Below are 1,153,433 nucleotides of genomic sequence, written 5' to 3' on the forward strand. Positions count from 1 at the left end.
TTTGTTTCTCTTTATACAAATGTTTTGGACACTGGCCAACTACGTACCAAACGTTAAAATAATTTAACCTCTCGACCATGGCACTAGTTTCATTTTAGCTACAGAGATGATACAATGCCGCTGACGACTTATTTTATAGTTTAAATGTTTAACTGTGTTGCTCTTGGTTTTTTTCTTGGGGGGGGGGGGGGAAGGGGGGCACTGGTTGTCAACATGAATGTACTGTGGTACCATCTAGTGACCATGTCGTTGTACCTCTCTGTGCCAACAATCTGAATTCTGTCAGTCTGCTCTTGTTCGTTACCTGTCAACCACGTTGCTATGTAATGCTCTGGCTTTTATTTAAATAAGGATAGGTTTTGTTTTGCAAAATTATGAATATTTATATTCTTCACGTATAATACGGTTCCATTTTGCTACATGTGTCTTATCTGTAATTATTTGACGTACCTTGTGTCTGTTATATGCTAGCCCTAAGTGCCTCCATACATTTGTACTACATATGGATCCATTTTTATATACAAATTTTGATGATTTCTAACGCCGAAACCGTAAAAATGGCTTAATAAATGAAGGAAAGCTAGTTTCTAGTTTTTTCTGCATGACAATTCCTTCACCTGTGACCAATTCAGCAAATTGCAGACTACGCAAATCATTCAGCTCTGTTTTGATTTGTGCGGAAGTTCAGACCTTCAAATTAAAATCTTTAATAACGGCACTAAACTCAGTTTTCTCCATTTGCAATCGCAACACTGAACTTTTTGGACGGCTGTCAACAATAAAATGTACGCTGCACATAGTTGAAATTCTTTATGCGATCCTTTGAATAATCGAGCTTACCAACCGTGAAGGTACAACAAAAATGTTCCATTCTTTTATGGAAATTTACCAGACTTATCAAACCATCCTCGTACATGCATTTATCGCGATTGTTCCGATATCGTGTTTTCATACGTTTCGGATAGAGGCTAGTCAAAATGCATTTTGGCCGAAACATGTTTGGTGTGAGACAGTGAAGTGACAGAAGTCATGGTATAGCGCGTGCACAAGGTATAAAAGGACAGTGCACTGGCGGAACCGTCATTTGTACTCACGTGATTCATGTGAAAGGGTTTCCGACGTGATCATGGCCGCTCGACCGGAATTAACAGATTTTGAACGCAGAATGGTAGCTGGAGCAAGACGCATGGGGCATTCCCTACCGGGAATAGTTAGGGAATAAAATATTCCGAAATTGGCAGTGTTAACAATGTGCCGAGAATACCAAATTTCAGGCATTACCTCTCACCATGGGCAACGCAGTGGCCGACGACCTTCACTTAACGATTGAGAGGAGCAGCGTTTGCCTAGAGTTCTCAGAGCTAACAGACAAACAACAGACAAGCAACACTGTGTGAAATAACCGCAGAAATCAACGTAGGGCTTTCGACGAACGTATCTGTTAGAACAGTGCGGCGAAATTTGGCTCTAATGGGCTATGGCAGCACCCGACCGATGCGAGTGCGTTTCCTAACAAGCACGACATCGCCTCCAGCGCCTGTCCTTGGCCCATGACCATATTGGTTGGACTCTAGACGACTGGAAAACCGTGGCCTGGTCAGCTGAGTCCCGATTTCAGTTGGTAATAGATGATCGTCGGGTTCGAGCGTGGCGCACAGCCCACGAAGCCATGGACACAAGTTGTCAACAACGTATTGTGGAAGCTGATGGTGACTCCATGACGGTGTGGGCTGCGTTTACGTGGCATGGACTGTGTCCTCTGGTCCACCTTAACCGATCATTGACTGGGAATGTTCGGCTACTGGGAAACCATTTGTAGCTATTCATGGAGTCCATGCTCCTAAACAACAACGGAATTTTTTATGGATGACAATGCGCCATGTCACTGGCCACATTTGCGCGCGACGTTCTGAAGAATATGGTTCAAATGGCTCTGAGCACTATGGGACTTAACATCTGAGGTCATGAGTCCCCTAGAACTTAGAACTACGTAAACCTAACTAACCTAAGGACATCACACACATCCATGCCCGAGGCAGGATTCGAACCTACGACTGTAGCAGTCGCGCGCTTCCCGACTGAAGCGCCTAGAACCGCTCGGTCACAACGGCCGGCTTTGAAGAATATTCTGGACAATTCAAGCTAATGATTTGGTCACCCAGATCGGCTGACATGAATCCCATCGAACATTAGTATGACGTAAACGAGAGGTACGTTGGTGCACAAAAATCTGCACCGGCAACAGCTTCGCAATTATGGACGGTTACAGAAAACCACGGCTCAGTATTTCTGTAGGGGACTTCCGTGGACTTTGTTGAGTCCGTGGCACGTGGAGCTGCTTCATTACGGCGGGCAGAAGAAGGTCCAACGCGATGCTAGGAGGTATCCCATGACTCATTTCACCTCAGTGTATTGCGCAGTCACAGGTGTCTGAAGAAAGTGTTATGAAAATAAAACCGAGATGTTTTTACGGAGCCAGGCCGCTGTGAAAGACTTGGCTCACGCAAAGAAGGCAGCTGTGAGCACGGTGAACGTTATAGAGAAGACTGTAATAGACTACTGGCCATTATAATTGCTACACCACGAAGACGACGTGCTACAGACGCGAAATTTAACCGACAGGAAGATGATGTGATGTGCAAATGATTTGCTTTTCAGAACATTCACACAAGGTTGGCGCCGGTGGCGACACCTACAACGTGTCGACATGAGGAAAGTTCCAACCGATTTCTCATACACAAACAGCAGTTGACCGGCGTTGCCTGGTGAAACGTTGTTGTGATGCCTCGTGTAAGGAGGAGAAATGCGTACCATCACGTTTCCGACTTTGACAAAGGTCGTATTGTAGCCTATCGCCATTGCGGTTTATCGTATCGCGACATTGCTGCTCGCGTTGGTCGAGATCCAATGACTGTTAGCAGAATATGGAATCGGTGGGTTCAGGAGGGTAATACGGAACGCCGTGTTGGATCCCAACGGCCTCGTATCACTAGCAATCGAGATGACAGGCATCTTATCCGCATGGCTGTAACAGATCGTGCAGCCACGTCTCGATCCCCGAGTCAACAGATGGGGACGTTTGCAAGACAACAAACATCTGCACGAACAGTTCGACGACGTTTATAGCAGCATGGACTATCAGCTCGGAGACCATGGCTGCGGTTACCCTTGACGCTGCATCACAGACAGGAACGCCTGCGATGGTGTACTCAACGACGAACGTGGGTGCACGAACGGCAAAACCTCATTTTTTCGGATGAATCCAGGTTCTGTTTACTGCATCATGATGGTCGTACCCGTGTTTGGCGACATCGCTGGAAACGCGGATTGGACGCTTGTATTCGTCATCGCCATACTGGCGTATCACCCGGCATGATGGTATGGGGTGCCATTGGTTACACGTCTCGGTCACCTCTTATTCGCATTGACACTTTGAACAGTGGACGCTACATTTCAGATGTGTTACGACCCGTGGCTCTAACCTTCATTCGATCACTGCGAAACCCTACATTTCAGCAGGATAATGCACAACCGTATGTTGCAGGTCCTGTACGGTCCTTTCTGGATACAGAAAATGTTCGACTGCTGCCCAGGCAAGCACATTCTCCAGATCTCTCACCAACTGAAAACGTGTGGTCAATGGTGGCCGAGCAACTGGCTCGTCACAATACGCCAGTCACTACTCTTGATGAACTGTGGTATCGTGTTGAAGCTGCATGGGCAGCTGTACCTGTACACGCCATTCAAGCTCTGTTTGACTCAATGCCCATGCGTATCAAGGCCGTAATTACGGCCAGAGGTGGTTGTTCTGGGTACTGATTTCTCAGGATCTATGCACCCAAATGGCTTGAAAATGTAATCACATGTCAGTTCTAGTATGACATATTTGTCCAATGAATACCCGTTTATCATCTGAATGTCTTCTTTCTTGGTGTAGCAATTTTAATGGCCAGTAGTGTACGTCTGTGAGTTGAGTTGCGTAAGTTCTTGTTTTCCGAGGAAGCGGGCCGGCCGGTAGCGGCAGTGGTCTGTAGGCGGGAGAGGGGCAGAGAGGGAATGCGGCGCCGTGGTGTCACGGCCTCCGGCTAGTCGGGTCGGCAGGCCGGCAGTAGGCGAGCGACCGCGCCATGTTGGCCAGCGGCGAGAGCGCCGAGCTGCCCGAGCGGCGGCCGCGGCCAGACGCTACTGACGACGACGTCGAGGACGCGGACAGCGTGAGCGAGGGGGAGGAGGAAGGGGAGTGCGCGGCGGCCGCGGCCGCGGAGGCGGTGCTGGCCGCCTGCGGGGGCGGCTTCGGCGGCGTGACTGTGAGCCGGTCGCGGGAGGTGCGCGTGGGGCCGGCCACCTTCTACAACGCGCCCATCCACATCGAGCACCTGGTGCTGGGGGACCAGCCGCAGCCACCGGCCGCGGACGTCCTGGCGCTCGGCTTGCCAGCGCAGCAGCCGCAGCTCAGCAACCTGAGTAATGTCAAGCCGCACAGTGAGTACTGACGATGCTCACGCCGCACGCTCACCCCTAACCCTCTCCCTGTTTTCCCTACCAATTCCTCGTCCGCTCCCGGTTGCTGCTGGGTCGGAGATTTTCTCCGCTCAGGGACAGGCTGTTGTGTTGTCCTTACCCACACCATTTGATACAATTGAAGTTCCACCCACCTCTCCTTCTGAAATTAGGAAGATAATAAACTCTCTTAAGAATAAAAGCTCACATGGTATTGATGGCATTTCCAGCAGGATAATAAAAGCTTGTTCCCAAGAAATAAGTGGGATTCTTAGCCACATATGTAATAGCTCTCTGAAGCAGGGCATTTTCCCAGATAGACTGAAGTATGCCATTGTTAAACCACTGCATAAAAAAGGGGATACGTCTGATGTGAACAACTACCACCCAATCTCTCTTCTGACTGCCTTATCCAAAATTCTTAAAAGAGTAATGTATTGTAGAGTAGCTTCACACCATTGGAAAAATAAAGTTTTAAGAAAATGTCAGTTTGGTTTCCAGAAGGGTTTCTCAACGGAAAATGCTATATATACTTTCACTAATGAAATATTAAATGCTCTGACTAACCGGAAGTCACCCGTTGTGATTTTTGTGATCTATCAAAGGCTTTTGATTGTGTAAATCATGGAATACTTCTAGATAAGCTCAAGTACTGTAGTATGAATAGGACAGTGCTCAAATGGTTTAAATCATACCAAACTGGAAGAGTGCAGAAACTTGAAATAAACAGTTCACATAATATGCAAAAAACTGGTGGTTTCTCAAACTGGGGAACAATCAAGAATGGGGTGCCTCAAGGTCGGTCTTGGGTCCTCTGCTGTTCTTAATATATATTAATGACTTGCCATTCTATATTCACGAAGATGAAAAGCTGGTACTTTTTGCCGATGATACAAGTATAGCTATCACACCCAACAGACAAGAATTAACTGGTGAAATTATAAACGATGTTTTACACAAATTCTTTAAGTGGTTCTCTGAAAATGGGCTCTCATTAAACTTTAACAAAACATAGTATATACAGTTCCACACAGTAAATGGAATGACACCATTAATAAATATATACTTCGATCAGAAATCGGTAGCTAAGGTAGAATATTCAAAATTTCTAGGTGTATGCATTGATGAGGGGTTGAATTGGAAAAAAACACACTGAGGATCTGCTGAAACGTTTGACTTCAGCTACTTATCCTATTAGGGTTATTGCAAATTATGGCGATATACGTCTGAGTAAATTAGCTTACCACGCCCATTTTCATTCTCTGCTTTCGTTTGGCATCATATTCTGGGGTAACTCATCATTGAGTAAGAGTGCTCATTGTACAAAAGCGTGTAATCAGATAATTGCTGGAGCTCATCCAAGATCATCCTGCAGACACTTATTTAAAGAGCTAGAAATCTTCACTGTAGACTTATGAAATTTGTTATTAACAATCCGAATGAATTCAAAAGTATTAGCAGTGTACATGGCTACAACAGTAGGAGAAAAGATGATCTTCACTACTCAAGGTTAAATCTAACTTTGGCTCAGAAGGGGGTAAATTATGCTGCCACAAAAGTCTTTGATCACTTACCTAATAGCATCAAAAGTCTGACAGATAGCCATATAGCATTTAAAAGGAAATTAAAAGAATTTCTTAATGGCAACTCCTTCTACTCATTAGATGAATTTTTGGATATCGTAAGTCGGTAATTTCCCAAACCCACAAAAAAAAGAAAAAAATTAAAAATATTGAGTGTCATGTAATATTTTGTCTACTGTAATATCTTGTATAGACATCTTTTATTAGCCTGACACTTTCCACATCATTATGAAGTGTCGTATTCATGATCTATGGAACAAGTACTAATCTAATCTAATCTAATCTAATCATTATTTCATCTCGATCGACGCGCAAGTCGCCGAAGTGGCGTCAAATCGAAAGACTTGCACCCGTCGACCGGTCTACCCCACGGGAGGCCAAAGTCACACCACTTCCTTTGCCACTGTCGGCCAAATTCTAGCAATCGATTGTTTCTCCCATAACCAGCGTTTAAATTCACTCCAGTGGCGGCTAGTGTTCATTTTCGTTGGTAGGGCCCAGGAAAAAGTCCTTAAACTTAATAATAGAATTCCTCCAAACTTTTTGTTATACACTGTCGGAAAAAAAATCGCAACAGCAAGAAGGGGATACGTGTCACAAAAGTAAGTTGGTAGGCGTGTTTCTACATCTGAAAAACGACGTCTGCTCAAATTTCGCGCCAGTCGCATAAGAGTGAAGCTAGTAGCGCCATTATGAGAATACAAACCAGGTTTGCTGTAAATACACGCTGTAACGGTCGTGAGCGGTGGTTACCCTTGAGATTGGAAGTGGTGAGTCGATGTCAGCCAAGAATGTGTTTAACGCCACAAGGCCGCCATTATCCGCACCTCTCTGTGTTTGACCGGGGTTACGAGAAGCTGGATGTTGCAGAGAACTTGGCGGGAATGTAGCCACTGTACGAGGTGCATTCAAGTTCTAAGGCCTCCGATTTTTTTTCTCCGGACTGGAAAGAGATAGAAACATGCACATTGTTTTAAAATGAGGCCGCATTCATTGTCAATATGTCCCAGAGATGGCAGCACCGTACGGCAGATGGGATTTTACCGCCAGCGGCGAGAATGAGAACTGTTTTAAATACTTAAAATGGCGACGTTTTCCTTACTTGAACAGCATGCAATCATTCGTTTTCTGAATTTGCGTGGTTGAAGGAGACATGTCGTGACACCAAACCGAAACAACCTCGGGCTCGCGCAAGCCGGTCTGACGACATGATCGAGAAAGTGGAGAGAATTGTTTTGGGGGATTGCCAAATGATTGTTGAACAGATCGGCTCCAGAGTTGGCATTTCTGTGGGTTCTGTGCACACAGTCCTGCATGACGACCTGAAAATGCGAAAAGTGTCATTTAGGTGGGTGCCACGAATGCTGACGGACGACCACATGGCTGCCCGTGTGGCATGTTGCCAAGCAATGTTGACGTGCAACGACAGCATGAATGGGACATTCTTTTCGTCAGTTGTGACAATGGATGAGACGTGGATGCCATTTTTCAATCCAGAAACAAAGCGCCAGTCAGCTCAATAGAAGCACACAGATTCACCGCCACCAAAAAAATTTGGGGTAACTGCCAGTGCTGAAAAAATGATGGTGTCCATGTTCTGGGACAGCGAGGGCGTAATCCTTACCCATTGCGTTCCAAAGGGCACTACGGTAACAGGTGCATCCTACGAAAATGTTTTGAAGAACAAATTCCTTCCTGCACTGCAACAAAAACGTCCGGGAAGGGCTGCGTGTGTGCTGTTTCACCAAGACAACGCACCCACACATCGAGCAAACGTTACGCAACAGTTTCTTCGTGATAACAACTTTGAAGTGATTCCTCATGCTCCCTACTCACCTGACCTGGCTCCTAGTGACTTTTGGCTTTTTCCAACAATGAAAGACACTTTCCGTGGCCGCACATTCACCAGCCGTGCTGCTATTGCCTCAGCGATTTTCCAGTGGTCAAAACAGACTCCTAATGAAGCCTTCGCTGCTGCCATGGAATCATGCTGTCAGTGTTGTGAAAAATGTATACATCCGCAGGGCGATTACGTCGAGAAGTAACGCCAGTTTCATCGATTTCGGGTGAGTAGTTAATTAGAAAAAAAATTGGAGGCCTCAGAACTTGAATGCACCTCGTACATCCCTGCTGGCAGGGTGGTCACGAGACTGTCTGCACAAGAAGACTGGGCTCCAGATGGCCGCGTGGCACTACGGAGAGGGAAGAACATCGTGTTTGGCGTGTGCATCTACAGCAGAATTCGAGCAGCATTTGGCACCTCAGTCACATAACGAACTGTTGCAAACCGGTTATTTCAAAAATTGAGGATCTGCAACCAACCTGTCTGTGTACCAGACACATTGTACCTACACGTGGACTTATCGTGTGGAGTGCGATTTGGTATGAGAGCAGGAGTACTGTCGTGGTTATTTCGCGCACTCTGACTGCAAATTTTCACTTCAAACTGGATATTCGACTTGTTGTGCTGCTATTTATGAAAAGCATTCCAGAGGGGATTTTCCAACAGGATAATATTTATAAGTTGTCAGATGGTGCAGGAATGGTGTCATGTATATCTGGTGTCGTAGCTGACATGTATCTACATTATTTAGAACAAAAATTGTTTAACAGTCAAGATCATTGCCTAGAGAAAATTCTACACTATTGCCCATTAAAATTGCTACATCAACAAGAAATGCAGATGATAAACGGGTATTCATTGAACAAATATATTATACTAGAACTGACATGTGATTACATTTTCACGCAATTTGGGTGCATAGATCCTGAGAAATCAGTACCCAGAACAACCACCTCTGGCCGTAATAACGGCTTTGATACGCCTTGGCATTGAGTCAAACAGAGCTTGGATGGCGTGTACAGGTACAGCTGCCCACGCAGCTTCAACACGATACCACAGTTCATCAAGAGTAGTGACTGGCGTATTGTGACGAGCCAGTTGCTCGGCCACCATTGACCAGACGTTTTCAATTGTGATAGATCTGGAGAATGGCTGGCCAGGGCAGCAGTCGAACATTTTCTGTATCCAGAAGGGCCTGAACAGGACCTTCAACATGCGGTCGTGCATTATCCTGCTGAAATGTAGGGTTTCGCAGGGATCGAATGAAGGGTAGAGCCACGGGTCGTAACACATCTGAAATGTAACGTCTACTGTTCAAAGTGCCGTCAATGCGAACAAGAGGTGACCGAGACGTGTAACCAACGGCACCCCATACCATCACGCCGGGTGATACGCCATTATGGCGATGACGAATACAAGCTTCCAATGTGCGTTCACCGCGATGTCCCCAAACACGGATGCGACCATCATGATGCTGTAAACAGAACCTGGATTCATCCGAAAAATTGACGTTTTGCCGTTCGTGCACCCAGGTTCGTCGTTGAATACACCATGGCAGGCGCTCCTGTCTGTGATGCAGCGTCAAGGGTAACCGCAGCCATGGTCTCCGAGCTGATAGTCCATGCTGCTGCAAACGTCGCCGAACTGTTCGTGCAGATGGTTGTTGTCTTGAAAACGTGCCAATCAGTTGACTCAGGGATCGAGATGTGGCTGCACAATCCCTTATAGCCATGCGGATAGGATGCCTATCATCTCGACTGCTAGTGATACGAGGCCGTTGGGATCCAGCACGGCGTTCAGTATTACCCTCCTGAACCTGCCGATTCCATATTCTGCTAACAGTCATTGGATCTCGGCCAACGTGAGCAGCAATGTCGCGATACGATAAACTGCAATCGCGATAGGCTACAATCCGACCTTCATCAAAGTCGGAAACGTGATGGTACGCATTCCTCCTCCTTACACGAGGCATCGCAACAACGTTTCACCAGGCAACGCCGGTCAACTGCTGTTTGTGTATGAGAAATCGGTTGGAATCTTTCGTCATGTGAGCACGTTGTAGGTGTCGCTACCGGCGTCAACCTTGTGTGAATGCTCTGAAAAGCTAATCACTTGCATATCGCAGCATCTTTTTCCTGTAGGTTAAATTTCGCGTCTGTAGCACGTCATCTTCGTGGTGTTGCAATTTTAATGGCCAGTAGTGTATTTTATAGGAGACATCTAGATAACACTCTGCTGCTGGTAAACGAGATGCTAAAGACATTCTAAACTGCTTCAGTTGGCTACACCAGAAAATTACATTTAGAGTGGAACATGAATAAGACGATGGCATCAATTATCAGGACCTAAAGACACAACAACACAAGCAGATTCAAAATCCTATAATAAAAACGCAATGACTAACACCACAATTCCTGAAACTTCATGTCACCTAAACATTTGTAAGCCAACGACCTTTCCGCAGTGGTAACACCAGTTCCCGTCAGATCACCGACGTTAAGCGCTGTCGAGATGGCTAGCATTTGGATGTGTGACCATTCAGTTTGCCGACTGCTGTTGGCAAGCGGTGTGCACTCAGCCCTTGTGAGGCAAACTGAGAAGCTACTTCATTGAGAAGTAGCGGCTCCGGTCTCGTAAACTGGCTTACGGCCGGAAGAGCGGTGTGATGATGACATGCCCCTCCATATCTGCATCCATTGATGCCTGTCGGCTGAGGATGACACGGTGGCCGGTCGGACGGAGTTTAGTTTAGTTTTTTTAAAAAACATTCATAGACAAGTGGCATATATGTCAATGTTGCACAGGGCCAGTACAATACTGTTGGATAAATAAAACATTCAACAAGAAATAAACTAGCGCAAGAGATTGCAGCTGCCAATGACTACGCTGCTTCCATGGTTGACTCAGTACTGGGCAAAGTAAAAAAAGACACTGGCACAAACCGCACAATAGAAGGCAAAAACAAATGTACAGCTAGTATCCCACAGATCGGCACATAAATTGCAAACATGTGCAAAAACCAGAAGGTAAAAATTGGTTTTCTACATCTAATAGACTACAAAAGAAACTAATACATAATGTAATGTGTGATCATCAGCCACATTCAGACTCTGAAATGTTCAAAATAACACGCCAGGAATGCCCCTTGTGTTGCACAGGACAAACAGGTCGATACTCCAAAAATGGTTCAAATGGCTCTGAGCACTATGGGACTTAACATCTGAGGTCATCAGTCCCTTAGAACTTAGAACTACTTAAACCTAACTAACCTAAGGACATCACACACATCCATGCCCGAGGCAGGATTCGAACCTGCGACCGTAGCGGTCGCGCGATTCCAGACTGAATCGCCTAGAACCGCTCGGCCACACCGGCCGACCGATACTCCCATACGAAGTGTACAGACTACATTAAAGTCCACATACACGCAACAGACACACAGTGTTAGCTATAGCCACCTACGTACTCACTAGAGGACACCCATTTGGAAAAATAGGGAAAAAATATCAGCGTACTCCACCAAGCAAAAAAAAAGGTCATAAAATGGATCTGTTGGAAGAAGTGGAGATATATTCACATAACAAAAAAATATGAAGACAAAATAATAACTGAAAAACTGGAAGTGAATCAGGTGAATATCTCAAGATGCTTCGATAATACACTTAAAGAAATTAGTAATATATAGAAATAAGTACCTCTGTAAGTATCTGTAGGCGGCAGGAGTGGCCGAGCGGTTCTAGGCGCTTCAGTCTGGAACCGCGCGACCGCTACGGTGGCAGATTCGAATCCTGCCTCGGGCATGGATGTGTGTGATGTCCTTAGGTTAGTTAGGTTTAAGTAGTTCTAAGTTCTAGGGGACTGATGACCTAAGATGTCAAGTCCCATAGTGCTCAGAGCCATTTGAACCATTTGAACCAAGTATCTGTAAGCAAATAAGGCAACAGATTATTTTGATAAATACTCTTTATACGAAAGAATAGTATATCATACTCTGTGGGCGACGTACTGGGTCACCTCTGTTGACTATATGTAAAAATACTTTTGTAGCTGTTTTGTTTTTGTACGTTCTTTTTCATTGTGTACTGTGCCCAGAAAATGGTGTGCGATGTTTAATGTGCATGAGTTTCTGCACAAGCGGACCACAAGAAAACTATAAGGAGGAGTTCTTTCCAAATTTGCCATTAACTCTTTTTAAAGGTCGATCATTAATTAAGAACTACTTGCGTTTTTATATTCTAGAATAAAAACAACAGAACAATGCAGACCTTAATCGTCGAAAACGTCACAAATAAATGGCGTAGCATAAGAAAAATACACTTGGAAATGGGAATCATTTCTCGAAACCCGTCGTGCAAAATATAAGTAAGGAGAAAATTGTGTCTGGTAGCACAACAAGTTATTTCATGAACAAAATCATTAACAACAATTTATTGGTGTGACAGCGAGTACGTTTCCTTGAGACCATTTTTCCTCCGATTGCTTACAGCGTCAAAAGAGACGCAGCCAACGTTTGGGGTTCATGATAAACGGTGGCTACAGCGGGTCAAGGTCTCCAGGGCCATAAACAAAATACAACGAGCGGGAAACTCGGGAACTCCAGCCAACCAGTTGCGGTGCCAGGGAATTCGTTACTTGACGTCACAGCAATTACCGCTATGCTGGCTGTCAGTTAGGATATTCATGTTCTGACGAAAGAGAAGCGTGACTTGATATAAATCACGAGCTGTTTGTACTGGCGTTTTAGCGCGACTTTTATGCCCTGTGCTGAGACAAATTTAATAAAAATCAATTAACTTAGTGACAGTGGATAATCACTGTACTATAGACGTAGGCTTGGCCGAAAAAAGATCGAAGGAAGCAAGCAGCGACAAGAAATATACTCGCGTTCGACAAGAACGCAATGAGGAAATTGCTTAGTGCACTGTTGGTAAGACTGACATTTCTTAAATTCTACGTATTTTGTACTATATTATTATTATTATTAGAATTACGCGCCGAAATAAAGATCAGAGCTATCATCAAGGAAACTTTATCAGAAACCGCCTCAAATGTTAAATTCATGGGAGAAACTCACGCCGGAGTCCGACAAGGAGACGAGTTATCGCTACTCTTGTTCAACACCGAACTGGGAAAAAAAATCATAGAATGGGAATAGCGTGTCAAAGATAGCCAAATTAGAAAAGAGAAATGAAATAGATTCACTGTGAAATGCCTGGCCTTTGCTGGTGACCTGGTTATTTTAACAAACAACAGAGATGAAGCCAAAATAGCGCAAGATAAATTATATGAAAACTCCTGTAAACCCGGACTCCAAATATCCTACGAAAAAAGTTTATGGACACCAAATCAATTGGAAAACTGCCAGTGAAAACACAGCATGGAAACATCTCACAGGTCACACACTTCTAGTACTTAATAGAAACCATCCAACCCACAGGACTGAACAGAATCTTCAACACAAAAAGAATATTCCAACTGCAAAAAGCGCACAAACATACATAGAATCATATAAAGGACAAACCATCCAACCACAGGGCTGAACACAATCTCCACCACAGAAAATATATTCAAACTGCAAAAAACGTACAAACTTACATGGAATCATATAATAAAAGAGCAGTATCTTGCAATGCAAAACAACGGCCCTACAAACGGTTGTTTTACCAGAGGCCTTGTGTGGGACAGAAACCACAATTATTGCAGGGATTACAAAAATTCATGACAGAGAGAAACAAGAACAAAAAAGTCTTAGAAAACACTACGGCGCTGTACTCCAAGACGAAACTTGGGCCATGCAACTTATAAAGGAACTCTACGAACACACATCATCACAAGCATATTTAGGAAAAGATGCCTTCAGTTCTATGGACACCCATGTAGTACGGATGAAAACAACCTCATTAAGAAAATCTTTAACATCATTGTTGCAAGCAAATTAAAGACCAATTGGATGAAAGGAACATAAGAAGACCTGCAACAATTGAAAATTTCAGAAGAAGAAACTGAGAACAGTTTACAAGTAAAATCAAAAACAAGAAACTTGGACAAGGTTCAGCTAAAGAAACAACAGGAAAAAACGGACAGAGGAAAGGAAGAAAAAATACAATGAATTAATGAAAATGTTTTGGGAAGAAAAGAAAAGAAGAAAATGAAGTGAAGTGATTGATTGACTCAAGTTCACACGCTTTCCTAAAGGGGAATAATCGAGAGTAATAATACTAATAATAATAATAATAACAACAATAATAATTTATTATTATTATTATTATTACATATCACTCATGTACGCTACAAATTGGTATGTTGACTCATTAAGAATGTTAAAAGAAAAGGCCTGAAGGCCCTAAATTTGCCATGTGAATCAAATGTATAAAGGCACTTTCCTATGCGTACCCTCTCAAATTAGGAAGAATAGTACGTTAGGTTTTTGGGCCCATTTTGTAATAGCGATTAGTCACTAGATAAACGAGCGTGCGTGACATCAAAAGTCTGCATACATGTCCTCTCCACTGCACATTAGTGTAAACGTAATGTGCAGTGGAGAGGAGTAGTATGCAGTGTAGGTTAAGTCGTGTCTTTTGACGGGTAGAAGAGTCTGCATACTGCTTCGTGATGTGTGTCCTCTCCACTGCACATTACATTTACACTAACGCGCGGCGGAGAGGATATGTATGCAGACTTTTTGCGAGTCTTCAATCCCTCAAAAGACACAACGTAACTTACACTGCCCTTGGTCTGCTACTGTGATCAGACGACTGTACTCTTCAGCAGCACCAGCTACGTAAATATGCAATTCTCTGCCTGAAAACTATGGTGTGAACCATCGAAATGCCTAGTGGGAAAATAAGCAAGTGACTGATGCAGGAACTGTTTTATTTGTATGGGTCACAGAGATCAGAAAATGACACAAATCGTTTCAGTTGTCAAGACAGATCCGGGGAAAGATGCTAATAATTATAGGCCTCTATCGCTGACGTCAGTCTGTTTTAGAATTCCGGAAAATATTTTCCGCTCACGTACTACGAAGCTTGTGGAGAACGAACGTTTCCTCTATAAGAATCGACAAGGATTCCGAGAACAGTGAACTTCAAAATTCAACACGGTCTGTTCGTCTATGATAGAGCCGCAGACAGATGCTGTGTTTCTCGACGTAAATCTTCATCTGTAAAAGTCGATCGAATATGGCGTGACTCGCATCGCGCGTCGCTCACTCGTGAGAGTAATCGATACATTTAATCTTCCGGCAGCGCGTAAGCTCGATAAGTCTAGTAAATTTCCTTCAAGAGACGGAAAATTTTTGTTGCGTCTTTATCGTTGGTAAGCTTGATTATTCCAAGGGTCGCATAAATAATTTTAACAATGTATAGTCTACAGTTCATTGCTGACAGCCGTCTAAATTGGCCAGTGTGTCGACGGCGATTGAAAATGCAGAAAACCGTGTTTCGTGCAGTTATTAAACACTTTTATTTGAAAGGTTGGACTGCCGCACAAATCCAAACCGAATTGGATGAAGTTCACGCGAACTCTGCCCCGGACTGATGACCGTTTTCTTTTGGATTAATGAATTTGAACGTGGTCAGGCAAGCATCGAAGACGAAGCGCACTGCCGTCGTCCACTTGAGGTCTCCTCAAAGGAAACCATTGACAAAATCCTTGATGTGGTAATACAAAACCTGTGAATAAATACTTGTGACATTCCTGTGATTGTATGCATCTCAACTTAGGGTGTACACAGTATCCTGCATGGAGAATTGGATATGAAAAAGCTGTGTGCGAGGTGGGCGCCACGACTGCTCACAGTCGAATTAACGTCTGGCGATGTTTATTTGCAATCCGCAAGACATTTTGCACCGATTTGTGACTGTTGATTAAAGCTGTATCCATCATAATGCACCAGAGTTAAAACGGCAGTGAAAACAATGGACAGAGGCTGGAGAAAGCGCACCGAAGAAGGCAGCTAACGCTTTGTCGGCTGGTAAGGCGATATCAACTGATTTTTGGAATTCCCAAGGAATAATCGTCATAGATTATTTGGGAAAAGGCAGAACCATAACAGGACCCTATTATGCTTTATGATTGCTTCGTTTGAAACTTGCTTTGGCCTAAAAAACACCAAGGTTGCCACTCAAAAAATTGCTCTTTCACAACGACAATGCACACCATCAGCGATAACAATGGCCAAAGTACACGAACTGGGTTTCGAATTTGTTCCTCATCCCAGAATTGCGCAGTAAATATTGAACATCTGAGGGCTACATCGTAAAGTACGTACATAACAGCGATTATCCTTAGCTAACACTATTGGGCCGTTACTCGTTACGATTTATACAAATGATATGATGGATATCGCCAGGATCTTCGTGTGGTTGTTCATGAATGTTGATGATACTGTCTAAAGGACAGATGCAATGCCAGGCAATTAAAGCGAAATACAGAAAGAGAACCACAGGAAAAACGCTTCGTGCAGGGACTAGCAGTTAACTGTCGCTGTAAATAAACGTAGCGTTCTGTGAATAATTAGTCAGGGGATCCATTAATGTTCAGTTACGCTATTTGTGATAAATCATTGGAAGCAGTAGTAAGACTACATTTACGATTCCGGAGTGTTCTAAGAGGAACGATTACACAAAACCAGTTATACAAAAAGAAAATGTCAGGTCGAGATACGTTCTGAGAAAGTAATTCACCAACGAAATAAGTGACTTAAGAGCACTCGTTCGACCGAATCTGGAGCATTGCTTGTTAGTCTACGGCCCTCATCAGGTAGAGCTGACAGAGGAGCTACAGAAGATCTAAAGCGCCTCCATTCCATCCATCTCACCGACGACCCTTTGTGTACGCACAGTGCCGTCGTCGATTCGGATGCACATCGCCTGACATGTGCTGTGACAGGCAGATGCTGGAATCTGGTACAACGTATGCTAGCGCTCCTGTTGCGACGACAGCCAGAGTCTGTCACGCCGAACCAACTTCAACACCCACATGTCATTTACTTTCCCACTACAAGAACGAACGCAATCAACTGGCTGGAGGGCATGGTGCTTTATTACATTTTGCAAGCCGCTCCCGAAAACGCTCTGCACTTGTGGGTCGACTCATGAGGCGTTCCGCGACCATGCATTGTATCGCACACGACTATCGAACTATTTAGGTGCAGTATTCGAGGATCCTCCTGCCCGTTGGAGCGTTCCGAGTACTATAAGGCACACTTAAAAATGACTCACGGCACACGATTGGCTGTAAGACACTAAAAAAGAGTGCCGTTGTGCATCACGGAGAGGTCTGTTGGAATGCCTAGATCGTACGTTCCAAGAGGAGACAGGCAACGTATCACTTTCCCCCGCATACGTCTGACAAAATAACGATTGCTGATAAATAAGAGTAATTAAAAGCTCGTGCGGAATCTGACCGACAGTCGTTCTACGCACAATGGGGAGGTCCCACAAGTACACTACGAAGCTGGCCTGCCGGCTGTACAGAGTCTAAACGATAATACTGCTTACAGCATGGGTCGGCAAGTAATTTTAGATGGGGTCCGGATACTTTTGAAAACTTTTATCAAGTTCCAGAAGAAAAGCCTCATATTCCTTACTAATTTTTTGTTTTAATTTTCACTCACAAAGTAACAGGCATATTTGTATTAAAAACCAGAAAAACGTATATACAGTGTTATGTTTTATTTTAAGTTTCACTCACAATATATGAGATACAATAGATAGGCATTTTTGTATCAAAAAATCAATGGGAGAAATTACATTTTCGACCTTGAGCCAGTTTCTTAAACTTAGGTTTACGTGGACATCAGTTGTTGTGCATAGTGTCTTCAAAGTGGGCGGTCGTTAAGCTTGAGGAATACTTGTTCTTCAACAAATTCACTTTTTAAACTGAAATTTTAGAAATATATGTGGAGCCGAATATAGTGGCCAGGTATATGATCAATTTTTTTGTAATTTTCATATTTTTCTGGGACATGTTTACTCCAAAATTCTTCAGCAGATGCAGTTTTATACGTTTACAAGACAATGTCTTCCTACATGTCTGTTATCTCCATTTGGAGTAAACACTTCGAAAGCAGAACAGCTTCGCAGCCACATCCGTCCATTCTGCAGTTGGAGAAACTTCAAAAGGCGATTTTAAGAATCGCGACAGCTTCTCCATCTCTGAAAAGTCTTGGAATCTTGCTGCAAATTCGTTCTTAAGATCTGACATAAAATTTGAGAATACTGAAATATCTGTTTCAGAATTATTTTTTTATTCGAAAACTGTTAGAAAGTGAAAAACATCCAGCTCGTGACGGAAAGAAGACACACTTTGTATCAGATCATGTTTTAACGCTTTTAAACCGGGCAACTTCAGCTTTGGTAGACGGAGTACGGCAAAACGTGATACCGTATAGCATTATACAAAGTAAGTAAGTGAAATATGCCACCTTTTTATTTTTAGGTAACCTGTGTCCGACGACATCCCCATTTTAAACAAAGGTTTATGTAGGCGTTTCAGAAGTTCTGTTATATACTTCTCGCAACTGTATCTATTAATGAGACGAATTCTCAAAAATATAAATACTGCCAGCCTCTTCTGTCTCCTCGTCCACATATTTTGCAAATACAAAGGAAACTCCAGGTAGGAATATCAACAATGTTGGAAAAGACAGATTGCTACTTACCGTAAAGAAGACACGTTCAGTTGCAGATGTGGGTGTCTTTTAATTGTGACTGTCTGCAACTTGATGTATCAACTAGCAATCTGTCTTTTCCTACATTGTTCATATTTTAGAAATACGTCGGACAGAAAATTTTTGCTTGTTCTTTACAGCACATTTAGTTTCGAAGTTTTATGACAGCGAATAAGTAGAAACCGTTTATTTAATGTCCATGAATATTTCATTATCATCTCTTTATAAAAGCTGATTAACTTCCTATTTATTGCTTTGTTTTTATCCTCTACAAATTTAACATCTCGTAATGTCGTCCTTTAACAGTCTTTTATATATAAAAGTGGAATGCACATGTGTAGTGCGCTTAATTCATAACGTCCTTATTGATCCTAACCGTATTGGTTCAGGCTGTAGAAAATGTTGGTGCTGGATATCAAAATAAGAGGAGTCATCTTGAACTCAAGTGTATCACATGAAGAAGTCGAGTGCAGAGCTGAAACTGTAGTACGCATCACACAGCACTGTAATCGCTTGGTTTGTCCAAGGTTAACTGCTTTACCCTCAGCGGCCGTGCAGCCACGTCGTCTTCCAGGATTTCTTAGCAAGAGTCTCGTAGAGTCAGTTCTACAGAATCAAGCCGAACATTCCTCTTGCCTGTCGGTTTTTCCTTGCATTTCCCCTTGTATGCCTGGAGAGTTTGGTGGCCAGCGGAAATGTTTAAACTCAGAAGAGTGTTCCTGGAGCCACTCCGTAGTAATTCTGGGCATGTGGGGTGTCGCATTGTCCTGCTGGAATTGTCCCAGCCCGTCGGAATGCGCAATTGACATGAACGCAAGTGATCAGACAGGATGCTTACATACGTGTCACCTGTCAGAGTCGCACCTAGACGTAACTGGGGCCCCATATCACTCCAGTTGCACACGCCCCACACCATTACAGAGACTCCACCAGTTTGAACAATCCCCTGGTGACATGCAGCGTCCATGGATTCATGAGGTTGTCTCCATCCCCGTACATGTCCATCCGCTCGATACAGTCTGAAACCAGACTCGTCCGACCAGGCAACGTGTTTCCAGACATCAACAGTCCAATGTCGGTGTTGACGGGCTCAGGCGAGGCGTAAAGCTTTGTGTCGTGCGGTCATCAAGGGTACACGACTGGGCCTTCGGCTCCGAAAGCCCATATCAGTGAGGTTTCGTTGAATGGTTCGCGCGCTGACACGTGTTGATGGTCCAGCATTGAAATCTGCAGAAATTTGCGGAAGGGTTGCACTTCTGTGACGTTGAACGATTCCCTTCAGTCGTCGTTGGTCACATTCTTGCGGGATCTTTTTCCGGCCGCAGCGATGTCGGAGATTTGATGTTTTACCGGATTCCTGATATTCACGGTACACTGTTGAAATGATAGTACTTGAAAATCCCCACTCCATCGCTACGTTGGAGATTCTGTGTCCCATCGCTCGTGCGCCAACTATAACACCACGTCACACTCACTTAAATCTTGATAATCTGCCATTGTAGCAGCAGTAACCGATCTAACAACTGAGTCAAACACTTGTTGCCTTATATAGGCGTTGCCGATCGCAGCGCCGTATTCTGCCTGTTTTTATATCTCTGTATTTCAATACGCATGCCTATACCAGTTTCTTTGGCGCTTCAGTGTATTATGAGAAGATTATCACTGGATGTACTCTGAGGGGACACAACAAAACAAGAAACTTCTGCGGTTCAGCTCCGACAGTAAAGGCGCCCTTACACGCAGATGGCACAGCAATTTTATCAAATTGCAAGGTGATCAAAATTTCTGACAGAACGATTCCAAAAGTTCCATGCTAAAAACTGAGATAACAATATTTCGATGGAAAAATTCCATTCGATAAAAATTAATAATAGCGTGACATTAGAACTGATCACTCCAGACATCTTGATAGTAGTGTCGTACACAAGTATGACCTAGACATTGACGATAACATTGCCAATTTTCTGAAATGTCTAGAACAAGACGTGGTACACCACATAGGAAATGAGGACATCAGAAAATAACTAGATATGTACATATGTAGGAGCCAAAATTCATGAATATAGAAATAAATGGATTAAACATGCTCTGAGAACGGATGAAATTCGTATACTAGAATCAGTTCTGAGTTACACCTCCACAAGAAAACAAAGTTTAGAACCTTCTAGGAGGACGTGTACTGTTAAACTGGGACTGTCCACATGACCGGAGATGAAGATGATGGTGGTAATATCTCACCAACGATTATTGTTTAATTTAAAATTTTGCGAGCCTCCATGCGATCGATAAACCTTTGACTTTCGTGTATATGCTAAATTTTTTCAGCTCCCTGTCTCTTCTAGGGGTGCAGCTTCCTCTTCAGGTTTTGAGGTCAATGTGGCCATCGAATAAATAAAAGGGAAGCTTTGTCAAATATGTCTCTTTGTCCATTACCGCAAAAAAACGCACAATGTCACTGGAATAGTACTCTACGCACCTTGTACTTGGCACTTTGCGCATTGGTTGCTGGATGGTGAGGATCAGATAGAATGCCTTGGATATTCGCACAACAATCGTGGGATCCAGACCAGCGCGAGCTCCGATCTCTTCTTCTTCTTTAACGTTCAACCCTGCGGTTGATTTACAACAGTGCACCATTCCCCTCATCTGTCTGCCTTCCTCTTCATTTCCACACATGTAGCGCATCCTACATCAGTCATAATCTGGTGCATGTATGCCATCGTCGATCGTATCCGGCGACTGCTTATCTCAAAAGCTCCTTCTGCTATTTTTGCCAATTATTTTATTTTGTCTTAACATGTCCTACGAGTTTGTCTCTTCGTGTTTGTACGTGCCACCACACAGAGATCTGGTTTCCTGTACTCTTCTGAGCACCTGTTCATTGGTAACTGTTGCCCCAGCTGATTTTCGTAATACTCCTTATGCACCAAACCTCCAGGGCTCCTAGACGTCTTCTTTTTTGCTTTCCTGTTGTACATGTTTCACATCTAATTAGGGCTACACTCCAATCAAATATTTTCATAATCCGTATCCATATTGACAGACTGATGTTCTTGCTAGTGAGCAAGTTCTATTTCAAATTAAATACAATTTTCGCCTTCTGTATTCTGCTCATAATTTCTTTCAGGCTTCCACTGTCTCTTGTCATCCTGCTTCCTAAGTAGGTAAATTCCGCTGTCACTTCTAGCTCATCTCTTCCAACTCTTATTCTTAAAGGATCAGATTCTTCTTCAGTACTGCATACCATCACCTTAGTATTCCGCTTGTTTATTCTCGTACCGTACTGATTACAGAAAAATCCTTTCCGTGGTGCTGAGAATCATCCCTAGCTCTTTTTTCGTCTCCGTGACCATACCACATTCATACGCTTAATTCACCACGCCTATCTTCTGCAGCCCGCATCTCGTGGTCGTGCGGTAGCGTTCTCGCTTCCCACGCCCGGGTTCCCGGGTTCGATTCCCGGCGGGGTCAGGGATTTTCTCTGCCTCGTGGTGGCTGGGTGTTGTGTGATGTCCTTAGGTTAGTTAGGTTTAAGTAGTTCTAAGTTCTAGGGGACTGATGACCATAGATGTTAAGTCCCATAGTGCTCAGAGCCATTTATCTTCTGCAAATTAATTTCGATACCCACCTCAGTAGTTTCGCGAACTTGCTTTAAAACTTCTAGGATGTAAGCACTGTGCATAAGAGGAGAGAGAGAGCACATTCATCTACATCTACACCTACATGATTACTCTGCAGCTCACAATAAAGTGCCTGGCAGAGGTTCATCGACCCATCTTCAAGCTATTTCTCGACCGTTCCACTCTCGAACAGCGGGCGGGAAAAACAAACACTGAAATCTTTTCTTGTCAGCTTTGATTTCTCTTATTTCATTATGATGAACATTTCTCCCTACTTTGGTGTGCGCCAACATAATATTTTCACACATCGGGTAGAAAATTGGTGACTGAAATGGCATGAGAAGATCCTGCCGCAATGAAAAACGCCTTTGGTTAAATGATTGCCACCCAAATTCGTGTACCATATCTATGGCACTCTCGCTCCACTATTTCTGGATTATACAAAACGAGCTGCCCTTCTTTGAACTTTTTCAGTGTCCTCCGTCAATGCTATCTGATGCGCATCCCACATCGCACTGTAATACTCCAGAGGAGGGCGGACAAGCGTAGGCAGTCTCTTTAGCAGACCTGCTGCATTTTCAGTATTCTGCCAATAAATAGCAGTATTCGGTCTGCTTTTCCCACAACATTACCCGCTAGTCTATTTGACATCTCTTGTCGATAACACTGATTACTTCGTGAGGAGATGGAATTAGTTTTGTTTCCGAAGAACGATGTTTTCTGAATCCGTATTGGCTATTTCTCAAATAAATTGTTTTCTTCCAGATAATTCATAATGTTCGAACACAGTTTATGTTTCAAAAGCCTACCGCAAATCGACGTCAGTGAATTTAGCAAATTACTGTTATTTCCATACCTGGGTGATGATGTGACTTGTGCGAGTTTCCAGTCTTTAGGCAAGGATCTTTCGACGAGCAAGTGGTTGTATATGATTGCTAAGAATGAAACTATTGTATCAGCATACACTGAAAGGAACGTAACTGCTATAGAATCTGGACCGAAGGCCTTGCCTTTATTAAGTGGTTTAAGCTGCTTCGCTACACCGAGGATATCTACTTCTAAGTTACTCTTGTTGGTCGTTGGAAATTGGAAATTTGTGGTAGCGTCTTACAGGACCAAACTGCTGAGGTCATCGGTCCCTAGGCTTACACACTACTTAGTCTAACTTAAACTAACTTATGCTAAGGACAACACATACACCCATAACCCACGGAGGATCGAACCTCTGACAGGGGTAGCTGCCCGAACCGTGACAAGACGCCCAAGACCGCACGGCTACCACGCGCGGCGTTGGCAGTTGTTCTTGAATCGAGTTTTGAGGTATTTACTTTGCCACATTCTCGTCTCATGCCTTTTCTAATTTTTGCTTCCATTTCCCGATGAAAATTCCTTTATTACAGCCAATTCTTTCTTACAAAATCGAAGTATCATCTGCATATCTTCGCATTCTAGACCAGCTTTCTTTAGCGTTCTGAACCTTTCTTCCAGATAATATTTTTTCCAATGTCCTTTTCATGCCTATGAGGCAATATAAATTGGTTCATTTTTCAGTTTTATCGTCCCTGTCTTGTTCCTAATCCACTCCTGCATCCAAACTGATCTTCAGTCAGCACATCGTCCTCTTTCTGTTCAGTTCTCCTCGTAATTATGATTCTAATAATTCTGAGGCTGCAGTATCCTAGAGTAATAAGATCTCAAAAGCCCACTATCCTGCCGCTCTCGAATTCTGACACGTGCAGATGCACAACATCTCCTCACGAACTACCTACATTCATATGTGATTTCTGAACGATAAAACCGCTGCGTGATGTTTCCATATACACACAGAAGATAGATGGCGTTAGTACTCCCTGCGTTGTGCGGATGCGCTTAAAAGCTAATCATTTGCATTTACGAACATGTAGTACGCTCCATGATAATTTGATGTTTGTTGCATACCGGCTTTATAGTGTTGCAACTTTAATGGCCAGTAGTGCAATTTGCGGGCAACGATCCGCGAGCCTCGTAGAAAAGCCAGAGTCTGGAGGAACTGCGATTTTTCGCCGTGTTACGTGTCTCATTTCACTTCCGGAAGGCATCTTCCAGGGGAAGCGAGATGACCTCTACGTGGAAAGCTGCGAAGCTATGCCATAGCATGGAAACTCGAAACGTCTTTTAAGACCGAGTCAAATCGGGCATTCTTTTGTGTTCGAGTTAAAAGGTTAGTAAATGGTGGCAGGAAGTTTTGGGTGTAGGTCACAACAACGAAATGCCCAAACAGTAGGTGGTATTGTGTCAACCACCGCAAGAAAAGTCCGCATAGAACCACTTCGTAACGCCGGCACAACCCGTTCTTTGTAATGAGGTGACCAGCTGCATTCAAATACTAACATGATAAACAAAATAAAATAAAAGAAGGCCCAGTAAACCATAATTATCAACAATCTTCAGTTAGTTCCTCCAACATTGCTTTTCCACTGAGATTCACAGTTTTAAAGGTAAACTTTCGTTTTCATCTGTCTCATATGTGCAAAGCACAGTTTTCTGTAGGACGTTATTATGCTATTCACTGCAGCTATATGGAGTTTTCTTCTGTTATGTTCATTTCTGTGTCGGTCAACTTTTGTTATATTTCTAATTATGCTCAGGAACCTCATTTCCGATGCTTGCATACGATGCTTTTTTCGTTTCGTGATTGTCAAGGACTCATCTCCCTACGTTATTGTCTGTGTCTTGTTTTGTATAATGACACGATTGTTTCAATACCTACCTTATTTGTATCTATCTTAGTTACAAAATCTCTAATGACTGTGCTACATATTTGTTGACATCTTTCTTCGTTTTCCTCTAAGCTAACATCACAACCCACGTAGGTAAATTATATGACTAATTCCAAAGATTTATCCTGCAGCACGATTTTTTACCGAATTGTTTCGTCCTCATGGAATGCCGTTACTTTTGTTTAGACAGGAGAGGTCTCGCGGTCACATTCTTTAGCAAAAACAAAAAACATGTACAATTACTATCGAGGCTAGATGAACTAACAAGTTGTCGGCATGGAGGACAGCGTTAAAAAAGTCCAGATGCGCACAAAAACGTATTCCTTAACACTTAACTTATTCTACATAACTCATTATATTAATTACAGATCTTGCGTACAAACATGGTCATATGTATAGAAATAACGTTATTCACTTACTTTATCAAGATTAGAAAGAGTAGAAAAGCCAGAAAGTTCCAGACCAGGCAAGTCTGGGCTTATGCTTCGCACTAAAGACATGTTGTCTCTTGTGTGGCTCTGTTGCATTTTTATAGTTTTGATGCAGCAAATGGATAACTTTGATTTGAATGCAAATGATAAGGTCAGGAAGCATGACCTGTATTTAATGTCGTTCTTAATACTTCAGGACAGTCTGCTGTTTGACCGAAACTGGAAGTCTATTGTGCCAGATCATCATTATTGATAAGTATTTAAAAGCTGCACTTCATTATCACCTCAAAACAACTTCACTAATATTTTGTACATCTAGGTGGTCGTTACCATCGGCTTCCAGCTGCTCATTTTTTACAATTAAAGATGCTATTATTTACAACTAGCTAAGTCCCCGACATTGCCCGGGTATGTAAGTATTCAAATCTTCTATTGCTCCATCTCGTCCTTCATCCCCTCTCTGTCCACCTCCTACTTCACCCCTCTCTGTCGATTTCCTCCTTCACGCTCTCTCTGTCCATTTCTTCCTGTATCCTCTCTCTGTCCATTTCCCCCTCCACTATCTCTGTCCATCTCCTCCACCTCCTCCTTCTTTCCCCTCGCTGTCTGGCCATCACTACCTCCTTCCTTCTCTCTTCACGTTATCACGCTCACCCCATTAGCTTTCTGGTTCTTACACCCACAGTATTTCTTTCCATATTGTAAATGATACGTGTACCAAATTTGGTTGAAATCTTTCCAGAAGTTTAGGATCTGCTTTTTACTGACGGCTTTTCCAACCTACGCACATGTCAAAACTGTTTCACAAACATTCAACGTGTTTCACTCTTGTTTGTACACATATTTTAATGTATCTCTATCGAATTTCACTCTGCAGTTTCATTTTCACGCAGCTAAATGTCTAAGACGTCATATCTCCTGAACTATCTATTGTACAATGGTATAATTTTGCAGTTACATCCAGTGCTGTATGCAGCTACTGTCTGCAGAATGTGTTGGGAATACCGTAGTAAACAAATAATTAATTAAAACGTCTTGCATGACGCGGCAGTTTCTCACGGATGTCATATCTCCTGAACTATGTGCCGTACAATGAAATATTTTTGTAGGTACATTCACTGTCTGTAAAAAGTGTCGCGAATACTGTTAGTAGCAAAAAAGTAATAAATTTAAAAGTCTTGCTCGATACGGCGCTTTTTCATGCATCTCAATGTTTATGACATCATGTGTCCTGAACTGTATGTCGTATAACGATTTAATTCTTCTGGTACGTTCAGTGCTATACGTAAATAGTGAGTGCAAAATTTGCCACGAATACAGTTAGCAGTAAACAAGTAATAAAGTAATACGTAATGCTTCATGCCGTACTTTTGCAGCACTTACAGAGAAACAGTAAGGAGCGATAAACTTCTTCCTTTCATCATTTAGTGGAGATCATTAGCGAGAAAAAGTTTCGTAAATGTTTGAAATTATGTGTAAAGTTTCTTTCAAGTGCTCTCATTCTCAAATACTGTATGATTAAGGCATGAATACTCGAGCGCCGTGGGCTACACTACTTTTTCACCCACCCCCCCCCCCCCCAGCCCCAACCATTTCATAGGTATGTATTTCTTTCCCCCACAGCGATAATTTCCAGACAGTAAGTGATATGTGAACCACACCTGGCTGAAATCGGTCGAGTGGTTTAGGAGGAGATGTGGCACATACATACATATACATGTACAATGTGGTGACAGAGGTCATGGTATACCTCCTAATATCGCGTCGGACGTCCTTTTTCTCGACGTAGTGCAACAAATCGACGTGGCGCGGACCCAGCAATTCGTTGGAAGTGTGCTGAAGAAATATTCAGCGATGCTGACTCGACGGACGTCCATAGTTGCGAAAGTGTTGTCGGTGCAGGATCTTGTGCACGAACTCGCATCTCGATTATTTCCGATAAATGTTCGGTGGATGGCCAAATCATTCGCTCGAATTGTCCAGAATTTTCTTCACACCAATTGCGAAAAATTGTGCCCCGGTGACATGATGAGTTGTTATCCATAAAAATTCCAACTTTGTTTGGGAACTTGAAGTCCATGAATGGCTGCAAATGTCCTCCAAGTAGCCGAAGAGCCAACGTCAGTTTCCAGTGAATGATCGGGTTAGATGGGCCAGAGGACCCGGTCCATTCCACGTAAACATAGCCCGCAGCATTACGAAACCACCACCAGCCTGCGCAGTGCCTTGTAGACAACTGGGGTTCATGGCTTCGTAGGACCTACGCCACACTCGAGCCATCACATCAGTTCTCACCAGTTTTTACCAACTGAAATCGGCATCAACTGACCAGGCCGCGGTTTCCCAATCGAAAGTCCAAATGATATGATCACGAGTCCAGGAAAGGTGGTGCAGACGACTTCGTGCTGTTAGCAAAGGCCCTCGCATCAATCGTCTGCTGCCATACCCCATTAACTCCAAATTTCGCCACACTGTCCTAATAGATACATTCGTCATACGTCTCACATTGATTCCTGCAGTTATTCCACGCAGTGCTGCCTGTCTGTTAGCGCTGACAACTCTACGCTAACGCTGTTGCTCTCGGTCGTTAAGTGAAGGCCGTCGGTCCCTGCGACGCCCTTGGTGAGAGGTAATGCCTGAATTTTGGTATTTTCGGCACGCTCTTGGCACTATGGATCTCGGAATACGGAATTCCCCAACGATTTCCAAAATGGAGTCTCCCAAGCGTCTATCTCCAACTACCATCCCACGTTCAAAGTCTGTTAATTCCCGTCGTGCGGCCGTAATCACGTTGGACACTTTCTCACATGAATCGCCTGAGTACAAATGAGAGCTCCGCTAATGCACTGCCCTTTCATTCAATGACTTTTGTCACCTCACTGTGTACGTAGATCTACACTCCTGGAAATGGAAAAAAGAACACATTGACACCGGTGTGTCAGACCCACCATACTTGCTCCGGACACTGCGAGAGGGCTGTACAAGCAATGATCACACGCACGGCACAGCGGACACACCAGGAACCGCGGTGTTGGCCGTCGAATGGCGCTAGCTGCGCAGCATTTGTGCACCGCCGCCGTCAGTGTCAGCTAGTTTGCCGTGGCATACGGAGCTCCATCGCAGTCTTTAACACTGGTAGCATGCCGCGACAGCGTGGACGTGAACCGTATGTGCAGTTGACGGACTTTGAGCGAGGGCGTATAGTGGGCATGCGGGAGGCCGGGTGGACGTACCGCCGAATTGCTCAACACGTGGGGCGTGAGGTCTCCACAGTACATCGATGTTGTCGCCAGTGGTCGGCGGAAGGTGCACGTGCCCGTCGACCTGGGACCGGACCGCAGCGACGCACGGATGCACGCCAAGACCGTAGGATAATACGCAGTGCCGTAGGGGACCGCACCGCCACTTCCCAGCAAATTAGGGACACTGTTTCTCCTGGGGTATCGGCGAGGACCATTCGCAACCGTCTCCATGAAGCTGGGCTACGGTCCCGCACACCGTTAGGCCGTCTTCCGCTCACACCCCAACATCGTGCAGCCCGCCTCCATTGGTGTCGCGACAGGCGTGAATGGAGGGACGAATGGAGACGTGTCGTCTTCAGCGATGAGAGTCGCTTCTGCCTTGGTGCCAATGATGGTCGTATGCGTGTTTGGCGCCGTGCAGGTGAGCGCCACAATCAGGACTGCATACGACCGAGGCACACAGGGCCAACACCCGGCATCATGGTGTGGGGAGCGATCTCCTACACTGGCCGTATACCACTGGTGATCGTCGAGGGGACACTGAATAGTGCACGGTACATCCAAACCGTCATCGAACCCATCGTTCTACCATTCCTAGACCGGCAAGGGAACTTGCTGTTCCAACAGGACAATGCACGTCCGCATGTATCCCGTGCCACCCAATGTGCTCTAGAAGGTGTAAGTCAACTACCCTGGCCAGCAAGATCTCCGGATCTGTCCCCCATTGAGCATGTTTGGGACTGGATGAAGCGTCGTCTCACGCGGTCTGCACGTCCAGCACGAACGCTGGTCCAACTGAGGCGCCAGGTGGAAATGGCATGGCAAGCCGTTCCACAGGACTACATCCAGCATCTCTACGATCGTCTCCATGGGAGAATAGCAGCCTGCATTGCTGCGAAAGGTGGATATACACTGTACTAGTGCCGACATTGTGCATACTCTGTTGCCTGTGTCTATGTGCCTGTGGTTCTGTCAGTGTGATCATGTGATGCATCTGACCCCAGGAATGTGTCAATAAAGTTTCCCCTTCCTGGGACAATGAATTCACGGTGTTCTTATTTCAATTTCCAGGAGTGTATTTTTATAATATACAGGGTCGTCCATTGATCGTGACCGGGCCAAATATCTCATGAAATAAACGTCAAACGAAAAAACTACAAAGAACGAAACTCGTCTAGCTTGAAGAGGGAAACCAGATGGCGCTATGGTTCGCCCGCTAGATGGCGCTGCCACAGGTCGAACGGATATCAACTGCGTTTTAAAAAATAGGAACCCCCATTTCTATTACATATTCGTGTAGTACGTAAAGAAATATGAATGTTTTAGTTCTACCACTTTTTTCGCTTTGTGATAGATGACGCTGTAATAGTCACAAACGGATAAGTACGTGGTATCACGTAACATTCCGCCAGTGCGGGCGGTATTTGCTTCGTGATACATTACCCGTGTTAAAATAGACGTTTTACCAATTGCGGAAAAGGTCGATATCGTGTTGATGTATGGCTATTGTGATCAAAATGCCCAACGGGCGTGTGATATGTATGCTGCTCGGTATCCTGGACGATATCATCCAAGTGCCCGGACCGTTCGCCGGATAGTTACGTTATTTAAGGAAACAGGAAGTATTCAGCCTCATGTGAAACGTCAACTACGACCTGCAACAAATGATGATGCCCAAGCAGGTGTTTTACTGCTGTCACGGCTAATCCGCACATCAGTAGCAGACAATTTGCGCGAGAATCGGGGATCTCAAAAACGTCGGTGTTGAGACTGCTACATCAACATCGATTGTACCCATATCATATTTTTATGCACCAGGAATTGCATGGCGACGACTTTGAACGTCGTGTACAGTTCTGCCACTGGACACAAGAGAAATTACTGAACGATGACAGATTTTTTGCACGCGTTCTGTTTAGCTACGAACCGTCATTCACCAACAGCGGTAACGTAAACCGGCGTAATGTGCACTATTGGGCAACGGAAAATCCACGATGGCTGCGACAAGTGGAACATCAGCGACCTTGGCGGGTTAATGTATGGTGCGGCATTATGGGAGGAAGGATAATTGGCCCCCATTTTATCGATGGCAATCTAAATGGTGCAATGTATGCTGATTTCCTACGTAATGTTCTACCGATGTTACTACAAGATGTTTCACTGCATGAGAGAATGGCGATGTACTTCCAACATGATAGATGTCCAGCACATAGCTTGCGTGAGGTTGAAGCGGTATTGAATAGCTTATTTCATGACAGGTGGATTGGTCGTCGAAGCACCATACTTTGGGCCACACGTTCACCGGAGTTGACGTCCCCGGATTTCTTTCTGTGGGGAAAGTTGAAGGATATTTGCTATCGTGATCCACCGACAACACCTGAGAACATGCGTCAGCGCATTGTCAATGCATGTGCGAACATTACGGAAGGCGAACTACTCGCTTTTGAGAGGAATGTCGTTACACGTATTGGCAAATGCATTGAGGTTGACGGACATCACGTTGAGCATTTATTGCATTAATGTGGTATTTATAGGTAATCACGCTGTAACAGCATGCGTTCTCAGAAATGATAAGTTCACAAAGGTACATGTATCACATTGGAACAACTGAAATAAAATGTTCAAACGTACCTACGTTCTGTATTTTAATTTAAAAATCCTACCTGTTACCTGTGGCAGCGTCATCTAGCGGGCCAACCATAGCGCCATCTGGTTTCCGTCTTCAAGCTAGACGAGTTTCGTTCTTTGTAGTTTTTTCGTTTGACGTTTATTTCGTGAGATATTTAGCCCGGTCACTATCAATGGACCACCCTGTATTTGCGTGTATAAATATTACTTTGCTGCAAACCGACTTTGTAATTGGCAAAATATTTCCATTTCCTGTTTATTGGTGAAGTCCTTTTCGTAAGCGTATGTATTGGAATTTTCCGCTTGGTAGATTATACTAAAAGCGAGTTCAGTTATTACGTATGTAAAGTTTAATGCATTAATGATATTATTCTTGAAAACAGGATGGTGGGTGTTCCGTGGACCAGGCGAGCTGGGTAAGACACAGGGATTTGCTTCCGTTCCCGGGGACAGGAAGCTGCGAAAGCCTGCCTGTGGCCTCACGTGCAAGGCGCAGCTGTGTGGCCCTCGCTTCATTCAGCCGGAGACCTGTTTCGTAATCCGTGGCTAACCACAAGAGCCCCGCTGGAAACCACACGATGGTGGCCAATTCCGGGATGAGCAGCAGAGTAACTCCGGGGCAGTTGCTTCGCTAGCGGTCTACCGTTGACGCAGCAGTCCAGTGCAGCAGTCCAGTTATCTACGTATAATTCTAAGAACCTCCTGCGCGTCTGTTTCCACTATGTGGTTAACAGTGCAGAGTGCAGGGCTCGATACACAGCTAACTCTTAGGCGTCGTGGAAATCGAACAGGAAGCCCCTATGGATTGATCCTATGTCCATACAAAGAACAGAATAGGAAGAGAGGCTGCATCCACATCTACACCCTGCGAAACACCGTGAACTGCTTGTTGGAGAGCGCTTTTATTTGCAACAAAACTTCACCCAATGCAGTTTACGGATGAAGCATAGGAGGAATGATTGTTTGTAGCCCGTGACCGAGATATTACTTACTTAAGTTTATGCGAACCATATGTGCGAGTTAGACACATAAGACGCTGAAGAACAATTCTAGATCCTATTCTGAAGGACGGTTCTAGGTGTTTTTAAGCAGATTCTCGCGAGATCTGCGCCATGTTTCCTCGAGTGCCTGCTAGTAAATGTTTCTCAACACTTCTGTTTCACTCTCTCGAAAGTGAAACACGCATGTGACTTGGCACCATCCTTCTTTGTACCCTCTCGATTTTTCATGTTTGTCCGACCACATATGAGTCCCATTCTAAAAACTGAACTAAACTCCGTCCGAACAGGCTTAGGAAGGCCCAACGGTACTGACCGACCGCAGTGTCATTCTCAGCCGACAGGTATCACTGTATGCGGATATGGAGGGGCATGTGTTTAGCACACTGCGCTGCCGACGCTGCTACTTCTCATTGAAGTAGTTCTCCAATTGGTTTCACAAGGCCTGAGTGCACTGCACTTGCTCAGCAGACGCGGACGGTCACCCATACAGATGCTATTCGCCGCGTCGAGTAGCCGTGAGCCGTGCGGTCTCAGGTTCCTTGCCACGGTTCGCGCGGCTCCTCCATCGGAGGTTCGAGTCCTCCTTCGGGCCTGGATGTGTGTGTGTTGTACTTAGCGTAAGTTAGTTTAAGTTCAGTAGTGTTTAAGCCTAGGGACCGATGACAGCAGTTTGGTCCCATGGAAACTTAACGCAAATTTCCAAATTTTTCCAGATGCTATTCAAGCCCGACAGCGCTTAACTTCGGTGATCCGATCGGAAGTAGTTCTACCACTGAGGTAAGACCCAGTCCCATACACTTCAGCAGCATTCTCCGCGTTAAGAGGTGGTCGCCAGTCCTTGCACCTGACTGACACGAGTGGCTTTCAGTTAGTAATTCAATATATATATTTTTTATCTTGGCCATTGTCGGCTGGAAAAAATACAGAATTGTTGTTGGGCATCGTAGAATATTCCTACTTCAGCCCCTATAGTTTCGTGATGTTCCGGTGTCACTGGGTTTCTTTTGGCGGAAATCTAAAACGTCGCAGATATTCATAGGCGTTTGCGGAATATCTACGGATACCTGGCACTGAACAAAAGCACGGTGAGTCGTTGGGCGTGGCATCTGTCATCATCGCAACAAGGTCGGGCAAACCTGTCCTATCCACCGCTCCCTGGCCGGTCACACATAGCTGTGATTCCTGCAACACTGGAACGTGCTGACACCCTCATTCGGGGTGATCGACGGTTCACAATCAAACACGTCCCTCCACAACTGAACGTCTGTGTTCGTAATGCTGACACACTCGTCTATTAGTTGGGGGGACTCAAAGGTGAGTGCCCACTAGGTTCCTAGTTGCCTAGCAGAACTCCATAAAGAGCAACGAACTTTGGAATTGCATGAGCGTTACGAGGATGATCGTAACACTTTTTTGTCGAACATTATCACAGATGAGGAAACAGTTTCATCACTTCGAACCGAAAACAAAACGGCAACCCATGGAATGACAGCACGCCACCTCTTCTACGAAGAAAAGGTTCGAAGTCGCACCCTCAGCTGTAATGTCACGCAAGGCTCTTCTGGGATTCAGAGTGGGTTATTATGTTTGATGTCCTCCCTGCGGTGCAGCTATCACCTCTGAAGTGCGCTACCCCCAGCACACTGAGGAAACTACTTCAGCGTGTTCGTCGCGAGTAGGACTCGCGCTCGAGGACTCCGTACAAACTTAACTACACTACTGGCCATTAAAATTGCTACACCACGAAGATGGCGTGCTACAGACGCGAAAATTAACCGACATGAAGAAGATGCTGTGATATGCAAATGATTAGCTTTTCCGAGCATTCACACAAGGTTGGCGCCGGTGGTGACACCTACAACGTGCTGAAATGAGGAAAGTTTCCAACCGATTTCTCATACACAAAAAGCAGTTGACCGGCGTTGCCTGGAGAAACGTTGTAGTGATGCCTCGTGTAAGGGGGAGAAATGCGTACCATCACGTTTCCGACTTTGATAAAGGTCGGATTGTAGCCTATCGCGATTGCGGTTTATCGTATCGCGACAATGCTATTCGCGTTGGTCGAGATCCAATGGCTGTTAGCAGAATATGGAATCGGTGGGTTCAGAAGGGTAATACGGAACGCCGTGCTGGATCCCAACGGCATCGTATCACTAGCAGTCGAGATGACAGGCATCTTATCCGCATGGCTGTAACGGATCGTGCAACCACGTCTCGATCCCTGAGTCAACAGATGGGGACTTTGCAAGGCTACAACCGTCTCCATGAACAGTTCGACGACGTTTGCAGCAGCATGGACTATCAGCTCGGAGACCATGGCTGCAGTTACCCTTGACGCTGCATCATAGACAGGAGCGCCTGCGATGTTGTACTCAACGACGAACCTGGGTGCATGAATGGCAAAACGTCATTTTTTCGGATGAATCCAGGTTCTGTTTACAGCATCGTGACGGTCGCATCCGTGTTTGGCGACATCGCGGTGAACGTACATTGGAAGCGTGTATTCGTCATCGCCATACTGGCGTATAACCCGGCGTGATGGTATGGGGTGCCATTGGTTACACGTCTCGGTCACCACTTGTTCTCATTGACGGTACTCTGAACAGTGGACGTTACATTTAAGATGTGTTACGACCCGTGGCTCTACCCTTCATTCGATCCCTGCGAAACCCTACATTCCAGATAATGCACGACCGCATGTTGCAGGTCCTGTTCGGGCCTTTCTGGATACAGAAAATGTTCGAGTGCTGCCCTGGCCAGCACATTCTCCAGATCTCTCACCAATTGAAAACGTCTGGTCAATGGTGGCCGAGCAACTGGCTCGTCACAATACGCCAGTCAGTACTCTTGATGAACTGTGGTATCGTGTTGAAGCTGCATGGGCAGCTGTACCTGTACACGCCATCCAAGCTCTGTTTGACTCAATGCCCGGGCATATCAAGGCCGTTATTACGGCCAGAGGTTTTGCACCCAAATAGCGTGAAAATGTAATCACATGTCAGTTCTACTATAATATATTTGTCCAATGAATACCCGGTTATTGTCTGCAATTCTTCTTGGTTGTGCAATTTTAATGGTCATTAGTGTATGTATGCAGATAATAATAACAATAATTCCATTTGTCTCAATGGACATGTGAAAGTTTTCTAATGGACGCCACATTGCCGACTTGCGTGTCCCTAACCTACCCCAATTTTCCAACTCAGGAAAGGAGACCCACAGTTTAAAGTGGAATCCGAACCACGTGCTGTTTCTGACAGCTCCTCACGCAGTTGAGAGAGTAAGGCTGGGTAAAAACGAAGATAAAAATCCATGAGCCGATCGACATTCAATCTTGCAACGTCTCGGTTTCCAGCACGCGCTTCGTCGCTGGACAGCTAGACCCGATGTGTATTTTTCATCTACAGATTCTGAAGAGAGAGTTTGCGAGTGTAAAAATGTGACTTACATGGCCGTGTCTTTTGATTGCAAATATATAAGAAACTATCAGCCTCGAGTGCGGTAATGAAACCAACCTTTACCTAGGTTTCAGCCCAAATAATTGAGCCTTCTTCAGAAGATGTACCTGAATCTATAATTTGTCTAAGAGGGCATGGTCTTGAAGTGAAACTTAACAGCGTATTTCTAGACCATGCTCTCTTAGACAAACTATGCATTCAGGTATATTTTCTGAAGAAGGCTCAATTATTTGGGCTGAAACCTAGGTAAAGGTTGGTTTCATTACCGTAATCGAAGCTGATAGTTTCTTATATATTAGATTATCACGATTGCTGACTGTGCTGCAGTGTTGAAAGTACAAAAATCTGTTGATTGCACTGACTTAGAACCTGAAATTTATTGCATTGCCTAGGGACCGGAGACCTCAGTATGTAACATAAATTTCAACTCGATACGCCGACCGCTTCCTGAGAAAAAGGGGAATTAACCGACAGACAAAGGGACAGCGAAGTGATACTATAAGGGTTTCGTCATCACCGACTGAGGTATGAAACCCAAAAATATCCATGAAACATGGGCCCAAAAATGCGTACTTTAAAAGTTATGAGCACCTGTTCATCTTCCCTCCTGTTAAAACCTTCCCTTCGGCTGCATGCACTTTGCCTTTAAGAGCGATCTAAATAATGCAGTAATTAAGTGAGTAAGCAGATTAGAACACATTATTGTGTTACTGTGGAACAGCAGAGCTTCTAAAGTAATCTGCTTGCTATTATAGAACAACGTGCGCCTGCCACCTGTCGCTAAAGGAGGTACTCAATATGGTGTCCATTCATAATAAGGCTTACGTCTTGGGGAATCACACACTCTCCGAAAAACTCCAGGTTGATCCCGGATGCGCTGGCATGCATTGATAACGCGTTTCTGCAGTCTTTGTGCATCATTAATGGGTCTTGCACATGCCAAAGATTTCAAATGTCCCCACAACCAAAAATCCAAGGGATCAACATCGAGGGAGCGAACTGAACGGCGTACATCCCCATTCAATGTCTGTGTGAGGTGTTCTCTAACATTTCGGAGAAAATGGGCTGGCGCTCCGTGATGCGTGGACTATATTTCCAACCGTTGTTGGACTGATACCATCATCCAGTAAGTGCGAAGATAAAACTAAAATGTAATAGCATCTAATACACTTTTCAAAAGATAAACTGGTTCTACTAGAACTAATGTATGCGCTGGAATACCCAGAAATGTGGATACAGTTTACACTAACAACACAAGTTGATGTTTACCGCCTGCTGTATCCATGGGCACTAATAGAAAAATGGGCCCTCATTAGCTTACTGCATTCTATAGGTCGTTCGTAATACCAAAGAACTTGCAGTAGAAGAGATGTGCTTCACAGTTGGCGAAGATGGATATGTACTCATAGCTCTTCCAGTACGTACTTGAGGGCTCATGTTTTCTGTTGTTTTTTCTTGTTTTAGTCCATAATACCACCGCTAGAATATGGAATACTATTTTCTTAACACTCTGTACACTTTTATTGCTACGTCACGCACCTGCATCGCCGTCATTTGGCATTCGGTGTGGCCAGCGGTCGTAATGTTTTGGGTCATCGATAGATGTCGCGAAGTTTGCGCCGTTTCAAAACGTGGAGATGTCGACGCGCCGACAGGACGTGTCATGGAGTTCCCAGAAAATGATGAGCACCTGAAAATAACAAACTTCGTTAGTGAATTAGGATAATGATGGCAAGAGTCCGAACGGAAGTGATAAATTTAGCACTCTCAAATTTGATACTCTTGAATTTTCAATACTATATTTTCAGACAAAATACATGCCGACTGATGATGACAAAGCTGTGGTGAACAATGTTTGAGTCAAAACTGACATGAAACTGTGCCCTTCTGAGAAGATGGGTCTTGCTAAACATCATAGTGTTACATTATTTTGAGGAGGCGATGATTTACAACATCTAGAAATTTTTAGAAAATCGTGGTTTGCACACAGCTGTTCTGTCACTTTACTAAACAGCTATTATTATTTTGTCTTTGATATAGACTGCTGCTCTCTACAATCATCAGCCTCTAGAAATTCGACAGAGAGGCAACCGTTATCATACGGCATCCGGCTTCCGTTACACGTCAGGGCTCGGTGTAAAGCCTGAAAGTTGAGGCCCTGGTAGAGTCAGGGACGTCATCCGGTGTTTAGTGAGACACCAAATCACAAAGATTCTCTAACTTTCACAGATGTACCTTCCTCTGGGAATCTTAAGTGAGTAAATTAATCAAAAGCCAGGTACAAGGAACAGAATGAGATACTCTCGAAGTACAGAAAACATGAGTAGGTGGAACAATATCCGAAATGTCTGAAACATTTAATTGCGTACTCGCTGGTGAAGACTAGAATACCCCTTGAAGTACAGATAACATGAATAGGTGGGATAGGATCCGAAATATAACTATTTACAAACATTTAATCGCGTACTCGCTACTGAAGACTATGCAGGAGCAACAGCTGAAGTAGTGTGCACATGGACAGCGAATATGGTATTACTGACTGTTAAGGTTGATGAAGGAGGTAACATGGAAGGCAGGAGAGTAGGAGAACAGCAGAGTAAAACGTGGGAGAGGAAACAGAAGATAAGGGGCACCGCAGGGTAGGTGGACCAACAGCGAGAGAGCCGTAAAGGAAGACACCGCAGCATGGGTGATGGCCAGATGAAGTAAGTTAACACAGAATACTCTCCACCCTGAATTAATTCCAACCTTCCTAAATTGACTATACACTGCCCTGTAAACGTCTACGTGTCTCGAAAGCAATAATGTCAATGGAAAAGCTAACAGCACCAATGAGAGCTCACTACGTTTTTACATCGGAGTCGATTTGTGATCATCCGGCCTTTGAGTCATGCCGGCACAGCTTATGGCGATTCAGTATCACCGTTGTTGTTGTTGTGGTCTTCAGTCCTGAGACTGGTTTGATGCAGCTGTCCAAGCTATTCTATCCTGTGCAAGCTTCTTCATCTCCCAGTACCTACTGCAACCTACATCCTTCTGAATCTGCTTAGTGTATTCATCTCTTGGGCTCCCTCTATGATTTTTACCCTCTACGCTTCCTTCCAATGCTAAATTGGTTATCTCTTGATGCCTCAGAACATGTCCTACCAACCGATCCCTTCTTCTAGTTAAGTTGTGCCACAAACTCCTCTTCTCCCCAATCCTATGCAATACCTCCTCATTAGTTATATGATCTACCCATCTAATCTTCAGCATTCTTCTGTAGCACCACATTTCGAAAGCTTCTATTCTCTTCTGGTCCAAACTATTTATTGTCCATGTTTCACTTCCATACATGGCTACACTCCATACAAATACCTTCAGAAACGACTTCCTGACACTTAAATCTATACCCGATGTTAACAAATTTCTCTTCTTCAGAAACGCTTTCCTTGCCATTGCCAGTATACGTTTTATATCCTCTCTACTTCGACCATCATCAGTTATTTTCCTCCCCAAATAGCAAAACTCCTCTACTACTTTAAGTGTCTCATTTCCTAATATAATTCCCTGAGCATCACCCGACTTAATTCGGCTACATTCCATTATCCTTGTTTTGCTTTTGTTGATGTTCATCTCATATCCTCCTTTCAAGACACTGTCCATTCTGTTCAACCGCTCTTCCAAGTCCTTTGCTGTCTCTGACAGAATTACAATGTCATCGGCGAACCTCACCTCAAAGTTTCTATTTCTTCTCCATGGATTTTAATACCTACTCCGAATTTTTCTTTCGTTTCCTTTACTGCTTGCTCAATATAGAGATTGAATTACATTGGGGAGAGGCTACAACCCTGTCTCACTCCCTCCCCAATCACTGGTTCCCTTTCATATCCCTCGACTCTTATAACTGCCATCTGGTTTCTGTACAAATTGTAAATAGCCTTTCGCTCCCTGTATTTTACCTCTGCCACCTTCAGAATTTGAAAGAGAGTATTCCAGTCAACATTGTCAAAAGCTTTCTTTAAGTCTATAAATGCTAGAAACGTAGGTTTGCCTTTCCTTAATCTAGCTTCTAAGATAAGTCGTAGGGTCAGTATTGCCTCACGTGTTCCAATATTTCTACGGAATCCGAACTGATCTTCCCCGAGGTCGGGTTCCACGAGTTTTTCCATTCGTCTGTAAAGAATTCGCGTTAGTATTTTGCATCCGTGAAGGCTGTCAGTAGTTCTAATGGCATGTTGTCTACTCCCGGGGCCTTGTTTCGACTCAGGTGTTTCAGTGCTCTGTCAAACTCTTCACGCAGTATCGTATCTCCCATTTCCTCTTCATCTACATCCTCTTCCATTTCCATAATATTGTCCTCAAGTACGTCGCCCTTGTATAGACCCTCTATACACTCCTTCCACCTTTCTGCTTTCCCTTCTTTGCTTAGAACTGGGTTTCCATCTGAGCTCTTGATGTTCATACAAGTTGTTCTCTTTTCTCCAAAGGTCTCTTTAATTTTCCTGTAGGCAGTATCTATCTTACCCCTAGTGAGATAAGCCTCTACATCCTTACATTTGTCCTCTAGCCATCCCTGCTTAGCCATTTTGCACTTCCTGTCGATCTCATTTTTTAGACTTTTGTATTCCTTTTTGCTTGCTTCATTTACTGCATTTTTATATTTTCTCCTTTCATCAATTAAATTCAGTATTTCTTCTGTTACCCAAGGATTTCTACTAGCCCTCGGTTTTTTACCTACTTGATCCTCTGCCGCCTTCACTACTTCATCTCTCAAAGCTACCCATTCTTCTTCTACTGTATATCTTTCCCCCATGCCTGTCAATTGTTCCCTTATGCTCTCCCTGAAACTCTGTACAACCCCTGGTCTAGTCAGTTTATCCAGGTCCCATCTCCTTAAATTGCCACCTTTTTGCAGTTTCTTCAGTTTTAATCTACAATTCATAACCAATAGATTGTGGTCAGAGTCCACATCTGCCCCTGGAAATGTCTTACAATTTAAAACCTGGTTCCTAAATCTCTGTCTTACCATTATATAATCTATCTGAAACCTGTCTGTATCTCCAGGCTTCTTCCATGTATACAACCTTCTTTTATGATTCTTGAACCAAGTGTTAGCTATGATTAAGTTGTGCTCTGTGCAAAATTCTACCAGGCGGCTTCCTCTTTTATTTCTTAGCCCCAATCCATATTCACCTACTACGTTTCCTTCCCCCCCCCCCCCCCCCCCCCATGAACCATGGACCTTGCCGTTGGTGGGGAGGCTTGCGTGCCTCAGCGATACAGATAGCCGTACCGTAGGTGCAACCACAACGGAGGGGTATCTGTTGAGAGGCCAGACAAACGTGTGGTTCCTGAAGAGGGGCAGTAGCCTTTTCAGTAGTTGCAGGGGCAGCAGTCTGGATGATTGACTGATCTGGCCTTGTAACAATAACCAAAACGGCCTTGCTGTGCTGGTACTGCGAACGGCTGAAAGCAAGGGGAAACTACAGCCGTAATTTTTCCCGAGGGCATGCAGCTTTACTGTATGATTACATGATGATGGCGTCCTCTTGGGTAAAATATTCCGGAGGTAAAATAGTCCCCCATTCGGATCTCCGGGCGGGGACTACTCAAGAGGATGTCGTTATCAGGAGAAAGAAAACTGGCGTTCTACGGATCGGAGCGTGGAATGTCAGATCCCTTAATCGGGCAGGTAGGTTAGAAAATTTAAAAAGGGAAATGGATAGGTTGAAGTTAGATATAGTGGGAATTAGTGAAGTTCGGTGGCAGGAGGAACAAGACTTCTGGTCAGGTGACTACAGGGTTATAAACACAAAATCAAATAGGGGTCATGCAGGAGTAGGTTTAATAATGAGTAGGAAAATAGGAATGCGGGTAAGCTACTACAAACAGCATAGTGAACGCATTATTGTGGCCAAGATAGATACGAAGCCCACACCTACTACAGTAGTACAAGTTTATATGCCAACTAGCTCTGCAGATGACGAAGAAATTGAAGAAGTGTATGATGAAATAAAAGAAATTATTCAGATTGTGAAGGGAGACGAAAATTTAATAGTCATGGGTGACTGGAATTCGAGTGTAGGAAAAGGGAGAGAAGGAAACATAGTAGGTGAATATGGATTGGGGGACAGAAATGAAAGAGGAAGCCGCCTGGTAGAATTTTGCACAGAGCACAACATAATCATAACTATCACTTGGTTTAAGAATCATGAAAGAAGGTTGTATACATGGAAGAACCCTGGAGATACTAAAAGGTATCAGATAGATTATATAATGGTAAGACAGAGATTTAGGAACCAGGTTTTAAATTGTAAGACATTTCCAGGGGCAGGTGTGGACTCTGACCACAATCTATTGGTTATGGCCTGTAGATTAAAACTGAAGAAACTGCAAAAAGGTGGGAATTTAAGGAGATGGGACCTGGATAAACTAAAAGAACCAGAGGTTGTACAGAGATTCAGGGAGAGCATAAGGGAGCAATTGACAGGAATGGGGGAAATAAATACAGTAGAAGAAGAATGGGTAGCTTTGAGGGATGAAGTAGTGAAGGCAGCAGAGGATCTAGTAGGTAAAAAGACGAGGGCTAGTAGAAATCCTTGGGCAACATCAGAAATACTGAATTTAATTGATGAAAGGAGAAAATATAAAAATGCAGTAAGTGAAACAGGCAAAAAGGAATACAAACGTCTCAAAAATGAGATCGACAGGAATTGCAAAATGGCTAAGCAGGGATGGCTAGAGGACAAATGTAAGGATGTAGAGGCCTATCTCACTAGGGGTAAGATAGATACCGCCTACAGGAAAATTAAAGAGACCTTTGGAGATAAGAGAACGACTTGTATGAATATCAAGAGCTCAGATGGAAACCCAGTTCTAAGCAAAGAAGGGAAAGCAGAAAGGTGGAAGGAGTATATAGAGGGTCTATACAAGGGCGATGTACTTGAGGATAATATTATGGAAATGGAAGAGGATGTAGATGAAGATGAAATGGGAGATACGATACTGCGTGACGAGTTTGACAGAGCACTGAAAGACCTTAGTCGAAACAAGGCCCCCGGAGTAGACAATATTCCATTGGAACTACTGACGGCCGTGGGAGAGCCAGTCCTGACAAAACTCTACCATCTGGTGAGCAAAATGTATGAAACAGGCGAAATACCCTCAGACTTCAAGAAGAATATAATAATTACAATCCCAAAGAAAGCAGGTGTTGACAGATGTGAAAATTACCGAACTATCAGCTTAATAAGTCACAGCTGCAAAATACTAACACGAATTCTTTACAGACGAATGGAAAAACTAGTAGAAGCCAACCTCGGGGAAGATCAGTTTGGATTCCGTAGAAACACTGGAACACGTGAGGCAATACTGACCTTACGACTTATCTTAGAAGAAAGATTAAGGAAAGGCAAACCTACGTTTCTAGCATTTGTAGACTTAGAGAAAGCTTTTGACAATGTTGACTGGAATACTCTCTTTCAAATTCTAAAGGTGGCAGGGGTAAAATAGAGGGAGCGAAAGGCTATTTACAATTTGTACAGAAAGCAGATGGCAGTTATAAGAGTCGAGGGGCATGAAAGGGAAGCAGTGGTTGGGAAGGGAGTAAGACAGGGTTGTAGCCTCTCCCCGATGTTGTTCAATCTGTATATTGAGCAAGCAGTAAAGGAAACAAAAGAAAAATTCGGAGTAGGTATTAAAATTCATGGAGAAGAAATAAAAACTTTGAGGTTCGCCGATGACATTGTAATTCTGTCAGAGACAGCAAAGGACGTGGAAGAGCAGTTGAATGGAATGGACAGTGTCTTGAAAGGAGGATATAAGATGAACATCAACAAAAGCAAAACAAGGATAATGGAATGTAGTCTAATTAAGTCGGGTGATGCTGAGGGAATTAGATTAGGAAATGAGGTACTTAAAGTAGTAAAGGAGTTTTGCTATTTGGGGAGCAAAATAACTGATGATGGTCGAAGTAGAGAGGATATAAAATGTAGGCTGGCAATGGCAAGGAAAGCGTTTCTGAAGAAGAGAAATTTGTTAACATCCAGTATTGATTTAAGTGTCAGGAAGTCATTTCTGAAAGTATTCGTATGGAGTGTAGCCATGTATGGAAGTGAAACATGGACGATAAATAGTTTGGACAAGAAGAGAATAGAAGCTTTCGAAATGTGGTGCTACAGAAGAATGCTGAAGATTAGATGGGTAGATCACATAACTAATGAGGAAGTATTGAATAGGATTGGGGAGAAGAGAAGTTTGTGGCACAACTTGACCAGAAGAAGGGATCGGTTGGTAGGACATGTTCTGAGGCATCAAGGGATCACCAATTTAGTATTGGAGGGCAGCGTGGAGGGTAAAAATCGTAGAGGGAGACCAAGAGATGAATACACTAATCAGATTCAGAAGGATGTGGGTTGCAGTAGGTACTGGGAGATGAAAAAGCTTGCACAGGATAGAGTAGCATAGAGAGCTGCATCAAACCAGTCTCAGGACTGAAGACCACAACAACAACAACACGTTTCCTTCTTTCCCTTTTCCTACTACCGAATTCCAGTCACCCATGACTATTAAATTTTCGTCTCCCTTCACTATCTGAATAATTTCTTTTATTTCATCATACATTTCTTCAATTTCATCGTCATCTGCAGAGCTAGTTGGCATATAAACTTGTACTATTGTAGTAGGTGTGGGCTTCGTATCTATCTTGGCCACAATAATGCGTTCACTATGCTGTTTGTAGTAGCTTACCCGCGTTCCTATTTTCCTATTCATTATTAATCCTACACCTGCGTTACCCCTATTTGACTTTGTGTTTATAACCCTGTAGTCACCTGACCAGAAGTCTTGCTCCTCCTGCCACCGAACTTCGCTGATTCCCACTATATCTAACTTTAACCTATCCATTTCTCTTTTCAAATTTTCTAACCTACCTGCCCGATTAAGGGATCTGACATTCCACGCTCCGATCCGTAGAATGCCAGTTTCCTTTCTCCTGATAACAACGTCCTCCTTAGTAGTCCCCGCCCAGAGATCCGAATGGGGGACTATTTTACCTCCGGAATATTTTACCCAAGAGGACGCCATCATCATTTAACCATACAGTAAAGCTGCATGCCCTCGGGAAAAATTACGGCTGTAGTTTCCCCTTGCTTTCAGCCGTTCGCAGTACCAGCACAGCAAGGCCGTTTTGGTTAGTGTTACAAGGGCAGATCAGTCAATCATCCAGACTGTTACCCCTGCAACTACTGAAAAGGCTACTGCCCCTCTTCAGGAACCACACGTTTGTCTGGCCTCTCAACAGATACCCTTCCGTTGTGGTTGTACCTACGGTACGGCTATCTGTATCGCTGAGGCACGCAAGCCTCCCCACCAACGGCAAGGTCCATGGTTCTTGGTGGGGAGTATTACCGTATTGAGGTAGAAAGCTTTGCAATTGAATGTGACGTAGCCTGTCTACAGTGCAAAATGCGCTCTACCTATTATTTCTTCTGTGTTACCATAGATAGCTTGTAACTGTCCCCATTTGTTCTTGGAATGCACGACGCGGGAGGAACGTATTTGCACTCTGTAGCATCAAGACAGAACACACTGATTCTAAAATAGTCCACCTGCCCGATATCTTCTAAAGATGTCCCTGCTCAGGAGTAGCGCTCAATTTGCAAATCCGTTATTCTTGCGGGTGAGACTGTAAGAAAGTCACTAAGAAGATGGCTAATGCTCACTATGCCATTAAATGATTATTCAATATTGGCTGGGATGCAAACAGCTTTGTTTTATTTATAATTAACATAGCAGTACAAGCAACACTGAAGAACCAAAGAAACTGGTACACCTGCCTAATATCGTGTAGGGCCGCAACGAACACGTAGAAGAGCCGTAACACGACGTGCAAGGGCTCGACTAATGTCTGAAGTAGTGCTAGAGGGAATTGACACCATGAATCCTGCAGAGCTGTCCATAAATCCGTACGACGGGGTGGAGATCTCTTCTGAATAGCACGTTGCAAGGCATCCCAGATATGCCCAATAATGTTCATGTCTGGGGAGTTTGGTGGCCATCGGAAGTGTTTAAACCCAGAAGAGTGTTCCTGGAGCCACTCTGTAGCAATTCTGGACGTGTGGGGTGTCGCATTGTCCTGTTAGTATTGTCCAAGTCCGTCGTAATTCACAATGGACATGAATGGATGCAGGCGATCAGACAGGATGCTTACGTACGTGTCACCTGCCAGAGTAGCATCTAGGCATATCAGAGGTCCCATATCACTCCAACTGCAGACGCCCCACGCCATTAGAGAGCCTCCACCAGCTTGAACAGTCCCCTGCTGACATGGAGGGTCCTGAATTCATGAGGTTGTCTCCACACCGTACACATCCATCCGCTGGATAGTTTGAAACGAGACTCGTCCGATCAGGCAACATGTTTCCAGTCATCAACAGTCCAGTGTCGGTGTTGACAGCCCCAGGCAAGCCGTAAAGCTTTGTATAGTGCAGTCATCAAGGGTACACGAGTGGGCCTTCGGCTCCGAAGCCCATATCGCCGATGTTTCGTTGAATGGTTCGCACGCAGATACTTGTTGACAGCCCAGCACCGAAATCTGCAGCAATTTGCGGAAGCATTGCATTCCTGTCACATTGAACGATTCTCCTCAGTAGTTGTTGTCCCGTTCCGGCAAGATCTTTTTCCGGATGCAGCGATGTCGGAGATTTGATGTTTTACCGGATTCCCGTTATTCACTGTACACTCGTGAAATGGTCGCAGGGGAAAATCCCCTCTTCATCACTACCTCGAAGGTGCTGTGTCCCATCGCTCGTGCGCCGACTATAACAGCGCTTTCAAACTCACTTAAATCTTGATAACCTGCCATTGTAGCAACAGTAGCCGATCTAACAACTGCGGCAGACACTTGTCCTTTATAGGCATTGCCGACCGCAGCGCCGTATTCTGCCTGTTTACTTACATATCTCTGTATTTGAATACGCATGCCGATAGCAGTTTCTTTGGCGCTTAAGTGTATAAAATTGCTAATATCTACCTGGATGTCACACATAATCCAGTTAAATTGTGTAACACTGATAATGCTCGTACAGTAAATAAATTATATAAATTTCAGTCACACATCAAATCATACATCTCACACTCTGTTTCTCTCTGCATTGCTTGCAGAGTCACCATTTCTTCAGATCATTAGATGGGCTGTGCCCAAAAGAGAGCTTAATGGTGTGGTCGTTCGCTTAGAACCGTACGCCGTAACGCAGCCCAGGATTTCTCGAACTGTTTATTTATTTATTGTTACGTGGGACCAAATTAAGGAGAAGTCTCCATGGTCATGGAACCAGTCAATACATGAAATTATAACACGATAGTAGAAACAGATAAAATGAAATACAAGAAACGTAGTCAGGCGACAATTCGTAAGTTTAAATAAAGAAAATCAACAATGTAACACTGGAATTTGCTTAATTTTTCCGCTCTTCCAGGAGCTCCTCGACAGAATAGGAGTGAGCCATGAGGAAACTCTTCAGTTTAGACTTAAAAGCGTTTGAGCTACTGCTCAGATTTTTGAGTTCTTGTGGTAGCTTATTGAAAATGGATGCAGCAGAATAGTGCACTCCTTTCTGCACAAGAGTCAAGGAGGTGCATTCCACATACAGATTTGATTTCTGCCTAGTATTAACTGAGTGAAAACTGATAACTCTTGGCAATAAGCTAATACTGCTAACAACAAACGACATTAAAGGAAATATGTACTGTGAGGGCAATGTCAGAATTCCTAGACTATTGAATAGGGGTCGACAAGAGGTTCACGAACTTACACCAGATATAACTCGAACAGCCCGCTTTTGAGCCAAAAATACCCTTTTTGAATCAGAAGAATTACCCCCCAAAAAATAATACCATATGACACAAGCGTATTAAAATATGTGAAGTAGACTACTTTTCGTGTTGAACTGTCACTTATTTCAGATACTGTTCTAATGGTAAATAAAGCAGCATTTAGTTTCTGAACAAGATCCTGAACATGGGCTTTCCACAACAGCTTACTATCTATCCGAACGTCTAGGAACTTGAACTGTTCCGTCTCGCTTATAATATGCCCATTCTGTCTGATCAAAATATCAGTTCTTGTTGAATTGTGAGTCAGAAACTGTAAAAACTGAGTCTCACTGTGATTTAGCATCAAATTATTTTCCACAAGCCACGACCTTATTTCATGAACTACATTATTTGATAATGTTTCAATATTACACACAAGATCCTTCACTACCAAGCTGGTGTCATCAGCAAACAGAAATATTTTTGAATCACTAGAAGGCATATCATTTATATAAATAAGAAACGGCAGTGGCCCCAGCATCGAACCTTGGGGAACGCCCCTCTTAACAGTGCCCCATTGGGACTGAACATCACTACCACTCTCAATATTGCGGAGAATTACTTTCTGCTTTCTGTTCTTAAAGTAAGAGGCGAACCAATTGTAAGCTACTCCCCTTACTCCATAATGGTCCAACTTCTACAGTAATATTTTGTGGTCAACACAGTCAAAAAGCCTTCGTTAAATCAAAGAAAGCACCTAGCGTTCGCAACCTTTTATTTAATCCGTCCAAAACCTCACAGAGAAAAGAGAATATAGCATTTTCAGTTGTTAAACCATTTCTAAAACCAAACTGTACATTTGACAGCAAATTATGTGAATTGAAATGCTGCAGTAACCTTGTATATACAACCTTCTCGATAACTTTAGCAAACACCGATGGCATAGAAATAGGTCTATAATTGTCAACAATATCCCATTCTCCATTTTTATAAAGTGGCTTCACTACCGAGTACTTTAATCGGTCAGGAAACCGACCACTCCTAAAGGAAAAGTTACAGATATGGCTAAGTACTGGGCTAACATATGTAGAACAATTCTTCAGTATTCTGCTAGATACCCCGTCATATCCATGAGAGTTCTTGGTCTTTAGTGATTTAATTATTAACTCAATCTCCCTCTTGTCAGTGTCATGAGGAGCATTTCAGGTAACAGTCTCGGAACACTTTTTTCTACGAACGCTATATGATTCCCTGTTGGGACTAGGTTTCTATTTAGTTCACCTGCTATATTCAGAAAGTGATTATTAAATACTGTACATATATGCGACTTATCAGTAACACGGACATTCCTTCTACGCACTGATTCTATATTCTCGACCTGTCTCTGCAGACCAGCCACTTCCTTTATGACTGACCATATGGCTTTAATTTTATCCTGAGATTTAGCTATTCTATCTGCATACCGCATACTTTTTTTGCCTTCCTAATAACTTTTTAAGCACCTTACAATATTGTTTGTAATGGGCTGCTGCAATTAGATTTTGACTGTTTCTAACGTTTTGATATAATTGCCACTTTGTTCTACAGGATATTCTTATCCCTCTAGTCAGCCACCCAGGCTGTCTATTTGTGCTAGTACCCTGTTTTGAACGTTCTAATGGAAAGCAACTTTCAAAGAGCACGAGAAAAGTCTTGAGGAAAGCATTATATTTATCATATCCTGCATCAGCACTATAAACATCTTGCCACTCTTGTTCCTTGATAAGGTTTACAAAGGTCTCCACAGCAACTGGATCAGCTTTCCTAAAAAGTTGGTAACTATATTTAACATGTGTTGCAGCACAAAAATCTTTTAGAGTTAAAACTTGTGCATCATGATCTGAAAGGCCATTCACTTTTTTGCTAACAGAACGCCCTTCTAGTAATGAGGAATGAACAAAAATGTTGTCTATGGTTGTTCTACTGTTCCCTTGCACTCTCGTTGGAAAGAATACGGTTTGCATAAGATTATATGAATTAAGGAGGTCTACCAGCATCCTTTTCCTTGCACAATCACTTATACAATTAATATTGAAGTCACCATATATAACTAACTTTTTGTAATTCCTATAAAGTGAACCAAGAACCTCCTCTAGCTTTAGCAAAAATGTTGTGAAATCAGAGTCTGGGGATCTATAAATAACAACAGTTAGAAGTATAACTCCACTAAATTTAACCACACCTGCACAAAATTGAAACACCTTTTCAGTGTAGTACTTTGAAACATCAATTGACTCAAATGGGATACCGTTTTTCACATACATGGCTACTCCCCCACACCGCAAAGAGCTCCTAGGAAAGCTGCCAGTCAACCTGTATCCTGGTAAAGGAAGCCTCTGAATTATCTCCTTATTTAAGAAGCGTTCGGATATACCAATAATTTCAGAGTCAACATCTATAAGCAGTTTACTAACTTTGTCTCTAATACTTTGTATATTTTGATGAAATATACTAATTCCCTCATTACTCGGATACCTAAGCTTTGTCGAAAGTGGTTTCTTTATTAGAGAGACTTCCCTTAAGCAGGAATACCTATCAGCTGACTTCAATGTAAAAAAGGTGCAGCTCTAACACCCACTAGTACAGGAATTTTGCCATGAGTGATCCCACCACCCCCACCTCTGCTGTCACCTATAAGCTTTGCCAACCTCCCCTTCCCATACCTGTTGAGGTGCAGGCCATGCCTAGTGAAACCCGTCCTGCTGATAGACTCCACCGACACCACTGAAATGTGACTCATGCCTTCTGTCATCAGCGCACCCCCAAGTCTCATGTTATTACGCTTGACGGTTGTATTAAGATGAGGCCGATCGTGACGCTGAAACAGTTCCACGAAATGCTCATTCGTGTTGCCAGTCTGAGTGGCTATCTTTTCCAGGTGACCATCTATGTCATACTCCCCATCTCTATCAATACTATTACCAGCCCCACCCACAATCACTACCTGATTCTCTTTAGTAAAATCCCTACATAACCCCCCTATGTTAACAGTCACCTGAGCCAATCCTGCATTAGGCTTCACAATGCTGGTGACCTGGTACTCACTCCCCAACACTTCCTGCAACTGCTGGCCTACACCTCTACCATGAGAACTACCTAACAGCAGAACCTTCTTCTTTCTCTTAGACTTTGCAACTGTCCTAGCCACCGTAACTGCTGAGGTCTGCTGCATACTTCCTACATCTACAGCTACTAGAGATTCCTCTCCACTAGACTCTGACAGTTGGTCATATCTATTGCAAACACCAATAGTAAAACTATCTGAAAATGTTCTTCTCCTAGCAGATCTCTTGCCAACAGCCAGCTCCCATTCCCCAACCTCCTTCTCCCTCCTCATCCTATCTAGCTCCTACTGTGCGCTTTTCAACTGCACCTGAAGGGCACAGATCTTACGCTCCTGCTTGATCAACTTACTCTTGCTGCATAGCCTGCATGTCCAGGAGAGGATCTCACCAGAATGCCCACTGGCTTCCCCACTGCATTCCCCCCAGTGAAAATACTTCGAACAAGTCTCACACCGCAATCCACTACTCACGAACCTACGGCAAAGCCCACACTTCTCACTCATGGTAAAGTTTTACAGTTATTGAAACAAGAAAACTACTTTATCTAAGTTCCGCTAATACAATAAGATGTTAAAAAACTGACTACAATAATCACAAAATTACTCTACAAGGGAAGTAACTACTATTATTAACAGTTTTAATCAACAGCAAATGAGAATATAACAAAAGACTAACACAGAAAGAAAATCAAACGTCTAATGACACAGTAACGAAGCTGAAAACAGTTCCCAAAAATTTCTTCTGAAATTATTTCACCAGAAAACACCAAGAACACCGGTTGAAGACTTCAAAAGTTCCTAAATAAACCACTACACACAAACAATTAATTAGTACTTAGCTTTCGATGCGCCGCTACAGCTGCAACTGGTCATCGCGGAATGTAAACACAGGTAAGAGGTTAAGTTGCTCGATACGAAACACTCACAAATATCAGGTCACAACACAAGAAAGGCGGAGGTAAATGAAGAAACCACTAATAAGACACTTATATAGTAAATATTATCACAAAAACCATTAAAATATGTACCTGAAACCTAAAAATATATGAAAACATAGAGAGCGATCTCACGCGCCGTCACGCGCTGTTTTCCGCGGGACACTAATGTTCCGCGAGAAATGAATAAATAGCCGGCCGGTGTGGCCGAGCGGTTCTAGGCGCTTCAGTCTGGAACCGCACGACCGCTACGGTCGAAGGTTCGAATCCTACCTCGGGCATGGATGTGTGTGATCTTCTTAGGTTCGTTAGGTTTAAGTAGTTCTAAGTTCTAGGGGACTGATGACCTCAGATGTTAAGTCCCATAGTGCTCAGAGCCATCTGAACCATTTTTGAAATGAATAAATGCTCCATGAAATAGTATTAATGATATGGCGTATTTTTCGACATATTGACGATACTAATTATTATTTTAAATTTCATTATGATTCCTGTGTTAATCCGTATGATTTTAAATTGGAGTAATCACTGAACAAAACAAATTTTCTCGTTTTTTTACAAAATTTTATTAACGTTGGAAATAAAGGTGTTCCATCAAAGTACCATACCACTATCTGTTAGTGTTCTGTGAGAGTAGTAGTTAGGGAATCTCTGGTGCAGCCCCTCCTTAGCAACTGAACCGGTCAACCCGATGACACACGAAATGCTTCGTCTACTTGTCGTAATTTCAAATGTTGCTAAAAGTGGTTACAATATGAAATCTCAATCGAATGTAGGATATTGAGAGGATAGCGACTATTATTGTCAGCTAAATGTGAATTATACGGGGTGTATCAAAAAGAATCATCGGATTCGGCACGTCTATATTTCTGAAACTAATAAACAATATAATGAATTTTGTTTTTTGATGAATGGGAAACTCAAAATGTTCTTTTTCATACCTTTTCATAGGTGTCCAATGTGCCCCCCTTGGGATGCATGGCATATGTCAACGCGGTATTCAAATTGTTCCCACACTACAGCGAGCAAGTCTTTAGTTACAGCTTCCATAGCTGCTGTTATGCGATGTCTCAGTTCGGTCACTGTTGTTGGTAACGGAGGCACATAAACAGGGTCTTTTATATATCCCCACAAGAAATAATCACATACAGTCATGTCCGTTGACCTTGGAGGCCAGTACGTAAGACTGAATCATTTGGTCCGGTGCGACCGATCCATTGTTCCTTAATCCTTTGATTTAAAAATTCCCGCACTTCCAGTTGGTAAATGAAGCCATTCGAAACAGTTTCCAACTGTGGGAAAAGAAAGTTCTCAAACATATCGAGATACGTGCTTCCTGAAACAGAGTTCTCGCCGAAGAAAAATGGACCATACACCTTTTCCAGTGAAACTGCACAAAACACATTAAATTTTGGAGAGTCCCTCTCATGTTTTACGACTTCATCTGGTTGTGCTGTACCCCACATTCTCACATTGTGACGGTTCACCTTTCCATTTAAATAGAAGCCGGCCGAAGTGGCCGTGCGGTTCTAGGCGCTGCAGTCTGGAACCGCGAGACCGCTACGGTCGCAGGTTCGAATTCTGCCTCGGGCATGGATGTGTGTGATGTCCTTAGGATAGTTAAGTTTAACTAGTTCTAAGTTCTAGGGGACTAACGACCTCAGAAGTTGAGTCCCATAGTGCTCAGAGCCATTTGAACCATTTAAACAGAATGTTGGTTCGTCACTAAATAGTAAGCGACGAAGAGAATTGTCATCCTCCATCTTGTCAAGAACGAAATTACAGAGCTCCACACGTTGTTGTTTGTCACCTTCATGAAGAGCTTGCAGTAGCTGAATTTTGTGTAAAAGTCGACGCAACACACACCAGGAGGATATCGGGCGCATGGTGAGCTGCCGAGCGGCACGGCGAACGGATTTCTGCGGACTCCTTGTGAAACTATGGCGGATGCGTTCGATGTGTGTGTCAGACACTCGGGGACGTCCCGGCGATTTGTCTTTCCATAAACAACAGAATTGTTCATGCCACCGTCCAATGCTGTAGGAGGGTCCACACCATTCTTAGTATGAAAGTCATGCTGAACAGTTATTACTGACTCGCACTGCGCCAAACATAGAACACACGACGCTTTCTATTGTCCCGACACTGTTTTTACTAGAACTGAAGTGGGCGCACACTGCGGCTACCCAGCGGGAGCCATGTAAAATTCGAGATTTTGCTCTTTCCATCAGTACATTGTTGACAAACATGTCTCAAAGAACATAAAGGCTACGATTTTTTTTAATCGGATGATTTTTTTTTTTTTTGCTACACCCTGTATTTCGCTAAGCCAAGCTAGCTCAGAACTGTTGTAACTGGTCCTTTATATCCTGGGTATTGCCACTGGGATAAAGTGTCCGCCCCGGTAGCTGAGTGGTCAGCGTGATAGACTGTCAATCCTAAGGGCCCGGGTTCGATTCCCGGCTGGGTCGGAGATTTTCTCCGCTCAGGGACTGGGTGTTGTGTTGTCCTAATCATCATCATTTCATCCCCATCGACGCGCAGGTCGCCGAAGTGGCGTCAAATCGAAAGACCTGCACCAGGCGAACGGTCTACCCGACGGGAGGCCCTAGCCACACGACATTTCCATTTTTACTGGGATAAAGTTGGCGTCCGAACCATCCCCATATGCGTTCTCTAGCGGACAGATCTGGTGTCTCGCTGGCGACGGGAGTACCTCTGCATCACACAGACAATTCACAAACACGCGTTCCATGTCAACGACCATTGTCCTGTTGGAAAATGGTACCATGAGACTGTCACATGAGAGACGAACGAAATATGTCAGTGACGTACAGTTCCCTCCACAACTACCAGCCGTGAGTTGAGTCACACTGGATAGCCCCCCGTACCATGGCACCAGGAGTAACACCGCTGTGTCTCCGAAACAATGAAGAATGGACCCTGTCGCCATGTCGTTGCCATGGTCATAGACGATGGTCGTCCGGGGTAGTCCAGGGCCGCGACTCACCGCTGAACACAGTGCATCACTATTCAAGACCAGACCATGCCTCCCAGCCACGGCACTACTCAAGACGCAGCCGTTTGTGTTCTGGTGTTGGCGGCACCCTACACAAGGGACTTTAACTCCCTTGTCCGGCTGCAGCTAGTCTTAGACCAATGGTATGGGATGACAATGTTACAGGGAGTCCAATACTTGTTCTCGAATGGCAGCCACAGATGCGAAGGACTAACAGTGTGCTTGGTGGACAGTCCCATGATCGTCCCCTGTGGTCAGGCCTGGTCAACTGGAACCTGACGACGAGTATGCCCAGCTCACATTCCCACGCAGTCCAATTGCGGACCACTGTCATATCCGATATCTGAACATTGCATGATTCGACAAGCCGGCCCCATATACACTCCTGGAAATGGAAAAAAGAACACATTGACACCGGTGTGTCAGACCCACCATACTTGCTCCGGACACTGCGAGAGGGCTGTACAAGCAATGATCACACGCACGGCACAGCGGACACACCAGGAACCGCGGTGTTGGCCGTCGAATGGCGCTAGCTGCGCAGCATTTGTGCACCGCCGCCGTCAGTGTCAGCCAGTTTGCCGTGGCATACGGAGCTCCATCGCAGTCTTTAACACTGGTAGCATGCCGCGACAGCGTGGACGTGAACCGTATGTGCAGTTGACGGACTTTGAGCGAGGGCGTATACTGGGCATGCGGGAGGCCGGGTGGACGTACCGCCGAATTGCTCAACACGTGGGGCGTGAGGTCTCCACAGTACATCGATGTTGTCGCCAGTGGTCGGCGGAAGGTGCACGTGCCCGTCGACCTGGGACCGGACCGCAGCGACGCACGGATGCACGCCAAGACCGTAGGATCCTACGCAGTGCCGTAGGGGACCGCACCGCCACTTCCCAGCAAATTAGGGACACTGTTGCTCCTGGGGTATCGGCGAGGACCATTCGCAACCGTCTCCATGAAGCTGGGCTACGGTCCCGCACACCGTTAGGCCGTCTTCCGCTCACGCCCCAACATCGTGCAGCCCGCCTCCAGTGGTGTCGCGACAGGCGTGAATGGAGGGACGAATGGAGACGTGTCGTCTTCAGCGATGAGAGTCGCTTCTGCCTTGGTGCCAATGATGGTCGTATGCGTGTTTGGCGCCGTGCAGGTGAGCGCCACAATCAGGACTGCATACGACCGAGGCACACAGGGCCAACACCCGGCATCATGGTGTGGGGAGCGATCTCCTACACTGGCCGTACACCACTGGTGATCGTCGAGGGGACACTGAATAGTGCACGGTACATCCAAACCGTCATCGAACCCATCGTTCTACCATTCCTAGACCGGCAAGGGAACTTGCTGTTCCAACAGGACAATGCACGTCCGCATGTATCCCGTGCCACCCAACGTGCTCTAGAAGGTGTAAGTCAACTACCCTGGCCAGCAAGATCTCCGGATCTGTCCCCCATTGAGCATGTATGGGACTGGATGAAGCGTCGTCTCACGCGGTCTGCACGTCCAGCACGAACGCTGGTCCAACTGAGGCGCCAGGTGGAAATGGCATGGCAAGCCGTTCCACAGGACTACATCCAGCATCTCTACGATCGTCTCCATGGGAGAATAGCAGCCTGCATTGCTGCGAAAGGTGGATATACACTGTACTAGTGCCGACATTGTGCATGCTCTGTTGCCTGTGTCTATGTGCCTGTGGTTCTGTCAGTGTGATCATGTGATGTATCTGACCCCAGGAATGTGTCAATAAAGTTTCCCCTTCCTGGGACAATGAATTCACGGTGTTCTTATTTCAATTTCCAGGAGTGTATATCTACATGTACACCTACATAGATACTCCGCTAGCCACCGCACGGTGCGTCGTGGAAGGTACCCTGTACCATTCCTAGTCACTTCATTTCCTGTTCCACTCGCAAATAGAGCGAGGGAAAAACGAATGCCCTTGTGCATCGAGTCCTAATTTCTCGTATCTTATCTTCGTGGTCCTTACGCGCAATGCATGTTGGCGGCAGTAGAATCGTGTGGCAGTCAGCTTCAAATGCCGCTTCTCAAAATGTTTTCAGTAGAAACATACAATGTAGGCTTTGACAGCCGCCGGTGTTGTCTTCAGTTGAAACTTCCGGGCTGAGAGGCCGTGGTCGATGTATAAAATTTCCGCCTAACGTTTCGTCTCCATCTGCGGTAGACATCTTCTGAGGTCGTCAGGCTACTGCCACTGAAGCTCCAGGTACTAACGCATTTATAGAGCGCATAGAGGGCACCACCGTTCGTCACGTGATGCCGACGGTATGCCTATCTTTGGAGGGCGTCATCATTCTCGATTAAGAGTAATCGATTGTCATTCTGCTGGCGCAACATCGATATCCCTATTTTATCAAACTTTAAAACTTCCTCTTTTCTATTATCTTCAGAGCCACCAAGAAGATTATGGAATATTTAAGAACTGCAAAAGACGCCCGACACCCCCCCCCCCCCCAGCAACACCTGGGGTACACAAAATTCCATGCAGTTGTGGATGAATATATATTGGAACAACGAAAAGAAGTGTAAACACCCGCTTAGCCGAACATAAAAGAATCTGTCGCTTAGGACACATCGAAAAATCGGCCGTAGCTGAGCATATTTTTGGAGATGGAAACCACGAAATTAAATTTAATGAGATAAGTGTTCTAGCACGAACATCCCATTATCACGCGCGCATGTATAGAGAAGCAATAGAGATTCACAAACACCATAATAATTTTAATAGAAAAGAGGAAGTTTTAAAGCTGGACAAAATATGGATGTCGACGTTGCGATGGCAGAATGACAATCGATTACTCTTAATCGATAATGATGACGCCTTCCAAAGATAGGCTTACCGTCGGCATCACGTGATGCCCTCTACGCGCTCTATAAATGCGAGAGTACCTGGAGCCTCAGTGGCAGTAGCCGGACGACATCAGAAGATGTCTCCCGCAGATGGAGACGAAACGTCAGGTGGAAATTTTGTACATCGACCACGGCCTCTCAGCCCAGAAGTTTTAACTAGTTTCTCAGTAGAGTTTCTCGAAAAGAACGTTTCCATCCCTCCAGGGATTCCCATTTCAATTCCCGAAGCATTTCCGTAACACTTAACGTGTTGTTCAAACCTACCAGTAACAAATCTAGCAGCCCGCTTCTGAACTGCCTCGATGACCTCCCTCAGTCCGACCTGGTAGGGATCTCAAACACTCTAGCAGTATTCAAGAATAGGTCGCGCCGGCGTCCTATATGCAGTCTCCTTCACAGGCGAACCTCTCTTTCCTAAAATTCGCCCAATAAACCGAAATCACCATTCTCCTTTCCTACCACGTTTCCCACATGCTCATTCCATTTCGTATCGCTTTGCAACGTTACGTCCAGGTATTTAAACGACTTGACTGTGTCAAGTAGGATACTAGTAGTACTGTACCCATACTTTACAGGTTTGAGCTTCCTACTCGTCCGGATTAACTTGCTTTTTTCCACATTTAGGGCTAGCTGCTATTCATCACACCTATCAGAAATTTTCTCTAAGTCGTCATGTATCCTCCTACAGTCACCCAACTTCGACACCTTACCGTACACCATGGCATTATCAGCAAACAATCGCAGATTGCTGCCCACGCTGTCCGACAAATCATTTATATACACTGCTGGCCACCGTAAATGCAACACCAAGAAAGACAAGGGGTAGCACAACAAAATTTATTTTGTAGATAACATGTTGACCAAGTATCAAATGATTACGTTTACAGACGTGTGACATGTGGTTCCTGCCAGAATCAGTAGCCAGAGTAGCCGCCATTGTTGGAGATCACCGCTGCCACACGTCTCAGCATTGAGTCAAAGAGACGTTGGATGTGTTCCTGGGGTACAGCAACCCAAGCAGCTTCCACACGTTGCCAAAGATCATCCGGTGTGGCAGCTGGGGATGTAATCTGGGTCACTCGTTGAGCAGCCATGGACCACATGTTTTCTATCGGCGAAAGATCCGGAGAGCGAGCCGGCCAGGGAAGCAATTCAATCTGGTTATTGACGAAGAACCTTTGGACAATGCGTGCCACGTGTGGTCGCGCATTATCCTGTTGAAATATGGCTGTGGCCGAGCCCTGAAGGTAAGGAAGGACAACTGGCTCCAGCACCTTGGATATGTAGCGCCGGCTATTTAAAGAACCGGCAATGCGTACTAGAGGCGTGCGAGAGTAATATCCAATACCGCCCCATACCATAATACCCAGTGCAAGACCAGTGTGGCGGTGCATAATGCAGCTGTCCAGCATCCTCTCTCCACGGTGTCTCCACACTCGAATCCGACCATCGTGGTGCTGCAGACAGAAGCGTGCCTCGTCAGTAAAGACAACGTCATTCCATTCTGCTGTCCACATCCGTCTGTCACCACACCATTGGCGACGGAGACGTCTGTGGTTCTGCGTCAATGGTAGACGAAGCAATGGACGTCTTGCGGACAGACCACTCTGCTGTAAACGGCGTCGAATGGTACGCGCAGACACTGGATGATGCGTTACAGACGCAATGTGCTGTGCTATGGTTCGGGATGTCACTGAGCGATCCGTCACTGCCATGCGCACAATTTGCCTATCAGCACGTGCAGTGGTGCACCGAGGTGAATGCGATCGACCACGTCGGTCCGTCGTACCCTCCTGCATCCAACGGTCACATATCCGCATTACAGTTGTTTGGTTTCGTCCAACACGACTAGCGATTTCTCTGTGTGATAATCCACAATGTCGGTGTGCCACTATCCTTCCTCTGTCGAACTCGGATACTTGATCAAAAGATGTTCGCTGTTGTCTACGAGGCATAACTGATCGTCTTGTGAAACAACCACAAGGTAAACACACGTGCCGAACGTACACTCGTCGAAATCGCCAAGCCTTAAATGGCGCTATGAGGTGGCGCCACAGGCGTGCGTGATGTGCGTCTGCGCTGAAATTCTAATCAGTTGCATATCTCATCGCTGCAAACTCATGGTGTAAATTTCACTTGATTCGGATGCTTCCTTCAGGGTGTTGCATTTACGGTGGCCAGCAGTGTATATAGGGAGCAACGGCGGTCCTATCACATTTCCCTGGGGCTCTCCTGACGATAACCTTATGTCTGACGAACACTCACCGTCGAGGACAACATACTGGGTTCTATTACTTAAGTAGTATTCAAGCCACTTACATATCTGTGATCTTACGCCATATGCTCGTACTTTCGCTAACAGCCTGCAGTCGGGCACCGTGTCAAATGGTTTCCGTAAATCTAAAAATATGGATTCAGCCTGTTGCCCTTCAATGATTGAGTGATTCATTCTTTTTGTATGGCGGTTTGTATCTGTATTGTCTCTGTCCAGAATAGCTTGTGGGGTAAAAAAGCGTCTAAGTTTTTCCATGTGGTCTCTTATTTCATCGGGATGGTTATTCCTCCCTATGTAATGTTCTCCCCCGTTCAGAGGAGAAAGTTGCTGTTCAAAATTTCCTGAAAATATTTCGCCACAGTGAATTACGCCCTTGTTTTGATGACTGACAACATATCCATGACGCTCTGTTATTTCGTGACATGTACGTCTATGTATTTACAGCATTGTACACTGCGGCATGCAATAAAACAGATTTTTTCCTATTCCACTCTCGTACAGAGCGGGGGGAAAATGTCTCTCTAATTTGCCTCTGCCTAATCTCTCACATGTTGGTCTCGCGATTCCTACCGAGTGGGGTAGCGCAGTGGTTGGCACACTGCACTCGCATTCGGGAGGACTACGGTTCAGACCCGCGTCCGGCCATTGTGCTTTAGGTTTTCCGTGATTTCCCTAAAATCGCTTAAGGCAGATGTCGGGATGGCTCCTTCGAAAAAGCACGGCCGCTTTCCTTTTCCGTTCTTACCTATTCCGAGCTTGTGCACTGTCTCTAATGACTTCGATGTCGACGGGGCGTTGTGATTCCCACTCGAGATTACGATGGAAGAAGTATCGTGGTCGCTTAGTCTTCTTCGAGTACAAGTTTTCTAAATTTTCCCAACACTGTTTCTACGATAATTACGTCGTCTTTCGTCCAAGTATTTCCATTTAAGGTCTCCGAGCATCTCTGTTACACTTTCGTATGGGCTATACCGATATGTTACGATCAAAGCAGCGTTTCTCTGAATTCGTTCGATGTTTGCTGTCGTGCTTAGTTGATAAGGACTCCAAACGCTTCAACAGTATTCTAGAATTTACCGCAACAGCGCCTGGTACCCGATCTCCTTTAAGATGCACTGCACTTTTCCCAGAATCTTTCAAACAAATTTAAGTCTTCCATTCGACTTCCCAAGTGGTCATCATATTACATGATTATCGCATTTATTATTACCCCTCAATACTTACACGATGTGACGTGCTCAAGACTTTCGCCACTAATCTTGTAATCGGATACTATTACGGTTTCTTTCTATTTGCTAAGGACGTAATCTTAGATTTCTCCCCCTTTAAAGAGATCTGTCATTCGATACACAAAACAAGCCACCCTGCTAAGTACTTTCTGGAAGCTATCTATCAACACTATATGGTAAGGCCTCATAGTGCGCAGCAATATCCCAGAAGAGGAAGGGCAAACCTAGTATAATCTGTTTCCTTAGTGGAATTGTTGCATCTGCGAAGTGTTGTACCAATAAAACGAGGTGCTTTCTGTACGCCTGCCATGCAGATATCGTTCCAGTTTAATTTTTTCTTAGCTTTAAGATCTAAATTTTCAGTTGAAATGAAGGCCTCAAAACTTGTTTCATTTTTCATGTTAACAAAAAATTCAACTGATTTCGCTCAGTTCTGATGCGGAAGATAAAGCTTATTTTTATTTTTCAGGGTTACTTGCTACATTTCGGACCATTCAGGTATCTAGTGTAAGTCATTTAAGAAATCGTTGTAATCTCTTGTCAGCTTGACTGATCGGTAAACGACGGCATCATCTGCAATCAAGAGGGCTGATGGTATAATCTCCCAAATCATTTATATATGTGAAAAATACCAAATGGCCTAGTAAACTCCTTGGGGAACTACAGATATAACTTCGGTGTCAGTGAATTAGGTCCCGTCTGTTACTACGTACTGTGACCATTCTAACATGAAGTCACGAATCTACTCGCATAGCTGAGTCGATTTCGTGTAAGTAAAGTTCTGCACGAATAAGAGAAATGGTATCTGCAATACACCACATTGGCTAGTCCCATATCTGCATCGCATCGGGATATCTTAACTGACGCTATGCTTTGTCTTTTAACCAAAAAATAATCATTACTGCGTATATCCGCAGATATAATCGCGAATATATACGTCGGTATGGACTTTTATCTGAAAATTAATTATCATTGCGGATATCAGCGTATACCTGTATCCGAGCAAACAAACCTCAATCCGTAAGCATAGACGCCATTGACACTCGCACACTCAACACGCGTTTGCTTTAAATGAGCGTATTTTTAAGGATCCGTATGCTACGCCGCTTAGTGTAGCTCAAAGCGGCTATGCAGGCTGCAGAGAATCAGAGTTGCCAGCATGGCTGTGACGTAAGACTCGACGTGAGTGTATTTGATGTCAGGGTCTTCTGTGAAGCGACGGCGTCCGTATTTACTGTTCTCGCAGCTGCGTCTGTGCGGGGCGGAGAGCAGAGGATCACGCTAGCCAGCCAAGGTCAGCTCGTGGCCCCTCCAATGAAGGTTCGTGCTGGCGCGTGCCACCAGACGGAAAGCCATTCTGCGAGAGGCGGCAGTCGTCCTCGCGCTGGACAGGTTATGTGACGCCATTGTGTGGAGTTCACGTCCCCGCATTCCAATTACACACTGACATGAGAAGACTGCTCCCTCTTCATACTGTTCATGTGCGCCGTTTCCTTGGTGACCTGTCTTCCTTCCTTTTGGATTGTAGTTCACCATTTCCTTGGTTCGTTGTCGCTTGCTGCCTGTAGATTCCTCCATCTACAGTTCCTGGCCAAGTCAATGACAATTCCACAACGAATCGGATAGTGAAGGTTCTAATGGAATAATACACTACTGGCCATTAAAATTGCTACACCAAGAAGAAATGCAGATGATAAACAGGTATTCATTGGACACATATATTATAGTAGAACTGACATGTGATTACATTTTCACGCAATTTGGGTGCATAGATTCTGAGAAATCAGTACCCAGAACAACCACCTCTGGCCGTAATAATGGCCTTGATACGCCTGGGCATTGAGTCAAACACAGCTTGAATGGTGTGTACGGGTACAGCTGCCCATGCAGCTTCAACACGATACCACAGTTCATCAAGAGTACTGACTGGCGTATTGTGACGAGCCAGTTGCTCGGCCACCATTGACCAGACGTTTTCAGTTGGTCAGAGACCTAGAGAATGTGCTGGCCAGGGCAGCAGTCGAACGTTTTCTGTATCCAGAAGGCCCGTACAGAACCTGCAATATACGGTCATGCATAGTCCTGCTGAAATGTAGGGTTTCGCAGGGATCGAATGAAGGGTAGAGCCACGGGTCGTAACACATCTTAAATGTAACGTCCACTGTTCAGAGTACCGTCAATGAGAACAAGTGGTGACCGAGACGTGTAACCAATGGCACCCCATACCATCACGCCGGGTGATACGCCAGTATGGCGATGACGAATACATACTTTCAATGTGCGTTCACCGCCATGTCGCCAAACACGGAAGTGACCATCACGATGCTGTAAACAGAACCTGGATTCATCCGAAAAAATGACGTTTTGCCATTCGTGCACCCAGGTTCGTCGTTGACTACACCATCGCAGGCACTCCTGTCTGTGATGCAGCGTCAAGGGTAATCGCAGCCATGGTCTCCGAGCTGATAGTCCATGCTGCTGCAAACGTCGTCGAACTGTTCATGCAGACGGTTGTTGTCTTGCAAAGTCCCCATCTGTTGACTCAGGGATCGAGACGTGGTTGCACGATCCGTTACAGCCATGCGGATAAGATGCCTGTCATCTCGACTGCTAGTGATACGATGCCGTTGGGATCCAGCACGGCGTTCCGTATTACCCTCCTGAACCCACCGATTCCATATTCTGCTAACAGTCATTGGATCTCGACCAACGCGAGCAGCAATGTCCCGATACGATAAACTGCAATCGAGATGGGCTACAATCCGATCTTTATCAAAGTTGGAAACGTGATGGTACGCATTTCTCCTCCTTAGAAGAGGCATCACAACAACGTTTCACCAGGCAACGCCGGTCAACTGCTGTTTATGTATGAGAAATCGGTTGGAAACTTTCCTCATGTCAGCTCGTTATAGGTGTCGCCACTGGCGCCAACCTTGTGTGAATGCTCGGAAAAGCTAATCATTTGCATATCACAGCATCTTCTTCCTGTCGGTTAAATTTAGCGTCTGTAGCACGTCATCTTCGTGGTGTAGCAATTTTAATGGCCATTAGTGTACTAACATTTCGGACCTCATGAACGTTATGTGATCGCATGTACTGCCAAGATCTTTCACGTTGAAAATCTAAATTGACTCTCCATACATTTTCCTATCCGAATCTCTCATATTCTATTCAGATACTAATGGATTCTTCAGATCTGCGTGACAGAAAAACGTTTTCCCAAGATTAAATAGCTTCGCGGCTCGAAAAGAAGTGCAGTAAAAGCAAATCAGCTCTAAACTGCGTCCCTATAGTCCACCGTTAGCGGTCAGCGATGGAACTCAGCTGAACATTATTTGACCTGCTGTCTTCTACCTACCATCAAGAGACAGCCACACTTCACGTGAACGAATAAGAAATAAAAAAAATGTAGAATCACATAGAAAGTATATTGTTACTATTTATAACCACTGTTCTTCGGTTGCCACAGCAGTAACTTTTATAATATAGTTAGTGAACAATGGAAAAACTCTGGTGAAATTATTCCATGTTTCACAAAATCATTAACGAAATTTGCATAGCAAACGCCTCACAATCACAACGGATCTCGGCATTAATACATCCACTGCATAAAAAAAGGAAAGAAAACAGATCCTCACAGTTACAATAGCTTTCAAGATCATATCCAATACGCTTTGGAAGACAGCTGAAAGAAGAAACCAGCAACTAGGAGAATATGAAGCAGAGTTTAGGAAGGGAAGGTCTTGTACAGAGAAAATATTAAGTTTAGATAGCATGATAGGAGTATGGAAGACCAGACACTTGAAATATGTGACAATTTTTTGTATATTTGAATTATGTTTAGGAAGGTAAGGTCTTATACAGAGAAAATATTAAGTATAAATAGCATGATACAAGTATGAAAAACCAGACACTTGAAATATGTGACAACTTTTTGTATATTTTAAAACGGCTTATGAGTCAGTCGAAAGAAATTCACTTACTAAAATTGTAAAGGAATTCGGACAGACAGTAAAACAGAAAAAGGAACTTTAAGAAATTAAATTCCAAAGCAAAATTTACGATGGGACTGTCAAAAACTTTTGAAATAAAGCCAAATGTAAGACAAGCAGATGGTTTGTCACCTGTACTTTTGAACTTTGCGTTAGAGGAAGTAATGACAGAATGCAGGAAATCTGTCAATAATATGGGTGTTCAACTTGGAAGAAATGCAAATAAAATCACCGTAAGTTGTCTAACTTCTGCAAGTGGCATGTCGTTAACTACTGACACACTGGTTAGTGGCAAAGAATAAATCAAAAAACTACAGAAACAAACTACGAAAATAGGACTAAATATATCATTTGAAAAAAAAAAAAAAAAAACGCTGTTCATGACAAATACTAGTGATGCCTCCCAGAGTAAGTTCATAAAAACATAACATCTAAAACAAATTATTTTAAATGCATAGGATAATGGATAAGGAACAATATGAAAGAAAAGATAGCAATAGGAAATGGAATACATAAAATGTAGGTTAATTCTCTATAAGAAAAACATATATACCAAAAAATCTTTGTCAAAGAACATGAAACTAAGAGACTATGAAACAATGGTACCGGAGCGGTACCATTGCGAAAAATATGAAAGAATAATTTTTAAGAAAACACTGGGACTTGTAAGTACTAGTGATGCTGAAAGCACATTAAAATGAAATAGAGCGTTCCATTTTAAATGAAAAAGCTGCCTGATGTAATAAGGAAAAGGAGACTACAGTGATATGGCTACATAAAGTGCTACCATACCGCAGCGGTCGCGCGGTTCCAGACTGTAGTGCCTAGAACCGCTCGGACACTCTTGCCGGCTTTCAAGGAATTCCTCGACAGAATAGAAGGAGTGACCCATGAGGAAACTCTTCAGTTTCGATTTGAAAGCGAGTGGATTACTGCTAAGATTTTTGAATTCGAGTGGCAGCTTATTGAAAATGGATGCAGCAGTCTACAGCACACCTTTTTGCACAAGAGTTAAAGAAGTTCGATCCAAAGGCAGGTTTGATTTCTGCCGGGTATTAACCGAGTGAAAGTTACTTATTCTTGGGAATAAACTAATATTTGTAACAAGAAACGACAATAAGGAATATACATATTGAGAGGCAAATGTTAAAATACCCAGACTCGTGAACAGAGGTCGACAAGAGGTTCGTGAACTAACACCACTTATTGCCCGAACCGCCTGTTTCTGAGCCAAAAATTTCCTTTTAGAATGGGGAGAGTTACCCCAAAATATAATACCATAAGATAATAGCGAATGAAAATAAGCAAAGTGGACTAATTTTCGTGTCGAACGATCACTCACTTCTGATACCATTCGAATAGTAAAAATGGCAGTATTAAGTCTTTGAACAAGATCCTGAACGTGGGCTTTCCACGTCAGTTTACTATCTATCTGAACATCTAGAAATTTGAACTGTTCAGTTTCACTAATCATATGCCCGTTCTGTGAGATTAAAACGTCAGGGTCCGCAGCTCGTGGTCGTGCGGTAGCGTTCTCGCTTCCCACGCCCGGGTTCCCGGGTTCGATTCCCGGCGGGGTCAGGGATTTTCTCTGCCTCGTGATGACTGGGTGTTGTGTGCTGTCCTTAGGTTAGTTAGGTTTAAGTAGTTCTAAGTTCTAGGGGACTGATGACCATAGGTGTTAAGTCCCATAGTGCTCAGAGCCATTTGAACCATTTTTTTTTTAAACGTCAAGTTTTGTTGAATTGTGTGTTAGAAACTGTAAAAACTGAGTCTTACTGTGATTTAGCGTTAGTTTATTTTCTACAAGCCATGAATTGTAGTCATGTATTGCACTATTAGAAACCGAGCCAATGATGCACACAACATCCTTTACTACCAAGCTAGTTTCATCAGCGAACAGAAATATTTTAGAGTTACCCGTAATACTAAAGGGCATGTCATTTATATAAATAAGGAACTGTCTTCCATGATGGGTGACAATAGCCGCGTTCACAGGACTGCACGCACCTGTTATTGGTTTGACGAACCCTCTAACACTCCATCGCTAAATTGCCTGATCTTACTAGAAAACGTCCGTGATTATTTGGACCAGCGTGTGACACATATCAGCTGACATCCTCGCTGTTTAGTAGCTCTATAGTATACGATCATCAATCATTGGCTTTGGCTGTATGTTGCATACCTCAAACAACTCTCTTTCTCGGTGAACGGAGGCCATTCTCAGGCCTAGAAGTGCTGTTACACGCTGTTAGCGCGATGTCTTCTAGGGCTTACTAACATTTTGTCCGATGTGCTTGTTAAGCGCCTTCGAATCCACTGACACACCCACAATGTTGCTTATGATTTTCTCCGTGCGTAGCTGAGACACACTAACTTCGTCTTCGCAGATATTAAACGCTTGGACATTTTTGGACTGAAATCTGTGTGCGTGGCGAGCCGGACGTAGCTGACAACTACCGTTGGAGATCTCGTAGATCACTTTGGAGAGCACGTCCCGTACGAGAGACGACCAAGCCCGCTGGAAAACACGTCTTCGTTAAGTTTACATCCATGTTAGTTTCGCACTTTGCGTGTCATGACGGTTTGACCGTTGTCTCTATGAAATGAAACGTCAGTTTAGCAGTGATGGTTGGGAGTGCCAACCTGGTAAAGTTCGTCCGCCGAGTCGGAAGTCTATCTAGCTGACGCCACGTTGGGCGAATTGCTTGTCAGTGACGATGACACCCAGTATTCGAGCGGAAAACATCTCCGACAGGACCGGGAATCGAACCCGGGCCCGCTGCATGAGAGACTCACTGACCACTCAGCTAACGGGGCGTACTATTGTCATTTCCATTCAAGTGCAACCGTCGTGAAGCAACAGTTTTGTTCGATCATCGTGGTGCTATAAGTAGAGATGGCACCACTGGACTTCTTCCGTCAGTGGAGTGGAGTCCTTCAGCTTAAACTGAACCCAAAATACAAATAATTTCAAAGAAGGTGTTTTTAGATAGCATTCATCGTTGTGAGATTACACGGTTAGCAATAAATCACTGGAAACAGCCACAACTGTAAAATCTGCACTGTACTCCGCAAGCCACCATACCGCGTGTGGCACCAGGGTTCGCTGTATTCCAGTCTCAGTCCCCCTTTCTTCTTCGTGTTCAGTTTGCTGATGCTACTCTGGTAAAACGACTGTTGGTAGCCCAATATATTGAGCTGAACATCTATGATTTTAGGAAACTTGTCATTAGATGAAATATATGTTGGAATAATTAGTACGTGGCCGTTTGACTTGGACTGAATACAGTTCTTCACGATGGAGAACTTATCGAAACGTCTTCCACTATATATTGTTGAGCATTTCTGTAAGTCTCTTACACTCAAGAAATCCATGAGGAATCGTGCAACTGCTCTTTCAGTGTCTTCTATCTATTCCGTTAATCGAATTCGATTGAAAGAGCCATTATTGTCTGATTACACAGTTGCAGAACAATCGCTGGAAACAGTCACATCCATAAAATGTCTAGGACTAAGACTATGTGTGCGGATCAATTTCAAGTAGAACTCCCACCGAAAAAATAATCGTAGGTAAGATAGACGCCAGACTGAGATTCATTGGAACCATCCTCAGGAAATGCAGTTCACTCACAAAGGAGGAGGTTTGCAGAACCCTCGTTCGACCGGTACCTGAATATTGCTCGTGAGTCTGGGATCCGCATCAGATATGATTGATAGAGGAATTAGAGTTGATCCAAAGAAGAGCAGTGTGCTTTGTTACAGCTTCATTTAGCAAGTGCAAAAGCGTAAAGGAGATGCTTAGCCAACTCCAATGGCAGTGGCTGTGAGAGAGGCGTTCTGCATCACCATGTTCCGAGAGCGTACGTTCCCACAAGAGGCACCCAATATATTGCTTCCACCTGCGTACATCTCGTGAAAAGACCATTGAAACCTTCTCGTCTCCTCTATACCTCTTTTGTTTATTTATTTATTGTTCCGTGGGACCACATTAAGGAGAAGTCTCCATGGTCATGGAACGAGTCAATACATGAAATTATAACACGATTGTAGAAACAGATAAAATGAAATATAAGAAACATATTCAGGTGACACGTCGTTAGTTCAAATAAAGAAAATCAAGAATGTAACACTGGAATTTGCTTAATTTTTTAGCTCTTCCAGGAGCTCCTCGACAGAATAGAAGGAGTGAGCCATGAGGAAACTCTTCAGTTTAGACTTAAAAGCGTTTGGGCTACTGCTAAGATTTTTGAGTTCTTGTGGTAGCTTATTGAAAATGGATGCAGCAGAATACTTCAATCCTTTCTGCACAAGAGTCAAGGAAGTGCATTCCACATGCAGATTTGATTTCTGCCTAGTATTAACTGAGTGAAAGCTGCTAACTCTTGGGAATAAGCTAATATTGCTACCAGCAAACGACATTAAAGAAAATATATACTGTGAGGGCAATGTCAGAATTCCCAGACTATTGAATAGGGGTCGACAAGAGGTTCTCGAACTTACACCACACATAGCTCGAACAGCCCGTTTTTGAGCCAAAAATACCCTTTTTGAATCAGAAGAATTACGCCAAAAAATAATACCATATGAAATAAGCGTATGAAAACATGCGAAGTAGACTACTTTTCGTGTTGAAATGTCACTTATTTCAGATACTGTTCTAATGGTAAATAAAGAGGCATTTAGTTTCTGAACAAGATCCTGAACATGGGCTTTCCACAACAGCTTACTATCTATCCGTACGCCTAGGAACTTGAACTGTTCCGTCTCGCTTATAACATGCCCATTCTGTCTGATTAAAATATCAGTTCTTGTTGAATTGTGAGTTAGAAACTGTAAAAACTGAGTCTTACTGTGATTTAGCATCAAATTATTTTCCACAAGCCATGAACTTATTTCATGAACTACATTATTTGATAATGTTTCAATATTACACACAAGATCCTTCACTACCAAGTTGGTGTCATCAGCAAACAGAAATATTTTTGAATCACCTGTAATACTAGAAGGCATATCATTTATATAAATAAGAAACAGCAGTGGCCCCAGCACCGATCCTTGGGGAACGCCCCATTTAACAGTGCCCCATTGGGACTGAAAATCATTACCACTCTCAATATTGCGGAGAATTACCTTCTGCTTTCTGTTCTTAAAGTAAGAGGCAAACCAATTGTAAGCTACTCCCCTTACTCCATAATGTTCCAACTTCTGCAGTAATATTTTGTGGTCAACAGAGTCAAAAGCCTTCGTTAAATCAAAGAAAACACCTAACGTTCGCAATCTTTTATTTCATCCGTCCAAACCCTCACAGAGAAAAGAGACTATAGCATTTTCAGTTGTTAAGCCATTTCTAAAACCAAACTGTACATTTGACAGCAAATTATGTGAATTTAAATGCTGCAGTAACCTTGTATATACAACCTTCTCGATAACTTTAGCAAACACCGATGGCATAGAAATAGGTCTATAATTATCAAAATTATCCCTGTCTCCCTTTTTATAAAGTGGCTTCACTACCGAGTACTTTAATCGGTCAGGAAACCGATCACTCCTAAAGGAAAAGTTACAGATATGGCTAAGTACTGGGCTAACATATGTAGAACAATACTTCAGTATTCTGCTAGATACCCCGTCATATCCATGAGAGTTCTTGGTCTTTAGTGATTTAATTATTAACTCAATCTCCCTCTTGTCAGTATCATGAGGAGCATTTCAGGTAACAGTCTCGGAACACTTTAATGATAACCTTCCATTTTACAATAAACTATGAAACCTTTCCTTAGGATTTCTATCTCTTGCTTAATAATAACAAATGAAATCTTCCCTTTGAAATTTATTCTCTTTCTCTATCTTCGCATACAAATTTAATTGCTGCTTATTAAAAGTAATTTTCTGATTATTTCGACGAAACATAGAATGTGTCGTCGTCGTGGCCCTCAGTCGTTATCTGCAATAACCCAAAACTGTTCCTTACCTTTTTTACTGTTACTGGATCGCCATCTGACTGCTACATCGAACTGCGACGTGAATATACGAGGTGCATTCAAGTTCTAAGGCCTCCGATTTTTTTTCTAATTAACTACTCACCCGAAATCGATGAAACTGGCGTTACTTCTCGGCGTAATCGCCCTGCAGACGTACACATTTTTCACAACGCTGACGCCATGATTCCATGGCAGCGGCGAAGGCTTCTTGAGGAGTCTGTTTTGACCACTGGAAAATCGCTGAGGCAATAGCAGCACGGCTGGTGAATGTGCGGCCACGGAGAGTGTCTTTCATTGTTGGAATAAGCCAAAAGTCACTAGGAGCCAGGTCAGGTGAGTAGGGAGCATGAAGAATCACTTCAAAGTTGTTATCACGAAGAAACTGTTGCGTAATGTTAGCTCGATGTGCGGGTGCGTTGTCTTGGTGAAACAGCACACACGAAGCCCTTCCCGGACGTTTTTGTCGCAGTGCAGGAAGGAATTTGTTCTTCAAAACATTTTCGTAGGATGCACCTGTTACCGTAATGCTCTTTGGAACGCAATGGGTAAGGATTACGCCCTCGCTGTCCCAGAACATGGACACCATCATTTTTTCAGCACTGGCGGTTACCCGAAATTTTTTTGGTGGCAGTGAATCTGTGTGCTTCCATTGAGCTGACTGGCGCTTTGTTTCTGGATTGAAAAATGGCATCCACATCTCATCCATTGTCACAACCGACAAAAAGAAAGTCCCATTCCTGCTGTCGTTGCGCATCAACATTGCTTGGCAACATGCCACACGGGCAGCCATGTGGTCATCTGTCAGCATTCGTGGCACCCCCCTGGATGACACTTTTCGCATTTTCAGGTCGTCATGCAGGATTGTGTGCACAGAACCCACAGAAATGCCAACTATGTAGGCAATCTGTTCAACAGTCATTTCGGCGATCCCCCAAAATAATTCTCACCACTTTCTCGATCATGTCGTCAGACCGGCTTGTGTGAGCCCGAGGTTGTTTCGGTTTGTTGTCACACGATGTTCTGCCTTCATTAAACTGTCGCACCCATGAATGCACTTTCGACACATCCATAACTCCATTACCACAAGTCTTCTTCAACTGCCGATGAATTTCAATTGGTTTCACACCACGCAAATTCAGAAAACGAATGATTGCACGCTGTTCAAGTAAGGAAAACGTCGCCATTTTAAGTATTTAAAACAGTTCTCATTCTCGCCGCTGGCGGTAAAATTCCATCTGCCGTACGGTGCTGCCATCTCTGGGACGTATTGACAATGAACGCGGCCTCATTTTAAAATAATGCGCCTGTTTCTATCTCTTTCCAGTCTGGAGAAAAAAATCGGAGGCCTTAGAACTTGAATGCACCTCGTACTTACTCTGTTTTACAATACTCTATTAGCTGCTAGTGGGCTTTCATAATAAGTGGTTGTATTTATTACCAAAGCTGACATTATTCTTTAATAGCAAAGCTGACATTATTCTTTAATTAATTTGACTGAAGTTATGTAATTCATAGTTAAACTTTTTCTTGACAACAATAAAATTTTGCAAAGTTTTCCGTTGATGGTTTTTGGGATGGATTATAATTAGAAATGCAATATTGCTGGTAAAAGCTAATTATATTCTGAATAAAATGATTTTACAAACGTTCAAATGGGACTTACTTTTTACAATAGTCTTACAACTAGCAATGCGCAAACATACCTTCAGTAGTCTTGAGTTTCTCAAAAAATTAATTCAATAATATTAGTTCCTCTTATTATAATAGTTAGCTGATGTCTCTGTACATCCGTTTACAATCTCTTGTAAATCATAGCTAGTGGCTGGCAGGCACACCGCTCCTCTCAACCTCTCGCTTCAGACCTGCTACAGACTCGCTTCACTTCTCGCTTACTACTGACTTCCTACGAACGCTAAAGTGCGGTCTCTCCTGCCAACAATGCTTTCTGGTGCAAACAATCCCTGCTACCATTACAAAATACATCAATGCGCGGTCTTTCCCGCTCTTTTCTTAAAATGTATCCATACGCGGTTTCTCCCGCCCTTTTTAAAGTTATATCAACAATACTTTGGTGTAGATATCCCTGCTACCTCAATTATTTCCAACATGACAAATATTAATTATTCCTACTTAATCCTATTAATAAAATATAAACATCTTTCATAAATTGTGGTTTGACAATAGACAATAGAAATATACACGTCTTACACCATGAAGTTAAAATTAGAGAGATGTGAGCTCAGTAATCTTTCTTCCCGCGAACTATTCGCGACTGGAACATGAAAAAAGGGAAATAACAGTGGTACACAAAGTGCCCTCCACTAAGCACCGTAAGGTGGCTTGCGGAGTGCAAAGAATCGGTCAGGATTTTATAAGCGATCTGTTTCGTTAGCGAACCACACTTCCTTACAATTCCCTCAATAAATATTTCTACCTCGATGCTAGACATACAGGACGATTCCGTTAGAGCGTGCAAAAATTTAACAGGACGTAGAGGATGCTCCACTGAAGAATTTGAATTGGGGAAACTGGGGTTGGAGGAGCCGGCTTAAGGAGGTAATAGGAATAAAATCGCATCACAGTATACTTTTTTATTTACATTAGTTGTAGTTAATTGCAAATACCATCACTGACAAAGTGAACATACCATCTGTACTGTGTCTTACAAAATATGATAAAACTGACGGCCATTAACCTTAATGCATGCATGACATCGCCGAACAAGATTATGACGCACCCTGACAAATATCCCTGGTGTGTTTCGAATCACATCACAGGCAGCTACAATTCTGGCAATTGCTTGTTTCCTTGCAGGAAATTAGGAATGTAAATATAAGAAGACATCTCAACACGTATAAACTTGTGCACATGTTAGACGTAAATAAGCAGGAAAACAGTAATGCTAGATAAAGCGATAGACAAGTTTACTTCCGTGTCTCCTTAAGCTGGCCTGTCCGACACCAGGTTCCCTACCTCAAATTGTTCAGCGGAGCATTCTCTATCTCCTGTTACATTTTTGTACGCTTTTACGGAAATACCCTATATGTGCACAAATTGTCGACTCCATGATCACGGAAGAGTGCGCGCTCGCAATATTGACTAACTTACACGCTCTGACATTGTGGTGTGCTTCGCTAAGGGGAACGGCTAAACACAGCATCATTGTGTCGTTCTTGCATTGCGTCCGGCGAACACATATGCGAGGTGAATATCGCCCAGTTCTACATGTACATCTACATGACTACTCTGCAATTCACAACTAAGTGCCTGGCAGAGGGTTCTTCGAACCACCTTCAAGCTACTTCTCTACCGTTCCACTCCCGAACAGAGCGCGAGAAAAAGGAAACTTAAATCTGTAAGAGCGATCTCTGATTTCTCTTATTTTATTATGATAATCATTTCGCCCTGTGTAAGTGGGCAACAACAAAATGTTTTCACACTCTGAGGAGAAAGATGGTGACTGAAATTTCATGAGAATCTCCTACCGCAGCGAAAAACGCCTTTGTTTTAAAGACTGCCACACCAATTAGTGTATTATGTCCTTGGCGCTCTCTCCCCTATCTCGCGATAATACAAAACGAGCTGCCCTTCTCTGAACTTTTTCGGTCCTCCGTCAGTCCTGTCTGATGCGGATCCCACACCACACATCAGTTCTCCAGAAGAGGTCGGACGAGCTTAGTGTAAGCAGTCTCTGTAATAGACCTATCCAGTAAACCTATCGATACTTCTGTGTATCACTTGAAAGGATTATGATTACTACTTTCCTAACTTTTCCTAACAAGAGCAAATATTTATTTTTGCATTTCCACTCATACAGAAAATTCTGGCATTGTGCAATCATTAATGGACTTTAGTTTTATCTACTTTCCACAACGTAGCTCTGTGGAAATATTCATATCCTCTGTGGGAATATTGATATCCTGTCATAATTTGATCTTTGAGCTTGGGAATACGCTTAAAGTTGACAATGAAGGAGCTTCAATATTGTGCCTTTACCTTTTTATCCGCTATAAATCAGATCTGAAATGACAAATAATAATAAGACTTGCGTTTTCTTCTGCTGTAACCTTTCAATACGACATTTCTGTTTAGGTATTAAGAGTTTTATCCAGACTATAACAAGTGAGTGTAAATCCTTAGTTAGTGGAATGTCACTGTCCCTAACACTTATAAATATTCTAATGCTGAAATAAATTTGTAATTCCATGCCACAAGTTAAAATTTGTCAAACGGAATATTTTTGATACAAATATGGAGACTTTACGGATGTTTATGGCATCTACTTTCGTCATATGGACGTGACTGATTAATTACTCTGTAGTATTACGTGTAGAGTAAATATTATAAATCTTCGTAATTGAATACTTCCTTAATAAAGGTACAGTGTACAAATAATGAAAGTGGCAAGAGTGAAGTGGATGTTACTGTTGTTAACTGCATGTACCGTGAATGGATAGTTCAATTTTGTTTTCAGACAAGACACATAGCGCATATCGTTGACACTTGTGTGCAGACATTTTCAGTGTAACGCATATATAAAGATAAATCTGGGTAAGAAATCAAACGAAGTACAACTGCTTTGTAGCAAGCATCGAAGGCCGCCGGTCCCTTATACTAAAATGCAGGAAAATATTACCCTGAACAACCTCTGAAATTATGTTGGTGCAGATTGGGTCCCCACTGAAAGCGATGAACGCTGACTGCTCTGTAACGCTGCTCTGAAGCACACCCCAAGTTACTTCTTTTATGTCTCTCGATATTCGTGCGTCCGCTTACATCTAGACTTTCACCGTAGCTGAATGCCCGCTGCTCTGACTTTGACTCTCTCTCTCTCTCTCTCTCTCTCTCTCTCTTGCTGGCGTGGTGCTCCATTCGCAGGGCGTTGACCTGCCTGTGATTGGCTGCGTGCCCCTTGCACGGCCGTTGAGTAGCACTGCCAGTTCAGGCTACCGAAACTCGCTCCGTGGTGCCACGGATAGAGTCGACAGTGGCTCAGTCTACTATTAAAACCTTAGATTTCCGACGGAAAGCTGAAATGATAAATTCCGCATTTAAAAGAACACTTACATACCAGTGGTTGAGGGCGACAGACACTCACAAATGATACTGAAATAAACAATTCCAGTACTGAAAAACAATTAACACTACTCAAAGCGAACAAGGTACCATGCCCTGACGAATTTCCGATTACATTTTGCTGCGGAGTTGCCACTTTCCTAGCCCATGTTTATCGAGAATGTATCGCGCAACGAATAACCAGACGCGACTCCAAAGGAGAGCAGGTCAGTCCTGTTTTTCTAGCAAAGGGAAAGATATCAGGTGCACAGAACAACAGATCAGTATCGCTGACGTTCGTCTGCTGCAGGATCCTAGAACACATTTTAAGCTAAGACATTGTTACGTTCCGTGAGATAAGAGTGATCTCTCGAAGAGTCAGCATGAGTTTGGGAAATCACTTGTGTGGAACAGAGCTTGTTTTATTCATACAGGATATTTTTCAAACAATAGACATATATCAACAGTTACACTGCCTGACTGAAACAGCGAAAGACAATGCAACTTCGCACACGTACATACCATCGGCGGATATGTGAATGATTAGAGCTGCAATTCTTTGTGACAGGTAGATCGGCCACAAGAGTGCTGGAGTGTTATTCGTGATAAGTGATGTTACCAGGGGCGTGAAAAGCGTCACTGTTGAGTGGTCACTGTGAAAGGCACGGAGATGCAAAGTAATCGTGTGAGACAGCTTTATCAGCACCTGACAGAGTTCGAAGGGGCCCTCGTTGTGGGTCTCCATTTGGCCGGCTGGTCGAATCGCGCATTAACCAGGTATGTGGGGCATTCGGATCGGTCCGACGACGGAGTGCTTGGGAACGTGAGGGCAACTAGATTCGTCTTCAAGGCTCCAGTCCACAACCTCCGACCACCACAAGTGAGAATCACCGCCGGCCGGGGTGGCCGAGCGGTTCTAGGCGCTACAGTCTGAAATCGCGCGTCCGCTACGGTCGCAGGTTCGAATCCTGCCTCGGGCATGGATGTGTGTGATGTCCTTAGGTTAGTTAGGCTTAAGCAGTTCTAAGTTCTAGGGGACCTCAGAAGTTAAGTCCCATAGCGCTCAGAGCCATTTGAGGATCACCGTTTCGTGCACCAAGCACATCGTAAATCTTTCACACCTGCACCTGTCATCCAGAATAAGTAATGCACTTCTGCAACATTCTGTGTCATCCCACACCACTGGTCGGAGACTAGCAACAGTCAAACCGGGGGATTACTGTCCCATGTGTAGGCTGCTGTTAACACCAGCGTTTGGAGTAGTACCGTACCTGGGAAACATGGACTGCTAATGAATGGAGTCGTACTGCAGTTGTGCACTCCCCCGGATGTCCGTCATCGACGGGTATTGCGACAACGTGGGAAGAGCCCCCATTCTTCCAATATTTTGGAAACCGGGGGTTTACTGTCCCATGTGTAGGCTGCTGTTAACACCAGCGTTTGGAGTAGTACCGTACCTGGGAAACATGGACTGCTAATGAATGGAGTCGTACTGCAGTTGTGCATTCCCCCGGATGTCCGTCATTGACGGGTATTGCGACAACGTGGGAAGAGGCCCCGTTCTTCCAATATTTTGGAGAGGCCCAATGACATAACTCCTAGTATCATGGTGTGGGGAATCATCAGGTATGGCTTCACGTCAGGGCTGATAGTGATTGAGGTAACTCTCACAGCACAACGATGTATCACGGACATTCTGCGTCCTCATGTGTTACCCGTAATGAGAAAGTCTTGGGTGCCTCCTTTTCAACAGGACAATGCTCGTCCACACTCAGCACATTTTTCTGTGACCTGTCTACGTGATTTTGAGGTATTGCCGTGACTATTTCTCCCCGACAGAACGTGTGGGAACAGCTCGGGCGTCAACTCTTTCCCAGGGCCAGTGCGCAAGACATCTAGTACCAGTTAAAACAGTTGTCGGCAGGCTTGGCCTGGAGGAGAGGACACAACAACTTTATTACACCATGTCCAATCGAATAAATCCATGCATCCAGATAAGAGGAGGATGCAACATCGTATTGATAAGTGCGCTCACACTGCCAAGTTCTTTGTAAATTTGACTCGATTTTTCAGTCGCTGAAACAACGTCATATACCGTCTCGGCCTGCGAAGTATCAGTTCGTTTCCTCTTTCCTTTCTGGGTGTTTCACTTTTTCTTGCCAGCGATTGTATTTTAGTCTTGATGTCATAAAATTCCCCAAATATATGAAAATATGATGAGAATAACCGCGAGGGAAACCCACAACCAGCCAGAATTATTCCGTCTGAGCCCCAAGAATCAGCCTGGCTCACAGAAACTAATACATACCCTGTGCACCCACAGATAAATCACACTTGCTCTACGAGACGAACATGTATTATCATCATCATCATCATTTAAGACTGATTATGCCTTTCAGCGTTCAGTCTGGAGCATAGTCCCCCTTACAGAATTCCTTCATGACCCCCTATTCAGTGCTAACATTGGTGCCTCTTCTGATGTTAAGCCTATTACTTCAAAATCATTCTTAACCGAATCCAGGTACCTTCTCCTTGGTCTGCCCCGACTCCTCCTACCCTCTACTGCTGAACCTATGAGTTTCTTGGGTAACCTTGCTTCTCCCATGCGTGTAACATGACCCCACCATCTAAGCCTGTTCGCCCTGACTGCTACATCTATAGAGTTCATCCCCAGTTTTTCTTTCACTACCTCACTGTGGACACCCTCCTGCCATTGTTCCCTTCTACTAGTACCTGCAATCATACTAGCTACTTTCATATCCATAACCTCAACCTTTTTGATAAGGTAACCTGAATCCACCCAGCTTTCGCTCCCATACAACAAAGTTGGTCGAAAGATTGAACGGTGCGCAGATAACTTAGTCTTGGTACTGACTTCCTTCTTGCAGAAGAAAGTAGATCGTAGCTGAGCGCTCACTGCATTAGCTTTTCTACACCTCGCTTCCAGTTCTTTCACTATGTTGCCATCCTGTGAGAATATGCATCCTAAGTACTTGAAACCGTCCACCTGTTCTAACTTTGTTCCTCCTATTTGGCACTCAATTCATTTATATCTCTTTCCCACTGACATTACTTTCGTTCTGGAGATGCTAATCTTCATACCATAGTCGTTACATTTCTGATCTAGCTCTGAAATATTACTTTGCAAACTTTCAATCGAATCTGCCATCACAACTAAGTCATCCGCATATGCAAGACTGCTTATTTTGTGTTCACATATATTAATCTCACCCAGCCAGTCTATTGTTTTCAACATATGATCCATAAATAATATGAACAACAGTGGAGACAGGTTGCAGCCTTGTCTTACCCCTGAAACTACTCTGAACTATGAACTCAATTTACTGTCAACTCTAACTGCTGCCTGACTATCCATGCAAAGACCTTTAATTGCTTGCAAAAGTTTGACTCCTATTCCATAATCTCGTAGAACAGACAATAACTTCCTCCTAGGAACACGGCCATATGCCTTTTCTAGATCTATAAAGCATAGATACAATTCCCTGTTCCACTCATAACACTTCTCCATTATTTGCTATAAGCTAAAGATCTGGTCCTGACAACCTCTAAGAGTCCTAAACCCACACTGATTTTCATCCAATTGGTTCTCAACTAATACTCGCACTTTCCTTTCAACAATACCTGAGAAGATTTTACCCACAACGCTGATTAAAGAGATACCTCTGTAGTTGTTACAATCTTTTCTGTTTCCATGTTTGAAGATTGGTGTGATTACTGCTTTTGTCCAGTCTGATGGAACCTGTCCCGACTCCCAGGCCATTTCAATTATCCTGTGTAGCCATTTAAGACCTGGCATTCCACTGTATTTGATGAGTTCCGACTTAATTTCATCTACCCCAGATGCTTTATTGCACTGCAATCTATTGACCATTTTCTCCACTTCCTCAAATGCGATCCTATTTCCATCATCATTCCTATCCCATTCTACCTCGAAATCTGAAACATTACTGATCGCATTTTCACCTACATTGAGCAACTCTTCAAAATATTCCCTCCATCTGCCCAAGTAATCCACAGGATTCACCAGCAGTTTTCCTGGCCTGTCCAAAATACTTGTCATTTCCTTCTTACCTCCCTTTCGAACACTGCTAATTACACTCCAGAATGGTTTTCCTGCAGCTTGACCCAAAGTTTCCAACCTGTTTCCAAAGTCTTCCCAAGATTTCTTCTTGGATGCTGCAATTATCTGTTTGGCTTTGTTTCTTTCTTCAACATAACTTTCTCTGTCTACCTGAGTTCTAGTATGTAGCCATTTTTGATACGCCTTCTTTTTCCTTATACAGGCTGCCTTGACTGTGTCATTCCACCAAGCTGTTTGCTTCATCCTACCTTTACACACTACTGTTCCAAGACATTCTTTAGCCACTTCTAGTACTGTGTCCCTGTACCTTGTCCATTCCTTTTCCAATGACTGTAATTGACTACGTTCAACTAACTGGTACCTTTCTGAGATCACTGATATGTACTTGTGCCTGATTTCCTTATCCTGAAGGTTCTCCACTCTTATCCTCTTACATATGGACCTGACCTCCTGCACTTTCGGCCTCACAATCCTAATTTCACTGCAGATTAAATAATGATCAGTGTAATCAAAGAATCCCATGAATACACGTGTGTCCCTCACAGCCTTCCTGAATTCCGGATCTGTTATTATATAGTCAATGACAGATCTGGTTCCCCTGCCTTCCCAAGTATACCGGCGAATGTTCTTATGTTTAAAAAAGGAGTTTGTGATTACTAAACCCATACTGGCACAGAAATCCAAGTGTTGTTTCCCGTTCCTGTTGGCCTCCATATCCTCTCCAAATTTACCCATAACCTTTTTATACCCTTCTGTTCGATTTCCAATCCTGGCATTACAATCATCCGTGAGCAGAACACTGTCCTTGTCCTTTACTCCAACAACTACATCACCGAGTGCCTCATAAAAACTATCCATCTTATCTTGACCTATCCCTTCACAATGCGAATATACTGACACAATCCTAATTTTCTTGCTAGACACTGTCAAATCTATCCACATCAGTCGTTCGTTTACATACCTTATTGCAACTACGCTGGGTTCCATTTCCTTCCTGATGTAAGGCCCTACACCCCATTGTGCTATTCCTGCTTTGACTCCTGATAGGTAATTTTTTAAAAATATTCCTGTAAGCTCAAGCTCACTTGTTTTTTGGAGGCCCTTTAGGGACACATCGCCGCCAGAGACAGCTGTGTCTAGAGACTCAAATCGACGACTGCTGATGCCACCTCTCCTTTGGAGAACAGGAAGTAATTGCATGTTGCTGTAGTTGTGTGCAAGTAAGAAGGCGGGGGCGTATGCGTTATGCGCGGTGCAATATGCAGAAAACTTTGCAGTGTTGCCAGTATGCTAACTGTTGCTTGCCATACAGACACGCCGTCGCCTGCCATTGTAACTGAGTCGATGCGATAAACACCGGTTTCGGCTCCTGTTTCTACTTCTGACTCTCCCTAGAAAAATTGATATACTCAAAAAACTTGATGTGGCTTCTGAATGTAATACTTGCAGTGGATGATTACTTTCATCATACCTAACCTACCATGAAAATCAACTCTGAATGTTCAACGCACATACTGAAGCGCATGCTACATGTAGAAGTTCCCAAATGACGCCATTGCTGAAGCGTCACGTAGCACACTACGTTTGCCTCTGCGAACTGCCCCAACAACAGTTAGGGCCACGGACGAGAAATTGCCCGCACTGATCTTCTCAAGCAGAAACGGTGTGCCATCCTGATAGAGCAGGAACCCACTCATACCCGATTCTGGATGCTTCTTTTGTGTCTTCATAGGCAAACTCCAAGAAATCAGTTTGAAGTTTGCTGTTACCACAAAATTCTTAGCGATGTGGCTACTTGCTGCAGAAAACATGAAGAGATTGGTGCGAGTTGGGAACACTGTCAATGGACGCTGGAAGATTGGAACATGTTCGTCTCAACCGATGACTCAAGAAATTTTGGGAATTTGTGGTAAGGTCTTATGGGACCAAACTGCTGAGGTCATCGGCCCCTAAGCTTACGCACTACTTAATCTAACTAAACTAACTTGCGCTAAGGACAATACATACACCCGTGCCTGAGGGAGGACTCGAACCGCGCGGCGATGACTCGAGATACACGGTTTATATACGAATGTCAGGGAAAGAGAATTTTGGAACCACATGGGAAATCTATACTGCCTGCCAGGAGGACATCGTTCAGGCAAATGGCGAAGCTTTTCTCCTTTTGAGGACGTTTAAATGGGATCAAATGGGGCTTCTGATACGACTGCCATCTTCTCTTAGCAGCGAATGATTCACGAAGCTGTTTTCAGATCACATGCGTCCATTTTGAAGATAACACCCCGCAGATGAACTGTACCTAGAAAGACAATGCGCCATCCCCTAATTTCGAAATATATCAAAATTGAAGAACGGGAAAGTACTTCTGTGCCCAAGTCATCTGACGTCAATCCTATGGAACGCATCTGAGTTGCAATCGATGAGGAAATGCAATACTTGGAAACAGTTTTAATCAACCTATGTGTTTATGGGCGGTGGTGAAATGGATCAGGACTGAAATAGTCCACTTTTCTACAAACTCGGCGTCATCAATAAATCATAATATGAAAATTTCGGAAATCATCTCGTAAACTTTCATTAGTTTCGATATAGGTGAAACCATTGTAGGCAACGTTGTCATTGCTGGCAGACATGCCCGATGTAGCTCATACACTCCTGGAAATTGAAATAAGAACACCGTGAATTCATTGTCCCAGGAAGGGGAAACTTTATTGACACATTCCTGGGGTCAGATACATCACATGATCACACTGACAGAACCACAGGCACATAGACACAGGCAACAGAGCATGCACAATGTCGGCACTAGTACAGTGTATATCCACCTTTCGCAGCAATGCAGGCTGCTATTCTCCCATGGAGACGATCGTAGAGATGCTGGATGTAGTCCTGTGGAACGGCTTGCCATGCCATTTCCACCTGGCGCCTCAGTTGGACCAGCGTTCGTGCTGGACGTGCAGACCGCGTGAGACGACGCTTCATCCAGTCCCAAACATGCTCAATGGGGGACAGATCCGGAGATCTTGCTGGCCAGGGTAGTTGACTTACACCTTCTAGAGCACGTTGGGTGGCACGGGATACATGCGGACGTGCATTGTCCTGTTGGAACAGCAAGTTCCCTTACCGGTCTAGGAATGGTAGAACGATGGGTTCGATGACGGTTTGGATGTACCGTGCTCTATTCAGTGTCCCCTCGACGATCACCAGTGGTGTACGGCCAGTGTAGGAGATCGCTCCCCACACCATGATGCCGGGTGTTGGCCCTGTGTGCCTCGGTCGTATGCAGTCCTGATTGTGGCGCTCACCTGCACGGCGCCAAACACGCATACGACCATCATTGGCACCAAGGCAGAAGCGACTCTCATCGCTGAAGACGACACGTCTCCATTCGTCCCTCCATTCACACCTGTCGCGACACCACTGGAGGCGGGCTGCACGATGTTGGGGCGTGAGCGGAAGACGGCCTAACGGTGTGCGGGACCGTAGCCCAGCTTCATGGAGACGGTTGCGAATGGTCCTCGCCGATACCCCAGGAGCAACAGTGTCCCTAATTTGCTGGGAAGTGGCGGTGCGGTCCCCTACGGCACTGCGTAGGATCCTACGGTCTTGGCGTGCATCCGTGCGTCGCTGGGGTCCGGTCCCAGGTCGACGGGCACGTGCACCTTCCGCCGACCACTGGCGACAACATCGATGTACTGTGGAGACCTCACGCCCCACGTGTTGAGCAATTCGGCGGTACGTCCACCCGGCCTCCCGCATGCCCACTATACGCCCTCGCTCAAAGTCCGTCAACTGCACATACGGTTCACGTCCACGCTGTCGCGGCATGCTACCAGTGTTAAAGACTGCGATGGAGCTCCGTATGCCACGGTAAACTGACTGACACTGACGGCGGCGGTGCACAAATGCTGCGCAGCTAGCGCCATTCGACGGCCAACACCGCGGTTCCTGGTGTGTCCGCTGTGCCGTGCGTGTGATCATTGCTTGTACAGCCCTCTCGCTGTGTCCGGAGCAATTATGGTAGGTCTGACACACCGGTGTCAATGTGTTCTTTTTTCCATTTCCAGGAGTGTATGTCACATCGTACAGAGGGTGACTCAAATGTTTCTTTTACAACAATTAAGAATTAACAGAGATATTAAACGGATGCATTTTTACCATCTTGCAAGCATGCAGTTTCAGACGTGAGTACCGGAAATAGGTAATATCATGAAATGTTGTTTATGGCAAATTTTATTCTGTAGAACTCACGTTGTTGAAACTATTTTTGTAGACGCAAAGGTCCAAATGACATCCAGTATTTAGAATCGTCTGCAGTGCCCTAAATGGCAAGGAATTTCAGTGTCACTGTACGTAGACAAGTGGAAACCAAGAGATATGGTGACCGTCAGTAAAACTAGATGGACTCAAATGGGGAGCGGAGGGGGATCTGTGAAATAAAGGTTGATCTGATACAGTTATCTACTCCCGCCATTTGGCAGGTATCCTCTTCATTTCAACACTGGCAATCTACGTTACAGTTTCAAGTCTACACCTTGAATCTGTGATTCCTCCTGCCAGGTTTTTCACTACAGCTTTCAGCAACTACTGATGTGGTAATATGCGCCCAACGACGCTACTTGTTTGATTTCGATTCATTATGTTTTTAATACATATTTCTTTCGTTGACTCGTTGCAGGATGTTTGCATTCCTTACTCTACCAAGCCACCTGACACTCAACAACCTCCGGTAACATCACATTTCAAAGGTTTCTAACCGTTTCTCTGCAGTCTTGCTCGTAAACCGCGTTTCGCACAATGTGTGATACAGTTACTCCTTGATTAAATAATCCTGTTTTCCACGTTCTTCTGGGGAGCTGAGGTCCATTGTCGTATACCATTGTCTTCGGTATACCTTGTTCTCAAAATAGTCATTTTGTAGTTTTCCAAGTACGATGATTTCTCAGGTTTTCTCGGTGTGCTTGATTAATGGTGTGCTTATGAGTATACAGCCAAATTGCTTCCAAAAATTATTTTCACGTTTTTTTAAAAATAATGCAGTCTAATGAATTAGAGAAAATCTCAAAACAGGTGTGGTATCATAAATACACATTTGTTTTGGTTGCTGAAGCAGACGAAGGCGAAGGAAAAAACTGTACTGATCTACTACTCTTCTTTTACGACTATGCTTGGAATATAGTGCTCGCGACAAATGCCTGTGGCATAGAAGAATGTAGTATCTGTTCACGCCCTATATAAGTTCAGAGAGATGAGAAAAATTTTTCTCTTTGACGTTCTGGCTTAGAAATTTTATGTAGTTCAAATCATAACTTTATTTACATTTAATGGCAGCAAAGGGCGTCATTAGGAAAGAATCCTGTACCAAACTATCAGTCTTGATCCAAATACGATCTAATTACATGTAGCGTTCCACAGTGTTCCATTTTAGCACTCTTAATTTTTCTTGTGTGTATTAATCATCTTTCAAAAGTAAAATTAGCAGATACTAATTTCGTTTTGTTTTCATACGACATAAATAATAGCAAATCAAATGTAATTTTAAAAAAAGATCCGAGAAAACTGTTTTTGTTAACAGATGGTTTGCAGCTAATTCGCCGTCAAGGAACTTCGGAAAAACTCACTGTACAATTCAAAACCTTCAAGGAGTTTCTACCAACATATACATGAATGTGATAACAAGCAGACTGAAGCTTTTGACAGTGTTAAAGTTTGGGGGTTAAAATTTGATTATAAGTTCAATGGGAAGGAGCATACGACAAAACTACTGAAACACTTAATTCTATCTTTGCAATGAAAATATTGTAAGACACAGGTGAGGTGAAAGTAAAATATCTGTCACATTTTGCTTCTTTCAATTCCATTGTGTCATACGGTATGGTTTTTTGGGGTAACTCATCAAACCAAAATAAATATTTCCTGGTCGAAAAGCGTCTAATTCGAATTTTTTGTCGTGTTGCTTCATGATCTTGTAGAAATCTCTTCAAATAACTGGGTGTATCAATGCTTCACAGAATATTTATTGTTTAATGAAATTTATCATCAGCAACACACTTCTCTTTCCTAGCACCAGATAAGTCTAGGGAATCAGTACCAGAATTACGAACGGTAGTCATTCACTTTGGTCTGGAAAGGTGCCCATTATTCAAGATCTCACAGGTCCAATAACTCGTTATGAAATGTAAAAGAGTTAAGCTGTTAACAATGTAGACCAGAAGAGCAGCATAAATGATTTATTGACTGCCGATTCCTATTCTACTGATGAATTCCTAACCACAACTAATTCGTGTATATATGACATAATATGAATCCTATGTAACACCTGAACTCGGGGTACAGTAATGCGAGCAGTGTCGGTAAACCGAGAAAACTGTTTCTGTTTTTGACGATACTTATCTGCAGTCACCCTGGTATTATTGGCATTATCTTACGCATCTTCATATGCATACATTTAAACGTTTGTGATAATCTTTTAAGTGATATGTGAATGGAAAAACTTTTTTTCACTTTCTCCACTTTCTTGAGGAGTATCTCACTTAGGATCCGTGGAACGTTCAAATGGTTCAAATGGCTCTGGGCACTATGGGACTTAACATCTGTGGTCATCAGTCCCCTAGAACTTGTAACTACTTAAACCTAACTAACCTAAGGACTAACCGAGGCAGGATTCGAACCTGCGGCCGTAGCAGTCCCGCGGTTCCGGACTGAGCGCCTAGAACCGCTAGACCACTGCGGCCGGCGATCCGTGGAAGAATCATTAGCATATCACTTACTTGTTTTTGAATGATGTATTTTTGATTTCCTGACGTGTTCCATATCTTAGATCGTCTACGGAACGAACAGTGTATTAATGTTATCTAACTGATCTTGGTGACAATGACTCGCTCTGTCTTGAGGAACTAAGAAACAAGATCCTATGGCGAAACGTGTGGTGGATTTCGTGTCGAGATCGTTACAGTAGATACTATTCTGGCAGAGTTTGGTACATGGAGGGACTGCGTCGACGCTTTGTTCCAGTTAAGCAGTCGGGAGGCGTGCGGGTTAATGACCCTGTGTCGTTCTCACACGTTGGAGCGCTGGCCTACAGGAATTCTCCCACCTGAGCAGACAATGGTGCGCATTTGGAGCTGCACACTGCAATGTCATCCGACTCTTCTGTAGCGCCGTGCTGTGTGCGCGATTCACGTTTCCGTTGCAACTGCGGACACAGCTCTCGCCAGCTGCTACGTAATTAGGTCACACGTCTTCTCGTTCGTCCTCCCGTTTTTATTTCTGTTACTGCTTCTTCGGTGCACAATCATCATCAGTGTTCTGCCTAAAGGTAGGTTTTCACATGGTAGTTCTCCAGGCAGTCCGGCCTTCTGCCAGCCTCTTCAGGTCTGCATAATTTCCTCTTTCCTTTATGTCGTCTATCACATTGTATCTCCTTCTTCCTCTCAGTCTTCTCCCACAAACCAATCCTTCCAAAGTATCTACTAGCAAGCACTCCCTTCTCAATGAATGTCCCGATGCACAAATTGAACGATAAAGGCGAAGACTGCATCCCCGTGTTACATTCTTCTTAATCCGAGCACTTCGCTCTTGGTCTCCTGGTCTGATTGTTCGCTCCTGAGTCTGTACACATTGCACTCTGATGTGACAAAAGTCATCGTATACCTCCCAATATCGTGTCGGATCTTCTTTTGCCCGGCGTAATGCAGCAGCTCGACGTGCCTTGGATTGAAAAAATGGTTCAAATGGTTCTGAGCACTATGGGACTTAACTTCTGAGGTCATCAGTCCCCTAGAACTTAGAACTACTTAAACCTAACTATCCTAAGGACATCACACACATCCATGCTCGAGGCAGGATTCGAACCTGCGACCGTAGCGGTCGCGCGGCTCCAGACTGTAGCGCCTAGAACCGCTCGGCCACTCCGGCCGGCCCTTGGATTGAACACGTGACTGGAAGTGCCCTGCAGAAGTACTGAGCCCCGCTGCCTCTACAGCCGTCCTTAATCGAGAAAGTGTTGCCGGTGCAGGATTTTGCGTAAGATCTGATCACTCGACTATTCCCCACGGGATTCATGTCGGACGATTTCCGTGGCCAAATGAATAACTCGAAATGTCCAGAATGTTCTTCAACCCAATCGAAAATAACTGTGGCCCGATGTCATGGGGCATTGTAATCGAGAAAAATGCCATCGTTATTTGGGAACATGAAGTCCATGAACGGCTGTAAATGGTCAATGATCGGTACATTTGGACCAGAGCACCCAGTCTATTCCATGTAAACACAACCCACACCATTATGGAGCCACCACGAGCAGTACCTTGTTCACAACCTTGGTCGATGGCTTTGTGGAGTCTGCGCCACACTCGAACCCTACCATCGGCTCTTCCCAATTGAAATCGGGTCTCATCTGACCAGGCCACGGTTTTCCATTCATCTAATGTCCAATGATACGGTCATGAGGTCAGGAGAAGCGCTGCAGGAGATGTCGTGCTTTTAGCAAAGGTACTCTTTCGGTCGTCTGCTGCCATAACCCGTTAAAGTCAAATTTTTACACACTGTCCTAACGATACATTCGTCGTACGTCCCAAACTGATTCCTGCGGTTATTTCACCTACTGTTCCGGTGCCTGTTGCCACTGGCAACTATATGCAAACACCCGCTGCTCGTGGCCGTTGAGTCAAGACGTTGTCCGAGGTGAGAGGGAATGTCTCAAATGTTGAAACGTCCCCTTTGGAAAATTATAAATGACTGTGCTGATACTGCCTCGGGCATGGATGTGTGTGATGTCCTTAGGTTAGGTTAGGTTTAATTAGTTCTAAGTTCTAGGTGACTGATGACCTCAGAAGTTAAGTCACATAGTGCTCAGAGCCATTTGAACCATTTTGAACTGTGCTGATAAACCTCTTACGTTATTTGATTTTCAAACAGCTGAACAAAACTAAACGTACTCAGACATTTTTCTCTTTACTTATTCTGATCATCACTAAACTGACACACAATATTTTTAGCGCAACGCAATTTGACTTTCAATAATCCCTGCAAAAGAATGGCCCTGACTAACAATAATCTATACCTTTCATGAATCACTTACCTCACAAAAATCTTCGTTACTCGAACTACTGCAATACAGCGAGCGCCAATACTGCCAGCTAAAAAGAAGATTCTAACTACTGAAGGCACTAACTACTGATAGGCACAATTAGCAAATGAAAAACTTTTATAGTGAACAAACAATGTATTTACCTCAATAGTGTTCAAAAGGCAATAAAAAGCAGTTCATGATATCCAGTCTTACAAATTTCCTTTTTCTGACGGACACACGTCCAGATCGTCCGCTCTCAAAACTCTCTTCCTACACACACCACTGCTGGCGGCTCACCTCCAACTGCGCAACGCTACGCGCTGTTCACATCCAACTGCCCAACACTACAATAGCGAATATTCCAACAATGCAAACCAGTCACAGATTGCACACAGCACAGCCAGTGATTTTCATACAGAGCGCTACGTGGCGCTACCAACATAAAAACCTAAACAGCCTGCTTACAATGTGGTATTCTCGAACCTGTGGATTTCGAAATACGGTATTTCCTAATGATTTCGAAAATCGAATGTCCCATGCGTCTAGCTCCAATTATCATTCCGCGTTCAAAATTTGTCAATTCCAGCTGTGCGGCCACAATCACTTTTCACGTGAATGATCTGAGTACAAATGACAGCTCCGCCAATACGCTGTCCTTTGTACCTTGAGTTCGCGATACTACCAGTATCTGTAAATGTGCATATCGCTATCTCATGACTGTTACCACCTCAGTGTATATCAGCCCTCTTTCCCTGTAATTCAATTTTCCTCAAAATTTCTGACATCTCGCACAATTTTAAGTTGTAAAACGCTTTTTCTAGGTCGACAAATTCTATGAGCTTGTGTTGATTTTATGGTACTTCAGTCTTGTTTCCATCATCAAGCACAAAGTCAGACCTACCTCTCTGGTGACTTTATCTTTCCTAAAGCCAAACTAATCGTCATCTAAATGAAATGGCTCCAAGCACTATGGGACGAGGCCGGCTAGTCGTCATCTAACACATTCTCAATTTCCTTTCCATTCTCCTGTATATTATTCTTCTATAACGTTGTAACAACCTTGAAATTGTTCTTAAAGTGATAGTGACGAGTCACAGAACTGCTTACGGTCACGTTCCTTAGTAAAAATACTCCGTCTTCTACCAAAAAATGCTGGAAGAAAAAGCGCCCTTCGGGAAGTCATTGAACTACCGACTCTATCTTCCTTTTGGTAGTCCTATTGTCTCGTCTTCCTTTGGTTTCATAACGGCACCAACACAACGGCAAAGCAGCCAAAGTTGCAAATTTCATTTTTATTTATTTGATGACTAGTTTCGGTTCACGACCCATTTTCAAATCATCTGTGTGCTCTGTAACTGTTCATTTGAACTTCGTTATGTATCTGTTTCTTATCTTGACAAGATTCTTATATTTTGAGAAATACCATTTTGGCTAACTGGATGCTCTGAATACGGGTCCCAACCAGAAACTAGTCATCAAGTAAATAAAAGTGAAATTTGTGGCTTTCACCGTTTTTCCGTTGTACTGGGTAACACAAGTTCCTGCTCTGTAATTACTCCATCATGCTCGAAGGTCGTTGTAAGGCTGTGTTTGACGCGGGAGACAGCATCGCGTCATTCGCGATCAATGTGACAGCCATTCCCTTTTCTGGTTGTGCACTTCGTTGATCATTTTATCAGTACCAAGTTCCCTACTGATCTCATGATTTCTAACTACATCGCCAGTTGTAGAAAAGAATTCGGTCTTGCCCCAGGGAAATTTTTTAGTCGACAGTCTTCTGATTGCTTTGACGCGGCCTGCCATGAATTCCTCTCCTGTGTCAACCTCTTCCTCTCAGAGTGGCACTTGCAACCTACATCCTCAATTCCTTGATGTACGTACTCCAATTTCCGTCTTTCCCTACAGTTTTTAACCTTTACAGGTCCCCCTAGCAGCAACGAAGTTATTCCCTGATGTCTTAACACATGTCCTATCATCATGTCCCTTCTTCTTGTCAATGTTTTCCATGTATTCCTTTCTTCAATGATTCTGCGGAGAACCTCCTCATTCCTTATCTTATAGTTCAGAATGGTTCAAATGGCTCTGAGCACTATGGGACTTAACATCTGAGGTCATCAGTCCCCTAGAACTTAGAACTACTTAAACCTAACTAACCTAAACACATCACAACGACGAACCTGGGTACACAAATGGCAAAACGTCATTTTTTCGGATGAATCCATTTTCTGTTTACAGCATCATGATGGTCACATCCATTTTGGCGACATCGCAGATGATGCTGTAATTTACCGCCTAGTAAGGTCATCCGAAGACCAGTATCAGTTGCAAAGCGATTTAGAAAAGATTGCTGTATGGTGTGGCAGGTGGCAGTTGACGCTAAATAACGAGAAGTGTGAGGTGATCCACATGAGTTCCAAAAGAAATCCGTTGGAATTCGATTACTCGATAAATAGTACAATTCTCAAGGCTGTCAATTCAACTAAGTACCTGGGTGTTAAAATTACGAACAACTTCAGTTGGAAAGACCACCTAGATAATATTGTGGGGAAGGTGAGCCAAAGGTTGCGTTTCATTGGCAGGACACTTAGAAGATGCAACAAGTCCACTAAAGAGACAGCTTACACTACACTCGTTCGTCCTGTGTTAGAATATTGCTGCGTGGTGTGGGATCCTTACCAGGTGGGATTGACGGAGGACATCGAAAGGGTGCAAAAAAGGGCAGCTCGTTTTGTATTATCACGTAATAGGGGAGAGAGTGCGGCAGATATGATACGCGAGTTGGGATGGAAGTCATTAAAGCAAAGACGTTTTTCGTCGCGGCGAGATATATTTACGAAATTTCAGTCACCAACTTTCTCTTCCGAATGCGAAAATATTTTGTTGAGCCCAACCTACATAGGTAGGAATGATCATCAAAATAAAGTAAGAGAAATCAGAGCTCGAACAGAAAAGTTTAGGTATCGTTTTTCCCGCGCGCTGTTCGGGAGTGGAATGGTAGAGAGATAGTATGATTGTGGTTCGATGAACCCTCTGCCAAGCACTTAAATGTGAGTTGCAAAGTAATCATGCAGATGTAGATGTAGATGTAGATGCGGTGAACGCACACTGGAAGCGTATTCGTCATCGCCATACTGGCGTATGACCCGGCGTGATGGTATGGGGTGCCATTGGTTACACGCCTCGGTCATCTCTTGTTAACACTGACGGCACTTTGAAAAGTGGACGTTACATTTCAGATGTGTTACGACCCGTGGCTCTACCCTTCATTCGATCCCTGCGAAACCCTACATTTCAGCAGGATAATGCACGACCGCATGTTGCAGGTCCTGTACGGGCCTTTCTGGATACAGAAAATGTTCGACTGCTGCCCTGGCCAGCACATTCTACAGATCTCTCACCAATTGAAAACGTCTGGTCAATGGTGGCCGAGCAACTGGCTCGTCACAATACGCCAGTCACTACTCTGCAGGGGCAGCTGTACCTGTACACGCCATCCAACCTCTGTTTGATTCCAGGCGTATCAAGGCCGTTATTACGGCCAGAGGTGGTTGTTCTGGGTACTGATTTCTCTGGATCTATGCACCCAAAATATAATCACATGTCAGTTCTTCAAATGGATCAAATGGCTCTGAGCTATGCTACTTAACTTCGGAGGTCATCAGTCGCCTAGAACTTAGAACTAATTAAACCTAACTAACCTAAGGACATGACACACATCCATGACCGAGGCAGGATTCGAACCTGCGAGCGTAGCGGTCGCGCGGTGGTCCATGTTGTTGAGAAGAAATTTAATTAGTGAGTAAACGTGCTGTGAGGCTGTTGTAAGAATTCCAAATCTTTTAAAAAGATGCCTACAAGATGTGCGACTATGAACCCCACACACTATTCTAACCGCTTTCTTTTGAGCAGGGAATACTTTTTGTTTAAATGTTGAGCTACCCCAAAATATTATTCCGTATGACATCAGAGAGTGAAAGTATGCAAAGTATGTTTGCTTACTAATTTCTATATCCTCAAAATTGACAATTATTCTGATTGTAAAAGCTAGTCACTTTAGAAGATCCAAAATATGAATTTTACAAAAAAATGGCTCTGAGCACTATGGGACTCAACTGCTGAGGTCATTAGTCCCCTAGAACTTAGAACTAGTTAAACCTAACTAACCTAAGGACATCACAAACATCCATGCCCGAGGCAGGATTCGAACCTGCGGCCGTAGCGGTCCTGCGGTTCCAGACTGCAGCGCCTTTAACCGCACGGCCACTTCGGCCGGCTGAATTTTACAATTAAGATTCTCATCTATAGGTACTCCCAAAAACTTAGTATGCTCTATCCTGTCTACTGACTTCTGTTGATGTGTTACATTTATTGAAGGATTCTCCTCTGTTCCGGTCTTCCCACATTCCACGTCTCACTACCATCTAATGTTGTGCTGCAAAAGTACGTTCTCAGACATTTCTTCCTCAAGTTGAGGCCTGTCTTTGATGCTAGCAGATTTCTTAGCCATGAATGCATTCTTTGCCTGTGCTTGTCTGGTTTTTATGTCCTCCTTGCTCCATCCGTCATGGGTTATTTTGCTGCCTAGGTAGCAGAATTTCTTAACTCTATTTACTTCGTGATCACCTATCCTGACGTTAAGTTTATCTCTGTTCTCATTTCTGCTACTTCTCATTACTTTCGGCTTTCTTCGATTTTCTCTCAGTCCATTCTCTGTACTCATTAAACTGTTTATTCCATTCAGCAGATCCTATAATTCCTCTTCACTTTCACTGAGGATAACAATGTCATCAGTGAATCTTACCATTGTTATCTTTTCACCTTGAATTTTAATTCCACTCTTGGACCTTCCTTGTATTTCCGTCATTGCTTCGTCGATTTATAGACTGAACAGTGGGGGAGTAAGACTATACCCGTCTTACATCCATATCTTCTCAGAATTTCGAACATTTGCATCATTTGATATTGTCGAACGCTTTTCCAGGTCGACAAATGTATCAAAGGTCTTGCTTTTTCTTTAGTCTTGTTTCCATTATCAGGTCCCGAGTTCGTGTCTCGGTCGGGCACACAGTTTTACTCTGCCAGGTAGCTTGACATGGACCCCTCCCTACCTTTCTGCTGTACTGGATATCGGTCACTGCGGAAATCCCAGATTTAGTTGAGACAGTGTGGCGTACGACAGCTTGCTGGAAGTGAATACGACATCTTTCGCCATACCCATCGTTCTACGGAATTACAAAGTTTTCCTTCACGTTAAGATCCACTACGCCGTTGTTTTTTCTGTCTTGAATGTGAAAGGGCCGTTAACCTCGCTGTTCCTCAAAGCTCGAAATCTGTCGTGTTTTGAATGTGTCGCGGGTTTATTCTGATCAAATCCGACGTTGTGTGTTTTGTTGTGATATTCGCTTAGAAAGCTTACTCATCACCGAACGTTATATTTTTCTTTACCACATATCTTCATCCAACTAATTTAATAATGGGACGCAAAACTCTTTGCAATAAATTTTATGCGTGTCTCTTAGGTTTTGAAACGCTGGCATAGGTTTTGAGACGCAAACGGTTCCTCATTTCGCGCGCGACGGGCGCTGATAACCTCGCTGTTGTGCGCCCTAAAACACTAATCATCATCATCATCATTTCGCGCCGTACTGTCGCATGCCCAATGTAGCGAACAAAATGAAGACAGCGCCGAAGACATAGAACTTCGGTCATTGCGATTGGAGACTCATCTACAAACACTGAAGCAGTGCCTGGTGTGCCCTGGGATAGCCTAATAGCACCATTGCTGTTCAAGTTACTTTAATGGCTTAGCGGGCAACACTATTTGCTGCCTCCAGCTTTTTGGAGATGTGTAGTTATCTTTGATCAAATTAGGCCTATATTCGGTAAAAATTTCATTAAGATGCGATTGCATTTCGACAAAATACACTCCTGGAAATGGAAAAAAGAACACATTGACACCGGTGTGTCAGACCCACCATACTTGCTCCGGACACTGCGAGAGGGCTGTACAAGCAATGATCACACGCACGGCACAGCGGACACACCAGGAACCGCGGTGTTGGCCGTCGAATGGCGCTAGCTGCGCAGCATTTGTGCACCGCCGCCGTCAGTGTCAGCCAGTTTGCCGTGGCATACGGAGCTCCATCGCAGTCTTTAACACTGGTAGCATGCCGCGACAGCGTGGACGTGAACCGTATGTGCAGTTGACGGACTTAGAGCGAGGGCGTATAGTGGGCATGCGGGAGGCCGGGTGGACGTACCGCCGAATTGCTCAACACGTGGGGCGTGAGGTCTCCACAGTACATCGATGTTGTCGCCAGTGGTCGGCGGAAGGTGCACGTGCCCGTCGACCTGGGACCGGACCGCAGCGACGCACGGATGCACGCCAAGACCGTAGGATCCTACGCAGTGCCGTAGGGGACCGCACCGCCACTTCCCAGCAAATTAGGGACACTGTTGCTCCTGGGGTATCGGCGAGGACCATTCGCAACCGTCTCCATGAAGCTGGGCTACGGTCCCGCACACCGTTAGGCCGTCTTCCGCTCACGCCCCAACATCGTGCAGCCCGCCTCCAGTGGTGTCGCGACAGGCGTGAATGGAGGGACGAATGGAGACGTGTCGTCTTCAGCGATGAGAGTCGCTTCTGCCTTGGTGCCAATGGTGGTCGTATGCGTGTTTGGCGCCGTGCAGGTGAGCGCCACAATCAGGACTGCATACGACCGAGGCACACAGGGCCAACACCCGGCATCATGGTGTGGGGAGCGATCTCCTACACTGGTCGTACACAGCTGGTGATCGTCGAGGGGACACTGAATAGTGCACGGTACATCCAAACCGTCATCGAACCCATCGTTCTACCATTCCTAGACCGGCAAGGGAACTTGCTGTTCCAACAGGACAATGCACGTCCGCATGTATCCCGTGCCACCCAACGTGCTCTAGAAGGTGTAAGTCAACTACCCTGGCCAGCAAGATCTCCGGATCTGTCCCCCATTGAGCATGTTTGGGACTGGATGAAGCGTCGTCTCACGCGGTCTGCACGTCCAGCACGAACGCTGGTCCAACTGAGGCGCCAGGTGGAAATGGCATGGCAAGCCGTTCCACAGGACTACATCCAGCACCTCTACGATCGTCTCCATGGGAGAATAGCAGCCTGCATTGCTGCGAAAGGTGGATATACACTGTACTAGTGCCGACATTGTGCGTGCTCTGTTGCCTGTGTCTATGTGCCTGTGGTTCTGTCAGTGTGATCATGTGATGTATGTGACCCCAGGAATGTGTCAATAAAGTTTCCCCTTCCTGGGACAATGAATTCACGGTGTTCTTATTTCAATTTCCAGGAGTGTATGTGTCTAATGCAAAGACGACTAGGGTGTCATGTTATGCATATATTTAGAAGTACAGTTTGTAGCGATATTAAGTAGAGCGACTGCATCGGGTCAGTTATAGGTAAAGCAAATGGCAGGCTGCGATTTATTGATTGCGTACAACGAGGAAAAGACAGGAAAAGATAAATGCCACACCTGCCGCTCTGGAGATGTGTATTACGCGGTAGCTGTGACTTGACAGACTTCCTTAATAAACGAATGGATACTTGTCTCCAGAACAAAACAAACCACAAGAAAGGACCGCCGTATTGATGCACCAAACACTCTGTTACCCCCCCCCCCCCTCCATCTGCGCTCACCACGTGAGAGCAAGTAATGGACTCCCTCCAACATTCTGTGTCACCCCGCACGATTGGTCGGAGGCTATCAGCGGCAACACTACCAGTTACCGTCCTATGAGTAGACTGCCATAACGTAAATGACTGCGTCTGGAATGGTGCCGTGAGCGGAAAGCACGGGCTGCTGCTGATCTGAGTCCCATTGTCTTCAGCGATGAATGCAGTGTGTTCGCAAAACAGACTGAACACAAAACACTTGTACAGTGCATACTTTATCACTGCTGTGGTTTGTGGGACCCATATTAGATCACTCTAATAGGAGGCACTGAGTATATACGAGAAAGAGCGCTGCAAACAGTCACAGGCTTTTTCGACAAGCCAAAGACCCTGTGCGAGATGTTGGAATATTTAAACTGGAAGACAATCGGAGCGAGGCGCTGTACATCTCGCAAGTATGTCGATTGAAAACTTCAAGAACCGTCTCTAAGGGCAGAAACCAGACACATTCTTCAGCCCCCTACCCGTATCCATCCCGCAGAGACTGCGCAGGAAAAATTAGACAAAAAACAGTTCGCACAGAGACGTACAATCAATAAAATTGCCACGATCCATCCGTTAACAGAACGGGGAAAATGTTAATATATGGCAAGATCAAAAGTATCCTCTGCCACACACTTTGGAGTGGTTCGCAGAGTGATGATGTTGATATGGGTTATATCATTCAACAGTCACGGATGTGCTTAATGGCTGTTCCAAACAAAACACTTATGCCACTATTAGAGGGCTATTGAGGGAGTCAATGGTAGATGGGACGAAATTGCCTTGTTTGGTTGTTGCAGACATCGATTCTTTTATTATTATTATTATTATTATTATTACATTGCCCGACAGAAAAAGTGAAACACTCAGAAGACATGGTCAGATGTCACCATACCTCCGTATATTCACACATCGTCAGTGAGTATGTAAATGATTAGAGTTGCAGTTTTCTGTGACAAGTAGAACGGTCACCGGAGTGCGATAGTGTTGTTCTTCAGCGCCTCACAGAGTTTGGGAAGTTCCTCAATGTGGGTTTGCTATTGGCTAGCTGGTCGAATCTCTCAATATCTAGATTAGTGAGACATTCCGATTGGAGAGTGGCCCAGTGTTGGAGGGCATGGGCAAGTGAGGATAGCCGTACTTGTCATCAAGGTCCTGGTCGACGTCTGACCATTACAAGAGAGGATCGCCGTATTGATGCACAAAGCACATCGTAACCCCTTCACATCGGCGCCTGCCATCCGATAACAAGTAATGGTCTCACTGTAACATTGTGTGTCATCCATCACCATTGTTAGAAGACTAGCAGCAGCCGGAGTTCGGAATTAACGCCACATGTGTAGACTGGTATTAACATCGCAACGTAAACGGTGCGTTTGGAATGGTGCATTGACCAGAAAGAATGGACTGTTGCCTAACGGCGTGCTATTGTCTTCAGTGATGAATTGCGATTCCCCACTTTTCCACATGACCATCGCCATCGAACACGGTGGAGACCTGGGGAATTGTCCCATTCTTCCTATACTTTGGAGAGGCAGAGTGCTGTTTCCTCCTGGCATCATGGTGTGTGGAGCAATCGGATATTACTTAAGATCACGATTAGTAGTGTTTGAGAGAAATCTACAACAGTAAGTCATGGACATCGTGCGTCCGAATATACTACCTCTCATGAGACAGTATCGTGGTACCATTTTTCAACAGGACAATACTCGTCCACACATGGCGCGTGTCACTATGAACTGTGTGTTGAACGTTGAAGTACTCTGGTGGCCAGGAAGGCCCTCCAATCTGTCCCCAATAGAACATATTTGGAGTGTGGAACCAGCTAGGTCGTCAACTCCATCCAAGAACCATTATTGAAGATATCAAGGACCAACTGCAGCAGTTTTGGGCCAGCTTAACTCGGACAGAATATAGTGGCTGTATGATACCCTTCGCAATCAAATCGGTGCACTGATACAGGCTAAAGGTGGTGAAAAGTCATATTGACAAGTGGGCTTATACTGTCAAGTTTGTAAGGTGGCTATAATTCCGCACCTTACAAGCACTCATCCACATACTTTGCCGTGATCAACAACCACAATTAGGTATCATGTGTTAGGTTGTACATCGGGTATATGAATATATACAGGAGACTGACTTTGTCACGCTTGCTTTGTAAATAATTGTTAACGCTTATTGCATGAAAGGTCATGGGGTGACTTTATTATCAGAACAGCGTAATGAATGATTGCCTATACTAGTAGAGGTTGGAACGTCAGTGGAGATGGCAGGCAGAAATCAAGCTCTGGGTGGAAGGCCCGCAAAGGTGTTAATCTTGCTTAAAAACAGGAAGTAGCTAGACGGAGGTCGTGGCACGTGAGCTCTAGAGCACAATAGGGTGACGGCCGGCCGCTATTGTAGCAGGACCGGAGGGATAACTGGGAACTCTGCAAATCTTGGGCACAGGTGAGAGGAACAAAGAAGCGGCACCTCAGAAACTACGTCGGCTGGGTTATTTCCAAAGATTTTTACTCAGAAGCGTACCATTGTAAGCGCTGGACGACAAAAGACTAAAATATGGTTGGTCGGCGTTCGGAAGAATCAGTAGAGAGGGAGAATATACCGTGGTTTCGGGAATATGATTCGTTTTCGCAATTACGAAGGTGGGGAGCCGAGCCTTGCTGGGAAGCGAGCACTGGAGAGACGAGGTCTTCCGATGTGAGCGCCCATGTGTGACGATCGCTCGGTATCAGCTTTGTTGGTACAGACAAGACTTGCTGTCTTTGCTCTCAAGAGAGTTTATAGTTAGAACGGTTAGGCACTGTAATGTTGCGAACCTATACGATTCTGGACTTCACCTCCAGATTGGAAGTCGTTGTTGAGTTCGCAGCGTTCAGTAATTGAGAGCTCTTCTTCTGCCTATACTTGCGTTGAGAAGAGAACTCCGTCCTTGTGGCTGGGAGTTCTCATTTCTAGTCTGTAGAACACAGAGAGGAGAAGACAAAAATGGTTCAAATGGCTCTGAGCACTATGGAACTTAACATCTGAGGTCATTAGTCCCCTAGAACTTAGAACTACTTAAACCTAACTAACCTAAGGACATCACACACATCCATGGCCGAGGCAGGATTCGAACCTGCGACCGTAGCGGTCGCGCGGTTGCAACTGTAGCGCCTAGAACCGCTCGGCCACGGCGGCCGGTTGAGGAGAAGACAGTTTTATAGTATATTAGTCATAGGACCGCCTTCTGCCGTCCTAGTCTTTGAAAGACTTTATTTGTGGCTGGAGTTTTTCCATGGTCACAGACGAGTACGAGAACCACCACTTCGACACACCGGACGCAGTACATACGGTGATATCGCAAATTGCTTCGGCTTATTAGGGCTATAAAGCTAAACAGCTGTGATCACGTTAGTTTATCTCCACTGAGGTTCCACACCACCATAGATCATCTTTGAAAGTAGCGTCTTCTAGTGTTTGGTACGTAGATGATGTCAGTCATTTCGCGTTAGTGATATTAGACCGTGCAGTCATAATAAGGGGCAGAGTTGGGCAGTTGATTAATAATTTAAGTTAGGAAATATTCACAATTGTACTTAAAGGGTTGATTTTAATCTGTGATAAATATTTATTGAACAACAATGTTTATCATTTAGTAGTATTAGTTGCCTTCATCATTCATTTATGTTTAGATTGTAATTTATATGTAAAAAAGAGCATTAAGAGATCCTGAGAGCTGCTTCAGGGGGTTGTCAGACAGGGCCAAATCATCATTTTAGCACCCGCCTGGAGTAGCATCTTGGAAGTTGTTTATCAATTTGTTTCGATCCATTAATCACTGAAATAACAACCCCTCTCAGCCCCTGAGATTTCATTTAGTTCCGTCTTCCCCTTGTGGGTGCCTTACTTTTTGTGTCAGGCAGTGTAAATACCTAGGGATTACAACTTCAAACATCTTAAATAGGATCCATCACATAGAAAATGTTGTGTGGAAGGCGAACCAAAGACCGCATTTTATCGTCACAACACTAGAAGATACAAGAAATCTACTAAAGAAATGACCTATACGCTACGAATTTTCTTCCTCTTCTGGAGTTTTGTTGCGCAGTATGTGATCCTTACCATACAGACTTGAGGGACGACATCAAAGAGTTCAAAGACACGCAGTTCATTTCCTATTATCGTGAAATGGGGAGGAGGATGTCACGGATATGGCATGCTAGTTTAGGTGGCGGTCATTAAAGGCGTATTTCGTTGCGACCAGATTTTTCTCGAAGTTTCATTCATCAAGACTCTCCTCCGAATGTGAGAATATTGCGTTGACTCCACCTACATAGAAATGACCGCCGTAATAAAATAAATCAGAGCTCGCAGGAAAGGTTCAGGTGTTAATTTTTGCCACATGCTACTCGAGACTGGAACGGTCAAGAAATAGTCCGTCACTGGTTCTATGAACCATTTACCAAGCACTTTAGTGTGATTCGCAGAGTAATCGTGAAGATGTAGAAGTATACAACGAAGTAGGTGAGAATGGCAACAAGGTTTTTTTGTCCGTTGATGCTGGTGCTACTGCCAGCAACTTGTTAGATCTCGGCACCAGCAGCGACCTCCAGGCTACAGTAGCGCACGAAAGCGTTATAGTCCGCTGCTGGCGTGCGCACTCGAGTAGAGCAGAAACGCTACACAGCGGCAGGTACATTGTGCAACGCGGATGCGGCAGCTTAGGCAGTTGCTACGCTCTGAATGCATCTGAGCTGGACGTGTCTTACAGACTACCAGCTATGTACAGAGAAGACTTTTCACAACTAAACGTACATCTGTAACCAGAAAGACACCGAAAAGTGTGTGACAAAGGATACAGAGCGTACTGCCCTCACTTCCCGTTTCCTGTCGCAGTCGTGAATATTTCGCCGGAAGACCGATCGTTTGTGAGCATCATGTGCAACACCTACAACCATCCGTACGTACCTCTTTACACTCCAAAATTTCTATAACTTCAATCTACATCTACATTTATACTCCGCAAGCCACCCAACGGTGTGTGGCGGAAGGCACTTTACGTGCCACTGTCTTTACCTCCCCTTCCTGTTCCAGTCGCGTATGGTTCGCGGGAAGAACGACTGCCGGAAAGCCTCCGTGCGCGCTCGAATCTCTCTGATTTTACATTCGTGATCTCCTCGGGAGGTGTAAGTAGGGGGAAGCAATATATTCGATACCTCATCCAGAAACGCACCCTATCGAAACATGGACAGCAAGCTACACCGCGATGCAGAGCGCCTCTCTTGCAGAGTCTGCCACTTGAGTTTGCTAAACATCTCCGTAATGCTATCACGCTTATCAAATAACCCTGTAACGAAACGCGCCGCTCTTCTTTGGATCTCCTCTATCTCCCCTGTCAACCCGATCTGGTACGGTTCCCACACTGTTGAGCAATACTCAAGTATAGGTCGAACGAGTGTTTTGTAAGCCACCTCCTTTGTTGATGGACTACATTTTCTAAGGACTCTCCCAGTTAGTCTCAACCTGGCACCCGCCTTACCAACAATTAATTTTATATGATCATTCCAGTTCAAATCGTTCCGTACGCATACTCCCAGATATTTTACAGAAGTAACTCCTACCAGTGTTTGTTCCGCTATCATATAATCATACAATAAAGGCTCCTTCTTTCTATGTACTCGCAATACATTACATTTGTCTATGTTAGGGTCAGTTGCCACTCCTTGCACCAAGGGCCTATCCGCTGTAGATCTTCCTGCATTTCGCTGCAATTTTCTAATGCTGCAACTTCTCTGTATACTACAGCATCATCCGCGAAAAGTCGCATGGAACTTCCGACACTATCTACTAGGTCATTTATATATATTGTGAAATGTTGGTCGTTTCACTGTGCGTATCATTATTATTACTTGCAATTACCAACATATCGCATTAGAGAACATGCACCTATGTGGGATGTTTGTTTTAACTTGAGACAACTAAATATCTCGACAACAACGTATCATATGAAAAAAACGTTCTAGGTGAAAAGTTAACAGGTATTAGCAAAGCGGATATCTCTCTGTGCTACAAGTGGTCACCTCTCAACAACCCGTCCTGCGTGGTAGGGTTCAACTTTGTATTTTCAAATTGGAAATACCCTCCCCCATTTGTATTGCATATTTGCAATTGTACGCCAAAAATGCGTACAGTTTAATCAAACTATTGTTTCTTATTCATGGGAGATGGCGCTGTAATCAACAAAAATCAAGTGTGGCTGTTATTGCTGCCGGCCGCTGTGCCCGAGTGGTTCTAGGCGCTACAGTCCGGAACCGCGCTGCTGCTACGGTCGGAGGTCCGTATCCTGCCTCGGGCATGGATGTGTGTGATGTCCTTAGTTTAGTTGGGTTTAAGTAGTTCTAAGTCTAGGGGACTGATGACCTCAGATGTTAAGTCCCAAAGTCCTTAGAGCCATTTCTACCATTTGAAGCTGTTTTTGCAACAAGTAACCGACACATTTGAATCTACGCTTTACTTGCGGCGTAAATCTAAACTTTTGTGTTCGAACGTTTGTACTTATGTTCACACGGTACTTCAGTATTGCAAATGTGAATGTACAGTACAAATAATATGGCTAGAGATTGACATTTCTGGAAATAAGCTCTTTGTATGGTACCGTAGTTTTCTGTTCCCTACGGGGTTGATTGTGGTGAGTAGCCAAATAATAGTGGTGTTTGATTTCGGTAGCTGCCCTCGAAGTCCGCTATCAGGAGTGGTGTGTGTTTCCATCCTACCGCCGTAACCCTCGCTCGGGCCACTGTGCGGCTACCGGCAGAATATAAACCACAACCATAGTAATAAGGCAACATGTCATAGTGACAAGTGCACCTGCCATGGATACTCACCGAAATCAAGTGCCCCAAAGGTGAGAGCTCAGGGACTCGCCGGAATCAAGCTTCCTGATGGGAACAGGAAACATCGTTGTTCCTGATCACGCTAAACGTAGTTTCTAACCAGACATTGAAACGGCGAACCGTATTGTACTGTACAATCGTATTTGCAACGTTACAGAAATTTCGAACATAAATACCAACCGTTAGAGCACAAAGGTTTGCGTTTACATCGTAAATGAAATGAAGAATCAAATGTGCCGGTCCATAACAGGTAAAACAGGCACAGTTGACATTTGTCGATTACAGCGTTGTCTACTACGACTGAAAGACAATAGTTTCAGTTAACCGTACGTATTTTGTAGCGTAGAATCCGACTATGCAATAAAACTAGTAATGTGGTGGTCAGTTGTAGTGCTGTTCTAATATTACAGGGTGTTTCAAAAATGACCGGTTTATTTGAAACGGCAATAAAAACTAAACGAGCAGCGATAGAAATACACCGTTTGTTGCAATATGCTTGGGACAACAGTACATTTTCAGGCAGACAAACTTTCGAAATTACAGTAGTTACAATTTTCAACAACAGATGGCGCTGCGGTCTGGGAAACTCTATAGTACGATATTTTCCACATATCCACCATGCGTAGCAATAATATGGCGTAGTCTCTGAATGAAATTACCCGAAACCTTTGACAACGTGTCTGGCGGAACGGCTTCACATGCAGATGAGATGTACTGCTTCAGCTGTTCAATTGTTTCTGGATTCTGGCGGTACACCTGGTCTTTCAAGTGTCCCCACAGAAAGAAGTCACAGGGGTTCATGTCTGGCGAATAGGGAGGCCAATCCACGCCGCCTCCTGTATGTTTCGGATAGCCCAAAGCAATCACACGATCATTGTAATATTCATTCAGGAAATTAAAGACGTCGGCCGTGCGATGTGGCCGGGCACCATCATGCATAAACCACGAGGTGTTCGCAGTGTCGTCTAAGGCAGTTTGTACCGCCACAAATTCACGAAGAATGTCCAGATAGCGTGATGCAGTAATCGTTTCGGATCTGATCAATGGGCCAATGATTCCTTTGGAAGAAATGGCGGCCCAGTCCAGTACTTTTTGAGGATGCAGGGACGATGGGACTGCAACATGGGGCTTTTCGGTTCCCCATATGCGCCAGTTCTGTTTATTGACGAAGCCATCCAGGTAAAAATATGCTTCGTCAGTAAACCAAATGCTGCCCACATGCATATCGCCGTCATCAATCCTGTGCACTATATCGTTAGCGAATGTATCTCGTGCAGCAATGGTAGCGGCGCTGAGGGGTTGCCGCGTTTGAATTTTGTATGGATAGAGGTGTAAACTCTGGCGCATGAGACGATACGTGGACGTTGGTGTCATTTGGACCGCAGCTGCAACACGGCGAACGGAAACCCGAGGCCGCTGTTGGACCACCTGCTGCACTAGCTGCGTGTTGCCCTCTGTGGTTGCCGTACGCGGTCGCCCTACCTTTCCAGCACGTTCATCCGTCACGTTCCCAGTCCGTTGAAATTTTTCAAACAGATCCTTTATTGTATCGCTTTTCGGTCCTTTGGTTACATTAAACCTCCGTTGAAAACTTCGTCTTGTTGCAACAACACTGTGTTCTAGGCGGTGGAATTCCAGCACCAGAAAAATCCTCTGTTCTAAGGAATAAACCATGTTGTCTACAGCACACTTGCACGTTGTGAACAGCACACGCTTACGGCAGAAAGACGACGTACAGAATGGCGCACCCACAGACTGCGTTGTCTTCTATATCTTTCACATCAATTGCAGCGCCATCTGTTGTTGAAAATTGTAACTACTGTAATTTCGAAAGTTTGTCCGCCTGAAAATGTACTGTGGTCCCAAGCATATTGCAACAAACGGTGTATTTCTAACGCTGCTCGTTTAGTTTTTATTGCCGTTTCAAATATACCGGTCATTTTTGAAACACCCTGTAACTTATTACCTAGAACTTTGTTTTGTCCAAAATATTAGTTAATTCCAATTAAAACCCACACCCTGCATATAATAATGAATTTGACGATTAATGTTTAAATTTAACCTCTATATCGTAGTGATTGGTGTCACTTATGCAGGTCTTTCAGACCGCCTACAAAAGCTTGAAGTAGGCAGCTCTCCACAGTACACCACATGTCTCTTCCTCCACACCACAGTAACGTGCAGCACTGTCACAATAACCCAACTTCTTCAAGATGTGGCTGTCCAATGGAAATGGAAATGAGTGTTTGGCGTCATTGGCCGGCAGGCCCCTTACGGGGCAGGTCCGGCCGCCTTGGTGCAGGTCTTATTACATTCGACGCCTCATTGGGCGACCTGCGCGCCGGATGGGGATGAAATGATGATGAAGTCAACACAACACCCAGTCCCTGAGCGGAGAAAATCCCCCACCCAGCCGGGAATCGAACCTGGGCCCCTTAGGACGGCAACCCGTCGCGCTGACCAGTCAGTTATCGAGGCGGACAGCTATCCAATGCATAATGCTAACACGTTATCCGTTTTCTGAACTCCACATCTCTCATTATGGAGGGTCGCTGACTCAATTTTTCAGGATAGCAAATGGGAAGTTGCGGTGTACAGAATGGGAAAGAAACATCGTCGCTGTCGTCCTGATGTCAGCCGATAGTGGGTGTAGCGTTACATTATGAAGTAACGTGTGTTTAGTGAGTTCAGTGATTGGTAGTAAGAAATGCATGAATAGCGTAGCACTACTTTTTTATATTATTAAATAACATCTTTGCAAAACACTATTGCACGCTAGGGAAAAACCGAGTGATCTAACACTGTTTTAAACGAAGTGGCTGTGTATTTGGGATGGTGCAGGTTTAGATTTTCATCTGCCCATCATGATTTAGGTTTTCCGTGAGTTCACTAAATTACTCCAGGCAAATGGCAGGATAGTTTGTATTGTAAGATCTCGGCCGACTACGTGTTCCATACCTGTCCAACTGGACCTGTAAGTATGTAAATGTCTGTATGTATGAGTTATGTTAGTATTGTTGGTCTCAAATTGTAGTACTACTACATGTTCAATATCCTTCGAGAAGTGTTCTAGAGATGAGTAAAACTGCTACTACCACTACTACCACATAACAGTTCAGATGCGCTTGAGCCTCTACCACTCTTGACGGAGGTGATCAGATCTTGCAACCTTCGTCGCGGAATTTAGGATTAGGCGAGCGTAGTATCTTTACTTGAATACCCAAAGCAGTATCAAGAAGGTTAGAGAAATGTCATTCTCTGACATTAAATATAGTTGCCACAAATATATAGTACCAGTGTTGCTAAATAGTAAGCACAGGGTTACATCCACCAAGAAATACGATCAGTTACTCGAAGTACATCGTCACACTCAACCCATGCATCTCGTATAATATTGTTAACAAACAAGCCCCAAACACGTATAAACAAAAGCAGACGTGACAGGCGGAGTTCGAAATCAGAGAGTTGTCATATGAATTTAAATATGAAATGGTTTAAATTTGATCACAGGTTCAATTAAGCTTCTCTTGGCTACAAAATACGTAGCATTTAGTGCCTAAATTCGCCAAGATGAGTGTTAATAAATTTTACGTTTTTCTTTAGGCTCGCAACGCCTTTTCCCGTGCAGGCAGCAGCTTTGTAGACTGAAGAAGGGACTGAAGCAGTTAGTTTTGCTGTTTATCAATGACGCAGCATTGTCAACATTTTTCATCATTTTGCGAGTTCGGCTCCGAATTACAGCTCTCTTTCCACGAACGGACGTGGAAGGATCTGAAGGTGTCACCCTCGCTGGAGCAGCATCAGACTCGTCACTCATTTTCAAAATAATGCAAATCGCTTCACAAGTCACACTCGGCATGGCGAAGTTAATCCGAAAAAAATATGGCTACGACAATATCAACATACTAGCACGCTTCCATGGAAGCTAAGGCTGGTAACGATCGGAAATGAGCGGATTTCGCTCCGAAGTAATGTTTAGCCTTCGGCCTTTATCGAAACAGCGACTCCTGTCAGTTACCGCCCCGTTCCTGTTTAGAAGGTGAACATGTAGAACATCAGACACGGGTTGCGGTTCACGGCCAATCAGAACAACTCACATTTATGGTAGTTCAGCGCGTGTTCCGTATAGCGGCGGCTTGCAAATTTCCTCACTTCAGAAAAATATTCATTTACTTTGTGAGAAATAAGAATCTGCACTGAATGAATGGGAACAAGTGTGAGTAGTATTTTACAAATAATTAGGAAAACTTTGTCGGGGTATGTGGAGCAAATACTATACTCTGTCCATCACAAGGGTAAACCTGATGTAAACAAATACAAATGCGACGGTTGGTCAGAAGCCGTAGCACACGTACACTGGTGTTGTTACGCTCTTGGAAGTAGGTCCTACTTACGTATTAGATTTGTTTTTACTTGGATACGTTAAATAAAACTTTAAGATATTCTAATGTATTAACGGCCACCAACGTTTTTCTTAATCACGCCTCAGTTATGTAGTTTTCATTTCAAAAATCGTGTACATTCACAGTCCCTGCACTGTTGTGCTCTGATTGTCGCGCTGTTAATACGCAATATGAAAATGGCTCAGGCTGCCTGCTGCCCACTAGTGAAAGACGCGTGTGGAACACGACTAAAAAGTTCAGAGAAATAGGTAGTTGCTAGCCCGGCTAGCCGTGCGGTCTAACGCACTGCTTTCCGGGCGGGAAGGCATGCCGGTCCCCGGCACCAATCCGCCCGGCGGATTAGTGTCGAGGTCCGGTGTGCCGGCCAGTCTGTGGATGGTTTTTAAGGCGGTTTTCCATCTGCCTCGGCGAATGCGGGCTGGGTCCCCTTATTCCGTCTCAGTTACACTATTCGGCGATTGCTGCGCAAACACTTTCTCCACGTACGCGTGCACCATAATTACTCTACCACACAAACATTTGGGTTATACTCGTCTGGTGTGAAACATTACCGGGGAGGTCCACTGAGGGCCGAACCGCACTATAACCCTGGGTTCGGGGTGTGACGGCGGTGGGGTGAGTGGACTGATGTAGCCTGTTGTGAACCACTGAGGGGTACGGCGGGGACGAGGACTCTCTGTCGTTTCTAGGTCCCCAGTTCCATACAATACAACAAATAAGTTCCTAATATTTTTCATAAATTTACAGAAACTAATCGGCTTTGAAGTTTTCCAACCGACTGTATTTGATACAAAAAAATGGTTCAAATGGCTCTGAGCACTATGGGACTCAACTGCTGAGGTCATTAGTCCCCTAGAACTTAGAACTAGTTAAACCTAACTAACCTAAGGACATCACAAACATCCATGCCCGAGGCAGGATTCGAACCTGCGACCGTAGCGGTCTTGCGGTTCCAGACTGCAGCGCCTTTAACCGCACGGCCACTTCGGCCGGCTGTATTTGATACAGGTGAGATACAAGTCCACGCTGGATGTATAGCAGAATCGGTAGGGTAGAATCTGGTTCATAGATCGTGGTTCAAGTCTCGTCTTGGTTTTCTTTTTTTCCGTTCGGTTTGAAATACCTGCATCCTGTAACTGTAAAATTCATCATTTTTATGAATAATGCACGTCTTCTTGTTTCTAATTACATACTGCAAACGAAACTCACGTTTTCATTTCAAATATAAATTCTTAATGATCGATATTTTATAAAAGATTGTTAATAAAAGTTACTTAAATTAAGGAAACTTAACAATGTAATTTTTTTGGGACAAAAATGAAAAACCATATACTGTTCATTTGGAGAGTGATAAGTTTTGTCCTAGAAACATGAAAAGCAATCAGTTTCACAGCTTCGAGCACACCAAAAACATGCTGCATTTTTACATTTGCCACTGTACCATTACAATATGAACCGAACGGAACTGATCTGGAGCCAAGTTATGGTATTTGTGGCGAGAAATAAGAAGACAGTTACGCTGTCAGAGGTACTGGAACTGACGCACGCAGTTTATTACATGCCACTGCCGAACGTTGGCGGCATAAAACGGCACGTCATAAAAGGAGAGGAGAAAATGTGGCCTCTGGGTGACTTCGTGGATTCTGTTATTGATCGACTCGTTATCAATGTAGCAGATGACAGTTCCAGAAGTGAAATGTATTTCTCGGATTCGGATAAGGAAAGAGCTAAGAGATTACCAGACGACTAACTGTACTTAATACCTTCGATGATTTCAGTATTCAACAATACTATGAAATCCCTGCGGTATGCTTTTGAATCACACAGAGCTCGCTCAGAAAAATTATCCTGTGTTTAAGTTAGGATTTTCATCACTATTATGTATAAGTGAGAACGCAAGCATTTTATGCTTTCCGTTAGGTCACCTAAGAAATACACGGTAGTGCTGGAGTTTTGCCGAATGTTATTTCATTCTCTTCAAAAATAACATGACATTCGAAACTGTATTGTTTCTGTGCTCGTCTGTTTTTTACATCTGAACTGCAACTGCTCAGATCATTGTAGGTTAGTTGGACAATCCGGCTGGCCAGTGCTGTCCAAGTTAAATGCGCCGGTAAGGCTGTTGTCCAGCATTATCGCTCTGTCTATGTGCGTGTAACACAGCCTAAAGTGTACCCTTATGATCGTACTTGACTGTTGTGGACACAGTTTGGCTTCCGCTCCAAGTGAAAGTGAAAAGAAATCGAATGAGATTCAAGCAAACGCGGAAGAATACCTGGTGTAATGTTTACATCAGGTTTCTTCTTACCGTGAACAGAGTATGCATTTATATGCTGGTACTGTTTCAGTGACAATGATGTCATAGTTCGACCAATTACAGTATAATTAATCGGGCAAGACTTTATTTTACAGAGAAAACAGGTATTACATTACTGTTGGAATTGACATTTATGAAGCAGCCTGTTTGAAATTCTCCGCATTTCTGCGCTTCTCACCGACGCAGGATTCCGAAATAGTGAAGCTGGTATTTGACGATTCTACGTTGAAAAAAGGTCTGCAGATCCGTTATACATCTACTGGAAGTAATAATAAGACTCATGTTCTGTCGAAAATATCGTCGTGAGCTTCACTTCATGGGAATGAAATTCTTTAATATGCACAATTTGAAACGCATGGTGCTGAGCTGTCTACGTATGTTCTTTAATACCATGTCTTACTTTGTGGTATCAACAAAGCGTGTTTAGTTCAATAATTGATACGAGACAGTCCATAACTCACATCAAAGCACAATCTTCGAAATGTCCAAACATGATATGGAGCACACGCATGATTCCAAGAGTTACCTACCGATTTGCGTCCATTTCACAGGCAAAAACTGTCATAATAAAAGGGCAATACACAACCCAGGATTCATTCAATGTTGATCACTGTCTTTCTATAGTTAACATCGATACCGCGCCCATATTAACTTAAATGTTTTAGCCGTCTATTTACGAACGAAAACAAACACACATGCCTTCTCGTTAACAATCAACGTCACTTCGTTACCACCCTATCACTTGATTGCTGAGCTTCGATGGTCGAAAACAGACCGTCTTACTGGGAAGATACATACAGTATTAAAACATTTATTTTCTTGTAATATTCGAATGTATTGACATTCATTGCTAAACAGATCGAATAAAACAAGGCAATAAATTAAAAAATTTCTATAAGGGCCCCTTAGAGCTAGCTATACCTTTACAGCTCCTCGAGCAACTGTGTAATACCGGCAGATTACACAGTAACAGAGAATTTGTGATACATATGTGGCATGAATAAGGGCATGTTCTCCCCCAACGCAACCCCACTCCGCGTTTCGAAAAAGCTGCACCTGGGTATCTGAAGAAGACTGTTTCCCACACCTGCATGCATACTCTGCAAATCAACTTAACGGTGTGTGGAAGGGGGAGCTTCTGATACCGCTATGATTCAGCCCGTTTCCTGTTCCGTCCTCAAGTAGAGCGTCGATCGGGAGAACGACTGTCGCTAAGTCATGCGTATGAGCTCCAGTTTCTCCGATTTCCCCTTCGTGGTATGTGTGTGGGAGAAAATAATATTTTGCGCCACTCTTACTGGAACGTACCACACCATACTGCACAGTGCCTCGCCTGTCTTGCAGCAGACTATTTAAAAAGTTTTGTATCCTCGGCTCCGTTGACCCGTGATTCCTTTCGCACATGTCATCCGACTAGAAGTGTGGCACAAAGAAACTTCAGTTTCGAAAAAAAAAATGAATGAGAGTAGTTATTTTCTTATTAACTTTTGACATAACGTATTTTATTCGACTTTTAATGTTATTACACCTTATTCTTGTCACTAAATAGTTATCGTTCTCAAATCTCGCCACAAGTCTCAAAATTGCAACTCGATCTCCTTCTTCACATTCATTCGCGAGCTTCAACAAACTTCAAACCCTACCAGTTATGAGAGAATGAACTTCAGTTTCGATGTGGAGTCTGAGAAGTTCTGTACTGAAAGGATCTTTGACCTAGTTGTGTTCATCACCATCTTGTAGAAAGTACTTCAGAAAGTAATAACTGAGTTAAGTTAAATGCTCCACATACACAGATTCAATTCTTCACAAAACTGAAAGTCATGTCTTCTGAAACTGTGTCAAGAGCAGGGTAAACTGATTGTGTAAGGTATGGCCAAACGAATAGGAGATTATACTTATATGTAAATAAATTTTAACAACAGTTTTATAATTCCAGTTCGTGTGCAAACATACCTAAGTCCCACTGACATCAATATAACGATCGCGGCACGTAGGAAGGGAGTGGAAGGCTTGAGCGTAGAAACTTCTGGGTAGCTGACGGATCCATTTTTCCACCGTGTCCTACACTTCCCTGTCACAGGTGAATCTCAGACGTTTCAGAGATTGTTTTAAGGACCCGAAGGTATGTGAGTCATATGAGGAGATATCGGTGCTGGAAGGTGGATATTTCAGGACCTCCCTTTAAAATTTCTGAAGTAGCTCGAGGGTCTTCTTGGCTACACGTAGCCTAGCGTTATCCTGCATTCGGGAGCTTGCCCCTGCGCCTGTACTTGATGGCCTGTTTTAGCCTCAGCAACATATTGAAATACTACTCAGCGTTAACTGTTGCAGCCTGTGGTAGCCGGTCGATAAGTGGAGGTCTTTTTTCGTCGAAAAATAAACTGAGTGTCTCTATTCCAGCCTTTGAGGCAGAGCGGGCCATTTCATGCTCATCCATTTGGAGGCAGGGTAGAAGTGGTGGCACCACGTTTCATCACATGGCACAATCTAACCAATGAAATCCGTTCTTTGCTCCGCGTATCTCAACACGTAGGTCTACATCAACGTCTACACAGATACTCTGAAATTCACCGTGTCGGAAGGTACCCTGTACCTTTCCTGTTCCACTCGCAAAAAGAGCGAAGGAAAAACAACTGTCCACATGCCTCCGTGTGAACCCTAATTTCTCGTATTTATGTTCGTGGTCGTAACACGCAACGTATGTTGGAGGCAGTAGAATCGTTCTTCAGTCAGCTTTAAATGCCCGGTTTCTAAATTTTCTTAGTAGTGTTCACCTTGCCATTTTTGTTCCTGAAGCATGTTCGTAACACTCGCGTGATATTCCAACCTACCAGTAAGAAATCTAGCAGCCCGCCTCTGTTCTGCTTCGGTGTCTTCCTTTAAGGCGACCTGTTGTGGGTCCCAAACACTCGAACAGTACTCAAGAATAGGTCGCACTGGCGACCTATTTGCGAACTCGTTTACAGATGAACCACACTTTCCTAGAATTCTTTCAATAAATCGAAGTCGACCATTTGTCTTCCAAAATCCTCACATGCTTGTCATTTCATATCGCTTTGCAACGTTACGGCCAGATATTTAAAAGATATGACTGTGTTAAGCAGGACACTACTAATGCCGCACCCGAACATCAGGGTTTTTTTTTCCTATTCATCTGTATTAATTGACATTTTTTCTACATTTAGAACTAGCTGCCATTCATCACACCAACTAGAAATTTTGTCTAATTCCTCTTGCATCCTCCTACAGTCACTCAACTTTTTCACCTACCGTACACCACAGCATCATCAGCAAACAAACGAAGATTGCTGCCATGTATTTATGTACGTAGAGGATAATAGCGGTCCTATGACACTTTCCCGGGGCACTTCTGACGATACCATTGTGTCTGATGAACACTTACCGTCGAGGACAACAAAAAATGGTTCAAATGGCTCTGAGCGCTATGCGACTTAACTTCTGAGGTCATCAGTCGCCTAGAACGTAGAACTACTTAAACCTAACTAACCTAAGGATAACACACACATTCATGCCCGAGGCAGGATCTGAACCTACGACCGTAGCGGACGCTCGGTTCCAGACTGTAGCGTCTAGAACCGCACTGCCACTCCGGCCGGCTCGAGGACAACAGACAGGGTTCTATAACTTAAGAAGTCTTCGAACTATTCACATATTTGTGAACCTATTCCACATGCTCGCACCGTCTTTAACAGCCTGCAATGGGGCACCGTTTCAAACGCTTTCCTAAAATCTAGAAATATGGAATCTGCCTGTTGATCTTCGTCCATAATCTGCAGTATATCATATGAGAAAAGGGCAAGCTGAGATTCGCAAGAACGATGCTTTCTAAAACTATGCTGATTCGTGGACATAAGAATCTCGCTCTCAAGGAAATTTATTATATTCGAACGGAGAATGTGTTCAAGGATTCTGTAGCAAGCCGATGTTAGGGGTATTGGCCTACAATTTTGTGCGTCAGTTCTTTTGCCCTTCTTATATACAGGAGCCATCTGCGATTTTTTGCAGTCGCTTGAGACTTTGTGCTGAGCGAACACACATTCACGCCGTCTTCTCATCCTCTTGAAGATGATTGGACGCTCTCTGTGCACAAATTTTGCCATAATGAAGCATTTCGTGGCTTATGTGATGCACAGCTCATTTGCTCATAGACAGTTGAACAGCAATGTCACCTGAGGTGATCCAACGATTGTTCCATAAGAACTTCTCCACAGCCGAAAGCCCGTAACATGGTCATAGCTCTCAAAGGTATACCAATTCCTAATAAATGCGAGCCGTGATTATCGCAGCACAATTGGAAAATCGTGTAGAAAAATTGAACAATGAAAATAATACCAAAGGGCGCCAGCTCGATTTGGTACACACCGGACAATAGCGACCAATTCCAAGTCTTACTCCATCCAGTTAAAATTATCGGACGCATGTGGAAATTGTAGTTCGGAGGAGACTATGGAATATCGTTTTGAGAGTGCAAAATTAGTTGCGATGTGGCTCACAGCAAGAGACATGATTCGACTAGTCAATAGAACAGATATACGGAAAGTGCAGGGTTCCAATGCCATGATACCCGAATGGAACCAACCTCCAAAAACAAAGCAACACGCAACAACGTGGATCATGGCACACACAATTCACATAATTTTTGGATTAAATTAACGGACAGTACAGTATTTGGCATACTTATTGGATGAACATGAGAAAATAGCTCGTCATTCTAAATACAGAGTTACGTACGTGATTTTCTCAAGATTACAATATGTAACGCTGATGGTAATGGGCAATTTCTTTTTAAAATGAGTTTTTTTCTGTTATATGTCTATATGAAACTTCAAAACGCTAAATACACATTTACTTGTATTTAGCTTTTAACAGTTTCACATAGAAACATCACATAACAGAAAAAAAACCATTTCACAAAAAAGAGGGTGTGTTATGTCCTTGATGATTGCACGTCCTGCCTCAAAACGCTGCCACCTCCGGGATATTGACACCGTGCGAGACACTGTTTTCCGTACACCTCCTTCATTCTGTGACAAATTTATGGAGTTTGATCCTCTTCTGCGCGAAGAAATTGGATAACCGCTCTTTGTATCGAACGGGAGGCAACCGTCGCGCAACGAACTGTGGAAACAACAATCCAGAAATGAAATTGTTGCGAATCCGTTAACTCCGCTTGTGCAACTGGGAATACCAAGCACCCTCAATCGGAAAACACATTCATCCACTGGGATTCCATAAAAGGTTGCCTTCTTAATTGGGCATACCTTACATACTCTGTTCATCACAAGAATACACCTGATGTAAATAAACAGAAGCGCGATGATTGGTCAGAAGCCATAGCACACGTACACTGTTGTCACGCTCTTGGAAGTAGGTCCTATTTATGTATTACATATCGAATCACTAAGTTACGTTAACTGGAACTGTAAGATATTCTAATATATTAACAGCCATCAACGTTTTCTTAATCACACTGTAGCCACGTAGTTTATTTCAAAAATCGTGTACAGCCACAGTCTCTGTATTGCTGTGCTCTGCTTGTCGCACTGTTAATACGCAGTATGAAAATGTCCGAGGCTACTTCTAGCTCCGTAGTGAAACGAGTATTCAACACAGTTAAAAAGTGCCGAGAAATGATTTTTCTTAATGTTTTTCATTAATTTACAGAAAAAATCGACATTGAAGTTTTCTGAGGGACTGTAATTGATATTGGCGTAGTAGACATAATCTGGTGTAGTTCATGAATCGCTGGTTCAAGTCTCGCCATGGTCATCTCTCTTTTCGTTCAATTTGACATTCATACATCTCTTAATTGTAAAATTCATCATCATTTTCATGAATAATGCATGTCTTCTTTTTTTTCTTATTACATACTGCACCCGAAATTTCTGTTTTCATTTCAAATATAAATTCCTAATTATCGATATTTTATGAAAGATTGTTAAGAAAGGTTGCTTAAATTAAGAAAAAATAATTTAATTTTTTTAGGAGAAAAAAGAAAAACCAGACGCTCTTTATTTAGACTATGCCCATTATTTTATACCACAAATTTAGTCTCACACGAAGCAGACTGATAAGTGTCGTAGAAACACGAAGAACAACCATTTTCACAGCATCGAGCACACCATATAAATGTGAATTTTTACATTTCCACTGTGCCATTACAATATGAACCGAACAGAACTGATCAGGAGCCAAGTTAAGGGATGTGTCGCGAGAAATAACAAGACCATTCAGCTGCCACGTGTACTGGAACTAACGCACGCGGCTTTTTGACATGTCACTGTCGAACGCTGGCGGTATGTGGAACGGCACGTCATGAAAGAGAAAAGGCGGCGCCTGGGTGGTTCCGTGAATTTTGTTGTTGATCGACTCGTTATCAACGTAGCAGATGACAATTCCAGAACTGAAATGTATTTCCCGGATTCGGTAAGGAAGGAGCTAAGGGATTACCAGACGTCTGACTGTAATTATTACCGTCAATAGCTTCAGTATTTAACAATACGGTGAAATCCTTGCAGTATGCTTTTGCATCACACATAGCTCGCTAATAAAAATTACCCTGTGTTTAAATTAGGAATTTTCATCACTCTTGTTTGTAATTAGAATACTATGCTAGGTAAGAACATAGTATTTAACGCCTTCCGTCTGGTCACCTAAGAAGCAAGCGGTAGTGCTGGAGTTTTGCCGAATATCATTTCGCTATCTTTAAAAAGTAAGTGACGCTCGAAGCTATATTCTTTCTCTCCTCATCTCTTTGTAAGTCTAAACTGCGGCTGCTCATCTCATTGCAGGTTCGTTGGACCAGCTGGCTGGACAGTGCTGTATAAACGTGCCGGTAGATCTGTTGACCCGCATTATCTCTCAGCCTATGTTCGTATAACACAGCGTAAAAAGTATCCTTATGATACTTGCCTGTACTGAACACAGCTCGGCTTTCGCTCCACCTGAAACGAAATAGGAATGAGATTCAAGCAAACGCGGAAGAATACCTGGTGTGATGTTTACATCAGGTTTATTCTGTCCAACTTTTTCTTCCACAATACTAACTACCACCCACCACGCTGCCTTAGTAACGACACTTACTTGCCGGTCCGCTAGATACCACTAAGCCCTCTTCCAGTGAATCTCTGGTTGGGATCTGCTTCTTCTACAACTCATTTCACGTGCTCGTCCCACATCAAATCATTTCCGACGAATGATCTTATATAATTTACGGTTTTACTGCTTCCAGTGATTTGCCATTATCAATTATAAAAAAATGTCTTTCTTGTTCACGTTTCCCACTGTTGTTTCTGTAGCGTGCTGTGGTATTCTTGCACTCGCTAAATGAGCCTCCAATTACATTATTACCTTGCAGTTCACACTTACGTATTTGGCAGAGGCAACAAGCTATTGCTGTTAATCTATTTCTGCAGCTTTCCATACTCTGGTAGTGCGTAGGAAAAATGAAGTCCAAATAGTTCTATGTGGAGTATGATTTTACTTATTTTATCGTAATGGGCACTTATCCGTATGTAAGTGGCGGGAAACAAAATATTCTGACATGTTTGTTGTTGTGGTCTTCAGTCCTGAGACTGGTTTGATGCAGCTCTCCATGCTACTCTATCCTGTGCAAGCCCCTTCATCTCCCAGTACCTACTGCAACCTACATCCTTCTGAATCTGCTTAGTGTATTCATCTCTTGGTCTCCCTCTACGATTTTTACCCTCCACGCTGCCCTCCAATGCTAAATTTGTGATCCCTTGATGCCTCAAAACATGTCGTACCAACCGATCCCTTCTTCTAGTCAAGTTGTGCCACAAACTTCTCTTCTCCCCAATCCTATTCAATACCTCCTCATTAGTTACGTGATCTACCCACCTTATCTTCAGCATTCTTCCGTAGCACCACATTTCGAAAGCTTCTATTCTCTTCTTGTCCATACTAGTTATCGTCCATGTTTCACTTCCATACATGGCTACACTCCATACAAATACTTTCATAAACGACTTCCTGACACTTGAATCTATACTCGATGTTAACAAATTTCTCTTCTTCAGAAACGATTTCCTTGCCATTGCCAATCTACATTTTATATACTCTCTACTTCGACCATCATCAGTTATTTTACTCCCTAAATAGCAAAACTCCTTTACTACTTTAAGTGTCTCATTTCCTAATCTAATTCCCTCAGCATCACCCGATTTAATTTGACTACATTCCATTATCCTCGTTTTGCTTTTGTTGATGCTCATCTTATATCCTCCTTTCAAGACACTGTCCATTCCATTCAACTGCTCTTCCAAGTCCTTTGCTGTCTCTGACAGAATTACAATGTCATCGGCGAACCTCAAAGTTTTTATTTCTTCTCCATGGGTTTTAATACCTACTCCGAATTTTTCTTTTGTTTCCTTTACTGCTTGCTCAATATACAGATTGAATAACATCGGGGAGAGGCTACAACCCTGTCTCACTCCTTTCCCAACCACTGCTTCCCTTTCATGCCCCTCGACTCTTATAACTGCCATCTGGTTTCTGTACAAATTGTAAATAGCCTTTCGCTCCCTGTATTTTACCCCTGCCACCTTTAGAATGTGAAAGTGAGTATTCCAGTCAACATTGTCAACAGCTTTCTGTAAGTCTACAAATGCTAGAAACGTAGGTTTGCCTTTTCTTAATCTTTCTTCTAAGATAAGTCGTAAGGTTAGTATTGCCTCACGTGTTCCAACATTTCTACGGAATCCAAACTGATCTTCCCCGACGTCCGCTTCTACCAGTTTTCCCATTCGTCTGTAAAGAATTCGCGTTAGTATTTTGCAGCTGTGACTTATTAAACTGATAGTTCGGTAATTTTCACATCTGTCAACACCTGCTTTCTTTGGGATTGGAATTATTATATTCTTCTTGAAGTCTGAGGTTCTGACATACAGAGGGAAAAATTATTGATCGAAGTTTCGTGCAAATGATTTTGCGGCAGTAAAGAAGCCTTTATTTTTAGAGATTTTCTGTCCATTTCGCTTGTCACAAACATGATCCTCGGTCTCTTAATTCGTCATAAAGCAAACCAACTTGCCCATGTTTGAACATTTTCGATGTTTTTTGTCAGTCCCGCCTGGTAAGGATCCTTCAAAGCAGAGTAATACTCTAGGAGGGTACTGATAAGCGTAGTGTTGGTAGTTTCATTACAGTACCAGTGCATTCTACGCGTTTCGTTCTATCTGCAGAACATGGGAATATGTCTTTGACAACTATGTTTGGGTAGGATGGGTCCCAAGAGTGTTTAATAGGCGACTTTTCTCTTAGATGAATCATACAACCTCGTGTCAGTCTCAGGTAGCTTTTATATATTCATTTGCTCCGGAAAATACCTCCTAAATACTTGACTGTTTATGGTTGACTTCTGACACACTGCTGGTGTGGTCTCAGTGCTACAGGATGCCTTCGAATGATACAGCGCGTCACGAGGGAAACTCCCTCAGATTTAGAGGTAAGATGCACCGGTGGATAGCCTGTCAAAAACTGAACACAGATCGAGCATGAAAACAGGAAGGGCTGGCCGCGGTGGCCGTGCGGTTCTAGGCGCTGCAGTCCGGAACCGCGGGACTGCTACGGTCGCAGGTTCGAATCCTGCCTCGGGCATGGATGTGTGTGCTGTCCTTAGGTTAGTTAGGTTTAAGTAGTTCTAAGTTGTAGGGGACTGATGACCTGAGATGTTAAGTCCGATAGTGCTCAGAGCCATTTGAACCAAAACAGGAAGGAGGTGTACTGAGCTGCGAAAAAAGAAGCAAAATTAGGGACAGGAACGTCTAAACTCAGAAAGTAGAATATCAAGCGAAATTGAACATCAACGGCGTCGTGGTTGTGTGGTCACGGCGTGGGACTGTAAAGTCTGAGATCCGTGTTCAAATCCCTCTCGTGTCCCGTCTTTTTTTTTTCACAAAATTACGAACTGTCCGCCTGGTCACTGACATTTCTGCTCCCCTTCTGTAGCTGTGGTAATTGTCATATTATACATTGGTTACAGAATATGAGTCATGTGATGAGAATATACAATATTACCATCGCAAGTAAATGCGATGACTAGTGAGAGCAGGCGAGATGCTAGATCTCGCACAGAAATGAAAACAACAAATTAACGGGTGTGAACTATGTTACAACAAAGTAATCCAAGAGTCAAAACATCCAAAACGGAGCGCAAGAGTCATAATATATGGTACTTGGGTGGAACAAATAGGAAGTCCCTTTCTTAGACCTCCTGTTGGAAACGGTCGTTACACCACGACACAGACACAAATTTGAATTCACCAAACAAACACATCAATAGCCAGACGCACAGTTCAGGATTTTGTGCGAGAAAAAAAAAGTGCACCAAGGAGATCTGAATACAGATCTGGTCCTTTACAGTCCAACACCGTGACCATACAACCACGACGGCGTTGCTCTGGAAATTCGCTCGATTTTACATGCCTTTAGCTGGGAGTGAGTAATGAAAGAGTATTGGAAAGGGTTGGTGAGAGACAATGTCTGCTGAAGGTTATAAGAGAAATGAAAAAGAACTGGTTGGGACATTCATTGAGAAGGGAGTGCTTGCTAAGAGATGCTTTGGAACGATTGGTTTGTGGGAGAAGACTGAGAGGAAGAAGGAGATACAAGATGATAGACGACATAAAGGGAAGAGGAAATTATGCAGACCTGAAGAGGTTGGCGGAAGACCGGACACCCTGGAGAACTGCCATGTGGAAACCTGCCTTTTGGCAGAGCACTGATGATGATGAGCTGGGACCGTTCATTGTTTCTCTTTTACTAGTACAGCTTCTTCCTGTTTTCACGCTTGAATTTTTTTTCAATTTTTGGCGGGCTATCCGATGGGCCTTCTTACCACTAAATCTGAAGGGTGTGCGATGGGGAGTTTCCCTTGTGAGGGTCTCCAAGCGTCTAATGGCTGCTTCCGGACACTCAGACCTACGTTTGTAGCTGATTTCTTTCGCTTTGCTGTTCAGGAAGTATAAAAATTAATCGTTAATCAGTCTTAAATTTTGATTCTCTAGACTTCGTTAGCAAAGCTGTTTATTGGGCAATAAGTTGTGTTTAAAACTCTGGCTATGAAAAACAAGTCGGCATTGCAGCATTGTCAGGCTGTCAGATGCTTATCTCGGAGGAAGCCAGGTAACAGCGGAACACGAGTCGCGGCTGTGTGGGCGAGACTTTCCACTTTGTGACTCCTTTCTCCCGGATCGACGGCAGGTGCGCTCTCTTGCTGACGATCGGCGGCTAGCGAGGGTTGGGTTACGCACAGCTTTCATCGCTTCTTCAAGGAAGTTTCCTCGCTCACCAGCCGCAGTTGCGGGGTTGCATTTCCCTCAACCATGTACGAACGAAAAGAAAAGCTCCATCTATAGGGCTGTATAAAATATATGTAAAAGAAACCTACTTGAAGACAAGGGCACAGGAAGTAGAGAAAGGTGAAATGGGAGATATGATACTGCAAAAAGAATTTGGCAGACACCTAATTTAATATGAAAAAAGACCCCTGGAGTAGCCAATATACGCACAAAATTTGCTGAGATCCTTCGGAGAGCCAGCCACGAGATAAGTAAACCACTTTGTATGCAAGGTAAACTGAGGTGACCAAAGTAATGAGATACCTCCTAAAATCGTGTCGGGCCTCATTTTACGCGGCGAAGAGCAACAACTAGACGTTCATGGGCTAAACAAGTCGTTGGAAGTCCCCTGCGGAAATATTGAGCCATGCTGCGTCTATAGCCGTTCATAACCGCGAGAGTGCTGTCAGTGCCCGATTTTGTGCATGAACTGTGTAAGTAGGCTGTTTAGGTTTTTATGTTGGTGACGCCACGTAGCGCTCTGTATGAAAATCACTGACTGTGCTGTGTGCAATCTGTGGCTGGTGGGTATTGTTGGAATATTCGCTATTGTAGTGTTGGACAGCTGGATGTGAACAGCGCGTGGCGTTGGGCAGTTGGAGGTGAGCCGCCAGAAGTGGTGATGTGGACTGGATGTCGTGAACTAATATATATATATATGATGACTTTTGAACACTATTAAGGTAAATACATTGTTTGTTCTCCATTAAAATCTTTCATTTGCTAACTATGCCTATCAGTAGTTAGTGCCTTCAGTAGTTAGAATCTTTTATTTAGCTGGCAGTATTGGCGCTCGCTGTATTGCAGTAGTTCGAGTAATGAAGATTTTTGTAAGTGATTCATGAAAGGTATAGGTTATTGTTAGTCAGGGCCATTCTTTTATAGGGATTATTGAAAGTCAAATTGCGTTGCGCTAAAAATATTGGGTGTCAGTTTAGTGATGATCAGAATAAGTAAAGAGAAAAGTGTCTGAGTACGTTGAGTTTCGCTCAGCTGTTTGAAAAACTAATAACGTAAGAGGTTTTCCAGCACAGTCATTTATAAATTTTTCCAAGGGGCGTTTCAACTGAATTCTCGATTATGTTCGATGGGATACAAATCGTGCAATCTGGGCAACCAAACAATTATCTCGAATTGTCCTGAATGTTCTTTAAATCAATCGCGAACTATTGGGCCCAGTAACTTGGCGCGTTTCCATCCATAAAAATTCCACCGTTGTTTGGGAACATGAAGTTCATGAATGACTGCAGATGGTCTCCAAGTAGCCGAACATAACCATTTCCAGTCAATGATTGGTTCAGTTGGACCATAGACCCAGTCCCTTCCGTGTAAACATTGCCAACACCATTGTGAAGGCACCACCAGCTTCCACAGTGCCTTGTCGACAACTTGGATCCCGGCTTCGTGGGATCTTCGCCACACTCGAACCCTACCGTTAACTCTTACCAACTGAAATCGAGACTCTTGTGACCAGACTACGGGTTTACAGTCATCCAGGGTCCAACTGATATGATCACGAGCCCAGAAGAGGCACTGCAGGCGATGTCGTGCTGTTAACAAAGGAACTCGCGCCGGTCGTTTGCTGCTATAACCTAGTAATGCCAAATTTCGCCGCACTGTGCTAACTGGTACGTTCGTCGTACGTCCCAGATTAATTTCTGCGGTTGTTTCAAGCACTATTAGTGGTCTGTTAGCACTGACAACTCTACGCAAACGCCTCTGCTCTCGGCCGTTAAGTGAAGACCGTCGGCCATTGCATTGTCCTTGGTGAGAGGCAGGTAATGCCTGGAATTCTCGGCACATTCATGACTCTGTGGATCTCGGAACATTGAATTCCCCAATGATTTCCGAAATGGAATGTCCAATGTGTCTAGCTCCAACTACCATTCGGCGTTCAAAGTCTTTTAATTCTCGTCGTGCGGCCATGATCACATCGAAAATCGTCTCACACGAATCACCTGTGTCAAATGACAGCTCCGCTAACGTACTGCCCTTTCATACCTAGTTACGCGATACCGCCGCCACCTGTATATGTGCATATCGCTATCCCATGACTTTTGTCACCAAAGTGTGTATGAGATATGCGGAATGCGCTCACACCACAAGGAGAATACAGTAATTCCAGTTCCAAAAGAGGTAGTTGCTAACAGGTGTGTACGTTACCTAACTATCCGTTGAATAAGTCATAATTGCAAAGTACTGAAACGAATTATTTGCCGATGAATGGAAAGGAAGAGTGGTAGAAGCCAACCTCGGGAGGGACGGAGTTGGGTTCCAGAGAAGTGTAGGAACACACGAGGCAATACTGACCAATCGGCATATCTTGGAAGACAGACTGACGAAAGGAAAACCTACGTTTTAGATAAAACTCACACCCATTGGCACACACACACACACACACACACACACACACACACACACACACACACACACACACACTTTTTCTGCCGATTTTTTCGTAGGAAGAGAGATAAACCTGTAACTTAAATTTAAATTTTATTGTGATAAGTTTACAGAGCAGTTACACAGATCACATTTATACGTTATCCAATAGAATTATATTACCTGTAGTTTTTCTTTACGAGCCTCACTGCCAAGAGGAAAGTTTTTGTGGAACTGGTGATGAGTTGTTTCATAGTGTCGCTTTAAATTGCCACTTTTAATAACAGCGACAGTTTTATTACATATTAAGCAAACTGGAACCGCTTGAGGCCTATCAGGCAGCGTAAAACAATATTGTTCAGTCCATTCAGTCAAAAATCTCGTATTTTCAGTATCCACTTTTCGCTTTTTAGGACCCATTATTAATGTAGGTATATACGAAAAGGTTTTTCACACGACAAATTGTAAAACAAATGAATAATTGCTCCGCGGCCTGCGTGCGATTGACGAAACGAAGTAAAGACCGATCGCCCACTGTGCTTTCTTTGACTAGAACGACAGGTTCGGACTTGTTTAACAAATGAACGAGTGAGCAGTGTCGCGTGACTGGATGCGCTACTCGCCAAGAAAAATAGAATGAAATGGATCCACTCGACTAAATGATTTGCTAATCTACTCGACTAAATTTTTGTTTTTCAGACACGTTTAGTTACTAAATTACTCAGTACTCGACTAAATTAGTAGCCTAGTGCGAACGAGGCGCCGGGATACTTAGTTGGACGTCGGACCGTATTTAAGAATATTTGGCTATTCGAGGTATTCTATGATAGAGATTTAATGTGCCAGGAAATGTGTTTGAAGTCAACAGTGACTAATAAACCGGTGAACAAATCAGAGTGCATGAAAAATTATGTGTCCTATCCGGTCATACGCACAGGAAATTTGGAAATTTGTGGTAAGTTCCTATGGGACCAAACTGCTGAGGTCATCGGTCCCTAGGCTTACGCACTACTTAAACCAACTTACGCTAAAGACGACACACACGCCCATGCCTGAAGGGAGGACTCGAACCCCCGATGGGTGAATCCACGCAAACCGTGGCAAGGCACCCTAGACCACGCGGTTATCCCCGGCGACTACGCGCAGGAACGACTGACGTTATCGATCAGCCGAATGTTGCATAGATATCTTATCCAAGCATTCACAGCTAGCTCTTCTGGAATCTTCACTATTTGTCTCCCTGCTGAACTACAGCACAGGAATGTAGATTTCGCGGGGCTAGTTTTTGTTTCTATTGTGTTAGTGACCTTCAATTTTCCTTTCTCACCTGACAACCTGTAATTGTACATTGGCTTTCTGCTTATTTTGATCTGGATTATTCCATTTTAATGCAACCTTGTTAAACGGATACAAAGATTTTGCCATGTCTGGGTATCATGGATCAGTTCATGGATTCTATGCATGTTTGTAGATGCACTACGTTAATTTTTCGAGACTTTTTTAGTTTGGAGGTATGGTGACCTTAAGGGAGATTATTGTTTTAATTAAATGGTGACCTTAAGGGAGATTATTGTTTTAATTAACTTTATTTTATGGTGATAGAGTTTGTTGTTATACACGCGTACATATTGTGCTACTGGCCATTAAAATTGCTACACCACGAAGATGAGGTGCTACAGACGCGAAATTTAACCAACAGGAAGAAGATGCTGTGATATGCAAATGATTAGCTTTTCAGAGCATTCACACAAGGTTGGCGCCAGTGGCGACAACTACAACGTGCTGACATGAGGAAAGTTTCCAACCGATTTCTCATACACAAACAGCAGTTGACCGGCGTTGCCTGGTCAAACGTTGTTGTGATGCGTCGTGTGAGGAGGAGAAATGCGTACCATCACGTTTCCGACTTTGATAAAGGTCGGACTGTAGCCTATCGCGATTGCGATTTATCGTATCGCGACATTGCTGCTCGCGTTGGTCGAGATCCAATGACTGTTAGCAGAATATGGAATCGGTGGGTTCAAGAGGGTAATACGGAACGCCGTGCTGGATCCCAACGGCCTCGTATCACTAGCAGTCGAGATGACAGGCATCTTATCGCGCATGGCTGTAACGGATCGTGCAGCCACGTCTCGATCCTTGAGTCAACAGATGGGGACGTCTACTAGACGACAACCATCTGCACGAACAGTTCGACGACGTTTGCAGCAGCATGGACTATCAGCTCGGAGGCCATGGCTGCGGTTACCCTTGACTCTGCATCACAGACAGGAGCGCCTGCGATGGTGTACTCAATTACGAACCTGTGTGCACGAATGGCAAAACGTCATTTTTTCGGTTGAATCCAGGTTCCGTTTACAGCATCATGATGGTCGCATCCGTGTTTGGCGACATCGCAATGAACGAACATTGGAAAGGTGTATTCGTCAACGCCATACTGGCGTATCACCCGGCGTGATGGTATGGGGTGCCATTGGTTACACGTCTCGTCACCTCTGGTTCGCATTGACAGCACTTCGAACAGTGGACGTTACATTTAAGATGTGTTACGAGCCGTGGCTCTACCCCTCATTCGATCCTTGCTAAACCCTACATTTCAGCAGGATAATGCGCGAGCGCATGTTGCAGGTCCTGTACGGGCCTTTCCGGGTACAGAAAATGTTCGACTGCTGCCCTGGCCAGCACATTCTCCAGATCTCTCACCGATTTAAAACGTCTGGTCAATGGTGGCCGAGCAACTAGCTCGTCACAATACGCCAGTCACTACTCATGACGAACTGTGGTATCGTGATGAAGCTGCATGGACAGCTGTACCTGTAAATGCCTGCCGTCCAAGCTCTGTTTGACTCAATACCCAGGCATATGAAGGCCGTTATTACGGCCACAGGTGGTTGTTCTGGGTACTGATTTCACAGGTTCTATGCACCCAAATTGCGTGAAAATGTAATCACATGTCAGTTGTAGTACAATATATTCGTCCAATGAATACCCGTTTATCATCTGCATTTCTTCTTGGTGTAGCAATTTTAATGGGCAGTAGTGTATATATAGGACATTACACACCTGACATTTAGGGTCAAAAACACGAATAATGAATTGTGTATTTCATGTGCTGTCGTATGGAAAGGAGGGTGCTGTATTGTATTTAACACTTGACGTGTCACCAACCTGAGATAAGCAGATTATGTCAGGAGCGACTCACAAGGCCTGTGGTAGTCACCATCTTCCTCACGGCGTCGGCCGATATCAGCGTTAGTCTCGGTCGTAATCTCCGCGATCTCACACGAGCCGCTGGAATGATAGCGAGTATGTACTCGTCTTTGAAGTAGGAAAATGACAGAATTTGAGTCCATAGAGCCGAAACTTCTTCGGCGCCTATGGGACCTGATTGTGATTGGTTTTCTATGTGGATCAATTTCAGTCAAACTAGATATGCGTCATAATGACTTTGTACCAGGAGACAATCGCGGGACTTCTATCGTCTTAATGTGTCGTCCACGATTGCCAGTCCCCGTGAGCTGCAATATTTGTACGAGAGAATTTCAAAAAGTAAGTTGAACATTATTGTGACTGACTAAGTGACATTTACTGAATTCTGAGCTACGCTTCGAAGTGTCATAGATACGTGACACTGTTTCTCAACGGTGTCATCAACTGTAAACAAAGGTTGGAAAATTCTACCAATCTTTTGATTTCTCGACGATAGCAATCCGCTCCTTGGTCAGAGGGCCATTCGACAACCTCTGGATGAACGTCATCAGCGATGTTCAAATGGTTCAAATGGCTCTGAGCACTATGGGACTTACCATCTCAGGTCATCAGTCCCCTAGAACTTAGAACTACTTAAACCTAGCCTACCTAAGGACATCACACACATCCATGCCTGAGGCAGGATTCGAACCTGCGACTGTAGCGGCCGCGCGGTTCCAGACCGAAGCGCCTAGAACCGCACGGCCACCAGCAGCCGGCATCAACGATGTAAAATCTCTTTCGCCCACAGGCATTCTTTCTGCCGACTGAAAAGATGGAAATCGCATGGTGCAAGATCTGGGCTGTATTTCGGATGCCTCCAATCCTCCCTTAGAAAACACCGAGGCAACGTTTGTGTCGTGCGCGTCGTATGAGATGTTGCATTGCAGGAGAACAATGGCTTTGCTTAATTTTTTAGGCTTCTTGTTCTTTACGGTCTTTGTGGGCAGGTGACAGTGACCGCCCTAGCGTGACCACAATATCCGATACCTCGAACAATGGAATGAACACTGCCTTTTGAAATGCGCCATCCCCTGAGCAATGTCTGCGATAGTCACTCTGCGACTGCTGCAGGTAAGTTCCTCGATTGCCTGGACTTGGTCATCTGTGGTCGATGTCGACGACGGCCTTCCTTCCCGATCAGCATCACCCACTTCTATGCTGCGCTGCGTCGGTCATATTACCACTGGTAACATTTCACTACAGCTTGACGCGACATTGCATTTGGTCCCTATATCGGCAGAATTTCACGGTGAATTTTTGTACAATTTAGACGCGTTGCCCACAAGAATTATACTATCCCACGTACTTGAAGTGTGGAGTACGTTTTCAATTGTCGCATCATTTCACACCCACTTGTTACCCATACCGAAGTAGAACTGCGTCTGCAGGAAACCCTGAACATGCACTTCCATTTTGAACTTTCCTCGAACCAGCACATCCCGCAACACTACAGCAACACACTCTCCACATTCTATCGCAACGAAACTTAAATCTCCTCCCCCTACAAGATCGTGAAATCGGCCCAGAGATCTGCCCATCCTCCCGGCCTTATCACAATACTCCTCTTTCTCTACATTTCGGGGCTCTCTCCCTTCCCCCCTTCCCTCCCCCACACACTCTCCTTCTCCTCTCCTTTTCCCCCCAATGGCTTAGTTTGGATTATTCCTCTCCAACTCCTTCACTCTACATCCATTCTAATGCACTCTTCCTCCACATACAACCCACACTCAATGCTCACCCAGTGCTAACCCAGTGAACACATTTTCAAAGCGGGCTGCTGTTGTCCCATTCCGGGCAATCCATGTCAGCCACTTCAATGATCTGCATTCCCACACTGACATTTGGCCGGGCCACAAACGGCGCCCAAATTGAGCACCTGTAATGTGACTTAAATACTTCGACAGATGCTCTATACAATGATGTGTGCAATTTTTCTGTGAGTCTCGTAACATTCGCACTGTCGTCTTCTGAAACGCCAGAAGTACTTATGAATAACCATATGTCTTCCTTAACAGGTCACTTGTCCGCAACGCCACCAAGTGGCATTCAGTGTTGCGGTGTTTTAACTGATCAATCTTAGTTAGATACTTAGTTGTATCTTCCATAGATAATTTTTTCCTCTACGCCATACATCACTATTTTTCTCAAATTTTGATCGGTTGTTTACGACGAATTTCATTAGCGGATGTGTATGTAATGTGGTGGCACAGTTAAAATGCCTACCCCCTTGAAGAGGTATCTAATGATGGCCGTGGATAAACACCACATACACTACTGGCCATTAAAATTGCTACACCACGAAGATGACGTGCTACAGATGCGAAATTTAACCGACAGGAAGAAGATGCTGTGATACGCAAATGATTAGCTTTTCAGAGCATTCACACAAGGTTGGCGCCAGTGGCGACACCTACAACGTGCTGACATGATGAAAGTTTCCAACCGATTTCTCATACATAAACAGCAGCAGTTGACCGGCGTTACCTGGTGAAACGTTGTTGTGATACCTCGTGTAAGGAGGAGAAATGCGTACCATCACGTTTCCGACTTCGATAAAGGTCGGATTGTAGCCTATCGCGATTGCGGTTTATCGTATCGCGACATTGCTGCTCGCGTTGGTCGAGATCCAATAACTGTTAGCAGAACATGGAATCGGTGGGTTCAGGAGGGTAACACGGAACGCCGTGCTGGATCACAACCGCCTCGTATCACTAGCAGTCGAGATGACAGGCATCTTATCCGCACGGCTGTATCGGATCGTGCAGCCACGTCTCGATCCCTGAGTCAACAGACGGGGACGTTTGCAAGACAACACCCATCTGCACAAACAGTTCGAAGACGTTTGCAGCAGCATGGACTATCAGCTCGGAGACCATGGTTGCGGTTACCCTTGACGCTGCATCACAGACAGGAGCGCCTGGGTGCACGAATGGCAAAATGTCATTTTTTCGGATGAATCCAGGTTCTGTTTACAGCATCATGATGGTTGCATCCGTGTTTGGCGACATCGCGGTGAACGCACAATGAATGCGTGTATTCGTCATCGCCATACTGTCGTATCACCCGGCGTGATGGTATGAAGTGCCATTGGTTACATGTCTCGGTCACCTCTTGTTCGCATTGACGGCACTTTGAACAGTGGACGTTACATTTCAGATGTGTTACGACCCGTAGCTCTAACCTTCATTCGATCCCTGCGAAACCCTACTTTTCAGCAGGATAATGCACGACCGCATGTTGCAGGTCCTGCACGGGCCTTTCTGGATACAAAAAATGTTCGACTGCTACCCTGGTCAGCACGTTCTCTAGATCTCTCACCAACTGAAAACGTCTGGTCAATGGTGACCGAGCAACTGGTTCGTCACAATACGCCCGCCACTACTCTTGATGAACCGTGGTATCGTGTTGAAGCTGCATGGACAGCTGTACCTGTACACGCCATCCAAGCTCTCCCGTTTACCATCTGCATTTCTTCTTGGTGTAGCAATTTTAATGGCCAGTAGTGTATTAGTCTTATTGCTCGGTTCTGTGTAGTCAATACTTTCTTTTTAACTGGTGAGTCACTCCAGAAAATTACTCCATAAGACCTTACTGACGAGGAGAACACGCCAGATGCCATTAGCCGATTTCCCAGAAACTTCGCTCAGTGCAAAAGATTCCAAAATAAGCGAACACGTGTCTCGGGTTATCTGTAGATACTCGACCGTTTCTGATAAACCGACCGTCAAAGCTTTCGAGGTACTTTTGATGCCTTTTAGCGGGCGATCAGCTCCTGTTACGTGCTGGCATAATCAGTAATATCGCGACAGCTCACTTTCGCGTCCCGTGTTCGAAACTCCATTGTTGTTTTTTATTTACTTGATTTTATTTTTTTCATTTATCTACCGATGTCCTTAGAAGGTTGCTATACGAATGTTCCTTACCAAGTTAGGAGTATAAGGGCGTTATATCACTTGTAAAATCGCAACTGTGTTTGACAATAAATGTCATAAATTTGTATATAATATATATGTATAATTAAGAAAGTAATAAAACAGGGACAACCATCCATAAAAAGGAAACCCTGCTGATGGAACAAGACTTGTGATAGAGCCATGGAAGGCAGAATACAAGCTTGGGAAAAAATTTAACAGTCATTGAACAGCGTAGAAATTGGAAAAATTCAAAGGAATACATAAAACCACTGCGAAAATAATCCGTAGGGACAAAAGAGGGTACGAAAACAATAGATTCAAAGACATAGAACTTCAACAAAAGCGACACACGAAATTTTTGCAGAACGTTTAGAGAAAATATGACAGGATGTTTCAAAAGACAGGACGGAATACTGGAGACAAACCCAAAAAAGAACTTTGAAGTATTAGCGCAATACTTTGAGACACTACTGAATTGTAATAAACCGAAGCAGATCCTACAATTCGAGAAGCCAGAACCCAACCTCGCTTTCAAACCGCCAACTCACGAGGAGATCGAGAAAATAATAAAGTCATTGAAAAATAACAGAGCACCTGTAGAACGTGGACTGATTGCGGAAATCTGGAAATTAGGCCACGAACACAGCACACCCAAAATACACAGAATCATCAAAAATATCTGGGAACCAGAGATTGTAGGTACCAGTAGAATGAAAGTCAGCGATATTACACCCCCTCCACAAGAAAGGAGACAAAACAGTCCCTAATAACTGCAGAGAAATTTCACTACTTCCTGTGACAAAATTCTATCGAAAGTCCTATTTAATCGGCTAGAGCCGCATATAGATCCACGGATAGGAGAACACCAAGGAGGTTTCAGAAAGGGAAGATTATGCAGTGAACGGTTCTGGTGCCTGAGAACAATATTAACAACAAGAAAGTCCAGAAACACCACAATAACATTTGTCGACTTCAAGATGGCCTACAACTCCATACACACTGAAACAATCTACAACACGTGGGAAGAAATGAAGGTGGACAACAAAACCAGAAAGCTAATCCCTGAAACATTAACAAATACAACATCCAAACTGAAGTTTACGGGAGAGACCTCTGAACTATTCGAAATCAGGACAGAACTGAGACAGGGAGATGGCCTGTCACTCATTCTATTTAACTCGGTTTGGGAGGAAATAATCAGGCCATGGAACAAAGGCGTCAATGAGGTAAAGATGGGAAGACACAAGGACAGAACCGTCATCATAAACTGTCTGGCCTTTGCGGATGATACAGCCATCATAACAAACAACAGAATAGAAGCCAAGGAAGCTCTAAACAATTAACGAAATCTCAACGAAAACAGGACTACAAATCTTATATGAAAAAACGTAATACATGGACACAAAATCTACAGACAGACACCCACTGGAAACGAAGTATGGAAAGATAACACAAGTAGAAAGTTTGGAATGCCTGGGAGAGACTGAACGCGACATCCAATGAAGAAATGACCATAAAACTACGAAAAGCATATAAATTTGCATGGAACCATTACAAAAAAGAAGTATTTCCAACAATGCCAAACAGTAGCCTTGTGTGCCTCAGAAACAACACAAATCAATAGAAGAACGATAATCAAGGAGCTGGAAAAACAAGAGAGGAAAATATTGAGTAAGATCTACAGGCCAGAATGGGCATCTGGATAAAGAGACCGACAAAAGAACTGTAGGAACACACAGAGACGATTACAGACAAAATCAGGAAAAATAGGGCAAAGTTCTACGGACAGGTACATAGGATGAACGAAAATAGAGTAGCCAAGAAAATCTTTAACATAGTGACAACCAATACAGTGAAAACCAGCTGTGTAAAGGAAACCATGGAAGACTTCAAGAAACTGAACATCTCCACACAATAGATGACAGACGGAAAAATACAGAGCAAAAAATCTCAGAACAGAAATTTCAGCAAACGCCCAAAAAACAGGAAACAGGGAAGAAGTGTAGAGAAGACAGGAAGAAGAAACACAGTGAATATATGAGAAATTTTTGGAAAGAAAGAAAGAAAGAGACGGAAAAAAATGCCATGAAACTTGACTGTGCTTTAGTGTTCTCCATAACTGGGAATTAACGTTGATAATAATACTAATAATGATAATACGCATATATAATATTTCCAATGGTTAAAATCTTTTTAAATTATCATATTCTTGTATTTTATTCTTATACCAATTGTTAAGTCTTATGTTTTATTCTTATGTTTAGTCATCAGGAAGATTTGATGCACTCTCTTGGATGATACAGGTAGTAGAAACTTTCTAAAGACAGAAATTCCGAATACCATTAGCATCGCGCGAAGGCAGATTTGCACAGCGACGTTTTGGTATGAATCCCACTCGGAAAAGAAACGTCGCTAACATTGCTGAAGATTTCACGTGTTAGCAATAATTCCAGGCAAACCTTGCATAACGCATCACTTTTCCGAAAACTGGGGCTTGCAGTTGACTATGAATCAAGATCCGTTATAGGAATTTCATCCAAAAGATTTGAAATATTTTTTCCTTTCGTTTATTGTTTTTTTTAAATTAATTAACCAGACATAAAACTAGCAGACGAATAAGGATAACGTTATTTCAATATACATTGGAAAACATTCGTGTAGTAATCTTGTGCGGACATGGGTAGATAAATGAAAAACAAAAATTAATATAATAATCAATGTCGAACACTGGCCACAGAAGTGGGAAGCCGCGAAGTTAGCCGTTGCGCTACAGCGTCGGTTGGACTGTTTATTCTCTGAAAACTTTGACAGTCCTTTTCTCAGAAACGGAGAATATCTACTGATAAGCCGATATATGAAGGGCTTATTTCAATAGTGATACAAGTCCGTTACCTCCACTTCTCTGCCTATAATGGTTCTGAAATTAATGATCCAAACAAAGAGAAAGAAAGGTTCATCTCTAACAAGAAGCCATATGCTTGAATATTTCTGGTATCTCAACTGCAGATTTTTCAGCGCTTATTTAGCTTTAGGACCCTGTATCTCAAAATGAACAAAAATGGACTTGTACCACTATTGAAATAAGCCCTTCGTATCTATTCGCTTATTTTGACCTCTCTCCACTGAGCGACGTTTCTGGGAAATTGGATTATGGCACTTGGCGTGTTCACCTCAAGAGTGGAAATATGCAAAAGACGTCGGAATGTTGATAAGTTTACTTTCAAAATTAGCATTTACACGAGGAGCAAAAGTAGGTGAACTTAACTGTTTGAGAAGCTAAGTAATGTGCTTCTTCCAGTTAAATTTTCATCAATACGTACACTCAAAAATTTGGAACGTTGTACCCTATATACTGGTTCCTCCTCATGTGCTACATCGCTGATGGTATGACACTGTTTATTGTACAGCACTGAATATAGTGTGTTTCTTAAAACTTTATGCATAGTCAATTTTCTGAGAGCCAAAGTAATCCTTTAGAGAATTTCATTTACCAAATCTTCTGTTGCTTTCTCTCTACCGGGATGCATCATAATACTGGTACTGTCTGCAAAAAGCACCTATTTTGTTTGTTAAATGTTAAGTGGAAGGTCATTCACATATGTATGGAATAGGGGTGGATCTAAAATTGAATCCTGTGGGACTCCCTTTGTGATTTCTTTCCCACATTCACAAAAATTTTCTTTCTTTCTGACATTGTCTGAATTTTTCAAGCAGAACCTTTTGCATTCTGTTTGTTAGCTGTGTGTAAAGCCATCTGTTCCATAAAACTTGAGTTTTGCTAAGAGTGTAACATGATTTGTACAATCAAATGCCTGGGAAGGATCACAAAAAATATCAACTGGCGATTTATTATTATTTAAGGTTTGTACTATTTGATGGGCGAATATCTAAATAGCATTCTCAGTCGAGCAACCCTTCTGGAATCCGAACTGTGATATGATGAGTTAATGGTTTCCACTTAGGCGTACGACTACTCTTGAACATTACTTTTTCGAATATTTTGGAGAAAAATGTCGGTAATGTACTTCGAAGATAATTGTTTAACTCTGTCTTGTCACCTTTCTTAGGAAGTGGTTTAATCATTGTATATTTTAAACTGTTGTTGTTGTTGTGGTCTTCAGTCCTGAGACTGGTTTGATGCAGCTCTCCATGCTACTCTATCCTGTGCAAGCTTCTTCATCTCCCAGTACCTACCGCAACCTACATCCTTCTGAATCTGCTTAGTGTATTCATCTCTTGGTCTCCCTCTACGATTTTTACCCTCCACGCTGCCCTCCAATGCTAAATTTGTCATCCCTTGATGCCTCAAAACATGTCCTACCAACCGATCCCTTCTTCTAGTCAAGTTGTGCCACAAACTTCTCTTCTCCCCAATCCTATTCAATACCTCCTCATTAGTTACGTGATCTACCCACCTTATCTTCAGCATTCTTCTGTAGCACCACATTTCGAAAGCTTCTATTCTCTTCTTGTCCAAACTATTTATCGTCCATGTTTCACTTCCGTACATGGCTACACTCCATACAAATACTTTCAGAAATGACTTCCTGACACTTAAATCTATACTCGATGTTAACAAATTTCTCTTCTTCAGAAACGCTTTCCTTGCCATTGCCAGTCTACATTTTATATCCTCTCTACTTCGACCATCATCAGTTATTTTACTCCCTAAATAGCAAAACTCCTTTACTACTTTAAGTGTCTCATTTCCTAATCTAATCCCCTCAGCATCACCCGATTTAATTTGACTACATTCCATTATCCTCGTTTTGCTTTTGTTGATGTTCATCTTATATCCTTCTTTCAAGACACTGTTCATTCCGTTCAACTGCTCTTCCAAGTCCTTTGCTGTCTCCGACAGAATTACAATGTCATCGGCGAACCTCAAAGTTTTTACTTCTTCTCCATGAATTTTAATACCTACTCCGAATTTTTCTTTTGTTTCCTTTACTGCTTGCTCAATATACAGATTGAATAACATCGGGGAGAGGCTACAACCCTGTCTCACTCCTTTCCCAACCACTGCTTCCCTTTCATGCCCCTCGACTCTTATAACTGCCATCTGGTTTCTGTACAAATTGTAAATAGCCCTTCGCTCCCTGTATTTTACCCCTGCCACCTTCAGAATTTGGAAGAGAATATTCCAGTTAACGTTGTCAAAAGCTTTCTCTAAGTCTACAAATGCTAGAAACGTAGGTTTGCCTTTTCTTAATCTTTCTTCTAAGATACGTCGTACGGTTAGTATTGCCTCACGTGTTCCAACATTTCTACGGAATCCAAACTGATCTTCCCCAAGGTCGGCTTCTACTAGTTTTTCCATTCGTCTGTAAAGAATTCGCGTTAGTATTTTGCAGCTGTGACTTATTAAACTGATAGTTCGGTAATTTTCACATCTGTCAACACCTGCTTTCTTTGGGATTGGAATTATTATATTCTTCTTGAAGTCCGTGTGTATTTCGCCTGTCTCATACATCTTGCTCACCAGATGGTAGAGTTTTGTCATGACTGGCTCTCCCAAGGCCATCAGTAGTTCTAATGGAATGTTGTCTACTCCCGGGGCCTTGTTTCGACTCAGGTCTTTCAGTGCTGTGTCAAACTCTTCACGCAGTATCTTACCTCCCATTTCATCTTCATATACATCCTCTTCCATTTCCATAATATTGTCCTCAAGTACATCGCCCTTGTATAAACCCTCTATATACTCCTTCCACCTTTCTGCCTCCCCTTCTTTGCTTAGAACTGGGTTGCCATCTGAGCTCTTGATATTCATACAAGTGGTTCTCTTCTCTCCAAAGGTGTCTCTAATTTTCCTGTAGGCAGTATCTATCTTACCCCTAGTGAGACAAGCCTCTACATCCTTACATTTGTCCTCTAGCCACCCCTGCTTAGCCATTTTGCACTTCCTGTCGATCTCATTTTTGAGACGTTTGTATTCCTTGTTGCCTGCTTCATTTACTGCATTTTTATATTTTCTCCTTTCATCAATTAAATTCAATATTTCTTCTGTTACCCAAGGATTTCTATTAGCCCTCGTCTTTTTACCTAATTGATCCTCTGCTGCCTTCACTACTTCATCCCTCAGAGCTACCCATTCTTCTTCTACTGTATTTCTTTCCCCCATTCCTGTCAATTGTTCCCTTATGCTCTCCCTGAAACTCTCTACAACCTCTGGTTCTTTCAGTTTATCCAGGTCCCATCTCCTTAAATTCCCCCCTTTTTGCAGTTTCTTTAGTTTCAATCTGCAGTTCATAACCAATAGATTGTGGTCAGAATCCACATCTGCCTCTGGAAATGTCTTACAATTTAAAACCTGGTTCCTAAATCTCTGTCATACCATTATATAATCTATGTGATACCTTTTAGTATCTCCAGGATTCTTCCAGGTATACAACCTTCTTTTATGATTCTTGAACCAAGTGTTTTGTTTAAACTATATGGAAAAATTCCTGTGTCAGTCATGCATTGCATATAGCACTGAGGATATTACTTACTAAGTTGGAACAACTTTTCAGGGTTCTGTTTGAAGTTTCATCAACTCCAAAAGAGCTTTTTTTATAGAATTTTTATAATCGTATTAATTTCAATGAAGGATGTTGATGCTATTCTAGCTGCTTAAAGTTTTGTGGAATGACATTCTTAATACAGTCTCTTCGCAGATCCTCCCAAAGTGGCTCGATAACCACAGATGGTTATGCAAAAGCTGTAGCATTTACCTACAGTTTCTACACCCAGGATTGCCTGGATTATATATTCCCGAAAATCTGATGGTATTTCTCCAGTCTCACAGATTCTGCACACTAATATAAACAGTCGTTTCTACGCCATTTCCCCAAATGACTTTGGATATTCCATAGATGTGTTTTCTATTTCTCCTGCCCTATTTGATAGCAAGTCTTCCAAAGCTCTGCGAGAAGATAATATTGGATCCACTGTGTGTTCCAAGACGACACACATTTCTTCTTCTAACATGTCGTCAGACAGCTCCTCCACTCATAGAGTGTTCAGCACAACCTGTTTATCTGCCCGCACTGTATTCTTTGTTTAACGGCGGAATTTCTCTTGCACTCTTAATGTTGACGCCTTTGATATTAATTTCGTTGCAGGTTGACATGAATGTCTATATACTAAATCTCTCTTTCTGCAGACAGTTCCTCTTTTTATTTCTTCACGTTTTCCCTGCAGCAGTATCACTTTAGCTTCCCTGTACTTTCTGTTTATTTCGTTCGTAAGTGATTTATATTGCTTTATTTCTGTTTTTTCCTTATTATTTTTAGACTTCCTTCTTTCGTCGATCAGATCATTTTCTTCTTCCTTCTTTCGTCGATCAGACCAAGTATTGTTTCTCTTACTCAAGGTTTGTCGGCAGTTACCTTCCTTATACCTATATTTATCTATCCAACATCTATGATAGTCATTTTCGGAGATGTCACTCCTTTTCAGTGTACTACCTACTGTAACATTTATTGTGACAATATCAAGAGCCATTGAGAACTTCAGACATTCCTCGACATTTCAGTATGCTTTTCCATACCGATTCTTTCTGATGCTTCTCTTGAATTTCATCTTACTCTTCAGCATTACTTACATTGTGATCAGAGTCTATATCTGCTCTTGGGTCCACCTTACAATCTGATATCTGATTTCAAAATCTATGTCTGCCCACGCTGTAAACCAACAGGTATCTTCCCGTATCTTCAGCAACTATACCTCATCCTTTTATGATTTTTTTCTGTGTGACTAGCTGATATTTGTGGCTTAGCTGAATTAGTCTTTCTTGTCTCTTATTCCTATTAATGAACTCTGTGGTCTATTCTTTCTTCTACAACAGCGTTCCTGTACCTCGTGATTGCCCCTCTGGACGAAGGTTCAAGTCCTCCCTCGGGCATGGGTGCGTGTGTTGTTCTTAGCATAAGTTAGTTTAAGTAATGTGTAAGTCTAGGGACCGATGACCTAAGCAGTTTGGTCCCTTAGGAATTCGCACACATTTGAACATTTTTGTACTTCGTGATTGTTAGATTTACATCTCCCTTTACGTACTGAATTGCCCGTTGAATATCCTCATATGCTTTCTCTTGCTGCTTTTTCCACCTTCACGTGTAGTTTTCCGCTCAAAGGGCAAGAGGGCGCCGTGAACCTCTTTCAACTACTTCGCTCTTCTTTGACACGGTGTTGGTAGAACAAGGGTGACTCCTTATACCGAAAGTCTTCTACTTTCGTTACTGTTGATTTATATTCAAATTTATAACAGTGGCTGGAGCTGAACGCAGGACCCAGGACGTTTTGATTAGTGGTCAAACACGTAGTCCAACCACGGTCCCGCCTATTATACCATGAAGTGACAATGATTCCAAGGATAGATTAGAGGCAGTAAAACGTGAACAGTTGCTTTTTAATTGAATACTCACGCTTTTACCCCATAGGAGTTGTGGTCATCATCAGCATTTTTTCTTTGAAAGTACATAAAGTGTCGTCACGAAAAATTGTGTATTGCACAATGAAAAAGAAAGTTTACGGAAAGCGCAAAGACGAAATCACGAAGCTTAGAGAGGTATTTAAAGTCTGCAATTAAGAACGAGTATCTCAAAACATCAGAACGAAAAATTTAAGTCACTGTCGAAGCAAAACTCGGCAAGTTTTCTTCAAGTTAGTTCAAACAACTGCGAAAAGTGGATAAAAAGACCGTACGAAAACAGCAGACATAAGGTGAAAACCACTGAAGGCTGTATAATATCGGGAAATTTAGTGAATGACAACCGATCTCAAATACTTTCTAACATGGACTATGCAAAAGCTGTGAACAATATGATACCACGTGACAAGATAGAAGAAAGTGCAAACAAGACGAGACAGGAGCATATTCCGAGACGGCAAAACAACCAACATAACGGGAATGTGAACAAGATATACCTAACGACTATCAGATATTCTCGTAAGCTATTAAAATTTTTTGCTGGCACAAAAACCACATGGAAAATGTAACTCAAGACGACACGGGTACCTGTAGCTATAGACTAAATAACAGTAATCTTCCCGCAGAAAGTAGGCCTACATATAAAACTGACATCTACACTGATAGCCAAGGGCGAGGAACAGCCTCTGAATCGCAAAGTATATGTAAACATGAGATCAACAGTATGGTAAAACTAGAGAGGAAAATCTCAAGGCAGCAACTACAATCGGTCACGAAAAAATCTCAGGGCTAAATAGAAATTATTTTTCTGTTTATTTCTTTCTTTCTTTTCTATGCAATTGGTCCTGTGTGAATAAGGAAGTGGAACAAACGAATAAATCAATTCGAAATCTATGCAGGGACTTTAAAAAATGCAAAATACGTCGACATAAGCACACTGGGGAAACGATTCCATACAACAGATGGTTTTCACTTGAACAGACTGGGAAAGGCATTTGTTAGCAGTATGATTGTGGAATAGTTCATATGAAAACAAATACACGGCGATTCACTAATCAAATTGTACCACTAAAAAACAAAAGTGATATTGGTTCATCACGGACTTCTATCAAGAGCGATTAAGGAAATGCTTATTTACCAGAGGTAAACATTCCTGTAGGTCCAACACAGACAGTTACAGTGCTTATAATTCAGGTTTATCATGTGACTCTACGACAGAGAAAGAAAACAGTGATCAAATATTTACGTTGCTGCAGGTCAATGTCTGTTGTATAAGAAATAAATTATTAGAATGGAACGTTTTTATACCATTAAGAATGTAGATGTGATATGTGTGGCAGAACATTGGCTAACAAAATGAAATTGACAGTTTCATCTCTCAAGGATATGTAGTAACTGACATAACTTTTAGGAAAAAGAGAAAAAATGGTGGTGCAGGTATTTACATCAAGTATGAGCTAAAATTTTCAAAACTACATGTGACAATCGTATTGTAGAGAAATAAATGCTGAATTTAGTTGCATGACACTTAACTGAAGAAAATGTAATAATTGTTAGACTGTATAGGTCTCCAAATGGAGATTTTTTGAACTGTTTGAGTTACCGGTTGCGAAACTCCTTAAACTTAAAACAAAGGTGCAAATTTTAATACTGAAAAGGAAGACTCAAAGCAACAAGACTCTAGAACAATATTAAATATTTTAAGACCCTTAAACCTGCATTTCACAAACACGCCTCCTATTTGTAATGATGCATGTTTAGACAATATTATTGTTAACTTACAAAGAGAGAAATGTGTGACTAAACTGGCTGATGTGGTTTTTGCAGATCATAATCCTTTGTTTTTAACAGTTTACCACAAGCATCCAAATTATTACAATACCGAGCGAGGTGGCGCAGTGGTTAGCACACTGGACTCGCATTCGGAAGGACGACGGTTCAATCCCGCGTCCGGCCATCCTGATTTAGGTTTTCCGTGATTTCCCTAAATCTCTCCAGGCAAATGCCGGGATGGTTCCTTTGAAAGGGCACAGCCGACTTCCTTCCCCATCCTTCCCTAATCCGATGAGACCGATGACCTCGCTGTTTGGTCTCTTCCCCCAAACAACCAACCAACTATTACAATAAATCCAATGGGGCATGGGTGAGAGATCATTGAGAGGAGCACATTATGTTTTTTACTGACAAGTTAAAGAAGTTTTGATGACCTCTTTTTAAAAAATACAGAGACTTATTGTAATCATGTCCCCCATTAACAATAGTTAGTTCCCCAGCTAGGCCTAAATGTAAAAACACAAAAATCAACTGGTATACAAAATAATTTGCAGAAATTAGATAAAATTTGCTTTTACTTTATCTAATGCTCAAAAATGAGGATAATCGAGGGAAGGAGGAGAAGAATAGGATCTACAATGAATACCTTAGGAGTAAAAAGCGGTATAAAGCCAAGCTCAGACAGGCCAAGAAAGCAACATGTGAAAAGTACACAGAAGGTGCTCGAAATAAGTGCTGGGCAGGATGGGAACTCATTAGACAAGATTATTCTTCCAGCCAGATATGCCAGACTCTGATTGATCCACGAGATCTGAATGACTATTTTGTCACGTCAGTCAGAGAACTAGGAAATAAAATTAAGACCTCAGATACTTCTGCAAGGGATCTACTCGGTCCCCAGCTGCCTGAAGGACCTTTATTTCACTGGTACAAAATCGCACCTGATGAGATCTGTAAAACTGTTTCCAAATTGTCCAATTCCAAAAGTATGGACTGGTACTGGATGTTCAGTTACGTTGTCAAAAAGACAGTTCACTTGATAAGTGAGCCACTTTTATTTTTAATAAATGTTAAGAGTATGGAGTTTTTCCAGATTCGCTCAGAATCTCAAAAGTTACCCCCATATACAAAAGACATGATAAAATACTCCCCCAGAACTATCGACCGGTTTCTATTGTGCCAGTACTCTCGAAAGTATTTGAATCACTCATGTACATTCAGTTAAATAAAACTAACAAAATTGGAGTATTATGGTCTACAGAAATCTACACTGGCAGGTAATCTCTTCCTACCTGACCAATACAAGACAGTTTGTCTCAATTAGAAATAGACATTCCCCCTTAGTAGAAATTGGCACAGACATACCACAGGGCTCCGTCCTTGGTCCCTTCTTTTTCATTGTGGCTATTAATGACCTGTCCCATTGTGTATCACAGTCTGCAATCTGCTATGCTGATGATACAACTTTACTTTTTTCGCATCATGACATCCCAAGCCTTAATAAGATCTCACAAGAAACTATTGACTCTCCATTGATCTGGTTTGCAGCCAATAAAAGTTTCTTTAATCCGGACAAAACTCAAAAGCTTATGGTAGGGTTAGCTAAGGAGATAGAAAATAAATGTGTCAAACTTTTAGGAATACATATTGATGCCAAACTCAATTGGGAAGAACATATTAATCAGGTCTGTAAAAAGAACTGACGATTGTCCTACCTCATACGGAAACTGAGAGATACAAGCAGTAGTAATCATCTCTGTATGGCGTATTGTGGGCTCTTTCAGTCATGCATCTCACTTGGCCTTCTCATGTGGGGACCTTCTACTCATATCAGCAACATCTTAAAAGTCCAAAACAGAGATGTCCGCATACATGCGAAGCTGATCCTAAAGAGCTCTGTCGCCATCTTTTTATCAGGCTTAAGCTACTAACAGTAGTGAACCAATACATATACGACTCTGCAATTTTTGTCAAGAACAGCACTAAGGAATGCATTTTAAGAGAAAGAATACACAAATACACAAACATGACACCAGAAATAAGACAAACATTAACATTCCAAGGCACAGCCTAGCTATAACAGGAAACTCCCTTAAAGTAAATGCCTTCAAATTTTTTAATGAGCTGCCTCTCACTGCTCGATAGCTGCCATTCAAAAAATTCAAAACACTATTGTATACTGGCTGACAAAAAACTCATTATACAATATGAAAGAGCTCTATGATATGGACAATAATGACGTTAATATTTAAAATTATAGCTGTATATAAGATAGTTAAACAGTACATGAATTGTAAAGGTTTATTGTAATAATTTGAGTGCAACTGTAACTTGATGTTATTAAGATAGCATATTCTACTGTATGTGGTAAACGGCAATGAAAGAATCTGATTCTGATTCTGACCCATGCAGAAGATAAAGGTAATAATAAAGGTCTTAGTATTATGTATATACACGCACATTTAGATAGTGATTCTATCTGGACGGTTGTATTCCGGAAGTCCAACTTATTTTAACTATAACAATTGAAAATGTCACCTGAAGGCAAGAGAAAAGAAATTTGCACCTCAGTCACATTTCTTCTTTCATTGACGGTTTTTCGTCGTCTAGCGTGAATCGGATCGTCCACATATTCTACAGCTACATGGATACACTGTCGGGCACTAGGTTCATCAAACCACCTTCACAATCCAGAATGAGATTTTCACTCTGCAGTGGAGTGTGTGCTCACATGAAACTTCCTGACAGATTAAAACTGTGTGCCGGACCGAGACTCGAACTCGGGACCTTTGCCTTTCGCAGGCAAGTGCTCTACAATCTGAGCTACCCAGGCACGCACGACTCACGCCCCGTCCTCACAGCTTTACTTCCGCCAGTACCTCGTCTCCTACTTTCCAAACTTTACAGAAGCTCTTCTGCGAACCAAGCAGAACCAGCACTCCTGGAAGAAAGGATATTGCGGAGACATGGCTTAGCCACAGCCTAGGGGATGTTTCCAGAATGAGATTTTCACTCTGTAGCGGAGTGTTCGCAGGAGAGCTTCTGTGAAGTTTGGAAAGTAGGAGACGAGGTACTGGCAGAAGTAAAGCTGTGAGGACGGGCCGTGAGTCGTGCTTGGGTAGCTCAGATGGTAGAGAACTTGCCCGCGAAAGGTAAAGGTTTCGAGTTCGAGTCTCGGTCCAGCACACAGTTTTAATCTGCCAGGAAGGTTCACCTGCACAATAATTCTCTGTTATTTCACTCTCGAACAATGCGCGGAAAAAACGAAGCCGTGCGAGCTCTAATTTCCCTTATTTTATTACGATGATCGTTTCTTCCTATGTCGGTCGGGGTCAACAAAATATTTTCACATTCGGAGAAGGAAGTTGATGACTGAAATTTCGTGAGAAGATCCCACCTTTGTATCAATGATGTCCACCTCAAATAATGTATCATGCACGTGACACTCTCTCTTCTATTTCCCGATAATAAAAAACGTGCTGCCCTTCTTTGAACTTTCTCGATGTGCTCGGCTAATCCTGTCTGGTAAGGATCCCACACCGTGCAACAGTACAGCAAAAGAGAACGGACAAGTGTAGGGTAGACAGTCTCTTTAGTAGATCTGTTGCATCTGCTAAGTATTCTGCCTATAAAACGTAGTCTCTCTGCCACACCCTGGGTGATGAATTGTGTTCAGACAAGAGAAAATGTTAGCGGGAGAAATCTGTTGCCGTTTTTTCCTGTGCGCTTTGCGGTACTAATAATGCTGGAACATCAGCTTCTCTGACGTCGCATGCGGTGACGAAAGCCGTGAGAGAGAGAGAGAGAGACGGGAGATGATGGAATGTGACGTCAGGGCCTGGCGGCGGCGGGTGGGGGAAGACTGCGGCCGGTGCTCCGTGACGCCAGTCAGTAGCAGAAGCACAGTAACCTACCTGCACAGAGTCCTAATGTAAACACGTTCCCCGTCGGGTTGTTGGCACTTTCACCTGCTCCAAATTGTACCGACACCGATGTGTAGTGTGGTCTTAGGCATCTATACGGAAACACAGCGCCACAGGGGAGACACAGGAAACAGATTGTCTCTTAGCTACAACAAAACACAGCACGCAGAGTTTCTCAGAGGGGTATCCTGCACAAGTAAAATTTTATAGTCACGAGTTCATAAAATAATCAGTGAAGCAAACAAAACTATTAAATTCTGAGGACTAAGCACGGATGAAAAGTTCTCATGGACGTACCACTTACAAAATATTGCACGGAAACTGAATGCTGCTACCTTTACTACAGGAGTAATCTCCAGTATTTCTGACCGCGAAACGCGAAAGCTAATTTACTTTGTAGGGAGGATTGTTCAAGGACAGTGTGGGAGGAGTCTGTCAATCTCCGACTTTATCTTACGAATGCGAGAATACTCTGTGAATACTCTGTGACGCCCATCCACACAGGGTAAAAATGGTTCAAATGGCTCTGAGCACTATGCGACGCAACTTCTGTGGTCATCAGTCGCCTAGAACTTAGAACTAATTAAACCTAACTGACCTAAGGACACCACACACATCCATGCCCGAGGCATGACTCGAACCTGCGACCGTAGCGATCGCTCTGCTCCAGATTGTAGCGCCACACAGGGTAAGATGGCCAGTCGTAACCATAAATTCTGCACTATTATCGATCCATTGGAAATATGTAAATAACCTAACTGCACCAGTATAGAACGCTGTCTGGTATATTTTGATGTATGTGGTCGAATGGGCATATTGCACAGTCATCTAGCTGCACTCGCAGCTGCAAATTAGGCGTGAGGTGATTTAGCGATGATACATAAATTGGCGTTACTGGTTGGCGTTGAAATTATGGAACAGCTTGTATATTTTGATGTACCGGGTGATCAAAAAGTCAGTATAAATTTGAAAACTTAATAAACCATGGAATAATGTAGATAGAGAGGTAAAAATTGACACACATGCCTGGAATGACATGGGGTTTTATTAGAACCAAATAAAAAAAAAACGAAGTTCACAAAATGTCCGACAGATGGCGCTGGACAGCAAAACGTCAGTGACTGCGCATGATAATCGTGTATAAAATGAGCTGTAATGAGAGAGAGAGAATCAGGTGCCCCAGCAGTCGCAGCATGTTGGCGTTACCTGAAAAGGCGCTTTTAGTGAAGCTGTATTATGAGAATGGGGAATGTGCTAGTTCAGCGTTACGATCCTATCGCCATAGGAAGGGGATTCGAACGGATAAAGGTCTGTTGACAAATGCAGCTGTGGCGAGAAAGATTTCGGAGTTCGAAGCCACGAGTTGTTTAGACGATAGACTTCATAGTGGCCGACCGAGCACAAGGCGTAATGCTGCTGAGACAGTTCAGGAAGAAACGGAGACTGTAGCGGGTTCGTCTATGCGCGGGGAAGTCAGCGCTCGTGCAGTCGCACGTCGCACCGTCATTCCATACACTACCGTTTGGTTGGCACTTAGGCCTACCCTCCGATGCTATCCATACCAAATCCATCGGCATCATGAACTGTTACCTGGCGATTTAGTGAAGCGGAGGGCATTTGCAGTGTGGGCGTTTCAAAAGATGGTGGAAGACGACGATTGGTTGAGTAACGTGCTGTGTACCGACGAAACTCATTTCACACTCCGAGGGTCTGTCAACGCCCACAACTGCAGAATTTGGGCTACCGAAAATCCTAGAACTGTAGTGGAAACTCCATTGCACGACGAGAAAGTCACGGTATGGGTTGGATTTACCACATCTACCGTTGTCGGGCCTTTTTTCTATGAGGAAATGCGTGATTCTGGTTTTGTAAATGCTACCGTGACGGGTGAGAGGTACGCCGATATGTTACAGAATCACATCATCCCCAGCCTGGCTGATAAACACCTGCTGGAATGTACGATGTTTATGCAGGATGGCGCTCCACTCCATATTGCTAGACGCGTGAAAGATCTCTTGTGCGCATCGTTTGGTGATGATCGTGTGCTCAGCCGCCACTTTCGTCAAGCTTGGCCTCCCAGGTCCCCAGACCTTAGTCGGTGCGATTATTGGCTTTGGGGTTACCTGAAGTCGCAAGTGTATCGTGATCGACCGACATCTCTAGGGATGCTGAAAGACAACATCCGACGCCAATGCCTCACCATAACTCTGGACATGTTTTACAGTGCTGTTCACAACATTATTCCTCGACTACAGTTATTGTTGAGGAATGATGGTGGACATATTGAGCATTTCCTGTAAAGAACATCATCTTTGCTTTGTCTTACTTTGTTATGCTAATTATTGCTTTTCTGATCAGATGAAGCGCCATCTGTCGGACATTTTGTAAACTTTTGTATTTTTTTTTTTGGTTCTAATAAAACCCCATGTCATTCCAAGCATGTGTGTCAATTTGTACCTCTATATCTACATTATTCCGTGATTTATTCAGTTTTCAAATTTATACTGACTTTTTGATCACCCGGTATATGACTGAATGGATATACTGCAGTCATCTATCTGCTTTCGCAGTCTAATATATGGTACTTGCAAAGTAGTGGAGAGGTGATTTAGCGGTGGTGAACAAACTGTGAAGCATTCTATCGTATCATTGGCTGGCGTTGAAATAACATATCAACTGTTAAAATTACTAAAATTGATCGCGCTATCAACAATGGTCCAAATTGCAGTACATCATCTCATGTCAACAGTGTCTTTCCCATCCCGTCTGTCCACTGGTATGCTGTTGATTACTGTGTGACAATGGACTGACTCGACTTGGTTGAGATGGAGGGGCCTTACCGGACCATTGGATATCTGTTACTTGGCGCTGTGGAGCATGTTAAATGTAGAGGTCAGCAGCTTCTGACAGTTGTTTGGAAGCGGTCCACAACGTCGCAGACTCGTCCTATTTCCATATGCCCGCTTCAGGTTTTTAATTTTTTTTTCACCAGTAAGACTACCTCGCTCGTGTTGTGAATGGCACCTTCCGGCGATGGCCAACACTAGAACAGCAATCATGTACATGACTAAAATGAGGAAACATTGCTCTTCGTAACGGAACACCGAGACATCGGCTACCCTGACACAGTGAAAGAAGAGATTAACTGCATAGGTCATCACATATACATCTATAAGCACACTCTGCAACTCACATTTAAGTGCTTGGCAGAGGGTTCATCGAACCACCTTCACAATTCTCTATTATTCCAATCTCGTATAGCGCGCGGAAAGAACGAACACCTATATCTTTCCGTACGAGCTCTGCTTTCCATTATTTTATCGTGGTGATCGTTTCTCCCTGTGTAGGTCGGTGTCAGCAAAATATTTTCGCATTCGAAGGAGAAAGGTGGTAATTGGAATTTCGTGAGAAGATTCGATCGCAATGAAAAACGCCTTTCTTTTAATGATGTCCAACCCAAATCCTGTATCATTTCTGTGACTCTCTCTCCCATATTTCGAGATAATACAAAACCTGCTTCCTTTCTTTGAACTTTTTCGATGTACTCTGTCATTCCTATCTGGTAAGGATCCCACACCGCGCAGCAGTATTCTAAAAGAGGACGAACAAGCGTATGTAGGCAGTCTCCTTAGTAGATCTGTTACATTTTCTAAGTGTCCTGCCAATAAAACGCAGTCTTCGGTAAGCCTTCCCCACAACATTTTCTCTGTGTTCCTTCAAATTTAAGTTGTTCGTAATTGTAATACCCAGGTATTTAGTTAAATTTACGGATTTTAGATTAGTCTGATTTATCGTGTAACCGAAGTTTAACGAGTTCCATTTAACATTCATGTGGATGACCTCACACTTTTCGTTATTTAGGGTCAACTGTCAATTCTCGCACCATTCAGATATCTTTTCTAAATCATTTTGCAATTTGTTTTGATCTTCTGATGACTTTATTAGTCGATAAACGACAGTGTCATCTGCAAACAACCTAAGACGGCTGCTCAGATTGCCTCTCAAATCGTTTATATAGATAAGGAAGAGCAAAGGGCGTATAACACTACCTTGCGGAACGCCAGAAATCACTTCTGTTTTACTCGATGACTTTCAGTCAATTACTACGAACCTCTCTGACAGGAAATCACAAATCCAGTCACAAAACTGAAACGATATTCCATAAGCACGCAATTTCACTACAAGCCGCTTGTGTGGTACAGAGTCAAAAATCTTTCGGAAATCCAGAAATACGGAATCGATCTGAAATCCCTTGTCAATAGCACTCAACACTTCATGTGAAAAAAGAGCTAGTTGTGTATCACAGGAGCGATGTTTTCTAAACCCATGTTGACTGTGTGCCAATAGACAGTTTTCTTCGAGGTAATTCATAATGTTCGAACACAATATATGTTCCAAAATCCTGCTGCATATCGACGTTAACGATATGGGCCAGTAATTTAGTGGATTACTCCAGTTACCTTTCTTGAATTTTGGTGTGACCTGTGCAACTTTCCAGTCTTTGGGTACAGATTTTTCGTCGAGCGAACGGTTGTATATAATTGTTAAGTATGGAGCTAATGCGTCAGCGTACTCCGAAAGGAATCTAACTGGTATACCGTCTGGATCAGAATACTTGCTTTTATTAAGTGATTTAAGTTACTTCACTACTCCGAGGATATTTGCTTCTACGTTACTCATGTTGGCAGCTGCTCTCGATTCGAATTCTGGAATATTTTCTTCGTCTTCCTTTGTGAAGGCATTTCGGAAGGCTGTGTTTAGCAAATCTGCTTTGGCAGCACTGTCTTCGATAGTATCTCCATTGCTATCGCGCAGAGAAGGCATTGATTGTTTCTTGCCGCTAACATTCTTCACATACGACCAGAATCTCTTTGGATTTTCTGCCAGGTTTCGAGACAAAGTTTCATTGTGGAAACTGTTATAAGCATCTCGCACTGAAGTCCGCGCTAAATTTCGAGCTTCTGTAAAAGATCGCCAATCTTGGGGAGTTTGCGTCTGTTTAAATTTGGCATGTTTGTTTCGTTGTTTCTGGAACAGTTTTCTGACCCGTTTTGTGTACCAAGGAGGATTAGCTCAGTCGTTTGTTAATTTATTTGGTATAAATCTGTCAACTGCTGCCGATACTATTTCTTTGAATTCAAGCCACATCTGGTCTACACTTATATTATTAATTTGGAATTGATTTGGAAACGATCTACAATGCCACAAACTCTTCCAGTTTCCATATGTTACGATGTCCACCACATTTTTGTCAACGAGAAACATCGCCTCTGTGTTTTATTTCTACAAACCTGTGTATTGTGGGAGCTGCATAGTTTCTGCCATGTGATGTTCAGCTTTCTGTGAGAGCCAAAGGATCGTAACGCGTTAATGTCGGTTCAGCAGCTGACACATACCTCGAAATCTTGGTAGAAAAAGAAAGTGTAGGCCGTGTATATTGCTTGGATGTGTTACAGCTGAAAAACAATGTATTAAACGGTTTATGAAGGACCAATACACTAGCCACATACTGTGTTGGGTACGGTCTTCCTCCCATACAGTCGACAATACTTTACGCGGATCTGTACAAGCAACTTCAAGCCCTGGCCACGTGCTCCAATGGGGTGATACTTGTATATGTAATACGTTTGACGTCAACACGCAGACGGTATTTGTTTTTTCGATATATCGGAGGGGAGAGGCGGTAAAATAACTACACTGATATTGCTCATGAAACTAATAAATATCGGCTGTATCTATTCTCATGGAATCCTGACTGTCTTTTTATTATTATCGACGCGATTGCGTGTTTTAAAAACAGGTGGTACCGTAAGTCCTGTGTTATTTCATACTTCATAACCTCTAATCATAAAGTAGACAACACTTGAATTATAGCCTGCTGTGGAACCTAGAAATGATAATTTTTTTCTGACATGTGAGTAGATTGCGTGAAACAGGCTGTGATGTTCAAATTGCTTACAAAACTAGAACGCGAGAATCTGCTGTATGATAGAAAATTTACAGACATGTCGCTAGAGGGAAGTTATGGAGCAAAAGTGTCAAATGTAAGCACGCACGTGGTAATTGGTTTCGATGTAAATGAAGAGAGAAAATGGCTCTGAGCACTATTGGACTTAACATCTATGGTCATCAGTCCCCTGGAACTTAGAACTACTTAAACCAAACTAACCTAAGGACAGCATACAACACCCAGCCATCACGAGGCAGAGAAAATCCCTGACCCCGCCGGGAATGAAGAGAGAGAGAGAGAGAGAGAGAGAGAGAGAGAGAGAGAAAGAGAGAGAGAGACGCGGTAAAGTCTTATAGGGTGTTCTATTACAAGACAGGTTCTCATTATTTGTTTCATGTAAGTAGGTGTGATATAGCTTCGTAGTGGTAGAACAGCACTTGCCATGGTGCACAAAACAGCAGCGTTCTCTTGAATTATAGCTTGTTGTTGTCGAATGTTAAATGATTGTGTTCTTTACGATATGTGAGCCAATGGTGTGAAAGATTGGATTCTCTAATGTTATTTCGCTTGTATGAAATGTCTGTAATACACACGTGCGTGACAGTTTATTTATAGACACTGATTTGACGAAGAGACACCCTCCGGTCGTGTAATTTGTCCATCAAGCTGAAAGGAAATGTTTCACATAAAGCTTTTTTCTTCAGAGTTTTATTTCTCGCTTTTCCTTTACTTGTTGTTGTTGTTGTGGTCTTCAGTCCTGAGACTGGTTTGATGCAGCTCTCCATGCTAATCTATCCTGTGCAATCTTCTTCATCTCCCAGTACCTACTGCAACCTACATCCTTCTGAATCTGCTTAGTGTATTCATCTCTTGGTCTCCCTCTACGATTTTTACCCTCCACGCTGCCCTCCAATACTAAATTGGTGATCCCTCGGTGTCTCAGAACATGTCATACCAACCGATCCCTTCTTATAGTCAAGTTGTGCCACAAGCTCCTCTTCTCCCCAATTCTATTCAATACCTCCTCATTAGTTATGTGATCTACCCATCTAATCTTCAGCATTTTTCTGTAGCACCACATTTCGAAAGCTTCTATTCTCTTCTCCTCCAAACTATTTATCGTCCACGTTTCACTTCCATACATGGCTACACTCCATACAAATACTTTCAGAAACGACTTCCTGACATTTAAATCTATACTCGACGTTAACAAATTTTTCTTCTTCAGAAACGCTTTCCTTACCATTGCCAGTCTACGTTTTATATCCTCTCTACTTCGACCATCATCAGTTATTTTGCTCCCCAAATAGCAAAACTCCTTTACTACTTTAAGTGTCTCATTTCCTAATCTAATTCCCTCAGCGTCACCCGACTTAATTCGACTACATTCCATTATCTTCGTTTTGTTTTTGTTGATGTTCATCTTATACCCTCCTTTCAAGACACTGTCCATTCCGTTCAACTGCTCTTCCAAGTCCTTTGCTGTCTCTGACAGAATTACAATGTTATCGGCGAACCTCAAAGTTTTTATTTCTTCTCCATGGATTTTAATACCTACTCCGAACTTTTCTTTTGTTTCCTTCACTGCTTGCTCAATATACAGATTGAATAACATCGGGGAGAGGCTACAACCCTGTCTCACTCCCTTCCCAACCACTGCTTCCCTTTCATACCCCTCGACTCTTATAACTGCTTTACTTAGATGACGGTGTCGAAGTAATGAGGACATTCTGTGGCAATGGGCAGTTTTCACAGCAAAATAGTGGAGGTTTCTTTTCCCAACATTACGCGGGGTGGACGGGTATAGGCCGCATTTGTAATCGTCGGTGGTGCACTTCATGGGATGTCGCAAGATACTGAGTTGCGAATTGTATCCTGCGGTCGAACGTAACAACTATACCGACTTTGCTCATTAAACTAAAAGAAAATGGACTACTCCTATTTTCGTGGGAAGAGGACGTTTTGTGTTTTCCTTTTTCATAGATGCTTGATTATAAGAGATGCATTCACATTAAGTAAAACTGTTCTTCATCACAGAACGACATGTCTATTCGAGGCGCTGTGGGCGTGCCTAGTCTGTGTATGAGGTCGCCGACGCAACTGCGCCCTGACCAGGGCACAATGTGCGGGACACTGCTGTGTTGCTATATTTTAAACGAACAAACAAGTTGCACTTGAGGCGATCTGCCATTTATCTCCTATTGCTCAGATGACGTTACATTATTTTGTGTTGGCAAGGCCTGATGCTGGACCGTCACCTTAAGGCAGATGGGTGCCGCTCATCTCCCAGCTGGAAGGCAGTATGCCACAGATAAACTGCGAGACACGTGGCTGTAGGAGTTGACGATTTCAAAAAGTTCCCCCCCCCCCCCATAGATGGAGGGAGAGAGGGAGGGAGGGAGGGATGGAGGGAGGATATGGATGAGGGAAGGTAAGAGGGTCTCTAATTTTTAGCAGTTTGTGATCGTCCATCGAAGAGAACGCATGTTTAACTACCATCCCCTCTGCAGCCTTTAAGAACGACAATTTTCCCCAGTACATGTGTTGCACTATGACCCGTTCACTAGCAGTGCTGGTTTTGTTCACGACAATTTCGATGTACAATTAGGACTGTGATGCATTTTTTCCGTCAGTTGTGGTAGCGTGTAGTGGGTTCGACTACCTGGGCTGCAGGGTGATTGTCGAGCAGGCGTCTGTAGCGAACTCTGACGTCAAATAGCGACAGATAAAGTCCTCAGCTGTATGCTTACAGGTAATAAGCTTATTAAACTACTCTCTGTCCAACACCAGCATCTCGCCAGTTAAATACACTCCTGGAAATTGAAATAAGAACACCGTGAATTCATTGTCCCAGGAAGGGGAAACTTTATTGACACATTCCTGGGGTCAGATACATCACATGATCACACTGTCAGAACCACAGGCACATAGACACAGGCAACAGAGTATGCACAATGTCGGCACTAGTACAGTGTATATCCACCTTTCGCAGCAATGCAGGCTGCTATTCTCCCATGGAGACGATCGTAGAGATGCTGGATGTAGTCCTGTGGAACGGCTTGCCATGCCATTTCCACCTGGCGCCTCAGTTGGACCAGCGTTCGTGCTGGACGTGCAGACCGCGTGAGACGACGCTTCATCCAGTCCCAAACATGCTCAATGGGGGACAGATCCGGAGATCTTGCTGGCCAGGGTAGTTGACTTACACCTTCTAGAGCACGTTGGGTGGCACGGGATACATGCGGACGTGCATTATCCTGTTGGAACAGCAAGTTCCCTTGCCGGTCTAGGAATAGTAGAACGATGGGTTCGATGACGGTTTGGATGTACCGTGCACTATTCAGTGTCCCCTCGACGATCACCAGTGGTGTACGGCCAGTGTAGGAGATCGCTCCCCACACCATGATGCCGGGTGTTGGCCCTGTGTGCCTCGGTCGTATGCAGTCCTGATTGTGGCGCTCACCTGCACGGCGCCAAACACGCATACGACCATCATTGGCACCAAGGCAGAAGCGACTCTCATCGCTGAAGACGACACGTCTCCATTCGTCCCTCCATTCACGCCTGTCGCGACACCACTGGAGGCGGGCTGCACAATGTTGGGGCGTGAGCGGCAGACGGCCTAACAGTGTGCGGGACCGTAGCCCAGCTTCATGGAGACGGTTGCGAATGGTCCTCGCCGATACCCCAGGAGCAACAGTGTCCCTAATTTGCTGGGAAGTGGCGGTGCGGTTCCCTACGGCACTGCGTAGGATCCTACGGTCTTGGCGTGCATCCGTGCGTCGCTGCGGTCCGGTCCCAGGTCGACGGGCACGTGCACCTTCCGCCGACCACTGGCGACAACATCGATGTACTGTGGAGACCTCACGCCCCACGTGTTGAGCAAGTTGGCGGTACGTCCACCCGGCCTCCCGCATGCCCACTATACGCCCTCGCTCAAAGTCCGTCAACTGCACATACGGTTCACGTCCACGCTGTCGCGGCATGCTACCAGTGTTAAAGACTGCGATGGAGCTCCGTATGCCACGGCAAACTAGCTGACACTGACGGCGGCGGTGCACAAATGCTGCGCAGCTAGCGCCATTCGACGGCCAACACCGCGGTTCCTGGTGTGTCCGCTGTGCCGTGCGTGTGATCATTGCTTGTACAGCCCTCTCGCAGTGTCCGGAGCAAGTATGGTGGGTCTGACACACCGGTGTCAATGTGTTCTTTTTTCCATTTCCAGGAGTGTATATTCCTGCCAAAAAAGAAGATAGTACCTTACAACCCAGCCTTTTCCCCGCCAGCTTTTAGGTGAAGGGTAGAGTTTCAGTGCATCTGCCACTAGTTTTGAGTGGGATTGTGAAATTTTTTCCCATCAGGATAACACCAGTTGTGTGGTGTCATAAATTTTTGAGCTGTATTGTGATTTTATGCACTCCTTGTGTAGCGCTATACGTATAGTTGGTAATTAGAAACGTTCTGTATGATTAATTACCTAATTAGGACCGATCGTCACTTCAGTTTCCTAACCAAAATAAATACAATAACCTAACCTTCCTCTCCTGCATCTGGATAGTTTCCATTGTTGAGGGGTGCACTAGGGCTTCCCATCCAGAAATACCAGGTTTCGAGTCCTGGAAAGGGCATCGTCATTTTTAATTTCCTGCCAGTTCCTGGGTGTGGAAGTCAGCACAGTCCTGGGACAAAGAAGTTCCCACCAAAATTCGAAATTCCTTCCAAAATTCGAAATTTCTCGCCAATAGGGTAGGTGGGAGAGGGGCTGGGGAAGGGGAGAGGGGAATGAGACCCAGGTGCAGGGTGACGGAAACACATTACGGGATGGGGGTTGGCATTGTTGGGGATGTGGGATAATTAATTGATTAATTTTATTAATTTGCATATCAATTTGATATCAAAATTGCGCTTGTGCCCTCCTCTCCCTACTACTAGGGATTTCCCTAAGTTGACTCGACTGCAGGAGTGCCTTAGTAGCAAAGAATAAATGTATTCAAGTTGTACAGGTTAATTAGTCTTTTGCAACTGTAATGAAAGTCTTATTAAGGTCAGACGCGTTTCGCCTTATTCTAAAGCATCTTCAGTGGTCACTGTAACAATATGGTTTTTTCTCTTCTTTTACAATTTTGTTTGATAGGATCCTGAACAGTTCACATGATTTGCTTACTACTATACACAGTTTTAATTCCTGTCGTCACTCACGGTTTTTTGTTGTTTACTTCATTCTTGTTGCTCTTCTACGTGTACTGGTGTGTGAAGAACTACGTCCTTCTTCTCAACACAGAAACGTAAATAAATATTTAGTGTAGTGAAAGTGGTGTGTTTTGAATACCTAAAACGTACACGTGGAAGAACAACAAGAATGAAGTAGACAACAACAGACCGTGAGTGACGATAGAAATTAAAACTGTTTATAGTAGAAAGCAGAACATGTGAACAGTTCAGGATCCTATCTAACAAAATTGTAAGAGAAAAAAACCATTTTGTTACAGAGAGCACAGAATAAAGCGAAACGCGACTGGTCTCAATAAGGCTTTCATTACGTTTGAAAAAAACGGTATTTATCCCGTACAGCCTGTTTATCTCGAAAATTGTATTTAGTTTGTCTCTTATTACCGAAAAAATTAAAACATAAAACAAAATTGCGAGTAAAATTAGATGTTAACAGAACTATATCTTGTGTGCAATGAAATTCTAACTGGTATATTAAGTAAATTTATGATGTGAACCAATGACATTACAGCCCACAAGACTCAATCACTTACCGACCTTGTACTAGCAATCGATGTATTATCCGTTAGAGTCAGAAGGTAATTCGAATTTTATCTCAACGGGAAGAGCAGTGTTCATATCTCCGTATCGCCATACTTTCCGATAGGCCTCCCAAAATAACTTCTTTTGGACACTAGACTGGCTCCATCAACACGTTTATAGCCCGTTACCTCCTCGCCCTTGTACAATTCGGCTAGCGCCTGCCGCTAATGACCCCGCAACCGACAGTACTTTGGCCTCTTTATATTTCATTTTCTTCTTTTCTTGACTATCGACGGAGTACTGAACACGGTTATGGCAACCTTATCCTAGATTTTCAAATTTGAACTGCTTTGCTATATTCCAGCAAATGACACAAATTAACAGTTACCAGCCAATACGTTAAAATTAGGCCTACATAAACATGACGACAATTTTTTGTTTACAGGACAGTCGTAAATATTTAGCGAGCAACGTAGGTCCTTTTTATTGCCAAAATGAATGAAATTGGCACGTTTAACAGCGCACTATAAGATGTCGATGCTTGTAAGCTTAAGCTTGGGAGCTAGATAATTGAAAAGGTGGATAAGTTTTGCTACCTTGGAAGCATTATGATTACACCAGATGGCGGTGCAACAGAATACATTAACAGCCGCATCAACAAAGCAAAAGGAGCTTTTACAACTCTACGCTCTATCTGGAGATCGAAGGAAATATCACTGAGGACCAAATTGCGGATATTTGAAAGTAATGTAAAATCTGTGCTCCTTTATGGATGTGAAACATGGAAAGTGACAAAACAGTTAATCCACAAGCTGCAGAAATTCAACAATAGATGCCTGAGGAACATCCTGGAGATACGGTGGCCAAATGTCATCTCTAAGAAAACTCTTTGGGAAAGAACAAACCAGGCGCCAATTGAGCTGCAAATCAGAAGCAAGAAGTGGAGATGGTTCGGACATACTCTTACATCTACATCTACATGGATACAGTGCAAATCACATTTAAGTGCCTGGCAGAGGGTTCATTGAACCAACTTCACAATTCTCTGTTATTCCAATCTCGTATAGCGCGCGGAAAGAACGAACACCTATATCTTTCCGCACGAGCTCTGCTTTCCATTATTTTATCGTGGTGATCGTTCCTCCCTATCTAGGTCGGTGTCAATAAAATGTTTTCGCATTCAGAGGAGAAAATTGGTGATTGGAATTTTGTGAGAAGATTCCGTCGCAACGAAAAACGCCTTTCTTTTAACGATTTCCAGCCCAAATCCTGTATCATTTCTGTGACTCTCTCCGATATTTCGCGATGATACAAAACGTGCTGCCTTTCTTTGAACTTTTTCGATATACTCCGTCAGTCCTATCTGGTAAGGATCCCACACCGCGCAGCAGTATTCTAAAAGAGGATAGACAAGCGCACTGTAGACAGTCTCCTTAGTAGGTCTGTTATATTTTCTAAGTGTCCTGCCAATAAAACGCAGTCTTTGGTTAGCCTTCCCCACAATATTTTCTATGTGTTTCTTCCAATTTAAGTTGTTCATAATTGTAATACCTGGTTATTTAGCTGAATTTACGGCTTTTAGATTAGACTGATTTATCGTGTAACCGAAGTTTAATGAGTTCCTTTTAGCACTCATGTGGATGACCTCACACTTTTCGTTCTTCAGGGTCAACTGCCACTTTTCTCACCATTCAGATATTTTTTTCTAGATGGTTTTGCAGTTTGTTTTGATCTTCTGATGACTTTATTAGCCGATAAACGACAGCGTCATCTGCAAATAACCGAAGACGGCTGCTCAGATTGTCTCCCAAATCGTTTATGTAGATAAGGAAAGGCAAAGGGTCTATAACACTACCTTGTGGAACGCCAGAAATCACTTCTGTTTTACACGATGACTTTCCGTCAGTTACTACGAACTGTGATCTCTCTGACAGGAAATCGCAAATCCAATCACATAACTGATACGATATTCCATAAACACGCAATTTCAATACGGGCCGCTTGTGTGGTACAGCGTCAAAAGCCTTCCGGAAATCCAGAAATACGGAATCAATCTGAAATCCCTTGTCAATAGCACTAAACATTTCACGTGAAAAAAGAGCTAGTTGTGTTTCACAGGAACGATGTTTTCTAAGCCCATGTTGACTGTGTGTCAATAGACAGTTTTCTTCTAGGTAATTCATAATGTTCGAACACAATATATGTTCCAAAATCCTGCTACATATTGACGTTAATCATATGGGCCTGTAATTTAGTGGATTACTTATACTGCCTTTCTTGAATATTGGTGTGACCTGTGCAACTTTCCAGTCTTTGGGTATGGCTCTTTCGTCGAGCAAACGGTTGTATATGATTGTTGAGTATGGAGCTAATGCATCAGCATACTCCGAAAGGAACCTAACTGGTATACAGTCTGGACCAGAAGACTTGCTTTTATTAAGTGATTTAAGTCGCTTCACTACTCCGAGGATATTTATTTCTACGTTACTCATGTTGGCAGCTGTTCTTGATTCCAATTCTGGAATATTTACTTCGTCTTCTTTTGTGAAGGCATTTCGGAAGACTGTGTTCAGTTACTCTGCTTTGGGAGCATTGTCTTCGATAGTATCTCCATTGCTATCGCGCAGAGAAGGCATTGATTGTTTCTTGCCGCTAACATACTTCACACACGACCAGAATCTCTTTGGATTTTCTGCCAGGTTTCGAGACAATGTTTCATTGTGGAAACTGTTATAGACATCTCGCATTGAAGTCCGCGTTAAATTTCGAGCTTCTGTAAAAGATCGCCAATCTTGGGGATTTTGCTTCTGTTTAAATTTGGCATGCTTATTTCGTTGTTTCTGCAACAGTGTTCTAACCCGTTTTGTGTACCAAGGAGGATCAGCTCCGTCGTTTGTTAATTTATTTGGTATAAATCTACTATTGCTGCTGATACTATTTCTTTGAATTCAAGCCACATCTGGTCTACACTTATATTATTAATTTGGAATGAGTGGAAATTGTCTCTCAGGAAGGCGTCAAGTGAATTTTTATCTGCGTTTTTGAACAGGTATATTTTTCGCTTATTTTTCGAAGATTTGGCTATTACAATATTCAGTATCGCTACGACAACCCTGTGTTCACTAATCCCTGAATCGGTTTTGAAGCTCGTTATTAACTCAGGATTATTTGTTGCTAAGAGGTCAAGTGTGTTTTCACAACCGTTTACTATTCGCGTGGGCTCATAAACTAACTGCTCGAAATAATTTTCAGAGAATGCGCTTAGCACAATTTCGGATCATATTTTATGCGTACCTCCGGAGTTAAACATGTATTTCCGCCAACATATCGAGGGTAAATTAAAGTCACCACCAACTATTATCGTATGGGTCGGGTACGTGTTTGAAATCAAACTCAAGTTTTCTTTGAACCTTTCAGCAACTGTATCATCTGAATTTAGAGGTCGGAAAAAGGATCCAATTATTATTTTATTCCAGTTGCCAACTGTTGTGGCGCAACAAGACAGCCATGCCACACTGAAGTAGCCGAAAGGCACGCGTTAATCTCACGTAGGCTAGATAGGGGTCTGAAACAGGATACGTAATGAATGGTAGCAAGAAAAGTACGTAGCTGCTATAATACTTAACTTTTAATCCATCATTGGTATACAGCATTCATTGATGATACAAGTGACACTCTATCTTAAAATGGTTAATGGCGCCTTGCTAGGTCGTAGCCATTGACTTAGCTGAAGGCTATTCTAACTGTCTCTCGGCAAATGAGAGAAAGGCTTCGTCAGTGTATCAGTGTAGTCGCTAGCAATGTCGTCCGTACAACTGGGGCGAGTGCTCATCCGTATCTCGGGACCTGCCTTGTGGTGGCGCTCGGTCTGCGATCACACAGTGGCGACACGCGGGTCCGACATGTACTAATGGACCGCGGCCGATTTAAAGCTACCACCTAGCAAGTGTGGTGTCTGGCGGTGACACCACATTCCTCCCCCGCAAATCGGCGAACGGTCGTGTTATAAGGCATCCGCCCGCCGTGGGGAGGACCCCATGTTGACGTATGCGATGAGGTGGGGAGCCTAACAGGCGAGGCTGTGCCTCCCGCACCCGGCCATTCGATCCGAGGGGAGCTAGGAAACGCCTGAAAACCTAGTCCAGGGTGCACGTCAACATGCGGTGTATACGCCCGTAAAGAGACAGGAGGGGCCGAAGGGTCGACCTCCATTGCGTCGGGGTATCCGACGCGCGAAGACGCCATGTGGTCCGGAGCGGGCAAGAGTTCCATGGCGGAGGACAGCTGGTCACGGGAAGCGGTCGGCGGCGCGTGACCCAGGGAGGCGCTTGGCGGCTGCAGCGAAGCGTCGAATGCGGGCGGCGCCGGCGGGAGAACAGGCGGCGGCGGCGGCGGCTGCGGCGGCGCGTCGCCGTGGGGCAAAATGGAAGGCATCGTCGGTAACACCTGGGGATGAGGCGAGCCAGTAGATGGGTCCCCAGGGCGCTGACCGGACGGCACCGTCGCTGAAAGCAGACGGGGAGCGGCAGAACCCGTGCGACGACAGAGGCGCAGCTGATTGAGATGCCGACGCACCTCACCAGAGGCCCCCAAAACCAAATACATCGCGCGGCCGAGGCAGCGAAGAATGCGCCCTGCGAGCCAACGCCGTGAACCTCGGTAGTTGCGATAGAATACAACGTCGCCTGGAGCAAAAGCAGGAGTCTGCCGCTGCACAGGAACCTGATGCGGCGGGTGCAGCAAAGACATTAAGGTTCGATGAGGACGACCGTGGAGCAACTCAGCCGGCGAGCGACCATCTCGGGGCTGAGAGCGATACGATGACAAAAAGAGCAACAACGCGTCCTCCCGAGAATGCGACTCTTTCAACTTCAACATCTGCGACTTGAAAGTCCGGACCAAACGTTCAGCGGCACCGTTTGACTGAGGCGAAAACGGCGCGGATGTCAGATGTTGAATACCATTGGCCTGGCAGAATGACTGAAATTCTGCGGACATGAATTGTGGGCCATTGTCGGAAACAATAGTGTGTGGAAGACCTTCAATGCAAAAGATAGCAGACAACGCTTGGATGGCGGCGGAGGACGTCGTGGAAGACATTCGGACAACAAAAGGAAAATTACTGAAGGCATCTACCAGAACCAACCATCGAGCATTCCAGAATGGCCCAGCAAAATCGATGTGCAAGCGTTGCCAAGGGGAAGTGGCTGTTGGCCACACAAAGACTTTCCGCGGCGGCGCGGATTGTTGTTCGGCACACGCCATGCAAGAAGAACACATATTCGTAATCGCAGCATCGATTCCGAACCAAGGACAGTGCTGACGAGCAAGTTGTTTCGTTCGCACTATACCCCAATGTCCTTGGTGAAGAAGCCGTAAGACAGAGGACTGTAACGAACGTGGGACCACGACTCTGGATTGATCATTATCAGAACGCAACAACAAAACACCACGTCGAACAAAAAGTCTCTCCTTGTGAGCAAAAAATCGGCGAACCAACGGATCCTCGATCCGTGACTTTGACAAGGGCCATTGCGTAGCAACAAAACGCAAAACGGTAGCAAGGACCGGGTCAGCAGCTGTGGCTGTAGCTACACGACGAAAATCAATCGGAAACGATTCGACCACTTCATCGGTTTCCGCATCAATGAACATGCAAGCAAGTTCAGAAGAATCGAATGCTCTATCCTCAGCAACAGGCGAACGGGACAAGGCATCGGCGTTTCCGTGCTTAGCAGTGGACCGATACAAGATATCGTAGCGGTACTGCGAGAGGAAAATAGACCAGCGAATGAATTTCTGCGCTGTACGCGGAGGTACAGGCTTGTTCGGATGAAAAAGCGATGTCAAAGGTTTGTCGTCTGTGATGATGGTAAAGTGACGACCATACAAGAAATCATGAAACTTAGTAACACCAAATATGAGAGCCAAAGCTTCTTTCTCTATCTGGGAATAATTTATTTGCGCAGATGAGAGCAATTTGGACGCAAAGGCAATAGGGCGATTATGCGACCCATCTTTGTGCGCTAGCACAGCACCGATCCCGAAATCCGATGCATCTACCATCAACAAAAGGGGTTTCTGGGGATCGAATGGCGTAAGGCAAGTATTTGAAAGCAACGCCGATTTCAACTGGCGAAAGGCGCGTTCGCATTCCGTCGTCCAGACGAACGGAACACCTGTACGGCGTAAGCGATGAAGCGGAGCTGAAATGGAAGAGGCATTGCGCACATTCAGTCACACCTTGTGATTCTAAATCGTGTAATGTTCCTGCGGCCTCATCACGCAATGCGTGGGGAACATTGCGCGCTCTGAAAAATTTCGGTTGCGCGTTTACTTTCAGTTCCAAATGTGCTTCATAGTTCTTAACGCAACCAAGGCCCGGTGCAAAAATGTCTGCAAAGTCTTCACATAGCCGAGACACACTGTCTGAAGGCACAGTCTGATTCACTGATAGGACCTGATTTACAATAGACATGTTAAACAATTGAAATAAATCTAAACCAAACAAGTTCACTGCAGTAGAAGAACGAAGAACGTAAAATGACACAAGTTTTGTTTGTCCCTTGTATGTTGCAAGAAGAGTGCACGGTCCTAACACAGGGATCTGCTGTCCTGAATATGTAGTGGGCGAACAGTTGCGGCACGCAACGGAGGTTTGCCCAGCTGTTCGTACGTGTCGTGATTGAGCAATGAAACGGCAGCTCCGGTATCGAGCTGGAATGGTATGACCTTGCCATTAAAGTCCAAATCTACAAAAAGTTTATTGTCCTGCTGACGACAAGAGCGACTGTCTCGTGCAATTTGAACTGATACAGGTACAGCATCACTTGCTAATTGACGTGATTTCCGGCGACGTCGACGCACACTTTTTGTGGGACGAACACAGTCACTGTTAGAGACAGTGGCACTGGACGAAGTGGAATTAACTACATGAATGTCCATGGGCGAAGGTTCACGAGCCTGAGTATTCTTGGTTCGATTCCGGCGCGAAGCAAAAGGCCTGGAATGGTTGTGATTGTCTGATCTGAGCTTTTTCTGGCAAACACTTTGAACATGACCTTTCTTATTACAGAAAAAGCAAATAGCTTGGCGTGACGGGCAATTTTCACGCGAACGTCTAGTAGCACACCGCGGGCATGATTTCACTGCATTTGTATGCTGTCGCGGCACACCTGGTTTAGAGCGTGGCGGCAGCTGCGCGGACGTGTGCGAGGGCAGTTTACCGGGCCGTGCAGCGCGCCCGGCGGGCCGGTTAATGTTACACATGGCTGGCGGAGTTGCAAATGATTCCTGAGCAAAGTCAAGCGTGTCTTGTCTATCCAATATGTCTATCACTTGTTGAAGGGAGGGATTAACTAGTTTCAAAATCTGCTCCCGTATGCGAACATCAGAAACGTTCTGTGCTATTGCATTACGTACCATAGTATCTGAATAAGGGAGTCCACATTCACACTCAAAAGCACAATCCCTTGTAAGGCCTTGCAAAGTTGCAACCCACTCCCTATTAGTTTGACCGGCCGTACGTTTTGTACGAAAGAAAGTATACCTTTTTGCAACGACATTGACTGTTTCTTTGAAATAGGCGTCCAATGCCAACAAAATTTCTTCGTAGGACAGAGTTGCTACGTCGCGTCGGGGAAACAATTTCACTATCACACGGTATGTTTGCACCCCTACACACGCCAATAAATGAGGCTGCCGCTCGTTACCTTGAATTCTGTAGGCGGCGAGATGAAATCCAAACTGGCGTGACCACTCAGTCCATGTCTCTTGGGTTGGGTCAAACTTGCGAAACGGCGGTGCAACTGCATGTTGTGGCGGCGGTAGCGATGAAGCGGCAGCGGCCGCATCGTGTTGCAGTGCACGTTGACCCTGGACTAGCTGTCCAAGGGCATCCAATAACGCCTGCGTCTGCTGATTCTGCAAGCGATAAAATTCGGACAGTACATCTGGCGAAGCCATGACACAAGTAAATGTAAGCAATTAGAAAGACCAAGACCCTTTCCGTTGACTCGTCGCCAACTTTTGTGGCGTAACAAGACAGCTACGCCACACTGAAGTAGCCGAAAGGCACGCGTTAATCTCACGTAGGCTAGATAGGGGTCTGAAACAGGATACGTAATGAATGGTAGCAAGAAAAGTACGTAGCTGCTATAATACTTAACTTTTAATCCATCATTGGTATACAGCATTCCTTGATGATACAAGTGAGACTCTATCTTAAAATGGTTAATGGCGCCTTGCTAGGTCGTAGCCATTGACTTAGCTGAAGGCTATTCTAACTGTCTCTCGGCAAATGAGAGAAAGGCTTCGTCAGTGTATCAGTGTAGTCGCTAGCAATGTCGTCCGTACAACTGGGGCGAGTGTTCGTCCGTATCTCGAGACCTGCCTTGTGGTGGCGCTCGGTCTGCGATCACACAGTGGCGACATGCGGGTCCGACATGTACTAATGGACCGCGGCCGATTTAAAGCTACCACCTAGCAAGTGTGGTGTCTGGCGGTGACACCACACCAACAATGACCTCTGCCCATACTAACTCACAGTAAGTACCTACTTCAATTTCGTGACAAGTTAAACTACTTCTGACAGCAACAAACACGCCACTGCCAACCATGTTTAGCCTATCCTTTCGGAACACCGTTAGGTCCTTCGCAAAAATTTCGGCTGAGCTTGTGTCCGGCTTTAGCCAGCTTTCAGTGCCTATAACGATTTGAGCATCAGTGCTTTCTATTAGCGCTTGGAGCTCTGGTACTTTCCCAACACAGCTACGACAATTTACAACTGTTATACCAATAATTCCTTTATCTACGTTCTTCCTGTGCTCAGCCTGCTCCCTTTGTGACTGAAGCCCTCTTAGAAGACCAAATGGACATATTGCGAGAGAAGCACTTGACTGGATCCCACAAGGACGACGGAGACGAGGCAGGCCCAAAATGACATGGAGACGGTCAGTTGAAGCACAAGGCCATCAGTAAGGAATAGGATGGGAAGAAATGAAGATACTAGCAGACGACAGAACAAGATGGCGATCCTTTGTTGCACCCCTATGCTCCACATAAGGAGTTAAAGGAGTTAATAAATAATAATAGTAATAATAAGTGACTCAAACAATGTGTTAACACACTTCACTGGGAATGAAAGCACCACTGAAAAGCACCCTTGAGAAACACAGGGAGTCCCTGCGTAATGACTGGGAACGAGCAATGTAGTACGTTGGTTAAGATCCTGGACCTGTATTCGGGAGGATGGCGCTTCATATCGCCTAAAACTCTAACTAGCCATCCAGATTAGGGTTTTCATGTTGTCCAGGAAGATTAAGACAGATGTCAGGCTCATTCATTTGCAGAAAGACGTGCCCCATTTTCTTTCCAGTATTCTCCAGTGCTGGCCGGGGTGGCAGAGCGGTTCTAGGCGCTACAGTCTGGAACCGCGCGACCGCTGCGGTCGCAGGTTCGAATCCTGCCTCGCGCATGGATGTATGTGATGTCCTGAGGTTAGTTAGGTTTAAGTAGTTCTATGATCTAGGGGACTGATGACCTCAGCATTTAAGTCGCATAGTGCTTAGAGCCATTTGAACCATTCCCCAGTCCGAGACTGTTTTCCGCATGTTGCCGTCGGACTAGGGTGTCGTACGACACCCCTGAAACAAAACAGCAATCAATGGAATGGAGGCACACTTCACCCGCAACGAAGGTTAAGCCTAAGCAAATCTTGACACCTCGAAAAGTCACGTGCACTATTTTTTGGAACAGAAAAGGCATTTTGCTGATTGATTTCTTACCACGAGGCCAAACAATCAACGCACATGGTTACTGCGAGACCATTAAGAAATTCCGTCGCGCAATACGGAACAAGCGCCGAGGATGACTGTCAAAAGGTGGTGTTTTTTTTCCAAGATAATGCCCGACCTCACACGGCGAATGTGACCAAACAACTCTTACGGGAATTTCACTGGGACGCGTTTGGTCATCCTCCGTACAGCCCGGACCTCGTTCCTAGCGACTTTCAACTCTTCTTACACCTAAAATCCGTCCTTGGTGGTCAACACTTCAACGATGATGACGAGCTGAAAGAACATGTTACCACATGGTTGAATACACAGGCGTCAACCTTCTGTGAAGAAGGCATACAAAAACTTGTGCCACGCTATGACAAGTGTCTACAAAATTTCAGAAGCTTTGTAGAAAAGTAGTTTAACGGTTGTAGATTTTTGCACAGTAAATATTTTTTCTGTATCAGTACACGTTTGTTTTATATAACCAAACGGAATTTACTTTGTGGACATACCTCGTATATTTGACCTGAGCATTTAAATTGAGACGTCTTAACATTAGTGTAGATTGCGTATTTCACTACGGGAAACACAGATGCTGCCTACATGAAAATTAAAGAGGATTTAGGGAAAAGGGAAGCAGCTTTATGAATATCAAGGGCTCAGATGGAAAACCAGTCCAAACCAAAGAAGGTCATGCCGAAAGGTATATATACTCCTTAGTATATATACGGTCTACACAAGTGAGATGAACTTGCAAGCAATATTATAGAAAGGGAAGTGAGCGTAGGTGTAGATGAGATGGGAGATATGAAACTACGAGAAAAATTTGACAGAGCTCTAAAGGATCTAAGTCGAAACAAGCCCCCTGGAGTAGACGTCATTTCGTCAGAACCACTGAGAGCCAGCTATGACAAAGCTCTTCCATCTGGTGTATAGGATATACGTTGCAGGCGAACTCCCCTCAGACATAAGGAAGAATGTAATAATTCCTATGCCAAAGAAAGCAGCTACTGACAGAAGCGAAAATTACCGAAGTGTGTCAGTAAAATATTTACACGAATTATTTGCAGAAGAATGGAAAAACTGGTAGAAGATGACGTCGGGGAAGATCAGTTTGGATTCCAGAGCAATGCAGGAACACGTGAGGCAATACTGACCCTATGACTTATGTTAAAAGATGGGTTAACGAAAGGTAAACCTATGTTTGTAGCATTTGTTGACTCAGAGAAAGCTTTGGACAATGCTCTCATTGTAACGCTCAAGGTATCAGGGGTGAAGTACAGAGAGCGGAAGGATATTTACAACTTGTACAGGAACCAGACGGCAATTATAAGAGACGAGGCGCATTTGGATGAGAAGGGAGTGAGACAGGGTTGTAGCCTGTCGCCAATGTTATTCAATCTGTATAATGAACAAACAGTAAAGGAAATAAAAGAAAAAAATGGTAAAGGAATTAAAGTTAAGGGAGAACAAATAAAAACTTTGAGGTTTGCTGATGACATTGTAATTCTGTCAGAGACAGCAAAGGACTTGGAAGAGCAGTTCAGCGGAATGGACAATGTCTTGAAACAATAAAAGGAAAAGGAGGATAACCGAAAGTAGTCGAATTAAACCAGGTAATACTAAGGGAATTAGATTAGGAAACAAGACACTTAAAGCAGCAGATGAGTTTTGCTATTTGGGCAGCAAAGTAACTGATGATTGCCGAAACTGAGACGATATAAAATGTAGACTGGGAAAGGTAAGAAATGCAATAACGAAGAATAGAAATTTGTTAACATCGAATACAGATTTAAATGTTAGGAAGCCCTTTCTGAAAGTATTTGTCTGGAGTGTATCCATGCATTGAAGCGAAACAAGGACGATAAACAGTTTAGACAAGAAGAGATACAAGCTTCCGAAATGTGGTGTTACACAAGAATGTTGAAGTTTAGATGGGTAGATCACATAAGTAATGAGGAAGTACTGAACAGATTTGGAGAGACAAGAAATTTGTGGCACAACTTGACCAAAAGAAGGGATCGGTTGGTAGGACATGTTCTGAGACACCAAGGTATCACCAATTTAGCACTGGAGGAAAATTAGGGGGTAAAATTGGTAGTGTGTGACCAAGGATGTAGTTTGCAGTAGTTATTCGCAGATGAAGAGGCCCGCACAGGTGAGAATAGCATGGAGAACCGCATCAAATTAGTCTCCAGACTGAAGACGACAACAACAAAAATAACAACGTGTGTCATTCGTATATTGTATTACTCCGGCTTCCACTTCACTTGTCAGAGTAGTTTTGGTCCCAAGATAAATTCTGACATAAATTTCTTACTTAACGTGGTAAAGCGAAACAAAGCGGAACTGCACAACCACGCTTAATAAATAGATAAAGGAGTCGCTGCCGTATTGCCACAGACCACTGCCAAACAGCCAGAAAGCCATGCTGCACGCACAAATCGCATGATATCCATCAGATTGCCTGGGGTTTCCAAGCGACCAGCGATTTGCTCACACTCGTGCTAGCGATCGGTTGCCCACGCGGCGGATCGCTGCGATCCATCATTCGTATGACACCTTCCGGACCACCTGACGCTGGCCCAACGGCGTTGGTTGGAGAACAGCCCTTTTACACGATCGACGCCCTTCTCCCAACTAACTAATCGGCACAAGTGAGTCTACTGCAGCGCTCCTGGTGTATTATTCCTAGACTAAGTCTCTTCTGTTTCGAGTGGTCATTTTCGTTTACACGTCAGTGCCAAAATAATTGATTGTGTTGTGAGAGCTGTCTGATGTGCACTACATGCAGTTTGTATCTGTACAGCCAAAGTGACGTTATGAGGGACTACCCTTCTTACGAAAAAATCGAAATGTGGTAGCAAAATGTCGGAACAAGCAATGATAACAAAATTTATTAATGACCAAAGCAGATTTCATAGCGGACGTTGTTGTCAGAGGGCGTGTGGTACATTCTGTAAACTCCTGAGGAACAGGAAAAAATGTCATCCAAACATTTTGAACATATATAAGTATTTGCTCGAAAAAATATATACTTGTAAACACGTGAAACAATATCTAGAACGCAGTAAATAGCGCCTTTTTCTTTATCCTTTGTACATTTTGTTTTCTTGCAAAGTGCCAAATAACACTGTAAATTATTTTTCTCGTCAAATAACTCCGACATTTTAACTGTTGAATTAATTTTCATTAAACGCGTTTATCTCTTTACGTTTTGATTTATGATCAGTGTAGAATTTTCTCTGTAAAACGTAAATATGTTTTTGCTTTCAGATATTTTGTATTTGTTGTAGGTGAACACAAATAGGAAAAAATACCAGGACATTGTGTAGCTTTTCAATGTGTCACGAAAACAAGCAAACAGCACACTAAAGATTAAGAAGACAGGACAACATAAAATCCACAATAGGAATGACCTTGGCCAAAATAGGTCGACTTTCGATATGAGAGGTGTGCCACCATAGCCCCCCGCCCCCCCCTCCCCCCCTAGTTTCTGAGTATGCGCAGTGTGCAGCGTACTCGGAAATTTAGAACTCCATTCTCGGCACAATTTATAGGTCATTGGGGTCATAGACACCTTCGTATCGTGGTCGGCTGCTAATTTACTCGCAGGCACAAAGGCGAACGTGCTTAGAGTAGTCGATTTTGACCAAGTCGCTCGTGCAAAACGGGCGGAAAGGAAAACAGGTTCGTCGATGCGAACTATACGCTGAGGGAAAGGGCGAGGGATAGCTGGCGGCAGCGCTCTGCAACGCAGCAACGGAAACTGCGTCTGATTGCCTATGGTCCCTGTCACTCGTGCTACGCTAAAATCATGTCATACTCAAACTGTTCGATATAATACTGAAAAAATACACCGAATAACATTATGTTACAAAATTTCAGGTGGAGTTGGACCCCTCTCGTCTTTAAGAACGAACCACCCCTTGTCTCTTTAAATTAATGAGCTGTCAATCGACAATTGAGAAATTTTCAGACAACCTGAGGACACACTATCCTGGAATTCACAACCGAGCACAAAGATTAATATTCCTGCTACTGTGGAGTTGGACATTCTTTCACTTGTGTTTCGATATACACTACTGGCCATTAAAATTGATACACCACGAAGATGGCGTGCTACAGACGAGAAATTGAACCGACAGGAACTAGATGCTGTGATATGCGTGCTGACACGCGGAAAGTTTCCAACCGATTTCTCATACACAAACAGCAGTTGACCGGCGTTGCCTGGTGAAACGCCGGCCGCGGTGGTCTCGCGGTTCTAAGCGCTCAGACAGGAACCGCGCGACTGCTACGGTCACAGGTTCGAATCCTGCCTCGGGCATGGATGTGTGTGATGTCCTTAGGTTAGTTAGGTTTAAGTGGTTCTAAGTTCTAGGGGACTGATGACCTAAGATGTTAAGTCCCATAGTGCTCAGAGCCAATTGAACCTGGTGAAACGTTGTTGTGATGCCTCGTGTAAGGAGGAGAAATGCGTACCATCACGTTTCCGACTTTCATAAAGATCGGATTGTAGCGTACCGCGATTGCGGTTTATCGTATCGCGACATTGCTGCTCGTGTTGGTCGAGATCCAATGACTGTTAGCAGAATATGGAATCGGTGGGTTCAGGGGGGTAATACGGAACGCCGTGCTGGATCCCAACAGCCTCGTATCACTAGCAGTCGAGATGACAGGCATCTTATCCGCATGGCTGTAACGGATCGAGCAGCCACGTCTCTATCCCTGAGACAACAGATGGGGACGTTTGCAAGACACCAACCATCTGCACGAACAGTTCGACGACGTTTGTAGCAGCATGGACTATCAGCACGGAGACCATGGCTGCGGTTACCCTTGACGCTGCACCACAGACAGGAGCGCCTGCGATGGTGTACTCATCGACGAACCTGGGTGCACGAATGGCAAAACGTCATTTTTTCGGATGAATCCAGGTTCTGTTTACAGCAGCTTGATGGTCGCATCCGTGTTTGGCGACATCGCGGTGAACACACATTGGAAGCGTGTATTCGTCATCGCCATACTGGCGTATCACTAGGCGTGATGGTATGGGGCGCCATTGGTTACTCGTCTCGGTCACCTCTTGTTCGCATTGACGGCACTTTGAAGAGTGGACGTTACATTTCAGATGTGTTACGACACGTGGCTCTATCCTTCATTCGATCCCTGCGAAAACCTGCATTTCAGCAGGATAATGCACGGCCGTATGTTGCAAGTCATGTACGGGCCTTTCCGGATACAAAAAATGTTTGACTGCTGCCCTGGCCAGCACATTCTCCAGATGTCTCACCGATTGAAAACGTCTCGTCAATGGTGGCCGAGCAACTGGCTCGTCACAATAGGCCAGTCACTACTCTTGATGAACTGTGGTATCGTGTTGAAGCTGCATGGGCAGCTGTACCTGTACACGCCATCCAAGCTCTGTTTGACTCAATGCCCAGGCGTATGAAGGCCGTTATTACGGCCAGAGGTGGTTGTTCTGGGTACTGATTTCTCAGGATCTATGCACCCAAATTGCGTGAAAATGTACTCACATGTCAGTTCTAGTATAATATATTTGTCCAGTGAATACCCGTTTATCATCTGCGTTTCTTCTTGGTGTAGCAATTTTAATGGCCAGTAGTGTATGACTTAAAATTTTTCTTAACCAGGGAAGGGAGTCGTGACGTAAATGCGTGTCTTTAACAGCAGAACGCGTCGCTCGATAAACACGTTACATACGATCTGTTTATCGGCAGAGTTCACACATTTTAACGCACCTAAGCGTGAGTAATTACTAATAGTATCAGATAGGCGCATACTTACTAGTCAGACTTGGACGACAGCGTTCTGTTACTGGGAAAAGTTATTAGGGTCATTAAATGTTTTACGAGTGGGTCTCGGCACATCGATAAAGCGATGGAAATGTAAGATACGCTCCAATATTTCGACGCTCGCAAAGAATTTCTTTTAATAATGATAAAACCTCTAATAGCCTTTCGACTGCGCCACTTGAGATACGCTGTACAAATATAGAACAGATAGCGAACTCAGTGAGAACACTTCAGTACGAGACTTATTTCTCAGTCAGTTCAACAGCTCTGCCAGGATGGCCAATACGGAGCTAGATCAGCTGCTTCGGGCGGCTACTTTGTCAGGCATAGGTTTAGTTCTTGTTCATGGAGGCTAAGATTAGTGTTCAGTGATTCCAAATTGAATGAAGTTAAGCTTAATGAGAAGCTCAGACAGGTAGTTACTGCAGATGTTACAATATCACAAGATTCTGAGAAAAGTACTGTGAAAAATAATATTAGGATGTCACAAGATTCACATATAAGCACAGTGAAAAATAATGTTACTATATTGCATGAGAGTATCGGGGAATTAAAAAACAAAGTAGATGAGCGTCTTGTTTAGCTAGAAGGTTTAGAAACTGAATGTTGAATATATGTACTATGCCCGTCTGAACTTCGTATAGTCACAAATATGGAAAAGGTAAATATAGGTGGATATAAGCTTTCAGCACATGTCAGTAGGGACACTACGGAGAGAGGAGGAATTACCATATATGTTTAAATGGATCATGGTGTGAAAAATTTAGAACCTAAAAAATTTTGTGTAGAGCAACGTATAGTAGCATGTGCATGTGAGTTTAACCCAAATAATGGTACTGTTAGGTCTTCGTAGGGAAAGTTTCAGCTATTTTTGGAAAACTTGGATTCTTAGTTGTGCTATCTGTCAGACAGAGGGAAGAAAATTATTGTTTATGGGGATTTCAATGTAAATTTTCTGAAGGAGCCCGATAGAAAGCTTGACCCTGAAGTATTGCTTTATTCTTTCAATTTGACGTCAGTTATTGATTTTCCTGCTCGAGTGGTACAGGGAAGCAGCACACTGATAGAATAATTTTTTATGGACCAAGATAAATTTAATCAGATAAAAACTTTTACTGTTAAGAATGGTCTGTCTGATCATGATGCAGAGCCAGTGACAGTATATGACATAGTTCCATACAGCAGTGCAAAACAGTCCTTCAGAATAGTGCATTCAATCAACAATTTAACAATTGCAAATTTTAGGGAAAAATTGCAACAGTTAGAATGTATTGAGGTGTACAGGGAACCTGATGCTAATTTAAAATTCAAACTAATTCATGATAGCCTTGTGAGTGTACTTGAAAACAGTTTCCCTAAACAGTGAAATACTACTGTAAGAAACCACCTAAAAAAGCATGGCTTACTAAAGGGATAAAAATATCTTGTAAAAAGAAAAGGGAAATGTATCTTATAACTAGAAGGAGTAATGATCCAGAAACAGTGAAACATTGTAAAAACTACTGCACTATATTATGAAAAGTTATTAAAAATTCCAGAAGTACGAGGGCAGTTCAATAAGTAATGCAACACATTTTTTTTCTGAAACAGGGGTTGTTTTATGCAGCATTGAAATACACCAGGTTATTCCCCAATCTTTTAGCTACACAACACTATTTTTCAACGTAATCTCCATTCAATGCTACGGCCTTACGCCACCTTGAAATGAGGGCCTGTATGCCTGCACGGTACCATTCCACTGGTCGATGTCGGAGCCAATGTCGTACTGCATCAATAACTTCTTTATCATCCGCGTAGTGCCTCCCACGGATTGCGTCCTTCATTGGGCCAAACATATGGAAATCCGACGGTGCGAGATTGGGGCTGTAGGGTGCATGAGGAAGAACAGTCCACCGAAGTTTTGTGAGCTCCTCTCGGGTGCGAAGACTTGTGTGAGGTCTTGCGTTGTCATGAAGAAGGAGAAGTTCGTTCAGATTTTTGTGCCTACGAACACGCTGAAGTCGTTTCTTCAATTTCTGAAGAGTAGCACAATACACTTCAGAGTTGATCGTTTGACCATGGGGAAGGACATCGAACAGAATAACCCCTTCAGCGTCCCAGAAGACTGTAACCATGACTTTACTGGCTGAGGGTATGTCTTTAAACTTTTTCTTGGTAGGGGAGTGGGTGTGGCGCCACTCCATTGATTGCCGTTTTGTTTCAGGTTCGAAATGATGAACCCATGTTTCATCGCCTGTAACAATCTTTGACAAGAAATTGTCACCCTCAGCCACATGACGAGCAAGCAATTCCGCACAGATGGTTCTCCTTTGCTCTTTATGGTGTTCGGTTAGACAACGAGGGACCCAGCGGGAACAAACCTTTGAATATCCCAACTGGTGAACAATTGTGACAGCACTACCAACAGAGATGCCAAGTTGAGGACTGAGTTGTTTGATGGTGATCCGTCGATCATCTCGAACGAGTGTGTTCGCACGCTCCGCCATTGCAGGAGTCACAGCTGTGCACGGCCGGCCCGCACGCGGGAGATCAGACAGTCTTGCTTGACTTTGCGGCGATGATGACACACGCTTTGCCCAACGACTCACCGTGCTTTTGTCCACTGCCAGATCACCGTAGACGTTCTGCAAGCGCCTATGAATATCTGAGATGCGCTGGTTTTCCGCCAAAAGAAACTCGATCACTGCCCGTTGTTTGCAACGCACATCCGTTACAGACGCCATTTTAACAGCTCCATACAGCACTGCCACCTGTCGGAAGTCAATGAAACTATACGAGACGAAGCGGGAATGTTTGAAAATATTCCACAAGAAATTTCCGGCTTTTTCAACCAAAATTGGCCAAAGAAAAAAATGTGTTGCATTACTTATTGAACTGCCCTCGTATATGCATTATGTCTGAGATTAGCACCTCTGATAATAAAATTAAAACAATTTGGAATATCGTTGAAAATGAAATACGGCAACCGAGAGCACAGGAAGACTGTATGTCTATCAAACTCAATGAAAAATTTGTTAATAAAAAGGCGGAAGTAGAAAACATTTTAATAATCATTTTGTAAGTGTCATATAGAAAATAGGATCCAGCTATTCATTAGAAAATGCAAGCCAGTATATCAGCGAGGCAATACCTAGGCAATTTGATAAAATTGAAATTCAACCAACCTTTCCTATTGAAATTAGGAAATAATAAACTCACTCTAAAGTGAAAGCTCGCATGGAATTGATGGCATTTCCAACAGAGTACTAAAAGCTTGTTCCCAACAGATAAGTAGGATCCTCAGCCACATATGTAGTAGCTCACTTATACAGGGCATTTTTCCATATAGATTGAAATACACTTTCGTTAAACCACTGCATAAAAACGGGGATAGGTCTGATGTTAACAACTACTGACAATCTCACTTATGATAGCTTTATCCAAAATTCTTAAGAAAGTAATGTATTCAAGAGTAGCATCATATATTTATAAAAAAGATGTACTAACAAAACGTCAATTTGGTTTCAGAAAGGGTTTTCAACAGAAAACGCTATATATGCTTTCACTGATCAAATATTAAATGGTCTGAATAACTGAACAGCACTGAACGTTTTGTGATCTCTTAAAAGCTTTTGGCTGTATGAATCATGAAACTCTTCTAGGTGAGTTTAAGTATTGTGGTATCAGTGAGACAGAGCATTCATATTTAACTGGAAGAATGCAGAAGGTTGAAATTAACAGTACAGATAGTCTGCAAAAATCAGCAGAGTCCTCTAACTGGTGAGGTATCAAGAAATGTCCCACAGGGTTCAGTCTTGGATCCCTTATTGTTGTTAATATGCATTAAAGACTTGCCACTCTATGAAGATGCAAAGCTAGTTCTTTTTGTTAACAAACAAGAATCAGCTGACAGTATCTTTCAGAAAATTATTAAGTGGTTCTCTGCAAATTGACTCTCACTAAATTTTAAGAAAACACAGTAGGCCTATGTACAATTCTGTACAGTAAATGGAATAACACCATTACAAATATATACTTAGAACGGAAGTCTATTGCTAGGGCAGAATATTCAAAATGTCTGGTTGTGTGCATTGGTGAGAAATTGCATAGGAATAAACACATTGATGATCTGCTGAAACGATTAGGTTCATCTACTCACGCTATTAGGGTTATTGCAAATTTTGGTGATAAACATATCAGCCTACTATGCCTATTTTAATTCACTGCTTTCATATGGCATCATATTTTAGGCTAAATGGAAATGAGCTTGGGGCATCGTTGCTGGGAGGCCCCAACTGGGGAAGTTGTGCCGCCAGGTGCAAGTCTTATTTCAGATGACCCCACACTGAGCGACTTGCGCGCCGGTGAGGAATATGAAATGATGATGAGGACAACACAACACCCAGTCTCCAAACGGAGAAAATCTCCAACCCAGCAGGGAATCGAGCCCAGGCCCGCTTGCATGGGAGGCGAGCACATTACCATCCAGCTAAGCAGGCGGACATATACTTTAGGGTAATTCATCATTAAGAGAAAAAGCATTCATTGCACAAAAGCGTGTAGTCAGAATAATAACTGCAGCCCACCCAAGATCACCTTGCAGACATTTATTCAAGGATCTAGGGATATTCACATAATCTTCGCAATACATACATTCACTTATGACATTTGTTGTTAATGACCCACTGTATTCGTAGTGCCCCTCCCCATTACACTCATTACTCGCGGCTTTACCGATTCCCGTTAGAGTTAGGGCAATGTTTGTGCATCCGCACAGAAGATGATCAAATGGCCGGTGAACCTTAACTATATATGTGAAGATGGTATCTGTTCTTTCAGACATGTCTTCATACATATAGTTGAGGCTCACCGGCTATTTGACCATCTTCTGTGGGGATGCACAAACATTGCTCGAACTCTAACGGGAATCGGTAAAACCGCGAGTAATGAGTGTAATGGGGAGGGGCACTACGAATATAGTGGGAGACAATAATTTGGGAATGTGGGTCTCACGGGAGGCGTGCCAGAGATAAGTCTCTGCAGTCGCACTATCCTCTGTGTCTTCGGTGGCTCAGATGGATAGAGTGTCTGCCAACTAAACAGGAGAACCTGGGTTCGAGTCCTGGTCAGGGCGCACATTTTCAACTGTCCCCGTTGACGCATATCACCGCCCGCATGCAGCTAAGGGTTTTCATTTCATTGTATTGATTTAATTGTAATTTCATTTTAACGAACTGTACATCTTCAAATATATAGTTTTACGGAAGTTTAAAAATCGGTTCTCCTCAAGTGGTGTAAGGCATAACAGGAAACGAAATTTGAATACGAGGTGTGACTATAAAATAACGGGACTGTTGCTGTCACAGCTAAGAACTCATACGGCAAGACGAACGACCTCGAACTGTGAAGTCTTCTCATACGAATTTGGCATCTCTTGTGTCTATAGACAAATTAGTGTAGCCGTGGCGTTCGATTGTGTAAGAGCTGTTATTTTGTTTCACATGAAAAATGCTAAGTGTAACAACAGAGTAACGAACTGTCGTGAAGTTTCGCATGAAACTTCGAAAAACTGCGAATGAAACGTTTCTTTTACTAAAAGAAGTATATGGTGAAGTTTGTTTATCATGTACTCGAGTTTCGGAGTGGCTCAAGCGTTTCAAGATTGCCGAGAACACGTTGAAGATGATTCACGCCTGGGACGTCCTTCAACATCAAAAACGGATGAAAACATCGTAAAAGTAAGTAAACTGATTCGATCGACCGTCGGTTGAGTATTCTATCGATTGCTGAAACTGTAGGAATTGACGAAGAATGCGTAAGGCAAATTTTATATAACCAATTTAACATGAGAAAAGTGTGTACGAAACTGTTTCCAAAAATTCTCACGATCGAAAAAAAAAGAAGATCTCAAAATGTTTGCACTCACACTTTGAATGTCTTTGAAAATGATCTTAATTTTTTGGGAGAAATGATAATTTGTGACGAATCTTGGTTTTTCACTTATGATACATAAACTAAACCGAGCGAGGTGGCGCAGTGGTTAGCACGCTGGACTCGCATTCGAGAGGACGACGGTTCAAATTCGCGTCCGGCCATCCAGATTTAGGTTTTCGGTGTTAAATCCCGTCTTCCTTTCTTCCAGAAATTAAGCGCCAATCCATGCACTGAACAGTCCCGACTTCAACAAAATCGAAAAAAGCTCTAATGAGCAAATTTGGATTCAAAGCGATGATGAGTGTTTTTTTTTTTCGATATTTATAGAACTGTGTATCTTCATTGGGATTATGAAGGTCAGACTATCAGTCAGCATTAGTACCTTGAGGTTCTTGCTGAACTCCGTGAGAAAATAAGGAAAAGAAGGACCCGAATTGTGGAAGAACTAGTCATGGGTTCTGCATCCAGACAACACACCGGCTCATAAGGCTTTGTCTATTAAGTGGTTTCTAGCGAAGTACAGCATCTCATTGTTAGGCTACCCTCCTTATTCGACTGACTTAACACCTTGCGACTTATCGACTCCCCAAGGTCACACCTGTATTAGAAGGAATAAGATTGCAGTCCGTTAAAGCAGTGAAAGAAAAAGCAGTACGCATCATCAACGAGCTCACAGAGCAAGACTTCCAGCACTGTTTTCCATCAATGGAAAACTCACATAGAGCGTTATTGTGAGGTCCTGCCCACTCGTCTCTTATAGGGTGCCTAAAAGCAAGCTGCTTTCTAGGATAGCTATACAATAATTCAAGCAAATCACATTAATAGTTTTTATTACAATAAAGAAGACCGACAATATTTAACTTTGGATTTACAACGAGTTGTCGAAAGCGATGGGCGACATGCAAACAGTCAGTGTCCTTCACTATATACAATGTTCATGCAAGTTTGTCACACATTTTGTGAATCACTAATAACGGCTATAGTAGTGCTCTCTTCTAAGGCGTGGTTTCTACTAGTGCCTGTCTTCTACTGTCCTGACGAGGCCGGCATGTGCGGAGCTTGTATTCGAATAGAGACCGCTCCTGTCGTGGTGAGGTATATATATTTATAAGATGTGGCTGTAAAATAAAGCGACTATTGCTGTAAGACATTTTATTTCAGAAACATACATACTAAGTTATCGTTACCCTCAATAAACTACCCTCCTGTATCCCTATAACTGTTCCCGTGTATTGACAAACGACGGCTCTCGCGTTCTTCATCTTCGAATCCTGCCTCGGGCATGGATGTGTGTTATGTCCTTAGGTTAGTTAGCTTTAAGTAGTTCTAAGTTCTAGGGGACTGATGACCTCAGAAGTTAAGTCCCATAGTGTTCAGAGCCATTTGAGCATTTGATCGAGTAAACAGCTTGTTCTTACGATTGTTTCCCCTAAATGGGAACAGTGGCATTAAAATGCTTCGTACTACAAAATGGTCGTGCGGTTCCAGTCTGAAGCGCCTAGAACCGATCGGCCACACCGGCCGGCCGCTTCGTATTACATACTTGCAAAATTTAGACCTCTGGATAGAAATTTTTTTGTTGTTGCGAGATACAATAGTAAAAAGTCACGATTCACCGATTAGAAAAGGCTTTTAGTTGTGCTCAATACTGAAAAGTGGAAACCTAACACTGCGAATTTCGGCGGGAGAGGACGAACTTATTGTGTATCTAAATTCATTAATCATGATATCTTACATAAATGCGTTGAAATGCGGCGGGCAAACATACTGTAAAGGCACACTATGTGTGAACCCATATGTGAGTTACGTTATCGTTAACATTAATTAAAATGAATAGCTGCCAGATTTTGAGAGTAATCATATTCTGCTAGTCCGATTCCTTCGTTGCGTGGCCTACGTAACTTGGTGCGAGGATATATTAACACCGGTTTTAGGCGAAATTTGTTTCCACTACATTCTCACTTATTTACCAAGTTGTTCGTCCGAACCGACAGCAAATCATTGCCTCATTCTTTAACTTCCTTCGTTGGCCTGTGTCGCTGGACATGCTCTCGTGGCGTTCCAGGGTCTCCAGGGTCTCCTCCACCTCAGTTTTTATGTACCAGGTGGTCTCGTCTGTTGTGGCTTCCCTTCTAGCACATCTTTCAGCGTCCTTTTTTCTCACCTCAGTAGATGTCCCGGACATTTAATTCTTCCGCTCTTTATTTCAGCTATCACGACTAGTTCACTAAACAGCGCGTGGATCTCTGTGTTTTTCTTTCTTCTAAAAATTCCGTTTTCTATCACAGGTCCAAAGATTTTTCTTAATAGCTTGTTTGCCAAGGTCATAATTTTCTCTACATCTTCTAGCTCAGTGACATGTTTCAGCCCCATACATCAGTACCAGTCGGACAACTGTCTTATCTCATAATGCAATTGCTTTAACAAAGTATAGTAAAGAAAATAGTCTTTGTCGAAAATATTGTAGCACAGTTTCGTAATAATTTACAGAAGACAATACTGCGATAAAACATGTAAATTAAACGACTGTGACAGTTTGTAATATATAAAATATTATTTAATAAAGCACAATTTCTAATGCATTCTTTTGTTTTATTTACATTTCTAGATACTGAGACTCGAACTCGGGACCTTTAGCTTTCGCTGGAGTGTGCTCTACCAACTTCATTTTTTTTCACGACGCTACCCCATTTTTATTTTATTTTAGGTAATGGGTCGGGAGACTGAGTGGGCAAGGGTCGTGCTCAGTGACCTAACCACGGTGTCCCCGTCTCCTCACAGGATAAGGGAGAGGGAGAGGGAGGAAACATTGTATCTTTATTTAAGCTGTTTTTATCAATGGGAAGGAAAACAACAGTTCTTTCTTGTAGAATAACAACTGAAACAACTCATCGTCCGCTTTAGAAACGAATCAGTACGCGAGCCCTGGAAAAAGCCCCCAGCCACATCCTAAAAAGAAAAGAAAGTCACTCCGGTAGGGGGGGGGGGGGAGGAATATCCTAGTCAGTGAAACTGCGCAGACGTGGTACTCCCCACTCTCCCGGGGCTCCGGGGCTCATGAAACATGCTGCCCAGAAAGTTCGCAAGGTAAGTTTTGTATTTCGAGTGATGTCGGATGATCTCATGTTGTTCTAGTACATAGGGCCAATAACTCACGCCCGATATCACAGTCCGCGAGAGCACTTAGTGCGACGCGTGTACTGCAGTCCAGCCGATTGCCGACATTTTCTGTTAGGGGTAGAAGAGCGCGTCCGGGAAGAATAAAGCATTCGTCATCGACGCGGAGTCGTCGGTGCGTTGGAGGAGTGCCATGATGCGTTGCGTCAGCCGCCAAATGTCCTTCGTCTCACAGCACCGCAGACAATGTTCGTAGGTTTCCAGCATTCCACGTATAAGACGGAGTGGAGAATCGAGCGTGGCGTACAACCATCGGCGTATGACTGTCTTGCCGTTGAAAGAAGTATACCAAGATGTCTCGCCGCCATGGTGAGCAGAAGCGTAAGCACAGATCGCCAAATCAGTCTCCAATCGCACGTTGGGTATTTAAGTTCGACAACAGTATTAGCTTGATGATGCCTCAAGTAGCGATGTGTCTTATGGATGGTGGGGATCCTTGTGGAAGGTATTTGTAACGGAATATAACTAAAATCAACAAAGAATCGCGCGAATTGGGACAAGGAAGGCGATATAATGCCCACCGCCACTGGCAGTTCTAAGGACGGGGGAAGAAGAACGTCCAGGATCGCCGACGCCATGGCGTGTTGCCGTAGGTTCCAGATCCGTACCATCGCTCGGAGGAATAGAGCGAGAGCTTTGTTCCCCACATTCGTGAAATAGGGTCCTCCAGAATGGTGTGGAAAAGTTAAAGTCTCGTATTTGACCTTAAACGGAAACCCTTAGTTGACACAATGTCCAAAGGCCGCCATTAAGCTATCAGCTATACCATTTGGTACTGGCATTACCTGTGACAGTTGTGGCAGTCCTGAGGCAAAATGAACATTAGTATATTCCATTGTTTGGAGCTAGACGTGGGTTCGGAGCGAATTGTTGCGATGTGCAGTCGGACGTGCTGGAGCAGTCGCCGGTAACTCGCCGCCGCTGATTGCCGTAGCGATCGGGTGACGAAAAGCCCTAAGCATCGCGTCGTGTCCACCATCGTAAACGGACTTCGCAGAGCGTCCACGCACGCTCCGATGTGCATAATCGTGGGCATATTCGTGTTGACCCTGCTACTATGTAGTAAGAAGGGCAACCACCTGACGTATTTCGTTCTCCGTTCAGACGAGTATAACCAGGTCATCTGCATATGCTCAACGAAGGAACTCGCACGGAGCAAGACGCCTGTAAGACTCCGTCTACACCAGTGTTTCGAGCGCTATTGCAAACAGCACCACCGACAATGGACATTCTTGCCTAACTGAGCTGTAAACAGGAATCATGCCTTCCTGCCTCCCATTGACTCGCACCGTCGAAGGGGAGCTGCGAAAGGAGGCGCATAAGGACGGTAATGAAATCTTGAGGTACCGCCAGGTGTCGCCCGGTGTGAAGGAAATCACGGTTGATCCTGTCAAAGGCGCGATCAAAGTCCAATAATATGAATGCCACGCGCATGCGGCATGTTTCCACCAAGGCTATGATGTCACGATATTCACCTAGGATAGAGTGGATGTTCCTCCTGACCTCTAGATATGCCTGGTCTGGGGGAAGTGTCTTGGATATTACAGTCTTATACCTTGCCGCCAACATTCGCACAAAGATTTTGTAGTCAGTACTGAGCATCGTGAGCGGTCGAAATTGATGGGTGCTGACACTCCCTTCTGATTTCGGTATTGGTATAAACATTCCCGCCATGAATTGTGACGGTACGTCCCTGTCAGGGCGCAGTAACTTATTGTACACAAACGCACATTGGGACATAATTAGTTCCGCGAATTCGCCATAAAATTCGAATGTCAGCATTTCGAACTTACACACAATTTTATGTCATCGATCTAGGCCGGGTTTAGTTGGCATAGATTTTGATTTTTTATTTTCTTCTATTTTTTGTGCAATACTTGCGGCGAACAGCTTAACTTTATGTCGACAAAACCAAGAGGATCCCTTAACTAAATACGTATTTAGGTAACCTCAAAACGCTTTCCCTAAAAGCTTGTAGCCCTGGTTGCATGGTTAGTGGACATATCCCTCGGAGTGAATTGGCATAACATGATACGGATAGGGATAGGTGGGCAGAACACAGCAATTTTCGAAGTTCATAATTGTATTTTATCAAAACTTAGGAAAATCTCCTTTTCGAAGAATATATTCGTCAAAACAGAAAATTCGCGTTAAGAAACAGTAAGTGAGCAGATATAAATATTACTAAAATTTATGAACAACAGGATGAACCGAAATGTTTGAACAAACGACGATCTCTTCAGGAAAAATAGCTTGTTCTTGTTGTTGTAGTTATCTGTAGTTATTCAAATAGAATTAGTTCCATTTTTAGATGGAACAACGAATGCAGAAGTTGGGCGTCCGTTTATTTGAATTATTGGGCTCAATTTTAGCACATTTTTACATTGGCCGTACCATACTGAATCATCTTCATCTGGTCATCTCTGTTATTTTTTTTTTTTTTTACCTTTTTATTATGGCGGACAATCGAGTCTCTTTGCCATCAGTTTCGTCGCTAGAGCACTAACAGGCGTGGTACTTCACCAAAACAAAGTCATTTAAATGTATTCAGAATGATTATGAGGCCGTGGAGAGTGTGAGGCATTCCTTGTTGACCTTGTTTGATGTGAACTGTTGGTGTAGCTGTGCCAACTGATCCCAGACGTACTCACCAACCTCGATATTACTATAGTTGGCCTCCTGCAGCTGTTATCGGAAACACATGGTGATATTACGGTAATCAAAAGTTTTCTTACACACTGATAGTCTGAATAGCTTCACGAGCAAGCTGTCTGGTCATTAGAACACCAGAGCACATTCTGATGGGCATCCATTGCACAGCTAAAGACATAAGCAGACCGAAGCTCCCTTACACCCAGATGCAGTAGTATTTTGCTCGACTAGTAACTATATGAATTAGTCCCATGGAATGTTAAAAACAAAATGGATCCACTCAATCCCATACACCAAAAGCTAAAGATTATTATACCTGCATGCAATCACAGTTAATCAGTATTTCGAAAACCGTCACAGCAGTGCCTCAATTCGGTCTACAGGTTCACCACAACATATATATACGATCAAAAAATTTACTCGCATGTCGGAAAAAAACGATAAAATAGGGGTCCTTCCTGGACGGTGGCCGGCCGAAGTGGCCGTGCGGTTAAAGGCGCTGCAGTCTGGAACCGCAAGACCGCTACGGTCGCAGGTTCGAATCCTGCCTCGAGCATGGATGTTTGTGATGTCCTTAGGTTAGTTAGGTTTAACTAGTTCTAAGTTCTAGGGGACTAATGACCTCAGCAGTTGAGTCCCATAGTGCTCAGAGCCATTTGAACCATTTGAACCTGGACGGTGTACCTTTACAAACACTCCACACTAGCTGAAGCCCTTATTCAGGGCTTTAACACTAGCACTATGACAGTGCTCTAGCTCCATGGGGGCAGGAAATAGAAGCTGTCTGCCAACGAGCCCTTTGTGCCAACTAACCCCGGTCTCCTCTACTTTAAAAATACTGCGTTTTGATGGTCACATAATCCTAAACAGTGCTATTATTTTCACTTGAAAACTGCCAACGATTAATTTTTCCTGAAATAAAAACGTATGGTGTGGCTGCGGGCCTCCTGCTAGTGCATGTGCTACGCCTCTGACTGGTGTACACCGTTGTGTTATCGCTGTCCAGGGCAGACGGCTGCAGCAGCTGTTTTTTCGTGTTGCAGGCGCGCTGTGTCCGTGGCTGGGCAGCCCCGGAGAGTCCCACTGGAGGCTGCTGCTGTGTGTGGCGAGCGCCGTCGCCGCGGCCGCCACGATCGCCATCCTGGTCGTCATCCTCCGGCGCAGCGACGGCAATGCCGTGGACACCCGCCCTGCTAGACGTCCGCAAAGTCAGTACCTACACTGATATTATCTAAGGACACCGATACCGGCCCCATTTTACTTTCCGGTCGAATCGTACTTTTTGCATCATCTTTAAATAGAGATGGGGCCCCTCCATGCCCGCACCAACGTGGTGACCACACCAAAAGTTCTACTGTCACCTCCGTAAACATGTTAGTTATCTAGTAAGTGGATCACAGGATGCTGGGCTGTGATGTTATCCGTGCGTCTTGGTAAGACCACGCATTAACACGGTCCATCAGGTGATAGACAGTGGACGAAACGCGAGTGAAGGTAGCGATTTGAAGAGCAGAGGTAAAAAGTGCCAAGGCTCGTGCCATGGGAAAAATTCCTCTGCGACAGTGGGATGGGTAGTAAGAGCAGTAGTGGCTTACTAGCTGCGATAGTTCATGCAAGGTTGGATTTGTTAGTATGGGTATCATGCATCATTACCGTGGCAAGCGATGGCAATGTATCCCAGTTGCTGCAGCCGCTACATCCCTGGAACAGTCAAGATCGTTATACAGTAGTGGGAGATCGGCCATAGATCATCTCACTGTGTGGGGGATGTGTGGAGCTTGTCTGCATGCAGTGCACGGTACGGCTTCCCTGCGTGGTGCCAGTTATTCGGCAGTGTATTCCAGCTGGATATCCAGTAATGGCGTCTGATTAACAGGGGCTCACCTGTACCGTTGTGTTTACGTGTGCTTGGCCATAGATGTTAGGTCCTTGCAAGTATGTCTTTTGGTCTTTTATGTTTCCATCTATGGTTGTGGTCGTAGTTCCCCAGATTCAGAATAAACGGGTTCTGCGAATGTCTGGAGTTTCTGTGTAGTCTTGTGGTGAGTTTGTGGATTACCTCCGTGAGAGTCTCAAGTCGGTATTCCCGGTGAAGGTCCGCGATGCGTGTGTATCGTGGAGCATTGCTTATAATTATGAGTACTTTGTTTTGTATGATCAGCAGACGGCGCAGGCGTGTGGGCGCAACGTATCCCAGACAGGGGTCGATTAAGTGTCATGTACATGGACCTCGACACCCTTCTGTTCAGTGTGCTACGCCTGTTGAGAATAGGGTAGAGCTGTTTGAGCCTCGCGCTAGCTCGGTTGGTCATGTGTTGTATGTGGTCCCCCCAGAGTAATTGCCGGTCCAGCCAGACACCGAGGTATTTGACTTTCTCGCGGAAACGTATTGGACGTGCATGTAGAGTTATTGGTCTGCAGTATCGGTGTTTGCGCAGTTGCTTCGGTCTTCTAGTGAACAGAACGGTTTCACACTTGTCGACGTTTACTCTAACACGCCATTTCTCCAACCAAGGCTCAGCCACTCTGAGTGCAGTCTTTAACCGTGACGTAATGTTTGATGGTTTCCAATCTTGCGCGAGGATGGCTGTGTCATCCGCGTAGATTGCCATCGTTGTGTTGTGTGTGGTTGGGAGATCGTTTATGTAGAAGTTAAACAGTAGGGGCCCTAGGATGCTTCCCTGGGGTACTCCCGCGTGTATACCGTGTCGTGTTGATTGTTTTCCCTGCACGTCAATGTTGAAACTCCTGTCTGTGAGGTATGAATGTATTAGACGCACCAGCCCGTCGGGGAATCCCGCGTCGCTGAGTTTGCGAATGAGGCCGTTGTGCCATAGACTGTCGAAAGCCTTTTCGATGTCCAGGAACACCTCCCCTGTAGCTTTGTTTATGTTGAAGCCATGTGTTATATGTTCAACGACCCGTAAGAGTTGTTGTGTTGTGGAGTGGTGATTCCTGAAGCCGAATTGCTCCGGTCTCAGGATGTCATTTGTTATGCAGTGCCTAGTGATGCGTTTGAGAATCACCTTCTCAACAATCTTACTGAGCGAGCTCAGAAGGCTGATGGGTCGGTAATTTTGTGGGAGGCTGTGGTCTTTCCCCGGCTTCCTGAACATAAGGACCTTGGCCTTCTTCCAAAAGGCGGGGAAGTGTTGGTGTTTTAGTATGGCATTCGTTATGTGTGTTAGGTACTCAGTTGCTTTAGCCGTGAACTCCTGGAGGACACGGTTTTGAATGCCATCATGACCAGGGGCTTTTCTAGCAGCGGAATGCATTATAGCCCAGGAGACTTCGGCTGTGCTAGCATGTCGAATGTCGTCGCGCGATGGTTGGGCTAGAATGCGTGTAACCTCTTGGTCAGTAGCAAGTGTGAACACTGGATCTGATAGTACCAGGTTCGGTGTGAATGACGCTGCGAGTGTGCGGGCCATTAGTTCTGCTTTCTCTTCCGCTGAGTATGCAGGTCCGTCAGGCCCTTGAAGCGTTGGGGTGTATATTTTCTCCCTGGTGATGTGTCGGGCCAGTTGCCACACGCCAGGTCGTGCAGTGTCCAGCCCTTCGAGTTTTTGGTTCCACTGTTGTGTTCTATGTGTTTGTATTTTATCGTGTATGATGCCCTGTAGCCTGTTAATGTGTCGTTTGAAGTACTGACGCCTGGTGCGCTGCCATTGTCTCCTGAGGCGATTCCTCATTGAGATTAGGCCCAAGATTTCCTGGGGCAGGGCCGCACTGTGTTGTTGTAAGGTGCGATCAGGTATGGTGCCTGCCATTGCGTCCTGGACGGCGTTAGTGAGGGTTTCTACTGCCTCGTCAATTTGTGCTGTTTCATTAATTTCGTGTATGGGTGGGATGTGGCTATCGAGCGTTTGCTTGAACAATGTCCAATTCGCACGCCCGTAGTCCAACATCTTGCGTTGTTCCGTGTGCCGCAGTGTTTCCTCAATGTATAGTATTACAGGTTGGTGGTTTGAGGGCAGATCGTTTTCAACGGCAACGTTAAGTGTCGATGTAATGCCCTTGATGAGGGCCATGTCTATCACGTCTGGCCTGTGTCGCCTCTGGTAGGGAATGTGCGTCGGTTCAGTAGGCGCTAGTATAGTGTAGTTTCTGTCTAGTGAATGTTCGTACAGTTTTTTGCCGTTGGGATTTCGTATGCGTGAATTCCATTCTGGGTGTTTTGCGTTCAGATCTCCAGCGACTATTACTCGCGGTGAAATGTTGAGTAGTGTGCTGATATCGTGTGTTGAAATGCGTACAGGGTTGTTGTATACCGATATCAGTGTGGTGTAGGCTCCGTTGAACTTGACTCTGACGGCCGTAGCCTCGATTTTTTCCAATTCAGGGAGCTCTATGTTTGTGTGCTTAATGTCCTTGTGTATGACGATTGCAGTTCCACCTGCCACGGCGTCGTCCGGTCGGTCGGTACGATAGACGCAGTAGCCAGGAAAGTTTAATTGTGTGTGCGGTTTAAGCTTAGTCTCGCTCAGTAGCGCGACGAGGATTCCCTTGCGCTGCGCTCCATGAACGCGGCAAATTCTGCCCTTTTGTTGTGGATCGAGTCTGCATTCCAGAACAGGATCTGTGATAGTGTGTGCGGGTTTGCGTTATGGGCCGGGTGTGGTATATTATTCATGTAAGTGTGTAAGAGTGTTGTTATGGCAGTGTGAATGACAGCCCAGTATTGCCCGGGTTCGGCGCTCATGAACTGGGTGATGAGTGTAGTGACGGCCGTCAGTACCTTGGTAAGGATTTGAACGGTCGTGTGTCGAGGGAGTAGTGTTTCCGGTATTCCCCCAGGTGATGTGTTGGTGTTGGGTGTGGCAACCTGAGGTGCTGTTGTGGAGTTAGTGACCGCTTGTGCGGGTATTGGTGTGTTGTTAGGAGTGGCATTTGTGTGTATGTTTTGTGACAGAGGTTGTGGCGCCTGTGTTACTTCTGTGGTGCAGGGGATGGTAGTGTGGGTTACAGTCTCGATGTCTTGTTGACTGTTTTCCTGTGTGTTATTGGTCTGTTGTTGCTGGGTGGCCTGTTGTGGTGATTTCGTGTTCCCCGCCCTGTGTTTACGTGTACGTCTATTCCTCCTCTGGGCTTGGGGTTCTGGGGGTTCTTGTGTGGGTGTGTTTTCATGTATAGCGTGCGTTTCTTCGCAGCACATGACTTCCGGGAGTGGGGTCGTGTTGTTTGGGGGGATAGGTGTTGGTACCGATGCTTGTTGGTTTTCAGGTGTTGTCTGTGGCTGTTGTGTAGCTGTTGCAGCGGTTGTTTCGCGTGTGTGTGAAGGGCGCTGAGGTTCCGGGGCCTGTGCCGTTTCGCCAGGGCGTGCAACCGTGGCAAACGTTACGCCGTTCCTTACTGGGTTCGGCGCTGGCCTTGGGCGTGGGATGTCGTACTGTACCCTGTTCTTGTCTTGCTTACGCTTCAGCGCCTGTTTGTATGCACTGCACTGCCTGAAGTTGGCCGCATGGGGCCCACCGCAGTTGGCACAGCGTCGCTGGTTTGACTGTGTTTGTGTGCAGGTGTTGGATCTGTGACTGCGACGAGTTGCCAGGCCGCAGCGGAGGGCCGAGTGGCCGAACCGCTGGTAGTTGTTAACATTGTTGGGGGACGTTGGGTGGTTCGTAATGTTCTACACGTACGTCTATCCGCAGAAACATATGCTAGTAATGATTGAAGCTTTTCATTACGTTAACCATCATTTCTCAGACTCGGCAACAATACGTAATTGTGTAGAGTAGAGAGGCTGCTACTGGAGAGTTAGAACGTGGTGGGATGCGTTGAGTGAAAGCCTCTCCCTGTTGTTTGCTGCCGCTGTCGCAAGATTCTGTAAACAGATGGGTACTTCGGGAATAAAAGTTGGACACGTTAGTAATGGGTGAAGAGGTGGTATGAAACATTTCACTTGCTCTTAAAAATTAATATTACATTCATGACTATTATTTACAAACATCGTTTCACTAGCAAATATGCTGGCCGGAGTGGCCGTGCGGTTCTAGGCGCTACATGCCGGAAACGCGTGACCGTTATGGTCACAGGTTCGAATCCTGCCTCGCACATGGATGTGTGTGATGTCCTTAGGTTGGTTAGGTTTAAGTAGTTCTAAGATCTATGGGACTGATGACCTTAGAAGTTAAGTCCCATAGTGCTCAGAGCAATTTTTTGAACTGCTCCCTTTGTGTAGTGCAACCCTGACTTATCAAGGGGAGTCCTACAGTTACTATACCATAACGCAGATCTAGAAATCTGCAGCCAAGACTGTCAAAGAGTGGACGAAGACATTGGTTGAGACCCTCCACTCTGCTCCATACCAAAGGATCCTGATGAACTCTGTAACAATGCTGCAAATTGGGAGCTCCGCGTGCACCCTGTGCCCCGAGGCCAGCAGCCTCCGCCACTTCCACCAGCAGCCTGCAAGAACTGAGAATGCCATCAGAGCCCGTGCGACAGACGTCGTTGATGTCGACGTGAACCACAACTTACAGACGACTGCATCCTGCAGGCTCGACAGCCGCGGGCAAGGCTGCCTCCACATCTCGAATGGGGCTCCCGGACAGACATAAAGTGTGCACATTGCCTTTCATTCCAGCCCTGAGCGCTATCTTCCGAAAGGACTCCATAATGCACCTAAAGTTGGAGCTCCAGATGATTAGTAAACCCATCCCCCCCCCCCCCCCCCCCCCCTGTGTACCAGCTCGGATCCTGCTGAAGAAAGGGCCACGTGTCCACTCAGTGGGCGACCAGGCAAGGCCAGACTGTGAGAGCGGATCCACCGCGTCGGGTACACTAGGAGGTGCCTCAGCAGCAGAGCCTGTGGGCGAAAAAAGCGACACCTGAGGTGTCCCATGCGGTGCGCCATATTCTCCATCACTGCTACACCCCAAGACAGCAGCCTGAAGACTGCTGACCGTAGCCAAAACCACATTTATCTGTTCGTGAACTACAGCCAGTTCCCGCGTCCACACACGGCACACAAACATCCTGCCCATCCTAGAAAGACTAATTGAAAAAGTAAACTATAAAAGCTGACAGACACCCCGATATGCAAGATGTTACCTTCGTGACGTGTCATCAATGGCCACTGATATCTTAATGAACTGCCTGGTTGGCTGTTCAGGAGAAATGACAACTGAGCTGCAGACTAGTCCTTGACAATCATTCCTTATATTTTCTCAGCAGCGAATCATACGATTCGTCGTTGGTTGTTAACACTTTTGTTTTTGTACTCATCTGCCCCAACATACCGCAATGCTGGCAGTGATTTGTATATTTCGATGCTCTCTAATAATAATGGAATTTCGTCTTGTTTTGAACACATTTTCCGTACAGCAGCAGACCTAACCTCCTTGGTCTGCGTAACACGTGAGAGACTGTCAAGGATATTGTCAATACTGCGCACAGGCGGTACAATATTTTCGGGCAGCGCAATATATTTGAAAAGTTTTTGACGTTCCCAAAATCGCTGCACAGCCTGTCAGTCTCACCCTTATAAGTTCAGTACATCTACATCTACATCTACATTTATACTCCGCAAGCCACCCAACGGTGTGTGGCGGAGGGCACTTTACGTGCCACTGTCATTACCTCCCTTTCCTGTTCCAGTCGCGTATGGTTCGCGGGAAGAACGACTGTCTGAAAGCCTCCGTGCGCGCTCTAATCTCTCTAATTTTACATTCGTGATCTCCTCGGGAGGTATAAGTAGGGGGAAGCAATATATTCGATACCTCATCCAGAAACGCACCCTCTCGAAACCTGGCGAGCAATCTACACCGCGATGCAGAGCGCCTCTCTTGCAGAGTCTGCCACTTGAGTTTATTAAACATCTCCGTAACGCTATCACGGTTACCAAATAACCCTGTGACGAAACGCGCCGCTCTTCTTTGGATCTTCTCTATCTCCTCCGTCAAACCGATCTGGTACGGATCCCACACTGATGAGCAATTTCTCAAGTATAGGTCGAACGAGTGTTTTGTAAGCCACCTTCTTTGTTGATGGACTACATTTTCTAAGCACTCTCCCAATGAATCTCAACCTGGTACCCGCCTTACCAACAATTAATTTTATATGATCATTCCACTTCAAATCGTTCCGCACGCATACTCTCAGATATTTTACAGAAGTAACTGCTACCAGTGTTTGTTCCGCTATCATATAATCATACAATAAAGGATCCTTCTTTCTATGTATTCGCAATACATTACATTTGACTATGTTAAGGGACAGTTGCCACTCCCTGCACCAAGTGCCTATCCGCTGCAGATCTTCCTGCATTTCGCTACAATTTTCTAATGCTGCAACTTCTCTGTATACTACAGCATCATCCGCGAAAAGCCGCATGGAACTTCCGACACTATCTACTAGGTCATTTATATATATTGTGAAAAGCAATGGTCCCATAACACTCCCCTGTGGCACGCCAGAGGTTACTTTAACTTCTGTAGACGTCTCTCCATTGATAGCATTTCGACCTCACTGAGCGTAAATGTCATGTTTTTGCCACATTACTTTTCACCTAGCCCAATATGCTCTCAGTCGGATTTAAATGAGCATGATACGGATGAAGCCTGATTAAATTATGTGCTTTAGCGTTAGGCAGTTCGTCGACATGACAGCGTGGAGTTTTTGGCTTGTAAGGTACTATAAGTTCCCATAACTCCGCCTTACAAAAGCTAGATTCAACGTTATCCAATACAACATTTATTAGGACCCGAAGCAAAATATCCGATTCCTCCAGCATTGTTGGAGCTTTATCCGTCACAATGGAAGGGTATGGCGTGTTCTCCATTACCACTGTCGAACTCGGAGGAATATTTTGCAGCGGAACATTATCCTTGCAGCCGGTGAACGTGTTCTTGGACGACCACTTTTATTGCGAATCTCGCGTTCAGACGTGCTGCACTGTTATTATTAATGCAAAGCCAACACAAAACATTTGTTCACAATACCTGACTACTGCAAAAAACGTCAACGCCAGAAAATACCACTTTACAATGAGAGCTAAGGAACGAAGGTGTATCTAATGCGTGACATCACTTGGTACTGTTTATCCACAGCATGGCAACAGGGCGCTTTACCAACCGAACTGCTGGCGGGATGGTAGGGAAAGCCGGCTCGCCATTGGTGCTACCTGGGCAATGGCGTCACGTCCCCTCCGGTGATCAGAACGTCAAAAGTCGCAATTAATTTTAAACACACTATAGTAACGTGTGGAACTTCACTGATCAACCAAAACATTACGACCACCGACCCAATAGCTGGTAGGTCTACTTTTGGCGTGGATAACAGCAGTGACACATTGTGGCGCGGAACCAATGAGGCCTTGTTAGGTCGCTGGAGGGAGTTAGCACCACAGCTGCACATACAAGTCCCCTAATCACCGTAAATTCCGCATAGTGGGCGATGAACTGTCACTCCACGTTCAATCACATCCCAGATGTGTTCGATCAGGTTCAGATCTGGCGAGTTGGGGGGACCAGCACATCAACCGGAACTTGCCACTGTGTTCCTCGAAACACTCTACCACACTCCTGCCCTTGTGACATGGCGCATTATCTTGCTGGAAAATGCCACTACCGTCATGAAGGGGTTACGTGGTCTGCAGCCAGCAAATAATACTCCTTGGCCGTCATGGTGCCTCGAACGACCTCCACTGGACCCATGTATGCCCACGTGAACTTTCCCCAAAGTATAATGGAGCCGCCGCCAGCTTGTCTCCGTACCACAGTACAGGTTTCAAGGATTCACGCCCTCCCACGGCGTCAACGTCCACTGCCGATGGTCACGTGCCCATTTTAGTCGTAGTTGCCGATGTCGTGGTGTTAACAAACATCGTTTGGAGTGTTTGATGCACTGTTTGTTCAGGTACATTTGTACTCTGCCCAACACTAAAGTGTGATGTCAGTTCCACTTCTTTTGTCAGCATTTCTACCTCACAGAGAGTAAATTTCTTGTTGTTTTTTGACACATTACTTCTCTCGTAGGCCTATGTAATCTTTGTCAGATTTTAATAGTTTGTCCAGTCTACGACGTCCTATATCTGCAATGATGTGTAGCCGCCCAACCCCATGACGGTTGGACGTGGTTTCACCTTGGTTTCGCCACATTTTGAACACACTCACCACAGCACTCCTCGAACACCCGACAAGTCGTGCAGTTTCCGAAATGCTCTTGCCGAGCCTCCGGGCCATCACAATCTGTCCTCGGTCAAACTCGGATTGATCGCGCGTCTTCCCCCATTCTACACACGGACAGCACGCTCACTGATACTACATGTACCGTGCGTGTGTCTGACTAGCAGACATTCCTCGCCAGGTTCAAATGGCTCTGAGCAGTATGGGACTTAACATCTCAGGTCATCAGTCCCCTAGAACGTAGAACTACTTAAACCTAACTAACCTAAGGACATCACACACATCCATGCCCGAGGCAGGATTCGAGCCTGCGACCGTAGCGGTCGCGCGGTTCCAGACTGAAGCGCCTAGAACCGCTCGGCCTCCTCGCCAGGTGACGCTGCTATCGAATGGACGGGCATAAATCGATCGTAGATCGGTGGTCATGATGTTCTGGCTGATCATGTACGTTTAGGTGCTCTACCAAAAAACGTTGAAATTTACTTTCCTTAAAAAGCAGAGAGTTCCGGAAAAGATTGAAATTTGACGTAAACAACATTTCTGGAAGTTTCGAGGATTTTTGAGAATTTTGTGACTTTCGTCCAATGAGCTAAAAAGTTCCGCATGGCATGTTGTGCTGTCATAACTCCGACAGCTGAATGTTGGTGAACTGGGTAGTATTGAGAATTATTACTATTTATTGGCTATTAAAAGTTGCAGTTCCTTAGATACTAGGTCACGAGTTTTATACTTTGGCTGCCTACTGCTGAAAAAATCAGGTATATGCATGTATTCCAATTATGAACAAAATGTGTTTTTCTGTTAGCTGTGTTATGGCGGACTTGGCAGCAGCGTGTATATTATTAAAAGAATAGTAGAGGACAGACAGCTTATACGAATTTATTTAAAAGCCTCAGACAGACCTATTATAAGGAACCTGCTTTGTAGCACGGTAGAGACGGAACACTTTATGAACATTGTGTGGTGTCACCGCCAGACACCACACTTGCTAGGTGGTAGCCTTTAAATCGGCCGCGGTCCATTAGTATACGCCGGACCCGCGTGTCGCCACTGTCAGTGATTGCAGACCGAGCGCCACCACACGGCAGGTCTAGAGAGACGTACTAGCACTCGCCCCAGTTGTACAGCCAGAGACGTACTAGCACTCGCCCCAGTTGTACAGCCGACTTTGCTAGCGACGCTACACTGACAAATACGCTCTCATTTGCCGAGACGATAGTTAGCTTAGCCTTCAGCTACGTCATTTGCTACGACCTAGCAAGGCGCCATAGCATTTGATATTGAGATTATAACATGCACCGTCAAGAGCGATGTACACCAATTGTGGATTAAAGTTAAGTATTATATCAACTACGTACTTTATTTGCTACTATTAATTCCCTTAACTGTTCCAGACCTCACGCCAGTCACCGTGTAATTAAACGCGTGCATTTCGGCCTCCTCTAGCACACAATGTTGGCTCTTATGCCAACACATCATATTGCTGACACCTATATTGCAGCCTGTCTTTTAAAACCGCTTTTTCAGGTTGAACCACATAGCGCAATATTACTAACGTTCTCCCTAGACTGCTCAATAACATTGTGCAATACTTTTGTGGTTCGGAACGTTGGACGAAAAAGACGCCGTTGTTGTGATAATTGATGTACTTCGTTGCAGGCAGAAAAAAAAGGATAGACGAAAAATTAGTCCAAGGAACGTCAAAGATCACACACGAAAACTGTTGAGGCAATTCTTGACTTACATTACTGCAAAACTCATTGGAATTCTCGTTTCATCAACTACTGACGATCCTTAAATATTACATTTAAGAAAACTGTAGTTGCTCGAATGTCACGGTAGATATGGAAGTTTCGCATATTACTCAGTGGCAAAATACTCTCCTCTTTGCGTGCTATCATTTCCAAACTCTTGTTTTGTTAACGCAGACCGCTTATGAGATGTTAAGTGGAGATATCAATATTTCAATTTGGTTTAATCACTGCGCATGCGTTTGTTAAGGAGCCCTTTAAATACCTTCCATTTTCTCGACACTGGAGACAGATAGCGAAATCCTTCCACATTTAAAGAATAATTCAATATGTTATCAAAATTTCGTGTGCAGCAACGTATGACCTAACACGCACCAAACGCAAACTCGTAGCGACCCCTATTTTTCATTACAAACTTGTACAATTTCTTTCAGTAGTTTACTAACATCGAAATCTCCCTTACCGAAATGACAAGCAATTCATCATGAAGCTGATGAATAAAGCTATAAAAGTGGGCGAGAATCAAATTCCGTTCCTTCAAAATCCGTTGAGAATGATTGCAGATCGACTGGATTGCTATTCATGCAGTCATGTGAGCTTGATAAATTCTGTAACTTGGCTTTATTGTCACTTCCTAATACGTTCAGCACACGATGGCGACTATGCTTCTCTCCACTTGCTCCGTACTGAACTGTCAACAGTCACAACTAATTTGAAACTCACTATAGAACTGAATTATGGCTCCTCAAGACAAGGGCATGCAACTCTCTCTCCCCTCCATAATGATTGAATGTTGTCTGTTCTGATTGATGGGAACATACTCTGGCCAACAAGCTTTTCACAGATATTTAGGTAATTTCCATACTTGATCAATCTCCAATTCCGAATTTACTTTAAACAGTTTCTAAACTCTGTATTTCCCAAAAAGCAAATTAACTCTAAATAATCTCATTTTTACATGCCTTAAGTGCAGAAGTAAAGATCTTACTCCTAGGATCCTTAAATTAGCTACATTCGTTTACGCATAACAGCCATGAATCTGACTTACTGCTCAGTTACACTACATGATTCACATGCTCATTCATCATTAATTATTAACAGATTTCAAGGTTAATAGATCACATACACGTTTCATTCACTCCCACATTCAATCTGACAGCATAACAAACGAAAATAATAATGTAAAGTTACTGAAAAGAATAATTACTCTTTGAAAACTGATACATTAGGTAATTTTTATTTTTATAAACAGGACACTGTCTAATAAACTATTTAGTGATGAAGTGTTTAATTTAAACTCTACTCTGATACACTTACAAAAATATATTAAAGCTCACTGTCGGCTGCTGCAGGCAACGAATTCCCGCACTTACTCCACATTATCAGTGAGCTGTGCCATTTTGTGTTGGCTCCTCTAGCAGCTTGCTATAATACTGTGCTACAGGGATTTCAATGCGTACCATGACTGCAGGGATGTACCTAAAATTAATTAAGTCACTATATTTTTTCGAAGTGATAATTGTTGTTGTTGTTGTGGTCTTCAGTCCAGAGACTGGTTTGATGCAGCTCTCCATGCTGCTCTGTCCTGTGCAAGCTGCTTCATCTCCAAGTACCAACTGCAACCTACATCCTCCTGAATATGCTTAGTATATTCATCTCTTGGTCGCCCTCTACGATTTTTACCCTCCAAGTTGCCCTCCAATACTAAATTGGTGATCCCTTGATGCCTCAGAACATGTCCTATCAACCGATCCCTTCTTGAGGTCACGTTGTGCCACAAATTTCTCTTCTGCCCAATTCTATTCAGCACCTCCTCATTAGTTACGTGATCTACCCAACTAATCTTCAGCATTCTCCTGTAACACCACATTTCGAAAGTTTCTATTCTCTTCTAACTATTTATCGTCCATGTTTCACATCCATACATGGCTACACTCCATACAAATACCTCCAGAAAACACTTCCTGACACTTAAATCTACACTCTATGTTAACAAATTTCTCTTCTTCAGAAACGCTTTCCTTGCCATTGCCAGTCTACATTTTATATCCTCTCTACTTCGACCATCATCAGTTATTTTGCTTCCCAAATAGCAAAACTCATTTACTACCTAAAGCGTCTCATTTCCTAATCTAATTCCCATAGCATCAACTTATTTAATTCGACTACATTCCAAATCCTCGTTTTGCTTTTGTTGATGTTCATCTTATATTCTCCTTTCAAGACACTGTCCATTCCGTTTAACTGCCCTTACCGGTCCTTTGTTGTCTCTGACAGAATTACAATGTCATCGAGAAACCTCACAGTTTTTATTTTCTCTCCATGGATTTTAATTCCTATTCCAAATTTTTCTTTTGTTTCCTTTACTGCTGCTTCAATATACAGATTGAATAACATTGGGGATAGGCTACAACCCTGTCTCACTCCCTTCCCAACCACTGCTTCTCTTTCATGCCCCTCATTTCGTATAACTGTCATCTGGTTTCTGTACAAGTTGTAAATAGCCTTTCGCTCCCTGTCTTTCGCCACTGCCACCTTCAGAATTTCAAAGAGAGTATTCCGGTCAACATTGTCAAAAGCTTTCTCTAAGTCTACAAATGCTAGGAACGTAGGTTTGCCTTTCCTTAATCTATCTTCTAAGATAAGTCATAGGGTCAATATTGCCTCACGTGTTCCAGCATTTCTGCGGAATCCAAACTGATCTTCCCTGAGGTCGGCTTCTACTAGTTTTTTCATTCGTCTGTAAAGAATTCGTATTAGTATTTTGCAGACGTGACTTATGAAACTGATAGTTCGGTAATTTTCACACCTGTCAGCACCTGATTTCTTTGGGATTGGAATTATTATATTCTTCTTGAAGTCTGTATCCAGACTGTTGCACCTGCAACTACTGAAAAAGCTGCTGCCCCTCTTTAGGAACTACACGTTTGTCTGGCTTCTCAACAGATACTCCTCCATTGTGGTTGCACCTGCAGTACGGCTATCTGTATCGCTGAGGCATACAAGCCTCTCCACCAACGGCAGCGTCCATGGTTCATGGGGGGGGGAGGGAGTGATAATTAAAACTTTAAAATCACCCATTGTATTTTATCCACCAAAACGTTTCAATGTTTTGGGTGTGAATGTCAATAAAATTCCATTAATAATATTCATAACTGTATCGAAATGGACCCTAGTATCAGAGCATAAATACTATGACAGTCATTACAACCATGTTTAGTTCAGCATTATTGTAGTCATTCAATTAATTTTTCTTTATCTCACTTATAAGAGCACAAGAATTTAACTACAAACAAATTCTATATCTTTGCATGAGTCAGTCCCATAATGTGCGGGTACAAAAGCATAAGAAATAAAATTATCCCCATGACTTATACGTTATTGTTATCATAGTTATTTATCTCATTTCATGTTATTGTATTAATTAATGTATTAGTAAATGAGAGTATTAGTGACTTTTTAAAATTCTTTTCTTCATTTTCTTTTTATTGGTTTTTAAATATATGTCTAAGAATAATTATTTGTTGTCATGTATGTTAGAAAAATATCTAGTGGCAGGAAGTGTGGTTTCTGTCAGTTAAATTTCCTGTCTGGAGTTTTGTAATTTGTTTTCTTTGTGCAAACAAAATATCACATTTTTAATTTTTTATATTTCATGTGTGATACATAACATGGTCACTATGTGAAGCAAAATTGTAACTCGAAATTATAGTATGATTGACTGCATGATGGTTGAGTATCTTGTTAAATACAATTTGGGGTACATGAAGATTGATTCCAGATTGAGGGAGCAGAATGGAATATAACAGCAAAACATTTCACGATGCGTTTCAAATGGCAGCCCACACAGGCTATCAACTTAACTGAACATGAAATAACAGTTTCTTGGGAATTTAGTTTTGCCATTTGCATTGTTGAGGTGATAGTGACGTCATTTTCTTACATGGGAATCAGTCATGTTCTAGTAGCGAATTTTATGCTTTTGTTTCTTTTCAGGCTTTATTTTAATGTTTATTTCGTTTTCATGGTGCATTGCAAAGGCTTCATGACGACGTGTGTATTTTTCTTATGAGTGTCCTTCCACAAAATGTCCATATGTGTGAAAGTTTTAAATGATTTAGCTTTTACAGTACTTGGTCGTAGAAATTCTTGCACTATGCTTAAATAGGAACATAAATTGATGAATCCATCTTCATTAAATAATTTTTTTAATATATTGTCAACTGGTCATTCTCAGAACGAATATTTCCTGATCAGCTTCAATTAATTAAAGTATACCTACACACAAAGAGGGAAAGGATGATGATCCTAACAATTACAGACCATTATCCATAGCATCAGGCTTCTCCAAAATATACGAAATGCTCATGCTCAAAAATCTAACTGCTTACCAGGAAAAGTACAGGGTGGGGGCAAATTAAAGTGCCCCAGAGAACAGAGTTCCAGGGTACAAAGAAATGTAGGAGAATAAAGGAAGTACAGTACTAACATGGTCATAGTAGATGTTGAAAGTGACTATCATTCATCTCTTGGCACTTTTGGGTCATGGTCAGCAAATTGCTGAAGTCGGATTGAAGCTAGACTGCGGGCATTGCTGCAGTCTCATCCAAAATGTTCTGCTGCAGTTCTTGAAGACTATGAGGGTTGTTAGACTTGAGGGCTCCCCCAACAAGGTAACTGCACACAGACAGATCAGGCGTCATGGGTGGCCAGGGAGGCCGCAAGCAGACTGACCTCTGCTAACAACTGTGTCAGTCGTGAAGATGCTGTTCAAAGGTTTGGCCTGCTGTATGGGCAGTTGTCTCATCCTATTGATAGTAACTGTAGGACTTTTCCTCCTCCGTTAATGCTGCCACAAATGGTTTCCAAATGTTGGCAGTGCAATGTGCCGATGTCATCATCTTATGAACGAAGATGGGACCAGTAATGCAACGTGCAGACACTGCACACCAAACCCCAACCCTCTAATCATGCAGTGGTGTTTTGTGGGAGTTAAGCGGATTCTCTGCTGCCCAGAAGCTGTGATTCTGTGAGTTGACATAACTACTCAGGTGAAACCAGGCTCCATCAGACATAAAGAACAGATGGAGGAGCATCTGCTGGTTTTAATGCATGGACAACAGACACTCGGTAGGGATGCAATACAAGTACAGGTGAAATGTTTGTGTGATATGCCAGTCCCTTGTGACAGGCGTCGGATTGATTTGATAGGACTCTAAAGTATTTTCTTGTGAACTGCAGCCACATTTTGTGGTGTGCAGGCATGTTTCGGAATGTTCTTTGATTTGTTCAAAACAGATCCTGTCTGATCCCTTTTTTAGACTAAGCATTGCATAGCACTCTTTGCTGGCACTTTGACACCAATAAACTTATCAGCAAACAACGGACCAAACCGTTTCCAAGACTTTGTTCTCAAGTAACTTCCCACAATTAACACCCACCGCTCCACTGTGAGTACGATCCACATGGCACTGCTCCACTCACACTGACGCAGCTTGCACTATGATCTAAATCAGTGTGGTTCAAGTGACAGACATACCTGTGGTGTGCACATTACAGGGTGTGCTTAATGCATACGTTCACATCCAATCGTATCCACTCCTCCGGGCCACTTTTATTTTCCCCACCCTGTATATTATAGTAATTCCAACACAGCATGGATACCAGAAAGGGAAATAATTGGGAATTCAATTGAATCATTAACGGAATTTATTGCACAGGCCTTGGAGAACAGGATGGTACTGTCCGGAATTTTTCTTGGCTTAGCCAAGGCGTTTGACGCAATTAATCACGCAGTCCAAGGAAAGAATCCAGAGAATTCTGGTATTTGTGGACAAGCAGCCAACTGGATAACATCTTATCTCAGTAACAAGAGATAATATGTAACCATTAACAGAGTATACAGATAGGAAGTTAGGAGTATTAAGTACGGTGTTCTTCAAGGATTTGTAATGTTACCTATGCTCTTCAGTTTATTTGTAAATCATGTCCAAGCATACGAAAATAAAAATGATACTGTATGCAGTTCATGTAACTACACTAAATCTTTCCAATGATTTTGAAGCGCTTGAGAAAAATCCTTTCATACCAGTCAATAATAAAGCACAATGGCTCATGGAAAATTAATTATTAATCAGTAAAAACTACGTACATAGTTTTCAAAGCGCGACAAAAAGAACACTACACACAAGGTTTTCTGGGTGAAAAAGAACTGGAAGAGGTAATATCAGTTAAGTTTTGCGATATAATGATAGCCAGTGAGCTAAATTGGTAGAGGTAGATAAATACTGTTTCCAATTAGCTAAACTCAGTGATATTTGTAATGAAACAACTTGCTCATTGTGCACATCAAGACGTGTCATGGACTTTTTGAACCATCCATGGAATATGAAATTACAGTTAGGGGGAACATAACCATCACAGGAATGGACAGAATATTCGAACTACAGGAAAGACAACCATTTGAATTATGTTGAAATAGAAGCAAAAAGAATCTTATAGAAACTGTTTCAAAGATCTTAATATTCTGACATTCCCATCACTATATGTATTCAAGACCAATGTGAGAACATTACAAGATCCTAGAAACTGGAGACTAATGAGGCTGTTCATCCCCATACAAAGAATGGAGAACAATTTCGGTGCATTTCACATAGACTTCAAATTTTCGAAAAAGGACCTAAATGTTCCGGTAGAAAGTAAATCCAAACACTGCCAAGATACTTACGAAATCTCAAAACGTATGTTCCCAGAAATCCTAAAGAAGATTTTAACAGAAGAAGAGTTCTGTAGTGTGGCTGAATACTTGAACAGACTGTGTAGAAAAGTTCGTGACGTCAGTGATAAATTTTATATACCACAGTAAGAGAAAACAGAATTAGAAATTATATTAGAAAGTAAACTACATTTAAAACGACTCATTTACAATAAAAGATTTATGTCACAAAATCGTATTTTTAAACTCGTGTATGTATTGTAAATGACTGAGCATGATGTAGCATTATGTAAATACTATGCAAGCTATTATATGTATTTACTGTGTAGTCTAGATTATAAGCATAATGACGTTTCCTGTGTTACAAGCACGTAGCTGTACAAAAGGTAGTTTACGGGACCAATAAAAACCACAAACACAAGCACTACGATGTGACAGTGCCGTCGCCTTCCATTCTGTTGCCCTTCAGTGTTCGACATCTAACGCTCACAGTGGAAACCAGTGTAACGGAACGGAATTGAAGGCGACTGCACCATCGTATCGCGGTACTTTCACACTAGACAAAACGTCAGCACAATTTAATTTCATATATCCCAGAGCGAAACGGTAAAAGTGAGGTTATGAAATATCATTTGCTATGCAACTAGTTGGAATGTTGTATCAGAATTAAGTAACTAGCAAAGATGAAATATATCAAAACAAAATTCACAATGGGTGTTCTTTACAAAGTTTATGTGGTTAACTGCTGGGAACTGAAAGAGTAGGAAAAGTGTTGCGCAAAAAATTCAAAAATATGCGCAACACAATATTGAGAAGACAACAAACAAAACATTTTTGCTCTATCTTTAATGTTTTTTTAATAGTTCAAATTAATGTCAAAACCAACTGCATTTAATTTTAGTCATCATAATCAATGTTTTTAGAAAGCCTGCAAATGTGTTACTCTACTGATTATTTAAATAATAAAACTCTGTGCCAGTTGCGTTTCCTCATGTATAGTCCGATGTGTTTCAGGTATTTATTCTCTTGGAAATATTTACACTGATACTTTTTTATGATGTTTGCATGTGAGTTGTTCTGGCTCTCTTCCCTTGCAGTCGTCAAAATGCTTTAACTGAAAATATAAAATTTTTAAAAACTAGTGTTAGAAAATAAAAGATAAAGCATAATTGATAATTTAAGTAGTCACTAGTGTTAGTAATAGAAGTTATAAGTGGCAACTTGATGTAAATAATGTATTTCACGAAGAATGGAACTCCTCTGCCTACATCTACGTCTGTATCTGCTTACATACTCCGCAAATCACAGTGTGTTATTATGGCGGCGGGTGCCTTGTAGCACGACTACTCATTTGCTTTCCTATTCCACTAGCAATCTGAGCAAGGGAAAGATGACTGTCTATATGCCTCTGTGCGTGTCCCAATTTCCTATCCTCATGGTCTAACGCGAAATTTGCGTTGGAAGATTACCAGTTTTCTAACTTTTCTCAGAAGCATTTCGTGAGAAGAACCCCGACTCCACTCCAAGAATTCACATTTGGGTTCATGAATCATCCCCGTAATATTTGCGTGTTAATCCAGTAACTGTTCGAGCACCTCGCTTCAGAAGTGCTTCTATGCCTTTAATCCTACGTGGAGGGGATCCCAAGGATTTGAGGAATGCTCAAACTCTTCGTATCATACACTCCTGGAAATTGAAATAAGAACACCGTGAATTCATTGTCCCAGGAAGCGGAAACTTTATTGACACATTCCTGGGGTCAGATACATCACATGATCACACCGACAGAACCACAGGCACATAGACACAGGCAACAGAGCATGCACAATGTCGAAACTAGTACAGTGTATATCCACCTTTCGCAGCAATGCAGGCTGCTATTCTCCCATGGAGACGATCGTAGAGATGCTGGATGTAGTACTGTGGAACGGCTTGCCATGCCATTTCCACCTGGCGCTTCAGTTGGACCAGCGTTCGTGCTGGACGTGCAGACCGCGTGAGACGACGCTTCATCCAGTCCAAAACATGCTCAATGGGGGACAGATCCGGAGATCTTGCTGGCCAGGGTAGTTGACTTACACCTTCTAGAGCACGTTGGGTGGCACGGGATACATGCGGACGTGCATTGTCCTGTTGGAACAGCAAGTTCCCTTGCCGGTCTAGGAATGGTAGAACGATGGGTTCGATGACGGTTTGGATGTACCGTGCACTATTCAGTGTCCCCTCGACGATCACCAGTGGTGTACGGCCAGTGTAGGAGATCGCTCCCCACACCATGATGCCGGGTGTTGGCCCTGTGTGCCTCGGTCGTATGCAGTCCTGATTGTGGCGCTCACCTGCACGGCGCCAAACACGCATACGACCATCATTGGCAGCAAGGCAGAAGCGACTCTCATCGCTGAAGACGACACGTCTCCATTCGTCCCTCCATTCACGCCTGTCGCGACACCACTGGAGGCGGGCTGCACGATGTTGGGGCGTGAGCGGAAGACGGCCTAACGGTGTGCGGGACCGTAGCCCAACTTCATGGAGACGGTTGCGAATGGTCCTCGCCGATACCCCAGGAGCAACAGTGTCCCTAATTTGCTGGGAAGTGGCGGTGCAGTCCCCTACGGCACTGCGTAGGATCCTACGGTCTTGGCGTGCATCCGTGCGTCGCTGCGGTCCGGTCCCAGGTCGACGGGCACGTGCACCTTCCGCCGACCACTGGCGACAACATCGATGTACTGTGGAGACCTCACGCCCCACGTGTTGAGCAATTCGGCGGTACGTCCACCCGGCCTCCCGCATGCCCACTATACGCCCTCGCTCAAAGTCCGTCAACTGCACATACGGTTCACGTCCACGCTGTCGCGGCATGCTACCAGTGTTAAAGACTGCGATGGAGCTCCGTATGCCACGGCAAACTGGCTGACACTGACGGCGGCGGTGCACAAATGCTGCGCAGCTAGCGCCATTCGACGGCCAACACCGCGGTTCCTGGTGTGTCCGCTGTGCCGCGCGTGTGATCATTGCTTGTACAGCCCTCTCGCAGTGTCCGGAGCAAGTATGGTGGGTCTGATACACCGGTGTCAATGTGTTCTTTTTTCCATTTCCAGGAGTGTATTTTGATTTCACATAAACAACCAGTGTGAGCGATGATTTTCGTGTGTATGAATTTCTGCATAACGAAGGAGTTACAGTAGCTGTAAGTAGATGGACAAAAATACTATCTTCTAACATTAGTGTTCAAAAATTACAAGATTTACGCAGGTATCTTCCGACTGCAATAAAACCTTAAGAAGACGACTACAGGGCAAGGGAGGCAGAACAACACACACACAAAGATCACAAAAAATACCAATGCAATTGCACTTATTAATGGGAATAAATTATTGAATGCTATGCACGAAAAAAACGTAACTGGTGCAGTGTTTTATTATTTAAATAATTAAAAACCAACTGTATTTTCCTCTTTCAACAACGCTGATTTTTTCACCCTTAACAAGATCAATTTAAAATCTTATTTCATCTAACGGTAGGCCATTTCTCTGTTCCAAGTATTATAAATCGTAAAACATTCTTCTCATTACAAATGCATGGCCAATTTTGTGCAAAACATCTCGTAAGAATAATAACGAAGAGTCATGGAAGCATTGCAGTGTGTCATGAAAATGAAGCCAGCAGTGAGAAGAAGACTAACTTAAAATCCACCACAGTAAGATGAGCGAGACTACGTTAACTCCCCATGTTAGAAGACGATGCCATTGGCCGGCCCCTAGCGTCAACTACGGAATCTTCTCCCCGAGGAAATTGCAAACTTGACGTTGACGTCCATTCTATTCTGTATTTCATTCCGTAGGCGAGCTGTGTGAACGACCTTATCTGAAATGCATTGTGGAGTAGTAGATGTCAAGTTTGAATCGATCTACACAATTCCCACCTAAATGGTGTCTTAAGCCGGGTTCACACATGCAACTAACATGACGCCACATCTTGTGGCTTTCTGTGGTTGCACCGTGAGTTACCGTTCACACAGGACGCCGCAAATTCTACAGCTTTCAGCATGGCATTAACTGCAATCGTATGAGTGAGTATTAATATTATAGTGCAGGTTATGGTACTGTAACTGTGACAAGAGTTAAATACAAGGAAGATGAGACCCAAATGTTACATCTGAAAATAGATTTTGCGCAAGAATAACTCAGGTGTCACAAAACACACTTTACAAAAGAAATAACACTCACGGATGAAAATGCTATCGCAAAGTAACCAACAGCTGGCGTTTAAATACCATCTGCAGACGCGCCATTCTTCAGAGATTTTAGAATCTTATGGTATTCATTGATGTAGGCATTTCGAATAATTAATTTTTAGTTTAACAGCTGTCACATCACACTCGAGGACTATTTTCCCGCGAGTAATCCACAACTTACACAGTGCTTGGTCTCACAATAAAGGTTACACAACTCTTTTTCTGGCTACATGTTAACTTTACTTACGAGGGTGAGTCAAATGAAAACCTTAAATATTTTTTAAAATATTGTTTATTGTGCAGAAGTGGTACAAAGCTGTATCACTTTTTAACATAATCTCCCCCACGCTCAATGCAAGTCCTCCAGTGTTTACAAAGTGCTTAAATTCCTTTGGAAAAAAATTCTTTTGGTAGTCCGCGCAACCACTCATGCACTGCGTGGCGTACCTCTCCATCAGAACGGAACCTCTTTCCTCACATTGCGTCTTTGAGTGGTCCCAACATATGGAAATCACTTGGGGCAAGGCCTGGGTTGCTCGCTCTCTTTGTTTCGTGTTGGTGGAAGTGAATCCAGGTTTCGTCCCCCGTAACGATTCTTGCGAGCAAGCCATCACCTTCTCGTTCAAAGCGCCGAAGAAGTTCTTCAAAGCATCAGCACGTCGTTCTCTCATTTCAGGAGTCCGCTGCTGTGGCACCCATCTTGCAGACACTTTGTGGAAGTGGAGCACATCATGCACAATGTGGTGTGCTGACCCATGACTAATCTGTAAACATGCTGCAATGTCATTCAGTGTCACTCGGCGGTTTTCCTTCACTATGGCTTCAACTGCTGCAATGTTATGTGGTCACAACTCGTTGTGCCTGACCTGGATGAGGAGCATCTTCCACTGAAGTCACACAATTTGCGAAGTTCCTACTCCATTCGTAGAGTTGCTGCTGTGACAAACGTGCATCACGATCCTCAACCTTCATTCGTTAATGAATTTCAATGGGTTTCCCACCTTCACTACGCAAAAACCGAATAACAGAACGCTGTTCTTCCCTGGAGCAAGTAGCAAGTGGGATGGCCATCTTTATACTGATACTGCAACGGTATGTGTGCTTCTGCACTATGCTGCCACCTACAGGCATTCTGCATGCTGTTTGTAGCACGCTTACCAACTTACAGGATAACGGCGCAAAATTTCGATTTCTTATTACAAATTTAAGGTTTTCATTTGACTCACTCTCGTATTTATTCATCAAAAAAAACTTTCAAGATTATGGGATAGGTCAACATCATTGGTTTGCAAATATTGCACACACACACACACACACACACACACACACACACACACACACACACTACTACAGAAAATTAAACATAGGCTGTTGTTCTTGTAGTTTCACAAGCTGCGAAAGTGTACCAGGAGACCAGATTTTTGATTTTTTTTCAGTAATAAAATGAAAACACACTGAAATCGAATGGAGTACAGCAGTAATTATACCTGTGTTAACTGCGACAGAATACTCGTGTTTCGAAATACAGCCACCAGGGGTCATTGGTAGAAAGATGGTGGCAAAGTACAACTAGGTTGAACTTTTTGTGGCATGAGAAAGTTGCGTCTCTTAATTTGCGCCACAGAAGTGGGTTCACACAGGCAGCTGCATAATGCCACTAGCTGTGGCGAGACTTTCGTTGTGTGTGTGAACTCAGCTTTATTTGTGTGACGGGTGAGTGGCTGATGATGACGTCACGTTTGCAGACACGAGCGGCAACCTGACGGTGGTCGCCGAGAGCGAGTGGTCGTCGCAGGACATCCGAGACCGGCGCGTCGGCCTGTCGCTGCCCGTGCGGTACGTGATCGTGAGCCACACGTTCTCGGAGGAGTGCGCCGTCTACGACGAGTGCGTGCAGCTGTTGCGCGACCTGCAGCGGCTGCACGTGTCGGCGCGCGGCTACTACGACATCGCGTACAACTTCGTGGTGGGCGGCGACGGCTACGTGTACGAGGGCCGCGGCTGGAACTACACGGCCGAGCGGCGGCCGCCCTTCACCGACAACAGCGTCACGCTGAGCCTGGCCGGCCGCTTCACGCAGGGCCTGCGGCCGCCCTCTGACCTGCAGATGGCGGCGCTGCGCGCGCTGATCCAGGAGGGCGTGCGCCGGGGCGCCGTCAGCGAAGAGTACCGCCTGTTCGCGCTCTGCCAGGTCGAGTACAACCAGAGCCCCGGCAGCCTCGCCTACCGGCTGGTCAAGAAGCTGCCGCACTGGTCGCTCTACAGCGGCGCCGCCCACGCCGGCAACTGCACCAGCTAGAAACCGCACACATAGCACTAGCGTCAGAAATATACCAGCCGGAAGTGCCATTGGTTATAACATGGGCAATATCTGTCTCTTCGTAATCTTTGTGTATGCTAGGAAATAAACAAGCGATTATTTATGCCAAGCATGAATACGATCGCAGAAATTTAAGCTGTCCTCTTAGGTTCCTGCCTAACCACACACTCGAAAATCACCAAATATTAGGAAATAAAAAGACAAATATTTTTGAAAAGAAACAGTCTGAATTTTATTGCTTATCATTTTACTCGCAGTAATTTCAGTTGACCGTTTAGATTCCTGCCCAACCACTCACAGGGAAACAGCCATATATTCGGAAATAAACAGACAAATATTCCAGAAGGAAATTTTCACTCTGCAGCGAAGTGTGCGCTGATATCAAACTTCCTGGCAGATTAACACTGTGTGCCGAACCGAGACTCAAACTTGGGACCTTTCCCTTTCTCGAGCAAGTGCTCTACTAACTGAGCTACCCAAGCACGACTCACACTCCCTCCTCACAGCTTTACTTCCGGCAGTACCTCGTCTCCTACCTTCCAAACTTAACAGAAGCTCACCTGCGAACCATGGAGGACTGGTACTCCTGAAAGTTTGGAAGGTAGGAGACGAGGTACTGGCGGAAGTAAAGCTGTGAGGACTGGGCGTGAGTCGTGCTTGGGTAGCTCAGTTGGACAGGAGCGGCCGGCCGGAGTGGCCGTGCGGTTCTAGGCGCTTCAGCCTGGAACCGCGCGACCGCTGCGGTCGCAGGTTCGAATCCTGCCTCGGACATGGATGTGTGTGATGTCCTTAGGTTAGTTAGGTTTAATTAGTTCTAAGTTCTAGGCGACTGATGACCTCAGAAGTTGTCGCATAGTGCTCAGAGCCACTTGAACCATTTGAACAGGAGCGCCGTGGTCCCGTGGTTAGCGTGTGCAGCTGCGGAACGAGAGGTCTTTGGTTCAAGTCTTCCCTCGAGTGAAAAGTTTCGCCGGCACGGTAGCTCAGCGTGTTCGGTCAGAGGGTTACGTGCCCTTTGCAAAAAAAAAAAAAAAAAAAAAAAAAAAAAAAGAAGGTTGGTAGAGCACTTGCCCGCGAAAGGCAAAGGTCCCGAGTTCGAGTCTCGGTCCTCCGGCACACAGTTTCAATCTGCCAGGAAGTTTCAGCCAAATATTTATTTTATCCCTCAGTTTATAATCAGACGAAAATGCAATAACATCGAATATTACAGAATATTACTACATACACCTGTGGTCACACCACTAAAATGGAAGAAGAAAACCTCAGCATATAGCAGCACGCAAACCTACTTCCTTCTATGCCGTAATCTATTATTTTATCCATTACGCTATGCCAAAGTCACGTCCATCTTCGTCTTTTGTATCGGTTATCATAGAGACTTTTGATGGTTTATATTGCTGATTCATTATCGACTGACATTTAATATAAGGGTGACATGGTGATAATTTTTAAATGCACCATTAGCTTGAAATGGTGTATTGCAAGTTGTAATACGAAACAATAAAATACGCCAATATTAATATGATGTCTACCACATCGGGTCAAACGTAGTAGCAGTATGGTGTAATAGTCACTAGCGTTAACGAGTACTGTGGCCTCACACTTGACAACACTCAATATACATGCTGTCTCAAACCTTCTACACGATTGAATACAGACGCAGCTCATAGTTTTCATACTGCGAGAGGCTGCAAATCTTTTACCAGAGTGGTCAAATTCTCGAGTGCCGGAGGGAGACTTGTATTGATTTTTTGTGCCTTTCAATTACATCTTAAAACACTTGCGTTTCACACTTCTGTCTAATGCAGAAGTGGCGAAAACCGTTAAACTACACGTCAAAATTCTGACAAATAACACATTTTATCAAGAAAACATCATTATCTAACGAGGAATTTGTTTGCATCTGAGAGTAGCGTAAAACACCTAAATGTTTGGTAAATTCTTGTCAGATGGAGACAAACAGTGCGGAAAGCGTTTTTACCGGCTAGTTAAAATTAAACTTTCCCTATTTAACACGTTATAACACAGGAACTAATTACCGTACGAGGACCAAACTTGGTGGCATTAATGTCAAGGACATTGGGAAGAGAAATAATGTGTAATAAATTCAGCTGAAATACTTTTAACGTGCTGCTACGGTACATATACCATTACGTACCGGTAACATTACTGCCACAAAAATGACTCAATATGGCGCCCATCAGTGTCCAAACCAGTCTGAAAGCGCAGGATTGCAATCTGCACAGCAGAACTAAGCACAACCAGAAATCACAGGGAGTGTGATCAAGTGATCGTACCGGCCAAGCACCTGGAAATGATCGGATGATAATTCGACTGTTTCCTAATGTGTTTCGGAAAAGCAGGTGAACTTTATGAGCGATGTGTGGTGGGGCCCCATCTTTCTTGAAAACTGTTGACAGATATGATATGCTGGCGAAGCATATCGCAGTAACGTTGTCCAGTCACACTGCTCGTCTTTGGTCTACTTGTTCAAAAAAGAATGGGCCAATGATTAACGTAGCTGTGAATCCACACCATACTGTGACACATTCAACATATAGAGGAACTTCATGCACAGTGAATCGAGGTGAAGATACCCACACTCAGCAATTGTGTGTGTTCACCTCACCCGTTAGGGAAAAACGAGCTTCGTCTGTCCATAGGATGGTCCAGGGCCAACTTCAGTCCTTGCGAGAAAGTGTAGAACAAAGTCAACATGTCGCTGTGCATCCTGTGGTGCAAGTTGCTGTACAATATGGATCTTGTACGGGTATCATCTGAGAATGGTTCAAAGCACCTTCCGTACAGAGGACGACGGGATGTTCAACTGTTGTGACACAGCACACGTACTGCCTGACGATCAGGAATTGCATGCAGTTTTGTCTGCCATACCAACAGTGATTTCATCAACAGCGATTTCATCAACCACCTGTGGTGCAACCAGTCATCAGCCTCTTCCCAGAATGATGCCCAGTTCTCCAGTTGATTCAGACTTCTTCATCATGCTCCACACAGCATGTGGAGAGAGAGGACCCTTCTGTAATCCTTTCAGCCAGTGATATTCTTGAAGTGCAGCTGCAGCATTACTATTGTTTGGATAACAGAACTTCACCAATAATGCCCTGCTCCTTTTGTCCAAGCTTATGTTGATAAATCAACAAGTGCACTGTGAATGATCAGGTGTGTGTGACTATGAATCACGGTGACTGATCACAGCACCTGGTGGCAATAGTTGGAACTGGACTGTGGCAATGTGACACTTGGAAATCATGCACCCCATTCTCTGGACATTAATGCTACCAACTTTGGTACTCATATGATAATTAGTTTCTGTGTTATACATGTTAAAGGGGGAAAGTTTAATTATAACCACCTGGTGCTTTTGATCACCTTTCAGATTTTCACGCCAACGGCCTTGCCGCAGTGGTAAAACCGGTTTCCGTCAGATCACCGAAGTTAAGCGCTGCCGGGCTGGGTTAGCACTTGGATGGGTGATCACCCGGTCTGCCGAGCGCTGTTGGCATGTGGCATGCACTCAGTGCTTGTGAGGCAAACTGAGGAGCTAGTTGATTGAGAGGTAGCAGCACCAGTTGCGGACACTGAAATACAGCCGGGAGAGCGGTGTGCTGATCACGTGCCTCTCCATATCCGCGTCCAGTGATGTCTATGGGCTGAGGATGACACGGTGGCTGGTCAGTGCTGTTGGGCCTTCATGACCTGTTTAGGAGGAGAGGAGTCACATTTTCACCTCTAGCCAGTCCTGTAATAGAAATTTAATATTATACAGATGCATGGTGTCTATTCTTTCACACATTTCTGAAAGAAAAGACAGCACACTTTCATATAAATGATTCACATCAATGGACAATGAATCCACAACCTCCAGCGTGGATGCACGTTTATGTTTGACCTCTAGCACAACTCTAAAATTAGCGAACATGGAGGACATGGATGAGGACTGTGGATCAGTGGTGGTAGGTGGGAATGTGAGTCGGATGCCGACGTAGTTCGTACCTTTGTGATAAACTCTTTGTCCAGGTAGCACTGCTCAGAAGATCCTGAGTTCAAGTCCTGGTCCAGCACACATTTTCACTCAATGCTGCTGATGCCACACAAAATCCCAATGCAGCTGATATCGTTAGTTACTTCCTTTTCCTTTCCTTCCTCCCACCTTAAATTTACATAAAAGAAGTTTAATATATTTTCTTATTCAGTTTTGAAATGATAGCATTCACTTTATGTCTGCTACAGTCTTTTTCTAAAATTACAAAAATTATGCCACAAAAATAATGTTTTCCCAAATCTAATGACTTGTTTTAAGGTATAACATGTTCAAATTTAAAAGTGTTCCAAATGAGAAAATGTTGTCAATACTGTATTTGATGGTCTATGTTTTATGTTATTATACTAATATGCACCAATAATTAGGATGTGAAATCGAATGATGTAGTAGTGTTATGAAAAACCAGTTACAAGTCAAAAATATTTTGAAATAGGAGTTATTGGCAACTAACACAGATTTCCATTTTCAAGACAGGGTAAACTGTTGAGACATTAAAGACGCTCAGCTCATTAGCATGCATCTTCTTCTGTTCCAAGCGATGAGCAACAAAGTACCGGTATGCTTAACCTTCCACACTTTATGTAACTAGGTTCAAAAATGTACAGAATATTACTCACCATACAACTTTTAAACTGAAGAATTAACAGTACCCTCCAAACAGCTTTAATATTTTATAAAGCACTTAAATATGTAGAACTCTTATTATTAACAAATGCTGGCAAAACACAACCTCACACCACACAAAAAAAGGTTAGAAAATGCCAGAAACCACTTATGGGAGTTTCTAATGTGCATTCCTTTATGTAAATCTGAAGTCAATCACTAGATTGAAATACTAACTAGAAAACCATGTATTCTTAGGTACACTATCCTCCAGGTACAGCTGTCTCCCCTATTGTAGTGCACTCTAGCAACAATTAATTTTTACAACAGCTGTATGAATACTTTATTCATATTTGTACATTTTTATAAACAGTGAGTATCACTGAACGTAATAATTAGGTCAATGTTAATAAGTACAAAAAATAATATAGGATAGATAAAAAGCATAATTAAGTAAATGACAATAACAATAAATTATTACACAATAGATCACTTATAAGATATATGCACTATGTAGTTAGGTCAATGATAAGGCCAATAAATAATTAAATACTTAGATAAATGACAATGTGTATAAAATCATAATAAAATAGGTACACAAGATCGGTTATGCTTATATATTACAATCTATTGCTAATTTATAGTTGATTCACAGAAATACAACTCCCATAGACACAACCAGTTGAGCCTTCAAGAAGTTCACAATTTTCACACTGTTCTACGTTTTCTGTAAATTCCACCTTTTAGTTTACGTTGTTTACTTTATGATGATGATCACTGTACTTTGCAGCTAACTGGAAATGATTTTCACCTGTTTGTTAAACAAGTAGGATATGATGAAAAGAAATTGTTTTAACTTCCCGACACAAAGAGAAATATGACAACTTTGGAAAGAAAAATGTAATTTAAAACTGAAATTCATAGAGGCTACTAGATTTATGGATTCTTCTTTAGACAGTTTATTTTTAAGTTATCAATAAATGACATGGAAAATATAAAAGATTTTTTTCTTAAGGATAAAGTAGATTTACTTATAAGAAAATACATTTACCCCTGTGGCTGTACAGACAATTGGAAAGTATTTAAAAAACACAATTACCAGCAAAAGACAAGTTTTATAGCAGACTTAATGAATGTGGCATAACTGATGAAGATTATAATGATGAGGAATTAGTACACAAAAATGTTATATATAGAGTCTTGGAGAAAATTTTAATTTGTACATAAAGATGATTTTTATTATTATCTGATGCATTTGGAAACTTCAGAGAAGCGAGCATAAAACCAGATAGTTTAGATCCTGCAGATTATTGTAGAGCACTAGGACATTGTGTGCTACAATTTTGAAAATGAGTAATTTTGAAAATGAATAAACAGCTATTGACAGTACTATGAAAAGGATAGATTGCTACTCAAACAATGGAAAACCAGGATGGAATAATAAAACACACACACACACACACACACACACACACATTCATGCAAATGCAAATCACATGCGCACATGACCACTGTCTCTGACTGCCGAGACTAGGCTCAGACATGACAGTGGTCATGTGTGTGTGAGTTGTGTTTGCGTGAATGTGTATGTTGTCTGATTCAGAAGGCCTTTCAGCCAGAAGTTTACTTGTTTAGTAGTCTTTTTTTGTGCCTGGCTGGGACTCAACACCTCCACTTTATGGCAAGTTGTAATCTATTCTTTTCATAATACTGTCATAGATTGCTACTCACGCAAATAAGATACTTTGAGTTGCACTTATTTTGAGGTGTCTATTTAGTAATAAAGAATTTAGCAAAAATGAATTTGATGAGAGGTGAAAAACATGAAATATGTATGATAGAGATGTGTAATTTTGGTGTAATTTTTGTTCCATAGATCCACACAAAATACCCAATGGTGCAGAAAGCAATAGTGAAACAATTGCTTTAGAAAATAAATTAGATATATTACCATATGACTATTACAATAAGACAGTTAAGAAGAATGAAAAAATCCAGTCTCCCTACATTCATTTTCATAATTGATATATAAATCTATTGTATGAACTCTGCTGTAGAAGTGAATCTCCATCTGTCAAAATCTTCAGATGAGGTAACTGAGTCTCTGAAATAGCAAAATTTATTTTCATCATAGCTGAAAATACAGATTATGTAAGTAAAAACTGCTGTCGTGTTGGATGTAGCGTACCAGAGCAGTTTGTTTATAATATTTATCAATCATAATTGTTATATTAACAATACCAGAGAAGGAAAGTTGCTACTCACCATATAGCGAAGATGCTGAGTCATGATAGGCACAACAAAAAGATTCACACAATTGTGGTTTCAGTACTCTGAGACCGCAGACGTGTGTGCAAGTTGCGTTTGTGAATGTGTGTGTGTGTGTGTGTGTGTGTGTGTGTGTGTGTGTGTGTGTGTGCGTGTGTGTGTGTGTGTGTGTGTCTTCTGCTGACAAAAGTCTTAATGGACAAAAGCTATAATTGTGTGAATCTTTTTGTTGTGCCTTTCACGACTCAGCATCTCCGCTATATGGTGAGTAGCAACTTTCCTTCTCTGGTACTGTTACATTCCATCCTGGAGTTTCCATTGTTTGATATTTGCTATATTATTATTTCTGATTATTCCCTTTTAAGAGAGTGACTGAACTTGAGTACTCATGATTTCTTCTTCTTCCTTTATTCTTCCCAAATTCTCTTCATACACTTGCTGTGCTCTTTCTTGCACTCTTCTGACCATTTATTTCCTGTTCTTTTCTCATTGTGTTTTTGTTTAAGTGTATGTTTCTTTATGATGTTCCTGAACTGTTCTTGGTTGTTTATGTTGTCTTGTGTGACTCCCAGTTCCTTAATGTCTACCTCTATTTCGGTAATCCACTTTGTCTTGTTCTTGCTAGTGTTTGCTATGTCAAAGATTTACCTTGTGAACCTGTTCTTGTTCATCCTGCTGATACATTCATAAAATTTCATCCTTCTCTTTCTAGAGGTGTCCATTATTGTTTCTATCTCTTTGTCTCTCTTGTTGGCCTCTTTATCCAGATTCCTTCATGAAACACTGGTCCATATATTTTCTTCAGAATTTTTCTTTCTTGCTTTTCAATCTCTCTGATTTTGGTATGAATATGAACCACCATAATTTTTGCAGTGTAGAGTGCTTCTGATAGAACCACTGTGTTGTAATGCCATAGTTTTGCATTGACAGAAATAGATTTTTTTATTGTAGTGATTCTAAGTGAGCTTATATACTTTATGTAATATGGAGATTTTTTTTCTTGATTGGCTATTGAGTTCAGTCCTGATGGTTGGATTATCTTTCCTAGATATTTGAAGTGCACAACTTGTGCCTCTCTCCTGTACTGAGATGAAAGGGAGAGATTATCTGTAGGCTTTCTTTCCATCTATTGAGTCTTCTCGTAGGAGAATTGTAGGCCAGTTTTCTGTGAGATTTTGTGAAGCTTCTCCAATGGAAGTTTGGCTTCTGCTCTATAGAATGGCAAGATCATCTGTGAAAGCGAGACACTTCACATTGGTTCTCTGCTCTTTTTTAATCCTGAGTTGAATTTCCTTTATTTTCTTTTCACATGTCCTCACAATTTTTTCCAGAACCATGTTAAATAGAAAGGGAAGGGGAGAGGCTATCTCCTTGGCAAACACCAGTATCAATATGAAATACTTCTGACATTTGTCCCTTGAATTTAAGTTTGGAGGTTGTACCTATTAATGTCTGTTGGATAACTGATCTTGTTTTCCCATCAATCTTGAATTCGTCTAAAGTGTGGAACAATGTTTGCCTATCCATTGAATCATAAGACTTTTTAAAGTTGACAGAGGTTACCACAATATTACTGCACCTCCTCATTTGCAAGATTGTCTTTAGGTTCCATATCTGTTCCGTGCAAGATCAATCTTTGTGAAACCCTGACTGAAACTCTCCTATTAATTGGACCGCCTGTTCTTCTACTGGACTTAACAGTGTTTTTGAAAGAATTTTGTATACAGCAGGGAGCAGTGTAATTCCCCTGTAATTATTTGGATAGTTTTTCGTTTCCTTTTTGTGGAGAGGATGAATTAATGCACATTTCCACTCTGCAGGAATTTGTTCACTTTCTCAAATGTTTGATATAATTCTGTGAGTTCTTAAGTGAGATGAAACAAAAAGTTGTTTACTTTTGAAGTTTTCCAAGGGATTAACTGTTTCTTCCAAATTGTTGGCAATATCAGCAAACTTTTAAGTAGATTTTGAACATTATGGTATATTAATAATTTTTACTTATGGACCGTCTGACAGCAACTGAATAAAACACAATTTTAGTGCCATACGTGTTTCGCCTTTATTTTCTGCAAGGCATCATCAGTGGCAGGTTGCGTGGCCAATTTCCTACATATTACGCTCCTGTTGCATTTTTGGTGTTGTTCTTCTTCTTATGAACGCAAATTTGCGGTTTTTTTCCCCATTCCACAACACTATGCACTGAACGCTTGTTTTAAAGCAAAAATGCAACAGGAGTGTAATATGTAGGAAATTGGCCACGCAACCTGTAAGTACAGTTTTTTTTATAAAAAGGAGCATAATATGTAGGAAATTGGCCACACAACCTGCCACTGATGATGCCTTGCAGAAAATAAAGGCGAAACGCGTATGGCACTAAAATTGTGTTTTATTCAGTTGCTGTCAGACGGTCCATAAGTAAAAGTTATTAATATACCATAATATTACACGCAACTGAGGAAGACAAGACTATAAAAGTTAAAGATTTTGAACAAGCTATTCCAAACAATGAAACATAAAATTTCCCCACTCTAGCAACAGAATTTCATAATTCACTATACAAGGAACTCAAGTCAACCATTCAGACTATTCTCCCTGCAAAATGCTGATGCCACACTTCATATCCATACCTTAGTCTGGCCTCATGATAGATATGCCTACAATGTGGTTGCACATGCCATACAGTTATCTGTATCACTGAGGCACTCAAGACACCCCACTTCCGTGAGGTTCATGTATCATGGGGAGGTTTCCTTCAGTAAGAGAAATATTGAGGTTATGTAATAAAATATATGACAGTGGTGAATGGCCTGAGGACTTTTTGACAACAGTAATGATTCCATTACCGAAAAAACAAGGAACCAAGAAATGCAACGAGCACAGGACAATCAGCCTCATTTCACATGCAGCCAAAGTGATGTTAAGAATAATTAATAAAAGACTTGAAAAAGTAATAGAGGAGAATCTCGGCGAGGAGCAGTTTGGCTTTAGACGGAATACGGGCACCAGAGATGCAATAGGGCTCCTACGAATCTTGGGAGAAAGGTTTATTGAAAAAGGAAGAGACCTATATATGTGCTTCATCGATTTAGAAAAGGCATTTGACAATGTGGTTTGGGACAAGCTGGCGACTATTATGAGGGAAAAGAGAGTGGACTGGAAAACCAGAAGACTTATAAACTCATTATACCTTAATCAAAAAGTTTCAGTTAAAGTGAGAGGAAAAAGTACAAACTGGATCAGACTAGGGAAAGGAGTAAGACAAGGATGCTGTTTATCACCTACTCTTTTAACCTGTACTTGGAAAATATGATTGACCAATGCTCATTAGATGACAAAGGAGTAGAAATTGGAGGAAGAAGAGTAGGGTGCTTGAGGTTTGCTGATGACATGGTCCTTCTTGCCACAGGGGAAAAGAATTACAGGATTTGGTGGACACCATTGCAACTAATGGAAAAAAATATGGAATGAAAATTAACACAAATAAAACAAAAGCATTGGCAATAGGAGGAAATAAGGAAATAAAAATTGTGCTGAATGGAGAAACAGTAGAACAGGTGCAAAATTTTAAGTATCTTGGAAGCAGGATAGACACCGACTGGAAGTGCACCACAGAAATTAAAACAAGGATAGCAATGGAAAAAGAGGTGTTTTATAAGAAAAGGAGAATCTTCTGCAGCGGTCTGGACAGAGAACTCAGAAAGAGACTCATAAAATGTCTTGTATGGAGTGTTCTTCTATATGGCGCTGAAACATGGACTATGAGGAAAAAAGACAGAGAAATGCTGGAGGCTTTTGAGATCTGGACATGGCGGAAGATGGAAAGAATAAGTTGGATGGATAGAGCAAAAAATGAAGAGGTACTGAGAAGAGTGGGAGAGAAAAGACAGTTACTAGACGTAATAAAGAGAAGAAAAAGAAATTGGACTGGGCATATATTAAGAAAGAATGACGGACTGATAAAAACAGTTTTAGAAGGTTATGTAGAAGGGAAAAGGAAGCGAGGAAGGAAGAGATTCCAGATACTGGATGACATGATGGACGGTACAACATACAGCAACCTTAAGAAGGAAGCAATGGATCGCAGAAAATGGAGAGGCAAAGGACCTGCTAATATAGCAGATAACTGATGATGATGATGTAACAGTTTTCATTAAAAATTATATTTATTTGTCTCCTTAGTAGGCTATTTGTCTTTATTTAGATATTGTAAAAATAAATAATTTTTTTCTTTCAGATATTTGGTTTCTCTCACAAGAGAACATTCGCCAGAAAATTTCAAGTTCTTGTAGAAACCTTGGAATGTGCCATGAAAACTAAGCAAACAATGAAGTACAGATTTAGAAGGAACTTTATTTATAACTATTACATGAGTGAGAAATGCAAGGCTTTCTTACCTTCCAATATCAGCAGACAACATAATCATCCCCCACTTGTGCGCTCTGCAGCACACTTGGCATTTTAAGACTCTACGTTTGTTTAGAACTCTACATTTGGCTAACTGACATCACTGAACCACTTTTCAATGGTTGGTGGCTGATTTACATGATGTCATGCAAAAAACACACACACCCACACACACACATACACAAGCAGATGATTCAGACATGAAAGCCACTCATGTAACACAGGATTTAGGCTGCATTTACAGTTGCAGTTTAACTGTAGCCGTTCAGTTACAAAGATATCTAATGAAATTTACTTTTATTTATTTTGTTGGGCTGTCTGAAACTTGGCTGTTCAGCCACTTAGAGTATTAAACTGAACAGGTAATTGGTATTTGTATTAAATAAAAATGATTATTGCAAACAAGAAAGGAACATTAAGTGTAGCAACTACCATAAATAAACATTATATCATAGTCCCATATTCAGGGAAAGAGTGTAAGGGAGCAGGTGTGAAATCCTGCACTTTTGTTTTAGGTGAGGACCTAGCAGAGATCATGGCATTTATATCCCACGTCAACCCACATTTCATTAGATTTTATAGTACAGTGTAGAAAGCCTTATGCTGCTATGCTCCTGTGAGCAGTTAGGACCGGTAGCAGCCCCATCCCATAAAATGATAGATAGTCACAGTGCATGAGAAAGGAGACATGAGCAGGAGCCTTGTAATACTAGAGTGTATAGAGAGTATGGCGAATCACTTTGTAACTCTTAGTGGCAATCATATAATTTTGTTTATTAATGTTAGCTGTTGAAATATTTATATATGACTCCAACTATGCTGTCAGCATTATCCCCATTGACAGATTCCTAAATTTGACAACTCCAAAGTCAAGCTCATATTTTAATTAGAATTTGATTTAATGTTTTCTATCATTGGCTGATTAATCTGACCTATCAGAAATTCTCCCTGTGTAGGCAGGCATAAAAAACCAATGATAATTTACTAATATGTAATAAGGAAATGTGGTTCTGCCTTATTACATATTAGGAAGTAGATGCGGTCAAGGAAAAAGTTTTGAACACAAAATGATTACACCTTGCTAAGCAGCCTTCAACCATTATTCAGGCTGACAATATCTACTCACTGCAAGTGAATATTTTATATTGTTCAGACTAAGTTGAAGTATTAATCAGCTTCAGGAAATGTTTACTACACACTCTCAGACTAGTTTTTGGAGTTGCACTGCACACGCACACACACACACACACACACACACACACACACACACACACACACACAGTGAACCAAAAATGTTTTGGCATAAAAGTGATTATTTGGTTTACAAACAAATGCCTTGGAGGATGTTTATGTACAAAATCGCAAGTATGTGACTTTGAACTGTGATTAATTCATGTGGTGACAAGTTTATAAACTTCAGATGGTACCTGATAAGTGAAGTTTAGAATTTGCAGACTTTCATTCCAGTATCACCACTAGCCTGGCTCTAAAAACTGTTTTTTTCTCCTTGTTTTTTCATTAAAACGACATGGCATTTCACTATTTGACACTTTTCATTTAACATAGTGTTGAGGATTTCCTGCTTGCCAAATCTAATTCACAGTCAATTAAAGGCTTGTGCAGAGCCACAACTTTTGTAGTGGAAGGAGACTAGTTGACACATCAAGACAACTTTACAAGACACAAGGTAAGCAAACACCTTAATGGTGAAACAGGCAACTTGCAGGTGTGCTGGATCTCCTCTTTATGAACTGGTCAATGTAGCCCTTCACACACATTTATTCACAAGGAACAACTATTGCTATCAGCATGTCCAATGCAGTAATGTGTCATGGCAGGAATAATCCATATATAACCTTAATTATGAGGGGGAGTCAAATGAAAACCTTAAACACTTTTTAAATTTGTTTTTGAATGAAGGTAGAACACAAGTGTATCATTTTTTGGCAGTCTCCCTGTCATTCAACACAATTCCTCCGGAGTATAGGAACTGCATGGATTCTTCTAAAGAAATTCTTTTGGTTGTATGTGCAGTCACTCATGCACTGCCTGCTGGATCTCTTCATCAGAATGAAATTGCTTTCCTCCCATCATCTCTTTGAGTGGTCCAAACATCTTGCAGACACTTCGCAAAACTTAAGCACTTCTTGAACGATGTGATGTGCTGAGCCACAACTAATTTTCAGATCTGCAGCTATTTCATTTACCATCACACAGCAATTTTCCATCACAATGGCTTCAAGTGCAGCAGTTGACTCTGGTGTCACAACATGGTGTGCCTAAACCAGGCACTTCCTACTCCATTCATACATTTGTTGCAGTGATAGATATCGACATGCATCACTGTAAAAATGGCTCTCAGCACTGTGGGACTTAACATCTGAGGTCATCAGTCCTCTAGAACTTAGAACTACTTAAACCTAACTAACCTAAGGACATCACACACATCCAAGCCCGAGGCAGGATTCGAACCTGCGACTGTAGCGGTCGCGCGGTTCCAGACTGTAGCACCTAGAACTGCTCGGCCACTCCGTCCAGTGCATCACTGTACTGGTCCTTCATTCAACGATGGATTTCAATAGCTTTCATACCAACACTGCTAAGAAAATGTGTGACATAATGCTGTTCTTTCTTGGCACATGTGGCAAGTGTGGCAACCATTTCAGAGTGGTATTACGGCCATGTTTCACTTGTCTGTAGCATGCTGCCATCTGTAGGGCATTTCTTACAGAATTGGTAACAGTACCACCAACTTACAGAACAATGGCATGAAATGTTGACTTTTAATTACACATTTAAGGTTTTCATTTGATTACACCTTTTAATTAATTAGGTAGGAAGGGGTAGGGACTGCTACAAGGTGGTTTGCTGTTGCCTTCCTCTGACTTGTTATGAAGTGTCAAGTGTGTAGTGTTGTGTTGTAGCCAGCCGGAGTGGCCGAGCAGTTCTAGGTGCTACAGTCTGGAGCCGCACGACCGCTATGGTCACAGGTTCGAATCCTGCCTTGGGCATGGATGTGTGTGATGTCCTTAGGTTAGTTAGGTTTAAGTAGTTCTAAGTTCTAGGGGACTGATGACCTCAGAAGTTAAGTCACATAGTGCTCAGAACCATTTGTTGTGTCGCGTTGTGTTTCTGTTGTTAGGATGAGGGGAAGGGTGATGGTGAAACCCAGGTCTGACACATAGCCTATTCCCACTGAATAGTAACGAGGTGATCAACAAGTTTAACATCCCCATCTGATGGATGGTTCACAATCAAAAATGTCACATGCTCACACTGCAGAGGGGTTTGGCATGTAATCCAGGACATTGGCACAAGGACTGGTGATCAGGATCTTTATGCCACCTCTCTTCTTTCCCTGCTGGCCAGATGCTGGTAGTGGACATTTTCCGCCATCAGAATTTGGACCTACTTATCTGCAAGTTGAGCACCACCACAAAGGCATGTGTTTGTGACCTTGGCTATGGACTAGGGTGAATAAACATTAGTGATCATATCTATATAGTCATCTCCAGCATATACAACTTTCACATGAATCATATTTAAAAATATAGATTCAAAATTTAGTTCACAACAATAATATGATGGTAAATCATGAGGACTAATGTATTTTCCTGGTCAAATGAAAGTTTTATAAAAGAAAATAGTCCAAGTATCAGTCATTTTGACTGATGAGTATGTTCCCTTCTGGTCAGAAAACTGGAATTTGCTAGAATACACTTTGCATCAGGTACACGCAGCTGAATCTGCGTGGAAAGAGCAGTTGTGAAATGGATTTGAAGGCAGAATTGGGCTTTTTGCCATGATACTGTAAAGGAAACACAAACACCTGATGTCAACAAAAGTGCTGAATTAATTCAGAGCCAACATGAAAAATATAGATTTCTTTCACAATTTTTAACAGGTTAAGGCAAAGCCCATCAAAATTTGTCACTAACTTAAAAATGTCTAATGTCATCATTTGAAAAGTTATTTGCTGTACTGAGGCCATATGTAACAAAGGAAAATACACAACCCATAAGTAGTGTAGTACCAGAGGAAAGACTAATAACTTGTTGAAGGTAAGCAAACTACATCTTTTGTATATACTTTTATTTGTACAGAATTATCTGAATCCAAAATTGCAGTACAACTTTCTGTTTCTGTTATGAAAAGTCATTTTGCAGCACAGAAGAGTAAAACTCATAAACAACATAGGCAACATAGTTGATCAAAAGTCAAACACACAGCAGGAACAAACACAGAGCAACATAGTGCAGCAACAGCTTTGTGTAGCTGCATGGCTTAAAATGCTGGTTAAACCTAGGTCAGTAATTTAATCAAACAAGTCAATGACTGATGTAGCTCTACCGAATGAGAAAAATGTGAATGAGTAAATATGCATGCCCGGCCAATGGTCTCGAAGGCAGAATAGGAATGTCGCTTCCCAATGGCAGAGAGAGCGGAAGAGCCACTAAAACATATCAGGTAGCAGCTGTACTCCATATTAGGGGTGGCTACCAAAGGCATCTGTGTCCCCATGTCAGGGGCTAGCAACTTCAGTCGTATAACTGGACGGACACGAGCCGTCCCACCAAAAAATTTTTTTAGCTGATGGAATGGATCGCACTATGGAATCGAGATTACCCCAGGGGGATGATCCACCGGTGAACAAGGTCGACGCAAGCAGGCATTCAGATTCTGGGGAACCTGCCAAAATGTACATAAGGGAAGAGTTGGAGCTCCCAAGAACCTCAAAGAAGATTAAAACTAAAAAGTCTTTCAGAATTGGAACCATAAATGCACAGACAATGATTAAGACTGGTATACATAAATAGGTAGTAGATGAGATGAAAGAGAGAAGCATTGGAATATTAGCGATGCAAGAAACAAGATACACTGACGAAGTTACAGTGGAGTCAGAAGGCTTCATAATACTGAAGGGGAAACCAGGATTTAGAGTGGGAAAGGAAAGAGATGCACCTAGATGCTTTGGTGCAGGGTTCATAATAGACATGAGATACAAGGATGGCATAACTGAAATGAAGAGCAGGTCAGAAAGGATATCAACACTGACATTTCAAGTAGGGAACAAAAGGTATACAATAATTAATGGACACGCACCTACAAATGACAAGAACAGGAAAGACAAGAAAGTTGCAGATAGTTTCTGGGAAGAGCTAGATGATACACTGAAAAACATACCATATAGACATGTAAAGATACTTGTAGGAGATTATAACGCACAGACTGGAAGAGAGAAGCAACATAAAGGAGTAGTGGGAGAGTACCCTGCACACCAGCGGACAAACAAAAATGGAGAAAGACTAATTGAAATATGTTGAGAACACAAAATGAGATTGATGACAACACACTTCAGGGCCATACTGTGTAAGAAAAAGACATGGGCAAACCCACGCACCCGCCTTGGGGAATTACAAATCGACCACATAGCGATCAGCTGGACAAGCGCTAAAGAGATCATGAACACAAAGGTCAGGAAGAACACAAGAATAGATTCGGATCACTATCTTACACACTATCTTACAGAAGTTAGGTGCCTTTGGATTCCAAACAGGGACAGACTGCCACAGATGAATAGAAGAACAGAAAACATAAAGGTAGACAGAGACAAATTAAGACACAATCGATCCAGATATGAGGAAGGAATTGAATCATTCAATGAATGGGACGACATGAAGTGAAATATGGTGAAACAGGCTGAACTATGGGGAAAGGAAGAAAAGAAATGGAAGCACTTATGGTGGAACAAGGAATGTAAGGAAGCGGTAGAGACTCACAGGAAAGCCTGGAGAGACTGGAGCAGCAAGAAGGACCCGGAAAAATGGGAAGTTTTCTTAGGAGCAGGAAAGGAAGCAGCCCGGACAATAAGATGGACCAGAAGACAGAAGATGAAGCAGGAAATGGAAGAGATTGAGACCAACTTCAGGAAAAGCAACAGCAATCACTTTTTTGGGAAATTCAAAAAGAGTCTGATTGGATACAAGGGTAGAGAACTGTTTATAAGAGATAAGAAAGGGGAGTGGGCTGTTAGTGCAAAGGAGAACTGTCACATTTTTGCAGAGCACTTTCATGACCTGCTGAACTGTGAACCACCTGAAAAAGAGCTGGAACTGAGGACTGACACAGAAGACAGAGAGCCATGCCTTCCAACCAGGGAGGAAGTTGCACATGCCATAAGCGATCTAAAGAATAATAAGGCAACTGGAAAAGGTGGTATAGCAACCGAGATGATAAAGTGGGGAGGCAACAAAGCAATAGACAACATGACCAACATAATTCACCAGATCTGGAGAACAAAGAAGTTGCCAGAAGGTTGAAAGAATGCAATTGTAGTACCAATACATAAGAAGGGGGACAAGAGAGATGCAAACAACTACAGAGGAATATTGCTACTAGAGGCCAGATACAAGGTGCTGTCAAAACTATTGCTCAAGAGAGTAGAACAGGCAGAAAGTACAGTTGGCGACTACCAAGCGGGATTCAGGAAGGGAAGAGGTTGTATAGAACATATATTTATCCTGAAGCAACTGATAGAACATAGGGCCATAAAAAACAAAAAGACAGTAATAACCTTTGTGGACTTCACAAAGGCATACGGCTCCATCGACAGACAGACTCTTGTTAGGATCCTGAAGGACAGAGGACTTGATGGGACTACACAAGAACTCATAAAAGAAATTCTCGCAGACACAAAAGCAAGGGTGAGATTCAGAGGAGCACTGTCAGAAGAATTTGAGATCAAGACTGGTGTTAAACAGGGAGATGGATTGTCACTATTGTTGTTCAATATAGCACTGGACAAAGTGATCAGGCAGTGGAGAGCAATAAATGAGGAAATGGGAATACCAAAGACCCATGTAGGGGACAAAAAGGACAACAGGGGTCAAGTGGACTTCCTAGCCTTTGCATACGACATAGCAATAGTAAGTGAGACGGAAGAAGATGCAAAGACACAACTCGACAACTTAAGTAAGGTAGCCAGACAGGTGGGCCTGAGGATAGCCTATAACAAGACAAAGTCATTAAATACCACTGCACTCTGGGAAACACTGGAAGGCACTGTGGAAATGGTGGACAAATTTAAATACCTGGGAGAATTTATAACAGGAAGGAACAGCAGCAAGGAGGGAATAACAGAGAGGATAAAGAAGATGAGGTCAGCCTTCTGTATGATGAGAGAGATATACAATAAAAAGAATATATCCACAGAGGCAAAGATAAGCCACTACAACACAAGGAATGCAGAATTATATGTTGGTGAGACGATGACACTAGGAAGAAATGGGGCAGAAGAACTAGAGAAAGAAGAGAGAAAAATAATGAGAAAAATACTAGGTCCCAAAAGAGGCGGAGAGAGGTGGAAGCAAAGACCTAGGGAAGAACTGTACTGGAACATGAGAACAATATCCGAGGAAATCAGACTCAAAAGGGCAAGGTTTGCTGGACGTGTAGTTAGGATGAGTATGGACAGAATGACGAAGAGAGTGTGGGAAACAACAGGGAGGACAAGGGGAAAGACAGGAACCAAGTAGGTTGTTGAACTTTGGAAGGACTGGTTGGAATTGGGGATCAAGGTTGAAGGAAAGGAAAATTGCAGGAACAAAAATACACCGACCAATATGCCTGAGATCAATGACAGAGAAGAATACGGAAAAAGATTAGAGTATCACCAGTGGAGCCAACAGGAGAAACGGACACTGAGGATCTCAGAAGAAGAGCGGGAGAGAAGAAGAGAAAGAATGAATAGGTTCTGGGAGAAGAAGAGGAGAATACAGTCCACTAAAGGGTTACCCGTGGTCCTACAGAGGCTATAACGCAAGAAGAGAGAGAGAAGAGTAAATATGCATCTGCACACAGTTTGGTTGGCACTCAAATGTCAACTGTTGTAGAGTGATTTTATTTTATTTTGTATTTCATAGGTCTCACTGCCAACAAGCTTTTTATTTTTTTAAATTTTTTATTTTATTTTATTTTATTTATTTATTTTTTTTTTTTTTTTTGTGGGCACAATTATTTTCATTATTGCATTATATTTACAGTACATCTGGATTCATAATTACATTAAATTTATATTTTTAAAGACACTTCAAAACTATACAGTGGAACAGATACAGAGTGTCAGGTAAATAACATTATTGGTGACCAGACTATTGCAAATAATTTTAAAATCCTGTATTATTGGATAAAATTGAAATCACAATAATTATAGTATTAAATGTCATTAGATTAGTTAATTACCTAACAATTTATTTTAACTACAAAAACATTTTTAGTCAGTTCTTCAACTTCAGTTTGATGCTAATTTGTATTTTTGTTTGCAGAACAATAATAATGAAAACCTTTGTTCCAGGACAGTTTTTATTATTTTAAAGTAATGAGTGTAGCTATGTTATAGTACCAGGAGCCTCAAAAGATTTTCATCTCAAAAATGATCATACGTGAGTTTACTACATGTAATAAAAATAAAAGGCAATGTTAAGAGGTACCCTTAGACAAGGGTAACACTGAACACACAATAGCCGGCCGAAGTGGCCGTGCGGTTAAAGGTGCTGCAGTCTGGAACCGCAAGACCGCTACGGTCGCATGTTCGAATCCTGCCTCGGGCATGGATGTGTGTGATGTCCTTAGGTTAGTTAGGTTTAAGTAGTTCTAAGTTCTAGGGGACTGATGACCACAGCAGTTAAGTCCCATAGTGCTCAGAGCCATTTGAACCATTTTTGAACACACAATACTTTTGTATTGCTGTCCAGAGTCTGTGAGGACAACTCTGTAGAACACTAATTGCTTTTAAATGAAATTAGTGATTTAATAATACTTTATTAAGATGAAATTAATGGCGATTTAACTGAATTTAGCTAAAATTTGAAAATAAAGTTTGTAAAAAATGTGGAATCATTGCCGACTGACAGTCTCTATTCATTGTCACTGAGTTCCAGAAGTTCTCTCTCATGTTCATCAGCAATCGTAGTGTTAGACATGTCTCCTTGCATAGAGTCTTGTTTTCATGGGTAATTTTGTTAGTAACACATATTCACCACTGATACTTCTCCCAGCAGTACCATTCATTCTTCTCTTTCTCTGCATCTTCATTGGTTCATCAACACCTCGATTTCTTCAGCATGTCAACTACTACTTGCGACACAGGCTTCCATGTTGAATTTATTTCCCCATTTTGAGAAGTGCTGGAGGAATGGCTGTGAATTCTATTTGGTAGGTGCATCAGCACCTTGCTGGCATAGAGAGGATGTATTCCAAATGTCTCAAAACCAGAAACTAGATTTTCACTTGTTCCATGTTGTGTTGGATATAAATTCATGTAAAGTTGATTGAACCATTGCAGAAATTGATCGTTGCTGACTGATTGAGATTTCTTTTGTCCAGGTGATTTCCAAGTTTCTACTACGTTTCGCCAGTGACATTTTAATGGTCCATAAACAGTAATGTCCAGTGGTTGCAGCAAATGACATCCATTTGCTGGTAGACATATGAATGTAATATTACTTTCTTGTCGTTGTTTCAGAACATCTTTGTTGAAATGACTGCTGAGGCTGTCACATAGCAGTACCTTTCTTCCTGGAATATTTCTGACAGGAGGAACGAAAACTGTTTTGAGCCAGTCACTGAACATAACTATATCAAACTAGCCACTCTTACTCCAATTATACTGTGTATTTGGTGGACCGCCTGCTCTCCATGTAGACCATATGTGCTCTGCCTTAAATATGATGTAAGCTGGTAACATAATACTACCTGGGTATTTCACTTCCCTCTTACATATGCAGTGTCTCTGGCCAGCATCATACGACAAATTGGTCTCATCATAATTAAATATATTATCAGGTGGGGCGTCAGAGTCATCATCATTTTTCAGAGTGAAACTCAACTTGATAAAGTAATCTGTAATAGTTCCTGTAGATAAGGAAGCTCTCTTTGTTATAATGTTACAACTCATGCACCATGAAATTATGTCCCTGTGTCTTTTCAGGAACCCAAGATCTTAATCTGTACCTGACACATTATTTTTAAATGCAGGTAATGTACGTCCCTGTGCTGTCATTTAGGTGTTTACCATCATTTCAAAGTCTAGCAGGTCAAATGGAAATCCTCAGTCAGATACAGTTCAGAGATGATCAAAAAAGTTATTTTCCTCCCTGTCAGGAAATGCCAATGGACACCCAATTTGTTGATGTGTTTGTTTCTCAATTTATTGCTAAGAGTTTTCATGGGAATGTAAAAACATCTCCTAACTGTTCTCATAGTCATTCTACCATTTGTTACTGCATTCACAGTGTGCTCCACGATCTGCATATAGTTCCTGTTCTAAGGATGGGAATCAGCTTTATGGATGCATATCTTTGGCATTTTAATACTGAAATATACAAAACCCACCATGTAACAACTACAAATACTAATTTCAGTGTAAAGTAAGAATTAACTTCATACAAAATTAGAGGAATTATAAGTGGTAGATAATTTAAATTGTGGGGTAACATTGAAAAGTGTTCAGTGTTATCCATTTTAGGTTATAAATTTCCCCAATAAATATTTTCTGACATAACATTAAAATACACAAATTCAATGCATAACTCATGCATGCCACATTTACAGAACTTATTAAAGCCTATTATACACATATTTTCAGAAGGTTGAAGCCGATGCTAGCCTGAATGCATATAAAAGTGGTCACACGTGAAAATATTAGGCAAGTATTTGCACCATTGCAAATTTCAGCCACAGAATATACAAATGTACACAACATGTTCGACATAAATATCCGAATATCCAAAACAGAAATTTACCTTCCAATATTGTTTCAACAGTATTTATAACAGTATATATAACTTTCTAGAAAACTGTTCAATGTTACACCACTGTTCAAAGTAACACCATTTATGGTAAAGCAAAAGTAGCAGATCTCAGTTCCTTACAGAGAGCCAAAATATGAGTAGACAAGTTTTCCATTTTCATTTTGACCACCTGGGATCAAGTAACAATTTCAATTCTGCTTCTTTCTTTGTTGTCGTTTCTTATTTTTCCATTACCTGTTCATATTCTACCCTTGTTGTCTTTTCCTTTTTTCTGTCTATGTTGTTCCTGATTTCATATTTCTTCTGCATTGAAAGCCTTCTAAATTTAATGTTTTATTCATAAAATGGTATCTGTCTGCTATTTCCAATTATATTGTGTTGTTTCTTTATAGTTATTTCCTTGTTTCTGTAATCCATGCTAGTGTCAATTTCTTCTTCCAGAAATTCAGGAATATCTGTTTTGTTAACCTATTCTCATTCATTCAGTAGAGGTGTCCAAAAAAGATTTATCTTCCTTTAGCCATTACTTCTGATATTTTCTCTATGTTTTTGTAGATTTTTCATTTCTTCTCATTTTTCCAGCTAGCTCTCGTTAGTATTGCACCCATTATTTTTCTAATAATCTGTCTTTCAAGTACATCTATTCTGTCCAGCTTATAGTTCATTGTTAGGTACTCACATCCATATAAACATTCTGATCGTACCATTGCAGTATACAAGGTGTAGAAGTATGAAACCAGAATTTGGTTGCAATAATTAATTACACATCTGTTGTTTGAAGCTGATGAAAAATATTTTATTAAAAATAATCTTCGTTGCTATTTATACATTTCTCCTGCCTCTCCAGCAGGCTGTGAAAGCCATGCCAAAAAAATGGTTCTCCTTTTGAAGCAAACCAGTAAGCAAGCCATTTTCATACATTTTCATACAACTGAAGAGTTGTTCAGTGAGAGAGTGTACCAGTGATGCAAACAGTGATAATCAAAAGGAGTCAAGTCTGGAGAATAAGTTGCATGTCCTATTATTTGCCAACTGAATGCCTCGATCTTTTCCCTGACCTGTTTTTCCATGTGTGATGGGGTGTTATCATGGAGCAATATGACTTTGTGTTGCCATTTTCCATATTCCAGTTGTTTTTCATGTAATGCTCGATTTAAATCAATCATTTGCTGTTGGTAGCGATCAGTGCTAAAAGTTTCACCAGCTTTTAGCAGCTCATAATAGATGATACTCTTCTGATCCCACTAAACACAGGGCATTGTCTTCTTTCCAAAATGATTTGATCTTGCAGTGGATGTTGATGGTTTGCCTGGATTCACCCATGATTTATGACGCTTAGGATTCTCAAAATATATCCATTTTTCATCAACTGCCACTATTCGATGGAGAAACAACTTTCTTTTGTGTCTGGAAAACGGCATTTCACAAGTGGTTTTTCGAATTGCTTCCTGTCTTTCATTCAGTTCGTGCAGAATCCATTTTCCCACTTTCCCATACCTTTCAACTGAAGAGAAACAGCTTTATGCATCGCATTAAATTGTTCTGTGAGTTCCTGTTGAGTCTGAGCATCATCTTCACCCACTCAGGCCTGCAATTCGTTGTCTTTGAACTTTTTTGGTGGTTTCAAGCACTTGGTGTTTCTCACATCAAAATCACCACTTTTGAATTTTTTGAACCACTCGAAAAACTATTTTTCCCAAGAGCATGTTTGCTGAAAGCTTTGACAAGCATTTGATGTGATGCTGCAGCAGTTTTCTTCAAATGATAACAGGAAACCAATGCCGTCGACAAATCATAGTTCATAGGTACAAAACTTGACATGTTTACAGGTTTGAAACAGATACTGATGTATAAAACTAGGGTAACTGTGTGTTGACATTCATCGTCACTCATTACAGGAAGCAGATGGCACTGCAGATGCGGTCTCATGGGCCCTATACTGATGGCTGACACCATCTATGGGGAAATTCCGGTTTCATAATTCTGCACCTGGTAGTGTTTTAGCAGCATTTTTTCTCTCTACATAAGTATTTCTTCTAGTAAATATTCTTCTTCAAACTGTATGCTCTCTCCATTTTGTTAACTCTGACATCTACTGCAAATGTTTCTAGTACATTCTGTTGTATAGTTTTTCCAAGATATTTAAAAGTACTTACTTGCCCTATTTTACCTCTTTGTGCTTCTGTGAATTTTGGTGCATTTTTTATGTTTGTCACGAATTTTGTTTTTCAGCTGATAGTTTGAGAACAGTTTGATTTGCTATTTCTTCCAGAAGATTTATTTTAATAACTGGATCTGTCAAATTTTCTGAAAGAATCACAATAGCCACACAATTAACATTAATTCCATTTGTTTTTCTTCCTAGAATTATTGCTCAGTTCTGTGATTTTTTCCAGATACTTACTATTTTTTCTAGAATGCAGGTAAACAGTAAAGGTGATGAACAAAACCCTTGTCTAACAATACTTTTTACTTCAAATGGCTAAGACACTTCTCTCTGAAAACTTCTCATCAGACACTTTTCTATTGCAAATAGTTTGCTACAGTCTCAGTCATGCCTCACATGATGGTTGTTCCAAATTCTAGAACTGGCCACATTAAGATTTTTTAGGTGTGCGGTGTTGGTCTGTATTTTCACCATCATGAAGAATCTTGGACTTTCCTTATCAGTGCTTACTGTTTTGTGTTTTTTTTTATTAGGAATTTAAGTGTGTTTTACAGTTTAGGTTTTTGTCCAGACAGATCCTAGATATCATGCTACGTTGTTGAGTCTCAGTGGGCTGTTCCAGAGTGAGAGTTGGATATTTGTATCTTCCTGGTGCTTCTTATGAATCATGCAGAAGTATCAGAATGAGACCATTTGTGTTTTATTTGGTTTTGTTTTGACTCTCCAGTTGCCCATTCACCATTCTAGCTTTGCTAAGCATCACTTGGATTTGTCTGTAGTTGCTGTGGTGCAATATACACTCCTGGAAATGGAAAAAAGAACACATTGACACCGGTGTGTCAGACCCACCATACTTGCTCCGGACACTGCGAGAGGGCTGTACAAGCAATGATCACACGCACGGCACAGCGGACACACCAGGAACCGCGGTGTTGGCCGTCGAATGGCGCTAGCTGCGCAGCATTTGTGCACCGCCGCCGTCAGTGTCAGCCAGTTTGCCGTGGCATACGGAGCTCCATCGCAGTCTTTAACACTGGTAGCATGCCGCGACAGCGTGGACGTGAACCGTATGTGCAGTTGACAGACTTTGAGCGAGGGCGTATAGTGGGCATGCGGGAGGCCGGGTGGTCGGGTGGACGTACCGCCGAATTGCTCAACACGTGGGGCGTGAGGTCTCCACAGTACATCGATGTTGTCGCCAGTGGTCGGCGGAAGGTGCACGTGCCCGTCGACCTGGGACCGGACCGCAGCAACGCACGGATGCACGCCAAGACCGTAGGATCCTACGCAGTGCCGTAGGGGACCGCACCGCCACTTCCCAGCAAATTAGGGACACTGTTGCTCCTGGGGTATCGGCGAGGACCATTCGCAACCGTCTCCATGAAGCTGGGCTACGGTCCCGCACACCGTTAGGCCGTCTTCCGCTCACGCCCCAACATTGTGCAGCCCGCCTCCAGTGGTGTCGCGACAGGCGTGAATGGAGGGACAAATGGAGACGTGTCGTCTTCAGCGATGAGAGTCGCTTCTGCCTTGGTGCCAATGATGGTCGTATGCGTGTTTGGGGCTGTGCAGGTGCATACGACCGAGGCACACAGGGCCAACACCCGGCATCATGGTGTGGGGAGCGATCTCCTACACTGGCCGTAAACCACTGGTGATCGTCGAGGGGACACTGAATAGTGCACGGTACATCCAAACCGTCGTCGAACCCATCGTTCTACCATTCCTAGACCGGCAAGGGAACTTGCTGTTCCAACAGGACAATGCACGTCCGCATGTATCCCGTGCCACCCAACGTGCTCTAGAAGGTGTAAGTCAGCTACCCTGGCCAGCAAGATCTCCGGATCTGTCCCCCATTGAGCATGTTTGGGACTGGATGAAGCGTCGTCTCACGCGGTCTGCACGTCCAGCACGAACGCTGGTCCAACTGAGGCGCCAGGTGGAAATGGCATGGCAAGCCGTTCCACAGGACTACATCCAGCATCTCTACGATCGTCTCCATGGGAGAATAGCAGCCTGCATTGCTGCGAAAGGTGGATATACACTGTACTAGTGCCGACATTGTGCATGCTCTGTTGCCTGTGTCTATGTGCCTGTGGTTCTGTCAGTGTGATCATGTGATGTATCTGACCCCAGGAATGTGTCAATAAAGTTTCCCCTTCCTGGGACAATGAATTCACGGTGTTCTTATTTCAATTTCCAGGAGTGTATATTGGATTATGTAATCAAAAGAAATGTCAAAATCAACTATTGCAAAAAAGCAGTAAAAGTTTGTGTAATTAGAATATAACATTTCATTGCACCAGAATGCAAATTGGTGAAATATTGATTTCAAGAAAAAAATTTAAACTGAAAATACAAAAAACCATAAAAATAAATGTAAAACCTATGGCTGTAAAGAGCTTGAAGAGCTCTCAAACAGCCCACTCTCTTCCTTTAGAGAAGCCAATCAGTATTCAAAGTGGTTGGTAATAGAAACTTGTGGATGTGAAACATTCACAATACTAAGAGAATGACACTTATCTACAAGCAAGAATGCTTCAATAAATTACTACACACATTAACTATCCCTGCAGAATTCTTAATTTTAGTGACTTGATTGATTTTTTAATTTCCTCTACAATGACAGGATTAAGTAGCATTCCTGGGATTATGTTGGTGTGTGCGTGGTGATTTAGAGAGCACAGGTGACTCGAGAAAGATTTCTTGCAGCAAAGCATATCCTGAAAGAGGGGAAGAAGAGATAAGAATCTAAAGAAGAGAAAATGGCCTTAAATTAATTAGTAGAATGGATTTGATGGAGCATGGAGCATCCAGTGTGCTTCTTAGGTGTGTTAAGATTACAACAGATTTGTCTCCCAAACAGTTGGTTGCAAAAAACAGGCATGAAATGTGTGAACTGTTAGAGTGAGACAAACACAGCGACATGATCTATCATATCTTTGGCTACAGCACCAGCGATCATCCTCATGGCGATGAAAAAGGAAAAGAAAATGAAATCGGGACACCACTTACAGAGCCATGGAAAAAACAGATGTTGGTTAAAGCACGTACTTACTTTGCTTCCAGCTGTTTCTAAGATTGGATTTGCGTTATCTGTGTTCTTTAGAAACTCAAAGTACTTTTGGCAAAGCCTTTTTGGTTCATATCCGTTCTCACTCCCTATTAACAAGTTTTGTTTTTGTTAATAAACGGGAATAAAACTCATAAATATATTGTGATGGGCTTTTTCTTTGGGACCCCAAAAAAGGTAATTGCCTTTGTACAGTTCCTGGGGATAGCTACTTTTCTCCTGGTTCACAATCTCATATAGACCAAGTTCATAATCTCACAGAACAAGTGACAGTGTTTACAAGAGAAGAGAGGCTCTTTGATGCATGCCTTTCCAATAGTGACCACTTTCACACTGCATGAGAAATGCCCTGTAAAATTGTTGCATGAGGTTTTTTTTTCTTTTTTTGCATAGTGCAAATGCACATTCAGAGAGCTCACAGTTGAAGATCCAGCAGAGTAATTTTCTGCACTGAGTTTATCAGAAAGTTGCTTCAATTTTCTATTAGGAAATGTACCAATACTCATCTAAGATAAAAAAGACCTACAGCAACAAAAGTGCAGGCAGTGTGGTGCCTTCCTGCTACTGTTTTCAGTTTAAGGAACATGGCATATATCTTTTATCTTTATAAATCAACTGTTTCTGTATTCATAAACTGATACTTTTTACTTACTGTTTTACTCCTGCCCTCAAAGCCCTGGTATTGTCACTGCCTTTCCCAACTCTGTGGCTGATGTTGCCTTGGTTTATCTTTGTACAGGGGATGTTTTACATTCTAAAAGCACTTCTGTGCTTTGTAAGTAGTAACAAACTTGACTGTTCTATAATCAATCCAATGAGCCATGATACCAGTCTACAAAAACCAATGACCCCAAAGACAGAGCAGTATGAAGACAGTCTGCATTCTGTTAAAAAGATGGTTTTCAAACAGTTGCGAGTGAGTTGGGGGGGGGGGGGGGGGGTACTTGCTTGATTGATGACTATCCACCTTTCTGGATCTCGTCCACTAGACCATTTTACTAAACTGCTTGCCTACAGAATGTTGTCCATACATGCTTAGTCACTCAGTCACTCAAACATGTTCACAGCATGTTGGAGTAGCAGTTCCAATCTTCACAGAAGACCTCCTGCCAACCTTACAGAACCAGCACTCATGGAAGAAAGAATATTGCAGAGACCTGGCTTTGCCAAAGCCTGGGGGATGTTTCCAGAATGAAATTTTCACTCTGCAGTGGAGTGTGCACTGATATGAAACTTCCTGGCAGATTAAAACTGTGTGCTGGACCAAGACTCAAACTTGGAACCTTTGCCTTTCATGGGCAAGTGCTCTACCATCTGAGCTACCCAAGCATGACTCAAAGCCCCGAGTTCAAGTCTCGGTCCGACACACAGTTTTAATCTGCCAGGAAGTTTCGTATCAGTGCACACTCCACTGCAGAGTGAAAATTTCATTCTGGAAATATCCCCCAGGCTGTGGAGAAGCCATGTATCTACAATATCCTTTCTTCCAGCAGTGTTAGTTCTGTAAGGTTGGCAGCAGAGCTTCTGTGAAGCTTGGAAGGTAGGAGAGGAGATACTGGTGGAAATAAGGCTTTGAGGATGGGTCATGAGTTGAGCTTGGGTAGCTCAGATGGCAGTGCACTTGTCTGCGAAAGGCAAAGGTCCCAAAGTCGAGTCTCGATCCAGCACACAGTTTTAATCTGCCACGAAATTTCAAAAGCTGGTGTGGATTCTGTTTTTTAGTCAGCCCATCATAATTCATTGGGTAATTGTTCCAGGATTAGAGGAATAAGCAAATGAATAATTCAGTAGTTTCAAAAGTAAAATTTAATGTTTTAATTTTTAATATGGTTAAGGGGAAAAAAATATAAAAAGAAGCGAGATAAATTGTAGTTTCTTGAGGAGCATGACAAGGGATTATTTTTTAGGTAAGTTGGGACATAAATTGGCAACTTTTTTAAAAACAGTTTTTGGGAAGATTGTTATTTCTTTATTTAATGTAAACATCCTTTTGAAAATGGCACAATAAATCATTTTAATTGATCTATTCAGCCCCTTGAACACATCAGTCCCCATATCTTTCATGTGTATAGTATCCTTGTGTTTCTCTATAGGTTTGCCCCATAAAACACGTCATTCTTTCACTACCAATAAAGGAATTAACATATACTGTCTATTTATCAAATGACATCTATGACAATGACAAGAAATTAAAGAAACAAAATGAAAGGAAAAGAAAATGGAATGAATTATACACTGTGGAAGCCTTGAAAATTGCCATTTCAAGTCTCAAAGATTTAAAGGCACTTTTGCATGGATGATTTTGTTGTTTCAATTGACTGCTCATGGTAGTGTGGCTACTGCAGCACCTCTGGTGTATTATTCCTGTACAAAGACTTCATTCATGACTTATGAGGAGGTCATTTTTGTTTCAATGTCGGCGCCTAAATTGCGTGCATTGATAAAATCCTCATGTATCCTTTGAAATGCCCCATAAAAACAACGCTAGCAATAAAATGAAAGTTAAGGACATACAAAAGCACAGAGTGTGGTACTATAACATGTTTTCTGATGAAAACAGAGAATTCCACAGACCCTGTCTTTGTGCAAGTTCAGTGTTCAGGAAACTCAGAATGTGAAAACTTTACACAAGGAACAATTAATTGGTCATTGCGCTCACTGCCACTGTCATGATGTCATTGGCAGCGAATTTACATGCTAGCACATGATGTGCACCTACCACAGTTAAGCAATTTTGACCAGAACGCTACCCATATTTAACAAGCTAATACTGACAGTGTTTACTGAGTGACATAAGGTCCCTTTGTAAAAAGTACCCCACACAACGCATCCACTGCAGTAGGAGCACCTAACAGCTCCACATCTGCTGTATTCCATTTGGATGGCATGGCTCACACTAGAAAGATGTGGAAAATTGGGACTGGCATTTACACAGAAATAATGACACACTGTTTTACACCTTTTACAAATGATACATTTAGTAACATATTTTTTTACAGCAGCAGTCATCTGAATATGCTAATTCAGTTCTGCTCAGCAGATCATGAGGTAACATGGCTGCCACACATGTGATTTCAAATATCCGTTTTCTTCCTTCCGTACTCCTTTCTTTGGTTAGCTTTGCCACTACGCATAACAGTAAATGCTTGAAAAGTTTTTGATGATGCTGAACACAGACTTGTAGTATTTTTTGAAAGAATAAACCGCCAGCTTTGCGCTGACTTTACCAGATATGACATGTTAATGGTCTAAGAACCTGTAGCATTGTGCCTGATAATGGTGTAAAAGCTGAAATCTAGATAGTACAGAAGGAAAATACAGCAATACACAGTCAAAGGGTGGTATATTCTTTTTTTAAGAAAGTAAATGGTTGGAATGATTAGTTTCTTACAATTGGCACATTTTTCAATAATATTTTCAGTTATATTAACAGAACTACAGGGTGGCGCACGATAAGTCACCTGACTTGTTTCATTTGTTGTTGACAAGGTTTGTAATTTATTGATGTAGAAGTAAAGAGTACAGCCTGGAAATACACGTTCAATATGATTACAGTTTTGGTTTACAACTTCTTCAAGTCGCACATGGGCATTTGTGATGACTCTCCGACACAGATCTGAAATGGTGCAGCCTAACTCCACAATGATGGCCCTAAGTTGCACTGCATTTTCAGGTTTTCTGTGGTACACCTTCTCTTTAAGGAACCTCAAAGGAAGAAGTCAGACTGATGACCATAGCTGTTAAGTCCCATAGTGCTCAGAGCCATTTTGAAGAAGTCACATGGGTTAATGTCTGGGCTGTGGGGCAGCCACATTCCTCCTCCTGCATAACATTCTGGAAATCTTTTTGACAATATCCTTATGCCAAGTCTTTCGTGTAGGAAATAAAGTACAATGTTGGCAGTATGGGAGCGTGCTCCAGCCTGCATGACCCATTGTGTCTGCAATGGAAGACATGAGGCCATGAGTTGAGGAAAGAACTGGTTTTGCAGCATGTGTAAATAGCATTCACCGGTTACTGTAGCATTAAAGAAGAATGGACTGATGATTCCATGGCTTGACATCGCAACCCACACCAACACTTTCTCTCCGAAGGTGTCTTTCATGTGGATTATTCAGATGGTTTTCAAACAGTTGCGAGTGAGTTGGGGGGGGGGCCGGGGTACTTGCTTGATTGATGACTATCCACCTTTCTGGATCTCGTCCACTAGACCATTTTACTAAACTGCTTGCCTACAGAATGTTGTCCATACATGCTTAGTCACTCAGTCACTCAAACATGTTCACAGCATGTTGGAGTAGCAGTTCCAATCTTCACAGAAGACCTCCTGCCAACGTTACAGAACCAGCACTCATGGAAGAAAGAATATTGCAGAGACCTGGCTTTGCCAAAGCCTGGGGGATGTTTCCAGAATGAAATTTTCACTCTGCAGTGGAGTGTGCACTGATATGAAACTTCCTGGCAGATTAAAACTGTGTGCTGGACCAAGACTCAAACTTGGAACCTTTGCCTTTCATGGGCAAGTGCTCTACCATCTGAGCTACCCAAGCATGACTCAAAGCCCCGAGTTCAAGTCTCGGTCCGACACACAGTTTTAATCTGCCAGGAAGTTTCGTATCAGTGCACCCTCCACTGCAGAGTGAAAATTTCATTCTGGAAATATCCCCCAGGCTGTGGATAAGCCATGTATCTACAATATCCTTTCTTCCAGCAGTGTTAGTTCTGTAAGGTTGGCAGCAGAGCTTCTGTGAAGCTTGGAAGGTAGGAGAGGAGATACTGGTGGAAATAAGGCTTTGAGGATGGGTCATGAGTTGAGCTTGGGTAGCTCAGATGGCAGTGCACTTGTCTGCGAAAGGCAAAGGTCCCAAAGTCGAGTCTCGATCCAGCACACAGTTTTAATCTGCCACGAAATTTCAAAAGCTGGTGTGGATTCTGTTTTTTAGTCAGCCCATCATAATTCATTGGGTAATTGTTCCAGGATTAGAGGAATAAGCAAATGAATAATTCAGTAGTTTCAAAAGTAAAATTTAATGTTTTAATTTTTAATATGGTTAAGGGAAAAAAATATAAAAAGAAGCGAGATAAATTGTAGTTTCTTGAGGAGCATGACAAGGGATTATTTTTTAGGTAAGTTGGGACATAAATTGGCAACTTTTTTAAAAACAGTTTTTGGGAAGATTGTTATTTCTTTATTTAATGTAAACATCCTTTTGAAAATGGCACAATAAATCATTTTAATTGATCTATTCAGCCCCTTGAACACATCAGTCCCCATATCTTTCATGTGTATAGTATCCTTGTGTTTCTCTATAGGTTTGCCCCATAAAACAGGTCATTCTTTCACTACCAATAAAGGAATTAACATATACTGTCTATTTATCAAATGACATCTATGACAATGACAAGAAATTAAAGAAACAAAATGAAAGGAAAAGAAAATGGAATGAATTATACACTGTGGAAGCCTTGAAAATTGCCATTTCAAGTCTCAAAGATTTAAAGGCACTTTTGCATGGACGATTTTGTTGTTTCAATTGACTGCTCATGGTAGTGTGGCTACTGCAGCACCTCTGGTGTATTATTCCTGTACAAAGACTTCATTCACGACTTATGAGGAGGTCATTTTTGTTTCAATGTCGGCGCCTAAATTGCGTGCATTGATAAAATCCTCATGTATCCTTTGAAATGCCCCATAAAAACAACGCTAGCAATAAAATGAAAGTTAAGGACATACAAAAGCACAGAGTGTGGTACTATAACATGTTTTCTGATGAAAACAGAGAATTCCACAGACCCTGTCTTTGTGCAAGTTCAGTGTTCAGGAAACTCAGAATGTGAAAACTTTACACAAGGAACAATTAATTGGTCATTGCGCTCACTGCCACTGTCATGATGTCATTGGCAGCGAATTTACATGCTAGCACATGATGTGCACCTACCACAGTTAAGCAATTTTGACCAGAACGCTACCCATATTTAACAATCTAATACTGACAGTGTTTACTGAGTGACATAAGGTCCCTTTGTAAAAAGTACCCCACACAACGCATCCACTGCAGTAGGAGCACCTAACAGCTCCACATCTGCTGTATTCCATTTGGATGGCATGGCTCACACTAGAAAGATGTGGAAAATTGGGACTGGCATTTACACAGAAATAATGACACACTGTTTTACACATTTTACAAATGATACATTTAGTAACACATTTTTTTACAGCAGCAGTCATCTGAATATGCTAATTCAGTTCTGCTCAGCAGATCATGAGGTAACATGGCTGCCACACATGTGATTTCAAATATCCGTTTTCTTCCTTCCGTACTCCTTTCTTTGGTTAGTTTTGCCACTACGCATAACAGTAAATGCTTGAAAAGCTTTTGATGATGCTGAACACAGACTTGTAGTATTTTTTGAAAGAATAAACCGCCAGCTTTGCGCTGACTTTACCAGATATGACATGTTAATGGTCTAAGAACCTGTAGCATTGTGCCTGATAATGGTGTAAAAGCTGAAATCTAGATAGTACAGAAGGAAAATACAGCAATACACAGTCAAAGGGTGGTATATTCTTTTTTTAAGAAAGTAAATGGTTGGAATGATTAGTTTCTTACAATTGGCACATTTTTCATTAATATTTTCAGTTATATTAACAGAACTAAGGGGGGCGCACGATAAGTCACCTGACTTGTTTCATTTGTTGTTGACAAGGTTTGTAATTTATTGATGTAGAAGTAAAGAGTACAGCCTGGAAATACACGTTCAATATGATTACAGTTTTGGTTTACAACTTCTTCAAGTCGCACATGGGCATTTGTGATGACTCTCCGACACAGATCTGAAATGGTGCAGCCTAACTCCACAATGATGGCCCTAAGTTGCACTGCATTTTCAGGTTTTCTGTGGTACACCTTCTCTTTAAGGAACCTCAAAGGAAGAAGTCAGACTGATGACCATAGCTGTTAAGTCCCATAGTGCTCAGAGCCATTTTGAAGAAGTCACATGGGTTAATGTCTGGGCTGTGGGGCAGCCACATTCCTCCTCCTGCATAACATTCTGGAAATCTTTTTGACAATATCCTTATGCCAAGTCTTTCGTGTAGGAAATAAAGTACAATGTTGGCAGTATGGGAGCGTGCTCCAGCCTGCATGACCCATTGTGTCTGCAATGGAAGACATGAGGCCATGAGTTGAGGAAAGAACTGGTTTTGCAGCATGTGTAAATAGCATTCACCGGTTACTGTAGCATTAAAGAAGAATGGACTGATGATTCCATGGCTTGACATCGCAACCCACACCAACACCTTCTCTCCGAAGGTGTCTTTCATGTGGATTATTCAGATGGTTTTCAAACAGTTGCGAGTGACTTGGGTGGGGGGGGGGGGGGGTACTTGCTTGATTGATGACTATCCACCTTTCTGGATCTCATCCACTAGACCATTTTACTAAACTGCTTGCATACAGAATGTTGTCCATACATGCATAGTCACTCAGTCACTCAAACATGTTCACAGCATGTTGGAGTAGCAGTTCCAATCTTCACAGAAGACCTCCTGCCAACGTTACAGAACCAGCACTCATGGAAGAAAGAATATTGCAGAGACCTGGCTTTGCCAAAGCCTGGGGGATGTTTCCAGAATGAAATTTTCACTCTGCAGTGGAGTGTGCACTGATATGAAACTTCCTGGCAGATTAAAACTGTGTGCTGGACCAAGACTCAAACTTGGAACCTTTGCCTTTCATGGGCAAGTGCTCTACCATCTGAGCTACCCAAGCATGACTCAAAGCCCCGAGTTCAAGTCTCGGTCCGACACACAGTTTTAATCTGCCAGGAAGTTTCGTATCAGTGCACACTCCACTGCAGAGTGAAAATTTCATTCTGGAAATATCCCCCAGGCTGTGGATAAGCCATGTATCTACAATATCCTTTCTTCCAGCAGTGTTAGTTCTGTAAGGTTGGCAGCAGAGCTTCTGTGAAGCTTGGAAGGTAGGAGAGGAGATACTGGTGGAAATAAGGCTTTGAGGATGGGTCATGAGTTGAGCTTGGGTAGCTCAGATGGCAGTGCACTTGTCTGCGAAAGGCAAAGGTCCCAAAGTCGAGTCTCGATCCAGCACACAGTTTTAATCTGCCAGGAAATTTCAAAAGCTGGTGTGGATTCTGTTTTTTAGTCAGCCCATCATAATTCATTGGGTAATTGTTCCAGGATTAGAGGAATAAGCAAATGAATAATTCAGTAGTTTCAAAAGTAAAATTTAATGTTTTAATTTTTAATATGGTTAAGGGGAAAAAAATATAAAAAGAAGCGAGATAAATTGTAGTTTCTTGAGGAGCATGACAAGGGATTATTTTTTAGGTAAGTTGGGACATAAATTGGCAACTTTTTTAAAAACAGTTTTTGGGAAGATTGTTATTTCTTTATTTAATGTAAACATCCTTTTGAAAATGGCACAATAAATCATTTTAATTGATCTATTCAGCCCCTTGAACACATCAGTCCCCATATCTTTCATGTGTATAGTATCCTTGTGTTTCTCTATAGGTTTGCCCCATAAAACAGGTCATTCTTTCACTACCAATAAAGGAATTAACATATACTGTCTATTTATCAAATGACATCTATGACAATGACAAGAAATTAAAGAAACAAAATGAAAGGAAAAGAAAATGGAATGAATTATACACTGTGGAAGCCTTGAAAATTGCCATTTCAAGTCTCAAAGATTTAAAGGCACTTTTGCATGGATGATTTTGTTGTTTCAATTGACTGCTCATGGTAGTGTGGCTACTGCAGCACCTCTGGTGTATTATTCCTGTACAAAGACTTCATTCATGACTTATGAGGAGGTCATTTTTGTTTCAATGTCGGCGCCTAAATTGCGTGCATTGATAAAATCCTCATGTATCCTTTGAAATGCCCCATAAAAACAACGCTAGCAATAAAATGAAAGTTAAGGACATACAAAAGCACAGAGTGTGGTACTATAACATGTTTTCTGATGAAAACAGAGAATTCCACAGACCCTGTCTTTGTGCAAGTTCAGTGTTCAGGAAACTCAGAATGTGAAAACTTTACACAAGGAACAATTAATTGGTCATTGCGCTCACTGCCACTGTCATGATGTCATTGGCAGCGAATTTACATGCTAGCACATGATGTGCACCTACCACAGTTAAGCAATTTTGACCAGAACGCTACCCATATTTAACAAGCTAATACTGACAGTGTTTACTGAGTGACATAAGGTCCCTTTGTAAAAAGTACCCCACACAACGCATCCACTGCAGTAGGAGCACCTAACAGCTCCACATCTGCTGTATTCCATTTGGATGGCATGGCTCACACTAGAAAGATGTGGAAAATTGGGACTGGCATTTACACAGAAATAATGACACACTGTTTTACACTTTTTACAAATGATACATTTAGTAACATATTTTTTTACAGCAGCAGTCATCTGAATATGCTAATTCAGTTCTGCTCAGCAGATCATGAGGTAACATGGCTGCCACACATGTGATTTCAAATATCCGTTTTCTTCCTTCCGTACTCCTTTCTTTGGTTAGTTTTGCCACTACGCATAACAGTAAATGCTTGAAAAGTTTTTGATGATGCTGAACACAGACTTGTAGTATTTTTTGAAAGAATAAACCGCCAGCTTTGCGCTGACTTTACCAGATATGACATGTTAATGGTCTAAGAACCTGTAGCATTGTGCCTGATAATGGTGTAAAAGCTGAAATCTAGATAGTACAGAAGGAAAATACAGCAATACACAGTCAAAGGGTGGTATATTCTTTTTTTAAGAAAGTAAATGGTTGGAATGATTAGTTTCTTACAATTGGCACATTTTTCAATAATATTTTCAGTTATATTAACAGAACTACAGGGTGGCGCACGATAAGTCACCTGACTTGTTTCATTTGTTGTTGACAAGGTTTGTAATTTATTGATGTAGAAGTAAAGAGTACAGCCTGGAAATACACGTTCAATATGATTACAGTTTTGGTTTACAACTTCTTCAAGTCGCACATGGGCATTTGTGATGACTCTCCGACACAGATCTGAAATGGTGCAGCCTAACTCCACAATGATGGCCCTAAGTTGCACTGCATTTTCAGGTTTTCTGTGGTACACCTTCTCTTTAAGGAACCTCAAAGGAAGAAGTCAGACTGATGACCATAGCTGTTAAGTCCCATAGTGCTCAGAGCCATTTTGAAGAAGTCACATGGGTTAATGTCTGGGCTGTGGGGCAGCCACATTCCTCCTCCTGCATAACATTCTGGAAATCTTTTTGACAATATCCTTATGCCAAGTCTTTCGTGTAGGAAATAAAGTACAATGTTGGCAGTATGGGAGCGTGCTACAGCCTGCATGACCCATTGTGTCTGCAATGGAAGACATGAGGCCATGAGTTGAGGAAAGAACTGGTTTTGCAGCATGTGTAAATAGCATTCACCGGTTACTGTAGCATTAAAGAAGAATGGACTGATGATTCCATGGCTTGACATCGCAACCCACACCAACACTTTCTCTCCGAAGGTGTCTTTCATGTGGATTATTCACGGAGGTTGACGTGCCCAGAATCAAACTTTCTGTTTGTTCAAAACATTGTTCACATATAAAAAAGCTTCATCAGAAAACCATGTCTTGCTCCACTGCCCACCTTACAAACTGCAGTCTCTGCTGCTTATCTCTTGCAGTAAGCTTATGCACCACAGTCATCTTGTATGGACACAAGTGAAGGTCGGATTGAATAAGTATTTGTACAAATCGGTGTGAAATTCCCAACTCGGCACTGGCTTTTCTTGTTGATTTACTCACACTGCGAATCAAAGCCACTTTAACTGCTTCAATATTTTGCGGCAAATGTACGATATGTGCATGTGGCTGCTGACGCTCCAAAACAGATCCAGTACCTTCAAATTTTTTAGGTAATCTGCATATTGTCTGAGGGCTGGGAGCCCAGCGTGTGCCAAAATGAGCACGAAACCTTCTCTGTGTCAATGTAATGCTGTTCGTCGCCATGAACACTAGCACAATCTTCGTCTTTTGTGCGACGGTCAACAGTCCTTTGTCCACCATCACAGCAAACTGAAATGGCGGTCTCCAGTGGAAGCGATGAACTTGCAACAACATCTGGCATAATTTCCATGAACTGCATGAAGCTGAGCACACTATTTGAAACCTATTGTCCCAATAGTATACTTGTAGGATCAAAATTCAATCAGGTGACTTATCGTGCAACACCCTGTACTATACTTGATATTTACATTTAGTGTATGACTTTCAACAGTATGGTTGTGTATACAGTGCCAAGCAAGAATGAAATTGACCTTACAATAAAATAATACAGATGCTACAGTAACCCAATCTGAGTGCTTTGCGGTAACGGACAAATGGTTGGAAATGAATACTTAGTTTCTCATTGACATAAATGTCTTACATCCTGCAACAACAACTTAACCACACAGCCTGTGCTTCAAATGATGTTCACCAGTCTTAATGCATCCCTTCAATATAATACACTGTCAGAACTGAAAGCTTGGTTGAAAATCACTTGGCCCCATTACCTGCTCACACTGATTATGAAAGCCATATGACTGCTACTCCACCAGTATTCCCTTCTTTGTAATCACTTTCTGGCATTTCATTTCAATACCAAAAATACTTTTTACCTCTTCTTATGATTTGGTACATCTCGATTTTCAGGAGGCAGACATACTAAATGAATCACTTCTAACACAGTCAGTGGAGGGGTAACATGACACTATTGACACTGTGTTCTCTAAAGTGTGCAGTTCAAGGATAAGGTGACAGGTACTTATTGATTAATCTTCTCTGTTACTATCTCAATATAGCTCCCTAAGTTATAATGTGAGGAAAAACGTTTGTCTACATGTATGGCTAGCTTTCTCTGGCTTGAACGACATAGTTTCTCGTAGTTCCCTACCCACTGTAATAAATTTTTTCTAATTAGTATGATCACTGTTGTGGGAACATTTTGTCTGTACTTTCATCCCACTTTCCATGCACTACATCCTGCCCCACTGTATACTTAATTCATGTCTGCAAGTTCCTGTAGCAGGTATTGCTCCATCTTTGATAACCAGTCTTTAACTATAAACAGTGGTAAACTCCACCATCGAGAATTCACAGTTGATTGTCTGTTTTTTTTGTTTTTTTTATGAAAGTACCATTACAGTCAGTGGGGTAGGCAGCTGTTTGCTATGATATATGAGCAGTTTACAAACACACAGTAGGTGTCTGTGGCAACCATCAATTGACAATGACTCTAGAACAAAGAGTGCTCTACCTTCGGGTTCAGTGAGCTTTGGATGTTGTTTTGGACTAGGTTTGTTTTCGTTCGATTTATCTGATTTTCTGGTTATTAGGTATGAATAAAGAGTGTTTGATCATGACTGTGGGGAATCTTGTCAAGATCAACAGAAAATCCACATATCTAGTATCAAGTGGTAGCTGTAATATGTTTGGTGATCCATTAAACAGAGTTTTTTGGTAGGTTTGAGTTTTACCCTGTAAGAAATTGTTGTTTGTTTCCTCCACACCATTTATCCAAAGACATATGAATTCCCCCATCGTCAGCATCAGCTCAGATTCTGGACACACTCTTCATTATAATTCTTAATTATTACTGTGCCCCTAAATGTACACAGTCATTGGAATCACAAAATGACACATGAAATTGCTGCAAGCCAAACAGGGTGCTGCTATCTGCCCTTGCTGGGTGCAGTGTGGTTATGAGCCATACCACAATCTTCCAACTTAACCTAGAACATAGGCTGCACTACATATCAGTCTGTCATCAGTCTTCACTCCAATAACATAGAAAAAATGGAAAGTGTGATGGTGGAAATTCAAGGCAACCACTCACAACACAGCAAAACCACAAATAGCCTGCAAATAATATAAAATGACTGCTATTTTCTGGAAATAGTATCAAATGATTTATTTTTCTACATTCAAACGTATCACCTTTTTATTGGTTACCTCTACATATTCTCCCATTGGCTACACAAAACTCTTTGAGTTTGGCTTCAACCCTTGGCAGTGATTAGATTCTGAAATACAGAAATACAGTTTGCTGAACAAACAGTGTAAATCTTACAGTTGAATGTATGCCCTGCTGTGTAAAAATGTTTATCATTTTGGATAATGAAGTGTACAATGATCTTAGACACTGAATTGGAACGTGGTACTGATAAATAAGAGTAATAAATTACTTAGGTTAACCAGTGGTCTTGCAGTACATCAACACTAATAGTAAAACTGTAAAGCCATCATGCCTGTCTGTTTGAGCATGCAAATCTACAAAACTCAGTCAATGGAAAATCCAGGATGGAATGTAACAATATTATGAGAAGGAAAGTTGCTATTCACCATATAGCAGAGATGCTGAGTCACAGATAGACACAACAAAAAGATTTTCACACTTATAGCTTTCGGCCAATGGCATTTGTCAACAATAGACACACACATGTGCACACACACACACACACTCACGCAAATGCAACTCACACACATGACTGCAGTCTCAGGCAACTGAAACCACACTGTGTCATAGAGAACTAAATCATGTCACAGAGAACTAAAACATTAATAACTCAATAACCACCAAATGGGCCCTTTTCACTCACACACACACACACACACACACACACACACACACACACACACACACACCACTGCACATACTCTGCATCACACCAATTATTGAAAGTACTTTGGTTTTTTAACTGAGTGGAAATTAAAAACAAGAAAAATATGCTTTGTTTCTGGAGTTAATCCCTCAGCTTCCTGGTATGTTAAATCTGTGCTAATAGGGGACTCAAACACGAAATCTTGACTTAGCAACTGAGCTATTCATGCACAGCTCACGACTCACCCCCACATATACACTTCTCCTAGTACCTCACCTCAGAAAGTATCTTCCATACCTTGCCGAACTGTCATTCCTGGAAGAAAGGATTTACTTCATTTGTTCATCTACGCTGCCTGATACAAGAGGTTAAGCATCCACAAGACAATGCCAGATGTCAATGCAACTCTGTATATGTACATGCCATCGGCAGGTATGTAAATGATTAAAGTTGTAATTCTCTATAACAGGTACAATAGCCACCAGAGTGCATTAGTTTTTTCATTCTTAGCGTTGTTAATGAGCCTGATAGCATAGTGTAGGTGCGAATAGCATCAAATGTTGACTGATTGTTGTGAAGGACACAGAACTGCTGCGTACTAAAATTAGACAGTGTTACTAGTGCCTGACATGAGTTTGAAAGTAGCCTTATTGTGGGTCTCCATTTTGTCAGCTGCACAAATCATGCAATATCCAGCTTTTTAGGGCATTCAGATGTGACAATGGCCTGAAGTTGGATTGCCTCAAACAGGAGAGCAGGCATACTCATTGTCAAGGCTCTGCTCCACCAAGTGTGACCATAATATGGGATGATTCCTGTATTGTGCACAACCCTTTACATCTGTGTCTGCCATCCAGGAACAAGTAATGGACTCTGTGTAACATTCTGTTGTGCCCCACCCCCTGGTCAGAGATTAGTAGGAGCTGGACTAGGGAACTACCATCCCATGCATAGGCTGCCATTAACACAACAACACAAATGGCTGCCTCTGAAATGGTGTCATGACTGGAAAGCATGGACAACTTTTGAATGGAATCACATAGTGTTCAGCAATGAATATCAGTTCTGCACTGTCCCAGATGACCATTGTCAGTGAGTATGGTGATGACCTGGGAGAGGTCCCATTCTTCCAATGTTTTGGAAAGGTGCAGCAGTGTTCCTCCTGGCATCATGGTGTAGGTAGCCACGAGGTATGACTTCAGCTGACAGCTGGTACTGATTGATGGAACTCTGATGGCGCAATGGTATGTCACCAACATCCTGTGTCCTCATATGTTTACTCTCATCTGAAAGCATCATGGTGCCAATTTTCAACAGGACAATGCTCATCCACATGTGAAACATGTCTTTATGAACTGTCTGTGTGGTGTTAAGAAACTCTCATGGTTACCAAGATCCCAAGATTTAATCCTGATAGAATGTATGGGACCAGCTTGGATGTAAGCTGCATCTCTGTGCAGTATATGTGATATTATGGACAGTTACAACAGTTGGGGGCCAGCTTGCCTCAGAAGAAGATACAACAGCACTATGACACCCTTCCCAAACAAATCGGTGAACGCATTCAGGCCAAAGGTGTGCAGTATCATACTGATAAATGGACTCTTACGGCCAAGTACTTTGAAAATTTCACTCAGTTTTATAACTACTGAAACAACTGCACGTACCCTCTCGACGCATGAAGTTTCATTTTGTTTCCTCTTCTCCTTTGCGTTACTTCACATTTTTGTTGAGACAGTACATTTATCTCATTAATCGTATGCAGTAGTCTATTGTATGAGTTTGGATCTGAGATAAATATAGTGCAGTGGATTAGTCACACTGTAGAGGGTTGTTTCTAGGAAAAATATCACAAGACAAACATCTTGGTTTGAGTCCTAGACTGATGCACTGTTTTAATATCCCAGGGCATTTAAGTACAGTGTTATTAAGCCAAACACAGGTGCAAGTGAGCTTCAGAAAACATCTAGATGACCAGTTAGTGAATGTGAGGAGACAAACTCAAAAGAAAGTGAGATAATGGGGCCATCAGAGAATGTCATTGTGAGCACTATCTAATATTCAGAAAATGTATGGTGCTTCCACTTTAACATGGCTGATGTCATAGTGAGCTATGGTGAGAGTAGGAAGGCACAAACTGATGCAAGAAAAAGCAAATCCCACTTCCTTTATGCAGAGCAGCATAATGACATTGCGTTGTGGTTTGTAGCAAGTTTCTACATAATTATAGAAGTGACTCGCAGAATTAGTAAATGTTTAAATATTTTGTTTAAGTGAAGCTGAAATTGAAATCTCCTAATGTAAGATCCAGAAACAACATGCCAACAGTCTGAAATATTATGACTTCTACCAATTCAGAACTGGGAGGATGCCAAGGTAATCTATCATTAGCAGTATTGCTACCTCTGGGAGAATGATCAAGATGCTGTTATGGTACTGATTGATCGATTGATTGATTCATTCATTCATCCATCCATCCAGGTTTTTTTCTGTTGATCGCATAAAGAATGAGAACTCTCAGGAATGAGGGACAAATGAAGGTATACATTAACAAAAGGCAAGGAACTCAGAAACTTAAACTATATGCTGTGTTAACTATAACCGTTACTATAATGCTTAATGTAATTCACACTTAAAGCTTCTAAATGTAATTGACTAAATTAAAAAGAAAGCTGTTACTTTGAAAAAACTGATCCCTCCTCAGCTATACTATGGGGCTGCTGTTTATCTGCTATCTATTAATATTTACTTAATAAAATGTTATCTTTCAAAGAAAATATATACTACATCTGTGAATACTGAGTTCTGTTTACAGTACATTTACTGGCAGCTTTACAATGAACTCTGATACTTACCATGAAGCTAACAGAATTTTTCAGTTCCTGAATCTATATATTCAAATAATTAGTGGAAACAGTGGTTAAGAAGATATGTTTTTAATATCCATTTGAACTGACAGATATTCCCAATTTTTTGCTTTATCTTGGATTGGAGATTGCTGAATATCTTCCTACCAGAGCACATGACTCCGTTCTGAATCCTAGGTAGGGAGGCAAAGTCTACATGAAAATTATTTCTGGGTCTTGTATTGTGACTGTGTAAATCACAGTTTGTCAGAAATTTATTTTATTTTATTATCAGCAGAAAAAAAATGTTAAGAAGTTAATTTATTGAGAGCTGAGTGTAAGAATTACAAGATTCTTAAAAAGGCTTTTGCAAGAGTAATGGTTATCTGCTCTTCACAAAAATTTTACTGTTAGCTTCTATTTAATATACACATTATTTACTTTATATGTAATGTCCCAGGATATAAGATACATAAATAGTTAGAATGTCTTCATATCAGCACTCATTAAAATAGACTTCGTTAGTTTTACAATTAAAATTTTTAATAATCAGTACAGGTTGTTAAAAACACAGGTGAGTTTACAGAGTAGCCTACATATTAACGTTTAATGGATACCACATCATACTGTAAGACACATTCAACACCGGGGGCACATTGAACTAAAGTTTATTCTTCTTCCAGGTACAAGAGAACAACAGTTGAGAACATAAGCACAAACACAGAAACAATCTAGGTATGGATAAAAGCAGTTCCTGAAAAGAAGTATGGACACAATATGAGGGCGAGTGCCTATTGCATTGCACTTATAAAAAGGAAAGCTCTGGTAGATGGCATGATGGATGCCATGTGATGTGCACACGTCATGTGGCCCACTGCAGACAGCCTCTGGTGGTTGGCCCACACAGATGCTATTGGTGGAGTATTCAAAGTGTAATACACCAGCAGCCTGATGTTACAGTGCATATCCAAGTATTACGTACAGTGCTATAGCAGATACACTCTTAGAAAACTGAAGTATGGCCACCTGACAGTCACTGCTATGTCTACTAAAATTCTCGTACTTCATGCACACTTTTATCAATTTTTTTAAGGGTGGGAAGGGTGAGTTATGCTCCTGTCAAATATTGATAATAGTCCAGTTTCCAAAAATAGCAAAGCCAAATACTGTGTTGCTGTCGTTAAAAATAGTCAATATTTTACAAATAGCTATTTATACAGAGGAGTTCCAAGCTTTTCATTCATGTAGAGCATAAAATTAACAAACCTTAGACTGGACTGTCACAAGAATACAGACAGCAGTCTATGACAAATGGAGTGATTTTAAAAAGTGAGAAGACAGAGAAGGAAGTAACAAGGGAAGATGTGAAGGAAGCTCTACAGAGTGCAAAAAGTAACAAAGCTCCTAATCTAGGAAATGTCAGAATGGAACTCTTGAAATATGCAGGCAAAAAGATAGTAGAATACTTGTGTGTCATTTTTTACAAAGTAGAACAGGGGGAGGATATATTTAGAAAGTGCAATGTGTCTTGTAACATCTATAAAAAAGGGAGACAAAAAGTCTTGATCAAATTACAGGGGAATTAGTGTAATACCTCAGTAGCAAAACTTTTTTCTAGTATCCTTAAGAAAAAGGCTGAAGAGAATATGACAAATTTCTTAGAGGAATAAGGTGGTTTAAGATAGGTAGGTCATGTTGGGTAACATCCACTGTCTTAAATTAGCAGCAGGAAAGAACAAACTAGTAACTGGGAAATGTAAACAATTTTTTTGGTATCAGAAAAAGCATTCAACATGTATCAAGATCTGAGACTGCACATGCCAGGAAGAGATGAACAGACAAAAAGTACAGGACAGATGGATTAATATAGTTATGAGAATATACAAAGAGACAGAAGCAAGAGCAACTGCTTTTTGCAGATGATCAAACAATTTTTAGAAACAGCAGGTAAGACATGGAACATATACTGGATAAACTGTTGAAAGAGTACACAAGATGGGGTCAACAAATTAATTTCAAAAAGACAGATTGATGGGTATTGGTAAAAAAGTAATGGACTTTATTCTCGAAGATGATTTTGTGCCATTTTTAAATATTTAGGTTCTGTTATATCCAGTGATCCAGTGACAGCAACTGTGACAAAATTACTGAGAGCACAGTAGTGATGGGTAAACAAGCAAAGAAGTTCCTCCATGGACTCATCTGGAATGACAGTAGTAGTCAACAGACCAAAGAAAGGGCATTCTATAGTATTACTGAAGATATAATTACTTGTTGTTGTTGTTGTGGTCTTCAGTCCAGAGACTGGTTTGATGCAGCTCTCCATGCTACTCTATCCTGTGCAAGCTTCTTCATCGCCCCGTACCTACTGCAACCAACATCCTTCTGAATCTGCTTAGTGTATTCATCTCTTTGTCTCCTTCTAAAATTTTTACCCTCCACGCTGCCCTCCAATACTAAACTGGTGATCCCTTGATGTCTCAGAACATGTCCTACCAACCGATCCCTTCTTCTAGTCAAGTTGCGCCACAAATTTCTCTTCTCTCCAGTTCTATTCAATACCTCCTCATTAGTTATGTGATCTTGATAATTACTTATGGTGCAGAAATGGGACACTTACAAATAAAAGAAAGGCAATATCAGAACAATGGAACTGTTTTTATGAGAAGATACTCCCAGGTCATCTGTGATCAAAACAAGTTAGAAAAATAGAAGTGAAACAGTCCATAAGGAATACAATTCTTCAGTGGCTTGTTCACATTAAAATAATGAGTAATGGTAGGTGACCTAAGATGGTGTTAATTTGGGTTCTGAGAAGAACTAAAAAGGCATGGCCATCTTGGCATGGGGATTATATATTGATCAAGAAATGGATGAGAAGGGGTCAACAGCTTTCAACTGGAGTAACAAAGACACTAGAAGGAAAAAAACAGCTAACCTCTAGTGGAAAACATCAAATGAGAAGAAAATAAATAAACTGTGCTACTTTCTAATATATTTGTTTGCTCTTATTTGTGTAGCAAATGCAGTTCAATATAATTTCAATCTGTCATATGTTGTTGAAAAACGTTTTTACTACCTACATTTAACTAATCAGTGGCACATATTCATCACATACATGTTTCTTCCATAAAACAAACATCAATAATCAGTATTATTGAATAAATAAGCAGCAAAAATCACACAATCCCCGTTCTTCATTAAAGAACTATCACTAAATAAGATGTCTGGATTAAAAAATATTCTCACATTGGACACATTCTGGAAACTGCCTCAGAATAGTCATAAATGGTCAAAAGTGTGAAGACTTTCTGTCAGTAGCTACATTTTCCCAAGGAGTCAATTATCCATTGTTCTGGTTTCCTGAGGATTTGTGAGTTCAGTTTCTCTGACTTCAGGAGTGACACCCACAGAAACATTCTGCACTGACATCTGCGTAGGTCCAGAGCTCAATGAAATCACTGCAGATGTTTCTAATCTCACAAAATTGCCAAATCTGTAGCTGGTCTACAAATCTCTCCCACGCAATGACTTCCCATTTCATTTAGTGTGAAGACTGTGTACACTTTCTTCATGTTGCATGCTACAAGGCAGCCAGGGTGAATGGAGCTGTGGCTAACTATTGGTGCTTTAGTAATTATGCTTGTCATCCACAGTTCTGGAGAAGTAAAAGCTGATCTTAAGGCACAAAGTGGACATGGCAGAATCACAGCAATTATGAGCTATAGTTGGCAGCAGTAAGTAGATACAGTAGGGTAGTGTGCATGGACTGTGGTTAAACCTGTAAAATCTGGTATGAAGTTTAAGAGAAGCTACAACTAAACCAACTTTAATCTAGATGTTTCCAGCAGCTTCACTGCTTTGGAGAGCCACATGAGCCACAACAACACAGATAGTGTAGGTGCTCTCATGATGAAGTGGTATCTATGGAGAGGTCAGACTAACCTACAGCACCTGAAGGGGGTGGTAGTTTATTTGGTAGTTGCAGGGGTAACAGTCTGGATGAATGACTGGTCTGGTCTTGTAACATTAGGCAACATGGCCTTCCAATGCTGGTACTATGAATGGCTTAAAGCAAGGGGAAACTACAGCTGTTATTTTCCCCTGGAGCATGTAGCTCTACTGTATGATTAAATGATGATGGCATCTGCTTGAATAAAATATTTCAGAGATAAATACTTTCGCATTTGGATCTCCAGGTAGGAATGTTAGCACTGCTTGGAATGTTACACCTATTAATGGGGCAGGAAAGTTAGAAAATTTAAAAAGGGAAATGGATAGGTTGAAGTTAGAATTAGTGAAGTCAGTGGCAGGAAGTTAAGGACTTTTGAGCAGGTTAGTTTGCGTGTGTTTGGGGTTTAGCAGCACTCACTGCAGAAGTTATCAGCACCACTGGTACAGAATTATCACCACTAAATCAAATAGGGCCCTCATAGACCACCTGTCCTAGCATAATAAAGCATATAATGTATTCTGTGTGTCGTATATTTTGAGCCATTGATTTGCATTGTATTACCTTGACAAATTCCATATCATTGTGAGATGATCTATGGATGAATAAAAATAAATAAATAACAAAACTGGTTTACAAGATATATGAGACAGGCAAAACACCCTCAAACACCAAGAATAATTGTGTACGGACACGAATTATTTAGAGAAGATTGGAATGTCTGGTAGAAGGAATCACAGGGAAGATCAGTTTGGATTCTGAAGAAATTTAGGAACACACGCATCAATAGTGACTGGCTTATCTTAAAGATAGGTTAAAAAACTGCCATTTATAACATTTATATATTTGAAGAACGCTTCTGATAATGTTGTTTGGAAATGAGTCTTTGAAATTCTGAAGGTTAAGAGGAATAAAACACAGGGAGTAAAGGTTATTTACTACTTACACAGAAACCAGACTGCAGTTGTAAAAGTTAAAGGGCATGAAAGGGACACAACAGTTGAGAAGAGTATGAGACTGGGCTGTAGTCTATCCCCAGTTTTATTCAGTCTGTACATTGAGGAAACAATAAGTAAAACCTAGGAGAAATTTGGAGGGTGAAGTAATGTTCAGGAAGAAGAAATAAAAACATTGATGTTTGCTGATGATATTGTATTCTGTCAGAGACAGTGCAGTACCTGGAAGAGCAGGTGAATAGAATGAATAGTGACTTGAAAAGAGGTTATATAACAATAGTAAAACAAGTGTAATGAAATGTAGTTGAATTACATCAAGTAATGCTGAAGGAATTAGATTGGGAAATGAGTTTTGCTATTTGAGCAGCAACATAACTGATATGGCTGAACAAGAAAGCATATAAAATGCAGACTGGCTATAGCACAAAAAGTGTCTCCGAAAAAGAGGCGTGGAACCTAACATCAATTGAAGTATTAGGAAGTATTTTCTGATGTTATTTGTCTGGAGTGTAGTCTTTTACAGATGTGAAGTGTAGACATAAACCATTCAGAAAAGAAGAGAATAGAAGTTCTTGAAACTTGGTGCTACAGAAGAATGCTGAAGATTATATGGGGACTAGTAACTAATGACAAGATACTGTATCACTGAATTGGGGAAAAGATACTTAGGGCACATCCTGACTAAAAGAAGAGATCAATTCACATGACACATCCTAAGGCATGAAGTGTGTGTGTGTGTGTGTGTGTGTTTTGGGTGGAGGGGAATTGTAGTGGCGGCAAACAATATAGTAAACAAGTACAAATGGATGTAGGGTGCAGTAGTTACTCAGAAACATAGAGCCTAGTGCAGGATAGAGTAGTATGGAGAGCCTTATCAAACCAGTCTGCAAAATGAAGACAAAAAGCAACAATGACAACAACAACAACAACAACAACAACATGACTGTACAGATAACAGTTCAGTTGAAATTGAGTTTTATCATCACCAGAAATACTCATTAAGGAGTAAATGTATTTGGAAATGAGTATAAGGATTCCATGATTCTTAAAGATGTGCGGTTATTGACTTTATAAAATATTCTTACTGCTTGCTTCTGTTAACTAAATATTTTATTTACTTTAGGTGTATGGCCCAAGAAGTTACTTCTATATGACAACAAGGAGTGAAAATATACAAAATAGGCTAAGAACTTTGTCTTTAGATGAACACAGTGTGAGTTACTTCTAAGAGAAGAATGTGGAGATATGATTTTCTCAGTTAGTTTACAGATGTGTTGACTGCAGGAGAGCTTCTGTAAAGTTTGGAAGGTAGGAGATGAGGTACTGGCAGAAGTAAAGCTGTGAGTACCGGGCGTGAGTCGTGCTTCAGTAGCTCAGTTGGTAGAGCACTTGCCCGCGAAACGCAAAGGTCCCGAGTTCGAGTCTCGGTCAGGCACACAGTTTTAATCTGCCAGGAAGTTTCATTCCAGCGCACACTGCGCTGCAGAGTGAATATCTCATTCTAAGAGTAGGTGGTCGCATATGGGCTATGTGTGAGTGTACATACTCAAGAAAGGTAGGCAGCTCAGACAAAGAAGGAGGAGCATCATCCTCAACAAGCTCAGTTGGCAGAACAAGAGGTTGTCTGCACAAGATTTTGGCCAAACATCATCTTTGAAAGCTGTGTGGATCCCTAAGAGGACCCATGATATGGCCTCCAACCAGGAGGCATTGTGGCACATAAGAGCAGTTTTTAGTCCTGTGTCAATGCTCCACCAAACCATTATTCTGAGGATGATAGGCCATTGTGTGGAATTTGTTACAGCCACACAAATTGTACAATTTAGTGAAAAGTAACAGCTCGGATTACCACCCATGGTCGGTGGTGATGGAGAAGGGGCAGCCAAAGCATGCAAGCCAGTTACTGATGAAAGCTACTGAGTTGGCCATAATATCAGGTAAAGGGACCACTTCGAGCCTCTGGTGGTGCAATTGATAATGAATAGTATGTACCGACAACTGCCTGAAGGGGGTAAGGGTCCAATGAAATCAAGATTAACATGGTGAAATCTGCCCTTATGGATGACGAACTGGCGTAGTGGTGTCTGGGCACGCTGACCAATTTTGCTATGTTGGCAAGGGAGAAAGGCCCAGGTCCAAGTGTGGCAGTTAACACCCCACCACACAAAGTGTTCTGTGACCAATGTAATAGTAGCCTTAATGCCAGGGTGGGCCAGGTAATATAAGGCTGAAAAGACTTGAAAGTGAAGAGATGTGGGAACGAGAGGTCTGGGAGTACCCAGGGAAACATCACATAAAATCGGAGATGTCGAGTCAGGGAGATGATGAGATTGTATGACTAGGGACAAAGAAGGGTCATTGGTCAAGTCCTGCACATCTACATCCAGAGGCTGTTGCCTCACAAGTTTTTTTCAGGTTGATGGCAGAAGATATAGCCTACACACATGACATGTAATCTGCCATGACATTGTTGACCCCTTTAATGTAATGGATATTGGTCGTGTATTAACACATGAGGTCCATATGGCAGAAGCAGTGAGGGGTATGTGAGGTGAGGGTTTGTGAAGGATGTCAGCCTGTGGTTGGTGGTCTGTGAACACAGTGACTTCTCGTCCCTCGATGTCATCTTGGAAGTAACATATAGCCTTGTAAATGGCCAGAAACTCCCTGTCTAAGGCAGACCATTTATACTGGAAGGCTGAAAGTTTTTTTGGAGAAGAAATGCAGAGGTTGAGAGAGATCATCAACATGCTGCTGTAAGACAACTCCAATGGAGGTTTCACTCAGATCAGTAGTGATGGACAGGTGAGCATCAGCAATAGGATGTGCCAGCATGACTGCATTTGCAAGGCCAGCTTGAGGTCTTGGAAAGAGCTCTTCTTGGCTTCAAACCACAGAACCTTATGAGACCTGCAAGTGTTTTTTCAGCCATGGGCCTGAAGAGATGCTGCATGGGGAATATGACATCAAAAAAAGTTCACCATCCCAAGAAATTATCTCAACTCTTGTTAGATTTCAGGGACAGGGAGGTTACTGATAAAATCAATGCACTCAGACATCAGGCTGATACTCTCAGGTGAGACAGAACGTCCAAGAAACAAGACACAGGAGCATCAGAGTTGTGATTTTTCATTATTGATTTCCACACCATGGTCAGAAAGGGCTTGTAGGACCTGTTAAAGATTCGTTCATATTCCTCGAAGCATTTTTTGGAATGTCATCCTTAAACATCAGAATATTATGGTATGCTCTGCATCAGTCAATCACACTGAAAACTTGCACACTGTAAAGTTTCTGGGGAAAGTCCTGAATGTGGGGAATAGGGTAACTGCCTAAAGATGTGTGAGGTTCAGTTTCTAGTAGTTCCCACAGAGGGGGGAAAAGAACACACACTGTCTTTTTTCAGCACCAGATGAATAGCGGATGACCAGGTGCTATTGGAGGGCGCGTAATACCCACGTCGAACAGTTTCTGTACCACAACCTTAGCATGACATAATTTGGTAGTGTTAAGACGATGAGGTCTGTGGTGGACTGGGGGTCCATCTGTGACATGCATTCTAGAGTATGTACTGTTAGTAATTGCGACAATCTGATGCACTGAGTCACTAGTCAAATGAGCAGGAGATGTTGTGAGAGAAGTCTGAGGCAATGCACATGAAACACAAGAAGTGTTAAAGTCACTAACCTGAGAAACCAGTGATGAGGGTGTCAAAGGCAAATGTGCAGAATCCTCGATGGAGGGTACCTTGAAAAGAAGGAACTCTTCAGTCACCCAGTGAGCTAGCTGCAATTTATCCATCATGCTGACGATCTGTCAACACAGAGTGTCATTGCTGGAGCAAAGAGCGGAGGTATCATGGCACTGTGACACAACACTGGCAAGAACAGTTGTGAGGGATGCAGCCAGGTATAAACATTCAGTAGACATGCGAACAAGCGGCTCAGATGAATAGTACGGAAAGGCTTTAACGGGGCAGGAGAAACAGTGGATAGTCTTGCACGATGAATAGTGCAGTAACATTGCCATATGATGGTCAAGGGAGAGGCTGTGGAAGTGAAATAAATCTATGCCAAGAACTGGAACATCCACATCAGCTACTGTGATATGCAATCTAGGGAACGTACTGTTAGTAATCGTGACAATCTGATGCACAGAGTCACTAGTCAAATCAGCAGGAGATGTTGTGAGAGAAGTCTGAGGCATGGCACATGAAACACAAAAAGTGTTAAAGTCACTAACCTGAGAAACCAGTAGTGAGGGTAGCCCAGGTAAGAAACAATTTGGGGTCATCACTGTGGTGTCTGCCCCGATAGCTGAGTGGTCAGTGTGACAGATTGCTGTCCTACGGGCCCGGGTTCAATTCCCGGCTGGGACGGGGATTTTCTCTGCCCAGGGACTGGATGTTGTGTTGGCTTCATCATCATTTCATCCCCATCTGGTGCGCAGGTCGCCCAATGTGGTGTCAAATATAATAAGACCTGCACCGAGGTGGCCGGACCTGCCCCGTAAGGGGCCTCCCGGCCAATGATGCCAAATGCTCATTTCCATTTACCACTGTGGCAACTACATATGAAGCTTTAAAAGTAATCACTATACAAGTAGTAGCAAACAACACTTTATTTTTGCACTTACAGCACAGTATTACATGATCGCATACATGTTAACAAAGCAAAACATCCCAATGCTGGCATCAAAACAGATTCATTCTGAAGAGGCAACTATCATGTATCGACAGTTGCCACAGTTTTATTTAGTATAAGACCATTAATTACTATTTCTTCTGACTTCACTATGTACAATACGTAAATATTTTTTGTATATTTGACTTTCTTATCATACATCCAATACATTCATTCATTTAACTTTTCCTATGCAGTAGAGACAGCTGACAGATCTCTCTGAAACAATTAAAGTCATATAAATGCTTTTTATGAATTAGCAGATAAAAATAGGAGCTAAGAGTAGCATTTTTGAAAGTAGCAACTTTTGTCACAAATCTTGTAACTATCAATCTGAGAAGATTACTAATAAATGTAAATTGCTGTCTCAGCCTCATAGTGTATAACATTAGTCCTTTAACAGCCCTGTAGGATCACCTTCTTGTTTGAACAAGTCACATCTCTATATCCCATCCAGTATCACAGAAAACTGTTATCAAGTTGAGCTCATATGACCTCCTGCCAGAAGCAAACTTCTACATTTACAGAATCGGATAAATACGTGTAAGGTATTCAATGACACTGAATTTAATAAAAAGAAAATTTTCATCAAGTTTCATGCCTAGATTATAGTCTATATTAGATACCAATTTCTTGTGAAATAAATTTGTTTTCTACAGAAATATGTGGGGTCTCACCATGCTTGTTTAGTGTTCCTATTATATGTACTCTATGTCTAGTTGAATGGAACCTTCTCTCCCAATATTACACTATTTTTGTTTGGATCTGGACGCAGAGTTAGTCCTTTTTTGCAGGTTATATCAGCATTATCTACCTTGAAATAAATCCTTGATGCTGAACTGCTTCAGGAGAAAGAGTTTATACCTTGCCTGCTCTAATTTCTCATGATTGTTGTGGTCAGCCACTAGCCCAGTTGTTGATGGTTTTCTCCTAAATGGGTATGTCAACTTTGCTAAAACTAAACAGTGATCAGGATTTATTTCAATGTCGATTAGTAAATTAACTAAAAGAGAGTCCAGAAGAGACAATGTTGAAGTAGAATATGAAAACATTAAAAAAAGGCACTTACAAAAATATCTCTAGAGGTACTAGGGACTGAGAGTAAGAGTCTACGTAAATGGGATCCTCCATGGATGTCTAATGACCTGAAGAGGTTCATTAGGGAAAAGAAAAATCTCTACAAAAAATGGTTATTAACTAAATCACTACAGGACAGGCAAAACTACCATACAACAAATTATGAATTGAGAAACAGAATTTAATTAAAAAAGAACAAGATATCTGAAAAAACGAATAACCTGCCTGATGAACAACTGTTGTAAAATGATTGAAATTCCCTCAGATTGGAAAAAGTCATACATGGTTTCTATTTTCAAGAAAGGGAATAGAAAAGATAGAAACTGATATTGAGGCATTAGTGTCAATTGTACAATTAGCCACTTATTTGGCAAGATAATGTCTTAAAAATTAGACAAAATGTTGGCCACCATATTGGGGAAAATCAGAGCAGATTTAAGCAGAAAAGATCATGTACAGATAACCTATTTAATTTACAACATTTAATGGAGAAATTTATAGCTGTAGGGAAGGAGCTACACATTGCCTTTGTAGATTTAGCAAAAGCTTGCATTACAGTCCCTAGATCTAAGCCATGGGAAACTATGAAAGATTTTACAAATTATTATTGAAATGTACAGAGATAATGCAGTACAGATTAAATGAGGTTCAAAGTTATCAGAACCTATTAATGTCACAAAAAGTTTGTAACAAGGTTGCAGTACATCACCCATCTTGTTCAAGTTATACGTAGAAGTGGCTCTCCAAAATTGGAAGAACAGCTGTAGAGGAATGGGAATCACTGTCAATGATGTACAGATATTCTCATTAAGTTCTGCTATTATAGCACAAGATGATTATGTCTTTGAGTTCATGATACGATGATTATATCAGCAGTACAACAGATGGGGACTACAAATGAGTCTAACAAAAACAGAGCATCTGATGGTGAACAGTGAAGCTAAATTCGAAATACACATCAATGACAAAGCATTTATGAGCCAGTTAGAGAAATTTAAATATCTCGGGGCACATATTGATAAATATGGATTGTAAAATATAGAATACAGCAAAGCAGAAAAGTGTTAGGGTGTATGAATTCTTTTTGGTGGGTTAAGAACATTTCCAACAGCAATAAGAAATGAGTAGGTAAGATAATCTTAAGTGCAGATCTCAAAAGAAGACTAATAGCTGTGGAAATGGATTATTTGTGTAGGAGTGCCAGAATATCAAGAATTGAAAGGAAAACTAATGATGAAGTAAGAGCTAGAATGAAGGCAAATGATATAGTGATAGATTGAGAGAAAATCATTAAAATGGTACAGACATATGATGAGAATGCCAGGTCATTAGTGGCCAAAGAAGGTTTATGAATGGAAACCACCCAGCAGACATAAGCATGGAAGACCACGACATTCTTGGACAGACTACATAAATGGAGTAATGGAACACTACAGTCTTGAAAAAGGAAGATGTACTGGATAAAAAGGCTTGGTGGAGGATAACAGGAAAACAACAAGATATTGTTATTAATTAATCTTTGTATTGATTAATCCTGTAATAATAATAATAATAATAATAATAATAATAATAATAATAATATAAGCATTATTGTCATGCTGAGCAAAGAAGCATCAATTTAGAAAATAGTAAATGATACATTATTAGCTGGTTTGGGACATATGGGCCACTTTTAATCTTTGAAAGAAACACAGCACACCTTTCTTGCACTGTAAAAAAGACCCACCCTGCAGTTAATGTTGTGCATTTACAAAAAAAAAGTTTCAAAATTCAAAAGAAACTTAAAAACATGCATCATTAACCACTCTTTCTACAAATAATATGAACATCTAGATGCAGAGATTGAACAATATCTATTAGCTACAAGGCAGGTAGCTGCATTTACTATAAAGCTGTATGGCAAATAATAATGTGCTATAAATATGATTCAACACTAACAGAAGAAAAAGTATTTTCTTTGAAAAATACCATTGTAATCATGTAAATATTAAGATACTAATAGCAGATAAACTGCACTTACATAATAAATCTAAGGAGGTAGCAGCTTTTTTTGAAGCAGCAGCTGAATTACTAATTCACTTTTTGTTAAATTTAGCTGATATATGTGTGAACTGCATTAAGCAGTAGTCCTATAGAGATACTTTGTTGTTAATATAGTATACCGACCGAGTTCCTTTGGTGCCATTGTTAATGTTAGTGTAGCCTTTATCTTGACTTGTTCCACATCCCTGAAGGTTCTCCTTCTTGATGGCATCTATGGAAGATCATGTATGATTAAATGAATTAATTAATAAAATGGTGCGAGTCCTATTGTGCATATAATGATGGAAACAAACTGAAAAAATCATGTAGTTGACCTGCTAAAATGCTTAGGTTTATTTAATTTTGCCAAAAGAATAATTACCTACTATGAGGACTTAAAAATCAGTAAACTGACATATTTTGGATATTTTAATTCACTGACATCCTCTTTGGTAACTGCTCACATCATTTTCAGGTAGAGTTAACATGGAAGGAGAAAGAGTTGCAACATATGTAAATGTTGGACACAAGTTGAAAATAATTAAACAAGCAGTCTTTGTGTTGATCAGAACCTAGAAGAATATGCTTGTGAATTGCTACTGCAGAATATGTGTCTCATAACAATCTACATATCACTTCTATAAAACTTTCAGTTACTTATGTGAACTTTACATGCATTACTGAGCAACCCATTGGACAAGAAGAAATAGTTAGTAGTTTGTGGAGACTGAACTGTAGATTTCTAGACATTCTGACAGGAAAACTGCTACAAAGTCTTTCACAATGGAGTCCCTGGTAAAAAGTTCTTTGTTGTCTTGTGGCATCAAATTTGGTAAAATTCTAAAATTCCAAGCTTTCAGTGATTGCCTCCATCTTTGTCATCTGACTTTTGTGAAACTTGTGAGGCTCCCACATTTATATCCAGAGGACAGCATCTGATTGGCTGCATTATGTCATGATGAAGTTTCAATCTGATTTCAGTAGTGAATTTTCAAACTCATGTGCAGCAAGATACCAGTACTGTGATTGACAACATTTTTATAGTCAGTGTTCAGGATGAAAGAATTAACATGCACTGTCTGATCCCAATACACAATTAATGTAAACTAATGTAGTACCTTATGGTTCATACAAAGCAGTAAGGTTCATTAATGAGATCAGGATACAATGTTTTAAGAATAAGTTAAAAGTAGTGGTATGAGTAACCTGACAGCTTTACTGGTCACTTTTGGTGTGAACAATGCATGGCCTAATTTGTTGGCTTTATTTGTTATAATATCATAGGAGTATATTAATGATTTATTTTAGGGAAACACAGAAATCGAACAGGGATCATACCCCTGTCAAAGACCCAGTTCCAAGACATACCTGATACCCCACCCTCTTGTCCCATAAAGAGCCTATCTGCCCTATCAGACAGTACCACCTGAAAAAAGCAGTAATGTCATAAGATGTAACTTCAGCACAGCCTTTTATGTGGGTTGGGCCACAAATAAGCCATCCAGCTAAATGAACTGTCATCATCAAACTGTGTCAGACAGAAAGTTGATGACCCAGTGACAGAAAACACTGCTGAGCGCAGCTAGTTCCACTGCAAAGCTGCTTCACAAGCTGTGCTATTTGGATCCTCCCTCCTCCATCCCCCTCCAGTACCATCTACTCTGAACTAAGTACACAACTTCCCCTGCCTGCAGACAGAATGAACACTACAGAGCCACATTCCAACCATGTGCCCCTGCTATGTCTCCCTCCTGTGCCTCAGACAACTGTCCCCTGTCCTTGCTTCCACTTTCCACCTTCTTTCCCCACTCACCTTTTCCAACTTGCACAGCCCCTCACCCCTTTTAAACTGCAGTATTGGCATGATGTACTCATTCAGAAAAGGGTTACTGTTAAGAAAATGTGATGTGTATTGTGTGTGTATGTGTATTACATAGATCTCAAGAGGATTCACCAAAACCTGGCAAAGTTCTCACTCTTGTTTATGTGCCATCAATGACTCAGTGGCCCAACTATTCAGTCAGTTGCTACCTTTAACCCTTAAAATAAAGCACATATTTTAAATTTCTGAGATTTACTCTCTCTTGCTCCCAAACTTTGACCTGATATCACCCCTATATGAACTCCTTGGCAGGATCTGCAAAATATAAGGGGTAATGAATGATTGTATGAAGGAAAGAAGCCCTTAGAAGATCGTTTATGTAGATAAGGAGGAGGAATAGGTCAAGTACCATATTTTGTAGATCTCCAGTATGCTGCACGTACACACAACCCCTAGCCACTTGGATTACTCACGCGTGCAAGGCTCAGATATTAGATTTGTCTGATGCACTGATCCAGCACACCCTGAAAGGCACAGCATATTTGACTTTACTGGCTGCTTCACAACCTCCCTCCTCTCTCAGTAACAGCTTCTATGAATGAAGTAGATGGGAATTGTCCTTAAAACACATCCTTTGATTCTGCAATCCTCCTGGCCTCAATCTTTCCTACACTCTGTCTAACACCCATCTCCAATTCTTTTCTCATGCCCAACTCCCACCACTTCACTCATCCTGGACTCACTCACTTCTCTCCACAATTTCCTTCTTTCTCCATTCTATGTCCCTCTCTCTATCTATTCCTCCACTCCACTGTATGCTGCGCACAACTTCACCAGCTTGAGCCAGACCAAGCTCACCAGTGCAATATTCCTATTCTATGCATTTGCTCCCTCTGCCTCCAACCCTCCTTCCTGCTTTTCTCCCCTCACCCACTCCACCCAGTACTACTCCTCACCCTTGTCAGGCTCCAGTGTCAGTACGATAAAGTTGCCCATGACAATGTAATCATAAGTATATATGCGTGTTTATTATTTTAGCTCTGAAGGAGAACTTGTCCGAAGGCTTAGCTATGTTTTAGACTTGTTTATGATCCTGTCAACAACCTAACACCACAATTAAACAGAGAGTTGTCACCTTTACTCTTTCCATTATTTATATTCCATCAAGGACTTTCCATTGCTGTAAAGTCACAGACAACAGTCTGCCCCATAATTTTATTTCTTCCTTCAAACAGCTACTTCCTAGTATTTTTGTTTTATTTATTTTAACTTGATGCTGAAGGATTACATTGTGTATGATTGTACAGCCAGTGTCAGTCATGACATGCAAAAAATAGAAACATTCAGTATTTCCTAAAGAGCAACATTGTTTGTTAAGCTTCTAATGCTAATGATTGCAAAGACTAATATTTCAATAGTTAATTTATTACATAATCTTTAACACTGTAATATTCCTTTTGCAATAACTAATCTTTGAGTTTCTGTCATGTAAACTATACTGGACATTTTTAGACAGACTTAGTTCTAACATGATTTGTTCAGTTTTGGACCACAGTTGCTGTGTACTGTGAAAATTATAAAATCATTATTCATCATTATTGCTGTAACTGTTGGCTACTCACAATTTTTCCCATATCTGCTGTGGTACAACGCCATAATGATATGATCCTGCACCCCTTGGAGAACTGCCCAAGCTATCCCCCCCCCCTCCCCTTTTCACATAAAACTACCATTCTCCTACTTTTTCCTATCCAAATTTAGAAGACTTTCTAATGTTATAAGTAGGTTTAACAAAAGTGAAGGACAGCAGAATTGAGTGTACAGTTAAATTTCATTCCCAATTTGCAAGAGCTAAACATTTACCACTATGATTAAGAAAGACACTTAAGAAATTCAATGCTTTAGAACATTTCAGAGTTTCATTCACACTGCAACAACAACAAAATAACTAATATGTAAGTAAACGCCCACATACAGTAGTCTTATGGCATGAGATGCTCGAAGGCTGCAGTCGATGATCAATAGGAGATCACATGTTTATTTACACAAGAGTTTAGCTTAAATGAATGTAATATAGCTGTCTATAATACAATGATTAACAACTCCCATAAAATAATTAAATATCTACAGAAAGTTTATTCTTCAATTCCTTGTTTACACAACAGATTGTAGCAACCAAAACTTGGGAGCAGCAAAAGTGCTCTGGCTTTGGAGGCAAATAAATTTCATGTCTCCTGCATATTTTTGTGTGCTTTCTTCACTGTTGCATCTTGCTCATGCCCTCAAATTGGCAGCTATCTGCAAAAATCAGGTGTCTCTGGTGAAAAATATTATTTGTTTCAGCACTCACTCACTGACCTTCAAGGTCCTACAGTAGCATAGCAAAGAGAGAGGTGTGTGACTCAACCCACTGTTGTCCTGTAAAACATTTGAGTGACTGATGTCTGTTTGGCAGTAGTCATTTCTTTATGATGCTACATAGATGAACTGTCACTTTGGAAATGACTCTTTTTATAGCAGTGCACATTTACAGTACAGGCCGAGGGGAAGCTCCGTTCTCACAGACACTAGATATGAACACAAGAAGTAGAAGAAATTGTTCATTTTATCTGTCTCTGCACTCTTGGCAGGAACCTAACTTGCAGCTCCCTCGGTATGGCTCTGCTATGGCAACTTCAGTGGGTAAACTACTTTGTCCTGAAATTATTATTAGTTAGAGCTACTGTACTAATTATTTTTCCTTCCTTCATTTTTCTTACCTATTGTATTATTTGACAGTATGGTATACACATTACAAGTTGTAATTTACAATTATATTGTTACAGCATACAATCTCCAACAAAAATGCATGCTTCATCGAAGGTATTAAAAATTCCAGTTCTTTTCATATAGACTCATAGCCTAAGAGTCATGTACCTGAGATGATTTGACAACAGAGGGTGAGAATGAAATAATATTGAATTTTTATAAAAGACAGACCTGATACTAAATAAATGAAACAGAAAACACAAAAAATAAACAAATGTAATAAAATCTATGGTTGCACTGGAACTGTATTATTCCCTAACTTATTTTTCTGTCACTAATTTTGTATTTAGGACATTCTCAAATGATACATGAAAATTAGCGCACAGTATAAAATATTATCAACTTGATAATCAATTAATATCCATAAATCATATTGTATATTTATTGGTCCTGTGAATCATACACCGTACAGGGGTACATAATGATACAGGACAAGTTAAATAATTGCAATAAAGTTTAACATAAAACCATTGTATGGTTTCCAGTATATAGAAATATAAGTCCAACACACACTACTGGCCATTAAAATTGCTACACCACAAAGATGACGTGCTATAGACACGAAATTTAGCCAACAGGAGGAAGATGCTGTGATATGCAAATGATTAGCTTTTCAGAGCATTCACACAAGGTTGGCGCCGGTGGTGACACCTACAGTGTACTGACACGAGGAAAGTTTCCAACTGATTTCTCATACACAAACAGTAGTTGACCAGTGTTGCCTTGTGAAACGTCATTGTGATGCCTCGTGTAAGGAGGAGAAATGTGTACCATCACGTTTCTGACTTTGATAAAGGTCGAATTGTTGCCTATCGCGATTGCGGTTTATCATCTCGTGACATTTCTGCTCGTGCTGGTTGAGATCCAATGACTGTTAGCAGAATATGGAATCGGTGGGTTCAGGAGGGTAATACGGAACGCTGTGCTGGATCTCAATGGCCTCATATCACTAGCAGTCGAGATGACAGGCATCTTATCCGCATGGCTGTAACGGATCGTGCAGCCACGTCTCGATCCCTGAGTCAACAGATGGGGACGTTTGCAAGACAACAACCATCTGCACAAACAGTTCAACGATGTTTGCAGCAGCATGGACTATCAGCTCAGAAACCATGACTGTGGTTACCCTTGATGCTGCATCACAGACAGGAGTGCCTGGGATGGTCTACTCAACGACGAACCTGGGTGCACGAATGGCAAAATGTCATTTTTTCAGATGAATCCAGGTTCTGTTTACAGCGTCGAGATGGTCGCATCTGTGTTTGGTGACATTGCGGTGAAGGCATATTGGAAGCGTGTATTCGTCATCGCCATGCTGGCATATCATGCGGCATGATGGTATGGGGTGCCACTGGTTACACGTCTCGGTCACCTCTTGTTTGCATTGACAGCACTTTGAACAGTGGTTGTTACATTTCAGATGTGTTATGACCTGTGGCTCTACCCTTCATTCGATCCCTGTGAAACCCTAAATTTCAGCAGGATAATGCACGACCGCATGTTGCAGGTCCTGTACGGGCCTTTCTGGATACAGAAAATGTTCGACTGCTGCCCTGGTCAGCACATTCTCCAGATCTCTCACCAATTGAAAACGTCTGGTCAATGGTGGCTGAGCACCTGGCTCGTCACAATACGCCAGTCACTACTCTTGATGAAGTGTGGTATCTTGTTGAAGCTGCATGGGCAGCTGTACCTGTACATGCCATCCATGCCTTGTTTGACTCAATGCCCAGGCGTATCAAGGCCGTTATTACGGCCAGAGGTGGTTGTTCTGGGTACTGATTTTTCAGGGTCTATGCACCCAAATTGCGTGTAAATGTAATCACATGTCACTTCTAGTATAATATATTTGTCCAATGAATACCCGTTTATCATCTGCATTTCTTCTTGGTGTTGCAATTTTAATGGCCAGTAGTGTATGTGAATAACATTTCACAAATACACAAATAAATCTTACATATACACATTTCTTACTTTCGGCCTTATCAGATACACACACACATGTATGTAATAGACCACATACAATAAACAGATTAATCTACATATATACATTTCTTTTTTTTGACTTAATTGTATAAACTATTTAAATTTTTCATATATTTACATTGTGGATAAAAATTCATCAACACTACAGTAGCAATTCTGTAGCAAGTAATCACTCCCTGCAGTTTTGAATTTATGCACACCAGTTATTGCTTTAATTTTTTTAGGTACTTCATTCAACAGTTTTTTTCCTGCCTGCCAGGGTCCTTTTTGTTTTAGTGTTGTATGTGAAGACTGCATAAGTAAATCTTGATTATTCCTTGTGTTGTATAAATGGATATTTTGGTTTTTTGGAGCAACCTTGCTATTTTAACCTACAATTTTCCTTATAAGCATTATTGTTTCTAGGATATATAAGCTTGGTAATGGAAGAATATGAAGCTTTTTAAATGAGGGTTTGCATGAAGATCAAGGTGCTGTGGCTTCCATGGCTTTTATAATTCTTTTTGTGCATATTGCACATGCTTCTGCAGATCTATCTCAGTCAAAGACTAAAGAGCAGTTGATGAGACAGAGAACCATCTGAACTTTAATTGTATATAAAAATAATAATTTTATTGTCGTTCAGCCATTACAGCAAAAGACATTACACATATAATATAATACAATTGATAAATTAAAAGAAACAACAGGCTTGTTATTTGTGACAAAATATTATATTACAATTGACATATCCATTTATGTTGTAGAATGGGTGGATAACAAATCAGTCATACAGTACTTGTTTGAAGGCTTGTTCAGGTAATTCATGTGTAAATTGTGGAATCTTATTAAATAATTTGTGCCCCATGATTTCATAGCTGTGCACTGATTTTGACAGTCTGTGATATGGAGCACAAATGCAACTGCTCCCTCTTGTATTACAACGATGTACATTTTCTGCAGTAACCATGACAGGAATAGTTGGGGGGGGTGGTCATTAACGAAAACATGGGGGGACCGAATGGGAGCGGTCTGCGAACAAACAAGACAGACGAACCGGAATGGAAGGTCAAGCACGACCACAGACAACCAAGCATGACACCAAGATCAACAACAAAATGTTAAGCAATGGGGTCACAAGAGATAACTTCATGAAATCAAAACAACATCCACACTTAAATGGGAAGTAAGCATACGCAATATCAATTGACTTAATGTGAATACCAGACTGACTCGCTGAGTGAGAGGCAGCTGCCTAAATACATGAAGGGTATGTCGCTATTGACCACTGAGACAACGTCCTCCACAGTGGTGCCCTCACCTTAGACTAGGGGCCAGGAGAGCCCGCAGCCACGGCTTACGGCGTGACTGCTGCAGAGACATCTAGTGGTCATCTAGTTCCATGCTGTTTGGCACGGATTCGAAACCTGTGCCACTTGGTACCAGACCCCTCCCACCTGAAACTTGCGTGTAGGGGTGAAAATGCCCCGGACGGTGTGGTAGCGGTTGGCAGATGGGAGAAGACCCAGGCTTGGCAACTACTGCTGTTGTCAGGGAGAAAGGGACATCCAAGATGACCACGACGACTGACCCAGAGGCCAGGGTGTCGAAGGGAACCTCCAATCCTCCTGAGGGCGGGGAGGGCTGGCGGCAGGCTCGCGGGGAGGCAGCAACTGGGGGCAGTTGTGGTGACTCAAGGACTATGTCTGTACCCGAAGGAGGTAGTACAGGATGAGGCAGCGGCGGGAGTCCCCCGGGGTATGTGGGTGGAGTTGGTTATCATGGAGGCGCTCCAACCCTTTCAACATGTGCACTAACGTCACACACTGCCCATGGGCCATGACGACTATGGCTTGCGTCCAAACCCGCCTTGCTCCCGTACACGCTGGCCCACATGGACGCGCCAGGGGTGTAATGCTGAGAGAGCCGGGAGTGGGGGTGGGAGAGTGACGGCATCAGCAAGTGAAGCAGGGTCTGCAGTTGTCGCCCATGGAGGAGCTCCGCTGGACTATGTCCGTCAATAGGCATGGTTCGATATGTGCTCAACAACAGTGTGAGGACCGACATGGTTGGAGATGTTTCGACCACTTTTGTCAACTGTTGTTTAAATGTGTGGTCAAGCCTCTCTGCTGCGCCATTGGAGGAAGGGTGGAAAGGAAGGCTATGGATATGTTTGATACCATTGGTTTGACAGAAGTCGTGGCAGGAGGATGCTGTGAATTTGGGGCCATTATCAGAGACCAATGTGTGAGGCAGGCCCTCAATGGCGAGAACCTGGGCCAGGGCCGTGAGTGTGGCCTCTGTGGTGGTGGATACCATGCGGATGACATATGGGTATTTGGAGTGAGCATCAACGATTAGTAACCACATGGACCCCAAAAATGGGCCCACAAAATCGTGATGAATGCGACCCCAGGGGAGACGAGGCATAGGCCATGGTGTAAATGAATGATTGGGGTGACACGCACACACAGTACACCTGCAGACCAGGCGGTCAGTATCGCCATTGATGCCGGGCCAATACACTTGCCGGCGAGCCAAAACTTTCATGGGGGACATTCCCTAGAGCCTGCAGTGTAACAAACTGAGCATGTGATGTTGAAAATCTGGAGGGATGACCACCCGATGGGCATCCGACTCCGTGGCCAACAGAAGGAGGCCATTGACCACAGAGAGCCTGTGGGGCAGAGGCGCCAGGGACTGAAGTCGGTCTGAATCCGACGAGTAATATATGAGGGCCAACCGTGGACCATGTATCAGGAGAACCTGCCGCAAGATAGGGTCTTGGCATGTAGCCGTGGCAATGTGAGCAGCCATAAGAGGCAGACCGTCCAGCGCATCCCGGCACGTGGAATCAATGTGAAAGCAGAGGACGTCCTGTTGGTCAAATGCAGGATCGAGGCCTGCAGGGAGACGTGACAAAGCATCTACATTAGCATGGTGAGCGGTGGTAAGTGTAATTCCGTAAAAATAACGCCCAGCGCTGGAGACGTTGAACCGTCAGCTCCAGATGGTGAAAGTGCGGTCCGAAATCATAACCATGGTTTATGGTCCGTCAGGCGGGTGAACTTGGCCCCAAAAAGATAGATGCGAAATTTTTGGATGGCGAACACTACCACCAAGCCCTCCTTTTCAATCTGGGAGTAGTTCCGTTGTGTTGGGGTTAACGTTTTAGATGCATAAACAATGGGCTTTTCTGAGACATCGGTATTCTGATGTGCGAGGACTACCCCAATGCCATATGCCGACGCACCAGCCGCCACAACCAGGGGGCGGTCCGGAGAGAAGGGAATAAGGCAAGGGGCAGACTTCAGCATCGTCTTTAAATGGAGAAAAGCCTGGTCAAGGCAGGAGGCCAGTCAAAAGTCATCCCTTTGCGATGCAAGTGATTGAGGGGTTGAGCAACAGAGGCAGCTTGGCGTAAGTACTTTAAGTAATAAGTAATCTTGCCCAAAAACACTTGGAGTTCAGATAAGTCCCTGGGACAAGGAAGGGCCTCAATGGTCGAGACAATACGATCCGAACAGCGAATGCCATATTTGCTAAGCTAGTGGCCTAAGTATTCCACTTCTGGTTGAAAAAAACAACACTTGTCCAGCCGACAGCGTAAACCTGCAGATTACAGAGCATGAAATAAGGCGCTGAGGTTGTGCAAATGTTCCTGGCGGGAATGCTCAGTGACCAAGATGTCATCCAGATAATTCACGCAGGCTGGGATAGGCTACGTAAACTGCTCCAGGAACCACTGGAAAATCGCCGGCACCGAAGAGACACCAAATGGAAGGCGTTTGTACTTATATAATACAAAGGGCGTGTTGATAAGCATGATGTGGGAATCAGCATCCAAGGGTAACTGGTGGTATGCCTCAGCCAGGTCGATCTTAGATAAGTACTCGCCCCCCGCAAGCTTGGTGAGAAGGTCTTCCTGTCAGGGAATGGGGTAAGTGTCTACTAAGGACTGAGCATTTAGTTCGAATCCTGCCTCGGGCATGGATGTGTGTGATGTCCTTAGGTTAGTTAGGTTTAATTAGTTCTAAGTTCTAGGCGACTGATGACCTCAGAAGTTAAGTCGCATAGTGCTCAGAGCCATTTGAACCATTTGACTGAGCATTTACAGTAGCGCCGAAGTTCCCACACAGCCGAAGGGATCCACTGGTTTCCATACGACCACCAATGGTGTCGCCCAAGCACTGTACGTCACAGGCTCTAGGACGCCAGTAGCTTGGAGCCAATCAAGTTCCTGCTTGACAGCTGGTCGTAAGCCCATGGGAATGGGTCTGGCCCAGAAAAAGCGAGGCTACGCATCCGGCTGAAGTGTGATGTGTACCTCAAAACGTAAAGCACACCTGAGATCCGTTGCAAACAACGATGCAAAAGCTGAGCACAGATCGCCCAAGTTCTGAAAAGGAACAGTCGTGAAAATGACCTTAACTTCATCGGAAATTGAAACGTCAAACAGTTGAAACACATCCAGACCAAAAATATTCGAAGGTGACGGATGGTCGACAACAAATAGAGTAAGGAGCCGGGGAACATGTTTGTATGTTGCCTAGACAACGAACTGCCCACGAAGGGGAATGGAACCGTCGCTGTACGCGACCAAACACCAAGAGGAAGGTGACAATGCAGTGGAGCCCAAGTGGGTATAAGTCGCAACATTAATCAGGGAGACGGCAGCCCCAGTGTCAATTTGAAAACTGACATCCTCAGTACAAAGGCAGAGCATGAGGAATAGCTTCCGTGCTGATGGGTCCTCCAGCAGGACGACCGATTGCAGAGCATGTACTGTATCCCGAGGCCCTGTAGGGGCAGGACAGGAGCGAGTCTAGTGACTATGACAAACAGATCGGATGTTGCCTTCCTTCTCACACAGCTTGCACGTTTTCCAGCAGTGGGGGCAATAAGAACGAGAGAGTGTGGTAAAGCACTGTGGCCAAGATGGAAGCGGGCCATACGACTAGCGACGAGGGGTGACTGGAGGCTCTGAAGCCATCAAGACGTTGGATAAAGAGGAGTCCCAATGGCTCTGGCCTCTGTTGGCTGGGCCACGTCTACGTCGCGAGGCCGGAACCCACAGAGACGCATCAGTACCACTTACGGCCACGCCATGAGATGCTCGTTAGCCGCCTGAGCAATTTCAAATGAGTGGGCAATGTGGAGAATCTCTTCTAACAAGGGATTATCGCGTTTCAACGCTGTAGTGCGGACCTCAGGATCGGAAGCCAGCTGAACCACCACATCCCAGATCAGGGAGTCCACATGTGAAGCCTTACACTGCTGATTGGTGTATGTAAACTTGCATCCACGGCTGAGATCCTGCAAGTCCATGACCCAGGAATGATATGACTGACCAGGCTGTTTGTGGCACTGGTGGAACTCTGGCCGAGAGCCGACGACATGGAAGCGTTGTGAATAATAGTTTGCCAGCAAAAGGCATATCTCCTGGAAAGAGAGAGCCACGGGATCAGACAAGGGTGCCAACTTGCAGACAAGAAAGAATGTATCTGGGGAGCCCCAATACAAAGCTGAGTTCTTGAAAAGCAGTGAAATGTTGTTTCAGCTGATGTAAGTATGTTTCTCAGTCTTCTTTAGGGTCATTAAATGGTGGGAACGACGGTGGACGTGGGAAAGCCTGAGACACCCAAGGAGTTGGAAGTTGTTCTGGTAAGGCATCCTGGGCATCGACTTTGCCTGTTAGCAACCACATCGACATTTGTAAGATGTCTAACTGGAGCTGCTGCTGCTGCATGAGCTACTGCTGTTGTTCCAGAAGACAGACCAACTTAGCCTCCATGCTAACAACTACTGCCATTTACCTCATCACCAAAAATGTTGTAACTGCGACAGGAATGGTCATGGGTGGCCGCTAACAAAAATGTGGCGGGACCGAACGGGAGTGGCCCACGACCAACCAAGATGGACGAACAGGAATGGAAGGACAGGCATGACGACAGACAACCGAGCAAGACACCAACATTAACAACAAAGTATTAAGCAACGGGGTCACAAGAGATAACCTTACGAAATCAAAACAATGTCCACTTGTAAATGGGAAGTAAGCACACACTATGTAAACACGATGTCTGTAAGTGAGATATCAACCGACTCAACACGAACACCAGACTGACTCGCTGAGTGAGAGGCAGCCGCCTAAATACACAACAGGGTATGTCACTATTGGCCGCTGGGACCACGTGCACCACAGTGGCGCCCTCACATTAAGTCTCGGGCCAGGAGCGCTCGCAGCTATGGCTTATGGCACGACTGCTGCAGAGACCTCTAGTGGCCATTCAGTTCCATGCTGTGTGGCGTGGATTCGAAACCCATGGCACTCGGTACCAGATTTTTTCTCCATTTTGTTTCTGGTAACTTCTTTTTTTGTGTAAATTAAAACATAGTATATGTATAAGTTTATTACAGTCATGATCTTTTGTTCACAAAACAATGGTTCGCAGTGTGCCTTATAAGAAGAACCAGTAATTCTCCTGATAGCTTTGTTCTGCAAAGTTAAGATGTTGTGCACATAACTAGATACCCCCCACAAAATGATACCACATGTTAGTATGCTTTAGATGAAACATGCTTTCGGGATACACAATCCATAAGTTGTCTTAAAAATAGATTATTCTTGACAGCTGACCACTAATGTATTGTACATGATGACCTCCAAGATAATTTATCGTCTAAATATACCCCAAAAAACTTAACACAATTAGGATCATCTCACAAAAGCTTGCCTTTCGGGTTAAAAACCATGTGATGTGGGTTTTGTTATCCTTCACTAGGAAGCCATTTGTTTTAAACCAACTGGATGCTTATATTCACTTTCCCCATTGCGTTCAGTGTGCACACAGCATCTAAGAACCAGTTGAAGGACTTTCCATGCCTTGTTTCATCTGTGTCCTCTGGCTCTGTGTTTGGTCGTATGGTTTGAATACAAGTGCTGTCAGCAAACATAACAGATTTTGGATAAACTGTTAAAGCCCTTGAAATGTCATTTATGTAGATTAGGAGCAGGAGAAAGGCATGGGTTTCCACATTTCAGTTCCCTCATCCTGAGTTTAGTTTTATTCACATTGTGAAACTGGATAACATGACACACTGTTCTCTGGTTGAAGGTACAATGCTATCATACGAAAAGACTTCATCTCAACAACAGTATATAAATTTTCCAGTTCGAAATTTATGGTCTGAATGAGAAGAGACACTCACAGTTTTTCTTTATAGTGGATAAGGGACAATTTCAGCGGAAGATTACATATTTTGTGCCAGGACAAAACAACTTCATTTTTAAAGAGGATTAGTTACAACCAAGAGCTAGAAAGTTTATTACCAGCAGTACTGCAAACTTCTTCACCATGTATCGAAAAAAGGACATAATTATGCACAAAAAATATAAAGTGAGCACAAAACACAGCAGCCAGAAAAATGTGCCATTTAAAGTCAGTCCATTACGTTCACTTAACCCTGATGTTGTCTTTGGATCACTATGACTGTGCTTCAGACAGTAAGGTTAGTAGTGACAATTTGCAAACTGTAGAAGTAGTTCAGTCAAAAGATGTGAATAGCAGTTGGAGTAGTGCAAACATAATGAAAGAAACACCGATCCAACCAGATATGCTACATCGAAAGTAAATTATATCAGATTTACTTTTAAGCAATTATGAACAAAACTCTCTGCAGTATTAAGTTGCAAATGACTAATATTGATGGCCAAAGAGTGTATGATGGCAAATGTGAAAATTTAATGCAATTACATTACAAGGTTGTGTTGGTGTATCATTGCTTACTGTGTTTATAATTCACATGACAAATGAACAAGCATTTTATGGGATCTGGAATCAGATACAGCAATTTTTCCTGCTACAATGTCACTAAGGATGCTCTCTTGTGTCTCTCTTGCGCTGTCTTGTGATTTTGAGGAAGAGGAGGTGGGTCCCGCTGTGACGGAGTAGGACTAGGATCATTTTTCTTCGTGGCAAAGGGACAGTATTTGTTGGTAATGAGGATCACACTGTGGCTAAACATGCCTTGGTTCATGGCCAGCACATTTTGGTACAGTGTTACACTGTCCGGGTTATCTGGATACTTCGCACTAACACCAACCTGTCAGAACTCCGGGGATGGGAAGTTGCCCTTCAGTATATCCCCTCTTCTCGTTATCCGCCAGGCCTCAACCTCCACTAATTTCAAGTTGCCGCCACCCATACCTCACATGTCGTTCAACAACATCTTTGCCTCTTTACTTCCGCCTCGACTGACATCTCTGCCCAAAATCTTTGCCTTTACAAATGTCTGCTTGTATCTGTCTATGTGCAGATGGATATGTGTGTGTGTGCGAGTGTATACCTGGCCTTTTCCCCCCCTCAGGTAAGTCTTTCCGCTCCCGGGATTGGAATGACTCCTTACCCTCTCCCTTAAAACCCACATCCTTTCGTCTTTCCCTCTCCTTCCCTCTTTCCTGATGAAGCAACCGTTGGTTGCAAAAGCTTGAATTTTGTGTGTATGTTTGTGTGTCTATCGACCTGCCAGCGCTTTTGTTTGGTAAGTCTCATCATCTTTGTTTTTAGATATATTTTCTTCCCACGTGGAATGTTTCCCTCTATTATATTCATATCATTAATTTGAACCCAACAATTACGTTTGGTATTGTCACTGTTGCATTACGAAATCTTTTCTGTCGTCTTATTTTCTCTTTCTATTTTTGCCTGTAGTTTCAATTTGTATTCACCTTCTCCTTTTTACCGTATTCTACTATACAATTTTATCCCGCCGATATATACTCAATAATACGTAATACGTAATAAAACGTAACCCACTTCCAAACCATAACCATAAAAAGTTTTTTACCGCTTTCAACACTACCGCTACTATAAAATCCACCGTTTCTAGTTCACAAACAGTTCCTTCCACCTATTAAACAACCATTTCGGCTAGTTCTAATAACTTATGCTTTATTTCCATTTCCGTTTTTCTCACACCACTGATCATTTTTAGCCGCTTCCCACAGGTTTTAACGTCATTATTTCTTCGTCAGACAATTGTTAGCCTCATTTTCATAATCTGCCACCACAAAACCACTCCTTTTAATACATTTACACGTAGTTTTTTCGAAATTTTCCCGAATTTCTCCACCCTTTAACGTGTTTTGGCGGCAACACAACCACCTAACCTTTATGCACATCGTTGTCTACCGATACAAGTTCACCACAGGATCAACATAGCCCAGCTCTAACCAACACTTTTTCGCCTTTTTTCACACCAGATCTCCAGTTGCTTTCTAGTTCACCTTTATCTCTCCCCATATATTTTTATTTTCATTTTTATTTCACCCTCATGTTACACTTTCCACCTTCTAATACCATGTCACCCTCACAACACCCCCACAACGACCCCATTAAGTTTTATTTACATTCCCTCTGCAAACATGCCTTCGCCCTAGCCAGATTACACTCCCATATTTGATTTTCTCAGGCTTGTCTGACATTTGGCATTACCCCCAAAGGCCTCACACTTAAAGTTCCCATCTCTGGCTGCAACCCTTCTTTCCATCAGTCCCTATACCAGTTCCAAACTGAACAATCCATTGCCCTCACCCACCTAATCCTTCACCTACACACCAACTCAGCCAATGAACACACCCGTCAACTCCTATCCTTAATAAAAGTCCTCAATCTTTCCTCTCCCACATCCACACCGGCTGTTCAGAGCATCCTCTACAGGTCAACCGCAAATTAGAACAGCATGCCACCCTCCACCTTAAAAAACTATCCAATCTCCTGGTTTCCCACCTCCGGAAAGGCAACTCACTCACCCTTCACAACCTTTCCAGCAAACCTCAACCTCCTCTCATTGCACACAAACCCAGTGTCTTCCATCTACTCATCTCCCACTTCCAGCTCCACTCCCTCCAAAACCTCAAAATTCCAGTCAACACAATCTGGAACCACAACACCCTAATACAGTAGTTAACCTTTCCTCCAAACCTCTCTCCCAATCCGAAACCTATGTCCTATGCAAAGGCCTCACCTTCAGCCCCACTCCCAGATTCAACCAAACAGCCCTCGTCAAAGATTTACTGTCCTACACTCGTACTCTCTGCTGGAAATATCACTTTGCCACGAAGAAAAATGATCCTAATCCTACTCCTAATGATCCAACTCCCCAAGACACTATCCAAATTGAACCCTGCCTGGAACAGTTCCGTCCTCCGTCACAGCGAGACCCACCTCCTCTTCTTCAAAATCACCCCCTCCAAACCTTCCAGGAATTTCTGACTTCCAGCCTTGCCTCTCAATCCTTCATAAAAAACCTTAATCCTACTCCCAACATCACCACTGCTGAAGCCCAAGTTATTCGTGATCTGAAGGCTGACCATTCCATCGTCATTCTTCCGGCGGACAAGGGTTCCACGACAGTGGTTCTTGATCGTCAGGAGTATGTGGCTGAGGGACTGCGTCAGCTTTCAGACAACACCACGTACAAAGTTTGCCAAGGTAATCCCATTCCTGATGTCCAGGCGGAGCTTCAAGGAATCCTCAGAACCTTAGGCCCCCTACAAAACCTTTCACCTGACTCCATCAACCTCCTGACCCCACCGACACCCCGCACCCCTACCTTCTACCTTCTTCCTAAAATTCACAAACCTAATCATCCCAGCCGCCCCATTGTAGCTGGTTACCAAGCCCCACAGAACATATCTCTGCCTACGTAGATCAACACCTTCAACCCATTACATGCAGTCTCCCATCCTTCATCAAAGACACCAACCACTTTCTCGAACGCCTGGAATCCTTACCCAGTCTGTTACCCCCGTAAACCATCCTTGTAACCATTGATGCCACTTCCTTATACACAAATATTCTGCACGTCCAGGGCCTCGCTGTGATGGAGCACTTCCTTTCACGCCGATCACCTGCCACCCTACCTAAAACCTCCATCTGCCCAGTTTCACACGTCCGTCCACATCAAACCCACCAACAAGCAACAGTACCTCCATTATGACAGCTGCCACCCATTCCACATCAAACGGTCCCTTCCCTACAGCCTAGGTCTTCGTGGCAAACGAATCTGCTCCAGTCCGGAATCCCTGAACCATTACACCAACAACCTGAAAACAGCTTTCGCATTCTGCAACTACCCTCCCGACCTGGTACAGAAGCAAATAGCCAGATCCACTTCCTCATCCCTTCAAACCCAGAACCTCCCACAGAAGAACCCCAAAAGTGCTCCACTTGCGACAGGATACTTTCCGGGACTGGATCAGAATCTGAATGTGGCTCACCAGCTGCCCTGAAATGAGATCCATCCTTCATTAAATCCTCCCCACTCCACCAAGAGTGTCTTTCCGCTGTCCACCTAACCTTCGTAACCTCTTAGTTCATCCCTATGAAATCCCTAAACCACCATCCCTACCCTCTGGCTCCTACCCTTGTAACTGCCCCAGGTGTAAAACCTGTCCCATGCACCCTCCCACCAGCACCTACTCCAGTCCTGTAACCCGGAAGGTGTACACGATCAAAGACATAGCCACGTGTGAAAGCACCCACGTGATTTACCAACTGACCTGTCTACACTGTGAAGCTTTCTATGTGGGAACGACCAGCAACAAACTGTCCATTCGCATGAATGGACACGGGCAGACAGTGTTTGTTGGTAATGAGGATCACCCTGTGGCTAAACATGCCTTGGTGCACGGCCAGCACAACCTGGCACAGTGTTACACCGTCCGTGTTATCTGGATACTTCCCACTAACACCAACCTGTCAGAACTCCGGAGATGGGAACTTGCCCTTCAGTACATCCTCTCTTCTCGTTATCCACCAGGCCTCAACCTCCGCTAATTTCAAGTTGCCACCACTCATACCTCACATGTCTTTCAACAACATCTTTGCCTCTTTACTTCCGCCTCGACTGACATCTCTGCCCAAACTCTTTGTCTTTACAAATGTCTGCTTGTGTCTGTGTATGTGCGGATGGATATGTGTGTGTGTGTGCGAGTGTATACTTGTCCTTTTTCCCCCCTAAGGTAAGTCTTTCCGCTCCCGGGATTGGAATGACTCCTTACCCTCTCCCTTAAAACCCACATCTTTTCGTCTTTCCCTCTTTCCTGATGAAGCAACCGTTTGTTGCGAAAGCTTGAATTTTGTGAGTATGTTTGTGTGTCTATCGACCAGCCAGCCTTTTTGTTTGGTAAGTCTCATCATCTTTTTTTTAGATATATTTTTTTCCCAGGTGGAATGTTTCCATCTATTATATATATATATATATATATATATATATATATATATATATATATATATATATATATATATATATATATTTCCACAGATGATACTCCTGGTAAGATAATTAAACATATGGCATTTGAAGATAACTCTGTGTCAGAGGTAACACACACTGCAGTTAGTTGCTGGATCAATTACTCAAACAGATGATATTCCTGATACGATAATTAAACATAAGTCAGGCAAAAAGAATACCCAACTAACTGAGAATATTACCCGTACGAATGCTATAGTCCAATGTAAATTTAACGCCTACATCTACATCTATATTCCGGAAGCTACCTTGCGGTGTGCATTTGTGAATGGGTTACGGGAAGAACGATTGCTGGTAAGCCTCAAATCTCTCAATTTATGCTCGTCGTCTTTTTGTGAGATATACATTGGAGGACGTAATATATTTGTTGACTCTTCTAGGAATGTACTTTCCCAGAACTTTAACAATAAATTACACTATGACGTAGAACTCGCCTCTTGCAGCGTCTGCCACTGGAGTTGTTTGATAATCTCTGTGACACTTTCGTGTTTAGTAAATGAACCTGTAGCGAAACGAATCACTCTTCTTTGGAGCTTGTCTACTTCCTCTATCAGTCCTATCAGTCCCATCTGGTATGGATACCATTCTGACGAACAAAACTCAAGTACTGGTCGAATGAGTGTTTTGTAGGCTACTTCCTTTGTTGATGGACAACATTTCCTGAGGATTCTTCCAATGAATCTCAGTTTAGCATCTGCGTTACTGACGATTAGTTTGGGTGGTTGTTACACTTCAAATCGCTCCGCTACCTTACTCCTAGGATTTTATGGAAGTAATCGCTTCCAGCGACTGTTCTGCAATTGTGTAATCATTCAATAAAGGGTCTTCTTGGCTGCAAGGCGAATATTAATGGATATTTCATCGCCATGCTAGGGGGCACACGGTGCCATGCATGAGGTGCGAAGCTCGGCTGTGGCCGCCACAGGCCCCATCGCTGCCATCATGTTAAACAATCAACAATAAAATGACGTTATAAGAAAGACTGCAGATTTAACATCCACGATAACTGAATGATATCACAGCTGTCAAGCTTTTCTAAGCAACTGAAAGAATGACTAGATGTAAAATACTCAACAGCGTGTAGACTGGTTTCAGAAAGAACATATCAACAGAAACAGCTGCGTATCGCTTCTCTGAACACGAACTTGAAACGTACCAATATATGATCGTTAGGATAAGTATGAAATGAAGTGTAGACATTAGGAGTCAGGCTGCCAAATTTACAGTCCTACATAAATTCTGTAAGCTTCTTTTTTCACTTCTCTGGTCATTTCAAAACTCAGTTTGTTATACTAATTCGCATTTTGTAGTTAACTTCATGTCAGTTCTATCGAGTGCAAAAACATCTCTATTCTGGTTCGATTGTTGCTAATCGATACTTAAACAAAGTCATCAACAATTCTCATTTTGTAACTCTAGAATACTTTTCACAAGAAAGGAAACTAGTTTCTCGTTTGTATTTGTGCAGAGGACATATGCACACGATAGAAATATTTTCCAGTCAATAAATTTCATATGAGTGAGTTTGTAAAACGTATTGTTTGCGAACGTGTTCCGTAAATTTCGGTACTAGAAAAATAAGAAACAAGCAATACATACTACTTCAACATTAAAAGAAAAAAATTACTGTTTAATACTCTGCTATTAGTTCGTGAATGCCAACATGATTTTGATTGTAATCCTTAAATTTTCTGTCATAATGGATGACGTCACCCGTAAGTATTGAAACGATATGTAAGCTGTAGCGAATCAGCCGTGGGAGACCCGACACACGCACTGCGTTGCTCGACTCGTTTCGGGTCACTTCGTCGTTCGCTCGCCTACGTCACTCACACTTCGCCAGCCGAAATGTCCGGATGCGGAAAGGGAGGCAAGCTTGTTGCCAAGGTTGAGTTTCTGATGAAGGCCGTCGGGAACGATCGCGGCCGCAATCGGAAGACGGAGAAGAGCACTGTGCAGCAATGCTGTAAGTGCCAACGCATGGGACATGTCGCAAAGGCATTCAAGGGCACGGTTGCGCGTTTGAAGTGCGCGCAGGCGCACGAGGCACGTGCCTGGCCCAAGCTGCGAGGTGGGGCTGTCACTGCGTGAGTTGCGGCGGTGACCACGCCGCCAACTCACGCAGCTGCAGCGACATCGAAAACCTTCAGAAATCAGGAGGCGGTCCCAAGCCCTGCGGCGCTCTCTGGCGACAAGACAGTCGCACCGCCCCCTGCTCTGGAGGGTAAGCGGGCCGCGCGGCTGTGAAGCCGTCACCGATGATTCACTGGCCGACTTCCAAGTTGCTTTTGCGGCCAGTCTAACATAACAGTCGCGACACTTCGCCTCGATTTTGTTGCCTATCGCGCCAGCAGCGCCCCAAGCGGCCAGTAACTTAAACTGTGAGTTCGGCGCGATCGTGATAGCGAATAGTGGTTGTTTATTTTGATTTCTGCAATGGTTTTTACGAGCGGGAGCGTTTCTAGTGCGATAAATTGCAGTAATAACAAGAAGAAGACACCACAGATGTCTTTTTTTAGGTTTCCTAAGGATCCTGAGATGTATATACCATCATGTTACTAAACTGTATCCTCAGGATTCACTTGCAAACTACATATGTATTAATGATTAGTGATTCGTTTTAGGAGCAGATAATGGCTAGTCAATAGCAGACGAGAAGACCTTATGAAAAAATACCCAGTTAACCTGCATAATTATATTAGGTTTTGTTCGCTACATTTCGAACAGAACCAGTTCATGAACGCAGACAATAATAAACTCGTGTGGAATGCAGTACCAACACTGTTTGACTTCCCAAATAAGCCACCTCAACTGACTATGAAGAGGAAACTGCCACAAAGATTCGACATCTATCTAAAACAGTCCTATGACACAGAAGCAACCAGTTCATCTCTCCATGTCTCAGTGCCAGATTCGTGTGAATCGTCAACACTGACTTGCTTTGACGGTGAAGTGGTTAGATTAAGTGCAGTTATTCGTGTCTTACGAAAGCTTAATGTTTGGTATGTGTTTCATTCACTTTTGTTGTTAGGCACTTAATTTTCCTTGCTTCCTTCGTGTGATGACATTATTTTGTTGGCACCTTGTTCACTGACAGATTATTTGAAAATTATTGAAATATTTGGTTTTGCGTGAAATGTAATGTAATCAGCTCATTATAATGTTTTCAACATATTTCTCCCACTATTTGGCAGTTGCTTGACCCGCTTAGAATAATATAAAGATGAAGGTCGTACTTGTGGCAACAGGCGACAATGACAAACACAGTAGGCCTACAGAACGATAAATGAGCTGTCGATCGCTTTTGCATGTAGAGGTACATGTCTGTGCTTCTTACTTGTGAATCTGTGGGTTTATATTCTTTTGATATCAACGTGATAAGCTGCAATTCTATCCAGCGTCACAAGTTTTTCTTCGCGAATGTGTTGTAGCTTTCCACTCGATTTGTGCAATTAAAATCTTAGAATACGGTTAATGGCTATTGTGGCTTTAGCGATGTACCAGGTAAGAAGCGAACACTACGTTCTAACGTGCACATTTTGCATTTATTTACTTCTTTGTACATTATATTCGTATTTCTCATTAAACGTCTTCTCGACAAAAGGTTAATGTAGATATTACGGTCGAATGTTAGAAATTACAAGCAATAATGCATGTAAATGTATATACATGGCTGTAGCGTAAATCCATGATTATTATTTCACGTCGTTCGGTACATTTTTAAAGATGTTTTCTCTTCATTCCCACAACTACCCCTATCCAAACGACTATATTTTACTCATTCCAGCACTTTGAAATACTTGAATTACTCGTCTGTGTTCTGATATCAACATTCACGTCATCAGCAGGCAACAGATTCCAAGGTGCACGCTTTTGTAGTGAGACAGACAGATGTTGTTGTTGAGGCCTTCAGTCCAGCGACTGGTTTGATGGAGCTCTCCATGCTACTCTATACTGTGCAAGCATCTTCATCTCCCAGTACCTACTGCAACCTACATCCTTCTGAATGTGCTTAGTGTATTCATCTCTTGGTCTCCCTCTACGACCGAGCGACAGCCGGCACGGTAGCTCAGCGTGTTCGGTCAGGGGGCTGCGTGCTCTCTGTAATAAAAAAAACTGAGTCAAGGCGTCAACGATCAACTTGAACGGATGTCTTGTGTCGTCCGCCCAGACCAAACGCAACGAACTATATCGAACAACAATAAAAAAAAAGCGAGGTGGCGCAGTGGTTAGACACTGGTTTCGCATTCGGGAGGACGACGGTTCAATCCCGCGTCCGGCCATCCTGATTTAGGTTTTCCGTGATTTCCCTAAATCGCTCCAGGCAAATGCCGGGATGGTTCCTTTTCAAAGGACGTCGGCACGGTAGCCCAGCGTGTTCGGTCAGAGGGTTAACAGCCCTCTGTAATAAAAAAAAAAAAAAAAAAACCGAGTTAATGGATAAACGACGAACTGAAACGGATGTATTGCGACGTCCGCCCCGAACAGATGGAACAAACTAAAACGAACAAAATGAGATTAAAAAAAAAAAAAAGGGCACGGCCGACTTCCTTACCCATCCTTCCCTAATCCGATGAGACTAATTACCTCGCTGTCAGCTCTCCTTCCCCAAAACAACCAACCAACCCTCTAAGATTTTTACCCTCCACGCTGCCCTCCAGTACTAAATTGGTGATCCCCTGATGCCTCAGAACATGTCCTACCAATCGATCCCTTCTTCTAGTCACATTGTGCCACAAATCTCTCTTCTCCCCAATCCTATTCAGTACCTCCTCATTAGTTCGTGATCTACCCATCTAATCTTCAGCATTCTTCTGCAGCACCACATTTCGAAAGCTTCTATTCTCTTCTTGTCCAAACTATTAATCGTCCACGTTTCACTTCCATACATGGCAACAGTCCATACAAATACTTTCAAAAACGACTTTCTGACACTTAAATCTATACTCGATTCGTTTTTGTCCATACTTGCGCTTATTTTAGAATCACTTTTAGAAATATATATGCCTTGTGATACTACATAAGCCCTTGGAGGCAAGAAAATAATTTAAAAATCTCGTAAATTACGCAGTAAATGGATGCAAAACAAACATTATGCTTACGACGCGTCTGACGTTCACCTTACTCGCCGCTTGGAGCGCTAGTGTCGCTCCACCTGTCAAACGGCAACAACTTTTACAGCAGTGAGTGTAGCCAGGCCCCCACAACCGCACGAGTGGTCGACTGTGAAGAGCGGACAAATTGAATAGCTGGGCGGCGGCCTTTAGAGTGGTAAACTGACGCGCGGAGTTCGAATGTTTATACATCGCTTTTGGTTATAAAATGCCTTCCCTTGAGTTAGGTCACAAACATAACGCCTCATTTAAATACGTTACTAGAATATACTTTTTACTTTATGAACAAACAGCAACTAGTCACTGTTTATGAATTTATCTTACGTACTACATGGAATCTGCCGTAGGTAAAAGTTACGTACTGGACCCCTAGCATTTTTCGTAGTTCACTTACGATAGATGTACGCAAAATGCATCAAAATACTCGAAGATTTGCCCACTATATTAATAGATATTTTCTGACTCTACCTTGCTTTAGATTTTATGACGAGAAGTGCGTTATAAATGGCATAGGGCTTTGGCAACTCACGACCAAATTATCAAGTTTCAACCTAACCTAGACCACGAAAACACTCCAGATCAGCCAACTTTCTTCAAAATGATCAGAACATATAAAATGGTATTCTGTCGGTCGGAAATGTTGCCTCCTGACAGCGTGAAACCATTTTTGTAACAGCTATGGTTTTGAGAAACGAAACCTGCAAATAGATGCACAGACATTATACCAATACCGTGTTACAAAAACATTTATTAAGCAAGTGCATTGACATACAAAACAACTTAAAATATTCACTTACCTGTGAAATGTAATATTCGTTCCTTTCTCGAATTTATTTGTACAATTAATCGCTGCACGACTCTTCACCATTGTACTTCTTTTGGTATAGACAGTAGAATTACGAGTAACAAATACTGTATGTACGTCCCAACAAATATACAACGTTGAATCAGGGTCTTCATAAACAACAGTACTACACAACACATCAGATTACAACCACTATAATGGCGTCCAGCCGAAGGTTCAAATTATCCCGCGACTGCAGCGCCATCAGTGAGTCTAGTTATTTTTTACAAGGTCTTTGGAGTGTAGCGACTGCTATGTTAGACTGTATTTGCGGCCGAGAAGCCTCACTGTTGTCCACCGCCAGCTGCATGAAGAGCTGCGAGCCCTCAACATGTGTACCCCTGCCACCGTCTCCCCTGCGAGGCGGCCGATGGGAGTAGACACCGCCACCCAGACGGAATCAGCCCCCTCCTGCCCCACTGAGAACGTGCGGGAGGCCATGTTGCTGCCGATGGATGTGAAGCCGTCTGCTCTGACCGGCGGACGCATGTTGAAGTGACGCACACCGCGACACCCTCTCTCGACGAGAAGGCGTCGGGGGCCTCCCCGCACGCATGCCTGCCGCTCCCACATGTGCGCAGCGTGCAGCCTGTGCTATAGAAAGTTGCCGCGTCGCTTCATGACAGGTCATAGTATAACACTTCTGTCCGCTACTGCTACACCACAACCTTAAAGTTGGAGGCAGGTCGTGGAATAAAACTATCTTGTTAAAGCAATTATGGCATAAAGCAACGGTGCAGTGTTACCCTCTGAGAGGAACTTCGTTATGTTGACCTAACGGAGGTGGCTTATCGGAAGTGAAAGTTAGAATTGCGTAAAGGTTCAAACAGTAACAAACAATAATTTACTTATCCACACTGTTCAAAGAATAAAGAAAACGGTCGCCAGCCTAATTAGGCATGAGAATCTTTAACATTCTTGTTTAAGAAAGTAGGTATGAGTAACTTTAACGGACAGACACAACCTATATTTTGCCACACCCGAGTGCAATGAACTCTGACACGTGCATATGTTAACGTTAAGTCTGGAGTAGACAGCTAGAGCAGAACAAACTATGTGCATAAATATAACAGATAACGATACCCACTACTATCTTCAGGGCTTAGTCAAACTGAGTGGTTTCAATAATATTACTATTACAGTGCACTTTAGAATCAAAAATTGGACGTAGGTTCAATATAACTTTTCAAACATATTCGTATCTGACATGAAATATAGATATGGTGTACAGCAAAATTAGTTATTGTGCAGAGATTAAGCCTCTCGCTACTAAATTCCTTCTTATTTAGAATGAAAATTAAATGGAATTCACTAACAGATTACTTCTCACTGTCTTTCGAATAGAGAAGTTACTAGAATGAGATTTTCACTCTGCAGCGGAGTGTGCGCTGATATGAAACTTCCTGGCACATTAAAACAGTTTTAATCTGCCAGGAAGTTTCATATCAGCGCACTCTCCGCTGCAGAGTGAAAATCTCATTCTGGAAACATCCCCCAGGCTGTGGCTAAGCCATGTCTCCGCAATATCCTTTCTTTCAGGAGTGCTAGTTCTGCAAGGTTCGCAGGCGAGCTTCTGTAAAGTTTGGAAGGTAGGAGACGAGGTACCGGCAGAAGTAAAGCTGTGAGTACCGAGCGTGAGTCGTGCTTCGGTAGCTCAGTTGGTAGAGCACTTGCCCGCGAAAGGCAAAGGTCCCGAGTTCGAGTCTCGGTCGGGCACACAGTTTTAATCTGCCAGGAAGTTTCAGAGAAGTTACTGTTTTCATGGATAGTTGTCCTTCTATTAATCGTTATGTAGCATGAGCAAAATAGACAAACTATGGATCCTGTTACAACATTAATATGCACTTTTAATACACAAGGGGAACCCAATATTGTACAGAATTTGACTTGAATAGCAAGAGTAATTGAAACTTTCTATAATTAAGTAACTTTGTGGCTTTGAACTACTTTCAATGGAGGGAGGCCCTTAATCTTGACCACTGTAGCAGAGCAAAGTAAACATACTTTCATTACATCCGTGAAACACTTAGCAAGCATGAACATAGAACCCTCAACAGTTGCAGTTCTGAACTTCTACTGCAATGAAACACAACATTGAGATACTTGTAAGATCCTTTCAACAAGCAATATTAATTTTAGCACACTCTATTGCCATATTAGTTTTAATATGCATTCAATAAAGGACACTCGGTAAACACTTTAGCGTGGGAGGGATCCTAAGTGGGTATGTGACTGAGGATAAATCACGATAGGTACAAGAGTTCAGTCAAATTTTACCTTATATTTGGGTACACTATAACATCCAATGAGCTGATCCTTCACTGTACATTTCTATAGTGTTCCATTACAGTGATTGTGCAATGTGGTGGCGACTGCATGTTGGCAGGTGGATTTGTAGGTAGAATTGCTGGACTCTGTCATTTCTTGGTGGTGATGACAGACACCAATTCCAGAATAGTCCCAGCTCTTTACCCATCCATCCGAGGCATTGGAAAGCGTCAGGAATAGCCTCTCTCGGAATCAGCACAATACACAACTTTTACATGAGCAGTTGATAGTTTGGTAGCTCGTCCCCAACTGACTCTTGGTTCCACCTTTTCCTCCTAGGCCAACCACAATTTGCGCGCGCTACACAGTTCCGTTCCCGGGGGGAACCACAACACCTTTTACATATGGAATAACTAAGAACCCTAAGTGAAAGTCAGCAGTTTACATAACAGCAACCAAACATATTAAATAAAACAGAACATTTGCACATATTGACATTTCTACAAAAAATAATTTAAACAAAATTATTCAACCTGAAAGATAACCAAAGAGATTATATGCGGAAGACAAAATATCATTTGCTCATATTGTGCATGTTACAGAGATTACACTTCATTACAGTATCGAATTAATAATACAATAATTACAAAAGTCCAACGATGGGATGTTGAACAAAACAGAAAGCTGAATGAATCAACAAAAGGTATGTAGTGTCTAAGCTATGGTGTAACAATAGCCGCACGTGGACAACCCCTACCCTTTCACTCCTTCAGACAGGCCCAAACCCTCCCCTCCTCATGAGCCCTACGATCCTATCCGGCATCATAGGATTCTGCGCTCTCTTATATCGAGGAAGGGCCTTAACCTTATCAACAGCCACCCTGTCTTCACGCTCTCTGACTGAGAATACAATTTTGTGGTCTCAGCCAGGTGCGTATGGAAGGGAAGTCCCTTCGAGTCAGCGGCGGACTCCGCAGCCCTGCTGCGCTCCCCTGTACCTGAAGAGATATCCTTATTTATTCGGGCTCACCGTCAGCCAATGGACGCATTGCATCCGCCAGACCCGTCCACACCGTGAGTACTCTCTAACTCGTACACCCGAGGGACTGCAGGAACAGCGACTTACGCTTACCCTGCATAAGGACGAGCTCTGGTTGTGCTCGTCCTCATCGTAACCAGTGACTAGTGACAACTGACCGTGGGAGAGCCAGTTTTGTAACAGTTTTTGTGCGTGAAACCTGTATACCAGCCGAAGCAATAAATATACAGGATGGTCCATTGATAGTGACCGGGCCAAATATCTCACGAAATAATCATCAAACGAAAAAACTACAAAGCCGAAACTCGTCTAGCTTGAAGGGGGAAACCAGATGGCGCTATGGTTGGCCCGCTAGATGGCGCTGCCATAGGTAAAACGAATATCAACTGTTTTTTTTTTTTTTTTTTTTTTTTTAGATAGGAACCCCCATTTTTATTACATATTCGTGTAGTACGTAAAGAAATACGAATGTTTTAGTTCTACCACTTTTTTCGCTTTGTGATAGATGGCGCTGTAATAGTCACAAACGTATAAGTACGTGGTATCACATAACATTCCGCCATTGCGGACGGTATTTGCTTCGTGATACACTACCCGTGTTAAAATGGACCGTTCACCAATTGCGGAAAAGGTCGATATCGTGTTGATGCATGGCTGTTGTGATCAAAATGCCCAACGGACGTGTGCTATGTATGCTGCTCTGTATCCTGGACGACATCATCCAAGTGTCCGGACCGTTCGCTGGATAGTTACGTTATTTAAGGTAACAGGAAGTGTTCAGCTACATGTGAAACATCAACCACAACCTGCAACAATGATGATGCCCAAGTAGGTGTTTTAGCTGCTGTCGCGGGTAATCGGCACATCAGTAGCAGACAAATTGTGCGAGAATCGGGAATCTGAAAAACGTCGGTGTTGAGAATGCTACATCAACATCGACATCGACTGCACCCGTACCATATTTCTATGCACCAGGAATTGCATGGCGACGACTTTTGAACGTCGTGTACAGTTCTGCCACTTGGCACAAGAGAAATTACGGGACGATGACAAATTTTTTGCACGCGTTCTATTTAACGACGAAGCGTCATTCACCAACAGCGGTAACGTAAACCGGCATAATATGCACTATTGGGCAACGGAAAATCCACGATGGCTGCGACAAGTGGAACATCAGAGACCTTGGCGGTTTAATGCATGGTACGGCATTATGGGAGGAAGGATAATTGGTCCCCATTTTATCGATGGCAATCTAAATGGTGCAATGTATGATGATCTCCTACGTAATGTTCTACCGATGTTACTACAAGATGTTTCACTGCACGACAGAATGGCGATGTACTTCCAACATTATGGATGTCCGGCACATAGCTCGGGTGCGGTCGAAGCGGTATTGAATACTATATTTCATGACAGGATCTGACGTCCCCGAATTTCTTTCTGTGGGGAAAGTTGAAGGATATTTGCTATCGTGATCCACCAATAACGCCTGACAACATGCGTCAGCGCATTGTCAATGCATGTGCGAACATTACGGAAGGCGAATTACTCGCTGTTGAGAGGAATGTCGTTACACGTATTGCCAAATGCATTGAGGTTGACGGACATAATTTTGAGCATTTATTGCATTAATGTGGTATTTACAGGTAATCACGCTGTAACAGCATGCGTTCTCAGAAATGATAAGTTCACAAAGGTACATGTATCACATTGGAACAACTGAAATAAAATATTCAAATGTACCTACGTTCTGTATTTTAATTTAAAAAGCCTAACTGTTACCAGCTGTTCATCTAACATTGTGAGCCATATGTTTTTGACTATTACAGCGCCATCTATCACAAAGCGAAAAAAGTGGTAAAACTAAAACATTCATATTTCTTTACGAACTACACGAATATATAATAAAAAAGGGGGGTACTATTTAAAAAAAACGCAGTTGATATCCGTTTGAGCCTATGGCAGCGCCATCTAGCAGGCCAACCATAGCGCCATCTGCTTTCCCCCTTCAAGCTGGACAAGTTTCGTTCTTTGTAGTTTTTTCGTTTGACTCATATTTCGTCAGATATTTGGTCCGGTCACGATCAATGGACCACCCTGTATAATTATAAAAGCGAAACTTCGTATTCACCTGATTACTTAAAATATCTCTTGGCGTATACAATCGCTAGCTACGCTGTGGAGAGCTCGGGAAGGCGCAGCGACTCTCAATTGTTTTACAGCCACCCGACTGTTACACAAAAACCAGTGTATTAACTTGAGACAAATTGGGATTGCACCTTCTTGGCCCGGTTTATTTCAAATTGTAGAAAATAATAATCTCCAAACGCTGAACTCGCATGCTGCACCACAGCTCACATACCAACATCAAAAACTCGACTTCATATTTTCAGGAGAAAAAAGGACACTTGCAAAGTATGAGCCCCAGAAATCAACCCGCGCGAAAATTTGAGTTATAATTCTAACCGTACACAGTTACGACCTTCTGAATGTACAGCTTTTAAGCATGCGTGTGCACCGGTTGTCACTCGCTCTGCCCCAATGCAGCCACTTAATGCCAGCGCGAAATACTCTACAGTGAAGTGAATAAGAGGTTTGTGGCACACTGTTTTGACATTGGTTACATGCTTTGTTCACCGTGTCAAAGTGCGAAGTTTCTAACCTTTAGCTGGTGCCATATATCTTTTTGGTTTGAATATGTCTATGTTGCTATTCAGAAATGCAGCGTAAATGAATGACACGAATTAATGTTTCAGTAAAGAGGTAGCGTAGCGCTGTTTAGTTATTAACACTGCTGATGTGAGTTATCTTTTTTGGATTTGAAAGCTGGAACTGTTAAAGTGAAGCACATTTGCCAGAGATGCTCTATTCTTCAATGTTATTGGTATGATTAAATGGTAAATCGAAAATTACTAACTACATTTGGCAGTAACTCTTCAGCTGCTGAAGTTTGTTCATGTAGACTTTGAGGTGTATATACAGCTGTAGAATATCAATCCGATAATAATGTTCAAATAATATTCAATGTATATAGGTGTGAGGCTGACATATTACGTGCTGATAATACTTAATACACTACTGGCCATTAAAATTGCTACACCACGAAGATCACGTGCTACAGACACGAAATTTAACCGACAGGAAGAAGATGCTGTGGTATGCAAATGACTAGCTTTTCAGAGCATTCACACAAGGTTGACGCCAGTAGCGACATCTACAACGTGCTGACATGAGGAAAGTTTCCAACCGATTTCTCATACACAAACACACAAACAGCAGTTGACCGGCGTTGCCTGGAGAAACGTTGTTGTGACGCCTCGTGTAAGGAGGACAAATGTGTACCATCACGTTTCCGACTTTGATAAAGGTCGGATTGTAGCCTGTCGCGATTGCGGTTTATCGTATCGCGGCATTACTGCTCGCGTTGGTCGAGATCCAATGAGTGTTAGCAGAAATGGAATCGGTGACTTCAGGAGGGTAATACGGAACGCCGTGCTGGATCCCAACGGCCTCGTATCACTAGCAGTCGAGATGACAGGCATCTTATCCGCATGGCTGTAACGGGTCGTGCAGCCACGTCTCGATCCCTGAGTCAACAAATGGGGACGTTTGCAAGAGAACAACCATTTGCACTAACAGTTCGACGACGTTTGCAGCAGCATTTACTATCAGCTTGAGATCGTCGCTGCGGTTACCCTTGACGCTGCATCACAGACAGGAGCGCTTGCGATGGTGTACTCAACGACGAACCTGGGTGCACGAATGGCAAAACGTCATTTTTTTCGGATGAATCAAGGTTCTGTTTATAGCATCATGATGGTCGCATCCGTGTTTGGCGACATCGCGGTGAACGCACACTGGAAGCGTGTATTCGTCATCGCCATACTGGCGTATCACCCGGCGTGATGGTATGGAGTGCCATTGGTTACACGTCTCGGTCACCTCTTGTTCGCATTGACGGCACTTTGAACAGATGTGTTACGACCTGTGGCTCTACCCGTCATTCGATCCCTGCGAAACCCTACATTTCAGCAGGATGATGGACGACCGCATGTTGCAGGTCCTGTACGGCCTTTCTGGATACAGAAGTTCGAGGATAGGCAGAACATACAACGGATGATGGCTAGTAGTAATTTTGAGCACAGATCCATTTGTCGTGAAATCTCTGAATTATATCACAGTTCACCGCGAAACTAATATGAATCCCCCCCAATCCTTCCAGACTAGATACTGTGCTTTTGTTTGCGGTAAGTATAGATGAAATGCAACGTACAGAACTGTCTATCCAGAATAGCTATATAGCGTGTACCAATGCTAAACTCAACATTTTGAGCACTTGACCTGATAGTAATTAGTACTAAACATAACTGATCGTACATGAGTTATGTGTTCGTTTGCATTTGGGACACTAGGGCAGACGTGTGTGGCACCTTTACTCCTGATGAGGGGACTGTGGTTTACGGCACTGTTATCTAGACATGTACGAGGGACATTCAATAGTTAAAGAGACAAGTTGATGTAGAAATGAAACTGTTTGCGGGAGGAATTTTGTGTTTTCACGACTTACTTGAATCACTGGATGAGTTCAGAACAGCTGACGGATAAAAATTGTTTTGTTTACAACCCCAATATTGCATTTAGCGATGTGATGTCCGATTGAAGTTTTACTTAAGTTGAACAACGTTCAGTGATCCGTTGTTTCGTTTATGAGGATGGAAAACCGGCTAAAATCTTTTCTCGAATGATTTTACAATATGATGAATGTTGTATGAATCAAATGGCTCTGAGCACTATGGGACTTAACATTTGAGGTCATCAGTCCCCTAAAACTTAGAACTACTTAAACCTAACTAACCTAAGGACATCACACACATCCATGGCCGAGGTAGAATTCGAACCTGCGACCGTAGCAGTCGCGCGGTTCTGGACTGAAACGCCTAGAACCGTTCGGCTACCGCGGCCGGCAAAGTTGTACGAATCGCTGAAAATTTTATAAGCAGAATCAAGGGATCGCCGCTTTAGTACCGGAGGGAAGCGTGGGGGAGGGGGGGGGGCGAGTTAAAAATCGTAGAGGGAGATCAAGGGATGTAAAATGTAAATGTCGTGTGACTAGGGCCTCCCGTCAGGTAGACCGTTCACCGGGTGTAAGTCTTTCGGTTTGATTCCACTTCGGCGACTGGCGCGTCGATGGGGATGAAACGATGATGATTAGGACAACACAACACCCAGTCTCTGTGCGGAGAAAATTTCCGACCCAGTCGGGAATCGAACCCCGGCCCTTTTTTTGTGTAATCTCATTTTGTTCGTTTTCGTTCGTTGCATCTGCTCGGAGCAGATGTCGCGAGACACCCGTTTCAGTTCGTCGTTGATCCACTTCGTTCAGTTCGTCGTTGCAAGAGCTACCCCTATGACCGAACACGCTGAGCTACCGTACCGGCGGCCCTTAGAATTGACATTCTGTCGCGCTGACCATTCAGCTACCGGGGGCGGACGATCAAGGGATGAATACAGTAAGCAGATTCAGAGGGATGTAGGTTGCAGTAGATACTCGGAGGTGAAGAGGCTTGCACAGGATAGGCAGTATGTAGAGCTGCATCAAACCAGTCTTTGTGCTGAAGACCACAACAACAATAACAACAGGTAGAACAGTTCAAAAACGATCGAACCTTAGGCGACTGACTAACAACATCCTGGACGACAAGCTGAAGGGTCCGTTCCTTCGTTTAAAACCCACATTTACGACATTATTCGTGAAGACCGACGTGTTACAGTTGGATTTATCAGCAAAAACAGTTACAGTAGGTGTTGTCGTAGTTCATAACATTATGAGTAACAAGCTCAAGTATAGCAAGACAAGTGCAAGGTGCGTACCGAAAGAGCTAATACAACAACAGAAGGAAAGGAGACTCATAGTGTGCACAGACTTGAAAGAACACCATGAAAGGGAAAGTGATCCTTTTCTAAACAAGATTTTAATGTACGATGAAACTTGGGTTCACTATTTTCTACCAGAGTCCAAAAGACAAAGCATGGCATGGATGTACACCAGTTTACGTGGGAAGTAGCAGAAGTCTCGTTTTGTAAAAATACACAGTTTTTTCTACAACAAACTGTCTCTTTAACTGTTAAATGTCCCTTGTACATAATTTAAAGTTCCCAGCCACGTTTTCCTACTTCTGTAGTGATTTTGATGCGATTTTCACTAATACGTAGACTGGTTTACGAGAAATGTTTCTGTATCATAATATATTATTTCTCAAGTCAACATCCCATTTTCTCAACACATACTAATCTTGCAGGGCTGAATGAGGTATCGTTAGAAAGGTTTCTTAGGCGGCTTGTGACATTCCATACCGATTTTGCATTAGAACTTAGCTATTGTTTCTGAAAATTTTAACATAAAAGAAACTTTCAACTATCATAGGCAAAAGAGCATCATGGATGCCCAGCTCCATACATGCATTTCACGAAGCTAACTTATTAATCACGAATAAGAGACTGCTTTTTCATATTATCTTATTAAAAATATCATTTTACCTATTTTAAAGTACTTACTCACTGGATAATTTGTATACAGCGTTGTCATAGATAATATCCGTGAATACAGTGGTAGTCCATTATCTCTGCCCGTCATGCAAGTTGACTTTTCTAAACGGATATACTTAATGAAACGACAAACGTATTTGTCATCATCGCCTTGACTTGTGATTCACCTACTGCTACTACGGCCTAAAGTCCTTACATAAAGTACGAAGTGCAATTGAAATCTTAAAATACGGTTAACGGTTATTGTGGCTTTAGCGATGTACCAGGCAGGAAGCGAACACTACGTTCTAACGTATACATTTTGCATTTATTTACTTCTTTGTACATTATATTCGTATTTCTCATTAAACTTCTTCTCGACAAAAGGTTCATGTAAATATTACGGTCGAATGTTAGAAATTACAAGCAATAATGCATGTAAATGCATACACATGGTTGTAGCATAAATTCATGATTATTAATTTCACGTCGTTCGGTACATTTTTAAAGATGTTTTCTTTTCATTCCCACTTCTACCCATATCCAAACGACTATATTTTACTCATTCCAGCACTTTGTAATACTCATCGTCACAGCCCCTAGCTCTCTTCAATTTCTCGTCTGTTTTCTGATATCAACATCACGGCATCTGGCAACAGATTCCAAGGTGCACGCTTTTGTAGTGAGACAGACAGATACAAAAAATGAAATAGTTTACATGCATTTTTACTTGGAAGTCCATAAGTGCAACACCTGCTTACTTCTATATGACATTAAATGTTACTGCCGGCATGCAGTGTCTCTATCAGGAGCTTCGCGCTGTTTCATCAGATTGATTCAGGGATTGCGAAATGCCGGTACAGTTAGTTTTCACCAGAAACTCCGTTAAGTCGTAGAAGTAGTCGAATTCTTCACCGAGACGTCATGTTCATCACTGTCACCTAATCCAGTCTCGCTTTGAATTCCGCAGTCTCTGCTGTTGAGAAATTACTGTTTGTCGCCAGCGTTTTCATTCTGATAACTTCTCGAGTAATGCGTTTCCTTCGCGCATACAGTGTCATGCACTAGCCCTGGCTCAAGTTCCTTCCAAGTTTCTCAAGTAGAATTGGCATTTAGTAAGTGACTGCTCAGCAGTTTTACGAGACGTCTCTCCAGTCAGCAAACAGGCTCGTTGCAAATCTTGGCGGGCCACTTGGTGGCTCGACTTGCTACGGAACTAATCTACTGACATAGCAAAAATAGGCTTGAAACTTTTCCTGTAAAAGTGCTCTACAACAAAATTAGGCAAATGAAAAGCACGAATAAATAAAAAGCAAAAATAGGCTTGAAACTTTTCCTGTAAAAGTGCTCTACGACAAAATTAGGCAAATGAAAAGCACGAATAAATAAAAATCGCTAGTTTGCCTTTGTTCTACAGTGTTTTATTGTGTTAACCGGTTTTCGGTTTACAAAGCCACCTTCAGACATTACTGCCTATTGTCGCCAAAGAGGTTACAATGCTTGTAAACAACGTTGGAAGAGAAGTTACATATCTAGATTGAAGCAGAAACGTACAATAAATAACGTTTTTGACAGTGTGGTGGTAATGTAATGTAAAACGTTGAACAGAAAATAAATAAAAATAGAGTAAAGAGGAACTTCAACTCAAAACTGGAACAGTAAGCCTATATAAAAGTCTATTTTAACAAACAAAACCAATAAAATAAAATAAAATTAGTACTTGACAAGGCTATTTGAGGAGGTGTAAAACATGGAGAGTGATACACAAACCAATTAAAAGAAGAAAGAATTATCAGTATAACTACAGAATATACAAGGAACTTCAGCAATGCCAATGGGATTAACAGAACCGAATAAATGCAGGAATTTGGTGAAGTGTGAGGAAAAAAAGAGTAAATACCCTCTTTTGAGAGTATGGTGGTAGTGCATTTTAAAAAGTAAACAGCTGAACAATACACAAATACAAAAGGAGCAAACAGGAAAAACATTAACACTATACTCAAAACTGTGCCTATGTAACAGTTTGCATTAGATAAATTAACCAAGTAAAATGAAAACAGTACTTGAAGAGACAAATAAAAAAGGTATTAAAAATTGAAAGTAAACAGGTAGCAGTTAAAAGAAAGCCTTAACAATTGAAACTGCAGTCTATGTGGATTATGTAAACAAGTTCGACAAAATAAAAGAACTCAATGAATACAGGAAAATTGGTGAATATGTAAGAACAGGCAGTGTGGGAAAGATGAAAAACAGAGGATGATGTGTAGTTTAGAAGAGGGGGAGTGTTAAACTGTGTCTGGTCATTTAAGATTAGATCTGGACTGTGAGCTAGATGTTTGTTAATTTCCAGGGCTTCCAGCAGATTGAGTTTATGGCCTTTGCTTGTTAAGTGAAGGACGTGGGACTGTGGCCGATAGTTGTGACCCACACTCAGTACATGCTCAGCAAATTTGGAGACACAGTTCTGCAACCTCCAGCTGTATTCATGTTCAGCCAGCCTAACTGCTATGTCTTTTCCTGACTGACCGATGTAAAACTTGTCACAATCAGAACATGTAATTTTGAATACCCCACTGTTGGCTAATAACTATATCTTATTTTTGCAGCGCAGTGTATTTTCAGTAGTCAGTAAATGACTGAAGATGGCTATGTAAACCGAAAACCGGTTAACACAATAAAGATAATAATGTAGGACAAAAGCAAACGAGCGCTTCTCATTTGTTATAATGTTGTTCTACTAAGAACCGACGGAAGATTCAGCTAATTTGTAAAGCACGAAGTTAGGAATTACAGGAACGGTGGTAACCACTTAACCTGCACAACCAAGAGACAGTAAGGAACGTCCTTTCAGGTTAGAGGGTCGTCATCGGCCACCATCTGTCGCTACCTACAAACATTCGCTTCTGACTCAGCAAATGTTCCAAGCGCCGTATTGTATGTGGTCTGTGTTTCATTGATGAACATTAACGGAACATCAGAGACTTCTGAACTGCGTAAAGCAGTTGTGACCCGCTGATTCGTACGTTCGCGAATCTCAACAAAGTCATATCACGGCAAACTGAATCCGTGATTACTTTTAAAAATCGTTAACATAACAGTGATGGAAAACGGAAGTAGATTTAACCCTTTCACGGCCAGTGAGTCACGTGGTCCTGTAGTTCCACTACCCACAGAGACGGAACTGTGCCATTCATGAGTGGTGTTACGATGTGCGCTGTGTTGTGTATTGGACTGCCAGCTATTTAAGACCAGCAAACTTATCTTGTGGCGTCTGAAGTGCGGGTTTCGCTTGGTTGTCACGGAGGCATTGTCGAGTGGGTTGTGTCGAGATATTGTTCACCAGTTTACTGTGATTTGCTGAGAGAGAAGAAAAAATTTCTTACGTTATTTATTACGCTAAGTGTACACTGTTCCCCACCTATGTTTGGGACTTGTGAATTGGTCATGTTGTTTTATGCTGCAGCCAGCGCGTGTGGAGAAATTAACTTTTTAGCCACTGTTTCTATTTGGAACGAAGTACGGTATTTACACTTCTGTCTCAAGTTTTAGCTTCTCTCAGAAGAATAAGCAATGAACAGTTCCATCAGGTGGAAGCGTAATAATGGTACTAGGTCTACAACTTTGCTTCCGCCCTTTTTTCTTGAAGTTCGAGACTTTATTGTGAAAAACTAACAAAAAATTTACGATACAAAGTATTGGCCATTGTTGGTCTTTGCTTTCTCCTAGCTTTAGGGCACCATCCGAATCCCGCAGTGTATAAACTGAGCATCTTTTGAGAGGCGCCATGAACCTATCCAATTTGCACTTGTTCATATGACCGCAAGTGGTAGTCAGCTGGGTCGTGTGTCATAGATCGAGAAAGGTGGCAGTCAGAGGGTGGGGTAGAACTTCCCATTTCAATGTTTCCAAGTACGTTTCGACGGGATTTTCGACATGGGGTCGTGCACTGTCATGCTGCAAAATCATTTTTTCATGTCTGTCGCTGTACTGTGGCTGTCTGTCTTTCAGTGCTCGGCGCAAACACATCAATTGCTTTCGATAACGATCTCCTGTGATTGTTCCCGTCGGTTTCAGCAGCATCGAAAGCTTTCTCTCTTTCACAACCATGCCGGTTTTCAACATCAAAATCACCATTCTTGAAGCATGGAAACCATTTCATGCGAAGTTCTGTCACTATCAGGCATCTCGTCATAGGTCTTACCCAGCTTTTTACGAGCCTCAGCCGCAGACTTCTTCATATCAAAGCAGAAAATTAAAACCTACCACAGATGACGAGAACTGGGCTCATAAGTTGACGTATTCAGTGGAGAATAACTTCATTATGCAATCAAAAATCGACTGATATTTTGATGGCGTTATGTTCTCAAATGCCTAAGCTTACTGTATGACACTGACGACGATTGACTTTATAACGGATCTTTTACGTTGGGATAAATTTATTTTATTTTTTGTTAGATGTTTCGTTAAATAGCTGAATAAATTGTAATTAGGAATAATTTAATTAAGCAGAGTAGAAAAGATAAAGTCAAAGAGATGTTCATTGGGCGGACATTGTCGTAATGTAACGTCATTGCGTTGTTCGGTTGTTAAAACAAGTCGTTTGTGTTCCGTTCTGCCGTTCGGTCGTGCGCGTATCTGAAAGGAATTCATTCGGGGACTAAAATAAACTTTCACATAATAGTTACGATTCGATGTTCCGACAAAAGGGGTTAACGTCAGTGTTAATTTGAATTGTGGGCGACAGGATTAGTTTTGTCAGATAAGCGAAAACGGACGTAACGAAAGTTGTTCGCATATCATCCTTGAACGTGACTTTTTATTTAATTAACGATTGCGGGCTCATTAAAAGCTATTATCTCATGATTAGGATCAATCCCTCTTCCCTCCTAGTTAGTGATCAGTCATTAACATTTACGACATAAGAAAAAGGATTATTAATAAAAGTGATGATGTTAAATGACAATTACGTGTTATTCCGTTAGTGTGGAACCGACGTAATGTCTCTGAAATGACATTGATATACAATTTGTGTTAAATACTAAACTGAGATAGGAAGTAAATTGAAATTAGCGAACATTTGATACTGAGACTACAGAAGCAGAGGCGCTTAAGGTTTCTCTTCTCTAAAATGGCAAAATAGGTACGAACTTTAACTCAATGGTCGACATTATGTATTGCAAAGACATTAGCATTTCATACTTATTATGACGGCGCGCTGTTAAACAAAGGAACGTTGAATCTCTGTACGAGTAATAAAATTAAATCTAAAAACATAATTAATAACGGCGAACTCCGCTTTAACAAACTGTATTGCGTGTCGTCATCGGGCAATAACTGCTCAACCCTGGAGACTTGTGTGATGAAATTAGAAGTCGGGCATATAAAACAAACTTAAAAATCCATTCAAGCTACGGTGGAGTCGGCACAACACGACGTAAGCAGTTATAACTTGCACCACTAGTTTCCACTACTGCCGCCTCTTGCAAAACGGCGGAAGCAAAGTTGTAGACCTAATAGTAAGGTTGAGCAGTATATTTTCTCCTTGCTCTTGTAAGGCAACTTTCAGTTAGACCAGGAATCCGGCCGGTGACGTCATTTCACTCGGGCCGCCGGCGGTACTTGTATTTCCTTGATGAAACGCATGGAACTCGATACGATATTGCAGTGCGTGTTTATTTTGAATTACGATGCAAAGTTCCTTTGGATATGCGTGCATATCGAAGGAACGTGAATCGTAATTCAGAATAACACAGACAACACAATATTGCACTTATCCGCCGACAACGGGCAAGCGACTTTCAAGTAAAATGTCTCACCTGTACGGGAATGTGCATAATGGATGTACGGGTACAGATTGTAGACGCATGGTTGGCGACATATGGAGGTTTGGGTCTGGCAGTGAGTCGGCAGGGATAGCAAAAACCCCTCTGCCTGAGATGTATTGTGCACGACACAGACGAACACCGTCTCCTCTGCGGCCCGGCGTCGAAATTATGTTTTTTTCTCCAGCAGATACTGGTCCTTCATCTCCGGGTGCCAACACACATGGTCATCCCCAATATGCTCTTGTGTCTGGACGAGACGTATTTTCCACCATTGAGGATCGTGCTGTACCCAGATAAACGGTATGGCGTTCCTTTATCTTTTCAGAAATGGATCCAAGAACGTGATCGATTTTTGGACGTTTTTGCTAACACAACACTACATAACGAGACGACACGTTAAATACCAGTCGACCTTCGCTAACTACTTAGGGAGCACCCTGCAGTTGGAACCTCTCCGATGAGCTGGGTTGTGTAGTGGTTAATAAAAAAAAAATAAATGGAGAAGAGAAGGTTGAAAATGTGGAAGAAATCGTGAATAAAAATGGTTTTTTCAAAATCATTAATGACCGTGAAAAAAGGGAAAGAAAGAAAGAAATGCAGATCGGACTTCGTTATTCGGAAAAGCTATTGTTGGGGTGGTCCTTGTGGCGTTTTTGAGCAAAAGTTAAACCAATTTCCACTACAAAAATTACTGAAAAGAAACAGAGAATAACTGGATGTAACTGACAGGGGGAAGTGGCGTAGATGAGAGATCATCCTTTACCAGGTTAACTTATCTTCTTTCCGGCGGCGTCCAGGTCTTCAAAAATCTCCTTCATTTCTGCGTGAAAAATCTGCTCCGAAATCTTGAAATAGTCCAGGAATCACTAATTTATACCAATTAAAATCATCTTGATACTGTATGCAATTTAATTCACTTTGCTACTTCCATCCTCCGAATTTCTTAACAACTTCCACAATGTCTACACATTACAATCAGATCAAGATTAGCCATTAAGTTTTTACGTCAGCATCAGATCACGCCTGCCTTAAGCTTCGGCTAACAAGAGACAAACAAAAAACGGATAGAAAAGAAAAAAAGTGTTACCATTTTAGTATTTTCTCTGCCGTCGAGCGCTCATACTCCTGCGACGGTATATTTTTTATCTGAGGGAACGAGTGTAGCGCGGCGAAATTCAAAGCCCCGCTACATCGCCCCCTCGACTGTCACGCTAATACATTTAGCGTGGCAGGCTAGCAAACAATAGAATAGATATACCTAAATGTCTATTATACATATTTTCCCAGGAAACGCCACGTGCATACTTAGAGGATTATCTTTGTCAATACTTGGTTTCTAAATCTGTATTCTACATACACTTGTTACAGTTTTGACCCTTTTTAGACAATTAATATATATATGTTTACATAGTGTGTGTTTGAGCAAGCTGCTCACCAGCGCAGTTAATGTTGTGCGCTCCCAGCGTTGGTTTCCCAATGCATCTCTGGCAGCACCTAGTCTTTGCGCATGCGCAATTGCATCACTGAATTTCGCGTGCGGTAGTTTCAAAATGGCTGTGTTATGACAATCTTGCACAGTATTCACTTTCACATAGTGTTCATTACAAGTTGTTATTCCAGCATAAATGGCGTGTTAAGTTCGGTGACACCATAAGATTGAGCGTGTGCGTGATCTGAAGCAATGTCCATGTCTTCTGTTAGGACACAACACTCCAGGTCCTTGTGCGTTTTCATGACTATTGTTCCCGGGGCATATATGGTCGATGTAGTTTTTAGCCTCCACATCGCCTACGACAGGTGCTGAGTTTATTGTCTCCAAAGCATCTGAAGGCCGGCCAGGAACAACGGCGTCGATGTTCGCAAAGGTAGGCGTTTCACCACATTGTTTACACCTGCCAACAAACGTTCATTTGCAGTGTGAAAATCCTCATTATCGTCGAAGAAAATTGCAGTTTATATCGGTTTACAAACAGTTATTTGGTTTATGCACCATAAGTTTCACAAATAACACACAATTCGTCGTTTATAACGTTCACAGTTTAACACAGTTTGCAACACTTTTTTGCCATATTTACATTTTAACAGTTCACTTTGTCCAAGCATGTTTACATCGTTAATTATGAAAGGTTACATTTCGTGGTCACGTTTCAAAATATGTTGACAATATGCAAAGTTTTAACACATATACAAATACATATAAATTTACAAGAAGATGCATGTGAAATATTTACACTAAAAAAAATTATACTAAGTCCCATTGGCTTTCTTTTATTGGGGTATTAATTTTTTTTTATTCAGGTTTGGGCGTGCCAAGGGACATCAGACTTAATACTTAAAGCACGAGCTTTCCTTCATTTATTATTTCTTTCTTTCTTTTGATTCCATATCTTGGCTAGTGGTTGACCAGGCTTGTAATGCCATCAATATTCAGTTTTCTTCATGTCTTTTTATTCATACCTGAAAGTTTACTGTCACACAATATATTCTTACATTCCATAAACAAACAATACCCAGCTGCAGTAGGTGGTAGGATAATGGAGAAAGATAGATAGACTGGAAGAAACTATTCACTACCTAAAAACTGCCAAATCCTAAGCTACTACATACAAAGAGAACATAATACATTATAACATTTGCATCACCTTCAAGGGGTGTGTGAAAGGAGGTGCTTACCATTTACCAAATCATAGGTAAATGTAAGTGTCCTTACGTCAAGTCTGCGTAGTGTAACATCATGACAGATTCTCTGTTTGTGTTCTGACTGTTCATATGACTAAGTGTATTACACATTAACAAATCTTTGCATGAGTAAATCACTGCTCAGCACTTCCTCGATATCTCCACTTCTTGTGGATACCGTCTATACAAATGGAAAATATATCTCAGAGATTGTCTCTCTCATAATGTGTATTATATGATAACATCAAATTTCCTCTCAAGAGTTCAACCATGAACTTTCTTCTACTTTAGTGAAGGTTAAACATCATGTATGTGGTATATATATATATCATTTCTATCTATAAATCATAAATAAAGAACATATTATTATAATTGACAGTAAAATGTCTCTTTCTCACTGTCCGTTGCTCGACGTCGGCTGCACGGATGGTCACTGCTCCTTTGCACTTACCTTGCATAGCCTGAAAAGTCAAATGTCTTCAACGTAGATGTAATTTTGTCATCTGTTCGCTTAAGTGGAGGTGTTGTACGAGTCGCAAAACAGCCTTAATAACTCTCCTATCCTTTGCTTCCTCAGAGTTTTCTGTCATATGTAAGTATAATAAAGGCTAACATGGCACTAAATTTCACTTTCATATACACAAATGTATTCACATGAGGGCTGTGTGAAAACTATATTTCAACTTAAGTTCCTTAAAATATCATTCTCCTGTCTGAACACGAACTATAAATGTTTTCTTAACAAAACTTAACGAAAGGTTACCAAGTTACACTTCTGAAATAAATTAAAGCTAATGTGTTTCCAAGCTACATTCTTATTACACTTATTTCAACAGCTGTAATCATCATTATGTTCACTCTGTTTTTCTTGCATTCGTTCATTTTCAAGGGCACAGAAAATAGATTCAAATTTAGTGTCTTGTACTCACGTGTTCTAACTCATCACAAATGTTTTCTTTCAAACTGAAATTCTTATATAATCTTAAAGATGTAGACTGTTTACTCACTTCTCTATGTAGCACAATATTACCAAAACATTCTCACTCATTCCTTACTCACATATTCATCATAATATATAGATCCTTATACATTAAACATATTCCTCATCAAACATTAATATATCACGTACATGGGGCCATTTGGCACTTCCATTCTCATAAAACTCCATTAATATTTTCCTCAAATAATCTGTCTCCATCAACTACTTCACAGTAACTTACCTTCTTATATTAACTTAAATATTAACTCATTCATACTGATCATTCATTCTTACATCCTCATTCATTCTGCTACATACCTATGTCATTACTGATTTCAACAGCTATTATTTCCTCTCATTGTAGTGCCTTGAAATAACTAACTAGTTGTTCATTCACCTTATAATTTACAATTAACAACCAATGTAACCTGCATAGACCTCATTCCTATATGAATATCTTTTCTCATTCAGTAAGTGTACTCACCTGGGTTTACATTCTCTTCATAATTATGTGTGCAAGTGTAACTGCAGTATATGATTTCCATAAATTAATGTTTATGTTCTTAGGCTATATAACTTAATGTTCGTGTATTCAATACAAATATTTATGATCTCATTTTCATAGCAACTTGCTCATGTTCAAATTAGTTGTCATTATATTATGTTGTTTTAGTGCACAAAGGATTTCAAATGTCTGTGGGGATGCAGCCCTCTCGGCGTGTGAGATAACGGGTATTCTAGGGAGTAACAACCTGGGCGAGGTATGCTTGCTATTCTGAAAGGACCTGAATATAATATCTGCCATTTTCTGTTCAGTTGTTTTAATTCTGTCGACTTGGGATATGAACGCAAAAGAATAAGGTCGTCAACCCGATAGGTTTGTTAATTCCTGTTCTGCTGTCATTTTGTCGTCGTACCTGAGGAAACAAACCGTCTCAGCCGTTGCGCTCTTACAACACCTCACGACCGAAGCACGAGCGCTTAGCTCGGTCGTCGACTGTTTTCCGTCGTCTGCTGTGTTTGGCCGGGTTCATTGACCAGCTCCACTATGTTTACATTCCGGCCGGTTGGCGCCCACGCGTCAGCTGATGGCGCGCCGCAATTGTTATTGCTACTTCGTGGCGGGGAGTGCATAACTGTACCGGGGAACGGCGGCGGATTCCGTGGGGGGTTATGATTTGTCATGCGTGAATTTTGTGTGTTCCACATATTCTGTCGGTGATTGTTGGGATTGTTATTGTTTTGGTGGTAATTATGTCTGTTATATGTCATGTTCCTGTCAAAGTAGCCCGGGTTGAACCTGTTATTCTCACGTCTCCTATTGCTGTTGTTGATGTACTGTCTGTGATTTTCATTTTGCCTGTAGTTACCATTTTGATATGGGTCATAATTATTGTTCTTATCATTATTATTCCACGAATTTCTGCGGTTGTTCCTACTGTCATACACGTTTCCATTTGAATATGTTTCGCGCGCAGGCATCGTATTGTGTCGCGGCGCGGACGGATGGTTCCACCAACCACCGTCACTACGGTTCCTTTGGGGTGGATGCTGATTTTGGTTACTAATATCAGTAAAATTTGCATGGCGAGAATCGCCTCTGTAAACTACGTCCATTTGATCTAAGAAGTTTAATAAAGTCTTAACGTCATTCTCCGGTACTCCTATTAATCTGTCTCGGAATGGAAAGGGTAAGTGGCTCTTTAAAGTGTCAATTATCGCTGGCAAGTCGGCTGGTTTGGACCAGTACAGTGTCTTGTCTAGGTATCTCTCAAAGTATTGTCTTAATGTCTCTTTTTTAGGGTCATAGGTCTCGGGGTTGCACACTTCTCTCCTTAGACTCTGTTGCTCATTCTCGGACGAGAATTCATCCAAGAAGGCTTGTTCGAACTGTTCAAACGTAAGGCACCGCCGTTTCATAACGGCACCCCACTTAGCTGCTCGTCCTCTCATGAGACTGGTGACGTATCTGATTTTATCGACTTCTGACCAACTACGTGGAAAAACACCGTCAAATGATCTAATAAACACAATAGGGTGGACTTTGTGCTTGTCCTCAATGGAAAATGTCTGGAAATGCCCATGTCTTACAAACGTGTCATCGGCCATTACGGTTGGCATAACTGTATTGACGTAGTTTGTGTCACTTGCTACTCTAGGTGTCGTACCGTAGTATTGCTCGTTTGGTGGAAAAGAAAGCTCCACATTGTAATTTTGATTGGAAATAGGTGATTTCACAATAGGTGTTCTGTCTGTGTCATTAGCCATGGTTTTAGCTGTTTTGTCGTATCCTAGCGATGCGTTTGCACCAATCGCCAAACACGGCACAACATTGTCTCGTAATTTTGTCACTTCGTCTTCTATTTGTTTTGTCTCGTCTTTAACATGTGTCTTTGTTTTTGAAAGTATGTCCTGTGTAATTGTTTCAAGTTTTTTTGTCCAGATAGTCGTCACACAATTTACATTCATGTACGATTCTTTCGGCCATGTTGGTGTCGTTGTTTAGTGACGCGAGGTCCGCTCGATCTTCTAATTTTTCTATCTTTTCTTTGAGGTGGGTTTGTTCAAGAACTACCATTGTGAGCTGTTGGGTAATATTTCCCACTTCTTCAGTCAGCTTTTCTTGGGTGGAGCTAGCTGAAGTGTGGGCCTGAGCTAACTCTTCCACACGAGTGTTCACTTCCTGCTGCACATTAACTATTTGAGTTAACTGATTCTCACATCGGGTGATATTGTTTTTTGTTTCATGTGTGAATGTAACCAAAGTTTCTTCCTGTTTAGTGACTCGGTCGGACAATGTCTCAAATCGCTGGCTGAGCTGTTGAGTGGTGTTATTTAATTCTGTCATCTGTTTTGTCGTTCGTTCAAAATTTTCGGTCATAGTACGGTTTAATACGTCAAATTTTTCGTCGCTTTTATCTAGCCTTTGTTTAAAGTCCTGACCAAGTGCGTCCAGTTTTGCGTCAATTTTCTGACTAACGTCTCGCTTCATGTCTGCAAATAACTCTAATAGTCGGTCCAGTTTGTCAGTCTCTTGTGTCCGATTTGTGCCATATTGCTGAATTTATCTCATATTCGGTTCTGACATTGATGTTAACAATGGCGCTGACGGTCTAGTCTCGCGTCCATTCCACATTTCGTCATTTAAAGTCGCCATCTGTGTATTATCACAAATGTTGCGAGTTTGAGGCAAAATCATTGCATTGATCTGTGAACTGGTCCATGGAGGGAAACGCGGACTTTCTTGTTGGTTGAAAGATGAATCTAATTCACTTAACTCATCTGCCGAAACTATCTCTACCTTACCGCGTTCCATTGTAATGGGATGTATAATCGTAAGTCAAAAAGGGAATAATATAAGTCTGATTAATAAAGATTTGACTCAAATTTAGGTTGAAATATTTTCTCGTCAATGTAAATGATTGCTCTATTGCAAACAATGGTTGAGAAAGATGCAGCAGGACGGACAAAATGTTTCGTAACAAATGACTGTTTGGCGGTCAAATTCACGATCTTCATATGCAGCTACAACAATACTATAATTACCACAAACTACAGTAGAGATAGATAATTTTGGAAAAATCTAGAAGAAAACTACATGGTGTGTGGAAAGGGAAAAATGGATTCTGCAGTTGGCTATTGAATGTTTGAATGAAACATAATTGTGTGACTCACCATTAAATTTTCTGTCCTGCAGTGGCTGGTCAATCGCTTCTGCGTAAATCGTATTCGTCAAAATATGGGTTTCCTTAATACATCTCCATCGGATAATCACCAAAAGGTCTCAAAATAACAGTTTTGCATCAATATATGCCATGAAAAGAAAATAGATTGAATTAGTTACAAAAATTCTTTACAATATTGTTGTATAATCATTTGCTGAGGTACAATTGAGTTGGTGTTTTCGATACCCTTTAAACTTCAGGATTTTTGGTTATTCTCTGTTGGGAAAAAATACAAATTAAAGTTTCAAATTTGCTCAAAACCGACACATCCGAAAATTGCGTCCTGACGCGGGAGCCAGTTGTAGTGGTTAATAAAAAAAAAAAAAAAAAATGGAGAAGAGAAGGTTGAAAATGTGGAAGAAATCGTGAATAAAAATGGTTTTTTCAAAATCGTTAATGACCGTGAAAAAAGAGAAAGAAAGAAAGAAATGCAGATCGGACTTCGTTATTCGGAAAAGCTATTGTTGGGGTGGTCCTTGTGGCGTTTTTGAGCAAAAGTTAAACCAATTTCCACTACAAAAATTACTGAAAAGAAACAGAGAATAACAGAATATAACTGACAGGGGGAAGTGGCGTAGATGAGAGATCATCCTTTACCAGGTTAACTTATCTTCTTTCGGGCGGCGTCCAGGTCTTCAAAAATCTCCTTCATTTCTGCGTGAAAAATCTGCTCCGAAATCTTGAAATAGTCCAGGAATCACTAATTTATACCAATTAAAATCATCTTGATACTGTATGCAATTTAATTCACTTTGCTACTTCCATCCTCCGAATTTCTTAACAACTTCCACAATGTCTACACATTACAATCAGATCAAGATTAGCCATTAAGTTTTTACGTCAGCATCAGATCACGCCTGCCTTAAGCCTCGGCTAACAAGAGACAAACAAAAAACGGATAGAAAACAAAAAAAGTGTTACCATTTTAGTATTTTCTCTGCCGTCGAGCGCTCATACTCCTGCGACGGTATATTTTTTTATCTGAGGGAACGAGTGTAGCGCGGCGAAATTCAAAGCCCCGCTACAGTTGACACGTGGAGCTATATTCCCATGTCCATCAAAGGCTCGGCGTTCGGTTCCAAAGGCATGTCTCCAACTGGCGTCTTAAAAACGAGCTATCGCCCACACAAGGAGCATCTATAAATTACTTTCTTGCTGCTCACTATGTTAAGGAAAGGAGTTTTCTGTTATTCTACTACATTGTATAACTAAAAAGGACCCACACATAACTGAACCTGAGTTACCTCTATTCTGTAATTTCTCCTCAATAGATACACGTTAATTTTAGAGTAAATACTGTTTCACGTAAGAACTATGGTTATTACGTCCATACATATAAATTTGTTTTGTTATCGGCACTCCTAACTGAGGTATTGCACTTTGTAATGCTGGAAAACAGTTCATGTAAAATTTAATTGCAAAAAACAAGGTGACCGCTAAAAAAATGGGGAGGTGACCACTCACCATAAGCGGGGAATCCGGTTCTGAGTCCCGGTCCGGCACAAATTTTCATAGTCGTCAATCCGTTCTACAGCTGATGGTTGTCCATATTCGCGAGTGTGAGTACACTTAACCGCTGGTGTTTTGTACATCTGTTAAACCTGAGACAGCAGTTTCATACATGGTGAACCACTCAAACTCCCTTCGAAATTTTAAGAGCAACAACATGGCCATCCGGCACGAAAGCCTCCGTTTCTATTGCAGCAAGTCAAGAGTTCATCACTACATCCCGCCCGTCGCCGGCATTCCAACTTAACGGACCCAGTTATCTTTGTACACTAGAATCTACGGACGTGTTCTCATGTCATGTTGCGTACAGACTCTGTCAAATCACCGTTACAAATACCGTACACGGGTCCTTATCTCATGCTACTACGGAATGAACACAGAGAATGTGGAGTGACATTCTTCTGTTCCATAATCCGTTTGATTGTAATCTGGATAATGTGCCAGTTAACTTACAGTTGGAGCTCAAGCTGGAGCTCACTGATTAACAAGCAAATGACTTGTTGAAAGAGAAGCTCAGAGGAAGAAAACTTCTTCAGTTTTACCGCTGCTTATCTGAAGTTGAGTTTCCGGTACTGAAGAAATTTGCCGCTGCTAAGATACGAGTGTTTGAAACAGCTTTTGTCTGTCAGCAAACATTTTCAAAAATGAAGTATGTGAATTGAGCACACCGAAAGAAATTGGCTGTTGAACATTTGAAAGCAATTCGTTTGATTGGATGCAGCAATACCAAATCAAGCATTGATAATACCTTGAAGAGGAAACGCCAGCTTCAGAAATCTCCCTAACGATTTTTGCTGATTTGTTTGTGAGTTTCGGATATGTACAAACCACAACTGATGTAACTACCTTTCCGCTAACGTCTCATTTATGATAGCTTTTTTAGTAAATAAATATGTTGGTTGCCCTCGTTTTCTAATGATTGCATGCCGCCCGCCCATGACTAACACGAGATGCTGAACTTAGTTTTTCGTCTCTTTTCCCAGAGCTTTCGTTCTGGCTTGCAAGTACTGTACAGAAAGATAACGCTGCCCGCGCTCGTCACTTTGTCAGTTATCCGGCCCGTTGGGAACAAACTTTAGTGATCTCTGAATAAGGCGAAAGATAAAACGGAGTGGATTTCCTGACGATGTGCGTCTACAAGCGATAGGGCAGCATCATCCAGTAAAGAACACGAGGAAGCGATGCGCACAATACTCATACAGCGCACGAAAACACGACATAGGAATTAACATCACATGTAGTACTTCCATTATAGGTCTATCCTTCCTTTGACAAATTTCATACCTCTTACTTTCTGATAATTTAATATTGCTGACACAAACTGCAGGTTGTTCTATTCTTTTTACAAATGACACTTATTTACCCACATAAAAATTTACGGATAACAAGGTAAAATAACAAACATTAACTCCCTAAGTATTCAAGAAACAGTCCAACAATTATTACAATAAAATGCGATATAGAAATTAATTCGATACTGAAATTGTTAAAATCAAAAGAAAACTCTGCTATATTTAGGATTGGATATAAACTATTGCACGACGTACGTCAGCTACCAGACGAGACCGTGTTTTTCGAATGACGAATTTGGAAAAATAGTCTCGTCTTTTAGTAGGGAAATACGCAAACACCCTTACGACAGCAGCGCACAGTATCCTTTGGTACACTAAGTCACTTTAAATTGCCCTCACGCCACAGTATCTAAGCCATCCGCTGGATGGCTAATACAAACCTACCGCACAAAATGTTTACCAAACAGCAATCGTAAAATTACGCAACGACTGTTCAAAGTTTAGATGCGTAAAGGCGCATGGTTCACGTACCCGAACAATCTGAATCAGGCATCTAAAGAAATGAAAAAACGAAGATTCAAATTGTCGCGATACTACTTCATTCAGAAACCATAGGCTGAACTGAACACGCACCGACTGGCTTGGAAACTTTAATTCATGCGCAAAAGAAAATTTGGAAGGATAAAGATGGACCCTTTCGAAAATATCTTGACAAGGTAATCTTTCAATTCCCACTGCACAGAAAACGGGCGTTGCGGTTTTGTTGCACTTTTCTGCAGGCAATGGAGAGCAGCTTTAGTTCAACAGGTAGCTTCTTCATTTGAATAAAGCGAACAGCATTTTTGTCAAGGAATACAATAAGGTATCTTATACCTCCATGATCTTTGTACACAAACTATTGTCATTGGTTTGCTGGTGTGAAATAATACTGCATGGATCCTTAAGACTTGTGATTTTATTACGTCTTATTGTGCCCTATTCTGTGTTTATACACCTATTTTTCTTCGCCACACGGATAAGAAATGCCTTTGTTTATGCCAGTGGCCTATCTACTTTATCAACGGGAAGTGCCATTTCATTTTGGCTCTCCAGTGGCGTATTATGATACATCTACATCTACATCTACATTGATACTCCGCAAGCCACCCAACGGTGTGTGGCGGAGGGCACTTTACGTGCCACTGTCATTACCTCCCTTTCCTGTTCCAGTCGCGTATGGTTCGCGGGAAGAACGACTGTCTGAAAGCCTCCGTGCGCGCTCTAATCTCTCTAATTTTACATTCGTGATCTCCTCGGGAAGTATAAGTAGGGGGAAGCAATATATTCGATACCTCATCCAGAAACGCACCCTCTCGAAACCTGGCGAGCAAGCTACACCGCGATGCAGAGCGCCTCTCTTGCAGAGTCTGCCACTTGAGTTTATTAAACATCTCCGTAACGCTATCACGGTTACCAAATAACCCAGTGACGAAACGCGCCGCTCTTCTTTGGATCTTCTCTATCTCCTCCGTCAACCCGACCTGGTACGGATCCCACACTGATGAGCAATACTCAAGTATAGGTCGAACGAGTGTTTTGTAAGCCACCTCCTTTGTTGATGGACTACATTTTCTAAGCACTCTCCCAATGAATCTCAACCTGGTACCCGCCTTATCAACAATTAGTTTTATATGATCATTCCACTTCAAATCGTTCAGTACGCATACTCCCAGATATTTTACAGAAGTAACTGCTACCAGTGTTTGTTCCGCTATCATATAATCATACAATAAAGGATCCTTCTTTCTATGTATTCGCAATACATTACATTTGTCTATGTTAAGGGTCAGTTGCCACTCCCTGCACCAAGTGCCTATCCGCTGCAGATCTTCCTGTATTTCGCTACAATTTTCTAATGCAGCAACTTCTCTGTATACTACAGCATCATCCGCGAAAAGCCGCATGGAACTTCCGACACTATCTACTAAGTCATTTATATATATTGTGAAAAGCAATGGTCCCATAACACTCCCCTGTGGCACGCCAGAGGTTACTTTAACGTCTGTAGACGTCTCTCCATTGATAACAACATGCTGTGTTCTGTTTGCTAAAAACTCTTCAATCCAGCCACACAGCTGGTCTGATATTCCGTAGGCTCTTACTTTGTTTATCAGGCGACAGTGCGGAACTGTATCGAACGCCTTCCGGAAGTCAAGAAAAATAGCATCTACCTGGGAGCCTGTATCTAATATTTTCTGGGTCTCATGAACAAATAAGGCGAGTTGGGTCTCACACGATCGCTGTTTCCGGAATCCATGTTGATTCCTACATAGTAGATTCTGGGTTTCCAGAAATGACATGATACGCGAGCAAAAAACATGTTCTAAAATTCTACAAGAGATCGACGTAAGAGATATAGGTCTATAGTTTTGCGCATCTGCTCGACGACCCTTCTTGAAGACTGGGACTATCTGTGCTCTTTTCCAATCATTTGGAACCCTCCGTTCCTCTAGAGACTTGCGGTACACGGCTGTTAGAAGGGGGGCAAGTTCTTTCGCGTACTCTGTGTAGAATCGAATTGGTATCCCGTCAGGTCCAGTGGACTTTCCTCTATTGAGTGATTCCAGTTGCTTTTCTATTCCTTGGACACTTATTTCGATGTCAGCCATTTTTTCGTTTGTGCGAGGATTAGAGAAGGAACTGCAGTGCGGTCTTCCTCTGTGAAACAGCTTTGGAAAAAGGTGTTTAGTATTTCAGCTTTACGCGTGTCATCCTCTGTTTCAATGCCATCATCATCCCGTAGTGTCTGGATATGCTGTTTCGAGCCACTTACTGATTTAACGTAAGACCAGAACTTCCTAGGATTTTCTGTCAAGTCGGTACATAGAATTTTACTTTCGAATTCAATGAACGCTTCACGCATAGCCCTCCTTACGCTAACTTTGACATCGTTTAGCTTCTGTTTGTCTGAGAGGTTTTGGCTGCGTTTAAACTTGGAGCTCTCTTTGCTTTCGCAGTAGTTTCCTAACTTTGTTGTTGTACCACGGTGGGTTTTTCCCGTCCCTCACAGTTTTACTCGGCACGTACCTGTCTAAAACGCATTTTACGATTGCCTTGAACTTTTTCCATAAACACTCAACATTGTCAGTGTCGGAACAGAAATTTTCGTTTTGATCTGTTAGGTAGTCTGAAATCTGCCTTCTATTACTCTTGCTAAACAGATAAACCTTCCTCCCTTTTTTTATATTCCTATTAACTTCCATATTCAGGGATGCTGCAACGGCCTTATGATCACTGATTCCCTGTTCTGTACATACAGATTCGAAAAGTTCGGGTCTGTTTGTTATCAGTAGGTCCAATATGTTATCTCCACGAGTCGGTTCTCTGTTTAATTGCTCGAGGTAATTTTCGGATAGTGCACTCAGTATAATGTCACTCGATGCTCTGTCCCTACCACCCGTCCTACACATCTGAGTGTCCCAGTCTATATCTGGTAAATTGAAATCTCCACCTAAGACTATAACATGCTGAGAAAATTTATGTGAAATGTATTCCAAATTTTCTCTCAGTTGTTCTGCCACTAATGCTGCTGAGTCGGGAGGTCGGTAAAAGGAGCCAATTATTAACCTAGTTCGGTTGTTTAGTGTAACCTCCACCCATAATAATTCACAGGAACTATCCACTTCTACTTCACTAGAGGATAACGCGACGCAAGGATTTCAGTGGTTACCATACCATAGGCATGCACATGCAAACAAACGAGAACACTTATTACGTAACTTTAGTTTTTCGAGGTGATCAATAAACTCGAGGTGATCATTAAAACTCCTCGTATCACACGCCGCATTTAAAATGATTCAGTAGAATTGTCAGTGTTTTTTGCACTAGATCGGAAATACTTCCCCTTATTCTCCTTAAAATCTGAAACATCCGATGAAACTGATTAATGCGGGTTCAGGGTAAGAAAACACTCTCTTTTCGTTTCTTTAATTTATTTACATTTTTGCATGTAGTCATCAGATAATGACTTTAGTAAACTTGGTATTACTGCAAGGTTAATACATACCGTATTAGTGTAAGGAGGTTTAATATTATCATATTTCCCCCCAAGGGTTAATACATACTGTTATTTAAATAAATAAGTGTTTGGAAGCAAAATAACTGATGATGGTCGAAGTAGAGAGGATATAAAATGTAGACTGGCAAAGGCAAGGAAAGCGTTTCTGAAGAAGAGAAATTTGTTAACATCGAGTATAGATTTAAGTGTCAGGAAGTCGTTTCTGAAAGTATTTGTATGGAGTGTAGCCATGTATGGAAGTGAAACATGGACGATAAATAGTTTGAACAAGAAGAGAATAGAAGCTTTCGAAATGTGGTGCTACAGAAGAATGCTGAAAAATGGCTCTGAGCACTATGCGACTTAACTTCTGAGGTCATCAGTCGCCTAGAACTTAGAACTAATTAAACCTAACTAACCTAAAGACATCACACACATCCATGCCCTAGGCAGGATTCGAACCTGCGACCGTAGCGGTCACTCGCCTCCAGACTGTAGCGCCTAGAACCGCACGGCCACTCCGGCCGGCGAAGAATGCTGAAGATTAGGTGGGTAGACCACATAACTAATGAGGAGGTACTGAATAGGATTGGTGAGAAGAGGAGTTTGTGGCACAACTTGACTAGAAGAAGGGATCGTTTGGTAGGACATGTTCTGAGGCATCAAGGGATCACCAGTTTAGTATTGGAGTGCAGCGTGGAGGGTAAAAATCGTAGAGGGAGACCAAGAGATGAATACACTAAGCAGATTCAGAAGGATGTAGGCTGCAGTACGTACTGGGAGATGAAGAAGCTTGCACAGGATAGAGTAGCATGGAGAGCTGCACCAAACCAGTCTCAGGACTGAAGACCACAACAACAACAACAACAAGTGTTTTGGTCAAATACGAAATGCATAGTAAAAAAAAAAAAAATGTTCAAATGTGTGTGAAATCTTGTGGGACTTCACTGCTAAGGTCATCAGTCCCTAAGCTTACACACTACTTAACCTAAATTATCCTAAGGACAAACACACACACCCATGCCCGAGGGAGGACTTGAACCTCCGCCGGGACCAGCCGCACAGTCCACGACTGTGGCGCCCTAGACCGCTCGGCTAATTCCGCGCGGCGAAATGCATAGTAAGGTATGATAATGGTTTGTACGCTTATTTGCAAATGTTTGTACACTGCCTGATCAAAAATATCCGGACAGCTATTAGTGTCCACCCTTCGCCTTTATCAAGTGTTGAACACTGCTGGAGACACTTTTAGTGAGGTGTCTGAATCTCTAAGGAGGAATGGCAGTCCATTCTTCCTCAAGAGCCGAGAAGGTAATGATGTTGGAAACTGGGATCTGGAGCGATGAAGATGCCTTAATTAATCCTACTGGTGTTCCTTTGGTTTCGAGTTGTGTCTCTAGAGAAGCCAGTCCGTTTCAGGAATGTTATTGTCAAAAAAACATGCCGCTTTATGACATGATGCATTTTCATGCTGATACAAACAATCATCTTCTCCATATTATCCCCTTACTATACGCAGTACACAATGCTGTAATATTTGTTCATATAATTAAGCATTTAACATCTTCTTAAACGCAATAAGCGTAACCACGAAAAACGCTCCCATACCGCAACACCACTTCTTCCGCATTTCACTGTTGGCACCACACGTGATGACAGGTTACGTACACCAGGCATTTACCCAACTCAGACACTTCCATCGGATTGCCACAGGGTATAGTGTGATTCATACCTCGTTTCGAATAATCCGTTGTCCAATGGTTTCGTTCGTTACACCACTTGAGGCGGCGATTAGCACTGACTACAGAAATACGAGGGTCACTCCAAATGAAATACACTCTGTTTTTGTAAAAATACAGTTTTCATTCTGTATGTGTGAAAGTTTTACAGTGTGTAGATACATCCTTCCCGCTTATTTTCAAACTTAGTTCAACCTGTTCCCGTGAGTGGCACCGTCACAGCATGTCTTCAAGATGGCTGCTACACTTGACGTTCGTCAGAAGCAACGTGCTGTCATAGAATTCCTGTGTTGTGAAAACGAGACAATGGGAAACATCCACAAGAGGTTGAAAAGGGTGTATGGAGATGCTGTTGTCGATTGCAGTACAGTTAGTCGGTGGGTAAGCAGGTTACGTGATGAAAACGGGCACGGCAATATTGAGGATTGTTCTCGCAGCGGCAGGCCTCGTACTGCACACACTCCAGACAATGCGCAGAGAGTTAACGAATTGGTGACTGCTGACAGACACATCACAGTGAACGAATTTTCACGTTACGTTGGGATAGGGCAAGGAAGTGTTTGCAGAATACTGAAAGTGTTGGCGTTAACAAAGGTTTGTGCCAGGTGGGTTCCCAGGATGCTGACAGTGGCTCACAAAGAAACAAGAAAAACGGTATGCAGCGAACTTTTGGTACAGTACGAGAATGGTGGAGATGTATTTCTTGGAAGAATTGTGACAGGTGATGAAACACGGCTCCATTATTTTTCACCAGAGACGAAAAGGGAATCAATGGAGTGGCATCATGCAAATTCACCCAAGAAAAAAAATTCAAAACCACACCTTCTGCTGGAAAGATTATGGCTATGGTGTTTTTCGATTCCGAAGGACTCTTGCTCGTGGACATCATGCCAAGTGGAACCACCATAAATTCTGATGCATGTGTGACGACACTGAAGAAACTTCAAGCTCGACTGAGTCGTGTTCGACCACATCGTCAAAAACAGGATGTTTTGCCGTTGCACGACAATGCACGGCCACATGTCAGTCAAAAAACCATGGAAGCGATCACAAAACTCGGATGGACAACACTGGAACACCCGCCTTACACTCCTGACCTGGCTCCGTGTGACTATCATCTCTTTGGGAAACTGAAAGACTCTCTTCGTGGAACAAGGTTTGAAGATGATGACTCCCGTGTGCATGCTGCCGTGCGGATATACAGGCGCTGGTTCCAAGATGGCGTAAGGCAGTTGAGAGAGATGGAAATTATGCGGAGAAATGAAAATATTGTTCCTAAAGTATGTATCTACACACTGTAAAACTTTCAAATATGTGGAATAAAAGATGGATTTAATAAAAATAGTGTGCATATCTTTTGGAGTGACCCTCGTATGTGATGGTTACGAGGAGCAGCTCGACGATTTACTGCATTCTTATTGACTTCCGATGCACAGTCCTTGTGTCAAATAGCAGTTTGGTACTCGCGAGTGATTTCCTCCGCTAATTTCACGCTATTTTTTACAGCCACCCTGGCACTACTTGGTGATCCCCCGTCCGTCTGTACATGAGGTCTACCTGGCCTTGATTTAGCTGTGGTTGTTCCTTTGCGTTTCCGCTTCACAATCATATCCTGATGTATTTGTTACTCAGTTGGCATGCAGTGACTAGTCCAAGACCTAAGTCACTGAGCTTTCCTGACCGACCTATTTTGCTATTACTGCTGCTCCACCGATAATAATTCCAGCCTCCTTTTGTGCTGGCGGGTCAGTCTGTCGTGACATCTAGAGGTCAATTCCCCATTACGTAGGGGCGTGCGGATACCTCCAGCTAATTTTCTTGCTTCTTTAATTGTCTACAAAAGAATCTAAATCTTTCAACAGCTTTTCCTGTCAAGTAAAGGTTATAATTTTGATCTAAATGTATCCGCAGTGCGTGCTCTTATGGGTCCTTGGAAGTCTATCACATTCAAATACTGATACATACACTGTTGTCATTTTTTAAAAATTGTTCTCTACATGTTTTTATTTATCGTATGGGGGAGACAAATGCTGCTATACAACATCTGAATGTCCATTATCGTTCCTTCATACGCTGGAAGAGGACGGTCAGCAACGATATGGTGGATTGACTGTAAGGAGACACCACAGTCGCAGTTTGCAGAAAGATCCCATTCACGCTCGTGCATTAGGTAACTAGATCTGCCTTGTGCGATTCGAATCTGGTTCATGATCCTGCACTGATATCTGGGAAGATTTAATCATCAGTTAAAACAGGCAAGAGTTGTACCTTTGCAGAAGGAAGGTAATGCAGAAGACATAGAAAATTACCGGCCCATTTCCCTGCTGTCAGCATTCTCAAAAATAATGCAAGCAATTATGAAACACAGATTAATGAATTACCTGAATAAATACAATCTTCTAAGCGAATCACAGTTTTTTTCCGAAGTGGCAAAAATACGGAGTCAGCCATAGTAGAATTCACAAAAGTTGTACTTGATGCTCTTGATAAAAATGGCTGTGTCACGGGCATATTTTTGGATCTTTCTAAGGCGTTTGATACAGTCGACCACAAGATTCTATTAAATAAATTAGAAGCATTAGGAATAAGAGGGCTAGCTATCGACTGGTTTCGATCATACCTAACAGATAGGGCACAAAGAGTAGAGATAACACATACTTCAAATAGATCTAAATATTTAGTAAAACACTTATCAGAGCCAAAACACATTAATATAGGCATTCTGCAAGGTAGCATATTAGGACCAATACTGTTCCTGATATACATCAATGACTTTCCCAGTAGTGTTACTCATTGTGAAAAGATCCTCTTCACTGATGACAGCAACATTAGTCACTGAGAAAACAACAGAACTCCTTGGGAGGAAGCAAATGAAACTCTCAAGGAAGTTTATGATTGGTCAATAAGTAATAAATTGACATTGAACATAAAGAAAACTAAGCCATGAATTTCACTTTGAAGAGGAAAAATGACAATGTTAAACTAAATGTAGATGGCACCTCTATAGACTGTGTAACAAATGCAAAATTTCTAGGAATGAATATGATTCTCAGTTGAAGTGGTGTGAACACACAAAGGTACTTGCAAACAGAATGTCATCCGCCTGTTATGCCCTTACAATCCTATCATCAGTATGTAACATGGAGTGTCTTTTAGTTACGTATTATTCATATGTACACTCAATTCTTAGCTATGGAATTATTTTTTGGGGAACACATGCAAAATACACTCCTGGAAATTGAAATAAGAACACCGTGAATTCATTGTCCCAGGAAGGGGAAACTTTATTGACACATTCCTGGGGTCAGATACATCACATGATCACACTGACAGAACCACAGGCACATAGACACAGGCAACAGAGCATGCACAATGTCGGCACTAGTACAGTGTATATCCACCTTTCGCAGCAATGCAGGCTGCTATTCTCCCATGGAGACGATCGTAGAGATGCTGGATGTAGTCCTGTGGAACGGCTTGCCATGCCATTTCCACCTGGCGCCTCAGTTGGACCAGCGTTCGTGCTGGACGTGCAGACCGCGTGAGACGACGCTTCATCCAGTCCCAAACATGCTCAATGGGGGACAGATCCGGAGATCTTGCTGGCCAGGGTAGTTGACTTACACCTTCTAGAGCACGTTGGGTGGCACGGGATACATGCGGACGTGCATTGTCCTGTTGGAACAGCAAGTTCCCTTGCCGGTCTAGGAATGGTAGAACGATGGGTTCGATGACGGTTTGGATGTACCGTGCACTATTCAGTGTCCCCTCGACGATCACCAGTGGTGTACGGCCAGTGTAGGAGATCGCTCCCCACACCATGATGCCGGGTGTTGGCCCTGTGTGCCTCGGCCGTATGCAGTCCTGATTGTGGCGCTCACCTGCACGGCGCCAAACACGCATACGACCATCATTAGCACCAAGGCAGAAGCGACTCTCATCGCTGAAGACGACACGTCTCCATTCGTCCCTCCATTCACGCCTGTCGCGACACCACTGGAGGCGGGCTGCACGATGTTGGGGCGTGAGCGGAAGACGGCCTAACGGTGTGCGGGACCGTAGCCCAGCTTCATGGAGACGGTTGCGAATGGTCCTCGCCGATACCCCAGGAGCAACAGTGTCCCTAATTTGCTGGGAAGTGGCGGTGCGGTCCCCTACGGCACTGCGTAGGATCCTACGGTCTTGGCGTGCATCCGTGCGTTGCTGCGGTCCGGTCCCAGGTCGACGGGCACGTGCACCTTCCGCCGACCACTGGCGACAACATCGATGTACTGTGGAGACCTCACGCCCCACGTGTTGAGCAATTCGGTGGTACGTCCACCCGGCCTCCCGCATGCCCACTATACGCCCTCGCTCAAAGTCCGTCAACTGCACATACGGTTCACGTCCACGCTGTCGCGGCATGCTACCAGTGTTAAAGACTGCGATGGAGCTCCGTATGCCACGGCAAACTGGCTGACACTGACGGCGGCGGTGCACAAATGCTGCGCAGCTAGCGCCATTCGACGGCCAACACCGCGGCTCCTGGTGTGTCCGCTGTGCCGTGCGTGTGGTCATTGCTTGTACAGCCCTCTCGCAGTGTCCGGAGCAAGTATGGTGGGTCTGACACACCGGTGTCAATGTGTTCTTTTTCCATTTCCAGGAGTGTATATTGACACAATTTTCAAACTCCAGAAAAGTGCCATAAGAATAATAACCAAAAATACTAGTCGAGCTCACTGTAAAGATTTGTTCAGAACACTGGGGGTTTTAACTGCTCCTTGTGAATACATTTACCAGTCAGCTGTACACATCAAAAATAAGATTGGTAATTACTGCACAAACAACTCTGTCCATGACCATGCAACAAGAGATAGACCCAACTTATATTTACCAAGAAAAAATAAACATACAACTCAAAACAACATTTTATACCAAGTAATAAAACTGTAAATAAATTACTAAAAGACATTAAAAAATTTGCCAAAATACACTTATTTAAAAAGGCAGCTAAAAAGTACCTGTTATGCAATACATTTTATACATTGAAGGATTACTTAGCTAAAACAGAGTAGGGGGTTTGATAAAAAATGTTATACAAATAAATAATAATAATAATGATTATAAAATATCCAGCATTCCACATAACACCTTCACTTTATGTTTTTTCCTTCTTTTTTTCCTTTCTAGAAATAATTAGCCCCAAGCTATGCATAGCACAATACTAACACCCCTTCCTCTTTCTGAGCTCAACATCTCACTCATTATGGAGGGATGCTGACTCAGTTTTTTTGGATAGCAAATGGTAAATTGCGATACAGAAAATGGCCCAGAGATCACCAGTGTGCGTGTGTGTGTGTGTAGTGAGTGAAGTGATATGAAACACTGTGTGTATAGTGTGTGCAGGAAATGATAGTGAGATATGAGTGAACAATGTGGCATTACATTATTTAGTAAGTTATTTGTAAAAAGAGTATTGTATACAAGGAGTAAATCTATTGATTGTAGCAAACTAGAAGTCTGTAAATATATGTGTATACGAATTAGTTTATTTTAAATTGAACTAAATTTGTAAATACTTTGACACGTCTTATGTCCTTGTATAGAAAAAAATGGCTCTGAGCACTATGGGACTCAACTGCTGGGGTCATAAGTCCCCTAGAACTTAGAACTACTTAAACCTAACTAACCTAAGGACATCACACACATCCATGCCCGAGGCAGGATTCGAACCTGCGACCGTAGCGGTCGTGCGGTTCCAGACTGTAGCGCCTTTAACCGCTCGGCCACTCCGGCCGGCCTTGTATAGAAGGTTGTATACATGGAAGAAGCCCGGAGATACTGACAGATTTCACAGAGATTATGTAATGGTAAGACAGAGATTTAGGAACCAGGTTTTAAATTGTAAAACATTTCCAGGGGCGGATGTGGACTCTGAACACAATCTATTGGTTATGAACTGTAGATTAAAACTGAAAAAACTGCAAAAAGGTGGGAATTTAAGGAGATGGGACCTGGATAAACTGACTAAACGAGAGGTTGTACAGAGTTTCAGGGAGAGCATAAGGGAACAATTGACAGGAATGGGGGAAAGAAATACAGTAGAAGAAGAATGGGGAGGTTTGAGAGATGAAGTAGTGAAGGCAGCAGAGGATCTAGTAGGTAAAAAGACGAGGGCTAGTAGAAATCCTTGGGCAACATCAGAAATACTGAATTTAATTGATGAAAGGAGAAAATATAAAAATGCTGTATATGAAGCAGGCAAAAAGGGAATGCAAACGTCTCAAAAATGAGATCGACAGGAAGTGCAAAATGGCTAAGCAGGGATGGCTAGAGGACAAATGTAAGGATGTAGAGGCTTATCTCACTAGGGGTAAGATAGGTACTGCCTACAGGAAAATTAAAGAGACCTTTGGAGAAAAGAGAACCACTTGAATGAGTATTAAGAGCACAGATGGAAACCCTGTTCTAAGCAAAGAAGGGAAAGTAGAAAGGTGGGAGGAGTATATAGAGGGTCTATACAAGGGCGATGTACTTGAGGATAGTATTATGGAAATGGAAGAGGATGTAGATGAAGATGAAATGCGAGATACGATACTGCGTGAAGAGTTTGGCAGAGCACTGAAAGACCTGAGAAGAAACAAGGCCCCCGGAGTAGACAACATTCCATTAGAACTACTAACGACCTTGGGAGAGCCAGCCCTGACAAAACTCTACCATCTGGTGAGTAAGGTGTATGAGACAGGCGAAATACCCTCAGACTTCAAGAAGAATATAATAATTCCAATCCCAAAGAAAGCAGGTGCTGATAGATGTGAAAAATACCGAACAATCAGTTTAATAAGTCACAGCTGCAAAATACTAACGCGAATTCTTTACGGACGAATGGAAAACTGGTAGAAGCCGACCTCGGGGAAGATCAGTTTGGATTCCGTAGAAGTATTGGAACACGTGAGGCAATACTGACCCTACGACTTATCTTAGAATCTAGATTAAGGAAAGGCAAACCTACGTTTCTAGCATTTGTAGACTTAGAGAAAGCTTTTGACAATGTTGACTGCAATACTCTCTTTCAAATTCTGAAGTTGGCAGGGGTAAAATACAGGGAGCGGAAGGCTATTTACAATTTGTACAGAAACCAGATGGCAGTTATAAGAGTCGAGGGGCATGAAAGGGAAGCAGTGGTTGGGAAGGGAGTGAGACAGGGTTGTTGCCTGTCCCTGATGTTATTCAATCTGTATATTGAGCAAGCGGTGAAGGAAACAAAAGACAAATTTGGAGTAGGTATTAAAATCCATGGAGAAGAAATAAAAACTTTGAGGTTCGCCGATGACATTGTAATTCTGTCAGAGACAGCAAAGGACTTGGAAGAGCAGTTGAACGGAATGGACAGTGTCTTGAAGGAAATTTTTAAGATGAACATCAACAAAAGCAAAACTAGGATAATGGAATGTAGTCGAATTAAGTCGGGTGATGCTGAGGGAATTAGATTAGGAAATGAGACAGTTAAAGTAGTAAAGGAGTTTTGCTATTTGGGGAGCAAAATAACTGATGATGGTCGAAGTAGAGAGGATATAAAATGTAGGTTGCCAATGGCAAGAAAAGCGTTTCTGAAGAAGAGAAATTTGTTAACATCGAGTATAGATTTAAGTGTCAGGCAGTATTCTGAAAGTATTTTTATGGAGCGTAGCCATGTATGGAAGTGAAACATGGACGGTAACTAGTTTGGACAAGAAGAGAATAGAAGCATTCGAAATGTGGTGCTACAGAAGAATGCTGAAGATTTGATGGGTAGATCACATAACTAATGAGGAGATATTGAATAGGATTGGGGAGAAGAGAAGTTTGTGGCACAACTTGACTAAAAGAAGGGATCGGTTGGTAGGACATGTTCTGAGGCATCAAGGGATCACCAGTTTAGTATTGGAGGGCACCGTGGAGGGTAAAAATCGTAGAGGGAGACCAAGAGATGAATACACTTAACAGATTCAGAAGGATGTAGGTTGCAGTAGGTACTGGGAGATGAAGAAGCTTGCACAGGATAGAGCAGCATGGAGAGCTGCATCACACCAGTCTGAGGACTGAAGACCACAATAACAACATTTCCTTGTAAAAAGAGATCTACGTATGAATAAAGCTACTACTACTACTACTACTACTACTACTACCACTACTACTGTATCCGCATGGAAGCGTTCTTGACTAGATGTTTATTGACTACAGCTGACTGCTCCTGCTGGATTTTCCATGAAAGGGTGACACTGAACGAGGACCCAACAACAAGGATTTTTGCTGTGCGCCAAGACCTTTCCTTGATTTCAAGCCTGGTGTTCTGCTTGTGCAATATCTCGATGAATGGGTAACTAAGGATTCTTTTGAATGTTGTTCCATATCATCAGAAGAGGTTCTGATGCCTCACAGCTGAAGGTGGGATATTGCTGAGAACAGGAAGCCGCAAGGACTTTGTACTCCGAATACATCCCATAATTACTCGCATTGCCTGACTGAGTTGCACGTCCATCATCTTAGTGTGAGCAATATCGTTTCACGTCAAACAGCAGTTTTCAGCAACAGATATGGTAGGGCTAAGGCTGTGAATCTTAAAAAATGAGCATTAACTCCCCCTGAGGTACCACCAAATTTTTGAGGAATGTTGTTCTCGTTTTGCCTTTAGTAACTACATTTGAAAGATGCTGATTTGAAGTTAGAATTCCGTCTAGTGCTATTCCTAGTCATTTTGATGCACTGCAGTGTGACAAGATTTGGCTTCTGAATTTGACTTCCGATTTGTAATTTGCCTGACTATTGCGTAGGTGAAATGCAGATGTAACTGTTTTCTGTGGATTTAGGTGGAGGAACCATTTCTTGAAGTATACATCCAAGACTTCCACATCAATACCTAGTGGGGTAGCCGAGCGGTCTGGGGCGCCTTGCACTGTTCGCACGGTTCTCCTCGTCGGAGGTTCGAGTCCTCCCTCGGGCATGGGCGTGTATGTTGTCCTTAGCGTAAGTTAGTTTAAGTTAGATTAAGTAGTGTGTAAGCCTAGGGACCGATGACCTCAGCAGTTTGGTCCCATGGAAATTACCACAAATTTCCAATGCCACATCAATGGATAAAGAGGTTTCAGCATAAGAAAAGTTGTAACTCTAGGTACACCAGACACTGATGCTAGGAAAGCAACAGTGATAAGATAGGACCGAACTGTCTGAAAAGACCTCTAGGTCAAATGACGTACAAGAAGTTGGAAGGTCCTTTCCAGGACGCACAAGTTGGTAGAATTGTACCATCTTTGCGCATTTGTCAACTTATTGTCTAAAATCGAGTGAAATATGAATATCTTTCCAGGCTCTCAGAGAAATATGCAGTCAACGTCATCGTGTTCCAAGAAACTGATACAAAAATGGTTCACATGGCTCTGAGCACTATGGGACTTAACATCTGTGGTCATCAGTCCCCTAGAACTTAGAACTACCTAAACCTAACTAACCTAAGGACATCACACACATCCATGCCCGAGGCAGGATTCGAACCTGCGACCGTAGCAGTCTAGCGGTTCCGGACTGAGCGCCTAGAACCGCTAGACTACCGCGGCCGGCCGGGCTTCATACATCAGATAAAAAAAAACCGTATATCTTCTTGGTAACCGTGTTCCTAATTTATGTTTGCATTTTCAGCTGTTTAGAATGTTTGGCTTATTGTTGATAGTCGAAAAGTTTATACGTCTTTTCGAACAATCGGTGAATTTTGACTCTCGCAAAGCATTTGCATTAAATTTTGCTTGAAAAATGGAGTAAAGTGTAGCACCGTATTCGAAATACTAACTGCGGCTTTTGACGAATTTATTATGAGTAAGACAAGAGTTTACGGGTGGTGTAAACGTTTCAAAGAGGGTAAAGCAGACGTTGAAGACGATGGCCGCCCTTGACGCCCTATCACATCAACCACAATGTCAAAGAAGTAAAGAAAATGGTTCTGAAAAATCGCCAAATCACCGTCAGAGAAGTTGCTGACTTATCCACTGGCTCATGCCATGCAATTTTTTCGGATGTTTTGGTCATGAAATGTGTAGCAGCAAAGTTTGTTCCGAAACTGTCGAATTTCGACCAAAAAAGACGATGCGTAGACATCGCTGAGGAATTGCTGAATGAAGTCTACAACGATCCCAATCGTCCCAATGGGACCGAAAAAAAAATCGACGAGTTCGATTATATGTGAAGGTTCTACTCACAGTTTCCTTCGATTACTATGGGATAGTGCATCACGAGTTGCTGTCTTATGGTCATGCGATCAATAAGGAATACTACTTCGGAATTATGCGCCGTTTGCGTGAAGCAGTACGAAGGAAATGAAAGTAACTGTGGCAAGACCACTCCACGGAAATAGCTTCACCATAATACTCCCGCTCATACCTCAATGCTTGTTCGTGATTTTTTTTGTGAAAAAACAAAACCGTTATGTTGCCTCAGCCACGTCGCCGAAGCGGCGTCAACTTAAAAGACTAGCACCAGGCTACCCGACGGTAGGCCCTAGCCACATGATATTTCATTTCAGCAACTGTGTTAGCCGAAAATGGCCCCCTGCGACATCTTTCTAATCCAGAGGCTGAAGAGAATCACGAAAAGACGTCGTTTTGCCACAATTGATGACATAAAAATAGAACTGCTGAAGGAGCTGAACGCCATAACGAAAAGTGAGTTCCAGAAATGTTTCCAAGATTGGAAAAAGAGTTGGTACAAGTGTATTTTATCTGAGGGGAATTATTTTGAAGGGACAAATTTGATGTTGATAGTAGATAAAGATTCATTATGAAAAACAAAAATCCGCCTCAATTTTTGATCGCACCTCGTACTCCAAGAATCGTATAACAATTTGCTAGCTACTCTCGATAATTGTGTAATATTAAGCGAAGCGGAATGTAGTGTGAGGAGGGCTATGCGAGAGGCGTCCAATGAATTCGAAAGTAGAGTTCTATGTACTGACTTGGCAGAAAATCGTAAGAAATTTTGGTCTTATGTCAAAGCGGTAGGTGGATCAAAACAAAATGTCCAGACACTCTGTGACCAAAATGGTACTGAAACAGAGGATGACAGATTAAAGGCCGAAATACGAAATGTCTTTTACCAAAGCTGTTTCACAGAGGAAGACTGCACTGTAGTTCCTTCTCTAGATTGTCGCACAGATGACAAAATGGCAGATATAGAAATAGACGACAGAGGAATAGAGAAACAATTAATATCGCTCAGAAGAGGAAAGGCCGCTGGACTTGATGGGATACCAGTTCGATTTTACACAGAGTACGCGAAGGAACTTGCCTCCCTTCTTGCAGCGGTGTACCGTAGGTCTCTAGCAGAGCGTAGCGTTCCAAAGGATTGGAAAAGGGCACAGGTCATCCCCGTTTTCAAGAAGGGACGTTGAACAGATGTGCAGAACTATAGACCTATATCTCTAACGTCGATCAGTTGTAGAATTTTGGAACACGTATTATGTTCGAGTATAATGACTTTTCTGGAGACTAGAAATCTACTCTGTAGGAATCAGCATGGGTTTCGAAAAAGACGATCGTGTGAAACCCAGCTCGCGCTAGTCGTCCACGAGACTCAGAGGGCCATAGACACGGGTTCCCAGGTAGATGCCGTGTTTCTTGACTTCCGCAAGGCGTTCGATACAGTTCCCCACAGTCAAAAATGGTTCAAATGGCTCTGAGCACTATGGGACTTACCAGCTATGGTCATCAGTCCCCTAGAACTTAGAACTACTTACACCTAACTAACCTAAGGACATCACACAACACCCAGTCATCACGAGGCAGAGAAAATCCCTGACCCCGCCGGGAATCGAACCCGGGAACCCGGGCGTGGGAAGCGAGAACGCTACCGCACGACCACGAGCTGCGGACTCCCCACAGTCGTTTAATGGACAAAGTGAGAGCATATGGACTATCACAACAACTGTGTGATTGGATTGAAGAGTTCCTAGATAACAGAACGCAGCTTGTCATTCTCAATGGAGAGAAGTCTTCCGAAGTAAGTGATTTCAGGTGTGCCGCAGGGGAGTGTCGTAGGACCGTTGCTATTCACAATATACATAAATGACCTTGTGGATAACATCGGAAGTTCACTGAGGCTTTTTGCGGATGATGCTGTGGTATATCGACAGGTTGTAACAATGGAAAATTCTACTGAAATGCAGGGTGATCTGCAGCGAATTGACGCATGGTGCAGGGAATGGCAATTGAATCTCAATGTAGACAAGTGTAATGTGCTGCGAATACATTAAATTCTTTATTAGCAAAGCATTATAATTATACAAAGTTAACCCACTTCCTTATTTCATTAGTGGGTCATAATACTTATACATTTATACTTAGTTCGCAGATAGTTTCAGTTTTTAAGTGAGCTGCAGTTGATTTTAACAAACAATGGGCATTTAATTTCTAATATCTACAGCTTATATCTAATTCTTATAACTAATTCCTATATTCTGCAGCGTCCCATGTGTGCCAGTGAAAGATATAAACCTACTTTTAAATTGCCTTGCTCTTCGAGCTAATCCCAAAGAGCGTGCCCCTGGCACTGGGCAGGCCTCGATGTTAATTCGCTGCAGTTCCTAACGTAGTTTCCTAAAACTAAGCCCTACAAACTAACTTATCCTACGTCATTTCGGGTGTGTGTCACAATCGGTGGTGTTGATCCCTACGCCTCCTAAGAATGCGCGTGGCGGATTCCAACTAAGATGAAAAGTCGGCCAGTCCACGCACAGGCGGCATGGGAATAGGGCTTTTGGACGCAATCAGTGGTTGTTGTCTTGGTTATTTAGTGTATCCCTCTTAAGTATTCAGTTAAAACTTTTCGCGATACCACGTTAGCCAATGTGTTTAAGGTCTGAAAAGTTTCCTCTTGTCTAAGTAGATGATATGTGTCATAGTTTGCTAGTCTGTCTCGTGTTCGCAACATCATTGAAGAGGGGGCATTCGTAAACTACATGTTCGGGTGTACCCTCCGGATCGCCACAGTCACACGCTGGTGTAGCCCTCTTCCCAAATCGAATACATAGAAAGAAATATCCCTTATCATTTAGCTACAATATAGCAGGTCAGCAACTGGAAGCAGTTACGCCATACACCGTCAGGTGGCTTGCGGAGTATGGGTGTAGATGTAGAATAACTGTGCTTATTTCTTGCGTTCTCTTTAGGGAAAGAACGAAGTAGGAGAATGTCCGGCACAGCCACGGAGCAGCTTTTACGACTTCGGAGGTGGTAGAGTTGTGCCGCACGGTGCAGAAGAAGCGGGCACTCCCAGCTGCCGGAGCCGCCGCCGGCGCCCCTGGCGGCCGAGGCCGCAACAGCGAGCGCGCCTCGCCGGCACAGTAGGCAGTAAGCTATCGGCAGTGTACGCGCGGCGTGGCTCATCAGCGCGCTCCGACGTGACGCGACGTGACGGCTATGCGCGGGAATGCTGGACGGCGACCACCGCGCAGCTGACGGCGGCGGCAGACGCGAAACTGAAGGCGATGGCGGAGACGTGGCTTCGGCCGCCAGCTCGGAGGCCGCAGGGACGGCGGCTGCCGCTCGGACAGAGGCAGCCGTCGAAGATGTCAGCGACAGCGACAGTGACAGCTTCAGCTGGACCAGCTCCGTGGCCGGCGAGAGCCTGGCGGACGATGCGGTGCCAGCGAACGCGCTCGCGGCGGTGGGGGTGGACCAGGGGGGCGTGGTCCCGTTCGGGCTGGCAGACCCGCGCCGCCACCTGAGTCCCGGCCCCACCTTCGGCAACGTTGCCGTCGCCAACTCTACCGACGTCCAGTTCGGTAACAAGACGTTCTTCAACGGGCCCGTCACTATCAAACAGGTGGTATACGCCAAGGATGTGGAGGGCGCCGCTGCCACGGCCGTGCCCGCCGCCGGCACGGGCGCTAGCGTCGCGCACGTCGACCCCGCCGCCCCCGACAAGACCGCCGTCGTCGCCGAGGGAGTCCGCCTCAAGGTGCTGCAGCCCATCGTCGCCAACGGCAAGGCGGCGCGCGCCAACGGTGAGTTCCGAGCCACTCTACTGCACACTACAGCGCGGTGGCTGATGGGTCGTGCTGAACCGTTAGAAACCCGGGCCGGCCGAAGTGGCCGTGCGGTTAAAGGCGCTGCAGTCTGGAACCGCAAGACCGCTACGGTCGCAGGTTCGAATCCTGCTTCGGGCATGGTTGTTTGTGATGTCCTTAGGTTAGTTAGGTTTAACTAGTTCTAAGTTCTAGGGGACTAATGACCTCAGCAGTTGAGTCCCATAGTGCTCAGAGCCATTTGAACCGTTAGAAACCCAATACCACCGACCGGGACTCACTCTTTCCTGGTCCAGTCAACCTCGAAAACTGACATTCTGAGCCTGTGGCTGTGTACAAAATACAGGCTGATTTTTGCAGAGAAGATAATAGTAACCACCACAGTTTATACCGCTACTTATTTTTATAAATAACGTCGTCACCGGTTTCGAACCTACCGGTTCATCATCAGACAACTTGTTCACATTAAGATACATTCTTGTCACTTTGCATCAGACTTTTTATCGCCCCATATGATGAAATTTCCTTGGGGTGGTGGTGCCCTACAACAAAAACATGATGTGAGACAATGTCTATTTAACTGTGACTGTGCCTCATAACGGTTTTAAACGATGTAAACAAATCGTTGTGAGCACACTCATAGTCAAACAGACATTGCCTCACATCATGTTTGGTTGTAGGGCACGACCATCGCAAGGAATTTTGATCATATGGTTTAATAAAAAGTGAAAACTAATTTAAAGTAACAAGAATGTATTTTAACGTGAACAAGCCGTCTGATGATGAACCGGTAGGTTCGAAACCGGTAACGACGCTAGCCATATAAGTAAACAGTGTTATAAAAGGTGTCTGGTCGCTGGTATCTTCATTTCAAGAATCAACCTGTATATTAACTAAACGTTGTACACAGTGTCCCAGTACGAATGGCTAACATTTAGGGTCATGACAGGAATGATCATTCCAAGCAAATACGTGTAGTAAACACTGTCTCAAAATGTATATCCTTAGAATTGCGACCACCTTCTTCTTCTTCTTCGATACTGTCAAACAAATCTCTTCTGCTCTAGCTTTCCTTATTTTAGGATGGGAGGAGGGACTATGGACCCAAACAAGAAAAAAATGCCCAGTAAACATGGGATCTAAAATGCAAGCCTCAAAAGTTACGAGCATGTTCAGTAGAAGAGATGTGTATCATAGTAGCGAAGATGAATAAGTGCTGTGCCTCTTAGGACTCAAGGTTACCGGACATTTTTTCCTTGTTTTCGTCCATACTACCCCCTCCAAAAACGTGGAACGCAAAGAGCTTGTAGCAGAAGGGATTTATTGCACAGTATCGAAGATGAAGAAGTGCTCATAGCTCTGAAGTTATGCGTTGTAGAGCCCATGTGTACTAGACTTCTTTTGCTTCGAATGATCGTAACTGACCATTCTTCCTGGGACACTCAGTATAAAGTGTCTGTTAGAGGTAATAACAATTTCGGGTGACTCAGTGCCCAGGTGCAAGTCCTTCTATTGGACGCCATTGCCGAACCACGTGCTGTTTCTGGCGACTCCTCACATCGTTGAGAGGGGAAGGCTAGGTAAAAACTTAGGTCACACGCAGAGTTAACGACCGTTCAAATGTTATGATTAATTGACTTCGAAATCACTTCATCTATTGACACCTCACTGCATCGTCTGCTAGCTAAACCCGTTAGCGACTGGAAACTATTTATTAGCAGTCAACATTACGATTAGTATTCATTCAGTTACTCCCATCAGCCACCTACCCGAGACGCTTCTTAAGCCAGTTTTACACTATCGACTTTCTCGTCTGAATCGACTGCTCGTAGCAAGTGTGTCTACTGCAGCGCCTCTGACGTAATATTCCTGTACTGAGTGTCTGCTATCACGAGTGATCTTTGCATACACGTCGGCGCCAAAATCGCGTGTCTTGAGAGTGAAGTTTGCTGCGCAGTTCGCGTCTGAATGGTGAAAAGTGAAGTTATGGGAGACTGTCCTTCTTACAAAAAGACGTATTAAGGAACAAACAATAATAATAGACTTTATTAATGGTGGCAGCAAAATTCATAGTGGATGCTCCTGACAAACATTGTATGGCCAATTCTCTGCGATTCGGAGACCTGAAAGAATAGGGAAAGTGTTGTCGAAGCATTTCAAAGCATCGTCATTTATGTTCCCAAGAAAATAAACACATACAAAGGCAATTAAACAAAGTTAAAAAGACAATATATATCTCGATTTTACTTTATCCTTTGTGTCTTGCTTTCTTTCTAAGTGCAAATTAAGCTCCAGAACTATTTTTTTCCTTCGATAGAGCTGACCATTTCCCTGCTGACACAATTTTCATTAAAATGTTTTTGTACGTTTGCTTCTGATTTATCCACACTGTAGACATTTTCCTTGCTCAAGTAATGTAAAAAGTAAGTAACTATTCGCTTTAACATATTTGGTCTCTTGTGGGAGAACACTCGTAGAACAAATAATCAATCGTCATGCAACTTTTTGATACGCACCACGAATGCAAAGTAACAATAAAATAATAAAAGATGACACAAAACCCAATAACATCACGCGGGTGGGCACGGCGGGAACTGATTATAGCTTCCGATGTTAGCAGACGCAGTAACGCTCGTTCAACTTGGTCCTCGGTCACAGTACAGTTACTCCGACAGTTGCAACGTCACTAGAAACATGGCTTATTTTTACATATGAGATATTTTGTTTTACTCTAGCGCGTATAATATGCCGAGGCACGCTAAAATATTGTGAGTCTTCGTGCTTTTGCTAATGACTTTTATCACGTGTTCATGGTTTGATTCTTATGGGCAGTCGCTTTCTCCTCCCGTTAATCGTGTTCACTGCGTCCGCGTCTTGCTGGGTTAGATTTTGATGGTGTTGCCTCTCGAAATCTAGGTTGTGGTGACAGACCGATCATTAGCGGAGCTAGAGGTCTAGGATAGGTTGGAAGGTGACTGATTGTGATTTGGCGAAGCCAGTGATTGTAAACCAGAATTGGCGATCGTCAATATGCTTTTCCAACAGATTAATTTCTAGCGTAGCACGAGGCCTGCTTTCGCCACTGGTAAGATTTACTCCACGTTTAACCATCGTCGTTATGAAAAGCTACTTTGCGAGTGGTTTAGCAGCTTCATATGTAACGCACGTTTCTTTATAAATAGTTGAAACTACTAGATGAAATCAGAAGCGCTATATAACATAATAACTCAGTCAATCGTACATCAACTACAAAAAACACAACCATATGGGGAGTAGTACTTCAGTATTAGCACTAATTCGTGGGAAGAACGAACAATAGTCGGTAAGCCTCCGTCTGAGGTTACTGTTCCAATATGGCCTTCATTTCGAGTAATGTATAGTCCAGTGTGGTGTGGTTATTTTGTCGCACAAGAGCAAGTCGAGTGTATTTAACTGTTGTAAAGTAGCGGTCGCAGTTTCGGACATAACTGTTTTCGACTAGATGTAACATATCGAGACTGTAGCAGGGATCGATCACGGGAGCTTACGTTGAAGCGTCGGCTCAACGGTTACAGTTCGTACGTGAGAAGACTGTATTACGACCAAGGCACGAAGAGTATTTGTCATCCATCGCTATGAAGCTGATCGTCTGCCTGTTATTCTCTCATTGGCTACTGAAAGCGAGATGTGGAGTCACTTTGCATTCCCATGATGACAAGTGCTGTCAACATTTCTGCACAAAACAAATACACTATGTGATCAAAAGAATCCGGACACCTGGCTGAAAATGACTTACAAATTCGTGGCGCCCTCCACTGGTAATGCTGGAATTCAGTATGGAGTTGGCCCACCCTTAGCCTTGATGACAACTTCCACTCTAGCAGGCATACGTTCAATCACGTGCTGGAAGGTTTCTTGGGGAATGACAGCCCATTCTTCACGGAGTGCTGCACTGAGGAGAGGTATCGATGTTGGTCGGTGAGGTCTGGCACGAAGTCAGCGTTCCAAAACATTCCAAAGATGTTCTATAGGATTCAGGTGAGGACCGTGCGCAGGCCAGTCCAGTACAGGAATGTTATTGTGGTGTAACCAATGCGCCACAGGCCGTGCATTATGAACAGGTGCTCGATCGTGTTGAAAGATGTAATCGCCATCCCCAAATTGCTCTTCAACAGTGGAAAGCAAGAAGGTGCTTAAGACATCAGTGTAGGCCTGTGCTGTGATACTGTCACGCAAAACAACAAGGGATGCAAGACCCCCAATAAAAACACCACCACACCATAACACCACCGCCTTCGAATTTTACTGTTGGCACTACACACGCTGGGTGACGACGTTCACCGGGCATTCGTCATACCCACACCATACCATCAAATCGCCACATTGTGTACCGTGATTCGCCACTCCACACGACGTTTTTCCACTGTTCAATCGTCCAGTGCTTACGCTTCTTACACAAAGCGAGGCGTCGTGTGGCATTTACTGGCGTGATGTGTGGCTTATGAGCAGTCGCGCGATCATGAAATCCAAGTGTTCTCACCTCCCACCTAGCTGTCATAGTACTTGCAGTGGACCCTGATGCAGTTTGGAATTCCTGTGTGATGGTCTGGACAGATGTCTGCTTCTTACACATTACGATCGTCTTCAATGTCGGCGGTCTCTGTCAGTCAATAGACGAAGTCGGCCTGTACGCTTCTGTCTTGTACGTGTCCCTTCACGTTTCCACTTCACTGTCACATCGGAAACAGTGGACCTAGGGATGTTTAGGAGTGTGGAAATCTCGCGCACATACGTATGACACAAGTAACACACCAATCACCTGACCATGTTCGATGTCCGTGAGTTCCGCGGAGCCCCCCATTCTGCTCTCTCACGATGTCTAATGACTATTGAGGTCGCATATGGAGTACGTGGCAGAAGGTGGCAACACAATGCCCCTAATATGAAAAACGTATATTTTTGGGCGTGTCCGGGTACTTTTGATCACTTAGTGTACACCCACATGATTACTCTGCGATCGGCGCGACTCGAATGCAAGACTAAGGGCACTGCCCCCCTCCGCCTCCCCCCACCCTCCACGACAGAATAACTTATTTGTAAACCAAGTTTGCATTCTGCCCCACCAGACAGGCAGACGTATGAATTCAGTGTCAGTTTGAAAAAGCCAGATCAAGTAATGGATATTGACTAGTAGCAAGTGCACACAAGAGCCATTTATTTATCGCGAAATCTCTATTTCACATTCACAGCGAAAATAACTGTCCCCCCCCCTCCCCCGAAATCAAGGGTACCCTAATTTGTAAGACACTACTATGAATCTACTTGTATGTCTGAACCGTTCTACTCTCGGAGAGCGCTTGAGGAATTTTAACACTTAAATCATAGCCGTACCGCTGTATGTTGTAATCATTAACCTCTCACCCTCAACTCCTTCAAGAGTCAAATTTCCATGCACGAAATAACGTCTGATTATTCTGCAAATGAGTTAATGTGTTAAATATTTGACGTTAAACATGGTTGTAGACACTCCATTTTCAGAAAAGCTAATTTTTATCTTATCTGAATGTTTATGGCGTCATACCATCTGAATTATGTGTCGTACAATGATATAAGTTTGCAAGTACGTTCAGTGGTACATGTGGATGCCTGCCAATGTATATACATAGCATGTGTAGTATACGTATAGTAAAGAAGTAATGAAGGAAAACGTCATGCCTGATGTTAAAGTTTGGCCGTATGTACAGTGAGCAGCGAAAACGTAGTAAGCGATAATGTTTTTCCTTTCGGTAATTTGTGTGTGTGTGTGTGTGTGTGTGTGTGTGTGTGTGTGTGTGTGTGTGGACGGGCAGGGGAGTGTCAACGAGAAAAAGCGTCTAGAAGGTTTGCAATTATATGTAGAGTTTGGTGGAAGTCGTTAAGTGCTCTCATTTTCAAATGCCCTGAGTTACGCTGCCGCAAGGTATATACGAGGTCTGTTCAAAAAAATTCGGGAACTTCGTCCACAAAATTTTTTACGCTTACCTTTTACTTGTTGTGCATGGTCTGTTTCGAAATACTCTACTCGACAATTGATAGACTGCTCCCAACGCCGTTTCCACTTGCAGGAGCAGTCTTGGTACCCCTCTTGCTGGATCGCACGAAGCGCCATTGCGAATTTTCTTTAATCTCGCCTATCGTTGCAAATCTTCGTCCTTTCAACAGGATTTTCAACTCTGGAACTAAAAAAAAAAAAAGATTTCGTTTTTCCTGCAATAGTCACGCACCAGCAGGGATGAATGTGCGGGTGCGTTATTGATGCAAGAACCATGAATTGTCTCGCCACATTCCAGGGCGTATCCTTCTCACAGTTTCTCGCAGGCGTCGCAACACGTCCGATAGTACCATCGATTAACAGTTTGTCCCTGTGGCACGAATTCATGATGGCACTAATCCTTCAAATTCAAAGAAAGCTATCAGCATGGTTTTGACATTTGATCTGACCTGATAAGCTTTTTTTGGTCTTTGAGAACGATTCGTGACCCATTATGAAGACTGAACCTTGGTCTCAGCGTCATAACCGTAGATACTCGTCTCATCACCTGTCATGATTCTGTTAAGGAACTTCTCGTTCTCATTTGCGGGATCCAAAAGCTCTTCACAGATTAAGAGGCGGAGGCCTTTCTAGTCTTAACTCATAAGCCGTGGGACGGACTTGGCGGCAATGTGATGCGTTCCAAGAGGCAATGTCAGGATTTAGTGATGATCCAACTGAAATGTTACACTCTTCTGCAATCTCTCGGACAGTCAGTCTTCGGGTGGCACGCACTATTTCATTGACGTTCCTGACAAGAGCGTCGTGGGTAGACTTCGAAGGGCGTCCTGAACAAGGGTCACCTTTAACTTCCGTCCGGCCATTTTTAAACCGTGGGAGCCATTCGTAATATCGAGTACGGCTTAATCAGTCATCGCTGTAGGCTTCCTACATCATTCGCTGTGTCTCTGTAAAGGTATTCTTGAGTTTCGCGCAAAATTTAATGCACGCGCGTTGCTCCTCTAACTCTTCTATCTCGAAATTCGCAAACTGTGCTACATAACGCTCTACTCAATACAACAATAACAATAAATAACAGACATACAACAATAAAACATCCGGCAGTTACGCATTACATACAGGTGTGTGCAGGGATGCCAACCGCATTGACGCGAAATTAAGAATGTTCGGGGATTTTTTCAACAGACCTCGTACGCAGTTTCTAACTTTAATATTTAACTTATTGTGTTAAACTTTTGACGTTAGATTACATATTTTAATGAATAGATCACGACAACATTTAAAATTTTTAAATTAGTTCAACAAATTCGAGGGCTAGAAGGCATTTTTAAATGTATGCCGCAATTGAAAATACCACGTGTTTTGAAGTGCTGTCAGTAATAAGGTTTTTGTTGCAAAAACCCATAAACCGATTGAAATTTATCAGCAGCTGTGTAAAGTGTACAGAAACAACGTAATCACCGAAGGCGAAGTACGCCAGTGGTGCATTACACTCGAAAGTGGCCGAACTAATATCCACGAGCGAGATGGACGATCGAGCACTGTGACTGGCGAACTGGTCGCTAAAGTCGCTGAGAAGATCCAAGAAAACTGCCGACCGACAGTGACGGAGCTCTCGTTTTACACAAATTTCACAAAGTTTGTTGCATCAGATCGTTGCACAGAAGCTAGGGAGTGACTAACTGGTTGCAGTCTCAGACGGCAGAATTTTGTAACACTGGAAAATTATTGTTCGCCACTATGATACGTGCTTCAATTTGTGTGGAGACTATGTTGAAAAGTAATATTTAAGTATCGCTTTCAAGTAAATAAAACACAGTTTTTTCAAATAAAACGTAATCCACTTACTAGATACCCCTCGCATATGGAATACAGAAAATCACATTTTTGTTGCTCCTGGGCTCCGTTATATAGGCAGCCTGCAACTGGTATCTGCTTCTAGTCGTCTGGCAGCACAAATATCTAATTTATATAAAAAAAAACTAAATCTTTCTGTTTCTGAGTTCTCCCTTTGTAAGTGAGAGGCAATAATATATTTTGGCATTCGCAGGAAAAAAGTTGTTCACTGACATTTCGTTACAAGATTTTGGGGTAATTAGAAGAAGTTTTGCTTTAATTATCCCATCCCTCCTCACTTATCTTATTCGTTCTCTCCCTCCCTCCTCCCCCTCCCCCTCTTTCTGTTTCGTATGACACACAACGAACCACGCTTCTTTGGACTTACTGTTAGGATCCCATATCGTGGATCAGTACTTTAGAAGAGGACGGTAAAGTGTATTGTAAGCAGTTTGTTTAGTGGATTTGTTGCATGTACTAAAGCTTCAGCCAATGAAACGCAGTCTTTGGGTTGCCATCCCGCTTCACGGATGCAACACATGTAAATGGGTGTTCTCGTACGCTTCCGCTCTTCTGTGTTAGTTGTTACTTGCCTAATCTTATTTGCAGTATCTCCACGAGATGGTTGAAGGGCATTTGGTCTTTCTACCTTGTAAGATTTGTTTTTGAAGTTTCTTAAGCAGATACTCGACAGAAATAGGGCGTTATTCTTCGAATGTCAACATGCAGCATTTCTATTACACTCCCTCGCCAACCCGGAGGCCTGGGTTATTCGCACCGCCTTTCTTTGTATACGCTTCGTATTCGCTGCTAGCCTCTTACTAATCTATTTCACTTGAGAACCGTTCAAATAAAAATATCCACTTTATTTTGTAGACGAACTGTAGTTCCCAAGTATCCAAGAATAAGCGTAGTCTCCCATTTCATGACATACTGTTGTCGTGGGTTATTAAATGCTATGATCAATGGAAACCAAACTCTTACGTTTTGTGAAGTGTACCACTTCGGATTACTCTGCGTTAAGAGATAGTTGATAGCCTTTTCACCAGTCTTTTCCGATAACCCTTTCACCTCCCCATGCCTGCTACACCCAAAATCCTCAATAATGTGTTTTCCTTTAATTACTCCTATAATTTTTCTTCCTCTCATTAACATGCACTTTCATGTTGCAAACGTTTCCAGTAGACTCTTTCCCTATCCTACCCTTTTTTATGTTTCTTCGCTTTGGTAAACTAGATTTTACGAACATTAATTTTAGTCATTATGTCAAGGAACATTGTGACCGACAGTTTAAATGGTTTTAGAAGAATCCAAATCATGATTTATTTTATTTGGTAGCTGATTTCGGTTGTGCAACAGTGTTCAGAGCAGTTAAATATCGTCGCTGAGGCGGAAGCTCAAACGCACTCTGCTAGTAAATATCAGTCAGCTGTGGAGAGTAATAACGTGTTCTTGGTCTGACGACTTATACGTACCAGAGCCGCAAACAGGACATTAAATTCGTCTACAGATGGTTGCATAACGGAAACAGTTAACTGAGTAAAACTAACGGTATTTGCATTGTTTTCGAGTGATTTACAAGAGGGAAGCAACAAAATAGTGGGGCTACCTACTACTGCAGATAGTCTGTCCTCAGCTTCGAGAAAGCTTTAACCTAGCGAAAGAAAGAAACAGATTGGTTTGCCAGAAGTTGAACAGCCGCAGACGGGGTGGAAGTTGAGGAAGCGAATCGCCGAATGTTTACAAACAGTGAGGGAGGAAGTATCATATACAGCGAGAGGCGTGTGTCTCCTGGCTCGGCTCGCTAGCCAGCGCAGCGCGCTGCAGATGCAGAGAAAGCTGCCCGGCCACCTGATTGGCTAGCGGTCCGGACACGTCACCTCGCCGTCGTGTGTGTGTGTGTGTGTGTGTGTGTGTGTGTGTGTGTGTGTTTTTACTGTCACCGCCAAGGCCTGGCCGCACAACCAGCTCTCTGCCATATGACGATGAACGTGATGAACGAAACGCCTAAACAACATTCCGCACTAGCGCCTGTCCTGGGTTTGCCTCACACTGCATCCATATCATAGAGCTAAAACACAACGCCCAACCATCGCACGGATGCTTTAATGACACAGTTACACAGAAATACAGGGACTGGTCGAAAATATGTAAACACCGAGAGAAATGCACGCTTGAATATAAATGCAAATGCCAGCCAAGCCTGCATGTTGTGCTGTTGTATCTGACCACGAACACCACCTCTGCAATGTCTTCAGTACGCTGCAAGTGGTAGTCGTGGTCAGAATAGTGTATTGTGTGTTTGTGAGTGCAGTATGTTGGAACTATGTGAATTCGAACGTGAGCGGATTCTTGCCGCTCGCAAGGTGTGTGCTTCCGTAACTAAGGCAAACGAAGTGATTGGTGTTTCAAGTGGCACGGTATCGCATACAGGGAACGCCTAAAAAATCATCCGCTACGTCACAACGCGGACGAAAGTGTGTGCTGAGTGATCTTGGAGAGAGGGTCATTGGATTGTGACGAAAAATAAGGGGACCATAGCTGCTAAAGTCACTGCAGAAGTAAATGTCCCTCTCGCGAACCCAGTCAGTACCCAAACAGCGCAAAGGGAGCTCCACAGGGAGTGAGCTGTACGGCGAGCTGGAATTCGAAAACCACTCATCTGTGATGCAAATGCCCATAACAGGAAAACGTGGTGCCGAAGCCACGGACTTTGGAGCAATTCAAGAAAGTAATTTGGGCGGTGAGTTGTTTCACACTGTTTCCAAATTCTGGCCGAATTCTCGTCCCAAGAAGCATGCCGGCCGAAGTGGCCGAGCGGTTGTAGGCGCTACTGTCTGGAACCACGCGACCGCTACGGTATCAGGTTCGAATCCTGCCTCGGGCATGGATGTGTGTGATGTCCTTAGGTTAGTTAGGTTTAAGTAGTTCTAAGTTCTAGGGGACTGATGACCACAGAAGTTGAGTCCCATAGTGCTCAGAGCCATTTTTGAACCAAGAAGCATGATGAAGGCTCGGTGCTGGTTTGGGAAGCTATATTGTGATATTCTACGAGCCCCGTGGTAACTCAGGTCGCATTATTGCCAAGGATTATGTGACCATCTTGTCTAACCAGGTCCCTGCCATGGTACAATATTTGTTCCCCAAAGGTGATGCTGCGTTCCAAGACGACCGGGCCCCTTCTGACACAACTCTGGTCTGGTCTTGTGAGGATGAGGAGGATTTGTCGTATCTCCCTTGACCATCACAGTCTCCAGATCTCAGTATTACTGAGCCTTTGTGGTCCACCTTGGAGTGAACGGTACGTAATTGCTGTCCACCTCCATCACCGTCTGGCAGGAAGAATGGCATAAGAATCCCTCGAAAACCATACAGGACCTATATTTATCGATTCCAAGATGAACGGTAGCCGTTTTGGATAACAACCGTCTTCCTACAACATATTAGGCATGTTAATATGTTGTGTTTTGTTTTTGATGTTTTTATATTTTTGTCCACACCCTGTGAATGAGGGTTGAATTGAGTAACAAGTGAAATCCTCCTACAGAGGGAAGGGCACAAGACCTGAGGGTGTGCCCGGCAGAATCTTCACTGACTGTGCAGAGGACATGACTTCTGCTGACCGTAGGTCGCTGGAACAGTGCAGCGTCGCACCCGACGGGATAATGGGTTAAGGTGTCCTAGACTACAAGAAGGGTCGCAACCCAGATGCTCTAAGCTATAGACTTATCATACAGACGTCAGTTTCCCGTAAAATTATGGAGCCCACTTTCTCCCTTCATTCATGAGCTCCCGAAGGCATTACATAGTGCAGTTCCGGCTGAGGCCGTGGTTCACGACTTCCGGAAAGTCTTCGCTACAGTTCCGCGTCTCCGAGCAAACAAAATACGTGCGTGCGGAATAGTAGTCAGTACGTTCATCTTAATGGGGGGACCAGTCAATGACGTGAAGGATAACATCTGCAGCCTCACAAGGCTGTTCATACACAAAGAGTTGCACGGGTTAAGAGTCTGAGTGAACCTTCATTAGGTGCCACTCTAGTAAAATAATTCCAAGTACTGTTTCGTCAATTTTAAGGGCTAAATGAGTAACCGAGCCCATCGAGATAACCGTTCGACCGAGCAACGTGTAGCCTTGTAGAACCGTTGGTTTCCTATGTCTGCAGTTGACTCCGTCCTATTCTTCGTGTCTACGCTGAATGTGGAAAACAGGTACGTAGGGATGACAAAAGGAGCTCACAACTCACATTAGCAAGAGATAAAGTACTACACCAAACCTGACACAAGATTCTTTGTTTTCGCAGTCCGTTATAGGATAACTTTGTTGTCCGTCTGGCTGGCTATCCGACTGTCTATCCTTTTTCTCAGAAGTATAAAGTTGAAATGTGTGTCATATACGCCTAGGGTTCCTTGGTGGTGTAAAAAATTGAAGCTTCTTCGTCGATGTAGCCAAAAGATGAGACTTCCATCAAAACCTGTAGGGTAGTTGCCGTTGTCCCAGAATCATGAAATTTGGCATGAAGCCGGTTTTAACAGAACAAGTAAATATTTTTGTTGCCATTTGGTATCCGGCTTCAGATTTAAAATTAAACCGTACTCGAAAGTCTTGGGATTACTAGGATCGCCAGTATCAGTGTCAATAACGGGCAAAGATCGTCAATATTCCCGATTCCCGGGCTGCATGTATTATCTACAGGGCAACAATTATTGAACTGTATGAAATAAAATCGTCATAGCTTCTGAACGGTTTGCGTTAGGATGTTCAAACTGTACAGTTGGCCGCGGGGCACGATGGGAATTAGTATGCGCATATGTGGTTTGGTTTAGCGACGAAGCCCACTTTCATTTGGATGGGTTCATCAATAAATCAATAAGCAAAACTGACGCATTTGGGGAACTGAGAATCCGCATTTCACCATCGAGAAGTCTCTTCACCTTCAGCGGGTGGTATGTGATTCCCAGTCACGGAATGATCGGTGCGATATTCCTTGATGGCACAGCGACTACCGAACGGTAAGTGAAGGTTTCGGAAGATTTGATTCCCATTATCCAAAGTGACCATGATTTCAACAAGATGTGGTTCGTCCAAGACGGAGCTCTATCTCATCAAAGCAAGAGTATTTGATGTCCTGGAGGAGCACTTTGGGGATCGCATTCTGGCTCTGGGGTACCCAGAGGCCACTGGCATGGGCCTCGACTGGCCGCCGTGTTCTCCTGATCTGAACACATGCGACTCCTTTTTTGTGGGGCTATATGGAAGACGAAGTGTGCAGTAATAACCCTAAAACCATTGCTGAGCTGAAAACAGCCATTCGGGAGGTCATCCACAGCTTCGATGTTCCGACACTTCAGCGTGTCATGCAGAATTTCGCTATTCGTCTGCGCCACATCATCGCCTGTGATGGCAGGCATATCGAACATATCATGACCTAGATCCGAATATCTGTAGTGTCGTTTACATGTTCAATAAAGTGCGTACACACCGTAGTTTACAGCTAATTTAACTTTTTTTTCGTATAGTTCAGTAACTGTCACCTTAAATATATGTATAATTGTGTACGGAACCATCATAGCTGAGTCCTACTCGGCCCTAACATTTTTTAAATATTTTTTAAAAGAAAGCAGCAGAAGTCGTAGTTGGGGACGAGTGAGGTTATTTTTAGTCTTTTCCTTAGTCTTATTGTCGATATGCATCGTGCTTCCAAAGGCTAATCACGTCAGTCGATAAGAGTTTTAAAGTCTTTTATGGAATGGGCTACATTCTGTCGTTCAACACTAGCAATGCTGAACCGGCAATGACGACTTTTCTGGAAAGGTTGGGCTAAATGCTTGGAGACGATCCGTGAGCACAGAGTAAATACCCAGCTCGCGGCTGCATCGCTCGTTATCACGACTATGCTACAGGCGGGCACAAGCTGCTCACGAAGTAACTCCTGTTTACCTTCGTTGTTAACACTTCGGCTGCTTGGTGCGCCGTGAGCTGCACACACTGCCAATCTGAGGACTAGCTGCTGTATGTCGTGCACCGTCTGACGATCCACCGAGTTCTTACCGTAATAAAGAACACTCCAGATGTTCTTCATGCTGACATTTCTCAAAACGGATAACTTTAGAAAGCAGCTTAATTTAGGGAGATTTTTTTTTTAGTGGACCATAATTTAAAAACAGAGACAACACACAGTGCAACAAAATAACGCATTCATCTTGCCTTTTGTTCTTGCTGCATACGATGTGTCCTCTTATATTCAACAGTGCCGGGAAATGGATTTTCAACGACTGGTCGATGATCTCTTCATGATTCCGTTTCTTCCTCGTATTTCTTCAAAATCACATTGATGAGACAGAGATGAAATTCGGCGATTGAATTGCTCTTTTGGGCATGAGCCTTGTAAGTAACGTGGGAATCTAGTACGTACATAATGACATCTACATCTCCTGCGAAGGAGAGCTTCTGTAAAGTTTGGAAGGTAGGAGACGAGGTACTGGCGGAAGTAAAGCTGTGAGGACCGGGCGTGAGTCGTGCTTCGGTAGCTCAGATGGTAGAGCACTTGCCCGCGAAAGGCAAAGGTCCCGAGTTCGAGTCTCGGTCGGGCACACAGTTTTAATCTGCCAGGAAAGTTTTATTTGTAATTGTAATCCCTAAGTGTTTATTTGAATTTGCAGCGCTCAGATTTGTGTGACTTATCGCGTAATCGAAATTTAGCTGATTTCTTTTAGTACTCATGTGAATAACTTCGCACTTTTCTTTATTATGTATCAACTGCCACTTTTCGCACCATACAGGTATCTTATCTAAATCATTTTGCCACTTGTTTTGATTATCTGATGACTTTATAAGACGGTAAGTGACAGCATCATCTGCAAACAATCTAAGACGGCTACTCAGATTGCCTCCGATGTCGTTAATATAGATCAGGAACAATAGAGGGCCTATAACACTTACTTGGGGAACGCCGGATGTGAAAGAAGAGTTTTTTTCCTACAGTTCCATCCTGTTGCGAATGCGTCCAGGTGAGTTAAATTAACCTCTCCAAAGAAATACCACCAGAAAAGACTTTCTAACACTAAAATCTATATTAGATATAATCGTATTTTTCTTTGTCATAAAATATTTTCTTGCTTTTACCAGTCGGGGCTATTCAAAATGAAGAGACAGATTTCAAACATTTATTGCTTCCAAACGACAAAAGATGAAAACACAATTCCATCGTTCCTGCAAAGAGAAAAGTTCACATTTTTATTCATTCATTGTGAGCACCATGTGTTCAAACATCAAAACGGTGGCTCATTTTCTTCCACACACGAAGCAGCTGGTCTCTCGTTATCGAATTCACAGCTTCAGCAAGAGTGCCTGGCATAGGGGGGGGGGGGGATAAAAACGCGACATTTTACGTAACCCGACAGATGAAAGCCATCAGGTGTGAGTTCTGGAGACCCGAAAGGCCACCGGCGATGATGTCCGTCTTCTGCTCCTCCTCTTCCAATCCTACGTCCTGAAAAGGGTCATTAAGGTAACGTTGGACGTGCTTAGAGAAATTCTGTATGACACTATTCAAGGACATTGGATTTGAAGAGGAGAATCAGAAGATGAACTTCATCGCCAGTGGCCTTTCAGGTCTCCAGACCTCACACCCTGTGGTCTTTATCAGTGGGGGTATATGAAAGACCGCGTTTTTATCCCCTCTGTGCCTGACACTCTTGAAACTTTGTGACATCGCATTACTGAAGCTGTGAAATCTATAACGAGAGACCAGCAGCCTCGTGTGTTGCAGGGTATGAGCAACCCGTTTGATATTTCTCGTGGCGCTGACACTGAATGCATAAAAATTTGAACTTTTCTCTTTCATGGAACGTTGGAATCATTTGTAGCTTGGAAGCAATAAATGTTTGAAATCTGTTCCTTTTTTGGTGAGCCCTGTATATTCCGTATTTTATCAGCCTCTAGTTATTTTGCTGCCCAAAGGGCCAAAGTTATCTACTACTTTTAGCGTCTCATTTCTTAATGTATTCCATCTACATCGCGTGATTAAATTCAACTGCACTCCACCATCCCTCGTTGACGTTCAACTTACAATCTCTTTTCACTACATTATCTATTCCATTTTCTTTTTCTTCTGCTTAGGCCTCACAGTCTCAAAAAATTTAAAAAAAAATTATACACAGTCTTTTGGAAAAATGTCGTTCTGCAAAATTATCGATTTAAGTCAATTGACCTTACAAGCCCTTTACCATCTCTTATTCCGGGTGCGTATAATTGAAGTGCGGCTAGTCACGGAGGCCCATTGTCGGCTGTAATTATCGTAAAGCAGCGAAACTGGTTAGATATGCTTACACGTTAATGTGGAACCGATTAACGCCGAGAAAAAAATTAGTTCCAATTTTCGCCACTAGCTGCAAATTTGGCTCTGTACACTGTTTTTATGGTGGTACAATACCTTCACTGTCATTTGAGAAGCCGTATCGTGACTGAACACTATGGCTGTCGAGGAGAAAGACCGTGCGCTGTTAGTGAAACTGTTTTATACGAACGGCAGCAATTACAGTGCTGCATTCGATAGTACGGGCGACGGAAAGGTCTGGGGAGAGGCCCGATGCCATTAAATGGTTTAAGGAAGATGACAATATTCCGGCAGAAGTTATTGATGAGGTTGTTGTTGCTGTAACTTACCATGCAACACCTGTCCCGGGTAGTGCTAGTCCTCCTGCAGTGTCATGAGAATTGTCCATCCCATGATCAACGGTACGGAATCTTTTACTGTCTATATTACACTGGTACCTGTACAAGACCCAGCAACTGAAACCTCATGACCCGCAGCGACGTTCTGAATTTGTTCTTCGGTTTCTGGCACAGATCGACGTTGATGTGTGGCCTGGCAGAATTCTGTGGAGTGATGTCGCACATTTGACACTACAGGGAGCAGTGAATACACAGAACTGCCGAATTAAGCGTACTGTTAAAACCCCTGTTGTGCACGAAGAGCCATTGCAGTCGCCGTATGTGACTGTGTGGTGTGGATTGGCGAGCAGCTTTATTCTTGGTCTGTTCTTCTCAGAAGAGAATACAAGCAAGGATATACCATGACGTCTGCACGTTACCGAGACCTGCTTGTACATCATGTTATTCCTGCTTTGGAAGAGCGCAACTATGTGGAAACCACTGTTTCCATGCAAGATGGCGCAACACCTCATGTCATTCGCCCAGTGAAAGATCTGCTTAAAGCAACCTACCACAAATGTGTTGTCTCCAGAGGTTTTCTAGATACATGGCCTGCAAGATCACCTTATCTGAATCCATCTGACTTTGTCTCTGGGGGTACCTAAAAGAATGCGTTTACCAGGGACACTATCGGTCACTACATGATGTGAAGGCCAATATACAGGAACACGTTGCTCGGATTTCACCGGCCCTGCTGCGAGCAGCTGTTGATCACGTCGTCTTACGGGTGCAACATGTCGTCGTCTCCGGTGTTCATATCGAACAAATTGTGTTAGCTGCGGTAACAATAAAATCAACAGTATGCCTCTCTCTTTGGTCTTTTCTGCCCACGTCCTTTTCCAATCCATTACATATGGAAACATTTCGATACGTCTTTCTTGCACTCAAAGAGTCAGATTTGCACGTGGTGGCCAAAATGAAAATTAATATTTTTCCAGCGTAAATAGGTTCCGCATTAACGCATTAGAATATCTGACAAGCTTCGCTGCCATATCTTAACTACAGCACACATTGGACCGCTGAGAGTAGCTACACTTCAATTACAAACACCCGGTAGTCTTACAATATCTTCAGCAAACCATAACCTTTTTACTTGTTTTCCCTGGATTTTAATTATTTTTGCAAATTTCTCCTTGCTTTTCTTTACTGCCTTCTTAGTGCACAAACTAAGTAACTTCAAATGATTCAAATGGCACTATGGGACTTAACATCTGAGGTCGTAAGTCCCCTAGACTTAGAACTACTTAAACCTGAGTAACCTAAGGACATCACACACATCCACGCCCGTGGCAGGATTCGAACCTGCGACCGTAGCAGCAGCATGGTTTCGGACTGAAGCGCCTAGAACCGCTCGGCCACAGCGGCCGGCTTAAATAATTTCGTAAATCCGCTTCAACAGTGTCTCATTCTCTTCTCAGTCACTGCTTCCGTTTCGTATACTTCGACTCTTATTACTACAGTCTCGATCCTTGTCTTTCAACCTTGAGAACTTCAGAACTCTATGGAGTCTATCCAGTCAGCAATGTCAGTCTTCACTCTGTCTTCTAAGGTGAGTCGTGCGATCTGTATTCCACTGTGTGTTGCTACATTTCTCCGGAACGCAAATTACTCCTTTCCCATGTCGTCCCCCATCGGTCTTCCCATTCCTCTGTAAATAATTCCTGTTCGTATATTGCAACCACGGAGTATGAAACTGGTGATTCGGTAATACGTGTACCTATGGATGTGATAAAGATGCAAATACACCAAGGGGCAAGAGGATAGAACTGGGTTATAGACGAATGTTGAATAGATTAATCAGAATACAACGAAAAAGTAAGCAGTTAACCACACGTGTCATAGCGAAAGATCCAGAAAAAAACAATGCCCGAAAGCTCCTCATTTAATACGAAGGGGAATAAAAGGCTGGAAGAGTATTTGGAACAGTTGCAAATATAAATCGGAGTCATATTGTTTCCCACCATTAACAATATGACAAAATAGAAAAAGTGACAGCTGAAATCTGCGTCGTACATAAAGGTACGATATAGAGTAAACAGCATATTTTCGTCTTGACTACATGAAAAAACCTGAACTGACCAGTAAGCCTCCTATTCGTTACAGAATCTCACTCGCATGTATAAAGCCGCTCCAAGCGTCTGATTACTTTACAAATGAGTTAATGTGTTAAATATTTGACGTTAAGCATGTAAGCGAGAAAAAATTTCGTTAAGGTTTGAAATTATGCTTAAAGTTTATTGGAAGTCGCTAGGTGCTCTCATTCTCAAATATTGGATGAATTGGATCCGGGTATTCTAACGCCGTCAGTCACGCTGGCTCATGACAAAAACACAGTTTCTAACTGTAATACGCCGTCGCAAAAAAAAAAAAAAAAAAAAAAAAAAAAAAAAAAAAAAAAAATCACGACACCAAGGAGTTGTGCGACATAAACGATCGTTGGTTATTCCTATACCTGAAAGATGATGTCTATTAGAAATCGCACCAGTTTCATAAGAGTGGCGCTAATAGCACCACTATGTTGATGCAAATTATGTTTGCTTTGAATACACGCTGTACCGCTCGTGAGTGTTAGTTAACTTTGTGATTGGACGTTGTGGGTTGGTGCTAACCAAGAATGCCTTTAAGGCGACGAAGACGCCATTATCGATACTTCACTGAGTTTGAACGAGGTGGTGTAATAGGGCTACGGGAAGCTGGATGTAACATCTGCGATACTGCAGAGAAACTTGGCAGGAATGTAGTCACGGTACGTGAATGCTGGCAGCGGTGTCATCAGAATGTACCAGCAGCTATGTCATCCGGTCGTGAAAGATTTCATTCTATAATCAGAATGTACAGTGATAAGAAGACCGAACTCCGGAAGGCCACATGGTACTACCGAGAGGGAATACCATTGGGTTCGGCGTGCGGCTCTGGCGCATCGCACTGCATCTGCAGCAGCAATTTGAGCAGCTGTTGGCACCACAGTGACGTAACGACCTGTTACAATTAAGTTACTTCAAGGACAGTTCCGATCCAGACGCGTTGTAGCGTGCATTCAACTGACCCCAAACCATCGCCATTTGCGACTTCAATGGTGTCAAGCGAGAGTTCAGAGGAGGACAGGGTGGAGGTCTGTTATGTTTTCTGATGAAACATGGTTCTGCCTCGCTGCCAGGGATAGCTGTGTGTTGGTTAGGAGGAGGCCAGCTGAGTGCCTGCAACCAACCTGTCTGCGAGCTAGAAACGCTGGACCTGCATCTGGAGTCATGGTGTAGGGTGCGATTCCGCATAGCGATTTCTCTTGGTTATCTCGTTAAATATGTTACCTAAACAAATCTAATCCCGAAATTTCATTACACAATTTTTTTAGCGTTACGATTTTTTCCGACGATATACTTGTCTTATTATGTTAAACTTTTAACATAAGAATGTACCTCTTAAGGATTAGGTTATGATAGTACTGTAAATTTTTAAATTTGGCCAATAGTTACACGAAATGCTGAAAATCAAATTTTTGTTGCCTCTAGAGGTCTTTTGATAGGCAACCTGCAGTTGAAACCGTGTTCTGGTTTACGCGATAGTCGCTTAATAAACTAGACTGACATATATTACAGAGTAAACCTCTTGGATAGTTGCTAGATTACCTTTATTGTTAGTTTTATTTAAGGTTTATGATTATGCTAATACTTTGTATTTTCCTTTGTTGTTTGATTTTGTTCTTATTATTTTATGTTTTATGTATTTATAATTTTGGCTTTTTTAATTAAGAAGCCTATATTTTTAGTTCATTTATGGCTCCCTAAGGCTCATGTAGAGGCCCCTATTTCTGGTAGAATAATCCTTGCTGGTGTTTTGTTGAAGTGGGGTGGTTATGGTATTTTTCGTCTTATTTGGGTTTGAAATTTAATTATTTCTGGTTGTCTCTAGGTCTGTCTGGTGGAGTTATTGTTAGATTTATCTGTTTTTGTCCAGTTGATTTAAAATCTTTAATTGCTTATTCTTCTGTTGCTCATATAAGAATCTACATCTACATCTACATGGTTACAATGAAATTCACACTTCAGTGCCTGGCAGAGGGTTCGTCGAACCATTTTCATACTACTTCTCCACCATTCTACACTCGAACGGCGCGTGGGAAAAAGGAACGCCTAAATCTTTCCGTTCTAGCTCTGATTTCTCTTATTTTATTATGATGATCATTTCTCCCTACGTAGGTGGGTGTCAACAAAATATTGTCGCATTCTGAAGAGAAAGTTGGTGATTGAAATTTCGTAAATAGATCTCGCCGCAAAGAAAACCGCCTTTGTTTCAGTGACTGCCACCCCAACTCGCGTATCATATCAGTGACATTCTCACCCCTATTGCTCGATAACACGAAACGGGCTGTCCTTCTTTGCATTTTTTCGATGTCCTCCGTCAATCCTTCCTGGTAAAGATCTCACACCGCGCAGCAATATTCCAGCAGAGGACGGACAAGTGTAATGTAGGCTGTCTGTTTATTGGGTTTGTCGCATCTTCTAAGTGTTCTGCCAACAAAGCGCAGTCTTTGTTTCGCCTTCCCCACAATATTATCTATGTGGTTATTGGTGGATTAATTACCATAAATTGATAGGTTTGTATGGGTTCACTTTCTTTAATGGTTGGTCATGGCTTATGCTCTTCTGGTTTATTTTATTTACCTAATATTATTTATGAGCGTTTAGGTAGAGGAAAATTATTAATTAATAAGGGTATAATTAATTTGATGCGTAGAATGGCTTTGTGGTGATTTCTTTTGAGATCATTAAATATGGCTGCTCCTCCTTCATTGAATTTGGTAGGTGAGTTGAGATTATTAAATAGAATTATGTCTTGATCTTCTTTTAGATGTTTGCCTCCAATTTTTTTTTATCTATTTTTAGAGGTATTTATACTTATATTTTCTTATTCTCAGCATGGAAACTATTACTCTGGGGTTTATGCTTGCTCATAGTCGCTTAATAAACTAGACTGGCATTTATTACAGAGCAAAGCTCTTCATGCAGATGTACATCTACATCTGTATTGCACAAGGCACCATTTGGTGTGTTGCAAAGGATACTTTGCGCATCACTGCAACTTCTCGATTTCTCTGTTCCAGTCGCAAATCGTGCGCCAGAAGAACAAACCTCCATGTGAGCTCGAATCTTCTCTAATTTTACCTTCATTGTCTTTTCGCGAAATACCAGTAGGAGGAAGCAATATGCTGGATGAGTCTTCGTGGAACGTACGGTGTCTAGATTTCAATAGTAAACCACACAGTGTTGCACAACGGCTTCTAGTAGCGTTTGCCACTGTAAACAGATGAGCACATCCATGACGCTTTTGCACTTATGAAACGATAACGTGTCGAAACACACTACTAATTTTTTGGATCTTCTCTATTTCCTGTATCAGTCCTGCGGTGAGAGGAACGTGAACGCAACTGCCAGAGTCTCGTAACACAGCCTCGGTAACAAATGGAGAACAGTTCGACTGTGGGATGATATACTATTGTGATCCCCGCAAACACGTCCTTTTCCCGGTCCGCGGCGTGTTGTGTTTGGCCAGCTCTGATGTAAGGTCTGCTGTGTGCGGAAGTATATCCCAAGCGTCATTAGGGAGGAGTCTCTCTGGCCAGGTGTGGGGCCTGTTGACGAGCGGACAACGGGACCTCAGCCGGGGTAACCCATCACCGTTAAGAGTTTCAGACGAAATGCAAATATTCGGTAGTGGGTGAGCTGCTGTTGCATTCAAGTCATATGGCAGTCCAAAGTCCGGACTTTCACAACTCGGTTAGGGGCTCTGCTTAATGTACTCGCTTCTCGTCCAACAAGTTTGTGTAAGTTCTGTGCGTAGAGAAGTCCGACAGCCATTATTAAATAGTCGGTGGAGTGTTCTCCTGTACTGAGTTGTGTACGAAATTATAGAACGGAATAAATAATATGAGTTAGCACTTTTTCTGGATTAAATATATTTTGGGAAAGCTTTTGACCCGGTTTTAACGAAATCTGTTCTAACAGCCGTTGAGAAACCAGGCATTGATTTAATATACAGTACGTTAGTATAATGAATAATGTTTACGTCGATGCTGCAGTTTCCATTACTCTTAATCAGGACAGTGAGAACTTAAGAACTAGAAGAGGGATCAGGCGAGGAGGTTACAAGTCACCAAAATGTGCTCGCAACTGTCCTACGGGAAGTTTTCATATGTTTGGCTGGGAAAAAGAAGAAACCATACTGTTACTGGGACGTGCCTGAACCACTTTAGTTGTGCTGCTGATATTGAATTTTTGCCTGTGCTACAGATATACTTCGACAATGAATGGAGTGACTTTATAGAGAGTTTGAAACTGGGCTTGAAAATCGATTACAATATGAGTAAAACCATCTATAACTAACACGCAGAAAACAAAAAAAAATTACAAATGGACAATGAAACGGTAGAACCAGTTGATGAGTTTGTGTATTTAGAGCAGTTGAAGACAACGGTTGGTTGGACGGCAAAAGAAGTAAACAGAAAAGTCAAAGAAGCCTGCAGTCCTTTTTGTAAACTGTAGAAGGTTTTCCAAATTAATTTTCTGGTGTCTAGAAACGAAAGTGTACCATCACTTTTGAGATACGACAGCCTGACATGGACGTTTAGATCGAAAGGCACTGAATAGCTGAGGGCTTTCCAACGAGCAGTAAAGATGCATGTAAGAAGTTCCAGAAGAGACAAGAAATGCACGAGGGAACTGACTGGAGTGAAATGCGTAATTATGACGGTAATGAAAATGTGATGAATGTGGGTGGGACATGTAGCCAGGACAATGGGTGGTACATGGACCAAGGAAGTCCATTGCTCAATTGCAAGAGAACGACCTGGCAACTTTACGTTAAAAAATTCGAACTTACAGAGTATCGGACTCATATTTGTGACTGGATTCAGGACTTCTCTGCAGATAGAACTGGTCTCCATTAACGAAATAAAATGTACAGACGTAAACGTAATTTAGAGGGTACCGCAAAGAAATGTAATAGGACCGTTACTGTTTACTATATGTATCAATGATCAAGTAGAAAGCGTCGGAAACTCATTAAAGCTGTTCGCAGATGATGTGGTTGTCTATAAGAAGGTAGCAACGCCAGAAGACAATAACGATTTGTAAAAGGATCTACAGAGGAATAACGGATTGTGAAGGAACTGGTAGTTGACCGTGAACGTAAATAAATGTAACACATTGCCCAAGCATAGGAAAATAAATCCACTACTGCAAATAAATCCACTACTGCACAACTTCACTATTGATGGCAAATCGCTGGAGACAATAACTGCCATAAAAATCTAGGAGTACCCGTCCCAAGCGACCTTAAGTGATATCACCACATAAAACAAATAGCTGGAAATGCAGATGCCAAACTGAGATTCATAGTTAGAGTCTTATGAAAATGTAATTAATCCAACAAAAGAGTGTTTTACAGGGCACTTGTCCGACATATTCTTACATTGTTTCAATCTGGACCCTGATACAAGAGATAGAGAAGATCCAACGCTTAGTCACGGTATCGTTTAGATGGCGCGATAGCGTTACGGAAATGCTCAACGAACTCCAGTGGTAGAAGCTTCAAAAGAGGTATTGTGCATCACAGAGAGGTTTACTATTGAAATTTCGAAAGAGTACTTTCCGGAAAGCACCAGACAACATGTTACATCCTTTCACTTACGTCCCGAGAAAAGACCGCATCGAGAAAATTCGAGAAATTATAGCTAATACAGAGGCTTACCGGCAATTATTCGTCGCACGCGCCATTCGAGAGTGGAACGGGGAAGCCGGCATCAGTTAGTGGTGCCAGAAGTACTCTCCGCCACACACCGTAAGGTGGCTTGCTGAGTATCGATGCAGATGTAGATGTCAAGGAAGATGTGTAGATGACATTAGAAAACATGCAGTAGCGACACAGATGTGCATAGATAGGGAGCACAATGCGTGGAAAAGTCTGGAGGATGTGTTCAGGCCGGCCGCGGTGGCCGAGAGGTTCCAGATGCTTCAGTCCGGAACCGCGTGACTGCTACGTCGCAGTTTCGAATCCTGCCTCGGGCGTGGATGTGTGTGCTGTCCTTAGGTTAGTTAGGTTTCATAGTTCGAAGTTCTAGGGGGGATAGTTCGAAGTTCTAGGGGGCTGATGACCTCAGATGTTAAGTCCCATAGTGCTCCGAGTAATTTGAACCATTTTTGTTAGAATTATTTGCTTGTTAATTGTCTTCTCCTCTGTCCTTTCTTTTGTGCCTAAAATGGTCAAACATCCTGTATACCAGACCTGATCCTGGTGATACGACTGAGAAAATCCAGATGCATGTGTAAATGTAATATGCAAACAACGAAGTGATAATAGGCTCCATGCGTAAACTCATCGGGAAGAACGAGAAAATACGCTGTTATAGTCCCGCTGAAACAACTGTATGGCAGGTTACTTATGGTCAGGAAACTGACACCGCGTCATGGCCTAATTCTGAGAAATGCTAATCAACTTCGCTCTTTTATATCAATCTTCCTTTAACATTTGCTCCCATATTTGGCAATGTTAATTGAAAGAGTTACGCAAATTGTAACACAAACATCTAGAAAGAGTTTGTTGGCCAGATACGTATGTGCAACATCAGTGTGTTGCAGAATCATCGGAGACTTTTGCGATCTTGATTGAAGACTCCGTCTGGAGACAAGAAATGGTCCCGCGCCACTTTGCTTAATTTCTCAAAGGCCTTTGGCACAGTTACGCGTCACTTAGTAAGACAAATAGGTGATTAAGGAATATCTCAGCAGATAGGCGTCTGGAGAAGAGAGATTCCTACAGGACAGGTCTCATTATGTCGTTCTCAATGGGCAGCCGTTATCAGAAGTTAACGTAGCTTCTGCATTAGCTGAGGGGGCTGACAGATGTGGAATGTAACGTCAATTATTCAGCAAGAAGGTTACCGGCAAACACCAGGAAAAGTGGCTTACAGAAAACATGTTGTAGCTTAAGGGCACCAAACCACAGTACATACAGTTTATAATTCGGAACATATGTACAAGCGAAATTCTACCGCCACGACGCGATCAAATAATCAGCGGAGTTGAAAAATTAAATTCTTAGACGCAAATCTCTTTAGAATCTATCTCTTTAGGAACTATTCGTTGTTATCTTTACTACAAAAATAATCGTCACTTTGTCTGACACTGGCGACATTTTCTCGTGTTCCGTGAGTGTCGCTATACAGAAGTTGCAGCGAAACCGTGACTTGCGACAACATTGCGCGACTTATTGTAGTCAGTAGGATTTCTGAGTGAGTTTCTGCTTGCCTGACGTGGCAAAAACAATTTTTTTTCTTTGAGATGTGAATCCCAAAACTACAAACAGAAACAAAACGAAGGCTGCTTATAGAGCATTTGGCCAAACAATACGCAATGTCACAACACGATTTAGAAACAACACATTTTAAAATCACAATTCATGAGAGAACACAGGAAAGTGTTCAACTAATAAAAAATGGTTCTTCTCTGAAAACAGCCAGTCTGGTTTGGTCGCCACCAAATCCATGGAATCCAAAAGAAACAGACATACAGATCGCGATAAAGACGATGAAGATAACACACAGTCTCAATTATGTAAGTGCATTTTATTTTATTTCACAATTTATACTGTAGGGTACACTGACTATTATATTAACATATTGGGCATTATGTGCTGACCTTTCTCGATATAGAACGTTTTCGATTATTTTCATGACAATCATGCTCTCCCGGCCCGGTGATAGATCACCAAGAGGCAGGCACGCCATATTGTCATACGGTTGATGCAGCACAGAATGACTTACATCCATCCTTACTCAGTGTGTTTCGTTTCCCAGCAACGTTATTATTGCCGGAGGTAGCAACTCTGTATAGCACTCTTAAGTTTCGTTCCCCGTGTACCCACTAATCAGCGGCAACGTACGAGGGCAGTTCAATAAGAAATGCAACACATTTTTTTTCTGAAACAGGGGTTGTTTTATTCAGAATTGAAATACACCAGGTTATTCCCCAATCTTTTAGCTACACAACACTATTTTTCAGCGTAATCTCCATTCAATGCTACGGCCTTACGCCACCTTGAAATGAGGGCCTGTATGCCTGCACGGTACCATTCCACTGGTCGATGTCGGAGCCAACGTCGTACTGCATCAATAACTCCATCATCCGCATAGTGCCTCCCACGGATTGCGTCCTTCATTGGGCCAAACATATGGAAATCCGACGGTGCGAGATCGGGGCTGTAGGGTGCATGAGGAAGAACAGTCCACTGAAGTTTTGTGAGCTCCTCTTGGGTGCGAAGACTTGTGTGAGGTCTTGCGTTGTCATGAAGAAGGAGAAGTTCGTTCAGATTTTTGTGCCTACGAACACGCTGAAGTCGTTTCTTCAATTTCTGAAGAGTAGCACAATACACTTCAGAATTGATCGTTTGACCATGGGGAAGGACATCGAACAGAATAACCCCTTCAGCGTCCCAGAAGACTGTAACCATGACTTTACCGGCTGAGGGTATGGCTTTAAACTTTTTCTTGGTAGGGGAGTGGGTGTGGCGCCACTCCATTGATTGCCGTTTTGTTTCAGGTTCGAAGTGATGAACCCATGTTTCATCGCCTGTAACAATCTTTGACAAGAAATTGTCACCCTCAGCCACATGACGAGCAAGCAATTCCGCACAGATGGTTCTCCTTTGCTCTTTATGGTGTTTGGTTAGACAACGAGGGACCCAGCGGGAACAAAACTTTGAATATCCCAACTGGTGAACAATTGTGACAGCACTACCAACAGAGATGTCAAGTTGAGCACTGAGTTGTTTGATGGTGATCCGTCGATCATCTCGAACGAGTGTGTTCGCACGCTCCGCCATTGCAGGAGTCACAGCTGTGCACGGCCGGCCCGCACGCGGGAGATCAGACAGTCTTGCTTGACCTTGCGGCGATGATGACACACGGTTTGCCCAACGACTCACCGTGCTTTTGTCCACTGCCAGATCACCGTAGACATTCTGCAAGCGCCTATGAATATCTGAGATGCCCTGGTTTTCCGCCAAAAGAAACTCGATCACTGCCCGTTGTTTGCAACGCACATCCGTTACAGACGCCATTTTAACAGCTCCGTACAGCGCTGCCACCTGTCGGAAGTCAATGAAACTATACGAGACGAAGCGGGAATGTTTGAAAATATTCCACAAGAAATTTCCGGTTTTTTCAACCAAAATTGGCCGAGAAAAAAAATGTGTTGCATTACTTATTGAACTGCCCTCGTAGCTCAACAACAAACTGCATTCTCGACTGGCCCCGCTGGGGCAGTTGTTGAATTCCATCTTCTGGAATGGTTGCCCTAAATACAATGGGAACCTTTCGAAATCGTTTCTCCAACCATCTGCAGCAGGGTTTTGAAGTCTTCAGGGGACATTCATAAAAAAAGTCTGAGACCCAAATTTCTCTAATTTTAATTTTTTCCAGAACATTCATAGCAATAGTAATGCCTCCAGAAAATAAGAGTTCTTCTCAAGAAACGTAAAGGTTTTCAATTTTAATTTAATAATACTAATGTAGGGAGAAATTAAACACACAGAGAACAATTTCTTGGTACACCGCGTTCTAATTCCTGTAGTGGAAATGACCGCGATTGTGTGGACCCACTGAGGTGACAAAAGTCGTAGGGTACCTCTTGATATCGTGTCGAACCTCCTTTTGCTAGGCTAAGTGCAGCAACTCGACGTGGCATGGACTCAACAAGTCGTTGTATATCCCCTTCAGAAATACTGAGCCATGCTGCCTCTATAGCCATCCATGATTGCGAAAGTATTGCCAATGCAGGATTTTGTGCCCGAACTGACCTCTGGATTATGTCCCATAAATTTTCGTGGTATTTAAGTCGGGCGATCTGGATAGCCGGATCATTCACTCGAACTGTCCACAATTTTCTTCAAACCAGTTGCGAACTGTTGTGGCCCTGTGACAGGGGCCATCTATAAAAAAATTCCGTTGTTGTTTGGGAACATGAAGCCCATGATGGCAACAAACACACTCTAAGTAGCCGAATATAAACATTTCCAGTCCATGATCAGTTCACACCACATCACACCGTTTATGGAGCCACAACCACTAGGACAGTACCTTGTGACAACTTGGGTGCATGGCTTTGTGGGGTCTGCAGCACACTCGAACCCTACCGTCACATCTTACCAACTGAAACTGGGACTCAGTTGATCGGTTTTCCAGTCTCCAGCGTCCAACCGATATGGTCACGAGCCCAGGAGAGGCGCTGCAGGCAACGTCGTGCTGTTAGCAAAGACACTCCGCGTTGTCGTCTGCTGCCATAGCCCATTGATGCCAGATGTCGCCTCACTGTCCTAACGTGTAAGTTCGTCGTACGACCCATATTGTTTATGCGGTTATTTCACGTAGTGTTGCTTGTCTGTTAACACTGACAACTCTACGCAAACGTCGCTGTTCTTGGTCGTCAAGTGAAGACCATCTGCTACTGCGTTGTCCATGGTGAGAGATAATGCCTGAAATTTGGTATTGTTGTCACACTCTTGACACTGTGGATTTCGGAATACTGAATTTCCTAACTAATGGAATGTCCCACGCGTCTAGCTTCAACTACCGTATGGCGTTCGAAGTCCGTTAATTCCAGTGTGCGGCCAAAAGCGCGTCGGGAATCTTTCCACATGATTCACCTGAATACAAATGACAGCGGCGCCAACGCACTGCCCTTTTATACCTTGTGTGCAGCCGGCCGGTGTGGCCGTGCGGTTCTAGGCGCTTCAGTCTGGAACCACTTGACCGCTACGGTCGCAGGTTCGTATCCTGCCTTGGGCATGGATGTGTGTGATGTCCTTAGGTTAGTTAGGTTTAAGTAGTTCTACATTCTAGGGGACTGATGACCTCAGATGTTAAATTCTAAGTCCTACGGGACTGATGACCTCAGATGTTAAGTCCCATAGTGCTCAGAGCCATTTGAAGCCTTGTGTGCAGGATACTACAGGGCAGCACCATATGTATATTCGCAGAATTTTTGCAACCCGGGATTGTAATTCAGAGTTTGCCATCCATGTACTGTCCAAAGCTAACAAGAATGCGTGCGGCAGGAAAGCGGCTGCGAGTTTGATGACGTGGTCTAACCAGAATGGTACGCGTTGTTCTAACATTTCCATGAATACAGTTACGTCAACATTGACTTCAATATATTCGAGAGGCATAAAGTTATCGTACTGATACTTCAGAAATATAATCGGTGAAATTCACCAGTTTTGTGTATATGGTGTCAGTACTAGCCCTCTGCATGGAACAAGTGAAATGTGTTATCTCTTCACGAAACACGTTTGGTTTTATTCCATTAAAACATCGCCAATGATAGGATGTATTCGTACCTTTATTGCTTTTTATGTGGATTTGATATCTGCATGCGCGTTTATGTAAAGTTTTCACTACGAAGAAAAGATAAAAGAAAAAGCGAGAGCACAAACGGCGTACAACGTGCAGTGTTACGTGGCTTTATGCTTAATTACAGACTTACTATTTTATCAGTTGATTTGTTTTCACCACGTAACGCCCGCTGTTTACGTCCTTCTTCGTTGCTGAGCGATGTATCACTTTTCGTTCTGACGCCGCAACTCTTCCTTTCCTATATCTTTACTACTTTTTATCTATATAAATGATGAACTATTGGTTTTTCCGTTTAACAACTTTTTAATAACTGTGGAAGTATTACAGGCATCGGGTCCCACCTAATGTGTCACCCGCCTATACGTTTTACATGAACCTTTCAAGACTCGATCGACCTGTTTACAAAGAGAAAGCAGAATATCTCTTCGTTTGACGTCGTCCAACAACGACCTAGGAAGCTCGACGCCCACGCGGCCCAGGCTCTTCCATTGCTCGCGGTAGTTTGCAGCATTCGTTTTATTCCTTGCCCACTTTGCGCTACGTCGAACTTTCGTGGTGATCGTTGGGCAACGTCTTCCTCGTTATGTGAAACATACATAAACTTTCTTCCCACAGTATTTCTGAAAACCCAAAACCAAACTTAAAGAACATAATAATAATAACTGTTCTTACAATTATTCGTATAAGTCTTGGTCGCTTTAATGATGGGTGGGACAGGCCTAAGCCTTGTGACACCACAGACGAAACACTACAAGGGTGGCAGTGTAGTCTATATGAGCAAAGCTATATTTTTGGAGGGCAAATATCACAGGCCGTGGGCAACCGTGTGACCGAAGGGGACATGGACAAGGTCAGATCCCTCGTTCTCCTACTAATGACGGGACAACCGACTGGTTTTAACAATCGATTGCCTAGTCGATTATTTTTTCGTTAAATCGAATGAAATAACCGTTTAGCCTTTTCGATTATACCATCTGCCGCGAATAGGGTTGCCAGTTTTGTAAAGACAAAAAAAAAAAAATGGTTCAAATGGCTCTGAGCACTATGGGACTCAACTGCTGTGGTCATAAGTCCCCTAGAACTTAGAACTACTTAAACCTAACTAACCTAAGGACATCACACACATCCATGCCCGAGGCAGGATTCGAACCTGCGACCGTAGCGGTCGTGCGGTTCCAGACTGTAGCGCCTTTAACCGCTCGGCCACTCCGGTCGGCTTGTAAAGACAAATGAAACATATATTTTTAAAGGGGCTCAAGTCAATCGTCACAAATTTGCGGGATATTGAGAAAAAATTGTTTACTTTGTATAATAACTACATGAGGGCAACTTCATTGCTATTGTTATGTTATATGGTTCAGATGTAACTGTCAGAGAAGGGAGTGAATTTTTAATGTTATGCTTTCATAACGTAATTAATCATTGACAGCTGGAAACTGAAGCGTAAAAAAAAAAGTAAAAGATACTGAAATCGCACACTCCTTTTTATTCGCATTAACATTATCGTGATCGCATACAATATCGTATATAGAGTTATACATTTCATAATACTAATGTGTCACTCTACAACAATATTTAGTGTTTGACAGTCGATTCACTCATCGTCTTGGCTGTCGTTCTTTACAAGCTACTTAAGTTGTTGATTGTATTGGACTTACTTGAAACCTTTCCAAAATGGTTCAAATGGCTCTGAGCACTATGGGACTTAACTTCTGAGGTCATCAGTCCCCTAGAACTACTTAAACCTAACTAACCTAAGGACATCATACACATCCATGTCCGAGGCAGGATTCGAACCTGCGACCGTAGCGGTCGCGCGGTTCCAGACTGTAGCGCCTAGAACCGCTCGGCCACTCCGGCCGGCTGGAACCTTTCCAGATAGGTGAGCTAGTTTTTCTGGAGCATTTAGCGGATGACGTTGTGGACCCAGAAACAACGTGTGACTAATCAGTCCATTTATCATTGTACAAGCTGCAAAGCAACCCTTTCTTTTGTTACGAAAAACAAAATGTGAGAAAGTGCTAATACAAAATGTCTCCTTCCATTATCGTCCAATACGTTGAGTTTCTTCAGAAATTCTTGTCTTCCCGTAATACACCCGCAACCATGACTTGAAATCTAGTATTTCAGTAGAAGCAATCTAACAAGAAATTTACCTGGTTTTGGACTTGGACTATGGAACGTCATGCTCAGTAAACAATTTGTTCAGTTTACTTATTTTCCTTTTTGAAATGCCAGAATTCCTGTCGAAGTGCAAAAAGCTGCGTGCTCTGACTGGAAAGTAATGTTGAATTTTGTGTAATCTCCCAGAATTGGTTACCTGACAGTGTGGTTCTTATTCTGAGCTGAGCAGTTTTATGAGAACAGACAAAATTTTGTGTATTCTTGATGTATATATTTTATATAATCATTTATAAATGAGCACACTTTTTTTGAACTCTTCTTGCCTTCATCCTCTTGCCTTCACCCCCGGTTTGTAGCAGACTTGATATTGCGCATACAAAATATATTGACAGCGGGGTGCGAATAGAAAGTATTATATGCTGTGCAGCGTCGTCAGTGTTGCCGACTAAGCTTTATTTTCAAGGGGTCACGAGTTACGACTGATGCCTCTTTACTTTTAAAATTACATGAGTTATTAACTGATGCCGCTATAAAAATAACACTGTTTTTACAATCCTATAGAAAGTATACTAACTGACGGACGAGTACCCTTTTAAAGTTAGTTTGCGCAGTTACATATGTAGTTTCCGAAGTTATGGCAAACTCAAATTCGTCAAGTTACGGACTGATTCTCTTCTACAAATGTGGGATTCAAATAATGTATCTTATTCCAAAGAGAGGTAAATAAAAACCTATTTCTGAAAATGAAGTATTTTCAAAGTTTATGTCTTTACTTACGTGGGAATTTTTCGTACTTCTGGCATTAAATATCAAGTATTGGTTGGTTTTAAAAATTTAACAACTGGTGCTGTATTGTATAAAAATGGTTCAAATGGCTCTGAGCTCTATGCGACTTAACGTCTGAGGTCATCAGTCGCCTAGAACTTAGAACTAATTAAACCTAACTAACCTAAGGACATCACACACATCCATGCCCGAGGCAGGATTCGAACCTGCGGCCGTAGCGGTCGCTCGGCTCCAGACTGTAGCGCCTAGAACCGCACGGCCACTCCGGCCGGCTGTATTGTATATTTATGTGTAAATAAATGTACAATTACTTGTATAATTTAAATTTATTGAGTCTCTATCTCCCATTAGCGCTAAAGACCGACAATATTCTTTCGGTAAATACTGATGTGGCGTGAACAGTATATACGATACCATTTTTCTTTAATGTCCGTTGACTGAATCACTTGCTTTTTAAGCATGTACTGGCACTTGTCGCCGGTATTTTTCCGTGAAATGTATTTGTCACCATTTGTTAATATTCTATCTACAGTTAACCAACGCAGCATCCGCCTAGATTAGTGTGGGGATATCGCCTAAAAACCACACTGAGAATAGTCGGCAGAAAGACTACATACTGGTTTCATTCCATTCAGTCAATATACAAAAATATAATGGGTTGTATCGACTGTTTTTATTCGGTTTCTCCCAGGCTGGTTTAACTCGAAGGAAAGGAACGACCGGTACACCAGCTGATACGTCAAACCACAACCTACAGAATCGACTGTTTTCATTCCTCTCTTCTCGCAAGACTGATTTCGCTCGGAAGAATGAAGGAAAAATTCGTTGGATACATAAAACTGCTCTGTGATTCGGTGACACAGTGGGTGTGCAGTGCAGGCCTCTACTGCACTCGACCACAGATGGACTGCTATCGGCGCCCCGGATCGCGGATGACAACTTCCTCTGTGACGCAAGGCTACACTAGCGCGCCATTTCCACCTTTGTTTACAAAGCAGAAGGCGAGCGAGCGAGCAGTGCGGCGACGATAACGCCTGCCCTCCTGCCGAGAGCTGCACTAGTCTGGAGCGATAAAAGTCGTCATTCGAGCACTTTCGCTTTTGTTGTAGGGGACCACTTACCTGTGGTGCGGGTATACACACACCGCAGTTGTTCACTGTGCAGTCCGGAAAATAAAAATGTTGCGTGCACTACAACAAGCGACTGATTCCTTCAAATAAGACCGTCTTGGTTGCAAATTCTTTTTACCTGTTTATTGGCAATGGCGCGTTTCGGCCTTGTGGGGCATCTTCAGGTTAAACTAGAGGTGTAGAACAACATTCTGAGGCATAGGTACATTATAAACGTGGGGACGGGAATAGTATGAGGCAAAGTTGCAGGCTGTGTAGCCTTCTCTACAACTAACAATAATTGCGAGCTCACGTAAGTAGTAAAGTGGTGAGCCAACATCCGTCGTTCAATGCCAGCCTATGGCATTACGATAAAAATTATAAGATAACATCGTCCTATCGTCATAAGGCAAATAAAATCATAAGGGACCTGAAACGGGGAATAAAATGCCAAAATATAACTACAATACCTACTGGAAAGAAAAACTATGGCAACCCAACAAAAATACTTAAGAGCTTACATAATACGGAGTCAAGTGCGTTCCGGCGTACATAGCATGGAGCGTTGTGTATAGCGGACGAGATGTAAATACAACGCGGCCGAGAACACAAGATACGTCAAATCTCGCAGCCGGCCCACAGAGCCATACAGGAAAGATTATACAACCTTTAGTGTCTGTTACTGCGGTTGCATAATCTTGCTCTGCAGCTCTATGTTTGTGTGGCCGGCTCCGAGATCTCACGTATCTTGTGTTCTCGACCGCGTTATATTTACATTTCGTCCACTATACGCAACGCTCCATGTTATGTACGCCGGAACGAGGTTGGCTCCGTATTATATTATGCTCTTTCAAATGGTTCAAATGGCTCTGAGCACTATGGAACTTATTATCTGAGGTCATCAGTCCCCTAGAACTACTTAAACCTAACTAACCTAAGGACATCACACACATGCATGCCCAAAGTAGGATTCGAACCTGCGACCGTAGCGGTCGCACGGTTCCAGACTGTAGCACATAGAACCGCTCGGCCACTTCGGCCGGCTATGCTCTTTTAGATATGTTTCTTGTTTTGCCATAGATTTTCTTCCCAGTAGATACTGTAGTAATACTTTGCCTTTTATACCCTGTTTCAGGCCCGTTATGCTTTTATTTGCTTTGTGTTACTGCGATAGGAGGCTGTTATTGTCAGTTGCAGAGACGGCTAGTCAGCCTGGAACTTTGCCTCATACTATCCCCATCCCCATGTTTTTAATGTACCTATGCCTCCCACTGTAATTTTACAACTCTAGTTTAATCTGAAGGTGCCCCACAAACGTGTGCTTGCCAATAAATAGATAAAAACAATTTGCAACCAAGACCGTCTTCTTTCAAGAAATTCATAAGCGGTTGCTGTATCAGCCGCCCAGCATGGAAGGGAACCAGTTCTAGGCCCTTGATTAGTGTAAAGCTGATTTCGTTCTCCAAAAATATCGTTGTGAATGACCATAAAACATACTGTATTTCACAATTCTACAACAGACTGACGTCTGCGATATCTGAGCCTATACGTGTTACTTAAAGTACCCACCGCGTTTTTCTGTCTGTTTGACGACTAATCTCAGCAAGTACTGGAGGGATTTTGCTACAGTTTTCACTAACAGACTGATCCGCGACGAACTTTTGTATATGTACATTGTAATTATAGTAATGGTGAGTGCGAAATATACGTATTGTTACCTGTTCCACATTTAATTGGCTTTCGGAGTAACATCTCGTGGCAGTGATGGAAACTACGAGATGGTCAACTAGAGGGGAGGCGGCATCTGTCAGGAAAAGCAGTAAGGCAAATAGACGCTGCAACTTCAGAGAGCGCCGAAGCTTGACCAGAATCCCTACACACCTTCTTCTATACGTACTGTAAATCAAAGTCCACCACCGTGTCTTTCTGTCTGTATGTGAAGGCTAACTCAGGAATCCCGAATAATAACCGCTTGGCTGCTCTTGTAAACAATTCGTTTGACAACAGCTTTCGTAGCCTAAAAAGCCACATTATAGGGTTAAATCCTGTTAAATTACAAAAAGCGTTCGCTACAGTTCTCTTCGAATTATAGTTATCATCAAGAGTGAGACATAGAGAAAATTACTTACATGGTGAATCAAGACAATGAAGTAGCATCACGTACCAGGCATTCATGGTCTATGAATAAATGACGCTATTAGCGGATCGTCAGGAAAGCAGAAAGTATGGGTCCACGGCTCATCAAGCAAGCCTAATTTTTTTTAAAAAAAGTTATAAGAACCGTCAAGAAACATCCTCCCAATCTAATGCGATAAAAAAAAACAACAATGGGCGAGAACCATGATCCCCAACTTGGGGGTAGTGACCCCCCTGAGGAGTAAAATGAAATTTCCTGAGAGGTAAAAAGTAAACGATCCGATTATGTTTCAACCAGGAAACTAAATCATTTTCAAAAGATTGTTACTATTATCATAGTTTTGTAAGGCTCTAATTTTGATTATACAGGGTATCAATAATTACTTTTTCCCAATTAGTAGCATTAATGCAGTGGAGGTTACAGGTTCCTCTCATAGTCCACCCACTACACACATATGGTGTGCTTTGTCCAGTACAGCGCTCATGATGAAAGTATAACATATCCATAACAAATGCTAAATGTCTCAGTAAATGTCTTCTCCAAATTGTAGACAGTACCAGCAGTAGTCCATATTACTCGCTTCGAAACAGATAAATAAATTAATTGACGGCACAACACAGCAGTAACTACATAAGGGCCACTATAGCGCTGTACACAGTATTATTATTATTATGTCCGCCCCCGGTAGCTGAGGTCGGCGTGACAGAATGTCAATCCTAAGGGTTCGGGTTCGATTCCTGGCTGGGTCGGAGATTTTCTTCGGTCAGGGACTTGGTGTTGTGTTGTCCTAATCAGCATCATTTCACACCATCGACGCGCAAGTCGCGGATGTGGCGTCAAATAGAAAGACTTGCACCCGGCGAACGGTCTACCTGACGGGAGGCCCTAGTCACACGACATTTACAAAAAATTGGTTCAAATGGCTCTGAGCACTATGGGACTTAACTGCTGTGGTCATCAGTCCCCTAGAACTTAGAACTACTTAAACCTAACTAACCTAAGGACATCACACACATGCATGCCCGAGGCAGGATTCGAACCTGCGACCGTAGCGGTCACACGGCTCCCAACTGAAGCGCCTAGAACCGCACGGCCACACCGGCCGACACGACATTTACATTTATTATTATTAGTACTTCTACTATTTGTGGCTGTGGCCAGAGACGAAGCATTAACAGCCTGAAGTCTTTCAGTTCCTCCCAGTTCCTCCCAGTTCAGAAGTAAGGAGTGCAGCAATCAAGTGATTTACGAACAGTAAGAACAGTGCACACATTTTAACATGGTTGATTTTAAATGGGGTTGCAGTGTGCAGGTCGAACAAGTGCCGGAATGGAGAAATGCAAGGGAAGTACATTTCATACCAAGTGTCTACCCTCTCTGTGGATAGTTAGCTTTCTTATCTGAGGAGCAGTTGTGGGTAGCACTTGCGATGCACCTCGAATTCCTTCGTCATTCAGACAGACAGACACACACACACACACACACACACACACACACACACACTCAAAGTAAATATCATTCATCTTCCATCATTTTCAAAATAAAAGTGTTCCAAGAAAAGTCTTTCATTCTACAGTTTAGTTAGGTGCTAAAGTTGGTGATAATGTGGGGGCCGGGAGCAACAGACGGTGGCGTGGGGGAAGGGGGGGGGGGTACAGCGAGGGTTCTACCTAATGTCTAATTTCACTCAGTGGTAATGATCTAAGAAAGGTTGGGAACCACTGGGCTAGAACAACAAGCAAAAAATTAAAAATTAAAAGCACCTGCCATGAATGCAAACGGAAGACGGTAGGCCGAACGGAATGGGTCGACCGTTAGATACAGGGCACACTTGATGAACCGTGGACCCATTGCACCGACGATCCGCAGACTGTGTCATTTACTCATAGACAAGGAACTTTCGGTCCTGTCCATGTTGCAACTTTAATGTCGTGATTCACCAGGTAAGTAACTTGCTCTGTTTCTCATAGTTGATTGTAACTACAAATTGACGACAACTGGAGCGAATGATTTTTGTTATTTAAGACATTTACCCTGATGATGTCACCTCTACGCTACGAAATTGGTCGTTAAGTAAATTATTTACAAGAGCAGCCAAGCTATTATTGTTAAAGACGTCTGGTTATGGCTGCGGTTGTCCCTCACACAATGTAGTGTTTAAAATTAGGAACTGCTGCAGGGATTTGTTGTATGAACGAGGGCGTGCTGAAAAGTAATGCCTCCTAATTTTTTATGTGGAAACTCTAAGGCTTGTTAAATTAAAAAAACTTTATTAACATTCTACATGTTTAGTCTTTATGCCTTTATATTATTTTCTCAATATAGTCACGTTGGCGACGAATTCATTTCTCCCACCGAGAAACTAGAGTATTGGTACCGTCACTGTAGAATGTTTCACTGTGTTGACGGGGCCACAACCTCACCTCTGCTTGCTTGCAGCGCTTCATTACCATCAAAGTAAAATCCTCTAAGGTGTTCTTTAAGTTTAGAAAACAGGTGAAAATCGGTTCGGGCCAAGTCGGGTCTGTACGAAGGATGCTCGATGACAGAGGGAGGACCCAAGGCGTCGAGTTGTTGCAGGTGCCACAGCGCTTGTGTGTGGTCTGGCCTTGTCTTCCTGAAGGAAACTGTGCTTCATGTGTGGACTATTATAAACTCGATTACAGCACGCTGTTCCTAACGCACCGACATAATTACGTTACATGCTACAGTTTGGGGCCCTGTAGCGGCAGAGGGGTTTGCAACTTGCGTCATCGAAGCAGGAATATAATACCGCAACCGATATTGAGAGCATAATAATAAAAAATTCGGAGTAGTTACTTTTCAGCACGCCCTCCTATCTAATCATACACTACTGGCCATTAAAATTGCTATACCACGAAGATGACGTGCCACAGACGCGAAATTTAACCGACAGGAAGAAGATGCTGTGATATGCAAATGATTAGCTTTTCAGAGCATTCACACAAGGTTGGCGCCGGTGGTGACACCTACAACGTGCTGTCATGAGGAAAGTTTCCAACCGATTTCTCATACACAAACAGCAGTTGACCGGCGTTGCCTGGTGAAACGTTGTTGTGATGCCTCGTGTAAGGAGGACAAATGCGTACGATCGGTTTCCGGCTTTGATAAAGGTCGGAATGTAGCCTATCGCGATTGCGGTTTATCGTATCGCGTCATTGCTGCTCGCGTTGGTCGAGATCCAATGACTGTTAGCAGAATAAGGAATCGGTGGGTTCAGGAGGGTAATGCGGAACGCCGTGCTGGATCCTAACGGCCTCGTATCGCTAGCAGTCGAGATGACAGGCATCTTATCGCGCATGGCTGTAACGGATCGTGCAGCCACGTCTCGATCCCTGAGTCAACAGACGAGGACGTTCGCAAGACAACAACCATCTGCACGAACAGTTCGACGACGTTTGCAGCAGCATGGACTATCAGCTCGGAGACCATGGCTGCGGTTACCCTTGACGCTGCATCACAGACAGGAGCACCTGCAATGGTGTACTCAACGACGAACCTGGGTGCACGAATGGCAAAACGTCATTTTTTCGGATGAATCCAGGTTCTGTTTACAGCATCATGATGGTCGCATCCGTGTTTGGCGACATCGCGGTGAACACACATTGGAAGCGTGTATTCGTCATCGCCATACTGGCGTATCACCCGGCGTGATGGTATGGGGTTCCATTGGTTACACGTCTCGGTCACCTCTTCTTCGCATTGACGGCACTTCGAACAGTGGACGTTACATTTCAGATGTGTTACGACCCGTGGCTCTACCCTTCATTCGATCCCTGCGAAACCCTAGATTTTAGCAGGATAATGCACGACCGCATGTTGCAGGTCCTGTACGGGGCCTTTCTGGATACCGAAAATGTTCGACTGCTACCCTGGCCAGCACATTCTCCAGATCTCTCACCAACTGAAAACGTCTGGTCAATGGTGGCCGAGCAACTGGCTCGTCACAATACGCCAGTCACTACTCTTGATGAACTTTGGTATCGTGTTGAAGCTGCATGGGCAACTGTACCCGTACACGCCATCCAAGCTGTGTTTGACTCAGTGCCCAGGCGTATCAAGGCCGTTATTACGGCCAGAGGTGGTTGTTCTGGGTACTGATTTCTCAGGATCTATGCACCCAAATTGCGTGAAAATGTAATCACATGTCAGTTCTAGTATAATATATTTGTCCAATGAATACCGGTTTATCATCTGCATTTCTTCTTGGTGTAGCAATTTTAATGGCCAGTAGTGTATTATAACCAAGTCTTCCGGCCGTTTGACGCTAGGGCGAGTCGCTAGTAGGCAATAATGTGCATCTGTCCAACAATCTATCTCGGAAACGGGAATGATACCCGCTTTTTCCCCATCGCTTTGTATCCTTCGTTGCTCCAGCAACCTACGATAAACTACTGCCAGAAATGGGGCAAGTTCTTTCGCATAATCTCTGTGGAATGTCGCAGGCATCTTATCCGGTCCAGATCCCTTTCCACTGCTGAACGAATTCGATTGACGTATTCCACGATCATCTATCAATATCTGCTTCCTGCAAAGACTGAAAGGAGGAACTGTATTACCATCTTCCGGGATGAAATAGTTTCAGAATAATGAATTTTGTATTGTAGTCTCTCTCTGTCGCACTTTGTTTCTGTGCCAGCATGGTCATTAAGCAACTGAACAAATGATTTGAGTCAGCTTACTCATTTTACACAATATCAAGACATCTCAGGAGTGGCCGCGCGGGATTAGTCGAGCGGTCTGGGGCGCTGCAGTCATGGATCGTGTGGCTGGTCCTGGCGGAGATTCGAATACTCCCTCGGGCATGGGTGTGTGTGTTTGTCCTTAGGATAATTTAGCTTAAGCAGTGTGTAAGCTTAGGGACTGATGACGTTAGCAGTTAAGTCTCATAAGGTTTCACACACATTTGAACTTCTCAGGAGTGGTACTGAGATTAGATGGCAAACTTTTACTTTCGAATTCAGTTAACGCTGCTGCCATTGCTCTTCTTAGTCTCATTTTATCTTCATTCAACTTCTAAATGTCTACAATGCTTTAACGTCGTTTATATCTGAGATGCAGCTCCGTTTCCTGTCGTTGTCACTCCCTAACATTGCTGTGGAACCGCGGTAGGTCTCTTCCTTCCTCATCTTTGTTCAGAGCATAATTATCTGTGCTGTATAGAACAATGTTTTCGAATGTTATCTATTTAAGCTCCTCATCTTCGTCCCCAGATCTGAACATTTTAAGTTGGCTGTTCAGATACTTTGCAATTTGTTTCGTGTAACTGCTCCTAAGCAAAAATTTTTGCTTACCTCTTTTAACATCCCATTTAATATCCATAGTCTTTGATGCATTAGCTGTCTTGTGAACACTTATGCCCTTATCTGTGCCAACTGATTCCAAAAGCGGGTCTGTTAGTTGCCAAGCGGCCTAAGACGTTGCCTTCAAGAGTCGGTTCTCTGAGTATGGAGCGAGGTGTCGCAATTGTTAGTACAAGGCACCCGCGTTCGGGAAGACGACGATTCAAATCCCTTTTTGGCCTTTCAAATCTACGTTTTCTGTGATTTCCACATATCGTTTAATGTAAATGCCCGGGATGGTCCCTTTGAAAATACCATGGTCGATTTCCTTCCCCATTCTTTCGTACCCCGATCTCTCGTCCCTCCCTCCCTCCCTCCCTCCCTCCCTCCCTGCCTCACTCACTCACTCTAATAAACAAATATGAGGTCGCTAGAGGCGGTATCGATTTTTTAAATGATCTATACGTTGATGTTGGTTAGGGTCCCAGGTATCACACAAGGCAGCCATTCATCCTGGTGGGCCCTCATTTGCAAGTAATCGACGAAAAAATTTTGTGATTCCACGTGATACTCTAGAGATATAAATATGGGAGCCTTGCACAGACTGGTGGTCTAGCGTATGGTTATTGTGAACATTGTAGGTTCGAATCTCCTCAGATGCACTGAAATTTTGTAATAAATCTTTATCGAAATAATGTTGATAATTATTTTCATTTAATTAATTATTTTAAATGTGATTTTTATTTAAAATCCTCTGGCATGTCATTTTAATCATCGTTTTAATTTAAAGACTTGCTCTCATTTCTCTTCCTGTCATCGTTTTTCCATTTGGAAATTATACGCATGTGAATTTAATTAGTTTTACTTGTCTATCATAATATTTAAAAAATTGAAACTGCTGATCTATCAGATAAAAACGAAGTACGAAATAATCAACTTTTATTAACTGTGCAATGGTGTCAAAAAGTATTTTTCGTTACAGATGTATATATTTTTTTGAATGATGTCAAACATTTAAAACATGAATTCTTGTTGCACTACGGACAAAATAACACAGATGGAGATTTGAACGAAAGAAGTGAAGTAAAACGAAATCGAAGGAAAATGACGAAAAAATAAATGAATGCAAATAACATGAACGAAAATATAAGATGATGAGACGAAATAAATTGAGGCGAAGTTAATACATAATTAAAATCACATAAAAAAATTACAGATGAAGGAAGAATGAAAGGAAGAAAAATAAGAGCAAATAAAAAAGTTAAAACAATGATTAAAATGACATAAATGAAGATTAGAAACAAAAAAATTACATTTAAACCAACTGAATGAAAATAAGGATCAGAATCATTTCGATTAAGGTTAAAAAGTAAAAAACTTCAAAGCATCTGATGAGATTCGAACCCACAACATCCTGCATGTAGGGAACATGACTTAATCATTACGCTACACTGTCAACCTGTGTACCACTGCTATTTCTGAAACTCTGGAGCATTACGCAAAATTACGAAATTTTTTTTCGTCTGTTACTCGCAAACAAGAGCCCACCAGGGTGAATGGCTGCATGGTATATGGGACCCTGCCCACACAACCATACACATGGATTCAAAAAGTCAGTTCCACACCACCACGCGGGGTGGCCACGTGGTTTGAGACGCCATGTCATGGATTGCGCCGCCCCTCCCGCTGGAGGTTCGAGTCCTTCCTCGGGCATGTGTATGTGTGTGTGTGTTTGTTGTTCGTAGCATATGTTAGTTTAAGTTAGTTTAAAGTAATGAGTAAGTCTGGGGAGTCCATTAGGAATTGACACACATTTGAACATTTAGTTCCACACCTGGGGACATTTCCCTGGAAGTCATTTTCAGGCAGGACACTCAGAACATAAGTGTATCCCTGTCTCTGGCGCTGTTTCCGATTCTACAGCTGACAAAATTAACCCTTCCTTTATTACAGGAGCGTGGTCAGGGAACTTACGCGTGACAGTCCTCCAAGTTGTCTAAATCGCTGTGTCATTACAGCTTCCGACGCAGAAGGTCTAGAAGAGCATCCGATTACTATTTTTGACCCTGCTTTGACACTTCACCCAGATTAATTTACGTTCGGAATTCGTAGTAACTTCAGTAGATATTTTTGCTTTCTTTGTGGCACCAAATACGCCGCTGCCACTGGCTTCCAGGCAATCTTTGCAGTAGATATTCTAGTCTATAGTTAGGATTTTACTCCTCTTCACTTCTGGTTTCAGCCAGTTTTCTGTTCCTAATACTTAATGTGGACATTATTACCTTTAAAAGGTGAGACTACTTCTGAGACTTTGTGAAGTGTTTAGTCTTCAAGAACCTGTTTTACTAGTGCAAAGTAAAACTATCTTTCCCTGATAAGAAGAAACTATGCCTTATAGCGAAGCCCTTAATGACCCTTTTCAGTGTAAGAAACGCAATCTGACTAACGTAACATAGGTTACCTGAGTAAAACACACTTACAAACGATGCCTTGTAACCAAGATCGTAATGACCCTTTTCAGTGTAACAAACGGAATATGACTAATGTAAAACATAAGTTCCTAGAGAACACACTTATATTAGGCCGCCTAAGTTGGTAAGACTCTGCCGAAGTTGAACATATGATGTTTCAAGGTGTGCAAGCAGACATTGCGAAAATCACTCTGAACGTAACTGGTTGTGCAGCAATGGCTAGCTATGTTACTACATAAAAGATGGAATAGCGTCTCTGGAAGCAACAACACCGAAGAACTGACCTTTACCATTGTAATTTCATGGACAGAACGGCAGAAAATAATGTATAAAAGCAAAAATATAGTCGTGTGGCACCACGGCCTGCTAAGAGTCTTTCAATTGCAAGCCACTCCGGCATCTTGAGTGTCCTTAAAACCAACGGAACCCGGTTTTCCCCAAACGTTCACCCATCCAAATACTTGCTGGGCCTAGTGTTGCCTTACTTCGTTATCGGTCGGGAAGCGGTGTTACCAATGTGACAAGGTCGTGGACATAAAGCAACGAAAGCTTTATGAGATGTGTCAAATTAGGCAAAGATCAACTTCAGTCTGCGTTACTGGGAACAAGATTGCGTCTCACAACACTTGGTCTCAGAAATATTAAATCGGTGGTCAAGGTAGTTCAAAAGAAACAAGGCATGTGAACTCCAATTCGTATAATTCATTCAAAAGCATACAGAAAAAAAATGGTTCAAATGGCTCTGAGCAGTATGCGACTTAACTTCTGAGGTCATCAGTCGCCTAGAACTTAGAACTGATTTAACCGAACTAACCTAAGGACATCACACACATCCATGCCCGAGGCAGGATTCGAACCTGCGACCGTAGCGGTCGCTCGGCTCCAGACTGTAGCGCCTAGAACCGCACGGCCACTCCGGCCGGCAAACGCACAGACAAAGGTAGTGTGGTAGTGCACGATTACATGTCTAGTAATCCAGAAATGAGAAAAGTAATTTGACCAAGCCTGTACGAAATAGAAAACATTTGAGAAATTGAAAAGTATGGCAAAATGATTTAGGTATCTGTTCGGATTGAATAACTAACGACGTATTCTGTACGACAGGCCATTAAACAAAGAACTAATAGTGGCCGAGACAAGCATGTATCCGCCGGCCGGGGTGGCCGAGAGGTTCTAGGCGCTACAGTCTGGAACCGCACGACCGCTGCGGTCGCAGGTTCGAATCCTTCCTCGGGCATGGATGTGTGTGATGTCGTTAGGTTAGTTAGGTTTAAGTAGTTCTAAGTTCTAGGGGACTTATTACCTCAGAAGTTAAGTCCCATAGTGCTCAGAGCCATTTGAGCCAAGCATGTTTCCGCTCATCCAGCACGGAAATTTACGCACTTAAGTCAGTGAAAAGTTGACTTATGTTACTGACACCATAAGTACGCTTCATCGAAAAGCTTTATCAGTCGGCAATGCCTACAGATAGTCCCGATAATCTGAACCCGCGCCGACGGATTCAATGCACGCAGCTGTGACCAAAACGAGCCGTCCAGCTTTCGCTAGGCCAGGAACCAGAACACAAGTCGAAGAGAAGTTCAAATGGTTCAGATGGCTCTGAGCACTATGAGACTTAACATCTGAGGTTATCAGTCCCCTATAACGTAGAACTGCTTAAACCTAACTAATCTAAGGACATCACACACATCCATGCCCGAGGCAGGATTCGAACCTGCGACCGTAGCGGTGTCGCGGTTCCAGACTGAAGCGCCTAGAACCGATTGGCCTCCGAGGCCGGCTCGAAGAGAAGTCAAAGTGCCTTACAGCAGGGTGGACGAGAGGGCGGGTTGCGCCCTCATTGCTGCCTTTTACAGGCATCTGCGGCCACGTGACTTCAGGCGCACTACAAAGATCCTACCACCTAACAAAAGCATTTGGAATCGATTCATGGCACAGAATACTATCTTTGCACAACTTTAGCGATAGTTGATTCGCGATATAAAAGTGAAAACTTAATTGAAAAATGAAAGTGGCTAATTAACACACAATTTTCAAACTTAACCATGGACGCTCCTCTCTATTAATATCATACTACCATTTTCTCTTTACGATCTGTTAGCACGTAAATCCTCCTCCGAGGGTAGCGCGGATGGTGTTTCTTTGATTGCGGCAGGCAGTTCCAAATTGACGTTATGGAGAGATTCTAATATGAAATCTCCCATGTCCACACATACACAGCTCCTTTCTTTTAGGCCACAACCCCTGAGTGGAATCAGACATTGACTAGTGCCACCCCCCCCCCCCCCCCCCCCCCCCACGCCCCACACCGTCGTCACTGATCCGCCCACCTTCACCAATTTTAGCGAATAACTAAATTTTAGAATGAAAAAGAATTTTCTTTGAACATTTTTTTTATTTAGGTGAATGATATTTCGTTTTTGTGGGTATTTTATTAAGCTAAGAATTGATAGTAGAGGAGACAATTAATACTGTTTATGTCTAACAACGTTTTTTTCTATATTTGAGTTATTATGAGTCAGTACACATAATAAATCATCCTCTAAATCCATAGAGCTCCTTGTGCTTATTTAATTGCTATCGTGGTCAAAAATCTACTGTGACATCAAGAAGCAATTCCCGGTGCATCGCGAATGCTACCTACAATATCTATTCAGATAAGAAACATTACTATTCACAGCCACGGAAGACACTTGACACAAAATCTTCCCCTGCACTACTCCTCTACATAGCGGCACTTGCTTCACCTGCACCCTGCACCCCTATTTAAAATCAACTGTTTGCAAATCATTTGTTTGGTGGTGTCCTTACTTCTGTCATGGCAGAGATTGGAAGACTTCAGGCTGACAGTGGTTTGTATTATTATTATTATTATTATTATTATTATTATAGTATGTACACCTCTATAATAGCCCTTATGTAGTTACTGTATGTCGTGCTGTCAATTAGATCATTTATCAGTTTGGAAGTCAGTAATGAAGTAATTTCTGGTGTGCTACAGCAACTATTTACAACTTGGACAAAAATTTTTCATGAGATATTTAGCGATTATTGCGTCTCACTGTTACCAACATCGTTGCATGATACAAAGCACAAAGTATGTGTCTAGTGGGTGGACTTGGTGATGACCCTGTAACTTACACTTCATAGTGTCATACATTAATGCTGTTAGTTGATAAAAAGTAAATACCGATAATTTGCAGGGGGTGGACAAACATATGGAAACACAAAGAAGGCAACAAATTACCTTGCCTAAAATAGCATAGGAATGGCATTGGCATTCAAATCAGCTTACAGTCGTCTCATGTACATCTACATCGACGTGATTACTCTGCTATTCACAATAAAGTGCCTGGCAGAGGGTTCAATGAACCACCTTCAAGCTGTCTCTCTACCATTCCACTCTCGAACGGCACGCGGAAAAACGAACACTTAAATTTTTCTGTGCGAGCCCTGTTTTCTCTTATTTTATCGTTATGATCATTTCTCACTATGTAGATGGGTGCCAACAGAATGTTTTCGCAATCGGAGGAGAAAACTGGTGATTGAAATTTCACGAGAAGATCCCGTCGCAACGAAAAACGCCTTTGGTTTTAATGATTGCCACTCCAATTCACGTATCATGTCTGTGACACTATCTCCCCTATTTCGCGATAATACAAAACGAGCTGCCCTTCTTTGTACTTTTTCGATGTCATCCGTCAGTCCCAACTGATGCGGATCCCACACCGCACAGCAATACTCCAGAATAGCGCGGACAAGCGTGGTGTAAGCTGTCTCTTTAGTGGACCTGTTGCACCCTCTAAGTGTTCTGCCAATGAAACGCAGTCTTTGGTTTGCTCTACCCACAATATTATCTATGTGATCGTTCCAATTTAGGTTATTTGTAAGTATTTAGTTGGATTTACAGCACTCAGATTTGTGTGACTTATCGCGTAATCGTAATTTAACTGATTTCTTTTAGTACTCACGTGAATAACTTCACACTTTTCGTTATTCAGGGTCAATTGCAATTTTTCGCACCATACAGATATCTTATCTAAATCATTTTGCACGTCGTTTTGATCATATGATGACTTTACAAGACGGTAAATGACAGCATCATTTGCAAACAATCTAAGACTGCTACTCAGATTGTCTCCTACGTCGTTAAGATAGATCAAGAACAACAGAGGGCCTATAACACTTCCTTGGGGAACGCCGGATATTAGTTCTGTTTTACTCGATGACTTTCCGTCTATTACTACAAACTGTGACCTTTCTGACAGGAAATCACGAATCCACTCGCATAAATGAGGCGATACTCCGTAGGCACGCAGTTTGATTAGAGGACGCTTGTGAGGAACGGTGTCGAAAGCCTTCTGGAGATCTAAAAATATGGAAGCAATTTGACATCCCCTGTCGATAGCATTTATTACTTCATGAGTATAAAGAGCTAGTTGTGTTTCACAAGAACGATATTTTCTGAATCCGTGTTGACTGTATGTCAATAAATCGTTTTCTTCGAGGTACTTCATAAAGTTCGAATACAGTATCGAAACGGATGAATGCAAGTTCTGTATGGTCCTGGAGTGTATCTGACACCACATTCCCGCACTATAGTGGAAAATTCAGGTAACGATGATGAAGGTGGATAGCGATCACGTACCATTCTCTCCAAAGCAAACCACAGAGGCTCAACAACACTGAGATCTGGTGACTGTGGTGGCTAGGGAAGATGCGACAACTCATCCTGCTGCTCGCAAAACACGTCCTGGATGAAGCGAGCCATATGAACAGGAGCCATGTCTTCTTGGAACTGAACACCATCATTGGAGAAGAAATATTGCACCATGGGATGGACATCAGCGAAAATGATCACATAATCTGTGGTAGTAATGAGACTTGGCATGGAATACTACGATATGGCTATCCAAATCATCACTTAACTCCCGCTATGTTTCATTCTTGGGACGTAAACTCGGCCAGTAGTTGGGAACAATACGAAACAAGATTTATCTGACATAATTACCTTCTTCCATTGCTCCACAATCGATGTTCGGCACCACATACATTACAGGCATTCGTATCACTGACTATTGGTTTTGTAATTCCATCTCACCTTGGAATGCCCTCCATCTGGAGCTGCCTTTGTGCTGTCTTGGTGCTGACAGGGTTTGCGAATGCGACGTTCAGTTCTGCAGTGACTTTCGCAGATGTCGTCCTAGTCTTTTTCGTCACAACCCTCTTCAATGACCGTCCCCCACTATTATTCAACATACGCTTTCGTCCATATTGTGACTTAGAGAATGTTTTTCCGCTTTCCCTGTATGCAATATAAATCTTGGATATGTTGCCTCTTGAAACATCAAACACTTCGGTTCCTTTGGTTACGGAAGCACCTGTCATATAAGCACCAACAATTTGTCCACGTTCAACGGCTCCGACATAATACACTCTCAGCTGCACAGAACACCGGTCGGATCACGACTGAAAGTTGCAACGTATTGAGGACATTGCCCAGGTGCAGTTCTTGGTAATTACAGCAATGCAACCTGCAGGCTTGGCAAGCGTTTATGTTAAAGCATACATTTCTCACGGTTTTTCCACATTTTGTCCACCCCTGCATATAATCAATATTAAGTGTCCCACAAAATGTTGATAATAGTAATGGTATTTAAAAATAATTAAGTTTCATAACTGAAACACAGTCAAACCTTTTTTGGTTTTTACCCTCAGAAAATTTGAGCTCTCAATGGGTAATCCTCCCCCAGGTTGGGAACTACTGCGTAGTGGATAGTCCAGCAGTGTTCCCTTCATTCCCACCTAAAGGCCTGTTGAAACCGTCAGAATACGTTTGATTTTGTGTACCTTTGTAAGACGCGCACATGGATAAGTCAAAGGAAACGTTTTTGTGGTATCATGCAACTTAACTGAAATCTGACTTCCCAGTCGCGAATTAACGATGATGTTTACTCTGGTCGCTCAGGTGGGGACATATCATAAATTGGGAACAAAAGATCTTCGTCTTAGGTCTTCGACCATTAGGCTGATTAGCAGATTTCGCCATGCATTTCTGTCTTCGGCCTTCCTCTTGAAAGCGGCATGGGTGTTGGATCCGGTATCCTAAGTGCTCTAGCTGATGTATTTTAGTCTGTGTCTGCCTCCTGTATTTTTCCCTCCTACTGTTCCTTCAGAGATTCTTTTAATGATACCCTCGTGTCTCAGCAGATGGTCGACCCATGTGTCCTTCTGTGTTCGATATCTTCAGCAGACGAGGCTTCCCTTCCTCTGCCCTGTGGAGCACCTCTTCGTTTGATGTCCTGTCTACCCAGGAAATCTTGAGCATTCTGCGGTAGCATCACATCTCTAAGGCTGTTATACTACGTTTTTCTGCTTCCTCGAATGTCCATGTTTCACTTCCGAACGGCATCACACTCCAAAGAACCATCTTTATGAGGTTTTGTCTGAGATGTTTGTCTATGCTGCTGGACGTGAAAAGGTTTCTTCTCTTGTTAAAAGCAGCTTTTGCCTGGTGAATTCGGCTTGCAGGTACTTCCTTGAACTTCCGTCTGACGTGATTTTACTCCCTAGGTAAGCAAAGAAATCGAAGGTCGCCAGTCGCTCACTGTTAAGTGATCTTAGGGCAGCGGTGTTTTGTCTGCTCACCACTAAGATTTTTGTTTTGCCTTTATTAATTTTCATGTTATTGGAAAAACTAATGATGGTTTCCATCTGTGTTATCATCGTTTTTAATTGTTCTGCATCTTCACTTAAACTAGAATATCACCAGCAAAAGTTCTAGATGATGTAAATTAAATACTTAATTGAAAATAGGCATTTCAATTAATTTAAGATCAGTTTGCTCTAGGTTTTGAATGGAAAATATTTCTAAATCAGGCTGAAATGTGGTTTCACAGCCTGATGCAGATTTTTCATGTTTCCGTGGATCATTCCAGACGAATCATTGAACAACGTGATGCCCGGATTCCTCCCCCACCCTACTCCCTCATGACCTCGATATGCAGATGACGCTGTCGTTTATCGACTAATAAAGTCATCAGAAGATCAAAACAAACTGCAAAACGATTTAGAAAAAATATCTGAATGGTGCGAAAAGTGGCAGTTGACCCTGAATAACGAAAGTGTGAGGTCATCCACATGAGTGCTAAAAGGAACTCATTAAACTTCGGTTACACGATAAATCAGTCTAGTCTAAAAGCCGTAAATTCAACTAAATACCTAGGTATTACGATTACGAACAACTTAAACTGGAAAGAACACATAGAAAATGTAGTGGGGAAGGCCAACCAAAGACTGCATTTTATTGGCAGGACACGTAGAAAATGCAACAAACCTATTAAGGAGACTGCCTAAACTACGCTTGTCCGTCCTCTATTAGAATACTGCTGCGCGGTGTGGGATCCTTACCAGATAGGACTGACGGAGTACATCGAAAAAGTTCAAAGAAAGGCAGCACGTGTTGTATTATCGCGAAATATGGGAGAGAGTGTCGCAGAAATGATACAGGATTTTGGACTGGAAATCGTAAAAAGAAAGGCGTTTCTCGTTGCGGCGGAATCTTCTCACGAAATTCCAATCACCAACTTTCTCCTCCGAATGCGAAAATATTTTGTTGACACCGACCTACATAGGGAGGAACGATCACCAAGATAAAATAAGGTAAATCAGAGCTCATACGGAAAGATATAGGTGTTCTTTCCGCGCGCTATGCTAGATTGGAATACTAGAGAATTATGAAGGTGGTTCGATGAATCCTCTGCCAGGCAATTAAATGTGATTTGCAGAGTATCCATGTAGATCTAGGTGGGAGGCCAGCCAGCGTGCGTGTCAGGACTCCCGCTGACAAACAACTAGGAAATGAGTGCCGGCCTTCCTAGAGGCCGCAGCCAAGGGTTTACTCCGACGGTGAGGTCAATGCTGCCAGCACCGTAGAAGATGCGACCTTGCATCTCAGCGGCAGCCAATCAGCGCACGTTATCTCCTCCTCTGTGAGGCCTCCAACAGCGTCGTTTTAATTCGAGCCGCCAGGGAAATCGGCATAGCCTCCTAATGACAGGAGCTGCGTCAAGCTGTTCGCGGGTGATGCTGTTGCATATGGGATGGAGCAGTCAACACACGCCAGCCCAAATGAGCGAGAACGAGAACTATAGGACTTTCCGCAGGGAAAATTTTAACATTTATACCTGACGAATTATTTTTTTGTAATTCAACTACACTGCCTGAAAAGAAAAGTGAAGCACCCGGAAGCCATGCTCGGATGTTTGTAACTCCGTACACATTCACACCACCGGCGGATATGTAAATGAGCAGCGTTGCAATTCTCTGTGACAGGTGGATTGGTTCAAATGGCACTGAGCACTACGAGACTTAACTTCTGAGGTCATCAGTCCCCTACAACTTAGAACTACTTAAACCTAACTAACCTAAGGACATCACACACATCCATGCCCGAGGCAGGATTCGAACCTGCGACCGTAGCGGTCACGCGGTTCCAGACTGTAGCGCCTAGAACCGCTCGGCCACCTCGGCCGGCGTGACACGTGGAACGGCCACCAGAGAGCATTAGTGTTTTGTTCGTGTTAGTTTTGTTGACAGTACTGGTAGAGTATGTAAGGCATGTGAACAGTGTCAGATGTCAAATGATCACCGTGAAGGATATGGAGATGCCACTTACTCGCGTGAGGCAGCGTTATCGGCACCTGGGGATTGGAAACTGTACTCATTGTGGGTCTCCATTTGGCCGGATGGTCGAATCGTGCAATCAGATTTGTCGGGCATTCCGATGTGTCAGTGGCCTGATGTTGGACGGCATGAGAACACGGAGGTAGGCATAGTCGCCGTCATGGTTGCAATCGACCTCGTACGACCACTATAAGGGAGTATCAGTGTATTATGCATGAACCACGTCATAACCCCTTCACATCTGCGCCTGTCGTCCGAGATCAAGTAATGGACTCCCCGCGACGTTCTCTTGTTACTCAGCACCATTGGTCGGAAACAACTAGTAGCCGAACTAGCAAATTAACTGTCCCATGCCTAGGCTGTCGTTAACATCACAACAGACGGTTGCGTTTGGAGCGGTACCGTGAACGGGAAGCACGGACTGCTGATGACGCGTCGAATTGTGTCCAGCGATGAATCGGATCAGCAATGTCAGCGAGTAGGTGGCGATCTGAGGAGAGGTCCATTGTCCCAATGTTTTGAGGAGCCACAGAGGTGTTACTCATAGCGTCACGATGAGGAGAGTCATCGGGTGTGACTCCAGGTCACACTGGTAGTAATGGATGGCACTCGGACGGCACAACGCTAAGTTACGGAAATCACGCATTCTCACATGTCACCTCGCATACGACAGTATCGTGGTGGCATCCTTCGACAGGGCAATGCCTGTCCCTACCTACCATTTTATGACACTATTCTGGACCGAATCAGTGCATACATCCATGTCAGAGGGGCTGCAACATCGTACTGATAAGTGCGCTCACACCGTCAAGTTCTTTGTACATTTGACTCGCTTTTGTAATCACTGGAATAACATCACACACCCTTTCAAACTTTACGTTTTCTCCTCATGTTCTCGGTGTTCTTTTTTTCTTTTTTCTTTGTTTTTGTCTCACAGTGTATGTCATGCAAAAAGGAAGGTGACATCACTAGGAACTTGTTCGAAATGCAGGGAGCCGACGCATGGTACAAGCGATGCTAAAGAAAAGAGGACGATCATTCCTTGTGAAATCAAACATTTAAAAAAGAAATTTGAACCTTGATGATTAACAGTTTTGTAAGTTTTTGTCATTTCATTCTACCTCTCAAAAAAAAAAAAATCCAAAATTAATTTTTGTACTATTTCATTTTTAAGTTATTAACTTTTAAATTTCCCTAAACTGCGTGATTTTTTACCATGTTTTGAAACCTTAAAATGACTATATCTTGAAAAGTGTTTGATATACAGATCCGAAATGTATACCATTTTATTTAATTTATTATAATCTTAAAAAATATGTGCCACTAGACAAAATTCATTAAAATGCTAAATTTTCCCAAACCAAAGCATTCTTAAATTTTGAAAATCGGATTTTTTTAGTTTGAAAAAATGTATGTTAGTCCTACACAATTTGGACATGTGTGTGCCAAATTTCATGATGGTATTCCGAAGGGAACATATGGGAATAAATTTTATTTTACTGCTATTCGTATTGCCGACTGTATCTCAACTGCACTTCGATTGCAAACTGGCTGATTAAACTATGGTTAAAATAAAGTTACTGAGTCGTAATCACGCATAACTCACATTATCATTTCAAAATTGTACTAAACTATGCCATATAACAATTTACAAAAATAATGAAAGGGATACTATGTATTTTCCATTTTATATAACTTTTTATTTACAGTAGTTGTAGTACATATTTGTAGAACAACAGTGTGTGTGGGAGTGTCTGTATGTGTGTGTGTGTGTGTGTGTGTGTGTGTGTGTGTGTGTGTGTGTGTACACACATTAGCCGGCCGGAGTGGCCGAGCGGTTCAAGGCGCTACAGTCTGGAACCGCGCGACCGCTACGGTCGCAGGTTCGAATCCTGCCTCGGGCATGGATGTGTGTGATGTCCTTAGGTTAGTTAGGTTTAAGTAGTTCTAAGTTCTAGGGGACTGATGACCTCAGAAGTTAAGTCCCATAGTGCTCAGAGCCATTTGAACCATTTTTTTGTACACACATTGACAGTAATTCACTTCAGTAGAGATGAAGCTTTGAGATAAAATTAGTAAAACACTGGTGAGGGAAAGGGGACTAGTATGCTTTGTGCATATGTAACTCCAAAGCACGTGAGCTCAGGGGATAACTTGGTAAAAAATTGACATTATTTAATGGCTCAATAAAATGTTGAAAGGCACGTGTTGGAATACGACAAGCACCAAGTGCAGCCCACGAAGTCGAATCTGCTTGTCGTATTCCGACATGAGTGTTTCAAGGTTTTATTGGGAAATTAATCATTTTAAATCATAACACTGGCTCATTTGTGCCACTTTGTCACCTGAGAATGTTTATATAGTATGAAACCAACGGCTTAATAAATGCACGTAAAATAATAGTCGAAGTGGTTTTCTTAACAATCATCTTAATCAGTTGTGGAAGCACAACGTGATAAAATATTAACTTCATTTGAATTTTTTGAGTGCTTGTATAAATGCCTTCAGTCACTTCTTTGCGACAATGATGAGCATTCAGCATAATAAAGGAACTAGGTAAAAAGTTTTTATAAAGCAAGCACAGAACTTGGTTGCGCCAGTGACAACAAACGGTGGATGGCATCCGTGCTTTCCAGAGATGAAAAAGGAGAAGTAAGCCTTTCATTTACTCATCATTGTGGACCAGTTCTTTCTTTTTCGCAAAAGATAAATTGATTGTAATAAAAATTCCTACTTTGTGAATTAAATCCCGCAGCTGCCACTGGAAGAACATATAGACTATCAGACGAAGACCTGTGATAAGCCTCGGATTATACTGGAAAAGAACTTTTTGTTACCTCAGTTATGACATTATTACTTGGGAGAACTAAGGTATGTCATTTTAAAGGGAAGTGCAATACATAATTTTGTGTAGATTGCTAGTGGATCACCATCTTCCTTGTTGAAGGCGAGTAAAAAATTTCTCTTCGCATGGCACTCAAACAGCTTACTGTTTAACATAAAGTAACATAACTGTTTAATTAATGATATTGATTAATATTAATGTATCTTTAAAATAAAGGTACAATTAAGAAAATTCTATGTGGTCGTTTTTGAGCATGTGTTGCTATGGTGTATATTAAAATATTTCCACACTTAAAAAGCAAAATTAGAATTCAGTTATTTTAATAAAGTAATAAATTGATCGTTACTAAATAAAAATAATGATTTAACAGTCTTATTTGGTTTTTGACATGTTACATCTTTGTAACAAGTCGGAAGCCCTACGGACTACGCACAACGTTCTGTGCTTACCAGTAAAATGAAATTTATTTTAATACGTTTCCACTGGAACAACATCATGAAATTTCGCATGCACATTGAAAATTAGTATACGAGTAACGTACATTTTACCGAAACAAAAAAGTTCCGGTTCTGAAATTTACGAAATTAAAAAGTGACTTCATCTGTGAAAATTCAGTATTGTTATGAATATCGCTAAGTAGTACATACTTTTAAAGCTTATAAGAAACTGAATAAAATGATACAAATTTTAGGTGTGTAAATCAAATAGTTTTTCAGCTATGGTGATTTTAAGGTTTCAAAACGTAACAAAAATCGCATAATTTTGGAAACTTTTAAAAATTGATAACTCAAAAATGAATGGTCGAAAAAATTATAATTTGGGATTTTTCATGCAAACAAATATTACTTTAAGTGTACAAAAAAATTATCAAAATCTGAGATGTCAAGAACTAGACCATTGGTTGATTTCACATGGATTGACCCAGAAGCTATCGGGTTAAAAAGGGTATAAGGTAAGGATGCAGTCGTTCCTCTTCTTCTGGTCATTCGCCTCAGGCGAAGACTACAGTATAAAAGCATGTTTCGATGAATCTTTGGAAACAGTCTGTGTGGCACATTGAGGGAAAGGCCAATGTCGGCCACGAGTAGCAGGCTCTTGCGCGACTGGGAAGAAATTTTGTGAAGATGGGATATCTGCAGAGTAACATGAGGAAGCCGCATGGAACATTTGTAGAAAGAAACTTGATGTCCTGTCATTTTCAGTGCTGAGAACAAATTATTTGAAGTAAGTTAATGTGCTTCTGTGCAATGAAGCAAATAAAAGAAAGAAACCAGATTTATGACTGGCATAAATATTTACCCTGAGTGGGTTGTATATACAAAGGGAAGAGTACTAGTCGGTCACGCTCGTCTGATGAAAATGTCGAGCGTATCCGAGACGCGTTCACGCCCTTGAAGTCGCAAAGACGGACAGACCGGGAACTCCAGCTTCCTCAGACATCAGTGTGGCGTATTCTGAAACGTCGCTTGCATGTGTAGCATTTCAAGTTGCAGTTACTGCAGCAATTGCGTCCCGTGAACGTAACAGAAGGTACGAATTTTGCATTTCATTTCTCCACGATATGTCGTACCTGGACATGCTGCAAAACTGGTTGTTTCCTCAACTACACGAAGATTCCAATGATTCCTTTTTTATTCATTACTGCGCCCTGCCTCACTTTCACCTTGATCTGCGGCATTATCTTAACACCATCCCACAACGATAGACTGGAAGATGTGGAAACAAGATGTTCACTGCTTTTGTCCTTCCAGGTCAGCATACCTCACAATTTACGTTTTTTTTCTGTTCACCCACCTATGATAGCTACTCTTCAACAGCTGGGAATTTTAATTGTTGAATCTGTCGATTCCATAAACAGGGGCCTGTTGATTGGTGTGTGGAATGAAATGGATGTTTCTTCAGCAATGCACGGTGCTCATGTTGACTGCGTGGTATAGCGTCTGTACGAACATAAAACTTTGAACCTTCCTGTATCCAGTGACTTGCGCTATGTGTTTCTATCTTTCACAGTTTGTCTATAATAAACGAGCTGAAATCTGTTCTTTCTTTTTGAATCGCCATTTAGCTGTGCGGAACATGCTAAGTATTGCTTGTGACGCCACGAAATACAATCACCAATTGTTGTAGGAAGACGCTCCAGAACAGAACATGACGAAGTTCCGCCTCAGACGAAGACTACAGTATAAAAGCATGGTTCGATGAATCTTTGGAAACAGGCTGTGTGGCACATTGAGGAAAAGGCCAAGGTCGGCCACGAGTAGCAGGCTCTTGCGCAACTGGGAAGAAATTTTGTGCAGATGGGATACCTGCAGAGTAACAAGAGGAAGCCGCACGGAACATTTATAGAAAGAAACTTGATGTCCTGTCATTTTCAGTGCTGAGAACAAATTATTTGAAGTAAGTTAATATGATTCGTTATTTAATGTTATTTTTAGGAAACTAATTTACCATCACCATGTATAAAGCGGAAACATTGTTACCAAAAATCTGAAAAAGTACGCGACCGATTTACTTCAAATTTTTACACGTTACTGTAATAAATGTTTGGATGCATATAGGCTTCATGTTTTAATATACACATAAAATACGTAATGCATTATCATACGTTATTAACGAACAGGAAAGTTGTATTTGTGGCTTATTTGCTTATGATAAGAATAGTAGTACATAGTCTGAGTTTGCTACAACGAGGTACAAGGCCCATGGACAGAGAGAGAAATCAAATGTGTGTGAAATATTGTGGGACTTAACTGCTAAGGTCATCAGTCCCTAAGCTTACACACTACTTAACCTAAATTATCTTAAGGACAAACACACACACCCATGCCCGAGGGAGGACTTGAACCTCCGCCGGGACCAGCCAGACAGAGAGAGGGGGAAGAGGAAATGGACAGAGAGATAAGAGGAAATGGTCATTCGAGTAGAATGCGGAAAGGAGGAGATGGAAAGAGAGAGAAGGCAGGAGGAGATAGAGAGAGGCAGGGAGCAGAAGATAGAAGTGGAAATGGAGGAGGATGATGGGCACAGAGAGTGGGAGACAGAGGGGGCAGGATGAGACGGAGAGAGAGGTGGAAGGAGAAGATGAACAGAGAAAGGGGAGGTAGGAAATGGATAGAGGGAGGGGAGGGGAAGACGGACAGAGAGAGGGGAAGGAGGATTCATAGAGAGGCAGAGGAGGAAGTGGACAGAGACGGGGAGGGGGGGGGGGAGAAGGAGATAAGGACGTGTTACTGTTTGTCGTCCATGTTGGGCTGTTGTAAGGAACTGCGACTGTTCATAACAATAAAAGTTCAAATAAAGCAATTATCTGCGTCACTCACTCAGTGATTGACGCAGATAATTGTTTTATTTGAACTTTTATTCTATTTCCCACTCCTGCGCACATTAGAAACGTTTGCCACTCACAGTGACTGACCCAGAGAATAGATTCATTTGAACTTTTATTGTATATCCCAGTCCTGTAGACGTTATAACCGTCTGCTTTCGCTTTTCTTTCTTTTCCATTTAAGCAAATTGAGCCACAGCAACACGTGTGCAGGTACAGCAGGTAATATATCGTCCGCCACACACTGTACGGCGACTTGCAGAGTTCCTAAGTAACTACGCATGGAGAAAGACGGATGTTTTCACTCTACCAGCACAACCCCTGCCTGTACCTGGTATGGGCAATGAAATAACGCTAGAGGGTACCGCAGTCAGCTGATTCGTTTGGCACCTGTGGAGTGGCGAAATCTTCCGACGCGTCGGGCTGGTGAGAACAATGGCCCAACCTATACGTATTCAGCTCGCACGGGACGCTGGCTTCTTGGCCGCTAAGCCTGCAAGGGGAACCCCGCCACTGACCGCCAAGGTCTGCCACGCGGCGCTAACAGACTCCCTGTCCCGTCGCATCGCCGACTCTGAATGAAGGAGGCCATAAATAAAAGAAAATGTGGGGACAATTGCCATGTTTTTCCGCGACGACATTATAAATCCAAACATTTCCTACATGATAACACTGAAGAAATCGCCCCTCTTGCGCAGCTGGTTCTCTAGAACCATCGATTTCGATCAAACTTTGGGGTACACCATGAGTTATAAGAAACAACGTGTGTCTGATGTCATTCTCTATATTCTTTGCTTATTCCGAGGTGCGTATACTGCTTTTACATTTAATGAAATGTGTGGAGAGATAATTATGTTTAATGATTTCGTTTGCCATCTTCGCATTTTCATGCGCACTTGTACCTTTGAGAATATCTGGTGCATACAACGTACCTTCTGAATGTGGCGTATATTTCATGGCGAATACAAGTCGCCTTGCTTACGAGAACTATTCCGATCATATGCAGCAATGCCATATCTGTTACTATAGTCAAATTAAAATTACTTACCTGATAGTTGTCGTTCCTCACTTGACGCTATAGTGTTGCCACATTCACTACCGCTCGGTTAAAGGCGACGCACGAACACGACCGGTAATTTCACTATACTCTGTTCATCGTAAGAATAAAGTTAATTGAAACAAACACAAACGCGATGATTGGTCAGAAGCCGTAGCACATTACACTGGTGTTGTCACGATGTTGGAAGTAGGTCCTACTTCTGTATTAGATATCAAACATGGCTCTGAGTACTATGGGACTTTACATCTGAGGTCGTCAGTTCCCTAGAACTTAGAAGTAGTTAAACCAAACTCACCTCAGGACACCACACACATCCATGCCGGAGGCAGGATTCGAACCTGCGACCGTAGCAGTCGCTATTAGATATCTTATTAATAAGTCGGGTGATGCTGAGGGAATTAGATTAGGAAATGAGACAAAGTAGTAAAGGAGTTTTGCTATTTGGGGAGCAAAATAACTGATGATGGTCGAAGTAGAGAGGATATAAAATGTAGAATGGCAATGGCAAGGAAAGCGTTTCTGAAGAAGAGAAATTTGTTAACATCGAGTATTGATTTAAGTGTTGGGAAGTCGTTTCTGAAAGTATTTGTATGGAGCGTAGCCATGTATGGAAGTGAAACGTGGACGATAAATAGTTTATACAAGAAGAGAATAGAAGCTTTCGAAATGTGGTGCTACAGAAGAATGCTGTAGATTAGATGGGTAGATCACATAACTAATGAGGAGGTATTAAATAGAATTGGGGAGAAGAGGAGTTTGTGGCACAACTTGACTAGAAGAAGGGATCGGTTGGTAGGACATGTTCTGAGGCATCAAGGGATCACCAATTTAGTGCTGGAGGGCAGCGTGGAGGGTAAAAATCGTAGAGGGAGACCAAGAGATGAGTACATTAAGCAAATTCAGAAGGATGTAGGTTGCAGTAGGTACTGGGAGATGAAGAAGCTTGCACAGGATAGAGTAGCATGGAGAGCTGGATCAAACCAGTCTCAGGACTGAAGACCACAACAACAACAACAACAACAGCATTAATAAGTTATGTTAAATGAAACTTTAATCTATTCTGATGTATTAACAGCCATCAACGTTTTTCGTAATCATGCTTCAATTAAGTAGTTTGTATTTAAAAAATCGGGTACAGTCACAGTGTCTGTACTGTGTGGTCTGATGGTCGCGCTGTTAACACGCTGTATGAAAATGGCGGAGGCTGCTTCCTGCTCCGTAGTGAAACACGTGTGTGGAACACGATTAGAAAGAGCCAAGAAATAGGTTTTTCATAAATTTACAGAAAAAACGGCTTTGAAGTTTTCCGAGGGACTGTATTTGATACAATTGAGATACAGTTCTTGGATCACTGGTTCAAGTCTCGCCTTAGTCATCCTTTTCTTTCGTTCAATTAGAAATACCTACATCTCGTAATTGTAAAAATTAATTCATCATTTTTATGAGTAATGCACATTTTCTTGTTTCTTATTACATATTACACGCGAAACTCCTGTTTCCATTTTAAATATAAATTTTTAACTATCGACATTTTATGAAAGGTTATTAATTAACATAGCTTAAATTAAGAAAACGTAACAATTTAATTTTTAGGAGAAAACGAATAATCAAATTCTCTTTATTTGTACTATGTCCATTCTTTTATACCACAGATGTACTTTCACACGAACCAGAGCGATAAGTGTCGTAGAAACACGAGAAACAATAATTTTCAAAGCATCGAGCACATCATACAAATGCTACGTTTTTACATTTGCTACTGCACCATTACAGCATGAACCCAACAGGACTGATATGATGGCAAATCAAGAAACCTGAATTAACAAGACTGTTAAGCTGCCAGACGTCCTGGAACTGACGCACGCAGCTTTTTCACGCGTCACTGCCGAACGCTGGCGGGATATAGAACGGCACGTCATAAAAGGAGAAAATGCAGCACCTGGGTGGCTTCGTGGATTCTGTTGCTGATCGACTCGTTATCAACGTAGCAGATGACACTTCCAGAACAGAAATTTATTTCTCGTATTTGGATAAGGCAGGAGCTAAGAGATTACCAGACGACTGACTGTAATTAACACCTTCAGTGGCTTCAGTATTCAACAATATGCTGGAATCCCTGCAGTTTGCTTTTGCATCACACATAGCAAGCTCAGGAAAATTAACCTGTGCTTATATAAGGAATTTTAATTACTCTTTTTTGTAATTAGAAAACTGTATTAGGTGAGAACGAGTGCCTTTTATGCTTTCCGTCTGGTCACCTAAGAAGCATGTGTGCTGTAGTTTTGCCGAATATTATTTTAATCTCTTTAAATATTAAACGAAATTCGAAGCTATGTTGTTTCTCTGCTAGTCTGTTTTTACGTCTGAACTGCAGCTTCTCAGATCATTGCAGGTTAGTAGGGCCAGCTGCCTGGCCGGCGCTGTCCAAGCTAAATGTGCCGGCAAAGATGTTGTCCTGCATTATCGCTCAGTCTGTGTGCGTGAAACACAGCATAAAACGTATCTTAATGTTCGTACTAGACTGTACTGGACACAGCTTGGCTTCCGCTCCACGTGAAACGAAATCCAAAGAGATTCAAGCAAACCCGGAGAATATACAGGGTGTACACAAAGTCCGAGAACACTTTCAATTATTTACGCTAGCTTTGTTCACAGCGATTACAGTTGACCTGTACGAGAAAATACAAGACAGAAAAAAATTCAATTTCAGCGCTGAAAGCGAACTGTAACTTTCTTCGCTTTTGCTACGAGAGCTGACGCGATACCGCCCGAAGAGCAGACCTGGTTGGAACTCATTTACAGGTTACAGGCGACAGAGACAGATACCAAACGAAAAAAGGGTGATAGGAAAAAAATAGGAGCAAATAGAAAAGTCAGTAGAACGATGAAAATGATGTGACAAAAGATTTAATCGGTTAATAGAAAGTAATAATAATCAGATTCATATTGACAAAGATTTAAAAATAAAGAAATGTTATGCAACCCGATGAGTTGGGAAGCGACGGCCTTCTGGCGCCTGACACCTTGTGTTTTCGTCGCCTTCCAGGTTTCGAACCGGCTACCTCAGAGTCGAACGCCACCACACTATAACTGCCCACGTCGTGTTGTGCCGACTCCACTGTAGCTTGAATGCATTTTTAAGTTTGTTTTATATGCCCGACTTCTAATTTCACCACACAAGATTCCAGGGTTGAGCAGTTATTGCCCGATGACGACACGCAATACAGTCTGTTAAAGCGGAGTTCGCCGTTATTAATTATGTTTTTAGATTTAATTTTATTACTCGTACAGAGACTCAACGTTCCTTAGTTTAACAGCGCGTCGTCAAAATAAGTATGAAATGCTAATGTCTTTGCGACACATAATGTCGACTATTGAGTTAAAGTTTGTACCTATTTTGCCATTTTAGAGAAGAGAAACCTTAAGCGCTTCTGCTTCTATAGTCTCAGTATCAAATGTTCACTAATTTCAATTTACTTCCTATCTCAGTTCAGTATTTAACACAAATTGTATATCAATGTCATTTCTGAGATATTACGTTGGTTCCACTCTAACTGAATAACACGTAATTGCCATTTAACATCATTACTTTTATTAATAATCCTTTTTCTTATTACGTACATGTTAATGAATGATCACTATCTAGGAGGGAAGAGGGATTGATCCTAATCATGAGATAATAGCTTTTAATGAGTCCGCAATCGTTAATTAAATAAAAAGTCACGTTCAAAGATGATATGCGAACAGCTTTCGTTACGTCCGTTTTCACGTATCTGTCAAAACTAATCCTGTCGTCCACAATTCAAATTAACACTGACGTTAACCCCTTTTGTCGGAACATCGAATTGTAACTATTATGTGAAAGTTTCTTCTAGTTCCCGAACTCCTTTCAGATACGCGCACGACCGAACAGGAGAACGGAACACAAACGACTTGTTTTTAACAACCGAACAACGCAATGACGTTACATTACGAAAATGTCCGCCCAATGAAAATCTCTTTGACTTTATCTTCTCTACTCTGCTTAATTAAATTATTCCTAATTACAATTTATTCAGCTATTTAGCGAAAACATCTAACAAAAAGTAAAATAAAATCATCCCAACGTAAAATATCCGTTATAGCACGTACGTGCGTTAGTGGGCTTTTTTTTATTATTGTTTCATGCTCTGACCACTTTTTTTAATTTGAGAAGGTAATATAAACTTTATTTGTAAACAAGCCATACATCAAATCAGCATAGCGTTAGAAAATACGGTGGGGAAAACTGACTGTTCCTTTTAAGCAGACGGGAGGTAAGGATGGTGGGGTATGAATATGAGTACGTCGCCTCCGGCTCTATGGCTGGCTGGGAGGGGGAGTGGGCAGGGGTCGAACAAATGATGCCTGCTCACTGCGTCCCTTGCATCACAAACCAACCGGAAGACGACAAGAAGGGACAGTCAAGGAAGGCGATACTTAAGCGTAAACACGAAATTTCATTCTGTTTCGCATTAGTGATAGGTAGGGGAGACGGGAATGGAAAACAAGGACAATGTGGTATCAAGCGCTGCGCCCGCTGGTGCTTGGAATAACGTGAGAGAAGTGTTAGTAGCGCACCTCGATAGCAGTCGAGCCAACCATGCTAGGCACATTCCAACCCCACGGAGGTAGCTGGCGTAACATGCGTGGTAACGTGGACGTCGTTCAACTATCGCATGTTCCTTCTGTAGGTGGGTCCCAAGACCGAGTCGCGATTCGTCCCCGACTCTATGAAGGTAGGCGACTTCCATCCTTTGACCCAGACTATCGCATGAGTCTTGAATGCAGGGAAACACACGTCCTCCAGGCGAATGAAAGTGTACAGTTCGACCATGGATGAAGGGGCGCGGAGGAAAAGGGCGACCATATGCCGCGCCAGTGTCCACACTTCACGAACACCGGCGCAGGGCAGGCGATGGGCACCATCGTGCACCGAGTGACAGATGGGGCATAAAGGAGTCTCCATTAAATCAGTCGCATGTGAACGCCGGTTACTGACGAATTTTCCACTGGAGACGTGACAACTTGTCGCTCGGACTGATGCTGGGAGTTACAGCTGATGAAGGTTGTGCCACACCGCCGTCCACCTCATTAATGGATACTTGATCTCTAAGTACTTTAGAGGGTGTTCAAAAGAAACTTGTGTATTAATTTTTCTCATTTTGAGAAACGAGAAGAAGCGATCTGTTGTTCTTGATAGAACAACTTTCTAAATTCAAGATCGCTTACATATTTCTTTATTTTCAACAATCAACTATTGTCTTTAGGCCATCAAAATTTTTGTTACAAAATTTGTTGATTGTGAGTTGTAACATCACTCCAAGTTATCATGTTAGTGGATAGAATGTAGCAATTTATGCAAAGGTTTGTCAGTAATAAAGCGTTTAGCACATTGTGTTCATGGCCATGTTCGCATACACTGACCAGCCAGAACATCATGGCCACCTACCTAGTATCCTGTACGTCCACCTTTGGCACGAATAACAGCGGCGACGCGTCCTGGCATGGAAGTAGTGAGCCTTTGATAAGTCGCTGGAGGGAACTGGCACCACATCCACACACACAAGTCACCCAATTGCCGTAAATTACGGAAGGGGGACGATGAACTCTGCACGTCGTTCAATCACATCCCAAACGCTTTCGATTGGGTTCAGATCTAGCAAGCTGGGTGGTCAGCACATCAATTGGAAGTCGCCACTGTGTTTCCCGAACCACTCCATCACACTCCTGGCCTTGTGACATTGCTCAGTATCTTGCTGAAAAATGCCAGTGCCGTCAGAAAACATGATCGTAATGAAGGGGTGTACGTGATCTGCAATCAGTGCACGATACTCCTTGGCCGTCGTGGCGCCTTGCACGAGCTTCACTGGACCCGCAGATGTCCACGTGAATTTTCTCCACTGCATTATGGAGCCACCGCCAGCTTGTCTCCGTCCCGCAGTATAGATGACAAGGAGATATTCCCCTGGATGACGACAGATTCGCGCCCTCCCAACGACATGATTAAGAAGTTATCGGGATTTATTAGACCATGCAACCCTCTAGCACAGCGCCAACATCCAGTGCAGATGGTTACCTGCCCACATTTCAGTCGCAAATTGGAAATTTGTGGTAAGGTCTTATGGGATCAAACTGCGGAGGTCATCGGTCCCTAAGCTTACACACTTCTTAAACTAACTTACGCTAAGGACAACACACACACCCATGCCCGAGGGAGGACTCGAAACTCCGACAGCCAGCCGGTGTGGCCGAGCGGATCTAGGTGCTTCAGTCTGGAACCGTGTGACCGCTACGGTCGCAGGTTCGAATCCTGCCTCGGGCATGGATGTTTGTGATGTCCTTAGGTTAGTTAGGTTTAAGTAGTTCTAAGTTCTAGGGGAGTGATGACCTCAGGTGTTAAGTCCCATAGTGCTCAGAGCCATTTGAACCCCCAATGGGGGGAACCGCGCGGACCGTGACAAGACACCTTAAACCGCGTGGCTACCCCGCGCGGCATTTCAGTCACAGTTGGCGATGTTGTGGTGTTAACATTGGCACATGCATGGATCGTCGGCTGTCGGCTGCGGTGGCCCATAGTTATGTGTTCGGTGCACTGCGTGTTCAGACATGCTTGTACTCTGCACAACATTTAAGTCTGATGCTAGTTCCGCTACAGTTCGTCGTCTGTCCTGTTTTACGAGTCTGCCCAGCTTGCGACGTCAGACATCTATAATGGGTGGTGTCCGACCAATCACACGACGTCTGGACGTGGTTTCACCTTGTGTTGAATACGTTCACCCTCCGGTCGCAGGTTCGAATCCTGCTTCGGGCATGGATGTGTGTGATGTCGTTAGGTTAGTTAGGTTTAGGTAGTTCAAAGTCTAGAGGACTGATGACGTCAGATGTTAAGTCTCATAGTGCTTAGATCCATTTGAAACATTTGAATACGTTCACCACAGCACTCCTCGAACACCTGGCAAATCGTGCCGTTTCCGAAATACTCGTACCGATCCTCCGGGCCATCACAATCTGCCCTCGGACAAACTCCGATAGATCGCGCGTCTTCCCCATTCTACTCATGGCAGCACATTCATTGATAATGTATGCACTGAGCATGTGCCTGACTAACAGTCATTCCTCGCCAGGCTACGCTGCTATCGCCTCGAAGGGTAGGTCGGTAGTCATAATGTTCTGGTTCGCCATTGTATCTAGCATCTACATCTACATCTACATTTATACTCCGCAAGCCACCCATCGGTGTGTGGCGGAGGGCACTTTACGTGCCACTGTCATTACCTCCCTTTCCTGTTCCAGTCGCGTATGGTTCGCGGGAAGAACGACTGTCTGAAATCCTCCGTGCGCGCTCTATTCTCTCTAATTTTACATTCGTGATCTCCTCGGGAGGTATAAGTAGGGGGAAGCAATATATTCGATACCTCATCCAGAAACGCACCCTCTCGAAACCTGGCGAGCAATCTACACCGCGATGCAGAGCGCCTCTCTTGCAGAGTCTGCCACTTGAGTTTATTAAACATCTCCGTAACGCTATCACGGTTACCAAATAACCCTGTGACGAAACGCGCCGCTCTTCTTTGGATCTTCTCTATCTCCTCCGTCAAACCGATCTGGTACGGGTCCCACACTGATGAGCAATGCTCAAGTATAGGTCGAACGAGTGTTTTGTAAGCCACCTCCTTTGTTGATGGACTACATTTTCTAAGCACTCTCCCAATGAATCTCAACCTGGTACCCGCCGTACGAACAATTAATATTATATGATCATTCCACTTCAAATCGTTCCGCACGCATACTCCCAGATATTTTACAGAAGTAACTGCTACCAGTGTTTGTTCCGCTATCATATAATCATACAATAAAGGATCCTTCTTTCTATGTATTCGCAATACATTACATTTGTCTATGTTAAGGGACAGTTGCCACTCCCTGCACCAAGTGCCTATTCGCTGCAGATCTTCCTGCATTTCGCTACAATTTTCTAATGCTGCAACTTCTCTGTATACTACAGCATCATCCGCGAAAAGCCGCATGGAACTTCCGACACTATCTACTAGGTCATTTATATATATTGTGAAAAGCAATGGTCCCATAACACTCCCCTGTGGCACGCCAGAGGTTACTTTCTGTAGACGTCTCTCCATTGATAACAACATGCTGTGTTCTGTTTGCTAAAAACTCTTCAATCCAGCCACACAGCTGGTCTGATATTCCGTAGGCTCTTACTTTGTTTATCAGGTGACAGTGCGGAACTGTATCGAACGCCTTCCGGAAGTCAAGAAAAATAGCATCTACCTGGGAGCCTGTATCTAATATTTTCTGGGTCTCATGAACAAATAAAGCGAGTTGGGTCTCACATGATCGCTGTTTCCGGAATCCATGTTGATTCCTACATAGTAGATTCTGGGTTTCCAAAAACGACATGATACTCGAGCAAAAAACATGTTCTAAAATTCTACAACAGATCGACGTCAGAGATATAGGTCTATAGTTTTGCACATCTGCTCGATGACCCTTCTTGAAGACTGGGACTACCTGTGCCCTTTTCCAATCATTTGGAACCCTCCGTTCCTCTAGAGACTTGCGGTACACGGCTGTTAGAAGGGGAGCAAGTTCTTTCGCGTACTCTGTGTAGAATCGAATTGGTATCCCGTCAGGTCCAGTGGACTTTCCTCTATTGAGTGATTCCAGTTGCTTTTCTATTCCTTGGACACTTATTTCGATGTCAGCCATTTTTTCGTTTGTGCGAGGATTTAGAGAAGGAACTGCAGTGCGGTCTTCCTCTGTGAAACAGCTTTGGAAAAAGGTGGTTAGTATTTCAGCTTTACGCGTGTCATCCTCTGTTTCAATGCCATCATCATCCCGGAGTGTCTGGATATGCTGTTTCGAGCCACTTACTGATTTAACGTAAGACCAGAACTTCCTAGGATTTTCTGTCAAGTCGGTACATAGAATTTTACTTTCGAATTCACTGAACGCTTCACGCATAGCCCTCCTTACGCTAACTTTGACATCGTTTAGCTTCTGTTTGTCTGAGAGGTTTTGGCTGCGTTTAAACTTGGAGTGAAGCTCTCTCTGCTTTCGCAGTAGTTTCCTAACTTTGTTGTTGTACCACGGTGGGTTTTTCCCGTCCCTCACAGTTTTACTCGGCACGTACCTGTCTAAAACGCTTTTTACGATTGCCTTGAACTTTTTCCAGAAACACTCAACATTGTCAGTGTCGGAACAGAAATTTTCGTTTTGATATGTTAGGTAGTCTGAAATCTGCCTTCTATTACTCTTGCTAAACAGATAAACCTTCCTCCCTTCTTTTATATTCCTATTAACTTCCATATTCAGGGATGCTGCAACGGCCTTATGATCACTGAGTCCCAGTTCTGTACATACAGAGTCGAAAAGTTCGGGTCTGTTTGTTATAAGTAGGTCCAAGATGTTATCTCCACGAATCGGTTCTCTGTTTAATTGCTGGAGGTAATTTTCGAATAGTGCACTCAGTATAGTGTCACTCGATGCTCTGTCCCTACCACCCGTCCTAAACATCTGAGTGTCCCAGTCTATATCTGGTAAATTGAAATCTCCACCTAAGACTATAACATGCTGAGAAAATTTATGTGAAATGTATTCCAAATTTTCTCTCAGTTGTTCTGCCACTAATGCTGCTGAGTCGGGAGGTCGGTAAAAGGAGCCAATTATTAACCTAGCTCGGTTGTTGAGTGTAACCTCCACCTATAATAATTCACAGGAACTATCCACTTCTACTTCACTACAGGATAAACTACTACTAACAGCGACGAACACTCCACCACCGGTTGCATGCAATCTATCCTCTCTAAACACCGTCTGTACCTTTGTAAAAATTTCGGCAGAATTTATCTCTGGTTTAAGCCAGCTTTCTGTACCTATAACGATTTCAGCTTCGGTGCTTTCTATCAGCGCTTGAAGTTCTGGTACTTTAGCAACGCAGCTTCGACAGTTGACAATTAAAATACCGATTGCTGCTTGGTCCCCGCATGTCCTGACTTTGCCCCGCACCCGTTGAGGCTGTTGCCCTTTCTGTACTTGCCCAAGGCCATCTAACCTAAAAAACCGCCCAGCCCACGCCACACAACCCCTGCTACCCGTGTAGCCGCTTGTTGCGTGTAGTGGACTCCTGACCTAACCAGCGGAACCCGAAACCCCACCACCCTATGGCGCAAGTCGAGGAATCTGCAGCCCACACGGTCGCAGAACCGTCTCAGCCTCTGATTCAGACCCTCCACTCGGCTCTGTACCAAAGGTCCGCAGTCAGTCCTGTCGACGATGCTGCAGATGGTGAGCTCTGCTTTCATCCCGCTAGCGAGACTGCCAGTCTTCACCAAATCAGATAGCCGCCGGAAGCCAGAGAGGATTTCCTCCGATCCATAGCGACACACATCATTGGTGCCGACATGAGCGACCACCTGCAGATGGGTGCACCCTGTACCCTTCATGGTATCCGGAAGGACCCTTTCCACATCTGGAATGACTCCCCCCGGTATGCACACGGAGTGCACATTGGTTTTCTTCCCCTCTCTTGCTGCCATTTCCCTAAGGGGCCCCATTACGCGCCTGACGTTGGAGCTTCCAACTACCGGTAAGCCCACCCTCTGCGACCGCCCGGATCTTGCAGACTGAGGGGCAACCTCTGGAACAGGACAAGCAGCCACGTCAGGCCGAAGATCGGTATCAGCCTGAGACAGAGCCTGAAACCGGTTCGTCGGACAAACTGGAGAGGCCTTCCGTTCAGCCCTCCGGAATGTCTTTCGCCCCCTGCCACACCTTGAGACGACCTCCCACTCTACCACAGGTGAGGGATCAGCCTCAATGCGGGCAGTATCCCGGGCAACCACAGTCGTAGTCCGATCGGGGGATGCGTGGGACGAGCTGGCCGTCCCCGACAAACCCCCATCCGGACCCCCACAGTGATGCCCATTGGTAACAGCCTCAAGCTGTGTGACCGAAGCCAACACTGCCTGAAGCTGGGAGCGAAGGGATGCCAACTCAGCCTGCATCCGAACACAGCAGTTGCAGTCCCTATCCATGCTAAAAACTGTTTTGCAGAGAACGTCTGAACTAATCTACAGAGAGCGCAAACAAATCGACAAAATTTAAACGGTTATTAAAATACAAGATTGCCTAGTAAATGCAGTAATGCTGCTACTTGCGCACTGCTGACATTGCTCGGCGGCGGAAGGAGACTACGCGAATTTACACTATTCAGGTACTAAAACGCGATGCTACAACTCTCAAATACTATAATACGCCAGAAATTTATGAATTAAACAATGCAAGTACCAAAAACACGCAAAGAAATTAAGAATTAAACTATGTAACAAATGAATGAGCTAGGAGTATACGACTTGCTGCTGCAGCTGCTTATCCAACGGCGGCAGGGAGATTATTGTTACGCCACAGAAGTCACAATATGGAATAAAATGCACAGTAGCACATTTGTTTACGTTAGCTTGACATGTTCCATTAACTGCTGATCTACCTTAGACAGCATTCATGGTACAATTGTTTTATAATACACGCAGTCTAAGGTGGATCAGCAATCTAATCTTCAGTATTTTTATGTTGCATCATATTTCAAAAGCTTCTATTCTCTTTTAGTCTTAATTGTTTACTGTCACGTTTCACGTCCTAAAAGACAACAATCTAGACAAATACTTTCAAGAAAGACGTCTCTTGCTATAACCAGTTTGCATTTTATATCCTCTCTACTTCGGCTATGATCATTTATTTCACTGCCCAAACAGCAAAACTACTCAACCACGTACAGTATCTCATTTCCTAATCCAATTTCCGCAGCACTTCCCGATTTAATTCGATTACATTCAATTACCCTTGTTTTACTTTTGGTGACAATCATCTTGTAACTTCCTTTGAAGACACTGTCTGTTACGTGCAACTCATCCTCAAAATCCTTTGTTATCTCTGTCAGAATTACAATGCCATAGGCGACTTCAAAGTTTTTATTCTTTCTCCCTCTAGTTTAATTCCCTTTTCAAAATTATCCTTGGTTTTGTTCACAGTCTGCTCAATTTACGGGTTGAATAATATCAAGGATAGGCTGCAGAACTGCCCCACCCACTTCTAAGTAATGTCCTCCGACTCCTGTAACTGCAGTCTGGTTTCTTTACAAACTGTAGATAACATGTGGCATCATGTATTGTGCAAGGGTCGTTCAATAAGTAAAGCAGCACATTTTCTTCTGGAAGCAGATTGGTTTTATTCAGGACTCCAGTATACCATATTATTAACGACGTTTTTGGCTACAACATCTTATTTTTCATCATAATCTCCGTTGAGTGCGACGACCTTACGCCACCTTACTGTATGCCCGCATGGTACCAGGTCGACGTCGGAACAGTCCAATGAAGTTTCGTGAATTCCTCTCGGCTGCGCAGATTTGCGTGACGCCTTGCGTTGTCATGGAGGAGAAGATAGTTCGCATTTTTGTTCAAATGTTTCAAATGGCTCTAAGCAATATGGGAGGTCGTCAGTCCCATAGACTTAGAACTACTTAAACCTAACTAACCTAAGGACATCACACACATCCATGCCCGAGGCAGGATTCGAACCTGCGACCGTAGCAGCAGCGCGGTTCCGGACTGAAGCGCCTAGAAGCGCTCGGCCACAGCGGCCGGCTGCATTTTTGTGGCGACAAACATGCTAAGGTCGTTACTTCAAATTCCTGAGGTTAGCGCAATACACTACAGAGTTGAACGTTGCACCATGAGGGTGGTCGTCAAACAGAATAACCCCTTCGAGCCCCAGAAGACCGTCGCCATGGTTTTACTGGCGCCACTGCATGGATTGCCGATTTGTTTCCGGTTCGAACTGATGAACCCATGTTTCATCACCTGTGACGATCTTCGACAAGAAACTGTCATGATTAGCCTCGCAACGCGCAAGCAGTTCCGCACAGACAGTCCTTCGTTGTTATTTAAGGTCTTCTGCCAGGTGGCGAGGAAACTTTGAGTACCCCAACTGGTGGACAATTGTGCTATTACTACCAACAGAGACGTCCAGCTGAGCAGCGAAATGTGTGATACTGATTAGTCGATCATCTCAAGTGAGAGTGTCCGCACGTTCCAACAGCTGTGCGTGCGGCCGGCCGGCACGCGGGAGCTCGGACAGGTTTGCGCGACCTTGTTGCGTTGACGACAGAAGCCTCGCCCAACGACTCATCGTGCTTTTATTCACTGCCGGGTCTCCTGTCTGCGATTCTCTGGTTTTCCGCCAAAAGAAACTCAATGACAGCTCTCTGCTTTGAACGCACCTCCACTACAGACTCCATTTTTAAGGCAACGTATATCGCCGCCGCCAGCTATCGGAATTTCATAAAACTAAAGCGGGATTATTCCACGATGTCCTACAACAAATTCCGGATTTTTCCGACCTCAATAAATGTGTTGCGTTACTTATTGAAACAGTGCGTTCCAGATGAGATAGTGAAATACTTTTTCTTGATATAAAGATTAGATAAATGTGTATTTGTCTTTCTTCAACATGTCTTCTGAGTCCGGTAGCTACATTTTACGGAAAGTAAATCTGACGTTTCCTCTGGCCGGCATCTGCTAGCCGTTCCCTTCTTCTGTGGACAACTCGTGTCACTGTTTTGCTACCAAAACTAGCTAAACTGATGGTTGTGTATGAATGCATGGTTTCGCGGCGATATGAATTAATAAAATTTTCTCGGGCTTCCAGCCGCGTCAGGTGGTTAAAAATCCCACGAGCTTTCGACCGAGCTCTCCTCAGTCGTTGTCAAATGGTAAGACTGACTGAGTCTTACTACTTGACAATGACTGAGGAGAGCTCGGTCGAAAACTCGTGGGATTTTAACCACCTGACGCTGCTGGAAGCCCGAGAAAATTTTATTAAACTGATGGTTGCATAATACTGTCAGCAGCTTCCTTCATCAGACGATATTAAAACGAAAAGCACGATTTACCATCGCCACATCGCTTCAACGAAGCTAGTAATGCAAGCTATTCGCATTCCGACCGACAATATTTGCATAAGTGATAAAAACTAAACTCGGAAACTCGTTGGGCGATACCGCTGGAAAAATTCCAGCAGCAATGTCACAACTCGCCTACTGTGTCAGCTGCAGACAATCCCCACAGCTTTATGTTTATGTCGACTGCGAGCTTTGTTCTTAGTCTTCCTTTACTAAAGACGATGCTGTATAGAAAATAGTATCTGCATTAGGAAGAAATAAAATTTAGTTACTAGAAACCCTGTTACGAGTACAGTGTTAATACAATATACGACATTAAGCATATGTTTGATACTGTGGGTAGTATGAGACGGTACAAGAAAGTGTTTGTAAAAGAAATATGAAACAAATGAGTGTGGAAATAATAGCTCCACACTGCAGAGGCCACGTGTCGTGCAACAAAAACCAAACTTTGTGGACGACACAAAACACTTATTATATCTTAAGGAACTGATGCTTATCGACACAATATCTGTTATAGAAAAATTGCTTTGATATTTAAAAGGTACACATAATTTCATGGCTCTCTTCAGAGTAAAATTTTTGTGTTATTAACATTGTCATGAACGTGACACGGTTTTGAAGTTGAGGATGAGAAATTATATCACTTATACATAAAACACTGTTGAACTGAAGGAAATGGCATAATTTTCCATTTACATTTAAGTGCCTGGAAGAGGGTTCAATGAACCACCTACATGCTGTCGCTCTATCGTTCCACTCTCGAACGGCACGCGGGAAAAACGAGCACTTAAATTTTTCTGTGCGAGCCCTGATTTCTCTTATTTTATCGCGATAATCATTTCTCCTTTTCGCAATCGGAGGAGAAAACTGGTGACTGAAATTTCATGAGAAGATCCCGTCGCAAAGAAAGCCATTGTTTTAATGATTGCCACTCCAATTCACGTATCATGTCTGTGACACTATCTCCCCTATTTCGCGATAGTACAAAACGAGCTGCCCTTCTTTGTACTTTCTCGATGTCATCCGTCAGTCCCACCTGATGCGGATCCCACACCGCGCAGCAATACTCCAGAATAGGGGGGACAAGCGTGGTGTAAGCAGTCTCTTTAGTAGACCTGTTGCACCGTCTAAGTGTTCTGCCAATGAATCGCAATCTTTGGTTTACTCTACCCACGATATTATCTATGTGATCGTTCCATTTCTGGTTATTTGTAATTCTAATCTCTAAGTATTTAGTTGAATTTCCAGCCTTCAGATTTGTGTGACTTATCGCGTAAGACGTGGTGGTCTTCGCCCGTAGTCTTACTTCCTATCCAGTAGAGATTCTGAAACAAGGTGGCCGACTGAGAATTGAAGCACGCTCCCATAACTACACTCCTGGAAATGGAAAAAAGAACCCATTGACACCGGTGTGTCAGACCCACCATACTTGCTCCGGACACTGCGAGAGGGCTGTACAAGCAATGATCACACGCACGGCACAGCGGACACACCAGGAACCGCGGTGTTGGCCGTCGAATGGCGCTAGCTGCGCAGCATTTGTGCACCGCCGCCGTCAGTGTCAGCCAGTTTGCCGTGGCATACGGAGCTCCATCGCAGTCTTTAACACTGGTAGCATGCCGCGACAGCGTGGACGTGAACCGTATGTGCAGTTGACGGACTTTGAGCGAGGGCGTATAGTGGGCATGCGGGAGGCCGGGTGGACGTACCGCCGAATTGCTCAACACGTGGGGCGTGAGGTCTCCACAGTACATCGATGTTGTCGCCAGTGGTCGGCGGAAGGTGCACGTGCCCGTCGACCTGGGACCGGACCGCAGCGACGCACGGATGCACGCCAAGACCGTAGGATCCTACGCAGTGCCGTAGGGGACCGCACCGCCACTTCCCAGCAAATTAGGGACACTGTTGCTCCTGGGGTATCGGCGAGGACCATTCGCAACCGTCTCCATGAAGCTGGGCTACGGTCCCGCACACCGTTAGGCCGTCTTCCGCTCACGCCCCAACATCGTGCAGCCCGCCTCCAGTGGTGTCGCGACAGGCGTGAATGGAGGGACGAATGGAGACGTGTCGTCTTCAGCGATGAGAGTCGCTTCTGCCTTGGTGCCAATGATGGTCGTATGCGTGTTTGGCGCCGTGCAGGTGAGCGCCACAATCAGGACTGCATACGACCGAGGCACACAGGGCCAACACCCGGCATCATGGTGTGGGGAGCGATCTCCTACACTGGCCGTACACCACTGGTGATCGTCGAGGGGACACTGAATAGTGCACGGTACATCCAAACCGTCATCGAACCCATCGTTCTACCATTCCTAGACCGGCAAGGGAACTTGCTGTTCCAACAGGACAGTGCACGTCCGCATGTATCCCGTGCCACCCAACGTGCTCTAGAAGGTGTAAGTCAACCACCCTGGCCAGCAAGATCTCCGGATCTGTCCCCCATTGAGCATGTTTGGGACTGGATGAAGCGTCGTCTCACGCGGTCTGCACGTCCAGCACGAACGCTGGTCCAACTGAGGCGCCAGGTGGAAATGGCATGGCAAGCCGTTCCATAGGACTACATCCAGCATCTCTACGATCGTCTCCATGGGAGAATAGCAGCCTGCATTGCTGCGAAAGGTGGATATACACTGTACTAGTGCCGACATTGTGCATGCTCTGTTGCCTGTGTCTATGTGCCTGTGGTTCTGTCAGTGTGATCATGTGATGTATCTGACCCCAGGAATGTGTCAATAAAGTTTCCCCTTCCTGGGACAATGAATTCACGGTGTTCGTATTTCAATTTCCGGGAGTGTACTACCGCAGCACACGACACTATCATAGCACTCTAGATAGTAGACTACTGGATACAGTGGATTATGTACGTCAAACCACTCACCACTTCCTCATCATCATTTAACGATTCATGAAGGCTTTCGGTACCCTGTATAAGCAATAATATCTGCAAAAATTTTCGTAGATATAGTCTTAGCAGTATTTTATGAACGCCAAGCAGCCCAATAGGTTACGTTATTTCTGACGAAAAGATAGGAGAGGTCAAATACAGGAAAGGTACAGCGCAGAGTTACATTATATGATCAAATGTACCCGGACACCTGTTAATGGACATTAATGTGGGGTGTGTCCATCAGTCATCTTTTTGATAGCTTGAACTCTGCTGGAGACACTTTCAATGAGGCGTCTTTATGCCTGTGGACGAATGGCAGCCACTTGTTGCTAAAGGGCGGAAACAAGAGACGTTAGCGATGTCTGACACTGAGGTCTGGCGCGAAGTCGATGTTCTTACTCTTCCCACAGGTGATCCATTGCATTCATGTCGGGACTCTGCCCAGACCCGTCCATTTCAAGAATGTTATTATCGACAGGGAATTAGATTAGGAAATGAGGCACTTAAAGTAGTAAAGAAGTTTTGCTGTTTGGGGAGCAAAATAACTGATGATGGTCGAAGTAGAGAGGATATAAAATGTAGACTGGCAATGGCAAGGAAAGCGTTTCTGAAGAAGAGAAATTTGTTAACATCGAGTAATGATTTAAGTGTCAGGAAGTCGTTTCTGAAAGTATTTGTATGGAGTGTAGCCATGTATGGAAGTGAAACATGGACGATGAATAGTTTAGACAAGAAGAGAATAGAAGCTTTTGAAATGTGGTGCTACAGAAGAATGCTGTAGATTAAATGGGAAGATCACATAACTAATTAGGAGGTATTGAGTAGAATTGGGGAAAAGAGGAGTTTGTGGCACAACTTGACTAGAAGAAGGGACCGGTTGGTAGGACATGTTCTGAGGCATCAAGGGATCATCAATTTAGTACTGGAGGGCAGCGTTGAGGGTAAAGATCGTAGAGGGAGACCAAGAGATGAATACAGCAAGCAGATTCAGAAGGATGTAGGTTGCAGTAAGTACTGGGAGATGAAGAAGCTTGCACATGATGGGGTAGCATGGAGAGCTGCATCAAACCAGTCTCAGGACTGAAGACCACAGCAACAACAACATTATCGACAGACCATTGCCTCACAGATGCTGCTTTATGACAGGGTCCATTGTCATGCTGATACAAGCAATCATTGTCTCCGAGCTGTCCTCTACTGTATGCGGTACGCAATGTTGTAAAGTGGCATATATCCATACACATTTAGAGTTTTCTTAAGTGCAGCTAGGGGCTCACACCCTAATCACAAAAAACACTCCCTTACGCTAAAACAACTTCCTCCATAAAACACTGAGGGCACTAAACGTGATAACAGGTATGACACAGAGTCATGCAACAGCTATGCTACCAGTGTATGAATTACGAGTATATGGCACAGACTCACGCAATAACCATGCGGCCAGTTTATGAATTAAAATGGAGGAACAGTGCTGTTACGGACGCTGAATTGTTTTGTTTTTGTAAGTCAATGAATGCTTCGAATACAATTATAATCAGAAAATCAGTGCAGAGAGAAGAACTCCAGACAATATGTATTCATGTGAATGTGACCCATTCCAAAACGTTACTCGCCCCATGCTGTATGTACGAAGCTCTTCTCCCTGCTTCGATTTTCTGATGATAATGGCTGTAATCGGAACGTGCCAATAAGGCAGTTGCCTCACAATCGGTGACTCACAAAAACAAACAAACAAAAATTGTCCAGCCTCTCATATCATCACTGTTTCTCCATTTTACTACACGCGATGGCAGCTAAAATTCTCCACGCATTCGCCAAACGCAAACTTTTGCTTCGGATTGTCATAGGGTATAGCGTGGTTCATCGTACCAGATCAATCGTTTCCAGCCGTCCACTATCCAGTGCCGTCTCTCTGTACACCACCTGAAGCGTCGCGTAGCACTGATCACGGCAGCGTGTGGCTTATGCGGAGCTGCTATTCTTTTTAACTTCCTCTACGTTGGAATTGTGTTAGCTGGACTGCTGATAGCACTTAGCAACTCGCAAGTGACTCCTTCCCCCGATTTCGTGCCATTTTTTACCGCCACTCTCCGGAATACTCGACGGTCCCTGTCCGTCAGCACATGAGGTCTGTCTGGTGTTGCCTTAGCACTGGTTGTTCCCTCGCGTTTCCACTTTACAGTCATCTCAACAGTAGTCGACTTGGACAACTTTAGAAAGGTTAAAATGTTCCTGATGTATTTGTTACTCAGGTGACACATTCCACATTCGAAGTCAATGAGCTCTCTCACCGACCCATTTTGCTGTTACTACTTCTCCACTGACAGCGCAATACTCCCCGTCTTCTCTTATATCGGCGGAGCCACCTCTCGTGACACGTAGTGGTCAAATCCCCTTTATGTAGGAGTGTCCGGATGCTTCTGCTCAGTTGGTGTATCTGCTTCTGGCTTAACAAGTTTTGTTGTTCAACGCACACTACACTACTGGCCATTGAAATTGCTACACCAAGAAGAAACGCAGATGATAAACGGGTATTCATTGGACAAATATATTATACTAGAACTGACATGTGATTACATTTTCACGCAATTTGGGTGCATAGATCCTGAGAAATCAGTACCCAGAAGAACCATCTCTGGCCGTAATAACGGCCTTGATACGCCTGGGCACTGAGTCAAACAGAGCTTGGATGGTGTGTACAGGTACAGCTGCCCATGCAGCTTCAACACGATACCACAGATCATCAAGAGTAGTGACTGGCGTATTGTGACGAGCCAGTTGCTCGGTCACCATTGACCAAACGTTTTCGATTGGTGAGAGATCTGGAGAATGTGATTGCCAGGGCAGCAGTCGAACATTTTCTGTATCCAGAAAGGGCCGTACAGTGCCTGCAACATGCGGTCCTGCATTATCCTGCTGAAATGTAGGGTTTCGCAGGGATCGAATAAAGGGTACAGCTGCGAGTCGTAACACATCTGAAATGTAACGTCCACCGTTCAAAGTCCCGTCAATGCGAACAAGAGGTGACCGAGACGTGTAACCAATGGCACCCCATTCAATCACGCCGGGTGATACGCCGGTATGGCGATGACGAATACACGCTTCCATTGTGCGTTCACCGCGATGTCGCCAAACACGGGTGAGACCATCATGATGCTGTAAACAGAACCTGGATTCATCTGAAAAAATGACGTTTTGCCATTCGTGCACCCAGGTTCGTCGTTGAGTACACCATCACAAGCGCTCCTGTCTGTGATGCAGCGTCAAGGGTAACCGCAGCCACGGTCTCCAAGCTGATAGTCCATGCTGCAGCGAGCGTCGTCGAACTTTTCGTGCAGACGGTTGTTGTCTTGCAAACGTCTTCATCTGTTGACTCGTGGATCGAGACGTGACTGCACGATTCGTTACAGCCGTACGGATAATATGCCTGTCATCTCGACTGCTAGTGATACGAGGCCGTTGGGATTCAGCACGGCGTTCCGTATTACCCTCCTGAACCCACCGATTCCATATACTGCTAGCAGTCATTGGATCTCGACCGAAGACAGCAGCAATGTCGCGATACGATAAACCGCAATGGCGATAGGCTACAATCCGACCTTTATCAAAGTCGGAAACGTGACGGTACGCATTTCTCCTCCTTACACGAGGCATCACAACAACGTTTCAGCAGGCAACGCCGGTCAACTGCTGTTTGTGTATGAGAAATCGGTTGGAAACTTGCCACATGTCAGCAGGTTGTAGGTGTCGCCACCGGCGCCAACCTTGTGTGAATGCTCTGAAAAGCTAATCATTTGCATATCACATCATCTTCTTCCTGTCGGTTAAATTTCGCGTCTGTAGTACGTCATCTTCGTGGTGTAGCAATTTTAATGGCCAGTAGTGTATTTCATGTTCTACAACAAATTTTCTTGGCTTTTTACTATTTAAAAAATGTACATGTAACAACAACTGGGTCAATTCCGCATTATGTGGAGGCGTGTCCGGATACCTTTGATCCGACAGCGTACACGGAGTCTCTCGCAAGCCCCCACAAAAAGGAAAGAATCACATACCGTGGGATCAGGCGGCGTTGGAGGCAAATGGAGGATTGCGAGAACTCTGCGCCCCTACAGCTGACCCATCGTTGTGTCAGCTCGCTGATAAGAAATTCCCTCACATAGTGGTACCAGTGCGGTAGAGCCACTTTCTGTTGAAATCTGAAAATCTCCATATGTTCTAGCGTTTGTGTAACGAACGAGCGAAAGAGCTAGCATCGCCTGGGTGACTTCTACCGGCAATCACATGGGCAGGCAGCTTATAACCGGTGTCATGCCTAAACTTCTAGTCTTGAAGCGAAAGTTAAATTTTGCCCGAAATTTCTGTCCTCATTCATGTAGAACAGTGGTTCCTAACCCTTTCTGAGACGATTACCCTTGAGTGCAATCAGATATCAGTTATTACCCCCCCTCCCCTTCCAAAAAGAAAGCTCAACGACATTCGCCCCTAACTAAATACTTCTTTGAATACTTTCTTTTTTAAAATGAAGAATGATAAATGACATTCAGCGTTTGTAGGTGTTTTATAAAGCCACGGACTATTATGTAAAACTCCCCGCCTGGCAGTGTCCTCGAATAGGATCACGCGAGGGAGTAAACTGCGCCGCACACGCGGATGCGCCGACGCACATGGGACGCACGACACGGAGCCGCGGCGCGAACGCAACCCTAACACGCTTGGCTCGAGAACACCGTGACGCCGGGTTCTTATACCACGACGCACGCGCTCCGCCTAACCGAGTAAGTAAAGAAACAATGTAGAACCGTGGTTCCCAACCCTTTCTGAGACGATTACCCTTGAGTGCAATCAGATATTAGTTATTACCCCCCCTCCCCTTCCAAAAAGAAAGCTCAACCACATTCGCCCCTAACTAAATACTTCTTTGAATACTTTCTTTTTTGAAATGAAGAATGATAAATGACATTCAGCGTTTGTAGGTGTTTTATAAAGCCACGGACTATTATGTCAGTATGACAATTTGTGCTGCTTATTTATAACACTTTTTTTTTTTTTTTTGTTAACGACGAAACGATTTGCAGTGCATAACGAGCACTATCTACAATTCCTTCACAGGAAAGAAGGTTAACTATCCACATTGGGACATTGGGCAGACGCTCGTTACAAAACATCCTCCCTTTGCACCACTCCTCTATCTAGTGGCACTTGCTTCACCCAGACCTTGCACGCCCATTTAAAAAGACTCGTATTAAAATGTGCGCACTATACTTAGGACTACTGTTTCTAAGTCACCTGACTGTTGGGCTTCGTACTTCTGAATTGGCAGAAATTGGAAGATTTCTGTCTGTTAATGCTCTGTGTCTCACGACTACCAATAATAATAATTACAATAACACAGTGTAGGCTTTAGAACAGCGTAGTAGCAATTGCATAATTACTGTTGCATTGTTCTTTCAATTAGATCATTTGCTGTTACGAGGTGAATACTGAAGCAATTTCTAGTCTGTTGTGGGAGCTATCTACTACTCTGAGAAGGCATTTTAATCAGATATTTAGGCTTATATGATGTATATGTGTTAATTTTACTGTCATAGATGCACGGTACAAAGTGTAAGGTATCTGTGTAGTGGGTTGATTATATGAGGTGAGGTACTACTTATACATTCGTTTCACTAGCTGTAATCTCCACCACATTGATGTTAGGATGTGGAAGAAATGTAATTATTAGTAATGTATGTAATCAGTATTACAGTCTTAAGAAATAATGATAATAGTAATGATCTTTTAAAAAAATTTAGCTTCACGACTGGGACACAGTTGTCCCCTTTTGTATTTAGCCCTCAGAAAATCTCATTTTACTCTCAGCGGGTAATTACATCCACGCAGCAGAAAGTATGTATGAGAAGGCTGCATTTTTAGAAATTATGTCACATGGTTTCTCAAGAATAAATGTTCTAGAATCATTTTGGAATGTCGAATCTGGATATTACTGCGATTTCATTCTATCATGTCAAGATTTTTTATAAATTATGACCTCATAATGGTAGAAATATTGGAACACGTGAGGCAATACTGACCTTACGACTCACTTTAGAAGAAAGATTAAGGATAGGCAAATCTACGTTTCTAGCATTTGTACACTTTGAGAAAGCTTTAGACAATGTTGACTGAAATACTCTCTTTCAAATTCTAAAGATGGCGGGGGTAAAATACAGGCAGCGAAAGACTATTTACAATTTGTGCAGAAACCAGATGGCAGTTATAAGAATCGAGGGACATTAAAGGGAAGCAGTGGTTAGGGAGGGAATGAGACAGGGTTGTAGCCTCTCGCCGGTGTTATTCAAATGGCTCAAATGGCCCTGAGCACTATGGGACTCAACTGCTGAGGTCATTAGTCCCCTAGAACTTAGAACTAGTTAAACCTAACTAACCTAAGGACATCACAAACATCCATGCCCGAGGCAGGATTCGAACCTGCGACCGTAGCGGTCTTGCGGTTCCAGACTACAGCGCCTTTAAGCCGGTGTTATTCAATCTGTATATTGAGCAAGCAGTAAAGGAAACAAAAAAAAATTCGGAGTAGGTATTAAAATTCATTGGAGAAGACATAAAAACTTTGAGGTTCGCCGATGACATTGTAATTCTGTCAGAGACAGCAAAGGACCTGGAAGAGCAGCTGAACGGAATGGACAGTGTCTTGAAAGGAGGATATAAGATGAACATCAAGAAAAGCAAAACGAGGATAGTGGAATGTAGTCGAATTAAGTCTGGTGACGCTGCCGGAATTAGATTAGGAAATGAGACACTTAAAGTAGTAAAGGATTTTGCTATTTGGGGAGCAAAATAACTGATGGTGGTCGAAGTAGAGAGGATATAAAACGTAGACTGGCAATGGCAAGGAAAGCGTTTCTGAAGAAGAGAAATTTGTTAACATCGAGTATAGATTTAAGTGTCAGGAAGTCGTTTCTGAAAGTATTTGTATGGAGCGTAGCCATGTATGGAGGTGAAACGTGAACGATAAATAGTTTGGACAAGAAGAGAATAGAAGCTTTGAAATTGTGGTGCTACAGAAGAATGCTGAAGATTAGATGGGTAGATCACATAACTAATGAGGAGGTATTGAATAGGATTGGGGAGAAGAGGAGTTTGTGGCACAACTTGACTAGAATACGGGATCGGTTGGTAGGACATGTTCTGAGGCATCAAGGGATCACCAATTTAGTGCTGGAGGGCAGCGTGGAGGGTAAAAATCTTAGAGGGAGACCAAGAGATGAATACACTAAGCAGATTCAGAAGGATGTAGGTTGCAGTAGGTACTGGGAGATGAAGAAGCTTGCACAGGATAGAATAGCATGGAAGGCTGCATCAAACCAGTCTCAGGAGTGAAGACAACAACCTCAACATCAATGGAAATATTGAAATGACGCCTGTTTTTAACTTTGTTGAAATATTCTGCAGCTGCTGAACTATACCCACGAAAAAATCCATAAAAATGTGAAATTTCCCCGGCTTTGCTGGCTGGGACATCCCACAGATTGGGTCAAGCTGCCTGTCGGAAACGGTGCTCCTCCTCCGCGCATATTTGTCCCTGTCCTTGGGGTATGTGAGGGCTGTGTCGTATGTGTATTTGTACAGTGTATGTAAGCGTAATCGATGCGTGTAAAGGAAGGTTTAAGTAGTCGACGCTCAAATGTTAAAACTAAGTTTCAATCAATGTCAATACATTTATAATTATCGCCTTGTTTTTAGTCATATAGTAAAACCAAATAAAACCTAAATTCTTTAAAGAATCGAACTCTAATGTACATAACAGATTCAAAGGTCTGGTTATTGTAGTGTAATAAAATAAAATATGAGCCGTGACTTATATAAAATGAAACACACATTAATGAAATGGCTCAGCATAAAAGAGAAATAACTAATGTAGGAATATTATTAACAGTGTAATATGTTGTTTAATTTAGCCCGACGTGTATAAGCACTCAGTAAACTAGCTCAGTTCTCAGGGTAGTTACGTAATCGTCGATACTTACTTGTCCTTCTCTTATTTATTCAACACTAGAGAATATTTACCAAGTCTGTTCGATGTACACTACTGTAATACGTAACTTAATGTCGTGGTTTCTTCTCGATTCCCCAATATAAGATAACAAGAGTAGCATCTACAAATGTAATGTAATGTAACTGGAATCCTGTGATCAGATCTTTTCTGCCTGGGATGCTATCTCGTTATGTAAAGAAAATCTGTAAGTAAAATTGTTAAATTATTAGTAGCTGCCTCCGGTCTCGTGGGATCTGAAATAAAGTTAATTGTCCTAACCGACGGCACGTCTCGTAGATGAACTAAAAAAAAATGTTAAAGATTTTCTAAGATGGCGCCTAACAATGAAAATTCTTTGTTTACGGCCCATATCTACTTAAGACAATAAAGGTATCAGATTTACAATAGATTGACCACATACACAAATTCTTTTGACAAAACAACCATTATATTTTTCGGGTTGTAAATACAACTTACATTATCAGCTGGTACAGCAAGATGAGCTTTACACAAGAACGTCCTCTTAGGTCCGAATTCAAGCAGATAAGATAAGCGAATAACAAAGGAAAGATATTTCATGCATAGAAGCGCAAGAGTCCTTAGAATAACATGTCAATTGTAGTTCTATCTGTTCTTCTTTGGCGTACTTGTCGATTGTTTATAAAATTTGTCGTAATATTTAGTTTACATTTTTTTAAACCCAAGTCCACCCAGGAGAAACAGTACATTACCTTACAACGCAGTTAAAGTGCAAATAATTGACGTTAAGCATTTAACCTAGACAATTTCAGAAAAGGTTTGAAATTACGTTTAAAGTTTGTCACTAGTCTGTAAATGCTCCCATTATCGACCACTGGATGACGCGAGTCTGGGTAATTTGCGCTCCATTTTTAGCAAAGGCGAGTTTTTCACACAGCTCAATTTTTATGACGTCATATCTTCTGAACTGTTTGTCGTATAATGATACAATTTTGCAGGTACATCCTTTGATATATATGTAGATACTGTCTGGTAAGTGTGTTGCGAATAGAGTTGTTAATAAAGAATTAATAAATTAAAACGTCTTGCCTGATGTTAAAGTTTTACTGTGCGCCATTTTAAGCAGAAGTCAGTTTTTCAGGCTTCTAAATGTCTACGGCGATAGAATTCCTTAACTATACGTCGTACAGTGATATGATTTGGCAGATACATTAAATGGTATATGTGAATACGTCTGAGACATTGAGTACATTAAATGGTATATGTGAATACGTCTGAGGCATTGAGTACACAATCGGTAGCAAAAGAAGTGATAAATTAAAACGTCATGTCTGACGCTGAAGTCTTATTGCATGAACAGTGTAAATGTAGTAAAGCGAGAAAGTTTTTTCTTTTCATCATTTTGTTTGTGTGGGAAGGGGAGGGGGTTTCAGCGAGAAAAAAGTTTCGTGAGGGCTGAAATTTTGTGTAAAATTACTTTGAAGTCGCTAAGTGCTCTTATTGTCAATTACTGGGTAAGTATAGTCCGTGTACTTGCGCGCCGTCAGTTGCGTTCCCTCAAGGCAAGCGCTCAGTTTCCAACTGTAATGCGTTTCTTATTGTGTTAAACTATTAATATAAGATCATACTTCTTAAGAAAGAGATTATGACAGCGCTTTACGTTATTAAATTCGATCAATAATGATGCGAAAGCCTGAAAATCAGCCCTCAGATAGGCAACCTGCAATTGCAACTGCATTCAGGGATAGTCGCTTGCAAGGAGACCGCGCCTACCTGCCATCGCGGATTTCGTCCACATTTTTTGTATTGCAGGGCTTGCCGACAAATCAAACTGACAGAAGCGGGAGCTCCACGTGGCCAAGCGTTTAGAAACAAATAGCACATCTCGCACCGGTAGGGTTAAGCATGTGCCATTTGCGTTAGCGCAATTAACAGGCAGCGGCTGGCGCTGTGGAAAGTGTATAGAACTGTAATCTAACAGTCGTGGGGTCGAGTCCCTGTGCATCAACTTTTTTTGATAAGTTATTTACACTGCAAATATACCGAAATAATGCCCAATATATTCCGTTTATTAATATTTTCATAAAAAGCATGAAAAGGAAAGACAAAGGGAAATTTTGGATTGCAAATAAATTTCCAGGAAACAAATGTAAGGCGTACATGAGAACGTCGTGTTTGAGATTACATACTTCAATTATTTTATAATTGATTATTGTGTCGGCAGCTTGCACACGTTATAAACGCCGCACTTTACAAATACATGTTTGTTATAAAGTTTCTGCAGAAACACACACTTATTTTACATTCATGAAAAATTCTGTCTCATTGCACTGTCTGGCAGGAAACCACGCGTAACACATCGTGTCGCCAAATATTGGCGCGGATACCTGGTGATGTACAGTGGAATATATTTTGATGCAGTCTCGGAATACTATGTGGTGTATGCTTCTGTCATAATCCCTACCTGAAAACTTATTTGCAGAGTGATCGTGGATGCTGTAAGTGCAATCCTTTCGTGGAAATATATTTGCAACGCTAAATTTTCGTTTGCCTTTCCTTTCCATGCCTTTTATAAAAGTTTTAATAAATATAACAATATTATGAAAAGGGTAGTTGCCAGTCACCATATAGCGGAGATGCTGAATCTCAGATAGGCAGAACAAAAGGACTGTCACACAATAAGCTTTCGGTCGGCAAGGACTTTGTCAAAAATAGACACACACACACACACACACACACACACACACACACACACACACACACACACGCACACACACACACACACACACACAAACAAACATTGACGCAAACGCAACTCCTGTTTTTGACTATATGATAAGTAGCAACTATCCCTGGAATGTTTTATTAATGAATACAATATGTTGAATATTATTTCGGTTCATTTGCAGTGTAAGTAAAGTAAAAACAGAAAATATAAAAAGACACACTTAGGGAGTCGATACCACGAGATTATCTTCCTGGACGCTGCCTGGTAACTGTGCTAACATATATGGACCATGCCTCGCTGGACCCGTGCCAAATTTGCTATGTTTTTTCGAAACGCTTGGCCACTGGAACTCTCACTTCTGTCACTTTTATTTCTGGTCAAGCCCTGCATATACCATAAATTTGGAGGAAATCGGTCATGACAAGTAGTCGTTGCCTCCTTGTTAGAAAGACAGGCACTACAAACAATTGTCTTAACAAGATTTGAGTACTCTGTTACATTTAATGTTCAAACGTTTCCATTCTTGGTTTCCTGTTAGAATGCTCAACTTTACTGTGTCCCTTCAAAATCCAACAATAGTCGGCCGTCATACTTTCATTCCATTCTCCCTGGTACCTTTCTCATCTCCCCAATGTCTTGGTAAAATGATTCTTCTTACTTCTCACGGTAATGCTCCATATTTTATTGGGACTAATCAGTACGTGAGTGTAGGAAGTAGACTTCCTTATCCAACCTATACCCCAACTTCTTGGAACTTTTGCAACATGGTTTCGGCAACGTTCTTGTGACTTATGCGTTTGTATTCCTTTTATCAATTTCAGTAGCACACGTGCAGGCTGCCGTTCCACCCTTTTCTCTAACATTCATTGTATTCTCAAATTCGCGATCGTTCATCAATTTGTGCAGAGTGGTCAAAAACGGTTTGAAAAGCTTGTAAGGGAGTTGTGATGGAGGTTGTGCCGGGAAATAATTCTTAAGGAAAAAAATTTATATGTTGCATCGTTTCGGAGTTATTTAGAATTAAAGTTAGGCAATCAGGCCGTCACGTGGCCAAATTCAAGCAGCCTGCGAGAGACATTGTCGCCAAATTTGCTCGTTTCCTCAAAACGAACAAACGTAGCCTTCGCTTGCCTAGCTTAAATTTGTCACTTCCGAAAACGGTATATTTTAACTGTTAATGAGTATTTGAACAAATAGTAACTCACGGATCGACAGATGTCTGTGCATTACCGTATTTTAACACGTGCAAGTTCAAATGGCTCTGAGCACTATGGGTTAACATCTATGGTCATCAGTCCCCTAGAACTTAGAACTACTTAAACCTAACTAAACTAAGGACCTCACAAACATCCACGCCCGAGGCAGGATTCGAACCTGCGACCGTAGCAGTCGCGCTGCTCCGGACTGAGCGCCTAGAACCGCTAGACCACCGCGGCCGGCCACGTGCAAGTACTTGAATTTTCGCGTGCAAGGATTTGATAGGCTAACTTCAACGCTAAATAACTCGGAAACGGCGTAACGTACGGAATTTTCTTCTTAACATTTATTTCTCAGCTCAACCCCCCCGCCCCCCGGAACACGCTTACAAGCTTTTAGGAGTGGTTGTGCCCACCTTGTACGTTTTAAGGACAGCAAAACATCCAAGTTTCAGTTTTCCTTGATGGATGAAAAATTTCATAGAAAGTTATTTAATCCAGGGCCCATCTTGTTTAGAAGTTCTTACAAACTGTTTCATCCATTCCGGTTTCATATATAGTGGTGGACACAATATTATTTTTGGTCTACAAGCAGTTCACTAAAATGTTTGTAGTCCCAGGCACAAATTGTCTGCGATGTAGCCAAACCGTTGCAATGTAACGCTTTTGCCTTGGGCAGATACACCACCCACACAAAAAAGCAGGGCATCTTCGTGTACACAGCTTGCTTTTTAATTAAATTCCTGTAACTACAAATAAAAATAAACCTTATTGCATTATGAAAAAAAACCTGTGCGAGATAGAACCGAGAAAAGATCTTAAATTAGCATAGAAAGTTTTGCTTTCACTCAAATGATAACGTGCAGCCCGGTGTAATAATTAAAGGCCACAAGGGTGAAACTACTTTCTACTCATTGTGTGTACGCCGAAGCCGATAGCATGCGGAGCGAGGATGAAAGAGAAGTGTGTGTGAGGTGTGGAAGATAAGCGATCTGCCGGAGGCTCGCCCGTAGTCCGTGACGCAATCACAAAAGGACGAGCAGCTCGTAAAGCCGTGTGGCTGCCGCTATTAGGCGAGTCGGGCACTTGCCGATCGCAAGGCCAGCGCGCTCAAAACAGCCGCTGTCTCTAGTGTGGTGGTGTACGCAGCGCGGCTACGTTCTGCTCCCACCTGTTTGCTCTGCGAATCTCTGTGCGAGCATGACTCTCTGTACTGCGTATTAAGACCCGTTCCGTCGACGGGTGGAATATGAGAATTACTTCTTACAGCCGAGCGGGAGGGGGAATGGTTAGCACAGTGGACTCGCATTCGGGAGGACGGCGGTTCAAACCCGTGTCTGCCCTTCCTGATTCAAGTTTTCCGTGATTTCCGTAAATCGCTTCAGGCAAACGCCGGGATGGCTCCTTCGAAAGGACACAACCACTTTCGTTTTCCATCGTTCCCTAATCCGAGCTTGGGCTCCGTCTCTAGCGACCTCGTTGTCAACGGGACGTTAAATACTAATCTCCTCCTCCTCCTCCACTACTTACACTATCTGATCAAAAGTATCCCGAAACCCCTATGTAAAGCTGAACTGAGCACTAGATGTGGGTACAGGCAGACCCTCTAGTATAAACTAAGGCGGGGTCTAGTGTGTGACGTAGAGAAGACTTAACAGCAGAATGGGTCGGTTAGCAGAGCTCAGTGACCGGTTAGGGAGATTCTTAATCCATAGCCGGCCGGTGTAGCCGAGCGGTTGTAAGCGCTGCAGTCTGGAACCGCACGACCGCTACGGTCACAGGTTCGAATCCTGCCTCGGACATGGATGTGTGTGATGTCCTTAGGTTAGTTAGGGTTAAGTAGTTGTAAGTCTAGGGGACTGATGGCCTCAGATGTTGAGTCCCATAGTGCTCAGAGCCATTTGAATCATTTTGATAACGTTGTACTGAATGATTCTTTTCAAATGAGGGACAAGGAACACAAAGAGGACATGCTTTCAGTTACGAAAGGATAAAGAACAGGAAGAGGCACGAGAAACATTCGTAATTTTGCGAGCAAGAGGAAAGACTACTTGTCTGTGGATTCAGAGCCGACACATGACTGGGTCTACCCAACAGCTGTATACATTCGGTAGTCTGAAACTTCCTGGCAGATTGAAACTGTGTGCTGGACCGAGACTCGAACTCGGGACCTTTGTCTTCCACTGGCAAGGTGGTAGAGCAGTTGCCCACGAAAGGCAATGTCCCCAAGTTCGAGTCTCGGTCCGGCACACAGTTTTAACGTTCCAGGAAGTTTCTTATCAGCGCACACTCCGCTGCAGAGTGAAAATAACATTCTGGAAACATCCCCCATTGTGTGGCTAAGCCGTGTCTCCGCAATATCCTTTCTTCGAGGAGTGCTAGTTCTGCAAGGTTCGCAGGAGAGCTTCTGTGAAGTTTGGAAGGTAGGAGGCGAGGTACTGGCAGAAGTAAAGCTGTGAGGACCGGGCGTGAGTCGCGCTTGGGTAGCTCAGATAGTAGAGCACTTGCCCGCGAAAGGCAAAGGTCCCGAGTTCGAGTCTCGGTCCGGCACAGAGTTGTAATCTGCCAGGAAGTTTCGTATCAGTCCACACTCCGCTGCAGAGTGAAAATATCATACTCGGTAGTCTGTCTTCACCGCAGACAGCTAAGGTAAGATGCGACGAGCTCCATAGGATCCACTTGGACTTATCTTCACGTTACAACTTGTTATCCAAAGTGACACATTTAACTTGTAAACACTGACACATCTTCTTCCGTTCTCTACAGCCGTTCGGTGACACGCTATTGAGTGTACATCTTTTGGTGATACAGACATCAATTCTCATTCAAGGAACACCATCTTGAAGCTACCTTGGATGCACTGTAAATTTTTATTTCTCCTATCTAACACATTTCGAGCCAAAGCCATTCAACAATTAGGGTTCAAAGTGACGCTCACTTAAATAACTTCTATTAGAAGAGCGGCATGAAATAAACACGCATTTTTAATTCCACAGATCGACACAGAGGAAATTACAAAGGATGCAGAACATGTCCGAAAAACAAAAACACGTATTAATTATTTGCATGTGAACAGATTTGTTATTTCCACGAATCGTAAATGAAATAGGCCTCAAGAGTATTGAGTAAGTAAAACATCTGAAACGTACATTGATTTAAAAACTTGTCTCAAACATATAAATGTATGTAGAATGAAGTGCGTATGATAATCTTTAGCCATTATTGCAACGCGTCATAAAACAGAAACATTCTACAACACATACTTAAATAGATTGCATTACCGTTACGTAGTCAGATTTTACGCAACACTCACGTTATTTGATAGGGTTAATAACATATAAATCAACTGATTCTACTAAGAAATTCATCAACAGAAGGAGTTGGTCACCAAAGAATCCTTTAGGCTTTTCTTAAACAGTAGTCTACTTATTAGTAGCTTCATTTCTTATCTATGCTCGCAAGCTTTCGAAAATATGTGTGTCTCCATATTGGATACCTTCCTGGACAAACACTTTCATAATACTAGCTTACTTTTCTGAAACTGTATTACTTGAAGACACATATAACATTCGCACGCAGATTTAAAGTTTATACTACGTTCGATTGGAAATGGTGCTGCCATAATTTTTGTTCGTTTCGAAAGAATAGATTCCACTTGATTTCAGCACTTGATTTTTTTATAATTTTTGTGTGATAACTGTTAACAGGTACAACCGAATGAGACACTTTGTTGTTATTGCTATTGTGATTTTCAGTCCGAAGCCCATCCCTTCTTTTTGTCGAACTGTCATTAGCTATTCGATCTACCCATCTCATGTTCAGGATTCCACCCATACAATGTTCAGGATTCCTCTACAGCACCACATTTCAAAAGGTCCCATTATCTTCTTCTCTGCACAGTTTATCGTTCAGGTTTAAATTCCGTACAGGGCTAGACTCCAATCCAATACCTTCAGACAATATTTCCCACCGTTTACATTGGCCGGCCGAAGTGGCCGAGCGGTTCTAGGCGCTACAGTCTGGAACCGCGCGACCGCTACGGTCGCAGGTTCGAATCCTGCCGTGGGCATGGATGTGTGTGATGTCCTTAGGTTAGTTAGGTTTAAGTAGTTCTAAGTTCTAGGGGACTGATGACCTCAGATGTTAAGTCCCATAGTGCTCAGAGCCATTCGAACCATTTTTTGAACCATTTACATTATATTGGATGTTAAACAAATTTCTCTTTTTCAGAAACGCTTGCTACTGCCAGTCAACATTTTATATGCTCCCTACTTCGGCTATCCTCAAGTTATTTTACTGCCCAAATAACAAAACTTATCTACTATCTTTCGCGTCTCATTTCCTAATCTAATTCGGCTAAATCTCTTTCCCTTGTTTTACTTCTGTTTGTATTCATCGTGCAACCTCGTTTCAAGGCACTAAAAATCCCATTCAATTGATCTTTCACGTCCTCTGCCATCTTTGACAGAATTACAAAGCATCATCAAACCTGGAAGTTTTTATTTCTTCACCATGACCTTTCATTCCATTTCTTTAAAATTTTTGTACTTGGTTTCCTTTATTGCTAGAGAGCTACTAAATAAAATAACAATACGGTTGTTATTAAGATTGTTAATATTTTGAAAGGTCTGTAGATATAGCGGAACGGCTCCCAAACAGTATATAAACTACTATAAAATTCTGAAATTTTTATTTAAAATTTCCGTAACCCGAAGTTAGGATAACAGAGTAAAGATCATATTAAGGTAACACCTAACTAAAGGGGCTGGACAAAAATATGGAAACTCCCGAGAAACGCATGCCTGAATATACCGGGTGATCAAAGAGTCAGTATAAACTTGAAAACTGAATAAATCACGGAATAATGTAGATAGAGAGGTAAAAATTGACACACATGCTTGGAATGACATGGGGTTTTATTAGAACAAAAAAAGTCCCGTATTGCGAGACGCGTGAAAGATCTCTAGCGCGCGTCGTTTGGTGATGATCGTGTGCTCAGCCGCCACTTTCGTCATGCTTGGCCTCAAAGATCCCCAGACCTCAGTCCGTGCGATTATTGGCTTTGGGGTTACCTGAAGTCGCAAGTGTATCGTGATCGACCGACATCTCTAGGGATGCTGAAAGACAACATCCGACGCCAATACCTCACCATAACTCCGGACATGCTTTACAGTGCTGTTCACAACACTATTCCTCGACTACAGCTATTGTTGAGGAATGATGGTGGACATATTGAGCATTTCCTGTAAAGAACATCATCTTTGCTTTGTCTTACTTTGTTATGCTAATTATTGCTATTCTGATCAGATGAAGCGCCATCAGCCGGACATTTTTTGAACGTTTGTATTTTTCTTGGTTCTAGTAAAACCCCATGTCATTCCAAGTATGTAAGTCAATTTGTACCTCTCTATCTACATTATTCCGTGATTTATTCAGTTTTCAAGTTTATACTGACTTTTTGATCACCCGGTAAATACCAGTGCTAGCCAAGGATTCAGGTTGCGCTCTTGTGTGTCATCACGAACGGCACCTTTGCAATGTGTTCAATACGTTACAAATGTCAGTCGTGATTAGAACAGTATTCTGTCTAGTTGTAAGTTCATTATGTCGGAGCTAAGTGAATTCGAACGCGGGCAGATTGTTGGTGTTAGTAAGGTGGGTGATCCCATAACCTATGTTGTCGAAGTTTTTAGTGTTTCAAGAGGCTCCGTGTCAAAGATTTATGCTGCATACAGGAAAAGCGGAGAAACATGATAGACGGTCATTGAATAGGGTTGTGACGAGAAACAAGAGGACGGCAGCTGTTAAGGTCACAGGAGCACTAAATGTCGCACTCGCGAACGCTGTCAGCATTAAAACAACACGAAGGAAGCTATAGAAGCAGGGGATTTCAAAGAGAGCTGGAATTCCAAAACCGCTCATCAGTGACGCAAATGCCGTGATGAGTGGGCCAGCCATATCGTAATATTCCATGAGACAATTACTCTACGAGGTCGCATTACTGCCAAATATTGTTTGGATTCTGTAGAAATGTTGGAACACGTGAAGCAATACTGAACCTACAACTTATCTTAGAAAATAGATTAAGGAAATGCAAACCTACGTTTCTAGCATTTGTAGACTTAGAGAAAGCGTTTGACAATGTTGACTGGAATACTCTTTTTCAAATTCTGAAGGTGGCAGGGGTAAAATACAGGGAGCGAAAGGCTATTTACAATTTGTACAGAAACCAGATAGCAGTTATAAGAGTCGAGGGACATGACTGGGAAGCAGTGATTGGGAAGGGAGTGAGAGTGGGTTGTAGCCTCTCCCCGATGTTATTCAATCTGTATATTGAGCAAGCAGCAAAGGAAACAAAAGAAAAATTCGGAGTAGGTATTAAAATCCATGGAGAAGAAATAAAAACTTTGAAGTTCGCCGATGACATTGTAATCCTGTCAGCGACAGCAAAGGACCTGTAAGAGCAGCTGATCGGAATGGACAGTGTCTTGAAAGGAGGGTATAAGATGAACATCAACAAAAGCAAAACGAGGATAATGGAATGTAGTCGAATTACGTCGGGTGATGCTGAGGGAATTAGATTAGGTAATGAGACACTTAAAGTAGTAAAGGAGTTTTGCTATTTGGGGAGCAAAATAACTGATGATGGTCGAAGTAGAGAAGATATAAAATGTAGACTGGCAATGGCAAGGAAAGCGTTTCTGTTAAAGAGAAATTTGTTAACATCGAGTATAGATTTAAGGGTGAGGAAGTCGTTTCTGAAAGTATTTGTATGGAGTGTAGCCTTATATGGAAGTGAAACGTGGACGATAAATAGTTTAGACAAGAAGAGAATAGAAGCTTTCGAAATGTGGTGTTACAGAAGAATGCTGAAGATTAGATGGGTAGATCACATTACTAATGGGGAGATACTGAATAGAATTGGGGAGAAGAGGAGTTTGTGGCTCAACTTGACTAGAAGAAGGGATCGGTTGGTAGGGCATATTCTGAGGCATCAAGGGATCACCAATTTAGTATTGGAGGGCAGCGTGGAGGGTAAAAATCGTAGAGGGAGACCAAGAGATGAATACACTAAACAGATTCAGAAGGATGTAGGTTTCAATAGGTATTGGGAGATGAAGAATCTTGCTCAGGATAGAGTAGCATGGGGAACTGCATCAAACCAGTCTCTGGACTGAAGACCACAATAACAACGTTGTGTGACCATCCCATGTTACAATGTTTACTTCCAATGGTGACTCTGTTATCGTTCAAGACTGGAACTACGAGCACGACGATGAACTGTCGCATCTCCCGTGGCCATCGCAGTTACTAGATCTCAATATTATTGATCCTTTGTGGTCCACTTTTGATAAAAGAGTGTGTGATCACTATCCACATCCATCATCGTTACCTAAGTTTACCACTATTTTGCAGGAAGAATGGCATAAGATTCCCTTCAAAACCATACAGGACGTGTATTTATCCCTTCAGAGAAGATAGGGTGTTGTTTTGGTTGCCAACGGATTTCCTACACCGTATTAGCCACGGTAATGTGCTGTGTTTTTGGTATTTACATATTTTTGTGTCCAACCTCTGTATGCTCACCGCTGACAGTTCAATACACCGCCTCCAAATGGCTAGTAGCAGCCCACGCAGATAGTCACCACAACAAAACAGGAATACAGTTCGAAGTCAACAGGGAAAGGCTCATACAAAAACATGAACCTTAAATTTCTACGGAAACATATATAATTTATTGGTTGCTACTAATGCTCGCAAAGGCTATCTCGTTCACTAAATAAACACTACCGTCCATCTAGCTTTTGGCTCCGCTATCTGATGTAAGGGCTCTACCTACCGGGCACTTGTACATTCACGTATAAGAACACTGGCGAAAATATCAGAGAGAGTTGCTCTCAGAATCCACGCTCGGACACGGGAACGCAGTTCTCGAATCTGAATTTCCAGCACTGCTCGAAATAATTCGGTTGATGAGGCAGGAAGACTATCTCCCGACTTTTTAAATGTACTCCGAAAACACCAGTTCCTCCCTATATGACACACCACTCCTACATCCTACGAGGGTTTCCGGTGGACTCCACCATTTCGTGAGCTTCAAACCGCTCCGCGAAATTGTGTAATCTTTAGCCCATCCATCCGGTCCGAATCAGGAGCAACATATAGGTATTCTCATTGGTCATTTCCCGCTCCCACTTACACTATGTGATTAAAAGCATCCGGACACCTGGATGAAAATTACTTATAAGTTCGTGGCGCCCTCCGTCGGTAATACTGGAATTCAATGTGGTGTTGGCCCACCCTTAGCCTTGATGACAGCTTCCACTCTCGCAGGCATACGTTCAATCAGGTGCTGGAAGGTTTCTTGGGGAATGGCAGCCCATTCTTCACGGAGTGCTGCACTGAGGAGTGGTACCGATGTCGGTCGGTGAGGCCTGGCACGAAGTCGGCGTTCTAAAACATCCCAAAGGTGTCCTATAGGATTCAGGTCAGGTCTCTGTGCTGGCCAGTCCATTTCAGGGATATTACTGTCGTGTAACCACCCCGCCAGAGACCCTGCATTATGAACAGGGGCTCGATCTTGTTGAACGATGCGATCGCCATCCTCGAATAGCTTTTCAACAGTGGGAAGCAAGAAGCTGCTTAAAACATCAATGTTGGCCTGTGCTGTGATAGTGCCATGCAAAACAACGAGTGCAAGCTCCCTCCATGAAAAACACGACCATACCATTACACCACCGCCTCCGAATTTTGCTGTTGACACTACACACGCGGGCAGATGACGTTCACCTGGCATTCGCCAAACCCACACCCTGCCATCGGATCGCCACATTGTTTACCATGATTCATCACTCCACACAACGTTTTTTCACTGTTGAATCGTTCAATGTTTAAGCTCCTTACACCAAGCGACGCATAGTTTGGCATTTACCGGCGTGATGTGTGGCTTATGAACAGCCGTGAGGTAGCCGCGCGGTCTAGGGCGCCTTGTCACGGTCCGCACGGCTGTCTCCGTCGGAAGTTCGAGTCCTCCCCCGGGCTTGGGTGTGTGCTTAGCGTAAGTTAGCTTAAGTTACATTAACTAATGTATAAGCCTAGGGACCCATGACCTCAGCAGTTTGGTCCCGTAGGAACTTACCATCACCACCAGCCGCTCGACCATGAAATCCAAGTTTTCTCAACTCCCACCTAACTGTCATAGTACTTGCAGTGGATCCTGATGCAGTTTGGAATGCCTGTGTGATGGTCTGGATAGACTTCTGCCTATTAAACATTACGACCCTCTTCAAATGTCGGCGGTCGCTGTCAGTCAACAGACGAGGTCGGCCTGTACGTGTCCTTTCACGTTTCCGCTTGACTATCACATCGGAAACAGTGGACCTAGGGATGTTTAGGAGTGTAGATATCTTGCGTACAGACGTATGACACAAGTGACACCCAATCATCTGACCATGTTCGAAGTCCGTGAGTTCCGAGGAGCGCCCCATTCTGTTCTGCCACGATGTCTAATGACTACTGAGATCGCTGATATGGAGTACCTGGCAGTAGGTGGCAGCACAATTCACCTAATAAGAAAAACGGACGTTTTTGAGGGTGTCCGGATACTTTTGATCACCTAGAGTGTATCTCTTCTGTAGGGTGCCTCTTCCTAGCAAGAGTTTCGGGAGTTTCTTTGCCACATATGCTGGAAAATTCGATCATCTTCAGGTCTAGCGAAATCGTCCCCTGCAAACCAGACACCGGTCGAGGCTGTTACAGTAGTGGAGCTAGCACACAGGGGCTGCCTGGAATGATGTGTTACAACATTTAACGTGTGACTGCAAGCTTCTGTAATAAGTAGGGCTCCAACTTTGCCAAGCAGTCATGAGCAAGTTTTAAAATAATAAAAAAAGTTTCCATTTTCCTATGGATGTTGATGACGAAGATTTTGGTTTGTGTGGCGCTCAACGTCGTGGTTATCAGAGCCCGTACAAATGCCCAATGTTACAATTTCCAGTCTCGCCAGTTCCTGAATGATGATGAAATGATGCGGAGAACGCAAACACCCAGTCCCCAGGCGGAGAGAATCCCCGACCCGGCCGGGAATCGACCCGGGACCCCATGATACCGTTTCCATATGGATCACCTCACTTAGGATCAGTAAAATGACATATATGTATTATGTATTTTTTTATCGCTATTGGCATACGGAAGATACACTTTGTCTTCTTCGAGGTAACCTGACTTTAACAGTGGTAAACTGCGGATTGGATACGTAACAGGTGATCTGAATATGTAACAAGATAGCGCCACCAACGTGCACATGACAGATATTTAGATGTTGTGAAGTATGAGAATTTTATAAACACGTGCCGCTCATGCATTGTATCGGACCTTCAAGATGTCGTACCGCTCGAAATATTCATTTCGAACGACTAGCTCCACGCCTCAAAATATTTGGTTTGGGATCCTTTTCAGTTTGTCTAGTTTTGACACATGGGCACGCTGTGTGTGACAAACTATAAAGGGGCACTGGGCCAGGACGGATGATACAGCGACAGGTGCCGATACATATTGTGTAACACAGTGAATGAGATTGATTTGTGACCGAAGCATTGTCAATTATACTTCCCTTATACAGAATGCGGCGACGTATGCAACTCAGAATTTTGCATAAAACTAAAATAGGTCAAGGGATATGTTTGCAATTTCACAATGCTCTAACTAGACGATGGAAACATCCGAATATCATACTATGATGACCTTATCCAAGTTATTTTGTGTTCATATTGAATAACTGGAGGAACAGCAGTTTTTAGACATACTGTAACCTCCCCCTCACTTAGCGACTTTAATGACAATGAAAAATTAAACCACGTGTACCTAATGGAAATTAGGGAAAAGCAATCGTCACCGAAGTTAATCTGTCGGTAAAGAGGGAGGAAGGGTTACATCTAAATGAAAGGAGAAATGCAAATGAAATTGGTGGAAATTAATTTTGAAAAGGGGTAAAGTTAATAAAGAAAGTAAATGTGCGGTCGTTACGTTAACAATTAACTGGTGTTAGTTAGATATTTGAGATTTGGAGAAAATTACGGTCGCCAGTCCTATGGATAACTACTATAACTGAAAAAGTAAGGTTAATGCACATATAATTAGCAATACAATCGTGGCAACTGAAGGTTGACACGTGTTGTATGAAAACTGAATGTTTGTCAGAAGTAATAAATTTCGCTACACTCTGACTTAATTTAGCAAAAGAATTAATAAAACCGGAAAATTTAAAGTTAATTTAGTGACTGAAATTAATAGTGAACTTTGTTTCTGAAGCACTACGAAATTAAATAAAATAAGGTTAATCTTGGGTTACTTCAACAATCATCTTAAAAGCAACTTGAATCTACGCAATTTAGAAATAAGAGGTTTAACTCTGAACGTGAATTAAATGGTTTTGAACAATTAACAATAGTAAAATTTAGTACGTACCAAGCTGAGCTGCAGTCACAGGTAAGCTAAAATATGGTAACAATACTCGCACTCTTAATTTGTGCTTGTGTAATCTAAATATTGTAACCAGCTATGAATACTTTAACTGAACTTTGAAATTAAGGCAGTGAAATGGAATGATATTCCCAGAATGAGATTTTCACTCTGCAGCGGAGGTGCGCTGATATGAAACTTCCTGGCAGATTAAAACTGTGTGCCCGACCGAGACTCGAACTTTAATGCTGGCGTTTGAATTTCAACGACACTCGGGTTCATTCCGAAAAAGGAAGGGACCCTGCTTGGTAATGCAATTGGGACAATAAGCAACAAAAGTTCATGCTAAGTTGCTGTATTTTAGTGATACAAATGGAACAGTTTGAAAAGCTGAGGTCTGCCATACAGTTCTAAGACTTTACGTGCTTTCAGTCTTCCTTGTTGGTTGATTGAAGGTTTGAAGTCGTCGATCGAGGAGGTGGCGACAATCACTTATTGTCGGCCGTCGCTGTTGCAGAAGCTGGATGCTGGCGCGCCCTCTTCTCGACACAGTCACCAGGCGAAACGGGCTCTTGATGTGTGCCAGCTAATGTTTCCCGTCCGCGACACCGTGTCAGAAACTACCATAGCAAGTCGAGCGCAATTACATGCTGCCAAACCCCGAAAGCGCGGCAACTCGCGGGAGCGTCACTCAACACACCTGCTCCACCGCCCGACTCCAGCCAGACTCTGCTCTGCCCGCGCTCCACGCGGCAGAGTTAACAGTACCAAAGATCCTAAACACTTTGGTTCTCCACACGACCTATCGATGTAATCGTTCGATAGCATAGTTTTCCCTAGGCCAGACTCAGCTTAAAAATTCAAATAGTATTTACAAAACAAACCAATCATACATCGACATAAATGCATATATATATATATATATATATATATATATATATATATATATATATATATATATATACAAATAGTAAAACAATTACAATATATAAAGACACAGAAATGTCATATCTTCAGGTAACAAAATAAGGAAAAAGTTTATAGTTCATTGATGGAAATAGGAGGATATGCATTTCCGGCGTTACAATACTCTGTGTTAGATCTTCACTTCTGGTTTTTCAACGAAAAACACCGCATTTTCATCTGGCGGAGGAACATGCTGGCTTTAGGAGTGGATATAGCACAATGGGCTTTTTATACCTGGAAAAAGAAAATACATAACAGGGCAGTGAGTATGGTGTCTGGAATTCACTGATTTCGAGGAAGCTCTTGTCTCGGTTTCAAGGAAACCTCTGCTAACAGCATTTGACAAGGCGTTGATTCAACATACTTTAGTGTCTTGCAGAATAGACACATCAGTGCTACAGCTTTCATTCTGGATAGCGTAAGTTCAGAGTGTTCATCGACCATCACGAGCATCCGGAAACCCCTAGGTCATAAACGATCGAGGTGGCTGAGTGGTAAGCACAATGGACTCGCATTCGGGAGGACGATGGTTCAAACCCGTGTTCGGTCATCCTGATTTAGGTTTTCCGTCATTTCCCTAAATCGCTTCAGGAAAATGCCGGGATGGTTTCTTTGAAAGGGCACGGCCGACTTCATTCCCCATCCTTCTCCAACCCAATGGGACCAATGACGTCGCTATTTGGTCCCCTCCCCCAAATCAACCAACCAACCAATCTCTGTCACACGGAATTGTCCACCAGGTGTCACCAGAGGCGGACCCGCGTATAAAAGGAGGCGGGGAATATTGTGCTGCCAGTAAAGAGGCTGATAACAACAGAATGGGTCGATAAGGAGAGCCCAGTGACTTCGAACGTGAACTAGTCACCGTATGTCATCTGAGTGACAAATCCATCAGGGACATTACTTTCCTTCTGAAGCTGACCAAGTCGACTTCTGGTGAAGTAACTGTGAAGTGAAAACGCGAAGGAACAACCACAGCTGAACCAAGACCAATGCTGATCTCGTGTACTAACGGTCAGGGACCGTCGAGCATAGCGCCTGTACGTACTCTTTTGGAGTACAGCTGCTCGGTGTGGGATCCTTACCAGGCAGGATTAACGGAGTGCATCGAGAAAGTTCAAAGAAGAGTAGATCGTTTTGTATTATCGAGAAGTAGGGGAGAGAGTGTCACTGACATGATACAGGTTTTGGGGTGGACATCATTAAAACAAAGGAATTTCTCGTTGCGCCGGGGTCTTCTCTCGAAATTACAATCATCAACTTTCTCTTCCGAATGGGAAAATATTTTGTTGACGCCGACCTACTTGGGAAGAAAAGATTATCGCAATATAATAAGGGAAATCAGAGCTCGCACAGGAAGATATAGGTGTTCATTTTTTCCGCGCGCTGTTCGAGATTGGAATAATAGAGACTTATTGTAAAGGTGGTTCGATCAACCTTCTGCCAGGCACTTAAGTGTGATTTACGGAGTATCCATGTTCAGGGTGATAATCATTGAACTATAATAAAAAAACCGTAAATTAGTTACAAACTACGGTGTGCACACACTTTAATCAGTTTGTAAATATCACTACAGATATTAGGATTTAGCTTATGACGTATTCCAAATGCCTTCCATCGTTGGCGATGATGTGGCGCAGACGAATAGCGAAATTCTGCTTGACGCGCTGAAGTGTCTTAACATCGATGCTGTCGATGACCTCCTAAATGTTTGTTTTCAGCTCAGCAATGATTTTGGGGTTATTGCTCAACACCATGTCCTTAATACAGCCCCACAAAAAGGAGTCGCATGTGTTCAGATCCTGGGAACATGGCGGCCAATAGAGGCCCGTGCCAGTGGCCTCTGAGTACCCCATAGGCAGAATCTGTCCCCAAAGTGCTCCTCAAGGACATCAAACAATCCTGTTTCGTGGGAGTGGAGATCCGTCTTGCATGAATCACTTGTTGTCGAAATCAGGGTCATTTTGGATAGTAGGGATGAAATCATCTTCCAAAACCTTCACGTACCGTTCAGTAGTCACCGTGCCATCAAGGAATATTGCACCGATTATTCCGTTATTGGATGGTGCACACCACACAGTCACCCGTTGAGGGTGAAGATACTTCTCGATCGCGACATGGGGATTCTCAGTTCCCCAAATGCGGCAGTTTTGCTTCTTGACGGCCCATCCAAATTAAAGTGCGCTTCGTCGCCAAACCAAACCATACATGCGCATACTAATCCCCCTCATGCCCCGCTGCCAACCGTGCAGTTTGAACGTCCTAACGCAAATCGTTCAGAAGTTACGACGATTTTATTTCATATACAGGGTGATTATAATTAAAGTTAAACTTTGAAACCGTTGTAGAAATAACGGCACTGGTCAGAATGACATCAAATTGCAACAGAATATTGTCGGAGAAGGGGGAAAATGTATGGCAGAAGAAAAAAAATGGTTACAAAATATAGCAATAGATAGCGCTGTAAGCATCATAAATTAATAGTGGTCGACTACAAATGACAAGTGAATCATACAACAATACCTAAGGTGTACGTTTGACGTTAAACAGACTGTACTACTCAGTGTACATGGGTGTACAGGTGCGATACCGTTAGTTGGGTTGGGGGTTGTTTTGGGGAAGGAGACCAGACAGCGTGGTCATCGGTCTCATCGAATTAGGGAAGGACGGGGAAGGAAGTCGGCCGTGCCCTTTGAAAGGAACCATCCCGGCATTTGCCTGGAGCGATTTAGGGAAATCACGGAAAACCTAAATCAGGATGGCCGGACACGGGATTGAAACGTCGTCCTCCCGAATGCGAGTCCAGTGTCTTAACCACCGCGCCATCTCGCTCGGATACCGTTAGTTACGTAAGCCCATCCACCATGGCAAGGTCTTATCACATCAGATGGGAAAAATCAGTTTTTAATTGTCCGCATAAAAAGCATCAATCACATCGGTTTTTAATTGTCCTGAGGCCAAAAACCGCATAAAAAGCATCACTCACATCGCTTTTTAACTGTCCTGAGGCCAACAACCGCATATAGCGCATCAATCACATTGGTTTTTAATTGTCCTGAGGCCAAAAGCATCAATCAAAATCCAATCGGATTATTAGTTTCCTTGTGACTGGCATGAAACATGTTCAATATGCTGTCCACCGTTTTCTGCAACAAGTTGAAATCGAGAAACAGCATATTCCACAACTGATCGAAGTGTTTCTGGGATCACGTTCAGAATGTGCTGCGCAATGCGTGCCTTCAGTGCATATAAATTTTGCAATCGAAACACTGAACACATCATCTTTCAGATAGTCCCACAGCCAGAAGTCACACGGATTAAGATCAGGTGATCGGGACGGCCAGGCTGTGGGGAAATGGCGGCTGATAATTCTAGCATTTCTGAAATCGCGCTTCAGCAGCTGCTTAACTGGATCTGCAATGTGCTGAGGTGCACCATCTTGCATAAAAATGATCCCATCTACACATCCACGCTGTTGGAGAGCTGGAATGACATGGTTGCGCAAAAGAGGCGCATAATGCTTGACAGTGACGGTACAGGTAACGGGACCGGAAGCACCAGTCACTTCGAAAAAATATGGCCCTATGATAAATGATGATGTAAACCCGCACCACACTGTGACCTTTTCAGGATGAAGTGGTACTGGTTGATTCGAATATGGATTTCCCGTTGCCCATATTCGACAATTTTGTGTATTGACATATCCTGGCAGACGGAAGTGGGCTTTTTCTGTCCACAAAATCTCCCATCGCCAATCATTGTCCACTTCCATGCGAGCAGGAAATTCCAAAGCAAAGGTCTCTCTTGCTGACACGTCAACAGGAAGCAACTCGTGCACATGGGTAATTTTGAATGAACAGCAAAGAAGGCTGTTTCGTAGGACTTTACTCACCGTGCTTACGGGTATGTCCAATGTTCGGGCAATTCTCCGAGCACTACACCTTTGCACACCACCACTCGTCTCCTCCTGCATTGCTGTGGCCACTGCTTCCACTGACGTTGAATCAATTCGTTTCCTCCCTCTACCAGGTTGCACACCAAAAGAACCCGTCTTTTCGAATTTCCGAATCATTTTCTCCAGACCCGCGGTAGTCGTCGGACCAGCGCCTTTTTTCAAACCCTTCAGTGTCCGGAACTTCAGCAGAGCGACGTGTGCACAGTCACCATTCTTGTATTACAGCTATACAAGCAGAGCGCGATCCTGCATTGAGACAGTCATGGCGAACGCCGCGGACGCGAAAGGACGAAAAGCCGTGTACTCGGCGTGTTTATACCAACTTCAATGGGTCGTGCGCATGACAGGTGTTTTCATTTACATATTTTGACACATACAGCTCCGTCTGTTGATCAATTTTCACACAATTTTTTTCTTCTGTCATCCGTTTTCCGCCTTCCCCGATAATATTTCGTTGCAATTTGGATTCATTCTGACCAGTGGTGTTATTTCTACAGCGTTTTGAAAGTTTAACTTTAATTATAACCACGCTGTAGTTGAGTAACTGTAGCTCTGTAGATGTAGATGTACATGAACGTCGTCTTCGATCCCGGTCCCAGCGTCCAAACTCACTACCTTCTCCTGTTTCGGCTCTTGCGGAAGAATGGGCTTCCAATCCTCCACAGACATTCAGGCAGCTCCCTTGAAAGTGCCCTGAGCAGAATTCAAGACGTCTTAAAGGTGAGGGATGGACAAACCGCACATCAGTGTCCAGTGATGGGAGCCAGAATACTTCTGATCAGTTAGTGTAGATGTGGGTAGAGTCAGCGTCCACAGGCAGACACTGATAGCTGCTTCCGAGTGCTGTTATTTTCCGCGGTGTCCCTGAAAATTCTCCTTCACCTAGGAAAATACAGAGCGCGACGCGTCAGCGAGCCGACGCGTGACTCAGAAACGCCGCAACGACAGCAGAACTCGGCGCAGAGCGGCGGACACGTGTTGCCGGGCGCAGCGCGCAGTGACACACTGAGATTTCTCCCAGTGAGTCACGGCCTTCCTGCCGCCTTCTCTGCGATGGAGAACCGTTTCACGTCACTTCGTAGTATTTCGTCCGCGTTATCGGGTTCTAAATATAGCTCTGTGTCCCAACAGTACGTAGCGACAACCGCACTTCACCTACGTCCCGCACAATGCCTTCTTCATCACGCACTAATTGTCACAGCAACGGGCAAAATACTTTTGACGAAATTAATAGATATTCTTGAAAAAAAAAAAAAAACATACTGACTTTCTATGGAATACTTGACGGACGAAGGGTACCTAGCGATCAAAACAGCTGTGATCCGTCCGATATGTTCAAATGTGTGTGAAATCTTATGGGACTTAACTGCTAAGGTCATCAGTCCTTAAGCTTACACACTACTTAACCTAAATTATCCTAGGGACAAACACACACACCCATGCCCGAGGGAGGACTCTAACCTCCGCCGGACTAGCCGCACAGTCCACGACTGCAGCGCCTCAGACCGCACGGCCGTCCGATATAAGATTAGATTAGATGCATTATTCGTTTCAGTAGATCCATAGTGATGAGATGTTGAAAGATGTAGCACATGTCATAAAACAAGAATTCACAATACATATTTACAAAGAAAAAATATATGATCATATGCCTTCCACAGATCACAAGTGGTTGTCGAAAAAGGCAAAAAATCTTAAACTTATTTCCGCTTAAAGGGTAATAACCAACATGTTGGAAAATAAGTATATTTACAACGCACTGAAGTGTATATCATAATTCTTAGACTGTTATAACCTCTTATCATCAAAGAGAAAAATTACTTTACAATACTTATTTACTTTTATCACCTTAGAGCAGTAAAGATGTACAGAAGTCAGTTCTCATGTAATGCTCATATTATTTGATATTATTAATAATATATACACTGTTTTCGTCAATGGAGTAGGAGCAGGTGGTCAACAATAAAACCTTTAGGCTCCTCTTAAACTGAACTTTATTAGTACTGAAGGTAATGAAGAATGTGTTCCTGGATTATGGACACCTTCCTAGACCAAAGTAAGAGACTTTAAATCTTTGTGAAGATTATTCCTATTTCTAATACTGATTCCATGAACTTAGCTGTTGGTTTGAAAAAGAGATATATTATCCATGACAAATTTCTTTAGGGAATAAATACGTTGGGAATATGTTGAGAAACAGTAAATAGTATCCCCAGTTACCTGAACAAGCCTCCAAATGGCCTTCTTGAGTTCACTCACACCTCAAATAATTTGTGATATACGTTTCTAGACTCGGAAAACTTTTACTTGATGATGAGTTACCCATAAAACTGATCCCGTTTGGCAATAAGAAATGAAACCAAGCGAATAACACTATCTTTTTACTTTTATGTCACCTTTGTCTGACAACAACCGCATTGCAATTAGCGATTTGTTTAGGCGCTTCAGCAGTTCTGTGATATGCTCACGTTAGTAGAATTCATTATCAAGCTATAATCCCAACAATTTAAAATTGTCAACTTCTTTCATCTGCCTGTCGTCATGTTTTAGGAATATTTTGGGAGAAAACTCTTACAAGTTCTGAACACCATATAGTGTGTTTCTTCGAAATTCAGTGACAAATGTCTGGGAACCATAATTAAAATCCAAGAAAATTTCGTTAAGCCATCTTTCTAAAACTGTACTTGATTCGCTGTGTATTGCAATGTTTGTATTATCTGAAAAATAAAAACAAATTGGGAGTATGATAATGTTGCTGATGAAAGGTCTTTGGTACACACGGTGAAAAGTGAGCACTGTAAGATGGAACTTTGTGGTTGATTATATATTTTCGGGTCTTATCACAAAACGATGTGAAATGGAACGAACAATTGAAATCACAAGTAGAAAACGTAAAAGGAGACTGGAAGGGCTAGGTCTTTTTATCATTCATCTTTCACTGCAGCTCTGAATGAAATGGGAGGCCGCAATAAGGCGGAGCCCTTTTGAGCGACTTGTAGTTAACACTGTTGTGGCGCTGTTCATTTTTAATCTTGGGTTCTTATTTGACGTGAATAAATGTAGTGCTAGTGTGTCGGAGGAAGACTTATTACTTAATCCCGGCATTCGACGTACAGCCGAGAATAAAACCTCCCTGCGGGAAAACTCCATCTGGAATTGTTTGTCTTGCGTCAAAGCAGTTTCTTCTGTATTCCTTTTTATAGTCTAAGTGACATATCAATAACAGCCGTTGTCACGGATACATACTTTTAAATTCTAGCTTGATGGATCGTGGGCAAGTGCAGAGCAATTATCACAGAAAGCAAAAACAATACACTACTGCCAGAAAATTGCCGAGAATAGTCCCGCATCACGGGAAACGAACGGCACATTACGGCGGCGCGATTCTTTCCGTCCCTTTACGACGGACCTGCACCTACTGTGAACATTGTCTCAGCAGACCATCAGTAGGAAAGCCGAATGAAACCTAGTGTACTTCGACGTGAACGAGGCTGCAAGTTAAATCACTAATCTACGTTTGGGGAGAAAGTTTTCACACAAATGAAAGGTTGGAAATTTTGTCCTCAATTAATATATTTTGAAACTTAGGTGAACAAGTATCACTGCCAAGCCCGCGATAGTCTTAACACAGTCACTCACAATCCCTTTCACTCACGTTAGTAAGTTTATGGTGTTGCATTTCCCGGAAACGTAACAGCTACAAAAATACTGATTGTTTTTGATTGAAGATGCTCGCCAAATATTAAGTCTGTCGGTACAAAATGCAGTCACAGTTTTTAGCCACCGACCTGCTCAATACGCCACGCGGCATTTATGTCTTTTCTCATCACAAAATTCATTTAAAAATTCCGGATTTTCTACACACTCATCGGAATAATTATGCCGTCACTTTACCACACTTTGATGTATGAAACACTGCTAGATCCGGCAACTTATCATTTCCATCGGAACTACTACTACACACGTCCGAACTGTTTCATGGCTAGGCTTCGACTCTTCTCTAGAATACTCTAAGTCTTCTCTACCAGCAGAGAAAGGCGCGCGAAGAATATTGCTTTACCATTGGTCAGTTTACTCAACAGCCAATAGCTAAACAACATTCTCCCGCGTCAGTCCGCGCTTTTCGTGAATAACCAATCGCAAAATAGTAAACCTAACGACTGCGCTTTTTACCGACGTAATTATTTAATATGCTGAAGTTTTGTTTATGCATAAAGTTATTTACTATTGTTATTTATACCTGAAGTAACTTTCCCTTTACCATAACTTACTTTACAAATCTATTCTACAAAAATCCGCTTTTTCCACATCCATACTTCTTTGAAATGTTCCCACACTAAACCCCACTACATAATTCGTTAAATAATTATCTTCATATTAACCTTAAACCACACTCACGCATCATTCATACTGCCAAAACATTTTACATACACAAAAAGACATAATAACACTTTATAAAAATACTAGAATAGTTTATGAAAAACATTCTATTACTTTAGTGCACTCTAGTGGGCACAATCGAAACTAAAACCACAGTCCCCCTATCCAATATTGTCATCTATCGGCTGAAACATAAACTACGTGCGCGTCCAGTCTCGCGTCACCATCTGTCACTATCCAGCTCTGAGACACATCTCCCACTTAACTGCCTCCAAGACAGGATCCTTATACGGTGCTACGCCTCAACATCACTCGTGCTTAGTAAAAGGTAAAAGCACGTCTTGATTACAGAACAGCTTCGCCGACGTCCATGGGTAGGATCGTAAAGTATATTCTAAGAGCGAACATTATGGCATTTCTGGAGTAACATAAGCTTCTCATAAATAGTTAATTCGGGTTCAGGAAAAACCACTCCATTAATTGACTCACAGGTTGTTTTATTCATAGTCGACACCTTGGAGACAGTAAAGGCAAATGAACACGTAAGTTCCATCTTCCTAGTAGTCTGAAAGGTCTTCAGCACTGCGCCACGTGTCGAATAATAGCAAGATACGATAATGTGGACTATCTTCACAGACAATATATGATCAAAAGTATCTAGAAATCTATTAGTGGACATTGTACCACATGTTGAATAATAACCAAGATACGATAATGCGGAGTACTTCACAGACAATACATGATCCAAACTACCCAGATACCTGTTAGTAGACATTAATAGGGGGCGTGTCCACCCTTCGCCTTTACAATGGCTTGATCGCTGCTGGGGACACTTTCAATCATATGCTTGAATGTCTGTGGAGGAATGGCAGCCGTTTCTTCCTCAACAGTCGAAACCGACGAAGGAAATGATGTTTCACGTTGGGGTCTGGAGCGAGGTCGACGTTCCAACTCATTCCAGAGATGTTCCATTGGATTCGGGTCCATACTCTGGACGGACCAGTCGTTTCGGGAATACTATTGTCCATAGACCATGACCTCACAGATGCTGCTTTGTGACAGAGTGCATTGTCACGCTGATACAATCATAGTCTTCGAAATGTGCCTCTTCTTTACCCAGTACACAATTCTATAAAATGGGTTCATATCTATCCGAATTTAGCGTTTACTTGAGCGCAATAAGGAGACTACGCCCTAATCTAGAAAACGCTACCATAACGTAAAAACAGCTCCTCACTGTTAGCTCCACATACGATTGCAGGCATTCGTCAAACTCTGACCTTCTCATTGGATTACCACAGCACGTTACACCATTCCAAATCACTTGTTTTCAGCCATTCACTGTCCGCTGGCGTCGCTCTGTACACCACCTCAAGCATAGCATTGCTTAGCATAACTACAGAAAAGGAGGCTCGAGCATTGTTCCCCATGCTTTTTAATCTCCCTATGCATGGTCACTGTGTTAGCTGGATTTGCTGGTAGCACTTTAGAACTGACGAGTGATTCATTCTGCAGATTAATGCGATATTTACAATCGGCCACCGCAATGCTCTGCTTACTGTTCATGAGTACGTGAAGTCTGTTTAGTCACGGTCTGTTGTGATTGTTCCTTACGTTTGCTCTTTACAGTCACATCACTAGGATTCGAATTGGGTAGCCGTAGAAGGATTGAGATTTTCGTGATGGCTTTGTTATTAATGTGATATGCAGTGACTAGTCCACGTGAAGTTACCGAGCTCCCCTGAAGGACCCATTGTGCTGTGACTGCTTCTCAGCTGGGAGCACAGCTTTCCCTGTCTCCTTTTATACTGCTCAGGTGTCCACCTCTCGTGGCGTCTGGTGGTCAGTTCCTCTTTGCTTAGGAGTGTCTGGATACTTCTTATCAGATAGTGTAGATGATGCAGATGTTTAGAATTGCCAGCTACTTCAAAGAATACCTCATAAGCATACGACATCGCTATGGCCGATTGTCAGCAAGTCGTTACACTCTGTACGGCATATGTATGTAAATAATCTAATGGATAATATCAAAAGCCTCTTGAGGCTGTCCGCGCATGATACTGTTGAGGATATTCTGAACGCCAGAGAACTACAGCAAAATTCAGGTAGACCTTCAGAGAGTCGACGATTTGTGCAGGGAGTGGCATTGAGGAACAACTTGTACAAATGTGAACCACTGTGCATAAACAAGCAGAAGCTTGTGCTAGTATGTATGGTATCATATATCGATACCACCCTCAGAGGCGTCTCACAGTTGGCAACAGAAACGCACGTTTCCAATAGACGTCGATAGCGATCGCTCGGGGACCCGGCGGAGCCAATGATGCGCGCCCACTGAGCCACGCATTCAGTGACTCTGACTCTATGAGCGTCCTCTGCCACAGCGATATAGGATGACCGGCAGCAGCTACTCAGTTATGAGTTAAGTAATACTTCAGTTTACTGCATTTACGTGTTTGCTAATCATCTCCGCACCTGTCCAGCTTCCCTACGACGAGGCAGTTGCTGCACCACTCTGAAGTCCACCTCTCCTTACCGTTACTACACAATTGGCCACCAGTCGCTGGAAACAATCACAAACATTCAATAAGCAGGAGTATGCGATAGGAACGGTTTAGATGGATCGAGAAAGCTACATAAAAGTAAGTACAGTGGAGGCCGATGCCATACTGAGATTTATGCCAAGAATTTGAAAATGTTTGTCCCGACCGGGACTCGAACCTGGGATCTCTTGCTTACATGGCAGACGCTCTATCCATCTTTTTTGTTGTTGTTCGATATAGTTAGTTGCGTTTTGTCTGGGCGGACGTCACAAGAAAGCCGTTCAAGTTGATCGTTGATTCCTTGACTCAGTTTTTTTTTATTACAGAGAGCACGCAGCCCTCTGACCGAACACGCTGAGCTACCGTGCCGGCATCCATCTGAGCCACCGCGAGCACAGAGGATAGTGCGCCTGCAGGGACTTATCCCTTGGTGTGGACATGTTGGGAATGTGGGTCTCACGGGGAGCGAGCAAGGGATAAGTCCCTGCAGGCGCACTATCCTCTGTGCCCTTGGTGGCTCAAATGGATAGAGCGTCTACCATAAAAGAAGGAGATCCCGGGTTCGAGTGCCGGTCGGGGCACACGTTTTCAACATGTGCCCAATGGTGTATATCAACGCCTGTTTGCAGCTAGGGTGTCGATTTAATTATCATTTCATTCTCGAGAAGCTGCACGGTCATCAATGGTATCTGTTCTTTTGGGAACAGATACTACCTTCATATATACCTCTTACGTAGCTATACGGTTATTTGTTTCACGTGATACTGCTCATGTAGACGTTAACATTAATCTAATTCTTGTTCCTCTAATATATATATGTTACTGTAACAGAATATTTCAAACAATACTTCAAAACAGAAATATTAATTTTGACGCATAAACAATACTTTAGTAGAAATTATAATCTTTGTGGAAGCCTTCAGGTGTGAGTTCTTCAGAAGGAATGTAAATAATATGACATTTAACGAGGAATTGCCAACAAAAAATGTAATTACAAGAAGACATACTCCCCTTGAACAAATTTCTAATATGCAACTATCTACAACTCCAAACTATAGTAGTCCTGCATTATGGTAGATATAAAAGCACTTTACACACCGTGCATTCCCGAGTCGTTTCGCTGCATATTTTGTGTTTTAAGCAAACTTTGCACATCCTTCTTTTTTTGCGTCGGATGGATATGTTTTGGCAAATGGGCTCGATATTGCGCTTGGAGTCGAAGAGGTGTTTCACGTATTGATGGTTTTCCACGCGTTTCGTAGTCCGGCAGCTAGACATTTTTTTAAAAATTACCTGTGCTTAATTTATTCAGTAACCAACAGACAAGGGGCGCTCAATAAGTAATGTAACACATTTTTTCCTCGGGCAATTTCGTTTGCAAAAACGCGGAATTTGTTGTGGGCGTCTGTAACCGCTCTTTAGAGAGTGGTTATACAGAAACGAATATTGGATTAAATTCTGTAATACAAAATGACCTAAGAGCCAAAAAACATTGAAAGACTTCGAGCCCATAATTAATATCGTGTCGTGAGAATTGAGAAGCTTAGACATTGTGACGCGCAGAGACATATTTATAATGTGTCGGACATTAATGGCAAAGGACAGTTTCATGGGAAGCATATCTTTGGTGACAGGTACACGGAGAACTGTAGTACTTACTGACTGTTATCATACCGAAACAATACACACTAGGATCAACTCTCCTTTCATTGATCCCCCAGTGCTATCTCTCATTAATTTAAGAACTTAATTGTATCAATAACACAGAAATATACGAGACATTCCCAGTGTTTACTAAATTCCATAATCAGTTAGTATATAGACAATAATATCTGTGAATGTTCAAGGGTTATTGAAGGAAGCTGATAAACCTTTTACAAACATATTTAATAGGATCCAACGAATGCATACAGACTGCTAAAGTATCTAAGTCAAAGTTCTCAAGGGTCAAATTAGTAAAAATAACCTGAAACTCAATTGATACCTTAATCCAGAGTAATGAAAAACAAAACTGTCTTTCGATCCGTTGTGGTTGAAAGTGTATGAATTATCTCTAGAAAAACGCGATCAATTTTCAACTGCTAGTTCACACGACTAGATTCAGAATGTGATTCAGAGATGTTTTATGCCCGACACACACGGCAGGGAATGGTTCTTAACTAGCCGGGACAATATACACTACTGGCCGTTAAAATTGCTACACCACGAAGATGACGTGCCACAGAGGCTAAATTTAACCGACAGGAAGAAGATGCTATGATATGCAAATGATTAGCTTTTCAGACCATTCACACAAGGTTGGCGCCGGTGGCGACACCTACAATGTGCTGACATGAGGACAGTTTCCAACCGATTTCTCATACACAAACAGCAGTTGATGGGCGTTGCCTGGTGAAACGTTGTTGTGATGCCTCGTGTAAGGAGGAGAAATGCGTACCATCACGTTTCCGACTTTGATAAAGGTCGGATTGCAGCCTATCGCGATTGCGGTTTATCGTATCGCGACATTGCTGCTCGCGTTGGTCGAGATCCAATGACTGTTAGCAGAATATGGGATCGATGGGTTCAGGAGCGTAATACGGAACGCCGTGCTGGATCCCAACGGCCTCGTATCACTAGCAGTCGAGATGACAGGCATCTTATCCGCATGGCTGTAACGGATCGTGCAGCCACGTCTCGATCCCTGAGTCAACAGATGGGGACGTTTGCAAGACAACAACCATCTGTACGAACAGTTCGACGACGTTTGCAGCAGCAGCATGCGTGGACTATCAGCTCGGAGACCATGGTTGCGGTTACCCTTGACGCCGCATCACAGACAGGAGCGCCTGCGATGGTGTTCTCAACGACGAACCAGGGTGCACGAATGGCAAAACATCATTTTTTCGGATGAATCCAGGTTCTTTTTACAGCATCATGATGGTCTCATCCGTGTTTGGCAACATCGCGGAGAATGCACACTGGAAGCCTGTATTCGTCATCGCCATACTGGCGTATCACCCGGCGTGATGGAATGGGGTGCCATTGGTTACACATCTCGGTCACCTCTTGGTCGCATTGACGGTACTTTGAACAATGTACGTTACATTTCAGATGTGTTACGATGTGTTACGATTCCTGCGAAACCCTACATTTCAGCAGGATAATGCAAGACTGCATGTTGCAGGTCCTGTACAGGCCTTTCTGGGTCCAGAAAATGTTCGACTGCTGCCCTGGCAATCACATTCTCCAGATCTCTCGCCAATTGAGAACGTTTGGTCAATGGTGGTCGAGCAACTGGCTCGTCACAATACGCCAGTCACTACTCTTGATGAACTGTGGTATCGTGTTGAAGCTGCATGGGCAGCTGTACCTGTAAACGCCATCCAAGCTCTGTTTGACTCAATGCCCAAGGGTATCAAGGCCGTTATTACAGCCAGAGGTGGTTGTTCTGGGTACTGATTTCTCAGGATCTATGCACCCAAATTGCGTCAAAATGTAATCACATATCAGTTCTAGTATAATATATTTGTCCAATGAATAACCGTTTATCATCTGCATTCCTTCTTGGTCTAGCAATTTTATTGGCCAGTAGTGTATACACAAACTTTTGAGATCAGCTCCGCTGCCGGAGGGGTGGTGGGGGAGGGGGGGGACGGCGAAACGATATCTGCGTAGTCACGACGACTATAGGCGTGCGGGCATACGTCGCAGATTATTCCCGCTTCAGACCCAATAGTTTCATGAATTCCCGACAGGTGATGGCGCGGCGCTATTCGTAGCCTTCAAAATGGCGTCTGTAACGGGTGTGCGTTCCAAGCACACCCCGGAGGGGTGGTGGGGGAGGGGGGGGACGGCGAAACGATATCTGCGTAGTCACGACGACTATAGGCGTGCGGGCATACGTCGCAGATTATTCCCGCTTCAGACCCAATAGTTTCATGAATTCCCGACAGGTGATGGCGCGGCGCTATTCGTAGCCTTCAAAATGGCGTCTGTAACGGGTGTGCGTTCCAAGCACACCCCGGAGGGGTGGTGGGGGAGGGGGGGGACGGCGAAACGATATCTGCGTAGTCACGACGACTATAGGCGTGCGGGCATACGTCACAGATTATTCCCGCTTCAGACCCAATAGTTTCATGAATTCCCGACAGGTGATGGCGCGGCGCTATTCGTAGCCTTCAAAATGGCGTCTGTAACGGGTGTGCGTTCCAAGCAGAGAACTTTCGTTGAGTTTCTTTTGGTGGAAACCAGAGCACCACAAATTTTCATAGGCGCTTACAGGATATCTACGGAGAGTGAGGAAAAGCTCGGTGAGTCGTTGGGCGAGGAGTCAGTCATCATCACAAGGTTGAGTAAACCCGTCCCATCTCCCGCGCACGCAGCTGTAACTGCTGTTGTGTTGGAACGTGCGGACACTCTCATTCGAGGTGATAGACTGATCAGAGTCAAATCCCTTGCTGCACAACTGGACGTCCTCATTGGTCGTGCTGACACACTCGTCTACTAGTTGGGGTACTCGGAAGTGTGTACCGGCTGGGCTTCTCGCCGCCTGGTAACAGAAGACCGTAAAGAGTGAAGGATGCACTCCATGGGAGGCAGTAGCTGTATGATGGGGAGGCTATTGATGCAGCATGACGTGAACCCCGAAGTCGACCAGTAGAGATGTACCATGCGGGCATACAGGCCCTCACAGTAATGTGGCGTAAGTCCGTCGCAATGAACTGGGATTATGTTGAAAAATAGGGTTTAAAACCAAAAGAGTGGGGAATAATATGGTGTATTAGTTTCCAGAATAGAACCAACCTGCTTTCAGAAAAAAAATGTGCTGCAGTACTTACTGAACGCGTCTAAGATGTTTCCTTTTTTTACTGTGTATTGTGTTTTGGTTAATGCACGCACTGAATAGAGCCCTACCCGACACTTAAAAAAAAGTTTGGTCAATCTTCCTTTCCCATGAGTGAGACTCGTTATATTTACGTTTGGTGCGCATTTGTTTCCACGAGTCGGATTCGTCAAAGTATGGCAAGGGGTTAAGAGTGTGTGATCAGTCCACGAAAGAAGTGACTTGTACAACATTTGTTCGACTGACTGTGGAGTCATTCTCCTCAGACTGAGGCGCCTACAAGATAAGATTAATAGACGATTTGGTTTCGGGTGTGCTGCAACACATTCCGGCTGTTTTCGGTGTGAGTGGAATTTGCATGGCTGCGTGTCACAAACGTAAAGATTAATCATTAATCATTACGCTGCAGGAAGCTGAAGATGCACAGTATTGGTGGAAATACTGATCGAAAGAGGAGCAGCATGCGTTTTATTAGTGGCTCGCCGGTTAGTAAATACGAGAAGGTGTCGAAAATACTCTGCTGAGTCCAATGACAGGTGCTAGGCGAGAGCTGCTGACCCTCATGGAGAGGATTACTATAAAAATTGGAGAGCTTACTTCGCAAGAATAGCCTGGCAACGTCCCATGGACATCTCGCGTGATGACTATGATGTGGAAATCACAGTAACCAGAGTTTGTGGGTGGCTTACCGGCAATTGTTCCCACGCACCGCAGGATGGATCGCGGAATATATACACAGCCTGACATAAAATGTGAAGCACCCAGAAGACATGGTGGACGACAACGTTACTTCGTACACGTACGCGCCATCGACGGGTATGTAAACGATTAGAGCTGCAATTTGTGAGAAAGGTAGAACGGCCAACATGGGGCGTTAAGGGGACACTGTACGTGAAATTTGACATTTTCTGTTTTCTACTGCATATTGTACTTTGGACTTTCCCGAACATTTTGGTATACAATACATTAAAATCCGACAATTGTGAGACCTTCAAATAATATTTTGAATGTTGACGTGTGACTGTCAAATATGTCGAAGAAGGGAATAGGAGAAGTCGGCAAAGGCACAAAAGACCTGCTTTTTCCCTGCCTTCCTTTATTGCGCGCAACACCAGTGAGTTCAACAACATGAAAAGCAGATCGAGTCACGAACGAAATAAACTCGTGCTTCATGATCGAGGAGTGCCTTGTTTTACCCTTTTTCACTATTTTATGTTTCCCACAAAATTTAGTTCTTGTGGCTGGCACACATCCAAGCTAGTAACTCTGTTATCGTTATTCAAACATGTGTACGTAAACTTTGGGGACGGGTGCCATACACGAAAATAAACTCCTTCGTTTTAGAGTTCTTAATTAAAGTTTACGTTGAACGGCTTTCCAGGTACAACGCAACATCTTCAGTGCACTGATTCAAAGAAGATTGGTTTGCATTTGTCGTTAGTCCGTCTTCGACGTTTCAGTTATGTAATTGTGCAGTTGGTCCTGCAGTGAGTTGACTGGAAGTGTCCCGGTTAACCATGGCAGGATATTCATTTCAGACTCGACGTTTATGTTAAGGCCGCACGGACGGTAGTGGACGCGAGCCTGCACGAAGTATTAGACGGCGTTTCCAGACCGAAGACAGAGAGCTCGTCCAAGGCCTGCCGCTGTTAATGTGGGGAAGCACCTTAAACAAGTGGTTTATGCAGCAGACAAGCCGGATGCAGAAACCTTTCATCGACGTCTCATGAAGGCCCGAGAAACCATTTGAAAGGGTGCGACAGTCCATGATTCGACGAATATTTTGCATGCGTGGAAGGAAGAGGAAGACATCCTCAAATACAATCGCAAAAGTCCAAAGAAGGGCAGCACTTTTTGTATTATCACGGAACGGGGGAGAAAAATGTCAGAGATTGGTACGCACGTTGGGGTGGCAATCATTAAAACAAAGGCGTTCATCGTTGCGGCGAAACCTTTTCACAACATAGCGATCACCAGCTTTCTCCTCCGAATGGGAAAACATTTTGTTTACTGCCACCCACATACGAAAAAATAATACCTACATCTACATGTACATAATAACTCTGCAATTCATAATTAAGTGCCCGGCAGCGGATTCATCGAACCACCTTCAAGCTATATCTCTACCGTTCCACTTTCGAACTGCGCGCATGAAAAACGATGACTTACATCTTTCCGTTCGAACTCTGATTTCTCTTACCTTATTGTGATGATCATTTCTCCCTAGGTAGCTGGATGCCAAAAAAATACTTTCACACTCTGAAGAGAAAGCTGGTGATTGAAGTTTCTTGAGAAGGTCCTGCCGCAACGAAAAACGTCTTTGCTTTAATGATTGACACTCAGTTCCTGTATCGCATCCGTGGTACAGTCTCCCCTATTTCATGATAACACAAAACGAGCTTCCCATTTCTGAACTTTTTCGATTTCGATATCCTCCGTCTGTCCTATCTGATGCGGATCCCATACCGCACAGCAATACTCCAGAAGAGGGCGGACAAGCGTGTAAGCAATCTCTTTAATAGACTTGTTGTATTTTCTAAGTGCTCTGCCAATAAATAGCAGTCTTTGATTTGTTTTTCTTACAAAATTACCTACGTGATCATCACAGGTTAAGTTATTTGTAACTGTAATCGCCAACTATTTATTTGAAATTCTACACTTTAGATCTATATGACTTATTGCGTAACCGAAATTTGGCGGTTTCCTTTTACTACTGACGTGGATGACTTCACAGTTTTCATTATTTAGAGTCAATTGCCAGTTTTCGCACCATACAGATATCTTGACTAAATCTTTTTGCAATTTGTTTTGATCAACTGATGAAAATGGTAAATGGCAGCATCATCTGCAAATAATTTAAGAGGGTGACACAGACTGTCTCCTAAATGGCTTATTTAGATAAGGAACAGCAGATGGCCTGTAACACTTTCTTACCAAACGTCAGATGTAGCTTCTGTTTTACTCGATACCTTTCCGTCAGTTATCACGAACTGTGACCAAAATGTGACCAAAACTTGAATCCAGTAACACACACTTGTGACGATACTACAGGCAAGTAATCTCATTAGAAGTGTGTGTGAGGCACAGTGTCTAAAGCTTTCTGGAAATCTAAAAATATGGAATCAATTTGACATCCCATGTCGATAGCATTCATCATTTCGTGAGAATAAAGAGGCAGTTCCGTTTCACGAGAGCGATGTTTTCAGAACACGTGCCGGCTGTTTGTCAATAAACCGTTTGGTTCAAATGGCTCTGAGCACTATGGGACTCAACTGCTGTGGTCATAAGTCCCCTAGAACTTAGAACTACTTAAACCTAACTAACCTAAGGACAGCACACAACACCCAGCCATCACGAGGCAGAGAAAATCCCTAACCCCGCCGGGAATCGAACCCGGGAACCCGGGCGTGGGAAGCGAGAACGCTACCGCACGACCACGAGATGCGGGCCCAATAAACCGTTTCCTTTCCTTTGAGGTAATTCATAATGTTGGAACGCAATATATGTTCCAAAATCCTACTGCAAATCGACGTTAGTGATACGGATCTGTAATTCAGCAGATTACTCCTATTTCCTCTCTTGGATATTGGTGCGACTTGTGCAACTTTCCAGTCTTTGGGAACTGATCATTCTACGAGCGAACGGTTGTATATGATTGCTAAGTATGAAGCTATTGTATCAGCATTCTCTGAAAGGAACTTTACTAGTGTGCAATATGGACTGGTGGCCTTGTCTTAATTAAATGATTTAAGCTGGTTTGCTACACCGAGGAGATCTACTTCTAAGTTACTCATATTGACAGTTGTTCTTGATTCGAGTTCTGGAATATTTACTTCGTCTTCTTTTGTGAAGACATTTCGGGAAACCGTGTTTAGTAACTCTGCTTTAGTGGCGTCGTCATCTGTATCATCACGATTGTTATCGCGCAGTGAAGTTATTGATTGCGTCTAGCCGCTGGTGTACTTTACGAACGACCAGAATCTCTTTGATTTTTCTACCAGATTTTGGGACACAGTTTCGTTGCGGAAACTACTGAAAGCGCTAAATTCTTTACTATTTCCTTGAATCTAAACCATATCTGGTCTACGCTTACATTGTCAGATTGAAAGGAGGGGAGATTGTATCTTAGGAAGACATCAAGTGAATTTTTATCTGCTTTTTTAAATAGATGTATTTTGTGTTTACTTGTGCTGGGTTTGGATGTTACGGTATTCAGTCTTGCTACAACAACCTTGTGGGCACTAGCAAAAATGTAGATGTTCATTTTTCCTACGTACTATACGAGAGTGGGACGATCGGGAAGTAGTCTGAATCTGGTCCTGAGTAAGGGATGGGAAAATTCGACCGATTAAAGCCGATACCGGAATTTTATTTCTAAATAACCGTTAATTTTGATATTTGTTTGGTCTCGGCTGTAACAGGTGTTCCTTATTTTTCACTTATAACTGAGTAAAAAAAACCTAAATATCAATTAGCTATAGCAGCAGGGTTAAAACTTTTCGTTTTTGAATAAAACTTTTTTAAGAAGGAGTAATTTTTATTCGTAAAATTTCCATTGGTTTGAAATATCGCGTTGCTACAGGAAATGGGAAAAGCGATCAGTGCTATTTTAAAAATAATGCCGACAGAAACGCACAACAAACCACTGCATAAGAACTGGTACAGCGTAACTCAGACAATAATGTCCCTATTGCCGTGCGTCATGGTTTAAGGTCCGCGTGTACGTGCGATGTACAAGACATGCGCCCGCCTGTTCACACGGTAGTTTCTCGCCGTGGTCACCAGACATACGTTGTACTGCAGAATCGCACCAGCCTAAGTCTGGAAGTATTTTTACCAAGTGACTTAGCAATGAAGTGCAATGTTTCATATGGTTTAAAAGATTAAATATCTGTTTGCCATTTATTGTTGTTTTAGTGGGCTTCCGTCCTGAGACTGGTTTGATGCAGCTCTCCATGCTACTCTATCTTGTGCAAGCTTCTACATCTCCCAGTACCTACTGCAACCAACATCCTTAGTGTATTTATCTCTTGGTCTCCCTCTACGATTTTTACCCTCCACGCTGCCCTCCAATACTAAACTGGTGACCCCTCGATGTCTCAGAACGTGTCCTACCAACCGATCCCTTCTTCTAGTCAAGTTGTGCCACAAGCTCCTCTTCTCCCCAATTCTATTCAATACCTCCTCATTAGTTATGTGATCTCCCCATCTAATCTTCAGCATTCTTCTGTAGCACCACATTTCGAAAGCTTCTATTCTCTTCTTGTCTAAACTATTTATCGTCCATGTTTCACATCAAAAAAATAGTTCAAATGGCTCTGAGCACTATGGGACTTAACAGCTGTGGTCATCAGTCCCCTAGAACTTAGAACTACTTAAGCCTAACTAACCTAAGGACATCACACACATCCATGCCCGAGGGAGGATTAGAACCTGCGACCGTAGCAGTCGCGCGGTTCCGGACTGCGCGCCTAGAACCGCGAGACCACCGCGGCCGGCATGTTTCACTTCCATACATGGCTACACCCCATACAAATACTTTAAGAAACGACTTCCTGACACTTAAATCTATGCTCAATGTTAAAAATTTCTCTTTAACAGAAACGCTTTCCTTGCCATTGCCAGTCTACAGTTTATATCTTCTCTACTTCGACCATAATCAGTTATTTTGCTCCCAAAATAGCAAAACTCCTTTACTACTTTAAGTGTCTCATTACCTAATCTAATTCCCTCAGCATCATCCTATTTAATTCGACTACATTCCATTATCCTAGTTTTGCTTTTGTTGATGTTCATCTTATATCCTCCTTTCAAGCCACTGTCCATTCCGTTCAACTGCTCTTCCAAGTCCTTTGCTGTCTCTGACAGGATTACAATGTCATCGGCGAACCTCAAAGTTTTTATTTCTTCTCCATGGATTTTAATACCCATTCCGAATTTTTCTTTTGTTTCCTTTACTGCTTGCTCAATATACAGATTGAATAACATCTGGGAGAGGCTACAACCCTGTCTCACTCCCTTCCCAACCACTGCTTCCCTTTCATGTCCCTCGACTCTTATAACTCCCATCTGGCTTCTGTACAAATTGTAAATAGCCTTTCGCTCCCTGTATTTTACTCCTACCACCTTCAGAATTTGAAACAGAGTATTACAATCAACATAGTCAGAAGCTTTCTTCTAAGATATGTCGTAGGGTCAGTGTTGCCTCACGTGTTCCAATATTTCTACGGAATCCAAACTGATCTTCCCCGAGGTCGGCTTCTACCAGTTTTTCCACTCGTCTGTAACGAATTTGCGTTAGTATTTTGCAGCTGTGATTTATTAAACTGACATTTCGGCAATTTTCACATCTGTCAACACCTGCTTTCTTTGGGATTGGAATTATTATATTCTTCTTGAAGTCTGATGGTATTTCGCCTGTCTCATCCATCTTGCTCACCAGATAGTAGAGTTTTGTTAGGATTGGCTCTCCCAAGGCTGCCAGTAGTTCTAATGGAATGTTGTCTACTCCCGGGGCCTTGTTTCGACTCAGGTTTTTCAGTGCTCTGTCAAACTCTTCACGCAGTATCGTATCTCCCATTTCATCTTCATCTACATCCTCTTCCATTTCCATACTATTGTCCTCAAGTACATCGCCCTTGTATAGACCCTCTATATACTCCTTCCACCTTTCTGCTTTCCCTTCTGCCATTTATATCAAATAAAAAAAGAGGAAGGAGATTATGGTAACAGTTCATTTACAGTACACAACAAGAATAGAAAGCAGCTGATCTTCTGTCTGTGTCTACATAATATGTTTCCCTGCTTAACACGGAAAAAACAATCCTTCAAACTCTATTTTTAGTCTTTGGCACTGAGCATTCGTCTTGCGCAAATAGTGTAATGATCTCCGATTACGGGGAGAATCAAAATGTTTCAGTGTTGTCCGATTTCTACTTTTATTACAGGAAAAAAAGAAATAAATAGCGAAAGTTCGTTATTTTAGAAACGGGTCATTTTGAGTGGATAGGTTAGCGTGGAGCAACACGATATAATTGAAAAGCGGTCGTTTTAGCGATAACTGCCGTTCCTATTCTGAGTACCCTCTGCCAGTCACTTGGATGTGAATTGCAGGGTAGAGTTGTGTATGTAGATACAACTTTTTTTCCTTTTAGTATAAGGAATCTGTCCCCTGAATTTGTAAAATTATTTTTGAATCACACTGTATACTAAACAAAGCAGTTTTTACAGTTCTGCATTGCCCCTCGTCTCTTTGGGTAAAGCTGTTGCTGACAACCATGAGTGTGATCTCTCGTAAGTATTTGGTCCTGGACGAGATTTGAGGGTTCTGGCTCAACGAAAGTTATGGAGTTTGAGAGAGAGACAGAAGGTCTGCCTCTGTTCCGCACGCTGGTTATTCCCCTTGGGAAGTGACGGATCGCAGTTTCGCCACGACACGGCGGCCGGCGATTACCGGGACTTTTTATCGCGGGCCACTGTAGGGTGGCACGGCGTACGTATATCGCGGCGGATATTGCAGCGGAAGCTCTTGTTTGCCTGCAGACCCGCGACATTGCTTCATAGCTGCAGGATGCAGCAGCGCTGCCTCCAAGCTGATGTAACTGGACAGATCACGGTGGTGCCGCCGTATATTAATACTACTGGCGACTAATATTTGCTGACCGTCTTTAAAATTACGTTTTGCCGTCATTTATAGAACGTTTAAAAAATATACTCTAAGGTGTCAAAAGTCATGGGATACCTAATATCGTGTCGGGCCTTCTCTTGCCAGGCGCGCCACGGATTCAACAAGCCATTGGAAGTTGGTTGGTTGGTTGTTTTGGGGAAGACCAGACAGCGAGGTCATCGGTCTCATCGGATTAGGTAAGGACAGGGAAGGAAGTCGGCCGTGCCCTTTGAAAGGAACCATCCCGGCATTTGCCTGGAGCGATTTAGAGAAATCACGGAAAACCTAAATCAGGATGGCCGGACGCGGGATTGAACCGTCGTCCTCCCGAAGCCATTGGAAGTCCCTTGCACAAATACTGAGCCATGCCATGCCTCTATAGCGGTCCGTTATTGCGAAAGTGTTGCCGGTGCAGGATTTTGTGCACGAACTGAACTCTCGATTATGTCCCATAAATGTTCGATGGGATTCGTGTCGGGCGATCTGGCTGGAAAAGTCATCCCCCCTTGAGTTGTCCACCATGTTCTTCAAAACCAATCGCGAACAGCTATGGCCCGGTGACTTGGCATCGTTGTTTGGGAACCTGAAGTCCATGAATGGGTGTAAATGGTCTTCACGTAGACGAACATAACCATTTACAGTCAATGATCAATTTAATTGGACCGGAGGCGTCAGTCCATTCCATGTAAACACAGCCCCCACCATTATGGAGCCACTGCCAATTTGCAGAGTGCTTTGTTGGCAGCTTGGGTCCATGGCTTCGTGTGGTCTACGCCGTACTGAACCCTTCCATCTGCTCTTACTAACTGAAATAGGGACTAATCCGACCGCGCCACTGTTTTCCAGTCGTCTAGGATCCACCCGATACAGTTATGAGCCCAGGACAGGCGCTGCAGCAAAAGCACTCGCGTCGGTCGTCTGCTGCCATAGGCCATTAACGCCACATTTCGCCGGGCTGTTTTAACGGATACGTTCATCGTACGTTCCACATTGATTTTGTGGTGATTTCGCACGGCGCAACTTGTCTGCTAGCACTGACAACTCGACGCAAACGCAGCTGTTGTCGGTCGTTAAGTGAACGCCGTCGGCCACTGCGTTGCCGCTGATCAGAGATAATGCCTGAAGACTGGTATTCTCAGCACACTCTTGACACTGTCGATCTCGGAATATTGAATTCCCTAATAATTCCGAAATGGAATGTCCCACGCGTGCCGGCCGTGGTGGCTGAGCGGTTCTAGGTGCTTCAGTCTGGAATCGCACGACCGCTACGGTCGCATGTTCGAACCTTGCCTCGGGCATTGATGTGTGTCATGTCCTTTGGTTAGTTAGGTTTAAGTAGTTCTAAGTTCTAGGGGACTGATGACCTCAAAAGTCAAGTCCCATAGCGCTCAGTGCCATTTGAACCATTTTTGCCATGCGTCTAGCACCAACTAACACGCCGCGTTTAAAATCTCTTGATTCCCGTCGTGTGGCCATAATCACGTCGGAACCTTTTAACATGAATCTCCTGACAGCTACGCCGAACACTGCCCTTTTATACCTTGTATAAGCAATATACCGTCTTCTGTATACGTTACCTCAGTGTACTGTGTTGTTACAGGAGAGTAAGAAGCACATGTAACTTGTGTCGTTAATAGTAATGTCTAACCTTCAAGTCTAATTACGGATGTCACAATGTTCACCACTACACGATCTCACACCAACTCACTTTCTAAGCACGGGAGCGTGTACTCCAGACATGTGTATAAAAAATAACAAAACCGTAGTACTGATTGTTCAAAAGATAAGAAGAGACTCTATCAGTAACATCACTGTCCGGGTGTGGTTATGTAGTTACGTAAGTACTTCACAGGTAATCTGTACATCTCACTCTTCGACATTTCTGATATCTAAGTACAGTTGAGAACTGTTTAGTCAGGTAGATACGTGTCTCACCAATTTCTAGAAAGTGTCCCCTTCCTAGCGGCCGGGGTGGCCGAGCGGCTCTAGGCGCTACAGTCCGTAACCGCGCAACCGCTACGGTCGCAGGTTCGATTCCTGCCTCGGGCATGCGTGTGTGTGATGTCCTTAGGTTAGTTAGGTTTAAGTAGTTCTAAGTTCTAGGGGACTCATGACCTGAGAAGTCAAGTCCCATAGTGCTCAGAGCCATTTGAACCATCTACATCTACATCCATACTCCGCAAGCCACCTGACGGTGTGTGGCGGAGGGTACCCTGATTACCTCTCTCGGTTCTCCCTTCTATTCCAGTCTCGTATTGTTCGTGGAAAGAAGGATTGTCGGTATGCTTCTGTGTGGGCTCAAATCTCTCTGATTTTATCCTCAAGATCTCTTCGCGAGATATACGTAGGAGGGAGCAATATACTGCTGGACTCTTCGGTGGAGATACGTTCTCGAAACTTTAACAAAAGCCCGTACCGAGCTACTGAGCGTCTCTCCTGCAGAGTCTTCCACTGGAGTTTATCTACCATCACCGTAACGCTTTCGCGATTACTAAATGATTCTGTAACGAAGCGCGGTGCTCTCCGTTGGATCTTCTCTATCTCTTCTATCAAACCTATCAGGTACAGATCCCACACTGCTGAGCAGTATTCAAGCAGTGGGCGAACAAGCGTACTGTAACCTACTTCCTTTGTTTTCGGATTGCATTTCCTTAGGATTCTTCCAATAAATCTCAGTCTGGCATCTGCTTTACCGACGGTCAACTTCATATGATCATTCCATTTTAAATCACTTCTAATGCGTACTCCCAGATAATTTATGGAATTAACTGCCCCCAGTTGCTGACCTGCTATTTTGTAGCTAAATGATAAGGGATCTATCGTTCTATGTATTCGCAGCACATTACACTTGTCTACATTGAGATTCAATTGTCATTCCCTACACCACGCGTTATTCGCCGTAGATCCTCCTGCATTTCAGTACAATTTTCCATTGTTACAACCTCTCGATGTACCACAGCATCATCTGCAAAAAGCCTCAGTGAACTTCCGATGTCATCCACAAGGTCATTTATGTATATTGTGAATAGCAACGGTCCTATGACACTCCCCTGCGGCACACCTGAAATCACTCTTATTTCGGAAGACTTCTCTCCACTGAGATTGACATACTGTGTTCTGTTATCTAGGAACTCTTCAATCCAATCACACAATTGGTCTGATAGTCCATATGCTCTTACTTTGTTCATTAAACGACTGTGGGGAACTGTATCGAACGCCTTGCGGAAGTCAAGAAACACGGCATCTACCTGGGAACCCGTGTTCCAAAATTCTACAACTGATCGACGTTAGAGATATAGGTCTATAGTTCTGCACATCTGTTCGACGTCTCTTCTTGAAAACGGGGATGACCTGTGCCCTTTTCCAATCCTTTGGAACGCTACGTTCTGCTAGAGACCTACGGTACACCGCTGCAAGAAAGGAGGCAAGTTCCTTCGCGTACTCTGTGTAAAATCGAACTGGTATCCCATCCAGCGGCCTTTCTTCTTCTGAGCGATATTAATTGTTTCTCTATTCCTCTGTCGTCTATTTCTATATCTACCATTTTGTCATCTGTGCGACAATCTAGAGAAGGAACTACAGTGCAGTCTTCCTCTGTGAAACAGCTTTGGGAAAAGACATTTAGTATTTCGGCCTTTAGTCTGTCATCTTCTGTTTCAGTACCATTTTGGTCACAGAGTGTCATGACATTTTGTTTTGATTCACCTACCGCTTTGACATAAGACCAAAAATTCTTAGGATTTTCTGCGAAGTCAGCACATAGAACTTTACTTTCGAATTCATTGAACGCCTCTCGCATAGCCCTCCTTACATTACATTTCGCTTCGCGTAATTTTTGTTTATCTGCAAGGCTTTGGCTATGTTTATGTTTGCTTCCGCAGCAGTTTTCTAACACGGTTGTTGTACCACGGTGGCTCTTTTCCATCTCTTACGATCTTGCTTGGCACATACTCATCTAACGCATATTGCACGATGGTTTTGAGCTTTGTCCACTTATCCTCAACACTATCTGTACTTGAGACAAAACTTTTGTGTTGAGCCGTCAGGTACTCTGTAATCTGCTTTTTGTCACTTTTGCTAAACAGAAAAATCTTCCTACCTTTTTTAATATTTCTATTTACGGCTGAAATCATCGATGCAGTAACCGCTTTATGATCGCTGATTCCCTGTTCTGCGTTAACTGTTTCAAATAGTTCGGGTCTGTGTGTCACCAGAAGGTCTAATATGTTATCGCCACAAGTCGGTTCTCTGTTTAACTGCTCAAGGTAGTTTTCAGATAAAGCACTTAAAAAATTTCGTTGGATTCTTTGTCCCTGCCACCCGTTATGAACGTTTGAGTCTCCCAGTCTATATCCGGGAAATTAAAATCTCCACCCAGAACTATAACATGGTGAGGAAATCTACTCGAAATATTTTCCAGATTATCCTTGAGGTGCTCAGCCACAACAGCTGCTGAGCCAGGGGGCCTATGAGACACCAAATTACCATGTCTGAGCCTGCTTTAACCGTGACCTTCACCCAAATTATTTCACATTTCGGATCTCCGTCAATTTCCTTCGATACTAGTGCACTTCTTATCGCTATAAACACGCCTCCCCCTTCACTGTCCAGCCTGTCTCTGCGGTATACATTCCAATCTGAGTTTAGGATTTCATTACTGTTTACGTCTGGTTTCAGCCAACTTTCTGTCCCTATTACTATATGGGCGTTGTGACCGTTTATTAATGAGAGCAGTTCTGGGACCTTTCTATAGACGCTCCTGCAGCTTACTATTAGCACATTAATATTGTTACTCCCTGTTGCATTTTGCCTACACCTACCTTGCCGCGTCTCAGGAGGCGTCTTGTCGGGCCTAGGGAGGGAATTCTCTAACCTAAAAAACCCCCATGTGCACTCCACACGTACTCCGCTACCCTTGTAGCCGCTTCCGGCGTGTAGTGCACGCCTGACCTATTCAGGGGAACCCTACATTTCTCCACCCGATGGCGGAGGTCGATAAATTTGCACCCCAGATCTCTGAGCCTCTGGTTTAAGCCTTCCACTCGGCTCCAAACCAGAGGACCGCGACCGGTTCTGGGAACGATACTACAAATAGTTAGCTCTGATTCCACCCCGCGAGCGAGGCTTTCCGCCTTCACCAATTCCGCCAACCGCCTATACGAACTGAGGATGACCTCTGAACCCAGACGGCAAGAGTCATTGGTGCTGACATGAGCAACAATTTGCAGTCGGGTGCACCCAGTGCTCTCTATCGCCGCCGGCAGGGCCTCCTCCACATCTTGGATGAGACCCCCCGGCAAGCAGACAGAGTGAACACTGGCCTTCTTCCCCGACCTTTCGGCTATTTCCCTAAGGGGCTCCATCACCCGCCTAACGTTGGAGCTCCCAGTAACTAATAATCCCCTCCCTCCGTGTGCCTGCTCGGACCTTGCTGAAGGAGCGGCCACATGTCCACTCACAGGCGATGCCACACGGCCAGCCTCCACATTTACCCTCCGCCTCGTGCGCCGCGAACGCCGCTGAACCCGCCACTCCCCTTGGGGAGAGGGTGGCCCAGCCGCGCCCGGTACCCGCGAAGATGTCTCGACAGCAGGGACAGTGGGTGAAGCATGTAACACCTGGGGTGTACCATGCGGCGCACCAGACTCCCCACTACCGCTACACTCCGAGGCAGCAGCCTGAAGACGGCTGACCGCGGCCATCAACACCTTCAGCTGTTCAGCAGGGACAGTGGGTGAAGCATGTAACACCTGGGGTGTACCATGCGGTGCACCAGACTCCCCACTACCGCTACACTCCGAGGCAGCAGCCTGAAGACGACTGACCGCGGCCATCAACACGTTCAGCTGTTCGCGAACAGTGGCCAGCTCCTCCTGCGTCCGTACACAGCAGTCACACATTTGTCCACTTCCTGCGTTTTCGAGACTTAACTGCATTTACAGGTGGTGGCTTTTCAAATTAAGCTCTTAAATGACATCAGCTAAATACGTTCAACGTGGACGTCTGTTCATGCCCAACATTCCTAAAAAAGGCTAGAAGCATGATAGACCTTCCATTTTTTGAACTTGGTGCAGAACGGTCATTATCGAAATCGTGGCACTAATTGTTCTCAGCGTCCTGAACAAGGACCTTCTGGTTCTCGATCAGCGCAAGTCGATCGACTTCGGCTCGCTCGTGTTTTATGTCCGACTGCTGCCTACATAGGGCGCCACTCCTGGCTTACGTGGAAATGAAGTCAAAATGACGTGTCTTCCATATAACTCGACGCTATCACGAAACTAAATAGCAGTCGACAAATGAAGAACTCTGGATACGCCATATTGGTTGTCATTATATTTCTTTACTTTTGTATTATAACTTTCATATTATGACGGTGTACCGTTTCAAGGCAACAGTGTACCGGAGATTTATCATAAACACGTCAGTCTCGGTACGATTTGTTATGAGTAAATTTCACTTAATGATACATAGCGGTAAAAGCCTTCAGGAGATCCTAAGATGAACCATATCGTTGTTGAAACTTGTGTGTTCACCATGCTGTGGTGGTTAGAGATGCGGCGTTACGAAGTCGAAAGAAGTAGGTTGGTGTTCTGTTAGTTTCTAATTTTTTTTGCCTCTCGTGTTTTAAGAATTTTGGGACTTTCTTGTTAATGTAATAGAGATAAATCAGACTAAGAACAGCCGACCAGTTGCAAAGGATAAAGTAATCTTTACCTAGGTTTCAATAGATATAAATCTATCTTCTTCAGAAGACGCAGTATTATAACAACATGAAGTGATATCACTTCATGTTGTTATAATACTGCGTCTTCTGAAGAAGATAGATTTATATCTATTGAAACCTAGGTAAAGATTACTTTATCCTTTGCAACTGGTCGGCTGTTCTTAGTCTGATTTACGTGGAACCATTGCTGTAGCGCAGCTATGTTTAAAGTACTGTAATAGAGATATTTTGTGCAGTATTCGATGTTATTTACATATAAGAGCGGTCTCTCTTGGGAGCGAGTTTAGTCTATTCTGTGACATCAGTCTGATTAAAAAACGAAAGATTGAATTGTTGTGAATGAAACGAGCAATAATGACAATTGTACTCTTGCTTCTCACAAAAAATTGGCTGTTTTTTTTCGAATGTATGGTGATATCCGAGAGTGTGTTTAGACAGGGACCTAAAAATAATAAAGCTTAAACTTTTGCAGGTCAAATGGACAGCAATTACATTTGTATTCTTGCTTGTTACAAATATCTGGCTCCTTATTTCGGAGTATGTCGCCATTCCCGAGGGTCCTTACCTCCGGAAAACTCGGTGGAGGACAGATACACGTTATTTCGACGTCACTTGCGGGTAAACTGGGCTTCCTCCGCTCCATGCACCACCCTGAGAATTTGTTCAGGAATTTGTGAACAAATTGCAATACGTGATCAATACATAAAACCGCCGAGCTGAGGTTTGTAACTTGAGAACGATCTTGTCGATCGAAAACGATAACAGAATAAAATGATTCACTTCCTAGCTGTTGATATGATTCCCAACTTGGCTTTCGTAACAGTACTTAATTTGTGGCAAGAGAGACATAGCAGTGTTAAATATGGCGGACCTAAGATCGGCCATAAATTCTGTAGTAATGCAGGGAATGAAGCCACAGAAATTTTAATCTGCCATCCTCCATAAATTTTCATGTTGATCCCAATAAAACTTGAATATTGATCATATCTTTAATAGTTTAGGATTTACTGTCAAAGTGAAATCAACTACTTTTGTAACAAAGACCTGAATGCTAACATCTGAATGGTTTGGCCGATCTTAACGATCGATGGACGGTTTCAAGAAAGGGAACTGCCCTAGTCAGTTGAGCGAGGATGGTCGGCGCGCGGGAAACGCAGCCGAGAACGGGCAGAGAGACAGTGTTGGTGCAGACGCGAAAGCGGACAGTGCAGTTTCCCTATGATGTAAGTTCTCGTCTGTCTCACTTGGACACTACAGCGCTTAGGCCTCATTCAACGACAATAGACGCCTGTGAATTTCCCCATCTCGTGGCGAATCTGCGCTCTTTGTGGCACACGGACCTGGACGATAGGGTTCGTTTCACAATTCCTGAAATATGACTCTTTCGGCCATATACTTAAATGAGAGTGCAATGATCGTTAACTCACAAGGCGCTGGCATTAAATCCTTGTTGTTGTTGTGGTCTTCAGTCCTGAGACTGGTTTGATGCAACTCTCCATGCTACTCTATCCTGTGCAAGCTTCTTCATCTCCCAGTACGTACTGCAACCTACATCCTTCTGAATCTGCTTAGTGTATTCATCTCTTGGTCTCCCTCTACGATTTTTACCCTCCACACTGCTCTCCAATACTAAATTTGTGATCCCATGATGCCTCAGAACATGTCCTACCAACCGATCCCTTCTTCTAGTCGAGTTGTGCCACAAACTCCTCTTCTCCCCAATTCTATTCAATACCTCCTCATTAGTTATGTGATCTACCCATCTAACCTTCAGCATCCTTCTGCAGCACCACATTTCGAAAGCTTCTATTCTCTTCTTGTCTAAACTATTTATCGTCCATGTTTCACTTCCATACATGGCTACACTCCATACAAATACTTTCAGAAACGACTTCCTGACATTTAAATCTATACTCGATGTTAACAAATTTCTCTTCTTCAGGAACGCTTTCCTTGCCATTGCCAGTCTACATTTTATATCCTCTCTACTTGGACCATCATCAGTTATTTTGCTCCCCAAATAGCAAAACTCCTTTACTACTTTAAGTGTCTCATTTCCTAATCTAATTCCCTCAGCATCACCAGACTTAATTTAACTACATTCCATTATCCTCGTTTTGCTTTTGTTGATGTTCATCTTATATCCTCCTTTCAAGACACTTTCCATTCCGTTCAACTGCTCTTCCAAGTCCTTTGCTGTCTCTGACAGAATGACAATGTCATCGGCGAACCTCAAAGTTTTTATTTCTTCTCCATGGATTTTAATACCTACTCCGAATTTTTCTTTTGTTTCCTTTACTGCTTGCTCAATATACAGATTGAATAACATCGGGGAGAGGCTACAACCCTGTCTCACTCCCTTCTCATCACTGCTTCCGTTTCGTGCCCCTCGACTCTTATAACTGCCATCTTGTTTCAGTACAAATTGTAATGAGCCTTTCGCTCCCTATATTTTACCCCTGCCACCTTCAGAATATGAAAGAGAGTATTCCAATCAACATTGTCATACGCTTTCTCTAAGTCTACAAATGTTAGAAATGTAGGCTTGCCTTTCCTTAATCTATTCTCTAAGAAAGGTCGTAGGGTCAGTATTACCTCACGTGTTCCAACATTTCAACGGAATCCAAACTGATCTTCCCCGAGGTGAGATCTACCAGATTTTCCATTCGTCTGTAAAGAATACGCGTTTGTATTTTGCAGCCGTGGTTTATTAAACTGATTGACAGTTCGGTAATTTTCACATCTGTCAACACCTGTTTTCTTTGGGATTGGAATCATTATATTCTTCTTGAAGTCTGAGGGTATTTCGCCTGTCCTTAAAGTCTTTAAAGTAAATAAATCTAACGGAGTGCTCATAAACAAGCAGGAAAACCCCTTTCAAATCGATTACGTTCTTGACAAGACCTGGAAAGAGTAAGACCTGTACGAGTAGCAGTCCGAGGGAAACTGACGTGGAAAGAGCACACAAAAGTATTTGGAACAGAAGCAGATGTCAGGCAGAGATTCATTCGAAGAACCCAGGAACGGGGAGATTTGGCAGAGGCTGAAATGGCTCTGAGCACTATGGGACTTAACATCTGAGGTCATCAGTCCCCAAGACCTAACTAACCTAAGGACATCACACGCATCCATACCCGTAGCAGTAGCGCGTTTCCAGACTGAAGCGCCTAGAACCGCTCGGTCACAAGGGGCCGGCTTTGGCAGAGGTACCAGAAGTACAATTCTTCAGAGTAGAGACGTAGACGCAGTTGCAGGTATCTCGCAGTGAAGGCGAAGCAGGCTGGGGCGGAGCCGTGTTTGGCTGAGTGCCACGGGTTAACTGCAGGCACCCGCGAGGTCACGGCGAATGGGCTCAGCTGCGGCGACGGGGAGAGGCAGGAACTCGGCCATCCGCTGACGTCGCCCCAAGCGAACTGATAACCGTAGCTGACAGCAGCCGTCCGTATAACTCTGCGCTCTGGAGCTCATCTCTTCTCATCCGTAGGAAACGTCCACCATATCTATACACGTATTTTAAATAGCGTATCAGTATTTTGTGAACACTTTGTTTTGAGCAATTTACACTCTCTAGCAGCTGAATTAAAGGCATCTGACAGTATTCTCATTCAAACATCATTGAACTACAGGGAGGTTACTATTAAACTTCCGCTACTTGAGCCAGTGTAGACGGAGAACTACGCTACTGGCCATTAAAATTGCTACACCAAGAAGAAATCCAGGTGATAAACGGGTATTCATTGGACAAATATATTATACTAGAACTGACATATGATTACATTTTCACGCAGTTTGGGTGCATAGATCCTGAGAAATCAGTACCCAGAACAACCACCTCTGGGCGTAATAACGGCCTTGATACGCCTGGGCACTAACAGAGCTTGGATGGCGTGTACAGGTACAGCTGCCCATGCAGCTTGAACACGATACCACAGTTCACCAAGAGTAATGACTGGTGTATTGTGACGAACCAGTTGCTCGCCCACCATTGACCAGACGTTTTCAAGTGGTGAGAGATCTGGAGAATGTGCTGGCCAAGGCAGCAGTCGAACATTTTCTGTATCCAGAAAGGCCCGTACAGGACCTGCAACATGCGGTCGTGCATTATACTATTGAAATGTAGGGTTTCGCAGGGATCGAATAAAGGGTACAGCTACGGGTCGTAACACATCGGAAATGTAACGTCCACTGTTCAAAGTGCAGTCAGTGCGAACAAGAGGTGACCGAGACGTGTAACCAATGGCACCCCATACCATTACGCCGGGTGATACGCCAGTATGGCGATGACGAATTCACGCTTCCAATGTGCGTTCACCGCGATGTCGCCAAACACGGGTGCGACCATCATGATGCTGTAAACAGAACCTTGATTCATTAGAAAAAATGACGTTTTGCCACTCGTGCACCCAGGTTCGTCGTTGAGTACACCATCGCAGGGGCTCCTGTCTGTGCTGTGATGCAGCGTTGAGGGTAACCGGAGCCATGGTCTCCGAGCTGATAGTCCATGCTGCTGCAAACTCGCCGAACTGTTCGTACAGATGGTTGTTGTATTGCAAACGTCCCCATCTGTTGACTTAGGATCGAGACGTGGCTGCACGATCCGTTACAGCCATGCGGATAAGATGCCTGTCATCTCGACTGCTAGTGATACGAGGCCGTTGGGATCCAGCACGACGTTCCGTATTACCCTCCTGAACCCACCGATTCCATATTATGCTAACAGTCGTTGGATCTCGACCAACGCGAGCAGCAGTGTTGCGATACGATAAACCGCAATCGCGATAGGCTACAATCCGACCTTTATCAAAGTCGGAAACGTGATGGTACGCATTTCTCCTCCTTACATGAGGCATCACAACAACGTTTCACCAGGCAACGCCGGTCAACTGCTGTTTGTGTATGAGAAGTCTGTTGGAAACTTTCCTCATGTCAGCACGCTGTAGTGTCGCCACCGGCGCCAACCTTGTGTGAATGCTCTGAAAAGCTAATCATTTGGATATCACAGCATCTTCTTCCTGTCGGTTAAATTTCGCGTCTGTAGCACGTCATCTTCGTGGTGTAGCAATGTTAATGGCCAGTAGTGTATTTACCGTATGGGCGCCCAACTTTATAGGAAAGATTTCGAGCCTGTGCGCTGCAGGATTTACGTTTTTAGTAGTGTTAGTGTCATGACTTGCCATTAGGTGATGTACGGTTGAAACACAAGCATCAGTGTGCAGTGCTGTTGCAGACAGTCAACACGGGTGTGAACAAGTTGAGCAGAGCTTTACTCGAAAAGCTGTTTTATCAAAACAACAGCAATATTGCTGCTACTTTTTGCGAGTATCGACGCATTAAGGGAATGCGGAGAGGTCCTCTTTCCGCACTGTGGTTAAAGCTCATAACTCGGAAGTTCGAGTTAACTCGCGATTTGGGAATTTGTCCTCGGAGAGACCGATGCCCGGTTGCGTCACAAATTGTTGAAGTTATTGTTGCCATGGCTGAGAATACTGGACGAGCGATGTTCAATTACTACAAGAGCTATGTCACGACAGCTGAACGTTCCATGGTCCATCGTTCGAAAATTGTTGCGCAACATTGTGAAGTGGTATCTCTAGTGCGGTTCCAGATTGTCGTGGATGCAGATGGCCGCCACATTGAGCAACGTTTGTAACCTGCTACGTAAATATGATGCACAATTAACAAATGTTACTCTCTCTTGTGGAAATTAAGATATGTTTCTCTCAATGGTGTATTTCTTCTGCATGTTCTTACAAGTGTTTCCATAAAGTTTAACCGGCCTGTGATCGCTTGTTTTTCATGGGTGCGCTCTCAAATATCAAAAGGTTGATTGTAACCACCCTCTACTTGGAACAAAATAAGCATCTCCGTGGAAAAGAGCATGCATTCTAAAACCGGAATCATGCAAAACTCGGCTTACCCCCTTCACACATTCCAGGTGACATAGATACAGAGAAAACAAGTGCATTTGTTTCAGTACCACTCTGTCGCCTTCTACAGAAAATGTCTTTCTGTAGAATATCTAACCACGTTTTCGACCGGACCGAAGATTTCGTGACGAGGAGAACGCAGGACATTGTCGGGAATGCAGTTGCTTCCACAGGCTCTGAACTAAAATCTTGTGTGCCCGAGCAGGTCCGGTTTAAGGCTCTAGTGACATAAGCTGCCGCTTGGGGTGACAGAGGCGCCTCTAGTGCAAATTTGTACACGTGGCGTGTCATAACTAGTAGCGAAAACAACCCATGTTACAACTCACTAGATTTAGATTTATTTTAAAAGGTCTTACGTAGAGCCTAAAGAACGACAAGTAGTGTATGAGGGAGGGAGGGAGGGAGAAAGGGGGCAGGGCAAATGATATTTGACTTTCTTCGGAAAATTTTCTCGAACCTGTGCTGGCCTCAGGAGAATGATAGGAGTGGTGATCTTCATGCTGCATATGAATGAATTAGCGGATAACATTACCTCCTATATCAGGTTTTTATCATATGATATAGTCAGCTTCGAATAATTTCTTTGGTGTAAAATTACAATAATATGTAGGTTGATAAAATATCAGCCTGATGTGAAGATTCGCAGCTAGCTCCTAATGAAAAGCCTTGCAAAATTCTTCACCTCACGAAGCGTTAAACCGTGGCATGCCTTGGCTATAGGGCTACTGTTTCACAACTTGAACCGGTCGTGTCATACAAACAGTTGGAAGTAACAGTGTGCACAGATATAAAGAGCAACCACCACGCAGGCTCTGTTGTAGGTGAAGCGAATGGCAGGCTACAATTTATTGGTAGGGTAATGGGTAACACAGTTTGGCCGCAGAAGAGATTGCACACAAAGACTTCTACGGTCCATACTTGAATATTACTCAAATATATGGCAGCCATAGACGAGACACCACGCGTACAATAGCTGACCAAAAGTATACATATATCTATTGGTGGACATTAACACTCTGCCGTCCGGCGACACCACAGTGGTGTCGAGCGCGAAATACGAGTAGCAGTCAATGGCCGGCGACACCACGGTGGTGTCGTGAGCATAGTATCGCGCAGTGTCCGGCGAAAGCACTTCAGTATCTTTTGCATTCTGTTGGTGTTTTGTTTAGGTAACAATAAGTTGCACGCGTCAACAATTTTTTGTTTTGTTTTTAGAAGTACTTGTGCCCTTTCATCATGGCAGACGAAAGAGACGATATGATTATGTACGATGAATGCGCGGACGACTTTGACGTTCCGGACGACTGGCCGATTGGGAAGAAGACATTGGATATCGAAAAAAATGAAAGCTAAGCAGAATCTTCGGAAGATAGTGAAATACGTCCAAGAAGAATTCGGCGAACGCTACTCTTGTCAACTGATTCAGTGAATGAGGCGAAGAAGACAGTGCACAGTGGGCAGACTTCGATTTACCGAGGACCAATAATAAATCTGAAGGATTTCCAGGTCCAAACATATTTCTCACAGATACACAGAGCGCCGAGGATATCGTCGAATTATATAGTGGGAACGTTCTATTTGAATATATTAGCTACGAAACGAACAAGTACTACAGTCAAAATTGCAATAGAAGAAAACTGGGTATATATATATTGCCAGATTTGTCGGTGTTACGGGTCCCGAACTTAGAAAACGGTTTGGGCTTGCTATCATTATGGGCATTGTAAAAAAAGCAAGGATCGACGATTATTGGTCAACGAATCCGTTGATAAACACACTGATGTTTCGCAAAACGATGTCCCGCAACCGACTCAGACAAATATTATTATTTTTACATTTTTTCGACAACAACAATAAACCGGATAATTCCGACTGGCTTTTGAAAGTGCAATTTGTAACTGATTATTTTTCCAAAAAGTTTAAATAAACAAATATTTGAAACAAACAAATTTTCTGTTTATTTACGTATGTATATCATCGAAATTTCATGAAAGTAGGGGAACAGGGTTGAGAACTTAAGAGAACTAACGATGAGATTAGTAACACTAAACAATTTATAATCTCCCGATAATGTCAAGAACAGCCGGCGACAAGCCAAGTAATGCGAATTAGCGCTGCGGGCGCCAAGCGAATCTATTTGTACGAGAGGTGTGGACGGCAAAGTATTAATACTGGGTGTGTTCAACCTTCCCCTTTATGATGGCTTGAGATCTGCTTAGAACACTCTAGCTCATCCCAATGGTGTCCTATTGGGTTCAGGTCGGGACTCGCTATATTTATCTGACAAACACATACGCAACGCGTTCCGAACAAAGCGAATTCAGTGTAGGGACGTAAATGAAGATGGTGAGGCACCAACTGCTACGGTTTTCTTGCCGTATTTTAAGAATAGGAAGAATCCCCGAGAGACACAACATCAAGTGCGATTTTCGAACAGCAGAAAAATTGAGGAATTTGTTGTGCTCAGTCAGAGACGATCTTGGCCTTACAAAACGTGACGTTTTTAAGACCCCATTCTAGTGTGAGAAATCTTATATTGGACAGACAAGTCGCACCGTGCAAGAACATTGTGTGGAACACTATCGCCTTATCCGCCTGGGTCAACATAATACTCAGAGGTAGCGAAGCATTGCCTGAATACAAGGCATCGCATGTTTTACGTGCTACGGTCGCAGGTTCGATGTCCTTAGGTTAGTTAGGTTTAAGTAGTTCTAAGTTCTAGGGGACTGATGACCATAGCAGCCATGTTTTACGAGAAGACTGAAGTTTTATCTTCAGCATTATCATTCTGGAATTATGTATTCAAGGAGGCCAAACGAATCTGTGCAGCGGACAATCTTATCAACAGAGATACGGGATGTCAACTAGGTACTGCCTGGAATCCAGCACTGGCTATCATTAAATTTAAACGGGAGAAGCAGAATCCTTCGATGTTTGACTCGACGCAGCGCACTGCAGACATTTAATTTAGCTTTTAACCTCAGGAGCGCTCTGCAGCACAGTCAGCGCATGTGCGGAAGACCACCCTCTAGGCTTCTGGTAACAGAGGGGAGGGGGGGAGGGGGAGGGGGGAAGGGTGAACTATAAGCGCGCCGTAATTCCTGCTCCTGGCCTGATAAATTTCATCGCCGCATCACGATTATCACCAGTGGCGTGAATTTTAAAATTTTCCCGGCGAATTGACGCAGACTGCGACGGCTCACCTGAAGATGACTGGCAGGTGCCCAGTTGAAATATCGTGCGAACTATTGAACGACGACCGGCTGCAAGCCCGAAATTTGTTTGAACAGTCACCAGTGGTGTCATCCAGCAGTGTTTACAGGAAGTACCACCACCTGAAGACGTCGCAACAGTTTGTGCCGATGAAATGTTGTGGGGCTTGCACACCGTTATCCGGCGACAAATCCGAGAAGAATATTGCGACAGATCTGTAGGGAAAGCCTGAAAAGTCGAGATCGGATGTGTTTGTCGCCAACGAGTTTAGTACATTTCCACACGAAGACGGGTTGCCAAAAGAGTCGTTGGGCCACTGAGTGAATGAGACACAGTGAGCCTTCAGCACTTGGCGCTAGTGATTGGACAACCGACGGATTTTAACAAGCGAGTGGCTGGTCGATGGTCCCTTAGTTCGGCAGGTCTCTATAGCCAACTGAAATACGGAATGACTAGCCACTCGGCCCACGAATGTTTTCACTCACTCTCCGGGTTTGATTGGTTTTGCTTGATGTGACATTTACGGCAATTATATGAATGTTTTCACTCAGTCTCCCGGTTTGAGTAATTTCATTTACCTACTTTTCCAGCCTTTTCGGTCATTCATGAACCATGACTAAGGCTGCCAACTTTTTTAGAGACAAATAACGTATTTTTTTTAAAGAGAGGTGAGTAAAATATATTAATTAAACAAGAATTTTCTAACTTCTGTTATTAAATATGTTTTTGGGTTGTTTTAAATGGTTAATAACTGTTGCTACATTATAAATTTATGTTGCAATAAATGACGAAATACTTTTTATTTAATTTTATTGAATCCTGTCTCTCTCTTCCCGCTGGCCTGCACCCATGACTGGAAATTCTATTTCGGTAAATGGTGTAGGGGAGGGGGAGGGGGAGGGGGAGGGGACGGTGACCCGTCACTTTTCGCCACCGAGGGACACAGGAAATCCTACTTTTAAAAAAGGAAGCCTCAAGTATTTAGTGGATGTTCCTTAACCGTTTCTAGTCAACTATCGGTTTACTTGGACCAGAGGACCAGTCCATTCCATGCACACACAGCCCACACCATTATAGAGCCACCACCAGCTTACACAACGCCTTATTGACAAACTTGGGTGTGGTGGAGTCTGCGCCACACTCGAATCCTACCATCAGCTATTACCAGCTGAAATCGGGACTCGCCTGACCAGACCACGGTTTCCCAGTCATGTAGAGCGCAACCGATGTGATCACGAGCTCAGCAGAGGCAGAGGCACTCGCGTCGGTCGTCTGCTGCCACAGCCCATTAACGCCAAATTTCGCCGCACTATTCAAACGGATACATTCGTTATACGTCCCAAATTGATTTATGTGTTTATTTCATAAAACGTTGCTTGTCTGTTTGCACAGGCAACTGTGCGCAAATTCCGCTGCACTCGGACGTTAAGTGAATGCTGTGGGTCACAGCGCTGTCCGTGGTGAAAAGTAATGCCTGAAATGAATCCTCGGCACACTCTTGACACTGTGGATCTCGGAATATGGAATTCCCTAATGATTTCCGAAATGTCCCATGAGTCGTCGGCCGGAGTGGCCGAGCGGCTCCAGGCGCTTCAGTTCGGAGCGGCGCTGCTGCTACGGTCGCAGGTTCGAATCATGCCTCGGGTATGGATGTGTGTGATATCCTTAGGTTTAAGTAGTTCTAAGTCCAGGGGACTGATGACCTCAGATGTTAACTCCCATAGTGCTTAGAGCCATTTGAACCATTTTGTCCCATGAGTCTAGCTCCAAGTGGCATGCTGCGTTCAAAGCCTGTTAGTTCCCGTCGTGCGGCCATATTCACGTCGGGAATCTTTTCACATGAATCACCTGGATACAAATGACAGATCTGCCAATGCACCGCGCTTCTATACCTTGTGTACGCTATACTACAGCCATCTGCATATGTGCATATCGCTATCCCACGACTTTTGTTGCCTTAGCGTAATCTCTTTTGAAGATGCTATCAATTCCGTTCAAATGCTCTACCATGTCCTGTGGCGTGCCTGACAGAATTACAAATTACATTTCTTATACTGTTGTTGGCTGTGATATATACTGAAGAGTCAAAAAAATCTGGAACATCTGCCTAATATCGTGTATGGCCCCCGCGAGCACGCAGAAATGCCGCAACACTAGGTGGGAAGGATTCGACTAATATTTGAAGTAGGGCTGGAGGGAAATGACACCACGAATCTTGCAGATCTGTCCATAAATCCGTAAGAGTACGAGGGGGTGGAGATTTCTTCTGAATAGCACGTTGCAAGGCGTGTCCCGGATATGCTCAACAATGTTCATGCCTGGAGAGTTTGGTGGCCAGCGGAAGTGCTTAAACTCAGAAGAGTGTTCCTGGACCCACTCTGTAGCAATTTTGGATGTATGGGGTGTCGCATTGTCCTGCTTTAATTGCCCAAGTCCGTCGGAATGCACAATGGCTCTGAGCACTATGGGACTTAACTTCTAAGGTCATCAGTCCCCTAGAACTACTTAAACCTAACTAACCTAAGGACAGCACACACATCCATGCCCGAGGCAGGATTCGAACCTGCGACCGTTGCAGTCGCGCGGTTCCAGACTGTAGCGCCTAGAACCGCTCGGCCACCCCGGCCGGCGGAATGCACAATGGACCTCAATGGATGCAGGTGATCAGACAGGATGCTTACGTACGTGTCACCTTGCAGAGTCGTATCTAGACATATCAGGGGTCCCATGTCACTCCAACTGCACACGCCCCAAACCATTACAGAGCCTCCACCAGCTTGAGCAGCCCCCTACTGACATGCAGGGTCCATGGATTCATGAGGTTGTCTCCATACTTGCGCACGTCCATCCGCTCGATACAATTTGAAACGAGACTCCTCTGACCAGGCAACATGTTTCCAGTCATCAACAATCCAATGTCGTTGCTGAATGGTCCAGGCGAGGCGTCGTGCAGCCATCAAGGGTACAAGAATAGGCATTCCGAAAGCCCATATCGATGATGTTTCGTTTAATGATTCGCACGCTGACTCTTGTTGATGGCCCAGCATTGAAATCTGCAGCAATTTGCGGAAGAGTTGCACTTCTGTCACGTTGAACGATTCTCTTCAGTCGTCGTTGGTCCCGTTCTTGCAGGATCTTTTTTCCGGCTGCAGTGATGTCGGAGCCAACGGCCTTGCCGCAGTGGTAACACCGGTTCCTGTCAGATCACCGAAGTTAAGCGCTGTCGGGCTGGGCTAGTACTTGGATGGGTGACCATCCGGTGTGCCCAGCGCTGTTGGCAAGCAGGGTGCACTCAGCCCTTGTGAAGCAAACTGAGGAGCTAATTTATCGAGAAGTGGCAGCTCCGGTCTCGGAAACTGACATACGGCCGGAGAGCGGTGTGCTGACCACATGCGGATGTGGAGGGCCACATCCGCATCCAGTGACGCCTGTAGGCTGAGGATGACACGGTGGTCGGTCGGTCCGGTTAGCCTTCGTGACCTGTTCGGGTGGAGAGCGATGTCCGAGATCTGAAGTTTTACCGGATTCCTGATGTTCACGGTACACTCGTGAAATGGTCGTACGGGAAAATCCGCACTCCATCGCTACCTCGGAGATGCTGTGTCCCATCGCTCGTGCGCCAACTATAACAGCACGTTCAAACTCACTTGTATCGTGATAACCTGCCATTCTAGCAGCAGCAACCGATTTACGCCAAACACTTTTTGTCTTATATAGGCGTTGCTGAGCGCTGCGCCATATTCTGCCTATTTACATATCTCTGTATTTGAATACGCACTTCACTGTACAGTGGGGTGAGTTCAGCCATCTCCTTCGGCCATGTATGTCTCCTTCCTTGCGGATATGAGAATTCTGTAGTATGTGTGTCTTTAGAGTGTAGGTGAGTATAACGCATGCTTGTAGTGCGTAGTGTTATGTTTCGTAGCTTTTCTAATGTTTAATCTTTTGAACTGAAACTGAACTGAATCGAACCGGGCTGCTGTTCTTTATAACTCGTATATTTGTGTTGCAATCCTGGACAACACAAGTAGGGTAGTTATGGAAACGCTGCTTAATAAATGAGTCGCCAAAACTAAAATTGTATAACTATATTTTAATGAACTCCAACCAAATCATCTAGAAAGCCAAAACCGTAAACTAAATAAGCTGTACTACGAAACTGTATTGTGCGGTGGTGAACAGTGCTACAATCCATGACGTCACAATACGTGAGAAGGCATCAGAATAACAATGCTATATAAAATTACCAATCGAATTTTAAAAGAATAAATAGCCACAACGTTTGTACAAAAATGATCTGATAATTTACGTACACCATCCGATTGAATAAAATTCCAAACCCTGAATAATATATTCTTAAATGTAACAGTGCAGTCTAAATATGAAATGGATCTGAAATAAACTTTACCTAAACTGACTATAAATTCTGAAAAGCAAAGCTAACTGTAAATGATCTTATCGCACTGACGGTAATGTAATTGGCCCTTACGAATTTTTGTGGCTTACCTGTGATAACGGAAACATAAAATATGCAGCGCAGTACCAAGCAAGCTAAATAAAAGAAAATCCTAGTGGATGTGCGATGCTAGAATGTGCAACTACTGTAAAGAGACCATGTCTCAGTTTTGGCCACTGTGTTCTGCAGAGTAAAATGCGGTGACATACATAATGAGATAATATGCAATTCTTTCGTGAGGAGATGTTGGTGAAATCTGAACTTGCTAAATGACTAAAAAAAAACTGTATTGCAAAAATTGAAACTCATTATCTGACTATCACAATCATCATTACAAAAATTATCTTTTATAAGAAATTTTTCTCTGCCATGCAATTATAAAAATGGTAAAGCAGTGGTAAATATAGAGCCTCTGAAAGCAATCCATGTGAACTGATAACTTTCCCTGCTCTCTTCTGAACAATGAACAAACTAACCGAAACCAAAAAAGAAAAAATTCCACTAAAACTTGCCGGTTTTCAAACACATCACACTTACGCACAAGCGAGCAATGCAGCAAACTTTACCTTAAAAAAACCTTAACTTGTCCAATTGATCTTCACAAAATCACAATTCACAATTCATACTTCTCTGTATCTTTCTCTATCAGTGCTCTGCAAACCATATCCATCCGCTCAGTGGCCTATCCAGCACCCACCGTGAGCTTCTCTTAGAACGCTTACTGCAACGACAGCGCTACTGACAACCAGTGACCACAGTGTCTGTACTCAGAATCTCTGTGGCGTAACATATCGACTATCGAGAACTTCGCTTTCCTTGAAAACCAAAAATAAACAAGAAACATTACATTATCCCGCAACCTTTCACCGATTCGAATTTTGCAGGGTGTTACGTACAAATAGAAAGGACCAGACAACAAATTCTGATGTAAGAAATCATAAAAAGGGGACAAAAGAAAAATTTACGTTGGAATCTTGAGCAAAAGTATGAGTAGAATGACTTCGGCAAATAAGGAAAGCTATTCATTACATTTCCTATGCATAATACAGTAGTAATGATATTAAACTGTTCATTACATAAGTTAATTTTACGTAGGCTACAATCTAACCAAAAAATATTTAAGTAGCAAAAGACAAAGAAGAATTCTGAAACCGATTAAACAAAGGAAATGAAGGACCCTAATCTCCTCGGAGGGAAAGTAAAAATGCATCACACTATAGTCATACACACTCACACCAGAACACACCAAGATTCTCCAAAGTTGAATTTCAAGAATGAAATCAGTAGACAATGTAGATACGAACACATGTGGGAACCAGAGGGCAGGCCGAGGATGGCTACTATGCGATAAATGTAAATGTAAATGTCGGGTGACTAGTGCCTAGACCATTCGCCGGGTGCAAGTCTTTCTATTTGACTTGCGCGTCGATGGGGATGAAATGATGATGATTAGGATATCACAACACCCAGTCCCTGAGCGGAAAAATCTCCGACCTAGCCGGGAATCGAACCCAGGCCCTTAGGACTGACATTCTGCCGCGCTGACCACTCAGCTACCGGGGGCGGAATTATGCGATATGTCCTCTGCTGATAACTATTTTCAAGTGGAGCTTAACGACCCCATCCGATGAACGGATCACCATAAACAGCGCAACTTGGCCTCAATTCATGACACACCGCGAAAGGTTTGGAATTTAATCCAGACCATCGGCGCAAGTACCGCTGATCGCCAACTTACACCACCACCTCTCCTCCGCTTTCCGGCCAAATACCGGCAGACAAACTTTCATCCATCACCAGAGTTCGAACCAGCTTATTTCCGAGTCAAGTGTCACCACACAGACCTGCATTAACGACCTCGACTGTGGATGTGGACTTACAATGTTATCAACAGAATTCTTTAAATACTTTTCGACGCAACGTTTATACAGATCAGTAGAGTGCAAGACGGTACAGTAACTACAATAACACGCACTCTGAGTGTTGTGACGTTGCACGCTGCAACTATATCCGTCAGTTCTGAGACCCGTGGCTGGCTGGCGTGGTTTCTGCAGCTGGCGGCATCGGCAGGCAGGCGTTGGGAGACGCTGCGGCCTCGCCCGCCTGTGACAATGGCCGCCTCCGTGCCGAGGACACGCCGCCCACTACGCCGCAGTGGCTGGCTCTGACGCACTTCACTCCCAACCGCACGCTCCTGGCTCTCTCAACTAACAATCCGCACTTCAGCAGTGGGCACCGTCATCTGTGTGCAGCCCTTTTGAGCTGTTCACTCTCTGATCTGTTCTTACCATCTGGGACAACAGTTTTCGTCCGTTTTGTGCCACTGGTCATAAATACACTGAGGTGTCAAATGTCGTGTGATACCTCCTACCACTGTGTCGGACCGACTTTTGGCCGGCTTAGTGCAGCAACTCGACGTGGCTTGGACTCAGCAAGTCGTTGGAAACCCCCTGCAGAAATATTGGGCCATGCTCCCTCGATAACTCTCCATAATTATATAATTGCCAAAATGTTGCCGACGTAGAATTTTGTGTACGGACTGACCTTTCAACTATGTCCCATAGATGTTCGATGGTCTTCATGTCGGGCGATCTGTGTGGCCAAATCATTCGCTCGAACTGTCCAGATCGTCCTTCAAACCAGTCGCAAACGATTGTAAACCAGCGACATCGTTGTTTGGGAACATGAAGTCCATGAATGGAGATGGTCTCCAAGTAGCCGAACATAGCCATTTCTAGTCAGTGATCGGTTCAGTTGGACCCGAGGACCCACTCCATTGCAAGTACACACAGCTCACATTATTGTGGAGCCAACACCAGCTTTCACAGTGCCTTGTAGACAGCTTGGGTCCATGGCTTCGTGGGGCCCGCGCCACACTCGAACCGTACCATCAGCTCTTATCAAATGAAATCTGGAATCATCTGATCAGGCAACAGTTTCCTGTAGTTTAGGGTCCAAACGATATGGTTACGAGCTTACGAGAGGCGCTGCCGGCGATGTCATGCTGTTAGCAAATGCATTTACTTCGGTCGTCTGCTGCCATAGCCCATTAACGTCACATTTCGCCGCACTGTCCTAACGAAACCGTCCGTCGTACTTGCCACATTGATTTCTGCGGTTATTTCACGTAGTGTTGGTTGTCGGTGAGACCTAATGTCTGAAGACTGATATTCCCGGCACACCCCTAACACTGTGGATCTCGGAGTATTGAATTCCCTGACGATTTCCGAGGTGCATTGTCCCATGCGTCTAACTCGAACTACCATTCCACGTCCAAAGTTTTTTAATTCCCGTCTTGCGGCCATAATCACATTGGAAACATTGTCGCAAGGATCACCTCACTACGCCGGCCGTGGTGGCCGTGCGGTTCTAGGCGCTCAGTACGGAACCGCGTGACTGCTACGGTCGCAGGTTCGAATCCTGCCTCGGGCATGGATGTGTGTGATGTCCTTAGGTTAGTTAGGTTTAAGTAGTTCTAAGTTCTAGGGGACTGATGACCACAGCTGTTGAGTCCCATAGTGCTCAGAGCCATCACCTCACTACAAACGAGAGCTTCGCCAATCCACTGCCATTTTATGCCTTGTGTATGCGATACTACCGCCATCTATATGTATACATATCGATATCTCAAGACTTTTACCTCAGTGTAGTATGTTACCCGGAAATGGTAGAAACTGTTACTGCTTGTTGAAACCTCTTCCTTGTACTCAATTCATCTTCATACACAATACAGCTCGTTTGATTTCACTTGGATGTCCAAAATACAACATGCCAGATGATTTCCATTGGCTGTCTGGCATCATACTCTGAAGAGCCAAATCATTACCACCGTCTCCTTAATAGCCTTTGGTCCAACGTTGGAACGCAAGATAGCAGTGTTTCTTCGTTGTATGAATTCAATAACTCCTTGGTGGATTTCCGGACGTTTGTAGCACCGAATGTCTACGCAGTTAGCCTAAATTACTGACCGGTGGATTGGGGGCATGGATCTGGCCCCTGGTAGCGTCACAGCGCTCCGATCAGGCGACACATCAGTGTGAGTTCATTGTCACGTTCGTCGCACCACTGTAGCAAGTTTCTGGTTTTGTGACACAGTTATCCTATTGTAAGGTGCCTTCGCTGTTGGGGATGACAAGCTCGAGGTCTGCAAAAATGTTCACATAATCCATCATTGCCATAGTGCTTTTGATTACAATCACATCTCCTGTGGAAGCCTAGGTGAATGTCCCCCTCAACATAATATTATTAGGAAAGGCCCGAGTCCGTGGCGTAGTGCATATTACAAGCAGAAATTCGCTGGGATGATAGCATACAGTATGGTATCAAAAGTATCCGGACACCTGGCTGAAAATGACTTACAAATTCCTGCCGCCCTCCATCGGTAATGCTGGAATTCAAGGTACGCAGGCATACGTTCAATCAGGTGCTGGAAGGTTTCTTGAGGAATGGCAGCCCATTCTTCACGGAGTGCTGCACTGAGGAGAGGTATCGATGTCGATTGGTGAGGCCTGGCACGAAGACTGCGTTCCAAAACATCCCAGAGGTGTTCTATAGGATTCACATCAGGACTCTGTGCAGGCCAGTCCATTGCAGGGACGTTATTGTCGTGTAACCACTCCGCCACAGGCCATGCATTATGAACAGGTGCTCGCTCGAATTACTCTTCAACAGTGGGAAGCAAGAAGCTGCTTAAAACATCAATGTAGGCCTCTGCTGTGATAGTGCCACGCAAAACAACAAGGGGTGCAAGCCCCATCCATGAAAAAACACGACTACACCGTAACACCACCGCCTCCGAATTTTACTGTTGGCACTACGCACGCTGGCAGAGGACACATCAGTGTCACACCCTGCCATCGGATCGCCACATTGTGTACCGTGATTCGTCACTCCACACAACGTTTTTCCACTGTTCAATTATCCAATGTATACGCTCCTTACATCAAGCGAGGCATCGTTTGGCATTTCCCGCCGTGATGTGTAGCTTATGAGCAGCCGCTCGACCATAAAATGCAAGTTTTATCACCTCCCGTATAACTGTCACAGTACTTGCAGTGGATCCTGATGCAGTTTGGAATTCCTGTGTGGTGGTCTGGATAGATGTCTGCCTATTACACATTAGGATCCTCTTCAACTGTCGGCGGCCTCTGTCACTCAACAAACGAGGTCGGCCTGTACGCTTTTGTGATGTACGTGCCCCTTCACGTTTCCACTTGACTATCACATCGGAAACAGTGGACCTAGGGAAGTTTAGAAGTGGGGAAATGTCGCGTGCAGACGTACGACACAACTGACACCCTGTCACCTGACCACGTTCGAAGTCCTTGAGTTCCGCGGAGCGCCCCATTCTGCTTTCTCACGATGTCTAACGACTACTGAAGTCGCTGATATGGTGTACCTGGCAGTAGGTGGCAGCACAATGCACCTGATATGAAAAAACGTACGTTTTTGGGGGTGTCCGGATACTTTTGATCACACAGTGTATCTGGACGCTGTCATCGACCTGGTGTAACAGAAACGTGATTCATAGAAACGTGATTCATCCGAGCAAGCAACAGGTTTCCATTGACCCACGTTTCAATCTTGACGTTCTTGTGCCCATTGCATTCGTAACTGACGATGTGGTTGTTTCAACGTCGGAACACAAAGGGTCGTGGTCTGCTGCGAAGCCCCATGTTCAGCAATGTGAGCTGAGCGATGCGCTCCGAAACACTTGTGCCTGCACCAGCATTGCACTCAGTCGTCAGATCTGCCACACATCAGCGCCTATTCTACTTTACGCAGTGGGCAGCCCCCGACCTCCTCGTTCTGTGATGAGAGGCGGACATCACCTAGTTTCACCGTCCTCCATCTATTTTCCATATATGCTCACGGCAGTAGCACGTGAACAGTCGACCAACTTCGCCGTTCTCATGAAGTTCGTTTCCGGGCGGTGGGCTGTAAAAATCTGCACTATGTCAAAGTCGCTTCTTTGGATGAATTTCTCCATTTGAGGCTCTTATCATCGCTAGAATGGTCTCCCATACGTCTCTCATTTGCTTATGTTCTTTCCGTTCCGCGTCATTTTCCCGCAACATAAACAGGCATTAACTCTCTCCAGTGACAGTCGTCATAATTATTTCGGCTCATGAGTGCACGGTGAAAATTGGTTGCGTCTTGTGAATTTTCGCGGAATACTATATTGCACGAGCTATAATGGGTGTAAAATCCGTGCCCGAAAACTTCGTCCATCTGTTCTACAGAGCGGCAAATTGTCGGTGAAACCGTCTGCAACTAGGTCACCACCTCGTGTAGCAAACGTGATTTAGTATACACTATGTCTACAGTCTACAGCGGAGCCGACCACGGCGTGCCAGACTTCACGATGGCCAGGTGCGCCGGTCGCTTGTCTCGGCTTTGCTTCACGGAAGCTTTTTGGTGGGAAGTACGTGGTATAATGCGACATTTCATTTGGTATTGCGGTGTGGCCTTTAATCGGTCGGCACAATTCCATTTCGGCAGAACTATTGTGTCAGAGCTGTTTACCCTTCGCTATCTGTTCTTGTGTGAAGGGTTCACAGGTCCAGAGGATGTCTGTATTAAAAGATGCAGTCTATCGATATATCGTCACAAGTATTCATTAATTAATTAGAATCACGGTAGAGAGGTATGAGAATCATCAGTATATATTATGCAGTTGCATAAGGAACAGGTACTGCTAATATGTTATGAAACGATATTACAATGACAAGCCAAAAGAATTTAAAGATTTACTTGACGAGAAACAGCAAAAAAACACAACGATCGACAGACAGGATTCATTGTTCAATACCTCAGGAAGCACTTTGTGCTAAAATTGCTGGAATGCAGCACATGGAGGTATCGGTGGTATGAATGGTAGAATTTCTTAAGTCACGTGCATTATTCGCATTATTCCAATGCTGTTGCAACAATTGGAACTAAACGAAGAGTATATGGAGACAATTGGAACAATTGCAACGACTGAAGCAGAACGAAGAGTATGGATACTTTACATAATACTGTAAACGATGCTGGTTAAGTCAAGGGATACGTCTCCAACGATTTTTCGACTTACAACTCGCTATTCTTGAATTTACGGAGCAAAAAGGAGTGCAGGAATGGCAATTAGAACATCCGGAATGGATTGCAGACTTCGTATTTTGAGTGGACTTGACTGCACACTGACCACAGTAAGACACAGCAAGGTAAGAAATAACTTCTTTCTGATTTGATGGAGACGTATTTAAAAAGAAAATCGCGTTATAGAAGAGAGATATTTCGACAAACAAAGTATATTTCCCTCACTGCCACTAAAGAAAATGCTAAGTTTGAAGCATTTATTCTGGTACTGAAAGAATTATAAGGTTAGTTTCCTAAACGTTTTGGCACTGTCAGTCCTACATCCATTTTCTAACTGTTTTCGAGACAGTTTGTTGTTTCAATTGAAAGCGCCCCTGTGCCGGTGCAGATGTAACTGACTGACCTACAAGGCTAATTCCCGTTTTAATAACAAATCCTTTTACGCCGAATCAGTCCAGGATGACTTCATTGCTTTTTCTTCAGGTAGAGTTTCGACGTCTCCTTAATGAAGTTGCGAAAGTGCTACAATATTTCGAGCGACATATTTGTGTGAAACACCTTTTTTCTAATATGAAACTAAGTCACAGTTACATGGGAACTTGAGTGTGAATATCTGTGAAATTGTCTGCATCTGTCTTTATGCTGACAGTTTGTCGTTCAGCAATGTGAAATATAAAACCAAATCTTTTGTAAATGCAGCGCGTTCACATTTTCCTCTCCCCCCCCTTCTACCCCTCAGACATCGATGTGCCGGTGGGGGAAATGTGCAGCGAGGCTGAGCGCTATGGCGCTCGTGCCAGGGCACTGCCCGCGAGCTGAGATCTTGGCCACTCTTCGTCTACAGCGCGTTGAGAGATGCGAACGCGTTCAGTGCCACCTAAGGCAATAAATGCTATCGTGTTGCAATGGTGTGGTGCTTCTGGTGTGGGACACTAGCGTAATAACTATGGCCTGTTGTTGTTGTTGTTGTGGTCTTCAGTCCTGAGACTGGTTTGATGCAGCTCTCCATGCTACTCTATCCTGTGCAAGCTTCTTCATCTCCCAGTACCTACTGCAACCTACATCCTTCTGAATCTGCTTAGTGTATTCATCTCTTGGTCTCCCTCTACGATTTTTACCCTCCACGCTGCCCTCCAATACTAAATTGGTGATCCCTTGATGCCTCAGAACATGCCCTATCAACCGATCCCTTCTTCTAGTCAAGTTGTGCCACAAACTTCTCTTCTCCCCAATCCTATTCAATACTTCCTCATTAGTTATGTGATCTACCCACCTAATCTTCAGCATTCTTTTGTAGCACCACATTTCGAAAGCTTCTATTCTCTTCTTGTCCAAACTATTTATCGTCCATGTTTCACTTCCATACATGGCTACACTCCATACGAATACTTTCAGAAATGACTTCCTGACACTTAAATCTATACTGGATGTTAACAAATTTCTCTTCTTCAGAAACGCTTTCCTTGCCATTGCCAGCCTACATTTTATATCCTCTCTACTTCGACCATCATCAGTTATTTTGCTCCCCAAATAGCAAAACTCCTTTACTACTTTAAGTGCCTCATTTCCTAATCTAATTCCCTCAGCATCACCCGACTTAATTAGACTACATTCCATTATCCTTGTTTTGCTTTTGTTGATGTTCTTCTTATATCCTCCTTTCAAAACACTGTCCATTCCATTCAACTGCTCTTCCAAGTCCTTTGCTGTCTCTGACAGAATTACAATGTCATCGGCGAACCTCAAAGTTTTTATTTCTTCTCCATGAATTTTAATACCTACTCCGAATTTTTCTTTTGTTTCCTTTACTGCTTGCTCAATATACAGATTGAACAACATCGGGGAGAGGCTACAACCCTGTCTTACTCCCTTCCCAACGACTGCTTCCCTTTCATGTCCCTCGACTCTTATAACTGCCATCTGGTTTCTGTACAAATTGTAAATAGCCTTTCGCTCCCTGTATTTTACCCCTGCCACCTTTAGAATTTGAAAGAGAGTATTCCAGTCAACATTGTCAAAAGCTTTCTCTAAGTCTACAAATGCTAGAAACGTAGGTTTGCCTTTCCTTAATCTTTCTTCTAAGATAAGTCGTAAGGTCAGTATTGCCTCACGTGTTCCAGTGTTTCTACGGAATCCAAACTGATCTTCCCCGAGGTTGGCTTCTACTAGTTTTTCCATTCGTCTGTAAAGAATTCGTGTTAGTATTTTGCAGCTGTGACTTATTAAGCTGGTAGTTCGGTAATTTTCACATCTGTCAACACCTGCTTTCTTTGGGATTGGAATTATTATATTCTTCTTGAAGTCTGAGGGTATTTCGCCTGTTTCATACATCTTGCTCACCAGATGGTAGAGTTTTGTCAGGACTGGCTCTCCCACGGCCGTCAGTAGTTCCAATGGAATATTGTCTACTCCGGGGGCCTTGTTTCGACTCAGGTCTTTCAGTGCTCTGTCAAACTCTTCACGCAGTATCATATCTCCCATTTCATCTTCATCTACATCCTCTTCCATTTCCATAATATTGTCCTCAAGTACATCGCCCTTGTATAGACCCTCTATATACTCCTTCCACCTTTCTGCTTTCCCTTCTTTGCTTAGAACTGGGTTTCCATCTGAGCTCTTGATATTCATACAAGTCGTTCTCTTATCTCCAAAGGTCTCTTTAATTTTCCTGTAGGCGGTATCTATCTTACCCCTAGTGAGATAGGCATCTACATCCTTACATTTGTCCTCTAGCCATCCCTGCTTAGCCATTTTGCACTTCCTGTCGATCTCATTTTTGAGACGTTTGTATTCCTTTTTGCCTGTTTCACTTACTGCATTTTTATATTTTCTCCTTTCATCAATTAAATTCAATATTTCTTCTGTTACCCAAGGATTTCTACTAGCCCTCGTCTTTTTACCTACTTGATCCTCTGCTGCCTTCACTACTTCATCCCTCAAAGCTACCCATTCTTCTTCTACTGTATTTATTTCCCCCATTCCTGTCAATTGCTCCCTTATGCTCTCCCTGAATCTCTGTACAACCTCTGGTTCTTTTAGTTTATCCAGGTCCCATCTCCTTAAATTCCCACCTTTTTGCAGTTTCTTCAGTTTTAATCTACAGGTCATAACCAATAGATTGTGGTCAGAGTCCACATCTGCCCCTGGAAATGTCTTACAATTTAAAACCTGGTTCCTAAATCTCTGTCTTACCATTATATAATCTATCTGATACCTTTTAGTATCTCCAGGGTTCTTCCATGTATACAACCTTCTTTCCTGATTCTTAAACCAAGTGTTAGTTATGATTATGTTGTGCTCTGTGCAAAATTCGACCAGGCGGCTTCCTCTTTCATTTCTGTCCCCCAATCCATATTCACCTACTATGTTTCCTTCTCTCCCTTTTCCTACACTCGAATTCCAGTCACCCATGACTATTAAATTTTCGTCTCCCTTCACAATCTGAATAATTTCTTTTATTTCATCATACATTTCTTCAATTTCTTCGTCATCTGCAGAGCTAGTTGGCATATAAACTTGTACTACTGTAGTAGGCGTGGGCTTCGTATCTATCTTGGCCACAATAATGCGTTCACTATGCTGTTTGTAGTAGCTTACCCGCATTCCTATTTTCCTATTCATTATTAAACCTACTCCTGCATTACCCCTATTTGATTTTGTGTTTATAACCCTGTATTCACCTGACCAGAAGTCTTGTTCCTCCTGCCACCGAACTTCACTAATTCCCACTATATCTAACTTCAACCTATCCATTTCCCTTTTTAAATTTTCTAACCTACCTGCCCGATTAAGGGATCTGACATTCCACGCTCCGATCCGTAGAACGCCAGTTTTCTTTCTCCTGATAACGACGTCCTCTTGAGTAGTCCCCGCCCGGAGATCCGAATGGGGGACTATTTTACCTCCGGAATATTTTACCCAAGAGGACGCCATCATCATGTAATCATACAGTAAAGCTGCATGCCCTCGGGAAAAATTACGGCTGTAGTTTCCCCTTGCTTTCAGCCGTTCGCAGTACCAGCACAGCAAGGCCGTTTTGGTTATTGTTACAAGGCCAGATCAGTCAATCATCCAGACTGTTGCCCTTGCAACTACTGAAAAGGCTGCTGCCCCTCTTCAGGAACCACACGTTTGTCTGGCCTCTCAACAGATACCCCTCCGTTGTGGTTGCACCTACGGTACGGCTATCTGTATCGCTGAGGCACGCAAGCCTCCCCACCAACGGCAAGGTCCATGGTTCATGGGGGGGGAACTATGGCCTATTGGATGTAATGTCCATATCGTCGCTTTACGATTGAAATTGCTGCTCGCCTTAGCATCACACTTCACTATAATCTGGAGAGTTTACTTATATCTCTGCAGATTCTTTATCGCACTTGCAATTGAACTATCAGCACAAGATATTTTTTCTTTTTAAGGCAATAAATTTCAAAATTGTCAGACATGCTCATTTGATGCGAATGATATAGGCTCTGGCATACCAGGAAGATCTCTGAGCGTGTTACAGATTCCAGGCTCCGCGCAATTGTTTCTATCACCCCAAATCAATGCAGGTTTACCAAAGGAAGTACAACCACAGATGCCATTCGTGCCTCTTGGTAACTTATTGAGAAACAAGATATTCATATGTCATTCCTAGAAATAGAAAAGGCCTTTGACCGTGTCCCACATCAGCTTATTTGGTATGCATTACGATCTCACAATGTCCTTGGAGCCTACGTCCGATAGGTCCAACTGCTGTATAGAAATGTCTCCAGCAATGTCCGATGTGAAGTGGGAACATCACTCCCGTTTGCTATCAATATCAATTGTTTATCCTCTGTATGGACACTGTGACATACGACTTAGTCACTTCTGTATGCTGAAAATGTTTTACTGCCAAACCAACACCGTGAAGATCTCCAGGAACCGACGCTGTAATGGAATCAGCGGCTTGGCAAATTTGACCTCTGACTGACATCGAAGAAGACAGAATGCATGGTGTGTGGTATTCAAAACCGATGGGACCATCAAAGTCGGTGAAGTCCTGAAGAAAGTGGAGTAATTCAAATATCTTGGCTCACTGATATGCAGTGATGGTGAAAGTCTGCTGGATACCCATGCCCGTATTAACACACACTGGGTGAAATGGCGCCAGTTGCCCGCCGTATGCCTTTACACCTTAAGCCAAAGGTTTATAGGAATGTGAATGCGAATGCTCCAATGGTCCCTTGAGCTTACCCCACTTGACCACGTGACAAGGTCGACGTTCGACGGCGACTTGGAATCGCACCCATCTCAGACAAACTACGGGAAAATAGGTTAATATAGTACGGAAACGTCATGCGCAGTAAAGCAGACTGGGCGGCAAGAACAGCTATGCACCTGGAAATAAACGGCCGACGACCTCGTGGCAGACCCAAGACACTATGGATGGACCGTATCAACAAGGATTTGGAATTCATCAATGGCACCTATGAAGATGCCCTGACAGACTCAAACGGAGGCAGATGTGTCAAAAGCGGACCCTGATAGTGTGGGATAAACGCTAAGAAGAAGAAGAAGAAGAAATCTCAAAAATCTCAATTAGAATGATGTATATTAAGCAAATGATATTCTTACCGTAGCAACCAAAGATTCTACAACTCAGTTTTACCAGAATTTAGAGCTACTCTCTGTATTCAGGCTATCTGATTTCAAATGTGTTTATACTGATATTAAAATATCTTGTTGTCACTTTAATCGCTGTTAGTAATTATCTCTTCCCTTCAATGTGAAAAATATCCATTAATCGGCGATAATTCAATTTCATCGTAATTTCTGATATCTAAAGATATTATTAATCTTGCACTTCTGGTAATATCCGCTATCACGACTTTCCTTTTCTGATTAAGTAATTATTACTCGATTGCTGATAAATGCTCAAAGGAATTAAATACTGTTGTGTTGTTGTGGTCTTCAGTCCTGAGACTGGTTTGATGCAGCTCTCCATGCTACTCTATCCAGTGCAAGCTTCTTCATCTCCCAGTACGTACTGCAGCCTATATCCTTCTGAAACTGCTTAGTGTATTCATCTCTTGGTCTCCCTCTACGATTTTTACCCTCCACGCTGCCCTTCAATACTAAATTGGTGATCCCTTGATGCCTCAGGACATGTCCTACCAACCGATCCCTTCTTCTAGTCAAGTTGTGCCACAAACTCCTCTTCTCCCCAATCCTATTCAATACCTCCTCATTAGTTATGTGATCTACCCATCTAATCTTCAGCATTCTTCTGTAGCACCACATACCGAAAGCTTCTATTCACTTCTTTTCCAGACTATTTATGGTCCATGTTTCACTTCCATTCATGGCTACACTCCATACAAATACTTTCAGAAACGACTTGCTGACACTTAAATCTATACTCGATGTTAACAAATTTCTCTTCTTCAGAAACGCTTTCCTTGCCATTGCCAGTCTACATTTTATATCCTCTCTACTTCGACCATCATCAGTTATTTTGCTCCCCAAATAGCAAAACTCCTTTACTACTTCCTAATCTAATTCCCTCAGCATCACCCGACTTAATTCGACTACACTCCATTATCTTCGTTTTGCTTTTCTTGATGTTCATCTTATATCCTCCTTTCAAGACACTGTCCATTCCGTTCAACTGCTCTTCCAAGTCCTTTGCTATCTCTGACAGGTGCTATTTACTTTCATAAAAAAACATACGTATGGTAAAACATTTCTTCACAAACGAATTCACACTCGTTTGTTGACCACAGATTCCATAGTCTGCCACGGATTACAAAACACGAAACCAACTTGTGCATGGCTTGTATAATATAGCAATACAGACTCTCCGTACAGACTAAACTTATTTCATCACTTACAATATTTTCTTTGACTTTTACATTGTTACAACAGTTAACGCGGCAGTTAAATACAGGCTCAAGCGTCTTCTTCCAGTGTACGACCGTTGACGCCGGGAAAACTGCGTCTGGTAATGCAGACTCTTTGTGCACCGTGGAAAGCTGCAGATGGCTTGCATTTATCTGCTGCGTTGCTCATATAAGAAAAGAAACAAACATGTACAAACATATTGTAACTTTTTTTGATTTAAATTTCTACTAATATACACTGCCCTCCATAAGTTTGGAAACACCATGCTGCTTATTACAACGGTGTTAGATGGAAGTGATCTATGTGAGTTATTGGTTAGAATACGGAATAGCAAGCTCAAATAACGGTTAATAATGACACGTACAGTATTGTGCACTTAATTGTTGAACATATACATACATATTGGAACATACTAGAATTGCTCCGTGTTATGTAAACCGACATTACCTGTCCAAGGAGTTCTACTAAGCACTCCAGGTGGCGCGAGTAGACCGCATGGTTATGTAGAGGTACGAGGTTTACTTTCCGTTCACTTGGCTGGTTCAAATGGCTCTGAGCACTATGGGACTTAACTACTGTGGTCATCAGTCCCCTAGAACTTAAACTACTTAAACCTAACTAACCTAAGGACATCACACACATCCATGCCCGAGGCAGGATTCGAACCTGCGACCGTAGCAGTCGCGCGGTTCCGGACTGCGCGCCTAGAACCGCTAGACCACCGCGGCCGGGCCGTTCACTTGTAGTTGCTATTGCATAAAGGTATAACACGCCGCGAAAGTAATTTAAAATGGCCCCAAAGTGCCAGATTCCTTATGAATCACGGGTAATGATAATCACTTTGCACCAAGACGGCGATAGTGTCCGACAGATAGCAAAGAAACTGATGATTTCCATCAGCGGAGTTGTCAAAGCACCGAGAAACAGGCTCCTATGGAGACCGTCCTCGCACAGGAGCGCCCAGGAAAATATCAGAACGCCAGGAAAAGTATTTGGTAGTTACCAGTAAACGTAACAGATTAAAAACTGTCCGTGAATTGACTGGTGAACTGAAGGCAACAAGGGATACACTGGTGAGTGGGTCAACAATGAGACGACGCCTGGTAGACAACTTCCGGGGTTATGTAGCAACAAAGAAACCACTGTTGCGCCTTGTTAACAAGAACAAAAGGCTTCAGTGGGTTAAGACGCACCAACTCACCAACATTGGACAGCGGGGTATTGGGAAAGAGTCTTATTCACTGATGAATCCAAGTTCGAAATATTTGGAAGTAAACGCCGTCAATTTGTACGCCGTTTACCCCATGAACGCTTGAATCCTCAGTGCGTAATTACAACTGTAAAGTGTGGAGGGGATTCTATGATGGTATAGGCTTCCTCTAGAGGGAATAAAGGCAGAGATTTGGTGAACATAGATGGAAAATTGAACCAAAAGGATTATCATGCCATTCTATTGCGACATGCTAAGACATCCGGTTTGCGTCTGATTGGGAAAGGGTTTGTTTTGCAGCAAGACAACGACCCGAAACATACGTCTAGCTTGTGTCAGAACTATGTGAAGTCTCTAGAGGTTCGTAAAATATTGAAACACATGTAATGGCTGCCCATATCCGCTGATTGTAACCCAATCGAGCTGCTATGGGGTGAATTGGACAGGAGGATCCGAAAACGGGAAATGATGAATGGTCACAATTGTGGGTGGTCCTGCAGCAAGAATGGAGATTAATTCCAACTGCAACCTGGACAAAACTGACGCAGCGCATGCCGAGAGTGTGCAAGGCAGTGATGAAAGCTAAGGGTGGCTATCTTGTGGAATCGAAAATTTAATTATTGCATCTTCCTGTGTGTTATTTGAGCTTAATAAACATTTGGAAAACAACAAAATGCATTTTTATACTGTATTTTCTTTCCATTGTCTATAATTACTAGGTGTTTCCAAAATTAGGGAGGGTAGTGTACATTCATTAACCACTATATATCGTTGTGCCTCACCATGCATCACTGAGGCGACACGACTACGGAATGAAACACAGAAGTACGTTGTATCATTACAAAACCCGTTGCCAGGATATAATTGCGTGGGTTTCCGAGGCCAGAGTCAGTTGACATAAAAATATTCTTTGAATGGTACCGCGTCATACGGTATGAAACTACTGCTGGAGAAAACCAACATTTCGGCCATGGTTGCAGCGGCCTTCTTCTGGTCTAGGTCCAGACTAGTGCTGGAGAAAACCAACGTTTCGGCCACTGTTGCAACTGCTTTCTTCTGAGTCTGCAACAGTGGCCGAAACGTTGGTTTTCTCCAGCAGTAGTTTTATACAATATGACGCGGTACCATACCCAGAAAACTTTTATGTCGACCGTTGCCAGGAGTTCGATCAGTGTACAAGGTCACGTTGCTGCTGAAGGAGTGGTCTAGTGGAAGTCGTTAATTCCCATAGCTTCGACATTTTGTAGCGTCGTCGGAACACAATTCCAGATAAGCGTTCCTATCCGCGAGACACCCTCTGCAGCCAGTTGAAGTTTGTTGGTATCGTTTTGTTGCTCCATGTACAGCGGTCTGTGGTTTAGTTGTATCCTACACTGTTTGCTGACCTAACATCTACTCGCACAGCTCTAAAAGGACGGGGAACTGGAGAAATTATATTGAATGTCCGTGCTTCCAGAAGGTCGTGGAATTCGGCAGATACTGAGGAAGGAACGCCGTAGGACGATGATTTAATGGCTGCCTGCTCGAAAGATTTGTGGGGAGGCATTTATGGCCGTATAACTAAAAAGCTAGCCTCACACAACAAGACAGGCATTACGATACACCGCGATAAAATAATTTAAGAAGATTAAAATGAAAAAGTTCACAGAAAGGATAATTTCTGGAAAGAGAAAGAAGAAGATGACTGAGCTGATTATACACTCCTGGAAATGGAAAAAAGAACACATTGACACCGGTGTGTCAGACCCACCATACTTGCTCCGGACACTGCGAGAGGGCTGTACAAGCAATGATCACACGCACGGCACAGCAGACACACCAGGAACCGCGGTGTTGGCCGTCGAATGGCGCTAGCTGCGCAGCATTTGTGCACCGCCGCCGTCAGTGTCAGCCAGTTTGCCGTGGCATACGGAGCTCCATCGCAGTCTTTAACACTGGTAGCATGCCGCGACAGCGTGGACGTGAACCATATGTGCAGTTGACGGACTCTGAGCGAGGGCGTATAGTGGGCATGCGGGAGGCCGGGTGGACGTACCGCCGAATTGCTCAACACGTGGGGCGTGAGGTCTCCACAGTACATCGATGTTGTCGCCAGTGGTCGGCGGAAGTTGCACGTGCCCGTCGACCTGGGACCGGACCGCAGCGACGCACGGATGCACGCCAAGACCGTAGGATCCTACGCAGTGCCGTAGGGGACCGCACCGCCACTTCCCAGCAAATTAGGGACACTGTTGCTCCTGGGGTATCGGCGAGGACCATTCGCAACCGTCTCCATGAAGCTGGGCTACGGTCCCGCACACCGTTAGGCCGTCTTCCGCTCACGCCCCAACATCGTGCAGCCCGCCTCCAGTGGTGTCGCGACAGGCGTGAATGGAGGGACGAATGGAGACGTGTTGTCTTCAGCGATGAGAGTCGCTTCTGCCTTGGTGTCAATGATGGTCGTATGCGTGTTTGGCGCCGTGCAGGTGAGCGCCACAATCAGGACTGCATACGACCGAGGCACACAGGGCCAACACCCGGCATCATGGTGTGGGGAGCCATCTCCTACACTGGCCGTACACCACTGGTGATCGTCGAGGGGACACTGAATAGTGCACGGTACATCCAAACCGTCATCGAACCCATCGTTCTACCATTCCTAGACCGGCAAGGGAACTTGCTGTTCCAACAGGACAATGCACGTCCGCATGTATCCCGTGCCACCCAACGTGCTCTAGAAGGTGTAAGTCAACTACCCTGGCCAGCAAGATCTCCGGATCTGTCCCCCATTGAGCATGTTTGGGACTGGATGAAGCGTCGTCTCACGCGGTCTGCACGTCCAGCACGAACGCTGGTCCAACTGAGGCGCCAGGTGGAAATGGCATGGCAAGCCGTTCCACAGGACTACATCCAGCATCTCTACGATCGTCTCCATGGGAGAATAGCAGCCTGCATTGCTGCGAAAGGTGGATATACACTGTACTAGTGCCGACATTGTGCATGCTCTGTTGCCTGTGTCTATGTGCCTGTGGTTCTGTCAGTGTGATGTATCTGACCCCAGGAATGTGTCAATAAAGTTTCCCCTTTCTGGGACAATGAATTCACGGTGTTCTTATTTCAATTTCCAGGAGTGTAGCTGCGTACACAGCACGATGGAGGTCGCAGTTCTATCCATTTTCTATCGGAACCGGCTGCAAACCCTGCCTTGTACAGCCAGTTGAAAGGGCTTCTCACCAAATAGTGAAGTGTTGTGTGTGTGCTGTGTAGTGAGTGTGAAGTCCATCGTGTCAAAAAGTGAAATTCGGACAAATTCATTGACTTTTGGAGATTCATTTAAACGAGTAATTTCTGTTAGGCCCCCACTTACAATTACTCATGTAAAATTTGATGTAAAGTGTATGTTACAACTCGTGGTATGAGTCTTGGGCTGACTGAAGGCCTGGCCAGACAGAATACGGCCTGCCGCTGCGGCAGACGGCGCAGCGGCAGGCCGGGTGCGTCAGCGGCCCGGGACGCCACACAGGCAACGGCCGGCCGCAGCAGTGACTCTTGATGCGTTAGCTGTTACAGGGTGGAAGGGGCCGAACCCCATTATTCAGCTTGCATGCGTAGCGCGTTTGTCTTGGCGTTAGACGATTTGGAAGCTTCACGCGGGACGCGTTATCTTTGTGCGAGTTCATTTTTTTTTTTTAAGTGCAGAAATGAGTAGCTCGGACGAGGAAGAACTCGCACTAGCGATACGAAACGGCACCAAGAACAGGAGATGTTGGATGCACGATATTAATAGCAAGACAGAAAGTTTAGGAGAATACCATCGTCTGTGTATTGAACTAGATAGGTTCGCCGGCCGGGGTGGGCGAGCAGTTCTAGGCGCTTCAGTCCGGAACCGCGCGACTGCTACGGTCGCAGGTTCGAATCCTGCCTTGGGCATGGATGTGTGTGATGTCCGTAGGTTAGTTAGGTTTAAGTAGTTCTAAGTTGTAGGGGACTGATGACCTCAGATGTTAAGTCCCATAGTGCTCAGAGCCATTTGATTTTTTTGAAAATTGGTTCTTCAAATATTTTCGTATGTCGCGAGAATGTTTCGATGAACTGCATCGCCTGATAAAAAGGTAGCACAACGAACTGGAGAAAGCCATTTGATACAAGGCACAGACTAACCATTTGTTTGAGGTACATTTTACCATTTGTAGCCTCTTTGTGCTTCCCGAAGTCATATAAATTATTCCATTTCAGTTTTGCTGTATCATATGAAAGGTTCGGCAGAAGTAAGTGCTTTCCCACAATGTAGTTACGAGTGATGTGATAAATTTATCTGCAGTGTTTACGAAAACAGCAAACGGTAGTAACATCTAGTTCAGTATGTCCCGCTAGAGAGAACTTTCTACTAAAAGAGATTGTTTTGTTTCATTGTATTCATAACATTGTCATTGAATTTAAACAAACATATCTTTGGTCGTTAACTTATCTATTCGTTCTATCGGCATAATTTATTTTAATCTTTTCCAGATACTTGACTACAGGTGACAGTCACCAGACCATAGCTTTTTCTTTTCGGTTGGGACGTTCAACAGTCTCAGAAATTGTGAAACAAGTGTGCCAGGCAATATGGACTGTTCTACAACCCAAGTATTTACCTACTCCTACAACAGAGATGTGGAAGAAATCTGAAGAAGCATTTCTAGAACTCTGGGTGTTTCCGAACTGCCTTGGAAGCATAGACGGAAAAGATGGTTAAAATGCCCGAAGGATAGTCGATCCCAGTTCTTCTGTTACAAACAATTCTTTTCGCTGCTTCTCCTGGCGATCGTTGATCCATACTACGAGCTTACAATAGTTGATATTGCAAAATATGGACGTCACAGTGACAACACTATTTCTGAGAGTTCGGCTTTCTATCAAGAGTATATCGAGGGCAAAAGTATTCCACCTCCAAATCAGGATCGCGTGAATCATACAAAAAGTTGTATTGTCTCACATCCTCTATAAGTCTTTCTGTGTCCATGATGCATGCACTACGAGCTGCAAGACAAAAACCGCCTCACGCCGCTGCTTCCAGTGACCACAGAGCAGTTTAGTGCGCCAACAGAGGCAAGCAGCCGCTCCGGCTTGCGGCGAATCTGTAATCTGTGACAACCCGGCGGCGGCCGGTGCGGCAGGCTGGTTGCCGGTGCGTCAGAGCCGCAATCTGTGTGACCGCCACCATACAATAACGAGCGATTCAACAGTGCGGCCTGCCCGCTGCGGTTCAAGGCCACAGGCCGGACGGCCAGGCCGCATTCTGTCTGGCCAGGCCTTAAGGTACAACAGCACAGTACACAACCCTAGCACGCTCCAGTGAATCCTGCAACGTCTTCGATCGTATTGCGACATTACAGGTTAACGGGGGGGGGGGGGGGGGGGGGGCAGTGTAGCGATGCAAGGGGTACCAAATTTGTCATAAAAGTCCGTGAATTACTCAACTGATAGTATTTTTCAGTACAGGTATTTCGTTCATTCCAAGCAAGTATCAATTCGTGACGTCATCGTCCAGACACGAGTTGACAGTAATCTGAATCCGTTTTAGCAGACTAATAGTTTCTTTCACGGGATAAAATTTTATTGATTATGAAATACAAGTTCTTGAAGTTTATTTAGAATAGAAAATGTTTAATTAGTAATTGCATCCCATAATTTATCTGTTTAATGTAAAGGTGTTTTGACTTCTGTATGCATGTAAAAAGTGTGAATTTATGTGCGGCTTTTACTCTTAGACGAGTTACCACTTAAGAGTGCTGAAAGTGCGCCTGTACAATTCGCTGGCCTGTGCGGTGAATTTTATTTTTACGATTTGAGTCGGATGGAGACAAATCCAGTTTCATTTAGACTTTACGTGAGACAAACACATCACGTTATTACAAAAAGTCGTTTAGCCCATCAGGGAAAATTGAAACCTGCGCGCTCGATTTGAGACATGTTACACGCTAGCGCGTGATTGAGCTTTCGATTAAATCGCGTATAATAATTGCAAACGTGTTTGGCCTTAATGCACGAAGTTTGAAATTACTATTCGAGACAAATACTGATTTTTGATAAAATCGAACCGAAAATTTATTCTAAATGTCAAGGTTCTGTTTTAACTAGGACACGTATCACTTTGTTGATCTCGTTGCTTAACAACACTGTAATCCAAACAATTAATTCATTAGAACGATTTGCGACGTAATAAGCCCCATTACACATACAAAGTGTTACACGGAATTTGCTGATCGAATGAGAGTATAAGAGTGGTTTTTTTTTTTCAGAAATGCCAATAAACCAGCGGTTTCAAAAGTTAAATTACCAACTGTTGTGTAACTTCATCAATATTGCATTTCACTGACGAACACTATTCTTATTGATAAATGAAGTTTAACTGCAAGTAGATTTTGAGTTCTCACCAACACTCCCAAGCAATAGTTCACAGACCGAGCAGTTCTAGGCGCTTCAGTTTGGAACCGCGCGACCGCTACGGCCGCAGGTTCGAATCCTGCCTCGGGCATGGATGTGTGTGATGTCCTTAGGTTAGTTAGGTTTAAGTAGTTCTAAGTTCTTGGGGACTGATGACCTAAGATGTTAAGTCCCATAGTGCTCAGAGCCATTTGAACCAATAGTTCACATCACAACCAGTAATAAATGCCAATATAACTTAACGGGCATTATTTCATTAAAACAGAGCAATCAGCTTCCAATTCTAGGATAAACTGTACAGGTGGAATTATTAAAATCTTGTCGAAGTGTAATAAGGTTTATCTGAACAGTTCTATCATACATTATTTCACATTAACTGGACAGATTATTAGTCGGAAACGAATTCACCCACAATAGATTGTCCCACGCCACTACTAAACTTCTATCGTGACCATTCACAAGAGATCTCAAGAAGTCGGGATCAAGAAACAAGAAAAGAAGAGACATCTGGGTTTTGGAAAGAGTTTCCGCTTTTTAATATATAAATTCCTAGTTCTACATCCTTGGTCAAGACGTTCTCCCTTTCACCTGGTTTGGCAGTTTAAAGGCTGATGTTAGGTCATCCACATTCGACACTATCAGCGTTTGGCAGGTCAGCATCACTGGACGAGGATCTGAACCCCGTTACTCCTGAACACGTGTCCATTACCTTAAGTACCTCGCTTTCTAAAAACTTGACAGCGTTGGTCGAAAATAAACCCAAGGAAGCCAAGAAAAATTAAAATTAATATTAAAACTTCAAAACAGTAAATTGTGATGTTGTTTTCTTCTCTTTAATTGCTACAGCGTCCACAGACGAAATTTCTAGGAGGTGTGATGAATCGCAGCTTGCCGTAAATGCAGAAAAATGTAAGTTAACGCGGATGAGCAGGAAAAACAATCCTGTAACGTTCGAATGCAGCATTAGCGCGGTACTGCTTGAGACAGCTACATCGCTTAAATACCTAGACTAACGTTGCAAAGCGATATGATTTGGAATGAGCATCTCAGGTTGGTGGTAGGGAAGGCGAATGCTCGACTTCATTTTATTGGGAGAATTTTGGGAAAGCGTAGCATTTCCAAAAGGAGTCGGAGTATAGAACGCAAGTGCGCCCCATTCTTGAGTACAGTTCGAGTGTTTGGGATCTCCACAAGGTCAGGTTAAAAGCGTGCTGACAGGTTTGTTACCGGTAGTTTCGATCAGCAGGCAAGTATTACGGAGATGCTTTATGAACCCAAATGGTAATCCCCGGACGCAAGATGACGCTCTTTTCTGGACGCTTAGTGCGAATATTTAGAGAATATGCACTTGAATCCCACTGCAGAACGATTCTACTGCCGCCGCGCGGGATTAGCCGAGCGGTCTGGGGCGCTGCAGTCATGGGTTGTGCGGCTGTTCCCAGCGGAGGTTCGCCGCGCAGGATTAGCCGAGCGGTCTAGGCGCTGCAGTCATGGACTGTGCGGCTAGTCCCGGCGGAGGTTCGAGTCCTCCCTCGGGCATGGGTGTGTGTGTTCGTCCTTAGGATAATTTAGGTTAAGTAGTGTGTAAGCTTAGGGACTGATGACCTTAGCAGTTAAGTCCCATAAGATTTCACACACACACCAGCGGAGGTTCGAGTCCTCCCTCGGGCATGGGTGTGTGTGTTTGTCCTTAGGATAATGTAGGTTAAGTAGTGTGTAAGCTTAGGGACTGATGACCTAAGCAGTTAAGTCCCATAAGATTTCACACACATTTGAACACAATCTGATTCTACTGCCGCCAACGTACATTTCACGTAAGGAGCACGAAGATAAAATGAGAGAAATTAGGGCTCGTATGGAGGCTTTTAGACAAGGCTTTTAGACAAGTCTGTTTTTGCTTCGCTCTATTTGCGAGGTGAACAGGAACGTAAATGACTTAGTACCCTCTGCCATGCAGCATACGGCGCCTTGCGGAGTATGAATGTCGAGGTAGAAACTCTTTGAAAGAAATTAGTTTCCTGCATTGGCTGTCTTGTTGATACAGATCATTTTTATTTTGGGTTTGTAGCTATTTTCAAGAAACAGAATACATATCAGAAAAAGTAAATAAAATGTTGTTGTTACATCCTGCTCGTCCGATAAGGACGGCGAGTGGATCGTCAACTATACGAATATTCCTCGCCTAAATGGTTCAAATGGCTCTGATCACTATGGGACTTAACATCTGAGGTTATCGGTCCCCTAGAAGTTAGAACTTCTTAAACCAAACTAATCTAAGGACAGCCGGCCGGTGTGGCCGAGCGGCTCTGGGCGCTTCAGTCCGGAGCCCCGCGTCCGCAACGGCCGCAGGTTCGAATCCTGCCTCGTGCATGGATGTGTGTGATGTCCTTAGGTAAGTTAGGTTTAAGTAGTTCTATGTTCTAGAGGACTGATGACCTCAGATGTTAAGTCCCATAGTGCTCAGAGCCATTTGAACCATTTTTAACCTAAGGACCTCACACACATTCATGCTCGAGGCAGGATTCGAACCTGCGACCGTAGCAGTCACGCGGTTCCGGACTGAATCCGCGCCTCAGTCTAATGGTTTTCAAGTTCATAAATCGGTAGAATATAAGAATAAACGGTGAAACCTTTACACGTCTTTTAAGAAATTAAAAAGTTGACACTTACTGGCGATATTAAAATATGTTGACGTTTTTCGTTTGTAATAAAAAATGACGCAGAAATGGATGAGTTGTTGAAATGAAGCACTCAACGTTCTCTAAAACTGGACCTGCGCCAGGAGAGAGTATAGTGAGGTGAAAGAAGATTACAGAGTCTTTAGGGAAGTAGGGTATGAATGTAAACGAAGGGGCAGCTGGGTTGAAATTTGGAGGAAAGGTTAGGTAGTGGCGTGTGTGGTAGGAAGCAGAAAGTGTGTAGCGGACTGGTGTGTGAGCTGAGTCATAGTAGGAAGAGGCATGCTGGAGAAGGGGGGGAGGTGGGTGGAAGGAATCCTGAGGTAGGTAAGATAGGGAGGTAGCTGTTAAAGCTGCCGGGATGAATATATATCAAGCAGGATTTCGTTGTCCAGGATAGGGAGTGGCTTGGAGTTGGGAAAATATGCACACGTAGGAGTTGTTGGATGTGTTAACATACATTCGGCAGTACATCAGCATTGAAAATTGATGGGTAAACAGGGGTTGCTGGAGCAGAGTTTGTGTACTGCGTAGAATATATGTAGCTGTTGAATGTGGAAGTGGAGGAGACGGTAAGGTATCGACGTGGGGAAAGGTAAATGGATGCCGAAGGTTAGGCGAGTAAAAGGGTCTGATGCAGTAGATACCCAGGCAGCACTGACATACAAGACGATAGACCGGATAAAGGTTTTGTAGGCTGGAGAATAGTGGAGGTGTACTGCTCCCACGCTCAACAGATTAGTAATTCTAGTTGTTTTAGTGTATTGTGGGATGATTAGTAGTTGAGGTTTCCATCTCAGTGTCTGTCGGAACGTTAGCCCTAGTTACTATAGTGGCTCACTTAGTTGGGTAGTACGAAAGTGAATTATTAGGGAAAGGTTGTGGATGCGGTAGCTACGGGTAGTTGGAGCTGTAATTATTGCCTGTGTTTTTGAGGGACTTGTCTTGAACAGCCACTGGTGCAAGAAGATGGGCTGATTGTGGTAGAGGAGGAGGTTAGAGTACAGGGTTAGGAAAGTGATGTCATCAAGATACTGGAGGAGGAGTTACTGTTTCTAAAATGGCTGTTTCTCAGGAACACGGAAAACAACCACACACACACACACACACACACACACACACACACACACACACACACACACACTCCACGTCTTTACTGTCAAACGTCGCTTTGTATTTAGCCGACACAAACGCTGAAGTAAGTAGAAGTATGACGCATACTCCATACTGATTTCGCGGAAAACGTCTCCCAGTATCGTAGTCCTTCTGTCAGATGTCGTCCGCGCGTACGGCCACTCGCGATAGCCTCTCGACCTCCATTCGTGGGCTGACCAGGCTCGCGTTCGGAACTTCAGTTGCCAATTTGCAAGCTGAGTGGCCGCGTTGTTCGGACGACAGTGTCGGCCGCACGCTGTATCGAGGATGGCGATGGATCTCCACTCTTCTGCGGGCGCACCGGAGAACATACAGCTGTCGTCCAGTGTAGGTGAGCCGCAGTCTCCAACATCCCGCATGAGGTTACTGCTTATCAGCACAACCAGCGCAATTTGAGCGCTCTTTATAATACTCGATGTCTGATGCCGGGAATCTCCACGACGAGATATGATGGCTTGTATTATAGCAGGCTTGTCATGATGCACACCAGAAACACGAAGGCCCCGACGATCAGTAATCGCACACGCTAGCGGATCGAGGTTTTTGGCCATTTTGCGGCTGGCTTAAACGTTGTACAGACGATGACATCTGGGACGGCTTGACCTCGGCCTCTAGTAGCTGCTCTAGGTCATCCCGCTTGGTGGCGAGCACGAAGGCCATCTACGCCCTCCTCTTGATACTATCTTACGAAAATTTTGGGCGCTACCTCCCAGATGGCAACAATTGGTTCTGAAGTACGCGCGATTGAGCGACGGAATTCCCACAAGTCGACAACGCGGACCCTCGATTCTACAAAAAAAAAAAAAAAAAAGGCTCGTTCTAAAATAACTCCTTACGGTTATTCGCTCCCTGTTCTTTGTAGCCGGCCGGTGTGGCCGAGCGGTTCTAGGCGCTTCAGTCTGGAACCGCGCGACCGCTACGGTCGCAGGTTCGAATCCTGCCTTGGGCATGGATGTGTGTGATGTCCTTTGGTTAGTTAGGTTTAAGTAGTTCTAAGTTCTAGGGGACTGATGACCTCAGATGTTAAGTCCCATAGTGCTCAGAGCCATTTGAACCATTCTGTTCTTTGTACAGATATTGACAAAATGTCACGCCACATTGCTGGAAGTAATGATGGCGTGGAGCTCGCGTTTTGACGCATCTGAATAGGAAGGAGGACTTGCACCGCTGCGATTTCAATCAATGTGCGCCGAAAAGTAGTTGTAATCGTGACTGTAGAATGGCCAAACTTCCCAATTATAAGGCATCAGTTTTTTAACATTGGTACATTTGAAATAAATATTACACTTTAACGAAAGCATAATGAATACACGTGGCACACAGGAACAGCGAAAGTTATAAATTTTGTGAATAAAACCCTGTCGACTGTCTGTCTTTCTATTTTTTTAGGTTTTTGTTTCCTGTACATACGCTGGCGTCCAAAATTAAAGCAACAAACAGAAATTTTGGCAAGTTGCGTTTATTTTGCGACAAAACAGTATAAACAACGTAAAGACAACGGAACGTAAACAACTGGAACTTCCATAAAGGTAGACAAAAATATCCTTTGTTTTTTTTCCTAGCTTATCGGATTTAGACACTTATTCCGACAAGTAGTTAAAGTGCTCAATATGGGGTGTGACCACCTCTGACAGCAGCACAGTCCTGACAACAATGGTGCATGCTGTAAACGATGTAATCAGTCTCATGTTGTAAAGTGTATTCTTCCTGCAGAGCTTGGCTCTGAGCACTATGGGACTTAACTTCTGAGGTCATCAGTCCCCTAGAACGTAGAACTACTTAAACCTAACTAACCTAAGGATATCACACACATCCATGCCCGAGGCAGGATTCGAACCTGCGACCGTAGCGGTCGCGCGGCTCCAGACTGAAGCGCCTAGAACCGCTCGGCCAAACTGGCCGGCTTCCTGCAGAGCTGCTCACAAGTCTTGGAGAGTGGTTGGTGGATTCTGACGTGATGCAAAGCGTGTCCCTAGTGCATCCCAGACTTGCTCTATGGGGTTCAAACCGGGAGAACGAGCAGGTCACGCCATGTGTGCAAATTCTTCCGTTTTCAAGAAAATATCAACCACATGTGCTCTATGAGGTGGAGCATTATCGTCCATCTAATCGAAGTCTGGACCCACAGCACCTCACAAGTATCTCCACGTGAGGTCCCAATATCGCGTCACAATACCTGATTACAGTTAAACCTTGCCGATTCAACTGTACTAGTTCATGAAGAGGTCTTTGAGTGGTCATCGTAATCTCTGCTCTCACCATTAGAGACTCTCCTCAACAACTGCCTGTTTCCACAATGTTTGGGTCCGGAAATGGTGTTCCACGTTCTCTCCAGATGCGAATCTGTCGAGAATTGCTCTCCAGACCAAATCTGTGAAAAGAACATTGGCCCACGGTTCGATCGTCCAGGTGGTATGTTGACGGTTCCACTGTAGACGTTCCCTTCTGTGAAGACGCGTCAGTGGTACAGATACACCAGGTCTCCAGCAAAAAAAGACACACTACAGAAGCCTTCTGTACATCGTTTGCCTCTATACAACGCATCCAGTGGATGCTGCGAGGTCAGATGCCAGTTGCTGTGTAGTAGTAAGGCGGTACCGTCGTCCCCTTACAGCCAAATAACGGTCTTCTCATTCTGATGGACACGTGGTTGGCCCTGCTCTGATCTTCTGGATACTCTATGAATTGTCGTCACATATGAAAAACAACAGAATTATTCACGTTAAGCCATCGTCCCACACGAGTTTGCGACTGTCCTGCTTCCATTCTTCCTATGTCCCTCCACCGCAGAGAATCTGGTATGCGTCTCGACTGTGCCATACAGCCCCGTCTGTGAATCTGTACACAGCGATAGTGGATTTGGATTAGCCGAAAAACACTACCCCGTTTGATAGGTGTCCTGATACCATCATTGGCGTGGTTGTTCATTGACCAGAAAGCTATCTTCTGTGCAGAACACGGTCGTACGGACATCTTTTAACAGTTTGTATGATTATGTAGTGAATTAGACACAGGACGGAGAAATAGAGGTTTGTTGCTTTAATTTTGGACACCAGTGTATTTTTGAGCGGAAGTTCCATCGTCAGGGTTTCACGATTCGTCTGAGACCTGTCGCCATGACCTGCTGAGGCATATTGCGGGAATCTGCTGCACTGGTGCTCCATGGTGAAAGTACTTTTTTAAAATTTATTTTTATTGCACGTAATCGTCAACAAACAACAGTATGAAAACATTGGAAGTAAACGTGTTAATAATTGGTTGTGCTATGTTTGGCTCATAACAAGAGTTATGAGCACTCGATATAACTTTTCTTGCAGTTTCAGCCAGTATTACGAAAGACACTTTGTCTTGAAATTTTTCTGCGGAGAGTCCACAGTCACGTAAAGGGGCAGTGGCAGTTGATTAGCGTGTGTTAACTAATACTCCTAAAAGAAACTAAAAAAAACGAAAGTCGATACTTAATAATTTTAGTTTGTAACGCTTTTATTGAGGACTGCTACGGTCTAATACAGAAGAGTTACATTTTCCCTCAACATCCGATATGTGTTTCGTAAATAAGCTTTAAAGTACTCAATTTCTTTTTCATTTATTAGTCTTGGTGATTAACTACAAGTATTCTCACCATGAGTTTGCCATCTCGACGTGTCCATATATAATGGTTATCAATCGTAGCGCTGCTGGTTCCCACGCCTCTCTTTGTAAATTTTATGACGGAGAGCTAGATTGTATAAAATGGCAAGAGCACTAAGTGTCTCTCTAGAATAGGTATGCAGGTATGCGCTAAACATTTAAATTAAAAACTCTTCTTAACATTACCGTATTTTGTTCATACGTTAAAAAGTTTACTGAAGAACAAAGATGGTTCATGATATCTGAATATTACCTGTTGTATCTCTGTATATTGTGATTATTGCTATTAACATTCTATGAATTTCTATTTCTATGACACACCCTTCAAAATGCTGATCAGTGCAAATTACGAGTAGAAAGTATCAGTGTTTTTGTAGTTGTATTGCTTTTTAATGTGATAATTCCCGGTTAGACTTTACTTTCCACAATGTTTCGCGGTCCGTGAATAATTGTATAAATTCCAGCTCCTTATTCCACGAGATCATAGCGAAACGAAATAAAACTGCGCGATCACGCTCAGTAGATTAACACAGGGATCGCAGCCAACTAGTGATATAGCCACACGCGGGCGACTCCTCGTATTGCTCGAGAATTATGATCGATCAGCGATCCGTCGTTGCGTTATGTGATTTGCGCACACACGTGCGATCTACGAACAAACCGGGTGACATGACGGCGATTTGCAGAGATCTCTCGCTTGTATGTTGCGCGTTTAATTGTCTGCGCAAATGAAACTCGCGTTCGAACGGGCCCAAGATTTTCTGATAAGCTCAAAGACCGATACGGCATCGAGTGCTGCTCGAACGGTAACGTGACATTTAACTGGCGAGGCGTGAGTGCAAGTGATACGCGAGGAACTACGAACTCGTCACAAGAACCTAGAGCGCAACTTAAATTTGACATTTTGCTGAAATGCGGGAGGAAACAGCATCAAATATTACCAACGCATAAGGTGTTATTGTATAAAAGTAAATTGCCATAAGAGTTCCTATACTATGGTGATTATTAAGAAAAACTGTTATGGCTGCCTGCTAGCTGGTGCACTTCTTTTTTCATTTGTGACCTCACGTGACTTGTGTCATTGACCCTGAGATGAGATCATAGACCTTTCGATGGCACCATAAGCCACGTCTCTTTATGGATGATGTCATCATTGTTACTCTGGTATCCCGCTCCGACAATTTTGACGGCCCGCCAGAAAGCATGGACGTAGACGGCAGCCGCTAGGCGGCGCCCGGTAACGTGCGAGCGCTGCTCTCGCCGCCACAGCGGGAGTCCTGTAGAGGAGGCAGCACAGGGGCTCAGAAGTCAGTTCTGTTCCGACTGCGCTCTTGCATCATATCCACCCCAAGAACTCGCTCCACCCTCCCCCTAATGCAGAGGACATCATCCGTTTCATCACCATTGTGCTCCAAAACATCCACCCCTTCCAGCGGTCCCACACCCTTTCCCAAATCGCCCTCGCTGCCTGTTCCATCTTCCATCTTACCACCCATGCCACCTACTCCTACAACCAGGCCCACTTCACCTTCACCCCCTTCACCACCCTCATCTAACTCTCCACTCCCACGGCGCGACAACACTACAGTATCCTGTACAACAATATATGCTCCCTGCCCACCCACAAATTCCTCTTCCGCCACACCACGCGTGGATGCCTTCATACTAAATGAAATCTTCCTTCAGTCCCGGATCTCCATCTCCACAGCTCCTTACACCTTTCACCACACCAATAACCCATACCCTCTGGCGCGTGGCGGAATTGCTATAGGCCACCTCAAGCACCTCCCTATTCGGCCCCAACTTCCTCTTAACAATCCTGCCGAGCATCTCACCCTCAGCCACTTCTTCCTCACCCTTACCGTCACCTGTGCCACCATTTATGTCTGCCCTCGCACCCCCATCCCATACGATTTCCGGGCCCACATTGACCGCACCTTCTCCACCTACGTGATTGCCATCAACCTCAATATCCACAGCCATGCTCCTGCCGACCTCTAGTGGTTTATCACTACCTTCCAGGGATACCTGGTTCCCCTCCCCCAGCACACCCGACCCAAATTCAGCACCACTCCCAATGTGATCCTTGCCTCTCCCAACCTCTTTCGGCGCATCACTGCAGATGTCCTTGACCTCATTGGTAATGACCATGCTCCCATTCGTCTCACTATCTCTAATGGTTGCCATCCCTGCCCTGCCCCTCGCCCTGACATCCCTCCTAAACTTGTCCATGATTACTCCCGTTCCAACTGGGATGCCTGCTGGGACTCCATTCACACCCAGGTCGAAGGCCACGGCCTTAGCCTCCAATCTCCTGATGACATCTCCTGCACTGCTACCTTCCTGCACCAGACCTTTGACGCCATCGCCACTCATATCCCCACCAAAGCCAACCACCCTCACTGCCTAGCCCTGCTCCCACAGGCCGTCCTCCTTCATGAATCCCACCGCCTCTACCGCTCTTTTCTCTGCACTCGTGACCAGGACACACTCACCCAACACCTGCAATTACAACACATCCGCAACCTGCTTACTGCGAAGAAACGCCATGCATGGCGACAGACTTGTACACAACCCAACACCACACTCCCAATAAACTCTTTCAAGTATTGGTCTGCTTTCCACTGCCTTACTGGGAACTGCTCCACCCCCCAGTACCCTCTCCTCCTTGATGACCGTCCATTTCCTGACAACCTCAGTAAGGTCAACGACTTTGCCTCTCACCTATCTGATTTTTTTCCATCCCAGATGATCCCCAATTTGATTATTCCCTCTTCCCTGACGTCATCGACCATACAAATACCTCTGTTCCTCCCTTGCTCCTAGCTTCCAGTACTTGGGCCACACACCACCATCTGAACTTAACACTTCCATCACTACAAAGGACATCAGCCTCACACTCCGCCCTAAACGCAACACTTCTCTTGCCCACAGCTGTGTTACCTACCGCCACCTCAAACATTGCCCTCCCTTCTTCCTTGCAATCCTTGCTACCCTCTACAACACCATCCTTGCCACCAGCTTCTACCCCAACCTGTTGAAAAGCTCCCATATTCTGATGTTCTCCAAACCCAACAAGCCTCCATCTGATGCCTCTTCCTATCGTCCTATATGTCTCACCTTGGTGTTCAGCAAACTCTTGGAATCCATCATTACCCGGCACATCCATCACCACCTCCACCGAAACCACCTCCTCCCCAATACCCAGTGTGGCCTCTGACCTTCCTTTTCTGCTGATGACCAACTCCTACGCCTCACTCATCTCCTCTCCCTCCAGCTTAACTCCCATCGCTCCACCATTTTTGTCTCCCTCGACCTCGAAAAGGTGTATGACCTTCTCTGGCATCCTGGTCTCCTGTTTAAACTCCAGACCTACACCCTTCCTGTCAACTATGTCTGTCTGATTGCCTCCTTCCTCTCCTGCCGCGCATCCTTTGTTACCACCCATAACGCCAATTTCCACACCTTCTACACCTCTGCAGGTGTTCCTCAGTGCTCTGTCCTCTCCCCTCCCCTCTACCTCCTATACGCGGCAGATATGCCCCAACCCCCTCCCCCCCCCCCCCCCCTCCCTCCAGTACACCTCCTGCAGTATGCCGATGACACCGCATTCCTTGCCCTTGCTCCGACGCTGTGGTGTGTCATTTTCGTGCCGACTTTTAGTGCAGTGTTTTCAGTGATTGTTAAGTGTGGTGTGTCTTTTTTCTGAAGTGTTGCGAACGGAGATCATACTGCCGCTGGGTGTGGTTTTTATATCTCTTGCGAACAGAAACGAGACTGTCGCCGTGTTTTTAATTGTCTGTCTGCTATTTTACCTGTCTGCTTTCTGTGTATATTACCAGCATCGCCCACCCTTTGTTTTTGTTTTACCTTTCCACAATTTTCCGCCTTTTTACAATTTAAGTCGAAATTTAATAAAGGAAAAAAATGGCATCATACGTCGTGCTCATCGTTCTTCGGTTTCTAATCTTACTACGTCTAGGCTCTCGATTTGGTTCACCCTTCAGACTTGCCGTTTTGTCGTCTCCGTCCATAGCTGTTGTCGTCTTCGTAGTTGTCCATAGCTGTTGTTTTTCTGTGGTTTTGGCGACTCACCATCGACGCCCTCGGCCGGTCGTCTGGATCGAGTCAAATTCCGGTTACAAGGGTTGCATCACAAGCTACGCCCCTTTGTCGACGACATCCTTAAGGGGATGGGAAATTTAAAATAGAAAGAAATTTGAAAATTATTGCGAAATTTAAAAGCTTAAGATGGTGATGAGGCAGTAAATTAAAAAAAATTACACACACACACATACACACAGACCCACCCACACACAGACCCACCCACACACACACACACACAAACATGTTTTTTGTCAAATATTGTATTATTCCGGCAGTAAATTTCATCCCATTGCTTAATTTTCTCTCTCTTTTCGTACATAACGTTTATGTCAAATTCTTTACTCTCTTACCAGAAATTTATCTCACATCTGACTCATCAGTAAATTTCATACTCCACAAGGCTTGTGCCAAAATACTGTACTACCTCATCATCAGTTAACACAGAGGAAATGAGGAAGGAAAGAAAGTCAAACAGAAAACCCTCTTAACATAAAATATATTACGTGCCAAAGAGAGTTAGATGCGCCCGTGGATGACTGTGCAGATTTACATACAAGGAATGTTCAGAGTTTAAACAGTACGACGTTTTTCATACAATTAATGTTTCTTTTACATTTTTTTTAACGCTGCAAAAAGAGGCTAGTATCCTTTGTTTTACTGGAACAGATTCGCGTTTTACGCTATCATACACAGTGGAAACGTATGGATTTAATACACATACTTAGCCCGTTTTAGAATATCGTCTATTGTATACGGTAGATTGTTACAATCTGAGTAAATATTTGAAATATTTGACGAGCTAACCAAGCCTAGAGACCTGTATATTCCTCAATAAAATCGAAATGACACTGAATTATATTTTGTGAGCAAAATGTATACAATATGAATAATGTATCCTTAGTGTATTAATGAACCAGTTTGTTATGTTGAAACCAAATCACTTCAGCATATTAAATACATTTACACTCTAGGTCACGTGACGTCACAAGCCTAAATACACTGCAGCAGGTAGTTCGGTTAGGTAGCCATACCAACTCTCAAATACAATTTTTTTTAATGTAATTGACTGTGAATTCAGAAGTAGAAGAAATAAAACTGTTGGTTATTAGAAACTATAATGAATTATTAGATGAGTCGCAAATGAGCATTTAGACGTCTATCGTATATTAGAGTAATTTGTAAAAATCTACGTGCCAGCTTTTAATCAGGTTAGAAACAAGGTGGTAACATTCAGATGATGCAAAGTACAAATTAGCCGCCTAATAAACGAAATAAATCGGAATATAATACTGAGTGTAACTGGGATCGCGGCAATAAATTACAGCGGCAAGACCCGTCGCGGAAATAGTACCAAAATACGTCGCTAGATCGCGGGACGAGCGACAGCTCGAGAGTTACGCCCTCCGCCCACGGAGCGACTCAAAACGTGTTGCCGACGCGAGTTATTAACTGGTCGATTGAATAAGGCATCGTAATCGGCGTGAATGCGTAGTGACTCACCAGTAAATCGCCTGCAACGCGTTGCCAAGCAGTTGCCAGCTACTCATCTTCCGCGTTGTCAAGCAATCTGAGCCGTGTCATCGAACACAGCTATGTTAGGATTAATTTGAAAATTAACATGCAGCTTGTGAATACTAGTTTCGTGGAAAATTATTCCACATTATTCAACTGCCAGCTTCCTGGCTATCGCAGGAGGGATTTGACGGAGAAATTGGTGTGTGAAGTGGATAAAATTTCATGTGTCATGTGGGTAGATCTATTATTTAAAATAAAATTTCCTGTACGTCATTGGGAACAAATGTGCAAAAAATGTAAATCATGCCCGGAGTATTTTCTTTTGTTCTGCCTGTATCGTTCCGTAAAATTACATTGTCAAGTGGAAACGAACGGTGAAAACGGCGGGAAATGAGAAAAAGCCACAATCTCCGATACATGAAAAGAAAGTAATGTTTACATACAAGTGATTGAAAGAGCACAAACCACCATCACCACATTTCTATTTATAAATCTCAAGACATTTGGGTTTCCAGAATTAAAGTAACGCTGTGTTATGGTGGTAGATGTCAACTGTGCCAAATCACTGTAGCACGCTTCAGCCGTTCTTCAGAACGGCATTAAGTTTCTAATATGTCTGTTGCAGATCCGTAGCTGCTTTTTTTGGATGTTCAGAGGTATCCAGAATTTTCTTCGTTTTCTCATTCGGATGTAATAAAAATAGAGAACCATTTCTTCCATAAACTTAAATCTGTAGCTGACATCTTGAGTGTAACTAAAAGATGCTCGGATGCGAAAACAAGGTTCCCACCCTCTCATCCCCGTTCGCACACGGCAACTGAAATTTATCATTTCACAGTTGCGTCGTGTGCGGAACTGCGTTTCCAGGTAGTCGGCAACCAGCCGCCGATTTGCTTCCCTTTTCAATCGCTCCGTGTGTGAAAAGTCCTACACTGAACCGTGATTGCAATCTTTTATTTATTTTTAAGTTAAAGTCTCTACATTTGATCTGCAACTTGAAAGCAATTGTAGTCAATGTTTCACAGTTATTATTGTTGTTATTATTGTTGTTATTATTATTAATATCTGTAGCATGCTAATATAACTACAACGCTAAAGATACGTCGTGGCGATAGTACTAACAAACCGAATTTGGCATTTCCACAGCTGTGACGTCAAGAGCTCAAACCGTTCGAGTCATGCTCAAACAAAGCACTACTTTTAAGGGAGTATATCAGGATAGAAATTTTTTTGAGCATAGTTTTTTTATTGGCTGAGAACGTAAACTGGAGAGTGTTTTTAAAATTCATTCATATAAAGTGCGTCATAAATGTTAAAATATGTTACAACCGCTATTTACTGAATGGGTCCTGGCGCATCCGAGCGCTCGACTGCAACCGATGTAACACCATAACAGTTACCGACGTAATAGCGGTCCTGTTAGTTTCGGACAGTATCACAGAGGGCATTAGTATCAACTAAAATACTATTCTCAACAAGATTTCTCTCCGTAACACGATTCGTTTACAGATTCGATTCGTTTATGGTAAACACGTGCTTGTCTCGCGTCTGCTGAACCTGTCATTTCGCTTGTTTCTTGAAAATGACAAACAAACATATTTATACGAATAGAAAAGGTTCTAAAATAATCCTAATCTTGCAAAAAACTCACGATTAGAAAGAGAAGCCAATTAATCGAAACAATTTCATTAAAATGAAGGTGTTTATCGACATCGGCGAAAGAAAGGTCAACTGTACGGTGCTGGGACTACCGATTATAAGTTTGTTCAATTTTATCGTTAAAAAGCACAAGTAGAAACTTTAAACGCTTGTTTTTTTTTTCAAAAGCCGGCCGCTGGTGGCCGAGCGGTTCTAGGCGCTTCAGTCTGGGACCGCGCGACCGCTACGGTCGCAGATTCGAATCCTGCCTCGGGCATGGATGTGTGTGATGTCCTTAGGTTAGTTAGGCTTAAGTAGTTCTAGGTTCTAAGTTCGAGAGGCCTGATGACCTCAGATGTTAAGTCCCATAGCGCTCAGAGCCATTTGAACTTTTTTTTTTCTTCCAAAACAACATTTTTCAAGTTGGCGGGATCTGTTGTTGTTGTGGTCTTCAGTCCCGAGACTGGTTTGATGCAGCTCTCCATGCTAGCCTATCCTGTGCAAGTTTCTTTATCTCCCAGTACCTACTGCAACCTACATCCTTCTGAATCTGCTTAGTGTATTCATCTCTTGGTCTCCCTCTGCGATTTTTACCCTCCACGCTGTCCTCCAGTGCTAAATTTGTGATCCCTTGATGCCTCAGAACATGTCCTACCAACCGGTCCCTTCTTCTCGTCAAGTTGTGCCACAAACTCCTCTTCTCCCCAATTCTATTCAATATCTCCTCGTTAGATATGTGATCTACCCATCTAATCTTCAGCATTCTTCTGAAGCACCACATTTCGAAAGCTTCTATTCTCTTCCTGTCCTGGCGGGATCTATAACTCATTAAATATACATGCAGTTACATTATACCGTTTTGTAACTTATGAGTAGGCATTTTTTCTACTGTAGTACATAGACTTTATGCGATATATTTTAATTTTTATTTTTGGTGCACGTTCTTTGTAAAACTTATTTCAGAATGCCAATATGTTATTAAAAGCCATTTTTCTAATATCCCTGCGTAATGCGTTAGATAGTATCAGCTTCAAAGCAGTTTTTGAAATTTTGTTCTGAGCTTAAAATTGTGACGTTCAGAGCTCCCACCAACCGCCCTCGCACTCCGACGTCGATGTCGTTTAGTGTTCTCTGGGTGCAAGTTTTTTATTTAAAAGTACATAACGCACTCTTAATCGTATTAAGTCCGTTCCCTTGGTCTACCGCCTTAGTGTGATAGCTATAGAGTCCGTTGCCTTTAGTTTTGTTGAGGTTTGGTTTCTTGCACCTTAGTGTGTTGGATAACACTAGCCAATTGTTACCTGGCGCTGGCCCCAATAAGCTTGAAATTGTTACTAATAAGCGCATATAAGTCTAACAAAACGCATTATCTTGTATTAAAAGTTCTGTTAAACTCGACATGTTTTCTATTCACTGTGTAATTAAATGTTAACATGTAAAATTATTGTTACCGTGTATTAAAAGTAGTCAGTTACGATAGTATTAAATGCATGCATCTTTATTTTCAGGTAAGATGATGATACAACAACTCAATACGGCTGCGCGCTGTTCTTCTGTGGTTACTACAGACTATAAGGGTCCATACATACCATCCTGGCAGCATATTTAAGCGACAGTAGGTAGGTGCACGGAGGTTGCATCGCAAATATTGAAATTTTAAAATTCTATACATCTATGTATGACTGCAAGAGAATGTTGGATACCACACTGATGACATAATATAAGTAATATAAATATTACGATTTGTTACAAAAAAATGAAAAAAAGGTATTAACCCTTTGTTTTTATGTGATTTTTGATGTGACCCAGATTTTTGCAGAATTAAATAGAAAATCTACATATAAATGTTGTCCCTGTATTGATGGTTTTATTTGTAGGTATGAGATGTTTTGTTCTGCAATTCTTGTGGTGTACAGCACACGGCCTCCGAATTTGACGCCCGCATCTCGTGGTCGTGCGGTAGCGTTCTCGCTTCCCACGCCCGGGTTCCCGGGTTCGATTCCCGGCGGGGTCAGGGATTTTCTCTGCCTCGTGATGGCTGGGTGTTGTGTGCTGTCCTTAGGTTAGTTAGGTTTAAGTAGTTCTAAGTTCTAGGGGACTTATGACCACAGCAGTTGAGTCCCATAGTGCTCAGAGCCATTTGAACCATTTTTTTGAACCGAATTTGACATTCTTTGGATGTTAAATAAATAAAACTATGCGCATAGGTCTCGCTCTCTGAGGATTCCGTACAAACTTCATACATCCCACGAATAGAGAATATTAATGCCTTTTATCGAAAACATCGGGCCCGGGAATTCCGAGACTTTCGAGAAAATTTTAATTTTAATGTTTTGAGTAATTACGCGTTTGTTAGTGTAATTCATAGGAAACGGGTCTTGACCGGCGGACAGACAGTCGAATAACAAATGCCCAAAAGAAATAATTGCTTCGTGTGATATGATTATATATTAACAATTTTCAGATTCTTTTCCTTAGTTGTCCTGTGAGACCTTGCTTCTTGCCAGATTTCATGCTTCTAGGTCAATGGGGAGTACCGTAACGTTTTGTTGATAGTGTTTGCGAATATAAAAATATATAAATTACATCTTTTGATTTCATTGATTTAGCAGCTTAAATTTTTTACGGCGCCGACGACTGCAGATCCCAGCATGTGGCATAAATTTGACCTCATACTTCTACCCGTTACTGAGAAAAAGTGGTCTTAACACACAGACAAGACCGACAGACAGATAACAAACGACAATTGGAATTTATTTTTAAAATGTTAAAAAGAATAGTTTTATACTATCATTGACGGAATTTCCAAACTTCGAAGGACCATAAAGGGGAAGCAGGGAGAAAATGGTAAAATTTTGGTAAGGTGACTTAACTCGACAGGGAGACCAAATAAGCCCAGTTTCATCCAAATCTGAGGCGGTGGATGAAATAAGCCCCTAATGGTGTTGGACAGCGTATATTAAGTCTGTAGCGCTGCTCCCTAGTGGTCGGTGGTCATCGGGCTTGTCCATCACGGTTGCGAACTGTTGTTTCATAACCGTCAGCGCAGCCGAACGCTACGCACTGCTGCCCCGCGTAACGACTTCCGGAAGCTCTCTTCCACAGACTATGTGCAGCTTCTCACAGCAGGTAGCAGCCTGTCATACATGTAAATGATACTGCTTATCTCACATACCGGATTGTACACTTTGATTCCGCTGCCCCTACCGCTTTAGTTTTATGTACCCCGCAATGTTGTATCTGCCGTTCAAAAACCACACGCGAGATTTTCATATTCTCTCGATGGCTAATCGCAAAATATTACTCCTACAGAAAAAATGAAGAAGCCATTTTTTGTAGGAAATTTAACGTAATTAAATTTTTTGCTGGGATACGTTTTCGCCAACGGCTGTAGTTTTCGAGTACAAAAGTTACCTTCAGAAGCGCCCCCTACTCCCACACTCAGCCCCCTCAGTGAGGATTTGTAGCATGCTGTTTCTGGCACCCCCTCCTACCACTGAACAAATGCTTGCGACTGCACGAATTATTTCCAATATCGACCTATTTGGTCTTTGTTGACTGGCCTAATTACGAGACTGACTTTTGTGTAAAATTTACCTAACAATTTTGTGAGTTTTAACAGCATAAAATAAACAATTACACTGTTATATTCGTCAGGCCTTCTGACTGCGAAACTACTGTGCTTGTGAGGGTTAAGTTTGAATCAATGTAATTAGGTTTACCCTAACGTTTACAAAAGTCGTTTTTCTTTCATTACCCTCACGGGCACGTTTAAACTGACAATGTTAACGAAAAAACGACTATGCTGGTGGCGTAACAGCGGATCAATAAAGACAAAGAAAGGTCGAATATCGGGAATACGCCGTGCGGGATTAGCCGAGCGGTCTAAGGCGCTGCAGTCATGGTCTGCGCTGCTGGTCCCGGCGGAGGTTCGAGTCCTCCCTCGGGCTTGGGTGTGTGTGTTGGTCCTTAGGATAATTTAGGTTAAGTAGTGTGTAAGCTTAGGGACTGATGACCTTAGCAGTTAAGTCCCACAAGATTTCACACACACATCGGGAATACTTTGTATAGTAAGAAATTTTTGTATCGTGGTAGCAGGAAATGCCATGAACAACATATAAGAAACCTTGTGTGGTGAGGGATGGGTGTGGGGGTTGAGGTGCCTTTGGAAATCACTCTTGTATATTTTCCTGAACGACTCGAAAACCATGGCCTCCAGCGAAAACGTATCTCATACAAAATTTAAGTACATTAAATTCCCTACAAAGAGATGCCGTCCATTTTTTCCTGTAGGACTAATAATTTGTTGGCGAGCAAGATAATATGAAAATCTCCATGCGTGATTATCGAAGGCCAGATACGACATTGCAGGTTAAATCAAATGACAGCGGTTGGGGCAGGTGAATTAACCTGTATAATGAAGTGACTGTCATCTTGTCGGATATCACTGTCCTAAGCTCAGCATTTCGTAACGAGATCACCGGACTGCAGATACTGGATATCCCTTTTCTTGAGAACTAGCTGACTGTTGCAATATGTTTGAAAAAAAAATCTTTTATGTTAGCTTTTCATACATTGAAGTTTGCTCCTTTTGTTTCTTCCACGCTTCCCTTACCATATTTTTTTCTGTATCACAGCAGTTCAAATTCTTCAGTGTATGGAGCGAACTTGACTACCGCTTGGACGTATTTCGCGTGTCCAAAGGGGTGCTCATACAACATTTGTACAGTGCAAAATGCAAACTTGATGAGTTTATGGTTCTATTCACACATCAGTCATATTTTGTACACGTACTGCTTTGTAAAATATGGAGCTTTGAAAATGAATGAATCGTTAGCAGTAGCTCCGCATTTTACAGACACTTGCAGCGGCTGCTTATGCTTGTCAGTGTGTAACTTGACTCGATCCGTATCCCTGAAGGCTGTCTTGGGTGATGGGATTTTCGCAACGTGATATGTGAGTTTGACCGAATGAGTGACCACTCTGACCCATAGCGTCAACTGCGTCGTTTAGATACGCTGAACAAACAGATTGTGCTGATGTCTGGATAATCCTTTTGAGAGAGGAGGTGCGTAAGACAGGAAACGTGCAGTTTCGTACGCCAACAGCTCGCACGTGCCTTGGTGAGAGAAAAACAAGAGGTTGCGCAAGCGTGCACAGTCGGAGGCTGCGAGGTGACGAAATGCGGCGAGCGATGCGGGAGGCACCCACTAGTGCTCTGCTGGACGAAACGACTGTAGAGTCCGCAACATTAGTGCAGATTCACTTTCTGCAATATTTATAAATCTAACAATCTGACAAATCTGCCTTTGCCCCGGTATTCATTCTGCTATTTTTCTACGTATTCGAAACGAAAACAAAAACTGAGCTGTGTTTGTAGTAAAGTATCGGAAAAAATCGAAAATCTAACAATAACAAAGGACAAAGAGACAGAATAGAAAAGGGGCCATAGGAGAGTCCAAGTCCTTCTGAAGGTGCTAATGAGGATCGTCAAATACCTACCCTTCCTCACAACATTAAAACAATTAGAAACCGCCAAAGGTTTGGGCACAATACATGACAAAAAAAAAGTGCATTCACTGGCGTTTCGATTGTCTTAGTCCTCGTAAAGACGTAAACAATTGGGGCCTTTCGTAAGGAATGTGATATATTGTGTGCCAGAAGTAATGCCACTTGCGAGAACTGGCGGCTACGTTACCGTGTCGCCAGGATTCGCCCACAAAATTTACTTTCGGGACAACCTGTAAATTAATCTGCGTTACAAATATTGTCATGGTGTCCTGCGGAGAGTAGAAGTGTAAAGAGGCAAGCGTTCTGACGTATTCGGTGAAAGTGAGAGTTTTTCAGTCGTTCCCAGAAAGACCACCAACCGAAATGCACGGAAGGAAAACTGATTGGAGCGAAATCTGTGCTCTTCCTCGACAATTTCATGGCACATGTTGCTCAAGGTAACACATTTTAAAGCTCTGTAGCGAAAGTGGCTTATTTTAGTTCATTTCTAACTTTTGTCCCTTACTGGCTCCTCAACTGGGCAAGTCAACATTTCCCGACTTGCACCATCTACTGCGAACTCATTAGAGCCAAAAGATTGCTTCTTGTATTCGATTACTCCTGTGGAAGACTCTTGGTGTAGCCTTCTTGAGGAAAATTTCTCCGTCCTCAAATGAATTCCCAGAAACCTCTGAAACGCACATCAACATGAGATATGCGAGCATGAACATGTGATATTGCGGATGTTTGTTCAGAACGTGACATTTTAAGGAATACAATACAATACTAGAAGGAATGAATCAGATCTACATAGGAAGAACAATGTTGCTGCACGATATGTAGACATTTATGAACATTGCATTTAACGCTGTTACAAAGGCATTAACAACGTAGAATTAGGGAAGAATACGTCAAATATGAAATATGCTACCTGTTTATAGTACATGGGACTGCATCTGGCGTGATTAGGCAACCATTTCACATTTTTAGTTTTGTACTAGATTTTTTGTTCACATCCACAAAAAACACTACAGACCTTACGCGTTACTAGAGACATCTGTCACACATAAGCTGCACCATCTCCAACGGAAAGATTAGATGAGATAAATAACAAATTATTTGGAAACCAATAACAATATGAGCTAACTTGTGGAGTAAACGTTAATTTTCCTTTATTCTAGTGTTTTCAGTAAAGCTTATTTAATTATAGTGACAAAGTCTGGTACATCGTTTGAATGTGGCGAAATATATGTGAAAAGGAGCAATATTTCGTTCCACAGGTAAAATTGTTTCAAAAATACCAAAATAATACTAAAATAGTTTCCGAGATAGTCATACGCTGAGGATTACGAATACTCCCTTTAATGATCAGAAGCACGTGGTCTTCTGTTTAAAAGAGTATTTATTTGTGTATAAAGGTTACGGGAGGAAATTTGCTACATGTTAATTAAATTGTCTTTAAATTCTTCTGTCCATGATTCGAATTTCGTAATTCCCTTTCACGTAATCGTAAATACTGATACATTTTTCAAGTGATGAAGTGCGAAGAAATGTTCTTAGATCCTACCCTTGAAAAGGTAAAAATTACCAAACAAACCTATGCAGTAAACATTTCTGCGTAATTTTTCTATAACGCTAAAGAGAAAACAGAAACGAGCAATTTAAGAGAAAAATGCAAAAATGTTTTCTGCACAAGACAGTGAAATGTAAGATGCATTTTATCGGTGTTGTTATCGCCATGACTGCGGAGAAAATTGGCAGAGATTTTCATGTCACAAAATATTAGTATTATCTGACTAACTGCAACATTTTTCTTAGAAATCAACATGTTTAATCTGTTCTGGTTCTTATGTTAATGGTGTTTCATTATCTGTACTGGATTCGACAAAAATGGTAAAGCGTAAACCATATTTTGTGTAAAAACTGGACGTTACGGATGAAATGGGATATTTATGTTGTTTTTATTACATTTCAGACATATTTATGGGGAATAGTGTGAAAATGTATGACTTTCTGACAGACTAATGCGTCGTCTTGTAGTCTTGTGTGGGCGATGAACCAGGCAATGCACAGTGTAAAAATAAAGGAGAATCCACTAAAGAAAATGTATGTGAAGACCTTACTCAAAGTATGTCAATAAGAACAGTAAACACACTGTTACGAAGTTTGTTACGCTTTTACTTGGTGAAATGGTAAGACGATTGACATCACATTAATATTGGGACACTTGCAGAAATTAAGTAAGTTGTAGTGCTACAAACTAGTAAGTGGTACTAATGTAGTAGGTCGCCCAGTTGTTAAAATAGTTTATAAATTTTGATGTCGTACAGGAACCAGCCAAAAATGGGTTTTAGGTTACTTTATTAAAAAAAAAAAAGGTTACTGGTTTCGAACTTATACAATCATCATTATACGGCTTTCATGCTTTCGTCAGAAGACAGAATGCAAGCCGTCTGTTGATGAATTGCGTAAACTCAAAACGTTTTGAATAATTAACCTAAAACCAATTTTTGACTGCTTACTGTACACCATAAATAAATTATTTCCTGTAACAGCCACGATCCCTACCCATGTCTTTACTTGACAAAATTGCAAATCGTTTACATATGAGAAAAATGATGACTGTCAGTTCCGCTTATAGCCCGCATCTCTGTCTTGTTCCACCTGTCACGTCACTTTCGTATTGGTTTCACAGCAGAAATCTGAGCTTGTGGGGCCCTTATGTGTCTATGGTCCATAAAGCACACTTACGGTAGCCTCTGGGGCAGACGCTACTTCTGTAAACAAAGAAACGCATGCTGTCAACTTCAATCTGACAAATATTTGAATGAACGGACAGTAATGTCGCTATGGTATGAATTAATAGTGTTACATAATATGAACGACGACGGGAAATATAATATCGATAGTGGGAGCTAACATCCCAAAGATACTCGGGCTCACATGCGGTTCCTCTTCTTCGAAATATCTAGGCTCAAACTCGTCTAGGGGTTGAACCGCACGTGTCGCATTACGCGCCCTAAATTAGACACTTGTGACCCTTTGGTTAAATTGTCTGACTGATGGCAAGTACGCGAAATACAAAGTTAATGTAACATATAATAACAGTAATAATAATATCGAGAACTAAATTAACGACCCATAAATGATGTATGCTACATAGTTGCGCTTTTATTAGAATAATGTTTACTCAGAAAGCAAACTAATAGGGAAAGTGGTCGTATTTAGAGTTACTGTTACACTGGAGCGCATATCCATTTGACGCAGTTCGATCATATCATCGTGAATTATAAGTTCAATATTCCGCCTCATCAACTATGCGGAAAGTTAGAGTTCACACCAGGCGCGCGATACCACAAAACGCGAAATTTTCTAAGTCGTTTCACTTCCTAAAGACCGATTGTCCGCTTTCGCGTCTCAGTCCGAACTGTCCTCTGGTCGTCCCCGGCCGCGTTTCCCGCGCGCCAAATATCCTCGCTCAACTGACCAGAGCAGTTCCCTTTCTTGAAGCCGTCTACCTGGTTGACTACAGCTTATTCTACTTTATTTTACGTTTTAACGTATTTAAATAATCAAAGCTTGACGACTTTCACGTTCTAAATAAAGTAACAATAATATCAGTTACGTAATAAACGTTAAATTCTTTTACATACAATCAATACAATTTCCTTCTTAGCTTTGAATGTCACGGCCAGTAGCCTTGCACCAGCGTGCCTTCTGATAAATAAATAAAGAACAAAAGTAACTATTATACACTAAACTGTACAACAAATATTCTGTTACCTATCGATTCAATAAGGTGTCATGCTTTCATCGTTCAGTGCGTTCTGTGTGGAGGAAATGATGATCTGATGCTTAACTGAAAATACTGATAATTTAAATTTACTATATCTTTTAAACAAATAAAGTTACAGAGTTGATATTTACAACGTTTGTCATTTTAATGATGCGCTTATATATGCAATGTAGATCGTTAAGACCGACGAAAGCGTTCAGATAGTAGTATTCAGGTCTTTGTTACAAAACTTGTTAATTTCACTTTAACAGTAAATCCTAAACTATTATAGATATGACCAATATTCAAGTTTTATTGGGGTCACCATAAAAATTTATGGAGGATGCCAGATTAAAATTACTGTGGGTTCATTCTCTGCATTTATACAGAATTAAATAGTTTTCATAAATGTTTCCCTTTATGGCCGATTTTAGGTTCGGCATATTTAACACTGCTATGCTTCCCGGGGTTCCCTATGAAGTAGGTTCTCGTCTGTCTCACTCACATACTACAGCACTTAGGCCTCAATAGACAATAGACGTCTGTGAGTTTCCCCATCTCGTGGTGAACCTGCGCCCTTTGTGGCACCCGTTTCTGGACGACAGGGTTCATTTCACAATTCCTGTAGGCGGACTCTTTCGGCCATATATTTAAATGAGAGTGCAATGCTCGTTAACTCACAATAGTAACGCGTAATGTTTCTCTAACAAACGCAAAGGCTGCTCCTTGCGAAGGAGTAAGCAAAAAGCAACGAAGTATCAGTGAATTAAACTTACGATGATAGACTGATGCGACACATTGCCACATTGATATATGGCCCAAAAAGAACCGTTATATTGAGAAGGGCGTGAGTTGGGAAAAAGCACGAAATATTCCCTCAGACCTATCAAGATCTTTTGAAAATCATACATGAAGGAACCACCTAGTATGCGGGTTATATGAGACAGATTTCAAGGAGAATATGATAAGAAGGCAGGTGCCGACAGGTATATTGTCTTACCATCGGTTTAATGAGTCATGGTTGCAGAGTAGTAACGTGAATCATCTATAGAGGAATGGTACGTCTGGAGGAAGATCAGTTGGATTTCATAGAAACAGAAAGGCATGCGAGGTAGTACCGAGTTTCCAAATTGTGGTAGAAAGAAGTAAGACGGAAATACTCAAATTTAAAGCACCTGTATATACACTCTGTGGAATTCTGAAGTTGTTAAGAATAAAATACAAGGGGTTGTAAGGTTGTCTACAACTTATACAGAAACGGACTGCAGTTTTAAAAGTCGAAACACCTGGTTGGACGCTTTAGTTGTAAAGGGAGAGAGACGAAGTTATACATTGGTTTGGCCCCCATGTTATTCCATCTCTACATTGAACAAGCAGTGACAGTAACTAAGCATACACTTGGAAAAAGAACTGAAGTTCAAGAACAATAAACAAAAACTTTACGGTCTGTCGACGACATTGTAACTGTGTCAAAGACAGCGCAGGATTGGAAAAAAGTTATAAGATGAATTACAACAAAATTAAAACAAGGTTAATGGAGCGTAGTCAGACTAAATCAGAGATGCTGAAGGAATTAGTGACACCAGAAATAATAAAGGAGTTTATCTGCAGGACTAGAAATGAAGAGAAGAGAAAATGCGGACTGGCAATACCAAGAAAATCTTTTCTAAAGAAGAAAAACATGTTAACATCCTATACAAATTTAAGAAAGTCTTTTCTGAATCTATTTGATTGGAGTGTAACTCTATACGTAAATGAAACGTGGCCTCCAAACAAAAAAAATGGTTCAAATGGCTCTGAGCACTATGGGACTCAACTGCTGTGGTCATAAGTCCCCTAGAACTTAGAACTACTTAAACCTAACTAACCTAAGGACATCACACACATCCATGCCCGAGGCAGGATTCGAACCTGCGACCGTAGCAGTCGCGCGGTTCCAGACTGAAGCGCCTTTAACCGCTCGGCCACTCCGGCCGGCGGCCTCCAAACAATTTGAATAAGAAGACAGCATACATTCTGTAATATGGCACAACAGCAAAGTGCCAAAATTATTTGGGTCGGTCGGATATGTAATAGAGATGTATTTAATCAAATTGGGTAGAAAATTAATTTGCGGTACAAATTAATCGAAAGAAGAAATTGGCTGATAGGACAATTCCTGTGGAAGGAATTTCATAGTGGAAGGAAGTGTGGAGGGATAAAACCGTAGAGGGAGACCAAGGTTTGTATTCAGTAAGCGGGCTGAAATGGATGTAACTGCAGTAGGACACAGAGATGAAGAGGCTTGCGTTAGACAGACTAGCGTGTAGAATTGCATCAAACCAGTCTTCGGACAATAACAGCAATAAAACAACGGCCACAGAGCTCGGATACGCCGTCCACCTATATGTGACCTAAGGATTTCTACGAATTTCCAACGGTCGACTTGCATTTGTCTTTAGATAAAATGAATAGTTAACGAGATTAGGCATAGATTTTAATTTATTTTCAGCTAGTCTATTTCACTCGAAAATTCCTAATTCCCCGTGTCTAAGTAGATCTTTTTTCTTTTCATTTGTTGCCCCAAAGTGAGAAGTGCGTTTTAACTTACGCGGTCTTCCTCTTCTACTTACACTACTTCTCCTTTCACCCAGCGTAATGCAGCAGCCCGACACGGCATTGACTCAACAAATCGTTAGGAGTCCCTGTAGAAATATTGAGCGAAAGTGCCACTATAGCCGTCCACAATTGAGAAAGTGTTGTAGGTGCAGGAGTTAGCGCAGGATTATGTCCCATAAATGTTTCGATGGGATTCATGCCGGGCGATCTGAGTGGCCACATCATTCGCTCGAATGTTCTTCAAACCAATCGGAAACTATTGTGGCTCCATGACATGGTGCATAATCATCCTTAACAGTTTCATCGTCGTTTGGGAACATGAAGTCCATGAATGGCTGCAAATGGCCTTCAAGTTGCCGAACATTATCATTTCCAGTCAATAATCGGTTCATTTGGATCAGAGTACGCACTAAATTCCATGTCAACAGAGCCCACACCATTATGTAACCACCACCAGCTTGCTCAGTACCTTGGTGACAACTTGGGTCCCTGGCTTCGTGGGATCTCTGCCATACTCGAACCGTACCATCAACTCTTACCAACTGAAATTGGAGCTCATCTGACCAGACCACGGTTTTCCAGTCGTATAGGGTCCAGCCGATATGGTCACAAGCCCAGGAGAGGAGCTGCAAGCGATGTCGTGCCCTCAGCAAAGGCACTCGCGTCGGTCGTCTGCTGCCATAGCCCATGAACGCCAAATTTAGCCGCACTGTCCTAGCGGACGCGTTCGTCGTAGCCGGCCGCGGTGGTCTCGCGGTTCTATGCGCGCAGTCCGGAACCGTGCGACTGCTACGATCGCAGGTTCGAATCCTGCCTCAGGCATGGATGTGTGTGATGTCCTTAGGTTAGTTAGGTTTAAGTAGTTCTAAGTTCTAGGGGACTGATAACCACAGCAGTTGTGTCCCATAGTGCTCAGAGCCATTTGAACCATTTTGAACCACGTTCGTCGTACGTCCCATATTACTTCACGCAGTGACGCTTGTCTGTCAGCACAAACAATTCTACGCAAACGCCGCTGCTTTCGGTCATTAAGTGAAGGGCGTCGGCCACTACGGTCTCCGTGGTGAGAGGTAATACCTTAAATTTGGCAATCTTGGCACACTGTTGACACTGTGATATCGGAATGTTGAAATTCCTAACGATTTCCGAATTGGAATACCCCATGCGTCTAGCTCCAACTACCATTCCGCGTTCAAAGTCCGTGCGGCCATAATGACGTCGGAAACCTTTTCACATGAATCTCCTCAGTACAAACGCCAGTTCCGCCATTGCACTACTCTTTTATACCTCGTGTACGCGGTACTACCGCCATCTGTATATGTGCATATCGATATACCATGACTTCTGCCACCTCACTGTAAAGTCTCCACATCCGTCCGCTGTCTTTCTTCTTCTTGTAGCTTCTCAATTACTAATTTTGGTTGTCAGTTTTGTTATTTCTTGAAAGATTTCTTCGTGCATGGCAATTTCCTATGGGTCTTCGTGAGTTTCTGGTAGCCAATTGGTTCTTTGCAGACGGAGCTTACGTAGAATATTGCTCGTGAGCTTGTTATTGATTCTATGTAAGTAACCGTTTCATGAATGTGAGTTTATCCGTAACGTGATGGATTTCATTTTACTTCTTGTTCATCTAAATCAAATTTTTTGGTCATAGGAGCTACCTCAGAAGTTTCCCTCTTGTTTTCAGATATTTTCCTTCTTGTTTTGTGATATTTTTTATTTGATGTCTCTAATCATTTACGATAGTAACATATGTGTAAAGTGCCTCTGTTTTAACAACTATGCAGTACACTGTTAGTTTGCTTTCCGTGGATGAGATTTTTTTTATTTGTTCCAAGTGAGTTTATATTTTCTTTGTAGTGTTTCGATTCTTTCTTTGTTAAATCCCCAATGTAGCCCTGTCTGTACAGAAGTTCGCATACGAGTTCGAATTTGATTACTTAGGACTTTTTCCAAAAGCTCCTGATTAATGACTGATTGTTCAACTCCGAACTGCCTGCTTCCATATAATCTCATGTGAAATCTGGAGTCCTGTTTTCCCACTATTTAGTGAAGTTTCTTCACAGTCTTAATTGCTTCTTGGCTACATATTGATTCTACAGTATCAGACAGTGAATTGTTGAACATTAGCACAACTATGCGGTTGGGCGGCTAAGTGGCGCAATGACATAGTTACTCCGAATTCTGAAAGTTGTGTAGCAACAGTCGACTGCGCTACTGAAATTTTCGGGTAACAATATTTGGGAGGAGAAATTGCCAATTGCTCATGTAGTATGTCAAAGACAAGCGAATATACGGCTAAATCAATCCATTAATTTACTACTGATGTCCGATACTGTTCTCATAACAGTAATTAGCCTCCCGGTGCATGCTTGTTTTGTGCCCCGGGACAGTTTGCAGTAATTACGCAAACAGCGAGGCAGCCATTAAAAGCGGATAACAGCTGCTGGCCTGTTTGATTAGTGGACATCTGTAATACATTAATTAGGTAATTTACTTGCTTGTGTCTAAATATGTTTTCTTTTTCCTTCAGTGTTCGATTACTGTCATGAGTAAATCGTTTATGATTGTTGATTCATTCCTGTAACTGCAAAATAGACGTATTCGCGATTCTCCTCAGCGAAACATACGCACTGTACGAAAAAAATTTAAATCTGCCTCGACAGTGACAGCACACCAACACCGAATACCATGGGGTACTCTGTAACGCCGGTCTTTTTCGATTATTTTTACGTCTGTTACTTACAACATAAAAATTGTTTTGGCTATACTTGCACTCAGTACCTCTAATCCAACTGTGTGTTGGTGAAAACAGAAGTCATGATCTGGGAAATATCTCAAGGGGGCAGAAAGTTTACATTTTCTTTGTAGTTTTTAAAGTCTTTCTTTGTTAATTCCCCGATGCAGCCCTGTTTGTTCACAAGTTCGCATACGAGTTTGAATTTGCTCTTTTAGGAGATTTTCTAAAATCTGGTGATAAATGGTTGATTGTTCAACTTCGAACCGTTGCCGTGTTTGCGTTAAAAGCCTCGGAATGATGCAAGATAATAAAGAACATGATAAACCAATATGAAATTTAGTGCTGAGACGACTTCGGCCTAGCATTATAAAACATCAGTACTTTGAGTTAACTGAGAAACAATATCCAACCATCGCCTTCTTCACAGACATTGTGAATTAAACATTCAACACGTCGTAATGCTACGATATATGAGACTGATAACGTTGCTTCATTTATTGGTTTACAACATTGTCGTCCGGAAAAGCTTTCTATATGTTAAATAAATATGTTTGATCTTGTGTTTTCAAATGATACACACAATAAAAATAACAAATTATCTCTCTTAAGTTAACGTTAAAATTAACGATTAATACATTTTAAGATACTTAAAATATTCTGCACTTTGCACATGATTAAATACCCTACTGGCCATTAAAATTGCTACACCACGAAGATGACCTGCTACAGACGCGAAATTTAATCGACAAGAAGAAGATGCTGTGATATGCAAATGATTAGCTTTTCAGAGCATTCACACAAGGTTGGCGCCAATGGCGACACCTACAACGTGCTGACATGATGAAAGTTTCCAACCGATATCTCGTACACAAACAGCAGTTGACCGGCGTTGCCTGGTGAAACGTTGCTGTGATGCCTCGTGTAAGGAGGAGAAATGCGTACCATCACGTTTCCGACTTTGATAAAGGTCGGATTGTAGCCTATCGCGATTGCGGTTTATCGTATCGCGTCATTGCAGCTCGCCTTGGTCGAGATCCAATGACTTCTAGCAGAATATGGAATCGGTAGGTTCAGGAGGGTAATATGGAACGCCGTGCTGGATCCCAACGGCATCGTATCACTAGCAGTCGAGATGACAGGCATCTTATCCGCATGGCAGTAACGGATCTTGCAGCCACTTCTCGATCCCTGAGTCAACAGATGGGGACGTTTGCAAGACAACAACCATCTGCACGAACAGTTCGATGACGTTTGCAGCAGCACGGACTATCAGCTCGGAGACCATGGCTGCGGTTACCCCTGACGCTGCATCACAGACAGGAGCGCCTGCGATGGTGTACTCAACGACGAACCTGGGTGCACGAATGGCAGAACGTCACTTTTTGCGGATGAATCCAGGTTCTGTTTACAGCATCGTGATGGTCGCATCCGTGTTTGACGCGGTGAACGCACATTGGAAGCGTGTATTCGTCATCGCCATACTGGCGTATCGCCCGGCTTGATGGTACGGGGTGGCATTGGTTACACGTCTCGGTCACCTCTTGTTCGCATTGACGGCACTTTGAACAGTGGACGTTACATTTCAGATGTGTTACGACCCGTGGCTCTACCCTTCATTCGATCCCTACGAAACCCTACATTTCAACAGGATAATGCACGACCGCATGTTGCAGGTCCTGTACGGGCCTTTCTGGATACAGAAAATGTTCGACTGCTGCCCTGGCCAGCACATTCTCCAGATCTCTCACCAATTGAAAACGTCTGGTCAATGGTGGCCGAGCAACTGGCTCGTCACAATACGCCAGTCACTACCCTTTATGAACTGTGGTATAGTGTTGAAGCTGCATGGGCAGCTGTACCTGTACACGCCATCCAAGCTCTGTTTGATTCAATGCCCAGTCGAGTCAAGGCCGTTATTACGGCCAGAGGTGGTTGTTCTGGGTACTGATTTCTCAGGATCTATGCACCCGAATTGCGTGAAAATGTGATCATATTCAGTTCTAGTATAATATATTTGTCCAATGAGTACCCGTTTATCATCTTCATTTCTTCTTGGTGTTGCAATTTTAATGGCCAGTAGTGTATTTAAACGGGCATATCTCAAACAGCCGTTGAAACACTACAAATTTTACGTTGTTCATATTGTAGCTGAAGACTCTTTGAGTTCTCATGTACAGGAAATCACAAGACTCCTGCAAACTATTCAATAAAACTGTAGTCCACAGGGCGTCGTTCAGGAAGTTGGACCCTTTGGTACTGCACTGAGACACCCATGTGAGTGATACATGTGGAACATAGCTACAAGAGTCGTGACTGTTAAGGGACTCTTGACAACCAAACGGGACAGCTGCTTCATAGGGGCTGTCTGTCTTCGTTTTCTTCAGTGGGCACCCAGGCACAACATCTTTCATGTTCTTCACATCTCTAGATTCATAATTGTGGGTGTCTGCTCTGCCTGTTCTGTTCAAGTATTTTTCGAAGCTTCAGGCAGGTTCAAAAATGGCTCTGAGCACTATGGGACTCAACTGCTGTGGTTATCAGTCCCCTAGAACTTAGAACTACTTAAACCTAACTAACCTAAGGACATCACACACATCCATGCCCGAGGCAGGATTCGAACCTGCGACCGTAGCAGTCGCACGGTTCCGGACTGCGCGCCTAGAACCGCGAGACCACCGCGGCCGGCGCTTCAGGCAGGATGGAAGGGCCCTGCCTATACGCTCCAAACGTTTTCAGATGGGGAGAGTTCCGGCAACCTTGCTGGTGGAGGCAGGATATGGCAAGCAGTAGAAAACCTCAACGCGTGTGACCGGGCATTATCTTGCTGAAATGGAAACTCAGGATGGCTTGCCTTCAAGTGCAACAAAACGGGGCATAGAATATTGCCGACGTATCGCTGTGCTGTAAGGGTGCTGCGGATGACGACAAAGGGCACCGGCTGTGAAAAGAAATAGCAACCCACACCATATCTCCTCGTTATCGGGTCATGTGGGGAGCGATATTCAGGTTGGTATCCCACCCCTGGACGGCGCGTCTCCAGACGCGTCTTCGCTGGTAACAGCGTCTCAGTTCGAATTGGGACTCATCAGTGGAGATCAATTCCACTCCAGTCAATGAGATACCAGGCGGAAGACGTTTCTGGAGACGCACGGACAGCTGTGGGATACCAACTTGACTGTCGCCCGTCAAAGCTCCCGATAACCAAGAGTAATGGTCTGGGGTGCGATTTCTTTTCATAGAAAAATTCTTTGGTTCTCACGCGCGGCACACTTACAGCACAGAGATACGTCGACAGTATTCTACGCCCCGTTTTGTTGCCCTTAATGGCAAGCTATCCTGTGTTTCCGTTTCAGCAAGATAGTGTTCACGTGCACGCGGTGAGAATCTGAATTTCTACTGATTGTCTTCGTGCTTGTCAACCCCTATCTTGGGCAGGAAGGTCGCCCGATCTCACCCCAAATGAGAATGTTTGGAGCACTATGGACAGGGGCCTCCAACTAACTCGAATTTTGATGATCTAATCAGCCTATTGGACAGAATGTGGTACGATATCCCTCAGGACATCCAACGACTCTGTCAATTAATTCCAAGTCGTATAACTCCTTGTATAAGGGCCAGAGGTCGACCAACACATTATTGTTTTGCTCAATTTGTGAAGCTCTTTCTCTTTAATGAATCATCCAGTTTTTCTGAAACACCTGTACATGTACATCACATCTTCCAGTTTCTGTCCCGTTCGGATAATTCCTTCGTGCGTCTCTTAGTTGTTTTTGAACTTATAATTCTCATGCATCATTGCTGTTTGTGACCTGGTATTCTGCAGGTGGTTTCGGATGTATTTGTCTATATTGTCTGCCTCTATTAACGATGGTGCTCCCATTCTTCGTTCTATCACGTCCTCTTATTACAGAAAATTAGTCTTTCTCCTCTCTCATTCCTAGCACCAAGCCCATACTCCCCGGAACCCTTTTTTGTACTCCCTCCCCTCCAACCGCATTCAACTCCCCCATGACTATTAAATTTTCATCTCCCTTGACGTGCCGATTTGCCCGTTCAATATCCTCAAAAGCTTTATCGCTTCGTCCTCTGCTTGCGGCGTCAAAATATATACCTGAACTATTGTTGTCGTTGTAGGTTTGCTGTCGATTCTGAAGAGAACAACCCTATTACTGAACTGTTCACAGTAACTCACTCTCTGGCCTACCTTCTTATTACGAATCCTATTCTCGTTACACCACTGTCTGCTGCTGTTGATATTACCATATACAGTACTCAGCTGACCAGAAATCCTTACCACTTCACTTCACTGAACCCCACAATATCTAGATTGAACCTTTTCATTTCCCTTTTCTGATTTTATACCCTCCTTACCACTTTCAAACTTCTGACTTTCCATGCTGCGACTTGTAGAACGTTATCCTTTCGTTAGTTATTCAATCTTTTTCTCATGTTGACCTCCCTCTTGGGAGTCCCCTCCCGGAGATGCGAATCGGGGACTAACCCGGATCTCTTGCCAATGAAGTGATCATCATGACGCTTTTGTTCTTCAATTACCGACTACTTGCCGCAGTAATAACACCGGTTCTCGTCAGATTACCGAAGTTAAGCGCCGTCGGGCTTGGCTAGCACTTGCACGGGTGACCGTCCGGTCTGTCGAGTGTTGTTGGCAAGCGGGGTGCACTCAGCCCTTGTGAGGCAAATTGAGGAGCTACTTGACTGAGAAGTAGCGATTCCAGTCACGAAAAATTACAACGGCTGGGAGAGTGGTGTGCTGACCACATGCCCCTCCATATCCGCATCCAGTGATGCCTATGGGCTGGGGATGACACGGCGATCGGTCGGTACTTTGGACCTTCACGGCCTGTTCGGACGGAATATGGTATAATGAGTCCTGCGGACAGACATTATGTGTCTTTGATGCGGTGTTTTCCATTTCCTCTAGGCGCTACAGTCTGGAACCCCGCGACCGCTACAGTCGCAGGTTCGAATCCTGCCTCGGACATGGATGTGTGTGTTGTCCTTAGGTTAGTTAGGTTTAAGTAGTTCTAAGTTCCAGGGGACTGATTACCTCAGATGTTAAGTCCCATAGTGCTCTGAACCATTTGAGTCACATCAGCGTACATCAGCTACAATTCCCACGTGACGGTATCGTGCAGAGTTTCATGTCTCGCCGATTCGCCTCTTTGGCTATTTGCTAACAGGGCGCTCTGCAGACATTTTCCCAAAGGAGATCACCATACGATCTCTGAAGCCGAAAGTCTGTCTCCTTGAGTGATTTTTTTTCTCAAGCGGAAGAAAAGCAACTCGCGTAAAAAGCTAGCGTGATTCTGACAGAATGGGTCTGAAGGCTCGCGGAGTGGAAGGACGGGCTGTCGGCTGAGGGTCGGGAAGCCCAAGAATTTAATCTCCGGAAAGACGGAGAGGGTGTGTGGCATACATCTCAGGGGCAGCCTGGGATCTCCGCGTCGCGTTTTACGATGAAATGAAAACAGGCGGACACGTGTAATACAGGGAGCGACACAGTCGTTAGCAGGCGTGCCTTTGTAACACTGCTCTTATCTCTTGTTTTAACTACGTTTTCAGTATCGGAAGATTACAGCGAACACGGACCACGTAGTGATTGTTTCTGACCATGTTGCACTAACAGTGTGTTTAATGGTTTAAGTGTAGTCGTTAACATTTGAATGATCGGGAATGACCCAGTGCACTCCCAATATTTTAAGCATTCACATTCCTTATGTAATATTTCTCGCGGAGGGTTAGCATGATGGTACGCGTGGATCTGAAGAAAGCGAGTGTTCTAACACTTAGCATTTTCACACAACACATTTACTAATAGGGATGGGAGATGTTGGCAAATCGTCGATACTGATTACGATTTCAAATATGGCTCTGAGCACTATGGGACTTAGCTACTGTGGTCATCAGTCCCCTAGAACTTAGAACTACTTAAACCTAACTAACCTAAGGACATCACACACATCCATGCCCGAGGCAGGATTCGAACCTGCGACCGTAGCGGTCACGCGGTTCCAGACTGTAGCGCCTATAACCGCACGGCCACTCCGGCCGGCATTACGACTTCAATATTGGCGTGAGAACACCAGTGGCTCATAATAATTGAGTCCAAAATAATCATGATGGCAAAGATCAATACGTTATTGCAATGCCTGTGTTATTCCAGATTGCGATGTGAAGCACAAGCACCGCGACGACTACAGCCGTTATGAAAGGCGTGAAACGTATTCGCAATTGCGAATAAGGACAGCCATCAGCTGTACAATTGAATGGCAACAATGAAAATTTATGCCGAACTGGGACCCGGACACGGACTTCTCGCATATCACGAACGGTCGTCCTACCATTTGGCTGTCCGAGCACGACCAAAAACTTCCTTACGTCGTAAACCATGTGTCCACAACCTGCACTCGTACATCCACTGTGCATATTCTCGTACAGGGGAATGCCTGTCCGAAGGAACAGGCGCTTCGGCGTCTACAGCAATTGCGAATACATTTCATGGCTTAGGATCAAAGTTAACTCATGCATTTGTAGACTGGCGTAAAAAGAAAGACAGAAGTATATCATATGTATAGCATTTTTTAATCAATAGTTATAGTCAGCACTCTTCATTTGCTGACTGTAAAAATAATGCTTTTGAAAGTAATCATCCTTTGAAGCACAGTATGTTGTGCTTTTCGAGAAAATTCTTTTAGAAACTATGTGGCTACATAGATCTTGCTTAAAGGGCATTTTCCGTACCGCGGAATAGCGAACGCCAACTATGCTTTTATAATCGACCTTTGTTAAAGAATTAGAAGACGATATCTTATTTATGGATTCTTCCGTCGCTTCTTGATACATCATCTCCATATTGAGGGTTGAAAAACACTTACACGGTTTTTTGTTCCACTGATTTTTATTTATATGAACTAGTTTTCGGCTTATTAGGCCATCTTCAGATAACTACTGCCCATTGTTTACAATGAGCTTGTGTTGTTATGAACCAAACATTCTGAACTAAGATACAACGCACTTACATACGATCTTTAGTTGTGGTATTGTCTTTGGAATTGTCAAACGGGTCTTTTGACTTTTTGTTCTTTAAAACTGTTCTTTAACCACGTATGACAACAATTAGAATTATTTAGAGTACACATTATTACAAAATTACAATTTTTCGGTATCTGTTGTGGACAGTTGCACTGGACACTAATTGTTTGTTGTACAATAGCGATGTTTTCTTTGGGGGTTACATTTTGTTATTAGAAAATTGCGCATTAATCAATACCAAATATTACATTGTTACAGATGAGTCACAGTTAGGAATGTAAACACGTAAGGGATATTACATATGAGCACATTACCACTCTTAAGCTTTATACAATACAGTAAAGCTGCTACTAATCATAAAGTGCCCCAATAATAAACAAATTCACACCTCAATATAATGTAATACCCCTTATGTGTTTACATTCCTAACTGTAACTCAACTATAACAGTGTAATATTTGGTATTTATTAATGCACAATTTTCTAATAACAAAATGTAACTCCCAAAGAAAACTTCGCTGTTGTACAATCAACAATTAGTGTCCAGTGCAACTGTTCACAACAAATACCAAAAAATTGTAATTTTGTTACAATGTGTATTGTAAATAATTCTAATTGTTGTCATACATGGTACTGACAAACCATAAAATGTGATTTATTACCCTAAAGAACAGTTTTACAGAACAAAATGTCAAAAGACCCGTTTGACAATTCCAAATACAATACCACAATTAAAGATCGTATGTAAGTGCGTTGTATCTTAGTCCAGAATGTTTGGTTCGTAAGAACGCAAGCTCCTTATAATAATGTGCAGTAGTTATCTGAAGATGGCCTAATAAGCCGAAAACTAGTTCATATAAATAAAAATCAGTGGAACAAAAAACCGTGTAAGTGTTTTTCAACCCTCAATATAGAGATGATGTATCAAGAAGCGACGGAAGAATCCATAAATAAGATATCGTCTTTTAATTCTTTAACAAAGGTCGATTATAAAAGCATAGTTGGCGTTCGCTATTCCGCGGTACGGAAAATGCCCTTTAAGCAAGATGGTTCAAATGGCTCTAAGCACTATGGGACTTAACAGCTATGGTCATCAGTCCCCTAGAACTTAGAACTACTTAAACCTAACTAACCTCAGGACAGCACACAACACCCAGTCATCACGAGGCAGAGAAAATCCCTGACCCCGCAGGGAATCGAACCCGGGAACCCGGGCACGGGAAGCGAGAACGCTACCGCACGACCACGAGCTGCGGACTAGCCGAAAACTAGTTCATACAAACAAAAATGATTAGAACAAAAAACCACCTAAGTATTATTCAACCCTCAAAAGACGATATTTCAGAAAACTTTGAGACGGACTAGAAACGGTATTGGTTTCTCGACGAATGACGAAATGTTATTGAGATACCGTGACAAATGTTTCCGGGTGCACTTTCTGCTAGTCAGTATCAACTATGTGTTGCGCCTCTCTCCAAACTGAAACAGAACTGATGTGTCTGTCAGCTTGGTGTGGTAGAACGTGAGTTTTTTTTTCTGAAGGCAGAGGGGCGTTAGGTGGCCCTTGCTGGCTATTCTCTTGCCAGTTTTTGTTGCAGACTGTAAATTATTTTTCCTTGTACTATTTTATATTGTTCGTTCCGCGATTCAAATACACTTTAACAACAGCGATGATTGCAGTTACGATTTTAACATCGACATTGCGGTGTTTCAAAGACTTCAGCATCGATACTGCGACGTCAGACAGCCCAACACACAAGCGATGGATCGCAGGGAATCGCCGCTTGGGCGATCGATCACTCCGTAGACAGAACGTGTGTTGGCAAATCACAGAGATCGGACGCTGATCGCATGAAAATCCCAGGCGACCTAACGTATAGCACATGCGATTTGCGCATGCAATATGAGCACCTGGCTAGTTTGTAGCGATGTATGGCAATACTGCTGCAACTCGCTTACTTACACTACTGGCCATTAAAATTGCTACGCCAAGAGGAAATGCAGATGATAAATGGGTATTCATTGGACAAATATATTATACTAGAACTGACATGTGCTTACATTTTCACGCTATTTGGGTACATAGATCCTGAGAAATCAGTACCCAGAACAACCACCTCTGGCCGTAATAACGGCCTTGATACGCCTGGGCATTGATGGCGTGTACAGGTACAGCTAGCTGCCCATGCAGCTTCAACATGATACCACAGTTCTTCAAGAGTAGTGACGCGTATTGTGACGAGCCAGTTGCTCGACCACCATTGACCAGACATTTTCAATTGGTGAGAGATCTGGAGAATGTGTTGGCCAGGGCAGCAGTCGAACATTTTCTGTATTCAGAAAGGCCCGTACAGGACCTGCAACATGCGGTCATGCATTATTTTGCTGAAATGTAGGGTTTTGCAGGGATCGAATGAAGGGCAGAGCCACGGGTCGTAACACATCTCAAATGTAGCGTCCACTGCTCAAAGTGCCGTCAATGCGAACAAGAGGTGACCGAGACGTGTAACCAATGGCACCCCATACCATCACGCCGGTTGATGCGGCAGTATGGCGATGACGAATACACGCTCCAAACGTGCGTTCACCGCGATGTCGCCAAACACGGATGCGACCATCAAGCTGCTGTTAACAGAAACGGGACTCATCCGAAAAAATGACGTTTTGCCATTCGTGCACCCAGGTTCGTCGTCGAGTACACCATCGCAGGCGCTCTTGCCTGTGATGCAGCGTCAAGGGTAACGCCAGCCATGGTCTCCGAGCTGATAGTCCATGCTGCTGCAAACGTCGTCGAACTGTTCGAGCAGATGGTTGTTGTCTTGCAAACGTCCCCATATGTTGACTCAGGGATCGAGACGTGGCTGCACGATCCGTTACAGCCATGCGGATAATATGCCTATCATCTCGGCTGCTAGTGATACGAGGCCGTTGGGATCCAGCACGGCGTTCCGTATTACTTACACTCCTGAGCCCACCTATTCCATACTCGGCTTACAGTCGTTGGATCTCGACCAACGCGAGGAGCAATGTCGCGATACGATAAACCGCAATCGCGATAGGCTACAATCCGACCTTTATCAAAGTCGGAAACGTGATGGTACGCATTTCTCCTCTTTACACGAAGCATCACAACAACGTTTCACCAGGCAACGGCGGTCTACTGCTGTTTGTATATGAGAAATCGGTTGGAAACTTTTCTCATGCCAGCACGTTGTAGATATCGCCACCGGCGCCAACCTTGTGTGAATGCTCTGAAAAGCTAATCATTTGCATATCACAGCATCTTCTTCCTGTCGGTTAAATTTCGCGTCTGTAGCACGCCATCTTCGTGGTGTAGCAATTTTAATGGCCAGTAGTGTAGTTATTAAATGTACTTGGGCGATTTTGCTTCATGCGCTATGCCCTCGTTGAGTAAAAACTGTACTTTAGAATTTATCGTTATTTAGGGACCACGAATCACTCTGAGAAGTGATTGTGGGTCAATGTTGCCATTTACGAGGGTGTGCTGAAAAATAATGCCTCCGAAGTTTTATGTGAAAACTCTTAAAGCTTTTTAAATAAAACACAATTATCGTTCTATATCTTTATTCTTCATGTCTACATATTTCCCAACGTAGTTACACCGGCGACGAACAGATTTCTCCCAGCTAGAGACCAGTTTGTTGACACGGTCACTGTAGCGTGTTAGATTTTGTTGGCGCAGCCACATCACCTGTGCTTGCACTGCTTCATTGCTATCGAAGTGAAGTCCTCGAAGGGGTTCATGTCACTGTTATGCTGAAGGAGAAGTTGCTCCATGTGCGGACGAATTGTTTAATTCGAAACTCGACTCACCACGCTATTTCTGATGCACCGACTTCGTTGTATTACTCACCGCCATACCGAGCGAGGTGGTGCAGTGGTTAGCACACTGGACTCGCGTTCGGGAGGACGATGGTTTCACCCCGCGTCCGGCAATCCTGATTTAGGTTTTCCGTGATTTCCCTAAATCTCTTCAGGCAAATGTCGGGTTGGTGCCTTTGAAAGGGCACGGCCGACTTCCTTCCCCATTCTTCCCTAGTCTAATGAGACCGATGACCTCGCAGTTTGGTCTCTTCCCCCCTAATCAACCCTCACCGCCATGTTATACTCTACAATTCGGAGCCCTCTAGCGGCACAGGACTGCATGTACAGGGTGAGTCAGGAGGAAAAGTACGTGGTATCAGGGGTGAAAGTATTAGGGATTCTGAACAAAAAGCTTCATATTGACTTATGCACTATTCCGAATGGTTTCGTGGATAGAACACGTTTAATGTACACTGTTGTTTTCGATCTTACTACAACATCGTCATTCTTTAGAGCTTACCAAAGTAGCGTAGAGGAGGTTGGGATGAACAAATTAATATAGGGCACTTGTGTCATCAAGTCGTGAAACAACCTTAACTAGGCCTACATAAACTACCTACGCTACTTCGCTTGCCCGCGCGTCACGCGAGATTGTCAACCTTCTCACGCTCTCTTCGCGCAATCTGTTACCCCTAGAGAAAAAATGAACAGCACATTTTTGTTGGAAACTTGATGTAGTTTAATTTTGTAGTGCGGCCCGTTTTCGCTATAGGATGCGCTTTTCTAGTTATTCGAAGAAAACACAGAAAAGTGATATTAAATGTGTTGTATCTCAGAAACTATTCGGAATAGCGCATTTGTCCATGTGAAGTCTTTCGTGCAGAATTACTAATACTATCACCTCTTAAAGCGTGTATCTTTCCTCCTGACTCGCCCAGTATGTAGAGATGAAGAATGAAGTTGTAGAGTGTTAATAACGACCGTTTTATTTGTAAAATAAAAAATTCGGAGGCATTACTTTTCGACACGCCTTAGTGTATTAAAAAGTAATTCAAAATATATCCTCCGATTTTGCAGTGATTAGCATTTTGAATGTTGTGTCTAAGTAGAATTGATTGGACGCTCATAGTGATAGTCATTATACACTGGGCCCCATTTGCTGGTTCAGTCATTTCGGAAACAATTACACTCATTATTAAACTTTTTAACTTCTGAACAGCGTGACGTACCGTAATGATATGAGGACATTTTATTCAAATGTTTAGGGTAAATCTATTTCACAGCTGCACTCAAGTCCCTCATATTACGTATAACCTAACTCTCCCTCATACAATTTGTAACAAGACTTATTGTAATCAACCGTGTTGCTATTGACAACATTTATACAGATATATCGAGATTCCAAAACAAAGCAGGTAGGTACTTACAGTTAAACTATAAGACTAATGAATGAAAAAGTAATTGAGGACTAATTAACGATAAAAGAATTGTAACAGCACGCTGGAAAGATGTACAGAAACCAATTGCCGTCAGTAAAAAAGTAACATATTCTGCAAAATATCCTAAATTTCAAACATAACGTTTCAGAACAAATGTTATAGATTACGGTTTCTGTTTTTTCATTTAATTTTTGCAAGTACTCATGGGGACAAGGAGTAGCTACTGCTAAATATAGTAATTCATTTCCCACAGCAGAACTTCGCAACACAGTAACGTTCGTGGTACTGGCTGAAATTGCTTGGCAGATCGTTCTTCAGTGGCAGAGTCGAGGCGAGTGACTGATTGCAGCGATGTCGCACACGAGGATCGCTGGGATCCGTCGCTCGTGTGTGGGCTCCTTAATATTTAACATCGAAAGTTAGCGAATATCGATTATTATCATTCACCCCTCACTGCGTTCCATTCCCACGATTGGTCTGCTACAGCTCTACAGCCACACGCAATCGGAAGTGAATATCGATCTCTTAGCGGCCGAATGTACCTGAATAACCCATGAGGCCCTCGTCTCCTTGAAGTGACTGAACAAATCTGTTGTCACATCCACTGTAGATAGTTGTTCAATTCTGCGTTCTGTTGCTGTGTGACCAATCACAATATGACGAGACGGTACGTCGTATGAACTTTAGTGGCCAACGGAAAATAAATAACGAGGTAAATAATTTTCCCTTGACAATGTTCATACGTTATGAAATTAACTAGATTACAGATATCAGTTTGGAGGAATATTAATTAAGTTCAGGATGTGTGCCGGCCGGAATCCTGCCTCGGGCATGGATGTGTCTGATGTCCTTAGATTAGTTAGGTTTAAATAGTTCTAAGTTCTAGGGGACTTACGACCTCAGATGTTAAGTCCCATAGTGCTCAGAGCCATTTGAACCATTTTTGAACCAGTAATGTGTCTTTACGGAATTACTAAAAAAAAACCTTAGGAGAAAAAGAGATATCTTAGAACCTGACTATTCAACTGCAAACTTGAGACACAAAACGTTGAACTGCAATAATACTCACATAGTACCAGGGACATAAAGTGGTATTACACTGGATGTTAACAGGTTTGAAATCCTAAATTGCGATTGGATTACCTACCGCAAAGCTTACTACAACATCGGTACTGGTGGGATGTTTCTAGCCGTAAGTAGTACGATAGTATCTAGTGAGGTTAGTACACGTGCTGACTGCGAAATAATATTGGTGAAGAAATGTGTTAAAGGAGGACCAAACGTGGCCAAAGGATGCTTAAATCGACCCCCTGCCTCAGCAGTGGTGGAATATTTGATGGAAAAATTGGGGAAGGTCGCACGTAAATTTCCTCATGATCGCATAGTATTAGGAAAAAATTGCAGCTTACCAGCTGTGGACTGCAAGATGGGTAAAGGGACAGGTTGAAACGTCCCCTTTGAACAATTCTACACGAGACTGTGCTTAACCTGACACACAATATTTTGTTAGCGCAACGCAATCTGACTTTCAGAATTCCCTACAAAAGAATGGCCCTGACTAACATTAAGCTATACCTTTCACAAAACACTTACCTCACAAAAATCTTCGCTGCTCAAGCTACTGCAATACAGCGAGCGCCACTACTGCCAGCTAAATAAAAGATTCAAACTATGGAAGGCACTAACTACTGATAGGGATAGTTAGCAAATGAAAGATATTAATAGAGAACAAACAATGTATTTACCTTGATATCATCATATATAAATATAGCAGTTCATGACAAATTTCAAAACTCCGCCATCTCTCTCCCCACATCCACCACTGCTGGCGGCTCACCTCCAACTGCGCAACGCTACGCGCTGTTCACAGCCAGCTGCCTAACACTACAATGGCGAGTATTACAACAATGCAAAGCAGCCACAGACTGCACACAGCACAGCCAGTGATTTTCATACAGAGGTGGCGTTACCATAAAAAAACCTAAACAGCCTACTTACATAGAGAAAACATAAACAGCCTACTTACATAGAGAAAACATAAACAGCCTACTTACAAGGTTAGGGACAGGTTATCATGTGAAACTGTTCAAAATGCGTTATCCGAAAAATTACTTTGAACAGTTAATTAGAGAACCAACTCACAAAGATGACATCTTAATCAATTACTTACAAACAGGTTCGAACTATTTAGCTCAGTTAAGGTATAACAAGAAATCAGTGATCGTAAGGCCGCTATAGCGTATTCGTTTCCCACAGCAGAACTTCACAACACAGTAGTCTTCGTGGTTCTGGCTGAAATTGCTTGGCAGATCCTTCATGTGTGGCAGGGTCGAGGAGAGGATGTAACTAGAAACGTAAAGAAAGGTAGCAAGACGTTTCTGCTTATTAAGTGCGGCAAAAAACATTCTGAGATTACCTGAGCGGTCAACATGAAACATTCATCTGTCAATATATTGGTATAATTGAACGAAGTTGAAGACCGTTGTGCAATTAAACAAGTAGATGCGGAGCAAAATTGTGCGGAATAATTCATCTGCGGGCACAAATACAGAAAAAATACAAATAGCTGTGGTCGACGAGAGAAAAAAATGATGAAATATGATGACCGAAAAGTGTTTGGACCTTCTTCAACTATGTACATGGTGCGTAAAGTACATGAGGCGCAAAGTGCGATCTCCAGCCGTGAGTTATTAGTTCTGTAGGCCATTTACCACAGCTGCACATCAGCGTGCCAAAAGGCAGACGAAGGACAACTTGGTTGAGACCTAGGTTGTTAAGAGTTGTTTCTACCGACCAATTTGATGGTTGTTTTCGAACTATATCCATATTCGTGTTAACAACATAAACTTAAACTTTGGAATACTAATGAAAAACGCTTACTTTCACGTATACCTTCAGGGTATAACAGTAATTGACGAAGACGTGCTGAAAAATAATGCTTCCGAATTTTTTATGTGAAAACTCTTAAAGCCTTTTAAATAAAAAAAGCTTTATTAACATTCTACTTCTCTGTTGTTAATGTCTACATATTTGCAGGCCTCTGCTGCTAGAGGGCTCCGAATTGTAGTGTAACATGGCGGTGTGTATCATAATTACGTCGTTGCGTGACAAACAGCGTGCTGTAACCGAGTTTCGAGTTTGAAAAGCTGTTCTACACATGGAGCACCCTCTCCTTCATCATGAAAGTGTCAGAACACTCACGGGTGCCGCGACATCTGCAACAGTCCTGCGCCTCCGGTTCACTATCATCGATCATCCTCCATACAGTTCCGACTTGGCCCCATCCGATAGTGGTGAAGCGGCGGAAGCAGCGGTGGCGTTGCGCCTCCGCCAACGAAGTCAAACATTCTACATGGACGGTATCAACAAAGTGGTCTGTCGTTGGGAGAAATGTGTTCGTCGCCAGAGCGACCATGTTGAGTAATAAATATGTTGACGTGAAGAAAAAAGATTTTAATAATGTTTGTTTTACTTAAAAAGCTGTAAGAGTTTCCAATAAAGAAAACTGAGTGGATAACTATCAGACGTTTCTATACTTACTGTCAAATTTATTTCTTCGGCCATAACATTTTCTCAGACTCAACTCATCATTAATATGAAAAATGACACTTTCGGAATCTTTCCCCCTCTTGCATAAATTTCTACGGACACCCGCGGGAATGACTAAGACAAAAGTGTGAACAAATTTAGATGACAATTTCGCTAATACGACCTCAATTCTCTCACCGAAATTGTAAAAATTTGCAAAATAATCGTAGAAAATTGAATTCTACACATGTAGTTTTAGCTATTTTGTTTTCAGCATTTACTGATATAAATTTATTATAGTCAGCAGATCTACGGCTAATGTGCGATGCATGGTATGCACACCAAACACCAGTAGATTAAATAAAAAATGTCTTCATTCTCCTTTCTGAGGCCCTTCATCTCCTCCGTCTTTTCTATTTTTACCTATAAGCCATATAAGTGCAGGTATTTGCACTGCTTTGTTTGTACATACAGTGTGTGCATAGACAATTCGTCACGTGTGAATGGATCGCAGACTAAAATAATTGCCTGTTTTACTGTCCTTTCGACCTGTGCGAAGTCTGACGGCACTTGAATTGAAGCAGACAAGACGTGATGACTACATGAAGTGCTTTAGTACTTAAAATATTGCACGACATGTTTCCGGAATGATGTGGCACGACGATGAAAGTGATATGATATAAGAAAATTTCAGACCAGCGTAGCTTCTGCCCGTTGCCAAGTATCTCAATGTTGCTATAAGGTTTCCGTAAGCATTTATCGATTTGTTCATTACTGTCTGTATTACATTACATTACATTTATCGTTTTCCTTGGATCCCTTTAAGAGGAGTCTCTGGGATGTAGAAAGACTCAAAGGTGTTTTTTTTAATTTTTGTTTTTTTACTCAGATAGATGGATATTGTACAATTCTAATGCAGACAGAGTTATGAGCTATAATCCTTGCGAAGATATTCATAGATGGAGTAGAAGGAGTTTGCGAACATAAAGTTCTTTAATAGACTCTGAAACCGATCCTTATCACTTACGAGACCTTTGATATGCTATGGTATGTTATTGAATATGTGAGTACCCATGAATGTGACTCCTTTCTGTACTAATGTTAAGCTTTTATACTTCTTATACAGATTGTTTTTGGTTCTGGTATTATAATCATGTTTTGCACTATTTTGTGTAAAAAGAGACATGTTGGAAATGTGGTGTCACCGCCAGACACCACACCTGCTAGGTGGTAGCCTTTAAATCGGCCGCGGTCCGGTAGTATACTTCGGACCCGCGTGTCGCCACTGTCAGTGATTGCAGACCGAGCGCCGCCACACGGCAGGTCTAGAGAGACGGCCTAGCACTCGCCCCAGTTGTACAGCCGACTTTGCTAGCGATGCTACACTGAAATATACGCTCTCATTTGCCGAGACGATAGTTAGCTTAGCCTTCAGCTACGTCATTTGCTACGACCTAGCAAGGCGCCATTACCAGTTAATATTGAGATTGTAAAACATGTACCGTCAAGAGCGATGTTCTCCAATTATGGATTAAAGTTAAGTTCTTTTCTTGATAGGATAATTACTTTACCTTGTTCCAGACCTCACGCCAGTCTCCGTGAGAGTAAACGCGTGCATTTCGGCCTCCTCTAGCAACACGGTGTTGGCTCTTCTGCCAACACATCAGGAAATAACAAAGGACATCAATGAGTATATGTACTGAGAAGTAGTAGTTAGAATACAAAGTTTCTTAAAGAAGTCTGCATGATGATCTAGGACTGGCACCAGATATAATTCTAATGACTGGTTTCTGAATTTTGAAAATGTTCTCTTTGTGAGAGGAGTTTCCCCAAAAGATGATTTCAGAACTCATTAGTGAATGGAAGTAGGCCGAATAGCCGCGAGGGATTAGCCGCGCAGTCTAAGGCGCTGCTGCCGTGGACTGTGCGGCTGATCCCGGCGGAGGTTCGAGTCCTCCCTCGGGCAGGGGTGTGTGTTTGTCCTTAGGATAATTTAGGTTAAGTAGTGAGTAAGCTTAGGGACTGATGACCTTAGCAGTTAAGTCCTATAAGATTTCACACACATTTGAACATTTTTAGGCCGAAAAAACTAACTTCTTCATTTTTAAATCACTTATTTTTGCTATCATGCGCATTGCAAATGTAGCTGAATTAAGTCTAGAGTGTGAGTTTCCAATTTAGGTTGTGGTCAATTTGTAGCCTAAAAATTTGACACTGTCTACAGCTTTAATTTCATTGTTTGAATACATTATACTTACAGGGGCAGGTATTTAGGTATTTAGGGGAGTGGTCTCTGTAATGACATCTCACTAGTATTACGGCATAATATACTGCAACAACACAAAGAATGTCTTTTCGTCCTAGGAAGTTAAGCCATTCCTCTTTTCGAATAATTCTCTCAGTCAAAGGGAGCGAAGACGTAACTCTCTTTAGAATACACTCTTTGGTGTATCTTCTCCGTACAGATCGTTTTCTTTTTGTAAATTCCGAAACAATAGCCCGCATCTCGTGGTCGTGCGGTAGCGTTCTCGCTTCCCACGCCCGGGTTCCCGGGTTCGATTCCCGGCGGGGTCAGGGATTTTCTCTGCCTCGTGATGGCTGGGTGTTGTGTGCTGTCCTTAGGTTAGTTAGGTTTAAGTAGTTTTAAGTTCTAGGGGACTGATGACCTAAGATGCTAAGTCCCATAGTGCTCAGAGCCATTTGAACCATTTTGAACCGAAACAATAGCACTAGACACAATAATTATCTGATAAGCAAATATAATTAGTTTGGCTATGTCCAGGAAGTACTCTGCACTCTCGAACTACTGGTTCAGGACTGTGCGAATTCTGCATTATGGTTCGAAGGTGTAAATGCGAATTGAATACTGCATACCGGGTGCGCAGACTGTGGTTGCGAACACGGTCTGCTCAGACAAACCTGAGAGCGTAAAGGGCACTTGATTCAGCCAGTTTGTATGTAGGGGAGTGGTCTCAGTAATGAGATCTCACTAGTGAGCATATCCCCCTATAGCGAGACGGAGCCTGGGCCGCCCCTGGTATCGATCCCCTGGGTGAACAGCGGAATCCGCAGCACAGTATGAACGCCCCAGGCGGCCACAGTATGCGCCGCCCGCTACCACCGCCGGCCAGCATACCGCCGCCCGCTGCCGGCTCGCTGCGCACGGGTCTCCTGTGGCGCTCTGAAACGAACACCCCTGCACCTCCACTCTGCTACTCACACAGGGCGCTCCACATGTTAGGCTTCCTTCCCGTTCCATTCACGGTTTAGTCGTGGGGAGAATGGCTACTTGTACGCGCCTGTCAGAGCTGTTAGTTACATGTTCCGAAGATCATACTAGCAATTCTTTTATCGACATTGAAAGGTGGCTACACTGAGCCACGGCGCCAGAGATTGCGCCAAAGAGTGTTATTCAGCCGCCTCCACAGTGCCTGTCGAGGACTCGTAGTAGTCAGTGCTTGTTAAGAACTCGTAGCAGTCAGTGCTTGTTAAGATGTGCTAGCAGAGAGTGCTTGCTGAGATGTGATATTGGAGAGTTCTGGTTGAGATGTGGTAGTAACGAGTCGGTGTGGAGAGATTGTAATGTTTAGAGTGCGTTTCATCAATATAAACGAAGGTAAAAAAATTTTTTTTTTTCTTTTCTCTCTCATTATTTCAGTGTCCTAAATAATGCGTCATTACAGGTTCAGTCAACAAAGCGTCTGGCGTGTGTTCTTGTATTAGAGTGTAATTCTGGTTTTCTTGCGCAATTATAGTATTTCTATTTTTTTTAATTACTTCAGTATAAATGATATTTAAAATTTCTTGTCTTGTTGAAGAAGAACCGTGCCAGATGTGTACGTTGAGTCACACTCCCACACACAGAACAATTACACTTGTGCTTTGGTTTCGTAGGTTTTATAGTTGCTGGGGACTTAATTAATTAATTGTGTTAACAGAAAATTTTCATTTCATTCTTTGTTGTTGTTCTATGCAGTCAGATTGCGTAATAATACTAGTCAGGGCCAACCGTTTACGAGACACAGCGTAATCGGACGTACAGCTACTAAAAATATTTGCATTATATTTAATTAAGCCCCCATGCAACATGATATGGAATGAATCAGTTTACAGGATATGTATACATGATTAGTGTTAACATTTACGAACACATTACTATTTTAGTCATACCGTAAGCTTTCTACGTACACTGAAGCGCCAAAGAAACTGGTATAGCCATGCGTATTCAAATACAGAGAGATGTAAGCAGGCATAATATGGCGCTGAGGTCGGCCACGCCTGTATAAGACAACAAATGACTGGCGCAGTTGTTAGATAGGTTACTGCTGCTACAATGGGAGGTTATCAAGATTGGAGTGAGTTTGGACGTGGTGTTATAGTCGGCGCACGAGCGATGGGACACAGCATCTCCGAGAGAGCGACGAAGTGGGGATTTTCGCTTTCGATCATTTCACGAGTGTACCGTGAATATCAAGAATCCGGTAAAACATCGAATCTCCAACATCGATGCGGCCGGAAAAAGATCTTGCAAGAACGGGACCAATGCAATCCTTCCGCCGGGCCATCAAGTCTCAACGTGCCAATCATTCAGCGAAACATCATCGACATGGGCTTTCGGAGCAGAAGGCCCACTCGTGTACCCTTGATGACTGCACGACACAAAGCGTGTCGTCAACACCGACATTGGACTGTTGATGACTGGAAACATGTTGCCTGGTCGATTAGTCTCGGTTAAAATTGTGTCAAGCGGATGGATCTGTACGGGTATGGAGACAACCTCGTGAATCCATGGATCCTGCATGTCAGTAGCGGACTGTCGAAGCTGGTGGAGGCCCTGTAATGGTGAGGGACGTGTGCAGTAGGAGCGATATGGGACCCCTGATACGTCTAGATACGACTCTGACAGGTGGCACGTACGTAAGCATCCTGTCTGATCACCTGCATCCATTCATGTCCATTGTGCATTCCGACAAACCTTGGAAATTCCAGCAGGACAATGCGACACTCCATACGTCCAGTATTGCTACAGAGTGCTCCAGAACACTCTTCTGAGCTTAAACACTTCCGCTGCCACCAAATCCCCTCCGTTATTGAGCAAATCTGGGATGCCTCGCAACGTGCTGTTCAGAAGACATCTCCACCTCCTCGTGTTTATGGACAGCCATGCAGGACTCATCGTGAAGATTCCCTCCATCACTACTTCAGACATTAGTTCAGTCCATTTCAGGTCGTGTTACGGCATTTCTGCGTGCTCGCTGGGGCCCTACACGATATTAGGCAGGTGTACCAGTTTTGGCTCTTCAGTGTAATTTATCTATGCGTGAAATACTGAATAATGTTTTTTCAAAACCTTACTACTGAGCATATCTGACTGTTGGTTGTCCCTGTGTTGCGCATGTGAAGAGTGTCGTGAAACAACACTTAAATCTTAATGTGATGCTGAATTTGAAATAATGAAAATCAATCTAATTACATCACAAAAGGAACTAATTGTATACTCAGTGAAAACTATTTAACTGAAACTAAATACTGAAGTACGTTATGAAAGTTACGTAATATGAAGTGCAATGTCTGACCCGTAATATCCACAAAATACAGTACTGCTCAATATGGTAGAAAATAACTGTTTAAGATAACCAACACTGTTCACTGTAAATTAATCTGCTTGCTTAACACAACACCTGGAAATTTGCACTATAATGTATTGCAACTTTATAAGGGAAATAAGTTAGCAGAGCATTTAAATTCATATGTAAATGATAACCATTGTGCAAGGGACAGACTTCAGAAAAAAGATGTCTGCTGTTTGCGCTGTTCGAGTCCGCGCCATAGATGTTTCGTGAAAACGTCAGGATAAAATGATAGAAAGTGTTTCATATGAATATGCAGCTTAGTTATCAACCGCTTTAATACAATAGTTACAAAGGGTAGTATAAAGAGTCTACGGACTCGTGAAGTCAGAGAAATGTATCGAGGGACATTTAACGGTGTGCTTAGTAAAATCATCTATGAGATCAGCATGATCGACAGTGGAATTTTTCACAAAATAGAGAACCGCCTCAAACAGATCACAGGCATAGATGACGTGAGCTTCGGTGCGCTCGATATAATACCGTGATGGGACCGAGGGACAAGCTTTGCACCTATTTTTCATTTCCTTTTTAACAGTGCTGTAGCTCTCGCGTTCGCTTGCCGCTGGACTTTTGAGGCTTTTTGGATTCCTTTTGACTCTAGTTTTCTTCTGAATTGCGTCTTCTATAACTCCGAGCAAATTTACGAGTTATATCAGAAAACATCTTTCATTTGTTTGTAGTTTTCTATTCATTACCGATTTTCACTTATATTCCGGCGAATTTCTTATTGTCGCGCTTTGGGTCCTAATAGCGCAACGCAAGCTCCTGGCTGTTACCCGAAGCAACGTCCTGGCTAAGCAGGTTTCGAAGCTACACCAGTTCATAACTTCACACAAAGCTAATTCGTAACAATTAATTAGACTGTTGCGATGCCGTCATAGGCAAAAAACAACACTACTGCACGAATACGTACAGACACGTTGGGGGCTCAGTCATTATTAACACATTAGTGGTCTCGTAGTTATTAGCAAGCCAAATCTGACAGAGTTCACTGACGAATGAAAAAAAACATAGTTCTTAATTTCTAATACTGCGTACAGGCTGATATTAAAGAATTATCTATGGTGGTATCGCGCCGGTTCTCAAATTAGCAAGTCATAACTAAGAGGAGAGATCTGCGTTCGTGCTCAGGCATGAAGACAGTCCAGTGTCCTCCGCCCCGTATACGAATGTAATAAGCCGGGCGTGGTGGCTGAGCGGTTCTAGGCGCTTCAGTCCGGTACCGCGCTGCTGCTACGGTCGCAGGTTCGAATCCTGCCTCGGGCATGGACGTGTGTGATGTCCTTAGGTTAGTTAGGTTTAAGTAGTTCTAAGTCTAGGGGACTGATGACCTCAGATAAGTCCCATAGTGCTTAGAGCCATTTGAACCATTTTGAACGAATACATTTGGAGAGACGACATTGGTAGAAAGTACCTTCTGCCATGTAGCATGTAGTGGTTTGCGGAGCTTACATGTAGATCCGAAAGTCAGTTGTCTCTGCTAGCTTTACGGCAAAATTACTTTTTATTCTCGAGAGGAACGGAAAACTAGCACCAAATTGCACTATAGTGGTAGATAGAGTTACCGGAGTCGCCTGCCGAAGTGGCCGTGCGGTTAAAGGCGCTGCAGTCTGGAACCGCAAGACAGCTACGGTCGCAGGTTCGAATCCTGCCTCGGGCATGGATGTTTGTGATGTCCTTAGGTTAGTTAGGTTTAACTAGTTCTAAGTTCTAGGGGACTAATGACCTCAGCAGTTGAGTCCCATAGTGCTCAGAGCCATTTGAACCATTTTAGTTACGGGAGCGAAACTCGAGCGTCTGATGTTCTACAGACGAACTGGTCTGCGACAGAAGAGGCAATGGCGTCATGGCGCAGCTGGGCCGTGTCGTGCTGCTGCCGCAGGGCTTATCAGCGCAAACGGAACAAGCGTGTCACGAGAAACTGCACCAGCGCAGAGAACCTGCCAGCTTTAAGTACCTTATGCTTTGGGTCCAGAGCAAAGGTGAATGCTGTGGGGAATGTTATTTTTCCTTTAACTCAAATTTGACGGGAAGGTTATGGGGAATTGTTTGCTCCTATAGCATGGGAACGTACGACAAACATTTCGTATTAGAACAACATAAAGGCGCACAAGGATTCTTTCAAATCCTCGTTTAGTCACCTCAAGCCTCATTTCTTAGACGAATCAGCTAAAGCCCGAGTGCTAGAGGACATGTGCTTTGGCGAGGACTGGCGGATTAAGGTCTGGTAGCAGCTTTATTTATGTGAAGGCTTTTGCGGTAGCTATTGATCTTACGTTGGCCGAAGGCATTTCACTGTTTGCGTTTGGTGAAGTGCACGGTTATGGACTGTAGAGTAGAGACATGGGGGAGGAAAAGCTCGGGTGGTTTTTCCATTTGCCGGGAACTGTAGCGACTAGTCAGAGGCTATCCCAGCTCGCTAAAGCAGCCCCGGCGCCCTGAGGAAAGGGGGTGGGGGAGCTGTGACGTCATCGCAGTGGAAGTTGAGATGCAGAGCCCACGCCAGAGAAACGCGTCCCAGAACCCCCAATGCACGGGAAGCCGCGGACCCCATGTGTTAGTGCCCGGCGTAGCTGGCCTGGTTTCGAGATTCCATTGATGTGTTTTCAACGAAGTCGTTTCTCTGTGGCCAATGGTATCTTAGCGCTGCCAACAGTGGTTTCCAAACGTTGGTCATTATAAATTCTGTGAATCTGATGATTAATGCGTTTGAGTGATGTGTTCCGGGCGTATCTCTTAAGACAGTGTCCTATTAGTTCGAGGCGGGTGAGAGAATTTCGTTCTCTGCGTAGTTCATGCTGTGTCTCGTGTCACAACAATGATCAGCAACAGAGACGTCTATGTTCATCGCATTTCTCTGCATCAGTGCAATATATCTGTCCGATGAATGATTGCTAACACTGGGACTGCATCTTGAAAACTCGTTGTCTTCTCAGCTAAGAGGTCGCTGTTTACATAACGCAGCATTCGCATCAGAGAGCGAAGACACATTTAATTCGATGTTCTTCGAAAAGCCTACCGACACTGTATGACGCACGGAGTGACGCTCCGCCAATATAAATCAGGGAAATCATCTTCTAGCTGCTGTATGTTTAATAAGTGCTATTCAAAATGCACGGCGAATCTGCTTCTCGAATAGCAGTGCTGAACAAATACAGACCGGCGATTACCAAGCTATGGTGACAAATCTGAGAAATTTGAATTTGTGGTAAGTTCTTATGGGACCAAACTGCTGAGGTCATCGGTCCGAAGATTTACACACTGCTTATTCTAAGTTAAACTAACGTATGCTAAGGACAACACACACACATCCATGCCCGGAAGGGGGGAGGGGGGGAGGGGACTCGAACTTCCGACGGGGGGAACCGCGCGAACCGTGGCAAGACGCCTGCGACCGCGCGGCTACCCCGCGCGCCAAATCTGGGGATCTGATATAATACGTGTTGTATGAAGAAATGAACGTTCTACATCGCTGCGTTGAGAAGAATAATGACAGCGAGTAGCTCGTAAGTGCAGGTCAGTATGTGTTGGGTTGCGATACACACGGCGACCCTACGAGCCAATTACTTGTTGGCCTGTCAGCCGTACTTCTTTACGTACAGTAACTACACTGTCCAGTTGATTTTTGTGACCACCTGCCAAAAACCTAAGCAACCACCTTGTCCAGCGCAGACCGCTGCGAAACGTCCAGGAAGAGAGTCAACGATGTTCTGGAATGTACCGACAAGGAGGTGGAGCCATGCTGACTCCACTGCCGTGGACAGCTGCTGTATGTTTAGTAAGTTTGGTGGCCAGGGGAGTACGGCAAACTCATCGTGGTGCTCTTCGAACTACGCACGTACACTGCGAGATGGGCCGCGCGGGTCCCCCCGTCGGAGTTTCGAGTCCTCCCTTGGGCATGGGTGTGTGTGTTCTCCTTAGAGTAAGGTAGTTTAAGTTAGATTAAGAAGTGTGTAAGCTTAGGGACCGATGACCTAAGCAGTTTGATCTCATAAGATCTTACCACAAATTTACAGTTTTTACTGCGAGCTGTGTGAGACGCTGCACTTTCATGCTACTAGATGCGACCGTACCGAAGAAAAATGAACTCCACCTAGGAGTGGACATGATCCCCAAGGACAGATACATACTTGCGTTGATCCGTTAGCACACTGGACTCGCATTCGGGAGGATAACGGTTCAATCCCGCGTCCGGCCATCCTGATTTAGGTTTTCCATGATTTCTCTAAATTGCTCCAGGCAAATGGCGGGATGGCTCCTTTGAAAGCGCACGGCCGACTTCCTTCCTCGTCCTTCCATAATCCGATGAGACCGATGACCTCGCTGTTTTGTCTCTTCCCCCACCCCTGCAGCGGAGGCCCATACGCAGCAACGTTCGCTGAACAGTCATTGACGAGACATTGCTGCCAGCCCCTTGGTTCATCTAGCCGGTCAGTTTCTCAACAGCTGCACATCTATTCGCCCGAACATATCTCCATAGCTGTCGTTCACCCCTGTCATCTATGGCTCGTGGTGCATCACAATTCCCTCAGCGCCGGTTTTGAATAGCGCCGTTTTTCCATGCACGAAGTATTTTAATCATGGTGGAAAGCGAAAGTTTACAGGCGTAGCTGTTTCGGGAATGCTTCCACCCCTGGCCCGGAAGACAACGATCAGGCTCCTTTGGACGTCAGATAAACAGTTCCATTTCCGCAATAGAACGGCTGCACTGTTTTCTGCGTCCCGCCGACGCGCTTCATGTACCCTCACCGGCCGAGGTGGTCGAGCGGTTCTAGGCGCTTCAGTCCAGAACCGCGCTGCTTCTACGGTCGCTGGTTCTAATCTTGCCTCGGGCATGGATGCGTGTGATGTCCCTAGGTTTAAGTAGTTCTAAGTCCAGGGGACTGATGACCTCAGATGTTAAGTCCCATAGTGCTCGGAACCATTTGAAACACGTAACCTCGACACCTAGTGCTACCACCTGCCATCTGTAAATCGTTATTGCACGTCGACCTCTAACAAAATTTGTGGTCACATTAATGTGACTGGACCGTGTGGTTTTGGTGCAATATCTTCTTAGTTGAATGTATTCGACGAAGATTGCAAATGAGGCTGTGTTGGTTTCGTGGTCAATACCCTCAACAGTAGTGGCCACGCCATCACACCATAGCAATTTGGTTCGGTGCCTGTAACTTGCCCATTACTCTTGAAGGAGCGCCGCGCGGTATTAGCCGAGCGGACTAACGCGCTGCAGTCATAAACTGTGCGGCTGGTCCCGGCAGAGGTTCGAGTCCTCCCTCGGGCATGGGTGTGTGTGTTTGTCCTTAGGATAATTTAGGTTAAGTAGTGTGTAAGCTTAGGGACTGATGACCTTAGCAGTTGAAAGTCCCCTAAGATTTCACACACTTTTTTTTTTTTTTTTTGAAGCAGCGGCATTTTGGGTTTTCAGTACAAATACGAGTTGTTGAAAAATTTATCACAGTGTACAGTGTAGTTGTGAGTGCAATTCAGGAATATGTACGTGGCTCAATCATTGAAATCCATGTGGAAGTTAGATCAGCTGCCTGCAAAGTGTGTAATCGAAAGACTTTAAAATGCTATAAATGAATGGTTTTTTGCATGAACACTCTGCCATATACATATCTGCTAGATGCATTTTGGTTGGTTGGTTGGTTTGGGGAAGGAGACCAGACAGCGTGGTCATCGGTCTCATCGGATTAGGGAAGGATGGGGAAGGAAGTCGGCCGTGCCCTTTCAGAGGAACCATCCCGGCATTTCCCTGGAGTGATTTAGGGAAATCACGGAAAACCTAAATCAGGATGGCCGGACGCGGGATTGAACCGTCGTTCTCTCGAATGCGAGTCCATTGTCTAACCACTGCGCCACCTCGCTCGGTATCTGCTAGAAATCCCTCAAGGTTCAAGGGTGGGATTAAAATTCGTGGTGAGAGGATATCAGTGATAGGATTCGCCGATGACACTGCTATCCTCGGTGAAAATGAACAATAATTACAGTTTACGGAATCCAACAAACAGTCTAAAGAGCACAGATTATGGATTGAGAGTAAATCGAAGAAAGAGGGAAGTAATGAGAAGTAGCAGAAATGAAAACAGCGAGAAAGTTAACATCAGAATTGGGGGCCACGAAGCAGACGAAGTTAAGGAATTCAGCTACCAAGGCAGCAAAATAACCCGTGATGGACGGAGCAAGGAGGACGTAAATAGCAGACTAGCGCTAGCAAGGAGGGCATTCACGGCCAAGAGAAATCTAGGCCTTAATTTGGCAAGGAAATTTCTGAGAATGTACGTTTGGAGCACAGCTTTGTAGGGTAGTGAGACATGGACTATGGGAAAACCGGAACAGAAGAGAATCGAAGTGTTTGAGATGTGGTACAACAGAAGAATGTTGAAAATTAGGTTGATTGATAAAGCAGGAAAAGTGGAGGTTCTCCGCAGAATCGCCGAGGAAAGGGATCTATAGAAAACAGTAAGAAGAGACAAGATGATAGGTCATCTTTTAGGCATTAGGGAATTATTTCCTTACCAGTAGAGGGAGCTATAAAGGGTAAAAACTGTAGAGGAAGAGAAAGATTGGAAAACATCCAGTAAATAATTGAGGACATAGGATTCAAGTCCTGCTCTGACATGAAAATATTGGCACAGGAGAGGAATTCGTGGCCAAGAAGACGGTTTACTGCAGAACAAAGCATCAGCACACAATTTTGCATTTCTCTGCGATATTTCTGCATTACCATCGTCTTTTTTAAAATTTTGTTTCCTTAATAGCCATTGATTTGGCCCTCGATGACGAAGCTAAGGTGAAATATGATTTCCCATTTTTATATGGTTTTCTGTTTCTGTTAATATCATAATGTGCAGTGAATTATCTTATGTCTTTACTGATATGAATTACTTTCTAAACTGACGAAGCTTAACTTCACGTGTAAGTTTACAATGCTTTTTGTTTCTGTAAATTCCGAATACAGTTACTCTAGGACAAGGGTAATAATTTTTGGGGCGAAACTAGATTCTAAAAATAATTGTTCAAGGATAGGTGACAGAAAATAGTGTAAGTGAAGTGATGGTCTGTCATAGCAGTTTGAGAGTACTGCCTCGGAATTGCATCGAACCTTGCGCCTCATCGACTGGTCTGTAACTGTACTATTCATAACACTACCGTTATTTCCAACCCACACGTCTGGTGCAACGTCTGTTGTCCTAGAGTCTTTGCTTGCCTATTAGATCGATCTCTACAATAGTGCGGATTTCAGCTAATGTTATTCCGCCCTCACAGCGGATGTGTCCACGTGAAACGCGACATGGTAGTGCTTTACACCATGTACCTTGCACCAAACACCGCGAGATGTGTTACGTAGTATGTCAAAAACGGTTTGGAAAAGCCTCGGTACAGAGAGAAGCTAGAAATCCGACACGGGATCAGATAAGTTTCGTATTAATACCGAACACTCACAGTGTTAGTTATCTGCAATGTTATCCCCCTTCTGTAGACTTATTCTGTGGACTAAAAGGTTTCTACTAGAAAAGAGCTCTGCACTTTTTGTTTTGTCTCTGCAGGAATTTTTCTCCGCGCTCTCTCATCCGGATTAATCACAGGTTCCGCATAATACTGCCTCGTCCTCCCTTTGTACTTCCCCCTTTACAGCCGTCGTCTCGGCTTTCGTATTAATAAAAGAAGGAAAAAAGTCCTTTCTTTTTTCGTACTTGTCTGTTACTGCTTTACCTACTGGCCACCGTGGGCCATTATAACAAAGCAGCCTGCTTCAGCTTTTATTTTCGTACTAGCTGCTTACCCAGCCTTGACAGGTGACTTTTATTATGCTTTACGTGTCACCACCAGACACGCGTCCATCTCTGTGGATTCTTTGCCATCAAGACGTTACCAGTCACTCTAGAAAGCCCGAGTACTATGGATTGCCCGTTAATATTTCTTGTTTTCGAAAATTTTACCGTCGCCCCTTCCACCCTCACCACTACCATACATCTAGGAATAAATTTTCATTGAAATTATCAACAGTTAGTCTATTGACACCTAAAATTGTGGCTCGGTTACTAATATCTTTTGTTTCCGATCATTTTTACAACTCACTTTCTTCACAAACCCACCATTAGTTCTAGCAGTGCTGCTTCTACGGACTGTAATGAGTAGAAGTGCAATATTTCTGTTGGTAACAGAGGACTGTATGTTGAACAACATTATATCAGTATTTACATTTACAGACCAAGAATTTTAGCCATTACAAGTCGTATGTTTTTAGGTTCGGTAGTACCTCCAAGAACATGCTGCAAAAACAAGCCATTTATGCACATTTTTTCCCTGGCCAGCAGGTAAGGTGTTGAAATGTGGACACAGGGACGCAAAACGGTTACTCTATACTGACAGCCGTGGTCAACTTGGTGGTGGAGTTACAGCCATGCAGAAAACACTTGGTCGTAAAGTTCGTGATGCAGAGAAAAAACAATTAACACATTGATATGTGTACATGTTAAGGTACCACATATAATAATATCTGCTCACACACACACACACACACACACACACACACACACACACACACAAAACCCTCCCTCCCCCCCCCCAACCACACACACACACACACACACACACACACACACACACACACACACACACACACACACACGTGTCTTCATGCCCCTATAGATTTCTCCAAACAAATACATTCGCTGCTTTAGCCAGCTGCATTACTACAAGTTACTGAAAGTAAACGCAAGTATCCATATTTGTTCTACTGTGAGCTTCAAATTACCGACGCTATCTGCACCTGCCACCAATGAAGACGATTGGCCAGAGCCGTTAGAGGATGCTGCAGCTTGCACGTAATTGGTAAATAACATAAGTTTCACTGGCAAACATTATCGATACACTTGTTGTGGCGTAACAAGCTTGCTACGCCACACTGGGAAGGGAGCCGAAAGAAAGGCACGCGTACACACACACCGACTGGCGTCAAGTCTGGAACAGGATAACTATTGAATGGTAGCAAGAAAAGTACGTAGCTGCTTTATACTTAACTTTTAATCTTTGTTGGTTTACACGTTCTTCTAGAGACATTTATACGATAACTCTCAAACTAGGTAAGGCTACTGGCGCCTTGCTAGGTCGTAGCCATGGACTTAGCAGAAGGCTATTCTAACTGTCTCTCGGCAAATGAGAGGAAGGCTTCGTCCGTATTGTCGCTAGCAATGTCGTCCGTACAACTGGGCGAGTGCTCGTCCGTATCTCGAGACCTGCCTTGTGGTGGCGCTAGGTCTGCGATCACACAGTGGCGACACGCGGGTCCGACATGTACTAAATGGACCGCGGCCGATTTAAGCTACCACCTAGCAAGTGTGGTGTCTGGCGGTGACACCACAACACTCACATGTAAGAGAACAGCCTACAAAAGATGCAAGAAAATACGTACACACAACAAGGGCAAATCAGAAATTCTGTTTATCTACTAATAACACCAAAATGTGTGAGATTCCTTCATCCACATCAGAACAAAAATTCAAACAGTGAAACATATCATTGTAGTGGTAAAATAAAGACCATTTTTAAAGTAATATATTCTGAAACAAAATACGAATATGACTAAAATGGGAATTTTAAGATTATGTAATAATACTAGTACAGTCAAGGAGTAGCTAACATTCAGTTCAGTAACTGTAAAAGCACATTTATTTGTACATCCTTTAAAACAGAAGCATATTCGAAATTTTCCAGAGGGAGAAATTTCTGACACTTTGAAGGTCGCTAAACTATGCCTCTTGAGCAGTCTTTCAACGACATCAGCTGCTAGATGGTGGTGGCAATGACATAGTACGTCCATAAATATCGAAGTACAACCATCCCTGCAGAGCATTATATAGAAGGTACCAGTCTTTTTTTTCCTTTCGCAGTTGTCAGACCAGTGAGTTAAATTTAGCAACAGTCAACTATTTATCCACACACTCAATGTTACAATGTCAATGCCGGCTACTGATATATTTCCATGTCCTCTTTTTCTGTTAGCACTTTTGCAGATATATTTTATCATATACTGTGATTATTATTAAGAGAATAAAAATCTTAACAATAACGCATGTCTTGTGTAGCATAAAGAAAACTAGTCCATAGTCTTTTCCTGTCAAGGCGAACTGTTTACGCGGTTGCAGATAGAGTTATTACGTCATGTGACTAAGTAAACTCACATTCCATTTGCAAGCATCGTCCTTTGTTATCTTGGAGTTGTTGTTGTTGCGGTCTTTAGTCCAGAGACTGGTTGATGCAGTTCTCCGTGCCACTCTATCCTGTGCAAGCTTCTTCATCTCCCAGTACCAACTGCAACCTACATCCTTCTGAATCTGTTTATTGTATTCATCTCTTGGTCTCTCTCTACGATTTTTACCCTCCACGCTGCCCTCCAATACTAAATTGGTGATCCCTTGATGCCTCAGAATATGCTCTACCAACCGATCCCTTCTTCTTGTCAAGTTGTGCCACAGATTTCCCTTCTCTCCAATTCTATTCAATACGTCCTCATTAGTTACGTGATCTACCCATCTAATTTTCAGCATTCTTCTGTGGCACCACATTTCGAAAGCTTCTATTCTCTTCTTGTCTCAACTATTTATCGTCCATGTTTCACTTCCATACATGGCTACACTCCATACAAATACTTTCAGAAACGACTTCCTGACACTTAAATCTATACTCGATGTTAACAAATTTCTCTAAAGCTGCATGCCGTCGGGAAAAATGACGGCTGTAGTTTCCCCTTGCTTTCAGCTGTTCGCAGTATCTCGGAGTAAGAGTGCGAAAAGTGATGGAGGAAAATATCCTCTCGGGAAGCCTTAACTTATTTGTATCGCAATTAATTTTACTGATAATGAAAACGGGAAGGGTTGATAGTGCAGCATTCAACACGATACCCCATTGCAAACTGTTACCGAAGGTGCTTGTATGCGGAACAGGCTCCCAGGTACGTGACTGGCTCGAACATTTCCTAAGTAAAAGGACCTAGTACGTTGTCCTCGACGACGAGATTTCATCGAACACAGACATAACATCATGAGTGACTCTAGGTTGGCACAAGATGATTTAGATAAAATTTCTTGTCCGTGTGATGAATGGCAGCTGGCTCTTACTGTAGAAAGATGTAAATACGAATGAATAGGAAAAACAAACCCATATGGTTCGGATACAGCGTTAGCAGTGTCCTGCTTGACACTATCGCGTCGTTTAAATATCTGGGCGTAAGTTTGCACAGCGCTATGAAATGGAACGAGAATGTGAGGATTGTGGGAAGGAAGGCGAATGGCCGACTGTGGTTTATTGGGAGAATTTTACGAGAGTGTGGTGCATTTGTAGGAGAGATCGCATATAGGACGCTAATGCGACCTATTTTCGAGTACTGTTCGAGTGTTTGGGATCCACACCAGGTCGGACTGAAAGAAGACATCGAAGCGATTCAAAGGCGAGCTGCTAGATTTGTTACCGATAGGTTCGATCAGTATGCAAGTAACTATTATGGAGATGTTTCGGGAGCTTAAATGGGAATCCCTGGAGGCAAGAATATATTCATTTTGAAGAACACTACTGAGAAAGTTTAGAGAACCGGCATTTGAAGCTGACTGCCGAACAATTCTACTGCCGCCCACATACATTTCGCGTAGGGACCACGAAGGTAAGATACGAGAAATTAGGGCTGATATGAACCCATATAGGCAGTCGTTTATACCTCGTTCTATCTGCGAGTGGAACAAGAAAGGAAACGACTGGCTGTGGTACAGGCCACCCTCCGCCACGACCCATACAGTAGCTTGCGGATTATGTATGTAGATATACTGTAGCTGTAGATGTAGATGTAGAGAGTGTAATGGAAGGTGCAAGCAAAAGTTGACAATCGAAGACAAAATTGTTCCATCTATGGGCTTTGACTGTAAAAGGTGTTAGAAAGAACGAATCACTGTGTGCGGACGAGAGAACATACTTGCAAAAAGAGCACAGTACTTTAGAGCTTTTAGGAAAAAGTGAAACATCGGAATTAAAGCAGCCAGTGGTTTATTTAGATGAAACGTGGGTCCGTACACACTACGCTGTGAATAAATCTTCCGAAGAGTCAGTGTGCATTAGAGCTGTGTCACGTAAGGATTCAGTTTTGTGAATGCAAGGTTTCGTTTCATGTCCACGTCTTCTCTATGACTACAGTAAACATTGCAGCATAATATCTGCGTTAGTAAAGGTAAGAGCTGACCCGAAGCTTGCCATTGATGGACAAGAGGCGGCTACCATGTACTTCTTGGACTTCAGCAAAGCTTTTGATACTGTCGACTTCGACATTTTGCTTGCCAAACCTAGCAGCCTAAATTTCTGGCCAAGTGCAATTGCAATGGTTTCGTTCATACCTGACATCTCGCCAGCAATGAGTCCCGTCCGGCACAACAAAGTCATAATGGAGGCAGGTAGTGTCAAGCGTCCCCCAGGGCTCAGAGTTAGGTCCTATACTCTTTTCATTGTATATCAGTCATGTGTGATCAGTTTTTACCTATTGCGAATACCACAAATATGAATGCCGACCTCGCCGTCGACTGATTGTTAAACTCAAATTTGCTTACCTGTCTTAAGAAGAAAACGTAATACCAACAGTAGATGCAATGCTCATCCAAATGGATGGATTATCAGACCGAGGAACACTAGAGTTTGGTTGGCGCCTTGTTCGCAGCCATGCCAGCGCCTCGTATTTGCAGACGCTCAGCCGAGACACGTAAAGGGATTACATCACGCGCGTGCAAGACGCAGGCCACGGTGACAAACAAGTCTATAAGCTTTGGCAGCTGGCGCAGGCAGCCAGGATCACAGGGAAAGGCATCCCGAGTATAGTGGATGAGCTCATGTACAGCTTATGCCGTTTCTCGGAAGGCGTTACCTCAGTTTATGGCTGTCTGAGCCGACTACTGCTGAATTGCTTGTCATTAGACTGATTGGATAATTTGGGGGAGAGGTCCAAACAGCGAGGTCATCTGTCCCATCGGAATAGGGAAGGATGGGGAAGAAAATCGGCCATGCCCTAACAGAGGAACCATCCTGGCATTTATCTAAAGCGATTTAGGGAAATTACGGAAAACCTAAATCAGGATGACTGGAAGCGGGTTTGAACTGTCGTCCTCCCGAATGGAAGTCCAGTGTGCTAACCACTGCGCCACCTCACTCCGTGTCATTTGGTCGCCCCGGTTACAATAATTTATTTTAATTCGTCAGGGTTCCGTGTCATCTTGTCAGCCGCAGCTGTTGCCTCAGGACACGAGTCACTACATAGTTCACAGAAAGCTGCTAAGAAAGTGTAAAAACCGGGAAGAAAACTATAAAAATTATAACATACCAAGTCAGTTACAAAAATATCAGGTTGTCCCAGAAACGTTGCGACCCAAAAATGGGCCTGAGCGCTATGGGACTTAACTTCTAAGGTCATCAGTCCCCTAGAACCTAGATCTACTTAAACCTAACTAACCTAAGGACATCACACACATCCATGCCCGAGGCAGGATTCGAACCTGCGACAGTAGCGGTCCCGCGGTTCCAGAATGTAGCGCCTAGAACCGCTCGGCCATTCCGGCCGGCGTTGCGACCATCTTCGAATGGTTGCAGAGGGCGTCTTGAGGAACAAATGGGGGACAGGAACTCACGTCTGCAAACGTCATCCAGTGACACTATAGAGCGTTGAAGACGTAGGCACTGGCGTCTGCCGCTAGGCCTCAACTCCGGCAGCAAAAAAATGGTTCAAATGGCTCTGAGCACTATGGGACTCAACTGCTGAGGTCATTAGTCCCCTAGAACTTAGAACTAGTTAAACCTAACTAACCTAAGGACATCACAAACATCCATGCCCGAGGCAGGATTCGAACCTGCGACCGTAGCGGTCTTGCGGTTCCAGACTGCAGCGCCTTTAACCGCACGGCCACTTCGGCCGGCTCCGGCAGCAAACCTGACTGTGAACGATAGGGAGAAACTCTCACAATGTTGTTTGTTATGCAGTGATCACGACTGATTGGCACGATCGCCAGTGGAGATGAACAGCCTAGCTGCTGCGTGAAAAGTCATGTCTCCTATGAATGCGATGCTCTGTTGCCTCGGTGGATGACATGGGTTTCCACCCACATTTTATTTTTCTCTTGCAACACTCTACTATCTCCATTGTTTCTCGGTATTCAGGAAAAAACATCAAGGCAACAGAGAATCGCATTCATAGGAGATAAGGCCCGTCTGCGCACCAGCTACCTCCATCGGCGATCGTGGCAATCACTCGCGGTCACTTTATAACAAACAACGTTACGAGACGTTCCGCATACAGACTGTAGCGTCATTGGATGATGTTTCCGGACAAGAGTTCCTATCCTCGACTTGCTCCTCAGACACCCCTAAAACCCCTCGAAATACGTCTGGGACACCCTCCATACCTATTTACTTATTCGACATTTGTCGACCATGAAGATCGTGTGCCGACGACACAGTCTCGCTCTCAACCCGTTTGCGTCCAGTTCGAGTTAAGCTCTTGTTGCTGTAAGTCATAGCATTTCGTCCCTCCGTCTCTTTATGTGTCTCTCAGACGGTCATGCTGCAGCGTGTCCTCCCCCCGTCATAGCTTCGGCTAGGAAGTGTTCGCGCATGCCAACCATATGTCCTGCCCGTCCAAGCCGTCATGCCTTTATTTTCTTGATATTTTTTGCTGTTGCGTCTGTTCGTACGGTTTCCCATTGTCTTTTCTCCAGCCATACGCGCCTCGCATTGCGACAAATACCTTACTCGAGATTTTTCGGTGCCAATACTAACAGTTAATCATTGTCCGCCTCTGAAGTGCTCAAGGCCCCCGTTCCACTCAAAGACCCTGGAACTGTTATTAAGCTCCGCACTCGAGTTTTGTTTTGCTGGAAAGCATGTGTGATATCGTGCAGACATACGTTCTGGATATAAAGCGTGAGAATTATTGAACTATATGAAATAAAATCGTCATAACTTCGGAACGGTTTGCGTTAGGATGATCAAACTGCACTGTTGGCCGCGGGCCATCATGCCATCATGAGAATTAGTATGTGGATATATGGTTTGGTTTAGCGACGAAGTCCACTTTCATTTGGGTTCGTCAATAAGCAAAATTGAAACATTTGCGGGACTGAGAATCCGCATTTCGCGAACGAGAATGCTCTTCACCCTCAACAGGTGACTGTGTTGTGTGCTATGTCCAGTAGCGGAATAATCGATGCGATATTCCTTGAAGACACAGTGACTACCGAACGGTACATGAAGGTTTTGGAAGATAATTTCATCCCCATTATCCAAAGTGACCCTGATTTCGACAAGATGTGGTTCATGCATGACGGAGCTTGACCCCATCGTAGTAGGAGAGTGTTTGATGTCCTGGAGGAGCACTTTGGGGACCGCATTCTGTCTCTGGGATACCCAGACGCCATTGGTACGGGACTCAATTGGCCGCGTATTCTCCAGATCTGAAAACATGCGACTCCTTTTTGTAGGGCTATGTTAAAGACGAGATGTACAGCAATAACCCCAAAACCATTGCTGAGCTGAAAACAGCCATTCAGGAGGTCATCGACAGCATCAATGTTCCGACACTTCAACGGGTCATGCAGAATTCCGCTATTCGTCTGCGGCACATCGAACATGTCATAACCTAAATCCTAGTATCTGTAGTAACGTTTACGTGTTGAATAAAGTGTGCGCACACAGCAGTTCGTAACTAATTTACGTTTTTTACATATAGTTCAATAATTATCACCCTATATTAATCATCTGCTGCTTAATCTCCAGCTTCAGGTTGCTGCGTTTCTTAAACTAGTATGCAGAGTGATTTTACAAAATGGGGGACACCGAGAAGGAGCAAACAAGGTCACGTGGACGTACGGTCGTAAATGCTTACAGTGGAGCTACACCCACTTGAAGGTGGAGGTAAAAGATGTCTGACAGTGACCCCCGCTGTCAGCACCAGGCCCATCAGCATGGAGTAAGCCAGACGTCGGTGTGGAACGTTTTCCACAGCTGCCACTCTCTACACCACAAAGCGTGCAGGCTTTGTTATGCACGGACTGGCCTCCATGGCGACGGTTTCATCGCTGGTTCATTGCACAGGCCAAAACGGAGCTGGCAATTCTAACACCCATCCTACTCACATATAAGGTTATCTATACGTATCGTCAACTTTCACAACACCCACCTTAGGCTATGGAGAATCGACATGGTGTAGTAGCAGCGAACCAAGAGCAGCGATTCGGTCTTACTCTGTGAGCGGGTAGTATTGGCGATCACTTCGTGGGACCGAGCATCCTTCCACAGCGCCTCACACCCTCGATTGACCCTGCCTCCCCAGCTGAAAGACGTGTTTTTGGTGGTATGAAACGTAATGTCGTCACTGCACTAGTACAGACGGAATTTTGCCACAAGCCTAGTGTGTTCTCATGTGTGCTTTCAATCGTTGAAACCTACGTTTTATCTCCACCTTCAAGTGGGGGCACCTCCCCGTGGCAGGCGTTTCCCACCATATGTCCATTTGACCTCCTTTGCTCTCGATATTCTCAGGGAATGTTCCCTTCAGATTTTACCCCTTTTGCAAAATCACCTATATACACTCATGGCAATTAAAATTGGTACACCAAGAAGAAATGAAGATGATAAACGGGTATTCATTGGACAAATATATTATACTAGAACTGAATATGATCACATTTTCATGCAATTTGGGTGCATACATTCTGAGAAATCAGTACCCAGAACAACCACCTCTGGCCGTAGTAATGGCCTTGGTACGCCTGGGCATTGAGTCAAACAGAGCTTGGATGGCATGTACAGGTACAGCTGCCCATGCAGCTTCAACACGATACCACAGTTCATCAAGAGTAGTGACTGGCGTATTGTGACGAGCCAATTGCTCGGCCACCATTGACCGGACATTTTCAATTGGTGAGAGATCTGGAGAATGTGCTGGCCAGGGCAGCAGTCGGACATTTTCTGTATCCAGAAAGGCCCGTACAGGACCGGCAACATGCGGTCGTGCATTATCCTGCTGAAATGTAGGGTTTCAAAGGGATCGGATGAAGGGTGGAACCACGGGTCGTAACACATCTGAAATGTAACGTCCACTGTTCAAAGTGCCGTGAATGGGAACAAGAGGTGACCGAGACGTGTAACCAATGGCACCCCATACCATCACGCCAGGTGATACGCCAGCATGGCGATGACGAATACACGCTTCCAATGTACGTTCACCGCGATGTCGCCAAACACGGATGCGACCATCATGATGCAGTAAACAGAACCTGGATTCATCTGAAAAAATGACGTTTTGCCATTCGTGCACCCATGCTTGTCGTAGAGTACACCATCGTAGGCACTCCTGTCTGTGATGCAGCATCAAGGGTAACCGCAGCCATGGTCTCCGAGCTGATAGTCCATGTTGCTGCAAGCGTCGTCGAACTGTTCGTGTAGATGGTTGTTGTCTTGCAAACGTCCCCATCTGTTGACTCAGGGACCGAGACGTGGCTGCATGATCCATTACATGCATGCGGATAAGATACCTGTCATCTCGACTGCTAGTGGTACGAGGCCGTTGGGATCCAGCACAGCGTTCCGTATTACCCTCCTGAACCCACCGATTCCATATTCTGCTAACAGTCATTGAATCTCGACCAACGCGAGCAGCAACGTCGCGATACGATAAGCCGCAATCGCGATAGGCTACAATCCGACCTTTATCAAAGTCGGAAACGTGATGGTACGCATTTCTCCTCCTTACACGAAGCATCACAACAACGTTTCACTGGTCAACGCTGGTCAACTGCTGTTTGTGTATGAGAAATCGGTTGGAAACTTTCCTCATGTCAACACGTTGACGGCGTCGCCACCGGCGCCAGCCTTGTGTGAATGCTCTGAAAAGCTAATCATTTGCGTATCACAGCGTCTTCTTCCTGTCTGTTAAATTTCGCGTCTGTAGCACGTCATCTTCGTGAGTAGCAATTTTAATGGCCAGTAGTGTACAATAAATTATAGTCCCGTGAGAATAGATTACAGTGCAATACTCTAAACGGCTACGAGGAATTTGTTTATAGAATGAAAATGGTGTGCCACAAGGGAACCGCTCAAGTTGGCTTTGAAAATCAGGCCTCTTTCATTCATTTTTTTCAGTTTAGTGATAGCCTTCTGGAAGTTCAACCTACAGAATAGGGCACACCTTTCCGTACAATGATTGAAGATCTTTAATCCAAGGCCAAATCATCTATCTGTCTAGTGTCCGACGAGTGAGTATGGCAGTTCCTTCTGAGTCTGCATTATTAGCCACGTTTCCCAGAGGTGAGTGCACGTACAGCAGCGACACAGTCAGAATTACAACAACAGCATGTGCGAAGCCAGCTGACTACCCTTTCCTCAGATGAGAATATTTTTTTGTGAATAGGCCTCGGAAGGCCCAGCGGTTGGACGCAGGTATGAAGGGGCATGTGATCAGCACACCGCTCTTCTAGCCGTTGCCAAATGTTCAAATATCTGCGACCAAACTGCAGAGGTCATCCGTCCCTAGACTTACACACTACTTAAACTAGCTTAAACTAACTTATGCTAAGAACAACACACACACCCATGCCCGAGGAAGGACCCCAACCTCCGGCGGGAGAGGCCGCGCAGTCAGTGACTTGGCGCCTCTAACCGCGCAGCCACTCTGCGCGCCAGACGTTGCCAGATTTCGGGACCAGAGTCGCTACTTGCAAGGCAAGAAGCTCCTCATGTAGCCTCACAAGGGCTGAGTGCACCCGCTTGCCAACACTGCTCGAAAGATCCGGGTGGTAGCCCATCCATCTGCTACCCAAGCCCGAAAACACTTAACTCTGGTGATCCGCGGACGGGAATCGATGTTACCACTGCGGCAAGGCGGTTGGCTGTGAATGCATACTGCTATCCCAAAATAAGACATCTTAGGGTGTAATAGAGTACGTAAAGTAAACACGATTTCGCGTTTCAGCGTCAGAGGCGGGGAAGATTATTGTTATAGTGCATCTTGTAGCATTTAGTTCATGCACAAGGTCCTGCACGTGTTACTTTCTCGAGCGGTTCCATCCTTCTTCAGTACTAATAACATAAAATGTCCAACATCAGTGACTATCTGATCACAGAGTGACCACAAATTTCGCCTCCGTAAGAATACCGTGTCTCAGAAACCAGATGCACTGCTTTTACCTGTTGCCTTCTCTTCATATGACTGCAGGGAAAACACACTTTGTATCACTGTTTCACTGATTGTTATTTTTGTGACCTAGGTTTAGGGCAATCACACCATCGCGTGCCGTCAATGGAGAGGTACTAGCTTTTTTCATCGTTAATAATTGTGCTCGAACAATTATTTTATAATTATTCAATAATTTTGTGCGTATCTGTGCTTGTACAAACTGGATCTCATTGTGTCTTGGCATGTAGTATTGCGGAGGTAAATACGCATTCTATGTGAAATAGTGTTTCATGTGTTATCGGAAAAAAAATTTATTTCAATCGTTTTGGTCAGGTTAGGCGCAGAGCAAACCTGTACAGGTAGGTAGTTAGGTGCCGCGGCGAGTTTGCACTGATGATGTTTCGTGTTATCCTAGATCACGTTATTACATGTCTTCGGTGTTATTTGAATCAATGATTATAATATAAATTACAATATTTGCCTGTTTTCCAGAGTCTGACAAAATAAATATTTCTTAACGTCCAAGTAAATTATTTTGAGTTGAAAAGGGAAATTTTCGCGTTATACACGTGACGCATTTGGGTCATCGTAAGCGCACGTATATTTCTAAATTACGAGAACAACTGTTGGGATAAATAATTAGTTAAGCAGTGGAATTGTCCGTAGCAGACTGCGACTGCATTGTTTCGCAGAAATTATTCTTGTTTCCTCCACTTTTGGCAAACTGTGAGCACTGCTACAGGCACTCATTTTTTAGCAATGGCTGTTCATTGTTCCATCTCATTTCGTCCATAACTGGGAACAACTGCTTTATTTACGGAATGTTGGGCTTCCGATCATTTAACCAAATAGGGTGTGTGGGTGTAACTCTATACAATGGGGTAAAAATCCTAAAACCCTGGTTGCAATCAATGCATAACCAGCGAAACCAAGGGGTCAAGGCCGTATGGGGGGATTGTTCCCCCCAATATTATTTGAAAAGCGATTTCAGTTTTTTGAGTCATGAATCAGGTCGCATCACTCTGACCATCCGCCGAGAAGATCAACATCTCATCCAAATGGCATTGTAGGTCAGATCTAGGTCCTCCTTGGCTCTGGCGCAACTGTGGAACAGTGTAACACATCGTATACTATCAGAGGTGACAATCCGTCGCTGTTTATTACGGTATGGATTACATGCGCGCCGTCCACTTCAAAAAAAAATGTTCAAATGTGTGTGAAATCTTATGGGACTTAACTGCTAAGGTCATCAGTCCCTAAGCTTACACACTACTTAACCTAAATTATCCTAAGGACAAACACACACACCCATGCTCGAGGGAGGACTCGAACCTCCGCCGGGACGGTGTCGTGTGGTTTCCTACCGGGGGGTTTCCTACCAACAGTGGCGCACTAAACCTGCCAGAGGGCCGGGCCAGCAAAACAAATTGAGGCTCCCCTTGCTGCCCCCTCCCACACTTCTCACCACACAGGAGTTCTCCGAGGGTTTCAAACGCAAACGGAAGGAAGTCCCACATTGCTTATTATCTTCATTTTGTGTCGTGATAATTTTCAAGGTATAACGTTATTTTACGTAACACTGAAAGTGACTGCTCTCATAATCTCGTTGCTATTATTTAATAGCTATGTTGCCCCTTATACAAAAGAAATCATTGCATGATTACTGTTGTTCGAATCCATTATTTATGTTTCGCAACTAAGTCGGCGTAGAGCGAGCAAGGTGTATAAAAATGAATCCCTATTTCCCAAACCAAGAGGAAGGTCACTGTCTACATAAAACTTCGTTCAGTGCATGGTGGACGGTACTTCACTTACGGATTTCAACAAAAGCCACAATGCTGCTCCGATCTTGATGAAAATTTGAAAATTTGATCTTCAAAACAAGGGGAACCTCACCATCTACGTGAAATTTCTTACGGTGTGTGGCGGAGGGTACCCCAAAACAGAATTACACACCGTTTGACTGATCAGCTTGGGAGTTGGCTCATGTATGTATGTTTTCGTGGTGAAGGCATTTATACAAGCCAACGTATGCTGGATGGCGGAGGGTTGTCCTACCTTTAAATAAATTCAACATCCTTTCGTCAATGAGCATGAAAGTTGGCAGATATACGTATTTTTTTCATAGAGGGGGAAAGATGAGATGGCATAACGGAAGAGGAGGAGGAAATATACGGAGAGAGGAAAACGTGATGGGGGCGGGGAGGGGGGAGGAGGTGATCCAGAGAAGTGAGAGAAGCAGATTAAAAGAAAGAGGGAGCAGCAGGTAAACAGAGAGAGGCGGAAGGTGGTGAATGACTAATGGAACACTGTAAGAAATACATAAATTAGTTGTGTTATTGTGAATTTGATGTACTATTAGAAAAAGCGGAGGTGGAGGTGGACAGAGACGTGAAGATGAGTGGAGAGGGAGAGGAGGATGGAGAGGAGGAGGAAGTGTTACGAGAGAGGGGGGCAGATGGAGGAGATGGAAAGAGAGACGGATGGGCGGAAGGAGGAGGTGGATGGGGAGACGAGATAGGACTAAATGGACAGGAGAGATGAGGGAAGAGGGGATGAACTGACATAGAACTGGGATGAATAAATGCAACGCCGGGTTTACCATTAGTAATTAGATAAAGATTTACGCGACAATGGGCGTGTTCACCTGAAAGAAATTACGGAATATTTTCCTATGGTTAGATGCGGCGTATAAAGTCTCGATAACTAGAGTGTTGTTCTTGATGTCTACAGATGATACAATTCACTGCTGAATACAGATGACTCCACCGAAGTTCATCTAGTAGGAATTTCATCTTTATAAAACGAACTACATAATAATCAGTTGAAAAATGCTCCTGTTGGAACACAATAAAGGAAATATGATCGTGTTTAAAAGACTCTAACAGAAAAGTGGGCAACCAGCTGTCTGAGTCCTCGTTCCGCCTTCCTCACCAAAAATTCTGGAAGCTTCATAGGACGAGTGACCATGTTATGTAAGAAATTTACCAAGTAAAATTTCAGTTTTGTTGAGTTAAAAATTCAGTAAATAGCAGATTTTGTATTAGAACCTTAGAAATACCTTTAAAAGCGTACTTTTGTGAATGAGAGCCGCCAAATACAAATAATTAGTTTCATGTGACGTATATGACGGAACTCCAGAATCGGCAAGTTAATTTTGCGAAATTATTGTTTCTGGTAAAATGTGTGCTGTATTTACACATACCGTTTTGAAACAATAATATTTTTAAGGCCCACAGCAAATCCCAGAACTTTCACACAGAACGTCACGGTAAATTTTTTATCATCCAGCTTCTCGAATCTCTAGACCCCCTACGTGGTGACGCTCGTGTTTCAGACTACAAATAAAAATCGTAACCGTGAACTTTCCGACTGACATGAAAATAAGAACACCCCTTCACATTTTATCCAAGCTTAGGACTTGCCATGCACATAGTACATAGGCATGTTTAAATTTTTTTTCATTTTTTCATTGTGTTTATTTTTATTTTGTTGTTGTTTTTGTTATTATTGTTGTTTATTTTTTGTTGTTTTTGTTGTTGTTCAACATTACAGTAGCAAATTGATAACCTTTTTTTTCTTATCAATTGTAATTTCTTATTCAACTTTTTGTAAAAAGACTAGAGATTTTAAACAGCTTTATAAATCTCCAGAGTCTTCATATGTTTTCATAATATCTTTTAATCTTTTGTCGAGATCTATGTACCTTTTCTGTCTTTTTTGAAGAGGTACGCCAATGGAATCTTTTTTAATTTCAATAATAGCATTCACTGCCTCCACCTTCAGCTTTTGAATCAGAAAGTACACATTTGGATGTTTCTGATGTATTGAGGATATCAGTTTTCTATGTCAACCTTCGACAGCATTTGTCGTTCTGTGTCGTTGGTTAAAAACATTCCACGTTTCAATAGGTATATCAGGATTTTCCATCCACTGATCAACGATATAGTCTGCAAAAGCTGTGATCTTCTATCCACTGGGCATTTGTTCCATTATTAAAATCCACGCTTCATCGACAGTGCTAAGTGGAAGACGTGCCACTGCAGAACACATGCGACAAAACAGTCGGACTTCCTCCCTATCCCTGTAGTCTTCCGTTAATCCCAGTTCCTGTGTCTTCCTCCACAGACACTGGTTAAAGTGAAAATTACAACCGGAAAGTAGTGTTTCAAGGAACACTGAATTCATTGCTTTAATTGTAGCCATTTCCATCTTAGATTTCAATCCAGAAAAAAGTCTTTCGTATGAATTTTGACTTATGTCTGACAGCAAATTATATAAAACAGGAAATATCTTAGTTGCCTCTTCTGTAGTTCCGATGTCGACATGGATTGTGTACAATTGTTTGAACTGTTTCGAACAGCTGTCAAATGTCCCATCCATAAGCACAGTTCCATTATCACAAATGATTTCCTCTGCTTCTTCACAAGTAAATACTAGATGTCTCTTGCCAGGAACAGAGCCATCATCAATCTTCAAAAAACTATTACCTTCCGTTAATTTCAAAAGTTCTTCGCTAAGGTGAATTTCCGAACTAGAGCCAGGGTTCTGGGTTGTCCCAATAGCTCCTCTTCTCGCTTTATACAATTGAGTCTTGGAGCTGTCATAATTCGGAATATATGACACAAATTCTACTCCTTTATCTTTCAAATCTTGAAATTCCTGCTTAAAAATTTGGGCTGTAGGCACTGTCTTTTCTTCACGAACTCTTTTTCTGCAATTATGTAGTCTTTTCTTTATCTCCACATTTGTTTTGTCAGGTGGACAAGAATGTTGCTGTTGAGCAACGAATTCACCATTTGCAATTTTTAAACGGCCTTTACATCTACTCCATTCATAATTGACGCACATCCAGTTCGTATATTCTTCATTTTTCTTATAAATACGGTAGCTGTGACCATCCTTCATAAGACACGGCCTCCCTTTCGTTGTTGTTATCACTTCCATCGTGTACACTGCATAGAACAGAAGTCGTAGAGGAAAAAGCACGGAACGAAAGCTATCGACGACGACACTGTCTCAGAAACGGTGACAACACCTGCACTGAGGGTGACCGACTGGGGTAGACAAGCAGTGGGGGAAAAAATGGCTCTGAGCACTATGGGACTTAACTTCTGAGGTCATCAGTCCGCTAGAACTTAGAACTACTTAAACCTAACTAACCTAAGGACATCACACACATCCATGCCCGAGGCAGGATTCGAACCTGCAACCGTAGCGGACGCGCGGCTCCAGACTGTAGCGTCTAGAACTGCTCGCCCACTTCGGCCGGCAAGCACTGGTGGAGGCTCAGTTCGCAAACACCTCGTTAGGGAACCGGTTGCTCGGGACAGCTTCGCTACCTGCTGCACCCTTGTAGGAAACCCCACGGTAGGAAACACCACGTAGCCGCCGGGACCAGCCGCACAGTCCATGACTGCAGCGCCCTAAACCGCTCGGCTAATCCCGCGCGAGCGTCCACTTCTCCGCCTACCTTTGACGAATGTGCAGAAACATGCTAGACGGCAAAAGCTTATGGAACGACGTCACTGGGGACAGGAAAGGCATCAGATAACGGTTTCGGACGAATCCCGGTTCTGTTTGAAAATGACGGCCGCATTTTTGTTCGCCGTAGGCAAGGGGAGCGGCATCACAGTGCCCACATTGAGGCAAGACATACAGCACCAGTTCAAGGCCTCATGGTGCGTGGTGCTGTTGGGTACAACCACAAATCGTAGTTGGTGCGTGTTCAGGGCGCTGCGACCAGTCAGACCTACGTCAATGACATCCTACGACCTGTAGCCGCAGCCTTTCTGCACAACATCCCAGATAATATTTTTGAGCAAGACAATGCACGACCACGTGTTGCTGCTTGATCACGTGCCTTCTTGGTGTCACAGGATGTCAGCCTTTTGTCCAAGCCCGCCACATCACCAGACTTGTCGCTAATCGAAAATGGGTGCAACGCTGTCACCCAGATGAACTTTGGAACCAGGTGAATGCAATATGGATGGCTACACCATAGGGCGCCATGCTCGCCTTATACGTATCGATGCCATCACTTACGGAACAAATTATCAGGGCCCATGGCGGACCCTGTACCTGCTAGGCAACAGGACACACCCTGAACCGAGGTGACTGAAATCATTTCTGCAGAACATATTAATATTCATTCCCTGTGCCTATTAACATCCTCTCTTCAGTCGGTCAATGTGTGTGCTTTTTCAAACATGAGTGTGCATTAGAATCTTTTTACACTCGGTAATCGCAAAATACGTTTTAGTGCAGACTTAAATCGACGCTTTAGAAGTTTTTAGTGACATTGAGATAAACGGTTATGGTCTGAGGAATTCAGAATGCTCAAAAGTTGGTTATAGGTCCTAATTTTTTCAACTTTTTTCAAGGGGCCTCCCATTTAGACCATCTTGCGGTCGATACCCTAACTGTCGTCTCACCCAATAATTTAGCGCTAGTGACGCCTGTGAGCGAAACAAGTGTGTTTATCCTTGTATCTCCTTTTTTCCAGCTAAGTATCTATTTCTTTCCTGTTTTTAATGTTTCAGTTTGTTAAACGTTGACTGACACAGATGATTGCTTGGAACTGCGCGACACGGAACGCAACACTCGCTGCACACTATCCAAAAGGAAGGAAGGTAGGTTAGGGCTTAATGTCCCGTCGATGACTAGGTCATTAGAGACGGAATAGAAGCTCGTATTGTGGAAGGAGGTGGGAAGGAAATCGGTCGTATCCATTAAACTTGAAAGGAACCGTCCCGGTACGTTACTTATGCGACTTAGGTAAACTGAGGAAAAACCTAAAACTGAATAAACGGTCGGGGATTTGAAGTGCCGCCCTCCAGCGTCCTACCCACTGCGTCACGTCGAGGAAGAGAGCGTTTTCCCCTCTGGGGCAGGGCCAACGGTTTTCCTGGTACGGCGGTCGGTCCCGCATATGTGGCTGCTGCGTCGAATCTTCGATGAGCGCCATGCAGCTGCTGCTGTCATCTTATCCTTTCTATGGAGCAAGAAACTGTTTGCGGTGACAAGCGTGCGTAACACAAGACGCGTCCTTACGTCATGACCCTGGCCACATCTCATTTCATTCGCCTACACTTGACTGACGCCATTCGAGTACAGCTTCATTCCGCCTCTAGGACGTCGATACCGCACGCGCGCATGTGTGTGTGTGGGGGGGGGGGGGGGGGGGGGAGGGGGTGCGTACAAACGCTATGCAGATAGCACTGCATGCTATCTACAAACACTGTGGAAAGAGTAAATGTGTTTGCTTTGGCATAAGCGGCTGAGACACAAATTAGATTCCTTTTTACGATCAATTGTGATCCAGATAGCGTATCGAGAGAACAAATGACTCCGCCAATGTACTGCCGTATTATACCTCGTGTACGCTATACTACCACCATTTGTTAATGTACACATCGCTATCCCATGACTTTTGTCAAACCAGGGTAAGTACTTTCAGAAAAGACTGTCTCACTCCTAAATATGTATTCCGTGTCAACGCATTGATTTTTTTACGGAAAACTTTTCTTGGTATCGCCAGACTTCATTTTAAATCGTCTTTGCTTTGCCATAGTCAGTTTATAAGGAAACCACTGTTTCTAATATTTCATTTTCTGATCGAATTCCCTCAGCATCACCGACGCTTAATGCCACTACAATACATTACCATTGTATTATTTTTATTGATATTCCTCTTAAAAACTCCTTTCGGACCACTAGCCATTCCACTAAACTGTCGTTTGCGCAGGCCTACGCCTTTCGAGCGTACAGGGCTATTACAAATGATTGAAGCGACTTCATAAATTCACTGTAGCTCCATTCATTGACATATGGTCACGACACACTGCAGATACGTAGAAAAACTCATGAAGTTGTGTTCGGCTGAAGCCGCACTTCAGGTTTCTGCCGCCAGAGCGCTCGAGAGCGCAGTGAGACAAAATGGCGACAGGAGCCGAGAAAGCGTATGTCGTGCTTGAAATGCACTCACATCAGTCAATCATAACAGTGCAACGACACTTCAGGGCGAAGTTCAACAAAGATCCACCAACTGCTAACTCCATTCGGCGATCGTATGCACAGTTTAAAGCTTCTGGATGCCTCTGTAAGGGGAAATCAACGGGTCGGCCTGCAGTGAGCGAAGAAACGGTTGAACGCGTGCGGGCAAGTTTCATGCGTAGCCCGCGGAAGTCGACGAATAAAGCAAGCAGGGAGCTAAACGTACCACAGCCGACGGTTTGGAAAATCTTACGGAAAAGGCTAAAGCAGAAGCATTTCTTAAACAGGAGATTGGAAAACCGATGGATCGGTCGTGGTGGAGATCATGATCAACAATTCATGTCATGGCCTCCACGCTCTCCCGACTTAACCCCATGCAATTTCTTTCTGTGGGGTTATGTGAAAGATTCAGTGTTTAAACCTCCTCTACCAAGAAACGTGCCAGAACTGCGAGCTCGAATCAACGATGCTTTCGAACTCATTGATGGGGACATGCTGCGCCGAGTGTGGGAGGAACTTGATTATCGGCTTGATGTCTGCCGAATCTCTAAAGGGGCACATATCGAACATTTGCGAATGCCTAAAAAACTTTTTGAGTTTTTGTATGTGTGTGCAAAGCATTGTGAAAATATCTCAAATAATAAAGTTATTGTAGAGCTGTGAAATCGCTTCAATCATTTGTAATAACCCTGTATATTATACGGAAGAAAACATTATCGTATGCTGTAGCTAATACAGCAATAATTTTTTGGGGAGGGGGGACAGAGGATATGAATTCCATGTCTGCTGACGACTGTATCCAGGCCTCTTCGATCTTTTCTTCCGCAGTCCTAACTTGGTCGTTGGCCCTGTCTTTTATCACTGTGTTATTGCAGCACCCAAGATGACAGACATTTTTTTTTCACCAAAGTCACACCGGTAATGATGCTTAAGTTTATTTAACGTATTTCGCAAAAACACCCTCGTTCCTGTTGTTGTCAAATCTTCTTTAGCCTCAGCACTAACGAGATCTGAAGCGTTCTGATTCGACCCCACACAGCAGTAATGATAGCTCGCAGCGTTTTACAATTCCCCATCGGATGTCAGTTATGTGTGACACGTGGAATATTTTGAAACATACGTGCTTTAACTCTTCCGAATGCAAATTTGGAAATTTGTGATAAGTTCCTATGGGACCAAACTGCTAAGGTCATCGGTCCCTAGGCTTACATACTGCTCAGTCTAACTTAAACTAACTTACGCTAAGAACAGCAGACGCTCCCATGCCCGAGGTATGACTCGAACCTCCGACGGGGATAGCCGCGCGAACCGTGGCAATACCGCACGGCTTCCCCGCTTGTTTTCTCCTCAATATGGTCTGCCTGCTTAGCTGAGCAGACAAGCGCAACATTCCATTGAATATTAAAAGAAGAAACCTACTGTATGAATGCGATACCCTCCCCATATTCTGATGCACCCAAGCTGGGAGAAAGGATCTTTCAGAGCGTAACACGGAGAGCTCAGAGAAGACAAACGGAGAAACCCAAACTCCGGAAACCAGAGTGTGGATGCAAACCTGACACGAAACGGAAAACCAAGAAACTACCCTTCGTGAACAATAGTTTCAAGTAGTCACTGAGATGGGATTTCTCATGCAGCGAAGGCGAGAGTAGACGGCTGCGGCTACACTTCACGCGGATACAACACCCACCTGATCGACGACTGTCCTTCGTAAGAAAACGCCTGAAGCTCTACCTCTCCTGCAGCGATTACAATCTTACAATGAAATAATGGAATGAATAATGAATGTCAGGTACGCCTTTAAAAGTGTAGTTCAGTCTGCTGTTCGCCACTCTCGAACAACTTTCACTGTAATGGTGCGAGTTGTAACATTTTTAACGTGGTCAAGCTCTGTAATATCGTTGGTATGAATACGCCAACTTAAAAAAAAGTGGTAACGTATTTGCATACCATGGAGCGGGCCCGGGTTCGATTCCCGGTGGGGGTGCAGATTTCCTCCGCTCGTGCACTGGGTGTTGTGTTGTCCTCACCTTCATCACGTCATCAAAGATGCTCAAGTCACCCAGCCTGGCGTCACCTGAAATAAGACTCGCAAGACGGCAGCCGGACGGATGGAGCCTCCCGGCCATCAGCGGCACACGATCATTTCGTTTTTTTCCCCTCAACACGGTCACTTTATTCCCTTTATCCGTCATCTTAGGTTCTAGTCCCATTACTCTCTCAACAGCTTCTTTCACCGGTGCCAGCGATTTACACTACTGGCCATTACAATTGCTACACCAAGAAGAAATGCAGATGATAAACGGGTATTCATTGGACAAATATATTATACTAGAACTGGCATGTGATTACATTTTCACGCAATTTGGGTGCATAGATACTGAGAACTTAACACCCAGAACAACCACCTCTGGCCGTAATAACGGACTTGATACCCCTGGGCATTGAGTCAAACAGGGCCTGGATGGCGCTTACAGGTACAACTGCCCATGCAGCTTCAACACGATACCACAGTTCATCAAGAGTAGTGACTGGCGTATTGTGACGAGCCAATTGCTCGGCCACCATTGACCAGACGTTTTCAATTGGTGAGAGATCTGGAGAATGTGCTGGCCAGGGCAGCAGTCGAACATTTTCTGTATCCAGAAAGGTCCGTACAGGACCTGCAACATGCGGTCGTGCATATCCTGCTGAATTGTAGGGTTTCGCAGGGATCGAATGAAGGGGGTAGAGCCACGGGTCTTAACACGTCTGAAATGTTCAAAGTGCCGTCAGTGCGAACAAGAGGTGACCGAGACTTGTAACCAATGGCACCCCGTACCATCACGCCAGGTGATATGCCAGTTTGGCGATGACGAATACACGCTTCCAAGGTGCGTTCACCGCGATGTCGCCAAACACGGATGCGACCATCATGATGCTATAAACAGAACCTGGATTCACCCGAAAAAATGACGTTTTGCCATTCGTGCACCCAGGTTCGTCGTTGAGTACACCACCGCAGGGGCTCCTGTCTGCGCTGTGATGCAGCGTCAAGGGTAACCGCAGCCATGGTCTCCGAGCTGATGGTCCATGCTGCTCCAAACGTCGTCGAGCTGTTCGTGCAAGTGGTTCTTGTCTTGCAATCGAGACGTGGCTTCACGATCCGTTACAGCCATGCGGATAAGATGCATGTCATCTCGACTGCTAGTGGTACGAGGCCTACAGTCTGGAGCTGGGCGACCGCTACGATCGCAGGTTCGAATCCTGCCTCGGGCATGAATGTGTGTGATGTCCTTAGGTTAGCTAGGTTTAAATAGTTCTACGTTCTAGGGGACTGATGACCTCGGAAGTTAAGTCCCATAGTGCTCAGAGCCATTTGTACCATTTTGGTACGAGGCCATTGGGATCCAGCATGGCGTTCCGTATTACCCTCCTGAACGCACCGATTCCATATTCTGCTAACAGTCATTGGATCTTGACTAACGCGAGGAGCAATGTCGCGATACGATAAACCGCAAACGCGATAGGCTACAATCCGACCTTTCTCACAGTCGGAAACGTGATGGTACGCATTTCTCCTCCTTACCTGAGGCATCACAACAACGTTTCACCAGGCAACGCCGGTCAATTGCTGTCTGTGTATGAGAAATCAGTTTGAAACTTTCCTCATGTCAGCACGTTGTAAGTGTCGCTACCGGCGCCAACCTTGTGTGATTGCTCTGAGAAGCTAATCATTTGCATATCACAGCATCTTCTTCGTGTCGGTTAAATGTCGCGTCTGTAGCACGTCATCTTCGTGTTGTAGCAATTTTAATGGCCAGTAGTGTATTATTGTCAAAAATGCCAACTTGCAGGGTGGTTCGAAGTGTATTCAGAACTGACAGGGTAAAGCAGCTCAGTGGTCGGAGGAAGGTAATGGGACATTACCTTAAACAGGAACTTGCTTAGTAAAGGCCAGCGATGCTCAAACTAAGCTTCGGATTTATGACAGCTTCAATTACCTTAGTCACACTGATTTCGGAGGAAGGGGACCAAACAGCGAGGTCATCGGTCCCATCGGATTGGGGAAGGAAGTCCTTTCAAAGGAACCATCCCGGTATTTGCCTGAAGCGATTTAGGGAAATCACGGAAAACCTAAATGAGGATGACCGGACGCGGGTTTGAACCAACGTCTCCCCGAATGCGAGTCCAGTGCACTAAGCACTGCGCCACCTCGCTCGGTTACGATTCTGTCATCATCATCGTGCCAATTTTTAGGGTACCGGGTCTCAATCTGTAAAAGTGGGACCCTTATAGGATCGCATTGCTGTCCGTCCGTCCGTCCGTCCGTCTATCTGTCTCTCCTACTTTTGAGAACCCTTATTCTCAGGAACGGGTAGACGTATGAAGTTCAAATTTGTCTCACATATAGTAATCTATAGTCCCTCGTCATGCAAAAATTTTAAGCTTGTAAGTCAATTCATTCAAAAGATGTGACCATTTATGTCATATTTTGAAACTCGCAGACCCACTCAACAAACGTGTAGGGCACTTCCCATTGACTTGCAATCATGACATTCGACCAGAAGCAAGGTTTCACAGCACAGGTAAGGGAAAAATCTGAGGATTGCGCCACCCGCTTACAGAATTTATGGAACGCTACCCGGCCGACTCGTAATTCCGCCTAGCGCCACCTAACTGCAGTCCCTGTCCGTGTCCAGCACGCTTGCTAATTTTGGATTCCCACTGAAGGCCGAACGTAACTGTGCATCCGCAATGAAGGTTGTGTGTGGATTCATTGCTCATCGAGACCGTTCTTTCGGACATATACATATTTATACAAAATATCTTTTCATTTGCTTACTAAAACATGACTACAACTTACACTTTAGGATTGCATACAGTAATGTTCGTCTATTATGTTTTTGACAGTCGATGAATGCAATGTATGTTTTAATGGCAGAAAGAAATTCTTGCTTGGCGTAACTGGAATTTAACACTTTTCAGATTTTTTGCTTTGTATGTGCAATGAAACCTTGCTTTTTGGCAAATTTCATTATTCTAGGTCAACGGGAAGTACTCAATAAATTTTAATGAATGACTTTGCGAGTATCAAAATATGTGACATAAATGGCCGAATCTTTTGTTGCATTAACTTAGAAGCTAAAATTTCTTACAGTGCCAAGGGACCATAGAGCTTAGTCAGAGACATGTATTTGAATTTGATGCGCCAACCTGTTCACGAGAAAAATTGGTCTTAACATACGGATGGACCATCAGACAGTTGGATCAAAGATGACAAATTTAACGTCCGAATATGAGACCTCATAGTATGCGAAGTGAAAGTATGCCTTGGAAGAAGTGACACACGAAGCAGCAGTCTAGCACAGACAAAGGATACCTCACTAGATGCAGCATCTTAGTATCAAACAAACGCCTCAGGTTCAAAGTGAAATATGCAGTAATGTATTATTATTTTCAAAAGTATCCAAACGACCTGAATTGGGTTCTGCCTTATTTGAATGCAGCCCACGTAACGTAACTTTCGTGGAGGTCTTCAAATCTGACAAACTGCCTATTGGCTTCTGTCTCGGGTTCTTCGGCCGACGTTCATCTAATGATTTTTCTGACGTTTGCCGGCAATGGAGGGTAAAGCTTGGACAATGCCAGCCACTCGTGCTGGCGAAACGTCAGAAAAATCATTAGCTGAACGTCGGCCGAAGAACCCAAGACAGAAGCCAATAGGCAGTTTGTCAACAAGTGGCCACGAAAGCCTTAACAATCTTCAAATCTCTTTTCGTTGCAGTTGTTTGACTATAGAAAATGGTTACGACAAGAAACCCCTGGAGAACACTTTTCTTTGTGGCAGTCAGTCCAGATGTAAAATAATACCACAAAATTACAAATATTAGGAAACGCGTTTTAGAGATGAGACAGCCCTTAAAGCTTGTGAACTCAAATTTATTATAATAATTGACATTTCAAAAAGTTACCACTCTCACTAGCATCTTAGACAAGTATCACCCGTAACTCTGCCATATAAATTATTCAGTAATCCTAATTCAAACCTCGGTTTTTTTTTGTGAATGCGATTATTTTCAACAATATCTGGACATGCAGAGTTCTTGATACTTCGAAGTATTCTTGCTCTCCAAAAGGTTTTCCAATCACGTATTATCTGCCTTCCTCTTGACAAGTCATTTTGCGTAAACTGGTTGAACAACGAACCAGCTAGAAAACACAATTAACAGCGTCAAGCGCTCTATGGAAAACTCAATATCAACAGCGTGTCACTGTGCTCGTAATGCTAAGCAGATCTATGAGATTTTCGAAAAGTCACATATCGCTCTTATAATCTAGTACAAGGCAACATTAAGTGTCTAAGTAATTCATGAGTACTTGTTGTGCAAATGTTTCAGCTTTAAAAGACATGGCGAACTGTTTTGTTCTGGCTATGGGTTCACACCCAGCCAATGCTAACCAAGCAAAAATTTCGTGTCAGCCCGATATTGGAACACAGCACTGATCGTCATTAATGACTGGGAATAAAGAGACATGAAGTATCTGATTTCTGGTCAATAGCAGAGTAGGTCTCAAGTTGAAATTACCTGATGATTTTTCTGTGCTGGAGTGGGGTTCTGTCCAACAACTACCGTCCGTGTTAAATCCATGAATGACGTTAAATATGGTTTCATTCATAAGTAGATAAGTGTGAACATGTATAAACGTGATGTGACGTGAGGTAAAGTTTTGTGTTACAAGGGGAATCGAACCCTCGCCTTACCAGATTGTTAACTAAGCACATACAAATGTTAGATAACGAATTTTTTCATCGATAGCGAGATATTTGCACTTAAAATTATGAGACAATTTTTTTTATTTTTTTTATTTTTTTATTTTTTGCCGTATCGGGAATTCATCCTGACTCCTTTCACCGTTATTTTGCAGCCACAAATAAATGTTAAATATCAGCTTCCTTCACAAGCAGCGAGATGTGCGCATATTTGAACTAGAAACAACGTGACGAAAATTTCAGTGCCGACTGGCAGTCAAACCCCCACACATAACGTCGTTCTTGATCGTAAACAAAGAGACGTTAATTTAGAATTCTTTTTCGCGAATAGGTAAGAATGACTGTTTGAACTTTACACGATGTGATGAAATGTTCTGTGTCTGACTGAAACTCGATACCGGCTACCAAAAGACCACCGAACTCGACATTAGCTGGGACTTGGTTTCATCGTAACGGATGTTGCGCGACACTGGATGTGAATTTTGACTCCCATGATGCGGTGTGTTACAATCTATTCAGTACATTCATTTCTTTGTTCGACCGCATCCCCATTCACCAGTGGCATCAGCTACCTAATGCGTACTTGCGACTTGATTTCACAATCAATGAAATAAAATCACGTAACAACTGTCTGCACGAACTGGCAGCACTGCAGGCTGCGGAAGTTACAACTGGAAGCGTTTTATCCACTTTGAGATATTCGGGTGGCCTTCTGACAGACGTCGCAAAATGAAAGCGCGAAGCCGAGATATCGAGGGCGCTCCCTTGTGTACTTTGTAAAGCACTTTTCGTCTGATATAAATGCGCTAACGACAGCGATGTGACCGCTGCTCACACAGCGTGTGACGCGAGTGCCAGCCTAGCGCCGGCTGCTTCGCTCACGCAGACTGTACAGTCTGCAAAGATTTTTTTCCTTTAATCAAATATTTATATTGTTCAAAAATTGCAGCAGGTTCCAAACTTATCCACTATTTCAGCCCCTAGCGGTATAAATTCGAAAAATCCTTTCTTAAACGATGCCTACAGTATAAGATCAATACCCTCTGCAGATTTAATGTTGCTATCTTTAGCGGCTTGGGCTGGGCGATGACGAGCCAGTCAGGACATTTCCTTTTATACTGATACACTTCTTTCAATAAGTAGATAAAACTTATTAGTGCTGCCATCTGAGTTCTTGCAGTGATATTTCGATGAAAACTTTCATTCCCTAGCACTTATATCTTTAGAAGTCAAATATCAATTTTCATGGATTTAGTTTTAAATATTTTTTAATGTAACGAAATATTTTCAAAAATGTCCTTCCCCTGCTTCACCCCCTTAAGGGTTGAATTTCCAAAAAACACGGAAGCATGAATTTTTTTCTTTCTAACCAAATAAAAACATTTCGGAGACTTAGTTTCAAAAAAGTTTTCGTTATGAAATGTTTTCATATAAATTTTCATCCCTTATTTTACCCCCTTAGGGTGTGAATTTCCAAAAAGACTGAAATAAGCTTTTTTTTATTTCTAACCAAGAAGTCAATACCAGTTTCCATAGATGTAGCTTTAAAAATGCTTTAGTACTTCTTTAATAGTGATTTACATTAAAAAAAAGACTTTCTCCTATTTCCCACATAGGGTTTAAATTTCCAAAAATGCTGAAACAAGTTTTTGTTTATTTCTGACAGAGAAACCAAATAGCAGTTTTCATAGTTCTAACTTCAAAATTGCCTTAATATCGCCATATTTTCTAAAAACAGTTCATCCGCTATCTCAGCCCCTAGCGGTAGAAATTCGAAAAATCCTTTCTTAAATGATTCGTACAGTATAAGATCAATACCCTCTCCAGATTTAATGTTGCTGTCTTTAGCGGTTTGGGCTGGGCGATGACGAGCCAGCCAGGACATTTCCTTTTATACTGATACACTTTTTTCAGTAAACTTCCAAAAATACGCAATAAATTATGTCCCATGCAGATATCAATGCAGTACAACCTATCACGGCAGCCTTACGACGAACGACATCGTAATTAAACATAAAGTTACCATAACATATGTGTGTTCAAATCATCAAGAATTAGTGAGATATTACACACTTTTGACCTCCTAACGGTCCGTGGAGTCCTGTGCCTTATTCAAGTAACACGACAGAACCAGTAAGTTTGGAAATATGGCAGTGAGTGCAGACAGGTAAACAGAATTAACCAGTTTATGCAAAATCACACGCGAGTCGAACGTCTGGTAATATGTGGTTGGACAACCTTTTAGAGAGCAAAAATACGTTTGGTATTCACAAAAATTTTAATTGTGACTAAGGATTACTAAATGACTTATGTGGCAGAATCACGAGTATAAGTTGCCTCAGATGCTAATTACTAATGAGTGTGGAAATTTTGTAATGTCACTTATTGTAACAAATTCCAGTTTGCAATCGTTAAGGACTGTCTCTTCTCTAGTAACATGTTTCCTGATGTCTGCAATACCGTGGCATTGGTTTAATCTGAACTGATTGCCTTAGAGAGCAGTGCTCTCTAGGGATCACTTGTGGTAACGATTTTATGTAGCCAAATTACTGTACCGAAAATTGATTAGAGGACCTGCAAGAAAGTTACGTTATGTGCGGCCCATGCAACTCAGGCGGAACACAGTTCAGCTGCTGCGGATACTTTTTAGCATGGTACTAGATATGGAGCACAGCATTGTATGAAAGTGAATCGTGCGTAGTGCGTAAACCAGAAAAGTCAGCATCGCCTTGGTCCAGCCTCTGGCCCTTATGCAAGCAATTATTCCATTTGGTACTGATTGACATAGTTGTTGGATGTCCTCTTCAGGGATATTGTGCCAAATGCTGTCCGATCAGCGCGTTATGTTAAAATCCCGAGCTGGTTGGACAGTCGTGCCCGCGATGTTCCAAACGAACTCATTTGAAGAGAGATCCGACGACCTTGTTGGCCAAGGTAAGGTTTGGCAAGCATGAGGAGAAACAGTAGAAACTCTCGCCCTGTGCACGCGGGCATTATCTTGCTGAAGCGTAAGCCGAGGATGGCGTGCCATGGAGGGCAACAAAACGGGGCGTAAAATATCGACGATGTACCGGTGTGCTGTAAGGGTGCCACTGATGACAGCACAGCTCAACGGTTCGTCGACGAAATTCCACGCCCCATTTTGTTTCCCTTCATGGCAAGCCATCCTGGGCTTACATTTCAGCAAGATAATACCTGCTCGCGCATGACGAGAGTTTCTACTGCTCGTCCCCATGCTTACCAAACCTGACCTTGGCCAGCAGCCCGCATCTCGTGGTCGTGCGGTAGCGTTCTCGCTTCCCACGCCCGGGTTCCCGGGTTCGATTCCCGGCGGGGTCAGGGATTTTCTCTGCCTCGTGATGGCTGGGTGTTGTGTGCTGTCCTTAGGTTACTTAGGCTTAAGTAGTTCTAAGTTCTAGGGGACTGATGACCATAGATGTTAAGTCCCATAGTGCTCAGAGCCATTTGAACCTTGGCCAGCAAGGTCGCCGGATCCCCCCCCCCCCCCCCCCCCCCCCCCAAATGAGAAAGTATGGAGCATTATGAGCAGAATTCTCAACCAGCTTGGGATTTTCACGATCTAATGTGCCAGTTGCACAGAATGTGGCACGATATCAGTCAGGAGGGCACCCAACAACTGCATGAATCAATGCCAAGCTGAATAACTGCTTGCATAAGGGCCAGAGTTGCTTGCTCAATTTGTGAAGGTCTTTTTCTTGAATAATCCACCTATTTTTTTCTGAAATTGTAATCATTTGTTCATCTGTACATTTACAGCACATCTACCGATTTCCGTTCCTTTCGGATAATTCCTTCGTGGCGCGTCGTGTTCTTTTTTTTTTGTCTTAAGAATTTTTTACTCACCCCCTAAATGGTGGACATGGTTGCTATGGAACGCTGTAGACGGTGTGGAAATTGGCATCCGGCGGTCATGTTCGCATCCACGCTGCCTTTGGCCGAGGCAGTGAAGCGGCACAAGGGATGGTGTACCACTCGCACTTATGTAACTCTGTGTGAGAACAGCGGTCGCACGAATATCTTATTAAACAGGGGCGAGTGTCATAAAACTGTCAATGATAATCATGTCATCTCGTAGAATCGGGTGTAATGCCGGTGTTCTCTGAGAACACCTGATGAAGACGTCGAGTTACGACGTCGAAATATCGTGTTGGGAAGACGCGGACCACCGGCAGTACACCGATTCTACGAGATGACAATTACAATGATAATCATATTTAAAACTGACAGGGATTGCTACTGTCAGTTCATATAGGTCCAGCTCAACCAGTTTTTGAAACAACACTGAGAAGAAAACTACATGCAGTAGACATTTGGAGTCGCGTACGTCGCAAAAAAAGTCATCGTTCAAAGCGGCACATTAAGCTGCACGTCTTCAATGGACCAAACAACACAGAAACTGGACAGTAGCTGACAGAAAACGTGTAGTGTGTTCCGCAGTAGCGCCATTTTGCTTCTTTTCAAATGGTGCGCCAACAGCGCGTCAACGACTCAATGAGATGTTTAGCCTGGAGCGAGTGAAGGTGTAATTCACGTCGGAGGTGGTTCGACGATGATGTTTTTCGTATTATGATTCGGACGTAGTCTTTCAGGAAGGAACAAAGGAAGATTAGAGTTTAGCTTCCCATCAACATCGAGGTCAACAGAGACGGAGCATAAACTCGGAATGTTGCGAGGATGGAGAAGGAAATACGCCGTGCCCTTTCAAATGAATCGTTCCAACATTAGCCTGGAGCGATTCATGCAAATCATGGGCAACCTAAATGTAGTTGGCCGGACACGGATTTGAACCGTCGTCCTCCCGAATGCGAGTCCATTGTTAATCATTCAGTTTACCATGAACGTGAACCAGGATATTTGTTTCAACATTCTCAAGGACCAAGTATTGCTCTTCCGACAACATTTTCGTGTTTAGTTTATCATGGACGTTTCCATCTTCCACCACAACAACTACCATGCTCACAGGCTTACACACGTCCGTTCCTGGTCTGACGATATCTCAGGCGCCCATCGCATTTCGACAGGGCCGGCTCCAGGGATTTTGCCACTCGTGCGAAAATTTCAAGCACCCACCCTCCACCCCTCCCCCTTCATACAGTTTCAGACATACTCAACCTATTAAACAACGTTATTCATCCATGACGTCTTATTTTCACATCGCACTTACTCATACGTCTTTCTGACGCGAATACGTCTTTAAGACCAGAACCAGGTATGGGGTATCAGACAGTGAAACACTTGAAAAGTTTACAGTGTAATACATTTTGAGTTATAACTGCAAAATTTATAAAGTCAGTCAAAATAAATTTACGTCACACGCAGGGTATGTAACTGAAATCTGTTCACTTTTTCTCATTCCCTGAGGAGAGGGGAGCACAATGACCGCCGCGGGGGGAGTAACAACCGGTGAGTAGAAACGTGTAGAATTCTCGCAGTACTTTAGCAAGGGCGAGACATGTTTCGTAAAAGCACGCATTTACACACACGTTTATCTTCAAGCGCGCTACTTATTCGTAGCACACCACAAATAAAAAGAAACAAATGCACGTCTGTTCACTGCGCACTGAGCGACCGTTCACAGTGATAGATCGCTTACGTTATCAGGAGTTGCAAAGGACACGAAACGTCGCAAATACTATCTCAACGAGTTCCGAGAAGAACTATATGTCGGAGGGAACACGAAAAAGTAAACAGACAAGCAGAAGTAAAGCTGGCAGAAGTAAAGCTGTGAGTACCGGGCGTGAGTCGTGCTTCGGTAGCTCAGTTGGTAGAGCACTTGCCCGCGAAAGGCAAAGGTCCCGAGTTCGAGTCTCGGTCGGGCACACAGTTTTAATCTGCCAGGAAGTTTCAGACAATATATAGTACTCATATGTGAAATAGCATCTTCAGCACTAGATTTACACAGGCGGGTAACATTTGGCAATCTATTTTACCGTTAGGCAAAACAAATATAGGACTACCTTACGACGAATCCGTATTAAGTAAATGAATAAAAATGCGCGACATACAGAAATTAAAGAAAACTAAAATTAATAACAAACAAATGTTTACACACTTATATTACAGATATTTTTATTGCGTTGACATCAGTGAAATCTCGTATGACTTCATTGAAAACCAAAGATTCAGCAAGCTCATGCTCAGTCGACAGCGTTGTCTGTCCACGCAGTTGTACCTGGCCAATTGTTAACCTTAGGTATGTTTTAATCTACCTAAGCTTCGAAACAATTATTTCTCCACTTGCCACTGTCACCGATTTTGTTCGCAAAATTCGTAAGGATGCCCTTACGTTGTGTTTTGCATGAGTTTTGTATGAATTTCATAGTTTCAATTGGTGTGCTACAAGGCCTTACCAAAGTTGAGGCCAGCTTAAGTTCATCTTTAAAATTGACCAGACTGACGGCATTAGCTTGTCCATTACTAAAACTGTTTCATAGTTGTAACACTTGTCACTTAGGACACCAGGTGACGTGTCTTTAATTTTGCTTAAGTCGCGCAAAAATTTAAAAAGCCGACTCTGACTTTTAAGCTGTTGAAATCTTTCACTAAGAGCACAAATTATAGCATCTCGTACTTTAAAATAAATTCTGCTTTTTACTGAATTCCTGGATCTTCAATTTTCTCTTCTTCTCCCTCATACTGGAAATGTTTCTTCTTCCGCCTTTTTCGTGTGTGTGTTGTGCGCCTACGGTCAGGTTTTCTGTGTCGAGATGTGTTTCCAGTTCCTTAGAGTGTAGTGTAGTGGGTAATCTTGCAATTTGAGGTCCTCTTGGTTGTTTCTGAAATATACTGTCGTCTTTTAGAGTAAGTCAATAGGTTCGATATATCTTTGGTAATGGTTTGTGTGTTTTTGTTGTCAACATTAATGTAGAGTACTATATCACACCATATTACCACTGAACAAAGAAACGTAAATTCACGCCTAAGGTTGACAAACTACCAGCCTGATGTGCAGTCATTCTGTTCGTATTTTCGTCTTCACTTATTACTGCCAGTGCACCATAGACCTCTCTTACGTTATACTTAAGATAGGCGACTGCATCACTCCTATTTTCTCATCTTTATTCAATTGTTTCAGTGTCAGGACTATCATGACTGCCCAGCGTCGCGTAGATGCAGAAAAGAAATCATTCATTTTTCTCACAAAAGAAAAGAATGAAACTGCGTATTTTAATACCTTTGGAGCCACATTCTCTTGATTATCGATTCAACAGGAGAAATAAGAGGGAATGAGCGAAACGTTTGAAAGAAGATACAGACAAAGCGCAAAAATTTAATTTACAGGAGCTTGCAGCAAGAAGAGTAATGCAAATATTATTAATGACAGATCCAAATGAGCGGGAGTGATGGAGGAAGTATGGCATGCAGCTTAATTATAGTGTGTGGATTCAAAAGACTATGGCATGCAATATGCATTACATATTTTACTTATTCTTTATTTATTACAAAATGTTTTTTCGGTGATTCTACTATAGGTATGTAAGATTGCTGTATGAAACTGTTAGGCCATCATATGCTGACATTTAATATTCTCAATTACAGTAAACGCTGACATTTATGTTTATTTGTTTATCATAAAGTTTTTTTTCTTCTATAGAAGCTTTCAAGCTACCATAGGTACATTTCGAGTGTTGTGTAGTCGCTTGACAGAAAAAGAGGTGACAACAGACCAGTAGCAAGCTTTGCTATTTTAGAAGATGCGTCCAAGGCGACCAACTCAGTGCTTCATTTGTCATCTGCTTCATACTGTCGTAGCCAGCTTCCAGTAATCATTAGATTTTACGAATGATTTCTACTTACAACTTATTCTCACACTTGTTGATTTATGAAAATCTTTCACTGTCTTGTTTAGCTCATCCCTTTGGAAATATTTTACAATTTGAGATTTTGGCGCCCCCAAAAACATGCCGCCCTGGGCGGTGGCATGGTTCGAATCCCGCATCCCAACCCCTTCCCCACCAGAGCCAACCCTACGCTTCGACTAGTTCGTTTAGCCGCATAGTAATCCCATGAAAAAGGATGGGAATTTCGGATCTATGGGTGAAACATAGCAGTCAGAATTCTTGCAATTTGTAGCCTGTGGGATCTAATCTTCAAAGAGTGGCTCCAGATGGATATGGCATACCTGAAGGAACTTGTGGACTCAATTCCTCACTGAATTGATACCAGTATCAAGACTACAGGCGATATTGCACGGTTTTAGCTTGATGTCTCTAGGGGCGATTAAGTTTTTGGCAAACATATACAATAAATAATTAAATTAAGGACGTTGGTTGTTGGCACTATACCAGGATGAAGGGTTGAGACAGGAGAGAAAATCGTGTCGGATCGCATTAAACCTGTCAGACGACTAATGGATCAAAACAAAGCACAGACGCTTTACCAGCTACGTTAATTGAATTTAGGTTTACTTGGGATCTTATACGTTGGCAGGAGTATAATACGTCGTCTGTTCAGTAGATGGGTCAACGTTTAGGATTTGAATTCTTAAGCCAAAATCCAACTCCCGTTGTAATTTTATCCGGAAGATTGTATCTCCCATATTAAAAAGAAATGAGACTGATTAAAAGTTAGACTTGTCGAATATTTTTCAAATTTCGTTTCTGGCTGATCGTTACTACAACGATTAATGGATATGCGGAGTAACATCGATGCAATGAAGACATCAATAAGTAGTGAATGCAAAACAATGTTTAGTACGGCGTCGCGTCTCGAGTCACGCTGCCATTTTCTTGTTGTTTCTTGTTAGAATGCTGCCGTATGTTTTCGTGCCACCTAATCGGAGTCACGCAACATGGATAAACATAAAACTCCACCTAAAAAGAGGTGGTTGGTTTGGTTGGTTGATTCGAGGGAGGGGACCAAACAGCGAGGTCATCGGACCCATCGGATTAGTGAAGGATGGGGAGGGAATCGGCCGTGACCTTTCACAGGAACCATCTCGACATTTTCCTGAAGCGACGTAGGGAAATAAGAAAAACTAAATCAGTATGGCCGGACGCGAGTTTGAACCGTCGTCCTCCCGGAAGCGAATCCAGTGTGCTACCTAAAATGAGAGGTAAATGCTTATGTACATATCGGAATAAGTGGTAAGAAACTCATTTATGGGTTAATCCGGTAAAAGGTAACAATTATAAAACGTATTGTTTCCTTCGCAAGCGTGAGTTTAGGAAAGCACGTGATGGTAATACAGATTGTCAGCAGCATGCCAAAACCGAAGGACACAAAAACAGATTTAAGGAAATTAATAATTTTTTAGCGCCAAGAAATATAAGTGATTTCCTAGATACGCTTAATGATCCAGAGAAGTGTAGCAACTTTTTTCCTTCGACTTCAGATGCATCGAATTACAAGAACAGGAAAAGGTTTCCTGTAATAATCAGGTACGTTGAACCTTGTGTAGGCATGATAAATAAACTGATAGATTTTGTCGAACAAGCAGATTAAATTTCTAGTGGTATTCATGTTTTGATAAAAAAAGTCTAGACTCTCCTGCATTAAATGTAAATAAGATATTCTCTTATAGTGCAAATAATGCTGGTGTCAATTACAGTCAAAATACAACCGTGATGAGACTGTTAGGTGAGGATAATTAAAAAATATATTCGAAGCAAACTGCATAAATCACATAGTCCATAATGTCACTGAATATGTTTCTGATGTTTTACAAGTAGATATAGAAATGATAATTGTTAAGGTTTATGGACACTTTTCAGTGTCAGCAAAACGCAGCGAAAACTTAAGACCTTTTTAAAAAATTTGTTGGTATTAAATGGTGTGAAATTTTAAGGCATGTGCCTACTAGCTGGGTGTCCCTCACACCAGCTGTTGATATGCTAATAAGGAACTGGGTACCAGAAGTAAGTTGTTTTCAAACGTCAAATTAAGTACATAAAGCTTTAAAATTGTATTTTAGTGATGAGAATCGGGGAAAAATGTTAATTCTTGAAGCATATCTTCAATTTTTTCTTATGTTGGAAACATCAAGGTATCCAGAGATTTCAGTTTTTATTATAATAAAGTCCTGTGATGCTGTTGAAGCTTTGTAGAAGAAATTTTGCAAAGGAAAGATAACTCTTTCTTTGGAAGCAATATACGCAAAGTTTTAATATACGCAAAGTTTAAGATCCTGTCAGTCAGAAGACAATTCAAAATAATCTTGTTGAGTACTACGATACCTTCTAAAATATCTTTCTAAAATGTAAATATTTCTGACAATGCTACTGTTCAGACCTTGTTTCCACGGCCCTTGAAGAATTCTGTTAATTCTAATAATTTTAGACATACACGGGAATAACTTACAAGATGAATTTTGTTCTTTGAAAGATATAGTAAGTACAAAAATTTCCATTGACACTAGCGACCGTAGCGCGGTGGATGATTCAGGAAGGAGCCAAAGATATTAAAGCCCAGGAGATAATTAAGATTCTTGGCTTTGTTCTCAGTATACCGGCATCTTCATGGTCACAAAGAAAGAATTGTTTTCTTTGTTGAACAGTAAATGGTCTGATGATAGAGCCGTTATAATCTACATCTACATGGATACTCTGCAAATTACATTTAAGTGCCTGGCAGAGGGTTCATCGAACCACCTTCACAATTCTCTATTATTCCAATCTCGTATAGAGCATAGAAAGAATGAACACCTATATCTTTCCGTACCAGCTCTGATTTCCCTTATTTTATCGTGGTGATCGTTCCTGCCTATGTAGGTCGGGGCCAAAAGGAGAAAATTGCTGATGGGAATTTCGTGAGAAGATTCCGTCGCAACGACAAACGCCTTTCTTTTAATGATGTCCATCCCAAATCCTGTAACATTTCTGTGACACTCTCTCACATTTCGCGATAATACAAGAGTGCTGCCTTTCTTTGAACTTTTTCGATGTGCTCCGTCAGTCCTATCTGGTAAGGATCCCACACCGCGCAGCAGTATTCTAAAAGAGGACGGACAAGCATAGTGTAGGCAGTCTCCATAGTAGGTAAGTTATGTTCTGCCAATAAAACGCAGTCTTTGGTTACCCTTCCCTACGGCATTTTCTGTGTTCGTTCCAATTTGAATTGTTCGTAATTGTAATACCTAGTTATTTAGCTGAATGTACGGCTTTTAGATTAGACTGATTTATCGTGTAACCGAAGCTTAACGAATTCCTTTTAGCACTCACGTGGATGACCTCACACTTTTCGTTATTTAGGGTCAACTGCCAATTTTCTCACCGTACAGATATCTTTTCTAAATCGTTTTGCAGTTTGTTTTGATCTTCTGATGGCTTTATTACTCGATAAACGACAGTGTCATTTGCAAACAACCTAGGACGGCTGCACAGATCCTCTCGTAAATCGTTTATATAGATAAGGAACAGCAAAGGGCCTATAACACTACCTTGGGGAACGCCAGAAATCATTTCTGTTTTACTCGATGACTTTCCGTCAATTACTACGGACTGTGACCTCTCTGACAGGAAATCACAAATCCAGTCACATAACTGAGACGATATTCCATAAGCACGCAATTTCACTACGAGCCGCTTATGTGGTACAGTGTCGAAAGCCTTCCGGAAATCCAGAAATACGGAATCGATCTGAAATCCCTCGTCAATAGCACTCAACACTTCATGTGAATAAAGAGCTACTTGTGTTTCACAGGAACGATGTTTTCTAAACCCATGTTGACTGTGTGTCAATAGACCGTTTTCTTCGAGGTGATTCTTCATGTTCGAACACAATATATGTTCCAAAATCCTACTGCATATCGACGTTAACGATATGGGCCTGTAATTTAGTGGATTACTCCTACTACCTTTCTTGAATATTGGTGTGACCTGCGCAATGTAAATTTAATAAAATATGAATTACGAATAAGTGTTAGTTTTGGTTACACATGTGAAGAATTAAAAACTTTGCGTTCTGCCTTACGGCAGCTATTGTCATGGGGCAAGCCTCGTCAGAGAGCGTCTAGGGAAGTGCTTCCAGTGGTGGTTTCCCGTTGCCTTCCATTGATGATGATGAAATGATAATGAGGACAACACAACACCCAGTCCCTGAGCGGAGAAAATCTCCGATCCATCTGGGAATCGAACCCGGGCCACTTGGCGTGGCAGAACGCCGCGCTGACCACTCAGCTATTGGGGCGGACAAATTTGTAAAGAATGATCGCAAATTACAGGCTGCCAAAAATGTTAGCAAATATAGTTTTAAGTAAAAATTCTGTATATATTCAGTTTGTAATTGGTACGAAGAAGTTTTTTGGTTGGTTGATGCAATAGACATATTTTGAGATTATAAAAAATGCGCTATGACCTATTCATTCTGTCAGTTCAAAGTCTCCCTTATTTTAACAAAATATTTTAGCAACTCTGTTTGGAAATGACATTGATTCCTTTGTACGTGCAGCAGATAAACGGTTCTGTTTTGCACGTTATGACAATCGACGTGACTGCTGGGTGAGAATACGACGTGCCGTACTCTCCTTTAGCGGGAGTAATCAGGGTACGCCTTCAGAGCGCAGGCATCGCGCCGTCATTACGCCCAGGCAGGCGCCTTCTTTCCCACCCCACACCATTCCCTCCCCCCCACCCCGCCACCCCCTTTCCCCCCACCACTCTACTCGATCGCCTTCCGGCGGGAGCGTTCCTTCGCTGCTTCCTCGGCGCCCAGCCGTTATCGTGCGTCCCCGAGTTAGAGATAACAGCGCACTGCAGCGGCTTCCGCGCCGTCCGAAACAAAGAACTGTCGTTGGGGCTAAAGGCCGTTCCCAGAAAGTTGCACCGCTGATAACTCGCGTTCCTACGTTCTCAACAACACGCAGTGCAACTCCGCATGTAGAAAGCAGTTTTTCCTCCGAATTGGGTGCAAACGCGCGCGTATTTTGCTCACAACCGTTTATACTGGGTGAAATGCAAATAACTGAGGCTTTTGTATACTATCTTTCTTTCCCGTTTCCAGTCCTTCACTCATAATGAGTATGCATATTTAAAATTATCCCGGTTTCTTCATGAGATATACAGGGTGACAATTATTGAACTATATGAAATAAAATCGTCATAACTTCTGAACGGTTTGCGTTAGTACATTCAAAGTGCACGGTTGCCCGCGGGGCATGATGGGAATTAGTAGCCGCATGTGCACGCCCTTGTTGTTGTCGGCCACTTTCATTTGGAAGGGTTCGTCAATAAGCAAAATTGGCGCATTTGATGGACCGAGAATCCGTATTTCGCGATCGAGAAGACTCTTCACCCTCAACGGATGAGTGTGTGGTGTGCAGTGTCCAGTCGGGGAATAATCGATGCGATATTCCTTGAAGACACGGTGACTACCGAACGGTATGTGAAGATTTTGGAAAGTGATTTCATCCCCATTATCCATAGTGACTTGATTTCGATAAGATGTGGTTCACGCAAGACAAAGCTCGACCCCATCGAAGCACGAGAGTGTTTGATGTCCTGGAAGAGCACTATGGGGACCGCATTCTGGCTCTGGGGTATTCAGAGGCCACTGGCAAGGACCTCGATTGGCTGCCGTATTCTCCGGCTCTGAATACATGTGACTCCTTTTTTGTGGGGCTACATTAAAGACAAGGTGTACAGCAATAACCTCAAAACCATTGCTGAGCTGGAAACAGCCATTCAGGAGGTCATCGACGTTCCGAGACTTCAACGGGTCATGCAAAATTTCGCTATTCGTCTGCGCCACATCATCGCCAATGATGGCAGGCATATCGAACATGTCATGACCTAAATACGAATATCTATAGTGACATTTACATATTGAATAAAGTGTGTATACGATGTAGTTTGTAACTAATTTACGGTTTTTCATACAGTTCAATAATAGTCACCCTGTGTGTAGGAGAATGCGATATGTAGCGGCCAGGCTTCAGTTTCTCTCGCATTGTAGTGCATTGCAGAATCGAGTTGTGCCGTGCGCGCGCAAATGTATGAGTACCGTAACGGCGCAGCTGTCAATCAGCTGTACGTGTCAGCTGCCAGGGTCGCTGGTATCAATGGTGAACTACTCCGAGCCGTCAGAGAGTTTTATGATTTTTACGTGTTTTCTTGTGCTTATCTTAGGGACAAGAAATAGTTTTTAGTTCAGATATATTTTATCTGTACGAAGATTGTGTATCTTCAAACCACAACTGCTATTTCTTTGCAGAGAATTCAGCTCCTTAGCCGAACACAATAGACAGTTCGAATATGCAATAATAAGTCATTTCACGCACCTACACGCTAAACGACGAATCTAGCAGTACGACCACAGTGGAGACTCCGACGTCATCTATCCGGCAACAACAGAAGGTGCGACTATGATGGATCTGGTATGATGGATTCATTGAAGGCGACGACTCCGTCAGTTGCTACCTCCGATTGCCAAGCGTCGACCTAGCGCCATTTTATGAGTGATCGGAAGTTGGGGTGCAAATATCTATTATTTGATAACGAGTCAGACCTGTATATCTTTTCGTGTACTCTCCTACGTTGTCATAGAGCAGTAACCTTATTCCGTATGTCTACTGAGAACAGCTCTTGAATACCGACCTACAGCATCCAGCATATGGAATTAGACCTGGGCTGCGCCGAGCATTCATGTGTGATTTTACAATCGCGGATATTACAGAGCTCATCATCGGTGCTGATCTGTTGAGGTATTACCAACTGCTATCGGAGATGGCGTACACACAATTGGCGTATGATGTAACTGGCCTGGTGACTTCGGACTTCCATCTCTGCACAGTAGTGCAGGCGGATGCTGGGGAGTACATGTTCCTACTACATCAGTTCCCGACCTTGAGCCGCCCCCAGCAGCACCGAAAGATACAGTACATCATATCAGGACCATGGATGGCCCATCAGTTGCCTGTCGACCACGACATCTGGCCCCAGATAGGTTAGCGATCGCAAAGGTAGAAGTTAACGCCATTCAGAGAGAGGGGATTATGCGGCCATCCAGTAGTGGATGGTTCTTTCCCTTACATCTGGTGTCAAAGAAAGACAGTGCATGACTTCCGGGGAGGAATGACAGTGCCCTCAATCCCTCGACAGTGCTAGATAGGTATCCTGTTGCTCTACTGCAGGATTGCAACTATGCATTACGTGGCACGACAATTTTTAGCGCACTAGACTGTGCTAAGGTGTATGTGCAGATACCCATAGTGGAAGAAGACATTCCGAAAACCACAGTCATCTCACCGTTTGAATTGTTCGAGAATCTGTAACTAACATTCTGGTTGCAAAACACCGCACAAAAATGTCAGCGGTTTATCCATGCGGTAGTAAAAGGACTATACTACTTAGACGAGATTCACACCTTATCGTCAATTGCGGAACAGCACATTCAACACGTGATACAAATCTTGGAATGGCTAAATGAATATGGCGAGATACTGAACACAGCCAAGGGTGTTTCTGGACAGACACGGGTCGATGTTTTAGGGCACCAAATTTCTTCGAAGGGCTCAATTCCTCTGCCTGAAATGGTAGAAACCATTTTGCAGATCGCGCTCACACACTGTTCGAGAGTTACAACGATCTGTCACACTCAGTGACGTCAGAAGAACCTCTTACTACAGCATTCGCCAGCCGGAAACTCAAGTGGGCTTCGCCAGTCCAGTGAACTGACGCCAGGAATTCAGCCTTTGAAGCGGTGAAGTGTAGCATAGCGCTCCTCGCTCATCCAGGATCAGAAGCACCCGTCGCACTGGCTGTTGACATGAGTGAAGTAGGGACTGGGACCACTCTACAACAGTTCCACGAGGACGCGTGACAACCTTTGTCCTTCCACTCCCGTAAGCTGTCATCATCTCAGCAGAAATGGAGCGCTACGGTGGGCAACTCTTCACAGTATTTGAGGCAATAAAATACTTCTGCCCACAACTGGAAGCGAGGAGTACACGATTTTTACATACCACGAGCCACTGACATACGCAGCCCGCATCTCGTGGTCGTGCGGTAGCGTTCTCGCTTCCCACGCACGGGTTCCCGGGTTCGATTCCCGGCGGGGTCAGGGATTTTCTCTGCCTCGTGATGGCTGGGTGTTGTGTGCTGTCCTTAGGTTAGTTAGGTTTAAGTAGTTCTAAGTTCTAGGGGACTGATGACCATAGATGTTAAGTCCCATAGTGCTCAGAGCCACTGACATACGCATTCCGATAGAACAAAAACAACTGCTCACCTGGCCATCACGCCCAACTCGTTTTCATAGCGCAATTCAGCAAAGAAATCAGGAACATTTCGGGTACTGACAACGTGGAGACCGATAGCTCGTCTCGTTTCTATGACATTTCGAACAGCTCAAGCACTATGGATTTCGCCAGACTCGCCGAGGCACAGAAATCTAACCAAAGAGCTTCAGAACTGCCTTAACGATCCGGCGACAGCGCTGGAACTGAGATTAGTCGACATGCCTGGCGCCCACCCTAAAATATACCGTGACATCTCGACAAGAAAACCAAGATCATTCTTGCCGGTAGCGATTCGCAAGCCCGCCATCGACAGCCTATACAACTTAAGTCAACCAGGCGTCACGTCAACAGTTCACGTAGTCTCCCACCGTATTGTGTGGCCGAGAATACAAAAAAACACTGCAGTGATCGGTAATGTCTGGCAGGTACGTATGCCCCCGCAATTTTGACAGTTGACCACTTCATGATACACAACGCCTCTCTTGTAACCTCTGGCACTAGAGGTGTATGGGCATTTCCGTGACGATTTCGCGCTTACTAAATGAGACAATGACGAAGTGTATTGCTTTTCTTTAGATGTTCTATATTTCCGCTATCAATATTAAATAGTAAGGGCCCCAGACTGAGGAGTGCTACTCAAAAATCGGTCGCACGAAGGGTTTGTAAGCTTCCTTCTTCATTACTTACTCAGGGGTCGTCCAACGAATCTGCCTTTCCTATGATTAGTTTTATGTGGCTGTTATACTCTAAATCGCTCCGTATGTATAATCCCAAATGTTTAATCCATAGCACTTATTCAAATGTTTGCCCGTCAGTTGTACAAATATCGAGTCCTTCCACCTGTTTCAGCACGGTACCTTGCACTTGTTTATGCTGAGGGTCAACCGCCAGTCCTTGCACCAAGCATTCATCCGCTGCAGGCCTTCCTACATCCCGCTACAGTTTTCTCGCAATGCTACTTCTCTGTATAAAACAGCGTCATCCGCGAGAAACGTCATGCAGCTTCCGACGCCATCCATTACGCCATTATACATCTTGTGAACGGCAATGGTTCTGTAATACTCCCTGCGGATGCGCCAGAAGCTTACATCTGAATTACCATAACGAATTTTCATACTGCAGCGGAGTTGTTCTGATTTTCATCCTTCCAGGAGTTCTAGTCCCGTAAGGTTTGCAAGAGAACTGCTAAAGGTTTGGAAAGTAGTAGAGACGTAGTGGCGGAACTGATTGTATGTGGGCGGATTAAGAGTCGTATTTTGATAGCTCAGTCATTAGACGGTTTGTCGGCGAATAGCAACGTCCCGGTTTCGAATACCAGTCCGGCACATAGTTTTAATCTGTCAGGAAGTTTCGGCCCGAGATTCCTCTCCGTTAAGAATGACATGCTTAGTTCTATTTTCAAGGGTTTCATCATAACATTCACAAAGTTGGTTTGATTTTCCGCACGCTCTTATTGTGCTCCTTAACGTAACAGTACGGACCTCCATGAAAAATTAGTTCTGCGTCGAACAAAGAAATCTGCTCTTACGACTACTTTGCAGATAGTATGCTGTGAAGCCACGAAACGCATAAAAGCAGGCCAACCTCATCTTTAATATCAATCCCGTTTCAGATGAGGCGGCACAGCAAAATAAAAGCGGACGTGTTATAGTTTTTAGGCCAAACACAGAAAAGCAACTAAAAATCTGTATTATATTTTACAGAAATGAAATGACAGCGAGTGAAAATGAAGATGGGTGTCGAAACATGTTTTGGAAAAAGATAACGTTTGCAGAAGACGGAATTTAAAAAACCTAAATTCAATTGTGAAACTCAGAAAAGCGGCAACAGAAGCTTCTAAATCCAACAAAGTGCTTAAGGACGAACAAACAAAATCGTTATAGAGAACGGCATAATCGAATATCTGTAGGGAGGAACCATGTAGATTGCTTCCTTCCAGAAAATTGGTTTTATATGTTGATAGTCTAGTACAGTTCAGAAAAGAAACTTTTTAATACACTCGTTTTTTTTTTTTTTTTTACAGAGAATTTAGTTTTAAGAAAGCGCTTACAAATATACCTTTGCATATGTGCTTGTTTATACTTGTGTGGCTCAGTGAGTCAGTGGTAAAGTGCCAGACTTAGAGCCAAAGGCCTCGGGTTCGATTCCCGGTCAGTCCTAGGGTTTTTATGTGCCCTTTACCACTTGTTTCCCCTCTGATAACATTTACTGATGTGGTAAATGTCGTTGCACCGTGGTTCTGCCTCCAAATTAAACGGCAGGTTCCAGTGTAACTGGCTGGATAAATCAGTTTAAAGATCAGAGTCGGGTAATGGCTTAGCACCTCCAATAGGACTGCAGGAATATAAAAGATGACTACAAAATTTTTAGATAGTGTTTGGTATCACCACCACGTCTGATTAAAGGAAGACATCGAAGTAATCCAGAGGCAGACTGCTACAGTTGTTACTGGTAGGTTCGAACAACACGCAAGGGTTCGAAGATGCTTCGGAAACTCAAACAGGAGTCCCTAGAGGGAAGACGATGTTCTTTCGTACGGCATTATTCCGCAAGTTCAGAGAACCAGCATTTGAGGCTGACTGGAGAACGATTCTACTGCCGCCAACGTACATTTCGTGCAAGGACTATGAAGACTGGATGCGAGAAATTAGGGCTCATACGGAGGCTTTTAGACAGTCACTTTCCCTCGCTCCATTTGCTAGTGGAACACGAAGGGTAATGACTAAAGGTGGTATACGGTATCCCCTGCAATACCCGGACGATGGTTTGCGGAGTATGTATGTAGATGTAAAAGAATAGGGCAATGCCTAGTAAAGTAATTTGATATTCCAAACAGCCTTCGAGTCAATGAAAGCTTTATCCATGACCATACAGATTATTTATTAACAATAGCTGAGTTTAGTAGAGCAAAGATTAATCCGCAGTTGCGTAAAACTGCTAATTCGACATTTACCGCAAATGAGAAGGCAAATAGTTCTCCAGCTTCCCCAGTCAATCTTTTACAGGTGAGTTTTGAGAGACTGATGCAAAGAAGCGATAACTTTGACCATCAAGTGTTATCTTCTGTGAAAAACTGCCACATGTGTGCAGTAACGTAAAAGCGGTACCTGCACCAAAGCTCCAAGACTTGCAGCCTGCTACGAATTTAATAACTTAACTGGTGAAGCCAGAGAATTTTATGGTATTGGGAGATTTCCGTGTGCAGGATTACTGTTGAAAATTTTGATGTTTGCAAGATCTTTAAAATACGTGAAATACATATATCAAATATAAAGCAACAAAGCAATAAAACTGTTACAAGGAAAGTAAATGGTTCTGGCATGGAAGAAGTGTCCAGTTCTGATTAACTCATCAATAGATTTCAACCATTTAGCAAAAAGAAATCAAATCACAAAAATATGGGGTGTATTAAAAGATAATTATAAGTTGTCACCGTTATCAACCTGAAGGTTGGTTTGATCGCCGCAGTGGATTACTTACTAGACATTGTAGTGTTGAAGATGGTAAGCACTTGCCTTCCTCCGAAGATGAAATGACTGATTCAGCCAGTTGTTGGGAAGCCCGTGGACTACGAACCACGGTGCAACTGAGCGTTCTTCGCATTAGTAAGCAATTGCCAGAGGCGTAACGAGTGATGTTGTTGTGGTCTTCAGTCCAGAGACTGGTTTGATGCAGCTCTCCATGCTACTCTATCCTGTGCAAGCTTCTTCATCTCCCAGTCCCTACTCCACCCTACATCCTTCTGAATCTGTTTAGTGTATTCACCTCTTGGCCCCCCTCTACGATTTTTACCCTCCACGCTGCCCTCCAATACTAAATTGGTGATCCTTGATGCCTCAGAATATGTCCTACCAACCGATCCCTTCTTCTAGTCAAGTTGTGCCACAAACTCCTCTTCTCTCCAATTCTGTTCAATACTTCCTCATCAGTTATGTGATCTACCCATCTAATCTTCAGCCTTCTTCTAGCACCACATTTCGAAAGCTTCTATTTTCTTCTTGTCTAAACTATTTATCGTCCACGTTTCACTTCCATGCAAATACTTTGAGAAACGACTTCCTGACACTTAAATCTATACTCGATGTTAACAAATTTCTCTCCTTCGGAAACGCTTTCCTTGCCATTGCCAGTCTACATTTTATATCCTCTCTACCTCGACCATCATCAGTTATTGTGCTCCCCAAATAGCAAAATTCCATTACTACTTTAAGTGTCTCATTTGCTAATCTAATTTCCTCAGCATCGCCCGACTTAATTCGACTACATTCCATAATCCTCGTTTTGCTTTTGTTGATGTTCATCTTATATCCTCCTTTTAAGACACTGTCCATTCCGTTCAACTGCTCTTCCAAGTCCTTTGCTGTCTCTGAAAGAATTACAATGTCATCGGCGAACCTCAAAGTTTTTATTTCTTCTCCATGGTTTTTAATACCTACTCCTAATTTTTCTTTTGTTTCCTTTACTACTTGCTCAATATACAGATTGAATAACATCGGGGATAGTGTACAACCCTGTCTCACTCCCTTCCCAACCACTGCCCCCTTTCATGCCCCTCGACTCTTATAACTGCCATCTGGTTTCTGTACAAATTGTAAATAACCTTTCGCTCCCTGTATTTGACCCCTGTTTCAAAAGCTTTCTCTAAGTCTACAAATGCTAAAAATGTAGGTTTGTCTTTCCTTAATCTATTCTCTAAGATAATTCGTAGGGTCAGTATTGCCTCACGTGTTCCAACATTTCTACGGAATCCAAACTGATCTTCCCCGAGGTCGGCTTCTACCAGTTTTTCCATTCGTCTGTAAAGAATTCGTGTTAGTATTTTGCAGCGGTGGCTTATTAAACTGATGGTTCGGTAATTTTCACATCTGTCAGCACCTGCTTTGTTTGGGATTGTAATTATCATATTCTGTCTGAGGGTATTTCGCCTGTCTCATACATCTTGCTCACCAGATGGTAGAGTTTTGTCAGGGCTGACAAGTACTAAAATAAAACCTAGGACCGACTAGGGACCGAAATTGGGTGCCTATGGAGTATTGCTTCAGTTGTGTGACTAGATGCGTGAGTTCCTGTCAGAAACGTCACTGTTCGTAGTAATTGACGGAAAGTCATCGAGTAAAACAGAAGTAATACCTTTTGTTCCACAAGGAAGTATTATAGGCCCTCTGCTGTTCTTGATCTACATAAACGACGTAGGAGACAATCTGAGCAGCCTTCTTAGATCGTTTGCAGATGATGCTGTCACTTACCGTCCTGTAGAGTCATGAGGTGATCGAAACCAATTGCAAAATGATTTACGCAAGATATCTGTATGGTGCAAAAAGTGACAATTGACTATAAATAATGAAAAGTGTTAAGTCATCTACTTTTGAGTATTAAAAAAAATCCGTTAAATTTCGGTTATATGGCAAACATTACAAACGTTAAGACTGTAAATTCAACTAAATACTAGGGATTACAATTACGAAGAAAGTGTAGTGAAACTATCACATAGATAATTGTAGGCTGTAAAGTCAGCCAGTTATGCAAAACATCGTTTTTTCCAAGTACCCAGACATGTTTCAGCACCACTGTGCTAGCATCAATGGGTTTCTGCTTTATTTAATCTGTAATGTGACAATTTTTATTAAGTGATTACAAAATTATGTGGATGTTCAGTTCAATCAATAGTTCGTTTCTTTTTGTTAATACCGTTACACTTGGTGTGCATGATTTTTCCAGATCACTTGTGTATTATTTACTACAGGTAGCTTGTCATCTGTAGTAAATAATACACAAGAAAAAAACCATGCACACCACGTACTATTGTTTGAACTATACATCCACATACTTTTGTAACCATTTAATAAAAGTGTTCACGTTACAGAATAGATAAATCTGAAACCCACAGATGATGGCACAGTGGTGCTGAAACATGTTTGGGAATTTGGGAAGAAAGGGTGTTTTGCATAACTGGCGGACCTCACATCCTACAATTTTAACTGCAAACACGGTCAACACAAGGAGCTGCAAATCCAAATGATGAATAGCGTATAGATAATGTTGTGGGGAAAGCAAACCAAAGACTGCGATTTATTGGCGGAACACTTAGAATAAGCAACAGGACTACTAATGAGATTACTTACACTACGGGGCCGGCCGGAGTGGCTGAGCGGTTCTAGGCGCTGCAGTCTGGAACCGCGTGACCGCTACGGTCGCAGGTTCGAGTCCTACCTCGGGCATGGATGTCTGTGATGTCCTTAGTTTGGTTTAAGCAGTTCTTAGTTCTAGGGGACTGATGACCTCAGATGTTAAGTCCCACAGTGCTCAGAGCCATTTGAACCATTTTACACTACGCTTGTCCACCGTCTTCTGGAGTACTGCTATGCGGTGTGGGGTCCGTATCTGATACTACTGACGGAGGACATCGAAAAAGTTGAAAGAAGGGCAGCATGTTTTCATGATATTTCGATCACCAACTGTACCGTCCAATTGCGAAAATTTTTGTTGGTGCTCACCTACGTAGAGAGAAACGATAATTACGATAAAATAAAATAAATCAGAGCTCGCACAGAAAGATTTAAGTGGTCGTTTTTCCCGCACGCCATTAGAGAGTGGAACGACAGAGAAATAGCTTGAATATGGTTCGATGAATCCTCTGACAGACACTTAGTTGTGAATTGTAGAAAACCATGTAGATGTAAACGTAGATGCAGATGTAAATGTAAATGTAGATGCAGAACGCTAGACTATTTTATTTGTGTCCAGACGCTTCTTTAGTGAGCGTCCAAGCCATCCACAAACCACTTAAAACAAAAACAAATAAAATTCGTCCTTTCACCTGTCGTAGTTCCACCCATTTTCCTGCCGTACTGCTGATAATCTCTGTTTTCATCGAAATATTATTATTTCTGTAAGTGCATTTGGCAGTAGTTTATCCCCTGCTAATTTTAAAAGTGTTTTACTCTGTCTGAATGTTGAGTGTGCTGGGTTCCTTTTGTAGAATGTGTTCCAGTTGTAGCACCCCCGTTGGTCTGTGCCTATTCACGAGGTGACATGTGTCGCTGGAGGCATTATGCGCGGAAATGTGGGGCTCTGCGGTTCGCCGTCATGTCTCTTCCACCACTGTTTATCCGCAGCCACCACAACTCGCCTGCTTTTCGTATGTTTTGATTAGTGCAGTTATTTATTCGTCGGAGCAATCACTGGAGACTGCGAATATCGAGGCCTGTTTTTCAGTTGTGTTTGTATCCTGCAAAGGAATTATTACAATTGGCAATAAGCCCTGCATTCACTTAGGAATAACGGAAACGCGGATGAAGAGTCACGCCCCACACGAGGATTCGACCTATATATCTGCCAGCCGACTGTTTCACAGGGATATATTTACTGTTTTGTACTATTCTACAGCTGTGCATCTGCTGCTGTGTCAGAGATCTAAATAGTTGAAACTGTGTTCGAGTGAGTTTCTGAGCGCTGTACTAACAATCCTTCAGGGAGAAAAGGAAAGAAAATATGCTCTTGCGCTCGTTGTGCGGAAAAGCAGAATAGTTTGTATCGTTCTTTTTAGGTCTCCGCTTCACTAATTAATAATTTCATCATTTTTTGTCTCTACTGTAATGGTTTGTTTCTTTATTGCATCACTCGGTAGTGAGTGGGTGCGTTGCTAATAACATGTCACGCTTCCCACATGGGTCCAATAACTGCAGCTTCGGAAATAAATGACATTCGAACCCCCGAGATTTTATTCCGTATGAAGAAAGGTTATATTTAACACTTCATTTCTGCTTCACGAATGTCCTACTGCGTCATTTTATTTCGAAACTGATGTGAAAATTACAACACTACATGCACTATATTTTACGCATCAATTTGGAAATAAATGAAAATAACATACATTTGAAATTTACATTCGCACGTTCACGAAGTCGTGATTATTGGACATAGTATGTCAAGATATATTGGAGCGTGAAACAGTCTGCGTTTCTTCTTAATTTTCCACGAAGAGATAACAAATCGTTTTTGTATCAGTTTGTGAAAGACATTATTTCGTTTTCAATCCAACAGTTACTTGATGTAGTAAACTTCACAGCCATAAGACAAAGTTATTTGTTCTCTCTACCTGCAGAATATACGGAATGATCATTTATACGGTCTGTAAAGTCCAGGCCTTCTTGATTTAAAGAATGTAAGACTGTACCAGTCAAACATTTTTTCATGCTTAGCGCAACGCATTTAGAGAATTTATTCTGAATTTCAAGTGCAAGTATTTACATGAATATTATGTGTGATTTTCGCATGCGTGGTTTTCCGCCTCTTCTTCCACTGTAGTCGTCTTTTTGAGCCTATAAGGTAGTGTGCCTCTTCCGTTACACAGAGCACCACACACATGCAAATCATCGCTCACGGTGTTTGTTTTTTAAACTAAAATGTGATAAATATTATAGTATGTCAAGAAGACGAATACAGTGCAAGAAGAGGCGGAAAAACACACGTGCAAAAAGCACACAATATTATACTCTTGAAAGTATTTGCACTTGACAGTTAGAATAAATTCTCAAAACGCGTTGTGCTAAGTATGAAAAAATACGTGATGGTGCAGTGATTCATTATTTAAATCATGAATGACACAGTTGCAGGTTTTCCAAAAATAGCGATTATGATGAATGTAACCAAGCCTTGCCGTCTGTAACTCAAAACCGATGAGTACGTGTCTGTGTATGTTGTCTATTCTGATGAAGGCCTGTTTGACCGAAAGCTTTGTTTGACATTCTTTCTGTTGTGCCTATCTACGACTCATCTTTTCTGCTTATTTAATGTGTATATTAAATGTGATTATTTTGTAAAACAGTAACATTGTTACACGGAAATCAAATGGTATCGACGTGGAAGAAGTGTCCAGTTCAGCTAAACTCATTAATAAACGTCAACCATTTAGCAAAAAGAAACCAAGTCACAAAAATATGGAATATATTTAAACATGGGTATAAAGGTGAAGCTGGTGTCAACCTGAAGTTTGGTTTAATGGTTTAATCACTGCAGTGCTTTACTACGTATGGTGGTATGCCCTTGCCTTCCTTTGAAACTGAACTTACTGGCTCAGCCAGTTGTAGAGGAGCCCATGGACTTGGACTACGAACCACGGTGCAACTTAGCATTTCCCACAATAGTAAACAATTACCAGTGGTGTAACAAACGATAAGTGCCAAAATAAATCGTAGGACCACTACGGACCAAATCCCAGGCCACTTGATTTGTATCCTGGCATTTCTTTACTGAGCCTCCAAACCACCCCCAAACTATTTATGATAAAACAAAATTAAAATTCTGTCTTTCTCCTGTCGTGATTCCAAATATTTTCCTGTCGTACTACTAATAACCTGTATTTTCATCGAAATACTAATTTTTCTCTGAGAGTATTTGCGAATCGTTTATTCCCTGGTAGTTTTAAAAGTGTTTTACTCAGTCTGAATGTCGTCTATGGGTTCTTTTTGCAGAATGTGACCCAGTTAGTCTGCGCTTATTCACGTGGCGATACGTGTCGCTGCATTCATTACGCGCAGCCACGTGGAGCTCTGCGGTTCGCCGCCATGTCTCTAGCACCCCTGTTATCCGCAGCCATCACTATTCGTCTGCTTTTTGTATGTTTGGATTAGTAAGTTTATTTATTCGTCAGAGCGTTCATTTTAGGTTGCGGTCGGATATTAATCGAGGCTTGTTTCTCAGTCATAGATGTGTCCTGCAACGGAATTGCTAGTTGGAAATCAGCCCACGTAGGAACTACGCAAACGCGGATGAAGTAGACCCCATGCGATAATTCGATCTTTGTATCTGCCAGCTGAGTGTTTCACAAGGATGCATTTACTGTTTTGTACTCTTCTATAGCTGTGTGGTTTGACTGAAATAGACCGTAATAGAAAGTGAGGAAACTGCTCCTGTGTCAGAGAGCTGAACAGTTGAACGTGTGTTCGAGTGAGTTTCTGAGCTTCGTACTGAGAGCCCGTGAGGGAGAAGAGGAAACAAATTATGCTCTTTGACTCCTTGCGCAGGGAAGTAAAAAATGAAAAAATATCTTGCTCCTTGTAAGCCTGTGCTCCCGTAGTTAATATTATCATTACTTTTTTATATTTACTATTATCGTTTTTTTTCGTTATTTCTTCGCTCCGCGGTGACTGCATGAGTTGCCTAATCACATGTTTTGCTTCCCACATAGATCCGATAACAGTAACATCAGTGGCTGGTCCCGGCGGAGGTTCGAGTCCTCCCTCGGGCATGGGTGTGTGTGTTTGTCCTTAGGGTAATTTAGGTTATGTAGTGTGTAAGCTTAGGGACTGATGACCTTAGCAGTTAAGTCCCATAAGACTTCACATACATTTGAACATTTTGAACAGTAACATCAGAAGTAAACAACATTCGACCGCCTGAGATTCTATTCCGTATGAAGAAAGGTTATATGTAATATTCTCCTTCTACTTCACGAATGTCTTACTACGTCATTTAATTTATAAATTGATGCGGAAACTACGATACTAATTGTATTGTATTATTCGCATCAATTTCGAAATAAATACACTTGAAGTTCTCATTCGCACGTTCACGAAGTCGTGGTGATTTTTGGACATCGTATGTCAGGGTACATATGAGCGTGAAACTATCCGCGTTCCTTCTTCATTCTGGATCGGCCGCGGTGGCCGAGTGGCTCTAGGTGTTTCAGTCCGAAACCGCGCGACTGCTACGATCGCAGCTTCGAATCCTGCCTCGGGCATGGACGTGCGTGATGTCCTTTGGTTAGTTAGGTTTAAGTAGTTCTAAGTTCTAGGAGACTGATGACCTCAGATGTTAAGTCCCATAGTGCTCAGAGCCATTTGAACCTTCTTCATTCTCCACGATCAAAGAGCGTATCTAATTTTTATAAGTTTGTCAAAGACTTTATTTCTTTTTAAAACTAACCATCGCTTGGCAGTATTGCACTTCACACACAGAAGACAAATCTGTTTGTTCGCTCGACCTTTATCTACTATGGTCTGTGCAGTCGAAGCCTTCTTAATTTAAATAATGTAACACTGCACCAGATGCGTATTTATTTCATGCTTAGCGCAACGCGTTTCGAGAATTTATTCTCATTGTCAAGTGCAAGTATTTACATCAGTACTATGTGTGATGCTTGCATCTGTGGTATTCTGCCTCTTCTTGCACCGTAGTAGTCTTCTTGAGGCTACAAGGTACTATGCTTCTTCAAATGGTTCAAATGGCTCTGAGCACTATGGGACTTAACTTCTGAGGTCATCAGTCTCCTAGAACTTAGAATTACTTAAATCTAACTAACCTAAGGACATCACACACATCCATGCCCGAGGCAGGATTCGAACCTGCGACCGTAGTGGTCGCGCGGCTCCAGACTGTAGCGCCTAGAACCGCTCGGCCACTCCGGCACTATGCTTCTCCCATTACACAGATACCACAAACATACAAATCATCGCTCACGGTGTTTGTTTTTTAAATCAAAATATGATACATATTATAATATCTCAAGAAGACGACAACAGTGCAAGAAGAGGCGGAAAAACACACGTGCAAACAGGACGCAATATTATACTCATGAAAATATTTGTACTTGACAATAAGAATAAATTCTCGGAACGCGTTGTGCTAAACATGAAAAAATGCGTATAGGTGCAGTGTTTCATTATGTAAATTACGAATGACACAGTTGCAGACTTTCCAAAAACAACGATTGTGACGAATGTAAACATGTACGTCAGTAACACAAAACCAGTGGGTGAGGATCTGTCTTCATTGCTCTCACTTGTCCTTTCGGGTCACTGCCTCATCTTTACCTTGTGCAACTTTTTGGTTGCTGGCCTTCCTTGAGCCGCTTAGTAGATGATAAACTCCATCTTCTCTCTGCCCGGGCCTGTTGTATTGTGGCGGTGCTATACGGTTTCCTCCTCATCTGACGAGATGAATTTCTTTACGTGGGTATGCAATCACGATCACCCATACATTACAGATTTCAGTATAATGTTCAAATCAGATGAATCATAAGTTTTAAAATCCACAACTTCCCCTAAGCTACTGATCAGATTTCGAAGACTGAAACGAGACTGAATTCATTTATTGCATATTTATGAAGCTAGCGGCGGTGGTTGGCTGGCTCTGAGCACTACGGGATTTAACATCTGTGGTCATCAGTCCCCTAGAACTTAGAACTACTTAAACCTAACTAACCTAAGGACATCACACACATCCACGCCCGAGGCAGGATTCGAAACTGCGACCGTAGCAGTCGCGCGGTTCCGGACTGAAGCGCCTAGAACCGCGAGACCACCGCGGTCGGCGGTGATTACTACAGATCCATATGGAAAAACTAAACCAATTTGGTGCTGCTGTCTCTGCTAATTATCGTTGCTATAACGAGGCGCTACAGATCGGATCGTTTATTGAGAACGTTCTTAAATTTATCTCGATAAAAAGGTAATAAACGATTCTGGAAATATTTAAGTTGAACAGCTTGCTAAACCACTCTTTTTATTATGAAGAGGGTACGTGGAATGTACAGATTATCAATGTGAAGGATTTTCTGTTCTTCATCTATATCCATATTCTGCGTACCATTGTGAAGTGTATGGTAATAGGCACCATTCTACCACAATCTATAGTTCCTTCTCGTTCCATTCGCGTATGCAGCGTCTAAAGAATGTCTCCTTAACTCGCTCTGTGCGCGCTGTGTTTAGTCTAATGCTGTCGTAGGAGCCCCGTACGGGAACTTTACGTTAAGGGCCTTTGAACATTTCTAGACTCGCGGCTCAATAATGTGTACCGAAGCAACGCAAGTAGGCTTTTGTGGGATCATTGGCGTCTGTCTTCAAGCATCTGCCAGTCAGGTTCCGTGACTCTCCACACAGTCAACCAAACTTGTGGCATTTCCTTGCACATATTTCTTGCTAACCCAAATTCGACAGATCGCACAAACTTGAGCTATATTTTAGCATAGGTCGTGGGAGAGTTTTGAAAGCAATCTTCTTCATATATTGACAGTATTTTCCCATCTTTCAATCAATAACTCGAAGCCTGCTACCTAGTTTTCGTACAATTGAGGCTACGCGATGATCCCCACAAAGTATTGAACCTAGGTATACAGGGCGATTCTGCTGCCCCAACCGACATAATTTTATGCAACACAGAATGAGATTTTCATATTCTCTCGCTCGCTACGAGCATACTACCAGCCTTACAGAAAAAATGTGAAGACATTTTTACAGGAAATTTAATGCAGTTAAATTTTGTTCTGGGAAACGTTTTCGTTAGAGCCTGTAGCTTTTGTTTAGGCTATTCAAGAAAAACTTATAAAAGTGACGTTCAAACGCACCCCCACTCCCACACTCAGACCAACCGGTCAGGATTCCTAGTTGTTGTTCATGGCGCTCGCTGCCACGTCTGTACAGTTTGCGACTGAGCGAACTATTTCCCATATTCGACATTTTAAGCCCTTCACTGTCTGGCCTTATTACGCCACCGGCTTAGTCGAGCACTTACAGATTGTAAAATTGACGTTTGTGTAAGTTTTACCTACTAATTTTGTGAATTTTTTCAGCATAGAATAAACAATTACATCGTTGTATTCCTCAGGCCTTCTGACTACGAAACTACCGTGCTTGTAAACGTTAAGTTTCAATCGAATTGTCAACGTAATTAGCTTTAGCGTAATGTTTACAATAGTCGTCTTTCTTTCATTACCGTCACGGGCACGATTAAATTAATGGTTCAAATGGCTCTGAGCACTATGGGACAACTTCTGAGGTCACCAGTCCCCTAAAACGTAGAACCACTTAAACCTAACTAACCGAAGGACATCATACACATCCATGCCTGAGGCAGGATTCGAACCTGCGACCGTAACGGTCGCGCGGTTCCAGACTGTAGCGCCTAGAACCGCTCGGCCACTTCGGCCGGCGATTTAATTAATAATGTTAATGAAATAGCCGATTATTCTGGTGGCGTAGCAGCTCAACCAATAGGGATCAAAAAAAGATCGAATATCAGGAATAGTTCGTGCGATCGGACATTTTTGTATAGTGGGATGGGGGAGTGCGACGAACAACACACTAGAAATCCTGACTGGTGAGGGATGAGTGTGAGGATGGAGTTGCGTTTGAAGGTCACTTTTGTACGTTTTTATAGAATAACTCGACAACTATGCTCTCCAGTGAAAATGTATCCCAATGTAAAAATGTAATTGTATTAAATTTCCTACAAAAAGGCCCTATTCATTTTTTTCTGTAGGACTAATAGTTCGTACTTAGCGAGGGAGAGAATATGAAAATCTCACGCGTTGCATAAAACGACATCGGTAGGAGCAGCTGAATTACCCTGTATGTACATCTCGCGCATATAAAAATAAGAAATATGTTAAGACCTCCAGAAACGAGCGACATAGGGCAGTGAAAGTCGGCAGCTGTATTTCCTGCTATCGGTCGCCCTCTTCTACACGACAAACGTCAGCTGTTTACAGAGAAATTGCAACGTCTGTTTCGGGAGCACTGCATCATAGAGACCTGTTATGGAACAAGAACTCTGTATTTAGCAGTGACGGCAATTATTCTCGTAACGGAAGACTTGGTCGTAGGAAGCTTTTCTTGGGAACTGTAGCTACCAACTAAGGAATATAACGTACCTGCTGCTTACCGAGAAAGGCATTAGTTGTTCTGCAGTTCTGGGGCTATCATCGGTAGTTCATTACCTAGCTTTGAAGAAATTTCCTCATTTTGGTTGTTCATTTTCCCTGTTTCACTTTTTACTATTTTCCAAATCGTTCTTATGCCGGAAGGAACTTACTTGTTTCTTGGAAATAAACATATTCTGATGCTCTTATTGCGGTACGGCCGAGGTGTGGACGCGGTTGTATGGTCACAGTTTGCGGGAGGGGTAGTTTTTGGGCAAGACCTTGTTGCCGTGCGTTTGAGGTTAATTCACACGCAGTGAGGACGATTACGCCGCCGTTACTTAACACAATATTTATCAGAGAAAAACAAGTAAACGGAGTTTGTTAATACTTTTTGCGAAGAGAACACTGATTTTGGTCTTCATTACATTGAAGTCAGCCCCTAGCTATGGGCAAAGGGTGCATTGGAGCTAAATGGAACAGTATACTGGAGAGCGTGCACACACGTATAACCGCGCACGCGCACACACACCACACACACACACTTTTTAGGAAAGCGTTGCAATTGGTCTACTACAACTAGTCACCCCCAGAAGTACTTTATGAAAGGCGTAACCGGACTGGAAAGGATGGAGTAAACAGTAAGTAACGACAAGGCGGGCTCCTCTTAGAGAGAACTGCTCACAGGTTGCGGCGGCGGCGGCGGCGGCGATGCAGACGGAGAACGATTGCATAACCGATCTTTTAACAGCGAGACACTGGCTGCTTCACAGCTTCATAGTTGGAGTTTTTCGGTTGAGGCGTCTCCCACGACCTGGCTCCGGACACCGACTGAAGTAATCACACCTTGCCAAAGTCAGAACAGGCACCTCGCAGAGCTGGCAACGAAGGAAAGTTAGGAGAAATAAATTTTGTAGTTGCAAATTTTTGTGTAGTAGTAGAAGGGATAGTCGTTAACACCGCGTTAAAAATCCCTTCAGGTGCGATATCAGCGTGGCTGTGGCGGGGCATTAAAAGTTACCTTTTTTTTTAGATTTGTCTTGAATAACTCGAAAACCACGGATTCTAGCTAAAGTGGTTCCATTTGCAAAATTGAAATAACTAAATTTCCGACAAAAAAAGGTCCAGTTCATTTTTTTCTCTAGGATTAATAGTTACCACGTTACAGTGGCTAGAAAAGTCACAAATTACTAAAAATAGTGTTTTAGTAGTACAAAATTACTGTTTACTGTTAAATGAAGTGGGTAAAAATAAATGTTAAGTGTGTGTACTGCGTCTCAGTGCAGTATAGCCTTATCGAGGAATAAATTGTTTTCTGGAGGTGCAACGGGTGGAGGGGCGGGGGTCGAGTGTATAAATATCAGTGAAGGCAGCTCTCTGGATTGTGATCCTTGCTTCATTGGTCTCCAAACAGAAGAGCGAGCAAGTAGTTCACTACTCTATCTACCCCCACTACATCACAAGAGGCAACTAAAAGGTGTTTCACAAAGTTACATCGACCTTCTAATTACTCACTAGCGACACAGTGCGCAGACGGACCTACAGGCTGACAACTGCCATCATTCAGCACAGAGGAATGGGGTGCTGAGAACACTTGTTCACCGAGCCAAAACACTGTCCAAGTCAGACAGCTTGGCTGCAGAGTTAGAACACCTACAGCAAGTGTTCGCAGACAACGGACACTCAACAAGGGACATCCGCAAGGCGCTACATCCCTCCAGACGACCTGATACTGAGGGAGAAGAACAAGAAGAAGAGACCGGGAGGATAGCCTTTCTACTGTATGCATGACCTATATCTGCCAAGATCAGCAGACTACTGAAAAAGCACAATATCAAGAGTGTGTTCTCCCACCAAACAAGATCAGGGCGCTTCTTGAAACGGTTAAGGATGACCTGGGACTGAGAAAACCTGGTATCTACCATAAACCAAGTGAATGCGTTATGTCTTACATTGGCCAGACCACCAGGACCGTTGATATAAGATGTAAAAAGCACCAAAGGCATACCAGGCTACGACAAGCCACTAAATGGGCAATAGCAGAACATTGCTTGGAACTTGAGCATACCATGAATTATCATAAAGCCAGGATCTTATCTCAGACCCCCAAAGTTTGGGACAGCGTCATCACTGAATCGATCGAAATCAAGATGACAGAGAACTTGATAAAACTAGAAGCTGGATACCAACTCAGCACGGCGTGGAACCCGGCTTTGGACCTATTACAAAAACAACGGAAGAAAACACAAGACCCGTGGAATGACAGGGGCGCTGGAGAGAGTCGGAATTGTCACCAAAAGCAAACGCAGCTTGTCGACAGTGCGAAGAACGCGCCTGACGGGCGCGGACCTTGTAGGGTACGCCATGAATCGGCAGCCACCGGGGAAAACAGCGGAAGCGGGCGCGGACGGAAGACGGAACATCAGGCGACCAAGCGACACGGTCGCAGCGGGAGCCGACGGCGTAGGGAACGCCAGACACCGTCCACACTTACATATGGGACACGGTCAGCCTGTCGTTCAGTCACAGGAAGCATCTGATGAAGACGCCGAGGTACGACGCAGAAATATTGTGTTAGATAAACGCAGACCACTGGCGGTACACCCGATTCAACGAGATGTCACAAAATCGCCGGGAAAGTCTAAGAAATTACATGCCTGGGGTTGTTAATTTTCCTCAAAGTGCATTAACACGGCATGGGATACAGATATGAGTTATTACACCGAGGTGACAAAAGTCATGAGATAGCAATATGCACGTATACAGATGGTGGCAGATTTGCGTAGACAAGATATAAAACACCGAGCGAGGTGGCGCAGTGGTTAGCACACTGGACTCGCATTCGGGGGGACGACGGTTCAATCCCGCGTCCGGCCATCCTGATTTAGGTTTTCCGTGATTTCCCTAGATCACTCCAGGCAAATGCCGGGATGGTTCCTTTGAAGGGGCACGGCCGCCTTCCTTCCCCATCCTTCCCTAATCCGAGCTTGTGCTCCGTCTCTAATGACCTCGTTGTCGACGGGACGTTAAACACCAATATCCTCCTCCTCCAAGATATAAAACGTCATTGCCTTGGCGGAGCTGTCATTTATACTCAGCCGATTCACGTGAAAAGGTTTCCGACGTGATTATCGCCGCCCAACGGTAATTAACAGACTTTGAACGCGGAATGTTAGTTGGAGCTAGACGCATGGGACATTCCATTTCAGAAATCGTTAAGGAATTCAATCTTACGAGATGCACTGTGTCAAGGGTGTGTTGAGGATACCAAATTTCAGGCATTATCTCTCACCTCGGGCGACGCAGTTAGAGTTGTTAGTGCTAACAGACAAGCAATACTCCGTGAGAAAGCGACAAAAATCAAAGTGGGGCGTACGACGAATGTATCCGTTAGGAAAGTGCGGCGAAATTTGGCGTTGATGGACTATGGCAGCAGAAGACTGATGAGTGTGCCTTTGCTAGACATTTCGAGTGAATGATTTGGTCACTCAAATCGCCCGACATGAATCCCATCTAACATTTATGCTCCATAGTCGAGAGGTCAGTTCGTGCACAAAATCCTACACCAGTAACAGTTTCGCAATTATGAGTGACTATAGAGGCAGAGTGGCTCGATATTTCTGCAATGGATTTCCAATGACAAATGTTCAAATGTGTGTGAAATCTTATGGGTCTTAACTGCTAAGGTCATCAGTCCCTAAGCTTTCACACTACTTAACCTAAATTATCCTAAGAACAAACACACACACCCATGCCCGAGGGAGGACTCGAACCTCCGCCGAGACCAGCCGCACAGTCCATGACTGCAGCGCCTTCGACCGCTCGGCTTTTCCAATGACTAATTGGAGTCCATGCCATGCAAAGTTGTCTGCACCACGCCGGACTAAGGGAGTTTCGACACAATATCAGGAGGTATCCCATGACTTTTGTCAGCTTTAAAAACAGAATTGCTCGAGAGATACCTTATAGTTTCCCTACAAAATGATAAGCGGGTAGCGCTTGTGGTGGCGGTGGAGGTGGGAGGGGGCGGGGGCGTGGGGGCGGGGGGAGGGTTGCTTTTCCCGGAAGAATGCTACAGCTGCCATAAGGGATGACTAAGAATCCTTTTTCCCTCTAGCAGTGTAGAACAGTGTGCAGAGATTCGCGTAGATTCTGTCCATATGGTTTTCTTGCATTAGTATTATTAGCAACTGATCTCTGTATTCCATGAAGTGGTAATGGACTCTGTGGGAAACAAAACCCCTGCCGAAGCTCGTCTGTACACAGCGTTGCCAGTGATTCATGAGGCACGCCACGGAGGGCCCGTAGACCTTTGTGAAACGCTCAGTAGTCGCTTCTTGTGACGTATTACGATAGTCAGTGGAGAATCAGCTGCTCGTTCCTCAGCTTTCAGACCTATGAAGGAGGACAGTGCATGACTGCAATCCGGCAACCTACCTGTCCTCGTATTTCTACATTCCATCCCCACCCCCGCCCCTTCATCCTGTTACATCCCCAGAACATAATTTACCCGTTCATAAGGCCGTATTGCACTTGTACTTGGTATACACATTTAGTATCTGTTCTTAACTCACTTCATTTAATAGTAAACTTTAACTTAGTAGCATTAAACGTGTTTTCGATCCCCTGCAACGTGGCAACTATTAGTCCGGAGAAAAAATGATTAGGACTTTCTTTGTAGTAAGAAATTTAAGTTAGTTTAATTTTCTACTGGGGAACATTTTCGATAGAAGCCGCGATTTTCTAAACATTGAAGAATAACGTAAGAAAGTGACCTTTCAATGCCCTTCCTCCTCATCCCCAAACTAACACTCCACCGGTGGGGATTTTTGGTATGTCGTTCGTGTCACTCCCTTCTACCACAGCGACCACACGACTATTTCCCCTATTCCATCTTTTTGGTCGTCGGTGACTGGGTTACAGTGCCGTAACCAGTGGATGAGCATTGCTCGCTGTACCCTTGGCGTCGGGAGTAATCTCGGTATTCCTCCGCGTAACGGCCCTTTCTACTGCACAAAGACTTTCGAAGCCGCTTACGTGCTCTTACTTGCAGCATTACTGCTACTTAAAGTAAAGGGTCCATCTATGTCGGATATAATGGAACGTGCGGACAGTGTACGGGATCATTAGATGTTCTGGCAGTTTACGATTAGTTTGATTGGCCGTTTAAAGACTGATACGCAAAAGATAAGCCATTTTTAATTATTTATTTCGCTTGAATGGATTTCTTATATGCCGCTCATTCATTCTTCCAGTTCGCACTACCTTATTAATTTTTATATGTTGGCTATGTCTTTTTAAAGAGAGGACAGCAGCTGCTGTTCCTCGCACACATTTTGGAACCAATGTGCTACACGATGACTTTACATAGAATTTTACAGTACAATTTGCAACATGATTCAACCCTCTCATCATCCAGGGCCCTTCATGCTAAATACAATCTTCACCCAGTTTGCATGGTATTTTGATTCCATTTGTAACCTAGAGTTTAGGCGCATTTAATCTACTTGCGCTGTCTAATTTCGTAGAATAGCCTGTGACTATGTTATAGAGTATATAAAATTTTTGATTAACTCGTTGTACATTGTATACACCTTTACAGACTGTTTTGAAATAGTATTGAAGTTATCAGTTCCTTATTCATTTACCATTGTAGTTGAGCTACAGAGATTTACACTGTCGCTTGTCAATCACAATACGTGTGGAAATGTTTTATCGTTAGGAATGATGGTGGGTCCCATAGCTTTTGTTGAAAATGGTGTGCGGAGAGTTACAAAAAATGACAAGGGACTTGAGAATAGCCGTAGAATAGGTGTGTTCCAAAAATTAAAATTAAAAATCTCCTTTTAGTATTACCTTAATAATGCGCCTTCTTGAATAACTCAAACGTTCGAGACTTGTAATCGTCACTATTCCTATAAACACCCTATGAATTTCTACTTCTACGACACAAGGTTCAATATCCTAATCACTACAAAATCCACGAGTTCAGTGTTCCTAAATTTGAAGGCCCTTCAAATATGAGTGTCAACTCCTCCTTTGGCTTCAGAATTATTCGTGCTCCTTGAACAACAATAAAAATTGTAGTGCACTGTCCTTACTGCACGTGCCGATGGCGAAACGAAGCAAAACTCCACAATCACGCCTTATAGACAGACAAATTGCTCGCTGCTCGTAGCCAGCCGACAATATTGCCACAAAATGTCGGTTCGTCACCGGTGATTCAGCGGATTGATTGGGAACTATGAGCGATGACCGATCCAATTCTTCGAACCGCAGTCTGCGCACACAAGTGGGATTTACGGATAGATTATGCGACCTGGTGACAGTTCGTTACCATCCGCCGCCCACGCGTGGGGCCTTTAATACCGATGACAGGAAAAACACGGCTCAAAACGAATCGTGGGCCGGCCGCTGTGGCCGAGCGGTTCTAGGCGCTTCAGTCCGGAACCGCGCTGCTGGTAGTGTCGCAGTTTCGAATCCTGCCTCGGGCATTGATGTGTGTGATGTCCTAGGTTAGTCAGATTTAGGTAGATCTAAGTCTAGCGGATGATGAACTCAGATGTTAAGTCCCATAGTGCTGAGAACCATTTGAACGAATCGTCGCATCGCCAACCACGGAGAAGTACTAGAACACAGTTTGAGGAGCAGAATATTGTCCGTGGGGCTTGATAATTCTCGTGTTTCGAAATAACACGCATCAGAAAATGAGAAGGTTTTATCCTGCACGTATATTGGCAACTGCAGTTCCTTCATCTTTAGTTCGACAAATCGCTTGGTAGGATTTCTAAGCAGCCACGAGTACAGTTTAATTGGATGGATAAATTATGTTTGGAAGAAGCCGTGCTCGTACGGGCTGGACTCCTTTTAAGGGAAGGCCTAAGCACATGAAGGATTCCATCGCAGCCTGCAGTCAGCCAGCCATTAAGAGGCGCATGTATAACTAACGAGCCCTGCTCACAATTCTCAAGTAATTAGTGCGTCTGAGAGGAACGGTGGCACCGAAGCGGTGGGCAGTGGAAAAGTATGAGAGGATGCTAAACCTGCTACTGGCTGTGTCAGCCGAAACTGTCGCTACAGCGATGTCTGTGGCTTGAAAACAAACAACAAATGTTTTCTCACGTCACAGGTTCAGCACTCAAATAACGCTATCTTCTGTTTGTTGAATGATCGTGGGAAGAGGGGGTAGAGAATAGCAGCAGTTCATTGTAGATCGCTGGAGCAAGAAAGTGTTCCAGCCGACCAGAAAAAAGGCACTTTCTGGCTTTGATAAAGGTCGTGGAACAGATGCCCATAATTATAGGCCTAGGTAAAGTGCAGTACAAAACTTAAGCACAAAAGTAATATTCGTATGATGTGTTACAGCTAAGTAACGTAGCTCGACAAAACACGGGCCATACGTGGAACTGCTACAGTATGCACTATGTGATCAAAAGTATGAGGACACCTGGCTGAAAATGACTTACAAGTTCGTGGCGTCCTCCATCGGTAATGCTGGAATTCGGTATGGCGTTGACCCACCCTTAGCCTTGATGACAGCTTCCACTATCGCAGGCATACGTTCAATCAGGTGCTGGAAGGTTTCTTGGGGAATGGCAGCCCATTCTTCAAGGAGTTCTGCACTGAGAAGAGGTATCGATGTCGGTCGGTGAGGCCTGGCACGAAGTCGGCGTTCCAAAACATCCCAAATGTGTTCTATAGGATTCAGGTCAGGACTCTGTGCAGGCCAGTCCATTACAGGGATGTTATTGTGGTGTAACCACTCCCCCACAGGCCGTGCTTTATGAACAGGTGCTCGATCGTGTTGAAAGATGCAATCGCCATCCCCGAATTGCTTTTCAAGAGTGGGAAGCAGGAAGGTGCTTAAAACATCAATGTAGGCTTGTGGTGTGATAGTGCCACGCAAAAAAATAAAGGTCGCAAGCCCCTTCCATGAAAAACACGACCACACCACAACATCATCGCCTCCAAATTTTACTGTTGGCAATACACGCGCTCGTAGATGACGTTCATCGGGCATTCGCCATATCCACACCCTACCATAGGATCGCCACATTGTGTACTGTGATTCGTCACTCCACACAACGTTTTTCCACTGTTCAATCGTCCAATTTTTACGCTCCTACACCAAGCGAGGCGTCGTTGGCATTTATCGGCGTGATGTGTGGCTTATGAGCAGCCGCTCGACCATGAAGTCCAAGCTTTCTCACCTGCTGCCTAACTGTGATAGTATTTACAGTGGATCCTGATGCAGTTTGGAATTCCTGTGCGATGGTCTGGATATATGTCTGTCTCTTCAACTGTCGGCAGTTTCTGTCAGTCAACAGATGAGGTCAGCCTGTACACTTTTGTACTACGCGTGTCTCTTCACGTTTCCACTTCACTATCACATCGTAAACAGTGGATCTGGGAATGTTCAGGAGTGTGGAAATCGCGCGTACAGACGCATGACACAAGTGTCATCCAATCACCTGACCACGTTCGAAGTCCGTGAGTTCCACGGAGCGCCCCATTCTGTTCTCTCACGATGTCTAATGAGTACTGAGGCTGGTGATATGGAGTACCTGGCAGTAGGTGGCAGCACAATACACCTAATATAAAAAACGTATGATTTCGGGGGTGTCCGGATACTTTTGATCACATAGTGTATTACCGAAGGCAACTGAAAGAAATACGCAGTGAGACGAGCAGAAATGACACTGCTATTCAAAGACAGTAATTAGACTGAAATCACCGCGATTGATGGTGGTCCCCTAGGCACTGCAAAAGCCGAGACATGGTTCTTAATAAGGTGTGCGAGCACACGGGACAGCAGTACTAACTCTGCGACGTGCTCCCATGCTGGCCACAAGGTTGGTAAGGATATCTTGTGGTAGGGCGTTCCATTCCTTTACCAGCGCTGTTGACAACTCCTGTATGTTGTTACTGCATGTGAGCGTGTTGAAATAAGTCTCTCCAAACGCATCCCACAATTGCTTGATGGAATTTAAGTCGGGAGGATGGATGGGCCGGACCATTCGCCGAATATCCTTCCGTTCCAAGACTTCCTCCACCTGCGCTGTTCGCTGTGATCGCGTATTGATAACCATAGAAGTGAGGTCAATGTAGAGTGCACTCCTGAAAAGACTCACTTGGCGAAGGAGTAAAGTATCACAACAACGGTGACTGGTGAGTGTAAGGTGTTCAAAGATTTGGAGACCAGTATGCCAATACAACATTATGTCTTCCTACGTCATAACACCTGAACCAGCAAAACGATCATACTCTCAGAGTATGCTGATAAAATAGCTCCATATTTAGCAATTACATACAACCACTCGCTCACAGAAAGATCCGTACCTAAAGACTGGAAAATTGCTCAAGTCACACCGATACCCAAAAAGGTAAGTGGGAGTAATCCGCAGAATTACAGGCCTATATCACTAACGTCGATTTGCAGTAAAGTTTTGGAACATATACTGTATTTGAACGTTATGAAGTACCTCGAAGAAAACGAATTTTTGACACATAGTGAGCACAGTTTCAGAAAATATCGTTTTTGTGAAACACAACTAGTTCTTTAAACTCATGAAGTAATAGGTGCTATCGACAGGGAATGTGAAATTGATTCCATATTTTTAGATTTCCAAAAGGCTTTCGACACCGTTCCTCACAAGGGTCTACTAACCAAACTGCGTGCCTACGGAGTATCGCCTCAGTTGTGCGACTGGATTCGTGATTTCCTGTCAGAAGGGTCACAGTTCGTCGTGATAGACGGAAAGTCATCGATTAAAACAAAATAATAGACCGGCGTTCCCCAAGGAAGTGTTTAGGCCCTCTATTGTTCCTGATCTATATTAACGACATACGAGACAATCTGAGTAGCCGTCTTAGATTGTTTGCAGATGATGCTGTCATTTACCGTCTTGTAAAGCCATCAGATGATCAAAACGACTTGCAAAATGCTTTAGATAAGATATCTGTATGGTGCGAAAAGTGGAAATTGACCCTGAATAAGGAAAAGTGTGAAGTTATTCACATGAGTACTAACAGAAATCAGCTAAATTTCGATTACACGATAAGTCACACAAATCTGAAGGCTGTAAATTCAACTAAATACTTGGTGATAACAATTACAAATAACCTAAATTGGAACGATCACATAGATAATAATGTGGGTAAAGCAAACCAAAGACTGCCATTCATTGGCAGAACACTTGGAAGGTGCAACAGGTCTACTAAAGAGCATGCTTACACCACGCTTGTCCGTCCTATTCTGGAGTATTGCTGTTCGGTGTGGGATCCGCATCAGGTGGGACTGACGTATGACATCGAAAAAGTACAAAGAAGGGCAGCTCGTTTTGTATTATCGAGAAATGGGGGAGATAGTGTCACAGACATGGTACGTGAATTGGAGTGACAATCATTAAAACAAAGGCGTTATTCGTTGCGACGGGATCTTCTCGTGACATTTCAACCACTAGTTTTCTCAAACAATGGCTCTGAGCACTATGGGTCTTAACTTCTGAGGTCATCATCCCCTAGAACTTAGAACTACTTAAACCTAACTAACCTAAGAACATCACACACATCCATGCCCGAGGCAGGATTCGACCCTGCGACCGTAGCGGTTGCGCGGTTCCAGACTGAAGCGCCTAGAACCGCTCGGCCACTCCGGCCGGCGCTAGTTTTCTCCTCCGATTGCGAAAACATTCTGTTAGCACCCACCTACATAGGGAGAAACGATCATCACGATAAAATAAGAGAAATCAGGGCCTGCACAGAAAAATTTAAGTGCTCGTTTTTCCCGCGTGCCGTTCGAGAGTGGAACGGTATAGAGACAGCTTGAAGGTGGTTCATTGAGCCCTCTGCCAGGCACTTTTTTGTGAATAGCAGAGTAATCACGTAGATGTAGATGCAGAATGTTCTTGACTGCATTGCGTGTTCCCACCTCTAGCCATATGCGACTACTCACAACTCCAGCTGAATCTGCTTTCATCGGAGAAGAACACGCGACCCAGCTCCTCGTTGGTGCAGTTTCTACGTGCCTGTCATCATCGGGAACGGTACCGCTGCGGGTGTCAACGGAACACAACATACTGGTCGTCAAGCAAAGAGACCTCCGATCTAAGGCGCTGCAGTCATGGACTGTGCGGCTGTGTGTGTTTGTCCTTAGGATAATTTAGGTTAAGTAGTGTGTAAACTTAGGGAATGATGACCTTAGCAGTTAAGTCCCATTAGATTTCACACACATTTGAAATTTTTTTTAAAGAGACCTCCCCCACGCAGCCGCCGTGCCACTGTGGAACGTGAGATTGCGTGCGTTCCATTTCTGGTAAACGTGGTAGCAATAGCAACAGCTGTTTGATCTGGGTCCTTTCTTGCTGCTGTGGGTGATCGTGGTCGACCAGCTCTTTCCGGCAGCAGTACCTGTGGTTCTGAATGTTCCCCGTGCACGTGAAACGATGGTGTGAGGAATATCAAACTAGTCACACTTCGTCCATCTTCCAGTGTCCCGATGATTCTTCCCTGTGGAGTCAACCAAATGTTGTTTCCGGACCATGTGATGAAGAACACCACCCCAGTGCACCGTAACAGCTCGCTGATTGAGACGCTCACTGTCTTTTCCCCCTTCAGCTGCTTGTGGGGCCAGCCCCACTTAGCGCTGTACTCATGCTGACCTAACACCGTGTGACGTTCAGCTTCCTGTGCACGTAGGCAGACATCTAGCAAAATGCTCCCTCACTTTCATTTACACTACTGGCCATTAAAATTGCTACACCATGAAGATGACGTGCTACAGACGAGAAATTTAACCGACAGGAAGAAGATGCTGTGATATGCAAATGAATAGCTCTTCAGAGCATTCACACAAGGTTGGCGCCGCTGGCGACACCTACAACGTGCTGACATGAGGAAAGTTTCAAACCGATTTCTTATACACAAACAGCAGTTGACCGTCGTTGCCTGGTGAAACGTTGTTGTGATGCCTCGTGTAAGGAGGAGAAATGCGTACTATCACGTTTCCGACTTTGAGAAAGGTCGGATTGTAGCCTATCGCGATTGTGGTTTATCGTATCGTGATATTGCTGCTCGCATTGGTCGAGATCCAATGACTGTTAGCAGAATATGGAATCGGTGGATTCAGGAGAGTAATACGGAACGCCGCGCTGGATCCCAACGACCTCGTATCACTAGCAGTCGAGATGACAGGCATCTTATCCGCATGGCTGTAACGGATCGTGCAGCCGCATCTCGATCCCTGAGTCAACAGATGGGGACGTTTGCAAGACAACAACCATCTGCACGAACAGTTCGACGACGTTTGCAGCAGCATGGACTATCAGCTCGGAGACCATAGCTGTTGTTACCCTCGACGCTGCGTCACAGACAGGAGCGCCTGCGATGCTGTACTCAACGACGAACCTGGGTGCACGAACGGCAAAACGTCATTTGTTCGGATGAATCCAGGTTCTGTTTACAGCATCATGATGGTCGCATCCATGTTTGGCGATATCGCGGTGAACGCACATTGGAAGCGTGTATTCGTCATCGCCATACTGGCGTATCACCCGGCGTGATGGTATGGGGTGCCATTGGTTACACGTCTCGGTCACCTCTTGTTCGCATTGACGGCACTTTGAACAGTGGACGTTACATTTTAGATGTGTTACGACCCGTGGCTCTACCTTCATTCGATCCCTGCGAAACCCTACATTTCAGCAGGATAATGCACGACCGCATGTTGCAGGTCGTGTACAGGCCTTCCTGGATACAGAAAATGTTCGACTGCTGCCCCGGCCAGCCCATTGTCCAGATCTCTCACCAATTGAAAACGTCTGGTCAATGGTGGCCGAGCAACTGGCTCGTCAGAATACGCCAGTCACTACTCTTGATGAACTGTGGTATCGTGTTGAAGCTGCATGGGCAGCTGTACCTGTACACGCCATCCAAGCTCTGTTTGACTCAATTCCCAGGGGTATCAAGGCCGTTATTACGGCCAGAGGTGGTTGTTCTGAGTACTGATTTCTCAGTATCTATCCACCCAAATTGCGTGAAAATGTAATCATATATCAGTTCTAGTATAATATATCTGTCCAATGAATACCCGTTTATCATCTGTATTTCTTCTTGGTGTAGCAATTTTAATGGCCAGTAGTGTATTTCCACCGTGTAGTTAATATGTTTAGGCACTCCATCTATCTCGGCGACAAGTTTTGTAGAGCAGTGTAATTGCGTTGTAGAATTGAAGGACGCATTTCTTGCTCGCGTTTTTTATGTGACATTTTTGGAGAACAACAGTCTCTTCTGTAAGACTTAAAATGAATTCTGTAAACAGCGATATTCTGAAACTAGCTCTCTTCGTCCGTGAGATCCTGTGGGCCGTAGCCAACGGCGTCTAGGCTCAGGTAATGTTGCTTTACGCCGGAAGGTGTTTGGCACAGTCCCACATTGCAACCCGGTGGGCAAAGTACGAGCTTACAGATCATTAGAACAGCTTTGTAGTTGGATTCATGGGTCCTGCAGAGAGAAATCACCACATCGTTCATAATGCGACGAAATTCTCAGCAGTAAAAGGAAGCTCAGGGCTCTCAGAAAGGAGTGTTATAGGGTTGTTACCATCTGCGGTGTGTATGGACAATGAATTGGGTGACGTTGCAAACTCCACGAGGCTCTGTTGCCAGTGGTAAAATTGCTACACGATAAAACGGTAACGAAGTTCTGAACACTTGTAGAGGATCTACGCGTGGTGCATGGACTCGAAGTTGACTCTCACATGAAGAAATATAACGGATGAATGAACGAAGGTATCTATTACTGCTCGATTACAGTAGTAACGAAAAATTGCTGGAAACAATACCAACCGTAAACTGCATAGGATACGCAGTGACCTGACATGACATTACAGCATAAAAATGGTTCAAATGGTCCTGAGCACTATGGGACTTAACATCTGAGGTCATCAGTCCCCTAGAACTTAGAACTACGTAAACCTAACTAACCTAAGGACATCACACACATCCATGCCCGAGGCAGGATTCGAACCTGCGACCGTAGGGGCTGCGCGGCTCCAGACTCTAGCGCCTAGAACCGCTCGGCCACTCCGGCCAGCGCATGGCAGCTTAAAACAAGTTGCAAAGAAGTAGATGCCAGGCTGCGATTCCTTGGAAGAATCCTAAGGGCCGGCCCGTGTGGCCGAGCGGTTCTAGGCGCTACAGTCTGGAACCGCGCGATCGCTACGGTCGCAGGTTCGAATCCTGCCTCGGGCATGGATGTGTGTGATGTCCTTAGGTTAGTTAGGTTTAAGTAGTTCTAAGTTCTAGGGGACTGATGACCACAGATGTTAAGTGCCATAGTGCTCAGAGCCATTTGAACCATTTTTTTTAAATCCTAAGGTAAACAGCAGCTTACGAAACCTGTTTTATCGTTTCTTGAGTACTGATCATCGTGTAGCGAAACAGCTCCCCCCGCCCCCTCCTCCAAATTAAATTTAAGAGGTCTGTCAAATAAAAACGAAATCTGGGGAATAGCATTAAAGAAAGAAGCAGAAAAGCGATTTATTATTTATAAAGCGAATAAAACTAAGTGGTACCTAATTTTGGATTTCACCGCTCCCAGAATTAATCGAATGGTACTCTCACTTGTGGTAAAATGATCATCAGTACTCATTAGCATAAGAAGACAAATTCCCACAAATTTTATTCAGCTAGCAACTATCCATTTCAAAGCTTTTCCATTGTCTAAACGCTCCACCAAAGAAAATCTACCTAATCTGCTCTGATTCGTCGAAACTAACTGGCATAATGGCGAAATCTTTACGACTCGCGTATTTTACTAGCTAGCACTTTCGACATTGTATAATGCAATGCATAATGTCCCATAGAACGTACAAAAGGAAAGAGTAACATTCACAGAGGGGTTGCTAAAACCAATTTATATGTGAAAAGACGAAAAAAATTTAGAAAAATGGACGGAATTTTTTTTATTGCTTCAGCCACTCAATAATGTGTTATGCATGCTGCACACACATTACACAACGGATTCGTTCTAGTGTTGCCCTTGCAGTTACTGGAAGAATTACTTAAATGAGTTACTAACAAGTAAACCTACCGAAGCGATACACTTCGATTTCGATCAGCTTTGAATATGTTATAGCGTAGAGCAAAATAAGAGAAACACATTGTTTTACACGTGCCCATACCGCCATTACAGTGGTGAAACACCCCCTTGGAAAAAAAAATTGAGTTTAATGTTTGTTATTGAATACCGTTGAAACAGAAACGCATATAAAAAAACTTTAAATGAAAGTAATATGGTTTTTAATGTACGTTACAATGATGCACCCAGATCTGTGCGTACATGCAGCGTATAGCAACAATGAGGGAGGAAGGAAGGAAGATAGGCAGCTATCCGCAGAGGGGCGCCAGTAGCGCCCTTCTGACGTCACGAGTGGCGCTGCTAGCTGCCAGAGGGTTCTTTGCAAATTTGTCTTACGGGCAGTCACGGGAACTTATTAGCCGACAGCAACTAGCGGCGCCTCTGACCCATTAGCCGCCGGGCCTGGCAACAGCTCCGTCCCCTTGGAGTTGCCAGAGACCGTCAAAAGGACATTGCCGTATATGTAGCCTATTAGCCGTGACCAGATGCGCCACTTCACCGACATGGACCTGCGCGCGCATATGATACGTCAATCGAGCACGTGCTCCCAGCCCCAAAGTCCTTGAATAACCTGTTGCTACAGTCAACATCGTGTATGTTACCAGCGCGTTATATCATTTTCATTTTTTTATTATGTAAATGAACATGAAAACCCCAGCAACGTAGACTGAGAAGTAAGGGAAATGAATAAACTATTCAAAAGTAGAATAAGTACAGGCACAGTATCTGAGATTTGAAGAAAACCTGCCGTGAAGGAAACATATTCTGACATTCGGGAGCTTTTAAAGAAGAAAAATATAAAAACCGGTTCTAAGGCTTTTAACAAAAAAGCAATACGTATATTTTGATCAACTGAGCTTCATGAAAACTCTTTACAAGAAAAGAAACAAGCACTAGGCAACAAGACAATAGTAGCCATTACCATGAAGACAATGGAACTGATGTTGATCCAGATAGGTGTGAAAATGCATCCAATCTGAAAAACTCAAGAACAGAATAAGGAAGACACGTAAAAATGAAGACTGTGAACTCACTGCGTAGTTAAAACAAGATCGTTGAAGAAGCACATTGTAAAGAGGACGCGAATGATGAAGACAGGCACTTCCTTTTGTTAGTAATTCGTAAAGTGCCTCCTGAAAGAAAACAGACATAATTTCAGTTATTGCAGCGGTCCATGCCTCACATAACCAATAGTGGCCGCATCATTTTCGACCTCCTACACCGTACCCATTTCTTCATTCCAAACACTTTCTTGCCTTCACTTCTCGTCAGGTAACCCCCTACCAAGTGCACCCGCCAGCGCATTACGCATCGGACACGAACGTATCATAAAACAAGTAACTATGGCCATTTTCAGTGAGACTGTTAGCATATATTTACCGTTTCTTGATTTACGAAGGCTATTCGGAAAATAATATTTAATTTAATTTATTGTTACTCTTATTAAATTCGTACGCATCTGTGCTACATTAAAAATTGTGGTAACAATAAGTTAGATATGTTAGAGGGGGGAGGGTGTGTGTGTGGGGGGGGGGGAGGGGGGGGGGGGGGAGAAGCGGAATCCACTGTGAAAATCAAAAATGTTTTATTTGCGGTTGTTAACTATACCTTGCAGCTACTTCGCTACATAGTCGCCGCTCCGTCATAGTCATTTGTCGTAGCGTTGTGCAAACTTTCCAATACGCGCGTCATGGAAGGCAGCCGCCTGTGTTTTCCCCCAATTCTTTTTCCCCCAATTATCTACGCTGGTCTGCCGCTCGTTGTCTGTGCCAGAATGTGATTTTCATAGCCAGTAGTTCCTGTGAGCAGAGATGAATCCTTATCTACCACAACTTAACTGTTGTTGCTAGTTACAGGAATATTTTTCAAAATTGTAGAAAAATGCTCAAGATATATTATGGGAAATACAATAAGGACTATAACATTATGTGCCTCAGTGAGAGGATCAATTTCTCTTTTGCTGAAAAAATAGTTATTTTGTTCTCTGTCGGTTCCATTATATCTTAATTTATACAGCCGATCAACCCGTGAAACGGCTATTTCGACATTCGAAGACAACTGAAAAATATACTACCATCCGCACTTAGACTGTGAAACAGTGTATAATAAAATACTATGGTCAATCGAGCAATAGACATTGCATGTTTTTTGATTTCCTACCCTTTCGGCTTTTTCCGTTTTAATACGAGAGTGAGGGGGAGTAATTCTCTGAACAGACTATTACTCGATGAGAATTGAGCTCTTATAAAGAAGTGTCACCACACTGGACAAGGATCCTGGGTGGTAGAGACAGTTTAACTAGTGGAGTGAGTCAAGTACTATGGCCCTAAAAATGTGGATAACGCAGTCTGAATTAATCTGACACTGAGCAGTCTTTGACTGATCAAATCCACTGAAGTTTCTCTGCATGGGTGCTGCTGAGAGCAAGTGGTGAGTGAGATCTGTACGCCCTGTCAATGCTGGAGTGGCAGTACGTCACCCTGTCTGCTTCGTGCAGTGATGTAACTTGCAGCTGGCAACATGTGTGCGGCGGAGGTGAGACATGGAGGCGGCACCTGTGAATTGATCGCGGCCACGAAAGAAATGCAAAAATCTCACGGTCTAGCGATCAGGCAGACGGATCGCAATTTATTCTCTATCAGAGTCCTGAAATCACGGTAGATTTCAGTGTGTGACACACCCATTCGCTGGTCATACCAAGGACCAAGTTGGCTCACTTATAAAAAAGGGTGCACAAGGATACCAAACGTCAAGACGTAAACCAAAAACGAATAAACGTGCCCTCGGCAAACGAGTAGTCCGAGACATTTGAAGTCACACTGTCGGTACAGTAAGAACTTCACAAAAGGTTCCCCACTCCAAATTACTCACAAGTGAAGTCAGTCTCAGGACAGGTCCCAAGTACCAACCACACATGCCTGAACTTTGACCAGAAGTGCTTACCAGACCAAAGTCCCCACCCGAGTGCTTCGCACTTCTCCAGAAAAAAGAAAAAATTCCATTTTCCCACAAAGCGCACGAACGACATCGCCTTCACCCCGTTTTGAGCCAATCACAGGGCTCTAGAGGCGCTAAATCTCCCCTCCCACATGACAGCACAAACTTATGTTGAAACAGGGCAAGAGTTAAGAAACCTGCGTCTCTGGAAAAAAGAAACTGTCAATTACTGGCTTTTTTAAGTTTTCGCAGAGGGGGGAAGGTGATTTTTTCCGAAGTCGTGTCCCTTCCCATGGCAATAAGCGAACAGATACTGTCTCAAAGATTTTTATCTAAATCGCCTGTGCCTTGGAGCTTGTTAGTCCTAGCTATGAGGTGTAATAGAGATTCTATCTCCAAACGTTTTTCAGGCGCCGGATTTTTCTTATACAACCGAGGCGGCCGGGGGAAGTGGTTCACTGGCCAATTTTCACTATCAGCGAACATGAAAACAGGTGAATTTTTATTACATGTAGCTCTGCACACAATGCCCGGTTTACGACTCCACTGTGTAGACACGTTCCTTCCGACCAACACCCCGGCCCAGGCTTCTGCTGGTGCCACAGCAGGTAGCACAGCGTTGTTCTGCTGGAGACCTGTCTCAGTGAGGAACTGTCCTGTATGGCTGTGTCCTGTCCGGCAAGATTTACTAAGCGATGGGCTCGCCGCAATTGCTTTCAACTCCCAACATGCCGTTTCTACAAGCTAAGAATCATAAAAATGCCTCATGCTTTTAGCCCCTACCAGGCTCCATCACCATCTGCTCAGGCCATTAACTTTCTAGTCTCACTCAAGGTGTGCCAGGTTGTAATGAAATCTTTAATAATTTTCTGTATGCGAAAAATAGGTGAGAGAGTAACTTGTCCTCCCTCAATTCCAATGCATTAATGAGGAAACGATTTAAGCTGGAAAAAAGTTAGTTCAAATTTTGGCCACCAAATCTGTCGCTGTGAATGCAAGAAAGAAATGCAGAAATATGTCCATATGTAATGGATTAGGGATGGGACATGGGCAGAAAACGTCAAACAAGTGAAAATGGCATAATGATTTTATTTTTAACCGCTGCTTACACAATTGTTCAATAGGAGCACCGAAGACCAGAGTTGCTGCGTCCTTGAAACAGCGTAATCAACAGTTGTTTGCAGCAGTTCCATTGGCATCTGTGCAACGTTTCCTTCACAATAGCCTTCAGACCAGGTAGAGACTGAACGTGTCCCTTGTAAACACGTTCTTTTAGATGTTCTCAGAGCCAAAACTCACATGGATTCAGATGGGGTGATCATGTTGGCCATGCATCTGGAAAACCTCTGGAGATAACAAGTTTGTGGAAGGTTGCATTGAGCAGATCTTTAACTGGGCGAGCTACGTGGGGTGTTGCCCTATGTTGAGTGAAAACAGTGGTTTCCTACGAGTCGTGCTCTTCCACTGCAGGAATCACAAGTTGTACAAGGAGGACTCGATAATGTGCGGACGGTACACCTGACATTCACTCAGGGTTTATTCTCTTTAAACAGAAACGGACCGAGAATAAAGGTGTTTGTGAATCCACATTACACAGTCACATACAGCGAGTGCAATGGATCTTCGTGCACAACACGTGGTTTAATAGTACCCCAAATTCGGCAGTTCTGTGTATTCACTACTCCCTGTAGTGTAAAAAGTGCCTCGACACTCCATAGAATATTGTCTGGCCACATGTCGTCATATTTGATCTGTGCCAGAAGTCGAAGAGGAAATTCAGAATGCTGCTGCGGATAAAGAGGTTTTAGATGCTGTACCGTCTGGATTTAGTATGGGTACCAGCATGAAACAGCCCACAAAACTTTCTGTGCTGTTGACCATGGGATGAACAACACTGTGTTCTCAAAACTGAAAAGAGTGACGTTACGCGATCGACAGGCACACTAAAGAAACTGCCCAACACGTCTGTGCGAAGCTTCATCAGATTTTCACTGTCTTTTCCATTTCGCGACCCATTGGAGCTTACTTTCCGAATAGCCCTCGTAATTGTTTCATTATTTGCTATTACACGTTTCGTGTGGCTAGCGCTTCCTCAGATTCTAACAGTAAGGGCATAACTACATCTCAAACACGTGAACCTAACGAGAAGCGGATGTAATATAAAAGATGAGAAAAGTTAAGAAAATCGTTAAAAACTTGCTTGGTTGCATGCTGCAAGCATTAAGATGGGACCTGGTTGTCATGTAAAGCGGCGGTGCAAGACACGCTTGTCATGAGCTACTAGTTAACGTAAGAGGAACCTAACACATACTTCTCTTTTTACTTGCGTTTAGGGTTACTCTTATCTGTGATCTATTATCTCGTATCTGTGTATCTTTTGACCTCTTTTTAGGATTCCTCTACGTTAACTTGTAGTTCACGACAAGCATGTTTTCCACCGCCCTTTTACATGACAAGCGGGCCACATACCTAACGCTTTCAGCTTTCGACCAAGTAATTTAATTAATTCTAGCGATATTAGATCCACTGCTCGCTAGGTTCACGTGTTTGAGCTGTAATTATTGCCTTATTGTTCCAGTCTGACTGGCTAACTGCATGAAACGCGTAATATGAATTAATAACACAATTACGTAATTGCAACAGAACCTCTTCACTCATTTGAATGATTTATCTACTGCTGCTGCATTAACCATAATGGAATGGAGTGGAATACATTGTCCACAATTTCCTGATTTTTGTGCCACTGGTAGTCGCAATACGTGACTAAAATTTCTTGGGGTTCCAGGGACATGCCCTATGATAATATTTGTTGCGGTCGTTATTGAAGACTTTAAGCATTATCCTTGCGGTAGACGAATGTTTTTCAATTAATATGTGTGTACCTGCGATGTTATATTTCGTATTGTATCTAGTGTCCAGTTAGTGTCGTTTTTAACCCTAGATTACTAAACTCTCGTAAAATTTACGATTGCATTTGGTAACAATTCCCGTCAATCTGGTATTGTCAGCATAGCCTGTAAAACAGGACATTTTTTACTCATTTAGTATGTGACGTACCACTGAAGACATTATTATTATTAATTTGTGCATAAACTGTGAATTATGACTTTCTTTGAATAAAATATGGAATAGGAAAATTTATGACGTACCTCGCCACGCATGCAGCGGTGGAGGCTATCGGTCTATCGCTCCTGATCATCCCAACCCAAGTGAAGTATTCACGTCGGCGTGGCTCCGGGCCTACATGGGCGACTTTAGCGCGTGGGACTCAGGCTTCGAATCTTGCGTCTTGCAGACAGTATTTTTTTTTTTTTTGCATTGCGCTAGACTATTGTGTGTTTACAATGAGGTAACATTCATTGGTTTATTTACCCATCTCACGGTCTCCGCTGATTAACTGCAAAGTGCAGTATCACAAAAACGTACCATATTGCGTCGCAAATAAATTACTATTAGTTTCCGAATTGTATCGCTACCAGTTAATGACCTATATGTTCCTTACTAAAACAAAAAAGAGGGGACAAAAGGAAAGAAACACAACAAAAGAACAGGTGTTGCTTGGTTACAGTGAGGGCACTAATTCTGTAACTTCCACGTTTACACCAGATCACATTTACAAAAGGTGTTTGAAAACAGAGCAGCCTAGCGGAGCGACGTGCAACACTGCCCTCCCCCCCCCCCCCCCCCCCCCCCCGCCACCCAATCGGCGAGGGTAGGATTTACAAGCTCAGCCGCTGCGTTTGTGGTGAATTACGTCATCTGGTGACGTCACATGTTCAACATTTGTCATCCACTTTTGGGGTTGTTGTTGTTGTGGTCTTCCGTCCTGAGACTGGTTTGATGCAACTCTCCATGCTACTCTATCCTGTGCAAGCTTCTTCATCTCCCAGTACCTGCTGCAGCCTACGTCCTTCTGAATCTGCTTAGTGTATCCATCTCTTGGTCTCCCTCTACGATTTTTACCCCCCACGCTGCCCTCCAGTACTAAATTGGTGATCCCTTGATGCCTCAGAACATGTCCTACCAACCGATCCCTTCTTCTGGTCAAGTTGTGCCACAAACTCCTCTTCTCCCCAATTCTATTCAATACCTCCTCATTAGTTATGTGATCTACCCATGGTATTTCCCGATATTCGCGGCCCCTTTTCTTGTATTAAATTACTTGTCGCAGCCTCATCTAAGTCGCTTCAGGGATTTGAAACGTTAATAAGAAGTACCCTTTATATTGATTTTACTAAAGATTATTAGACTCCTCATTCACGTGTTGGGATAGCGTAACGCGCTGCGCACTACGTTGCGAGCCGGCCGGTGTGGCCGTGCGGTTCTAGACGCTTCAGTCTGGAACCGCGTGACCGCTACGGTCGCAGGTTCGAATCCTGCCTCGGGCATGGATGTGTGTGATGTCCTTAGGTTAGTTAGGTTTAAGTAGTTCCAAGTTCTAGGGGACTGATGACCTCAGATGTTAAGTCCCATAGTGCTCAGAGCCATTTGATTTTGAACTACGTTGCGAGACAGGGAGATGGGCCAGGCGTTCTCTGAATCCTCGTGGTGGAGTGACGGCCGTTTTAGTCCGTACACGGGCCAGTCTGAGTGTGATTTTCAGGCGATATCCACACATCTTTAGGCAAATGCGAGGCTTGTCCACACTTCCGACTCAGAGAATACTATACAGAAACACTCAGAATACGATAAAACGGATAATACGCTGTAGAAGAGTTTGCACGATGCACAGACAGATGGTGCACACGACTCTCTTCCCTTTTGTTGACTGACTACTGTGGCAAAGGAAGACCATCCCGCCACAAAGTTAACCGAATTTGGCACGACATGTAAACAGCGGATCCCATTCAATAATATAACACATTAGGGAAGAAGTATTATACTACTAGCTGATTAACCCGGCATTGCCCTGAAAATGTGTGTGAAATCTTATGGGACTTAACTGCTAAGGTCATCAGTCCCTAAGCTTACACACTACTTAACCTAAATTATCCTAAGAACAAACACACACACCCATGCCCGAGGGAGGACCCGAACCTCCGACGAGACGCCCTGGCATTGATTTGGCAGTTTTCTATTGAAAACAAAAAATGAACTATGTAGTGTAACATTGAAAAAAAATAATTTCCATAATTTCGTGAAAACATATTTGAAATTATAAAACAGTTATATAAAGAAATATGCATAATGTACAGCTTAATAAGTGCAGTGTCCCACACAGTTTCTGTACGCTAGCGCAGCTGCTTCGCATGTCTACAACGCGATGTTGTAAACGTTTGTATGGCAACGCCTCTTTGTAGCTCTGCAGACGGATTTTGTTTTCGCCTACAGTCGTTTGCGCTTCGCTGTTGAAACTGTCAAAAGCTCTGCCAGGGTTCACGGATGTAGGAGTGTTTAGTAATAAAGAATGAATGTACTAAATCTTCATGCATGATGGGGCATTTCTTCACGCATGTCAGTTACGATTACAATGGGCACAAAAACATCGAGATTGAAATGTGGGTCAATGGAAACTTGTTCTTGCTCGGATTAATTACGTTTCTATGAATCACGTTTCTGTTACATCAGGTCGATGACCGCTTCCAGATACACTATGTTACCAAAATATCCGGACACCCACAAAAAACATACGTTTTTCGTATTAGGTGCATTGTGCTGCCATCTGCTGTCAGGTACTCCATGACAGCGACCTCAGTAGTCATTGCTCCGCGGAACTCACGGACTTCGGAAGTGGTCAGGTGATTGGGTGTCACTTGGGTCATACGTGTGTAAGCGAGATTTCCACGCTCCTAAACATCCACGGGTCAACTGTTTTCGATGTGACAGAGAAGTGGAAACGTGAAAGAACACGTACAGCACAAAAGCGTGCAGGCCGATCTCGTCTGTTGACTGACAAACACCGTCGACAGTTGAAGAGGGTCGTAATGTGTAATAGGCAGACATCTATCCAGACCACCACACAGGAATTCCAAACTGCATCAGGATCCACTGCAAGTTATATGGCAGTTAGGCGAGGGGTGAGAAAACTTGGATTTCATGGTCGAACGGCTGCTCATAAGCCACACATCACGCCGATAAATGCCAAACGACGCCTCGTCTGGTGTAAGGAGCGTAGCCATTGGACTACTGAACAGTGGAAAAACGCTGTGTGGAGTGACGAATCACGGTACACAATGTGGCGATCCGATTGCAGGGTGTGGGTTCGGCGAATGCCCGGAGAATTTCATCTGCCAGCGTGTGTTGTGCCAACAGTAAAATTCGGAGGCTGTGGTGTTATGGTGTGGTCGTGTTTTTCATGGAGGGGGTTGCACCCCTTGTCGTTTTGCGTGGCACTATCACAGCACAGGCCTCCATTAATGTTTCAAGCACCTTCTTGCTTCCCACTGTTGAAGAGCAATTAGGGGATGGCGATTGCATTTTTCAACACGATCGAACACCTGTTCATAATGCATGGCCTGTGGTGGAGTGGTTACACGACGATAACATCCCTGTAATGGACTGGCCTGCACTGAGTCCTGACCTAATCCAATACAACACCCTTGGGATGATTTGGAACGCCGACTTCGTGCCAGGCCTCACCGACCGACATCGATACCTCTCCTCAGCGCAGCACTCCGTGAAGAATGGGCTGCCATTCCCCAAGAAACCTTCCAGCACCTGATTGAACGTACGCCTGCGAAAATGGAAGCTGTCATCAAGGCTAAGGGTGGGCAAACACCACATTGAACTCCAGCATTACCGGTGGAGGGCGCCACGAACTGTAAGTCACTTTCAGCCAGGTGTCCGGATACTTTTGATCCCATAGAGTACATTCAGCGCCATATGTGGATACTGTCTGCAAAATGTGTTGCAGACAGAGTTAGTAGAAGAGAAGTAATAAATTTCAACGTCATGCATTATACGGCAGTTTTCACGCATCTAATTGTGACCTCACATCTCCTGAAATGTTCTTGCTTCCACAGTGACTGGTGCCTGATAGTAAGCCGTGTGTGTACAGAGTTTAGTTGAAATGGATCCAGTACACACACTCACTCATACATACTCGTACATCTATTTCTATAATATGGATGGATTCGTTTGAGCTTAAGCCACAATTTTTGTACCACGTCTTCCTCTGGAGATTTTAGATTTTTGCGTCTGGTATCATACACTGTGCGCCCGCGCTTTAAAGTACGAGTCGGCGCCTACCACGGCGTTGTCTCTGGAGTTCCCAGGCGCTAAAACGGATAGGACGGACTGCACTGACGTCACCCCTCGCACAGTGTGGTAGCGATGGTACGGCACTCTGTCGCTGTTCTAATTCCGCAGCACGTCACCGTCTTCCTCAACAAACGGACAAACAGTCGCACGGCGTGCCGTTCTCGTATCCACCTTCCTATGAGTGAGACAAACCGCTCTCAGGTTACGCGTACTGGTTTAACAAATTTTGAAAAACAGTCTTGCTCGCAGTATGTACGAGTAAGATCAATTGGACTAAATTGGGAAAAGCGTAGTAAATGGCGCATGTGGATATTATATTTTGAGACTTATAACGAATCAAGTAATATGTCACGGCTCATGAGTGACTGTAATAGGACCGCCGTTGTTCATTTTAAACACAAATAACTGGAGTCTCAGAGTCATCACAGAGTATGAAGTTATCTGTTATGAGTTTCCGATCGCTAAAAATGTAGTAATACCCACTCAAATTTCGACAAGACTGCATCCTACTGCGAAGAACTGATATCTTAAAGTAGGGAAATGTAAACCTATGAACTAAACGAAGCTCTTTTTGGAGCCACAACCAGACATGTCACACAAATATTTCGGCGTGACAGTACAAGGGGATGTGAGATAGGAATACCATATGGGCCCAGTTGTAGGTAAAGCAACTGCCAGGCTGCGATTCACTGTCGCGATACAGTGAAACTGCAGTTTCTCTATAAAAGACACTGCATGCCAAACGGTTGCACGACTCATACCTGAATACTGCTCAAGCGTGTGGGACTCTTTCGGACTAACAAGTGACATTAAGCTTATAAAATTTCAATAATACTTTTCAGGGCAGAAGTTTATAAAAAGTGCAGGTAAAATTAGGCGAATAAGGACTTCAACAGGGATTTACAAACTGTACTTCTGCCTACACTCCATTCTTGAATGCTACGGGAAGATACCAGCTGCACCCCACGATGTTACCCACGTTAAACAGTTGTTTATAAAGAAATATTGACGCCAAAACTCAGTATCCACGTGTTTGCACCATTACAAAAGTTATCTCTTGGACGTATTGAGGCGCAAACGAAGTCTACAAAAAATTATGAATCACTCAAATCCAAACAGAAAAGCTAAGTCAGTGTTCAAGAATCCCAATAATATCACAATCCAAAACGCCTCCAAAACATTCTATGTGCTGCGAAATAGTTTCATGAGCATACATTACATTGTTATAAAGTTTAGTGATGATTTTTTCCTATAGAAATAATTCTGCTATTCTAGATTTAAATACATAATTATTCCATTTGTCAAGACAATTAATCACAATTTCAACGCTAAACTTAATGCATTTATTTGATAGTTAACTTTCATGGATGACTTTTTAGTCACAAACCTATCCTAAGGGAACAGTCATGTTGACCATCGCAGGGGAACAGTGATTTTTATGAATAAAAGGTAGTCTATATGTTAATTCATTGTATAAGCTGCCTCCATTCCGAATTTCATCCCAATCTGTTCAGCCACTCAGCGCGAGGGAGTAGAAAACATAACACCTCCATGAAGAAAGAAAATGAGCAATTTCAGGTTCAGTACAGCGCAAATTTTATATTATTTGTAAGTGCAACAACGTCAGCTGGCCTCTCGTGTGTTCCTGTTACCAGCAGATACGCTCACATATCGTAATCAAATCCAGCCTCACTAAGAGCGTACAACGTTCTGCACGTAAAGGCACGGACGTCTGTCTGTCGTACAGCATTTAAAACATATTGTAGCTATGAGACTTCAGACGTCTCAGAAGCTATAATATGAGCCTGACGCTCAGCAGCTAAAATGCAACGGCTTTGTATGGAAGAGTGGATCATTGTATAGCATTGCATTCACTACGTTGAATCGCATTATGTACGACTTATCAAACAATAAAAGCAATTTCTCAGATATAATACAAGTCAATTGTCGAAGAGTATATAGCTTTTTCTAAGAGTAACTATTGTTTCACAATTCGCGTTATGTTCTTCAGATCAATAAATATCTTGTACTACACACTCATATAAGTGGTCTGTGTGTTAATTCAGGGTATAATGAATTTCATTCCAGATTTCTTCTAATCCGTCCAGTCGTTTCAGCATAAAGGACTAACCAATATACACACAAACTTTCGCATTAACAATATACAAAGAATAGAACGTACTCTTTGCATCACACTACACAGCGATCTTGACAGTAAGGGGGAATGATTTGGATTGGACGCACCACGACGTGATGTCATTAGGAATGAAGAACAGGCTCTGATTAGGGAAGGATGCGAAAGAAAATTATTTTGTACTCGTAGACATTTTCTTTAATGTCGTTTGACGTTCACTCTGTTTGAAGATCAGCACTGACAGAATCGAACAGCTGTCTCGAGAATCAGTGGTCGATACTAAGGAAGCCTCCTGGTGTTCTGAGTGAAGAAAAACAGTGAAACACCTGCACTATGATAGATAAACACGTGTGTGCATCTTTCTCTTCCGAATGAAGCTCGAAATCATCCAGCACGTAGACATACCGCTCTATGTCTCGCATGGCGTGTGTTGTGTACTGATTCTGTCCCTGCACTGTCCCTATTGTGCCGCTGAAACATCCTGGCAACAAAGGAAATGTACCTTGTGCAGTGTTATCACAGATGACAAAAAGATATAAAAAAACCTCGCTTATATCACCCTCTATTCTTGTCTGCAGAAGAATCGTAGATTATACTCCAATCTCAAACGTTATGGCGGTCAAAAAGGAAAATAAGCTCCTTTCGAAGAATTAATACATATTAAGGAAAAACCACTCGCGTTGAATACCGCTTACTCTGTTAATTCACATCTTGCAAACAGTATATGCGTGCACACTGGTAGATCGTGTAATTCTCTAGATGTGTCAAGTGGGTTCGACACTGTACCACATCATCCTTTAATGACAAACATACTGTCGTGTGGAATAGCAAAAAATTGCTCTGAGCACTATGGGACTTAACATCTGAGGTCATCAGCCCCCTAGACTTAGAACTACTTAAACCTAACTAACCTAAGGATATCACACACACCCATGCTCGAGGCAGAATTCGAACCTGCGACCTTAGCAGCAGCGCGGTTCCGGCCTGAAGCGCGTAGAACCACTCGGCCACAGCGGCCGGCGTACGGAATAGCTTTAGAGATAAGTGATTGCTTCATCAGTTTTTAAAAACTGGGGTCCACGAGAAATACAGGCCCCGCAACCAACTAGTGACGTCACACTAATCGCCCTACCCGTCATATTTCACGAAAACTCGCCTACGTGTAGACCCCACGGGAAATCAATATGTAAATGAAAATAAACCCACTGAATGTCTTAACGTTTTGGTGTGCTATCGATAGCTTGCATGCATTTAAATGGCTGTTAAGATTTATTAACGTAGTCTGAAATATTCTGGCGGAAAAATTACTACACTCTTTTAGCGGTTTACAATTCAGTCTAGATATATTGTTGCAACAGTGCTGATGGATTACATGAAATGATTACATTTACAGATCAGTAGCACAAGCGGGTGTGAGGTACCAGGTAGCGACCCACGCTGAAACACCTATATTGTTACTTGGTGTGTCCTCAGGGACCGCAATACAGGCGGTGAGTCTGCCATCTAGTCGATCGCACAGACGGCGAATACTGTCCTGGGATACGTTAGGCCACGTCCGCTCAAGCTGTTCAGTAGTTCTGTACGAGTTGTTGGTAGATGAGTCGCACGAATCATTTCTCGTCCCATCACATCCCACACGTGTTCGATTGGGGCCAAGTCTTGAAATCATGCTGGTCAGTAAAGTTGCTGCACGACTTGTATGGGCGAGCATTATCCTGTTGGAACAATACATCACCTACCTGTTGCAAGAATGGCAAAAGACGGCTCTAACAACATTCTGCTTGTACCGAGCGCTGGTTAGCCCTCCAGAAATACCGAGGGTGAATGAGAGTTGTAGCTTATCGCATCCCACACTGTAAGGCCCTTGATGGGGTCAGTGTCTCTTGGACAATGGACTCTACGAGATAGCGCTCTGTAGGTCTATGTTGTGCGCATCGTACGCGCAAATAACTACAACTTGCATTCGTCGCTGAAGACCATCTTGGAAGTGATCCTCTGACTACACCAGTCGAGTTGTGCACGTCGAAAAAAAAATGGCTCTGAGCACTATGGGACTTAACACCTATGGTCATCAGTCCCCTAGAGCTTAGAACTACTTAAACCTAACTAACCTAAGGACATCACACAACACCCAATCATCACGAGGCAGAGAAAATCCCCGACCCCGCCGGGAATCGAACCCGGGCGTGTGTGCACGTCGATCCTGTGGCTTGAGTGGAAGACGGACTGAAGGTCTGCGTGCCCCACTGCTAATAACTGGTTCACAACAGTTCGTGTTGGCAAGTTTAGGCTCAAAAGCCCTCTTACCTGTGCTGTGGTAGGTGTATGATCTGCCACTACTGTCCTTACAATACGGCTATCCTGGACTGCTTGAATACTGCCCTGGACTGCCCACTGCTTGAATACTGCTCACCGGTGTGGGATTCGTACCAGATAGGGTTGATAGAAGAGATAGAGAAGATCCAACGGAGAGCAGCGCGCTTCGTTACAGTATCATTTAGTAATCACGAAAGCGTTACGGAGAAGGTAGATAGACTCCATTGGAAGACTCTGCAATGCAGTTGCACGGTTACCTGCTTCCATCACACGTCTGCACCACAATGAGCATTCTGGCTATTAACGGGTAGACACAGATGGCGCTCTAGTAGCTATGACCACTACGCTATCAGTTGCCGCACGACGCTGAAACCATCATCAGTACATCTGCTATAACCCAGGCGGCATATGCCGTCATAGGATCAAAATCGACGGTGTCTTTCCAGGTGTACTAATTTTTTCCGGCAGTGTAGCTACTCGCTGCCCGCCGGAGGCGGCTGCTGGCACTCGTGTAAGACCGGCTGTGTCACGTGCTCTGACGCACGTGCCGCTGCCTGTCTTTCTCGTGCGGTTCGTTAAAAACAGAATTCAGTACGCTATGCTCGACGGCAAATGTTCAATGGGAACTGAAGTAACACCGAGTGCGACCCAAAGAAGCCTACTGGAACCTATAATATTCTCAATATGCATGAACTACACTACTGGCCATTAAAATTGCTACACCAAGAAGAAATGCAGACGATAAACGGGTATTCGTTGGACAAATATATTATACTAGAACTGACATGAGATTACATTTTCACGCAATTTGGGTACATAGATCCTGAGAAATCAGTACCCAGAACAACCACCTCTGATCGTAATAACGGCTTTGATACGCCTGGGCATTGAGTCAAACAGAGCTTGGACGGCGTGTACAGGTACAGCTGCCCATGCAGCTTCAACACGATACCACAGTTAATCAAGAGTAGTGAGTGGTGTATTGTGACGAGCCAGTTGCTCGGCCACCATTGACCAGACGTCCTCAATTGGTGAGATATCTGGAGAATGTACTGGCCAGAGCAGCAGTCGAACATTTTCTGTATCCAGAAAGGCCCGTACAGGACCTGAAACATGCGGTCGTGCATTATCCTGCTGAAATGTAGGGTTTCGCAGGAATCGAATGAAGGTTAGAGCCACGGGTGGAAATCAAATGGCTCTGAGCACTGTGGGACTTAAAATCTGTGGTCATCAGTCCCCTAGCACTTAGAACTACTTAAACCTAACTAACCTAAGCCCATCACACACATCCATGCCCGAGGCAGGATTCGAACCTGCGGCCGGAGCGGTCACGCGGTTCCAGACTGAAGCGTCTAGACCGCACGGCCACACCGGCCGGCGCCACGGGTCGTAACACATCTGAAATGTAACGCCCACTGTTCAAAGAGCCGTCAATGCGAACAAGAGGTGACCGAGACGTGTAACCAACGGCACCGTATACCATCGCGCCAGTTGATACGCCAGTATGGTTATGACGAATACACGCTTCCGATGTGCGTTCACGCCGGCCGAAGTGGCCGTGCGGTTAAAGGCGCTGCAGTCTGGAACCGCAGGACCGCTACGGTCGCAGGTTCGAATCCTGCCTCGGGCATGGATGTTTGTGATGTCCTTAGGTTAGTTAGGTTTAACTAGTTCTAAGTTCTAGGGGACTAATGACCTCAGCAGTTGAGTCCCATAGTGCTCAGAGCCATTTTTTTGTGCGTTCACCGCGATGTCGCCAAACACGGATGCGACCATCAGAACCTTGGATTCATCCGAAAAAAATGACGTTTTGCCATTCGTGCACCCAGGTTCGTCGTTGAACACACCATCATAGGCGCTCCTGTCTGTGATGCAGCGTCAAGGGTAACCGCAGCCACAGTCTCCGAGCTGATAGTCCATGCTGTGCAAACGTCGTCGAACTGTTCGTGCAGATGGTTGTTGTCTTGCAGACGTCCCAATCTGTTGACTCAGGGCCCCATCTGTTGACTCAGGGATAGAGACGTGGCTGCACGATCCGTTACAGCCATGCGGATAAGACGCCTGCCTGTCATCTCGACAGCTAGTGATACGAGGCCGGTGGGATCCAGCACGGCGTTCCGTATTACCGTGCTGAACCTGTGTTCAGTGTGTGCCGCTTTTAGCATCTGAAGATGGTCATTGTATGGACGAAACTGTCATATACATGTGATTGTTCTATAAATAAACAAAAAAATTTTGCTACCGACTCTGATCTGAAGTCATACCGGATGGCTCCCCCCCCCCCCCCCCCCCCTTATGAAGCCAGGAGTAACACCGCTGTGCCTCTCCAAAACACTGGAAGAATGGGTCCTGTCGCCAGGCTGCCACCATACTCGCTGACGATGGTCATGCGGGGTAGAGCAGAACCGAGATTCATCTCTGAACACAATGGGACTGCATTCATCAGCAGTCCACGCTTCCCGGCCCCAGCACCACTCCATACACAGCCATTTGTGTCAGGGTGTTAACAGTGGCCTCCGCATGGGACGGTAATTCTCTAGTCCGGCTGCTGCTAGTTTCCGACCAAAGATGTGGGATGATACAGGATGTTACAGGGAGTCCATTACTTGTTCTCGGATAGCTTGTTGCCCAATACGGGCGATCCTCCCTTGTGGTAGTCAGACGCCAGCGACAGGAAGCCTGACGAAGAGGATGCGTGCCTTCACGTTCCCCTGCAGTCCAACATCGGGACACAGTATATCAGAATGCTCCACAAATCTGGGTATAGCACGATTCGACTAGCCGACCAAGGGGAGAACCAGAATAAGGCCGCTTTCAAACTCCGTGAGGTGCCGACAACGGTTTCTCGGACGAACGCACCGGCATCTCCGTGTCCTTCACAGTGATAAGTCAACATCCGTCGCTGTCCACGCTCTTTATATATCCTACCAAGCCTGGTGAAACACTGCACACGAACAACAGTTGTGCGCTCCGGTGGTTGTTGCAACTGTCACGCACAGTTGTAGCTCTTACCACTTACATACCCCTCGATGGGACCTTTCTTGTGGTGCTAATGTATAAGGTCCGCTTAAAGCCCCCCTGATATTTGATATTGTGGATGCAGACAGAAGCTCCATCGCAAGTCAAAGGGATTGAATGGTCTTTCAAAATGTCCTAGCCTAGACGTAGTGACTCTGCTTGCCTTAAAAGTTCTTCCAAGAACAATATACTAGATGCTGTTGTTTCATTCACGAGCAGCAACAATGCAACTGTTTGAACGTTGCTACTGGCAGTAAGTGAAAACATGATGTTATAGTCACGAAAGCTACCGACTTATGACGATATATATCGAGCAGAACTAGGGAGCAAGTTGACACTGCTAAGGCGACAGACGGTAGCGCCTGTTAATTATATTAAATCTTATAGTTTTATTGTTTAGATTATAAGAAAATTCACTCCTGGAAATTGAAATAAGAACACCGTGAATTCATTGTCCCAGGAAGGGGAAACTTTATTGACACATTCCTGGGGTCAGATACATCACATGATCACACTGACAGAACCACAGGCACATAGACACAGGCAACAGAGCATGCACAATGTCGGCACTAGTACAGTGTATATCCACCTTTCGCAGCAATGCAGGCTGCTATTCTCCCATGGAGACGATCGTAGAGATGCTGGATGTAGTCCTGTGGAACGGCTTGCCATGCCATTTCCACCTGGCGCCTCAGTTGGACCAGCGTTCGTGCTGGACGTGCAGACCGCGTGAGACGACGCTTCATCCAGTCCCAAACATGCTCAATGGGGGACAGATCCGGAGATCTTGCTGGCCAGGGTAGTTGACTTACACCTTCTAGAGCACGTTGGGTGGCACGGGATACATGCGGACGTGCATTGTCCTGTTGGAACAGCAAGTTCCCTTGCCGGTCTAGGAATGGTAGAACGATGGGTTCGATGACGGTTTGGATGTACCGTGCACTATTCAGTGTCCCCTCGACGATCACCAGTGGTGTACGGCCAGTGTAGGAGATCGCTCCCCACACCATGATGCCGGGTGTTGGCCCTGTGTGCCTCGGTCGTATGCAGTCCTGATTGTGGCGCTCACCTGCACGGCGCCAAACACGCATACGACCATCATTGGCACCAAGGCAGAAGCGACTCTCATCGCTGAAGACGACACGTCTCCATTCGTCCCTCCATTCACGCCTGTCGCGACACCACTGGAGGCGGGCTGCACGATGTTGGGGCGTGAGCGGAAGACGGCCTAACGGTGTGCGGGACCGTAGCCCAGCTTCATGGAGACGGTTGCGAATGGTCCTCGCCGATACCCCAGGAGCAACAGTGTCCCTAATTTGCTGGGAAGTGGCGGTGCGGTCCCCTACGGCACTGCGTAGGATCCTACGGTCTTGGCGTGCATCCGTGCGTCGCTGCGGTCCGGTCCCAGGTCGACGGGCACGTGCACCTTCCGCCGACCACTGGCGACAACATCGATGTACTGTGGAGACCTCACGCCCCACGTGTTAAGCAATTCGGCGGTACGTCCACCCGGCCTCCCGCATGCCCACTATACGCCCTCGCTCAAAGTCCGTCAACTGCACATACGGTTCACGTCCACGCTGTCGCGGCATGCTACCAGTGTTAAAGACTGCGATGGAACTCCGTATGCCACGGCAAACTGGCTGACACTGAAGGCGGCGGTGCACAAATGCTGCGCAGCTAGCGCCATTCGACGGCCAACACCGCGGTTCCTGGTGTGTCCGCTGTGCCGTGCGTGTGATCATTGCTTGTACAGCCCTCTCGCAGTGTCCGGAGCAAGTATGGTGGGTCTGACTCACCGATGTCAATGTGTTCTTTTTTCAATTTCCAGGAGTGTATGTTATACGAATCTGAGTTTCAAAGTATTACTCTGTAAAAACTGAAAACTTGAAGGGGAAGGGTTGTGTGGTTCAAGAGGAGCTTTCCGGCACCTAAAATATTATAAGGTAAGCCCTGGTGCCAGGAAAAGCTCGTAAGAGATTTGTAAAGTAAAGGAAACGACACACAAGATGCTAGTGTGCCCAGTTCTAGAGCAATGCTCCAATACTCAGAGTCCTTACCATGCAGGCATGGCAGCAGGCGTCGAATGAACTGAGAGGTGCTGCTAGCTTCGGAGTAGCATGATATACATCACACGTACTCGTTGTACTGAACTGGGAATCTGTGGAAGACTTGGGACGTGGTTTTCGCGAAACAATGTTTTTAAATTCAGAGAACAAGTATTCGAAGAAGGTTGTGAGACAGTTCTGCTGCCAGCATCGTAAGTCCTGTGTAGGGCTTACGAGAGTAAGATAAGGGAGATCAGGCTACATTCAGAGGCAGGTAGACAGTCATTCTTCCGTCACTCAATACGGAAATGGAACAGAACAGAAAATCAATATTTTTTTAAATTTTATTGTCTTTCTGGACGTGGCCATACAGCCAGCTCAGTAGTGCAATATCAGTTATGACGGTACAAACGTAAGGACAACACAACACCCACTCCCTGAGCAGAGAAACATCTGTGGCCGCGCGGCTACCGACAGGGGTGATAATATTGTTGCTACCTACTCTTCACGACTTGTGCGCTCTGCAGGGTGATTCAGAAGGTTCCGCACAAACTGAAGGATCTGATACAGCAGGCGAGATGCAACAACACTGGTACAGAAACTTGTGGTCTTGGAAGTAATCCTGAGTTAGAGAAAGCTTTGGATGCAGCGACGGATGTTGACACCATACCTTGTGTAGTTTGTAGACTGTGCCAGACTTTTCTATGAAGACGTGCATGTTTTGAATGTGGTGATGACCATTCTGAACACTATGATGTGCAACAATACTGAGTAAACAGTGCATAATCTTTGCTGAATTTTAGCCGGCCGCGGTGGCCGAGCGGTTGTGGGCGCTTCAATCCGGAACCGCGCGACTGCTACGGTCGTAGGTTCGAATCCTGCCTCGGGCATGGATGTGTATGATGTCCTTAGGTTAGTAGTTCTAAGTTGTAGGGGACTGATGATCTCAGCTGTTAAGTCCCATATTGCTCAGAACCATTTGCTGAATTTTAAGCACGTGTACGTTGATTGTCCATGTGGTTCCTGACATTTCAAACCTTTCACTGGTTCAGGATTATTCCAAGACCATACGGGAGTTCCTGTTCCAAAGCTGTTGTATTTCTACTCTTCCATCAGCTACTTCAATTTGTGCGCAACCTTTTGAACCAGCCTATGTAAGTACATACCGACACTTCTACGTCTTGAATCACAACCAAAACAATTACTGCCATACTCTTCATTATAGTGGAGAGCTATGCGAACGCTTTGTCCAACGAAGACGACGCGAGTAGTCGCCTTCAAGATCGAAGGACGACCGCTTGTTACTGTGCCCTTCGCAACATTCTTTCCTTCTTGAAAGCGATGTTACCGCCGGCATTCTTTCCCACATCAACTTCTTGAGTTAACGCAACCTTTTAACTCTACCATAGTCTATTACATGGAAAATTAAAAAAAATATATATACATCTCTCAAGTTCTCCCAGATCGGCCCTTGTTGATGCAGCTGGTTGTTATAACTAAAGTGCAGCTACTCACAGAGGTCCAATGTGGACTCTGATTACATATGCCAGCGAAGCGTGGTAGATGCACGTATTTTAATCCTTTATGTGGAACATATTGAGTTGGAAAAAATTTAGTTCTAATTTCGTCCACTACTTGCAAATCTGGCACTGTGAATGAAAGGAAGACGTATAAAAATGTTTCCAAACGTAATGGATTAGGAGCGGGACGCAGATAGCCAAGGCCAGACAAGTGAGTAGTCATATTGTTGATTTTATTATTAAACACCATGTACATAATTTGTTCAAAATGAGCGCCAGATTGTACACTGCCAGATTTGCACCTAATGACCAAAACTGGAACTAATTTTTGTCTCAGCATAAATCAGTTCCACATTAACGGACTAGAGTATGTGCCAAGATTCGCTGGCTACGGTAATTACAGCCAACAAATTCAAATGGCTCTAAGCACTATGGGACTTAACATCTGAGGTAATCAGTCCCCTAGACTTAGAACTACTTAAACCCAACTAACCCAAGGACATCACACACAGCCATGCCCGGGGCAGGATTCGAACCTGCGACAGTAGCAGCAGCGCGGCTCCGGTCTGAAGCGTCTAGAACCGCTACAGCCAACACTGGACCTACGTGAGTAGCCGCAGTTTAATTATGACCACCCGGTACTTTCATTCTGCTGCAGTAAACGTGTATGTGTGTGTGTGTGTGTGTGTGTGTGCGCGCGCGCAAGGTAGTTCGCAGAAGGGAAGGCGGAAAACGTGCCTTCGCCTGCCGCAGGGTGCCTATACAACCTCTAGCAGTTCGTTTTCGCATTGCAAAAGGTACACGTCTCTGTATAAACACAGGCATGTTGCTGGCGATTGGTAAGTGGGTTATAAAGTGCAGTAATCTGTTCTGTTAGGTTTTTCAGCGCCGATACTACTCAGAAAACAAGCATTTTTTCGCTATAAGTGCGCTTAAGCGTAGTAAGTTCTTTTTGACTGCATTTTGAGAAGTTTGACTTCGGGCTGCCTGTACGCACCGCTGGGAAGAAATGGGTTAGTTAGTGACCGAGAGAGGTGGTCCTGTGATTAGCACACTGGACTCGCATTCTGTAGGACGACGGTTCAGATCCGCGTCCTTCCACTTATCTTTAGGGTTTGATTTCCCGACAGTGCTCCAGGCAAATGCCAAGATGATTCCTTTGAAAGGCCACGATCGATTCACTTCTCCATCCCTAAAGCGTTCAGAGCTTGTTTTCCGTCTCTAATGATCTCGACATCGGCGGGACGTTAAGCTCTAATCTTCCTTCTTTTCTTCCTTCGTCTACTTACTGATTAAAAAACGTCGCTACGCGAGTCTAACCTCAGCTCAGAATCTGGAGATTATTCATATAACACATCGCAATAATATACCAAGCTCCGTATAAGTTTGTCCGCTTTAGCAATGCAGCATTTTGTGCAGTGTTGCTGGTTCCCTACTACTTGTATTTGTAGCCTAAATGAAAAATAAAGAAATGCTATGTACTAGAAACTTAAATATGTAGCATTTCAGCGTGGTGTCTCTGATATTCGTGTCGTCTTTCTTCATTACTCACGCATCCATTGCTAATAAATTTTCTTTTATTTCTTCTTGATGAGACGTACTTACAATACGATATCAGCGTATTCTCTCACTCCAATATTTTCCGATTCAAGGACAATTGTACCTAAGTACTCAACACTACGCAAGCGCACTTGAAATTAACGAAGCCATAGTTGGCAAACCACTTGAAAATCCTAATGAATCCTCGCCACGTGATATGCTACTCACAAAAACGAAACTACTTCGATTTCTTTCGAATCTATGAAAGAAAAATATCGTCCTACTACGAATATGTAGAGCGAAGTCTGCGAATATTTATGGCGACATTTTTGTGCTTATGCACGCGCACAACACTGGCAGTCAAAACAAAGTTTTCCGGTAACGGCTGACACCTGAAGAAAACTGTTGCAAAGATTTTATTCACTCTCGATTCCGTACGAGTAAGTCGCGTGTTTTCTTTAGCCTCTTACAACAAGATTTCATTTTGAAATAACATTAATCGTTTTTTCTGGAGCTCCAAAATGTATCAGTAAAATTGGTGAACATGCTGTGGCCATTAAATTCTGTTTTATCGCTAGACATGTTGTCAGGTGCTTTTAAGAAGTTCAGATAAATTTACTGTTCTTCACGAGATCAAATTTCTTGCAATTGTTTCTTGCGTGAAAAATATTTCATTTTTCTCCATGGCCAGAGTTGTTTGTACATTCACTTAGATATTTCTGATTTGCGAAAATAGTTAAGATGAAATACGTTTATGTGCTCTCTAAACATGTGTGTACGCTGCTGCCTGTCTGGACAGTATATCGGCAGGGCAGCTTTATCAACGTACTTTATACATGCCACCATATTTTTTCTCGAATCTTTCAAAAAAGACGCCAAAGCCTGTGTATGAGTAATTCTGATAGTGACACAAGAGGGCTACGATATTTATCACATGTATTTGCATCTAAACACGTCGAGGATATGTACCATCAACTTTTATATGGACAAGGGAAAATTCAGAAGTCTGTGAACCATCTTCGTTATGAGGGCGCAGTATGATAAGGAGGGATCTGCGCTTGGAATAGCCTTTACTACTCGCCTCCCTATAGCCCGGGCACAAGTCAGAAGCGTTAAGCGACAGATATGTGGGTGGGCCATTTGGTGTTCCACTGGCGGTGCTATCTTTATGACGCTTCTGTCAGCCCGTATTATACCGCGTTCCGTATTTCGGTTGTTATTGATGTTGCACGACACGCAATCTGGCGGCTGTACACGTCATGGTTATTGGCACTACATCCGGTATCCGTTTCAGTCACCTGCCGTAACTGTTTGAAACAAACCAACCTCTGTGCAGATAGACAAAGCTTGCATGCAGCTACAGTTGAGGCCGCCTGTCTGCTCTTACCAGAGAACTACCCGCAGGCGCTCCAACGTCAGACTAGCCACGCGCAAGCGAGTCAACTGAATGATGCGGTAGTGACACTGACAGGACGGCATATTAGCGAGTTACGTGCTTTTAGCTGGGCAGTGTATGCGCTGGGGAAAATTCAATAGCGCTAAACTGAAGTAATTGGCAGAGCACAGCTAGTACGGTCGAACTATTGGCAACAGGAAAGCGCGCTGAACTCGCGACATTTCACTAAGCATCCACCTCCGAAACCTCAGTCCGGCAATATGTCAGGCAATGTGACACTGATATGCTTATGGCTATCCAGGTCAATATTAAATAGAAGATTCTTCGAATCACCTCCCACACATCCATGACAAATCGTCCATCCCAGAACGAACTCGATGCTTGTGTGGAGTAATATATATCAGGCTTTTCTGCCTACGTCTGCTATGACGTTGTTAGTGGCAAGCTAACGACGCGAGAGGAACTGTTTCGGATTGGAATGGCACGGGACCAGTATTGCACCAAGTGTGCTCTACAAGATACCGTAGCACGTCGTTTCGTGTACGCTGATCAAAAGAAAACGTGGTCGTGAGTTCGTAAAAGATTGATTCATATTATCAGCAAGACACCTTCAGGAATACTACTAGAAAATATATTCCGACCACTTCTATCCGGGTGCAAAACAGAACACCTATGTTTGTACGACGCTCACTTTGTCTCTTACGTCCTCTCGACTTTAACGCTACAAACTACGGTCGTTAGAAACTATTTATTTCAGCAACACCGGTTATTGAAAAACAAGTTACAGCAAAAATATGAAGAATTTTCCTGCAATTTTTTGTAAATCTTTCTTAGTAAAGTCGGACAAAGTTCTTATACAAGATTGTTTCCTCTGTCTCTGAGCAGAGTGTTAGTGTTTTGTCTCAGGAAAAGTTGCACCATTTCTCAAAGAGGCTTTGCGCTGTATTTTTTTTTTCTTTCCAAGCTGTTTTATTAGATTGGTGCATACGTTCTTAGCGTTTTCGTCTTGCACGTTGGTATTTTTGTTTTGCCCATTGGTATTCCGTTGCTATGGGTTTATTTATCTATTGCCATTTTTTATTTGTAGGTCACTGTTACTGTTTGAGTTAACATAACGTGATGTTGTCATTTGGAGAAAGTGAGTGGAGCTGTGGACGCTAGAAAATGGAGCGCCAAGTGGAGAAACTGGAACATTTCCAACTTGAGTTCAGTAGAGGGGTGGCGGCGGCAGCGGATGCAGCCAGAAAGATTTGTGCCTTGTATGAGGATAATACCCTTGGACAGAGGACGGCAAAAAATCGTTTCCTCGGTTTAAGGAAGATCGTTTTCACATTAATCGCTCTCCACATTCACGAAGAACTTCGGTGTTTGATGAAGCTCTTTAAACGCATTGGTCCACAACTATCTGTGTCTGTGCACTCAAGAACAGGAAAATGTGATGAACTGTGATCATTCCACCATCATGCGACTTTTTTGCAGTGGGGGGAGGTTCAAAAATCGGCTGTATGGGTACCGCATGTTCTAAATAAAAATCACAAAAGTCAGCGGGAGGTCATAAGTGCATCTCTGCTCCTTATCATCAGTTGTCTCGAGAACGACACTGACAATTCCTATCCTGTAACGTTACTGATGACGAGAAACGGTGTCTTTGAACTAACATAAGGAAAAGAAAGGAATTGTTGAGCCTGAACGAAGCAGCAACAAGCATACAAAGACGTACGCGCATCCTCAAAAGATGTTATGCATCTGGAGGAACATCGACACTGTGATGTACTACGAACTGCTTCCCCGAGCTGTAAACATCACTAGCGACATTTTTGTCAACAACTAATACGTCTAGCAGACGCATTCCAAGAAAAACGACTATGAAGACTGCGTGCAGTTATGCTACCCCACGATAACGCTGCCCGTATTCTGCTGGACTGACAAAAAGCACTAAACGGCAGGTTGGTTTTAAAGTCATTCCGCACTTTATTCATCTGATCTTTCGCCGTCAGATTTTCACCTTTTCCGGTCTCTATCGAACGAGCTTCAAGGAGCCCGATCTCGTGGTCGTGCGGTAGCGTTCTCGCTTCCCACGCCCGGGTTCCCGGGTTCGATTCCCGGCGGGGTCAGGGATTTTCTCTGCCTCGTGATGGCTGGGTGTTGTGTGCTGTCCTTAGGTTAGTTAGGTTTAAGTAGTTCTAAGTTCTAGGGGACTGATGACCATAGATGTTAAGTCCCATAGTGCTCAGAGCCATTTGAACAATTTTTTTGAGCTTCAAGGAACTTCCCTTCCGGATGAAAATACGCTTCAAACATGGCACGGCGAGTTCTTCGCCTCAAAACCACATGATTTCTACAGTGCGTTGTAAGTAGTGAAGGAGAATATGTTATTGATGACTTAAGTCCGCCGGCCGTGGGGCCGAGCGATTCTAGGCCCTTCAATTTGGCACCGCGCGACAACTACGGTCGCAGGTTCGAATCCTGCCTCGGGCATGGATGTTTGTGATGTCCTTAGATTAGTTAGATTTAAGTAGTTCTAAGTTCTAGGGGGCTGGTGACCTCAGATGTTAAGTCCCATAGTGGTCAGAACCATTTGAACTGGCTAAAGTCTCTGTTAACGTGTATCTGTTGTATTTATAAACTTATAGGGTAAAGCTACGAGCTTATGCACCAAGCTAATAGTTGTTTGTTCAAGAGGAGCAGCTATTGGTTCTTTTCTGTTGTCTTACAGAGTAACTTGTCGTAACGTCTTTTCTTCCCAAGCTTAAGTTCAATTTTGCGAGAGGAGATTTATTTATTTTTCTTTCAACGAAGAGGTTATTCTGTTCATTTATATGAGGAAGTTATTTCTGTTTTTCATGAAGAAGCTCATCTTCTGCCATGTCGTGTTACTTAAGAAGTCTGGGAGACACCTCAAGGCAGCTTGTAAGAGGTCCATGATTAAGGAATTTGTTGCTAGCGCACTCGAGCAGATGTAATTTCGATGGACTGCTCACGCGCTGCCTGCGATATGTAAGCTATAAGAGAATCTCAGACCAGAGAGCAGCGTTGACTACAGTAGGAACTGTGTAGCTGTAGCAGTAAGTTGTTGCTAGCAGTCTGGTGTATGGAGTTGGCTGGGCCGGTCGTGAGGAGCGATGGCGGAGCTTGAGCGTTGTAGTATAAGGTCAAAGCAGCCTAGCGCATATGTAGTATTGTTATATCAAGTCCCATGTAATTTTTTAAAAAAAATCTGTTAATAATAATCTTTCTCATAAAAATTAACTTTTGACAATCATTCATCTCAATTTAAAGAATTTACTTATTTCTCCAATCCATGGTCATCCCGATTATTGTAAAGAAAAATCAGTTATTTCTTTTTATACATGACAAATCTATTGGCCAGCATTGCACTGAGCTGCGCCAGAAAAAAATTCTTATAGGAGCAGATATATACGAGTTATCAAGCGATCTTATTGAGGCAAGAATTTTCATTTTTTATTCAGAATTATCTTTCAGGGCCATGACGCAGCGCTGCTGACGTCCAAAATTTACCAGTTTAAATTCACAGTCAATTATTGAAAGATTATGAGTGAGCCACAATTTTATTTAGAGGTCAGTCACATTGTATTATTAGTATGTTACGGAACTCATTTATCGGGAGGTTACGCTGATTGTGATTTATGTACTTATACTGTCATCCAACTGCTCATCTGGAAAAGATGTGGAGAGTAGATTACGTGCTGCACATGTAGCATTTGGTCGTCTTACAAAGCGTGTCTTCCTGAATAAAGACCTAACACTGTACACCAAACTGATGGTGTACAAAGCTGTAGTCATTTCCACCCTGCTATATGGTTGCGAAACCTGGACGTTATATCGCTACGATCTGAAGAAACTAGAACGCTTCAACCAACAGAAGCTAAGATATATCATGAACCTGAAATGGGATGACTTCATATCCAACACGCCTGTTCTAGAGAAAGCAAAAATGCATAGCATGGAAGCTCTTATCATTGGGCATCAACTCAGATGGGTCGGACATGTTCAGCGGATGAAAAATGACAGACTTCCACGCCAAATGCTGTACAGCGAAGTGAGCACAGGTAAAAGGCCACGAGGTGCCCCTCTCAAACGTTATAAGGATCAGTACAAGAAAAATCTGAAAAACTTGAACATCGATCCGAGTAACTGGTCCACAATAGCAGAAGACCGAAGTCGCTGGCGCTCAGTTACCTCAAATGCTCTTCAAAACTTTGAGCTCGAACGTCGAAGAATGGAGAATGACAAACGCCAGAGACGTAAACTCCTCCAGGCTCAGCCACGTCCTCCACCTTCCATCAGCTGTAATGTCTGTGGCCGCCTGTTCCACGCTAGGATTGGATTGCTAAGCCATCAACGACACTTCCACACCTGAACCGTGACAAAGGAAATCTCAGGAGAGAAATGAAAACTCGGATACGAGTATCAGCCGACGACGACGACGACTTATATTTTTACTGTTGGGAGGTTAATATATTTTTTACTGTTTGGAGGTTAATATATTTTTTATCTGTGGGGAGGTAACAAGCTTCCGCGAGGAAAATATTGTTATGAGCTACAAGTTTAAGCCGATTGAGGCGTTTCTTACGGTAAACGTAAAAAAAGTTAAGAAAATAATCAAGAGCGGTAACGTATGACTGTGTGGTGGCGCTCGACGGGGAGGTACCTGGTTCTAACCCCCTTGGTCGTACAATTTTCGCCGCAACTCATAGGTCGGCAAAGGGAGGAGAGTGACCAGCGTACAGATGTTGAATACCAAACTTTTCTCCAAAGTCCTGAGTTAAATTCTGAACCTATCCGCAGAGTTTCATGAATGCGGGTAGTGACACTGTTCATGATGATCCGTCCATCGGATGGAGATTCAAGCCTGGCGACCCCTTGGTGCTCATCAAGAGGCTAAATGCCGACGGCGGGTTCGACCCTCTCCCTTCTCTTGTCATCATACATAAGAAACATGATATCACACTGTTCATAAAACCAAACAGTCACCTAATCTTCAAACGCGACTGTGATACTCCTCTGGTGAATGGGCCATTGGGCACGGAGGAATGAAAAATTTTTCCATTATGTGGTAAGTCTACCCTCCGGGCCCCTTCAACAACACTGCCCTACGACTGTTTGTTTCTGCAGAGCGCAGTCCGCCATAGACATGTAAGACTTTGGTGGTGGATATTCCAGTGACCTACGCAATGCTACACGTGCTCACGCCGTCGCTTGTCGCTTTTCCTTTCGCAGGTGCTGTTCCTTCCACAAGCAGTGAGTCCGTGACGGGAACCAACTGCTGCGAAATACCTGGCTTCTCCGGAGCCGGCAAACCAGGTTTGTTGCTGACGGTTGTACGTGGCTGGTGGTGAGGGTCGCACTTGTGGTGGTGGTTGTGGTGGTGGTACCAATGGTATTTGTGTTATTGTAGCGGTTTCGTATTGATGAAATCATTTGCAAGTGCAGACCTAGACTCAGTATTGGCAGCGCTACGGTACATTGCCCATTCAGAAGGTAACAATTAAGTCCGTGGTGCAGGTGCGACAATTTAGTGTTAGGTTTTCACTGTGAAATGATTTTTCCGCAAATGTGTAGTGTTTATTAAACTTGCAACACTATAAAATATTAGCCATGCTTTATTAAGGTTGTATAGTAAAGGGAACGTTCCAGTTGAATCATGGTTATATATTATGATCTGCAGTTCATTTATGATAATACGAGCTGGTTGCTTGGAATTTCCCAGTTATTTGTTATTCCCATTGTTGTATTAGATAAGGAAAGAAATGAGACACAAATAGTATACTAACAACTGCTGTTTACTTAAGTATTTATAAAGAACAGAAATACTTTATGTAAATTATAAAGTAAAATATTTGACAGATTGGTTGTGATATTAATTTTTAACACAAAACTTGGTCATAAAGGGTGTCCCATAGGGAATGCAAGTTTTGAAATACTCGTCGCTTCTGTTCTAGTATGTTGGCAGCACTAAACGTTGCACGTTTTCGTCTGTTTTCTTTCTGTTTGGTAATGGAGCGCTTGCTTCACGACGCAGTAGCGTGTTGTCATTATGAACACTTATTACAAATATGATGAATGTTCGCAAACTCCGTGGAATATTTGGTCAACGTAATGCACTGAACAAGGCGACTGCGGTGGAACTAATTGCTACATTTGAGGAAACTCGCTCGGTTGTGAACATTAATCGCTCGAACCGTCCTCGTGTTAGTCGTTGTGCGAAAAACATCATCATAGTGCATGCTAATGTTGCTGGAATTCTGGTAAAGTCTATTCGCTGAAGTTCATAACATCGGGATATTCCCAGCACCAGCATGCAGCAAATTTCGCGGGAAGTCAATGGTTACGTTCAATTTTTCCGTGAAACAGAGACTCAGTTGCAAACGCATAGCATCACTGGAGCCGAAGCTGTCAGAAAAGCTGTTAAAAAATAGCTTTACAAGATCAAGCAAATAAAAGGTAAACATATACATAACATGATCGTATCATAACAAAAAGACAACCGACATTTACACTCCATGAGGCCATGTGGACCATATCATTACAAGCTAGGACGTAAGCAAGTGGTGCCACATGTAGATAAAGACTAGCATAGACGTTAGGAGCAACATTATACCCATTATGCCATCTTCACAGGTACACCTGATGATGACAAATCGTCGTATAACATGTGTCACTGCGGGTAAATAAATAAATAGTTCAGCGAAGAAGTTGCACATAAAACGTAATTTTATGCTGTTACATACTCAAAAGTTGCAAGAATTTAATAAATCCTTGAGTGTACCTACACTTGAGTAAGCAAAGTGAAGTTGCACATGGGAGAAGCATGGCGATCTCAATTCGACTCCGCAGTGGTTAATAAATGGCTCTGTCATTTACTGGAAAAGTTAAGAGCGATATCTTAAGATAACAAGAAGATCTCGCTCTGGAAAAATAAGTACCAATAACGCACAGGACAGTATTCGGTTGTTATTGTTCCTACTACTTCTCTCGCGACACGATACGGCGCCTGAGCAGCACAAACTGATTCAGAGCAGCGGTCTCCAATCGGGGGTTCTTACCCATCCGGGCGGCATGAAATTTTCTGACGGGTAAAAACATAAGCATCATTATTTCGTAAGATTGTAATGCTAATTACGTAACTTACCAACAATCATATTTTTTATTTCAAATACAGGTATTAACATGTGAGAAAATGTGAGGGACGTTACAGCTTGTAAATGAATGTACGAACAGCTTCCTCACATAGTCAACCCACTGCACACATGCACTTCCTACCATGCATTTACGACCGAAAAACTGAGACACTTCTATCACATGTGCTTTAATAAAAACTATAACTAAACTCCGTCCGAACAGACTGTGGAAGGCCCAACGCCACCGACCGACCGCCATGTTGCCCTCATAGTTAGGCGTCACTGGATGCGAATATGGAGGGGCATGTGGTCAGCACACCACTCTCCAGGTCTTTGTCAGTTTTTGTGACCGGAGCCGCTACTTGTCAGTCAAGTAGCTCCTCAGTTGACCTCAGGAGGGGTGAGTGCACCCTGCTTACCAACAGCGCTTAACTTCGGTCATCTGACCGGAATAGGAGTTACCACTGCGGCAAGGCCGTCGACACATATGTTTAGATATCTCATGAAAATACACTCTCAGAACTGTGGGTAGTTCCCACAATAGACCATAAATTTCTTCATTATTCTCTTTGCAACAATAAACAAACTAAAGTTAAAATCTTCTGGGTTGTTAGGCCATATTTCTTCTAGAATAATCGACGTTTCGACCCCTCTGCTGGGATCTTCTTCAGGATCTTCCGGTGTCCACTATTGCTAGAACACTGTCAGAGACCAGTGTGACGTTCTCTTATAAAGGGGAGTTTTCCCGCGTTTGTGCTGGAGAAGTGGGAGTATTTTATTTTATATTATTTTAGAGGAAATATGACGCGACCTAACAACCCAGAAGATTTTTAACTTTAGTGACAGCGGCTACGAAAGCCTGCAGACTTACATAATAAACAAACTAATTGACAGCATAATATGACGATCACCATGTAAAGGCTGCTGCACTACTGTAAAGCCTGCACAGTTTTATTATTGAGGAAAGTCGTCAGACAAAATGCATTGGCAGCTTGAAGTCTTTCAATTTCCTCCAGTTAAGACGTTTGGAGTCCAACAGCCAAGTGATTTACGAACGGTAAGTGTAGTGCAGAGATTTTAACAAGGTCGATTTTAAATGGAGGTGCAGGGAGTGGGTGAAGTAAGTCTCGCTAGAGAGGGGAGATGTGCAGAGGAAACATGTTTCGTAACAAGTGTCTACCCTCAATGTGGATCATTAGTTTTATTTTTAGTGAGGAGTTGTAGGTAGCACTCCCGGTGCACTGACAATTGCTTCATCATTCCATAAAGAAGGTTCTTAGGAATAAGCAGTACCGAATGTCTTATTGACTCGTTAGTTCATGGTTTAAAAAAACGCTTACAAGAACTAAGTATCAATTAACTTTCATTATTTTAAGAATAAAAGCGTTCAAAAGATATTCTTCTTCATTCTAAAGTTTAGTTAGGTGCTAATTTTAAAGATTGGGGAGGGGGTAAGGGTGGACGACTAGCTGATATCTGATTAATTCCAGGGGTAATAGTCTCAGAAGTGTTGAGAGCCACTGATTTAGTCGCAAATAAACTGCAAATCGTGATTTTACGCTAGAAAGAAATTTCATTCCTACAAAACTGCTCGTGATAGCTAGCTTTCAAATCGATTGATGTTACTACAGAAAATTGTAAATCACTACTTTCGTTAAAGAAGTAACAGTTGTCTGTATCTATGCGTTCCAGAGTTGTACTGGGTTGTTAAAGTGCAGGTATTCACAGAGATCCAGTGTGGACTATAATTATTGTACGGCAGAGAAACTTGGTAGATATTATAATGCCTTAATGCAGAACCGATGTATGATGGAAAAAATTAGTTCCTATTTTGGCCACCAGGTGGATATGTGACACTACGATAGCAAGAATGACGTACAGAAATGTTTTCATTTTTAGTGGATTAGGAGAGGGACACGGCCAGAAAAGGTCAAACAAGTGAGAAAGGCAAGATGTTGATTTTAACTATAACAACCCAGTACAACTCTGGGACGCACAGATACAGCCAACTATTACTTCTTTAACGAATATAGTGCTTTACAATTTTCTGTAGTAACATCAATCCATTTGAAAGTTAGCTATCATGAGCAGTTTTGTAGGAATGAAATTTATTTCCAGCGTAAAACGATTTGCAGTTTATTTGCCACTAAATCAGTGGCTCCCAACGTTTCTGAGAGCATCACCCATGAAATAAATCAGATATCAGCTAGTCGTTCACCATCTCCCCAATCCCCAATCTTTAAAATTAGCTCCTAACTAAACTTTAGAATGAAGAAGAATTTCCTTTGAACGCTTTTATTCTTAAAGTGATGAAAGTTAATTGATATTTAGTTCTCGTAAGTGTTTTGGGGGGGGGGGGGGGGGGTTGTTTGGGGGAAGAGACCAAACAGCGAGGTCATTGGTCTCATCGGATTAGGGAAAGACGGGGAAGGAAGTCGGCCGTGCTCTTTCAAAGGAAGCATCCCGGCATTTGCCTGAAGCTATTTAGGGAAATCACGGAAAACCTAAATCAGGATGGCCGGGCGCGGGATTGAACCGTCGTCCTCTCGAATGCGACTTCAGTGTGCTAACCACTGCATCACCTCGCTCGGTTGTAAGTGTTTTATTAAACCACGAACTAACGAGTCAATAAGACATTTGGTACTGCTTATTCCTAAGAACCTTCTTTATGGAATGATGAAGCAATTGTTAGTCCACCACGAGTGCTACTTACAACTTCTTCTCGTAAAAAATAAAGCTAATGATCCACATTGAGGGTATAAACTTGTTACGAAACATGTTTCCTATGCACCTCTCCCCTCTCTAGCGACACTTACTTCACCCACATCCTACAACTCCATTTAAAATCGACCATGTTAAAATGTCTGCACTATACTTGCTGTTCGTAAATCACTTGGCTACTGGACTCCTTACTTCTTGACTGGCAGAAATTGGAAGGGTTCAAGCTGCCAATGCTGTTTGTCTGGCCACTTCCATCAATAATAATACTGTGCAGGCCTTACAAAACTACCACTTACAAACAGCTTGTTCAATACGAGCACCGCAAACGTCGACGAGATTCTGTACAGCGCCAGATTTGCACCTGGTGTCCAAAATTGTAACTAAATTTTTCCAGCGTAAATCGGTTCCACACGATGTGTTAGCATATCTATGAAGTTTAACTACCATACAGAAATTACGGCCCACACTCCACTTCCGAGAGTTGCCGCACTTTAACTACTTCATATATCCACCACCCGGTACTTCCCTCCCAAGTCTCACCCCCATCCCTAACGGTGTGCTGAACTCAGAGTATTTTATTGCGAGTCGTATATTTGTACCAAGTTAAAATAAAATTGATCCAGGTATTACATAGACTGATAGCAAACATGAGAACTCAATCTGTTTGTAAACTCATTTTCGTCGCATATTCGTTCGGATAGAGAACGCTACAGACGAATGGAAGAACTAGTAGAAGCCGACCTAGGGGAAGATCAGTTTGGATTCCGTACAAATATTGGAGCACGTGAGGCAATACTGACCCTACGACTTATCTTAGAAGCTAGATTAAGGAAAGACAAACCTACATTTCTAGCATTTGTAGACTTAGAGAAAGCTTTTGACAATGTTGAGTGGAATACTCTCTTTCAAATTCTGAAGGTGGCAGGGGTAAAATATAGGGAGCGAAAGGCTATTTATAATTTATAAGAGTTGAGGGGCATGAAAGGGAAGCAGTGGTTGGGAAGGGAGTGAGACATGGTTGTAGCCTCTCCCCGATGTTATTCAATCTGTATATTGAGCAAGCAGTAAAGGAAACAAAAGAAAAATTCGGAGTAGGTATTAAAATTCATGGAGAAGAAATAAAAACTTCGAGGTTCGCCGATGACATAGTAATTCTGTCAGAGACAGCAAAGGACTTGGAAGAGCAGTTGAATGGAATGGATAGTGTCTTGAAAGGAGGATATAAGATGAAAATCAACAAAAGCAAAACGAGGATAATGGAATGTAGTCGAATTAAGTCGGGTGATGCTGGGGGTATTAGATTAGGAAATGAGACACTTAAAGTAGTAAAGGGGTTTTGGTATTTGGGGAGCAAAATAACTGATGATGGTCGAAGTAGAGAGGATATAAAATGTAGGCTGGCAATGGCAAGGAAAGCGTTTCTGAAGAAGAGAAATTTGTTAACATCCAGTATTGATTTAAGTGTCAGGAAGTCATTTCTGAAAGTATTTGTATAGAGTGTAGCCATGTATGGAAGTGAAACATGGACGATAAATAGTTTGGACAAGAAGAGAATAGAAGCTTTTGAAATGTGGTGCTACAGAAGAATGCTGAAGATTAGATGGGTAGATCACATAACTAATGAGGAAGTATTGAATAGGATTGGGGAGAAGAGAAGTTTGTGGCACAACTTGACCAGAAGAAGGGATCGGTTGGTAGGACATGTTCTGAGGCATCAAGGGATCACCAATTTAGTATTGGAGGGCAGCGTGGAGGGTAAAAATCGTAGAGGGAGACCAAGAGATGAATACACTAAGCAGATTCAGAAGGATGTAGGTTGCAGTAGGTACTGGGAGATGAAAAAGCTTGCACAGGATAGAGTAGCATGGAGAGCTGCATCAAACCAGTCTCAGGACTGAAGACCATAACAAGAACAACAACAACAGAGAACGCTAGACGTTACAATCGCAATAATATCACGGAAAAAATCAGTTTGCACATGGTGATGTTAAGGGTCGTGGTGTGGAAATAAATCTTGTTGGGTGGCCGTACGGAGCTTCATACCTTTGTTGGAGGTTGTGGTATTATTGTCAAGGCTCAGACGCGGCAGCGAAGTGAGCCATGTTTCAGTGGGGGTTTTGGAGAACGAATACTTTTCGTGTATGCTAAGGGCTGTCTGGGTGCTGATGCTCTATTTGCTATAATTACAGTTATCTCCAGATTTTCGTCTACAAATTACTAGCGACACGACCCGGTTTGGCACGGGTACCATTAAGTATCGACGCCCAGACGACTTGACTGACGTGGCGTTATTTGGTTGGTTGTTTTGGGGAAGGAGACCAGACAGCGAGGTCATCGGTCTCATCGGGTTGGAGGAGGACGTGGAAGGAAGTCGGCCGTGCCCTTTGAAAGGAACCATCCCGGCATTTGCCTGGAGCGATTTAGGGAAATCACGGAAAACCTAAATCAGGATGGCCGGACGCGGGATTGAACCGTCGTCCTCCCGAATGCGAGTCCAGTGTCTAACCACTGCGCCACCTCGTGGTGTGGCGTAGTTTGGTTGTGGGCTACAAATGACAATCGGAGAATAATATTATGTTATTGAATATCATCACTTTCATGTAACTTACACGATGTAAGCAGACTGCTGAGTTATCTGGAGGTATGAATGTTATGTGTTCCATACTGAATTGGCATTTGGAGTCACATCTCATGGCAGTGATGGTAACACAACGCGAGATAAATAATTGTTTACAACCAATGTAAGCATTGTTTGCGAGTCGTAGGTATGTAGGTATGTGCGTGTGTGTGTTTCTGTGTGTATGTGTGTGTGTGTGTGTGTGTGTATGTGTGTTTGAGTCACTATGTATCGAAGGCTGGCTGAAGTGGCACAAATAAAAGAAAAAATAAGGAAAAACACGCATGATGTACATGTTTAGCTCGTGTTACAGCACTCTTCGTGTGAAGCTTAGTACGCAATGCGTCTCACATCACAGCTTTATGTTGAGGTGGTTGTGTTTTCATATTTATTACAATACTTCAGAGTTGAGCAACTCATTGCAAACAGTGAATTATGAGTGCGAATTGCGACTGGCGATTTGAGGGAAGCAAAAATTGGCATCTGAAATTGTCGTCATATTTCGAAATGCGTCTCTCAAACATCTGTAGAAGTATTTCGAAATCGTATGTATTCATCCACAAGAAATTTCTGAATTCCATTCAAAAGGATCGTGCTCATGTCTCTATGACCTTTAAAAGGCCTAAATCTCTTTCTCGCCAGTGGAGATTACAGACACAGCCGTCTCATTAGTGGAATGTCAATTATGGCGGTACGAACGTGACGACAGCACGACAGCCAGTTCCCGAGCGGATCTACACTCCTGGAAATGGAAAAAAGAACACATTGACACCGGTGTGTCAGACCCACCATACTTGCTCCGGACACTGCGAGAGGGCTGTACAAGCAATGATCACACGCACGGCACAGCGGACACACCAGGAACCGCGGTGTTGGCCGTCGAATGGCGCTAGCTGCGCAGCATTTGTGCACCGCCGCCGTCAGTGTCAGCCAGTTTGCCGTGGCATACGGAGCTCCATCGCAGTCTTTAACACTGGTAGCATGCCGCGACAGCGTGGACGTGAACCGTATGTGCAGTTGACGGACTTTGAGCGAGGGCGTATAGTGGGCATGCGGGAGGCCGGGTGGACGTACCGCCGAATTGCTCAACACGTGGGGCGTGAGGTCTCCACAGTACATCGATGTTGTCGCCAGTGGTCGGCGGAAGGTGCACGTGCCCGTCGACCTGGGACCGGACCGCAGCGACGCACGGATGCACGCCAAGACCGTAGGATCCTACGCAGTGCCGTAGGGGACCGCACCGCCACTTCCCAGCAAATTAGGGACACTGTTGCTCCTGGGGTATCGGCGAGGACCATTCGCAACCGTCTCCATGAAGCTGGGCTACGGTCCCGCACACCGTTAGGCCGTCTTCCGCTCACGCCCCAACATCGTGCAGCCCGCCTCAGGTGGTGTCGCGACAGGCGTGAATGGAGGGACGAATGGAGACGTGTCGTCTTCAGCGATGAGAGTCGCTTCTGCCTTGGTGCCAATGATGGTCGTATGCGTGTTTGGCGCCGTGCAGGTGAGCGCCACAATCAGGACTGCATACGACCGAGGCACACAGGGCCAACACCCGGCATCATGGTGTGGGGAGCGATCTCCTACACTGGCCGTACACCACTGGTGATCGTCGAGGGGACACTGAATAGTGCACGGTACATCCAAACCGTCATCGAACCCATCGTTCTACCATTCCTAGACCGGCAAGGGAACTTGCTGTTCCAACAGGACAATGCACGTCCGCATGTATCCCGTGCCACCCAACGTGCTCTAGAAGGTGTAAGTCAACTACCCTGGCCAGCAAGATCTCCGGATCTGTCCCCCATTGAGCATGTTTGGGACTGGATGAAGCGTCGTCTCACGCGGTCTGCACGTCCAGCACGAACGCTGGTCCAACTGAGGCGCCAGGTGGAAATGGCATGGCAAGCCGTTCCACAGGACTACATCCAGCATCTCTACGATCGTCTCCATGGGAGAATAGCAGCCTGCATTGCTGCGAAAGGTGGATATACACTGTACTAGTGCCGACATTGTGCATGCTCTGTTGCCTGTGTCTATGTGCCTGTGGGTCTGTCAGTGTGATCATGTGATGTATCTGACCCCAGGAATGTGTCAATAAAGTTTCCCCTTCCTGGGACAATGAATTCACGGTGTTCTTATTTCAATTTCCAGGAGTGTATTAGACCACACTCCAGATGTGAACTAGTTCAAGCTTTCTGATAACTCAAGCGACTGCTGTTTGGTAGGTGGCAGTAGCATCATGTTGACAAGTTAACTTTAATTCATCGTAATTCAGACAATTTGTACGAAATTAGTGTAAATTATAGACAAAAACCTTTCTTGTGAATCAGTGCATCTGTTTGTGAATACCAGATAACAATCGCGACAAAAGTTCCTGAGATTAACCTGCACATAAAAACGGACTCTAGGAGGCTGTTTGTGTGTGTGTGTGTGTGTGTGTGTGTGTGTATGTGTGTGTGTGTGTGAAATCTTATGGGACTTAACTTCTAAGGCCATCAGTCTCTAAGCTTACACACTACTTCACCTAAATTATCCTAAGGACAAACACACACACACATGCCCGAGGGAGGACTCAAAACTCCGCCGGGACCAGCCGCACAGTCCATGACTGCAGCGCCTAGACCGTTCGGCTAATCCCGCGCGGCTAGAAGGCTACTTCAAAATGGTTCAAATGGCTCTGAGCACTATGGGACTCAACTGCTGAGGTCATTAGTCCCCTAGAACTTAGAACTAGTTAAACCTAATTAACCTAAGGACACCACAAACATCCATGCCCGAGGCAGGATTCGAACCTGCGACCGTAGCGGTCTTGCGGTTCCAGACTGCAGCGCCTTTAACCGCACGGCCACTTCGGCCGGCAAGGCTACTTCAACTTATACATAATTATAGAGGTTGCATGTACGAGACTTGAAACTCATTTTTACTGACTGGAATGCCTTTGACTCTTAACTTAAATTTATGCAACATTTCAGTTAAATCTTGGTTACATATGACGCATAGTCCAGTCACCTTGATTACGCATTTGCTTCAGATTTCACTTTTTGATGCCGGACACACTTAATAAATCCTCCTCTTGCGGGTATGTGTGAATGAATGCAATAAATTCTTGCCCAGTTTTGCGTGCAAATGAAATTTTTTTGCTTGCGCATGGAATTATACTGACGTTTATCGGAAGCGACAAGTATGCTTTGTAGGAGGATTGTTAAACAGTGCTTTAAACCAGATATGTTGCGGTTTGCATCATTCAGTTTACATGACGTATTGGAATGATGACTTTATTGCAGACTATGGAGTAGCTGAAATTACTCTGGTACTGTTGAGTGTACTCGCAGAAGACTCTCTGCAAACTGGCTGATGGGAGTAGCTGAACTGTTACTCGCCCCTCGTCAGTTACAACGGAAAATCCAGTAAATTGGTCTGACGCGCTGGCTTAGCTGCCAATCGATAGCCGCGCCGTATCTTCTGGGAAACTGGGATTACGGGTGCGTTCTGAATGCCGACCGAGCTAGCTTGAATAGCGATCTGGCTGCTGGCACTGAGAGACAGGGTTGTAGTCGGTTCCTCACTTTATTCAGTATGTGGATAGAGTGAGCAGTAAAGGAATCTGGTGGGAAATTTGCAAAATAAATTAAAATCCAAAGAGAAGAAATAAAAGCTTTAAGGTTTGCCGATAACATTGTGATTGTCAAAGGAACGGCAAAGGACTTGAAATACTAATAAGAAATTTCCTGTAGCCAAGATCGCATAAGCATTTATTTTCGACAACCGGTTTCACAATCTTTGCTGTCATCATCTGGTCTGTAACATAGTGCGTATACATTGGATATATATGAGAAAAAAAGATTTTGTGTGACATTACAAGAAACTGAAAAGGTAACTGTATATTTACATACCTGTCAAAATCGGTTGTCGGAAAGAATTAAGCATTCATGGTATTTATGGTATAGAACATTTTTACGGAGTAAAACAGTTCAAGTCTTCTCATTTATCAACATGGGAAATTTCAATCAAATGCGAGTAATATGATTGCTGTGTCTTTAAAAAGGGTTGCCAGATGAATACCAACAAAAATAAGACAAAGGAATGATATGCAGTCCGATTAAATTAGGCGGTGGCAAGGGAACTCGATTAGAAAATAAGAGACTAAAAGCAGCACATGAGATTTACTATTTCGGCAGCTAAAAAATTAATTACGGACGAAGTAACGAGAATATAAAATGCAGACTAGAAACAGAAAGAAAACATATTTGAAAATGAGGAAGTTATTAAAGTATAATGTAAATTTAAGTGTTACGAAATTTTCTTTGAGTGTAGTTGTCTGACCTTGTAGCCTTATACAGAAGTGAAACATGGACGACAAACGATAGACGCAAAAGGGGAACAGAAGCTCTTGAAAAGTTGTGCTACAGAATAAATGTTTGAAAGTACTTGCGTATAACTATGCATCGAGTCGAGGACAAAAGATCTGTATGCCAAAATTTGATTAAAAGAAGGAACAGATCGATGGAAGACACTCTGAGGCATCCAGGAATAGTTTATTTGATAATGAAGGCAGTGTCATCGATACAAATCGTAAGAGGCTCACCACAGCTTGACTACAGGGTGCAGGTGCAAATAAGTGTAGGTTCAAGCAGTTAAGCAGAGATAAAGAGACTTGCATGAGATGGACACATGTGGAAAGCTGCATCAAACCAACGTTCACAATAAAGACTATAACAACAACAACAACAACAACAATAAATACTAAAGTCCACCTAAAGTTTATCGAAACAGAGTTATCCGCAGACATACACACGTCCACAGTTAGATGAAGGATGGAGGGGAGGGGTGGGAGAGGCATGTGGTATAGTTGTTACTAGCTGAGAAACCTGATATTGCCCAGGTGTTTATTTACAGCAGTGCTTGAGACTTTGTACTAATGGTATATATTGTATTTTTCAAAGCTTCTTTGTGTACAGCGTTTGAAATAGTATGACTGGGAACATAAGCGAACAGCTTGTTTGCCTCACTAACGTGGGAGAGAGCGATGTACTGTTGGCCAAGTGTAAAAGCAACTGGCACTACGGTCCACGCTCGCAGTACGCAGCGCCTGGTCTTGTGCATTATTTATAAACAGGGCATAACATATGCTCACCAGGAATTGTACACGTATCAAGTGAAATGGAAAATTGTTAGGAATAAACGGCATTCGAGGTATAAAAACTCGCACACCTTGTCCACTTCTCCTAAAAGTTTTCTCTTTATAATGTTACGTGGCGTGGTGCAGCGGCACCGTCTGTTTCTGCGAGAACCTGCAACTACTTCTGTGGCCAGCCAGAAAGCAATAGAGAACATATGGACCATAGCTTCCAGTCTGCCAGTCCACGTTCTTGTCCAGCTCGCTGAAAGAAATATTTCTATTTTCTATTTTCTCAGCAGAGTGAGGAACTATGATTATAAACGAAGATTTTGAGTTCTAATTGATAGATATATTTGATAAATTTTCACACGCGCAACATCGTAATATTCATGATGTTAATACTAATAATAAAACTCTTTATGCTAAACAGCACTATGAGCAGTTCAGGGGCGACCTCTACGGTAAGTTACCATTAAATGGTCTTTCGCCCTCGCTTCTGATAATCAAAATGATTGCTCGCCACGAAAGTGGAAAATAAGTGTCACCTCTTCCCATGCGGATTTTTTAACCCTACGGGCCTTCTTCACCAACAAAAATGGTTCAAATGGCTCTGAGCACTATGGGACTTAATATCTGAGGTCATCAGTTCCCTAGAACTTAGAACTACTTAAACCTAACTAACCTAAGGACATCACACACATCCATGCCCGAGGCAGGATTCGAAACTGCGACCGTAGCGGTCGCGCGGTTCCAGACTGAAGCCCCTAGAACCTTTCGGCCACTGCAGCCCGCTGATCTGAATCCATGTGACTTTTAGCTCTCTGGATACCTAAAAGAATGCATTTACTGCGGACCTGTTCTGTCTCTATGCGATCTGTAGGTCAGTATACAGGAACACGTTGTTCAGGTTCCATCGGATCTGGTGGCAGCAACTGTCGATCACGTACCTTTACCAAAATGGCTCTGAGCACTATGGGACTTAACATCTATGGTCATCAGTCCCCTAGAACTTAGAACTACTTAAACCTAACTAACCTAAGGACATCACACAACAACCAACCATCACGAGGCAGAGAAAATCTCTGACCCCGCCGGGAATCGAACCCGGGAACCCGGGCGTGGGAAGCGAGAACGCTACCGCACGACCACGAGATGCGGGCTCGTACCTTTACCCATGCAGCATCTCGTCGACGACTCCGGTGCTTATACTGAACAAACTGTCTAATTGGCGGTTAACAATAAAGTCTCAATTGTTTGATCTTTTCTGTCCACGCCTCGTTTCTAATCCAGTACATATGGAAGCATTTTTATACGCGTGTTTGCATTCACAGGTCCAGATCTACAACTAGTGGCCAAAATTAGAACTAGGCTTTTTCCAGCGTAAATCGGTTCCGCAGTAACATATTAACATATCTAACAAGTTCCGCTGCAGCAGGATAACTACAGCCCACACTTTACCTCTGTGAGTAGCTGCAGTTTAACTATAACCACACCATATTTTAGGGAAACTCTGCGCACTCTCCAAGAGCATTATTAGCCCAGAAGAGTGCGGCCAGAATGATCTGCGATGTCAATTCGCGAACCTCGTGTTTGCTGTTGTTCAGGGATCTCGGAATTCTGACTCTGCCCTCACTATACATGCATTCCATCATCGGATTTATTGTTTGACATTATTGACTTATTTAGAAGAAACTACAACATTCATTTAGCAAATACCAGACGGAAAAACGATGTAAAATCCGATAATGCTCCTTAAAGCACTGTACGAGCCGTTTACCTCCTTCCTGGTGGAATGACTGGAACTGATCGGGTGTCGGATCCCCTCCGCATGCATGGTTGTTAACATCTTTGGATGGGTTTAGTGATATCTCTGAACAGTCAAAGGTACTGTGTCTGTGGTACAAACTGTTAAAAGGGTTTCATTTTCAGTAATACACGCATCAAAAAAAGTTTTGCATCACCCCAGATCCCAGAACTCCTGAAGACAGACGTTGAGTGTGGATATTCTATCACAGACACAGTCCCTCTGACTGTTCAGAGATTCACTAATCCCACCCAAAGAAGTAAACAACCATGCGTGAGCAGCGCCTATTAGACGGAGGGGGTCAGCCAACCGATCAGTTCCTGTCATATCACCAGGAAGGAGGTATACGGCTCGTGTTGGCTATAGTTCAACCATGGCTAGACAGTCAATACCGCGGTCCGATCGCGTTCTCAGTTAATTTGTCCCAGGAAGGGCTCTCAACAAGGGAAATGTCCAGACGTCTCGAATTGAAGCAAAGCGATGTTGTTCGTACTTGGAGGAGATACAGAGAGACAGGAGCTGTGGATGACATGTCTCGCTCAGGCCGCCCATGGACTACTAATGCAGTGGATGACCGTTACCTATGGATTATGGCTCGGAGGAACCGTTACAGTAACGCCACCATGTTGAATAATGCTTTTCGTGCAGCCACAGAACGTCGTGTTACGACTCAAACTGTGCGCGATAGGCTGCATGATGCGCAAGTTCACTCCCGACGTCCATGGCGAGGTCAATGTTCGAAAAGTTCATGTCTGGAGAAAATGGCTAGCCACTCTAGTCGAGCGATGTCGTTATCCTGAAGGAAGTCATTCACAAGAAGTGCACGATGGGGGCGCGAATTGTCGTCCATGAAGACGAATGCCTCGCCAATATGCTGCCGATATGGTGACACTATCGGTCGGAGGATAGTATTCACGTATCGTACAGCCGTTACGGTTCCTTCATTACCACCAGCGGCGTACGTCGACCCCACATAATGCCACCCCAAAACAGCAGGGAACCTCCACCTTGCTGCACTCGCTGGACAGTGTGCCTAAGGCGTTCAGGCTGACCAGGTTGCCTCCAAACACGTCTCCGACGAATGGCATATGCGACACTCATCAGTGAAGAAAACGTGATGCCAATCCTGAGCAGTCCATTCGTCATGTTGTTGAGCCCATCTGTACTGCGCTGTATGGTGTCATTGTTGCTAAGATGGACCTCGCCGTGGACATCTGGAGTGAAGTTGCGCATCATGCAGCCTCTTTCACCACTTTTAGTCGTAACACGACGTCCTGTGGCTGCACGAAAAACATTATTCAACATGATGCCGTTGCTGTCAGGGTTTCTCCGAACCATAAACCGTAGGTAGCAGTCATCCACTGTAGTAGTAGAGCTTTGGCGGCCTGAGCGGGGCATGTCATCGACAGTTCCTGTCTCTCTGTATTTCCAAGTACGAACAACATCCCTTTGCTTCACTTCGAGACACTGGACACTTCCCTTGCTGAGAGCACTTCCTGGTACAAAGTAACAATGCGGACGAGATCGAACCGCGGTATTGACAGTCTAAGCATGGTTGAACTACAGACAACACGAGCCGTTTACCTCCTTCCTGGTGGAATGACTGGAACTGATCGGGTGTCGGACCCCCTCCGCATGCATGGTTGTTTACATCTTTGGATGGGTTTAGTGATATCTCTGAACAGTCAAAGGTACTGTGTCTGTGGTACAATACCCACAGTCAACGTCTATCTTCAGGAGGTCTGGTATCCGGGGTGATGCAAAACTTTTTTTTGTGTGTGTACGTAATGGATGTGCGAGTGCTGGTCGTAGACGCATGTTTGACGACGTATGAAAGTTTGGGTCTGGCCGTGGGTCGTGGACGGATAGTCAGATGGTAGGGCGACCGCTCTCGATAAGCGGTAAACCCTGGTTCGAGCCCTGGTCTGGCACAAATTTTCATTGTCGTCATTCTATTCTACAGCTGATGGTTGTCCTTTTCGCAATTGCGAATTCATTTGAAGTAAATGATGTCATTATAGATTATGAGAAACATTAAATACAGAAGTGTTTTTTAATAGCTAGTTGCTAGAGAGTACAAGCTCTTTATTACAGCCCATGACACCCTGCAATTGGTAATGAAGTCCTTCTGTGCATTTAGTGGCACTGCATAGCAGGACCACTGCGTCAAGAACTGGCGAGAAAACAGTCATAAGAATATATTAAAGTTGAATGATATTACGAACAGGATCAAGATGAGAGATTGCTTCATGATATAGGTACCCTCAGTAAGGCAAAAATAAACCTGAGTGACCAGTACCACTTCATTTTGGCGCTCTAAATGCAGGACGCGGATAAGAGGCACCTAAAGAAGAGACTTATCAAAATAAGAAGACCTTTCAAAAAGTAATGGAAGAAAACGCGGCGTTGCCGACAGCAACTGAAATAAACAGTGAAGAATATATAGGCCAGCACATACTTTAGAGTCGCCCAAAATAATTCAGATATTAGAAAATAAGTAATTTTTGATTTAGTTTAAGTAAGAGTAAATTATCTCAACAGAAGAAATAAAAAGATTGTTTGACCATAGCAATCACGTCAACGACACATTTATGTCTGCGTGATTACACTACTATTCACAATAAAGTGGCTGGCAGAGGGTTCAATGAACCACCTTCAAGCTGTCTCTCTAGCGTTCCACTCTCGAACGGCGAGCGGGAAAAACGAGTTGTTAAATTTTTCTGTGCGAACCCCGATGTTTCTTATTTTATCGTGATGATTATTTCTTCTTATATAGGTGAGTGCCAACAGAATGTTTTCGGAATCGGAGGAGAAAACTGATGACTGAAATTTCATGAGAAGATCCCGCCACAAGGAAAAGCGTCTTTCTTTTAATGATTGCCACTCCAAATCACGTTTCATGTCTGTGGCACTATCTCTCGTATTTCGCAATAGTACAAAGCGTAGACGAAACGGTGTATTTCTCCGTGCTGCTTTCGAGGCCAAGAGTGCAGCCACAACTTCCGACGTTACCGGCGACCGTCAACCTCCACAACGGCAGAGCAACTTCCCTTCGCAGAACTGCGGCCGCCTAGCTGACTACGCAACTGCTACACAGCTTCTCGTCGAGACATCGCTGCACTTGCACACAAAACGGCGTCGGTATAGCTTTGAAGACTGCTGGTGCAACGAATTAGGTGAGTCCTAACGTGTACTGCCTCCAGAATTTTATAACAGTGTGTCGAAACGCTTTGCACTAAGATTATGTGACGGTGTTAATACGTTTGTGCTGGTAGATAAGTGCTGTTGAGAGAAGTTATTGTCAGTTATACTGCATATCAGTCACTACCAGGAGCATTCATAGAAATGATTTAATCGAAGTATTAGAATATTTGAAACAATTAGATAATATAGCTATTAAAGTGGATAAAACGATGATGACAAGACTTGAAACTAAATTAGATAAACTAGACGAAATGTCTAGTATTATAAAGCCAACTCGGAAGACATGTCTAAAATTGTTGAAACACAGAAGTGTTACCTAGTACATTAATAGTATGGCAGATGTAAAAACAAAATGTGTGGAGATAAATACGAAAGTTGATAAACTTTCTAATGCAGGAAACTTGCCTAAGAAAATAAATTTTGCGCTAGAGAAATCTTCAACTCGTAAATCCAAAAGCACAAGTATACAAATCGCAGAAACTCACGGCTGTGTAGAGACTTTCGGACATAATAAGGAATTTAATGGAGTAAAAAGTGAGGCTAATACTATAACTAATTTGGAGGAACGGAATCAGACTTTAATTGAGCAGAATGTACTACACAAAAAGTTGAACTAGTAATCGCTACACCTTGTACTTTGGCAAACATTGTAGCACATCAAGTAGATTTTCACGATCATAGTGAGTGTACGAAAGTATAAGACTCTTCTTAACTGAAGTTGGAAAAATGTTTATGTTGTGGTGAATACGAAATTTTTGATTTTGCTACATATTTACAAAGTAGGCTCACCAGTAAACCTAATCAGAGGTATACTAACTTTAAGCTACAATGCAAATAAATATTTAAAGAAATGTTTAAGTAATAGAGAGTAAGCTATAGAGAATTTCCACGGGAGGATTTCAGTTTTCTGTGTAATGTAGCTGAAGGAAGTAGATCTACGGGTTGATATACTTCAATATGTATTAGTTTCAAGTACATGACTTTGAACGAATATATGTATCAACTATTAAGCTATAAATACATGTTGCATAAATTACCATATCATTTACTGTTTATTTAGAGAATAAGGCATAAAGGGTATAAAGGTATTGATCGTGACCGAGCCAAATATCTTACGAAACAAGCGTCAAACGAAAAAACTACAAAGAACGAAACTTGTCTAGCTTGAAGGATGAAACCAGATGGCGGTACGGTTGGCCCGCTAGATGGAACTGCCATAGGGCAAACGGATATCAACTGCGTTTTTTTAAAATAGGAGCCCCCAGTTTTTATTACATATTCCTGTAGTACGTAAAGAAATATTAATGTTTTAGTTGGACCACTTTTTTCGCTTTGTGCTAGATGGCGCTGTGATAGTCACTAACATATGGCTCACAATTTTAGACGAACAGTTGACAACAGGTAGATTTTTTAAATTAAAATACAGAACGTAGGTACGTTTGAACATTTTATTTCGGTTGTTCCAATGTGATACATGTACCTTTGTGAACTTATCATTTCTGAGAACGCATGCTGTTACAGCGTGATTACCTGTAAATACCACATTAATGCAATAAATGCTCAAAATGATGTCCGTCAACCTCAATGCATTTGGCAATACGTGTAACGACATTCCTCTCAACAGCGAGTAGTTCACCTTCCTAAAAGTTCACACATGCATTGACAATGCGCTGAAGCATGTTGTCAGGCGTTGTCGGTGGATCACGATAGCAAATATCCTTCAACGTTCCCCACAGAAAGAAATCCGGGGACGTCAGATACGGTGAACGTGCGGGCCATGGTATGGTGCTTAGATGACCAGCCCACCTGTCATGAAATATGCTGTTCAATACCGCTTCAACCGCACGCGAGCTACGTGCCGGACATCCATCATGTTGGAAGTACATCGCCATTCTGTCATGCAGTTAAACATCTTGTAGTAACATCGGTAGAACATTACGTAGGAAATCAGCATACATTGTACCATTTAGATTGCCATCGATAAAATGGAGGCCAATTATCCTTCCTCCCATAATACCGCACCCCCCCATAATGCCGCACCATACATTAACCCGCCATGATCGCTGATGTTCCACTTGTCGCAGCCATCGTGGATTTTCCGTTGCCCAATAGTGCATATTATGCCGGTTTACGTTATCGCTGTTGGTGAATGACGCTTCGTCGCTAAATAGAACGCGTGCAAAAAATCTGTCATCGTCCCGTAATTTCTCTTGTGCCCGGTGGCAGAACTGTACACGACGTTCAAAGTCGTCGCCATGCAGTTCCTGGTGCATAGAAATATGGTACGGGTGCAATCGATGTTGATGTAGCATTGTCAACACCGACGTTTTTGAGATTACCTATTCTCGCGCAATTTGTCTGGTACTGATGTGCGGATTAGCCGCGACAGCAGCTAAAACATCTACTTGGGCATCATCATTTGTTGCAGGTCGTGGTTGACGTTTTACATGTGGCTGAACACTTCCTGTTTCCTTAAATACTATAACTATCCGTCGAAGGCTCCGGACACTTGTATGATGTCGTCCAGGATACCGAGCAGCATACATAGCACACGCCCTTTGGGCATTTTGATCACAATAGCCATACATCAACACGATATCGACCTTTTCCGCAATTGGTAAACGGTCCATTTTAACACGGGTAGTGTATCACGAAGCAAATACCGTCCGCAGTGGCGGAATGTTATGTGATACCATGTACTTATACGTTTGTGACTATTAGAGCGCCATCTATCACAAAGCGAAAAAAGTGTTCCAACTAAAACATTCATATTTCTTTACGTACTACACGAATATGTAATAAAAATGGGGGGTCCTATTTAAAAAAAAAACGCAGTTGATATCCGTTTGATCTATGGCAGCGCCATCTAGCGGGCCAACTATATCGCCATCTGGTTTCCCCCTTCAAGCTTGAAGAGTTTCGTCCTTTGTAGTTTTTTCGTTTTATGCTTATTTCGTGAGATATTTGGCCCAGTCACTATCAATGGACCAACCTCTATTGATAGGCAAACCTGTGTAATACTAGGCATCCTACGTTACACAGACATACGGTATCTTACAGTGAGAATTGTAAGTTTGGTGCACCGACTGGAACTAAATATTTAAGATATATTGACAGCCCAAACCCTGATGGCGGCTCTGTAACCTTCTGTACACATAGAATCATGGAAGATGTAGCGTACTCACGTAATCCACCTCCGAATGGAGAAGACTTTTGTTTATTGCGTTTGTATCTGCGGCAGCAGAAAGTTTGGTGTTATATCTAATCGCTGGTTAAGCAACCAGATAAGCGCTTAAAGCTAAACAAAATTTTTCGCATCCGCTGAGGCTTTGCTATGGATTATATCTGATATTCGCTATGTTAGACTTGAGTATTAAATAAATGATTTTTTTGACGCATGTACGAGAATGTCGTAAGTATTTTGTTGAGATGCACATGTTAATAATGTCAGGTGATCAGGGGATAAAGGAAGGAAAGTAGTACCAGTCCCTAAAGCATAATGTGACGTCCTAAAATGTATGCAAAAATAAAATAATTGTGCTATAACGACAAACACATCAAAATATTATAATATAGTTGCAGAAAATAGGTTATTTATGAACAGTTCCCAAAAGCAAGCCCGCATCTCGTGGTCGTGCGGTTGCGTTCTCGCTTCCCACGCCCAGGTTCCCGGGTTCGATTCCCGGCAGGGTCAGGGATTTTCTCTGCCTCGTGATGGCTGGGTGTTGTGTGCTGTCCTTAGGTTAGTTAGGTTTAAGTAGTTCTAAGTTCTAGGGGACTGATGACCATAGATGTTAAGTCCCATAGTGCTCAGAGCCATTTGAACCATTTGAACCCAAAAGCAAGTACGTAGGAGTGATGGGTCAGTGCGCAATTTCGTTATATGTAAGTAATGACATAGTGAGAAATAAGGGGAATGATACAAAAGACGGAGGCAGGAAGCTGTTGTTTTATATAGCCTGGTAAGTTCACTATGCCACGGAGAAAACTTCAACGTTGTGGTTGTGAAGGCGAAAGCTCAGAAACTGGGCATACGATTGTACGTTTTAAGTTTCAGCTTACCGGGATTTGTATAGAGTTAGGAGATAAACGACAGGCGAATACTTATAACGGACGGAGTAGTCGTTGGTTAGGTTAATGCAGAGAAGCACTGACCTGAACGGTTTTTGTATGGACCTGAACGGTTTTTGTACGGAAAGGAAAATGAAGGAACGCTTCCATCATGAATGCAGTAAAGTATGTTCACAGTGTCTCTCCAGAGGATTAGTTGAAAGCTAGTATAGGGATATGAAACTGTGGAGTAAACGTAAGTCAAATTAAGGAAGTATGCTCCAAAATAATTCAAACATACGGACTTACTTGATTACATGTTGAATGAATAAAAATGTGAGATTTGAGGACGTGGCAAGTAAGGTGGATTCGAGTGTTAGTATGTAACTCCTTATGGTAAATAAAGGTTTGAACTTTTATATCTCAAGGAAATTAAGAAAACTATGTTGTAGCGGATTAATCACACTGGATTACCTGTGATTAAGAGTAATATAATCAGTCGCGGGACTGAACCTCTGTTGCACCAATGGCTTTTCGGTTTTAGTTTTTACCAAGCCTTCACCTCTTAACGATATGAGCAGTCGCCAGAAACAGCACGTAGTTCGGATTCCACGTTAAACTGTGGGTTCCCTTTTCCCCAGTTTGATACCTGGGTAGGTTAGGGACATGCAAGTCATCGAAGTAGCGTCCAATAAAAAGTCTAAGTTCCGATTGGTCGCGAAATGGAAACCACTGTGATAATCAAAAATGTTTTATTTGCAACAGTGAACTACACCCTCCAGCTACATGTCTACATAGTCGCTGCTCCGACGTAAATATTTGTCCTAACGTAGTACCAACTTTCCATTCCCCTCGTCATAAAAGCCTGTGCTTTCTGCCAATTCTCTGTGCTGGTCTACAGTTCGTTGCGTGTGCCAAAATGTTGTCTTCATAGCCATGGGTTCGTGTGAGCAGAGATCACACTGAAGGGGAACCAGTTGTGGGCTGCAAGGGTTATCGTCGTTTCCCCTGCAGAGTACAGACGAGAACTGCTATGCAGAAGGAAACACATGGCAGTTATGTTATATGGGCTGCATGATATCAGGCGAAGTCTCACACCAGAAGCGATGTGACGCATTCAATAGGCATACCAGAGACACTACCCAATAAATCTGTGCAAAGTTCTTTTGGATGCTCACTGTGGTTTCCATTTCTCATCTCATCGGGTGCTACTTTCCGAATAGCCCTTGTGTATACATAATTAAATAAATATGGAACGCTCAGAGCAAGAGTCCTGCTCGTTCTTGTCTGGTTTTTATCTCCGACGCTAGTTAAGATTTATTTGCGAGAAATAATTTTTTAGTTCATACTGAGTATTGTGTTGCCCATTACTGCTTTACAGCTTGTTTTTGTGATACCAGATTCGTTTTCTTTCCAGTAAATGTTTCCTTATTTATACATGAGTGATCATAACAGTTGTAATTCCACAAATTTTTCCCATTGTAGTAAATTCTCGCAATAGAAACTTTCTGTGTTGCTTCTATTTCAAAATATTGGCAACGATATGACGTTATGGTCGCCCTGTTGTTTGCGTCGATGTCGCATGTTTGCTGCGTCGTTGAACAAAGCTGACAGCTTCCTCTTTATCCTGAGAGATCGCAGTTGTGACCTACGGAACATGTTGTAGAGTAACTACCTCGAAATGATGTGCACGAAATACTCGTAAATGTTTCGTTTTCAAGCGCTTCGTGGAACTTTACAATTCTTAACCTCGCAGTGCAGGACGCCACATGTGGTTCCAGAATAAACATTGTCAGCCACTTCCCACAGGCTTCACAAGCTATAATTTTTATTTTGGGTCGCAGCTGGGGCGGCCGCCACCTGCCGGCGGATTGGGGAGTTAAAGTTTCAGACGTGGCACTAAACTTGGCCGCCCTGGCTACACCCAGCTTGGCGCGCCGGAACGCCTGGTCTGCTGGCAACAGCCGGCAGCCAGCGCCGGAGTCTTATCGCGTCCTTCATCTTTCCGGCGAGCCGTAAACTCTGGTGGTTCTGCGTAGCCGTGACTAGCACGGCGTTACACTAAATAATTCATAATCCTTAGTAATGGACGCTTTCTGTGTCAGCACACTGCGCTTGTAAGAAAGATACAGTGCGAGGCCGCGAAGACAGGCTACCCTAAATACACTGACGGAAAAAAACATCGCAGCACTAAAAAATAATTAGCGTAGAGTAATGAAATTTCAGGAATACCCGCCAGGGTAGCCGAGAGCGCTAACGCGCTGCTTCCTGGACTTGGGTAGGCGCGCCGGCCCCAGATCGATTCCGCCCGGAGGATTAACGACGAGGGCCGATGTGCCGGCCAGCCTGGAGGTGGCTTTTAGCGGCTTTTAGGCGGTTTTCCACGTGCCGCTAGGTGAATACCGGGCTGGTACCCATGTTCCACCACAGTTACACAGATTGCAGACATCTGAACACATTCGCACTATTCCATGGATTACACTCGACACAGAGAGTTGGGGTACGGGGTGGCGGCAGGAAGGGCATGCAGCCACCCTTTAAACATTAACATGCCAAACCCGATTAACGATGGCTGACCCTGCGTAACTGCGGGACAAGACTCAAGCGATAAAATGAAATTTCAGGAATGCATTTGTCCAGGGAACAGATTCAAGTGGTTATGATTGCAAGAAAACTGGTTAATGTAAGCCTGAGAGAAGCAATTGCAAGTGTGAAATGCTGGTACATTAATAGTCGGTGTAACCGCCAGAACGTTGAATGCAAGGATGCACACATGCATGCATTGTGTTGTACAGGTGCCGGATGTATGTTTGTGGGCTTGAGTTCCATGCCTGTTACATGTGGTTGGTCAATACTGGGACGGATGGTGCTGCCTATCGGTGGCTCAAATGGCTCTGAGCACTATGGGACTTAATTTCTAAGGTCATCAGTCCCCTAGAACTTAGAACTACTTAAACCTAAGTAACCTAAGGACGTCACACACATCCATGCCCGAGGCAGGATTCGAACCTGCGACCGTAGCGGTCGCGCGTTTCCAGGCTGTAGCGCCTAGAACCACTCGGCCACCCGGCCGGCTCCCTGTGGATGGGCCAAGGCAAATGTCGACACACTGTACAACATATTAGGTTACAACAGCGGTGTGTTGGCGATCGTTATGCTTTTAGAATACACCTCTGGAATACTGTTCCTGAATGGCAGTACAACAGCTCAATCACCAGACTGACGTACAACTTTGTAGTCGGGGTGTGTGGGATAGCCGCGAGGGTGTTCCACAACTTCAGATGTATGTCTATTGCAGACACATTGGTTGCATGTCCTCAACTGCCCCACTTCTAACCAGCACACGGCAGTCACTGATACCAAGGCAGAACCAGCTTTCTTTAGAAAACACAACAGACCTCCACCCTATCCTTCCAATTCTCGCTTCATTGAGCTGAGTTCGTAAATGGCATTTGTTTGGAGTCAGTGGAGTGCACATAATGGGGCAATTGGCTGCCCTTGAAGTAACCGATTTTTAAGATTTGGTGCCAACTGCTGCTGAAATTGCTGTTGCAGGTGAAGTAGATGCGCCAGAGGCATACGCCGAACAGGATGGTCTCCCTCTCGGTAGTGCCATGTGGCCGTCTGGAGCTGGTCTTCTTGCAACTGTGCATTATCGTGAGCACAGCTGCCAGCAATCATGTACAGTGGCTACATCCATGCCAAGCCTTTCTGCAATATCGCAGAAGGAACTTCTCGTAGGCCTATTACAAGACCTCGTTCTAACTCAGTGAAGTGTTGAAAATGGCGTCTTTATCGCCTTAAAGGCATTCTTGACCAATATCAACTCACCACGCCCGATCTCAAAAGTAACTCGGACAGTTCAGTGTGTATTTAAAGCAAACCTGATTTGCATTCTCATAGTCGTGACTGGCGTGAAGTTGTAATAGACATCATCTTTCAGATTAGAAACAAGCCTACCAACTTCTGTGTACACTGCATCATTTCTTTCCGTTGTTGCGATATTTTTCCGTCAGTGTATACAGGGTGATCCATTGATAGTGACCGCACCAAATATCTCACGAAATAAGCATAAAACGAAAAAACTACAAAGAACGAAAATCGTCTAGCTTCAAGGGGGAAACCAGATGGCGCTATGGTTGGCCCGCTAGATGGCGCTGCCATAGGTCAAACGGGTATCAACTGCGTTTTCTTAAATAGGAACCCCCATTTTTATTACATATTCGTGTAGTACGTAAAGAAATATGAATGTTTTAGTTGGACCACTTTTATCGCTTTGTGGTAGATGACGCTGTAATAGTCACAAACGTATAAGTACATGGTATCACATAACATTCCGCCACTGCGGACGGTATTTGCTTCGTGATACATTGCCCGTGTTAAAATGGACCGTTTACCAATTGCGGAAAAGGTCGATATCGTGTTGACGTATGGCTATTGTGATTAAAATGCCCAACGGGCGTGTGCTGTTCGGTATCCTGGACGACTTCATCCAAGTGTCCGGACCGTTCGCCGGATAGTTACGTTATTTAAGGAAACAGTAAGTGTTCAGCCACATGTGAAACGTCGACCACGACCTGCAACAAATGATGATGCCCAAGTAGGTGTTTTAGCTGCTGTCGCGGCTAATCCGCACATCAGTAGCAGACAAATTGCGCTAGAATCGGGAATCTTAAAAACGTCGGTGTTGAGAATGCTACATCAACATCGATTGCACCCGTACCATATTTCTATGCACCAGGAATTGCATGGCGAAGAGTTTGAACGTCGTGTCAGTTCTGCCACCGGGCACAAGAGAAATTACGGGACGATGACAGATTTTTTGCACGCGTTCTATTTAGCGACGAAGCGTCATTCACCAAAAGCGGTAATGTAAACCGGCATAATAAGCACTATTGGGCAACGGAAAATCCACGATGGCTGCGACAAATGCAACATCAGCGACCTTGGCGGGTTAATGTATGGAGCGGCATTAAGGGAGAAAGGGTAATTGGCCCCCATTTTATCGATGGCAATGTAAATGGGTCAATGTATGCTGATTTCCTATGTAAAGTCCTACCGATGTCACTACAAGATGTTTAACTGCATGACAGAATGGCGATGTCCTTCCAACATGATGGATGACCGGCAAATAGCTCTCGTGCGGTTGAAGCGGTGTTGAATAGCATATTTCATGACAGGTGGATTGGTCGTCGAAGCACCATACCATGGCCCGCATGTTCACCGGATCTGACGTCCCCCAATTTTGTTTCTGTGGGGAAAGTTGAAGGATATTTGCTATCGTGATCCATCGACAACGCCTGACAACACGCGTCAGCGCATTGTCAGTGCATGTGCGAATATTACGGAAGGCGAACTACTCGCTGTTGAGAGAAATGTCGTTGTACGTATTGCCAAATGCATTGAGGTTGACGGACATCATTTTGAGCATTTATTGCATTAATGTGTTATTTACAGGTAATCACGCTGTAACAGCATGCGTTCTCAGAAATGATAAGTTTATAAAGGTACATGTATCACATTGGAACAACCGAAATAAAATGTTCAAACGTACCTACGTTCTGCATTTTAATTTAAAAAATCTACCTGTTACCAACTGTTCGTCTAAAATTGTGAGCCATATGTTAGTGACTATTACAGCACCATCTATCACAAAGCGAAAAAAGTGGTCCAACTAAAACATTAATATTTCTTTACGTTCTACAGGAATATGTAATAAAAATGGGGGCTCCTATTTGGAAAAAACGCAGTTGATATCCGTTTGCCCTATGGCAGTTCCATCTAGCGGGCCAGCCATAGCGCCATCTGGTTTCCTCCTTCAAGCTAGGCAAGTTTTGTTCTTTGTAGTTTTTTCGTTTGACGCTTATTTCGTGAGATATTTGGCCCGTTCACGATCAATGGACCACCCTGTATACTGCCTGACGAAAAAGGTGGAGCACCCAGGAGACATGATATATCTACGGATATCAACGTCATATAGTAGACGTACACACCATTGGCGCGTAAGTAAAGGATGAGAGTGGCAATGTAACAAGTAGATCGGCCATTAGAGTGCATTAGCGCTGTGCGTGTTTAGTGTTCTTACCGGGCCTAGTGAGGTACATAAGTCTTGTGAACAGCGTCATTTTGAAGGAAACAGTTATCCCTCAGGCCAAAATGTATGTACGCTGTCTGTCGCCATTCAGTGTTATTCACGTGAAAGTGACAGAGTTTTATAAATGTTTGCGAACAGTGTAACTGAGGCGGGATTCGGGTACCCGCCCGATATTCACCTAGACGGATGTGGGAAACCGCCTAAAAGCCACATCCAGGCTGGCCAGCGCGCCAATCCTCGTTGTTAATCCGCTGCGCTGATACGATCCCGTCACTGGGCTGATTCGATCCGAGGTCGATGCATCACAGCGTCCCGTTTTAACACGTATAGCTGCCCAGGAGGGTACTATTTGATCAAGTTCTACACATGTGCTCTTTCAAGGGTCTTTCCAATGCCACAGAAAGAAGGTATATAATTCAGTCTCAAGAGTAAGAGTAATTCGGCATCTGTAAACGTTAAAAAATTGCTTGAGTGCATTTGAAAATTAACCGCATTGTTCGCTACTGCTCAGCGAAAATCACACCTCAATACATTTCGCTTGTTTTGTATATATTTTGGGTGACATTTCTTAGCTGGCCGACGCTGTGTATTTGCAGGTCTCTGTTCTGACTAAACGCGAACTTATACTAACATTTGCTGTAAGAACAAAGTACACATACTTGATGGTACTATAATAGATTTTGTACAGGTTCACCGCACAATCGGCGACGAAAGGAATATATTGCGACGGTACCTAATGGTTATTGCTGTGTGGTTGTTCTTCTAAAAAGCGGTCCATAGAAGCAACCCAATTGCGTTTTTTCCTTTGGTTACTCGTACTTAGATAATTGGGCAATGCATGGCTCTGTTTAAAAAGAATAGCTCGATGTAGTCATAGAATCGAGCCGCGCACGTCTGCGTTTGTGCCCCACAGTTAATTCGCTGCATATAATAACCTGTAGCTGTGATCCACCAGTCAAATAGTCTGTGCATTGGCTAGATTTGTGAATTAATAAAATACATAGAAATACAAAATACTAGTTGAATGAATAATTTAATAACAAGGGTTTATTTTAACGTCTGTAATTGATGTAGACGCCAGAGAATTATGTTGAATAATGTTTATTCAAGAAAGGATATCTCAGATAAGCGGAAAGTGGTCCTAAGATATTCAGTTAAAATACAAACAGGAAGTACTCTTACCAAATGCATTAAAGTTACATTGAGAGCGTTACGAGAATGGTAACAAAATCTTCAAACTAGTCATCAAAAATACGCGAAATCTAGCTCCAGTTTGTGATTACAATTCACAGGAGATTCACCAGCTCGAAATAGTTCAGAGTTCAGCATGCTGATTCACAAATTAACACACGCACTACAAAGGATAGTAACTCATGCTCTGTCTGAGTTCCTTAACACATGCGGAATAAGTTACTTAAGAATCCTACTCTGGGGCACTTTCAGTTAACCCGAATTATAAAGTCCATTCAGAATAAGGTATGGTAGCGGCCGTTCACCGTCCACAATCAAACATCTATATTACTTCATTGCTCACTTTACCCTAGACAGATCTGTCTTCTTCCAGAATTCGCAACGAAGTGTACCTATACGACTGGATCGCGCACGTTACTCTAGAGAGGTCTGCCTTCTTCCAGAACTCGCCAAAAAGTGTCCAGAATCGCTTCCGTCAGCTCTTCACTCGAGAAGTCCCTGTCTCCACTTGACTTACGTAGTGCTCCGCTACTATCTGCTTTTCCATTGGTTGAAGGCCATCCCTACCGAAAATACAACGTCCTTAAGCTACACAGACAACAATATTTAAATAAAGAAATGCCATAAACATTGGTACACTCACATCATTTACAATAAATATAAGTAATAGTGTTGTTGTTGTTGTTGTGGTCTTCAGTCCTGAGACTGGTTTGATGCAGCTCTCCATGCTACTCTATCCTGTGCAAGCTTCTTCATCTCCCAGTACCTACTGCAACCTACATCCTTCTGAATCTGCTTAGTGTATTCATCTCTTGGTCTCCCTCTACGATTTTTACCCTCCACGCTGCCCTCCAGTACTAAATTCTTGATCCCTTGATGCCTCAGAATATGCCCTACCAACCGATCCCTTCTTTTAGTCAAGTTGTGCCACAAACTCCTCTTCTCCCCAATTCTATTCAATACGTCCTCATTAGTTATGTGATCTACCCATCTGATCTTCAGCATTCTTCCGTAGCACCCCATTTCGAAAGCTTATATTCTCTTCTTGTCTAAACTATTTATCGTCCATGTTTCACTTCCATACATGGCTACACTCCATACAAACACTTTCAGAAACGACTTCCTGACACTTAAATCTGTACTCGATGTTAACCAATTTCTCTTCTTCAGAAACGCTTTCCTTGCCATTGCCAGTCTACATTTTATATCCTCTCTACTTCGACCATAATCAGTTATTTTGCTCCCCAAATAGCAAAACTACTTTACTACTTTAAGCGTCTCATTTCCTAATCTAATTCCCGCAGCATCAACCGATTTAATTCGACTACATTCCATTATCCTCATTTTGCTTTTGTTGATGAAGTAATAGTTGATTCATAAATAAATAATCCAGCATTCTGGCGCAAGTGTGCTCATGACAAATGACAACAGATTGTCCTTAAATATTGTTTAAACAATTATTTATGCCGTCTTGACAGAGGCGTCTTTTCGTTCTCTTTTCAATCATTATGTTGTCTGACACAAGCGACTGACCACTTTTGCCCGCATCTCGTGGTCGTGCGGTAGCGTTCTCGCTTCCCATGCCCGGGTTCCCGGGTTCGATTCCCGGCGGGGTCAGGGATTTTCTCTGCCTCGTGATGGCTGGGTGTTGTGTGCTGTCCTTAGGTTAGTTAGGTTTAAGTAGTTCTAAGTTCTAGGGGACTGATGACCATAGATGTTAAGTCCCATAGTGCTCAGAGCCATTTTTTTGACCACTTTTAAATTAGCACAGTTTTTTAATGGCGCTTGCAATCAATATTTAAATAAAGCTACTGCCAAATACAGATAACTACACAAGTATGGCAGTATGAGATATTGATGCTGTATTCATTTGCTGCGTAATTGTTGCGGATATGATGTTCTGACAAGCATTTGCATAATGAAGAAGATATAAATGACATCATAAATCAATAAATAAAATAGATACAGATATATAGCATTCAGAGATGATAGATGATAGATATAGTGCAACGCTATCATCTGAGATACTGTATGTTGAAATAACATGAAGCGTTTAAAACCTATTAATTCAGATGTTCAGTGCGTGAATGTTTAGTCAGAGTGAAATATTAGCTTCTGTAGTATCAAAGATATTGAAGTACTATTATGTCCCTGGATATGCCTCACTTATCTGAGATCACAGATGTATTCAGATTTGCATTATTATGTAACTGTGAGTTGTGGAATCTCCAAGAACTGTAACTTAAGGAACTTTAAGATTGTCTGACACTCCGCTATTTCTTGGAGATTGTCTCCTACAAAAAGTCCATGCGGGCGACTGTCGTGCAAATTCCCAGCGAAGGGATTTACCCGTTTCCAGCGACGCTGCTAGTCTTTGTACCTGGACTCGCCCGTACTGGTCACCTAGCCAGCTAGCCGGTAGCCGGAACTGCCACGGTGCGCCTTGAAACCGAGGCCTGCTAGCGTTCATCTGTACATCAAATACACCTTACCTCGTAGCAAGGGAAGTTTAGGGGGTAGAAACTGGAAGAGAAGACCGAGATTGGAATATATCCGGCAGATAATTGAGGCTGTGGGTTGCAAGTGCTACTCTGAGATGAAAAGGTTGGCACAGGAGAGGAATTCGTGGCGGGGCACACAAAACCAGTCAAAAGCCTTAAAAAAAAAAAAAAAAAAAGAGGCTACATCATTACGCTTCCGCATGACAGATCATAAACGGTAACTTGCGTAGGTCGTACTGCAGCATTTTCATTAAATCACATATCAGAATGCATATAACGCAAGACGTCAAAGTACCCACATATAGGCAGTCGAATGTAAGTCAAAGACTACCTTTCAATCAATAATGAATTATTAAATCACCTCGAAGGGAACGATCTATTGATACGTAATCTGCATGGTTTCAAAAAACATCGTTCTTGTGCAACGCAGCTAGCTCTTTGTTCGCACGAAGTAATGGCCGCTATCGACATGGGATCTCAAGTTGATTCCGTATTTCTAGATTTCCGGAAAACTTTTGACACCGTTCCTCACAAACGACTTCTAATCAAGCTGCGGGCCCATGGGGTATCGTCTCAGTTGTGCGACTGGATTCGTGATTTCCTGTCAGGAAGGTCGCAGTTCGTAGTAATAGACGGCAAATCATCGAGTAAAACTGAAGTGATATCAGGTGTTCCCCGGGGAAGCGTTCTGGGACCTCTGCTGTTCCTGATCTATATAAATGACCTGGGTGACAATCTGAGCAGTTCTCTTAAGTTGTTCGCAGATGATGCTCTAATTTACCGTCTATTAAGGTCATCCGAAGACCAGTATCAGTTGCAAAGCGATTTAGAAAAGATTGCTGTATGGTGTGGCAGGTGGCAGTTGACGCTAAATAACGAAAAGTGTGAGGTGATCCACGTGAGTTCCAAAAGAAATCCGCTGGAATTCGATTACTCGATAAATAGTACAATTCTCAAGGCTGTCAATTCAATTAAGTACCTGGGTGTTAAAATTACGAACAACTTCAGTTGGAAAGACCACATAGATAATATTGTGGGGAAGGCGAGCCAAAGGTTGCGTTTCATTGGCAGGACACTTAGAAGATGCAACAAGTCCACTAAAGAGACAGCTTACACAACACTCGTTCGTCCTCTGTTAGAATATTGCTGCGGGGTGTGGGATCCTTACCGGGTGGGATTGACGGAGGACATCGAAAGGGTGCAAAAAAGGGCAGCTCGTTTTGTATTATCACGTAATAGGGAAGAGAGTGTGGCATATATGATACGCGAGTTGGGATGGAAGTCATTAAAGCAAAGACGTTTTTCGTCGTGGCGAGATCTATTTACGAAATTTCAGTCACCAACTTTCTCTTCCGAATGCGAAAATATTTTGTTGAGCCCAACCTACATAGGTAGGAATGATCATCAAAATAAAATAAGAGAAATCAGAGCTCGAACAGAAAGGTTTAGGTGTTCGTTCTTCCCGCGCGCCGTTCGGGGGTGAAATGGTAGAGAGATAGTATGATTGTGGTTCGATGAACCCTCTGCCAAGCACTTAAATGTGAATTGCAGAGTAGTCATGTAGATGTAGATGTAGATGTAAATATAGCCACATTAAAACATTAAGTACTTCAGCTACATTCATGACAGGGGGCTTTAACGTTTGAAACAAATTTTGTGTACAAAATGAAACAGACTTATCTGCATTAACATATCATTTTTACTAACTGCCTATTGGCTTCTGTCTCGGGTTCTTCAGCCGACGTTCATCTAATGATTTTACTGACGTTTCGCCAGCGCGAGAGGCTGGCATTGTCAAGGCTTTACCCTCCATTGCCGATGGTGAACTGGAGCCGAGCTCGCGGCCGCGGACTATATGTACCTGGCGCGCCAACGTCCGAGGGCTTCTCCGCGGTCATTTCCAGTGCGGTTCTCCTCTTGCTACCTGCGACGGTCGTTCGCTGCAGTACGGGAATCCAGGATCCGTTTACCTTAAGGCTTTCCTCTTTCTTCTTGAAGTTGTTCGCGTGTTTATGTATTTCTACAGCTTCTCTGAACAAGCGCGTGTGATAGTGCTTCTCTACAGCCAGAACTTACGTGTCGGCGGATTTTATTACGTTGTCGGTCTCACTCAGTGCGTGCTCTGCCACGGCCGATTTCTCCACCTGCCCCAACCTGCAATGTCGCTTATGTTCTTTGGTCTTGGTGTTGAATGATCGTCCAGTCATTCCGACATAAACTTTTCCGCACGTGCACGGTATACGCTATATTCCCGACATTGCAAGTGGATCCCTTTTCTTCTTTGCCGATCTCAGGCACTCTTTGATCTTCCTTGTCGGTTTGAAAATCGTCTTTACGCCATGTTTGCGCAATATACGGCCTATTCTGTCCGTCACTCTGGGAATGTATGGCAGAAAGGCCGTACCCGACATTTCTTTTTCTGATTCCTTCCTTCGCCTTGACTTTGTTACATTTGTAATATAATTTGTGGAGTATCCATTGCTCCTCAGAACATTTTCCAGGTGTTGTATTCCGCGTCTGAGGTGCTGCGGCTCGCATATTCGTCCTGCTCGCGTTATGACCGTATTAATCATTAGATGAACGTCGGCCGAAGAACCCGAGACAGAAGCCAATAGGCGGTTTCTCAACAAGTGGCCACGTAAGCCTTAACAATTTAATATCATTTTTACTATTTCATGTTTTAGGCGAGCAGTAGTTATTTTTATTTGAAGTATCACCCATTTTATCTTCTTTTTGCAAATTCAGTTCAGTCACATAAGTATAAATTCCATACTTAAATGCCTGACTCGTTAGGAGGGACTCCTTTTAAAGTTGTCGTCTTTTAATTTGTGCACAAATCTGCTTTTCAGCCAAAACTAATGCTGTTCAGAATGCCTTTTGACTCTTGAATTTAAATAGAACAGCTTCAGATGGAAGTGGTCGTTGTTGCTGGGTTCTCTTATAAACCAAACATCTGTGCTCAGTAATTTCCCAGGACACTTTGAATTCTGGATAATGCTGTCAAGCCCAAGACAAGTATTTTCATTGATCTGCAGATTGACTTTCCCGACAGGCCGGTGTGGCCGAGCTGTTCTAGGCGCTACAGTCTGGAACCGCGTGACCGCTACGGTCGCAGGTTCGAATCCTGCTTCGGGCATGGATGTGTGTGATGTCCTTAGGTTAATTAGGTTTAAGTAGTTCTAAGTTCTAGGTTACTGATGACCACAGATGTTAAGTTCCATAGTGCTCAGAGCCATTTGAACCATTTTGTCTCGCTAACCGTGAGGCGGTAGAATTCTTGCGAACGGACACCGGGCACTAGCTTGTCGGTTTTCTTCCTGTTTATTTATTGCCTGGCCTTGTATCGTGGTACAAGAGGGGAAAACCCATCTGTTACGTCACGAAAGCAGATTCGCACCGAGTGCTCCATGCCTTCTTAACGCGAACCGTTTAGCGCCTTCTCGGTTTCCCTTCCCTCTGTTAAATCGCGAATGGCAGTCACTGACATAAAATATGAAAGGAAAAATCGCAGCCTTCAGGCAAAAATGGTGATTTTTATTAAAGAGCACGAGACGCTTCGAGCCCTGAGCGAGAGGCGCTGGAGTGTTCAACTATTTAACATCGTAATCATTATTTCTACATAGCATCTCCCACTTGTTCTATTACACAAATACAGTTTCGTTAGATGATGAAGTAAGTGTGACCAAAATAAACGTTCGTACTAAAATTAATCACTTGTTCTGTAACCTGTTGCACGACCAGAAGTTCAATTAATTTGCACTGTAAAACAAGACAGTACTCATTTCACAAGTTTGCGGATACATGTTAACTTTTTGAATAGCTACGTACGTTACTAAAATATAATCTTCTCAATTAATACCCGTACACGAAGATATTGTTTTTCTGTTCTAAGATGTCACTACAATTGCGGTCATAGCTTCCTGTAGATTAAAGAGGTAAGTTGTTGGCTGTATATCGCTATAATTGTTAGATCCTTTTTGCTCTAATGTCTCATTTTTCGCTCTAGTATTTCTGTGAAGTACACTGGGAACACACTGGATGTCGTTTAATGCGTGTCTTTTGTGGTACACGTGATTAGCAACTGTGGATATTTCATAGCGATTGAGCTTAAAATCATTACTGTGCTCTTTGTTGGATATCAGGGGAGCTCTTCCTGTTTTCCTATGTAGAAGACAGGTCAGTTGTTGCATTAAAATTTATGTACTCCAAAATGTTCTGAGCAGAGGATGTTTGTGTTTACTGTGTGACGACCAACTCTGTCGTTTGTAGAAAAGGCCTTCTGGGCTCGAAATGCGTCCCGCTTTTTAGTAAAATCCTCTATTTGTGATTGAAGGTTTGTGTTTTGTAATTCAGGGCCCTATCTCGAACCACAGTGGATAAAATTGAGAGAACTGATTAACACTTGTAATCACGTCACAGACTAGTAGGACGTTACCACGGGAATCAGGCAGACACGGTGGAGTACGTAGTAAATGAAGAGTGGAAACGTGAAACGTTGTAAGTGCCAAATCTAACATTTATCAGGAGACTCAAAAAACAATGTTTCTCTTTTTGTCCTAACTTATCCAAAATGTTCAGAATGTATTCCGATACCACAAAATTATGCTGCTCACTTCATCAATGCAAAAAGTAATGAACAAATCACAAAAAATATTTTATTAAGGACGCTTTATGTGCCATCGGTCTATCTAAGCACCAATAAAAATGTCCCCATCGAGGAATGTCACCTGTCGGCAGCTGAGGGTTTCAATTAATTATCATTTATTCTAGAGAAGCTGCTCGCTCATCAATGGTATCTGTTCCTTCGAAGCCGGCCACGGTGGCCGAGCGGTTCTAGGCGCTTCAGTCCGGAACCGCACGACTTCTACGGTCGCAGGTTCGAATCCTGCCTCGGGCATGGATGTGTGTGATGTCCTTAGGTTAGTTAGGTTTAAGTAGTTCTAAGTTCTAGGGGACTGATGACCTCAGAAGTTAAGACTCAAAGTGCTCAGAGTCATTTGAACCACTTTTGTTCTTTCGAGAACAGTTACTATCTTCATGTATAATAAAAATCTTGTCGTTTCTAATGCTATTGACCCAGAGATACTAAGTTTTATTTGTGATAATACAAGTACATAAATACTCGATTATCATCTGTACCGTATCTGCATCGGATGATTTCGATGATTTGCGAAAAAAAAATTTCCTTTAACATTTTAAGTCGTTATTCCGTGATAATCACTGAAGAGTACGAGGTTCCGGTGATACGGTGTACAATTACGTTTATAGCTCCTCTTGCTGCAAATCAAAAACTTTTATATAAACTATACTATAGAAATTTATTTCTAGTGAATTCATAATGATAAATGAATTCAAACATGAAATGTGAGATCACGAATTCTGCTGTCAATCAGTGAAGTAAACGCGTAAACTTCATGTTACTGCGTCAGTATTAAGACTTATAGTTAGATTATTAACTTCATTATTCAGTGGCTGTTTATCAGGAACCCTCTCTTGTCTTTATCTTTCCATAACATTTTAAGGCACATGTTTTGTTTATTCATTTATCCATTTTTTTATATTTTTGAAAGCCAGCCGAGTGGTTCTAGGCGCTTCAGTCCGGAACCGCGCTGCTGCTACGGTCGCAGGTTCGAATCCTGCCTCGGGTATGGATGTGTGTGATGCCCTTAGGTTAGTTATGCTTAAGCAGTTCTAAGTCTAGGGGACTGATGACCTCAGATGTTAAGTCCCATGGTGCTTGGAGCCATTTGTACCAAATTGAAAGCCTTTTTATCTCCTTCCTTGACAAGCTTTGTCTCAAATAAATGAAGAAAATCTTGACGCGTGGCACTTGAAACTCAAGAGGGAATCATTACGTGGCACAAAGAGCATTCGCCGTCTAGTAATGAATGTCTGGAACTTTTTCTCCATGACTTGTCTCTTGCCGGCCGTAGTGGCCAAACGGTTCTAGGCGCTTCAGTCTGGAACCGCGCGACCGCTACGGTCGCATGTTCGAATTCTGCCTCGGATGGATGTGTGTGATGTCCTTAGGTTAGTTAGGTTTAAGTAGTTCTTAAGTTCTAGGGGACTGATGACCTCTGCTGTTAAGTCCCATAGTGCTCAGAGCCATGACTTGTGTCTTGGATAAAGCCTAGGGGCTTTTTGACAGAGTGCCAGGGACACAATAGCATTGGAAACACCTCTTGTGAAATAAATATCGCTTAGAACGTTTGACATGTCCACTTTTCCAATGTAAACAGCATTCCGACGGTGCATGGAGGTGACTGTATTCCTTTTACGTCTGACAAAGTTAATTAGTTACATGTCCTGTAGATTATTCGCACGATTTCAACAGGCTGCGCCTACGTGATTTGTTTGCTTGAATGGCTGCATGTTGGCTCTTTGCAGAACACCACCTAGTATAGTTGCTTAAACTAAGTACAAAATGGTCATATTTGTCTCCATCACTACTCATTTCATGATCGAAACACAGATTTAACAGGAATATAAACATCTTTGTCTACTACACTACACATACTACCATTGCTTAATTAAATATTTGTTTGTGGAATAGCAGAAGTTTATCAAAAAAAATTATTTCAGACGAGGTTTAAAATTTGCTTCTTTACGCGTCGGACATTTTAAGTTGTTGAACAAGTGATCACGTAATTTTGGGGCTGCTTATTGAACTCACTTTAGAGCCAGTGGTAGCTCTGATAGAGAGTAACGAAGTTAGCTTTTTTTCTGCTGCTGTAGCAGTGATCAGTATTATCACACGCAAATTCTGATAGACAGTCGTTGACGAATTTCATTAGCGAATATATAATGACACAGGTTGATTCAAAATGGTGCCCACTAACTGAAGGAGCTGACACAGGAATCGAAATAGAACAACCTTATGAGAGCAACTTATGCTCTTGGATGTAATCCTGAGCCAGTGAAAGACTTGAAATGGTAATAACAACAAGGACAGTTAGTGCACAAACGACTTAAGGTCAGCAAGGACAATGTGCTGTTAACTCAACGATGTTGTACAATGCAAAAGGTATTCAAAATAGCGAACGTCTAATTCAGTACAGTATTGTGAACACCTTTGCCTAAATCTACAGGTACTGTAAACGTAGGTTTGCCTTTCTTCGACCTATTTTCTAAGACAAGTTGGAAGGTCAGTATTGCCACCAGAGTTCCTACATTTCTCTCAATAACAAACGGATTCATCTCTATAGCTACGTAAACACCATTTAATTGATCTTGGACACCTGCTTCTCGCATTTAATAATCTTGTAGCTAATTTTTGCAAAAAATTGTGATAAATAGCAACAGTTGTTTCATGCTTTAACATCGAAAGGCACTGAAATATATTTGCTAGGAAGTGTTGAATCCAATTGCATATGCTTTCGAATGTTGAGTATACACGGCTTTGGCCTACGTGTAGACAACGCGAAACTGTATCAAAGCCTTTGCACAAATCGAGAACACAGATTCAACCTGCACTTCGCTGTGTAGCCCACTGGTTTCTGGCTAACATGAATCAAGAGAGCAAGCTGGGTTTTACGCGATCAGTGCTTGTGTAAACCTTGTTGATTCTTGCATAGACTCCATAAGTCATCTGACATGTTTGCAGTCATAATTCTACAAGAGACTGACGTTAGTGAGAGAGTTGATTGTGATCCGTCGACCACCTCGAATGGCAGTGTCCATACGTTCCTACGTCGCTGCGTGCCGCCGGCCGGCCGGCACGAGGGAGATCGGACGGGTTTGCGCGACATTATTGCGATGGTGACAGACGCCTCGCCCAGTGACACCGTCTTTTGTTCGCAACCACGTCTCCGTAGACATTGTGCAAGCACCTATAAATATATGCGATGTTCAGGTTATACGCCAAAAGAAACTCAGTGACAGCTCACTACTTGGAACGCATCTCCGTAACAGACGCCATTTCAAGGACTACATACTGTGCTACCGCTTATCGGGACTTCGGGAAACTGAAGCGGCAATATTCCACGATGTCCTACTACAAATTCCGCAATTTTTCAACTGAAACTGCCGAGGAACAAAATGTGTTGCACAAGGAAAGGCAAACCTAAGTTTCTAGCATTTGTAGAATTTGAAAGAGAGTATTCCAGTCAACATTTTCAAAAGCTTTCTCTAATTCTGAAGGTAGAAGGGGTAAAATACAGGGAGTGAAAGGCTGTTTACAATTTGTACAGAAACCAGATGGCAGTTATAGGAGTCGAGGGGCATGAAAGGGAAGCAGTGGTTGGGAAGGGAGTGAGACAGGGTTGTAGCCTCTCCCCGATGTTATTCAATCTGTATATTGAGCAAGCAGTAAAGGAAACAAAAGAAAAATTCGGAGTAGGTATTAAAATCCATGGAGAAGAAATAAAAACTTTGAGGTTCGCCGATAACATTGTAATTCTGTCAGAGACAGCAAATGACTTGGAAGAGCAGTTGAACGGAATGGACAGTGTCTTGAAAGGAGGATATAAGATGAACATCAACAAAAGCAAAACGAGGATAATGGAATGTAGTCGAATTAAGTCGGGTGATGCTGAGGGAATTAGATTAGGAAATGAGACACTTAAAGTAGTAAAGGAGTTTTGCTATTTGGGGAGCAAGATAATTGATTATGGTCGAAGTAGAGAGGATATAAAATATAGACTGGCAATTGCAAGGAAAGCGTTTCTGAAGAAGAGAAATTTGTTAACTTCGAGTACAGATTTAAGAGTCAGGAAGTCGTTTCTGAAAGTGTTTGTATGGAGTGTAGCCATGTATGGAAGTGAAACATGGACGATAAATAGTTTGGACAAGAAGAGAATAGAAGCTTTTGAAATGTGGTGCTACAGAAGAATGCTGAAGATTAGATGGGTAGATCACATAACTAATGAGGAGGTATTGAATAGGATTGGGGAGAAGAGAAGTTTGTGTCACAACGTAACTAAAAGAAAGGATCGATTGGTAGGACATGTTCTGAGGCATCAAAGGATCACCAATGTAGTATTGGAGGGCAGCGTGGTGGGTAAAAATCGTAGAGGGATGCCGAGAGATGAAGACATTAAGCAGATTCAGAGGGATGTAGGTTGCAGTAGGTACTGGGAGATGAAGAAGCTTGCACAAGATAGAGTAGCATGGAGAGCTGCATCAAACCAGTCTCAGGACTGAAGACCACAACAACAACAACATACATCTAGAACGCCCATCGTACGGTAGGAGTCAGAAATGGAGTAGGGGTTGGGGCGTGAGCAGGGCAATTATTTGAAAAGAAAACAGTAGGGAATGGACAGATGGGGAGGCCCACTGTGGGGTAAGATAGGAAGTGTGGGCTGATATATATCGGGGGGCATTTCATAGTTTGAGGGAAGGAAGTCGGTTGAATCTCCGGTGGGGAGAGGATATGGAGTGAGTGTATGTTGTATAGTTTACGAGAGGAGTGCAGGGATATCGTCCTGCCATGAGTGGAAATCTACAAATGTAGAAGGCAAGGTGAAGTGCATGACGTTCAAAGATTTGGCATGAGTGATACAATTTTGCTAGAGCTGATACCAAGGCTTCAGTGGCATGATCAAGTTTCTGCAGGCATGGAGGATAGTGGAGGGATACGATCCTCATATTTGGCCAGGTAGTAGTTTCAGTCTATTTTGGCTTTATGTTGGATGGTTATTAGGTAGTATTTCGCTATTTTCATGTCAGTTGTCGGTATTTTAGTGAACTGATTAGTGAGAAAGGGTAGCCATAAATGATTAGATAGGTGTCACAGGGACAGAAGCTGTGGGCGGACTGCCCTGTTGCTATTTCCTGCGTTTTAGAAGGGTTTATCCTTAGGAGCCATTGGTTACATTAGAAGGTAAACTGGTTAATGTGGGGTTTGAGGGATCGCTGGGATTTCTGGAGTGTAGGGCAGAGGACTGGTACAACGGTGTCGTCAGCGTGCTGAAGGAGGTAAGACAAAACTGTATTTTGGAGGTAGCTTATACGTAACCAGCTAACATAAATATCAAGTAAGCGAACTCTGCAAAGTACACAGACCTAAAAGGTAAGCGTCTCTAAGAACAGACACATTTTTGTGTAGAAAGTCTAGGTTTTCACGAGCAGACAGAGAATTTTTCCCCTCCCGTACATCTAGTGAATGTATTGGTAAGGAAGAACAGAGTGGTTAATGGGAGGTGTTCGCACGCCTGGTGCGGCTCCTCTGGCCTGTGCTGAGCCGTCACAGTAGACTTCTCGTAGACCGGTCACTAGAGAGTTGCAAGCGGAAACTGCTTGCAGGTCGGCCTTGTTTTTATCTTCTCACACCGCTGCTTGCTCGTGGACCGAGGCGTGGTTGTCCCCTCGCTGACTACAGATAAAATCCCAATCCCAGGTGACGTAGCAGAGACCGCTTCCCGTCATGAATACGAGGCGCACGAGTTCATGGAATTAATAGATTTTGTTTTTAAATTAAAATAGATCACACATTTTCTACAATTTCCTCTATCAGATGAATGTTCTTCATGCCATCTTCCTTCATTTGAGTTGTATCACTTCCTTATCTACACAACGTGAAAGGAACATGTCACACACATGTATTGGTGTGGTTTACCATTAGGATATGCCGGCCGGAGTGGCCGAGCGGTTCAAGGCGCTACAGTCTGGAACCGCGCGACCGCTACGGTCGCAAGTTCGAATCCTGCCTCGGGCATGGATGTGTGTGATGTCCTTAGGTTAGTTAGGTTTAAGTAGTTCTAACTTCTAGGGAACTGATGACCTCAGAAGTTAAGCCCATAGTGCTCAGATCCATTTGAACCATTTTTTACCATTAGGATAACTGACGACTTGTACAGTCATGTTTGTTGTGGCCTTCAGTCCGTGGACTGTTTTGAGGCAGCTCCCCACGCAACTATGTCCCGGGCAAGCTTTTTCATCTCCGAACAACTACTGCAACCCAAACCCATTTAAACCTACTTACTGTCCACATCTCTTGGTCTCGCATTGCAAGTTTAACCCCCCATACTTCCCTCCAGTTTTAACGTGACAGTCCCTTGATGTCTCAGAATGTCTCTGAATGTGCCCTATCAACCGATCCCTTATTTTAATCAAGTTATGTCACAAATTTCTTTTCACCCCAAATCTATTCAGAACCTCCTCATTAGTTACGCGACCTATACGTCTAATCTTCAACATTTTTCTGTAGTATCACATTTCAAAAGTTGCTCTTATCTTCCTGTCTGAACTGGTCGTCCACGTTTCAATTTCATGCAAGGCTACACCCCAGACAAAAAAGTCTACCTGACATTTAAATCTATATTCGATCTTAACAAATTTAACTTCTTCATAAACTCTTTTCTTGCCATTGCCAGACTACATTTTATATCCTTTTTACTTCGGCTATCATCCGTTATTATGCTACCCAAACAGCGAAACTCATCTATTACTTTTGCTGTCCATTTTCTAAGCTTATTATCTCAGTATCACCTCATTTAAGTCAACTGCATTCCTTTACCGTTGTTCCGTTCAATTGCGGTATCAAGTTTTTGCTGTCTCTGGCAGAATTACAATGCCATCGGCAAACAGCAAATTATTTATTTAATCTCCCTTAACTTAAAATCCTACTCCAAATTTTTCTTTGGTTTCCTTCACTGCTTGCCCAATGTACATATTTATTAACATCGGGGATACGCTACAACCCTGTCTCTTTCCCTTCTCAAACACCGCTTCACTTTCATGTCCTTAAACTCTTTATAACTGCAGTGTGGTTTCTGTAAAGGTGTAAATAATCTTTCGTTCCATATATTTTACACCTACTATATTCAGAAGCTGAAAGAGAGTATTCCAGTCAACACTATCAAAAGCTTTCTCCACCTCTACAAATGTTATGAAGTGTCATATGAGTGGGGCCGTTGCTAGGCATTTTGCCGCCCTAGGCGGGAACTGAAGAATGACGCCTCCTCTTTTTTACTACAATCGGTCTCTCTAATGTATCCCCTCCATCACCACCAACATGCAGTGCCACAACGCTGCAGGTCTCCTATTATAGATATGACATGTTTTTAAGTGGAACTGTGTATGTATGTTCTAGTATATGTCTGGAATTCGGCACACATATGAACCAGTACCTGGAGACGTCTATCGTGTATGTAAGACATCTTGGAGGAGGAGAGGGGGAGGGGGGGGGGGGGGGGGGAAGGAAATGGTTACATGCAGACCAATGCTCTACATCACGTACAGCAATTTTAACCTTCTTTACTCAGTACTTATACTTTTAAAAACATGTAAATACAAAATTTGTTTATACTGTAGAAATATCTCGTTACTTCCATACAATGCGCCGAGTAGGCAGGATGGAATCGGTGGTTATGTCAGGAGGGATTTAGAGCCATAAATACTATCAAAGAGGTCTGCGATTGTTATGGAGGGATTGTTTACTTTGGGACCATTCAGGGAAATTGCTTTATACAGAATGCCATTCTCTTGGGCAACAGGGGTGGCTGGCAAAGTTGATGACATTTAAAGTAAAGAATGATTTTTCAGGGCGAAATCGGGAGAAAGAGAGAGAGAGAGAGAAAGAGGCAGAGACGACGTTTCTTCTTTATAGAAGGCTCATTCTAGATGGGCAGTTAGAGACAGATGACCAGAAGTCAAATGCTCCGCTTCGCCTGGAGCGGACCTAAAACCCAAAAGATGCAGAGTCAGGTGGCCTACACTCAAATGGCCTACACTCACCTGTCCTTTTGGAAAGACAAATTGCAAGAGAGGGAGATTCACAAGAATCTCTCACTGCAGATAGACAAGAGAGGCAGTTCTGTGGCCTCTGGCCGACTCCTCCTGATTGGTTATTGAATAAGGCTGGGCTATGCTGCGTCTTCGCATGGGCTTTGCACTGCCCTTGCTCACATAACCGGCACATGCACCTTGCTAGAACATTTAGGTACAGAATGCAAAATCTTGTCGAGAAACGTGAGAAATCGATAAAATGCTACCAGGGGCGTTCAATAAGTAATGCAACGCATTCTGTGTGGACATCGTGGAATATTCCCGCTTCAGCCTCTGCAGTTTAGTGAAGATCTGATAAGTGGCGGCGCTATAGTTAGCCATCAAAATGGCGTCTGTAACGGAAGTGCTTTCCAAGCAGAGACCTGTCATTGAGTATTTTTTTAGTATCTTCTGGCAGAAAACCATTGCATCACACATATTCATAGGCGCTTGCAGAACGTCTACGGAGACCTGGCAATGAACAAAAGCACGATGAGTCGTTGGGCGAGGCGTCTGTAAACATAGCAATAAGGTCGCAACATACATGTCCGATCTCCCGCGTGCCGGCGAGCCGCACACAGCTGTGACTTCTGCAGTGTTGAAACATGCAGACAGTCTCATTCGAGGTGGCGACGGATCACAGCGAAACACCTAGCTGCAGAACTGGACGTCTCTGTCGGTAGTGCTGACACGCTCGTCCACAAATGGGGGCACTCGAAGGTGTGCCCCTGGGTTCTTCGCCACTTAACAGAAGACCATAAAGAGCAATGAAGGACTATCTGTAAGGAATTGCTTGCACGTTACGAGGCTGACCGTGACAATTTTGTATCGAACATAGTCACAGGCGATGAAATATGATTCATCACTTCGAACTGGGAACAAAACGACAATCCATGAAGTTGAGCCACAGCAGCTCTCCTCAGAAGAAAATGTTCAAAGACGCACCTTCAGCAGGTAAAGTCATGGTGACGTTCTTCTGGTACTCTGAAGGGGTTATTCTGTTTGATGTACTCCCTCATGGTCCAACGGTCAACTCTGAAATATACTGTACTACCCTTATGAAATTGAGCAAACGACTCTAGCAGGTTCGTCGCTACAAAAATGGGAACGAACTACTCCATCTCCATGACAACGCAAAGGCTCACCAATCCTGCGCAATCGAGAGAAGCTCACTAAACTTCATTGGACTTTTGTTCCTCATGCACCCTACAGCCTAGACCTGGCATCTTTCGGCTTCCATCTGTTGCCTTATAAACAACACACTCCGCTAGAAGCAGTACGTGGATGATAGTTTATTGATGTAGTTACAGTGGTACCATGCGGGCATACAGGTCCTCCCAGTAAGGGGGCGTAAGGTCGTCGTATTGAAAGGAGTTTTTGGTGAAAAAATGGGTTTTGTAGCCAAACGGGTGGGGAATAACACGGTACATCGGAATCCTGAATAAAACTCACATACTGGGTGATCAAAAAGTGAGTATAAATTTGAAAACTTAATAAACCACGGAATAATGTAGATAGAGAGGTAAAAATTGACACACATGTTTGGAATGACATGGGGTTTCATTAGAACAAAAAAAAAACTAACAAACAAAGTTCACTAAATGTCCGACAGATGGCGCTGGACAGCAAAAAGTCTGTGACTAAGCATGACAATCGTGTATAAAAGGAGGTGTAATGAGAGAGAGAATCAGATGCGCCAGCAGTCGCAGCATGTTGACGTTACCTGAAAAGGCGCTTTTAGTGAAGCTGTATTATCAGAATGGGGAATGTGCCAGTTCAGCGTTACGATCTTATCGCCATAGGAAGGGGATTCGAACGGGTAAAGGTCCGTTGACAAATGCAGCTGTGGCGAGAATGATTTCGAAGTTCGAAGCCACAGGTTGTTTAGACGATAGACCCCGTCGTGGCCGACCGAGCACAAGGCGTAATGCTGCTGAGACAGTTCAGGAAGACGTGGAGACTAAAGCGGGTTCGTCTATGCACGGGGAAGTCAGTGCTCGTGCAGTCGCACGTCGCACCAGCATTCCATACACTACTGTTTGGTTGGCACTGAGGCGTACCCTCCGATGCTATCCGTACAAAATCCATCGGCATCATGAACTGTTACCTGGTGATTTAGTGAAGCGGGGGGCATTTGCGGTGTGGGCGTTTCAAAAATGGCGTAAGTTGACGATTGGTTGAGTAACGTGTTGTGGACCGACGAAGCTCATTTCACGCTCCGAGGGTCCGTCAACGCCCAAAATTGCACAATTTGGGCTACCTAAAATCCTAGAACTGTCGTGGAAACTCCAGTGCACGACGAGAAAGCCACGGTATGGGTTGGATTTACCACATCTACCATTATCGGGCCTTTTTTCTTCGAGGAAATGCGTGATTCTGGTTTTGTAACTGCTACCGTGACGGGTGTGAGGTACGCCGATATGTTACAGAATCGCGTCATCCCCAGCCTAGCTGATGAACACCTGCTGGAACGTACGATGTTTATGCAGGATGGCGCTCCACCCCATATTGCTAGACGCGTGAAAGATCTCTTGCTCGCGTCGTTTGGTGATGATCGTGTGCTCAGCCGCCACTTTTGTCATGCTTGGCCTCCCAGGTCCCCAGACCTCAGTCCGTGCGATTATTGGCTTTGGGGTTACCCGAAGTCGCAAGTATATCGTGATCGACCGACATCTCTAGGGGTGCTGAAAGACAACATCCGACGCCAATGCCTCACCGTAACTCCGGACATGCTTTACAGTGCTGTTCACACATTATTCCTCGAGTACAGCTATTGTTGAGGAATGATGTGGAGATATTGAGCATTTCCTGTAAAGAACATCATCTTTGCTTTGTCTTACTTTGTTATGCTAATTATTGCTATTCTGATCAGATGAAGCGCCATGTGTCGGAATTTTTTGAACTTTTGTATTTTTTGGTTCTAATAAAACCCCATGACATTCCAAGCATGTGCGTCAATTTGTACCTCTCTATCTACATTATTTCGTGATTTATGCAGTTTTCAAATTTATACTGAAGTTTTGATCACCCGGTACTTTCAGGAAAAAAAGTGTTACATTCCTTACTGAAAGCCCCCCGATCTAACTTAAACGGATCCTCGTACAAAGTGACAACTAGGACTGTGCGCGTCTCCTGTCAAACATTTGACCGGGACGGCTGCATACGAGGGCGACTCCTGGTACAGAATGAGCTTGTGTGGAGATGAACGCGCGTGATGGGCTCGGTTACCGCGGGCAGGCGCCCGCATACAAACACAGCGATACGGCCTACAGGGCAGGACCGGCTGACCTTCCCCCTCTGCAGCCGCTTCCGAGGCTGGAGAAAGCCGCCTTCTGGGAACTGAGCGCCGTGACGTAGCCGTGACGCAGTCGGCGTCACGGTTCGGAGCAGCCGAGAACTGTATGCAACCTGTCTGTATGCTGTCCGGTTGGCTCCGGGCCACGGGCACGGTAGTGCAGAGCGGTCTTTTGCAGCGGCCGAGGTCCAGAAGGCGTCCTGCAGTGTTCGCGACCTACTTACGCGCTGTAAACGGCATGCTACATACAGAACCTGTGCGAACATTGCAAATAATGAGACCTTCCTGGTAGTTTTGGTAGCAATTCTGGAAACAAAATTACGGCGGTGTTTTCCTAAGTGAAAGGTAGATTATGGAATGAGATTTTCACTCTGCAGCGGAGTGTGCGCTGATATGAAACTTCCTGGCAGATTAAAACTGTGTGCCCGACCGAGACTCGAACTCGGGATCTTTGCCTTTCGCGGGCAAGTGCTCTACCAGCTGAGCTACCGAAGCACGACTCACGCCCGGTCCTCACAGCTTTAGGACGAGGTACAATCTAGGAGACGAGATACAAGCTAGGAGACGAGATACAAGTTAGGAGACGAGATACTGGCAGAAGTAAAGCTGTGAGGACCGGGCGTGAGTCGTGATTCGGTAGCTCAGTTGGTAGAGCACTTGCCCGCGAAAGGCAAAGGCCCGAGTTCGAGTCTCAGTCGGGCACAAAGATTTAATCTGCCAGGGAGTTTCAGGTAGATTATGGTTTAATGTCCCGTCGACAGCGAGCTCAGTATAGACAGAGCGCGAGCTCATTGTACGAAAGGATGGGGAAGGAAATCGGCCGTGCCCTTTTCAAACAAGCCATACCGGCATTTGGCTGCAGCGATTTAGGGAAATCACGGAAATCTTGATCTGGATGGCCGGACGGCGATTTGAGCCGTTGTCCTCCCGAATGCGACTCTAGTGTGCTGACCACTGCGTCCGAAGTGAAAATGCCAGCGTGGTCGTTACGTAGTTGGAGGATCTTTTCTAGCTACTTTTTGTCTAATTTGACATTACGTAACCTGTACTTCCAAAAAGTACCAAGACTGGTTTTGTTCCTGGTCTGAAAGCGAAGACAGCACAGTGACTACGAGTACAGATTGAACAAACCACTGTAAACAACTGACGTGCATTCGACCGATCAGTTTTGAGGACGTGCAGCTGTGGTGTGTTCAAATGATTCAAATGGCTCTGAGCACTATGGGACTTAACTTCTGAGGTCATCAGTCCCCTAGAACTTAGAACTACTTAAAGCTAACTAACCTAAGGACATCACACACATCCATGCCCGAGGCAGGATTCGAACCTGCGACCGTAGCAGTCGCGCGGTTCCGGACTGAGAGCCTCAACCGCGAGACCACCGCGGCCGGCGCTGTGGTGTGTCAAAGGTGTTGTGCCCCACAAATCGCAATGGAGCAACATCTGTAAATCAAGTGTTCAAAACATTGCCGGCCGTGGTGGCCAAGCGGTTCTAGGCACTACAGTCTCGAACCGGGCGACCGCTACGGTCGCAGGTTCGAATCCTGCCTCGGGCATGGATGTGTGTGATGTCCTTAGGTTAGTTAGGTTTAAGTAGTTCTAAGTTCTAGGGGACTGATGACCACAGTAGTTAAGTCCCATAGCGCTCAGAGCCATTTGAACCATTTTTTTGGCGTGGTGGTGTATTCGCGTCGCCATGGCTGGAGAGAACCATCGTTCTAGTGCTCAGACCCGGTAAAAACCCGCTTGATGTGGATACCCATCGGCCCATCAACCTAACCAACGTTCTTTGTAAGCTGCTATAACGTAGGGTAAGTCGGCACTTGTGTTGGCTTCTGGAGTCAGGGGGCCTACCGGCTCCGTGCCACGGCGCTTTCCGCCAGGGTCACTGTACCACTGATAACCTAGCGTCACTCGAGTCTGCCATCCGATCAGCCTTTTCCAGACGCCAACACCTTGTTGCCGTCTGTTTCTATTTAAGAAAAGCCTACGACACGACCTGGCGACACCATATCCTTGCCATATTACATGAGTGGGGTCTCTGGGGCCTGCTCCAGATTTTTATTCAGAACTTCCTGTCGCTCCTATTTTGTGTGTCCAAGTTGGTGCCTCCCGCAGTTCCCCCATATCCAGGAGAATAGGGTCCCGCAGGACTCAGTACTTAGTGTCTATTTTTAGTGGCCGTTAACGGTCTAGCAGCATCTGTGGGGCTGTCTGTCTCACTTTCTCTGTATGCAGACTTCTGCATTTCCTACTGCTCCTCTAGCACTGGAGCTGCCGACGGGCGCCTATAAGGAGCCATTCACAAGGCGCAGCCATGGGCTCTAACCCACGGCTTCCAGTTTTCAGCCGCAAAGTCGTGCGTCATGTACTTCTGTCGGCATTGCACCGTTCATCCGGAACCAGAACTTTACCTTGATCATGAACCATTCACTGTCGTGGAGACATATCGCTTCTTAGGACTGGTTGTTGACACCCGATTGACTTGGCTTTGTCATCTTCGCCAGCTTAAGCGAAAATGCTGGCAGCACCTTAACGCCCTCCGCTGCCTGAGCAACACCAATTGGGGTCCAGATCCCTCTACTCTGCTGCGGCTCTACAGTGCCCTTGTTGAGTCCCGCCTTGACTATAGGAGTCCGGTTTATGGTTCGGCGGCGCCATCAGCATTGTGGTTACTAGGCCCAGTGCGCCACAGTGGGATTCCAATAGCGATGGGAGCTTTTAGGACGAGTCGGATGATCAGCCCACTGGTCGAGGCTCAGGTCCCTTCATTACAGGTCAGGCGCCGACAACTGCTCGCCAATTACGTCGTGAGCATCCAAATTACCGTCTCCTTTTCCCAACCACATCGGTTGATCTCCCGCATCGGCGGCCTAGGTCAGGAATTATGATCGCTGTTTGCATCCGATCCCTTCTGTCTGAACTAGAGTCGTTTCCTTTACCACCTCTCCTCCCATTCCATTCACATACACTTCCATGGTGTATACCTAGGCTGCAGCTTCGGCTGGACCTTTCGCATGGCCCTAAGGACTAAATTCCTCCCGAGGCTCTCCGCTGACACTTTCTCTCGATTCTTGACGCATCCCGGGATTCTGAAGTAATCTACACCAACGGCTGGATTATTGATGGTCACGTTGGCTTCGCTTATGCTCACGCAGGACATATTGAACAGCGCTCCTTGCCAGATGGCTGCAGTATTTCCACTGCAGAGTTGGCCGCCATATCCCGTGCTCTTGATCATATCTGTTCTAGCTCCAGTAAGTCCCTCCTTGTCTATAGTTACTCCTTGAGCAGCTTACAAGCTACTGACCAGTGCTACCCTCGGCATCCTTTGGTGGCGACTATCCAGGAGTCCGTTTATGCCCTAGAATGGTCCGATCGTTCAGTGGTGTTTGTCTGGCCTCTGGGAATCCCAGGAAAAGACCTTGCTAACAGGCTACTCGAAAACCGCTTCTGGAGATCGGCATCTGACCTGCGCTCGGTATTACGCCGCAAGGTTTTGGGATTTGAGATGTGGGATGCCATAATCTAGGGAAGCTTAATAAACTGCTTGACATAAGGAAGACTAAGAATGTGTGGAAGTCCTCCATGCGGGCCTCTCGCAGGGACTCTGTGGTCCTCTGCCGGCTCTGCATCGGCCATGCTTGGCTGACCCACGGCTGTCTCCTCCGCCGTGAATACCCACCCCAGTGTCGGTGCGGCGGCTGCTTGACGGTGGCGCACATTCTGTTGCACTGCCCTGCCTCAGCTGCCCTGCGACGGCATTATCAGTTGCCGGACTCGTTACCATTAGTTTTAGCTGACAACGCCGCATCGGCTGATCTAGATTCAAATGGCTCTGAGCACTATGGGACTTGACGTCTGAGGTCATCAGTCTCCTAGAACTTAGAACTACTTAAACCTAACTAACCTAGGGACATGACACACATCCATGGCCGAGGCAGGATTCGAACCTGCGACCGTAGCGGTCGCCCGGTTCGAGACTGAAGGCTGATCTAGTTTTACATTTTATACGTGAGGGTGGAGGGTCGGTTTATCGTTCCATCTAAGTTTTAGTGTATGTCCTTTATCCATCTGTGTTCCTTACCCTAGTGCTTTTAGGCTGGAGGTTTTAATGTGCTGCAGAATGGCTGGCTTATCCTATTTTACTCTCGTGATCAGCCAGCCAAGGTGGTCTGCTTTCTTGTTTTAATCCCTTCTACCTGTTTTTATGCGTCACTCTGTGGTTATCCTGTCTTATTTTGTTCGTTGTAGTGTTTGTTGCCCTTCTGTAGTTCTTGTAGTTTCTCTTTTCTCCAGGTTTTGTGCGGTAAGTCTTGTTTGTTGTATTCTTTCCATCATGGGCTTGTTTTATAGGAACAAGGGACCGATGACCAAGCTGTTTGGTTCCTTCCCTCCTCCCCCCCCCCCCAAACCCAGCCTCTTAAACCAATCAATAAACCAAACAGCTGTTTGGCTTCTATTCCTGACTAGTGGTCACTTTGTGAACCAAAGTAAATAACTTTAAATCTTTGTGAAAGTTTCACATGATTGTATGAACGTTCTGCACGTGACCTCAAGTCGGGGTAAACTATATAGAACACGTGTAGCATTAAAGCCACCATATTAACATCTTTGCTCTAGTTATTAATCTGGTGGCGAAACATTATGGTCTCTGTATAACGATTTAGTTTACAGCATTTGTCCTATTAATACTCTCAGAAAAGTGACAAATATTTTGATAAATTTCTCGAGTTTGTCCCTTTGTGGCCACAGTATTTTAATGAAATGTTAAACTGAAAATTGATTACAATGTGTAAATATTGTTTCCCCCGTTTTTATTCCTATGTATATTTGAAGCTGCGATAGAGCTACGGATGTAAAGACAAATTCTTGACAGGAGCAAAAGTTTCTTTTCGCCAGAAGTGATTCTTTATCACACTTAGTAAGAGGCACTTTATATTTTGAAAGTTATCGAGACACGGTGTATTGGAGTCGTACTACAACAGAGATTACCGAGTATCAGTCCAGGTTTGTGAATCGATCCAAGACTTCCTTGCAGAGAGAACTTAACACGTCGCTCGACACCTAACAAATTCTTCAGACGTAAAAGTAATTTCAGGAGTAGCCCAAAGGAACGTGATATGTTCGTTATTGCTTACAACACAGGGTGTTTCGTAATTCTTGTTATAGGGTTCTAGGAGTTGTAGACAGCACTTAGTAAATAAAGTTTTGACAAGCAACCCATGTCCGAAAATGTACCGTCTGAATATGAAATAACCATGCTGGAAATTCGTAACTATAATGATTTTTTATATGTCATCATCTTCATGTATCCCCCCCACCCCCTCCCACCATGACAGTGCTAAGGCTGCCTTATCCCAAGAATATTTTTCATCAAAAAGGACGTCAGTTGTTCTAGAGTTATCCTTACATGCCACTTCTTTTCCACCCCCAACCCTCAGAAATAGGGACATTAGATGTCCCCCACAATAATTGTCTCCTGCTGGCAAATCATCTGTGTTTCAACTGTGACTGTAACTGTTCTTAGAAATACCAGAGCCATGCTGGAACATACACTAATAAACCGTCAAATGGCACCTTTATCCACGGGGTTGACAAGCGTGTTTTTACCAGTATGACAGGCGGCAACAATGCGTTGTAACTGTAAAGCTGGTCGCCATTATTAGTTACCACCAGCCACGAATGGAGTTCTGATATTTCAATGATGAAATTCAGTCATCAGTTGAAAACATACTTCCACCACGCTTTATCGATTTGAACAAATTCATTTGTCTTCTTCACAAGCATAGTATTGGTTTAACAGATGTCAGTATCTTCTTCGTAGAAGCATAATGCCATATGTCCAAAAACGTACATACGAGTATTGTACAGTATGTACAAATGTGTCAATCTGTGTTTACGATAATGGCAAACAGGATGTACATTTTTGTACATATGATGGCATTTTGCTTCTATGAAGAAGATGTTGGCATCTGCTAAAGCGAAGAAGATATTGGCGCCTGCTAAACCAATACTAAGCTTCTGAGATGACACAATTAATTTTGCAAAACCGGTAAAGCGAAATAGAAATATATGTGCAACTGGCGACTGAATTTTATCTTGAACAATATACTACAGTTGCTGAAAATTACAGCCGGTGTTCCGATACTTGGATTCTGCATTGTGAAACCTTTTGAAAGTCGCGCAGATTGAAGGGTCAGTACGGTGATACATGTTTGTCAAGGCAGCGACTATAGCCGGAAGACCACAACTGGTGCCGGCCGAGGTGGCCGAGCGGTTCTAGGCGCTTCAGTCCGGAACCGCGCGACCGCTACGGTCGCAGGTTCGAATCCTGCCTCGGGCATGTATGTGTGTGATGTCCTTAGGTTAGTGGGGTTTAAGTAGTTCTAAGTTCTAGGGGACTGATGACCTCAGATGTTAAGTCCCATAGTGCTCAGAGCCATTTGAACCATCCAAATCTTGGCACACTCACGAGTCAACGTTATTGTGACACTGTACTCGTTCCTCATATGCGTGTCTTTTCAGGAGTACATTCGGGCCTGACTTAATTTTTATGGATGACGGTGGACGATCGCATCGAAACGTATGTGGTCAGCTGTTGAGACGAAAGGATACCCATCGAATGGACTGGCCCGACCGATCCCCCCGACTTAAATCCCATCAAGAACACGTGGTCTGCCTTAGGAGAGACGTTTTGCAACACGTTCGAATGCACCGATTACCATTCAGCAGCTGTCAAACACACTGGCGCAGGAATCAAACGCCCTACCACAAGAATCCGTTATCAATTTTGCGACCAGCAAGGGAGCGCTTTGCAGAGTATGCATTGCTGTCCGCCGTGATCACACACACCATATTAAGAACCATGTACCGCCATTTATAATGTCCAGGTGACCATCATAAACGGCCTTGTACTTATTGTCTTTGAATAAAAATGTCATTTCTCTGCCGGCTGGTGTGGCCGAGCGGTTCTAGGCGCTTCAGTCTGGAACCGCGCGAACGCTACGGTCGCAGGTTCGAATCTTGCCTGGGGCATGGATGTGTGTGCTGTCGTTAGGTTAAAGTAGTTCTAAGTTCTCGGGGACTGATGATCTCATATGTTAAGTCTCACAGTGCTCAGAGCCATTTGAGTCATTTGTCATTTCTCTTCCTGTAATTACGTATTTCTTTCAGTTAGCGGCTGTAGTAAACTGTTGCAGTTATTTCTGTGTATGGTCCATATTTATCGATCTATGCTACTTGGCAGTGACAGATCACGCGAAAGTTATTTTCATCCGTCTAGCACACCAGTGTACTATGTGAATCAAACAGTACGCACAGCAACACACTACGACGAATAGTTGTTTATTGTAATCGAATTATCCTCCATCCTTTTACATTATAATTTGTACCGCGTTCCGTTGTTGATGTGGTCTTCTGCCCGAAGACTGCTTTTGATGTAGCTATGCACGCTACTCTATCCTGCGCAAGCCTCTCGATCTCTACGTCACTATAGCAACATATATCTTCTTCTGACTCTCCTTACTGCAATCTAGGCTCGGTCTCCTATAGTGTTACATCCCACACTTCCCTCCAGTACCAAATTAATGCTTAGTACTTCTTTTATTCAAGTTGAGCCACATATTTCTTTTCTCTCCCATTAGATCCATATACCCTCGGTACTTATTCCAGCTACCCATCTCATCTTAAGCATTCTTTTGCGGCACCACTTTTCAGAATCTTCTATTCTCTTTTTGTCTAAACTGTTTATCGTGGATGTTTCACCTCCATACAAGGCTACCCTCCAGACAAAAACCTCAGCACTTAAATTTATATTCGAAGTTAACAAATTTCTGTTTTTAAAAAATTCTTTCCCTGCTCTTATCACCCAGCGCTTTGTGTTATCTGTACTTCTCGGTACTGACAGTTATTTTGCTGAACAAACGGCAGAACTCATTTACTATTTCCAGTGTCTCATTTCCTATGCTTATTTCTTCAATATCGCCTAATTCGACTGCACTCATCTACTTTTTTCCTTTCGGAGATGTTTATCTTATAACCTCTATAAAGACACTACCATTCCGTTCAGCTGATCTTTCAAGTTATTTGCCGTCTCTGCTCAAATTACAATGTCTTCAGTAGTTTCCTGCGCTAAATAGCGAGGACATGATATGCCAAACTGTGAGAGCTTTGGAAAATAGTGCAGAGGTGATGATAGACCCAATGGGGCGTTGATTCCGTCCGTAAAGCGCCCCCTAACCGTCTGGAGAAATGTGCAGGAAAACGAGAATCCTGGTTTAGGTTTTTACCTAGCATTCTCTTTCAGATGTCACCCAGATTATCCCGTCAGGCTTCCGGAAAACAATAAGCGTTAAATTTACGAATCTATTCATCATTTACAAATAGTCTCATCTCACAGAGGGATCCCAGCTTTCCTTGTGTGTGTAAGGACGTAAGTTAAAATTCAATATGTGCAGATTCCGTTCGGATCATTCGTTAAAATTGTGGTTTGTATTGAGTGTTATGTGGCTGACGTGAAATTTTTTGACGCTGTAGCGAGCAGTAATGGTTCGTAAAAGATGCAATTACAGAGAATGAGGCTTGAAGCTATTCAGTCCAGAAATACTCCTACGTATCTAAGTAAGTTTTAGACTGGGTCTACGACTTTCTGAGCCCTAGGAGCACAGTTTCCTAGACAAAACGCCATCCACACGTACTGACGTAATGTCTGTTGTGTCCCAGGAGGTGTAATAGGTCGTTGCTGTTCACGTTAAACATTAATGACTTAGCAAATAGCCGGCCGCGGTGGTCTCGCGGTTCTAGGCGCTCAGTCCAGAACCCCGCGACTGCTACGGTCGCAGGTTCGAACCCTACCTCGGGCATGGATGTGTGTGATGTCCGTAGGTTAGTTAGGTTTAAGTAGTTCTAAGTTCTAGGGGACTGATGACCACAGGTGTTACGTCCCATAGTGCTCAGAGCCATTTCAACCATTTTTGAACTTAGCGAATAGTATTATTTCAAGCTATTGACAGATAACGCGTTTGTCCATGAGGCAAAATCTTGGTAATTTTCACTTAGCCCTCGACAAAATATCAGCTTGGTGCAAAGACCGGCAGATAGAGGAATAGAAAATTTTACAGTTCACGAAACGTTAAATCGTGGTGTGTTCTGACTGCATTGTTAATACGTCACAGATACACTCACTCATATGATATATGCACAGGGACTTCAGAAAATAAGTTACACATGTCGTTCTACTCTTAGGCCGTTGCACAACAAGATTGTCACTTTGTCGAAAGAGCGTATACGTTACGGGTTTCCCGCAGACACGGTTCAGCTGCGGTACAGAGAATAGTTGCATCACAGTCTGTGGTTGAAATGGCGCGGCAACTGGAAAATTACTCCAGATTTGAAGTACAGAGGACAGTACGATTATTGTGGGCAAAATGTCTAAATTGCACGCAGATTCACCATGATATCCCGGCGGTGTGTGGACCAAATTCAGTGTCGTGCCCAACGGTAGTGAAATAGTGCCAACAATTTGGTCCATGCCGCATAGATGGTTCAAATGGCTCTGAGCGCTATGCGACTTAACATCTGAGGTCATCAGTCCCCTAGAACTTAGAACTACTAAAACCTAACTAACCTAAGGACATCACACACATCTATGCCCGAGGCAGGATTCGAACATGCGACCGTAACGGTCGCGCGGTTCCAGACTGAAGCGCCTAGAACCGCTCTCCGCTGGATGTCTACCGTGTTTGTCCTTCAGCAGCCAAGAAAAGAATAACAGCACTTTCGTCCTGTTTGGACGCATTTGGTAATAATGTGGCCATGGTTCGTGTTTCCGCATTTACCGCACGAACATCGGAAGATACGAATGTCACACTGATCCGATGCCTATACGTCGGTGCTTTTATACCCGCATCGGAGTGGTGCTATGTTGCATACACGCTGCAGCAGCTCCTTTAAACGGAAACTTTTTGATCGTCCCTTATATGATGCAGTGAAAAGTACCCTCTGCCACGCTCTTCAGTGATTCGCTAAGGTAAATGTAGATGTAGAATACACAAGTATGCGAAAAAATGACTTAGCGCCAGACAGGTTCTGATACGTTTGTTTTTACTGCAAGACTGAAAGCCATGCACATAGAGTGTTACTAGTTTTTTTTTCTGGCGTTGAAACTGTCCGCTTAAAAGCACACAAACGTGTTGGAGCGCACAAAAGGAGACACTCACAGAGGAGTGAGAGAGCGAGTGTGTGTGTGTGTGTGTGTGTGAGAGAGAGAGAGAGAGAGAGAGAGAGAGAGAGACTCAGCGCTGAAACAAACAAGCGGATTTCACAGCGCGTGCACAGAACACGGCACAACTCCAGAAAACAACACACAAGTGTGAGAGCTGAGGAGCAAAAGAAGATGTTTTTCAGAGAACTGCATCCATAAAAGAGATGACTGCATGTACAGGAAAAGAGAAGTCAGTCTGCTCACTATGGAGAAGACAGCTGGGTTGCATGCAGAATGACTACGATTTTTAACCTTCAGAATCTTTGAATGACGAAAGGCCTGCAGCTATGAATGTTTACGTTGACCCCATGACAATTTATAAACAACGGGCGTGACGCTTGCTAAATGTCTTTGCGTATTCTCTATCTCGTCTTTGAATCTTTCCTGACGGGTAATTCTAAAGAATCGGTCAAACATTATTCTTAGGATTTTACAAGCGAATCACAGTATGGGATCTGGTTTTCGTACGAGTTGTTTGTATGGCCTTTCCACTCAGGTCGCCCCAGGCCGCTGCTTCCAGATGTACTGTTCTAATGTTCAAATGTGTGTGAAATCGTATGGGACTTAACTGCTAAGGTCATCAGTCCCTAAGCTTACACACTACTTAACCTAAAGTATCCTAAGGACAAACACACACACCCATGCCCGAGGGAGGACTCGAACCTCCGCCGGGACTAGCCGCGCAGTCCAGACGTACTATACTTTACTGTTTCCAGTGATTAGTGTAATCAAACAGTAATGAGACTTTCCAGAAATATATAACATTTATTTATTCCTCTGGAAATACGAGAAACGCCAACATTGTCGCATACACAAAGTTCTAAACGAAGATACAGCTTACAGTTGCGGTTAAATAATTTTATTGTGCAAGTAGTGTTTGGGCTTTATCTGTCCTGAAGGAATAAAACTTGTTATGTGCATCTGATGCGGATTCCTTCATTGCATCGCTCTGATGTGGCGAGGTACAGACATGCCGTGACGCATTTATTTGAACAATAACAATGACGCACATGCGCTTTATATACTCTTAATAAAGGAGTTAGTAGGAACAGTAAACATGAAATTAATTACAGAGCAGCTGAGAAGCGATTATTTGTAAAACAGACGTCATTCGTATATTATTCTCACATTATACCGGCCGGCGAATGTTTAATAGAAACGAAAACAACATGTAAGGAATGAAACTTCCTGGCAGATTAAAACTGTGTGCCCGACCGAGACTCGAACTCGGGACCTTTGCCTTTCGCGGGCAAGGAATGTTAACAGGACCGGTAATATTGCCATCACCTTCCATCAGCAGTATTGATTAGGGTCTGCGACCACACACACTTTTCAGTCCACCAATGATAAGTTATTGGTAAGAATCTCCTCCTTTTGGGTTGATACAAACCACTTTACGTGGCAGTCCATTTACCGACATCCTAATAACACACTGGTAACATTAAGTTGGTAATTTTCTACAACACGTACATTTCTTCTACATACACTTGTTTCTATTAATGATAGTATAAATGGTCTATCAGGTAAGGTAAGCTATCCTTTGTTTCAGGAGTGCTAGATCTGGAAGGTTTCGCAAGAGAGCTTCTGTGAAGTTAGGAAGGTAGGAGACGAGATACTGGCAGAATTGAAGCTGTGAGGACGGGTAGCTCAGTCGATAGAGCACTTGCCCGCGAAGGGCAAAGGCCCCGAATTCGAGTCTCGGTCCGGAACACAGTTTTAAACTGCCAGGAAGTTTCATATCAGCGCATACTTGGCTGCAGAGTGAATATTTCATTCCAGTTTTCAGAGTTATTTATTCCTCGCTCAATACTCGAAATTCATCGCAGAGCGAGTGACAGTTATCAATGCGAAGCACCCATCGTCGTGCGCTACACGGTGCTTTCGGAATGAATGCAAATTAACACTATACCATCAGGTTGTAACAAATTGCCATTTCAGTTCACGAACTCAGAACTAGTGTGCTGTGTATCGCCGTGGAGAAAAAGATCGTAGAAAGGAGAAGCTAGCTGATAACGTATATATATATATATATATATATATATATATATATATATATAATGTGTGTGTGTGTGTGTGTGTGTGTATGTGTGTGTGTGTGTGTGTGTGCGCGCATCTCTATGACATCACAGTTCGGATGCCAGATAGAGCAGTTCTTCGCTATCCGTTTCGTCACAGCCACGCAGCATCTCATTTGCAGCTTGCAGCTGGCTCATTGGCACAGCAGTACAGGAAAAGACCTTCTGCTTTCATTAGCCAGGCGTACCAACCACGAGGCTTAAACCGGGCCGTCACTGCCTTTCCTAGAGCTGCAATGGCGGCGAGTGGGCGTTAGGCTCTGACGCTTCCAAGAATAGCAATTTCGCGTAACTGCAGTGCAATAAAGGTGCGCAGCACACCCAGACAGCCAGAAGGTGATCTACACCCGTACTCCACATGCCGTGGTAGAAGGAAATACATAACGTACCTGTCTCGTTTATTCCCCTTCCTACTCCGTTCGTGAATGGTTCAAATGGGACTTAACATCTGAGGTCATCAGTCCTCTAGACTTAGAACTACTTAAACCTAAGGACATCACACACATCCATGCCCGAGGCAGGATTCGGACCTGCGACCGTAGCAGCAGCGCGGTTCCGGACTGAAGCGCCTAGAACCGCTCGGCCACAGCGGCCGGCTCGTGGATGGTACGAGAGAAGATAGACTGTCGGAACCGTTCATAATGAGACCCACTTTCTCTGATTTTTAATACAGTGGACAGTGTGCTTTGCAGTTACGGAAAAAGTGTATGTCTCTTGATTCGTTTCGGAACTTTTGCGTCGAAGTGTTGTACGTAAGGTTCTCCGCCATGCACAACGTCTTCGTTGTAGCGTCTCCAAATACAGTTTGCCGATTATCTCCGTGACACACTCACCGTGAACAAAGAAATTCGCGAGGAGCCGTACAGTTCTTCCCTGAGCCTTTCTATTTCTTGCATTAATACAATTTTGTAAGTCTCTCTCACCGATGACGGGAGTAACGAATAAAAAACGCCGGACGGAAAACAACGGGTGGCCATCTCCTAGAAAAGTAAATCTTCCGGAAGGGAACTCACACACGTCCCGGCCAAAGAGACAGATACATCAATTCAGCATCGGTTTGAGCAGGCCAGAGCAAGTGATGCATGTCGACTATTAGCAAGTGTACCGTGAGTAATTGGCGTGAGATCGGAAAACGATTTCGCCATTCTCTCTGAATCTAACATAAATTTTTCAGGCCCTCCCCCCGCCCCTCTCCGAAGCTCCAGCCATGAGTGTGTCCTCTTGTTATTATTGTGGGGCTGCGTCCCCATTGAACGTGCAAAGTGGCCGCAATTTTTGTTCTCGTGTACACGTTGGAAACAGTGGGGACCGTTTAAAACCATTCAACGAAATTTGCACGTGATCCAAAGCAGCAAACGGTACTTAAGCTTTTCCAGCTCTCCTTATTTCCGCCCTCGTGTGGTGTGATGGCGCTGAAATGCAACATTATCATGTGGGTGAATAAAACGGCAAAGAGTCTCTCTACGAACCCGCAGTTCACCAACACTCCTTGTGCCACCCACAGGACTTTGTTGAGCATTTTACAACTTTACCTATCAGAAACATTGATATCATTTCAACCTTATACTTATATGGATATGGTGTCTATTCTTTCGGTCATGTCCGAAAGAACAGAACCATTGATGACCTGCAGCTGTCTAGAACGAAATTAGAATGATATATGAATATGGTGTCTGTTCTTTCGGACATATTTTAATAAGTATATCGTTCTGGAAATACCGGCAATGACCTTCTTCTTCTGTGCGGATGCACACATATTCCCGGAACTCTTACGGGTATTGATATAATTCTAATTTCATTTCAACCTGGCGGCTGCTCTAACGCCTGAAGGCAGGTAAACACTACCCATAGGTGTCGAAGGGGCTGCCTAACCTGTACACGAGACCAAAAATTGCGGTCGCACTGCACTCCAGAGGGGTGCGATCACGTTCAGTGGGGATGCAGCCCTACAGTATCCTTGGAGAAGGGTTGAAACGTCGAAGGATGTCAACAGTGTCAAGGTTTGTTAAGAACGTCTTTCTGTTGTTTATCGCACTGCGAACTGTCGTTCTCGACCGCGAAATGTGTGAGAATCAACGCCCGAGGGAAAGGGGTGGTTTCATTGATGCCCTTTATGCAAGCTTGTGAAGCTCTTTCGTTAAAAGAAGAGGTGAAATATGGGTTAGAGAGGCTGTAACGATCTTCTCATCGCGTGATACATTCACGGTGGTATTGGACAGAATTGTGGTGAAATTTGGTAGCAATGTGACATCACTAACCCACATATGAACTTACGAGCTGTGGCCTTTTTTTCGCTTATGTCGATACTGTTTGAAGAGCCGTTGAGCCTGAGGGTCACGTCTCGGGGCGCTACACTTTTGCACCATTACAGAAGAAGGCTGTAGGCACCTTTGAGCCAAATTTCAAACATACGATCGCAATGGGAGGAACGTTCGGGGTTTCGAAAGAGTCATCCATTAATTCTGCTGCGCAGAGTATTTAATGAGGAATCGTGAGGTCACTGAGCTTTCCTACTGCCTACTGTTGTACTGCGCAAGCTATGCTCGCCTACAGGACGAGCTGGGACAGTCGTGGCAAGATGAGACTGCCTGTAAGGGCTCGCCACGTACCAGAGCTCCTCGGGTTCATCTACAAGGGACCCACTGGTGACTTTCCTTCTTCTCTGCGTCGCTCACCGCTCGGGCGCTATCTGATCAAAAGCATACGGATGTATTAGTGGACATTACTTCGAGGTTTCTGGGAACTTCATTTGGGAAATGTTATTGTCTACAATCCAGTGCCTCACACTGCGGCGGCGCGGTTCTTTCCGTCCCTTTACGACGAACCTGCACCTACCTGTGAACATTATCTCAGCATGTCATCAGTAGGGAAGCCGAGCGAAACCTACTGTACTTCGACGTGAACCAGGCTGCAATTAAAGTTACTAATCTACGTTTCGGGAGAAAGTTTTCACACGAAATGAAAGGTTGGAAATTTTGTCCTTAATATATTCTGAAACTTAGGTCAACAAGTAGTCAAGTAGTGCTAGTCTTAACACAGCCACTCACAATTCCTTTCACTCACGTTAGCAAGTTTATGGTGTTGCATTTCCCGAAAACATATTAGCTACAAAAATACGGATTGTTTTTGATTGAGAATGCTCACCAAATATTAAGTCTGTCGGTACCAAATGCAGTCACAATTTTTAGCCACCGATCTGCTCAATACGCCACGCGGAATATATGTCTTTTCTCGTCACAAAATTCACTTAAAAATTCCGAAATTTCTACACACACATCGGAATAATTATGCAGTCACTTTCCAACACTTTTGATGTATGAAACACTGCTAGATCCGGCAACTTATCGTTTCCATCAGAACTACTACTACACACGTCCGAACTGTTTCATGGCTAGGCTCCCACTCTTCTCTAGAATACTCCAAGTCTTCTCTACCAGCAGAGAAAGGCGCGCGTACAATATTGCTTTACCACTGGTCAGTTTACTCAACAGCCAATAGCATAACAACATTCTCCCGCGTCAATCCGTGCTTTTCATCAATAACCAATCGCAAAATAGTAAACCTAACGATTGCACCTTTTACCGACGTAATTATCTAATATGCTGAAGTTTTTCTTATGCATAAAGTTATTTACTATTGATATTTATACCTGAATTAACTTTCCCTTTACCATAAACTTACTTTACAAATCTATTCTACAAAAATCCCATTTGTCCATATCCATACTTCTTCGAAATATTCCCACACTAAATCCTACTACATAACTCGTTAAACAATTATCTTCATATTAACCTTAAACCACACTCACGCATCATTCATACTGCTAAAACATATTTATAACATTTTACCTACACAAAAAAGACATAGTAACACTTTACGAAAATACTAGAACGGTTTATGAAAAACATTCTATTACTTTAGTGCCCTCTAGTGGGCACATTCGAAACTAAAATCACAGTCCCCCTATCCAATATTGTCCTATATCGGCTGATACATAAACTACTTGCACGTACAGTCTCGCGTCACCATCTGTCAATCTCCAGCTCTGAGACACATCTCCCACTCAACCGCCTCCAAGGCAGTATCGGTATACGGCGCTACGCCTCAACACGTGCTGCCTTACTACAGCGAACATTTTCATGATTATACATTCATCGCCTCCGAACATTTTCGCTTCAATAAGTACTACATAGCGCTGTAAAATGTTTTATCCTTCCTCATTTCGCATTGTCTTAAGATGAATAAGGGGACCATAACCTAACTAGGAGGTAACACCCCCACACCGAAACACCATTTACTCAGTACTTCACTGTTGGCACTACACATGACGACAGGTTGCGTTCTACAGACATTAGCCAAACCCAAACCTCTCCATCGGATTGCCACAGGGTATAGCGTGATTCATCGCTCCAAATCAGTCGTTTCCACTCATGCAGTGTCAAGTGCTGTGGCTCTTTACAGCACCTCAAATGTCGCATAGCACTGACAACAAAACTGTGTGGTTTATAAGGAGCTGCTCCACCACTGTATCCCATTCTTTTAAACTCCTTAGACATTGTCAGTGTACTACTCGCGAGTGATTTCTTACCCTGATTTCACGCGATTTTTTTCTGTCACTCTCTGCAATGCTTGACGGTTCTTGACTTTCAGTGCTTGAAGTTTGTCTGCACTTGGTTTAGCTGCGGTTGTTCCTTCACGTTCCCACTTCACAATCACACGTCCAACAGTCAATTTGGGCAGCTTTAGAAAGGTTGAAATGTCTCTATGTATTTGTTACACAGGTAACATGCAATGGCTGGTCCATTTTCGAAATAGCTGATCTCTGCTGACCGTCCCACTCCGCTGTTACTGCTTCTCTACTATCAGCAGAGTACTCCACACCTCCTTCTATAACTGCGGGTCCGCCTGGAATCTAGTGGTCGTTTCTGCATTACATGGGGGTGTCCGGTTGCATTTCATTAGACAGTGTGGATGTATGAATATCGAGAACACGCCAAACGACACCATCTGATCCAAGAAATATGAAACAAACCGAAACCGAATTTCATATAGGCAACGTCTATGAAAGGTAATCTGTGTTTTTATATCTACATTTGATTTAACTAATTTTTTGGGTCATCAGTCTGACTTGTTTGATGTGGCCTGTATGCGAATACATAGAAAGAAGGATCCTTTATTGTATGATTATATGATAGCAGAACAAACACTGGTAGCAGTTACTTCTGTAAAATATCTGGGAGTATGCGTACGGAACGATTTGAAGTGGAATGATCATATAAAGTTAATTGTTGGTAAGGTGTGTGCCAGGTTGAGATTCATTGGGAGAGTCCTTAGAAAATGTAGACCATCAACAAAGGAGGTGGCTTACAAAACACTCGTTCGACCTATACTTGAGTATTGCTCATCAGTGTAGGATCCGTACCAGGTCAGGTTGACAGAGGAGATAGAGAAGATCCAAAGAAGAGCGGCGCGTTTCGTCACAGGGTTATTTGGTAAGCGTGATAGCGTTACGGAGATGTTTAGCAAACTCAAGTGGCAGACTCTGCAAGAGAGGCGCTCTGCATCGCGGAGTAACTTGCTGTCCAGGTTTCGAGAGGGTGTGTTTCTGGATGAGGTATCGAATATATTGCTTCCCCCTACTTATACTTCCTGAGGAGATCACGAATGTAAAATTAGAGAGATTCGAGCGCACACGGAGGCTTTCCGGCAGTCGTTCTCGCGAACCATACGCGACTGGAAGAGGAAAGGGACGTAATGACAGTGGCACGTAAAGTGCCCTCCGCCACACGCCGTTGGGTGGCTTGCGGAGTATAAATGTAGATTTTCCCTTCTGTGACAACCTGTTTCTCCCAGAGCAGCACTTACACTCAATATTCTCCTTCATTTGATTAACATGCTCCATGATCTGCCTTCCCGTACAGTTTGAACGCTTAACAACTTCCTCTAGTATCACGAAAGTTAATTCCTGATTCTGGACATGTGTCGTAACATCCTGTACTTTCTTCATGTTAGAGTTTTTACTATTATCTCCACCACGCCTACTCTGCGGATAACATCTCACAGCTTATCTTTTTAGTCAACTAAATATTAAGCATGCTTACGTGACACTACATCCCAAACACTTCCATTCTCTTCTCACATACCACCTCGTTTTTATGTCCTTCGACTCTAAATAATTGCAGTTCTTCTCTTGCGGTTGTCCCACAGTCCACGATTCACCTCCATACAGTATTGCGCTCTAGATGCACAGCCTTTGAGGTTTCTTTCCTTAATTAGGGCAGATGTCTGAAACAAATACACTGATTTTCGATAGAAACGCACTCTTTGTCTTTGGTGATCTGTTTCGCTGGTACGTATTCTTTAGTTTTCAAGGTATTAAAGTTCCTTCACTTTGTACTACAGTGCTCCCAGGTTATTTTTTATTTTTTTATTTTTGTTAACTTCGACTCTAATCTTTCTGTTGCTCTTCAATACTTCTTCTTTCTTCGCTTCTACTTACAGCTTATTTTCTGTGGTCATACTGCTGTTCATTACTTTCAATAAGTCCCAGAATTCTTCCTCATTTTCGCAAATGGCTCTGAGCACTATGGGACTCAACTTCTGATGTCACCAGTCCCCTAGAACTTAGAACTACTTAAACCTAACTTACCTAAGGACATCACACACATCCATGCCCGAATCTACGACCGTAGCGGTCGCGTGATTCCAGACTGTAGTGCCTAGAACCGCTCGGCCACTCCGGCAGGCTCACTTTCACAGCGGATAGCTACGAGTTGTATGAGAAAATTAATGAGACTGGCAACACTGTGTTGGTCTACTTGCTCAGACTGGTGTGTTCCCCCTTCCAAATGATCAGTCAGAGTTTCAGCTCCATATGGCCATCACATAATTTTTGAGAGGGCCATAAGTGAAATTGTGTTTTTGTTGTGTGTTACGAAAACGGAACAGTGGAATTTAGAGCAACGCTATGCCATCAGGTTTTGTATCGCTGGCACCAATCATTCTTGGAAGGCCGAGAATACGTTGAAGATGAATGTTGCTCAGGGAGATATTCAACTTCAAAACCCGACGACAACGTCGAAAGTGTGCGTACTCCTGTGTGATCAGGCCGACGTTTAACAATAAAGATGATGGGTGACATGTTAAACTTAAACATTTTCATCGTACATCAAATTTTGAGGGAAGTTTTGTACATGCAAAAGGTTTATGCCACAACGGTGCCGAAAAACGTTACAATTGGGAAGGAGGACAATCGAAGAAACGTGTGCGATGATCTTTTTGAGAGGACTGCCAATAACCACGAATGATTCGGTGATCTGATCACAGGTGATGAATCTTCCAATTTTGAGTATGATCTCTAGACAAAGCGGCAAAGTGAGGAGTGGCACCCTGAGATATCTCGTCGAGCGAAATAAGCTCGACGAGCAAATCAAAGATCAGAACAATGCTGAATTGGCTTTTCGACAGCAGGGGCATTGTGTGTAAGAAATTTGTTCCTCAAGAACAAGCTGTCAACAAGTGTTTTCAAATGGTTCAAATGGCTCTGAGCACTATGGAACTCAACTTCTGAGGTAATCAATCCCCTAGAACTTAGAACTACTTAAACCTAACTAACCTAAGGACATCACATACATCCATGCCCGAGGCAGGATTCGAACCTGCGACCGTAGCGGTCGCGCGGTTCCAAGCTGAAGCGCCTAGAAGCGCTGAGCCACACCGGGCGGCCAACAAGTGTTTTACAAATACGTCCTTGAAATATTCAGGAAAAGGGTGAATTCAGTGAGACCAGAAAGAAGACAAGTGGATGCCACATACTGACAAAGTCCCATGTCACATTGCCTCTTTCATCATTTAAGTTTTGATAACAAAAGGCATTCCTATGTTCCACAGCTCCCCTCTTCAACTGACCGGAGCCCTTGTCACTTTTTTCTTTTGCCGAAATTGATAAATGTCTTAAAAGAATGTCATTTTAGGAGCGTAGAATAATTTCAAAAGAATGTGACCGACATGTTAAAGGCCTTACTAGCTGAACCCTTTCAACACTGCTACGAAGACTGGGACTCGACCGGTGTGGCTACCGAAGATAAACTGCTTTGAACAGGATAGTATTGTAGTTTGGAAAAAAAACTTTGGTAGAAAAAATGTCAGTCTCATTACTTTTCTCACATACCTCGTACGATCTAGTCTTGATTTTTCTTATATATTGCTACCATTATAATGCGTACTGTCATAATTGCGTCTTTGTTGATTTTACCTTTGTTTAAACCAAACTAATCGTCACCTAACAGATCTTTCATTCTCTTTTATATTTTTTCCGGAATTATTTCGGTCAAAAACCTGGATGCATGAGCTGACAAACTGATGTGGATGGTCTTTCATTTATCTCCTCCTGCTATAGTAGAGATGGCGTGGTTGATATTCTTCCGAACGCCTACAGTCCACAGCTACTCAACGACGAAACTTTACTGTACACAGCAGCCATGCGCGTCTTCATAAATATTGCTTTCCGTAAGCGTAGAGAATCTCCTTCCATACAGCATCTACAGATTGCACCTTGCAGCGAAGAATACCCAAGATTACGTGTCTGTAATATATACTTTCTTCCGAGGCATAACATCACAGAAGTACCGGTTACGTCTTGCATGAGATGAATGCCGGCCCAGAGGGCTTCATTATACTCGTAAGGCCCTGACTTGGTTTCGGGAGGTGGCAACGGCGGCTGGCGACGCACGTGCAATGGTGACGGAAATTCACTGACGGAAAAATCGCAGCATCAAAAAATAATTAATGTAGAGTGATGAAATTTCGGGAATATACTTGTCTAGGCAATATATTTAAGTGATTAACATTGCCATATTGCAGATTAATGTAAACGCGAGATAAGCGATGCAAAGTGAGATGCTTGTATATTAACAACCGGTGTAACCACCAGAATATTGAATGCAATTATGCAAAGCTGCGTGCATTGAATTGTACGTGTGCTAGATGTCAGTCTTTGGGATGGACTTCCATGCCTGTTGCACTTGGTCAGTCGACACAGGACCGATTAATGTTGTTTACGGATGACGCTGGAGTTGTCGCCCGATCATGTCCCGTAAGTGGCCGACTGGAGACAGATCTGGTGATCGAGCAGGCCAAAGCAACTGTCGACTCTCTGTAGAGCATATTCGGTTACAACAGCTCTATGTGGGCGAGCGTCACCCTCTGGAATACTGTTCATGAATGGCAATCTCAACAGGTCGAATCACCAGACGGGTATACAAATTTGTAGTCGGGGTACGTGAGACAGCCACAAGAGTGCCCTAGCTGTCATATGTAATCGCACCACAGGCAATAACTCCAGAGGTAGGTCCATTTTGCTTAGCACGCAGACGGGTTGGTGGCAAGCCCTCAACTGGCCTCCTCCTAACCAAACACGCCATCACTGGCACCGAGGGCGAAACACCTTTCATCGGAAAACAACAGACCCTGCCCTCCAGTCAGCTCTCGCTTAACATCAATGACGTCGCAAAGGGCGGAGGGTTGGGGTCAATGAAATGCACATTACGGGGCATCTGGTTCGGAGCTGTCCTTGAAGTTACCGATTTGTAACAGTTCTTTGTGTCACTGTGGTGCCAACTGCTCCTAAAATTGCTGCTGCAGTCGCAGCACGATGCACCTAAGCCATGTACCAAACACGATGGTCTTCCCTCTCGGTAGTGCTATGTGGCCGTCTCGTGACCACCGCTGCCTGCAGGCCCGTACAGTGGCTACATTCCTGCCAAGTCCTTCTGCAGTATCGCAAAAGGAACATCCAGCTTCTCTGTTGTGTCCTGACATAGGTGGGAGAGGGAGAAAAGGCGGTACTGGTCAGTCCGCGCTCCCGAGCGATACAGAGCAGAAGGCAGAAGGACAATTCACAGTGAAGGCATTTGGTTGTTTTCTTCTATCTGAGCCAACACTGGTACAGGCATTTACTAGAAATGCAGGTGGTGACACTTGTTAGGGAACTCATTGTGGAGACTCTTGGATAAACAGGGTTTTGAAATAGTTGTTTATTCCGTACAGGACTAACTAATACACTGGAGGCTAGTTCTAGGGTTAGAAAAGGCATGAATAACACTGTTACAACAGAAGCCAGTGCAGAAGTCCCAGGAGTGGACTCTAACCACAGTAGCAAACACTAACAGCATCTTAAGGCAACGACTTAGTTGCAAAACAAAACATACTGAATGTGACACTATTCACTGAGGTACTCCAAGTGAGAGAGCAGACTTCCGCGAAGCTGGACTGAGCCTGGAGTCGACGGACGCGGATTCGGCGCCCAGATCGTCTGACTGAGAACTCCGCCAAAATGCGGAATCTAGGGGTTTTAAAGAGTCGCGTGGAGGCACTGTTTTTCCCACTTAAAGCCACCCAGCCAATCCCGCAGGTCTCTTGCAGGCGCCTGCCAAACACGGTTTAGTTAGGTCCCCTCTACTGCTCCTAAGGCGGGAATGTTAATGCATTTGCACGAAGTCCGTATTTGGTATCAACATTGTTCAGCTGAAAGCTAAACGTAACTGCTCTGCCAAATAAGGCTTGCAACATTATTTTTATACGTCATTTAGCCCCGCCCCTCGGGCTCCCCGGAGTAGGGACTGTTGGGTCAATAGTTTTTTTTGCGTTTTCGCTCTCTTTCTAACCCTTGTGAGCCTACTGACGTTGCTGTTCTCAGGGCTGGCATCAAGCTGGCTTTATACGCTAATACGTGCCTGTTGGCTACAAAGTTTTACGGTGGCAACCTACCACAGCGTCTAGGCGACATATGAAGTTACATGTTAATTCCTTGAAGAGTAACTAGCGCCCTGGGACCACGTCTGGGGGCGTCTGCATTTTCGCAAGGCTCTCCCCTTACGGTTTACTTCGTGTAACAATATCTCTCCTAGTTTCGTCTCTGCTTCCGCGCCTTGGAGCACCTGTCCTCCTTTCTCATAGCTTCAAGATAACACTACAGTAGCAAGCAATAATCAATATATTACATCTCTTAGCCCTATTATACGGCTTCGTTCAAACTCAGTGAGGTGCTGATAATGGCGTCTTTGTCGCCTTAAACGCATTCTTTACAACATCCATTCACAATGTCATGTCGCACAACTCCTGTGTGTGTGTGTGTGTGTGTGTGTGTGTGTGTGTGTGTGTGTGTGTGTGTGTGTGTGTGTCTGTGTGTGCGTGTGTGTTTAACGTTGCACGATCCAGACGGACTGACAAAAGATTGGAACCGTTCTCACTGTAAGGTCAGTAAGTAACTGGAGAACTACCTCGTCGCAGTTGTGTTGGTACAGATTTGAGAATGACTTGTGGGATTGTTGACTGGAATATACTGTTTGAAAGACCGAAAATGACAGACATAAACTTCAACAAGTGAAAGATTATCGACAACTAGTGCAAAAACTTGACCGCAGTTATTTACAGTCGAAGGACATGAAAACGAGGCGGTATTTGAGAAGGGAGCTGGACAGGTTTGTAGCCTCACCTTCATTTTATTCAGTTCACTGAAACAAACAGCAAATAAAGCCAAGGTACAACTGTGAAAGGGAATTAAGATTCAGGAAGAAGAAATAAAAACTTCCAAGTTTCCCAAAGATATTGTAATTCTATCGGAGACGGCAACCGACTTGGAAAAGCTGTCGACCGGATTGGATAGTGTCTTGAAAGCAGATTATGAGACGAACATCAACAAAACTGAAACAAGGTTAATGGGGTATAGTCAAGTCAGGTGACACTGAGGGATTTAGTTTGGGAAATGAATCTCCAAATATAGTACGGAAAATATACTATTTTGATGGAAAAAAATAAACGGTGGCCAAAATAGAGGGAAAATGCATACCGGCAATAGCAAGAAAAAATGAAAAAGAAAATTTTGACAACATGCTTCATAAATTTAAATTTTAGGTAGTGTTATCTGTAGTATTCGTCCGGAGTGTAGCCTTGTACGGCAATGACACATGGACGATGAGAGGTGCAGACATGAAGAGAACAGAAGCTTTTGAAATGTGGTGCTGCAAAGAATGCTAAAGATTAGATGGGTAAATCGGATAACTGATTATGACGTACCGTACCGTATATTTCCTGAGGTATTTTGCAGTAGTTAATTTGGTTACGGAAGAAAAAGTGTGTGTATGGGTGGGTGTGGGGGTATGGGGGGGGAGGGGGGGGGGGAAGTTGCGCAGTGATGGAGATACTTGCGCAGCATAGTGTAGAGTGGAGAGCCGCATCGAACCAAACTTCATAATGAAGAAGAGTGTATGCAGGTGATACAGAGACAGATTGACACATTTCCGCAGGAAAGAGCCTTCTCAGCGTAGCGAAATGTATGCGCATCGTACTACCGAGGCTCAAAGAAAATTTCATCAAAAGAATTTGTTCATCCTGTAATTCCTGATTATAAAAATCCCGCTAATGCCCTGTAACTAAATTCCAGACTTCTTTGCAATGTATTATAGGACTAGAACGGCTGAGCGTATATGCCAATATGCTAATACTAGATTCTGAGTTAGTCAATGTTTGGATGCTAGATAGTCTCCAGTGAAAATGCCAAGATTTAACCGACCGTGATTTAATTTATCTGAATGTCAAAATCTACTGGGACTTCCTTGTTCTGTCCAACGTTTGACGTTTCCCAACGAAGTGTAATAAGCCCTATGCTGTTCGTGATCTACATAAACGATTTAGGAGGCAATCTGAGCACCTCTCTTACATTGCTTACAGATGATGCTGTCATTTACCAACTTGTAAAGTCATCAGATCAAAACCAATTGCAAAATGATTTAGATAAGATATCTGTATGGTGCGTCAAATGGCAGTTGACTCTAAATAATGAAAAGTGTCATTGACATGAGTAGTAAAAGGTATTTGCTACATTTCGGTCCCGCGATATATCACACAAATCTAAAGAGTGTAATCTGAACTAAGTAGTTAGGGATTACAATTACGAACGGATTAAATTGGAACGATTACAGATAATATTGTGGGGAAAGCAAATCAAAGACAGCGGGGGGAAAGCAAACCAAAGACTGCGACTTATTGGCAGAACACTTAGAAACAGGTCTAATAAAGAGTCTGCTTACACTACGCTTTTCCGCCCTCTTCTGGAGTATTGATGTGCGGTGTGAAGGGATCCGCATAAGATGATATTGATGGAGGACATCGAAGAAGTTAAAAGAATGGTAGCTCGTTTTGTGTTATCAATATATAAAACAAATGCGTTTTCCGCTGCGACAGTACCTTCTCACGAAATTTCAATCACCAACTTTCCTCTTAGAGTGTGAAAATATTTTGTTGGCTCTCAGATACGTAGAGAGAAAGGATCATCATAATAAAACAAGAGAAATCAGAGCTCGCACGGAAAAATTTAAGGGTTCATTTTTCCTCCTCGCTTTTCGAGAGTGGAACGGTAGAGAAGTAGCTTGAAGGTTGTTCGACGAGCACCCCTGCCAGGCTCTTAATTGTGAATTACAGAGTAATCATGTAGGCGTCGCTGTAGAACTACCGAAATGTGTGGCTCATGAGGGGCTGCTCGACCATTGTACCCAATTACTTTTTAAATCTTTACGCATAGTCAATGTACTATCTGGACTGATGGTAGGTCACTGGAATTCAGGAATGATTCCTTCAGCTGCGGTTTTTTCCTGTCACCCTCCACAATGCTTGACGGTTCCTGTACGTCAGTGCAAGAGGTCTGCCCGGTCTTGATTTAGCTGTAGATCTTCCTTCAAATGGCTCTGAGCACTATGGGACTTAACATCTGAGGTCATCAGTCCCTTAGAACTTAGAACTACGTAAACCTAACTAACCTAAGGAATCACACACATTCGAAGCTGTAACCGTAGCAGCCGCGTGGTTCCGGACTGAAGCGCCTAGAACCGTTCGGCCACAGCGGCCGGCGGTTCTTCCTTCGCCTTTCCACTTCACAGTTATATCACTAACAGTCGACTTGGACGGCTTTAGAAGGGTTCAAATGTCCCTGATGTATTTGTTACTCAGGTGACACGGAATGTCCACATTCGAAGTAGCTGCGTTCCTCTGACCGCCCCATTCTGATGTTGCTGCTTCTCTGCTGACAACAGGCTACCCCTCGCTTGCTTTTATTCCGGTGGTCGGCCTCTTGTGGTCAATTCGGCAACACATAGGGGTGTTCGGGTCAGATAGTGCACGTGCACCAAGATTTCTTTCATTGGTCCATGTTCTAGAGCTATGTTGGAATGCAAACATATACTGAATGCCCAAAGGTTACGTGAAGGCAATGGATGTGATGTTAATAGACAGTCGCTCCTTCTCGAGCCAATAAAACTGACGTAACAGGTCGAGGCATAGTATCTACGAAGTGTTAAAATCCTTCTGGAGAGATGATCCAAGTTTTGTGTAGTTTTGCTGGGTTCGTTCAGCATCCCATAAACGTTCGAGTGGATTAAGGTCCTGTTATCTGGGAAGCTGAGGGGACGCCGAGGGGCGGAGAGGAGGTTAGGCGACCCTGTCATGGTCGTGAACTGACTGGAGTGTTCATCAAGCCACCTGTGTGCAACCAAAAAGTGGTAACATGTCGCATTGTTCTGTTGAAACACGGTATCTCGTCCCTAAGCTTACACAATACTTAACCTAAATTATCCTAAGGACAAACACACACACACACACACACACACACACACACACACACACACACACACACACACACACACACACACATGCCCGAGGGAGGACTCGAACCTCCGCCGGGATCAGTCGCACAGTCCATGACTGTAGCGCCTTAGACCGCTCAACGGGGTGGAGATGGTCTGCAATGATGTCCACATAACGTGCACATGTCACTGGTCCCTGCAGCCGGACCACGCGGTCTAATTGTATCAATATGATCACAACCTAGACAATAACTGAACCTGTCTGGACACAACCTTATTGATACGTACCATAGTTTCATGGAGAATACGCCCCGCTCTCACGCACCCTGGCGTCCAGGGTGGCCGAGCGGTTCTAGGCGCTACAGTCTGGAACTTCGCGACCGCTACGGTCGCAGGTTCGAATCCTGCCTCGGGCATGGATGTGTGTGATGTCCTTAGGTTAGTTAGGTTTAAGTAGTTCTAAGTTCTAGGGGACTGATGACCTCAGAAGTTAAGTCCCATAGTGCTCAGGGCCATTTGAACCTCACGCGCCCATCAGCTCGTTACAATTGAAACTGGGGTTCAAGGGGCCAGAGGCCACTGTTCCACATCGCAGAGATGACGTTTGCGGATCCGTGCCAGTCCTTGAGCTCTGTACCAGGATGACAACAAAGGGACACAAGGCAACAGTTGGATGCAGAATACCATGCGATGCACTGGTCTCTGAAGAGTCGGTACGAGTAGGCTCCTGCCGCCCCACTTTCAAATCGTCGGCGGTCTAACTCTCAGTAGATCATCGATCGCCCCTATATGACACTGTGGAGTTGTGGTTCTCCTAGCCGTGGTTTTGCTGTGGTATGCTACTACGTAAGTGGAAACTTTATCCTTGTATAAATACATGGCTTCACGGCGATGTCAATTAATAAAATCTTCTTGGGCCTTCAGCTGCGTCAGGTAACTAAAATCCCACGAGCTTTCGACCGAGAGCTGCTCGGCCATTATCAAGGGATAAATGGCTGCCGTGTCGTCATGGACTCGCTTTACATAGCCGCGCTGCTGGTTATGGCGTCAGTGGTGCTCTTTCCCTCGCCGTGGCCGACGCCAGACGAAAGCATCACCATATCTGGCGAGGAAGAGGGCACCAGTGACCTCACAGCCAGCAGAACGGCTGCATAATAACGAGGAGGCCACGGCGACATGGCACTCATTTACCTCTTGACAATGGCCGAGGAGGACTCGGTCAATGGCTCGTGGGATTTTAACCACGTGACGTGGCTGGACGCTCGAGAAGGTTTTATTCATTTGTTTCTGCGATAACGAAGATACACCCTAGACTGTTGACCCCACAACCTTCCTTCCTGTAACTTTCGGTCAGTAAGTGCGGATACGAGCGGACTTCATAAAGCACGTCACACATGTAGTCCCACGCTAAGACCAGAAGAGTGGCGCAGTGTCAGACGAGAGTACATGTTCTGGCTTCCCGCAGACACTGCTGTTCTGCAATACGGATAACAGGTGCATCACAGTTTGCGAGTGAAATGGCACGGTAATTGGAAACGGCACTCCAAAGGTGAAGTACCCGAGATAGTATTATTCTTGTGGGCTAAAACGTTTAAACTGCGTGCAGATTCACCGTAAAATTCTGGCGGTATATGTCGCGTCCAGCCACAGTGAAATACTGTAAACCATTTGACCAAGCAGGTCAGTTAATATGTGAATGTTAGGAATAAAAGCTTCATGTTAGATGGCTTATACATTTTCCGTGATTACTATTAGTCTGATTAGGGAAAAAAATTACTGCTGGTGTTCTGAGGGTTTAATGCTAGGAAAACTCCTGTATTGTTATACATAAATGACCTTCCATGTTTCTCAATTAGAGCTCTCTGTTGATGTTGTGAAATCTAATCAAACGCATAAATGTTATACGCCAGCAGCACTTTCGCTAAGCAACGTCCGAAAACTACGGCTTCGAAACTAGTGTAGCTCGCTTTCTATTGTTTTTTTACATGAAATTCTCTTAACATCCGCACACCTCCTTAGGGTTGCTATGGGTGTCTTACTACAACAGTATTAGTTTGCAAATAGTAATTTATATACATGGCAGGTGTGGCTGAAATTGCTCCAGGCTTTCGAACAGCTATGACTACATGTCACCCAACATTCTCCCCTTTCTATCCCACAGACAGAGTTCGTAAGTGTGTATTGCACCCACAGTAATTGTCGCCTGGTGTTGTCATACATTTCCTGATCGAAAGTGAGAGTGATGCTGATCGATGGGGAAGGCCATCGACCACAGACGGAATGTTCATACCATGAAGAAACGAATTCGCAGCAGTCAGAGTTTCCGACGATGAGGGCGTTCACACAGCGGTTCTCGAACGTGTCCTTGATTGCTATCGTCGCGGAAATGAACGACCGTTGTTTGGAGGCTTGGTACTATATTAAAGAATAGTGTCATGTACCTATGTAACTTACTTTTTGAAGTCCCCCCCCCCCCCCCCCCCCCCCCGCCCCGTAACTTTTCATTACGTCACTTTCCCCTTATCGTTTGACGCAAGTACACAGCAGTACAGTATGTGCTCAAAATAATTCTTACATACACATTATTTAAAGCATATTATCGGAGAAACGAGTGTAGCTGTCAACTGCAGGCATTAGAAGACATGTTTACAGTGGCAGCTTTCGTAGAACCTTCGTATCAGGTACGGATAGGAGTTATGCCACGACCAAGGTACTGCGTAACGAGACCCCTGCAAAGCTTTATGTATGCAACCTGCCTGCCTGGCGCAATGGGCTAGTAACCTAACGAACAGGCGCCAGCTTTGTCCGCCTCTCTCTCGTAAGCCCCCGTAAACTATCAATTGTTTCGTCGAACTTAACTATGCTTGCCAAATATTTAACCGTGTACGGTACTCTTTGATGTGTTTGTCAAGGACAGGTCGTGTTTGACGTGATTACGAGAAATTTTGCTTGACGGAAGGTTTGAGAAGATGGCGGAAGTTGTTTCTCCCGATGTTTCGCCGCATATGTATAGTGAAAAATTGTTTTACTACAATTTATCTCACTGCACGTTGAGTTTCTACAACTACTGAAACTACGGTCAAGGATAAAAAGAAAATAGCGCCGATATTAACCAAAATCGTAGAGGCATCACGTCTTTTCCAGCAAATTACACAGAAACAGGTTATGGACAAAATAAATATTTTATACATGACATACAAGCGGGAGTGAAATAAAATAAAAGAAATAGGAGTTCTCCGATTCTTCTACGAAAGCTCTTGGAGATATATGTTCCCACGTTGCGGTAGGTGAATGAACTGTCATTAGAGGAACAAGAAGAAGAGAATAAATTTTCGCATACTTCAGTCTTCGTTTTCAGTATGAGCGCGAAGTAACTCTAAACGAGTTATTAAACGTTTCACTGTCCATCCGCGGAAAGCTGATGTAATCATCAGGTTCTGAGCGTAACATTTACATTACTGTAACAGGCTTTCGTGTATATATTTCCCTCTCATTTTAAACAATTATCTGGCCAAGTGTCTTGGTACCTTATTCTCGTTTTTCTTTAAACACAGGGCAAGAACGAACGTTAGAAATGCTTTATCTAAGTTTGCAGCCATTCCAGCTAGGGACGAAAATACGTCGTACATGAAAAGCGTCCGCTGGAAAATTAAGGTTAAGTTGAAGAGCTTTTTTGGTAGGTGTATGGCTTGTTTCGCCTTTCAGTAGGGAATTTGACAGACAAGATTGCACTTTTATGAGGGACTTAACCAGTTTTTAAAATTTCGTTCTCCATTATAAGAAAGCTGATGCAAAATGGTTCAAATGGGTCTGAGCACTATGGGACTTGACCACAGTAGTTATCAGTCCCCTAGAACTCAGAACTACTTAAACCTAACTAACCTAAGGACATCACATACATCCATGCCCGAGGCAGGATTCGAACCTGCGACCGTAGCAGTCGCGCGGTGCCGGACTGCGCGCCTAGAACTGCTAGACCACCGCGGCCGGCCAAAGCTGATGCAATCATCGGGTTCTAAGAGTAATATTCCCTTTGGCTATCTCTCATTTGAAGCCATTCCGTGCAGTAGCGTCTTGGTTTCTTCTTGTTGTTTAAACACAGCACCAAAGTCAATGTCTTTACTGCTTTGTCTGCATTTGTAGCCACTCTCGCTACTGTCAAAATACGAACACGAACAGCGTCTGCTTCAAACTGAGGTTAAACTGAAAAACTTTGTATGTATGTGTACGGGCTTGTCTGACAAATCCGCAGCCAGACAAGGGTGCGTTTGTGAAACAAGTTTGCTCGTTTAAAGGGGTCTGTAGTGTCGTACTATCTTTCTCCCTCTCTCCTCTCTCCATCTGTCACGTTCCCCATAGTCTTTGAGGAATTGTGGAATAAATTAATAAAATTAATGGAAACTGAAGCAGATTTTTTATTCTATAAACATCGTCTCTGAATTGACAGAGTCCACTTACGGTATTATCTCAAAATACATCGCACGTAAATCACAAGTGCATACAATGAACACCATTTCAAGCAGGTATTCTGGTATCCTTAACAGAGATTTCACAGCATCCATTACAAACTGTCATTCTGAAACGCAACAACGATAAAAAAACATCTACAAAGTACGGCAGATATTTTTATAACTCGCGGAGTGAATTTTAAGAGTCCGTGGATTAAAACGCAAATGAAACTAACTCAAATACGGAGCACATTGCTGCTGCGTTTTTATTCATTATCCGTGTGCCGAGTACCGTGAATGCCCGCTGCACTTGAAAAGCCGTTCCGGGAATTACAGCGAAGCCATGTAAACAGCGCTGGACGGTCGTTTCCTGCAGAATTTTAATTTCCTCCCTTTCTCTCTGTCCCTGTCTTGTTCCTCTGTGACTGCCTCAGAGCGCGTGCCTGTACACACACAGCTTTCTGGCTGGAAGTCGGAGATAATGACCACTGCTAATCCTCTTTCAGAGAACTCAGGGGCCCGCACCCTTACAGTAGCCCGCTGCATACCATTATGACTCTCTGCTCTCCTCTGCTCCATAATCCAGCCAACCCACGCCGTTCCGTTACCGAATAGACTTACTCTCGAAAAGGCAACATGCCGACAAGCCATTCCCGGTAGACAAAGACCCTGCTGTGAATTTTCCTACTCTGACGTGATGCCCTCTACGCAAAGAATTCTCCATTTATACATTCTAGGAAATTGTCTCTCGTTTTCGATCCATCGAAAGTAATGCTAAAGACGTTACCGATGCTACCTGATTCCTCAGTTGACTCGCCAATTACTAAAAGGGGATAACTCCTCAAAAACTGCAAATGGATATTTTATTGGTTTCGGTTTGTTGAGACATCGATTGGAACTGAAAAACAAAAAACGCCGATTATAGAGAGCTGATTCTTTCTAGAGGGGACACCTGCAGGAGCTTCTACATGAACTAATGGCAGTTTCCTGAACACCTAGGAGCTACAAAGTTAATATCAAACATATTCACTGGTTTAGGTGCCAACGGCCTTGCCGAAGTGGTAACACCGGTTCCCGTCAGATCACCGAAGTTCAGCGCTGTCGGGCTGGATGGATGACCATCCGGTCTGCCGTTGGCTGTTGGCAAGCGAGATGCACTTCGCCCTTGTGAGGCAAACTGAGGAGCACTTGACTGAGAAGTAGCGGCTCCAGTCTCGTAATCTGACATACGGCCAGGAGAGCGGTGTACTGACCACATGCCCATCTATATCCGTATCCAGTGACGCCTGTGGGCTGAAGATGACACGGCAGCTGGTCGGTACCGTTCGGCCTTCCAAGGCCTGTTCTGACGGAGTTTTTTTTAGTAATTTAGGTACAAAAGCATGGAGAAACAATAAATTATTTGGTTATCATTTAAATGAAATTAATAACATGATTATGTATGGTAATATTACATTTTTCAGTGTAATAGTACGCTCATGACAGACGTATTTACTTTATATTACATTTATTGCACTCAAAAAACTGTCATTAATTTCTTAAATACGAGTTCGTACTTTCATGAAATTTAAATAAGTTCTTCAGCCTATATATGTACCTTCCCTTAGACTGATATAGGGGGGGGGGGGGGGGGAAGGCCAGGTGACAAAATCACCATAGCAGATACAAATATTTTTCAAGCAAGGCCATATTAACGTTACACAGTCCAGAAACTGAATTGTTTCACACGGCAGGAATACATTCGCCATTAAATTGTAAACAGTTGGCGCAGAACGTTTTTTCCTTCTCCTGAATAATTTATCAATGGTAAGTTGTCCCCTTTTAGAAATAAGCTATTCGATTTCTAGCGATATCGCATTCGGGAGGACGACGGTTCAATCCCGTCTCCGGCCATCCTGATTTAGGTTTTCCGTCATTTCCCTAAATCGTTTCAGGCAAATGCCGGGATGGTTCCTTTGAAAGGGTACCGCCGATTTCCTTCCCAATCCTTCCCTAACCCGAGCTTGCGCTCCGCCTCTAATGACCTCGTTGTCGACGGGACGTTAAACACTAACCACCACCACCACCATTACTAGAGATAATGTGGTTCTATATTCTGCAGAAAAATTCCTCCAGATCAATTTAGCAATTGACTTAAATCACTACTCTGCCTGAACCGAAATGTCAGGCAGAAACGGTAAGTGATATCGACGCCACCTCTATCACAGTCTGAAAACTCTTCATCTTGCCCTTCTGGAAAATGCTTTTCTCAGCAGTCGCGTTGAACCATCTGGAGTTCTATAGAATGTTCACGTCTTCTTACCTCGACAAATTTGAGTGAGCCTTCGGTGATAAAGTTCAACCATCTTTGTCAGGAAAAACTGAATGTTTGCTACTGTAACCTTGATGGTCTTGTAATCGTGACGCCACGCTGGTAGAGGCGGTCGTGTCGATGTCTGCGGTAATAGTGGCGCCCATTAGAGTGTAAACAACTCGACGAGTTCTCTCAACGGAAGAGACTGCATCCACACACCACTAAGATTTTCATCTACATGTGTACTAAGTGAGCTACCGCACAGTGCATGACGGAGGATACATCGTACCAATATCATTAGTTTTCTTTTCTGTTCCCTTCTCGTAGTGAACGAGGGAAAAATAGGCTGTCTTTATGCCTCCGTACGCTCCCTAATTTTTCGTATCTTTTCTTCGTCGTTCCTTGGCACCATAAAGGTTGCACAGTCTTTTCCTAATACATCTTCTCCAAATTTACCCAACAGCTGTCCTCCAAGAATTCTCGTTAAAAGACCCCCAACATATATTTTAAACTTTGGTACGGCCTACACCGACCTGTTAAAGATCGGCGCCCCTCTGAATTCTATCAGTTTTTGTTGATACTCCTACTTGGTGAGGACACGAAACGGTGAACAACCTGTATTATCAACCACCTAAAACCAGCAAGTAGGCATCCGGCTGCAGTTGAAGCTTGCCCATCTAACGGTTTTCTGGGTAACAAAAATTTCATTTTCAGTGACTCATATAAATATTAAATGAGTTTAAATGTTTAAATGCTGTCATAGTCTATATATTTAGAGATATGTTACGTTAAAAGGTTTAGAACGTAAAGCATTCCATCTTCAGGCCGCAAGTGGCCCATCGGTACCATCCGACCGCGGAAGGAGGGGCGTGTGGTCAGCACACCGCTCTCCCGGTCGTTTGATGGTTTTCTGTGGCCGGAGCCGCTACTATTCGGTCGAGTAGCTCCTCAATTGGCATCACGAGGCTGAATGCACCCCAGAACCGTAAGCGAAGAATTAGTTAGAAACTACTTACGTCGTCAGACAACATAACTCATGGCACGTAAATTACATAGACAATACTCATCAGTATTTGAAAATGCCACGTCCAATACAAAACCATCACACAACCTTACTTTTGATCTCTGTTGATCCATCGCGTATACGGGACAGCGGCTAGTCAGATTTTTACAAAAAAAAAAAAGCACTAAACAGCCGTATGTTTTCAGAAGTTATTTTATTTGGACGACCAGTTTCGGTATCTCGTAAATGCCATCTTCAGGCCCCTGCGTTTTAAAAACAGCGAGTATATGTGTAATGTATGTCAAGGTATATCACAGCCGACATTATAGAAAATGATGAGTAATATTAAATGTCCTTAAAACCTACAAAATTCAATACGCAGCGTTAAGAAGAGTATCTGTGCACACAAAGCACAACAAAGCAGAATATGTACACATACTGATCAGTATCGAAACTAACTATTTTGACATCACAAAGTTGTAAGTGAACATGCCAAACGTTACAACAAACCAAAAACTAGGTAATAAACAACATCAGAACCACAAATGAATAATACTTATCAAGGTTTTTCTCTTTTTATTTACTTTTATTAATTTTTTATTTTATTGTTATTTTTAATTTTATTCATTCTTATTATTTTTATTTAGTCGTTTTATTTAATTTAATTGTTGTATAAAATGATATTGGCTCTGAGCACTATGGGACTTAACTTCTGAGGGCATCAGTCCCCTAGAACTACTTAAACCAACTAACCTAAGGACATCACACACACCCATGCTCGAGGCAGGATTCGAACCTGCGACCGTAGTGGTCGCGCGGTTCCAGACTGTAGCTCCTAGAACCGCTCGGCCAAAATGATATTCATAATGCCTCTGGTTGAGTTCTCTGATGGTGTGACAACTAATTCTTGAATATCACTAATTGTAATAGGTATGTACACTATTTTTATATGGCTGGTTCAAATGGCTCTGAGCACTATGGGACTTAACTACTGTGGTCATCAGTCCCCTAGAACCTAGAACTACTTAAACCTAACTAACCTAAGGACATCACACACATCCATGCCCGAGGCAAGATTCGAACCTGCGACCGTAGCAGTCGCGCGGTTCCAGACTGCGCGCCTAGAACCGCTAGACCACCGCGGCCGGCTATTTTTATATTCCAAAGGTTATATCGTGACATTTTAATTGGAATGTGGATAGGTTTACCTAACGACTAGAATGTTTCTCACCTGTAACAATTATGAATGTCTTTTTATATAAAAATAAAATAAAAAATAATAAAAAATAAATGAAATTAAAGAAAGGAAAAAAACTAAACAAGTGTTATTCTTTTATGATTCGTATTTTTTTTGTTTTTGTAATGTTTGGCTGTCCTATTATAGCTTTGTGGTGTCAAAATATTTAGCTTCGATACCAGCCCGTGTATGTACATATTATACTGCTTTTTTGTGCTTCGTGTGCACATGTACTCTTCTTAACGCTGCATGTTGCATTTTGTAGCGTTTAAGGCCTTGTAATATTACGCTTCATTTTTTATAATGTCGGCTATACTACATATCTTGATATACACTACTTGTGCTCGTATACACGTCGTTTTTAATATTCAGCAGCCTGAAGATGCCACAACTGGTAGTCTAAATAAAACAACATCTGAAAACATATGGCTATTTTGTGATTTCTCTTTCGTAAAGAAATTTTTTTTTAGTTGTCTTCTTCGTAATTATTGGTGAAAGAAATCTTGAGAATGATGTCTCAGTCATTAGTTTTGACTAAGAACCGATAAAAAAGTACCGATAAAAAAGACCCCATTGAGAAATAATATATATGATTGTGTGTTCGATGCAGCTAACAAGAAAGGTCAGTGTAGACGAAAATCCTGAGTAGGTCAAAAGACTTGTATCACAGACAATGGTTCAAATGGCTCTGAGCACTATGCGACTTAACTTCTGAGGTCATCAGTCGCCTAGAACTTAGAACTAATTAAACCTAACTAACCTAAGGACATAACGCACATCCATGCCCGAGGCAGGATTCGAACCTGCGACCGTAGCAGTCGCTCGGTTCCAGACTGTAGCGCCTAGAACCGCACGGCCACCCCGGCCGGCTCACAGACAATGATATGGCTTTCACATACACGGAAGAAGTCGTTATATACGGCTGGCGACAAGGAGTGAAGACTGCCATGTGGTGACTACATTCCCGAAATACGCCACTGCCACAGGATGACTAGCGAGAAAGGACCGCATTCAACAACAAAGAGGAGATTTCTGTCCACATCGAGCCGAGAAAATAATTATGCATGAGCCACTCTTTGGGGCTTCCTCCATCTGCATTCTCGATGCGAGGCGCAATTGATGTACCGCACTTCATGAAGCAAGCCAAGCACTGAATCATGTGTGAGATACAGAGACGAGCGAGTGTGCCGGGACTTACCCCAGTTCACTGCTACTAGCGCCACGTCACCTTAACGCATCTGCGTGTAGCGCGCAAGTACTGAACCACAATTAAGGAAATTAAAAATAAAAATTTATATTTAAAACTTTCTTAAAATAAAGTTTAGTGTTATAATGATCCTAATACCAAGTCTTTATGTTCCAGACTTAATAGTTTACGTAAAAATGCCGTTTTAAGAGAAAAATAAGTGGCGCTAAATAATGTAGCTAGAAAGCCAGAATTTGGTTAGAAGGTGCAGTTAGAGCTCATAAATAATTGGTGCAGGTTTCCAAAAACCTATAACAAAAATTAACACCGGAATCCACGCTTTGCCGGCCGTGATGACCGAGCGGTTCTAGGCGCTTCAGTTTGGAACCGCGCGACCGCTACGGTCGCAGGTTCTAATCCTGCCTCGGACATGGATGTGTGTGATGTCCTTAGGTTAGTTAGGTTTAATTAGCTCTAAGTTCTAGGGGACTGACGACCTCAGATGTTAAGTCCCATAGTGCTCAGAGCCATTTGAAGCAATCCACGTTTTTAGGAAAAATCAGAGGCGCTAAATAATGGACTTAGAAACATGAAAATTTGTTTTATGCTTCAGTTCACCCCTAAAATAATAACTGAGAGACCACGTTAAGCTACCTTTTATAGTTTTTGAGTAATTAAATAAAAACCAATTTGTAACTAAAATGTACCCGATTGTTGTAAATTAAGTACTTGTAATTTTAATGATAAGAGAATTTTGGTTAAAGTGGATGATAAAATATACCAAGTGATAGAGCTATACTAAATCTGAGAGTTGTAGTATTAATAACTACTGATATAAGCTCTAGTAAAGATATGGTTCAGAGGTAACGATCTACCGTTAGTCCACTATAAAAATTCTAGAAGGCAAAATTTTCATTCTAGCGAGCTGAAAATTTTTCGGTGATTTCAAACAACTTAACTGAATACAAATAAAAATTAAGAGGTTTCTGAGGTAATTTGTAACTATATTATTAAAGTTTATGTTCCCGAGAAAGTGGTCGTTTGGAGGATACTGCAGTATGCAGATAGCTGTAAACAAGAGATGGTCCCTCGGCCGTCCGCTGCGGCACCTACATAAATGCAACCCGAGAGGCAGTAGTAAAGTTCACTTCGCACTCAGCCACGGTAAGATCCACGTCTGTTAAACGTCGGATCCTGCTCTGCCACGGATGACGTCAGAGCAAACGGATAGTGAACTCGCGAGGACTGTACACCGTCCTGGATCGCTTAGAATTCGCCAAAGTAACTGCTGGTGCGCCGTCCGTGTCAATTACAATTCCGCGTGGCAAGTGGTGACTTTATTTCCACTTTTATGGCGAGCATTGATTTTGAGCATTTACTGCAGACATTCAGTTGAGTAATTTTAGTCAGGGCGACAGAAAATCTGGTACGATCGTACCGTAGAGGTCGCCTCTGAACTACTAAATGTGCTGTTGGAAATTCACTATTGGCAATTGAAAGCAAGTCTCTCTATTCTAAGTGTTGTATGTCAGAAACTTTACGCAATACAATTTTGATTGGAGCTTTATAGTTTTATTTTAAATCATAGTCCTCATCCCGCAAAGAAATGAGAGAATAGAAAGTTTTCTTTCAGTGAGTTGGACCAGAATGTGGCCATGCAGAATGGAAATTAAGGTCAGTATGTTTCTCTTCGCTTTGTGGCTGACCACAAAATTAGTTGCCAAGCTCGCGTGAGAAAAACGGCGAACAAGCAAATGATTAACTTATACCCGCCACCTCACATGCAGACAGCACGTTCGCGTTTCGATGAGTGTAGCTCCTATTCAGCTACTATAAACGCTGTCTATTCACCCGACTGGGAAAACGTTTTAGGTACGAATATAAATATATAGCATGTATACACAGGAACAAAGAGACCTCTAGTAGTGACGATGGGGTGGGGAGGTGGTGGCTGTCAAAAAGTGATTGTGGAATACGTTGCACAGAGTCAACCAGAGTTGATATACACATCGCTTACCATCTGGAAAACGCTAGGGTAAGGCATGTCTAGCACCACTAGTATTCAGGATGGAGCTGGAATGATGAAGACGTGCAAAAATAAAAGAATATTACTGATATTTGCGTCGTAGTCATAGCATTCGGCGTCGTTGTCTGACTGGTGAATGTCCCGATGACGTATGCTGGGCGGATAGGGTAAAAAAGGAGGGTTACGTGACAAAATAATTCAAATTCACTGAAATTAGTGTCTGTTTAACGTTTTTCGAAGTTTTGACTTCAATTAATATTACAATGAATTTGTACAATTCATTAGTTTATAATCAGTATACTGTAATTATAATTTCAAAAATTTGTAAATAAACTGAGTGTTAGTCTGTTTTCAGAGGACAGTTCCTTGTCTCGCTGAACAACTGAGTAACGACGGTAATCAGCTGATGGCAAACAGAGGCGCTGATTCTCCCCTCTCCGCGTGGTGCACAGACAGCGCTGTTTCAAGTGTGCCCTCTTCTGGCCCTTGCGCCCTGTTTCCGCCTCTGCAGTGAGCGACGGGGGACCACCCACCTACAGCACACTTCTTCTTTTATTTTACTCGAGGCAAAATCGATTGCTTTCACTTTCACTTAAGAGCACCAATTTATCTGATTTTATCGCTACCGACCTTTCTCGTGAAGCTCGTAGAACGTAGAGAAGGCGATCTCTCGAAACGACTTCAAAGGACATTATCGTTGTCAAACACAAAGACTTCTGTAGATAGTGATCATGGTGCCGACAGAACATTCATCTATTCCACAGGAGAATTTATGCTTTTTCGAACTACGATAGTATCGGAAAGGTACGGACGGCTGAAGAATCTCATGTTTCCCTTCCTTCATCACAGCTCGGACGTTATGACGACAAGAAGCAAGCAGGGGAATAACCTACCGTAGTACTGTCTGTAAACGTTCCACGTTTCATTAATCCAACCAGAACATGATTTTACAGACTTGAGAAACATACTGTTATAGGACTTAAGAAATGTAGAACTACATAGCTGTTGTTGAAGTTAGATAGCGACAAAAAGAAAATAGAAGCTTTTAAAATGTCAAGTTACAGAACAGTACTGACCTTAGATAGATAGACCGAATAATAAATGAAGAGGTTCTTCATCAAAATGGGTAGTATATGTATGTGTGATGTAAGTTCTCTAACGAAAAGGTTACGTTGATAGGACACATCCTAAGGCATCAGTTTGTAACGGATGGAAGTGGGTGGACGGTTACCGATTAAATAACAAGTCTTGCCTACACTAAGCATCTTCAGAAGGATGATAGGCTCCAGTAGTGACGCAGACAAGACGTGCGGTGGACAACAAAGTACCTTGGAAATGTGCAAGAAGTCAACGGAAGCCATCAGTCGTGAGGTTCAAAATGTTATCAACAGTCCAGCTAGCGCAACGACTGTGCATAGCGAGTTAAAAAGAATAGGCTGTAACGGTCAAGCTGCTCCTCATAAGCCACACATTTCTGCAGACAGTGCTAAGCGACAGCGGAGGTGGTGAAAAGAGCAACGCCGACGGATGGTGGAAGACTGGAAGACTGGAAACGAGTAATTTGGATTGAGGACACCCTGTGACAATCCGATGGAAGAATTTGGGTTTGGTGAATGCGTTTGATGGAAAAGGCGTAAAATACACTCATGCTCATAAATTAAGGATAATTGCAGAATGTGGTGCCACACCACGTAGCACTACACAATAGCATAGGCACATAGGGAACACTCAAGACACGGATCTGTAAGTCCGCGGTATTGGTGATAAGTTGAGAAAACCGTCCCGAAACACATGTGCTACAAAATACCACTGTCTCCTGCGCATGTACCCCGACATCAATGTGGGATATGATCACCATGCACACGTACACAGGCCGCACAACGGGTTGGCATACTCTGGATCAGATGGTCGAGCAGCTGCTGGGGTATAGCCTCCCATTCTTGCACCAGTGCCTGTCGGAGCTCCTGAAGTGTCCTAGGGGTTTGAAGACGTGCAGCGATACGTCGACCGAGAGCATACCAAATGTGCTCGATGGGGTTTAGGTCTGGAGATCAGGCAGGCCGCTCCATTCGCCTGATATCTTCTGTTAAGGTACTCCTCAACTATGGCAGCTCGGTGGGGCCGTGCGTTATCATCCATCAGGAGGAAGGTGGGACCCACTGCACCCCTGAAAAGGCGGACATACTGGTGCAAAATGTCGTCCCCTGACATGTTACAGTTCCTCTGTCAAAGACATGCAGGGGTGTACGTGCACCAATCATAATCCCACCCCACACCATCAAACCACGACCTCCATACAGGTCCCTTTCAAGGATATTAAGGGGTTGGTATCTGGTTCCTGGTTCACACAAGATGAAAACCCGGAGAGAATCACTGTTCAGACTATACCTGGACTCATCCATGAACATAACCTGGGATCACTGTTCCAATGACCATGTACTGTGTTCTTGACACCAGGCTTTACGAGCTCTCCTGTGACCAGGGATCAGTGGAATGCACCTTGCAGGTCTTCGGCCGAATAAACCATGTCTGTTCAGTCGTCTGTAGACTGTGTGTCTGGAGACAACTGTTCCAGTGGCTGCGGTAAGGTCCCGAGCAAGGGTACCTGCAGTACTCCGTGGCCGTCTGTGGGCACTGATGGTGAGATATCGGTCTTCTTGTGGTGTTGTACACTGTGGACGTGCCGAACTGTAGCGCCTGGACACTTTTCCTGTCTGCTGGAATCGTTACCGTAATCTTGAGATCACACTCTGTGGCACACGGAGGACCCGTGCTACGACCTGCTGTGTTTGACCAGCCTCCAATCGCCCTAGTATTCTACCGCTCATAACGTCATTAGTATGTGTTTATTGCGCCATTTTCAACACACAGTCATCATTAGCACTTCTGAAAACGTCTGCACACTTACTCGCTGCACCGTACTCTGACATGCACCAACACACTTCTGCATATGTGGACTGCTGCCAGCGCCACCGTGCGACGGCCGCAGGTCAAATGCACCGCATGGTCATACGCCGAGGTGATTTAAACTCGCAAACCGCCTACCTGAGCGTTGTTTCACCACATATCAGCATTATCCTTAATTTATGAGCATGAGCGTAAATGCTCTGGCTCCCTGAAATAACGCCAGTGATAATCAGAGGAATGCAAGGGACTAAATAATGCTTTCTTTCGGTGGAATACGGCTGTCAAGACGACTCGTATAAGTGCAGCGTGCAGACCACGAAAGTTGTCAGCGCGGGCAGTTGTGTGCTGCGGCTGCTTGGAACAGGACTGGATCGGCGCCAGGTCGCAAAGAAAGTGGGCCTCTACATTCCCTGCGCTCTCCCGGATGGAACGCGCCTGTGTATCTAGCTGCTTGTCATAACCGGAAACACCGGGGTGGCACAGCACACGGTTTAGCTGTGACTCTGTGGTGCGCAAATGCTCAGCAGTGCTTCACCCTCAAGGTAAGTAAATCTAATGGATTCCGCGTAAACAGGCGGAAAGACTTGTTGTTGTACTATTACGCGATTGGCTATAAATCACTGGAAACGGTAACAACAAAGCATAACTATGGAGTATCCGTCCATAGCGACCATAAAGGGAATAACCATTTAAAACAAACTGCAGGAAAATCAGATGCCAAGTTGAGATTCATTCGAAGAATTTGAAGAAAATGTAACTCTTACACGAAAGAAGCAGCTTATAGAAACTCCTTTGGCCGTTTTGTGAATGTTAGTCTGCAACCCTTACTAGCAGAGCGGCACGTTTCGTTATGGGTTCGTTTCTTAAGAGCGAGTGCGCCACGTAGGTGAACTATAGCAGTAGAGGCTACGCAGGGGTTGTGTGTTGAAATTACCGAGCGTGGTGGCGCGGGATTCGCTTTCGGGAGGACCGGCCATCCAGACTTAGGTTCTCCGTGATTTCCCTACATCGCTTAATGCAAATACCAGCATGGTTCCTTTGAAAGGGCACGGCCGATTTTCTTCTCCATCCTTCCCTGATCCGAGCTTGTACTCCGTCTCTAATGACCTCGTTGTCGACGGGACGTTAATCATCAATCTCCTCCTCCTCCTCTGCTGAAATTCCGAGACTGTGCGTGTGAGGCAACGTATTCATTCTCCCAACATACGTGTCGAGAAACGGCCGCGACGTGAAAGTCAGATAAACTGGAGCTCATACGGAGTCTGTTGCTCTTCCAATGCACCGTTCGCAGATGGAACAGGGAAGGGCGGAAATTATTTCGGTACCACAATTTCTCTCCACCACTGAACGAGAGGTGGGCTGTGGAGTGCAGGTGTAGATGTAGACTCGGCGGTGGCGTGGATCTATGTAGCTAGAGACAAGTGATTAGAACTGCAAAAGGTGTTAGTGAGAGACAAAAAGCGTCTTCACTTGTGCGATAGTGATCATTGGGAGTCCTGAGACCACGTAGTTCTCAGTCTTTTCGCTGTTCTGGTGTATTCAGGAAAACTGAGCTATTTTCTAGACATTTTTTATTCTTAAACAAAACGAAACCAAAATGTAATGAGTAAGCTCCCAAATCACAAAGCAAACTTAATAGATCCGTTCTTCCAAGCAAAGAGTATAAGTGAAGGCTACTGAAAGGAGCAAAGCAGTGTCATTAAGTTTTTAATATACAAAACAAAATCAGTAAATTCGTGTATCATAGCCAAGTCAGTTCGCTTTTAGTTTGTATTCGCAAAGATAAAACTGCATCGCTTAATTCTGTGACTGACGTCAACTTCCAAAAATTCATTTGTCACCAAGTTACGTTATGCCGTGCCGATTAAACATCCGAACTACTAACCTGAGCAGACGGTTTTAGATAAAACTTTAAATTATGGTACTTTTTTCCATGTTCCGATTTCGATTAAATAAAGCCAGCATGTTGCCTCAAGCTATGCTCACGTTACCTGTGAAAATGCTAAGAAAGTTTAGAGCGTTAGTGTGTTCAAAGAGACAGACACGATGGTTTTACAGCTTTATTGTTAGCACAGATTCTGAAAACATTATTGGAGAAATAAGCGATCACAATAGAACATTTAAAAACGTCGTGGGACCAGGGCTTCCTGTCGGGCAGACCGTTCGCCGGGTGCAAGTCGTTCGATCTGACGCCACTTCGGCGACCTGCGCGTCGATTGGGGTGAAATGATGATGATTAGGACAACACAACACCCAGTACCTGAGCGGAGAAAATCTCCGACCCAGCCGGGAATCGAACCCGGGCCCTGAGGATTGACATTCTGTCGCGCTGACCACTCAGCTACCGGGGGCGGACGACAGAATATTTGCAATGAATTATATCAGTGTAGATGACAAGGATCGGTTTCGATCATCGGATGATCAACATCTGACCTTCCATATTGGCGTACATGTGCTGTGCATGGAGCAGCTACTCCTTCCCCTGCCGTTGTCCACCAGTATGGTTGTAGGTCTGAAGATGATCACGCGATGATAGAAACCGGTCAACTTTTAATAAACGTGCCTTGTGATTCGAGTGTTATAATTAATTTCAAGCACAGATATAGATTTATTTGTTAGTGATTTTTAATTCCCATGCCAACTAGCTCTGCAGATGACGAAGAAATTGAAGAAATGTATCATGAAATAAAATAAATTATTCAGATAGTGAAGAGAGACGAAAATTTATTAGTCATGGGTGACTGGAATTAGATAGTAGGAAAAGGAAGAGAAGGAAGCGTAATAAGTGAATATGGATTAGGACCAAGAAGTGATTGAGGAAGCCGCCTGGTAGAATTTTGCACAGAGCATAACTTAATCATAGCTAACACTTGGTTCAAGAATGGGGGTAGCTTTGAGGGATGAAGTAGTGAAGGCAGCAGAGGATCAACATCTACATCTATATCTACATCCATACTCCGCAAGCCACCTGACGGTGTGTGGCGGAGGGTACCCTGAGTACCTCTATCGGTTCTCCCTTCTATTCCAGTCTCGTATTGTTCGTGGAAAGAACGATTGTCGGTATGCTTCTGTGTGGGCTCTAATCGCTCTGATTTTATTCTCATGGTCTCTTCGCAAGATATACGTAGGAGGGAGCAATATACTGCTTGACTCTTCGGTGAAGGTATGAACTCTCGAAACTTTAACAAAAGCCCGTACCGAGCTACTGAGCATCTCTCCTGCAGAGTCTTCCACTGGAGTTTATCTATCATCTCCGTAACGCTTTCTCGATTACTAAATGATCCTGTAACGAAGCGCACTGCTCTCCGTTGGATCTTCCGTATCTCTTCTATCAACCCTATTTGGTACGGATCCCACACTGATGAGCAGTATTCAAGCAGTGGGCGAACAAGCGTACTGTAACCTACTTCCTTCGTTTTCGGATTGCATTTCCTTAGGATTCTTCCAATGAATCTCAGTCTGGCATCTGCTTTACCGACGATCAACTTTATATGATCATTCCATTTTAAATCACTCCTAATGCGTACTCCCAGATAATTTATGGAATTAACTGCTTCCAGTTGCTGACCTGCTATTTTGTAGCTAAATGATAAGGGATCTATCTTTCTATGTATTCGCAGCACATTACACTTGTCTACTTGAGATTCAGTTGCCATTCCCTGCACCATGCGTCAATTCGCTGCAGATCCTCCTGCATTTCAGTACAATTTTCCATTGTTACAACCTCTCGATACACCACAGCATCATCTGCAAAAAGCCTCAGTGAACTTCCGATGTCATCCACAAGGTCATTTATGTATATTGTGAATAGCAACGGTCCTATGACACTCCCCTGCGGCACACCTGAAATCACTCTTACTTCGGAAGACTTCTCTCCATTGAGAATGACATGCTGCGTTCTGTTGTCTAGGAACTCTTCAATCCAATCATACAATTGGTCTGATAGTCCATATGCTCTTACTTTGTCCATGAAGCGACTGTGGGGAACTGTATCGAACGCCTTGCGGAAGTCAAGAAACACGGCATCTACCTGTGAACCCGTGTTTATGGCCCTCTGAGTCTCGTGGACGAATAGCGCGAGCTGGGTTTCACACGACCGTCTTTTTCGAAACCCAAGCTGATTCCTACAGAGTAGATTTCTAGTCTCCAGAAAAGTCATTATACTCGAACATAATACGTGTTCCAAAATTCTACAACTGATCGACGTTAGAGATATAGGTCTATAGTTCTGCACATCTGTTCGACGTCCCTTCTTGAAAACGGGGATGACCTGTGCCCTTTTCCAATCCTTTGGAACGCTACGCTTTTCTAGAGACCTACGGTACACCGCTGCAAGAAGGGGGGCAAGTTCCTTCGCGTACTCTGTGTAAAATCGAACTGGTATCCCATCAGGTCCAGCAGCCTTTCCTCATTTGAGCGATTTTAATTGTTTCTCTATCCCTCTGTCGTCTATTTCGATATCTACCATTTTGTCATCTGTACGACAATCTAGAGAAGGAACTACAGTGCAGTCTTCCTCTGTGAAACAGCGTTGGAAAAAGACATTTAGTATTTCGGCCTTTAGTTTGTCATCCTCTGTTTCAGTACCATTTTGGTCACAGAGTGTCTGGACATTTTGTTTTGATCCACCTACTGTTTTGACATAAGACCAAAATTTCTTAGGGTTTTCTGCCAAGTCAGTACATAGAACTTTACTTTCGAATTCATTGAACGCCTCTCGCATTGCCCTCCTCACACTACATCTCGCTTCGCGTAATTTTTGTTTGTCTGCAAGGCTTTGGCTATGTTTATGTTTGTTGTGAAGTTCCCTTTGCTTCCGCAGCAGTTTTCTAACTCGGTTGTTGTACCACGGTGGCTCCTTTCCATCTCTTACGATCTTGCTTGGCACATACTCATCTAACGCATATTGCACGATGGTTTTGAAATTTGTCCACTGATCCTCAACACTATCTGTACTTGAGACAAAACTTTTGTGTTGAGCCGTCAGGTACTCTGTAATCTGCTTTTTGTCACTTTTGCTAAACAGAAAAATCTTCCTACCTTTTTTAATATTTCTATTTACGGCTGAAATCATCGGTGCAGTAACCGCTTTATGATCGCTGATTCCCTATTCTGCGTTAATTGTTTCAAATAGTTCGGGTCTGTTTGTCACCAGAAGGTCTAATATGTTATCGCCACGAGTCGGTTCTCTGTTTAACTGCTCAAGGTAGTTTTCAGATAAAGCACTTAAAAAAATTTCACTGGATTCTTTGTCTCTGCCACCCGTTATGAACGTTTGAGTCTCCCAGTCTATATCCGGCAAATTAAAATCTCCACCCAGAACTATAACATGGTGGGGAAATCTACTCGAAATATTTTCCAAATTATCCTTCAGGTGCTCAGCCACAACAGCTGCTGAGTCAGGGGGCCTATAGAGACATCAAATTACCATGTCTGAGCCTGCTTTAACCGTGACCTTCACCAAATCATTTCACATTTCGGATCTCCGTCAATTTCCTTCGATACTATTGCACTTCTTATCGCTATAAACACGCCTCCCCCTTCACTGTCCAACCTGTCTCTGCGGTATACATTCCAATCTGAGCTTAGGATTTCATTACTGTTTACGTCTGGTTTCAGCCAACTTTCTGTCCCTAGTTCTACATGGGCGGTGTGACCGTTTATAAATGGAGCAGTTCTGGGACCTTTCTATGGACGCTCCTGCAGTTTACTATTAGCACATTAATATTGTTATTCCCTGTTGCATTTTGCCTACACTTACCTTTCCGCGTCTCAGGATCAAGTAGGTAAAAATCCTTGGATAACAGAAGAAATATTGAATTTAATTGATGAAAGGAGAAAATATAAAAATGCAGTAAATGAAGCAGGCAAAAAGGAGTACAAACGTCTCAAAAATGAGATCGACTGGAAGTGCAAAATGGCTAAGCAGGGATGGCTAGAGGAAAAATGTAAGGATGTAGAGGCTTATCTCACTAGGGGTAAGATAGATACTGCCTACAGGAAAATTAAAGAGACCTTTGGAGAGAAGAGAACCACTTGTATGAATATCAGGAGCTTTGATGGAAATTCAGTTCTAAGCAAAGAAGGGAAAGCAGAACGATGGAAGGGGTATATAGAGGGTCTATACGAGGGCGATATACTTGAGGACAATGTTATGGAAACGGAAGAGGATGTAGATGAAGATGAAATGGGAGATAGGATACTGCGTGAAGAGTTTGACAGAGCACTAACTGAAAGACCCAAGTCGAAACAAGGCCCCAGGAGTAGACAACATTCCATTAGAACTACTGACAGCCTTGGGAGAGTCAGTCCTGACAAAACTCTACCATCTGGTGAGCAAAATGTATGAGATAGGCGAAATACCCTCAGACTTCAAGAAGAATATAATAATTCCAATCCCAAAGAAAGCAGATGTTGACAGATGTGAAAATTACTGAACTATCACTTTAATAAGTCATGGTTGCAAAATACTAACACGAATTCTTTACAGACGAATGGAAAAACTGATAGAAGCCGACCTCGAGGATTCCGTAGAAATATTGGAACACGTGAGGCAATACAGACCCTACGGCTTATCTTAGAAGCTAGCTTAAGAAAAGGCAAACCTACGTTTCTAGCATTCGTAGACTTAGAGAAAGGTTTTGACAATGTTGACTGGAATACCCTCTTTCAAATTCTGAAGGTGGCAGGGGTAAAATATAGGGAGCGAAAGGCTATTTACAATTTGTACAGAAACCAGATGGCAGTTATAAGAGTCGAGGGACATGAAAGGGAAGCAGTGGTTGGGAAGGGAGTGAGACAGGGTTGTAGTCTCTCCCCGATGTTATTCAATCTGTATATTGAGCAAGCAGTGAAGGAAACAAAAGGAAAATTCGGAGTAGGTATTAAAATCCATGGACAAGAAGTAAAAAGTTTAAGGTTTGCCGATGACATTGTAATTCTGTCAGTAAAGGACTTGGAAGAGCAGTTGAACGGAATAGACAGTATCTTGAAAGGAGGATATAAGATGAACTTCAACAAAAGTAAAACGAGGATAATGGAATGTAGTCGAGTTAACTCGGCTGAGGCTGAGGGAATTAGATTAGGAAATGAGACGCATAAAGTAGTAAAGGAGTTTCGCTACTTGGGGAGCAAAATAACTGATGATGGTCGAAGTAGAGAGGATATAAAATGTAGACTGGCAATGGCAAGGAAAGCGTTTCTGAAGAAGAGAAATTTGTTAACATCGAGTATAGATTTAACCGTATGGACAAGAAGAGAATAGAAGCTTTCGAAAGGTGGTGCTACAGAAGAATGCTGAAGATTAGATGGGTAGATCACATAACTAATGAGGAGGTATTGAGCAGAATTGGGGAGAAGAGGAGTTTGTTGCACAACTTGACTAGAAGAAGGGATCGGTTGGTAGGACATGTTCTGAGGCATCAAGGTATCACTAATTTAGTATTGGAGGGCAGCGTGGAGGGTAAAAATCGCAGAGGGAGACCAAGAGATGAATACACTAAACAGATTCAGAAGGATGTAGGCTGCAGTACGTACTGGGAGATGAAGCAGCTTGCACAGGATAGAGTAGCATGGAGAGCTGCATCAAACCAGTCTCAGGACTGAAGACCGCCACAACAACAACAACAACGACGACGACGATAGGAAAATATGGGGTGATGAATTTCATTCGTTTCAACATTCGAAATGTGGATTTCTTTCTAGGATCCTAAAATACAATTTCAGACGTATTGTTTCGTATCTATGCTATCAGCAAACAATCAACAATATTGTGGTGTTGTCAAAGATACGTTTTATGTATAAAAAATCGAATTTACGCAATACCAATGTGGGTTAAGGTAATAGAGTCCGTTTGCAAGGTGTCGAGATCGACTGTTTCAGTAATCGATTATTTAAATTTTATTTCAGCTGTGGAGTCTCTATGGAGTATCAGGTTTAGCAAGTTTCTGCAGAATGCTGTTGCAGTAACAAGTAGCCCCGGCCATTCACCTGCAGCAGGCACGCAGCGTATTGTGCTGTAGGCTGCTGCAGCGCGCTGTTTGGCGGCAGCGCTGAGCAGAGTCTGCCGACATTCGACACCTCTTCACTCCACCTCCCCCCTGCCGCCGCCCGGAGTACAAAAGCAGCCGCGGGAGATTGCTCCCCGTGTCGTCTGTCCGTGCCGAGTCCCTCTCCATCCCAGCGCTCCCCTCCCACAGCCCTATAACTCTCCCCCACGCTTCTGGACGCGCTGTCTCTCCTGCACTCCGACTCTGATGATATTCTAGCCACCAACAAGAGGCCCAGATTGCAGTCCAGAGATTGCCCTTACCGATTCATATAATTTTTTCATTGTGGAAATACACGTGACCCTTCTCACTTACATTTACGTCTATTTGTCACAAAGCCGCCCATTGCTGTGGGGTGGTGCAAACTTATTATTTTCCTTTTCCCTGTCCCATTCGAGAAATTTGTGGACAAAAACCGACAGTAAGAGCTCTGCTATCTCTAGCTTTCCCATTGTGGTGAGTTTGCGAAATGAGTGTGTGCGTATGTCTGTAAGGAGAGAGGAGGGCATGAACGAAGGGTGGTAGAAATATAATACGTTGGCGCAGAACCAAAAACAATAAATGAAGAGTAATGAAATTTCTGGAATACATTGTCTAGGTAACGTACACTGAAGAGCCAAAGAAACACCTGCCGAATATCGTGCAGGCCCCCGCGAGCACCCAGAAGTGCCGCAACAAGATGTGGCATGGACTCGACTAATGTCTGAAGTAGTGCTGGAGGGAATTGACACCATGAATCCTGCAGAGCTGTCTATAAATCGGTCAGAGTACGAGGAGATGGAGATCACTTCTAAACAGCACGTTGCAAAACGTCCTAGATATGCTCAATAATGTTCATGTCAGGGGAGTTTGGCGGCCAACGGAAGTGTTTAAACTCAGAAGAGTGTTCCTGGAGCCACTCTGTAGCAGTTCTAGACATGTAGGGTGTCGCATTGTCCTCCTGGAATTGACGGAATGCGCAATGGACATGAATGGATGCAGGTGATCAGACAGGATGCTTACGTACGTGTCACCTGTCAGTGTCGTATCTAGACGTACCAGGGGTCCCATATCACTCGAACTGCACACGACCCACACCATTACAGAGCCTCCACCAGCTTGAACAGTCCTCTACTGACTTGCAGACTCCATAGATTCGTGAGGTTGTCTCCAAACCCGTACACATCCATCCGCTTGATACAGTTTGAAACGAGATTCGTCAGACCAGGCAACATGTTTCCAGTCATCAACAGTCTAATGACGGTGTTTACCGTCTCGGGCGAGGAGTAAAGCTTTGTATCGTGTATCATCAAGGGCACACGAGCGGGCCTTCGGCTCCGAAGCCCCTATCGATGATGTTTCGTTAGATGGTTCGCACGCTGACACTTGTTGATGGCCCACCATTGAAATCTGCAGCAATTTTCGGAAGGTTTGCACTTCTGTCACGTTGAACGATTCTCTTTAGTCGTCATTGGTCCCGTTCTTGCAGGGTCTTTTGCTAGCCGCAGTGATGTTGGAGATTTGATGTCTTTCAGGATTCTTGATATTCACTGTTCGCTCGTGAAATTGTCGTATCCGAAAATCCCCACTTTATCGCTACCTCGGAGACGCTGTGTCGTCCGCAGCTCGTGGTCGTGCGGTAGCGTTCTCGCTTCCCGCGCCCGGGTGCCCGGGTTCGATTCCCGGCGGGTCATGGATTTTCTCTGCCTCGCGATGAATGGGTGTTGTGTGATGCCCTTAGGTAGTTAGGTTTAAGTAGTTCTAAGTTCTAGGGGACTGATGACCATAGCTGTTAAGTCCCATAGTGCTCAGAGCCATTTGAACCATTAGACGCTGTGTCCCACCGCTCATGCACCGACTATAACATCACGTTCAAACTCGCTTAAATCTTGATAACCTACCAATGTAGCAGCAGTAACCGATCTAACTGCGCCAGACACTTGTCTTATGTAGGCGCTGCCGACCGCAGCGCCGTATTCGCCTTTTACATGACTCTATATTTGAATACGCATGCCTATATCAGTCTCTTCGGCGCTTCAGTGTATAATACACTGCTGGAAAAAAAATCGCAGCACCAAAAATAATGAATGTAGAATAATGACATTTCGGGAATACGTTTGTCTAGGTAACGTAGTTAAGTGATTGGAATTGCTAGATCAGAGGCTAGTGTAAGCACGAGATAAGCCATTGCAAATGTGAAATGCTGGTAGATTAATAACCGGTGTAACAGCCAGAATGTTGAATGCAAGCACGCAAACGTGCATTCAGTGTATCGTACAGGCGGTGGTTGTCAGTTTGGAGGATGGAGTTCCATGCCTGTTGCACTTGGTCGGTCAATACAGGGACGTTCAAACAAATTTCGGGGCTGCAGCCGGTCGTCGTGTAATTCATTGCACGATATTTCGACTGAGCACCTGCCAGTCATATTCATCAAAGACTGACGAAGAGCTTTTTTTATTTTTTTGGTGGTAGGTTGGGGTACAGCGTCACCGGTGGATCTCGGTCTTACTGTCTAGGTGTGTGTAAAGGTAAAATTGTTCTCTCCTACAGTGATGTCATTCCAAGCACATTATTGGAGTGCACGTTGAAGGTGTGGCGGTGGGGCCTGAAGTCCCGTACCACTCTCCGACGGTGGAAGTTCAAGGTGCAGACAGTAGGTAACAGAACTACATTAAGTACTGATATTGGTGGCGTATGATAGTCGACACATCTCGAGTGGTCGTATCAACACTGACACTTCATTAGTGGCCGTAATGACGAAGACGTGTTCCATTCCGCGCTATAGAGCGCGCTGCGAGTATTCTGCACATGCCTCAAAATTCAAGTTGACAGACGGACCTCTCTTTCCGACGGCAGCCTGAGGAACCGCGAAAATCAACTGTCCCTTGTGTAACCACGCGACCGCTAGCGCATTCTGTCATCTTCGATTAGAACAAATCGTGGAGATGACGATGGGCTTCCACGCACTGTCCAACTGGTAGCCACTATAACGCCTCATCAGATTTTCCGCCAGCTGTGTTTCCACGTACTCTTTAACAATGGAGTCACACAAAGATGTTGCTTTGGTCAGAATCGCAGTTCTGTCACAATCTGTTGAATGCCCAGTGATCGACAACAGTGGACTTTCTTGGTTGCAAAAGGCGAGTGCAACGTTGACGCTCAGAGCAGCTTCTATCACAGTGCGTGTTGCCTGTCCCATGTAAGCCATACCACATTGACAAGTTATTTTGTGAATTCCGCCCTTTCGCAATAATAAGTCGTCCTGTACAGATCCCAGAATGTGTACAGTCTTAGATGGTGGACGGAAAATCACTTTCATTTGAAATTTATACATATTTATAACTTTTAAACGAAAGCCGGCCGCTGTTGCCAAGAGGTTCTAGGCGCTTCAGTCCGGAACCGCGCTGCTGCTACGGTCGCAGGTTCGAATCCTGCCTCGGGCATGGGTGTGTGATGTCCTTAGGTTAGTTAGCTTTAAGTAGTTCTAAGTCCATGGGTCTGATGACCTCAGATGTTAGTCCCATAGTGCTTAGAGCCATTTTTTAAACTAAATGTTGCCCGCAAAAGGAAGAAAAGCTACACTATTTGCCAGCGTGTTCTCTTTATTCACTTCCTGTTTCTTGACTTTAACTGAGAGTGACCTGTTAACCTGATGGGTGAAATACCCATTTTTCTAAACCCTGTCTTTAGGTGAGCGAATTCTGTAGGCAAACTATCTAGACCTGAGACAGTGTGAGCTCCGCGTACGAGTGTTTTAAGCACGTTCATGGTTTGTGACGGATGATGACAACTTCACACTTGCAAATCAGTATGAGTGGGCATACGGTAAACTGAATGCTACAGATAGCCATCATTCTTTCATCTAACCAAGACATCAAAGGTAGGCAGACAACCGTCTTTCTCTGTTTCCATTGTGAACTGGATATTCTTATGAATGGAGTTGAGGTGGTGAAGAAACTCCATCCATTTATCTTCTCCCTGAGGCTACACTGAGGAAGTATCACCGACATCCCTCCATAATACCTTGGTTCAAGGGCAGCTGATTCTAACGCTCTCTGTCGAAATCCTCCATAAAAAGGTTGGCCACCAAGGGAGACAGAGGGCTGCCCATGGCGATACCGCCATTCTGTTCAAAATATTCCTTATTGAACATAAAATAGGTTGAGGACAGAGCATGCCGAAACAAAGCAGTGATGTCCGCCTGGGACTTTTTGCTAATTAGTCCCAAATAATTTGCTTGAGGGACCACATTAAAGCCAACCAAACGGTCAGAACAGATTAGACGGACAGCCCTCAGTATACTGATAAAGTCAGCTGAGTTACAGATGTGATGTGCGTGTTTTCCCACCAACGGTCTCAGGAGAGGAGCGAGATATGTGGCTAAATCATATGTAGGTGCTCCAATGTGGCCCACCATTGGACGAAATGAATTTTTGGAAGACCATACAGTCTTGGTGGTGTACAATTATGTGGTCTTAACCTCTTGATGATCTCTTGAGGCAAGTAAGAGGTAACAAAACGGTTTCATTACCTTTATCAGCTTTCAGTACCACTACCTCAGTCCTCTAATAGATTTCCTAGTGCAGTCCTTTCGGCAGAGATTAAGTTACAACGTTGAGGAGGAGCTTTCAAAAGAGCACGGCAAGTTTCCCTTTTTATTTCTTCTGCAGCATCCGAAGGAAGGCGTCTGCGGCTTCTTCAACACCGCTCACAAAACTAATTAAAGGCGGTGGTCTAGGTGTAGGTGCAAAATTGAGTCCCTTGCACGCTACAGGGCGTCTGGCTCGGAGTCGTGCTTGAAGTAACCGATTTGTGACAGTTCGTTGTGTCACTGTGGTGCCAACTGCTCATCAAATTGCTGCTGCAGGTGCAGCACGATGCTCCAGAACCATACGCCGATCACATAGTCTTCCTCTCGGTAGTGCCACATGGCCGACCAGAGCCTGGTCTTCTCATGACGGTATATTCCCGTAACCACCGCTGTCAGCATTCATGTACAGTGGATATTCCTGACAAATCCTTCTGCAGTATGGCAGAAGGAACTTCCAGTTTCTCGTAGCCCTATTACATGACCTTGTTCAAACTCAGTGAAGCGTTGATAATGGTGTCCTTGTCGCCTAAAAGACATTCTTGACTAACATCAACTCATTACGTCCAATCTCAATAGTAACAAACGGTCACGACCGTTTCAGATTATATTTATAGCAAACATAATTTGCATTCTCTTAGTGACGCTACTAGCCCCACTCTAATGCGACTGGCGTGAAATTTGAATAGAAATCATCTTTCAGATGTAGAAACAAGCCTGCCAAGTCTGTGTGGCACAACTCCTTCTTGGTGTTCAAAATTTTTCTTCCAAAAATGTATTTAGCCTGACTAACGTAGGCTTTCGGAATTTTGACAGTAGACCTCTCCGTCATGCCAACGTCTCTATTGCATCGTCTGCCACTTGAACTTTTTGTGGATTTTCGTGACGTTCTCCCATTAGCTAAACCAACCAGTCAGCTATTCTTTGGATCCCCCGTATCTCTTCTGTTAATCACAACTGGCAAGTGTCACAGTCTAGCAAACTACGTGAGTGATTTACGTCGCCTTAGCATTCCGTAACGAATCTGTCTGGCAGTTGCTTTTCCTACTAACGTTACTTGGCCGCCCCACTTATGATGCCCTGGGCAATCAGCCCCAGATACTTCACGACTGTTACAGTTTCCAGAGACTTATCGCCTGCGCCATAATCAGATGACAACCCATTCCTTTTCGTGAACAAGCAATGCGTCTCATTTCTCTTAGCTGTATGTCGTTAGTCATTCCCTGAACTTAAATAGAGATGGGGCCCCTCCACGCCCGCACCAACGTGGTGACCAAACCAAAAGTTCTACTGTCACCTCCGTAAACATGTTAGTTATCTAGTAAGTGGATCACAGGATGCTGGGCTGTGATGTTGTCCGTGCGTCTGGGTAAGGCTACGCATTAACACGGTCCATCAGATGATGGATAGTGGACGAAACGCGAGTGAGGGTAGCGATTTGAAGAGCAGAGGGAAAAAAGTGCCATGGCTCGTGCCGTGGGAAAAAAAACCTCTGCGACAGTGGGATGGGTAGTAAGAGCAGTAGTGACTTACTAGCTGCGATAGCTCATCCAAGTTTGGCTTTGTTAGTATAGGTATCATGCATCATTACCCTGACAAGCGATGGCGATGTGTCCCAGTTGCTGCAGCTGCTACATTCCTGGAACAATCAAGATCGCTATACAGTAGTGGGAGATCGGCCATAGATCATCTCACTGTGTGGGGGATGTGTGGAGCTTGTTTGCATGCAGTGTACGGTACGGCTTCCCTGTGTGGTGCCAGTTATTCGGCAGTGTATTTCAGCTGGATATCCAGTAATGGCGTCTGATTAACAGGGGCTCGCCTGTGCCGTTATGTTTGCGTATGCTTGGCCATAGATGTTATGTCCTTACAAGTATGTCTTCTGGTCTTTTATGTTTCCATCTATGGTTGTGGTCGTAGTTCCCCAGATTCAGAATAAACGGGTTCTGCGAATGTCTGGAATTTCTGTATAGTCTTGTGGTGAGTTTGTGGATTACCTCCGTGAGAGTCTCAAGTCGGTATTCCCGGTGAAGGTCCGCGATGCGTATGTATCGTGGAGCATTGCTTATGATTTTGAGTACTTTGTTTTGTATGAGCTGCAGACGGCGCAGGCGTGTAGGCGCAGCGTATTCCCAGACAGGAGCTGCGTACGTCATCAGGGGTCGGATAAGTGTCATGTACATGGATCTCGACACCCTTCGGTTCACTGTGCTACGCCTGTTGAGCATAGGATAGAGCTGTTTGAGCCTCGCGCTAGCTCGGTTGGTCATGTGTTGTATGTGGTCCCCCCAGAGTAATTTCCGGTCCAGCCAGACACCGAGGTATTTGACTTTCTCGCGGAAACGTATTGGACGTGTATGTAGAGTTATTGGTCTGCAGTAGCGGTGTTTGCGCAGTTGCTTCGGTCTTCTAGTGAACAGAACGGCTTCGCACTTGTCGACGTTTTTCTCTAACACGCCATTTCTCCAACCAAGGCTCGGCCACTCAGAGCAGTCTGTAGGCGTGACGTAATGTTTGATGTTTTCCAATCTTGCGCAAGGACGGCTGTGTCATCTGCATAGATTGCCATCATTCTGTTGTGTGTGGTTGGGAGATCGTTTATGTAGAGGTTAAACAGTAGGGGCCCTAGGATGCTTCCCTGGGGTACTCCCGCGTGTATACCGTGTCGTGTTGATTTTTTTCCCTGCACGTCGGTATTGAAACTCCTGTCTGTGAGGTATGAGTGTATTAGACGCAGCAGCCCGTCGGGGAATCCCTCGTCGCTGAGTTTGCGCATGAGGCCGTTGTGCCATAGACGGTCGAAAGCCTTTTCGATGTCCAGAAACACTGCCCCTGTAGCTTTGTTTATGTTGAAGCCATATATTATATGTTCAACGACCCGTAGGAGTTGTTGTGTTGTGGAGTGGTGATTCCTAAAGCCGAATTGCTCCGGTCTCAGGACGTCATTTGTTATGCAGTGCCTGGTGATGCGTTTGGGAACCACCTTCTCAACAATCTTACTGAGCGAGCTCAGAAGACTGATGGGTCGGTAATTTTGTGGGAGGCTGTGGTCTTTCCCCGGCTTCCTGAACATCAGGACCTTGGCCGTCTTCCAAAAGGCGGGGAGCCCGCAGCTCGTGGTCGTGCGGTAGCGTTCTCGCTTCCCACGCCCGGGTTTCCGGGTTCGATTCCCGGCGGAGTCAGGGATTTTCTCTGCCTCGTGATGGCTGGGTGTTGTGTGATGTCCTTAGGTTAGTTAGGTTTAAGTAGTTCTATGTTCTAGGGGACTGATGACCATAGATGTTAAGTCCCATAGTGCTCAGAGCCAAAAGGCGGGGACGTGTTGTTGTTTTAGTATGGCATTCGTTATGTGTGTTAGGTACTCAGTTGCTTTATCCGTGAACTCCTGGAGGACACGGTTTTGAATGCCATCATGACCAGGGGCTTTCCTAGCAGCGGAATGCATTATAGCCCAGGAGACTTCGGCTGTGCTAACATGTCGAATGTCGTCGCGCGATGGTTGGGCTAGAATGCGTGTAACCTCTTGGTCAGTAGCAAGTGTGAACACTGGATCTGATGGTACCAGGTTCGGTGTGAATGACGCTGCGAATGTTCGGGCCATTAGTTCTGCTTTCTCTTCCGCTGAGTATGCAGGTCCGTCAGGCCCTTGAAGCGTTGGGGTGTATATTTTCTCCCTGGTGAAGTGTCGGGCTAGTTACCACACGCCAGGTCGTGCGGTGTCCAGCCCTTCGAGTTTTTGGTTCCACTGTTGTGTTCTATGTGTTTGTATTTTATCGTGTATGATGCCCTATAGCCTGTTAATGTGCCGTTTGAAGTACGGACGCCTGGTGCGCTGCCATTGTCTCCTGAGGCGATTCTTCATTGAGATTAGGCCCAGGATTTCCTGGGGCAGGGCCGCACTGCGTTGTTGTGAGGTGCGATCAGGTATGGTGCCTGCCATTGCGTCCTGCACGGCGTTAGTGAGGGTTTCCACTGCCTCGTCAATTTGTGCTGTTTCATTAATTTCGTGTATAGGTGGGATGTGGCTATCGAGCGTTTCCTTGAACAATGTCCAATTCGCACGCCCGTAGTCCAACATCTTGCGTTGTTCCGTGTGCTGCAGTGTTTCCTCAATGTATAGTATTACAGGTTGGTGGTTTGAGGGCAGATCGTTTTCAACGGCAACGTTGAGCGTCGATGTAATGCCCTTGATGAGGGCCATGTCTATCACGTCTGGCCTGTGTCCCCTCTGATATGGAATGTGCGTCGGTTCAGTCGGCGCTAGTATAATGTAGTTTCTGCCTAGTGAATGTTCGTACAGTTTTTTGTCGTTGGGATTTCGTATGCGTGAGTTCCATTCTGAGTGTTTTGCGTTCAGATCTCCAGCGACTATTACTCGCGGTGAAATGTTGAGTAATGTGCTGATATCGCGTGTTGAAATGCCTACAGGGCTGTTGTATACCGATATCAGTGTGGTGTAGGCTCCGTTGAACTTGACTCTGACGGCCGTAGCCTCGATTTTTTCCAGTTCAGGGAGCTCTATGTTTGTGTGCTCAATGTCTTTGTGTATGACGATTGCAGTTCCACCTGCCACGGCGTCACCCGGTCGGTCGGTACGATAGACGCAGTAGCCAGGAAACTTTGTTTGTGCGGTTTAAGCTTAGTCTCGCTCAGTAGCGCGACAAGGATTCCCTTGCGCTCCATGAACGCGGCAAATTCTGCCCTTTTGCTGTGGATCGAGTCTGCATTCCAGAACAGGATCTGTGAAAGTGTGTGCGGGTCTGCGTTATGGGCCGGGTGTGGTATATTATTCATGTAAGATTGTGAAAGAGTGTTAAAGAGTGTTGTGATGGCAGTGTGTATGACAGCCCCGTATTGCCCGGGTTCGGCGCTCATGAGCTGGGTGATGAGTGCAGTGACGGCCGTCAGCACCTTGGTAAGGATTTGAACGGTCGTGTGTCGAGGGAATAGTGTTTCCAGTATTCCCCCAGGTGATGTGTTGGCGTTGGGTGTGGCAGCCTGAGGTGCTGTTGTGGAGTTAGCGGCCGCTTGTGCGGGTATTGGTGTGTTGTTAGGAGCGGCTTGTGTGTTTTGTGACAGAGGTTGTGGCGCCTGTGTTACTTCTGTGGTGCGGGGGATGGTAGTGTGAGTTACTGTCTCGGTGTCTTGTTGACTGTTTTCCTGTGTGTTGCTGATCTGATGTTGCTGCGTGGCCTGTTGTGGTGCCTGAACGTACAAGGTGCGTTCCATAAGTAATGCCACCAAATTCATAAAAAATCATTTCTTGAATATATTCGTACAAATTGAAACGTCCCCTTTGAACAATTATGCACGAGACTGTGCTTAACCTGACACACAATATTTTGTTAGCGCAACGCAATCTGACTTTCAAAATTCCCTACAAAAGAATGGCCCTGACTAACATTAAACTATACCTTTCACAAATCACTTACCTCACAAAAATCTTCGCTGCTCAAGCTACTGCAATACAGCGAGCGCCACTACTGCCAGCTAAATAAAAGATTCAAACTACTGAAGGCACTAACTACTGATAGGGATAGTTAGCAAATGAAAGATATTAATAGAGAACAAACAATGTATTTACCTTGATATCATCATATATAAATATATCAGTTCATGACAAATTACAAATCTCCGCCATCTCTCTCCCCACATCCACCACTGCTGGCGGCTCACCTCCAACTGCGCAACGCTACGCGCTGTTCACATCCAGCTGCCGCTGCCCAACACTACAATGGCGAGTATTACAACAATGCAAAGCTGCCACGGACTGCACACAGCACAGCCAGTGATTTTCATACTGAGGTGGCGTTACCAATAAAAAAGCTAAACAGCCTACTTACATAAAGAAAACATAAACAGCCTACTTACATAGAGAAAACATAAACAGCCTACTTACATAGCCCCCATGCTCCCCACAAAAATTTTTACAAATTGGATTGGGCAGTGGCCAATACAGATTTGAAAAAAATTTTTCATAATTACAATAACAAAGAAATCAAATGCACACACTTATTGATACAATGTTGGTCAAAAGCTAAAAATTTCTCACAGTACATAAAGACAGTCCACATTGTTCATCACAGTGAAACTGCCGTTTCTTTTCTCAAAGTCTGAGCAGTAAAAGACAATGCACGCGGAAGTAGTGGATTTCCATGCCGTCTTGAAGAAGTAGTGTTGTCCTTCCAACGGAAAGACAGTGCTGACTCTTGACATGCTGACAGGTAATGGGCCACAACAGAGCAAACCCACAGCAGAGTCAGTCGACGTTTTGAAGAAGATTGGTAGGTAGGTCATCACAGAGTAGACCCACTGTAGTTCTGGTAGAGATTACGGTATTGGTGGGCCACCAGAGGCGCAGACTCACTGCAGTCCTTGTAGAAATAATGGCATGGTGGGTCATCAAAGATGTAGACCCACTGTAGTCCTTTTAGAGATAATGGTATTGGTGGGCCACCAGAGGTGCAGACCCACTGCAAGCCTTGTAGAAATAATGGTACTGGTGAGTCAGCAGAGGTGCAGACCCACTGTAGTCCTTGTAGAAATAATGGTACTGGTGAGTCAGCAGAGGTGCAGACCCACTGTAGTCCTTGTAGAGATAGCCAGCAGCCATCTGTTGTGACTGTGCTGGTGCACAATCACCACTGAAGAGTCTTGCGGACAATATAGCAAGTCCATAAACTACCACTTGTGCACTCACAAAGTTTTTGAAATTGTTCTTAGAACCAGCAATGCTGTTATCCAGTCCCTTGCTGAATTATTAACACACGTGCAAACACTAACAGTCCCTACTTCTCACATATTGTCCATGTACTATGACCAACAGAAACGTGTGCAGTGAAATGTTACTTAATTTGAAGAACTGGTAACAATTACAATTTTATAACATGAGAATACAATAACAAAGGTACACAATACATCATTAAAAACATAACAATATAGATAACATTTGTAGTAATAGGGGCTTTACAAAAGAATAGAAATAGACATATACGTCAGTGTTACAGGAATTATGACATGAGTACATACATAGAAGATCAGAATAATTATTGAAACATCAACTTCACACATGAGCATTTAAACAGAATGAATAATGTCTAACATCTTTACAAAGTAAATAACATATTATTAATGCCAATTATATTTGAGGATAACAGTATTCCTCATCATAGTGAATGTAGCTTAATATTAAAAGAGAAAAAAATTCTATGAAACTACACAGAGACAGGAAGAAAACAAATACTCAAGGGTACACAAACACATAGTGGGATAACACAAAAGGAAAGGACAGGGTTCGTTTTCAGTGTAACATTTGGTACTGCAGTCCATCCCAAAACTTCATTCTATAGATCTTTCGTCTTATTTCAACCTTTGCTTCCACCAAAAAAATCTTATCCAAGCATGCTTTCTGTATTCTGTTCATATTTCTTTCAAAATAATTATTTCTGATTGTACAATACTCATTTGGGCCCAAATCCTTTTTATATAACTTCGCAATGCATTCTTTACCTATTCTCCATAGTCAGTTTCTCATATAGTCTACCCCCTCTTAAGCTAACTTAAATCTACTGAGCTCAGATGCTAAACTAAGGGACGAGGCAATGCAGCAGCACGTAAAACAATTATTATAAACAGCAAAGAAAAAAATGGAAAATTGCAAAGCAAGCTACAGTATAAATTAGCAAAAGTCAAATTCAATAACACTATGCCTGGCAAACAGCAGCAACTTATACCTAAACATGACATAGCGCAAGCACAAAAAATATTACACTAAAATGGCCATGTCTAATACCTATGTCACATCTTAACATTAGAGTGATGCATCACAATTTATTCTACAAAAGAAATTACCAAGTACTTGAAAAGAAAATTATGTGTTACTGTTACTAGTTCCTTCTTATTGTTCTTTCCTTTCCAAGTGCTCCTTTTTTTAAAGAATGTGGATCATAAAATAATTATTTAATAGATCTGTTGACAGAAAGTGTTCACATTAGCAAATGCATTTCATTTTATAAAAGCAATGCTGCAACACAGCTGAAAAACAGGTGTCAAATGAAATAAGCAATTACGCAAACCAAAGCATAAAAATATCATTCAATAGTCATGTGGCATTCCGTAAGTCAGTAGCACTCAACTCTCGGAGAAAGACACTTTTCATAATCAGGTGTGCAGATGTACGAATATTTCCCATCAATTCATAAGCATTTCAGTAATTATCAGAAAGTACGATATGTTTCCAAGTAATCAGCATGTCGGATTTGCGATGCTTTCTCTAAAGGAATGACAATGGCCAGGATAATGGCCTCCCTTTTTTTTTTTTCTTCCCGTGCTCTGAAAGGCACGCTCTAATGGCTTTTTCTCCAGGCGTCTGACACAGCTGGGTGCCCACGACGCATTACGTGCAGGTGGTCACTTAACTTTCGTACGGAAATATTTACGACAGCAGTTTCTGCTACCGTGGCAGTCTCATATAAAAATATTTCACAGGTCAAGAATTAGCGTTGCAAATCTGTAGAAACAAAATCCTATAAATATAAGTAGGGATAGTTAGCAAATGAAAGATATTAATAGAGAACAAACAATGTATTTACCTTGATATCATCATATATAAATATATCAGTTCATGACAAATTACAAATCTCCGCCATCTCTCTCCCCACATCCACCACTGCTGGCGGCTCACCTCCAACTGCGCAATGCTACGCGCTGTTCACATCCAGCTGCCGCTGCCCAACACTACAATGGCGAGTATTACAACAATGCAAAGCTGCCACGGATTGCACACAGCACAGCCAGTGATTTTCATACTGAGGTGGCGTTACCAATAAAAAAGCTAAACAGCCTACTTACATAAAGAAAACATAAACAGCCTACTTACATAGAGAAAACATAAACAGCCTACTTACAAAATAATCAAAAATTTTCAAAATAGCACCCTCTTGCATCGATACACTTCTGGAGGTGGTGTTTCCATGCCTGGAAGGCATCCTGGAATGCCTTTTCTGGAATGTTCTTTAGGGCTGATGTAACATGCGCCTGGATGCTTTCACTCATGTCCCAACGATTTCCTTTCATGACTCCTTCTAACCGAGAAAACAAAAACAAGTCAGTGGGAGCCAGGTCAGGACTGTAGGGAGGCTGGGGAACCAATGGGGTCTTGGTCCTGGCCAGGAAGTCGTTGACGATGATGGTGCTGTGACTCGGCACATTGTCGTGGTGAACTTTCCACATGTCCTTGAAGTCGCTTTGGCTGCGCGACACTGTCCTTTTCAGTCTTTTGAGCACTTCCAAGTAGAAAGCTGAGTTCACTGTAGTCCCAGCAGGTACGAATTCGTGGTGGACAATGCCTCTGACGTCAAAGAAGACAATGAGCATGGTTTTGATCCTGGACTTGCTCATGCGTGCCTTCTTGGGACGGGGCGACGATGGGGTGTACCACTCTGAACTCTGCCTTTTTGTCTCATGGTCGTACTCTAAAATCCACGACTCATCACCAGTGATAACTGAGTTTAAAAAATGTGGATCATTTTCACAAATTTCCAACATTTATCGGCACCGAAGCACTAGCATGTGCTTGTGTTCGTCGGTCGAGATTTTTGGGACAAGTTTGGCACACACCTTTCTCATGTTCAAATCTTCGGTCAAAATGCGGAAAACGGTTGTTTTTGACATGTTTAGAGTTTGTGCTATCAATTAAAGGCCCAGCCGTCTCTCAGAATTCAAACAATCGCGCACACGCGTCACATTTTCGGCGACTCGTGCGGTTGATGGCCGTCCACTGCGAGGTTCGTCGGTGATCTCCTCTCGGCCCTCCATGAACGACTTGTGTCATCGGAAAACTTGTGATTTGGACAAGCAGTCATTCCCAAAGACATGTTGAAGTAATGGAAACGTTTCGGTGGCGGACTTCCCAAGTTTAACGCATAATTTGATAGCGTACCGTTGCTCTACAGAATGATCAATTGTGCCGTGTTACATGAACTCAAAACGGGATTGACGGAAACGCACGTCCTGACTCTCCGACAGCTCGGAGCAGAATGAGATAAAGAGCGTTTTGAAGCTGACAGCCCCCTCCACTTAGCCCAGCCGGTTACAACACGCTGTGGTGTACCGTTGCGTCAGAAAAAAATTGGTCGCATTACTTATGGAACACACTCTGTACCTTGGATCATGTCCACGTGTTCCTGGATTTTGCTACACATTTCTTTCGTTGTAATTTTTCTTTGCACAGTTCCGTAAATAGCAGCACGAGTCTTGCAAAACGTTTACACTACCTGCCGAAAGAAAGTGATGCACGAAGGAGGCATTTTAGATCTCTGTGTAACTTCGTACAAGTACACATCATCGGTGAATATGTAAATGGCTTGAATTACAATGCTCCGCTACAGGTAGAACGGTCACCGTAGTACATTAGTGTAGTTCATATTGAGTGTTGTCACCAGGCCTGGTAGGGTATTTAAAGAGTGTAAACAGTGTCAGATTTTGAGCAATCAGTGCAAAGAAGTCTGAGACGCCACGCTATCACGTCAGACAGCGTTATCAGTGCCTGATAGAGTTTGAAAGGGCCCTTACTTTGGATCTCCAGATGGCCTGCTGGTGGAATCGTGCAGTACCCAGATTTGTGATGCGACAGTGGCCCGAAGTTGAGTTGAGTGTGAACATGAGGCCAAGTTCCGGCTGACCACATTTGACCACCACAAGGGAGGATCGCCACACTGCGCACCAAGCACATCTTAACCGCTTCACATCTGTGTCTGCAATGCGACTACAAGTAATGGACTCACAGTAGCACACAATCCGTGTTATCCCGTGGGAGACTAGTAGCGGCCGGGCTAGAGCATTATTGTCCCATACTTAGGCTGCTGCTAACACCACAACACAAACGGTTGCATTTGGAGTGGTGACGTGACCGGGAAACATGGATTATCGATAAAAGACGAATCTGAACTGTCCTGGATGACCATCATTGAGGAGTATCGCGGTGATCTGGGGAGAGGCCTCATTCATCCACTGTTTTGGAGGGGCACAGCAGTGTTAGTCCTGGCGTCAAGGTGTGGGGAGTCACCGGATATGACGTAAGATCAGAGTTGTTGTTGGTGGTACCATGGAACTGTGATGGCTTAATGGTATCTGACCGACTTCGCACGTCCTCATGTGTTACCTCTCATGCGACAGTATTGTGGTGCCATTTTTCAACATTACAATGCTCGTCTACACATGGATCGTGTCTCTGTGAACTGTCTGCGAGATGTTGAGATATTCCCGTTGCCAGGAAATTCCCCAGATCTGTCCTAGTAGATCATACAGGGTGTTTCAAAAATGACCGGTAAATTTGAAACGGCAATAAAAACTAAACGAGCAGCGATAGAAATACACCGTTTGTTGCAATATGCTTGGGACAACAGTACATTTTCAGGCAGACAAACTTTCGAAATTACAGTAGTTACAATTTTCAACAACAGATGGCGCTGCGGTCTGGGAAACTCTATAGTACGATATTTTCCACATATCCACCATGTGTAGCAATAATATGGCGTAGTCTCTGAATGAAATTACCCGAAACCTTTGACAACGTGTCTGGCGGAATGGCTTTACATGCAGATGAGATGTACTTCTTCAGCTGTGCAATTGTTTCTGGATTCTGGCGGTACACCTGGTCTTTCAAGTGTCCCCACAGAAAGAAGTCACAGGGGTTCATGTCTGGCGAATACGGAGGCCAATCCACGCCGCCTCCTGTATGTTTCGAATAGCCCAAAGCAATCACACGATCATCGAAATATTCATTCAGAAAATTAAAGACGTCGGCCGTGCGATGTGGCCGGGCACCATCTTGCATAAACCACGAGGTGTTCGCAGTGTCGTCTAAGGCAGTTTGTACCGCCACAAATTCACGAAGAATGTCCAGATAGCGTGATGCAGTAATCGTTTCGGATCTGAAAAATGGGCCAATGATTCCTTTGGAAGAAATGGCGGCCCAGACCAGTACTTTTTGAGGATGCAGGGATGATGGGACTGCTACATGGGGCTTTTCGGTTCCCCATATGCGCCAGTTCTGTTTATTGACGAAGCCGTCCAGGTAAAAATAAGCTTCGTCAGTAAACCAAATGCTGCCCACATGCATATCGCCGTCATCAATCCTGTGCACTATATCTTAGGGAATGTCTCTCGTGCAGCAATGGTAGCGGCGCTGAGGGGTTGCCGCGTTTGAATTTTGTATGGATAGAGGTGTAAACTCTGGCGCATGAGACGATACGTGGACGTTGGCGTCATTTGGACCGCAGCTGCAACACGGCGAACGGAAACCCGAGGCCGCTGTTGAATCACCTGCTGCACTAGCTGCGCGTTGCCCTCTGTGGTTGCCGTACGCGTTCGCCCTACCTTTCCAGCACGTTCATCCGTCACGTTCCCAGTCCGTTGAAATTTTTCAAACAGATCCTTTATTGTATCGCTTTTCGGTCCTTTGGTTACATTAAACCTCCGTTGAAAACTTCGTCTTGTTGCAACAACACTGTGTTCTAGGCGGTGGAATTCCAACACCAGAAAAATCCTCTGTTCTAAGGAATAAACCATGTTGTCTACAGCACACTTGCACGTTGTGAACAGCACACGCTTACAGCAGAAAGACGACGTACAGAATGGCGCACCCACAGACTGCGTTGTCTTCTATATCTTTCACATCACTTGCAGCGCCATCTGTTGTTGAAAATTGTAACTACTGTAATTTCGAAAGTTTGTCCGCCTGAAAATGTACTGTTGTCCCAAGCATATTGCAACAAACGGTATATTTCTATCGCTGCTCGTTTAGTTTTCATTGCCGTTTCAAATATACCGGTCATTTTTGAAACACCCTGTATATGGGACCAGCTTCGACGTTCTCTGTCCCAGTGCAAGTATCCAACATGTCAAGGACTACTTACAGCAACTGAGGGCCAAGTTGCCTGCGGAGAGGATACCACGACTTTATGATAACCTTCGCAACTGAGTCAATGCATGCAGTCAGGTCAAACGGGGTGCAACATCATAGCGATAAGTCGGCTCATTCCACCAAGTTCTTTGTAAATTTAATGATATTTTGAAATAACCGAAATAAAATCACACACTCTCTCAGCCCGCAACGTTTCTTGTCGTTTTCATCTCTCCTTCCCAGTACTTCACCTTTCTTTATCTACTGTGTGTATTACTTCCCCATAACACTCCCGAGCAGTAGTCCTGAAATTTTTAACGGCGATCAAAAAGCTTCCGTTTGGGGGAGTTTTTGCACCGTATATACAACGTAGCGCTACTACGATGCGGGTATATAAATACCGACATGTAGGCAAGGGATAAGCGTACCACTCTTGTCTTTCCGACGTGCGTGCGGTAAATGAGGAAACGTGAACTATGGCAACGTTATCACCAAATGCGTCCAAACAGGACCAACGTGCTGTTATTCTTTCCGTGACTGGCAAAGAACAAACATCGGTAGACATGCGTCGGAGACTGAAGAATGTCTGTGGGGCAGCAAATCTGTTGAGAACCACCGTTGTGGATTGCGACAAGGGGTGCTGCTACTTCGTAATAAAGCACGTCTCCATGTCACAAACGTCATAGCGCAGCATTTACGACCACTCAAGTGGGGGACACTCGAACACCCGTCCTCATCTCTCACCGCCAGCCGGCGTGGCCGAGCGCTTCTAGGCGCTACGGTCGCAGGTTCGAATCCTGCCTCGGGCGTGGATGTGTGTGATGTCTTTAGGTTAGTTAGTTTTAAGTAGTTCTAGGGCAGTGATGACCACAGCAGTTAAGTCCCATAGTGCTCAGAGCCATTTGAACCATTTGAACCATCTCTCACCATGCGACTGATACGCCTTCGGTTCCTCAAAAGAGGTCCTTAACGGTCGACGATTCCTGTCGGACAAGGATGAGCAGCAGGCAGTGACGGACTACTTCATGCAGCAGGACACGGTGTTTTACCAAACAAGTGCGTCTGTGGGATGATTGCCTGAGTGCTCACGGCAATTTTGTCCGATTGGCATACTGGTACTGGACTGTACAGCCTTCGAGCGGAAACTCTTTGATCGCCCTTTACACTTTTGCATCTGGCGATATGGGTGCTTCAACATTTTGTCAGACGGTGCAGGTATCGAAATCTGTGGGGAGCAACCTACAGTCTTGTCTCAGGACTCTATTGTTACGGATCCACGATTGTGAAATTAGAGATTTTCGGGCTCCTACGGAGCGTAGCGACACTCTTTCTACATCTAAATCTACATATATACTCCGCTAGCCACCAAGCGGTGTGTGGCGGAGGACACAATTCGCGCCAAAGTCATATTTCCCCACTCGCGGATCGCGCGAAGGAAAAACGACTGTCTGACCGCCTCAGTACGAGCTCTTATTTCCCTTGTCTTTGAAAGATGATCATTACGCGATTTGAAAGTTGGTGGTAATAATATATGCTCTACATCCTCAGGGAAGATTGGATTTCGGAATTTAGTGAGCAGCCCCTTCTGTTTAGCGCATCGTCTATCTGCAAGTGTGTCCCACTTCAAACTTTCTATGAGATTTGTAACGCTCTCGCAATGGCTAAATGTACCAGCCACGAATCTTGCCGCTCTTCTTTGGTCCTTCTCAGTCTTTTGAATCAGACCCAACTGGTAAAGGTCCCATAAAGACGAACAATACTCCAAGACTGGACGAACTAACGCATTGTAAGCTATTTTCTTTGTTGAAGGACTGCATCGCTTCAGGATTCTACCAATAAGCCGCAATCTAGAGTTCACCTTACCCGTTACTTGTGTAATCTGATCATTCCAATTGAGATCATTTCGAATAGTCACACCCAGATACTTGACTGGTGTTACCGCTTCCAAAGACTGATCATTTATTTTGTACTCATACATTAATGGGGATTTTCGCCTTGTTATACGCAGTAGGTTACACTTACTAATATTGAGAGATAACTGTTAGTCATTACACCACGCATTTAATTTCTGCAAATCCTCCTTGATTTGTTCACAACTTTCGTGTGATACTATTTTCCTGTAGACTACAGCATCATCGGCAAACAGTCTTAGTCCGCTGTCAATACCATCAACCAGATCGTTTATGTAAATCGTAAAAAGCAGATGACCTATTATACTGCCCTGGGGCACACCTGAAGTTGCTCTTGTTTCTGTTGAAGTTACCCCGTTCAGGATGCCATACTGCTCCCTGTAGGTTAGAAAACTTTCTATTCAACCTCATATGTCACTGGATAGACCGAAAGCGCGCACTTTTTGCAGCAAGCGACAGTGCGGAGCTGAGTCGAACGCCTTTCGAAAGTCGAGAAATATGGCATCAACCTCGGAGCCGGTATCTAGAGCCTGTTGTATATCATGCACAAAGAGGGCCAGCTGTGTCTCGCATGATCGCTGTTTCCTGAAACCGTGCTGGGTTCTGCAGATGAGCTTCTCAGAGTCTAGAAAGGTCATTATGTCTGAACACAAAATATGTTCCATGATTCTACAACTAATCGATGTCAGTGAAATTGGCCGGTAATTATGTACATCCGATTTTCTACCCTTTTTATAGATTGCTATGACCTGGGCCTTCTTCCAGTCCTGTGGAACTTCCCGCCGTTCCAATGATCTCTGATAGATGATGGATAAGAATGGTGCTATATTTGTAGCATAGTCAACATAAAATCTTACGGGGATACCGTCTGGGCCAGATGCCTTTCTGGCGTCTAAGGAGCTTAACTGTTTTACAATCCCAGATACACTAAACACTATGTCAGTCATCCTTGCGTTTGTTCGATAATTGAAAGGGGGAATGGTGCTGCAGTCCTCTACCGTAAACGAGTTTTTGAAAGCTAGGTTTAGAATTTCGGCCTTCTGTTTATCATCATCAGTTACATTACCCGTACTGTCAGCAAGAGAAGGTATTGAAGTATTTGTAGCGTTCATAGATTTTACGTATGACCAAAATTTTTCGGGGTTATTTTTAGAATCTGCAGATAAAATATTGCTTTCAAATTCATTAAAAGAGTTCAGAGAGTTTCTTCCCGTGTACCATCTGCGAATGGAACTGGAAAGAAAGTCAGATAATACTAGCATACTGCGTACTCTCAGCCGTACACCAAAGCAATCTACTACACGTAATACAACTATATCTGCAAATGTACGAAGAGCGCCGGTTGTTACAACATTGTAGGCTACGTTTTGAGGCAAGTTGTTGCTGTAATCCCTCTTCCTCGACAGCTTCGCCGGCCCGTTAAACTTTCTCTGCCGCGCCGTCGTCTGTGTGGTTATTAAAAGATCCACTGTCGGGGAGTGGGAAGCCGTGCTACGAATCCTCCCGTGTTGTTGTGGCTGCCCCCACAGGCTGACAACCAGGGCAGGCGCCAGGGGCCGTTGCCGTGTGCGCGGCAGCGGCTGCAGTGCTGGGGAGGGAAGTAGCCCCATCACCACGCCGTGTGACCACAGCCAGGAATTGGATATCCGACGAAATAAATCTCGGGTGAACAGCCTGGTGTGTGTGTGCATGGGACACAATATTTTGGCACCTGATGATGGCAACGTGGTCGATTGCCGAAATATTGTGTCCTATGCACACTCACACCAGGCTGTTCACCCGAGATTTATTTCGTCGTAAAATACGCCTGGAGAAATTGAAGAATCACAATTGGATACCCGCCGAGGCTGCTCCAGTCCTCTAAACACACCCCGGCGTCTCACACCTCACACGTGATCATATTAGACCTCCACTTTCACTGCCGAATCAATCACTACTCTTTAACCACTCAAGTACGACATGGGTATAGGTATGCGCGGACGCGGATATCCGCATGTTTCCGCTTTAATAGCTACTTTGTGGTTAAAACTTAAAGAACAGTGTCAGTATTATGAATTTCCTCTATTTGCATTACAGACGATCGACAATAATTAGTGTTGGGACACTATTCTTACCCATCCTGGGCCGAGTGCCAGTTTATTGGTTTGAATTCCCCCCCCCCCCCCCCCCCCCCTGCCCTCAGTCACGGAAAAGACAGATGCGTCTTTGGCAAGGGCTGAAATGGAGATTCGCCCTTCTTCCTAGTTTTCCGCAACTTTTAGACGTGCATCTCGTTTCCCTCGTACCAACAACTGCCCTATGCCTGAGTAATTCCTAATTCGTTAGCAGTGACAGGCGACACATTTGCAGCAACCGAAGGCTACAACGAAGCGATATGAAGGCTGTTCTAGAGCACTCCATCCACTGGGATCTTCCGTTCATGAAACGACTCCTATCTGTACGTCACATATGACAGAAGTAAGTTCGGTACGAAGTCAGTGAATTTATGCATTTTCTCCTAAATATATTTTCAAATACATAAGGCAACACTTAATACACTGAGAAGTGTCGAACGTTAACGTGATTTAAAAGTATACTGAATTGTACGTCTGATAACGAACTGTATGGCTAACAGTATGAGAGGTGACTGCAACTAGTTACACGAATCCATTTGGCTTCCCTACGTAGCTCAAACGTTCACCAGAAAATTTTACAAAATACGTTTCACTAACTGAAACAGAAAGCTGTTAACCGTCGCAAGACGATGCGAACATTATGAATAAATGACGTTTTTTGTATGTTGAAGACTTAAAAACAGTTTTACTTAAGAATGCTTTGTTTGGCACTAACTCGTATGCAGAAGAACACAAATCAAGACACTACACAACACTAATTCAAAATGCCAACATCCGCAAAAGAATTTCATAACTTGCAAACAAAGGCTGCCGGAGTGGTCGAGCGGTTCTAGGCGCTACAGTCTGGAACCGCGCGACCGCTACGGTCGCAGGTTCGTATCCTGCCTCGCGCATGAATGTGTGTGATGTCCTTAGGTCAGTTAGGCTTAAGTAGTTCTAAGTGACTGATGACCAGAGAAGTTAAGTCCCATACTGCTCAGAGCCATTTCAACCATTTTGAACTTGCAAACAAGCACACATTTAAAATCAAGAAAGCAACTGTGCAAGGAAATCATGCGCAAAGACCGAAAAGTAGATATCAAAAAGCCTTGAAGACAATGAAACAAGTGAATGAGAACGGTGCAAGTTTGATTCCGGCTTCTACTAACATGAAAGGAGAAGCAGTTGTGATCAGCACATGGAACAATGAACACAAGATGACTCGAATATGTCGCCCTTAGGCAAAAGTGGTATTCAGTCTCTAAAAACCAAAGGAACCAAAAGTATCATCTAGTAGTGATGGCCGGCCGCTGTTGCCGAGCGGCTCTAGGCGCTTCAGTCCGGAACCACACGGCTGCTACGGTCACAGGTTCGAATCCTGCCTCGGGCATGGCTGTGTGTGGTGTCCTTAGGTTAGTTGGGATTACGTAGTTCTACGTCTACGGGAGTGATGACCTCGATGTTAAGTCCCATAGTGCTTAGAGCCATTTGAACCATTTTTACTCGAATGAATACCAATAACCATTAACGAGGCTTTGTCAATAAAAGCGAAAAGCGCTTGATGAATGAACTTTTCAGTTTTCAGAACGCTTAAGACAGAGAGGAAGCAAAGTAACGGGAAGAAATCCAACTAGGTGAATGTGGGATAGAACTTCTATGCAGTCCCTGGCAGCTGACTCATTTTGTTAGTTATTTATTTCCCGGTTATTTAACACTAACGACGCATCTAGGCTATCACAAAGTCCATATGGCAATTACCCATGCGTAATTGTTAAAATTTGCCGTTGGATTACTGTGGTGTGTGCGGCTGAATCTCACTCATTACATTCATCAACCTAGCATTGTGAGATCACATGCCACATCTTTACTTAAGATGTAAGGCTTGCAGTCAGTGCATAGGAATATTATTCGAACTACGTTTTACGCCCTAATCAAAGTTACAGAAGTGGAATGGTTCAAAATGGTTCAAATGGCTCTGAGCACTATGCGACTTAACTTCTGAGGTCATCAGTCGCCTAGAACTTAGAACTAATTAAACCTAACTAACCTAAGGACATCACACACATCCATGTCCGAGGCAGGATTCGAATCTCCGACCGTAGCGGTCACGCGGTTCCAGACTGAAGCGCCTAGAACCGCACGGCCACAACGGCCGGCCAGAAGTGGAATGAAACTCGTTATCCTACCTCTGATGGTAGGTTGTTTTCTACAACACAGGCCGAACAGAAGCCAGCTTGCGTGCCTGCAGGCGGGCAGCTAGATGTACGTGGGTGCAAGTGGACAGGGGTGGTAAGCAGTTGATCTGCAGGCACTAAGGCTACTTGACCACAGTCTATGTGGCAGTTCTGCACCATCTGAGTACACGCTGATAGGGATGGTCAAATGTTTCGCACATACGTGTAAAAAGGTCGCTGGCTGGTAAGTTATACCAGTACACCTGCGTGCAAGTGGTGAGTGGTGCCCAGTAGTGCCTGTGCCCTGTAGGGTAGCGTTGGAAGACATACCATATTGGAATAAAGCTTTCTAGAGCACTGGCACATTTAAAACAGTCGTTTTGGCATGATTTTTTAAATTAAAAGGTAGGGAATGGTATTTTGATGGTTTAAAGTGCAGCTGTACGTGTAAGTGTAAAAGTTAGGATGGGAATATAAACCTCTTCAAACTTTTACTGTGATAATGTCTGTGTGCTACACCACTAATTGTGTAGAAGTTCTAACAACCCTACCACAAAAATGTCAAAAATTAATTATGATTGTAGTGTTGCTCACGCTGCTAAATATTGCATTTTCGGGCAACAACAAAGTTATGTTATGTGGCAGGTGTCATTAGAGCACAGTTAATAAAGTCATTTCTTGAAATAATGGATAAACTAGGCACTCATCTTTTCGTGTTCCCACGCTGGTCTTGTTGTGAACTCGTGGCTCAATCGTCGAAAATCTAGGTAGTGATGATTCCAAGCTCGGATGCAAAGAGGCCTAGGTGTTATTCTGCGATATTCAAAAGTTTTATAGTTGTGTTTCATAAACTATTCTTAAAGATTCTTTTTTATTACTTTAGTTGCAATATCACGTAACTCGTTCCAAAACATCACTTCACAATATAAAACATACTTGAAAATATCTTCCTCACTGTTAAAGTTCACATTTCATAAACTGACTACAATTTGCGTCTTTTTAACATCACGACCACAGCTTGACTCCCCAATAACCGCTTACGCGCCCAAAAACCAGTGTTACAAGTACGTCAATGATCATAGTGACAAAAGGAAGACTACACATAAGAATAATATCATTGCAATATATACATATCGATGTATCGAAGTACCTCTACATTAATGAAATCAAATCTGAATATTGTCACAGAAATATGTTACCTATTTTACAGAAACACAGTAGAATATTGCTGATATCGAGAGGTTGAGGTGAGATGCCGTAATGGTTACGTAATTCAAGTACCATTACAAAGTGAACGCGTAGTTTTTAGATAAATTTAAATACAAACAAGATTGAAAGAGAAAATTTGATGATGATATTAACATGTACAGGGTGTTTCAAAAATGACCGGTATATTTGAAACGGCAATAAAAACTAAACGAGCAGCGATAGAAATACACCGTTTGTTGCAATATGCTTGGGACAACAGTACATTTTCAGGCAGACAAACTTTCGAAATTACAGTAGTTACAATTTTCAACAACAGATGGCGCTGCGGTCTGGGAAACTCTATAGTACGATATTTTCCACATATCCACCATGTGTAGCAATAATATGGCGTAGTCTCTGAATGAAATTACCCGAAACCTTTGACAACGTGTCTGGCGGAATGGCTTTACATGCAGATGAGATGTACTGCTTCAGCTGTGCAATTGTTTCTGGATTCTGGCGGTACACCTGGTCTTTCAAGTGTCCCCACAGAAAGAAGTCACAGGGGTTCATGTCTGGCGAATACGGAGGCCAATCCACGTCGCCTCCTGTATGTTTCGGATAGCCCAAAGCAATCACACGATCATCGAAATATTCATTCAGGAAATTAAAGACGTCGGCCGTGCGATGTGGCCGGGCACCATCTTGCATAAACCATGAGGTGTTCGCAGTGTCGTCTAAGGCAGTTTGTACCGCCACAAATTCACGAAGAATGTCCAGATAGCGTGATGCAGTAATCGTTTCGGATCTGAAAAATGGGCCAATGATTCCTTTGGAAGAAATGGCGGCCCAGACCAGTACTTTTTGAGGATGCAGGGACGATGGGACTGCAACATGGGGCTTTTCGGTTCCCCATATGCGCCATTTCTGTTTATTGACGAAGCCGTCCAGGTAAAAATAAGCTTCGTCAGTAAACCAAATGCTGCCCACATGCTTATCGCCGTCATCAATCCTGTGCACTATATGGGTTAGCGAATGTCTCTCGTGCAGCAATGGTAGCGGCGCTGAGGGGTTGCTGCGTTTGAATTTTGTATGGATAGAGGTGTAAACTCTGGCGCATGAGACGATACGTAGACGTTGGCGTCATTTGGACCGCAGCTGCAACACGGCGAACGGAAACCCGAGGCCGCTGTTGGATCACCTGCTGCACTAGCTGCGCGTTGCCCTCTGTGGTTGCCGTACGCGGTCGCCCTACCTTTCCAGCACGTTCATCCGTCACGTTCCCAGTCCGTTGAAATTTTTCAAACAGATCCTTTATTGTATCGCTTTTCGGTCCTTTGGTTACATTAAACCTCCGTTGAAAACTTCGTCTTGTTGCAACAACACTGTGTTCTAGGCGGTGGAATTCCAACACCAGAAAAATCCTCTGTTCTAAGGAATAAACCATGTTGTCTACAGCACACTTGCACGTTGTGAACAGCACACGCTTACGGCAGAAAGACGACGTACAGAATGGCGCACCCACAGACTGCGTTGTCTTCTATATCTTTCACATCACTTGCAGCGCCATCTGTTGTTGAAAATTGTAACTACTGTAATTTCGAAAGTTTGTCCGCCTGAAAATGTACTGCTGTCCCAAGCATATTGCAACAAACGGTGTATTTCTATCGCTGCTCGTTTAGTTTTTATTGCCGTTTCAAATATACCGGTCATTTTTGAAACACCCTGTATACTTATGGTGTAATCAGAGAGTATTATTTACAGAATTTTGGGAGCTATGTTTGATACCATAACGAAAATCAATTTTCGTTCCTGACAAATGCTGGAAACTTTGTACACTTGTTGAAATAAGTTTCAGGCTGAGAGGCATTTCGTCAGGGAGGAAATGAAGTATTTTAAAGCTCTTTTTTGACATATTAGACATCTTCGAATCTACTGAGGCTTCCAAATCGTTCTCTGTGTATCTTCAAGACTTGCTAGTGAAGTTAATGCAGCTGTTTGACGTGTGTGTATTTTCGGATGTTGTGTGGCTGTTGGTCTAGGTGTCACCAAAACCTGCTGTTGGAGAGCGCTCTGATCGCAAATCACTTTGGAGAGCACACCTCGTGTCACGATTTGAGAGTGATCACAAGCTATGCTGCAGTCACGTCAGCGTTGACGTTAGCTTTCCCTTCTTATGTGGGGATAGCTTCATCTTAATCCAAACAACGGACGTTGATTACTAGGAGACGTGCTCACTGCCCATGCTGCATCAGCGGCGTTGTCTGGTGGTCATATACTATTATAGGTTGGTCATGTACTATTATAGGTTATGCTGTGCTTGAACACGACTCGATATGCTCGCACAGCTTACGTCACAGCTCCATAAACTTGGGTTCGGTCGAGCTTTAGATCGCACTACGATCTACTGACATCTCTTGGTACTACCTACACGATGTTTCTTAGCATTAGTAATGCTCTGTGCTAGAGTACAGCCTGTATGTTAAACAACTAAACGATCAAAATCTTAATTCAACCAAATTTTCGAGCTTTCCTCGTCACGTAATCTAGTGACATCTGTTATACAGTCTCTGAGATGGGTCTTCCTCATACAAGGGTTGGAATCCCTCACTCCTTCCAGCTATTTGACTGGCTAGGGCACCCCATGGTGTTAAAACAGTAGAGTGCATTTACCGAGCTCCTTTTCCTGAGTAGACTGGTTGGAACACTCTCCTGCAATTCGCAAATGGTATCCGTCGTGTGTATCTAGTTCGTATCTTCGAGTCTCCTGTGTGCATGTATCTCATCACTCTGCCAATTTCGCCTTGTGGACTGCCGTCGTTGTCGTTGCAGCCCTGTCGTGGCCTCCACGGCAGTTACCTCACAGTCTCGCCATCGCCGCCGCCGCAGCCGTCTCGCCGCCGCTGTCGCCACAGTCAATTCGTCGCCTCCGTCTTCGTCAACGCCGCCGCCATCACCGCTGTCGTCAGCACCACGTCACTGGGTGTCCCCTGCCATCTCGGCGACACTTCGTCACCGGTAATCGTCGTTTACTAGCTGTTCCCTGTCCTCTTGTCCCACTATGGACACTCCTACTACCTGAATCATTTATACTACCTCTCCCTCTGCTCCAATTGTCCCCACGCGGAATATTTTCTCCAGTCCATCACTATTTGTCCACTATCCACTTCACACAATCTTGTCACCATCTCCAGTCACTTTCTTTTCCTACCCTACCTTCCCACGATATCTTCGCCACCTTCTGCCACTTCCTTAGCCTATCGCCCACTTACAACTTATCCCATACCGATCTCTTCCCAATGCTCCAACACTAGGGAAGATAACACCTCGTCGTGCTATAGTGACAGCGCTGGGAGCCACAGAACCTGACATCAAGTCAAAAAGCAACTGGGACAACTCAAGCCAAATGGAAAGACCTGCGCCACAACATATCCCACTTTCTCCAGTTCCCCAACGCCCCGCCCCCCTATATCCCACTATCTGTAAAGAAACCACAGAAGTGCCCTAACACAGAACCGACCATTAACACAGAGCACACTACCAGAGCTGTAGCCATAAAACCACAAATCAATCCTGATCTCACTGGATACGTGGACACCACTCCCTCCCCTGCACTCTCTTCCTGTTTGTTTACACCTTTGTCCTATCCTGCCCTGACCGCAAATTCCAAAGTACAAGATCCCTCACTCGCAAAATCAGGAAATACGTCCCTCACAGTCCAATCACCGAAAACCATACCCCACAAAGATTCAGGCCTTATTAAACCCACGAACCCCAACTTCAAGTCAGGCCTCCTCCTCAAAAATCCCATGCATTACCTTTGCCCCTAACGTGTCCCTTGTTCTCTTCAGCAACACTTACTGATCCAAACAACCCCAGCCTCCTACCCATCACCCCACCCTCATTGCTGTGACAATGCAGATTGGCCCTGAGGTCACAGAAGAGCCAGTGGTCCCCAAACAGAATTCCCATCATTCCTTAGAAATCCGCATGCTTCAGAATATCTACAGTGAGTCAGGCCCCTCCTTCCCACCCTTGGCTCCCAGCTTCCAATACATGGACAACATACTACAATCAGAATTAGATGTAACAATCGCAGCACATGACATAAAAGAAGTACTTCACAGAAAGTGCAACGCATCCCATGGTCATGTACACATTACCTATTGAGACCTCAAAAAATGTCCCCCTCCTTGTTAGTCACCATTCAAACCCTTTATACCACTATCCTGTTCACAAGTTATTTTTCTGAACAGCAGAAAACTAAAATCCTACATTTCCTCAGACTGCAGAAACCCCCTAGTGATACCTCCTGCTACTGCCCCATCTGCCTCACCTTAGTGTTTAGCAAGATCTTTGAATCCATCCTCTCTTGACACATCCATCAACACCTGAACGAACACCACCACATTCCTGTTACCCAGAGTACCTTCCATCCCACCTTCTCCTCTGACGACCAACTCCTGCACCCATCTCTTATCCCACCAGCTCAAAGCCTGTAAATCCACTATTTTTTTCTCCATTTCTAGAGAAAGCCTACAGTGGTGTATGATATTCCAGTCTCGTTTTCAAACTCCAGACGTATGCATTTCCAGTTAATTATGTACTCCTTATTGCATCCTTCCTCTCATATGCCCAAACTGCTTCCACCTGTCCACCTCCATCAGCACGCTGATGACACTGCTGTCCTTGCCGTCTATGCTACACTTCAGAAATCCCAACGATCCCTCCAAATCCACCTCAATTTACCTCGAGATCAAATCTTCCAAAACCCAGGCAATAATTGTAGGACTAACCGACCACACCTTCCGCCTCCATGACTTCTGTCTTACCATTTACGATCATCCTATCCACTTAAGTAATACGCTAAAATATCTGGGACTAACCATCGAGCAGCAACTAACATGAGCGCTTTTCCAACTAACAGAAAGCCTACAATAGACTAAAACTACTAAAAAGCTGGTACTGAAGATTGCACCTTCCATTGTCTCCACACCTGCAAAACTTTGATCCAGCGTATCCTCTCCTATGAAAATGTTGCATGGATATTTGTTCAACCTAAGTTCTGGAAGTCCTTCCAGATTCTTGAATGCCATGTGTTCGACATCGCTTTCCATATTTGTTTACCTTCCCCCACATGTATCGTTTACCACCCTATCAAATTCCCAACTCTCCTCCTCACAGTAAAACCTATGAACAACCTACACCACCTGGAAACTTGATTCCAATAACGTATTGTTTCCCCTCCAGTTTTCAATCCTAGTATGCTGCCATGCCTCACCTGGCATATCCGACCAACCCTATACCTGCACACTTTCCACATTCCCTCCCAAATTTTAACCTTCTTGCTCTCGCAGTCCATTTACCCATCCTACAAACTACCCCACCCATTCCACTTCTCTGTATCTCCCTATCCATTTTCCCCTCCCCCCCCTCCTTTCAAGTCCCCTTTCCCCTTCATGTTGTGACCTTACCAATACCCCTATCTACTCCTCCCTTCCTGTCTCCTAACATCCACTCTACTCCACTGGTACTATGGATCAGTCCTCCATCCTTATGTCTCCTCCCTAATACCCTCCTCAATGCTCAACCATCTCGCATTGAATAACAGCTGATCTTTCCCAGGTCAAGTGCTTCCAGTTTTAGTGACAGTGAAGTGCCTCTTTTTAAAATCAGTATTTTACATCACTCTTTAGATTTTGAAATGTATTCTTATTGTTTCTCCTTGTATGTGTTGTTATTACTGTTTTTAACTGAAAAAGAAGAAAGCCACATTTATTGTATGTGGGTGGGGCAAATAAAAGTGGCCCACAGAACTGAGTTCCAGGGTACAAAGAAAAACAGCAGAGAAAAGGAAATACAGTACTAACCTGACTATAGCAGACGTTCAAAGTGACCACCATTCATCTCTTGGCTCTTTTGGGCTCTGGTCAGCAAGCTGCTGAAGGCGGACTGCTGGAATTTCTGCAGTGTCATCTGAAATATTCTGCTGCAGTTCTTGAAGACTACGAGGGCTGTTGTGATACTCCTTAGACTTGAGGGCTCCCCACACAAAGTAATCGCTCTCTAACATATCAGGTGGCTTGGGTGGCCAGCTTGGACAGCGACCAGACTGACATATGATAACAACGCAGTCAGGTGTGAAGATTGTGTAAATATGCTCAAAGGTTCGGACATCTTTATGGGTAGTTGCTCCATGCTGTTGGAAGTAACTGTAGTTCTATTCCTCCTCCTTTCATGCCGCCACAAGTGATTTCACAATGTTCGGGCCACTTTTATTTGCCCACCCTGTATAAAAATTTCCATACAGTTCATCTATGAACATTTTTGTAATCCACTTGAAAAACAAGTCATTTTTATGTTAGTGTTTCTTTGTCTTTGTTAGTTTTACTTGTTCATTGGCTGAACAGCGAGTTGAATGTACCGCTGGCAGCCCAGCTCCTCGCACATATGTGGCGAGGTAGGATGAAATAAAAATAAAGAGAAAAAAAGTCTTGCTGCTGTAATTAATTCTTGCGATTACATCTACCGACAATTTAATATGATTTATTTGGCAAGTTCAAAAAATGGTTCAAATGGCTCTGAGCACTATGGGACTTAACATCTGAGGTCATCAGTCCCCTAGAACTTAGAACTACTTCAACCTAACTAACCTAAGGACATCACACACATCCATGCCCGAGGCAGGATTCGAATACACTGAAGCGCCTAGATCCTCTCGGCCACACCGGCCGGCCATTTGGCAAGTGATCAGGGATCGAAATGCTTGAGACGCACCTGACAAACATAACTGTCTCTAATAACCAAATCAAATATTGTGGTCGCTTCAGAGTCAAGTAATATCCTTTTTAAAGATAAGCTTTGGGATTTACTTAAAAACTGGCATATATTTTTATATATACTTACATACCACAAGAGAACTTTTGCTGTAAATTAGTTCAAATGCAACAGGAGTTTTTCCGGTAGTAGGATTTAACGCTATTTCCTCCTCAGCATCACCGAACAGTCAGACTTTAAGCAGAACTATAGCTTGTTGTTGTGGCTAGTTTGTGGTGCTTCACGTATCGTTTGCACTCGTGGCGCGCGAGTCATATGTCGCGTGATTGTTCGAGCTGGATCAGTACTGCATCGAGCACAGTGGAGCAAGGGGAAATCTCGAGATTGTTCGAGCCCAAGTATTGTTTGCCCATCGCTACTTTTATGGGTACGGCTGCTGAGTTTTTTTGTATTAAAAAACAGTTATTGACTATGGCTGTACAATTTATCAACATTGTACAGACGGATTCACATCAAGCAACACACACTAAATTTCTTTGTTATTCGGCACATTAATAAGTTTCACCTTTTTTTTACAGTAATTACCATTTGTGCCCTTCATAGGCTAGAGCTAAAAGACGCCCCCACGTTTTATAAATTTGTGGTGGGTCGAGTTTTGTCCCGTAACAGGGAAGTTTCGAAGCCGCCAATTTCCTCTCGAGCAGTCATTAGTATTTTTTATTGTCTGCTTGTCCCTGAGTGCCAAACCGTCTAACGTTACGTGAATATCAAGTGAAATTTTAGCCCTGTTTTCCACCACAAAGAAAAACGCATCGGAAATCTACTGCTTTAAATCGATCGGTCAAGGAATACATTTTACTAAATATTTCCTAGTAATTCTCTCTTACAGATTACGTGATGTAAGAGATCACAGGAGGAGGGGAGGTTTGCGGGAATGCCCATTGTAGCGAAGTTTAAAGAACTAAACATTTATTCACAAAGATTGAGCGTACTTCTGAATTACATTTAACGTGGAACAGAGATGAAATCGAACACTGTAGTTCCTTACCAATAGGCTGTAATAACTAAATGATCAACATTATTCAACAAGCACTGGGTTGGCTAAGGAAAGCACCATGGACGCACAATTGTTCACTCACAAAGACTGAAACTAATAGAGAAGACGAAAACAAAGTTCAACCTCTTCCAGTAATGACTGCTTCGTCAAAGCGGAGTTGCAACTCACAGCGAAAAGATCCTTGAAAGTTAACTTGGCGCATGTTGCACGAAATGAATTGGGGGACTGATTAAAGAACACGTTGGGTTCTATCTGAATGTAACAAGGAATGTTCCAGTCCGTCATATCGAAACCTGCCCAGACATTTTTCACATGAGAAGAATACACCGAAAGAAATGCACTGGCAAGGCGCAAATATTTTTTTAACAATGGTAAAGTTACTCATATCTGCTGCACGAAGAGACTCTTATACCAGCGGTTTGTACGGCACTTCCTCCCGACTGCGCGAATCGGCGAATAAGCAGACCCAGACTTTTACAAGCGTAGCGTCGCTTACCGCCAAGTCGAAAGTGCTCTCACGCAAATTTTAAGCACTTAAACCATACCAAAAATGCATCAAATCCTTAACTGTTTGAATAACTTGCAGTTCTTATCAATGGCTGAACTGCTGCAGATGTAATTGTTACACAAGTGACTACTAGAGGCCGGCCGTGGTGGCCGTGGGTTCTAGGCGCTTCAGTCTGGAGCCGCGCAACCGCTACGGTCGCAGGTTCGAATCCTGCCTCGGGCATGGATGTGTTTGATGTCCTTAGGTTAGTTAGGTTTAAGTAGTTCTAAATTCTAGGGGACTGATGACCTCAGATGTTAAGTGCCATAGTGCTCAGAGCCATTTGAACCATTTTTGTATCCCATTCTTCAGTTGACCCTGAAATTCGTGATACTGTTTGCAAATTGTTTTTCGAATGAAATTGGTTGTAAAGTAGCAATAAATTAAAACGTCATGCGTGGTTTTTTTCACTGCGCGTCATTTTAAGCAAAAGTTAGTTTCCCACGCATCCAATTTTTCTGACGACATATCTCCAGAAGAAAGCAAAACAACACTCCAACCCAACTTTTGAAGAAAACAAAGTGTTGAAACAACTGAAACACAAACTCAATGAACATGATGCTCTTGTTGTGAAATCAGGTAAAGGGAATTCCACGGTCATCCTTTATAAAAATGATTACATTACCAAAACTCTTAATTTTTTCTCTGAAAATAACATTACTGAACTGAACCATGATCCAACCACTAAGTTGCAGAAAAAATTGAAGAAAATGCTTAACCAATGTAACTTCCTTCTGTCTGATAAACAAATAAAAAATTTCACATTAATGAATCCCACTGCCCCCAAACTCAGAGCATAGCCAAAGATCCATAAACAGAACTCTCCAATTACACCAATTGTTAACTCCAAGAACACAACTACATATAAACTTTCACAGTTATTAAATAATATCCTCAGAGAATTTTACACTTTTGAAACCACATACACAATAAAAAATGCACATGAGCTAACAACAGTCATCAAAGATGTAAAAATCCCCGGAGAAGCTAGATTTGCCACATTTGACATTATCAACCTGTCACAAACATATCTGTTAAAGAGACAATTGAAATTATTAGAAAAAACCTCATCACACACAAAAAACTAACCATACCAGAAATTACAGAGTTGATAGATCTACTTGAACTAGTACTGTCCCACAACTACTTTTCATGTAATAATAAAATCAATAAAAGAAGGCTTAGCTATGGGTAACTGCATGTCAAGTTTCCTAGCTGACATTTTCATCAACCACTTAGAGAATAAGTTCTTCAAAGGAGAAAATAAACTTGTTCAAAAAATTGTGTATTACAAGAGATATGTAGATGACACGCTACTCTTATCTGATGGCACTAAAGATGATCTTGAAGAACTCCTCACATCATTCAACTCACTCCACAATAAAATAAAGTTCACAATAGAACATGAAACAAATCAATCCATAAATTTCTTAGCCCTCACAATTGTGAATGAACAACAAGAACATAACTTGTACATTTACCGAAAACCAACCTACACTGACATCACAATACATGAATCTTCATGCCACCCGAACACACACAAGTATGCTGCATTTAGATCAATGTTGAACAGGGCACATACATTACCTTTAAAATCCAAAGCACAAACACAAGAAATAGATACTGTCAAAATAATTGCAGTAAATCAATTGATAAACTATATAGAAAAATTCAGACCAACATCACTCACAAAACACTAAAAAGAAAACTACTGATACAAAACAAATCTTCACAAGCATTCCATACTTAGGCACAGTATCACAAAAAATAGCTAACTTATTTTAAAAAACCTATATTAAAATATCTTTCTCCACAAACAGCAAACTTGGATACCACTTACCTCACACAGTGAACACAAACAAGCCAATAACACAACACAGTGGAATATATAAATTACAATGTAACAGTTGCCCTGCATTTTACATGGGAAAAACTGGAAGAACGTTCCACACACGGTATAAAGAACACACCGACGCCTTTCGACTAAACCATTTTGAAAAATGTACAATAGGTAACCACATGTATATTAATAAACACAGACTTGACGACGTCCACAACAGCCTAACTGTACTTCACACAGAAGCCAACAGTAAAAAACTTAATCTACTAGAACAGTTAGAAATAATGCTACAAAAAGAAAAATATTCCGAAAACTTGATGAATGAACAAAAAGAGTTAAACAGCCACAATTTTTTCTACACCTTTAAAAGTTTATTTTTTCCTAAGGAATCAAATCTATAATAGTACAAACAGCTGACAATCTACAACATGGTGCCAAATAATTTTTTTAATAATACCTGTGTACTAGTAATACTATATCATATTATCTTCTGTAAAACAAGAAAATCGATTATATTTAGAAGTAGAACATCTGTATGAACGAGAATCTTTGGCATGTTTACGTTCTGCTACTACAATGTGCAAAAAAGTGTGTGACAATGTATATATCCCAGTATGTACTGCAAAATTAAAGATGTGTGTTGTGTATACCAACTGCACAACAGAAGCAGACATCATACAATGTTAAACTGTAAGTTACTTTCATATTATTAACGCTGTTAAACTTATATCTACAATATACCATGTTGTAACACAAAAATATCAACAGGCAAACAACTAAAAACCTGATGTAAATCACTAAAAAGCACCTGAAGATGAGCCTCCAGGGCTCGAAATGCATAGTGCAGTAAATAAACGCAACTTGTGACTTGGGCTCGAAATGCATAGTGCAGTAAATAAACGCAACTTGTGACTGAAAGCGGTTTGTTCTTCATTGTTTCTTTTATATTAGAGTTTTGCTGTTGTAAATTTATTCAGGCAGTCAACTTGTTAAACGCAACGTTTTCTAAGGCGAGGGAACTGGTGCTTATATGTACTTTGCTGGTTCTTTTCTTTAATCTTGAAACGCAGCACAGAATTTTACATGCCATTTTTGTTTAATATGATTCAGTAATTGGAGGATAATAACAGTGCAGATTCCAATAGCAATGTTTTTATTAAAGTGTATCGGATCTCAGTGACTGTACATAGTGAGCTCTCTCTAGCATCATTTCTTTACATTTAACATGGTACTGGTCTCACTTATACTTCTGGATGATTCTTGTATGCGTGGGAAGGTGCAGCGCATTAGATTTGGGGCGTGCAGGGCAAAAAAAAGAAAGAAAGCGACCCCTGTCGTCAGCCCAGACTGGGGTCCCAGGAGTTGTCTCCATGGAAGTCAGAATGTGAGAGTCTGTCACGGAGCGTAACAGGCTATTGTACGTTTTACAACTGAACCCTGCACAGAAGCCAAACTGACGCTGGAAGGCGACCCTAGCAGCAGAAGAGCGGTGATTTTTCTTGTTTTGAAGAGAGCCGTTTCAAGGTAACCATCTTATGCTTTTCATTATAAACATGGCTTGCCGAAAGTAACGGCCTAGCCTCGTGAGCAGCTTTCTAATTTCAGAGGACCTCTGATGTGAGGCTAGTTGCTTGGGCTTGAAAACGCGCCGTTGGGAAATTTGCCAGTGATGTTATGGAGGAATAACTAAAGTGACAGTTTCTTTTACAAGTAGAAGCGCATACAGTAACGTGGTTTGCATTATTATAGTGACACGTTGCCTTGGCGGGGATTTGGTACGCTTGAAGGATCGTCGCTATTGGACAGCGGAGTAAGCATTTTCCGCTATTGAGCAGCGGGGTATGCATTTTCGCTATTGGTGGGCATTTCCTGTTTGGTGGGAAGAAATAGCACGGCATAAGATTGAGCTAAAATTAAGTTCAAATGGTTCAAATGGCTCTGAGCACTATGGGACCTAACATCTGAGGTCATCAGTCCGCTAGACTTAGAACTACTTAAATCTAACTAACCTAAGAACATCACACACATCCATGCCGGAGGCATGATTCGAACCTGCGACCGTAGCAGCAGCACGGTTCTGGACTGAAGCGCCTGGAACCGCTCGGTCACAGCGGCCGGCTAAATATTAGGGCACTGCTGGCTAGACACAGAGGTGTGCATATCTCGTACGTATCAAGTATATACTGCACGTTAAAGACGGACAGTGGTATGCATCTTGGCAGACGAGCGGGCTCCAGAGCTGTTAGAACGGCAGCTCAGTCCTTGTCCTCTACCGCAGAGTCACTTGCACGGTGGCGGCATTCTGCACAACAGTCAGTGAACAATTATGGTTAGCATAATTAGCAGCACTGGTCTGATAGGGCTTTTCTTGGTCCGCATTTGCAGAACCCAGTACGATCACCTGTCTCACGTCCAGCATTGCCGTAGTGGATGTATGAATTTCACAATTTTTTGTTGAAGTTAACGAGTTTGTAGTATAATTATCAGACCATGATTTGTATCAGAAGGGTATACACTCCTGGAAATTGAAATAAGAACACGGTGAATTCATTGTCCCAGGAAGGGGAAACTTTATTGACACATTCCTGGGGTCAGATACATCACATGATCACACTGACAGAACCACAGGCACATAGACACAGGCAACAGAGCATGCACAATGTCGGCACTAGTACAGTGTATATCCACCTTTCGCAGCAATTCAGGCTGCTATTCTCCCATGGAGACGATCGTAGAGATGCTGGATGTAGTCCTGTGGAACAGCTTGCCATGCCATTTCCACCTGGCGCCTCAGTTGGACCAGCGTTCGTGCTAGACGTGCAGACCGCGTGAGACGACGCTTCATCCAGTCCCAAGCATGCTCAATGGGGGACAGATCCGGAGATCTTGCTGGCCAGGGTAGTTGACTTACACCTTCTAGAGCACGTTGGGTGGCACGGGATACATGCGGACGTGCATTGTCCTGTTGGAACAGCAAGTTCCCTTGCCGGTCTAGGAATGGTAGAACGATGGGTTCGATGACGGTTTGGATGTACCGTGCACTATTCATTGTCCCCTCGACGATCACCAGTGGTGTACGGCCAGTGTAGGAGATCGCTCCCCACACCATGATGCCGGGTGTTGGCCCTGTGTGCCTCGGTCGTATGCAGTCCTGATTGTGGCGCTCACCTGCACGGCGCCAAACACGCATACGACCATCATTGGCACCAAGGCAGAAGCGACTCTCATCGCTGAAGACGACACGTCTCCATTCGTCCCTCCATTCACGCCTGTCGCGACACCACTGGAGGCGGGCTGCACGATGTTGGGGCGTGAGCGGAAGACGGCCTAACGGTGTCCGGGACCTTAGCCCAGCTTCATGGAGACGGTTGCGAATGGTCCTCGCCCATACCCCAGGAGCAACAGTGTCCCTAATTTGCTGGGAAGTGGCGGTGCGGTCCCCTACGGCACTGCGTAGGATCCTACGGTCTTGGCGTGCATCCGTGCGTCGCTGCGGTCCGGTCCCAGGTCGACGGGCACGTGCACCTTCCGCCGACCACTGGCGACAACATCGATGTACTGTGGAGACCGCACGCCCCACGTGTTGAGCAATTCGGCGGTACGTCCACCCGGCCTCCCGCATGCCCACTATACGCCCTCGCTCAAAGTCCGTCAACTGCACATACGGTTCACGTCCACGCTGTCGTGGCATGCTACCAGTGTTAAAGACTGCGATGGAGCTCCGTATGGTACGGCAAACTGGCTGACACTGACGGCGGCGGTGCACAAATGCTGCGCAGCTAGCGCCATTCGACGGCCAACACCGCGGTTCCTGGTGTGTCCGCTGTGCCGTGCGTGTGATCATTGCTTGTACAGCCCTCTCGCAGTGTCCGGAGCAAGTATGGTGGGTCTGACACACCGGTGTCAATGTGTTCTTTTTTCCATTTCCAGGAGTGTATTTCTTATTGATTTAAGTAATCGTGTAAACAAACAAATACATTAGTTTGACTTTTCATAAAGAGTTAATGATTCATTTCATATTCATCCTTGATGTGCTTGGAATAATTATGTTTTACCTAAATATATTACTGTATTAATCGAAAGATGGTTTATGTTCAACCTTCCATTAAGTAATTTCTCTCTGGAGACCTCCACTTTGGGATGTAGTGCACAGAATCATTCGTATTATCTATTAAAGTTGTGTACACTAATTTATAGTTTGGATCCTAAAGGCTTTTTTGGCTCTTAATTAGTTTTCTGGGTTAGGTTCAAATGGCTCTGAGCACTATGGGACTCAACTGCTGAGGTCATTAGTCCCCCAGAACTTAGAACTAGTTAAACCTAACTAACCTAAGGACATCACAAATATCCATGCCCGAGGCAGGATTCGAACCTGCGACCGTAGCGGTCTTGCGGTTCCAGACTGCAGCGCCTTTAACCGCACGGCCACTTCGGCCGGCTCTGGGTTAGGATAACACCTCACATACATGAAGTTTCACAGTCTGTTGACTAGTTCAGTAATCACTGGCAGTTTATGTGAACATAGCTAATTGTATTGTTCCCCTTCCAGTTCCATCCATCTATGCCAGTGGATTATCGTGTTCCTTGGGGAATTCATTTGAACCTCGTGCGTTGTACTGGCATAATTATTTTTTTGCAATGATTATAATCAAGTTAATGCATCTTAGTAACAAAAAAGATTTTATTGGTGAACTTTGGTTTCATTTAGTAGTGCGATGAAACCCTTTACCGTTATATCTCTGTTAGACAAGGTGCCCATACTTCATATTTAATTGGCCCATCCCTGTACCCTCATAATATTTCACGTAATCTTATGGAGAGTGTCTGTTTACTGTATAAGTCACTGGGTTCAGATGTTGCTAGCAACTCAAGAGAGTGCTAAGTGCTTGACTGCTGTCTCGCAAAATGTCGTAAGAATGGGAATAAAACGCTTGTGAAATGTGAGAAAACGCAGGTAGAAAGAAGGTGCTCTGCCTGCTTGATCAAGCCGCGAAATTATAAAACCACAAAGTTATGTGATAGGTGCATTGACACGCCTTTCAGAACTACAGCATCATCAGTACCTGCAGGGCATCGTCATCTACTTATTTTCGTTCTTCTTATTGTATTTATGGCGTGGCCATATTTTTAGCTTACGCTGCTGAAGCTTTCTGTATATATGGCATACGTCTTGATTTCCAACGTTCGTTTTCAATTTACGATTCAGAGTCATTTTACATTGCTGCTCATTTATGTGTTACATAAAATATCCAGTCACATTAATGTGACCCAAGTCAAAAGCCTGAATAATAACCTTTTGCAAACAACTGCGAGACGTGTAAGAAGAGTGTAAGTGAGGCTCTGGAAGGTACCTACAGGGATGTGGAACCATTTCAGTTGCAGCGCCATGGCCAGCTGTGGCTAGGCTTCACGGTTCGCGAACCGTCCGACTGAAGCGGTCCCACAGATTCTTGATTGGGTTCAAACCCGGGGAGTTTAATGGACAGAGTAGCACAGTAAACTCATTCTGATGCTCTTCGAACCACACGTGTGCGCCGAGAGCTGCGTGCCATGTTGCATTATCCTGCTAGTAGATCTTGTAGTCCTGAGGAAAACAAACTGCATAGGATAGATTCACGCTTGCTTTTATCCATTGTGCCTTCCAGAATACACGAAATCACCCAGTGAATAGCCTCCTGCCTGGATTCTTGTTGCAGGGTGTTTGCTTTCAGATGTTTTACACCTTACACGCCAGCAGCCATCTGTGCAATGGAGAATAAAACGTGAGTCTCCGCCCAATGTACGTGCAGTTGCGCTATTGGCGTGCAAATTCTGGTCTTTGTCATGGACGAACAGCAGTCAGCATGTGTCCACGAACAAGACGCCTGCGCAGAGGCCCATAAGCATCAATGTTTGCTGAACAGTCGTTGAGGAGACACCATTAGTAACCCCTTGGTTCGTCTTGGCGGGTAGGTGCTCAACGGTTGCACGTCTATTCGCCAACGCACATATCATCCCTGTCATCTATGGGCTGTGGTGCATCACTGATGCCTCAGCATCAGTTCTGGGTAGCGCCATTCTCCCATCCACAGTATACGTCTGGCCTAATCATGATGGCATGTGAACTATTTTCAACTTAGCTATTTCAGAAATGCTTCCACCCTTGATCCAAAAGCCAATGATTATGCCCTTTTGGACGTCTGAAAAACTGTCCCATTTTCCCCCTGAGACAATTTATATAGCCTCCACTGCTAGTGCTGCCACCTGGTGACTGTATCAGTTCAGTTGGATTTACAATTGCAGGCGTTCCCCTGTCGATCAAGTCCTATTTCTGATGGAGGAATTTCCACATTCCACCTACATGTCCACAAATAGATTAGTGGATTAACATACCAACACTTCTACATAAAATGTAATCCTCGGTGAGTGTGATCCCCCATCCTGCCTGGATCGCTGCCAATCCTACCATCTACAAATCCCTTCAAATCCTGGAACGCCAAGCGCTCCGCCTCGCTTACTGCATCCGCCTCCCCTCCACCACGCAGATCCTCTACGACTTAATTCCTTTCCCACACCTCCTCCTTTTCCTTGAACAGATACGGATCCTTTACACCTCCTGCAAACTTGATCCCCCTCACCCACTTGTCTCTCCCATCCTTTCCCACCCTCATCCGCTGCCGCGCCTGTACTCCCACATCTCACCTGCTCTCCATCTCTCCACACTCCATACCTTTGCCCAAGGTGGCCTCCACCAACTCCCCCTCCCTGATGATACCTTCATCCCCTCCATCTACCTCTCCTACCAACTTTGATCCTCCCATTCCTCCCCCTGTGTTCTTCCTCCAGGGCCCTGTCTTTCCCTTGTCACTCTCCTTCCTTCTTCCCTCCCTCCCCTCCCCCCTCTCCCCATGCTTCCAGACACCCCGTCTACCCTCTCCCCTCCCCCTCCCTCCTTCTCTTCCACTGGCATCAACCCCCTCCCCCTCTCCATCCTACCCTCACCTCTTCCCTCTGGCGGGCCACCGGCTTTTTGGTGTGAACAGCTCATCTTCGTGCGCCGGAGATCGTCGCCAGTGCTCGTGTTTGTCTTCACGTCGGTGATTCAGTGTCTAGACACGTGAACGGAGGAGCACGAAAGGAGAAACTCTGTCTTCTCCGTTATGTACAGTGATGAACGTTTTTATTCAAACAGTGCACCCGTGAACAGCTTCATTTATTTTACTTTGTCTCCCGTTTTTATCCGCCATGTTTTTTTTCTGTCTTTCTGTTTACTGTATGTATTCTCTATGGCCGAAGAGCGGCGAAGATAGGCCGCTGCCGGCCTACCTTTATGTAAAGGTTTCAAAATAACAATGAAGAAAATAAAAGTGAGTATGGTTTGTTTGTGCCGGCAGGTGAAGGAGAGGGCGTCCGCCGGAGCTGGTGGCGCCGCCTGTGGAAGACGACCAGGGAGCGCAACATGGCGCTTTGCGGCGCGGCAGCGGCGCTGCTGCTGGTGGGGGGCATCATGAGCGTGGCCAGCGCGCTCATCAGGGACTTCAACAGGGCTTCGTACAAGCCCAGCGTGCCCGAGCTGCCCAAGCCCTGGGAGACAGCCGGTGTGTATCGCTACCTCTGCTTGCCTCACTTCAATTACTGCCGCTTCTTCTCCGATAACACCACTGACAGTGGCTTCGATGCACTGTAGGCTGATTAAAATTACTTTGCCAGGTGGCGCTGTGGGCAATGGACCTTTCAGTGCTTTCTAGAGTAGTTCGCTGCCATCAACAATATGCTAGACTGGTGCATAAGTTCACAGCGTTTTTGGTTTTCATGCTGGTATTCCGGTTGCTATGGGGTTTATTTATCGATTTCCATTTGTTATTTGTAGCTCACTGTTGCTATTTGAGTTTAAATATTGTGAGTTTGTCATTTGGATATAGTGAGGCGAGCTGTGGAAGCTAGGAAATTGAGTGCCAAGTGGGTAAATCGGAACATTTGTGACATATTCTTCTGTTTGAATTCAGCAGAATGGTGACAGCAGCGGAAGCAGCCAGGAGAATTTGCGCTATGTATGGGGATAATGGCATTGTACACAGAACGGCAAGAAAATGGTTTTCTCGCTTGAAGGAGGACCGTTTTGAGTGATTCTTCACGTTCATGAAGATCTTTTGGGTTTAATCCGTAATGGTCCACGTCAGTGTACTCGAGAACTGGCAAATGTGATCATTCCATCATCGTGCGACATTTACATCCAATGGGGAAGGTTCAAAAATAGTGTGTATGTCTACCGCATGCTCTAAGCCAAAATCAGAAAAATCAACAGGTGGCCATATGTTGATCTCTGCTTGTTCGTCATCAGTTGGCCCGTGAACAACACCAGCCATTCCTGTCCTGTATCGTGTCATTACTGGTAACAAGAAATAGTGCCTTGATGCTAACATAAAGAAAGGAAAGCAATGGTTGAGTCCAAACAAAGCGGCAACTCCCCGTACAAACACCTGTGTGCATCCAGCATCCACAAAAGATAATGTTACGCATCTCGTGGATCAGCGACGGTGCGGTGTACTACGAATGGCTTCCCTGAGGTGTGACCATCACTGCTGACGTTTACTGTCAACAGCTAAACGTCTTGCAGACGCAGTAGAAGAACAACGACCAGGAAGACTGCGTGAAGTGATGCTACTCCACGATAACGCTCGCCTGCATCCTGATAGATTATTCAGTTCGGAAGTCATTCCGCACCAACCATATTCACCTGATCTTGCTTCCTCACCTTTTCCACTCTCTGTCCAACAACCTTCAAACAACTTCCTTTCCGGATGAAAATGCGCTCCGAAGATGGCTCGACGAGTTCTTTTCCCGGAAACCACGTGATTTCTATAGTCGCGGAATCGAAAAGTTACCCCAACGTTGGCAGACTGTTGCAAATATTGAAATAGAATATATTACTGATGACTAAAGTCTCTGTTGTGTGTAACTGTTGTGTTTATTGATCGCTACGAAGCTATGCACCAACCCAACACCAACGGCAGATGAACTGGCCTTGTCTGCTCATACTGTGGTGCCACTTTCGTGTGTACAAAGTATGATGTCTGCATTCTTTTCCAGGCGTGAAGAATAGATAATGCCTGACATCGAAATAAGTGTCCAAGGAATAGAAAAGCAACTGGAATCACTCAATAGAGGAAAGTCCACTGGACCTGACGGGATTCCAATTCGATTCTACACAGAGTACGCGAAAGAACTCGCCCCCCTTCTAACAGCCGTGTACCGCAAGTCTCTAGAGGAACGGAGGGTTCCAAATGATTGGAAAAGAGCACAGATAGTCCCAGTCTTCAAGAAGGGTCGTCGAGCAGATGCGCAAAACTATAGACCTATATCTCTTACGTCGATCTCTTGTAGAATTTTAGAACATGTTTTTTTGCTCGCGTATCATGTCATTTCTGGAAACTCAGAATCTACTATGTAGGAATCAACATGGATTCCGGAAACAGCGATCGTGTGAGACCCAACTCGCCTTATTTGTTCATGAGACCCAGAAAATATTAGATACAGGCTCCCAGGTAGATGCTATTTTTCTTGACTTCCGGAAGGCGTTCGATACAGTTCCGCACTGTCGCCTGATAAACAAAGTAAGAGCCTACGGAATATCAGACCAGCTGTGTGGCTGGATTGAAGAGTTTTTAGCAAACAGAACACAGCATGTTGTTATCAATGGAGAGACGTCTACAGACGTTAAAGTAACCTCTGGCGTGCCACAGGGGAGTGTTATGGGACCATACCATTGCTTTTCACAATATATATAAATGACTTAGTAGATAGTGTCGGAAGTTCCATGCGGCTTTTCGCGGATGATGCTGTAGTATACAGAGAAGTTGCAGCATTAGAAAATTGTAGCGAAATGCAGGAAGATCTGCAGCGGATAGGCACTTGGTGCAGGGAGTGGCAACTGACCCTTAACATAGACAAATGTAATGTATTGCGAATACATAGAAAGAAGGATCCTTTATTGTATGATTATATGATAGCGGAACAAACACTGGTAGCAGTTACTTCTGTAAAATATCTGGGAGTATGCGTGCGGAATGATTTGAAGTGGAATGATCATATAAAATTAATTGTTGGTAAGGCGGGTACCAGGTTGAGATTCATTGGGAGAGTGCTTAGAAAATGTAGTCCATCAACAAAGGAGGTGGCTTACAAAACACTCGTTCGACCTATACTTGAGTATTGCTCATCAGTGTGGGATCCGTACCAGGTCGGGTTGACGGAAGAGATAGAGAAGATCCAAAGAAGAGCGGCGCGTTTCGTTACCGGGTTATTTGGTAACCGTGATAGCGTTACGGAGATGTTTAATAAACTCAAGTGGCAGACTCTGCAAGAGAGGCGCTCTGCATCGCGGTGTAACTTGCTCGCCAGGTTTCGAGAGGGTGCGTTTCTGGATGAGGTATCGAATATATTGCTTCCCCCTACTTATACCTCCCGAGGAGATCACGAATGTAAAATTAGAGAGATTAGAGCGCGCACGGAGGCTTTCAGACAGTCGTTCTTCCCGCGAACCATACGCGACTGGAACAGGAAAGGGAGGTAATGACAGTGGCACGTAAAGTGCCCTCCGCCACACACCGTTGGGTGGCTTGCGGAGTATCAATGTAGATGTAGATGTAGATGTAGACACACTTAGATTCACTACAGGGATCTGTTCAATACGTGGACCTCAATGTTTGTACGTGATTTCTGTACGAGACTGAGACCTTAAAGGAATTTTCTGCGCACCGGGGAGCGGAGCATAGAGGTGGTGGCCTACAGATACTCTTGTCGCGGCAACTTCGCAACTTCGCACGTTAAACGTCACGCGGCAACTAACTGAGATATGGCTATAGTTCCTCCAATTAGAGCTCGTAACGTCGCAATCGCACTCTCTGCCCTGGCCATTGTGTTACGACGTGGTGCCCCTCCCCACTGAACGATGTAGCGAAGTAATTTCGTAGACTTTCCCGGCGTAATGACTGATGACACATTTCTGGGGTGAGCAACCGGATAATGCATTCATCTCGAGACAAAATTTCAACCGACCAACTGGCCGCCATCTTCAGGCGAGTGTGCTGGGTTTCCAACGGAATTGGGGGCTCGTTTATAGACCGCGGCCGCCCCACAATCCGTGTGCAAGCAGCAGCGCTGGGAACTTGTAGCGCACCGGTGGAAGAATCAGACAATACGATGTACGAGGTGTGGCTAGAAAAAAAAACCGGACTAGTACTGGTGAAACAATAAAACGAATGCAATAAGGCTGAAAGTTGCGTGGCCTGTCACGTGACTCTCGCTCCGCCTACTGCTCGAGTTTCATCTGCCTCCTGCACTCAGTCCGCCCGTGGCGTCTGTTTTAAGTAGTTGACGTTTTGTCTGTGCGTCGGAAAATGTTGAGTGTACAGAAAGAACAGCGTGTTAACATCAAATTTTGTTTCAAACTAGGAAAATCTGCAAGTGAAACGTTTGTAATGTTACAACAAGTGTACGGCGATGATTGTTTATCGCGAACACAAGTTTTTGAGTGGTTTAAACGATTTAAAGATGGCCGCGAAGACACCAGTGATGACACTCGCACTGGCAGACCATTGTCAGCAAAAACTGATGCAAACATTGAAAAAATCGGTAAACTTGTTCGACAAGATCGCCATTTAACAATCAGAGCAGTGTCTGAGTTAACAGGAGTTGACAAGGAAAGTGTTAGGCAGATTCTTCATGAAAGTTTCAACATGAACAAAGTGTGTTCAAAAATGGTTCCAAAGTGTCTCACAATTGAGCAGAAGGAACGCCGAAGAATGATTTGTTCTGACATCCTGGAAAACATTGAAAGTGATCCCACCTTCTTACAAAATGTTATTACTTGCGATGAATCGTGGTTTTTTACTTACGATCCCGAAACTAAACGCCAATCGATGCATTGGAAAACTTCTGGTTCTCCACGACAAAAAAAAAGCACGAATGTCAAAATCTAAATTCAAGCCAATGATGATTGTTTTTTTTTTTTTTTTTTTTTTACATCAAAGGGATTGCGCACATTGTTTGGGTACCAGAGGGACAAACAGTGAATCAGCATTACTACATTAGCGTCCTGGCTACCCTACGTGAGCGAGTACGAAGAAAACGGAACGATTTATGGAGAAAAAAGTCATGGATCCTTCACCAAGACAATGCCCCAGCTCACAGTGCGTTGTCAGTGAAGACGTTTTTGGCAAAACACAACATTCCCATCTTAGATCATCCACCCTACTCACCTGATTTGGCCCCCTGTGACTTTTTTCTTTTCCCTAAAGTCAAGTCAGCTTTGAAAGGAACTAGATTTGAGACTGTTGAAGCAGTAAAAGAAAAAGCGACGGAAGTAATGTATGGACTTACCGAAAATGATCTGCAGCATTGCTATGAACAGTGGAAAATTCGTATGGAGCGGTGTAGAGACCGAGGAGGAGAGTACATTGAAGGAGATAACATGAAATTGTAAATAATTGTAAATAAATGTTTTTTTCCAGCATCAGTCCGGTTTTTTTCTAGCCGCACCTCGTATCTCTAGCGGAACACTGATTAAAAATATCCGCTAGTCAAATGAAAACTGTTGTCGTTCCATATCGGATAAAATCGGAATCCGAGTCTTACTGAAAGGGAAACCCTTTTCCCTATCAATAATATTATCAGATAAACGAATCTCAGTACATTCCTTTAGAACACATTCCCAGTAGCGGGAAGCAGGAGCGTAATTTGCGTCTCATCATACAACATCTCATGTCCCTCGTTAAGACAGTGTTCCACCACTGCGAATTACTATGGCTGGAGTAAACGAGTGTGATAATTTTCTACACATCGGTCCCGAATAGTACAGATAGTTCGGCCATTATATGTCATCCCACAATGACAAGGAATTTTATACAGCGTACTCCATGTCTCCTCAGTCCCAAATCATCCTTTATTGATCCAAGGATTGCTCTAACGTTAGCCGGTGGCATATCTAAACGCTTGAAATTTTCGAGGGAACACTTCATTCTCGAAACGTGTCTTTCCAAACATGAAAAAACGCATAAGTGGGCCAGTGTTTCGTTATTTAAAGGATGCATGGCGGTTGCAGGCTTTTCGAAACATCGGTTATGATGAATCAAATTGAAACAAACGTTTCTGCTTCCCACTTGCGAATGGCGCTTCTCGGAGAAGCAGTGGTACAAAATGTTAACTCAAGTAGTTCCTAATTATTCCTGACACCACTTTTCTCATAAACACCCTATTCTCTTTTACATATTTTGATCATATGCGTAATGTAACAAATTTGGTAAGCTTGTCTCATTGAGTTTGGTAACATAAATTTTGTATCTGATTGGCAGTACATTACATATAATTAATACAAATGTTAATAAACTGAAATGTAGTTAATGGCCAAACATTACAAACGCTGGAAATTATGTAAATTGAAGAAAAATTATCGCTGGTTTATTTGGTAGGAAGTGGCTGTACTGTGTTCGCTTGTTATGAATCTGGTAAACAGTTATATTTCACTAATATATAACAGCATAGCATGCTTATTTCTACCCATGCCACCTACGCCATAAAGTGAGCCAAGCTAATGGGTACATGTAATTTATAGCAATGAGTATAGCATGTGATCCCCAGTTATTTGATCTTGTGCTCGGATCCTTGTATGGAAGAGAGAAAATTGATTCATTTTGAAAGTGAAAAGTATAGTCAGGTCCTTTTGATTTAGTACCTCACGCTTCATATATCCAACTCATTTCTACAGAAAAATCCCTCAAGGGAGTAAAATTACACTAGGCTATATTAAGTTTTCACAAGGTTCGTATGTCATTTAGAAGGCTGGCAGGAACGTAGTACTTATTTTCTTCAACAAGAATGCTGCGAGACTGAACACAAAAAGCTATGCCCTCTCGCGCGCGCACTGAGTTCTTTGCAGCAGGACTACTAAACGGTTTGGAGCCAGTCAGAAGAATTTCCCCCGATCACTCTAAACTAGTTGCAGCCATTCGTTGGGGGCGGCGGCGAGACCCAACTAGGTAGCGCAGTGTTTCTCACGCTGAACTCGCATTAGGGAGGACGAGGGTTCATCTTCCCGTCCTACCATCCAGATTTAAGTTTTCGCTGGTTTCCCTAAACCGTCCCTGGCAAGTGCCCGGACAGTTCCTTTTAAACGTCACAGCTGATTTTCCTCTCCATCCTTGAAACAGTCCCAGCTTGCGTTGAGTCGCTAATGACCTCGACGTCAACGGGACGTTAAACCCTGCGTAACCTTCCTGCCTTCACCGCAGCTGAGCGAACGCTACGCAGACCGGGCATGCGTCTGCAATGCTCTTGTAGCGTGGCACTCCAACTTATTAGCTTGCCACGTCCTTTCTTAGCAAGAGAATTTTACTTTTCCACTCTTATTTGACTGCCTCCTAAGACTTTATCAATCTCTGCTCATGGCAAAAGCGAAAGAGTAGCTCTACCTACGTTTCCAGCGGAAACAGGCTTCAAAATACATTTTAAATAGAGATTATTTCTCTCTTGGTCGAGTCCATTCTCCTAAGACAGCTGTTACCCAACATATTATTCATGGTGCCTTCGTCCCTACAAAAGTATCCTTCCACAAGATGGTCCTAGATCCTGCCACACCATCGTTCCACATCACCTCACACCGCCTTGCTTTATGACTCGTGCTACGAACTAATGTGTCACATTTCCTCAGTACTTATAATAAGGTAAAGCTGTCATCAACTCGCAGGTTTGTTTGAATATCACGGTTCACTGCTAAGCATGATCCTATGAGAATTGGCCGGCCACGGTGACCGAGCGGTTCTAGGCGCTTCAGTCCGGAACCGCGCGACTTCTACGGTCGCAGGTTCGAATCCTGCCTCGGGCATGGATGTGTGTGATGTTATTAGGTTAGTTAGGTTTAAGTAGTTCTAAGTTCTAGGGGACTGATGACCTCAGATGTTAAGTCCCATAGTGCTCAGAGCCATTTGAACCATTTTTGAACTATGAAAATTGGTACGCCGTTGACTTCCTCATACGTTGAAACTGATCCACGCAGCCAGGTAGCTAAATCTACATGTATACTCTGCAAACAACAGTGAGGTGCTTGGCGGACGGTACGTCCCATTGTACCAGCTGTTAAGGTTTCTTCCTGTTCTATTCACTTATGGAGCGCGGGAAGAATGACCGTTTGAATGCCTCTGTGCCGCAGTTGTGCCTAATCTTATCCTCACGATCCCTATGTGAGCAAAATGTTGGGGGTTGTAGTATATTCCTAAGGTAATCATTTAAATCCGGTTCTTCAAACTGTGTTAATACGCTTTCTCTGGATAGTTTAGGTCTATCTTCAAGAGTCTTCCAGTTCAGATGCTTCAGTGTCTCTGTGACACTGTCCCATGGATAAAACAAATCTGTGACGACTCGTGCTGCCCTTCTTTGTATACGTTGAATATCCCCCGTCAGTTCTTTGGTACGGGAGCCACGCAGTTGAGCAGTGTTCTAGAACCAGTCGTATTCTACCAATAAACCGAAGTCTACCACTTTGCTTTACACACTACTGAACCTCTATCATCATTCTGTTTCATATCCTTACAAAGTGTTACACCCAAGTATTTGTATGAGCTAGCCGAATCCAACAGTGACTCATTGATGTTATAGTCATTTAGTTTTGTGAAGAGCAAAATGATAAATTTCCGAACATTTAGAGCAAGTTACCAATCTCTGCACCATTTTGAAATCTTATAAGATCTGACTGAATATTTATGCATTTTCTTTCAGATAGTATTTATTATAGATAACTGCGTCATCTGCAAAAAGCCGGATGTTACTACTAATTTTGCCTGTAAGGTCATTAATATACAACATGAACAGCAAGGGCCCCAATACACTTCCCTCGGGCACGCCCGAAGTTACTTCTGCATCTGACGATGACACTCTATCCAAAATAACATGCGTCTTCCCTACCAAAAAGTCCTCAATCCAGTCACAAATTTCACTTGATATACCATATGATCGTACTTTCGACAATAATCGTGAGTGTGGTACTGAGTCAAATGCTTTTCGGAAATCAAAAAATACTGCAGCAGCCTGTCTGCCTTGATCCAAAGCTTTCAGTATATCTTGTGCGATTTTAGTTTCATATTACCAATGTTTTCGGAATCCATTCCGGTTGGCATTGAGCAGGTCATTCTGTTGAAGATACCTCATTGTGCTTGAGCTCAGAATAACAAATCGGCCTCAGGGATACTGGACGGTAATTTTGTGTATCATTTGTACAACACTTACTGTAAAAGTCTGTGTCTTCTTGCAAGAACTGACCAAGGTTTTTGGTTTGAGGGATCTGAAAAAAGATTCTAATAAGAAGAGGGCCTAAGTCAGCCGAAAATTCAGTGTAGAATCTGACAGGGATTCCGTCGGGCCCTGGAGGTTTGTTCAATTTTAACTAGGCTATTTTAGTTGTTTCTCAACACCACTGACCCTAACAATTATTTCACTTATCTTTTCAAAGGTGCAAGGGTTAAGTTGGGACAATTTTCCTGCGTATTCCTTTGCAAAGAAACATTTGAAAACGGAGTTAAGCATTTCAGTGTTGGCTTTGCTACCCTTAATTTCAGTTCCTGACTCATTCGCTAGGGACTGGAATGACACTCTGATGCCAGAGACTTTACATGTGACCAGAATCTGTCTGGGTTCTGTGAAAGGTCACTTGATAATATTCTGCTACGGCAGTCAAGTCATCACGCATTACTCTGTTGACAGCCAAACGCATTTCGTTCGGCATCTCTCTATCTATAGCCCTACGCATTTTTACACCTATTATGCAGTAATCTATGTTTCTTTAGTTATTTCCTTACAGTGGCCTTATACCATGGAGGTTCCCTCCCCTTATGAACTGTTTTACTGGGTAAAGTGCTTAGTCAACTATTCTTCTAATCTTGACCCTGAGTTTCTCTATATGCTCCTGCCCTGTGCTGAAAGTTTCAAGTTTCTCATTGAGATACAACACTGCTGATTTTTTATCTAGTTTGCTGAAGATATACGTACATCTTTGTGCTTGTTTTAGTCGTCCTTTGTACTTTGATAATCATTGTTGCCACAACTGCTTCAAGGTCACTGATACTAATTTCTATGTGGACATCCTCAAAGAGGGTAAAATCTGTTTGTTGCCATTAGATCCTATATATTTTCATCATGAGTCGGGTTCCTAACTTTTTGTCCTAGGTAGTTTTCAGAGATGGCATTTATTAAAGTTTCACAGGATGTCTTATCACGCACACCACTAACAGAACTGTAATTTTCCCAATTAATTGTTGGATAATTTAAGTCACCACCGATAATTGCAGTATGACTGGGCAACTTACGTACATGTGAACTGAGATTTTCTCTAAAGTTTTCGGGTACATCAGGGGATGAGTCTGGTGGGCAATAGAAGGATCCAATTATCATTGTATGCTCACCCCTCATACAGAGTCTTGCCCATACAATATCACAAGCTGCTTCAATTTCTATCTCGATGGATTTGAATTTCATGTCTGCTGCGAGAAACACACCACCATCATTGGGCTATCCTTCTGATATACACTTAAATTTTCCGCGAAATCATAGAGGGACCTATAGTTTAACGAAGCCTCAGAGCTCCGGATTATCTTGGCATTTTTACATTAACGAACGGTCAAAGAAACGACTAAGGACAGATAGAAATCCTACCACTAACTGGGGATCGAAACCAAGACTGTTGGTTGCATAGCTTAACAGTCTTTAATTATATGAACGTGGACTGAAGGTCCTGACTTTTATTATCATCAGTACTCGACATGTAAGATTGAACGGAAACATTGTGACGTTGTCAATTGTACAAATCACTGCCTACAGAGGAGCGCTTTGGAAACGTGGGCACTGCTTACGTAGGTAGCTATGTTATTAACTGTAATGCCATGCAAAAAATGTCATATAATAAGCTTACCCAATCAGAGTAGTGTTTATTTATTACGACTCTGTTAGAAATTGTAAGTAGCGTGGGTGTAATAATATAGCTTTTAGGTGACATAAAAGTTCATGCTTTAAAGCTGTTGCCTGTATCACCTACCTGAAACTGGAGCGCAACCTTTTCTACCCCCGTACTGCTGTCCTTGTAAATGTATTGAAATATTTCAGCGCAACAAATATTTCGACACGGAGAGAATGAAAGAGTATTATGTACCAATCACGGTATCTCGGTTCTGGTAAAATTAAATCTAATCAGAAACGGTTTTTCCACATAAACTTGAGTCAACTTCACAGTCAGACCATTCAAGTCTACTGATCGCCTATTCGTGAGCATAACTACGATCTTGCTGGCTAAGTACACGCGGCGTGTATCAAGCACTATTCGGCTTAATTAGTGCACTAAACATATCGTCTGTACTGTTGCGCAGCATTTATGTTCACGCACTATTAGAAAGTGCCTTTTATCGCTTAAGTCATCTGTTCTAGCTTCATATATCTCGCAGCGAACCAGCGTCCATTTCTCTTCCTCGGGGTATCCCAACACACTGATTGTACGCGGCAACTACCAGCTCGATACATGTCGGGCCAAATCAGAAAATAGCATAATCATTACAAGGAGTTGATCCTCAAGCAGGACTAACTGCGAATGACAGTGGCAGTTTCTTTTAATTGCCGACAACTCTGAAGACAGGATTACACGTAGTTTTTAATGGAAAATCAGGAAGAGAGGTTCTAAAGAGTTAGCAAGATATTTATGTGGATGGAATCTGTGGTGTCACCGCCAGACACCACACTTGCTAGGTGGTACCCTTTAAATCGGCCGCGGTCCGTTAGTATACGTCGGACCCGCGTGTCGCCACTATCAGTGATTGCAGACCGAGCGCCGCCACACGGCAGGTCTAGAGAGACTTCCTAGAACTCGCCCCAGTTGTACAACCGACTTTGCTAGCGATGGTTCACTGACAAAATACGCTCTCATTTGCCAAGACGATAGTTTAGCATAGCCTTCAGCTACGTCATTTCCTACGACCTAGCAAGGCGCCATATTCAGTTACTATTGATATTGTGAATCACGTACCGTCAAGAGCGACGTTCACCATTAATGGATTGAATTTAAGTATTCCACCAGCTACGTCCGTTTTTCTAAATTCTAATGTCCTTGTCCTGTTCCAGACCTCACGCCAGCCTGCGTGAGCTAAAACGCTTGCCTTTCGGCCTCCTCTAGTAACACGGTGTTGGCTCTCCTGCCAACCACAACAAAATCTTCAAATGTTGTTGTATGTCCAAAGAATGGAACTACCCAAGCACGGCTCACGCCCCGTCCTCACAGCTTTACTTCTGCCAGTATCTCGTCTCCTACCTTCTGTAAAGTTTGGAAGGTAGGAGACGAGATACTGGCAGAAGTAAAGCTGTGAGGACGGGGCGTGAGTCGTGCTTGGATAGCTCAGTTGGTGGAGCACTTTCCCGCGAAAGGCAAAGGTCCCGAGTTAGAGTCTCGGTCCGGCACACAGTTTGGATCTTCCAGGAAGTTTCATATCAGCGCACACTCCGCTGCAGAGTGAAAATCTCATTCTGGCAGACCTTTTCTGTTAGCAAATTTCACTGGGCTCAGTTTACTGAATACGTAGTAGAGCTGCCAGCCACAGGACAACAGTCCATACGTATACAATGTAATTCCATAATATCAAAGTTTCAGTTTACAGTAAGAGTGACGAAAGCTGTCAACGCTGGCCCTTTATTTTTAGAGTTCCCATATTTTTTGGGCCCAACCCAAGACATAATAGACCATATATTTTTGGGTTCAGCTCAGGACATGTTCTTGAAATTACTTAGAAGTCTTAACGGGTTGTTGAAACATTAAACTCTATTTATTCATTTGTGTTTATCACTAGACAAGACTTTTCTTCAGAAATGGTTTGTTTGCTTGAATTACATGATAAAATTCGCAACAAGAGTGTTCTGAATTAATTTTAACATGTAAGGGATGTTTAACAGTAGATATTGACAGTCTACCCCTCTCTGCAGACCAGATGTTCCCCATAATTGAAAAAAAAGACACACTTGTCTGGAGCAAATTTCCCAGGCAAAGACGTTACAAGCTCAACCATTTTGGAAATATTGCAACATGAAATATCAGTCTTTTGAGCCTCCTTAAAAATTGTTTTTATCTTCTATTTAAAAGAATCTGGTATTTTTTTAGAACTTGAACTACAAGCTACCCTTTGGTTTTGAATTGCTTAGTCCACCAGTGTAGGTGTATCAATATTTAAGGAATCTTTTATAATATCGTTAACAACTTGTGCACTCTATTCTGAATCAGACCAATTAATTCAAGTTCTTCAATTGTCTTTAGAGCTTGCTCTAATGTCAGCTGAAAGAGGCATTGTCGTAAGAGAATGTTTAAAAACGTGATGACGAACATATAGGTATACAATTTTTAATAAATCGTTTCGAGTCATAATACATTTGTGCATATCTGGACATTATCCGAGAAAATAAAACTCCGCTCGAAGAGGCCTTGAAGGCCCAACGGCATCGACACCAGGACTATTCGGGCTAATCCCATACTTATGGTAAACCTACCCGTGGTTGTACAGCTATAACGTCCTCTTCTTTGCTTCATGTCGTGACATTTCAGGAACAAAATTATACCCTCGATTGTGCAGTTCACCCAACTCTTTGCAGTAAATTCTAGAAATCGAAGTTTCTTCGTCTCGTGCCCTCTTCTAGGTCTGATTCATAGTTTTATCTATGTTAGTAAGAGAACGTCCAGGGACATGGAATTCAGGTCAAGTTGCAGGTTGCCTATCTAAAGGTTTCCAGGGGTAACAAATTTGATTTTCAGTCTTTCATATAAAGCGACCGAATTCAAAAATTTGAAATGCTGAGATAATCTACTCATTAAGAGGCAAAGTCTCACGTTAATAGTTTAACACAGTAAGGCGCATATTATAGTTATAACCTGCGTAAATGTCTTGAATTAGCGTAACTCACGACACGTAAATACTCACTAGGAGAACACGGCAAATGCCATAACCCGATCTGCAGGACACTTCGTTCAGTGGGAGACGCTTCAAAATAAACGAACTCATGTTCCGGCTTATCTGTAGATATTCGACCGTTTCTGAGAAAACGATGGTCAAAATTTTCTAGGAAATTTAAGTGCCTTTAGCGAGTAGACAGACAGACGGAAGCTATGGCACAGTGGCTACCGTTACGATTTCACACTTTTTCACTACGTGTTCCAAACCCAATTATCATTTTTATTTTTATTTTTCATTTATCTACCTGTGTCAGCAGAATATTTCAACATGAATGTTTTCCAACGTATATTGAAATAACGCTGTCCTTATTCGTCTATTGATTGTATGTTTAGCGAATAAAGTTTTAAAAAATAAAAATAACAAATGAATGGAAAAAATATTTGAAATCGTTTTCTGTGAAATTCCTGTGCTGTATCTTGAGTCATAATCAATTGCAAGCGCCAATTTTCGGAAAAGTCGTCCGCTAGCATGGTTTTCCGCGAAATTATTGTCAACGCGTGAAATCTTCGGCAATGTTAGTAACTTCTTTGTCAAGCGAGATTCATACGAGGAATTATTCTGTGGCAAACATCCTTCGCACGATTCACGTGCTGTTTGGAATTTCCGTGTTTAGAATATTTCCACGATCGGTATCGTTCAAGAATAAATATAAGAATTTGTATAGGAATGAAATTTAACAAAGAAGAAATAAAAACTTTGAGGTTCACCGATGACATTGTAATTCTTTCAGAGACAGGTAAGGACTTGGAAGAGCAGTTGAACGGAATGGACAGTGTCTTGAAAGGAGGATATATGATGAACATCAACAAAAGCAAAACGAGGATATGGAATGTAGTCGAATTAAATCGGGTGATGCTGAGGGTATTAGATTAGGAAATGAGACAATTAAAGTAGTAAACGAGTTTTGCTATTTGGGGAGCAAAATAACTGATGATGGTCGAAGTAGAGAGGATATAAAATGTAGGCTGGCAATGGCAAGGAAAGCGTTTCTGAAGAAGAGAAATTTGTTAACATCGAGTATAGATTTAAGAGTCAGAAAGTCGTTTCTTAAAGTATTTGTATGGAATGTAGCCATGTATGGAAGTGAAACATGGACGACAAATAGTTTGGACAAGAACAGAATAGAAGCTTTCGAAATGTGGTGCTACAGAAGAATGCTGAAGATTAGATAGGTAGATCACATAACTAATGAGGAAGTATTGAATAGGATTTGGTAGGAGTTTGTGGCAGAACGTGACTAGAAGAAGGGATCGGTTGGTAGGACATGTTCTGAGGCATCAAGGGATCACCAATTTAGTACTGGAGGGCAGCGTGGAGGGTAAAAATCGTAGAGGGAGACCAAGAGATGAGTACATTAAGCAAATTCGGAAGGATGTAGTTTGCAGTAGGTACTGGGAGATGAAGAAGCTTGCACAGGATAGAGTAGCATGGAGAGCTGCATCAAACCAGTCTCAGAACTGAAGACCACAACAACAAGAATTTAAAAAGATTGTAATCCCAAAAGATACAATGCACACGTATGTTATATAATAAATGTATGGTAGTTATTGTGAAACCCTGCTATAATTTTACAATTTATACAACGCCTCTGCATCCGCTAACTTGATAAGAAACATTCGTGTAGTAACGTTCTACGAACATGTCTAGATAAATGAAGAAATAAAATAAAATAAATAGAAACAATATACTCAAAACTAAAAGGCCGCAAAGCTAGCCACTTCGCCACCAGACGGCCTGAGCTTATCGCCACCTAAAAGGCATCTAAGTTCCGTTGAACACTTTGATAGTTGTTTTCTGAGAAACGGTCGGATATCTACGGATAAGTCGAGACACGTGTTCGTTTCCTTTGGCTCCTCTTCCACCGAGCGAAGTTTCTGGGTAATCGAGTTATGGCACTTCCCGTGTTCTCCTCGTCAGACTATATTCATCCAGTACTTGAGAAAGAGAGCACTTTAGTAACTCGCACAAACTTTACACATAACTTCAAAGCTTTGAGAAACTTTTTCTCGCTGACACCTCCCACTGACGGTGAGTGGAAAACGCTTACTACATTTTTGCTGTTTATGAAGTAAAACTGCCGCATCAGACATGATGCTTCAGTTTGTTACTTCTTTACTAAAGACCGTATTACCGACGCATTTTGCCGACAATATCCACGTATACCACTAAATGTACTTGCAAAATTATGTCATTCTCGTAGAGATACGACGTTGAGAAACTAACGCAAGGTGATGGCTTTGTTCGTGTGCTACGACCTGTGATGAGTGGTACCTGTCAAATGTAGTCCAGGAAACTGACAAATTTCTAAGGTTGTGTGATGTTGCGAGGAGGCTTCAGTGGTGATAGTTATACTGAAAAACCAACTTTTACAGTTATAAACTGAGTATATGTCTTGAGGCAAATAGTCATTCTTCGGTATTTGATAATAAAAACATTTACAGACTTGCAACAAACTTTACACATAATTTCTAACATTTTCTAAACTTTTTCTCGCTTACAAGCTATACGTCAAATGTTTAACATAGTAATTACTTTGTAATGTAATCAGAAGTGTGTAATAGTATTATAAGTGGGAGTTCGCAAAGACACAACTCGACAACTTAAGTAAGGTAGCCAGAACGGTGGAACTGAGGATTGCCTATAACAAGACAAAGACATTAGATACAACTGCAGACTGGGAAACACCGGAAGGCACTGTGCAAATGGTGGACAAATTGGGAGACTTTATAACAGGGCGGAACAGGAGCAAGGAGGGAATAACGGAGAGGATAATGAAGATGAGGTCAGCCTTCTGCATGACGAGAGAGATATACAACAAAAAGAATATATCCACAGAGGCAAAGATAAGCCACTGCAAGGCAACTGTGAAGAATGCAGTATTATATGCTGCTGAGACGATGACGCTAGGAACAAATGGGGCAGAACAACTAGAGAAAGAGGAGAGAAAAATCCTGAGAAAAATACTAGGTCCCAAAAGAGGTGGAGAGAGGTGGATGCGAAGACCTAGGGAAGAATTGTACCGGAACATGAGAACAATATCAGGGGAGATCAGACTCAAAAGGGCAAGGTTTGCTGGGCATGTAGTTAGGATGAGTATGGACAGAATGACGAAGAGAGTGTGGGAAACAACAAGGAGGACAAGGAGAAAGACAGGAACCAAGTGGGTTGTTGAACTTCGGAAGGACTGGTTGGAATTGGGGATCAAGGCCGAAGGAAAGGATAATTGGAAGAACAAATATACACTGACCAATAGACCGGAGATCAATGACAGAGAAGAATACAGGAAAAGATTAGAGTGTCACCAGTGGAGCCGACAGGGGAAACGGAAACTGAAGACCTCGGAAGAAGAGCGGGAGAGAAGAAGAGAAAGAATGAAGAGATTCTGGGAGAAGAAGAGGAAAATGCAGTCCACGAAGGGGCTACCCGTAGTCCTACAGCAGCCGTAACGCAAGAAGAAGTGGGAGTTCGATCCTTTAAAGAATTGTGGTTCAACGGTGTACTTCTATGCGAGCGTCCTCCGGATGTCCACACTGATGCCCGTTTGAACTAAGCACCATGGTCTTAAACATCCCCCGACAGTACGTCCATATGCGTTATGAACAGCACCAAATCACTGTTCCATTTACTGCAATTTTATGACATACGAGTAACCTTCTTACCCGTCACATGGTTTGCCGCGAATGTTGGTTGACACTCCTAAATATACGGAAGGCGTCCTAAATACACACTGCGAAAGTTACAGTACTGTGCAACCTTTGATCCACTCGGATGGATGAGGACTTTCGGAGAGCAGCCAGTCCGTTTCCTAGTGAGCAGGAGCACTGAGTGCAAATTTCTCAGATTTCTGTATGAGCGCAAATTTCACTGTGACCAGTTTCCGTACACCCGCCCTGTTTGCCTTTCGCCACCCCGTGGGGCTCTGGAGAGGTTGGGAACCTGTGGTGCGTGTGGTGGCATCCCAGGGTCGCACGCTTCGCGGCTCTAGCCGACCGCACCGCGCAGCCACTCTGTTTATCGCTACCGCAGTCCGTCGAGTGCAGAGCAGACACATTGCGGCGGCAGGGCCTCTGCTGTGGTTGCCTGCAGCGCCCACCGACCGACGCCGCTTTATTGGTCGCTTCCTGCACTGTGCACCTAATAGTCAGGCCATAAATTAACAACTCAATTTTCCCCTCTGCAGCGTAAGCGATGCGTGCGGCGTACTGAAAATGTTACTGCTCGAAGCTGGCCGCCACAAAAGGCCGCTTTAACTGCCCACTAATTACGAGCTACTTAACCACTTACTGGGCGATTTATTTACTTCTGTGAAACGGAATTCACATCTGCACAAAAGATCATTGTGCTACAAAAAGGAGAGAGAAGGTTAGTGTTTCACGTCCCGTCACCGACTAGATCATTAGAGATGGAACATTAGCTCAGATACAGAAACTACGGGGAAGGAAGTTGCATATGTCCTTCTAAAGGGAAATATCTCCGCATTTCATCCATTAAATTTCGGGAGTTCAGCCGTATAAACAGTATTTCTTTCGATATTTAGGTCGCATACCTTCCGGCCATCTCCAGAGTGAGTCAACTACAATCATAGAACTACCATAAGCTTCCGTAAACTATCGTAAGTAAGCGTTGGCTACGGTAGTTTTCCTTGCAGCTTTCGTCAGATAAGATTGCATCCGCGTTACCTGTTCTTTAGGTGTGTTGCATACCTATCTTGCGTTATACTCACTTCGAATGCTTCGTTTGCATAGGCGATCAGAAACGTACTAGACTACACCACAAACCAGAAGCAGTGTACCACCTAGAAACTGAGTGTGGATGTACAGGATGCTTATTGTAACTGAAGACACTGAAATATCTCGAAAACTACACATCGGATCAAAAAAGGTTGTAATTACAATTTTTTTGTCTCAGAGAGAGACATCCAACGATACCACACTCGACCCACCACTCTATGCGTGGGGGCGGGGACAGCATGACATTTTCAATGGGAACGCTCGTTTTTTATTGCATCTACATCTACATCCATACTCTGCAAGCCACCTGACGGTGTGTGGTGGAGGGTACCTTGTGTACCTCTGTCGGTTCTCCCTTCTATTCCAGTCTCGTATTGTTCGTGGAAAGGACTGTCGGTATGCCTCTGTGTGGGCTCTAATCTCTCTGATTTTATCCTCATGGTCTCTTCGCGAGATATACGTAGCAGGGAGCAATATACTGCTTGAGTCCTCGGTGAAGGTGTGTTCTCGAAACTTCAACAAAAGCCCGTACCGAGCTACTGAGCATCTCTCTTGCAGAGTCTTCCACTGGAGTTTATCTATCATCTCCGCAACGCTTTTGCGATTACTAAATGATCCTGTAACGAAGCGCGCTGCTCTCCGTTGGATCTTCTATATCTCTTCTATCAACCCTGTCTGGTACGGATCCCACACCGGTGAGCAGTATTCAAGCAGTGGGCGAACAAGTGTACTGTCACCTACTTCCTTGTTTTCGGACTGCATTTCCTTAGGATTCTTCCAATGAATCTGTCTGGCATCTGCCTTACCGACGATTAATTTTATATGGTCATTACATTTTAAATCAGTCCTGATGCCTACTCCCAGATAATTTATGGAATTAACTGCTTCCAGTTGCTGACCTGCTATATTGTAGCTAAATGATAAAGGATCTTTCTTTCTATGTATTCGCAGCACATTGCACTTGTCTACTTTGAGATTCAATTGCCATTCCCTGCACCATGCGTCAATTCGTTGCAGATCCTCCTACATTTCGGTACAATTTTCCATTGTTACAACCTCTCCATATTCTACAACATCATCCTCAAAAGCCTCAGTGAACTTCCGATGTTATCCACAGATTACTATTTTACGACAAATTCTACATATGTTCTGTCGGAAGCATTTTCTTCGTTTCGTCGCAGATGGCGCTGTAATCGGAGGAATAGAAATGGGAACACAATCGCAATTTACTACATGCTACTCAATGGCCCTTGAATATCCAATGGCTCGTGGGACCCCAGCTCCATGCTGCGAGGGAAGGACAGGCCAGTATTTCACAACTTCTAATAGGAAACCCCATGCGCAACTTCGTATTCCTCTGGCAAATAGAACGGGGGACTACTCGACGCGCCACCGTGGCCGTGTAGCGAACTACGACGTATCGTAACAGACTGGATACTGCGATCTGAGCTCACGTGTCGTGCAGACGAAAATCAGATAGCGGCTCTAAACATTACAATACTCACGCAGTGTTTATTGTCTGCACTCCTACCTATCATTTAGAGAACAAACATGCAAGTAAGCGATGTATGTTGCAACCACAGAAGAAAAAATTGAAATGATCCTGATTTACGAAGAATGTAGGAGGAATGTTGAGGGTGCTGTTGCCTTGCAAGCCGAGCGTTTTCCAGAGAAAGCTCGCTCTCGTTCGCTCATTTACAATGTTATGAACGCCTTTATGTGTGAGAGTAGCGTACAGACCGGTAAAAGGAAACGAAGCAAATGTGTTACAGGAGAAGCTAATGAAACAGCTACACTAGCAGCAGTGCACCACAACCCACGGGTAAGCGCCTGGCAATTACAATGCGATTCCGGTATGTCCGTAGATAGTATTGTCACAGTACTGCATCGTTATAATTATCATCCATACCCCGTATCACTGCATCATGGCGCCGATTTCCATAAGCGAGTAGTGTTTTGTGAATGGGCACATCAACAAATGCAAACAAACCCCACGTTCTTTGCCGAGATACTACACTCCTGGAAATTGAAATAAGAACACCGTGAATTCATTGTCTCAGGAAGGGGAAACTTTATTGACACATTCCTGGGGTCAGATACATCACATGATCACACTGACAGAACCACAGGCACATAGACACAGGCAACAGAGCATGCACAATGTCGGCACTAGTACAGTGTATATCCACCTTTCGCAGCAATGCAGGCTGCTATTCTACCATGGAGACGATCGTAGAGATGCTGGATGTAGTCTTGTGGAACGGCTTGCCATGCCATTTCCACCTGGCGCCTCAGTTGGACCAGCGTTCGTGCTGGACGTGCAGACCACGTGAGACGACGCTTCATCCAGTCCCAAACATGCTCAATGGGGGACAGATCCGGAGATCTTGCTGGCCAGGGTAGTTGACTTACACCTTCTAGAGCACGTTGGGTGGCACGGGATACATGCGGACGTGCATTGTCCTGTTGGAACAGCAAGTTCCCTTGCCGGTCTAGGAATGGTAGAACGATGGGTTCGATGACGGTTTGGATGTACCGTACAGTATTCAGCGTCCCCTCGACGATCACCAGTGGTGTACGGCCAGTGTAGGAGATCGCTCCCCACACCATGATGCCGGGTGTTGGCCCTGTGTGCCTCGGTCGTATGCAGTCCTGATTGTGGCGCTCACCTGCACGGCGCCAAACACGCATACGACCATCATTGGCACCAAGGCAGAAGCGACTCTCATCGCTGAAGACGACACGTCTCCATTCGTCCCTCCATTCACGCCTGTCGCGACACCACTGGAGGCGGGCTGCACGATGTTGGGGCGTGAGCGGAAGACGGCCTAACGGTGTGCGGGACCGTAGCCCAGCTTCATGGAGACGGTTGCGAATGGTCCTCGCCGATACCCCAGGAGCAACAGTGTCCCTAATTTGCTGGGAAGTGGCGGTGCGGTCCCCTACGGCACTGCGTAGGATCCTACGGTCTTGGGGTGCATCCGTGCGTCGCTGCGGTCCGGTCCCAGGTCGACGGGCACGTGCACCTTCCGCCGACCACTGGCGACAACATCGGTGTACTGTGGAGACCTCACGCCCCACGTGTTGAGCAATTCGGCGGTACGTCCACCCGGCCTCCCGCATGCCCACTATACGCCCTCGCTCAAAGTCCGTCAACTGCACATACGGTTCACGTCCACGCTGTCGCGGCATGCTACCAGTGTTAAAGACTACGATGGAGCTCCGTATGCCACGGCAAACTGGCTGACACTGACGGCGGCGGTGCACAAATGCTGCGCAGCTAGCGCCATTCGACGGCCAACACCGCGGTTCCTGGTGTGTCCGCTGTGCCGTGCGTGTGATCATTGCTTGTTCAGCCCTCTCGCAGTGTCCGGAGCAAGTATGGTGGGTCTGACACACCGGTGTCAATGTGTTCTTTTTTCCATTTCCAGGAGTGTATTTTTCGATGAGTCTACGTTCACAAATTATGGTACCGTTCACCGGCTTAACGTGCGTTACTGGTGAGTAGACATGCGCACTGGTTACGGCAAGTTGACTATCAACGTCCTTTGTCGGTTAATGTGTGGTGTAGCATCATGGGGACAAAACCCATTGGTGCGTATTTTATCGACGCCACATTGAACGGACGCAAGTATCGAACGTTTTGGAACAGGAACTACCGGTACTACTGCAAGACGTTGCCCCGATAAGGTGTGTGGTTTCTGCATGATGGTTACCTAGCCATTACGCATTTGAAGCACGGGAGGTATTAGACCGTGGTCGGTGGATGGCCAGAGGTGGCCCTGTTAATTGGCCCGATAGGTCGCCGGATTTGATGTCGCCGGATTTCTTTCTGTGGGGATATTTAAAAGATAAGATGTACCACCAAGTGCCAATATTCCGTGAAGACATGGTCGACCATAGGAGACACGTCTGTGCTGATATCCCGGCAGATATGCTTCTGTACTGTGTGTGGTCATTTGTGTTTTGATGTTGACGCTACTACGTTTGAAAAAGCAAAGTAGCGTTCGTCTCGAGCCACGGTCACAGTGGCGCGTCGAGTAGTCCCCAGTTCGATATGATGGAGGTATACAACATTGCGTATGGGGGGTTTCCTGTTAGAAATTATAGAAATTATGAAATACTGGTCTGTCCTACCATATCAGCATGGAGCTGGGGTCCAACGTGCCATTGGATATTCAAGGGCCATTGAATAGCACGTTTTAAATTATGACTGTTTACCCATTTCTATTTCTCTGATTACAGCACCATCTGTGGAGAAACGAAAAAAAAAAAAATGCTTCAGACATAACGTATGTAGATTTTGCGGTAGAATCGCAAACTGCAATAAAAAACGGAGGTTCCCATTGAAGGTTTCAAAGTTGCCCCCGCCACCCACGCACGTAGTGATGTGTGTGTGTGGGGGGGGGGGGGGGGGGGTAGGAGGGAGGGGGCGAGTGTGGTATCATTGGATATCCTCCTCCGATACAAAACAAACTGTAATATTAACTTTTTCTGATCCGATGTATAGTTTCAATGTTTTCACTTAAAATATCCGCATAACCTATGGGACATTTTTGTCCTGCATGTTGCTTAATAATAAATAGTATTTAAAGCAAAGTTGAAACTGTCAATTTTTAATTCAGGTTGTATTCGAAATCTGTTGATGTGTAACGTGGAACAGAGGTATGTTGGAGTAAAATAAAAAAAGTGCAGATTTATCATATTGCGCTTGGGAAGACAGTTTTCTAAAAAAATTAAAATTTAGAAAGATTCTGAGTAGAAAGATATCAAACATGGCTTCAGTAATTCATCGATCTTACAGAAAACATCTTTCCGTTATTGCTAAACAGCTCTCGCAATCATCAGTGATAACAGGGAACTCGCCTTTGATCATGATGAACAACGGTTTATTGAGTACAAAATAACAATAACTGTATAGGTTTTGGGGTTTCCGCAAGTAAACTGTACTTGCATCATCAAAAATTGTTTTGGTTGCGTAAAAGCGCAGAAGCTAAGCGAGCAGCTAACGTTTTTTACTAATAAAAAGCAATTTGTATTTTATGATGATATAAAATGCACAATGGACAAACACCGAACGATTTGAGGTTATAAAAATATACAAAACGAACAAAAAAAAGTGAAATCGTCGTTTCCTAGTTCCTCTCTCAGAGATTCATGTATGTTTCCTTTCGTACCAACACTACCGGTAATGCTACCACTTACTACATCTTTTATGTACTGTAGCAAAACTACCGAACCGTAGAGCCGACTGAAGGTCGCTCTCAACGTGGCGGGAAGCTATACGGCCGAAATATTATAAGAAATAAAATTTAAGTGGCTGCACTCCCGAAGTTTATTACGCCGCGAAAATATCAAGATGCGCATCCTGGCATTTGACTTGCACAATTAGGGAAACTATCACATGGATGGCTCGACCTGGATTTGAATTGCCGACCTCCTATATACTGCATCACCTATAGCGGTTCGGATTCGAACGAACATTAGAACACCATAACAGGAAGTAGAGTCTCATTAGTTGCCCTCTTGGACGTGGCTGAAGGTTACGCTTCTGCGTACAGGAGTATATTTCTCACTGAACCGTCATAGCAAAATTTCAAGTAAATGCAGGAAGACTCTGAGAAATTTTCCAGTGTATACAATGAGACAAACAACCTAAGAATATCTGCATAATAGATTATGGGGAATATATGGAGGATACCACATCGTTTACATATTTACGGTTAATACTAACAAGTGTTTACGACCACATAAGATCTATATTAGGGAAGGCGAATCGAAAACTTAGATTTGTTATGATGGTTCACGGAGAACGCAGTGTAGATGTAAAGCAGCCAGCATACAGGACATTAGTGCGACCAATTCTTGAATACTGTTCCAGCGTTTAGAACTGTTGTCAAGTAGGCGTGGCAACAGACATCGAACGAATTGAGGGACGCCCTGTTAGGATCATAATAGATGGCTCTAGCCCGTACGAAAGCGTAATGGTGGTGCTAAGGACACTTAAATGCGTTGCCTGTCTCTGGAAGAAACGCAGAGTTGTCCTCGCGACACCCTGTTGGGTAAATTTAGAAACCCGAGAAGATTCAGAGAGACTGTACATCAGTTCTACTGCCCTCATCGTACAGCTTACCTACCAATAATGAGAAATAAGATGAGAGCGACCAGGGGGCGTACAGGCACAGACAGACAGTCACTTTTACGTCTCTCAGTACGCAAATGGAATATGAAAGAGAAATCGATAATATTGGAACGACGTTTCTGACGTCAAGCAGTATAAAGTGGATGGCGGAGCATACGTGTAGATGCAGATGTGAATGTAGATGTAGAATGTTGTGTAACACACGAATTATCTCAGTAACAGGTGTGTGGGGCCGGGGGGGGGGGGGGGGGGGGAGGGGAGGCATAACGTGATGATTGTATTCTTCTATCGCCCAACGGACTCATCTCCTGATGTAACCGAAAACTTTGGACAAGATCTCAGTTCACTTGTACGTAAGTTCCCCAATCACACCGCAATAATCGGTAGAAACTGTAACCATCCAACAATTAATTGGAAAAATTACACTTTCGTTGGTGGTGAGCGTTGTAAGACATCCTGTGAAATATTACTAAAAGCCTTCTCTGAAAACTATCGTGAACAGATAGTTACGAACCCGACTCATGATGAAGATACATGTGATCTAATGGCAACAAATAGACGTGACTTCTTTGACCATCTCCACATCGAAACTGGTATGAGTAACCATGACGCGATTGTGACAACAATGGTTACCAAAGTACAAACGACAAGTAAAACAAGGAAAACGATATATGTATATCTTCAGTAAAATAGATAAAAAATCAGTAGTGTCATATCCCAGTGAGGAACTTGAAACTTTCAGCACAGGGCTCGAGCATGCAGAGGAACTATATCTCTTGTTCAAGAATAGTTGACCACGCATTGGATAGATACGTACCCACCAGAACATTTCATAGTGGGAGGAAACCTCCATGGGTTACAGTCGCTGTAAAGAAACGACTAAAGAAACAGAGAGCACCGCATAATATGTGTAAAACAAAGCGTAGGACTACAGATAGAGCGATGCTAAATGAAACGCGTTTGGTTGCCAAGAGCGCAACATGTGATGCCTTCGATGATTACCGTAGCAGAATATTGACAAATGTTTCACAAAACCCAAAGAAATTTTGATCGATGTTAAGGCTCTTAGTGGCACCAAAGTTAATATCCAGTCCCTAGCGAATGAGTCAGGAACTGAAATTGAGGATGGCAAAGCAAAAGCTGAAATGCATAACTTCATTTTCAAATGTTTCTTTACAAAGGAAAACCCAGGATAAACAAAAAATTGGAAGTCAGAAACATTTGAGACTCCCAACTCCCTTAAAAAACCAATTTAGACCCTATATATTGTACATATGTATCCCCATTTCTTTTTCCCAAGGAATTTGCTCAGAGCGTGTTAGCATATTAGATTGTGACGCCCTCTTTTCGCAGATGTATGCGTGAATTTTAATCGTGGTTTTTGTGAACACTAATATTAAAAATTGCACTGCTCCTTAAACTGTTTTTAAAACTTCAACATGGTGAATGAACGACGAAAATGACATGAAACGTTCAGGTCAGTGAAAGAATGTTAACGATTAGCATCACAGATTGGTAGCTAGAATCTTTCATCGGCGTTCAATCTCGATTAAGCTATCAATACGAAATGTTCTGAGGTAATAATAGTGTTAGTAATGGGAGTGACCTTACTGTGAATGGCAATCGAAAATTATAATAAACTTACTTGACAAACTTTCTGTTTCAACATGTATAGTATGTTTGAGCATGAACATTCAATTTCATATAAAAAGCCATTTCCCTGCTGTTTCAGTCCCATCGGTTTTGTATTTTGAAGCAATGTGATGTAGATAACGCTGTAAATGCTTGGGAACTCGATGTTTGTTTTATGGCATCATTCAGATGAGCCTCACGGAATGTTATATTGACACTAAGAAGCAAGAAGAATTGCTGTTAATAAGTGAAGTACATATGTAACATAGCTTTTTGTCCCGAAAGATAATACACTCCTGGAAATGGAAAAAAGAACACATTGACACCGGTGTGTCAGACCCACTATACTTGCTCCGGACACTGCGAGAGGGCTGTACAAGCAATGATCACACGCACGGCACAGCCGACACACCAGGAACCGCGGTGTTGGCCGTCGAATGGCGCTAGCTGCGCAGCATTTGTGCACCACCGCCGTCAGTGTCAGCCAGTTTGCCGTGGCATACGGAGCTCCATCGCAGTCTTTAACACTGGTAGCATGCCGCGACAGCGTGGACGTGAACCGTATGTGCAGTTGACGGACTTTGAGCGAGGGCGTATAGTGGGCATGCGGGAGGCCGGGTGGACGTACCGCCGAATTGCTCAACACGTGGGGCGTGAGGTCTCCACAGTACACCGATGTTGTCGCCAGTGGTCGGCGGAAGGTGCACGTGCCCGTCGACCTGGGACCGGACCGCAGCGACGCACGGATGCACGCCAAGACCGTAGGATCCTACGCAGTGCCGTAGGGGACCGCACCGCCACTTCCCAGCAAATTAGGGACACTGTTGCTCCTGGGGTATCGGCGAGGACCATTCGCAACCGTCTCCATGAAGCTGGGCTACGGTCCCGCACACCGTTAGGCCGTCTTCCGCTCACGCCCCAACATCGTGCAGCCCGCCTCCAGTGGTGTCGCGACAGGCGTGAATGGAGGGACGAATGGAGACGTGTCGTCTTCAGCGATGAGAGTCGCTTCTGCCTTGGTGCCAATGATGGTCGTATGCGTGTTTGGCGCCGTGCAGGTGAGCGCCACAATCAGGACTGCATACGACCGAGGCACACAGGGCCAACACCCGGCATCATGGTGTGGGGAGCGATCTCCTACACTGGCCGTACACCACTGGTGATCGTCGAGGGGACACTGAATAGTGCACGGTACATCCAAACCGTCATCGAACCCATCGTTCTACCATTCCTAGACCGGCAAGGGAACTTGCTGTTCCAACAGGACAATGCACGTCCGCATGTATCCCGTGCCACCCAACGTGCTCTAGAAGGTGTAAGTCAACTACCCTGGCCAGCAAGATCTCCGGATCTGTCCCCCATTGAGCATGTTTGGGACTGGATGAAGCGTCGTCTCACGCGGTCTGCACGTCCAGCACGAACGCTGGTCCAACTGAGGCGCCAGGTGGAAATGGCATGGCAAGCCGTTCCACAGGACTACATCCAGCATCTCTACGATCGTCTCCATGGGAGAATAGCAGCCTGCATTGCTGCGAAAGGTGGATATACACTGTACTAGTGCCGACATTGTGCATGCTCTGTTGCCTGTGTCTATGTGCCTGTGGTTCTGTCAGTGTGATCATGTGATGTATCTGACCCCAGGAATGTGTCAATAAAGTTTCCCCTTCCTGGGACAATGAATTCACGGTGTTCTTATTTCAATTTCCAGGAGTGTATGTCGATGACCTTTTAGATCACTGTAACGGATCTGGCATTTAAACGTGCCTTTTGCACCATAGCCCCAGGATCACGGGGTCCCGGGCTCGATTTCCGGCCGGGTTGAGGATTTTCTCCGCCCGGGGACTGGGTGTTTGTGTTGTCCTCATCATTTCATCACATTCAGAAAATGACGAGACTGGAAGTGAAAAGATTGGGAATTTGTTCGGGCGCTGCTCACGACGCCGTTGAGTGCCCCACAAACCAAAATCATCATGAGCTTGCATCGTAGGTTCACCAAGTAAATTCCGCACTGTTATCCAGCGTAAAGCCATCCTAATTATAGTATGATCTGACCTCGCTAATTTTCGCATTAGTAGAAGAAACTAGCATGAAAATCGATCATCTGCGTGAAACGTATATTGAATCTGCGTGAAACGTATATTGAATCTGCTCTTCAGAAAAAGAACGAGAAATGTCCGGAATAGTTGATGGTTTCAAACAAAATACTGTTCGTGTTGCTGTCTGCTGCTATTCCGATACAATCCGTATTGCAGTACAAGCGCGGGATTCTTTCATCCACTGCGAATATAATAATGACTTCTCTTAAGTCATCACAATTTTGACTGATTTGCTGTGGCCTTCCGCCCTCATCCATCTTTTGCTAATCTTTTCATGTGCACGTCTATGACATTCTCTGTAATCTGTTTTGCATATTCTGATCTCTTTCTACCCGAGCTATTTTTTTCCTTCACTGCATCTTCTAGCGCCAATGCCTGGCTGTCCCACCAACCTCTTTCTAAATCTGACACTTCTTTTCTCGCCTTAGTACTTATCCACTTCGTTCAACGTTTCCAATGCTCAAAGTTTATTCTTTTCCGGGTTGTACAGATGTTTTTGTGATCTTCGGTCTGAGGACTGGTTTGCTGCAACTGTGCTACTGTATCCTGTGCGCTCTATCATAACTATTGGAACCCGCATCCATTAAACCTGCTTACTGTAATCGTCCCTTGGTTTCCCTCTGTTTTTATGCCCCCCTCCTTCCACCGCCACTACGTGATGATTCCTTGACGTCTCAAAATATGTCTTATCAACTGGTACCATCTTTTAGTCAAGTTGCGCCACAAATCTCTTTTCTCCCCAATTCTATTCAGCACCACCTCATTAGTTATACGATGTTCCCCTTCTAACCTACAGCAGTCTCCTGTAGCACCACGTTCCAAAAGCCTCTATTCTCTTCTTTTCTAAACTGTTTCACTTACATACATAGACACACTCCAAACAAATACCTTCAGAAAAGACTTACTTAAATTAATAATCGATGTTAACAAATTTTTCTTCTTTAGACACACGTTTCTTGTCATTGTCAGTCTACATCTTATATCCTGTTTAAATCGACCATTCTCTGTTATTTTACTGCGCAAATAACAAAAATAATCTAATACTTTTAATTTCTGATTTCCTAAAGGAATTCCCTCATTATTGTCAGATTTAATTCGACATTCCATTACCGTTGTTTTGCTTTTGTTATTGTTATCTTACATTCTCCTTTCAAGACACTGTCCATTACGTTCAATTGCACTTCCAAGTACTTTGCTGCCTCTGACAGAATTACAATGCCATTGGAATACCGCAAAGTTTTTCTTTTTTTTCTCTCTGAACTTTAATTCCCCTCCCAAATTTCTCCTTGCTTTCCTTCACAGCTTGCTCAATGTACAGATTGAATAATATTGGGGGTAGGCTACAACCCTGGCTCATTCCCTTCTCAACCAGTGCAACCTTTCATGCCCTACAGCCCTTTAAAACTCTCGTCTGGTCTATGTAAATTTTGTGAATAGGCTTTCGTTTCCTATAATTTGTCCATGATACCTTCAGAAATTTATAGTGATACTATTTGAAGCTAGCGAAGCCTTGCTGTGGCTCAGTTTAGTTAAATGGAAAAGAAAGCACTTCCCAATCTCCTTCTCCCCCCCCCCCCCCCCCCCCCGCCGGTCCTGTTCATCTGCACCTCCTTCTCCTCCTCTCTCTGTCCATCTACTCCTCCCCTATCTCTTCACCTCCTCATGACCGTGTGTCCATCTCGACCTTTCCGCTCTCTATGTCAGTTTCCTCCCACCTTCAGTCCTTCTCTTCTTCCCCCCTCCGACCTTGAGCCTCGTTTATTGTTATTGCAAATTACGCTTCTGTAGTCTGAATGTATGGACATTTATCGTAGTATCGTTTAAAACATGAAGTAAATCGGTCAAGAACTTTTCGAGATTTTTACTAACAACATTGCACTATTGTAAATATTCGTGCAAACGTTTGTTATAGTAACGTGTAAAATTTTGAAGTAAATCCTTGAAGTACTTGTTGGTAACAATCCTTCCCCTTTATAAACCTGTATTATACATGAATGCAACATTGTGTCAAAATTTCAAGTCAATCGACCCATTACTTTTCGAGGTTTGGGAGCACAAAAATACGCACGCTAAATTGTTATATAGGGTGGTCAGAAACGGCCTGAAAAGCTTGTATGGATGTTGCAGGGTAAACTGCATTGAGAATAAGCGTTAAGAAAATAATTTGATACGTTTCCGAGTTAATTAGCATTGAAGTTAGCCAATCTGGCCATCGCGCGCGCAAATTCAATCAGCCTGGCAGATTCACAATTATTGTCAGTTGTTCTCATAGCGTAGCTGACAGCGCACGGGACTGTTCAGCCTTTGGCTCGGGTTCGATCCTTACTGCCGTCCCACGTCCAATTTTTCTATCGCTTTCTTGTTCCTTTTTAGGAAACAAAAATAAAAACAAGTTTAGTTGACACCGTGTCAGGAGGGCCGCTTGAACTTTTGTGCGCAACGACCTGATTGGCTAACTTCTATGCTAATTAACTCTGAAATGGCGCAACGCATCGAATTTTTTCCTTAACACTTATTCTCAGCACAACCCATCCTGCAACAGCCTTACAAGCTTTTCAGACTATTTTTGACCGCCCTGTATATGAAGATACGACAGAGTCCGAAGTTTAGTTTCAAGTGATGTATGATATTTCTCTGTCCATTAGTTGTTTTACGCAATGTAGAAACGCTCGCATCGTATGAAGTCGAATAGCAGTTTTGATGCCTTGACAGGTGAGGTTAACTGTACGGTGGACGTTTCCTGTGGGCAAGTCTAATGTCGCGTGTAAGAGGGCCAGAGACATAAAGCGGAAGGTCGGAGACCGGCCGGATGAATTATTGATGTCCCCTGCTGGACTTAACGGCGGGGCAGAGCAGACCAGCTGCCGTACTCGTACGCTCTATACCACACAGTAGAATGGCCGCCCACCTATAGGAAAAAACGCCCCTGCAGCCGCAACGTAGCTCGATAGAACCGCGAGTTATGCTGGCATACCAGCAAACCACGTGAGCAGCGCACGCTCGGAACTAATGGCTAGTGCGCTTCTACTCCTTCGTGGTGCGTTATAGTCAGGACAGCAGTAATCTGGACAAGTAGTTCTGTATTCGTCTGATGTGAGATGTTAGCAGGTAATTATTAATTAATTCTTTGAGTTGGGGACCTTTCTTGAGTTTCTACAAACATTTTTGTTTTTGTTATGACCCATCATGTAATACTTTTACCACTTTTCCATCTCAAATAATATTTATTTTATCCATTTTGGTTAGAGAACACTCCAGCTGTTTTCGTAAATTACACTGTAGGAAGTATTGTATTCTACTGAACTGGGAACCTAGAAACGACGGAGAGGCTTCGTCCTCGCCGGAGCCCTCAGTGGTTCACAACCTCACAACACGGTACAGCAGTCCACTCACACCACCGCCACCCCACACCGAACCCAGGGTTATTGTGCGGTTCGGCTCCCAAAGTATTCCTCAAGAAAGCGAAACACATGTTCGGTCCGATGTGGTCAGGCTCCATCTTGCATAAACAATTCAGTACCTGGTCGATCCTCTAACGCTTGCTGTGTGGCGACAAATTGTTCAAATGGTTCAAATGGCTCTGAGCACTATGGGACTTAACTGCTGTGGTCATCAGTCCCCTAGAACTTAGAACTACTTAAACCTAACTAACCTAAGGACATCACACACATCCATGCCCAAGGCAGGATTCGAACCTGCGACCGTAGCAGTCCCGCGGTTCCGGACGACAAATTGTTCCAAAATTGCAACGTAACGTGCACCACTGACCGTTTCTCGAATAAAAAAAAGGGCCAATAATGCCTCTGCTGCATACTGCAGCCCACACAGTAACTTTAGGAGAATGCAGGAGTTTTGCTTCACACCAATATGGTTTTTCGGAACCCCAAAATCGCCAGTTCTGCTTATTCACGTATCCATTCAGGTGGAAGTGTGCTTCATCTGTAAAGCAGCTGCATCCAACATCAAATCCTTCACTATCAATCATTGTGAGCATCTGATTAGCAAAGGCAACCCTTTGTTGCACAGCTCGTACGGGTATGACCTGGTGCGTTTGAATTTTGAATGGAAACATGTGAAGTCTCTTTCTCAGTATTTTCTGCGTGCTGGAACGCTTCAAACCAGTCTCAGATGCAATTCTACGGACGGATGACATTGGATTTCGCTGAATAATTCCAGAGACTGTGGCGATATTTTCAGGCGTAACTGCGGTTTGCTTGCGGCCAACATGCCCCACTAGATCATCAGTTACGCTGCCTGTTCGTTGAAATTTTGCGAAGAGCGTACGAATGGTTTTCGCATCGGGTCCTTTTGGAACATTAAATCGTGCTTGAAAACTTCGCCTTGCCGTAGGACTCTCTTCTAACCTGTGGTACTCTAGCACCAGAAAAACGCATTGTTCAATGGAGTACATGGTTTTAATCTCTTCCTTCAGTACGCTAACCTCCTTTCACGTTTCAATAGTGGAACTGATCGCTCTGGGCTTCGGATCACTATTTATACTTGGCATTACGTATGGAGATTAGCAGCTTTTGTAACTATTACTTCAAACTGCTGTATAAACTTCTTGCAGCTTTCACAATAAACATACCGTTTACTGCATTCCTCTATCGATCTTTGTTTTCGAGATATTTAATTTTGAAATCAGGGAGTCCTTTTCTGGACACCCTGTAAGTTAAAATGAAAACAAGTTGAAATCGTTACATCAAAAAAACAGAAAATGCAAAACTATAATTTATGAAAATTAATGCAGTGTAATAAGAGATATGAATGACGTACAATTTAAGAAACACAATTTACGAAAACGGAGAATCATAAGTGGGCATACATGACGTAGGAACACATTTCGCCGAGAAAAGGGCTTTAATATGAACTTCCTTTATAACAGAAATTTCCATTTTTTTTTTCCTTGTGCGCTGCAACGCACGAAATTTCGCAATATTTACGACAGCTGTAATAGTCAGAACAGTGCCTATTTCTCCTGAAGGACATTGCAATGTAACGTACAGACTTTCTATAATAATAATTGTAATAATAAACGACATTAAAAATTACGTTCAACTCACATTATACACAAAAAGTTTCGCAATTCACAAAGTGCCGCTCTTCTTGAATGACCCATTCACACATGCCAGTAGCAGCGCTGAAGCGACATTGTTCTTACGATATTGCAGTGCCTGTGTTATTCCGAATTACGATGCAATGTTTCGTCGGATATGCATGCATGTCCGAAGAAACATTGCATCGAAATTTGGAATAGCACACGCACTGCAATATGATATTTACCGCCAACACCGGGCAAGCGACTTTCAAGTAAAATGTCTCCGCTGCACGGGAATATACATAATGAATGTACGAGTACACGTTGTAGACACGTCGGTGGCGATACGTGGAAGTTTGGGTGTGGCCGCGAGTCGTACACGGATAGTCAAATGGTAAGGCGACCGCTCGCTATAAGCGGTAAATCCGGTTTCGTGTCCCGGTCCGGCACGAATTTTCATAGTCGCTAATTCGTTATGAAGCTGATGGCTATCCACATTCGTATCTGCGAACACATTTCTTGACACTGTTCTTGCCGTTGCGAATCATGAAGTAGCTTACAACAAGACAGACAACTGTTATGAAGCGGACAAATTGCGAGATAGGAACGTGATACGTTTCTTGCACGTTGTGGCGCTTCACACATCTTTTTCAGTGACAAAAACTAAAAACTGCCGTTTATCGACTTGCGTCACTTTTCTTGCCAGGGCGCTATATGTGAAAGCATATTTTCAGTAATGAAATTATTTATTTATTACCTTATCGTATCATGATACAGAGCTGGGATCAAATACATAATTTTAAGAGTATACAGTGTAAGAAATGACAGCAAAATACATGTAAAGAATCAAATGTCCAAAGTATTATACTAAATTATGTGCACATTACACAGGTTCTTAGATTTCCAAGTCCAATCTGTCGGTCCAGTTGAGCTCTTCAGGTGTTGCATGGTGGATGCCGTTTACTGATCCCCCGAAGGCTCGTTTCGGGCATTCATCAACAGTGTGATTCATTGTTTGCAGGGCAGCTCCACAGTCACAATCTGGAGATGTTGCCCAGCCCCATTTGTGCTTTAGATATCCGCAGTTCCCTTGTCCTGTTCGGATGCGGTTGATGGTTCTCCACTGGCGTCGGTGGGGAATGTGAAACCTGAAACTCACATGGAAAGCTTTTCAACCAGATGACTGTTGAACACTGACGATTCTTCCCACTGACTTCTCCATACTTCGTTGATGTTAAAGTCGGAGGCTTCACGATGTTGTGCAGTTCGCCAAGGTGGTTTTCTTGACTTCAGACGCTGATGTTCTGCTATTAATATATCGCTGTGTACGGGTAGTTGGAGGTTCTTCTGAATGTTTCTCCAGATCTTCAGGAGAGCATCTGATCTTCGTGGAGCTGGAGGCTGGATGTTACTTAAAACTGGTAGCAATGCAGTTTGAGTCCTACGTATGCACCCTGTGATAAGTCGCATTGTCTGGTTGAGTTGCACATCTATCTTTTTACACTGAGCACTGTTCATCCAAGTTGGACGGCAGTATTCAGCGACAGAGTATGATAGTGCCAAAGCAGTTGATCTTAGGGTTTGAGCACTACAACCCCAGGAGGTACCAGCAAGCTTCTGAATGATGAAGCCGTAAGGGGCCTCCCGGCCAATGACGCCAAACGCTCATTTCCATTTTATGAAATTAATGATATCAAAGCTTACGAGTAGCCTCACTTATGAAACTTCCTGGCTAATTAAAACTATGTGCCGGACCGAGACTCGAACTCGGGACCTTGTCTTTCGCGGGCAAGCTGTGAGGAGGGGGTCGTGAGTCGTGCTTGGGTAGCTCAGATGGTGCCGGCACGGTAGCTCAGCGTGTTCGGTCAGAGGCGTAGCTGCCCTCTGTAACAAAAAAACTGAGTTAATGGATCAACAATCAACTTAAACAAGCGTCATGGGACGTCCGCCCCGAATAAATACAACGAACAATATCGAACAAAATGAGGTTGATAAAAAGGCGGTAGGGTACTTGCCCGCGAAAGGCAAAGGTCCCGAGTTCGAGTTTCGGTCCGGCACACAGTTTTAATCTGCCAAGAAGTTTCATATCAGCGCACACCCCGCTACAGAGTGAAAGTCTCATTCTCTTATGTTCAGCTGATTGGAACAACTCGTTTGGTGGTCAGTAATTTCACTTATAAACGTCGATATATTAAGATTAATTTAAAAAATGTTCAGTGGCTTGAAAAAAGTGATGCTTTGTTTTTCGTGTGCAGCTGGCTTGCTACGGACAGCCAGCACTCATGGGAAAGGCACCGCTCTACGGACTGGTCAGGGTCGACTATTTTCGGCACGCTCGACGTACTGGCATACTAGGCGCACTCGCACACTATAATGAGCCGGAAACCGACAGGGATAGCCCCCGTAGCGTCCACACAGCCCGGTCCTCAGGTAAACTGCCTGCCGTGTTGCAGCAGGGCTGACGTCACTGCCCCTGACGTATGCGCGCATCTGCCGAATGCACGGTCCGTGTTTAGCCCTCTATATACGGCTCCACGCCGTGGTTGTAACGTCAGCGGCAACTGCAGGGAAGGTCTCGGGAATTGCCGCTATCCAAGTAACGACGTTTACGTCCCGTATACATCGAAATGAATCTAGTTACATGTTTTTTCTTTCGTATGCTGACGTTCCCTTTTCCTGTGTATCAGCAGTAGCACACGTACACTGCTGTTGTTAACGCTCTTGGCAGAAGGGCCTACTTATGTATTACTTATTGCTAAAGTTTCGTAAAATGAAACTTTAAGATATTCAAAAGTCTTAACAGCCATGAAAGTTTTTCTTAATCTCGTTTCAGCTATGTAGCTTTTATTTCAGAAATCGTGTACAGTCACAGTCTCTGTACTGTTGTGCTCTGATTGTCTCGCTGGTAACACGCAGTATGGAAAATGGTTGAGACTGCTTCTTTCCTCGTAGTGAAACATGCATGTGGAACACGCTTAAAAAATGCCGAGAAACTGGTTGTTCTTTATGTTTTTCATAGATTTACAGAAAAAATGGGCTTCGAAGTTCTCCGAAGAAATGTATTTAATACAGTTGAGATACAAACACATTGTTGGATGTATGGGGGAATCGGTAGCGTAGTATCCGAAGAAATGTATTTAATACAGTTGAGATACAAACACATTGTTGGATGTATGGGGGAATCGGTAGCGTAGTAGATTGATAATCTCGTGTAATTCATGGATCGCTGGTTCAAAACTCGCCCTTTTAATCCTTCCATTCCTTTCAATTTGAAATACATCTCGTAATTGTAAAATTCACCAATATATTTATGAATAACGCACGTGTTCTTGTTTCTAATTACATACTGCACGCAAAATTCCAGTTTTAATTTCAAATATAAACTCTTAGTTATTGGTATTTTATGAAAGAATGTTAATGAAAGTTGCTTAAATTAAGGAAACATAACAGTTTAATTTCTTGGGACAAAAATGAAAAAGCAAATCTATTGTTTTATACCACAGATGTAGTCCCACATGAAAAAGAGTGATAAGTATCGTACAAAAACGAAAAACGATCATTTTCATGGCATCGAGCATATCATACAAAAGCTGCATTTTCACATTTGCCATTGCACCATTAGAATATGAACCCAACAGAACTGATCTGGTGCCTAATTATGGAATCTGTCGCGAGAATTAACAAGACTGTTAAGCTGCCAGGCGTATTGCAACTAACGCACGCAGCTTTTTTCACATGTCAGTGCCGAACGATGTCAGGATATAGAACGGCACGTCATGTAAGGAGAGGAGAATATGAGCCGCATGAGTGGCTTCATGTATTCTGTTGTTGATCGACTCACTATCAACGTAACAGATGGCAGTTCCAGAACTCAAATGTGTTTCTCGGATGTGGATAAGGAAGGAGCTAAGGCATTACCAGGTGACTGACTGTAATTAATATCTTTTCAATAATACAGTGAAATCCTTGCCGTAAGATTTTTTATCACGCGTAACTCGCTCAAAAAAAAAAAAAAAAAAAAAAAACTGTGTTTAAGTTAGGAATTTTCATCATTCTTTTTTGTAATTAGAATTCTATGTTAGGTGAGAACGAAAGAATTTTATACTTTACGTCTGGACACCTAAGAAGCGTGTGGTGGTGCTGGAATTTTGCCGAATATTGTTCCATTCTCTTTAAAAATTAAATGACGCTCGTCTCTTCTCACGTCGGAACTGCAACTGCTCACATCATTGTAGGTTAAAACTGCTCAAATGTGTGTGAATTTGTAAGGGACCTAACTGCTTAGGTCATCAGTCCCTATACTTACACACTACTCAGGCTAACTTAAACTGACATACGCTAAGAACAGTATACACACCCATGTCCGAGGGAGGACTCGAACCTTCGGCGGGAGGGGCCGCGCAGTCCATGACATGACGCCTCAAACCGCGTGGTCACTCCGCGCGGCATTGTAGGTAGTTGGACCAACTGGCTGGCCGCGTTGTGGTTCAGATATGTGAGTGTAACACAGCATAAAACCTATCCTTATGGTCGTACTTGACTGTACTGGACACAACTTGGCTTCCGCTTCATGTGAAACGAAATCCAATAAGATCCAAATAAACACTGAAGAATACCTGGTGTAATGCTTACGTAAGGTTTATTCATATGTTGAACACAGTACAATGACACTAGAACACGGTCGAGTCAGATTTATGTGACCATCGTCTATTTCGACGTCAAAGTGCAATGATCATTCTCAGACGACAGAATGCAGCACTAGCAGTGGACGTTACATAAAGAATGTTTAAGGGACGCAGAAAACAGTGCAATCGTTGTCGTATTGCGGAAACGGAGCGATGTATCTGACTTCCAAAAGCCGGCCGGAGTGGCCGAGTAGTTCTAGGCGCTACAGTCTGGAACCGCGCGACCGCTACGGTCGCAGGTTCGAATCCTGCCTCGGGCATGGATGTGTGTGATGTCCTTAGGTTAGTTAGTTTTAAGTATTTCTAAGATCTAGGGGACTGATGACCTAAGATGTTAAGTCCCATAGTGCTCAGAGCCATTTTTTCATGTTTTCTGTCATTTTATTACAACGAATCATTCTTTGATTTAACGAAGGCTTTTGACTGTGTTGACCACAAAATATTACTGCAGAAGTTGGAACATTATGGAGTAAGGGGAGTAGCTTACAATTGGTTCGCCTCCTACTTTAAGAACAGAAAGCAGAAGGTAATCCTCCGCAATATTGAGAGTGGTAATGATGTTCAGTCCCAATGGGGCACTGTTAAATGGGGCGTTCCCCAAGGGTCGGTGCTGGGGTCACTGCTGTTCCTTATTTATGTAAATGATATGCCTTCTAGTATTACAGGTGATTCAAAAATATTTCTGTTTGCTGATGACACCACCTTGGTAGTGAAGGATCTTGTGTGTAATATTGAAACATTATCAAATAATGTAGTTCATGATATAAGTTCGTGGCTTGTGGAAAATAATTTGATGCTAAATCACAGTAAGACTCAGTTTTTACAGTTTCTAACCCACAATTCAACAAGAACTGACATTTTAATCAGAGAGAATGGGCATGTTATAAGCGAGACGGAACAGTTCAAGTTCCTAGGCGTACGGATAGATAGTAAGCTGTTGTGGAAAGCCCATGTTCAGGATCTTGTTCAGAAACTAAATGCCGCTTTATTTACCATTAGAATAGTATCTGAAATAAGTGACATTTCAACATGAAAAGTAGTATACTTCGCATATTTTCATACGCTTAGGTCATATGGTATTATTTTTTGGGGTAATTCTTCTGATTCAAAAAGGGTATTTTTGGCTCAAAAACGGGCTGTTCGTGCTATGTATGGTGTAAGTTCGAAAACCTCTTGTCGACCCCTATTCAATAGTCTGGGAATTTTGACATTGCCCTCACAGTATGTATTTTCTTTAATGTCGTTTGTTGTTAGCAATATTAGCTTATTCCCAAGAGTTAGCAGCTTTCACTTAGTTAATACTAGGCAGAAATCAAATCTGCATGTGGAATGCACTTCCTTGACTCTTGTGCAGAAAAGAGTGCAGTATTCTGCTGCATCCATTTTCAATAAGCTACCACAAGAACTCAAAAATCTTAGCAGTAGCCCAAACACTTTTAAGTCTAAACTGAAGAGTTTCCTCATGGCTCACTCCTTCTATTCTGTCGAGGAGCTCCTGGAAGAGATAAAAAATTAAGCAAATTCCAGTGTCACATTCTTGATTTTCTTTATTTAAACTAACGGCTTGTTTCATTTTATCTGTTTCTACAATCGTGTTATAATTTCATGTATTGACTCGTTCCATGACCATGGAGACTTCTCCTAAATGTGGTCCCACGGAACAATAAATAAAAAAATAAAAATAAAAAATTAATGGCGGGTTTTCGAGAGATCCTCAGTTCGCTGATACTTAAAAGCGGGATATATACATATGGGCTTTTACTGAAAGTCAATATGGCGTCTAGTGACTCTGTACTGAAGAGATATGCCGTGCATGTGACGTAGGCGGTGTTCTTCCATCTCACTGGTCAACATTCAGACGCACGTTCAGAGTATCTGCCATGCTAGATATTGCTCTGCACGTTCGGAAAGACTCCCCAACGTGCTTTTTTCACACCATGACGTTAGAAAATTGGCACACCCGACGCTCAGCGTTTGAATGCTTTGTCCGTGAGCTGGCGGTTTAAGGATCATAATTTTCATGAGCAGAGCCTACTGGTGTACTCTCGGCCAGCAGAGTGCCTCTGAAGGCTCAGTTTTATCGGCATTTCGAGTTTCCTGGTTCTAAAGAGAAGGAGTTGTTGGATGAAACACTTCATTTGTTTGGCAGTATTGTGCGTAGTTGATTTACAATTCCTTAGGGTATTTTTGTTCTGTCGCTACAACCACAAAATGTGTGATTTTTTTTCACCAGATGCGTTTCGCTTTATTGAAGTCGCTAGCAGAAAAATACCCACGATGTGCTATCACAAGGAATTTCCCGATGTAAGCGAGAAATCAAGCGAAAATCACCGTAAGTGCAAACGAACATATTCTTAACGAACTGTTTTTCGATCTTAAAGCAAATAAAAATGTAAATAAATTAGTTACACACCACTGACGATGCTTTACCTCGTAAAGCGAAACGCGTCTGGTGAAAAAAATACGCATTTTGTAGTTGCAACGACAGAACAAAAATACCATCAAGAATTGTTGGATGAGAATGCGGAACAAGGACTGTGCGAAACCCCACACCACTTTCAGGCGCCAGGTAGATCGCATAGGCATTGGCTTTTGGCCTGTCATCCTCATCAAATCAAGGCGTTGGGACCAGGGCACTCAGCCATGTGGAATCGCAGTTGGCTCTGATAACTTGTCGAGGTTGCTTCCATTTTGTTATTGTTATAAAGTAGCGTTTTAATAACAGTTGCACCGGCAGGTGTTACGGAGGTAGATGAGGATGTAGCAGTAGTCGTACGTGCAGCATTTTTTTACTGCAAAAAGCTGATCATCAGAAATAGGAGAATAAAAAGAAGGAGAAACGACGTTGGTGAACGACCTCTCTTTCAAAAACCAGGGAATACTGTGGTGGGGCAAAAATTGGCTGACTTTAAAGCTGCCTGACAAAAAACTGTCAAGCACCAAGAAGGGAGGAGGAAACGAGATGAAACTTCACGGGTTGACAGAGTGCGTGATGTTATTTTGATGACTACAACATCGGGTCAAATTTACAAATCATTTGGCTGTAGAATCCCACTTATCAGTACGTTAAAACTCCTCTGGCCTAGATGCATGCGTTGATCCGGTTGAGAAAGGCATCATAATGCCGTTAGTAGTGTCTCGCGCTCAATATTGGATGCCACTCTCCCTTATCCAACGCCAATAGTCTTTCAATGTGTATTGTGCTTCCGCCTCTGCAAGATGCTTCAAATTCTGCAACATCCAGAACAGAAGAATCCCTACTTTCTTGAATTATAACAAGTATTTGACAAGCAAAATATAAACTTTATTAATAAACGTAGTATGTAGTGCATGCCACACCATTTTGTTTCCAAAAAGATGTAACGGTCCAGCAACAATGACGTGCTACTAGCCAGTCCGCCTTCTGCTTTTACACCAACAAGTAGAGTCAACAAGTTCAAAGCAATTCTGTCAACAAGTTGTGACATTAGACATCAAGTCCTGTCTTGTCGACATAGGCATCACATTTTTTTCTACGTTTCAAGGAAGATGATCACTAAGGTATATGCTTTTAAAGATAAGCATTAACAACGAAACTGTACGGCAGTCTCAAATGCATATGTTGTACCTCCACATATCAACCAACAGGAAACAGATATGCTCTTTCAAGGAACTCAGATGCCAGTGTCTCTCTGTGCTGCATGGCACATATTTTTTCACCGCAACTTTCTGGTGAAAAAATATTAACTGCCGCTGTTTAACTCACACATGACAAGCTGTCGGTATGGTTGACGCGTGCGCGTTGTGTGCCAACTTTTCTGAGGTACCGAACGTTTCTAGAGGCTATTTCCCGAGGGTAAGTAGATATTTTTAACGTGTTGTGCCCTTCCGTCCAAATTTGTCCCAGTCTTGGGTTAGTTGACAAAAGGAAGACGTTGAACGAAATTCCGACTAGTTCCGATTTTTAGTTGTCTTTGTGAATGAAGTTCCGACCCATATCGATCTTTTCTGTTTTTTAACAGTCTCTGGAAATTAAGTTCCAACTCGTTCAGTTTTTTTAACGATCTGTGTGAATGATATTACAAACCGTTCAGTTTTTAATAGTATGTGGAAACGAAATTTCCACCAATTCTGTTTTTATCGTTCTGTGTGACTTAAAAGCCAATCCTTTCCCATTTGTTCCATTTTTAACGGTCTATGAAAGTGAATTTTAAACGTGTTCCGCTTTTTAACGATCTGTGTGGAAGAAATTCCAACTCATACCCATTTTTTAACGGTCTGTGTGAATAAAATTCCGACCTATTCCGTACCGTTCCATTTTTTAAATAGTCTGCGTGAATGAAATTCAATCCATTTTGTTTCGTTCCAATTTTTAACGATCTGTGTGATTAAAATTCAGCCCGCTTCTGTCCTGTTTCATGTTTTAATGGTTTGTATGAATGGAATTTCATTTCTTTCCATTCCGTTCATTTTTAATGGTTTCCAACGGTTTGCGTAAATTAAATTTTTAGCCGTTTCGTTCGTTTCATACAACTCAGTCTTTGTCACTTGTCGGAATGAAATTCCAACCTGATCCATTCTGGTTTCGTTTTTTCCAACGGTGTATGTGAGTGAAATTAGACTCGTTTCGTCTTGTTCTGTTCAGTTCCGTTTTAAATGTCTGTGTGAATGTCTCATTTCGCATTTTGATAGCTATATGTGTATTTGACACCATCCACTACATGTGAGCATTTGTTTATTGTAGTACAAATTGAGGCATTTCCTTCTAACCAGTTCAGATTCTGATTGAGCATTGTTGTTGTCGAGGTGCCTCTCAGTTTCTTTGTGCAAAGAATTAGTCTTGAAAGTGAGTGTAGGAATCTCGACAAAATAAGCCTAGTAAACTGGCGTTGATGCAAAAAAAGCCAAGCTGAAGTTAATGTCTGCACTAGAAAGAACATTTAGACCCAATTCTCAACTGCTAGAGAGATTGACTTAAGAAGGTCAGCGATTCAAAAAGAACACAGACCAAGATGAAGGAGATGAACCCGAAGAAAACAACTTATTTATAAAAGCAGAAAGTGGAGACATTGGTCAGCAATTCCGACAGAAGTTAGATCAGAAAGAAGCAGATGAACCCAAAGAAAATAATGTGTTCTTGAAAGCAGAAGAGAGAGACACAGGAGTAGAAGAAGAAAAAGAAGAAGAACAAGAAGAAGGTGAATTCGATGTGCGAGGTAGTGATGGAAATGACCAAGAGCCACGCAAGAAAACTATGGCAACTGACCCTTAACACAGACAAATGTAATGTATTGCGAATACATAGAAAGAAGGATCCTTTATAGTATGATTATATGATAGCGGAACAAACACTGGTAGCAGTTACTTCTGTAAAATATCTGGGAGTATGCGTGCGGAACGATTTGAAGTGGAATGATCATATAAAATTAATTGTTGGTAAGGCGAGTACCAGGTTGAGATTCATTGGGAGAGTCCTTAGAAAATGTAGTCCATCAACAAAGGAGGTGGCTTACAAAACACTCGTTCGACCTATACTTGAGTATTGCTCATCAGTGTGGGATCCGTACCAGGTCGGGTTGACGGAGGAGATGGAGAAGATCCAAAGAAGAGCGGAGCGTTTCGTCACAGGGTTATTTGGTAAGCGTGATAGCGTTACGGAGATGTTTAGCAAACTCAAGTGGCAGACTCTGCAAGAGAGGCGCTCTGCATCGCAGTGTAGCTTGCTCGCCAGGTTTCGAGAGGGTGCGTTTCTGGATGAGGTATCGAATATATTGCTTCCCCCTACTTATACCTCCCGAGGAGATCACGAATGTAAAATCAGAGAGATTAGAGCGCGCACGGAGGCTTTCAGACAGTCGTTCTTCCCGCGAACCAAACGCGAGTGGAATAGGAAAGGGAGGTAATGACAGTATCACGTAAAGTGCCCTCCGCCACACACCGTTCGGTGGCTTGCAGAGTATAAATGTAAATGTAGATGTAAATGTAGATCATTTTTTAGTGAATCAATATAAAAACCACATGATATTGTATACGGCATCAGATCTGAACCGACAGTAAAAGTTTGGACGACTGGTGATTCACACATAACAGTTGATGGACCTGATTTAATAACTCATAATGTGAGACAACTGGGAAGAAAGGATTATATAATCGATTAATTAAAATTAAATTTCGTAAACCGAATTACACAGCACGATATCTTCAAAACTACGGTAAAATTCTCAGGGCTGCCGATGCTCGTAAACAGATACATCTCTCCTACAGACAAGTAAATTCCAACAGAGGCTACAAAAATATTCATATTCTCAAGCCTGCATTACATAAAAGTAGTGGTCAGTCATTACCGAAAGATGATGACTTACACAGGGTGACCACCTAAAACTTGCACCGCAGATATCGCGATAATGGAAAGTGCTGTTGATGTGTGGTTTTAACAGAAATGTTTAGCAGTCAGTCGCTCGTATTATTAGCAAATAAGAAGATAGTAATAATAGTTATAAACTGTGTTTTTTGTGCAAACATACACTTTTTTAAATGGAACACTGCTTATTGACATTAACAAACTAAAAGTAGTGTAAATTAGAACGTCAGTAGTGTTTGTTACAGGATTTTAGTACGGGTCGTTTACTGGATATCGTATTCTGAAAAGTTCCCACACCGGTACTTGTTTGTGCCATTCAGCCTGCGTAATAGTTAGGTACTATGTTGTTACGTTTGCTTACAATGTTCTTGTGTGTTTCTTGAGTGCATTGCGACCTGCTAGACAGTTAGTGTGTGACAGTCGAAGCAGTGGGTCGCGAATGGACGATGGGATTTACCAATGTAGAAAAAGCCGACATGCTCATGATGTATCGAGAGTGTAGAAAGAATGCAGTTCCTTCTTTACGGTGTATGCGGCAAGGTACCTATCTCGGCAATTGTTTATCAACCTCTTCAACCAGTTACGTCAAGGTGGCAGTGTAACACTTAGACAACGTCATAGAAGGAAACAAGTGACGACAGAAGACGGAGAAATTAATATTCTTGCTGCTGTTGCAGTTGATCCGTACGTTAGCTTCCGCGCAATCGCACGACGATTTGCCATGAGTCAGGCAAGTGTCCTACGCATTGCATTTGGATAGTTTTGGGGGAGGCGACCAGACAGCGATGACATCGGTCCCATCGGATTAAGAAAGGAAGTCGGCCGGCATTTGCCTGGAGCGATTTAGGGAAATCACGGAAAACCTAAATCAGGATGGCCGGACGCGGGATTGAACCGTCGTCCTCCCGAATGCGAGTCCAGTATGCTAGCCACTGCGCCACCTCGCTCGGTCCTACGCATTCTCCATCGACTCAGGTTCCGTCCCTATCACGTCTCTCTCCATCAAGTGCTACATGGAAGCTACTATGAGAATCGTGTTAACTTCTGTATATGGGCGTTAAAACAGGATACTACAGATGTATCATGTACCTTGCTTAGTGATGAAGCCACATTAATCAGTTATGCCCAGGCAAACTGCCGAAACATGCACAGTTGGTATACTGACAGTGCCTGTTTGCTTCGTCAGGTGGAACGTCAAAGTCCATGGAGTGTAAACGTGTGGAGTGGGATTGTGAACCATCAGCCCATAGGCCCGTGTTTCATAGACGGAGACTGAACGCCCTAAAGTATCGCAGCCTCCTAACAGACCGTGTTCCACAGGTGCTAGAAGACTTTCCTGTGCAGATGAGTAGGAACCTCTGGTACCAACGTGATATCAATCCAGCCCATAGTGCACAAAGTACTACTGCATGTCTTCACGAATTGTTCCAAATCGTTGGGTTGGACGCAGAGGACCTATGCTTTGGCCGGCCCATTCCTCAGATTTGCGCCTATAGACTTTTTTCTGTGGGGAAAGCTGAAAGGTGCTGTCCACAAGGATATATTACTGCAGCCTACTGAGACATCTCCGCTGAAATGCTAACACGTGTGCAGCAGTCGTTCCATGCTAGACTGGAAGCCCGTATTGCCGCTGCCGGTGGTCCTTTTGAACACAATATGTGATAGTCAGTTGTCTCGTTACTGGTGAGAACCCACATGACTAGTGTAGCCGGCCGGGATGGACGAGCGGTTCTAGGCGCTACAGTCTGGAACCGCACGACCGCTACGGTCGCAGGTTCGAATCCTGCCTCGGGCATGGACGTGTGTGATGTCCTTAGGTTAGTTAGGTTTAAGTAGTTCTAAGTTCTAGGGAACTGATGACCTCAGAAGTCCCATAGTGCTCAGAGCCATTTGAACCATTTAACTAGTGTATGAACTTGTGTTGTTCTTTAGTGTATGCTACCTAGGCATTGTACAAGCGTCGGTGTGGGAACTTTTCATAGTGTGATATCTCACAAATTACTCGCACTAGAATCCTGCAACATACACTGCTGACATTCTGATTTACTATACTTTTAGTTTTTTAATGTCAAAAGGTATTGTTCCATTTAAGAAGTGCTTGTTAGGACAAAAAAAATGGTTCAAATGGCTCTGAGCACTATGGGACTCAACTGCTGAGGTCACAAGTCCCCTAGAACTTAGAACTACTTAAACCTAACTAACCTAAGGACAACACACACATCCATGCCCGAGGCAGGATTCGAACCTGCGACCGTAGCGGTCGCGCGGTTCCAGACTGTAGCGCCAGAACCGCTCGGCCACCAGCGGCCGGCAGTTTGGACAAAAAATATATTTTCTAAGTATTATTACAATCTGTTGATTGACTAACAATACGAGGCCATGACTACCGGTCAATTCAGTGAAATCCGCACATCAATAGTACTTTCCATTTCCGTAGTATTTGCGGTGCAAATTTGACGTGATTCACCCTGTATATTGCTATGGGAGGGAACGAAAATAAACCGGACGTTCTCGGTTGTATGAATGAATCGCCAGCACTTATCGATTTTGTTCAATGGAATAATCCGAAAGGTTCGGTGGAACAGTTAGTTTTCCTGCTAGCTTCGAAAGTGTCAGGCAGCAATTCACAAGATAATGAAATAATATCTACTGAAGACAACCTTTGGGAAGCATTGATTATTGCTTGAAGTTTATCTATGGAGAATAATAAAGTGAAAGACTCAATTGACGTCGTGTTGCCAAATATCTTTGAACACGACGCCAATTCAAGTGAAGATTATGTATTTCTTCTACATGAAAATGGCATTGGCAAATATATTGAACATGGTGTCATATTTACGAAATTCAAGTGAACTTTACGTATTTTTTCGACGTAGAAATACAGTAGTTTTGGCAAATATTTGAACATGGCACCTTTTTAACTCATTTCAAGGGAATGTTACTACATTTTAAATAGGGCAGTACTGTAGCGTTGGCAAATATACACCTGATCAGCCGGAACGTTATGACCACCGACCTACTATCGATATAAACTCTTACAGGCGATAGCAGCGTCACCTGGCGAGGAAGAATGACTGCAAGTCAGACACACGAACGGTGCATGTAGTATCGGTGAGCGTGCTGTCCGTGTGTAGAATGGGGAAGGCGCGACATCTATCTGGGTTTGACCGAGGGCAGATTTTGATGGCTCGGCGCTTCAGCACGAGCATTTCGGTCACTTCACGACATGTCGGGCGTTCGAGGAGTGCTGTGGTGATTGTTTTCAACACGTGGCGTAACCAGGGTGAAACCACATACAGACGTCGCAGGGTTGGACGGCCACTTTTCATTACAGATGTTGGACGTCATTGGCTGGGCAGACTGGTAAAATAAGACAGGTGGCGAACTGTAGTGGAATTATCAACAGACTTTAATGCTGGACAGAGCACAAGCGTGTCTGAACACACAGTGCACCGAACGCTCCTAACAATTGGCCTCTGCAGCCGACAACCAATGCATGTACCAGTGTTAACACCACGATATCGGCTACTACGACTGAAATGGGCACATGGCCATGAGCACTGGCTGTTGCTGCAGTGGTCTGATGAATCCCGATACCTTCTTCATCATGTCGATGGGAGGGCGCGAATCCTTCGTCTTCCAGGGGAACAGCTCCTCAATGCCTGTACTGGAGGATGGAAACAAGCTGGTGACGACTGCACTACGCTCTGGGAACCATTCACGTGGGCATCCGTGAATCCAGAGAAGCTCGTGCAAGGCACCATGACGGCCCAAGAGTATCGTACACTGGTTGCAGACCACGTACACTCCTTGACGACGATCACGTTTCCCAGTGGTAGTAGCATTTTTCAACAAGATAATGCACCATATCACACGGCCAGGAGTGTGATGGAGTGGTTCAATGAGCACAGTGGCGAATTCCAGTTGATGTGCTGGCCCCCCAACTCATCAGATCTGAACCCAATTGAACTCATCAGAGATGTGTTTGAACGTGGCGTTGGAAGTCATCGCCCCTGTCCCCAGAATCCACAGGAATTAGGTGACTCATGTGTGCAGATTTGGTGCCAACTCCCTCCGGCGACCTATCAAGACCTCGTTGCTTCCATGCCACAACGCGCTGCCGCTGTTATCCGTGTCCGAGTTGGACATTCTGCCTATTAGGTAGGTGGCCGTAGTGTTCTAGCTGATCAGTGTACTTGAACATGGCGCCATTTTTATGCAACTCAAGTGAAGCTTACGTAATTTGAGGTGTATATCTGGACCGAATGCTTCATTTTACTGCCTGCTAAAATACTACACTGTGAATAAATGGAGAGGGATGGGGAGTAAAGGGGAGAGAGATGGGGGCATGATGACATAATGTGTTCAAGGTCAGTGATCGCATTCAAGATAAGTTTTTATTCTGAACTGCCATCGAATTCCTATTGCCATTGTATCCTGGGCTGAGGGAAGCTGGCCTACAACTGTGGTAACTGGTTCTTGACATCCTGGATACTGGCGCTGGAATGGAATTGATGTCATACCTGGTCCCATAGATGTTGGGGGACAGATCTGGAGATCTTGCTGCTACGAGAGTTTCTCAGCATGATGCAGGCACGCGTGTCGTAGTGTCATGTGTGGACGAGCATTGTACAGTTGAATAATGGCAGAATGATATTGTCACATGGGAGATAACGCATGAGAATGTAGGATGTCCGTGACATACTACTGTGCCACCAGAGCTCTGTCGAACACAGCCAGCTGTAACCTCGAGTCATACCTTATGGCTGTCCACACCATGACGCCAGGAGTAACGCCGCTGTACCTCTTCAAAACATTGAAATAATGGGACCTCTACACAGGTCGTTGACTTATTCGCTACCGATAGTAGTTTGGAGTAGTGGAAAATCGCAATTCATCGATGAACACAATGCGATGACATCAACAATACATGCTTCTCAGTCAAGGCATCGCACCAAACTCAGCAGTTTATGTTGTAATGTTAACAGCAGCCTATGCTTGGGAGACACAGAATGTTGCAAGGAGTTTATTACTTGTTCTCAGATGGCACGAAAAGAGCTGACGCGGTTACAATGTCCCTGCTGCTCAATACGGCGCTCCTGCCTTGTCATTGTCAGAAGTAGTCGACCAGAACCTAGACGACAAGTAGCCCTACCTTCATATTCCAATGCAGTCCAACATTGGTCCACTGTCACATCCAAATGACCAGAAATCTGGGTATTGCATGATTCGAACTTCCGGGCAAATGGAGACCCACGATGGGGCCTCTTTGAAACTCCAGTAGATGGTAATAACGCTGTCTCACACGAATACCTGGCACCTCTGTGTTCTGCACAGTAATCACTTAACATATCTCGCCGTTCATCCTACCAGAGCAAATCTAGATATGAACAGCACTAATGCACTCCTGTGGCCATTCTACCTGTAATGGAGAAGTGCAACTCTAATCATTTAAATACCCGTGGGTGGTGTGTGCATCTGCACTGGTTCCAAGGCTGCTGTGCAAGTGGATGGAAAATTAACCACTTGGCTTAGCATCAGCAAGGGAATAAGGCAAGGGGACACCCATTCTAAAATAATATTCAACCTAACTGCAAAAGCTTATTCGGTAGCTCCGAATATCTGGCTATATATATATAAACAAAGTCTACTCGGATATTTGCACTTGATGGCTCACTAGAGAGAACAATGTGTGACCTGAAGGAAGCCACACGCCTCAAGGTCTTGTTATCAATGAAATAAAGACCAAGCATATGGTGTTCACCAGGAAAGAAAACAACAACCCCAATAAATTATCATCAACGGACTTCAATGTTGAACATGTGCAGAACTTTGTCCTACTGATATTGGGCCCCATGTATTCAAATTCCATGTCAAATAATATAAAATGGCGCACCTTAAGCAGTAATAGATGCTTCCACACGTTTAAGAACTGACCTGCATTATATAAAACAGACATATTAAAATGCAAATATAAGAGTTCCTGATCAGGCCAATTGTAGCCTACCGATGTGAAACATGCATGCTAATAAGCACTGATGAGTGAAGACTCAGAACATATGAATACAGGGTGCTCCGCAAGATCTGTGAGGCAGTTATTATATTTGGAAGAAATTCTGAGTTGGGCAAGCAATAGAAGTTCCCTGGGATTGGTGGCACACTTTAACCTTGAATAAAGCTATGAAGGTCGTCGTGAGCACATCATGTGAATACCTACGAATTCATAAGTCACACCCCAATTATCTATGACGTCATCATAATCACATGAGAAAGCAATCTCCCTTTCTATGATGTCATCATTCCTTCCCCCTCCTCCCCCCACAACTCTCCTCCAATGAGAGCGTAGTATTTTACTCGCCATTTAAACGATACAACCAATCACAGTCTCGTATTTTAATGGACGTTAAAATGAAACAGCCAATCACAATTTAGCCCTAGAGCAGCCATCATGGCCATGTTCACAACTATCTGAAACGTATGAATTTTATGTGCCATCTTCAAAAGCATTTATCCAAAAAATTACTTAAGATTAATGTTGTTGATGTTGTGGCCTTCAGTCCTGAGACTGGTTTGATGCAGCTCTCCACGCTACTCTATCCTGTGCAAGCTTCTTCATCTCCCAGTACGTACTGCAGCCTACATCCTTCTGAATCTGCTTAGTGTATTCATCTCTTGGTCTCCCTCTACGATTTTTAGCCTCCACGCTGCCCTCCAATACTAAATTAGTGATACCTTGATGCCTCAGAACATGTCCTACCAACCGATCCCTTCTTCTAGTCAAGTTATGCCACAAACTCCTCTTCTCCCCAATCCTATTCAATACCTCCTCATTAGTTATGTGATCTACCCATCTAATCTTCAGCATTCTTCTGTAGCACCACATTTCGAAAGCTTCTATTCTCTTCTTGTCCAAACTAATTATCGTCCGTGTTTCACTTCCATACTTGGCTACACTCCATACAAATACTTTCAGAAACGACTTCCTGACACTTAAATCTATACTCGATGTTAACAAATTTCTCTTCTTCAGAAATGCTTTCCTTGCCATTGCCAGTCTACTCCTCTCTACTTCGACCATCATCAGTTATTTTGCTCCCCAGATAGCAAAACTCCTTTACTACTTTAAGTGTCTCATTTCCTAATCTAATACCCTCAACATCACCCGACTTAATTCGACAGCATTCCGTTATCCTCGTTTTGCTTTTGTTGATGTTCATCTTATATCCTCCTTTCAAGACACTGTCCATTCGGTTCAACTGCTCTTTCAAGTCCTTTGCTGTCTCTGACAGAATTACAATGTCATCGGCGAATCTTAAAGTTTTTATTTCTTCTCCATGGGTTTTAATACCTACTCCGAATTTTTCTTTTGTTTCCTTTACTGCTTGCTCAATATACAGATTGAATAACATCGGGGATAGGCTACAACCCTGTCTCACTCCCTTCCCAACCACTGCTTCCCTTTCATACCCCTCGACTCTTATAACTGTCATCTGCTTTCTGTAAAAATTGTAAATAGCCTCTCGCTCCCTGTATTTTACTCCTGCCACCTTCAGAATTTGAACGAGAGTATTCCACTCAACATTGTCAAAAGCTTTCTTTAAGTCTACAAATGCTAGAAACGTAGGTTTGCCTTTCCTTAATCTAGCTTCTAAGGTAAGTCGTAGGCTCAGCATTGCCTCACGTGTTCCCATATTTCTACGGAATCCAAACTGATCTTCCCCAAGGTCTGCTTCTACCAGTTTTTCCATTAGTCTGTAAAGAATTCGCGTTAGTATTTTGCAGCTATGACTTATTAAACTGATAGTTTGGTAATTTTCATATCTGTCAACGCCTGCTTTCTTTGGGATTGGAATTATTATATTCTTTTTGAAGTCTGAGGGTATTTTGCCTGTCTCATACATTTTGCTCACCAGATGGTAGAGTTTTGTTAGGACTGGCTCTCCCAAGGCAGTCACTAGTTCTGATGGAATGTTGTCTACTCCCGGGGCCTTGTTTCGGCTCAGGTCTTTCAGTGCTCTGTGAAACACTTCACGCAGTATCGTATCTCCCATTTCATCTTCATCTACATCCTCTTCCATTTCCATAATATTATCCTCAAGTACATCGCCCTTGTATAGACCCTCTATATACTCCTTCCACCTTTCTGCTTTCCCTTCTTTGCTTAGAACTGGGTTTCCATCAAAGCTCTTGATATTCATGCAAGTGGTTCTCTTTTCTCCAAAGGTCTCTTTAATTTTCCTGTAGGCAGTATCTATCTTACCTCTAGTGAGATAAGCCTCTACATCCTTAGATTTGTCCTCTAGCCATGCCTGCTTAGCCGTTTTGCACTTCCTGTTGATCTCATTTTTGAGACGTTTGTATTCCTTTTTGCCTGCTTCATTTACTGCATTTTTATCTTCTCTCCTTTCATCAATTAAATTCAATATTTCTTCTGTCACCCAAGGATTTCTACTACCCTTGTCTTTTTACCTACTTGATCCTCTGCTGCCTTCACTACTTCATTCCTCAAAGCTACCCATTCTTCTTCTATGTATTTCTTTCCCCCATTCTTGTCAATTGTTCCCTTATGCTCTCCCTGAAACTCTGTACAACCTCTGGTTTAGTCAGTTCATCCAGGTTCCATCTCCTTAAATTCCCACCTTTTTGCAGTTTCTTCAGTTTGAATCTACTTAAGATGAATAACTTGCAGTATTTCTACGTCTAAAAAAAAAATGGTTCAAATGGCTCTGAGCACTATGGGACTCAACTGCTGAGGTCATTAGTCCCCTAGAACTGAGAACTAGTTAAACCTAACTAACCTAAGGACATCACAAACATCCATGCCCGAGGCAGGATTCGAACCTGCGACCGTAGCGGTCTTGCGGTTCCAGACTGCAGCGCCTTTAACCGCACGGCCACTTCGGCCGGCTCTACGTCTAAAATAAGTCAGCAAAACACACACACACACACACACACACACACACACACACACACACACACAAACACACACACACACAAACAAACACCCCCCCCCCCCCCACACACACACACACACACACACACACACACACAGACACCCTCTCCCCCCCCCCCCACACACACACACACAATTAATGTGCCATGAACTTAAAGGGTAAGGAGCACTTATAAACATCCACAATTCGATCTCTTTGCCATATTTAAAGTAAGACGCAACGAACCCTCAAATTATACGAGTATATTATGCATAACTGGGCTGTCCTGTTTTGCTTGTCATGTGTCTGAAATGCCCATAAAAATGCATCAGTAGCACAAAGTTTATGCCAATGTTATTTCTTCATTTTGTCGAACAGTACATCAGCAGCACACACAGTGTATATGCCAAGTGTTCCAGTGGTATCTCCACGAATAAAATACATAAATGGGTTGGCAATTCGATCTGAGGCTATGTTATTGGTGGTTCATCCATCCGATCGCCTTGTCATCCTCAGCTGAGGATGCGGATAGGAGGGGCGCATGGTCAGCACACCGCTCTCCCGGTCGTTATGATGGTTTTCTGTGACCGGAGCCGCTACTATTCGGTCGAGTAGCTCCTCAATTCGCATCACGAGGCTGAGTGCATCCCAAAAAATGGCAACAGCGCACGGCGGCCCAGTTGGTCACCCATCCAGGTGCTGGCCACTCCTGTTAGCGCTTAACTTCGGTGATCTGACGGGAACTGGTGTATCCACTGCGGCACCAATTTAGGGGGAAGAAAATAATGCATCTGTTTTACACTACAAAAATATAATCGGTGATAAAGGTTGGCAATTACTGCTTTGTTTACAACTGTGTTAGGCCTAATCGAGGTTCCGTACAAAAACAACTTTTGAGTAGTCGATGAGTGCAGTTTGATCTTTATACAAAGCATTAAATTCATCAAAATACGTAAAATCTGGTACTGCAACACTGCAGAACAAACATAGGCGCTAACTTGCAGCTTAAAGTGCTCTTGTCGAGCGAATTATACAATATTATTCCAACAACATTGGCACTGTGTCTACGTTATGCTGAGAAAAGCAGTTTCAGGTAGTTCACCACTCATGAGATGAATTCGCAGTTGCGAATACGAGTAACCTCCAGCTGTGTAAGGGAATAACGACGATAAAAATTTGCCTCAGACCAGGACTCAGACCTGGACTTACCGCTTTTCAGGAGCAGACGCCTTAACCGCTTTGGCCATCTGTGCACAAACCGTGCCCAGACTCAAACTTCCATATGTCGTTACTCCTGCGTCGCAACCTGTACTACATACATTATGTAATTCCTGTACAGGGGAGGACATTGTAATTGAAAGTCGCTGCCTGATATACGTGGATAAATACGATACTGCACCACCAGTATTGTTAAGTACAACATGTATGCATGTCCAAAGGAACATTTCATCGTTCTTCTTTACAACACAGATCACCCTTCATCCATACATCATCCCATGCTTGGAATGCATTTTTCGTAGCAATATGATTAGAATTCCTAACACGAGCAAAAGATTTTTTTTATAAGTCAAATGGCGTTTGTCCATACTACTAACAATAACCTCTGGGAAGGTGGAGCTGTTGAAACAAGTTTCACAAACTACATGCTGAACCTTGGATGTATGCAGTGTGTGACACTCCCAGGTGCTGATAGCCTCAGTGGCTGACACCAATCCTCTACACATGCTCACTGTCAGCTACTGGTGCTACAGTACAGTTTTAAGATCCAGTAGCTGATGCCCACTGTCAAGCTATGGCACATACACTCTCAGCTTCTTGTTGTCGAATACTATTTAATTTATGAATGCTATTTATTTATGTCAACTATTACTGCCTTGCCTGCTCAACAGCGCAGTTTTTACTGCGCAATAGCTTAGATTACATTAGATTCAGTTTTCGTTCCATAGACTCAAAAATCAGATGATTCTCATGGGTGTGGAACATGTCAGAAAGTATAACATAAAAATGTTAAACATTTGAATATAATACTTACTTTGCTGATCATTTGTCAGGAGATTGTCAAGATATGTGAGTGTATTACAGTAAACTGGAACTTCTAATATCTATAGAATTAATACACTATCGGAATAAAGCATAGGTAAGCACCTTTCATAAATTTATCATACAAAAATTCCTAACCTTGACTGTTGTTACCAAGCGCTGTGAAAACTGATAGCTAACGGACATTTTTACACTTAAACTGGCCTAACAGTCCCTATTAAGACATTCATCTATAGAGTAGAACGAGTTGCCTATCAGAAAGTCATTCAAACTCTGTTTAAACTGTGATTTATATGAAACCAAGTTTTTAATGGTTGTTCGCAATTTATTGAAAACGTGTGTTCCTGAGTACTGAACCCCTTTGGACCAAGGTACGGGATTCTAGGTCTTTATATAGATTGTTCTTACTCCTAGTATTGATACTGTGTATTGTTGGACATAGAGACGAATTATTTACAATGAATTTCATCAAGGAATAAATATACTGAGAAGCAATTTCTTCAAAAGGGCTTTACATGATGTTCTTGAACTTACACCGCAAATGAATCTTATTACATGCTTTCGCACTCTAAAACGTTTTGCTCTGTTTGATGAGTTACCTCAGAATATGATACCACATGACACAACAGGATGAAAGTAAGCAAAATATGCAGTTTTTTATATTTATATCTCCTACATCTGCCATCATTCACATTGCAAATACAGACTTGTTTAAGTGCTTCAGCAATCCTGTGGTATTCCCTCCCCAACTGAATTTATTATGGTGCTGTAATCCCAAAAATTTGTCAGTGTCAGCCTTAAGTTAATATCAGCAGAAGATGACAAATGTTTTTAATGCAAGATTATTACACTAGCATGAAGTCGTTTTATTGTTTGGGTGACTTTGAAAGTGGGTAGTTGAAAGTACAGCAAACCTCCTTTCTTATTCATACAAATATTTATTACAACTGCTCAGTATGCTATTTCATCAAAATGTCATGTAGTTTCCACTGCTTGACAGCGTACGTTAACGTTACCAGCAGGCTATGACAAATGTTTAGAACTACAGCATACAGTTAATGCCTTAGCATGAGGGTTACTCTTATGTTTCACATTATTAGCAGTAGATGACAAACGTTTTGTACTGCAAGATAAAGTTAATACTCTTATATAGACTCACCATAATCTTTGACTGACTTTGAAAGTGGGTAGTGTGAAAGCATAGCAACACTCGTTTCTTACCTGAGCAAATGTGTATTACTACTGTTCAGTACACTATTTGGGAAAACGTATCATATTGATATGCTAAATGCATTCCAAGTATGCAAAGATGTGCAAGCTAGCTGAAATTGCTTTTACGAGGATCAACAAGTGCTGCTTAACCTGTAAGTATTATCAGTAGTGGCAATATGCAAGTCATGTGCAGTTTCTTTAAATCTTATAGAACGATTAAGTTTCGTTAGTAGTAACATGTGTTTTGTTTTCAAAGTTTTACATATTTTGAGAAATTATTTTATTTTCGTGCAAATTTCGAATCTCCATTCACGATCAGGGATCTCTAATTACATGTTGGCATTGCGATAAGTAAGGTGTGTGTGTGTGTGTGTGTGTGTGTGTGTGTGTGTGTGTGTGTGTGTGTGTGTGAGTGAGTGAGTGAGTGAGAGAGAGAGAGAGAGATTGTACTTGAAATCGTTACTTATTCTCATAAAGAATTTTATTTCGGTCTAACGTTTGTATTTTCGAGTATATCGACCTTTCATGTCTGTCTGATTTTGCCACTGTCTTTGTCCAAGTTACATTTCTGTCTTTTTCCACCACTGTCTTTGGTCATGTTGTGATTTTTGTACTCATTTCGTATTATGATCGCAACTTCCCATTTTATAATGGTACTTGGTGAGTTCATTTGTTTGTGGCTATGTTGTGTGTTTTTTCATGTAATGTTTGCGAGCTTTACAAGATTTTTGGTATTATTTATTAGTTGGTTGGGGAAATAAAGTCCGCAAACATTTTAGAGTGTCTTCGCATCATAGTTCAGAGAGATAAATGTCGCAGCCTTTCTTAAAAGTTGTTTCTGTATATAACCCGGCCGCGTAAGTTATAGTGCAGAAGATGATGCTTTATCTTCTTCGCACCTAAACTGATTTTTGCTTATGTGAAAAATAACTGAATAATCTAGGAAAAACAAGAGGCGATGCCAGTTCGTTCTGTGGACCACCAGTAACATAGCTTCAGATCGCGCTGCCAACACTCTCCATGTATTTTAGACTTGAAGATACCATTGTGACACTTCAAACGCACATTGTGTGTATTTGTGTGTGTGTGTGTGTGTGTGTGTGTGTGTGTGTGTGTGTGTGTGTGTGTGTGTGTTTCTGACATATTTAGATGTGGAAGTACTGCAAGTTATGCCCTTTACATAATTTTCTTTGGATAAATAATTTTGAACATTGCACAAAAAATCTGATTGTTCATAAACTTTTGAGCATGGAAAGATGGCTTCTCTGGAGCGACATAGTGACTGGCCTTATCATTTTAATAGCCGCTAAGACAGTAGGCTGTGACTGACTGGTTCGTTTAAACGATGGGGAAAATACTAGGCTCTGATTGGAGGAAGGAAGAGGGGTAAGGGGAGGTGGAGAGGAGGGTCATGATGACGTCATAGATAAGAGGTCATGGCTAGTGACGTTATGACTGTCCACATGATGTGCATGTGTTGACCTACCTCTTCATGACCGAGTTCAACGTCAAAGTGCACCAATGTGTCAATATATGCACTATCACCGCCTTGTACATAAAGCTGACATCGTGAGATCAATAAAAAATAGGTGAACAGCGTGGCTTGGATGAGTGCGTAGTGTGGATGCTGGAAGAATTTCAAAAGAGGTTTATAAATTAAAGCTATCTGAAAGAAGACAGAGAGGAAGACCACGAAAGTGGTCGACTGACAGTCTGGAAGTGAGAAGAATGGAGGAAAATTTTTGAAGAGGCTGAGACCGTCACCCGTTTGTACTGGCACAAGAAGAAGAAGAAGAAGAAGAGGAAGAAGAAGACTTAAGAAGTGATATGAAACGGATGGCTCACTTGAAATCTGTATAGGGAAGCCGAATGGAAGATGTAGATTTGTTGGGAGGTTTGTGAGGAAGACCGGGGCTTCTGTATAGAAAATTGCGTACTAGACGCTAATGCGACCTACTTCAGCGTTTGGAATCATCAGGTAGGTACTGTACACTGGTCTCATGGCTATGTGAAAGATGAACACAGACGCTAGTGGAAGTGCATCGGGGGATCTCTGGAAGTGAAGCATCGTCGATCTCACGAAACCATACTGGGTACATTAAGGAATTGCTATTCGAGGCAGTCTGAACCACAATCCTCCTCCCCCTCCCGCGCCCCTCTCCCACTTCCTACCGTTCAACTCGCACATTCGTTAAATTGACTTAAGAGGCAGTAGTATCACATGTCGAAAATGACCTGGAAACATTTAGCTCCAGGCAGGAATATTTTAGAGGAACTGTTGCTGAATTTTTGAAGACTAGTTTATTAATCACTGGTTAGATATATACCTAGTACAACGGTTCGTGATGTGAGGGACTCTCCATGATACAAATGTTCTAATGAAACATTGACTACTGCACAGTAGGTGTAAAGCAAAGCATAGGGTCACAGATAGAGAGATGCTGAATGAAACGCGTTTGGCTCTCATGTGGGCAATACATCAAACCTTCGGCTATCATAGGTATATCTTATTGAAAAACTACTCACATAAACGAAAAAAATTCTGCTGCTGCCAGTGTCAAAAAAGTTAGTGTCCAGAAGCACAAGAGTGAGGCAGGAATTGAAACTGAGGGAAGCAAAGGGATAGTATTAATGTTGAACTCCGTTTTCAAATGTTCTTTCACGAAGACAAATCAAGGAACACCCCAGTTTAACTCTTGCATCACTGTAAAGATGAGTTACATAGATATTAGAGTCGGAGAGGTGGGAATGGGCTAAAATAACTAAACTTTAGCAAAACCCGACAGGCTGATGGAATCCCTGTCGATTCTACACAGAATTTTCAGCGGAGTAAGCTCCTCTTATAACCATAATATACTGCAGGTCTCTCTAACAAAAACTGTGCCAGTAATTGAAAGAAAGCACACTTAAGACCTGTCTACAAAAGAGGTAGCATGATCAATCCACGAAACAATCAGCAATTATTTTGGGCTCAAACGTAAAGAGGTACATCGGAAAGAATGACCTCCATACCATCGACAATGAAATCAGAAACCATCAGTCATCCGAATCCCTCTTGCGTTTTTCTCACCTGCCTTCCTGAAGGCATTCATGTTAAGCGGGTTAATGCATTATTTCTTGACTTCCGACAAGCGATTCTGCATTTTTTTCCCAGTGATACAAGGAGCTGACTGTACCGACTTGCCAATGTTTATTCCATGGTGTTGTAGAGCGTGTAGTTGAGGCTGATGATGATTTTCTGATGATTCACTCATTCAGGTTACTGCAACAGTACCATGATTATTTCAACACGCTGTGTGAGCAGGAGTTCTCCTTTTTTCTACATTTTCATGATGAGTACCCTGTGGACAATTCCATCTTCCAAGATGACAGATGTGATCACAATGTTGTCTGCATATGTTCCTGTTTGGGGTCCCTACTGCACGTCCACTGACCAGCTAAATCACCTGATCTTAGCTCTACAGGAAATATCTGGGACTATTTGGAGGAACAAGTGAAATGAAATACTCAACATCCCGAAAAGTTCATAGATCTGTTGGACTTAATCATCAGTGAGTGGCTTCATATTAAAGAACCTTTTGCCCTCTCTTCGAGGTCAAACTGAGGCCATTATCAAGGCTACAGGTATTAGCATGGGTCTTCTAGGTTTCGGTATTGTTTTGTCTTGTGTGCATATATCAAAGCATTTCACTGCTTACTACATACATGGTTCAGTCACATTAACGTGATTATTGTCTATGTTCGACTCAACGTGCAATAACTAATAACAGCGGCAAGTTGCACCACTAGCAATGGAGGGTATACAAAGCGTGTCAAGAGGACGCGGAAAAATGTGTAGCTCTCGCAATGTGGAAACGAAACGATTCATCTGATGTCCAAAACGGCATGATAACTGGCTTTCGGGCCAAGGGTGGAAGTATTTCCGAAACAACTAAGTTTTTAAACTCTTTGAATTCTACCGTGGTTGCAATATGCCGTGCATGGCAAAATGGGGCTACGCAGTACCGGCACCGAGGTAGTTGTGGTGCAGTTTGGGTTATAGCTCACAATGGTGAGCGACAGCTGTGGAGATGTATACAGGTGAATAGTCGTGCAACTGTGGGAGAATCTGCGGGACCACCTCTATTCGGCTGTTTGTGCCATGGATCCTGTCAAGAAAAGTGGTGCAGGTGGGCACGCCACTGTACTCGGAATGGCTCCACATCCCTTTACGTACCTTCCAGAATCTCATTGATCCTCTTCCTGCGCATCTCGCAGCAGTCCGCAAAAGGAGGTTATTCAGGCAGGTTGGTCACATTAATGTGACTGGACAGTTTAATCGACGATATTGATGCAGAATGTTAAGTATTTTATTTGATATACTATTATCTTAGTGGCTGTAGTAAATAATTTTATGATACCTGAAGATGATTAGATGATGATAACCGGTAGTTAATACGGGTTGGATGTTAATAAGTGTAGGTCGTTCAGAGCCTTTCATAGCTGCATGATGATGTTGATGATGATGGTGCGACAGAATACATGGGTTGATCCATGTTATTTCGTCGCGGATGGTCACATTGACATCTGAATGTTACTAATGTGTTGTTACAGACACGAACGTGACACTGAGCGGCAAGCTGCACGTCATCCCTCGTCGCGAGTGGTTGGCACAGCCACGGCTGGACTCAGCTGAGTTCCTGTCTCTGCCCGTTCCCTACGTGATCATCAGCCACTCGGCCACAGAGGGCTGCGACACGCAGGCTGCCTGCACACATCTGATCCGCTTCCTCCAGACATTCCACATCGAGAGCCGGGGCTGGTCCGACATCATCTACAACTTCCTGGTGGGCGGGGATGGCTACGTGTATGAAGGCCGTGGCTGGACTGTAGTCGGCGCACACACCTTCGGCTATAACAATCGCAGCATCGGCCTTAACATGGTCGGCACCTTCACCAAGGCGCTACCTTCGGAGGCGCAAATGCTCGCCCTGCGTCAGCTCATAGAGCTGGGCGTCCAGGAAGGCTTCATCGCCGAGAATTACAAGCTGCTGGGGCATCGGCAGCTCGCGAACACCGAGAGCCCAGGCACCAGGCTGTATGAGGAACTGATGACGTGGCCCCATTGGTCTCGAACCCCATGAGCCTTCCTTCATTACTCCAACCCTTACGCAATATTCGACTTCTCTGAGGTACAGCCCCATCCGTATCTGTTAGGGCCCCTCTTCCCTGAGACATGAATCAGATATGGGGCAAATGGGAAATCTCTGACCTCAGTACCAGAGTTCCCTGCGACAACCAATCAGCTCTAGTGCATACTGGATATCTCTGACGTTAGGGCGCGAATTCCTCAAAGCAGGAATCCGCTTCTGATCCATACTGGACACCATATCTGAATTATATCTGAGCCCATGGGGCAACATTATTTAAGCAGGCTAACTCAAAGCCAAAGGTGCAACGCACAAAGACAGTTACTAAATGTGTGTAAAATAGAGGCTGTGTACTTTCTTATGCAGGCTTACGCAGCCATTGTCAGCGAACGCAAAATCTTCTGGGCGATCAAGTGTGCCACTTTCCCCTTGTACTCCTTCCAAAAGCTTTAAATTTTATCTGATATCGAGCGAACTTCTTCATGAGCTTTTCGTTTTCATCAGGTTGTTTAGCACTGTCGGAAGCCTAGTAAGGATGCTCTCTCGTGTTCTTGCTGACGAAGTAGAACTATTGGACAAAATTCCATAGGCGTCGATTGGCAGACCATATTAATTAGTCATTGCGTGTCTAATAATAGCTCCCTACCCATGACTTAGGCTTTCTTGTGGAAGCCGTCGTTATTAATCAGGTACCCAATAACCTATTACATTGGCCTACCGAAGTTATCCTGAGTATTTGTACACAGAAACAACTGTGTTCACTCAGCTGGAGAAACCAGAAAGAACTCAGAAGAGGGATCGAAACGTCGAATCTGTAGAAAAAAAATAGAAGGAGGAAACGATGAAGCCCCATCGGCGACAAGATTCCACTGTCAATGGCCGCTTAGTCATCATATCTGTCACAATGAATTCGTCAACTACGTCCACATTGTCACAGTGTTTTAAATGAAGTTCCATCCTTCAATCTCAGAGAAATGTTAGTTTACAAATATACCTACAACGAAAACCATATGAATTGTTCGCTATTAATGCATAATCGAAAACCGCAAAAGCGGAAGTATGGCATGGAGTGAGAAGTCAGGTTTCATCAACTAACTACATATTCAACGCTCTCGTTTCATCCAAGCTAGTAAAGACTAATTCAAACCGAAAACAAATGATGATACTCTTTTATAGAAAATTCGAAATTGCAAAAGCAGGGTTGTTTCGGTTATCAACAACACGGATGATAACATCAAAAAAAGCTTTGTTGTTCACAGAGAGGAACAATATAAACCTACTTGATTAGAAGATTTACAGTTGGTAGCGGAAAGCCGAAAAGGTAACCTTCATAAACCTATTTCGCGGCAGCCGCAGACCATACTGCAGTAAACTGCAGATACTACAAATGACTGTCATTCGACAGCAGCTAAATGTGAATCAAAGGCCAAGAGTCTTCAGCGACGGGTGTACTGCATATGTGATATATAAATACCTCGGTTTGTGTTCGAGGTACAAAGAAATCACCACTACCTCAGAGGTGGGTTACGATTTCGCAGTAGGCGATTCCGATATAATTGGAGATTGTGTAAGAATCTCTTCCAGGAAACGGGTGCACGCAGTGTGCTTCAATAGCCGGGGTCTAGAGATGGTGCTTTATAATTTTTTCTGAGAAGTAATACAGTACCTAATTTACTTATTCAGTTTATATGTTTTCCCTTAATTAAAGATATTTAAAATAAGATGGGAAAAGAACAGAGTTTGAGTTCATGTAAATAAATGATGTACCAAAAGTGATTAGAAATAAAATTTCTGATCATATTTTAAGTATTGTTGTACATTGCTGTCTTTCAAAATAAAACATGATGCTCGATACAATTGCTCGTAACAGCTTGTTTTATTTTCACCTAAATTCGTGATGAAGAAAGCAGTCCTGTAATAATAACAAATATTCAAAAAGTCTCATAGCTCCTCGTGTCCCTTTTCCTGTTCCTTCCTCAACATAACTCTACTGTTGCAAGCGACATAAATACAGAATATATAGTTTCACGACTTCACTAGCTGCTGACAGCGCAACCAAAAATACTGCCAATGAATTCCAAATCGGGCAAAAGAAAATTATCAAATGCACATCCACATGTAACATTAATAAAATTGAACCGCCCCGCGAGGGGTCTCCCGGCCACCAATGCCATACGCTCATTACTACTGGAAGAATGTTCAGTAGTCTGAAGTACCTACTCAAAAGATTTTGAGGACTGCAAAAGGGGAGTGTTGGCTCTTTACTTAAAGGTCATCCACTTCTCAACTTTTATAGATGGATCTTACTACTGACTCGTCATTTTGTTACAAAGGAACACAAGGTGGGCGCTCCCGAGTCAGCACAATATTTTAGTACCTTGGTTGAAATATCGTCATACGCAGAAGAGTTTATTCTTTTCTGGGATCTATTGTCTGTCACATGTAGTGCATAGCTAAGTAAATCTAATGGATGAACTTTGGTAGGAAGGTGTTACTGAAATTAGTGGCCAGTGATTTAAATTTTGCAGGATCCTTGTCACTGCTATGATGTCATCAGGTAGTAGAATATCGTTTAACTTAACGAGTTTTTTTATTTTTTTATTTTTTTACATGGCTGCGTAGTTCGGTGACCGTTTACAAATTAAAGTAAAGAAAGCCCTCGGTCACAAAATTTAAGTCTTTTGACTAGGTTTCAACGCCTCTATGAGTGCCTTCATCAGAAATTAAAAGAAATTTAATATTCAAATTGTCCTATAACGTAAGTACAAAAAAAAATTACAGCTCTCGGTCATAAAATTTAAGTCTTTTGACCAGGTTTCAACATTTCTATGAGCGTCTTGATCAGAAACTAAATATTGAAATTGGCTTATAACTACAAATTTATGGGAAATTTTTTTTATATAAAAGTATAAGTACTGACTAACAGTACAAGAAAGAAACAGTACTTACATGTCACGTATAAGATAAATATCAACCGAGAAAGGCTTTAGCCGCAAAAACTTAAAAAGAATACACGGAAGGCGAGCCACTATGGGCTGCTCATACCTATAAAGCCACAGGTAGCAACAGACTGTCTTCTTCCTCACAACTACTTCTATTCCAACGACTTCACTTACTCCAAATACCATTACCGTTCACAACGATAAAAGTGCCAAACTTAAGCACTGGTTACTACTATTTGGACAGTGAATGTTGGGTCTTTAACCTGTCCCCACATTTGGATAACATATCACGTAATTTACATATTTATTTGTCATAGTCGTCATTTGCGATTGGGAATAACATTGCAGTTTCTTAATAGATATTCTTCTTCTTTTATTCAGATTCCTACCTGAAGATGTGGCTTTCCGCTACGAAACCGGTTTGGTTGTAAATAAAGATTCTATCGTATAGCTGTTTGTCGTTTTCATTCCACAACATGTAGCCTACTTTCACAGCTGCGGTTGCCCTCAACACAAAGTTGTTTGCAATGATTCGTAATGTTGTATGAATACTTTTAGGGAAGAATTAAATTGCTCATTTGTATGTCTTTGGTAAACCTTTCGCCATTCTTCATCCCGTGAATTCTCTCTGAACAGTGTAACTGAATTAGAATTTATGATTCTGCGAAGTTGTACGGTTCCTTTTGCAGCTAAATATGAATGATGGGATTGCTTTATTGTTGGCATTTGACCGTCTTCGGTGAGATAAGCCATTTACTGTGGAGTTCTCATCTATTTCATAAAATACAACTGGATTTAGAAATGAATCATCATCTGTTTCTCGATGTTCCAGTACCGTTGGGTCAGGTGCGGCGGGAAACAACAAAAAGCTGGTCTTCGGTAACTCTAGGTTCTCACTATCAGTAGCACCTGAAATGAAATCTGTACTGAAATATCTATATTCAAATATGACCCAATTGCTTATACTAGTTTTTACCAGTACCTTCCCTACTTTCTTAATGAATCAGAGAGAATTTGCTGTTGGGAGTGTGAACACTGTCAGAACAACTATCTTGTATGTATTCCGGAGTATTATTCTCAAAGAGCTATTCAGTGCACTACTCATTTATACCTGGGTCTTTATTCCATTTTTTGTGGACTCAGCCAATCCCATTACCTTTATATTTCGAAGACTGGCTTAATACGGGTCTCCTCACTAGGGCAAATAAAAGTTACCCGGGCGAGTTGATACAACTGGACGTGAATGCATGCATGCATGCATGCATGCAAGCAACCACACCCTGTGATGCGCACAGTACTTGTATTGTACGGCCGCCACGTGATTCTCACTGGTTGAGAGCGTGGTGTGAGCTGTCTGTGTGAGTGGGGCAGTGCAAATGGGACGATGGTACCCACAGGTGGAGCAACAGGTGATCGTTGCGGAAAGTCACGTGACAACAAAGTCGTGGAAACGATGTTTGCTGAGAAGTTTAATGGTGTCAAAGTGCCAGAAAAGAGTGCCATGCACGCTTAGTCCGAAAATGCCGTTAGATAGAATTCGTTTTTAACACATCAAAAATCATTCCTAAACGTTCCCGCACGCCAGAAAAAGTGTCTGCAATAGATCAGAAAACACTTCAGAATCCTATCAACCGACATCTGTCGCAAGAGACCAGCAACTCAATTCGATCATGCAGACAAATCACCACCTGGACCTGTTATATATAAACAGTGTGGGGCAAATAAAAGTGGCCCATATACACACCCTTGTTTTAATTATATTGACATCCATTCTGTAATGTCTTCTCAGGCACTATACTTTCAGTTCAACTCATCTTCAGTGATCCTCATCATCTTTGACACTATGTGTTAAGTTCCCCTAAGCCTTTAAGTTTATGTATGCCGGCTGTGATCTTTTATTCTTTGTTTCCAAATTTCCCCTCATTTCCTTTATGCATTTGCAGTATTTCACCAAGTAAGATTGATGCCTTGAGACTGGCTCCTACATATAAGTAGACTTCCTCACAAATTAATATTACAATTTGTATAGTACAGGAGAAATTTATAATGGTAATATGGTAATGAAACTATATATAACAATGAATGTATGGAATTCAAAAAACGTCAGTCTTATTGTGATCGTGTTAAGCGATTTCCTCATTACGTTCAGGTTGAATATGAGTAATATCATATAACAGAAGCGCGGGATGGTAGGAACCGAGGGGGGACAAGTAGTTGGCTAGTCAGAGAAAGAGCGTGAAATACGAGTGCGTGCTGAAAAGCAATTCCTCTGAATTTTTGTATGGAAATTTGTCAAGACTTTTTTAATAAAACAAAAGTTATTAACATTCTGCACCTTTATTCTGCATGTGTACATATTTCTCTGTCAATGTAGTCATCCCAGCGATGAACACATGCCGACCGTAATGGCCGAACGGTTCTAGGCGCTACAGTCTGGAACCGCACGACCGCTACGGTCGCAGGTTCGAATCCTGCCTCGGGCATGGATGTGTGTGCTGTCCTTAGGTTAGTTAGGTTTAAGTAGTTATAAGTTCTAGGGTACTGATGACCTCAGAAGTTTAGTCCCATAGTGCTCAGAGCCATTTGAACCATTTTTGATGAACACATTCCTCCCTACTAGAGACTAGTTTGTTGCTACTGTCGCTGTAGAATGTGACTTCACTGACGGAGCCACAGTCATCTGCACTTGCACTGGTTCATCACTATCAAAGTGAAGTCACCGAAGGTGCGCTTGTATGGTTGCGCGGGTTTGTTTTTGCTTCCTTATTCTTGAATTCAAAACAACTGTGTGAGGTGAAATGACAAGTTTAATGTCGCAATATCTCTCACCAAATTACAGCTTTTCACACAGTTTTCAACTCGCCAACATGAAAACAGCGCAATGGATAACGCATCTTGCCAACATTAATAAGTGAAATAAGTTTATACACAACAATGTTAAATATTAATTCTCTGAAAGAACATTAATCTTAAGCACAATATTATGAAAGTTTAATTGGAAGATTCTTTACATTAATCCTAAGCACGATAATATGAAAGTCTAATTGGACGTTTCTTTACAAAATTGCTCCTACACATACGTTATGATGTTGGTCAGTACTACGAAAATCGTCCGATTGTGGTTCAAAGTTCGCTACTATTTAGGATGACAATCAAGTCTATGGTGGATAGTTAGCCAAGTGACAAATTTGAGCGCAAGATTACCCAAGGCCACTCGAGTTCACAGTGGGCGCAAGCTGGTGAACCAACGAAGTTTACGCCTCTGTAGGCAGTATTTACCTTAAGCTGCAATGTGCTGCTGTCTACAAGGTCGCTCTCTCCCACTGAAATTCCTACGAAACTAATCTGGCCTTTACTGAACTTTCCAGCCGAAACTATCTCTGTGTTTCTCGTTATGTGAGAAAACATGTACTCAGCCCTAGTTGTATTATGCGGCTATATACACGCGCATGGTTGGAGCAGTGTGCATATTATAGCCCTCTCAGTTCTTGCAAGAACAATTAACTAATTTGGCTGGTTCGTTTGTCCACAGTTGGAGCTAAACGTTGCTGCAGCTAATTTTAGCTGGAGTGCAGCCGCTGTGAACGCAGTGTCCACACCAATTTCTTCTCTGCGTCGTACGGAGCGTTAAGTGCTCTGTTCTGCACTTGACGCCAGTTCAGAGAAGAGTCCCTCTCAAAATTTCTCTCTTGTCCTACTCGTGGCAGAACTGCCTCCCTCCACTTGGGTTCCTTTTTCACATCACAGCTTTTTTCGATCAATAGGAGCGTTCCTCTCATTTTGTAGAAACACCCCCTACCAATCGCAACGTCCCTTCTATCAAACTGCATCGAAACTTCAGTAGTTTTCTCCTTCCTAGTAAGTTTCCGCCAATTGGACGTTTTGTGCCCATTCTAGATGCCTAAAGTACGTTGACCTCTCTGTGTGTCACACTCGCTGGATGAAATTGCGTCACTTGCTTTTGTTCGTATCCTGTTGGAATTTTGAAACGCAGTTTTCTAAAGCTTCTTCTCTGCCCTTGTACCGATGCCCTCGCTCCAGGCGGTCCTCCAGCTTGACTCACCTGGCCTGGTGTCGCTGTCCCCTTTCCTGCCACCCCTTTAAGTGGGTGCCATCATAACTCCCGTAGCGCGGCTTTGCTACGCCATTGTGGAGCTGGCTTTTCATAACTAAAAGCTACTTGACTCACATTCCCTGTTCTACCTTTCGCTTAAAGACATGCATTGTATAGGAATGGTGTGTTAATTACTGTCGACTGACTGTCATCCCTTTTTGCATTACATGTTGATAGGCAAATGTTCTCATAACTGTCGATTTACGTTAGGTGTCATCTTCACCTTCTCATTGCGATTTGTAAAGGTCTCATGTAAGGTGCGAATTTGACCATTTATTCTGCCACCTTACATCCTTTCAGTTTGGAACAGATGAAAATCTGATGGGGCCAAGTGGGGACTGTATGGAGGATGACTGATGACAGTGAACCCAAGGTGTCAGATTGTTGCAGACGTCGCAGCGTCGTTTATGATCTGGAAATGTCTTGCTGAAGCGGACAGTACACCATGTGCGAACTCTTCGAATCCGAAAATCGATAACAGCGCACTGTTCCTCACACACGACATAGTTACTTTACACACCACCATTACGCGCTACGATTTGGAGTCCTTTAGCGACAAAGGGCTGCAGATATGTAGACATGAAGAATATAGATGTAGAATGTCAATAATGTTTATTTTATTTAAAAATATTTTAAGAGTTTTCACATTAAAAATTCGGTTGTATTACTTTTTAGCACGCCCTCATAACTGGGTAAGGATAACAGATAAGTTGAAAGCATGGAAACTGAAGCAGAAAAGGATGAGAAACGCAGAGTTAGTTTAGAATCGGATAGAGATCTGCGTTCCTTGTTGGGAAGAAGGAAAACAACTAAGTTATGTCGAGAAGGAAGCTACGTTGATGGTAATGGATGAAGCTATAATCGTTTGTTGAACGCAGACTGTTTTTGGATAAGTCTCAGGTAAAGGAGTGATTTGTTTGAGGGTCATAGAGCTGAAATGAAGAGGGAGGTGGAGGAAGATTAGTGTGATGCGAAGATACAGCCAAAATGTTTGATGTGTCCCATCTGGTATTGTGCTTATAAAATGGTTGCAAATTTCTTGCGTTTATTGGTTGTAACAGGTAGGTAGTTAGTGTTTAACGTCCCGTCGACAACGAGGTCATTAGAGACGGAGCGCAAGCTCGGGTTAGGGAAGGATTGGGAAGGAAATCGGCCGTGCCCTTTCAAAGGAACCATCCCGGCATTTGCCTGAAACGATTTAGGGAAATCACGGAAAACCTAAATCAGGATGGTTGGAGACGGGATTGAACCGTCGTCCTCCCGAATGCGAGTCCAGTGTGCTAACCACTGCGCCACCTCGCTCGGTTTGGTTGTAACAGTCTGAATCACAAAATTACCTATGAGGCAGATAGGAAGACCCAAGCTATATCAGTGTACGCAAACGCATTAATAACACACTAAAATTTTCAGGCTCTAGGTTGGCATTTTAAAGGGGGAGACTGCCTAATACTAAAATTAAAATTCTCCAGGTGTTATCAAAAGCAGTTGTGAAAAACCTTACGATTTCCTACTGATAGATTACAGCAAGTGCTTGGCTGAATATTAAACTGAAAGGATGCATGCATCTATCAATGCACTGATGGATGTAGAACATATAATTGCAATGATCAGACTGAATTACGATCTGGGATTTTCCTAATACGCCAGTGCTGCTATTCTACAGACCATAAGTTGTTAATAGAAGAGAGAGTGTTGGCTCCGTCTCTGGCTCTCTGAAGTGCTAGGATCATACTTCCGCAGACACGAACTTTGGACCTGCAAACGGGTGCAATGGAGACCACAGCTTGCAGAGATGCATTCAGCACCAAGACCCACGTTGAAGTCCCTTCTCTATCAGAAGTGAGTAGCCTGGTCTTTCCTTCCTGCCAAGACAACATGACCACCATCTGCCATCAGGGAACAACAAAGGGTAACTCTACCAGTCACAGCTTGTTTATATCGTTCAAGCCACTAAAAAGAAATTAAAAATCTGACAACGGCCACGTGAAAAACTACCATCACATAACCCGACCTTAATGCTGGTCTGGCTGATGAAGGTAAATCCTTGATAATCAATGGATGTACATAAAACAAACAGGAATTACGTTACCATTTATTCAAAAAAGATCGGTCACCTCTTTGCTAGGGCCAGAGTTGTAGTTAAATGACAATAACAATTTTTGTTACTCTGCCCTTCACAAAAATGTGGTTCCTTGCCCATTCATTACTTGATAGCATACAATGTTCAGTGACTGAAGGTTCATTCATACTAACTGTCTACCAATTAGCCACATATTTAAGTCAAAGAGTGTACGAAAAAGCACAAAACAAATCATTTATTATCCCGATGGGACTTTCCTTACGAAAGAACAGAGGTATCTCAAGGATGTATTCATTGAAACGTTCGGCAAGAGATACATCTGAAATTTTAGCAAGGTTGCACACAATTAACACTCACTCCATTACACCCTATGTACCTGACACGTGCACTACTGAGCGTGTTTCATGACAGGTTCGACAACGCGACGGCGACGTTGTCTTCCTCTCTCCTGTTCCTCCAGCACGTGTTCCTCAACGGGTTAGCCGCGCTTCCTGTGCACGAGAGGCGATTAATTTCTTTTTGCATCTGACAGATGTATTTCGTGTTTTTAAATGCTCCATTTTTGCTTTTACCCTTCAATTTCCTTTTTAGTATACGTTATGATACCTTGCAATTATAATTATTTATATGAAAACTGATTTGTGTACCTGATATGTATTCATGAAGCTCTCTGATACAACGCGTTTATTTATTTTAGTCTGACTATTCCAAACGTTCTGAGTAAATTTATTTTGTCCAAGCTACTCGTACGTAATTTGTTTTTCCAAAACCCAGTAGTTTTCATTAATAGATTCAAAATTGTAGCAAAAAACAGTGTAGTATAATATCGCTTACCCCACCAACATTTGAAAAAAATTCAGCAACTTCTATTTAATGGCTTTGACCACAGTGATGACAAAGAAAGTCTACCTTCATTAACTTCAGCACCCGAAGGAAAAGCAAACCTCACTCCAGAAGTTCCAGAAGGGGAAGTTGACACTGATGCAGAAGAACAGGTTCAAGAACGCGAAGATAATCAGACACTGAACAGAGTGATTAAGACACACCACCTGATTGTGAAGACGACGAGACTTCTTATGTTTGTCTCAAAAAGTAAGGAAGAAATATATTGGACTCAATTTCATGGAGAAAAACACCTCATCCACGTAATAGGAGAGGCAAACACAACATCATAAGACAACTCCCACGCCCTGTCGGGAAAGCAAGAGTCACAGATAATTCTGGTAAGCTTTGTCTGTTTATTTGAATGACAGCATGTTAGTAATGGATGTAATGTTCACTAATCAGTATATTATAGCATCCAAGATAGTTATTCACGTGACAGAGAGGCTAAAAAGACCGATAAAATCGAGATAACAGCACTTCTTGACCTTCTCTATATTGCTGTAACTTATAAAGCAGGGAAACCGAACCTTGCAGATTTATAGTCCGGTGATGGATTCGTGATTGAGATATTCCGTCTCACCATTGGCATGAATAGGTTTCGTTTTTTACTGCCAACTCTAAAATTCTATTACAGGCAAAGCAGAGAAGAGCGAAAAGTGCTCGATCGCCTTGCTCGTTTTTGAAAAATTCGTCAAGAACTGTAAAGACAGTTAGTGAGAGAAGACGGCATCATCGATGAAAAACTGGAGCCTTTTAGGGCTATGTGCGACTTTATTTAACACATACCTTCCAAGCCAGCTGAATATGGAGTTAAAATATATGCTGCCGTCGACTGAAGCGTGTATTATGCATGCAACATGGAAATTTACGTTTACAAGAAACCTGATGGCGTTTTCCAGGTTAGTGATACATATGTTGATGTCGTTCAACACCTGGTTGCCCCTCTTATATTACGACCAGATTTACTAACAGCTGGCAATTGGTTCAGTGATATTACTCTCCTTCCCACTTTGTCAACGACCTGTCGTATGTGGGGACATTGAAAAATAACAATTGACAAGTTCCAAAAGAAATGAAGGCTCTGAGCACTATGGGACTTAACATCTGTGGTCATCAGTCCCCTAGAACTTAGAACTACTTAAACCTAACTAACCTAAGGACATCACACACATCCATGCCCGAGGCAGGATTCGAACCTGCGACCGTAGTAGTTGCGCGGTTCCGGACTGAGCGCCTGAACCGCTAGACCACCGCGGCCCAAAAGAAATGAAAGATCTGAGGAATAGAGAAGCATTCTCAAGCGTTTTTGCGTTCAATAAAGAAAGCACTATTATTTCATATGTGCCAAACAACAAAAAGAATGTACTACTGATTTCCAGTATGCATCTGGACGGAGCAATTGACGAAGGAAGGGGAGAAAAGAAAACCAGAAATGATTACGTATTATAATGAATACAAACTTGGTGTGGACGTAGTTGACAAAATGTGTCCTGCTTTACACTGTCCACAGAGGCACGAAAATGTTTGCCAGTTGTCGTGTTTTAAATTCTAAACGTAGCTGGTATCAACAGCCAAGCCATTTGCCTGGTAACGGACAAAACGCGCCACCTCGCCGAGTTTTCCTACGTGAGCTGGGAAAACAGCTCATGAAGGATCACTGGATTAGGCGATCACAGCGCCCACGCTTCCGACGCACTATGGCCTTACCGTCTTCAAGAACTTCTTCCTCTAGATCAAATACCACAAACTTCAAGCAACTCTGCAATAACTGATACTGAAGCCCGTAAATGAAAGTGTTGCCAACCTTAATGGGACGATGAAAATAAAACTACAAGACTCACCAAATATGCATGCAAAGGATGCCGCCAATATTTATGCCTAGAACACTGCGACTATTTTTGTGTCGGTGGTTGTAAAATCTATCATGACAATGATGAAAGTCATTCAGAGGCACATTTTGTGAAAGTAGGGGTTGCTGGGAACATTCTTTTTCTTTCTTTCTTGCTAGTCCTAGTGGTACTAGTCAGATTTGACTCTTTTGACTGAATTTCTATGAACTAATTTATACAAAAAGTTTATACATAGTTTATTTAATAAATAACATTCTTAATTTGATGTTGTACGTGTACTTTTCCACCTGGGAAACCCGAAACATAGCTTTTTTCAGTTAACTAAATGTGTATCTCACAGATATTAGGCGTGTACTGATATCCAATCGGGTGACAGGTGTAAAGGAGCGTTAAACACAGAAGTGTGGAAAGTAGCATAAAAAAAGGACATAAAACACATGTACAGGATACCACAGAAATATTGCAACAAACATCGAGGGGTTGTAGAGGGTGTCTTCAGAAACAAATCGAGGATTGGAACCCACGTCCAGAAGTGTCATCCTACGGCGCTACAGAGGGTGAAGTTACAAGCGCCGTTGCCTGCCACTACGTCACTCCTTAGGCAGCAAACGTGACTCTGTACGCTGGTGTACCGGAGGCGGAACGTCTCCCAGTGTTGTTTGTTATTCAGTGACCATGTCTGATTGCCACAATCCCCAATGTGGAAGATGGTGCTAACTGCCGTATAGACAGAGGTTGTCTCCTATGTCTCTGTTGCCTTGGTGGATGACGGTTTAGGATACAGGTTTCCATCTGCAGTTTATTTTTCTCTTGTATACCGAAAAACAAATAAACTGCAGATGGAGATACGCGCCCAAAACCGTCGTCCACCGAGGAAAAAGGGCATCGCATTCATTCATAGGAGACAACCTCTGTCTATACATCAGTTAGCACCATCTTCCCCATTGGGGATTGTGGCAATCATTCACGATCAATTAATAACAGACAACATTTCGAGACGTTCCACCTACGATCCGTCAGTGCACAGAGTCACGTCTGCTGCGAAGTGGTGGTCCGGTGGCAGGCGCTACCGCCTATAGCTGTGACACTCTTTAGCGTTGTTAGAAGACGTTTCCAGGCATGGGTTCTTGTCCTGGATTTGTTCCTGAAGATACCCTCTATAAACCCTTGATGTCTGTTGCATTATTTGTGGGATACCCAGTATACAGAGTGTACATAGAATCCGGAAACACTTTCAATCATTTATTGCACAAGAACCAAACATTGTACATACATCATACATATGTCATTTTGAAGAGAAATCATGAAAGTTTTTTTTTTCATGTAGCCTATACCGCCACACCGTAGTTAGGTAATTTGCGGATAGTCATCGCTAGTCGTAAATATGGCGAGTTCAGGTGCGGAGCGAACTTACTGTATGTTAGAGTTCGACAAAAACAAGTGTGATACAGCTGTTCAACGGATGTTTAGAACCAAGTACGGTAAGAAGCCACTAACAAGGAAGGCCATTTACCACTGGCACAAGACATTCTTTACGACGGTTTGCTTTTGCCCGGCAAAGAAAAGCGGACGTCCCAGAGTGAGTGAAGTGAATGTGAAGCGCGTAGGAGAGACATTCATAAGGAGTCTAAAGAAACCGGTGCGTCGTGCATCCCATGAACTCGAAATGGCTCCAATGACAGTGTGGAAACTCCTGCGACAGAAGCTGTCTCTGAAACAATTCAAATTGGAACTAGTGCAGAAGCTCAATGACGACGACAAAGACAAGCGTTTTGAGTTTTGTTCGCAGTTGCAACAATTGAATGAGGAGGGGGATGGCGTTGTTGATCGCTTAATTTTTAGCGACGAAGCCACTTTTCACACTAACGGGAAAATGAACAAGCATAATTGTCGAATCTGGGGTACAAGGCATCCACACGAATGCAGTGAATTTGATCGTGATTCCCCAAAGGTAAATGTTATTTGTGCCTTGTCACGTCGAAAAGTGTACGGGCCATTCTTCTTCGCCGAGAGCACTGGCACTGGATATTCCTATTTGGACATGTTGCAGCAGTGGCTGATGCCTCAAATGCAATCGGACTCTCCATCTTTCAGCAGGATGGAGCTCCACCCCATTTTCATCATGAGGTTCGTGGGTACCTGGACACGGAGCTGCCGCATCGATGGATCGGCCGTGCTACAGAAGGGGACAGCTGTTTCATGAAATGGCCTCCCCCATCACCAGATCTCACTGCGTGTGACTTTTTTCTGTGGGGACACATCAAAGATCTGGTATATGTACCTCCTCTACCATGTGATGTAGCAGAGCTCCGGGAGGGAATACGGGAAGCGACCGCCACAGTCGATGATGCCATACTGGGACGGGTATGGCAAGAATTCGATTACCGTATTGACTTCTGCCGGGTCACTCATGGTTCGCATATCGAATGTTTGTAAAAAACTTCCAGAGCTTCTCTACAAAATGCAATATGTATGACATCTGTACAATGTTTAGTTCTTGTGCAATAAATAATTGAAGGTGTTCCGAGACTTTATGTACACCCTGTGTATTCAGTCCACAGTCTTCCTTAGAGCTATCCTTGTTATTTTGTGTGAGAGAATCGTTATGTCTATACTACTATATAAGAAATCCTAAAAATAATAAAAAAACAATGAGTGCTTCAACTAATGCAAATAATGTCTGTGAAAAAAAGTAGTGTGTATGTAATAATTCTAATGTGATAACGGCAACAATGAACCTAGGCGTTAAGTGTATCATCAAATGGCGTCGTGTGAAAATTATGACAAGTAAGAATTACATATTAATGCAACCAGAAAGAGAATACATCATAAACACAAAGAAAGAAAGACATCAACATCAAGTTGCATCGAAAGTAAACATATAACACTAAATGTGAACCCGATCTGTGACCAGGATCACTCTGTGCCGTCACACGAGAATTGTGGGACATTCATCTCATTTCAAGAGAGTGGTGGGGTGTTCATCGACGGACAGCTTTCAGTGCTGAGGGCCATGGATCATTTCGGTGCACTTCCACCTGGTCATAGCTCGCAGTGTGTGTGTGTGTGTGTGTGTGTGTGTGTGTGTGTGTGTGACACATCTGGCAAGTTCAGAATCGGCAGTACATAGGAGGTGGATCATTTCCAAGTCTCCTCAAACATAGTTTGCAGGGGTGTCCGTGATGCTAGGTGTTACATCACTTGAGCAATGCTGAAAAAACTGTTAATTCAAATTCCCATCATGTCGACTTTATGACAACACGTGCATTTGACCAGGAGCAAACGATCTGCATTGCCTTCTAAAGGTTAATGTGCTGTTGGCAGTGTTGCTCTTTCATACTGTCAACCCGACTGTACTTGATATCACACTTGTTAACTGCCTCATTGTGCTGAACAGTGTAACTGGCTGTGGAACGGTGTGAACAAGTAGCTCCTCGCTATCCAAGGGTTTGAACTGAATAGGTTATGTTGATCAATATCAAGTGTGACAGCAGATAGCATTTAGGGTATTCTCAATCGAATGTGGTATGGGACTGTATTGTATTACGGACTCGCTTACTCATAGATCTTCCACAAAGAGGAAAGGTGAGTTTTCGTGATCATAATGTAGGCCCTATAGGTGATAATTTCATCATTTTCTGTAAGTAAAAAAGTCCATTTCCTATGCTACAGCACCAACTTGACTAGTAATCAGAGCACTCATAGTGGGCTAGGTACCCCAGCAGACATCAACAGCTCTGTCGTCCAGGATTGTGGTACAACCATGTTGTGATGGGGAAGCTACACCTTTGTTGTCTTTTCCCACTTTTCCACTGCGAGCTTGCAGCTGATTTATTCGAAACCCCCCATTCCTTCATTCCTGCACACATTAAAAGTGAAAACGCCTAGCCCACTGTAGGTGGACAACCTTTTCTTTTTCAACCATCAGTTGGGGAGGCCGTTCGCTACCCTGGTCTGCCTCACAGTTGGAGCATAGTGTTGTTGCATACCTAGTCCTCGTTCGTGATTCTGCACAGTCCATGAAACCAGATTCAGTACAAAAACTTACTCAACTATACTGTTAAACACAGCATATAAATATATTTCAGTGATAGCAATATATAGACAAATTTGTGTATGGAATATTTTAATGACACAAAAATAAAATTTTTCCAAGTATAATAATGACAACGAATTCCCATGTCTGATTTCTTATTACTAATATTATCATATGTACATGTAATATTATACTTAATTCTAATTGACTTTCAGTGTCTCATTACGAAATGCAATCATTCCTTGCCAGGTGAGTGTTTATTCTGCAGGGAGTCTCAAACCTTTTGGGACAAATTGAAACATGTGTTGGTCTGTCCATAATCGATTGTACTGAGATAGGTAGCCAGTGGTCAGAAATGCATATTTATTATACTATGGAAATACACAGCCTCCACAGCTTAACAGCAACATAGCTCCTAGTTATTGCACAAAGTGACGACCGCCAGTCTCAATGCATGCATGCCAATGGTGTATGATGTTCTTCCACAGGATCACAAAGATCCTGGGTGTCTGTTTTACGAGGAGACAGGCAGTTTGGACTCTAGGAAGCAGGTCTTCATCCATTTCTACAGAACTTTCATACACTGTCTTCACATAACTATTGAAGAAAAAGTCTAGAGGCTGATCGCACTGGCCATGGGACAAGACCCACCTTCCAATCCAACAATGAGGGCACCTATTATTCAGGTGTCTGTAGACATTAACATCAAAGTGGGCTGTTGCGCCATCATGTTGACACCACATCATTTCGCACAGAACAAGAACTATGGCAGCACATCTCTCAGGAATGCCAGGTAACATAGACCAGCCAAATGGGAAGGCAGCAAATAAGGTTCCATTAGGTGATCTTGGCTAATGCACGTCCATACATTGACAGAGAATTTTTGCTGCTGGCTACCGATGTGGGTGGTATGAGAATTGTCTTCACTCCAGACATAGCGGTTGCAGGTGTGGAAAGCACCATCACAGATGAATGAGGCCTTATCCATGAGCAATACAAACTGTACAGAGTTCGGCGCTACAATTCTGTGGTGGATAATGGACTGACAGAAGTGAATGCAGGGCTCAAAATCCGTTGGTCCCAGTGCTTGATAAGGGGTGTAATACCTGTTTCACCAGTACTCTCCGAACTCCATCCTTTGAAGTGTACGTTTTTCTGACAATTTGACAGGTGCTTACTGCTGGGGTGTCAGCCACACGATCCAATACCATCTCCTCAAATTCTGGTGCCGGTACCTGTCTTCGGAAGGAACCTTAGCCGGCTCTCTATAGCATGAATGACCCTCTCCCTTTTCAGTTGGTATCCACGGAGATAAACTTCTTCCATTTAGGACGATTCCTGTGGGGAAAGTGTTCCCTGTATATTCGTGCTGCTTTATGGGCATTACATTGTGCTGCACCATACATTAAATGCATGCCTACCAATTCTTGTGGCGAGTAGTGTTCCATATTTGACTACGAGTCATGTCCCGTACGCAGTAAAACACCTCACCATGGACACATCACAAGATCTGCAATGGACAACTGGTACCAGGGATATTGGTGTGCATGCAGCACAGGTCAATACACTAATGTAATGCATGCAGCTGTCACATGACACACGTGCTGTGAACTAAGTTGTGCACAACATGTTTGTTTGGTGGTCAGAGGTGTACGCTGTTTATAAGTCGCTGCCTGCTCCATTATACAACTGACATCCGGGATCTTTTCGGGAGTGCAGCAGAACTGCAAGCACAGTTGCATTCACTGAGAATGGCGGCCATAGCTTTGAACAATTACTGTGAGCTACGACGTGCATGTCCATAACATAATAAATATGCATTTCTGACCACTGGGTCCTTATCTCGATATATTCGGTTGTAGACCCACTATCACATATTTGAATATGACCCAAAAGGGTTGAGTCACCCTGTATACACGTTAAGATTAACTAAGGTTAGTTAAGTTGTTATTTGTTTCTTGTTAATCTACGTCTTCTGTTTAAGCCGCGCCTTAATACCTACCAACCTTAATTAGTTTTAAGCTCACCAAATCCAGTTAGCTACGTACGCCATACAAGTAACAAGTAGACCGTAAATGATGTATGCTTAAGAAGGTCAGCATCTTTGATTACTGCATGTGAGCCGAGGTGTGCCGTTAGTGGTACTGTATTTGTATCTGAGCGACATCACTATCTATTCAGCTTCCCCACTCTGTTCCCATTTAGCAAGTGCTTTCCATGCCGTGTGCTTGATTTGTGAACAAAAATCTCACAACACAAAAAAATTTTACAGCACACATTAAACCCATTAAATAAACATCGCTCTGAAAATTGCAGGTGAAGTCGAGCAGAGCTGCTCACTGTCTTATTCTGTATACCACGTTGTGTACGTACCTTTGTACGAGTGTACTCGCAATTTCGAAAGCTTCTATTCTCTTCTTGTCTAAACTATTTATCGTCCACGTTTCACATCCATACATGGCTACACTCCATACAAATACTTTCAGAAACGACTTCCTTACACTTAAATCTATACTCGATGTTAACAAATTTCTCTTCTTCAGAAACGCGTTCCTTGCCATTGCCAGTCTACATTTTATATCCTCTCTACTTCGACCATCATCAGTTATTTTGCTCCCCAAATAGCAAACCTCCTTTACTACTTTAAGTGTCTCATTTCCTAATCTAATTCCCTCAGCGTCACCCGACTCAATTCGACTACATTCCATTATCCTCGTTTTGATTTTGTTGATGTTCATCTTGCACCCTCCTTTCAAAACACTGTCCATTCCGTTCAACTGCTCATCCAAGTCCTTTGCTGTCTCTGCCAGAATTACAATGTCATCGGCGAACCTCAAAGTTATTATTTCTTCTCCATGGATTTTAATTCCTACTCCGAATTTTTCTTTTGTTTCCTTTACTGCTTCCTCAATATACAGATTGAATAACATCGGGGAGAGGCTACAACCCTGTCTCACTCCCTTCCCAACCACTGCTTCCCTTTCATGCCCCTCAACTCATAACTACCATCTGGTTTCTGTACAAACTGTAAATAGCCTTTCGCTCCCTGTGTATTACCTCTGCCACCTTCAGAATTTGAAAGACAGTATTCCAGTCAACATTGTCAAAAGCTTTCTCTAAGTCTACAAATGCTAGAAACGTAGGTTTGCCTTTCCTTAATCTTTCTTCTAAGATAAGTCGTAGGGTCAGTATTGCATCACGTATACCAATATTTCTACGGAATCCAAACTGATCTTCCCCGAGATCAGCTTCTACCAGTTTTTCCATTCGTCTGTAAACAATTCGCGTTAGTATTTTGCAGCTGTGACTTATTAAACTGATAGTTCGGTAATTTTCACATCTGTCAACACCTGCTTTCTTTGGGATTGGAATTATTATATTCTTTTTGAAGTCTGAGGGTATCTGTCAGTAGTTCTAATGGAATGTTGTCTACTCCCAGGGCCTTGTATCAATACTTGTATTAATACTCATCAAACATTGTGATTTGTTGTTCTCGTGTGCTTATGTTTGACCTGAAACCCATAGCAAATTACAATAGATAGGGTTTGATAGTGACCATTGTTTCCTTCAGCAGCTTGATGGAACTGCCCATGATCGTTTGAGTTACCACATAAATGTTTCATGTCTGCTAGGGCCCTCCAGTTTCAAAATGGTTCACATGGCTCTGAGCACTATGTGACTTAAACATCTGAAATCATCAGTCCCCTAGACTTATAACTACTTAAACCTAACTAACCTAAGGACATCACACACATCCTTGCCCGAGGCAGAATTCAAACCTGCGACCGTAGCAGCCGCGTAGTTCCGGACTGCAGCGCCTGAAACCGCTCGGCCACACCGGCCGGCCCCCTCCAGTTTAATAAATTGAAGTCGTTAAGTTATCCATTGAGACATCTGTAATGACATTCACGTATCGTAAGGGAAAAGTACTGATTATCGGTAAGGTCACCCAGCACAGTTCTGTGTAACATCCACAGAGATATGCCGATGGCTCACACCTCATCCACTGGCCAGCTAAATACCTGATCTTAATCTCATAGAAAATGCCTGGAACGGTTTGGAACAATGGAACAATCAAGATTCCCACAACTTCTTGGCTCTGTGAGATCTAGTCATCAGTGAGCGGCTTCAGCTGCATGTAGCATACCTCTACAGACGGTGTTACATGGTATTAACATGATGTCTGCTGGGCCTCAGTAAGTTTTGTCCGTGTACATATTTCAATATATTTAGTATTGACTATATATGGTGTCCCAGGAGAAGTGATCAGTATTCAAGGATATGACACGAACGCTCATTTCCGAGAGAGAAAAAAATTTAATATATATTTGTTTTTGGTCATTGATAGGTCCATCCAGTTTAAAAGAGCGAATGATGGGACAGAGTTACTTGCATTTTTGGGAAGATTCGTTTGTTGAACACACTGAAGATCTTTCTTTGGCCATGAGGACAACAAAATACTTCCATCATGACGCTGCCACTCCACATTTTACCAGACGTGTGAGGGAACATCTCAGCCACACATACAGTAATCGCTGAATTGGTTGTCATACTACAATTAATGGGCCATAAACATCATCAGGCAACATTATAGAAGGGGCGATCAGAGGCACTCACACAATCAACACATGTTCTCCCAAGAGTACACAAATGCGCTGAAGTTGACAGTGGGATACTTTAAAAGAGCTGTAATGTAACGTATACGATAATGCTTAGATGTGAATATGTTAAAAATACTTATTTTTCAATCCGTACTTTGTAAAGCACATGTTGTAACGTTTACTAACTGTTGAACATTTTTTCCATGTGTAAATCTGACAATGTATTTAATAATAACAGAAAATAAATAACAGTGTAAATTAAGTGTGTTCTTTGTCTGAAACCATTCGGAATAGGACACATTTCGATATGAAGCATTTTGCCTCAAATGATCGTTCCTGTCATATCCCTGAATTACTGACCACTCCTGCTGCAACACCTCGCACAATTCACGGCTTGGACAAGGTATGTTTTTTATTTCCTTTTATGCCGCAGTAAAGACATGGACGTGCTATTTGCTGTAATTATTTTACGATGCCTCAAGGCGGTCAGATGATCGAAACCGCTACTTGTTGATAAGAATAGTAAGACAGTGTAGAGTCTTCAGAGCTGCATGATGATGATGATGACAGAAATTTCTAAACGTCTATTTTATGTTTTTTTTTTTTTGAGGGTATGTTTGTTCTGTCGTTACAACTACAGAAAAATGCGTGTTTTTCTCATCAGTCGTGTTTCGCTTTATTGAAGTAAAGCGTCAGTGGTCTGCAATTGAAGCTACTTATAGTTTCATTTGTTTTATGGATCGAAAAACAATTCGTTGACAAATGTTTGGTTTTTACTTTCCATCATTTCTGCTTGGTTTTTCGCCTACATCTGAAATGCCGTCTACTAGGGCGTTTTTGGTTCCTTTCTTCGTTAGGCACTGACAATTGTGTTCTAGTTTTACCCTGCTTTGCAGAACTATGCAATCTTGACGTTTAACTCAACATAATTTCGTACAACACCGTTCAGTGGTTATTTGTATGCATCTAAGTGTGTACCGTGCTTTGTAGTGGTGCAAACATCGCCACTAATGTTTCTTTGATCTACATATTTTTTCTTTCGTTGTAGTTCACTATATGTCTGTTAGTCTATTTAATTATGTTACTGTGTATTTGTATATTGTGTAAGAGAAATGTGGTGATGGAGTATAAATTTTGTGCAGTGAGTCGGCGGTGGGGAGGAGGGGGGGGGGGGACAAGTAAAGATGAAGAGAGTACGTGCATGGAGAGTGAGTTGGAGGAGAAAGGTGAGAGGTAAATTGGAGGTGGGGGGGGGGGGGGGGGGCTGAGAGAGAGAAGTATGGAAAAGGCCCTTTTTCTTTTTTTAAGTGAATTCTTGAGCTGTTTTATTTGTTTGGCCATTGAGCAACTGTTTACCAGGTGATCAAAAAGTCAGTAAAATTTGAAAACTTAATAAACCACGGAATAATGTAGATAGAGAAGTAAAAATTGACACACATGCTTGGAATGACATGGAGTTTTATTAGAACAAAAAAAAGTATTGCTAGACGCGTGAAAGATCTCTTGGTGATGATCGTGTGCTCAGCCGCCACTTTCGTCATGCTTGGCCTTCCAGGTCCCCAGACGTCAGTCCGTGCGATTATTGGCTTTGGGGTTACCTGAAGTCGCAAGTATATCGTGATCGACCGACATCTCTAGGGATGCTGAAAGGCAATATCCGACGCCAATGCCTCACCATAGCTCCGGACATGCTTTACAGTGCTGTTCACAACAATATTCCTCGACTACAGCCATTGTTGGGGAATAATGGTGGACATATTGAGCATTTCCTGTAAAGAACATCATCTTTGCTTTGTCTTACTTTGTTATGCTAATTATTGCTATTCTGATCAGATGAAGCGCCATCTGTCGGGCATTTTTTGAACGTTTGTATTTTTTTGGTTCTAATAAAACCCCATGTCATTCCAAGCATGTGTGTCAATGCGTACCTCTCTATCTACATTATTCCGTGATTTATTCAGTTTTCAAATTTATACTGACTTGTTGATCACCCGGTACTTTGTGTTAATGCTTTTTGTGTATGAAATCTTTTTGGAAAGGGAGCAGGTGTCTGCCTTTACTGATTCTTATGGAGTTATCTTTTTCAGTAGTGCTTGGTCTATGGTATTCCTGTTTAAGATGCGTTGAAATGTTGAATGATCCGTATCGTATTTCCGTTCTCGTATGTATTCTTTATATCTTCATGTCGTGCCAGTCATGCCAACTGAGCTGATGGGTACCAGATCCACATTAGGGGTTGCTGGCTACGGCTTGCACTGATGGATCCACGTTATTCTGTTACAGATGGGCACATTGTCATATGAACGTTACTTTTGTGTTATTGCAGAGACGAACGTGACGCTGAGCGGCAAGCTGTACATCGTCCCTCGTCGCGACTGGCTGGCTATGCCGCGGCTGGACCCCCCGGACTACTTGCATCCGCCGGTGCCCTACGTCATCATCAGCCACTCGGCCACAGAGGGCTGCGACACGCAGGCCGCCTGCACGCAGATGGTGCGCTTCATCCAGACCTTCCACATGGAGAGCCGGCACTGGTCCGACGTCGGCTACAACTTCATGGTGGGCGGCGACGGATACGCGTACGAAGGCCGCGGCTGGACTGTAGTCGGGGCGCACACCTACGGCTACAACAACCGCAGCATCGGCCTCAACATGATCGGCACCTTCATCAAAGTGCTACCCTCGGAAGCGCAGTTGGTCGCCCTGCGCCAGCTCATAGAGTTGGGCGTCCAGGAAGGCTACGTCGCCGAGAACTACAAGCTGCTGGCGCACCGGCAACTGTCCGCCACCGAGAGCCCAGGCACCAGGTTGTATGAGGAGCTGAAGACGTGGCCCCACTGGTCCCAAACCCCGTGAGCCTTCCTTTCACCTTGTGAAACATTCGACTTTTCTGAAGTTCGGCCCCTTATCCTTGAGACCACGAAGCAGGTCTGGTGAACATTGGAAATCTTTGACGTCAGGGCCCAAGTCCTCTGAGGCGACAAATCAGCTCTGGTGCATATTGGATACGACCGACGCCAGTTTCCTGAAACTTAAGTCCTGATCCGTACTGGTCACCTTTTATGAGGCCACGGGGCAACAACATCTAAACAGGCTAACTCAAAGGTGCAAGAGTCAAATACAATAATATAGTAGAGACTATGCACGTTCTTATGCAGACTTACACAGCCATTGTAACCGAACGTAAAATCTTCTGGGCGATCAGGCGTGTTATTTTCGCCTTGTGCTGCTTCTACAAGCTTCAACTGTCGAAAGCCAGTGAGGACAATCTCCCGTGTTCTTTCTGAAGAAATGGCATTAAAAATTCCCACGGCTCCGCCTTACAGACCATGTTAACTGCTCGGTGTTTACCTATTAATAGTGCGCTACCTACAACTCAGATTTTCATGTGTAGTCATCGCTATTAATCAAGTGCACAAAAACCAATTAAGGGGGGTAGGACGTCAAACGGGCCGACTTCGAGCAGGAGAAGCACCACAGGACATTTTAATTTCTACTGACTATACTTTTACAAATAAATTCATAAAACTTTGTCAGCATGACCAGGAAAGATTGAGGACTCACACTCATAGCAGTGGAAGTTCAAAAACGCAGTAAAATACCTTTCTTTTACATGTGAAATTTCATCATTTTTTCACTTACTACTGGCTGCATTTGTTTGTGTACGTACACTTTTCTTCCTAAGTATGAGAGATTCTTCGATGAATTTTGCACAGCATACAAGCAGTACTTACAGGTGTATGAAACTCTAGAATTTTCCAAATCTATTAAAAACTGTGGTAAAAATGGAGATAATTAACTATAAAATTGGAGTTTTTTCTAAACATGAAGTTTAAAATGTAACAGTTCATTCATTTTTTCATAAATTAAATAAACTCTAGAGTTTCATACACATGTAACTATAGTTTGTATGCTGTGCAAAATTCACCGAAGAATCTCTTTTACTCAAGAAGAAAAGTGTACCTATAGCAACAAATGCAGCCAGTAGAAAGTGAAAAAAATGATGAAATTTCACATGTAAAACAATGTATTTTGCTACGTTTTTGAGCTTCCACTGCTATGAGTATGAATCCTGAATCCTTCCTGATCATGCTTTCAAAGTTTTATGAATTTATTTGTAAAAGTATAGACAGTGGAAATTGAAATGTCCTGTGGTGCCTCTTCTGCTCCAAGTCGGCCCGTTTGACGTCCTACCCCCCTTAAATTGGCTTACCAGCGGTATCCTGAGTATTTGTACCCAGTAACAACTGGTTCACTCTGCTAAAGAAATCAGAAGACCACTGAAGAAGATCCCAGTAGAGGGGTCGAAACATTGAGTAAAATGGATTAATGATGCAGCCTCATCAGCGACAAGATTTCACTTCCAATGGCCGCTTAATTATCACAACTATCACGACAACTACGTCCACACTGCGATAGTGTTTTGAGTGACAGTCGATCCTTCAAATTCAGAGAATCGTTAGATCACAAATGCATTGGACACTGTACCAAACGAAAACAATATCTGTTATTCACTGCTGGTGCAGAATCAAAAATCGCAAGAACCAAAGTTTGGCAACATACTTGGTAAATCGCATGAAGCATGGCATGGCATGGAATGAGAAGGTAACTTCCGCAACACAACTACGTATTCAACGCTCCACTTCATCAAAATTAGCAAAACTAATTCACAATTAAATCAAATGAAGATACTTTTGTTGAAAATTCGAACTTACAAGTGTAGGGCTATTCGCTTCATCAGCATTATGAGTAATGTACGTTAAAACAGATTTGTTGTTCACTAAAGGGGCCGAAACAAAACCACCATCATCCGAAGATTTATGTGTGATTGCTTTACCAACAAATTTCGCGGCAGCCGCAGTCTGTCTGCAGTACATTCCAAATACTGCAGCTAAACTGTAATTCGACAGCAACTAAACGTGAAACACAGAGAAAGGGCCTTGAACGTTTCTAAATGATGTCCCATATGTGATATATAAATATCTCGGTTTGTGTTTGAGGTACAAAAGAGTCATCGAAAACTTGTTCATCGTTTCCTCAGTGGTGGACGAATCGCAATTTTTCTGTGGGCGATTCCGATATAATTGGAGAATGTACATGAATCTCATCCAGAAGATGGCGCACATAGTGTGCTTTCATAGCCGAGGTCTACAAATATTCTTTTATAGATTTTTCTCAGAAAAATACAATACTTTATTCACTTATTCGATTTATACGTCTTCCCTAATTACAGATATGTAAAATAAGAAGGGAAAAGACGAGAGTGTAAGTTTATGTAAACAAATAATGTATGAAAGATGATTAGAAATATAATTTCTGATCATATTTTTAAATGCAATTGTACTTGCAGTGTTTCACAATAAAACATGATGCTTTATACAATTATTCTAAGTACAGTTTTGTTTTCAGCTAAATTCTTAATGTAAAAAGCCAACGACTGAAGAGATAAAGAAGTCCTATAAGCAAAATGAACATGTTATAAACGTCGTCGCTCCTCCTTCCACTTTTTCTGTTTCTTCCCCAGCATAACTCTACTCCTGTAGACAATATAAGTACATAAACTATTGATTTTGGATTTTAATAGCTCCTTACAGCGCAACCAAAAACTCTGTTAACGTATTTTGAATCGGACAAAGGCAATTTGTCAAATGCGCATCCTCCCAGAACTGACCAAAATAAACATATAAATAAAACATTAACTACAGGAAGATTGCTCAGAAGTCTGTTTTAAGTTACTGGTTCCGAAGATTTTGAGATCAGCAGAAGGAGAAAGTAGAGTCTGTAATTAAAGGTCACTTGCTTATCTCCACCTTCGTAAATAAACGTTACTGCTGCGTAATTCAGCATTTCTTGAGATTCACTTTGACTTAGCGTCTGGTTCCAAGGGAATTGAAGGGTGGCGCTACCAAGCAAGCACAAGATTTTAGTACATTGACTGAAATACCACCGTAGTCAGAAGAGTGTCTTCTTTCCTGCGATCTAATAAGTTTTGTGATCCCTTTTACAGAGGATTTGGCCTGACTTGCGTCTGTTGGTTTTGTTAACATCAAGTACAGACTTGTCAGGAAGTCTTTTCTGAAAGTATTTGTATGGACTGTAACCTTGTATGGAACTGAAACATGGACGATAAATAGTTTGGACAAGAAGAGAATAGAAGCTTTCGAAATGCGGTGCTACAGAAGAACGCTGAAGATTAGTTGGGTAGATCACGTAACTAATGAGGAGGTACTGAATAGAATTGGGGAGAAGAGGTATTTGTGGTAAAACTTGACTATAAGAAGGGATCGGTTCGTAGGACACGTTCTAAGGCATCAATTTAGAAATGGAGTGCCGCGTGAAGGGTAAAAATCGTAGAGGGAGACCAAGAGATGAATACACTAAGCAGATTCAGAAGGAAATAGGTTGCAGTAGCTACTTGCAGATAAAAAAAACTTGCACAGGATAGAGTAGCATGGAGAGCTGCATCAAACCAGTCTCTGGATTGAAGACCACAACAACAACAACGTGTGTTGGTAGAGTGTGAAGTTCATATTTAAATAAATCTGATGGATCTACTTTGAATGATCCCTTTTTATTCATGTGTTATTCACATTCTGTTAGGAAGAATTTATTGAATTTAGTGCCCAATGGTTTGAATTTAACATGACGTGTCTCACTTCTTTTGTCATAAGGGAGTTGGATATCAGCTGATATAACAAGCGTATTTATTTTATGTCTAATAATGCTCCAAATTAACACTGCTTTGCTTTTGGAACTTTGAATTTTTTGTGGAGAGGAGACTGGTTATGCCCTTTTCATGACGCAGTGAAGAATTGTGGAGTAGTGGTTGTACTGCGACTTTAAGACTCAATTAGAGCTACTCGTCTGTATCAAATAAAGCTCTGTTCCTGGGAGAAGATACTTGGATTATTAATATTTGCTACTCCTTCTCAGCTTCCGGTATTCTTGTACCTGACTCGGTGCGAAGGAAAACGGTTCACAGTGTGGTAACAATACTTTTAGACGAGAATTAAATTTTTCGTATGATGTGTTTTCTTCGTAAACCTTTTCCCATTCTTCATCCCATAAATGACAAAATTTAACTCTTTCCTAAAATTTTTTTTACAAGACAACTTTTACTTTTCACTTAGTAGCTAAACGTTATTGTTCAGAATGTTTTACTGTTACCAGTTGGCCATCATGGTCAGATAAACCAGTCACTATAGAGTTCTCATCTCTTTCATGAAATGTAATTGGATTTAGAAATGAATTATCATCATCTGTTGCTTCGTGTTCCAATACCGTTGGTTCTGTTACTGTGTCAAACAATGCAAACCCGGCCTTCAGTAACTGCAGGTGCCGAGCATCAGTACCATCTGAAATGAAATCAGTACTGGAATCGCCACATGCAATCACTAACCAGTTATTTCTACCAAGTCTTTTATTAGTGTCTTCTCTAATTTTTTAATGACTCTGAAAACATTTGCTATTGGGAGTGCTAACACTGTCAGAACATGTATGCTGTAGGTTCCAAGTCTATTTCGGAGTATAGCTTTCAAAGAGCTATTTCAGTGCACTTCTCATTTCGACCTAGGCCTTTGTTCCGCATTTTGTTGACACAACCAACCCCACATTATATTAATATTTCGAAAATTTGCTTGATGCGGCTCTTTCCACTTCTCTGCTCTCTGCAGGGCTTTTCGCCTCTTCGTAACTGCTGTTGTCTATTCCCGTTTGAACCTGATTACTGTATCAAGCTTCTATGATTTTACTCCCACAATTGCCTACATTATCTCATTAACTATTCCTTGGTGCCTCACAATGTGTACTGTAAATGTATTTATTAATATAGTTAAGATCAGTCTAATTGGATTCAGTTCCTCTTTAACTTCTACTCGATCTACCACTCAAATCTTCTGCGTTCTCCTGTAGCTCACATTTCTTCTTTTCAGTTCTGTGTATAATCCATATTTCAGTTCCTTGTAAACTTCCTCCTCGGACTATGCTGAGTGTTTTTGGATAAGACGCGGGTTACAGCGTAATTTGTTTCAAAGTCATATAGTTGTAATGGAGAAGGAGATGGAGAAAGATTTATTGTTATGCGTAAATACAGCCTAGATACAGGGCGTGTTCGATCTGATATCGCGGTTATGGGCCTATGATAGGTTTTCGAGGAGAAACACTGATGACATCAGTTACCAGAGCTTGCTCTATATGAAGATTCAGTAACATCAGGTCTCTCTTTTCGCCTACTGTCTTCCTTTTATGTCTGACGATTCTGTACTTGCTGCCCCATTTCTGTAGAAACAGTATGTAACGATCTAGCTACTTGCATAACCTCCCTGATAACTTCAGAATTTCAGAGTATATTATAGTGAACGTTGTCAAAAGCTTTACCTAAATCTAAAAATGCTATACATGTGTGTGTGTGCATTTCTTGAACCTATCTTTTAAGATCAGTGATAGGGTCAGTAATGCCTCACATGTTCCTACATTACTCTGAAACCCGAATTCGTCTTCCCTCAGTTTGGCTTACACGAGTTGTTCCATTACTCTGTAGCTAATTCTGTTAAGCTTTCTACAACCATGATTTACTCAAATGATAATTCGGCAATACACATACGTGACAGCAATTGTCTTCTCTGGTATTCGGATTATTAGATTATGCTTGCAGTCACAGATTATTTCGGCTGTCTCATCTATCTTACGTTGCAGATGGACCAGTTTAGTTCTGCCAAAGACCTTAATTGTCAGAGAATGTCATCAACTCCAGGTTTCGTTTGCAGGTTAGGCTTTTCAGTGCTTTGTCAAAATCCTCTCGCAATATTACATCTCTTATCTCACCTTCATCCACTCCTTATTCCCTTTGCATAATACTGTGTACTAGTTCTTTCTTTTTCATAACTCCGCCCTATGTTCCTTCACCTCTCAGCATTCCCTTCTTTAATCAGTATTGGTTTGACATCTGAACTCTTGATGTTCATACAGTTGTTTCTCCTTTCTCCAAGTTTCTTTTAATTTCCTATGTGCAGCAACTAGTTTTCTGTAACCATGTGTGCTTTTTCGCCTTGCATTTCTCCTCCATCCATTCCTACTTTAACCATTTGGAAACTTGCCAATGTTGTTTTTTTGTCGTCTGTACCTCCTTCGTCTGCTTCATATCTATATTTTCTCCTTTCGTTAGAATATTTTCTCCTTTCGTTAGAATATTTTCTCCTTTCGTTACTTAAATCTAATATGTCTCATGTGTTATTCAAAGACTTCTGCAACGTCCTATGTTTTATTAGCTACTGGCCACCGCTACCTTCTCTATTTCGAATCTCAAAGCTACAGATTCCTCTTGTGTTGTATTTCTTTCCCCTATTCAGTTAATCGTCGCCTAATACTTCCTTTGAAAATCTCAACAGCTCCCTGTTGTTTCAATAACATTCTTAGTTTCCTACCGACCTGCGATTTCTTAAGCTTTTCTTCCACAAATATAACCTTCTTGGATGATTCTTAAACCAAGTGTTTGCAATGATTCTTTCTGCCACCACACTTCACTAATTCCCACTCATTTAACTTCAACCTATCCTTTTCTCCTGTCAGCTTCTCTCCCTTTGGTACAAGTAACAACGAATTACATATGTACAGTTTCCATTGATTTTCTATAACAGTTCTCTTCCTTACTGTTCTTTGTCTTTAATGTACCTGTCATTCAGAACTCTGAAGGACAGAGAGGTCTATTCCACAACAGACCCGTTGTAGAGACCAAAAGTACCAGCCGAGCTAGTAGTGAGAGTAGGAACAATGGAAGCCTCCCGGAATGGTTGATAAGAATGAAGTGATGAGAACCATATTTAGTTTGTTTTGGAAACAATACATTCCAGACTAAAATACACTCCTGGGCATTAACACTGCAGGACCACGTTGGGTTGGTGCAATGGTTAGCACACTGGATTCACATTTGGGAGACAATGGTTCAGATCCCCATATGTCCATCTACATTTAGGTTTTCTGTGATTTCCATAAATCGCTCCAGGAAAAATGCCAGGATGCTTCCTTTGAAAAGAGCCGATTTCCTTCCCCATCCTTCCATAATCTAAGCTTCTACTCCATCTCTAATGACATTGCTGTTGAATTGATATTAAACTCTAATCTTCTCCTTCTCCTCCTCCTCTTCCTACTCGTCTTGGTTGGGATCCCACAACCATCGTGGGAATAGGGAATCTGTGTGTCCAGGAGAGTCATACCCAACACCATGCAAGCCCTCAACAACCCACATGACTAACGCCAGGACAAGTTGTTGGTTATGCAGTCATGTAGGTGTCAGGACATGGGCCTATTTGCAGCAAGACGAGAATCCACACAGATAGTGTGACGATGTCTGGAGCACCAGGGTCTGTCAGCACAATGGCCATTGTTGGACCTCCCCCTGACGCAGCAGCAGAGAGAGACGCTCTGACTGCCATTGACAACACTAGACACAAGAGAAGCAACTCGTCGACTTCTCAGAAAGGTCCTGGTTCTGCACACAACATCTCGATGGACTCTATCTTGTGCAAAGTCTTCAAGGAGCACAAACGTTGACGGACTGCATTCTTCATCATACTACGAGCCCAGCACCATGAGTCGTGGCGGTGATATTGGTGTCCACTATCCACACTCATGGTACTTCTCGTCCACGATTGGGTAAATTAAAATAATTAAAGGAATCACGAGCAAGTAAAAGCGTGACCAGTTGCATAGAGGATTTTATTAAATTCATGGAAGTGAAAACCGCAACATGATGCGAGTAATGGCTCACGAGAAATTAGCGCTTTAATTAAGTTTAAGTTTAATTAAGTTGTTCGATGGTACTTCAGGAGCGTGCGAGGCGAGCTGGCGCCGCTAGCGCCGCCGCGTGCGGTGTTGGCCGAGAAACACGAGTCATAGGTGCGCGTTTAAAGTTCGAAGGCTAGTGGATGGATACAAAATTTGTCCTAAACCAAAAATACTGCGCAGTTTACAGCAGTGGACAACCCTTCTTTCCGAAAGATTCCATGAGTCCACAGTAATATAAAAAGGGTCTGAGAATGTTAGTGATTCTAATGGTTAGGAGAGATGTAAAATTCTGACAGTTGTCATTGTGCGAGAGTCTCACTTGGAGGTAACGACAGAAGGCATTCTAATATCAAAATCATTCACAGTTATGAAAGGTGGTAGTGTGACGTCATTTTTTTTCGTGTGCGACGACAGACAGTAGAACGCGTCATTGTTCGAGGAGAATACGTCTGGAGTTTTAACTGGGCGGACGTTTCGCCAGGGCACTCCGCAGTTGTGGGCAAATAAGCTTTGTCCATACGCATCTTGCATAAATAATGTTCTACGTCTACTACATTGATACTCCGCAAGCCACCCAACGGTGTGTGGCGGAGGGCACTTTACGTCCCACTGTCATTACCTCCCTTTCCTGTTCCAGTCGCGTATGGTTCGCGGGAAGAACGACTGTCTGAAAGCCTCCGTGCGCGCTCTAATCTCTCTAATTTTACATTCGTGATCTCCTCAGGATGTATAAGAAGGGGGAAGCAATATATTCGATACCTCATCCAGAAACGCACCCTCTCGAAACCTGGCGAGCAAGCTACATCGCGATGCAGAGCGCCTCTCTTGCAGAGTCTGCCACTTGAGTTTATTAAACATCTCCGTAACGCTATCACGGTTACCAAATAACCCTGTGACGAAACGCGCCGCTCTTCTTTGGATCTTCTCTATCTCCTCCGTCAGACCGATCTGGTACGGATCCCACACTGATGAGCAATACTCAAGTATAGGTCGAACGAGTGTTTTGTAAGCCACCTCCTTTGTTGATGGACTACATTTTCCAAGCACTCTCCCAATGAACCTCAACCTGGTACCCGCCTTACCAACAATTAATTTTATATGATCATTCCACTTCAAATCGTTCCGCACGCATACTCCCAGATATTTTACAGAAGTAACTGCTACCAGTGTTTGTTCCGCTATCATATAATCATACAATAAAGGATCCTTCTTTCTATGTATTCGCAATACATTACATTTGTCTATGTTAAGGGTCAGTTGCCACTCCCTGCACCAAGTGCCTATCCGCTGCAGATCTTCCTGCATTTCGCTACAATTTTCTAATGCTGCAACTTCTCTGCATACTACAGCATCATCCGCGAAAAGCCGCATGGAACTTCCGACACTATCTACTAGGTCATTTACATATATTGTGAAAAGCAATGGTCCCATAACACTCCCCTGTGGCACGCCAGAGGTTACTTTAACGTCTGTAGACGTCTCTCCATTGATAACATGCTGTGTTCTCAATAGCCAAGCCGCGTAGGAAGTGCATTTCTTTACCGATTGCAAGTGTTTTTTGCTTCGTGACATATTCAGAGGCTTAGGCGATGTTAGACAGTGGCCAAAGCTTCTGGCAGTCGCGTCGTCGTTGCTATCAAGCAGGTAAGTAAGTTGGTTGTCTTTACTGTTCCGCTTTGTTCTGTCACACTGTTGTATAATTAGCGTCGCTGATGGCCATTTGGTTGCAACAGGGAACGATGTTCCCCATTTTGTTGGCAGGTACATTCTCAAGCAGAGTAGAATGGTGGGAGATTATTATTGTGCCTTCTGGTGCGAGTAACTGGTCTTACGTGTCGGTAGTTTCGGGCCGAGAGGCCAAGTTACGTTAGCGAATGCACTGTGAAACAGCTAATCGGAACAGTTGGTACTTTATACCAGTGTTGCAACCAACATACACATACGAAACTGGAGGACATTAAGCATCGACAGTACACCACGATTTTACCAGCTTTGTCTGTGTTTTATTTACCAGAGTAGCCACAATCCAAGTGTATTATTTTCGGTGTACTTTCGCACTCAGAATTCACAGGCTAGGTGCAATGTGCAGTTAGCTGTCCTGTGGGCAAGTTGCGGATGGTGCATTGCGATATCAACTTAGCAGAAATACAAAGATAGGTCTGCTAAGCACTTGATCCACGTACCACATTGCTAGTTATAGTTAGGACCATTGGTATTTCATCACTTAACTGATGTACTTTAATTTGGTAGAGACCAAAAGGATATCAAGACGAATTTACATATAATACGAGAGGGAAGACCGACTATGTTACAGTTTGGTGTGGAAGATATGGGTCAGCATTGGATCGACAACACTACAACAAATGGCCAGCATAACCGATGATTTGGACAGCAGTCGTTACATTTCTGACGTCTTAAAGCCGGTGGCTGTGTCCCGTCTTCGACGTCTCCGTGAAATTATTTTTTAACAAGATAACGCAAGACAGCATGTCTGTACTGTCGTGGTCTATCTCGAAGGTTCAACTGGGCTGTTCGTTCTCTAGATATCTCAGCCGACGAAAGCATTTGGCCATGGATTACCGAGAGTCTATAACGCCACCAATCGCCAGCCACTAGTACTGATGAACTCTTGCATAGAGCTGAAACTGCATGGAATGAGTACCCATAACTGTCATTCAAGCTCCGTTCTACTCGAGGCCCAGCTGAGTTAAAGCAGTTGTTGCTGCTCCAGGCGGCAGCTCTGCAAATTAAATTTTTCTCCTGCTGAACCCCACAACCACCTTCAAATTTAATGAAGTATTGTCTCCACTATACAGCATAAGCTCAAAGTGTAAAATTTCGTTATTCGCTATTCTTCCCTGTGTTGTAATTGATGTCCAGCTGTGTAAAAAAGCCTGGTACTAGGGCAGAGAGACTCCCAATCTACAGAATAGTCAGAAACTGTTTGAGAAGGTTGCACGGGGAAGCTCATATGAGAAATGACTGTTAAGACAAAAGTTCGGTACTTTGCACAGTTCCTAAGCTATTTAGCATTTAAGTTAGTCAATCAGGCGGCGCGCGCGCAAATCCAAGCAGCGTGCCTGAGGCAGTGTCGCCAAACGTGTTCTTCCTGCCGGCCGTTGTGGCCGAGCGGTTCTAGGCGCTTCAGTACGGAACCGCGCTGCTGCTACGGTCACAGGTTCGAATCCTGCCTCGGGCATGGATGTGTGTGATGTCCTTAGGTTAGTTAGGTTTAAGTAGTTCTAAGTCTAGGGGACTGATGACCTCAGATGTTAAGTCCTATAGTGCTTAGAACCATTTGAACCATTTCTTCTTCGTTTGGTTTCCTCAAACCGAACAAACGCAGCTTTCGCTCACCTAGCCGAAACTTATCACCTTCGAAAAAGGCACATTTTAACTGGTAATGAGCATTTGAACAAGTGTTGAACTCACGGACCCACAGATGACTATGCACCACAGCATTTCCGCGTGCGCGACCATCTGATTGGTTACCTCGAAGGCTAAACAATTCGAAACGGTGCACTACAGCCAATGTTTTTCTCAACAGTTATTTCTCAGCGCAGTCTCCCCTGCAATAACCTTACAATCTTTTAAGACTGCTTCTGAATACTTATACAGAGTGTTTCAGAAACATTGCGACAAACTTCTAATGGAGGTGGGGCACATCAGAAGGATTGGGAATTGCACAGCAACCCATGGCTGCAAGCGTCAGGGATAAGTGGTAGCAGAGGTCGAAGATAGGAAGAGAAACAAGAGAGTGATTCATTTGAAATATTTATTGGACATAATGAGTACACATGATATACGACATGAATACAGCTCTAATGTTACAACCGTTGCTCGAAGTTTGCACCCTCAGATGCCACTCACACCTGACACTGACAGATCATTGACTACCAGACACGTTTGAACACAGCGGCTGTTTCTTTGGTTCTAGCAGCTGCTCACACGAGATACATGCCCGTTCCAGACTCCCAAGGATCGCCATGCAGGAGGGATTTCATGGGTCCACACTGAAAGAAATCAAGTTTAAGTGAATCTGGTGAGTGGGGGGAGCCAGGTAACCGGTCCACTACACGCAGTTCATCTATGCGGGAATGACCTGTTCACATGCCTACAAACAGCCAGTTCGAAATGAGCAGACGCTCTGCCACTGCAAAGCCACTGTGTGAGGATGGCGGAGTGATTAGCTCATCTGCCTAGTGAGTAGGAAACCCGGGTTCGAATCCTGGCCTTGGTACAAATTTTCCCTTGTCGCTTCAGTCTGCATATACACCACTGACATTGCGCTCCTGGTCCTTGCAGATCATGCTTACCGTGGCCGAATGGTTTGGGCAAAATTTCCTGAACTGTTTGCGTAAGAGGGTGCACTCTGGCCATACCTTAAAATATTCCATCCAGGGCCTCCTTCTAAATCTGCGTGGCGGCAAGTCAGTGAGAGGATACGCTGGAAAATCTGTAAGAACTTTGTGTTTCAGAACCATGTTGCCCTGAGCACTCTTTTCACTAACCTGTGTACCGGTTGTTGACAGCCCACATCCCACTGTGAAGTTCCCCAATCGGATACCGTACTAAAAAGATCAAATAAAGAGACTCTCATAAGTTTACTTTAGGAATGTAGTGTCAAATAAATGAGCGTTTACATAGAATGTGTGTGACCTTCCTCCCCTCTTCTTGCCACCTCCTTTTGGCTAGATTTAAGTACTGGCAGGCGTGAATTGTTATATTCTTCTGTCCATCAAGACGAGTAAGCTAACACCGACATCGACACAAAAGAGAGGTAATATTGTAATTCTTTCAGCTTTTTACTGACGCGGCAACTGTCTTACAGGTATTCAAAGCTGACTAAAGATCAGGAAGTTAGCGATTACGTTGCAGGCTGAAAGCTATGTTACAAAACATAACAGAATATGTGGCTCGAGACTGAATATTACATGCAAATATATTACTATCACAAAAATTCTTTATCACAAGCCAGTAATACCTCAAGAAACATCAGAAATACTAATTTTAGGATTAATAACGGAAAATGAAGGAATCGGAAAAAATGAAAGACAGATTGTGAGGAAGACGCTAGCATATCTAACGACAGTAAAAACATCGAAATTAACAGGTAATACAGAAAAGCATGCAAACATTCAGAAAAAAACTACGGACGAAATTAGGGAAAGAAGACTAATGTTCTATAAACACATCCAAAGAATGCGTCCTACCAGGTTAACAATAAAAAACAAAAACATTTTCAAAAATTCAATGGTAAAGTCAATTAGCTTAAGACATGCATGGAGAATAAAACAAAGCAGCGTAATTAGGCAATAAATAGAAGACAAAACAAAATACCGGAATAAAGTTAAAAATGGTAAGATTTCCAAAACAATACAGTTCCAAGAACGCCGTGAAGGGAACGGACAGGAGTAAAGAGAATAGAAGAAACCAAATAATGGAAAGGCTATTTCATGAAGTTTCATCTGGCCTGTAATGAATGAACGAGGGTGAGGCTAAATCCATGGCAATCGTGCAAGCTGTTTGCATCGCCTTGGGTTTCGTTGGACAAGGCAAGAAATGAAACAGGTAATATCAGCCACAATTATTTGCTTCCGCTCTACTAAAAATGAAACGATAAGAGCTAATTAAGAATCTAATAAAGAAATATGTCTCTATAACTGTGTACGCCAGAAATTTTACCCGTAACCTCTGTAAAAAAAGTTACTTTGTACATTCAGTGACACCTGTCGTCTTTTACTAGCGCAAGGCACTGGTAGGGTCAGCTTCGCGAAATATCTCTTTTCCGATTTCCTAAATCCCAAGAATGACTATGCAAGTAGAGCCTACGTTCGTTTGCCTCGAACAACTACCAAACACAAAATTTCTTATTAGTGGGGCACATTTATTTAAATATTAATTAATTAAGCTGATAAAAAGGCGCCACCTCAGAGATCATTTTATGATTTAATAAAATATCAGTCCATATATTGGATACACAATAAATTTCATTGGAACATTGGTTAAGTGGAGGTGCATACTGACTAATTTTAAGGATGTAATAGCAACGAATTTAGTAATAATTAACATTTACTTCCTCATTAAAAGTAACACACTCACAGATTTTAAGTTAAAGCACAGTTACTTGGGATGCTGGCGCGTGAATCTCGGTATATAGTACATTATATATACGCAACTGAACCGACGCGTGGTCAGCTAAATCACTGGTTACGGTTTATTAGGATCACACACACCACGTTCACACTAATCACTCACAGAACAAAAGATAGAATTTAGAAGAAAATTTCCCTGTTCCACATGAAGCTCATTGGGTCAGAGCGCGACTGGCGTTAACGGTCAATTTCAGATAACAAAGCCCACTTTCGAAGTTCCGTACAACTGAGTAATTTTGTACATAAATTTACCAAACTGAGCACATCTACTTCGCAGTGATACTAAGGATCAAATTCGAACACGAGAGGTGTTGACGTCGAATTAGAGCTTCGTGTTTTACAAAGAAACGCCCGTGGTGCAGTAGAGTACGGGCTACTAAGTCATTCCACAAAGCACAAGACACATTCATATGTGATACATGAAACTAATCAAACTGTACATCACGTGGCGGTACCGCTCGTCGACGACGAGCTGCAGCTGCACAAAGGATCTCATCGAATAAACTGAACGCTAATGTTCCCTGACTGAAATAGTTGGTGCTGTATGATTGTCAATGCAACGCACTACGGTGACTACCGGAAACTCAAACAAAGCTAACTCTAACACATATCAGCTCGTAAGTAGGCTGTTTAGGTTTTTATGTTGGTAACGTCACTTAGCGCTCTGTATGAAAAGCACTGACTGTGCTGTGTGCAGTCTGTGGTGGTTGGACTCATTGTTGGAATATTCGCTATTGTAGTGTTGGGCAGTTGGAGGTGAACAGCGCGTAGCGTTGGGCAGTTGGAGGTGAGCCGCCAGCAGTGGTGGATGTGGAGAGAGAGATACCAGAGTTTTGAGAGGTTACTATAAGCGGACGATCTGGACGTGTCCGCCAGAAAAAGGAAATTTGTATAGATGGTTGTCATGAATTGATAGATATATGATGACTTTTCAACATTATTAAGGTAAACACATTGTTTGTTCTCTATCAAAATCTTTCATTTGCTAATTATGCCCATCAGTAATTAGTGCCTTCAGTAGCTAGAATCTTTTATTTAGCTGGCAGTATTGGCGCTCGCTGTATTGCAGTAGTTCGAGTGACGAAGACTTTTATGAGGTAAGTGATTCATGAAAGGTATAGGTTATTGTTAGTCAAGGCCATTCTTGTGTAAGGACTATTGAAAGTCAGATTGCGTTGCGCTAAAAATATTATGTGTCAGTTTAGTGATGATCAGAATAAGTAAAGAGAAAACTGTTTGAGTACGTTGAGTTTTGTTCAGCTGTTTGAAAATCGTATAACGTAGAAGTTTACCATCACAGTCATTCATAATTTTTCAAGGGGATGTTTCAAGCTTAGCAACTAGAGGAACTAGTCAGAGCGTCGTTGCTCACCAGCGTCCTAGGAAGAAGTAAAACTAACCTGTCCCGTCGCCGGGGTCTACACAGCAACCCGGAAGGAACCAGAGAGCGTAAGCGGTTTCAACCTGTACCAGCCTCACAGCTGATGCTGACCAGTGACCATTCATACCTCTCGGACCAAACGCAGGCGTACACAAAGCTCTACACATAAGTTGGCTAAACTGCTATTAACAATCAAGGAAACCTCCAGTCAACTAAGACGACCTGAAGTGCCATCTTCAGACAAACCACACATTCGTACTAGCAGACGACAGCGGAGTCAGGAAAGATATGGCATGAATACAAGAAAATGGATTACACAGATACGTACAGAACATACTTATGAATTTGAAATTGAAAATGATGTTCTCCTCTGACGCTGAAATGTCGCTGTAATATCACTCACTCACTTCCATCTTTCTCTAAAGGCATAGTGATACCGAACATTTGAGTCATTAAGGATTGTAGCAAAACCGAAGGTTGCTTTCCAAGATCAATGGAATGGTTCACATGGATACGTTTCAACATTTAGAAAAAAAGTCAAAATGCCTGGAGTCATGCTTATGCATGCATAAAGTGATTGTATAGCTGTTTAATCGTTGCTAATTTTTTTTTCAAGAAATTAACAATTCGTTTAGTTGTCATGCTAAGTGTGTACTTCACGGGAATTGGATGTTCATTGCGTGCTACAGTTTTTGTTATTTTTAGTGACTTGTTGTAGTTCTTACTATTTAATGCAACATCTCAGCACACAGCCGAACAGTGACGGATTTCATAATTCTGCTATCTTGTAAAATTCTCTAAACATTTAAGTATTCCTCCGAAGCCCAGAAATGTGCATCTGAATGTCAATTTCAATGGAAATTTGTGTTCTGAAACAATTACGCGCACACATCACAGTCACAATTAAATAATAATGTCTGCTGTGAAACAGCTAAAAGTTTTGTTTTGGAATTGTTCACATCTGATATAGCTTATAACGGAAGAGCAACTGTAGCTGAGTAAAAAGTTGTCAGGTTGTGCCATGTACTGTGAAGTAATGTGGAAGTGAGTACAAATGAGCAACGTACAGAAGTTTGCATGGGAAGCAACCCACCTTGCAGGATGCGAACATATATATTCTACCAACATTATTTGGCATAAATGATGAGAAGCTTTACCGAGGCAGTTCTTCATTGTGAACTTAGAAGCACTGTACTTTAAAGCCAGTATTTTCTAGTTGCAATAATCTTCGTGCCATCAGATAAATAGAGGCAGCGCAAGCGATTGTTCTGGAACTAAAAATTACATTTCTTGTCTCTTATTGTCCCCAATACTGCTCCGCGGATTTTAACGTAGTGAATCATTTTTGGGTCAATTTTTTATCTTTTTAAAGAAGTATTTTAAAAACATGGACAAGGTCTTTTGCGCCATCTCGTGTCTCGGGCTGCAAATATCGCAGAGAATCTTCAAAGATATCACATCACATTGGGGTTGCAGGTCAACGCAAGGTAGGAGCAAGAAGCATTAACATGCTTTACTATCGGAATGTCAATGACAGACGATTGCAAGGGGGTACCAGGCAGGTATTCCCTCTCCCCCCCCCCCCCCCCCCCACCACCACCCCACACAGTCCTCCCTTGGAAGTGGAGGTCTGGAGAAACAGCAGAATGGAGGTGGCTGTCCGGACACCGTGTGCGCAGTAACGCTCCAAGTCTACACCCTCAGCTGCCTCTCTCTTCTACTGGAGCGCGGCTGGGGAGTTTGTACAGGGTGTTTTTAAAACGAGTGTAAAAAATGAGAGGGAGGGTCGGTAGAGTGGGCTATGACAAGTAACGTCATTCAACAGTGCTGCACACCGCCGGGATGGTAGGCATCCAGCCTGCCATCCGCGTTGGTGTGGTAGCAGATATTCCAGACGGGACGACACCATGGAGTTTCTTCCGGTATTTTCTGGGACGGGAACGCATTGCGTCAGACAGTGCAAGTGGCTATTTGAAACAATGTCGCACAGAGGGCAGCACCTGCGCGCACTGCAGAGTTGGTTCGATCTGTGTCATGGTGTCAACAGATGGGAACTCTCTTGTGTTTGGTACTGTGAGGAGCGGACAGGGAATGGAGCACTTTTCGTTCGAGGAAAGGGCAGACATGCACTGTGCTTATTGGGCGGCGGATGGAAATGATCCCAACGCTGGACAATCCAACGCTGGACAATTGTACTTTCAGCCGTTTCCGAACGGTCAATGGCCAGATCCACGTTCGTTCACGGCCACCCACAGGTCCCTACGAGAAACAGATGAGCTTGAGGTGAGTTGTCAGCTGACAACGTGTCTTTGTGGTGCATCTGCATTTAATGCCTACATCAAAACCGATGGATTCATTTTGTGACGTAGGCGCGACGTAGTCCGTACACAAGAGTTCGAAGAGGAGGCATTAGCGTTGCTGCAAAACACGCCTTCAAATTCAGAAGAGGAGGTAAGCCGTTTCAGTGTCTGGCGTGTGTGAAATGAAGATGATCTGCACCCTTACCACCTTCGAAAAGTTCAATCCCTCAACCCAGAAGGTTTTCCATATCGCATTATCTTCTTTTACAGAAGTATGCCACTCAAACTGAATTCCCACACTTTGTACTTTTTACGGTTGAGTCATCCTTCACAAGGGAAGGCGTTTTCAACAACCATAATCAACGCATGTACATACGGGAAAATCCGCACGCCGGCTTTGTTCGTGATCACCAAGAGCACTTCGATGTCAATGTATGAGCTGGTTTCATAGGCGACAAATTAGTCCGTGGATGTTCCACTGACGACAGAACACAAACACTTAATCAGCATAAGGGAAACATTGGCAGAGTTACTGGAACATATCCCACTCAATGCGTGACAGTGCATGTGGTACCAACATGATGGTGGATCCGTGCACTTCACTCATGCGGTGCGAAATCATTTGAATGAAACCCTGGTCGGGACCTGGACAGGGCGCAGTGGGACGGTGGCGTGACCTGCATGTCCCCCCGACCTGACGGCCCTTGACTTTTTCCTCTGGGGACGCCTGAAATATGTTATTTACGAAACACCTACGGATGAAGAACTGATAGCGCAAACTATGGCAGCCTCTGAAGCAATCCCTACTTTCCCAGATCTGTTTTTAAAGCTGTGATAGTCACTTAAGTGTCGTTAAACGGAGTGTTTTCAAGCAGGAGAGCGTAGTTTCGAACGATTTTTGTAACTGTTTGTAAACAAAGGTCACGAAACGTCAACCCCACCTCTCTGTTTGCTTGCTGTCACAAGGAATTGGAAAACGTCGCCCTGCAGGCCTGCTACCATGTCGACTTGCATGCCGGGCTGTATGCCTATCTTCCCGGCAGCGCGCGAGGCTGTTAAATGACGCCCAGCGCCGAACGCTAAGGGATGTTTGAGTTGTTTGATATGACCCGCTCTACTAGCCCTCTCATTTTTTATATTCATTTTAGAAACATCTTGCATAGTCTTCTTAAAATTCCTTCCACACAGTATTTTCCTACATTTAATAACGTGTCCAAAAAGTGCTTCTAGTGGAACGGTTCTTTTTAAGCCTAATCATCACAAAAGCGGTATCTGGTGTTCCCCCAATGAAGCGTTACAGGCCATCTGCTGTTCCTAAGCTCTATAAACAATTAAGAAGACAATTTGAGTACCCCTCTTATGGTTAGATTGTTTGTAGATGATGCTCTCATTTAGCGTCTAATAAAGATATCAGAAGATCAAAACCAATTGCTCGAATGCTTTAGGCAAAATCTGTATCGTGTAAAAAGTGGCAGCTGACTCTACAATAAAAAGTGAGATCACATGAGTACTAAAAGAAATCCTTTAAATGTCGGTTATACGACAGACCACACAAATTTAAAGATTTTCAATTCAAGTAAGTACCCTGGAGTTACAGTTACAAACAGTTTTAATTGGAACGATCACACAGATGATATTGTCCGGGAGACGAAACAAACACTGCATTTTGTTGGTAGAAAACTTAGCAGATGCAACAAATCTACTAAACAGACGCTTCTGCTTCTTCTTCTGGGCGACTGCTACACAGCACGGTATTTTTTCCAGATAGGATTGACTGATGATATCCATAATTTCAGAGGCGGACAGCGCATTTTGTACTATTGCGAAAAAGAGAGGAGCGAGTTATGGATATAATACGCATGTTGGAGCAGCAGTCATTAAAGCAAAAGCGTTTCTCGTTGCAAGGACGTCATTTCAAGACATTTCAATCGCAAACTTCCTCCTGCGAATGCGAAAATATTGTGTTACACCCGCCTATACAGAAAGATATTACCATAGTAATAAAATAAGAGAAATCAGAACTCACACGGAAAGATTTAATTGTTCATTTTTCCTCGCACGCTGTTGGAGAGTGGAACGATAGAGAAATGAAAGTTCTTCAGTGAAACCTGTGCCTAATACTTAAGTGTGATATGGGGAGTAGTGACGTAGATGTAGACTGACGCGGGGCAGGGGTCTGGCAGCGAAACTACGCAGTATCTTTCTTTCCAGCTTGCATTCTTCTGCCTGGCACTAAAGAAAATGTTCTAGGGTGCTAAACTCGCCTTCAAATCGTCATCTTGAACCTTTATTCATTCGACCTGCCCTTCGCTATTGGACAATGAAAGTTTGACAATTAATATGCAGTCCTCACTGTGACAACTGAAAAATGTAAAAATTTACATTGAACCTCACGTTTCAAAAGTCTGATTCGAAATTCTGTGTTTACATACATATCTTTACACAGATGCATCTCCACTTATTTCACAATAAGCGATTACTTAATGACCAGACAAATACTGGAAACTGGACAGTACGTAAAATCAATGAAAAAAATCTCATAATAAAAAAAAATCTTTCCCACGCCTCACTTTATCTCCCCTTCCTTTCATTTCTCCTTTTCCTCCTCATCCCTTTTTCTCCCTCTCATTATCAACGCAGTTCCCCTACTTTGCATTCACTGTTCACGCCTCTTTGTCCCCTCTCCCACCCCACCCCCTCCCCTGTGCCACCACCACCCCTACTTACCATTATATCTTCAACTCCATCACTACTCCTTCACTTCATTTACACATTAGACAAATAGACAGCAACATGAGTGAACGACATATTACAAATATGACTTATCACAGATTTTAGATCAAGGGAAAACCAAACCTGGAGATTAAGTTGTCAACACTACTTCACAAAACACACAGAGACTTACTTCGCCAGAAGGATCCATACAAAGAATATTGATGCTACAATGAGCCGTGTTTGAAATCAAGAAATATATAGTTCTGAAAAGCAATGTGGGACCATGCCTTCACATTCGCACACGACCCCACTCTGTTACAGGTGTCTTGTCGCAACGGTACAATTTTCCAAATAGCAAGTCATGTACGTACAAATTTTGATTGGAATTACTACAGGATTTCAAGAGCTATACCCATATTTCACCTGCTCCACGTTCAGAATAGAAGTAAGTAAGCCTAATTAATAATCAAGCGTAAATAAACAACATGAAAAGATAAACGAATTTTTATTTTGTGCAGGGCAGTTGCAGCATTCAAAATATAAACAAGAAAAAGGTTTTACTGATGAAGATCTAAATACTTTACACAGTCTGAAGATGGGTGAAAGCCCGAAACACGTCCTTGCATAAATAAAACTATACTGTACGAAAAACTAGCTGGTCGCTCAACAGCATTTCTTCAAATAATCGACGGTAATTGTCTCCTGGTACTAATAAGGGGACCACATTGCGATCGGATTTTTGTAATTTTTTATCTTTATGGTACGTGAAGTTCAGAACTCAAATATTAATCGTCTAAAATGCAACTCTCAAAAATTGTCGAGAAAATCAACTTTCAAGGTTTTAGGGATCAGAGGCTGTTCCACTCTCGGTTCAAAAGGGAAAGCACAAGTGACGACTAGCGAAGGTAAGTAGAGATTCGTGAGTCTGTGAGAAGATCTACGCGGAGAAGCATACAACAGCTACCATCGTCACACTTTAGCTTAAGATCTGGCAGAGAACCCTAGAAAATTCTGGTCTGAAGTAAAATCACTAGGCGGGTGTAAGGCTTCCGTTGAGTTCCTTGTTGACCATTTTTAAGCGGCCGCTGAAGACAGCAAGACGAAAGCCGAAGTTTTAAATTCCACTTCAAGAAATCGTTCACATAGGAGAATCGTACAAACATACCGCCATTTGACCATCGGACAGACTCCCATAAGGACGACACAGTAATAAGCAGGCATAGCATAGAGAAACAGATGAAAGATTTGAAAGCAAATAAATCACCGGGTCCGGATGGAATACCAGTTCGATTTTACAAAGAGTACACTACGGCATTGGCCCTTGCATTTATCATGAAGCTCTCGCCCAGCACAAATGCCCAAGTGACTGGGAAAAGCGTAAGTGACTTCTGTATATAAGATGGGTAAGAGAACGGACGCGCAAAATTACAGACCAATACCCCCACTTCGGTTTACTGCAGAATCCTTGAACATATTCTCAGTTCGAATATAATAAACTTTCTTGAGACCGAGAAGCTTATGTCCGCGAATCAGCATGGCTTTAGAAAACATCGATCGTGTGAAACTCAGCTTGCCCGTATCTCACATGATATACTGAGAACTATGCATGAAGGGCAAGAGCCAGATTCCATATTTCTAGATTTCCAGAAAGCATTCGGCACGGTGCCCCATTGCAGGCTGTTAACGAGGGTACAAACACATGGAATAAGTTCACAGTTATGTGAGTGGCTTGCAGACTTCTTAGATAATAGAACACAGTATGTTTCCCTCGACGGCGAGTGTTCATCAAAGACAAGGGTATCGTCAACAGTGCCCCAGGGAAGTGAGATAGGACCGCTGCTGTTCTCTATATATATAAACGATTTGATGGACAGAGTGGTTGTTTGAAGATGATGCCACTGTGTACGGTAATGTGTCGAAGTTGAGTGACTGTAGGAAGTTGCAAGACGACTTAGACAAAATTTCCGATTCGTGTGATGAATGACAGCTAGTCCTAAATGTGGAAAAATGTAAGTTAATGTGGATCAAACCTGTAATTTTCGCATACAGTATTACTGGTGTCCTGCTTGACGTAGCCAAGGTTTTTAAATATCTGGGCGTAACGTTGGAAAGTGATATGAGTGGAAAGATGGCGAATTGTTGACTTCCGTTTATTGGGAGAATTTTAGGAAAAAGTGGTTCACCTGTAAAGGAGACTGCATATTGGATGCTGATGCGACCTGTTCTTGAGTACTACTCGAGTATTTGGGATCCGCACCACGTCGGTTTGAAGGAATACATCAAAGCAGTTCAGTAGCGGGCTGCTAGATTTGTTACCGATCGGTTTGAAGAACACGCAAGTGTTACGGAGATTCTTCGGGAAATCGAATGAGAATCCCTGGAGGGAAGGCGACGTTCTTTTCGAGAAACACTATTGAGAAAAGTTAGAGAACCGGCATTTGAAGCCGACTGCCACACGATTCTGTTGCCGCCAACATACAGTGCGTGTAAGGACCACGAAGATAGGATACGAGAAATTAGGGCCCATACGGAAGCATATAGACAGTCGTTTTTCCCTCGCTCTATTTGCGAGTGGAACAGCAGAGCAAATGACAAATAGTGGTGCAGGGTACAGTCCGCCAAGCACCGTACTGTGGCTTTCTGAGTATCTCTGTAGATCTAAATGTAGATGAAGTTTTCCGACCGTCTTTAATATGCTAAAGAAGCTCTGTTACTTCCGAAAGGCTGAGTGGCTGTGTAGTAGAATGGTCCTCTGTCACGTCGTGATTTAAGGTTCGATTCCAGATTGATGCAAATGCGTAAAGATGAAACAAAAGAAACAAAAGATACAGTAGCAGCCGAGGCTGGTAGTCGCAGGTTCGAGTCTCGTTTCGGTCGCTTTTTTCTTGTTTTTTCCATTCAGTTCGAATTCCTACGCCATTTAAATGTGAAATTCGTCAAATATGTGCTAATTAACAAATATCTAATAGCTGTTTTTATGAAAACATACGTCTCTTTATTTCTAATTACGTATCATACAGACAAATCTAGTTGTCGTTGCAAACATAAGCTCTTAATTAATGATCTTTTATAGTAGACTAGCTTAGCGCCCGCTGCCTCGCTCGCGTAGACTGTATCGCCTGCACAGGTTTTTTCTTGTTTTTCTTTAATCGAATTTTTATGTTGGTCACAAATTTCAACACCTTCTAAACTTTTACGCTAATTAAAGCCATTGAAACATAATCTTTTGTGAAAGTACTTCTGACCAAAAAGCGATTCTGGTAGATGGAGGGCCGGCCGAAGTGGCCGTGCGGTTCTGGCCGCTGCAGTCCGGAACCGCGAGACCGCTACGGTCGCAGGTTCGAATCCTGCCTCGGGCATGGATGTGTGTGATGTCCTTAGGTTAGTTAGGTTTAACTAGTTCTAAGTGCTAGGGGACTAATGACCTGAGCAGTTGAGTCCCATAGTGCGCAGAGCCATTTGAACCATTTTTTGGTAGATCATGGTATCATGCCTTTTGAGTTCTTATGATGATATTTCAATACAAACTTTCATCCTCTAACATATTTCTTCATATCTAACGAAGAAGTAAATCACCAGATCTTCTTAAAAACTTTCATACCCTATTTCACCTCCTTGCGGGTTGATCTCAAAAATGGTTCAAATGGCTCTGAGCACTATGAGACTTAGCAGCTGAGGTCATCAGTCCCCTAGAACTTAGAACTACTTAAACCTAACTAACCTAAGGACGTCACACACATCCATGCCCGAGGCAGGATTCGAACCTGCGACCATAGCGGTCGCGCGGTTCCAGATTGAAGCGCCTAGAACAGCTCGGCCACTCCGGCCGGCGGCCGGCTTACCACAGGCGTGGTGTGCTATCGAGTATGACTGGAAAACCACGGCTGCACGTGTCTATATATGTATAAGAACTTGCCAGATGTGACACACACACACACACACACACACACACACACACACACACACACACGTTACGTCACGGCAGCCCAGTGAAGGCAGCAGCGATTGATGGGGTCGTTGACGCGGTCTGAGTGTTATCTCAGTAGCGACTCGACCCGTAGCTTACGTAAGTGCCGCCAGCAGCTGGCTCGCATCACTTGCAATAGGACCGACAAAAAAGGAAAGAGACAGTCCGCATTGCTACACAACTACTTGGCATGCCGTGTCAGTGCGAGACTGTTTTGTCACCTGAGTCTGTGTCCCTGCGCCGTGACAAGTTTCACCAAAATCGACCATCCCACTGGCAGCGGACAAGCGGCTTACCACAGGCGTGGTGTGCTATCGAGTATGACTGTAAAACCACGGCTGCACGTGTCTATATATGTATAAGAAATGTGTCCGTTTATTTCCTTGTTTGTTTGTAATTAATACAAATCTATAGTTTTGTTCCGATCTTGAAGAAATTTTGCACACTTTACCATCAAGACAAGAAAAAGATCACTGTCTACTTAAGATATCGTAAGCTGACTTGAAATACATATGTATGCAATATACTGTATAAATAGAAAAGATTGTTATTAAAAATCTCTAAAAGTTCTTCAGTTCTTGGCAGATTTACTTCAGATTTCTCAGATTCCTGCATGATACCCTGATGAACATTTGGGCGGGCATGGGCTCTCTATATATGTAGGAGAAACATTGTTACCAAACATCTCGAAAAGTACTTGATCGATTTCCTTCAAAGTTCTTGGCCTATTTACTTCAAATTTCTTCATTCAAATGGAACAGTGAAGAAAATTATATGCCTAACAAACGAAATATATTGTGGTAAACTGACTGTAATTCCTATAGCAAGAAAAAATTACAACGACAATACCCAACTTGGAGACAGTACCACCAGACATCACTAGATCGTGGGATGAGTGAAAGTTCTTATTTATTGATTAGTTGCCGTTGTTACATATGATATATACCCTACAAGATATTTTAGCGTATGTTTCACAGTGTCATACAAACGCTAAGGCTGATCGTGGACGTAGTACCAACAAAATTCACTAAATCGCGAGCCGATCAAAAGATCTAACAGAACCCGAGATTTCCGGAACTGTGACGTAAACTCTTCAAACAGTTCGGGTCGTGCTCGAACACAGCCCTACTTGAAACCATGAAAACTGAACTGAAACAATGTAAGACGAATTTCCAAAAACACAATGAGATACTTATCGCAAAATGAACAACAGATGGCGCAACTAATCATCTTTTCGTACAGGGAAAATATTAAGTTTGCGAAAACTTGCATCAAGAAATGAATTAAAAGTAGTAATAGGCACAGGGTCAGTCACACTCTGGGGCAGACACTAAGCATACCGGGCAACGCAGGGCGCTGCAGCTAGTAAACAATATTATTTTGCCTTTAAGTCGTATTCGATTCCATACCTGTATGAATAATCGTTGTACTCTGTCACTTCTGTCACTCAACTTAAACATTCAGCACACAGTTAGGACAACCAAGCATGAGTTTTAGAAAGGTAATTGAAGTTCAGTGAGAATAAATAAAAATAACGCTATAATTCTGACAGAGGCAGCAAAACAATTGGAAAGGCAGTTGAACGGAATGGACAGTGTCTTCAAAAGATGCTGTAAGATGTACATCAACAAATGTAAAACGAGAGTAAAAGAGTGCAGTCGAACTGAATAAAATAATGCTGAGGGAATAAGATTAGGAAATGAGACACTGATAATGGTGGACGAGTTTTACTATTTCAGAAGTCATATAGCTGACAACGGAAGGAGTAAGGGGAATACGGAATGCAGACGTGCAACAGTGAAGATAGCTTTTTTCTGAAAAACAGAAATTTTTTAAAATACTACGGAAATTTAGGCGTAAGGAAGTCTTTTATGAAGGTTTTTGTTCGGACGATAGACTGATATAGAAGTGAAATATGGACGATAAACAAGACAGACAAAATCAAAATAGAAGCTTACAGACAATACAGATGAATACAGAAGATAACTTAACTAATAAGAGACACTGAATCCAATCGTGGAAGAAAAACTTTCACCAAGGATTCGTCTATTTGGTAATGGAGGAATGTCCGGGAGGTGAAAAGTGTCGGGGGACAACAAGGCATGACTACATTCTGTAGAATCAAGTGGATCTAGTGTACAGTTGTTATCCAGAGATGAAGAGGATTGCTCAGAAGAGATAACCGAGGAGAACTGCTTCCAACCAGTGTTCGGACTGTGGACCACAATAACAACAGTACGCATAAACAAGCCTCGAGCAGTCTGTAGTGCCATCTCGTGCCTGTTACTGTAAATATGTGAAACAGGTACATTCTACATCTGCATCCACCTCTACACAGACACTCCTCAAGCCACTGTATGCTGCGTGGCGAACGGTACTCTGTACCACTACTAGTCACTTGCTTTCCTGTCCTGAGCGAGGGAAAAATGACTCTATATGCCTCCGTACGAAAAGTAATCTCTCTAATCTGTCGAATTAAGTCGGGTGATGCTGAGGGAATTAGATTAGGAAATGAGACAAAGTAGTAAAGGAGATTTTCTATTTGGGGGGCAAAATAACTGATGGTGGTCGAAGTAGAGAAGATATAAAATGTAGATTGACAATGGCAAGGAAAGCGTTTCTGAAGAAGAAAAATTAGTTAACATCGAGTATAGATTTAATTGTCAGGAAGTCGTTTCTGAAAGTATTTGTATGGAGTGTAGCCATGTATGGAAGTGAAACATAAGCGATTAATAGTTTTGGACAAGAAGAGAATAGAAGCTTTCGAAAAGTGGTGCTACAGAAGAATGCGGAAGATTATATGGCTAGATCACATAACTAATGAGGAGGTATTGATTAGAATTGGGGATAAGAGGAGTTAGTGTCACAACTTGACAAGAAGAAGGGGCCGGTTGGTAGGACATATTCTGAGGGATCAAGGGATCACAAATTTAGCATTGGAGGGAAGCGTGGAGGGTAAAAATTGTAGAGGGAGACCAAGAAATGAATACACTAAGCAGATTCAGAAGGATGTAGGTTGCAGTAGGTACTGGGAGATGAAGCTTGCACAGGATAGAACAGCATGGAGAGCTGCATCAAACCAGTCTCAGGACTGAAGACCTCAACAACAACAACAATCTTATCTTCATGGTCCTTACACGAAATGCACGTTGGAGGCAGTACAAAAGTCGACCTCAATCGCGGGCTCTCTAAAGTTTCTCAATAGTGCTCCTCGAAAAGAATGTCGCCTTCCCTTTAGTGATTCTCATTTGAATTCCTAAAGTATATTCGTAATACTTACGTGTTGTTCGAAACTACCCGTAGTAAACCTAGCAGCTTCGATGTCTTTCTGTAATCCGACCTGATGCGATTCCAAACAGTCGAAAAGTACTCAACTTGGGTCTCATTTACAGATGAACCACACTTTCATTATAATTCACCCAGTAAAACGAAGTCGACCATTCGCTTTCCCTATTTCATAGTGCTTTGGCAACGTTGCGCCTAGATATTTAATCGACGTGACTAAGTCACTACTAACACTGCAACCTAACATTATGGGTTTGTTTTTCCCGCTCATCTGCATAATTTACAATTTCCTACATTTAGAGCTAGGTGCTATTCATCACAGCAACTAGAAACTTTGACTAAGTAATCTTGTATCCTCCTACAGTTTCTCAGCGACGACACCTTTCCATAGCCCACAGCATCATCAGCGAACAGCCGCATACTGTTGCTTACCCTGTCCGTCATATCATTTAAGTATATAGAAAATAACAGCGGTCCTATCCCACTTCCCTGGGGCACTCCTGAAGATACTCTTGTCTCTGCTGAACTTTCGCCGTTGAGCAAAACCTGCTGGGAGGACAGTATACGTAAGAAGTCTTCGAGCCACTCACTATATGGGAACCTAATCCGTTAACAGTCGTCAGTGTAGCACCGAGTCAAAACCTTTACAGAAATCAAGGATTATGAAATCCGGCTGTTGCCCTTCATCCATGGTTCGCAAGCTCTCATGTGAGAAAGAGGCAAGCTGAGTTTCTCACGAGCTATGCTTTCTAAAACTGAGCTGATTTGTAGGATCTAGTTAGTTTGTAAAGTTTGTTTTTTTCTTGGTAAATGAAAATATGCAAATGATAATGTTCAACGAAATAATTAACGCCAGCACCAAAATCTTTGTGGACAACACGCGGTTGGCAAAGCTACAGTATGCAAATGCATTGCGAAATAACAGAGGTAGTCACCGTTTTAACTACTTTTAACCGTTTTGTCACGTCCAACCCTCTTTGACAGCCGCACTATCACCGTGACTGAAACCTTAAGGAATGAACTTCGACTATGGGAAACAACTAGTCTAAGGATTTCCTTTCGAAACTTAAAAGTAGCATTTCATTCATTTGTTCTCGTAACGTTAGATAGGAGACGACTAGTCATATTTGAAAGATGTTGATTAATATTGGACGAAACTTTCTTTGCTGGACGATGAAACTTAAAATGCAGTAACATCACACGCTACGTACCAAAACAAAGGTTTATCAACAGTTGTTTCAAAATCAGCAAGATGTAGATGCCTTCAGAAGACGGTCATCATGATATCGCCATAGAAATTAATATTGCGAATTATTAGCATAATCAGCCATATGACATCTATTGATAGATACTTATGGATAAAGAGTCTGATGTGTCCTCCACAAGATACCGGACACAGCCTACATACAATAACGCTGAGATGCCTGGGATCGGGGCCGCAGACAATGAGACACTAAACTTCCACAGTTTTTCGGCAACTTCGGTACTTTAGCACCTCCAAGCGGCTGACATATATAAACATAGAGAAAAACGATTGTGTATTGCAGTGAAGAAGCACATTGAGAGTGCAGATGCGGTCGTATTTCGAAGTTTATTGTTGCGCTATAAATTGTAGCAGCTTCATCTGAATTTGACATACATGAAGGACTTATTATTTATCGTGGAAAGAAAATTAGCACAGTGCAATTAACCCATGATACAGCAGTGGCAGTCGAAAGTGAAGAGAAATTGCGTTTTCTGCTAAATGTAATGGAACATTATACTTCCTGTAGTTTAAGGCATGCACATCAATAAGAAGGAAAATTGTTCAAATGGCTCTGAGAACAATGGGACTTAACTTCAGAGGTGTCAGTCTTCTAGAACTTAGAACTACTTAAACCTAACTAACCTAAGAACATCACACACATCCATGCCCGAGGCAGGATTCTAACCTGCGACTGTAGCGGTCGCGCGGTTCTAGGCTCTACAGTCTGTAACCGCGCGACCGCTACAGTTGCGGTTCCAGACTGTAGCGCCTAGAACCGCTAGGCCACTCCGGCCGGCAATAAGAAGAAAACATTACAGGTGGACACGCTGGAGAAGTAAAGTTAAAACCGGGAAAGGGATTTTTCAAGACATATACACAACTTGATATCTGGGAAGATAAACATGGTACATACAGGGTTATTACAAATGATTGAAGCGATTTCACAGCTCTACAATAACTTTATTATTTGAGATATTTTCACAATGTTTTGCACACACATACAAAAACTCAAAAAGTTTTTTTAGGCATTCACAAATGTTCCATAAGTGCCCCTTTAGTGATTCGGCAGACATCAAGCCGATAAGTTCCTCCCACACTCGGCGCAGCATGTCCCCATCAATGAGTTCGAAAGTATCGTTGATGCGAGCTCGCAGTTCTGGCACGTTTCTTGGTAGAGGTTTAAACACTGAATCTTTCACATAACCCCACAGAAAGAAATCGCATGGGGTTAAGTCGGGAGAGCGTGGAGACCATGACATGAATTGCTGATCATGATCTTCACCACGACCGATCCATCGGTTTTCCAATCTCCTGTTTAAGAAATGCCGAACATCATGATGGAAGTGCGGTGGAGCACCATCCTGTTGAAAGATGAAGTCGGCGCTGTCGGTCTCCAGTTGTGGCACGAGCCAATTTTCCAGCATGTCCAGATACACGTGTCCAGTAACGTTTTTTTCGCAGAAGAAAAAGGGGCCGTAAACTTTAAACCGTGAGATTGCACAAAACACGTTAACTTTTGGTGAATTGCGAATTTGCTGCACGAATGCGTGAGGATTCTCTACCACCCAGATTCGCACATTGTGTCTGTTCACTTCACCATTAAGAAAAAATGTTGCTTCATCACTGAAAACAAGTTTCGCACTGAACGCATCCTGTTCCATGAGCTGTTGCAACCGCGCCGAAAATTCAAAGCGTTTGACTTTGTCATCGGGTGACAGGGCTTGTAGCAATTGTAAACGGTAAGGCTTCTGCTTTAGCCTTTTCCGTAACATTTTCTAAACCGTCGGCTGTGGTACGTTTAGCTCCCTGCTTGCTTTATTCGTCGACTTCCGCGGGCTACGCGTGAAACTTACCCGCACGCGTTCAACCGTTTCTTCGCTCACTGCAGGCCGACCCGTTGATTTCCCCTCACAGAGGCATCTAGAAGCTTTAAACTGCGCATACCATCGCCGAATGGAGTTAGCAGTTGGTGGATCTTTGTTGAACTTCGTCCTGAAGTATCGTTGCATTGTTATGACTGACTGATGTGAGTGCATTTCAAGCACGACATACGCTTTCTCGGCTCCTGTCGCCATTTTGTCTCACTGCGCTCCCGAGCGCTCTGGCGGCATTGAAGTGCGGCTTTAGCCGAACAAAACTTTATGAGTTTTTCTACGTATCTGTAGTGTTTCGTGACTATATGTCAATGAATGGAGCTACAGTGAATTTATGAAATCGCTTCAATCATTTGTAATAGCCATGTACATGCAAGGTACGGGAGCACGACCAAGGCCAAAAGGCCATTTATAAGAAGTAGCAGCTAATCTCCATGAATGTAAAAATCGTGCTTAATTTTGCATGCGTAAAATAAGTTTGAAATCCTCAGAGAAACTCGTGAAACGAGCTACAAACGGCGCAAAGCATCAGAAAGTACGTGTCAGTCACGCGGATATTCATTTCGTTTTTTGCTTAACCACATCGGGCTAAAATTCCTTTTTTGTCATTAAAAATAACAAGTTCTCAGTTTATCGCGACGTTCTCCTGTTACTACATGCTTATCGCTTGTAGCGCTAGCACCACTTCAGTTGTCAAAAGCCTACATTTTTTTACCCTATGAAATTTCGCGACTGTCTGTCATAGGCTCTGCTAAGACTCTGGTGCAACTTCGTAATCCCCAGAGGCCCACTCGACAAGAACTACGTTACGCTCCCACCTTACGTCACACAAATAGTTCCCAAGTGGACATCGATCTGCCAAACGTGAAATTAAGCAGACATACGGCTCCACTGAGCAGTTAGTTTTGTTGGATAGTTTCTCAGGAATCATCTGCAGTAGCCGCCAAGAAGAGACCAACTGGATATTAGAAAAGTGATGTTAGGGGTAGTTACCTTTCACTGGATCCAGGACTATTCCAATGCTTGAAGACGGGTTAGTGCAAGTGAATATTGACCCCTGAAGCGACATTGGTTAGTTGATTTGGGGGAGAGGGGATCAAACAGCGAGGTCAGCAGTCCGATCGAATTAGGGAAGGATGTGGAAGGAAGGCGGCCGTCCCCTTTCATAGGAACCATCCGGTATTTGCCTGGAGCGATTTAGGGAAAAGGCGGGAAACTTAAATCGGGATGGCCAGAAGTGGGTTTGAACCGTAGTACTCCCGAATGCGAGTCCAATGTGCTAACCAAAGCGCCACCTCGCTCGGACCGAAGCGACGCATATGACACTGAGACAAGTAATTTAATACAATACACGTGGGGCCTAAATGTCGAGAAATACTCCAAAAGTGAAAAGTAAATGAACACATGTGACGTACCTCGCCGTATGTGCAGCAACTGGGCTTCTAGATCCTACCTGGCCAGTAGGCTCTTCCTTATTCATGTGAATGACCTCTCACTTAACGTTCAGCAAGCAGAACTAGTACTTTTTGCAGATGACACGAGTGTTATAATAAATCCCACTCCAGAAAAAACAGCTGAAGATATTGTTAAGGATGTCTTTCAAAGAGTTATTAAGTAGTTCTCGGAAAATAGACTCTCCCTTAATTTTGAAAAAACTCACTACATCCAGTTCTGTACACCGAATAGAGTCATACCGACAACAGGGCTCAGTTAACAGGGTAGATTTCTCCAAATTTTTGGGTGTTCACATTTATGACAACTTGAACTGGAAGAAGCATATTACTGAGCTTCTCAAACAATTAAGTTCAGCTTCTTTCGCTCTTCGTACAATCGCCAGTCTTGGTAATAAACAGATCAGCCTCCTAAAATACTTTGCATATTTCCCCTCAATAATGTCTTATGGGATAGTTTTCTGGGGCAATCACCACTTAGACGCAAAGTACTGATTGCACAAAAGAGAGCAGTGAAAGTAATTAGTGGTGTTCACCAAAGGACGTCATGTAGGCACCTATTCAAGGAGTTAAGTATTTTAAGTGCACCATCAGAGTACATATATTCGCTAATGAAATTCGTTACAAATAATCCATCTCAGTTCGCGAAGAACAGTGATGTTCATACGTACAACACTAAAGAGAAAAATGAACTTTCCTATGCGTTATCGAAGCTGTCATTTGCCCAAAAAGGAGTACATTATTCAGCAACAAAAATCTTTGATCATTTGCCCAACAACATAAAGTGTCTGGCAGGTAGGAGATCAAGTTTTAATTCTAGCTTAAAATCATATCTTTTGGACAATTCCTTCTATTCCATGGACGAGTTTGTTTCAGAACTGGTAAAAAAAAAATGTACCTCTAAATGTAGTTGCATGTGTAAAGCTAAAGATTTTAGTAATATTCATGTTAGCACTATTCATGAGTGAATATACAGGGTGATCAAAAAGTCAGTATAAATTTGAAAACTGAATAAATCACGGAATAATGTAGATAGAGAGGTACAAATTGACACACATGCTTGGAATGACATGGGGTTTTATTAGAACCAAAAAAATACAAACGTTCAAAAAATGTCCGACAAATGGCGCTTCGTCTGATGAGAATAGCAATAATTAGCATAACAACGTAAGACAAAGCAAAGATGATGTTCTTTATAGGAAATGCTCAATATGTCCACCATCATTCCTCAACAATAGCTGTAGTCGAGGAATAATGTTGTGAACAGCACTGTAAAGCATGTCCGGAGTTATGGTGAGGCATTGGCGTCGGATGTTGTCAATCAGCATATCTAGAGATGTCGGTCGATCACGATACATTTGCGACTTCAGGTAACCCCAAAGCCAATAATCGCACGGACTGAGGTCTGGAGACCTGGGAGGCCAAGCATGACGAAAGTGGCGGCTGAGCACACGATCACACCAAACGACGCGCGTAAGAGATCTTTCACGCGTCTAGTAAATTTTTTTTTGTTCTAATAAAACCCCATGTCATTCCAAGCATGTCTGTCAATTTTTACCTCTCTATCTACACTATTCCGTGGTTTATTAAGTTTTCAAATTTATACTGACTTTTTGATCACCCAGTATATATCTTGTAATCTGACTTGTTCCACATCATATCGATAAATAATGGTGAAAATGATCTACGGAATATGACATAAACTAAACTAGGGAGCCTATACATCACTCCGCTCGGCTGCTCCGTATCGAACGTCTTTTGTAAATGTTATATGTTAGAAACGTAGAAGTTACAAAACTATTGTCCTCGCTGTAAGCAAGCAAAGGCTGTTCTTGTTTTGTGTTTCTTTCCTATTGTTCGTTCTTGTTTTGCCTGAAGGCTTCATGCAGTAAAGAACACGTGAGTCATTTACTAACAGCGATGCAATTCGGAATCTTAGACCTATTTACTTGTGACGCAATACGGTAGTTTTCGCTGTATAGCACTTCGCAGCTAACCAGCGGAGACCGCGAGACTGGCAACTAAAGTAATAAATCTTACCTCAATGCAAACACACAACTGTCTAGCGCAATGCAAAAATGCACTGTCTGCCAGACACAAGACTCGAGCCATGAGCCCCAAGCGCTAGGCCTCAAGCCACATCGAAGTGACTCGGACTGGTATGATCAGGTGCGACAGACCGACGGCCTCCACTCCAGCACGTGTGGCGAGGTACGTCATCTGGTGCCGTCACATGTTCGACATTTTTGTCATCCACTTTTCGGGTATTTCCCGATATTTACGGCCCCGCGTTTCTTATAATAAATTATTTTTCTCAGCTTGATCTCTGTCCCTTCGAGGGTTTTTAAACGATAATAAGAATCACCCTGTATATTCCAGCACACGATCTTCACAGTTCAGATAACTGTTATAAACTTCTTTCAATAAATCATTCAAATTATTGCTAATATTTATTGCTATCTGTTTGTGCCACAGCTGTTGCCTCTTTTTGGCTCTATGACATAGCCGCATAGCTGCTCTGTGCAAACAAGCCACCTCTTAACAGCATCTAGGTAGGGATTCTCTTCCTGCCACACTTATTTTTGACGCCAGATGCATTTGGTGAATACAGCAGATTCATGTACATCTTTCAGCGCATTACGATCTTCAGCTATACGCATGCATGTTGCTCCTTTATGATATCAACATCTCCCGCAGTCCAGCAAAGAACTTCATGCGTCCGTCTACCATCCATTCACACGACAAAACGGTGGTAATCTCGCCGCGGTGGCATCGTCGTGTTTACAGCGAGGGAAAGTAGAGGAGTGCGTGCTGGTAAACACTCCAGTGTTCTTACAAGTAGACCGGTTTCACATTCCGCCCGCATGTCACCACATTTATAAGCGGCACTATTTGCAGAAGAGGAAAATCTAATTTCGAAAACCGAATGCGATGTTCACTGTTGTGTTTATACACTCCTGGAAATGGAAAAAAGAACACGTTGACACCGGTGTGTGAGACCCACCATACTTGCTCCGGACACTGCGAGAGGGCTGTACAAGCAATGATCACACGCACGGCACAGCGGACACACCAGGAACCGCGGTGTTGGCCGTCGAATGGCGCTAGCTGCGCAGCATTTGTGCACCGCCGCCGTCAGTGTCAGCCAGTTTGCCGTGGCATACGGAGCTCCATCGCAGTCTTTAACACTGGTAGCATGCCGCGACAGCGTGGACGTGAACCGTATGTGCAGTTGACGGACTTTGAGCGAGGGCGTATAGTGGGCATGCGGGAGGCCGGGTGGACGTACCGCCGAATTGCTCAACACGTGGGGCGTGAGGTCTCCACAGTACATCGATGTTGTCGCCAGTGGTCGGCGGAAGGTGCACGTGCCCGTCGACCTGGGACCGGACCGCAGCGACGCACAGATGCACGCCAAGACCGTAGGATCCTACGCAGTGCCGTAGGGGACCGCACCGCCACTTCCCAGCAAATTAGGGACACTGTTGCTCCTGGGGTATCGGCGAGGACCATTCGCAAGCGTCACCATGAAGCTGGGCTACGGTCCCGCACACCGTTAGGCCGTCTTCCGCTCACGCCCCAACATCGTGCAGCCCGCCTCCAGTGGTGTCGCGACAGGCGTGAATGGAGGGACGAATGGAGACGTGTCGTCTTCAGCGATGAGAGTCGCTTCTGCCTTGGTGCCAATGATGGTCGTATGCGTGTTTGGCGCCGTGCAGGTGAGCGCCACAATCAGGACTGCATACGACCGAGGCACACAGGGCCAACACCCGGCATCATGGTGTGGGGAGCGATCTCCTACACTGGCCGTACACCACTGGTGATCGTCGAGGGGACACTGAATAGTGCACGGTACATCCAAACCGTCATCGAACCCATCGTTCTACCATTCCTAGACCGGCAAGGGAACTTGCTGTTCCAACAGGACAATGCACGTCCGCATGTATCCCGTGCCACCCAACGGGCTCTAGAAGGTGTAAGTCAACTACCCTGGCCAGCAAGATCTCCGGATCTGTCCCCCATTGAGCATGTTTGGGACTGGATGAAGCGTCGTCTCACGTGGTCTGCACGTCCAGCACGAACGCTGGTCCAACTGAGGCGCCAGGTGGAAATGGCATGGCAAGCCGTTCCACAGGACTACATCCAGCATCTCTACGATCGTCTCCATAGGAGAATAGCAGCCTGCATTGCTGCGAAAGGTGGATATACACTGTACTAGTGCCGACATTGTGCATGCTCTGTTGCCTGTGTCTATGTGCCTGTGGTTCTGTGAGTGTGATCATGTGATGTATCTGACCCCAGGAATGTGTCAATAAAGTTTCCCCTTCCTGGGACAATGAATTCACGGTGTTCTTATTTCAATTTCCAGGAGTGTATTCTACTAACCCAACTCGGTTTCCGAGTGTCACTTGTTTAACACGAATGGAGTGTGTAAATGTGCTGCTTCGACCTAGTTAATTCTGTGAAGTAAGGTTATCAGTGCCTCCGAAGGATAATTATTTAAAAGAGAGAGGAGTTCGTTCAAGAAGAGATGTTTAAAAATCTTATCCATGCTAGTGAAACATGGTAGTCAAGGGAAGGTAGGATTCGGCCACTATTGTGGAAGGGGCCGTAATCGGTTACTATTGGTTGCCTTTTACAGTTACACATAATTTATTTTAAACCAGTAATTCCAGGCTCAACAATAAATAAAAATACCACACGTTATTAATGAAGGAATAAACAACTGTGTAAATAACAGTGTTTTCAGTGAGATACAATTTAGAAAATCACCATTAAATACAGATACAGCAGGTAATGTTTTAAAAGCAAGCCACTGTGATCTGGGCAGAAGGTCTTACACGCCAGGAATGGCAGTAAATAAGGTTTTAAGACTTACTGCTAAAATACAAACACCAAATTAGAATTTTAAGGCAAATGACCAATTTCGCGGTTGAAAGCCTTACACGCCAGGAACGGCAATAATATAAAAAATTTAGAAACCTGCTGTAAAACAGCAAATAATAGCAAAGGTTAATTAAAAAATAAGCAACTGATCACCAAACAGGTGAAATATGATGACGGTAAACTTTGTAACCCAACCCTTAACATCCACTGAACACTAGACTGCTAGATTTATTCCAGAAGGCGGCCAGAACCATTAACTAGACATATATAACCTTTAATGTAGGCATTACAAGGTATTGCAATAAACAATACAATAATAAAAGACAAGGACCAGTACACAAGTTCCTTAAAGGGTACTGAGGCAGATTACACCCGCAGAAGGCGTGGCCTGAAGGAGTATTGCACTGAACTACTGGCCATCACACCACCTTTTAGACACACATATCTTACAAGAACCAAGGGGCCACAGACGGTGCTCCAGGAATCGACCTCTGAGAAGGTCCGACAACAAACACTTTCGTGAGCAATGAGATAAGCCGCCAAGGGCTGCATTCACTTGACAAGATGGTAACTCAGACTAGTGGCAGTCTAACGAATAACTAATAATAATCTTGCTGAAGCTACCTGACGTCCAATAAACCAAATGCAACGATGGAACAATACGCCAAAGTCGGAACCCGCACTACGTCCCGGAAGGAGAAAGGAATCACTACCAAAATGGTTCAAATGGCACTAAGCACTATGGGACTTAACATCTGAGGTCATCAGTTCCCTAGACTTACAACCACTTAAACCTAAACAACCTAAGGATATCACACACAGCCATGCCTGAGGCAGGATTCGAACCTGCGAGCGCAGCAGCAGCAGTGCGGTTCCGGACTGAAGCGCCTAGAACCGCTTTTTTTCTTTTTTTCCCCCTCTATCCATTTTTTAAATTTTTTTAGGACAACACAACACCCAATCCCCTTTTTTTTGTAGTGGACCGGTGGGGGCTCGGGGGGGCAAAGTGGGCAGGGGTCAAAACCCGAGGCCTGGCCACAGTGTCCTCCTCACCACCACCGAGCCTGTGGTGCTTAGGAAAATGGGAGACACAGGAATCAACAGTAGTGGAAGGCATTGTTATTTATTTATCTGCATGCGTTTTTGTAATATTCACTAATATCATGAAATTATGTGAACACATCGGCGAAAGAGAAAAGAAATATAAATTCTGGTTAAAGAAAAAGAAAGGAAAAAGGAAAAGCAAAAAGAAATAAAATCCGTGCAATCTGCGACGCGCTCTCCCATCCGCGGAGGTCAGAAGTAGAATAGATCGTATGCGGTTGAAACTCAGACACCGCCGGGGGAGGAGGGGTAGGTGCCCTCTGAGCCAGGCACCCCCCAACTCAGTGGAGGTCTAACAAAGACCGCTCGAAGATAGTTAGCAAATAATGTTCGGTAACGTGGCGTGTTTTCCAGAGCTGCATGGGCTGTTCGTAAATAGGTCCAGAAGTCGAGGCGGGATTTAGGTCCCTCATGAAAGAGATAAGCGACCGCCCACCCTTTGACCCACGTAATAGCATTACATTTGGCGGCGGGAAAATGTGGGTCCTCCGGGTATAGAAACATTCGAGGTTCGATTGTGTCTGGTGGCACCCGGAGATAGCAGGCAATGATTTGCTGCACGAAGCGCCATACATCTTGCGATGAGGCGCATGTCAGACGGCGTTCATCAGTGTCCAGTTGCTGGCAAAGGAGACAAAGAGGGGATTCTGACAAGCCAATATTGTGCAGTCGCTGCTTCGTGGCAAATTTCCTGTTGACTATGTGATACCACAGTGCCTGGACGTTCGTAGGGAGGAAGGGCTGGTGGACGGTAGTCCACACCATGGGCCACTGGATGGAGGAATGTTTGGTCTCCATCACATTCCGGGGAACACAGCGCAGCAACAGGCTGTAAAAATCCTTAGTCCTGGGTGGGTGTGTATCTGGGAGACTGGTATGTATGTAACTGTAGTCGACGAAAAAGGTCGAAATATGGGACAAATGAGGCATGATATGGCCGACAGACACCGGTGGTGAGGTGGAAGCAGGTAGGAGGACTTCAAGCAAGCTGCGTGTTAGAGATGTACCCTGGCCCATCCACTGTTTTCTCATGGTACTCATGTACAAGGCTGCAGCTCGCATACGGACATTGACGAGTCCAACGCCACCATACCGTGAGGGCAGGGTAAGTGTCTCGTAACGGACTTTAAACATTGAACCAGACATGAGATAATAGCCAAAAGCCGCCTGAAGGTTGCGCCCAATTGCAGTTGGCAGAGGGACAATTTTTTTTTTTTTAAAAAAAACTTTATTCTTCAAAACTCAATATCATACGTAACTAACCCACCACCTGAAATCATTAGTGGGTCGAACTTAGCTACAAATTACATTTCAGCAGCATTTACTGTATCTGTTATATTCTATTGTTAATATTAGCTACAGGAAGTTAGTTCGATCTACGGGTATCTATATTATCTATAGGTATCTATGTGGTTTACTGTTAGTCAATCATACTATCAACTCTAATCTACTTTACTACTGACAACTAAATCCTGCAGCGTTACAGGTGTGCCAGTATGTAATATAAACCTACTGTTTTATGGCCATGCCCACCGAGCCTACCCCAGTGGGCGTGCCCCTGGCACTGGGCTGGCCTTTCAACAATCGCTGCAGGTCTAAGAAAATTTTCTACAATCTACTTCTACAATAATAATAATAATAAATATTATAAGTCATAGTTGGTGTGCTGTAGTCTTAGCCGGTATGGTCGCACCCTCCCCCTGGTCCTGGATGCGTCGGATCCCGATCGTAGTTGACGGTCGGCCAGTACGCACCCTGGCGGAATGGGATGGTGCGTGATGTCAAAAAATTTTGGATCCTATCTACTCGATCTCCCTTCTATATTCCCTTAGGATCTTGGCGGATACCTAGCTAGCCAGTTTATCGATGATGGTGAAGGTGGTAGCGTCCCTAATGAGATGAAAGGTGTCTGTATTAGGCAATGAGTTTTGTAAGTCAGCTGCAACGTCGTCGAAAAGCGGACACTCGTAGACCACATGATCCGGTGTGCCCACTTCGGCACCACAGTCACACGACGGTGTCGCTCCTTTCCAGAACCGGCAAAGATATGCCGGGTACGGGCCATGCCCAGTGAGGAAGTGCAGCAGTCCCTTACTTGGCTGGAAATGTTTCATCTCTAATCTTTCCTGAACGTTTGGTAATAGTTGGTGCGTTCTTCTTCCTGTCTCTTCCCCATCCCAAATTTCCTGCCAAAGTTCCATTCCCCTTCTTTTAATTGTAATTTTATCCCCCACTCTGACCCCCATGATATCCCTAGTTTTTTCAATTTTCCCCTTTTTCACCCAGTACCATGCAGCCTGCTCCCTGATTTTACATCAAGGGGGCGTAGACCCATGAGTATCAGTAATGCTCCCCCTGGTGACGTTCTATATGCCCCCACTGATCGAAGTATCATGTTCCGCTGCACCCTCCTCACAGCCATGGCAGGAACGACCCTCGTGAGTCTGTGGGCCCAGACCCCGGACCCGTAGCCCACGATGGAGACGAGAATGGTATTATGATATAGCTTGATGAGATTTGGTGGAAGATGAAATCGTCTATGGCCGATGTTGATGAGATTGTTTAACACTTCTATTGCCCTATGTGTAGTCGCCTCAATATGCCTGGCAAAGCTCCATTTTTCATCTAGTATTACCCCTAGGTATCTAGCTTCTCGACGACGTATAACTGGCATGCCATCCATCCTAACTGTAGGGTTTCTGACCAATTGGCCCTTTAGGAGTAGATAAGTGGATTTGTTAGGTGCTATTTTTTGCTTAGTTCTATGGCACCACTGTGAGAGTAATGTCATGGTTCTCTATCTTTGGTTCCAGTTCCTCTCGGCTCTGACCGCCAACCAACACGGGGAGGTCATCAGCGTAAGCTATCACCTCTAGCACATCTGCACAGCTCTCCAAGGTCTCAAGGAGAGGCTCCATATTGATATCCCAAAAGAGTGGCCCCAGGACAGAGCCCTGTAAACACCCCTTTGTTATCTTCTTGCCCACTCTTCCGCTAGGGGATGATAGCCAAACCTCCCTGTCCACGCAATAGCTCCTGAGACAGCCATATAGCGGCCTTGGACACTCCTTCTCTCGCAAGCGAGAGAAAAGCGAAGGCCACCACAGGTTGTCAAAGGCGCCACTGATGTCCACCATGATGCCAACTATGTACTTATGTGTGGACGACCAGCAGACCTCAGCCGCCATGGCGATTGCGTCAGACGCAGAACGCCCCGGCCTAAAGCCGAACTGCCTGCTGCTCATTCCGCAAAGCACTCGGTGTGCCATCAGCCTGTCAGCCAGCAGCCTCTCCAGCAGTTTTCCCAGCAGATCCAACAGACAAATGGGTCTGTAGGACTTGACATCTTTTGGATCCTTATCCAGTCCCCTTTTTATTATTACAACGTTTGCTTGTTTCCAGATGCTAGGAAACTTTTTGAGGCTTAGGGCCTCGTTGTAGATTCTGGCTAGAGGTGCTACTAGTTGAGGAGCGAGGTGTTGCACCACCTCCGCTGTGATGCCGTCTGGTCCTGGGGCCTTTCCTCTCTTAAGTGCCTTAGTGTGCTCCGCCACCTCATTCTCCGAGAAAGGGTACACCAAGGTGTTGTTTTGGTACTCTTCTAGCTGAGCTTGTCTAATTAGGCCTTGTTCTTCCGTATCCTCATTTTCCGTGTCATCCGGAAGCAGGGACCGGAGAAGGGCTTCAGCAGTTTCCTGCCATGTCCCTGTCATCCGATTCCCATCCCGGATGGTTGATAGTACCATAGGTGACCTAATTTTTTCCCTGACTATTTTATATGGGATACCCCAGGGATCTGTAGCCAATTGACTTTGGACATACTTCTCCCAGCTTACCAGCCTAACCCTTTTGAGCTCTCTCTGGAACTCTTCCTTGGCATTCCTATAGATTTCCAACCATCTCTGTTTTTCTTCCCAGACGATACTTCGCTGGTGGTACCTCCTCGCCCTCCTGACCGACTGACGCATCTGCCCCAGTTCAGCTGACCATGGTGACGGGGAGGCCGCGACAGCCGTTCTCCTAGTTGGCACTGCTGCCTTTACCGCTTTTGTGATGGCACTAACCAGCTCTACAGCATGCCTGTCGACGTCTTCATCACCCTCCGGCCATGTCGGGGGAACAAACTCTCTTGCAAGGCGCTCCCAATCAGTTTTGTTATAATTTAATTGAAACTCCCGCCCTATGTCGCAGTGGCATTCCCTATCTGTAAGCTCAAATGTAATTAAGTTACGGTTACTTGTCGTTACTTGGTCTCTTACTCTCCAGTTATTCAAATGACCAGCAAAATTTGGTGAAAGTAATGTTATATCTATATTAGTTCCTTCTCCTCCTCCGCCTGTGTAGGTGGGGGGGTTCCCGGCTCTGTTGGCGACCAAGTACTGTAGTGACATTAATGTTTCCTCCATCTTCTCCCCTCTGCCGTCCTGGGTGCCACTGTACCACAGGGGGGACTTCGCATTGACATCTGCCGCCACCACCATCTTTCTGCCTCTTAGTGCTGTTGTGACTCTTGATAATTGATCTAAATATGCCTCAATGTCCTCACCATATTGGTAATACATATTAACTAAGTGAATGACCCCGACTGGAGTCTGGAGTTCGGTTAGGATACAATGTTCATTTGAGAAATGAGCAAGCACTGTGACTCGTATGGCTTTATTTATGACTATAGTGGTGGCTTTAGGGTCGTCTCCAAAGGATACTATTTGCCAGTTAACACTGGCGAAAGCTATGTTCCCCACAAGAGAGTATGGCTCCTGTAGACAGAGTACGTCGAGACTCATCTCCTCCACCACCCTTCGTAGCTCCTGCATGACTAATCGGCTATTATGTGCGTTAAGTTGTCCTATCTGTATTTTAATTGTCATGGGAAATACGTGTGTACGTATTGTTCTGGAAAGGTCTTCCTCCAGCCAAAAGCTATCCTTCCATTGGCTAGGACAGCCTGCTTGTAAATTTCGTCTAGATCGAATTTCTCGTTCCTTCTTTGTAAAACCATTTGAACAAGGTCACGCAGGGCGCCGAAGTCAGTGGGGAGATTCATGGTCTTTAACTGCATCCTATCGACAGCCTCCATGGCCGAGAAGGTGACTTTACGTCCATACTGGTGTCCCACCCGCACTATATGCCTTAAAGCTGTGGTCAGGACAGCCGGCTCCTCCAGACGCGAAAGTTGCAAAGCATGTTCTAGATTGGGGTAGATCCTGATGGGATCCACCTCTAGACGTTTAACTAACGGTTGGTCATAGGTAGGTGTAACTGTTGTACTACTAATTGTGTTAACTTGAACTGGTCCTTCGGATGTGCAGCTATTTTTTGTGGCTTTAATTTGGCCCGCTATTGCAGGACGCCTGACTTCAGGTGCCCGATCTTCTGGCGGTCTCGAGTTCCGGGGGGAGGGGAGAGCGGCTGCTTCCCGTTCACACAGGTCCGTCTGGACGGACACATCTACCATACCTGTTCTTTCTGTTTTACTTCCTTCAACGAAGGTTAAGAATTGCCTGAATTTAGCAGCCCTAGCCGCGTCCCTACGCCTCTTCCCCGGAGACTTCCTTTTTGGCATCCTGCATACAGCTGCAGCTTCAGCCATAATCAATTCTTGATATCAGCCTTTGCTCCAACATCCTATAGGTTGGGCAATTCCTACCTGAGGCATTGCAGGTCTTCTTGCCTCTCTTTGCACATGGAATGCAGATTCCAGATTTTGTGCAATTCTTCCTTACATGATCTTCCGCTCCGCATCTGGAGCAAGGCGGCTTCCTGTCACAGTACTTGTGGATATGATCTAGATCTCCACAACTGTGGCAGCGAGGCACCACCAAGTAGTCCCTAACGTTGATAGCACGAAATCCAACGTATATCCTTCCCATAGATGTAAGCTTTTTCCACATAGATCCTGTTACTTCTGCTACGTGATGTACTGTCTGCCTGTCTCTTGGTCCTGTTTTAAATTTTAATTTAAAGTCATTTTTAAATTGTTCATCAGTCATATTATCGAAATTTTGATTCCTAATCGTATTGCACAATTCATTATTGTCCATCGTAACCGGTACATCGAACATGATTACGAGTGGATTCCTCTTCTTTGGGGGTTCGCACCTGACCGCCTTACACAAATTTTGATTATTTAGAATCTTGTTTTTATCTTCTTCGGTTGCTACGTCCACAATTACTACATTTTTTGTTGCCTTAACTTTGTTCACCTTTATTTTATCCTTAACTGGATTTACTATGGTCGTGAAAATTTCCTGAACCTTTTTGGTGTCTTGGCCGGGCAGGGGTCTTAAGAAGACCGCCGTGTCCGGCTTTTGTGCCACTTTTGCTATTGTCTCTCTAGTTGTTTGGGATTTAGGGGCAGCCTGAGCCACTACACCTGCCCATGTCCTAGCCGGTTGTCTCCTAAGGGTAAAGTTTTCCCGTTGCAGTTCTACAACTCGCTCCTCAAGCCTAGCATGAGCAATCGCCCAGGAGGCAAGTTCGTTCTTTATCGCCAGAATAGCGGTTTGGCTGATCTTCCCGTTTTTGACGTTGGACTCCAACAGCTGTGTGATTCTGTTGTGTCTCTCGGTCACACTCTCATCAATCTCCTCCATTTGCCCCGATGGGTCGGGAGCAGAAAGCATCGAAGCTCTCGCGGAAGCACACGAGTCGCTTGTCTCTGGTTCGGCCATGATTGACAAGCGAGAAAAAAGGGGGTTGGGAGCCCGTCTCTAACCCCGGACCGGCTCCTCTGGCATGGGGGGGGGGGGGGGGGGGGACTAAGATGCAGCTCGCCCATCAACCTCGTCCCTAGGTCAAGGGCATCTCTGAGCCGCTGAGTTCAGCACACCATTGCCAGTGTCCTGGTCCCCTTCAGTGGCCCCGTCACCCCGACGATTTCTCCCAGTGTTCTTCGGCAAGTGCACCCCACACTCCAGAGAAGCGGATGCACTTCTCGCCCTTCGCCGCCTACTAGCCCGAGCTCCCACCTGCAGGCCAAGGACCCGCTCCTACTCAGGTGGCGGGCCGGTCACCCAGTCGTTCGACGGTCTGGACCCAGCTAACCTGGCCCAGGCGATGTCACCACCCCTGGGTTTGGCAGAACACGCCCCAGTTAACCACGGGAGCGGCGAAGTGCACTTGCCGACTCGCGCCGAGGTCCCGCGCCGACAAACGAGGTCGCCGGCATGCAGAGCACCAGCTGGTCTTGTGCCCTGCGAATTGAAGGACAGATTGTTAGTCCCTCAGACACAGCTCCCCCTGTGCCACGCACCCTTCGCTTTCGCCTTGGGTTGGGGGCGTTTAACGTCCTACCATGACGGGAGTTTAACGTCCTTCCTTGACAACGACAACCCTCACCATTCCACAGCCCGGAGGTGTTAGAGTGATGATGTGATAAAATAATGGTATGGCCCGGGTCTTATATTGTGGAGTTTGACATCATCGAGACGGTGCGGCACTCAAACCCGAGTTACGTTCCCCGGAGGACCTCCACACGTACTGGGGGATCATGGCCGACCATGTCTCACCCACCGCTTTTGATAATTCACGGTGGGCCAGTGCGGTTCAGTGAGGATTGCACCCAGTTAAGGGCTAGCCGTTTAACGTCATGCATGGACGGCCCTTCCCGTGTTAGCTTCATCCCATTTAAGGGGGTTACTGAGCGCCGGGGCCACGTCAAGGCCACGGGATAGGACATTACGGTCCCCGCTCCACTCAGGTTCCTCTGAGCCACAGAGCACTTCAGATAGTCTGAAGATTTCCGGGAATCAGAGGGTCTCCTGGCGGTTTTAACCCAGTTTCGGAAGGCAACACACCTTCCCCAGGTGGCGCCACGCAGACCGCTTTCCCGTGCGAGAGGGACAATTTTTTTTTTTTTTTTTTTTTTTAAAAAGCATCTTTATTCTATCCAATTATTTCTTACATCATAACCCACCACCTTATATATTAGTGGGTCTTCATTCTACATTACATTTGTTAGTATTAGCAGCATTTATACTTGCGTGATGTGAACCAATTTTGATACCACATAAAGATTAAGAAACTCAACCCGTTGAAGTGTGTCCTGGCGGCGCAAGAGGTTCTGGCGGACGTCGTTGCGGATGACGTGTAACAGGTGACGGAAATTCGTTGCCACTGTGCGTGTGACCGTGGGGGTAAAGGTAATGCCCAGGTACCAGAAAGTCCGCACAAGCGGCAGGGGTGCCACTTCAACCTCCCGGAGGCCTCGTCCAATGTACAATGCAGAAGATTTGGCGACATTCATGGCACTGCTAGCGGCAGCCCCATAACGGGTAATCAGTTCGAGGACTTCTGGAATCTCAGAGCCGGAGCGAATGAGGAGGAGGAGGTCATCAGCATATGCCCGACAGCGAAAAGTATGTTGGCGTAGGGTGAGGCCAGAGAGCTTGGTCGTCAAGCCCCCAATAAAGGGCTCAAGGGCAATGGCATGCAGGAGGATAGAGAGGGGGCACCCCTGCCGCATCGAACAGCAGATAGGTACCAGCCCTGCTAAACGTCCATTGACTTGGACACGTGAACTGGCACTGTCGTAAAGACGCCGGATGACGTCGAGAAACGGAGGGGGGATGCCCATTCGGGCTGCCACCGAAAATAGGAAACGATGATGCACTCTATCGAGGGCGCTGTCGAAGTCTATAGCGACGACCACTGCACGGATTCTGCAGGCCACCGCCATCGCAATTAAGTCGCGGCATTCCCCTGTGGCAGTCTGTATGTTAACCTGTCCTCCAGGCGTCGTTTGCTCTGGCGAGAGGATATGAGGGAGTATTGTTCGGAGCCGCATTGTCAGTAAGCGCTGGAAAATCTTGTAATCGGCATTGAGTAGGGTGAGCGGTCTGTAACTTGTGACCATCGAACCACGGGCTGGTTTGTGGACTGGTATGATGATGCCCTCAGCAAAGGCGGGTGGGATTGCTTGGTCAGATGTCATCAGTTCTTGATACACAGTTGTCCACCGTGGTGCCATGAGGTCCCGAAAAGTACGGTAAATCTCAATCGGTAAGCCGTCAATGCCGGGCGATCTGTTGACAGCACCCTTGGCGATTGCGTTGTTTACTTCGTCTAGCGTGACCGCCACTGTCAAAGCATCCGCCTCCGTGTGGGGGAGGGTGCGCGTGACGTAATGCAAACTGGAGTCGTCTGCTGCAGTTTCAGCGTCTTCTTCACTATAAGTACGACGGTAGTGCTCGACGAAAGCGTGGACAATGTGATTCTGAGTGGTCACCTGCGTGCCATGAGGCGTGGTCAGAGTGCTGATGATCTGCCGACGACGCCGTCGTTTGTCGGACACTATATGATGCATGGATGGAATTTCTAAATCCACGTGATCGTAGCGTCGCGTCCGTATCACGACCCCTTGCAGTTTCCGGCGTGCCAGCGCAATTATCTTCGCCTTAGTTCTTTGCCGTTCCAACTGGTTGTCCGGGGTTGGCGGTTGAGCGTCCAGATCTCGGAGAATCGCATAAAAGAAGTCAACAGTGGTGCGATGCCAGTCGGCCATGTCCTTCTCGTATCTCATCACTGTCCTCCGGATCGCCGGCTTGGCGCAGTCCAACCACCATGTCAATGTAAAATGGTAGCGGGGAAGGCGTCGTTCGCAGGCCGTCCACGTTTCAGTGACTTGTTGGCGACACGCCAGGTCATGCAAGTGTGAAGTATTTAGTTTCCATGGCACACGGCTGCGCCATATTGATTGCGGTGGAAGGAGAACCGTACAGATGTAGGCGCAATGGTCGGAAACGGCCAGCGGCCAGCGTTCGGCGCCCCGTATCGCAGATCTAAGAGTTTGTGAGACATATATCCTGTCTAGTCGGCTTGCGGAAAGACTGGTAATAAAGGTGTGGCCAGAACGGTCGCCGTGTTGAACTTCCCAGGTATCGTGAAGCAGGAGGTCTCGCACCACTATACGTAGTTCCTGGCATATAGTATAGTGGGGAATCTGATCTTTAGGATGCAGAACGCAGTTAAAATCACCTCCTAGTAGGCAATGGTCATAACGCCCTAAAAAAAGGGGAGCGATTTCCTCGGAATAAAACTGGGCTCTTGCATGCCGTCGGTCGGTGCCTGAGGGAGCGTAGACATTAATGATGCGTGTCCCCATGGCAGTGAGTGCCATGCCCCGAGCTGATGGAAGGAAGACGACATCGGTCACAGAAATTCCGTGGCGGACGTAGATGGCCACTCCGCGACCCATAGGATCAGTCGCGGAGGCATGGGCGGTATAGTCATTGATATCCGGGAGACTAGCCAAGTGAACTTCCTGCAGAAGGGCGAAATCAATATCCGAAGCCCAGAACATCTCCTGCACAAGGCGGATTTTCACCCTGGAACGGATGTTGTTGGTGTTGATGGTTGCTATCCGGTAGGCCTGGTATCGGACTGCTGGAGGCTGGTCCACTCCGCTGTCCGCGCAAGGGTGTGGGCGTCGCAGCGGAACGTTATCCCGGTGGCCCGTAGGGGAGTCTGGGGAGAGTATCATTAGTGGTGCGGCCGTGACGGCGCAGGGTCCCGTAACGGCTCCTGCTCCGTGACCTCCTCCTCGTGCCACGCCTTGGAAGCGGACACTGATGTATCTTCCATTTTGTCGGCAGAAGATGTTGTAATGGTGCGTGGTGTAGTGTCGCCTGTGATACGTTCATGATTTAGTTCAGCGTCAGCACGGGGCGCAGGCACACCGATAGATGTCTCCGCGCTCATAACGTCTTCGTCAGCAGTAGCGGGTTCTGAGGCCTCGTACCGATCGACGGTTACGCCCTCCTCGACTTGTAACGTCTACTCTTGGCCGGAAACTGTGCGACGTCTTCGCTTGCGACGTTTCGGAGAACGTTGTTACCTTGTGCGACCCTCCGTGTCCGACGACGGTAGGGAGTCGCGTCATTCTGGCAGAAAGGCCGCTGTAGAAACGATGAGCGAGTCCATATCCATCGTATTTCCGAGGTCAGAGTCAGCGACCGGTTGCGTCGGCATCGTCGCAACAGCGTCGATGACCGGCCGAGGCGGCGGGCCGTTCGAGGCGCTCTCCGTCGGTGTCTTGTCGGGCTCGTTGGTGGCGTCGTTTGTGGTGACCGGGCGACGTTGCAAAGCGGTAGGAGAAGCTACAGCAGCGGCACAGGTCACCGGTATCACTGTAGGTTGCGACGTGCGTGGCTCTTCGGCAGCTGGAAGTTGCGTAATACGCCGTTGTAGGCATTCGGATCTAAGGTGGTCTTTTTGCCGCACCCGGAACAGTTCCGAGGCTGGCCGTCGTATATAATTATTGCACGGCATCCGCCGATCTGTAAGTAGGACGGAACGTGGCTTCGGAGATCAATGGTGACCTGTCGGACCCCGTTTAGGACAGGATACGTCCGAAACTGTGTCCACTTCTCCGCAGTGTGGCCATGGACTGTGCCGTATGGGCGTAGTGCCGCGACGACTTCCTCAGCAGGAAGTTCGAATGGCAATTCGAAAATGCGTATCGTTCGCATACCTAAGCCTGCGTGGTCGACGGTTACCTGCCCCACATTGCCATCGGCGTGACAGAAGCGGAGCCCCTGTTTGGTCTCACGTAGTATGCGTTCGCACGCCGCGTCGTTAATGATTTTCACATAGACCGTGCTGCTCACGATTGACAAATGTATGCCGATAATATCGGTCGCCGGGATCTTCACTTCCTCTCGCAGAAAACGCTCCACCTCGAGTGCTTTGGGTCGGGCATAAGCGTTGCAGAAAGTAAATCGGAGTGTTGATTTACGGTAACGGTTCGCCATGGATCGTACAAGGTAAGCCGGCAGTTAAGCAACGGCCGTCAGAATGTAAACAAGGCGTGCTCGCGCTCCGCACGCAGTCAACACGTACGCGTCCGCTCTGTTGCCCTACCGAAGGCTGACTGTCGCTCGGCCACAGCGGCCAGCGAATCACTATCACCAGAGTAGAAGAATCACCAACTGGCCTCCAGGGCAGGTAACTGGGGCGTTAGCGGCCACCAGGTAAGAAAAATTATCGCAGGTTGAACTTGACAAATAGTAACAAGTGAAACGCAGTAAATAGTGTAATAAGTCGAGGAAAGCTAATCAGATCCGCCTTCCCCCAGCACTCCACTCTCTGCTCTTTGCCTTAGTGACACTACGAGCAACAACACGAACCCAAGTCACTGGAGAATCGCGAAATATCACAATGGTGGAGGTTTCTACTGGATCCGGTTTACGACGAGGTCGTACACCTTCGTGACCAGTCCTTTCATCCGGCAGTCCATGCGTGCCACCAGCGGTCCCGGCATGCTCTGGCACCGCGGACCTGGCTCCTCCTGAGTCCCCAACCAAACTCGCACACTCACACGACCCGGAAAAACAACGACGCCGCCCCAAAGATAGGGCAGCAGTTACTACATATCGATAACCGCCGCTGCTGCCACTAGCGGACAGGACACGCTCGCGAAACCGAGTGGCGCCAGTCAACACGAGAAGAAGAGAAACAACCGCAACCGTGCCAACTAAACGATACCGTCTGGCCTCCAAGAGAGGGCGGAAACCTACAAACAGCACCAGTACGAGCCGCAGCACGACTCAGCTAGACGGCTGTATTACTCCCCCTCCGATCACGTGCATTATGTAAAATAAATGCAAAGTGATCACTTGTTGAGCTTTACTGCAATCCAATATTGTGGTCTCTTACAATGGCTAGGAATATACCGAATTGATAAAGGCATTGCGAGTAATTAACAAAATGAATTTTCGTGATGCTCTAGACCCCAACAGCATTAAAACCAATAGTGTTCTCCTCAGTAGCGATTTAGCGTGGGGATATAGAACATATACCTGACAAGCAATCTCTTCAGATGCTTTGAAATTTTTATTTTTAAATCTTTATCAGAATGACTGCATCATTATTTTTAATCAATTTATTGTATTTACTTTTATTTTTTTCTGCCACGTGATTTTTGTTGTGTCGGCTACTGTGGAAGTCGGTACCGATACAGCCGGCCGAAGTGGCCTTAGGTTAGTTAGGTTTAACTAGTTCTAAGTTTTAGGGGACTAATGACCTCAGCAGTTGAGTCCCATAGTGCTCAGAGTCATTTTTTTTTTTCGGTACCGATACAAACAAAGAAGGAGAAAAGTTCCGATGGCCGCTGGTAGGAATCCAAAATGGTCTGTACATAACACTTTCTAATTAATAGAAAACTTAATTTATATTAAGGGAAGAAACATAACTTAATTGGATTCCTGTGCTTCCTGTGCCTCTTACATACAAGGACTTTACTCTCTATAACTACCCACAGAACGTAGGCCAAGTACTGTCTCCCTATTACTTATTACTGATGATCTCGAAGTATGCGTCCGAACTGGGATGATCAGCGATGGGCGGCTGGTTAAATCGGCATTGACATGGGGCCCTGAACTCTAGGTCTTCCTGGAGGTGTTACGCTGCCGCTGCCGGGCGGGTCAGCGCCTTCTTGATGCCGTTTCCAGACGCAGCGCTGGTCTATGTGCAGTCAATGTTTTAATTTTAATCATCGCATTAACTTTTTTTATTTCCCTATCATCTTGTAGATGATTTCAAAACGTCGGTGCACCCTTCTCCTTGTGAGTTACCGAATGTTTTGTCACCGGCATATGATTGCAGACGAGAGCTTTAGTCAGTAAAAGAAAGTGCATAAAAAATAATTTGCAAATTATCCTACTACATAGGATAATACTGTTGTCGCCAATTAATTTTGTTTTATTAATTTAGAAGATATCTGGGCAATTTGTATATCTTGTTTAGTCAAAGAAACAGATACAAACTGATTCTCCTCAAATAAATAAAATATCTTATGATCCAATTCCCACACTGAGTGATAGTCCGACATTTTGGTTTTTCTCTTGTGTATCGTATCTGGCAAGAACAGTGACACAGCTATACAATGTAATACTTGAAAAAACTCTCCTTAAAGAATTAACTTTAAAAAACTTATATCTAAATAGTGCAAGCTTTCTTTAAATTACAAGTAAGTACTGTTGGCAGTAAATTCCATTACATTTTTCGTGCACGCTAAGGCACTTCACACATATTTTTTAGTGACGTAAGCTAAAGACGCGTTTTCCGAATTGTGTCACTTTTCTTGCTGCGTGCGAGATGAGAAGTGAAAAAACAATGATCAACTGATGTTATCGTCTGCGCTGGCCGCAGTGGCCAGCGGTTCTAGGCGCTACAGTCTGGAACCGCGCGACCGCTACGGTCGCAGGTTCGAATCCTGCCTCGGGCATGGATGTGTGTGCTGTCCTTAGGTTAGTTAGGTTTAAGTAGATCTACGTTCTAGGGGACTGATGACCTCAGAAGTTAAGTCCCATAGTGCTCAGAGCCATTTGAACCATTTTTTTGTTACTGTCTGTATACACAATTACACTACTGGCCATTAAAATTGCAACACCAAGAAGAAATGCAGACGATAAACTGGTATACATTGGATGGATATATTTTACTAGAACTGACATGTGGTTAGATTTTCACGCAATTTGGGTGCATAGATCCTGAAAAATCGGTACCCAGAACAACCACCTCTGGCCGTAGTAACGGCCTTGATGCGCCTGGGCATTGAGTCAAACAGACCTTGGATGGCGTGTACAGGTACAGCTGCCCATGCAGCTTCAACACGATACCACAGTTCATCAAGAGTAGTGACTGGCGTATTGTGACGAGCCAGTTGCTCGGCCACCATTGACCAGACGTTTTCAGTTGCTGAGAGATCTGGAGAATGTGCTGGCCAGGGCAGCAGTCGAACAATTTCTGTATCCAGAAAGACCCGTACAGGACCTAAAACATGCGGTCTTGCATCATGCTGCTGAAATGTAGGGTTTCGCAGGGATCGAATGAAGGGTAGAGCCGCGGGTCGTAACTCATCTGAAATGTAACGTCCACTGTTCAAAGTGCCGTCAGTGCGAACAAGAGGTGACCGAGACGTGCAACCAGTGGCACCCCATACCATCACGCCGGGTGATACGCCAGTATGGCGATGACGAATACACGCTCCAAACGTGCGTTCACCGCGATGTCGCCAAACACGGATGCGACCATCATGATGTTGTAAACAGAACCAGGAGACATCCGAAAAAATGACGTTTTGCCATTCGTGCACCCAGGTTCGTCGTTGAGTACACCATCGCAGGCGCTCCTGTCTGTGATGCAGCGTCAGGGGTAACCGCAGCCATGGTCTCCGGGCTGATAGTCCATGCTGCTGCAAACGTCGTCCAACTGTTCGTGCAGATGTTTGTCTTGCAAACGTCGCCCATCTGTTCACTCAGGGATAGAGACGTGGCTGCACGATCCGTTACAGCCATGCGGGTAAGATGCCTGTCATCTCGACTGCTAGTGATACGAGTCCGTTGGGATCCAGCACGGCGTTCCGCATTCCCCTCCTGAACCCACCGATTCCATATTCTGCTGACAGTCATTGGATCTCGACTAACGCGAGCAGCAATGTCGCAATACGATAAACGGCAATCGCGATAGGCTACAATCCGACCTTTATCAAAGTCGGAAACGTGATGGTACGCATTTCTCCTCCTTACACGAGGCATCACAACAACGTTTCACCAGTCAACTGCTGTTTGTGTGTGAGAAATCGGTTGGAAACTTTCCTCGTGTCAGCACGTTGTAGATGTCCCCATCGGTGCCAACCTTGTGTGAATGCTCTGAAAAGCTAATGATTTGCATATCACAGCATCTTCTTCCTGTCGGTTAAATTTCGCGTCTGTAGCACGTCATCTTCGTGGTGTAGCAATTTTAATGGCCAGTAGTGTAAATGCTGACCAGCACTTTCATTCTAGAATACTTCTTGCGTACTGTCGCTTTGCAACGTTTATTTACATTGTAATGCGTATGAATCCAAGTTTCACCTAAGTATACCAGCGGCCGCTTTGATTCTGATGTTTCATTGTTCCACAAAAATCTAATGTGGTATGCCCTTTTTGCAACTATGTCCTCTAATTCACACATGTTTTTTGCCACCTTTTAAAACTAAATCACGTAGATATCCAAGAGTTTCCTTGCTAAACTTAAAGTTCAGCTCCGTTTTCCCAAAGTTGGTATTTGTTTATACTATTCGCAATAGCTTAGAAGTTGCTGCCTGATAATACATTTATCCATATCCACACTGGACTACTTAGTGTGAGGAACCTGCTTCGCCTTCTTTGGTGCAGAAACTTGAATTTTGCTCTGTTCGGCTTCGTATCCCTCCTTCCGTAATTGGAAACCCATTATCTTGCCCAACTTAAACACTTAGGCTCATCGTCAATAAACTTGATCACATATTTTTGGTTCCTTGGACGTCGCATTGCAAAATGCGTCTTACAGTGACGTGCGTACGATAATGCTGTACCAGTTATACTGCACTTTATATTAGTTTTATTGCGTAAATCATAATGAGGTCATTTCGGCATATTGTCATCGTCATCGTCAGGTGTTCCTGTGACTACATAAATGGATGCTAGTCTCGATATTATAACTGTAACTATGATCATAAAGGTATAATACATTCCACTGGTGTTTTTACGTTATGTGTAATATCGATGATGCCATATGCTGTCTTTGTTGGAATTTGTATTTAGACGTTACTTGAACGTATGTTGTAGAAGTACTGTTATATGTGAATTATAGATATAGACTAGTCAGTCTTTGTGCGTCATTTTTCCTCTTCACAGCTTGAATGACAATGGATCAGTTATCTTACATGTTTCTATCGTTACTACACTGAAGTGCCAGAGAAACTGGTACACCTGCCTAGTATCATATTGAGCCCCGTTTGAAGTACTGTTGGAGATAACTGACATCACGAATCCTGCAGGACTGTCCATAAATCCGTAAAAGTACGAGGGGGTGGTGATCTCTTCTGAACAGCATGTTGCAAGGCATCCCAATAATGTTCATGTCTGGGGAGTTTGGTGGCCAGCGGAATTGCTTAAACTCAGAAGAGTGTTCTCGAGCCCCTCTGTAGCAATTAGGAAGGTTTGGAGTGTCGTATTGTCCTGCTGGAATTGCCTAAGTCCGTCGGAATGCACAATGGACATGAAAGGATGCAGGTGATCAGACAGGATGCTTACGTGCGTGTCAGTTGTCAGAGTCGTATCTAGCCGTATCAGGGGCCCATATCACTCCGACTGCACACGCCCCACACCATTACAGAGTCTCCACCATCTTGAACAGCCCCTGGTGACATGCTGGGTCCATGAATTCATGAGGTTGTACGCGTCCATCCGCTCGAAAAATTTGAAACGAGACTCGTCCGATCAGGCAACATGTTTCCAGTCTTCAACGGTCCAATGTCTGTGTCGATGGACCCAGGCGAGGTGTAGAGCTTTGTGTCGTGCCGTCATCACACTAATATATCCACTATTTCATTAATTAAGTAGAGAATAATTAAAAATAAACATTATCATTTCGACGCCTGTGGCTGCTTTCTCACCGCTTGGAGCGCTAGTGTCGCTCCAGTTGTCAAACGGTAACAACTTTCGTACCAAAGATATAAAGCCAAGAAAACATCACAAATCATAAACATAACAAAATTATTACAAAAAGAAAATAAAAAATAAAACATAATAATCTCAACACAAAACAGACGAAATTTCAAGTAAAAAACATAATCTGAAGCAAATCTAAGAAAATAATGGAAACGTAAACGAATTTCCACACATCACCTACTTCTAGTGATAAATATGTAATATCGCTGGTCCACTGTCGTCCAAACTGTCGAGAGGGAAAATAACGCACAAAAACTGACTAACCTATATCTAAAAATCAGATATAACAGTACGCCTACAACGAACGTCCATCTAACGTCTAAATACAAATTCCAACAAAGACAGCTTATGGCAGCATCGATGTTACACGTAAGGTAAAAACAACAACTGAGTATACAATGAAGCCTATACCAGGCATGCCTATTCAAATACAGAGAGATGTAAACAGGCAGAATAAGGCGCTACGGTCGGCAACGCCTATATGAGACAACACGGATTACTGCTGCTACAGTGGCAGATTATCAAGATTCAGGTGACTTGTACGTGGTGTTATAGTCGGTGCACGAGCGATGAGACACAGCATCTCCGAGATAGCGATGAAGCGGGGATTTTCCCGTGCGACCATTTCAAGTGTACCGTGAATATCAGGAACCCAGTCAAACATAAAATCTCCGACATCGCTGCGGCCGCAAAAAGATCCTGCAAGAACGGGACCAACGACAACTATTCTGTACCCAACAGAACGTTCTTCATCATAATCAAAGACAAGAGTTTCTGTTATTGTTGATAAATGCGAAAGTTGTTTGCAAATGACAAAAAACATGTCTTATTTCCATGTTTTGGTTGTGAAAATTTCGTTTTCTAGCGCTATATGATAAATCTGTATTGTTTTTTTTATCTTTACTACTACATCCCCCTGTTTCACGTTACAAATCAACAATTTTCGATTGAACTTGAATGAAACATCCACAATTTCAATTTTGTTATCAATATTGTTTATTTTTAAGCAACAAACAGGAGGATAACTATGTAGAACGAAATACTCTCTTGGTTACACGGCCCTTAATAAACCCTCATGTGGGGCGGCGGGTGGAATAATTGTGGCGTGAGTAGGCTGCTTCCCTACACTCAATTTATAAACGGTTTACCTCTTCTGGTTTTTAGGTAAATCTAGTGAGACACTGACTGTATATGTAAAGAAAGCGGTCTTATGAGGTAGCACCCAACAGGTATGCGACACCTAAGATACTGGTACCGCGGGTACGACCTTAACTGGGCAAAGCTACTAGGAAAACTAGGATAGTCTTCGCTTAGTTTTGGTAGTCTACGGTAGTTTTACAACACTAGCTGGGACCATCATTTGGCCAGGCACCTCACGACACTTCGCCCAGCTACCAGGAGATGGCGTAGCGCCGGGTGAGGCCAGACACAAGCGGGCTGATGGAGGAATCAGGTCACACGCTATCTCGCTCTGTCGGCCGGCTGTTGTTAGCAGCTGCACTTCCTGCCCACACTGCTGCCCGCCCAGTGTTTTAGGCCAACCACGTCGGCTAAACGAAGCCGAACGAACTGATCCACTGGGAAATGATAGCTCTCTGACCACGATCTGCCAGGGCTATTCATATTGTAAGAAAGGATACGTCGCAAAATGGAAACCCCAGTGAAAATCAAAGCTGTGTTATTTGCGAAAGTTAGCTACATCTTCTAGCTACGTCTCTACATAGCCGCCGTTCCGACTTAGACATGTGTCGTAGCGTTATACCAACTTTCCTCAACTCTCGCCATGGAAGGTAGCCCCCTGTGCTTCCGAAAATTTTCTAAGCTGGACTGCAGCTAGCTCGCTGTCTGTGACGAAATGTTGTCTTTATAGCCAGCGGTTCATTTGAGCACACATGAAAATTAGAGTGTGCTAAGTCCGGGATGTATGGTGAGTGATCAAACACTCCCCATCGAAATCGCTGCAGGAGCTTCCTCATTACCCCTGTAGTGTGCATCCGTGAACTGTCATGAAGAAGGAAATGCATCAGGTATCCATACTTGAAAAACTGAACACACATCAATCGAGAAAACAAGAAGAAGTTGTGTGGAACTGTTAAAAAAATAAGCAAAATATACAAACTGAGTAGTCCATGCACAAGATAGGCAACATCAAGGATAGTCTGAGCTCAGGAGCCCCGTGGTCTCGTGGTTAGCCTGAGCAGCTGCGGGACGAGAGGTCCTTGGTTCAAGTCTTTCCTCGAGTGAAGAGTTTACTTTCTTTATTTTCGCAAAGTTATGATCTGTCCGTTCGTTCATTGACGTCTCTGTTCACTGTAATAACTTTAGTGTCTGTGTTTTGCGACCGCACCGCAAAACCGTGCGGTTAGTAGACGAAAGGACGTGCCTCTCTAATGGGAACCGAAAACATTTGATAGCAAGGTCATAGGTCAACAGATTCCTCCACAGGAAAACACGGCTGATACACTCCTGGAAATTGAAATAAGAACACCGTGAATTCATTGTCCCAGGAAGGGGAAACTTTATTGACACATTCCTGGGGTCAGATACATCACATGATCACACTGACAGAACCACAGGCACATAGACACAGGCAACAGAGCATGCACAATGTCGGCACTAGTACAGTGTATATCCACCTTTCGCAGCAATGCAGGCTGCTATTCTCCCATGGAGACGATCGTAGAGATGCTGGATGTAGTCCTGTGGAACGGCTTGCCATGCCATTTCCACCTGGCGCCTCAGTTGGACCAGCGTTCGTGCTGGACGTGCAGACCGCGTGAGACGACGCTTCATCCAGTCCCAAACATGCTCAATGGGGGACAGATCCGGAGATCTTGCTGGCCAGGGTAGTTGACTTACACCTTCTAAAGTACGTTGGGTGGCACGGGATACATGCGGACGTGCATTGTCCTGTTGGAACAGCAAGTTCCCTTGCCGGTCTAGGAATGGTAGAACGATGGGTTCGATGACGGTTTGGATGTACCGTGCACTATTCAGTGTCCCCTCGACGATCACCGGTGGTGTACGGCCAGTGTAGGAGATCGCTCCCCACACCATGATGCCGGGTGTTGGCCCTGTGTGCCTCGGTCGTATGCAGTCCTGATTGTGGCGCTCACCTGCACGGCGCCAAACACGCATACGACCATCATTGGCACCACGGCAGAAGCGACTCTCATCGATGAAGACGACACGTCTCCATTCGTCCCTCTATTCACGCCTGTCGCGACACCACTGGAGGCAGGCTGCACGATGTTGGGGCGTGAGCGGAAGACGGCCTAACGGTGTGCGGGACCGTAGCCCAGCTTCATGGAGACGGTTGCGAATGGTCCTCGCCGATACCCCAGGAGCAACAGTGTCCCTAATTTGCTGGGAAGTGGCGGTGCGGTCCCCTACGGCAATGCGTAGGATCCTACGGTCTTGGCGTGCATCCGTGCGTCGCTGCGCTCCGGTCCCAGGTCGACGGGCACGTGTACCTTCCGCCGACCACTGGCGACAACATCGATGTACTGTGGAGACCTCACGCCCCATGTGTTGAGCAATTCGGCGGTACGTCCACCCGGCCTCCCGCATGCCCACTATACGCCCTCGCTCAAAGTCCGTCAACTGCACATACGGTTCACGTCCACGCTGTCGCGGCATGCTACCAGTGTTAAAGACTGCGATGGAGCTCCGTATGCCACGGCAAACTGGCTGACACTGACGGCGGCGGTGCACAAATGCTGCGCAGCTAGCGCCATTCGACGGCCAACACCGCGGTTCCTGGTGTGTCCGCTGTGCCGTGCGTGTGATCATTGCTTGTACAGCCCTCTCGCAGTGTCCGGAGCAAGTATGGTGGGTCTGACACACCGGTGTCAATGTGCTCTTTTTTCCATTTCCAGGAGTGTATATTCTATACGACACTGGTGACGGCATGTGCGTCACATGACAGGAATATGTTGTCGACCCACCTAACTTGTACACTTGGCGAATGGGTAAAAAGATTCTTCTACCTTGCCCGATTTACGTTTTCTTGTGGATGTGATAATCACTCCCAAAAAAGTGATGAAAACATAAGAGTTTGTCATATAAACTGCAACAAATGAATGCAACAGTTTCACAGTCGCACAGTTTTCCCTGTGCTCTGTCAAAACATATGTTTGTAACGGTTTCAAATTTTTCCTTGTGTAGACCGTCAAATCCTGCATATGTCCAAGCAAATCTGAACATGTCCTGGTATTTTGGAGAGCGAAGTTGATTATGAGAGAGTGCCTGAACTTGGATAATTGTCTGAAAATAAAAAATTAAACTTTTCACTCGAGGGAAGACTTGAACGAAGGACCTCTCGTTTCGCAGCTGCTCACGCTAACCACGACACCACGGCGCTCCGTGGCTCAGACGATCCTTGATGTTGCTTATCTTGCGCATGGACTACTCAGTTTGTATATTTTGCTTATTTTTTTCATAGTTCCACACAACTTCTTCCTGTTTTCTCGATTGATCTGTGTTCAGTTTTTCAAGGCCTATCCACTGTGCCAACTTACAACTAAATCCGAGGGGGGTGCAATGGGGAGGTTCCCTTGTGAGAAGAGCGACGTGACGCTATCTACGGGCACACTACAGACACTGCCCATCACATCTGCGCCGAGCTTCATCGGATTTTCACTGTGGTTTCCATTTCGCTCGTACATTTCTAGTCTTAGATTATTTGCAGGTGATGCTATGATGAACCGTCTTCTAAAGTCATCAGATGATCAAACCGACTTGCAAAATGATTTAGATAAGATATCTGTATGGTGCGAAAAGTGGCAATTGACCTAGAATAAAGAAAAGTGTGAAATTATTCACATTGGTACTAAAAGAAATCAGCTAAATTTCGATTACGCGATAAGTCACACAAATCTGAAGGCTGTAAATTCAGCTAAATACTTAGGGATTACAATTACAAATAACCTATATTGGAACGATCACATAGATAATATTGTGGGTAGAGCAATCCAAAGACTGCGATTCTTTGGCAGAACACTTAGATGATGCAACAGTTCTACTAAAGAGACTGCTTACACCACCCTTGTCCGCCCTATTCTGGAGTACTGCTGTGCGGTATGGGATCCGCATCAGGTGGGACTGACGGATAACATCGAGAAAGTACAAAGAAGGGCAGCTCGCTTTGTATTATCGCGAAATAGGGGAGGTAGTGCCACAGACATGATACGTGAATTGGAGTGGCAATCATAAAAACAAAGGCGTTTTTCGTTGCGACGTGATCTTCTCATGAAATTTCAATCGCCAGTTTTTTCCTCCGATTGCGAAAACATTCTGTTGGCACCCACCTACATAGGGAGAAGTGATCATCACGATAACGTAAGAGAAATCAGCGCTCGCACAGAAAAATTTAAGTGCTCGTTTTTCCCGCGTGCCGTTCGAGAGTGGAAAGGCAGAGATACAGCTTGAAGGTGGTTCATTGAACCCTCTGCCAGGCACTTTATTGTAAATAGCAGAGTAATCGCGTGGATGTAGATGTGGTTCGTTAGCCACTTCACAGCAAGTACTCAGGATACTTCTCGTACCACTATTAGTTCCGCCCTTTCCTGTTGCATCTGTGAATAGTGCGTGGATAGAACGACCGTAGGTTATTGATGTAAATGTTTGCTGTGTTTTATCGCCAATCGGGTAACTGCACGACAATGAATCTTTCCCCCTGTTTATGTGCAACATGTATCTAAGTTAAGGACAACTCTCGATCCTTGCAGCAAGTGGCGAGTCTCTGTAGGTCTTCTTACATTTAGCCGCAGTTTTCTGGCGTGGGATCTTCCCAGTACGCTACAACGCCATCTGGATGCAATCCGACGAAGCTGCCGACGTTATGCAGCAAGTAGCCCACACAAGGTGTCTTTGGTGTGACGTCATAAGCGCGTGACGGCGTGTGAGATCGCTCTCTAAGTTTTCATCTATTTTTAGGTTGCAGATATATATTTTAACGGTTTTTGTGATAATATTTACTATATAAGTGACTTATTAGTGGTTTCTTCATTCACCTCTGCCTTTCTTGTGTTGTGACCTGATATTTGTGTTTCGTATCGAGCAACGTAACCTCTTACACGTGTTTACATTCCGCGCTGACCAGTTGCAGCTGTAGCGGCGCATCGAAAGCTAAGTACTAATTAATTGTTTGTGTATAGTAGTTTATTTAGGAACTTTAGTAGTCTTCAACCGGTGTTCTTGGTGTTTTCCGGTGAAATAACTTCAGAAGACGTTTTTGCGAACTGCTTTCAGTTCGTTACTGTCATTAGACGTTTGATTTTCTTTCTGTGTTAGTATTTTGTTATATTCTCATTTGTTGTTGATTAATACTGTCACTAATAGTAGTTACTTTCCTTGTAGAGCAAGTTTGTGATTATTGTAGTCAGTTTTTAACATCATCTTATTGTAGTAGCGGAACTTAGATAAAGTTGTTTTCTTGTTTCAATAACTGTAAATTTTACCATGAGTGAGAAGTGTGGGCTTTGCCGTAGGTTCGTGAGTAGTGGATTGCGGTGTGAGACTTGTTCGAAGTATTTTCACTGGGGGGAATGCAGTGGGGAAGCCAGTGGGCATTCTGGTGAGATCCTCTCCTGGAACTGTAGGCTATGTAGCAAGAGTAAGTTGATCAAGCAGGAGCGTAAGATCTGTGCCCTTCAGGTGCAGTTGAAAAGCGCACAGGAGGAGCTAGATAGGATGAGGAGAGAGGAGGAGGCTGGCTGTTGGCAAGAGATCTGCTAGGAGAAGAAGATTTTCAGATAGTTTTACTATTGGTGTTTGTAATAGATATGACCAGCTGCCAGAGTCTAGTGGAGATGAATCTCTAGTAGCTGTAGATGTAGGAAGTATGCAGCAGACCTCAGCAGTTACGGTGGCTAGGACAGTTGCAAAGTCTAAGAGAAAGAAGAAGGTTCTGCTATTAGGTAGTTCTCATGGTAGAGGTGTAGGCCAGCAGTTGCAGGAAGTTTTGGGGAGTGAGTACCAGGTCACCAGCATTTTGAAGCCTAATGCAGGACTGGCTCAGGTGACTTTTAACATAGGGGGGTTATGTAGGGATTTTATAAAAGAGGATCAGGTAGTGATTGTGGGTGGGACTGGTAATAGTATTGATAGAGATGGGGAGTATGACATAGATGGTGACCTGGAAAAGATAGCAACACGAATGAGCATTTCGTGGAACTGTTTCAGCGTCACGGTGGGCCTCATCTTAATACAGCCGTCAGGCGTAATAACATGAGACTTGGGGGTGCGCTGATGACAGAAGGCATGACTCACATCTCAGTGGTGTCGGTGGGGTCTATCAGCAGGACGGGTTTCGCTAGACATGGCCTGCACCTCAACAGGTATGGAAAGGGGAGGTTGGTAAAGCTTATAGGTGACAGCATAGGTGGGGGTGGTGGGATCACTCATGGGAAAATTCCGGTAGTTGTGGGTGTTAGAGCTGTACCTTTTGTAGATTGAAGTCAGCTGACAGGTATTCGTGCTTAAGGGAAGTCTCTCTAACAAAGAAACCACTTTCGACAAAGCTTAGGTATCCGATTAATGAGGGAATTAGTATATTTCATCAAAACATACAAGGCATTAGAGATAAAGTTAGTGAACTGCTTATAGATGTTGACTATGAAATTATTGGTATATCTGAACACTTCTTAAATAAGGAGATAATTCAGAGGCTTCCTTTACCTGGATACAGGTTGGCTGGCAGCTTTTCTAGGAGCTCTTGCGGTGTGGGGGAGTAGCCATGTATGTGAAAAACGGTATCCCATTTGAGTCAATTGATGTTTCAAAGTACTGCACTGAAAAGGTGTTTGAATGTTGTGCAGATGTGGTTAAATTTAGTGGAGCTAAACTTCTTACTATTGTTATTTATAGATCCCCAGACTCCGATTTCACAACATTTTTGCTAAAGCTAGAGGAGGTTCTTAGTTCACTTTATAGAACATGTTTTTTGCTCGCGTATCATGTCATTTCTGGAAACCCAGAATCTACTATGTAGGAATCAACATGGATTCCGGAAACAGCGATCGTGTGAGACCCAACTCGCCTTATTTGTTCATGAGACCCAGAAAATATTAGATACAGGCTCCCAGGTAGATGCTATTTTTCTTGACTTCCGGAAGGCGTTCGATACAGTTCCGCACTGTCGCCTGATAAACAAAGTAAGAGCCTACGGAATATCAGACCAGCTGTGTGGCTGGATTGAAGAGTTTTTAGCAAACAGAACACAGCATGTTGTTATCAATGGAGAGACGTCTACAGACGTTAAAGTAACCTCTGGCGTGCCACAGGGGAGTGTTATGGGACCATTGCTTTTCACAATATATATAAATGACTTAGTAGATAGTGTCGGAAGTTCCATGCGGCTTTTCGCGGATGATGCTGTAGTATACAGAGAAGTTGCTGCATTAGAAAATTGTAGCGAAATACAGGAAGATCTGCAGCGGATAGGCACTTTGTGCAGGGAGTGGCAATTGACCCTTAACATAGACAAATGTAATGTATTGCGAATACATAGAAAGAAGGATCCTTTATTGTATGATTATATGATAGCGGAACAAACACTGGTAGCAGTTACTTCTGTAAAATATCTGGGAGTATGCGTACGGAACGATTTGAAGTGGAATGATCATATAAAATTAATTGTTGGTAAGGCGGGTACCAGGTTGAGATTCATTGGGAGAGTGCTTAGAAAATGTAGTCCATCAACAAAGGAGGTGGCTTACAAAACACTCGTTCGACCTATACTTGAGTATTGCTCATCAGTGTGGGATCCGTACCAGGTCGGGATGACGGAGGAGATAGAGAAGATCCAAAGAAGAGCGGCGCGTTTCGTCACTGGGTTATTTGGTAACCGTGATAGCGTTACGGAGATGTTTAATAAACTCAAGTGGCAGACTCTGCAAGAGAGGCGCTCTGCATCGCGGTGTAGCTTGCTCGCCAGGTTTCGAGAGGGTGCGTTTCTGGATGAGGTATCGAATATATTGCTTCCCCCTACTTATACTTCCCGAGGAGATCACGAATGTAAAATTAGAGAGATTAGAGCGCGCACGGAGGCTTTCAGACAGTCGTTCTTCCCGCGAACCATACGCGACTGGAACAGGAAAGGGAGGTAATGACAGTGGCACGTAAAGTGCCCTCCGCCACACACCGTTGGGTGGCTTGCGGAGTATCAATGTAGATGTAGATGTAGATGTATAGGAAATACAAAAAGTTAGTTATATGTGGTGACTTCAATATAAACTGTATAAGTGATTGTGCAAGGAAAATGATGCTGGTAGACCTCCTTAATTCATATAATCTTATGCATACCGTATTCTTTCCAACGAGAGTGCAAGGGAACAGTAGAACAACCATAGACAATATTTTTGTTCATTCGTCATTACTAGAAGGGCATTCTGTTAGCAAAATGGTGAATGGCCTTTCAGATCATGATGCACAAATTTTAAGTCTAAAAGATTTTTGTGCTGCAACACATGTTAAATATAGTTACCAACTTTTTAGGAAAGCTGATCCAGCTGCTGTAGAGACTTTTGTAAACCTTATCAAGGAACAAGAGTGGCAAGATGCTTATAGCGCTGATACAGTAGACGATAAATATAATGCTTTCCTCAAGACTTTTCTCGTGCTCTTTGAAAGTTGCTTTCCGTTAGAACGTTCAAATCAGGGTACTAGCACAAACAGGCAGCCTGGGTGGCTGACTAAAGGTATAAGAATATCTTGTAGAACAAAGTGGCGATTATATCAAAACGTTAGAAACAGTCACAATCTAAATGCAGTAGTCCATTACAAACAGTATTGTAAGGTGCTTAAAAAAGTTATTAGGAAGGCAAAAAGTATGTGGTATGCAGATAGAATAGCTAAGTCTCAGGATAAAATTAAAACCATATCGTCAGTCGTAAAGGAAGTGGCTGGTCTGCAGAGACAGGTCGAGGATATAGAATCAGTGCGTAGTGGGAATGTCCGTGTTACTAATAAGTCGCATATACGTACAGTATGTAATAATCACTTTCTGAATATAGCAGGTGAACTAAATAGAAACCTAGTCCCAACAGGGAATCACATAATCACATAGCGCTCTTAGAAAAAAGTGTTCCGAGACTGTTACCTGAAATGCTCCTCCATGATACTGACAAGAGGGAGATTGAGTTAATAATTAAATCACTAAAGACCAAGAACTCTCATGGATATGACGGGGTGTCTAGCAGAATACTGAAGTATTGTTCCATGTATGTTAGCCCAGTACTTAGCCATATCTGTAACTTTTCCTTTAGGAGTGGTCGGTTTCCTGACCGATTAAAGTACTCTGTAGTGAAGCCACTTTATAAAAAGGGAGACAGGGATAATGTTGATAATTATAGACCTATTTCTATGCCATCGGTGTTTGCTAAAATTATCGAGAGGGTTGTATATACAAGGCTACTGCAGCATTTAAATTCATATAATTTGCTGTCAAATGTACAGTTTGGTTTTAGAAATGTCTTAACAACTGAAAATGCTATAGTCTCTTTTCTCTGTGAGGTTTTGGACGGATTAAATAAAAGGTTGCGAACGTTAGGTGTTTTCTTTGATTTAACGAAGGCTTTTGACTGTGTTGACCAGAAAATATTACTGCAGAAGTTGGAACATTATGGAGTAAGGGGAGTAGCTTACAACTGTTTCGCCTCTCACTTTAAGAACAGAAAGCAGAAGGTAATTCTCCGCAATATTGACAGTGGTAATGATGTTAAATGGGGCGTTCCCCAAGGATCGGTGCTGGGGCCACTGCTGTTTCTTATTTATATAAATGATATGCCTTCTAGTATTACAGGTGATTCAAAAATATTTCTGTTTGCTGATGACACCAGCTTGGTAGTGAAGGATCTTGTGTGTAATATTGAAACATTATCAAATAATGTAGTTCATGAAATACGTTCGTGGCTTGTGGAAAATAATTTGATGCTAAATCACAGTAAGACTCAGATTTACAGTTTCTAACTCACAATTCAACAAGAACTGATATTTTAATCAGACAGAATGGGCATGTTATAAGCGAGACGGAACAGTTCAAGTTCCTAGGCGTACAGATAGATAGTAAGCTGTTGTGGAAAGCCCATGTTCAGGATCTTGTTCCGAAACTAAATGCCGCTTTATTTACCATTAGAACAGTATCTGAAATAAGTGACATTTCAACACGAAAAGCAGTCTACTTCGCATATTTTCATACGCTTATGTCATATGGTATTATTTTTTGGGGTAATTCTTCTGATTCAAAAAGGGTATTTTTGGCTCAAAAATGGGCTGTTCGAGCTATGTGTGGTGTAAGTTCGAAAACCTCTTGTCGACCCCTATTCAATAGCCTGGGAATTTTGACATTGCCCTCACAGTATATATTTTCTTTAATGTCGTTTGTTGTTAGCAATATTAGCTTATTCTCAAGAGTTAGCAGCTTTCACTCAGTTAATACTAGGCAGAAATTAAATCTGCATGTGGAATGCACTTCCTTGACTCTTCTGCAGAAAGGAGTGCAGTATTCCTCTGCATCCATTTTCAATAAGCTACCACAAGAACTCAAAAATCTTAGCAGTTGCCCAAACGCTTTTAAGTCCAAACTGAAGAGTTTCCTCATGGCTCACTCCTTCTATTCTGTCGAGGAGCTCCTGGAAGAGCTAAGAAATTAAGCAAATTCCAGTGTTACATTCTTGATTTTCTTTATTTAAACTAACGACGTGTCAGCTGAATATATCTGTTTCTACAATCGTGTTATAATTTCATGTATTGACTCGTTCCATGACCATGGAGACTTCTCCTTAATGTGGTCCCACGGAACAATAAATAAATAAAGGTGGCATTAGTCATCGAAAGAAGAATAAAAATCCGAGAAACATGATTCCGAAAATTCATATTTTCTGAGATATGAATACCCGAGGGACTGAAAGACTTTCGGATGTGGATGTAACCACACGTTGCACTGGAGTTCTGTCAGCTGGGTCAGAAGTCTGTTGTGATGTCGTTCTTTATCACGGTACTCTGGGTACACATTAGTCTGAGCATCAGTTAATCTGCAGTCAGTTGTTTCATTCGAGTCGTGTTGTTTTGTATATTGATTCGTTCTTGTTTGTGTTATATTACAGTATATTACTCGCAGCTATGGGCAAGTACACCGCCTGATAAAAAACGTGAAGCATTTGGAAGAAATGTGCGAATGTCAACGAAATTTCGTACATTGCACATCGGCAGGTATATAAATGATTAAAGTTACATTCATCATGTAGACTTGTTACTCTTGTAATTGCCGTGTTTACAGTTAAAATTATTGGCTAGAAGGTCCATCTGTTATGCCAAAAACCGTTTTCTCATGTGACCCAGATATGTTTCAGCATCTCTGTGCCATCATCAGTGGGTTTTCCTTATTAAAATCTGAAGTGTGAATATATTTTGAGTGATACCGTATATTACGTACTATAAAACGCACTTTTTTCTTCGAAAAATTGGCTCCAAAATTCAGGTGTCTTTCATATTCCAAATTAATACAAAAATGACCGGTGTTTTATTTGAAATTCCCGCCAGTCTTAGAAATGGCTATGTATTCGATGCCGCGGAAACCTATCTCTACCTGGCAATATGGGATTCGACTGCCACCAACAGTGCACCGATGCGACGAACATGAGTTGCGGGGATTCACAAGCTTGCTAACACAGTCTTCCTCCCACCCTGCCATCACAAACCCAGAACACTGTCTAGGCTATGATACGTCATTGCAACCTACGGTGCCAGCTAACTTAAACTGAAAGTGACTTCTGCTATCGGTAACAGTACAATATTTTTGTTAGCAGTCAGTTTCGTAATGGAGAAAATAAAAGGTATTCATATGATGCAGGCTTTAAATTGAAAGTAAAAGCATATGCAGAAAAACGTGGAAACAGAGCAGCTGAGCGGCATTTCGGCCCTCTGCCAACAGAAAAAAAAACATTCGCGATTGGCAGGCTAATAAAGAGGAACTGAAAAAAAAATTATGAAGACTAAATGTGCTAATAGAGGACTGAATGCAAAATGCCAAAAACTGAAAGATGACTATTGAAATGGACACCGTCAAAATGGCACTGGAATCAATACAAAAGTGATTCAAATACACGCTCGTAAGCTAGCGCTACAGTGGAACTTAACGGAGTTTATGGGTGGAGTTGGTTGGTGCTACATGTGTATGAAGCGTCCTGAACTTAGCATGCGAAGCAAAACCTAAATATATCAAAAAATGCCACGAGAGTACGAAGAGAAAATATTATCTTTCCATCGCTTTATTATTCAATATTGACAGAAATCCAGTGTGGAACTAAGCCAAATAGCGAATGTGGACGAAAGTCCTCTGACATTTGATGTGTCGAGTGACAACTGTTACCATGAAATGTGCTAAAACTGTTACTACAAAAACAAGTGGACAAGAAAAAATGTTCCTTCATGTTGTGCTAATGGTACTAAGCTTAACCCAGTGATCATTTTGATGCTTAAAAGAATGACAAAATATTCTGAAATACCGCCAGGTGTTGTTTTTCACGTACGTGACAAGGGTTGGATGGACGAGGCTGATTTGAAATTATGGATTAGTAGAGAGTGAGAGAGAAGGAAAGATGCTTTATTGAAGAAGACTTCTTAAGACCTTACTCAGGACATACCTGTGTAGGGCATATTGCATGTTTCATCTGAATTTTTTCCAAACTTTTTCCACATCTTCGTCCTCATAACCGAATATTTGATGCTGATTGCTCAGATACACTGAAATTTATAACTGATCATTCTTGTTAAGCAAAAATATCTTCTTACCTTTCTTAACATTCTTTGTGAAACCCGTTGCCACAGATGCTATCACAGCCTTGTGATCACTGATAGCTTTCTCTCGTTTAAATGATTCGAAAAGTTCAGCTCTGTTTGTTGCCAGAAGGTCTAAGACGTTACCCTCATGAGACATCCAGAAAGGCTCACGAATTCCTGTCTCTGGCATCAGTTTTGATAGCACAACACTCCCAATCTATACCTGGAAATTTGAAGTCACCCCTTGTTACAACGGCATGACGAGGAAAAATATTAACGATATTCTGCAAGTTCTGTCTGAAGCTCCTGACCCAGACGGTCTATAAAAACATCCGATTACCATTTTTTACCGATCTTTGATAGTTAATTTCACCCATATTAATTCACAATCGGAATCTGTTATAACCTCGGTTGATTTTATCGCATTCCTTACAGCAATAAACACGCCGCCATTATTGCCGATTAACCTATCCTAACGATAAATATTCCAATCTGAACTTAGGATTGTTGTTATTAATGTCTGGTTTCAACAAACTTCCTGCTCCTAATACACTCTGTACATTATAACCTTCGGTAACAGATACTAATTCTGGGACCTTTCCTTGGATGATCCTGCTGTTTACTAAAACCATATTAACATTTTCTGTCTCTGATCTGCGACGACGAACGTTCTAAGAGAACATTGTGCCTAATTTATCAGGCAAATCATCTTTGATCCTAAGGTAGGGTTTCTCAAACCTAAATGAAAACCCCCAAGAGCACGCCATACGTTCTCCGCTACCCTCGTAGCCGCTTCCTGTGTGTAATACTCGCGTGACCTAATAAGGGGAACCCTACCATTCTCTGCCCTATAACAAATGTCGAGAAGTTCGCATCCGATACCATAGCAGAGTCGTCTGAATCTCTGGTTTAGACCTTCCACTCTGCTCCAAACGAGAGGCCTGCACCCCATGTGTGATGCTAATTGATTTCACCAAATCAGCCACCCCCGAAATGAGCCGAGGATCACCTCATAAACCAAGCGGCAGGCGTAATTCGTGCCGACACGTGCTACTATATGCAATCGGTTGCACCCAGTGCTCTCTATAGCCGCCGGCAGGGCCTCTTCCACATCACGGACGTGACCCCCCCCCCCCCCCTCACCCGACAAACATTCCGAGTGCACACTGGCATTCTTTCCCGCCTTATCTGCTATTTCCCTGAGGGGCTCCATCAACCGCCTAAGACTGGAGTTCCCAGCGACAAGCATACCCACCCTCTGCACTTGACCGGACTGGGCAGAAAAATCGGCAGCTGACTCAACAGCAGAGGCATTCTATGCTGGCTCAGCTTTATCATCAGCACCTCGTATCTGATGCTAAGGCGTAGCGAGCAATCCGCGCCACCTGCTCCCTCTTTCGCCTTCCGCCTTGTGACACGTGCACCCACCGCCGTCTACCACCCACTCTCGTGTGAGGACGGACCGGTCAGTTGTTGAGAATCAGAAGATGCAGCGATATCCGGGTCATCAGGGGTCTGCAAGGGCACCAAAGGCGTCGCAGGTCTCGTCCCCAGCGCCCCGTTGCCGCCGCAACTTTAAACATTACCCAGAAGCATATTGACAGTAGCCAACGCTGCTTCCAGCTGTTTACGGACGGTAGCCAATTCTCCTTGTGTCCGCTCACTACGAGCACAGTTGCTAGCCATATGACAGTGTGCAAAAATAAGTATAAGATCTCAAATGGGGCTACTGATTTTGGAATGTACGCTTAATATAACGAGGAAAATAAAGAAACACTAAAAACTGCTCTGCAGATGTCTCTTTATGTCCCGAGCCGGCAAACTCTTCAACACAAATAAATGTGTCTAGTGAATTGGATGTATCTACAGTTGCCTGTTACAAGAAACTATGCTTACCCGAAAGCTACTGCACGAGGTAAAATGGTTCAAATGGCTCTGAGCACTATGGGACTTAACATCTGAGGTCATCAGTCCCCTAGAACTTAGAACTACTTAAAACTAACTAACCTAAGGACATCACACACATCCATGCCCGAGGCAGGATTCGAACCTGCGACCGTAGCAGTCTCGCGGTTCCGGACTGAAGCGCGTAGAATCGCACGGCCACCGCGGCCGGCCTGCACGAGGTAAGTATGCAAACTAGAATGCACTGATCTAAAGTACACTACTGGCCATTAAAATTGCTACACCACGAAGATGATGTGCTACAGACGCGAAATTTAACCGACAGGAAGAAGTTGCTGTGATATGCAAATGAATAGCTTTTCAGGGCATTCACACAAGCTTGGCGCCGGTGGCGACACCTACAACGTGCTGACATGAGGGAAGTGTCCAACCGATTTCTCATACACAAACAGCAGTTGACCGGCGTTACCTGCTGAAACGTTGTTGTGATGCCTCGTGTAAGGAGGAGAAATGCGTACCATCACGTTTCCGACTTTGATAAAGGTCGGATTGAGGCCTATCGCGATTGCGGTTTATCGTATCGCGACATTGCTGCTCGCGTTGGTCGAGATCCAATGACTGTTAGCAGAATATGGAATCGGTGGGTTCAGGAGGGTAATACGGAACGCAGCGCTGGATCCCAGCGGCCTCGTATCACTAGCAGTCGAGATGACAGGCATCTTATCCGCATGGCTGTAACGGATCGTGCAGCCACGTCTCGACCACCGAGTCAACAAATGGGGACGTTTGCAAGACGACAACCATCTGCACGAACAGTTCGACGACGTTTGCAGCAGCATAGACTATTAGCTCGGAGACCCTGGCTACGGTTACCCTTGACGCTGCATCACAGACAGGAGCGCCTGCGATGGTGTACTCAACGACGAACCTGGGTGCACGAATGGCAAAACGTCAGTTTTCGGATGAATCCAGGTTCGGTTTACAGCATCATGATGGTTGCTTCCGTGTTTGGTGACATCGCGGTGAACGCACATTGCAAGCGTGTATTCGTCATCGCCATACAGGCGTATCACCCGGCGTGATGGTATGGGGTGCCATTGGTTACACGTCTCGGTCACCTCTTGTTCGCATTGATGGCACTTTGAACAGTAGACGTTACATTTCAGATGTGTTACGACCCGTGGCTCTACCCTTCATTCGATCCCTGCGAAACCCTACATTTCAGCAGCATAATGCACGACCGCATGTTGCAGGTTCTGTACGGGCCTTTCTGGGTACAGAAAATGTTCGACTGCTGCCCTGGCCAGCAAATTCTCCAGATCTCTCACCAGTTGAAAACGTCTGGTCAATGGTGGCCGAGCAACTGGCTCGTCAAAATACGCCAGTCACTACTCTTGATGAACCGTGGTATCGTGTTGAAGCTGCATGGGCAGCTGTACCTGTACACGCGGTCCAAGCTCTGTTTGACTCAATGCCCAGGCGTATCAAGGCCGTTGTTACGGCCAGAGGTGGTTGTTCTGGGTACTGATTTCTCAGGATCTATGCATCCAAATTGGGTGAAAATGTAATCACATGTCAGTTCTAGTATAATATATTTGTCCAATCTGTACTCGTTTATCATCTACATTTCTTCTTGGTGTAGTCAATTTTAATCGCCTGTAGTGTATATGCTATGTACCAGCACGAGATTTAAATTTAGTGGCGTGATGTGGCGGTCTGACGGCGGGAATATTACACTCGGAAGCTGCCTTACACAAAGATATGCACCAAAATTTACGCAAAAATAAAAAGTTAGAGTAATTTGCTAACTACTAGTCTTACAATAAAATACACAGGTACCGCTCACTCTTTTGCAGAAGCACGAGAAAAAAATACAGAAAATAAACTAAATTTCTGAGAATCAGATAACTGCTGCTCTGGTGCCGCTGATGGTGCGTCTGCTCGGCTCGGCATCTGCCGGTACATTCCGTTAAGTTCATTTAATGTACTCTGTAAAGTTCCTTTAATGTGTTAAATAGTGTGCCTTTGCACACTGTAGTATATCATTCATAACATGTTTTCCTTTTGCTATAGACTTCTGTATACATAAGCTTTCCTCTATAGTTAGTTTATGGTAGTCCGCCTCCACAACTGAGTGATCAGTGTGGCAGAATGCCATGCTAGGGATCCGCTTTGATTCACGTATGGGCCGGAGATTCTCTCTGCTTGGGGGACTGTGAATTGTGTTGTCTTCGGAAGTCGCTGGAATGGTGTCAAGTACAAATACTTGTACCAAGCGATCAGTCTATAGTATGGCCTAGTCACATGCACATTTACGTTTTAGTTCACGGTTTATGCTGGGGCTGGATTTAAGTATTTTTAAATCAATTTCTGTTTTAGTGTTGTGATGGTTATGGGCTGCTAGGTGGTCAGCAAATGTTCTACGGGAGTTCTTACTTTTTGGAACTGTCAGGTGTTCTGAAGATCTTGTTTTAAACTTCCTCCGTGATTGTCATATTTACATTGACTGAGCATTGTTGCGTGTGAGTTCATATATGCCTTGTATCCTGTTTGAAGTTCCTTCATCTTTTGAGAGTCAACATGCCTTTTGCATGCGTTTTCTGGCCTGACCCCTCTCATTTTTGCCATCTTTATCATCATTTTTGTTATGGCTCTATGGGAGAAGGCCGAATAAGCTCATTCTGGGTAACGCAATGAGTAACGAGAACTCTAATCATCTTTGGTATGGGACTTTGCATGTTTCCTTTGCGGTACTCTTAGTCTTCATTTGGGTGGTCTACGGCATATCTCTACTGCTCATTTTTAAATTAAACAAACAGCCAATATAACTGTGGGCGCAAGTGAAGGTAGAGGCGGCTGACTCTTTGGCAGCCTTCCTGCGAATTCTTTACGGTCCGTGGACAATAGCGGCCGGCGCGTGCCTCTTCAAGAGCGACCAGAGTTGCATTCCAGCCTATTGTACACACTGTGAAGCGTCTGGCAAGGCAACAGCCCGGCGCTGGTGTAATCGCTTTACGACACTCTGGCGTCTCGGCCTAATTTGGCCGATGCCACCAGTGAGTAATGTATCCGATCTTCCCAGAAGCGGGCGCTAGACGATCTGCTGGGTGCAACTCTCTGGCGCCGGCAGTTCGATGAACTTTCCGTTTTATGTATGTAACAGCGGGCGGGACTTTTTTCCCGCGCCGCCATCGACGTAGGAAATCTATTGGGCAGTTCATGATGACACACTGTGTTGTCATTTAAACTCATCCTGAAATTTGTGGGATAAGACCCCATTGGATTGATTTATGACACTCGATACTTCAGTGGAATTTTTCGCTGCATCTTGAGCCTTACAATTGGCTCATGTTCCCGCAGCCGCAGTCGATTGGAAACTTTCGACAGTGGTGGGGGTCGCGTATTGCTCAACTTGGAAAGTATGAGCTCATTGCACTTTGGATCCAGCCCTGGTATCGTCAGAATGCAAGATATCGTGTTACGCGTTCTTCTCTGTGTCTCCTCCCGGAGACAGTTTATCGCAAGCTAGCAAGTGCACTGTCTCGTCACCTGGATAGAAGTAGTTCGTGTCGGACTTTTCCTCACGGGCGGAGCACATTAGAAGAGTTGGCGGCGCAGATCTCAGCGACTGCACCACCTGTTTGTTATTTGCCGATTTCGTACTGCTGAAGACGTTTCGGTTAAAGTGTTGTGGCTGCTTAGGGACTCTGTAAATTTTTTTGTACTGAAACCCTCAGCAGAACGCATTCTCAGTGGCGCCAATACAGTCCAAATTTTCTACTACTTCTCATCAGAGTTCCCGCTACCGAACGCCATACCGTTAGGTAGTCGGGTGTAGCATTTAATGTGCTGACTCAAGTGGTTGATCAGATCCCTCTTCTTATTATTTGTGAGTAGGAGTCTCTTCAAGCACATAGCCAGCTTCTGATTCAATATTCAAATCGTTGTGCCCTCACTATGAAGATGTATAATGTATTTTCCAAATCCTTAGCTTAATAAATCACTTTTTTTATACTTAAAATGTTTGTCATTCAGCAGTCAATTAATAGTAGACATTTCTTCCCATATTGAACAATGACTTCTAAGGAAAATAATTATTTAATTATTTAATTAAACTATCGTATCTGCGCTTCTCTTTATAACTTTCATTTAGTGAGTCACTTCACTAATCTTTTCCGTGAGTATTTATCCTTGCGCTTTAGTTATCGTAACAGAAAGGGATGGAGGTTGAGTGCATGGTCAACCCATATGCAGATTCTTCAAAATTAAAGTGTCAGCAAATCACTTTTTAACCCAATCACCGAGCACTTTAATATGGTGGTGGTGGTGGTTTGTGTTTAACGTCCCGTCGACAACGAGGTCATTAGAGACGGAGCGCAAGCTCGGGTTAGGGAAGGATTGGGAAGGAAATCGGCCGTGCCCTTTCAAAGGAACCACCCCGGCATTTGCCTGAAACGATTTAGGGAAATCACGGAAAACCTAAATCAGGATGGCTGGAGACGGGATTGAACCGTCGTCCTCCCGAATGCGAGTCCAGTGTGCTAACCACTGCGCCACCTCGCTCGGTGCACTTTAATATGCTGCATATTCTGTGAACAATCTCTACTATTGTACGTAAATACACTGTGTATCCGGACATCCCCAAAAACATACGTTTTTCATATTAGGTGCAGTGTGCTGCCACCTACTGTCAGGTACTCCATATCAGCGACCTCAGAAGTCATTAGACAACGTGAGACAGCAGAAAGGGGTGCTCCGCCGTACTCACGGACTTCGAACGTGGCCAGATGCCTGGGTGTCACTTGGGTCATACGTCTGTACGCGAGAATTCCACACTAAACATGCCTAGGTCTACTGTTTCCGATGTGATAGTGAAGTGAAAACGTGAAGGAACACGTAAAGCACAAAAGCGTACAGACTGACCTCGTTTGTTGACTGACAGAGGCCGCCGACCGTTGAAGAGGGTCGTAATTTGTAATAGGCAGACATCTATCAAGACCGTCACATAGTAATTCCAAACTGCATCAGGATCCACAGCAACTACTATGACAGTTAGGCGGGAGGTGAGAAAACTTGATTTCATGCTCCAGTGACTGCTCATAAGCCACACATCACGCTGGTAAATGCCAAACGACACCTCGCTTGGTGTAAGGAGTGTAAACATTGGACGATTGAACAGTGGAAAAACGTTTTGTGAAGTGACAAATCATGGTGCACAATGCGGCGATCCGATGGCAGGGTGTGGGCATGGGGAACGCCCAGTGAACGTCATCTGCCAGCGTTTGTAGTGCCAACAGTAAAATTTGGAGGCGGTGGTTTCACGGTGTGGTCGGTTTTCATGGAGGGGACTTGCACCCCTTGTTGTTTTGCGTGGCACTATTACAGCACAAGGCTGCATTGATGTTTTAAGCAACTTCTTGCTTCCCACTGCTGAAGAGCTATTCGGAGATGGCGATCGCATCTTTCAACACGATCGAGCACCTGTTGATAATGCAGGGCCTGTGGCGGAGTGGTTACACTACAGTAATATCCCTGTAATGGAATGGCCTGTACAGAGTCCTGATCGGAATCCTATTGAACACCTTTGGGATGTTTTGGAACGCCGACTTCGTGCTAGGCCCCACCGACAGACATCGATACCTTTCCTCAGTGCAGCACTCCGAGGAGAATGGGCTGCCATTCCCCAAGAAAACTTCCAGCCCCTGATTGAACGTGTGCCAACGAGAATGGAAGCTGTCATCAAGGCTAAGGGTGGGCATTACCGATGTAAGGCGCCACGAACATGTAAGTCATTTTCAGCTAGGTGCTTTTGATCACATAGTGTATGTGCTACTTTGTTTCGTGTGTGAGTTGTTGCTCCAGTGTGTGTGTGTGTGTGTGTGTGTGTGTGTGTGTGTGTGTGTGTGTGTATGTGTATGTATGTGTGTGTGTGTGTGTGTGTGTGTGTATGTGTGTGTGTGTGTGTGTGTGTGTGTCTGAAAAATCTTGGCACAACAAACTTACATTTGAACATAAAATGATGTTTTAACTCGACAGCCAGATTCACATTCATATCGTCTGGTTGCACATGCCATGTTACCAATACATGATAATGCGAAAATGGTCTTACAGGTAATAAAAAAAACTCTGTCCGGACAGGCCTCGGATGGCCCGACGGTACTGACCGACTACCATGTCATCCTCAGCGGATATGGAGGGTCATGTGGTCAGCACACAACTCTTCCGGCCGCTGTCAGTTTACGAGACGGAGCCGCTACTTCTCAGTCAAGTAGCTCCTCAATTTGCCTCACCTCGGCTGACTGCACCCCGCTTGCCGACAGCGCTCAGCAGACTGGACGGTCACCCATCGAAGTGCTAGCAAAGCCCGAGAGCGCTTAACTACGGTGATCTGACGGGAGCCAATGTTACCACTGCGGCAAGGCCGTTGATAAAATTAAGGTAATAAAAACAAAAACTGTCCTCATGCATAATTTTCGTAGATTAATTATCACTCAAAATCGTATTTCGGAGATTTTAATAAAGAAAACCCACTAACGATAGCACAGAGGTACTGAAACATGTCTGGGTCATATGAAAGAAACAGTGTTTTGCATCACAGGCTGGCATTATATTCAATGATCAGAGTTGTCATCTTCTGTGACAGCTAGAACGACCACAATAAGTGGGTTAGTGTTGTCCCTATTTAGTGTTGTTACCAGGCCTCGTAGGATATACAATGGACGAGAACAGCGCCAGTGCTCATTGTGAAAAACTGGGAGACGTGGCATACTCATGTGTGTCAGCGTTATCGGCACCTAACAGGATGTGAAAGGGGTTTCATTGTGGGTCTCCATTTCGCCGGCTTATCGAATCATGCGATATCCCGATATTGGACATCATCGGAATGTGTGGGCAGGCATACTCGTGAAGGATCTGGTCGAATACGTCTGACCACCAGATGGCAAGATCGCCGTATTGTCCAACAAGTACATCGTAAACACTTCACGTCGTCACTTGCTATCCTAGAACAAATATCTCCCTGCAACATAGGGTAACACCCCACACCATTGGTCAGCCGAATTCGGGAATTACTGTCGCGCCCATAGGCCACCGTTTTAATCACAACAAAGTGGCAGCGTTTGAGGTTATGCCGTGTCCGGGAAGCATGGACTGCTGATAAATGGCGTCGCAACGTCTTCAGCGGTGAATCACGGTTATACTGTTGTAATAGGAACTAATTTCATCTTGCTAGGATGGGACAGTCATGGAATCAAAACTGGTAGCAGAGACAGGGAGTCGTTCGACATTATTCTGGATGTTTTGCCCGGAAAGTACTTCAGGCAGATAGTTAGAGAACCAACTCGCCAGGGTGACGTCTTAGAACTCCTAGCAGCAAACAGACCTGAAATAATCGATTCATTTACGGTGGAGGATGGTGTCAGTGATCATAAGGCTTTGATCGCATACAGTATACGACTACGAGTGTTACAAAAATGTTAAGAAAGATAGTTAGGTGTTTTTGATTAGCGAGACTGACAGGATACAAATTGCAGAGTATCTCAGTAGTCAACATCAAATACTCAGGGCTGAGGAAAAACATATAGAGCACAAATGGAAAAAATTCAAAATCGTCGTTCAAAATGCCGTAGACAACTACGTTCCAAGCAAGGTCTTAAGGGAAGAGAAAGACCCATTGTGGTGTAACAACGGTATTAGAAAACTGCTACATAAAAAAAGAGAGCATCACAGTTTCAAAGGAAACCTAACTGACAAACAAAAGCTGAACGAAGCGAAAATCAGCGTAAGGAGGGCAATGTGAGAAGCACTCAATGACTTTGAAAGTAAAATTTTGTCAACAGGTCTGACTAGATACTGTAAGAAGTTTTAGTCTTACGTAAAATCAGTAAGCGTTTCGAAATCATCTATTCAGTCACTCAGTGATCATAACGGCTTCGAAAAGAACAGTGACAGAGAGAAGGCCGAAACACTCAATTCGGTCTTCAGAAACTGTTTCACTGCAGAAGATCGTAATATGGTCCGTCCTTTCAATCAAAGTAGTCTGAAATGGCAGATATTGAGATAGCCGATCGCGGAATAGAAAATCAATTACAATCGCTTTATAGTGGAAAGATAGACTCCACAGAGACCATACGAAAGAACTTTCTCTCCTTCTGGTAGAGGTTTATTGTAGGTCGTTGGAGCAACGAAGGGTATCTAGCGACTGGAAAAAAGCGCAGGTCATTCCCGTTTTCAAGAAGGGTCGTAGGTCAGATGCTTACAATTATAGACCTATATCGTTGACACCAGTGTGTTCTAGAATTAAGGAATGTGCTTTACGTTCATGTATTGTGACGAATTTGAAGAAGGAAAATCTCCTCCATAAAGATGTACCTGTTCGAAATTTACGGTAAGGTCTTATGGGACCAAACTGCTGAGGTCATCGGTCCCTAAGCTTACACTATTTAATCTAATGTAAACTAACTTACGCTACAGACAACACACACCCATTCCCGACGGAGGACTCGAACCTCCGACGAGCAAAGCCGCGCGGACAGTGACAGGTCGCCTGAAACCGCGCTGCTACCCCGCTCGGATGTACCTGTGATCGAAAAACTAGTTGGTTGGTTTCTTTGGAGAAAGGGACCAAACACCGATATCATCGGTTCCATCGGAGTAGGAAGGAAGGAAGGAAATAGGACGTGTCCTTTCAAAGGAACCCTCCCGGCATTTGCCTGCAGCGATTTCGGGAAATCACGAAAAACCTGAGTCAGGATGGCCGGATGCAGGTTTGAACCGTCGTCCTCCCGAACGTGAGTCCAGTGTGCTAACCACTGCGCATCTCGGGCCGTCGGAGAACTATCATAATGATCTCTCCACTGGCAAAAGATTCCGGATTAGTTCCTCATTCGAATCTCCGGCAGGAGAATGCCAGGGGGGAGCTGACCATGAGAAAGAAATTGGAATAATCGACAAGGGGATAAAACTGTACTACTCGGAGCACACAATGTCAAAAGTTTGAATGTAGTAGGAAAGCTAGAAAAAGTGAAGAGGGAAATGAAAAGGCTCAATCTAGATACAGCAGCAGGTCAGTGAAGTGAAATGGAAAGAAGATACGGATACGAATCAAGGGTAATATCAACAGCTGCAGAATATGGAATAATTTGGAAAGAAAACAGTTCTCAGAGACATACTTCGCATAATTTCTACAGTTAATTTCGATTACTTACATCCAAAAGGATGTAGAGTATAGAAATGAAAGATAATGTAGATGAAGATGAAATGGGAGATACGATACTGCGTGAAGAGTGACAGAGCACTGAAAGACCTGAGTCGAAACAAGGCCCCGGGAGTAGACAACATTCAATTAGAACTACTGACAGCATTGGGAGAGCCAGGCCTAACAAAACTCTACTATCTAGTGAGCAAGATGTATGAGACGGGCGAAATACCCTCAGACTTCAAGAAGAATATAATAATTCCAATCCCAAAGAAAGCAGGTGTTGACAGATGTCAAAATTACCGAACTATCAGTTTAATAAGCCATGGCTGCAAAATACTAACACGAATTCTTTACAGACGAATGGAAAAACTGGTAAAAGCCGACCTCGGGGAAGATCAATTTGGATTCTGTAGAAATGTTGAAACACGTGAGGCAACACTGACTCTACGACTTATCTTAGAAAATAGATTAAGGAAACGCAGGCCTACGTTTCTAGCACTTGTCGACTCAGAGAAAGCTTTTGACAATGTTGATTGGAATACTCTCTTTCATATTCTTAAGGTGGCAGGGGAAAGATACAGGGAGCGAAAGGCTACTTACAATTTGTACAGAGACCAGATGGCAGTTATAAGAGGGGCATGAAAGGGAAGCAGTGGTTGGGAAGGTAGTGAGACAGGGTTGTAGCGTATCCCCGATGTTATTCAATCTGTATATTGAGCAAGCAGCAAAGGTAACAAAAGAAAAATTCGGAGTAGGAATTAAAATCCATGGAGAACAAATAAAAACTTTGAGGTCCGGAGATGACATTGTAATTCTGTCAGACACAGCAAAGGACCTGGAGGAGCAGCTGAACGGAATGGACAATGTCTTGAAAGGAGGATATAAGATGAACATCAACAAAAGCAAAACGAGGATAATGGAATGTAGTCGAATTAAATCGAGTCAAGCTGAGGGTATCAGATTAGTAAATGAGACACCTAAAGTAGTAAATGAGTTTTGCTATTTGGGAAGCAAAGTAACTGATGATGGTCGAAGTAGAGAGGATATAAAATATAGACTGGCAATGGCAAGGAAATCGTTTCTAAAGAAGAGAAATTTGTTAACATCGAGTATAGATTTAAGTGTCAGGAAGTCGTTTCTGAAAGTATTTGTATGGAGTGTAGCCATGTATGGAAGCGAAACGTGGACGATAAATAGTTTAGACAAGAAGAGAATAGAAGCTTTCGAAATGTGGTGCTACAGAAGAATGCTGAAGATTGGATGGGTAGATCACATAAGTAATGAGGAGGTATTGAATTGAATTGGAGAGAAGAGAAATTTGTGGCACAACTTGACTAGAAGAAGGGAACGCTTGGTAGGGCATATTCTGAAGCATCAAGGGATCACCAATTTGGTAATGGAGGGCAGCGTGGAGGGTAATAATTGTAGAATGAGACATAGAGATGAATACACTAAACAGATTCAGAAGGATGTTGGTTGCAGTAGGTACTGGGAGAGGATGAACCTTACACAGGATAGAGTAGCATGGAGAGCTGCATCAAACCAATCTCTGGACTGAAGACCACAACATCAACATCCAAAACAACTCGTTTTACTTCCAAACTTAAAGAAAGTAACAAAGTCAGAGTTTGGCAACAAACACAAAAAGAATGTTGAACGTGTAAAACTCTTGAGCAAAATTAATAAATAATTATGGAAATGGCTATAATTTCGTTCATTTATTACCGACAGTGCTAAATAAATACGCCTTTGGTTACGAGAATGCCGTAGCATGACGTTTTACTGAATGCAAACACAGTTGTCATAGTTGATAGCTGTCAAAATCAAACTTCCCGCCGGTAGCGTGCCTTGCACCACTAACGAGCGAGCAGCTTTGCTATGATTGATCGGTACCGGAATTTAATGGCGGACGGCGCAAATTACACCGACTGGCACATACCACAACAAAAACTCGTAAACACGCCTGATAAAACAGTGTCCACACACATGAAAATACAACCCCCCCCCCCCCCCCCCCCATAACAATATTATGTACCATTAAGGGTGGGCTCAACAACGTCAGTACTGATTTACGAACACGCATTGCAGATTATACCTTTATTTTTAAGGAAAGAAAACACTGAAAAAAAATAATTCCAAAAGGAAAAGAAATTACAGTTGGAACAATTAAAATACTTTGAGTCTTTATATGGGGAGATCGCTTGGTGTTACAACTTACCTGTTTGTACACGATGCGTCGTGACGTCAGCGGCAGTTTGTTAGTGCCGGCGGCGTAATTAATGTAGCTTCATCAGTCAAGATGTTGACGTGGGTACATCCTCTTGCTTAGTCATTGAATATTATCCTTCTTTGGTCACAAATGGGTTAGACGTCCTCGTTTTGTGTGTATCCAAATTCGTACGTGCTCGTCAATGACGTCTCTTACACTCACGGCTCCATTGTCAACGTCCCGTACACAATTTCAAAAGAGTATAAAATTCACTTTGACTCGCGCATAACGAAATCACAGTCCGTCCACTTTTTGCACGAGTGCCACGCTCGCGAATTTACAGTTCCGGTGAAAACAATGCCACACGTCACAATCAGTTTGCGTGTATCCATTGCACAGTGAAATGCTTTAACGCGCACGGCGGCCTATTAAGTTGCAAACGGGATTGTAAATTCAGAGTACGTTAGTTCGTGCAGTACGGTTAGCTGCATACAGCTCAGTTATCACGACGATCGCAGTCCATTCTCGCAAGCATTTTCACCACTGTTTGTAGTACTCCACGAAACTCACAACAGTCACACAGTTTAATATCTTGTTACTCAACGTCTACGTTGAAGTTTAGTTTCATCAGTGACCGAAAAATAATAGCTAGGCGATGAATTTTCGTGTGATTCTGAGTCTAACACGATTACATAATATTAATGGGGCGCCCGCCACGACACTGTACACATTCTTACAGGCTTCACTGCCCGACTGCAACTATCGATATCGCTCTCGCATCAAAGTTCATACAACAGTGCTGCATATTACAATTTGTTTCACACAGCGAATTTCACAAAACCATTACAAAATGAAACATATAGTGCAACTTTTGCCTACTAAATTAAAAGAGACTCTTGAAGGAAATCAATAAACCATAATATAGTATTATTCATATTACAGGACAAAACAAAACAAAATATTCTAAACCATCAAAGATATACACATAAAGCAAATGAAATAGAAGAATCGAAAGAAGAAAAAGAAACAAATTTTTTCAAAGTTAGCAATATCGATTCGTTGTGGATAGGAAAGTAGGGCAGAAAGTGAGTTAATGTCAACAGCTCCGTGATAGGATTGTCCTCATCAGATTCGGAAGCGAATGAACGCCGACATTGACGGCTCAGATATACATGCCGATGTCACAAGCAAAAGAGGAAGAGATAGTGAACACATATAAGGGTACTGAACGAGTAATTCAGTACATGAAGGGAGATGAAAAGCTAATAATCACGGAGGATTGAAACGCAGTTTAGGGTAAGGAATAGAAGAAAGTGTTACGGGAGATCACGGGCAAGGCAATATGAATGAGAGAGGAGGAACACTGAGTTCTACAATAAAGTTCAGTTGGTAACAGCGAACAGCTGTTCAAGGATCATTGGAGAAAGAGGTATACTAGGGAAAGATCAGTTGGATTAAATCATGGTCAGAACGAGATTCCGAAATCAGATATTAGACTGAAAGGCGCACCCAGGAGCATGTATGGCTCCAGATCATAATTTAGTAATGATGAAGACTAGACTGAAATTCAAGAGCATCGTCTGGGAGAAACAGCGTGGGAGGAAGTGAGATACTGAAGTACTGAGGAATAATGAGATGCGTTTGAAGTTCGCTAAGAATGTGGATATTGCGATCATTAATATCACAACACACAGTTAAGTTGAAGAGGAATCTACATATCGATGATAGGCAATGAAGAGCCTCCGTAACTGCATCTGTCTGGGAAAACTCGTAATTTCAGTAATCAATAACTCCGTAGCAGAACAGAGATTTTGAAGTGCATGGAGTTCTCTAATCCGTCAATAACTAGGCTTCTAGTATTTAGTTACACATGTAACAGCTTTCTGTATCAGTTTATATTATTTTTTAAGACGCCGTTTTTGCTTCACGTGCAAAATTTAACAAAATGGAGTTAAGAGGCTTTCATTGCCTACCATCGATACGAAAAAGGACAATCACAAATGTTGGACACTCAGACAAAGGAACAAGGAAGGTAACTTCGAAAAAACTTTGGGTAACAGAAGAAATACTTCATATGATCGATGAAAGGAGGAAGTGCAAAAATATTCAGGGAGAAGTGGCAATACAGCTATATAAATCACTTAGGAACTGCAGGGCAGCTAAGGCGAAATGACTGCAGAAAAAATGTGAAAAAGTAGAAAAAGAAATGATCGTCCGGAGGACTGACTAAGAACGCAGAAAAGTCAAAACAAGCTTCGGAGAAATTAAAAGAATAACAATGAGAATGGAATGGGAATTCCCTCTGTTAAACGCAAAGGAGAGAACGAATAGATGGAAGCAGTACATTGGAGGTCTCTAAGAGGGGAGGACACGTGTGATGATATGACAGAAGAAGAAACTGGCATCGACAAGGAAGACAAAGGGAATACAATGTTAGAGTCATGTTCGGAAAAAACATCCACACAATTCCGAATATAACAATGGCCAATAAGTGCGAAAATCATAGCACAATCAGCTTAACATCTCATGCACACAAGCTGCTGACAAGAATAATATACAGAAAAATGGAAGAGAAAACTGAGGATTTGTTAGACGACGATCAGTTTGGCTTTAGGGAAGTTAAGAAACCGGAGAGGCAGTGCAGACTTTGCGCTTGACAATAGAAGCAATACTTAAGAGAAACCAAGATACGCTCAAAGAATTTGTCTATCTGGAAAAAGCGTTCGATAACGTGAGATGGTGCAAGATATTCAAAATTCTGAGAAAAATAGGAGTCAACTACAGGGAAAGATGGGTAACGTACAAGAACGGAGAGGAAACAATAAGATTGTAAGACCTAGGACGAAGTGCACGGATTAAAAAGCCTGTGAGACTGGGATGCAGTCTTTAGCCGGTAACATTCAATTTATACAGCGAAAAGCAATGACAGAAATAAAAGAAAGTTTCAAGAGTGGGATTAAAATTCCAGGTGAAAGGTTATCAATGATAAGATTCGCTACTTAGAGTGAAAATAAAGAAGAATTACAGGATCTGTTGAATGGAATGAACAGTCTAACGAGTACAAAATATAGATTGAGAGTAACCCAGAAGAAGACAGAAGTATTGAGAAATATCAGAAATGAGAATAGCGAGAAACTTAACATCTAAATTGGTGATCACGAAGTAGACGAAGTTAAGGGATTCTGCTGCCTTTCAAGCAAAGTAAACCCATGACAGAGGAAATAGGGACATAAAAACAGCTTATAGGTGATAGCATGGGTGGTGGTGGTGGGATCACTCATGGGAAAATTCCTACAGTAATGAGTGTTAGAGCTGCACCCTTTTATAGATTGAAGTCAGCTGATAGGTATCCCTGCTTAAAGGATGTCTCTCTAGCAAAGGAACCACTTTTGACAAAGCTTGGGTATCCGAGTAATGAGGGAATTAGTATATTTCATCAAAATATACAAGGTATTAAAGTTAGTGAACTGCTTATAGATGCTGACTCTTAAATTATTGGTATATCTGAACACTTCTCAAATAGGGAGACAATTCAGAGGCTTCCTTTACCAGGATACAGGTTGGCTGGCAGCTTTTCTAGGAGCTCTTTGCGGTGTGGGGGAGTAGCCATGTATGTGAAAAACGGCTTCCCATTTGACTCAATTGATGTTTCAAAGTACTGCACTGAAAACGTGTTTGAATGTTGTGCAGGTGCGGTTAAATTTAATGGAGCTAAACTTCTAAGTGTTGTTATTTATAGATCCCCAGGCGCCGATTTCACAACATTTTTGCTAAAGCTAGAGGAGGTTCTTGGTTCACTTTATAGGAAATACAAAAAGTTATATGTGGTGACTTCAATATTAATTGTGTAAGTAATTGTGCAAGGAAAAGGATGCTGGTAGACCTCCTTAATTCATATAATCTTATGCAAACCGTATTCTTTCCAACGAGAGTGCAAGGGAACAGTAGAACAACCATAGACAACATTTTTGTTCATTTCTCAATACTACAAGGGCATTCTGTTAGCAAAAAGGTGAATGGCCTTTCAGATCATGATGCACAAATTTTAACTCTAAAAGATTTTTGTGCTGCAACACATGTTAAATATAGTTATCAACTGTGTAGGAAAGCTGATCCAGTTGCTGTAGAGACATTTGTAAACTTTATCAAGGAACAAGAGTGGCAAGATGTTTACAGCGCTGATACAGTAGACGATAAATATAATAATTTTCTCAAGACTTTTCTCGTGCTCTTTGAAAGTTGCTTTCCGTTAGAACGTTCAAAACAGGGTACTAGCAGAACCAGGCAGCCTGGGTGGCTGACTAGAGGGATAAGAATATCTTGTAGAACAAAGTGGCAATTATATCAAAACGTTAGAAACAGTCAAAATCTAAATGCAGCAGCCCATTAGAAACAGTATTGTAATGTGCTTGAAAATGTTATTAGGAAGGCAAAAAGTAAGTGGTATGCAGATAGAATAGCTAAGTCTCAGGATAAAATTAAAACCACATGGCCAGTCGTAAAGGAAGTGGCTGGTCTGCAGAGACAGGTCGAGGACATAGAATCAGTGCGTAGTGGGAATGTTCGTGTTACTGACAAGTCGCATATATGTACAGTATTTAATAATCACTTTCTGAATATAGCAGGTGAACTAAATAGAAACCTAGTCCCAACAGGGAATCATATAGCGCTCTTAGAAAAAAGTGTTCCGAGACTGTTACCTGAAATGCTCCTCCATGATACTGACAAGAGGGAGATTGGCTTAATAATTAAATCACTAAATATCAAGAACTCTCGTGGATATGACGGGGTATCTAGCAGAATACAGAAATATTGCTCTGTGTATGTTAGCCCAGTTCTTAGCCATATCTGTAACTTTTCCTTTAGGAGTGGTCGGTTTCCTGACCGATTAAAGTACTCTGTAGTGAAGCCACTTTATAAAAAGGGAGACAGGGATAATGTTGACAACTTTGGACCTATTTCCATGCCATCGGTGTTTGCTAAAGTTATCGAGAAGGTTGTATACACAAGGTTACTGGAGCATTTAAATTCACATAATTTGCTGTCAAATGTACAGTTTGGTTTTAGAAATGGTTTAACAACTGAAAATGCTATATTATCTTTTCTCTGTGAAGTTTTGGACGGATTAAATAAAAGGTTGCGAATGCTAGGTGTTTTCTTTGATCTAACGAAGGCTTTTGACTGTGTTGACCACAAAATATTACTGCAGAAGTTGGACCAATATGGAGTAAGGGGAGCAGCTTACAATTGGTTCGCCTCTTACTTTAAGAACAGAAAGAAGAAGGTAATTCTCCGCAATATTGAGAGTGGTAGTGATGTTCAGTCGCAATGGGGCACTGTTAAGTGGGGCGTTCCCCAAGGGTCGGTGCTGGGGCCACTGCAGTTTCTTATTTATATAAATGATATGCCTTCTCGTATTACAGGGGATTCAAAAATATTTCTGTTTGCTGATGACACCGGCTTGGTAGTGAAGGATCTTGTGTGTAATATTGAAACAGTATCAAATAATGTAGTTCATGAAATATGTTCGTGGCTTGTGGAAAACAATTTGATGCTAAATCACAGTCAGACTCAGTTTTTACAGTTTCTAACTCACAATTCAACAAGAACCGATATTTTGATCAGACAGCATATTATAAGCGAGACGGAACAGTTCAAGTTCCTAGGCGTTCGGAAAGCCCATGTCCAGGATCTTGTTCAGAAACTAAATGCTGCTTTATTTACCATTAGAACAGTATCTGAAATAAGTGACAGTTCAACACGAAAAGTAGTCTACTTCGCATATTTTCATACGCTTATGTCGTATGGTATTATTTTTTGGGGTAATTCTTCTGATTCAAAAAGGGTATTTTTGGCTCAAAAACGGGCTGTTCGAGCTATATGTGGTGTAAGTTCGAGTACCTCTTGTCGACCCCTATTCAATACTCTGGGAATTCTGACATTGCCCTCACAGTATATATTTTCTTTAATGTCGTTTGTTGTTAGCAATATTAGCCTATTCCCAACAGTTAGCAGCTTTCACTCAGTTAATACTAGAAAGAAATCAAATCTGTATGTGGAATGCACTTCCTTGACTCTTGTGCGGAAAGGAGTGCAGTATTCTGCTGCATCCATTTTCAATAAGCTACCACAAGAACTCAAAAATCTTAGCAGTAGCCCAAAGTCTTTTAAGTCTAAACTGAAGAGTTTCCTTATGGCTCACTCCTTCTATTCTGTCGAGGAGCTCCTGGAAGAGCTAAAAAATTTAGCAAATTCCAGTGTTACATTGTTGATTTTCTTTATTTAAACTTACGACTTGTCGCCTGAATATGTTTTTTATATTTAATTTTATGTGTTTCTACTATCGTGTTATAATTTAGTGTATTGACTCGTTCCATGAACATGGATATTTCTCCTTAATTTGGTCGCACGGAACAATAAATAAATAAATAAAATAAAACTAGCACTGACAAAGAGGGCATTTCTGGGCAAGAGGGGTCTACTTTTGTAAAACAAAGTCCTTAATTTTAGTAATAAATTTCTAAGAATCTACGTTTGAAGCACAGCATTGTATGGTAGTGAAACGTGTAGTGTGGGGAAACCGAAAAAGAAGAGAATCGAAGGATTTGAGATGTGGTGCTACCGAAGAACGTTGAAAATTAGGTGGACATAAAAGATAAAGGACGAGGAGATTCTTCGTAGAAGAAGGGACAGAATGATGGGACATGTGTCAAGGCATCAGGGATTAACCTCCATGGTACTATAGGGGAATTTAGAAGGTAAAAACAGTAAGGGAGGACAGACATTGAAATACATCCATCAACTAATTGAGGACGTAGGGTACCAGTGCTTCTCTAAAATGAAGAGGTTGCCGCAGCGGAGGAATTCGTAGCGGGTCGCAACAAACCAGAAAAAAAGGGGGGGGGCGGAGGGCCGTTCCACGATGAATGTATTCATTACGAAGGAGGGACATAAAGGTAGGACATGTGTTTAAGGCATCAGGGATTGACTTCCATGGTACTAGAGGGAAATTTAGAAGGTAAAAACAGTAAGGGAGGACAGAGATTGAAATACATCCATCAACTAATTGAGAACGTAGGTACCAGTGACGGGCTGCATCAAACTAGAAAAAAAAGGGGGAGGGTCATTCCACTATGAATGTGGTCATTATGAAGGGTTCACTTATCAAGAAAATCAAGAAACGCTGGTCTAGGGTTTACTACTCAGAGCGTCTCTTAAGCGTTAAAAAAGAAGTTAGTTGGACTGGTAGAATTCCTTAGCTGTCTCCGAAATATTTTTCTGAGGGCGTCTTTTTATTATTTCTTACGACAGTGCATTACTGAAAGAAAAAAAAACTTGATGCAGTGTCTTTTTAAACCATTTAAAAAGGCATTACGGTACACTGCTTCTGTGTTTGTTTACAGGAGCGTGTCCTGATGAACACTAGGAAAAGAAAAAGCACATATTGCTCACAAAAAGAAAATATTTTGTTTAGAGAAGGTTCATTGTTTCACGACTCGCTCATGCACGTACCAAGTCTTTCGTATTTTAACTACGCAGCTGTGTCTGAACGAAGATATAAAAGAACGCAGGGCGCCCTTTTAGTGGCTGTCACAGCAGCGTTTCCTTTGCGAATGGAAGGTCGTGGGGGCACTGTACGGCAGCCGGTGGTCCCGCACTGTTTGGATGGCAAATGAGTTTTATTCTCGCTGTCCGCTTGCTGAATACGAGTTTTTAATTTAGGAAGACAATTCATTCTCTCCAAATGATTCACTACCGGATGCTTCCGTGGCTGAATACAGTGCTACAAATCGAATAAACTCCACATACAGATAATTAAAATAGGTATAACGTCACAATCACAGCGAATATCCTCAGTATTCTCAACCTGTATCTACACTCCTGGAAATTGAAATAAGAACACCGTGAATTCATTGTCCCAGGAAGGGGAAACTTTATTGACACATTCCTGGGGTCAGATACATCACATGATCACACTCACAGAACCACAGGCACATAGACACAGGCAACAGAGCATGCACAATGTCGGCACTAGTACAGTGTATATCCACCTTTCGCAGCAATGCAGGCTGCTATTCTCCCATGGAGACGATCGTAGAGATGCTGGATGTAGTCCTGTGGAACGGCTTGCCATGCCATTTCCACCTGGCGCCTCAGTTGGACCAGCGTTCGTGCTGGACGTGCAGACCGCGTGAGACGACGCTTCATCCAGTCCCAAACATGCTCAATGGGGGACAGATCCGGAGATCTTGCTGGCCAGGGTAGTTGACTTACACCTTCTAGAGCACGCTGGGTGGCACGGGATACATGCGGACGTGCATTGTCCTGTTGGAACAGCAAGTTCCCTAGCCGGTCTAGGAATGGTAGAATGATGGGTTCGATGACGGTTTGGATGTACAGTGCACTATTCAGTGTCCCCTCGACGATCACCAGTGGTGTACGGCCAGTGTAGGAGATCGCTCCCCACACCATGATGCCGCGTTTTGGCCCTGTGTGCCTCGGTCGTATGCAGTCCTGATTGTGGCGCTCACCTGCACGGCGCCAAACACGCATACGACCATCATTGGCACCAAGGCAGAAGCGACTCTCATCGCTGAAGACGACACGTCTCCATTCGTCCCTCCATTCACGCCTGTCGCGACACCACTGGAGGCGGGCTGCACGATGTTGGGGCGTGAGCGGAAGACGGCCTAACGGTGTGCGGGACCGTAGCCCAGCTTCATGGAGACGGTTGCGAATGGTCCTCGCCGATACCCCAGGAGCAACAGTGTCCCTAATTTGCTGGGAAGTGGCGGTGCGGTCCCCTACGGCACTGCGTAGGATCCTACGGTCTTGGCGTGCATCCGTGCGTCGCTGCGGTCCGGTCCCAGGTCGACGGGCACGTGCACCTTCCGCCGACCACTGGCGACAACATCGATGTACTGTGGAGACCTCACGCCCCACGTGTTGAGCAATTCGGCGGTACGTCCACCCGGCCTCCCGCATGCCCACTATACGCCCTCGCTCAAAGTCCGTCAACTGCACATACGGTTCACGTCCACGCTGTCGCGGCATGCTACCAGTGTTAAAGACTGCGATGGAGCTCCGTATGCCACGGCAAACTGGCTGACACTGACGGCGGCGGTGCACAAATGCTGCGCAGCTAGCGCCATTCGACGGCCAACACCGCGGTTCCTGGTGTGTCCGCTGTGCCGTGCGTGTGATCATTGCTTGTACAGCCCTCTCGCAGTGTCCGGAGCAAGTATGGTGGGTCTGACACGCCGGTGTCAATGTGTTCTTTTTTCCATTTCCAGGAGTGTATATACATGTCACGTATTCTACAGGGTGGGCAAGGAGTCACGATCGGAAAGTATTCGTGTTAACTTATACACTGAACTGCCAAAGATACTGGTACACCTGCCTAACATCGTGCAGGGCCCCTGCGAGCACGCAAAGCACGCAACACGACGTCGTATGGACTCGACTAATGTCTAAAGTAGTGCTGGAGGGAATTGACGCCATGAATCCTGCAGGGATGTACATAAATCAGTGAGAGTACGAGAAGGTGCAGATCACTTCTGAATAGCACGTCGCATGGCATCTCAGATATGGTCAGTAATGTTCATGTCTGGGGTGTTTGGTGGCCAGCGGAAGTGTTTTAACTCAGAAGAATTTTCCTGCAGCCACTCTGGAGAAATTCTGGACGTGTGGGGTGTCGCATTGTCCTACTGGAATTGCCCAAGCCCTTCGGAATGCACAATGAACATGAATGGATGTAGGCGATCAGGCAGGATGCTTACTTATGTGTCACCTGTCAGAGTCGTATCTATATGTATCAGGGGTCCCATATCCCTCCAACTGCACACGCGTCACACTGTTACAGAGCCTCTACCAGGCTGAACAGTTCCCTGCTGCCATGCAGAGTCCATGGATTCATGAGGTTGTTTCCGTACCCGTATACGTCCAACCGCTCGACACAATTTGAAACGAGATTCGTCAGACCAGGCAACAAGTTTCCATTCATCAACAGTCCAATGTCGTGCAGTCATCAAAAGGGTACACGAGTGGGCTTTCGGCTCCGAAAGCCCATATTGATGATGTTTCGTTGAATGGTTCGCACGCTGACAGCTGTTAATGGCCCAGCATGGAAAACTGCAGCAATTTGCGGAAGGGTTGCACTTCGGTCATGTTGAAAGATTCTCTTCAGTCGTCGTTGGTCCCGTTCTTGCAGGATATTTTTCCGGCCGCAGCGATATCGGAGATTTGATGTTTTAGCAGATTCCTGATATCCACGTTATACTCGTGAAATGGTCGTACGGTAAAATCTCCACTTCATCGTTACCTCGGAGATGCTGTGTCCCATCGCTCGTACACCGACTATAACACAACGTTCAAACTCACATACATCTTGATAACCCGCCATTGTAGCAGCAGTAACCGATCTGACAACTGCGCAAGACACTGGTATGGTTGCTGGCCGCAGCGCTATATTCTGTCAGTTTACATATCTCTGTATTTAAATACGCGTTTTTAAATACACTTTAGAGTAGTTTCGCATTTCCTTGTCCGTAGTATGTTACCTTTTAGTATAGGACACTCAGATTACAACAAATCAAGCGATAATCGCCAGGCGTCAAATTACAACGATGCAGGCGTCACTCCATAAAAATACAGCATGTGATCATGGTTGCCAACTCGTCGCACATATTTGGGCTAACTACCTTTCAAAATCTGCTAGAAAACGGACAGAAAAAAATATTCGTTTCAGGAAGTTTAACACGTGAACTTTAAACGGGACAATTCACTCCTTATAAAAACCGATATTTCAGTGTCATCTATTCTTCTTCCGCGGAATGTGTTAATGTTGAGGGTTCTGGGGTGTTACTGCTAACGCCATTATCCTTGCCGTAGGCTTGGATGCTCCTGTGAAACAAACAATATTTATTTTTTAAAGCATGGTAGTGTAGAAAACTCGAACCAGTTATAAATTTATGCAGTTGCTTAATCATTTCGAATCTTATCTATTATTTTCCAGAACTGTATCTTGAAATCGAAAGTTGAGACAGCAAGTTCCGAGACGCTGAAGGCCACCACGAATTGTCATTATATAATTGAGCGTGGTGTTCCCCATCAGATTCGTATACGAACTTTGACCAAGGCACTACTAGAAGTATCTCAGCCAAATTTCAGAGCTCACTAAAAGGCTTCTGCTTACCGGCATCCTTATATTTTGAGATTCCAGATCAGAATCTAACCTCGTCTCTTACATTCTCCCTTTCCAAAAAGTTGATTTTCTGCCACTGGAATTCTGGAGACAGGATGATCAGTCTGATACCAGTTTCCTCAGCTAAAGATGTGGTATTGTCCTTTGCTCTTCCTAAACACTTCTCCGGTGCTATAAATGATACTTTGTGTAGCACTTCGACATTATTCGGGAGATGAGATTGGAGCTCACTGACAAGGTGTACAATAAAGTTTACAAAAATTTTACGACTTCCCATTTTAGTACCCACAGTCATTCTACATCTGGTACATACAGGGTGTTTCAAAAATGACCGGTATATTTGAAACGGCAATAAAAAATAAACGAGCAGCGATAGAAATACACCGTTTGTTGCAATATGCTTGGGACAACAGTACATTTTCAGGCAGACAAACTTTCGAAATTACAGTAGTTACAATTTTCAACAACAGATGGCGCTGCGGTCTGGGAAACTCTATAGTACGATATTTTCCACATATACACCATGCGTAGCAATAATATGGCGTAGTCTCTGAATGAAATTACCCGAAACCTTTGACAACGTGTCTGGCGGAATGGCTTCACATGCAGATGAGATGTTCTGCTTCAGCTGTTCAATTGTTTCTGGATTCTGGCGGTACACCTGGTCTTTCAAGTGTCCCCACAGAAAGAAGTCACAGGGGTTCATGTCTGGCGAATAGGGAGGCCAATCCACGCCGCCTCCTGTATGTTTCGGATAGCCCAAAGCAATCACACGATCATCGAAATATTCATTCAGGAAATTAAAGACGTCGGCTGTGCGATGTGGTCGGGCACCATCTTGCATAAACCACGAGGTGTTCGCAGTGTCGTCTAAGGCAGTTTGTACCGCCACAAATTCACGAAGAATGTCCAGATAGCGTGATACAGTAATCGTTTCGGATCTGAAAAATGGGCCAATGATTCCTTTGGAAGAAATGGCGGCCCAGACCAGTACTTTTTGAGGATGCAGGGACGATGGGACTGCAACATGGGGCTTTTCGGTTCCCCATATGCGCCAGTTCTGTTTATTGACGAAGCCGTCCAGATAAAAATAAGCTTCGTCAGTAAACCAAATGCTGCCCACATGCATATCGCCGTCATCAATCCTGTGCACTATATCGTTAGCGAATGTCTCTCGTGCAGCAATGGTAGCGGCGCTGAGGGGTTGCCGCGTTTGAATTTTGTATGGATAGAGGTGTAAACTCTGGCGCATGAGACGATACGTGGACGTTGGCGTCATTTGGACCGCAGCTGCAACACGGCGAACGGAAACCCGAGGCCACTGTTGGATCACCTCCTGCACTAGCTGCGCGTTGCCCTCTGTGGTTGCCGTACGCGGTCGCCCTACCTTTCCAGCACGTTCATCCGTCACGTTCCCACTCCGTTGAAATTTTTCAAACAGATCCTTTATTGTATCGCTTTTCGGTCCTTTGGTTACATTAAATCTCCGTTGAAAACTTCGTCTTGTTGCAACAACACTGTGTTCTAGGCGGTGGAATTCCAACACCAGAAAAATCCTCTGTTCTAAGGAATAAACCATGTTGTCTACAGCACACTTGCACGTTGTGAACAGCACACGCTTACAGCAGAAAGACGACGTACAGAATGGCGCACCCACAGACTGCGTTGTCTTCTATATCTTTCACATCACTTGCAGCGCCATCTGTTGTTGAAAATTGTAACTACTGTAATTTCGAAAGTTTTTCTGCTTGAAAATGTACTGTTGTCCCAAGCATATTGCAACAAACGGTGTATTTCTATCGCTGCTCGTTTAGTTTTTATTGCCGTTTCAAATATACCGGTCATTTTTGAAACACCCTGTAAAATTCCTACTTTATTTTCAAAACCGATACACAAATGTGCTCACAGCCTGGAATGAAGAAAATTCTTAATATTTACAAAAAAGCAGATCGCCTAGACACCCTTTCACGATTACCATTTGTGCAAGCGTTCTGATTAAAAATGAGAGAAGTTCCAGCAGCTTGGTGGGGTCAGAAGATCTAGACTGGAACGCCTTATTAACTACGTTGCACTCTCACAGAACTGATCGTAGAAATATGAAAAACAAATATTGTTATTGTCTCTATACGTTTTATTTAGTACGTCAAATTAAACACCTTTCAGCCGTCTAAACGTATTTCATTTGGCTACAAGTTTCAGCGTTTTACTACGCCATCTTCAGGCCCCTGACTACCGTGTAGGAAGATTCCACCTCGGTTCTGCTTAAAACAGGGGGCAGAAACACTGGTATTTGTAGACTTCTGCTTGCTATAGCGATTATAGCGATCACTTCAACTATCATCTGCCTACTCAGTGACCGCAACTGGAAGAGAGAGAGAGAGAGAGAGAGAGAGAGAGAGAGAGAGAGAGAGAGAGAGAGAGAGAGCGATGTAGATGGTGAGAGGGATTTACGTTTGTGTGATAAATCACTTCCCTCGAAAATTTCCCTCCTTCATACCTCCTCTGTTTTACCACAGATGACGTGTCACTGAACTCATTCGTACAAAGACTGTAGAAGACACGAGGTGCCTCGTTGCTTCCATAGTCCTGAGTAGTACGTTCTGAATAACATTCAACAACCTGCAGTCTTCTACAGTGGTTGTCGCCTGCGCAGAAAACAGTCCGTAGGTCCTGAGTCCGTTATCCTGAAGCCGTAATAAACTCTTAGCGAGGAACTGGTATTCTATAAATAATAAAATTTTCAGTAAGTTTGTTTCTACGAGATACCAATCGCATCTTATTAGCAGAAAACGAGAGACTGCGCAATTATATTCCACTTAATGAATCAAAAATAATTCCCATTCTACATACTCTCATAGAAAATAAACAAATTAATGTACTGCGTATTAGCGTAATTACTATCAAACTGTTCTCAATTACATGTCCAATTAATCAGAGACTGCTAATTAAGTTCTTAACCGGTACCGACCAAGGCAGACATCATGCTTGTCCTCCATCATCCATAATGCGCGATCCGGAGATCTCCGAAGTGTTTCGTCTGCTTTTTCATTTAGCAGTGGTTTATTAGTGTGCTGGTAAATAACACTTTTGAAATAATGGAATGACAGCCTGCTATTGAGAGATGCTTTTATATGAAACGCAATTCAATTCACTGTTTAGTTTTTCTAATATTAATAATAGAAGTTTATCATTTTGGAGCGCTAGTTCCGCACACAGCAGCCAATAGCAGAGAAGGACCACAATTTAGGTGGCTTTTGTCACGATACCCGTACCTCACACCACATTACGTCATCTTCCCACTGCCGCTTTCTCAACTGCTCTAAGAAGACCTTGGCATAGCTGAATATGATGGCCGTAAAGCCAGAAATGTTACAAGGTTACCGTTTATTAAGACCCGGTAGCGTCAATGAATTAAATGATCATGATATGATTATGCACATGACAGAGAATCCAACTCTGCGCCGAGAACGACAGCCAGCATACGGAGACATTTCGAAATATGTAAGGAGTATGTAAGAACATTCGTTTCTCTGTTATTCCATTCTATCATGCACCTTTCTCCTGTTAAATACAATTTCTGCTAGAGCTACGGAGTCATTTTATGTTCCTATTTGCCTCTCTCGTTGCTTTTTGTCGCAGTACAAAAACAGTAAATATTCGCGATGTTGATTTCTGGTCTACCTTGTACATGGGGAAAATCAGTATTTGTACATATCTGTGCTCACCTTGTCTAATTCTTTCGGAACCAACGCGAACTACACGATAGTAACATTAGAAATGTCGCACGACTTTCCTCTAATACCAAATATCTAAATGTATCCAATACGGTTTCGCAAGAACGCTACATTTTATTATGGGTTATACCGGCCAGTTTCTTCCCTAACGCGTCTTTCTATGTCTGCTGTCATGTGTTCTTCATAACGATTCCAAACGGTGGAGTAATAGTCGAGAATTGGGATCAATAACGTCCGTAAGCGGCCCGGGGGGTTTAAGCGAACGAAAGCTCATTACTGTTACGTAATACGCAGGCACGAAGATCAGATGTTTTACGACCGTGCGCCTAGCTCACACGTACCTGGTTCATCTTGGCACTTGTTCTCCTGCTGTTGCTGCTGCCATCGCCAAATAAAATTAATCTTATAATGTTCATTAATTATCTCCAGGTTGGGGAAGCAGTCACATATTGAGTACTACCCATATCTGATAAGGAGCCAAGTGCCTTCTACATGTACATCTACAAAGATACTCCGCAAGCCACCGTACGGTGCGTGGCGGAGGGTACCCTGTAGAACTACATGTCAATGATACACGTCAGTGTACTCGAGAAATGGCAGATGTTATGAACTGTGATCATTTCACCATTACGCGACGTTTGCATGTAATGGGCAAGGTTCAAAAATCTGCTGTATGGGTACGGCATGCTCTAAGCCAAAATCACAAAAATCAGCGGGTGGACATATGCATAACTCTGCTTGCTCAACATTAATTGGCTCGCGAACAACACAGACTATTCCTATTTTGTGTCGTGCATTCTACTAGTAAGATAATGTGTGCTGCACTGTTCGGAACTGCTCTGATCACAGAATCGACATAAACATTAATTGATTGCAGTCACGTGCTGTGTTTAGAGTACATTGAAATCCATTGTTGTGCCGTTTAGTCGCTCAGTTCTAATAGTGGCGGCAAAGTCAGACAAAATCACTGTTAGTTTCGACAGGTGGCACAGTTCTCGTAATTGACATTAGTTCTTCCTAGCGGTGCTACCGGTGAGTTTCACGAGTCCACGTGTCATCATTTTCGACGCGGCTCACTGTTGATCTAGCGAGGCGATGAGCGAACGAAAGTGTCTCCACTCGCGAATTTTAATCAGATATATTGTACGTCTCTCTTAATTAGAATTATCATTGAATAACGATCAAATTCACGTTTGCGGGTCTCATAACCTACACGACACTGCTGATTTAACTTCTCGCTCACCTTTCACTTACTGCTGCTGAAACTGCTGCAGCTGATGTAAGAAGTATAAACTTCCTGTGAAGATTTTAAACATTTTCATCATGTGTGCTATCTTGGAGGCCACGACTCCGACACTGCATGTTGCGTCTACACGAAAGCTAACGCGCGACTCCCTAAAGGCGAGTGTCCACTGGTAAGTAACATCCGCAAGTAATTTCTGCAAGCGCTTGCTAAGATCTTTGCATTAGAAAAAAAACCTGGCACAATTTTACTTCTGCAGGACGTTTCGGCAAATTAATGTCAGCAGCGTGTTGCAAGTGTTAGGTTGATACATAAGATCTTTTTTGGTGTTCCGGCTTCTAAGGGTTTATTTACCAATTGTCATTTTTATTTGTATTTCACTGTTGCAATTTGACTTTACAAATTGCCGTTTTGTCATTTGAAGATAGCGATTGCAGCCGTGGACGACAGAAAATGTAGTGCCAAGTGCAGAAATCGGAACATTTTCGACTGATTCTTCTGTTTCAGTTCAGAAGAGAAGTGACAGCAGTGTTTAACGTCACCACCCGTTAACTGGCATTTATTTATTTACTTGCAATTAATATGAAAAGTAATTTTGGGTTGTGAACTGTTTTTACATTAAAATGAAAAGCTATGGCGGCAAGGTTAAAAGAAACTGGGGCCTCTTTCATTAAATGACTGGCTTAATTCAGAAGTTTTCCGGAAGTTAACGCAATTTCTTCTGAAAATAGCAAAGGCTCACAGCTTTGGCTTGGAGAGCGAACTATCGGTAAAAGTTGTTTCTGAGTGTGAATTTAAATATGTTTCCTTGCGGAAATTAATATTAAACTGATTATCGGACTTCGTAATATTAAAATGATTGCAGGTTCTATCGTATTTCACTAATAAAAGACTGCGGCTCATGAAATGACGCACGCAAACCATAATAACCAAAGAAATGCTTCCGTATTTAAGGAAACACACAAAATTATGAATCTGTAATGGAAGGATAGGTTTATAAATGAAATATGGTTAAACTTTAACAGTATATTTAAAAAAAATAAAAGTTAACTTACATACTCCACACTGCCTAATACAGCAAACAGAAGATCGTCTACACGAAACGCGCGATATTCAAATGAACGCACTTGATATTCTGATTTCTAATAAAAGTTCCAGTTGTAATAATTAAGCAACAGACCATTTCACTGAATCCGCGGAATTAATTGCGTAACATGAATCAAGCTAACCTAGAGAGACAAGAACAATGGCAAAAAGAGAAGAGCGAAGCATAAATGATAAGAGAGGGGTGCCCTTGTTTCACGACTATTTATACTAATTACTGATTATGATCTTTGTATGATTATCGATATATTATCGAGAGGTGTCTGGCGTAGTTATATTATTCTGGGTAAATTTCGTGGAAAAGTTGGAGACGTTATAAGTGGAGGCAGAGAAACATATGCGCCGTGTGTGAGGATAATGCCATTGGAGAGAGCACGGCAAGAAAATAACTTTCTCTTTTTAATGAGGATTGTTGTGACATTAACGACTCTCCAAGTCCAGGAAGACTTTCAGGATTTGGTGAAGATCTTTTAATGGCATTAATGCAAAATGATCCACGTCAGTGTACTAGAGAAATGGCAAATGTGGTGGTCAAAATCACAAAAATCAGCGGGTGGGCCATATGTGCATCTCTGCTTTCTCGACATCAATTGGCTCGTGAACAACACCGACTATTACTATCTTGTATTGTTACTGGTGACGGGAAATGATATCTTTATGCTAACTTAGAGAAAAGAAAAGAATGATTGACCCCAAACGAAGCTGCAATTTCCCGTATGAAGCTCTTTGCGAATCCACAAAAGATAATGTTATGCATCTGGTGGAACAGCGACAATGTGGTGTACTTCCAATTGCTTCCCTGATCTATAACCATCACTACTAACATTGTAAGTGGGTTTCTTCTCTGTTGGCAGCGCTGTGTAGCGCTTTGCATTGGATCTCTGATTGCACATTGTAAGACTCTCTGGCTGGTTGGACTCGTTGGAAGTTAATCGCCAGTAGTGTTGGGCAGTTGGAAGTTAGTCGCCAGCAGTGATGGAAGTACTGTTGGGCAGTTGGAGGTGAATGGCCAGCAGTGATGGGTATTGGATGTGAGAAGTTAGCATTGATGGAGGGTAGAGGTCTGAAGTGTTAGCGTAGGCTAACGATCTGTACATGTTCGACTTGGAGATTGAATATTATTCATGATTATACACCTTTGTACTAGATGTCAATGACGATTTATGTTTGTGTCTGAACTGGATGTCATATTATTATGGTAAAAAATAGATTATTTGGTTTGCAACAAAATATTTCCTTTTCAAACCACGTACCTACTAATAGTTAGTGGCTTTAGTAGTTAGAATCTTTTATTTAGCTGGCAGAACTGACGCACGGGCTGTATTGCAGTAGTTAGCGTAATGAAGATTTTTGTGAGGTAAGTGCTTAATGAAATGTATAGGTTATTGTTAATATTGTTAAGAATTCTTTTTAGTCAGGGCCATTCTTTTGAATTAATTATTTGAAGTCAGGTTATCCATTTTTTAATTTATTATTACAGGGTGATTCAAAAAGAATACCACAACTTTAAAAATGTGTATTTAATGAAAGAAACATAATATAACCTTCTGTTATACATCATTACAAAGAGTATTTAAAAAGGTTTTGTTTCACTCAAAAACAAGTTCAGAGATGTTCAATATGGCCCCCTCCAGACACTCGAGCAATATCAACCTGATACTCCAACTCGTTCCACACTCTCTGTAGCATATCAGGTGTAACAGTTTGGATAGCTGCTGTTATTTCTCGTTTCAAATCATCAATGGTGGCTGGGAGAGGTGGCCGAAACACCATATCCTTAACATACCCCCATAAGAAAAAATCGCAGGGGGTAAGATCAGAGCTTCTTGGAGGCCAGTGATGAAGTGCTCTGTCACGGGCTGCCTGGCGGCCGATCCATCGCCTCGGGTAGTTGACGTTCAGGTAGTTACGGACAGATAAGTGCCAATGTGGCCACCTATCAGGAGGTTTAACACCATACTTCGTTCGAAATGCACGCTGAACAACTGTCGTCGATTCACTTCTGCCGTACTCAATAACACAAAAAGCTTTCTGTTGAGCGGTCGCCATCTTAGCATCAACTGACGCTGACGCCTAGTCAACAGCCTCTCAAGCGAACAAATGTACAACTAAATGAAACTTTATAGCTCCCTTAATTCGCCGACAGTTAGTGCTTAGCTCTGCCTTTTGTCGTTGCAGAGTTTTAAATTCCTAAAGTTGTGGTATTCTTTTTGAATCACCCTGTATTTTTTTTAGATCAGTCAGATTGCGTTGCGCTAGAACATTGTGTGTCAGTGCTGACACAATAAGAATAAGTAAAGAAAAAGTAGATTCACTTGCATTCAATTTCACTCAGCAGTTTAAGTAAAATATTTAATAAAGAAGTTTCGACATTTATTGTCAGTAACTGGCACATCTTGCAGATGCAGTCCAAGAACGACGACAAGGAAGACTGCCTGAAGTGATGCTGCCCCACGATATCGTAACGCCCGCCGCATTCTGCTAGACTGACAAAAAACTCAATACGAGAGTTGAGTTGGGAACTCGTTGCACACCTACCCTACTCATCTGATCTTGCGCCCTCATATTTTTATCTTTCCCGCTCTCTATCGAACAACCTTCAACGAACTTCCTTTGCGGGTGAAAATGCGCTCCAAACATGGCTTGACGATTTCTTCGCCTCAAAACCACGAGATTTCTTTATGTAGTTCCGTAAGCGAAAAGTTACCTCAGTGTTGGCGCACTGTTGTAAATAGTGAAGGAGAATGTATTATTGGTGGCCAAAGTCTCTGTTATATTTACTAAGACTTGCGGAGAAACGCAACGAACTTATGCACCTACCTAATACTTGCGAAGTGTTTCCATTTGAATTGCGTTGTGAGATAGACAAGAGGAAATTTACGGTGTCGTGGTTAAGAACAGAGCAGCTGCTACTGTTATTGCATTGTTGTTATGGTCAGGTCTCATAAATTTTACCACTTTCAGCATTTTTCTGGTTTTTCTAAAATACTGTATATTATCTAAATCTAATACTAATAATGCCCATTCTCTCAGACACACACAGCAAAAGTTTCGAAAGTAAATTTTCTACAGTTCAAAGAACAAATACGGTAGTTGAAGATGTGCAGTCACCTGAATACAAACGACAGCTCCGCCAATGTGCTGCCCTTCCATACCTTGTGTACGCGATACTACCGCTATGTACATACATATATGCATATCGCTATCCCATCACTTATGTCACGTCAGTGTAGTACAGTCGTTCAAATTATTATTATTACTACTACTACTATTATTATTATTATTATTATTGAAGTAATAATAGTAAGAGTCAAAATAATTTATTTTATTGTCCCTTTTGTACATATCACACTTTCCTCACAATGCCTAAGTTAACCCGTGTTAACAGTTACGCTTGTTTCACAGTCACGCTGAAGTAATCATTACTACGTTGCGTTTTCACAGAAATTAAATAGGTAGCCACTGATCACGGGATCACGGAAGCCTTTTCATATAATTTTTACTATTCGTATGTTTCTCTACGACAATTATTGTTTCACTAACAAGACGCTGTTTCAACTATAAATCTCATAATTAATCCCGCACACTTCTCTGCAAATAACCGAATTACTACAAAACTTTATTTCTACTATGCATCATAAGACTTTCAAGTTTTAATCATTTTTCTATCGATTCTTGATACCAATTATCTGCGACGCAGCTGTGAGCGAACGCTCCGTGCGAGAGCTTAACATCGACTCTTCTTCACATACCAAGACGGAGCGTGACCACTAGCTTTGGTGCATTGTTGTCATTATACAGCAAGGCAGTTTCCAATCAAATAAAAGGCGCACTCGGCTTCGCAAGTTTCAGAAGCCAGCGATAAATAAGGAGTACAATATCGTTACGTTACAACATGAAAGACAGCAGCACTCCTTATTCCCTCCCCCCCCCCCCCCCCCCCCCCCCCCCCGCAAGCTCCACAATATAATTTTCCAAAAACGCGAGAAAAAGTTTTGATTCCACCACCCATACCACCAAAAAAAGAAAACGGGAATTCCACAGAAATTTTACCCGCAGCAAGATTCTCACAAAAAATCAAATAACCGATGAAAAACCCAGCAATTGTTCCCTCTTGAGTTGTCATGCTGTAACGCAATAGAACCATCATGTACACTTCACACTCTCACGTCACTGCACTGAAAACTACAATCTTTACATTTTTGTTTGTATCTGTGATAAGCAGGCAATGAACATACATAGAAAAGAATTTTTTCTGTAAATTAAATAGCCTTAAAAATATCAAAATTCCAATGTACAGACATCCATGAAAATTATGCCAGAAATGTACTTAATGCAGTCCATTCAAATGTCTGCAGCAACACAAACTAAACATTAGCTTTTCCTATGAGAAGCATCATGTTTTATTACTTTAAAATCATACATGAATCAGCAAACGTTATGTGTACAGGCTGGACAGACAAAAGCTGTTCTTATAAAATCATTACCTCCTACACTACTCAGAAACACTGCATATCTCTCCTTTTTCATCATTGCAAATATTGTCTGGTAACGTGATGATGTAATTTTTTTTACTCCTTCAAGCATATCCCATTAGCTCAGCAATTGTGACACTTCAAACATCCTGTGTATGTAAATATAGGTCACGCCTAGCAAAATGAATCTTATAACGTATCTTATTATAATTGTAGATCAGTATTTAAAGCAATTACAAAATGTAAATATTCATGGAATAGCAAATTAATTAGTTACCAATCAGTTGGCTGACTTGGTAAAGCATCTTAATACTGATTAAAAAGCTGTTCGTCGTTATTCAAGTGATAATCAAATTAATTTGCTCTGGCTGTTTCAGCAGGAGAAAAAGAAGATAAATACAAAGAAAGCACAAGAATAGTTACTTCCTACTTCAATACTTCCAAAGAAAGAGTTTTGCTGTATATTGCCACATCTTTAGGCACAAAGACAAAAATTAAAAATGTTTATCTCTCAAGAGTAAATAACATGCCATCAACATCTAAGAATAACAGTTCAAGAATATTAGTTAGCATATATAAAGAAATAGATAAAGTTTTAGTTTCGTGTAAGTAATATATAAAGGCAAGAAATGTGGCTTTTCTAGTTGAAAAACGTCAACATGCACCATTAATACACATTGGTGGCCATTTTCCTGACCAAGACACTCACAAAGACGTGCGTAAATGGCGTTTAACTTTTTGGCACACACACACATTGACAGGTTGGCATAGCAGATGACTGAAGACGCCAGGTGGGAGCAGCGAGTGTCGATTCTTGCGCAGCAGTCGGCGGAGTATAGGCGGCAGTTTTGTGAAAGAAAGTCTATGGACTCTGGCGGCTCAGTCGATATGTAAACAGAGCGACTGTACAGCCCCTTCGTGCGGCATCGGCTCCAAGGAACCAGCAGGTTATATGGAGTACCAGAGCGAACATACACAGGGACTAGCGCAGCCTCCACCTTCTAGGCTGCGAACGACGTGAAGCACTGTGGTACGAAGACTGCGTCACTGGAATCCCAATTCCATGATGTGAGTCATGCAACGCACATGGAAACAATGACGTGGCTAAGCATCTGCACACCCGACAAGAAATCGAAGCAATGTACGCGAACACTCCTACTCCTCCACTGGTCTAGTCATCAGTGTTGCAATTACGAAATGCCAAAGAGAAACAAAACCTCATTGTTCATTTCAACGACTATCAACATTGCTGCTAGTCTAACATATTTACCGTTTTTTAACACAAACAATACGGAATCACTAACAAATCACTATTCATAAGCACTTGATAGTTCTTTCATTTGCTGGCTTCTTGCACCTGTACAGCATGCACAATGCATAGCTACCGATCTCTTCTCTCTCTTGTCTTTCTTCTTCTATTCCAATGCTTAATATTTACTGTCGTGTAAGGGAAAAAACGACAATACGTCACTTCAGCTCTGCCTCTTATGTTTCGCATCAGTTCGCGCATACTTCTTTGGCCTTGATCGATCGCTCCTCTCACATTCCTCGTATTTCTGGGTTTCTGTTCGTGAGACAGCGAGTTGTAATAATCTCGCGCGTCATCGCAGTAGTAATGGTGGCTTCTCTTGTTTCTTTAACTTGCGAGCCGGCCGGAGTGGCCGAACGGTTCTCGGCGCTAAAGTCTGGAACCGCGCGACTGCTACGGTCGCAGTTTCGAATCCTGCCTCGGGCATGGATGTGTGTGATGTCCTTAGATTAGTTAGGTTTAAGTAGTTCTAAGTTCTAGGGGACTGACGACCACAGCAGTTAAGTACCATAGCGCTCAGAGCCATTTGAACCATTTTAACTTGCGTTACATCCTGACTCCCACCGCTTCTTATGTGTCCTGCTTCGTGCAGATCTTCATCGCGCCTGGTCAACAGGTTTCGTCATTGGGCCCGTTAACTGACCACAAACTTCATGCAATAACCATTACGCGTAGAATGTTACTTTCCTTACACCATACTTCAAAATACTGATTTCTTCCTGTTTCCGTTTGCAATAGTTCTGTGTAATCTTCCTCATATCTCTGGCAGTATAGATCATTACAAATAAAGTCTAAACTCTCTTCTTTCGTGCTTTCAGATCAGAATTAATCCAAGAACATCTTTTCAGCCCCTCTATGTGACAAACTTACTTCTTCTTGCTTCCCCAAATATATATACAGGGTGGTCCATTGATAGTGACCGGGCCAAATATACCACGAAATAAGCATCAAACGAAAAAACTGCAAAGAACGAAACTCGTCTAACTTAAAGGGGGAAACCAGATGGTGCTATGGTTGGCCCGCTAGATGGCACTGCCATATGTCAAACGGATATCAACTGCGTTTTTTTAAATAGGAACCTCCATTTTTTATTACATATTCGTGTAGTCCATAAAGAAATATGAATGTTTTAGTTGGACCACTTTTTTCGCTTTGTGATAGATGGCGCTGTAATAGTCACAAACGTATAAGTACGTGGTATCACGTAGCATTCCGCCAGTGCGGGCGGTATTTGCTTCGTGATACATTACCCGTGTTAAAATGGACCGTTCACCAATTGCGGAAAAGGCCGATGTCGTGTTGATGTATGGCTATTGTGATCAAAATGGCCAACGGGCGTGTGCTATGTATGCTGCTCGGTAACCTGGACGACATCATCCAAGTGTCCGGACCGTTCGCCGGATAGTTGCGTTATTTAAGGAAACAGGAAGTGTTCAGCCACATGTGAAACGTCAACCACGACCTGCAACAAATGATGATGCCCAAGTAGGTGTTTTAGCTGCTGTCGCGGCTAATCCGCACATCAGCAGCAGACAAATTGCGCGAGAATCGAGAATCTTAAAAACGTGCGTGTTGAGAATGCTACTTCAACATCGATTGCACCCGTACCATATTTCTATGCACCAGGAATTGCATGGCGACGACTTTGAACGTCGTGTACAGTTCTGCCCCTGGGCACAAGAGAAATTACGGGACGATGACAGCTTTTTTTGCACGCATTCTATTTAGTGACGAAGCGCCATTCACCAACAGCGGTTACGTAAACCGGCACAATATGCACTATTGGGCAACGGAAAATCCACGATGGGTGCGACAAGTGGAACATCAGCGACCTTGACGGGTTAATGTATGGTGCGGCATTATGGGAGGAAGGATAATTGGCCCCCATTTTATCGATGGTAATCTAAATGGTGCAATGTATGCTGATTTCCTACGTAATGTTCTGCCGATGTTACTACAAGATGTTTCACTGCATGACAGAATGTCGATGTACTTCCAACATGATGGATGTCCGGCACATAGCTCGCGCGCGGTTGAAGTGGTATTGAATAGCATATTTCATGACGGTTGGATAGGTCGTCGAAGCACCATACCATGGCCCGCACGTTCACCGGATCTGACGTCCCTGGATTTCTTTCTGTGGGGAAAGTTGAAGGATATTTGCTATCGTGATCCACCGACAACGCCTGACAACATCCGTCAGCGCATTGTCAATGCATGTGCGAACATTACGGAAGGCGAACTACTCGGTGCTGAGAGGAATGTCGTTACACGTATTGCCGTATGTATTGAGGTAGACGGACATCATTTTGTGCATTTATTGCATTAATGTTGTATTTACAGATAATCACGCTGTAATAGCATGCGTTCCAAAAAAAAAAAAAAAAAAAGAAAAAGAAAAAAAAAACGTTTAAATGGCTCTGAGCACTATGGGACTTAACCGCGGAGGTCATCAGTCTCCTAGAACTTAGAACTATTTAAACCTAACTAACCTAAGGACATCACACACATCCATGCCCGAGGCAGGATTGCGGTCGCACGGTTCCAGACTGTAGCGCCTAGAATCGCTCTGCCACTCCGGCAGTTACCAACTGTTCGTCTAAAATTGTGAGCCATATGTTTGTGACTATTACAGCGCTATCTATCAGAAAACGAAAATGTGGTCCAACTAAAACATTCATATTTCTTTACGTACTACACGAATATGTAATAAAAATGGGGGTTGCTATTTTTTTAAAAAAGCAGTTGATATCCGTTTGACCTATGTCAGCGCCAACTAGCGGGCCAACCATAGCGCCATCTGGTTTCCCCCTTCAAGCTAGACAACTTTCGTTCTTTGTAGTTTTTTCGTTTGACGCTTATTTCGTGAGATAATTGTCCCGGTCACTATGAATGGACCACCCTGTATGTACACTCTTTAACATAAAACTCGACCGGCGGCCGGCCGCTTCAGAGGCTAAGTCCGCGCCGATCGCGACATGGGACAATAAAACTGGCCAACTCGCTAATTCTCTAAGTCCGGTTATCTGCACAATCTGGCAACACTGCAGACTGCGGCACTTCCTGGAGGAAAACTTGTCCCATGATACAGAAACACTAGGCCGATTACGCCTGTGGTCTAGCGGTAGCGTGCGTTGTTTCTGTTCGTAATGTCAGTGGATCGAGAACAGCTGGCATAAAATATTTTTATAGCCTCTTCTGTCTGAATGCTGAAGACGTGAATGTAATGGTAGCGCAGATTCAATCTATTTCGCTTTCTGACACACCGATATCAAATTTTTATCCAGTAACGATTTTGCGGCAGATTTCCTGCAGACTGTCCTCCTCTGGACGCCGTATGCGGCAAAGCTCCGGGATCCATTTGCTGGCTACCGGCAGCGGCCGTGGCGACAGCAGCGGCGCTGCACTCCCCCGTTCTTTATCGAAAGCGCCTGCTCCCGCTCATCGCTTTTGATGATTTAAAACGCTTTATTATTAAATGTTGCTCCACAGAAAATTTCTACGATTTCCATTCACGCTCAAAAGCAACGGAGACAGACGCCCTGATTAGTAGGCGGGTATTATATTACATTAATCGGCAAGAGCTGAGTATGGCCCGAAATTAATTTTATAGACTGGGACGAAATTAAACCACCTCGCTACATTCGATGAATTTATAAATGCTTCATACCTCGTTTCTTTTCCTTTCAAACTCAATTATTTGTGCAACTTTTGGTCAACGTTCGGATGTTTTCGTCAAGCGGGGGTGAGCGTCTGTGGTGTAAAGTGTATTACAGTTCTTGTTTCATTCCTTATGGTAACTCTATGCGATAAACTGTGTGAATACCTTGCAATACGTGCTCTGTAGCAGTGCAGGAACACTGCACATTTGGAGTTCCATGTATGGGTTCATGAAGTATTTAATGTTGATCGGAAGTGATAGCTAAGGTCATCAGGTTTAGACCAGAAAAATTTGTCGTTTTGGAGGTTTCAGAGAACGGAAAGGAATTGCTAACGCCGGTGTTAGAAAACGTCTACAGTTAAATGCTATTGCAAAAATTTAGAAGAGGGGAACTATATTATTCAACATGTGCACTTCATAAACAACCTTCTGACATGTTAGACCTATATGACGAACAAAACTCAAATTTATATCGTTGACAGTCGCTTTGAATCTTTTCAGGATCTATTTTACAGTGAAGCACCTTGGCATTAGCAAAGCACACATCCATGATATTAACTTAATTTACTAAGTCGAATTGGATGAAGATTGATGTTTAAAGGCATTCTTCAGATTTCGTATAAAGAATTTTTACTAGCCGTTTGCAACTCCATTAATTAAAATGGAAAATAAAAGGTTGTAGTCAGCGGCTTCCACCGAGATTGGAACTGCTTTGTCATACAGTACGACCACCGCAACGCACAAGGGAACCTCTTTTTTTTAATTTTGCTTTTTTTCTTTTGCTTTTTTTGACGATTACGCCTTTTTTCTCTCTTATTTTAAAGCCCCTTAGGAAAATGACAATAAAAAAAGAAACTAAGTTCCACCGCCACTTTTCATCCTATAACAAAAAAAAAAAAAAATCTGGTCCACTTCAGGCGTTGGCTCCTGACTAAACCTACCCCAAGAGCTGCCTATATACCAGGGGAAATATGGGAATTCAAGGTTAGGGCTATCATTACAAACAAAACAAAATCTTCCTTTTTCTGAATTTTATTTTTATTTTGATTTTTGTTTTGTTTATTTTTGTTGTGTAATTGATCAGACTCCTTCTGCGCCCCGCTGGTAATATGTTGAGTCACGTCTTCTCGAAATTGGTGTGTTCCGTTCAGTAGTTCAGAAATGTTCATTGGTTCAAACTAGAAACCTTCTTCACTCTTGGCTTAACACATTCCAGCTGCGAGGCGGGTCGTGGAAAGCACTCCCAAGGAAGTTCGAGAAAAATTGTCTGTATTTTGGGTGGCGGACAACGACATAATGACGGTCGTTGAGGTATGTCCAAAAATCGAGTACAGAGTCTACAGTTTGTCCAACTAGGCAGTGAATGGCATGTCCGCGAATCCAATTCACAGCATTGGTCTTTGTCCGAGGAAAATAGTCACGTCCCGGAACTAATAATGAAAGGGGAGTATTCCGATTCAGAATGTCCCGCGTTAGAAAAGCCACAATATGACGAATAACCTCTGAGCTAACGACACACTGGCGACCACAGACGGACTATAGTCACTGCGATGTTGCCTGAGCCTCAAAACGCAACCTTAAAACACACAAACAGGTTTTACTTATGTGAAGAACGCCGTTCTTGGAGTCCAGAAATTAATTATACTTTCTAAGTGTCTCATCTTACAGTGGATTCTATCGTACGAGTCTTCGATGTGGAAAACGAATGTCAAGTGAATTTAGCGAGCTAACGCCGGCCTATACGCGGAAGTAAATGCACTATCAGAGCTGTTCGAACCCTTCCTGGGTTGCTTTTTGTGTTTTATTGCTTGGAATTCCTGAAGCAGACCACTGTGCCTTCTCCCCTTGTGGGTTAGGTCTCAAAACTAAACCGCTTTTTATCCAATGGCATAATTTATTCAGACAGCATCAGCACAAGACTTTCAAACAAAGCCTTCCATTTACAGTTGCAACACTCTATCCAGCACTGACCGAAGTGTAATCCACGGTCATGGTCCGAAATTAGCAGCTGTCTGCTACTGTGGCAAAGTCTGTACTACACTTTCGATTCCGCAGCACCATTTTATCTGGTAACATTGTGTACTTGCAGAGTTGTGCCAACATGTCTGTCCTCACACTGTCAACTTTATGTATCTCACTTCTCCTGTAGCGTTGATCACAAGGAGCAGAAGTATATGAGTGTATTCTGCATGACGTAACATTCAGTATTCCCTTCTTTCATAGCCACTCTTCATGTGCATCGATACCAAATAGGAATGTGAAAACTCTTGCGAGTGAGAGAATGACAACAACAGTCGTAACAAGAACAATGAAATAATGAATAATGTTTATTCCAACGCAGAACGAGAATGGCTCTAAATATAAAAATCTATATCTATATCCATATCTATTGATCTTTGAGTTGGCACAATGCAAATATATTCTTAGCATTTAGTTACTGAATTTAGTTCGGGATGTTTGCAGAGAAAAGGAAAAGTCGGTACTTCTCGCTAGTGTAATATAATGTGAACCAGCAACTACCCTTTCCTTAGAACACGACTCAAGCAGGTCCCCAAGTAGGTACCAAGGCACTGCTGCATTCTATTCCCTGACATTGCTCTGATGACGGTTAATGCAGATAGTTCCGATTATGAAATACAAAACGTATTGCAGGTTAGTTCCTAGGATAGTAACATTAAATTTGCGTTGTAGACGGCACATGAACGTGACGACTATCCATATTACTCATCAATATAAAAAGACAATATTATGGGAATTTAGCAGGATTACTCAACATGAATTCTGAAATTGGTTGACTGACCGCACAGGTGCTAAACGTCGTCAAGAGTATACGATGTCCTAATCGCATTAGGAATATGAAGATCGTCTTCGACAGCTCGCAACTTTCACATTGCTATCTCCACCCTACTCCAGACAGCCCTCGGTGGAGTTGCACTAAGTTGCCGATGCAATGTAAGGCCTTCAAACCGACAACAGACCACATATTGAAAAATACAAGCAAGTTCTCTTGCAGCGTAAGCTTATTGTAACTAATCTAAAAATTATTGGACAGGAACATTGTCCTATTCAAAAAAAGCTGTCCAGCAGGCCCTCTAATCGCTCCTTGGTACAGTCGTTTGACTATTGAAAATGGTTCCAACAAGTCACCACTAGAAAACACTGCTCTGTACCGCAATATCTCAAGATGTAAAGTAATACCACGATACTACAAATATCAGGGAACACCTTATCACAGATAAGACTGTCCTTAAGGCTTGTAAGCTCACATTTATTACAATAAATGACATACCTGAAATGTTACCACTCTCATTATTACGTCAGATTGGTAATGCACGTAGTAAGTTCGTCGTATTCATGATTTCCTCTTCAAAGTAACATACCGTACTTATTATATAACACAAAATGACATTAAAAATTTAAGTTATTCACGAGCAGCTAGTTGAGAATATGTATGAACTTCAAATGACACGACGAACCGTCTTGTTCCGCATATGGATTCAAACCCAGCTCATGCAGACTAAGCAAAGATTTCGTTACTGACGGAAACTAACAGTCATTCCTGATTAAGCATACAGAGAGTGATATACCCCGATTTTAGACAGTATCAGTTATCAAATATCAACTTTAAATTGCATAACGCAAACATGTTTAACAGACGCGAATTCCTACCCATCATCTATTGTCCCTATTAACGAACTACGAGAGATGTTAAATATTGCTTCTTCACAAGTAACTTACTTGAAATGCCGTGAGGTAAAGCTTTGTGTTGGACATGGATTCGAACCCAGAACCTAATCGGATTGCTATCGAAGCACAGTCAAATGTGACATATCGGATTTTCGCGGCAGTAGCTAGATGTTTTAACTGAAATGACGAGACGAAACATTAATTTTTTCCTTCCCAGGACTCCTACCCGGCACCTATCGCTGTCATATTCTAGAGAAAACGAACGTTAAATATGGGTTTGTTGCGCCAGCAGTGATATGTGAGCATGTTTGAACTAGAAATAATATGACGAAGAGTTCAGCGCTCACTGGGAATAGAGCCCCACATATATCGTTGTTGACTACACACAAAGAGTCGTCAGCTACCGAATTTTTCTCCACCAGCTGCTCAGAATAACATCTTGAACTTACAGTGATCTCGCAAATAGTTCTGTGTCGCACTGGGAGTTAAAAACGTCAGATATCGTTAGTGTTGACAACGAATGAAAATAGATTAAAAATCAAAATTCTTATACACCACCAGATAGGTGTTCTCATGCTAGAGCTTGATAATACATAATTAAATCTTTAGTGCCGGGCCAGGATTCGATCCCATTCACGCGTAATATGTGGAGATGTTGAGGAATCTGCAGTTTTGAACAAACAACAAATTGTAGCCGAGCTGTATTGTCACGAAGGGATCAAATTCCGCGTTAAGGGCGGTCTGAGTTGCATTCCCATTCAGAGCCAATCTTATCGACATACAGAAGCTCAGATAAAAGATGGAATAAGTGTCATGTGACCATACATAGCGTTTGTTTCATCACTTGAAATAAATAACTAGTATAAGAAAGGTTACTGGTGATAGAGTTTCTACATGTCGCCACTCCAGACTTTATTGTGGTTCAACCTACCGTCTACTTGGTAGAGAAGGAAAATCATCTTTAATGTGAATTTTCAGATCACACTGCCATTACACCTTCTTCACTTGGTGTAGCCAGGAGAGAATGGACTCTGTCTCTCCCTATCTAAAATCATTGACAGAAGTGGGAATCCAACCCAGACCATAGGTATAACAACCTACCATCCGCCAACAGACCACGAAATCCTCTTCTCTCATTTTTCTATCGTAACGCCGTTGCGCCACACTGGATGATAATTCTGACACACAGGCGTCCTGTAGTAATTTGCACCATGTTCAGTAAATTCATTTACTTGGTTGACCGAATCACCAAGAACTAGCTGCCTCGGCTACCCAGTGCATACATTCCACTCTATATTTTGTAATCACCGAAATAAAATCACGTATCTGCCACCTACACAGAACTGCCAACAGTGTAGGATGCAGAAGTTTAAATAGGAAGTGTTCCTTTCCACTTGAGCTTTTCTATTGCGCTATCTGTTTGTAGAAAACGTCGTTCAGTAAAAAAAAAGAAAAGAAAAGCTGTAACTGTTTGCCTCTCAGAAGTCAAGACCTGGCCATATGCATAATCTCACAGTGCTGTGGAATCAAAAAGTTCTGGAGGAATAGTTGTCGAGCTCTGGAGCTGTTGTAGCTACGTGTCAGCTAGTAGCGTAGATAAGATGTCGCGAGTTCGAATACATTCAGTGCTACATTTTTTAAAACGCAATTCTGCTGTCTGCTGAAGTTGTCAATCTAATGGAACTTTGAACATACTTCCCTTCACTTCTCAACCCAAAGTAGTCGCATGTGGAAAAAGGGCTAACTACTGTGACATTTTGTTCTCTTCAGGTTTAATAGACAGCAGGCAGCAGATGCATCTCGAAGATGTGTAGGGAGAGCGCATCATGCCATAATATGTCAGAAAAGTATTTTCTACATTAGCTGTCGTGTGGTAGTGAGATTTTATTGGCAGCTTTAACTCAGAACAAGTTTTCTACATGCATGTAATCAATAAACTGCACGTGCATTGTCATACTGTCATAGATAACATCAGAGAATTCACATATATCGTTGATGATTAATTTCTCTCTCATGTTTACTATTGTTTTAACAACACTAAAGGAAACCTTACGAAAATTGTGCACTGTATTATAAGAAATGAAATAAAACTAACCACGATAACCTTACGACGAAAGTATGTTTTAACAAAACCGAGTATCTGTACACAAATGTGCCTCTATCGACACGAATTAGTAAAATACTACTCACTTAGATTTTGATTGGGTCTGTGTTTCATTGGTATGCTGTGTCGTACTCAAGAGGTATGCAAATGAGGCATTTCATAAATATGGTTACGTATTCCTAGAAACCCAAAATTCGCTTGTCAGCAGCGGAAAGAGGCGTTGCCTGTTGTGCAGCATTGTAAGTTTTTCAACATTGCACTATGAGCCGAAAGTATTTTCTTGCGATTTCCTTATTGATGTTTGATCCGACTCCTTGTAGCTCTTTCACAGAAGGGATAAAAACGTTGCAGTCAGTGAGACTGGAACTGCAAACCATAACAGACGCTTTTCCACCGGTCAGCACGTTACCACAGAGCTGGCGAAGAGGTATGGTCTGAGCGTCCTCTTACGACGGCAATAGTGCCTAGAACTCGTAAACCGCTATTTAAAGGTCGAGATTAGTTGCGATTTCCACCTGCAACGACTTTCCTGGGCTGAAAACCGTAAATTTACAATCTTTTGTTACCCTTCCAGCGATAATAACTCAGATTATTCAATGGAAATGACAGGTAAAATCAAGTGAACTTTGAGGCTTAATTCCGTGCACACCAGGAAGTAACTCGTCGATCACAGAGTTGCCAAACATACGTTGCCTTGTTGCCAAATCTCAAATGGTTCAAATGGCTCTGAGCACTATGGGACTCAACTGCTGTGGTCATAAGTCCCCTAGAACTTAGAACTACTTAAACCTAACTAACCTAAGGACAGCACACAACACCCAGCCATCACGAGGCAGAGAAAATCCCGACCCCGCCGGGAATCGAACCCGGGAACCCGGGCGTGGGAAGCGAGAACGCTACCGCACGACCACGAGATGCGGGCGCCAAATCTCAGTTACAGTACCAGCAGGAAGAAGACGAACCGATGTGATCCTACAGCGGGCTGGGAAGTGACCATAGCTGGTGTCTCCAAGTCGCGGCTGCTACGGCCTGGAATACGTAATGCGTCTGACTCGCTTACTGTAACTAGGTTTAGGGACTGGAGCGTAGTTACTAATAATACTCAGAACTGACTGCAAACTAAGCATCGTAAATCAGTAACTCTCATTGTTGTTTTTATATTTCTTTAGTAAGTGTGCTCAAAACTAAGAAACTCATTCACAGGCGTTTTCGTGCCTCGCCGATAGTCGAGCACAACAAACAAATAAAAATAAAAAATAATGTTTATATGTGTGTGTGTGTGTGAGTGTGTGTGAGAGAGAGAGAGATAAAAAAGAATGAGAGTGTAAAAAATTGTTGTAAAGAAATTGAATCATGGTATTTAAAGAAATCTTTCATTGTAATGACACATTCCACATCATTACGAAATGTCGTATTCATGATCTATGGAACAAGAAGTAATCTAATGTAATGTAATCTAATCTAATCACATCATATTGATGACTAACCATACAGAGTCATGAATTACCAAAATTTTTGCCAATACCATTAACCAAATCTAAACTTGAAAATAAAAGACGACAAGTTTTGTAATAAACCGTGACTCCTATCAAGACCCTTTCGTCCCTGTTATCTAACCACGAAAGATGTCTGATATACCTCCATTCTGAAGTAACAAAGTGTGCATGCATTTAAAGATGAAGTGCATGATGTGAAGTTCTGTGACGGAGATACAAACCCAACACGTAATCGGATTGTTAACTAAGAAAAATCAAATGTTACGTATCGGTTTTTCTTACGAGCCGCTAGGTGTCTGAATCTAAAATAAGGATACAAACTTTTGTGCCTAAGAGACAATCGAACTGCACACCTACCGAATGTAGCCTAAGTATCAGTTTCTTACTCACGAACAGTAAGATGTGTGCGTGTTTGACTAGAAATAACGACACCTGTTGCGATTGTTGGCAACACATGAACAGACATTAAAAATGCGCGTTAATTTTCACTAGCAGGTGAGTGTGCATTTGATAGAGCTGGAAATGAAATTATGAATATTTTTGTACTGGATCAGGATTCGGACCCACATATTTACCTTTGGAGGAGACCTAGAGAAGACTGCAGTCTTGGGAAAAGGAACGAAATGATTGAACTGTACTGTTCGAGAGATTCAGATCCTCGAAAGAGGAGATACGAATGCGAATCACAGTCCAGCACCAAATTTTTCAACGTCTCTAGTTCAATCAAGTACAAGTAAACTAAGAGCCCCGTCCCTTTAAATGGCTATCGGTTCATCAAATAAAATAAAATTTGCTAATGTAAGTAAGCTTACTGGCGACTGTATTTCTGTTTACAATGACTTCCGCTATGTCATTTCCCAACGTAAACTGGCTCTGCCCAGTTTGTAATGAAGGAACGTGATGCTTAATGCTGATTCTGGATTATAACGTCTTTCTCTTGAGGTTACCAGAGGTAAAATAAATACGTTTGTGCCTCTTAAAAGCAAATGCCTGAACCCACGAATTGCACCTGTGATAGTTCGTTCCACCAGACCATTGTGGCCACATTTCCCAGCCCCTGGAGTGTGCTGTAACGGATGATGTGCTTAGCTTACAAAATTAATCACGGTGGAAAAAAATGCGAGTCTATTAAATGGTTAAGTAGAAGCATGCTTCTGACGCAGAGATTATGCTATTCTCATGTCAGCAGGATGTAAAGACTCTTCTAGGCATCATAGGCTGGATGTGAAGCCATTTTGATTTTTTACAAATTCAGCAAATTTCTTAGTTCGAGAAAATCGACTGTGAAGTGTGAAGTTGCCGGATAATTCGATTATTACTGTTATTATTACTATCATTTTATTCATACCGCTGCTGGAACACAAGTGCTTGAAGATCATTTAATGCCTTTTGGTTGCTATAGAAGTAGTTTCCCAAGAACAGGTTCTTTCCCTGTCTACGGAACCCTTTTCATGTTAATATCAAACATCAGCAATTACTCTTAGATTACATTAAAACAAAGTAATTGACGAAGACGTTACTTGATGACAAAAACGCGCTCCCTTTCGTCATTTACTTGCACCTAGAAATGGCTATCGAGTGCTGACAAACCAAAAGGCAAGAGATCTTACTGCCTTCCTATATACGTCGCTGTCAGTTCTTCCACATGATTTGGTCGACATGACCTGTTTCAAGTTGTGTATGACAGACAATGTTTTAGAAAATCTATTGTTTCCCTTTGAAATAAACAGAAGTATTTTCATTCTAAGCTGTCCAAGTACAAAATTTTCGCAATATTACTTCAAATATAATATTCGCTTCTATAATGTAGGAAAGTATTTCACAGTTGCAAAACTCGCATCCGAAACATTGACCTGACCATAAATTCTACCTCAGAGTGACACCAGTTTAAATAACCTCATGTAGCGAAGACTGTTTGCCAGTGCTCTTTCTCACCGGAAAATACGCAATCCACTCATTTGGCTCCATAAGTACACTGTAACAGTAATTTCTGTCTGAAATTTGTCAGTAAGCTTTTGCCTTCCAACCGGCGAAATACGGCAGAGTGCGGCCGGTAAACAATTCACAAATCACGAGTTAGTGCCGATAAGATGATTTCTTTAAACATTATCGAAGCTGAGGGAATTTAGTTTCTGCTTAAGTCGTCTTAAGCAGCAACGTTCACAGATATCTCAAATAGGAAAAAGCTCATTATCCAGGTACGAAGGTTGTGAAACAAACTTCCCACAGTTTCTGTCAGGTTGATCTTTTCGTCTGATAACACTGCTTAAGTATTTTGTCTAAGAGGTATCACAAGTAGTGTTCCTGTAGCTATGGGAATCACTGGTTGAAAACGAGCAGTGCTGCTAAATATTCAAAATTATTATCAACCTAAGTCTGAGTTCATCCACAAACTGAGGCGTATTTATAATATTGAAGCTAGACTGTGTATCCTTGTCTTCCTTGAGTGGTCATTGGAAGGCGTTGACACACACGTATACAATACAATGAATACTTCGAACGCTATGGTTAACGTTGCTCTCATAAACTACTTTTGTTTTTTTAATTCTTCTGGGTCTTCAGCGTGCAACATGTGTTGTAGATACAGTCTTAGACCAAAAAATTGACCGCCGAGTCGTTCACGTAAGGTGGACAATACAGTCGTGCTCCTCTCAGAATTCTATGTCTGGCAACATGCTCGATCTGGCAACATGTAGACTGCGGCACTTCCCAGAGGAAGTCTTGACTCCAGTCTTAGTACATTACTCTTCACTACGACCGTAGTCTTGAGGTAAAACGCGAGACCAGATAATATTATATAGTAGATTCGCTTGAATTACACTCGTAGCTTCAGCACCGAGAGTAAAGGGCCGATAAAAATTTTGTCGATATGTGCTTTCGGTCGCCAGACGTCATATTAGCTGGTCTCGCGTTTTACCTCAAGACTACGGTCTTGTTCCAGCAGCGGTATGAATTAAATGATAGTAATAATAACAGTAATAATCGAATTATCCGGCAACTTCACACTTCACAGTGGATTTTCTCGAACTATGAAATTTGCTGAATTTGTGAAAAATCAAAAAGGGCTTCACATCCAGCCTATGATGCCTAGAAGAGTCTTTACATTCTGCTGACATGAGAATAGCATAATCTCTGCGTCAGAAGCACGCTTCTACTTAACCATTTAATAGACTCGCATTTTTTCCACCGTGATTAATTTTGTAAGCTAAGCACATCATCCGTTACAGCACACTCCAGGGGCTGGGAAATGTGGCCACAATGGTCTGGTGGAACGAACTATCACAGGTGCAATTCGTGGGTTCAGGCATTTGCTTTTAAGAGGCACAAACGTATTTATTTTACCTCTGGTAACCTCAAGAGAAAGACGTTATAATCCAGAATCAGCATTAAGCATCACGTTCCTTCATTACGAACTGGGCAGAGCCAGTTTACGTTGGGAAATGATATAGCGGAAGTCATTGTAAACAGAAATACAGTCGCCAGTAAGCATACTTACATTAGCAAATTTTATTTTATTTGATGAACCGATAGCCATTTAAAGGGACAAGGCTTTTAGTTTACTTCTACTTGATTGAACTAGAGACGTTGAAAAATTTGGTGCTGGACTGTGATTCGCATTCGTATCTCCTCTTTCGAGGATCTGAATCTCTCCGAACAGTATAGTTCAATTATTTTGTTCCTTTTCCCAAGACTGCAGTCTTCTCTAGGTCTCCTCCAAAAGTAAATATGTGGGTCCGAATCCTGATCCAGTACAAAAATATTCATAATTTCATTTCCAGCTCTATCAAGTGCACACCCACCTGCTAGTGAAAATTAACGCGCATTTTTAATGTCTGTTCATGTGTTGCCAACAATCGCAACAGGTGTCGTTATTTCTAGTCAAACACGCACACATCTTACTGTTCGTGAGTAAGAAACTGATACTTAGGCTACATTCGGTAGGTGTGCAGTTCGATTGTCTCTTAGGCACAAAAGTTTGTATCCTTATTTTAGATTCAGACACCTAGCGGCTCGTAAGAAAAACCGATACGTAACATTTGATTTTTCTTAGTTAACAATCCGATTACGTGTTGGGTTTGTATCTCCGTCACAGAACTTCACATCATGCACTTCATCTTTAAATGCATGCACACTTTGTTACTTCAGAATGGAGGTATATCAGACATCTTTCGTGGTTAGATAACAGGGACGAAAGGGTCTTGATAGGAGTCACGGTTTATTACAAAACTTGTCGTCTTTTATTTTCAAGTTTAGATTTGGTTAATGGTATTGGCAAAAATTTTGGTAATTCATGACTCTGTATGGCTAGTCATCAATATGATGTGATTAGATTAGATTACATTACATTAGATTACTTCTTGTTCCATAGATCATGAATACGACATTTCGTAATGATGTGGAATGTGTCATTACAATGAAAGATTTCTTTAAATACCATGATTCAATTTCTTTACAACAATTTTTTACACTCTCATTCTTTTTTATCTCTCTCTCTCTCACACACACTCACACACACACACACATATAAACATTATTTTTTATTTTTATTTGTTTGTTGTGCTCGACTATCGGCGAGGCACGAAAACGCCTGTGAATGAGTTTCTTAGTTTTGAGCACACTTACTAAAGAAATATAAAAACAACAATGAGAGTTACTGATTTATGATGCTTAGTTTGCAGTCAGTTCTGAGTATTATTAGTAACTACGCTCCAGTCCCTAAACCTAGTTACAGTAAGCGAGTCAGACGCATTACGTATTCCAGGCCGTAGCAGCCGCGACTTGGAGACACCAGCTATGGTCACTTCCCAGCCCGCTGTAGGATCACATCGGTTCGTCTTCTTCCTGCTGGTACTGTAACTGAGATTTGGCAACAAGGCAACGTATGTTTGGCAACTCTGTGATCGACGAGTTACTTCCTGGTGTGCACGGAATTAAGCCTCAAAGTTCACTTGATTTTACCTGTCATTTCCATTGAATAATCTGAGTTATTATCGCTTGAAGGGTAACAAAAGATTGTAAATTTACGGTTTTCAGCCCAGGAAAGTCGTTGCAGGTGGAAATCGCAACTAATCTCGACCTTTAAATAGCGGTTTACGAGTTCTAGGCACTATTGCCGTCGTAAGAGGACGCTCAGACCATACCTCTTCGCCAGCTCTGTGGTAACGTGCTGACCGGTGGAAAAGCGTCTGTTATGGTTTGCAGTTCCAGTCTCACTGACTGCAACGTTTTTATCCCTTCTGTGAAAGAGCTACAAGGAGTCGGATCAAACATCAATAAGGAAATCGCAAGAAAATACTTTCGGCTCATAGTGCAATGTTGAAAAACTTACAATGCTGCACAACAGGCAACGCCTCTTTCCGCTGCTGACAAGCGAATTTTGGGTTTCTAGAAATACGTAACCATATTTATGAAATGCCGCATTTGCATACCTCTTGAGTACGACACAGCATACCAATGACACACAGACCCAATCAAAATCTAAGTGAGTAGTATTTTACTAATTCGTGTCGATAGAGGCACATTTGTGTACAGATACTCGGTTTTATTAAAACATACTTTCGTCGTAAGGTTATCGTGGTTAGTTTTATTTCATTTCTTATAATACAGTGCACAATTTTCGTAAGGTTTCCTTTAGTGTTGTTAAAACAATAGTAAACATGAGAGAGAAATTAATCATCAACGATATATGTGAATTCTCTGATGTTATCTATGACAGTATGACAATGCACGTGCAGTTTATTGATTACATGCATGTAGAAAACTTGTTCTGAGTTAAAGCTGTCAATAAAATCTCACTACCACACGACAGCTAATGTAGAAAATACTTTTCTGACATATTATGGCTTGATGCGCTCTCTCTACACATCTTCGAGATGCATCTGCTGCCTGCTGTCTATTAAACCTGAAGAGAACAAAATGTCACAGTAGTTAGCCCTTTTTCCACATGCGACTACTTTGGGTTGAGAAGTGAAGGGAAGTATGTTCAAAGTTCCATTAGATTGACAACTTCAGCAGACAGCAGAATTGCGTTTTAAAAAATGTAGCACTGAATGTATTCGAACTCGCGACATCTTATCTACGCTACTAGCTGACACGTAGCTACAACAGCTCCAGAGCTCGACAACTATTCCTCCAGAACTTTTTGATTCCACAGCACTGTGAGATTATGCATATGGCCAGGTCTTGACTTCTGAGAGACAAACAGTTACAGCTTTTCTTTTTTTTTTTTACTGAACGACGTTTTCTACAAACAGATAGCGCAATAGAAAAGCTCAAGTGGAAAGGAACACTTCCTATTTAAACTTCTGCATCCTACACTGTTGGCAGTTCTGTGTAGCTGGCAGATACGTGATTTTATTTCGGTGATTACAAAATATAGAGTGGAATGTATGCACTGGGTAGCCGAGGCAGCTAGTTCTTGGTGATTCGGTCAACCAAGTAAATGAGAGAAGAGGATTTCGTGGTCTGTTGGACGGATGGTAGGTTGTTATACCTATGGTCTGGGTTGGATTCCCACTTCTGTCAATGATTTTAGATAGGGAGAGACAGAGTCCATTCTCTCCTGGCTACACCAAGTGAAGAAGGTGTAATGGCAGTGTGATCTGAAAATTCACATTAAAGATGATTTTCCTTCTCTACCAAGTAGACGGTAGGTTGAACCACAATAAAGTCTGGAGTGGCGACATGTAGAAACTCTATCACCAGTAACCTTTCTTATACTAGTTATTTATTTCAAGTGATGAAACAAACGCTATGTATGGTCACAGGACACTTATTCCATCTTTTATCTGAGCTTCTGTATGTCGATAAGATTGGCTCTGAATGGGAATGCAACTCAGACCGCCCTTAACGCGGAATTTGATCCCTTCGTGACAATACAGCTCGGCTACAATTTGTTGTTTGTTCAAAACTGCAGATTCCTCAACATCTCCACATATTACGCGTGAATGGGATCGAATCCTGGCCCGGCACTAAAGATTTAATTATGTATTATCAAGCTCTAGCATGAGAACACCTATCTGGTGGTGTATAAGAATTTTGATTTTTAATCTATTTTCATTCGTTGTCAACACTAACGATATCTGACGTTTTTAACTCCCAGTGCGACACAGAACTATTTGCGAGATCACTGTAAGTTCAAGATGTTATTCTGAGCAGCTGGTGGAGAAAAATTCGGTAGCTGACGACTCTTTGTGTGTAGTCAACAACGATATATGTGGGGCTCTATTCCCAGTGAGCGCTGAACTCTTCGTCATATTATTTCTAGTTCAAACATGCTCACATATCACTGCTGGCGCAACAAACCCATATTTAACGTTCGTTTTCTCTAGAATATGACAGCGATAGGTGCCGGGTAGGAGTCCTGGGAAGGAAAAAATTAATGTTTCGTCTCGTCATTTCAGTTAAAACATCTAGCTACTGCCGCGAAAATCCGATATGTCACATTTGACTGTGCTTCGATAGCAATCCGATTAGGTTCTGGGTTCGAATCCATGTCCAACACAAAGCTTTACCTCACGGCATTTCAAGTAAGTTACTTGTGAAGAAGCAATATTTAACATCTCTCGTAGTTCGTTAATAGGGACAATAGATGATGGGTAGGAATTCGCGTCTGTTAAACATGTTTGCGTTATGCAATTTAAAGTTGATATTTGATAACTGATACTGTCTAAAATCGGGGTATATCACTCTCTGTATGCTTAATCAGGAATGACTGTTAGTTTCCGTCAGTAACGAAATCTTTGCTTAGTCTGCATGAGCTGGGTTTGAATCCATATGCGGAACAAGACGGTTCGTCGTGTCATTTGAAGTTCATACATATTCTCAACTAGCTGCTCGTGAATAACTTAAATTTTTAATGTCATTTTGTGTTATATAATAAGTACGGTATGTTACTTTGAAGAGGAAATCATGAATACGACGAACTTACTACGTGCATTACCAATCTGACGTAATAATGAGAGTGGTAACATTTCAGGTATGTCATTTATTGTAATAAATGTGAGCTTACAAGCCTTAAGGACAGTCTTATCTGTGATAAGGTGTTCCCTGATATTTGTAGTATCGTGGTATTACTTTACATCTTGAGATATTGCGGTACAGAGCAGTGTTTTCTAGTGGTGACTTGTTGGAACCATTTTCAATGGTCAAACGACTGTACCAAGGAGCGATTAGAGGACCTGCTGGACAGCTTTTTTTGAATAGGACAATGTTCCTGTCCAATAATTTTTAGATTAGTTACAATAAGCTTACGCTGCAAGAGAACTTGCTTGTATTTTTCAATATGTGGTCTGTTGTCGGTTTGAAGGCCTTACATTGCATCGGCAACTTAGTGCAACTCCACCGAGGGCTGTCTGGAGTAGGGTGGAGATAGCAATGTGAAAGTTGCGAGCTGTCGAAGACGATCTTCATATTCCTAATGCGATTAGGACATCGTATACTCTTGACGACGTTTAGCACCTGTGCGGTCAGTCAACCAATTTCAGAATTCATGTTGAGTAATCCTGCTAAATTCCCATAATATTGTCTTTTTATATTGATGAGTAATATGGATAGTCGTCACGTTCATGTGCCGTCTACAACGCAAATTTAATGTTACTATCCTAGGAACTAACCTGCAATACGTTTTGTATTTCATAATCGGAACTATCTGCATTAACCGTCATCAGAGCAATGTCAGGGAATAGAATGCAGCAGTGCCTTGGTACCTACTTGGGGACCTGCTTGAGTCGTGTTCTAAGGAAAGGGTAGTTGCTGGTTCACATTATATTACACTAGCGAGAAGTACCGACTTTTCCTTTTCTCCGCAAACATCCCGAACTAAATTCAGTAACTAAATGCTAAGAATATATTTGCATTGTGCCAACTCAAAGATCAATAGATATGGATATAGATATAGATTTTTATATTTAGAGCCATTCTCGTTCTGCGTTGGAATAAACATTATTCATTATTTCATTGTTCTTGTTACGACTGTTGTTGTCATTCTCTCACTCGCAAGAGTTTTCACATTCCTATTTGGTATCGATGCACATGAAGAGTGGCTATGAAAGAAGGGAATACTGAATGTTACGTCATGCAGAATACACTCATATACTTCTGCTCCTTGTGATCAACGCTACAGGAGAAGTGAGATACATAAAGTTGACAGTGTGAGGACAGACATGTTGGCACAACTCTGCAAGTACACAATGTTACCAGATAAAATGGTGCTGCGGAATCGAAAGTGTAGTACGGACTTTGCCACAGTAGCAGACAGCTGCTAATTTCGGACCATGACCGTGGATTACACTTCGGTCAGTGCTGGTTAGAGTGTTGCAACTGTAAATGGAAGGCTTTGTTTGACAGTCTTGTGCTGATGCTGTCTGAATAAATTATGCCATTGGATAAAAAGCGGTTTAGTTTTGAGACCTAACCCACAAGGGGAGAAGGCACAGTGGTCTGCTTCAGGAATTCCAAGCAATAAAACACAAAAAGCAACCCAGGAAGGGTTCGAATAGCTACTTTCATGCAGAGACATGCATTTGGAATCTTTTCATCGTTACGGAGTCAAACAAGAGGGCAACATTACTGAAAAAATGATCAGGCTACTTAGTATATAAGAGAGCATACAGATTTCAAGGAGGAAACGTATAAAGACGCAGACTCCCTCGTTAGCAATATGTGCGGCATATCTTTCGTGTTAACGAAAGTAATATCCCGCTTTAACTCTTCTTACGTCTCAAATGAAATGAATGCCATGAGGAATCGAATATTTGTTGACTGCGTCTCTCCTTCCTTCCATCCGTACCAACATATTTCTTCATTCTCGTGGTAATCATGACATTCTTTTTGTATGCTGCAAAAGATTGCACGTGGACAAATTCGACATCGAGGTGCAAAGCGTTTGGTATCTTACATTATATTCAATTCGAATAAGCTTCAGATGTATTTTTACTTCGTTTGTATTTTTAGATGATTATGAACGTTACGGAAAATTATCTCACATGCTTTATGTTGAATGAGAAACATTGAATGACCCGTTTTGCTTTCCCTACGTTGATATGATATAATGTCGGCGTCAACAGCCTTCTTCCACGCCGGAAGCTGAAACTTGTATCATTCTGGATTAATGATAATTGAACGTCTTAAATGTAGACATAGCCCACAAGGCGACGTCAGAAACCATCAGGGGAGAACACCGCATAAAAACCAAACGTGCGCGCGCGTCTCCACTCTGAAGGACCGTATCGGAGAATCACGGCAAGCATTTCGCTGAAGAGCTGCCTCGTAAGAGAACCGAGAAATGGCAGCGTCTTAGCAAGTATTTGTCAACACTCTGATAGTGCATTTACTTCCGCGTGTAGGCCGGCGTTAGCTCGCTAAATTCACTTGACATTCGTTTTCCACATCGAAGACTCGTACGATAGAATCCACTGTAAGATGAGACACTTAGAAAGTATAATTAATTTCTGGACTCCAAGAACGGCGTTCTTCACATAAGTAAAACCTGTTTGTGTGTTTTAAGGTTGCGTTTTGAGGCTCAGGCAACATCGCAGTGACTATAGTCCGTCTGTGGTCGCCAGTGTGTCGTTAGCTCAGAGGTTATTCGTCATATTGTGGCTTTTCTAACGCGGGACATTCTGAATCGGAATACTCCCCTTTCATTATTAGTTCCGGGACGTGACTATTTTCCTCGGACAAAGACCAATGCTGTGAATTGGATTCGCGGACATGCCATTCACTACCTAGTTGGACAAACTGTAGACTGTACTCGAATTTTGGACATACCTCAACGACCGTCATTATGTCGTTGTCCGCCACCCAAAATACAGACAATTTTTCTCGAACTTCCTTGGGAGTGCTTTCCACGACGCGCCTCGCAGCTGGAATGTGTTAAGCCAAGAGTGAAGAAGGTTTCCAGTTTGAACCAATGAACATTTCTGAATTACTGAACGGAACACACCAATTTCGAGAAGACGTGACTCAACATATTACCAGCGGGGTGCAGAAGGAGTCTGATCAATTACACAACAAAAATAAACAAAACAAAAATCAAAATAAAAATAAAATTCAGAAAAAGGAAGATTTTGTTTTGTTTGTAATGATAGCCCTAACCTTGAATTCCCATATTTCCCCTGGTATATAGGCAGCTCTTGGGGTAGGTTTAGTCAGGAGCCAACGCCTGAAGTGGACCAGATTTTTTTTTTTTTTTGTTATAGGATGAAAAGTGGCGGTGGAACTTAGTTTCTTTTTTTATTGCCATTTTCCTAAGGGGCTTTAAAATAAGAGAGAAAAAAGGCGTAATCGTCAAAAAAAGCAAAAGAAAAAAAGCAAAATTAAAAAAAAGAGGTTCCCTTGTGCGTTGCAGTGGTCGTACTGTATGACATAGCAGTTCCAATCTCGGTGGAAGCCGCTGACTACAACTTTTTATTTTCCATTTTAATTAATGGAGTTGCAAACGGCTAGTAAAAATTCTTTATACGAAATCTGAAGAATGCCTTTAAACATCAATCTTCGTCCGATTCGACTTAGTAAATTAAGTTAATATCATGGATGTGTGCTTTGCGAATGCCAAGGTGCTTCACTGTACAATAGATCCTGAAAACATTCAAAGCGACCGTCAACGATATAAATTTGAGTTTTGTTCGTCATATAGGTCTAACATGTCAGAAGGTTGTTTATGAAGTGCACATGTTGATTAATATAGTTCCCCTCTTCTAAAGTTTTGCAATAGCATTTAACTGTAGACGTTTTCTAACACCGGCGTTAGCAATTCCTTTCCGTTCTCTGAAACCTCCAAAACGACAAATTTTTCTGGTCTAAACCTGATGACCTTAGCTATCACTTCCGATCAACACTAAATACTTCATGAACCCATACATGGAACTCCAAATGTGCAGTGTTCCTGCACTGCTACAGAGCATGTATTGCAAGGTATTCACACAGTTTATCGCATAGAGTTACCATAAGGAATGAAACAAGAACTGTAATACACTTTACACCACAGACGCTCACCCCTGCTTGACGAAAACATCCGAACATTGACCAAAAGTTGCACAAATAATTGAGTTTGAAAGGAAAAGAAACGAGGTATGAAGCATTTATAAATTCATCGAATGTAGCGAGGTGGTTTAATTTCGTCCCAGTCTATGAAATTAATTTCAGGCCATACTCAGCTCTTGCCGATTAATGTAATATAATACCCGCCTACTAATCAGGGCGTCTGTCTCCGTTGCTTTTGAGCGTGAATGGAAATCGTAGAAATTTTCTGTGGAGCAACATTTAATAATAAAGCGTTTTAAATCATCAAAAGCGATGAGCGGGAGCAGGCGCTTTCGATAAAGAACGGGGGAGTGCAGCGCCGCTGCTGTCGCCACGGCCGCTGCCGGTAGCCAGCAAATGGATCCCGGAGCTTTGCCGCATACGGCGTCCAGAGGAGGACAGTCTGCAGGAAATCCGCCGCAAAATCGTTACTGGATAAAAATTTGATATCGATGTGTCAGAAAGCGAAATAGATTGAATCTGCGCTACCATTATATTCACGTCTTCAGCATTCAGACAGAAGAGGCTATAAAAATATTTTATGCCAGCTGTTCTCGATCCACTGACATTACGAACAGAAAACAACGCACGCTACCGCTAGACCTCAGGCGTAATCAGCCTAGTGTTTCTCTATCATGGGACAAGTTTTCCTCCAGGAAGTGCCGCAGTCTGCAGTGTTGCCAGATTGTGCAGATAACCGGACTTAGAGAATTAGCGAGTTGGCCAGTTTTATTGTCCCATGTCGCGATCGGCGCGGACTTAGCCTCTGAAGCGGCCGGCCGCCGGTCGAGTTTTATGTCAAAGAGTGTACCTTCTCATGATCTAACGACCTCTAACATTTCTCTTTTAAATCTTAATTTTGTTCATGAAGATTGTGCTCCAGCTTACGTGATACAATTATCTTCATATTCTCTGCCTGGATATTCCATTTCGAAGTACATTCAATATGAACTGACGATACATCTGTTTCGTATAGTAAAAATGTTAGCATGCGACTAAGTACTATCACCATCTGTGCATATACTAGTCGTTTTATTATCTACGACGGTGTGCTAAATGGTAATGCCTCTTAAAGCTTTCTAAATACAGCAAACGTTATTAACATTCTTCATCTTCATTTTCATATTTACATATTTATTTCTCAACATAGTCACCAAGGTGATGAAAACATTTCTCCCAACACGAAACCAATGTGTTGATACCATCACTGTAGAATATTTGCCTTTGTTGACATAGTCACAACCGCACATCTGATTCCACCACTTCATCACTATCAAAGTGAAGTCCTCGAAGGCGTTCTTTAAGTTTTGGAAACACCTGAAAATAGTATAGGGACAAGTCGGGACTCCCGTGGAATTGTTGCAGATGTCACAGCGCTGATGTGCGGGCTAGCATTGTCATACTGCAGGGAAGGGTGCTCCATGTGTCAACGAGCTCTTCCAGTGCGAAACTGCAGATGTCAATGAGAGACGTGCGACAGACATATCAGTTGGCAGTGCGGCGAAATTTAGCGCTAATTGGCTACGGCAGCAAACGACAGACGCGAGTGCCTTTTGCTATCAGCACGATATGGTCTGCAGCGTCTCTCCAGGGCTCGTGACCATATCGGTTGGAACCTAGACACCTGGAAATCTGTGGCCTGCTCAGATGAGTCACGATTTCAGATAATAAGGACTGATGGTAGGGTTCGAGTGTGGCGCAGAAACCACGAAGCCATGGGCCCAAGCTGGAGGTGGTTGCATAATGGTGTTGGCTGTGTTTTCATGGAATAGACTGGGTCCTCTGTTCCAACTGAACTGGTCATTGACTAGAAATGGCTGTGTTTGGCTACTTGGGGATCATTTGTATCCCAAACAACGATGAAATTTTTTATACATGACAATGCAGAATGTCACTGGGCCACAGTTGTTTGCGATTGTTTTGAAGAACATTGTCGACAGTTAATTTTTTTTTTTCCTTCGTGGTTTCCCTTTTACTTTATTCTATTTTTTTTAACTTCCTTCGCGGTTTCCATAGCGATATTCGCTTGACTGTCAAATCTCTTGCCTATTTTTTTCTAATTTACAGAGTAGTGCCGTTATATCCCACTGACTGCTACTTGGATGTGATTGCCGCTTGGTTTTACTGCTGAGGAGGGTCTCGTTTGCTTCCTCCCGTCTTTTTATCAATGGCATTGTGGTTTTACTTGCGCTTAATTCCGTCGTTATTTCCATGATTACCGATTCTCTTTTTGACGTGTCTTTGAAACCGGAATTTTTATCCTTGCGCAATCGCATTCCCGCTCTTTATCGAGCTGGTTTCACACACCACTATCGACTGGTATTTGCTTCTTTACTGACGACAATTTTACATTAGAGACTCAAAAGATACAAAATACATGCCTAACTAATGTCCTCCAACCAAAATTCGTCACACACAAAAGAACTGAAAAGTTAAGCCTGCAGCAGCACTTTCAAACTATGCGCACTTGGGATTATTGCAACACTTACGTTTGTCTCTGCAACTGTTGGTTGCTGTGTCGTGGCGTGATGCCGCAAACTGAACTTTTTGTGCTCCTGAAATGTTCGTCTCGAACCACTACAATTCACGGTGAAGAATTCCACTTCTTGTCTCGAACCACTGCAATCCAATATGCCTCAGATTTCCGCCCCCCACGGTATTTGTCGGCGATGGCGCAGTGTTATTACTTTCTCCGTATATACACTCGTAGCTCTACTGTTCATAATTATTTCTGATTATCGTTTCATTCACTAATCCTCACCAAAAAGCAGTCGTCCTTTTACGCATTGCCAGATGTAAAGCTCCGTTCTCGTTGTTAATTACTGTCTTTTCTGTTTACTTTTTCATTAATTTTACGGCTATCAGGCTCAAGTATGGGAGCTTTACAGAGAGACTACTCTTCGTTAGGAAGTAAACCTGACCACGTGCCTGATACGAATATGAGTCTCTTAAACTTTGCAAACATTACATTTATTCAGTTGAAAAATGAAAAACGTTACTCTGAAATAGTAACAGTAGAGGTCAAGTTACTTTGTTTTATTGTCCGTTTAGCAAGTAATACAATTTCCTAACAATGCCCACGTTTATCCAGACTCGTGTTGACAGTTACGCTTGTTTCATAGTGACACTGAAGTAGCCTTTACTACGTTGCGTTTCCACACAAATTAAACAAGTAATCACTGATCACGGAAAACTTTTCATTTACTTTCTACTATGTACATGATATATATATGCAGACCGAAACAATGAATGGAAGTTTGTACTAATACCGGTACTCGAACCAGGGTCAACTGCTCACTACGCAAATGCGCTAACCACTATGCCACCCTGGCACGGTGGCTTTGCACACACGCACGGACTATCCGAGACCCTGGTTGGAATTCCAGTCTTGGTACAAATTTTCAGTCGTCGCTACCGTCTACATATACAGGGTGGTCCATGGATAGTGACCGGGCCAAATATCTCACGAAATCAGCACCAAACGAAAAAACTACAAAGAACGATACTCGTCTACTTTGAAGGGGGAATCCAAATGGTACTATGGTTGGCCCGCAAGATGGCTTTGTGATAGATGGCGCTGTAATAGTCACAAACGTATAAGTACGTGGTATCACGTAACATTCCGCCAGTGCGGGAGGTATTTCCTTCGTGATACATTACCCGTGTTAGAATGGACCGTTTACCAATTGCGGAAAAGATCGATATCGTGTTGATGTATGGCTATTGTGATCAAAATGCCCAACGAGCGTGTGCTATGTATGCTGCTCGGTATCCTGGACGACATCATCCAAGTGTCCGGACCGTTCGCCGGATAGTTACGTTATTTAAGGAAACAGGAAGTGTTCAGTCACATGTGAAACGTCAACCTCGACCTGCAACAAATGATGATGCCCAAGTAGGTGTTTTAGCTGCTGTCGCGGCTAATCCACACATCAGTAGCAGACAAATTGCGCGAGAATCGGGAATCTCAAAAACGTCGGTCTTGAGAATGCTACTTCAACATCGATTGCACCCGTACCATATTTCTATGCACAAGGAATTGCATGGCGACGACTTTGAACGTCGTGTACAGTTCTGCCACTGGGCACAAGAGCAATTACGGGACGATGACAGATTTTTTGCACATGTTCTATTTAGCGACGAAGCATCATTCACCAACAGCGGTAACGTAAACCGGCATAATATGCACTATTGGGCAACGGAAAATCCACGATGGCTGCGGCAAGTGGAACATCAGCGACCTTGGCGGGTTAATGTATGGTGCTACATTATGGGAGGAAGGATAGTTGGCCTCCATTTTGTTGTTGTTGTGGTCTTCATTCCTGAGACTGGTTTGATGCAGCTCTCCATGCTACTCCATCCTGTGCAAGCTTCATCTCCCAGTACCTACTGCAACCTACATCCTTCTGAATCTGCTTGGTGTATTCATCTCTTCGTCTCCCTCTACGATTTTTACCCTCCACGCTGCCCTCCAATACTAAATTGGTGATCCCTTGATGCCTCAGAACATGTCCTACCAACCGATCCCTTCTTCTAGTCAAGTTGTGCCACAAACTTCTCTTCTCCCCAATCCTATTCAACACCTCCTCATAAAGCTTCTATTCTCTTCTTGTCCAAACTATTTATCGTCCATGTTTCACTTACATACATGGCTACACTCCATATAAATACTTTCAGAAACGACTTCCTGACACTTAAATCTATACTCGAAGTTAACAAATTTCTATTCTTCAGAAACGCTTTCCTTCCCATTGCCAGTCTACATTTGATATCCTCTCTACTTCGACCATCATCAGTTATTTTGCTCCCCAAGTAGCAAAACTCCTTTACTACTTTAAGTGTCTTATTTCCTAATCTAATTCCCTCAACATCACCCGACTTAATTCGACTACATTCCATTATCCTCGTTTTGATTTTGTTGATGTTCATCTTATATCCTCCCTTCAAGACACTATCCATTCCGCTCAACTGCTCTTCCAAGTCCTTTGCTGTCTCTGACAGAATTACAATGTCATCAACGAACCTCAAAGTTTTTATTTCTTCTCCATGGATTTTAATACCTACTCCGAATTTTTCTTTTATTTCCTTCACTGCTTGCTCAATATACAGATTGAATAACATCGGGGAGAGGCTACAAACCTGTCTCACTCCCTTCCCAACCACTGCTTCCCTTTCATACCCCTCGACTCTTATAACTGCCACCTGCTTTCTGTACATTTTGTAAATAGCCTTTCGCTCCCTATATTTTACCCCTGCCACATTCAGAATTTGAAAGAGAGTACTCCAGTCAACATTGTTAAAAGCTTTCTCTAAGTCTACAAATGCTAGAAACGTAGGTCTGCCTTTCCTTAATATAGGTTCTAAGATAAGCTGTAGGGTCAGTATTGCCTCACGTGTTCCAATATTTCTACGGAATCCAAACTGATCTTCCCCAAGGTCGGCTTCTACTAGTTTTTCCATTCGGCTGTAAAGAATTCGCGTTAGTATTTTGCAGCCGTGACTTATTAAACTGATAGTTCGGTAATTTTCACATTTGTCAACACCTGCTTTCTTTGGGATGGGAATTATTATATTCTTCTTGAAGTCTGAGGGTATTTCGCCTGTCTCATACATCTTGCTCACCAGATGGCAGAGTTTAGTCAGGACTGGCTCTCCCAAGGCCGTCAGTAGTCCTAATGGAATGTTGTCTACTCCTGGGGCCTTGTTTCGACTCAGGTCTTTCAGTGCTCTGTCAAACTCTTCACGCAGTATCCTATCTCCCATTTCACCTTCATCTACATCCTCTTCCATTTCCATAGTATTGTCCTCAAGTACATCGCCCTTGTATAGACCCTCTATATACTCCTTCCACCTTTCTGCTTTCCCTTCTTTGCTTAGGACTGGGTTTCCATCTGAGCTCTTGATATTCATACAAGTGGTTCTCTTTTCTCCAAAGGTCTCTTTAATTTTCCTGTAGGCAGTATCTATCTTACCCCTAGTGAGATAAGCCTCTACATCCTTACATTTATCCTCTAGCCAACCCTGCTTAGCCATTTTGCACTTCCTGTTGATCTCATTTTTGAGACTTTTGTATTCCTTTTTGCCTGCTTCATTTACTGCATTTTTATATTTTCTCCTTTCATCAATTAAATTCAATATTTCTTCTGTTACCCAAGGATTTCTACTAGCCCTCGTCTTTTTACCTACTTGATCCTCTGCTGCCTTCACTACTTCATCTCTCAAAGCTACCCATTCTTCTTCTACTGTATTTCTTTCCCCCATTCCTGCCATTTGTTCCCTTACGCTCTCCCTGAAACTCTGCACAACTTCTGGTTTAGTCAGTTTATCCAGGTCCCATCTCCTTAAATTCCCACCTTTTTGCAGTTTCTTCAGTTTTAATCTACAGTTCATAACCAATAGATTGTGATCAGAGTCCACATCTGCCCCTGGAAATGTATTACAATTTAAAACCTGGTTCCCAAATCTCTGTCTTACCATTATATAATCTATCTGAAACCTTCTAGTATCTCCAGGGTTCTTCCACATATACAACCTTCTTTCATGATTCTTGAACCAAGTGTTAGCTATGATTAAGTTATGCCACGTGAAAAATTCTACCAGGCGGCTTCCTCTTTCATTTCTTACCCCCATTCCGTATTCACTTACTACGTTTCCTTCTCTTCCTTTTCCTACTACCGAATTCCAGTCATCCATGACTATTAAATTTTCATCTCCCTTCACTATCTGAATAATTTCTTTTATTTCATCATACATTTCTTCAATTTCTTCGTCATCTGCAGAGCTAGTTGGCATATAAACTTGTACTACTGTAGTAGGTGTGGGCTTCGTGTCTATCTTGGCCACAATAATGCGTTCACCATGCTGTTTGTAGTAGCTTACCCGCATTCCTATTTTTTTATTCATTTTTAAACCTACTCCTGCATTACCCCTATTTGACTTTGTATTTATAACCCTGTATTCATCTGACCAAAAGTCTTGTTCCTCCTGCCACCGAACTTCACTAATTCCCACTATATCTAACTTTAACCTATCCATTTCCGTTTTTAAATTTTCTAACCTACCTGCCCGATTAAGGGATCTGAAATTCCACGCTCCGATCCGTAGAACGCTAGTTTTATTTCTCCTGATATCGACGTCCTCTTGAGTAGTCCCCGCCCGGAGATCCGAATGGGGGACTATTTTTCCTCCGGAATATTTTACCCAAGAGGACGCCATCATCATTAACCATACAGTAAAGCTGCATGCCCTCGGGAAAAATTACGGCTTTAGTTTCCCCTTGCTTTCAACCGTTCGCAGTACCAGCACAGCAAAGCCGTTTTGGTTAGTGTTACAAGGTCAGATCAGTCAATCATCCAGACTGTTTCCCCTGCAACTACGAAGTGCATTCAAGTTCTAAGGCCTCCGATTTTTTTTTTAATTAACTACTCACCCGAAATCGATGAATCTGGCGTTACTTCTCGACATAACCGCCCTGCAGACGTACACATTTTTCACAACGCTGACGCCATGATTCCATGGCAGCGGCGAAGGCTTCTTTAGGAGTCTGTTTTGACCACTGGAAAATCTCTGAGGCAATAGCAGCACGGCTGGTGAATGTGCGGCCACGGAGAGTGTCTTTCATTGTTGGAAAAAGCCAAAAGTCACTAGGAGCCAGGTCGGGTGAGTAGGGAGCATGAGGAATCACTTCAAAGTTGTTATCACAAAGAAACTTGCGTAACGTTAGCTCGATGTGCGGGTGCGTTGGTTTGGTGAAACAGCACACGCGCAGCCTTTCCCGGACGTTTTTATTGAAGTGCAGGAAGGAATTTGTTCTTCAAAACATTTTCGTAGGATGCACCTGTTACCGTAGTGCCCTTTGGAACGCAATGGGTAAGGATTACACCCTCGCTGTCCCAGAACATGGACACCATCATTTTTTCAGCACTGGCGGTTACCCGAAATTTTTTTGGTGGCGGTGAATCTGTGTGCTTCCATTGAGCTGACTGGCGCTTTGTTTCTGGGTTGAAAAATGGCATCCACGTCTCATCCATTGTCACAACCAACGAAAAGAAAGTCCCATTCTTGCTGTCATTGCGCGTCAACATTGCTTGGCAACATGCCACACGGGCAGCCATGTGGTCGTCCGTCAGCATTCGTGGCACCCACCTGGTTGACACTTTTCGCGTTTTCAGGTCGTCATGCAGGATTGTGTGCACAGAACCCACAGAAATGCCAACTCTGGAGGCGATCTGTTCAACAGTCATTCGGCGATCCCCCAAAACAATTCTCTCCACTTTCTCGATCATGTCGTCAGACCGGCTTGTGCGAGCCCGAGGTTGTTTCGGTTTGTTGTCACTCAATGTTCTGCCTTCATTAAACTGTCGCACCCAGGAACGCACTTTCGACACATCCATAACTCCATCACCACATGTCTCCTTCAACTGTCGATGAATTTCAATTGGTTTCACACCACGCAAATTCAGAAAACGAATGATTGCATGCTGTTCAAGTAAGGAAAACGTCAACATTTTAAGTATCTAAAACAGTTCTCATTCTCGCCGCTGGCGGTAAAATTCCATCTGCCATACGGTGCTGCCATCTCTGGGACGTATTGACAATGAACGTGGCCTCATTTTAAAACAGTGCGCATGTTTTATCTCTTTCCAGTCCGGAGAAAAAAAATCGGAGGCCTTAGAACTTGAATGCACCTCGTACTGAAGAGGCTGCTGCCCCTCTTCAGGAACCACGCATTTGTCTGGCCTCTCAACAGATACCCCTCCATTGTGGTTGCACCTACAGTATGGCTATCTGTATCGCCGAGGCACGCAAGCCTCCCCACCAATGGCAAGGTCCATGGTTCATGGGGGGAATCCATTTTATCGATGGCAATCTAAATGGTGCAATGTATGCTAATTTCCTGCGTAATGTTCTACCGATGTTACTACAGGATGTTTCACTGCATGGCAGAATGGCGATGTACTTCCATCATGATGGATGTCCGCGTGCCGACGGATAGATTGGTCGTCGAAGCACCAATGGCCCGCACATTCACCGGATCTGACGTCCCCGGATTTCTTTCTGTGGGGAAAGTTGAAGGATAGTTGCTATCGTGATCCACCAATAACGCCTGACAACATGTGTCAGCGCATTGTCAATGCATGTGCGAACATTAGGGAAGGCGAACTACTCGCTGTTGAGGGGAATATCGTAACACGTATTGCCAAATGCATTGAGGTTGACTGACATTATTTTAAGCATTTATTGCATTAATGTGGTATTTACACGCTGTAACAGCATGCGTTCTCAGAAATGATAAATTCACAAAGGTACATGTATCACATTGGAACAACCGAAATAAAATGTTCAAACGTTCTGTATTTTAATTTAAAAAACCATCCTGTTACCAATTGTTCATCTAAAATTGTAAGCCAAATGTTTGTAACTATTACAGCACCATCTATCACAAAGTGAAAAAAGTGGTCCAACTAAAACATTCATATTTCTTTACGTACTACACGAATATGTAATAAAAAACGGGGCTTCCTATTTAAAAAAACGCAGTTGATATCCGTTTGACCTATGGCAGCGCCATCTAGCGGGCCAACCATAGCGCCATCTGGTTTCCCCCTTCAAGCTAGGCAAGTTTCGTTTTTTGTAGTTTCTTTGTTTGACGCTTATTTCGTGAGATATTTGTCCCGGTCACGATCAATTGACCACCCTGTATACAATGCCCGAAAAAAATCAGTACACCTGGAAAAACGACGTTGATTTTGATCAGATGATGGCATTTGGCACATGATAATTGTTCGAAGCTGTCTGCCAACAGCTAGCGTAGCGGCATAGCTACCAGAACGCCGTCTGTGTATACCCTTCAATAAGGTATGCTCACAGCCAGAGGTCTCAGTGTGATCCAGATCTCTGAAACAAGCAGGCAACTGTGCTACGGAGACGCACTCGTGCTTCCTGCAGCCAACTGAGCGGGTTAGGAAGGGATCAAATTGTGGCCTTCCGAGTGGCGGGATGGTCCTTTCGGAGAATTGGAACAGAAGTTGGACGAGCTGCGTCAGAGGTGCAGTGTTGCTGGTATCAGTGGCCACGTGAATACACCGGTATACGGTATTCTGGATGTCCATGTAGCACAGATTCCCACCAGGATCACAGTACTGAAAGGACTGCATCATTGGCAGATCGAACAGGTACCACAGCAAAGGTAACAGGGCTCGTGAGCCCACGCGTGTCTACCTGAACTGTTGAGATCCGGTTATTAGCAGTGGGATTAGGAGTATGCATACGTGTAGCAGGAGTATGCATATGTGTAGCCCGTCTTCGACTCATGCTACAGCATCGTCGTACACGGCTCGACTGGTGCTGTCAGAGGATCGCTAGAAACACGGAATGGCGCGTCATGGTCTTCAGTGACGAAACCAGATTCTGCCTGCACACAAGTGATAGTCGTACATGATGAGCACTTTCTCGTAGGGTGCCTTCGTACGAGACACTCTGGCCACACCCCAGCCCTTATGGTCTGGGGTGCGATAAGCTATACCTCTCGTTCACCTTTAGTGTTTCAGGAGAGGACAGTGCTCGGTACGTGCATAATGTTGTTAAAACCGTTCCTTTGTCGTTCTTGCAAGAGGAATCTGACGTGTTGTTCCAACAGGATAATGCCCTGCAGTGTGTGCAGCAACTTCCTGGCCAGCACGATCTCTGGACTTGCCTCCAATCGAGCACGTGTGGTATATCATGGGACGAGAAGTGACTCGTGCGACTCGTCAACCAATAATTCTTACAGAACTACGTGGACAGATTGAGCAGGTGTGGCACAACCTATCCCAGGACAGTATGGGCCATCTGCACCGTCGACTAGATTCCAGAGTCAGCCCCTGCATTGATTGCCATCTATGGAGACTGCACCATGTACTAACATGGCTGTTTCAGCATGGGTCAATACCTGAAGCGCTTGTGCTATTGATCTGTTAATGTAATCATTTCATGTACTTCATATGCGCTGTTATAACAACAAATCTTGAATGAATTGGAAACCTCTAAAAGGGTGTACTAACTTCCTTCCGGCACTGTGAATCATAGATGTTTGAGACTTCATCGGGTCTCTGGAACAATATAGTTTCATTTGATTAGAGCATCTATGCCTGGGCTTCGGGCAGGATCGCCCCGTTTCATTCGATGTTGAGATATTATTCCAGTGCAGTTGAAGAGCTTCTGCAATGCTGTTCGAGATTAGGTTAGGGAGAATACCACGTACTGAGACTTGAATGGGAATTTGGATTGTGGACGAAAGAGTGCTAGGATAGTTTGCGCAGTTGTGTAAAGCCACTATGCCAGGGTGGCACAGTGGTTAGAGCATCTGTCTAGTGAGCAGGAGAGCCCGGTTCGAATCCTGGTCTCAATACAAATTTTCATTCGACGTTTCGCTGTGCACATGTACATCATAGATGTTTCAGAATTGAACATGTTTCTGGATCAATAAAGTTTCATTTGGTACTGGAAATATGTTTCCCCAGGACCATTAAGATTTCACTAACACGACACTGTTTCAACCATAAACCTAGTAAGATGGTCCTGTCATTTTGAGTTTTGTATGTTACCGATGTGCTCGTCAGAGTAAGACCAAGTTACATTATTCTTAAACAATGTTTGGTCTTGTCATGACACAGTCTTTTCCTGTGCACAGTCTGATGCATTCTTAGTTAAAGTGTGGTAGCTGATAGACGTATTCTGTAGTGCTCTGTTGACTTTTGATTGTATCTGTTAGATGAAGAAAGATTTATTGTAAAGACAGCAACGATGTACATTATGTATATATTGGAAGGCGAAAGGAATATAAATAGTGAGAGAAAGACCAACCCGTTTCCCTGAATCATGCATTAACATATTAACTGATTAAGCTGCTTGGTTTTTATAGGAATACTCTTTTAACATTGTACCATTTTTAAATCATTGCTGTCTTTGTTAAGCACAGTACTGTTCACACTAATGTGTGCTCACGCGAAGTTTTACTCTGTATTTTTGACTCATTCTAAAATCGTTGTCTTGGAATATCATTTCGTAGGAGTAGTTACTCTCTCCATCCGACTGTTTATCGTTACGCGATACTACAATTCACCATGTGGTATGGAACAGTTGGAAAATGGTTTGGAAATTTTATTTAGACACAGAAATTTAGCTCAGCCGCTGCTTACTCGCTGTTTGCCGTTGTGCTTTCGAGAAATCTGCAACAATGTTGTCAAGACGCGAGGTAAGTGAAAATTTTGATTGGGGCCAAATAATTGTTTCACTTTAGTTGTGCATTTAATATAAAGATAAGTTGTACTCAGACCAGTTACAATTCAATTCAAATTAGGCTCTTTTTAGTCAGAGGTTAGCATACGACTTTAAGTTGGATAACAGTTTGTGAGTAGATAGTTTTGATAGTACGTACAATTTTGTAGAGTGATCGGTATACTTGGGCTAAATTTCATACGGAAACAAATATAGTGGGGAGGTTACAACAATCTCATGATCAATCCAACTCACCTTTCTACAAATAACTGAACTATTAGAACACTTTCATCTACTATGCGACATAATACTTTCAACTGTTGATTATCTTTCAACCAGTTCTTGATACTTATCATCCGCTGAGTGCGGTAGCTCAACACCGACTCTTCTTCACGTGCCAGCACTGTTCCTGACCACTAGCGCAGGGGCATTGCTGTTGTACGGCAAGACAAGACAGAGAAAAGGCGCGTTCGGCTTCGAAAGTTCCGGAAGCCAGCGATAAAAGTAAGAACACTGTCGCTACGTCACAACATCAAAGATAGCAGTACTTCTTACAACCTCACACATAACTTCTTTTACTGATGCACAAATTGCCATTAAGTTTTTTTCTGTCAATTTCCTGCTGTTTCCTTTGAAGTAAGAGTGTAGTGGTCTTTGCTCTCGCAACAGTCTCCGAACGATGCCGTTAAGGGAGGACGTTTATGAAATTTTTATTAGTAGGTCTCATGGGCAGTAAGTACGCAAAGTTTCAATGACGCAATTACATCCGAAGTACCTGAAAAATAATTAAATATGGACCGCGACCTTCATTCCATTCCTTCTTTTTGAAGCAACATCTTGGTACTAGCTGAGTTAACATCGATTCCATCGATTACTTTAAAGAAAATTTGCATAGAACACATCTAGAAGGCTGTGTACATATTCCGTGGTTTTCATAATGAGTACTGTTGAGCAGAAGAGACTAAATGCTATAAACAAGCCGTTATACCATTTATATCGAGTATTGGTCTTAAATTAAATTTTGCTGTAGTACTGTTAATCAGTAAGACTTCATAATAGCAGATTCCAGTGGAAGACGCAATTCTCGTTAGTACTTACACGCCCAGCTGCGAGTTAACAGGTTTAGAAACGCATTTTGTCAACTGAGCTGAGCGAGCGAGCGAGTTCAGGACTACCTTCGTGACTATGCGCTGCGGCCTGTCTTTCTCGTGGGCCTCGATTACAGCAATGTGAGGAAAGCTATCTATCAACACGCCCAAACAATATTAGAAAATACTATTATAATAGATACAGTACATTCATGATAAGATAAGGCATAAACAAGGTTGACTTTCTTTCAAAAAATGGTTCAAATGGCTCTGAGCACTATGGGACTTAACATCTGTGGTCATTAGTCCCCTAGAACTACTTAAACCTAACTAACATAAGGACATCACACACACATCCATGCCCGAGGCAGGATTCGAACCTGCGACCGTAGCGGTCACGCGGCTCCAGACTGAAGCGTCTAGAACCGCACGGCCACACCGGCCGGTCTGACTTTCTTTGTTCACTGCTTGATCCATCTGTGTCACTCTCGTTCCCGTAAGTGGCAGGCATTTAATACATCGGTTCTTTCACGTAATAAATGTGAAGGAAATCTAACCGCCGGCCGGAGTGGCCGTGCAGTTCTGGGCGCTACAGTCTGGAGCCGAGCGACCTCTACGGTCGCAGGTTCGAATCCTGCCTCGGGTATGGATGTGTGTGATGTCCGTAGGTTAGTTAGGTTTAATTAGTTCTAAGTTCTAGGGGACTGATGACCTCAGAAGTTAAGTCGCATAGTGCTCAGAGCCATTTGAACCATTTGAATCTAACCTGCAACAGAATATAAATAACAGCCAGTAATCATTATCCTTAACATCAAGGCAATTCAACACCTTTTCCTTTCACTACAACTGCTGGGCAGTGAAAATGTCAGTACACATCCCAGTAACTGATAGATAATCGCGTGAGTACAACTCGGGTTCAGAAAATAGCAAGCAGAAATGTCAGCGCCCAAAGAAACACTGTGTGTGCTTTAATACGGGAACACAGTCTATCGGTGTACTCAATACAGCTCGCTGCCATTCAAGACGGAACTCGGCAAGTACGATCGTTTTAGCACGAGAAGCAAGCGCAGTCCAGGCTCGCTACACAAGCTACAAATGCACACTCTTCTATCGCACAGGCCCAGCAGGAGACAGAGTCCGATACACAGTCTTTCAGAGAATAAACTTTAAGGGCACACGTCAGACCAGCTTCGGACGTCTGTTTACGAGGAAAGCCGTCACAACTGTCCGCTTCCTCCTCGCGCTCCGTACTGTCACCCTCCACTTCCTCCTTGCTGGCCAACAGATAAACACCGCTTCTGGCAGCTACCTTGTAAATCGCAGACGGTGGAAGTATTGCCAGCTTACGTATTACGGTGGAACAGTGCCAACCTCGGCTCAATATTTTGCGCTTATGTTTCCAGTGAATAATGGCCAACCCAGTAACAGAGCACTGATAGGTTTATCGCCTGTGTATACGCAATACATTGAGGTTCAAGAAGAAGAGTTGCCAGCTCTGCTCTAATGCTTCAAGCGTGCAACTAAACACAGGAACCGTACCTGAGTTATCTGTTTGCTTTCCGGTACATATGGCCCAGTTGAGGAGACGTCAGGCGGCGGAAGAGTGATTTGCCTCACTCTTACCTCGTTGCTATAAGATAAAGTTTCACACATCCTATGACGCTGAAATCCTCTTCGTAGGCTCTTCGCAGTGACACAGAACAAACTGCATAGTTCCGTTAAAATTCAGTATCTTGAGTCGGCAGCTATAAAGGTTAAAAATTATTTTCTTACGTCGTAGAACTCACCACATTGTCCGCTGTAACTCAGAGAAATCCGCACCGTCATACATCTACTCGTTGTGAACGTGTTTGGGGCGCCCTGCCTTAGCTGCCTTGCCCTATATGTATATTCACTCTATCAGCTGTCATCATATCACACCCCGAAAAGAACAACGACACAACTAAAAAATGCACTGTTTGAGAAACATCGATTAAAGAATTCTATAAAACTTATACTGAAATCCTCTCCTTTACATTTCAAATACGCAATCTTGGCAGTAAATTCCATAATAGTCTTTATAACAATAATACCGAAGTTTAATTCTGTTTTTGTCGAATGTGAGTTGGTATCAGGTAACTACACTGAAGCGCTAAAGAAACTGGTACAGGCACGCGTATTCAGATACAGAGATATGTAAGCAGGCAGAACACGGCGCGGCGATCGGCACGCCTATGCAGGGTAGGTCACTAACTATTGCCACCTAGAATAACTCCGAAAGTATGTTCTAAAATGTTCAAATGTGTGTGAAATCTTATGGGACTTAACTGCTAAGGTCATCAGTCCCTAAGCCTACACTCAACTTAACCTAAATTATCCTAAGGACAAACACACACACCCATGCCCGAGGGAGGACTCGAACCTCCGCCGGGACCAGCCGCACAGCCGAAAGTATGACAGTAGCTGAATAGTTTGAGGGACAAATGTTGCATGGGACAACGGGGACCATAATATGACGTTGGTTTTTTTTGCTAGGTGGGGTCGCGTCAGAGATATGAAGGTCAACCTTGTTTTTTAATGGGATGCTATAGTTTGGTACTTATTATCTGGTAGCGGCTATCGAGACGAATCCAATGATGTGTAACTGTAAGGTCTTTGAAGTTCAACGAAGGTCAAAAAGGTGGCATGAACGTCAATTTACAAAAGCTGTTCGAAGTGATGACCATTCGTATCAATGCAGAGCTACAATCTTCTTATCGTGACTGAGTGGTATTCTTTATCACTTCGGCTCTTAAAGAAGCACATGCTCTGATAATTCTCTCTTGTATACCGTGCAAATAGTAAATATTCGCTGAATACGGCGTTCCCTTCGAACGTGCCATTGACATGTAAACATCATTCGACGATTTCGCAATACAGAAGTAATAGGAACGGTAAGACTAGTATCGTCGAATCAAGCGAATGTGAATAATGTATTCCTTCGAAGAACAAGTCGATATGCTTCTCATTTACGGAGAAAGCCAACGAAACTCAATGAGAGCTAGAGACTTATACGCTGAAAGATATCCTCAGCGTACTCACCATACACGTCGTACATTTAAATATGTGGATGATAAATTGAGAACAAATGGATTTTTAACGCATCGGAAACATATCCGGCAAAGGAAAGTTTCTAACGAGGAAACGGAAATTGGTACTCTTGCCACTGTGGCTCGGCGTCCTTGGGTTAATTCGCGTCAAATCGCAAGGGAATCCGGCATGACCCAGAATAGTGTTGTTCGTGTTCTGCATCGCCATAGATATCATCCTTACCACATCAGTCTCCACCAAGAATTAACTGGTACGGATTGAATGCGTCACGAATACATAGAAAGAAGGATCCTTTATTGTATGATTATATTATAGCGGAACGAACACTGGTAGCAGTTACTTCTGTAAAATATCTGGGAGTATGCTTGCGTAGCGATTTGAAGGGGAATGATCATATAAAATTAATTGTTGGTAAGGCGGGTACCAGGTTGAGATTCATTGGGAGAGTCCTTAGAAAATGTAGTCCATCAACAAAGGAGGTGGCATACAAAACACTCGTTCGACCTATACTTGAGTGTTGCTCATCAGTGTGGGATCCCTATCAGGTCGGGTTGACAGAGGTGATAGAGAAGATCCAAAGAAGAGCGGCGCGTTTCATCACAGGGTTATTTGTTGTTACGGAGATGTTTAGCAAACTCAAGTGGCAGACACTGCAAGAGAGACGCTCCGCATCGCGGTGTAGCTTGCTGTCCAGGTTTCGAGAGGGTGCGTTTCTGGATGAGGTATCGAATATATTGCTTCCCCCTACTTATACCTCCCGAGGTGATCACGAATGTAAAATCACAGAGATTCGAGCGCGCACGGAGGCTTTCCGGCAGTTGTTCTTCCCGCGAACCATACGCGACTGGAACTAGAAAGGGAGGTAATGACAGTGGCACGTAAAGTGCCCTCCGCCACACACCGTTGGGTGGCTTGCGGAGTATAAATATAGATGTAGATGTAGGCTGAATTCTGCAGATGGCCTCAACTTCAGATTCAGAAGGATGACACATTTGTTAATTTTATTTTATTTAGTGACGAGGCTACATTCGCGAAACATGGAAACGTTAATTTGCATAACATGTATTACTCGGCAACTGGAAATACATGTTGGGTGCGGTAAGTTGCACACCCAAAAACCCTGGTCGGTGGATGTATGGTATGCGAACCTGGAGGACAGGATTATAGGCCCCTATTTCATCGAAGGAAATGTTAATGGCAGGAAGTACACCACATTCCCACAAGAAAATTTAGGTCGGTTATTGGAAGAAATACATTTAGGAAAAAGGAACAGAATGTGGTATCAGCACGATGGGTGTCTGGCGCATTTTTTGCTGATGGCTAGAAATGAGTTGCAGAGTAAATTCCCAAATCGTTGGATTGGACGCGGAGGAGATGAGTCGTGGCCGGATCGTTCACCATACTTGACGCCTCTGGATTTTTTCTTGTAGGGATTTGTAAAAGATATTGCTTATAAAGACGTTCGAACTACACCTGAAGATATGCGAGAGAGAATTGTCAGAGCATGTGTTTCGATAAGTGCCGATGTGATAAGGAACACCACTCAATCCATGATAAGAAGATTGCAGCACTGCATTGATACCGATGGTTATCACTTCGAACACCTTCTGCAAATGGACATTGATGCCACCTTTGTAACCTCCGTTTACCTTCAGAGATCTTACTGTTACACATCATTGGATTCGTCTCGACAGCTGCTATCAGAAAATAAGTAGCAAACTACAGTACTCCATTTAAAAAAACAAAGTTGACCTACATATCTCTGACGCGACCCACCTAGCAACAAAAAACCAACGTCATATTATGGCCCCTGTTGTCCCATGCAACTTTTGTCCCACAAACTTTTGAGCTCCTGTCATTGTTTCGGAGTTATTCTTGGCGGCAATAGTTAGTGACTTTCCCTGTATAAGACAACATCTGTCTGGCGCTATTATTAGATCGGTTACCGCTGCTACAATGACATATCATCAAGATTTAAGTGAGTTTGGATGTGGTGTTAAGGTCGACGCACGAACGATAGGACACAGCATCTCCGAGGTAGTGACAAAGTGGGGATTTTCCCACACGACCATTTCACGAGTGTGCCGTGAATATCAGAAATCCGGTAAAACATCAAATCTCTGACATTGCTGCGGCTAGAAAAAGATCCTGCAAGAAGGGGGACGACGATGACTGAAGAGAACCGTTCAACGTGATAGAAGTGCAACCCTTCCGCAAATTGCTACATATTTCAATGTGGGCCAGCAGCAAGTGTCAACGTGCTACCCATTTAACGAAACATCATCGATATGAGCTTTCGGAGCCGAAGGGACATTCGTGTATCCGTGATGACTGCACGACACAAACCTCTACGCCTCGCTGGGCCCGTCAACACCGGCATTAGACTGTTGATGACTGGAAACTTGTTGCCCGGTCGACCGAGTCTCATTTCAAACTGTATCGAGCGGATGGACGTGTACGGGTATGGAGACAACCTCATGAGTAGATGAACCCTGCATGTCAGAAGCGGACTGTTCAAGCTGGCGGAGGCCCTGTAGTGGTGTGGGGCGTGTACAATATGGGATCCCTGATACGTCTAGATACGACTCTGACAGGTGACCCGTACGTAAGCATCCTGTCTGATCAACTGCATCCATTCATGCCCATCGTGCATTCCGACGGACTCGGGCAATTCCAGCAGGACAATGCGATACCACAGACGTCCAGAATTGCTACAGAGTGGCTCCAGTAACACTCTTATGAGTTTAAACACTTCCGATGTCCACCAAACTCCCTAGACATGAACATTATTGAGCATATCTCGGGTGTTTTGCAACGTGCTATTCAGAAGAGATCTCCACCCCCTCGTACTCTTATGAATTTATGGACAGCCCTGCAGGATTCACCGTGTCAATTCCCTCCAGCGCTACTTCAGTCGAGTCCATGCCACGTCGTGTTGCAGCACTTCTGCGTGCTCGCGGGGGCCCTACTCGATATTAGGCAGATGTACCAGTTTCTTTGGCTGTTCAGAGTATTAATTAATGCATAAGTGGCGTCGGTTTTCTTGATTTTCTGATTTTTTATTTTTTGTTATGACCCTTCATGTAATACTTTTGCCACTAGTCCTTCATAAATTATATATTTTTTTACTTACTGTAATGTAATACAACATTCGGACCTCCATCAGGCAAAATCAACACTTAGGTTCAAATAAAATTGAAAAAGTTTGAAATTGTTGTACTAGTAAAATACAAAATTGTCATTCAGGAAAATTAATGCAATTTAATAAGGAACATCAGCTAAATACAATTGAACTGAGAATCATAAACGGGTTTCGGAAGACATTTCACCAAGAAAACGGATTCAGTATGAACTTTCTTCACAGCAGAAAATTCTATTTTGTCTCCTTGTGCGTTGCAACGCACAAAATTCCGCAATACTTATAACAGCTGTAATTGTCAAAACAGTGTCTGTTCCTTCACACATGCATGGGTGCCTGAAAGACATCGTAACGTAAGATACAGACATTGTATAAACACAGATATTGTAATAATCAATTATATTAAAATTACATACAACTTACCTTACATATGAAGAGTTTCACAACTCAGAATGTGCCGCTTCTCTTTTTCAATGATCCAAGCACACCTGCCGGTAGCAACTCTGAATAAACTCTGTTCTTCTCGTGGCGAATCATGAATTAGTCTACGACAAAAGTGACACTACTGCCCCGAAGTGAACAAATTGGGAGACAGAGCTGTGATGTTCTTCGCGCACGCTGAGGCACCTCACATTTATTTTTCAGTTACAAGAACTAAAAACTGCCTTGTTTGATTTGTGTCGCTTTTCTTGTCGAGCTGCGATATGGTTCAATCTTCGCTTTTATTATCATTTTGGAACTGCTGTACTTATTGGCAGTCAGAACCACTCGTTCACAGTTACGATGGTTATTAATTAAGGGTGACTAGAGAAACTAGTATTAGTCTTCACAGCCATTGTCTAAAAAAAATATGATTCCAGATTCATATTATGATGCCGTGCTGAAAAGTAAGCCTTCCGAATTTTTTATATGAAAACTTTTGAAGCTTTCTAAATCACACAAACGTTATTCACGGTCTGCATCTTTATTCTCTTGTCTGCGTATTTCTGCTGTCTGCTGCTAGAAGGCTCCGAATAGTAGCCCGTAACATGGCGGTGTGTAGCGTAACAATATCGGTACTTGAGAAACAGTGAGCTGCAATCGAGTTTCGAATTCGAAGAGATCGTCCACACTTGGAGCACCGTCTCCTTCAGCGTGATAATGTCAGATCACACACCAGCGCTGCGACATCTGCACCAATTCGACACTTTGGATTCAATGTAATCGATCATTGTCGACACAGTCCCAACTTGGCCACATCCGATTTTCGTCTGCTTCCAAAACTTAAAGAACACCTTCGAGGATATCCCTTTCCTAGTGACGAAGCGGTGCAAGCAGATGTGAGGTTGCGCCTCCGTTACCAAAGTCAAACATTGTTCAGTGACGGCATCCACAAACTGGTCTCTCGCTGGGAGAAATGTGTTCATCGCCAGGGTGACTAGGTGAGACATAAATGTGTAAATATGAAGAATAAAGATGTAGAAAGTTAATAAAGTTTGCTTTATTTAAAAATCGTTAAGAATGTTCACATAAATAATTCGAAGACACTACTTTTTCAGCAGGCCCTCATGTGTAGATTATATGTTACCTTTTACTATGCGTAGCTGTAACATTCCAGAACTTTTGGTAATTGTAAAATAATAGCAAAATAATTTTTTATGTTTTACAATTTATATCCTGCTGTGTATCCGTTCCGATGAATCACTTTATAGCCATGATATGTATGCATACGCAACTGGTAGTATGTGAGGATTCCCTTTCATATTATGAATTTCTAAATCGTAGTCAAAGAACATGAAAGGCAGGAAGTAGTTGAGAAAAGGAGTGATACACGGTCGTAGTGTATCATCCATGTTGTTCAATTTGTACACTGGTGGAGAAGTAAAGGAAACCAAGGAGAAATTTGGGATTGGAACAAAAGTTCAGGGGGCGATACAGTTTAAGGTCCGCCCATGACATTGACATTCTGTCAGAGACGGCGAAGTACTTGAAAAATGGACGGTGTATTGAAAAGACGGTGTAAGAGGAACATCAACAAAACAAGGTTACTGGAGTGTAGCCGGATTAAATCAGCTGATGCGGAGGAAATTAAATCAGGGAAAATGACCCTAATTACACACGTTTTGCTATTCGGGCAGAGGGAGAGGGAGAGGGAATAAAATGGAGACTGGTTATAAGAAGGAAACCATGTCTGAAAGGGAGGAATTTATTAACAATGAACAAAAATGTGAGTGGTAGGAAGCTTTTTCTGCAGGCGTGTAACCTGGAACAGACATGAAACATAATACAAGTTTTTAGAATGTGGTGGTACGGAAGGCTGCTGAAGATTACATGAGTAGATCGAGCTAATGAGGACGTACTGAATACAAATAGGGGGAAAATTATAGCACAACTTTATTAAAAGAAAGAGTCGGGTGATTAGATACATCTTGAGGCAGCGATGAATCGCCAATTTGATTTATTAAATGAAATGGTCGTATGGCATTATTGACCGGGAGAACCCATCTGTGGTTGTTCGATCACTTAGCACAACTCTTTCTATTTGATGCCACTTCAGCGACTTGTGCGTCAAAGAAAGCGAGACGAAATGTTTAGGACAAGTCGCCGAGCGAAGAAAACCTTCGACCCGGCCAGGAATCGAACACAGGACCCAGAGATCTTGAGGTAGCAGCACTAAGCACGAGAGCACAAACTGCGGACAGTGTGCGGGTGAAAACTGTAGACAGAAGTCAAATCTTGATTACAACCAAGCAGGTTCAAATGGTTGTTTGTTGCGGTAGGTATCTACATCTATGTGATTACTCTACAAGTCACGTCCAAGTGCTTGGCAGAGAGTTCACAGAGGCAGGTAAGACAATTTCTCGGTCGCTCCACTCTCGAATAGCCTCTGAAGAAAATGAACACCTAAGAGGGATCATTTCAGAAGTCCTGCAGACTGCGCATGCGGGCGTTACCGTTGCGTGATCAAGTTGAAATTTCTGTCAATTGTGAGCGAGACTTCATGCATGACGGTCATGTATGTGTTTGCTAGTTCATGTGGCTGTGCAGTGAGTAATTCCGTTTCACCATGGAAGCTGAAACCGAGTCAGTTTGGACTGCACGCAGTGAACAGCGTTTCTACACCAAAATCGAAACCCTACATAGAAATAAACCAATGGAAATTTACAACGCTTTGAGAGAGGTGCGTGGGAATAATGTAGTTGATCATAGCACAGTATCACGGTGGTCTGCTCGTTTCCGCGAAGGTCGGGTAAGCACTGACGGAGATCCAAGGAGAGGAAGACCATCAACTGAAAACAGTCTAAAAAAATGGTTCAAATGGCTCTGAGCACTATGGGACTTAACTACTCAGGTCATCAGTCCCCTAGAACTTAGAACTACTTAAACCTAACTAACCTAAGGACATCACACACATCCATGCCCGAGGCAGGATTCGAACCTGCGACCGTAGCGGTCACGCGGTTCCAAACTGAAGCGCTTAGAACCGCACGACCACACCGGCCGGCGAAAACAGTCTAAACCTATCAAGTTATTGTTAATGACATTCTGATAGAGAACTGATTAAAACCATGCGAGGAAATTGCATATGAAGCCAGATGTCTCTAATTTCAGTTTACAGAACCATAGCTGAAAAGTTAAAAATGAGAAAAGTTGCTGCCAGATAGGTTCCGCAAGATCCGAGTGAAGAGCAGAAATTAGGTCGGAAAAGAGTCGCTGAAGTGTGCTTCCACGTCATTGCAGAGAAGGACAACAGTTTCTGCAAAAGACCGTTGCACTTGATGAAACCCGGATGCGAGATTTTAAGCCAGAATTGAAGCCGCTGTTATCGCAGAGGAAGAGTTCCGACCCTCCACACCCAAAAAATTTCCGCCGTAACAAGCAAAGATGAAACGGATGATCCACATTTACATCTGCATGATTACACTGCAATTCACAATTAAGTGCCTGGCAGAGGGTGCATCGAATCACCTTCAGCCTATTTCTCTAACGTACCACTCTCGAACAGTGCGCGGAAAAAACGAAAACTTAAATATTTCCGTACTAGTTCTGTTTCTCTTAGTTTATTATGATATAATTCCTCGCTATGTAGGTAGGCGCCAACAAAATATTATTACACTCTGAGGAGAAAGTTGGTGATTGAAAGTTTATGAGACTGTCCTGCCACAGCGAAAATCGTCTTTGTTTTAATGACTATCACTCTCTTACACCTTTCGCGTGCGCGGGATTAGCCGAGCGGTCTTGGGCGCTACAGTCATGGACTGTGTGGTTGATCCCGCCGGAGGTTCGAGTCCTCCCTCGGGCATGGGTGTGTGTGTGTTTGTCCTTAGGATAATTTAGGTTAAGTAGTGTGTAAGCTTAGGGACTGATGACCTTAGCAATTAAGTCCCATAAGATTTCACACACTTTTGAACATATTTCGCCTTAGTACAAAACAAGCTGCCCTTCTTTGAATTTTTTCGATGTCCTCCGTCAATCCTATCTGATGTATATCAGACACCGCACAGCAATACTAGAGAAGAGGACGGACAAGCGTAGTGTAAACAGTTTCTCCAGTAAACCTGTTACATTTTATAAGTGTTCTGCCAATAAATCCCAGTTTACGGTTTGCTTTCACCACAACATTATCTATGTGATCGTTTCAATCCAAGTTATTCGTAGTTGTAATTCCTGAGTATTTAGTTGAGTTTACAGCCTTTAGATTTGTGCTAACTGAAAGTTAGCGGAATCTTTTTAGTCCTCATTGGATGACTTACAATTTTCTTGATTTAGAGTCAGATGCTCCTTTTTTCACCATACAGATACCTTGGTTGGTTGGTTGATATGGGGGAGAGTACGAAACAGCGCGGTCATCAGTCCCATCGGACTAGGGAAGGATGGGAAGTCGGCCGTTCCCTTTCAAAGGAAACATTCTGGCATTTGCCTGAAGCGATTTAGGAAAATCACGGAAAACCTAAATCAGGATGTCGGACGTTGGTTTGAACCGTCGTCCTCCCAAATACGCAGATATCTTGTCTAAATCATTTTGCAATTAGTTTTGATCATCTATCGACATGATGTTAATGGAGTCATAGATACAAATAGAGCGCCCAGAGGACGTCTGTAACAGGTGCGCACTACCAGCTGCTTCTGCAAATTGTTTTGCACCCGGAAATCCGTCAAGGAACCACTGACATGTTAGCAGCTGGTGCCCTCATTTTGCACGATAGTGCAAGACTGCATACTGCCCTTCCAATTGGGGAAATGTTCGACAAATACGGATGGTAAATGATTCCCTATTCGCCATACAGTCCTGATATGAGCTCACCGGGCTTTGATTTGTCTCCTAAATTGAAAGAAAATCTCCGTGGAAAGTTTTGATACAGCTGATGAAGCTTCCAGTGAGGTGACTCAAGTAATCACACAGCTCAACAAAGAAAGTAGTACATGGAACACGTAAGTTGCCAAAACGTTGGGAACCTGTCAAATCAAGAATGGAGATTATTTGAAGGTATGTAAATTATTTTCTTCGAGTGTATCTTATAGTGTGCATAACTTTTAAAGAGATACTCGTAAATCTTTCCGTACGAACTCTTATTTTATTACGATGGTCGTTTCTTCCTGTGTAGGTGGGAGTCAGCAAAATATTTTCGCATTCAAGGTAGAAAGATGGTGATTCAAATTTGCTGAAAAGAGCTGATCGCAACGAAAAACACATGTGTTTTAATTACAGCCACCTCAACCCACGTGTCGTGTCGGTGACACACTCTCCCCTATTTCGTGATAATACAAAAGCAGCTGCGTTTCTTGGAACTTTTTCGGTGCTCTTCGTCAGTCCTGTGTGGTAATGGTCCTGTTCAAAAAAATGTTTCAAATGGCTCTGAGCACTATGGGACTTAACATCTGAGGTCATCAGTCCCCTAGAACTTAGAACTACTTAAACCTAACTAACCTAAGGACATCACACACATCCATGCCCGAGGCAGGATTCAAACCTGCGACTGTAGCGGTCAAGTGGTTCCAGACTGAAGCGCTTAGAACCGCTCGGCCACAACGGCCGGTTAATGGTCCTGTACCTCATAGCAATACTCCAGTAGATGATGAACAAATGTAGTCTAGAATCTCTTTAGTATATTTTTTCGTCCTCTAATGGTTGTACCAATAAAACGCAGTCTTTGGTTCGCTTTCCCCACAACATTTTATACGTGACGCTTCCAATTTAAGCTGTTCATAATCGTATTCCTTGGGTATTTACTTGAATCGACAACCTTCAGATTTGTCTAATTTACTGCGCAACCGAAATTCAACGTATTTTTTAGTACTCATGTGGACAAACTCACACTTTTTATTATTTAGGTTCAACTACCACTTTCTGCACAATACAGATTTCTTGTACCAATCATTTTCCAATTCATATTGATTCTTATGGCTTTAGTAGGCGATAAACGGCAGCACCAACTGCAAGCAATCCTAGAGGGTTGCTGAGATCTATATTAATAAACCGCCAATCAGAGCTCGGTACCGATTGCTATTGCCTATCTAACGCCTTTCAGGTGCTTCAAATATTTGATTTTCAATACTTCACGTAATTACTGACCGAATTAAAAAAATTAAAATGTTGTCATAATCTATTCATTGAAAATGTAGTAGCGCTACTCAGTCTTTTAGCAAAAGTGATAACAGATGGCGAGAAAGCTGCAGTGAAGCATTTTATTAGCAGCTGGAGGCTATTATATGCAGTGTAGCAACATGTGGGTGAGAATAAGACGCACGTAAGGGGACTGTGAGAAGTGGGTAATCACACTCGGTACGGTAGAAAACTTTAATCTAAGTATGTCACTTCCGAAGCAAAAAAAAAAAAAAAAAAAAAAAAAAAAAAAAAAAAAAAAAAAAAAAGATTCTGCCAGTGCCAGTGGAGGGTAGTGAACGGTGGCGACACTTTGGGCACACCCTCTTTCGGCCCTTGTTAATTACGTATTCCCTGCTGGGCACGCCATCTTTCGCCTCTTGTTAATTACATAGTCCCTGCTGAGGCACTGCAGCCATCTCAGATACTTAGCGAACCTTGAGGACGAGCAATTATAAGTATGACAGGGAATAACAGAGTTTGTTTGCCGCTAGCAAAATAGTTGTGGCACTAGATTTTCCCTGTGTTGGTGAGCACGGCAGGGAGACGTGGCTAGCGCGGCAGAAGTGAAAGAAACAGCTGTGTGCTCTTCCAGGAAAGCATCCGGGCTCCCACAAAAGCGTGACCCCTCTGCTTTTGAGCGCAGACCGTGGCATTTCGTCATAAAGTCGGCCGACGATGGCGGCCCGGCCTTCAGAAGTACAATGGTCAGTGGCCTGAATCCCGGAGGCGCATTTTCCATCTCGGGTGTGCGACAGACAGAGCTTTATGATACGCTCTGGGGAGGAGAGCACCAAGCGCCTCAGGTGTGGAATGGAAGCACGTTTCTCTGGCGTCAGGTTTAGCAGGGAAGAGCATAGATTTTGGCGGCAAACTTTCCCGCTGGAGTAATACTGTTGTGTCGTGTCTAGGCGGGAGTTCTAGCACGATGTCATAAGTACACCATTAACCCCCTTCCCCCTTCATTAACTTAGCCAGTCGTCGACATCGTCTGTCACCGTGTGTTTTCTTTCGTACTTTTTTTTTTTTAACTTGATCTGTATGCAAATTGCGGAAATGCATGTGCGGGATTTGTAATAAACTAAGTCTGAGAAGAGCAATATTTCATTTCAGTAGACAATTCATCCTGATCATTTGAATTATAATAAATTTTTGTGTGCTAAGGGTACATAATAAAGATGGTAAAACTTACAACTGCACCACACAGCGGTAAGCCGGCCGGTGTGGCAGAGCGGTTCTAGGCGCTTCAGTCTGGAACCGCGCGACCGCTACGACCGCAGGTTCGAATCCTGCCTCGGGCATGGCTGTGTGTGCTGTCCTTAGGTTAGTTAGGTTTAAGTAGTTCTAAGTTCTAGGGGACTGATGACCTCAGATGTTAAGTCCCATAGTGCTCAGAGCCATTTGAACCACACAGCGGTAATGACTGTAGCAGGTGGATCAATGTCAGAACGCCAGGGACAATCTTTAGTTGTGGATGATGTGACTAGCTTCTAGGTTTTATTGAAGCAGATGCGCCATGGAGCGACGTAAATATAATACTGGCCATTAAAATTGCAACACCAAGAAGAAATGCAGATGATAAACGGGTATTCATTGGACAAATATATTATACTAGAACTAACATGTGATTACATTTTCACGCAATTTGGTTGCATAGATTCCGAGAAATCAGCACCCAGAAAAACTACGTCTAGCCGTAATAACGTCCTTGATACGCCTGGGCGTTGAGTCAAACAGAGCTTGAATGGGGTGTACAGGTACAGCTGCCCTTGCAGCTTCAACACGATACCACAGTTCATCAAAAATAGTGACTGACATATTATTGTGATGAGCCAGTTGCTCAGCCTCCATTGACCAGACGTTTTCAGTTGGTGAGAGATCTGGAGAGTGTGCTGGCCAGGGCAGCAGTCGAACATTTTCTGTATCCAGAAAGGCCCGTACAGGGCCTGCAACATGCGGTCGTGCATTATCCTGCTGAAATATAGGGTTTCGCAGGGATCGAATGAAGGGTACAGCCACGGGTCGTAACACATCTGAAGTGTAATGTCCACTCTTCAAAGTGCCGTCAATGCGAACAAGAGGTGACACAGACGTGTAACAAATGGCACTCCATACCATGGCGCCGGGTGATACGCCAGTATGGCGATGACGAATACACGCTTCCAGTGTGCGTTCACCGCGATGTCGCCAAACACGGATGCGACGATCATGATGCTGTAAAAAGAACCTGGATTCATTCGAAAAAATGACCTTTTGCCATTATTGCACCCAGGTTCGTCGTTGAGTACACCATCGCAGGCGCTCCTGTCTGTGTTGCAGTGTCAAGGGTAACCGCAGCCGTGGTCTCCGAGCTGATAGTCCACGCTGGTGCAAACGTCGACGAACTGTTCGTGCAGATGGTTATTGTCTTGCAAACGTCCCCATCTGTTGACTCAGGGATCGAGACGTGGCTGCACGATCCGTTAGAGCCATGCGGATACGACGCCTGTCATCTCAACCGCTAGTGATACGAGGCCGTTGGGATGCAGCGCGGCTTTCCGTATTACCCTCCTGAACCCACCGATTCGATATTCTGCTAACAGTCATTGGATCTCGACCAACGCGAGCAGCAATGTCGCGATAAAATAAATCGCAATCGCAATAGGCTACAATTTGACCTTTATCAAAGTCGGAAACGTGATGGTACGCATATCTCCTCCTTACACGAGGCATCACAACAACGTTTCAGCAGGCATCGCCGGTTCAAATGGCTCTGAGCACTATGGGCCTTAACTTCCAAGGTCATCAGTCCCCTAGAACTTAGAACTACTTAAACCTAACTAACCTACGGACAGCACACACATCCATGCCCGAGGCAGGATTCGAACCTACGACCGTAGCGGGCGCGCGGTAGGCAACGCCGGTCAACTGCTGTTTGTGTATAAGAAATCAGCTGGAAATTTTCCTCATGTCAGCACGTTGTAGGTGTCGCCACCGGCGCCAACCTTGTGTGAATGCTCTGAGAAGCTAATCATTCGCATATCACAGCATTTTCTTCCTGTCGTTTAAATTTCGCGTCTGTAGCACGTCATCTTCGTGGTGTGGCAATTCTAATGGTCAGTAGTGTATGTATGGATTTTGAGCTACATGCATTCCGTTTGCTGGAGTCCAACAGCACCACCACGATGCCACAGCCACGTCAGACAGCGAAACAACTGGGCATCACCACCATCGGCCATGGGTTCAAGACCACACAGGACTTTGTGCCACAGCACCGCCAACTGCTATTCGCGACTGCTGCCACCTGCACTGAGTTCCTCATGGGACTTAGTAGTGCCTGAGAGCCAGCTGCCGTCCGTCTCCTGGGAGAGGGCAGCGGGTCCGACCCCGCGCGCAGCAGTCTCCACTTGCCGCAGTGGTGAACGAGTGCTGGGCCGAGGGGCCGCTCCTGCCGCCATCGCCGACAGAGAAGTAGTGCGCTGCTGACATCATAGCCGTAGCCTGCAGAGGCCAAACAAAGGCCGTCCACAGGCCTGCCGTCAGAAACGCGGGCCGCTCACACAGCAGCCTCTCACCAGAGTAGAAGGCGCCGGCCAGAGTTGACAGAGCGAGGCGCGTTCTGCGTCGCTGAGCCGCGACAAAGCATGCACCAAAGATGAATAAAGCATTCTTTATTGTCAACGGTTCTTCCACTGGCCCCTGCAGCCTGTCACCACTACCACTCACCCCACTGAGAGCAAATGCATCTTCAAGAGATGCACTCTTGTGTTAAAAGTTTAATGCAGCGAGGTAAGCATTACAGTTAGAAACTGACAACGGCTCTCCTCTCGAACAGCAATTTGCTGTTCCAGTTCTATTTGAAGCTTTATGTACCACTGTGATTAGGATGATGAAAGCATTCGAATGTGTTACTCTTAGTTTGCCCACGACTGGACTTTAAAAAAAAATGTCCATGAGGTTCCTCAACAAAATGCATAAACAAGATGCAGAACCGCAAGAGGCACATTTGACGAAATCAGTATATGTACAAATCTTAGTATCGCCTTCTTGAGCTGCAAAATCAAATGCCACTAGAATCCCATTTTGAATTCAGCAGCATGAGCGAGAGTATTTACCGAACCACTTGCCAGAAATATTGAAGCATAGACTAATACACTGGAGCAGACACCTGCTTATGAATAACAAAATGCTTTTTCATTACGAAATTCCTAGTTTAGTGTCGAACTCACTGTACATAGAGACGTTTTCTTTATTTTATATTGCGTGAAGAAATATAGATCCAAAGGCTGTGCGGATTTTGTTATTTTTTGTGGAATTATCACGTATTCAGTGTCTTTTCTCTCAAAAGAATCATTTACTATTGTTGTGTCCTTGTCAGCACTCCAAGAATCGCAAAGTAGTATAGGCCTTTGATTATTTGCGACACTGTCATCGACAACGTTCACGAAACAGGATTTTAAATGGTCTTTAAACATTTTCCCACTCGTGTTAGCCTCCAAATGTAAGTTGAAATATTGTCTTCACAGCCTTTTTAACTTTCGGCCTGAAAGTTTTTTTCTGAACACAAACATAGTGTTTTTTTGTTAGGTGTCCACTCGTTGGAAGTCCAACATGTATAACCATCATTTGTGTGGTGAGAAGATTGGACCAAGGTAACAATTGATGTTTCCCCTTTTTTTGATAATGCCGCACCAGAAGTTAATTCATAATTAAATCTTCTTTGATCATTGTTCAAAATGGTTCAGATGGCTCTGAGCACTATGGGACTTAACCTCTATGGTCATCAGTCCCCTAGAACTTAGAACTACTTAAACCTAACTAAACTCGTCACGAGGCAGAGAAAATCCCTGACCCCGCCGGGAATCGAACCCGGGCACCCGGGCGCGGGAAGCGAGAACGCTACCGCACGACCACGAGCTGCTGACGATCATTGTTCCAAATGCGGTGTGGTTGTATATGGAAACTTGCAGTTTTCTGGTTTGCTTCTTCGACAACACGAGCTCCAACGTAAAAACATACTGGCGAATATCTTGGTCATTCTAGATTTCTTTTGTGATGCAGGTTCATAGTCACCAGAACTGTTAGCTTGTCCTAGAGGAATACTGTTTCCGACACGGCAACTGGTACTACAATTTTGAACGCTATTAATCACCTTATCGTCAATAAAGTCGTTTTCTTCACCATCCTAGCTGGCCGGAGTGACCGAGCGGTTCTAGGCGCTACAGTCTGGAACCGCGCGACCACTACGGTAGCAGGTTCGAATCCTGCCTCGGGGATGGACGTGTGTGATGTCCTTAGGTTAATTAGGTTTAAGTAGTTCTAAGTCTAGGGGACTGATGACCTCATATGTTAAGTCCCATAGTGCCCAGAGCCATTTGAACCATTTTTTCACCATCCTATCTACTGTAACTTCGGGTGAGCAGTCAAATGAATATTTACGTTTCTGAATAATCATATCCACTAAAAAACATTGCGAAAGTGTCATCATCCTGTCCCATACCTTCCTCCGTTGGGTAACGTCTTGTTAACTTGGGCGTCACAGTATTTAAAATGTTCGAAACATTAACGAGCTTCGTTCATTTTTGCTGTATATGTATGACAATACTGACACACATATGCTAAAAACGTCAAGTACTTGCTGAGGTAACTGACCGACTGGCGTGTTAGCCCCCCTCCTCTCCCTCCTGCAAGACTGCAAGCGATGTTGTTTTCAAACCAAGAGCAACATGATCACATGCTATCGCAGTCGCACGTTAGAAATGGGAGATGGATGTGTGTACAAACGTTTAAACACAAATTCCTCTTCCTGCCGACAGACGTCCCGTATGAGTACTTGTCTTCAGGTGGTGTAGCTGACGACGCACAAATACCAGAGTTTTATTCATCCAGTATTTGAGAATGAGAGCACTTAGCGACTTTCAACAAACTTTAAGTATATTTTTCAAACGCTTCTTAAAGTTTTTCACGCTTGCGTGCTTATAGTAAAATATTTAATGCGTTAACTCATTTGTAATGTATGAGACATCTGAAGCTGTATTATACATGCCAGTTCCTTTTCGTTTACGCGACCCCTTTCGAAGTAAAAAAAAAATCTGGCAACCCTCACAGGACCGTAATAAAACTGAGTCAGTGATTTCAAAGGCAACATATTTAATTTTCTTTCAGTTGATACTATACCGCTCGACAAATCAAGTGCAGTAGTCGCAGCGCTATACGAGCTGTGATATGTTCTTTGCCGCAGTGGAGGCATGGGGCGGAGAAAGGGTCAGCGGTTACATAGGAGCGTGTTTTCGCTGGCTGCTGTTGTCCGGGCACGACAACAAGTACGGAATACAGTAATTATTGTCTTTCGCTTCGCTCCAAGCTAGCGTAAAATGAAGGAGGTTTTCAATACGCCTGCGCAACCGCCCACGTCTGGTACCTGTGGCAATGGCGGAAATGAACCAAAATCGAAAAAAATGGACTTTTTTTTAAATGGCTCTGAGCTCTATGGGGCTTAACGTCTAAGGTCATCAGTCCCTAGAACTTAGAACTACTTAAACCTAACTAACCTAAGGACATCACACAACACCCAGTCATCACGAGGCAGAGAAAATCCCTGACCAAAAAAATGGACTTAATGACAACGATTATGTGAAGAATATTTTTACTGTCATGTATAATAAACCTCATTGTGTGATTTACGGCAAAGCATTGTTACGTGAGAGTATGAAATCATCAAAGCTTATGCTCAAATAAACAGTTTGAAGAAGCGGATAAACGGTTGCGTTTCCTTGAAAGGAAAATGAAAACCTTAAACAGCAGCAAACTGCTATTATTCAGGTAAGAAAATAGCACTGTTATTTTTTGATTAAAAATAATATTATGTTACTATTTATTTGTTTTCTGATTTAACAACATTTTATGTGATTTTAGGTAACCAGTGTCAATGAGAAAGCATTATTAGCTAGCTACCGAGTCGCATATTGAGTCACTAAAGCGGGGAAGCTGCATACAGATTCTAAGAAGCTTCTTTTTGCCAGCAGCCCTGGGTACGATTGAAATTATGTTAGGTAATCAGGGGACAAACAAGCTGAAAAGCATACCAGTTTCTGACACCATCATTAATTGCAAATAAACGATATGGCCGGTGACATTCGAGCACAATTAGTTGAAAAATTAAAGAAGAGCCCGCATTTCGCTTTGCGGTCTGATGAATCTAGTATTGTTTCAGATTGTGTGCAATTTATGATATTTGCACGCTTTGATGCAGATAAAATTATCATGGAAGACATTTTATTTTGCAAAGCACTCCTTGTAAACACTGCTGGCCAGTGTTTATACAACATGTTTTTAGAAAGCCCTCGCCACTACGAGATTGATTGTCCGCATCTAGTGGCTCGAGTTGCTGCCTCTGGATCACGGGGTCAAGGGTTCGATTCCCGGCTGAGTCGACGAGTTTTTCCTCCCGGGTACTGGGTGTTTCCGTTGTCCTCATCATTTCATCATCACTCGAGGAATTGGCGAGATTGGACTGTGAAAAGATTAGGAATTCGTACCGGTGCCGATAGGCACGTCGTTGGGCGCCCCACAAACCAACCATCATACGAGATTGACTGAATACAATATATCTCCGATCAAATTATTGTATGGTCATCACCCGGATAAACCTGCCATCTGCACACAATATTTCCGAGGTCCACCCAGCCGCCATCAACAGGTGAGAAAAGCTAAGCCTCTTTCGCCGGTAGCTGAGTCAAACCGTGAACGACGGACCTTTATAAGCAGCGAAAATACAAAAGCACATGCGCTGAGGCAATGCGAAAGCGCTCAAACATGGTTGCTGCCCCCTGGCGCTAGAAGCGTTTCGGCGCTTCCAGTGGTGAATACTGTCGAAAAACGATGTATTCTAAGGTGGCGTCATTTTACAACTTACAAACCGCGCTTACATCCAATACAACGTAAGTAAGCCCCTTCAATGATATAAAAACAGGTTTGTGCTCGTTCAGTAAAAATATGTATGTGATTAACATCGTCTAGTACACTTAATTTATTGTATAATGCCTGCATGTTGGGTAACAAGCAGAGCTGTGAAACTCGTGGTAGAACGGAAGGACACAGGAAGCTCACACATTCCTTCGGACAATAGGACGGCACAGCCGCTTCCGGTGCTAATCCCGGGACCCGCCCGTGAGCTGGACCACCTGCAAAACAGGAACGCGTGTGCGGCGGGCAGACTTGAGAAGGCGGCCTGGTCGGCCAAAGCACATGGCAGGAGGTATTCGCGTACTTTCCCACGGACATAGAAAGAACTTCCAGAAACTTCGTCTGGATTCTAAACTGCGATTGGTCGGCGTTCAGAAACGAGCGCCTTCCGGAAAGATGACTCGCCACCCAAATTTATGGGGGAAAAAAGACTTTGAGCAGCGAAAGGAGGAGAGGAGAGAGGGGAGTCGCTGCTGGGTCGTGAAACAAGAGAGTCGTCTTGGAGATCCATGGCAGTCGACGGACGTCTTCGGCTGTAATTTTGGTGAAGTACAATTTTGCTATTATCTCGTTGAGACGAGAAGTTTTGCGGTTACAGCTTCTGATCATTACGGTGATCTTGCTTATGCACAGGCGTGTAGGAAAGTGAATCTACGTTGGTGAATCACGTGTTCTACTCCGTTCTGCACTGAGGTTTCACGATGCTCATTGGGATAGTAGTTCCTTCTTGCTGTTTAGTACAGCGGAGGATGTCAGTTACTCCGCGCCTAATCACAGATCGGGAGTACATTATAGGGCAGATCCAGACAGTTTCAGGGCCAGTATTAATACAGGGCCGGCCGGGGTGGCCGAGCGGTTCCAGGCGCTACAGTCTAGAACCGCGCGAGCGCTACGGTCGCAGGTTCGAATCCTGCCTCGGGCATGGATGTGTGTGATGTCCTTAAGTTAGTTGGGTTAAGTAGTTCTAAGTTCTAGGGGAGTGATGACCTCAGAAGTTAAGTCCCATAGTGCTCAGAGCCAACCATTAATACAGGGAGAACCTGAGGTTTGTAATTACTGTTTAACGTCTTAAATTATTTTTATCATGATTAAATGTGTCAGAATCACGGCATTTATCCTGAAGTAGATAGTATTTTCCTGGACCAATTAATCTTGTCTCTTGTGTACATTTTATAACTTATTCGTTAAAAGGGGGACTGGGATTTGATTTTGTCAGCTTATCCTGACATTTTATCGTATTCACAGGATAAGATTAGGAAACGGGCAGGTTATCACATGACAATTTATATAATTAATGAGAATAACGTACTCCTACTGGGGGACGTATAAGTGTCAGGGCGACTTCAGTAACGTTAAAATATCCATTGCGCAAATTATCACTTGTATGTACTCATGGCAAGTCTCCGCCATCAATGCCAGTAGGAGAAGTGGAGATACGTTAGAATATCGAAAGAATTCCAGATTTTGCTTAGCGGGTATCCATTATCACGGGTAATGATATTATCTGTTAACGTGATTTCCACAGATTCTTTCAAAACACAATCCCATTAACACGAGGCATTTGCAACCAATTGTGTCTCATTGTATAGATCCTAAGTCCCTCTGTAAGACAGTGCTCAGCCACTGCAGGTTTGTCAGGTCGCAATAATCGCATATGTTTAACACATCTCTCATTGACGATACGAACAGTTCGGCGAAAGTATATTTTATCGCACTCACATTGTATTTTGTAAACGCTAGGCTTCCTCAAAACCTTGACCGTCCTTAACAGAGCCACGAAGTGATCTAATCTTAGCTAGTGGACGGAATACACATCTGGTTTCATGTTTCTTCAAAACCCCACCTATCTTCGCAGACACGTTCCCAGCATATGGAAGGAAAGAACTAAAAATGTCCTCAACTGGTTTAGATAATGGTCCAAACTCAAATGCACGTCGAATCTGTCTATCCGCATAGCCGTCAGCATTAAACGCGTCCTTAAGATGTTGTAGCTCATGTGGTAAATTCTCAGCAACCGAGATAGCAAATGCTGTTTTGACCAACGTCCGTAGGACTCCTGTAATTTGAAACGGTGGATGACAGCTGCTAGCATGTAAATACCTATCAGTATGTGTCGGTTTCTTATAAGCTTATTGCACAAGAGTTCTGTCACCTTTTCTGTAAACCAGTACATACAAAAAGGGTAACTTTCCCTTCTTTTCAGTCTCCATCGTTAATTTGATGTTAGGATAAAGACAATTAAAGCGGTCCAATAACCGGTACAAACAATTTATTCCATATGACCAAACGAGATTCAAATGGCTCCAAGCACTATGGGACTTAACATCTGATGTCATCAGTCCCCTAGACTTAGAACTAACCTAAGGACCTCACACACATACAACCAAACGAGAAACACATCGTCAACACACCTAAAAGAAACGTAGGCTTCAAAAAATATGTTTTCATCATATCCTCAAAGTCCTCCATAAAAAGATTAGCGACTATGGGGTATAAAGGACTTCCCATTGCCTCACCGTCAGTCTGATCAAAATATTTGTCGTCTTGAGAACGTGTTTAATCGTAACATTTATAAGGACAGGCAGATTCGACGTACATTTGAGTCTGGACCATTAACGTAACCAGCTGAAGACACTTTTAGTTCTGTGGCTTTCCTCCCATATGCTGGAAACGTGTCTGCCAAGATATGTAGAGTTTTGAATAAATATGATACCAGATGTATATTCCGCCTGCCAGCGAAAAATAGAGCACTTTTTGGCTCTGTTAAGGACGATTTAGGTTTGAGGAAGCCTGGCATTTACAAAATACCAAGTGAGTACGGTAAACACAGTATATTGGCCAAATTACACGTACAGTTAATGACAGATATGTTGAACATAATCGCCATACGCGATTATTACAACCTGACAAACTGCGGAGGCTGACCACTGTCTTACAGTGGGACATAGGATGTTGTGGTCGCAACGCCTCGCGTTACTGGGATTGGTTTTAAAAGAATCTATCGAAATCACATTAAGAGATAATGTCATTACCCTTGATAACGTATAACCGCTAAGTAAAACTTGGAATCCTGTTTTACCACATATGAAGAAGAAAAGACATCTCAATCATCCGGCTATGAGTAATAATCTTTAACGATATATCGTTTTTCGACAGTACTCATTGGAGGCGCTGCTACTCTTCTTGCCTATGGGTTAGCACCAAAGTTTGAGCGCTTGCCTAGTACCTCAGCGCATGTGCTTTTAAATATTCCGTCGTTCACTATTTGAATTAGCTATCGGCGATAGCGGCTCAGCTTTTCTCACGTGACGATGGCGGCTAGGTGAACAGCGGAAATATTGTGTGCAGATGGCAGTTTGATCCGGCTGAAGATTTTGAAGTGTTAATATGCCGGGAAAGTCTTCACAGGCGCAAAATGTATCTCCGTTTGTGCTGATGGTGCTAAAGCTATGACTACCAATAAAAGTGGTCTCGTTACGAGATTAAAATCAGTAATGCAAAATGTTTCATGGACATACTGTTCTCGTCATCGACAAGCTCTGACCCCCACGTTTTCACCTTTTGATTTAAATGATGTGCGGAAAGCAATGATCATAGTTGTGAACTGTGTAACACCACACCAGTCACTTATATGGTTTTGGCATGTGTTCACCCCAGCTAATTGACTAACAGATCAACAGAGAGTGCAAAACTGCCGCAATATTGGATAACGCAAAAAAAAGGTAATAAGGCCCTGTGACTCCTGATTGAACTGCGGTGGCAGTGTTGACATTTATTGATTCAGAATTGATCACTTTTAATTAAAAAGGGGTGCACATTGACGCTATGTTCAGCTATGGAACACCAGATGCAAATGTTGAACATAAAATTAATTAAGAAAGTGACTTGGGATTTCAACTACTTGATTGAAAACAGATGCAGTCGATTAGCACAAATTTATTTTAACTCCTGACCTTCAATCATCACATTACAAGACTCTCCTATCAGGCAGTGGTAATAAATTGCGTTTATGTGGAGTAAAGCGCGATAAATCAAAATTAATTCCAATTGACTGACCCAGGCGTAATGCAAAGTGCGAGAAGAATTCCCCAATACATGGCCCATGAAACCCTTGTGGAAACTTTGCCGACATGATCCAACAAATTTATCAGCCGGAGCGGGCGCAATATCACCGAATTTAGCGTGGCGGGGCGGCGTCGTCGTTGTGAAGACGTCGGCCGGCCTTGTGGAGCTGCAAGGCTGCACTCGTCTATTCACTCCTAGCTATCTTGCTCAGTACATAGCTGTACCAAAACTCTCTATCTCCGAGCTCAATCCTTCCATTTGCTAAGTCCCAAACTGCAGAGATGCTCACTCTTTCTCAGGCAAGCTACGTAAAGAACGCCACGTCTCCACTCTAGGCAAGCTGGGTACGGAAAACCACTACGGAGACTTCTCTCAGTCCGTTCTTCACCTCGGTTTCCCCTCCAGCAAAATCACTTACGCCAATTGCAGTGCCAGTCACGTTAATTATGCATCGCTTTCCAGCGCCGACCAATGCCTGCTCTGGGAAGTGAACAGATTCCCACAAAATTTCCCTGCCTCTCAACTTCTGCTATTTAGCTCCTCCCAGGCCATCCATCAAGGTTAGCGTCTGCACAAAACACCAATTTTTCCAGAATTCTGACTCCCAGGAGAGTACTTCAAATTCCTTGGTCCTACGTTCCCATTGGAGGCCGGCGTATTTCATTCTGTCGCTTTTCACCTGATTTACTTCACACTCTGCGGACCGTGAATTCAGTGTGAAGTTACTATAGTCACGAATACTCATATTTTGGCCTCTGTTGATCACTCCACCATAGCTTTGCGCAGCTTTCTCGCATGTTTCATTGAAAACGGGACGACGGACATTTATCAACAGGCATACAAGTTCTCCATCTACTTCCCGGTACACCAGCATGGGGTCAACCATCCACTCACTGTCACTCATCTTAAGCTGGAGGCCGCACCCCGTTACTGCTTTCTCAGAGCTTGAGCTGCCCTAAGCTGCCTATTGTCGCTTCCCTTCGCCGTTCCCCAGCTGGCCATGTTCAACTCTGAATACTTCCCTGGGATAAACTAGCCTCCAGTAAATCAACGTGTTTCCACAAAGTTTTCATGTCGTGTGAATTACTTTACATCACCCGACATTAATTATTCCAATACATCCATACTATACCCTCTACAAGATGCATTGTGCCTTGTCAGTCATTTTTGTTCAGCCCTACTGTTCGCTCAATGTGAGTTAGGTGACCTTTAATGACTTCATGTAAGGGGCATTGTTCTTGCCATCTTACAACTGTATTAAAGGTAAAGCATCACAAAACATCCGTCATCGTTGTAATAACACATATGTATGTTGCCAATGAGAAGTGCAGCTGTCATTAAATATTATTATGTCAGTTTTACTAAATATTTCTTGTAAGAATAGCAGATAATGGAATTAAGCACTGAGCGCAAGGACAGAAAAAATGGTTCAGATGGCACTAAGCACTATGGGACTTAACATCTTAGGTCATCAGTCCCCTAGACTTAGAACTACTTAAACCTAAATAACCTAAGGACATTACACACATCCATGCTCGGGCAGGATTCGAACCTGCGAGCATAGTAGTAGCACGGTTCCGGACTGAAATGCCTAGAACAGCTCAGCCACAGTGGCCAGTGCACGGACAGAGATCACGGTATTAGCGTAACTGTCAGAGAAACATTATCACCGGTGAGACAAGCTCTCTGCAGTATGGAGTATTCTGAGATGTTATTGGGATGAGGAGGATATGTGTAACGGAGATTGTAACTTTTGTCTTCAGCTGATGGTGAGAATAGACGTCGAGGAGTATGCAGAATGTTTCCTATTGTTGGAGAGCCGTCATTGTCATATTTTTTAAAGGCAGAAGTTTGTTTAAGCGCTAAGGCGTATAAAAGCTTAAATGTAATTAAATAGTAGTAAAGGCTACAAAAAGATTAAGTAAGTAAAAGTTTGTGAAAAGGTGAGCTGTTTTCATTCGCAACCTTAGTGGAATGTGGAAGTGTTCATATGTACACGCATGGACAGTTGTTTCGCTTGATGAATTAAGTCAGTTCGAGCCTGCGTATGGTCCCGCTCCATGAGAATAGGTCTCCTTTCTCTCCATCTGACACCAGCATTCAAGAATGGCTGGAGAGTATCACTGCATCTACCACATTGTCACATTTATCTACAGCGAATCTGTTTAAATATGGAACGTTTGAGAGAACGACGGAGTCTGGCAGCATTAGCGGCACGGAGCAGAAGACAACAGCGACGTTTCAGCACAATTCTCTTTCAGATTACGGCGACTGTGAAAACCAAGATAATCTAGAAATACTTTCAAAACTTGTTATGTGGACTCTGTCCTGGTGAAGGAAACTTAGACATTCAAAAGGCTACACAGACTTTGTAGTATTACACATTCCACATAGCAGAAATATTTAAAACTTTATTAATTTATGAGTAGTAAGTAAACATACAGCGATTTTACCTTCTGATTTAAATGATGTGCTTAAAGCGGTGGTCAAAGTTGTGAACTCTATTAAAGATAAAGCGTTACAAAGCATACACTGAGGAGCCAAAACATTATCACCATCTACTTAATACAGTAATTTGTCTGTGGAAAGAATCACATAATTGATTTGACGTATCCGGTATCTGAGAGTTTGTTGGTAGGTTTGTGGAGGTATGTGGCGTTAGATGTCTACGAACAGGTGACGCAATTCGTGTAAATAATGGGCTGCTGGTTTCCGTACTTGGTGATGACACCCAACAGCGACTCAGATGGGTTCCATAGGACTTGCATCAGGCGAATTTGGTCGCCGAAATATCAGCTTGAATGCACTATAATGCTCCTCAAACCACTGTAGAACGATTCTGACTCAGAGACACCGATGATTATACAGCTAAAAGATGACATCGCCTTCGGGGAAGACTTAAAGCATGAACGGATGCAGGTGGTTCGCAGCAATCAGCGTGTCTTCGATTACTACCGCAGGTCCCACGCAGGTGCAAGAAAATGTCTCCCATACCATTATATTGCTTTCACAACCTTCGTCCGTGACGTGCTCCGTGTTTCGTGGCGCCGTTCACGTCGATTATGGCATTTGCGGAGACGACCAGCGACCTAGAGTAGCAAAAATATGATTCGACCGAAGAGCCGACACGTTTCCATTGATCGACGGTCGAATCCCGATGGTTCCGTGGCCATATCAGTCGTAATTGACGATGTCATCTGGTCAACATGTGAACACGTATGGATGGTCTGCTCCGGAGCTGCATGTTCAACAACGTACGACGAACGGTATGCTCCGAAATAGTTTGCGCGAACCAGCATTATGGATCTTTCGGCAGAGATGCGGCGGATCACTATCCGCTCTAATTTACAGAGCAGACAAACTGCTGAAGAAGAATTTCTGTGGGGAGTCATGGACGTCCAACCATTTAGCGTCTAGTAGTAGTTTCAGTGCCCTTCTTCCGCTTTCTATAGACGCTCACGGCAGTAGCACGTGAACATTGACCAGTTTCGCCCTTTTCGAGATACTCTTTTACAGGCCGTGCGTAGTAGTAATCTGCCCTTTGTCAAAGTCGGTTATTTCAATGTATTTCCCCATTTGCAGCCCCTTATCTTCGATAGGGTGATCCCCCGTTCGTGTCTGCTCCACCTACATACTTTTATTACCGCGTCGCGTGCCACCAGGCGGCATCCGGTGTCTCGGTGGACAGTGGTCATAATGTTTTTTTATTAAAAAATCTTTATTTGCAATACATAATAATTATAAAATATATAACCCACCACCTTAATGATTAGTGGGCCCTAAGTGATACAGTGTTGTACGTTATTTGCAGCTATTACAGTTAATTTGAAAATTTGAAAACTACAGACAGTATAAACAGTACAGGTTAATGGGCAAACTTACGATTTTTGTTAAACTATACACTACTATCTACTTATTAGTAATCCTAACCGCCTGCAGCGTTGCAGGTGTGTCAGCGTAGATATAAACCTACTACTTTAGGCCCTGCTCATCGAGCTAATCCCGATGAGCGTGCCCCTGACACTGGGCAGGCCAAAATTACTAGTCGCTGCAGGTTCCTATTTCGGTATCTAGTTCTAATCCCACTAACTACTAACTAATCAACGTCAAGTCCGGTACTGTCATAATCATTAAGTTAATGTACCCAGTACCCCCAGCCCTGCACGTGGCGGATTCCAACTAGCGAGTCGACCTGTCCACGCACAGGCGGTACAGGATTAGAGTACTAGGATACGTTCAGTAGTTGGTTTTAATCGCGAATGTCACTCAGGTATGCAGACAGAACTTTACGTGATATCTCGTTTGCCAGGTTATTCAAAGTTTCGAAAGTCTCTTCGTGTCTCATTAGGTCGTATGTATCATTGTTTGGTAGTTTTTGGCGTAATGTAACTGCTACATCATCGAAAAGGGGGCACTCGTAAACCACATGGTCGGGAGTGCCCTCAGATGCGCCACAGTCACACTCAGGTGTAGCCCTCTTCCCAAACCGGCATAGATGTGGCGGGTAGGGCCATGACCATTGAGACAATGAATTAGATCCCGGATTGGCTCGAAATACCTTTCTTTAACATTTGGCAAGAGTCTGAAGATTCTTCTTCCAGATTCATCTAATTCCCATAATTCCTGCCAAAAATCCTCGCCCCTTTTCCTTATCTCACCCTTGTCCCTAGCCCGAACTCCCAGAGTATTTTGTATTTTCGTATCATTGCCTTTCTTAGCCCAGTACTATGCTGCTTGGTCTCTAATTTTGATGTCCAGAGGACAGAGCCCCATTATCACTAATAGGGCACCCCCTGGAGACGTCCTATAAGCCCCCACAGATCTTAACAGCATGTTCCTCTCTACTCTTCCCACTGTCATGGCGGGCACCACCCATGTGAATGTGTGTGCCCAGATTCCAGAGCCGTAACCCACTATTGAAGTTAGAATACTGTTATGGTACAATTTTATCAGGTGGGGGGAAGGTGTTTTGGCTTATCAGTGCATCTTATGGGCCCATGCTGCAAATTCTGGTTGCACCATTTACGGGGATTAAACTGAAGTCACTCCTACGACCGCGACTCCCGAAGCAAGATTTTGCGACCAACAGCAGGTCGCTACCCACATGCTGAAAAACACTGCTTTAAAGGATCGGGAGTTTCCTGGTTGTCTCCCATATCGTTTGCATGGAGGCTTGCTCAGGAGAGAATATCATGGAGAGCTGCATCAAACAAATCTTCGGACTGAAGATCACAACGTTCATAACAAAAGAGCTCAAGTGCTGCTGACGCGGGCTGCGTAACTGGACGGTCGACGGCCGCCGCGGTGGCGGCGACAGGACGCAGCCTGCGGCGAACCTCTGCTGCTAACCGCGGCTGCTCCCGCCTGCCTGCCGGCATGTCCTGATGCCGCGGCTATCCAATTAGCAGCTGGTGGCAGGCAGCGAGCGGCGCCGTCTGCGGTCTGGTCGATACACCCGGCTGTCGGCTGCACCGGCAGCCCACCACGCTTCATCGCGCGGGCCGTGTTCCGACATCGCCCACACTTCCGCGACACGAATAATTAACCACTTCATACAGACCGCACAAGTGTAAACGATTGACCAACATCACCCTTCAGCCCGCGGGACTAACACGTGTGGTTCTCAGCTGAAAAGTAACGCGATGGCTCAGGTTTTTTCGGTGTGACTAATAACGACGGTCGTCCGCTCCATGTTGTTTTCATTTCAGGCATGGAATGGAAACAACAACTAGGCTCAGTATCCAGAAGATCACCAAGGATATCGATGGTTCCTAAATCATATTGTAGACTCTGATGGCAGAATGTTCTTTTTACCTGTAGCTGCGTTCCATTCACTCATTCACAACACAATGTGTTGCGTAAGTCCAATCATGACGGAGAGCCTTAGAGATTTGGACAGAGTCAAGTTTTACACTGAGCTGGCAAAAGTCATGGGATAGCGATATACAGGGTGGTCCATTGATCGTGACCGGACCAAATATCTCACGAAATAAGCGTCAAACGAAGAAACTACAAAGAACGAAACTCGCCTAACTTGAAGGGAGAAACCAGATGGCGCTATGGTTTGCCCGCTAGATGGCGCTGCCCTAGGTCAAACGGATATCAACTACGTTTCTTTAAATAGGAACCCCCATTTTTTTCATATTCGTGTAGTACGTAAAGAAATATGAATGTTTTAGTTGGACCACTTTTCTCGCCTTGTGATAGATGGCGCTATAATAGTCACAACGTATAAGTACGTGGTATCACGCAACATTCCGCCAGTGCGGGCGGTATTTGGCCCGTGATACATTACCCCTGTCAAAATGGACCGTTTACCAATTGCGGAAAAGGTCGATATCATGTTGATGTATGGTTATTGTGATCAAAATGCCCAACGGGCATGTGCTGTGTATGCTGCTCGGTATCCTGGACGACATCATCCAAGTGTCCGGACCGTTCGCCGGATAGCTACGTTATTTAAGGACACAGGAACTGTTCAGCCACATGTGAAACGTCAACCACGACCTGCAACAAATGATGATGCCCAAGTAGGTGTTTTAGCTGCTGTCGCGGCTAATCCGCACATCAGTAGCAGGCAAATTGCGCGAGAATCGGGAATCTCAAAAACGTCGGTGTTGACAATGCTACATCAACATCGCCTGCACCAGTACCATATTTCTATGCACCAGGAATTGCATGGCGACGACTTTGAACGTCTCGTACAGTTATGCCACTGGGCACAAGAGAAATTACGGGACGATGACAGATTTTTTGCACGCGTTCTATTTAGCGACGAAGCGTCATTCACTAACAGCGGTTACGTAATCCGGCATAATATGCACTATTGGGCAACGGAAAATCCACGATGGCTGCTACAAGTGGAACATCAGCGACCTTGGTGGGTTAATGTATGGTGCGGTATTATGGGAGGAAGGATAATTGGCCCCCATTTTATCGATGGCAATCTACATGGTGCAATGTATGCTGATTTCCTACGTAATGTTCTACCGATGTTACTACAAGATGTTTCACTGCATGAAAGAATGCCGATGTACAACATGATGGATGTCCGGCACATAGCACGCGTGCGGTCGAAGCGCTATTGAATAGCATATTTCATGACAGATGGATTGGTCGTTGAAGCACCATACCATGGCCCGCACGTTCACCGGATCTGACGTCCACGGATTTATTTCTGTGGGGAAAGTTGAAGGATATTTCCTATTGTGATCCACCGACAACGCTTGACAACATGCGTCAGCGCATTGTCAATGCATGTGCGAACATTGCAGAAGGCGAACTACTCACTGTTGAGAGGAATGTCGTTACACGTATTGCCAAATGCACTCAGGTTCACGGACATCATTTTGAGCATTTATTGCATTAATGTGGTATTTACAGGTAATCACACTGTAACAGCATGCGTTCTCAGAAATGATAAGTTCACAGAGTTACGTGTATCACATTGGAACAAACGAAATAAAATGTTCAAACGTACCTACGTTCTGCATTTTGATTTAAAAAAGGTACTTGTTACCAACTGTTCGTCTAAAATTGTGAGCCATATATTTGTGACTATTACAGCGCCATCTATCACAAAGCGAAAAAAGTGGTCAAACTAAAACATACATATTTCTTTACGTACTACACGAATATGTAGTACAAAATGGGGTTCCCATTTTAAAAAACGCAGTGATGTCCGTTTGACCTAATGCAGCGCCATCTAGCGGGCCAACCATAGCGCCATCTGGTTTCCCCCTTCAAGCTAGAAGAGTTTCGTTCTTTTTAGTTTTTTTCGTTTGACGCTTATTTCGTGAGATATTTGGCTCGGTCACGATCAATGGACCAGCCTGTATATATATACACATGGCGGTAGTATAGCGTACACTAGGTATAAAAGGGCAAAAAGGTTTTCGACGTTACTGTAGCCGCACGACGGAAATTAATAGATTTTGAATGAGGATTGGTAGTTGATGCTAGACGCACGGGACATTCCATTCCGGAAATAGGCAGGGCATTCAATGTTCCGAGATTCACAGTGTTAAGAGTGTGCCGAGAATACCATACTCAGGCGTTACCTCCCACCACGGACAATGCAGTGGTCTCCACTTAACGAACGAAACCAGCGGCGTTTGCGTAGATATGTGAGTGCTAACAGACGAGCAACACTGCGTGAAGCCACGGCGGAAATCAACGTGGGAGTACGATGAACGAATCCATTAGAAGTTCGCAGAGCAATTTGGCGTTAATGGGCTATGACAGCAGAGGACTGAACGCGAATGCTTTTGCTAACAGCATCACATCGCCTGCAGCACCTCTCCTGGGCTCTAGACCATAGTGTTTCAACCCTAGACAACTAGAGAACAGTGGCCTGATCTCACGAGTCCAGATTTCAGTTGGTAAGAGCTAATGGTAAGGTTCGAGAGTGTCTTATATTCCACGAATCCGTTGTCAACAAGGCACTGTGCTGGCTGGTGGTGGCTTCATAATGGTGTGGGCTGCGTTTACATGGAATGGACTGGGTCGTTGACTGGAAATGATTGTTTGGCTACTTGGAGAACATTTTCAGCCATTCATTGACTTCATGTTCCCACACAACAATGGAATTTTTATGGATGATAATGCGCCAAGACACCGGGCCACAGTTTTTCGCTATTGCTTTGAAGAACATTCTGGACAGTTCGAGCGAATGGTTTGGCCATCCAGACCGCCCAACATGAATCCCATCGAACATATATGGGACGTAATCGAGATATCAGTTCGTGAACAAAATTTTGCACCAGCAACATTTTCGGAAGTTATGGACGCCTATGTAGCAGCATGGCTCAATATTTCCACAGGGGACTTTCAACAGCTTGTTGAGTTCACGCCATTTCGAGTTGCTGCACTATGCCAAAAGCAGATCCGACAAGATATGACTTTTGCCACCTCAATGTGCATTAACAGGCAGATGCAGCCACTGCGGACTACTGCTGTAATAACAACGATTAACTAGCAACAAATTATGACTAATGCTGTTCCACTCACACTGACACTCATAAGAATTAATTTCTGCACTACTTGCTCAAAAATATCAGGTCAGTTATTAGTGGACAGTAATATAGTGTGCGTCCACCCTTCGCCTTTATGACGCCTTGAAGTCTGCTGGGGACACTTTCACTGAGATGTCTGAATGCTGTGGAAGAGTGGCTGTCCGGCCGGAGTGGCCGAGCGGTTCTAGGCGCTTCAGTCTGGAACCGCGCGACCGCTACGGTCGCAGGTTCGAATCCTGCCTCGGGCATGGATGTGTGTGATGTCCTTGGGTTAGTTAGGTTCAAGTAGTTCTAAGCTCTAGGGGACTGATGACCTCAGATGTTAAGTCCCATAGTGCTCAGAGCCAAGAGTGGCTGCCCGTTCGTCAAGAGCCGAAACCAAAGAAGGTAATAATGCTGGACGCCGGGGTCTGGAACGAAAAGGGCATTCTAACTCACACCTAAGGTCTTCCATTGGTTTGACGTAGGACTCTAGCAGGCGAGTCCATTTCAGGAATGTTTTTGTCAACTAACCGTTTCCCACAGATGCTGCGTATGACAGGGTACATCGTCATGCTGAAACAAATCATCGTCGCTGAACTGTTCCATTACTGTACGCAGCACACTATGCTGTAAAATGTGTTCATATCCTTCCACATTCAGCGCTTGTTAAGCGCAATATTGTGACGATACCGTAACCACGAAAAACACCCCCGTCTCCTCCGTACTCACTGTTGACACTACACATTATGGCAGACAACGGTCTCCAGGCATTCGCAAAACCCATACACTTCCATTGGAAGGTCATAGAGTATAGCGTGATTCATCACTCCAAATCATTCATTTCCAGTCATCCACTGTCCAGTGGTGTCATTCTTCACACTAGCTCAAGCACCATTAGCACTGAGTACAGAAATGTGTGACGTATAAGGAACTGTTCGACCCTTCTACCCTGTCCTTTTTAACTCTCTACGCACACTGTACTAGCTCGGCTGCTGGAAGGTCATTGGAACTCACGAGTGATTTCGATCCGCTGATTTCAAGTGATTTTTTACAAACACCCTACCCGGTTTTCGTTTTTCCGTGGCTGTTCCTTCGCGTTTCCACTTGACATTCGCATCACTAACAGTCGACGTGGGCAGTTTTAGAGGCGTTGAAGTGCCCCTTGAAGGACCTGTTTACTCAGGTGACACTCAGTGACTATTCCAAGTTCGAAGTCAGTGAGTTCTGCTCGCCGACTCACTCTGCTGTTACTGCTTCTCTGTTGAAAGCTCCTTTTACACCTGCGGGCTTACCTCTCGTGACACCTACTAATCAATTCCGCATTACATGAAAATATCCGGATATTTTTGATCAAATAGCGTATATGTATATTACGAGAAATAATAGCTACAACGGAAACCCTCAGTGCTCCCTCCTGTACCGTTACGCTGATGTTTTTGTCTAATATTTCAGAAAAGAAGCAGTTACTTTATACAGACTTCGTTCAGAATAATACCTTAAACGCCTCTGTGCAGGCTATAATTAGTGTGACCTTTCCTGCTCGGACCCTATGGGGAGATTACCTAGGCCAGGTGTAGTATATTCCTAGATCACTAAATGCTGACCGAGCTAGGGGGCGCAGCAGTTAGCACACTGGTCGCGCATTCGGGAGGACGACGGTTCAAACCCGTATCCGTCCATCCTGATTTAGGTTTCCCGTGATTTTCCTAAGTCGCTTCAGGCAAATGTCGGGATGTTTCCTTTGAAAGGGCACAGCCGATTTCCTTCCCTATCCTTCCTTCATACGATGAGACCAATGACCTCGTTGTTTGGTCCCCTACCCAAAATCAACCAACCAACTAACTGCTGGATCTTGAAACGTTTAAATCTCCTAGCATCAGCCAACTGAAGTTTTTCAGCGTCTTTGTGATGTTCTCCCGTAGCTCAAACAAACCTGACTCTTGGTGATACCCTTCTTCCTACACAATGGACATTCCTTGTCAGTCCTGTTTGCTATGGGTCCCACACTCTTGAGCCATTTTCTGCGGTAGGCTGCACTCGTGTTTTTAAAGCTATCTCGTTTGCTGACTGATCTGTCAAATGGCTCTGAGCACTATGGGACTTAATATCTGAGGTCATCAGTCCCCTAGAATTTAGAACTACTTAAATCTAACTAACCTAAGGACATCACACACATCCATGCCCGAAGCAGGATTCGAACCTGCGACCGTAGCAGCCGCTTGACTAGCAAGTCGCAGTGCACTCATGGAACACACAAGCACACTGTAAGCAAACACAACAACATCGTGCCTGGCAACTACGCAGGCTGAATGGCAGAAACTAGTGCCGGTGTGGAACCTTTTCAAAATACGATATCTCGTAAACGACTCGCACTAGATTCCTGCAACAAACTCTACTGACATTCTAATTTACCCTGCTTGTAGTTTCTGAATGTCAATAGACATTATTGTTTTAAGAAAGTATATGTTTGTACAAAAATACACTTTCTAAATATTATGACACTCTGTTTGTTGGTTAAAAATGCGGGACCCTGACTACCAATCCATTCTGTGAAAACCGCGCATCAATTGCACTTTCTACTTCCACAGTGTGGTGTCACCGCCAGACACCACACTTGCTAGGTGGTAGCATTTAAATCGGCCGCGGTCCGGTAGTATACGTCGGACCCGCGTGTCGTCACTGTCAGTAATTGCAGACCGAGCGCCACCACACGGCAGGTCTAGAGAGACGGACTGGCCCTCGGCCCAGTTGTACAGCCGACTTTGCAAGGAACGGTTCACTGACAAATACGCTCTCATTTGCCGAGACGATAGTTAGCATAGCCTTCAGCTACATTTGCTACGACCTAGCAAGGCGCCGTATTCAATTGATATTGAGATTCTAAATGTATCAAGAGCGATGTTCTACAAATGTGGATTAAAGTTAAGTATTCCAGAAGCTACGTACTTTTCTTTATAGCATTCATTACGTATCCTGTTTCAGACCTCACGCCAGCCTGCGTGAGTTTAAGCGCGTGCTGTAGTGGGACGAAATTAAGCGTCACCCATCCACCAATGTCAGCCCAGTTTGCAGGTGACTATAAGTTTAATTTAGTTTTGTTTATGTGTTTTCTTATTATTTGTAATAGATGTGAATTATCTAAAAGTTTTGTATTTTTTTTTTAATGTGTTTCATGTACGGAGAGGGCGGCGCAACGAACGGGGACAGCATCTTCGGTGCCGCGACCAGAGAGGAAATTGCTGGCCGCTATACGTCGCGGGTCGACAGCCAAGGAGCAACAGAAGATCCTGGAACCAAGTTGTTGCGTCGTGCTTCTAAAAATTAAAAATGAAATTTTATACTCTTTTTGTACAACAATGACGTCATATAGAGCTTAATCTTATTGAAATGTCAGTCACTGTCTGTCAACGCTCAAGTTCACATCTGTATGTGTAGGAAGCTAATAAAATAGTGTATGCTACTAAAGTTGAAACACGTGTCTTGAAGATTTATTTATGAAGAGTTATGTGAACGGATTAATAATATATTTGACAAGATTATTGATTCAGACAGCGTTGGCCGAAAATTTGAATCTAAAAAGTTTATTTAATGTGTGATTCAGATATCGATTAGATCAAGATAACGTGTGTCAATATAATTTCTGAGGAGAAACAAACGAAATTTAAATTCGGAAAAGTTACAAAAACCAATTGGCCCAAGTGATGTAATTCTTTGCATACGACTCAACGGATGTTTTACAGTTTCGTTCAAGAACCATCCTATGACAATTTAAAAGAATATGAATCATTTTTAAAGTGGGTTGTAACTGACGTAGGTGACGAAGTCTGCACATGGTCATACATATATAAAACGAAAAACTAATACGTCGTTACACCACACCGTGGCGACCTTAGAAACAGGACCTGTGTGCAACTAAGGCACACAGGTACGAAACAAAACATCAAGAGTCCTTCGGAAGTGAACGCGAGTTTTCGTGGAGCCTTCACCAGCCAGCGGCGACTTCGTGGGTGTGGGCATCTGACGGAGCCGCAGCCAAGCAGTACGGTCACGCAGTTGTTCCACGAGAAGGCGCATCTGTTGGGCAGCAGCTGAACGCTGCAAACCCCGACAACCTTTTTTCTCCCTAAACTAATAGGCCCAGTACGTCAGCTGCGGGGCGTTCCTCCGGCTGGTATTAGAGGTGTTGCTGAGGGCTTCGCCTGTCTACGGCGGTGCCGGGCGTGGTTGCAGCCAGCGACGTTTCCGGTGTTCGACTCAGCGTCCTGCCGGTTGCGGAAGCGGGGTCGCAGCATCTCAGCGGCTGCATCGACGGCTGTTACATCTGCAGCCCATAGCAGCACACTGATCATCGAGAACTACAAATTACAATATTAGTGTCCGGTGAGTTTGTTTCAAGTTGGAAGTGGAGTGTTGTACATAGGGAGTGTGCTTTTACAGGATTGTTGATTACAAGTCTGCGTGTGTAAATAGTTAATATCTTACAATAATGTCGGGAAGTGAAATGTCAGACGAAGAGCAATCTATGTCCGATAGGAGCATGAGAGCCCTTTTTAGGGCGATCGCTAAATTAAAACAATCTAACGGGGATTTTCTAGCTGAATTAAAACAGTCTAACGAAGAATCTATGGCTAAATTAAGACAGTCTAACGAAGAATCTGCTGCTAGATTAAAAGAGGAACTAAAACAGGAATTAAAACAGTCTAACGAAGAATCTATGGCTAGATTAAAACAGTCTAACGAAGAATCTGCTGCTAGATTAAAAGAGGAACTAAAACAGGAATTAAAACAGTCTAACGAAGAATCTATGGCTAGATTAAAACAGTCTAACGAAGAATCTACTGCTAGACTTAAAGGGGAGCTAACAAAATCTACAGACAGGTTGCAGGAATATCTTAATGAAACCAGTCGAGAATTAAGCGATAAAATAGAGTCTTCTAAAGTTGAAATGCAGGAAAAATTAGTAGGACTTAGTAATAAGATTGCTGATAATTGTAAAAGGTTAGAAGAACATATCCAGGAATCGCGCGAGGAAAAAGCTCGCATGCGAAACGATATCACTGACTTAACCGAGAGACTAGATAGTGTCCATATCTTAGTTGTAAATGAAATACAGAAAAATAACGATATGTTACGAGATGAATTTTCTATGCAAACAGAAACTGTTCGCAGAGAATTATTGAAATCTATTAAAGAGGTCTCTACCAAACCTGTAGAGATTTCTTCAATAGATAATGTAGAATTAGAGACATTAACCCATCAAGTAGAAAAGGACCATACCGAAATCGAAAACATGAAATTTTTAATTATTGAAATATGCAGTAACCTTGAGACTGCCAAAGATAATAACATTGATGAAGGTACAGAGCGTTCACATCGTGAGCACAGTGAAGAATCGATATTAGCTAATCGCGTATCCAATACAGAAATGCGGATACAGGAAATTACTAAACGGTTATCGGAATTAGATAATAACGAGAACATTTCAGGTAGCAGAGGTAATAACGTAATCAGAGACAACAGTCGCATCGAATTTGCTAGCACGGACGACAACAATATGAATAAAGCAATCACGGCAAGCATCCTTCAGCACATGTTGGTCTATCGACTGTTCATATGAGTTTGAAACGTCCCAGTTGGTGTTCATGAGATTGGATCTTAAATTTCTTTGTTACCTCAACCATTCGTCCCAAACTAGGTCTCTTCCTGATAGATTCTATGTTGATTTCTGAACGAATCATAAGCTGATTTTTGAATGCTGGCAGTGGAATCTCAGTCGCATCTAGAAATTAAAAGCTTTTCCGCAGACAAAAGCGGACGAGGCTATACGTACTAAGCCGAGTAAACCCGTGCGGGTGAATGCCAATCACTGTTTGTTTATGTGGTTGATTGGGTGTACGAATGATCAGCGTTATTACAATTATTAGTGAAATCCATAGATTCATACTACCAGAGTGGAAATAAACGACTAACAGAAATAGTAGGTAAGAAAGATTACTTATTAAGTTCTCGTTGTATCCAAGAAAACGAAATTTTGACAAAATTTTTGCTGCATCGCTAGACTGCTAAGGAAAATTTTTGCTGGACCGCTAAAAAAAAAAAAAAAAAAAGGGCCAGTTGTATAGTCCCTGGTTAGCAGCCGCTTTAAGTTCTACTCTCGGAATAGTGCGGAAAACGCGCCTAATAACGCCGAACCGGAGAATAAACGCGGGATAATCAAACCAGCGATTCTGGCAGGGTTAATTAAATTAACTGGAGAATAAGTTGTGACAATGGCAGGAATAGTTACAGAATTAGTGATGCCAAGGTTGTTCGTTAGAACGAGGAAGGAGAAGAATTCGGGACGTATCACAAATTATACGGAAGAATATGACGAGTCCAAATTTATATAAAAATTTCGTACTGCTACTTTTCGGTCTCGTGCTTCAGAAACTGGAGCATATGTATGAAACGTCTGACGTACTTGGATGAGGTAATGGATCCTTTCGCAGAGAGGAAAGCACGCTGTGGAAAATTGTAGCAAGATTAGAGATAATAAATTCTGGGAACTAAGGACTGAAGAAATGTGTACTGTCTTGCTTGTCTCTTGTCTTTACTGGTTTTATGTTTCCTATATTTAATTTTATGTCACACAAAAGAGAAAGTTCTTAGCTACTACGCAATAAAGAGCGCAAATTTTCTGAAGAGATTTTTTTCTCCTGGTCACAAATAATCCCACCCAGTATTAATTGTGAGTTTTTAGGGCATTTTAATTTCCACGGTCCTGAATATAGGTTTGATGTTCTCCATTACAAAATATACACGTTTGAATTCCACAGAGCGAAGTACAGTGACGAGCGATGGAAGAATGCCATGTGAAGAGATATGGCACTGCACTTTAACAAAAAAAAAAAAAAAAAAAAGTTCAAATGTTTGTGAAATCTTATGGGACTTAACTGCTAAGGTCATCAGTCCCTAAGCTTACACACAACTTAACCTAAATTATCCTAAGGACAAATACACACACACCCATGTCCGAGGGAGGACTCGAACCTCCGCCGGGACCAGCCGCACAGTTCATGACTGCAGCGTCCTAGACCGCTCGGCTAATCCGCACTTTATCACACTTAGAGCAAATAATATGTCTTAAAATTCCTCGAACATATATGTTTGATATATAAAGTTCGTCAGAAAGATGTGCGCTACAAAATGAAAACATATATGAAAAATCGATTTTCTTAAATTTTTGATGTCCTATCTCAAACGTTCGAGCGGTGGTGTTGGCGCCACTATCAAGTTTTTGCCCCGGTTCGAAAATATCGTAGATCTGGGGCTGCAAAGACTTTGTCTCTTGTGTACCCCCTCAGAAAAAAAATCGGAAATTGTAAGGTCTAGGGAGATGGGAGGCCAAAGCGATCAACAAGATCTTTTTGTCCATCTCTTCCAAAACACAAAATGATTTCCCTTGTGATGTAGCCGCCATGTTGCTGCAAACAACAACGTAGTTGTGTCAAAGCTTTAAAGCTTCCTTTATCCAACAATATGCGCAGTGTGTTTCTATCTTTTATAGTTAGTCTGTAACAAACGACTGAAATCTTTTACTTCTTATTGTAAAACCTGGTATTATCCTGACCACAAGGTGTATATTGGTAGCGTTTCTTCATTGTTTTGAACTTTTTGGAAGGTGACTGTCAAAAGCCGTCAAGTAATGAGTAAAATGCCTGTTTGACTATCAGCTGCTTTTGGTTCAAATGGCTCTGAGCACTATGGGACTTAACATCTGAGGTCATCAGTCCCCTAGAACTTAGAACTACTTAAACCTAACTAACCCAAGGACATCACACACATCCATGCCCAAGGCAGAATTCGAACCTGCGACCGTAGCAGTCGCGCGGTTCCGGACTGAAGCGCCTAGAACCGCTCGGCCACCACGGCCGGCTCAGCCGCTGTTATTTTAAACCCAGATATCGACTGGTTTCAGTCATAGACCATCTGCACGGGATAAGGGCTTAAAACATTTTAACCCTGAAAATTTTTATACATTTCTTCATTGTTAATATTACACTGACATTCTCCCTTTTTCTCGTGTAAGCTTGATATATAATGCGTTTCTGCATTTCTACTGTTATAGAGCAGAAAGCGTTTTTGCTTATGACTGTGGTGTGCAGTTTTCATATTTAGTGCTTTTATTTCTTCACAGGAGCGACCATAGTAAAATATAAATAACGAAAGCTTGTATCACGTTTTATGAAAATGAAGTAAAATGCAAACAACACAAACGCAGCAAAAAAAGAGGGGTTGCTAAAAGTCGAAAAATCGGGAAGGGCGAAAGTGTAAGCAAGTTTTTTCCACTACATAATCTGCCAATAAAGGAAGAAAATACTGTCGACTTCAAAACTTTTGGATAGCGGTAGCAACGACGTAAATAAAGTGTACACCTTTTTCATCAACAAAAATTGTTTTCAATCCATAACAATTGAAAAGTAAAATCGTATTATATTATCCTTACAGAATCACCAATATGCTTAAGAAAGAAAATAGAAAATAATAATCGATAATTTTTTATTTTTTTATATTCTGAATATAAGTAGACTAAGTCTGTAGTTAACTATAGATTCTCGTAAGAATCAATTTGGTTTTGCATTTAATTAAAACGTACCTTTGATAGTGTGCGATATTTGTATTTGGAATGATGTCTGGACAAACAGCTATTTCGTATACTCATATATACATATATATACAGGATTTTTTTTACGACTGTGTCTCACTTTACAAGAGTATTAAAAACTAGATGCTGTTTTTTTTTCAGTTTTTCTTAATTATTTATTATGCGAGCGAAGCTGCGGACAAAAAGCTAGTTTATGTGAAGGAAGTACCGAAGAACTGGAGGCAGTATCAAATAATTGGTTAGCATCGTTAATTGCCTCTTCGTTACCGCTACTGTACTTGTCCGTGACAGCGTGTCACTTTGCACTTGAACACGGCTGTACCTTTCGCGTGAGCCGGCTTAGTTCACGGGACTTTATCGAACAATATCGTCTGGGTACGTAAACAAGGCCGCTTTGATGGTGCTGCTTCGTGGTTACACCGACGTCAAGCTGACGTCAGCTTGCTTTCATTAACAAAGTCAGATCCAGTGAGCGTGCTTCTCATTTGGGCTTGCATCAGACAAACAATCTGCGCGCAGCGCTCAGGACGAGAGCAGGAAAGCTGCTATGGAACGCATTTAGCCTGCACTGACCTGGAAAAAGACCTCCGCCTATATGGTAGCGACATAAAGGTCTGGTGCTCAAGCACATCGATCACTACACTGTTTTTTCCCTTGTTTTTGTTTAAGAAATTACTTCTTGAAGAGCAAATAAAAGCAAAGTCGTAAGAGGCGAAAAATTAGCTCTTAAGTGCAGTTGAGGTTTAGGGATCGGGCAGGAACGACACAGACAAGCACCCGAAGAAATTAAATCCCCCTAGAAAAGACTTCCGTCTTCGGCCTACATTTGGTTCTGCATCCTGCATTGTAACACACTCCCAGTTTTTGCCTTGGCAATAGCTGTCCATTCAAAGAGAAAGAATTCGCAATGCTGGCCTTAGCAAACTTTTAGGAAAATACTTTTCACATTTAATTCCGAATGGCTCAATGAATTTATGACTGATAGAATCTAGTACACTGCACGTCGAAAGTTCAACAGAAAAATCGACACATGTAAAGAACTAATCAGATAGGTTAACAATGGGAAGAAATTGCTAATTATGAGGGACAATTTTTTCCTTTTTCGTGTTTCTTTTCTTCTGTTGCATTTTACTCCGTACGTTTGTCTTTGATAGTCTAGAATATTTATTTGTTTTTGTCTGTAATATGCAATGTTATTACGTTTTGCTTTATTGATATTGCTATGAGAATCTCTTTCAACTGAGTAATCAAAAGTGTCAACGTATGTTTGATTTTCTTTGTAATGCTTTTGTGAAATGCGCTGTGTAAAGCCAAATGTTGTGTGCCACACTGTTGTATGAACTTTGGTGCTACAGCGATATCGATAGTGAAGACAGTCACAAGATAGGCAGTGTCGTGGCGTACGCACAGTTTAAGTTGTGCAGCTATGGTACACGGGGTCACACGAAAAATCATGGCCGCGTTCTTATTTTTCGGTCACGGCTGAAGCTAAACTAAACAAAATGCTAGACTGTGTGAGTGCTGAGAGTTTTACTGAGACTATAAACAGCATTGACAATGCTTGCGCGAATGGGCCGTGATTTGTCATTGTGAGAACTGAACTGTTTGCGGCAAACCGAACTGCTAGAACTAAATACTCTGAATTTACAGTCTCGTTTGCAACTTAATGAGGTGTAGCGTGCACTAAAACATTAACTGTCGCCGTGGAGACTTGCAAACTGACTGTGACGTCTGGCAATGTTTTCGCCAGAACTGTAGATTCGCGATCGCGATTGCTAAAAGTGAACAGACTGTAATATGGCGATTATAAGTTGGAATTGAGAACTATACTGTTTTAAAACTGTATACGGGAACATTAGAAACAGAAAGGTGTGTGTACGGAACTTCGTTATCGCACACATGCGAAACTGAATACACACATCAACAATTACGTCTGACTAGCTTGTTACCACAGAAACGCAAAGGAGAATAATAATACTGCATCGTGGAGCCTATATCAATCAAGAGGGGTCTATCCATAGCAGCTTCGTGAGAAATTGAGTCAAAGTAATTACTCCGCCAGTACTAACGAACTGCTGCTGACAGATGCATCGTCTACAAACAGATAAGTTGCAATGCACAGCTCTCTCTCCCTATAAAAACTCAAAGCATTTCAAACCGTTTCAAATGTAATTGCTTTTTGCTTTAAAAAAAGCTTTTTGTTTCCTTAAATAAATGTAATTATGGAACGTGTATTTTCAATCAATTCAATTTCATCATAAAGAGTAGTTATTGCCATTTGCTACCTATCCCATTCTCATTTATTTTATTGTATCTGTTATTGCTTGTATTTTTACGTATTCTTTTGGAAGGTGTGTTTTCATACACGTGTGTAGGGTTTTTACTGGCGCATTAGCCGGCCGGAGTGGCCGTGCGGTTCTAGGCGCTACAGTCTGGAACCGAGCGACCGCTACGATCGCAGGTTCGAATCCTGCCTCGGGCATGGATGTGTGTGATGTCCTTAGTTTGGTTAGGTTTCAGTAGTTCTAAGTTCTAGGGGACTGATGACCTCAGCAGTTAAGTCCCATAGTGCTCAGTCATTTGAGTCGTCCGCCGCCATTAAATTCTGAGCGCCGACCAATCATAGCAAAGCTGCTCGTCCGCTAATGGTAAAAAGGGCCGCTCTAGGAGGGAACTTTGAATCTGACCGCTGTCAACTACGTAAGCTGTGTTTACATTCAAAGAGACGCCATATAATGGCATTTTCTTTACCAAACGCGATTTTATTTAGCTCTTTCAATTATGAACTAAATCATAGTCGTTTCCTTAATAATTCAAGAATTTATTTGGTGGGTTTTTCTTGTTGTATGTTTTTCGATGTTTGTTTTCAAACTCTGACATTGTTATTTTCGTTACGTTTGGGAAGTAAAAAGGGTTTCTTTTGAGTTTAAATAATCGAAATTTACGTCAAAACTACGCAATGTAGATCTATAGAACTGTTTTCTTCACGAAACGCTTTGTCATTGACACTGTTGTTGCCGGCAAAAAGGTACCGCCACTTTCTACTTGGCGTAATACATGGCATCTCTCGTTACATGTGGTACGTGCAAATAACATCTATAAGAAAGAGAAAGGTACTGATTGTATCTGACTACAGAATTAGTGATGAACATCCAGAATATTTACCATTGTGTGTTTTAGGGTAATACTAAGAAGCGATATGAAATACGATGAACGCACAAAAATTTCTTGCAGGAAAGACAAACGTAAGACGATTGTTGGGATGTTTCTGGCGAAGGGCAATGCATAACTTGAAGGTCGTTCATTGTAAAACGCCTTTCAAATCATTTATCTTTACGCTAACGAGGTGCAAAGACATACTACGCACGTACCTCGTCTCTGATGACGGCCACGGTTTTTGACTGCAAAGCGAAGGTTATGCATACGCTGTACTTTGGGAGAGTAGTTATTTAATCAATCCGGTGTTAGCACGACAGACGGTGGGCAGCGTGCTCAAGTTGATGGCAGACAAGGATTTGTATTTCCGGGCGCATTGGGCCTGCATGCATTTCGAGGATGCTGCCTGCACTATTTTGACGATTGTGGCTGATGTTTCATTTCGACTTTCTACGCTGCAACTTACAGGAGTTTATAGTGGGATCATGGGTTGCACGCACTTATCGGCATAATACAGGCTGTATCAAAGAGAATAATCCTGTTTGGCACGTCTATATTTCTTAAACTAATAAACATATACAATGAATTTTGTGTTTTGATGGACGGGAAACTCAAAATGGTTTTTCTTTCATAAGTGTTCAATATTCCTCCCTTGAGATGCGCGGCCGGCCGGGGTGGCCGAGCGGCTCTAGGCGCTTCAGTCTGGAACCGCGAGACCGCTACGGTCGCAGGTTCGAATCCTGCCTCGGGCATGGATGTGTGTGATGTCCTTAGGTTGGTTAGGTTTAAGTAGTTTGAAACACGTATGTTGTGTGGCGGCGATGGCGAGGCATTGCAGAGTCTCTGACCAGAGAGCTTTTTATCGTGGCTAGTCTGCGCTTGACCGCGCGAGAGTTGCGAGCGGTACTCTGTCAGTAGTAGTCGTGCAGTACAGTTGCGAGCAGTAGTCAGTGGGCAGTCTGTGAGCAATGTAGTCTGTCAGTAGCAGTAGGCCAGAGCAGTCTGTGTGTGAGGAGTCGGCGGGCGTCGACATGGCACTCTGGTCAAGATTCAGGATGAGGTATATTATTTTTAAATGCGCTCAGCTAATAATGTAAATTAACTGTAACTAATTTGTGCAATAATCGCCCCAATAATAATTTTGGTTTTCAAAGCAATATTTTTAACAAAAGAATTATTTAATTGAACGAACGATTTCCTTCCATTTCCTTTAAAGAAAAGTTTCAATTAAATTTCAAAAAAAAAATATTAAAAAAAAATAATACTTGCAATGCATTTCCTCCAAGCCGTGGCCAACAATAAGAGCAGAACTTTGACATGCAGTTTCGAATGAGGTAAGAAATTAATTATGATTTTTTGCACAGGGCCAAGGACCGATATTTCGGTTTAATTGAGTTTACATTGTCACTGAAGTCTCATTAGCATTGAATTGTTTTTCATTATTTTCGTGACAGCTTACACCTTGAGTCAGATTGCGATTCTCATTTTTATTGTCATTAAATTTATTTGCTGGGAGCTTACGTTAGGTTGTATTCTTGTTAACATTCAACTATTGTCTTTCAAAAATTTCTCTGGGAGGTTACACTTAGCTCAATGTGCATTAGCATTTAAAATAATAATATCATTTAAATATTTGCGGGGAGGTTACACTTGGCGACACCCAGTCCAGGATCGTATTTCGTTGAGAATCTTTTGAAAAACAGTCAGATATCTGCTCTTATTTGCTTAAATATAATTAGGATTTGGCGCAACGCTTTTACTAACATTGTGACTTTCTTTCTACAGGTCAACGGCAATTCGTTGCTCTGTTGTATTTGTGTGTTGCTTTTGCATTGTGCATATTTATTTTGTGAATAATTTTGACTATTTTAAAAATGCCGCGAAAGACTGTGAATAGTGTATCGCGAGGTATTATGAACGAAATTACCGACTTAAACAACGTGACCGATAGGACATGTGACACGCAGTGTAATGATATCAATCCTGCGTTCACTAACAATCAGTGCATTCCAACCACTAATGATGACTTTTACTCACGTGGCGAACACACAAATTTGTCTAACGAAAATGGACAGTGTACTGAAAATACGACGGATTCATTTAATTCCGAAATAGTGACTGACAATGTACACTCGAGTGACAAACGTTTTTGTAAATTACAGAATGACCAAATGGTCGCACAAAACGTGACAACTGTAGGTACGCAGTCAAACAGCACAGATAATAGAGTAGAGAATGTTACATTGGATCAAATTTTGGGAGTATTACAACTAATGAATGAAAAACTGGAAAACGATCTCAAACAAAGTAAAATAATTAATGAAAGGTATAAACAATCGAATGAAGAACAAGACAACATTAATAAAAAAATCAAACAACTTAGTGAACGGAATGAACAGCTTGATGAACAGATTAAAGCCATTGCCGCGCAATATTATGATAATAGAGGACAATTACGTGCGGATACTAAGACTTGTGCTAATAACAGTAATGAAGAAGTTGGCACTGTTGCACAAGAATTAAGTAGCACACGTGTAGGCACAACAGAATCACATAAAGATGACATTAATGCAGTCACTGAACAATGTTCAGCAAACGCAACACTGATACACGAAATTAATGCAGTCACTGAACAATGCCCTAAAAACGCAGTACAGATACACGACGAGTTTAATTTCGAGTCACAGGAAGTTTCACACACTCTGAATCCGGAAGTCAATAATAAAAGTGAACGTCAGAACAACCAAATTGACGAAAGTATTAAAGTAACAGAATTAACAATTATTTCAGTCACCAACACGTCACAGAACCCGCCACGTTGCGAGCATTTGTCAGAGTCACGCAGCGTGTATAATGTGAACAATTTACAGAGACTACGCGAATTAAAATCCGAAAAGCTACACGACTTAAAATCTGAAAAGCTACGCAACTTGAAGTACGAAATGACACAGTCAAACAGATTCACACACAAACCCGAACGTGTTTTCAAATTCAATGACGAGAACGTAGATTACGAGCAATTTTTATCCGCAAGAAAATGTAAAGAATTTAATAATGACAGAACACAGGTACACGCTTTGAGCTGTATACGACAATTTATTTTTGTACCTTCACCGCTATTGCCTGTAATGCGGAAGCTAGCTTTGAACCTGATGCGACAATTTGCTATTGTATTTTCATCAGCATTGCCTGTAATGAGGAAACTTGAATTAACATGGTTCCAACAATTTGGTTTTGGAATTTTACCGCCATTTCCTGCAACGCAAAAGCTAAAATTGATTTGCAGTGTGTAATTGACCTCAGGGGATTCATTACGCTTTAATGAATATGTGCCGTAGCGTGCATAGGGCCCCGAGCTGTAGTAGTGCTGTTTCATCTTTAGTTTTCTGCACTGCTGCCTTCTCTTCTACTATCCTTTATATCTATCAAAACAGCTCTTTAACTATTGCTCTATGTAGAATTAAGAAACGTTGTAATGAAAACCCGATATGACACATCTTTTACCGAATGTGACAATTTTCAGTAGGAACTCCCGTAATGACAACTACCGCCGTAACTTTAATAACAGATAAAATCGTAATAATCAGTAGGTATAAAATTTTGAGCAATCAGAACCACATTTTTGTAATAATAGATGTTTTTCACTACAATAGCATGAAAGTCAGCCGCTTAGCATACCTAACCAACAATGCAGTCTACAAGGTCAACCAAACTTTAATGTTTCGCCGCGTGCACGTATAGTCTCAGATCCAACAAATAGTAACGCACAGCAGCAAAGGAATAACTACGTATAGAAACACACTATTTCAATTCCTATCGCACTACACTGTATAGAAGTGACTATCATGACAGACGTAAAATTAATGAGCACAATTTTTCAGCGTACATTTAATTACAGTCGATCTTTTCAGCAACAAGAACATTAGCAACAACAAATAATCATGAATGAACCAGACAATAGGTAACATCTATAGCGTAACACGTCAGTAAGAAATAACAGAGCAGTTCAAATAGTCGAAATGCCACAGCATCCTCCCGTAAATAATAGCACGTACGACAGAGTTTGACCAGACACAGTACAGGTTGTATATTCCAGTAACGTAAGCAATAATTTAGACACGCAGAATCTTGTTCACGAAAATGTTATTAATTTTGACGCCACCCGACATACGTTTGCATTAAAGACAGAATCACGACGTACGTAGACGACATTCTCATTGCAAAAACTAACTGGTCTGAACACAATCTGATTCTTGAACAACTGTTACAAACTTTTCGTGCACAAGGACTTACAGTTAACCTCAGTAAATCGCACTTTGGCAAAACTTCTATAAAATTTCTTGGACACGTAATTTCAGCAGAAGGCATTGCGCCTGATCCGGAAAAACTTCAAGCTCTACGTGACATTACTATTCCTACAACGAAAAAGCAATTACGCAGTTTTTTAGGTTTAATTAATTTTTTTTCGTAAATTTATTCATCACTCTGCTTTAGACACACCCAGATTATGCCAATTAACAGGTAAAAACACTATTTGGTCTTGGGATAAGCAAGCACATTCTGAATTCATGAACCTGAAACATGCTTTGTTGAATGCACCACTTTTATCGCACCCAGACCTTACCAGAAATTTTTCCATTGCCACCGACAGTTCCAACACCGCTTTAGGCGTACATATTTTCCAGGAAATTGAAGAAGATGGTTCAACAGTAATTAAAAACATCGCATTTGCAAGTCGCATTCTGTCACCTGCTGAACGAAATTATTCCGTTACAGAACTGGAAACATTATGTGTTGTGTGGGCTTTCACGAGATTTAGGCACTTTCTTTATGGCAGACACACCACCGTTTACACAGACCACAGAGCGATACAATTTTTACTTTCGGCTAAATTCACTCACGACAGATTAAGCAGATGGAAACTTTATTTACAGGAATTTAATTTTACAATAGTTCACATTCCCGGCACACAAAATGTTATAGCAGACGCACTTTCGCGTTCTCTGAACAACAATCAGCAAGACGTAGCATCCAACTTCTGCAAAGCAAATTTCAGTGTCATGTACATTCAACAAGTTGCATTTGAAAATTTTATTTCGTCGTCATTACAGGACATAGCACAAGAACAAAATAAAGACAACGTGTGGAAAGAAATTAAACACCTTTGGCAAGATAGGAATAATGTTACGATTATAAACCATTACACTGTACGCAATGACATTCTGTTTCGCCGCTCTCATCCTGACAGCAACAATTGGTTATTATGCATTCCTGACGAACTGGTTAACAAATTAATCTGGTACACTCATTTAAGTTACGCACATTACGGACCCAGAAAATGTTTTCTTATACTGAGACAGAACTGTTATTTTACCAACATGGAGAAACGTGTACGACGAGTTTTAGCATCTTGTAAAATTTGCCAGAAAGCTAAGTCAGACACCACTTTACATATTCCTCCTTTATATCTCATTGTACCTGTTAAATTAAGACATATGGCCGCAGTAGACATTTTTGGTCCTATTCCGAGAACTAACAGAGGTTTTTGCTACATCTTTGTCGCTGTTGAACTCACTTCAAAATTTGTTACTTTCACTCCGTTACGCAAAGCTACTGCTAAAACTGTTTCGAAAGCATTTGTAAAACATTTTCTATTTCATGTAGGGCATGTGATAAAAGTAATTTCTGACAATGGATCACAATTTCGTTCTGCTATATGGACACGTATGTTACGAGCTAGAAACATTTCTCCGATTTATATATCCAAGTACCATGCTTCTTCGAACCCCTGTGAAAGATTAATGAAAGAAATTGGTAAACTGTGTAGAATATACTGCCACAAAAGACATATTGATTGGGACACACACATATTCTCATTCCAAGATATAATTAATTCCATTCCAGATGAATCCACTATGCTATCTCCGTCTGTTATACTGAAAAACGTTGAACCACCAAACAAAATTAAAGAATTAGTAAACTTCCCTACCTGTCGTCGACTAAGACACCACGAAATAATTGACATTGCGCTGAACAACATCAAACGTGCCGCAGAGCGCCGGAGAAGACAGCAAAAACAGGTTTGTAGACGCCGAGACTTTCACATTGGACAGAAAATATTAGTACGTACACACTATTTATCCAGCAGAATAAAAGGTAACTGCAGTAAATTTGAACTTCTATACGCAGGACCATATCGGATTCGCAGCATTTCTCATCCCAGTGTGGTACACGTCGAAACTTTGAGAACCAGAAAATCGAAAGGCAACCACCATTGGTCAAATATTAAACCCTTTATTGAATGAAGACACTTTATGATTCAACACACTATGATGCCATTTACTAATCTTTATGACCACTTATGCAATTATATTCACATGACTAATTACTGATGATTATCGTATTTTTTCTTGGCAAGTGCCCGGCAAGGTAAGGTTAGCAGGTCGCTCTTCTTGTCGTTACACGTCAGACTGTGCACATTTTCCATTTTTTGTGTGTATGATTGTATTCCAGATTTGTTTATATGCACTGTGAAATAGCTAAGGTATAACACACCAGTTGATTTTGACATTCTTTTTGCCCTATGACATCTCAAGATCGTGACTGTTTTACATTTTTTTTTTTTTTTGCTGCATTGTGATATTCTCTGTACATTTTGCCTTTGAACACTGTCTATGCTTTTGACATATTACGTTTTCTGTCATGTTATGCTGTATACTTAATTATGTTACTATAAATCAGTCATTATTTAGTGGGTATATGATTTAAATGCAAGGCATTAATCTCTGTTCATCAATTTCAGAAAGAATGATGCGTGTAAGAAATAAATTCAACAGAAATGGGAATTTCACCTACGGAATAAACGAAAGAAGATGCAATAACTTTATGAGGAAGAGTAAATGGATCAGGATTAACAAGCATTAACAAGAATATACTATACTCATCGTAGAATAGCAGTCTTAACAAATTTTTTCTTTCAGAATACAAGGTGATTGATGCAGGCTGTCAGACAGAACTACACATCTTAGTTTTAGTGATGAAATATGCTAGAGATAAGGAATAGTTGTGTAATGAGTAATGAAGTGGTTTTTTGCAGATGATAATGAATACTGATGAATAATGATGAAGAATATGCTGCTATGAATAATGAAGTTTTTCTTTACAGGTGATGATGATAATGGAGTTTTTGATGATATGGATAATGAAGTTTTCTTTGCAGATGAGGATAATGTTGAAGTTATATTTAGGCTATGTAGTTATTTAAGTATTTGTTGCAGTTCGTTTTGACAGCAAGTGTTATATTGCACAGTATAATGACTGAAGGTCTTGGAAAGGACAGCTATGGAACACATTTTTTATACACATTTCACTACCTGTTAATTCGAAGTTCACTACTTTTCAGCATAAAATGCATTTCTCTTTTCAGCTTAATAATCCATTTTTATATATATTTTTGCAGGAGAAATTATTTATGAGATTAATGTGCTATAAGCAGTTGTTCATTAAATCTATGAATGTGATTACATATACTCTACTTGTTTCATAATCTTGCCACAGCTGACTTATGACGGATGACGTTACACATTTTCATTTATACCAACAAACCAGAAACAAATTTTTTTCTTCTTGCTTTCCCCTATAATTACCCTAAGCAATGCATTGCTAGCACAAAAACAAAATGTATTACCAATCCCAAATAATGTTACTAGTTTAAGAGAATTCTGAATAATACTGATCAGCTCTGAATAGTATGTCACTTCAGTAATGACTTCTTAATGATACAAAAAATAATAATAATAATAATGCTTTGTAACTGGCTAATAACTGCCACCGTTTATTGTAATGAGACTACTTATAATGCCCATGATTGTTAATGCTGTGACTGTAATTAACTGATTTTTAATAATAACTTCTTAATGATCTGAATAATACTGAATGATGAACAATGTTTTATACTATTCAATACTTACTGGCCACTGAGTGCCAATAATTAATCTAATTAAATGAATTATGACCTTTCATGTTTTGGTAACTGGCCAATGAGTGCCAATAATTAGTGTCACTAAATGAATTACGTTAATAATTATGCCATTAATTAGCTCCTGTTTTCAATTATGACTTTTCATGTTCTATAATTGGCCAACGAGTGCCAATAATTATTGTCACTAAATGAATTACGTTATTAATTATGCCATTAATTAGCTCTTGTTTTCAATGTTGACTTTTCATGTTTTGGTAAATGGCCAATGAGTGCCAATAATTTGTATCACTCAATGTATTATGTTAATGCTAGGCCAATAATTGACTCTCCTTTTCAATTAAGACTTCTGATGAACATTATTCTGTCATACTAAATATGCTTTGTAACTGGCCAAGGACTGCCACTGTTTATTGTAATACGATTACCCATGATGCCAATAATTTAATTTTATGAACATTATTCTGTAATACTACATACTTGGTACAGAAATGTTCAATAACTGGGCTATGAATGCCGCAAACTACTACTGTAATTCTCAATGAAGCCTATTATGTGACTTAATGTCCTTCACCTTATGAGCTAACTACCCTGAATTACTGCAATATCCATTTGTCCTGATCATGGTCATGGAGCACTATATTTGGTTTTTGCACTAATTCTACGTTGGTGTGCCTTGTAAAAGCATGGTGTTGACACGACATCCTGTCCACCTCCGTGAGGGATGAAGACGTTATTATGGTCCCACTGTTTGCTGTACCTGATGTACTGCTAAAATGATAACAGGAAATATTACTACGACATGTCAGTGTCTTGGATACGCTGATAAATTCTGATGGGAAAAAAACTTCAAATTGTGTCACTTGGTGTTGTACTTCTGTGGAAAGATATGGACTTTCAGAACAGCTGTGTGCAATCTAAAGTGCTACAACCATGATGCAATCCTTCCCTTTCCTATCCTAATAGTGAAAATCATTTTTTGCTAACATCATCTATGTTCATGGGATATACATTTTTTCGATTTGCTGAACTCCAGTGCGAGTACACTTATGTCACTTGTCGACATGATTTTTTTTGCCATTATGTTTATTTGTTGTGAAAATGCTAAAGACATTTTTTCAATTTATTCTGAAGTACAGTATATGTGCACTCTTGTCTTTTATATTGTATATACATTTTTATTTTGATGATATGTTCTGAACTACAGTGCATGTGCACTTATGTGTTAATATGTTTTCTACTGAACTTCAGTGCCTGTGCACTTTTCTCATTTTTCAATATGATTTGTACTCATTCTGTATGTTCAATACTTCAGTGCGTATGCACTTATGTCATTTGTTACTCATTGTATATACATTTCGTCATTTGGTGATATGTTCTGAACTGCAGTGCATGTGCACTCATGTCACTTGTCAACATGATTTTCTGCCATTCTGTTTATTTGTTCTGAAAATGCTACAGAATTTTTTCAGTGCGTGTGCACTTTGTTATCTGGCAAATAATTTGTATATACAGTTTTCTGATTTGCTACTATGTTTTGTACTCATATCTTGTCTTTGTCTGAAATGTTTTGTACTCGGTGCATGTGCACAACATTTAATTCATGTATCTAAATATTCTGTAAATTGTAGAAGTTTATTAATTAAAGAAAAATTTTGCCGCGCTTGGCAAGTCCAAATGACTCACTATCGCTGCCAAATTTTTGCCCCCTCCAGTGGAGGGTTATGAAACACGTATGTTGTGTGGCGGCGATGGCGAGGCATTGCAGAGTCTCTGACCAGAGAGCTTTTTATCGTGGCTAGTCTGCGCTTGACCGCGCGAGAGTTGCGAGCGGTACTCTGTCAGTAGTAGTCGTGCAGTACAGTTGCGAGCAGTAGTCAGTGGGCAGTCTGTGAGCAATGTAGTCTGTCAGTAGCAGTAGGCCAGTGCAGTCTGTGTGTGAGGAGTCGGCGGGCGTCGACATGGCACTCTGGTCAAGATTCAGGATGAGGTATATTATTTTTAAATGCGCTCAGCTAATAATGTAAATTAACTGTAACTAATTTGTGCAATAATCGCCCCAATAATAATTTTGGTTTTCAAAGCAATATTTTTAACAAAAGAACTATTTAATTGAACGAACGATTTCCTTCCATTTCCTTTAAAGAAAAGTTTCAATTAAATTTCAAAAAAAATATTTAAAAAAAATAATACTTGCAATACATTTCCTCCAAGCCGTGGCCAACAATAAGAGCAGAACTTTGACATGCAGTTTCGAATGAGGTAAGAAATTAATTACGATTTTTTGCACAGGGCCAAGGACCGATATTTCGGCTTAATTGAGTTTACATTGTCACTGAAGTCTCATTAGCATTGAATTGTTTTTCATTATTTTCGTGACAGCTTACACCTTGAGTCAGAATGCGATTCTCATTTTTATTGTCATTAAATTTATTTGCTGGGAGCTTACGTTAGGTTGTATTCTTGTTAACATTCAACTATTGTCTTTCAAAAATTTCTCTGGGAGGTTACACTTAGCTCAATGTGCATTAGCAATTAAAATATTGTCTTTTAAATTACGGTGGGGAGGTTACAAGTTCTAAGTTCTAGGAGTCTGATGACCTCAGATGTGAAGTCCCAAAGTGCTCAGAGCCATTTTTTGAGATGCACGGCATGTGTCAAAGCGGTATTCAAATTGTTCACACACTGCAGCGAGCATATCTTGTGTTACAATTTCCACAGCTGCTGTTACGCGATGTCTCAGTTCATTCGTTGTTATTGGTAATGGAGGCACATAAACAGAGTCTTTTATGAACCTCCACAATAAATAATCACATTCAGTCAGGTCCGGTAACCTTGGGGGCCAGTAATGTAAGGTTGAATCATTCGGCCCAGAGCGACCGATCCATCGGTCAATAATCCTTTCATTTAAATATTCCCGCATTTCCAGATGCCAGTGTGGCGGTGCCCTATCCTGTTGGTAAATGGAGTCGTTCGAATCGGTTCCCACCTATGGGAAAAGAAAGATCTCAAGCGTATCGAGATATGTGCTTCCTGTAACACTGTTTTATGCAAAGAAAAATTAATCATACACCTTTTCCCATGAAACTGCACAAACCACATTAAACTTTGGGGAGTCCCTCTCATGTTGTACAACTTCATGTTGTTGTTCCGTACCCCATATTCTCACATTATGACGGGTCACCTTTCCATTTAAATGGAATGTTGCCTCGTCACTAAACACTAATCGTGGAAGAAAACTGTCATCCTCCAGCTTGCCAAGAACGAAATTACAGAATTCCATACGTTGTATTCTCACCTTCATGAAGAGATTGCAGTAGCTGAATTTTGAATAGTTTCATGTGTAAACGTCGACGCAACACGCGCCAGACGGACATCGGGGGGCTGTTGTGCTGTCGAGCTGCACGCCGAACGGATTTTGCGGACTCCTTGTGAAACTAAAGTGGATGGTTTTGACGTCTGTGTCAGACACTCGGGGACGGCCCGACGATTTGCCTTTACGCAAACAACCTATTACTCGGAATTGTTTATGATATCGTGTAATGCTCTGTGCTGTAGGAGGATCCACACCATATCTAGTACGAAAGTCACGCTGATTAATTATTACTGGCCCTCACTGTGCAAAACATAGAACACAAAACGCTTTCTGTTGTCCCGGCACCATTTGTAAAACACGAGAGTTTGCTCTTTCCAACAGTAAGTTGTCAACGCACATATCTCAAATAACATAATAGTTATGATTTTTCTTTTAACGAGATGATTCTTTTTGAGGCACCCTGTATTTCGTTCGCAGAGTTTTCAGATTTATAAATCTGTGACCAAGGTTACATATGTTATTCAAAGCGAGAGGCATTGTTTCATTTTCAAGGATCAATATCGGTATTTTATTTATTCATCCACGAATGTATCGCACGACACACGTTGCTACCGCACTTACTAATTATTACTACCGGAATTAAAAATTGTACAGGGTTGCTTTTTGCATTTATTCAAATGCTAAGTGGAATTGTTTTCTATGTGATCCATTAGAGGACAAATGTAACCTTGGTACGGAAATTTATCGTTTGTTTATTGAATAATAACAAGCTGTTACTCTAAATTTCTCTCCAATTAACTTGATCGCACAGCCATCTAAAAAATTAACGTATTTTCCTGGGATGTTCCCGTGAGGTCACGTATTCTTATTTAAATCTGTAGCTGATGCTAGTTCAATTCACTAGATATCTTCCGCCTTCAGCAAAATCGTTTTTCAGATAACCTGCCAACAGCAGAAGTATTTTGAAATTCTCTGCGTGCATTTTACAGCAAGTGTAAGGTAGGTTTGTGTTGCCGAGAACTTAAAGAATTCCTGCTGATCCTGAATATGTTATGAGTGATTAGTGTACTTCACGTTCATTCTGAATAGGTGTTATACCATATAAAGTCAGTTTTTTCATCCTCATTGAACGTATACTTCTTAAAAACGGCACAAATATGCTAGCAAATCGTATCAGGAGATTAGAGTGCGTTGATTATAATGTTTCCCTCACTTGAATACGTGTTCAAGCCCCCCAGAAATTACTCGTTGTACTAGGAAGGTCACTCCTACTTCTAAGTACGTCAGCCAAATAGCAGTCACATAGCGTTATTTTTCTTTCATCGTCAAAATTTTATTCAGAAGGGGGAGTATTTTAAGAGATTTTTCACTGAAGTCATACTTTCTAATTAGTCATCTAGTTTGAATAGAACTCGCGCTCTGAGGCATCCGTACAAACTTAATTACGTATATAAATGATAATAACAATTTTGTGCAGTTCAGTGACATGGTGCAATACTTTCTATTGAAAGCCAACTCGGCGACGTGTGTGTCCCTAACCTACTCCAGTTATCCAACACGTGAAAATGTAGGTCTTTACAGTTTAACGTGGAAACGGAACATGTGTTATTTCTGGCGACTCTCACGTCGTTGATAGATGAAGGCTAGGTTAAAGCGCAGACTGAAAAATCCGGAGTGCTGCCGGAACATAAACCCGTGACCCTCGATTTCCAGACACACGCTTTATCGCCTTTCTTCCCTCCATTTTGGTCGTCATTGTTCTCGGCATTTGGTCCGGGCGAACGCCACATGACACCCCTTCAAGTTCATCGTCGAATACTTCACTCAGTATTTTTTTATTTTTTTCGCAGTGGGCAGCCGACCCTCAGGGCGAATTCGCTGACCTACCGTGCCGGCACTGCTAGATCACCAGGGCCGACATGAATATGGATAGTTCATCGGCAGATTTTGGTGGATGAATTTACGACTGTTAACGTATGTGACACACATGTCCGTATCTTTTGATAGCATTGACTTAAAAGCTTACTTTTTTCACACCGGCAAGGGATCGCAGACCTTAGTACCTGATATAAATTTCAAAGCAATGCCTTTACTCGTTCCTGAGCAAAAGCGGTCTTAACAAGTTCCGTTTCTAGCGACTGAGTTACGCAACCCTAAGAAAAGGACGAGGAGTCTTTCAAAGTCGAAGAAATTGCTTACAAGACGCTAGTGCGTCCATTTTAGAGCACTGCTTCAGAATTTAGAATCCTTACCACATTGGAATGGTAGGAGAGTAGAATGAATTCAGAGAAGAACCGCTAGATGCGTAACAATCAATGCTGCCCATATGAAAGTATAACAAGGATGGTCGGGGAATTAAATGGAAATCCTTGGAAGAAATACGACTGAGTTCTCGAAACGTTATTATAAGAAGATAGTACGACTGCTACGCTGCAAGAATCGTGTATCTTATGTACGTGTCATGAGGAAAATATAGGAGAAATTATTACGAGTAAAGAGGCATACTGACAGTCATTTTTCCCTCACTCAATGCGCGAGGGGAACAGCGCAGAAAATCTATAATATTGCTGCAAAGCATCCTCCATGAAACAGTTTTCAGTTGCTATAATCCGATCCACGAACGATGGCGATCAGCGCATCTCGAGGTACGGACGGGGATTGCGTTGTTGACGATTTCAAGCGACAGTTGCAGTACGCACATGCGCGTGCTTTCCCTTCGAAGAAAGCGTATTTCCTCTCGCTTGCTTATGCAGAATTTATCACTTACCACCACCATCAGCGATAACACCTCCCAACAAATGGAACAGAAATCCACTTAAGGGGGCTCCCCTGCGGGTCCGGGGTAAGAATAGGCTCGAGGTATTCCTGCCTGTCGTAAGAGGCGACTAAAAGGAGTTTCAACCGTTTCGGCCTTCCATGTGATGGTCCCCCTTGGGGTTTGACCTCCATTTTTCAAAATTCTACAGAAGTACGAGCCTTTTGGGGAAGGACATCTTACGTGGTGTACCACTGGTCCTAAGTGCACTAAGACCTTGGCACTCAGTATTGTACCGGCGTTGTAACCATACCCACTATTCCTCAAATTGGGCCTAAACGCCTGATGGGTTGTACAAGTTACGCCCGTAGTGCGTCCCCATCTGCACCAGCGATCATGATGGACGTTCCATGGCACCAGAGATCCAGCACCGTAGCCAGCCCGTTGTGGTGGGGTCGTCATGTACCCTCTAGGTTGTAGCCCCCTGACAACACAGGGATCGTACTGCCGATACCTGAGCTGCACCCTCCCCACGTCGGCCAAGCAGTAGATGCCTGTCTCCTTGGGGCATCAGGACTCCCGGCAACGGTCATCCTGCCAGGTGGCCCTTGCTGAGGCTGGGTGGCGCCCATGGGGAGAGCCCCTGGTCGGATTGTGTGGTATCGGGGCGGACGTTTCGCAGATGAAACGTCAACACGTATCAGGTCGCTCTGCGGCCGAGTCTTTCAAAAGAAAAGGTACCGTTTCTAGTTCTGGTTCTCCTGCCCTTTCCCCCTTGGCCACTCCCTGGGAGGCTTGGGGCGAAGTACTTCCCCCGCTATTTGGTCTGTTCTCGAACCGATGGGGGGACGTTCACCACCTCCAAGCCCATGTTCTTTGTTCAGCACATTGAGGACATCTTCGGGGAAATCGAGGCTCTCAGCGAGATGCGTTCAGGGTCCGTACTTATCAAGACCACCTCCGCCACACAGTCGGCGGCGCTCCAGGCGTGCGACCGCCTAGGGGAAATCCCAGTATCCATTGTCCCGCATCTGGCACTGAATAGGCCGCAGGGGGTTATTTTTCATTGTGATCTCCTGCTACAATCTGATGAGGAGCTCAGGGCCAACCTGGAGCGCCGAGGCGCGCATTTCGTCCGGCGAGTCCAGCACGGCCCTAAAGACCGTCACATCGACACCGGGGCCTTTATCCTCGCCTTTGAGGGGGACGTTCTCCCGGAGAAGGTAAAGGTGATGTGCTACCAGTGCGACGTGCGACCTTACGTCCCGCCTCCTATATGCTGTTTTCGGTGTTTGCGCTTTGGGCACATGTCGTCACGGTGTGAGGCTGAGCCCCTTTGTGGCGATTGTGGACGTCCTCTTCATGAGGAACATACATGCACCCCACCACCTCGGTGCATTAATTGTCCTGGCATCCACTCGCCTAGATCCTCAGACTGCCCCGCCTATCAGAAGGAGAAGAAGATACAAGAACTCAAAACTTTGGATCGGCTCTCTTATTCTGAGGCCAGGAAGAAGTATGACCGCCTCCATCCCGTGCCGTTGACCACTTCATTTGCCTCAGTTGTGTCCACTTCTTCCGTGGTATCCTCTCCCCTATCCTGTCCCCACTCTGCCTCCTCCACCCATCAGGGGGCTCTGCCTCCGCCTTCCAAATCCCTCCCTTCCAAATCCTCCTCCTCCATGGCCCCCCCCTCTGCCACAGGGGCCACCCTTCCTCCTCCTCCTCTCCCCCCGCCACCTGAGAATCGATCCTCTTCTCAGGCATCCATCGGGGAAACGTTCCGGACCCCAGCTTCCGAGGTCCGGCGCTCCAAAACGGACCCCGCGCGTGAGGACCTTCTTCGGGTCCAGCCCACCATCAATGTGCCTCCTCGGCCTTCCAAGAAGGCCTCCAAGAAGAAGTCTTTCTCCCCCTCTCCACCCCGGCGCGTTTCGTCTGACGCTCCATCCGTGAGTCGCTGCTCCCGGCCGTCCTCAGTTTCGCCGGGACGCTCTGCTGCTGGGCGCTCAGCTGGCCTCTCGTCGGCAAATGATGCTGCCCCTCCTCCACAACCAGGGACAGCGGCCGCAGCTGGCGACGACTCGATGGAACCGGATCCGCCTCCCGCCGGTTGTAGCGTTGTTCCCTCGCAATCTGGCCCTCCGCGGCCGTCGAGGTGACCAGCTCTTTCCCCGTCTCGTTCCCCCAACTTTTTGACTAGTGATGGCCTTGTTACATTGGAACATAAGAGGTATTCGATCTAATCGGGAGGAATTACAACTGCTCCTCTGCCTGCACTGTCCGCTCGTCCTTGGTCTCCAGGAAACCAAGTTGCGCCCGACTGACCGTATTGCCTTTACCCACTATACCTCGGAGCGGTATGACCTCACCCCTGTGGACGGTATCCCAGCTCATGGTGGGGTCATGTTGCTCGTTCGGGACGATGTCTATTACCATCCCATCCCATTGACCACCCCACTCCAAGCAATAGCTGTCCGTGTTACTCTTTCTGCTTTTACTTTTTCAGTTTGTACCATCTACACTCCACCGTCATCTGCTGTTAGTCGGGCTGACATGATGCACCTGATCGTTCAGTTTCCCCCGCCGTTTTTATTGTTTGGCGACTTCAATGCCCATCATCCCCTTTGGGGCTCTCCTGCATCCTGTCAAAGAGGCTCACTCTTGGCGGATGTCTTCAACCATCTCAATCTTGTCTGCCTCAATACCGGCGCCCTGACTTTCCTCTCGGACTCTACTCATACCTACTCCCACTTGGACCTCTCGATCTGTTCTACCACTCTTGCCCGTCGGTTCGAGTGGTGTGTCCTTTCTGACACCTATTCGAGCGACCACTTCCCCTGTGTCGTTCGTCTCCTGCACCACACCCCATCCCCACGTCCTTCGAGCTGGAACATACCGAAAGCTGACTGGGGACTTTACTCCTCCCTGGCGACCTTTCCGGACCACGATTTTCTCAGTTGTGACAGTCAGGTCAAATACCTCATGGCTGTTATCATCAATGCTGCCGAACGTTCCATTCCTCGTACTACCTCTTCTTCACGTCGCATTTCCGTCCCCTGGTGGAACGAGGCTTGTAGGGACGCTATCCGTGCTCGACGACGTGCTTTACACACCTTTCGCCACCATCCTACGTTGGCGAATTGTATTGAATACAAACGACTCCGAGCGCAATGCCGTAGTCATCAAAGACAGCAAAAAAGCTTGTTGGGCCTCTTTCACCAGCTCCTTTAAGTTTTACTCCCTCTTCCGTCGTTTGGGGTGGCCTGCGCCGGCTGTCGGGCATTAAGGCCCACTCCTCGGTACCTGGCCTGACCTCAGGTAATGAGGTCCTTGTTGATCCTGTGGCTGTCTCCAACGCCTTCGGCCGCTTTTTCGCGGAGGTTTCAAGCTCCGCCCATTACCACCCTGCCTTCCTTCCCAGGAAAGAGGCAGAAGAGGCTCAGCGACCTTCCTTCCACTCGCTGAATCTGGAAACTTATAATGCCCCCTTTACTATGCGGGAACTCGAACGTGCGCTTCCACTGTCCCGGTCCTCTGCTCCGGGGCCAGATGCCATTCACGTTCAGATGCTGGCGTGGGTGCTTGCCCAGATAATTGTCCTAAAAGGACAAATTATCTCAGCGGGACATGGACAGCCGCCATCGCGACCTTGGGACCCGGGGGCCCCCTTTTTTTTATCAATTGCTGACCCTCGAATCATGAAACGACGCGTCATGTTTCGATTCATGAGGGTCAGCAATTGATAAAAAAAAGGGGGCCCCCGGGTCCCAAGGTCGCGATGGCGGCTGTCCATGTCCCGCTGAGATAATTTGTCCTTTTAGGACAATTATCTGGGCAAGCACCCACGCCAGCAAAAGGTTGGCGCGTGTAAACTTGTCTTTTTTGAGTGACAGACATGTTATTATTGATAACTGACATTGCTTAGCAACCACTCCAGTATATAAGGGGCATGAAATTGTCGTCTTCACAGTATGTCATCTGAATCCACCGTGACAACGTCTATTGTCTTTGACGAGCTGCCAAAAACAGTAAGTACATTTCTTTATAATGGACAGTTTGTATAAACTTGCACGGATTGCAGTTTGTGGTAGACTCCAAAATGCCTTAGATGTTTATGAATTGGAGCTACCTCAAACTGTACGAGAAGACATTTTATTGCAGTTTCGGTATTCAAAATTTAATTTTATGTTAAATTCATATAGACTGCCAGAATGCTACATATTTGAGAAAAGTGAAAATGTACCAATGATTAATGAAATAGTTAATGACGCGATTGAGACTTGTTCCAAAATTAGAGCGGGCAAAAGCTTCCTTCTTCGTACCTACAATCGCGTCTGGACCGAAGGTCAGGTCCCCATGCGTTGGCGTGACGCCGTCGTTGTTCCTATACCCAAACCCGGGAAGGATAGACACCTTCCTTCTAGTTACCGCCCCATTTCTCTTACAAGCTGTGTCTGTAAGGTGATGAAGCGCATGGTTAATGCTCGGTTAGTCTGGATTCTCGAATCTAGACGGCTACTTACTAATGTCCAATGCGGCTTTCGTCGCCGCCGCTCCGCTGTTGACCACCTTGTGACCTTGTCGACATTCATCATGAACAACTTTTTGCGAAGGCGCCAAACGGTAGCCGTGTTCTTCGACTTGGAGAAGGATTATGATACCTGTTGGAGAGGAGGTATCCTCCGCACTATGCACAGGTGGGGCCTACGCGGTCGCCTGCCCCTTTTTATTGATTCCTTTTTAACGGATCGAAAGTTTAGGGTACGTGTGGGTTCCGTATTGTCCGACGTCTTCCTCCAGGAGAACAGAGTGCCTCAGGGATCCGTCTTGAGCGTAGCCCTTTTTGCCATCACGATCAATCCATTTATGGATTGCATTCCACCTATGTCTCAGGCTCTCTCTTTGTCGATGACTTTGCGATCTACTGCAGTGCCCAGAGAACATGCCTCCTGGAGCGCTGACTTCAGCGTTGTCTAGACAGCCTCTACTCATGGAGCGTGGCAAATGGCTTCCTGTTCTCTGAAGAGAAGACGGTTTGTATCAACTTTTGGCGATATAAAGCGTTCCTTCCGCCATCCTTACATCTCGGTCCCGTTGTTCTCCCATTCGTGGAAACAACTAAGTTTCTAGGGCTCACGTTGGACAGGAAACTGTGTTGGTCTCCACATGTTTCTTATTTGGCGGCCCGTTGTACACGTTCCCTTAATGTCCTCAGAGTTCTTAGCGATTCATCTTGGGGAGCGGATCGCACTGTCCTGCTTCGCTTGTATCGGTCCATAGTCCGATCGAAGCTGGATTATGGGAGCTTCGTCTACTCGTCCGCTCGGCCATCCCTCTTACGCCGGCTCAACTCCATCCACCATCGGGGGATACGTCTTGCGACCGGAGCCTTCTACACTAGTCCTGTCGAGAGTCTTTATACTGAAGCTGCCGAATTACCATTGACCTACCGGCGCGACGTACTGCTGTGTCGGTATGCCTGCCGGCTGTTGTCTATGCCCAACCACCCCTCTTACCAGTCCTTCTTCGCCGATTCTCTCGACCGTCAGTACGGGTTGTATGTGTCTGCCCTGCTGCCCCCCGGAGTCCACTTCCATCGCCTGCTTCGACAATTGGATTTTGCCCTCCCTACCACCTTCAGAGAGGGTGAGAGCCCGACACCACCTTGGCTCCAGGCTCCGGTTCATATTTATCTCGACCTCAGCTCACTCCCGAAGGATGGTACTCCGGCTGCAGTGTATTGCTCACGGTTTGTCGAACTTCGTGCTCGACTTGGCGGTCACACCTTTATTTACACCGATGGCTCCAAAACTGACGATGGTGTCGGCTGTGCCTTTGTCGTCGGGGCCGCCACCTTTAAATACCGGCTCCTCGACCAATGTTCCAGCTTTATGGCCGAGCTTTTTGCTCTCCATCAGGCCGTTCAGTATGCCCGCCGCCACCGCCATTCATCGTATGTACTCTGCTCTGACTCACTCAGTGCTCTTCAGAGCCTTGGAGCTCCCTATCCGGTCCATCCCTTGATTCAACGGATACAGCAGTCCCTCCATTCTTTCGCTGATAATGGTTCTCCTGTCAGCTTTCTGTGGGTTCCCGGACATGTCGGAGTGCCTGGGAATGAGGCTGCTGATGCTGCAGCCAAGGCTGCAGTCCTCTTGCCTCGGCCAGCCTCCCATTGTGTCCCGTCATCTGACGTTCGTGGGGATGTGTGTAAGAGGCTTGTCGTTGTGGTGGGATGCTTGGTCATCCCTCCAAGGAAACAAGCTCCGGGCAGTAAAACCGCTCCCAACTGCTTGGACAACATCCTCCCGAGCATCTCGGCGAGAGGAGGTCCTTCTGACCAGGTTGCGGATTGGGCATTGCCGGTTTAGCCACCGCTACCTGCTCTCCGGTGACCCAGCCCCGCAGTGCCCTTGTGGTCAGGCATTAACAGTGCGCCATGTTTTATTGTCGTGTCCCCATTTTAGTCAATTTCGTGTTGTCCTGTCCCTGCCATCTACTTTACCAGATGTTTTAGCTGATGACGCTCGAGCAGCTGCTCGTATTCTGCGTTTTATAACTTTGACTGGCTTGTCCAAAGACATCTAACCTTTTTACTTATTTTATCTGCATCTTTGTCAGGTCCTTCTGGTGTCCCCCCATCCCCTTGAGTTTTACTAGATTCCATGTGCTCTAACAACAGTGACTGGGCGCTAATGACCTCAGTAGTTGAGCGCCCTTAAACCCCACAAAAAAAACACTTGAGGGGGCACAATCGCGAACAGGCTAAAAAAAAATTTTTTTTTAGTCTTAATCTATGCTCCAATTATTTGGCTACAAAATGCCGTTTGTGTCATACAAATCTGATTATTAGATTCGGAGTTATTAATTTGGTCGTGAAGCATGGTAACTAGCGCCACGTCCATTTTTGCTGTGTCTTGCGCAGTAGTCACCATTGACTATAGTACAACAATCATTTCTGTTCCACGGATATAAATACATTTTCTTTGGGTTGCAAGAGAGAATTGTTATTCTGATGTTTGCCAACCTGTCTGCATTGTCAACTATCGTTTGTCAGTTTCTTCATCCTAGTTGTTTACGTTTTGGTGATACAAATGTAATGATTTTGTGAAACTTTATAACACAATGGGTAGAGTAAGGAAGTTTGGATATAAGCCTAAGTTTCGTGGAAATAAATATGTAAAAATAAACCGCGAAACTGCTAGTTTTGAACAGGGGGCAGAAAATATTGAAAGTGAAGTCAGTGCGAGTGTCAGTGCTTCAAGCAAGAAGCTTCTAGGTGCTGCCGGTTTTCCAAGTGCCTCTCAAATGCGTGACAATGCAATATGTGGTGTGAACAGTGTTTCTGTTGTTACTGACACAAACATTCTGATCTCCATGAGGTTATTGCGTGAACTTATCGAAAAACACACAAATTTTGGTGGAAACGTTACTTTGCACGAAGATGTGGCGAAAACCAATGGAATTGTTTGTAATTTAGTTTTGACATGTTTGGAATGTAGCTGTACTGCCAATACAGTGTCATCCCACGTAACAAGAAGCAGATTGTATGAAAACAATATAAGATTAGTCGATGCACTTAGATCTATTGGAAAAGGGCGAAGTGCAGGTGCTGTTCTTTGTGCAGTGATGAACATTCCTCCACCTCCAAGAAAGTTTGATGTTTACAACAAGACTTTTGGTGCAGTTGTAGCTGAGGTAAGTGAATCTACAATGTTGAAAGCAGCCAAAGAAGCAGTTCAGTTGAATGATACGAAATCTGACACAAGGCAAATTACTAAGTTCTGTGACATCTGTAGCAAAAATCCCAATATACAACATGTGTGCAAAAAGGACTATGATGGTTCTAGTGAAGGCATGGAAGTGGTTGGTGTTGCTAACATTTTCAAAAGGTCTGTGCAGTCAAGAGGTATCCTCTATGCAGAATATCTTGGGGACGGGGGGCAGTAAGGCTTATCAGGAAGTGGTAGAAGATCAACCTTATGGGCCTAGAGTCAAAATTAATAAACTGGAATGTATAGGACATGTACAGAAAAGAATGGGATCACGACTTCTAAAGATATGTAAGGAAAAAATGTTAGGGGGTAAAGGGGGCCTGACAAAGGCTGAAATAGACAGGATTCAGACTTATTATGGTATGCCATTAGAAATAACTGCAACAATGTAGAAGCAATGAGGAGAGCCATCTGGGCTACATTCTTTCATAAAATTTCAACAGATGAGGAACCACAACATAACCTTTGCCCACGGGGACCTGACAGCTGGTGCAAATTCAACAACCCAGCTACATCTTCCAGCTATAAGCACAAACATTCAATTCCAGAAAAAATCCTGCTAGCTGTGAAACCCGTTTTCAGAGACCTTAGCCAACAAGAGCTCTTGAAAAAGTGTCTCCATGGAAAAACTCAAAACTCAAATGAAAGTTTGAATTCTGTCATTTGGACAAGGCTACCAAAAACTGTTTTCGTTAGAAAAGAAACACTAAAATTTGAAGTGTTCATGATGCAGTGATGTGCTTCAATGCTGGTGTGTCAATGAAGACTGAATGTACTAAGACTCTTGGGAACAAAGGATGGTATCAATACTGAAAGGGGACTGAAAAAGATTGACATGGACTGTATCCGTTATGCTGATATTTCTGCAAGAAATGCTACCAAGGAGCCCAGGATAGCCAGAAGATCAAAGAAAAGAAGATAAAGATCAAGAAGCTGAGCCATAGTATAGCCCTGGAATGTTTTAAAAGTGTGTCTGAATGACATTGTACATTACTTTCTTGCACGTAAAACTTTATACCATTTTTCTCAAAACTACATTTTTTGACCTTCTGGAACACTTTTCTCAAAAACTGACTGCTACAGACATCAGACACTGTATCTCTTGTTAATACAACGTTGATTAATTAGATAAAAAATAGACCAGTAGCGATAAAAAGAACAGATTTACAAGCTCCAAGGTGTTTAGAAAAGTTTTAATTTTTTTTCTTATAGAACAAAAAAATGATTACTCATGAAATATATAAAATACATTAACCATTTTTTTATGTGATTTGAGAATGATGTTTCAGCTGTACACTGTAAAAGTTTCAGGTCTTTATCTCCATTAGTTACTTCAGAAAGTGTACCTGAAGTTTGCTCGTTTTAGCATTAATTCCTTATGGGAGTTCCCTCGCGACTGCGTCCCCTTAACAACCCGCAACTGTTACGTGCCTGCGGCATTCACAGCAGAGCGCTCATAACATTACTCAGCGCTCATTGGCTGTCTGAGAACGCGTGACGAAAGTGCACAGAACAATTCTAAATTCGACCGCCAACGTTCGTGACTCCAACTTATAGTGGAGTATAGATGTGGATCTAGAAGACTTTGTTGTGCACTTTAGGAAACATAAAAGCGTGTTTTTTTTTTAGCTACAGATTCAGACCCGACCAACAAGGGAATGGTCCAATTCGACGTGTCGAAACCTACCTATCCCGAAATTTTTCACACAGGAAGAATGCACCGAAAAAAATGTACTGTCAAAATTTTGGCTGCGGAGACGCACTGCAAGTATTTTTAAGCAATGTTAAAACTTCTCATTTTCACCGCACTAACAACTGCTTATAACGGTGCTTTGTACGGCCCTGTCTGCCTGGCGTGAGATTGGCGATTAAGCAAACGCAACCGTGACATGAAAACGTAACGCTGCCTAGCACGAAGTCAGAACTGCACACTCGCGAATTTTAAGCACTTAAACCATATAAAAGCTGTCTCAATTTTTAATAACTTGTTCATATCGACAGCTAAACTGTTGTAGATGTATTTGTTACACAATTGACTGGTAGTGAAGCAAAAATCAAGGCAGTGAATGATGTTACATTACAGACGACATCCACCAATCAGAAGTTTAATTATCTGACATCAGGAATTTTACAACAATTCCTGTAGCAGAGTTCTTATGATAATTTTTGAATAACTTATATTTTACTAACAATGAAACAGCTCCTTGTCTATTCCCTGTAATCGTCACAAAAATGCAAAGTGTTATAGGATAAGGGGAACAAATACTTTCCTTATACCAGGCAAACGTGACGAATTCTTACTGCATTCAGACACTTCACAGTAATTACTAGTTTTACTTATAAAGACCTGGAGTGGAGTAAGAAATGGTTGTGGCCGTTGTTTTGTATATCGTACTACGTACCAGGTGTAATTGATTACTAATGATGGAGCACTACTAACTTGCACAAGGAGTTCTGATGTTGGTTTAATTATTGTAAATTACTACCATCAAAATAGTTATCAAGCAGTTGTATCGTTTATATTGATTATTATTTGTCTTCTCAAGGAACATTCACTTTCTTATACTTTTTAGCTCAGATGGCACTTATGATACCTGAATCTAATAGTTGTAGCTACTTTATTATAATAATGCACCAGTTATAAGAATGAAAGTTGTGCTTATTGAGTACTGTTATTGTAATATGAAATTTAAATCTGGCTCAACTATTAGCACGGGAACCCGAAACTAGTCTATCATTAGACGTGGACCTAGTTTCAACCTTTTTGCCACAATATTAGAAACGCTGTTAGCCTTATAACACATGAAATAATAAACACTGTTATTCCAGTAAGAAGAATATTTAAACTGAATACTTTAAATCTTCTCTTAGTAATTGTACTTTGATGAAACTTTGACTATCCTTTTATGAACATTACGTGGAGTATTTCAAAACTAATACTCACTAAATAATTATGTACTTTACAACTCCACACAGTATTAATTTCTCTGAAGGGAGGTAATCACTATTCAGCTCAGTAAAACAGAACATTCGGAATAATCATAGCACTTGGGATAGAAGCCTATCTAGGAAAAGACTAAGGATAACATATGGTAACACAAAGTTTACATAACACAAACTGATTACTCAAATAGAAACCACATAACTGGTCCATGCAGTTATATAGTACTCAACCGATAATTTGAAACGAAGGTGGTGGCAGTGTCGATCTCCTGTGCTTTTCAAAAAAGGCGGCAAAAGTATCCATGGCTCTTGGCTCTGAAAATTCTCTTCTTAGAGTCGAATTTTCGTAGTACAAGGGTAACCAAGATATGTCGTGAATAATAAACCAAATTACTTCTGCATCCTTGGATATATTATATAATTTTGCAGTTCTTCTGGCCTCTTTCAGTTCACAAGATGCTCACACTCTGGGTGCTAGCCAACGACCGATTCATGCCACACAGGAGCCTTGCAGTTCGACAGCCAGATACACCTTTTCTGTTCCTGCCTAGCGCCGGCCGCGGTGGTCTCGCGGTTCTAGGCGCGCAGTCCGGAACCGTGCGACTGCTACGGTCGCAGGTTCGCATCCTGCCTCGGGCATGGATGTGTGTGATGTCCTTAGGTTAGTTAGGTTTAAGTAGTTCTAAGTTCTAGGGGACTGATGACCACAGCTGTTAAGTCCCATAGTGCTCAGAGCCATTTGAACAATTTTACTGCCTAGCCAGTTCCGTTGCGGAGGGACTTCCCTCCAAGTTTTACATGATTAAAAATCTACTTTCCCTCTGCATGAACCAGTACTACTAGTAAAGTTTTAAGATTTTCATTCTCTTACAGTATACTACTTTTGAAGTTACATCCATACATCCCCCCATGAACCATAGACCTTGCCGTTGGTGGGGAGGCTTGCGTGCCTCAGCGATACAGATAGTCGTACCGTAGGTGTAACCACAACGGAGGGGTATCTGTTGAGAGGCCAGACAAACGTGTGGTTCCTGAAGAGGGGCAGCAGCCTTTTCAGTAGCTGCAGGGGCAGCAGTCTGGATGATTGACTGATCTGGCCTTGTAACACTAACCAAAACGGCCTTGCTGTGCTGGTACTGCGAACGGCTGAAAGCAAGGGGAAACTACAGCCGTAATTTTTCCCGAGGGCATGCAGTTTTACTATATGGCTAAATAATGATGGCGTCCTCTTCGGTAAAATATTCCGGAGGTAAAATAGTCCCCCATTCGGATCTCCGGGCGGGGACTACTCAAGAGGACGTCGTTATCAGGAGTAATAATACAGTAAGCAGATTCAGAAGGATGTAGGCTGTAGTACGTACTGGGAGATGAAGCAGCTTGCTCAGGGTACAGTAGCATGGCGAGCTGCATCAAACCAGTCTCAGGACTGAAGACCACAACAACAACAACAATCCATTCATTAATAAAAATTATATAAATTATCATAAATAATGAATAAAACATGACATTGTAATTCTGTCAGAGACAGCAAAGGAACTGGAAGAGCATTTGAACGGAATGGACAGTGTCTTGAAAGGAGGAAACAAGATGAACATCAGCAAAAGCAAAACGAGGGTAAGGGAACGTAGTCGAATTAAATCGGGAGATGTTGAGTGAATTACAATAGGGAATAAGACATTTAAAGTAGTAGATAAGGTTTGCTATTTGGGGAGCAAAATAACTGATGATGGTCGAAGTAGAGAGGATAGAAAATGTAGGCTGGCAATGGCAAGGAAAGCATTTCTGAAGAAGAGAAATTTATTAACATCGAGTATAGATTTAAGTGTCAGGAAGTCGTTTCTGAAAGCATTTGTATGGAGTGTAGCCATGTGTGGAAGTGAAACATGGACGATAAACACTATAGACAAGAAGAGAACAGAAGCTTTCGAAATGTGGTGCTACAGAAGAATGCTGAAGATTAGATGGGCAGATCGCATAACTAATGAGGGGGTATTGAATAGAACTGGGGAGAAGAGAAATTTGTGGCACAAATTGACTAGAAAAATGGATCGATTCGTAGGACATGTTCTGAGGCATGAAGGGATCACCAATTTAGTATTGGCGGGCAGCGTGGAGGGTAAAAATCGTAGAGGGAGGCCAAGAGATGAATACGCTAAGCAGATTCAGAAGGATGTGGGTTGCAGTACGTACTGGGAGATGATGAACCTTTCACAGGATAGAGTAGCATGGAGAGCTGCATCAAACCAGTCTCTGGACTGAAGACCACAACATCAACATTATATCAAAGAACATAGTTATACAGAAGTCAAATTAAGTAAAAACAAAGAAGTTAGTTAAGACAATTATAGGTAGTATCGATAATAGTGTTAGAGAGTACTCCTCTTATTCCATAATGATCCAACTTCTGCTACATTTCGTGAACCATACAATTAAACGCCTTAGTTAAAACAAAGAAGATGCCTAGCGACGTAACATTTTGTTTAATCGGTCCAATGTTTCAGCGGCAGCATGACGCGCTATTTTCTGGTTGTGAAGTTGGTTCATCCAACCTGTAACTATGGTGCTTGAGGATATAAGTTCGAATTTTTTCAGACAAGAAAACTCGGTGGAAAAAGATCGATGGATTCTGACAGTTAACTCAGACGAAACAGAAAGTAGGATAAGAAACTATTATCGAACTCCACGAGGCACAAGCACACTAACTGCGTACGTTGTGCTATCCTGCATCCACTCTATGCAGCTATTTGCCTCCAGCTTTGTATATCACGTAGCCCACGACTTCTCTTTCTGTGTCACGTAGCCACGGTACACTGGCTACGAAAACACAGTCTCTTAGGAGTCTTAGCTTCCCTCCTACGCATTTTGCTTAACAGTACAACATAAGTAATTTATTCTCTATCCTCGCGCGACTCGTAGGTGACAGCTCACTCCCCTAGGAAAAATTTTGTAGTATCCGTCATTTATCCATATTTCCTTCAAGATTCACACTCTCACACTTATGCGTATGTGATGTACTTTTAAGTTAGTCCTACACCCTTCAGCACACACATACAAAAAAAAAGACGCAGCACGATGGAATTATCCGAATGGGACGGAAATCGTTAGATGTGATGTACATATTTAGACAAAAATGATTACAGTTTCAGAAAAAGTGGATGATTTTTCAAGTGAAAGATGATCCTCCTCTTGCCCTTATACAAGCAGTTATTCGGCTTGGCATTGATTAGATGATTTTTTTTTTTATGTCTTCTTGATGGATATCGTGCGAAAGTCTGACCCACTGGCGCGTTAGATCGTCAAAATCACGCGCTGGTTCGAGGGCCGTCTCAATAATGCTCCAAACTTTCTCAATAGGGAGAAATCCGGCGACCTTCCTGGCCAAGGTAGGGGTTGGCAAGCATGGAAACAAGCAGCAGAAACTCTCGCTGTGTGCAGGTGGGCACTTATCTTACAGAAATGTTAACCCAGGATGGCTTGTCATGAAAGGCAACAAAACGGGGCATAGAATATCGTCGACGTACCAATGTGCTGTAAGTGTGCCATAGACGACAATCAAAGAGGTCCTGCAGCGAAATAAAATGCCACCCCAGACCATCACTCCTGGTTGTCAGGCTAAATGGTGGGCGATGGTCAGTTTGGTTTCCCACCTCTTTCCTGGGCGTCTCCAGACATGTCTTCGCTGCTCATTGGGACTCAGTTTGAATTGGACTCTTCACTGAAGACAATTCTACTCCGGTCAATGAGATTCCACGCCGAAGACATGTCTGGAGGCGCCCCAGATAGCGGTTGGATACCAATGTGACTGTCACGCACAAAGAAATTGTATACATGTATATCACATTTAACGATTTCCGTCCCACTTGGATAATTCTTTCATGGTCATCGTTTTTCTTTTTTGTCTTAGTTTATTTAAAGTCCTCGCAGAATACCATGGCTGGTAGACGCACAGACGCCAGGACACAAGTGGGGAGGCAAATTTTTTTGTAAATTTTGAATGGGCCACCTCCACCCCCACACTTGCATTGTGGCCATGCAAAAAAACCTGTTACCTCTGCTTTGGTTAGAATCTAAAAAGAATTCCACTAAAAATGCAGTGGTTTATTTTCGCCTGGCTTCTTAACCATTTGTAACTTTCAGAGAAGAGTCATGAGTGATGGATTTTGAGTAAAACTACACAATTCTCTTCTTGCCACGTGAAAACTTTTTTTTTTTCTTCGAAAACACAGTGGAGCTTACACAGTCTCACCTCGCTAACTTGTTGTCCAGAATCATTTGTGAGAGAATTCTGAAACAATTGATAAATTGAGGAACTGAGGAAACTCAAGGCCAGTATCTTATGAAAAATGCATCCTCGGTACAAAATAAACGTGTAATATCTTTACTTATGTTGTTCCAAAAGCCATAGCATTTCTCGTTTCACCAGTTATCCATGCCCCTTAAAAATCACTTTCTTTAATCGAAAACGTCTGTAGTTAATGAAATGACACAGTATAAACTGAAGTTTCGTATAATAACCATACGGAAATATACTCTTCTCTCTGTGTGCTATCATTTATTATTAAAATCACATTTTGATATCTCCAACCGTTTATGAAATATGAGAAATGTTGTGAATATTTCATTCTGGCTTTATCGCTGGTTTGGCGCAATCGCAAATGAGTGTGCTATATCAGCCAGATCCATTTTCTAGAAATTGGTGACAGAGACCTCCACCCAAGTTTAAAGAAAAATTCAATATGTTAGCTAAATTTCATATTCCGCAACATATTTATGTAATATACACCAAACGCAAAATTCATAGTCACTCTTATTTTTCATTGAAAATTTTTACAAATTTCATATAGTGTCTTACTTGCACATAAATATTACAATAGCTATGACAATTAACGAAATGATGGGCACATCATCATGAATCTAGCATGTAAAGCTACCGGTAAAACAAAATGAAATATTTTGCCGAATAATTTCTGTACAATCGTTTGCGGAAGATAGCAGGTAGAGGAAGACAGCAGACACTGTTGGCTTCCCCTTCAGAAGAAATGAATGAACTCACTCAGCCCTTTGAACAAAAATTGGTCACTGCACATTGGCCATCGTATCATGTGTGGACTCTGCCAGTACGCTCCAATAATCATCATGTTAATACAACCATAGGAATTTTCTCACTGTGCATCACACACTGTTTCCATCAAATACGACTTTCATCATTACTATTTAAATTTAAATTCTACGCAACTTCCTTTATAACAAGTACATTTGCACAAAGCATCTCTTTTGGTGTAACCATACATAACCTTTACAAGAATAATTTTTCACTCTATCTTCAAAGACGATACACAATATCACTATGAATAACTCTTCTCCTGATTACATTACACCTATACCCTTTCCCTTAAATACCATTTTCTTGTCTTATTTATACTTGACAGTGACCTCAATGGTTGACATCTTCGAAATATCGCACTGGTGTACGGCTCCTCTCATACTTAATATTGTCATTATCACTGCCTTACATATGAAGGGCTTATTTCAATAGTGGTACAAGTCCATTACCTCCACTTTTCTGCCTATAATGCCACTGAAATTAATGAGCCAAACAAACAGAAAGAAAGGTTCATCTCTAACAAGAAGCCATATGCTTGAATATTTCTGGTACCTCAACCGCAGATTTTTCAGCGCTCATTTAACTTTAGGACTCTGTATCTCAATATGAACAAAAATGGACTTGTACCACTATTGAAATAAGCCCTTCATATAATGGGAATTCGCTCAACCCTATTTTCTTCAATCACTCTGAAATTTGTTCAAGCCAGGTGACGTCTGACAAAATCTCTGTCACGGTACTGATTAACTATCTTATTCATAACACATCATCTTCTACAGCCATCGTTACCCACGGTCCTCGACAGGAACCAAAAACAGTAAACAGTCTAGACGAAATTTACAGTTTGCTTTCCCTAAATTGATATAATGATTTACCAATGGGCGGTCCCCACTGTGCAATGCTCTGGCCATGCTCTTGACAATTTTCAAACATTTTACTGGCATAGTAATCTAATGTCAGTTTGCAAGCATAAAGGGTGCAACGATAAAATAAGGAGACTGATTTTCTTCCACCATAGGGAGCCAAACCTGCAGCCTGCTACTGCAGACAGTGTGTGACCTTGGTCCTTCCCCTCCACAACCACAATTGGTGTGCAACAACAATGTTTCAGTTAGGAGTAGCAGCTTGAACAGCAGAGTGCGGTGCTTACTCCTCATCACAACAACGGAATCTCGAAATATTGTGCACCAGTATGCCATCTCTTTTCTGTTAAACTCAGAGAGAATGCTGTAGTGATAAACAGGAAGCTTCATCAGGCTTTTGGAAAAGATGTTTTATAAAGGGCACAACTGCTTTGTTCATCTACATCTGCATCTACATGGATACTACGCAAATCAAACTTGCCTGGCAGAGGGTTCATGGAACCACCTTCAGAATAATTCTCTATTCCAATCTCGAACATTGCACAGAAAAAACGAACACCTATTTCTTTCCTTGTGAGCTCTGATTTCCCTTATTTTATTATGATGATTGTTTCTCCCTATGTAGGACCGTGTCAACAAAATACACTCCTGGAAATTGAAATAAGAACACCGTGAATTCATTGTCCCAGGAAGGGGAAACTTTATTGACACATTCCTGGGGTCAGATACATCACATGATCACACTGACAGAACCACAGGCACATAGACACAGGCAACAGAGCATGCACAATGTCGGCACTAGTACAGTGTATATCCACCTTTCGCAGCAATGCAGGCTGCTATTCTCCCATGGAGACGATCGTAGAGATGCTGGATGTAGTCCTGTGGAACGGCTTGCCATGCCATTTCCACCTGGCGCCTCAGTTGGACCAGCATTCGTGCTGGACGTGCAGACCGCGTGAGACGACGCTTCATCCAGTCCCAAACATGCTCAATGGGGGACAGATCCTGAGATCTTGCTGGCCATGGTAGTTGACTTACACCTTCTAGAGCACGTTGGGTGGCACGGGATACATGCGGACGTGCATTGTCCTGTTGGAACAGCAAGTTCCCTTGCCGGTCTAGGAATGGTAGAACGGTGGGTTCGATGACGGTTTGGATGTACCGTGCACTATTCAGTGTCCCCTCGACGATCACCAGTGGTGTACGGCCAGTGTAGGAGATCGCTCCCCACACCATGATGCCGGGTGTTGGCCCTGTGTGCCTCGGTCGTATGCAGTCCTGATTGTGGCGCTCACCTGCACGGCGCCAAACACGCATACGACCATCATTGGCACCAAGGCAGAAGCGACCCTCATCGCTGAAGACGACACGTCTCCATTCGTCTCTCCATTCACGCCTGTCGCGACACCACTGGAGGCGGGCTGCACGATGTTGGGGCGTGAGCGGAAGACGGCCTAACGGTGTGCGGGACCGTAGCCCAGCTTCATGGAGACGGTTGCGAATGGTCCTCGCCGATACCCCAGGAGCAACAGTGTCCCTAATTTGCTGGGAAGTGGCGGTGCGGTCCCCTGCGGCACTGCGTAGGATCCTACGGTCTTGGCGTACATCCGTGCGTCGCTGCGGTCCGGTCCCAGGTCGACGGGCACGTGCACCTTCCGCCGACCACTGGCGACAACATCGATGTACTGTGGAGACCTCACGCCCCACGTGTCGAGCAATTCGGCGGTACGTCCACCCGCCTCCCGCATGCCCACTATACGCCCTCGCTCAAAGTCCGTCAGCTGCACATACGGTTCACGTCCACGCTGTCGCGGCATGCTACCAGTGTTAAAGACTGCAATGGAGCTCCGTATGCCACGGCAAACTGGCTGACACTGACGGCGGCGGTGCACAAATGCTGCACAGCTAGCGCCATTCGACGGGCAACACCGCGGTTCCTGGTGTGTCCGCTGTGCCGTGCGTGTGATCATTGCTTGTACAGCCCTCTCGCAGTGTCCGGAGCAAGTATGGTGGGTCTGACACACCGGTGTCAATGTGTTCTTTTTCCCATTTCCAGGAGTGTATTTTCGCATTCACAGTACAAGGCCGGTGATCGAAATTTCATGAGATTTGTTTTAATTATGTCCACCCCAAATCCTGTATTATCTCCTCAACACTCTCTTCCCTATTTCTCGATAATACAAAATGTGCTGCTCTTCATTGAACTTCGTAGAAGCACTCCACTGATCGTACCTGATAAGGATCCAACACTGTGCAGCAGTACTCCAAAAGAGGATGGAAAAGCATAGTAGGGGCAATCTCTTTAGTAGATCTGTTGCATCCTCTAAGTGTTCTGCCAATAAAACGCTGTCTTTGATTCACTTTCCCCACAACATCCTCTACGTGTTCTTTCCAGTTTAAGTTGTTCATAATTGTAATTCCTAGGTACTTAGTTGAATTTACGATCTTTAGATTTGACTAATTTATCATGTAACCGAAGTTTAATGGACTCCTTTTAGCATTCTTTTGGATGACCTCTCACTTTTCATTATTTAGGATCAATTACCAATTTTCGCACTATACAGAGATCTTTTCTAAATCGTTTTGCAATTTGTCTTGATCTTCTAATGACTTTACTAGGCAGCAAAAGACAGTATCATCTGCAAAAAACATAAGACGGCTGCTCAGATTCTTTCCTAAACCATTTACATATATAAGGAACGACTGATACTACGCTGTGGAATGAGAGATATCACTTCTGTTTTACTCGATGACTTTCCGCCAATTACTACGAACTGTGACCTCTCAGATAGGAAATCACAAATATAGTCGTATAACTGAGACGATATTCCAAAGCACGCAATTTGACTACAAGCTACTTGTGAGGTACAGTGTCAAAAGCCTTCTGGAAATCAATAAATATGGAATCAGTTTGAAATCTCTTGTCAAGAGCACTCAACACTTCGTGTGAGTAAAGAGCTGGTTGTCTTCACAATAATGTTTTCTAAGTCCTTGATGACTGTGTTTTCAATAGACTGTTCTCTTTGAGGTAATTCATAATTTTCGAACATAATATACTCGGATGTTGCAGACTCCTGCTGCATATTGACGTTAATGATAAGGGCCTGTAACTTATTGGATTACTCCTACTGCCTTTCCTGAATACTAGTTTCACTTGCACAACTTACCAGTCTTTAGGTACGGATCTTTTGCGAGCGGTTGTATATGATTGTTAAGTATGGAGCTATTGTATCAGCATACTCTGAAAGGAACCTGATTGGCATACAGTCTGGACCAGAAGACTTTCTTTTATTAAGTGATTTAAGTTGCTTCACTACTCCGAGGATATCTACTGCCAAGTTACTCATTTTGGCAGCTGTTCTTGATTCGAATTCTGGAATATTTACTTCGTTTTCTTTTGTGAAGGAATTTGGGAAGGCTGTATTTAGTAACTCTGCTTTAGCAGTACTGTCATCGGCAGTTGGCACAAAATGTTTCTGAAGGCAGAAACAGTGGAGTGGGCGCCCCTCAATGGCAAAAACAGACTACAACATAGCTGGGCTATGTGAACTCGTGTGAGCTGATCCAAGATTAACCGTGAAAATGACGTCAAATAAACTGAACATCAATAACTGATACTGACTGAAAATCTGGGGATCAGACAACTTTGTGCGACAATGGTTCCCAAAATTCTCACACAGCACCAAAAAGATTAACAGAGAACTGTGGCTGCTGATCTTTTGCAACAAGTGGAACTGAACCTACAATTACTGAACTGAGTTGTCACTGGTGGTGGAAGATGGTTTTTCCAGTATATTCCTGAGACATTACGTCAGAGCTCTCAATGGTATGTGAGCGAATCGCCAAGATTACAGAAAGCGTGCATGTTGGAGTCAAAGATGAAACGCATGCTTGGGTGTTTCTTTGACTCCATGGGTAATAAAGGCAAGGCCTCCTCCGATCCAGATTGTGTACCAGTCAGAGTGTGCTGATAAAATAGCTCCATATTTAGCAATTATATACAACCATTCGCTCACAGAAAGATCCGTACCTAAAGACTGGAAAATTGCTCATATCACACCAAAACCCAAAAAGGGAAGTAGGAGTAATCCGCTGAATTACAGGTCTATATGACTAACGTCGATTTGCAGTAGAGTCATAGAACATATACTGTATCCTAACTTTATGAAGTACCTCGAAGAAAACGATTTATTGACATATAGTCAGCACGGATTCAGAAAATATCATTCTTGTGAATCACAACTAGCTCTTTATACTCATGAAGTAATAAGTGCTATAGACAGGGGATGTCAAATTGATTCCATATTTTTAGATTTCCAGAAGGCTTTCGACACCGTTCCTCACAAGCGTCTTCTAACCAAACTGCGTGCCTATGGAGTTTCGCCTCAGTTGTGCGACTGGATTCGTGATTTACTGCCAGAAATGTCACAGTTCGTAGTAATAGACGGAAAGTCATAGAGTAAAACATAAGTAATATCCGACGTTCCCCAAGTAAGTGTTACAGGCCCTCGGTTGTTCCTGATCTATATTAACGACATAGGAGACAACCTCAGTAGCCGTCTTAGATTGTTTGCAGATGATGCTGTCATTTACCGTCTAGTAAAGTCATCATAAGATCAAAACGACTTGCAAAATGATTTAGATAAGATATCTGTATGGTGCGAAAAGTGGCAATTGACCCTGAATAAGGAAAAGTGTGAAGTTATTCAAATGGTACGAAAAGAATAAGCTAAATTTCGATTACGCGATAAGTCACACAAATCTGAGGGCTGTAAATTCAACTAAATACTTATGGATTACAATTACAAATAATCTAAATTGGAACGATCAGATAGATAATATTGTGGGCAGAGCAAACCAAAGACTGCAATTCATTGGCAGAACACTTAGAAGGTGCAACAGGTCTACTAAAGAGACTGCTCACATCACGCTTGTCCGCCCTATTCTGGAGTATTGCTGTGCGGTGTGGGATCCGCATCAGGTAGTACTGACGGATGACATCGAAAAAGTACAAAGAAGGGCAGCTCGTTTTATATTATCGTGAAATAGGGGATATAGTGTCACAGACATGATACGTGAATTGAAGTGGCAATCATTAAAACAAAGGCGATTTTCGTTGCGAAGGGATCTTCTCATGAAATTTCAATCACCAGTTTTCCCCTCCGATTGCGAAAACATTCTGTTGGCACACACCTACATAGGGAGAAATGATCATCACGATAAAATAAAAGAAATCAGGACTCGCACAGAAAAATTTAAGAGCTCGTTTTTCCTACGTGCCGTTCGAGACTGGAATGGTAGAGAGACAGCATGAAGGTGGTTCATTGAACCCTCTGCAAGGCACTTTATTGTGAATAGCAGAGTAATCACGTAGATGTAGACTGTGCTCAAAGTATGGTTTCTGCAGGCCAGGCAGTAAACCAATACCACAACCACGAAATTCTCGAAAGATTTCGAAGACGTGTCCATTGTGTTCGTTCGCAAATTGCTAACAGTTGGATCCTGCATAACGATAACGCACCGTCCCATATTGAGGTGTCTCTTGGGGGAGTTTTCGACACCAAAGTCCACTGCAGTGCTACCACAACCTTGTCATTCACTCGACGTGGCCGTGTGAGTGTGTGTGTGTTTTTTTTTTTTTTTAATTCCCAAAACTGATGTCAGTCGCTAAAGGATATCATTTTGCAACAGTACATTACATCAAAACACCTGTAACAAGAGCTTTTATTGGTATACGAGGAGATGACCTTCAGAGATGCTACCAAGGAGTAAACATTTTCAGGAGCAAAGAAGTAAGTTTGAAGGTGATACCAATGTATCTGGTTAAAAATGTAAGTACAGGTCTTTTTTCTAAGCAGTCTCTTTACTTCACTGTCGCATCTCGTAACTTGATGGTAAAATGGTAGGTGCATCAGACGAAGAGGTTGTTAGATCTCTGATTATCAGACATCAACTCATGCTGTTCTGGGGCCACTAGTTCAAAAGCACTATCACTGTCCACATATTTCTTTGTGTCCTACTGCCATCAAAATATTTTGGCAGTAGCTTTAATGGATCACTTAATCTCACCTATTTGTGAATGCACTTCAGAAAAATTTAATTTTTTTGTGTTTCATCTTAAATCGATGCTTAGAATATTTTGAAGAAAATGGAAGTTAAAAAATTGGAATGGACCTCGAGAAACTGTTTAAAACCCAACATAAAGATCTCTCGGTGTGGGGTCACACCCATGTATCAACTGCTTTCACACATCAACTGTTGCCATTAGACTCCTATTCGAGAAAGATATACTATACAACTGTTTATCGAGTTGGCAGCACCGTTAGAAGTTAAACTTTGTGACACTCTTTTGTTTTCCTGGTATGTAATCGGTATTCGTGTACTTTTTTCTTATAAACATTTCTGTTGTTTTAGTGTCTGTTATTTTGTCATTCTCTAAGTTTATTCTGTCACTAAAAAAGGATTTTGTACCGGTGTGAAGTTTTAGAGTTATTAGAAATGTATTCTGGTTCAATATGAGACGATCATGGGTGGTAGTTAACTCCATGAGAGTGGCCAAAGCTGAACAAAAAAATGTGTGAAATCTTATGGAACTTAACTGCTAAGGTCATCAGTCCCTAAGCTTACACACTACTTAACCTAAATTATCCTAAGGACAAACACACACACACATGCCCGAGTGAGGACTCGAACCTCCGCCGGGACCAGCCGCACAGTCCATGACTGCAGCGCCTGAGACCGCTCGGCTAATCCCGCGCGGCAAAGCTAAACATTTGGTCCTTCAGGCAACTAAAGAGGCCAGAACAACAAGGAGAAACAAGGAAATGAAGAGAAAAGAAAAGATGAGGCACATGTAAACCAAAAAGATCATGCAGCTGTTATGTATTAGGAACAACAGACGTGATCCATAGAATAAATATAACTTTGCACTGAATTTACCGAGAGTTAAATTTTGTATTGTATTGTGTTGTATGTTAACCGGGGGCATAGAAACAACGGAGAGGCTCCGTCTCCGCCGCAGCCGCAGTGGTCCACAGCCCCACGACGACTACCGCAGTCCACTTCACGCCTCTGCCGCCCCACACTGAACCACTCTTTCAGGGTTATTGTGCGGTTCGGCCCCCGGTAGACCCCCCGCCCCAGGGAACGTCTTACACCAGACGAGTGTATCCACTATGTTTGTGTGGTAGAGTAATGGTGGTGTACGCGTACGTCGTGAACTTGTTTGCGCACCAATCGCCGACATAGTGTCGCTGAAGCGGAATAAGGGGAACCAGCCGGCATTCGCCGAGGCAGATGGAAAACCGCCTAAGAAACATCCACAGACTGGCCGGCTCACCGGACCTCTACACAAGTCCGCCGGGAGGATTCGTGCCGGGGACCAGGCTCTCCTTCCCAATCAGGAAAGCTGTGCGTTAGACAGCACGACTAATCGGGCGGGCTGATAATTAAATTTACTTTCATTTTTATTTTACGCACAAAATATCTATCTGAGCTAGAGATTTGAAACTTTTTGGGATGCTTCCAGATACTATTTGGAGTAAAGTAGACCACAGACACTAACGCACTGCCAACAGGAAGAAAAATACACTCCTGGAAATGGAAAAAAGAACACATTGACACCGGTGTGTCAGACCCACCATACTTGCTCCGGACACTGCGAGAGGGCTGTACAAGCAATGATCACACGCACGGCACAGCGGACACACCAGGAACCGCGGTGTTGGCCGTCGAATGGCGCTAGCTGCGCAGCATTTGTGCACCGCCGCCGTCAGTGTCAGCCAGTTTGCCATGGCATGCGGAGCTCCATCGCAGTCTTCAACACTGGTAGCATGCCGCGACAGCGTGGACGTGAACCGTATGTGCAGTTGACGGACTTTGAGCGAGGGCGTATAGTGGGCATGCGGGAGGCCGGGTGGACGTACCGCCGAATTGCTCAACACGTGGGGCGTGAGGTCTCCACAGTACATCGATGTTGTCGCCAGTGGTCGGCGGAAGGTGCACGTGCCCGTCGACCAGGGACCGGACCGCAGCGACGCACGGATGCACGCCAACACCGTAGGATCCTACGCAGTGCCGTAGGGGACCGCACCGCCACTTCCCAGCAAATTAGGGACACTGTTGCTCCTGGGGTATCGGCGAGGACCATTCGCAACCGTCTCCATGAAGCTGGGCTACGGTCCCGCACACCGTTAGCCCGTCTTCCGCTCACGCCCCAACATCGTGCAGCCCGCCTCCAGTGGTGTCGCGACAGGCGTGAATGGAGGGACGAATGGAGACGTGTCGTCTTCAGCGATGAGAGTCGCTTCTGCCTTGGTGCTAATGATGGTCGTATGCGTGTTTGGCGCCGTGCAGGTGAGCGCCACAATCAGGACTGCATACGACCGAGGCACACAGGGCCAACACCTGGCATCATGGTGTGGGGAGCGATCTCCTACACTGGCCGTACACCACTGGTGATCGTCGAGGGGACACTGAATAGTGCACGGTACATCCAAACCGTCATCGAACCCATCGTTCTAACATTCCTAGACCGGCAAGGGAACTTGCTGTTCCAACAGGACAACGCACGTCCGCATGTATCCCGTGCCACCCAACGTGCTCTAGAAGGTGTAAGTCAACTACCCTGGCCAGCAAGATCTCCGGATCTGTTCCCCATTGAGCATGTTTGGGACTGGATGAAGCGTCGTCTCACGCGGTCTGCACGTCCAGCACGAACGCTGGTCCAACTGAGGCGCCAGGTGGAAATGGCATGGCAAGCCGTTCCACAGGACTACATCCAGCATCTCTACGATCGTCTCCATGGGAGAATAGCAGCCTGCATTGCTGCGAAAGGTGGATATACACTGTACTAGTGCCGACATTGTGCATGCTCTGTTGCCTGTGTCTATGTGCCTGTGGTTCTGTCAGTGTGTTCATGTGATGTATCTGACCCCAGGAATGTGTCAATAAAGTTTCCCCTTCCTGGGACAATGAATTCACGGTGTTCTTATTTCAATTTCCAGGAGTGTACATACTGATTAGTTTCAGAAAAGTGACCTTAATTTTGATTAACAGGAGTAAATATTTCTTTAATAAAAATACGTGACTAAAATGTCATGGCAGTAGTCTGCTTTTTAGATAGACATGTTGGTAATGTGTACTTAAAGTACGACATTTAGTCAGTGCATTGATTCCAAGTTTTCAGCGGCAAACAGGACATGTAATTTACTGACCTTCACAAAAAAAATGTAATTTAGTCAATATGAGAACTAATTTTATTAATGTATATCAAAATTTTCAGCAACAAATGCTCCTATTGCCTACGGTTTTCATCCCACTAAGAGTTCTTGTTTTGCAATTAGAGCCACGTAAAGTTTATGAAAATTGCTGTATTTTTCCAGGTGTTCACAGGCGAATTACCTTAAACCGATATGCTGACTGACTGGTGACGATTGCGGAGCCTGACTACAGCTTCACTCTATTTGCTCATTTCACGATACGTTGTACCAGCACGTTTCTCGCCCCGTTTGAGTGTGTCTGTAGTCCGCCCTGCTCTTCAGGGACATCTCTCGCAGCACACGTCGTTCTTCCATTACGCTGACGGCGTCTCGCCCAGCAGCTACGTCCCACTGATTGCGTTATCTGCTTTCTCGTACCGACGGACCTCCCTGGCCCGTCAAAAGACCTCGTACCGCTTCCCCTCTGAAACGACGTGCTGTCATACCTCGTTGTCGATCCGCCTCCCGCGTAGTCGAGCTCACGGCGTTAACGGACCTCTGTGGCCACCAATCAGAATTTATGAAGAAGCTGTTCTACATCTACATCTACATCCATACTCCACAAGCCACCTGACGGTGTGTGGCGGAGGGTACCTTGAGTACCTCTATCGGTTCTCCCTTCTGTTCCAGTCTCGTATTGTTCGTGGAAAGAAGGATTGTCGGTATGCCTCTGTGTGGGCTCTAATCTCTCTGATTTTATCCTCATGGTCTCTTCGCGAGATATACGTAGGAGGGAGCAATATACTGCTTGACTCTTCGGTGAAGGTATGTTCTCGAAACTTTGACAAAAGCCCGTACCGAGCTACTGAGCGTCTCTCCTGCAGAGTCTTCCACTGGAGTTTATCTATGATCTCCGTAACGCTTTCGCGATTACTAAATGATCCTGTAACGAAGCGCGCTGCTCTCCGTTGGATCTTCTCTATATCTTCTATCAACCCTATCTGGTACGGATCCCACACTGCTGAGCAGTATTCAAGCAGTGGGCGAACAAGCGTACTGTAACCAACTTCCTTTGTTTTCGGATTGCATTTCCTTAGGATTCTTCCAATGAATCTCAGTCTGGCATCTGCTTTACCGACGATCAACGTTATATGATCATTCCATTTTAAATCACTCCTAATGCGTACTCCCAGATAATTTATGGTATTAACTGCTTCCAGTTGCTGACCTGCTATTTTGTAGCTAAATGATAAAGGATCTATCTTTCTGTGTATTCGCAGCACATTACACTTGTCTACATTGAGATTCAATTGCCATTCCCTGCACCATGCGTCAACTCGCTGCAGATCCTCCTGCATTTCAGTACAATTTCCCATTGTTACAACCTCTCGATACACCACAGCGTCATCTGCAAAAAGCCTCAGTGAACTTCCGATGTCATCCACAAGGTCATTTATGTATATTGTGAATAGCAACGGTCCTATGACACTCCCCTGCGGCACACCTGAAATCACTCTTACTTCGGAAGACTTCTCTCCATTGAGAATGACATGCTGCGTCCTGTTATCTAGGAGCTCCTCAATGATGAAGAATAAGATGCACTTCGTAAATTGGAGCAAATATTGATCCAGCAACCGCCACTATGAGTAGAAAACGAGGTATACAGTCGCACTAAACAACAGGTTTCAATTTGCCTGACATACTTGGAGACAGATAATAGTATCCACACATACCATGGAGAATGTGGGACTTCATTAAAAAAAAAAAAAAAAAAAAAAAAAAAAAAAAAAAAAAAAAAAAAAAAAAACCTGCCCTGCCCCATCTTGCAGCTGTGGAGAGACACCCACACCATCCATTGCATCGTATGGGAGTGCACCTTAACATCGTATCCAGGCAATGCAAAGGACTTCCTAACACTGAGCCCGGATGCTATTGACTAGACGTATTAATTATAGACGATTGTACGACATACATTAAGGTGAAAAAAGTCATGGGATATCGCATCGGACCTCCTTTTGGCCTGCAGCAAATCGACGTGGCATAGACTCAACAAGTCGTTAGAAGTCCCCTACAGACATACTGAGCCATGCTGCCTCTATAGCCGTCCATAAAAATGTTCGATGGGATTCACGTCAGGCTACCTGGGTGACCAAATCATTCGCTCGAATTGTCCAGAATGTGTTTCAAACCCAATCGGTAACAATTGTGACTCGGTGGCAAGGCGCATTGTTGAAAGGTCTCTGTTGGATTCCTTTCATGTTTAATTTCTTAAATCTGTTGTCATTTACGGCATAAATTCCTCTTCTAAATTTACTGTGGCGTTTCTGACTATCTGGTAGGAGACTGAGTAGTGGAACGTGTTACTTTTACACATAAACAAGAACGATCTGTCACACTACTACACTTTAAAACACAATTTATATGTAATTCATGTCACACAGTCTCATACGGAACCTACATCCGCTTTCTTTTATATACTGTATATGATAAGATACTGTCATCCCCCTTCCCTTCTGTGTGAGAGGATGAATGAGCAAATGTATTTCTAGTTGCATGCTTGAGGGTAGCAGACAAGCCTGTCTGCTAGAGAACAGTAGGACCAACGTCGGAACAGGTAGCTACGCTTTCTAAAAGCAAAGAGGTTTCGATCCTTAGTATGGTCCTGTCCGTCCGTTGTTATGTTGGTATAGGAAGCTGCCCCTCTGGCCACTTCCGTTTGTATTTGTGAGCCACCCCTCAGGAAGGGACCAGTCAGTCTGTCCGTGGAGAGCGTCTGAAGTGGTAAGATCTCCGGCTAAGCGCGTGTCTGCTAAGTCCGTAGGACAATGGATTTCTTAATTTCAGCCTAACTGAAAATTTAATCACCTTTATTTCAGGTTTAGCTCTAAAATATCTAATGTTATCTTAAATTGCAACGCAGTGTAATTAGCGTGTGAAGTTCAGATTATTTTCCGGTAGTTGCTTTGTCACTACTTTGTGAGTAAAGTGGAACCACGTGTTGATCAGTAACTCTAACTAAGATCATCAATCTTAAATGCGAATGTGCGTGAGATTATAACGTCTCGTCTTGACAATATTTTGCAATATAGCAACTTTTCTTTATGTTCAACCCACGTGGGGTGTACTTTGTGAGACCAGTACCACGTGCTTATACAATTGCTTGACCCATCAGGTTAATAGTAAGACGTTAGTAACCAGTTCGAGGTTTTTCTTTTGTAAATTGCTTTTCGATCTAATTTATTTTAATTATCAAAATTATTGTGGAGTTACACTCTTTGTGTAAACCAAGTTGACCACGTGAAGCATGTGGTGTAATCATTAAAGTAGCCCTCAGCTATTCTTTTCGGGAAGATTTCACAGAGAGTTAGTATGAATTTAGTATACCAGTGTGTGGTAATTACATGACGGACAGGATTGTGCTACGAATGTAACTTCTTTGGGTGAAAATTGAGTCGGTTGGTTGTGGTTAATTTCTTCTTGCATATGTTTCAACGTTCTTCATGTCTTATTTTATGAATGCAGTGTTGTATGCAGTCTCCCAATCTTGGCTCCATATTTGATGTGTTCCGTAAGATTACAAACTCACATTTTCACAGTCCTAAATAAGGCACCAGCTTAGTTATGACTCACGTTTAATATGCTGAAATTTCAATGATCAATGTTAAAATAAATTGCCAAATATAAACTGATTTATTTCTTTTTATTTAAATTCTCTTTATATATATATATATATATATATATATATATATATATATATATATAAAGAGATATATATATTAAGATATATATATTAAGATATATATATATATATATATATATATATATATAAAAAATCACCGGTTGTCGTATGACTATTAAAAGATTATAATTAATGTTAGTCTGGTTGGTAATTTGGTAAGATAGACTGGATACCTGGTGAAACAGTTGCGCAGTAATGCAAGGTTAACTTCCCCAGACAGCTCACAGCTTTTAAACCGCTTTTATTGTCTAGCAGCACCGCTTACATAGTAAATTAAAGTAACAACGTTACATTGTCATCCATAAAATTTTCATCGCTGTTTGGGAACATGCAGTCCATGAATGGCTGTGAATGGTCTCCAAGTAGCCGAAAATAACCACTTCCAGAAAATGACGGGTTCAGTTGGACCAGAGGACCCAGTCCATTCCATGTAAATACAGCACACAGCATTATGGAACCACCAACAACTTGCATAGTGCCTTGGTTGACAACTTGGGTCCATGGTTTCGTGGGGTCTGCGCTACACTCAAACCCTACCATCAACTCTTACCAACTGAAATCGGGACTCATCTGACCAGGCCACAGTTTTCCAATCGTGTAGGGTCCAACCGATTTATGGTCACGAGCTCAGGAGACGCGCTGCAGGCGATGTCGCGCTGTTAGCACTCCACATCGCTTGTCTGCTGCCATAGCCCATTAACACCAAATTTCGCCGCACTGTCCTGACGGATATGTTCGTCGTACGTCCCACACTAACTTCTGTGGCTATTTCAAGCATTGTTGCTTGTCTGTTAGCACTGAAAACTCTACGTAAACGCCGCTGGTCAGGCAGTAATCGTGCCTGGATATGATGACGGATAAATTCAGAAACGCGTCATTTGAGTGATAAAGTCAGTCCTTGCCTGACGTTTCACTTTTATCATTGCGACCCTGTCAGCCTCAATGCAAAATTACGGATTGTTGTAATCACAAGTTTGACGTCGGATAACAAATGACAAAAGATTTTTTCGCGCGATATAATAACAGATTGTCAGTTTTCGGATTTTTTCCTTTGGTTGAACTGTGAAACCTTCCTTTCTGAAAAACATCATGATTGAAGTCTAACAGGAAGCATCCTATAAGTTTTAATGATTGAGTTCACGAATATTAAAGTAATTGTTATAAATGGTGGTATCTTTTGATTGCGCTGGCTTAGAAGCTTCAGTGTCTTACAGTGCCAAGGGACCATAAACCTCAGCATGTGACATAAATTTCAACTCTATACTTCTACATATTCCTGAGAAAAACCGAGCGAGGTGGCGCAGTAGTTAGACACTGGACTCGCATTCGGGAGGACGACGGTTCAATCCCGCGTCCGGCCATCCTGATTTAGGTTTTCCGTGATTTCCCTAAATCACTCCAGGCAAATGCCGGGATGGTTCCTCTGAAAGGGCACGGCCGCCTTCCTTCCCCATCCTTCCCTAATCCGATGAGACCGATGACCACGCTGTCTGGTGTGCTTCCCCAAACCAACCAACCAACCAACCTGAGAAAAAGGGTTTTTAACACGTGGACGGGCAGATAGACAGACGGGCGGGTAACGAAGTGATCCTATAAGGGTTCCGTTATTACTAACCCAGCTACGGAACCCTAATATTAGTTGTTTTATTCTTTTCTTACATGTGTTCAGTGTTCTGCGCCACCTGGTAACAACTATGGACACAGCATTCTTCAATGCAAAAACTTTTTGAAGGTGCTGAGCCACAGCCATAAGGTATTTTCTGAAAGAATACAACGCCATTTTACTTTTTATTTTTCTGTATTTTTTGTGTATGTACTAGATTTCGCCTTACACGCCATTATCGAGTACAATGTTCTTAGATCATTGACATAATTTTCCTGTGTATTGTGCAGGATGACAGATACACAGTCCAATACAATTGCTTAACATTGACATAAATGGTACAAAATTAGTATCTTGTAGGAATGCAGCACATTACCGTGCAAGCACATCATGTCTGGGAAAGTCAGCCCAAAGCGGGTAAACACAAGGCTCTTGACTAGCACATGTCTTTAATATGTATCTATTAAAGTGATGTCAAAGAATGCAGAAGACCTGACAGTAATATTTAGAAGTATCACAGATGTACACTGATGAGCCAAAACATTATGACCACCTGCTTAATAGCTTGTTTGTCCGTCTTTCGAATAAAATACATCACTGGTTCTATGTATCGGGGATCCGACAGTTTGTTGGTGAGTTTGTGGTAGTGTATAGTATGAGATGCTCACGCGCAGGTCATGTACTTCGCGTAAATGACGGGCCGCTGATCTGCGTATACGGTGATGACGCCCGATAGCGACCGAGATTGGTTCCATAGAATTTACATTAGACAAATTTGGTCGCCGAGACAGCTGCGTGAGTTCGCTATAATGCTCCTCAAACCACTGTTGTACGTTTCTGGCTCCTGGACACGAACAGTTATGCTGCTGAAAGATGACATTGCAGTCAAGGGAGACACCAAGCATGAAGGTATGTAGGTGGTTCGCAGCTGTCAGCGTGTCTTCGATTACTACCACAGGTCCTATGCAAGCGCAGGAGAATGTCTCCATAGCATAATACTGCTCCCACCAGCCTGCGTCCGTGGGGCGCTGCACGTTGCGAGCCACCGTTCACCTCGATGACGACTTTTGTGGAAACGACCATGGACCAACTGCAGCAAAAATGTAATACACCCGAAGATTCCATTGATCTACGATCAAATCCCGATGGTCCCGTGCCCCCTTGCAATCGTAATTGACGATGTCATTGCGTCAAAGTGTGAACACTCAGGGGTGGTCTGACGCGGAGCTCCATATTCAAAACTCTAAGATGAACGGTGTGTCCCGAAACATTTCTGCGTGCATTATCCTCTTTTGGCAGGCATACCACATATCACCGCGGGTCCTACTTCACAGAGCGGACAAGCCTCAGAACCCCACGTTTTGTGAAAAGTCTTCTACGTCCAACCATTTAGCGCCTAGTGGTAGTTTCACTGTCCTTCTACCTCTTTCCGTAGATGCTCACGACAGTGGCACGTGAACATTCGACCAGCTTTGCCGTTTTCGAAATACTCCTTCACTGGCTCTGCGTAATAATAATCTGCCCTTTGTCAAAGTTGGTTTTCTCAATCGATTTCCCCGTTTGCAGCCGTATCTCCGCTTCAGTGATCCCGCGCGATGTTTGCTCCGCGTACATACTTTTGTTGCCGCGTTACGTGCCCGCAGCCCCACCAGGCGGCATCCAACGTCGCGGTGGGCAGTGGTTATAATGTTTTAGCTTATCAGTATGAGGTTACTAGTGCTAGGTTATCTTTGGAAGCGGCATTGTGAGTCGTCATCTTTGCTTTTACATGTGAGCATTAAATCGTTAATAACGTGACGTAAACATACGGTGTAAGGGGTTCACTACTCTGCTGGCGAAAATGTAATCTCGATGTTTTGCTCAGTTGCTAGAACGACAGGTACTGCCTGAGACATAAAATATCGTTGCCTCTGTCAAAAGAGAGCGAGGTAGCGATGAAGTTGGGATATTCCCGTACGACCATTTCACGAGTGTACCGTGAATATCAGGAATCTCCGACATCGCTGCGTCCGGAAAAAGGTCCTGCAAGAACGGGACCAACGACGACTGAAGAGAATCGTTCAACGTGACGGAAGTGCACCCTTCCGCAAATTGCTGCATATTTCAGTGCTGGGCCGTCAACATGTGTCAGCGTGCGAACGATTCAACGAAACAGCGTTGTTTCTGTTCGTAATGTCAGTGGATCGAGAGCAGCTGGCATACAATATTTTTATAGCCTCTTCTGTCTGAATGCTGAAGACGTGAATGTAATGGTAGCGCAGATTCAATCTATTTCGCTTTCTGACACACCGATATCAAAATTTTATCCATTAACGATTTTGCGGCAGATTTCCTGCAGACTGTCCTCCTCTGGACGCCGTATGCGGCAAAGCTCCGGGATCCATTTGCTGGCTACCGGCAGCGGCCGTGGCGACAGCACAGCGGCGCTGCACTCCCCCGTTCTTTATCGAAAGCGCCTGCTCCCGCTCATCGCTTTTGATGATTTAAAACGCTTTATTATTAAATGTTGCTCCACAGAAAATTTCTACGATTTCCATTCACGCTCAAAAGCAACGGAGACAGACGCCCTGATTAGTAGGCGGGTATTATATTACATTAATCGGCAAGAGCTGAGTATGGCCTGAAATTAATTTTATAGACTGGGACGAAATTAAACCACCTCGCTACATTCGATGAATTTATAAATGCTTCATACCTCGTTTCTTTTCCTTTCAAACTCAATTATTTGTGCAACTTTTGGTCAATGTTCGGATGTTTTCGTCAAGCCGAGGTGAGCGTCTGTGGTATAAAGTGTATTACAGTTCTTGTTTCATTCCTTATGCTAACTCTATGCGATAAACTGTGTGAATACCTTGCAATGCATGCTCTGTAGCAGTGCAGGAACACTGCACATTTGGAGTTCCATGTATGGGTTCATGAAGTATTTATGTTGATCGGAAGTGATAGTTAAGGTCATCAGAATTAGACCAGAAAAATTTGTCGTTTTGGAGGTTTCAGAGAACGGAAAGGAATTGCTAACGCCGGTGTTAGAAAACGTCTACAGTTAAATGCTATTGCAAAAATTTAGAAGAGGGGAACTATATTAATCAACATGTGCACTTCATAAACAACCTTCTGACATGTTAGACCTATATGACGAACAAAACTCAAATTTATATCGTTGACAGTCGCTTTGAATCTTTTAAGGATCTATTTTACAGTGAAGCACCTTGGCATTTGCAAAGCAGACATCCATGATATTAACTTAATTTACCAAGTCGAATCGGACGAAGATTGATATTTAAAGGCATTCTTCAGATTTCGTATAAACAATTTTTACTAGCCGTTTGCAACTCCATTAATTAAAATGGAAAATAAAAGGTTGTAGTCAGCGGCTTCCACCGAGATTGGAACTGCTATGTCATACAGTACGACCACCGCAACGCACAAGGGAACCTCTTTTCTTTTATTTTGCTTTTTTTTCTTTTACTTTTTTTTACGATTACCCCTTTTTTCTCTCTTATTTTAAAGCCCCTTAGGAAAATGGCAATAAAAAAAGAAACTAAGTGCCACCGCCACTTTTCATCCTATAACAAAAAAAAAATATCTGGTCCACTTCAGGCGTTGCCTCCTGACTAAACCTACCCCAAGAGCTGCCTATATACCAGGGGAAATATGGGAATTCAAGGTTAGGGCTATCATTACAAACAAAACAAAATCTTCCTTTTTCTGAATTTTATTTTTATTTTTATTTTTGTTTTGTTTATTTTTGTTGTGTAATTGATCAGACTCCTTCTGCGCCCCGCTGGTAATATGTTGAGTCACGTCTTCTCGAAATTGGTGTGTTCCGTTCAGTAGTTCAGAAATGTTCATTGGTTCAAACTGGAAACCTTCTTCACTCTTGGCTTAACACATTCCAGCTGCGAGGCGGGTCGTGGAAAGCACTCCCAAGGAAGTTCGAGAAAAACTGTCTGTATTTTGTGTGGCGGACAACGACATAATGACGGTCGTTGAGGTATGTCCAAAAATCGAGTACAGAGTCTACAGTTTGTCCAACTAGGTAGTGAATGGCATGTCCGCGAATCCAATTCACAGCATTGGTCTTTGTCCGAGGAAAATAGTCACGTCCCGGAACTAATAATGAAAGGGGAGTATTCCGATTCAGAATGTCCCGCGTTAGAAAAGCCACAATATGACGAATAACCTCTGAGCTAACGACACACTGGCGACCACAGACGGACTATAGTCACTGCGATGTTGCCTGAGCCTCAAAACGCAACCTTAAAACACACAAACAGGTGTTACTTATGTGAAGAACGCCGTTCTTGGAGTCCAGAAATTAATTATACTTTCTAAGTGTCTCATCTTACAGTGGATTCTATCGTACGAGTCTTCGATGTGGAAAACGAATGTCAAGTGAATTTAGCGAGGTAACGCCGGCCTACACCCGGAAGTAAATGCACTATCAGAGTGTTGACAAATACTTGCTACGATGCTGCCATTTCTCGGTTCTCTTACGAGGCAGCTCTTCAGCGAAATGCTTGCCGTGATTCTCCGATACGGTCCTTCAGAGTGGAGACGCGCGCGCACGTTTGGTTTTATGCGGCGTTCTCCCCTGATGGTTTCTGACGTCGCCTTGTGGGCTATGTCTACATTTGCGACATTCAATTATCATTAATCCAGAATGATACAAGTTTCAGCTTCCGGGGTGGAAGAAGGCTGTTGACGCCGACATTATATCATTCCAACGTAGGGAAAGCAAAACGGGTCATTCAATGTTTCTCATTCAACATAAAGCATGTGAGATAATTTTCCGTAACGTTCATAATCATCTAAAAATACAAACGAAGTAAAAATACATCTGAAGCTTATTCGAATTGAATATAATGTAAGATACCAAACGCTTTGCACCTCGATGTCGAATTTGTCCACGTGCAATCTTTTGCAGCATACAAAAAGAATGTCATGATTACCACGAGAATGAAGAAATATGTTGGTACGGATGGAAGGAAGGAGAGACGCAGTCAACAAATATTCGATTCCTCATGGCATTCATTTCATTTGAGACGTAAGAAGAGTTAAAGCGGGATATTACTTTCATTAACACGAAAGATATGCCGCACATATTGATAACGAGGAAGTCTGCGTCTTCATACGTTTCCTCATTGAAATCTGTATGCTCTCTTATATACTAAGTAGCCTGATCATTGTTTCAGTAATGTTACCCTCTTGTTTGACCCCGTAACGATGAACAGATTCCAAATGCATGTCTCTGCATGAAAGTAGCTGTTCGAACCCTTCCTGGGTTGCTTTTTGTGTTTTATTGCTTGGAATTCCTGAAGCAGACCACTGTGCCTTCTCCCCTTGTGGGTTAGGTCTCAAAACTAAACCGCTTTTTATCCAATGGCATAATTTATTCAGACAGCATCAGCACAAGACTGTCAAACAAAGCCTCCCATTTACAGTTGCAACACTCTAACCAGCACTGACCGAAGTGTAATCCACGGTCATGGTCCGAAATTAGCAGCTGTCTGCTACTGTGGCAAAGTCCGTACTACACTTTCGATTCCGCAGCACCATTTTATCTGGTAACACTGTGTAGTTGCAGAGTTGTGCTAGCATGTCTGTCCTCACACTGTCAACTTTATGTATCTCACTTCTCCTGTAGCGTTGATCACAAGGAGCAGAAGTAAATGAGTGTATTCTGCATGACGTAACATTCAGTATTCCCTTCTTTCATAGCGACTCTTCATGTGCATCGATACCAAATAGGAATGTGAAAACTCTTGCGAGTGAGAGAATGACAATAACAATCGTAACAAGAACAATCAAATAATGAATAATGTTTATTCCAACGCAGAACGAGAATGGCTTTAAATATAAAAATCTATATCTATATCCATATCTATTGATCTTTGAGTGGGCACAATGCAAATATTTTCTTAGCATTTAGTTACTGAATTTAGTTCGGGATGTTTGCAGAGAAAAGGAAAAGTCGGTACTTCTCGCTAGTGTAATGTAATGTGAACCAGCAACTACCCTTTCCCTAGAACACGACTCAAGCAGGTCCCCAAGTAGATACCAAGGCACTGCTGCATTCTGTTCCCTGACATTGCTCTAATGACGGTTAATGCAGATAGTTCCGATTATGAAATACAAAACGTATTGCAGGTTAGTTCCTAGGATAGTAACATTAAATTTGCGTTGTAGACGGCACATGAACGTGACGACTAGCCATATTACTCATCAATATAAAAAGACAATATTATGGGAATTTAGTAGGATTACTCAACATGAATTCTGAAATTGGTTGACTGACCGCACAGGTGCTAAACGTCGTCAAGAGTATACGATGTCCTAATCGCATTAGGAATATGAAGATCGTCTTCAACAGCTCGCAACTTTCACATTGCTATCTCCACCCTACACCAGACAGCCCTCGGTGGAGTTGCACTAAGTTGCCGATGCAATGTAAGGCCTTCAAACCGACAACAGACCACATATTGAAAAATACAAGCGAGTTCTCTTGCAGCGTAAGCTTATTGTAACTAATCTAAAAATTATTGGACAGGAACATTGTCCTATTCAAAAAAAGCTGTCCAGCAGGTCCTCTAATCGCTCCTTGGTACAGTCGTTTGACTATTGAAAATGGTTCCAACAAGTCACCACTAGAAAACACTGCTCTGTACCGCAATAACTCAAGATGTAAAGTAATACCACGATACTAGAAATATCAGGGAACACCTTATCACAGATAAGACTGTCTTTAAGGCTTGTAAGCTCACATTTATTACAATAAATGACATACCTGAAATGTTACCACTCTCATTATTACGTCAGATTGGTAATGCACGTAGTAAGTTCGTCTTATTCATGATTTCCTCTTCAAAGTAACATACCGTGCTTATTATTTAACACAAAATGACATTAAAAATTTAAGTTATTCACGAGCAGCTAGTTGAGATTATGTATGAACTTCAAATGACACGACGAATCGTCTTGTTCCGCATATGGATTCAAACCCAGCTCATGCAGACTAAGCAAAGATATCGTTACTGACGGAAACTAACAGTCATTCCTGTTTAAGAATACAGAGAGTGATATACCTCGATTTTAGACTGTATCAGTTAGCAAATATCAACTTTAAATTGCATAACGCAAACATGTTTAACAGACGCGAATTCCTACCCATCATGTATTGTCCCTGTTAACGAACTACGAGAGATGTTAAATATTGCTTCTTCACAAGTAACTTACATGAAATGCCGTGAGGTAAAGCTTTGTGTTGGACACGGATTCGAACCCAGAACCTAATCGGATTGCTATCGAAGCACAGTCAAATGTGACATATCGGATTTTCGCGGCAGTAGCTAGATGTTTTAACTGAAATGACGAGACGAAACATTAATTTTTTCCTTCCCAGGACTCCTACCCGGCACCTATCGCTGTTATATTCTAGAGAAAACGAACGTTAAATATGGGTTTGTTGCGCCAGCAGTAATATGTGAGCATGTTTGAACTAGAAATAATATGACGAAGAGTTCAGCGCTCACTGGGAATAGAGCCCCACACATATCGTTGTTGACTACACACAAAGAAACGTCAGCTACCGAATTTTTCTCCACCAGCTGCTCAGAATAACATCTTGAACTTACAGTCACCTCGCAAATAGTTCTGTGTCTCACTGGGAGTTAAAAACGTCAGATATCGTTAGTGTTGACAACGAATGAAAATTCGTTAAAAATCAAAACTCTTATCCACCAGCATATAGGTGTTCTCATGCTAGAGCTTGATAATACGTAATTAAATCTTTAGTGCCGGGCCAGGATTCGATCCCATTCACGCGCAATATGTGGAGATGATGAGGAATCTGCAGTTTTGAACAAACAACAAATTGTAGCCGAGCTGTATTGTCACGAAGGGATCAAATTCCGCGTTAAGGGCGGTCTGAGTTGCATTCCCAGTTCAGAACCAATCTTATCGACATACAGAAGCTCAGATAAAAGATGGAATAAGTGTCCTGTGACCATACATAGCGTTTGTTTCGTCACTTGAAATAAATAACTAGTATAAGAAAGGATACTGGTGATAGAGTTTCTACATGTCACCACTCCAGACTTTATTGTGGTTCAACCTACCGTCTACTTGGTAGAGAAGGAAAATCATCTTTAATGTGTGTTTTCAGACCACACTGCCATTACATCTTCTTCACTTGGTGTAGCCAGGAGAGAATGGACTCTGTCTCTCCCTATCTAAAATTATTGACAGAAGTGGGAATCCAACCCAGACCATAGGTATAACAACCTACCATCCGTCCAACAGACCACGAAATCCTCTTCTCTCATTTTTCTATCGTAACGCCGTTGCGCCACACTGGATGAGAATTCTGACACACAGGCGTCCTGTAGTAATTTGCACCATATTCAGTAAACTCATTTACATGGTTGACCGAATCACCATGAACTAGCTGCCTCGGCTACCCAGTGCATACATTCCACTCTATATTTTGTAATCACCGAAATAAAATCACGTAACTGGCACCTACACAAAACTGCCAACAGTGTAGGATGCAGAAGTTCAAACAGGAAGTGTTCCTTTCCACTTGAGCTATTCTATTGCGCTATCTGTTTGTAGAAAACGTCGTTCAGTAAAAAAAAAGAAAAAGCTGTAACTGTTTGTCTCTCAGAAGTCAAGACCTGGCCATATGCATAATCTCACAGTGCTGTGGAATCAAAAAGTTCTGGAGGAATAGTTGTCGAGCTCTGGAGCTGTTGTAGCTACGTGTCAGCTAGTAGCGTAGATAAGATGTCGCGAGTTCGAATACATTCAGTGCTACATTTTTTAAAACGCAATTCTGCTGTCTGCTGAAGTTGTCAATCTAATGGAACTTTGAACATACTTCCCTTCACTTCTCAACCCAAAGTAGTCGCATGTGGAAAAAGGACTAACTACTGTGACATTTTGTTCTGTTCAGGTTTAATAGACAGCAGGCAGCAGATGCATCTCGAAGATGTGTAGGGAGAGCGCATCGTGCCATAATATGTCAGAAAAGTATTTTCTACATTAGCTGTCGTGTGGTAGTGAGATTTTATTCTTCTTCAAATTTTGTTCGACAGCTTTAACTCAGAACAAGTTTTCTACATGCATGTAATCAATAAACTGCACGTGCATTGTCATACTGTCATAGATAACATCAGAGAATTCGCATATATCGTTGATGATTAATTTCTCTCTCATGTTTACTATTGTTTTAACAACACTAAAGGGAACCTTACGAAAATTGTGCACTGTATTATAAGAAATGAAATAAAACTAACCACGATAACCTTACGACGAAAGTATGTTTTAATAAAACCGAGTATCTGTACACAAATGTGCCCCTATCGACACGAATTAGTAAAATACTACTCACTTAGATTTTGATTGGGTCTGTGTTTCATTGGTATGCTGTGTCGTACTCCAGAGGTATGCAAATGTGGCATTTCATAAATATAGTTACGTATTCCTAGAAACCCAAAATTCGCTTGTCACCAGCGGAAAGAGGCGTTGCCTGTTGTGCAGCATTGTAAGTTTTTCAACATTGCACGAGCCGAAAGTATTTTCTTGCGATTTCCTTATTGATGTTTGATCAGACTCCTTGTAGCTCTTTCACAGAAGGGATAAAAACGTTGCAGTCAGTGAGACTGGAACTGCAAACCGTAACAGACGCTTCTCCACACGTCAACACGTTACCACAGAGCTGGCGAAGAGGTATGGGTCTGAGCGTCCTCTTACGACGCCAATAGTGCCTAGAACTCGTAAACCGCTATTTAAAGGTCGAGATTAGTTGCGATTTCCACCTGCAACGACTTTCCTGGGCTGAAAACCGTAAATTTACAATCTTTTGTTACCCTTCAAGTGATAATAACTCAGATTATTCAATGGAAATGACAGGTAAAATCAAGTGAACTTTGAGGCTTAATTCCGTGCACACCAGGAAGTAACTCGTCGATCACAGAGTTGCCAAACATACGTTGCCTTGTTGCCAAATCTCGGTTACAGTACCAGCAGGAAGAAGACGAACCAATGTGATCCTACAGCGGGCTGGGAAGTGACCATAGCTGGTGTCTCCAAGTCGCGGCTGCTACGGCCTGGAATACGTAATGCGTCTGACTCGCTTACTGTAACTAGGTTTAGGGACTGGAGCGTAGTTACTAATAATACTCAGAACTGACTGCAAACCAAGCATCATAAATCAGTAACTCTCATTGTTGTTTTATTATTTCTTTAATAAGTGTACTCAAAACTAAGAAACTCATTCACAGGCGTTTTCGTGCCTCGCCGATAGTCGAGCACAACCAACAAATAAAAATAGGAAAGAATGTTTATATGTGTGTGTGTGTGTGTGTGTGTGTGTGTGTGTGTGTGTGTGTGCGTATGTGTGTGTGTGTGTGAGAGAGAGAGAGACAGAGAGAGTGAGAGAGAGATAAAAAAGAGTGAGAGTGTAAAAAATTGTTGTAAAGAAATTGAATCATGGTATTTAAAGAAATCTTTCATTGTAATGACACGTTCCACATCATTACGAAATGTCGTATTCATGATCTATGGAACAAGGAGTAATCTAATGTAATGTAATCTAATCTAATCACATCATATTGATGACTAGCCATAAAGAGTCATGAATTACCGAAATTTTTGCCAATACCAGTAACCAAATCTAAACTTGAAAATAAAAGACGACAAGTTTTGTAATAAACCGTGACTCCTATCAAGACCCTTTCGTCCCTGTTATCTAACCACGAAAGATGTCTGATATACCTCCGTTCTGAAGTAACAAAGTGTGCATGCATTTAAAGATGAAGTGCATGATGTGAAGTTCTGTGACGGAGATACAAACCCAACACGTAATCGGATTGTTAACTAAGAAAAATCAAATGTTACGTATCGGTTTTTCTTACGAGCCGCTAGGTGTCTGAATCTAAAATAAGGATACAAACTTTTGTGCCTAAGAGGCAATCGAACTGCACACCTACCGTGCATCCACGAACGTAGCTTAAGTATCAGTTTCTTACTCACGAACAGTAAGATGTGTGCGTGTTTGACCAGAAATAACGACACCTGTTGCGATTGTTGGCAACACATGAACAGACATTAAAAATGCGCGTTAATTTTCACTAGCAGGTGAGTGTGCACTTGATAGAGCTGGAAATGAAATTATGAATATTTTTGTACTGGATCAGGATTCGGACCCACATATTTACCTTTGGAGGAGACCTAGAGAAGACTGCAGTCTTGGGAAAAGGAACGAAATGATTGAACTATACTTTTCCGAGAGATTCGGATCCTCGAAAGAGGAGACACGAATGCGAATCACAGTCCAGCACAAAATTTTTCAACGTCTCTAGTTCAATCAAGTACAAGTAAACCAAGAGCCCTGTCCCTTTAAATGGCTATCGGTTCATCAAATAAAATAAAATTTGCTAATGTAAGTAAGCTTACTGGCGACTGTATTTCTGTTTACAATGACTTCCGCTATGTAATTTCCCAACGTAAACTGGCTCTGCCCAGTTGGTAATGAAGGAACGTGATGCTTAATGCTGATTCTGGATTATAACGTCTTTCTCTTGAGGTTACCAGAGGTAAAATAAATCTGTTTGTGCCTCTTAAAAGCAAATGCCTGAATCCACGCATTACACCTGTGATAGTTCGTTCCACCAGACCATTGTGGCCACATTTCCCAGCCCCTGGAGTGTGCTGTAACGGATGATGTGCTTAGCTCACAAAATTAATCACGGTGGAAAAAATGCGAGTCTATTAAATGGTTGAGTACAAGCAAGCTTCTGACGTAGAGATTATCCTATTCTCATGTCAGCAGGATGTAAAGACTCTTCTAGGCATCATAGGCTGGATGTGAAGACCTTTTTGATTTTTCACAAATTCAGCAAATTTCTTAGTTCGAGAAAATCCACTGTGAAGTGTGAAGTTGCCGGATAATTCGATTATTACTGATATTATTACTATCATTTTATTCATACCGCTGCTGGAACACAAGTGCTTGAAGATCATTTAATGCCTTTTGATTACTTTAGAAGTAGTTTCCCTAGATCAGGTTCTTTCCCTGTCTGCGGAATCCTTTTCATGTTAATATCAAACATCAGCAATTACTCTTAGATTACATTAAAACTAAAGTAATTGACGAAGACGTTACTTGATGACAAAAACGCGCTGCCTTTCGTCATTTACTCTCACCTAGAAATGGCTATCGAGTACTGACAAACCAAAAGGCAAGAGATCTTACTGCCTTCCGATATACGTCGCTGTCAGTTCTTCCACATGATTTGGTCGACATGACCTGTTTCAAGTTGCGTATGACAGACAATGTTTTAGAAAATCTATTGTTTCCCTTTGAAATAAACAGAAGTATTTTCATTCTAAGCTGTCCAAGTACAAAAGTTTCGCAATATTAGTTCAAATTTAATATTCGCTTCTATAATGTAGGAAAGTATTTCACAGTTGCAAAACTCGCATCCGAAACATTGACCTGACCATAAATTCTAGCTCAGAGTGACACCAGTTTAAATAACCTCATGTAGCGAAGACTGTTTGCCAGTGCTCTTTCTCACCTGAAAATACGCAATCCACTCATTTGGCTCCATAAATACACTGTAACATTAATTTCTGTCTGAAATTAGTCAGTAAGCTTTTGCCTTCCAACCGGCGAAATACGGTAGAGTGCGGCCGCTAAACAATTCACAAATCACGAGTTAGTGCTGATAAGATGATTTCCTTAAACATTATCGAAGCTGAGGGAATTTAGTTTCTGCTTAAGTCGTCTTAAGCAGCAACGTTCACAGATTTCTCAAATAGGAAAAAGCTCATTATCCAGGTACGAAGGTTGTGAAACAAACTTCCCACAGTTTGTGTCAGGTTGATCTTTTCGTCTGATAACACTGCTTAAGTATTTTGTCTAAGAGGTATCACAAGTAGTGTTCCTGTAGCTATGGGAATCATTGGTTGAAAACGAGTTTAACACCAATTGGTACAGTGCTGCTAAATATTCAAAATTATTATCAACCTAAGTCTGAGTTCATCCACAAACTGAGGCGTATTTATAATATTGAAGCTAGACTGTGTATCCTCGTCTTCCTTGAGTGGTCATATGAAGGCGTTTACATACACGTATACAGTACTATGAATACTTCGAACGCTATGGTTAACGTTGCTCTCATAAACTACTTTTGTTTTTTTTAATTCTTCTGGGTCTTCAGCGTGCAATATGTGTTGTAGTACAGTCTTAGAGCAAAAAATTGACCACCGAGTCGTTCACGTAAGGTGGACAATACAGTCGTGCTCCTCTCAGAATTCTATGTCTGGCAACATGCTCGATCTGGCAACATGTAGACTGCGGCACTTCCCAGAGGAAGTCTTGACTCCAGTCTTAGTACATTACTCTTCACTACGACCGTAGTCTTGAGGTAAAACGCGAGACCAGATAATATTATATAGTAGATTCGCTTGAATTACACTCATAGCTTCAGCACCGAGAGGAAAGGGGCGATAAAAATTTTGTCGATATGTGCTTTCGGTCGGCAGACGTCATATTAGCTGGTCTCGCGTTTTACCTCAAGACTACGGTCGTGTTCCAGCAGCGGTATGAATTAAATGATAGTAATAATAACAATTACAATCGAATTATCCGGCAACTTCACACTTCACAGTGGATTTTCTCGAACTAAGAAATTTGCTGAATTTGTGAAAAATCAAAATGGCTTCACATCCAGCCTTTGATGCCTAGAAGAGTCTTTACATCCTGCTGACATGAGAATAGCATAATCTCTACGTCAGAAGCTTGCTTCTACTCAACCATTTAATAGACTCGCATTTTTTCCACCGTGATTAATTTTGTGAGCTAAGCACATCATCCGTTACAGCACACTCCAGGGGCTGGGAAATGTGGCCACAATGGTCTGGTGGAACGAACTATCACAGGTGCAATTCGTGGGTTCAGGCATTTGCTTTTAAGAGGCACAAACAGATTTATTTTACCTCTGGTAACCTCAAGAGAAAGACGTTATAATCCAGAATCAGCATTAAGCATCACGTTCCTTCATTACCAACTGGGCAGAGCCAGTTTACGTTGGGAAATGACATAGCGGAAGTCATTGTAAACAGAAATACAGTCGCCAGTAAGCTTACTTACATTAGCAAATTTTATTTTATTTGATGAACCGATAGCCATTTAAAGGGACAGGGCTCTTGGTTTACTTGTACTTGATTGAACTAGAGACGTTGAAAAATTTTGTGCTGGACTGTGATTCGCATTCGTGTCTCCTCTTTCGAGGATCTGAATCTCTCGGAAAAGTATAGTTCAATCATTTCGTTCCTTTTCCCAAGACTGCAGTCTTCTCTAGGTCTCCTCCAAAGGTAAATATGTGGGTCCGAATCCTGATCCAGTACAAAAATATTCATAATTTCATTTCCAGCTCTATCAAGTGCACACTCACCTGCTAGTGAAAATTAACGCGCATTTTTAATGTCTGTTCATGTGTTGCCAACAATCGCAACAGGTGTCGTTATTTCTGGTCAAACACGCACACATCTTACTGTTCGTGAGTAAGAAACTGATACTTAAGCTACGTTCGTGGATGCACGGTAGGTGTGCAGTTCGATTGTCTCTTAGGCACAAAAGTTTGTATCCTTATTTTAGATTCAGACACCTAGCGGCTTGTAAGAAAAACCGATACGTAACATTTGATTTTTCTTAGTTAACAATCCGATTACGTGTTGGGTTTGTATCTCCATCACAGAACTTCACATCATGCACTTCATCTTTAAATGCATGCACACTTTGTTACTTCAGAATGGAGGTATATCAGACATCTTTCGTGGTTAGATAACAGGGACGAAAGGGTCTTGATAGGAGTCACGGTTTATTACAAAACTTGTCGTCTTTTATTTTCAAGTTTAGATTTGGTTACTGGTATTGGCAAAAATTTCGGTAATTCATGACTCTTTATGGCTAGTCATCAATATGATGTGATTAGATTACATTACATTACATTAGATTACTCCTTGTTCCATAGATCATGAATACGACATTTCGTAATGATGTGGAACGTGTCATTACAATGAAAGATTTCTTTAAATACCATGATTCAATTTCTTTACAACAATTTTTTACACTCTCACTCTTTTTTATCTCTCTCTCACTCTCTCTCTCTCTGTCTCCCTCTCTCTCTCTCTCACACACACACACACATACGCACACACACACACACACACACACACACACACACATATAAACATTCTTTTCTATTTTTATTTGTTGGTTGTGCTCGACTATCGGCGAGGCACGAAAACGCCTGTGAATGAGTTTCTTAGTTTTGAGTACTCTTATTAAAGAAATAATAAAACAACAATGAGAGTTACTGATTTATGATGCTTGGTTTGCAGTCAGTTCTGAGTATTATTAGTAACTACGCTCCAGTCCCTAAACCTAGTTACAGTAAGCGAGTCAGACGCATTACGTATTCCAGGCCGTAGCAGCCGCGACTTGGAGACACCAGCTATGGTCACTTCCCAGCCCGCTGTAGGATCACATTGGTTCGTCTTCTTCCTGCTGGTACTGTAACCGAGATTTGGCAACAAGGCAACGTATGTTTGGCAACTCTGTGATCGACGAGTTACTTCCTGGTGTGCACGGAATTAAGCCTCAAAGTTCACTTGATTTTACCTGTCATTTCTATTGAATAATCTGAGTTATTATCACTTGAAGGGTAACAAAAGATTGTAAATTTACGGTTTTCAGCCCAGGAAAGTCGTTGCAGGTGGAAATCGCAACTAATCTCGGCCTTTAAATAGCGGTTTACGAGTTCTAGGCACTATTGGCGTCGTAAGAGGACGCTCAGACCCATACCTCTTCGCCAGCTCTGTGGTAACGTGTTGACGTGTGGAGAAGCGTCTGTTATGGTTTGCAGTTCCAGTCTCACTGACTGCAACGTTTTTATCCCTTCTGTGAAAGAGCTACAAGGAGTCTGATCAAACATCAATAAGGAAATCGCAAGAAAATACTTTCGGCTCATAGTGCAATGTTGAAAAACTTACAATGCTGCACAACAGGCAACGCCTCTTTCCGCTGCTGACAAGCGAATTTTGGGTTTCTAGGAATACATAACTATATTTATGAAATGCCACATTTGCATACCTCTGGAGTACGACACAGCATACCAATGAAACACAGACCCAATCAAAATCTAAGTGAGTAGTATTTTACTAATTCGTGTCGATAGGGGCACATTTGTGTACAGATACTCGGTTTTATTAAAACATACTTTCGTCGTAAGGTTATCGTGGTTAGTTTTATTTCATTTCTTATAATACAGTGCACAATTTTCGTAAGGTTCCCTTTAGTGTTGTTAAAACAATAGTAAACATGAGAGAGAAATTAATCATCAACGATATATGCGAATTCTCTGATGTTATCTATGACAGTATGACAATGCACGTGCAGTTTATTGATTACATGCATGTAGAAAACTTGTTCTGAGTTAAAGCTGTCGAACAAAATTTGAAGAAGAATAAAATCTCACTACCACACGACAGCTAATGTAGAAAATACTTTTCTGACATATTATGGCACGATGCGCTCTCCCTACACATCTTCGAGATGCATCTGCTGCCTGCTGTCTATTAAACCTGAACAGAACAAAATGTCACAGTAGTTAGTCCTTTTTCCACATGCGACTACTTTGGGTTGAGAAGTGAAGGGAAGTATGTTCAAAGTTCCATTAGATTGACAACTTCAGCAGACAGCAGAATTGCGTTTTAAAAAATGTAGCACTGAATGTATTCGAACTCGCGACATCTTATCTACGCTACTAGCTGACACGTAGCTACAACAGCTCCAGAGCTCGACAACTATTCCTCCAGAACTTTTTGATTCCACAGCACTGTGAGATTATGCATATGGCCAGGTCTTGACTTCAGAGAGACAAACAGTTACAGCTTTTCCTTTTTTTTTACTGAACGACGTTTTCTACAAACAGATAGCGCAATAGAATAGCTCAAGTGGAAAGGAACACTTCCTGTTTGAACTTCTGCATCCTACACTGTTGGCAGTTTTGTGTAGGTGCCAGTTACGTGATTTTATTTCGGTGATTACAAAATATAGAGTGGAATGTATGCACTGGGTAGCCGAGGCAGCTAGTTCATGGTGATTCGGTCAACCATGTAAATGAATTTACTGAACATGGTGCAAATTACTACAGGACGCCTGTGCGTCAGAATTCTCATCCAGTGCGGCGCAACGGCGTTACGATAGAAAAATGAGAGAAGAGGATTTCGTGGTCTGTTGGACGGATGGTAGGTTGTTATACCTATGGTCTGGGTTGGATTCCCACTTCTGTCAATAATTTTAGATAGGGAGAGACAGAGTCCATTCTCTCCTGGCTACACCAAGTGAAGAAGATGTAATGGCAGTGTGGTCTGAAAACTCACATTAAAGATGATTTTCCTTCTCTACCAAGTAGACGGTAGGTTGAACCACAATAAAGTCTGGAGTGGTGACATGTAGAAACTCTGTCACCAGTAACCTTTCTTATACTAGTTATTTATTTCAAGTGACGAAACAAACGCTATGTATGGTCACAGGACACTTATTCCATCTTTTATCTGAGCTTCTGTATGTCGATAAGATTGGTTCTGAACTGGGAATGCAACTCAGACCGCCCTTAACGCGGAATTTGATCCCTTCGTGACAATACAGCTCGGCTACAATTTGTTGTTTGTTCAAAACTGCAGATTCCTCATCTCTACATATTGCGCGTGAATGGGATCGAATCCTGGTCCGGCACTAAAGATTTAATTACGTATTATCAAGCTCTAGCATGAGAACGCCTATATGCTGGTGGATAAGAATTTTGATTTTTAACGTATTTTCATTCGTTGTCAACACTAACGATATCTGACGTTTTTAACTCCCAGTGAGACACAGAACTATTTGCGAGATGACTGTAAGTTCAAGATGTTATTCTGAGCAGCTGGTGGAGAAAAATTCGGTAGCTGACGTTTCTTTGTGTGTAGTCAACAACGATATGTGTGGGGCTCTATTCCCAGTGAGCGCTGAACTCTTCGTCATATTATTTCTAGTTCAAACATGCTCACATATTACTGCTGGCGCAACAAACCCATATTTAACGTTCGTTTTCTCTAGAATATAACAGCGATAGGTGCCGGGTAGGAGTCCTGGGAAGGAAAAAATTAATGTTTCGTCTCGTCATTTCAGTTAAAACATCTAGCTACTGCCGCGAAAATCCGATATGTCACATTTGACTGTGCTTCGATAGCAATCCGATTAGGTTCTGGGTTCGAATCCGTGTCCAACACAAAGCTTTACCTCACGGCATTTCAAGTAAGTTACTTGTGAAGAAGCAATATTTAACATCTCTCGTAGTTCGTTAACAGGGACAATACATGATGGGTAGGAATTCGCGTCTGTTAAACATATTTGCATTATGCAATTTAAAGTTGATATTTGCTAACTGATACTGACGTAATAATGAGAGTGGTAACATTTCAGGTATGTCATTTATTGTAATAAATGTGAGCTTACAAGCCTTAAGGACAGTCTTATCTGTGATAAGGTGTTCCCTGATATTTGTAGTATCGTGGTATTACTTTACATCTTGAGTTATTGCGGTACAGAGCAGTGTTTTCTAGTGGTGACTTGTTGGGACCATTTTCAAAAGTCAAACGACTGTACCAAGGAGCGATTAGAGGACCTGCTGGACAGCTTTTTTTGAATAGGACAATGTTCCTGTCCAATAATTTTTAGATTAGTTACAATAAGCTTACGCTGCAAGAGAACTCGCTTGTATTTTTCAATATGTGGTCTGTTGTCGGTTTGAAGGCCTTACATTGCATCGGCAACTTAGTGCAACTCCACCGAGGGCTGTCTGGTGTAGGGTGGAGATAGCAATGTGAAAGTTGCGAGCTGTCGAAGACGATCTTCATATTCCTAATGCGATTAGGACATCGTATACTCTTGACGACGTTTAGCACCTGTGCGGTCAGTCAACCAATTTCAGAATTCCTGTTGAGTAATCCTACAAAATTCCCATAATATTGTCTTTTTATATTGATGAGTAATATGGCTAGTCGTCACGTTCATGTGCCGTCTACAACGCAAATTTAATGTTACTATACTAGGAACTAACCTGCAATACGTTTTGTATTTCATAATCGGAACTATCTGCATTAACCGTCATCAGAGCAATGTCAGGGAACAGAATGCAGCAGTGCCTTGGTATCTACTTGGGGACCTGCTTGAGTCGTGTTCTAAGGAAAGGGTAGTTGCTGGTTCACATTACATTACACTAGCGAGAAGTACCGACTTTTCCTTTTCTCTGCAAACATCCCGAACTAAATTCAGTAACTAAATGCTAAGAAAATATTTGCATTGTGCCCACTCAAAGATCAATAGATATGGATATAGATATAGATTTTTATATTTAAAGCCATTCTCGTTCTGCGTTGGAATAAACATTATTCATTATTTGATTGTTCTTGTTACGATTGTTATTGTCATTCTCTCACTCGCAAGAGTTTTCACATTCCTATTTGGTATCGATGCACATGAAGAGTGGCTATGAAAGAAGGGAATACTGAATGTTACGTCATGCAGAATACACTCATTTACTTCTGCTCCTTGTGATCAACGCTACAGGAGAAGTGAGATACATAAAGTTGACAGTGTGAGGACAGACATGCTAGCACAACTCTGCAACTACACAGTGTTACCAGATAAAATGGTGCTGCGGAATCGAAAGTGTAGTACGGACTTTGCCACAGTAGCAGACAGCTGCTAATTTCGGACCATGACCGTGGATTACACTTCGGTCAGTGCTGGTTAGAGTGTTGCAACTGTAAATGGGAGGCTTTGTTTGACAGTCTTGTGCTGATGCTGTCTGAATAAATTATGCCATTGGATAAAAAGCGGTTTAGTTTTGAGACCTAACCCACAAGGGGAGAAGGCACAGTGGTCTGCTTCAGGAATTCCAAGCAATAAAACACAAAAAGCAACCCAGGAAGGGTTCGAACAGCTACTTTCATGCAGAGACATGCATTTGGAATCTGTTCATCGTTACGGGGTCAAACAAGAGGGTAACATTACTGAAACAATGATCAGGCTACTTAGTATATAAGAGAGCATACAGATTTCAAGGAGGAAACGTATGAAGACGCAGACTTCCTCGTTATCAATATGTGCGGCATATCTTTCGTGTTAACGAAAGTAATATCCCGCTTTAACTCTTCTTACGTCTCAAATGAAATGAATGCCATGAGGAATCGAATATTTGTTGACTGCGTCTCTCCTTCCTTCCATCCGTACCAACATATTTCTTCATTCTCGTGGTAATCATGACATTCTTTTTGTATGCTGCAAAAGATTGCACGTGGACAAATTCGACATCGAGGTGCAAAGCGTTTGGTATCTTACATTATATTCAATTCGAATAAGCTTCAGATGTATTTTTACTTCGTTTGTATTTTTAGATGATTATGAACGTTACGGAAAATTATCTCACATGCTTTATGTTGAATGAGAAACATTGAATGACCCGTTTTGCTTTCCCTACGTTGGAATGATATAATGTCGGCGTCAACAGCCTTCTTCCACCCCGGAAGCTGAAACTTGTATCATTCTGGATTAATGATAATTGAATGTCGCAAATGTAGACATAGCCCACAAGGCGACGTCAGAAACCATCAGGGGAGAACGCCGCATAAAACCAAACGTGCGCGCGCGTCTCCACTCTGAAGGACCGTATCGGAGAATCACGGCAAGCATTTCGCTGAAGAGCTGCCTCGTAAGAGAACCGAGAAATGGCAGCATCGTAGCAAGTATTTGTCAACACTCTGATAGTGCATTTACTTCCGGGTGTAGGCCGGCGTTACCTCGCTAAATTCACTTGACATTCGTTTTCCACATCGAAGACTCGTACGATAGAATCCACTGTAAGATGAGACACTTAGAAAGTATAATTAATTTCTGGACTCCAAGAACGGCGTTCTTCACATAAGTAACACCTGTTTGTGTGTTTTAAGGTTGCGTTTTGAGGCTCAGGCAACATCGCAGTGACTATAGTCCGTCTGTGGTCGCCAGTGTGTCGTTAGCTCAGAGGTTATTCGTCATATTGTGGCTTTTCTAACGCGGGACATTCTGAATCGGAATACTCCCCTTTCATTATTAGTTCCGGGACGTGACTATTTTCCTCGGACAAAGACCAATGCTGTGAATTGGATTCGCGGACATGCCATTCACTACCTAGTTGGACAAACTGTAGACTCTGTACTCGATTTTTGGACATACCTCAACGACCGTCATTATGTCGTTGTCCGCCACACAAAATACAGACAGTTTTTCTCGAACTTCCTTGGGAGTGCTTTCCACGACCCGCCTCGCAGCTGGAATGTGTTAAGCCAAGAGTGAAGAAGGTTTCCAGTTTGAACCAATGAACATTTCTGAACTACTGAACGGAACACACCAATTTCGAGAAGACGTGACTCAACATATTACCAGCGGGGCGCAGAAGGAGTCTGATCAATTACACAACAAAAATAAACAAAACAAAAATAAAAATAAAAATAAAATTCAGAAAAAGGAAGATTTTGTTTTGTTTGTAATGATAGCCCTAACCTTGAATTCCCATATTTCCCCTGGTATATAGGCAGCTCTTGGGGTAGGTTTAGTCAGGAGGCAACACCTGAAGTGGACCAGATATTTTTTTTTTTGTTATAGGATGAAAAGTGGCGGTGGCACTTAGTTTCTTTTTTTATTGCCATTTTCCTAAGGGGCTTTAAAATAAGAGAGAAAAAAGGGGTAATCGTAAAAAAAAGTAAAAGAAAAAAAAGCAAAATAAAAAAAAAAGAGGTTCCCCTGTGCGTTGCGGTGGTCGTACTGTATGACATAGCAGTTCCAATCTCGGTGGAAGCCGCTGACTACAACCTTTTATTTTCCATTTTAATTAATGGAGTTGCAAACGGCTAGTAAAAATTGTTTATACGAAATCTGAAGAATGCCTTTAAATATCAATCTTCGTCCGATTCGACTTGGTAAATTAAGTTAATATCATGGATGTCTGCTTTGCAAATGCCAAGGTGCTTCACTGTAAAATAGATCCTGAAAAGATTCAAAGCAACTGTCAACGATATAAATTTCAGTTTTGTTCGTCATATAGGTCTAACATGTCAGAAGGTTGTTTATGAAGTGCGCATGTTGATTAATACAGTTCCCCTCTTCTAAATTTTTGCAATAGCATTTAACTGTAGACGTTTTCTAACACCGGTGTTAGCAATTCCTTTCCGTTCTCTGAAACCTCCAAAACGACAAATTTTTCTGGTCTAATTCTGATGACCTTAACTATCACTTCCGATCAACATAAATACTTCATGAACCCATACATGGAACTCCAAATGTGCAGTGTTCCTGCACTGCTACAGAGCATGCATTGCAAGGTATTCACACAGTTTATCGCATAGAGTTAGCATAAGGAATGAAACAAGAACTGTAATACACTTTATACCACAGACGCTCACCTCGGCTTGACGAAAACATCCGAACATTGACCAAAAGTTGCACAAATAATTGAGTTTGAAAGGAAAAGAAACGAGGTATGAAGCATTTATAAATTCATCGAATGTAGCGAGGTGGTTTAATTTCGTCCCAGTCTATAAAATTAATTTCAGGCCATACTCAGCTCTTGCCGATTAATGTAATATAATACCCGCCTACTAATCAGGGCGTCTGTCTCCGTTGCTTTTGAGCGTGAATGGAAATCGTAGAAATTTTCTGTGGAGCAACATTTAATAATAAAGCGTTTTAAATCATCAAAAGCGATGAGCGGGAGCAGGCGCTTTCGATAAAGAACGGGGGAGTGCAGCGCCGCTGTGCTGTCGCCACGGCCGCTGCCGGTAGCCAGCAAATGGATCCCGGAGCTTTGCCGCATACGGCGTCCAGAGGAGGACAGTCTGCAGGAAATCTGCCGCAAAATCGTTAATGGATAAAATTTTGATATCGGTGTGTCAGAAAGCGAAATAGATTGAATCTGCGCTACCATTACATTCACGTCTTCAGCATTCAGACAGAAGAGGCTATAAAAATATTGTATGCCAGCTGCTCTCGATCCACTGACATTACGAACAGAAACAACGCACGCTACCGCTAGACCACAGGCGTAATCAGCCTAGTGTTCCTCTATCATGGGACAAGTTTTCCTCCAGGAAGTGCCACAGTCTGCAGTGTTGTCAGATTGTGCAGGTAACCTGACTTAGAGAATTAGCGAGTTGGCCAGTTTTATTGTCCCATATCGCGATCGGCGCGGACTTAGCCTCTGAAGCGGCCGGCCGCCGGTCGAGTTTTATGTCAAAGAGTGTACATTGTGCATTCCGACGAACTTGGGCAATTCCAGCAGGACAATGCGACACCCTACACGTCCAGAATTGCTACAGAGTGACTCCAGAAACACTCTTCTGAGTTTAAACACTTCCGTTGGCCACCAAACACCCCAGACATGAACATTACTTAGCGTATCTGAGATGCCATGCAACGTGCTATTCAGAAGAGATCTCCATCTGAAACGTCCCCTTGGAACAATTATATACGACTGCCCTTAAACTGACACACAATATTTTTAGCGCGACGCAATCTGACTTTCAAAAAAATCCCTACGAAAGAATGGCCCTCACTAACATTAACCTATACCTTTCAGAAATCACTTACCTCACAAAAATCTTCGTTACTCGAACTACTGCAATACCGCGAGCGCCACTACTGCCAGCTAAATAAAAGATTCAAACTACGGAAGGCACTAACTACTGATAGGGATAGTTAGCAAATGAAAGATATTAATAGAGAACAAACAATGTATTTACCTTAATATCATCATATATCTAGCAGTTCATGACAAATTACAAAACTCCGCCATCTCTCTCCCCACATCCACCACTGCTGGCGGCTCACCTCCAACTGCACAACGCTACGCGCTGTTCACATCCAGCTGCCGCTACCCAACACTACAATGGCAGACAACAATGCAAACTAGCCACAGACTGCACACAGCACAGCCAGTGATTTTCATACAGAGGTGGCGTTACCAATAAAAAAACCTAAACAGCCTACCTACATAGCCTCCATGCTCCCCACAAAAAAATTTTACAAATTGTTTTGGGCAGTGGCCAATAATGATTTGATAAAATTTTTCATAATTACAATAACAAAGATATCAAATGCACACACTTATTGATACAATGTTGGTCAAAAGCTAAAATTTTCTCACAGTCCATAAAGACAGTCCTCATCATTCGTCACAGTAAAATTGCAGTGTTTTTCTCAAAGTCTGAGCAGTAAAAGGAAATGCACACTGAAGTTGTGGATTTCCATGCAGTCTTGAAGAAGTAGTGTCCTTCCAATGGAAAGACAGTGCTGACTCTTGACATGCAGACAGGTAATGGGTCACAACAGAGCAAACCCACAGCAGAGTCAATCGAAGTTTTGAAGAGTATTGGTAGGTCTCACAGAGCAGACCCACTGTAGTCCTGGTAGAGATTACGATATTGATGGGCCACCAGGGGTGCAGTCCCGCTGCAGTCCTTGTAGAAATAATGGTACTGGTGAGTCAGCAAAGGTGTAGACCCACTGTAGTCCTTGTAGAGATAATGGTACTGGTGTCTGAAACATGTTCCTCAGTGCTTTTCGGCAGTGAATTTGCACCGGCAACATTCACATTTTGACAAGCGGAAAATGTGTCTTGACTCATTTGAGAAAACGGTGAGAACCCAAAACCTGAGTCTGCAGTATTTGCAATATTGTGTTCTGTCATTCCCGATTCCTGAGACGAGCTGTTGCCGACCGATCGATCGATAACGCTTCCCTGTTCACTACCTGTTTCACTGTCTACACCATTATTTGACGCCCGCTCCATTTCCCTATGCACAGTTACCAAATTACTACTTTGAATGTCTGTTACTTCATTACACAGTGGTGCTCATAAGCTACGTTCGTCGCCACTATTATTTCTCAGTTTACTTTGGAGCCTAGTGTTACGTTTTTCACACGCCATTATTGTCACAATATTTCACACGACAACACAGAAAAGCACAATTTGAAGAGCAAAAATAAGAGAACACATTAACATAACACTGAAAATAATATGTAGTTAATTGCAGCTGCGAAATACTTGGTGCAAGTCTACATGCATGCCACAACTGTTTTACTGTACAACAATGAAAGACTGCAACTACAAAGGAGATTTTCTCTACAATTACGCGCTAGCAATAAACAAAATCTACGCTAATTACACAAACTACAAGGAAAAAATCAGAAGATTCCAGTGAGGTATCCTCGGCTACGGGTCGACATATGAAACGTCCCCTTGGAACAATTATACACGACTGTCCTTAAACTGACACACAATATTTTTAGCGCAACGCAATCTGACTTTCAAAAAAATCCCTACGAAAGAATGGCCCTGACTAACATTAACCTATACCTTTCAGAAATCACTTACCTCACAAAAATCTTCATTACTCGAACTACTGCAATACCGCGTGCGCCACTACTGCCAGCTAAATAAAAGATTCAAACTACGGAAGGCACTAACTACTGATAGGGATAGTTAGCAAATGAAAGATATTAATAGAGAACAAACAATGTTTCCAGAATGAGATTTTCACTCTGCAGCGGAGTGTGCGCTGATATGAAACTTCCTAGCAGATTAAAACTGTGTGCCCGACCGAGACTCGAACTCGGGACCTTTGCCTTTCGCGGGCATGTGCTCTACCGAAGCACGACTCACGCCCGGTACTCACAGCTTTGGAAGGTAGGAGACGAGGTACTGGCAGAAGTAAAGCTGTGAGTACCGGGCGTGAGTCGTGCTTCGGTAGAGCACTTGCCCGCGAAAGGCAAAGGTCCCGAGTTCGAGTCTCGGTCGGGCACACAGTTTTAATCTGCCAGGAAGTTTCAACAAACAATGTATTTACCTTAATATCATCATATATCTAGCAGTTCATGACAAATTACAAAACTCCGCCATCTCTCTCCCCACATCCACCACTGCTGGCGGCTCACCTCCAACTGCGCAACGCTACGCGCTGTTCACATCCAGCTGCCGCTACCCAACACTACAATGGCAGACAACAATGCAAACTAGCCACAGACTGCACGCAGCACAGCCAGTGATTTTCATACAGAGGTGGCGTTACCAATAAAAAAACCTAAACAGCCTACTTACACATCCTCTCGTACTCTTACGGATTAATGACAGCCCTGCAGGATTCATGGTGTCAATTCCTTCCATCACTACTTCAGACATTAGTTGAGTCCATGCCAAGTCGTGCTGCGGCACTTCTGCGTGATTGTGCCTCCTCTCCCGCCGGAGGTTGAGTCCTCCCTCGGGCATGAGTTAGTTTAAGTTGTGTAAGTCTAGGGACCGATGACCTGAGCAATTTTGTCCATTAGGAATTCTCACACACACACACACACACACGCACACACACACACACACACACACACACACACACACACACACACACCTCCGCGTTATCGCGGAGGCCCTCCACGATATTAGACAGGTGTACCAGTTTCTTTGGCTCTTCGGTGTAGATTGGCACTAAGTGTCCATTTTCGGGAACAAGGACGTACGGCTATCCTACCTGTTACTTGTCAATTCTACATCGAGAAAGTAAGGGGAACACACTTAACATACTTGAGGTAGTGGAATTTATGATCAGGTCTATTAAGCAGTTTCCTGGGCAGAGACTAAACGGGCAACTGTAACTACGTAGTCGTAGCATTCTGGATAACTTTGATTTTTTACACAAATATGTCAATTAAGGTAACCTACATCTATACTTGGAGGTTTCTTTAGTACTGGACCAAGGACTCCGTATTTTTATTGCTTCATCATACCTTACTTTTTCGCTTAAGGTTTGGATTTTTGCCGGCCTGCGTGGCCGTGCGGTTCTAGGCGCTACAGTCTGGAACCGCGAGACCGCTACGGTCGCAGGTTCGAATCCTGCCACGGGCATGGATGATGTGTGATGTCCTTAGGTTAGTTAGGTTTAATTAGTTCTAAGTTCTAGGCGACTGATGACCTCAGAAGTTAAGCCGCATAGTGCTCAGAGCCATTTTTGTATACACGGATTTTGACAACGACCTTGCTGCAGTGGTAACAGAGGTTCCCATGAGATCACCAAAGTTAAGTGCTGTCGGGCTTGGGTCGCCATTCGGGTCTGCCGAGTGCTGTTGCAAGTTGGGTGCAGTTATGAGGCAGTTGAAGAGCTACTTGATTGAGAAGTAGTGGCACCGGTCACGAAAACTTACAACGGTCGGGAGAGCGGTGTGCTGACCACATGACCCTGAGGTCTCAGGATGACACGGCGGCCGGTAGGTACCGTTGGGTCTTCAGGGACTGTTTGGACGGTGTTTGCTTTTCTTATACACAGATTTTATAACATTAAGTATTTTCAGCCAGGTCAGATACACTGGTATCACCTTCAAGCTTACTTCTTTGCTCCTGAAAATGTTTACTCCTTGGTAGCATCTCTGAAGGTCATCTTCTCGTATACCAATAAAAGCTCTTGTTACAGGTGTTTTGATGTAATGTACTGTTGCAAAGTGGTATCCTTTAGCGACTGACTTCAGTTTTGGGAGTTAAAAAAAAACACACACACACACACACACTCACACGGCCACGTCGAGTGAATGACAAGGTTGTGGTAGCACTGCAGTGGACTTTGGTGTCGAAGACTCCCCCAAGAGACACCGCAATATGGGACGGTGCGTTATCGTTATGCAGGATCCAACTGTTAGCAATTTGCGAACGAACACAATGGACACGTCTTCCGATTAATATGTTCCCATTGTTCACTAAAATGTTCAGTAATATGCTTCGTTTACTTCTCATTTATGTCTTGTAAGCAAGCATACCTGAAATAATAATTTATATGTTTATAGTGTAATGAAGATTTATGCGAGTATTATTCTCAATATATTCCTAATTAATACGTGAGAAATCGCATGATTTTCTGCTCATGGCTCTTTGTGACCTGTAATTGTTTTATTATGTTGTTCGGGGTAGAAATATAACATTTTTTTCTACGAATGTGACCACTCCAAGCGAATTTCTATGGGTCTTACTACCTCACTGTGTATGCCTAGACCCGCTTTCCGCCAGCGACACGGCTCAGATTAGAGATCAGATTAGATTAGATTTGATTAATACTAGTTCCATGGATCATGAATACGATATTTCGTAATGATGTGGAACGAGTCGAATTTTCCAATACATGACATAATTTGGTTAATTTAACAACATACTTAAGTTAATATAACTACTTTTTTTGTGTTTTTTTATTTTTATTTTTTTATTTATTTTTTTATTTTTTTAATATTGTTTTTCTTAATTTATATCTAAAAATTCCTCTATGGAGTAGAAGGAGTTGTCATTCAGAAATTCTTTTAATTTGTTCTTAAATACTTGTTGGTTATCTGTCAGACTTTTGATACTATTTGGTAAGTGACCAAAGACTTTAGTGCCAGTATAATTCACCCCTTTCTGTGCCAAAGTTAGATTTAATCTTGAATAGTGGAGATCGTCCTTTCTCCTAGTATTGTAGTTATGCACACTGCTATTACTTTTGAATTGGGTTTGGTTGTTAATAACTAATTTCATAAGAGAGTATATATACTGAGAAGCTACTGTGAATATCCCTAGATCCTTAAATAAATGTCTGCAGGATGATCTTGGGTGGACTCCAGCTATTATTCTGATTACACGCTTCTGTGCAATAAATACTTTATTCCTCAGTGATGAATTACCCCAATATATTATGCCATACGAAAGCAATGAGTGAAAATATGCGTAGTAAGCTAATTTACTAAGATGTTTATCACCAAAATTTGCAATGACCCTTATTGCGTAAGTAGCTGAACTCAAACGTTTCAGCAGATCATCAATGTGTTTCTTCCAATTTAGTCTCTCATCAATGGACATACCTAAAAATTTGGAATATTCTACCTTAGCTATATGCTTCTGATTAAGGTCTATATTTATTAATGGCGTCATACCATTCACTGTACGGAACTGTATGTACTGTGTCTTATCAAAATTCAGTTTACAAGGAACCACTTAGTAATTTTCTGAAAGACAGTATTGACAATTTCATCAGTTAATTCTTGTTTCTCAGGTGTGATTACTATACTTGTATCATCAGCAAAGAGAACTAACTTTGCCTCTTCATGAATATAGAATGGCAAGTCATTAATATATAATAAGAACAACAAAGGACCCAAGACTGACCCTTGTGGAACCCCATTCTTGATTGTTCCCCAGTTTGAGGAATGTGCTGATCTTTGCATGTTACGAGAACTACTTATTTCAACTTTCTGCACTCTTCCAGTTAGGTACGAATTAAACCATTTGTGCACTGTCCCACTCATGCCACAATACTTGAGCTTGTCTAGCAGAATTTCATGATTTACACAATCAAAAGCCTTTGAGAGATCACAAAAAATCCCAATGGGAGGTTTTCGGTTATTCAGATCATTCAAAATTTGACTGGTGAAAGCATATATGGCATTTTCTGTTGAAAAACCTTTCTGGAAACCAAACTGACATTTTGTTAGTATTTCATTTTTACAGATATGTGAAGCTACTCTTGAATACATTACTTTCTCAAAAATTTTGGATAAAGCTGTTAGAAGGGAGATTGGACGGTAATTGTTGACATCAGATCTATGCAAAGGTATAACAATAGCATATTTCAGTCTATCAGGGAAAATGCCCTGTTCCAGAGAGCTATTACACAGGTGGCTGAGAATCTTACTTATCTGTTGAGAACAAGCTTTTAGTATTTTGCTGGAAATGCCATCAATTCCATGTGAGTTTTTGCTTTTAAGCAAGTTTATTATTTTCCTAATTTCAGAGGGAGAAGTGGGTGAGATTTCAATTGTATCAAATTGCATAGGTATGGCCTCTTTCATTAACAGCCTAGCATCTTCTAATGAACACCTGGATCCTACTGTATCCACAACATTTAGAAAATGATTATTAAAAATATCTTCAACTTCTGACTTTTTGTTCGTAAAGTTTTCATTCAATTTGATGGTAATACTGTCTTCCTCTGCTCTTGGTTGACCTGTTTCTCTTTTAATAATATTCCAAATTGTTTTAATTTTATTATCAGAGTTGCTGATTTCAGACATGATACACATACTCCTGGATTTTTTAATAACTTTTCTTAATATAACACAGTAGTTTTTATAATTTTTGATAGTTTCTGGGTCACTCTATAGCTGGGCACTTTCCCGCCTGCATCTCCTTGCATTCCAGTCTACTGTATTTATGGTACGTCATTTTCACACAAATTTCCCCGTGAGTTATCGTCTTTATAAGGTTTTTATTACTAAGTGGGTTTTTGTTGATATATCCCACATCTTCATTAATTTTTAGGCACTCTCGATATATTGTGCCCCTATATCTAACGGTTACCTTTTACGTTCGGCCTGCGGTTGTCCGTTCTCGATTCATGGTAGGTGTTTTCCATTATTAATTTTTGACTGGGTGCTCTAGCCCATTATTGGACTTTTATCGCATTAGGTTCCAAAATATTTCTTGACGGTTCTTATAGTTTATAAAAAAAAATCGTTGCGCACGCTTGAGGAACCTTGGACCTGTACTTTCCGATTACCGGACGATCCGCTAATTGCGTCATTTATTCATAGACAAGGAATGCTCAGTCCCGTCCATGTTGCAACTTTAATGTCTTGATTTACCACGTTAACAATTTTCTCTGTTTCTCACTACTGATTGTAACCTTTTGATGTGGTTTCTAGGGTACGAAACCTGTCTTTAAATAAATTATTTACAAAAGCAGCCAAGCTGTTGTTCTTGAAGACGACTCTACAATTGGCCGCACTGGGCCGTGTATGCGATTACCCTTATAGACATATTGCATTTTTACAGAATCCTTCCATTCGCCTTCACTAATATTGAATTTTCGTGATCGTCTCATCTTCTATCGCTTCTCAGAATTCCTCCTAAGTGCTTATACAATGTGAGCAAGATACTCGCTTATACAATGTGAGCAAGATACTCTCCGCTTCTTTCCTTTTGCTGTACGTATTATCTTAGCCCCTCATTGAACCACGGGCCTTGCCGAGGAGGGTTGGCTTGAGTGCCTCAACGATGCAAATAGCCGTACCGTAGGTGCAACCACAGCAGAGGGGTATCTGTGGGGAGGCCAGACTAATCAGTGGTTCCTGGGGAGGGGCAGCAGCCTTTTCAGTGCCTACCTCCTGGACAGCTGACTGATCTGGACTTGTAACTTTAGCCAGCGTGGCCTAGCACCCAGCACAAGTAGTGTGACGGCTGAAATCAAGGGTATGTAAAGGGATGGACAAAAATACGGAAACACCGAGAGAAATGCATGCTTGAACGTTAATACAGATACTAGCCAAGCCTGCAGACGTGCTGTTGTATCTGACAACAAGCGACACCTGTGCAATGTTCTCAATATGTTGCAAGTGGCAGTCGTGATTAGAAGAGTGTTAAGTATAGCCGTGAGTGCATTATGTCGATGGTGAGTGTTCATCGGAGGTGAGGGTATCATCTGGAGTGCCCCAGGGAAGTGTGGTAGGTCCGCTGTTGTTTTCTATCTACATAAATGATCTTTTGGATAGGTTGGATAGCAATGTGCGGCTGTTTGCTGATGATGCTGTGGTGTACGGGAAGGTGTCGTCGTTGAGTGACTGTAGGAGGATACAAGATGACTTGGACAGGATTTGTGATCGGTGTAAAGAATGGCAGCTAACTCTAAATATAGATAAATGTAAATTAATGCAGATGAATAGGAAAAAGAATTCTGTAATGTTTGAAAACTGCATTAGTAGTGTAGCGCTTGACACAGTCACGTCGATTAAATATTTGGGCGTAACATTGCAGAGCGATATGAAGTGGGACAAGCATGTAATGGCAGTTGTGAGGAAGGCGGATAGTCGTCTTCGGTTCATTGGTAGAATTTTGGGAAGATGTGGTTCATCTGTAAAGGAGACCGCTTATAAAACACTAATACTGAGGAAATTTAGAGAACCAGCATTTGAGGCCGACTGCAGTACAATTTTACTGCCGCCAACTTACATTTCGCGGAAAGACCACAAAGATAAGGGAGATTAGGGCTCGTACAGAGGCATATAGGCAGTCATTTTTCCCTCGTTCTGTTTGGGAGTGGAACAGGGAGAGAAGATGCTAGTTGTGGTACGAGGTACCCTCCGACACGCACCGTATGGTGGATTGCGGAGTATGTATGTAGATGTAGATGTAGATGTAGCTAAGTGAATTCGAACGTGAGCAAACTGTTGTTATTCATGTGGTGGGCGCTTCC

General features: G+C 43.2%; 2 protein-coding genes and 2 pseudogenes across 6 annotated transcripts; all 4 read left to right on the forward strand.

Annotated features, from left to right (window-relative positions):
• Positions 1 to 4,127: 4,127 nt before the first annotated feature.
• LOC126481861 (peptidoglycan-recognition protein SA-like) lies at positions 4,128 to 210,657 on the forward strand. The gene is made up of 3 exons (XM_050105820.1): positions 4,128 to 4,482; positions 185,588 to 185,752; positions 209,114 to 210,657. The coding sequence occupies exons 1-3, from the start codon at positions 4,128 to 4,130 to the stop codon at positions 209,665 to 209,667; spliced, it is 1,074 nt and encodes a 357-aa protein (XP_049961777.1). The 3' UTR covers positions 209,668 to 210,657.
• A 2,436-nt stretch (positions 210,658 to 213,093) lies between these two features.
• On the forward strand, positions 213,094 to 213,211 carry LOC126482770 (5S ribosomal RNA; annotated as a pseudogene).
• Positions 213,212 to 336,156: 122,945 nt separating this feature from the next.
• LOC126482386 (peptidoglycan-recognition protein LA-like) lies at positions 336,157 to 890,441 on the forward strand. 5 transcript variants are annotated; one of them, XM_050106487.1, is made up of 5 exons: positions 336,157 to 336,766; positions 663,182 to 663,265; positions 788,181 to 788,366; positions 802,943 to 803,146; positions 864,013 to 866,415. In XM_050106487.1, the coding sequence occupies exons 1-5, from the start codon at positions 336,190 to 336,192 to the stop codon at positions 864,540 to 864,542; spliced, it is 1,581 nt and encodes a 526-aa protein (XP_049962444.1). In that variant the 5' UTR covers positions 336,157 to 336,189; the 3' UTR covers positions 864,543 to 866,415. The 5 variants fall into 5 exon arrangements, with proteins under 5 accessions (XP_049962444.1, XP_049962443.1, XP_049962446.1 ...); XM_050106486.1 differs by lacking the exon at positions 864,013 to 866,415 and adding an exon at positions 887,383 to 890,441 and having other exon boundaries at positions 336,163 to 336,766; XM_050106489.1 differs by lacking the exons at positions 788,181 to 788,366; positions 864,013 to 866,415 and adding an exon at positions 887,383 to 890,441 and having other exon boundaries at positions 336,163 to 336,766.
• On the forward strand, positions 480,250 to 480,367 carry LOC126482532 (5S ribosomal RNA; annotated as a pseudogene).
• Positions 890,442 to 1,153,433: the final 262,992 nt, after the last annotated feature.

This window comes from Schistocerca serialis, chromosome 5 (genome assembly GCF_023864345.2).
Source record: "Schistocerca serialis cubense isolate TAMUIC-IGC-003099 chromosome 5, iqSchSeri2.2, whole genome shotgun sequence".
Lineage (NCBI taxonomy): Eukaryota > Metazoa > Arthropoda > Insecta > Orthoptera > Acrididae > Schistocerca > Schistocerca serialis.

Coding starts and splice junctions, on each gene's coding strand:
- LOC126482386 (XM_050106487.1), top strand. CDS start 336,190: ATGCTGGACGGCGACCACCGCGCAGCTGACGGCGGCGGCAGACGCGAA. Junction 663,266..788,180: donor CTCCGGAGCCGGCAAACCAG/GTTTGTTGCTGA, acceptor TTGTCGTTGCAG/CCCTGTCGTGGCCTCCACGG. Junction 788,367..802,942: donor TCGGCGACACTTCGTCACCG/GTAATCGTCGTT, acceptor TTGTGCCGGCAG/GTGAAGGAGAGGGCGTCCGC.
- LOC126481861 (XM_050105820.1), top strand. CDS start 4,128: ATGTTGGCCAGCGGCGAGAGCGCCGAGCTGCCCGAGCGGCGGCCGCGG. Junction 4,483..185,587: donor GAGTAATGTCAAGCCGCACA/GTGAGTACTGAC, acceptor TTCGTGTTGCAG/GCGCGCTGTGTCCGTGGCTG. Junction 185,753..209,113: donor CCCTGCTAGACGTCCGCAAA/GTCAGTACCTAC, acceptor TCACGTTTGCAG/ACACGAGCGGCAACCTGACG.